Here is a 995,292-nt window from a genome sequence, read left to right as displayed (position 1 = left end):
CAAGGACAGTGAAGGAAATTGGCCACCAAGTGTAGTGAAGGAAATTGGCCACGTTTATTCCAAGAAAACAATACCAGCACTGATTTTAATCAATTTAGGGAACATATTGGAAACCCAAAGCTGTACTCCCCAGTAGAGATTTGAAATCTAATACTCCAAAATCTGATTCCAATGCTTTACCACTGCATTTACTTGAGTCATAAGCAGAGAACTGTGTATGGAAGATTAAAGTTGACAGGAGTCACTACATCACAGCAATATTCACATATCAAACCTAGAGAGTTGATACAATATATCACTGATACGTATACCTTGTAGAACTTTAGAAGGCATTCAAAGGTCAAAGTTATGTCCTTCTCCATTATTCACCATTGAATCTGAATGCATGCCACACAAAACCACAAGGGTACATTACATTTATCATAACAAAAGTCTTAAAATGTAGTGTTTTCAAAAGATTTATTGAAATTGGCCTTGTTCTGTTCACTACTATATCTTTGATTGGATACATATGTTCATGTTCACAGAGCAAGCTGGATAGATGAATCACCTCACACTGTCAGAAGAACTCTCAATCAAAAACTGCAGCTTTGATTACTATTCACATAAAAAAACTCGTTGGAGTTTCATCTGGCTGATCTGAACACACACATAAATAAGACAGAAACTGGCCCTAATCTTTCAGATATAGTCCTTTACCAAGGCTAACCAACTAATAAAGGCAAATACATGTTCCTGCACTACATCCGACTGAGGTGTGCATATGTCAGGTAGGGTAGGTGAAATGTGATTTATTCATCTTGTAACATACAATTTTCAAATAACTTGATTTGATGTGTAGGAAAGATATTGAGAGTTTCAACAAGAAACTATTTAATAGAGAAATACAAAATTTTATAGTACTTTACCTACATACCTGAGAAACTGCTACGCAAACACACACTACACTCTTCAGTACACATAAATGTTGCTGTTGTTGTCTTCAGTCCTGAGAATGGTTTGATGCAGCTCTCCATGCTACTCTATCCGGTGCAAGCTTCTTCATCTCCCAGTACTTACTGCAACCTACATCCTTCTGAATCTGCTTAGTGTATTCATCTCTTGGTCTCCCTCTACGATTTTTACCCTCCACGCTGCCCTCCAGTGCTAAATTTGTGATTCCTTGATGCCTCAGAACATGTCCTAGCAACCGGTCCCTTCTTCTTGTCAAGTTGTGCAACAAACACCTCTTCTCCCTAATTCTATTCAATACCTCCTCATTAGTTATGTGATCTACCAATCTAATCTTCAGCATTCTTCTGTAGCACCACATTTCGAAAGCTTCTATTCTCTTCTTGTCCAAACTAGTTATCATCCATGTTTCACTTCCATACAAATAATTTCAGAAACGACTTCCTGACACTTAAATGTATACTCAATGTTAACAAATTTCTCTTCTTCAGGAACGCTTTCCTTGCCATTGCCAGTCTACATTTTATATCCTCTCTACTTCAACCATCATCACTTATTTTGCTCCCCAAATAGCAAAACGCATTTACTACTCTAAGTGTCTCATTTCCTATCTAATTCCCTCAGCATCACCCGACTTAATTCGACTACATTCCATTATCCTCGTTTGACTTTTGTTGATGTTCATCTTATATCCTCCTTTCAAGACACTGTCCATTCTGTTCAACTGTTCTTCCTAGTCCTTTACTGTCTCTGACAGAATTACAATGTCGTCTTCGAACCGCACCATGGACTCTAATACCTACTCTGAATTTTTCTTTTGTTTCCTTTACTGCTTGCTCAATATACAGATTGAATAACATCAGGAACAGTCTACAGCCCTGTCTCACTCCCTTCCCAACCGCTGCTTCCCTTTCATGCCCCTTGACTCTTATAACTGCCATCTGGTTTCTGTGAAATTGTAAATAGCCTTTCGCTCCCTGTATTTTACCCCTGCCATCTTCAGGATTTGAAAGAGAGTATTCCAGTCAACATTGTCAAAAGCTTTCTCTAAGTCTACAAATACTAGAAATGTAGGTTTGCCTTTCCTTAATATATTTTCTAAGATAAGTCATAGGGGCAGTATTGCCTCACGTGTACCAACATTTCTACGGAATCCAAACTGATCTTCCCCGAAGTTGGATTCTACCAGTTTTTCCATAGTCTGTAAAGAATTTGCGTTAGTATTTTGCAGCTGTGACTTATTAAACTCACAGTTTGGTAATTTTCACATCTGTCAACACCTGCTTTCTTTGGGATTGGAATTATTATATTCTTCTTGAAGTCTGAGGGTATTCCGCCTGTCTCATACATCTTGCTCACCAGATGGTAGAGTTTTGTCAGGACTGGCTCTCCCAAAGCCATCTGTACTTCCAATGGAATGTTGTCTACTCCTGGGGCCTTGTTTCGACTCAGGTCTTTCAGTGCTCTGTCAAACTATTCATGCAGTATCGCAGCTCCTATTTCATCTTCATCTACATCCTCTTCCATTTCCGTAATATTGTCCTCAAGTACATCGCCCTTGTATAGACCCTCTATATACTCCTTCCACCTTTCTGCTTTCCCTTCCTTGCTTAGAACTGGGTTTTCATCTGAGCCCATGATATTCATACAAGCGGTTCTCTTTTCTCCAAAGGTCTCTTTAATTTTCCTGTAGGCATTATCTATCTTACCCCTAGTGAGATAAGCCTCTACATCCTTACATTTGTCCACTAGCCATCCTTGCTTAGCCATTTTGCGCTTCCCGTCGATCTCATTTTTGAGACGTTGGTATTCCTTTTTGCCTGCTTGATTTACTGCTTTTTTGTATTTTCTTCTTTCATCAATAAATTCAGTATCTCTTCTGTTCCTCAAGGATTTCTACTAGCCCTCGTCTTTTTACCTACTTGATCCTCTGGTGCCTTCACTATTTCATTCCTCAAATCTACCCATTCTTCTTCTACTGTATTTCTTTCCCCCATTCCTGTCAATTGTTCCCTTATGCTCTCCCTGAAACTCAGTACAATCTCTGGTTCTTTCAGTTTATCCAGGTCCCATCTCCTTAAACTCCCACGTTTTTGCAGTTTCTTCAGTTTTAATCTACAGTTCATAACCAATAGATTGTGGCCAGAGTCCACATCTGCCTCTGGAAATGTCTTACAATTTAAAACCTGGTTCGTAAATCTCTGTCTTACCATTATATAATCTATCTGAAACCTGTCAGTATCTCCAGGCTTCTTCCATGTATACAACCTTCTTTTATGATTCTTGAACCAAGTGTTAGCTATGATTAAGCTGTGCTCTGCGCAGAATTCTACCAGGCGGCTTCCTCTTTCATTTCTTAGCTCCAATCCATATTCACCTACTACGTTTCCTTCTCTCTCTTTTCCTACTACTGAATTCCAGTCACCCATGACTATTAAATTTTCGGCTCCCTTCACTATCTGAATAATTTCTTTTATCTCATCATACATTTCATCAATTTCTTTGTCATCTGCAGAGCTAGTTGGCATATAAACTTGTACTACTGTAGCAGGCGTGGGCTTCGTGTCTATCTTGGTCACAATAATGCATTCATTATGCTGTTTGTAGTAGCTTACCTGCAGTCCTATTTTTTTAAAAAATCATTATTAAACTTCTCCTGCATTTCCCCTATTTGATTTTGTATTCATAACCCTGTATTCACCTGACAAAAAGTCTTGTTCCTCCTGCCACCGAACTTCACTAATTCCCACTATATCTAACTTTAACCCATCCATTTCACTTTTTAAATTTTCTAACCTACCTGCCTGATTAAGGGATCTGACATTTCATGCTCCGATCCGTAGAATACCAGTGTTCTTTCTCCTGATAACATCGTCCTCTTGAGTAGTCCGCGCTCAGATATCCGAATGGGGGACTATTTTACCTCCTGAATATTTTACCCAAGAGGACGCCATCATCATCATTTAATCATACAGTAAAGCTGCATGCCCTTGGGAAAAATTACAGCTGTAGTTTCCCCTTGCTTTCAGCCATTCGCAGTACTAGCACAGCAAGGCCATTTCGGCTAGTGTTACAAGGCCAGATCAGTCAATCATCCAGACTGTTGCCCCTGCAACTACTGGAAAGGCTGCTGCCCCTCTTCAGGAACCACACGTTTGTCTGGCCTCTCAACAGATACCCCTCCGTTGTGGTTGCACTTACGTTACGGCCATCTGTATCGCTGAGGCACACAAGCCCCCCCCCACCAACGGCAAGGTCCATGGTTCATGGGCGTAGGATACAAAAATAAAATGTGTAATTACCTTGTTGAAACTGTGAACCTGACTTCAATAACTTCTTCAATAGAACAATTACACTTTTACACTAGATGAGTAAAGATTGATCTTTTCAGTGAACCATATTAAATAAATTACTGCTTTTTATTTTATTGTAAATGTTAACCCCATACACTCAAATGTTTGGGCATAGGATTTTGAATGGTCTGTTGGTAATGTGAAATTTTCTCTGCAGTACATGCTGTGGTTGTGGTTGAAACAGGAAATGTTTAGTATATGCCAATTTTTATATAAGAATAACAACACATCACATATGTAAATCTACATCTACATCTACATTTACATCAAATGAAAGTGCTGGCAGGTCGACAGACACACAAACAAACACAAACATACACACAAAATTCAAGCTTTCGCAACAAACTGTTGCCTCATCAGGAAAGAGTGAAGGAGAGGGAAAGACGAAAGGATGTGGGTTTTAAGGGAGAGGGTAAGGAGTCATTCCAATCCCGGGAGCGGAAAGACTTACCTTTGGGGGAAATGGACGGGTATACACTCATACACACACACATATCCATCCATACATATACAGACACAAGCAGACAAGTGGTCTTTAAATATGTCTGCTTGTGTCTGTATATGTGTGGATGGATATGTGTGTGTGTACGAGTGTATACCTGTCCTTTTTCCCCCTAAGGTAAGTCTTTCCGCTCCCGGGATTGGAATGACTCCTTACCCTCTCCCTTAAAACCCACATCCTTTCATCTTTCCCTCTCCTTCCCTCTTTCCTGATGAGGCAACAGTTTGTTGCGAAAGCTTGAATTTTGTGTGTATGTTTGTGTTTGTTTGTGTGTCTGTCGACCTGCCAGCACTTTCATTTGGTAAGTCACATCTTCTTTGTTTTTAGATATATTTTTCCTATGTGGAATGTTTCCCTCTATTATAATCTACATCTACATCTACGTACATACTCCGCAATCCACCATACGGTGCATGGCGGAGGGTACCTCATACCACAACTAGCATCTTCTCTCCCTGTTCCACTCCCAAACAGAACGAGGGAAAAATGACTGCCTATATGCCTCTGTACGAGCCCTAATCTCTCTTATCTTATCTTGGTGGTCTTTCCGCGAAATGTAAGTTGGTGGCAGTACAATTGTACTGCAGTCAGCCTCAAAAGCTGGTTCTATAAATTTCCTCAGTAGTGATTCATGAAAAGAATGCCTCCTTTCCTCTAGAGACTCCCACCTGAGTTCCTGAAGCATTTCCGTAACACTCGTGTGATGATCAAACCCACCAGTAACAAATGTAGCAGCCCACCTTTGAATTGCTTCTATGTCCTCCCTCAATCTGACCTGATAGGGATCCCAAACGCTCAAGCAGTACTCAAGAATAGGTTGTATTAGTGTTTTATAAGCGGTCTCCTTTACAGATGAACCACATCTTCCCAAAATTCTACCAATGAACCAAAGACGACTATCTGCCTTCCCCACAACTGCCATTACATGCTTATCCCACTTGATATCACTCTGCAATGTTATACCCAAATATTTAATCGCCATGACTGTGTCAAGCACTACACTACTAATGGAGTATTCTAACATTACAGGATTCTTTTTCCTATTCATCTGCATTAATTTACATTTATCTATATTTAGAGTTAGCTGCCATTCTTTACACCAATCACAAATCCTGTCCAAGTCATCTTGTATCCTCCTACAGTCACTCAATGATGACACCTTTCCGTACACCACAGCATCATCAGCAAACATCTGCACATTGCTATCCACCCTATCCAAAAGATCATTTATGTAGATAGAAAACAACAGCGGACCTACCACACTTCCCTGAGGCGCTCCAGATGATACCCTCGCCTCCGGTGAACACTCACCATCGAGGACAGTGTACTGGGTTCTATTACTTAAGAAGTCTTCGAGCCACTCACATACTTGGGAACCAATCCCATATGCTCGTGCCTTAGTTAGGAGTCTGCAGTGGGGCACTGAGTCAAACGCTTTCCGGAAGTCAAGGAATATGGCATCCATCTGATACCCTTCATCCATGGTTTGCAAAATATCATGTGAAAAAAGGGTGAGTTGCGTTTCACAGGTGCAATGCTTTCTAAAGCCATGCTGATGCATGGACAGCAACTTCTCTGTCTCAAGGAAATTCATTATATTCTAACTGAGAATATATTCAAGAATCCTGCAACAAACCGATGTTAAGGATATTGATCTGTAATTTTGAGTATCCGTCCTTCTACCCTTCTTATATACAGGCGTCACCTGTGCTTTTCTCCAGTCACTCGGGACTTTACGTTGGGCGAGAGATTCGTGATAAATGCAAGGTAAGTAAGGAGCCAATGCAGTAGAGTACTCTCTGTAAAACCGAATTGGAATCCCATCAGGACCTGGCGATTTATTTATTTTCAACCCATTCAGCTGCTTCACAACCCTAGGGATGTCTATCACTATGTCCTCCATACGGGAATCTGTACGAGACTCAAATGGCGGTATGTTTGTACGATCCTCCTGCGTGAAAGATTTCTCAAATGCTAAATTTAAAATTTCAGCTTTCATTTTGCTGTCTTCCATTGCCAGGCCAGACTGATCAATGAGTGACTGGATGGAAGCCTTCGACCCACTTACCGATTTTACGTAAGACCAGAATTTCCTTGGGTTTTCAACAAGATATTTTGCTAAGGTATGACGGTGGTAGTGATTGAATGCTTCGCGCATCGCTCTTTTTACATCAGCATGAATCTCTACTAACTTTTGCCTGTCCTCATTCTCCTGATCTTTCTTGTACCGTGAGTGCAACTGCTTTTCTTTCTGAGCATTGTGCGAATTAAGCTGTTAAACCACGGTCGGTCTTTTCCGTCCGTAACCCACTTTTTCAGCACATACTTGTCCAATGCGTGATTTACAATGTCTTTAAAATTTGCCCATAATTCTTCCACGTCCATCGTACCGGAAGTAAATGAAGTCGATTCATTTACTAAGTGGGATGCTAACAACTGCTTATCTGCTCTTTCTAGTAAGAATACTCTCCTAGCCTTCTTGACCGACTTTTTGACTTTTGTAACCATAGTCATAATGACAACATCATGATTACTAATCCCTGTCTCAACACTGACACCATCGATGAGGTCTGGTCTGTTCGGGGCTACCAGATCTAAAATATTTCCATTACGTGTTGGCTGTCGATTTAGCTGCTCAAGACAGTTTTCAGATAATGTGTTCAAAATTAATTCACATGACGGCTTGTCTGTACCACCTGTAATGAATCCATAGACATCCCAGTCTATACTAGATAGGTTGAAGTCGCCTCCGACTAATATAGCATGATCCAGGTACTTCTGCAAACAGAGTGTAGACTCCCTTTGAATGATTCTAGAACTGTCATGGTGGAACCTGGTGGCCAGTAATAACACCCCACAATTAACTTTATTTCCCCTAGCCCTGTTAAACGCGTCTAGATAACTTCACAATCACACTCTACTTCAACCTCAGTAGACATAATATTTTTGTCAACTGCAATGAAGACACCACCTCCTTCGGTGTCTAATCTGTCTGTATGGTGGGAAAAGACAGCATTTCTAATTTTTTTAGTAATGGTCAACAGGAAACTCATTGTTTGACAACATCCATGTTCCTGATTATTTTCTTTTGTAATATTAGAAGTACCATAGCATTTACTGAATTTTCCTGGAAGAGTATGACACAACAAGAAATGGATCAAAGAGGTGAGTGGGGGAAGGGAGGAGAGAGAAAAGGAACAGTGATGGCTGAAAGGGAGAATAAGTAAGGTAACTCGATAAAGATGTAGCACCAGTGACGAAGAAGGTGAAATTTTGTACAACGTATGATAAAATGCAACAGGTGTTGATTGAGGTCACATTGATCATAGGATCAAAGACTTGTATGTATAGTTCATATTTACATAGTTCTGAGGGGATCTAATTGGTAAGAATTGTGAAACAGCCACTGCTGTTGTGTACAGTGTGTTCTGCCACTGAGTGGACAACAATGTTCCTGGCCACATTTGGGCACTGACCATTCATTTGGGAGGGCAGCTGATTGGTGCTCACATCCACATAAAATGCCATGCAGAAGCTACAGCAAAGTGGCTGTATGTCATGACTGCTATCACAGGTGGTCTTCTGGTATGGTAGGATATGCCTGCAACAGAACTGGGATAGGGTGCACTAGGTGGGTTCACAGGACAATTCAAGCACCTGTGTCTCCCACAGAGGTATGACACACATGGCAAGGGGTTGGGAATACGCATGTCATAAGGGTAGACCAGGGTAATTCACAGATCGGACAGAAGGTGGAATATTGCTTTTGGATGGATGTTCATCATTTCAGGACAACTGAGCAGCTAGCAGAGAATGTAGTTAATTTCTTTGTTTGAGGGTGACATTGGTTAATGAAGGAGGGCTGAATGTTTGCAGCTCTGTGGTTGAGATGATTGGAGAATTATAGAGAAAAAAAAAATCTCCAAAGTATCTGTACAGGTATCAATTAGTGCATTCAGCAGTAGACACTGTAGTTCATTCATGCATTTATTCGGACATTCATTAACTCATTTACATGCCATTTTTGGTATGAAGAAAATAAAGACAGCTACTGTACTTTAAAACACTGCCCTTCCTCTTTCAATTCTTAGCAGCTGTCATACCTACTATTTATGTAACTTTTTCTGATGTCAGGAATTACTATCAGCTGGCTACACGATTGAAAAGTTAGAAACTTGTTTAATATGAACATTAGTCTCACCCAGAATTTACATCCACAAATACTATGACAAATTGTAGAAACAGTGACAGAGAAGCCACTTGTTGACTTTTTTAAAAAATGTGGGACTTTCCAATTTCCTACCTAATGTCTAAATGCAATGGGCTACAGACTTTTGCACCATAATATAACACTGCTTTCTGATCCCTAAATAGTTACATATAGTATATGTGGAAATTATTAGAGTTTCAAGAAATATGGTTGAAAATTTCACTGTTCATCCTAAATTTCCTCTTATTATAGAGAATAAGAGTTCTGGTGTAAACTGTAAGAATCTCTATGACACTGAAGAGGCTTTTACAAGATAATGTACAGCCACTACTCCCCACCTTATTTTGTATATTATACACCAATAAGAAAAGAAATATTATGATCTGTGGGAGGAAAAAAGTGTGTCCACAAATGCCACATGCATCAGCTACCTTGAAATGTGCATAGACTGGGAGAAAAAATTGAGATTCAGAAACTGACAAAAGCTGCATAAAAATTTGTTTTATTTGCAAATAAGGTAGACCACTGTCAGGCCAGATGCACATCTTCAGCAGGCTCACAGAAATACAAAAGATAAACCAATCTAATGAACATTTCCAAATTTTTAGTGGTGAAACAGTGTTATGGCTTAGTACATTGTATGTGCCACCAGTAACCATGATATTTGTCTAGAATAAGCTCAACAGAAATTTCAATGAAAAGATGTAAGAAAAAGCAGTAGTATCTTTTGTTTCTCACACAGTTTTCATTTTTAATGGATGCCGGGATGAATAGGGATATGGAAATGGATTAATAATTCCTTGACTAATTGGAAAAATTCATTGTAAAAATAGTTGAAAAAAATTTTGAATGTAATTTATGAATCTGTGCACAATCTTGGGTGAACTTTAATTGGCATCAGTATCAACACACCTTTAATATAATCACATTAAAGACCAATAAACATAATTTGCATTACACATTGCTGCTTCCAATAGTGTGCAGTTCCAAATAATCATCACAACCACTGAAATTGTCAATCTGTCACACGAAGCACAATATTTTTAGTATAAGTAAACCAAGTTCAATAGATGCTCATCAAGTCTGAGTCATTACCTTCACATTAATTCCACTGTGTTTAGTATTGAGTGTGACAACATTGATGCAGGAACCCCCCCACCCTCCCCCCGACATGATGCAAAACATTCCCATCTGCTCTGAACCTCCCAATGCAGGATCCCTGTGGCAAGTGAAACAATGAACAGACAGAACTTTAACCTACAACTGTGCAAATAAACATTTCTATTCTAATAACTTTTTATAATACTTCCAATTAATGGCCAAAACACACTCTCTTAACAATGCTGGTATGACAGATCCAAGCACACACCTGCACTCCACCACCTCCAGAAACAAAAGGGTGAAGATACATGAATTAACAAACTGAAGAGCGTATTTCTTAGTTTGTTTCTTACATATATTTTATGATTTATCAAAACATTATCCTTGCCACAAAACAAATCGTTAGGTGTCTTTGGTCTATAGCTCATTCAGTTTACATATAGCTTATACATAAGAAAAGAAAAGAAAGAAAAATAATATGATTCAGTACAATTGTCCCCCTCCCGCTGTGCACTGATATCATATGGAGGTGCACAGCGGCTGAGCTTATTTCCCTTTTTTGGGTTTGATAAACCTGGCCAGTATGGGCAAAACCTTTATTTTTGGTCATTGAATAATTATCAGTTTATATGGGCATGTCAGCAACTTTTAACCATAAGTATATAAGATTTCTCTCCTAACAAAGTGCATGCCATAACCACATAGTCCCATTACGGTCAGTCAGCATCTGCAAGTGTTTAGTTTGCAAAGTACGTGCACGCAGCGCAGTGTCAGTTGTCATCACAGTTCATGCTCACATATCCAGTAGATACCAGAGTGTCTGTGTCGTGCATTTACAGTGGCTTTCACTGCACAAATTCATGAAGCATGTGTTTAGCGGTGTGATCCTTTGTGAAATCTTTGATGTGGTGACAGCTGGTTTCCATGTCAGTGACCTGTGGAATTTATTTAACCTTATCTCTCTCATTCATTCAGTGAGGAGACCAGCTGCATATCCAACATTTGTTGACAGGGTAAGTTCCTTGCTGCTTTTACAACATTGTTGAGCACAGAAAATTCATATTACACAAAGTATTGCCATTTAAATTTACCATGCACACACATGTATTGTTTTAACACACGTACACGTAACACTTTGCCGCTAGGTTTTGTATGTTTTTGTGCTTTGTTTTTGAACATCTTTCATACAGTTGCATTACATAAAGTTTTTGTAGTGTCCTTTCCACATGCTGTACATGTAACATAATAAAATACAAATACAATTACAATATACACTTACCCTATTCATTTGATGACATGCCATTATTGTTGCTCATATACATTATAGTCTGTAACATATTCTCTCCCCTTCTCATATATAGGGTCATTACCTGTCATTTGGTTTTAGTACATCTTGTGAGATTTCATTTTTGTTACTTTATTTGATTCCAACTATATGAGTACACATTTTACTCTTGTTTGGTTATACATGCTTCATACAACATTCATACAATAATAGATACTGTTTTCATTTATAGCATAAATTGACATACATTTCATTTCAATTTACAGTGACTTCTTGTCAGAGCATGTTTATCAATTCAAAAAGAATCAAAGAAGTAAACAATAATCACTACAATAGGTACTATGCGCTGCTCAGATAACTAAGCATGGCCTCACCTCTCTAGCATTTTCCAAGAAGTGTCTACACACTACAGGGTTGTGGAAATTCCACGGAAAGGCATTTATGTGCTCAGTTACATCTTGTTAATAGACTTAACTGTGATCCCAAGAACAAAATAGTTTGTTGTTTCTTACCATAACTCAAATCTGACAATACCAATAATATCAAATACTTATTCAGTTTTTAAAAGTGCAGCTCAATCTTTACTTGTTATGTTCATTGTATAAAGGATAACCATTTCATGTGCTGTGGTTCACAGAGTTGTATCATCAATATGATATGTTACGTATAATGAGCGTAAAACAATATTTGCATAAGTAACAAACAGGGATAAAATTTTTTATGTAATTCAGCTGTTTGATGCTTTCATGGGTAGTCAATGCTCATGATAGTTGGGTTTCAACCTGCTGATTGTTTGGTACCTTAGCTCAGCCTCGTGATAGGTGATGTACTGCAACTATTTTCTTCTTCACATACTTTCACACTATCACATTCATATGTATCATAAACTTACAACTGTATTTACTTGCAGTGTGGTCCTTTATTATGTTTGTATATTACCTAACAATCTCCAAACATTTATTTTTCTTCACTTTAGGACATGTTGATGCATCGTTCCCTGGAAAGAAAACCTTGATACTAACTTAAAAGTAAATCTTTATAGATAAGTGTATAGTGGCTTGATGGCTACTAATATTTTCTTCGTATATTCAAGCATGTATTCATTCAGTTCAATGTGCAATCGTGTTATCACAAAACGTATTTAATGTCATGTGTGCATTTCTACTTACCTTATAAATCTGAAAGATAAAGTGTATTAGAGGCATGGTGCAACCTCTTATTCAGTTTGCCATCAATACTGACAACTCATTAATTTAACTTCAGCAAGCCTTTTCTCATCTATCAAATATGATTAGTGATTGCACTTTCAATACTTAAATTTGTAAATATAAGGGGCATTAAAAAAGAAACGAGCTGGAGGCATAATTACAGATACCAGTACCTGTATGTTAGAAGTATTGACCCTGGCTGTTGAGACACTTGTCCCACTGTGACACAAGGTGGTGAATGGCTGTTTCATAAAATTACTGGGACTGCAATGTTAACCAGTTCCACATGTACAGATGGACGTCAATGTCCGAGGTGAATTGTTTTCCCCTCAGAGCTTTTTTTAGGGGACCAAAAATGGCGTAATCACAGGAAGAGAGATCCAGACTGTATGGAGGGTGGCCAAGAACCTCACATTTGAATTTCTGAAGGAGTGCCGCAACTGTATTGGCTGTATGAGGCTTTGCATTGTCGTGGACCATTATGACCCCACGAGTGAGATTGCCTGCTGGTTTTGATTTGATCGCTTGGCGAAGGGTGGTCAAGGTTTGTGAGTAATGCTGGGCTGTCATCCTATGCTGCAGGAAGTGAATCAGAAGAGGGCGATCTTGGTCAGAGAAAAACGTCAGCATAATCTTTCCTGCACTCGTGTGGATGGTGACATCCAGCTGTACATGCGGAAATGGTTAACATCGCAGTCCTGGGAATTTTATGAGACAGCTATTCACCACCTTGTGTCACAGTGGGACAAGTGTCTCAACAGCCAGGGTCAATACTTCTAACATACAGGTACTGGTTTCAGTAATTATGCTTCCGGCTCATTTCTTTTTGAACGCCCCTTATATTGTGCATATATAGATACGACGTATATAGTAGCATAGCTTAAGTAAATATCTCGTAGTTTAGCATCCCTTTCCTTGTATATAATGAAACTAAACTAAGCTCTTCCCAAACAGGCTGTGAAGGCTCAATGGTAGCGTCCAGCCGCTGTATCATCCTATCATCCGTCCATAAGCATCACTGGATGTGGATAGGGAGGGGCATGTGGTCAGCACACCGCTCTCCCAGCCGTATGTCACCCATTCAAACGCTAGCCCAGCCTGACAGCACTTAACTTTGGTGATCTGACAGGAACTAGTGTTACCACTGCAGCAAGACCTTTGCTCCTTGTATATTATCCCTTAGCTTATCTTCGTATGTGTGTATTGTGTAGATAGTTGTAGTTGTATTAGGTCTACAACTTTGCTTCCGTCGTTTTGCAATAGACTGCAGTAGAGGTAAGTGGGGTTTGTGTGGTTGGTCATAGGTGTAATACAATAAGTTTAGGCATCTGTAAACATAATGTCATAAAAATATTAGTCAATTTGCGATTGAATAATAAGGTTATTCTTGATTAAGTACGTCAACTTACGTACCCATTTCTAGCCATTTGCGGGAAGTTTTCATTTTCTGCTTTAACATGAAAAAATCTGCATCTGTGGCTCTTAAAATGATGGGTAAGACCAATGGTGAGGGAACTATGAGTGGAAGAATGTACAGAGAATGTTTTCAACACCTTAAGAACTGTGATTTTGATGTCAAAGATCGGCACGGCGGTGGAAGACAGAACGTTTTCGTAGCTACTGAAACAGACAAAGACAGTCACAGGAGATCATTATCAAAAGCAATTGATGTGTTCGAGCATAGCACTGAAACACAAATGGCCACAATACAGCAATAGACATGTGAAGGTAATTTTGCAGCAGGTCAGTGCTCAACTCCACGTCACAAAACCCTTCAAAATATACATGGAAATGTTGAAATGAGAAGTCCTATCCCTTCTGCTGTATTCTCCATACATTACTCTCTCTGACTACCACCCTTTTCAATCAGTGGCATACAGTCTGGTTGACCAGCACTTCTGATCATATGAACAAGTGCAAAATTGAATTGATTCACGGATCCCACAAAAGACGCCCAGTTCTTCCATCACGGGATTTGTATGCTATCCAAAGGATGGGAGAATGTCGTGGCCAGCAATGAGCAATACTATGAATCATAATTGTTTTGTAAATTGTTCACAATAAAGCCTTGAACTATGGAGGGGGGGAAAAAAAATAAACGGAAGCAAAGTTGTAGACCTAGTAGTATAGACTCTCTCTTAATTTTCTACATTTCTGTTTATTCGATAGGCTTTACAAATGCTAGTATGGGCTGTAGCTCATCAGGTTTGTTTGTTTTGGGGACTCTAACACTTTCCAGCTGTGCCTGTCTGGTGTACATGCACTTGTGGTTTGTTGACTAGCTTGCTCCCCAATGCACATGCGCTGCATCACTCTGGTACCACTTGCGTCACAGCGAGTTACGTATTGCATTACACGCGACCGAGTGTTTCACAAATTGATTTATTTGTATACAACTGGGCTATGTGCAAGGCAAAGCGCTGTATTTAGAGTATCATCATCTCTAGACACATAAAAGTAAAATTCTTCCTCGTTACAAGTACTCATCATTTACACATTTAACATATAACAAAAAATACAAACAAAAATTTTCCTTAACTACTAACTGCATAAATTCTGGAATGTGTCTTTCTAGTATTCTAAAACTAATATTATTATACATATATACAATTTAGAGGGTATACAGCCCTTCTTTCAATATACACTCCTGGAAATTGAAATAAGAACACCGTGAATTCATTGTACCGGGAAGGGGAAACTTTATTGACACATTCCTGGGGTCAGATACATCACATGATCCCACTGACAGAACCACAGACACATAGACACAGGCAACAGAGCATGCACAATGTCGGCACTAGTACAGTGTATATCCACCTTTCGCAGCAATGCAGGCTGCTATTCTCCCATGGAGACGATTGTAGAGATGCTGGATGTAGTCCTGTGGAACGGCTTGCCATGCCATTTCCACCTGGCACCTCAGTTGGACCAGCGTTCGTGCTGGACGTGCAGACCGCGTGAGACGACGCTTCATCCAGTCCCAAACATGCTCAATGGGGGACAGATCCGGAGATCTTGCTGGCCAGGGTAGTTGACTTACACCTTCTAGAGCACGTTGGGTGGCACGGGATACATGCGGACGCGCATTGTCCTGTTGGAGCAGCAAGTTCCCTTGCCGGTCTAGGAATGGTAGAACGATGGGTTCGATGACGGTTTGGATGTACCGTGCACTATTCAGTGTCCCCTCGACGATCACCAGTGGTGTACGGCCAGTGTAGGAGATCGCTCCCCACACCATGATGCCGGGTGTTGGCCCTGTGTGCCTCGGTCGTATGCAGTCCTGATTGTGGCGCTCACCTGCACGGCGCCAAACACGCATACGACCATCATTGGCACCAAGGCAGAAGCGACTCTCATCGCTGAAGACGACACGTCTCCATTCGTCCCTCCATTCACGCCTGTCGCGACACCACTGGAGGCGGGCTGCACGATGTTGGGGCGTGAGCGGAAGATGGCCTAACGGTGTGCGTGACCGTAGCCCAGCTTCATGGAGATGGTTGCGAATGGTCCTCGCCGATACCCCAGGAGCAACAGTGTCCCTAATTTGCTGGGAAGTGGCGGTGCAGTCCCCTACGGCACTGCGTAGGATCCTACAGTCTTGGCGTGCATCCGTGCATCGCTGCGGTCCGGTCCCAGGTCGACGGGCACGTGCACCTTCCGCTGACCACTGGCGACAACATCGATGTACTGTGGAGACCTCACGCCCCACGTGTTGAGCAATTCGGCGGTACGTCCACCCGGCCTCCCGCATGCCCACTATACGCCCTCGCTCAAAGTCCGTCAACTGCACATACGGTTCACGTCCACGCTGTCGCGGCATGCTACCAGTGTTAAAGACTGCGATGGAGCTCCGTATACCACGGCAAACTGGCAGACACTGACGGCGGCGGTGCACAAATGCTGCGCAGCTAGCGCCATTCGACGGCCAACACCGCGGTTCCTGGTGTGTCCGCTGTGCCGTGCGTGTGATCATTGCTTGTACAGCCCTCTCGCAGTGTCCGGAGCAAGTATGGTGGGTCTGACACACCGGTGTCAATGTGTTCTTTTTTCTATTTCCAGGAGTGTATAAACATTTTCAAGTCTTTGTAAGGGTACCTGTATTCGTGTGCATCAATCTCTATGTTCTCAGGTAGGGGATTTTAGTAATTATGTATGGTCTGGTGTATAGTAGTTGCCACCTACAATTCAGTTTTCCAATTTTTGTGGATTTGGGATGTATTCTAAGTAACACCATTTGTCTTATATAAAATTGTGTTGTACGTTTCAGCTTTTCTGCTGCCAAATTTTCATTGTTTTATTTTTTGTCAAATATGACTATGTGATTTACCAACTGAACCTCAAAGTTGTGAGTAACTTCAGTTTTATGCCTGTGTGTACTTCCCCTGATTAGGTCTCTTGCAAATAATTGGTTATTTACTGTGAAATGACATTGGCCCTTGCCTATATCAATTTGTACTTGGTATGTCCTAAGTGTATCCATACCAATGAAACAGTCAACTATTAATTTCTCTGCTATCAAAAAATTGCATTGTACAGAAAACTGTCCTAATTTTGTGGGAATTATAGCTTGTACTTTGACTCTTTCTGTTTTCTGACCAGTTGGAGTTTGTACCTTGCCATTTTGCACTGGCAGTGTGGGTATACACCCACGTTTCTTCAGTTCTTGAAAGAATCCCTGTGACATCAAATTAGTCATAGCACCTGTGTCAACCACAATGGGTACATCAAGGTCAAAGATTTTGGCTTTAATAGTAGCTTGTATCTTGCCCTCTGTCAAGTTTTCCTATGTATCCTCACTACTTTGATACAGATCATCTTTCACATCACTACCTTGATTGTATCTGATGAAGCAAGTGTCAATCAAGCTCATGGCCCCACTCTCCTTCCAGGTCACAGAATGGGGGTCTACCATGACCGGTTCAAGTTTTCCAGTGTCGCGGTGTCATCTGGGTTAGGCGTAACTTCTGCTATATGGACTTTTGGTATTTGATTTCACCAGTTAGGATCCTGTGAGGCTCTTGACTGAAATTCTCTTTGCCTTTGCATGTTATTCGGCAAATGTGCTTGCCAAATTCTGCTGTCTGTGGATTATTTGGCTGTATGGTATTGTTTTGTGTTTACCAAGCGATCGGCTGATTATTGCCAGTATTGTACAGGCTGGCCATACGCTACTACTTGCCCATTATAGTTGTTTTTGCTAAATTTCTGCCCATTTCTTTTATATCTGGCCTTGAATTTACGGCTTTTGCCATTGCTGTTATGATTACCGTTACTGTTACCATATGTCTGTGTGGGTAAGGTTGCCATCCGTGTTGTGCTATGAATCCGTTGTTCACTTGTTTGTCCATAAATCTCTGTGGCACTATCTACATATTAACAGGCTTGAATTGTACTGGTCTCTTTGTATATCAAATCTATTGAGTCCAGTACAGATAGAAAGTATTCGGTGTCATGTTCCAGAATGGTAATGAGTTTTTCCCTAATCTGGGCAGGTAGACGGCTCTTTAAAATTTGCAGCATGCCTACTTGAGATACCGAGTTTGTCCAGTATCTGGTTTTATTCAAATATTTTTCAAAATAGCCTCTTATGCTTCCATGTTTCCTACTGAAAGGAGCCGGGTTGAATACTTCACATCTGAGCCTCTTGTATGGTCTCAGACCAATATTTATCCAGAAATGCTCTCTCGAACTGTTCATAATGTCTGTACCCGCAGCAGAATGTCACTCTGTGTGTATCCAACAACAAATCTAATTTTCTGAGCTTCAGTCCAGATACAAGGTAAAACATTTCAAACTGCTCTGATAAAGACCACAGGGTTTGTTCTTTTCTATTGAGAGAGCCTTCATCACAAAAGGAAACACACACACATTCATTCACACAAAAAAGCACACCTCACGCTACATGACTGCCATTTCCAGCACCTTGGATGAGAAAGCAACTATCACAGAGAATGGAAGCAGTAATCTGGAGAGGGCAGGGAAGGGGGACAGATAGCAGGGTACAGGTGGAGGGGAGAAGAGCACTGTCCGAGAGAGCGTGCAGAGACTAGACTGCCAACAGGTGCAGCATCAGGAGGCTGTGGGGCATGAAGGTGGGGGAGGGGGGGGAGGGAGTTGATAATGGAGAGTAGTGGGGAAGGGGAAAGATGGGTAGGTGTTTTGACAGAGGGCAGTACACAAAGAGGGTGAGAGATGACAATACGGTGGAGGTGACAGGACAGATGGGGTGGAAACTGTTGGTTGTAGGACATGGGGACAGTAGGTTACTGGAGGTTGAGGCCGGGATGATTCCAGGAGCGAAGAATGTGTTGTAAGGACGATTCCTATCAGTGCAGTTCAGAAAAGCAGGTGGCAGGAGGAAGTATCCAGATGGCTTGGGTAGTAAAGCACCTACAAAGTCTGCCAGAATTATCCCATCCAAAGAAGTCCAACATAAACTTCAATCTCTGCTTAAAGCCTTAGGCCCTTTCCAGAACTTCTCCTCTGAATCCATTTTGCTCTACATTCTTATAACACCATGCACACCAACCCTCTACATCCTCCCCAAAATCCACAATTCTGGATACCCCAATGTAGCTGATTACTGTGGCCCCATTGAAAGAATTCCAGTCCTTGTTCATCAACACCACAAACCAGTTGCCCATAATCTAGCCTCACACATCAAAGACATTGACCACTTCCTTGACCGAATGTCCACCATCCCCACTCCATTACTTTCTGGATCCTTACTCGTTACTGTTGATGCCACTTACCTATGCACACCAACATCCCTCATGTCCATGGTCTACCAAAATTGAACTCTACCTTTCCCAATGTCCTTCAGACTCCAAACCCACTACCTCATTCCTCATACATCTTACTAGTGTTATCATATCTCACAACTACTTACCCTTTGAAGGGAAGGCATAAAAACAAATCTGCAGCACAGATGTGGGCACCTGCATTTGCACCCTCCTATGCCCCCACCCCCTGTTTATGGGCCATCTAAAGGAGACCTTCCTGGAATCACAAAACACCAAACCCCTAGTCTGATTCAGATTTATTGACGATATCTTCATGATCTGGACTCAAGGCAAGATATGCTATTTTCCTTCCTTCACAATTTCAACACCTTCTCTCCTATTTGCTTCATCTGGACCTTCTCAAACCAGTGTGCCAGCTTCCTGAACATTGACCTCCTCCTCTCTGATGGCCCTATCCACACCTCTATCTACATTAAACCCACCAACCACCAACATTAAATGCATTTTGACAGATGTCATCCCTTCCACATCAAATTATCTCTCCCATACAGCCTGGCCGTCCATGGATGGCATATCTGCCCAGTATGCTGAAGAGCACTGTCTGGAAGAGCATGCAGGGACTAGACTGCCAAAAGGTGCAGCATCAGGAGGCTGCAGTGACAAAAGATTCTTTGCCCAGTATGCCTTCACAGACATGTACAATCCCCCAGATCTGGTCCACAAACACATTCCCCATGCCATTTAACTTCACACCCCCCAATCCACTCACCATCCCCAAGAACTAGCTACAAAGGAGAGCTCCCTTTGTCACTCAGTATCATCCTGTATTTAACAACTGAAACTCAACTTTTGCTGGGGCTTTTATTCCCTATCTTCATGCCCTGAAATAAGGGACATCCTACACAAGATCCTTCCCATCCCTCCCAATGTGATGTTCTGTCACACACACAATCTCCAAAACTTCCTATGGCACTCCCAATCTTCATCTCTTGCCACACTGATCATATTCTTGTGGAAGACCCAGGTGCAAACCTGCCTGATCCACCCACCCAACACTTCCTATTCCATCCTTTTACAGGCTTATCCTACATCACCAGAGGTTGGGTCACCTGTGAAAGGAGCTATATCATACTCCTACTCTGCTGCAGTCACTGAGCAGGTTTTTATGTTAGTATGACAGCCAACCAGCTGTCCACAAGGATAGCCCACTGACAAATTGTGGCCAAAAGTAAAATAGACCATCCTGTGGCACCACATGCAGCTCAACATATTATGCTTAATTTCAATGGCTGCTTCGCTACCTGAGCCATCTGGATCCCCCACTCCACTGAACTGCGCAGATGGGAGTTATCCCTAAAACACATTCTTTCTCTTTCCCTGCTCTTCCCCTTTTTTGCATAACCCCCCCCCCCCCCCTCCCTCCCACTGCCAGTCCTTCCTGTCCCACAGCTTCTCAGCGCTGCATCTAGTGGCTGCAATGTAATCTTTCTTTGTTTGTATTTTGTAATTTGTCCACAACAAGCTCATCTGTTTCAGCTCACAGTGCCATTTTCAAGCTCACTTGTGGGTATTGTGAATAATGACACTTATTGACACCTTATTTATTATCAATAATGACATCTTCATAAATTACATTTTTACTAATGACTATGAGGTGTTGATAATCATTTGGCATCCAGAGGCTAACTATGAGCTGTCTGTTATGAAATAATATTATCATAATCACATAGGTTTTTATAACTGAAATTTTTTGTGATAATTGTTTGACAGCTATTTGACAGTTGGAATCCTTAGATGCTACATATTTTCAGATTTTTCGTGTTTGGGAGTCACAGATGGTGTCTTTGTTGCATAGATTCCCTTTTTGGCCATCTAGTTTCACCTACAAGGTCACTGCCACCACCAGAAAAAGTATCATGAAAATCCTGTGTCCCATCAGGGAGCTATGCTGTTTCTTGGGGATGCTCAATTTTTTCCAGCAACATTTGCCCACTCAATCAAGTTGCAAGAACCATTAGCTGTATCACTTATTGGACCCAAGACTAAGAGGTATTCACCCATCCACTAGACAGATAAGATGAACTCTGCTTTTGAAGTAATGAAGCAAAGCCTAGCAAATGCAGCACAGGACAAACACAGCATTTTAATAGCTGGTGACAGTCAGACAGCTATTGATGCAGTGCCGCAGCAGCAAGTGAAATGCATTTGGCAACATTTTGCTTCTTCTTTCATAAGCTCTCCACATCTCAACAGAAATGGTATGCATGTGATCATGAACTTCTGACTATGTATGAAGCAGTCAGGTGCTTTCGACCACAGTCAAGGGCTAGAGAATTTATGATATTTACCAATCACAAGCTGCTTATCTATGCCTTCAGGAAAAATAACAACAAATGTTGACTGCAGTAATACAATCATCTGGAATCTATTTTTCAATTTAGCACTGAAATATTCTACATTTCTGATATAAACAACATGGTCACCAACTATCTGTTGCGAGTTAAAAGTGACAGATTTTATTGAGTCTGTTCAGCTTGCAAAGGCACAGGAATCTGACGTGGTACTCTAGAACCTATTGCCTGATGTATAATCCAAACTTCAATTGCAACTTGTTGATACTCCTGGTTCTGAAGTCTAACTACATTGTGCTGTTTCCAGTGGAAGGTCTTCCCATTTCTGTCACCTGCTTTCCACAGAAATGCTTTCTACAGCCACCAGAGCCTTTGCCAACCTGGCAGTACATCACTGACCTGCCTGTTGCCAAGTTCATTTTCAGGCAAGCTATTTGGATGATGCTCTGCTTCCCCCCTATGGAGCTAATGCAGAAAATATGATTATCACATACTGTGTTTGACAGATGTCAATGAGATCACAAGCCAATCATCAGAAGCATTGTTGATTTTGTTTTGGCAGTTGCTTTGTTAAGCAATGCTCCATGAAAGTAGACTGTGAGAACTTCTTTGATTCTTAGAGACACATTGTGCTTAGTGTTAATTTGTCGCAATTTATAAGTCACAAAGTCTTGTTTATTTTCAACATGTACGTGTTAATGATGTTTGTTATTCAGATTAAAATAAGTGTCAATAATTTGTGTGCTATCATGGGTGTTGTACCCCAAACACATGGATAAATAGTTCAAATGGATACTGCAATAGCTGCTCCAACAGCACTTTCAAAGTTAATAATCATGGCTATTTATTGAAGCAACCATTCTATGAACTAAGAGAATTCCATGATATCAGCAACAACTGACATTTGTTTTTATGGATATTTTTGCATTAAAGTAGCATTTTTTTAAGAATCCTATTGTAAAAAAAACATAGATTGTTTAATGTTGAAGTCTGTTCCACAGTACATAGTTAATAGCAAATCAAATTCAACTTGAACATAGTGCTTACTTTTAATGCATAGAGGCCTGAAACACTCATATGTAAGTATTATCTGTACATTATGTGTGTATGTGTCTGTCAGGGGGAGGGGGGGGGGCAACAAAATGGTTCAAATGGCTCTGAGCACTATGGGACTTAGCAGCTGTGGTCATCAGTCCCCTAGAACTTAGAACTACTTAAACCTAACTAACCTAAGGACATCACACACATCCATGCCCGAGGCATGATTCGAACCTGCGACCGTAGCGGGGAGGGGGGGGGGGGGGGGGGCAACAATGACTAACTACATTCATCAGGAAGATCCAAGACAACGTGTATTCATCAGCAATAGGCTCCAAAGCAATTTTAGTTGTCAATTTCCCCATTAATTCAATGTTACTACTTCCTGATATTTCAGTTCATGTTCAAGGTAGTTTAATAAAATATTGATATTGTTATATTGTTCAAAACTTTAATCATTTACTTACATAATCATTGCAAACAAGTACCATCTATTTTCCACTCACCCAACAATCCCTTAAAACTCCAACAATTTTTTGCAGAACAGCATGACATCAATTCCTAAAAATGTTTCATTCAGTGAACATATTTTTATCCTAAGTTAGTAACATAGTGGAGCACCTTAAATATCTCAGAGCTTATAATAATCTTTGTTACATTTAAAACTCACTCTGCAAGAATCTTTAAATTTATTATATACAAAAATTTCCAAAACTATTAAACCATAACAGAACAAAGTTGCTTGAAATTAGTTATTTTGAGAATAAAATAATTTTAATTCAATAAATACAGAACAATTCACACCATGCCTATGTAATACACTTCCAGGAGGGACAAACAAAACAACAGTGCCACTAAACTTCCATAAGATCTTGCTGATCCAGCAACTTCTTCATGGTAAGTCCACTTCCAGTTTCCACACTGCGGAAAATCGGATGGAATTGATACCATCTCATCATGTCTACCAACTTTCAGTACTACACCCATACCAAGTTCTGCATGGTTTGATATATGACAGTGAAAGAACCAGTATCCTGAAAACAAAAATAAAGGAAAATCAAATTTTGGTTCTGCAACATCTGAAGATCCAGGAATCATGTAAGTTGTGAAGTTCACCTCCCTTTCTGCATGACAGTATACTAAATATTAGTCACAGGGTGTTTCTCTGGCTCATAGCAAGCACTCACTTGTTGTGTTTTAGTGTCAACACACTATTTGACACAACACATTGTGACTAGAATTATACAGGGTGATTCACGATGATATGCAATTATTTTAATATGTTATTCTACAAGTAAAGGTAAAGAAAAAGTTCATATAAACATAGGTCTGCAAATGTGTAGTTATGGAGTTATGGTTAATAAAATATTTTGCCTGAAATTTAGCAACTTTGCTTATATGAAGCCATCGCAAAACTGTACGAGGTTAAAGTAAACCACGATTTCCATTTGTTTTGTTGTTATTGATCTGGTGAATCTAATAAAACATGATGTATCTCAGGTGATTGCAGCTGTGGTCCAAACTGTTGTCTTCACCCTGTACTATTGTTGAACGATATTCTTTACTAATAGTCTTCCTCAAAGAATGCAGCTGGCATCCCTAAGTCCTACGCTTGGTTTGAAGATGCCAATTCCCAGATAATCATATCCCAAAGAGTTCTTTACCAGTTCTCGTCTTCCCTTCTCATGAATAACTGACTTAATGTGTAACAATATTATGAAAAGGATAGTTGCTACTCACCATACAGCAGAGATGCTGAGTCACAGATAGGCACAATTAAAAGACTGTCAGACCCCCCCCCCCCCCCACACACAGATGCATTACACACACATAGACCACAGTCTCTGACAGCTGGAGCCATCTGGCTTGTTTGTTGTTGTGTTTTCATCATTGTATGTGTGTGTGTGTGTGTGTGTGTGTGTGTGAGAGAGAGAGAGAGAGAGAGAGAGAGAGAGAGACAGAGAGAGAGAGAGAGAGAGAGAGAGAGATGTACACTTTCTGACAATGTTGTGCCTCTCTGGGATGTGGTGAATTTCTACGGGACGAAACTGCTGAGGTCATTGGTCCCTAGACTTACACACTACTTAAACTAACTTATGATAAGAATAACACATACACCCATGCCCAAGGGAGGACTCAAACCTCAGGCAGGAGGGGCCGGCCTCTCTGGCACTCCATATCTCCATTACATGATGAGTAGCTATTATCCTTTTCATAATACTGTTACATTCCACCTAGGATTTTACATTGTTTATCTTAATATGTACTTATGTAACTTTATAGTCTGTATTGTCAAACTGTCCTACCATGCTACTAGTAATAAAAATACTAATATTTTCACAGAGTGACAATCAGTGCTTAGATTTTGATGGACTAGGCTGTTTTTTTCTTTGTAACACACATTATCTTCTAGGTAGAGTTATGCTAACATTGCTGTAGACACAGATGCACTAAATTTCAACTTCTGTAACTATGAAACTGTAAATAGCAGCAAAGTATTGAAGTAGATAATCAGATCAGCACTAAGACAATAATAAGTCCTTTTTACAATCAACAACATGACATTCTCGTCACATCTACTCCCCTGTGTCGTCATAATCATAAGCTGCATAAATTCACTGGCCCTGGTGCCCATGTATAATATTCCTATCATGTTCACCTACTGCATTTTCCTCCATCATCCATATTTCATACACCTGCTGCCTCCCTTATGAGCCATCAGCCACCTTCTCTCCTGCGACCTGCCTCCTTTCTCCTCTTGCTCACTCCACCTGACACAACTCCTCTCCTCACACCCATCTAACTGTGTCGAACTGCAAGCTCTGCACAGTGTATTCAACTGCCAAACTGCAGTTCCACAATTGTGGATTCATCCGGCACAATGTAGCTGTACAGGTGTGTATATGTATGTATGTATGCATGTATTTGTGAGTGTGGGGGGGGGGGGGGGGGTGTTGTCAATGACTCAATGATTCTTCCATGCAGTTAGTTGTTACCTTTATTCTTAATTATTTATATTCTGCTGAAACTTTCCATACCATAAACATAAACTAAAATTTTGCATATACATTAGCACCACAAAATATAATAAAATGCAATGTGAGATTTTAATTGTCAGATTTTCTTATACTAACTGTATCTGATAAGACATATTTCTATTTATCAATCCTTCCTCCTAAATTTGTCTGCTGGTTACTGCATATTAGCCTCCATTATGGATTCTTACTATTATTTTGTGCTTAGTACATTTGTAACTCTCCTGCTCTTTTTCACATATAATAATATTAATATTAGAAGCATTAATAACAATGTGAGATTTTAACTGTCAAATTTTCTTATACTAACTGTATCTGATAAGACATATTTGTATTTATCAATCCCTCCTCCTAAATTTGTCTGCTGGTTACTGCATATTAGCCTCCATTATGGATTCTTACTATTATTTTTTATTAGATTGTGTCTGTTTTCTATCCTTGTTGCTGTCTTGGGTTCCAAATGCAGTTTTTTTGTTTACTGTTTATATTGTGTTATTTACTGTGCTAAAGTGTTCCTTGGCTCAATCAATGTAAATCAGAAACAGGTTACTACAGAGTTTAAAAAAATCCATTGGAAACAGTTTCTACAAAATTAATGCTACAACATCCTGTGTTCACATATGCTCTAGTGCACACAGTATTGAACGAGCTGTTTAATGTAATATGAATCAACACTTATTATCTGAGACATTACTTTGCTCCTTGTGTGTATAGCTGATGCCAATTTCTTTTATTAGCACTATGATTATATGGCTGAAAACTGTAACCTCGAGGACTTATCTGCACAATTTCTGTAGACTGCAGATGATATTCTTACTAATGTTAAACAACTGTAAATATACCTTTTCATCAATCAGTTTTGTATATTGGCTCTTCATTCTGATTTAAAGTGTCTTCTGCTGTTTTGTGCAAAAATACTAAAGCAATGTTTACATATAACTCTTGTCATGCCCTAGATGTATTTCTCTTTGGTAGTATTTAAGTGTGGTTATTTTACTGCTGTGTCTTTCTTACACATTTGTACCAAAAGAGTTCTATTAGACTCACATGAAATCACTGAGATACTAAACAGACTGTTCTCTGGTCACTATAGATACTTTTGCCAAAAAGAGGTACAAGTGACCTCTAATGGGACGTATTCAGATACAGACCATATTGTATGTGATGCAACTGAATGAGAAGTGGGACCTGCACAACTGTCATATCATGTATGATAACCCCATCTTCTGTCTTGGCTATTATTCATATTCTGTGTTTTATACATTCAACAGACTTTTTCCCCATGATTGTCACATGAGAAAATAGAGTTGAGGAGAACTTTTTCCTTTTATTTCTTAAATGTGTCCCTTAATTTATATTTTTCCTGTTTCCTGCCTTTCTTCTGATGTGACACATTTTAAAAAATTCTTGAATCTGACATTTACCTTACTTTCTTAAATATGTTTGCCTGCCAGCCCTTTATAATTGTTCCTATTGTGGTGGTTTATGAGTAGACGCTCTTCCAATGTTCCAATTATCCAACATTATTGTTTGTACAAGTTACACATAAATGTCTCGTGGTATGCAGCATACTTAGTTGTCAAACTGAAAACAGTAACCTTGTTGACAGAATATTCATAAATAAGCACCAAATGATGGGGAATTTGATGGAACCCCAGGTTTCTAATGATAAAGACAGAGCTATTGGTAATGTCAATGATAAATTTGTGGGAGATACCCAACAGTGTTATAATGAACATCTACTGAAGGAAGATTGTGTCACCCATAAACCTGCATACCATAGTAAAGAACAAATAAAGAACAGATAGACTTTTGAAGCTAAGGAATTAATCTTGCAGACAGATTACTGAATATTTATTTCAGTCCATCATTAGTCTGCAAGCATTATATCAAATCTTTGTTGTCAAAATTATAGCAAATAAAAGTGTACAACAAGTGAAACTCAAGTGCTCCTGATGTTAGTGAAATGCTACCACATTTTGGACAGTACCTGAAGTAGTAACAAAGAGGAGAAACGGGGAAGCAGAGTCGTAATATAAACAACAGGTGGTTGTTATGAAAATAGAAACCATACGAAAATAAAGAATATAGTAACAAATGATTTTAAAAAAATTGTGTTAGAACTTAACATCAGATGAGGAAAGAATTGCAATAAAAGAGCTTGTTTCGAAGAAATGAGAGACGCAACACATAAAATTTCATCAGAGAATATAATGAGAGTGAACAAAGAGATAATAAGTATGAAACAAAAGAACATGTAAGCGTGCAGCTTAGAAATAATGAGCACTAATGAGCTAAGTGGTTATTCAAAGTATGTGGTGGATCTTATGAAGTAACTAATTGACAAATGTAGGACGAAGGATGATGCGTGCGATTTCAGAGATCACATGTCCATACAGTTCACAAGCCCGCTTGTACTGGTCATGTGGGTCAGCCCGCTGGTGCTCTCTGGTGAACTGCCAAGGAAACAGTATTATTTAAGTGATTGTGAATGGGTGCTTGGCCTATTCTGTGACCTGCATTACTTTTGTCCAGTCAATGTGTTCAGTGCTATGCACAATGTTTACCTCATTGTACCTTATGTGTTTTTCTATAAAGTACTATCTTCCATAAATCCTGTTTGTTCCTGCTATAAAAAATTTGGTGATGAGTGAGGGCTATGTTTTCTCCATGTGTTAGTGTCAGTGCTAAGATGCCTGGCAAATGTCAACAACAGCAGGCTCTCCCTACTGCTCTAAAACAAATGGCATATGCACATTGAAATAGAACTAATTATGGTGAGCTTAAAGTACTAACCAATCTTGGATTATTTGAAGTGAATGGTACCGCACCAAAGACACAAATACAATGTTAAAATGTAAATGTTTATAAATATTTAATGTAATTACAAAGATAACTGTGAACTTTTAAAAAAAGATAGACAGTTAATTGTATTTTATTTATGAAATGTATGTTCCAAATATTGGTTTGGAGATACAGATCAATACTTGTTAGTAATTTCTTTGCTACATTTTGCTAGAGATAAACCTTTGTTCTTTTGCACAGTTAGAAGTGTGAGGATGGAGAATGAGTTATAGGTGTTTTATTGATTTGTACTGTGAATTGAGATGACTGAAAATATATGTGTAATTATACAGAAAGTCCACCAGAATTCATATTACTAAAATATCAACCTGATTGTCCTCTAGATAATTGTGGGAAGATAAATAACAGAAAGGAGAACAATGAGCCATCAATACAAAACAAAGAAGATCAACAAAAAAGATGAATATTTTTATTATTAAGAGAACTGGTTATGTAAAATTGGTCTGTCCCTCTCACTCACTGCAGTGTGTCACAATCGCAGCATAGCGAGTGGTGTGAAATGCGATCAGCTACCCAAGTTACCAACTTACTCCTAACATTAATAAACCAACTTGGAACAACAAGAGGGTGGGATGGTCAGAATATGCTGATGTCATCCAGGACTTTTCGAAAGTGCAATGTGAATATTTGGTTGGATTATTTTTCTTGTTGCAAATTTAAAGTTACTGTGAAAATTTTATGTGAACAATCAGTCTGATATGAACCACAGCTACAAAACACCAACAATAACAGCAAAAAAGGAGTTTGCAAACAAGAAGAAGAAAAGGACGGTAAAAATAAAAAGTGAGGTGAACAATTAGCAGTATCAACATCCAACAAAACAATTAAATACTGTAAATATTTTATTTACTTCTTTTTTCTTTTTTGGGTTAGTGTTTCATTGTGTATTTATTAACAATGACAGTCATTGAAGAATATGGAACAATAGGGAATAATACAGACATGGCAGACTTAAATAGTGTAGTGAAACAAGAACAGGAAAATGTTGGTAATGAACTGAATAAACTAATGGATGAATTAAACCAACATGATGATAATGATGTAAGTACCATGCTGTCATTGTTAATAAAATGAGTAATGACCAGTTTGCAAAACTAAATGAGCAAATTGAAAATCATAAACAAGAAAATAAGAATCAGTTCACATATACTGGTCATTCAAAAAAGAATTATTTGATTGTATCGGTAAAAATACAGCTCAGTTATATTATATTGATCACAAAATTGAGAGGTTGGATGGTTGGGGGGAGTAGAGGCTGTGGAGTCCACAATGAAAGAAATGGAACTATGTTTTTCAACATTCCAGTGAAAACTTTTCAGGTGAAGGTAGTTTACACCCTGTAGATTTCCTGCAGCAATGCAGAGATAACTTTGTGTCGAATATGCCTGATATTATGAAAATCAAGTTTGTTTGAACTTTTTGAAAGGTTACGCATTAAGCTGGGCAAATCAGTATATTAATGATGACACAACCTATGCAGACTTTGAAAGAGGATTTTTAGGCAGATTTTGGTCAAAGCTGAAAAAAGCAGGGAAATACAACCATAACAGAGACACATACATTTTGAAAGAGGTAGTAATCAAAATTAGCACAGTAATAATCACAACAGGAGGGAACATATAATCACAATGGTAACAATTATCATCAGAAGGAGAAGGAAGATAATAGAGTAAATGGTAAAAATGTTCATTCTGGAAAGCAACCTAGTTGCATCAAACAGGAAAAAATTATGCATATCAGTTTTTTAAAAATATATGTATAATGAGGATAATTATAAACGTGATGATTGTGTTGATGTCTTGTGGAGAACTATGTTGAGGAAGCAGCGGACTTAGAGACTTTGTATTACGGTAGTTCATATTCAGGAAATCATGTAAAATATTATTGGTAAGTATTTGTAGCTGGAGAAAGTAGTTAATGGAGGAATCTAAGACACAAGTGGAAGTAAAATTTTAAGATGAGTTTTGCAAACATGAAAGTGCAGGACCATGTAGAATAATAATTTAACTGAGCTATTACATGAAAAGAAAAATAATCATCAAAGTCAGATTGTATTGTACAGTGAAATGTTGAATAGAGATGAGATCATTGCTACTTGAAATGTGGAAAATTTTCTAATATGTCAAAATTCACCATCTTATTTTTTGTTTTTGCTTGTGAATATTGCTTCTTTAATTTGAATTTCCATGCTGCAAGATTTGTCTGTTACTTACCTATCCATTTTTTTATAATTGCATTATACTATGTATTTGTCTGTTACTGTCTCAGTATAATGGATTAATTGAGGATAAGTCCCCCAACATGATAGTAATTTCAAATGATCTAATATGCATTAAGAAAAAACATTTAATTTTTTTACCTTAATGAGTTAGAGTGAGAAAATATTACTATAGTCAGCCAGTGTTAGCAATACCAAAACATCTAGTGCTTTAGTGAATAAAAAGAATGTTTATGGAAAATAAACAAGTAAAAAGTTTATAAGCTATGTCAGTTCGTTTATTATTGTGTTGTCTTTGAGAGGAAAAGGCAAAATAGATCATGTTGTTTTTCAGACCTGTATGTGAAGTTAACAATTAACATATTTTTCTTGGCTCATGCTGTACTATTTTTGAACAGGATACAAGAATTACAGTGCATAGAAATATTTCTATTTGAGGAATTTTGAAGGTATTATGAGGTTTTGTGAAATATTTTATAATTTTGATAAGTTTATTTTGAGATGAATTCGTGAGTGACATGAAGGTTTAGTGTACTGTGAACTATAATGAATATGTGAAGTTGATGAGGTTTATAATGATTTTAGGGAAATGAAACATTAGGGATTTATTGGTGGTCTGCTTTGTAATGCATTGTACTTTTGTTTATGGTGGTATGCTACAGAAAATCCTGAGAAATGGCTATCAGGAAGTTAGGAAAAATAATGTTGATCATTAGTCTTTGATTCATGTTTATGGAAGTTTGAGCTTGGTCTGATTCGTTGACAGTTACTGAATTTTATTTAACAGCTGCATGATTCCAAAGCAATGGCATTTTGAAAGAGTTGGTATTGGTAGGATATAATTTACATGTACTAAATATCTACTTACTGGCTATAAAGTATTAACATCTTGTGAATTCATTTCCATGTTAATTTTAATCATGATATTTGTGTAAAAAATTCCATGAAGCTTGAAAACTGACCATTAGAGCATCTCCTTTTGCTGTCTAGAATTATTGGTCACCCAATGAAACTTTGACATTTCTTGTGTACTAGTTCTGAGAATGTGTGTGGAAGGCAGCTCACCATTTCTCACAAAAAACTGCAATTTCTTGCACTGTATATCACTTGCCTGTGTTTACTATGATAGAATTTTTTATGTTTAATATTATTTAGTGTATGTTCTCAACTTTCATATGGTCTCGCTGAATCAGCATACTTTATGTAAATGCGAAAAAAGAATTTTAAATGTAACACTGGCAAATAGCTAATGAACAACACTTTAAAGTAAATTTCAGTGTTGGTGACATTTCTGGCATAATTTATGACCAATATTTTTTACATAAGCAACTAAATAATCCAGTTTTTAAGAAAACGTGTAAGATATAAGAATGAGCTAGTTGTCTCATCCTGCAACATAATTTGAAAGACTTGAAAAGCAATTTTTCTTATGCTGTTGTATAATCTATTATGTGATATGAAAACTAATGAATGCAAAATTTTTGTAACAATCAGAGACTAAAACAAAATAAGTGATAAAAATTGATAATTTTGCACATGGAATAGGTAGGCGGTCTGTGGACTTCGGTAGTCACACTACATGGTGAGTGGTGCCTTCTCTAGCTGGGTGTATCCATTCTTAATTTCTGGTTCACTCTATTCTAATTCTTTCTATTCTAATTCTTTCCTGTCTGGATTCTATTCCCACTGTGCTCTTCAATCTTCTCTGTCTGGAGTCTATCCTGTTTATGTCACCACAACTTCAGTGGATGATCCCATCCAACACAACTAACCTTATAGCACCCATCACATTATTAAAAAAAGGAAAGTTGTTGCCAAACAGAGCAAGGAATAATTTTTGTTGTAGCATATTTTTATATGCTGAGTGTTCAATGTTTGTTTGAAAGGTAAACTTGGAAGTAAGACATTGTAAAATGTTGTTACAAAAAAATTTTATCAGTGTTATGAGAAAAAGGATTAAGTCCCTTACTAACTACATTAATTTTGTCCTGTGAGTCAACGTACCGGCCGGAGTAGTCGAGCAGTTCTAGGCGCTACAGTCTGGAACTGCGCTACCGCTACGGTCGCAGGTTCGAATCCTGCCTCAGGCATGGATGTGTGTGATGTCCTAAGGTTAGTTAGGTTTAAGTAGTTCTAAGTTCTAGGGGACTGATGACCACAGCAGTTAAGTGGTGGCGGTGGTGGTTAGTGTTTAACGTCCCGTCGACAACGAGGTCATTAGAGACGGAGCGCAAGCTCGGGTTAGGGAAGGATTGGGAAGGAAATCGGCCGTGCCCTTTCAAAGGAACCATCCCGGCATTTGCCTGAAACGATTTAGGGAAATCACGGAAAACCTAAATCAGGATGGCTGGAGACGGGATTGAACCGTCGTCCTCCCGAATGCGAGTCCAGTGTGCTAACCACTGCGCCACCTCGCTCGGTAGCAGTTAAGTCCCATAGTGCTCAGAGCCATTTGAACCATTTTTTTGAGCTAACGTATTTTGTTGTATTTTGTTTAAAGCACTTCAAATGACTTTAAATGGATTAAGATGTTTTCTTTTGGTCATAGGGCTTTACCAGTCAATGACGTTTTGCTTATTGAAGACAGATTTGTAAATGCTGGTATGCAGACGTTTTCATGAAATACAAGTTCTACTGTGATGCCAATATGATAAAATTACTGTTACGCATGCCATATTTTGCTTATCCCATATGTGTTATATAATATTCAGTAATAATTTGAGAGCTACAGAATAAGTAAAAGTTCAGACTTTGAAATACTTTTGAAAATATGTGAGAAGAGAACATTGTAAAGCAAAATTCTGCTCTTGGCCTTATTTGAATGAAGTGGTAATGCTAAAAGAGTCAAAAAAATGTATATCACATAACAAAAAACTGTTGATGTAACCACATTTATTATTTGTATCAAATTTTTTCTCACATTTTATGCTTTCAAAATTTTGGGGGGAGGGTGGGGGGGGGGGGGGCCTACTGTAATAAAAGTGATTGTGGTGAGGTAAACATACTAAGCAATCTTGAATCGTATGAAGCAAATGATACCACACCAAAGACACAAAAACTAAAACCAATTACTAAAAAGCTATTTAACAATGTTTAAATGTAGATGATTATAAATACTTAATGTAATTACAATAATAATTGTTGACTTTTCAAAAAAGATAGACAATTGATTGTGTTTTATTTATGAAATATATGTTTCAAAGATTGTTTTGCAGATATAGATTGATATATTATAGTAACTTCTTTGCTGCATATTGCTACACACACATATCCATCCACACATATACAGACACAAGCAGACATGTGTGTCTGTATATGTGTGGATGGATATATGTGTGTGTGCGAGTGTATACCTGTCCTTTTTTCCCCCTAAGGTAAGTCTTTCCGCTCCCGGGAATGGAATGACTCCTTACCCTCTCCCTTAAAACCCACATCCTTTCGTCTTTCCCTCTCCTTCCCCTCTTTCCTGATGAGGCAACAGATTGATGCGAAAGCTTGAATTTTGTGTGTGTGTTTGTGTTTGTTTGTGTGTCTATCGACCTGCCAGCGCTTTCGTTCGGTTAAGTCACATCATCTTTGTTTTTAGATATATTTTTCCCACGTGGAATGTTTCCCTCTATTATATTGATATCAGTTATTTGAACTCTACTTAGTTATAGAATGATAAACCACAGAAAGGAGAAGAACAATGAGCCATCAATACATAACAAACAAGATCAACTGTTTCTGTCACTCACTTCAGTGTGTCACAATCTAAGTGTGGCAAATGGTGTGAAAATGTGATCAGCTGCCCAATTTACTAACTTACTCCAAACATTAATAAACTAACTTTGGGGAACAAGAGGGTGGGGATGGTCAGAGTGTTTTTGAAAGATTAGTCTTCTGTCAGTGCAACCATCGCCCTTTGTGGCATACAATGAATTGGCTGATATTGGGACTCCTACAAGACATTTCCATGTTTCTTACGTGGAAGATGCAGACCTATGTAGGACTTTCTTTGTTTACTGGATTTTGCCATGCGTTTATCAGTTGTTATGCCAACTTGCATCTTTGCATGAACTGGCCAACTTATCATTTGAGGAACTGTGCAAGCTTCTCTCAATCTGTAAGTGGCAGAACACATGTCATTGCAATGCGTGTAGAATTTTACCATCGTCAGAAATTCCCAAACCAATTTTACAAAGCTTGTACTGCAGTATCACATGGGTTGAGCCAGTGTTGTCAATTTGTCACTAGTACCCATCATCATGAATCCTTCGCTAATCACATGGTGTGTGACATTATTATTCATCTGGCCTCAGATAGGGAAGTCTGTGAAAAAGCACTTCAGTGTGAGAATCTGACACTTAAAGATGTACTCAATATAGCACAGTCCTCTGAAGTGTCACGGGCTGCAGGTAGTCAAATTTCTGCGTTGGGGAGATATCAAAAGTTGTGCAGTCAACTCCCGTTAGGCACTTTGCATGTGTTCAGGATTACATGAAAGCCATTGCACCTTTTAAAACCTTCAACTCTGTGTCCCATGGGGCAGCACTGGTTATGGCCACAGCAGCAGCAGGGCAAATCACGGCAGTGGCAGTGTGCTCACCTTCCATCTTGCCCGTACTGCTTCATCAAACATGAGCATGCTGCATGCCCTGAATACTGAGTGGTTTGCAATAAGTGTCGGAAAAAAGGCACATTGCGTTGTTGTGCAACTCCTCTTCAAAGGCAGACACAGTAGTACTGATGGATATAAACTGTATCTCTACAATGACTGTTTCCTCAAACAAATTATTTACTGACTTGTATGTGTTTAATAAACCACTAAAATGCAAGAGGACACAGGAGCTGCAGTGACTTTAGTAAACACACAAATGTATGTGTACTTCGGCTCCCTTGCCCTCACACAGGTTTCATAGAAGTTGGTTAGCTACAATAAACAGCAGATTCCAATCCTAGGTCAGTTCTCCACTTTTGTCTCTTACAATTCTGTTGTTCACTCCCTCACCTTCCTTGTTGTGGATCACCCCCATACCACAGAACTGTTCAGGTTAGATGCAATGAGGTAAATTTAGTGTCAAATCAAGTTCTGTATCAGTAACTGGAGTCCCTCTGCTCTGAATTTTCATCCCTGTTTCCCCTGGGCTCAGTTGGGCTACCAGTTTTCAGGCCCACATTACCGTGAAAGGTGCAACAGGTACCTGTCACGTTGTGTGACTCTGCCAAGGCTGAATTAGACCATTTGATATCAGCCAGTATCATTCAGCCTATTTCTTACAGTGACTGGGCTGCACTACAGGGCATTGTGAAGAAGCCGATGGCTACCTAACAAGTTGCTTGCAAAATTGTCAGGCACCCACTATTTTTCCAAGACTGATTAATTGGAAGCATACCTCCAGCTCTGCTTGAACGAGGCCACTAGGTGCCTTCTCATCATCAATACACCTTTCAGCCTATACCAATTTCAATGCTTGCTTTCTGCCATCACTGGTGCAACTCCCACTGTACCTGACACCGCAGCCACTGCCGACAATGTCGCTGGGTCCTGTGCAACCTTTGGCACTAGCTGCTGACCGTGACAAAGTTGTCACTATGAAGATGCTATCCCCAGTCCTGTCTTACAGCCTCTCATGGCACGGGGGAAGGTGTGCCAAACCTCCCCCTCATCACTTCTTTTCCCTACATGCCTGCACCTGCCCACCACATGCCACAGCAGCTGCCACCATCAGGTGGTGAAATGGACGTCAATGCCATCATTGGTGTTTTCCATGACTCTTAATCTCAGTGTCTTGTAAGATCAGTGCTTCTTTTTTCAGGGTACCAGTGCTTTTTTGGTACTAGAGCTTTTTTGGAACCAGTGCTTTTTTGGTTCCAGTGCTTTTTTAGTACCGTGCTTTTTATCTGTACCATGGATTTTTTTCTGTACTGTGTACTTTTCTATGCCTAGTGTTTTTATGTATGTGATTTTTCCATTCCAAGAAGGGAGGAGTGATGTACTTTCACTCATGACACCTGCAATTTCAGAAATAGTGTGTCCATACAGTTCACAGGCCCACTTATAGAGGCTACCTGGGTGAGCTCCATGGCATGCTCTGGTGAGCCACCAAAGAAACAATATTATTTAAGTGATTACAAATGAGTGCTCAACCTACTCTGTAACTTATCTTACTGTTTTCCAGTCAATATGTTCAGTGCTCCACACAACCTGCAGTTCATTGTATCTTACGCATTTCTCTATAAAGTACTACATTCCATAAATCATGTTTGCTCTTGCTATAGCAGATTGATAAATAGACATGTGTGTTATCAGATACTGTTAGCATAAGCAAATGTAACCATTAAAATCTTGCATAGTCATTATTACTGCTTCTAGTATTAGCTTCATTAATTGAATTCTTTATGTCAAGTGTATGTGAAAGAAAGCAAGAGAGTTACAGATGTACTGGCCTTCCCACATGCGTATGTGAAAGAGACCAAGAGAGTTACAAATGTACTGGCCTTCCTGCATCATCAGTAAAACACAAACACAAACAACATTACATTTTATTATATTTTGTGCTCTCAATGTATATGCAAAAATTTAACTTTATGTGTATAATAGAGAAGGTTTCAGCAGAATTTAAATTATTAAGAGTAAAGGAAACAATTTACTGCATAGAAGTCTCACTGACTCATTGACAGGCATAGAGAATAGAATGAAAACTTCACTCGCTTTTACACAAATCTTTTAAGAAGCTAACATACACATGGCTCAAATGGAGGCAGCAGGTGCACAAGATCGAAATAAGGGAGGAAAACGGAGCAGGCGAACAGGATATGAATGTGGAATGTGACACATGGGCAACAGAACCAGTGAATTCATGCAGCACATGATTATGATGAGCTGGCGCAGCAGACTTGGGGAGGGGTGGGGGAGACAGAACTGAAGAAGAAGGGCAGACTGTTGGGAAGAGTGTTTGTGTGTGGGAGGGGGGGGGGGGGGGGTTAGTATAGACTGAGGCCAGGAAGATCACAGGAATGAAGAATATGTTGCAAGGATAGCTCCCATTTACACAACTCAGAAAAGCTAGAGCTAATGCTGCAGCGGGGGGGGGGGGGGGGGGGGGGGGCAGAATTAAAATCAAGCTAAGCAGCCTGTTTGCCACTAGATAGTAAACTCTGCTCTTCATCACAGTTTGCCAGTGGCCAAGTGGCCCTATCTTTTGATGGGATAGAATAATCCTCTGCTGGCACTGCAGCAGGATGCTGCAGTGAAATGGACAACTCTTTCATCTGGGTCCTCCACAGGGTGAAACATGGCAACCTGGGACTATTCCAACTGCTACTACTCTATTCCTGTCAAATAATTAAGTATGTTTCAACAGTGCAGTTTCAAGTATACCACATATGCTTGAAATTCATGAAAAGTTATACATACAATATTTCTCATTAATTTATTATTCAGGGAGTAGCTTTCAGTTCACTGATTACAATGGTATAGTTAGTTTTGCTGAGATCACTGTCCATAAAGAGCAGCAAATAATAGAAATTATTACTACAGCTTGTAATGGTAGAAGTAAAATGAATATTACCAAACTATCAGTTTAATAAGTCATGTTTGTAAAGGAATTATTTACATAAGAAGGGACAAACTGGTAGAAGTTGACCTCAGGGAACAACAGTTTGGGTACCAAAGAATTGTTGTAACATGTGAGGCAATACTAAAATTACAATCTATCTTCGATGATCAATTAAGGAAAGGCAGACTTACATTTATAGCATTTGTAGTTTCTGAAAAGATCTTGATATATTGACTGGAATACACTCTCAGAATTTTGAAGGTAGCAGGGTTAAAGAAAAGGGAGCAAAAGATTATTTACAACTTGTACAAAAACAAGATGGCAGTTATAAGAGTCAAAGGGAATGAAAGGGAAGCAGTGCTTCAGGAGTGAGTAGGACATGGTTGTAGCATATCACCAGTGTTATTCAATATGTACATTAATCAAGCTGTGAAGGAAAGCAAGAAGAAATTTGGAAAGGAAATTAAAGTTCAGGAAGATGAAATAAATGCTCTGCAATTTGCTGATGACATTTAATATCTGTCTGAGACAGCAAAGGACTTGGAAGCTCAGTTGAATGGAATTGACAGTGACTTGAAATGAGGATATAAGATAAACATTAACAAAGGAAGAACAGCGGTAATGGGATGTAGTTGAACTAAATCTGGCAATGCTGAAAGAATTAAGTTAGAAAATGAGACACTAAAATTAATAAATGAGAGTTGCTATATGGGCAGTAAATTGACCAATTGTGGCCAAAGTAGAGAGAACATCAAATGTAGACTGGCAATGGGAAGAAAAGTGTTTTCAAAGAATAGAAATTTGCTAACACTGAATGTAAACTGAAGTGTTATAAAATCTTTTCTGAAGCTATTTGTTTGGAGTCTAGCCTTGTACTTTCAAGACCATGTCCATTGCGTTCAACTGCTCTTCCAAGTCCTTTGCTGTCTCTGACAGAATTACAGTGTCATTCGGGAACCTCAAAGTTTTTATTTCTTCTCCATGGATTTTAATTCCTACTCCGAATTTTTCTTTTGTTTCCTTCACTGCTTGCTCAATATACAGATTGAATAACATTGGGGAGAGGCTATAACCCTGTCTCACTCCCTTCCCAACCACTGCTTCCCTTTCATGTCCCTCAACTCTTATAACTGCCATCTGGTTTCTGTGCAAATTGTAAATAGCCTTTCGCTCCCTGTATTTTACCACTGCCACCTAATTATGCACTTTATAAAGGGGCTTTACAGCCAAGATGATGTGTCCTTCTCATGTACAGTCATATAAAGAATTTTTCACTCAAAATAATTTAGAATAATATTTAAGAATAAAGAGATGACTCACCAAAAGGCAGAAGCACATCGTTGTCAACAGATAAACAAACAAAACGTACAGAGATTTGCTTTGCTATGTCTCCCTACATTGTGTTCATTTGACTGACAGTTCTTTCCTAGCCCATGATAAGTGTACTGGGGTGAGGTGGAGTGCAGGGTGGGGTGGAGTAAGGGATGGAGAGAGGCACGAGGCAGGGGGGGGGGTAGGAGGGGGGGGGGAGTGTCTATCAGCATGTGGGAGAATGGGAAGCTGTCAGTCTCTCTCTCTCTCTCTATTGGTTGGAGGTGGGGGGTCACCAAGTTGTTTAGGCCAGGGAAGTTCCAGGAGCAAAGGATGTGCTGTAAGGATAGCTTCCATCTGTACAGCTCAGAAAAGCAGGTGTTGGTGAATGGGATCCAGATGGCAAGGGTTGTGAAGAGCCACGGGCTCGCATGTTGTGGTCTACTGCATGTTGTGCCACTGTGTGGTCCACCTTGTTTTTGGCAACAATTTGGCAAAGGCCATTCATTCTGGCTGACAGCTGGTTGATTGTAATACCAATGTAAAACGCTGTGCAGTGGTTGCAGTAGAGCTGGTGTATAACATGGCTGCATACACAGGTGACCCGGCCTCTGAGGGTAAGACAAGCCTGTGACAGGGACTGGATTACAAGGTGCTGGGTTATTGGTTAGGGCAGGTCTTGCATCGGGGTCTTTCACAAGTGTATGATCTCTGTGGCAAGGGACTGGGTGTGGGAGTGGCATAGGCCTACTAAGGAGACTGCCTACATTACACTTGTCCATCCTCTTTTAGAATACTGCTGCATGGTGTGGGATCCTTACCAGATAGGACTGACAGAGTACATCGAAAAAGTTCAAAGAAAGGCAGCACGTTTTGTATCATCGCGATATGGGAAAGAGTGTCACAGAAATTATACAGGATTTGGGCTGGACATAATTAAAAACAAATTGTTTTTTGTTGCAACAGAATCTTCTCATGAAATTTCAATCACCAACTTTCTCCTCCGAATGTGAAAATATTTTGTTGACATTGACCTACATAGGGAGGAATGATCACCAAGATAAAATAAGGGAAATCAGAGCTCGTACAGAAAGATATAGGTGTTCATTCTTTCTGCGCACTATACAAGATTGAAATAATAGAGAATTTTGAAGGTGGTTAGATGAATCCTCTGCCAGGCACTTAAATGTGATTTGCAGAGTATCCATATAGATGTAGATGTAGATGTAGGAATGGACTAGGAACTTGTTGAGTTGGATGGGTGGCAGAACACCACTTTGGGAGGGGATGGAAGTATCTTGGGTAGGATGTCCCTCATTTCAGGGCATGATGATTTATAATCAAAGCCCTGACAAAGGATGTAGTTTAGTCACTCCAGTCCCTGGTGGTAATGAGTGACAAGGGGGTGCTTCTCTGTGGTTGGTTCCTGGGATGAATGTGAGGATCAGGTGTATGTGTGGATATGGCATGGGAGATCTGTTTGTATATTTGGTCTGGGAGGTATATCCTGTCTGCAAAGATTTTTGTGGGGCCTTCAGCATACTGGACGTGGGAGTTCTCTTCACTACAGATGTGTCTGCCATGGGTGGGCAGGCTGTATGGGAGGGATTTTTTGGTGTAGAAGAGGTGGCAGCTGTCAAATTGGAGGTACTGTTGGTGATTGGTGGATATGATGTGGACTGAGGTGTTGATGGAGCCATCAGTGAGGAGAAGATCGACATCTAGGAAGTGGCACGATGGCTGGAGAAGGACCAGATGAAGTGAATGGGAGAGAAGGTGTTGAGATTGTGGAGTAATGAGGATAAGTTGTCCTGGACAGGAGTTTGAGTTTTGGGAAGTTGGGAATGTTTCTGTAGGTGGTCCATGAAGGGGTTGGCATAGGAGGGTGTCATGTGGGTACCCATGGCTGTGCCATGCATTTGTTTGTATACCTCCCTTTCAAAGGTAAAGTAGTTTTGGGTTAGGATGTAGTTGGTTATGTGTATGAGGAGTGAACTGGTGATTTTGGGATCTGCAGGGCTTTGGGAAAGGTAGTCTTCATTCATGGCAAGGCCATGGGTGTGATGGATGCTGGTGTATAAGAATGTTGCATCTACAGTGACAAGTAGGGACCAGGGAGGTAAGGGTGTGAGGATGGTGGAGAGCTGGTGCAGGAAGTGGTTGGTATCTTTAATGTGGCTGGCTAGGTTTTGCACAATTGGTTGAGATGTTGGTCAACAAGGGCCAAGATACTTTTGGTGAGGGCACTATAACCAGTCACAATGGGGTCTCAGAATTGTTAGGTTTGTGGATTTTGGGGAGCACGTAGAACATGGGTGTGCGGACTGTTGTTGGGGTGAGCAGGGAGACGAATTCAGCAGAGCGGGTCTGGGAAGGGCCTAAGGATTTCAGCAGGGATTGGATGTTGTGTTGGACTTCTGGAATGGTATCACTTTGGCTACGAATATCTATCATCATCCCTGAAATGAGGGACATCCTACCCAAGATACTTCCATCCTCTCCCAAAGTGGTGTTCCGTCATCCAACCTCCACAATATCCTAGTCCATCCCTATGCCACTCCCATCCCCAATCCCCTGCCCCAGGGATCATACCCTTGTGGAAGACCCAGATGCAAGACCTGCCCTATCCACCCAACCAGCACCTCCTGCTCCAGCTCTGTCACAGTCTTATCCTACCCCATCAGAGGTCAGGCCACCTGTGAAAGCAGCCTTGTTGTATACCAGCACAGCATTTTACATTGGTGTGACAAGCAACCACTGTTGGCAAAAACAAGGTGGACAATCCAGTAGCACAACACACAGCAGAGCACAAAATGCGAGATTTCAATGTTTGTTTCACAACCCATGCATCTGGATCTTCCCCACCACCACCCTCTTTCGAGAGCTGTGCAGATGGGAGCTATCCTGACAGCACATCCTTCACTCCCATAACTTCCTTGGTATAAAGCTAACTCGCTGTCCCACCCCCTCCCTCCATCTCCCCCCCCCCCCCCACACACGCACACACACACACACACACACACACACACACACACACACACACACACTCTCTCTACATGTCAGCTACTTGTGTGCTGCATCTCGCGCCCTAGTCTGCAAAATCATGTGCTCAGCCATCTGCCACCTCTACCTGCATCCCTAACTAGCCCACAGGTGGCTCCCCACTCTCCCACGAGTGGCTAGGAGCTTCCCCCCAACCCTATCCCTGCCTCCTGCCTCTCTCCATCACTCACCCCAACCCAGTCCGCACCCCAGTTGTGAAGACATCACTAGTTGTGACCTATATAAAAGGTATTTTTCCTGTTTTCTTTCTTGCTTTTTTTTTTTTTTAGTTGTACATGATTTTCTGGTGAAACAGCATAGTGTTTATTTTGATCTGTAATGTAATGAGTAGCTGTTATTTGAAAATAGTGATATGCAAATGATATTATTTCCCTTTTGGACATTAGTAGTTAGGTTTTCTTGTCAATTGAATATTGTAATGGAACACCCTCCTCCAACACTACCTTTTTTTTTATAGAAATAACCGATACTGTGTATACTGTCAATTCTTGTATAGGTGAACATTCTCAGCTGGTTAACTGAATGAACTTCATTTGATTTTGTATATGATATATTATATTTCAGATAAATACGAAAAAGGAAATTACTTTGTTAGTACTCTGTATCTACAGTTAAAATTACTCTTCTTTGAGAAATGTTTGAAATTACAAAATAACGGGAATACTTAAAATTCCTATTATCCTATTGCACAATCCGACAAAAATTATAAAATTTATTTCTGGACTCATTTACAAAACAATGATATATTTTAGCGAAGATCCTTCTTTTGTTAAGAAAATGTGTAAACTCTTTTGCTTTGTAAACTCTTTGGAATATTGTGGATACTGCAGAACGTTAGTAGTGGGCATGCCTCTGACAGAACCAGAAGTGTTTTTTTGTGTGTCACTAATAATGTAATTTGTGGTGTGATAGAAGTGAAAATTTTAAAGTTGGTGAGATTTAGAAGAATGAGACAAAATAAACAGATATTCATGGCAACAAGCAAATCTTCATCAGTTATTCAGTTATCAAGAACCCACAACATTATAAAAATTACAGCTTCAAAAATGTATCCTAGATGCAAGACTTGAAGCCAACAACAACAAGAGGAGAAAATGAAGATAAGTAAAAAGTTTTTCTTTTGTATACCTTACACCTCTTAAAGTTTTTGAAAATAGTGAATAGCCTAAGGCAATTCTAATAGTGATGCATGGGAGGGTAAGATTACAAGAGTGGGCATCAGCCATGATCTGTTGACTGATAACAAAGTTTTGTCTGTTGCCAAAGAAGAAAGGACAATTATTTGTGTATTTTTAAATAAAAATGTTATTGAACTTCAATCACTCGACAAAAAAAGTGCCCAAGAGCTGCTCAAAAAAGTTGTATCAACAGTGATGAGATAATATCAATAACAACGATGATGGACCAGATGAATTGGGAGAGGACTTCACAAATATGATGAAGGACATCAGAATAGATAAGTACAAACTATCTGTGAATTTTAAATGAAGGTGTAGAAAGCAAAGAAACAGTGAAAACTGATATTAAGCAATTGATATTGGCAAAATTGAGTGCAGTTAATGATCAGTTAATAGAAATAAAAACAGATAACAGTAACAAATTCAGTGCAATCAATAATAATAATAATAATAATAATAATAATAATAATTTTACTGTCATTCAGCTGATTACAGCAATAGATAAAGTCAAGAGCATATATTTCTACATAAACTACTATATCAATGTAAATTGGTTTACATAAAATAGGTACACGTTAGAATACAGAATCTTCAAAGAATTCATCAATGGTGTAAAACGGATTGTTCACTAGTAGCTTGTATAATTTAGCTTTAAAGATATTTACAGGCAGTTCTTTAAAGTCAGCACTTAGTCTATTAAACATCCTTAGTCCAAGAACTAGGTAAGAGTTATGCAATTTTGATAATCTATGATATGGTACGTCTACAGATGTTCTGTTTCTAGTATTATGGCTATGAATATCACTTATCAACACAAAATTAGACACATTGTTTCTAATGTACATTAAAACATGATCAGTTGACAGCAATAAGAACTGAAAACAATGATAAAATGGACAGGGTACAATGCCAAGTAGACCAACTTAGTACTCTGGTTTTGTTGCTAAAAATGGGTTGTCAGATGGACTGAAAAATGTGAATGAAAAAGTCAATATCTTGACAAATAAATTTATTGTTTTGAAAAATGAGTAAGTTGCACAATATTCACAACAGGAGAAGACTGTTAACAACTCAGATTTCAACAGAAGGCTGCAGAGGAAATATGGAACACAACTTTAGTAGTTTAGATCAAAAAATGTTTAATGTTGAAAACAGCATGCTAACTAAAGAAAATGTTTTAGATCAAAAAGTTTCAACAGCTCAGGGAAACTGTATTCACAAAAATCTGTCTTCAAACAATGCTATTGCATGGTCCTACACTCCATTCAAAAGTTTTCCATCAGACAATTTACATCCAGTGGATTTTGTGCACCACTGCAGAGATAGTTTGGTGTCAGGCATGAGTGACAATAAAAAAATTAAATTTGTTAAAAGATGTCTTGAAGATGAAGCTCTGTCTTGGGTAAATTTAAATTTAAGTCAGTGGGAAATACACAGTATCAAAGTTTCAAGAAAACTTTTTAAAATAAATTTTGGTTGGAAGCTGAACAGGGGAGAATTAAAACTGAATTTTTGAATGGTCCTTATTATAGGAATAGGGATGAAACTCTGAAAGAATTTTGTAAGAACCAACTTAAGAAATTAACACACTTTAACAAACCATTTGACAAAATTATGTTGATTGATGCACTTAAGAGGAGATTACCAGATAGGTTGCAGTGGGGTTTAGTACACGGAACTGATGATTGTCTTGAGCAGCTTTTACGATATCTTTACAGGCTTGATAGGGCCGTAGAGAGAAGTATGTACCTTAATAATTGAAACAATAGAAATCACAATGAGAATAACTGCAGAAACAGAGATAATGGTAAATTCTATCAGGATCCAAATTTTAATAGAGACAGAAATTTTGAACATCAGCAGGATAGGAATAATGGGGATAAGAATGGGCAATTTAATAGGAGAAACAGTCATAGAAGTAATTACTCAGGAAACAAAAGTCTGCCTCAATGAAGGTCAATAGTTTTGGGGTGAGGAAACACAACAAACACAGGACCCCCAGTTCACACTACCAGACTATAATAAGTGTTAATAATATGGCACATTTATGCTTTGATCAAAAGTTTTGGGATACTATGTTTCATTATGGTGATGCAGGTACTAATCACAAACCAGAATGTGAGAGTAGTAAGAATTTTGATGTAGTAGGTACTAATGATTTCTTGTCTTGGTCAGAAAACAGTGTTCTTGATGTATGTAAATCAGGTGGTGATTGTATTGGATCTGAACTAGGTGATATTTTTTATGTAGATGTGAATGAGAGCTGTGAAATAACTGATGTTGGTAAGTCTGAGACTGGTAGCTTATTGCAAACAGGTGTAGGTGAGATAAGAGACTTTAATGGAGATGATACTTGTGTTATTAATTATGTTGTTGATGAAGTAATTTTGGAAGATTATGATGATGATAATGATGATGATGATAAGTATCAGGTATTTGTGGAGTTTAAGAATAATGAATGTTCAGAGTTATTTGTGAAGGATGTTGACAATACAGGTTAGGTAAGTGATGTATGTGATATTATAAGTGAGTGTCATGGAATACCAGTCCAGTCAAAGCAGTTTTTCATTAATGTTAAGCAGAGTTATGATTCAAATAGTAAATGTGAGTTATCTGTGACGCAAGAGAATAAAGGTTAAAACGTTTTGAAGTTTTTTTGGGACCAGATTGATGATAACATAAGTAAATGTGCATTCTGGAATAAGTTAGCCATGGTTAGTCAAAATTTGTATCCAAATTGATGGAATGAAGTGAAAGATGACCTAAGCAGGAAGTGTAATTTTGACAGGAATGTATTTTGTGTTCCTTCTGTAACAAGTGATGTGATGCCATGGAATCCATTCATTGTGTTCAATCTTTACCTGACAACATGAGTAACCAAAGTAATTCTATGATACTAATAAAGTAAAGACAGTGTGGATGTAGCATTTGAGGAAATTGAAAGTGATCTTTTACATGAAGTGTCTAATAACAGAGATGATGATTCAGATTTGGAGTGTCCTTACATTAAGATTAAGATTGATCAATGGGAAGGGAACAGTTTGATTGATACAGATAGCCCAATTTGTGTTATATCTGAATAATTTAGAGACATGATTAAGTATAGTAAAAATTTTGTGGCAATGTCCATTGCCGGTGTAAAGATAAGAAGAGCTATTAGGAAGCAAACAAATTGGTAAGATGTCAAGTACTGTTAACTTCTGGTATAGAAGATAAGATCTTTAAACATGGATGCACAATGATCCCTAGTCTAGAAGAAAATATACACTACGTTTGCAGATTCATAAGACTATATACTTGTGTTTAGTTTGTCACGGATGTGGTATGTAAGATGGTGTGATTTCTAAAATTCTGTCTTAGCTATTGACTGAGTTTAAATCTATGATACATCATATAGTTATGTTTTGTAATAGATTTTTGCTTTAAAATTTGATACATATATGCCATGAGACTAAATGAATAGATCCTTTTACAATTTTGAGATGGGATAATGCCATTAAATATTGTAAAAATTAGGAATAGTATCTTAGTATATCTGTGTGTATCATTTTATAATTTCATTTTTTCACTGCATTTAGCTCCGATTATTAAAGTTTCATATGTGATAACTTTTTAGTCCTATCTGAAGCAAATCCTACATAAATGCTTCTGCAATATAAATAAGGAGAGGATATGCCATGTGATGTGAGGAAGGTATTGAACAGCATATTTAGTATTAAAAAAAAAAAAAAAAAAAAAAAAAAAAAAGTTTCAGGATTTGATGTGAATACTAGACAGGAAGTTACCTATCCATTGGAACATCTGATCATAACTCTAGGGAGGAAACTGAGAGATATGGGTAGATCTACTCCTCACACTGCTGTATGGCTGTACCCTGTTGGAACAGTCGACTTATGTGAGATTATAGGTGCTAAATAATGTACTCAAGCATCCGTCAACTACATCAGTGTTGTGACTGAGCTATGTAAATTGTTAGGAAAGACTGCTAAAGACAGTGTTATTCCACATAAATGTATGTTTTTTCAAGTATGGGGATTAACTTCCCAATACATTATGTAACTTGAAATCAGTATGTATTTTATACATTTTTTTCTATTGCAAGTGAATCTTCAATGTCTCTATGTACATAGGTTAGTTTGTATGAACAACTAGCAAATTGTGTGGAAGACACTTAGTAGTACAGACAATACAACAAGATGTATACATGTGAGGAAGGTATTGAACAGCATATTTAGTAAAAACAAAAAGTTTCAGGATTTGATGTGAATACTAGACAGGAAGTTACCTATCCATTGGAACATCTGATCATAACTCTAGGGAGGAAACTGAGAGATATGGGTAGATCTACTCCTCACACTGCTGTATGGCTGAACCCTGTTGGAACAGTCGACTTATGTGAGATTTATAGGTGCTGAGTAATGTACTCAAGCATCTGTCAACTACATCAAGCTACTCAATTATGTCATCATTCAAAGCTATTTATGGCTCTGTTTACCTGTATTTATCCTGAGTACTGCAATATTGTATTTGACTGGAAATTGAATTGTGTGTGTGTGTGTACTCAAGGAGAGTGTGCAACTATTGATTGAGGCTAGATGCTTCTTATAAATACTCTTTACATATGATACATATGATTGGACATACTAATATGATTATGAACTTTATTCATTTTGTTGCTTCGAAACTTTTTGCTGGTTTTACCCAGTGTGATTTGGATTCATGGGTTAGTCCCTACATTGTAAACTTAGGCCCTATTATTTTTTCATTATTTTGTGTTTTCATGAGTCAACATATCTTTAAATTCTCTGGTTTATGTGGCTGATTGATTTTGTGCTATAATCCAACACATGATTGAGTATATTCTTCTGGTATGTGTCAGTCATTGTGAGTTTTTCGAGTCAGCTCCCTCATCATGCCTTATGCTCTGAATTTTTTTCTCTTCTCTTTTGAAGATTTTGAAGGTGTGGTTTTATGGATGTAAACTTGCAATTTGTGATTCTAGCAATTTACATTATCTCTGTAATTTTTTCCATAGTTTAGTGTTGTAATGTTGTAGTTTTGACTTTGTATTATTTGTCTTGTGACAGTATGTTGCACAGATCTGAAAATCTGAAAGGCATGTACTGATATGTACAGTATAAAAATTATGACTTGTAGTGTAGATATTTTTCTTATGTTTTCCATAATATATAATGTATCAGATACTTCTATACATCTGTGTTCTATTTTTTGGCATCATTTTATATACTGTTTGGAAAATCGTAAAGTCTGTCACAAAATATTGTAAACGAATTGTTTCCAAATTTTGTGAGGGGGGGATATTGTAAAGGGATGCCTGATGCCTGATGATATCTATTATGTTTACTTATGGATTCGTTTACAAAATTATGATATAAATTGGTGGAGATTCATTTGTCAAGAAAATCTGTAAACTCTGCTTACACCTGATTGGTGCAGTACACACAGATGCGAGTAACATAATAATAAGTGTCAGACTGAGCACTCTGTGTTCACTTAGAAGTAAATGTCATATTGTCAAATCAATATAACCATATGTGAATGTAGTTGTATGGTACTTAGCTGTGTACGTAGAGATAAAAGTTAGACAAAACTGTCTAACTTTTGTTAGTAGAAATCAGAGAGTGTTTTTTTCCACACCACATCAGATTTGCAACAAGCAGGATTGACTCAGTGTTTTATGTTAGTCTGGTGAAAATTTAGTGGCAGGGCTGAGTCTCGATCACTATTGGCTTGATTCATAACTTAACTAGATGATATAGCAGGTTAGGCCTTAATTTTGTTAGCCATGTGTAGCTGGATGACTACACAGTATACTCATCGTGGACCAGGAAAGAGCTGGCAGTCAAATGAGTGCACTGTATGGAGACAGGCATGGGCATGGAGTGAGTGTGTGTGTTTTTGTGCAACAGCTTGAGAAAGGAATTTCATTCTGAAAGCTAACAAAGAAAATCTCTGTACCTTTTGTTTATGTATCTGTCAACAATGCAGTGCTTTTGCCTTTCAGTGTGTCATCTCTTTTTTCCTAAATATATCATTATTCTCAACCAGAACTTTCTGTGCATTATTAGAATAATATTTACTAAGAACATTATCTGATACCCAAAAGAAAAGTAATGGACTTTACTGAATAATTTCACTTTTTTAAGTCATGTGTCGCAAGAGTTATAGAGTATAATATGCGTGTTATTTGAGGAAAAAAAAGTTCTCTTACCAGGATTGTCTGCTTTGAATCTAATTACTGTATAACCTCTCATTGGAACAGATATAGTATCTTTAAGAGGTGCTCCTTCAAGAGTCTTATTTATTGCACCATTTTCATTCATTTCTTTTACCCGGACAAGTGACACAATTTCTTCTTCTTCTAGAAGTTCCATAGCAACCACATGGAAATGATAACCATGCATGTGGAAAGGATGGTCTTGATTGGTCCCTTTAAAAAGAGAAAAAGAAATTGTCATAATTCACACAATTCCAAAAAACATCTGCATGACAGCAAAAACAACTCTAATAATGAAATACCTTGCACATTAACTAATACAATGGATTTGATGTGGAATTCATCAGTTGAGCCCAAATGTAGAGCATGCTAAACATGAATAATGAAAACAACATTTTAAAGCAAGTGATGCTGCACAAAACATACCAAAATCGTTGATTATGTCAGCATCTAGTTCATTATTGTACTTTAAAGAAAGACACATGTGTGTTGAAGCCATTCAAATTACTGAAGCAATTTTCCAAAATGTGTATGACTATTGGAAGTGATAGAAAGGTATTCATTACCAACCTAGATTTGGTGTTGTCACAATTACCAACAGAATTAAAATGGGAATATTTCCATACAGTGATGTTTCCCAGCTCTAATATGGGATTCATTGAAAATCAGTTTCTTGGCTGAGTGCATTGCTTCTTCTTCTTCTTCCTTAACTGCCAGTGTCTTTGTGAGCAGTGAATTCAGAGATAAATAGCCACTTTAATCTGGAGTTCTGTATTCACTTGCTTGCTACTGCTTCTAATGAAAATGCATTTTAAAGACTTATTGGGGAGTGTGCTGGTTGCAGCTCCAAATGCATTTCTGTGAATTATTTGTATTATAAGGACTGCCTGCAATATATTACATGTCAATCTTATATCAGATAGGTTTGCAGCTGATGAATGGTACAAAATGTAACCCAGAGCCACCTGAAGGCTTAGGCTTAGTTCTTCTGATGCTAAGTTGCGCCGGCCGCAGTGGCCGTGCGGTTCTGGCGCTGCAGTCCGGAACCGCGGGACTGCTATGGTAGCAGGTTCGAATCCTGCCTCGGGCGTGGGTGTGTGTGATGTCCTTAGGTTAGTTAGGTTTAAGTAGTTCTAAGTTCTAGGGGACTTATGACCTAAGATGTTGAGTCCCTTAGTGCTCAGAGCCATTTTGCTAAGTTGCATATCAGAGAACAAGTTTCTTCAAGCAAACATGATCAGCTGCCAAGTCTTCAATTTTCTCCCACTTTATCTCCATGCACCAAAGATCCTCTGCAAAAGTTCATTTCCAAGTGTTACAAGGTCTTTCTCTGCTTCTGTATCCCTACATTCATTCACAACAGTGCTGAATCAGGGATTTTTCCATCTTTCATGCACAGAATATGCTCTACAAACTTCAGTCTTTTTTTACAATGATTCTGTGTGAAATGCATAGACCACTTTTTCTCAGCACTTCATCATTTGCAATATAACTGCAATAACTGATCTTCAAAATGTATCTAAGTATCATCAGTGAAAAACCATGAGCTCATATGCTGATTTTACTGACGTTTTCCAAGCCTCCTGCATTTACACCATTTGACCACAAATATTCATACACCTATTAGTGGACATTTATGTGGGATGTGTTGACCCCTCATGTTTATGACAGCTTGAACTATGCTGGGGACACTTTCAACAAGGTATCTGAATCCCATAGAGGAATGGCAGCTCATCCTTCCTCAAAAACTACAACCAGAGAAGATAGTGACTTTGGACACTAGGGTCTAGAGTGAATTCAACATTCTAATTCATCCCAATAGTGTTCTATTGGGTTCAGGCCAAGTCTCTGGGCGGGCCAGTTTTGTCAACAAACCATTGCCTTATAGATGCCCTTTTGTGACAGCATTGTCAAATTGATATCATCATTGTCTCCATACTGTTCCTCTACCTTATGCAGCACACAATTCTGTAAAATATTTTCATGCCCTTCTGCATTTAGCACTTTCTTATACGTAATAAGAAGACCTCACCCAAACCATGAAAAACTCCCTCATACCGTAATGCCACCTCCTCCGTACTGGCAATGTACATGATGGCAGGTAATGTTTTACCGTCATTCACCAAACCCAAATCCTTCTGTCACAATGCTGCAGGGCATAGCATGATACATCACTCAAAATGATGCATTTCCAGTCATCCACTGTCCAGTGGTGCCACTCTTTATACTACCTCAAGTGTTGCTTAGCTCACTGACTACAGAAATGTTTGGCTACAAGAAGTTGTTCAATCATTGTACCATATGTTACTCACATAACATTTAATGACTAGTTCCTGTATGAAGTCACTGAACTCTCCTGACAAATCCATTCTGCTGGTAGCACTCTGGAACTCACAAGTGATTCCTCCCATGATTTACGCGATTCTTTACAGTCACCATCCACAATGCTCAACTGTATCTGTCCATCAGAACAAGAGGTCTGTCTAGTCTTGTTTAGCTGTGGTTGCTCCTTCACATTTCCACTTCGCACCACATCACTAACAGCCAACTTGTGCAGCTTTCGGAGGATTGTACTTGACATGTTTGTTACTCATATAACATTCAATGACTAATCCATGTTTGAAGTCAATGACCTCTGCTGACCAAACCATTCTGCTGTTATTGCTTCTCACTGACAAGACAACACTCCTCTACTCCTTTTATGATGGCGGGTCTGTCCCTTGTGACATCTTGTGATCAATTCTGCATTACATAGAAGTGTCTGGATACTTTTGATCAAATAGTGTATAGAGCTACTGATGAGATGATAGAGGAGTATATCTAAAGCTATGTGGACATACTTAAAGAGTAATTGCCATATGGATCACATTCACTGGAAGACTGCAGAAGCTTGCTCATTTCTGTGCCTGGTGTCCACATTTACATCCCCATTATTACAGATAAGGCTGCTGAGATACGGAAATTGGTGAATATCTTGTAGTACCTTCTGTTGTACTATAATTTGAATACATTGTGTTAAGCCAAGACTGGCCATTCCATTTGACCTAGTAGTCATTAGTTGTAAATATTGTGGTGTTTCTTCCAGAAGAATAATGTCATCAGCAAAGTCCAGATCTGTAAGCCTAGACAGCTCATTCCAATGTGTACCCAAGTTTGAGTTGTCCATAGTTATCTCCTTTATGAACTCTAAATTTAATATGAAAAGTAATGATGACAAACTGCATCCTTGTCAGAATGCTAACGAAAGGGGTGTTCCCACCTTATGTTCTTATACAGCAAATTGAATCAAGATACAGGTTTCTGAGGAACTCACTTAGATGGCCAGAAATTCCACACAGGCCTACAATATTCCACAAAGCCTCTTGATATTCCCTGTCAAAAGCTTTTTTCTACTTTCTACCAAACCAGAACACGCAATGCACACAAAATTTGAAGTACTTGATACACACAAATACTTGGAGTACCCAATACAATCAGTCAGATTACCCAATATACAAAAATACTTGAGAAGTGATACAAATTTTGGCTTTCTTTGGTACGATGTAATACATGATAGAATTATTTCACTTAGGTGCAAATATAACAAAATGTCCAATAAGAAAATATTTAAAAATGCAAAATTGCATTAATTTCTAGAGAAAGTTTTGAAATGAATCAGATCTGTTACTATTTTTGTTTACATAAAAATTAGAGTCTAATTTTAAGAACTTTTGGAATGTAAATGTCATAAAAGATTACTGATCTGTAAATTTTATTTTTAATTGTAAATGATCAGTATGTGATTGTAGCACCTTTGAGTTGTAGTAATACATGAGCATCACTGGACACTTTGTACCTTAGTTAGTTTTTGGTGTGAGATAATGTTGGTCAATAGTCTGGACTCTGTTCTGTTCTGTTCTATTCTGTTGTTCTGTTATTTTACTTATCAATTACGATTGGAAATAAACATGTGTGGAACAGCTGTGATTTTTAATCTAAATATTAGTATTCAGCACAGAAAGTAAACCTATTTATCATACTGCAGCCAACTGCAATGGGTTATGACCAGAAAAGTCAAATGCATCTTAACAGACTCTGCAGCTATTATCTCACTGATATATAAACACTAAAGCTCCCCCCTTTTATGCTCCAGATATTTACAATACTGGAAGATTGCAGAACAAACCAACTCATTGCTCAAATGAGGTTTTTGACCTCATTTTTACAAAGCAATGAACTTTAGTAGCAGCAAAGTTGGGAAGCAGTAGAAGTGGACAATTGGATTCTATTCATTTTTCTATCATGTTAAAAACAAGAAAAATGGCCCTACATTCTAGTCCTAATGTGTCACTTGTGGCCACCTGACCACTATGTCATCCTCTGTCAATCATGTCACCGAATGTGGTATGCAGGCTTTCCAGACCTTCAAGCCACTCATTCAGAGTCAAATTGTTCCCAGTTGGCCTCACAAGGCTGAATGGACTCTGGTTCATTCCTCCCACTAAGCAAAAATCCCTCATGGTATCAGGGATTGAACCCACATGCTCAGAATAACAGTCAGGCAGGCTGAACACTGCGCTATGGAGGCGGATGCTACCATGTTTGGCAGAACAAATATTTATTCAGTACAGGATCTCCTGTTCTGAAGCTACCCTGTTCTTCTCATAGTCAACAGTCTACTGCTTCCGGTGTCCTTTCTAGAAAGATGAGGCAAAAGACTTCTCCTGGCACTGGGAGAAGCAAGATATCTCTCCAGTTTGACCATGCAATTAGTTATCCTTACTTTCATAGTTTAGCTATGATGCCATATCTCCAATTGTCTAGAAAGCAGACACAAAGGAATTACAGACATTCACTGCAAGTGGGCGTTCACTGAAATCAATGAGGAAAGTTGAAAATTTGACTATCTTCACATGCCTCCCGTCAGACCCAAATTCTCAGCTTACTCACACACTACTGATGTAGTGCCCCTTGCCCGTTATCCTCATTTCTCATGGATTCATAGCATTTTGCCAATGCCCATAAGAATCTGTGCCTGGCATGCATCTGTACTGAAGAGATCATTGACCATCTTGCTTTAATTTGCTTACTAGACAGTTACTCTAACCACTACGCCATCCGGACACAGTATTTATTGCTTCGAACCCAGGTCTCCTGCTTACAAGACAGATACTCTCACCACTATGCCATCCAGACACAGTGGTCATGGCAACTGCATGGACTACCCTAGCATGCCTTTCATCATGCTGCTTCTGTGATGTCACCTGTTTTTATCATTAGCTCTTGCAATTTTGTCTCATTTTTTTGCGGGCATTAAGTGGGTTGAGGTGGTTTAAAGTTTCTTTGAAGTACGCAGTGCATCAGGTGGCATGCTCATCTTTTTTATGAACAGAAGTTTGCCATTTTCATCCTCTATGGGGTCATTTGAAAAACTATGGCCTCCGTAAAAATAAGTCCTGGTGTCATTTTGAGAGAAAGTATTTTTTGTCTCATTGTCTTTTTCTTCAAACCAACCTTTTTTGTCAGTTCCACAGCTGCTTTTGACTCAGCAGTCAAACTCTGCATTTTGATGTCTACCTGCTTGAAGTTCTTCTTGATCTTTAGCTTGTTCACACTGTTGCTTTGTAAATCTTTCTCTCATATATCAGATGCCAAGATCGGTCCTGAAGCCATCACTCTTTCTGTGTTCCTCTCCATCATCTAACTGTCTTTTCAGCACATGTATTCACAGAATCCTTGACTTTAAACATGGTATTTCAGTGTCATCAGGTAGAAGCTGAAGTGATTGGAATCAGTTCTAAGGCTGATTATGAATGAATTTTCTACTTCCTTGTCTTCAGCTTTGGCACATCAAACACTTGCTTAGGTTATCACCACTGCTGCAGTTTGAACTTCACATTCAAGTCTGTTGAGATGAACAACCAGCCCAACCCAACATTCGCAGCATGATAGATTTGTGTATCTTGCAAGCATGACTTCCATCCCACAATAACACAAATGTATTCAATTTCATTTGGAGTGCTTCACTCAGGTGAATGCCAGGTCTTCTTATGCATCATTTTATGTTGAAAGATACTACTGCTTAGACAGAGTCCATAAAGACTACAGAATAATATGAAACACTCATCATTATCAATCATTTTTTATTCTACCCGAGGGGTGCTAAAAACAGTTACTGTTATTGCTAAGGAACACATTCATATCATCCAGAAGAAGTGTATGATCATGACTGAATAGTTCATCAAATACATTTTGCAACAGCTCATAAGAAATGTCTTTCTCTTCATTGTTTGAGTCTTCTATTGGCGCATAGACCTGCACAATATTAGTCGTGGTGTGAGTAGGATGAAAGTGTGCAGTAATTATTCAATCATAACTGGATTTAATCCCATCTGAGCCTTAGACACTTTTTCACTAGGTGCTAGGCTAATGGTATGCACATATTGATCACTATGCCCTGAGTAAAGGAGTGTTTTACCATTGGTGACTGTTCAGTAGCTGCCTGACCAATGAACTTTTCCAAGGCACAGTATATTTAGTTTATAAAATCATACTCTTGGAGTAATTGTGCAAGATGCCCTGTTTGATTCACCCAAGTTCTAAACTGGGTGATATGTTTTGCATTACCCACTTAATTCCATTTCATTGGTGGCTGCATTCCCAGTTGTGCCATTCTTGGATTATTTAAGCCACTGTCATGTCCAAACCGAGATTCATATTCACTTTCAGGTTCAGAACTGTCAGGTTTGGACCACTGAATTATTCGTGTTGTTTCTGTAGCAATAATAAGTTTTATGGGGTTGGGTTGCTGTTCATATGATGGTTCTTTGCTTGTATGTTACTGCAGACACATTGGAACAAAATCACATCTGTTGGAATTGAAAATGGGTGAACACATACAATGAAAACACCTGCTTTACAGTGTACATATTTTTGCTCAGGGCCCATGAAATCCGCATCAGATATTAATCTAAGATTTTTTTATTCTGCATTAAAAACTGATAATGCATATTTTGCAGCAAGATAAGTTGTGTTGCAGTTTATTACATACCTCGTGTAATGAAATTAGTTCCGATAGTATTTTCTGGTGTAGAAAAGTAATAACTTTACTTATTAGCTTGTATGCTATTGAGAATTATTCTATAATAGTATTAATTCTGACATTTTGTAAACAAATGGCTCCATGTAGGCAATTTGTAAAGCAAAACATAAGAATTTGTTAAATAAGAACTATAAGTTTGTTATATAATCAAAGAAAATAAAAAATCAATTCCACAGAGCTGCTACGCATAAAAGAGCATACTTTGTGAGACATGAATACACAAGTGCCTAACATTGCCAGCCAGATTTGGAGAAACTCAAAGTTCTTTGAGAATATATATTTCTTGACTATAGTTAAGATGTTTACTCAGACAAGTGAAATGTTAATGCAATGCCATTTAGATTCATTTGCAGACTTGGACAGATTCATATGCAGAGGCCTTATACTAGATGTTCTGATGTGACAGAATGCTGTATATGTTGACCACATAATTACACAAGAAACAGATTATAATTTACAAAGAGCAGTATATACACTCCTGGAAATGGAAAAAAGAACACATTGACACCGGTGTGTCAGACCCACCATACTTGCTCCGGACACTGCGAGAGGGCTGTACAAGCAATGATCACACGCACGGCACAGCGGACACACCAGGAACCGCGGTGTTGACCGTCGAATGGCGCTAGCTGCGCAGCATTTGTGCACCGCCGCCGTCAGTGTCAGCCAGTTTGCCGTGGCATACGGAGCTCCATCGCAGTCTTTAACACTGGTAGCATGCCGCGACAGCGTGGACGTGAACCGTATGTGCAGTTGACGGACTTTGAGCGAGGGCGTATAGTGGGCATGCGGGAGGCCGGGTGGACATACCGCCGAATTGCTCAACACGTGGGGCATGAGGTCTCCACAGTACATCGATGTTGTCGCCAGTGGTCGGCGGAAGGTGCACGTGCCCGTCGACCTGGGACCGGACCGCAGCGACGCACGGATGCACGCCGAGACCGTAGGATCCTATGCAGTGCCGTAGGGGACCGCACCGCCACTTCCCAGCAAATTAGGGACACTGTTGCTCCTGGGGTATCGGCGAGGACCATTCGCAACCATCTCCATGAAGCTGGGCTACGGTCCCGCACACCGTTAGGCCGTCTTCCGCTCACGCCCCAACATCGTGCAGCCCGCCTCCAGTGGTGTCGCGACAGGCGTGAATGGAGCAGGTGAGCGCCACAATCAGGACTGCATACGACCGAGGCACACAGGGCCAACACCCGGCATCATGGTGTGGGGAGCGATCTCCTACACTGGCCGTACACCACTGGTGATCGTCGAGGGGACACTGAATAGTGCACGGTACATCCAAACCGTCATCGAACCCATCGTTCTACCATTCCTAGACCGGCAAGGGAACTTGCTGTTCCAACAGGACAATGCACGTCCGCATGTATCCCGTGCCACCCAACGTGCTCTAGAAGGTGTAAGTCAACTACCCTGGCCAGCAAGATCTCCGGATCTGTCCCCCATTGAGCATGTTTGGGACTGGATGAAGCGTCGTCTCACGCGGTCTGCACGTCCAGCACGAACGCTGGTCCAACTGAGGTGCCAGGTGAAAATGGCATGGCAAGCCGTTCCACAGGAATACATCCAGCATCTCTGCGATCGTCTCAATGGGAGAATAGCAGCCTGCATTGCTGCGAAAGGTGGATATACACTGTACTAGTGCCGACATTGTGCATGCTCTGTTGCCTGTGTCTATGTGCCTGTGGTTCTGTCAGTGTGATCATGTGATGTATCTGACCCCAGGAATGTGTCAATAAAGTTTCCCCTTCCTGGGACAATGAATTCACAGTGTTCTTATTTCAATTTCCAGGAGTGTAGATTGAGCCAAAATGCAATATATTATAACTTAACTATATCTGCAAATAAGACAAAGGTAATGGTTTTCAAAGGAAAAAATCCAGTCAGCTTGAAATTAATAATAAACAAGAAAATTTTAGAAATATTCCTCTTCAGTTATCTAGGATGTTATATTAGTTTTAACTATGACAAAGATATTTAGAAGAAGGTTAATAAATATCAAGCTATCTGTGGAACAATCAGAAAAACTCTGGGAAGAGAAAGAAGAAAAGACATACAAATGAGGTTCTATAAAGTTAAGGCTGTACCAACTCTAGTTTATAGTTCTGAATCTTGAGCAGTAACAAATAACGAAAAATCGTGTTTACAGGCAGCAGAACTGAATGTTATAAGATATGTAAAAGGCTATAATACAATGGATAAAATAAAACATGAAGACCAGATTTAAAAATCTTTTAAGTTATTGACAAGATAGAAGAAAATAGAACAAAATGGAAGGGTCATAATGATAGAATGACAGAAAACAGATTCCCAAAAAAGATAATGAATTATTGGCCAACTGAAAGGTTTTCTTGTACATTATTCATGTAAAATAGGAGTAGCAATATTAGATTTCCTTAAAGTAATAATCAGGCAGTTGAACAGCTCACAACTAGCAAAAAACAACATTAAATCTTGATTAAATAAATCACATCCAGGCATAACAAGACAGGTAGATGTACTAATTCAATGTCAGTATCATGAAAACCACAGAGTTTAATTTATACTGACTAGTTCCAGTTGTACTTACAGCCATTTGTTGCAATGTCCCCTGATCTGGACATACTTGCTTGGTCTGGGCAACTTTTTCCGTATTTTTCTTATTTAGTGGTCTTCCTTTGGTATTGAACATTACCAACACAATTTCTTTCTTTCTCGTCCTTCCCTCCGTGTTTTATTCCTTCTTATGATTACTATTTTAACTTTAGTTATTTAATTTCCCTACCCACCAGTTACCCACTATGTGCCCTAATCCTATACCACATTATTTACATTCATTCCGGAAACATGCATTCACCGTAGCCAAACTGCAATCCCACATACTTTTCCTCTGGTCCTACTTTACCTTTGGAATTACCCCTAAAGGACCTACCTTAAAAGTTCCCATCTCTGGGTGCAATTCTTCCTTCCACCAGTCTCTCCTGGACTTCCAGAACCTTCAATCCTTAGCCCTTACCCAACTTGTCCTGAATCTCTACACTACTTCATGTAACCACCACTCCCAACAGCTCCTATCTCTCTTCAAAGTCCTCCACCTCTCAAACCCTTGCTTGGAGAACACACTCAGGAACATCATCCTAGAAGCCAGCTGCAAACTTGAGTTCCATGCCACACACCACCTGAAAAAACTATCCACAGTGCTAGTGCAACACCTAAGAAGTGGGGTCCCTCTCCCTATCCCTCACAAACACCAACCACAACAGAACCTTCAACAAACCCCCCTCATAGCCAACAAACCTAGCCTAGCCACCCTACTCATTCTCCCCATCCCAGCACATACCCCACACAGAGCAAATCTCAACTATAACCACAGTCAAATGCCACATATCACCAGTCCCAATTCAGTTCTAAACCTCTCATCCAGATCCCTCTCTCCTCCAGAGACATCTGTTCTATCAAAAGGCTTAACCTTTAGCCCCACGCCTAAATTCAACCACACTGTCCTGGTTAAAGATCTCCTCTCATTCACCCGGAACCTCAACTGGAAATATCACTTCACTACCCAAACACAGCCCCCAAATACTAGACCCAGTGTTGAACCCTGTCTAGAACAGTTCTGACCACCTTATCAAAGGGATCCTCCTCCCCTCCCCTAAAACCATCCCTTGCAGACATTTCAGGAATTCCTCACATCCAGTGTTGCCTCCCAGTCCTTCTTGAAGAACATCCCGACAACCCCCAACATCACCCCATCTGAATCCCGTGCCATTAAGGAGCTGAAAACAGACCGCTCTATTGTCATCCTCCCGGCGGATAAAGGCTCCACAACTGTGGTACTTGACCATATGGAGTATGTGGCAGAAGGACTGCCTCAACTCTCCGACACCTCAACCTACAAAGCTGTTACCCAGGATCCCATTCCCTCCATCCAGACTGAGCTGCAGAAAATCCTAAAAATCCAAGGTCCCTCACAAGGCCTCACAACGGCTTCCATAGACTTACTCACTCCACCTGAGCCCCGTACTCCTACCTTCTACCTGTTACCCAAAATCCACAAAGAGAACCATCCTGGCCGTCCCATTGTAGCAGGCTTCAAAGCCACAACAGAACGTATCTCAGCTCTGGTAGACCAACACCTCCAACCTATCACCCGCACACTCCCATCCTACATCAAAGACACAAACCACTTCCTAGAATGCCTCAAATCCATTCCCACTCCTCTCCCACCTGAAACCTTTCTTGTCACCATAGATGCTACATCCCTTTACACAAACATCCCACATACCCATGGTCTCTCTGCCCTTGAGCACTCCCTCTCCCAATGCCCACCCTAAGATCTTCCAAAAACCTCGTTCCTTATCACACTTACCAACTTCATCCTAACCCATAATTACTTCACTTTTGAAGGCCAGACCTACAAACAAATCAGGGGAACGGCCATGGGAACCAGGATGGCTTCGTCCTATGCTAACCTCTTCATGGGCCGCATGGAGGAGGCTTTCCTGAAGACCCAACAGCTGCTTCCCCTAGCCTGGTATAGGTTTGTAGATGACATCTTTGTGGTCTGGACTCATGGTGAAGAAACACTCCTTAATTTCCTCCATAACCTCAACTCCTTTTCGAATCTGAATTTCACCTGGTCCTTCTCCAAAACGCAAGCCACCTTCCTGGATGTTGACCTTCATCTTGTTGAAACTCACATCCACACCTCTGTCCATATCAAACCCACAAACAAACAACAGTACCTTCACTTTGATAGCTGCCATCCATTCCACATCAAACGTTCCCTTCCCTACAGCCTAGGAATTCGTGGCAAACGTATCTGCTCCAGTGATGAATCCCTCAACAATTACACCAATAACCTGACCAGTGCTTTCCTCTCCCGCAACTATCCTGCAGACCTTGTCCACAAACAGATCTCCCAAGCAATACATTCCTCCCCGTCCAACAACAATGTTCCTACCCCCAGACCACACAGAAGCATCCCCCTTGTCACCCAATATTATCCTGGCCTCGAATACATCAACAAATTACTCCGCCAGGGATATGACTTTCTCAAGTCAACCCCTGAAATGAGATCATCCCTTGACAAAATTCTCCCCACACCACCCAGAGTTGCCTTTTGTCACCCCCCTAACCTCCGTAACATCCTTGTTAAACCCTACAATATTCCCAGACTACCTTCTCTACCCAGTGGTTCCTACCCCTGTAACCAACCCCGCTGAAAACCTGCCCCATGCAACCCCCCACAACCACCTACTCCAGCCCCGCTACTGGTGAAACACACAATTCAAGGCAGGGCCACGTGTGACACAACACATGTCATTTATCAGCTGACATGCCTGCACTGCTCAGACTTTTACATCAGTATGACAACAACTAAACTGGCTGAGCGCATGAACAGACACAGAAGAACTGACCGTATAGGAGATGTCCAGTACCCAGTAGCGGAGAATGCCCTCCAGCATAATTCTAGGGACCTAGGAACCTGCTACACCATATATGCCATTTGGCTTCTCCCACCCAACACCAGTCCCTCTGAACTGCGGGGATGGGAACTTGCACTCCAACACATCCTTTCATCCCGCCATCCCCCTGGACTGAACCTACATTAAACAACCTCACTCCCATTTACTCTTCAGTCTTCTCCTCTTTCCCTTTCCTCTTTAGCCATTCACGCATCTTTTCATCCTACATAGTTGTCTTTATACTGTATACCTCTTTACTTCTGTATGCATCCTCTTTGGTTTGAAGCTGGCACAGTACTTACAGTAGACTATCTTTGACTTCCCTCTGACAGCCATGCCTCCATCCTTGCTACCCTCCCTGTTTTCCTTTCCCTGTTGCTTCATAACCTGGGTTGTGAGTAACTGAATCCACTTTCCCTTCTTCCCTTTCTTTCCCCTCTCTCCTCCCTGATGAAGGAACATTTGTTCCGAAAGCTAGGAACGTAAATTTTCGGTTCTGTTTTTTGTGTATCTCTCGGCTGTACTGAGCTGAGGTAAGTACTGGCCAGCCCCTCTATCTCTTTGTTAGTATTTATTTATTTATTTGCCTTCATAATTATCATTATTTTTAGTGAGAGATGTGCCATACAATAAAGCTGTCATTCTGTAACTTCGAGTAAACGACCAGGCCCAACTTTGCTAAATTACATTAGTCAGAATAATTTCCTAATTCATTTCAACCATCTCTAGAAACTAGTTTTGCTAAAACTCAGTTCTATTAACTAATAGTAATTATTTCCCAATCCAGTCACTTTGTTGACATGTAAACAGATGTAATTACTATTTATTGATTTAAATATGAAAATAACCCATAGAAATACTTAAAGTATTCATGTATCTAATTTCCAAAACATGGTAGGAACATCAGTACTTAATTAGTTCCTGCACAATTAACACTTTTATGTACGGTATTGTTTATTTAGCTATTTTTCAGTCTTCATCATCAAGAAGGCTTATCTCAGACGAAACTCTTATCATAAAATTCAGATCAAAACCAATTTTTCTGCACTAGTCAGTTAATTTTAAATGTAAAATTCTAATTGTAAATTGTCAAAATTACATTTTTAGCAATGTGAAACTTTAATAGCTATTTTTTCAAAGCTACATAAGCACTGGTCATGAAGCCGTTTTAAATCAGACTGTTCCAAGATGTAGAGAGTGGAGCCCACATCAGTGAGAACCATAATAATGAGATGGTGCAATGATGTATCATTGTGAATAAGAAGACAGACACTGAAGCAGGATAATTAACAATGATTACTGTTAACTTTGAGATAAAAGTGCCACATGTATTGTTCATCTGAGTGGGACTGTTGACAGTTGGCTAGGTTATACTACACAATGTGTACTATCATATAATTATAGACAGTGCAGTATGTGCATCTGGTAGTTGAGACTGAACTATATAATTAAGACATGGACTGGCCACAACTAATTCAGTGAGGGTGTCTTAAAACTATGGAAGTAAAACCTGTTAAACCAAATGTGGTAGTGTTTGCCATATTGCTGGATGTAGATAGTACTGTATTCACCCATATTTACAGTCACTTTTTCACCGAGTTTGCTCTCACCAAGGACTCACAAGCTGATATATGACCAGTTATGTTATATCGTACGATAAAATGTTCCAGTTTGTGACCAAATAATTAAAACACATGCATAATGCACAAAAAATCATTCTAACATTAAAGCAGAAATGAACTGGAGCAGCATTATTAACAAGAAACGAATTAAAACAGTGAGATGAATGAAACCAAGTCTCCAGACAATACCTGAGCAGAAATGATTGAACACTGTAACCATTGACCATCAGTTTTATCGAGTCATTCCAAATGATGCCAGCAATTAATGTACTTACTAATTGACAGTCAAATGAAAATGCATTAGATTTACTTTATTCCCAGCACAGATAGTCAATACTTTTAAGAAAATAGATTCTAAAGAAATTACAAAAAAATGTTATGTTCCTAAATAGGAGTTATTCTTCACAGTGTGCTACTGTTATTATCAGATTATTAAATTTTTGCAGTAGCTAGAAGTATCATTATGATCTGTCAATGTCTCAAAGCATATTTCCTAACAGGCTCAAATCTGCAATAAATCACACCAATTATCAATACTGGATGTCAACTACAATTATAAATTCATTTCACTCAGATGAGCCTTTGAGAAATTAGTTTAGAACCCCTTTCTCTCTACCAATGTGTCATCACTGGATGTCACACATCTGAAGCAATCTGCAAGGCCATGCAAACAGAGCTGTCATTGCACATGGTCTATACTATGAAGGCATTGCCAGTAAGAGCACTGATACACCTGTGCCATCCATAGCCAATGTGCAAAGCTGGCTGTGATGGAAGAACAGAATGCTGGGTACCAGGGGGGAGAACATTCACAGCCAAAAGGCACCATTCTGTGGAGCAGTCAGACAGGAAGCACTGGAAGACAACACTTGGGTAGTTGTGGGCTACCAGATAGCACTGCACTGGCAACAGGAGTGTGCTGTTTGAAGGATCCAGTATGGTACATCCAGCACAATTTCAATAAAGCAGTCTGCCACCGTGCTTACTGGAGTGTATGCACTTCGGTTAGCCTTTGAGCTGTTAGTGTATTGTGTTTTGTATGCAGCTCTTTCCAGGTTCTGACACATATTGTGAACTTGCATGTTGAATGGACAGTATTGCATTTACAGGAAGCAGGTGGTAGTACTGTATAGCACGCACTCTGTGTGAGCGTAACTACGTTAATTTGCAGTGTTGTCAAATGATTTTGTGACTGATCAGTTACACCTGATTTTGAGTACAATGTTAAAGTCAGATTATTGGTTTATGTAGCAGCACTCAGTGAACCAGTTTGTGTTTGGCTTGTTGATGGTTATGTATTTTGGTGATACACTGTTCAACATAGGTCAGGCGTTGTAGTAATTCTAGTTACTTGAAAGTGTGTAATTCAGCAGGGTAATGGGCACCATTGACTAATGCTATTAATTACTATTTATTGATCAACTAAATAGAGATTAAAAATAAACACTTGACTGTTAAATCACCTAAAGCAAAATCTGCCCAGCCAGATTTCATTTCTAGGACATATAGCATCTCAATTTGAGTCAGTACTAATCAGCGTCCAAAAGAAGTGATTTACACCAGCCCACCACCTAAAAATGGGAAGATGTAGCTCACTTCATGGAGATGGTGGATGTCTTAGAGAAATTCATCCCAAATTTTGCTAAGTTAACAGCTCTGCTTAATGAACTAAGGACGAAAAGGGAAAAATTTTTTAGTGGGATCCATCCCAGCAGGTATTGTTCGCAGTTCTAAAAGCAGTTCTGGCAAGCTTTTCCATGTTGGCAATGTCCAATTTTGGGCAGGAGTTTACTGTCCAGACAGACACTTCAACATCTGGGGTGGCCCCCTCCTACTTCAACAATATCCTAATGGGAGGTGCCTTGTAGCTTATGTGTCTCATTGCTTCTCTCATTTGGAAGCTAAGTACTTTGTATACAGTACTGAGGCCTGGGTACTATTGTTTGTCACTCACAGCTGGGTCTTTGTGAGGCTAAGGCAGACAGGGCATATCGACAGGTGAGCAGTTGAGACCTCAGAGGTTAAACACATTTGGGGGACAGAGAATGTAGTCGCTGATGGTCTGAGCCACATGTTTTGTGAGGACAATAATGGAGATGCTCAGGATGAGGAACAGATGCAAGTTATTAACATCAAACCAGGTAAAGTGATGTGCCTTGTTTTGGTGGCTACTGCTCCTTTTTAAGAACATTGAACAATAACAATTTGTGGACATGGAATTAGCTCCCATTATGTAAAAGCTTATGTTATGAGGGAAAGTGCCTTGTGTTGTACGGCTCGAGGATGTTGTGTGTATATAATTGAAGAGCTGACATGGAAAAGGGTGTAAGTGCCAAATCAGTCATTATTCCAATTTTGCATTGAAAATATCCTATGTGCCATCACCAGTGGCCTGGAGAGAGATCTATGTCCAGATCGACTGCTTGTAGTTCCCACTGACGCCGCTAGGTGGCATCTGATTAACTCCATGGTTGTTGGCGTGGAAAAGGATGCATGTGCCATTCAGTATTCAGTGAGAGTCAGTGCTACACTAAGTGAAGTCTGAGTGTTGATTTATATTCACTACTCAGATCCCTTAATCGGGCAGGTAGGTTAGAAAATTTAAAAAGGGAAATGGGTGGGTTAAAGTTAGATATAGTGGGAATTAGTGAAGTTCGGTGGCAGGAGGAACAAGACTTCTGGTCAGGTGAATACAGGGTTATAAATACAAAATCAAATAGGGGTAATGTAGGGGTAGGTTTAATAATGAATAAAGAAATAGGAGTGTGGGTAAGCTACTACAAACAGCATAGTGAACACATTATTGTGGCCAAGATAGACACAAAGCCCACGCCTACTACAGTAGTACAAGTTTATATGCCAACTAGCTCTGCAGATGATGAAGAAATTGATGAAATGTATGATGAGATAAAAGAAATTATTCAGGTAGTGAAGGGAGGTGAAAATTTAACAGTCATGGGTGACTGTAATTCGACAGTAAGAAAAGGAAGAGAAGGAAACGTAGTAGGTGAATATGGATTGGAACTAAGAAATGAAAGAGGAAGCCGCCTGGTAGAATTTTACACAGAGCATAACTTAATCATAGCTAACACTTGGTTCAAGAATTATGAAAGAATGTTGTATACATGGAAGAAACCTGGAGATACTAGAAGGTTTCAGATTGTTGTGTCGATTCCCTAAGGTCTCGACACAATGAGTGGATAGGTGCACGCGAAACTAACGCAGACGGGCGTAAATTCTGAAACAGGAGACTGGATGAAAACTATAAAGAAAAGAAGAGAGATTTTAATATACTTAACTTTAATGTAGTCTTGTTCTTGTTGAAATACATCTCTTGCATAGTAGTAAGCAATTAGCAATGATACACATGGCGCCTTGCTAGGTAGTAGCGATGGACTAGCTGAAGGCTATTTAATCTGTCTCTCGGCAATTGAGAGGAATACTTGGTAGGTCTAGTCGCAAGCTATGTCGTCCGTACAACTGGGGCGAGGTGAAGTCCGTGTCTTGTGACCTGCCCTGTGGTGGCGCTACGTTTGCGAATACACAGTGGCGACACGCGGGTCCGACATGTACTACAGGACCGCGGCCGATTTAAGTTACCACCTAGCAAGTGTGGTGTCTAGCAGTGACACCACATTCCTCCCCCGCAAATCGGCGAACGGTCGTGAGATAAGGCTTCCGCCCGCCGTGGGGAGGACCCCATGTTGACGTATGCGATGAGGTGGGGAGCCTAACAACAGGCGAGGCTGTGCCACCCGCACCCGGCCATTCGGTCCGAGGGGAGCTAGGAAACGCCTGCAAACCTAGTCCAGGGTGCACGTCAACATGAGGTGTATGCGCACGTAATGAGACAGAAGGGTCGACCTCCATGTGGTCGGAGCACCCGACGGGCGAAGACGACATCTGGTCCGGAGCGGGCAAGAAGTCCATGGCGGAGGACGGCTGGTCACGGGAAGCAAGCGGCGGCGCGTGACCCAGGGAGGCGCCATGCGGTTGCAGCGAAGCGTCCGCTGCGGGCGGCGCCGGCGGCGGCTGCGGCGGCGCGACGCCATGAGGCAAAATGGAAGGCATCGTCGGTAACACCTGGGGATGAGGCGAGCCAGTAGATGGGTCCCCAAGGCGCTGACCGGACGGCTCCGTCGCTGAAAGCAGACGGGGAGCGGCAGAACCCAGGCGACGACAGAGGCGCAGCTGATTGAGATGCCGACGCACCTCACCAGAGGCCCCCAAAACCAAATACATCGCGCGGCCGAGGCAGCGAAGAATGCGCCCTGCGAGCCAACGCCGTGAACCGCGATAGTTGCGATAATAGACAACGTCGCCAGGAGCAAAAGCAGGAGACTGCCGCAGCACAGGAACCTGATGTGGCGGATGCAGCAAAAACATCAAAGTTCGATGAGAACGACCATGAAGCAACTCAGCCGGCGAGCGACCATCGCGAGGCTGAGAGCGATATGAGGACAAAAAGAGCAACAAAGCGTCCTCCCGAGAATGCGACTCTTTCAACTTCAACATCTGCGACTTGAAAGTCCGGACCAATCGTTCAGCGGCACCGTTTGACTGAGGCGAAAACGGCGCGGATGTCAGATGTTGAATACCATTGGCCTTGCAGAACGACTGAAATTCTGCGGACATGAATTGGGGGCCATTGTCGGAAACAATAGTCTGCGGAAGACCCTCAATGCAAAAGATAGCAGACAAGGCTTGGATTGTGGCAGAAGACGTCGTGGAAGACATCCGGACAACAAAAGGAAAATTACTGAAAGCATCGACCACAACCAACCATCGAGCATTCCAGAATGGACCAGCAAAATCGATGTGCAAGCGTTGCCAAGGGGAAGTGGCTTTCGGCCATGCAAAGAATTTCTGCGGCGGTGCGGATTGTTGTTCTGCACACGCCACGCAAGAGGAGCACATATTCGTAATCGCAGCATCGATTCCGAACCAAGAACAGTGCTGTCGAGCAAGTTGTTTCGTTCGCACTATACCCCAATGTCCTTGGTGAAGAAGCCGTAAGACAGAGGACTGTAACGAACGTGGGACCACGACTCGGGATTGATCATTATCGGAACGCAACAACAAAACACCACGTCGGACAAAAAGTCTCTCCTTGTGAGCAAAAAAACGGCGAACCAAAGGATCCTCGATCCGTGACTTTGACAAGGGCCATTGCGTAGCAACAAAACGCAAAACAGTAGCAAGGACAGGGTCAGCAGCTGTGGCTGTAGCTACACGACGAAAATCAATCGGAAACGATGCGACCACGTCATCGGCTTCCGAATCAATGAACATGCAAGCAAGTTCGGAAGAATCGAATGCCTTATCCTCAGCAACAGGCAAACGGGACAACGCATCAGCGTTGCCGTGCTTAGCAGTGGACCGATACAAGATATCGTAGCGGTACTGCGAGAGAAAAAGTGACCAGCGAATGAATTTCTGCGCTGTACGTGGAGGTACAGGCTTGTTCGGATGAAAAAGTGATGTCAACGGTTTGTGGTCCGTGATGATGGTAAAGTGACGACCATACAAGAAATCATGGAACTTTGAAACACCAAACACAAGAGCCAAAGCTTCCTTCTCTATTTGTGAATAATTTCTTTGCGCAGAGGAGAGCAATTTGGACGCAAAGGCAATAGGGCGATCATGCGAGCCATCTTTGTGCGCAAGCACAGCACCGATCCCGAAATCCGATGCATCAACCATCAACAAAAGGGGTTTTCTGGGATCGAATGGCGTAAGGCAAGTATTTGAAAGTAACGCCGATTTCAACTGGCGAAAGGCGCGTTCGCATTCCGTCGTCCAGACGAACGGAACACCTTTACGGCGTAAGCGATGAAGCGGAGCTGAAATGGAAGAAGCATTGCGCACAAATCGATGATAATAATGTACCTTACCCAGCACACTCTGTAGCTGTTTTAAGTTCTGCGGTGACGGCAAGTCCTGAATGGCACGAAGGTGCTCTGGACTCGGATGTATTCCTTGGGCATTTATGACATGCCCCAGGTACGGTAAGTCACGAGCAAAAAACACACATTTGTCCTTCCTCAAGCGAAGACCATTCTGACGCAATACCTGAAATAATGTTCGGAGATTTTGCAAATGTTCTGCTTCTGTCTTTCCTGAGATTACAATATCGTCCAGATAGTTCGCAGCTGTAGGGACCGACGCACAAATAGTTTGTAAATATTGCTGAAATAAAGCAGGGGCGGATGCACACCCGAATGGCAGTCTTTTGAAGCGATACAAGCCAAGATGCGTGTTTACCACCAAGACGCGCTGGGATTCTTCGTCCACAGGTATTTGCAAGTACGCATCTGCTAGGTCCAATTTTGAAAAATATTTTCCCGGGCACAGTTTGTCAAAAAGATCTTCCGGGCGGGGCAAAGGAAAAGTGGCAGTCACAAGTTGTGGATTCACAGTTGCCTTGAAGTCCACGCAAAGTCTCAGTTTTCCGGAAGGTTTTGGCAAAATGACTAAGGGTGAGGCCCAGAGAGAAGCCTGCACACGTTCAATGACACCTTGAGATTCTAATTCGGCTAATGTTCGTGCGACCTCATCACGCAATGCGTGGGGAACATTGCGCGCTCTGAAAAATTTTGGTTGCGCGTTATCTTTCAGTTCCAAATGCGCTTCATAGTTCTGAGCGCAACCAAGGCCCGGTGCAAAAATGTCTGCAAATTCTTCACAAAGACTAGAAACACTGGCGGAAGGCACAGTCTGATTCACTGATAGGACCTGATTTACAATAGACATATTAAATAATTGAAACAAATCTAAACCAAACAAGTTCACTGCACTAGAGGAACGAAGAACATAAAATGACACAAGTTTTGTCTGTCCCTTGTATGTTGCAATAAGGCTGCACTGTCCCAACACAGGTATATGCTGTCCGGAGTAACTAGTTAACGTAATATTTGCGGCACGCAATGGCGGGGCGCCCAGTTGTTTGTACGTGTCGTGATTGAGCAAGGAAACTGCAGCTCCGGTATCGAGCTGGAATGGTATCACTTTTCCTGCAAAGTCTAAGTCCACAAAAAGTTTATTGTCTTGTTGACGACAAGAGCGACTGTCTCGTGCAATTTGAACTGATACAGGTCCAGAAGCACTTGCAACTTTACGGGATTTCCGGCGACGTTGACGCACACTTTGGGTGGGACGAACACAGTCACTGGTAGCTAAAGTGTCACTGGACGGGTGGGAATGAACGACATGAATGTCCATGGGCGAAGGTCCACGAGCCTGATTGTCCTGGGTGCGATTCCGGCGCGAAGCAAAGGGCCTGGAATTTGTGTGATTGTCTGATCTAAGCTTTTTCTGGCAAACACTTTGTACATGTCGTTTCTTTTGACAGTAAAAGCAAATAGCTTGGCGTGACGGGCAATTTTCACGCGAATGTCTAATTGCACACCGCGGGCAAGATTTCACTGCATTTGCTTGCTTACGCGGCGCACGTGGTTGCAAGCTAGGTGGCCGCTGCGAAGTCGGGCGCGAGGGCCGCTCAGCGTCCCGTGCAGCGGGCCGGGCGGGCCGATTAACGTGACACACTGCCGGCGAAGTTTCAAATGATGCCTGAGCAAAGTCAAGTGTGTCTTGCCTGTCCAATATGTCTATCACTTGTTGCAGGGAGGGATTAACGAGTTTCAAAATCTGTTCCCTTATGCGAACATCAGAAACGTTCTGTGCAATTGCATCACGCACCATAGTATCTGAATATGGGAGGCCACATTCACAGGCAAACGCGCAGTCTCTAGTAAGGCCTTGCAAAGTTGCAACCCACTCCCTGTTAGTCTGACCGGCCGTACGTTTTGTACGAAAAAACGTATACCGTTTTGCAACTACATTTACTGTTTCTTTGAAATAGGCATCCAAAGCAGACAAAATTTCTTCGTAGGTCAGAGTTGCTACGTCGCGTCGGGGAAACAATTTCACTATCACCCGGTAGGTAGACACACCGACACAAGAAAGCAAAAACGGCTGCCGCTCTTTACCTTGAATTCCATAAGCAGTGAGGTGGAAGTTGAACTGATCGGCCCACTCAGTCCAGCTTTCGGTTGTGGCCTCAAAGGGCCTAAATGGCGGTGCGACAGCGTTGTGTGGCTGCGGTAGCGAAGAAGCGGCTGCCGCCGCATCGGTTTGCAGCGCACGTTGACCCTGGACGAGCTGTCCAAGGGCTTCCAATAACGCCTGCGTCTGCTGATTCTGCAAGCGAAAAAATTCGGACAGTACATCTGGAGAATGCGGCGAAGCCATGACACAAGCAAATTAGAGCAAGTATAACACAAAGACTGCAACGTGGGCGCGGCACCACTCCTCGGCGCCAAAATATTGTTGTGTCGATTCCCTAAGGTCTCGACACAATGAGTGGATAGGTGCACGCGAAACTAACGCAGACGGGCGTAAATTCTGAAACAGGAGACTGGATGAAAACTATAAAGAAAAGAAGAGAGATTTTAATATACTTAACTTTAATGTAGTCTTGTTCTTGTTGAAATACATCTCTTGCATAGTAGTAAGCAATTAGCAATGATACACATGGCGCCTTGCTAGGTAGTAGCGATGGACTAGCTGAAGGCTATTTAATCTGTCTCTCGGCAATTGAGAGGAATACTTGGTAGGTCTAGTCGCAAGCTATGTCGTCCGTACAACTGGGGCGAGGTGAAGTCCGTGTCTTGTGACCTGCCCTGTGGTGGCGCTACGTTTGCGAATACACAGTGGCGACACGCGGGTCCGACATGTACTACAGGACCGCGGCCGATTTAAGTTACCACCTAGCAAGTGTGGTGTCTAGCAGTGACACCACACAGATAGATTATATAATGGTAAAACAGAGATTTAGGAACCAGGTTTTAAATTGTAAGACATTTCCAGGTGCAGATGTGTACTCTGACCACAACCTATTGGTTATGAACTGTAGATTAAAACTGAAGAAATTGCAAAAAGGTGGGAATTTAAGGAGATGGGACCTGGATAAACTGAAAGAACCAGAGGTTGTACTGAGTTTCAGGGAGAGCATAAGGGAACAATTGACAAGAATGGGGGAAAGAAATACAGTAGAAGAAGAATGGGTAGATTTGAGGAATGAAATGGTGAGGGCACCAGAGGATCAAGTAGGTAAAAAGACGAGGGCTAGTAGAAATCCTTGGGTAACAGAAGAGATACTGAATTTAATTGATGAAAGAAGAAAATACAAAAAAGCAGTAAGTGAAGCAGGCAAAAAGGAATACAAATGTCTCAAAAATGAGATCAACGGGAAGTGCAAAATGGCTAAGCAGGGATGGCTAGAGGACAAATATAGAGGCATATCTCACTAGGGGTAAGATAGATGCTGCCTACAGGAAAATTAAAGAGACCTTTGGAGAAAAGAGAACCACTTGCATGAATATCAAGAGCTCAGATGGAAACCCAGTTCTAAGCAAAGAAGGGAAAGCAGAAAGATGGAAGGAGTATATAGAGGATCTATACAAGGACAATGTACTTGAGGACAATATTATGGAAATGGAAGAGGATGTAGATGAAGATGAAATGAGAGATACGATACTGCATGAAGAGTTTGACAGAGCACTGAAAGACCTGAGTCGAAACAAGGCCCCAGGAGTGGACAACATTCCATTGGAACCACTGACGGCCTTGGGAGAGCCAGTCCTGACAAAACTCTACCATCTGGTGAGCAAGATGTATGAGACAGGCGAAATACCCTCAGACTTCAAGAAGAATATAATAATTCTAATCCCAAAGAAAGTAGGTGTTGACAGATGTGAAAATTACCGAACTATTAGTTTGATAAGTCACGGCTGCAAAATTCTAACGTGAATTCTTTACAGATGAATGGAAAAACTAGTAGAAGCTGACCTTGGGGAAGATAAGTTTGGATTCCGTAGAAATATCGGAACATGTGAGGCAATACTGACACTACAACTTATCTTAGAAGAAAGATTAAGGAAAGGCAAACCTACGTTTCTAGCATTTGTAGACTTAGAGAAAGCTTTTGACAATGTTGACTGGAATACTCTCTTTCAAATTCTAAAGGTGGCAGGGGTAAAATACAGGGAGCGAAAGGCTATTTACAATTTGTACAGAAAGCAGATGGCAGTTATAAGAGTCGAGGGCCATGAAAGGGAAGCAGTGGTTGGTAAGGGAGTGAGACAGGGTTGTAGCCTCTCCCCGATGTTATTCAATCTGTATATTCAGCAAGCAGCAAAGGAAACAGAAGGAAAATTCTGAGTAGGTATTAAAATCCATGGAGAAGAAATAAAAACTTTGAGGTTCACCGATCACATTGTAATTCTGTCAGAGACAGCAAAGGACTTCGAAGAGCAGATGAACGGAATGGACAGTGTCTTGAAACATGGACGATAAATAGTTTAGAGAAGAGGAGAATAGAAGCTTTTGAAATGTGGTGCCACAGAAGAATGCTGAAGATTAGATGGGTAGATCACATAACTAGTGAGGAGGTATTGAATAGAATTGGCAAGAAGAGGAGTTTGTGGCACAACTTGACTAGAAGAGGGGATCGCTTGGTAGGACATATTCTGAGGCATCAAGGGATCACCAATTTATTATTGGAGGGCAGCGTGGAGGGTAAAAATTGTAGAGGGAGACCAAGAGATGAATACACTAAACAGATTCAGAGGGATGTAGGTTGCAGTAGGTACTGGGAGATGAAGAAGCTTGCACAGGATAGGGTAGCATGGAGAGCTGCATCAAACCAGTCTCAGGATTGAAGACCACAACAACAACAACAACAACAACAACAACTCATTTAAGTGTGTTTTGACACTTACTGCAGAATTTTATAGAGGTAAGATGTGAAGGAACATCCCAAAAGTGAAAGAAGTGTATAAACCTCTAGACAAGGTATGTTTCAATCAGTTCTTTGTTAAATATAACAACATAATCAGCACATTGTTTGCATTGAACTCCTTCAATATTGTTGCTGATACCACTGTGTTAATTCTATCCAGGCTTCCTGTAAATGCCGATATGCATATACCAATCATTAATCAAGAGCGACATCCAGAAGATGTATGGGGATTTCTCTCATTCAGCAAAAGATGCACAAGGCACGTATTTAATGAGTCAAATTCAACTGACGAACATTTGCAAGAAAATGCCATGGGAGCAATGAAGATCCAGCAGACAGCAGAAGGCAAGTGTCAGCTACATACACTATTCCATCATGGCAAGGAACCATACGGGTCTGTAACAATACCTTCTTAGCTGTTTTCAGAATATCGAAAAAGAAAACCAACTGTTCTTGAAACATTTAAAGAAAGGAGATATAGTGTTCAGGAATGCCCGAGGCACTTCCACCGCATCTCAGCAAAGCAGTACCTCAGTCCTGACTTAAACATTAATCGGCTTTATCATGCATTCGAGGAAAAATTTCCTGAAACATGTATTGATGGTCAATTTTATCGCAGAGTCTTCAAGAGAGAATTTCCTAATCTGCATTTTAGACGACTTGAGAACAGATACCTGCCGTACCTGCAATAAATTCACCTGTGAAATAAACACCAGTAGTGGGGTGTCCAGATTCACTGCAATTTCTGCAAAAGAGCTTCACCTCAGGAAAGCTGAAAAAGCTGTAAGTCTTTTTTCTAGTCAATATCCTTTGAGCACTGTAGTGAATGTAGCTATCAATATGCAACAGGTTATTTTCACACCCACTTTAACACTTAGTAACATGTTTTATATGCGCCAGCTGTCGAATTACAACTTGTGTATTCATAGGGGAAATACTGCAGTCATGTGTATGTGGCATTAAGGAATTGGAGGCCTTGGAGGCAATGCTATTTCATCATGTCGTTTAAAGGTTCTGTCCAATCGATTGACACCTAAGTGCCAGCTGGAAATATGGTGTGACAACTGCAGTGGTCAGAATAAGAACAAGATGGTGTTGTTGGTTGTAATGCATCTAGTAGTGAGGGATACTATGATTCCATTGAACTGAAGTTTCTGGTCTCTCGAGATTTTGGTGTTACTGAAAAATGAAAATGCATTTGCAAAGCCATGGTGCCAGAAGAACTTCAGAGTGTAGTGAGATTGTCGCGGTTACACAACCCATTTCAGGTGGTGCCAATGGAAAAATCTGATTTCTCTTATGTCTCCCGTGCCTGTGATGAGTTTATAAACACAACAGCATTACAGATCACTGGCAAATCATGGATCAAAGTGTCTGTGACAGATTCACCACAAATTAAAACAAAGAAAACCTTCAATGAGATGGAAGCATGGGAGCATCATACTATTTTCAAGAAGGGAAAATATGAAGAATTAGAGAACACGCATGCCTTCAACAATGAGACACATGTAATAAACATCAACAATGCCAAGAAAAAAGATTTATTGGCTAAGTTTGATTACCTAGCTCCAAAATATCATCAGTTTTACAAGGACATCTCCTCTTCATAACTTTTTATTGTTGTGTATAACAATGACTTTAATACCTTTTGTTAATATCTATAGTGGGTACTGTTCAAAACACACAACAAAATTGATTGTACCTGAAAATTGCAAAAAATAAAGCAATTTCTTAAGTCCCAGTTAAATTTTCTTAACACCTGAAAAATTTACTTTTTGGCACTTACACCCTTTTCCATGTCAGCTCTTCAATTGTGTTACCATCAGAACTGGTACTATGCTTGTTCAAGTATTACCATGAAACCCTTGTTGGAGGTCATTTAGGGAATTTGAAAACTATGACAAAGATCTGCACAATTGTATTTGGAAAAGGATGGACAGAGAGATCCAGAGGATTGTACAGTCCTGTGAGACCTTTTGCATAAGTAAATCTGCATTGGACAGCTGACCATGGTTACTGTCCTCTGATGTTATTCCAGCTCTGATGAACAAATTGTACATTGATTATGTTGGTCTGTTTCCATGGTCAAAGGAGGGGATTCACTTTGCATTGGTTTGCATGGATGTGTATATACATTTTTGTTGATTGATCTCCACTAGGAATGATAATGCAATGACAAGTATCAAAGGAAAATATTGATACTTTTGGGTCATCTCGAGTACTAGTATCATGTAATGCCACAGTTTTAACATTGGTGGTGTTTAGGAACTTATGTTTTGAGATGGCAATAGCACAGACCACCACAACACCTTACTATCCAAATCCCTCATTTGTGGAATGAGCCACTCAAAATTTATGTGCAGCGATCATTGCCTTCCACCACAATGATAAAACTAAGTGGTATACATCCTTGTATTCATTAAGCAACATGTTCAACACTGCTGTTCATGAAGTCCACAAGAATACCCTGGCTAATCTGTCATTTTCATTCAAACCTAATTTGCCCCTCTCCAACCTGTGGTGCTTGATTGATTTGTGCCGTAGGGGACTGACGCTACGCAGTTCCAAGGAATGTGGAAGTGGGCTAGCAAAAATCTGTAAAGGAATCATGAAAGGACTGCTCAGCATTATAATGAGAGAGGCAGGCCACATCACTGAAGCCAAATGGTCAGACATTTCCCACAAATTTTTGATGCTGTGTGCAAGGACACCAATAAGGTCATGTACAAGCTTTTTGCCCTGTTTCAGAGGACTTAACCAAATCATACAGTTCATCACTTCAGTTAGGTTCCTGGTAAAAGATCTGAAGAGCAGACTTATTTTTAGTGCTTGTATCTCCCGGCCTAAACCATATCTGGGAGAAACTGTTCCTGACTGTAACTAAGTCATTCTTTATTGTACTGCATACCTCAGTGGACCTATAGAGCAATGTTTTTGGTATTTAATAGTACAGTTTAGTTAAAATTAAGTCATTTTATGTGGCAATTTGTTTATTTCATATAATCATAAGGTTGTATATGTGCCTTTTGGCAGCCTTTCATGTTGGTTAATAGGTGTGTGGAAGTTTTCCAGCCTCATTCCTTCACCTGGGGCCTTAAGTTTTGTGGTGGGAGGATGTGCCATCATCAGACATGCCATGTCCATGACAATTTAAAAGACCATGTGAATAGAGCTACAGTTATGCCAGTGCTACAGTGTTGTCAAGCAGTCATACATGAAGTATTGGAAGACCTGCTTGGATAGCTGTTGACTGGTGGATGTCCACCAATAAAAATGTGGTTGATGGGCTCAAGTACAGTTCATCAATCACAGTTTCAGTAAAGAAATCTGTCCTGTGTTCTTACTGGATTATGTGAGCCGGGATTTGCCTTTGAGCTGTTTATGTGCTATAGTGAAATTTTCACTCTGAAGCAGAATGTGCACTGATATGAAACTTCCTGGCAGATTAAAACTGTGTGCCAGACTGAGGCTCGAACTCAGGACCTTTGTGTTTCATGGGCAAGAGCTCTACCATCTGAGCTACCCAAGCATGACTCACACCCTGTCCTCACATCCTTAATTCTGCTGGTATCTTGTCTCCTACCTTCCAAACTTCACAGAAGCTCTCCAGTGAACCTTGCAGAACTAGCACTCCTGGAAGAAAGTATATTAAGGAGGCATGGCTTTGCCACAGCGTAAGGGATGTTTCCAGAATGAAATGTTCACTCTGCAGTGGAGTGTGCACTCATATGAAACTTCCTGGCAGATTAAAACCGTGTGCTGGACCGAGGCTCAAACTCAAGACCTTTTCCTTTTGTGGGCAAGAGCTCTACCATCTGAGTTACCCAAGCACAACTCACGCCCCATCCTCACAGCCTCAATTCTGCCAGTACGTTGTCTCCTATCTTCCAAACTTCACAGAAGCTCTCCTGCTGTGCTATGTTCTGCATGCTGCTCTTTTCAGGCTCTGGCATACATTTTGAGTCTGTCTGCTGCATGGGTATTGTATTTAAAGGAAGCAGGTGGTACTACTGTGTAATGTATATATTCTATTGCTCTGTGTAGGGACAACTACTTTAATACTGACTGACTGATCTTACCTGATTTTGGGTACAAGGTTTAAGTTGAATTGCTGGTTTATATAACTTAGTGAGAATGAAAGGGATGAACCAAGGTAGAATGGCAATATTCAACCCACACATTTACACTGTGCACCCTATAAAAAGATGAAGAAATGGTCTCATTGGCGAAATTAACTATAGACATTAAACTCTAAATGAGGGAACATAAAATGTGAAGTCTGCAATTTTCATTATTGACTCCACTCCTAGTTTTAACCTGTATGAATGACCTTCCACTGGCTACAATGGGCTGTTCAAAAGCTGTAATGTTTGTGGTAAATGATAACAAAACTAATCTAATGCATGATTCATTCACTTAATTATCCATTCAATCATTAATTCATTCATCAAGTTCTGTACATACCATCAACAAGGAGAACTTTGATACATGTGGAATAAGGTATAGAGTAACAAAACACAATATAATCATAGAAAAGTAATCTGTAGCCTATACAGTATCAACAATAAATGGTCACAATATTGCTTGATGCTATTCATGATTAAACAATCTAAAATTAACCAAGTAAATTAGAAAGAAAGCTGCTACTAAGGAAAAAAGCTCTTGTTTCTTCATTTATATTAAATATCTTCTGTTTTAGCTTAATATTTGCTTGACTACATTGGTAGTTTTAAAAGAAAATAGTTACTCAGCTCTATAAATACAGACTCAGATTTACAGTACACTACTACTTGTCATGCAGCTCTAAGTGAACTCTTCAGCTTATTATGTGGTTAACATAAATTTTCAGTTTGTGTATTGAGATGTTCAATTAATTTTTAGAAAAAGTGACTAATGAAGTTATTTGTTATTGGGGACCAGAAAAATTAGCATTTTGTAATAAATGTGAAATAGTTGTGAATTCTGCCTCAAAACACAAAAAATGCGAAATTACTTAATCCATTAATGCCCATGGTATGTTATATCGTATGTTGCACATGTGTCTTTATTTTGTATTGTTACCATTAGATGGGATGGTGTAGGCTGCTTACAATTGTTTGTGTGCAGTCAGTGGTTGCTGCTCCACAACAATGGTAGTTTTCAGTGACGGAAGAATGCCGTTACTGCACAGTTAGCCATTTCTTCTTAGTGCTACTCTGAACTGGCAAGACAATGTGCAGCAGGTAACAATTTTATCCTATACTGAAACTGCTTATAATGATATGAATGTTTGCCTTATGGTTTTAATTTTAGATCAGCATAACAATTAAGCATGATGTTGTTTCTGGTTGTAAACTCTTTATCTAAACATATGTAATAGAGTAATTCTTTGTGGTATGATATATCATACAATGAGAAACTATCACTACTTTAAATGTAATTCAGGAAACATTTCTTTCTTTTTTTCTTTTAGAGTAATATACTAGATGCAGTTGTTTCCTGAGAACACTTTGCTAGATTCTTATGTAGTTTATTTTACTGATGGGTTAAACAAATACTATTATAATCCTGACAATCCCCATGAGGCAGAAGAGATTCTAAAACTACTTGAGAAACTCAGTGATGTAGGTAATATCTGAAGTGAAATAGCATGAGCTGACAAACTGGATTTAGTCCTTCTTGCACCACACGGTGGAAACGATTCTGATTGTGATGATGCTCCTAGTGATGATGAAAGACTCATTAGTTTCAGTGATACCTGTAAAGGATTTCTTTTGTAGCCAATGGAGGTACAAGCCACTTCAGAACCAAACAGAAATGATGTTATTGCACAGCCTGTGAGAGAAAGCAACAACGGGGATAAGAACACACCAGAACTATCAAATTAAATAATAATCAATACCATGGAAGTTGATATCACAGGAACTGAAAACCATGAATGTTGGCAGTCAAGTAGAATTAACTGATAATACATCAGAGCCTTTTCTTGTGGCTAGAATGAATCAGTCTCATAAGATGCATGTAGACATATTAAAGGAAGTTTTCAATTAAGAGTTTATGGAGTACATTTGTAAAGAGACAGTGAAATATGCTGCTCAGAAAGGATATTTAGAATTTCAATTTTCAGTTGATGAATTACACAAATATTTTGGAATTCTTATTATTTCTGGTTGCAATCCAGTACCTTTTAGAAGAAGGAATTGGGAGACAGGGGTGGATACTTACAGTTATCTTGTAAGTAATTCTCTCAGTAGAAACAGGTTTGAACAAATAGGGAAAACCTGTTCACTATGGTTACAAGTTAAGGTGACCTGCAACATCCGAGGGGTATGTTGTGATGTTCAGTCCTTACTCTGGTGCTGGTGACAAAGAAGAAGGAAAAACACTGGGAGCTGCAACTACACAAAAAATTTATATATGTTTTCTTCCTCCTAATTCAGTTTTCTGTCTTGACAACTGTTTCAACTCTCTGCCACTCTTGGAATCAGTAAGCAAGCATGAATTACACTGCATTGGCACTATCCAAAGAGACATGATTGAGAAAGTGTCCCTGAAAGATGTAAAAAACGAACCTCATGGATCTTAACGTGTACTTCAAAATGAGCACCATTCCCTGCTAATTTGGCATGACAACAGCCAAGTGACATTAGTAACAAATCTGCAAATCAATTATTGCCTTGCCAAGGGGACCTGCAAGAGATGGAGTAAAGCAGAACAAAAGCACAGAACCGTGCCTCAATTCAGCTAACTACAACTCTACAACAAAGGGATCTCTTTGACAACCAGAGACAACCAGGATCCACTCCAAGAAATGATACTGGCCACTTTCTAGAGTCTGCCTTGTTGGTAGCCTTATCAATATGTGGATGCTGTATAGAAAGGTGAATAACAGAAGTTTGTTGGAGTTCCGAAGAAGTGTTATACTGTCTCTACTGAGATCACTAGTAATGGATAAACCTCGAGGGTCCATGTTGGACACTTTGTCAACAAATTCTAACTCAGAGAAGACGTAAAAATTGTAGAAAATGCACAAAATTATGTGGTATAAAATCTAATGTTGCTCTTCATCAGATTCTTGTTTTTTGCAGTATCACAGGTAAACATTGTGCAAAATAGAGAACTTGTCACTGATATAATGTGATGGACTTCATCCAGTTTGTTTTTATTTTCCCAATATCAATAATGACATAATTGTAAATTAGAAAAACAATAGTGTATAAGTTTTCATTAATAAAATTACATACAACATTACCTTCTTGCTACTTAAGAAATTTCATTATGCTATTGAACAGTAAATGCTAATACCCATCTTATGTTTTATCATATGTGAAATAAAATAGTGAAAAAATTAAAAAATAACATTTTGGTCATTGATACTTAAAAGAACTACACTGATTTAATTTCATCAAGATCAAAGACAAAAAAATAAAGTTTTGGGCATTAATGGGTTAACAGGCGCTATTTCATAGTGAATTGTCTCCAGATAAGCTATTTATCAGAGATGGTTTCAAACAGCCTTATTTTCTGCATAAAATGTCAAAAATCTAAGCAGTCACTGGCATTATAGATCATCTGGTGAATCCCAATGTAGTACTCAGCCATGGGACCTAGCATGTTATAAGAAAGAAATGCGTGCATTTGTTTGTTAGCTAGAGCACAAAAAATAGTATGATGTGGACAGTTTTAACATTGCATGTTTTGAACTGTAGTTGCATTGAATACCACTAGTGGTTAGGCCTAAACTACTTCGTTAACAATATATACACCTTCATAATGACTGTTTCTTTCACATAGGAAAAAATTAATACTGTACTCACCTGGGTCTACAAGCACTATTTCCACAAGATCACCCAAATCAAATTCAATAACATATGGGCAGTTACAGAATTCATCATCACATTCACTACTCTCAGGTTGTATATTTGGGCAGAAATTTTCAGAAGTTATCAAATTTCTCTGGGTTAGCAAAGGCACTGGTGGATATTTAAAAGTAACGTTGTTTACTTGAGGATATGGGCCTGGTATCTGCAATGAGTCTGAAAAATAAAGTTATTTAAACAATAACAATTCCATGACACAAAATATACATTTGCATCACACACCCACAGTTTAATGGGGTTTACTCAGCGGTCAGCAAAAGCTTATCCCCAAGTGTAAAATAGATGGTACAACTGAGTTTTATTGTGGATTTGAAGTTTAAGGCATCCATAGCATAGAAAACAGAACTATTACTACTACAAAATTAAATAATAAGTGTAATCTTAGGTTATTTATATTATGATTAGTAATAGTATAGTGATTGTAGCACTAAATATACAAAGATGTACATACCATGTTGGTTCACCCAGCTTCCACACTCGGTGACACACAACAATATAATATTGCAGTACTAAATATACACAGATGTACATTCCATGTTGGTTCATCCAGAGCTTCCACACTCAGTGACACAAAGTAAAACCAATTTTTTAAATGTGATCAATTGGTCAATTTTCCTCAGACATTCTGTAAATCCTGTCTCTCTTTATCAGACTAGTGCACTTTCATTCATTGATTGTTAACAGGGTGATTCTATGAGAGAGATGCTGTGCAAACACTATACGAGATATGATTAGAAAGTTTTAAGAATGGTTCCACTGCTGCTTACTGGTTTAACGGGCAGGTACACGGAGGGTGGGGAGTGAGTCATTGCCTTGTCCTTGAATGCCCTCTGACAGGAAATTGTGTTTCCTTTATTCAGTTCATTGTGGTAGCTAGCTGAGTGCTGTTCTCTTAGGGCTTGTTGCTGGATTCTGTCTACATGAAAATGGATGTAAAAACGGAGCAATGAGTTTGTGTAAAATTTTGTTTTAAAACTGGAAAATCAGCTTCTGAGACTTACCAACTATTAAAAACAGCTTTTGAAGATAATTATATGAGCCAGTCAAATTTTTTTGTCTGGTTTAACAGATTTTCAAATGACCACAAATCATTTGAAAATGAACCACTTTCCAGCAATCCTTCCACCTCAAAAACGAATGAAAATGTTGTGAAAGTTCATGACTTAATGCACTCTGATCATAGACTTACAATTAGGGAGATGGCTGATGAACTTAATTTAAGTTTCTATGCAGTTCAGTCAATTTCAACTGAAGATCTGAACAAAAAATTCATTCCAAAAGTGTTGTCAAGTGACCAGAGACAATACCGACTTGAAGTGTGCCAAGAACTGAGTAATTGGACTAAAAAGACCCAGATTTATTGAATAGGGTAATTACAGGTGACAAATCATGGGTATATGGATATGATCCTGAAATCAAAGTACAGTCTTCACAGTGGAAGAATCCAGGTTCACCACGACCAAAAAAAGCATGGCAAAGTCGATCAAAGGTGAAGACAATGTTGGTGATTTTTTTCGATTCTATCAGTATTATGCATCATGAATTTACCCCTGGAGGACAGATTATTAACCAGGAATACTAAAAATGTGTCCTGGAGTGTTTGCGCGGAAAGGTGCAGAAGAAAAGGCCTGCATTGTGGAAAGACAGGAGTTGGGTGTTACACCATGACAATGCTCCGGCTCATCGTGCCTTCCCCATCATTGAATTTTTGACCAAATTCAAAATTCCTGAGCTTCCACAACCACCACATTCCCCTGATTTGGTCCTGTGGACTTCTACCTGTTTCCTAAACTGAAATTTTCACTGAAAGGGAAGCGATTTGACTCGATTGAAGACATCCAGGCACATACGGAGAGTGTCCTTAACACACTTCAGGAAAAAAATTTCCAGGAATGTTTCCCAGAGTGAAAACACCATTGGAGTTGGTGTGTTCAGTCAGAAGGGGACTATTTTGAAGGAGACGTATCATAGCAGCATGTAAGTACCACCATTGTACAATTACAAGCCCATTCTTAAAAATTCCCAATCACACCTCGTATCACGGCAGTTTTAGGTGCAGGGGCTGGAGGGGGGGGGGGGGGCATTTTGAACTGTGGTTGCATAAGATACTGGTAGATGTCAGGCCTGAACAACTGCAGCAAACTGTTGTGTTGTAGCCACTTCAAACTGTTTTGAGTAACGTAGGATGGCAACCCTTTGAGAGGGATATACTGTCTGCGTAATACCAGAGCATGTTTTTAAAATTTGTGAACAAAGGATCACTGCAGATTGTAAGGCCCATGCAAAATGGGCACAAAAAAATCAAACTAATAAGATAGTTAGAAATAGATGGTAAAATTAGTCCAAACATGTTTGTGTAAAGAAGATTACAAACAGTACAGGAAGGTGCAGAAGCAAGTCAGGGCCACAGAACTGAACACCCAAAACTCTGTTGCCATGTGGCATCACGAACAGGAGTGGCAACAAAAGTCTCAACAGAGACATGTATAGGAGATGGTGAGAGACAGACATGTTGCCTTGCAGGAGCTCAAATAGCATTGGACTATAAACTTCACTAAAGTCTACTGAACACCAATTCACAAATTGATACAGGTACAGTAACGCATGCAAGTGTACATAACAAACTTTTTGAAACTTGTGGAAAGATGGTAATTCATGAATGTGAATGATAAACAGTAACTCAATAATGTGCTCCAGACATGGTATGAAGAAAGTGAGAATTATGGCTCTCCTGACTGAGAATAATTTTGAGCAATTTTGACTCAATAGAGACGGTTTCTGTACTGCTGCTAAAATGTACCAAGAAATCAATATGAATCATTCAAGAAATTGAAACTATATTTTTGTTGCCACAAATATTAATCCAGTACTGTTCTAGAACTCCAAGGGTTTTTCTGTTTCTGAGACCACTAAAATCAATTTTATAGTATACAGATCAACAACAAAGAGAAGAAATTCTGAGTGATGCCAACTGCTATCACTGTCAACAATGAGAAGATTCTCACTGTGAGGTCTTCAAGCTGTGAGTACCCAGTAAATGACTGTCCAATGCTGAGTGAGACCATATCAAGTACGTCCGCTTTTGGAAGAGGAATAGTAAACATTACTAAATATACTTTAACACATCAGGAGTTTACTGAACTTTGTATAATGTTTAATATAAGAGCTATCTACAACACTGCTACTTTTGAAAGTTCTTGACCACTGGCACATTCAATAGTTAGTTTCAGCTAAGCACTGTAATATAGTTGTACACCTGTGGCTACAAAATCTCCAAGCTAGGGAATCAAAATTTTGGCATTGGGAATTCTAAGGTTAATGCAAACACACAGCAGAGTGTGATGACAGTGCTGTTAAAGTACAAGTTATTGACTTTTTGATGGTCAAAACAGTCCAGAGAGTTTGTAATGTTCACATATTGTGTGTGGGCAGGGGTGCGGAGTTTGGCAGGGCCTACAGCGGAGGGAAAGTAAGTAGAAGCCATAGAATACTCAGGCAAGCAATGTGCCCACAGCAGGGGTATGCCTAGTGCTGAGGGCATAAACAGGGATCCATATCTTTATATGAAAAAGAATCAGCTAAAACAAATGCAAATAAATTACTTAACTGATTTCAGTTCATAGCATTCACCAGTTCATTCTGAATGCAGTCCACTGCAGATCACACAATCTAACTGGACAAAGCATCAATCTCTTAGCTGATATTTTGTTTGCACTAAATGAAGTCTGATTTGGAAAAAATAATTAGTGAACAGCTGTGGGGGACGACACTAGATGAGTAAGCAGACTGCAGACTTGAGTAAATGTTCAACACAAGCTATACCCTTGGGTAAACATCACACAAAATTTGGATATTTTTAGCATGGTGCAGCAGATTCAGCAACTGTAAAATGTAATTATATTAAATTTCAGTCTCCAGTTGCATAAGCAAAGAAACTTTACCTAGGTTTTGGCTATAATAATGTAGCCTTCTTCAGAAATGTCATAAAATAAAATTAAAACATGCCAGATATTGGCCTTGTCGAACTTAAAATACACTCCTGGAAATGGAAAAAAGAACACATTGACACCGGTGTGTCAGACCCACCATACTTGCTCCGGACACTGCGAGAGGGCTGTACAAGCAATGATCACACGCACGGCACAGCGGACACACCAGGAACCGCAGTGTTGGCCGTCGAATGGCGCTAGCTGCGCAGCATTTGTGCACCGCCGCCGTCAGTGTCAGCCAGTTTGCCGTGGCATACGGAGCTCCATCGCAGTCTTTAACACTGGGAGCATGCCGCAACAGCGTGGACGTGAACCGTATGTGCGAGGGCGTATAGTGGGCATGCGGGAGGCCGGGTGGACGTACCGCCGAATTGCTCAACACGTGGGGCGTGAGGTCTCCACAGTACATCGATGTTGTCACCAGTGGTCGGCGGAAGGTGCACGTGCCCGTCGACCTGGGACCGGACCGCAGCGACGCATGGATGCACGCCAAGACCGTAGGATCCTACGCAGTGCCGTAGGGGACCGCACTGCCACTTCCCAGCAAATTAGGGACACTGTTGCTCCTGGGGTATCAGCGAGGACCATTCGCAACCGTCTCCATGAAGCTGGGCTACGGTCCCGTACACCGTTAGGCCGTCTTCCGCTCACGCCCCAACATCGTGCAGCCCGCCTCCAGTGGTGTCGCGACAGGCGTGAATGGAGGGACGAATGGAGACGTGTCATCTTCAGCGATGAGAGTCGCTTCTGCCTTGGTGCCAATGATGGTCGTATGCGTGTTTGGCGCCGTGCAGGTGAGCGCCACAATCAGGACTGCATACGACCGAGGCACACAGGGCCAACACCCGGCATCATGGTGTGGGGAGCGATCTCCTACACTGGCCGTACACCACTGGTGATCGTCGAGGGGACACTGAATAGTGCACGGTACATCCAAACCGTCATCGAACCCATCGTTCTACCATTCCTAGACTGGCAAGGGAACGTGCTGTTCCAACAGGACAATGCACGTCCGCATGTATCCCGTGCCACCCAACGTGCTCTAGAAGGTGTAAGTCAACTACTCTGGCCAGCACGATCTCCGGACCTGTCCCCCATTGAGCATGTTTGGGACTGGATGAAGCGTCGTCTCACGCGGTCTGCACGTCCAGCACGAACGCTGGTCCAACTGAGGCGCCAGGTGGAAATGGCATGGCAAGCCGTTCCACAGGACTACATCCAGCATCTCTACGATCGTCTCCATGGGAGAATAGCAGCCTGCATTGCTGCGAAAGGTGGATATACACTGTACTAGTGCCGACATTGTGCATGCTCTGTTGCCTGTGTCTATGTGCCTGTGGTTCTGTCAGTGTGATCATGTGATGTATCTGACCCCAGGAATGTGTCAATAAAGTTTCCCCTTCCTGGGACAATGAATTCACGGTGTTCTTATTTCAATTTCCAGGAGTGTATTAGTACTACATTACATAGTCATAAGACTGCATCACTTATACTAATGTTTTGCCAATAGGCCACAAAAGGGCCAAACAGGTGGGCCATGGGCGCTGTGTCGTAAGTGGGTGCCACAGCCAGCGATACAGCGAGCTTAGCTGCTGGTCACGCGCATGTGCATACGGAATAATACTGACTTAAAACCAGAAAATGTTAACTGAGATTATTAAGGAAAATAGTTTATTACAATAGTTCGGAGTAATAATGGCATTAAAACCATAAGCGACTGAAATTACAATCCCATAACAGGCAAAAGACATACAACAAGGGTACTGTACATAAGTAAGAATATCATTAGTTGATAACATTATTTGTTACAACAGCTAAAAATTTGCCAGTAACATCTGGAGGAACTCTGGGTAAAATAAAAGTGTTCCCTTCTTGGACATTTGTGAACCTGAAACCGTTAAACATGCGACTTCTGTCATGATACCGCCCTTTTTCCCTTTAGGAGCAGTACCTATATCTTACATGGGTTGATCCTAGGAGTACCCTTTCTCCTTCCATTTTGGCAGGTATGCCCCTTTTAACTTCCTAATCTATGCTACAGGTCGATCCCCTTCTTGGTGCCACTGTCTGCACAGTATAGGTCAGCCTCTCTTGGGTCTGCCTATCTACCCTTTTCATCCAATAAATGCTGGGTGCGCCCTCCTCTTCCTTCCTGAGAAGACCTCCTGGTTCATTAACTAATCATACATCTTTATGAATACTATTCTTAAATACTCTCTCGTAAAATTATAAATCTACTTTACCTTCATATTCCACTTTCTAATATATCATCTTATACCCTAGAGTTCTCTTTCACCCCTAACTTTTACTATATAAACAGCTATCATGCACACACATAGTAGATGCTATGTCTACCTGTATTTACCAACTCCCATTAGGTACTATGCCTTTTCCCCAAGGATTAGCATGTCACATGTATTTAAGAGTGACAAAAATGACAATGCTGAACCGTCACATATCAACAATGTAATATGCGCATCGATTCCAATTTACGTATATCTGTATTCCCCTACATCCCTTGGTGGTTCTGACATTACTTTAGGTTTCTATCTTGTAATTTCCATGTTTGTGTCTAAGTGTAATTTTGTGTGTATGTCAATGTGTGTTCATGCAGCCTGAGTCTTCAGCCTAATTATTTGAAATAAGTTGAAGGTTATAGGAAACCACAGAGAATGAGAAGGACTTCAGTGATAGTAGTACATGCATATGGAAAGAGGGAAAGGTAGATCAGTACTCAAATGAGAAGTAAGAAAGGAAAAATCAGACAGTTGCCAAGATCAAAGAAGTGAAAGAAGATAGCCCCAAAGACAGAAAAACCCTGCCCACCCCCTTCCTCAGTATCCCTACTTCACTGGTATTTGAGTGAGAAGCTGGAGGAGGTATGATGTTAAACGTCTCCTGCAGAATGAACATTCTCACCTTCACCTTTGAAGTCCCCGAAGAAAGATCTTAGCAACTCCTCTGGAATGGCAAATGGTGACGATTCAGTTACACTTGTCTGCAAGGGTTGTTTGAAAGGTGTGTGTGTGTGAGTCATGTTAGTCCCTACACTACCCAACCCATTCAAAATCGACACAAACCCTCCCATCTACATCACATCTCATAAAAGGTATAAATTTTCTATAAAATTAGAAAATTATACACTATAATAAGATAGTTATTTCATTAGTCACCTCATATTATATTGTTCTTAAATATAATATTCTGTTCTGTTCATTCCATCTTAAAGTCACTCTGTTTACATAGTACCATCATATTACACCTTCTACCAGAATATTATACTATTCGCTCCATTTTATGTTTAGAGATCACTGTTTATTCATGATTCTCATAAATTAGTCACATTCTTGTAGTCATTTCTGGTCACTTAAATACTAAAATGATAGGATAGTTTAAGAGGTTATGAATAGATTAGCGAATAGTTGAAGATTTAAGGGAATTTGGTGTAGGAAAAATAATGTGGAAGTAACACCAAAAACAACTCAGGAACCGACGGTCGTCACTCCGCCCACTAACACGGAGTGTTAACGTCCCTGGGGAACAGATGTGACTCCACCCGGATCCCATGGATCTGACATTAACTTCACTTGAGCAAATGCAAACCGGTACTTTTCGTTAAATTTTGTGTGAAAGTCTTCCCACAGCAAAACAATTACCACTTTACTACATAACACAGAGTTAGGTAAAGTTATTCTATTTTCTACTCTGTCATGAACAAGTTTGAATTCTTTTCACACCTCATCGACATTTTTCTTAGTGTCATTGAGTTCATAAGAGAGAGTTGTAGCCATGGTGTTGAAGGTTATTTTCATGGCAATTCTATCATCTCCTCTACCTGTTCCTCCAGATTGCTTATATTTATAGTGTCTGAAGTTGCTAGTTTTTCCTTAAAATTTCTCTCCACATAATTGACTCAAGTGTTGACACCTGCAATTTGCAATTGGACAACAGGGATCAGCTTACCCTGTCTTTCTATGCTATCATTTAAGGTATATAGTCTTTGTTTCACTACATTGAATGTAACATTACACATAATCTGAAATGACTGTAATTTTTCATTAAATTCAGACTCTATATGTTACACTTGTCTTCAATATCAAATTCTAATTTTTGGGTCAACTTCTGAAATTGATCATCCTGCTTTTGACTAAAATCCATAAACACTTGATTCATTTGGACAGTTAAAGAATTACTTAATTCATTCTTTAAATCTAATCATAAATTTTCAACTTTATTATTTAATACATCAAACTTAGAATTTAAAGCTTCACCCTGTGCTTCTAATTTCTCACTTAACGTTGTACTCAGTTCTTCTTGCAAGGAAGCATTCTGAGCATTTAAATCTGCTCTTTGAGCATCTAACTTAGCATTTAGTTCTTTTCTTAAAGAAGCATTTTGATAACTCAGTTCTTTTCTTAAAGCTGTCCACCTCCGGTAGCTGAGTGGTCAGCGTGACAGACTGTCAATCCTAAGGGCCCGGGTTCAATTCCCGGCTGGGTCAGAGATTTTCTCCTCTCAGGGACTGGTTGTTGTGTTGTCCTAATCATCGTCATTTCATCCCCATCGACTCGCAAGTCACCGAAGTGGCGTCAAATCGATAGACTTGCACCAGGCGAGCGGTCTACCTGACGGAAGGCCCTCATCACATGCCATTTTTTTTTCTTAAAGCTGCTGAATCTGCTCTCTGGGCTTTAAGTAAATTCACTACTTCAGACCAGTCAGGCCCTTCTTTAGCAATTCTCATAACCATGGCTGGTTCTGACATCTCTCCAACTTGTTGTATACTGTCCATGCTTCTATAGACTTTAGCTCTTGTGAGCATCTAATACTAATTTCAATTAGACCAATTACACAGTAAAAGTTCACCCCACAGTATTTTATAAAACTTTCTACTAGAATAATAAAGTTTTTATTTCACATTCAGCTGGCATAGAATTCTTGCTGCATAGGTGAGCGAGTGTAGAATCGGCACCGGTGAATAGCACAGGCACTGGCAGCGTCGAACGTTGGTTGCAGCATCAGCAAGTGGACGTAAAGTCAGCAACAGTGAATGGCAGCCATTGTAGTCAGCAACCGTGGCAGGTTACTATGGCAGCATCAGCGGCTGGTTACTGCGTCAACTTCAGTTCGTTACCGCATCGGCGTCGTTAGCTGGTTACTGTGTCAACATCGGTTGGTTACTGCATTGGCATAGGCACAATTTACTTGGGTGAGAAATGTTTCTTCCCCACACTAAAAACTCCTTAGTCAAAAAGTTGAGATCTTCTCTCCGTTCTCTTGACGTTATTACTTTTTTCTGTCTCATATTGTGTTGCATTCGCAACTTTCTTTCTTTGGTTTATTGGATGCCACACAGTTACTGGAAACAATTTATCAGTCTTGTTACTGCTGGTTGCTATGCAATTCTTAACATATTCTTGTCTCAATTTACTTAAAAAATTTCTCCTTTTCGAGTACTGATCACATCGGTCACCACGATCTGGCAGTTTCCGGCAACTAGAGGAAGTAATGTGGTGCTGGTGTGCAAGACTCACACGTCCCCTTCATCATTGACCTACTTGAGGTGCTTTGCTGATCTTCTTTTCAGGATAGTTGGCTGTGACGACCTGCTCAACTTCTTCTTCGAAGATATGATGCTGTTGGGAGGAATTTTCTCTATCATTAAAATGATTGCGTACATTCAAAACACTCAATCAATCCTGCTATATTTCACTTCCACAAACAGAACACCCAGAACACCACATAACAGTTTTCACATAAATGAATCATATTTTGTAAGCCCAATGACTCGTGGTTTGTCAGAAACTGTACAGTTCAAAAAATCTCTCAAGGTTGTCATAAGTCTACCATCTGCAACTCTAGAGAGTTAGTAAGTAAGTAAGTCAAAAGTGAGTCTCTTTTCTTTTCTTTTACATAATTCAACCGTTCACAATAATGACTGACGCAGCACAGTCATGGAGTAAGGCGCGGTTGCTCCTAGCACTGGGCTTGTAGTTTCTGCGACTAGTGTGCCAACAACTTGGCCGCGTTGATCAGTCACCCACATTGTAGCATTCTCTTGACAAATGTCCACCCTGCACACACAGAAAACCAGTGCGAGGTAGACACTCTGCCGTCTCTCATGCTTGTACATAAACTATCAGGAGTTCGAGACAGTGGAAAGCCGAGGGTCTCTAGAATTTGCGTTGAAATTCTCGATGCACTACACAGTTGGCTATGACTTCATATATTTGCCATCTATATTGCTGACAAAGAGTGAGCCCAGACATGGGAGGCCACATGATAATATGGCTATGTGCATATATGATGGTATGTCACCAGGCATAGTAGGTCAAATTAAGTGTATGGGCTGCACCCGTGCATTATCTCACCTGAACTACATCCATTTACAAGGGCAGACCTATATTTTGGGTGGAAGTTAGTGAGTGATTCACCAAAATTGACTCATCATAATTTTGCTCATCTGCATTTTAAATGTCTTGGCTAGCTGCTCTAATCCAGAATTCAAAGCTGGGTGGGTTGGAGTGGTGGGCTTGTGGGTATGCTGTTACATTCATAGACTTGTTGAAACACAGATACTGTAAACTGAGGGCCATTGTAGAAAATTACCATAGTAGAAACGTCAACTTCTGGAAAAGTGTTCGTGAGATCACAAATAATGGTTGACTTGACATCATAGAGAGAGAGAGTGTGTGTGTGTGTGTGTGTGTGTGTGTGTGTGTGTGTGTGTGTTTCTCACATTAAAAGGTGGTGATATGTATTCTTTTAAAAAAACAAAGGCACTTGGTGTGTATGCACGATACAAATTATTACTCTCTCAGATGTTTTATTCACACTTGCTAACTCATGTAATTTTGTATTGATGTTTTATACTATTTATTCCTTGTTCCTGTGCAAACATAATATTGCTGAAGTGTCTAAACCCCTTTGTGACCCCTAGGAGGTCTTCAAAGTCTCTACACACACCCCTAGTTTAAGGCCCCTGCCATCTTCTGTGGGAACCTTTAACAATAATGTCTCCTTTGTTTTGTGAACTAAAATTGTCTACAGTTAAATAACAATTACATTGAGCGAATTCACATATGTTTTCTACTCCCACGGAAGAGGGAGGAGTGTAAGGTTGAGCCAGACAGTAGTGGATTCTATCGTTAATTTATTTCAAAAGGTTAATTTCATTCTCTCATTATGGAACAGCATTAGCCAGAAGTTTCGATTGCCTGTAATTTTCTCGTCCCATGGTCTGGCAACAGCAAGTCAGCACCAGGGTGGGCAATCTCAATCATGCGCCTCCCTCATGTGCTGATGAGGTAACACTGCCTAAGTGATGCTGACCAGGCCACGCTTCAGAACTTTCCATGCCGCCCCAGTGGGTTCCTCAGCTTCTGACCAATCAGGGCGGAGGAAGCCGCGTGGCCATGCTGGAATCTCCCTGCCACCCATCGGCGAGGCTCCCTCTCTGCCGCGCACTCGGTAGCTGTGAACACCACCTGCCACTCTCGGTGCTGCGGCACCGCATACTTTGTCTCTGTAGCTGCCACGCCATTCAGACTTGCCCAAATGGCAGACGCCACTAATCATTAACTTTGCCCACATTTGATGAGAAATATGTAATGCCTACCACTACACTCTGGCTCACCCTCGCCTCCCTAGGCCTAACTCATGATGCCCATTTGAATGCATTTTTTCTGCCAGTAAATGACATTACAAAACTGGTTCAAATGATTTATTTCCACCCACCACTTAGCCACTCCAGTGATCCTGCACAGATGTGTACCCAGTACAACAGTTCATAATGTGAGGAAACCTCCATGGTACACAATGACTATAAAGAAGCTTCTAAAGACACAGAGATTACTGCATAATAGGTGTAAAACAAAGTGTAGAGCTATAGATGGACAGATGCTGAATGAAACATGTTTGGCAGTCAAGAGCTTACAATGACTACCACAGCAGAATTATGTCAAGTGATCTTTCACAGAACCCAAAGAAATTCTGGTCGTACGTAAAGGCTGTTCGTGGTGCCAAAGTTAGTGTCCAGTCCCTAGCAAATGAAACAGGAACTGGAACTTAGGGTAGCAAAGCAAACACTGAAATGTTTAAGCCCATTTTCAAATGTTTCTTTACAAAAGAAAATCCAAGAGGATGGACCCAAACCACTGAAAAGATGGACAAAATAAGTATTAGTGTCAGGGGTGTTAGAAACAGCTTAAACTGTTAAAACTGAACAAAGCTCCAAGCCCTGATGGAATCCCTGTCAGATTCTACACTGAATTTGTGGCTGTGTTAGCCCCTCTTCAAACTATAATCTGTCCTAAGACTCTGGAACAAAAAACTCTGTCCTGTTCTTGGAAAAAGGTACAGGTGGCACCCTTCAACGAGAAGGGTGGTGGAAGTGATTCACAAAACTATCCTCCAATATCCTTGACAGTGATTTGTTGTAGAATCTTAGAACATATTTTGAGCTCAAACATAATGAGGTATCTTGAACAGAATGACCTCCTAAATGCCAATCAGCATGGATTTCAAAAATCTTGATCATGGGTAACCCAACTTGCACTTTTCTCACATGACATACTGAAAACTTTGGATCATGGCAATCAGGTAGACACAGTGTTTCTTGATTTCCATAAATCATTTGACTCAGTGCAGCACCTATGCTTATTGTCAAAAGTATGATCATATGTTGTATCAAATGAGATTTGTGACTGGATTGAGGACTTTTTGGTAGGGGGGGGACACAGTATGTTATCTTACATCAGATGTAGAAGTAACTTCAGGTGTGCCCCAGGGGAAGTGTGTTGAGACCCTTGCTATTCACATTTTATATTAATGACCTTGTGGACAATATTAATAGTAAAATCAGGCATTTTGCAGATGATGCAGTTATCTATAGTGAAGTACTATCTGAAAGAAGATGCTAAATATTCAGTCATATCTTGATAAGATTTCAACGTGTTGCAGAGATTGGCAACTTTTATAGATGTTAATAAATGTAAAATTTTGCACTTCACAAAACGAAACACTGTAATATCCTATGACTGAGTCATTGGTGGAATTGGCCAACTCAAACAATACCTGGGTGTAACACTTTGTAGGGATATGAAATTGAATGATCACAGAGGTGCAGTTCTGGGTAAAGCCCATGGTAGAAATTGGTTTATTGGTAGAATACTTGGGAAGTGAAATCAATCTATAAAAGAGATTGCTTACAAATCGTTAGAATACTGCCCAGCATGTGGGACCCATACCACACAGGACTAATAGGAGATATTGAAGGTATACAGAGAAGGGCAGCACAAATTGTCAGAGGCTTGTTTAATACCTGGAACAGTGTCACAGGGATACTGAATGCACTGAACTGGCACACACTTGAAGACAGACGTAAGCTATCCCAAGAAAGTCTATTAACAGAGTTTCAAGAACCAGCTTTAACTGATACTCTTGGAATATACTACAGTCCCCTATGTATCGGTCACATTGGGATCAAAAGGATAACATTAGAATAATTACTAGATGCACAGAGGCATTCAAACAATCATTCTTCCTACACTCCATAGATGAATGGAACAGGAGGAAACCCTAATAGCTGATACAATGAGACGTACCCGCTGCCATGCACCTCACAGTGATTTGCAGAGTATAGATGCAGATTCAGAAAGTAAATTTGAACTACTATCAGATGTTAAAATAACATAAAAATTATAAACCAAAAAAAGTCAATGGTTTTACATTTTAATAAAGTTTCATAGATATTGTAAAACAAGATTATGTGCCCGTTATTCATTTCTGATTTACCAAGACATGGTATTTATGTGAGGTGATACTATAACAGTCAACTGTTTCTGAGTTATTGCTTGAGCTGGGTTATTATGTACCACTGTGGGTAGTTCTAAATATGTATTTTCTCTAAAAAATATTCTTGGAATTGCATAGTACACTTCGGAAACAGAAAAGTGAAATTCCCGCAGAATCTTGTCAATAAATCATATGAAGTGGGACATCCAAAATTTGATTTCACAAAGTGTTTAACAATATGCTCCTATGTCCCCAAGAAAAGTAAATCAGAATTCATGCTATCATCAATGCATCATGACAAACGTGTTGATCAGCAGAGTGGTAAACCTGGTACTATTCTATTTTACAGTTCTACAAAGCGGTGAGGGGGAGGGGGGGGGGGGGGGGATGCTCTTGATCAGAAGATAAATGTGGATGAAGATGTAAAAGGTGGCCATTAGCCATATGATGGGCTGCAATGGATATTGCTATTGTTAACAATTCCGTAATATGGCAGTACTCCAATCCCAACACAAAGATGTCACATTGCCAATTTATGAAAGAATTATCAACAACTTGAACTGAAAAGCACATGAAACTACATGTTACTGTACCAACTCCATCAACAAGTTTGAAAACATTAATTAATTCAGCATTTCGTTTGGAAGAGGAGTTCTAATCATCAAGCTCATGTGGACCTAGAAAGTGTCAAAGATGTAACTTTTGCTCAAGAAATCATGACAAAAATGTGTTAGTCACTTGTTCAAGATGCAACAAATATGGCTGCAAAAACTGCTGTCAGCAGAAGATATTATGTGTACAATGCAACAAATAGTAACTGTATCATGAACAACAATATTTTAGAAATTGAAATTTTTGTTATGCATGAAGTATTGGCTGTTAATTTCTTTACTATACATAAAAAATACATTTCCCCTTTCAGAGATTAATCTGGGCCTTAATCAACTAGGCAGATGAAGTAAAAAAGAAGAGTTACTACTAAAATGAAAAAGTTTGTTACTTTAAAATTAGCTCTGCAATGAGAATTGAAAAAAATGTAGACATTAAAATAAACATGTTTTGTATGAATTTTTGTCTTTCTTATACCTCATATTTAGACTAAAGCATCTACAAACAAGTTGAAATGAATGTGTATAAAACAATTACCAAAAAAAAAATTAATCAAAGTAAATGGAGATATTAATAATTTTTGGGTCACTAATGACCCCACAATAGTAGTTGTAATAGTCAAAAATATCGATAGTAACCCGGGGCTAATTAGAGATTTTTTTTCTAACATTATCTGCTGTCTTCTGTTGCTAATAGACTACAAAGTGAGTGGTTGTGAAGAAATTGTATTATTTAGAACTTAAGATTTCTCTGTTTTGAACAACAAAGTGATTGCAGCTTTACACAGCAGTTTCTGAGTAATTATAAAAATTCAATACATTGATGAGAATGTTCATTCAAAACTAACAATTATCATATTTTGCTGTGCAGTTTTTTTTCTTTTTTCCTTTTTTTTTTTTTTTTCATAGCACTGAAGAAGTATGAATGTTACAAACTGAATGGATATACAAAAAAGAAAATTCTGCATCTACAGCAGATTCAGAAAACCACTGTGAAATGTAATAAACAGACTATTTCCCATTGTGTAACTTTTTAAGGCTTCTTCACATTCTATTTGTGTGTAGAGCATGGGAAGAATAATTGCTTCAATGCTTCTCTGTGCATAATGATTACTCTAATATTGTGTTAATGTTCCTTACAGGAGCTGTATTAGGGGGTTCCTAGATTCCCAACTTAACAGTTGTTCTTGAAACTTTTTAACCAGACTTTCACAGGATGGGTGACATATCTTCAAGCATCTGACAGTATAGGACTTTCATGATTTCTGTGATGCTCTCGAATGGGTCCACAAACCTACAACCATATGCGCTGGCTTTCTTTATATATTCAATATCCCCTGACAGTCGTATTTGGTAAGTGTCCCATAACCTTGAGCAATATTCTGGGATGGATTGCACATGTGTTTTGTAAGCAATCTCCTTTCCACACTGACTATATTTTTCTAACAGCTCACTGTTAACAAAAGGCTGCCACATGCTTTACCTATGACCACACTTATATCATCACTCTATCTCATCATATCCCAACAAATTGAAACTCTCAGGTTTTTATATGAGTTGACTGATCCAGTAATCCCAATTGAAACTCACTGATTTTGCAATAATAGGGTACTGTACTTTTTTCATTTTGTGCAGTGGTCACTTTTATATTTATGACAGTTTAAAGTGAGCTGCCAATCGCCACATAACATTTAAATCTTATCAAGATATGACAATATTTGTGAAGCTTTTTCAGACAGTACTTGTTTATGAATAACTGCATTATCTGCAAAAAGTCTGAGTCTGCTATTAATATTGTCTGCTAGGTTATTAACATAAAAAGTGAAGAGCCCCATCATACATTTCTGGGGAACACCTGAAGGTAATTTAACATCTGTGACTCTCCATCCACTACAACAGGCTGTGTCTTCTCTACCAAGAACTCTTCAATGCATTCATAAATTTCACTTTCTGAACCATATGACCATTCTTTCATTATGTACATTGATGTGTTACTGAGTTAAATGCTTTTCAGAAATCAAGAAATACTGTGTCTACCTGTCTGCCTTGATCCAAGGCTTTCAGAAAAGTGCAAGCTGCATTTATCATGACTGATGTGTTTGGAATGCATTAGGGTTGGTATGGGGGAGGTAATCCTTTTCCAGATAGCTCACTGTGGTTAGCTCGAATGCATTCTAAGATTATGTAACAAGTAGAGTCAATGATATGGATGGCATTTTTCTGCACCACTTGTGATACCCTTCTTATAGAAAGATGCAACCTGTGCTTTCTTCCAACTACTGGACACAGTTTTTGTTATAGAAATTTATGATTATTATGATTAAAAGAGTATTTAACTTGGCTGCAAATTATGTTCAATTTTAGCAGTTTTGAGCTCTTTCTCAAGTATCTGACACTAATATCTGCATCAATCATCTTCAATGTGGCGCAAAAACTAAATTGGTACAGTAGTCCCGGAATACGCTTTGTTAAGGACTCGCAATTTGATGTATAAAGATTTTTAAATAATAACCTGAAATGTAAAAATAAATAATACAAGTTTTATTTAAAGATATAGATTTACATTGTAACAGTACACTAACAACAACAACAGCAAAAAGGGAAACCACAACCACTTCCATAATGTCATCGAGTGCTCAAAATTACTATTATCTGCCACAATATTCATTTGCAGTCACTACTACAGGCGTTTCTAGGTAGAAAACTATTTCAACAGCACACTTTTTGAATTGGTTAGAATCTGCAGTACTTGTGCATAGAGTCATATTTGAAATTATGCCAAAGAAAAGAATTCCAGTGAGGTAAAATGAGGCAAATATGCACATCGCCTGATAATGTCCTATCCAGAGACTAGTACTGACATTGACAAGCAGTTGTCTAGTCACAAACTCACAGTGAACTGGGCACCCAATACACAGGGCCGGTGGCAAGGGGGAGGGGGGGGAGGGCTATGGGGGCTACAGTCCCCCCCCCCCTCTCCCCCATGGAGTATCATATTACACTGGATAAAATGACTTCAGAAATCAGCGAATATATTACTCCAACAGATTCAATCTTTTTTCTTTTTTTTTTTATAATTATGTAGCAATATAGGTCGTAATCTATTCCAAACACTTTTTGAAAAAAGAATAAGAGATGCAAATAGCTTACTACCTAAACCAGTAAATTTCATTTAACTTAAAATAGGCATCTTATTATTTATTAATACACGTTTTTTACAGCGAACTCCAAAACAGTTACAGAAAACTACTTTAAGCAACACCAAATTTTACCAGTTTGTCAGTAAAGGACCCCAACTCTCCTTTTGTTGAGCCATATTCCATTCCAACAACCCCCCCCCCCCTTCCCTCCCTCTCCATTAGCCCCTGCCCTTGACTGACTTCAAGAATCGCCCTTGCCAATGTACCTATGTATTTCAAGTGAAACTATCTCTAGGAGAGCAATTCCAATTTTTATAAGAAACTGTGTGCATCAGTTACCTGCTCAGTTTTCCTCACTGATGTAAAACCCTAATAAATTCCCATAGCTGTTCACACTAAACTGACTCTTATGTGCGACCTGCCTCAGCCATTGCAGTGACACAGGCTATGGATGAAACGTATTTGTGTACAAAATGTGGATCAGACTTATTTCACAGTATCTCAAAATATCTCTGGCATTAGCAGATGGATTCTGGGCTTTGCTTATTGCAGGATTCTTCTGAGAAATTGGTGTTTGTGGGAATAACCCAGATTGTTACCTGGATTCTTCCCCAGCTTTCCTGAATGTGCAGGTAGGAACTCTCCCTGCAACATACAGTTTGTTCCTATAACCTCCCTGGCCTCAACTTTCACTAGTCCCTATCCTCCACATGCCGATCCCCTTCCCTGCTGCTGCTTTAGCCCTGATAGTCCTTTCCCCTTATCTACTTTTGTCCTCTTTCCTCCTCCCCATAAAGCCACCTAATGCTGCACATAGCAGCTTGCTATCCCATCTGTACATACTCCCACAGTCTAGCATCTTTCCCCATCCCCCTGCTATTCTCCCCCCCTCCTTGTCTCATGCCTCTTATGTAGCCCACTACTCATCCCAGCAAAAAAAAAAAAAAAAAAAAAAAAAAAAAAAAAAAATCATCATTTGTTTTCTAAACAAAGTAAAATGATTTCTCTCATCCTCAAAAGTTTTCACATCAGAAATGAAGCCAATACATGACAGTGAAAGGGTCTAAAATATGAGATATGATGACAATTATTTTGCAATTCAGATAAAATATAGATTTTTTCAAATCTACCTTTCATTAATTGAAATAGATAATTGAAACTCACCGTATGATTTGGAGTAAAATCCAAGGTACACTATTTTATCTGGAGTTCCACTAACATCCACTGCAGAATCAATATCCATGTTTTTAAGATCAGAAACTCTAATAATAGTTCTATTTTCAAGGTAGTCAGGGTTCATTTCCTGAACTGGATTGAAAAGCTGAAAAAAATAAATGAAAATAATTATCTCTAGATCCTTGAGGAGTAACTCAAATTTAAACCATAAGGCTGTCATATGAAACTCTTCTTTTTTAAGTCACCATGGAGACTTAAAATCGACTGTGTTGAATAAAGCAAGTTATTGTAAACTAAAATTGAAATAGATGCTGAGCAACAAGTTATGTATTCAACTTTTTCTCCGTTTCCTTATAGTCTAATTCTTAAATTCCATGCACGTTTTTCTATTTAGGAGGTGTAATCTTGCATTTTGTAACTGTAGTATATCCTTTTACATTAATAAAAGACTAAAATCCTACTATGCAATTATAGATGTCACTGAGGTACATATAAAATCACATTTTGAGGCTTTAGTTGTACAGTAGTTGTGACTCTTGAAGTTTTCCTATCATAGCAAGTATGCCATAAGGTTTCTGGATTGCAGACAAGTTGTGTTAATGTCTTGCAAAATGTAGATGTAATTTGGCTGCTATCCTGAAACCTCATGATGAACTGTAGTTGTCACTCAACACTGTTACACTCTTGCAGAGCAACGAGTTATGTATTTAACTTTTTCTCTGATTCCTTATAGTTTAATCCTTAAATTCCATGCATGTTTTCTATTTAGGAGGTGAAACCTCACATTTTGTAACTGTAAAGTGTAAATTCAGGCAGTATGTAGCACAGCTGCTAGTCGTTTGTGTGTTCTGAAGAGCCAACAACTATTTGTTTATAGTTAGTTTCCAACTGTTGCTGCTTCACATCTGCAGAGCAGAAAGATATGTATTTAGGTTTTTTCAGGTTTTCTTAGTATTTTGGGATGGGTATGACATGCACATGCTGAGCACAGATGCAGGAGAAGCTGGCCACAGTTCACAAACAGCTGTATGTGCTATTGGCTGTGGTCAGCCATCTTCAGGCTGTTGCATCTAACATGCCACATAGGACACCTCAGAAGTTACACAAATTCTGCTGCTGAAGCACCTTCCAGTGGACACAACATAGGGAGATCTGCCATCATCTCAGGGTGAGTGGCAGCTGGTAATGAATTCGTATCGCTTGAGGTGAAGGGGCAATGTGAAGACTAGCCATCTGGACTTGCCGACTCATCCTATGAGTGGACAGGTGGCCATTCCTTCAGGAGGACCCAAGCAGGAACCCAGGGGGAGGGGTTTGTCAGTTACCAGAAACTCCAGTGTTAGGCATGTGATGAAGCCTCTTAGGGAAATAGCATAGAGCACCAGGAAGAAAGCCAATGTACACTTGGTATGTATGCCAGGAATCTTTATGTGAGATATGGAGAAGGCTTTGCCTGCAGCTATCAAGCATGCAGTGTGCAGTTGTATAAAAGTTGTGTCTCATGTAAGTACCAATGAAGCATGTTACTTGGGTTCTGAGGCCATCTTCAATTCATAAAGGTGGCTGGCAGAAGTGGTGAAGGCTGCCTGCCTCTCAAGCAAGCTGCAAGTTGAGCTCACAGTTTTCAGCTTTGTTCCCAGAGTTCAGCGGGGTCTTTTGGTTTGGAACCGAGAGGAGGGTCTCAGCTGAATGCTCTGTGAACTCTGTGATGGTCTTGGCTGCAGATTTCTGGACCTACATAATCAGTTGGAGAGTTGTAGGGACCCCCCTTGATAGGTCAGGGGTGCACTACACAAAGGAAGCAATTACTTGGTTAACAAAGTACTTGTGGAGTGCACATTGGAGTTTTTTAGGTTAGGCAGTAGTTTGAGGTACTCTGAGGAACACTCACTAGCCAACATGCATATGGTGAAATCAGACCACATTCAGAGTAAAGACACTTCAACTGTCAAAATTTTATCAATAAACTGTCAAACTATTCATAACAAAGTTCAAAAAATTTACCTCCCTCAGGAAATTTACCAAGCGAGGTGGCGCAGTGGTTAGCACACTGGACTCGCATTCAGGAGGACGACGGTTCAAACCCGCGCCCGGCCATCCTGATTTAGGTTTTCTGTGATTTCCCTAAATCGCTCCAGGTGAATGCCGGGATGGTTCCTTTCAAAGGGCATGGCCGACTTCCTTCCCCATCCTTCCCTAATCCAATGAGACCAATGACCTCACTGTCTGGTCTCCTCCCCCAAAACAAGCCCCCCAACCCAATCCAGGAAATTTATTGCATTCAAATTATTCTTGAGACTGAGAGCTGACTGAAACCCAAAGCAGAAATTTTACTGATCTCATACAGATATGATTTTGCGTATATAGTCTGAAGTGACGAATGAAAATTTGTACCAACACTGGAAACTGAACCCAGGTCCCCTGCTTGCTAGGTAGCCATGCTAGCCACTAAACCACCTTGGCACAGAAATTCACACAACTGCACAGATTACCCTGGAACACAACTGTCCTCGATCCAAATTCTCATTGCCACCCCCGTCTACTTTTAATTCCATCGTTCACATGAACAAAATTCCAGAGGCTCTCTGTGTTCTGGAACAGCATCGAATGAGCCTGAATCCCAGGAGTACGTATTTATACAAATGAAATAACACACTTTCAGAGACTTTACTGGTCTCCTACAGATATGATTTTATGTATACAGACTGAAGCAGCAAGTAAAAATTTGTATCAAGACCGAGAATTGAACCTGGATCTCCTGCTTACTAGGTAGGTGCATTAGCCACTAAGTCACCTTGGCACAGTGGTTCACACAACTGCATGGATTACTCTGGCATGCCTCTGTCCTCGATCCAAATTCTCATTGCCACCACAGTCTACTTTAAATTCCCCTTTCACATGAACAGAATTGCCAAGGCTCTCCATGTTCTGGAATAGCACCTCAACATCGAACATAAATGGGGGATCCAGCACGAGTCCCAGTTGCAGGTACTTATACAAATAAAATGACATCGGTGACCACTGATGATGTTTTAAATAAAGCAAAGCACTTATGGTACAAATAAGTCTTTATACAGTCTCATATGATAGTAAAACTTCCATATTACTTGTAAAACTGTGAATGTAGACGAGAAGCAACATAAACAAAATGACTTCATGTATTCTCAGTCTTGTTTAAGGGTCTTTTGACAACTCAGTGCCTCTATTATTCAGAGAGTTATTACCTTTAACCTCTTAAATCATTTAAACTCATATCCTTCCAATTTTGCCATGATGTCTCTTCCGTTATTTTACCTAAATAGCTTTAGCTGAGGAACAACAGCACTGCACTAGTGGTTTCCTGTCTTGTAGATGCAAAGATAAAGCTTTACAACATATCTGATATGTACAATTCATATTGTCATTTGAAGAAGAAAGAAAAGTAAAAGAAAGGAAGAAACTTAAAGTAGATGTAGTTATGAGTCCATCTCAAGAGCATATTCTTTTGTTCAAAGAGTTAATTGCTTCTTGTTCAGCAAGAATAATAATGATGATTATGCTAATCATGATGACAAAGGAAACTAACCACTCCAGAGGCATAGCCTTCTTCATAAGTAGGAATTCCATCAGGTAGTGTTGTGGTCACAGATGCATCATCATAATGTAGTACAGCCTCTGCATGAGCTTCAACAAACTTGCCAGAATATTCATCGGTTTTGTGGCAGGAGCCCATTCCACGGAATCTCATCCAATAGTTTCCTGGTGCCTGATTAGCCTCAATCACAAAATCATAACGCTCACCACCATTTATTATAAAAGAGTCCACTGCAACAAATAAAACAATCATTAACAACTGAAATAATATAGAACAACATATTATAATGCACAATACACATTGGTGTATAAATATCCCAATGTGTGTGTGTGTTCTTCTTCTTCTTCTTCTTCTTTTTTTAGCTCTCTGAATCTGAATAAGTACAGTGTTCTGTGTTCAGAAAGTTAAGGTGATACTTGTCTATTACACAATGTTTAAAATTCTTTAGAAATATATCTTATGAGTTAACATTTGACGTAACAGATACATATGACATAACAGGAATGCAGGCCAAATTACACTTCAAATGAAATTGAAATGGCATCATAAGTAAGGCAAAGATATAAAAATGAGGAAAGGCAACTATTCACATGTTACTGATGGAAGCACTGTGCAAAGACATGCAAAAGCAGGGAGATGTTACTAACTTTTGTGCTACCCCTCTTTTCCTGATGTAAGAACATATTCTCACACACACAACTTATATATACCTGCATGCATCCCCCCAGCCATTCATAAACAATCAGTGTCAATGACATCATGGGTGGATACGTTTGGGTGTATTTGGATGTCTATGTTGTTGTGTGTGAAAGTGTGTACTTACATTAAAAAAGGAGCGTATCGCAAAGTTAGCATGATCTCTGTGCTGTGGAGAAGAGTGCTCCAGAAATATATTGCAGACTATGCAGGGGAAATTCCATTAATTTCTGTGGCTGGATGATCCAATTCTGGCAAAAAAGTGGTAATCTTTGGACATTGTCAAATAATTCAGATATAACTACAAATCATTCTACCACAAAATCACCCAAATCCACAATTTATATGTCATAACAGAATACATCTTGTTAATAGTGCTTTGGTCAATGACTGAACAGTAGCTATCAGTAGTGCTTAGTTTGCATACACCAGTTGTTTTCTTAAATGTTTCTGCTTGGACTTGAAAAGTAGCTGAAAATATATATATGGTGTCTGTTCTTTTAGACTTGTCCGAAGGGGCAGACACATTCTTGATCCCACTGTCATACATATAGAGAATGAAATGAAATAAATACTGACATTGGCTGCAACTGGGTACTTTAATGAATTCAATAGCGACAAGTTAAAATTTATGCCGGACTGGAACTGGAACTCGAACCCAGATTCCTCCCTTTCTACAAGCATTCGCCTTAACAACTTTGGCTGTCTGAGCCTGCTTTCATTCCAACATAAATTCACAACTTGTCGCACACTACTTCTGCAGTGCCACCAGTCCACCACAGTCATTGCTCACTGCATCAAACTGGATTCCTGCAAGAGTTCAGGAGAGAGAATGAATCTGCACTGATGAGCTCAATGATCATCAAGCCATACGTATTTATGTATGTGTGGTGTCTGTTGTTTTTGACATACATTGCATTGCTAATTCCACTGAGGACTTTAATTTCAATCTGGATATGACTAGGAGTATTTTTACATTGCTTACAATAATCTTGGCCTCCATTCCACAAGTTATACACTTGCAATTACCTGTGTGAAATAGTGCATTACCATCTTCGTAGTTCTTCCATTTGTGAACATGTTCTGGACTAATCTTAACTTTACTCTGGGCACCACACTGTGGGATGTGCATGCAAAGAATGATTTGTGCTCATATCAAGGGAGGTTTTGTACAAATATGTATGAGCCACAGCAATAAAGTTTTAATCATCACCTTGAAAATCTAAGTTACATGATTAATTCTGTAATTAGATAGACAAAAAATCTACTCACCAAGCCGTGGCAGGAGCTCAAACATATAAAAAAGGTTTTACTTATGCAAGCTTCTGGAGCCAGTGGCTCTGTCTTCCAGTAGAAGGGTTGAAGGGGACAGAAGAGGGGTGAAGGAAAAGGAACTGGAGAGGTTTAAGAAAAGGGGTACAGTTCAGAAAAGTCACACAGAACCCCGGGTCAGGGGAGACTTACCAGACAGGATGAGAAGAAAAGACTGATTGTTGGGGACTGCACCAGATGATACTTGAAAACTTGAGAGCTTAAAAGTGGAAGACAGTGTAACATGCGAGACAGAGATTACTGCCAAAACAGCATGCACAAGTTAATACATCGAACAGAGATGGGAAGGGGTTGACAAAAAATAGACAAGTCAGAAAATGAAAGATATAGGAAACTTAAACAGAGTGAAGAAAGGAGTATTTACTATGAAGAAATGCTGATATGGAAAAAAAATAACTTTCATTAAGGCCAGGTGGGTGGCAAGAACCAAGGGCATACTGTGGCACTAGTTCCCACCTCTGGAGTTCTGAGAAACTGTTGTTTGGGGGAAGAATCTAGATGGTGCATGTGATAAAAAGGGTGCTAAGGTCAGGTTGTAGAGCATGTAGCATCCTAACTGATAAATTTGTGGTAGGCATGCCAATGTAAGAGGCGGAACAGAGTTTACATAATAGCTGGTACATGATGTGTGTTGTTTCACAGATGGCTCTCCCTTTGATAGTATATGTTTATATGTTTTTCCAGTTACAGGGCTGGTATAGATGGTGGTAGGAGGGTCTTGCAGTGGGTGATCTCTGGGTAAGAGCCATAGGGTAGGGGTGCAGCAGCAGCATAGGGTTTGACAAGGATACTGTGGAGATTGGGAGGGTGACAAAAGCTATTCTAGGTGTGATGGGCAAAATCTTAGACAGAATATGATCTCATTTCAGGGCTTGATTTTAGAAAGTCATGGCCTTGTTGAAGTAGCTGATTAATACATTCACAACCAGGATAATACTAAGTGACAAGTGGTGTGCTCTTAAGTTGGTTTTTGGAGGGATCAGCAGTACCAGGATTGGATGCGACAGCCCGGGAAATCTGCTTTTGAACTGGACTGGTGGGGTAATTATGTCCAGAGAAGGCTGAGGTGAGAGTGGTGGTGTATGGCTATAAATAGTCTGCATCCAAAAAACATTTGCCTTGAATGCCAAGGCTGCATGGGAAGGAATGTTTGACATGGAAAGGATGGCAACTGTCAAAATACAGGCAGTGAAACAATGGACACTCATGATAGGAATATCAACAATGTAGGAAAAGACAGATTATATGAATGTGCGGTGTCCATTCTTTTGGACATGTATGAAAGAACAGACACCATGCAGAATCCACAGCTGTGAAACATTATATGTAAATTTGAAGGGGGATTGCTGCTGTCAGCTGCAGTAGGACATTAAGTGGAATCAGCAGCGATGAGTAAAAATGTGTACTGGACCAGGATTTGAACCAGGGATCTCTTGCTTACTAGGAGGTGTGGTAACCACTGTGCCATCCAGAACCCACCATTATCACAACTGTACGCACTATCTCAACACGCCTCATGGCCAATCCACACTCCCACCAAGTGCCACCTATCTGCAGTCCCTATCCATTATACTCCCATTCGCTACTCAGAGATTCCCACAGGAAGTCAGATGTATTTGTGCATCTGGACTGTAGAAGGTGGATCCACTGCCCAGCTAGGCTTATGAATTATATGAAAGTGTGGTGTCTGTTCTTTTGGACACATTTTTGCTTGTCACTGCTGATTCCATTTAATGTCCTGCTGCAGCTGACAGGAGTGATTCCCTTCCATTTACATAAAAAGACAGACTGCAACTTACAATAAAGAAGACACCTTAAGTTGCAGAGAGGCACAATTAAAAGGCATTTACATAAAGCTTTCGATCACAGCCTTTGTCAGTAAGACAAACACCATTCATAAACACAAGGAAGCACATATGACTATCAACTACAGAATCTCGGGTCAAATACAACTACCACATGGGATGCAAGCAGCAATCCAGAATGGGTAGGGAAGAGGTACTCATGTAGGGGTGAGGAGAGAGACAAATGCTGTCTGGTGGAGTGTGCAGGGACTAGAATGCCAACAGGTACAGCGTCAGGAGGTGGGGGGAAAAGGACAGAAGTGGGGAAAGACAGGCAGATGTATTGGCAGAGGGCAACAAATAAAGAAAGTAGATGAGATTTGGGAGGAGATGTTATGACAGAGGGGGTAGAAACAAGTAGCCCCTAACTCTTAGGTAAAAAACTTGAATTTAACTATGCAAAAATTCTGTCCCCTCCCAAATATTGTCTCCACATAAATGTGTATGCATTTTACTCCTCCCTAAGTAATTCTAATTTAAACATTAAATATTATAATAGAGATCATCTTTTCATTCACACCCTTTTCATATATCCTTCTCAAAACATTCCTATTATTTTGCTTTGCTTTTTAAAAGCTACAAGTTCATGTTCCATCATGTATTTATTTATTTATACATCATGTTCCTTAGGACCAAATTGAGGAGCAAATCTCCAAGGTCATGGAACGTGTCAGTACATGAAATTACAACATAAAAGTAATAACAGATAAAAATAAAAGTTTATGAACCCAAAAAAAGTTAGTCCATAAGTTTAAGTAAACATAATCAACAATACAATAAGAATCAGCTTCATTATTCAAGGAACTCCTCAACAGAATAGAATGAGTGACCCATGAGGAAACTCTTCAGTTTTGATTTGAAAGTGCGTGGATTACTGCTAAGATTTTTGAATTCGAGTGGTAGCTTATTAAAGATGGATGGAGCAGCATACTGCACACCTTTTTGTACAAGAGTTAAGGAAGTCCAATCCAAATGCAGGTTTGATTTTCTGCTGAGTATTAACCAAGTGAAAGCTGCTTATTCTTGGGAATAAGCTAATAATGTTAACAAGAAATGACAGTAAGGAATATATTTTGAGAGGCCAATGACAAAATACCCAGACATGTGAACAGGGGTTGACAAGAGGTTTGTTAACTTACACCTCTTATTGCCCGAACCACCCATTTCTGAGCCAAAAATATCATTTTAGAATGGGAAGAGTTACACCAAAATACAATACCATACAACATAAGCGAATGAAAATAAGCAAAGTCGATTAATTTTCATGTAGAAAGATCACTCACTTCTGATACTGTTCGAATAGTAAAAATGGCAGTATTAAGTCTTTGAACAATATCCTGAACATGGGCTTTCCACAACAGCTTACTATCTATCTGAACAACTAGAAATTTGAACTGTTCAGTTCCACTAATCATATGCCCATTCTGTGAAATTAAAACATCAGGTTTTGTTGAATTGTTTGTTAGAAACTGTAAAAACTGAGTCTTACTGTTATTTTAGCATTAGCTTATTTTCTACAAGCCATGAACTTAGGTCATGTACTGCACTATTTGAAACCAAGCCAATGTTGCACACAACATCCTTTACTACCAAGCTAGTGTCATCAGCAAACAGAAATATTTTAGAGTTACCCATAAAACTAATGTAAGTATATGTGTTAATGTTTTTGTGTTATCATTTGTCATTATGATCACTGTTTACATTTCAAGTCAAATAACAATATACATGTCAATTAAAACACTTCTGTCAAAGCATGTTACTCTTTCTTAAATAATTATAATCCAAACATTAAATACTATAACAGAGATCATCTTTTTCATTTGCAGCCTTTTCATTTATTAAATATCCTTCCACTCGAAACATTGCTATGCTTCTTAAAAGCTACAAGTTCAGACCATATCAGGTAAGCATAGGCAATAATTTTTGTTACATCATTTTTCATTATCATCACTTTCTTTATGTTTCTTTACAAGTCAAATAACCACATGCATGTCAAAACAGTTCTGTCAAATCTCTAGTGTTTTGTCAGATATTTGCAATTTTGTTTTTGCAATATATAGCTGTAACCAGCCCAAATAAATCCTGCTTATCACATGTTTCACACAATGCCCAGCATCGATGGAATGCATTGGCTTGCTTTCCATTTCAAATACAATGATTTTTAAATTGGAGTTTTACATGCCCATTTGATAGCGCACTATCAGATTAGTCTAGTGTGATATTTGTTTTACCGATATGTATTAACAGGAACAGTAAAACCCGAGGGATAAACAGAACTCCAGCTATGACTGAGCAGCACACTTCTGCATGTTGGTAGCAATCAGCAGGGGACAGGGTGGTCCTGTCACTAATTGAGTACTTGGTATTCTTCATGTCTTACTGTCCCAGTTAATAAGTAATGGTAAAATGAATATCATACTAGTCTAATTTGGGATCACTATGTAGAATGAGCATGTAAAAATTGACTTTAAAAATCATTTCTGTTTGTAGCAGGAAACAAACTGATGCTTTACATCAACACTGGGCATCACACGAAAGACATGATGAGCAGCATCTGTTTTGGCTGACCCCAGCTACATGTTGCAAAAACAAGATACCAGAGAAAATGCACCTAGGAACTCTTAAGAGGGACACCCTGTATTTATAAAATAGATACAGATAAAAAATCTAGTCACCAAGTGGAAGCAGGAGATAACACATATAAAAGATATCAAAATGCACAAGCTTTCAAGACCAGTGGTTCCTTCTTCTAGTGAAATAGTTTAAGGGAAGGAAAAGGCAAAGGAATAAAGGAAAAGGACTGTTAAGGTTTAGGAAATGGGAAGCATAACAGAAAAGTCACTCAGAACCCTGGGTGAGGAGAGACTTAGTGGACGGGATGAGAAGGAAAGCTTGTAAATTTCCATATCTTTTATACAGAGGGGTCCAGAAAAATGTAGACACTCTTTGATAGTTAATATCTTCAGAACAAAAAACATACCATTGCAATTTTGCATGGTTGTGTAGGCCATTGTTTTCTCAACAGATCTTGGTACACACTTTCCAGTAAATGACAGTGCAACAATGAATGAAGTAAGATTGTTGTTTGAGCAATGGAAGACCATATTGAAGTGGTACTGGGTGTATGAGAACATGATGAAGGTACAATGGCAATAGCATAATGTGCATGAATCTCAGCCACCAACATGTACAACAATTTATTATATTCTAGATAAATTTGAAGCCAACAGTACCATTTAGGAAGTGCATAAGGAAAGATCTGGTTGACTAAAAATACCAACAAGTCCAGCTTCCAGCACTGCTGTGTTGCAACATTTTACTAGATCACCTAAAAATCTGTGAAGTAGGCTGCACATGAAAGGGAGGTAAGCCGATGAACTGTATGATGAATTCTGAAGCTGCAAAGTGGAAAGTGTACATTCCAAGATGGCTGCATGGTATGAACAGAGGTGACCCGGATTGAAGGATGGAGTACTGTGAGTGGTTTGAAAGTACACCTCACAAGGATGAACAGTTCGCAAGGATGGTTGTCAGGCCTGATGAGGTAGAAAACATCACATAGTATATTATGTGATGTTTTTATGGAAAGGCTGTTAGATGCAGAGAAAAAACAACTAATACTCTGTACTGAGTAAATATTAAGGTACTAGTAGACATACTTTTCCCACAATGGTTACCTAATTAACTTCTCATTTTTGTTCTTTAGCAACCCCTTTGGTTAAAAGAAAAAGCAGATGTGACTTTTATGGAAACCCTGTAAAAATATTTTCTTAAATCATTACACTGTCAAATGTTTATCCTCTTCTTTTGATGAACTATAGTTTGAAGACCATGGAGATATCTCTGTGTCTTAAATTTTGAAATTATTAGTGCAATGATCACTTGGTACAGATTTCTTTGTCACATCATTCTATGTATTATTATTATTATTATTGTCACAATATGATTTTATGTTTATGTCAAATTCTGTAATATTTCTTGTCACTGTTGGTGTGTATTCTACACACTTGCATGAGGCCATTGGGTATATCTGCCCACCTTCCTGGCCATGAGATAAAGCACCATTGAGGTCCTCTGTCTCAAATTCCCAAATTGTTTCTGATAGTAATAAGTAAACAATATTTTGCACAACTATAGTAATTACTCTCACTTTATAACATATACTTCAGGTTATCAGTTTTCTTCACAATGCTAAACATAAATTTAATGTAATAATGTTTTCTTGTTTGGAGTAAATGCTTCTTGTGTCCAAAATATAAATTATCCAACTGTTTGCTGACTTTGCGTGTAACATAATCAAAGCTGAAATAAGTATTAGTATCTGCATACTGTGTATTAACATACTTATTTTTATCATTATTTAATAGTACTGGTATGTCTACATCTACATCTATACTCTGCAAAGCACCATGAAATGCATTGCAGAGAGCACATCTCATTGTCCCAGTTACTAGGGTTACTTCCTGTTCCAATCACATATGGAGCATGGGAAGAATGATTATCTGAATGCCCCCATATTTGCTGTAATTATTCTAATCTTGCCATCATGGTCCTTATGTGAGTGATACATAGGGGGATGAAGTATGTTCCTAGAGTCATCATTTAAAGCCATTTCTTAAAACTTTTTTAGTAGACTCTCAGAATAGTTTATGTCTATCTTCAAGAGGCCTCCAGTTCAGTTTATCCAGCATCTCTGTGACAATCTCCTACTGTTTAGACTTGTGATCGTTTGTGCTGCTTGTTAGCCCTATCTGGTACGGGTCCTACACACTTGAGCAATATCTTAGAATGGGCAACATGAGTGATTTGTTAGCAGTCTCCTTTGTAGACCGATTGCACTTCCCTAGTAGTCTACCTCTAAACCAAATTCTACCACCTACTTTTACCAATGAATGAGTCTAACTCATCATCCCACTTCATATCCCTAAAAGGTGTCACACCAACGTATTTGTGTGAGCTGGTTGAATTAAACCGTGACTCATTGATATTAGTCATACAATACTATGTTTGTTTTTTGTTTTTTTGTTTTTTTTTTTCATTTTGTGAAGTGCACAGTTTTATATTTCCAAAATTTTGCACCACTCTGAAATGATATCAAGATCTGACTGAATATTTATGCAGCCTATTTCAGGCAGTATTGGTAACTTAAGACACCATTAATACTACCAGATAATAAATTTTCAGAAGTAATCTCTTAGTAACAAAAGGCCATGGAATTTCAACAGTCATCTACATATACATGGCTATTCTTCAATTTATACTTAAGTTGCCTGGCTGAGGGTCTTTTTGAACCACTTTTACACTATTACCATTCCACTTTCTAATGGTGCATGGGAAAAATGAACATTTAATCTTTCTGTATAAGTTCCAATTTCTCTTATTTTATTATGATGATCATTTCTCCCTTTGTAGGTTGTGACAATAAAATATCTTCACATTCAGAGGAGACATTACTGTAGACAATAAGTTACCAGTAATAACAGATAATGAGAAATTGTCATTGTCAACTGAATATAGTAAATTCTCAGCCATAGCAAATGATGATAAAACATTTGTATTAATAGGAGCTGATAAATTCTCAGCAATGAATGAACATAGCAAATATTCAGCAGTAACAGATGTCAGTAAAGTCTCAAAAGAAACGGAATGTAACAATTTTTTGTAGTAAGGAATCCATTAACTTATCAGTATTAACTGAACATAGTAGCTTACACAAAATGAAAAAATGTAATTTCCTATGACTATAATATCAGTGAGTCACTGTTGGAATTGGCCAACTCAAGTTAATACCTGGGTGTAGTACTTTGTAGGGATATGAAATGAAATGATCACATAGGTTCAGTCAGTGGGAAACCAGGTGGTAAACTGTGGTTTATTGGTGGAATACCGGAGAAGTGCAATTAGTCTGCAAAGGAGATTGCTTACAAATCACTTTTGTGACCAGTTGTATAATATTGCTCATGTTTGTGGGACCTATACCTCACATGTGATACTGAATGTTTACAGAGAAGAACAGCATCTATCACCACATGTTTATTTGACGTGTGAGGGAGTGTCACAGAGATACAGAAGGAACTGAACTGCAAGACTTGGAAGACTCTTGATGATAGATATAAACTATCCTGAGAAAATCTATTAATTAAGTTTTGAGAACCAGCTGTAAATGGTGACTCTAGGAATATACTACAACTCCTATCTATCACTCACATAGGGATCCTGAGGATAAGATTAGAATAATTACTGCACAAACAACCATTCTTCCTGTGCTCCATATGTGAATGGAATGGGAAGAAACCCTAATAACTGGTACAAAGGGACGTACCCTTTGCCATGTACTTCATGATGGTTTGTAGAGTGTAGATGTAGATGTAGATGTAGAATTCATAACACTGCATTCACCCAACCAAGTCGCTTCATTAATTGATCAAATCCATTGCAATTGAGAAATCACTTCACAGTATACTGAGTCTTAAAGGAACAGAACCCACAGAGTTTAAGAAACTGGATTCTATGAGAATGTCACATGCAAAGCACTGACTGTGCTTGCCACCTGTTGTTGTCATGTGCTCTTGCCTGCAGCTGCTGCATGTTGTGTGTATTGTCTCATCACTCATAAATGCTGTGTTGGCTGCTTATTGCCCCACCTAGCTATATTGTGTAGAAGTTGCTGAAAGTGGAAAGCACACTGCTAACTAACATAAATGTCATAGAGCTCATGTACTGCATACTCTATCACTCCATTTTTTAACTAATCTTGTATTTGATTCACATTGTGTTTGAAGAATATGTAACACATATGAATCTTCTGTATTTGCATTTGACATGCAATGTTTGATTAGATTCTTCTTGAGAATGGTATAATTGCTTTATCACTTTCAAAATTTCTTTATAATTCTTAACGGTTATCAAAAGTCATTTGATAATGTTGAATGGCATATTTATCTTCTTGTTGATTTTCCTAACAACAGCTTGATTAATGTTGTCAAAAAAAAAACACTTATAATTCTTCTTTGTAGATAATAATAATTTGGAAACTGTTTTCAGTTCAAACGTACAGCACTTCATAACTTCTTGATGTCATAAATAAATATATATATAACTTTCAGTTATCTTTAGTTCTTTTGTGCTGTCAATATTATATACATATAAATCACACCATGCATCACAGTTCTTCAATAATAATGACAATTAACCTCTTAAATTTCTATAGATGAGATGTGAGATGTGAAATTCAGTATTTGGGTGAACCAGATGTCTATAATTAAAGTGCAGCTACTCATGGAGGTCCAGTGTAGGCTGTAATTAGGGTATGGCAACAAAACTTTGTAGATATGCTAATGCCTTAATGTCGAATTGACTTACATTGGAACAAAATTATTTCCAACTTTGGCCGCCAGGAGCAAATCTGACATTGTACACTGTTTGTATGTCAGCATGTCATTAACACTATCATTTGACAATTCATAATATGAGTGAACCGTAAAGATATTGAAAAGAGAGACCACGCACTATTAGTGAAACTGTTTCATGTGTACCACAGCAATTGCAGTGCTTCAATGTGAGAGTATTATTGACTGATAGATCTGAGGAGAGGACTCACGTCATTAAATGGCTTAAAGAAGATGATAATGAAATTCGTACATATGGGTGAGCTTGTTGTGACACTTGGAAAGGAAGGCATACTAGCACAGTGGAAGTTATTGAAGAAGTTGCTGTTACTGTAACTGACCATGCAGCATGCACCTCAGGTGGTGCTAGTGCTTGTGAAGTGTCATGAGAATTGTATATCCCGTCATCTACAGCACAGAAATTTTGCATTCTATATTATACTGGTACCTGTACAAGATCAAGACAGTGTAGACAGTGTAGTAACTGAGACTTTATGATCTGCAGCAACAGTCTGAATTTGCTCTTCAGTTGCTGGCATGGACTGAAGTTGATGGAGTGTGGCTGGACAATATTCTATGGAGTGACAAGGCACATTTTAGACTAAGAAGTACAATGAATATATAGAACTGTCAAATTTGGGGTACTGTTAAACCATGTGTTGTGCACACACCATTGCACTCACTGTATGTGACTGTGTGATGAGGATCCACAAGCACCTTTATTCTTGGTCTGGTCTCCTTTGAAGAGAATGCTTCCAGAAGGACTGTCAGGTGTATTGTGACTTCTGCATGCCATCAAGACCTCTTAGTACTACGTGTGACTCCTACTTTGGAAGAGTGCAATTGTGTGGAAACCACTATTTTTATGCAAGGTGGGTCAATACCTAATGTTGCTTGCCCAGTAAAAGATCTGCTTAAGGCAACCTTCCATGAACGTGTTATCTCCAGAGGTTTTTCAGATGTAATACTTGCAAAATCATTTGATCTGAATCCATTTGACTTTGGGTTCTGGAGATATCTAACAGAATGCATTTACCAGGGACACATTTGCTCTCTGTCTGATCTGAAGGACAGTGTATGGCAGTACACTGCTAATATTCCTGCTGTGATCAAATGTTGATCATGTTGTTTTACGGATGCAATATCTCGTCAATGTCTCCAGTGCTCATATTGAACAAATTGTGAAAGCAGTGGTTAATAATAAAACCATCATTATGCCTTTCCCACTTGTTTGACTTTTTCTGCCCAAGTCCCATTTCTAACACATTACATATGGAAATATTTTCTTTGAGTACAACAATTAGCATATCTACCAAGTTTCACTACCATATGATAATTACAGCCCTCACTGGGCTCTGCGAGTAACTGCACTTTAATTATAATCACACACACACACACACACACACACACACACACACACACACACAGTTGTATGATGCAACAGGTCAGAGCTACACACACACACACACACACACACACACACACACACACACACACACACACAGTTGTACGATGCGACAGGTCAGAGCTAGTGCAATGAGTTCTTCACGTGATATTCATTAGACTGTTTCCTGTAAACACATGCCATGTCAGTGCACTTGGAAGAGAGCTGTGGCAGTGACATGGATCTGTTTTTGTTCCTGCATAGTGATTTGCAAAGATGGAAAAAATTGAGATTCGAGCAGTGATTAAATACTTCGTAAAGAAAGGTATGAAAGCAAAGGACATTCATGCCAATTTCCAGAATACACTGGGGGACTCTGCTCCTTCATATTCAACTGTTTCCAAATGGACAAATGAAGTTAAATTTGGTTGGGAGAGCTTAGATGATGATCCACATAGTGGTTGGCCACAATGTGTCACTACTCCAGAAAACATTGCAAAAGTGCAGAAAATGGCCATGGAGGATTGCCAATGAAAGTGCATGAAATTGATCACACTTGCCAGATGTCATCTGAAAAGGTATATCACATTTTAACTGAAGAATTAGAAAAGAAAAAATTATCTGCAAGATGGATGCCACGACTCTTCCATCAAGACAATGTGTGCCCACACACGTGTGCTGTTTCCACGGCAAAATTACATGAACTAAGGTATGAATTGCTGCCGCACCCACTTTATTCACCTGATATGGCTCCATCAGACTTCCATGCTTCCCAAAACTGAAAATTTTTCTTGATGGATGAAGATTCACTTCAAACAAACAATGTATAGCAGGAGTTGATAACTATTTTGCAGTCCTGGAGGAAACTCATTTTCAAGATGGGATCAAGGCACTGGAACATCATTGGACCAAGTGCATCAATCTACAAGGAAACTAAATTGAAAAAGGAAAAGAGTTTCAGTGATGTAAGTACTTTTTTCTATGTGGTTCAGAGAACTTTTCAAACCGTCCTCGTAGATGACAAGGCACAGAAAACTTCACGCTCCTGACTTTTGAGGTGAAAATTCCAAATTTAACTATGCAAAAATTCTTTACCTTCACTGTAACATCCTGCTAAATAAATTTGGTAACTTTGTTTTTTGAGGTGTTAATTAAATCTTTATGATTAGCTCTCGTAAGCAAGCACAGAATTGGAAATAGCTCAGATGACTCAATAGAAGAAAGGCCAGAGGACCAGATAGGATGCTCATTAGATTTGATATTAAAACTGATTAATTTTCTATCAGTTTGCTGTAATTCCCAGGAAGAGGTAATTCCAACACATAAGGAAGATCACAATACCAATGTGCAAAACTACAGCTCTACATCACTGGTGTTGATTTATTGTAGACTTATGGAATAAAAAATACTCAGAAAAGTTTTTCATCACCAGTGTATCTACAAAATGTGTGGCTTCATATTCAAGGAAGTAAGACATGAAATAAGCTCTATCAACTTTTTTTTAAAAAGAGAGAGAGGGAGAGAGAGAGAGAGAGAGAGAGAGAGAGAAAGAGAGAGAGAGAGGGAGGGAGAGAGAGAGGAAGAGGAAGAAGAAGAAGCTTTACAATAGGAAAAAAGATTTCATCTTTGCACATATGTGAAACCAAAATATGTTGGTGGGTATCATTCGGTAGCGCATGACTCTACGCTGTGCATTGTAACATGCTGGGATCATCCTCGATATGCTGCCCACAAGATTGCTGGGCATTGCTGCTCAAGACTGTCCAACTCTCAGATGGTGGCTGTGGCCCTCCTGAGAAGGTTTCCTGCAATGACACTGCAAATTTCAACTGGTTCATGCCATCTTCAGTTGGTTCATGTTAGTAGCTACCATAGGCCATTGCTCTCAGGGTTGATTCTTGACTCTGGAGGAAAGCTTTCACAAGGTGGTCATGGTATGCTTATACATTAACATCTAGAAAGATGAGCCCCTCTTGTCTGAAGGGCTGGACAATAAGTTGGAGGATCTTGTTCCAGTACTGCATAGTTCTCAAATTATCATTGTGGGCTATGAGAGGTGTCTGACATGATGCTGGCCCTATACATGATAGTGGCCCACAACATGACTGATGTATCTCACTGCTGAATCTGTGGGGCTGCATGTCTGAGACCTGCACTGTTACCTGTTCAATTCCACATTTTTCTTTGGTAGACATCAGACAAATGCTGCACTTGTTTTTGAAGAGTACCTGATGCCACTGATCCAGGTTATGTTCTAGGTGTTCCCTTGTCTATCATCCTTGAACATCATGGTGCTGTTGGGGTCTGTATGGTTGTTTGTAATAGATGTCTATAGGCCCAATTGATCATTTGGAGAGCACTGAATAAGTCTGGGATACCAAATTACTTTAGAAAAAGAAAAAAATGGGGTGTGCCATTCAGTTGCACTCTACTTGGGACATGTGCGAGCCATTATTTGTAGGTAGAAGTCATCAGGTGTTGTTGTTTACTGGGGGGCAATGGTATGGACTTCATCAGGCCCTGAAGCTTTGTTCAGTTTTACCGATTTCTACTGCTTCTCAACTCCACTGACACTAATACTTATATCATTCATATTTTTGGTGGTACAAGGTTCAATTTGGGACAATTCTCCTGGGTTTTCCTTTGTATTGAAACATTTGAAAATGGGTTTAAGCATTTCAGCTTTTGCTTTGCAGGGTAGCAATTTCAGTACATGCCTTTTTTGCTAAGGACTGGACACTAACTTTGGTGCCACTATCAGCCTTTGCATATTATCAGAATTTCTTTGAGTTCTGTGAAATATCACTTGGCAATATTCTGCTACAGTAATCATTGAAGACATCACACATTGCTCTCCTGACAGCCAAATGTGTTTCAATCAGCATCTTTCTGTCTATAGACCTTCACTTTGTTTAAGATCTATTAAGCAGTTATCTCTGTTTCTTTAGATGTTTCTTTACAGTGATTGAATGCCATGGATGTTCCTCCCATTATGAACTGTTCTACTGGGTGCATATCAGGTAAATATCTATCTACTACATGGTCAACTATTCTTTTAAACTTGAGCCAGAGTTACTCTACACACTCCTGCCCTGTGCTAAAGGTTTCAAGTTCCTCATTGAGATATGACACTACTGATTTTTTATCTAGTTTACTGAACATATTTATCTTTGTGATTGTTTTAGTTGTCCTTTTTACTTTGGTAATCATTGTTGCCACAACTGTGTCATGGTCACTGTTACCAGTTTCAATGTAGACATCCCAAAGATGTCAGGTCTATTTGTCGCCATTAGATCCAATACATTTCCATCATTAGTGGGGTTCCTAACTATCTGTTCTAGGTAGTTTTCAGAGAAGGCATTTAGTAATGTTTCACAGGATGTCTTATCACACCCACTACTAACAAAACTGTAATTTTCCCAATTAATTGTCAGATGATTAAAGTCTCCAAAAATGATTACAGTATGATTGGGGAACTTAAGTACAAGTGAACTGAAGTTTTCTCTTAAGTTTTCAGTTACATCAGAAGATGAGTCTGGTAGGCAATAGATCGATCCGATTATCATTTTATTCCCACCCTTGATACTGAGTCATGCCCAAACAATTTCACATGCAGCTTCAGTGTCTATCACTGGTGGATTTGAGATTCTTGTCTACTGTGACAAATACACCACCTCCAATTCCCTTTTGCTTGTTCTTTTGATACACACTTAAATTTTCCTCAAAAATCTCACTCTTATCAATTTCAGGTTTTAACCAGCTTTCTGTACCTAGTATTCTGTGATACTGGGTTACACCACCCATATAGACTGTATATTTCATCAAGCTTCTAACTGCAATAACATTATGTAAGTTTATTTAATTTAAAGAAGAAAAATATTTTGTCATAATGTGATTGGAAAAATAGGGAAAGAAAGAATCTGTAACGTAGTGGTAACCGGTATAAGGCATATCTTTAATGTCTTGAGTTTCACAAAAGTGGTAGTATGTTCAGTTGATGCCCCTTTGGTGTAAGTCAGTTCAGTGGGCAACTTCACATGCTACCATACAATAACAATGCCTCCACAGTCTAAGCATGAAATGACTAGCAGGAACCTGTTGATAGTATCAACAGTGTACATGAGCTGTGTTGCCATATTTACAACTGCAAACACTATGTACCCTATTGAACTGCATTGGAAATGCTGGTTTATTTATCCCCATTACACAGATGTCTGTACATAACAATTCGCTGTGGTCAGTTTAGCATTGAGAAAGAGGTTTCTGATATAAAAGAAACACAAAAAATGAAAATTATGAGGGTGGTGCAAACCTTTTTTTATAACGTTTCACATTGGTCTCATGTGTGATGAATTTCCTGGAGAATGAGCAACTCCCATGTAGGAATCAACATGGTTCCCACAAATGTCAGTCATGTGAAACACAGCGTAGACAGTTTGTTTATGAGATCAAGAATACAGTAGATGGCAGAGCACAGGATGATGTTTTTCTTGAGTTGCAGATAGCCTCAGGCACAGTTCTACACTGTAGTCTAATAAACATTATACTTGGATACAGAATGTCCAAACTAATATGCAACTGGGTTGAGGGCTTCCTAGCAAATAGAACTCTGTGTATCATTCCTAATAGCAAGGCATTGCCAGAAGCAAAGATAACATCCAACATACCTCATGGCAGTGTGATTTGGCTGTTGCTGTACACAAAGTACATAAATGACCTGACAGGTAACATATGTAGCTATATGAGACTGTTTTGAAGATGAAGAAGCTGTTTTCAGGGGAGTTACATAATTAGAAACTTGTTTCAAAATGCAGAGAGACTTGTAGATGACCTTTGTTTGGTCCAGATATTAGCATCTGGCCCTAAGTATTAATAAATTTAATGTAATCCATGAGGCAAGGTAAAAAAATAAATAACATTTCTGATTCTTTATTTTTTGTAATTATAATCTGTAATTATAATAGTGTTAACAACTATTATCAGAATTTTCAGATTATCTCCTGAATAAAAGTGACAGTTTTATTATTATGCAAAATAATACACCTTTGTCCATTAAAAACCACGACACTAAGAAGGATAGGATATAACAAAATTTTAAATATTCTGCATATCCAGTGTGGCATGAAGAATAGATGATTACATTTGTAGGTTATTCTGGGATACATGGTGTGAAAAATATAGTACACAGAGCTGCCAATTTTGGCAGCAACAAAGACTTAAACCCAGCTGGATGTGGATGACAGATACGACTGTGTTATTCCACGCAGCTTCAGCTGTACCCCAGGGATCGTGAATCTTAGTGGCTAGTGAATGAAAGTGTGCCATTTCATGGCAAACACATGACCAGATATTTTTAATTAATAAGAAATTTGCAGAACATGCTGGTCTGGGCAACTGTTGAGCAGTCTGTGTTGAGGTACATCAGGATAGCATGGATGACCTGCAATCTTGCCTTTTGCTTGTTGAAAGGTAATATCACTGAGACCTCAAAGATTGGGTGCAGGCACCAGACTCAACACAGCAGAAATGTTAAGGATGGCATTCACATGACCAGCAATGTGATGCAAAGGACATTGTGTTGTGTCCTCCATAGCACCCTACACCATGACACAAAGTGCTTCCCCTGATGATGATGACAAATGCAATCACACAATGTTCAGTCTCCTAGGAACCTCCATACATGGCTAGTTCTATTGTGATATTGTACACAGAACTGGAACTCAGCTGAAAAGATGACATGGTGCCACTCCTGTGACCAATGTTGTTGTTGATTGGACACTTGTCAGGTGAGCCTCTTTATGGTACCATGTCAAGTAAAGCTGCAAATTGTCACCATATTGTCAGTCCTTGGAGTGCCAGACAATGTTACTTTGTACACATTGTTCTTGTCTTGCTGACCCAAAATATTTGACATGACTATAATGCTGTTCAATTCAGTGATCAACACCATTTTGTTGGTTCGTGGTAGAATATTTTACACATTATGAATGAAAGAACACACAAAACTGGTGTATATTTTATAAACCAGTTTTCATCTGTTATGTCAATGCCAAATACAAACACAAATATATATGTGGCTGTGAACATTTTGTGTTTTCAAAAATGTTAAACCAGCAGCACATCTACATAGTATTTCAGCTGCTTTCCAAAGATGACAATTGTTACTGTAAGTTCAGGAGTAAACTGAGAGGAATTATTTCAGTAAAAATGTGATGTAAACTATTTAGCTAAGACGAAATATGTGACACACCAAATAATGAACCACATAACAAATTGCAAGAATTGTTCGAAGAAGAAAAATAAGTTGAATAATATATAGTCGACTTTGGTTAGATATTCCAAGGGGTTGGTTGGAAAAGATAATCTTGTCCTTAGCAGGATCAATATCACAAACTGGTAAAATATTACAAGTGAAACTAAAGAGATAAGTGAAACAACTGTGATTATAAGAAGTAAGATTTTTCTAACAAAGTGAGTGTAACTATAGTAATTGAAATAAAGAAAAAATGGGGAATGTTAGGAGTAGTAATTTACAAGATGGTCTGAATGGGATTGTTTGCAGTATCTTCAGTTTTGCTAAAATCTTAATCATCTGTATATCCAAAAATGTAGCACAACTCATGCCTATTTGGCTTTATTTACATGCCATCTTTATTGTGTTGCAATTTTTTTGCTTATTAGTGTAAATGTAAAAATTAAATTTGAGATACTCTGTACAAATTAACTTAAGAATGAAAAATTTTAAGTTTAAATGTACCTTGAATAGGTTCAAAGGATGAGCTTTCACTCGCGATGAGCAATAGCTTATGATTATCAACTGATACTTCAACTGGGCAATAGATAGCTGCATTGAAAATAAGCCGAAAGCGGTACCTGGAACCCTGAAAATGAGATGAAGACAACACTTTTATTTACCAAGTACTTAAAAGAAATGAATAGAGGTCACTGATATTGATGGTTTGATCAACAGCAATTTTCCAGGAAGGAAGTAAACATCACAATATACTGTTTTCATATAAATTTGTCACTGATTTAGAAGTACAAGTTTCTCATAAATTATAAAAATAACAGATCATTCATTTGACTATTAAAATTCAGAAAAATTTAATAACTGAAACTATTTCCTGCCATTGTTCTTGAAAAAGTACATAAATTAAATCATCACAAAATATGACATATGTGAAAGGAAAAAGTATTGTCCATAAAACTGAAGTTAGACAGTAATAGAAACATATTGCAGCCTATCATTTGATATACATGACACCACTGAGTAACACATGACAGTAGAAATCAAAAATCAATATTAATTGATGTCAGACTTTGCTACTTAATGAAAATAATCTTCTTGGAATGCAAGTAAAAATGTCAATCTAGAAGGTTCGTCTTATTTATTTTATTCAGTGAAAGAAATCAGTATGCATGAAAGCTGGGAACAGGAAGTAGGAATAGCCAATGAAGACATGGAAACATACAGAGGGAATTTAAAAATGTTACACTGAACAGCGTGAGTGGATTAAGACAAATATGTCATACAACTCATGGTTTCCTTCCACCACACAACTTTTTTTAAACTATTCTACGTCTACATGGTTACTCTGCAATCCACACTTAAGTGCCTGGCAGCAGGTTCATCAAACCATTTTCATACTACTTCTCTACCATTCCACTCTCGAATGACACATGGGGAAAAGAAACACCTAAATCTTTCCGTTCGAGCGCTGATTTCTATTATTTTATTATGATGATCATTTCTCCCTTCGTAGGTGGGTGTCAACAAAATATTTTCACATTCGGAAATGAAAGTTGGTGATTGAAATTTTGTAAATAGATCTTGCTGCAAAGAACACTGCCTTTGTTTCAGTGACTGCCACCCAAACTCGTGCATCATATCAGTGACACTCTCACCCCTATTGCACGATAACAAATGGTTCAAATGGCTCTGAGCACTATGCGACTTAACTTCTGAGGTCATTAGTCACCTAGAACTTAGAACTAATTAAACCTAACTGACCTAAGGACATCACACACATCCATGCCCGAGGCAGGATTCGAACCTGCGACCGTAGCGGTCGCTCGATTCCAGACTGCAGCGCCTAGAACCGCACGGCCACTCCGGCCGGCGCACGATAACACAAAATGAGCTGCCCTTCTTTGCACTTGTTTGATGTCTTCCATCAATCCTACCTTGTAAGGAACCTACACTGTGCAGCAATATTCCAGCAGAGGACAGACAAGTGCAATGTATGCTGTCTCTTTAGTGGGTTTGTCGCATCTTCTAAGTGTTCTTCCAACAAAGTGCAGTCTTTGTTTCACCTTCCCCAGAATATTATGTATGTGGTCTTTCCAATTTAAGTTGCTTGTAATTGTAATTCCTAGGTATTTATTCAAATTGACAGCCCTTAGATTTGTGCGATTTATTGTATACCCAAAATTTATCGGATTTCTTTTAGTACCCATGTGGATGACCTCGCACTTTTCGCACCATACAGAAATTCTCTCTAGATCATTTTGTAATTGGAATTGATCATCTGATGATTTTACTAGATGGTAAATTACAGCATCATCTGCAAACACTCTAAGGGGGTTGCTCAGATTATCACCTCGATCATTTATGTGAATCAGGAACAGCAGAGGACCTATGAAACTACCTTAGTGATGGTAAAATTTCTGTGCAACTCAGTAGGTATGTCAGTGGTTTCTTGGGCACTGATATACCCATGACTACAAGCTACTACGGTCATTGGTGCCTATCTGAAGCCAGAGGAGGTTTGAAGAGAGTGAGCGATTCAAATGGAGAGGTGCCATGCAGTGGCACTGGGGTTGTTGGAAGTAAACTGGAGCAGCAGCAGCAGCCAAGGATTGGATCACATGGAGTGGAAGCATGCATTGTTTCTGTTAGTATTTACAGAACCTTAGGCAATTCCAGGGCAGTCACTTCTGCATTGTGGATTTGCAAGACTTATGAAAAGCTCACTTTTGGAAATACGCAAGTGTCAAGCCTGTGGGTTTCTCTCACCTTCCTGTTCAATACCAGTGTCACAGTTGTCATAATTTCCTAGTATAAGTACATCTCCCAGTGTGGTTACTGTACCTATATTTTGTGTGTGTGTGTGTGTGTGTGTGTGTGTGTGTGTGTGTGTGTGTGTGTGTGTGTGTGTGCGCGTGCGCGCTCCCGGGTGTGTGTGTGTGGTCAGATTTTCTGAGACACAATTATGTCCAAGTAGTGCTCATTAATCTAGCTCATGCTTAGCACCAGTCATTAGCAGTATCAAAATAAGTTGTATCGAATTTCATCCTTGGAAGCATTTCTTGATTACTGATTGGTGTTAAAATATTTTGTGTTCATATCTAACTTGTTGTAAGTTTCAGGTGACACCTGTTTAATATGGTCTAAAACTGCATGAGTCATTGATCTGTGCTAGATTTATGGACCTGTTGTTCATACAAAGTTTGTTAATGTTCAGACGCACTTGCAGTTACTATTTTGCTAAATTACTGTAATTTGCTGTGTACTTTTGTTTATGTGTGAAAGCACAGTTGTGAGTTAACAAGCACCAACTGCGCCCAGGTGATGGTTGGTCACTGGCTCAGTTCAAATTTGTACCGTGTATTGTCTATATCATTCTGTCTTGCAGTGTGACACATTCTCACATCGCTGGTATTGATAAATATAATTAAGGTGCTTATGTATAGGATTGTTGAGTCTTGGGTCCAGCTGACCTGTTAAGTAATTTAGTTCGTTGAATAACATTATCTTGAGAATTTAACACCTTGGTTTAAGGCTAACTAATATCATTTCAGCAGTAGGTGTTGTACCACCTCACTTAAAACTTACACCTCAATCAAAACCTGTTCTGATATTTGATTATGCCATTGAAGTAATTGGCATTAAGTCTTTATTTCAAAGAGTCCTGTGTGGAACAGTGATTATTCCAAGATTTAGACAAGTTTGGTAATGTTTGCCTTGTATTTGACATTTGACATTGCAAGTCTCACATAGTCTTGGCTGTTAAATGTTTCTTGTTCTATTGAGGAAAGAGCGGCATTATTTTTCCATGCCTAATCTGGGTATAAATTGTTTGGATAAGAATAGCAAGGGAAGACTTACTCCGTTAGGTGCCACCACATCTCAATGCCAGTTAATGTATAATTTGAGATCTTTTTAATTAAGAGGAAGAGATAAAGAGGTTGACACAGGAGAGGAATTCATGGCGGGCCACATCAATCCAGCCTGTCTCTCTATAAGGTAAAATTCATCACATTTTTATGAAACGTACTTTTATGCTGTTAAAGTAAGTTTACAGTTTATTTAAGTGCTTTAATGCTGTTTGGGTAAAGGCCCATTTTGTTTAAGGGACACATGTGAATCTGTGTTTTGGAATATTTGTGTATAGTAATCCTTGATGGATTTAGACCAGTGATCTGGGCTTGTGTGATTGATGTTTTGATTAAAGAGATGTTTTAATGGTTTAATAAAAGTTGTTAATATCAAAGAGCAAATTATACAAAAAGGAATTTAAAAAAAAATTGGAAATTGTTTTTAAATAAAAATTTTGTTGTTACGTTATTAATTGTTTATTTGCACCAGCACCTTTCATCTGCCCTCACCTGATCCTTGCCATTTCATTGGTAACAGAATAAGGTTAGGGCCAGTGCTGGGATTCTGATACCATGTGGGGTAGTTAGTTTTAAGGTTGTTGAGTTTAGTGTTGAATTTAGTCTGTGTGGCTTGATCTTGTTTCAGGGGAACCGATAGCATGGAATCAATGAATCCAAGACATGTGGTGGGAATTTCTTTTCTGAATAAGGGCCAACTTCAATATGAGCTAAAGATCAGAGGAGAGCCACTGAAGGGAGCATTGCAGAATTAGCTCAAAGATTGATATGAGTCTTAGACTACAGCCTGGCAGCAATGAGGGACAGTGTTGGTGAGGTAATTGAGTATTGAGATTGTTAATGCATTTGGATCATGTGAAGAATTGTGTAAGGGACCTGTAAGTAATAGACAGAGGAAGTATGGATCAGTTATCCCAGAGGTTACCAAGATGCAAATGGAAGTTGCAGCATTGCACTGGTCAGAAGATGGAGAGAATGAAATAACTACAGATTAGTAATGGATTCAGGGATGTACTCGTTCTCAATTCTTGGAAGGCTCGCAGCTGTTTAGCAAATTATTGAACCTATTGTGGGGTATAATCCAGGGAGTTGCTAATCTGTCTGCAGGTCACAACGAAAAAGTGGTAGATTTGTTGTGGTTGACACAGAAGTTACAGGATCAAACAGCCATCATAAATACTTCTGATACTGTAGTATTGCAAGTTCTACATACTTTGGCCAGTGGGATTTTTAGATATGTTAATTTCTGGCACCATTGAGCATGATAAGTGCTTATATTATTTTTGATCTAAATTACTAGAAGATTATTTTCTGCCCGACTTTGCCACGAGTTAGCTATATAGTATTTTTACCATGACAAGGCCGTACTGAGGTTTTGAGGCAGTACATTGAGAAAGTTAGGATAGCAGTCTCTGCTTTGTGGCTTTCTGTTTCTGAAACAGAAATAGTTAATAATATTTTGCTGGGAATAAGACAGGAGGACCCTTCTCATATTTTGTTTGCAAGTAAACAAGAAATCTTACCCCAACTGGATTGATTAGTCTCCAGTGTAGAGGAAGTGTGTTTTAGTGATGAAAGCGAAGACAAATGCTCTGTGATAATAGTTCAGGAAGTAATGGTGCAGCACAGTTAAGGGGATGAAAAGGAGTTTGATGCAAACCATCAATTCTCTGTTTTCGATGTAATGAGCTGGGGCACGTAGTTATCAGTTGTCTGGTTCTTAAGGGGAAAGAGGGGCGAAGTTAACAACAAACTTGTGCAGGGTATGTTTGTAGCTTGCATGTCCTGATTACTAATTGTTGTAAGGTTAAGACAAGGCAGTTTTCACAATTTCCATTTGTTACAGCTAGCCTAAATCATGAGCCAGTTGCCACGTTGCTCGATTCAGTCAGTAATATTTCTCCGATCAATTGTTTTTGCTTCCATTGACTGTCAAGGTTGTGTAAAGATTCTAAGCTTGAGAAGTCATACAATGTGTGCTGATCTGTAAATGGCAGTCCGCTGCTCATAGTGGAATTGTTAAAGTTGTACATTAGCATTCAGTAGTTGTCATGGCCATTAGTATTCACTGTGGTTAAGGGGCATAGTACTGAAGTACTGTTGGGTTGTGATTTCTTCCAGAAGAAGGGATGTGTGCTGTATTATGTTGATAAGCAAATCCATTTCAAGTTCAGCCCTGACCAGAAGTTTCCACTGTGTCAGTGTAAGTGCTTTTACAGCACACATCTATTAAAGTGCATGAGAGAGGGGTTTGTTGTTCCCATTTGAACCAGGAATAGGTGGAGGCACTGTTACACAAAAATCAAACAATGGAAAATTCAGGATGGAATATAACATTATTATGAAAAGGAAAGTTGCTACTCATCGTATAGCAGAATTGCTGAATTGCAGATACATGGCATGTAAGTTCGATGAATGCCATCAGACAACAAACAAAACAAAAGATACAAACAAATATTCCTTATTGCCCTTCAAAATAGGCACCAGCCACTACAACACACTTTTGACAACGTTCATACACCTTCTGCAAACTATCAGCAAAGGCCTCCTGTGAAATCAATCGCAGAACAGCTGTCACACGATCTTTGATGGCATTCATGTCCACACAACATTCACCTTTCATGGCAGTCTTCAAGCAGGGAAAGAGGAAGAAGTCCATAGAATCCAGATCAGGGGAGTGTGGAGGGTGTTGAAGGACACTTACCATCTTCTGTGCCAGGAATTGATGGGCATGGATTGTACAGTGTGCAGGGTCATTGTCATGGAAAAGTGTCCATTTACCAGCTTGTGCAGCACAAATCAAGAGCATATCTTCCACTTACACAAATCACTATGGATGATGGTGTGCACCATGTCCTTGATGGTGTGCACCATGTCATTGCTAATGCCCAATTCCTCTGTAATCAATCTGAGAGTCCATCACCAATCTTGTGCCAGAATTTGTCACACTTCCTCAATCTTTTCTAGAGTTCTGCTTGTCAATGGCTGACCTAAACATGGCTTGTCTACAGGTGTTTCCTTCCCTTCACGGAAGCATTTAAACCATTTGTACACACATTTTCTGTTCACAGCTTCCCTCCTGTACACCTGCACCAAATCAAAGCCAATTGTTGTGTTTTGTATGGACTGAAACCTTTTTGAATACATCTGCGTACTGACTGGTTTGGCAGCTATAGCTGCAGTCTTATCCCACCTCTTGGACTCTGAATTAGGTGATCTCAAGTTCAAGTGTGTTTATAATTATCTGGCTGATGTAGTGATACACAGTAAGACCTTTGAACAGCATCTGGATCAAACTGCATGAACATTGCAACATCTTCATGATGCAGGTCTTACTATGAAGCTGTCCAAGGTAAACTTAGCATGGGAAGAGAGTTCACTGCTGGGACACCTGGTGTCACTGGGGCATACAAGTCGATCGTGAATCCACTAAGGCTATTCATTCCTTCCCACTATACAGGAATAAAAAAGATGTTTTTTTTCATAAATTCATCTCCAGTTTTTCACAACTTGCTGCTCCACTAAATTTATTGATGAAGAATGTCGAAATGTTCCAGTGAGGTGACACTCAGCATGCAAGGCCCTAAAATCCACTTTGGATAGTGCACCAATCCTGGCCATGTCTGACTTTGAAAAATAATTTATATTGCAGACTGATACATCTAATTTATATTGCAGTGGTTCTGTAACAAGCTAGTGAGGAAGAGTGTAAGCCAATAGTCTTAATTTTCAGGGCATTGTTGGCTGTTGAGTGAAAGTTCTCCCTCTATGAATTGAAGGCATCAGCCACTCTCTTCGGTCTCGAGCATTTTAAACTGTATCTGGAGCACAATCCATTCCTACGGGAGACTGATAACTGCGCTCTGACTTGGTTGTTTGCAACACAGGAAGATAGTTAATATTGCTAGGTGGACGGTGCAGATCTTGGCCTTCCAGTTTGAGGTACAGCACTTGAGAGGGTAGTCAACATTCTGAGCAGGATGTTTCAAGTCAAGGGACAGGGTGGAGATGAGGAGGAAGACAAGGAGATATGTATGAGAAGGACCAGAGGAACAAGGTCTCATGGTGGCTACAGTTCTGTGTGAGATACCTGCATTATTTGGTAATTTGGCTGAGAAGCAGGAGGAGGGTCCTCCCTTGCAAAAAATACAGAAGGAGCTCTAGGAGGGGAAGCTGGTGCCCAGATATTCTCTGAAAGGTAGGGGTTATATTATCATAAGTGACAGGACAACAGGGATAAAATCTGTCTGCCCATTCAGTCAATAACCCTGGTATTTCAGTATTTGCATCATTCACTGTGCGAAGGGCTCTTTTGGGGGGTGAATAAAACTATAGTAAAACATAAGGCTCAGTTGACATGCCCACACTTAACTTGTATGTTTGTAAGATGGTCACAGCTAGTGAGTGGTGTATTAAAGCTAGAATCAACCCTAACAGCTGGTTGGGGAACTTAATTCTGACATGCCCACACTTGACTTGTATGTTTGTAAGATGTTCACAGCTTGTGAGGGGTGTATTAAAGCTAGGACCAACCCCAACAGCTGGTTGGGGAACTTTATTCTGACTGGACTGAACATCCTGTGGATAACGTGTTTATAGATTACCTGGGACCCCTGCCCCAGATCCATGAGGATCATCATTACATCCTAGTTGTTGTTGATGCCTTTTCCCAATTCACACCATTTGTTCCCACTAGATCAGGTACCACTTCAGTCACACTCACTCATCTGCAACAAATAGTTTGCACATTCAGTGCTCTGAAGATTCTGGTTAGTGATAATGCACCAATCTTCTTGCCTAGAGGGTTCTGCTTCAGGTACCACTTCAGTCACACTCACTCATCTGCAACAAATAGTTTGCACATTCAGTGCTCTGAAGATTCTGGTTAGTGATAATGCACCAATCTTCTTGCCTAGAGGGTTCTGCTTCAAGAGTGCAGTGAAACTCATGAGCACAACCCTTTACCATCTCCAACCTTCATTTGCTGAGAGAGTCATTAAAAGCTAAAGTCAGTTCTACCATATTCCATGCTGAGATGTGAGGAAAGTGGGAAACGTCCACACCCCGGCTAAACTTTGCATTCCATAGAGCAGTACACGAAGCTCATAAAACAATACATACCAAACTCATGTTCACCTCCCTGATTAACTCTCCCCTCTGTTAATGATTATAAAGAAACATTTGGAGGCAATTTGACATAATATCTGGCTTGCACACTGCTGGGAGGCTGCAAGGTTTTATTCAGGAAGGTATCCTGTCAGCCTCAAGGAAGGGGATGTGGTCTGTCTTAAGAAGGATGACCAATAAGATAGTGCCTTGTTTTATAGGGCCACAAACGGTCATTGAGATACATTCACATACTAGTTTCTTGGTCCAGTATCAAGCCACACAAAAATGTGTAAGGGCCCATATCAGCTAGCTAAAGGTGATGGGTAGTAAGTGAAATGGTAGTAACTTAACAGGCATTTCTGCAAAGCCCCAGCCTTCCGTTTCTGTCTAAGGGGTGGGGGTGGATGGCGTTTTCGCGCCAATTTTTTGCTATAAAGTTTACCCCGGGAACTTGCAGTCTCCAGTGACAGACACTCACCTGAAGGTGGCCGGACAATTGTCAGCTGAAATATCGTGGTAAGAAGCCAACATGATCCGGCTGCAATCCCGAAATCTCGTTGAACAGTCATATGATGTGTTTGAAGCAGAGTACTTGGTGATTGATGACTGTTTCATAGTGTGATTCGTTCAAAGGACAGAAGCAGGAAAGTAAAATAGACAGTGCTCCTACTTTGCATGACATTTTAATATTTCTAGCAGTACATTTAAAAATGGCACTCAAATTGAGTCTTGGATTCAGTTCCATGTTTTTGGACATTCTATAACTGAATAATGTCTTGTGAAGCTGTTTATTCATTGAAGTATCATGCGTTCCATCCAGCTTCAGAACAGGTGGAACATTAAAGCCGGTTTTATTAAAACAAACTAATGGCATATGCTTAATAACACCTTTGCTACAAAAATTCCAAAGTGTAGACTATACAAGTAATGTCAAAAAATCATGGCACTAATAAGGAAAATAGTGCACCTTGAACAGCCATACTGAAGTAAAAATGACTTTAAAATACAGAGATGTATCTGTTCTACTACCCACCAAAGTCATTTATATGTAACATTCTACTTTGTGTACAACTAATGTTTAACAGTTACTAAATCTAACACATCAAAAGCACAATGTACTGAAGAAACAGTACAATGGGACAAACAGTTGAGACCAGTAGATTCACAAGAGTCACAAATGTGTTACTTCATACAAAGCTAAAAATTTGTTTGGGACAATACAGGTAGCACTTACAGAGTTATATGTTCAAAAATAAATTGTTTTGTTGTCACAAATTCTTCCCTTATTCACCATCAAAGAGCAAATTAGGAGTTTCATTGTAGTGAATAAAACACAGTCGAATGGAACAACCTGTGGCAGTATCTGGTTAGTTTAATCAGAATAGCTTTTTATGTTGGACTGCTACAGTGAGGATGCACCAAAATAATGTAGCATGTTCTCATGTTGAACTTATCAATTTTCAGCTTCCAAATGAAGTTCTAAATCAATCATGTTCCAATTTGCAAATTTTGAGTTAGGTTAAACACAGGGTATTTCATTGTTTTGGTCATCTATTTTTTTTTTCATTGAAATATCCAATTCTTTAGCAACAGTTGAAATTTATACCTTCACTTCATTTTTAGACCCTGCTGCCATATCTTTCTTTCTCCTAACAGACGGTCCAGTTTACTTTTTATTTCATTATTTGATTTGCATTCATGACACTCAGCTTTATGTTTGCTTAACCAGTTTTGCCATTATTTCCTGGTTCTCACTCAAAGTACATTCATTACCCTAAGAAGGACTTTGTCTGGAGGCTTAAATATTTTGGCAGGCTTTTCCATTTTGCCTGTCTGTGATTCAATACCACATCTATATGATGAGCAGCAACATAATGTTGTTATTTCAAAATGGAAACAGATGGTATACAAAGCATAGTCTGCTCCAGTACACACATATACATCAGAAGTGTGGGAAATGAAGAAAAGGAATGTGAGAATATAAAAGTTTGTGAGATAAAATTTCAAGGAAGTAGAATAGCACTTACTAGAATGGATAAAGTAAGGACTGAGACAGTGGGAGAAATAGTGAAAAAGAAGCCCATGCAAGAGACATAAGAAAAGACAAGATTAAGATGGCATGGGCAGCTTAAAAATGGGTGTTGGTAGGCTACTGAGACAGAGAGAGTTGGATTGTTGGAGTGAAGGAATGTTTGGTGAAGAGAGCAGACTGGGACAGAGTGCAGAAAGCAACATGGTGGGAGAACAGAAGAGGTTGAGGAGGACCATGCACCAAACAGACCCAGCTAGGGTCACTTCATTGTTTAAAGGAACACAGCACCTTTAATTAAAATGATCTGAAATTCTACATTAACTGGCCTTGAGGTGTGGCACCATTAAAGAGAGTAAGTCTTCCCCCGTTGTTCTTATTTTAACAATGTATACCCATGTCAGGCATGGAAAATAATATAACATATATCAGAACAAGTTTATGTTTTACCTGAGATGGTACAATGTCTGCTTCTGGAATAATATTAGTTAGCATTAAAACAAGATATTACACACTGGATCAGCTGGACCCTAGCCTCAACAAACCTACAAACAAGCACCTTAATCATACTTGTAATACCAATGATGAGTGAACACATGACACTGCAAGGCAGAGTGGCATGGACAATTCACGAATTAGAACTGAGGCAACAACCAACCATCGCCTGGGCTCAGCTGACACTCATTAACTTACAACTGTGCTTTCACATGTAAACAGAAGTACACAGCAAGTTCCAGTAATGCAGTAAAATATGAAGAGCAGAATACAATCACGTTAGCATGAAACACTGACATTAATGGACACAGTTCTGTGCAAGCACTGTCACTGCAAGTGTTTCTGAACATTAACAACCTTTGTGTGAACAACAGGACCGAAAATCTAGTACAGATCAGTCACTGATGCACCTTGGACCAAATTAAACAAACATCACCTGAAACTTACACCTACAGTTAGACATGTCCACAAAATATTTTAACACCAAATGGTAACCAAAAATGCCTTCAAGGGCAAAATTTGTTACAGCCTATTTAGATACTGAAAATGACTAGTGCTATGCATGAGCTAGGTTAGAGAACTACTTGCACATAATTATGTCACAGAATGTCAGACCATACACACTGAAGCAATAAAGGTACATTAACCACACTGGCAGATCCACTTACACTAGACAATCCTCATTACTGTGCGTTTTCACGCCAATTCTTTGCTATAAAGTTGACCCCGGGAACTTGCAGTCTCCATTGACAGACACTCACTTGAAGATGGCTGGACAATTGCCAGCTGAAATATCATGGCAAGAAGTCAACATAGATCTGGCTGCAATCCCGAAATCTCATTGAACATTCAATATGCCGGGAAAACTTCAAGAATCACACATCATATGACTCTTCATAAACAGAGTTAAGAAAATCAGTTACATGTGATCAAGAGACTAAGAATGCAAAATTTCCTAAAGTAAATATTCTAAAATGAACGACAAGTATGTTTTTGGCTTACCTGTGAAACATTAAACACCTCTCTTGGCATTGTGAAGGTTTCATTGTCAAGAAAATTTCCTTTTCCATTTATTATATAGCCATTTCCAAAAAGATTTTCATTTCTATTTAATACTGTTTTAACCACATCCCTTGTTGGTTCATTGAACCAATGCCAAACAATAATTGTGTGTTCCGGTAGGTCATTGTCATAGAGGTCATTATTGGGTTCTTTTGTTGGAGGTTGACGTACAATCATAGCTCCAAAGAGACCATCAGCCTCTTGGAAACCTGTTAAAGAAAAATTGATATGTTTTGACTTATCATGCTCTTAAATTATCAGGTACATCTCTATAAACTAGGCATTACATTTAATGGTGAGTTGCTTTTTATCAAAAGATTGGGGTGTGCACATACAATCATGAGGCCACAAAATAATTTAGTGATCTTTTCTGCACATATCACAAACACAGATAAAGGGTAAAAGCATAGAAGCCTAGAAGCATTGCATTAGCAATAAAAAAGCAAAATATATCTCAAATTTTATTCAAGGTAGAATGAGTAAAGTTCTACTAAATCATAACAGAAAGCAAGACCATCTGACAGTCAACTTGATTTGGTAGCATCCAAATTCATTAATGTATTTTTTCAGCTTATAGTTTATTACAGTGTTTGCAGAAACAGATGTCTTCAAGACGATCATGGCTGAGCAACATTATTATTTTTGCTGCATGTTTTTGAGCAAGGAAGACTTTCTTCTTTACAGATCAGTTAGCTCACAACATTGTTGAATATGACATTATTGAATGAAAAAATGTTAAATATTTTAACTCGCTGGTTTCTTTCTCTCTAAGGTTTGGAATGATTTGACGTGAATATGTTACTGAACTACATAAGTTGATCTAGGAGTTCAAAAAATGTGCATTTTTCAATTTAAATTCTCATCAATACAGGCACCTAACATTTTGAAGTTTCTGCCCTAGTTATTATATTCTCACCATGTGTTACATGTATGCAAGTAGTTGGTGTAGTACCTCTAGATCTACATCTGTACTCTGCAAACCACCATGAAGTGCATGGAAGAGGGTACGTCCCATTGTACCAGTTATGGTCATTTGAATGCCTCTGTGCATGCAGTAATTTTCTAATCTTATCTTCACAATCCCTATGTGACAGATGTGTAGGGGATTATAGTAATATCCCTAGAATTAGCATCTAAAGCCAGTTCTTGAAACTTTGTTAATAGACTTTCTCAGGATAGTTTATGTCTATCTTCAAGAGTCTTCCTGTTCTGTTCCTTCAGTATCTCTCTGACACTCTTCCATGGATCAAACAAACCTATGACCATTCATGCTGCCCTTCTCTGTATATGTTCAATATCTCCTATTATCCCTATTTGGTATGGGTCCCACACACTTGAGCAATATTCTACAATGAGTCACATGAGTAATTTGTAATCTATCTCCTTATTAGACTGGTTGCACCTCCCTAGTCTTCTAACGATAAACCAAAGTCTACCATCTTCTTTACCCACAACTCAACCTATGTGATCATTCCATTTCATATGTTTGAGTTGGCCAATTTCAACAATGACTCAGTGATATTATAGTCATAGGATATTACATTTTTTTCGTTTTGTGAAGTGCAAAATTTTACATTTCTAAACATTTAGAGCAAGGTAGCCAATCTCTGCACCACATTGAAATCTTATCAAGATCTGACTGAATATTTATGCAGCTTCTTTCAGATAGTACTTCATTATAGATAATTGCATCATCTGCAAAAAGCATGATTTCACTACTAATATTGTCTGCAAGGTCATAACATGGTGTTTCCTCTCTACCAAAACATACTCAATCCAGTCACAATTCTCACTTGATACTCCATGTGATCATACTTTTGACAATAAGTATAGGTCCAGTACTGAGTCAAATGCTTTTCATAAATCAATAAACACTGCATCTACCTAACTGCCTTGATCAAAGCTTTCAATATGTCGAGTGAGGAAAGTGGTGATTTGGGTGTCATATGATCAGTGGTTTCAGAATCCATGCTGGTTAGCACTGAAGAGGTCATTCTGTTGAAGATATCTCATTATGTGTGAGCTCAGAATATGTTCCACAATTCTACAACAAATGGATGTCAAGGATATTGGACAGTAGTTTTGTGGATCACTTCTACTATTCTTCTTGTAGACAGGTGTGACCTGTGTCTTTTTCCAAGAACTGGACACCGTCTTTTGTTTGAGGGATCTAGGATAGATTATAGTTAGAAGAGGGGCTGACTCAGCTGCAAATTCAGTATAGAATCTGACAGGGATTCCATCAGGGCCTGGAGCTTTGTTTGGTTTCTGCGACTTCAGCTGTTTCTCAACATTACTGACATGAATATCTATTTCATTCATCTTTTCAGTGGTACAAGGATTAAATTGGGGCAGTTCTCCTGGGTTTTCCCTTGTAAAGGAACATTTGAAAATGAAGTTAAGTATTTCAACTTTTGCTTTGCAACCCCAGTTTCAGTTCCTGTCTTTCACTAGGGAATAGACACTATCTTTGGTGCCACTAACAGCCTTTACATATGACTAGAATTTCTTTGGGTTCTGTGTTAAGGTCACTTGACTGTATTCTGCTAGAGTAGTCACTATTTTACATTTCATATCGACACCTCTACCACGAATAAAGACACAAATATTATCATCATGAGACAGTTTACAAGACTTACGGGTTCTAACACACAATGGTTTATCAATAAAAAAATTAGTCGATGTTTCACCAACACAACGAACTTGAGACATGGTTACCATGAACGTCCGATAACCGAGAACATCACGAGGAGGTATCTGCTCCAAAGACGTTGCAGTAGACTTAGTAGTAGTATCAATACGAATAATCGGAACAGTCAACCAACACTGACCGACTGGATTGTCAGTAACAGAAAAAGTAAAATAAAAACGACCTCCTAGAACAACAGTCTGTCCTTTCAACACATCAATCAAAACAGACGAACTGACATTCATTTTATACTCAGCAAAAAGAAACCTGTTGGGTCAGTATGAATGACCCATCCCAAACATCCCAGTTACTCATATCTTGATATATCTCGTCAGTGTGGGCCCCTTGTAGTTAGGCTGCCCGCTTGTTTGGCCGCCTGCCAGCCACATGCAGCTTCCGCGCTGACAAGAGCTCCTCAGCGCGGCTGCGGGATAAGTGCACCACCGGAGTCGATATTTTTCTAAGTCTGTGACCTTGGACGACATGGCATCTATAAATAGTGTGTTTCCAGTAGCTGGCACATAGTTAGCAGCATGCCTCGGCGCACGATACATCATGTTTTCCAATGGAAGCCTACGATTTACAAGTCTATTTTGGATGTAGAGACTGAGTATAACATGAACGTCAGTTCGTCCGTTTTGATTGATGTGTTGAAAGGACAGACTGTTTTTTGAGGAGATCGTTACTGACAATCCTGTCGGTCAGTCTTGGTTGACTGTTCCGATTATTTGTATTGATACTACTACTAAGTCTACTGCAATGTCTTTGGAGCAGATACATCCTCGTGATGTTCTCAGTTATCGGACGTTCATGGTAACCATGTCTCAAGTTCATGGTGTTGGTGAAACATCGACTAATTTTTTTATTGATAAACCATTGTGTGATAGAACCCGTAGGTCTTCTAAACTGTCTCATGATGATAATATTTGTGTCTTTATTTGTGGTAGAGGTGTCGATATGAAATGTAAAATAGTTGGTGATATGACTGTATATAATAGTATGTCCTCTAAATGCTCTATGAAGAACTGAGGCTTTGTGGGCATGAAAGACTCCCCATCAGCTCTCGTACAAACTAGGAACCGGAGCAAATAATGTCACTGCCAGCCTGAGACTTACACTCCTCCCATGGTGTGGCTAGGGAGGGGAATGTTTTGGGATCGTACTTCTGAGTGTTAAAATGAGCCCGAGAATGCTTAGAGACTGCTGGCGGCTGGCCACCCCCCTGATGCCACCCACTCTGACCAAGGGCCCTCCCAACGGGTGCCACCCAGCCTCAGCAAGGGCCACCTGGCAGGATGGCCATTGCCGGGAGTCCCGATGCCCCAGGGAGATAGGCACCTTGCTGGATATTAGGTTCGTTGTCAGTGCAGAAAGCGGCACTGCACATTGCATGGCGGAAAATGCACGCAGGAATGTATCCATGCCAAAGAGATGGAGAGCGGGCAGGACTGCAATGCAATGACGAATAAGCTGGCGAAAGGTCTCAACGCACGATGGACACAATGCACCAAGTAAGGCACCCTTGCCCAATTGGCTCGCTCTTCGGAAAAATTTTGAGATCTGAAGGTCAAACCCAACAGGGGACCATCACATAAAGGCCGAAACGTTTGAGATTCCTTTTAGTCGCCTCTTACGACAGGCAGGAATACTGTGGGTCTATTCTTACCCCTGATCTCGCAGGGGGGTAATATCTGTTGGGCAAAATGATCCATGGAACTTATAACTAATTACCTAACATCTAACTAAGGCATAAATGGTGTGTATATTTGATTTTTTGCAGGACTGTGATAACAAGTAGCTAGCTACCCATTGACAAGTGAAGTGGTAGTCATTGGATTTTTTTTTTTTTTTTTTGTTATGGGCAAAAAGGCAGAAAAAATGGAACAACATTATTGCACCCAATTTTGTTTTAAGCTTGGTGATTCTCAGGTTGAAACAATGTGCAAGGTTTGACAAGTGTTTGGGGAGGGAGCAGCGGGCACAACACAGATAAAGGAGTGCTACACCTGCTTCATTGCTGCCTGCTCATCAGTGAAGAGTGAAGCATCCACAATTGAGGTTGTTATTGATCACATAAGACCATGGTGGTGCAAGATAAACAAATGATGAGCAGAGAACTTGCAGACAAGTTTAAAATTGGTATTAGAGTCATTCATTCATTCCACTTAAACAAAACATCTGGACCTCAGGAGAATTTAAAAAAAAATTATGTCAATGTTGCTAACAACTTAGCAGAAGGGACTTTGTTCCAAGATCAGAGTAAGTTCATCTTCCTTAATGCATTGATCACTGGTGGTGAGTCTTGGGTCAATGGGTATGAGCCAGACACAAGTATCAAGTCATTGCAGTGGAAGCAGCTCCACAGCAAGGTGAAAGTCATGCTGACCATCATTTTTTACTCCAGTGGTCCATCATAAATATGCCCCATAAGCTACTAACATCAATGAGGAGCACAACTAAGAGAATCTGTATCGCCTTCATCAAGCAGTGAGATGCAAACAGCCAGACTTGTGGGCAGCAGGCAGTTGACACTTCCACTACAATGAAGCGCTTACTTATGGTTCTCAAGTAATTGAGAGTTTTTTGGCCAAACACAACATGACTGTGGTTTTTCAGCCTCCCTATTCCCCTGACCTATTCCCTAAATTGAAAAGGACAGTCAAAGGAAACAGATTTCAGAACAGGGAAGACATTATGCAGAATCTGATGGAGATCTGTGCACCATACCAAAATAGGGCTTTCCAGAATGGGTATAGCCAAAAAGGGGGGTGGGGGGGGGGGGCATCCAGGGGTTCCAGACCCACCTCCCAACCAAATTAAATTACGCATGACCTAGTTGCACTGTCATGAAATTGAAATATTTTTGATTTTCAATCATACAATGAAAACGGGGTACTCATTGTCGACAGTCAACATGCCCACGGAACAGTTCAATTCTTGCGGTTGAATCTAATGTTAGAAGTGCTACTGATTATTGTCTTTGTGCTGTCTGCTGCTGTGACAGTTTGTAATTATCAATAATTTTTTAACCGGAAAGAAGAGGAAAACAAATTTTAATCCGTCCATCAGTGTTCTGCTAATTTAAAAATATGTATGCACTACTATAATAGCCTAATTACCTATCAATAGCAAATTTAATGTTAGCACTGGAGTCTGTATTTGAAGACTGGTGGAACTGTGGGGTTGCAATACATCAGTAATTCACAAGGCAACAAACAGTAACCATCACTAGAAATTACATTAAATTAAAATCAGTGCATCAAAATGGATTTACCAGTGTTGCCAAAAATCATGCCAATCGACAAAATTATGACCCAAATGGCAAAGGCTGCATTTCTTTAAAAAAAAATCATTAAAATTCTATCATTAGTTCCCAACTGGCAAAATATCGCCCATTGTGGTCATTTGGGTGGTACTCAATTACTAAAACTAGTTCCAATACCGAATGACAGGAGTTTGTGGAGTGCGAAAGGCATATGTGATGACAGCACACTCTATAGTTTATTTCTAAAAGATTTTATCAGCAGGCTGCTAGAATTCATCCGAACCAACTGTATGTTGTACCCCTCTCCCCTTTTGTCCAAAACCTAATTTTGCCCTCATAATACTATAAAAACTGAGCCTGGAATTCCATGCTTGATTAAATCTTAAAAAATTCCTGCATTCCAGAACAATCAAATGACCAAAAATACACAATTAAAAGAAAAAAAAAATGGAATATCAGAATTCCATCTTTTGTTGTGGTGCATTTTATTTTATTTTAAAACAATAGACAGCTACCAGTTTTTCTAACTTCTCCAAAAAAAAAAAAAACCAGACAGCTCTGCAGGTTGAGGAAGGGTGAGATGCTCAGATCGTTTAAAGCAAATCTATTGATCTGAGGGGCAAGGCGTTTTGAATCAATCCCATAACAGCCCTAAAAATGGTTTCCTATGGTTTCTTTCCCATTTTCAATTTAGGCAAATGCACATATTGGTCTCTTACAATGGGCCACAGCCAATTTCTTCCAAATTCCACTCTTCTTATATAGAATCCAGTTCCCTTAAAGATGCAGCTTGTCTCCTTAAATGAAAATAGCTGCATCAAAGATGAGCTGAATATCTCTTTGGAGACTCCCAACACTGAAATCCATATGATAAATAAATAATAATTCAAATTCTCCTTATTTATCTACCACGGCACCGTTTAATATGATATTGCAATGCCTGTGTTGTTCAGAAATTGGATGCAGTGTTCCCTAGGACATTCCTGCTATGACATACATGAAATGTATTCTCATTTGTGAATATGGACAGCTATCAGGTGTCTAATGGAATGACAACAATGAAAAGTTATGCTAGACTGGGACTCAAATCCGGATTTCCAACTTATCATGAGCAGTCACATTACCATTAGACCATATGAGCATGACTCACAACTAGGTCCAAAATTCCATATGTGACCAACCATGTGCCTACAGCCTCCACTCATACATCCCTTAGTTAGTTACGTGTTCCATTGATCAATAGCATGAAAAAACCATTATAATGTGGAACGTGTCAAATGCACAAGAAATGCACACAAGAAACAATTTTTTTTTCCGTTATAGCCTTATACCTAAATATTTCTGTTATCTATCCCATTCCCTTAAATGGCACAAAATGCATATATTATATCTCCAGATTTATTTACTCATATTCAAGAATTCATCTATGGTATAGAAGGAGTTGTCTAGGAAGTATGATTTCAATTTGTTTTGTTACGTATATTCTCGTACACAGAAGACTTTTACTTGAAAGTTGCTTCCCTGGTGTCAGATGATAAATATGATGCTGCAGTGACTGTATTGTTCTGTAATAAGATGCAATGTTTCTTTGGACATGTATAGGTGTGTGATGGTTGGTGACATTTGGAAGTTTGGGTCCAGCCATGGGCCATGCTCAGATAGCCTAATGATAAGGCGACCACTCATAATTGGCGGGAAACCCGGGTATGAGTCCTGGCCTGGCATAAATTTTCATTGTCATCATTCCATTATATAGCTCATGGTTTCCATATTTGCAATTTGAATACATTTCATATATTCTTTAATGCAGAAAAAGGTGTTTCTACATTGCAAGGAGTGACAAATGCATACTTAAATTAGGAAATATGGGAAAGTATAAGGCTGAATCATTCCAGATTCTTTGCATATTTCACCACCAGAAATTGTTCTAAATTCTACATCTACATCTACATCTACATCCACACTCCGCAAGCCACCTGACGGTGTGTGGCGGAGGGTACCATGAGTACCTCTATCGGTTCTCCCTTCTATTCCAGTCTCGTATCGTTCGTGGAAAGAAGGATTGTCGGTGTGCTTCTGTGTGGGCTCTAATCTCTCTGATTTTATCCTCATGGTCTCTTCCCAAGATATACGTAGGAGGGAGCAATATACTGCTTGACTCTTCGGTGAAGGTATGTTCTCGAAACTTTAACAAAAGCCCGTACTGAGCTACTGAGCATCTCTCCCGCAGAGTCTTCCACTGGAGTTTATCTATCATCTCCGTAACGCTTTCGCGATTACTAAATGATCCTGTAACAAAGCGCACTGCTCTCCGTTGGATCTTCTCTATCTCTTCTATCAACCCTATCTGGTACGGATCCCACACTGCTGAGCAGTATTCAAACAGTGGGCGAACAAGCGTACTGTAACCTACTTCCTTTGTTTTCGGATTGCATTTCCTTAGGATTCTTCCAATGAATCTCAGTCTGGCATCTGCTTTACCGACGATCAACTGTATATGATCATTCCATTTTAAATCACTCCTAATGCGTACTCCCAGATAATTTATGGAATTAACTGCTTCCAGTTGCTGACCTGCTGTTTTGTAGCTAAATGATAAGGGATCTATCTTTCTATGTATTCGCAGCACATTACACTTGTCTACATTGAGATTCAATTGCCATTCCCTGCACCATGTGTCAATTCGCTGCAGATCCTCCTGCATTTCAGTACAATTTTCCATTGTTACAACCTCTCAATACACCACAGCATCATCTGCAAAAAGCCTCAGTGAACTTCTGATGTCATCCACAAGGTCATTTATGTATATTGTGAATAGCAACGGTCCTATGACACTACCCTGCGGCACACCTGAAATCACTCTTACTTCGGAAGACTTCTCTCCATTGAGAATGACATGCTGCGTTCTGTTATCTAGGAACTCTTCAATCCGATCACACAATTGGTCTGATAGTCCATGTGCTCTTACTTTGTTCATTAAATGACTGTGGGGAACTGTATCGAACGCCTTGCGGAAGTCAAGAAACACAGCATCTACCTGTGAACCCGTGTCAATGGCCCTCTGAGTCTCGTGGATGAATAGCGCGAGCTGGGTTTCGCACGACCGTCTTTTTTGAAACCCATGCTGATTCCTACAGAGTAGATTTCTAGTCTCCAAAAAAGTCATTATACTCGAACATAATACGTGTTCCAAAATTCTACAACTGATCGACATTAGAGATATAGTTCTATAGTTCTGCACATCTGTTCGACGTCCCTTCTTGAAAACGGAGATGACCTGTGCCCTTTTCCAATCCTTTGGAACGCTACACTCTTCTAGAGACCTACAGTACACCGCTGCAAGAAGGGAGGCAAGTTCCTTCGCGTACTCTGTGTAAAATCGAACTGGTATCCCATCAGGTCCAGCGGCCTTTCATCTTTTGAGCGATTTTAATTGTTTCTCTATCCCTCTGTCGTCTATTTCGATATTTACCATTTTGTCATCTGCTGAACAGAACAATATCAGATCTCTTTATTCCAACAGCCCTGTCAGTGATAGTGAGGGTGTCCCAAAAAAATTGTGCTCATCCATTTCTGATCACTTACTCTCTCAAATCCAGATCAAAATAAGAAGAGTGTAAAATGTCCTTGTAGGGTGAAGACAGACTGAAGTGAACTGCTTCATAGTGACTTGCCAAAGTACAGCAGTGCTAAGTAACAGAATTATATCTGTGCTTGATGAAAAGTCTGAGTTCATTGTCGAATAAAATGGTTTAGCGTTTCTTCACAGCAATTCCATGTTTTGTGGAACAAACCTTAGAAAATGCACTATTGTGCTCAATGCTTAATATTATGCACTAAAGGCAGAAAAAGGTGATTAATATGGAAGATTAGTGTGTAAAGTATAAAAATCAAATATGCAGTATGCATGAATGTACTTCGAATAAGATCAAAATATGGGAACATGCATGGAAAAACTACATTTATATGGTATTATTTGGCCATGAAACGAATAATACAAAACTCTGAGAAGTTACACTATAATTACCTTGATTTCTTAAATTTATTTTCGATTATCTATTACTCATTAATTTTAAGTATTGTTTCTGCAATTCCAATAAGTAAACAAGAACAAGTATTTGAATATGTTATTGACATACCTAGACAGGAAAGAAACAAAATGAAAAAGACAATCATCCACATGACTTCTCCTGTTATGTATTACAGAAGAGCAGTACTTTTACCAGCAATAGATGGCCTTTTAAAAAACTGGAGAAGAAATTTCATCAAAATAATGATTTCTTATCTTTAATCAAAATAATGTTACCCCTTAAATGTCGTCAGAAGAATTTTGATAAGGCATCCAAACTGAAAGTTTACTTTGAGAATAGGGTATTGCAAACAGAACCTGAAGCAGAGTACACATTACGGTGTGAGAAATGGTGTTATCAAGAAAAGTCTCTCCTCCCTGTTAATCTTATATTGGTTTTTGATGTTTGTGACAAGAACTTCTATCACAACATATGATATCCTTTGGGTGTACTTGCACCCCTACCGGTATGAACACGCAAAGCTGAGATGTCATTTTCCACAAAAAAATGAATGAAGACTTACTCGTGGAATACAATGGGCAATGAAAGGCTGACTGGACTAGCCTAAATGTGAGTACACTATCTGTTTCCTTTTGCAGAAAAGTGGAGGGACACTAAGACTTTTACTACAGCTATCAAATCAAGTTCTGTAGTATTTATACATGCATACATGCGTAAAAAAAAACATTTAATGTTATTTAAGAAAATTAGTGACAAATTTCAACTGCGGCAAAAATATTTTTAAATAATTAATTATCAAAGAAGTCCATCTTTCATGTAAACTAAATATATGGTTGCTTCCTTGATAGATGTATCTGATCTTCAATCACTGATCTCTGGTTTTATAGGACATGTTGTACTACATTAAAATACACTCTAAGACAAAAGAAAAGAAGTATCATGAAGGAATTATTTGAATGGGATGGAAATTGGTATACGTGGTGTACATGTATAAAAAAAATAAATGATTAAAATTTCAGAAAAATTAGATGATTTATTCAAGAGAAAGAGCTTCACAAATTGAGCAAGCCAATAACCTCGTTGGTCCATCTCTGGCCCTTAAACAAGCAGTTATTTGGCTTGGCATTTATTGATAGAATTGTTGGATTTTCTCCTGAGGGTTATGCCAAATTCTATGCAAATGGTATGTCAGATCATGATGGAGGACCCGATCCATAACACTCCCAACACTCTCAATTGAGGAGAGATCTGGTCACATTGCTGGCCAAGGTAGGGTGTGGCAAGTATGAAGGCAAGCAGTAGAAACTCTCACCATGTGTGGACAGGTATTATCTTGCTGAAATGTAGGCCCAGGATGGCTTGCCATGATGGGCAACAAAATGGGGCATAGAATATCATCGAAGTACCACTGCACTGTAAAGGTGCTGTGGATAACAACCAATGGGGTCCTGGTATAAAGAATGGTAACACAGACCATCACTTCTGGTTGTTAGGCCGTTTGGTGGTTGATAGTCAGGTTGGTATTCCACTGCTGTCCGGGGCATCTCCAGACATGTCTTCAGCCTGGAATCTCATTGAATGTAGTAGAATTGTACTCAGTGATGAGATCTGCTTTGAACTTTGCCCAAATGACCAGAGAAGATGTGTCTGGAGATGCTCCAGACAGTGATAGGATACCAACTTGACTGTCACGTGCCATGTGGCCCAACAACCACAGGTAATGGTCCAGGAAGACATTTATTTTCATAGTGGGACCCCTTTAGTTATCGTCTGTGACACCCTTACAGAATAGCGGTACCTAATGATATTCTATGCCCCATTTTGTTGCCCTTCATGGCAAGTCATCCACAGCTTTAATTTTAGTAAGATAATTCCCAACTGCATACCATGAGAGTTTCTATTGCTTGTCTTTGTGCTTGTGAAACCCTGCCTTGGCAAGCAAAGTTGCTGTATCTCTTCCCAACTGAGAATGTCTGGATCATTATGGACAAGGCCCTCCAACCAGATCAGGATTTTGATGATATAATTCACCAATTGAACAGAATTTGGCATGATATCCTCATGAGGCCATCCAAGAACTCTATCAATCAATGACAAGCCACATAACTGCTTGTTTAAAGTCTATAGGTGGACCAACATGTTACTGACTTGCTCAATTTGTGAAACACTTTGTCTTGAAAAAATCATCCAATTTTTCTGAAATTGTAATCATTTGTTTGTCTGTACATGTACATCACATCTACCAATTTCCATCCCATTTGGATAATTCTTTCTTGCTTTTTTTAAAACAAAACTTAGAGTGTATTTTTAGCTAAACTGGTTAACTCAGTGTATAGTTTGCCTGTTGCTATCATGTAAAGATAACTGATACATAAGGCATTCACATAATAATTTGTGAGATTGACTACATGTTAAATATTTCTTTATTCTATTGAAAAATATTCAAAATAATTATATTTACTCATAGTCTTTTGTTTAGTAGTTTTTATTCTTTTGTAGATGTTGTAATATTGTCTTCAAACTGTAATGGTTTTCAGATGTAGAAACACTGATGTAAAAATTATTTTTTACTTTTGTAGCAGTACTTACCTTGATTTCGGCAATAGTTATTTATTTCTCAAGCAGACTCTTTTTAATTTTACTGTTGTTTTGCAGGATATTTCAACAATACGCATAGTTCAGCAATGTTTTACAGCAAAAGGTGGCAACCATTTATAATTTTGCGTTGTACATCCAAACATGAAGATGGCGCACTTGCAAAATGGTGATGTATCATGCCTTCAAGTTTTACTGCAAGAACAATGTTCTACTGTGAAATGTCTTACTCAATATATTGTTGGAACAGTGAGTCCAGCCATCACAACTCTTCTGTATTTGTAAATAATCATCATACTGGGTGTTTCACAATTCATGTTGCACACTTCTAGGGGTTGTAGAGGGGACTTAGTAGATCAAGTTTTACATAGGAATACAAGTCCAGAAATGTCATCCAACAATGCTATTGAGCGTGAAAGTTATAGGCACCAGTGCCTATAAATGTATTATCTACAGGGTGATTCTGTGATGATGTTACAAACTTACTAGCATGATGGAGAAGGATAAATGTATCAATTTGAGATAAGGGTCCCTGTGCTGGAAATGAACAAGTCGAAAGTTATAAGCAAAAACCATTCTGATACCTTTGACAGTAGAAAGTACATGTACCGGTACTGTTGTTGCTAAGATTGTAGGGTAGACAACTTTCAGAGGTGGTAGTGTGGACCAAAACAAGAAAAAATATCTAGTAAATCTGGGCTTTAAAATATATACCTTAAGAGCTATGAGCACATGTTCAATAGAAGAGATGTGTTTCACAGTAGTGAAGATGAACAAGTGCTGATAGTTATATAGCTATGCAGTTTAGATCCCATGTTTACTAGGCATTTTTTCTTGTTTTTGGCCCATAGTACTGCCTCTCAATGTTGCCTGTTCTACAGTCTTAACAACAACAGTACCAGTACTGTCAGAGGCCTCAGAATGGTTTTCACTTATTACTTTCAATTCATTCATTTCTGGTACAGGCACCCTTACTTCAAATTGATACATTTATCCTTCTCCATAAACCTAGAAACTTTGTAACATCATCACAGAATCAGACTGCAGATACATACATTTACAGGAAATGGTGCCTATAACTTTGACGCTCTGTAGCATCATTGTAAGATGTTTCCAGACGTATGATCCTATGTAAAATTTGACCTACTAAATCTCCTCTACAAACTCTAGAAGTGAGGTAACATGAATTGTGAAACACCCTGTACAAATAACAATGTATGCTGTACATCATAGAGGAATTTATTAGTAACGATGACTGTATTTTAATCGTTTGGCTACAGAATGAAGTTATGATATTGCCAAATAAAGAAATATTTAATTGTGGATTCGGGTATGAATTATCCTTTTTGAGGACTTCTGTAACAGATCACAGCTCCCCCTCCCCTTTTACAAAATTATGGCTTATCCTTATTTCCAGCGATGCTTCTACTAGTGGTAGCAGCCTTGGGAGAGGTATATAGAAGCTGAAGGGGACTACTTTGAAGGTAACTAGTGTCAAACAATTATATATGAACAAAGACTGAGTCTATAAATAAAAGTCAGATACTTTGTTGAGCAGCCCTCATATAAACTACATAAGGGAAAGGTCAGAGTACATGCTTTGTATGGGCTCAGAAAATTACCTTCCCTATCCTTCCCTAATGCAGGCTTAAGCTTTGTCTCTAATTACCTCATTGTCAATGCAATGTTAAACAACAATATTCTTTCCTTTATTGTTATATAGATCAGAAGATTAAATTGTGTTAGCTACATGGCAAGTTTAGTCATTCATTCTTTCATTCATTCATCATGTTATGTAGGTAGTACCATGAATGAGGGTCTCCAGGTATGTGCAACTAGTCAAGGTATATATTACAAAAGACAAACAAATCATACAAATTTAATACATACACTATATCAATAACAAGCCACCAAAGAACTGCTTAATGAGTTCATGCTTTTACAAGGAAGATTTAATCACACAAAAAAATCTGAAAGACAGCTTTTTTTGACATGGCATGTCTATGTGTGATTCTTTTTTTTTTTTGGGGGGGGGGGGTGGAGGGGAAGGAAATGTGGTATACCCTCAGCTATGCCAGATGGCTGCCACTTATCTCCTATGAGCAGTCCAAAATCTACTTCACCACAATGGTATCTTTGAGGGAAAACACCCACCTACATCTGTGAACATCTAATTCTGCTTGCAGTATACCATCACTTTTATGTGGCCTTACAACAAACTACTTGCCATGCACGCAACAGAACTTTTCAGCACTTAAATTCTGACATTCAGATAATTCATGGAGAGTGGCCAATGAATGTGTTGCTAGGTAAATATCTGGTGGTGGATAAGCTAGATGGAATTTCAGATATAGATCTGTCAATGATAACCACCAAGCACTAATGGAAAAATACTGGAAGGTGAATAAAGAAAGAAAGCATTTTCAAAATCCAGAGTTTGATTTTGGGTTAATTCATTTCATTTGACTGAACATAGCTTCCAGTTCACAGAAAATATTTGCATCAGATTTTTATAAATTCGGTGGCATATTACCCAAAGAATTTCTAAATACATATGTTGCGTTATTTCCCACATCCAATAAAAAATTTGCAAATACAGCTTCTTGTAACATACTCAAGGGCAAAGTTCAGAAATCTATGTGAAACTGTAAATTAACTTCAGCACCCTTGAGCAAACAATATTTTTTCACTTGTTCTAAAGTATGGAAAGTTTTGAAAACATCTGTAACACTTCCTTTAATTGTGATAGAATCTGAGCACTGCTTTTGTACACCAAAAAATCTGAAAATATTTCTAAGAATCCTAAAGGGTAAATAATGGTTAATAGCACTTATTGTGACAATAATAAATAGATATTGAAAACTTCCCACCATGTAAATGGGAAGGGGTCACCAAGTTTGCTACAAGTAAACATTACTAACAAGAAATTCAACAGTAGCAAGGAAGACACCTATCTATGCAGGCCCTCCCATGTAGAAATAACACAAATTGCCACTGTTCTACACTAATATTTCCCTGAGTAGAAAATAAATTAATTGCACAATGATTCTCCAAGCATTGTCATCCTCCCTCCTCTACTTAAATAACTTAAACTTGCTCCTAATTATTTCATCTTTGAGGTGGTAACACACAAAACAGATCAGAGTTTGAGCTATAGAAAACAGAAAGATTCCTCTTATGCCTTCTTTTTAGGAACTGCTGAGAGAGGAGTTGTCTACATCATATCCTAGTTTCTCACAATACATTAACAATACTTTTATTCTGTGCACCCATTGTGAAGTTAAACTGATTAACTTGTATCAATGGATGTGTATCAGGAATACTGATAAAATTAGCTTTCCTATATACTGGGTGATCAAAAATTCAGTATAAATTTGAAAACTGAATAAATCACAGAATAATGTAGATAGAGAGGTACAAATTGACACACATGCTTGCAACAACATGGGGTTTTATTAGAACAAAAAAAATAAAAAAGTTCAAAAAATGTCCGACAGATGGCGCTTCATCTGATCAGAATAGCAATAATTAGCATAATAAAGTAAGACAAATCAAAGATGATATTCTTTACAGGAAATGCTCAATATGTTCACCATCATTCCTCAACAATAGCTGTAGTCAAGGAATAATGTTGTGAACAGCACTGTAAAGGATGTCCGGAGTTATGGTGAGGCATTGTCTTTCAGCATCCCTAGAGATGTTGGTCGATCATGATACACTTGCGACTTCAGGCAACCCCAAAGCCAATAATTGCATGGACTGAGGTCTGGGGACCTGGGAGGCGAAGCATGATGAAAGTGGTGGCTGAGCACATGATTATCACCAAACGATGCGCGCAAGGGACCTTTCACACACCTAGCAATATGGGGTGGAACGCCGTCCTGCATAAACATCTTACGTTCCAGCAGGTGTTTATCAGCTAGGCTGGGGATGATGCGATTCTGTAACATATCGGCATACCTCTCACCCATCATGGTAGCAGTTACAAATCCAGAATCACGCATTTCCTCAAAGAAAAAAGGCCCGATAACGGTAGATGTGGTAAATCCAACCCATACCGTGACTTTTTCATCATGCAATGAAGTTTCCACGACAGTTCTAGGATTTTCGGTAGCCCAAATTCTGCAGTTGTGGGCGTTGACAGACCCTCGGAGCGTGAAATGAGCTTTGGCAGTCCACAACACGTTACTCAACCAATCATCATCTTCCGCCATCTTTTGAAACGCCCACACCGCGAATACCCTCCATTTCACTAAATCGCTAGGTAACAGTTCATAATGCCAATGGATTTTGTACAGATAGCATCAGAGGGTACGCCTCAGTGCCAACCAAACAGTAGTGTATGTAATGCCAGTGCGGCGTGCGACTGCATGAGCGCTGACTTCCCCGTGCATAGACGAACCCACTACAGTTTCCATTTCTTCCTGAACTGTCTCAGCAGCATTACGCCTTGTGGTCGGTCGGCCACTACGGGGTCTATCGTCTAAACAACCCATGGCTTAAAACTTCAAAATCATTCTTGCCACAGCTGCATTTGTCAACGGAACTTTACCCATTCAAATCCCCTTCCTATGGTGATAGGATCGTAATGCTGAACTAGCACATTCCTCATTCTGATAATACAGCTTCACTAAAAGTGCCTTTTCAGGTTATGTCAACATGCTGCGACTGGTGGCACATCTGATTCTCTCTCTCATTACAGCTCCCAGTCACTGACATTTTGCTGTCCAGCACCATCTGTCAGACATTTTGTGAACTTTTTTTTTCTTTTATTTTCCCTAATAAAAACCCATGTCATTCCAAGCAAGTGTGTCAATTTTTACCTCTCTATCAACATTATTCCATGGGTTATTAAGTTTTCAAATTTATACTGACTTTTTGATCACCCGGTATTACAGTTACATGGTTATTTTGGAAGCAACATTACTTTAGTCAGTAGAAATTGTGTATTCTATACAATATCCCCCAAAAAATTTGTAGAGAACTTGCTAACATGTAATGGAAAAGTAGAACTACAGAAGTCTGTGATGTTTTACTAGGTTTTGTGGAATACAGCTTGGCTATTAAACTTTAAGTACATCAAAAGTGGGATTGTTAATGGACAAGTTGTCCATATGTCATAATATGGCTTTTTATTTGCTTTTTAATTGATTTTCTTGGGGGAAATTTTGTTTGTTTTTTATTTGTGAACAAACTGTGTTATTTTCGTAGAATTTATAACATAAAACATTAAATTGTTCTCCTTCACATTTTATTAAAATTATAAAAAAAATATTACTCAATTGGTTCACTGTTTCAGGGTGACAACTTAAGTCAAAATATGTTTTCTAAAATGTTGTCCTCATAAAAACATTCTTAACTTTCAAGACCTGTTACTAAACACTGTGCAAACACAAAGCCATTGTCTTGTAAACATCATATTGTGCAAACTGCATATATGCAAAGAAACTGAATGATGAAGTAATGTAATGCTGACAGCATATCACACGTTTAGTTAAATACGGACTTTTTGTGAACTGAGGTAGTTGAGTTTGGTGTAAGGAATGTGCAACAGTTGCAAGTTGGGTCATGATCTGTTGATCTGTATGAAATGAGTGAGTCTGTTACTGTAAATAATGGAAATAGTGAAGTACTTAAAGTGAGTAAGAAACAGTGCACAGGCAATATCCTCATCCATCCCTACTTCACCCCTACTCCCAACTCTTTGCCTATGGCTCATATCCCTGAAATAGACCCAGATGCAAGACCCTCCCACCATCACCTGCTCCATCTAGTCACAGGCATCACCTATCCCATCAAAGACAGGACCCAGATGAATGTTTCCCATGGCGTAGTACTGCTCCCATTGCCTGCCCATGGCATGGTGCATGTTTTAAGCAGCTTTCACCTAGTTGATGGCATACCCAGACACAACTATTGTCCTGAAATAACAAGGAACATAAAATTATCTGACCAGGCAACAAATTTCCATTGATCCACAGTCTAATCACAATGGCCCTGTACCCACAACAATTGTAACTGTCAGCGTCATTGGCTCAACAGAGAAACACATAAAGTGAGGAGTCTCATGTTCAACAATGAACAATAAATGAAGTGCTTGTGACTGTACTGTCATCAGATCTGCTACAGGTCATCACCTATTCTGCTTTATAGAGTAACAAGCCTCTGACCACCACATTTTGTGAAGGGGTTTCACATCCCACAAGACATTATCTAGTCATGATTTCATCCTGCTTCAAACACTTTCCACAGAAGCTCATGACAATGGCATGTGACTAGCTGAACAACTTTGCTGTTTGTAAGGATCTCATTCCAAGGTGGCAGGCTCACAAAATCTTTGTCAAAGACGCCTGTGATAGTGGATTTCCACACTTGTGAGCTGCTATAATGATTCCTCAAATGTCTCTGCTCTGCTTATATACTTCCCTTACTGTGTCCCATGCCCACAGTGCTAACCAGAACATTCAATCTCATTGTGAGCAGTGACCATAATGTTTTGGGTCATCAGTGTATATGTGAATTGTACATGTAATATGTCCTTGGATCCCATAATCTTCCTGGCATTAGTCTCTGATAACCTCTATCCTACACTCACCTCTATTCCTGCCCCAGGACCCAATTTACCTCATCCTGCATTCACTCCCTCTATTGTACAAATAACCATGCCACACTTAAGAATGTCTGCATAGACAATATTGTTGTGCATTTCCATGGGGAAGATTTTACAGTCAGACTTGCAGGAAGTGGATCATAAGCCACTACTCCTTACACTCTGTAAGAGGCAACCATTAAAATTGAGGAACCTAAAGTAGTAATGGTACGAAGGCAAAAGAAAGAGTACATAAGTATGTTTATTGATAGATTAGGAAGTGCAGATTGGGACATTATATTTAACTGTCAATTTGGGGAAAGGGAAGCTGAGTTTACCTTTGATAACTTCTTTAAAAAGTACAGAGATTTATAGTAATCTTGCTCACCAGTAAAAAATAATTATCAAAGTGAAATGAAAATTAAAAGACTGAACTGGTTTAAATAAGAGCTAGCAGAAATCAAAGAAAACAAGCATAAGCTGTACCAGATGCATCAGCAAGCCTATACCCAAGGGGCAGAACAGAGTGGAACATTCATAGGTCATATCTGAAATGTAAAAATTCTACAAAGCTAAACTACTTCTGGCAAAAAAGTGAGCAGTGGAAAACTAAATAAAAAGGTATCCCAATGAATGCAAGGCAGCATGGAAAATAATAAAACAAGGGAATACACCAAAATGCACAGAAACAGCTCTGCTTGAACTCGAGGAATTAAATTAGTACTTTTTAAACTTAGTTAAAGAATAACACCACCGCCTGTTACCCTGATGTTTCAATGGAGGGTTGTCACACCTGTTGATATTATAAAAGCTGAATCCAAATTGTCACGTACTAAAAGTGTGGACTCTTATTGGTTATTGAATAATATCATAAAAAAGACAATACACTCAACACCAGATCATTAGCTTTTATTTTTAATAAATGTGTGGAATTTGGAGTTTTTCCAGATGTACTTAAGATATCAATAGTTTTCCCAGTTTTTAAAAAGGGGACAAACATCTTTCCCAAAGCTACAGACCAGTCTCCATTGTTCCAATATTCTCAAAGATAATTATTTGAGGCACTGATGCACACACAAATAAGCAGCTTCTTTGAAAAACACAATGACCTATCTAACAATCAGTTTGGTTTTTGCCAGGGGAGAAACACAACAGGGGCCATCTTGGAAATCATTAAACCTTAACAGCTTCCGAAGACAATAATATGGTATCACTGGTATTATGTGACCTTAGCAAAGCTTTCGATTGCATTCCTGTTGATGTACTACTGAGGAAACTAGAGTTTTTTGAGGTGAGAGCGAGCACTTTAGCTGTGATAAGTTATTACTTAAGTAACAGAAAACAATTTGTCTCAGTCTGAAATGTAAATTCTTCTGTAATGGAAAACAGCACAGGTGTACCACAAGGGTCTATCCTTGGACCTTTCTTCTTTATTGTAGCTGTCAATGATTTACCTAATAACATAGCCCACCTTGTCATATGTTATGCTCATGATACAACACTACTTATCACACATCAGAACATTTCATATCTGAATAGCATAACAAAAGAAACACTTAATAAGGCCCTGGAATGGTTTGCAGCCAATAAGCTCCTGTGCAGTCCTGATAAAACCCAACAACTTTTAATGGGAATATCAAATAAAGAAGGCAATAAGTCAGTAAAACTATTAGGTATATACATTGACTGAAAACTCTATTGGGAGGAACTTGTCAAACACTTATGTAAAAAAATAACCCAGGTGGCATACCTTACCTTGAAACTAAGGAAGGTAGTGAGCTTGGTATACCCTAGTGTGACATACTTTGGGCTATTCCAGGCACATATTTCATATGGTCTGATTATATGGGGGTGATCCCCTCACATCAAAAACATTTTGAAATTACAAAAAATAGTCTTACAGATAAAATGTAAAAGGGGTCATAGGGAGCACTGTCATCCTTTTTTTTTTTTTCAGACTAAGAACACTGACAATTATAAATTTATATATTTATGTGTCTGTACTGTATATTAAAAATAATATTTCAGAATTTGTTGCCAGAGGGGAAATATATAAACACAACACCAGAGCTAGGAGTAATTTAGACATCCAATGCCACAGATTAGCAAGAACAGGAACTAAACGATACATCTGGCTGTCAGATCATCCATTTTATGACATTAAAGAATTCTTTGAGATGCCTGAGTAGGCTATTAGCATTTAAAAGTTTTCTGTAGTTAAAAATATTATCGTGTGCTGTGGTTAATCCATGTGTAATTACATAGTGTGTACAACACACAATACACTACGTACAGGGTATAATATACAATACTATGTTATGTTATGTTATGTTATAGTATAATATAGTATAGTATAGTATAGTATAGTATAGTATAGTATAGCATAGCATAGTATAGTATAGCTTATTGCATTAACTTTTCGAAACTATCCTGGTGTAATTTAGTACACCGTCATGCTTAAAATGTATACTATAATGTATAGACATTTATTACTATGTATGTACTACTACAGCCTGTATGACGAAGCTAATATCATCGTAAAATGACCTATCATTAATAAAATTCTTGATTGTTGACTCCACAGCCTGCCTCTCCATCTGTTCTTTTACCCCCTCCCAATGCAGCATTTTGTTCTGCAAACAATTCCCCCAGCCATAATGAGCTAACCAGTACCACATTTCCATCCCATGTACCTGCTGCCTCTCTCTCCCAGGTGTCAGTCACTATGTAGTCCATCTGTATGTGGGCATATTAGCATCGCTGGCCAGAGAAAATGACTTACACTCATATCTCGGATGGTTGGCGGTAGGAGTTCAGTTCACTCTGTGCCACGATTAGGTTATGTCATGTATTCTGGTAAGTATCAGGTTTTTATAAAATGAAGTGTGTTGTGTACTCTGTACCATTGTGTCACCTGTCATTTGCAATCACTACATATTGGAGTTTCACAATGGTGTCATGCCATATTTTCAAACTTTACTACCAATCTGGTTACAATGTAATGACAATGCAGCCATCATCACACTCTGCCACTACGCATTTTGTGCAAACTGACAGTAATTTTCCTGCGTCCTTGTTTTACATGCCATGCTATGACATAAAACATTCATGAGCAATGTATCAAACTGTGTTCTTATCTGAAACATTGACACAACTGTGTAGTGGACTGAGTGCCAATTTCATCTATGGTGTTTCGCCCTCCATCAGTGCCCAAGACATGTCTCGTTTGGACCTGGAATATATAATCAACGTGTTTTGTGTTCCACAATGTCACATCCAACAGTCTCCAAGGGACTTAAATTGAGGTACAAAGTGTCATTACAGTGATGGGCAGAGAAACATTATCCCACTAATTAGACAGCATGCTCTTATCGATACTACTATTTCAATTGTAACATGTTTGGACAACAATTATTTTCTTGACTGTGACTTACAACCAGTTGAACAGTGCTCAGATATTATTTTCTGCTGTACTATATTCTACAGTTGACAATGTGTAACTGGTGCCAACAACAATGGCATCAATCTTGCCTTAGTACAGCCTCCACTCACCTCATGACAGCGTGAACCTGAACTCACATGAATTCTACCAACTATCGCCGAATATGACACTCTCAGGGAGCTATTCATAAAAAAAGTCTGATTCCCTATTATGCTGTCTGTCAGGACCTAAAAATAAGTTATTAATTTGTGGTGATTTCAATGTTAACTTTCTAAGTAATTCTGATAGGAAAAGTGAACTAGAAGTGTTGTTAACAATATATAACTTAGAATTAGTGATCAATTTCCCTACACACATAGCTCAGGATGGTAGTACTCTAATAGATAATGTATTTGTACAGCAAGAGCATGTAGAACAAACACATGCTTTCCCTGTGGTAAATGGATTATCTGACCATGATGCACAACTAATTAACTTACAAAACATAACAGTGTGTACACTTCAGAAACCATTAAGTAAAAGTGTGAGGGTGCTCAACCCAGTATCTATAGACCACTTCAGAGAAAGTTTAGGAAATCTAAACTGGGAAGATGTATATAATGAACCAAATGTTAATGATAAATGCAGAATATTTCTTGATAAATTTATATCCCTTTTTGAATATTGTTTTACAAAGAAAATTACTAAATGTAACACCACAAACTTTTCAAAGAAATCTTTGATTACTACAGGTATTAAAGTGTCTTCAGAAAGAAAAAGAAAACTGTATGAGACAGCAACAACTAGTACAGATCCGGAAGTAGTTTTACACTATAAAAATTATTGTAACATACTGAGAAAAGTTATAAAGAAAGGAACCCAAAGAACCCTTACAAATCAACATAAATACCCCAATAAAAACCAAACCTAACAAACTAGACCCTTCAACTTTCCAAGAAGTAGAAGAAATTCTTAAAGAACAAAAAAATTATAAGGCATGTGGAGAAGATCAGGTTTTTGTTGAAATGTGGAAATATGCATGTGACACAGTCAAGACCTCCTTACACATGGCTCTAACAAAAATTTGGGTAACAGAACAATTTCCCGAACATTGGACCACAGCTATCATCCACCCATTACACAAAAAGAGAGATAAGAGCAACCCAGACAACTACAGAGGAATCTCTCTCCTAGATTGCACATATAAAATTCTATCCAAGATCCTATATGAAAGAATCAAGGAGCAATTAGAACAGGAGTTAGGGGAATATCAGGGAGGTTTCAGACCATGGAGAAGCTGTGCAGAGCAGATAATTAGTTTAAAATTGATTATGGCATACTACAAGAAATGAAACAAACCTCTGGCAATAACATTTGTAGATTTTAAGAAGGCATATGACTGTCTCCACAGACCTTCAATATTAAAAATTTTAAGAAATCTAGGACACCATCCAAAACTAATTAAAATAATACAACTCACTCTAACCAACACCAAATCAAAAGTGAGGTTTAGAGGAGAAATTTCGGAACCATTCCTCATAAAAACAGGCTTAAGACAAGGTGACTGCCTATCACCATTACTTTTCAACTGTGCACTGGAATACATAATGAGAGAATGGTACAAGGACAATCCAAAGAGGATAAGAATTTGAAGTGCAAAAGATGATATTAGCTTAAACTGCTTGGGATTCGCTGATGATCTTGCTCTCCTAGCCAACACCGTTCAAGAAGCCAGTCACCAAGTGAAATCACTACAAGAAATAGCAGAGAAAGTAGGCCTTAGAATATCATTTGAAAAAACGGAGATTATGCTAACTGATCCATCACTTGCAAACAAAATTACAATAGGAGAACAGGAAATCAAAATTGTTGATAAATTTAAATGTTTAGGCGAAATAATAACATACAATCTAAATGAGAAGCCATCATGGCAAAATAGAATAAACAAACTGAACTATGCAAATTACATTACCAAAACTACATATAACAAAAAAAGCCTATCTATAGATGCAAAATTAAAACACTATAAAACAGTTACACAACCAGAAATAATGTATGCAGCTGAAACTATCTTCAAAACAACTAATACAACAGAAATTGACAGAATACTAAAAATAGAAAGAAGAATAATTAGGACATGTATAAATAAACAGTATAAAATAAATGGACATTGGAGAATAGCATCAAATGAAACAGTATATAAGAAAATAGAACCAGTCATGAGCACAATCAGGGAGAAATGCATCTCATTCTTTGGACATCTGATGAGAACTCCAGAAAACAGAATTAGTAAAAAAATAATACAAAAATTGTGGAATAGCAAGAGCGACATTAAATGGATCACAGAAATTAAGGAAGATATAAAAGAACTTCAAATTACAGTAGATGACCTAAAAAACAAGACAGAGAAACCAGAATACTGCAAGACCTGCAAACCAGACTACACATGAAAATCAATAAAAGGAGTACAGGAAGAGTTGTCTCAGATGAAGAAAGAAAGGAAATACCTGAAAGAATGAAGAAATATTGGGCAGACAGAAGAGCAAAACACCTTTCATATAAGAATAGCCTCTAATAATTATATTACCTAAATATCATATTAAGTTGTTGTAGAACCAAATTGTATCCCTGTGTAACAACTTGTTTAGAACTTTGTATTTTTGACTACAGTGGTCCAATGAAGGCCATAAAATAAATAATAATAAAGAAATATGTATGTTAGAGAAGAAATTAACAACTCCAGCAAAAAGGAAAAGTAACTACTGGAGCAGGTAGTATTACTGTCAAAGAGAATGAGACCATCTTAACCAACAGTACACAGGTAGCCAATGTATTTAACAATCACTTCTTAATTGTAGGAGGAAAAAATTGATGAGAATAGTTCAAAAGAAAAAGGCAGGCAGTACATGGAAGAGTCAGTTTTGAAAAATTTAGTCAGATTAAGTTTCATCTAACAACCTCTTGTGAAATAAGGAAAATTATTAAATCTTTGAAAAATAAATGTTCTGTTGAAGTAGATGACATCTCTAACTAGTTATTAAAACAATGTGGGTCAATTACAGCTGATGTTTTGAGTCACCTATGTAATGCATCACTGACTCAGGGTATTTTTCCAGACAGGTTAAAATATGCCATTGTCAGGCCTCTATACAAAAAGGGGGAAACCACAGATGTCAATAATTACCAGCCAGTATTCTTGCTTACAGCATTTTCAAAGATCTTTGAGAAAGTAATGTTCTCAAGAGTGGTTAGCCATCTCAACAATAATGGGATACTTAGTAAATCACAGTTCAGATTTCAGAAATGCTGTTTCACTGAGACAGCAATATACAATTTCACTGTCCACATAATAGAGTCTTTATATAGTAAAATTTCACCTTTAGGAATATTCTGTGACTTATCCAAAGCATTTGATTGTGTGAACCATGACATTATGTTAGAGAAATTGCAATTCTATGGTATAAATGGAACAGCATATGAGTGGTTTAAGTCACATCTATAGAACAGGAAGCAAAAAGTCTCTTTATATGCTTCAAGTGATTCAGAGGAGTTTGCCACTTCATCTAACTGGGGTGAAATTACATTAGGTGTACCACAAGGTTTGATCATGGGTCCCCTCCTGTTCTTGATATATGTGAATGACCTCCCTTCTTATGTGAAACAAGATGCTGAACTGACACTGTTTGCTGATAATACAAGCATTATTATTAATTCAGTAAATGAAAGTCTGATAGAAAATGATACAAATAAGGTCTTTGTAAAGGTTATTAATTGGTTTTTGGCGAATGGGCCTCTGAACTTTGAAAAAACACAGTACATCCAATTTTCTTCTGCAAAAAGTATAATTCCTTCAATAAACATAACACATCAAAAGAAGTCAGGGTAGAGCGTACGAAGTTTTTGGGTGTACATACAGATGAGAATATTAATTGGAAAATTCATATTTTGGAACTCCTAAAGCAACTAGGTTCAGCAACTTTTGCAATCAGAATAATTGCCAATTTTGAAGATATAGAAATTGGTAAGCTAACATACTTTGCATACTGCCACTCTCTGATGTCATACGGAATAATATTCTGGAGCAACTCAACACTTAGGCAAAAGGTATTCACTGTTCAAAAGAAAGTAGTTAAAATAATATGTGGGGTTCACAGTTGCACATCTGGTAGGCATCTGTTTAAAAGGTTAGGAATTCTTACAACTGCTTCACAGTACATTTACTCAGTAATGAAATTTTTTCTCAACAACATGGACCAGTTTAAAATCAACAGCAACATTCATGATTACAATACCAGAAAAAAGAAAGACCTACACTATCATTTACTTAACCTATCTTTGGCACAGAAAGGGGTAAAACATGCTGCTATAAAACTTTTTGATAAATTACCAGGTGAAATAAAATGTCTGACAGACAGCGGTAATAGTTTCAAAAACAAATTCAAATCATACTTCCTTGACAACTCCTTCTATACCATAGATGAATTCTTGAATATGAGTAAACAAATCTGGAGATGTGATATATGCATTTTGTGCCATTTAAGGGGGTGGGATAGATAATAGAAATATTTAGGTATAACACTATAATGTAAACAAAAGAAAAGAAAAAAGTAAAGAAAAACTTGTTTCCTGTGCACATTTCTTGTGCATTTGACACATACTACATCATAAAGGTTTTTCCATGCTATTGATCAGTGGAACATGTAACTAACTAAATAACTAACTAACTCCGTCACCACACCATCCCAGCTGGCCGAGGAATCATGACCTTGCCCGACCATCACCGAAGAAGCTGACGTTCCCTCCCCTCCATGGCAGTTGGCTGTTACATCACACCTCCATCTGAATGACACCAATATGATGCAACTTGGCCCAATCACTGCCTCACTAGATGACGACAGTTCCCTACAACAGCTGCCAGACAGCAAACAAAATTGTCCTGCAGCAGACACCAATTTTCCACCATGTGCAACACGTTTATGCTGGCTCCATTGGTGTTTCAGCTGTTCTGCACGAAAGTGCCTTTGGCAGTGCACACTTTGACCCTGTGTCATATGACACACACCACGCATGCTGAACACAGATGCTACTAAAAGAACCCAACTACTGCATACTGCAACACCCTCAGCGATATCATACTGCAGCATTTGTGCCACCTGGGAAACAATGCTGCTGCACTGAACAAAATGTTCTAGCAGCATACCATGGTTCTGCCAACATTTACTGGGCAATTTGTTAACAAAAAAAGGCCCTCTGCTTAACATCTGTTCCCTCCTGAATGGCTGAAACAACTGCACAACCAAGTAATGGCATACTGTTGCTGGTTTCAAAAAACCATCTCTTATGACAGATGCCAACTACAGTGCAGGGCATGCCATCCACTGCCCCTGTCACAGTTATGACAATCCCACTCCCTCCAGACAGTGAGCTGCTTACGGACCCACCTGATGCACACATACTGGGGGTACATCTTCCCCACCTCCCCCTGCCATGCTCACCTATGCAGGATGCACCATCCGCACATCCATCCTTTTCTGTGACTATCATCTCTATACCCTATGGCAGACCACCCTTGCGAGTGCTTCTGGCCCCCGGTCGTTGCTTCCATACCATGTTCTGCACTACCAGGATGGGGGAGGGGCAGCTCTGGGAATGTTAGCATGGCCAGGGAAGTGACTTGCAGGCTTATCTCTGGTGGCTGATGGTAAGAGTTCAGTTCACTCTGTGGCTTGAGTGTGTTTATTGTGTCCTCTTGTACGTATCAAGTGACTATAAAATAAAGTGTGTTTTGTACTCCACATCACTGTGTCATGTATCATTTGCTATCGCTATGTACTGGAGTTCCACAGGCACAAAAACAAAGAAACTTTTACTCTTTTATATATCAGATTAATCAAGTAGATGTTAGGTCGCCAATTGGAGATTAAAAACCATAGAAAGCAGTAGCTTTATTCAAAATTGGAGTTTTTCTTGTTATTTGACAGGTTGAATTTAGACACTCTACGGACAAATAGTTTAAGCAGTATAGTGCTAATTTTTTATTAATACAGAATACAGAGTAAGTTTATAAATGGCACTTGTTTTTATAAAATAAAGTGTTGTGTACTCTATGCCACTGTATCATCTATCATTCACTATGTACTGAAGTTGCACACACACTCCTGGAAATTGAAATAAGAACACCGTGAATTCATTGTCCCAGGAAGGGGAAACTTTATTGACACATTCCTGGGGTCAGATACATCACATGATCACACTGACAGAACCACAGGCACATAGACACAGGCAACAGAGCATGCACAATGTCGGCACTAGTACAGTGTATATCCACCTTTCGCAGCAATGCAGGCTGCTATTCTCCCATGGAGACGATCGTAGAGATGCTGGATGTAGTCCTGTGGAACGGCTTGCCATGCCATTTCCACCTGGCGCCTCAGTTGGACCAGCGTTCGTGCCGGATGTGCAGACCGCGTGAGACGACGCTTCATCCAGTCCCAAACATGCTCAATGGGGGACAGATCCGGAGATCTTGCTGGCCAGGGTAGTTGACTTACACCTTCTACAGCACGTTGGGTGGCACGGGATACATGCGGACGTGCATTGTCCTGTTGGAACAGCAAGTTCCCTTGCCGGTCTAGGAATGGTAGAACGATGGGTTCGATGACGGTTTGGATGTACCATGCACTATTCAGTGTCCCCTCGACGATCACCAGTGGTGTACGGCCAGTGTAGGAGATCGCTTCCCACACCATGATGCCGGGTGTTGGTCCTGTGTGCCTCGGTCGTATGCAGTCCTGATTGTGGCACTCACCTGCACGGTGCCAAACACGCATACGACCATCATTGGCACCAAGGCAGAAGCGACTCTCATCGCTGAAGATGACACGTCTCCATTCGTCCCTCCATTCACGCCTATCGCGACACCACTGGAGGCGGGCTGCACGATGTTGGGGCGTGAGCGGAAGACGGCCTAACGGTGTGCGGGACTGTAGCCCAGCTTCATGGAGACGGTTGCGAATGGTCCTCGCCGATCCCCTAATTTGCTGGGAAGTGGCGGTGCGGTCCCCTACGGCACTGCGTAGGATCCTACGGTCTTGGCGTGCATCCGTGCGTCGCTGCGGTCCGGTCCCAGGTCGATGGGCACGTGCACCTTCCGCCGACCACTGGTGGCAACATCGATGTACTGTGGAGACCTCACGCCCCACGTGTTGAGCAATTCGGCGGTACGTCCACCCGGCCTCCCGCATGCCCACTATACGCCCTCGCTCAAAGTCCGTCAACTGCACATATGGTTCACGTCCACGCTGTCGCGGCATGCTACCAGTGTTAAAGACTGCGATGGAGCTCCGTATGCCACGGCAAACTGGCTGACACTGACGGCGGTGGTGCACAAATGCTGCGCAGCTAGCGCCATTCGACGGCCAACACCGCGGTTCCTGGTGTGTCCGCTGTGCCGTGCGTGTGATCATTGCTTGTACAGCCCTCTCGCAGTGTCCGGAGCAAGTATGGTGGGTCTGACACACCGGTGTCAATGTGTTCTTTTTTCCATTTCCAGGAGTGTGTGTATATATATATATATATAAAAACAAAGATGATGTGACTTACCAAATGAAAGTGCTGGCAGGTCGACAGACACACAAACAAACACAAACATACACACAAAATTCTAGCTTTCGCAACAAACTGTTGCCTCATCAGGAAAGAGGGAAAGACGAAAGGATGTGGGTTTTAAGGGAGAGGGTAAGGAGTCATTCCAATCCCGGGAGCGGAAAGACTTACCTTAGGGGGAAAAAAGGACGGGTATACACTCGCACACACACACATATCCATCCACACATATACAGACACAAGCACACATATTTAAAGACAAAGAGTTTGGGCAGAGATGTCAGTCAAGGCAGAAGTGCAGAGGCAAAGATGTTGTTGAATGACAGGTGAGGTATGAGTGGCGGCAACTTGAAATTAGCGGAGATTGAGACCTGGTGGATAACGGGAAGAGAGGATATATTGAAGAGCAAGTTCCCATCTCCGGAGTTCCGATAGGTTGGTGTTAGTGGGAAGTATCCAGATAACCCGGATGGTGTAACACTGCGCCAAGATGTGCTGGCCGTGCACCAAGGCATGTTTAGCCACAGGGTGATCCTCATTACCAACAAACACTGTCTGCCTGTGTCCATTCATGCGAATGGACAGTTTGTTGCTGGTCATTCCCACATAGGATGCATCACAGTGTAGGCAGGTCAGTTGGTAGATCACATGGGTGCTTTTGCACGTGGCTCTGCCTTTGATCGTGTACACCTTCCGGGTTACAGGACTGGAGTAGGTGGTGGTGGGAGGGTGCATGGGACAGGTTTTACACCGGGGGCGGTTACAAGGGTAGGAGCCAGATGGTAGGGAAGGTGGTTTGGGGATTTCATAGGGATGAACTAACAGGTTACGAAGGTTAGGTGGACGGCGAAAAGACACTCTTGGTGGAGTGGGGAGGATTTCATGAAGGATGGATCTCATTTCAGGGCAGGATTTGAGGAAGTCGTATCCCTGCTGGAGAGCCACATTCAGAATCTGATCCAGTCCCGGAAAGTATCCTGTCACAAGTGGGGCACTTTTGTGGTTCTTCTGTGGGAGGTTCTGGGTTTGAGAGGATGAGGAAGTGGCTCTGGTTATTTGCTTCTGTACCAAGTTGGGAGGGTAGTTGCGGGATGCGAAAGCTGTTGTCAGGTTGTTGGTGTAATGGTTCAGGGATTCCAGACTGGAGCAGATTCGTTTGCCACGAAGACCTAGGCTGTAGGGAAGGGACCGTTTGATGTGGAATGGGTGGCAGCTGTCGTAATGGAGGTGAAACTACTGGAAACATTAAGGTTTATAAGGATTCCTTACTTGGGTTTATAAATGCAATGTTATGTAATATTTTTGCATTAGTGCTGCCCATTTCTCTAACTTAGCAATCACTATGCATTACAATTCAAATGAGGACTGCTGTTTTCTGAGCAGTCTGTACAAGCAACCACTGGAGGTCTGGGATGAATTGCTGGCTCCCTGCAACATTCGGTCACCAAGGCCTGAACTCGGGTGACTGTGATCCTTGCTGTGAGGTTATAATGGCTAAAAGTTTCTTTCTATTGCTATAGAAAACACCCTCGTGGTTAATTCAAGTGATTAATTATAGATGTGGTGCATAGTTTTACATTATCTCAATGACATAAATAGCATTTATAATAACCATTGCATAATTGGCATGAAGGTAAGCTACTGCACTCACTATATATCACAGTGCTGAGTGTAGAAAGCATGAAAAACCAAGCAGGGCATCGGCAGTATGACTGCGTGGTTTGTGGGATTCTGCTTCACAGCTTTGCCCCTCACAGTACACAAAACAAGAGGAATGCAATACAATAAGGCAGAAGTTCATCTGAATTATGCATAACAAATAACTTTAAATCTTGTGAACTGCATTTGGTACAACAGCAATGAGTGGCTGTCAGCATCCCCTAATATGCAAAAGCTCTATTATTTGTCATGTCATTTGTTTATAAATGATAAATCTGTTTGGAATAATAATGGTTACTCTGGCATCACTAATGCTCACAAAGCCATTAAAAAGCATAGCTAGTATCAGAACCAGAAACTGTCCATAATCAATGAAAATATATTCAGGAAGAACCAAACCGGTTGCATGTTGGCAGAGCACAGGACAGTTCATAATTTACAACATGACAGTTTCGTATAAAAGAATAGGTACACAATTAAATGCTTAGCTGATGCAGATTTTTTTCCGTGACAAAAAATGGCTTTCAGAGGATATTGTGAATCACACTGGTCCATAAATAAAGGCAATTATATTGAACGTGTACATCTCCCCAGTGAATCTGACAACAAGCTGAAACATCAGTCAGAACATTCTTGTGTATTTACAGTATTTACATGAGTGACAAATCTGATAGAGATTGATTTAATTGCTTTGTTTCAAATGCTCTCATGAATAGAAATAAGCAAGGATAAAGGTGAATCAAATTTTGTCTCCATTGTTCTGTATGAAACAACTGACATGAATAACTTCACCAAGGTCTCATCAATATTTCATTACATCACAGCTGGTGGCCAAGTCCCCGGAAGATTTTTAAAATTCGTGAACAGCTCAGGACAATCAAGATATGTCAACTATGGTACAACTGATTCAAGACTTTGGGCACAATGAAAAACTTGTCACTCAGAGTAACAGTGGGGCTGAAATTTGGCTGGTAATTTGATAAATCAGCATTTGTAATTTAGTTACTGTAGTATATGTTAGTAACAACATATTGTGTTACATCTATTTCTCCGTTAAAGAGGAGTATATATATATATAAATTTTTCATAAATTAACTTTATTTTCAAGTTTTCCTAAAAACTATAATCAACCTCAAAAAGTTTTATGAAATTAGTAATTTTTATCATGGCTTTTCTGTTGCCTTAACAGAAATTTTGTTTTGTGTATTTGCTTCAGTTCTTATAGGTAATCACTAATTTTTTGGCTGAACAGATTAAAAGACTTAAAAATGCTTAGTTTTAAGTTATTTGATAACTGTTCTATAATGCGTTGCACTACCCAAAATGCAGCCCCACTGCGAATGTTGCTCTGAAACATGGAATGAGTCAGCTAACATTTGTAAGCATGTGGAAATCACCCTGGGTACTGCAAATGATTGGCAGCCACTGCAAGTAAGTGTGTTGGAAAAGCTTCCAAGTCATGCACCTATGGTACAGGTACCAAATGTGTCTCAAGTACTGTTCTCTCCAGTGTATCCTGTCTCCTTTGCAGAAAGTACAGGATCCGTCATTACTCATCCACTTGACTGTGAGTGGCATTTCAGAGGTAGAGCTAGGCATCATGTACAGGGTGTACAGGGATCAGGGAAGACTCACAGTGTTATACAGATCCCCTAACCTGCAACTTCATGAGCTGTCTTTCACTGAAACTGAAACTGAGCCAGTGGGACTCACTTCAGCTGTTTTGGGAAAACCAGTTTTGTCTCATGTGAGGAGGAGACAAACACAAAAGGGGTATGGATCTATCAATCATTAATCATCATCAGTTCGAATGCACAGTCAGTGGTGGTACCTCTTAGCAAAATGGCAGTAAGGTGCAGTAAGTGACAGAAAAGGACATCAGGTGCACTCAGTGTGTATGTCTGGAGGCCTCACTCAACATTTTGAAAATGCTATTCAGTCAGCCATTGAGGAACAGGGGGAAAGCAGCTGCAGATTGTGGCACACATTGGAACATATGTTGCCCATTGTCTGGGCTCCAAGTTGTACTTGGATCATTCCAGCACAGTGACTGGCAGGGAAGGTGAGAAGACCAGGTTTGCACATATGGTTTCAACTAAGCTCACAAACTGCATCATCATCCCCAGAGCTGATTGTGGCTCTGTCAGTCTGAGTCTAGTGGAAGGACTCAACCAGAGATTTAAAAGGTTCTGTGACATGCTAAGCTGTCACTTCCTGGACTTGCACCATAGGACTGAGAACTGTAGGGTCCCCGTAAACAGGTCAGGTGAGCACTAAACATCAGAGGTTGCTATACAGATAACTGACTGTGTGCAGAAAGCACACAAGGGTTTTTAGATTAGGTGACTCTCCATCTGATCCAGACAATGACAGTTGTAGGAAACACAGATGTATCAGTGTAAGATTGAAATAAATGGATGTCACAGGTGAGAGTGTTAAAATCCTAGTGGCTAATGCAGCAAAGTACCAGAGTTGGAAGGGCTCCTGAAAAGTAGTGAAGTTCACATAATACTAGGTACAGAAAGCTGCTTGAAACATGAAATTGATAAGAGTGAGGTTTCTGGGGAAATTTTAAGTATATATCAAAGGTAAAGGCTAATGGGAAATGGAGGTGGTGTATTTGTCACAATATACAAGAAATTTAAATCTACTGAGAGAAAATTGAAGATGCATGTGAGATCATTTGGACAAGACTCAATATCAGGAGTTGGCATAAAATGGTAACTGATCCTTTTGTCACCCACCAGATTCATCTTCTGATCAAACTGGAAACTTTAAGAGAAAACTTCAGCACACTAGTAAATAAATTCCCCCATCATACCGTAATCATTGGTGGACACTTTAATCATGTAATATTACAAGCAGTTGGTTCGACTGCTACATTCAGTTTGTCCTGATCAAACTGAATCTTCTGGCAGTTCAGCTGTGGGCCTGCATGAATGTTTGTTAGGGATGCCAGCTGTCAGACAGACAGTGACAGGTGAATTGAGTGCAGGTAAATGCAGTAAACACGTCACTAGGCCCAATAGTCATCAGGGTTTTCCCAGACAGAAAGAAAGATGTGCTCCAATGACAATGTAGTGGGGCAAGTTAAGATGGAGGGAACTATGACTTGAAATGTTGTCATTGATATAATTTTAGTGATGAATATATAAAATTCACTAGAAGTATGCTGGAGAAAAACCAATGACAGTTTTGGGGCTACAGCAATGGGATGAGGTCATTGAACACAAATCCATGTTTGGAGCTTCAATTGAGGCATAATCTGTATCACATCAGGCAAGGGGGGTTGCCTTCATAGTCTCAGATGTTATTGAATTTAGCATATGTTAAAATTCAGAAGTAAGTAAAAAACAATTTTTTTTATTTTCTCCCAAAAAATTCCTGCCCTGCGATACAAGCCTCCAAAGATGACAATGTGAACACCATTTTGAAGATGTGAATTTTGGAAAAAATTTTAAAATGCTGTATCTCTGTAAGAGTTCTATATTCTTTGTCAGAGTGCTTTTATTTGAAAGATGATTGCTTTATGATTACAATGGTATCCTCCATTTGGACACCTGCCAAAGTTCTTTTACTCTTGCCTTTTGAATTTTTTATAATTTACAGAAACAAATTTTTTTCAAAAATGCTAGATTTTTTTGTTGATTAGTACTATGTAGTACTACATTCTCTGTAAATGAGAGCTTCCACTTTTAATTTGGACAGATTATATTTTAAGAAATCATTTTTTTAACTTTCAAGGGTAAGGTATGTCTTCACTGAAGTTGTTTTTTACTAATTTCTTTGTTACAATGTTTTTCCTATTGTCTTTGTTGCTGTTATTTATTCTCACTTTTTTTGTTGCAGTTTTTCTTTTCACTTTCATGGTTGCAGATATTTCTTACACTTTGTTGTAGTTTCTTGTCAGTTTCTTTGTCATGGTTGTTCAATAGAGGTTTCTGTATTGTAGTTGTTCAGTGCTAATTTGTTTACTGAAGAGGCTTCTATGAAATCTGAGACCATCCAGTGAGTTCTGTGTTTTTGTGAGGAATTTGCCAGTTGACACAGTAGCAGTGTGTTTTGTGAAAAGGATTGTTTGAAATGTCTTCTGACTGGGGCCACAGGAGAGTGAAACGTGCTGACTATTTGTATAAAAGAGTGATATATAAGACAAACAAAAAAACAGACTTCGTACATATTGGGAATAAGTGTTCCCATTTGAAGACTCTGTTTCAAAGTGAAGATGTTTCCAGTGACGACTTTTTGTGTTTTGAGACAATAACAAGAAAGATAGTATTTGAACAAGGTGAAGCCTCCCATGGTGCAGATGATGCAGATTTTGCATCAATAGAGGAAGAATTAAAGACCCTGAATCAGTCAACAACAGTTGTAGGTGTTAGTCTTGTTAAGAAACCATGGTCAGTGAAGTTGAGTCATTAGCTCTATGCATCAAGAAAGTACAGAGAAATTACTAAAGCTGTGATTCCATCTTCAGAAGAAAATGAACCAAAGCACACTTGCACCTCTTGCCAGGAATTTCTCACAAGTATCAATTCAATGAACCATGGACCTTGCCGTTGGTGGGGAGGCTTGCATGCCTCAGCGATACAGATGGCCGTACCGTAGGTGCAACCACAACAGAGGGCTATCTGTTGAGAGGACAGACAAACGTATGGTTCCTGAAGAGGGGCAGCAGCCTTTTCAGTAGTTGCAGGGGCAACAGTCTGGATGATTGACTGATCTGGCCTTGTAACATTAACCAAAACGGCCTTGCTGTGCTGGTACTGCGAACGGCTGAAAGCAAGGGGAAACTACAGCCGTAATTTTTCCCGAGGACATGCAGCTTTACTGTATGATTAAATGATGATGGCGTTCTCTTGGGTAAAATATTCCGGAGGTAAAATAGTCCCCCATTCAGATCTCCGGGCGGGGACTACTCAAGAGGACGTCGTTATCAGGAGAAAGAAAACTGGCGTTCTACGGATAGGAGCGTGGAATGTCAGATCCCTTAATCGGGCAGGTAGGTTAGAAAATTTAAAAAGGGAAATGGATAGGTTAAAGTTAGATATAATGGGAATTAGTGAAGTTCGGTGGCAGGAGGAACAAGACTTTTGGTCAGGTGATTACAGGGTTATAAATACAAAATCAAATAGGGGTAATGCAGGAGTAGGTTTAATAATGAATAAAAAAATAGTAGTGCGGGTTAGCTACTACAAACAGCATAGTGAACGCATTATTGTGGCCAGGATAGACACAAAGCCCATGCCTACTACAGTAGTACAAGTTAATATGCCAACTACCTCTGCAGATGATGAAGAAAGAGATGAAATGTATGACGAGATAAAAGAAATTATTCAGGTAGTGAAGGGAGATGAAAATTTAATAGTCATGGGTGACTGGAATTCGTCAGTAGGAAAAGGGAGAGAAGGAAACATAGTAGGTGAATATGGATTGGGGGGAAGGAATGAGAGAGGAAGCCGCCTTGTAGAATTTTGCACAGAGCATAACTTAATCATAGCTAACACTTGGTTCAGGAATCATAAAAGCAGGTTGTATAACTGGAAGAATCCTGGAGATACTAAAAGGTATCAGATAGAGTATATAATGGTAAGACAGAGATTTAGGAACCAGGTTTTAAATTGTAAGACATTTCCTGGGGCAGATGTGGATTCTGAGCACAATCTATTGGTTATGAACTGCAGATTGAAACTGAAGAAACTGCAAAAAGGTGGGAATTTAAGGAGATAGGACCTGGATAAACTGAAAGAACCAGAGGTTGTAGAGAGTTTCAGGGAGAGCATAAGGGAACAATTGACAGGTATGGGGGAAAGAAATACAGTAGAAGAAGAATGGGTAGCTCTGAGGGATGAAGTAGTGAAGGCAGCAGACGATCAAGTAGGTAAAAAGATGAGGGCTAATAGAAATCCTTGGGTAACAGAAGAAATATTGAATTTAATTGATGAAAGAAGAAAATATAAAAATGCAGTAAATGAAGCAGGCAAAAAGGAATACAAACGTCTCAAAAATGATATCGACAGGAAGTGCAAAATGGCTAAGCAGGGATGGCTAGAGGACAAATGTAAGGATGTAGAGGCTTGTCTCACTAGGGATAAGATAGATACTGCCTACAGGAAAATTAAAGAGTCCTTTGGAGAGAAGAGAACCACTTGTATGAATATCAAGAGCTCAGATGGCAACCCAGTTCTAAGCAAAGAAGGGAAGGCAGAAAGGTGGAAGGAGTATATAGAGGGTTTATACAAGGGTGATATACTTGAGGACAATATTATGGAAATGGAAGAGGATGTAGATGAAGAGGAAATGGGAGATAAGATACTGCGTGAAGAGTTTGACAGAGCACTGAAAGACCTGAGTCGAAACAAGGCCCCGGGAGTAGACAACATTCCATTAGAACTACTGATGGCCTCGGGAGAGCCAGCCATGACAAAACTCTACCATCTGGTGAGCACGATGTATGAGACAGGCGAAATACCCTCAGACTTCAAGAAGGATATAATAATTCCAATCCCAAAGAAAGCAGGTGTTGACAGATGTGAAAATTACCGAACTATCAGTTTAATAAGTTACAGTTGCAAAATACTAATGCGAGTTCTTTACAGACGAATGGAAAAACTAGTAGAAGCCAACCTCGGGGAAGATCAGTTTGGATTCCGTAGAAATGTTGGAACACGTGAGGCAATACTGACCTTACGACTTATCTTAGAAGAAAGATTAAGAAAAGGCAAACCTATGTTTCTAGCATTTGTAGACTTAGAGAAAGCTTTTGACAATGTTAACTGGAATACTCTCTTTCAAATTCTAAATGTGGCAGGGGTAAAATACAGGGAGCGAAAGGCTACTTACAATTTGTACAGAAACCAGATGGCAGTTATAAGAGTCGAGGGGCATGAAAGGGAAACAGTGGTTGGGAAAGGAGTGAGACAGGGTTGTAGCCTCTCCCTGATGTTATTCAATCTGTATATTGAGCAAACAGTAAAGGAAACAAAAGAAAAATTCGGAGTAGGTATTAAAATTCATGGAGAAGAAGTAAAAACTTTGAGGTTCGCCGATGACATTGTAATTCTGTCAGAGACAGCAAAGGACTTGGAAGAGCAGTTGAACGGAATGGACAGTGTCTTGAAAGGAGGGTATAAGATGAACATCAACAAAAGCAAAACGAGGATAATGGAATGTAGTCAAATTAAGTCGGGTGAAGCTGAGGGAATTAGATTAGGAAATGAGACACTTAAAGTAGTAAAGGAGTTTTGCTATTTAGGGAGTAAAATAACCGATGATGGTCGAAGTAGAGAGGATATAAAATGTAGACTGGCAATGGCAAGGAAATCGTTTCTGAAGAAGAGAAATTTGTTAACATCGAGTATAGATTTAAGTGTCAGGAAGTCGTTTCTGAAAGTATTTGTATGGAGTGTAGCCATGTATGGAAGTGAAACATGGACGATAACTAGTTTGGAAAAGAAGAGAATAGAAGCTTTCGAAATGTGGTGCTACAGAAGAATGCTGAAGATAAGGTGGGTAGATCACGTAACTAATGAGAAGGTACTGAATAGGATTGGGGAGAAGAGAAGTTTGTGGCACAACTTGACTAGAAGAAGGGATCGGTTGGTAGGACATGTTTTGAGGCATCGAGGGATCACAAATTTAGCATTGGAGGGCACCGTGGAGGGTAAAAATCGTAGAGGGAGACCAAGAGATGAATACGCTAAGCAGATTCAGAAGGATGTAGGTTGCAGTAGGTACTGGGAGATGAAGAAGCTTGCACAGGATAGAGTAGCATGGAGAGCTGCATCAAACCAGTCTCAGGACTGAAGACCACAACAACAACAACAACAACATCAATTCAGCTGTTGAATATTGTGCATCCTACAGTGAAAAGGTGCAAGTTTTAACTGTTATTCCACAGACATTTTCAAATAAAACAATTTTGAACCACATTGTATCAGTATCAAAGTACATGGCTGACAAATCAATAAATATGAGGTTTGTAAAAGGAGTCTTTGGAAGACCAGATCCCTATTATGGTCATCCTGTAGAAGCAGCTCAAGTTCAAATAGTGCAGTCATTTTATCTGTAAGATAGATAGAACTGTTCTTGCCAGAGTGCCAACAAAAAAGACACTATAACTGTAACAGTTGAAGGTCAAAAAGTTGTAAAAGTGAAGAGGTACATGACTCACAGTATTAAAGAAACTTTTGCAATTTCTAAGAGCAACTAAACAACTTCACATATTGGAAGATCAAAATTTTATGCACTATGACCTAAGTGGGTAGTTCCACACCCACCTAGAGATGTCTGTTTATGTGTGTACTGCATGAATTTTGAACTTCGTGTGATAACATTGAAGAACTTACTGGAGCACATGACATATGACCCCTTGGTTGGGCATTTGAAGTCATTAGTAGCCTGTGAAGTAAAGTGAGACATGTTTGTTTCAAGAATGTGGTGACTGCCCTGGAAAGGGAGGACTGTCTTTACAGATACTTGGCCTGGAAGATGTAGCAGATAACTCTCCAGAAATTACATATGCAATATGTACGGAAAATAAACTAATTAAGAAAACTGTTGCCTTTGACAGTTTCATTGATGACTTTGGTAAATGGTCAGTGAAAGCAGTAACACACTAGCTTCTGAAGAATTGCAACAACAACAACATGTTGCAGAAGTGAAAGGGTGTGTACAGGCTGAAGAACTATGTTTAGTGCTTCACTGTGATTATGCTAAGAGCTGGTCTGTAGCTCTCCCACAAGAAGTACAAGTGTATCATCGGGGTAATGACCAGGTTTCAATTTTTACAGGAGTGACATATTTTCAAAACAAGACCACAACTGCTGCAGTTATAAGTGATGACATGGGACATGGCTCACCACATGCTTTGCCAGCAATGCACAAAATTCTACAACAGCAAACAAGGGCAGAGAAGATCATCATTATTTCTGATGGTGTTTCGAGTCATTTTAAAAATTGTTACCAGCTGTTTGAACTGAATATGTTGCTTGTGCCAACTGACTGGGTATACAGTGCTACTGGTTGTGGGAAGACGCCTTGCTGTGGGAAGAGGCCTGCTGAAGCACCATGCTACAAAACATAATCTTTCTAGACCAAATACAGCTGCAATTCAGAATGCTGATGATTTTACGAGAGTTGTGAAATCTTACACATCCACAGCCCTCATTCTTTTGTCCAAAGAGGAAATCGAAGAATTCCGTGAGCAGAGAAAAGTAGAATAGTCCAAGTAAACTACTTCTATGAAAGGAACTCAGAAGACACATTTTTGGACTCAAAGTGATGGGTGAACTCATATTGCACACACTTTAAAGAGAAAGAAAGAAGAAATTTTGTTCATTCAGCTAACACCTCAGAAACAGCAGGATAATATTCAGATTCACAACCTGAGATGAGGGATGTTTGAGGCATGTGTGTATGGCTGTGACTGGTGGATTGCAGAGATTATAGACACCAGTTATGAGTTAAATGAAACTGTAGTGAGCTTTATGCTACCACATGGACCAGCTGCTGGATATAGGTTTCCAGCTGAAGGACAGCAACAATGCCATCAGTGCTCACTTCCTGTTCACAATGATTTGATGATGGTAAGCGCTCCATTTCCAATAGGTGCAACAGGGAGGCATCATTCTGAATCAAAGGAAGATACTGAAGCAGTGGAACACATTTTAGTTCATTGACTGGCTAATTTCAGTACAAAACAGAGTGCACAGTTGTATAAATTCAAACTCTTAAGTCTTTGGACCTTTCACATACATTTTGGAACCATTTAAAATGTTTGAAAAATGAGTCTTTTACTCATCTTTCAGAACTAAAATTATGTTAAATAAGGTTAAGTTTTGATTTTTATGAGTCTTTTATGTGAAAATGTGGCAATAAAACTGGTTTTATTTTTTGCAAAAATTTCAATTGTTTATAAAACCTGTTCAACCTAAAAGTGGAAGCTCTCCTTTTCAGGGAATGTAGAACTATATGGTACCAATCAATAGAAAAAAAAAAAAAAATTTATGGATTGACACTTAAAAAAAAAATCCATAAATTATTTCTAATAAAACAAATAAAAGAAAATTAATGATATGAAATGTATTGAAATGTCTGCTTGCGTCTGTGTATGTGCAGATGGATATGTGTGTGTGTGCGAGTGTATACCTGTCCTTTTTCCCCCCTAAGGTAAGTCTTTCCGCTCCCGGGATTGGAATGACTCCTTACCCTCTCCCTTAAAACCCACATCCTTTCGTCTTTCCCTCTCATTCCCTCTTTCCTGATGAAGCAACCATTGGTTGCAAAAGCTAGAATTTTGTGTGTATGTATGTGTTTGTTTGTGTTTCTATCGACCTGCCAGCACTTTCGTATGGTAAGTCACATCATCTTTGTTTTTAAATATAAATAAAAGGAAATGTTATACACAATTTAGTTTATTACATAAATAGTGACATAATTATGGAATCCTCCATAGTGATGCAAATGCTCTTATCAGCATGAGTTTCCATCTTTATTATTCAAATAACTTTTGATGTGCATTTAATTATAGTTGTGATTTATATAATAGGTCAAGCTAGTGTTTTGACTCAAATGCCAGATGAGGCAACTTTATGTCTGAGATTTGTTTAATATTGTTGAAATAATGTGTAAGTGAATTTATTAAGAGGTTGCAAAAAAACTGCAAAGATTTCTATATTATTTTATCATAAGTATTTGTATGACATTATTGTGAAAACCATGAATGGTGAAAGTATCTGCACTGAATTGTGTGCCCAAATCTTAAAATAGCATGCAGAGCAGCGAAGAGCTTGGAGACTTCTACCTGTCATCTGACATCTAGAGTTTTGGTGAGGTGTTTTTGTATCAGTTTCATCTGGAGTCAGTAAATTTATGGGCAGTATGTATGCCACAAATGTTATTTTCGTGTACTGCGACTTGTTTGTTATTATTTAGTGGGTACTGCTGGTTGTAGTTGTGTCTGCAAAGAGCAACTGCAAATTTTGTACTGGCAGTAGATACTGAACAGTTATTCAGTCAGTTGTTTATATGTGGCCTCCATTCATAGAAGTTGTTCTTAAAAAAATGAAAGGGACTAAATCAAAGTTAAAATGAATTTGTTTTGAGCAACCTTATGATCCTTTGGAATTTCAGTCAACAGATACACCCTCAACTTCACTTTTATTAAATTATTCACAAATGTCTCACTGTTAACATCAGGTTTTGGTATTGGGCTACAGAGAGTTAAGTGAATGGCAACTCCTTATTGGTGATAGTGAGCCACACTCAAGAGTTAATGGCCATACACTACCCATACTCTGGTGGATCTTTTTGAGTGTTTTTATCAAAAGGGATACATGATGTGAGGAGCAAGAGCTAGAACCCCAGGAGAAAACTTCATAATCATCCAACAATCAATTGTAAAAATTACAGTTTTGTTAGTGGTGGGCTTGATAAGACATCCTGTGAAACATTACTAAATTCCTTCTCTGAAAACTACCTAGAACAGATACTTAGGAACCCCACTCATGATGAAATGTATTGGATCTAATGGAAACAAATAGATCTGGCCCCTTTGAGGATGTCCATATGATAACTGGTATCAGTGACCAGGATGTGTGTTACCAAAGTGCAAAGGAAAACTAAAAAAAGCAGACAGTTATATATGTTCAATAAATTAGATAATAAATCAGTAGTATCATATTTCAATGAGGAACTTGAAACCTTTAGCACAGGGCAGGAGAATGTATAGGAACTATGGCTCAACTTTAAGAGAATAGTTAACCATGCACTGGATAGATACATACCCAGTAGAACAGTTCTTAATGGGAGGGGAGCTCAGTGGTATACTGCCACTGTAAAGAAGGAGAGGCTACTGCATAATAGGTGTAAAACAAAGCACAGGACTATAGATAGCGAGATGCCGAATGAAACACATTTGGCTGCCAAGAGAGAATGTGTGAAACCTTCAGTGACTACCACAGTAGAGTATGGTCAAACGTTCTTTCATAAAACCCCATGAAATTCAACTTTCTTAGGAAGTGAAATAAAAAGCTACATTGATGGAAGACAAAACACTCCAACCATACTATGTCCACATGTGTAAATGCATGGAGCAATTACAGCAGGAAGACTTGTGCAGGAGTAAGGTAAGAGCAAAACTTATGCAAAATGGAGATGAAAAGTTATACAGGTTTTTCGCTATTCACAAATGTGTTCTGTTTCATAGGACCTATCCCAAACAAGAACAATGGCACATGTGTTTGCCAGAGGAATATGTGGATGATTTTATTTTATACACACAGAATACTTGGGGCCATTATGACACTGCAAAATGCACTGACAAAATAGGTAAATATTGTTATTTCCCCAACCTTAGATGAAGAGTACTCCAGGTGGTAAGAAAGTGTATTATCTGCCAGAAAGCAAAACATTCTAACATCTCCAAACAGATATACCTTGTAAACATACCAAGTGGATTGAGTATGTCACTCACTTCTTATAAGTTGTTAACAACTTGATTACAATTTGATAATAAATTCAGTTGGGAGGAGCACACCACATAACTGCAGAAAAACCTTAACAAATCTCTATTTGCAATTCAAGTGTTAGCAGACATAGGCGACATAAAAATGAAAAAGCTTGCATACTTTGCCTACTTTCATTCCATAATGTCATGTGGTATAATATTTTGGGGTAACTCTTCAAGTCAAACAGAAGTTTTCAGAGTCCAAAAGCATGTAATACGTATTATTTGTGGAGTAAATTCATGGACGTCCTGTAGAAACCTCTTCAAAGAATTGGGTATACTAACTACTGCCTCCAAGTATATTTACTCCTTAATGAAATTTGTCCTAAATAATATATGTCTTTTTCCAACAAACAGCTCAGTTCATACATACAATACCAGGAACAAAAATGATCTGCACAAGGACTTAAAAGCACTTACTTTAGTTAAGAGGTCCACTACTCAGGAACACTCATCTTCAATAATTTGCCAGCAAACATAAAAAATTTAGTTCCACGTCCACAAGGATCTCCTCAGCATGGATCTAATCAAAATCTAATCTAATCTAATCTAACCTTTCCTATACATCAACTGGATTTACACCAAATGAGTTGATGTTTAACTGCAAACAGGTAGATGAGTGGGGGAAACCTTTGCCCAGGATACCAATACAGGAATTATCACTGGATGTTAAAATAAGGCAAGTGGTAATCAACATTGAAACTTGGCTAAATATAGGAAAGGAATTTATGATGGAAAGCCAAAACATGCAATGCAATATTATAAAGGACAAAAGGTGTTACTTAGAACACATCCCAAATCTACAATAATTGGAAAACTGAACTGTAAGTGGCAACTACTATACACCGGACCATACATAATTACTAAAATTCCCTACTTGCGAGCATACAGATTGGTACACATGACATGGGTAACGATGAGGGCCTTGACCCACACAAAGACTTGAGAACATTTATATACTGAAGAAGGGCTGTATACCCTCTAAGTTGTATATACATATAATAATATTAGATTTAGGATGCTTGAAAGTCGAATTCCAGAATTTATGTTGTTAGTTGTTAAGCAAAATTGTTGTTTGTGTTTTTTCTTATCTGTCAAATGCGTAAATGATAAGATAAGTGGTTGTAACAAGGAAGAGTTTTACTTTTATGTGTCTAGAGACAAAGATACTCTAAATACCATGCTTCGCCTTATGTGTAGCCCAGTTGTAAACAAGTAAATGAACTTGTGAAAGACATGGTAGCGTGCAATGCAATACACAACTCGCTGTGACAGAAGTAGTATCAGAGCAACACAGCGCATGTGCATTGGGGAACAAGCTAGCCAACAGACCACAAGCACATGCGTGCCAGACAGGCACAGCTGGAAGTGTTGGAGCACCCAAAACAAACAAACCTGATGAGCTGCAGTCCACACTGGAATCTGTAAGGCCTACTGAATAAACAGTGACATAGAAAATCAAGAGAGAGTCTGTATTACAACTACGACTATCTACACAATAAACACACACAAAGATACGCTAAGGAATTATATACACTGGAAAGGAATGCTAAACTATGAGATATTTACTTAAGCTACGCTACTATATACATTATATCTATATATGCACAATATTTACAAATTTAAGTACTGAAAGTTCATGCACTAATTATACTTGATGTACGAGAAAAGTCATACTGCAGGTAAACAAGCAAGTACAGTGTAAGTGACAGGTCTCGCGGTTCTAGGCGCGCAGTCCGGAACCGCGCGACTGCTACGGTCGCAGGTTCGAATCCTGCCTCGGGCATGGATGTGTGTGAAGTCCTTAGGTTAGTTAGGTTTAACTAGTTCTAAGTTCTAGGGGACTGATGACCTAAGATGTTAAGTCCCATAGTGCTCAGAGCCATTTGAACCATTTGTAAGTGACAAACTGAATAAGAGGGCACATAACGCCTCTAATACACCATATCTTTCAGATTTATAATGTGAGTAGAGATGCACACATGACATTAAATAAGTTTTGTGATAGCACAACTGCACACTGAAGTGAATGAATACATAGCTGAATATATGATGAAGGTATTAGTAGCCATTGAGCCACTATACACTTATCTGTGAAGATTTAGTTTTAAGTTAGTATTAATTTTTTTCTTCCAGGGAATGATGTGTCGACTCGTCCTAAAGTAAAGAAAGATAAATGCTTGTAGAGTGTTAGGTACCATACAAACATAAGAAAGGACAGCATAGCAAGTAAATGTATTTGTAAGTTTATAATATATATATGAATGTGATAGTGTGAAAGTATGTGAAGAAGAAAATAGTAGCAGTATGTCACATATCACTAAGATTGAGTACTACCAAATACTCAAGGGGTTGAAACCTAACTACTCTGAGTGTTGACTGCCCATGAAAGCATCAGACACCTGAATTACATTGAAATTTTTATGCATGTTTGTTATTTATGTAAACATAGTTTTATATATCTAAAAACAAAGATGATGTAACTTACCAAACGAAAGCGTTGGTATGTTGATAGACACACACACACACACACACAGACACACACACACACACACACACACACACACACACACGGATGCACATATACAGACACAAGCAGACATATGTAATGGCAAAGAGTTTGGGCAGATATGTCATTCGAGGCGGAAGTACAGAGGCAAAGATGTTGTTGAATGACAGGTGAGGTATGAGCGGCAGCAACTTGAAATTAGTGGAGGTTGAGGCCTGGTGGGTAAAGGGAAGAGAGGATATATTGAAGGGCAAGTTCCCATCTCCAAAGTTCTGATAGGTTGGTGTTAGTGGGAAGTATCCAGATAACCCGGACGGTGTAACACTGCGCCAAGATGTGCTGGCAGTGCACCAAGGCATGTTTAGCCATAGGGTGATCCTCATTACCAACAAACACTGTATGCCTGTGTCCATTCATGCGAATGGACAGTTTGTTGCTGGTCATTCCCACATAGAAAGCTTCACAGTGTAGGCAAGTCAGTTGGTAAATCACATGGGTGCTTTCACATGTGGCTCTGCCTTTGATCGTGTACACCTTCTGGGTTACAGGACTGGAGTAGGTGGTGGTGGGAGGGTGCATGGTACAGGTTTTACACCGGGGGTGGTTACAAGGGTAGGAGCCAGAGGTTAGGGAAGGTGGTTTGGGGATTTCATAGGGATGAACCAAGAGGCTACGAAGGTTAGGTGGACGGCAGAAGGACACTCTTGGTGGAGTGGGGGGGATTTCATGAAGGATGGATCTCATTTCAGGGCAGGATTTGAGGAAAACGTATCCCTGCTGGAGAGCAACATTCAGAGTCTGATCCAGTCCTGGAAAGTATCCTGTCACAAGTGGGGCACTTTTGTGGTTCTTCTGTGGGAGGTTCTGGGTTTGAGGGGCTGAGGAAGTGGCTCTGGTTATTTGCTTCTGTACGAGGTCGGGAGGGTAGTTGCGGGATGCGAAAGTTGTTTTCAGGTTGTTGGTGTAATGGTTCAGGGATTCAGGACTGGAGCAGATTCGTTTGCCACAAAGACCTAGGCTGTAGGGAAGGGACCGTTTGATATGGAATGGATGGCAGCTGTCATAATGGAGGTACTGTTGCTTGTGTTTTAGTTTTACAATCATTACACGTAACATATCATGTTGATAATACAACTCTGTAAACCTCCGCACATGAAATGGTTATCCTTTATACAATGAACATAACAAGCAAATATTGAGCTGCAGTTTTAAACACTGGATAAGTATGCATTTCTGTGGAATTTCCTCAACCCTGTAGTGTGTAGATCCTTCCTGGCGAATGCTAGAGAGGCAAGGCCACACCTAGTTATCTGGTTATCTGAGAAGCACATAGTATCTATTGTAGCGACTATTGTTTACTTCTTTGATCCTTTTGAATTGATAAATATGCTCCAACAAGAAATCATTGTAAATTGAAATGAAATGTATATGAAATTTAGGCCACATATGAATACAGAATCTATTATTGTATGAACGATATATGAAGAATGTATAACCAAACAAGAATAAAATGTGTACTCATATAATTGGAATCGAATAATGTAACAAAAATGAAAACAAAATGACAAGCAATGACACTATATATGAAAAGGGAAGAGAATATGTTACAGACTATAGTGTATGTAAGCAATGATAATGGGATGTCAGCAAATGAAGAGGATAAGTGTATTTTGTAATTGTGTTTGCATTTTATTATGTTATGTGTACGGTATGTGTAAAGGACACTACAGAAACTTTATGTAATGCAACTGTATGAAAGGTGCTCAAAAACAAAGCACAAAAACATTCGAAACCTGGCTACAAATAGTTAAGTGTACTTGTGTTAAAACAATACATAGGTGTGGACATGGTAAACCAAAAATGGCAATACTTTGTGTAACATGAATTTTCTGTGCTCAACAACATCGTAAAAGCATCAAGGAGCTTACCTCGTTGACAGGTGTTGGATATCTGGCTGGTCTCCCCACTGGATAAGTGAGAGTGGCAAGGTGTAACAAATTCCTCAGGCCGCTGATATGGAAACCATTTGTCATCGCATCAAATATTTCACAAAGGGTCACACCAGTGAACACGAGCTTCACAAACTTGTGCAGTGAAAGCTACTGTAAATGCATGACATGGACACTCTGGCCTTGTACTGAACACGTGAGCATGAACTGTGATGATAATAGATGTTGCAGCGTGTGCACACACTTAGCAAGCAAAACACTGTGCATATCCTGACTGACAACAATGGGATTATGCGGTTACAGCAAGCACTTTATTAGGAGAGAAAACTTATATATGTATGTGTTGAGAGAAGCTGGCATGCCCATATAAATTGATAACCATTCAGGATAACTCCAATGGTTGAAAATAAAGGCTATGGCCATACTGGCCAGGATTATCAACCATCAAAAAGGGAAATAAGCTCAGACACTGTGCACCTCCATATGATGTCAGAGCACAGAGGGGGCCAACTGAATTGAATCATATTATTTTTTCGTTCTTTTCTTATATATAAGCTATATGTAAACTGAATGGGTTATAGCCCCCACCAAAAGTAAATTAACCAGTTGTTTTGTGGCAAGGATAATGTTTTGATACATTGCTAAATACTTGTATGAAACAAAATAATAAATACACTCTTCAGTGTATTAATTTCTGTATCTCCACCCTTTTGTTTCGATCAGTGGTAGCATACGGACATATGCTTGGATCCATGATAACAGCATTGTTAAAAATGTATATTTCAACTGTGCATTAAAAGTTATTAGAAAAGCAAAATTTATTCGCACATTTAAGATGTCCACTCCTATCTCTTCATCATTTCACTCGCTGCTAAGATCCTGAATCAAGGGCTTTGGAGCAGACAAGAAGAATTTACGCAATGTCCTGGAGGAGCGATCTGTCATTGACATTGTCACAATCAAGACTAAACACAATGGAAGTAATGTGAAGCAATATGTAACGCAAATTTTGAATATAGACCTTGAATGTATTGATATTGGAGATCTGTTGAGACTGGAATCAGTTAAAGTTCAACCACGACTGTGTATAGGTTTATCAATTACCTTCGGATTTCCTTCAACTAGCCTTTCCAATCAAATTTTCAATTATTCAAGCAATAATTAATCAATTTCTGTCTCCCCATATATACCTATTCAGAACAGACCTGTAAAAGAAAGTGATAATTAGGCAAGCTTTCGGAACCTGTGGCTCCTTCTTAAGGCAGAAAGGTTGAAGGGAAAGGAAATCTCATCCCGTCCAGTAAGTTCCGCCTGACCCTCACAGATCTGAGTGACTTTTCCGAAATCTACCCCTTTTCCTAGACATGTCCAGTCCTTTTCCTCCACTCCTCTTCCTTCCCCTTTAACGCTTGTGCCTGAAGAAGGAGACACAGTCTCCAAATGATTGCCTAATTATAACTTCCTTCTATGTTGGTGTTCTTGCTGCTTGGTGAATACATTTTTTCATCTATACAATTAAATTATTTTGTCAAAAACTGATTGTTTTTGTTGTTATAGATATATACGTATATTGCATCTAGAGTGAAAAAGATGTTTCCTACTGCAATGTTTGTTGTCTGTTTCACTCATGAACTGAATTTAGAGCTGTCATAATCCATATCAAAGAATGCAGATTTTTTTCTTCACTCTCCTTATTCATGCCAAGTTGACGAAATGAATTAGGGATCTATATCAAAACGTAAAGAAATGGATGTCTAAAATGTCTGCCACATGGTGATGGTCTGCATCTCATTTGGTTAAAACAGTGTATGAGTATCACAGTAAACTGGTTTCATTTTTCAAGAATAAAATAGAACCAGATGAGAAGTGGGTCATACCATACTGCTATTCATGGTTTTGAAATCTGATGCAAGATGTCAGTTTCAATTTCCTTCTACATACTTTTGCAGAGATTTTGCCCTCTCACTGATGGATCATTTGATGTACTGGAAGGCCAGAGCTTAAGACGTCAGCTACTTTGTAACAAAAATTAATCAGTTCAAAGAAATGTTGAGAACCAAACATGACTGATTTGAAATAAATATATGGGAAAGAATTATTCATGGCCAACATATGGAAGAACGAGCAACTAAAAATCCTAGGTATAATGATGCAGTCAACTTGGAAACAAACTTGAGAATAATATATAGCGAAATTTTGGACACAGTGATTGGACAGTTACAAGATAGATTCAGTAACTGTGACTCTCTCTTACTTTTGGAATTTTTAAACATACATAATTTTAATCAACATAAAGAATATTTCCCTGAATTTGCATTACAATCACTAAAAGATGCTAGGGATCATTTTTTTTATTTTTCCTGATTAAGATCACAGCTTGCATTTATGTATATATCAGGAAAAATGTGACATAAGAGTGTTGGCCATTTGTTGATGTTTATTAAGTCAAATAGTCTCCAAACAGCAAACTATGAAACTGTGAAACTCTGTAAACTTACTTCCACTATTCCTGCAACTAATGCATCAGTTGAGAGAAGCTTTTCAGTCCTAGAAAGGATAAAAAACGACATACATAGTTCAAAAACTCAAGAATAGCGTACCAACTTAGGTCAGTTATCGGTGACAAAGAATCTATTGCAGCAGCTGAGGTATGAACCTGAATTCAGCTTCATTACATATAAATTAGTTTCACATACAAAACTGGAATTATCTTTTATGACTGCTTATATTAACAAAAAGTAGTGCCACTGGCCGTTGTTAATAAATTGGTAATGAATATGATGATAAATAGTTTTAGTGTACCATAATTTCTGTAACAGCTATTACCTTGAAGTTGCATTTTAGGAATTTTGGTTTATTACATATTTACTTCCTTAGTTGGCCATTTAAGAATAATGATAAGATTACTATCATTATGAGAGCTGTTCTTAGCTTTTCTCTTTTTGTTCAAGGCAGTTATCTTTCATCAATGCACTTTTTAGCATGGCATTCATGTGATCATAGGGCACTGGTTTGTATCTCATCTTGGGGAGTCCCAAACATCACTACAGATATTCTGAAGGTGTCTTCATTTGCATCTTCTGGTTGCATTTCCATTTTCCTTAGCGCTTTTTTTGAACTGATGTACCACAGCAATTTTTTTTTTTTGAGTCAAAAATGTTAAAGATGTTGGAATCATTTTACCTCTTAGACGGCTATAAAACCTAACCATATGATTATGCATTTGCTTGTTGTTCAATAAGTAAAGCCATAGGATATATTGGCGTTGCAATATATAATACAGAATCACTCATGTAAACATGTTTTACTTGCAGTGGGCTGCTGCCACTTGTCATGAGTTGAAATTATTGGCCATTAAAATAAAAGGTTGTCATGAAGAGGTCACCAAAAAATTCAGTCATTTTAATATATGAAAAATGTAATCAAACAATTAAATCCAGGATGGAAAGTAACAATATTATGAAAAGGAAAGTGGCCTCACCATATAGCGGAGATGCTGAGTCACATATAGGACAACTGAAACCACTCAGTTGCCTGAGACTGCAGTTGCGTGTGCGAATTGTGTTTGCATGAGTGAGTGAGTGAGTGAGTGAGTGTGTGTGTGTGTGTAGTCTATTGAAAATGTAATCAGTAACTTGAAACTCAGAAGAGATCACATACTTATATTAGAACCTCTACTAACAATAATGAACAGTGTGCATTTATTATTGCGATATCTGGAGTTCTCCTCTCTCTCTCTCTCTCTCTCTCTCTCTCTCTCTCTCTCTCTCTCTCCCTTTTAATGAGACCACATCATTTTTATGATAACTTATATAAAATGAAAGACAACCACTCAGCTGCAGTGGACTCATGTGTGAAGTACAGAAACACATAACAGAAGACAGTATTCATGCTGGCTTTCAAACTCTTGCTCTCTTCTACCAAAAGAACACACATTCCCACACACAACCACACAGGCATTCAAATGCACACTCCCACGGCTGCAGTGAGACTGATTATTGATTATAAAAGCAGTTGCCCTGGAAGATGGAGATGAAGAGGAGGTAGGGGTGGATGCTTGAGACAAGAAAGGGGTAGTGGGATACTGTGAGGCAGGTCTTTTGACGGATGACCATACAGCTGCACAACAAGAGGGAAGGAGTTCAGAGGGTAGAGCATGTAAGAGATATATAAAGAGAGAGGGGGGATAGAAGGAATTAATTGGAGGAAGGTGAAGATGAAAGGGAACAGAGGGAGGGGAAGAGAGAAAGGGAGTGGTGTGAGAAATGGGGGATAGAATGGGAGAGGAAGGGAGGGAGGGAGAGAGATTGAGAGCAAGACAGAGAATCCTCACATAGGGGAGAGGTGGTGGTGGTGGTGGAAGTGGGGGGGGGGGGGGGGGGAGGGAAGAAGGTTGGTTGAAGGAGGCTGTACATGATCTGTGTGGGGAAGGAATGGGGTTGACAGAAGAGGGTAGGAAAAAATTATTGTGAGGCAGGGGAAACAGGTTAGTGGAAATTTAGGTCAGAGGGATAGTGAGAGTGCAGGATATGCTGAGGTGACAATTCCCATTTCTTTAGTTCAGAGAATCAAATGTTGGAAGGGACTGTCAAAATGACTCATGTTGTGAAGCAGCTGTTAAAGTCACCTGTGTTGTAGTGCACAGCATGTTTGGCAACTGGATGGTCAAGTCTGCGTTTAGCCACTCTTTGGCAGTGGCCATTCAGGCAAACAGAAGTTGGTTACTTGTCATGCCCACACATAGTGCTGTGAGTATTTGCAGCATAGCTGATGTACAACGTGGCTGCTTTAACATGTGACCCTACCTTTTATTCGACAGGAAATGCCTGTGACTGGATGGTGGCAGGAGGTGCTGAGTAGTTGTATAGGACAAATCTTGCATCAGGTTTGACCACAAGTGAACGACCCATGAGGATTGGGAGGGGAATTGGAATAGGGATGGACCAGACTATTCAGTAGGTTGGGTGGGCAGCGGATCACTACTTTGGGTGATGTGGGTATGATGTTAGGTAGGGTATACCTCATCTCAGGACATGACGAGATGTAGCCAAAACCCAGATGAAAGATGTGGTTGTGCTTTCGAAGGCCACGGTGATACTGGGTGATCAAAAGAGTGCTGGTCAATGGCTTGTTAACCTGTTTACTGGTGTCAGAGGAGGAGATGGCAAAGGAGATCTTTTTATACATAAGCTGGATAGGATACTGTCTGTCAATAAGGGCTTTGGTAAGGTTATCAGTATATGTGGATGACTCCTGCTTCTCACTGCAGATAAGAATCTACTCATCACGAGGCTCTAAGGAAGAGACTTTTTGATATGGAATGGGTGACAGCTATCAAAGTAGAGGTACTTTTGGTAGTTGGTGCTCTTGTTATGAACAAATGTACTTATAGTGGCATCTGAGAGGTGGAGATCAACATCCAGCAATGTGGCTTATTCAATTGAGAAGGATGAGGTGAAGCAGATTTGGTAGGAGGTGTAGAGGCTATGGAGGAAAAAGCAGAGTATGGTCCTGCCATGAGCCCATATCATGAACATGCCATCAATGAATCTGAACCAGATAAGAGGTTTTAGGTATTTAACTGAGTGAGATGGTGCAACGATTAGCATACTGGACTCACATTTGGGAGAATGATGGTTCAAACCCGCATCTGGCCATGCCGATTTAGGTTTTCTGTGATTTGCCTAAATTGCTTCAGACAATTGCCAAGATGGTTCCTTTGAAAGAGTGCAGCCTACTTCCTTCACCATCCTTCCCTAATCTGATGGGACTGATGACCTTGCTATTTTATCCCTTCCCCCAAATCAACCAACCAACTTTAGGTACTGACTGGATAGTAAGAATTTCTCCAGATGGGCTACAAATAACATAGCATAGAGTGCAAGTACTTATTGCAGTACAGGGGATTTGTTTAATATTTGGCCTTCAAAAGTGATACAATTATTGGTCAGGCTGTGTTGGCTAGAAGGATTAGGAAAGAGGTAGTGTGTTTGGTGTCAGAAAGACTTTGGGAAAGACAATGTTCCTTGGACAACGCCATGGGCATGGGGCTTGATGTATAAGGACATTGTATTCACAGTGACCAACAAGGAGTCTGATGGTATCAGGACATTGACAGTCAAAGGTGGTGAAGGTACAGGGTAGTGTCTGGAAGCTGTCTCTTTAGTGGACTTGTTGCATCTTCTAAGTGTCCTGCCAATGAAACGCAACCTTTGGCTCGCCTTCCCCACAATATTATCTATGTGGTCTTTCTAACTGAAGTTGTTCGTAATTTTAACACCCAGGTACTTAGTTGAATTGACAGCCTCGAGAATTGTACTATTTATCAAGTAATCAAATTCCAACGGATTTCCTTTGGAACTCATGTGGATCACCTCACACTTTTCATTATTTAGCGTCAACTGCCACCTGCCACACCATACAGCAATCTTTTCTAAATCGCTTTGCAACTGATACTGGTCTTCGGATGACCTTACTAGACGGTAAATTACAGCATCATCTGCGAGCAACCTAAGAGAACTGCTCAGATTGTCACCCAGGTCATTTATATAGATCAGGAACAGCAGAGGTCCCAGAACGCTTCTCTGGGGATCACCTGATATCACTTCAGTTTTACTCGATGATTTGCCGTCTATTACTACGAACTGCGACCTTCCTGACAGGAAATCACGAATCCAGTCACACAACTGAGATGATACCCCATAGGCCCGCAGCTTGATTAGAAGTTGCTTGTGAGGAACGGTGTCAAAAGCTTTCCGGAAATCTAGAAATACAGAATCAACTTGAGATCCCCTGTCGATAGCGGCCATTACTTCGTGCGAATAAAGAGCTAGCTGCGTCGCACAAGAACGATGTTTTCTGAAACCATGCTGATTATGTATCAATAGATCGTTCCCTTCGAGGTGATTCATAATGTTTGAATACAGTATATGTTCCAAAACCCTACTGCAAACTGACGTCAATGACATAGGTCTGTAGTTCGATGGATTACTCCTACTACCCTTCTTAAACACTGGTGCGACCTGCGCAATTTTCCAATCTGTAGGTACAGATCTATCGGCGAGCGAGCAGTTGTATATGATTGCTAAGTAGGGAGCTATTGTATCAGCGTAATCTGAAAGGAACCTAATCGGTATACAATCTGGACCTGAAGACTTGCCCGTATCAAGCAATTTGAGTTGCTTCGCAACCCCTAAGGTACCTACTTCTAAGAAACTCATGCTAGCAGCTGTTCGTGTTTCAAATTCTGGAATATTCCATTCGTCTTCCCTGGTGAAGGAATTTCGGAAAACTGCGTTCAATAACTCTGCTTTAGCGGCACAGTCGTCAGTAACAGTACCATCAGCACTGCGCAGCGAAGTTATTGGCTGCGTCTTGCCGCTTGTGTACTTTACATACGACCAGAATTTCTTCGGACTTTCTGCCAAATTTCGAGACAATGTTTCGTTGTGGAACCTATTAAAGGCATTTTGCATTGAAGTGCGCGCCAAATTTCACGTGTCTGTAAATTTTAGCCAATCTTCAGGATTTCGCGTTCTCCTGAACTTCGCATGCTTTTTCCGTTGCCTCTGCAACAGTGTTCAGACCTGTTTTGTGTACCACGGGGGATCAGTTCCATCTCTTACCAATTTATGAGGTATGAATCTCTCAATTGCTGTTGCTACTATATCTTTGAATTTGAGCCACATCTCGTCTACATTTGCATAGTCAGTTCGGAAGGAATGGAGAGTGTCTCTTAAGAAGGCTTATAGTGACACTTTATCCGCTTTTTTAAATAAAATTATTTTGTGTTTGTTTCTGGTGGATTTGGAAGAAACGGTATTGAGCCTAGCTACAACGACCTTGTGATCCCTAATCCCTGTATCAGTCATGATGCTCTCTATCAGCTGAGGAGCTGCTGGAGGTCTTGTTGAGCTTCTGGGATGGGTTCATGGTCACAAGTTTTGTACACAGAGGTGTTGGAAAGCTGTCAAAGACCCTCTGCCTTGTACTCACTGACTCATGACCACTCTGATGGAGCCTTTGACTATGGGAAGAGCAACATGGTCTGAATTGGTTTTCAGCTAATGAATAGCTGTGTGTTCCACAGGAGTGATGTTGGCAAGGAATTTAGGAAAGGAAGGTGAAGCCAGGTTAGAAGTGAGGAAATCCTGAAAGATTGCCAGGGGTTGACTGGTTAGAAGGAGAGGAGGATCATGGTTGGAGGGAGGACAGTACCTCCAGAAGCTCCTCAAGGCCCTAGCTCTGCTCCACAAACTGATACCTGATTCAACATCACTCCTCACACCAGCACCCCTACCTCCTCCCACTACACTCTTATCTTTTACCTGCCCCCACAACTTCACAAACCAAACCCCACAAGTCTCCTTACTGGTCATCTCTTTGTGGCTCCCACAGAACAAACCTCCAAACTACTCACATCACCCAAGGTAACATCCTGCCACCCATCCAACCTACTGAATACCTTTGTCCATCCCTATATGAGTTCTGATGATGCACCCCACATATCATTTCCTTATGGTCGAAACAAGTGCAAGTCTCATCCCATACACCCACCCAGCACCTCCTGCTGCAGTCCAGTCATGAGCATTTCCTACCCGGTAAAAGGCAGGGAAACATGTAAAACCAGCAGTGTTGTACATCAGCTATGATGTGATCACTGTGCAGCATTCTATGCGAGCATGATAAGTAACCAACTGTCAACTCACATGTACAGCCACTGCCAAATGGTGGCTACCACAAATGCAATCATTGAGTTGCCAAATATGTTGTGTACCACAAATGACTCAACAACAGCTTCACAAGATGAGCCATTTGGATATGCCCTTCCAGCACAAGTTTGTCTGAATCTGCAGGTGGGAATTGTTTCTCCCATGTTTCCTGCGATCTCACAATCCCCCTGACTTAAACCTCTGCTAACCTGTTTCCTAGTGCATCACCTTACCTTTTTGCTTCCCTCTTCCATCCACACCACTGCTTCCCTGTCCAAGTTCTCTCTCTCTCTCTCTCTCTCTCTCTCTCTCTCTCTCTCTCTCTCTCCCCTTTTTCAACCATCTCCCTTTCACTCCCCTTTCCTTATATCCCTCTTCCCCCCTTTCATTCCTTACCTTCCCACCCTTCCCTCTCTTTATCTCTTATATGGTGCACACTCCAAACCCCTTTCATCTTCTTGTGCAGCCATTCAGTCATCTGTCAAAAGACTTGTCTCATACAGTCCTGCTACCACCTCCTTGCCTTGTGCATCCTTCTCTACACCCTCCCCAGCTCTATCTCATCAGGCAGCTGCTCTCAATAACTGCTAGTCAATAATCAGTCTTTCTGCAGCCGCAGGAGTGTGTGTTTGGGTGCCTTTATGGTTTTGTGCTTGTATACTTCTTCTCAAAAAGAAGCAAGAGCTTGAAAGATAGTGTGGATATTGTTTTCTGTTGTGTGTTTCTCTGTGCCACACTTCAGTTCACTGTAGGTGAGTGGTTGCATTTCCCTTATTTTATGTATTGTTCTATGTAAGAATTTCCATTACAGTTATATATTTATGAGCATTTTTACCTATGTGTGCATGCCATAGATGAGTTCCTGCAACATCTGCCTTAAAACTGTACTGAAATTCATTGTATGGCTGAATAGGACATTGTGTGACATAAGGAACACCATCCATGTATTGTCTTCCACGTTGGTGTAGACCATGCCAATGTATCACAGTACCCTCATTATCAAAGGCATTTATGACATTCACTACAATTATGTCATTATGACATACCTGAAAATAAGGAAGAAATGTTAAATTCAATAAATACTTCATTATTGTGCTTTCAAATATTGTATCCGTGTCTCTAAAAGGTCTACGTTTAAGTTAATGTCCATCAGTCTCGTTTATTATTGCTCCCCAGGACAGTCATGTTTCTTCTAGCTCTGTCCCAAATTTTTTCAAAGGTAATTCAAGACAGCTGTTTGTCATGGGTTTAACAACTATGAAATGATTTAGCCTGAATTAGATATTTATTTCACCTGTATCAGTATATTTTGTTATTAGTTTTAATTAAGTTGGCACAACTTTATATTGCAATCGATCAGTCTAGTTGTTTTTCTTCACCAATAACCATACTTCCCAGTAAAAATGAGTTCAAAAAAGTGAAAGTGCCCCCTTCAATGAACAACTGCAACAATTTCCATTGATTAGTGACATTAGTTCTTCAGACTCAAAAGGAAAAGTGAAATGCAATGCGCGTGGTGCTAGTTTCTCAATAAGTCACAGACATTCTAAAGAAAGTCCTCAGTACTGATACATATAGTTGCTCTGCTTGTATTCCCTTGTCTTAAAAGGTAATAATAAAATATAAATTAATCAACTTTTTTGGTAAAATAATTAAAGTGATATTTTGCATTTATTACATTTAATGAAGATTTTTTAGAATTGTTTTTGCAATATCAAAATTTATATTGTGTCCTGAATTTGGATCTAGAAATTATGTTCAAGTTATTTCAGTACGCAATTAGAGGCAAAATTTAAGAAAAGATTTGGTTACCTTACACCAAAACTTTAATTCTGAATCTGTAAGGTAAAAAGAGCAATGGAAAAACCAGGCTGGACTATAGCAACTAACACTATAACATTAGAAATAATTAGGAGCTTGAGTTCTGAATACATTAGTAACTGAACTAACAGCATACTTAAAACACAGGTGCCAGTTGTAAAGAATCCTCCCATTCAGAATATGTGCTTTGTGAATGTCTGGGATGTACCTCTCATGAAGCAGCATATTTCACAGAGTAATCTTTTGACTCTGCACTGTGCATACATTTAAAGCATATCACTCTTTTATAACTGCATGGGATCATAATGTTATCTAAGCAACACTATTGTTTAAATTTTACATTTCTCTTTCTCTTTTTTCCTTTTAAATTTATCATCATTTTATTTATGTCTTTCTTTTTCTTGCTTTTTTCTTGTTAGCAAGTTCTTCTGTTTTCATAAATAAGGTTTTCCAAGATTTTCATGTTAGGAAAAACTTAATCACTGAATTTGTCTTAATTTATCTTATTGATGTAGTTAGTCATTGCAGAGTTTCTTTGCAGCGGAGTATTCTCCATGTCAGTGGGATAGATTTCTATTCTTCATCAATACCTCCTCATTACACTAGAAAGATTAACCCTTTAAGTGTGTGGAAGCAAGGTACTACTGAATGATACACAACATGGTTATATGTGAACTTTTTTATCACATAGAGTGAATTTCCAGTGCTTCCACACAATTACAACATCAAGAACATGCTGATAGTCTCTGCTTTTTATCTCCCACAGATCCTCTCCCTGGCATGCCAAAGACCTTTCAACCTCTCAAAGATCTTGATGTTCCCAAAGAGTTCTACCCCCCCTCCCCCCCCCCCCTCCCCATGGGGGAGTATGGAACACTGTGGGTTGCATTAAAAGTAATTGACATGACAGACCAGCCATGCTGTGGCTGGTGCACGAGCAAGACATGGTCAGACCATTTGTCTTTGAGGCACGTGCCATATGGCTCCTGCATGGTGCAGTTGTGGTGAGGTTTCTTGATGCCTTCAGCATATGGAGGTATTTGTTGTCTGCTGTGGAGGGGGAAGGGGCATACTTACAAATGGCATACAGGTGCCTGCACCAGATGTTGAGACGGCTGTCTGATGTGGCTGTAACATGATTGGGAGGTGATGTGCAGTACAGGCGATGCTGACTGTAGCTCTGTGAGTGAGTGACTAGATGGTACTGGTCCCAGAGGTGAGGTTTTGGGGGCATCAGCATAGTCTGTTCACTTGTGTTGGAATCGGGTGGTCTGATGTCTGAGAGGGTCATTGTGTGGTCATCCTGCAGAATCCAAGCAAGTTTGAGCCTTGCAAGTGACACTGTTGTTGGCATGCTGCATACTAGCATGTTGCACATCTGTTTCTGTGGAAAATCACTTTGTAAGTGCCTGTGTATGGTGGCTGGAGAGCTGGATGTATTGTGCCATCACGTATCATTATGAACTCAAACCGGCGAAGGTCCTTATGAATGAAAATTTTTGGTTGTGTGTGTGATGACAGTGGTGGCATGAACACATCTGAATACGTGTGCAAACATGGTCCACTAATGTTGGGAGGTCAGTGTGTGCTGTGTCAAACTATGCTCTGCAAAGTCTGCCAGAAGCAATAGGGTTTTGCTGAATAGGATCTCAGCGAATGATTCATGGATGTCATGCTTGTATGCCAACCAAATGCTGAGGAGCAACCATGGCAGTGCATTAGACCAGAACCCATCACGGCACATCAGAGCCACTGTATAGTCCTGTGCCTCATCTCAACTATCACATCGCTTTGTGAGTGACAAGATGTGGTGTACGTGTGATTGATATTGCACTACTTCACAGGTAGCACAGGGCTGTGAAGAGAGGTGACACAAACTGCTGGCCCTGGTCAGTGGGGATCTCTTCTGGGATTCTGAAGTGCGTGTTCCACATTTCTATAAATGTGCATCCCATCATTTACATTGCAATATTGCAGATCAGTACTGCCTGAAACCATCTCAGTGTTCTATTCATAGCCAAAAGCATGTACTGGAAGCATTCTGATCAAGTAAGAGGTGCTACAATCTTGGTATGTACTTATTTAAGCTTGTTTTGGGTATCAGAAAGTGTCCAGCTGTGCCTGGGTGTGTCGGTCAGCTTTGCTTCATTGACAGGTTAGACACCTTGTGCCCAGCTTCTACTGTCTTGCTTAACCCCAGGCCCCATAAATCTGGCCATGACAAGGTGCATTGTTGTTCAGATTCCTGGGTTGCTCAAATTGTGTAGTCTGTTGTACACTTTGCATCACATTCTGAGTGGCACGATGAGGTGTATTCTGTCTTGGGACATGTCGCACAGCAGTGTTATCTCAGTACTGGGTAAGGTTTGGCATTCAATATGAACGTTGGTCATCTGATCTGTCATGAGTTAATTGGTACAAGGGTCATTGGGTTCCTCTGCGACCACAAGTTCATAGCCGTATTGTAACAAAATTGCACCAATCCACACGAGATAATATGTGATTATGTTCACTGCCGCTTGAACATAGCAGATGTCAGTAGTGTACTTTGAAATGAGGTCTGAGTGGTAGAAATTGTGTAGCCTGACATCTTGAGGTGCGTTCTTGATTGTGTCCACAAGTGGGTTATAGTCGGTGCAAACCATTATGTTGCACCCTTCTATGTCCTCTCAAGAAAGTTTGTTCACATGTTAGCTTCTGAGTAGCTCATGACTGAAGGCAGAGCACTTATACTGGGAAGACATGAGCTTCTTGGAGAAGAATCTAAGTGGCTATGGTACAATGCTGAAGATTTGCTGCAGCACAGTCCCCATCATGTTGTTGCTAGTATCTGTTGTATGGGTGAGTTGCACATTCATGTTGGATTGGGCTAGGGTGAGTAGTGATTGTTTTGAGGTCTAGAATGCTTCTTTTATGCTCACCATCTATTTGACCATTTTTTCCATGTTTGTCCTTTCTGGCCAGCACATCTTTCAGCAGCAGTTATGTAGTAGCACATGTGGTAAGTTAAGGCAGTAAAGGTTTAGTCTGCTGACGAAATGATGTAAGTTGTGGTATGCCTCCAGTAGATGCAGGTTCTGGACCATGCACACATGCTCCACCAGGGGATGGATGCCATCTGCTGTTCAGAGTGTGGCCCAGGAAAGTAACCTCAGGTTGTTTCAGCTAAGATTTAGACTTGTTAATGATACCTTCCCTTCATGGAGTGCAACTAACACTTGCTCTAAATGAATTGAGGGGGCATTGAGGTTAATGGAATAGATCAAAATATCATCTAAATATGTGTAGCAGTGCAGGAGGTGAAAGAAGAGCCTAACAATGATTTGTTACCTTGTTTGGGCTGCATTCTTCAAACCATATGCCATACAATGGTACTTGAAGAGCCAAAATGTAGTAATAATGGCAGTTTTCATTATGTTGTCTGGGTGCATTGGAATCTGCAGGTATGCCCATTTACAGTCAATGAACGGAAAATTCTTGTGACTGCAGGTGTATGAAGAAAATCTTGTTTGTTAGAAATGGGGAAGCTGTCATGAACTGCCCTGGAATTAAGAACCTGGTAATCACAACAGAGCCTTATGGTCAGAGCTACATGATATTAGCAAATAAACTTCGAAAATTTAGCATTTTGAAATTTGAATTTAGCTTTTTATATCTGAATTTATTATTTACTTTTTTTGGTTTCTTTATGCAGTTAAACGACAAAATTCTTACCTTAAAGTTTGATTTTTCTTTTTCACTATTCCCAGTTTTCTTGTAATAACAAAAAGAAGAAGAAAATAGGAAATTGATTATTTATGGAACACATCATCATAATTTTATTTCTCATTCGAATTACCACTCACTATACACCAATATGAAAATGTTTATCTATTGAATGCAGTCACTGAAGTTGTTTCAATAGTGTCTGGCTTCATTGACCTCCTCCTGTCACTTACAATTAAATTGTATGTTGAGAAGTACCTCTCCACATCCACACTATTCATAGGTACCCATAGTGTAGATAAAGCAGCATTTCCAAATTCGTCATATTTAAGCTTTTCAATTAGTAGAAGCTGCAATATATCAGGCTTCTCATCATGCCTCAAACAATCAATAAGGTGTCAATGGAATGACGAATATGCCTCCATAAAACCGTCAGTTGGAATCCCGTGAAATTTCGGGATTGTTTTTGCTATATTAACAACAGCAGAATTGTCCAAATTTAACTTCGCACCACAAACTGCAGGGTTGAAGAGCTTGCCAATGTTTTCGTAAAAAATATTAGCTGGGTCTGGTGCTGTGTGTTTACATAGCTTTGGTAAACTTTTCATAGCAGCAGATTTAAGAAAACTTTTTGCAGATGCTTTCCGTGCCTTTTTTTGGAATGTGTTTATATAATTAATAGTGCCTGTTGAAAACCAACCTTCAGAATTTCTTTTCAGTATTGATTTAATACTCTCGAGTTCCTCCCTTAACAAATGTGCAAATGGGTAAGTCATTCCCTCTAGTGTTGTGGTGAAACTAACAATGCTAGCACATATGTCGCTTACAAATTTGCATTGCAGGACGACTATATCTGAGGCAGCTACATTTTTTAAGTGATCCAAAATGAGCTCAATGGCAGCATTTTTGTTTTGCAGTGATCTGAAAAATTTGATGATAGCTGTTAAGTATGTGTCCAAGTACTTCACTGCATGGGACCAAGAATTCCACCTCATGATTATCGGGTCAGGAAAAAGGTTTTTTGGCAGGTGAGGATATTTTTCTTGGAGAAACTGAAGGTAGGCACTTTTCATTTTGCGAGAGTGCAGGAACACCATTTTCACTTTACTCAGAATAAAATTTAGCTCCTTTAGTTCTTTCATAAAGACGTCACCGACTAAGTTCATTTTGTGGGCCCAGCACTTGAAATTTATTAAATGGTCTCCAATCAGTACTTGAAGTGCCTCAAAACAACATCCCATGTATGCAGCAGAGTCTGATACTAAACCCACAACATTTTCATATTTAATGCTGTAGTCTTTTAGGGTATCCACTATGGCCTGGGCACAAGTACTTCTGTTAGCAACATCTAAAAAATTGCATGAAGCCAGATACAGTTTCTGTTCGGAGGTTGAGGTCATGGCCGAAATAAAACCGCAAATATGCACCTTCCATTTTTGTCACTCGTTTCTTCAGTAATAATCACAATACATACATCCTTCACAGAATCTCTGATTTCTTCTTTCATTTTGTCACTGCACTTACTGTCTATCTGAACTTGGTATACAACCAGCACCGGGTACATATTTGTTCAAAAAGGATCTAACTTCAATGTTATCTAATTTTGTCAATAGTATGTTGGCCTTTAAACACATTTTAACTATATCGTGGTGCATACATTCATTGTCAGTTTTCACTTTTTTGGCTCTGTCTAACATCTCGCCAATAGCAGCTTGCCTTTTTGATGAAGTTCCTGCAACCACTGCAGACGCTTTTTTTGCCCTGTGACTAGCACTATTAATGTGTTTTCCTAAATTGTCCTTCTTCTCCCAGTTGAGCTTCTCATTACAACATCGACACATAAAAGTGTTTTTATCGTGAACATAAAAACCTTCTTCTTTAGGATAGCCATTGCATCGCTCCTGCAAACTGACTTTATGCCTACCCATTTTTAACACACTATTATCACTTCGAAACACTCACAAAATTTTACATACACGTGTTTACACCATATGGCCGGATCCACACACTTTGGCCAACAAACATTGGTGTCAAAGTGTTGGAGTAGAATCCAACTCGCGCATGCGCAGAAGCAATGGTCAGATCTTACTGGAGATGACTGAAGTAGGCTATCTCAAACAAACCTAATGTAAACACACAACTGATTATGAAGCATATCAGATCGTGAGGTTATGTCGTATTTTTAAAAATTTTTGGTTAATGTGGATGGAGAGACGTTTTGCGCAGTTCAGGAGAAGTAGGAAAAGAGACTGAGCATGAAATTGTCTACTTATACTTTTTAATTGAGGAGTAACAGCCATTGCGGTAACTAGAACAGCTGGTATCCAGACATCATTTGTGTAAATTGGTTGAGCAAAATCGCTAAAACAAGGAAATGAAATTCGGTTTTTGTCTTACGGAAAATATCTCGATTTTAATAGTTTTCACTAAAATATGCTAATTTTAATGAATTTTGCTGAAATCTGCAAATTTTAATAAATCTCACTGAAATGCGTTGATGTCGTATTTTATTGCACATTTATAGCATAAATGAATTTCACGTAGCTCTACTTATGGTACTTCTTATTTCACTAGAAGTTTGATCCAGGAAGCCCACAGACTGTCTGACGGTCCCATGATCCCCACTTGGAGCAGTTCATCAGTAGCGTTTTTTGTGATCTGCAGATCTACTGAACAGAAGCGGCATGTTTTATGATGACTGGACAGACTTGTCATTACAATGTGTTGCATTGTACTATCTTTAACCACACACCTGAGTGCTAGGGAGTGGGAGGTGGGCACGGCACTGGTTGTGGGTGCCATATGGCACTGCCATCGCCAGCTCTCATACAAGTTCAGTACATTTCAGGTGGCATAGATTGCGGCGCCTTCTGTGCCAAGCATGAGGCATTTGTGTGTATTGTGTTAATGGCATGATGATGATCGATTCCCATGAACAGATGATTTACAAGCACTGGTTCAGCAGCATTTGATATCATGATGAGCTGCAGGTCAATCAGCAGGATGACAAGCCATAGAGTCCATGGAGCTGTGTTGCATAATAGGTTAGTATCAATGTTAGTTCATAGCTGGCACCAGTATTGTTAAGGTTTGTTGAGTTGTGGATGCCGGTCATACAGTGCCTCATAAAATTATTCAAAAAAAAATATGAGAAAGTCAGAGTAGTAAGAACATTTTAACAGTGTCCTGTTTGTTCATCTGTGGTAATGGAAAGATGATATCATTGATTAGATCTGCCTGTTTGGCCAGATATGCCTCGTGATGTCTGGGTGTTGTGTGATGTTCTTAGGTTAGTTAGGTTTAAGTAGTTCTAAGTTCTTGGGGACTTATGACCATAGATGTTAAGTCCCATAGTGCTCAGAGCCATTTGAACCATTTTTTTGACCAGATAACAGAGGATGTTCACATATTTTGTAATGTTGTTGAATATTCCAAATGACTCAAAAAGACTTTCAGCCATGGCAAACCACTGTGTTGGGTGGTCTTTTTTGAATGGTGGCAGTTTGGGGTAATTAACACTCTTTGGAGGTGAAGATTGTGGGACACAGGTATGGTAGTTCAGTGTGGGAGGTGATTTCGCCTTCAGTGGTTCATAGATGTCCCCCAGTGTGGCTTTACAATATGTGGCTATCCAAGGTCATGTCACATGGAATGCATGGGAGGCATGAGCCTGTTGGGAACGTTATGCAGAAAGGTTTGAGCTCTTGTAGAACTGACTGTTGGACAGACGACTTGTGTGCTCTGGTTAGCATTTGTTGCATGGGATAAGGTGGTTGCCAGCCAGTAAAACTGATGCATAACTGGTTGCAGAGAAGTGTAATTGAGATGCTCATATTTAGAATGTGATGCAGTAGACACAGGTGGAAAAGAAGCAGCAGTTGCACCATGTTACGATAGGCACTGACATGTTAAATTGTTTGTGGAGGCAAGGTCTAGTTTGAGCTTTTGTGCAACTGTTGCATAGTTTAGCCCTGCTGACGATAGTCCATAATACACAGCTAGTTGGATGGGAACTGGATGCAACTTGTTATAATCCAACCAGAGCATGCTATTTGTGGTTGGTAAGACACTAGCACAAGAATTGTGTTGGATAGTATTCTGATTTGTTGCACTGTCCAATGAACATTATCCAGGGCACTATGTAATAAGCAAACAGCTTGTGGTAAGATGGCTGCCAATTGTTTGTTCAGCACATCGGACCATGTTGGTATATCCAACACACAGTGCAGAAGATGTGGAAGGCACAAGATTCACATTTGATGTACGCTGTGGAATAAACTGATTCGAAGAACAGTCTGTTGGTGTATTGCCCTCGAACTATAATAAGAGACCATTGTTGTGAGTCATTGTTGAAATTGTTCACTGTCCATGTGATCACTGTAGAGATTAACAACACTCTCACTTCCAACTGTATAATCAGCACAAAAATGACATTGTTCTTTATGCACTGTACTCAGGTTTCTTATGTAATCAGCACTGATTCGGTGGTTGCTGTAGATTGTGTTGATCACCTTGTTATCAAGGGATCTGACTGAATATCATTGAACAGTAAAATGATACACATTCAGAGGGAAACATGGTGTCACCAATGTGGAAGTAAACTAGTAAGCCATACTAGAACCACTACTGAATCATGTACGATATGGTTTTACATGAAACAATGGAAATTCCACGTTGCAACTCAATGAGTCACCTTTATGATGAGTAGCAATCTATCACATTGTGGTTATACATGAATTGTTTTATTGCATAGAGAGAATTTACAGAGCTTCCTCACTGTTACATCAAGAATGCACTGCTAGTCTCTGCTTTTTCTCCCCCAAAGATTCTCTCTCTGGGATGTCAGAGAGTTTTCAAGTTCTCGAAGCTCTTGTTGTTCCCACAAGAGTAGGTGTATCTGTGTTTCTTCACTGCCATGACCACAAGAACTCTTTCTGTTACTTTCCTTTGGACATGCCTAAGACCAGTCCCATTACACTTTTGGCTTCACTGGATGACTACTTTGGATGAAATCACTGGAATTTCCATAATTTCAGTAAGTCTCTTAACAACTAATCCTGCACCATTTGTAGCCTCATTAGCATTAAGGTCACTTATGATCTCAGTTCAAGCAATTTCTTAAAAAAACTTTTAATGTGAGGATCTTGCTACAAGGTCCAAAAGGACATAACTCAGTCAATTTCTTCCCCAGACATTTCATGAAATTAGTGTTACCTAGATTCCATAAATACAACCATGCACAAAAACTGCTTGCAGTAGAGCCTTCTAGACTATTTGTTTCCTCAGTTGCAGATAACATTTGAGAAAATAATTTTTTTGTTAATATTTTGTCAAGATTTCTTTCTGGTACACACAAAACTACCCTCATAAAAAGAATAAGGCCTCCTCTAGTTGCGGGCACAATGTCAAAACAATGAGTCTATGCTTTTGTAAATTATGACAATACGCATCTCTGTAAGTTCTTAATAAAATGTATAGATGTTTAAGAAAAGTAAGAACAACAAATCTCTCTTAAAAGGTACATTCTCTGCCCACGTTGTAGATGTACATTTACTTGATGACAGACTATTTTTTACTTCAGTCATGAATGTTTTGGTCCAGCACCATGTTTTATTTTCCTATTATGTATCTTTGGTCTCATGTTGTGAGTGACATCCCCACTAAATCCCAAAATAATTTTTTTTTTACATTTTTTCCCCTCTTGTGTCACATTAAGATGCCTCGAAAGCTAAACTTCCTGTCTAGTGGTCATGTCTTGTGTTCTTCACCTACCAGTACATAGATTGCTTGATTGTACACTGCTGGAATAAAAATACTACACCTTTTGCAATTCACTCAATATTTATTGTTGCAAAATGCATATGGAGTATATGAAATGGTTACATTTATAGATCAATAGTTCAAGTGGTTCTGAGGTACCAGGTATTGACCTATGCTGAAACACCCATATTAGTACATGGTGTAGACTCTATGGGCACTAATGCAGCCGCTGACTCTGGTATCCAGTCAGTCATGTAGATGAAGAATACTGTACTGGAATACATTATGCCATGCCTGCTTGACCTGTTCATGTAGTTATGTATGAGCTACTTGGTTGACGAGTCACCGGAGTCACTCCTTGTCCCATCATATCCCACACATGTTTGATTGGAGACATGTCTGAAAATCATGTTGACAAAGGAAGTTGCTGCACGTTTTTCAGAGAATGTTGAGTTTCATGGGTAGTCTGTGGGTGACCATTATCATGTTGGAGCAACACATCACCTACCTGTTGCAAGAATGGCAAAAGAACAGATCTAACAACATTCTACACATACTGAGCTCAGGTTAGCATTCCCTCCAGAAACACCAAAGGTGAACCAGAGTCATAGCTTATCACACTCCAGCCTGTAAGCCTGGGATGGAGCCATTGTGTCTTATTCTAATGTACTCTATGAGACAGCACTCACTGGATCAATGTTGTATGCACAAATGAGTATTGCATGCATGCAGGCAGAATCTGCTTTCATTGCTGAACACCATGGCACTCCATTCTGTTATCCTCTTGATCCTCTGATGGCACCAGTAGAGCCATGCATGTCAATGCTGTGGCCTGAGTGGAAGCAAGGCTAGAGATACGGGTCTCCTTAGTCCCACTGCTCACAAGCCCTCTTATCCATGTTGTGGTAGTGGTACAATCTGCCACTACTTCCTTTACAGTACAATGATCTTGGCGGGTGTCTGTGGTGTGTTGACATCCACAAACTCATCTATGGGTGTGAGAGTGTACAAGTGACTACTGGTACCAGCATCATTGCACAATTGACACAACACGTCCTACTTAAGTATCAATTCTCCGAAAGGCCAAAATTTGACTGCTGTCAAATTCACTCACTTGCCCGTACAAAGCACGTGTGCATTTCCATGACATGGTTGCCTGTTTGCTTCACGTGTTTGCATCATACTGAGCCTTCTGCCTGTGAACACTCCCTACCCCAGGGTAGACACAGATTGCACTCTTACAGCTATGCCACTATGCTACCTGTTGGTGGATGATGCTGAAACCATTATCAGTACATCTGCTAATGCCAAGTGGCATATGCTGCTATCAGATCAAAACTGATGTTGTCTTTCCAGGCTTACTAATTTTATTTTCTGTCAGTGTATTTCTATCTTAAGTTTACAAAATTCCAATGTGACAATAACATGTTTTTAGCTTTTCTCTGTTAGTTACTGTCCAAATGAATACATTACCAATATTGCAGGCCCTGGTATGCGCTGGTTAACAACTGATACAGAACGCACTGCACCACCAGCTGTAATACATCCAGGCTTGCTGCAGTCTTCTTCAACATCTGGGCAGTCTCCACATTGAATGCTCATTGTTGTGAATAAGCCAGCAGTAAAATTGTAGTGACATATCATAGGATCTTCATTTTCTTTGCATTCTCTGTAACAGGGATGTGCTGTTCCACCTACAGTAAAAGAAAATAGGATAACTAACAACTGAAGAAAAAGCATTGAAACAAAAATCTAGCTAAACACACTTTGTGTGCAGCTGTAACAGGAAAATTAAATTTATTGAACTGTCCTTCATATATTAAATGAAGGTTGTTACTCGCAGATTTATAATTTTTCAGGCCAATAGTCATAATGTCAGGTCAGTTGACACTAATGGTTTCAGAAAAGGCAAATCTACACAAACAGCTCTCTTCAGTTTCCTAAATCTTGTTTACAAAGCTATTGAGGACAAGGAACTGATATGTGGGTTGTTTTTTGACTTTTCTAAAGTGTTTGATCTTATAAATCATAATCTACTGCTGTTAAAACTGTATAATTATGGTGTCCATGGTATTTCCTATGAATGGTTCAAGTCATTTTTAACTGATAGGAAACAAAGAGTACAAATTTAATAGGATCGAAATGTGCACCATTCTGAATATAAAAGAGTTAATTATGGGGTTCCCCAGGGCTCGGTATTGGGACCATTGTCATTCTTGATTTTTATTAATGTCCTACCACAACAGTTTTCAACAGCTGATGATACCAGCTTCATTATGAAAGGGAAGAATGATTATGGGATGAACCAAAAATTGGCAAAACAGCAGAAGTGGCAGAAAAATGGTTTAAAGATAACTGTTAGTTGTCAATCACAAGAAAACTGTATGGATGAACTTCAACCATATAAGGAACAAAAACAGGACCAATGTAAAATTCACATTATCAAATAGCCAAATTCAGCAAAAGAATCACATAAAACTTTTAGTATTATGGGTGTATGAGCTTCTAAGATGGGGAAAACATGTAGAAATGCTTAACAAAAAATTATGTAAGTACTGTTGCATATTGAAAGTGCTTGAAGATTGCTGCAATACTGAAACAGTAGTGCTTATTATGCATATATTTATAGTCTACTGAAGTATGGTATAGTATTCTGGGGAAATATCCCGTTTGGAAAGAAGTCTTTTAAGCTCCAACAGAAAGCTGTAAGATTAATAAGTGATGTTGCTTGCAGAGCACCATGTAGAGGTATCTTTAAGGAATTAAAAATCATTACCTTACCATCTATATTTATATTTGAAAGCATCTGTTCATTAAAAACCACCAAGTTTCAACTTTGAACAGTGAGATCCTCAATTATCAAACAAGGAACAGGGATGACTGTCATAGGGATGTGCACAGAAAATCAATATATCAGGATAGTGCTATTTACAAACCAAAAATTCTGTACAGTTCATTGCCAGATAGCATCAAAAAAATACCAAGTATTAATACATAAAAAAAGAACTAAAAAATTTACTAATAAACAGCAGCTTCTACAGCATTAATCAATACTTGGAATTTTGCTCAAATCTGTAGGTCTGCTTCATAACTCTCTAAACAAAAATTCATAATTACCAACCATTCCTAGATAAAACCAAACTTCTTTCATTCATGTATTTATCTAATTATGCACCTAGCATTTGTGCCATATGTTGCTATGCCTAGTTAACTAAAGTACTTGTATTTAATAGTTTTAGTAAAATCACCCAAGGGGTTTTGCTAGCTTTTATTCTTTCAGTACGTTCATTTATAATTTTATAATCAAATTAAAAAGAATAATGTTTTTGTTATAAAGATGTGATGATACCAATGATAAGATTTTGTACATGACATAAATATGTAATATTTTATACTGTTCTGTACTTTGATAAGTCAAATATCACGAATGTGATAATAGTGGCACTAAATAAATAAATAAAATAAAATAAATATGCTGCCCAACATAATAGAATGGGTGATGTGACTTCACTTGAAATGAAATCATGTATTGCATATTTTTACTTAGTGGTTATATTGAAGTACCAAGGCAGAATATGTACTAGGAAAGAACAGTAGACTCCCATAATAATCTTGTTGCTGGGGTTCCTTCCCACAGTAGATTCAGATTCATCATGTCAAAGTTTGGAGCAAAATAACTGATGATGGTTGAAGTAGAGAAGATATAAAATGTAGACTGGCAATGGCAAGGAAAGCATTTCTGAAGAAGAGAAATTTGTTAACATCGAGTATATTTAAGTGTCAGGAAGTTGTTTCTGAAAGTATTTGTATGGAGTGTAGCCATGTATGGAAGTGAAACATGAACAATAAATAATTTGGACAAGAAGAGGATAGTAGCTTTTGAAATATTGTGCTACAGAAGAATGCTGAAGATTAGATGGGTAGATCACATAACTAATGAGGAGGTATTGAATAGAATTGGGGAGAAGAGGAGTTTGTGGCACAACTTGACAAGAAGAAGGGACCGGTTGGTAGGACATGTTCTGAGGCATCAAGGGATCACCAATTTAGCATTGGAGGGCAGTGTGGAGGGTAAAAATTGTAGAGGGAGACCAAGAGATGAATACATTAAGCAGATTCAGAAGGATGTAGATTGCATTAGGTAATGGGAGATGAAGAAGCTTGCACAGGATAGAGTAGCATGGAGAGCTGCATCAAACGAGTGTCAGTACACAATTCCAGAAAAATGCACCATGTGGAAAAAAGAAGAAACTGCTGTAGAATCAATGAACCAATGGTGCTTTACTTCAATAAACATGAGTGAAAGAAATTCATTAGAAAAAAACAATATGGCACGACTAAAAAATATGGAATGGAACTACAAGGACTGGATACATTGTGTGGATGGATTCTCATCAAGGTTCGAGCACTACTCTACCAGAGAACTACAAACACTTGAGCTTAGGAAAAAGTGTCAATCTTCAGATTGCCCCATACTCCCCTACTGGACAGTAAGAAGATACTTGAAAGTAAAGTTCTATGTACTGACTTGGCAGAAAATCGTAAGAAATTTTGGTCTTATGTCAAAGCGGTAGTTGGATCAAAACAAAATGTCCAGACACTCTGTGACCAAAATGGTACTGAAACAGAAGATGACAGACCAAAGGTTGAAATACTAAATGTCTTTTTCCAAAGCTGTTCCACAGAGGAAGACTGAACTGTAGTTCCTTCTCTAGATTGTCGCACAGATGACAAAATGGTAGATATCAAAATAGATGACAGAGGGATAGAAAAACAATTAAAATCACTCAAAAGAGGAAAGGCCGTTGTACCTGATGGGATACCAGTTTGATTTTACACAGAGTACGCGAAGGAACTTGCCGCCTTCTTGCAGCGGTGTACCGTAGGTCTCTAGAAGAGCGTAGCGTTCCAAAGGATTGGAAAAGGGCACAGTTCATTCCCGTTTTCAAGAAGGGATGTCGAATAGATGTGCAGAACTATAGACCTATATCTCTAACGTCGATCAGTTGTAGAATTTTGGAACACATATTATGTTAGAGTATAATGACTTTTCTTGAGACTAGAAATCTACTCTGTAGGAATCAGCATGGGTTTTGAAAAGGACGATCGTGTGAAACCCAGCTCGTGCTACTCATCCACGAGACTCAAGAGAGCCATAGACACGGCTTCCCAGGTAGATGCCATGTTTCTTGACTTCCGCAAGGCGTTTGATACATTTCCCCACAGTCGTTTAATGAACAAAGTACAAGCATATGGACTATCAGACCTATTGTGTGATTGGATTGAAGAGTTCCTAGATAACAGAATGCAGCATGTCATTCTCAATGGAAGTAAGAGTGATTTCAGGTCTGCCACAGGGGAGTGTCATAGGACCGTTGCTATTCACAATATACATAAATGACCTTGTGGATAACATCGGAAGTTCACTGAGGCTTTTTGCTGTAGTATATTGAGAGGTTGTAACAATGGAAAATTGTACTGAAATGCAGGAGGATCTGCAGCGAATTGACACATGGTGCAGGGAATGGCAATTGAATCTCAATGTAGACAAGTGTAATGTGCTGCGATTACATAGAAAGAAAGATCCCTTATCATTTAGCTACAATATAGTGGGTCAGCAACTGGAAGCAGTTAATTCCATAAATTATCTGGGAGCAGGCATTAGGAGTGATTTAAAATGGAATAATCATATAAAGTTGATCGTCGGTAAAGCAGATGCCAGACTGAGATTCGTTGGAAGGATCCTAAGGAAATGCAATCCAAAAACAAAGGAAGTAGGTTACAGTACACTTGTTCGCCCACTGCTTGAATATTGCTCAGCAGTGTGGGATCCGTACCAGGTAGGGTTGATAGAAGAGATAGAGAAGATCCAACGGAGAGCAGCGCACTTCATTACAGGATCATTTAGCAATCACAAAAGCGTTATGGAGATGATAGATAAACTCCAGTGGAAGACTCTGTAGGAGAGATGCTCAGTAGCTCGGTACGGGCTTTTGTTGAAGTTTCGAGAAAGTACCTTCACTGAGGAGTCGAGCAGTATATTGCTCTCTCCTAAGTATATCTCACGAAGAGACCATGAGGATAAAATCAGAGAGATTAGAGCCCACACAGAGGCATACTGACAATCTTTCTTTCCACGAACAATACGAGACTGGAATAGAAGGGAGAACCGATAGAGGTACTCAAAGTACCCTCCGCCACACACCGTCAGGTGGCTTGTGGAGTATGGATGTAGATGTAGATGTAGAAGAAATCCCGGAGGAAAACCACTGATTTCAGAAGTGACATGTCTAGCAACATGGCAGCTGCAAGACGGAATGACAATAGTGTGGTGACAAAAGCTTTGAACTCTACACCTGTAAAGCTACTATGCACATTAATGATTTTGTCAGAGTGAAAAGTAAAGCATAGCTAGCAAACAACTTCAAATTATGCATCTTTAAACTGAAACATGGGTGGAGTTGATTGGGATAATCGAAACATAAACCACTGCAGGACATCCATCAGAGGGAAAAAATGGTACTTCAACTTGATAGTGCATTGCATTGATGCAGTTGAACAAAATTCATGGCAATTTCAAAGACATGAAGGTAATGGGAAACTGTATCATATCGAATTTCGTCGCCATATTGTAACTTCCATCCTGGAAATAAATGCCCAAAGCCAAAAGAAACAAACTCACTTCAGGCCTGCTATATAGAAACCGTGACAAGGTGTGTAAAACGCAATGCTGGTTGGCATGTAAAGCGTTTCATGACCTGTCCTACAAAGTGACTGTTTAAACATGCATTTGATCTACTGTCAACTGCAATCAACTTTCACACATCATAAATTTCACTGTGTTTGTCACAAACAACATAATTATAATCTGTGGTAAACTTACACTTATATAACTGACATCCTACATACATAACACCCTGTTAATCATACAATAATTAGTCTTTAAGCATGAAACAACTTTTGACAGTTACATGATCCCCGTGTAACACATTTCTGTAAGAAATACACAATTCTTTACAAGAAATTAATTCAGTCTCATCTGGGTTAAAACTGCAAGACTAGGAAGGATATCAAATAATAAAATTTATTTATTGTACATGTAAAGCATAGTAGGAAGAATATCTGATTAAATTTGTCAGTGGTCTGGGGGTGAGGTGTAACATGTCTATCCTTTGGGATAATGTATAAAAAAAAACAAAAGTGCTGTAACTTACCAAATGAGAAAGTGTTGGTATGTTGATAGAGACAACAAAAAACACACAAACACTAGCTCTACAATTTTGCTTCCACAATTTTTTCTCAAAGTTCGGGGCTTTATTGTGAAAAACTTACAAAAAAAATTATGATTCATAGTACTGCCCATCGCTGGCCACTACATTCTCTCATCTTTTGGATAGCATATGAATCCCGTGGCAGAAGAACTGGGCGTCTTCTGCAGGGATCCATGAATAAATTCAATTTTGCACTTGCTCATATGATCGGAAGTGCTGAACAGCCAGACTGTTTAATACTGATCAAAAAAGGTGGTAGTCAGAGAGAGGCAAGGATAGGACTTCTCATTTCAACTTTTCCATGTATATTTTGACAGGTTTTGCAACATGGGGCCGAGCACTGACCTGCTGGAAAATTACCTTTCATGTCTTTTGCTGTATTGTGGCCATGTGTGTTTCAGTGCTGGGCATGAACACATCATTTGCTTTCGATAATGATGTCATGTGACTGTCTTCGTCTGTTTCAGTAGCTATGAAAACATTCTGTCTTCCTCCAACGTGCCAGTCTTCGACATCAAAATCACCATTCTTAAGGCATTGAAAACATTCTCTGCATGTTCTTTCACTACTAGTTCCCTCACCATTGGTCCTACCCAGCATTTTAAGAGCCACAGTCACAGATTTCTTCATATTAAAGCAGAAAATTAAAACTTCCTGCAAATGGCAAGAAATGGGTACGTAAGTTGATGTACTTAATCGAGTATAACCTTATGATGCAATCACAAATCAACCAATATTTTTATGGCATTATCTTTACAGATGCCTAAGCTTATTGTGTTACACCTATGACCAACCACCTGGACCCCACTTGCCGCTACTGCCATCTATAACAAAATGGCGGAAGCAATGTTGTAGACCTAATAGTTTAAGGGTTTTACCTTCAGTGCCATAGAATTCAGTTTTACAGAAGTGGTGTGTGCTCTACACAGTCAGAAGCTTTACTTAGATAACAAAAAGTGGCTTGAGAAAAGCCTGTATCCTCAAATGCTTGATGTATGTATTTGACTACAGAGTCTATAGTATAAACTATTTGACAAATTTTTCCTAAAACTGTACTGTGATTCACTAATTATTCCTAGATTTTCAAAGTAAACATATAATTGTTGAAAAATTACACATTCCAGTACTTCAGAAAAAGCCAGGACAAAATAAATTGGCCTGTAACTTGAAGGTGAGTCAGTATCTCCTTTTTTGTGTACTGGAACTAGACACTTGTAGCTCATCAGGAAAATATCCCTCAGCAATGCACTTTTTTATACAACATGTTAAGGGATACACAATACAATCTATTACTTTCTTTAATATGTTAAAAGATGTGTCATATATATCTACACTGTTTGATGTTTGTAGATGTTTTACTATTCTAAGAGACTAAGAACAGTAAAACGGCCAAAACCTCCAGACAGTGTAGATATATGTGACATATCTTGCAACATGCTAAAGAAAGTAATAGATTGTGTTGTGTATCCCTTAACATACTGAATTTAGGGAAGAAAACAGGAAACAATCCATTATTTAATCAGAGTTTTATACAAATGTTCAGTGTGAACCAGGTTGTGGAGAACCAAGATGTGGATCAGTTGATCCATTTTTCCACTTGCTTGCTTCATCTTGAAGAATTTATCCAGTTATGCTCACTGTCTGAAGCTCAGCAAAGAACAATGATAAAATACTATATATAAATGTGTTATTTACTTAGTCTTACTCCAAACTATAAATTGTTCAGTAGGTTGCACATAGAATTTAAGTAAATAATTTGTAGCTTTATTTTTTTTCTGGCTCCAGTTACTCATAATTCACTTTTGTTTACAAAATTCATGAGTTTCGCCCTCTTGGTGCAAATTTTAGTCCCAGTTACATTATTTAACAAAAGTCAGAAAGCCACTTCATAGCACTGAATATTGTACTAAATCTGAGTATAGGTGAATATAATCCAAGTTGTCAAACCTGGTTCTAAAATATGAGCATGAATTTCTCTGACTTCTACAGTACAGTTACAAGCAAATGGAGATTAATCAGTAGTGGAGAATGGAAGATGTTCTGTTGTGTGTCTCTGCACTAACAGACCTACCAACAGTAAATTTTCATTATTTAATAGCTTTTATTCAGAGGGATCTTGGAATGTTGTATTATAATTCTACAGGCAACTAGTTACACCTAGTGAAGCAAAGTCTACTGTACCCAAATACTATCTCATGTCTTCGTTGTAACAGGCATGATCAAAAAATAGGAAGTGTCTGCTAATGGCACATATGACTTAATGCAAAAATGTATATAGTGAACATACATGTCTGCTACCCATCCTACCCCACTTATAAGAGAGAAATAAAACATCAAAGAAAAATTAACACTGTCACACCAATGTTAATTTATTTCAGTTCAGGTGAGTTTCTCAGCCCACTCCTTTCACGAGTACTGATCAGAAGCAGGGCATTGAAGCTTGGCTTAGCAATGCAGTTACAGGAATTTGATAAAATAACACATACTTATATGTGTATTACATATTATTCCTACACATTAACACATTATATTCCTCCAGACTTCAGATGTCTGTATGATGAACACTCAACAAGTATTTTACTGATGCATTTTACTCAGATTTATGAAGAATGAAACAGCAACACAGTCAACAGTATTGTGCTACCATGATAACTAGTCTTTTGCTGCACAGAATGCTGGAGACAGAGAAAGAAAACCACAATGCTCACGGTTGTTGAGTGGGTTGGAGCTGTGGTGAAATTACTTCCCTCCATATACATTCTGAGCCGACAACTCAATCACGCCATACAGATCAGATGGATTTAATGAAAGCGCATTACAGAGATGTTCATGTTGAAATGTGGTGCTTATTTGTAGTAATGGCTATGAAGTGAATTATATGGAGGCTCTCATAACCCAGGTACTCAATAAGTGGAAGAGAGATGACTTTTGAACACCTATTTAAAATTTAGGCTAACAGTGTGTAACAACACCGTTAGAACGCATAGGTTGGCATTGTTCCAACAATGATACCTTCCAAGTTCTACAGACCACCATTAATAAGAGGAAGGGACCAAGTTAATGGTGGCAGCATTGTATAAGCTATTTTCATAAAGGATATAAACTGGAAGATATATGTGACATTATCGGTAATCATGTGTACTCGACTTTCGTAGTGCCAGCAACTGCTGGTTACGAAATAAACACCATTAAATTAGTGTCATCAAAATGTTGGAAAAAATGCCATGTTATTAATAGTTTTTCACAGAGCACTTCCTGTGGAATACCAGTATTCCACAGAACATAGTTTGGAAAACCCTGCTGCCAAGTAATGTTGATACAGCAGTAGTAGCCAGATCACCTCTGATTTGCATTACAGAACTTTCTTTTACTTACACCATCAACTTTATACTATAGACCACATCATACTAATGATGATGGAAGAAGGAAAGATCCAATTCATCATTCTGCACATACTTTGTCACTTTTCCACCACAGCCCCTTTTTGCTTCACATATCATATTGGAGGATTTCAAGACATTTGAATGTTAATGTGTGTACTGGGCCAGAATCAATGTAGCAGTAGAGCATGCTATCCAGTCTTGTCATGCTTGTGCCCAAAATCACTCACTACTGGAGCAATATTTCTCACCTTGACCTATATCTGAGCAACTGTGGATGAGAATTAACATAGATTTTATGGACCCTGTTCAAACAGAAATGTGGTTGCTCATGATCAATGTGCTCTGCAATTTTTCATATGCAGCATCACATCTATACAGCACTTCAGCATCTAACGTCACTACCCTATCTAAGTATCTTTCACAATTAATAATTATATGTTAATAATTTAGTGGCTAAATATAATGGTACAAAACAACATTTTTAACAGCACATGCCAATGATGAAGGAGGCAATTTAAGGAATACACTTCGATATTTTGCTTTGGTGGTGAGAGTCTTCGTAAAATGAAATGATACTAAATACCCATACTTTTGTTGATTGTGCCAGTTGAAAATACTCAGTTTTCACCCTTTCATTCCCAAGTAAGAAAGTCCAAGCCAACAATCAAAAACTGACTAATAATTTTTCCATTGCTTCTGTCACTGACATATTTATATTTTCCCAACAATTCCTATTAAACATTTATTTATTACAATATCATCATAATTGATTATATTGCATACAGACAGTTTCATAAGAGCTTTCTTGTCATAAATTATTTAAAATTTTCATCTTAATTCATTACTTTATGAAGATTAATTTTACTGACCTACGTGCCACAAATATTTTTCTCTTCTATAGCATTTGCTAAATTTAACACAATAATTTTTGAACTATTTTTACAGGCTTTAATGCTTACCCTATATACACAAACACAATAATTTAAGATGGAGGTATATTTCTAATCAATTCTAGTTAGAAAAAGACAAATTTCTGTAAAATTTTAGAATTTGTATTACGTAAATAATAGTGTGTCCCAGTATTGAATATTTTTATCTGACATTATTAACTAAGTACAAAAGGAAGCAAAATCTTTTAATTAATGACCAAAAAAGTCAACTGTCTAATCAGAACTGTATGAAAATGCCTAAAATTCCAAAAAGACAAGCTATTAATAAAAAAAATGTATGTGTATTGGGTGATCCACCAAAGTATCGCATATTTCACACTGAGACAATTTTATTTTGAATGTCAGCCCAAATCCAGACAATGGCCATAATTTTTGTAATATGGGGCACTTATGACTGTGCGTGACATAATGGCCTCCAGTTTATAGCTTAGCCTTTAAACAGTTCTGCCAGCACAATGGCATAGAGCATTGTCCCTTTCACCCACATCTAATTCTGAGGCAGATCTTGTTATAACCTTTAATCACGAATAAATTGCGTGGATATACAAATGTAGAAACAATAGCGGGTTACATGCTACCAACTCCGTATCTGTCACTCAACTGCTGTGCCGTGACATGCGGCCGGCGCCGTTCATAGCCAGGTGGCGCTCCCACGCTCGGCCGAGCTGCGGAGCGCCTCTATCGCCGTGTTCGCGTACTGACGTAGCGGCACTTTTAAATCTCGTGGCACTGTCACAACACTTTTCCCCCCTTGAAAAAAAATACTCACTTCCTCGGAGACACGGACAGTGCGGAGACATCCATGGCCTCTTGGGAGGCCCCGAGAAGATCCCGCGGAGAAACACGAGAGAATGGTCGAAAATGTCCAGGACGGAAGCTTGCGCATGGAACGTGCCTCCTGGATGAGATGATGGGTGAAAACTCTGGAGCAGCATCCATAGGTGTCGTGGACCTGGGGGTGTGCTCCAGTGAGATGGGTCCCGGAGAAGGCAGTGTCGCAACTGGGGACGGTTCCGGCGTACTCGGAAGCGGTAGCGACGCCGGCTGCAGCAACACGCACGGAAGATCGGCAGCAGCGACAGGACTTGCTTCTCGGGCTGGTGGAGGCGAAAGAAGGGGCGGTGGCACCGGCGTGGCCACCACTCGTGGGCGCATCTGGTCGTAATGGCGAACAACCATGCCGTCATCCGTATGTATTTCACAAAGCCGGTGGCCGCGAAGAGCCTGGACCACCCCTGGAATCCATTTAGGGCGAGATCCATACCCTCGTGCCCACACGTCGGTGCCCACCGAGTATTTTCCCGCACTAGCGTACACAGTACAAGGCCTGACAGGGTGAAGCAGGTGAAGTAGAGTGCGCGGTTGGCGGCCATGCAAGAGTTCAGCAGGGTTGCGATCACCATTCTCCGTGACAATCGTGGATGGAAGACCTTCTAGCGCAAAGATTTTGGACAAAGCCAGCGTCGTCGCTGCAGTGGTGGGCGACGGACATCGAACAACAAACAGAAACTTCGAGAAGGCGTCAATCAACAGTAGCCAATAAGTACCAAGGAAGGGGCCGGCAAAGTCAGCGTGCACCCGTTCCCATTGCTGCACCGGATCAGGCCATGGAGAGGGCATTGTATGGGGTGCAGCCAGTTGTTGAGCACACTGACCACACGCAGCGACCATGTGGGTGATGTCCAAATCAATACCGAGCCAATAAATGTGCCTGCGGGCCAGGGACTTAGTCCGAGAAATCCCCCAATGGCCTTCATGCAATAGTTTGAGAACATCTTTGCGAAGAGAGGCTGGCACCACGACCCATGGAGATGCGCCATCCGTGGCCAGAAGAACAACACCCTCACAAACAGACAGACAAAGGTGCAAGGCATGGTAGTTGCGAAGGGGATCCGATGCCCGGCCCTTGGTCCTGTCCGGCCAACCCCGTTGAACAAAACCGATCACCTGACGCAGGACCGGATCCCATGCAGTAGCCAACGCGACCTGCGAACCTGTAAGTGGAAAACCCACGACCGCACGGCGTTCTTCCTCATCAATGTGGAAACAGAGTAGTTCATCTCGATCGAAAACCGGGTTGGAGCCCATCGGCAAATGCGTCAGCGTTGGCGTGCTGGGCCGTGGGGCGATAGTGAATCTCATAGTGAAAACGAGACAAGTATAAGGCCCAACGTTGCAGGCGGTGAGCTGCCTTATCTGGAAGCAACACCGAGGGGCTGAACAGAGAGACCAGCGGCTTGTGGTCGGTGATGAGGTGAAACTTAGAACCATACAAAAAAACGCTGAACTTTTTTAGAGCATAAATGATAGCGAGCGCCTCCTTTTCGATTTGAGAATAACGCCGTTGGGCATCATTGAGGATCTTGGAAGCGTAGGTGATGGGTCGTTCCGACCCATCCTCATACCGATGGGCGAGAACAGCCCCTAGGCCATACTGTGATGCGTCAGTCGCCAGAACCAAGTGTTGACCCGGATGGAATGTGGCAAGACAAGGCGCCGACTGCAAATGAGCCTTCAGGCGGACAAAAGCCTGCTCACACTCGTCGGGCCAACAGAAAGGAACGTTTTTGCGTAACAGCTGATGCAGAGGATGAGCCACCGCCACCGCGGATGGAATAAATTTGTGATAATAAGCAATCTTGCCTAGAAACGCCTGAAGTTCTTTGACTGTAGACAGCTGGGGTAGAGCGGTAATGGCCACAACGTGCTGTCGTATAGGACGTATACCCTCACGGGACAAGTGGAAACCAAGATACACAATGGAGGGTGGAAGAACTGTGACTTGTCCAGATTGCACTTCAACCCAGCCAAACGCAGAACCCGAAACAGTGAACGCAAATTGTGAAGGTGCTCCTCAGTGGAGGCCCCTGCGACAACAATGTCATCCAGGTAGTTGATGCAGCCGGGAATGGAAGCCGTGAGCTGTTACAAAAACCGCTGAAAAATGGCCGGCACGCTAGTGACGCCAGATGGTAACCGCTGGTACTGATACAACCGACAACGAGTGTTGATGACGAGAAATTCCTTGAAAGACGCATCCAACGGCAACTGATGGTACGCCTCCGATAAGTCAAGTTTGGAAAAGAACTGGCCACCAGCGAGCTTGGTAAATAACTCCTCAGGACGGGGAAGAGAATAAGTGTCAATGAGGCTCTGAGCGTTGACAGTGGCTTTAAAATCACCACACAATGGCAGACTCCTGTTTGGTTTAGAAACCACCACGATTGGCGATGCCCATTCGCTGGAGGTAACAGGAAGGAGAATCCCTGAAGCTGTTAACCTGTCTAACTCAGCCTTGACAGGTGCACGCAACGCCATTGGAATAGGGCGTGCCCGGAAAAACTTAGGGCGAGCTGTAGGTTTAAGAGTAATGTGGGCTTCAAAATCCTTGGCACGACCCAGACCAGCAGAGAACACGGACGAGAATTCAGAACACAATCCATCTAGCTGTTGATATGGAATATCCTCAGATATGAGGTGCACATCATCATCAATGGAGAACCCGAACAACTGGAAAGCATCATAACCGAACAGGTTTTCAGTGCCCGCATGATCCATCACATAAAACGTGAGGGGCTGAACAACAGACTTGTAGGCAGTGGAAGCATCAAACTGGCCAACGATAGGAATTTTCTGCTTATTATAAGTTCACAGATTTCCCGTAACTGGAGACAAGGGAGGGGAGCCCAACTCCAAATACGTGCGAGAATTAATGAGAGTTACTGCAGAGCCAGTGTCCACTTGCACGTGAATGTCTTTATCCAGAACACGAACAGTAACAAACAACTTATTTGTTTGAGAAAGCACACAGTTAACATCCATGTCCGATGCCTCATCCTCGTCGACAGGAACTTTAGGGGACTGACACACAGAGGCAATGTGGCCTTTTTTCCTACATGAATTACACGTGGCCCAACATTTTGGACACGCGGCCCTGTCATGCTGTACGAAACAACGTGGACAAGAAGGAAGTGCGGAATGAACCTGCTTCTGTGGTTGCTGTTTTCGCTGCGAGCATGGCGGCCCAACGCGACGTTGTTGACTAGAGTGAACCACCACCACATCATTGTTCCCCTGTGAAACAGGCAAATTGTCCGCGTCGGAAGTGGTCTGTACAATGCCTACATCACACCACGTGTCTATTTGCGCACCAGCAGCGTGTGACACTTCAAAAGATTGAGCGATGCTGAGAACTTCTGACAACGACGCGTTTGGCAGTTGTAAGGCATGTTGCCGAACTTCTTTATCAGGAGCAAGCCATAGAATAGCGTCCCGAGCCATTGAATCAGCATAAGACTCATGATGAGTGTCCGTGACAAACTGACATTTCCTACTCAGACCGTGTAGTTCCGCCGCCCAAGCCCGGTAAGATTGATGGGGCTGTTTACGACACCGGTAGAACGCCACGCGGGCGGCAACAACGTTGGTGTTTTTTCGGTAATAGTTAGACAATAAGTCACACATTTCTTGGAAGGACAAGAGGCAGGTTCCTGCAGAGGGGCTAACTGAGATAGCAGCTGATAGATCCGTGGGGAAATCCAAGATAGAAATAACGACTTACACATAGGAGCGTCGACAACGCCGAAAGCCAAGAAGTGTTGCCGCAAACGCTTCTCATAATCCTCCCAGTCTTCAGCGGCCTCGTCGTAAGGAGGGAACAGAGGCGGAGAAGAGGAAGACAGACGATGAGTAAGCGACGTCGACAACGCCTGAATAGCAGCCGTCAGCTGTGTTTGTTGTTCAATGAGCACTTGCAGAAGCTGTTCCATGTCTGCCCTGACACGAACACACAATTCCACAACGCAGGAAAAAAAATATCCGACCTCGTCGCCAAAAAGTGTTATAACCTTTAATCACTAATAAATTGTGTGGATATACAAACGTAGAAACAATAGCGGGTTACATGCTACCAACTCCGTATCTGTCACTCAACTGCCGTGCCGTGACATGCGGCCGGCGCCGTTCACAGCCAGGTGGCGCTCCCGCACTCGGCCGAGCTGCGGAGCGCCTCTATCACCGTGTTCGCGTACTGATGTAGCGGCACTTTTAAATCTCGTTGCACTGTCACAACAGACCTGATGGTAAGAACATTTAAAACGCAAATGAAGAAAGCTATTATACTATATTGTGTGAGGACACTACAGATCCAGCCTCATCAAGTACTGTAGCACAGCCAAAATTCAGCATGGGAATAGATCAAGTAAATTACTGCCTATACTGTGAAACCAGAACCCCTTCCCACATTTAAATTACCATCACATGTACTTCCAAGTCTGGGCTCACAACTCTGAGAGAGTCCTGGGGCTGATTCAAGGCACTGTGACTGGTCACAGGGGCCATGAGCTTTTCGTAGTTGTGGTGCAATGGGAGTGGTTGGTGTGCCACAGGAAACAACTGTAACAATGATGTACATCATAGACAGTGGTGAACCCTCCTCAGACAGTCACAGTGGACACAAAAAGGGTGCCGGGGACACCATAGCCCTGTCCAAGGACCTAGGTGCACCCTGCGGTCACTTCCAGTCACTATAACACCGATGCCACACCAGCCTACTGCTAGCCATAGTGACTTGCAGAAGGACTAGCAAAATGATGACGGATGTCAGTTGAGATGGACGAACCCTTCCCAATGACCCAGCTCCTCAAAGCAGCCAATCCTCTGGATGTAGGCCCAAGTAGTAACTCGAGCAGCAAGGTCCATACTGCGCACCTACACCGCAATCAGTTGGTCTCACCTTTGACGTCATTATGCAGGAGGTAATGGATGATGTCACTCTTGCACATGCTTCTGGTCCTGGAAGCCTAATGTGCCAGTTAAAGGAGGGAGGAATTTAATACCCTATGCTAATATTGACTTGGAGGTAGAGCACATGACTGAATATAAGCTCTATGTGCTGGTGCCACATCAGTATATTATACATCTAGACATCTGGGAATTACACACATGGAGCCTGATTCAGTGTGTGCTGCTTATTTCTACTTTTGGCACATGTAAATCATTTTGATTTGTTAAGAATTGCCAAGTTGCAAACCAGGTTAATTATTCTCCAGTTATATCTGATTTGACTGTTAGTCCTTTATCAGCATCCTTGTATCATCAGCAAACATCATAGTTTTTCAAGAGTCCTTGACTGTTCCAAGTAAGGTAAAAGAACATAACCAGACCAAGCACAAGCCTTGTGGGAGACCGTATCAATGTTTCTCCACTCTTAATTTAGTTTCATTCCTGTTAAACCATTTGTCTCCTCTGTTTGCTGTTGTAAAAGAAAAACTCTCTTTAAAGGTAGCAGTATGCCCTTAATGCTAAGTCATTTTAATTTCCCTAGGTTCAATTTTCCTTCATGCTTAGTAGCAGAGCTACCACCAAATTCAAATTTCATACTTTAAAGAAAGTGTGGGAAACACCAAAGTTTGAATCTCATACTTCAACAAAGTTCAAGAAAAGCCAAAATCATCATGAGGTAGCGAGAACAGTTAAAACAACAGATCTGATGTGAATGTGTAAAATAATAGTAAGCTTGTGTACAGCAGACAATACATGGAGTGAAATAATAAGTGACATACTGCAATGAACTGACTTTGCCATTGTTAGGAACATGCTTGAATAGCAAGTGGCTACACACATTTCATGAATGGTTCTCACTTGCAACAGTTGCAGGGGCCCTGGCAAACAATTTTCAGCACAAGACAGTGTAGCAGCAAAATCTATTCTGAATAAACCTGATCTATCCCTGCAGTTACTTCTGGAATATGTAGCTTTCAATTAATCTAATTTATACTTCTCTTCTGCAAAATCAGCTTACTTTTGTATAATAACCACTTCAACAGAGACATAGGTGAACTGCTCCACTCCCCATAAACGATGGGTTGGAACACTCAGTTTGAAAAATGCTACTACCAATCACCATACTGCAGTGATATTTGGATTCTCCTGCAGATATAGAGATCAGAGTAATTTAGATCCATCAACACAATTCAAACTCTCAAATGCAGTAATTCAGCTAGATTTAAGACTAATAGCATGACACAGGTCACAGACAGCTGGCAGGAATATAAAAATTGTTACCATTCAAAAGAATATCATTCTACTCTATAAGCATACTACTTTTGTTGACAATTTATGAGCTTAACTGGCCATATGCCTTTGGACTTGCTTGATTACATTAAACAATCAAAAATGCAGTACTAGTGTGGCTGGAATCTGACAGCTCTCAACAATTTTCATATCTTGGCGGTATATGACATGTGAAACAATAGCTCTTTATATCTGTAATGGTAGACATTTCTCCAACATATACTTCTCCCCATATCATAGCAAGATAAAGTTTATGTTAGTGATTACTCAGCTACTGCATCTCTCTTTTTTCCTATCTCCATCCACCTTTAACAATTTCTTTCAGTGACCCTGACCATTTCTGTATTTTTTTCCTCTGTTTAACACCACACTAAAATCATTTATGAAAATGTCTTTCAGGGTGGTGCTCAATTTCACTGGTCATATATTTTTTAGTTGTTGACCTTAACAAGTTTGTATTTATTTTATCTATTTTTCAGTTTTTCTTCTCCAGAAATTTTATCACTTGATATACAGTTTTGCACTTCTATTTTCTTTTCTTTAATTTTTTTATAAGGCTCTTGGTAATAATGCTTCATTGTGAACATACTTGTGACATAATAATCAGATGGTAATAACCAGCTAAACAGAAACCATCAAGATTTATTGGATCATGATATTAATAAAATCTAATTAATATGAATAATTTTTGGCTAAGGAAATTTCAGGAGAGGGAAAAATGTTGAGGAAAGAGAAACGCCATATGGTCTTACATTATAAAGGGCAGAGTACCAAAAATAAATACACAAATATACTGACAAAAGATAAGAGGCTAACACAAAGCAATACAACAGTAACAACTAGTGAAGAAATGAATGAGAGGAATGGCAAATATGTGACACTGAAATATTTGTTTTCCGGTTGCTTGGTCTAGAAACAGTATTGCTAATTTAATTTACATACCTGAGATTGTATAGTCATCAGAAGACAGTTCCTTTGCAGTCTGGAACAAAAATAATACAATATTGAACATAATTTTATTCTCTTTATTCTAAAATAAGTTACATCTACATACATACCTGCAAGCCACCATACTATATGCGCATGGTAGAGGGGTACCTTTTGCAATTACTAGACATTTCCTTTCCAGTTCCACTCATAAATGAAGTTAGGGAAAGAAGTCTATCCAAATGTATCAATATGAGCCCTAATTTCTCTTATCTTGTCTTTGCAGTCCATATGCAAAATATACATTGGTGGAAATATATTCTTCTGTAGTTTGCTGCAAACACTGGTTCTCTGAATTTTCTCAATAGTGTTTCATGAAAAGAACACCCATCTCCCTCCAGAGATTCCTATATGATTTTACAAAACATTTCCTTAGTACACACATGTTGGTCGAAACTATTGCTAATCAGTCGAGCAGCATGCCCTGGAATTGCTCGGATGTCTTCACTGTTAATGATCCCAGACACTTGGGCAGTAATAATGGATGGATCACACTAGTCTTCTATACATGATCTCCTTTATAGATGAGTTACACTTTCCTAAACTTTTCCCAATAAACCAAAATTGACAATTTTCCTTCCCTGCTACCATCCTTAAGTGATTGTTCCATTTCATATCATTTTGCAGTGTTACAACTAGATAATTAATTGACCTGACTGTGACAAGCAGGATGCCACTAATACTGCATATGAAAATTTCAGGATTGTTTTTCTCATTCATCTGCATTAATTTACATTTTTTTTACATTTATAATGAGCTGCCATTCATCACACCAAATAGAAATTCTAAATCATCCTGTATTCTTCTACAGCCACTTAATGATAATAGATTCCCATATACTAAATTGTCATCAGGAAACAGTCACAGACTGCTGCTCACCTTAACCACAGATTATTTACATACATAGAGAATGGGGTAGCCCTATCACAAATGCCTGGGGCACTCCTGATGATACCCTTGTCTGTGATGAAAATTCGACATTGAGGACAACATACTGGGTTCTATTACTTAAAAAGTCTTCAAGCCACACACATATCTGGCAAGTTTTTCTGTATGCCTTGACACTTGTTTACAGTTTGCAGTGGGGCACCATTTCAAATGCTTTCTGAAAATCGAGGAATATGTAATCTGCCTGTTTTCTTACATCCTTGTTTTAAAGGGCATCATTTGAGAAAAGGGCAAGGTGAGTTCCACATAAGCAAAGCTTTCTAACTCTATATCTGCTTCTATACTCTGCAAACCACTGTGAAGTGCATGGAAGAAGGTATGTCCGATTGTACCAGTTATTAGGGTTTCTTACTATTCCATTCACATATGAAGTGTGGGAATAATGATTGTTTAAATACCTTTGTGCATGCTGTAATTAATCTAACTTGTCCTCACAATCCCTATGCAAGTGGTACATAGAGCATTATAGTATATTCCTAGAATCATCAATTAACATTGGTTCTTTCTCAGGATAGTTTACATCTACCTTCAAGAGTCTATCAATACCACCAGTTAGTCCTATGATACTACTCCCACACACTTAAGCAAAATTCTAAAATGGGTTGCACAAGTGATTTTTAAGCAATCTCCTTTGTAGACTGATAGCATTTCCCCATTATTCTACCACTAAATTCCAGTCTATCTTTACCCATAACTGAGCCTATGTGATCATTCCATTTCATATCCTTACAAAGTGTTACACCCAGGTACTTGTACGAGTTGGCCGAGTCCAACTGCGACTCATTGATATTACAGTCATAGGCTACTACAGTTCTTCATTTTGTGAACTGCATAATTTTTCATTTATGATGATTTAAAGCAAATTGCCAACCTTTGCATCACTTTGAAATCTTATCAAGATCTTCCTGAATATTTATGCAGCTTCTTTCAGACGGTACTGCATTATAGATAACTGCATCATCTGCAAAAAGTTGAGGTTGCTATTAATATTGTGTGCAAGGTCATTAATATACAACATGGACAGCGAGGGTCCCAACACTGGGCTACACCCAAACTTACCTCTACATCTGACAATCGCGCTTCATCCAATATAACCTGTTGCATCCTCCCTACCAAAAAATCCTCAATCCAGTCTCAAATTTCCCTTGATCCACCATATGATCATTGTTTTGACAATAAGTGTAGGTGTAGTACTGAATCAAAAACTTTTTGGAAATTAATAAAAGTTGCATCTATCTGACTGCATTGATCCGAAGCTTCCAGTATGTCATGTGAAAAATGTGTGAGTCAGGTTTCTCAGCGTTTGTTCTAAGATTCTACAACAAATCATTGTCAAGGATATTGGATGGTAGTTTCATGGATCACTTCTACACTGAAGAGCCAAAAAAACTGGCACACCTGCCTGGTATCGTGTAGGGTCCCCGTGAGCAGGCAGTAGTGCTGCAGCATAACATGGCATGGATTTGACTAATGTTTGAGGTAGTGCTGGAGGGAACTGACACCACGAATCATGCAGAGCTGCCCACAAATCCATAAGAGTATGAGAGGGTGGAGATATCTTCTGAACAGTACGTTGCAAGGCAACCCAGATATGCTCAATAATTTTAATGTCTGGGGAGTTCAGTGGCCAGCGGAAGTGTTTAAACTCAGAACAGTGTTCCTGGAGCCACTCTGTAGCAATTCTGGAGGTGTGGGGTGTCACATGGTCCTGCTGGATTTGCTCAAATCCATCAGAATGCACAATGGACATGAATGGATGCAGGTGATCAAACAGGATGCTTACATACGTGTCACCTGTCAGAGTCTTATCTAGACATGTCAAGGGTTCCATATCACTCCAACTGCACACGTCCCACACCGTTATAGAGCCTCCACCAGCTTGAACAGTCCCCTGCTGACATGCAGGGTCCATGGATTCATGAGCTTATCTCCGTACCTGTACATGACCATCCACTCGATACAACTTGAAACAAGAGTCATCCAACCATGCAACATGTTTCCAGTCACCAACAGTCCAATGCCGGTGTTGATATGCTGAGGCATAAAGCTTTGTGTCACGCAGTTATCAAGGGTACACGAATGGGCCTTTGGCTCAAAACGCCCTTATCAGTGATGCTTTGTTGAATAGTTTGTACGCTGACACTTGTTGATGGCCCAGCTTTGAAATCTGCAGCAATTTGCAGAAGGGTTGCTCTTGTGTCATGTTGAACAATTCTCTCCAGTTGCCATTGGTCCCATTCTTGCAGAATCTTTTTCCGGCTGCAGTGATGTTGGAGATGATGTTTCACTGGATTCCTGATATTCACGGTAAACTCGTGAAATGGTCATACAAGAAAACCCCCCCTTCATTGTTGCTACCTCGGAGATCCTGTGTCCCATCACTCGAGAGTCAATTATAACACCACATTCAAACTCACTTAAACCTTGATAACCTGCTATTGTAGCAGCAGTAACTGATCTAACACATGCCTATACCAGTCTCTTTGGTACTTCAATGTACTGCCCTTCTTGTAGATGGGTATGACCTGTGCTTTCTTCCAACTACTAGGCATGGTTTCTTGTTCAAAAATCTAATACATATTATTGTTAGAAATGGGATTAACTCAGCCACATACTCAGAATAGAACGTAATGTAAATGGATAGATAAAAAATCTAAGAACCTTCAACATCGCAGTGCATCAGGAATCGTTGGTTAGTTTTTTAATAGATAAAAAATATACTCACCAAGTGGCAGCTGGAGAACACAAACACAAAAAGGTTTAACTTTTACAAGGTTTTAACTTTTACAAAGAATTAACTTTCACTTTTTACTGGCAGAGGAGTTGAAGGGGAAGGAATAGGGGTGAAGGAAAAGGCCTGGAGAATTTTAGGAAAAGGGGTATAGTTCAGAAAAGTCACCCAGAACCCTGGGTCAGGGGAGACTTACCGGACAGGACGAGAAGGAACCCTCTCATCCTGACCAGTAAGTCTCCGCTGACCCGGGGTTCTGGGTAACCTTTCTGAACTATACCCCTTTCCCTCAACGACTTCAGTCTTGCTCCTTTGCCCCTCTTCCTTGCCCTTCAACTTTTCTGACAGAAGAAAGACCCACTGGCTCAGAAAGCTTTGTTCAATTTTAATAATTTCAGCCATTTCTCAGCACCACTGACAGTTATTCTTATTTGACACATCTTCTCGGCAGCATGAGGATTGAACTGGGACAAATTTCCTGGGTTTCTTTTGTAAAGGGACATTTGAACACTGAGATAAGCATTTCAGTTTCTCTGTCTCTCTCTTTCATATTGTTCACAGAAAATTATGCTGACTCCATGGTGCAGTGGTAGTTTTGGCACTGTTTCAAAGTCAAGATGGATGCCAGCCTCTGCTGACCAGTGCCAAAAGAGTCCCCAATATTTTCTGTGTCACTTTCTTGTACAGTCCTTATCAAGCTGTAGAAAGAGACTGATCTAAGACCTTGACGCATGGATTCTCAGCACAACAGAAATAAGGCAGCAGAATTTTCTGCTTTAGAGTTTTAATTTTAATTTTCAGCCCAATATTACAGGAATACTAATATTTTCTAGTTTTATTTCATAACTCATTGGGTACAGTGGATTTAATCATATGAAAATGTAATTTCAGTTTGTTGAATCAAAAAACTGGGATCTATTTTCATATCATTAACATAAAAAGACATACTTCATTTATTTATCACACTAAACTGCATAAAAAATATTAAGTGGATAACTATGAATCATCTGAGGTACATAGGCTATTCTAGCCTCTTTAGTTGTCTCAAGAACCCATTTTTCATGCAGAATTTTTCTTTTCCCGGCTTAAGTTTTGTGTGTATGTGAATTCAAGGAACTGGTACTATGAGACTTTTCAAATATTAGGCTTTGCCTTGGGATACCACAGAAGTCAGTTTGCTTTACTGCACATACTACCAAACAGAGCAGGCAAACATACTACCATATTTTTGTTTGATGATGCATGGAATATTATAGCTGTTGCCCACTGACAGGATTTATTTAACTACATACGTATTTATGCACTGAAGCATATTCAATATTTTCTGTTCCTTGAAATGTATATTGCTTGAATGTGAGTGTTGAAAGAATAGGACCAAACAAATACAAAAAATAAAACCAACAGTGTAACAAGAGGAGATCGTTGGTCATCACTGGAGCAAGCAATCAGTGTAACTCATAATTCAGCATAAAAGTTTCATAGTAAATTAATTCCAATTTTATGCAATATCCAGGAATTAGGTGTAGGGAATAGTGAAGTTGCAAATCTGTACAAAATTTACTTTAGGCGCTGTTAAATTGTTTTTTCATGTAGCCATATTATGATGCAACCACCACTGTTAAAAGTGAATACATTGTGCAGTTAGTACTGTGATGAATTATTTTAATTCAGGAAAGAGTTATTATTTTAAACAAAAATGTGCTAAATCCAGGTTATGGTAAAGACAAGAGTGCAAATATTATATATTAACTCTACCAAATATAATATAGTCAAACTGAATCCTGAAGTGGAAGTAGCAGCTACTCAGAAAAACCAATTGACAGATCCATTAGCGGCACTCTTTAAAAAAATTATAAGTAATGTGTTCTATGACATCTGTTCTAACGAATCATGTAGGTGAAATTTTAGAGGCATAGGTAGTGACCACTGCAACAAAGAATGAGATTTCACACTGTGAAAGAGAGGAGATAGTTAAAAACAGGACAAGACCACATTAGGAATAGGAACAATTGTCAAAACATGATGCTTTAGTGAAAGAATTATCAGAAAAAATAGTAATTTTAAAATTAGCATATGTCAGAATATCTGAGGCTGTGCAAAAGCTGTCAGATGAAGTAAATGAAGTTAAAACGACAGGCAACCAATTTATCCAAAATTGTTCAGTAGCTGTCTCATAAAGTAGGCAATATTGTTTCTGAACAAGAGAAATCATTATGGCAGATGGTAATAGAATTTACTTCTTGGATGTCTGCTGGAAACTAGTCATTCTGACAGCCAAACGGAGGTTGAGTTTTAAAGCAATAGAGAAACTCAACACAGATATATCACTAGGGCAACAGATGGAGTAAAGAAAAAATTAGCAGAAATAAAGGAGATAGTACATGAAGATAAATTAGTTACACAAGGTTCCAAGAACAGTTTCGTTCATGGTCCTATGCCATGCAATACACAGTGAGTGCAGTTAACTCTATTATCGCACAATTCACTATGTGATATGGGGATTGTGCTATTCTTCTCGTTTGTGATGATGCAGGAAAATTCAAGATGCCACAGATTGTTTCAAGTATTCTTGCCAGAAAATAAAAACATCCACTTGGTTATGTTTTTAGAAGCACTTCATGGAGTAATGCTGTGATCCTAGTCAGATGCACAGGAATAGCATTTGTCAGCAGATTTATCCAGAGTGATGTCACTTCATGGGCCACAGAGGCAGCAAAATATTGTAGGAAATACAACGAATTTGACAGATCATTTTAGGCAAATATTGGCTTGCTGGAGTGCAGGAGAAGCTACAGAAAAAAATGTTTTTAACCTGAAACTGTTCCAGGTGTACCAAAGCAGCCATAGGGAATGTTTTGAAAAACATTTAAACAAGACTAGGTACTTTAATAATTCTCTGTTGCACCAAAATGTGGTAAGAATACTTCAGATAAAATTGCCCATATACATTTGTGAGAAGTTGATAAACGTTTCAGAATATAAGATGGAGATATTCATTTCCATCCTAGATTCTATTGATTGATTGATTTAAACCAGGGAGATATGAAAGCTGCGCCATAGAATGTGAGATTTAACAACAACAATAACCACCATACAGAGCAAAACCACTGTGCAATTCATTCCAGTCAGCATAACATGTCAGGAGGTCAGCAGAATAATATTAACAATAATAATAATAATAATAATAATAATAATAATAATAATAACCAGTGTGGGGTTTGTCAACCCCATCTGGTGTGTCCCCAGGTGGCAGATAGGGGAACGCTCAGTAGATATGCTGGGTAGGTGGGAAATAAAATACCACCTGTGGGCCAAAATGACAACCAGAATCCATGCTGCATCTGACTTAGAGCAAGTGGCAGTAGGGTTGGTGTCTGTTCACCAGGAGGTGCAGCTGTAAACATGCTCCAGGAACTTACAATACCTGGCTCTACACAACTATCAAAGGTAGACAATTGATGACAAGCAAACATGACTCATACAAATAATGACAAAATTATCCCAGGTGGACAATCCGCCCACGTCAAAGTGGCAGCCAAGCATTTGGATTCTGGGGAGCTTTGACTTATACGAGAGAGTGCTTGTAAACTTCCACGAAAAACACCCATGTATATGGGCACTTTCAATATTCAGACACTTATTCAAGCAGGAAAATTACACAACCTCACAACAGCACGAAGCAGAAAAATCAAATTCTCGCCTTGCAAGATTCAGAAATGAAAGACTACAATAATTACAGAATCTTCAAAAGTAGAACAAACAAGAAAATTGGCAAAGGAGCAGTACTATTTGGAATGGCCTTTATTGTAGACAGAAAAGTGCTGGACTCAGTAACAGATGTGAAACCCATCAACAATCGACTAATGAATCTTAAGAATCAAATACACAACCAAAAACTACACTTTTATTAATGTACATGCACCAACAAATGATGATGATAAAAAAGAGCCTGAACAAACAGACATATTCTGGGAAGAACTTGAAACACAGATGGCCAAAATTCCAAAAGATGAGGTGAAAATTCTACTCAGTGACTTCAGTGCACAAATTGGCAGAGAACACAGATACAACAAGACAGTAGGAAGCTATCCAGCACACAAATTTACCAATAGAAGTGGTACATTACTCATTGAATTTTGCCAACAAAACAACCTAAAAATTATGTCAACCTCACTTTGGAAACATTGCAAAAAACAAAAAACATGGTGATCACCCATGCATCATCTGGGAGAATTTCAGATTGATCATGTTGCAATATCATATGACTACCAGAAAAAAATTCGTGGTGTACAAGTATGCAGAGCTGCAAATATTGATTCTGATCATCATTTAACCAGAAAAAAATTAAATTCACACCCAAGAGGAAATTCAAAAGAAAAACACCGCTGATCCCAAAATTTGATCTGCACAAAAGTAAAGACTCCAAAATCATTGAAAAATGGGAAGAACAACATGCAGAAGACTGGGAGAAATTTCAAACTAAAATCATCAAAACAGCAAAAGATCTGATCGCTCTTCACAAAAAACCAAAACACCCTTGTTGGAATCAAGAATGCAAGAATGCGCTAGAAGAAAGAAGAAAGGCATTTCAAAATTACAATTGTGACAAATCAGAAGAAACACAGAAGAAATTTTTCAAAATGCCCAGACTTCCAAGATTTTAAGACAAATTAAATGAAAATATGTCAGTGAGCAACTGCAGTCCAGAACCCAATGAGAGATTTCCAAAAGTGCAGCCACGCTTCTTCTGTACACGTCCACAATTGCAAAAGTGTTGCTGGGGTTGCTAGTGCAGAAGTTTGTGCACAAACTGAACTCTTGATTATGTCCCACAAATGTTCAATGGAATTCATGTCAAGTGATCTTAGTGGTGAAATCATTCACTCAAATTGTCCAGAATATTCTTCAAACCAATTGTGGCCTGATGCCATGGTGCATTGTCATCCATAGAAGTTTCAACATTGTTTGGGAACATGAAATACATGAATGGCTGAAAATGGCCTCCAGGTAGCCGAACATAACCATTTACAGTCCATGATCAGTTCAGTTGGACCCGGGGGCCCAGGTCCTTCCATGTATGTAAACATGGCCACGCCGTTATGGAGCCACTACCAGCTTGCACAAAGCTTGGTTGACAACTTGAGTCCATGGCTTCATCAGGCCTGCACCACACTCAAAACACTACCATCAGCTCTTACCAACTGAAATCAGGACTCTTCTATTTACAAGAATTTAGGGTCCAACTGATATGGTCACGAGCCCAGAAGAGGTCCTGCAGGTGATGTCGTGCTGTTAGCAAAGGCGCTTGTGGCAGTTATCTGCTGCTATAGCCAATTAACGCCAAATTTTGTCATGCTGTCTTGACTGGAGCATTCATCATACCTCCCACATTGATTTCTGTGGTTATTTCACACAGTGTTGCTTGTCTGTTAGCACTGACAACTCTATGCAAACGCCACTGCTGTTGGTTGCTAAGTGAAGGCCATTGGGCACTGCATTGTCCACAGTAACAGGTAATGCCTGAAATTTGGAATTCTCAACACACTTTTGCCATTGTGGATCTCAGAATATTGAATTCACTAATGATTTCTGAAATGGAATGTCCCATACGTCTAGCTTCAACTAATATTCCACGTTCCAATTCGGTTAATTTCCGTTGTGTGGCCTTATCTCACTAGGCACCTTTTCACATTAATCACCTAAGCACAAATGATATCTCTGGCAATGCAGTGCCCTTTTACACCTTGTGTACACAATAATACCACCATGTATGTATATATCACTATCCTATGACTTTTGTCACCTCACTGTACAGTCTGCATTGTAGCCTTCAGCAGCTGCTTACTGCCAGACTGTGAGGGACCATGCATTACAGCTGAACTAGAAGTCTTTGCAGTAGTAGAACATGCTAGTAAATGCTTTATCCCTGCTGTACCTGAAGGATTAAAAAATGCACAAGATTGCAAAGAGCAATCAGTGGGATTTAAAGTACTATTAATGTAAGATACTACATATCAAAGGTGTTGTCTTGACACATGTAGAAATATGAGCCATTTTCAAAACAAAGATCCCAAGCATAAGAAAGTACATAAAGGAGCTATATATATATATATATCAGCTTATTACCAGGAAATGCTAATATGGTACGCACGCTGAGCTTTGGGGCACTTTGGTGTCATCGAATGTGTGAGCAAAATAAATTAATATTGCTACTTTACAAGTCTGAAAAGGAAGGTACAGCAAATTCTATGGGTATGTTTACTTTTTTAGAAGGTCAAACCTATCAAGCATTGCAAATGGAGGAGGGATTGTACTCAATTATCACACATAAGGTCTTACAAATAATTGCAACAGACACTCGTGGACCATTGTTGCATGCACATTATAAAGGGACACCCTCCTCTAGCATTATCTTTTCTCAACATAAGTAATTGATACCAAAAATATTTTTTTGAGTTTTTAGTAGGTTAACAATATCTCAGCTGTTTTTCTAAAAGAATTTCATATGATTTTATACCTGATGTATTATAATTCAAGCTAAAATCTGTGAAAATAAATTACTTTATTTTTGATGTTACAATCGATATGTACTAGTTCTTAATGAACAGTTGAAATTATTTTCTTTTAGAAACATTTGAAATTACAAGACATTTGGAACACTTAAAATTTCTATTACTAATTGAGCAGTTTGGTGCAATTTACTAAATTTATTCTAGATTCATTTATAAAATTATAATATAAATTAATAGAGATTCATTTGTCAAGAGAATTTGTAAACCCTGTTTTGCCATCTTTGGTATGGATAGGAACTATGAGTGCTGTGTTCAGATGCAAATTGACTTTGCGACCCTCTGCTCACAGCTCCAGGCAGTATTGGCTTCAGTCACACAGCTTGAGGCTGTTTCCAATGGGCATTACTGTGGGGGACCAAATGTGGGGATCTGAGGAATGTCCAGCATGTCCTGTGTGTCCCCTTTTTGCTCCACTACGTGCCCACCCCATGCACTGCTCGCACTGAGAATAACTGAGTGGGAGATCATTCAGAAGTGTGGCAAGGAGTAAAAGACTTTCCAGAAGGCTGATCAGAGGGTCACTCCAGTTCATCTGACAAACAGATTTTGGACACTATTCTGTGGCTGACAAAATCCCTAAGCCAGATGCAGTTGTTTGCCCCATTCCAGAGGAAGCCTGATGGCCCCAAGATCTAGCCATTTACAGAGGATGGGCTTACTGTCAGTTGGGAGCCACAATGTTGGGCACATAATGGGCCATATTAGGGATATGGTTGCCAAGGAAGGGAAATAATCCTGGTGTGTATACCAGGAGTAGTCATTCCTGATGTGGAAAAGCTGCTTCTGGATGTCATGAAGAACACAGCATATACCCAACTGCTGGTGGTAGTTGATGTTGGTACTAACAGTGTGTTGTTTTGGATTGGAAGAGATTCTCTCTGGTTTCAGATGGCTAACTCAAGTGGTAAATGCTGCCAGTCTTGCTTGCAAGATGAAGGCAGAACTCACCACTGTAGCAGCTTTCACATAACTGACTGTGGCTCTTTCATACAGAGCCAAGAACAGGATCTGCATCAGAGGCTCAGACAGTTCTGCAAATACACAGGCTGCAAGTTTCTCACCTTGTACCACAGGGTGGTGGGTTTCTGGATTCTGCTTAATAGGTCAGGAATCCACCATGCATAGGACATGGCTACACAGGTAGCTAGGGCTGTATGGAGGGGCTGGGCTAGTTTTATTAGGTTGTAGGGTCTCAGGAACCTACAGAGAGGGCATCAGTCTAAAAGAGTGCAAGGCAAACACACTAAGACATACCTAGCAACAAGCAGTATTGTAGTTGTAAACTGTCATAGCTTTGTTTGAAAAGAACCAGAGCTCCAAGTGCTAATAAGAAGTATTGAAGCTCAAGTATTTATAGGTACTGCAGTTAAATTGAAGAGATAGTTCCTGTGTGTTAGTTTGGGTAGAGGTTATACTTGACAACTAGAATACATTAATAATTGAAAATTATTATCTTCTGTAGTGCTGCATGGTTGCTGAAGATGTGCAACTGTCCCAACTACAGTCTGACTTATTTGTAAATAAATAAACTTCTTTGCAGCTTATCTCAATTTCTAAATCACAGTTCTTTTCTGCCAGTTTATCCACACTTCAGAGCAGCTGATGGACAAGGCATTTGTGAACATTATTTTTTTCTAACATAGATCACAACATTTTTTTCTTGTAGGACATATACAAAATAAAAGGGGACTAGTGGCTGTATATTATCTTGTAAAAGCCTCTTCAGAGTCATTAACCATCTTAAACTTACTCACCAATGCACTTATTCTCTAACATCTTGATGTGTCAAGTATTCTTGCTAGATATCAGCATTATTCTTGCATTATATTTCAACAATGTGACTCATTATCTTCATTAGGAGCTACCTGAGTCTGTTTGTTGAGTGGAATGGATCCACTGTTAATACCTACGCTCTTCCCTCTCATTGCTTATTGCAGGCATTCCCTCTTTGATCTGGAGCTCCTGTCTGTGGGTTAGCTTTTTTTAATCCTCTGTGGTTCCAGGTGTTCCCTCTGTGGCATGATCCCACAAGAAAGGTTCTTAGGCATATGCTTTTCAGCCCGATGTGCCAGGCCAAGTGCTGGTCTTTCATCTTTGGTCCCATGCACACATCTACATGGTGATGTTTTGTTTTTTAGTTTGTTGTAAGTGTTCCATTTGTGGGATCCTTTGCAGGACCTCAGGCTGTACTGATTTGGTACCTAGTGTCGTGATTGTTGAGGTTTCTGTCACCTTTATCTCTATAGACATTGGGTACCAACTGAGTACAGCCTGGAATCCTGCATTGGATTTGTTGAAAATGCAATAGAAGCAGCAACAGAACTCCACAAAAAGAGAACTGAGGATATGGACCTGGTGAAAAAATCCCAGGTAGACCACCAGGCACACCAAACTAAAGATAGAACATTTCAGGGCACTTATTGCAGGATCAGACTACAAAAACACAGGCTGCAGATTTCTCACCTTGTACCATACGGTGGTGGGTTTTTGGATTCCGCTTAATAGGTCAGGAATCCACCATGCATAGGACATGGCTACACAGGTAGCTAGGGCTGTATGGAGGGCGCTGGGCTAGTTTTATTAGGTTAGAGGGTCTCAGGAACCTACAGAGAGGGCATCAGTCTAAAAGAGTGCAAGGCAAACACACTAAGACATACCTAGCAACAAGCAGTATTATAGTTGTAAACTGTCATAGCTTTGTTGGAAAAGAACTGGAAATCCACGTGCTAATAAGAAGCATTGAAGTTCAAGTCACTATAGGTACTGCAGTTCAATTGAAGAAATAGTTCCTGTAAGTTAGTTTGGGTAAAGGCTATACTTGACTACTGCAATAAATTAATAATTGAAAATTATACTACTCCATCTTTTGGCTCATGGTGATGCAACCTCCTGAGATGTTCAAGAAAGAATAGGCAGTCTCAGTTTCTACTGTAGGAGCTGTAAATGTGTGCCATAAGGACGCTTTATACATCTGGCATACATAGTAAACATGCTCTTTGTTGTGTTAAGAGTGAATATGTGTAACACAGGTGGACATGTCCTGTGTATTTTATGGGACAACGTTGGTGATTGTGGGATGTTCTGTAATCTTGCCAGTAGTCATCGAGTGTCCTGTAAATTTTATTAAATGATGTGCCACGTTTGGTGATTGCAGGACTTTCTGTACACTTGCCAGTGGTTCTTGAGTGTTTTTTACGTGATGTCTGATGATGCTCCAGTGAGAGTGAAACATGTCACAAATTAAATAAATAAAAAATCATTTAGCAACCAAAACTGCCTATTCTTTCTTGAGGTTAATAATTGGTTCCTTTCACCAGCCCCAAAGTCAAGATGGCAGCAGAGGGAAAACTTGAGTCTTATTTAAAATGGGTGCCCAGCTTATACAATTATAGTGGGTGGTGACTTCAATCTATCCTCAACGTATTGGCAAAAATACATGTTTAATGTAGGTGGTAGGCATAAATCATTGTCTGAAATCAGAATGAATGCATTATTTGAAAATTATTTTAAACTATTAGTTTAGGAGTCCACATGAAGTGTAAATGGTTGTGAAAACATATTTGACCACTTAGCAACAAATAATCCTGATCAAATAGGAAGCATCATGAAGGATACTCAGATTAGTGACCACAAGGTTGTTGTAGTGAGACTGAATACTGTAACATTCAAACCCAACAAAAAAGCAAAATATAACTATTTAAAAAAAGCAGATAAAAATTCACTACATGTCTTCCTAAAAGACTGTCTCCACTCCTCACAAACTGTGTGTGTGTAAGCATAGATCAGATAAGATTTAAATTCATAGATATAGTATCAATGGCAATTGAGAGATATGTACCAAATAAATTAAAAAAAAGAATCTCTGAGGTTACAGATCCCCCATGGTGAACAAAACAGATCAGAACATTATTGGAAAAAAAATAAATAAAATAAAGATTGGCAAAATTTTACAGAATTTTGTGTAAACTTCAATGTGAGAAGCTTTTAATAGTTTCACTTTGTTTGAGATCTGAATATGATCCAGAAAGATCAAAACATGTAATCTATTTAAAAATGTGCAACTGGATTGGAACAAGAAATGAGAATTGCCTTAAGTAAATGAATTAGTATTAGTAACCTAAGTCAGTGGAGTGACAATTAGGTTTGCATGTGGCACTGGTAATTGAAGGAGGTATGCTGTGGCCAACTTAAAACTGAATAAATATTTTATCAGACTCCAAGTAATCAACTACAAAGTCACAAAGCAAGTGCTTGAAGATGTTACAGAGGGTACGTTATTACTATTATTATTATCACAAACTGTTGCCAACTGTCCAATGAAATTAAAAAAAAAAATTGTGTGTACTGGTGATAGAAAAATTCTGTGACAGACTGACACTCCCTAAGCCCACACAGTTTCAGTAGATAGATTAGGATAGCTATAAACTTGTTACACAAGAGCATACCTCTGCCTCTCATTTGACAGTTAATCATTCTCTTCTTTTCTTCCCCAGGAAGCTAGTGTTATTAAGCATTTTGTGATTCTTTTATGCAATTGTTTCATATGCTGCCATCTGATGCCTGGTGGCATATGCCCTTGGATAGAACATCAGACAGCTGCTCTGACTGACTACAATGGATGTCATTCGCATGAGCAAATATCAAACCATGACATTGTTAATCAAGAAATTGTAGTGATATACCTTTGAAAAAGTCCTTAATCGATGGCCTTTTTCATGGATTTCTGTGAAACTTGGTCAAAAGCGGGCATAGTTAATAAATCTACCCATGGTAAAAAAGAAATACAACCTCAAGAGTAAAAAAGTAACAGCAACAGTGCTGGTGTTATGTAAGAGTAAAAATGTACCAAAATAACAATATGTAAAATGTACTGATCTTACAGTAATGTGTAAAAATGAAACTTTATTCAATGTTAAAATGAGAACAAAAATCAACATCTACAAACAATGTTCATGCATACAGAATGTAATACAACAAAAGAAAAATCCATAACCAAAGATAACCTGATCATGACTTCTCATGTCAAAGAAATAAAAGATCAAAACCCTATCTGAAACAAAATAACTTGAAAACCCAAAGAAAGTAAAAAATTATAAATAGCAGTAAAACTGAATAGAATCAGAATGTTGGACTTGTGTACTAAGTAAATGAAGTCTACCGTCATTAAGGAGCATTGAAATGTATCTTATTTAGATCACATTTGTATCCTATTGAGACTGAGACTGATTGTTCGTGTAAGAATCTAGAGGCACAAAGTATATGGGCTGCTTGAAAGCCTCTGATGCAATTCTGCTTGCTGTTATAGAACTACATTTTGTTCTGTGTTCTTGGAGACTCATTAGGAAGGAAATGGTGCTGATGTTACATTGTGTGCTTACATTACATAAGAAATTAAGTAATTAACTAAAATAATTTGACTCGACTGTGCAATTTATGCCAGCTTCAGTCACTGATAATTAAATTAAATAATTAAGTAAATGGTCTTTAGAACTCACAGCATGAAAGAAGTGAGTGTAGTGTAATACAATATAATACATCACTCATTTCAGTTTCTGTCTGGTTGGTCTTTTCATTGAATTTTTTTTTTTTATCACAATAAATTCATGAGAACTTAAGAGTGTTTTCAAATATTAAATTTTGACTTTGCATACCACAAAGGTCAATTTGCTTTACACCATGTACCGTCAGACAAGTAAGGCAAACATATTAGCATATAAGGGTATATCGGGTGTATGCAAAGAAGGATGGCACAAATGGTCACAGGTTTGTTTGATTCATGTAAGAGTTTTACAGAAATATTGATAAACCCAAACTGACACTCCTTGAATACAGATGCCAGTTATCTCATGTTAAATGAAGAATCTATAGAAATGCTTCAGCCCTCTACCCATCATTCCATTGTGATCACAAAGAGAAGATTAGAATAATTCAGCAAACGGAGAGAGATTTAAGTGGTTATTCTTCTTGTGCCGCATATATGATTGGAACAAGGTGGTAGCATGCTAAGTATCCTCTGCCATGCGATTCGCAATGGTTTGTACAGTGTGTAAGTAAATGAAGACGCAGAACAAAAGTAAAATGTATCTGGATTAAATTGAGTAATGCTGAGGGAATGGAATTAGGAAATCAAATATTAAAAGTAGCAGATGAGTTTTGTTATTTGGGAAGCAAAAGAACTGAGTGTAGCAGAAGAAGAACTGATGTGAAAGTGCTTCAGGAAAAGATAATTTTGTTAAAATTGAATATACACTTAAATGTTAGCAAGTCTTTATGAGGGTATTTATCTGAAGCTTAGCTTTGTATGGAAGCGAAATGTGAACAATTAACAATTCAGACAAGAAGAGAACAAAAGATTTTTAAATATGGTACTGTAGGAGAATGCTGAATATTAAATGGGTGGACTGAATAACTAATGAGGAGGTACTGAATGCAATAAATAAATTCATGGTGCAGCTCTATTAAAAGAAGAGTTCAGTTATAGGATACATCATCAGCTTGGCAGTGAAGGGAAGTGAGTAGTTGGGGGGGGGGGGGGGGAGTTAAAAATTGTAGAGGGAGATCAAAGCTTGAACAAGGCAAGCAGTTTCAAACAGGTGTCATTTGCAGTTGTTATGGGGACATCAGGGGGTTTGAACAATGGAAAAGCAAGGAGAATTGCAACAAAATGGCCTTTAAACTGAAGACCAGAGCATCTTTTAACAATCTATTCAACTCTTTGATCTGCATAGTAGGAACCTTTTCAAGAAAAAGTTACGATCTTTATATACAGAAAAACATCAGCATTCATTCACAGAATTTTAAGGGCCACATCTAGTAGATTATTGGTGTTGATATAGACGACTGGTTACATTATGGACCATATTGTGTTACAAGAAGCAGCATCTCATCCTTAACATAAAACTAGATAAAGAGTGCACCAAATACAGTAAAAAACATTGATTTTTTTCAATCTAATTACTGTGAGCTCATTATGTATAAGGAGAACAGCATTTGCAAAAGCATGAAAAATTGAGAGAATTGAGATAAATGTTACAAAAGAGCAGCTTACTTTAAAAATAAGACAAAGTTAATTTCAAAGTATACTCACAAATCCTAAAATCATGGAGTTGTGAAGTACAGTTGTTACAAAAATGGCTAAAATCTTAAACACTTTCATATTGCTTTGAAGTATCACCAAACACAACAGAAGCAAGATCTTAAGCAACTGTTACAGGAAAAGCTGCAAATATCCAACTATAGCTTTATTTAAAGGTATGCAACACGTACAGTCATAGAGATAACAGCTATTTTATCATTTAGATTTTGTGAAACAATGATTGACAGAGGAGGGATTAGAGTTCTTTTGTCATGATAAAAATTTGAAGATAAGTTATTCAATAACAGTTCCCATTGTCAGCAGCTGTAAATAAGGTGAAGAGATATACAGGGTCACACACAGCATCAAGGAAGGAAAATTAATTTCTAGTGTTTTACAAGGCAATAAAAAAACTAAAAATATTGTTACAAGTCTTGTAATACAAAATGTTAATAATATTTGACAAAACAACTAAGTATAAATCCAGTTTAATAGCTCCTGATATGTCTTTTAACTACTGAATACTTAATTAGAACACTAAAGTTTAAAAAAATTCATCTATAAATTGTGCATAATGAACATTTTACCAGAGTTTAAAATACTACAGAAACAGATGCAAAGAAACAAAGCTGTAGTCCATTGGCAGGAAAAAGTAGAATATACAATTATCAGTTAATGATAAGACTTCAGGATTTAAACAAAATCCTGTTAAAATCTTTTCCCAGATATCAACAGGAAATGTCTTGCTTGGAGCACACTTCAGTACTTAGCTTAAAATCTCAAGTTTGACATACAGATGGTGCAACTCTGTAAGACAATATCTTTTGTATTCATATTTATTACAACACTCAAATCATGTTAAAGACATCACAGAGTTTATGTCACAGATGCTGTTCCAGCACTGCCATTCATGTGGACTCAACCACCTACTTTATATCACATCATAACAAAAATAATCTTTTGCGTGCATGATTTTGTCATTTTTAAAAAAATTTGTATGAAATTACATTTGTTAATAATCATTTGCAGTAACTTTAAGAAGTAGCTAATTTACAACATCTAAAAGAATGATAACAATAGTTTGCAATAGTCATACAAAATACCTTTCACTAAACAATTTTTTAAAATTAAAAAAAAAATTTTTTTATTTTTTTAAACAGTGAAAACATTACAGGATTGAATTCCAGCAATTTCTATGTCCTTACAGTGATCATGTGTCCCCCTCATCATCTAATTTTTTAAATACATTAGCAATATGATCTGAAATTACTTTAACATGACTCGAAAGCATCATTAGCGACATTGTAACAGTTACATTCACAAATAATGTTGAAAGTTGTATGTTAGTAATGTTTACTATATGCATCATTGGTATCATATTCTTGAGATGGCATGGCATCAATGTATTCAGAATGTGTCACCCCATTCTGCCCCATTACAAACTTTTTCATTGCCGTATTTCTGTATGATTTGTCATAATAGCTCTCAACAGTGAATTTAGAAGGAAAGCAAAAATAATTTACATCCCATTGACAACAGGTCATTAATTCAGGTAAGTGAAGGACAGTAAAGAAAATTGGCCACCAAGTGTGCTGAATGAAACTTATCAATTCCGTTTTCAAAGTAACAATTCCAGTGCTGATTTAAAATGATTTGAGGAAACTATTGAAAACCCAAAGCTGGTCTGCCCAGAAGGAATTTGGAACTTAATACTCCCAAATGTGATTCCAGTTTTTTAACCACTGCATTTGCTTGATTAGTGAGCAGAGAATTGTTTAAAGGATGAAAACTGACAAGAGTCACTGCATCACAGCAGTATTCACATACCAAACCTAGAGAGTTGATACAATATTACATAGACATCCATACATTATAGAACTATAGAAGGCATTCAGAGGTCAAAGTTATGTACTTCTACTCTATTCTCTGTGCATTCTGTATATAGCACACAAAGAAGGAAATTTTATTCACATGGAGTATTTTAAGAACCCTTCTTGAAACTTTCCACTCTAATGCTTTGGATGACAAAGTGGTGAGGTATGTGTGTAAACTCCCACTTCTTTAATGATATGACTTACTTGAGATTGTCAGCCGACTTTTCTTGCTGGTTAGCTTGCTGCTGCAATCTCCTTTTCTCTTCCTCTCCAAAGTATGTCTGCTAGAAACAGGAATTTCTCAAGATTCTTTCTACTCCTAAAAATGAGCTGACGTATGCAGCTTCTGTTGCTTCACTTGACAACGTATATTTGAACATCAGACTTTTACAAAACTCATTCTCTACATAAACAAACACCATCAAGTAAGTCTCTTTGCATATCCAAAGGTTAATTCATTTACACATAGGAAAATGTGGGCTTAAAACCCAAGTCCATTCTCATTCTGAATCTGAACACACATCTTATCCTCTTCATGTCCAAAACGAACAACAATTAACAATATTTCAACTGTCTTTTTTCCCACTACAATAGTCAAAGTTATAAAACAGCACAGAATACATAAACGCTCCTTGTTCTTTCAGTATGGTTTCCATGGAGCGACAGGCAAACACTTGTCTGTGCCGTCCAACTGCCATGTCTATGGTCTTCTTATTACACACTTCGGACCTGCACACACAGACAGGTGACTTGTAGTAGATAGGCTCTCTAACACCTATATTTAAAATATCATGTGTTCAAGACAGTAGAAGGCCGAGTGATTCTAGAATTTACGCAGAAATTCTCGAAGCACTACATACCCCCTCCCTCCCCCCCTCGTACATTAATATCATACATAATAACAATTCACATTTTAACATTATACCTTTATTTCATAGGTTTCCATATACCTTTTCACACCAACAATCCTTTACTTTTTTTTCTTTACATTAGCACTCTCTTTAGCTGAGAGATTCTTTAATATCTAGACTTGAGTGTCATTAGTGATCCAGTAAGCCTGACTAGTATTTAGGAAATGTGAGACATTATTAATTTTTTTTAACTGTAAACTACAGATGTTTGTGACACTTGAGAAATCTATTTTCTGTTGTCATCCTTAATACTCCCTTTCCTAAGTGTGTATTATTTATAATATTTTATGTGGTTGGAGGAACTCTGGGTACCATGAAAGTGTTCCTTTGGACACTCGTAAACTTATATAAAATGTAATAATGCTCGTTATGCATAGAATTCAAAGTTACCAGAATAATCGTATAAAACATGTGGTCTCTGTCATGATACTGTCCCCTCTTGCTAGGATCAGTACCTATTCATTACTTGTGACTAGACTGTATCAGTGCACTTCCTTTTTCCATTCTGGTAGGTACGCCCCTTTATAAAACATCCCTATTTTTCAGGCCACAGGTCACCCTATCTCCATGTAGATACACCTGCCCTACATATTTAGCAAATGCCCGGTATGCCCCCCTTATCCTGTCTGAGTAGGCCTCATGGTTCATTACCCCCCAGTATACATTCCTATGAATACTATAATTAAATATTTTCTAGTAAAAATAGAAAGTCTATTCTACACTTTGCATTTGCTTCTTAATACATCATCTAATCGCCGGAGTCCTCCCTACTTTTCAAGTTCTGTACTCTTAATAGATTCCATGTCTATATGCTAGTCAGTAGATAACATGTTTACTTAGGCTATACGAGTCCCACTATCCTACACTTCTTTGGTTTATGTTCTCTTTCATTACTCATGCCTCCTTCTTATGTATGCTAGATATACAATCATCCTAGTTCATAGTTCTTTTTTATATAAATAAGTGATGTAGAAATGTCATTAAAAAAAAAAAAAAAAGATATGTGCATATTTTCCGATGCACCCATATCTTTCCTCCTACAACACTGGGTGGTTCTCACATTTTTCTAATCTCTTACCTCATTGTTCGTGCATCTGTCTCTTTTTGTGTGTATGCGGATGTGTGTTTGTTTAGTCTGATTCTTCAGCCTTCTAATAGAAAGGTAAGATGCAGGTTATTACAAACCAAGGGAAGTAGGAAGGACTAGAAGTATGTGAATATGAAAAGAGGGAAAAAATACACTCCTGGAAATGGAAAAAAGAACACATTGACACCGGTGTGTCAGACCCACCATACTTGCTCCGGACACTGCGAGAGGGCTGTACAAGCAATGATTACACGCACGGCACAGCGGACACACCAGGAACCGCGGTGTTGGCCGTCGAATGGCGCTAGCTGCGCAGCATTTGTGCACCGCCGCCGTCAGTGTCAGCCAGTTTGCCGTGGCATACGGAGCTCCATCGCAGTCTTTAACACTGGTAGCATGCCGCGACAGCGTGGACGTGAACCGTATGTGCAGTTGACGGACTTTGAGCGAGGGCGTATAGTGGGCATGCCGGAGGTCGGGTGGACGTACCGCCGAATTGCTCAACACGTGGGGCGTGAGGTCTCCACAGTACATCGATGTTGTCGCCAGTGGTCGGCGGAAGGTGCACGTGCCCGTCGACCTGGGACCGGACCGCAGCGACGCACGGATGCACGCCAAGACCGTAGGATCCTACGCAGTGCCGTAGGGGACCGCACCGCCACTTCCCAGCAAATTAGGGACACTGTTGCTCCTGTGGTATCGGCGAGGACCATTCGCAACCGTCTCCATGAAGCTGGGCTACGGTCCCGCACACCGTTAGGCCGTCTTCCGCTCACGCCCCAACATCGTGCAGCCCGCCTCCAGTGGTGTCGCGACAGGCGTGAATGGAGGGACGAATGGAGACGTGTCGTCTTCAGCGATGAGAGTCGCTTCTGCCTTGGTGCCAATGATGGTCGTATGCGTGTTTGGCGCCGTGCAGGTGAGCGCCACAATCAGGACTGCATATGACCGAGGCACACAGGGCCAACACCCGGCATCATGGTGTGGGGAGCGATCTCCTACACTGGCCGTACACCACTGGTGATCATCGAGGGGACACTGAATAGTGCACGGTACATCCAAACCGTCATCGAACCCATCGTTCTACCATTCCTAGACCGGCAAGGGAACTTGCTGTTCCAACAGGACAATGCACGTCCGCATGTATCCCGTGCCACCCAACGTGCTCTAGAAGGTGTAAGTCAACTACCCTGGCCAGCAAGATCTCCGGATCTGTCCCCCATTGAGCATGTTTGGGACTGGATGAAGCGTCGTCTCACGCGGTCTGCACGTCCAGCACGAACGCTGGTCCAACTGAGGCGCCAGGTGGAAATGGCATGGCAAGCCGTTCCACAGGACTACATCCAGCATCTCTACGATCGTCTCCATGGGAGAATAGCAGCCTGCATTGCTGCGAAAGGTGGATATACACTGTACTAGTGCCGACATTGTGCATGCTCTGTTGCCTGTGTCTATGTGCCTGTGGTTCTGTCAGTGTGATCATGTGATGTATCTGACCCCAGGAATGTGTCAATAAAGTTTCCCCTTCCTGGGACAATGAATTCACGGTGTTCTTATTTCAATTTCCAGGAGTGTAGATAGGTCCTCAAATGAGAAGTAAGAAAGGAAATAAATAGAAATGGTTGCTAAGATTGAAAACGAGAAAGAAGATAGCCCTAAAGACAGGAAACCCTTCCCACCCTCCTTCCCCAGGATCCCTATCTTGCAGGTACTTGAGTGAGAAGCCGGAGAAGGTTTTGTGTTAAATCGTCTACTACAGAACGGACATTCCCACCTTCACCCTTGAGGTCCCCGAAGGAAATCTTAGCAACCCTATGGAAATGGCAAGTGATGAAGAATCAGTCACACTTGTTCGTGAGGGTTGTTTGAAATGTGTGGTGTGTGTTTCGTGTTAGTCGTGATTTGTAAGCCATACTGTTATCCACAATACCCACCCCCTTCAAACTGATACACACCCTCCCATCTACATCACATCTCATAAAAGGTATAAAATATTCCGTACAAAGTAGAAAATTATATGCTACAGTATCATCATTATTTAGTTAGTCATCAAATGGTTCAAATGGCTCTAAGTACTATGGGACTTAACATCTGGGGTCATCAGTCCCCTAGACTTAGAACTACTTAAACCTAACTAACCTAAGGACATCACACACATCCATGCACGAGGCAGGATTCAAACCTGCAACCGTAGCAGTAGCGCGGTTCCAGACTAAAGCGCCTAGAACCACTCAGCCACAGCAGCTGGCTAGTTAGTCATCCACTATTATATGTTCTGCTAACTTAATATTCCCTTCAGTTCATTAAGACAAATATGCATTAAGAAATATAAATTTGAACTCTGGCTCAACTATGGCGGTACATCTGTCAAAGAATAATGCAGTTGTCATAAGGCCAGCTCAGCGAGGATGGAAACCTCGCGTAGAGCAAAAAGGCAAAAGCTGGCTTGACTATATTACATTCAGTCTGAGAATAGTATTCCCATGACCGAGGGAGACAAGAACTGACCAGGAGCAATTTTGGATGACGTAATCACAAATTCTCGTTGGTATGGTTTTCTCCAGTACCTCTGAGTGTGGTATGATAGAACAGTTTAAGAATTTGGTGGAATTCAATGCAGGAAAATTATTTTGGAAGAAACACCAAAAACAACTCGGGATCCAACAGTCCATTGACACAGAGTGTTAACGTCCCTGGGGGACATATGACTCCACCTGGATCGCATCGATCTGATATTAACTTCACTTGAGCAAGTGCAGACCAGTACTTCTCGTTAAATTTTGTTTGAAAGTCTCCCCACTGCAAAACAAACACCACTTCACTATTCAATACCACATTAGTTGAAGTTATTCTACATTCTACTCTATCCTGGACAAGTTTAAATTCTTTCTACAATTTGTCTATAATTTTGCTGGTATCATTAAGTTTGGAAAAAGCAATAGTCAAAATGTTTCCAGAGGTTACACTCTCGGTAACTTTTCGATCTATAATTTGTTCATATGGTTCCTCCAAACTACATGCATTTATAATGTCAAAGTTAGCTATCCTCTCTTGGAAAGTTCTTTCTACATTTTCTACTCATGTATTAATGCCTTTAATTTGCGATTGGATTATTGGCCTTAACTTATCTTGCTTATCTAAGCACTCTTTTAAAGTATGCAACACCTGATTTACAGCATCAAACTCAACATTATACACAATTTTCTAATGATCCTAATTTTTCATTGATTTTGGTTCCTACCGGGTTACGTTTTTCCTCAATATCAAATTCTAAAATACAGCCGTATTTTTTCCCGAGGACATGCAGCTTTACTGTATGATTAAATGATGATGGCGTCCTCTTGGGTAAAATATTCCGGAGGTAAAATAATCCCCCATTCGGATCTCCGGGCGGGGACTACTCAGGAGGACGTCGTTATCAGGAGAAAGAAAACTGGCGTTCTACGGATCGGAGCGTGGAATGTCAGATCCCTTAATCAGGCAGGTAGGTCAGAAAATTTAAAAAGGGAAATGGATAGGTTAAAGTTAGATGTAGTGGGAATTAGTGAAGTTCGGTGGCAGGAGGAACAAGACTTTTGGTCTGGTGATTACAGGGTTATAAATACAAAATGAAATAGGGGTAATGCAGGAGTAGGTTTAATAATGAAAAAAAAAATAGGAGTCCGGGTTAGCTACTACAAACAGCATAGTGAACGCATTATTGTGGCCAAGTTGGACACGAAGCCCACGCCCACTAGAGTAGTAGTGCCAACTAGCTCTGCAGATGATGAAGAAATAGATGAAATCTATGACGAGATAAAAGCAATTATTCAGGTAGTGAAGGGAGACAAAAATTTAATAGTCATGGGTGACTGGAAGTCGTCAGTAGGAAAAGGGAGAGAAGGAAACATAGTAGGTGAATATGGATTGGGGGGAAGAAATGAAAGAGGAAGCCGCCTTGTAGAATTTTGCACAGAGCATAACTTAATCATAGCTAACACTTGGTTCAAGAATCATAAAAGAAGGTTGTATACCTGGAAGAATCCTGGAGATACTAAAAGGTATCAGATAGATTATATAATGGTAAGACAGAGATTTAGGAACCAGGTTTTAAATTGTAAGACATTTCCAGGGGCAGATGTTGATTCTGACCACAATCTATTGGTTATGAACTGCAGATTGAAACTGAAGAAACTGCAAAAAGGTGGGAATTTAAGGAGATGGGACCTGGATAAACTGAAAGAATCAGAGGTTGTAGAGAGTTTCAGGGAGAGCATAAGGGAACAATTGACAGGAATGGGGGAAAGAAATACAGTAGAAGAAGAATGGGTAGCTCTGAGGGATGAAGTAGTGAAGGCAGCAGAGGATCAAGTAGGTAAAAAGACGAGGGCTAATAGAAATCCTTGGGTAACAGAAGAGATATTGAATTTAATTGATGAAAGGAGAAAATATAAAAATGCAGTAAATGAAGCAGGCAAAAGGGAATACAAACGTCTCAAAAATGAGATCGACAGAAAGTGCAAAATGGCTAAGCAGGGATGGCTAGAGGACAAATGTAAGAATGTAGAGGCTTGTCTCACTAGGGGTAAGATAGATACTGCCTACAGGAAAATTAAAGAGACCTTTGGAGAGAAGAGAACCACTTGTATGAATATCAAGAGCTCAGATGGCAACCCAGTTCTAAGCAAAGAAGGGAAGGCAGAAAGGTGGAAGGAGTATATAGAGGGTTTATACAAGGGCGATGTACTTGAGGACAATATTATGGGAATGGAAGAGGATGTAAATGAAGATGAAATGGGAGATAAGATACTGCGTGAAGAGTTTGACAGAGCACTGAAAGACCTGAGTCGAAACAAGGCCCCGGGAGTAGACAACATTCCATTAGAACTACTGATGGCCTTGGGAGAGCCAGTCATGACAAAACTGTACCATCTGGTGAGCAAGATGTATGAGACAGGCGAAATACCCACAGACTTCAAGAAGAATATAATAATTCCAATCCCAAAGAAAGCAGGTGTTGACAGATGTGAAAATTACCGAACTGTCACGGCTGCAAAAATACTAACACGTATTCTTAACAGAGGAATGGAAGAACTGGTAGAAGCCAACCTTGGTGAAGATCAGTTTGGATTCCGTAGAAATGTTGGAACACGTGAGGCAATACTAACCTTACGACTTATCTTAGAAGAAAGATTAAGAAAAGGCAAACCTACGTTTCTAGCATTTGTAGACTTAGAGAAAGCTTTTGACAATGTAAACTGGAATACTCTCTTTCAAATTCTGAAGGTGGCAGGGGTAAAATACAGGGAGCGAAAGGCTATTTACAATTTATACAGAAACCAGATGGCAGTTATAAGAGTTGAGGGGCATGAAAGGGAAGCAGTGGTTGGGAAAGGAGTGAGACAGGGTTGTAGCCTCTCCCCGATGTTATTCAATCTGTATATTGAGCAAGCAGTAAAGGAAACAAAAGAAAAATTCGGAGTAGGTATTAAAATTCATGGAGAAGAAGTAAAAACTTTGAGGTTCACCGATGACATTGTAATTCTGTCAGAGACAGCAAAGGACTTGGAAGAGCAGTTGAACGGAATGCACAGTGTCTTGAAAGGAGGATATAAGATGAACATCAACAAAAGCAAAATGAGGATAATGGAATGTAGTCAAATTAAATTGGGTGATGCTGAGGGAATTAGATTAGGAAATGAGACACTTAAAGTAGTAAAGGAGTTTTGCTATTTAGGGAGTAAAATAACTGATGATGGTCGAAGTAGAGAGGATATAAAATGTAGACTGGCAATGGCAAGGAAATCGTTTCTGAAGAAGAAAAATTTGTTAACATCGAATATAGATTTAAGTGTCAGGAAGTCGTTTCTGAAAGTATTTGTATGGAGTGTAGGCATGTATGGAAGTGAAACATGGACGATAAATAGTTCGGATAGGAGGAGAATAGAAGCTTTCGAAATGTGGTGCTACAGAAGAATGCTGAAGATTAGATGGGTAGATCACATAACTAATGAGGAGGTATTGAATGAGAAGAGGAGTTTGTGGCACAACTTGATGAGAAGAAGGGACCGGTTGGTAGGACATGTTCTGAGGCATCAAGGGATCACAAATTTAGCATTGGAGGGCAGCGTGGAGGGTAAAAATCGTAGAGGGAGACCAAGAGATGAATACACTAATCAGATTCAGAAGGATGTAGGTTGCAGTAGGTACTGGGAGATGAAGAAGCTTACACAGGATAGAGTAGCATGGAGAGCTGCATCAAACCAGTCTCAGGACTGAAGACCACAACAACAACAATAACATCAAATTCTAACATTTTGGTAAATCTTGGAAAGTATCATTCTGCTTGTTGCTAAGATCAGTGAACAATTGGTTTACATGAATGTTCAAAGAACTCATTAACTCTTTTTTTTTAATCTAATTTCATATTTTCACCCTTAATATTTAGTGTGTCAAATTCAGTATTTAGTATGCAGCTTCTGTTGCTTCACTTGACAACATATATTTGAACATCAAACTTTTACAAAACTCAATCTCCACATTAACAAACACTATCAAGTAAGTCTCTTTGTGTATCCAAGGGTTAGTTCATTTACACATAAGAAAAGGTTGGCTTAAAACCCAAGTCCATTCTCATTCTGAATCTGAACACACATCTTATCCTCTCCATGACCAAAATGAACAACAATTAACAATATTTCAACTGTCCTTTTTCTTCCACTACAATAATCAAAGTTATAAAACAGCACAGAACACATAAACGCTCCTTGTTCTTTCACTATGGCTTCCATGGCATGACTAGCAAACACTTGTTGGTGCCATTCGACCACCATGTCTACAGTCTTCTTATTACACACTTCAGACTTGCACACACAGACAGGCAACTAGCAGTAGGTAGGCTCTGTCACACTTATATTTAAAATATTGTGTGTTCGAGATGGTAGAAGGCCGAGTGATTCTAGAATTTACACGGAAATACTCGGAGCACTACACTACTATGCTCTATATGCTACTATATCTTTGATTGCATGTATTAGTTCATGTTCACAGAGTAATCTGGATGTATTAATAATCTTACACAGTTAGAAAAACTCTTAACCAAAAATTGCCACTTAGACTGTCTGTCTGTATCCAGATCCCACACCAGCTATTGCCGGGTCTGGATGCTCACAAGAGCTCTCCATTTGGCTTGGTCCTCCCACCACTTTTCTTACTCCCCTTCTGCCAGAACACGCCTGTCCTTTCCACAGATATTCTCACTCCCGTTTTCCACCATGTTCTTGGGCACCCTCTAGGTCTTTTTCCATCCATCTTTAGTTCTTCCATAATTTTGCGAAGTCTCTGCCCACGCATCCTCTTAACATGCCCGTACCATCTTAATCTCTTTTTTTCTTCTCTCATACTTTCTTGTTTAAGGTCCTTTCTAATATCTACATTCCTTACTCTGTCCATTCTTCTTTTTCCCTTAATGGATCTGAAAAATTTCATTTCCCCTGCTTGCAGTCTGATCCAGCCCCTTTCTGTCATTGTCCATGTTTCTCCTCCATAGGTGACAAAAGGGAAGTAAAAACTCTTATACATAATGAGTTTTGCTTTTTCTGAAACTTCCTTTTTCCATATCAGGTGTTTTATTGTGTGGTAGAAATTGCCTCACTTCTGTAACCTCCAATTAACTTTGTTGGTTATTCTTCTATCACTAGATATTTCACTCCCTAAATAAGTGAAACTGTCTACCACTTTGAGGGGTTCTACATTCAAAGTAATATTCCCATTGATCCCTTTGTCTCTTAAAATTCTGTTACTTCACTCTTCTCTTTATTTATTTTTAATCCATACCTTTTCATTATTTCCTTCCATGCATCAAGTTGTAATTGTGCATCTACCTCTTTATCACCTCATATTACCATATCATCTGCAAAAATCATCTTTTTGTCTTTTTCTTTTACTATATCTTGAACTGTTCTATTCATTCCTTCCATCACAACATTAAAAAGTGCAGGAGATAGAATACTTCCTTGTTTAAGTTCTTGTCTTATTTTGAAGTATTCTGAGTTCCCCAGAGGTGTTCTAATTCTACAATTGTGTCCTCTGAACATTGTTTTTACTTCATTAATGTATCCACATACTATACTTATCTTCTTCATTTCTTCCCAGAGTCTTTCCCTGTTAAATGAGTCATATGCTTTTCTATGTCTATAAAAACCATTATCACCTTTTGTTATGCTCCCAATGTTTTTCCATCAATTGATGGATAGAAAATATCAGGTCGATCATGCTTCCTCCTCTCCTAAACCCATGCTGTTCTTCACTCAGCACTTTTTCTATCTTTTCACTTATTTGATTTAGTAAAATTCTTTCAAAAATCTTGGCTATATGACTCATAAGGCTTATTCCTCTGTAGTTGTTACAAAGTCTTTTATTGCCTTTTTTGAAGATGGGAACAATGTTTCTTCTTCTCCAATCATTAGGTATTGTGCTATTTCTCCACATAGCTGACAGTACTCTATACAGCCATTCATTGCATTCCTGCTGGACTTGCTGCTCTTATCATGTCCACTGATACTACTTCAGGTCCCCCCCCCCCCCCCCAATTCACAGTTATTTCCATTTCTTCCACTGTAATTTGTCCTAATCCTACTTCCCAACTTCTCTCAGTTTCTCCATTATTTGTTGTTTCCTTGTGTACCTGCTCCTCAGTGTTTAACAGTTTCTTAAAATGTTGTCTCCAGAGATTTTTTATTTTTGCTAGATCTTCAATCACCATACCATTCTCTGTTTCCATCTTTACTGGTACTTCAGAAGCGTTCCTTTTACTTTTCATCATTTTCTACATTTTCTTATTGCTCATCACACCTTCAAGTTTTTTTTTTTTTTTTTTTTTTAAACTCTTCCCATGCCTTTTTCTTTGCTGTTTCCACTATTTCTCTACATATCTTTTATGGCCCTCGTCATTTTTAGTTTTCCACCACTTTCTCCATGCTCCACTTATTCTTCTAACTGCTTGGATTGTGGTATCGTCCCACCAACTTGTCTGTCTTACTTTCTCCTTTCCAGATGTTCTACCACATACTTTTTGTATTTCTTCAAATAAAACGTCTTTGAAAAAAAACTCCATTCTTTTTCTACATTGCAGAAAACTTCTTTTGGAAATTTTTGTGTGATTAATTACCTATATTTCTCAGCACTTTCACTCTCCTTCAGTTTCCAATCCTGTATCCTCATCACTTTCTTTCGTTCTCTATTTTTCACACAAAGATTCATTTTCCATTGTCCCACCAGTAATCTAAGGTCTCCATCTGCACTCACACTTGGAATTACATTCACATTTGTTACTTTTTCTCCCCATTCCCTATTCATTAGAATATAATCAACTACAGCCTTGAATAAAATGTTCTCAGGTTTCCGACTGCGTCAAATGCTTAAAACTACACGAGCTTTCGGCCAAGCACTCCTTGGCCATTGTCAAGTGGTATGACTGCCAGTGGGCTGTTGGTGCGCCCTTATATACACTAGCTGCTGGATGTGATGTCACTGGTGTCCGTGACATTGCCATATATGGGCACATTTTGAGTCTGTGTTCGATGTGCCCTCTTCAACCACGCGATCGCTGGATCCTATGTAGCGCTGAGCTGCAAGCCGGTCTCTATTCAGGGTGTTTGCGGTAATTTTTATTTCAATAGCTTCCTTTATTAAACTATCCAAGAAGCCGTTAGTGCAAGCCATGGCAGAGGTAACATCAAATTTTATGTGGTGACCATTTTCTAATACATGCTCAGCTAACGCAGATTTCTCTGGATAGCGTAGGCGATAATACCTCTCATGTTCTTTTCTGCGTTGTTCCGTAGTGCACACTGTTTGTGTAGGTGGCTCAGTTAATGGGGCAGGTTATCGTCGTCTGATATTACTCTTGCACAATGCACCAATGTTTGTAATACTGTGCGCTTCTGTACTGGATGATGATGGCTGGTGGCGTGCAGGTACAGGACAGTGTGGGTGGGTTTTCTGTAGACGCTGTGGCCAAGGCACCCATTTTGTTTGCTGTGGACAAGGATGTTGAGGAAGTGCAATGCATTATTTTTTTCCACCTCCATGGTGTACTGGATATTACTGTTGATGCCATTGAGGTGTTCCAAAAACGCGTCTAGTTTCTTGCGTCCGTGTGGCCAAATTAGGAATGTGTCGTCAATGTATCGAATGAAACACTTCGGTTTCAATGGTGCAGTATCTATGGCAATATCCTCAAAATTCCCCATGATGAGGTTTGCAACAGCTGGAGCCAACGGGCTACCCAGTGCTATGTTGTCTGTCTGATCGTAATACTGGCCATTGTACACGAAATAGGACGACGTAAGAGTGTGCCTAAATAGTTCAACCACGTCACTTACAAAGTACTGGGAAATTAGGTCCAAAGCGTCTTTGATAGACACATTCATAAACAGTGCCACTACATCAAAACAGACCATATCTTCAGCCTCACTAAGGCACAGATGGTTGATTGGGCTGATAAATTCTGCTGAGTTTTTTATATGATGATCACAGTATCCCACATGTGGAGCTGGAGCTTGGCCAAGTATTCAGCAGCTTGTATGTTGGAGAACCTATTGTAGACACTATAAAGTGAAATGGCATCCCATCCTTGTGTATCTTCGGTAAACCATAAGTAGTAGGTTGTCTATGCGCCTGTGGGAGAAGATTCTTAACCATACCATCTTCCCCTGAAGATCTCTTAAGAAGTTCTGATGTTTTTCTGACTATTCTTGATGTTGCGTAGCGTGGGAGATTCTGATAAGTATCTTCATCCAGTAGTGCACAGATCTTTGTATCATAGTCCTCAAACTCCATAATTACGCCGGCACTGCCCTCATCAGCAGAAAGTACCACAATGCTTTCATCATTACGTAGTGCTCGAAGGCTGTAGCGCTCAGCCCTCGTCATGTTGGATGCTGGTAACTTCGCCTTTGTCAGTATACAGCTGGTTTCTTGGCGTATTTTGTCCGCTGTTTCATGTGGGAGCTTGTGGATTGGCTGTTCAATGCTGCTTATTATTTTGCAGACAGGAATGTCCCACGGTGAAGGTGCAAAATTAAGTCCTTTCTTAAGTGCCGACATTGCACCCGCATCTATATCTCTCGCCGTCAAGTTGACGACGGTGTGTTCTGAAGATCTGTGGTCCACACCATGTTGTTGTGAAAGGCGGCCGAACTTTCCTTTCTGCTTCTCTGTAGTTCATTTCTGTGCTGACATCTGTTGAGAAACCGCAGCAGCGTCGACCCATTCCCAGTCCAAAGCTGTGAGTGTTCTTGATAACTGCAGGTGCAAGGCCATAAGAGCACGTCCATTTGCATCCAGTTGTTGCCTTGTGTTGTGAATCCTTTCTCGTAATAATGCAAAGCTGGTACAATGAAATATCCTCCTGGTGGCAGTGGTGTTGATATGATGGGATACCATAGCAAATCGTGGAATGGTCTTCTCATCACAGTAGCACAGTAGGAAGGCTAGCGAACTTAACAAATTTGCCTTCTTGACACGCAGCTTTCCAAGACGTTTTACGCTGCGCCGTGATTCCTCCTCATAGAGGTACGTAATATATGAATGCAGAGTCTTGCAGCGATAACATTAAATAAAATGTTCTCAGGTTTCCAACCATATCAATTGCTTAAAACTACACAAGCTTTTGGCCAAGCACTCATTGGCCATTGTCAAGTGGTATGACTGCCAGTGGGCTGTTGGTGCACCCTTATATACGCTAGCTGCCGGCTGTGACGTCACGGGCACCAGTGTGTCCTAGATGCTCCGGTACAGGATGGAGGCCTTCACCTGATGAACTTCATGCTGCCCACATCCTACCATCTACTGATGGAGAAACTGACTGCTTACTGTCAACACCATACAGTAGAGTGCTGCTAATATCAGACTTCAATGTGTGAAACAGGGCCCTTGGGGTCCCCTTTCCTGATCAACATTCAAGCACCAACATTTAAGCATCAACTGACCACTTCACTCACTGGCAGCCACTGCACCAACAGGGGGCCTGACATCACCTCCAGGGCATGCAACCACTGAGCTGTCTCGACTGATGTCAGCTAGTATTCAACAGACAGCTGAGGCTTCTTCAGAAGAATGATAACTTGGTAAACATTGTCAATAAATAACTGAACTCTAATAATATTTTGCAGGCATTGTTGATGCTTCACAGGTTCCCCAAACAGCAATCCTGACTTTACACAGAGATATTTCCACTTGGCCCTATGTAAACTGGTGCCAGAAGTCTGTACTCTGACACTTCCATCTGAGGGTATTGCATTGGAAGTGTTACACTCCAATGTCTGGAATTTGGAGGTACTGCCTGCATCCACTATGGTCATATATCACAACATTAACTGCACTGTGTAAACACAAAACAATTTTTTTTCACTTTCTTTGTGATATGGCAGAGTTTGGGTGTACTGATGGGCATGCTGTATTCAAAGCATATTTTGTGAAACCTACAGAAACTGTTGATTTATCAGAATTCACAGGAAACTGTAAAGAGACATATTTGTTACCAGTGAGATATATTATTTGTAATTTAGCAGGTCATAGTGAACCGTGTACTAAGTTCATGTCACTAACTTGTTCTGCTTGTAGACAGTACCGTCATGCAGCACTCAAGTGTACAGTGTCACTGGGCAATGTTTAGGTAAAAGAAGTAGTTGAATCTAGTTTCATACATTGCAAGTTGTATTTTTCTTGTTAGTTATATGCTACTCTGGAGCACATATTTTCAATATATAGTTAAGTTTGTGGTAAATTGCACAAAAATGTTGGGCACAAGGTCAGGTAGTACTAGTGAGAGTATAACCAGACTGGCGGAGCAAGTGTCACAATTATTAGAGGAAAACATCATAATTAATTGATGGTTCAGTTAGAATCTTTGTGAGCTGTGCAAGAATCACAGCTGCATTCAAGTGAATTGAAATTGCCAGTAGCAATGCCCCACTTTTCAGTAGATGCTTCAGTAGTTAACCTAATCACACCCTTCTCCAGCTGAACAATAGAGGACATTACAGTATTCATTAATGATGTATTGGCTGCAGCCAGAATGAGTAATTGGTCACATGAAACTACTCTGCAGATGCCCACTTTACACCTTATGTGTGAAGCCAAGACATATGTGATGTATCACAAAATGCCAAGCAAGGCAAATGCTTTTGAACCATTAATGGAAGGTTTGCATCAGAGATACCATAAGCAGAATAGTGCTAGGTTTTTTTAGTGAAAAGTTGCTTTGGTTCACATAGAAGGCAAATGAGACTGTGGAGACTTTTTCAGACAGAATCCAAAAAGTAAATGTGTAAACAAATGAGTTGACAGGGAATCCAGGTGAGAATTATGTCATTCTCAGGGAGGCAGAAAACAGAGCTCTTGAAATGTTTGTGCAAGGAATCCCTGTGGAGTTTTCATGAAGAGTATGCATGGAATATCCAGAGGATTTTACTGTGCATTTACAGGAAATAGATACCACTACACAAGTAGGCAATTATAAGTGAATTTTTGCTTACAAAAAACATAGTCATCATTGTGGGAAGGGGCGTTTGAAGGCACAATGCAATCAACCCCAATGTTACAAATGTGGACTTTTGGCAACAAGGCAAATGAATGTGGGACTATGAATCAGGGTAATGGAAACAAGCAAAAGGAAACATTTAACATAAATGGTGCTGTTTTGTCCATTGGGAAACATTCCCAGTAAGTCAAGAGTACTGTAGACACTAATTCAGAGGTGGCTTGTTGTTTTATGGGCTTGTAAATGCAAACGTTTAGTCAATACCAGTACTCATGTATCTGTGATTAATGTAGACCTCATTGGTATGAGAAGACTGTTGGTGGGGGTGGGGATCCATGATATAAATTAGATGGAATGGGAAATAATGATTTGGCATCACTGTGGTGAACACAGCTAATTTTTAGGATTGGAAATACTGAGTTTCGTGAGCATATGGAAATGTTGCCAAATGAGGGACAAGGGTATTCCACAATTCTCAGTCTGGCCTTCCTGGTAGGCAGCATGCAAAAATTAATCTTTCACAGCACACAGTTGAAGTTAGTGGGGACTTGTTTCTCATTAGTCCAATGGCTTTAAGTGTTTCAGTGTCATATGGCACACTGATTGCTAAGGTGTCACCCACTGAACTGGGTACACATACATTAAAGATAATTATGCATGACACTGTACCTGTTGGTGCAGGAAAGTTAGTATGGGTACCTGTAATGCCAATGTGCCACAGCAGAGATTGTGTATGGTTGAACCACAGCAGAACTGTGAAAGATTAGATGAAATGCATTGTTTTATAGAAAGAAGCATTGCATACACAGCCAATGTTATTGGGGAACTGATGATTCTGGTAAGCTTTCATAACTTTGGGACAGATGAACTGACTCTCCCAAAAGAATTAACCATAGGAGTTTAGGTTTACTCGAGGATGAGGATATCAATTGATCACAAGAAGATTGAAGCATCAAACAAACTATCAATGCATCTATACTAAGTGCCAAGGCGCGTCACTTGAAAGACAGTGAATAGGAAGTCATAAAAACTTTGTTGTTAGGATATTCAGATTTTTTCAGTTAAGATGGTCCACTAATAGCAACTCCTGTCACACACACTGCATACCAACATGTGATAATGCACCAGTCTTTAGGAAACTGTAAAGTATAGAGAAACACCTACAACCAATAGTAGATGAATTTACAGATCAACAATTACTTGAGGGTATTGTTGAGCATAGTGACAGTCCATGGGCAGCAAATATTGTTATTGTACCAAAAAAGTTAGTTGATGGTACTCGAAAATATCGATTTCTTTCTGTGACTACCATTAATGGGTGAACCAGATGCATATCTGATCCCAAGCATCTTGGATACATTAGACAACCTAGGAAGATGTAAATATTTTTCAACGATTGATCTTAGAAGTAATTATCACGAACTGTAGTGTTTCCCAAAGACAGACTGAAGACAGTTTTCACAACACCTTCAGATCATTTCCAATATTGAAGAATGCTGTTTGGAGTTCTGGCTGCATTCCGTCACCAATTAGAAAGGGTATTTCACGTACTGAAACCAAGAACCTGTATGGTATAATTTGACAATATAACTGTCTATTCGAGAAGTATAGAAGATCATGTTAAATGTCTAGATGAAGTACTTGGTAGATTTAGGGCAGCATGTCTGATACTTAGTATGGCGAAATGTCATTTTGCTCAGACAAAAGTAAGTTGTCTTGTGTGTATTATCAGTCATGACAAAGGGAGGATGGATCCTCAACTTACTTATGTCATACATGATTTTCCAACACCACAAACTACTACAAAATTACTATCGTTTATTTGATTGTGCAATTATTATTGTAAGTTCATGAAGGGACTCATTGAAATTGTACAGATGTTAACTAAGTTACAATGAAAAGACATTAGTTTTCAGTGGATGACACAGTATCAAGAAGCATTCAAGAAGCTCAACATCAGACACTGTGTTAATATTGGTACTTGTGTGTGATACTTTCAATTATGCTTTAGGCTATACTTCAAGTAAGAATGTTGATGACACAGAATATCTGGCGGCATATGCCTCCAGACAATTGAATTAGGGTAAAACTAATTATTCAACAACTGAAAAAGAAATGTTAGCAGCTATTTACAGAGTCTCTTATTTTTGTTGTTATTTGTTTGGTCAGAAAATCAAAGTGATTACAGAGCATGCATCTTTAAAATGGTTATTGTGTTTGAAGGATCCATCAAGTTAATTAACGAGCTGTTCATTAAAATTAGGTGAGTTTGACTATGGAGTAAGTCATAAGGCAGGACTCAAATGATACAAATGCAGATAAGCTAAGTAGGAAGGTAGCAGTTTTACAAGCAGTAGGTGGGAGCCAGGAAGATTGCATGAAGACACAATCAGTGGACAGTGAGTGTCAATTGTTTCAAACACAACCTCAGTTTGAAACGCAAGAAAGCTTGCTATGCAGATCAACACAGTGCGGACTTCTTGTTGTAGTTCCTGCAGGGCTGAGAATGAAAGTGTTAGATCAAACACATGACCACTTCTTATCAAGTCACAGAGAGGTGCTCTATCATTATTTCTGTAGCAGATTTAAAAGACTGTATTGATACTAACAAACAACCAGTCATTTGAAATGCAGTTAATCTTAGGGAAAATGGAAGCAGTAGAGTGCAAGAAGATGTTTTAGCTCCTCAGCCAAAATTGCAGAAAATTGAAGATCACTGGATTTATTCCATATTTACAACTGAAACAGCAATTATCACTTGCTATGAAAATGGTAAACCAACTGAGATGATGAAACTAGAATTGCCGTGCTGTGGATTGTTAATTAATGGAACTAGATGTGAAATAGCAGCAAGACAATTTCACCTTCCAGCTACCATCACAAGCACAATGTATTCTGACCAATGTTATATTGGCCGGATGAACCACCACATATATTACCTAAACTAAACCTAACCTTTATTATCAATACCTTATATTCTAATTTTCTGCAGTCTCTGGATGAATTATTAACTTCACAAAAAGGACAAATTTCATTCAATCAAATAATACAACATGTAATATAATATCATGAGAAATGAAAACAAAATACAATAATTTTCAGTGCATCAACAACAAGCATAACCTTGGTTCTAGTGTTCATTTGTGCAACTTACTTGTGTGTAAAGCAAAAGATATCTTATTCAAAGGAGGCCACCATCACACACATACTTGTGGAATGGATATGAACTATCAATAAGTAATGTAAGCAGAAAGTGTAAATACGAGGGTCGGTCAAAAAGTAATGCCTCCCATTTTTTTTCTACTTAAAGAAATTAAGTTAAGTGAAAAATTTGAATTTGGCGCCATTCCTCAAACCTTCTTCTGCAATCCACTGCAGTAGTAACTTTCTGTGTCAACAGGTGGCAGCACAGCAGAAGTTTGTAAGATGGCCGACATCGATGTTCGTTTGAGACAGCGTTGTGTGATTGAATTCTTGAATGCAGAAGGTGAAACGCCCATACGCATTCATGAAAGACTGAAGAAGGTGTATGGTGTTGTGACAGTGGATGTCAGCACTGTTAGACGATGGGTTCGTCGTTGTAAGGAAGCTGAAGGGCAAACACCGTTGACTGACGAAAAGCGGAGCGGCAGGCCGGTGAGTGCAGTGACTCCACACAACATTCAGCAAGTTGATGACATCATTCGTGGTGACCGTCGGGTGACTGCAGATGAAGTGTGTCGCATTATTTCTCTTAGTAAAGGCAGTGTGATCACGATTATTACTCGTAAACAATTGGGGTACTCAAAAGTTTGTGCACGGTGGGTTCCAAGAATGTTAACCGATCAGAATAAAGAGGCAAGGAAAACAATAGCCTCCCAACACTTGCAGCGCTTCCGTTTGGAGGGAGATGAGTTTCTGAAAAAAATTGTGACCGGGGACGAAACATGGGTGCATTTTTTTGAACCCGAATCAAAGAGGCAGTCAATGGAGTGGCGTCACACAAGCTCGCCGAGGAAGAAAAAATTCAAAACTGTGTGATCGGCAGGGAAAGTTATGGCAACAGTTTTCTGGGATACAGAGGGTGTGATTCTGGTTGATTTTTTGGAGCAGGGATGCACAATAAATTCTGTTCAATACGTCACAACCCTCAAAAAACTTAAAGCACGTCTTCAGCGAGTTCGCCCAACAAAATCAATGGCAGATGTTCTTCTTTTGCATGACAATGCAAGACCACACACCAGTCGTCACACCTCTGACGAGATTGTCAAAATTGGATGGGAAGTTTTGCCTCATCCCCCATACAGCCCTGACCTGGCACCATCAGACTTCCATCTGTTCGGGCCACTAAAAGAAGCTCATCGTGGGATTCATTTTGAAGATGAGGAGGCCGTCAAAACATCCGTGCGTCAATGGCTTAGGAAGCAGAGCTGTGATTTTTACCGTGCTGGGATACATGCCCTTGTTCAAAGATGGACCAAAACTGTAGAGATGGGCGGAGATTACATTGAAAAATGACAAAATGATCCTCAATGTTGTGGTTTTCAACCCATGTAATTGCATTTAAATTTCCTGACAATTAAACGTAGAAAAAAAAATAGGAGGCATTACTTTTTGACTGACCCTCGTAGTGTATTGAACTAGGACGAATGACAAAGTAGATTAATTAAGCTAACTAAGATTCAAGGAAACAGTTAAAGAGTAACTTTATTTTAAATGCAAGACAGGAATAGATTAATTAGTAATAAGTGAATGAAAAGGAAAATTCGGGATGATTTTTTCTTAAAAAAAAAAAAAAAAAAAAAAAAAAAAAAAAAAAGGTGTGAAATGTTATGGTACAGAATAGTAAGCAGTCAAAATTAAAAAAAATTATTAAAACTCACTCACATTGCCTTAGGAAAATTCAAGTCATGTCAGAGACAGCGGTGGAAGCAAGAAGTGGTGGTGGTGGTGGTGGTGGTGGTGGTGGTGGTGGTGATATTTAGTTTGTGAGGCACTCGATGTGTGGTTGTCAGCACCTGTACAAATCACCAACTCTTTTTCACTGTCCAGTCTTGCCAGTTTCCTGAATGATGATAAAATGAAGAGGACAACACAAATACCCAGTCCCCAGGTGAAGAAAATCCCCGGCCTGGCCAGGAATCAAACCCAGGAACCCATGATCCAGGAAGCAGGAAGTGAGCCATTATGTCACAAGTGGATCAGGCCGATGACAGTCTCTGTAAAGTAAGGAATAAGGCTTCAGCAGAAAAGAGGATGGAAAACTAAAGGAAGTGAGATAAGCATGTTTGTTAGCTCATACAGCATGTTGGAAGAAACTATATCTGTTTCATTAGAGGAACTGACACAGCAGTTAATAGCCTGTTAAGTGAATACAGCAGAATAAGGAAGACACATATAGTCATTATGAAATGAGCTTTGTGTCGTAGCCTCATGGTAGCTCCCTTTAAATACTCCAGTTCTCCAACTCTTGTCATGAGTTGATCATCGGGAACGATGACATTCACAGTTTTAGCACTCGGTTCCATGATTACAAAATTCTAGTGAATCTTTGTCCTAGATGCTCCAGCACAGTCTATGAACTGGACAAAGATGTACTGAAGTTGATGGCCTTCCTTGATGAACTTCATGATGCTCACTATCTACTACTGCTGCTCACTGTCTTCCAACAACACCAGATCACAGAGTGCTTCTAGTACCGGACTTCAATGTGGAATCCAGCAACAGGATCTCTTGGAGTTCATGTTCCTGTTCAACACTCAGGTGCCTTTGGGTGCAGAAACCTACCAGTTGTAAGGAGGAGACCAACCGACCACACGACTACCAACATGAGGATGGGTCATCAGGAGTTGAATCCGGAGTGGGACTGAGTACACCCCACAGCCAGTACACTGGGCAACCTCAGCTCCACTCACTGGCAGCACCGCACTACCAGGGGTGATGACATCACCTCTTGGGCATGCTGAGCTGACTCAACGGATGTCAGCTAGAATACAACATACAAGTGAATCAGCAACAACTGCAGAAGAATGACAACTTGTAAACATTGTGAATAAATAACTGAACTCTAATAATGTTTTACTAGCATTGTTGACACTTCATAGGATCCAAACAGCTATCCTGAGTTCATACAGATATGTCACCACTCGGTCCTCTATATTACTAAATGTCTCCACAATAAGACAAAAAGTATAATCATAAAATGTAAAGATATCTTTTATATTTTTGTAGGTCCTTTTCTGGCTGTTAATTTTAAGTGCCTAAGGGTTTTATAGTTTTGTAAATCCTTTACTGGTTTTTGATAGAGGAATAGAGGACTAACTGTTTCTGTTTACAAGAGAGATATACTATTCCATCAAATTTGAATAAATGTTCGAGCGAGGAAAAAAGTCTGATAGGTCACAAGGGATCTTAGAATAACCATGAATGTGATGCAGTTGAAGAGAAGGAGCTAGTATTGTTGCAAGTTGTGATATTCTTACAATCGGAGTACTGGAATTAACATTTTCTGGGCTGTGGAGGAAAGACCTGCACAACCTGTTGAGTAAAATGGCGTACACCACTCCACTGGGCCTTAGGTGCAAACCCTGCTTGCAGATTGGGTTCCTGGAGTGGGGAGGGATGACAGTGGGTTATCTGTCTTTGGGTTCTCTTTCTTTGGTTTCAATTTCCCTGAATCAGTCCTTCGTTTTTTATTTTTTTCCCCCCCCCTGCCACTCTGTACAGAAACTTGACCTAAGACCCACTTTCCCATACCTGTGTCCTCATTGAGAGGATCCTTCATATAGTTGTTGCATTAGGTTTAAGCAATTTACCATCCCTGAAATACATAGTCTGCAACCATCCAAGACTGTGTTACATGTATAGTAGGGTAATACGTGGGGGACAATGTATTCTACTGTCATAGTTGAGGAAAGGTATGGTGAGAACATTTGTTGAATAAGTTCAGAAGAATTGGTGTTATGCAGGAAGGAATGTTTGCTATATATTATTTCAAGATAATGGAAAATAAGCATTTACAGTGCAGAGTGGTATGTAACTTCTTGTAGAGTAACTAGAATTCTATTCCTTTTGTGTTTTATTAAACACTGTGTGTCGAGCACATTTCATACCTATTATTATTCAAATGTACAAAACCATAATTTGTTCTGCTATCACGATTAATAAGATGGAGCAAAGATAACAAGCACAAGTGGCTTGTACACTGCTTTAATTTTGTAGAGAGATTATAAAATCTAAGTTATCTGTGATTTGTGAATTAGTGCATACATGTTAAGCTTATCCAGTGCGGAATCTTGTTCATTCTTTTCATATGACTGTTGATGAAAGAACCTAGATATATTCATTTTACATAGCCAAACTAAAATTCTCATTAATTATTAATTAACAAGTTGAAAACTATTAAGCACATACTGTGCAGCTAACTACAACACCTTTTGTTATAGAATGATATCTATTGTGCTATGCATGTGAAGTGTTTTCATGGGGTTACAGTCCTACAGGTATTTACATATTTTAACAAAAGTGACATATTAAGTGGATACTTGAGACTGATAAGTTATTAAATTCAGCAGCATTAGGCTGTTAGTGATGAAGGAATCTTGAAACTGAAGTTGCTCAGCTTGGGGGAAGGCTATGTACTGTTTCAAAATATTAATTGAAACACCACCATCTTTTTCTGCCTGAGCAACATCAAGTAAGCAAAGACCAGTTATTTGAATGTGTAATAATAATTGTTTATTGCATATTGGAAATGTTTATTTTCCATGTGTTAGATGTCCAGGACACCATAATTGAAGTCACAAACAATGGCGGTCGAGTTTAGACTTCTTCTGGGCGTCAATGTCACGCATTCTCCAACAGCCAATGAGCGTTCAGAAGTGTTCTCAGCACTCTGCTGGGAATGCCGTAGTTAATGCAAGCATCAAATGTGATTGTAGATAATTTTTTAGTGAATTTCTATTCCACTTGTTGCAACGTGTCATTACCGATGGTGGTGATAAGTGATAAATTCTGCGTAAGCAAGTGAGAGACATAATTTGCAGGATATACACTTTCTCCAAGTGGAAGGCATGTACATATGCATATCGCAACTGTCGCTTGGAATCGCCAACAATGCAGTTGCCATCCATACCTCAACATGAGCGAACCACCATCATATGTGGATCGAACTATAGTTCACAGCAACAGGGTCCAGTGGTTATCTAAGGACGTGATGTGTGGCAGTGCAGGTCACTACGAATAGTCAACTGGTGGCCAGCACCCAGGAGAAGCCCAGAACTGCATTGTCAAAAACCTCCATGCATTTTATTGTATTAAAATGAAATTAACTTGTAAATAAAATATGTTTAATTCTTGAAGAGTTTACACGAAATCTCTATTGAGTTTATATGTTGTTGTGAAGTTGTTATCAACTCAGTGAAGATACTTATGTAAATAAATGTTGGACAGAGTGAATGGAAAATATTTGAATTTGGAGTTTTTATTTATCCACTAATTTCTTGGAAAGCATTTCAAGACTAAAAAATTCTACTAATTTGCTGTGCCTACAGAAAAAAAGAAAAGCAATGCTCAAATTACATTAATATTCATGCAAAAAATACTATGGAAAAAAATTGAAGTAACACCTCTGGCAAAGGTTGTATCTTTTCCAGACAATGGAAATACTGAATATAAACAATTCACAAAATACATATGAGATGAGGGACATTAGATGTATTACTGAAAAATCTTTAGAGAAGTTAGGGTCCACGTTATAGTCTGAGACATAGTATAATATATACTGCGCAGCAAATTTTGCAGACAAATGGAATAATTTCTATAACACTTTCTTCACCAATTTCAACCTAAAATGTTGAATTACTTTCAAAAAGAAATATTCCCAATACCATGTAAGACTGTCTTCAGAAGTGAAACATCTGAAGGAGGAAATGTTTACGACTTGAAAACTATATAGTGATTTCCCAGAGACATCAGCTAGAGATAACTATCAAGCACATCGTAAAGTCTAGAAACAAGCACTGAATTTTTACACAAAGGAAATTATACAACAAAAAATAGCAAACTCAAATACCAGAAGCAAATCAGTATGGAAATGTGTGAAGGACACTGCAGAAAACCAATGCCTAGGGTCAGCAATATGCAACTGCTGAGTGATAGTGAGGCTGCTTTATATCTTTATATTGTCAGCAATGCTTTTAATGCCCACTTTATTAATTCAGGTGGTATAAATGTGAACTCTGGCACTGATGACTACAGATCTCCTTACCAGGTACATAAATCATGTATGAAATAGGTACAACTGAAATAGAGGGAATAATAATCAAAATACAAAATAAAGTCTCTACTGGATGGGATGAAATTTCCTCCATTACCTTAAAAAGATGCGAAAATTCACTTGTTCTGTTCTTTCCCACTTCTTCAATGAAAGTCTGAATAAAAATGTGTTTCCATCGGAACTAAAATAGGTAGTAGTCAAGCCATTCGACAAAAAAGATAGTATGACAACTTTCTTGTCAAAGAAAAGGTGTTACAAGAAACCCAATATGGTTCTAGGAAAGACTACTCAACAACTCTGCCATATGTGACCTAGTACATACAATATTTATGAAGTCAGATGAGAATGAAAGGATGGCATGTTTACTCCTAGATGTAACACATGCATTTGAAACAATATCTCATAAGCTGCTATTTGATGAACTAGAAACTTATGGTACCAGAGGAACAGTCATACCTACAAGATGGATATCAGGTCACAAACAAAATTGGCAACATTGTTAAGAAGTTCAGCACCAGCCCAGCTACTGTAAAGCGTGGTGTGCCTCATGGGTCAGTTCTGGAGCCTTTCTTGTTCATATTACATATTAATGATCCACCCACAGAATACCACAGCATGTACTTAGCTATGTATATGACACAGCAGTTGTTAACTGGGGACCCAACATGAATGATTTGGCCCAAAACTGTTCTGGTGTTTTACCTGGATGGAAAAATTACTTCCAAAACAATCACTTATGCTTAAACATAAGTAAAACAGGTCTAATGGACTTTCAAATACATCACAGACTGGATGAAATGCAATGGAGTATTGTGTGTGATGATAGTACAAAAATGAAATTGGATGCTTTCCAAGGAATTAGTGGATAAATAAAAATATCACATTCAAAATATTTTCCATCCACTGCTTTCTGTTCAAGATTTATTTACATTAGTATCTCTACAGAATCTTGCAAAAACTTCATAATAACGTACCAACGGCTTTCCTTGGCGTAATGTTAGATTAGCATGTCTCTTTGGAGCATCATATTGATTTCTTACGCCAACAATTAAGAAAATCATTTTATGCAATGAGGACAATGGCACAAGTTCTTAATTATGAGTGAATGAATATTATCTACAATGCTTTAGTGTATCCTTACCATACATATGAAACTGAAGTATGGGGTGTGCTGCTGCCAACCATGTAAATATGGTAGTCATCCTTCAAAACAGGCAATTAGGATCATGTGTAAGCTTGGTTATACTGAACAATGGTAACCCCAAGTAAGAATATCAATGATGTAGGAAAAGACATATTACCTTGCAGACATACAGTATTAAAAGACACTCACATAAAGCTTCCAGCCACAGCCTACGTCAGCAAAAGAGAAACACCACCATTCGCACACACAAGCAAGCACATCTTATTCACACATGACCGCCAATTCCAGCATCTCGGGCTGGAATGCAGCTATCAAATGGGACACAAGCACCAATCTGGATGGGGGGAAAAGGAGGTAGTGTACAGGTGGCGGATAGCAACAGATGCTGTCTGGTGGAGAGTACAGGGACTACAATGCCAAAAGGCACAGTATCAGGAGGTTGTGGGGCAGGGAGGTGGGGAAAATAAGGAGCAAAAGAGGAGAGGTCTGGGGAAAGATGGGTGGGTGGATTAGCAGAGGATGGCAAATAAATAGGTTGGTTGGTTGGTTGGTTGGTTGGTTTAAAAGAGGGGGAAAGGGACCGAACTACGAGGTCATCAGTCCCTTGTTCCTAATAAAACAAGGCCACAAGTGTGAGAATTAAATAGAAGAGATGTATAACACAATGCAGAAAGAAAGGAAAGACTACAAGAATGAAGGAAAGGCAACAAACACTAAAAGGAACAAAAGGACAAGAAAACAGTTAGAAGAGAGTAAAACAAAGAAGCAGATTACAGTGACTGGCCGACCACAAAAATAAAAAGAAAAAGCCAGCCACTCCGCAACACATTAAAACCTCCACCCGAGAAGCACAAGGGTGGAGGACACAGAGGGACAAAGGACGTGCACTAAAACTCAGATCGAATGATAAAACCCACCCTCACGCATGAAATGTAAAACCAAATCAAATCTGCTAAAATCAATAATAACAAGTCAGGTAACCAAAGATGAAGTTGCAGGGAAGCCAAAGAAGGACAGAGCAGAAGAATATGTGCAATTGTCAACCGGGCACTGCACCGACACTCAGGCAAGTCTTCACATCGCAGGAGGTAGCCATGGGTCACCCAGACATGGCCGCTGCGGAGCCGGCAGAGAACCATGGAGTCCCTGTGAGAGGCCCTCCTCGAGGACTTCCACACATTTGTGGTCCACTTAATGGATCGCAGTTTTTAGTGCATACTGAGTTTTGCCATTCCATCTCCCAAAGCTTATAAACCTTGCACCGTAATAACGAACGTAGGTCAGTTGCGGGGATGTCAATCTAAAAAAGTGGTTTCCATGTATCCCGTATGGCCAGCCTGTCAGCAAGTTTGTTTTTCTGGGATTCCAACATGACCAGGGACCCAGACAAACACCACTGAATGACTGGACCATTCCAGGGCATAGATGGACTCCTGGACGGATGCTGCCAAAGGATGAAGAGGGTAGCACTGGTCAATAGTTTTCAGGTTGCTCAACGAGTCTGTACGTAAAGGAAAAGACTCCTCAGGGCATGAACGGAGATACTGAAGAGCACGAGAAATGGCCACCAGCTCTGCAGTGAATACACTGCATCCATTGGGTAAGGAATGCTGTTCAATATGGCTGCCGTGGACGTAAGCAAAGCCAACGTGACCATCAGCCATTGAGCCGTCAGTGTAAACCACTTCAGAGCCCTAGAACACGTCAAGAATCGAGAGGAAGTAACAGCGGGGAGCCGCAGGGTTAAAGGAGTCCTTAGGGCCACATGAAAGGTACAGATGAACCTGTGGCCGAGGTGTACAACCATGGAGGCGTACGTGAATGGACCACAGGTAGAGGTGGTAAAGGGAAGGACTCCAGTACAGAGAGAAGGGACTGTGCGCAAACCGCAATTGTTAGCACAGACCTGGGCCATCAAAACAGGAGATGTACTGCCTTGGGCAGGAAAAGCAGACAGTAATTGCGATGCTCAGGAGAACTACAAATGTTGCTGTGTAACTGGCAAGCAGTTGCGCAGATCTGATCTGCAATGGAAGGACACCAGCCTCCAACAGTACGATGGTCACCGGACTAGTCCTAAAAGCTCCTGTCACTTGTCGAACCCCGCAGTGGCACACAGGGTCAACTAAATGCATCACCGAAGGTGCCGCCGAACCATAAACCACACTCCCATAGTCAATTCAGGATTGGACAAGGGCTCTGTAGAGCTGCAGCAGTGTAGAGGGATCTGCACCCCAATTGGTGATGCTCAAGCAATGGAGGGTACTGAGGTGTTGCAAGCACTTCTGCTTAAGCTGACGAAGCTGAAGAAGAAGAAGTCAGTCAAGTGTCAAAAACCAGTCCTAGGAATCGATATATCTCCACTACAGTGAGTGGATCGTCATTAAGGTGAAGTGTTGGCTCTGGATGAACGGTACGATGCCGACAGAAGTGCTTGACACACGACTTTGCGGCTGAAAACTGGAGGCTGTGGACTAGAGCCCATGACTCTGCCTTGTGGATGGATCCCTGTAGGTGCCGCTCAGCAACACCAGTACTGCAGCAGCAGTACAAAATGCAGAAGTCGTATGCATACAGAGAAGTTGAGATGGAAAGCCTGACAGTTGCTGCTAGACCGTTAGTGGACACTAAAAATAGAGAGAGACTACAGAGTCCTGCAGGACTCCATTCTCCTGGATATGGATGGAATTATGGGAGGCACCAACTTGGACATGGAAAGTACAGAGTGACAGGAAGTTTTGGATAAAAATCTGGAGTGGGCCCCAGAGACCCCACTCATACAATGTGGCAAGGATATGATGTCACCAGGTCAAGTGTTGCCATCTGGAGAAGGCTGTTTGCATTTTGCATAGCAGATTCGATGGACACAAGACTGTCCGTGATAGAGTGACTGGGGCTGGGGGGGAGGGGGGGGGGGGGGTAATTCTCTGATGCAGAGGCTCGAGCAAAGTGCTCAGCAATCGCATTTGCGCCAGTAGTAACACGCCATTTATGTTAACACTGGGGACACCTGTTGGGGTCTGGTACCCAAAAAGCTGTTTGATCTTTGCCCAGACTTGGGAAGGCGATGTATGGCACCCAATGGTCGAGGCGTATCTCTCCCAACACTCCTGCTTCCATCATTTGATAAGGTGAACACGGGCAAGGAGCCGTTTAAAGACTATCAGGTGCTCCAAGGAAGGGTGCCGCTTATGCCACTGTAGAGCTCGGCGACGCTCATTAACTGCTTCAGCAACTTCTGATGACCACCAAGGGACTGCCTTACACCTCAGGCACCGTAAAGAGTCAAGGATCGTGTTTTCTGTCACAGAAACAATAGTTGTTGTTACCTGCTCAACCATCACATCGATGTTACCGTATGGAGGAGATTCAACGGTGACAGCAGAGGTGAAAGTTTCCCAGTCCCCATGTTTAAAGCCCATCTGGGCAGGCATCTATGGGCCTGAAGCTGGGGCAGTGACGAAGATGGGGAAGTGGTCACTACCACACAGGTCATCATGTGCTCTCTACTGGATAGATGGGAGAAGTCTTGGGCTGCAAACTGACAAATCAATGGCCGTGTAACTACCACGAGCCACACTGAAATGTATGGCGGCCCCATTATTTAAGAGGCAGAGGCCGAACTGAGACAGTAAAGTTTTGACATCTCTGCCTCGGCCAATAAGCACAGTGGCACCTCACGAGGGGTTATGGGCATTACTCTCTCCCAAAAGTAGGAAAGGTATTGGGAATTGATCAATCAGTGCAATTATTACAGTCAGGCGTACTGACCCATCTGGAGGAAGATATACATTGCAGACAGTTATTTCCTGTATCATCCTTATTCTGACAGCCACAGCATCAAGGGGGGTTTGAAGGGGCACATGTTCACTACAGTCTGTGTTTAGGACATAAACGCAAACTCCACCTGACACTCGATTACAGTTGCTACGGTTCCTGTAATATCCCTTATAGGGATAGAAGGGGTCCGCATTGCCAGGAACCAGGTTTACTGGAGGGCAATGCAGATAGCAGTTGTAAAGCTTAACAGTTGCCATAGCTCAGCCAGGCAGTGAAAAAAAATTGCCGCAATTCCACTGGGGGATGACATTATCATGAGACTGGGACGGCATTGAACATTCAATGAGGCAGTTTACGCCTCAGGGTCACCTGCTGCCCCCGACTTTTTGCCTGAGCCACCTATATCCATTTTGTCTGAGGGTCTGGCAAGATCTAGGTCCTCAGCGGGTGCCAAAATCTTCACCCCATCCTCAGATACAGAACTTGTGGGTAGTGGGTTGTGGGGGTGCCACCGCAATTTCCTTGGTCTTAGGGGTTTTCTTTTTGGAATTCTCGCGCTGCTCTTTCGGTTTCCCTGGCTGGGAGGACTTCACTGGCTCAGTCTCCAGGACTGAGGATGAGCGTGAAGCCCTACGACCAGCTGCTTTTGGACTCTTCAGCCACTGGTGGGTGTCATCCTTCCCACTTGCAGAATCCTGGGAAGGGAGTGACCCTAGGAACCCCTTCCTGGCCAGAAAAGCTGAAGAATACTTATGCTTCTTTGGCTTAGAAATGGGGACGGATGTCCCCGATGATTGGGAGGGTGTTGCTCCCAAAGTAGTTGGTGCAGGAGCAACAGGGAAGGAAATGCCCCACACCATCAAGGGGGAAAGGTGTAATCTTCCAGTTCTGAGAGATGATTGGTGTTGGCAGAACTGATGGTGCCAGAACTGTTGTAGTGGCAGCGTAAGACGATGTCATACACACAGAATACCGACGTTCAAATTTTCTCTTAGCCTCAGTGTAGGTCAGTCGGTCCAGAGTCTTGTACTCCATGGTTTCCCTTTCTTTCTGGAGAACCCAGCAGTCTGGTGAGCAAGGCAAATGGTGCTCTCTGCAGTTGACAGAGATGGGAGGCGGGGCACATGGAGTATTGGGATGTGATGGGCATCAACAATCTTGGCATGTGATGCTGGAAGTACAGCACTAAGACATATGGCCAAACTTCCAGCACTTAAGGCACTGCATCGGGGGAGGGATATAGGGCTTTACATCACAGCGATAGACCATCACCTTGACCTTCTCGGACAATGTTTCACCCTCGAAGGCCAAGATGAAGGCACTGGTGGCAACATGATTATCCCTCTGACCACAGTAGACACGCCAGATGAAATGTACACATCATCACTCTAAATTGTCACGCAGCTCATTGTTGGACTGCAAAAGAAGGTCCCTGTGAAATATGATACCCTGGACCATATTTAAGCTCTTATGGGGCATGATGGTTACAGAAACATCCTCCAGCTTGTCAAAAGCGACTAACTCCTGTGACTGGGCAGAGGGTGCTGTTTTGATCAAGACTGACCCAGATCTCACTTTGGACAAGCCCTCCACGTCCCCAAACTTGTCCTTTAAATGCTCAACACAAATCTGAGGTTTCATTGTCATGAAAGATGATAAAGTGCTTCATTTGTAGATATGATGATGCACTGGTGATTTCCCCTGCCTAACAATTCACTGTGAGAAAAGGAATTGCTATATATAAGTGAGAAAAGGTGAATCGCTCAAGCCCAGCCCAAAGCACTAAGGATAGAAACTTGAAATTTCTCAATGATGTTAATCTTATACTGTAGATGTTGTTTAAGTAGGGATGTTTTGATATTCCATCCCTAAGGTGGTGAAATAGGGAATGAATGGCATTTTGAAAATATATCACTATTAAGATAATTTTGAAGCTAGAACTGAGGAAACAGGCATAGGTTTTTCAGTCAGAAATTTAAAAAAATACGTGTTTCAGCATTTTTAGAAATTCAAACACTAAGGGGATAACATATTGGGTGAAATTTTCTTTGAAAATGAGTAATTATTAAATAACTGAAGTATTCTTGAAGCTACATCTATGAAAATTGGTATTTGACTTCAAGGTTAGAAATTAAAAAAATACATGCTTCAGTGTTTTTGGAAATTCAACTCCCTAAGGGAGTGAAATAGGACATGAAAAGCTTTATGAAATTGTTTCATTGTGCAAGCATTTTTAAAGCAAAATCTGTTAAAATTTGAATTTAGCTTCTCCATTACAAATACAAAAAAAACACATTTCACTTTTTTTGGAAATTCAGCACCTAAAAGAGTAAAATAGGGGATGAAAATTTTTAAGAAAATATTTCATTACATTAAAAAAAATTGAAAGCTAAATCTAAGAAAATTGGTATTTCATTTCTCAGTTAGATTTAAAGAAATATGTGTTAGGGGATGAAAGTTTCTATGGAAATATCACCATAAGAACAAGAAAAGCACGATTGGTTGGTTTGTGGGATTAAAGGGACCAGACTGCTACGGTCATCGGTCCCTTTTTCCAAGTACTAAAAACACCCACAGAGAATAAAACCGATTATAAGAATAGAGCACAGACAACACAGAACAAGAGAAACTGAGACAAAGACCAGACAAAACGAACTAAAATCACACAGAGTGTGACGGTGGTTGGCCGACCATAGAGATAAAAAAGGAAAAGCCAACCACCGAGAACACATTACAAACTCAGCGTAAAATCGTAGGCCAATGGCCAGAATCAACACAAAAGAACAGAACGAACACTCAGAGTAAACGATAAAAACCCCCTGCCCGAATAAAACGTAAAACTGAGCCAGCCATAACAGGGTCATCAGATAAAAGGGCAGGGAGCGTATCAGGCAGCGCAAATGTCTGCCTGACCACAGCTAAAAGGGGGCAGGCCAACAAAATGTGGGCCACTGTCAAAGCCGCCCCGCAGCGACATACAGGAGGGTCCTCCCGGCGCAGTAAATAACTGTGTGTCAGCCGGGAGTGGCCAAGGCGGAGCCGACAAAGGACGACTGAGTCCCTGCGGTTGGCTTGCATGGATGACCGCCACACAGCCGTCGTCTCCTTAATGGCACGGAGTTTATTGGGCGTGATCCGATCGCGCCATTCAGCGTCCCAAAGCGCAAAAACTTTTCGGCGGAGGACTGCTCGCAAATCAGTCTCTGGGAGGCCAACATCCAGAGGCGGTTGTCTCGTGGCCTCCTTCGCCAGGCGGTCAGCATGTTCATTGCCCGGGATACCGACATGACCGGGGGTCCACACAAAGACCACAGAGCGGCCGCAACGCGCAAGAGTATGTAGGGACTCATGGATAGCCATCACCAGATGAGAACGAGGAAAACACTGGTCGAGGGCTCGTAAACCGCTCAGGGAATCGCTACAGATAACGAAGGACTCACCTGAGCAGGAGCGGATATACTCTAGGGCTCGAAAGATGGCGACTAGCTCAGCAGTGTAAACACTGCAGCCAGCCGCCAAGGACCGTTGTTCGGAATGGTCCCCTAGAGTTAGCGCATACCCGACACGACCAGCAACCATCGAACCGTCGGTGTAAACAATTCCAGAGCCCTGATACGTGGCCAGGATGGAATAAAAGCGGCGGCGAAAGGCCTCTGGAGGGACTGAGTCCTTCGAGCCCTGTGCCAAGTCGAGCCGAAGGCAAGGGCGAGGAACACACCACGGGGGTGTACGCATAGGCGACCGGAAAGGAGGTGGAACAGGGAAAAACCCAAGCCCACAGAGAAGCTCCTTGACGCATACAGCGATCGGACAACCCGACCGGGACCGACGCTCTGGCAGATGGACGACCGACTGAGGGAACAGCACACGGTAATTTGGATGCCCGGGCAAGCTAAAAACATGGGCAGCATAAGCGGCCAGCAAACGTTGGCGTCGGAACCGCAGTGGAGGGACACCTGCCTCCACTAGTAAGCTGTCCACAGGGCTGGTGCGGAAAGCACCAGTGGCAAGGCATATCCCGCTGTGGAGAATGGGGTCCAGCACCCGCAACGCAGATGGGGATGCTGAGCCGTAAGCCAGGCTCCCATAATCCAGACGGGACTGGATTAACGCCTGGTAGAGCCGCAACAGGGTAGAGCGGTCGGCGCCCCAGCGGGTGTGGCTCAAACATCGCAGAGCATTGAGATGCCGCCAACACGCCTGTTTAAGCTGCCGGATATGAGGCAGCCAAGTCAACCGGGCATCGAAAACCACCCCCAAAAACCTGTGGGTCTCCACCACAGCAAGCAGTTCGTCGGCAAGATAAAGCCGCGGCTCAGGATGGACTGTTCGGCGCCGGCAGAAATGCATTACGCGGGTCTTGGCTGCCGAAAACTGAAACCCATGCGCTACAGCCCAAGACTGCGCCTTACGGATAGCGCCCTGTAGCTGACGTTCAACAGCTGCAATGCCAGTAGAGCTGTAGTAAAGGCAAAAGTCGTCAGCATACAGGGAAGCGGAGACAGAATTTCCCATGGCTGCAGCAAGCCCGTTAATGGCTATTAAAAACAGACAGACACTTAAAACAGAACCCTGTGGCACACCGTTCTCCTGGACGTGGGAGGAACTATACGAGGCCGCGACTTGCACGCGGAAAGTACGACACGACAGAAAATTGCGGATAAAAATCGTCAGAGGACCCCGAAGACACCATCCATGAAGCGTAGATGGGATGAGATGACGCCATGTCGTATCGTACGCCTTCCGCATGTCGAAAAAGACAGCGACCAGGTGCTGACGGCGGGCAAAGGCAGTACGGATGGCCGACTCCAGGCTCACCAGATTGTCTGTGGCGGAGCGGTCTTTACGGAACCCACCCTGAGACGGAGCCAGAAGGCCCCGAGACTCCAGTACCCAATTCAAGCGCCAGCTCACCATCCGTTCAAGCAACTTGCAAAGAACGTTGGTGAGGCTAATGGGACGGTAGCTGTCCACCTCCAGAGGGTTCTTTCCAGGTTTCAAAACGGGGATGACAATGCCTTCCCGCCATTGCGACGGAAACTCCCCCTCGACCCAAAGACGGTTGTAAAGATCGAGAAGGCGCCGCTGGCAGTCCACTGAAAGGTGTTTCAGCATCTGACAGTGGATACTATCTGGCCCAGGAGTGGTATCAGGGCAAGCAGCTAGGGCACTGCGAAATTCCCACTCACTAAATGGAGCATTGTAAGATTCTGGGTGGTTGGTGCGAAACGAAAGGCTTCGACGTTCCATCCGCTCTTTAATGGAGCGGAAGGCCTGGGGGTAATTCGCAGAAGCGGAACTCATAGCAAAATGCTCTGCTAAGCGATTTGCAATGACATCGGAGTCAGTACAAACTGCTCCATTCAGTGAGAGCGCAGGGACGCTGACAGGTGGCCGATAGCCGTAGACGCGTCGAATCTTGGCCCAGACCTGCGATGGAGTGACATGGAGGCCAATGGTGGACACATACCGCTCCCAGCACTCCTTCTTGCCTTGGCGGATAAGGAGGCGGGCCCGCGCACGCAGCCGTTTGAAGGGGATAAGGTGGTCTATGGAGAGATGTCGCTTGTGACGCTGGAGCGCACGCCGGCGATCTTTAATCGCTTCAGCGATCTCAGGCGACCACCAAGGCACAGTCCTCCGCCGAGAGGACCCAGAAGAACAGGGAATGGCAGATTCGGCGGCAGTAACGATGCTGGTGGTGACCGATGTAACCACCGCATCAATGTCATCAGTAGAGAGTGGCTCAATAGCGGCAGTGGAGGAGAACAAGTCCCAGTCAGCCTTATTCATAGCCCATCTGCTAGGGCGCCCAGAAGAGTGACGCTGTGGTAGTGACAGAAAGATCGGAAAGTGGTCACTACCACACAGGTCGTCATGCACACTCCATTGGACAGACGGTAAGAGGCTAGGGCTACAGATTGAAAGGTCAATGGCGGAGTAGGTGCCATGCGCCACACTGAAGTGTGTGAAGGCACCATCATTTAACAGCGAGAGATCGAGCTGCGACAATAAATGCTCAACGATGGCGCCTCGACCTGTTGCCACTGACCCACCCCACAGAGGGTTATGGGCGTTGACGTCGCCCAATAGCAAGAAAGGTGGCGGCAATTGGGCGACCAGTGCAGCCAGGACATGCTGCGAGACATCACCATCCGGTGGAATGTAAAGACTGCAGATGGTAACAGCCTGTGGCGTCCACACGCGTACAGCGACAGCCTCTAAAGGCGTTTGGAGAGAGACAGACTCGCTGTGCAGAGTGTGAAGGACATATATGCAGACGCCACCAGACACCCTTTCATAAGCTGCTCGGTTCTTATAATAACCCCGATAGCCCCGGAGGGCGGGGGTGCGCATTGCTGGAAACCAAGTTTCCTGGAGAGCAACGCAGAAGAAAGGGTGAAGGCTGAGAAGGTGGCGGAGCTCAGCTAGATGGGGGAAGAAACCGCTGCAGTTCCACTGGAGGATGGTATTGGCCATAGGTGGGAAAGGCGTGACGGGACGGGGAAGGCAGATTATGCCGCTGAATCACCTGCTGCCTCCAAGTGAGCACCTGTGCCAGTGCTTTCCATGGCGTCGGAGGGACTGGCGAGATCAAGGTCCTCAGCAGACGCCAGGATCTCCACCTCGTCCTCAGACACAGAGGTTGAAGGTTGCGGTGGGACAGGTGCCACCGCAATGGCAGGATGCTTGGGAGCCTTTTTCGTCAACTGCTTCGCATGCTGTGCCTTTGGAGGGTCTGGCTGGGAGGGCCCCACTGGGTTAGTCTCAGGGACGGACGACGACCGTGAAGCCCTATGACCAGCGAGCGGTTGTTGTTTCAAACCTTTGCGGGTTTCCGCTTTGACACTGGGCGAAGCCTGGGAAGGGAGGGCCCCAAGGGACCCCTTCCTGGCTAGAGTAGCCGAAGAAGCCCCACGCTTCTCCGGCTGGGAAGGGGGGACGAATGTCCCCGATGGTTGGGGTGGTGTTGCTCCTGGAGTAGATGGAGCAACAGAGGGGGAAGTGCCCCCCACAACCAAGGGGGCCGGTTCAGTGTGACATAGCTGAGAGGCAACAGTACGTGACGGCACGGGAGAGGATCGGATCACTGTTGCAGCAGCGGCATAGGAGGATGTCATGGGCACGGGATGTAGCCGCTCATATTTCCGCCTTGCCTCGGTGTAGCTCAGGCGGTCCAGAGTCTTATATTCCATTATCTTCCTTTCTTTCTGGAAGAGCCTACAGTCCGGCGAGCAGGGGGAATGGTGTTCTCCACAGTTAACACAGATAGGAGGCGGGGCACATGGAGTATCAGGATGCGAAGGACGTCCACAATCCCGACACGTGATGCTGGAAGTACAGCGAGATGACATGTGCCCGAACTTCCAGCATTTAAAACACCGCATCGGAGGAGGGATATATGGCTTCACATCACAACGGTAAACCATCACCTTAACCTTTTCGGGTAATACATCACCCTCAAAGGCCAAGATGAAGGCACCGGTGGCTACCTGATTATCCCTCGGACCCCGATGGACGCGCCGGACGAAGTGAACACCTCGTCGTTCGAGGTTGGCGCGTAATTCATCGTCAGACTGCAGAAGAAGATCCCTGTGGAATATAATACCCTGGACCATGTTGAGACTCTTATGCGGCGTGATGCTAACTGAAACATCCCCCAACTTGTCACAATTGAGCAACCTCCGTGACTGGGCAGAGGATGCCGTGTGGATGAGCACAGAACCAGAGCACATCTTGGACAAGCCCTCCACCTCCCCGAACTTGTCCTCTAAATGCTCCACAAAAAACTGGGGCTTAGTTGACATAAACGATTCCCCATCGACTCGCGTGCACACAAGGAACCGGGGTGAATATTCTCCACCGCCTTCTTTTGCCATACGTTCCTCCCATGGAGTGGCCAGGGAGGGAAATGATCGTGGTTCGTATTTCCTGCCGTTGAGGTTAGACCTCGATCGCTTAGAGACTGCTGGTGGAGGGCCACCAGCGAGAGATGATGTACCACGCTTCATTGCGGGTCATCCGCCCTGATGCCACCTACTCCGACCAAGGGCCCTCCCCACGGGCGCCACCCAGCCGCAGCAATAGCCACCTGGCAGGACAGCCATTGCCGGGAGTCCTGATGCCCCAAGGAGATGGGCATCTACTCCTTGGCTTACGTGGGGAGTTAACGGCGCAGGCATCAGTAGAGCGATCCCTGTGTTGTCAGGGGGCTACAACCAAGAGGGTACATGGCGGCCCCACCACAACGGGCTGGCTACCGTGCTGGATCTTAGGTGCAAAACTGTCCAAGGTCGTCGTCGCCGTTAAAAGAAACACTGCAGAGTGCAGTGTGGTAATCGCCCAAGAGATCGAAAATGAGCGGGACACCATTGCAACGTCAAGAAAGCCGCGTAAAGGTCTAATTGCACGACGGATACAGTGCACCATGTAAGGCGCCCTTCCCCAATTGGCTCGCTCTTCGGAATAATTTAGAAAGATGGAGGTCAAACCCGAAAGGGGACCATCACATAAGGCCAAAACATTTGAGACTCCTTTTAGTCGCCTCTTACGACAGGCAGGAATACCGCGGGCCTATTCTTATCCCCGAACCCGCAGGGGGGAAAAGCACGATTAACAAAAACCTTGAACTCCAGCTACCAGAATCACTTTTTGGTCTGAAGTACATTCAGAAAAGACCATGCTGCAATGGCCGTAATTAGCATGAAAAGCTTAGACAGTGTTGCAATTTATTAACAACATAAAAATTTGATAAAAGAAACACAAAACAAAAAATCAGCGTAGGCCATAGAGTCTCCATGAGTGAAGTAGTGGGCGCTAAGCTACTGTTTTTATGAAACTGTTCAACTATTTTTAAAATACAAGCGGTATAATAGTCTAGTGCACATATATAATACAAGGAGAGACTAAGATTATCATTTGAAAAGACATAATACAAAGTGCAGCCAACAGGCCCTACTGCGTCGGTATCAAATTTTGTAACAAACTCCCAAAAAAACTTAAAAAGCTCACATGGAAGCTGCTTTGAAATTGCCTAGGAGCAGATTCTTATCAATAAATGTTTTTATAGTATTGAGGACTTTCTTCCAAAGGAGTAGAATACTTTCATTTTTTACAAATAGTACTTATAAGTACCAGTAGTCAAGCTACATAATTTTTTTGTATCTTTATTGTTTGCAATTATTCATGCACAGCTATGAGGAAGTATGAAACATGTACACAGTCCAAAACAATTCCTTGTACGATGGTTGACTGAAAAGTAATGCCTCCACCTTCATAACTCTTCAACAGTAGGCAGCATTCGTATGTGGCAGGTACTGACTTGTTCTGTAGCCTCTTCTCTGCAGCCCCAGTTGGCAGGAAGCCTTAACGTTGAATGGTTATGTTATTACAGTGTAAAGTATGGAACCATGTGCAGATGGTCAGTCAACGCAATTTAAGCAATGTGCAGTCACCGAATTCTTGACAGCAGATGATGTCACACTAAAGAAGATTCATCAGAGAATGAAAGCAGTTTATGGTGCTTGTGTTAATGTGAAAGGAAAAGGGAAATGTTTTCCTGCAGCATGACAATGCCAAACCACACACTTCATCTGCCACCAGCACAGCAGAACCTCAGAGACTGAATCCCACCACTGTACGGCATCCTCCATACAGTCCAGATTTAGCACTGTCTGACTTCCATCTGTTCCCGATAATGAAAGACAATCTTTGGGGACATCATTATGCTTCTGATGAAGACGTTGAGACAACTGTGTGACTGTGGTTGCGGAAAAAGAGTGTTGACTTCTTCCATGATGACTTCAGAAAACTTTTTCATTGTTGGCAGAAATTTATCCAGTTGGCTGGTGATTATGTGGAAAATTGCATATTGGTAATTAAAGATCACATTCTAAGGATTATTTCTGCGTTTGATTTATTAGAATATTCCCATCCAAACCCAGTTAATGAAGGTGGGGGCATTACTTTTCATTCAATCCTCATATTTGTCTATCGAGAATAACTATTTGATAAATGGTACAGAAAACCTGCTACAACATAAAAGTTAAATGACATTTAATATTCATATGTACAGAAAAAGGGAAAGATATAATTACTATACATAATTACTATGGTTCAAATGGCTCTGAGCACTATGGGACTTAACTTCTGAGGTCATCAGTCCCCTAGAACTTAGAACTACTTAAACCTAACTAACCTAAGGACATCACATACACCCATGCCTGAGGCAGGATTCGGACCTGCGACCGTAGTGGTCGCGTGGTTCCAGACTGTAGCGCCTACAACCGCTCGGCCACCCCGGCCGGCATAATTACTATGTTAATGGTGATGTTTACAGCAACACGATCTGGCATATAAGTTAAGACATATCCAGTGCAACACAGAGAAGTTTATTACCGAATTTAGCAGAAACACTACAAAATTGTATAATGACCACAGTAATTACCACTAAATAGGTACTTCCCTGTAGCAAGGAAAGAAAAGGTTCTTGCTTGCACAGAGAACAAAGAGTCCTAAGACCCTGATAAATACTGGTAGACTCCCCATGAGTCCCCAATTCTTCACACTACAACATTGTACCACATAGGTGCTAACCTCTTAAAGGGCAAAAGAAAACTGATTCCTAAACCAAGATATAAGTAATGTTATGACTCCTCATGAATCCACCACAATATGCCCTAATAGGTGCCTCTCTCTTTAAAGAGCGCAAAAGGTCCTTAGAACACTACGCAATAATATTCATCATTATATGTGCAATTCCGCACATATTTAAAAAATAAATTTTCAATCTGTCAGCAATGCCCTACAGTTAAAGAAAATTATATTGTTATTTATTAAAGCTCCTCTAAGTTATTTTCACAAATTCTTTAATTGCCAAATATTTATTCACCCAAATGATCTTCCATAGTTTGATGGCCCCGGAGATACTTCAGCGCCCTACATTTTGATGTACATAGACACGTTGGTCACTTGGTAAAGCTGTTCATAACAATTGTCACATTCTATTTGTATCACCAATAATTCTACATTAAATTCAGTAACACTTATGGTCACATACTGCAATATTATGCAGGGCAATCATAACTGAAGTTCCTGTTTCAAAATGCTGTAAAAAAAGAACTTCTGCTCAGAATGACATCAAATTTGAACACAATATTATTAGAGGAGAAATGTTGTGGAAACAACAGAATTTAACAAAACTTTTCCCACTAGTTGGTGCTGTAAGCATCATAGTGTAAAAGGGTTCAGTAACGAATGACACATCAATTGCAATATGCTGGCTATGGTGGGGGCTACACATTGAACTAATAATACTGTGCAATGTCCATGACCACACGAGTTTGGTATTCAACAGCTGTGGCACTGTTTGTTAGTTAAGTCCACCCACCACAGCAAGTCATTCCACACTGTATGGGAGAAATCAGTTTTTAATTGTCCTGAGGCCAAAAACTGCATAAGAAGCAACAATTAAATCAGTTTTCAATGGTTATGAGACAGGCGCAAGACACGTTCAGTACACTGTCCACCACTTTCTGCAACAAGTTAAAATCAAGAAACAGCATGTTCCACAAAAGCTCGAAGTGTCTCAGGAGTCACATCCAAGATGTGTTGTGGAAGGCATGTGTTCAGTTCAGCTATGTTTGTAACTGGAGCACTGAACACAGCATCTTTCAGATAACCCCACATCCAGAACTCACAGATTACGATCAGGTGATCTGGATAGCCAGGCTGCAGGAAAATGATGGCTGATAATTCTAGCATTTCCAAAATGCCTCTGCAGCAACTGTCCACTGGATGTGCAAGGTGCGGAGGAGCACCATCTTGCATTAAAATGATCCTATGATCCTACCCGCACATCCAGACTGTTGAAGGACATTCACCTGAAATGGTACAGGTAACAAGACCCATCTTCTCAGGGGGGCAAAAAAAAAAAAAAGAAAAAACTGGCCCTATAATGAACAATGCCATCAATCTGGACCACACAGTTACCTTTGCAGAATGATGTATGATGTGCTACCGGTTGACATGTGAGCGGATATTCTGTTGTCCGTATTCTGCATTTCTGTGCATCGACAAGTCATTGGATATGGAAATGGGCTTTGTCTGTGCACAGAATGTTGTTCATTTCCATATGAGTAAGAAATTCAAAGAGCAAACATTTGTCTTACTGGCAGGTCAGCATATAGCAACTTCAGAATGTGGGTAATTTTGTATAGATACAATGCAGGATGTTTTGTTGAATTTTATGCACCAGGCTCACAGGCATGTACCATTGTTCAGGCAATTTCCCATGCACTACATGTTTGCACATCACTGCTCGACCCTTCCTGCATTGCTGTGGCCACATTTTCTACTGAAGTTGGAAAGATTATTTTCCTCTCTGCACATTACACTTTAAAAGAACCTGTGCTTTTGAATTTTGTTATTTTCTCCAGACCCTCAGGAGATAGTGGACCAATGCCTTTTTTTTTTATACCCTCAAGTATCGGGAACCTCTGCAGAGCTACCTGGCGCACAGTCACTGTTCTTGTAAAAGAGCTTTGACACAGTGCACAATCCTGTATTAAGGCAGTCACGACAAGTATCTCATACGCAAACTGAGGAACAGCTGTGAACCACCCATCTTATTTTGCATATCATACAGCACCATCTAGCGGTCAAATTTTCGTTAATTTTTTCCCCATAATGTTTCCCCCTACTTCAATACTACTCTGTTCAAATTTGACATCATTCTGAGCAATGTTTCCTTTTTTACAGTGCTTTGAAACTGGAACTATAGTCTCTGTCAGTCAGCTACATAATGTATGGCTCCCATGGAGTGCATCCCATTTCTCCTAAGTCACGAGCTGGTAAACCAAATTGCTTCAGTGGCACCAAATTCCAAAGTGCTTAAGTATTATATACTCCTGCAGTAAGTCTCACTTTCTTATGTGTGTTATAATTTCTCACTGTTTTCTTCATGACAGAGTAATAATGTTTTCTCATCAGCAGCACACTCTTCTTGTGCTCAAAATAAAATTATGTACCTGTATACTCAAACTCATGTTTGATGTTTTCAAAACATAAATACCAATGAGGTTCCAACTTAAACTAGTACAATAGTACTGGCAACATAAGATCGTATTAATAGTATTAGATAATAAATTTTTAGTAGTAATCTATTACCAATAAAAATAATAATTATTAGTAATAACAGAATATGATAAACTAACAGTAATACTTGCAGATGTACCACACTGCTTTGCAGAACTATGCATTTCTTGACTTCACCAAAGAAGACGAAGTAAATATTCCTGAATTCCAATCTAGAACAACTGCCAAGATGAGAAACATAAAAGTAGATATCATCGGTGTAACAAAGCAGCTTAAATCACTTAATAAAGGCAAGGCCTCCGGTCCAGATTCCATACCAGTCAGGTTCCTGTCAGAGTATGCTGATAAAATAGCTCCATATTTAGCAATTATATACAACCACTTGCTCACAAAGAGATACGTACCTAAAGACAGGAAAATTGCTCAAGTCACACCAATACCCAAAAAGGGAAGTAGAAGTAATCTGCTGAATTACAGGCCTATATCACTAATGCCGATTTGCAGTAGGGTTTTAGAACATATACTGTATTCGAACATTATGAAGTACCTCGAAGAAAACGATTTATTGACACAGATTCAGAAAATATCGTTCTTGTGAAACACAACTAGCTCTTTATACTCATGAAGTAATAAGTGCTATTGACAGGGGATGTCAAATTGATTCCATATTTTTAGATTTCCAGAATGCTTTCAACACCGTTCCTCACAAGCGTCTTTTAATCAAACTGCGTACCTACGGAGTATCACCTCAGTTGTACGACTGCATTCGTGATTTCCTGTCAGAAAGGTCACAGTTCGTAGTAATAGACGGAAAGTCATCGAGTAAAACAGAAGTAATATTCAGCATTCCCCAAGGAAGTGTTATAGGCCCTAGATTGTTCCTCATCTACATTAACGACATAGGAGACAATCTGAGTAGCCATCTTAGATTGTTTGCAGATGATGCTGTCATTTACCGTCTTGTAAAGTCATCAGATGATCAAAATGACTTGCAAAATGATTTAGATAAGATATCTGTATGGTGCAAAAAGTGGCAATTGACCCTGAATAAAGAAAAGTGCGAAGTTATTCACATGAGTACTAAAAGAAATCAGCTAAATTTCAATTACGCGATAAGTCAAACACACATTGGTGTATGGAAAAGGCTGCTCAGATGGCAGACTCGATGGACACGAGATTATCAATGGTAGAGTGACCCTGGTGGAAGCTGCCCTGACATGGAGCCAGTAGGCCACGTGGCTGCAAGACCCAATCCAACTGCCGATACAGCATACATTCCAGCAGCTTACAAAGAATGTTGGTGAGGCTGATGGGCTGATAGTTATCCACATCAAGAGGGTTTTTATTGGGTTTGAGCACCAGAATGATGTTGCTCTCCTGCCATTGTGATGTAAACACGCCATTGCATCAGATCCGGTTGAAGATGGCGAGGAGATGTCGCTTGCTGTCAGATGAGAGATGTTTAATCATCTGGCTATGGATCCAATCAGGCTTAGGAGCTGGGTCGGGGCAATGTGCAAGGGCACTGATGAGCTCCCACTCTGTAAATGGGGCTTTATAGGATTCACTGTGGCGTGTAGTGAATGAGAGGACATTCCCTTCCAGCTGCCTTTTGAGAGTGTGAAACGCTGGAGGGTAATTCTCCGATGCAGAGGCTCGGGCAACGCCCTCGGCAACGCCCTCGGCAACGCCCTCGGCAACGCCCTCGGCAACGCCCTCGGCAACGCCCTCGGCAACGCCCTCGGCAACGCCCTCGGCAACGCCCTCGGCAATCGCGTTTGTGTCAGTGGATATCATGCCAATTATGGTAACACCAGGAACACCTGTTGGGGTCTGGTACCCGAAAATACGTTTGATCTTTGCCCAGACTTGGGAAGGTGACGTATGGCACCCAATGGTTAAGACATATCTCTCCGAACACTCCTGCTTCCGTCCTTTGGTAAGTCGGCGAACGCGGGCAATGAGCTGATTAAAGGATATGAGGTGCTCCAGAGAAGGATGCCACTAATGCCACTGTAGAGCTCGCCGACACTCATTAATGGCTTCAGCGACTTCCGGCGACCACAAAGGGACTGCCTTACACCTCGGGCACCCTAAAGAGAGAGGGATCACGTTTTCTGCCACAGAAACAATTGTTGTTCTCACCCGCTCAACCATCACGTCAATGTTACCTTGTGGGGGAGATTCAACGGTGACAGCAGAGGTGAAAGTTTTCCAGTCGGCATTGTTTAAAGCCCATCTGGCCAGGCGTCCCTGGGCAGTGACAGGAAGATGGGGAACTAGTCACTACCACACAGGTCATCATGTGCTCTCTGCTGGATAGATGGGAGAAATCCTGGGCTGCAAATTGATAAATCAATGGCCGAGTAACTACCACGAGCCACACACAAATGTACGGCGGCCCCATAATTTAAGGGGCAGAGGCCGAACTGAGATAGTAAAGTTTTGACATCTCTGCCTCGGCCAATAAGCACAGTGCCACCTCACAAGGGGTTATGGGCATTACTCTCTCCCAAAAGTAGGAAAGGTTTAGGGAGTTGATCAATCAGTGCAGCTAATAAATTCAGGGATACTGACCCATCTGGAGGAAGATATACATTGCAGGTACAGTAGAACCCCTCTAATCCGTCACCTTCGGAACCGGGACCATGGTCGGAACGAAAAAAAGGTCGGATTATCCGAAAAATCTAATATTTGTTGCAAAAAATATAAAAAGACATTTAGTACAAAAAGTTAAATGATTTAAGAACTAAAAGACGTCTACAGTAATATAAAAAGATGTTTTTACACAGTGTTAAATAACATTTTAACTAAAAAAGTCTACATACACTATAATATGTATTAGTTTTAAAAGGAAAAACGACAAACAAATTACAGTACTGTACTTAATAACGTATAAACGGTATATACTGTAAACTAAAAATGTTTATACCACTGCATATAAAAAAGAAATTTTTTACAAAGAAATAAACTACTGTATATATAAACTAAGAAATGATTATACAGTATGCATTGTTTTTACAGTAAAAACGAAAACAAATTACTTGGAAAAAAAGTCAGTGATACATTTTTGTTTAGCAGATGTTATTCTAGATTTATCTTCAGTGTCCCTTCATTTTTTAATCTGCAAAACGTCCATTGGAGTTGGATTCTGCTCAATGTATTGAAGGGCGATGTCTAAAGCTCTTTTTGTACCGTTGTGTGAAAATCGGGTGGGGGGTTTGTCTTCGCCGTCCGATCCTCATTCACAGTTTCCTGGCTAACAGCAGCAACAATCTGGTCATCATTGAGCTCTTCAAAAGTGTCACAGCCTTTGTCACATTCGTTGATCCACTCTTCAACTTCATTGGCAGGGACGTTCGGCTCCAGAGTTTGTAGATCTTTAACGATTTCCAGTGCGTCGTCGTTTTGCTCATCTTTGGTATGCTCATTTTCATTCATAACTTGTGGCCAAAGCTTGCGCCACGATTTCCGCAGTGTGTCAGGTCAGTTCATCCCATGCTGCAGCGATTGTGTAGATAGCATCTTTGATGTAACTCTTCAGGCTTTCCCGGCGAGATCTTGACATGTGGAATAATCAGGTGTACTGCCAGATGTTTGTGCCAGAGCAACACAAATATCCGGCAGTAGACCTGATTATTCCACATGTCAGCATCTTTGATGTTCAGGGATTTCATTGCCTCAAATAAGTTATGACCGCCTTCAGATTTTTCCAAGATTGAGCTGATATACTTTCTGCGATATCACCTTTTTAACCATTCGGTAACGCCCTGATCCATTGGTCGGGTGAGTGTGGTCACATTAGGAGGCAGAAAGAGAGCCTTTGTGTCCCCTTTCACCAAATCTTCCTCAGATGGATGTGATGGTGCGTTATCCAACAGCAGTAGAGCACGAACAGGCAGATTTTTTTGCTTCAAGTCTTTTTCGACTGATGGCACAAACTCGTCGAAAAACCATGATTTAAAAAGGTTGCAGTCCATCCAAGCAGATTTTTGATTGTGGTAATAAACCGGCAAGGAAGATAAGTTTATATTTTAGAATGCCTTTGGCTTCTTAGATTTGCCAATGACGAACAAGGGGAGCTTGTGGGTACCATATGCGTTGCTACAAGGAAAGACTGTTATTCTATCTTTTATAAGTTTCGTTCCTACCACAGATTCATTTGAAGCTGCAAGCGTTTTTGTTGGCAATATTTTAAAGTTCAGCCCCGTCTCATCGATGTTATACACTTGGCAGGGTAACAGTTAATTTTCTTCTACGATTTCCGGAAACTTAACAGAAAACTCCTTAGCAGCTGCGGCATCGCCAGTAAGTTTTTCACCTAAAATAGAAACAAATCGGACACCATGACGAGTTTTCCAACGATCAATCCAGCCTTTACTGCCAGCAAATTTACTTTCGGCTTCCAGTTTTTTGTGCAAAATTATCGCTTTTTCTTTGAGAATTGGCCCGAATATTGGAGTTCCTTCCCTTCTTTTTTGACAAAACCACATCCACAATGTGTTTTGAGGCAGCTCAAGTTTATGATTTTTTAATGTTTTGCGATTCTTCAGTGTGTTTTCAAACTCAATCTTAACTGTATAGGATTCAATATCTTTCCGATTCTTCCTCCAATCCTTAATTGTTGAAACACCTACATTAAGTTCCTTTGCAATTTTTTGGAGCAATTCTCTTTCGTCCAGTCTTTGTAGCACTGCTAAGTTTTCATTTAGTGAAAGAGTTACGTGTTTACGTTTGAATCCAGACATGTTGAAAAACAGGCAACTGTACACACAGTGAATCTACAGTAATAAGTACTGAAGAGAACACGGAATAAAGCAAACAACGGCGTTTTTAATCCCAACAAAGGATAAAACTGCACAATAACGTACAGTATAACAATATGCACAGCGATAGGCACCACAACAATGGCCCGACAGACATCCAGTCAGTGACAAGTCGGCACAAGCTCGCAAGCCTGAGCATGGTCGAACTAATCAGAGTGACGGACCATCCAAGGTCGGATTAGAGGGGTTCTATTGTAGTTATTTCCTGAATCATGTTTATTCTGATAGCCACAGCTTCAAGAAGGGTTTGAAGGGGCACAGTGTCACTACAGACTGAGTTTAGGACATAAACACCAACTCTACCTGACACTCGATTATAGTCACTACAGTTCCTGTAACATCCCTTATAACTGCAGAGGGCAGGGGTCCACATTGCCGGGAACCAGGTTTCCCGGAGGGCAAGCAGATAGCAGTTGTAAAGCTTAACAGTTGCCGTAGCTCAGCCAGGCAGTGGAAAAAACCGCCGCAAGTCCAATGGAGGATGACGACATTGTGAGACTGGAAAGCCATGGAACATTCAATTAGGTACTGTACTTACTCGAATCTAAGCTGCACCTGAAAAATGAGACTAAATCGAAGGAAAAAAAAAATTCCCCAAATCTAAGCCACACCTGAAATTTGAGACTCGAAATTCAAGGCCGCACCTCCAAATCTAAACAAAGTTGGTCCATTGTAATATGAGACACAATTTAGGTCGAATGAATGATGATACAGCTTCAGTAGTTTGGTTCGAGTCGTAAGCTTAGCAGTTAAGCTTTACCAGGTAGCCATTGCTATGTGTCAGGAGCTCCGTCCGTATTTATAGGGGTACCCTTCCTTTTTCACGTGCTTCGCCTGGTTTGAATCGATTGCTTATTTTGCTTTGATCTGATAAGTGTCGTTCTCTTTGTTATAGGTGTTTATGTCACTCTAAGCTGAAAATGCATTACGGTACTGTGTCATGCATTGTTTGTCGCATTCTGATCATGGGTGTTTATGGCCTGTCGCTGCACGTGGCATAGCTTGCTTTTGGGCATGCTACCGCCGCTTACTATTAAAAAAAAAGAGAGGAATTGTCTCATTAGCGAAACAATGGCCAGAGACTGCTATTTGTTGTTACTTACACTGCTGCTTTCTTTGATAGTGATAAAAAAGAACCAAATAATAGACTGTGAGTGATAGTAGATGTTCTGAACGAGAGTTTAGCGAAAATTTTTCTCTGTTTGAAAATCTTTGCAGACGCCTCTTCAGTAAATTACATTCTGCACAGAAATTAGTCAGATTTAAAAATCTAGTCAATTGCCGTGCTTCATTTCTGACTGTATCACTATTAGGCATAAGAATAATATGAATATAAACATGACATATGTATATCCTTCCACGTTTGCTGTTGTCTCACTCTAGTTTCCTAGTTTATTAGGCAGACAGGATTTAAATGAGATAGCAGCAAACACGAAAGAATACATGGCAAAATGTTTATATTTGCATTATCCTCATGGTGAAGAGAATACTGCATGTGATTCACAATTCATGAAAGTTCCTGTTAGCAACCCTCTCTTCTCACAGGTAGGAAAAAATTCAGAACGTAGAGTTGGCCATATTGACAAACATCCCAAACAGTCTTACCAGTCGGATTTTCGCAGTTCATTGAAATGCTGCTACATTCGAAGATGAACAATACGGAATTTGTATTTACTTCGTTGGATAATGTAGGAAATGCAGTGGTCGAAACTCGAGGCGGAGGAAAAAAGCTCGTCTTCCACGTTTTTTAAATTTATTTACTGACGCAGAGGTTTTGGTGCTAGTATTTTTCTTTGTGCCTGTAAAGCATGCCTGTGTAGCGCTACATATATTCAACGGCAGAAGTTAGTTGTGGCGGCACCTACCAACATTTTGCAGAACTTCCGCTTACTCTGCACTCGATTCTAAGCCGCAGGCAGTTTTTTGGATTACAAAAACCGGAAAAAAAGTGTGGCTTAGATTCGAGTAAATACGGTATTTTACGCCTCAGAGTCACCTGCTGCCACTGAATTATTGCCAGAGCAGTCTATATCCATTGTGTCTGAGGGTCTGGTGAAATCTAGGTCCTCAGCGGACGACAAAATCTTCACTCCATCCTCAGACGCAGAGCTTGTAGGTAGCGGTGGTGTGGGTGCCACTGCTATTTCCCTGGTTTTACATGTTATCTTTTTGGATTTCTCTCGCTGCTCCTTGGGTTTCTCTTGCTGGGAGTACTTCGCTGGCTCAGTCACCGGGAATGAGGATGAGCGTGAAGCCCTATGACTAGCAGCTTTTGGGCTCTTCAGCCACTGCCGGATGTCATCTTTCCCACTAGCAGAAACCTGGGAAGGGAGTGACCCAAGGGACCTCTTCCTAGCGAGAGAAGCCAAAGAAGACTTACGCTTCTCTGGCTTAGAGATGGGGACAGGTGTCCCCAATGGTTGAATGGTTGGGGGGGGGGGGGGGGGGTGCTCCTAAAGTAGGTGATGCAGGAGCAACAGGGAGGGAAACGCCCCCCCACCCCCACCCCCCACCACCATCGAGGGGACAGGTGTAGTCTTCCGGCTCTGACAGGTGACTGGGGTTAACATTGCTGATGGTACCAGAACTGTTGTAGTGGCGGCATAAGACAATGTCATACGTACAGGATGCAGGCGTTCAAATTTTCTCTTAGCCTCAGTGTAGGTCAGTCGGTCCAGGGTCTTGTACTCCATGATTTTCCTTTCTTTCCGGAGAATCCTGCAGTCTGGCGAACAAGGTGAATTATGCTCTCCACAGTTGACACAGATGAGAGGCAGGGCACTTGGAGTATTGGGATGTGATGGGTGTCTGCAATCTTGACATGTGATGCTGGAAGTACAGCGGGAAGACATATGGCCGAACTTCCAGCACTTAAAGCACCGCATCAGGGGAGGGATATAGGGCTTTACATCACAGCCGTTGACCATCACCTTGACCATCCCGGGCAATTTATCACCCTCGAGGGCCAAGATGAAGGCACCGGTGGCAACATGATTATCCCTCGGACCCCGGTGGACACACTGGATGAAATGTACACCTCGTCACTCTAAATTGGCGTGCAGCTCATTGTCAGATGGCAAAAGAAGGTCCCTGTGAAATAGGATATCCTGAACTGTATTTAAACTCTAATGGGGTGTGATGGTTACAGAAACATCCTCCAGCTTGTCACAAGCAAGTAACTCCCGTGACTGGGCAGAGGATGCTGTTTTGATCAAGACTGACCCAGATCTCACTTTGGACAAGCCCTCCACATCCCCAACCTTATCCTCTAAATGCTCAACAAAAATCTGAGGTTTCATTGTCATGAAAGATGACCCATCAGCTCTTGAATGTACAAGGCACTGGGGCAAATAAGATACGCTGGCATCCTTAGCCTGACGTTCCTGCCATTGTGTGGTCAGGGAAGGGGAATGATTTAGGGTCGTACTTCTGTGCATTGAACTGAGCTCGTGAATGCTTAGAGACTGCTGGTGTTTCACCACCAGCAAGAGATGACGGACTACACTTCTTCACGTGTCATCTGCCCTGATGCTACCCACTCCACCAGGGGCCCTCCGCATGGATGCCACCCAACTGCAGCAAAGGCCACCTGGCAGGATGGCCATTGCCGGGAGTCCCGATGCCCCAGGGGCATGGGTATCTACCCCTTAGCATACGTGGGGAGTTAATGGTGCACGCATCAGCAGAGCGATTTCTTTGTGGTCAGGGGGCTACAACCAACAGGATACATGGCGTCCCCATCACAATGGACTGGCTACCGTGCTGGATATTAGGTGCAAAGAAGTCCATGTTCATTGTCGACGCAGAAAGCGACATTCCATAGTGAATGGTGGAAAATGCACCCAGGAAGATGTTCTCACCCAAGAGATGGAGAATGGGCGGGACTGCAATGCAACAACGAGAAAGTAGGCTAAAGATCTCGATACACAATGGACCCAATGCACCATGTAAGGCGCCCTTCCCCAATTGGCTCGCTCTTCGGGAAAATTTTGAATAATGGAGGTCAAACCCTACAGGGGACCATCACTTAAAGGCCAAAATGTGTGAAACTCCTTGTAGTCACCTCATACAACAGGCAGGAATACCTCGGGCCTATTCTAATCCCCAGACCGGCATGGGGCTGCAGAAGTGAATGCTCATAGGTGGCATCAGATGAAAATTAAAGAATGTTAGTTCTACACACCAAATTTTCAGGGGACCAAAACTAGGAAAGTTTCACAGTTTGAAGCAGCAGGTTGTTCAGTATGTGCAAGAGAAACACAACAAAGGCTTCCTGATTGCTCAAGAAATTGTGCAAACAAAGGCACTGGATATGAAGAAGATGCTTTCAACTGCATGAAAAGCAGAATTCAAATCTAGTACTGCCTGGTGCATGAGGATGGTGGAGAGCGAGGAGCTTACATTATGATGCAGGAATGTGCTAGCTCAGTAACTTCCCATGACATATAATAAAAAAGTACTTTCACATTAGCATCATATAATCAATCTCATGAAATGTCACAATTAGCCAAAAGGTCAAATGTACAGTGCCAATCACATCCCTGTTGATTTTGATATGCCGTCAAATGTTACTGTTAATTTGAAAGGCATTAAAAGTGCTCCTATAAGGACTTCTGGTAATGAAAAGGGCAGAAAAACAGTATGCCGGGTCAAGATGGAAGGAAGCTCCCCCTACACATGACTCTTTGCAGGAAAAACTGACTGCAGTGTTTACCTTTAGATACCAAGAAAAATAATGAAAAACAAATGGCCTGGTACTAGACTGGATGAAGATTGTTCGGAAGTGAATACCAGGCTCTTTGCTTAACAGAAAGAAAATGTCAGTCCTTGGTTCTTTCAGAGGCAGCTCACCAGAAAGACCTGGTAATGAAAAACAATACAGACTTGGTACCATATTTTACAAGATGAACTTTTTTCTTCGAAAAATTGCTTCCAAAATTCAGGTGCATCTTATACTCAAAATTACTATAAAAATATCCAGTGTTTGATTTTAAATTTCTGCCTGTTTTAAAAATTATCATATATTCAATGCTGCGAGAAACCTATCTCTTAACTGGCAACATTGGACTCAGCTGGCAGGAGCAGTGCACCGAAGCAACAAACTTGAGTTGCAGGGGCAATGGAAAAAAATAAAAGGTAATCATATGCTGCAGAGTATAAATTGAAAGAAATAGAATATTGCACAACAACATCGAAACACGGCAGCCGAGCATCAGTTCGGCTGCCGTTTAAACAGTTAAACAGGGGGGGCAAAAAAAAAATAAATAAATAAATTCACGGGTGATTGGCTAGTAAAATAAAAGAAAAAAAAGAAGAGGACGCTAAATGTACAAGTAGAGGACTGAATGCAAAATGGTCAAAACCAGAAGATGACATGTTGAAATGTATTCAAGGACATAGTCAAAATAGCATTGGAATTAATACAAAAATGATTCAAATACACACTCAGAAGTTAGCGCTACAGTGAAATTTAACAGACTTTAAAGGTGGAGATGGATGGTGCTACAGATTTATAAGGCATTATGGACTTAGCATCTGAACTAAAAGCAAAATATGTCAGAAAAACACCACAAGAGTATAAAGAAAAAATATTATCTTTCCATCACATTACTATTTAACATCGAAAGAAAACCAGTGCATAACTACATCAAACAGTGAATATGGATGAAACTCCTTCGACATATGATGTGCCGAGTAACAGAACTGTTGCCATGAAAGGTGCTAAAACTGTAACTATTAAAACAAGTGGACATGAAAAAATGCACTACACTGTTGTCCCTTCATGTTGTGTTGATGGTACTAATCTCAATCCAGAGATTATTTTCAAGCACAAAACAATGCCAGAACCTTCTGAAATACTGTGAAGTGGTGGTGGTCATGTACACGACAAGGGTTGAATGGACAAGGCTGGTATCAAATCTCTGTCCTATCCAAAGGCCTCACCTTCAGCCCCACTCCCAGATTCAACCAAACTGCCTTTGTCAAAGATTTACTGTCCTACACTCATAGTCTCTGCTGGAAATATCACTTTGCCACGAAGAAAAATAATCCTGATCCCACTCCTAATGATCCAACTCCCCAAGACACTATCCAAATTGAACCCTGCCTGGAACAGTTCCGTCCTCCATCACAGCGGGACCCACCTCCTCTTCCTCAAAATCACCCTCTCCAAACCTTCCAGGAATTTCTCACTTCCAGCCTTGCCTATCAATCTTTCTTGAAAAACCTTAATCCTACTCCCAACATCACCACAGCCGAAGCCCAGGCTATCCGTGATCTGAAACCTGACCGATCCATCATCATTCTTCCGGCTGACAGGGGTTCAACGACTGTGGTACTTGATCGTTGGGAGTATGTGGCTGAGGGACTGCGTCAGCTTTCAGACAACACCACATACAAAGTTTGCCAAGGTAATCCCATTCCTGATGTCCAGGCAGAGCTTCAAGGAATCCTCAGAACCTTAGGCCCCTACAAAACCTTTCACCTGACTGTCAACCTCCTGACCCCATCGACACCTCGCACTCCTACCTTCTACCTACTTCCTAAAATTCATGAACCCAAACATCCCAGCCGCCCCATTGTAGCTGGTTACCAAGCCCCCACAGAACGTATCTCTGCCTACGTAGATCAACACCTTCAACCCATTACATGCAGTCTCCCATCCTTCATCAAAGACACCAACCACTTTCTCGAACGCCTGGAATCCTTACCCAGTCTGTTACCCCCGGAAACTATCCTTGTAACCATTGATGCCACTTCCCTATACACAAATATCCCGCACATCCAGGGCCTCACTGCAATGGAGCACTTCCTTTCACGCCGATCACCTGCCACCCTACCTAAACCTCTTTCCTCATCACCTTAGCCAGCTTCATCCTGACCCACAACTACTTCACTTTTGAAGGCCAGACATACCAATAATTAAAGGGAACAGCCATGGGTACCAGGATGGCCCCCTCGTATGCCAACCTATTTATGGGTCACTTACAGAAAGCCTTCTTGGTTACCCAGGCCTGCCAACCCAAAGTTTGGTACAGATTTATTGATGACATCTTCATGATCTGGACTCACAGTGAAGAAGAACTCCAGAATTTCCTCTCCAACCTCAACTCCTTTGGTTCCATCAGTTTCACCTGGTCCTACTCCAAATCCCATGCCACTTTCCTTAACGTTGACCTCCATCTGTCCAATGGCCAGCTTCACACATCCATCCACATCAAACCCACAAACAAGCAACAGTACCTCCATTATGACAGCTGCCACCCATTCCATATAAAACGGTCCCTTCCCTACAGCCTAGGCCTTCATGGCAAACGAATCTGCTCCAGTCCGGAATCCCTGAACCATTACACCAACAACCTGAAAACAGCTTTCGCATCCCGCAACTACCCTCCCGACCTGGTACAGAAACAAATAACCAGAGCCACTTCCTCATCCCCTCAAACCCAGAACCTCCCACAGAAGAACCCCAAAAGTGCCCCACTTGTGACAGGATACTTCCCGGGACTGGATCAGACTCTGAATGTGGCTCTCCAGCAGGGATACGACTTCCTCAAATCCTGCCCCAAAATGAGATCCATCCTTCATGAAATCCTCCCCACCCCACCAAGAGTGTCTTTCCGCCGTCCACCTAACCTTCGTAACCTCTTGGTTCATCCCTATGAAATCCCCAAATCACCTTCCCTACCCTCTGTCTCCTACCCTTGTAACCGTCCCCGGTGTAAAACCTGTCCCATGCACCCTCCCACCACCACCTACTCCAGTCCTGTAACCCGGAAGGTGTACACGATCAAAGGCAGAGCCACGTGTGAAAGCACCCACGTGATTTACCGACTGACCTGCCTACACTGTGACGCTTTCTATGTGGGAATGACCAGCAACAAACTGTCCATTCGCATGAATGGACACAGGCAGACAGTGTTTGTTGGTAATGAGGATCACCCTGTGGCTAAACATGCCTTGGTGCATGGCCAGCACATCTTGGCATAGTCTTACACCATCCAGGTTATCTGGATACTTCCCACTAACACCAACCCATCCGAACTCCGGAGATGGGAGCTTGCCCTTCAATATATCCTCTCTTCCCGTTATCCACCAGGCCTCAACCTCCGCTAATTTCAAGTTGCCGCCACTCATACCTCACCTGTCATTCAACAACATCTTTGCCTCTGCACTTCCGCCTCGACTGACATCTCTGCCCAAACCCTTTGCCTTTTAATATGTCTGCTTGTGTCTGTATATGTGTGGATGGGTTGGTTGTGTGTGTGTGTGTGCGCGCGCGTGCGCTCATACCTGTCCTTTCCCCCCCCCCCCCCCCCCCCCAAGGTAAGTCTTTCCGCTCCCGGGATTGGAATGACTCCTTACCCTCTCCCTTAAAACCCAAATCCTTTCGTCTTTCCCTCTCCTTCCCCTCTTTCCTGATGAGGCAACAGTTTGTTGCGAAAGCTTGAATTTTGTGTGTGTGTTTGTGTGTCTATCGACCTGCCAGCACTTTCGTTCGGTAAGTCACATCATCTTTGATTTTATATATATGTATATATATGATGAAAGTGCTGGCAGGTTGACAGACACACAAACAAACACAAACATAAACACAGAATTCAAGCTTTCGCAACAAACTGTTGCCTCATCATCATTTTGTGTGTATGTTTGTGTTTGTTTGTGTGTCTATCGACATGCCAGCGCTTTCGTTTGGTAAGTCACATCATCTTTGTTTTTAGATATATTTTTCCCACGTGGAATGTTTCCCTCTATTAATATATATCTAAAAACAAAGATGATGTGACTTACCAAATGAAAGTCCTGGCAGGTCGACAGACACACAAACAAACACAAACATACACACAAAATTCAAGCTTTCGCAACAAACTGTTGCCTCATCAGGAAAGAGGGAAGGAGAGGGAAAGACGAAAGGATGTGGGTTTTAAGGGAGAGGGTAAGGAGTCATTCCAATCCCGGGAGCGGAAAGACTTACCTTAGGGGGAAAAAAAGACAGGTATACAATGTGTGAGTGTGCGAGTGTATACTTGTCTTTTCCTCCTAAGGTAAGTCTTTCCACTCCCGGGATTGGAATGACTCCTTACCCTCTCCCTTAAAACCCACATCCTTTCGTCTTTCCCCCTCCTTCCCCTCTTTCCTGATGAGGCAACAGTTTGTTGCGAAAGCTGAATATTGTGTGTGTGTTTGTGTGTCTATCGACCTGCCAGCGCTTTCGTTCGGTAAGTCACATCATCTTTGTTTTTACATATATTTTTCCCATGTGGAATGTTTCCCTCATATCTTATATTCAGGGTCATCTTAACAGAAATAATCAATTATTGGAAATATAATTTAATTGGAAGATGATAAAAACTACTCACAAAGCAGTGGCAGGAGAATACACATATAAAAGGTATTATGTTTACCATCCGGAAAAACTACCCAGACCCTGGGTTCTGGATGAGTTTTCTGAACTCTATCCCTTTTCTTAAACCTCACCAGTCCTTTTCTTTCACCCTTCTTCCTTCCACTTAACCCTTCTTCCAGGAGAAGGAGCCACTGGCTCCAAAAGCTCGCATATGTAATGCCCCCTACATGTGTTTTCGCCTGTCGCCAATTGGTGAGTAGATTATTCATTTGTATTAACAATGGGGGCACAGAAAAGTTCAAACGACCGACTTTAATGGAAAAGATCTCAAATTGAACTACGTAAAAATTCTGTACCGTACTATAATCAAAAGTGTCTGGACACCTTCACATACTGCAGAATTGGCCACTAGTATCATGAGAGGTGGACCCACCAATATAAAAGGAGGTAGTAAACAACAGAATTGCTTGGTTGGGAGAGCTCAGTGACATCAAACATGGATTAGTCATTGGATGTCACCTGAGTAACAGATCCATCAAGGACATTTCAATCCTTCTAAAACTACCTAAGTTGACTGTTAGTGATGTGATTATGAAGTGGAAATGCAAAGTGACAACCACAGCTAAGCCAAGACAAGCCAGACCTCATGTACTGACAGACACCGACTGTTGAGGATTGTGGAGGATGGTTGAGAGAAATCACATGAAATCAGTGGAAGCAATCACTCATAAGTTCCAAAGTGCCATCAGCAATCCAGCTTGCACAATGTCTGTGCATTGGGAGTCAAAAAGACAGGTGTACAATGCAGCTCCTCATAAGCCACATATTTCTGTAGCCAATGCTAAACGACAGTGGATGTCTGGAAATGAATAATTTAGAGTGATGATTCTTGCTGTGTCCTGTGGCAGTCTGATGGAAGGGTTTGAGCTCAGCAAATGCCTGGGGAGTGTTATCTGCCATGATGTGTAACACCAACAGTGAATCACAAAGTAGGTAGTGTTATGGTACTGGGGTGTTTTTTTGTAATAAGGGCGTGAACCCCTTATTTTGCTTACGAATATGCTAAATGCAGAAAGATATGAACACCTTTATCTGTATTTTGGTAAACAAAGGAAAAAATAAAACAAAGGCAGTCTGGTCTGTTGTGATACCAAAGTTCGGAGTAAATGTTAAAAGTTAAGAAATTTCACAAATTAAGATTAATAATGATATTATTGTAAATCCTATTCAAATGTCAAATTGCTTCAATGAATTTTTTGCTAATGTAACAAAATCTGATGTAGATAGGTCAGCCCATCAGGACAATATGAATTTCAGGCACATAAATGTTTTAAAAAAAATCGATAGACTCACTCAGAAAGATATGGAAGACACTATATTATCATTAAAGAATTAAAAAAAAAAAAAAATCAGCTGGATGGGATGGAAAGCTTTTCATCATAATCAAAGAAGTATGTAATATTATTTCACACCCATTAACTGTTGTTATAAACCAGTCCTTTGAGCAAGTGAGTTTCCCCACATGTCCTAAAATATGATGAGATACAGCCACTATTCAAAATGGGATCACCAGAAAATACGGGAAATTATCATTCTTCACCTCTCCTTCGTTTCCACCCCCACCCCCCCCACCCAAAAAAAAAAAAAAAAAAAAAAAAAAAAAAAAAAAAAAAAAAAAACACCCTTGTTTCAAAACAGCTTCAAAATTTTCTTACAGAAAATTACATTATTAAGAAACAGTTTGGTTTTCAAATATGAAAAAGCACAATAAATGCCATCAGAGAATTTACAGAAAACATAAGCACCTCATTGGACAAGGGTAAAAAGGTTTCAGGAACATTCTGTGATCTAACAAAAGCCTCCAATTCAGTGAACTGCTCCTTACTACTTTACAAACTTAAGAGATACAGGAACAGTGCTACTGCATTACAGCCGTTCAGTTCTTACCTGACAAGAGAGAGAGAGAGAGAGAGAGAGAGAGAGAGAGAGAGAGAGAGAAAGTTATTTATAACATAAAATTCAATGAACTACTACTCCAAATGGAAAACAATACCCAAAGGAGTCTTGCAGAGGTCAGTACTGGGTCCATACCTGTTCTTGTTGTATATCAATGATTTACCATTAAATATTGATGCTCGCTCACTCTTGTTCACAGATGACACCTCGATCCAGAGTGAAAAATGACACTATTGAAAAAATTCTAGGTAACGTACAAAATGATCTAGGAAAATTTGAATCCTGGTTTCAGAAAAATGGACTAAAACTGAATGTTGCAAAGACCCAGATAATGCAGTTTGTCACTAAACAGGGCAAAGTGCCATGTAAAAACAGCTCAAAATTATCAGTTGATGACAGCAGAAAGCCAAGTGAAATTCTTGGGCCTAAACATTTAAATACAGACCTCTTGACAAATAAATTAAACACCTAGCTATTGCAATGTTTATTGTATCTGGTGTCACCCATATGGACACAAGAAAGACCATTATCATAGTTATTTTGAATCAGCTATTTGGTATGGGATAATTTTCTGGGGAAATTCTACGAACAGAACAAGGCTATTAACTCTTGAGAAGAAAATCATCAGAAACATGTGCTGCCCTTAAATATGAGTCATGTCACTCATTATTTAAGAAATTAAGAATACTAATCACTCCTCCATTGTATATTTTTGAAATTTTGATTTTTGTATACAATAACCAACATACGCTTGAAAAGTACTGCTTTAATCATAGCAATGGCTCGCATCACAAGGAGAACTTTAGCTTCCCTCAGATCACTTAAAGCTTTATGCTCAGACATTACTGTACATGGGGCTAAAATATATAACAAACTACAAGGTAGGAACATATCAAATCTGGACCTTGGCTCTTTGAAAAAGATTACTCCATAACATTTTAGCAGAACAATATTGCTATAACACTGAAGAATTAATGGAAGCCAATTTTACATTTTGAACAATAGGAAGACAGACTATTAATCTGTACATTGTTAATATATACCAAATACTGTAGTGTTATATGTATTTTTATTACAAGCAGTTGCATAACAGTTAATCTATAATGCATAATTTTCTAAAATCAATGTAAAAAGATCTAATGATTTACAAAATATTCATTTCAAACTTGACATGCCTCCTGTACAGCAGAGCTAATGATCTGAACACTGTATGTAATGAGACTACTGCATTATATTCAAATTTCACATATGGAATTGTGACTACAGGCAGAAAAAGGAACAGTTCTGAGGATACAATTGATTTTATCACCATGAAAACGCATCCAGTCAGAAAGAAGCATTTACTAGGCAGTGGTTTGTGGATAACAACATTCCTGCAAAAGACTAACCTGCTCAGTATCCAGACATGCATCCAATGGAACATGTTTGGGATGAGTTAAAATGTCATCTTCACTCGAAACTCCAGTGTCAAACATCACTACCATCTCTGGTTTTGGCTCTTGAGGAAGAATGAACTGTCATTCCTCCACAGACAGTAAGGCACTTCACTGAAACTCAGCAGAGTTCAAGTTGTCATACAGGCAAAGGATGGACACACTCCATATTAATGTCCACTAATAGGTGTTTGGATACTTTTGATCAGATAGTGTACAGGCACCATCTTCTGGCACTGAACAAAAAATATCTTACAGCATTTTGATTTCTGATATATTACAAATTGTTGCCTTAATATTTAGTTAAACAGGCAAACTTCAGTGTTGCCATGTAATTGGGTTAGGTCAGAATATAAAATGCTACGACAAACTTTTTCACCAGTGGCACAAGATGGTCTACGTATATGACAAACTAGTATTAACTCCACAAAATTTGACAATATAGGATTGTGTAGCTTTATAAATATGTTTTCATGAAAATATTTGCTTTTAAAGGCTTTTGCTCTTGTTTGAATGAAGTCTTACTACCATGACAGAAGGTCACATGGACAAACTGCACAACAGAAATACAGCATTCCTCTATCTGACATGGTTGTTTGGTCAGTGAAATTTGTCATGGTGGGGCTGTAGCAGCATCACAGCTGTGGATCTCCTAGGTCGCTTGCACTAGAGGAAAATTCTCTGTTGTGGCACCACAGCTCTATGACTTTTGCCTGTCATAGTGAAATATACCCTGCAGTCATCAGACGACGACTAGACACTCCTGTTACACTGGTCAAGAGAATTTTTGTCATAATCAGTGTGAACAATATCCTTAGCACAGATGTGGTTTCTGTGTTCAAAAATAAAATTAGTTATAGTCAATTGTCAAAACCATAAAACCTGGAATACGGGGCAATGGAAGAAAGTTATGTGATTGGATGTGTCGTTTCACAGTTTCCAACTTCAGGCTGAGTTTATATCCCAAGAGAGAAAAATGGCAGGTGTTCGTTAAGATTTGGACAGACTTACCTTGATATTCCATGGACTGCATGGTTACTTTGCAAGGTCGAATCACTGCCAAGGATTATGTGACCATTTTGGCTGATCAGGTCCATCCCATGATGATGCTGTGTTCCATGAGACAGAGTCCCTGTTCACAAAGCTTGGATTTGTTCAGGGCTCATCTTGTGAGCATGAGAATGAATTGTCATTTCTCCCCTGGCCACCAGATCTCAATGTTATTAAGCCTTTATGGTCTTCTTTTGAGAGAAGGGTGTGTGATCCCTATGCACCTCCACCTTCATTACCTGAATTTGCCACTATTTTGCAGGAGGAATGGTGAAAGATTCTCTTGAGAACCATCCAGGACCCGTATTTATCCATTCTGAGATGATTGGAAGCTGTTTTGAATACCAATGGTTTCCTCACAACATATTAGGCATGATAATGTGTTTCATTTGTGATGTTTCCATAATTTTGTCCATACACCTTGGTGCTGATCCAATACGTCCAGATAACTGCTATCCACAGAGATAAACGAGACGACTACAAGAAAAAATAACATGTTAGGAATAAATTACTCCCTTAACAGAAGAATTAACGTGGTATGAACTGTACATTAAAGCTGAAGAAATTGCAAAAAGGTAGGTAATTAATGAGATTGGAACCGGATAAGTTGAAAGAACTAGAGGTTACTGGAAGTTTCAGAGTGAGCATTAGGCAATGTATGGCTAGAACAGTGGAAAGGAACACAGTAGTAGATGAATGGGTAACTTTAAGAGATGAAACAGTGAAGGCAGCAGAGGATCAAATAGGTAACAAGACCAGGTCTAGTAGAAATCCTTAGATAACACAGGAGATATTGAATTTAAATCATGAGAGGAGAAAATTTAAAAATGCAACAAATGAAACAGGTGTCGTCCTAACCGCCGTCTGCTTCACGTCTGCTGTGCAGCGAGCTACCTTAATTTAAGTATTAACTGTATTTTTCTTACTTGTCACTTCTTCTTCCGTGTGTTTTTGCTTTTAGGAAGCTTTATTTGTTGAGTGCTATTAATAGTGTTCCATAGATTTCGTGTTTGTTTTGAATACAGTCAGAGAGGGTCCCTTTAGTCAACCATAGTGCCAGTAGTGCTAGTGTTTGTTTTCAATACAGTCCAGAGACAGGTAGTGCTATTTTCTTTGTTTTATACAAGAAGTGGCTAGCAATCACAGTTTAGTCAATAGTCAGCCGCCTTTAGTGAATTAGCAGTCTAGTTAAAAGTTGATTAACTCTCTTCAGTAAATTGATTCCTTATGATGGATAGGATGTGTGACTGCTGTGTACGGATGCAGGAGCAGCTGGCCACTGTTCGCGAACAACTGAACGTGTTGATGGCCGTGGTCAGCCGTCTTCAGGCTGCTGCCTCGGAGTGTAGCGGCAGTGGGGAGTCTGGTGAGTCGCAAGGTACACCCCAGGTGTTACATGCTTCACCCACTGTCCCTGCTGTCGAGACATCTTCACGGGAACCGGGCGCGGTTGGGCCACCCTCTCCCCAAGGGGAGTGGCGGGTTCAGTGGCGTTCGCGGCGCACGAGGTGGAGGGTAAATGTGGAGGCTGGCCATGTGGCATCGCCCGCTCTGCCTGTGAGTGGACATGTGGCTGCTCCTTCAGCAAGGTCCGAGCAGGCACACGGGGGAAGGGGTTTATTAGTTACTGGGAGCTCCAACGTTAGGCGGGTGATGGAGCCCCTTAGGGAAATAGCGAAAAGGTCAGGGAAGAAGGCCAGTGTTCACTCTGTCTGCTTGCCGGGGGGTCTCATCCAAGATGTGCAGAAGGCCCTACAGGCAGCGATAGAGAACACTGGGTGCACCCGACTGCAAATTGTTGCTCATGTCGGCACCAATGCCTCCTGCCATCTGGGTTCAGAGGTCATCCTCGGTTCGTACAGGCGGTTGGCGGAATTGGTGAAGGCAGAAAGCCTCGCTCGCGGGGTGGAATCAGAGCTAACTATATGTAGTATCGTTTCCAGAACCGATCGCGGTCCTCTGGTTTGGAGCCGAGTGGAAGGCTTAAACCAGAGGCTCAGACGATTCTGCGGAGATCTGGGGTGCAAATTTCTCGACCTCTGCTATCGGGTGGAGAAATGTAGGGTCCCCCTGAATAGGTCAGGCGTGCACTACACGCCGGAAGCGGCTACAAGGGTAGCAGAGTACGTGTGGAGTGCACATGGGGTTTTTTTAGGTTAGAGAATTCCCTCCCTAGGCCCGACAAGACGCCTCCTGAGACGCGGCAAGGTAGGAGTAGGCAAAATGCAACAGGCAATAACAATATTAATGTGCTAATAGTAAACTGCAGGAGCGTCTATAGAAAGGTCCCAGAACTGCTCTCACTAATAAACGGTCACAACGCCCATATAGTACTAGGGACAGAAAGTTGGCTGAAACCATACGTAAACAGTAATGAAATCCTAAACTCAGATTGGAAAGTATACCGCAAAGACAGGCTGGACAGTGAAGAGGGAGGCGTGTTTATAGCAATAAGAAGTGCAATAGTATCGAAGGAAATTGACAGAGATCCGAAATGTGAAATGATTTGGGTGAAGGTCACGGTTAAAGCAGGCTCAGACATGGTAATTGGATGTCTTTATAGCCCCCCCCCCCCCCCCTGGCTCAGCAGCTGTTGTGGCTGAGCACCTGAAGGATAATTTGGAAAATATTTTGAGTAGATTTACCCACCATGTTATAGTTCTGGGTGGAGATTTTAATTTGCTGGATATAGACTGGGAGACTCAAACGTTCATAACGGGTGGCAGGGACAAAGAATCCAGTGAAATTTTTTTAAGTGCTTTATCTGAAAACTACCTTGAGCAGTTAAACAGAGAACCGACTCGTGGCGATAACATATTAGACCTTCTGGTGACAAACAGACCCGAACTATTTGAAACCGTTAACGTAGAACAGGGAATCAGCAATCATAAAGTGCAAATAGAAATATTAAAAAAGGTAGGAAGATTTTTCTGTCTAGCAAAAGTGACAAAAAGCAGATTACAGAGTACCTGACGGCTTAACACAAAAGTTTTGTCTCAAGTACAGATAGTGTTGAGGATCAGTGGACGAAGTTCAAAACCATCGTACAATATGCGTTAGATGAGTATGTGCCAAGCAAGATCGTAAGAGAAGTAAAAGAGCCACCGTGGTACAACAACCGAGTTAGAAAACTGCTGCGGAAGCAAAGGGAACTTCACAGCAAACATAAACATAGCCAAAGCCTTGCAGACAAACAAAAATTACACGAAGCGAAATGTAGTGTCAGGAGGGCTATGCGAGAGGCGTTCAATGAATTCGAAAGTGAAGTTCTATGTACTGACTTGGCAGAAAATCCTAAGAAATTTGGGTCTTATGTCAAAGCAGTAGGTGGATCAAAACAAAATGTCCAGACACTCTGTGACCAAAATGGTACTGAAACAGAGGATGACAGACTAAAGGCCGAAATACTAAATGTCTTTTTCCAAAGCTGTTTCACAGAGGATGACTGAACTGTAGTTCCTTCTCTAGATTGTCGCACAGATGACGAAATGGTAGATGACGAAATGGTAGATATCGAACTAGACGACAGAGGGATAGAGAAACAATTAAAATCGCTCAAAAGAGGAAAGGCCGCTGGACCTGATGGGATACCAGTTTGATTTTACACAGAGTACGCGAAGGAACTTGCCCCCCTTCTTGCAGCGGTGTACCGTAGGTCTCTAGAAGAGCGTAGCGTTCCAAAGGATTGGAAAAGGGCACAGGTCATCCCCGTTTTCAAGAAGGGTCGTCGAACAGATGTGCAGAACTATAGACCTATATCTCTAACATTGATCAGTTGTAGAATTTTGGAGCATGTGTTATGTTCGAGTATAATGACTTTCCTGGAGACTAGAAATCTACTCTGTAGGAATCAGCATGGGTTTCAAAAAAGATGGTCGTGTGAAACCCAGCTCGCGCTATTCGTCCACGAGACTCAGAGGGCCATAGACACGGGTTCACAGGAAGATGCCATGTTTCTTGACTTCCGCAAGGCGTTCGATACAGTTCCCCACAGTCGTTTAATCAACAAAATAAGAGCATATGGACTAACCGACCAATTGTGTGATTGGATTGAGGAGTTCCTAGATAATAGAATGCAGCATGTCATTCTCAATGGAGAGAAGTCTTCCGAAGTAAGAGTGATTTCAGGTGTGCCACAGGGGAGTGTCATGGGACCGTTGCTGTTCACAATATACATAAATGACCTGGTGGATGACATCGGAAGTTCGCTGAGGCTTTTTGCAGATGATGCTGTGGTGTATCGAGAGGTTGTAACAATGGGAAATTGTACTGAAATGCAGGAGGATCTGCAGCAAATTGACGCATGGTGCAGGGAATGGCAATTGAATCTCAATGTAGACAAGTGTAATGTGCTGTGAATACATAGAAAGATAGATCCCTTATCATTTAGCTACAAAATAGCAGGTCAACAACTGGAAGCAGTTAATTCCATAAATTATCTGGGAGTACGCATTAGGAGTGATTTAAAATGGAATGATCATATAAAGTTGATCATCGGTAAAGCAGATGCCAGACAGATTCATTGGAAGAATCCTAAGGAAATGCAATCCGAAAACAAAGGAAGTAGGTTACAGTACGCTTGTTCGCCCACTGCTTGAATACTGCTCAGCGGTGTGGGATCCGTACCAGATAGGGTTGATAGAAGAGATAGAGAAGATCCATCGGAGAGCAGCGCGCTTCGTTACAGGATCATTTCGTAATCGCGAAAGCGTTACGGAGATGACAGATATTCTCCAGTGGAAGACCTTGCAGGAGAGACGCTCAGTAGCTCGGTACGGGCTTTTGTTGAAGTTTCGAGAACATACCTTCACCGAAGAGTCAAGCAGTATATCGCTCCCTCCTACGTATATCTCGGGAAGAGACCATGAGGATAAAATCAGAGAGATTAGAGCCCACACAGTTCGATACAGTTCCCCACAGTCGTTTAATCAACAAAGTAAGAGCATATGGACTAACCGACCAATTGTGTGATTGGATTGAGGAGTTCCTAGATAATAGAATGCAGCATGTCATTCTCAATGGAGATATACAGACAATCCTTCTTTCCACGAACAATACGAGACTGGAATAGAAGGGAGAACCGATAGAGGTACTCAGGGTACCCTCCGCCACACACCGTCAGGTGGCTGAGGAGTATGGATGTAGATGTAGATGTAGGTGAAAGGGAAAACAAATGTCTAGAAAATGAGATTGGCAGGAAGTGCAAAATGGCTTAGAAGAAATTGCTAGAGAACAAATGTAAGGACTTAGAAGCATTTTTCACTAGGGGAAAGATAGATACTAACTACAGGAAAATTAAAGAGGCCTTTGGAGAAAAGAGAAGCAGCTGTACAAATATCAAGAGCTCAGATGGAAAACCAGTCCTAACCAAAGAAGGGAAAGATGAAAGATGGATGGAATATATAGAGGGTCTGTACAAGGAATATGAAGTTGAAAACAGTATTACAAAAAGGGAAGAGGGCATAGATGAGGATGAAATGGGAGATATGATACTGCAAGAAGAATCTGACAGAGCACTGAAAGACCTATGTTGATACAAAGCCCTGGGAGTAGGCAACATTCCACCAGAACTAGTGATATCCTTGGGAGAACAAGCCATGACAAAATTGTTTCATCTGGTGTGCAAGGCATATGAGACTGGTGAAATACCCTCAGACTTCAAGAAGAATGTGATAATTGCAACTCCAAAGAAGCAGGTGCTGGCAAGTGTGAAAATTATCAAACTATCAGTCTAATAAGTCATGGCTGTAAAATACTAACACGAATTCTTTACAGAAGAATGGAAAAACTAGTAAACGTCGACCTCAGGGAAGATCAGTTTGGATTTCAGAGAAATGTAGGAATACACGAAGCGATACTGACCCAACGACTTACTTTAGAGTTTAAGTTAAGGATAGGCAAATGCAAGTTTATAACATTTGTAGGCTTAGAGAGAGTTACGGCAATGTTGCCTGGTATACTCTCGGCAATGTTGCCTGGTATACTCTCTCTGAAATTCTGAAGGTAATAGGGGTAAAATACAGGTAGTGAAAGGCTATTTACAACTTGTAGAGAAACCAGATGGCAGTTATAAACAGTCAGGGAGCATGAAAAAGAAGCAATGGTTAAGATTGGAGTGAGACAGGGTTGTAGCCTATCTCTGATGTTATTCAATCTGTACATTGAGCAAGTAGTAAAGGAAACTTAAGACAATTTGGAGTAGGAATTAAAATTCAGGGAGAAGAAATAAAAACCTTGAGGTTTGACAATGACATTGTGATTCTGTCAAAGGCAGCAAAGGACCTGTTAAAGCAGTTAAATGGAATGGGCAGTGTCTTGAGGATATAAGATGAACACAAAAAAAGGCAAAACAAAGATAAAAGAGCGTAGTTGATAAAATTAGGTGATGCTGAGGGAATTAGATTAGTAAGCATGACACAAAAGTAGTCAAGCAGTTTTGCTATTTGGGCAGGAAAATAACTGATGACTGCTGAAGTAGGGTACTCTCCACCACACACTTTATGGTGGATTATGGAGTATAGGTATAGAGGTATATATAAAATGTAGACTGGCAACAGCAAGAAAAGGGGATCAGAAATTTAATATTAGACGGAAGTGTGGGTGCTAAAAACCGCAGCAGGAGGCCAAGAGATGAGTATTGCAAGAAGATTCAGTAGGATGTAGGTTCAGTAGTTGTCTGGAAGTGAAGAAGCTAGCACAGGATAGATTAGCACGGAGAGCTGCACTAAACGAAGTCTTCAGACTAAAGACCACAACCACAACAACAACAACAACAACAACAACAACAACCACCAACTGCTTGGATACACGAAAGTGTGTACTTGTACTGCAGCTTCAAGCACAAGGTGACAACTTAAGGCTTAGAGTACATAAAATTTATTTAGTGTCTATTGGAAACAGATAAGACACTGTTTTCAGCTTTGCCAATAGTTTCAGTACATTTAGCACCAATGGCAGTGATGACATTTTTCCAGTACAAACTCTGTGAATAACAATTATGACCAATGATGAAAAAATAACTAGTCCATAGTCAAATAGCAATGTGAGACTATAAGATATGAAAGTATAGATTCCTCAAAATTGCTCAAGAAAGTATTAGATTCACTGAATCTCACACACCCACACTATGAGTGCACCAGCACAGTGAGAAAAATAGTCTGTCTTGAGCATGAAATTTTAATTGCTGCGATGGTTGCAACATGGTTCTCCAAATCAGTTTGGGGAACATCAAACATGATAATGTGATGCTAGATGCAGCATCAGGACAGGTGTGCAGGGTATGAAAGGGAGAGGAAAAGAACTATTCAAGTAAGCTTGATGAAAAGGGGGGGGGGGGAGACACAGAGGGCTTTCTAGCTGTGAGGCTGGGGTGGGGGTGGGGGGGGGGGGGTGGAAGGAAGGAACAAGGAAAGAGGACAGGGGCAGGTTGAGGGCAGGGACTGGCTGCAGTTGTGGCCAGAGGGGTTTCAAGAAGGGGTATGTTGGAGGGACAATTCATCAGCACGAGTCAGAAAAGCTAGAGATGGTGGGAAGGATTCCGACAGAAAAAGCTGTGAAGTAGCCAAAGAAGTCGAGCATACCTCATTGTGTGGCACACTTAGTCACTGGATGGTCCAGTCCTTCATTGATCACAGTTTCCCAGTGGTCTTTTATCCTGACAGACAGCTGGTTACTGGTCATGCCCCTGTAGAATGCCGTGAAGTAGTTGCAACTATAGTAGAGTTGCCGTAAGTTGATCCCTGACAGTTGCAGTGAGCTGAGTAGACAGCTTCATGTGCCTGCTTCAACCAATATCATAATATGATTTTGTAAACGTCTCTATGTCAATGCCGCAGTTTTGTCACAGCTCTACACATGCTATTATTTTTGCCTGCAGCCATTTGCACTTTGCATTTCAAAGCTGGCAACAGTACTGCTAGCTGTCAGGGATCTTCTAACACCGACTACGTTCGAAGACTGCATAGCTGCTTGCACAGGTGTTCTTGTCTCTGATGGGGTAGGTAATGTCTGTGATGGGACTGCAGAAGGTGGGAATGGGAGGGTGTATGGGACAAGTCTTGCATCAAAGTCTTTTACAGTGATATGAGCCAAGGGACAAGGGGTTGGGAGCAGATGTGGAATAATAACAGACAAGAATATTGCTTAATTTGGGTGGGTGGCAGAATACCTTTGTTGGAAGTGTAGGGAGGACAATGCAGAGAATATTTCTCATTTCGAGGTACAATGAGAGTAGAGGAAATGCTGGTGAAGAATACAATTCTGTTGCTCCAGTTGGGATGTTACAGGATCATGAGAGGTATACTGCTTCGTATTCAGTCTGTACATACTGAGAGATTGTAGCTGATGAGAGAGACTGCAAGAGAGATCTGTTCTGGACAAGGAGAGAAGGTAATTTAAGTATGCAAAGGCCTCATCAAGACCCTCAGGATATTGGGAAAAGGACTTGGCATCACTGCAGATGCGCAGATCACAGGTGGGTAGCCTGTTGGGAAAGGGACTTCTTGGTGTAGGATGGCAAGTAGCTGTTGAAATAGGGACAATATTGGTTGTTGGTAAGATAGATGTGGAATGAGGTACTGAGGCAGCTATCTGCAAAATGGGAAACTGGCATCAAGGAAGGTGGCTTGTTGACTGATTAAAACTGGTTTACACAAATGTGGAGGGGGGAAGATGTGTCTAATAGTTTACAAATTGTCAACACAATAAAATTTTCACAAGTTTCTTGCCGCATTTCAGAATTTGTCTAGAGACTCATTCCCATACTGCCACACCATGTGCATGTTGTCAGTGTACCTGTAGAAGTTCTTAGGGGACTGAGGTGCTATGCTTAGTGCAGTCTCTTTAAAGTCGTCCACAGAAAAGTGCATCACAACAGGTGATAGACGTGAGCTAATTGTAACTCCATCAAAACCTTACAATGGACAGCACTATGTCTCCCTACATTGCATGGAAACATTGCGTAATGTAAGACTCTACCCGGAGAGTAAATCAGCACTGGCTAATCACAGCTTAATGGAAAAGCACACACTCAGTTTTGAAAAGACATCTGTCATCTGCTCAGCTAAACGTTTCTGAGATACCATTTTTACAAAGGGAATCAAGGTATGAGTGCTGAATCTTGTTAACTGAGATAAAGCCTTTGAACTAATAAGAGGGTAGGCTACAGTCCGCACCACATAGGACAGCAGACATAAATTACCAGCCATGCAAATTGGCCAGACCACACTTAAAAAGTTGTGGAGCAGCTGATGCAAGATTTAAATGCCCAGGGCCACTACCCACACAAGGAGACAGACTGGGATATACTGGCACTTCAATGCATGACGAAAACACACAGTAGCCTTTTTGAAACATTGCACTCGCACTGTGATCCTATGAGGGAGAAGATATGAGGTTCTGGAGAAATGTGGATTGGGTGACCTCACCCTCAGTGCACACCATAAAGATGTCACCAATGAATCTAAACCAGATGAGGGGTTTGGGATCCTAAGTAGTGCGGAAGGATTCATCTAGATGTCCCACAAACAAGCTGGCATGGGTGTGCTCATGACTGTACTGCAGTTTCGATTGTAAGTGAGGTCTTCAAAGGAGAAATAATAATGGGTGAAGATATTGCAGGTATTTGTGAGCATGAAGGAAGCTGTGAATTTGGAGTCAGTCAAGTATTGGAATCAAGTAGTGATCAATAATGGCAAGGGTGTGGGCATTGGGGGATGTTTGTGTGTGAGGTGGAAGCATCCATACTGATGAGCAGGGCTCTAGATGGCAAAAAGACAGGAACTGCGGGGAGTCCGTAGAGGAAATGGTTATCGTCTTTAGTACAGGAGGGAAAAGTATTAGCTGTGCTATTTGTACTAATGTATTTTTATTTGTTTAGATAATCAAGCTGGCATGACAGCCTTCATCCAACAGGGTGCAGGGGGGGGGGGGAGGAGGGGGCGGAGGGCAGAGTAGGGAGAATATGAGTTGTAACGTGTCACTTTGGAGACACTGCTGTATTATTTCATTTGTCTCTCTATCCGACAAAGGATAGTTGTGACCCTGAGAAAGTATTTTGTTATTTTAGTAACTAAGAGTGTTTAGGACCAGATATTGCGCAGGAAATTTTCTGTTTCTTTTGCGCATGTCATCAGAGCAAAAGTGGATGCAGCAAATCTGCAAGGGAGGGGTGATGAGCAGTTGGATCCTGCACATGGAGGCACCCGCTGGTCAGGGCAGTTATTTCATGAAAACATCGTCCTACCTCAGATTTGCTGTGGACCACGGAATCTCTCTGTGCAAGACAATGGTCATGATGCCACTTGTCAAGAAAAACAAAGAATGCACAGAGCGAAAAATGACCTGGCTAGTGTGTGTTATGACCTTTGTTGAAGTTGTACACTGTAACATGGAATGTATATTACACAGGTGAAATATGTGCATGATACAGAAGCAGCATGTGAATTTATTTTGTAGTGACTAGTGTCCGAGATTTCCAGCTGGCATGGGCTTCGCAACTTCGAGAAAGAAGTCTCCTGCCTCATGATACAGCTACATGATCCAGTGAAACGGTTAATAAAGATAAGTAACAGCGACCACAAGAACTTGCACACAGTCAACTTCCATATGACACCTGAACAATGGTCTTCACAGTAACCATCTATTGGTTGTGTGGTTGGTTGGTTGATTGATTGATTTATTTATTGATTGGGGGAGGGGGGGAAGGGCAGGACAGATGGGGGGAGGGGACCAAACAGAGAAAACATCAGTACCGCGATTCAAGGAGGCAGAAACTAATTGAGGAACAACACCAAAAGTACAGTCCAGTCACTTGGAAAGGAAAATGGGCAAACGAAGAGGCAGAAGGAACGTCAAGGTGACAGGAAGAGTAAAGAATATGAGGGGGTAGGGGGGTGAGAGCAAGGTGCATCCCAGAGGCACTACACATGATGGGGCACCAGCACTGCCACTGTCACATCCTGATACCCACACCAAACCACGATCGCAACACAATGGGGACACCACCAGGAAGAGAAGATACAAGAGAAGGGGAAACAAAACAGCATGAAAGATCACAGAAAATTTAGGTGAAAGGGGAGGGATATCCTGGCCACTGTGGAGGCAAAAGCTGAAGGCTTCACAAACTAATGCCAACACTCCAACAAGGGACTCCAATTCCAGAAGGCACTTCACTTCAGATACTTAAATCTGGGAGGACAAACCAGTTTTGCAAAGAAAACTGAGGACAGATGGGACTATGTGATGGTCATCTGTTAATATCCGGGACAAGGAGAGTGGGAGGGTGTACCTAGTGTGAGGGATTGAAATGTGAAGGCAGTCCAGCAAAATATTGAGCACCTTGAGGGAGGGGCCACAGCTACAAAGTGTGTGGGGCTGGGGGCACTACACAAAGCAGTGGGGAGGGGGCGGCACACACACACAGAGAGAGAGAGAGAGAGAGAGAGAGAGAGAGAGAGAGGGGGGGGGGGGGGGGTTACAGAGTAAAGTAGAGGGAAGAATGCCTAATGGTGGGAGTCCCCCTTAACTGCCAAAGTTTAATCGACAGGGCAATGGACCATTGTACAGTGACAGAAATACACTACCCACGATTTAAGCGGGAAGGGGGCAGAACTGAAATCCATGTTAAAAGTGTCCATGTGCCAGTTGGCACCCTGGACTTGTCACTTCACAGAAGCCTCCAAGTGGGAACTAGCCTGGATACAGAAATCATCCACATAGATAGCAGGGGTAACCAATGGGGGCCATTAATCCATTAAACATTCCCTGCTACAGACATACTCCCTGCATTCAGTACATAGGTGGCTTTTGTTATGGCTATACAGCTTGCCAAATTCTGGTGCCTTTGCTGACAGACAGCATTCTGGCCAATATTTCATACATATCATTCGATTTTTCAGAAACTATTAGGTGGAAAAAATCTGATTTTTGCAAAGCCGACAGTCTGATAACTTCATTCAATAAAGAACTGAACTTCTTTTCATTCTCTGTCATACTTACTGCACTGCATCAAATTAAGTAGAACATTGCACAAAATATTGACAAGTTTGCAGAGGTAAAAACACATGCATAAACTCTGCATATGGTTGATTTTAACACACACACAGTGCAGTGAATGAAGTGTAGATAAGATATAAAAATTTCATTTAAAACTGTGAGTATAGAGAAATCTCATTTTGTTCTCAAGTTACTGGGTTTTATGCCCAAAACTCGATTGTGCACGATGCGCCCAACAGTTCCTTGCAAAATGCGAATCATTTGAGCATAACAATTGTGATATCTGAAATGATTCAAGATATTGAAATGGGGCATTTTGCAAATGACAGCACACAATTAGGCACATATGTATTAAGATAAATACTTGAAATATTTTTGTTCAAGTTATGGAAGTAATGCTTCGACAGCAGTAAGACATGAATGGCTCAGAATGCAGACAGACAGTCATAGACCCCAAGTAGCACATGTATATACATCCACAGTACCTGGGCTGTGGCATAGCAGTATGTGTATACACGCCCACAGCATCAAAAATATTAATAGCGATGAGGAAAATACCACTTAACACGGTGCCCTGTGGAATACTATTCTCCTAGGCCCACAAGAGAGAAGAAATGTGCTAACCTGAACTCCAAACAACCGATGGAACTGTAACTGATGAGACCCCACTCATGTAGTGTAAGAAAAATGTGATAGCACCAAGCCGTTTCGTAGGCCCTACTAAGGTCAAAGAAAACTGCGACAAGATGGCAGTGCTGAGAAAAGACCAGCCAAACTGTGGTTTCCAAACAAAACTTATGATTGATGGGAAACTGTCCCTCCTGAAAGGAGCACTGGGGACTGAACAAAAGGTCCCAAGATTAGAGGCTCCGACAGAGCCACTGTATGTTCAATTAACTTGCAGAGGATGTTGGTCAGACTGATCGGCCAGCAACTCTCAAGGGACGATGGACACTTACCAGGCTTAAGAACAGGAACCCACGATACTATCCCTCCACTGAAAGGGACAAACACCTTGCAGCCAAATACAGTTAAACACCTGGAGGAGATATTGTCATTGTGGAGGAGATAGGTGTTGAAGCAATTCTGAATCATGGGAAGAGGTGAGTGCCACAAGAAGTTCCCATTCAGTAACAGGTTCATGTAGAATATTTCCTGACAAAGGGTAAAACTTAAGTCGGAAGCTTCAGCCTACTGTTTCTGGAGGATGAAGTCAGCCAAATAGGATGCCGACATCAATGCCAACTGAAAAGGGTTGCAAGAGGTGCTACGAGAATTGAGGGATCCATACAAAGGCCACAAGATAGGGCATCGTCCAGAATGGGAGATGGCCACTGACAACTTTGTGAGAGTATGGAACGCAGCCTACACCTGTGATGAAGGGACAGAAGTACCTAGGGAGAAGAAAGCGTTCCCAGTGCACCCTTTTGCTCTGTTCGATTAAGCACTGGGCTTTGGCATGAAGACATTTAATGGTAATAAGACCAGCGATGGATGGGTGCCACTTAAGATGCTGCAAGGCTCTATGCTGATCATGGATGGTGATGGCAGTGGCTATTCTCCACTACAGGACCAGCAGGTAACCAACAGAAATCTCTAGTTTTTCAACACACAAAATCCACAACTCAGCACTAGACTGTAAGGAAACTGAAAATTATAACAGTGCCATTCAAGGAAATTTGCAATATATTTGACATTTCCTGTGTTTCACAACATAAAATAAGTTTACATGCCTTACTGTTCCAGGGAAACTACATATCTCTTTATTATCCATTTGTACCTAGTACTTACTCATACATCATGCAAAACTAAACACACACACACACACACACACACACACACACACACACACACAAATACCATTTTCACAGCAAACAGAAGCTTTGCGAGTTTGAAAGTGCTCATTAAATGTGTACTATAAAATGCAACAACATGAACAAGGGTTCCAAAATTTGCCGACTGAAGAAATGTGCTGAATGCTCAGCAAATATTCACTTTTACTGGACTATCTCAAAATAACTTCATGTTAAACAAGTGACAAGATATGAGTGGCTGAAAGTGTATTTTGGTCTCACGCCAAGTGTCTCCTGAATATGGGTGCAATGACACACTTTTGCACAGTAACAGGGACATTTTCCGCCACTGATTTGACAGTCTGCTCTCGCAGGCTCTGTCGAATGGGAGGTTGCAGGTGACCTCCACTCCAGTGACCATTTTCCTATTACTGTCTGCCTTTTACAAGAAATGGGGCCTGAGGGAAAATCACCAAAGTGGACAATATCCAAGGCAAACTGGATGCTTTATAGCCTGCTGGCTGTGCTTGAGCACAGAGATAGTGTCCAAGGCTGGGTGGGTCACATTACCAATGTAATCCATGCTGCTGCTGATGTATCTATACCTAAATTGTCAGGCCATCACAGAAGGCAACCTGCTCCTTGGTGGTACTATCAGCGTCATTTGGGCTATATCAGACAGGCATACGGCACTGCGCAGGTTCAAGCATAGTTCACCAGCAGAGAATTTTCGAGCCTTTCTGTTAGCGAGAGCAAAAGCCTGATGACCGGTGAAGGTGAGCAAGCAGCACTCAAGGTGAGAGTTTCTGAAGTTCATTAATTGGTCAGCTTCTGGCACTGCAGTATAGGAATCTGTAAGGAAGATACTGTATCTGGGAAACAGATGTCATGTCCATTAGCTGCCATACAGGACAATGGAGACCTGAAAGTAATGCCCACAGATATCGCTGACACCATGGCACAGTATTTTTATGATGTAATGTCATCCATGACAGTTCTTTCACAATGTAACCCTATCCATTAGTTCTTTTATGATGTAATATCATACACAAGTCCAGTTCCAGGTTTCCATGCTTATCTCTAAGTTTGGGAGAGGAGACGTCTTGCTTTTGCCTCCAACAATAATGAAGTCTATAACCTCCCATTTTCTATGTGGGAATTGGACACAGCATCAACCACAGGTCACGAGACTGCCCCAGGGCTAGACTTAATAAATTGCAGTATGCTAGGAAATTTTATTTGCTTTCTTTAATAAGATATGGAGATATGGGGAATATGTTGTCCCTTGGAGGGAATCCATAATGACCCCCATTCTTAAACCAGGGAAGGACTGCACATTCCCAGGTGGCTGAGTGTCGCTCTTGCCTGCTGTGTAGGAAAGACACTACAGCAGATGATCAACTGCCAACTAGTCTGGACTGTAGAATCTTGAAATCTTCTCAGTCGTTTCTAGTATGTGTTTTAGATGATATGGTTTCACTCTTGATAACCTCACCATACTGGAGGCAGCTGTACAGGAGACTTTCCTACAAAAGCAGCATTAAATATCCATATTTTTTGACATTGAAAGGCATACGACACTACGTGGAGAGAGAATATACTTTGTCAACTATATGACTGGGGGTTTTGTGGCCGCTTCCCCTTTTTCTGTGGTCCTTTCTTGCTGAACGTTAGTTTTTGTACAGAGTCAGGAATACTCTTTCCAGCAGCTTTCCTCGAGTTCATGGTATCTCACAGGGGAGAATTTTAAGTGTGACTTTGCTCATAGTTGCATTTAGCAGCATATCCTCTGCAGTTAGGAGTCCTGTGTACAGCTCATTGTTTGTGGATAATTTTTCTATTTTCTGCTCCACTTTAATCCCTTGTCTTCCTCTCATCAGTTACAATTGACACTTAAGACTGCAAGAATGGTCCATTGGGATGGGTTTTAATTTCTCCACACAGATAACAGTATATCTTGATTTTAATCATGACTGTTCTCTTTTTACAGCTCCATAACTGAGACTGTGGGCACTTTTACATTTTAAGGAGACTGCATGGTTTTTTACATGTGTTATCTAATAGCAAACTTACTTGGCTGCCACATGTCTAGGAGCTCTAAATAAGAGCCCTTAAAGCACTGAACATCATGAAATGCTTGAATGGGAAGAACTGGGGTAGAGATAGACCCTGCTTGCTGCAGTTCTGTAAGGGTTTCGTGCAATCACGTATTTATTACAGTTGTACAGTCTATGGCTCAACACGACCAACATATTTAAAGATGCTGGACTCCATACACCATGAAGGCATCACAAGCCACAGGAGCCTACAGGACATCCCCTATACCTAGATTGTGTGCAGAGGTAGTGGATCTGCCATTAGCTGCTCGGTGGCGGTTCCTCATAACTAACCAGATGCTCAAGCTCCAGTCATTTCTGACTTCCCTGCAACTATTAATATGTGCAAATACGTGGAATGACTATTGCACTCAACAACAAGGGATTAAACCATATGATATAGGGGCAAAGCAGCATTTATTGGATCTAGGAATGTCTTCAACCAAACAAACAAACAGAGGGAGGGTTGGTGCAAGGCTCTACTCTGGTTGTTACTTAAACAGAAGAATTTCAGATTTGACAGAGTGCACCACATTGTTCACTCTAGACTACATTTTTAAGAATAAATTTATTACCATTTTAACTGAGTACAAGGACTTTTAATGTACTATGTACAGATAACTCCAAAGAGAGGGATGTTACTGGCTGTTCTGTAATTTTTCCCATCTCTGTCTTCAGGTTCCGTCTGCCCAGTGAGTTCACTATCTTCGACACAAAACCCCAAGTGATTCTTAAAGCTGGGGACCAGATGAAGCGTGAACGAGAATTCAAATTCCTCATCTGCTCTGACTCGCTTAGTGCACTGCAGGCAATCCAGTCAATGTACACAGCAGATAGAACTGTTCATAATATCCATGACACCACTCTGCGGTTGCAAAGACAAAGAAAGGAGGTCTCATTCTGCTGGGTACAAGGGTACGTGGGTATTTCTAAGAATGAGTCAGCTGATACCGCAGCCAAGGAGGCATGTACCCCTCTCAATCTAACTGACTGACTGCCTTGTCCCTCTGCACACTGCTATGTCATTGCTGCAAAGGTCTGTCATGTGTCTTTGGGAGGAAGAGTGACTGGGAGTGATGGAAAATAAGTTGCAATCAATAAAAGAGGCTGAGGACATGGCACACCTCCTCCTGGTCAGTTAGAATTCATGAACTTTGTTCAATGCGATTTCGAATAGGACACGGCATCCTGACCAATGGCTTCCTTCTCAGATGTGAAGAACCACCTACTTGTGATGCATATGGTGTGCTGATTACAGTTCGCCACATTTCAAGTGATCGTATTTGATGTAACGACAAAAGAGTACAAGCTGGTTTACTGACAGACCGCCCTCAATTTTAGGTGATAATGAGCTGAACGTGGCACGTGTTTACAATTTTACGCTTTGTCTTTCCTTCCACCTAAGCTTTTAGGTCAAAGCTTTTAGTATGTTAGAGGATGACTGGCTCATTCAGTTATTTTCATGATCCACCAATCTTCTTTTCAGAACTTGCCTCTTAGTGGCTGTCCAGATCTGATATCACTGTTTTTAGTGGTCTGCCCTGACTCACTTGCTCCACTGTACCATTCTGAGGAATTTTCTATGTTCATGTCATGTAAAAGAGTATGACGGAGCTTATGTGATCTCACGCTGTATTTTAGACTATCCTCATTTTGTGTGCTCTAGCTCCACGTGTCTCATCCAGTCAATGTCCAGGCACTGATTACCGTGATGTTGATTGTCCTAAAGATGCAACAACAAATGAGATATGAATTCTTTACTTATGATTTGTTTGTTTACTTTATTCTCATTCTTTTCTTCCCAAGTAACTCGCAACACTACATATCAAATACAAACATCTATATGAACACCTCTTACATCTTAATTTACTATACAAATAAATAGTTTAAAGAATAGTAAAAGCATATATTACAAATTTTAACACTGTACACATACAATATATGATGAACAATACTGATATTTGGTTTCCATGTGGATACTGTGCATACAAAACTGGTAACATATTTTACACATAGAACAAATTGTTTAATCTACATTATATTTACAACTAATTTTTTTCGCTTTCATATTCCATTCACTCATCTGTTACAACAGTAATAAATCCAACACCTTTATCAGTAGTTAACTGTATACCATTTTTATGAAAATGGAATGACACAAATATCCTAATTGTCTTTCTTCATACGATTACTCGTCATTCTGTAAATAATGGAATCACGTCCAGGGTCCATAGTAGAAATAGCAGCTGGAAAAATTCAAACAGGTTCTTGAGAATAACAAAAAATTAACAAACTGAATGCACATTAAACATAATAATATCTTGAGAAAATGAAACTAACTGCAAACACAAATTGTGAATTAGTACACAATGTGGGGATACAGGGAAAGACAAACATCTGCCACAGTTACAATTTTCTGAAGTCATACCAAAATCTCACTACCTACCAGCTATTTCTCCCATTTCCTCTTTCCCTTTCTACACCATACAAGATGCAAGGAGTTCCATTTATCTGACGATCACATGCACAGAGCAGTGGTTGGCAGCCAGTGGACACACCACTGTCTGACAAACCAGATACGCATTTCTAGTCTACTACTGCAGTACTAAACTCAAAACGTATGAAAATAAATTTTGTTCTCATCCATGTCACACAAGGAGATGCTGAAACTGGCTGCCATTGTTTTCCCACACATTTCTGTCACCCACTGAAGAAATTATTCATCACATGATGTAATTCTCATTGACAAACTGTATTGATTGACCCACAAATATTATCCTTGAGTTCCTGTAATGTGTGCAGATTTCATGTGTACACTTTATCCTTTAGTGCTCTCCACAAATAGGAAACACTTGGGAATAGATTAGGACTTTGAGTGGGCCGGATAATGTTGCTAATGAGACACAGAATGCAACATGAATTGCATGCAGAGGAACATTGGCCTTATGTGCCCTTGTCAAATCCTTTAAAAAAAACCCAAAGCTTTACTCTCTTTCACTCAGATCAGTAACAAATGGATCCAAAATGTTTCACACATATCCTTCACAGTTAACCGTATCCTTAAAAAAAAAAAAAAAAAAAAAAAAAAAAAAAAAAAAAAAAAAAAAAAAAAAAAAAAAGGGATTATTATTTTCCGATCATGAAGGGGTTCCCCTTTAAGCACAAGAGGTCTATTGGTGCTCCAGTGTCTATTGTTTTATGGAACTAAAGCACCGACTGAAAACAGACTGGGATAAGGATCCATTTTTTTCCATCAAGCACTTCTTTCAAACCTCCTTCACAATATCTAACCCTGCACATGGGATCACCAGATTTAAGTTCTTGCACTACTGTTACAAAGCCCATCACCAGATCTAAGTACTTGCACTACTGTTACAAAGCCCAAGTAACTTAGCAGGTCTTTTTACAGAGGTGCAAGAAATTTGAGTTTGCTGTGGAAGATGTGTAAGAGATGAAACTTCCTGGCAGATTAAAACTGTGTGCCCGACCGAGACTCGAACTCGGGACCTTTGCCTTTCGCAGGCAAGTGCTCTACCATCTGAGCTACTGAGGCACGACTCAAGCCCGGTACTCACAGCTTTTCATATACTGGTACATACATTTTCCATAATTATGTAAAGAACAGTAAAACCAACACATCTTAATCCTTATATTGTCTATCTCCATTTCACTATTTCTACCCATTTCTTATTCACCTTTATCTTTCCACCCCTCATTGTTTTTATAATTATCCATACACTTCTTTTTCATCTCAATCTTACTAGTAGATTACCCTTCTTTTCAATGGTGCTTGTCCAAACTGTTCCCCCTTATCTCTTAGACAACCGCCTCATTGTGGGATTGTGCTACTAGCTCTTGGTCAGAGTCATTTTCTTGAATGAATCACAGATTTTTTCCCATATAGCTCACTGTTTATTTTATATGACCTGGGGTACCCTAGTTTGCTCAGGGAGTTGATATGAGATTGTGTGGTAGTTGGATTAGAAGGATAAACTTTAAAGTACAAGAGAAAATTTTTTTATTGAAAACATATTCTAACTATTTACAATACTTGTTTATAAATAATATTTTTTATTTTGTTGTCCAGGGTGTATATGTAAAATTTTTTTCAAATTTCCTACACGAGAGCAAGCTATGTATAGTTAACTGTGGGAGAAGCAGGAGTTGCTGCCACAATATTCTAAAGTTCGTGCTTGCACTTTTAACTGTAAAACTGTAGGCCAAATAGATTGTAAATTGCAGTCCTTTAAATTGGAATGGCAGTTCGGTAGATATCAGCGATATTCTAGGGATAAATAGTGTGTCCCCCTTGTAATTTCCAGTTGTAAGTTTGGCTTTGCTCATTTTATTACTGACTGATGACTATCCTTGTTCCATTACATAGTTTTGGTGAGTTGAGATTTCTGAGTAGTATGATCAGAGATCCAATTTTAAGTTGAAGACAGTGTAATGGTATTCCCGGTACTTGCAAAGAGTTTCGAAATTCTATAGGGAAGTTCACACTTTCTTCAACATTTACCGCCGTGTCGATCAATTTGTGTATTCATCAGGAATTTTCTTTTTAATATTACAGCTGGTATCGTTGACAATATTATTTTTAGTTGCCTAAATTTCACTTTCAAACAGCCAGTCCAGATTGGTATAACTGAACAATGTTTGGACATGACAGTGATAAATAGGAGCAGTGAGAGCAGATCCCTGATGAGCTCTCACGGATATAGGGAAGTTGTCAGATAGTCCAGCAGCTGACTGTATCTGGCTCTTTGGGTTCTGGCAGAGCAGCCTGACCCACCTAACATGCTCTTCAGGAGTAGAGCAAGCCAAATTAACTTGTGTGGCACTTGGTCAAAGGCCTTTTTGAGGTCAAGAAAGGCAAAGTGTAGATGTCTTTTCTTCTCACAGTGCTGTTCGATAAGCAGGTGAGCTGCATGGATAGCATCTGTCATCCCACAGCCCTTCACGAATCCACATTGATTGATGGAGAGACTAATATTTTGTCAGATACTATGATCAATGATGCGTTCTAATACTTTTATGCTGTGTGACAAGGCGAATTGGGTGGTAGTTGTTACATTCAGCTGGACTTCCTTTCTGCTTCCAAATTGGAACCGTTGTGCTACATGTCCAGTCAATTGGAATGTTTCCCTCCTCAATGATCTTATTCAAGTAATCTGTCAACCATTCAGCTGAATCCCAGTGTTTTGATTTCCAGAAGTCAGCAGGAAGATCGTCTGGCCACTTTGCCTTTCCATTTTTCATTTTCCATAATGCTTCAACAACCTCATCCTTTGTGACTGGTGCAATGGATCCCTCTCCTGGAGTTAACACTGGAATTGGAGCATGTGGAAACTCCTCATTGCAAACTTCCTCTGAGTATTTCCTCCATCACTCTGCTACTTTCTTTCTTTTGGTGATGAGTTTGCTTTCTTCATCATTGATTCCACAGGCACAAGATCAAAAGTAGCAGCGACAATGAGCCAAAACAGCGGACCCCGTCAGCACGTGGGACAAACGCTAACAAAGAAGAAAAAGAATGTTTGGACAAATTTGTTTGAAGAGTGTTTTCAGCAGTGGCTGTGCTGCAGAAATTACTGTTGAGTTTAATGACACTGGTCGTCTGGTCACCAGGATGCATGCCTTCACCTATTTGTAAAAGTTGTTGAGCAAAATGTGTTGCTGTTTCATCTTTCGATAGTTCAACAATCATTTTTTGTTAGTCACAGTTTTTGTATGTGTGGCCAGAGACATGACTTTTTTTTTTTAAGCACGCACTGATCTCATCACTGGTGTTGACCTGGGGATAACTGGAAGCGTTTGTCGAAAATCACTGGATAGTATGAGGAGAGCTCCTCCCATTACTTCAGGGTTTCCCCACAAGTCTTATGATGTTCTGACCAAGGCTTCAAGTGATTTTTATGCACCATTGTGCACTTGTCTCTGAAGATAATTTCAGCTTGCTTTAGAATTTCACCCTGTCTAGATGCTCTCAAGATATTACGTAGCGGGAATTGTTTTTCAGCTACATTCAATGGTAGTTGGAGGCGAAATGGGCAGTTTGTCATCCTTCCATAAGAGTGCTTGAAATGCTGGATGACGCCAGTGCAAGTGCATTGTGTTGTTTGGCGTGTATTTCCAACAACAACATATCAATTAGAAATGTTTTCCCAGTGCTGCCTGGCGCATCCAAGTAAATAGTCCCACCAGTGTTGTCGTCGATCTGGTTCATGTATATTGTAGATTTCCTTTTGATTGTCACTGAGGAGTTGTTTGTAGTGAGCAATGTATTGAAGTAGTTTGTTGATGATGTGGCTTTTTTTCTTGGTCATTTCAAAGTTTAGCACACTGGTAGCATTTTTCATGGTGCTTGCATCCCAAGTTGTACTAACTTCTGGTGCTTACTGCTAAATATTTTACTTCTAGGCAACGGAGTATTTCATGGAAGATGTCATCATTCAACTCGGTGATGAGTTCAGGATGAGCTTTCTCAGATTTGGTACAGTATGTCATAACTCATACTCTCTTTGAAGGCTTCCCATAGCTGCTTTCAATTCAATGGGTTACATGTTAGACTTATGGCAACTAAGACTCATTTGTTCAGTTGAGGCTATGAGTGAGGCTTCTTATAGTGTTAATTTCCAGTGGATATCATTTCCCAGTAGTTGTAACTGTTGGGATGCTTCTCAATACATCTGGCATAGGTAATCAAGACTCTTGCGTTTTCAGATGTACTGTGTATACTCGGCCCTAGTGTCCCAGTTTTCATGATTCCTGGATGTTCTCGTTGTGTTCCACGTACAATAGGTAGGGACATCGACAGGTAGTAATGTTTTTGTGAATTGATCCATTTGGTACAGTTGGTAAAAAGCCATTAATGTTGTGTTCTGAGATGGTTCACTTACAATTTTTCTGGCAAGCTTGTAGTTCTTCTGGTGGTGTCTTTTGGGAAGTATTCTCTCCATCCATTCTTCAAATGTACTGCTAGATGTTGCACAGTTGGTTTGCATTTGTGTATGGGAAAACTGAAAATCCGCCATGTTGCTTCGTTCCTGTTTATGTATCTTCCCATGTGGTACATGAGGATCTTGTTGTTCACTGTCTTTGGAAATTTGAAATACTGCCTTTGTTCACATATTTACAGGCATATTTGCCAGATTTCACTGAATTGCAGTATTCTACGTTTATGTGTGCTTGGAACATTTTGGAAAGTGGTGTGCTATACGGTAATAACCATTGATTATCTGTTTCCAGTTCGTTGTTGCCTTGTATTCATATTTTTGCTGTGAAGCCATCGTTTTTAGGTTAATGGGCAGCACCAACAGTGGGGAATTCCAGAACATACCAAACAGACTTAAAATGGCACACAATCTTCAAGAACATTCCACAACATTCCCGAGTGTTCTGGAATGTTCCACAATGATCCGAGATGTTACAGGATATTGCTGAACATTCTGGAAACTTCCTGAATGTTCCAATCTATTCCTAATCATTCTAGTACATTCTGGATCATTGTGGAACATTCCAGACAATTCTGGAAAGTTGTGGAATGCTCTCTGATGTCCTGGAATGTTCTAGAAGGTGAAACTTCCCAGCCCTTATATCATAAAGTATAGCCTTCAGGCAGAAATGGGAAGCTTCTTCATGGATGGGGGATGGAGGGCTACCTACCACACCATATAACTCCCTTGATCATAGTGGAACTCATTTCTGAGTTTTAGCAGCACGCACACTGTACACTTTTATAATATATATTTATTACTGCTGCTCACTTGGACATACGACAACACAATTTATCACTGTGTAGCTGAAGCAATAATGAAGAAATAAGTAGAGGATAACAACTGTGAAATGAAGGAATAGTGCAAAACAATTTTACTTGTGGTTGGCACAATTCATACATATGCACACCCACTTGAAGGTTAAAAAGGAAATTTGTATTAAGTAAAGAGTTTAAGACCACAATAATAATACAAGGTTTTAAACATGGCTCAAACAACAACTGTTGAAATTCTTCACAGTAAATGATAATAGTTTTATCAGAATAAAATTTCACTTTAGAAAACAATAAACTTGTGGGATAGGAGTCTGCCCAATATTTTTAACATTGCCAGTAAGACACATATACAAGTAAATGAAACTATCTTAGCTTTCTGAACTGTTTCTTGCTACCTCAGGGAGGAAAGATGGATAGGTTGGGGAAAACAAAGCTAGAAGTTCAGATTCCTCAAACCTCACCAATAGAGGGATCCATTTGTTCTGAGTAAGAGAAAAGACCTACAGAAAGGGAATGGATACTTCCAAAAGTCAGGATAGTTTTTTGTAATTTTTGTGGCCTTATCGACAGTACTGAAAATTTCCCCTCCTGAACGTAAGCATGAGCCAGTAATTTTGTCTTTTAATTTAACCATAGTAGCTCATTATTCATCATGAATTCTATGAATATTCTACTCACAGTAACTAAATATTGAAAAATTACTTACTTGATATGGCAATCAAAGAGAACACAAATGCGACCATGAACCACAGAATAATATTAAATATTACTGGATAATTTTCTGAGTAATCCTTAGAAAGATTTTTTGGCTTGGTCCAATTGACTGGCAGGTCCTGCAAGCAAAAAGAATGTATTAGGTGAACTTCACACATTTGTCAAAACAATTTGGGGATGTGTGAAGGCATTGTTGCACATCCAGGGCAGATAACATAATATGTCTGACAATTTTCATATTCATTCAGAATTGTCAAAGGAAGGAGGATATATTGTTTCACTCACTTGCACTTATCAACAAATATACAGGCAAGTTTGTCATTTTCCTAACACTATTTTTGCAAGTCACTGGTGTTCACTTCTGCAAGAGTACCAACTACTACCTCACAATTCCTTTATTTCTCTTAAAATGTTTGTTAATCATCACAGTCCAAAAACGATAAGTTTCATAAATACAGGAGGCAGAAAAAAAATTGCATATACTATCTATTACTCATCCATAGCATGGTGGGCCATTAAAAAAAAAAAAGGAGAGAGAGAGAGAGAGAGAGAGAGAGAGAGAGAGAGAGAGAGAGAGAGAGAGAGATTTTTTTTGTGATTTTATGGTGCACAACTACAGTGGTCATTAGCGCCCAGACTAAATTATGAATGCACTGCGAGGCACAAGGTCAATACAGGAACTAAGAAGGACAACACTATAAAAGGCATATTAACAGGCAAGGAATTAAAAAAAAAAAACAGCATAATCAAATGTCTTTAGACAGGTTTGTCAAGTGGATAAAACGAAGAACGTGAGCAGATGCTCCTGGGTCATCCGCTAAAATGTCATCCAGAGTACATGGCAGGCCAAGATCAATGCGCAGCGTATTAAAATGTGGTGTACCGTCATAAATTGCCCACATGCGCAGAACGGCGCCGGCGCTGCCGTCAGCAGATGGTGATGGCTGAAACGGCAGTGTCCAGTCTGTAATCGGGCCAAAACGACCTCCTCCCACCGAGAAGGGAGTGAAGAGGTCGTCCAAGCTGTGGGGAGAGGTTTCAAGGCCCGAAGCTTGTTTTCAGTAAGTGTAGACCAATCGGCACGCCACAGCAATAAAATGTGCTGACAAATGACCCTGCTAAAATCAGATGAAGGCACACAACAAGAAGCTGTCCAAGGCTGGAGGACCGCAGCCTTGGCCGCGTCATCTGCAGCTTCGTTCCCAGGGATACCGACATGGCCAGGAACCCACATAAAGGTAACCTGAGAACCGTCGTCCACCAGCTGCGGAAGAGAGTGTTGGATCTGGTGCACGAATGGGTGAACCGGATACGGATCACCGAGGCTCTGGATAGTGCTCAGGGAATCAGAGCGGATGACATAAGCAGAATGTCGGCAGCGGCAGATGTAAAGAACAGCCTGATAGAGGGCAAATAGCTCAGCTGTGAAGACCAAACAATGGCCATGGAGCCAGTATTTGAAACTGTGTGCCCCAACAATAAAAGAACACCCGACACCATCATTGGTCTTAGAGTCATCTGTTTAAATGAAGATCGTATTCATGAACTTCGAATGAAGTTTGACAAACTGAAGCTGGGGTAACCTCCTTTGGGAGCGAGCTGAGGTCAAGGTGAATGCGAACCTGAGCCTGGAGCCAAGGTGGCGTTTGGCTCTCGCCCACTCTAAAGGTTGCAGGGAGCGAAAAATCAAGCTGCTGAAGGAGGCGATGAAAGAGAACTCCAGGCGGTAGCAGGGCGGATACATACAACCCGTACTGACAGTCTAGAGTGTCATCAAAAAAGGGACAATAAGACGGGTGGTCGGGCATTGATAATAGCCGACAGGAATACCGACAAAGTAGTATATCGCACTGGTAGGTTAGTGACAATTCACCGGCTTCAGCATGAAGACTCTCGACGGGACTAATATAGAAAGCTCCGATCGCAAGACGTAACCCCTGATGTTGTATAGAGTTGAGGCGGCGTAAGATGGACTGCTGTGCAGAGGAGTATACAAAGCTCCCATAATCCAGCTTTGAGCGGACGATCGACCAATATAGGCGAAGTAGCACGGTTCGATCCGCTCCCCACGACGTACCACTGAGAACACGGAGGACATTTAGAGAATGGGTACAACGGGCAGCCAAATAAGAGACATGTGGAGACCAGCTAAGTTTCCTGTCAAATGTAAGACCTAAAAATTTTGCTGTCTCCACGAATGGGAGAGTAACGGGACCGAGATGTAAGGACAGTGGGAGAAACTCTTTGTAGCGCCAGAAGTTAATATAGACCGTCTTCTCAGCAGAAAAATGGAAGCCAATGGCGACACTCCAGGCGTAAAGACAGTCAAGACAACACTGAAGACAGCGCTCCAGGAAACATGTACGTTGCGCACTGCAGTAGACGGTAAAATCGTCCACGAAAAGGGAGCCTGATACATCAGCTGGGAGGCAATCCATTATTGGATTGATCGCTATGGCAAAGAGAGCGACGCTCAAAACTGAGCCCTGTGGCACCCCATTCTCCTGGCGAAAGGCGCCTGACAGGACAGAACCCACATGTACCCTGAACTGTCGGTCCATTAAAAATGCATGAATAAAAAGAGGGAGGCGACCACGAAGGCCCCATGTATGCATGGTGTGGAGAATGCCCGCCCTCCAACAGGTGTCATAAGCCTTCTCCAAATCAAAGAACACAGCCACTGCCTAGCGCTTCCGTAAGAAGTTATTCATAATGAAGGTCGACAAGGTAACCAGATGGTCAACAGCAGAGCAGCGCCTACGAAATCCACATTGGACATTGGTAAGTAGGCGTCGAGATTCGAGTAGCCAAACCAAACGAGAGTTAACCATGCATTCCATCACCTTACAGACACAGCTGGTAAGGGAAATGGGTCAATAACTGGAAGGCAAGTGCTTGTCCTTCCCCGGCTTAGGAATCAGGGCAACAATAGGTTCACGCCAGCATGTGGGAACATGACCCTCGATCCAGATGCGATTATAAGTATGAAGAAGAAAACCTTTAACCGCAGGAGAAAGGTTCTTCAGCATCTGAATATGAATAGAATCAGGCCCCAGAGTGGAGGACCGTGACCGGGCAAGTGCATTTTCGAGTTCCCGCATGGTGAATGGGGCATTATAATCTTCATGATTCGAGGAGCAGACGTTAGGTGGTCTTGCCTCCTCTGCCTGTTTTCGGGGGAGGAAGGCAGGGTGGTAATGAGCGGAGTTCGAAACCTCTGCGAAAAATCAGCCAAAGGCATTGGAGACATCCTCAGGGTCCACAAGGACGTCATTCGCGACCATCAAGCCAGGAACTAGTGAGTGGACATCAGTGCCAGATAGCCGGCACAGGCTACCCCAGACAACAGAAGAGGGAGTAAAACTGTTGAACGAGCTTGTGAGAGCAGCCCAGCTGGCTTTCTTGCTTTCTTTAACGACACTGCGCACATAATCGTTTATAATTAATACAATTCGCCATTGTAGGGTGGCGTTTAAAGGTGCGTAAAGCACGTCGACGAGCACGTAAAGTGTCTCTACATGCTGCCACCAGGGGACCAGTATGCAACATAGAGAAGTAGTAGTATGAGGGATGGAATATTCATCAGCAGTGAGAATGACTTCCGTGAGGTGTGCGACCTGACTATTGCAACTTGAGAAGTTTTGATCCTGAAATGTCGCCCTGGAAGAGAAGAGCCCCCAGTCTGCTTTGGAGATGTTCCAACTAGTTGAGCATGGAGATCAGGTATGATGCAGGAGATAGATAACACAAGGGAAGTGGTCACTCAAATATATATCAGAAAGAGCGTACCACTCAAACCGGCATGCAAGTCGGGTAGTACATATAGAGAGGTCTAAATGGGAATAGGTGTGAGTTGTGTCCAAAAGAAAAGAAGGGGCGCCAGTATTGAGGCAGACAAGATTGAGGTGGTTGAAAAGGTCTGCTAACAAGGAGCCTCTCGGGCAAGATGCACAGAGCCCCAAAGGGGATGGTGGGCACTGAAGTCTCCAGTCGACAAAAATGGTGCAGGCAGCTGAGCAATAATTTGCATCATGTCTGCACTAGTAACGGCAGACAATGATGGAGTGTAAACGGTACAAATGTAAAATGTAAAAGTGGGGAGAGTGATTCGGATGGCAAATGCCTGCAGATCGGTGTGCAATGTGATAGGATCATAGTAGATATCATCCCGGACCAGCAACATAATCCCTCCACGAGCCGGAATACCTGCCACAGGGGGTAGGTCAAAACACATAGAGGCATAATGTGCCAAGTCAATTCAATCGCATGGGCGTAGCTTCGTTTCCTGGAGAGCTACTACGAGTGGACAGTGCAAGCGTAGCAGCAACTTTAAGTCCTCTCAGTTGGAGCAAATGCCGCGAATATTCCAATGAAGAAGTGCCATCGTGAGAAGAAAAAGAAAAAGGAGAAGCAAGAAGTGGTCACCTCGAAGGCCGCTGAGGTCCTGGCTTTGAGCGAGCACTGCTGCCGCTATCAATAGGTGGAGTGTCATCGTCCATTTTTTCAATAGGTTCGTCAGCCACCATGTTAAGATGGCCGGGAGGGGGAGCTTCCTCCGTTGGTGAACGGCCAGATGTTCGGCTACCAGCAGTGCGGCCGGGCAAAACGGATGACGGCCTGGGGCGGCAACCACTGGGTGGCGCAGGAGAAGAAACGCACAGAGGCAGAGAAGGAGAACTTTGCTTCCTATGAGCCTTCTTGGAAGGTCGTTTAGTCGGAGTGCTGGTCGATAGCTGGGAGTTCGGGGTACGTAGGAAGTCTTCACGGGGCGGTTCCTTCTTGAAGGCCCATGCATCTGACTTCTGGGTCTTAGTCTTGGCAGAATCTGATGAAGGGGCTTGTGTCTTAGGGGTGATGCGAGGAAGAGGAGACGTTGACCAGGCGATCTTAGCACTGGCCGAACGGACGACTGTAGCGCTAAAGGTCAGATCGCATGTCTGTGTCGACACCTCCCTGGTAGGCCGAGGAGAGGCGAGGACAGTACTGTATTTTCCCACTGGGAGCAGTGTGGGCTTCCTACTAGCAAATAGCTTGCGAGCAGCCGAGGTGGACACTTTCTCTTTGACCAGAGTTTCCTGTATACAGCGTTCATCCTAGTAGATGGGATAGTCACGGGAGGACGCTGCATGGTCACCCTGACAGTTCACACAACGACGAGACGGAGGTGGACAGTCACCCTCATAGGCGTCCCTGCCACAAGTGACTCATTTAGCCGCATTAGAACAAGACTGGTGGGTGTGATTAAAATGCTGACACTGGTAGCAGCGCGTAGGTGTCGGGACATAGGGGCGAACAGAAATAACCTCAGAGCCCGCTTTGATGCGCGACGACAGCTGAACACCATCAAAGGTCAAGAAAAGTGTCCGGGTCGGTACAAGGTCATTGTTGACCTTTTTCATGACCCTATGGACAGCCGTCACGCCCTGCTCAGCGAGGAAAGACTGAATCTCCTCGTCAGTCAATCCGTCGAGTGATCTAGTATATACCACACTACGCAACAAATTCAAAGTGCGGTGAGCCTCCACCTGGACAGGGAACGTGTACAGGAGTGTGGCCCGAAGGAGTTTTTGTGCTTGAAAGGCACTCAGTTTCTAACAACAAGGTACCATTACGCATCCTGGTACAAGACTTGACAGGTCCGGCTATGGCATCTACGCCCTTCTGAATAATGAAAGGGTTGACAGATGAAACATCCTTTCTGTCCTCAGATCTAGAAACTACGAGGAACTTTGGGGCAGGCGGTAGTACTTTTGTCACTGGTGGCTGGTCAAGTTTCCGTTTTTGGGCGGAAGTCTAGAGAGAAGAAGAGAAATCCATTGTGGAGGAATCCCCCATGATTGCCAGTGTCTCCTATGGCGTACTCCTTCCTTGTGGGGACCCTCTCAGAGGACGCTCCCGCCTTAAGTGAATGTTTACACCTCAGGTCACACCTCCCGAGAAACGGACGGAGGGACCAATCAGCATGGTTGGAAGGTGTCAGCTCAGGCAATCACCCCTCCCTGGGCCTGGCCTATACCAGGGGGTACGTGCGTGCCTTACTTGTCTACCCAGGGTGGGGAATTACAGGTTACCCCGTCACTGGCTACACGTGCGAATGCGTGGGTCGGCCTTCAGGCACGCACAGGGAGGAAAGAAGAAGAGGGAAAAAAAAAAAAAAAAAAAAAAAGGGAGAGGGGGAGAGAAAGGACAGACTGTCTCAAACGCCGAGGCGGAGACCGTAGGGTGGACAAGGAGGCAAGGAGAAGAAGACAAGGTAAAAAGTAAGGAAGACAGTGAGAGAGGGAGAATGACAAAGAAAGGAAACAAAGGAAGGAAGAAACCAGAATAAGTGAAAAACCAAAATGACCACAAATGTATGTCGTGGAACCATCCATCTCCGAGCGAGCGAGCGAGAGAGAGCGAGAGCGAGAGCGAGAGGTTACAATAGACTTACTGCTGGTTCCGTTATCTGGCGGGCTCTCCTAGTGTGGCTAACATCACTTGTTAATGCTGCCACTATAACCTGGAACATAACACACACATTTTCATTTAATGGCTGGTATGTATCAAGACATAGAATTGTCTTGTAGGTCTGATCAGCAATTCAATATCAATTAAGAATGTATTTTACAATGAAAGTTGAATTCAGAAAGTGGCAGTTAAAAGTGGTACTCCAGATTAAATACAGTTGTAATGTCTTGTAATGCAAAATTAACAAGAGACATAAAAAGAAAAATCACAAATATGACTGCTACTATTTGATGTTTTGTTGTTGAACATTCAGTCTTTCTGATGTGCCCTATTTATCTTGGAACTGAAAATCACTGAATAGGGGGTTATTATTTCAATTAGGGACACTATGGGATGAAAAAGAAAGTGGGACATAGGGAAAGGTAAATGACAATGACAGAAGAGGAGCTGCAGTTTGAAAAGCTCATTCACTGCACAGCAATCAAGACCTTAAAATACAAAAATTTTGTATGTAGGACGCTGTCAACTCTAAACATACATGACTACATTCTATTGGCACATTCCATTAGCTACAGAATCTAGAAAATATAATGCGTTTCTTTATGCTGCTAAAAGTTCATCTTTTAGACAGTGTGTCACCAGTGAGTGAAATGTGTTTCTCGTCAACTCTGGAAATAACAAATGTTATGAGAAAAGAAAATATCAGAACTACTAGGATTCAATACAGCAGATCAGATAAAGATTTGACAGATTTAGTCTTGTAAGATAGCATGACTGTGCAAATTTAAAATCGGCACATGTCTTCAACTCATTCTATTAAGTTGGATCATTCAAAATTAGAAAAGTTTCTAATCCTGGGTCCTATGTGTGGTACCACTGTGAAGTTTACACCTTGCAAACTGCAGCAGTTTAAAAGAAAACTGCCTTCTGCATGCTACATGTTAGTTCTCTTTGTTTTATCTTACTTGGGTGCACAAATAAATAAAAATATTAATGTGCAATGCGAAGAGCATTTTTCTTTTAAACTGCAGCACTTCATATACAGCTGTTGCGAAAATGGTCACCACTAGAAATTTGTTTACAGCTTGTGTTCAGGCCAAAGACTTGGCTAGATCATACGGCTTGCGACACAAACTGCTAATGTGTAGATACACTGGAACATTCCATAATACTTAGAATTTTTATTACATAATTATTTGATAAACCTGTAATTTTAATCTGTGTACATATGAATATTCCCATCTGCTGAGGGAACAAGTAGAGTTACTAACGTGATCACATACTATGGTAGAATTAAGGTATCTTATTTCAATATTATAGAAAGGATAGATTGTTACCCACCACACAGCAGAGATGCTGAGTCACACATAGGCACAACAAAAAGACTGTTAAATGAGTAAGCTTTTGGCCAAAAGGTCTTCCGAATTACCACACACGCAGCTCACACACGACTGCCATCTCAGGCATCTGTAGCCACCACTGTGGCTATAGTTGCCTGAGACTGCACTTGTATGTCGAGTTTTGTTTGTGCATGGAAGTGTGATCTATTTTTGATGAAAGCCTTACTAGCTGAAAACTTTGTGACACACTTTTTGTGGTGCCTATCTGTGACTCAGCATCTCTGCTATATGGTAAGTAACAACTTCCCTTTTCATAATATTGTATCACAAGACGGATGGACGCAGTGTATCTGCAAGCCACGATGACAATAAACACCATGTCAACACCTGATGCTTGAGAATTTATTCCATGTCATCGGTTCCTGGCTTGGAAATATGGTGTGTGCCACAGAGGAAGACTTGCTGGGGCATTGTCTATGATGTCACAGGAACAACAGAAAAATAATTATATGGATATTCTCAATTGGTTCGACTTCACCCTTATCAATCTTTTTGTGATGTTCCAAATAATTTAACAACTTTGTAACAAACTGTTGTAATAAACAAGAGCATAATATTTGAGATGTCATTAAATACCTATCACTTTGTACTTTATTAGTTTAGGGATTTTGGCACATTCAATTGAGAAATAGTGGTAATGTCACTTGGAAAAGGGGGTTGAGGTTTCAAATTTGACATGTCAAACTTCTGATTGGCTATAGGATAGAGAAATTTTCTAAATTGCCAGTAGTAAAATAGGTACCAAGCTCACATTGTTATATCTATGCAGACGGATGGTGCATCAAGCTGGATGATCACCAAAGCCAAAGTCATTGCTGTAGTCACAGGTTAATTTGATGGTGGGACTGCTTTCAATGCTAAATGTTAGTAGTGTCCAGTGTGACACTAGAAGGATCTAGTTCTCATATGGAGAGCTTGTGTTGACATTTGTTACCATGTTTAGCAGCAGAGGGAAATCCCACAGACGTCAGCAGGCGAGTGTTATCACTGATGACATCACGAGTGAACAGAACCATAGAGAATACTTAAATCATGTCATCCAAGTAGGTTGCAAACTATCAAAAACTATACACATATGCAGCTTGTACATTTCTGTTTTTATAAAGGAGCCTGACTTTATTAATCATTTATGTAGATTGTTCACACTACAGTATTTTTCAGAGAAAATGTATATAAGCATCATCCATATCAATGATATTAAAAAAGAAAGGAAATAAATGAGAAAGGGAGAATAAATATGAACACGCAGAAGGTATAGTTATCCAGACTATCTGATTCTTGTTAACCATAATAAAATACAATTAGGTTTTCCTTAAAAGCTCATATTTTTTAAAATTAAATTTTTTGCAAAAACGCTGTTCGTCTCAGCCAAATCCTATTATCAAACTGAACGAACTTGACTGTTGTGGTAAATAAGAGATTTAACCAGTCTTTAGCAGTTTTTATTTAGGCAGTGATGAAAGCCCTATCGGAAAACGCATTTCACAACATACCAGTTATAAGCCACTTGCAGGCCACACTGCTAACAGTTCACACTGGTTGAATATTTTCTTTTTGCACCAATTATTTTGGCTTTTAAACTATTTATAAAACTACTGATGCCACAAAACTTGGGGACTGGAAAATTTCTTTCAAGGTCTACACTTCTTGTATCCAAAACTTTTCCTTCATCTGACAAAATGCTCACTGCAGAGCATATAATACCGACTTCAGTACTCTCATGTGCGATACTTATCCATGCTCATAAATTTAATTTTTTCATAAATTCAATTTTTTTTCATTTTCAATTTTCAATTTTAACTTAGCGTCATTTCATAGTTTGTTTTTCTTATGCTGTTCTACCCCCTTCATGATAAATAACAGACTTCAAATGCTGCGTAGAAAAGGGAAGGATCTGTTAAATATGTGACAGGAAGTTAGGAGTTATGGAGGTTGTATACCATGAATGTTTCTGCTCAAAATTCTGAGGATACAATTAGATACTAACTGCTCAAAATTTTAATCATCTGGATAGATTACTACGTGAGAAGAAACATGTCAAACCTTTTAGTTTCAGCCTTACCTGACCATCATACGAGTTAATAAATCCTTTTTTCAAATGAATTATTGCATCTCTAAGTAGCTGCTTTGACTCGTCAGCTGCAGGAGAGTCCTCTCCATGCAAATCAATGACAGGATGAAGTCCGGAGAACACAATCCAATACAGGTCTGGCAACCCATCTCTCAGATCTTCATTTTCTACGTATTCCTGCATATTATGAAACAAGTATTTAGTACAGATTTCTGATAGGTTCTTATTACTATTGTAAGTTTTGAATTCATTAGATTTTTATTTATTTGATAATTCTCTAGCTAATTAATAGAAATGATTCAATTAATTATATACAAGATTACTTTCTTTCCGTCTACAAAGACTCATTTTCAAACTAAGTGGCTGTATGTCAGGTTACAGGTCCTTTGCCCCTCATATCCAGTATTCATTACTGACTAAATAGATCAAAGTGCAATACCTTTCTACAGTCTAAATTCTTTCAGTAATATCTGGCCACCTAGTCAATTCATGTATGCACTACAGATGGAACAAACACTCTTTTACACACAATTTCTGAGATACCTACACATGTTCTTTCCCAGCCATTGTTTAAGAACATCTTTCCAACATTATATAAGTATATAGTTGCTTTCTTTAGAAAATTCAATATTCTTGTAAAACACTACCATCTTTCTTAAATGATTTACAGTTACCAGTTACGTTAATGTTTCTCACCTTTTCACCCAAATTATTCAGCAGATGAAGCTGTCTGAGAAATTCCACATCTTCAGTGTTGCTGTCATCAAGATATGTAACAGGAAAGTCAGTTGGATTTAACAGATCAGTTTCTTCATCAGAAGCAGTGCTCACCTAAAACAAAAATAATATTTATTATAGGAACTTTTTTAAAATCAGGAATGAAAAATTAACTACATGGCTGTCACAGTTTGCGTGGGTTTGTCTGACAAATAAAAATAAGGAAAGGCTTCCAATTCTTGATGTAGAGCAGTCATGTTATTTGTAGACTTATTTTACATTTGTTTCAGAAAGAACAGATCTTCAATCCAATAAAAAAATTGAAAGAAAGATAAATTTTACTGCATAGGACTTCACCTGTCGATTTTAAAAAAGGCAGATTGTTAACCACCTCAAGTGGATGAGGTTCTGTGTTGTGCTCCACTATGTCCGCTGTTTTTAATAGGATAAACGGGCACTACAGTGCTCATCTCTGCCATGCTATTGGCTTTCACTAAATCAGATAAATGCTAAATATGTGCATTTTGTACGTCTGTGCATGTATGCAAGCTAATTCTTAATTTAAGAGTGGGACCGCATGTCGGGTAAATTCACTTCGAAATTCTAAATTTTAACATTTTATGAACAAACAAAGTGTGCTTCCCCATTATCTTAAACTGAATATATCAAAAATTTTCGATGTGTCACAATACACTGCGTATTTTTTACTGTCAACAAGTGGAAAAAACAAAAAAACCTAATTTTTACCAAACACCAGCTCCAACAAACATTTACACATGCCAAAAATTTTGGCAGGTAGTATCCTCATTCAGACAATCGTTCCCTCTACTTTCAATGTATATGTGTACATGATTAACTACACCTTTTTGTGACTTTTTAGAAACTTTTGAGCATGTAATCTGTTTCCTCATAAATTGATGGTTATGAGTAACAGCTGTGCGCTCTCCAAATTTTTGCAGTATCGGTAATATCTGGTCTGTAAGAATGTTCCCCATTAATTGCAATGTAGTACTTCCATATATTTTCCACTGTTTGTTCAGTTTGTTCTATGGAAATGTACAGAAGTTCATGATTGCAATGTAAATATAGCTCTTAAGTCAACTCCTGTGGCATAATATTGTATTCTGTAAATATTATAGCTGTCACATCACGTTACATTACAATCAGCATCTGCATTCCGCAGCTGTGTATATTTTCTGCATTTGTCAAAATGATCTGCTACTTTTGAATTTGTTACCCAAAGTTCCTATTTTTCTTGTAACACAATTACTCTGAGTGGTAAAGCTTCACTTCTTAAAATGAAATTTTATTCCTCTTAACATAACGGATCCAGAAATTAAAAGATAACCAGTAATCTTAGTTTAAAGTTATTTACTATTTAAAAAAAAGAAAGAAAGAAAGAAAGAAAGCACTGTAGTAGTTACAATGCAGTCCCAACAGTAATAATGTTCTCGGGGAAGGGATGAGTTAATTGCTGTTTACTATGGTCAAGAGATTGTTATTAGGAGAAAGAAAACTGGTATTCTATGGATCGGAGTGTGGAATATCAGATCCCTTAATCAGGCAGGTAGGTTAGAAAATTTAAAAAGGGAAATGGATAGGTTAAAGTTAGATATAGTGGGAATTAGTGAAGTTCAGTCGCAGGAGGAACCAGACTTCCGGTCAGCTGAATACAGAGTAGTAGTAGTAGTAGTAGTAGTAGTAGTAGTTGTTGTTGTTGTTGTCTTCAGTCCTGAGACTGGTTTGATGCAGCTCTCCATGCTACTCTATCCTGTGCAAGCTGCTTCATCTCCCAGTACCTACTGCAGCCTACATCCTTCTGAATCTGCTTAGTGTATTCATCTCTTTGTCTCCCTCTACGATTTTTACCCTCCACACTGCCCTCCAATACTAAATTGGTGATCCCTTGATGCCTCAGAACATGTCCTACCAACCGATCCCTTCTTCTAGTCAAGTTGTGCCACAAACTTCTCCTCTCCCCAATCCTATTCAACACCTCCTCGTTAGTTATGTGATCTACCCATCTAATCTTCAGCATTTTTCTGTAGCACCTCATTTCAAAAGCTTCTATTCTCTTCTTGTCTAAACTATTTACAGTCCATGTTTCACTTCCATACTTGGTTACACTCCATACAAATACTTTCAGAAACGACTTCCTGACACTTAAATCTATACTTGATGTTTACAAATTTCTCTTCTTCAGAAACGCTTTCCTTGCCATTGTCAGTGTACATTTTATATCCTCTCTACTTCGACCATCATCAGTTATTTTGCTCCCCAAATAGCAAAACTACTTCACTACTTTCAGTGTCTCATTTCCCAATCTAATTCCCTCAGCATCACCCGATTTAATTTGACTACATTCCATTATCCTTGTTTTGCTTTTGTTGATGTTCATCTTATATCCTCCTTTCAAGACACTGTCCATTCCGTTCAACTGCTCTTCCAAGTTGTTTTCTGTCTCTGACAGAATTACAATGTCATCAGCAAACCTCAAATTTTTTATTTCTTCTCCCTGGATTTTAATACCTACTCCAAATTTTTCTTTTGTTTCCTTTACTGCTTGCTCAATGTACAGATTGAATAACATCGGGGAGAGGCTACAACCCTGTCTCACTCCCTTCCCAACCACTGCTTCCCTTTCATGTCCCTCGACTCTTATAGCTGCCATCTGGTTTCTGTACAAATTGTAAATAGCCTTTCACTCCCTATATTTTACCCCTGCCACCTTTAGAATTTGAAAGAGAGTATTCCAGTCAACATTGTCAAAAGCTTTCTCTAAGTCTACAAATGCTAGAAACGTAGGTTTGCCTTTCCTTAATCTTTCTTCTAAGATAAGTCGTAAGGTCAGTATTGCCTCACATGTTCCAACATTTCTACGGAATCCAAACTGATCTTCCCCGAGGTCGGCTTCTACCAGTTTTTCCATTCGTCTGTAAATAATTCGGGTTAGTATTATGCAGCTGTGACTTATTAAACTCATAGTTCGGTAATTTTCACATCTGCCAACACCTGCTTTCTTTGGGATTGGGATTATTATATTCTTCTTGAAGTCTGAGGGTATTTCGCCTGTCTCATACATTTTGGTCACCAGATGGTAGAGTTTTGTCAGGACTGGCTCTCCCAAGGCCGTCAGTAGTTCTAATGGAATGTTGTCTACTCCGGGGGTCTTGTTTCGACTCAGGTCTTTCAGTGCTCTGTCAAACTCTTTATGCGGTATTGTATCTCCCATTTCATCTTCATCTACATCCTCTTCCATTTCCATAATATTGTCCTCAAGTACATCGCCCTTGTATAGGCCCTCTATATACTCCTTCCACCTTCCTGCTTTCCCTTCTTTGCTTAGAACTGGGTTTCCATCTGAGCTCTAGATATTCACGCAAGTGGTTCTCCTTTCTCCAAAAGGTCTCTTTAATTTTCCTGTAGGCAGTATCTATCTTACCCCTAGTGAGACAAGCCTCTACATCCTTACATTTGTCCTCTAGCCATCCCTGCTTAGCCATTTTGCACTTCCTGTGGATCTCATTTTTGAGACGTTTGTATTCCTTTTTGCCTGCTTCACTTTCTGCATTTTTATATTTTCTCCTTTCATCAATTAAATTCAATATTTCTTCTGTTACCCAAGGGTTTCTACTAGCCTTCATCTTTTTACCTATTTGATCCACTGCTGCCTTCACTATTTCATCCCTCAAAGTTAACCATTCTTCTTCTACTGTATTTCTTTCCCCCATTCCTGTCAAATGTTCCCTTATGCTCTCCGTGAAACTCTGTACAATCTCTGGTTCTTTCAGTTTATCCAGGTCCCATCTCCTTAAACTCCCACCTTTTTGCAGTTTCTTCAGTTTTAATCTAAAGTTCATAACCAATAGATTGTGGTCAGCATCCACATCTGAACCTGGAAATGTCTTACAACTTCAAACTTTGTTCCTGAATCTCTGTCTGACCATTATATAATCTGACACCTTCCAGTATCTCCAGGGTTCTCCCATGTATACAACCTTCTTTCATGATTCTTAAACCAAGTATTAGCTATGATTAAGTTATGCTCTGTGCAAAATTCTACCAGACGGCTTCCTCTTTCATTTCTTACCCCCAATCCATATTCACCTACTATGTTTTTCTCCTCCTCTTCCTCCTGTCGAAGTCCAGTCATCCATGACTATTAAATTTTCATCTCCCTTCACTACCTGAATAATTTCTTTTATCTCATCATACATTTCATCAATTTCTTCATCTGCAGAGCTAGTTGGCATTTAAACTTGTACTACTGTAGTAGGCATGGGCTTCGTGTCTATCTTGGCCACAATAATGTGTTCACTATGCTGTTTGTAGTAGCTTACCCGTACACCTATTTTTTTTTAATTCATTATTAAACCTACTCCTGCATTACCCCTATTTGATTTTGTATTTATAACCCTGTATTCGCCTGACCAAAAGTCTTGTTCCTCCTGCCACCAAACTTCACTAATTCCCACTATATCTAACTTTAACCTACCCATTTCCCTTTTTAAATTTTCTAACCTACCTGCCCCATTAAGGGATCTGACATTCCACGCTCCGATCCGTAGAACGCCAGTTTTCTTTCTCCTAATAACAACGTCCTCTTGAGTAGTCCCTGCCCGGAGATCCGAATGGGGGGACTATTTTACCTCTGGAATATTTTACCCAAGAGGACACCATCATCATTTAATCATACAGTAAAGCTGCATGCCCTCGGGAAAAATTACAGCTGTAGTTTCCCCTTGCTTTCAGCCGTTCGCAGTACCAGAACAGCAAGGCCATTTTGGTTAGTGTTGCAAGGCTAGATCAGTAAATCATCCGAACTGTTGCCCCTGCAACTACTGAAAAGGCTGCTGCCCCTCTTCAGGAACCACACGTTTGTCTGGCCTCTCAACAGATACCCCTCCGTTGTGGTTGCACGTACAGTACGGCTATCTGTATTGTTGAAGCATGCAAGTCTCCCCACCAACGGCAAGGTCCATGGTTCATGGGGGCAAATATAGAGTTATAAATACAAAATCAAAGAGGGGTAATACAGGACTAGGTTTAATAATGAATAGGAATGCGGTTAAGCCACTACAAACCTCACAGTGAACGCATTATTGTGGCCAAGACAGATACGAAGCCCACGCCTACCACAGTAGTAAAAGTTTATATACGAACTAGCTCCGCAGATGGAGAGATTGATGAAATGTACGATGAGATAAAAGAAATTTAGGCAGTGAAGGGAGACGAAAATTTAATAGTCATGGGTGACTGGAACTCTATTGAAGGAAAAGGAAGAGAAGGAAACGTAGTAGGTGAATATGGAATAGGAGTAAGGAATGAAAGAGGAAGCTGCCTGGTAGAATTCTGCACAGAGCATAACTTAATCAAAGCTAACACTTGGTTCAAGAATCATAAAAGAAGGTTGTATACATGGAAAAAGCCTGGAGATACTAGAAGGTATCAGATCAGGTATAATGGTAAGACAGAGATTTAGGAACCAGGTTTTAAATTGTAAGACATTTCCAGGGGCAGATGTGGACTCTGACCACGATCTATTGGTTATGAACTGTAGATTAAAACTGAAGAAACTGCAAAAAGGTGGGAGTTTAAGGAGACGGGACCTGGATAAACTGAAAGAACCAGAGGTTGTAGAGAGCTTCAGGGAGAGCATTACGGAACGATTGATAAGAATGGGGGAGAGAAATGGGTAGCTTTGAGAGATGAAACAGTGAATGTAGCAGAGGATCAAGTAGGTAAAAAGACGAGGGCTAGTAGAAATCCTTGGGTAACAGAAGAGATACTGAATTTAATTGATGAAAGGAGGAAATACAAAAATGTAGTAAGTGAAGCAGGCAAAAGGGAATACAAACGTCTCAAAAAATGAGATCAACAGCAAGTGCAAAATGGCTAAGCAGGAATGGCTAGAGGACAAATGTAAGGATGTAGAGGCTTGTCTCACTAGGGGTAAGATAGATACTGCCTACAGGAAAATTAAAGAGACCTTTGGAGAAAAGAGAACCACTTGTATGAATATCTAGAGCTCAGATGCAAACCCAGTTCTAAGCAAAGAAGGTAAAGCAGAAAGGTGGAAGGAGTATATAGAGGGTCTATACAAGGGTGATGTTCTTTTTTTTTTGGGGGGGGGGGGGGGGGTTAAGGGCGCTCAACTACTGAGGTCATTAGCGCCCAGTCACAATTGTTAGAGCACATAGAATCTAGTAAAACTCAAGGGGGGGGGGGGGGGGGGACACCAGAAAGTTCTTACAAAGATGCAGATAAAATAAGTGAAGGAGTTAGATGTCTTTGGACAAGCCAGTCAAAGTAATGAAACGAAGAACACGAGCAGCTGCTCGAGCGTCATCAGCTAAAATATCCTGTAAAGTAGATGGCAGAGACAGGACAACACGAGATTGACTAAAACGGGGACACAACAATAAAACATGGCACTGTTAATGCATGACCACAAGGGCACTGCGGGGCTGGGTCACCGGAGAGCAGGTAGCGGTGGCTAAACTGGCAATGCCCAATTCGCAACCTGGTCAGAAGGACCTCTTCTCGCCGAGATGGTCGGGAGGAGGTTGTCCAAGCAGTTGGGAACGGTTTTACTGCCCGGAGCTTGTTCCCTTGAAGTGACGACCAAGTATCCCACCACAAAGACACAAGCCTCTTACAAACAACCCCACTAATGTCAGATGACGGGACACAATGGGAGGCTGGCCGAGGCAGGAGGACTGCAACCTTGGCTGCAGCATCAGCAGCCTCATTCCCAGGCACTCCTACATGGCCGGGAACCCACAGAAAGCTGACAGGAGAGCCATCAGCAGCAGAAGAATGGAGGGACTGCTGGATCCGTTGCACCAAGGGATGGACCGGATATGGAGCTCCAAGGCTCTGAAGAGCACTGAGTGAATCAGAGCAGAGTACATACGATGAATGGCAGTGTCACAGCCGACACCATCGTCAGTTTTGGAGCCATCAGTGTAAATAAAGGTGTGACTGGCAAGTCGCGCACGAAGTTCGACAAACCGTGAGCAATACACTGCAGCCGGAGTACCCTCCTTCGGGAGCGAGCTGAGGTCGAGATAAATATGAAACGGAGCCTGGAGCCACGGTGGTGTCGGGCTCTCACCCTCTCTGAAGGTGGTAGGGAGGGCAAAATTCAATTGTCGAAGCAGGCGACGAAAGCGGACTCCAGGGGGCAGCAGGGCAGCCACATACAACCCATACTGACGGTCGAGAGAATCAGCGAAGAAGGACTGATAAGAGGGGTGGCCGGGCATTGACAACAGCCGGCAGGCAGACCGACAAAGCAGTATGTCGCGCCAGTAGGTCAATGGTAATTCGGCAGCTTCAGCATAAAGACTCTCGACGGGACTAGTGTAGAATGCTCCGGTCGCAAGACGTAACCCCCAATGGTGGATGGAGTTGAGACGGCGTAAGAGGGATGGACAAGCAGACGAGGCTCCCATAATCCAGCTTTGATCGGACTATGGACCGATACAAGCGAAGCAGGACAATGCGATCCGCTCCCCAAGATGAACCACGAAGAACTGAGGACATTAAGGGAATGTGTACAACGGGCAGCCAAATAAGAGACATGCGGAGACCAACAAAGTTTCCTGTCCAGTGTGAGCCCTAGAAACCTAGTTGTTTCCACGAATGGGAAAACAACGGGACTGAGAGGTAAGGATGGCGGAAGGAACGCTTTATATCGCCAAAAGTTGATGCAAACCGTCTTCTCTGCAGAGAACCGGAAGCCATTTGCCACACTCCATGAGTATAGGCTGTCTAGACAACGCTGAAAGCAGCACTCCAGGAGGCATGTTCTCTGGGCACTGCAGTAGATCGCGAAGTCATCGACAAAAAGAGAGCCTGAGACATTAGGTGGAATGCAATCCATAATTGGATTGATCGCTCTGGCAAAAAGGGCTACGCTCAAGACAGAGCCCTGAGGCACTCCGTTCTCCTGAAGGAAGACGTTTGACAATACAGAACCCACACGTACCCTAAACTGTCGATCTGTTAAAAAGGAATCAATAAAAAGGGGCAGGCGACCGCGTAGATCCCACCTGTGCATAGTGCGGAGGATACCTCCTCTCCAACAGGTATCGTAAGCCTTCTCCAAATCGAAGAACACGGCTACCGTTTGGCGCTTTTGCAAAAAGTTAATCATGATTAATGTCGACAAGGTCACAAGGTGGTCAACAGCAGAGCAGCGGCGACAAAAGCCGCATTGAACATTGGTAAGTAGCCGTCGAGATTCAAGAATCCAAATTAACCGAGCGTTAACCATGCGCTCCATCACCTTACAGACACAGCTTGTAAGAGAAATGGGGCAGTAACTAGAAGGAAGGTGTCTATCCTTCCCGGGTTTGGGTATAGGAACAACAACGGCGTCACGCCAACGCATGGGGACTTGACCTTCGTTCCAGACGCGATTGTAGGTATGAAGAAGGAAGCTTTTGCCTGGCGGAGAAAGGTGGGCCAGCATCTGAACATGACTGGCATCAGGCCCCGGAGCAGAGGACCGGGACAGTGCAAGTGCACGTTCGAGTTCCCGCATAGTAAAGGGGGCATTATAAGTTTCCAGATTCAGCGAGTGGAAAGAAGGTCGCCGAGCCTCTTCTGCCTCTTTCCTGGGAAGGAAGGCAGGGTGGTAATGGGCGGAGCTTGAAACCTCCGTGAAAAAGCGGCCGAAGGCCTTGGAGACAGCCGCAAGATCAACAAGGATCTCATTACCTGAGGTCAGGCCAGGTACCGAGGAGTGGGCCTTAATGCCTGACAGCCGGCGCAGGCCATCCCAGATGACAGAAGAGGGAGTAAAACTGTTAAAGGAGCTGGTGAAAGAGGCCCAACAAGCTTTTTTGCTGTCTTTGATGACTCTACGGCATTGCGCTCGGAGTCATTTGTATCCAATACAATTCGCCAACGTAGGATGGCGGCGAAAGGTGCGTAAAGCACGTCGTCGAGCACGGATAGCGTCTCTACAAGCCTCATTCCACCAGGGGAAGGAAACGCGACGTGAAGAAGAGGTAGTACGAGGAATGGAACGTTCGGCAGCATTGATGATAACAGCCGTGAGGTATTCGACCTGACTGTCACAACTGAGAAAATCGTGGTCTGGAAAGGTCGCCAGGGAGGAGTAGAGTCCCCAGTCAGCTTTCATTATGTTCCAGCTCGAAGGACGTGGGGATGGGGTGTGGTGCAGGAGACAAACGACACAGGGGAAGTGGTCGCTCGAATAGGTGTCAGAAAGGACATACCACTCGAACCGACGGGCAAGAGTGGTAGAACAGATCGAGAGGTCCACGTGGGAGTAGGTATGAGTAGAGACCGAGTGGAAAGCCAGTATTGAGGCAGACAAGATTGAGATGGTTGAAGACATCCGCCAAGAGGGAGCCTCTCTGACAGGATGCAGGAGACCCCCAAAGGGGATGATGGGCATTGAAGTCGCCAAACGATAAAAACGGCGGAGGAAGCTGAACAATCAGGTGCATCATGTCAGCCCGACTAACTGCGGATGACGATGGTGTGTAGACGGTACAAACGGAAAAAGTAAAGGCAGAAAGAGTAATACGGACAGCTATTCCTTTGAGTGGGGTGGTCAATGGGATGGGATGGTAATAGACATCGTCCCGAACGAGCAACATGACCCCACCATGAGCTGGAATACTGACCACAGGGGTGAGGTCAGACCGCTCTGAGGTATAGTGGGTAAAAGCAATACGGTCAGTTGGGCACAACTTGGTTTCCTGGAGACTAAGGACGAGCGGACAGTGCAGGCGCAGGAGCAGTTGTAATTGTAATTTCTCCCGATTAGATCGAATACCTCTTATGTTCCAATGTAACAAAGCCATCGCTAGTCAGAAAAAGGGGGAACGAAACGGGTGAAGAGCTGGTCACCTCGACAGCCGCGGAGGGCCAGGTTTTGAGGGAACAACGCTACAACTGGCGGGAGGCGGATCCTGTTCCATCGAGTCGTCGCCAGCTGCGGCCGCTTTCCCGGGTTGCGTAGGAGGGGCAGCATCATTCGCCGACGAGAGGCCAGCTGAGCGCCTGGCAGCAGAGCGTCCCGGCGAAACTGAGGACGGCCGGGAGCAGCGACTCACGGATGGAGCGTCAGACGAAATGCGCCGGGGTGGAGAGGGGGATAAAGACTTGTTCTTGGAGGCCTTCTGGGAAGTCTGATGAGGCACGGGGATGGTGGGCTGGACCCGAAGAAGGTCCTGACGAGCGGGGTCCGGGACCTTGGAAGCCGGGGTCCGGAACGTTTCCCCGATGGACGCCTGAGAAGAGGATCGCTTCTCAGGCGGCGGAGGGGGAGGAGGAGGAAGGGTGGCCCCTGGGACAGAGGGGCAGGGGCCGCGAGGGAGGAGGATTTGGAAGGGAGGGATTTGGGAGGCGGAGGCATATACCCCGGATGGGGTGAGGAGGTGGAGGGGGGACAGGATAGGGGTGAGGATACTGTGGAAGGAGTGGACACGATTGAGGCAAACGAAGTTGTCAACGTCACGGGATGGAGGCGGTCATACTTCTTCCTGGCCTCAGAATAAGAGAGGCGATCCAAAGTTTTTAATTCTTGAATCTTCTTCTCCATCTGATACGCGGGACAGTCTAAAGATCTAGGCGAGTGGATGCCAGGACAATTGACGCACCGAGGTGGTGGGGCGCATGTATGTTCCTCACGAAGAGGACGTCCACAATCGCCACAAAGGGGCTCAGCCTCACACCGTGACGACATGTGCCCAAAGCGCAAACACCGAAAGCAGAGCATAGGAGGCGGGACGTAAAGTCGCACGTCGCACCGGTAGCACATCACCTTTACCTTCTCCGGGAGAACGTCTCCCTCGAAGGTGAGGATAAAGGCCCCGGTGTCGATGCGACGGTCTTTGGGGCCGCGCTGGACTCTGACGAAATGCATGCCTCGGTGCTCCAGGTTGGCCCTGAGCTCCTCATCAGATTGCAGCAGGAGGTCCCGATGAAAAATAACTCCCTGCGTCCTATTCAGTGCCAGATGCGGGACAATGGACACTGGGATGTCCCCTAGTCGGTCGCACGTCTGGAGCACCGCCGACTGAGTGGCGGAGGTGGTCTTTATAAGAACGGACCCCGAACGCATTTTACTGAGAGCCTCGATTTCCCCGAAGATGTCCTCGATGTGCTGGACAAAGAACATGGGCTTGGAGGTGGCGAACGTCCCCCCATCGGTCCGAGAACAGACTAAATAGCGGGGGAAGTACTTCGCCCCAAGCCGGCGGGCCTGTCCTTCCTCCCAGGGAGTGGCCAAGGGGGAAAGGGCAGGAGAACCAGAACCAGAGACAGTATCTTTCTTTTTAAAAGACTCGGCCGCAGAGCGACCCGATACATGTTGACGTTTCATCTGCGAAACGTCCGCCCCGATACCACCCACTCCGACCAGGGGCTCTCCCCACGGGCACCACCCAGTCTCAGCAAGGGCCACCTGGCAGGATGACCATTGCCGGGAGTCCTGATGCCCCAAGGAGACGGGCATCTACTCCTTGGCCGACGTGGGGAGGGTGCAGCTCAGGTATCGGCAGTACGATCCCTGTGTTGTCAGGGGGCTACAACCTAGAGGGTACATGACGAACCCACCACAACGGGCTGGCTACCGTGCTGGATTTCGGGTGCCATGGAAAGTCCATCATGATCGTAGGTGCAGATGGGGACGCACTATGGGCGTAACTTGTGCAACCCATCAGGTGTTTAGGCCTAATTTGAGGAATAGTGGGTGTGGTTACAACGCCGTTACAATGCTGAGTGCCAAGGTCGTAGTGCACTGAGGACCAGTGAGACACCACGTAAGGCGTCCTTCCCCAAAAGGCTCGTACTTCTGTAGAATTTCTAAAAATGGAGGTCAAACCCCAAGGGGGACCATCACATGGAAGGCCGAAACGGTTGAAACTCCTTTTAGTCGCCTCTTACGACAGGCAGGAATACCTCGGGCCTATTCTTACCCCGGACCCGCAGGGGGTGGGTGATGTTCTTGAGGACAATATTATAGAAAAGGAAGATAATGTAGATGAAGATGAAATGGGAGATATGATACTGCATGAAGAGTTCGACAGAGCACTGAAAGACCAAAGAAACAAGGCTCCGGGAGTAGGCAACAGTCCATTAGAAATACTGACAGCCTTGGGAGAGCCAGGCCTAACAAAACTGTACCATCTAGTGAGCAAAATGTATGAAACAAGTGATATACCCTATGTCTTCTGAGTCTTTCGCGATGGCATACATGAATAAAACGTTCTGTTTTCCAGCCGCGTCAATTCAAATAAAATCCTCGAGCTTTCGATGGCCATCTCCGCCATCATCGTCAGGAGGTCACTGATTGCTGGGGCTGTTATGGTCTCTTGCTTATATAGGCATGATTACATCATCAGCAGCCAATCAGATCGATCCAATGTGGCGCGCGCACATGTAAGTCGACCCAGGTAGCTAGCGGAGCTGCTGCCTGTGGCAGCAACGGTGATGTCAGGTGACGCCAGGGGCAGGCGCCACGTTTGAAACTGCCGCTCCCGCGTCGCGCATCTGTCTCTGCTTTCTTTTGATGTCCAACGCCCGTCCCCATGCCCTGCTGAGTGGGTATCCCTGGTCTCTGTTGAAATTATTGTTGTTTAAGAGAATCTCTGCCACTTCCTTTAGAACGGAGTCCCAATATGTAGATGCACGAGCCAACACTTGTATTTTCGAACCATATTTTATGTCCATTTTCTAGGCAATGCTCCGCTATGGCCGACTTGTCGAGCTCCCTTTGTTTTATATGGCGCTTGTGCTCAGTACAACACTCCGCAACTGTGCAAATTGTCTGTCCAATGCACATGCTGCCACATTCACAGGGTACACCATACACACCGTACACTGTAAAAGCAATGTTGTCTTTAACATTGCGCAACATATCTCTTATCTTGGGGGCGGGCCGAAACACTGGTCTTAGCCCATGTTTCTGCAGCAGACGTCCTAGCTTACTGCTTGTTGCTCCACAGTATGGCAGGAATACAGTCCGTTTGGCCTCTTCTTCCGATTCACCAGGTGTGTCTTGTCGGCGGTCCTTGAAAGAGTTTGCGATGTCTCTTTTGCTGTATCCATTTTCTCCGAAAACACGTTTTAAGTTCTGCAATTCAGACTGTATGTGGTCGTCGTCAGAGATAATCTTGGCTCTATGAACCAACGTGGTCAGGACAGCTTTCTTGTGTACAGGGTGGTGGAAACTATTGGCTTTCAAGTACTGATCAGTGTGTGTTGGTTTCCAGTACACTGAATGACCAAGCTGGCCTCCTGCCTTCCACTCAACCAAAACATTCAAGAATGGTAGCTTGCCATGTTTCTCCATCTCGACAGTAAATTTAATGTTGGGATGGACACCATTCATATGATCGACGAACTGCTGTAGTGTATCTTCACCATGAGGCCATATCAGGAAGGTGTCATCAACGTATCGTAGAAAGCAAGATGGCCGTAATGTCGCAGTTTGCAGAGTCTGCTCCTCAAAGTGCCCCATGAAGAAATCTGCGACTATTGGAGACAGTCGTGATCCAATGGCTGTGCCCTATCAGTCATCTCTCAATATTCATCGCAGTACAAAAAGTACATTGTCGTTAGGATGTGACGGAACAACTTAACTATTCCGGCTGGAAAATGTTGGGCCAAAAGATCCAGCGTATCTTGTCTTGGCACCCTCATAAAAAGTGACAACATCCAGGCTAACCATTAGGTCGTTTGGGCCTATCTTCATTCTCTTGGGTGTCTCAACAAATTTCTGCGAGTTGACAACATGGTGTTCGCAATGTCCCAATTTTGGTGCTAACAATCCTGCCACATGTTTAGCAAGTCTGTAGGTAGGCGAACTGATTACATTAACAATGGGCCTCAGGGAAACACTTTACTTGTGTATCTTTGGTAATCCATAAAGCCTGGGAGGTCTGGTGGCACGAGGCGTTAATTTCTTCACCACTTCATCTGGTAGGCCAGAATCCTTCAATAACTTCCCTGTCTTTCCGACAATGGCCTGTGTGGAATCACAACTAAGCCTGGGGTACGTGGGGTCTTCTAATAAATGTAGCATCTTCAGGTGGTAGTCTGCAGAGTTCAGAAGGGGTACGTGGGGTCTTCTAATAAATGTAGCATCTTCAGGTGGTAGTCTGCAGAGTTCAGAACCACGGTGGCATTCCCTTTGTCGGCTGGCAAGACAACCAAGTCTTCATTCTCACGTGATAACAATAAGCAACGTCATTCCTCCTGGCTAATATTAGAGTTTGGTGGTTTAGCTTTCGCCAGGATATGGCTGGTAGTTAGCCTGGCGTCCTCAGCTGCATCGCGCGATAGATTCCTAATGCACTGCTCTATTCCACTAATTATATCCAATATTGGCAGACGTCGTGGAGCTGGAGAAAAGTTGAGGCCTTTACTCAGTGCTGATATAGAGTTGTTGTCCAGTTCTTGGCTGGAAGATTAACAACCGTTATCTGGGCCCCCAAGATACAAGATATGTTGCATCCTGTTAAAGACGACATTGCTCTTCGAGTGTACGGTGTGTATGGTGTACCCTGTGAATGTGGCAGCGTGTACATTGGACAGACAATTCGCACGGTTGCGGAGCGTTGTACTGAGCACAAGCACCATATAAAACAAAGGTAGCTTGACAAGTTGGCCATAGCAGAGCATTGCCTAGAAAACATAAAATACAGTTCAAAAATACAGAAGTGTTGGCTCATGCGTCTACATATTGGGACTCCGTTATAAAGGAAGTGGCTGAAATTCGCTTAAATAACAATTTCAACAGAGACCAGGGATACACACTCAGCAGGGCATGGAGACAGGCGTTGGACATCGAAAGAAAGCAGAGACAGGTGCGGGACACGGGAGCGGCAGTTTCAAACATGGCGCCTGCCCCTGGAGCCACCGGTGCTGCCACAGGCAATAGCTCCGGTAGCTGCCCGGGTCGACTTACACGCGTGCCACATTGGATCGATCTGATTGGCTGCTGATGATGTCATCATGCCTATATAAGCGAGAGACCGTAGCAGCCCCGGCAATCAGTGAACTCCTGACGACGATGGCGGAGATGGCCACCGAAAGCTAAGGATTTTATTCGAATCGACACAGCTGGAAAACCGAGAACATTTTATTCAGGCGGTATACCCTCAGACTTCAAGAAGAATATAATAATTCCAATCCCAAAGAAACCAGGGGTTGACATATGTGAAAATTACCGAACTGTCACGGCTGCAAAAATACTAACACGTATTATTCACAGAGGAATGGAAGAACTTGTAGAAGCCAACCTTGGTGAAGATAAGTTTGGATTCCATAGAAATGTTGGAACACGTGAGACAATACTGACCATACGACTTATCTTGTTGTTGTTGTGGTCTTCAGTCCTGAGACTGGTTTGATGCAGCTCTCCATGCTACTCTATCCTGTGCAAGCTTCTTCATCTCCCAGTACCTACTGCAACCTACATCCTTCTGAATCTGCTTAGTGTATGCATCTCTTGGTCTCCCCCTACGATTTTTACCCTCCACGCTGCCCTCCAATACTAAATTGGTGATCCCTTGATGCCTCAGAACATGTCCTACCAACCGATCCCTTCTTCTAGTCAAGTTGTGCCACAAACTCCTCTTCTCCTCAATCCTATTCAGTACCTCCTCATTAGTTATGTGATCTACCCATCTAATCTTCAGCGTTCTTCTGTAGCACCACATTTCGAAAGCTTCTATTCTCTTCTTGTCCAAACTATTTATCGTCCATGTTTCACTTCCGTACATGGCTACACTCCATACAAATACTTTCAGAAAAGACTTCCTGACACTTAAATCTATACTCGAAGTTAACAAATTTCTCTTCTTTAGAAACGCTTTCCTTGCCATTGCCAGTCTACATTTTATATCCTCTCTACTTCGACCATCATCAGTTATTTTGCTCCCCAAATAGCAAAACTCCTTTACTACTTTAAGTGTCTCATTTCCTAATCTAATACCCTCAACATCACCCGACTTAATTCGACTACATTCCATTATCCTTGTTTTGCTTTTGTTGATGTTCATTTTATATCCTCCCTTCAAGACACCATCCATTCCGTTCAACTGCTCTTCCAAGTCCTTTGCTGTCTCTGACAGAATTACAATGTCATCGGCGAACCTCAAAGTTTTTATTTCTTCTCCATGGATTTTAATACCTACTCCGAATTTTTTATCTTAGAAGAAAGATTAAGGAAAGGCAAACCTGTGTTTCTAGCATTTGTAGACTTAGAGAAACCTTTTGATAATGTTGACTGGAATACTCTCTTTCAAATTCTAAAGGTGGCAGGGGTAAAATACAGGGAGCGAAAGGCTATTTACAATTTGTACAGAAACCAGATGGCAGTTATAAGAGTCGAGGGACATGAAAGGGAAGCAATGGTTGGGAAGGGAGTGAGACAGGGTTGTAGCCTCTCCCCGATGTTATTCAATCTGTATATTGAGCAAGCAGTAAAGGAAACAAAAGAAAAATTCGGAGTAGGTATTAAAATCCATGGAGAAGAAATAAAAACTTTGAGGTTCGCCGATGACATTGTAATTCTATCAGAGACAGCAAAGGACTTGGAAGAGCAGTTGAATGGAATGGACAGTGTCTTGAAAGGAGGATATAAGATGAACATCAACATAAGCAAAACGAGGATAATGGAATGTGGTCGAATTAAGTCGGGTGATGCTGAGGGAATTAGATTAGGAAATGAGACACTTAAAGTAGTAAAGGAGTTTTGCTATTTGGGGAACAAAATAACTGATGATGGTCGAAGTAGAGAAGATATAAAATGTAGACTGGCAATGGCAAAGAAAGCATTTCTGAAGAAGAGAAATTTGTTCACATCGAGTATAGATTTAAGTGCCAGGAAGACTTTTCTGAAAGTATTTGTACGGAGTGTAGCCATGTATGGAAGTGAAACGTGGAAGATAAAGAGTTTAGACAAGAAGAGAATAGAAGCTTTCGAAATGTGGTACTACAGAAGAATGCTGATGATTGGAGGGGTAGATCATGTAACTAATGAGGAGGTACTGAATAGAACTGGACAGAAGAGAAATTAGTGGCACAACTTTACTAGAAAAAAGGATCAGTTGGTAGGGCATATTCTGAGGCATCAAGGGGTCACCAATTTAGTATTTGAGGGCTGTGTTGAGGGTAACAATTGTACAGGGAGGTCAAGAGATGAATACACTAAACAGATTCAGAAGGATGTAGGTTGCAGTAGGTACTGGGAGATGAAGGAGCTTGCACAGGATAGAGTAGCATGGAGAGTGGCATCAAACCAGTCTCTGGACTGAAGACCACCACAACAACAACAACAACAACAACAACAACAACAACAACAACATGGTCAAGTAAATGGAGCCGGCCGGTGTAGCTGTGCGGTTCTAGGCGCTTCAGTCTGGAGCCGCGTGACCACTACGGTCGCAGGTTCGAATCCTGCCTCGAGCATGGATGTATGTGATGTCCTTAGGTAGTTAGGTTTAAGTAGTTCTAAGTTCTAGGGGACTGATGACCACAGATGTTAAGTCCCAAAGTGCTCAGAGCCATTTTTTGAAGTAAATGGAAGTTGTTGAGAATGAATGTGGTAGGAGAGCTAGAGAGAGATAGACAGACAGACAGACAGATAGACAGACACACACACACACACACACACACACACACACACACACACACACAGAGAGAGAGAGAGAGAGAGAGAGAGAGAGAGAGAGAGAGAGAGTTCGATCAAAGGTACATAACAAAGATATTGAAGGTACCCAAGTACTATCATTTTGCTAACATTGTCTCCTTTCCAGGTAATACAGGGCCTATCACCCCATTTAACTCTGACTGCGCGATGTGTCAGTGGTAGGTCCATGGGCCATGAAGAAATCATGGTACTATGCTCATCCCCACGTAACAACAAATTTGCAGTACTGCCTCCAAGTGAAGCTCAGCCAATGCAAGATACTTTACCTGTTGGGAATCTTGCCATATTCTCTGTCAGGGGGAGAAATGCACAAAAGGATTGTCTGCAGCAATGGATACGCAGAATTACCTTGTAGATGCAGTAAGTAGGCTTTTAGGGGACCCATTCACTATGCTGAAGGTTCTACACGAACAGCCACTGAGGGAAAAACGAGTACGACCAACAGGTGTTTGTGGCACACTTTGAACAAACATTTTCTAATATCTGGGCTCTGAAGATTTACTTTGACCATTCCACTGATTGGCAGGGAATGTTGAGAATACCAGCTAATACTCACGGAATTTCAACGAATTATAATCGCAGCACTTTCCTCTTAAATATCTCCTGATTCTGAGTGGAGTGAAGGGAAGGTCCTGAACCAATGACTTTGAAAGATCTATGACAAAGTAGGTTTCACTTTTCTACACTTTAACCAGAGTTGAGAGCAGCAACGCCCCCTTCAGTGTCCCAGGGGTGCACTTCGTGCTACCAGGTAGTCTAATGTGTGTGATATGCACACAAAGTTGTTTTTCCCCCTTTAAGGTGAATTTCCGTTCTGTCATGAGAATAATAACTGTACTGTAGGTGACCATGAACCATTAGTGTTCAATTCAAGGAAATGCCACAAACATATGAGACTTTAAATCCTAGTGGACAAGTACTGAACTAATGCAACAAAATGCCAGTATCTAGCCCTCCTGTAAAGCAGTGAGCAGAGCAAGACATCCTGCAAAGCAATACTAGATATTTTTTATGAAAACTACTTACAGACAGTTTGGAAGTCTATTCAACATGCAAATGTATTAGATCTAACATCAACAAACAGACCTGGCCTCTGAGGACGTCTACACTGAAAGTTGTCAGTGACCATGAGAAATCTTTTTAACAACAAGCTGTGGAATACACCTTCTCAGGAAAGAGATCTGTTGTGAAATTAGTTCTGATAGATAGTGTTTACAGGTGTTTGTGTGTTCATGTATTTGTACTTCTCAACCGTGTTATATGATGCATTTATGTTTTTCCATTTTTTCAGAAGTGTATTATAACAGTTTCATGCTCTATTTATATCACTGATGATACTTCTTGCCCATGTTATGACTTCCTTGTAAACTAAGTACATGTTTTCTTTCCAAATCATGCACTGAGTGGGATGGCTAGGCCAACATTAATGCACTGGACTTGCATTCAGGAGGAGTGGCTTTCATAACCTGTCTGCCCAGTCCAAATTGGGTTTTCCAATTATGCTAAGACAAATGCTGGGTTTGTCCCATTGATATGGATTTAGCACACTTCCTACCATATCATCATTTAATCCTATCTTTGTGTGTGTGGGGAGGGGGGGGGGGGCACGCACGCACTTTCATGCTATTCATATTGCTTCACAGATAAATGAAATTGTGATGTGTAAAATAGCATAAAAGACACTAAAAACGTTTCTGCAGATACAAGTAGCTGGCTAGCTGAACACTGATATAAAAAATGAGAATTAACCCACTCAAATATTAAAATGTGTTCCCTAACAACTTAGGGTCAACTCCTCAATGGGTTGAAGGGCAATGTCCTATATGCAGCTGAAATAAAATGATCTTGCTTCATCTGAGTGATGGGATGGAAGTGTGCCAAGAATAGGTGCTTTGTTTAACCAACTGAAGTTTTTATTTTCAAGCATTTCTAGCCAATCCATTTTCCATGTATCCTTGTTTCTCACCACTGACACAACAGCCCACAATGGGCTTTGTTCTATGCTACTGAATTCACATAAGAGAACCTGCTTGGCTGCTCTATCTCACCTCTTACCAAAAATTCTGACATGTCCTAGTACCCAACAAAGTGACACCTCTGTACCTCACTTCTGCAGGAAAAAAAATTAATATCCTGGATGTTATGGACAAGATTCTCTGCTTGATATACTCTCTTATGCACTTCAAGTAACTGTGAGAATCAGAGCAAAAGAGGAAAGCCTTCTGTAGGTGCCTCTTGTATGCTTTAGAACCATCAAGATTACATAAAACTGTGCATAATAGATAGTGAATAAAACTGCCAGGTGAAACCACAGGATGTTGTCTGGGAAAACATTGAAAAACCCCCTTGCTTGGGGTTATCTGTGTAGAGAACTATCATTACACCGCTTTATTAAAATAGAAAGGTGTGTGTATTGATAGATAAAATATGACATATTCAACTTGGTGTGTGCAAGTAATTTAAAATTAATCCTGGTTGTCTCCATTAAGACTGCTTGGTAAAACATTGTAGGAGAATCCCAAATTTCTGCTATGTCTGTCACAAGCTCTTTTGCACACATCACTAATGGCTTTGCAACTCGTGGGCATTTCAGGAATAGCTACTCTGCTGGAAGATGAGCAGCAATGGTGGATACTGTAGACGTTTTTATCGACTTTGGTTGCCACTTTAAGGCCTGCATGGAGTACTGCGTCCAGTATGTAAGTATGAAGTTTGGGCTGAACAATAAATGGTACACTTATTGTATAGATGAGATTTTTAGGAAAAATGTAACTGTATATTTAAAGGATAGGGAAATGGGAAATGGAGGTGGTTTATTTGTTGCAGCAGAAAAGAAACTCAAATCTGCCAAGATAGAAATTAATGTGAGATTTGGGCAAGACTCAGTATCAGGGATGGCCACAAAAAAGGCAACTGGATCCCTCTACTGCCTATGAGACTCATTTCCTGATGTAGCTGTAAACTTTGGGGAAGAAGTCAGTTCACTTGAACTTAAGTTCCCAATCTTATTGCAATAATCTCTAGAGACTTTAATCATACAACAATCAATGGGTAAAAGTACAGTTTTGTTAGTGGTGGGTGTGATAAGACATCCTGTGAAACATTACTAAATGCCTTCTCTGGAAACTACCAAGCAACAGATTGTTCAGAACCCCTATCATGATGGAAATATCTTCATTCTAATGGTAACAAATAGACCTGACCCCTTGGAGGATGTCCACATTGAATCTGGTATCAGTGACAGCAACACTTGTGTCAACAATGATTACCAAAGAATAGAGGACTGCCCCACCTGCAGTAGTTGGTGGTCATGTGTGCAAGAGGTGTGCTTGCTTGTGTGTATGAACGGTGGGTGTTTCTATTTTGTTGATGAAGCCTGTGGCCAAAAGCTTTATGCAAGTGTCTTAATGGTCCCTATCTGCATTTTAACCTGTGTTCTTTATGGTGAGTTGCACTAACTTTTCCTACATTGTTGCATTAGTTCAGTAAACTAAATAAAAAACCAGTAGTGTCATACCTCAACGAGGAATTTTAAAATCTCAGCAGAGGACAGGAGCATGTAGAGGAACTATGGCTCAAGTTTAAAAGAATAGTTGACATTGCACTAGATAATATGTGCCCAGCAGAACTGTTCACAATGGGAGGGACTCTCCATGGTATACAGTGTAAAGAAAGAGAGACTACTGCATAACATATGTAAAACAAAGCACTGGGCTATGGACATGGAGATGCTGAATGAAACGCCTTTGGCTGTCAAGAGAGCAATGTGTGAAGCCTTCAATGACCACCACAACAGAAAATTGTCAAATGATCTTTCACAAAACCCAAATGAAAATGGTCTTTCACAAAGCCCAAAGGAATTCTGGTCATACGTAAAAGCTGTTAGTGGCCCAAAGTTAGTGTCCATTCCCTAGCAAATGAGATTGGAACTGAAATTGAGGGTAGCAAAGCGAAAGCCAAAATGCTTAACTCCATTTTCAAATGTTCCTTTACAAAGGAAAACCCATGAGAATTGCCCCAATTTGATCCTCATACCACTGAAAAGATGAGCAAAACAAGTATTAGTGTCAGTGCTGTTGGAACAGAGAAAATTATTGAAATTTAACAGAGCTCCACGGCTCGATGGAATTCTATACTGAATTAGCAGCTGTGTTAGCCCCTCTTCAACCAATATCTATTGCAGATCCCTAGAACAATAAACCATGTCCAGTTCTTGGAAAAAAGCAAAAGCCACACCAATCTACAAGAAGGGTATAGAAGTGATCCACAAAACCACTGTACAATATCACTGACATCGATTTGTTGTTGAATCTTATTCTGAGCTCAAACATAATGAGGTATCTCTAACAGAATGACCTCCTCCATGCTGACCAACATGGATTCTGAAACCATCTATCATGTGAAACCCAACTTGCACTTTTCTCACTTGACGTACTGAAAGCTTTGTCACAAAAGTCACGGAGATGCAGTATTTCTTGACTTCCGAAAAGCATCTGACTCTATATCACATACACACATTTATTGTCGAAAGTATGTTTATATGGGTTGCGCCTGGATTGAGGACTTTTTAGTAGGGAGGATGCAGCAGGTTATACTGGATGGAGGGCCATCGTCACATGTAGAGGTAACTTCGGGTGTAGCCCAGAGAAGTGTGTTGGGACCCTTGCTGTTCATGTTGTATATTGAGGACGTTGTAGACAATATTATAATAATCTCACTTTTTGCAGATGATGCTGTTATCTATTATGAAGTACTATCTGATAGAAGCTGCATAAATATTCAGTCAGATCGTGATAAGATTTCAAAGTTGCAGAGATTGGCAACTTGCTCTAAATTCAGATATGTGAAAGTGTGTACATCACAAAATGAAAAAAATATAGTTTCCTATGTTTATAGTATCAGTGAAGGACTACTGGAAATGGTCAACTCGTACAAATACCTGGGTGTAACACACTATAGGGATATGAAATGGAATGATCACTTATGCTCAATTGTGGGTAAAGCAGGTGGTAGACATTGGTTTACTGGTAGAATATTGGGGCAGTACAATCAGCCAACAAAAGAGATTGCTTACAAATCACTAGTGCAAGCAGTTCAGAACTAACGGGCGATATCGAATGTGCACAGAGAAAGGCAGCACGAATGGTGACAGGTTTGTTTTCTCCACGAGTGTCACGGAGACACTGAAGAAACTGAACTGGCAGCCTCTTGAAGACAGATGTAAATAATTCCGAGGAAGTCTACTAACAAAGTTTAAGAACTGACTTTAAATAATGACTCTAGGAATAAACTTCAACCACCTATTATCACCTACATAGTGATTGTGAGAATAAGATTAGAATAATTACAGTACGCACAGAGGAATTCAAACAATTATTCTTCCAGTGCTCCATACGGCAATGGAATAGGAAGACTGGTTGGTTTGGGAAGTTAAGGGACTAAACTGCTAGTTTATCAACCCTTTTTCCTGCATCACACAGGTCCCTGAGGGAAATCATACCCCAAATGAATCACTTAAAATGGGAAAGACAGCAAAAGGCTTAAAACGAAATGTGTAACCACACAGAAAGAGAAAACGAAAGAAGGGTGGTAAAACAATACAGCAGATGACATGGCTGGCTTATCACAAGGATAAAAAAGGATTAGCTTTGCAGCACACTAAAATCCCCAGACTAACAGCACAAGGCAAGAGAAAAACAAATGGTAAAAAGACAAACAGACAGCACCAGAGAGACCAATGAAGAATTAAAATGTAGGTAGGGTGAAGGCTTGGAAGGGAAGGCTACATGCCCATCCTTTGATTGAATGATAAAAAACCCCTCTCAAATAAAATGCAAAACTGGATCAGCCATCGAGGCATCATCGCCTAACACAGGTAATATGCCTGGAAGGTTAACACACTGTCTCAGGGCAACTAGATTGGGGCAGTCCAACACAATGTGGACTACCATCAACTGAGAGCCGCAGCAACACTGGGTGGATCCTCGCAATGGAGAAGGTGACCGAGTCAGCCAAGCATGGCCGATGCGGGGCTGGCTAAGGACAACGGAATCCCTGTGAGTGGCTCACACAGATGACCTCCACGCATTCATTTTCTCGTTGATAACACGCAGTTTATTTGGTATACTTGGGGTGTACCATTCGGTATTCCAGATCCTGAAAACTTTACGATGTAGGACAAAGAGGAGATCTGTCTCTGGTGTCCTGATCTCCAGAGTCAGTTAACCAGTCACCTGTTTGACCAGCCTGTCAGCAAGTTCATTTCCTGGGATTCTGACATGTACTGGGTTACAGATGAAGGCCACTGAACATCCACAGTTTGAGGCATAAACAGACTCCTGGACAGCCATTATAAAATGATGGCTAGGGAAGCACTGGTCGAGAGCTTGTAGGCTGCTTAAGGAGTCACTACAGATGGGAAAGGACTAACCTGCACGGGAGTGGATATGATCAAGAGCATAAGAGATGGCTACCAACTCTGCAGAGAAAACACTGCAGCCATCCCACAAGGAGCACTGTTCAGTATGGAAAGTGTGGGTATAAGCAAAGTCAAAGTGACCATCGAGCCATTGGTGTAGACTATTTCTAAGCCCCGAAACTCATCCTGGAGGTGTACGCGAGTGGACCCGGAGGAAAGGTAGTACAGGGAAAGACTCGATATCAGTGAGAAGGGACTGGACACAGACTGCAATTGGAATCCCCGACTTGGGCTGCTGTAGCAGGAGATGGATTGTCATGTCAGGGAAAAGGAGACTGTAATTTGGATGTAGAGGTGAACTATGAATGTGTGCAGTATAATTCGCAAGCAGTTGTTGTCACCTGATCTGCAATGGAGGAAACCCAGCTTCCACGAGGGGGCTTTTCACTGGGCTTGTTTGGAAATCTCTCGTCACAAGTTGAACTCCAAAGTGGTGTATAAGGTCCAGCAGGTGCAATGCTGAGGTCGATGCAGAACCATATGCCAGGCTCCCGTAGTCAAGACAGGACTGCACAAGGGCTTTTTACAGATGCAACAGTGTAGCGTGAAGCTTTCATCAGGTCAAAAAAGATGGCAATAAGGTTATGATAATGGATAGCAGAGTCCATGTATACCAAGTTGTCAGTGATGAAGCAATCTCATCGAAAACCATCCTGTGACAGAGCCAGAAGGTCCAGAGACTGAAGTAGCCAACACAACCACTGGCTCACCATATGTTTGAGTGGCTTTTACAAAACGATGGTGAGGTCAATAGAATGATAGCTATCCAAATCTAGTGGATTCCTACCACATTTTAGCACTAGAGTGATGATACTTTCTCACTACTGTGACAGGAATTCACCACTGCTCCAGATGCAGTTGAAGATTGCAGGGAGGTGGCGCTGGTAATCCAATGTCACATGTTTAATCATTTTGTGATGGATGTAGTCTGGCCCAGGGGATGTGTCAGGACAATTGGCAATGACACTGAGAAATTCCCATTCACTGAATGGAGCATTATACAGCTCTGGGTGGTGTGTAGCAAAAGATAAGTGCTGTCATTTCACTCGCTGTTTAAGGGTATGAAAGGTGAGTTGGTAGTTCTCAAATGCTCTGTGTTTGTGTCTGGAGCGATACAGACTGTTCCATTTGTGAAAATCCCAGGTACCCCTGCAGAGGTCTGATATCCAAAAACAAGCCTACCTTAGTCCAAACCTGGGAAGGGGAGGTTCGTGTTCTGATGCTGGAGATGTACTCTTTCCAACACTCCTACTTCCATCTTCTGATTAGCTGACAGACCCCAGCATGGAGCCTTTTAAAGGCAATGAGGTGCTACTTATGATGTTGCAGGACTCACCTATAATCTCTAACGGCCACAGCAATTTCTGGAGACCACCAAAGCACTGTCTTCTGCCAGGGGCAACATGAGGAACAAGAGATTACCGCTTCAGCTGCAAAAACAATGATAGCAGTAATGGTTTGGATCACCTCATCAATGTTGCTATGCAATGGAGATACAATGGTGGTAGCAGAGATGAAAGCATCCCAGTCAGCCTTGGTAAGAGATCATCTGTGCAAGCATCCAGGTGAGTGATGCCCGGGGAGGAACAGTAAGTGCAGAAAGTGGTACGTGCCATGTGACACACTGAAATGAGTGGGGATACCTGTATTTAGAACACAAAGGTCAAATTAAGTGATTAGATTCTCGACATTTTCACCATGTCCAATAATCTTGGCTCCACCCCAAAGAATTATGGGCATCAAATTCGCCCAGAAGGAGAAAAGATGGGAGGAGTTTATAAATTAATGCAGCCCGTACATGGTGCGGGACTTTATCATCTGGAAGATTGTAGATATTGCAGACAGAAATTTCCTGTGGTGTCCTCACCCTGACAGCCACAGCTTCTAAAGGTTTTTGAAGAGGCACAGGTTCACTACAGACACAGGTAAGGACATATATACGTACTCCATCTGACATCCTGTTACATTCGGTATGATTTTTATGATGCCCCCAATAGCAACGATGGGGGGAGGGGGCGGGGGCGACTGCATTGCTGGAAAACAGGTTCCCTAATAGGCAATGCAAAAAGCCTAAGAGTAGTCTTAAATCAGCCAGATAGGGCAAAAACCGTTGCAGTGCCACTGGAGGATGATGTCAGTAATCTGCGAAGGCATGAAGAGACCAATGGGGGCAGTTTATGCCTTAGGGTCACCTGTGGCCACCAGTTGAGTGCTGGTATCTATGACTATCTTTGCGGAGGCATCTGTGAGATCTAGGTGCTCAGCAAATGCTAAAATCTCCACCTCAACCTCAGATGCAGAACTGGTAAGGAGTGGTGGCATGGGCACCACTGGAGATTCTTGCTTCTTAGCAGACTTTTTCACCTAGTTGCCCTTTCGCTTCTCTTTAGGAGCTTGCTGGGAGGAGGAGGAGGAGGAGGAGGAGGAGGAGGAGGAGGAGGAGGAGGAGGAGGAAGAGTAGATGCTTTAGGAGCAACAGAAGATGTGCCCACAACCACCAAGAGCAGGGGGGGGGGGGGGGGGGGGATGTTGTCAGACGGCCCTGACGACACAATGTAGAAGGCTTAGACGGAGTGACCAGGATCACAAGTGAAAGCGACGTCATCGTATTAGCAGACTAAGATGAGAGCAATTTAATGGGGTGCTTTTTAATCTGCCGATAAGTCAGCCTGCCCAGGGCCTTGTGATCCATAATTTTTTTCTCCTTTTGGAGTATCGCACAATCTGTCGAGCAGGGGGACTGGTGCTCTCCCCAGATGATACAGATGGGAGGAGGTAAGCATGGAGTATTTGCATCCAGTGGACGTCCGCAGTCTCTACATGTGGCATTGAAATTTCACTGGGAGTACATGTGCCCAAATTTCCAGCACTTAAGGTACCGCATAGGGGGAGGGATGTATGGGTTTATGTCACATCACTATACCATCACCCTGACATTTTCAGGCAACAAATCACACTGAAAGACTAAGATGAAGGTACCGGAAGCAACCCATTTATCTTTCGGTCCCCTATAGACACACTGCCCCTCCCCATGAACCATGGACCTTGCCGTTGGTGGAGAGGCTGGCGTGCCTCAATGATACAGATTGCCGTACCGTACGTGCAACCACAACGGAGGGGTATCTGTTGAGAGGTAAGACAAATGTGTGGTTCCTGAAGATGGGCAGCAGCCTTTTCAGTAGTTGCAGGGGCAACAGTCTGGACGATTGACTGATCTGGCCCTGTAACAATAACCAAAACGGCCTTGCTGTGCTGGTACTGCGAACGGCTGAAAGCAAAGGGGAAACTACAGCCGTAATTTTTCCCGATGGCATGCAGCTTTACTGTATGGTTAAATGATGATGGCGTCCTCTTGGATAAAATATTCCGGAGGTAAAAATAGTCCCCCATCCGGATCTCCGGGCGGGGACTACTCAAGAGGATGTCATTATCAGGAGAACGAAAACTGGCGTTCTACGGATCGGAGCGTGGAATGTCAGATCCCTTAATCGGGCAGGTAGGTTAGAAAATTTAAAAAGGGAAATGGGTAGGTTAAAGTTAGATATAGTGGGAATTAGTGAAGTTCGGTGGCAGGAGGAACAAGACTTTTGGTCAGGCGAATACAGGGTTATAAATACAAAATCAAATAGGGGTAATGCAGGAGTAGGTTTAATAATGAATTAAAAAAAAATAGGTGTACGGGTAAGCTACTACAAACAGCATAGTGAACACATTATTGTGGCCAAGATAGACACGAAGCCCATGCCTACTACAGTAGTACAAGTTTAAATGCCAACTAGCTCTGCAGATGAAGAAATTGATGAAGTGTATGATGAGATAAAAGAAATTATTCAGGTAGTGAAGGGAGATGAAAATTTAATAGTCATGGATGACTGGACTTCGACAGGAGGAAGAGGAGGAGAAAAACATAGGTGAATATGGATTGGGGGTAAGAAATGAAAGAGGAAGCCGTCTGGTAGAATTTTGCACAGAGCATAACTTAATCATAGCTAATACTTGGTTTAAGAATCATGAAAGAAGGTTGTATACATGGAAGAACCCTGGAGATACTGGAAGGTGTCAGATTATATAATGGTCAGACAGAGATTCAGGAACAAAGTTTGAAGTTGTAAGACATTTCCAGGTTCAGATGTGGATGCTGACCACAATCTATTGGTTATGAACTTTAGATTAAAACTGAAGTAACTGCAAAAAGGTGGGAGTTTAAGGAGATGGGACCTGGATAAACTGAAAGAACCAGAGATTATACAGAGTTTCAGGGAGAGCATAAGGGAACAATTGACAGGAATGGGGGAAAGAAATAAAGTAGAAGAAGAATGGGTAGCTTTGAGGGATGAAGTAGTGAAGGCAGCAGAGGATCAAGTAGGTAAAAAGACGAGGGCTAGTAGAAATCCTTTGGTAACAGAAGAGATACTGAATTTAATTGATGAAAGGAGAAAATACAAAAATGCAGTAAGTGGGACAGGCAAAAAGGAATACAAACATCTCAAAAACGAGATCGACAGGAAGTGCAAAATGGCTAAGCAGGGAGGGCTACAGGACAAATGTAAGGATGTAGAGGCTTATCTCACTGGGGGTAAGATACTGCCTACAGGAAAATTAAAGAGACCTTTGGAGAAAAGAGAACCACTTGTATGAATATCAAGAGCTCAGATGGAAACCCAGTTCTAAGCAAAGAATGGAAAGCAGAAAGGTGGAAGGAGTATATAGAGGGTCTATACAGGGGCGATTTAATTGAGGACAATATTATGGAAATGGAAGAGGATGTAGATGAAGATGAAATGGGAGATATGATACTGCGTGAAGAGTTTGACAGCACTGAAAGACCTAAGTCGAAACAAGGCCCCGGGAGTAGACAACATTCCATTAGAACTACTGATAGCCTTGGGAGAGCCAGTCCTGACAAAACTACCATCTGGTGAGCAAGATGTATGAGACAGGTGAAATTCCCTCGGACTTCAAGAAGAATATAATAATTCCAATCCCAAAGAAAGCAGGTGTTGACAGATGTGAGAATTACCGAACAATCAGTTTAATAAGTCACGGCTGCAAAATACTAACGCGAATTCCTTACAGACGAATGGAAAAACTGGTAGAAGCCGACCTTGGGGAAGATCAGTTTGGATTCCGTAGAAATGTTGGAACACGTGAGGCAATACTGACCCTGCGACTTATCTTAGAAGATCAAGGAAAGGCAAACCTACGTTTCTAGCATTTGTAGACTTAGAGAAAGCTTTTGACAATGTTGACTGGAATACTCTCTTTCAAATTCTGAAGGTGGCAGGGGTAAAATATAGGGAGCAAAAGGCTATTTACAATTTGTACAGAAACCAGATGGCAGTTATACGAGTCGAGGGGCATGAAAGGGAAGCAGCGGTTGGGAAGGGAGTGAGACAGGGTTGTAGCCTCTCCCCGATGTTATTCAATCTGTACATTGAGCAAGCAGTAAAGGAAACAAAAGAAAAATTTGGAGTAGGTATTAAAATCCAGGGAGAAGAAATAAAAAATTTGAGGTTTGCCGATGGCATTGTGATTCTGTCAGAGACAGCAAAGGACTTGGAAGAGCAGTTGAACGGAATGGACAGTGTCTTGAAAGGAGGACATAAGATGAACATCAACAAAAGCAAAACGAGGATAATGGAATGTAGTCGAATTAAGTCGGGTGATGCTGAGGGAATTAGATTAGGAAATGAGATGCTTAAAGTAGTAAAGGAGCTTTGCTATTTGGGAAGCAAAATAACTGATGATGGTCGTAGTAGAGAGGATATAAAATGTAGACTGGCAATGGCAAGGAAATAGTTTCTGAAGAAGAGAAATTTGTTAACATCGAGTATAGATTTAAGTGTCAGGAAGTCGTTTCTGAAAGTATTTGTATGGAGTGTAGCCAAGTATGGAAGTGAACCATGGACGATAAATAGTTTAGACAAGAAGAGAATAGAAGCTGTCGAAATGTGGTGCTAGAAGAATGCTGAAGATTAGATGGGTAGATCACATAACTAATGAGGAGGTATTGAATAAGATTGGGGAGAAGAGGAGTTTGTGGCAAAATTTGACTAGAAGAAGGGATCTGTTGGTAGGACATGTTCTGAGGTATCAAGGGATCACCAATTTAGTACTGGAGGGCAGTGTGGAGGATAAAAATCGTAGAGGGAGACCAAGAGATGAATACACTAAGCAGATTCAGAATGATGTAGGCTGCAGTAGGTACAGGGAGATGATGAAGGTTGCACAGGTTAGAGTAGCATGGAGAGCTGCATCTAACCAGTCTCAGGACTGAAGACCACCACCACCACCACCACCACCACCACCACCACCACCACCACCACACCACAACAACAACAACAACAACAACATAGACACACTGGATGAAGTGAGCATCCTGCCGTTGAAACTGCCACATAGCTCATCATCGGACTGCAACAACAACAACAACAACAACATAGACACACTGGATGAAGTGAGCATCTTGCCGTTGAAACTGCCACATAGCTCATCATTGGACTGCAAGGAAACAACGTCTCAATCTAAAATAATTCCCTGGAGCATGTTGAGGGGGGGGGGGGGGGGTGATGCTAACGGGAGTATCACTTACCTTTTCACTGGCGAGTAACACCTGGGACTGGGCTGGAGGAGGTGTTGTCTGAATCAGGACTGACCCATTTCTCATTTTGGACAGCATAGCCACTTCCCCAAACTTGTCCCAGGTTTTCAACAAAAAATTGAGTTTTTGTAGCCAGGAAGGAGACTTTGTCAGTTCTGCTGCACACTAAATAATGAGGCAATTAAGGCTCTCTTTCTTCCATAGCTTTATGTCCCTCCCATGGTGTAACTAGGAAGGAGAAAGATTTAGGGGTCATACTTCTCTGCATTACAGTCTACCTTGCCCTCCTTAGAGACTGCTGGGACCATTCAGAGATGACTTGGTCCACTTCACTGTGGGTCATGCACCCTGATGCCACCCACTCCGATCAGGGGCTCTCCCCAAGGGTGCCGCCCAGCTACAGCAAAGGCCACCTGACACGATGGCTGCTGCCGGGAGTCCTAATGCATCTACTCCTTGGCATACATGGGGAATTTGCAGCTTAGGCATCAGCAGTGTGATCCCTGTGCTGTCAGGGCACTACAACCAAGTGGGTACATGACTGACTGGCTATTGTGCTGGATATTGAGTGTGGAGGTATCCAATGTTGTCATAGGGGCGAAAGAGGACAGCAGACAACGGAAGTAGATGTACCCTATAAGGTGTCCTTGCTCAAATAGCTGGATTGTGGGTGGAGTTGCAGAACCATGAAAATAAGAGGTATAGGTATGATCGCACGATGGAAATATGCTGCACTTTGGAAAAATTTAGAAAGTTTGGGGGTCAAATCCTAATGGGGAGCATAAACCAAAGTCCAAAAAGTAAGGAGACTCCTCTTAGTCACCTCTTACAACAGGTCAAAATACTTCGGACCTATTCTAGCCCCTGAACCTGTGGAGGGTGGAATGAGAAGAAACACTAATAACTAATATATGAATGCATAGTTTCACAGCGGTATATACTGACAAAATTTTCTTGGGCTTTCAGCTGCATCCAGTGGTTTGAATAGTAACTGGTACAATAGGACATACCCTCTGCTATGCACTTCACAGTGGTTTGCAGAGTATAGATGTAGATAAAATGAATGCTGTAGAGAAGTGTAATAACATTATGAAAAGAACGGTCGTTATTCACCGTACAGCAGAGATGCTGAGTCACAGAATACCATATTTTCTCGAATCTAAGCCGCACCTAAAAAATGAGACTCTAAATCAAGGAAAAAAAAATTTTTCCTGAATCTAAGCTGCACCTGAAATTTGAGACTCGAAATTCAAGGGGAGAGAACAGTTTTAGGCCGCACCTCCAAATCGAAACAAAGTTGGTCCATTGTAATATGAGACACAATTTAGGTCGAACGAATGACGATACAGCTACAGTAGTTTGCTTCGAGTCGTAAGCTTAGCAATTAAGATTTACCAGGTAGCCACTGCTATGCGTCAGGCGCTCCGTCCGTATTTATACGGGTACCCTTCCTTTTTCACGTGCTTCGTCTGATTTGAATTGATTGCTTATTTTTCTTTGATCTGATAAGCGCCGTTCTCTTTGTTATAGGTGTTTACGTCACTCTAAGCTGAAGAAGCATTACTGTACTGTGTCATGCACTGTTTGTCGCATTCTGATGAGTGTTTACGGCCTGTCGCCGTTCGCGGCATGGCTTGCTTTTGTGCACGCTACCGCCATTTTAAACGAAACAATGGCAAGAGACTGAAATTTGTTGTTACTTACAATGCAGCTTTCTTTGATAATGATCAACAAGAACCAAATAATAGACTACGTATAGTAGAAGTTTTGAACGAGAGTTTAGCGAAAATATTTCTCCGTTTGAAAATCTTTGCAGACGCCTCTTTAGTAAATTTTCTGCACAGAAATTAGAGTCGTCTTAGATTTAAAAAATCTAGTCAATTGCCGTGCTTCATTTCTGACTGTATCACTATTAGGCATAAGAATAATACGAATATAAACATGACATGATATGTATATTCTTCCGCATTTTCTGTTGTCTCATTCTAGTTTCGTAGTTTATTAGGCAGACAGGATTTAAATGAGATACCAGCAAACACGAAACAATACATGGCAAAATGTTTATATTCGTATTATTCTTATCGTGAAGAGAATACTGCATGTGATTCACAGTTCATAAAAGGTCCAATTAGCAACCATCTCTTCTCACAGGTAGGAAAAAATTCAGAACGTAGAGTTGGCCATATTGACAAACATCCCAAACAGTCTTGCCAGTCGGATTTTCGTAGTACATTGAAATGCTGCTACATTTGAAGATGAACAATAAGGAATTTGTATTTACTTCATTGGATAATGTATGAAAATGCATTGGTCGAAACTCGAGGCGGATCTTTCTTTTTTTAAATTTATTTACTGACGCTGAGGTTTTGGCGCCAGTATTTATCTTTGTGCCTGCAAAACATGCCTGTGTAGCGCTACATATATTCGACGGCAGAAGTTAGTTGTGGCGGCACCTACCAACATTTTTCAGAACTTCCGCTTACGTTGCACTCAATTCTAAGCCGCAGGCGGATTTTTGGATTACGAAAAACCGGAAAAAAGTGTGGCTTAGATTCGAGTAAATACGGTAAGCTTTTGGCCCATGCCCTTTGTCAAAAATCTCTCTCTCTCTCTCTCTCTCTCTCTCTCTCTCTCTCTCTCTCTCTCTCTGCTGACACCCTTCCTTCTACAATGACCTCCACCTGTTCAGACCGCACCAACAACATCGTGCAAAACCATATAAATCGAGCCCAAACCTCCCTGAAATATCTTCTCTCCAGTCATAAAATTCTCCTGCTATGCAATCCCAAATTCCTGGAACCCATAACACACATTGAAACTCTTGCCCTCCAGGAACTAGAGCAACATGCACAATGCCACCTCAAAAAACACTCCACCCAGGTCACTTCCTACTCCTGTCTTGGAGTACCACTGTCCATCACCTCTACAACCTCCAGATCTCCACCATGTCCCCTCATAGCTGACAAACCCTGTCTCGCACACAAACTACATTGACCCCACCCTCCAAAACTCACTCCCACCACCACACAGAATCCAGAACAGACTCAAACCACAGTCATGAACCTTTCCTCCAAAATCCTTAGCCCTGCAGAAATATCAGTCCTTTCCAACGGACTCACCTTTTGCCCACTCACAAATTCAGTCATGCAGTACTTGTCAAAAATCTTCTCTCACTCTCCCAGTCCCTAAAGTGGAAACACTTTTTCAAAACCAACCCTAATCAGACTCAATGAAAGACCAATGCTGAACCCTGCCTGACTCAGTTCACTCGTCCACCCAACTGTTATCCACCCACATTGTGCTCAAATCAACCCCTGTTAACTTTCCAGAACTTTTTAACCTTGAACCTTACCTCACCATCATTCCCAAAATCCTTGAACATGCAAACCAACCTTATATCTGCAGAAGGAACCAGTCTACCACCTACAAACAGATCCCGACCATATAATCCTACCTGTGGACAATGGCTCCAGCACTGTTGTTTAGAACTGATAGGATTATCTGCCAGAAAGACTCCACCAGCTAATCCAGCAGGATCTCTAGTCTCCTCAAATCCTTAGGCCCATTCCCAGAACCTCTCTCCAGAGTTCATCTCTCCTTACCACTACCACTACCACTCTCCACACTCCTACCTCCTACGTGCTTCCTGAAGTCCATAAATCCAACCACTCACTCAGGATGCTCCATTGTAGCCAGTTACTGTGCTCTCACTGAGTATCTCTGCTCTTATAGACCAAAACCTTCAGCCTATTACCCAGAACCAACCCTCCTATATAAAAGATACCAACCATTTCCTACACCGACTCTCTTCAGTTCCCATTTCTTTACCACACGGTGCCCTGCTCGTCACTATTGATGTCACCTCCCTTTACACTAACATTCCTAATGCCCATGGCCTTACCGCTATTGAACGCTACCTTTCCCAACGCCCGACAGATTTTAAACCATTAACCTCCTTCCTAGTCACCTAGTCAACTATATCCTCACCCCCATTTACATTTACCTCAATAACTTCTCCCCTGTTCACTTAACTTGGTCCTATTCAAACCAACAACCCACTCTCCTAGATGTGGACCACCTCAGACATGGCTACATCAGTAATTCCAACCACCGGCAATACCTCAAATTCGATAGCTGCCACCCGTTCCATACCAAGAAGTCCCTTCCACACAGCCTAGCTACCCGTGGCAATCGCATCTACAGTGGTGAGCAGTCCCTCGCGAAATATGCTGAGGGTCTCACTAAGGCCTTTACAGACCATAATTATCCTCCCAACCTTATACAAAAACAAATCTCCCATGTCTTATCTTTCCAATCACCCACCACCTCCCAAAGTCTCACCGACTGGCCACAGAGAAGCATTCCCCTCATAACTCAGTACCACCCAGTACTGCAGCAACTTAATTACATTATCCACCAGGGTTTTGACTATCTCTTGTCTTGCCCTGTCTTGTCTGTCCACTGTTCTTCCCATCCCCCTCCCCCCCACCCCACACAGTGGTATTCCACCAGCCACCGAACCTACACAGTATACTCATCCATCCTTACACAATCCCTGCCCTGAACCCCTTACCTCATGGCTTGTATCCCTGTAATAGACCCAGAGGCAACACCTGTCCATACAGCCTCCCTCTGCCACCTACTCCAGTCCAGTTACAAATGTGATCTATCCTATCAAAGGCAAGGCTACCTGTGAAACCAGTTATGTGATCTATAAGCTAAGCTGCAACCATTGTGTTGCACTCTATGTGGGCATGACAACCGATAAGCTGTCTGTACGCATGAATGGCCACTGATAAATTGTGGCCACGAAAGAATTGCTGCAGCTGCTGCTCGTAGTCTGCCTTCAGCTGCCACAGACTGGTGCGTGCGTGCACGTGTAGTTTTGTCAAAGCCCTTGGGCCCAAAGCTTATTTTGTGACAGTCTTTTGTTGTGCCTACCTGAAACTTGGCATCTCCACTATATGGTGAGTAGCAACTATCCTTTTCATAATACTGTTACATTCCACATCCTGTATTTTCCTTTAGAAAAATGTTGTAGCCAGGACCTATCCAAAGCTGTAAGTGCTCTTACTTTAATATTCACACTGATTAAACTGGAGAACAATGTCTACTCTGGTTCAATAAATTTGTGACGCATGAGCGAAATTGACACACACTTAGTGACTAAATGTAGCATAATCACAGTGAAGTATAGTGATGTAAGGTTTAAAATGACAGTGATGGAAGGTTTAAAATGTGTAGAATTTAAAACAGTATCTGTTCACCTAACTTTTTTGCTTTATACTAAGACCTGTTTTGATGTACATGATCAATAGATATGCCTAGAAAAGGTAGGCCTAATTATATTGTCCCACATTTTTTTTCTGGTCAAATGTTTGAATGTAATGAAAACATGACAATAAACTGCACAGCGGACTTTGAATTTTCATAGCCAAGTGAGAAGTGGAAAATTGACAAATGGAGGATCAAATGAAACATCATGAGATCTAGATTTGCAGAAAAAGATTTAACTGCTGAAAGAAATCAGGATAATTGCGAAGAAAAAATCGATGAATTGAGGGTGAAAATGAAACATTTCACACACAGCTGCTGCTATCTACTTAAATGAAGCAATAACAAGTTCATCTCTTCAAGGACTAGCTGTTTCGTGCACAAAATATTGCATTATTGCGATATGTGATTTTTTTAAAAAAAAAATGGTTTCATTTGAATCATGTACTAAAGTTAAGACATTTCAAGAACATTTTTCTAAACAAAACTTGAAATTAAAGAAATTTAAAAAATGTCAACTGTTTTATGGAATGAGTTATCTGAAAGTAAAAGATAAAATATATTAGAGAAACATTTGGAGTGCCTTTGAATGACATGCAATATTAAATGCAGCAAATGAGGTGACAATTGAGAATTCACATTCTCTTACCTGACATTCAAAAGGTACTCTATTACAAACTTTTGTAAACTGCAAATTAGTTGGCTTTTTACTCATTTGGGTATAGGTGATGGCAGTATGTCATACAATTAAAAAAATGCATTCAATGATTGTCTCAAATTCTGCACACTTCCAATTGAAAATTTAAAATCTGTCTTTTCTGACCACATTTCCAGTATCTGATGCGTAAACTGTAACAGATGTAATTCAACATAAAATTGTTAAAGATGTACTGGACTCTTCTCCGCATCATTTATATTGTTCAAAGGAATAGTAGAGAAAACCTGTAATGGCAACTCATCAATTGTGCTTGGATGATTTAGTCAGTGAGTGAGTGAGTGTGTGTGTGTGTGTGTGTGTGTGTGTGTGTGTGAGAGAGAGAGAGAGAGAGAGAGAGAGAGAGAGAGAGAGAGAGAGTTTTTCTGATACGAAAAATTTCAAGTGCACACACATGGTGTCACCTGCATTTTCAGTATCAGAACTTCAGACACACTTGCCACAACCTCCCCCTATTATCCTTAACTATTTGCTGTGCTTTTGTCCTTGAGATCATCCAAAAAGATGACTAGATTCTCTCCTGATTGCCTGGTCTGGAACCACCTGTTTCTGTCTGCAGTCCAGCATTTGTCATTGCAGCAGTTGGCAGGCTGCCTTGGGGTTCTCTGTGTCTTTGGTATGGATGTCTCAGCTGCATGGTGGATCATACTTCTAGGGTTTAGAGCCATAGCGACATATCTACAAAATGCGTGTTTTGAAATGAAGGCGAAAGAAATTTTACAACAGTAAAATCCTAGCAATGTAACCAGCAAAGTCACATTACTGATAATTAAGATATTTCGTGGATCTTAGAGAGTGTTTATATTCAATCAACAATTCCCAAGTTTAATGTAAGGCAGTGGTGAAGCAGATATGTGGAAATAGCCAATTTTGTACATATGTCATTATGACTCTTAACCCCAGGTTTGTAACGTAACCCACCCAGTCCTGGATGCTGATTCTGAACGACACTAACTGACTAGACAACTTCCAATTCATTGTTCAGAGCGTATTTTGGTGGATTCCTTTCAGGTTCTCTTCTGTCTGAAGTGTTTAGTGCCATTCAGGGATGGTACAGGTGGTGGTAGAATGGTGGATCGGGCAAGTCTTCATTGATTGATTGAGACAGTATGGGACCAAACGGTGAGCTCATCAGTCACGTGAGACCAAAGTGGGTTACATAAGAAAGAGGGTGTCCTAAATTAGACGGATTCGGTCAGAGTAGTCAAATTATAAGAGAATGAACATTAAACATACACAGTAAAAGCATAAAAGGTGAGACCAAATCTAAAAACTGGAAAGAAAAAAAAGGGGGGAGGCGGTCATTGGGTCACAGAACGTGAGGACTGCAAAACGAGTGCCAACCACAACCAACGCGCCCTGCTCCAAGACTAAAGGAGAACCTTATATTTGGAAATAAAAACCATTTTACAGAGGAAACTGAGGACCAGGTCAACCATCTGTGGATCGCCTGCTAATATTAAATTTAAGGAAGCAGGAAGACTATTTAGCACGAAGGGTCGAAAGAAGGGGATACGCCACCAATATGAGAGATACTGTCAGTCTGGCACCACGACCACATTGTGGGGATGGGTCGTTATGTAGGAGGAAACAACGGGTGAGCCGGGTATTGCCAATGCATAAATGGCATAAAACAGTGGATTAATTCTGAGAGAGGGGCAGAAAGAAGTGCCCCAAACTGCAGTAGACTCCTTGATTGTGCACAGTTTATTACTATGAGCAGTAGCGCTCCAGATGGCATTCCACTGTTGGGCAAAGAGAGATCTGATGTAGATACGCTTATCCGCAGCTGGAATTGTGAAAGGAGTGGGAGGGGGGGAGTATCTGCTTCTCTAGCAAAATGGTCAGCCAATTCATTCCCTGGGATTTGCACATGACTTGAGACCAAGAGAAAGACGACTGAATGGGTGGCACACTCAAGGTCATGGATGGCAGAGACCAAGGGGTGATGAGAGTAGCATTGATTGATAGCCTGCAGGCTGCTCATGGTGTCAAAACAAATTAAAACACTATGGAGGGAGGCCTGAGCAACAAAATGGAGGGCCCTGTGAATGGCTAGAAGCTCTACTGTAAATACACTACAAGATCCTGGCAACATACGGTGCTCAAAGCCAGTAGGAGATGTGAAAGCGTATCCCACCTTTCAGTAGTCTTAGAACCATCAGTGTAAAAGACGGTGGCACCCTGCAACTCTGGAAAGGATGGCACATACAAGACGCCGGTAAACCATACGAGCAACAGAGACCTTTGGACCCTGAAAGAGATCGGTCCTAATCCGTGGTCTACGCACCGTCCAAGGGGGGGGGGAAGGGGGGGGGCTATGGGAGGAAAGACATGGGGTACAGTCCAGTGAGTGCAGATGGAGATCCTGGCAGAGGGTAGTGAGACGCATACCAACTGGTAATCCCACCCGTGGGCAAGCGTTAAGAGGGAGACATCCCTCATTGGCGAAGAGCACAGGGTACACAGGATGGTCAAGGAACTGGCGAATGGCGACTGCGTAAGAAACAAGGAGTTGGCTCCATCAGATGTGTAGAAGGGGAATCCCTGCTTCTGTGAGGAGTTGAAGACAATAATGTATAACCCGCGTTTTGGAGGGTGAAAACTGGAAGCTATGAGTGGAGACCCATGCAGAGGCCTGTCGGATGGCGCCTTGGAACTAGCACTCAGCAGACACTACCGAGTGGGAGTTGCACCAGATGCAAAATCGTCAATGTACAACACCAGGGTAACCGGAGACCCAACAGGGGTCACAAGCCCATTTATGGCAATGAGGAAGAGTGTGACTCTTAGCACACAACCCTGTGGGATACCATTCTCCTGAATCTGAAGGGTGCTGAGAAGTGCCAACTCGAACCAGGATGAGCTGGTAAGATAAAAACCCGGGGATAAAAATCGGAAGGGGACCACAGAAGCCCCAGTCATGGAGGGTAACTAAAACATAATGGCACCAAGCCATGTCATACAACTTATGTAGGTCAAAGAAAACTGCAACAAGGTGCTGGCAGTGAGTAAAGGCCTGTCAGATGGCTGATTCCAATCAGAGTAAATGGTCAGTTGGAGATCACTCTGCCCGGAAGCCACATTGATATGGTGACAAAAGGCTTCGAGATTCAAGTACCCAACATAATATGGAATTGACCATCCTTTCGAGCAGTTTACAAAGCACATTCGTAAGGCTAATGGGGCGGTAGCTTTCTAGAGACGTTGGGTTTTTCCTGGGCTTAAGGACGGGGATAACTATACTGTCTTGCCATTGTGACAAAAGCACCTGTGAGCCAGATGTGATTGAAGACCCTGAGGAGCTGTTGCCTCTGGGGAACATCCAAGTGTTGAATCATCTGATTGTGAATTGAATCTGGCCCTGTGGCTATGTCTTGTGAAGAGCTAAGAACCTGCACCAATTCCCATTCAGCGAAAGGTGCATTATAGGACTCAATGTGGTGCGGGATTAAATAGAGGGGGGGTCTGTTCAACTCTTCATTTCTGCTGGAGATAAGTAGGAGGGTAGGAAACAGACGACGATGCCATCACAAAGTGTGTCGCAAGGTGTTCCGTGAGGACCAATGGATCAGTGCACAGAGCTCCTTCGAGATTCAGACCCTGGACAGTTGATTGTTGCTGGCTGCCCAGAACACTACAGAGCTTTGACCAAACCTGTGCCAAAGAGGCATACATCCCCAGGGAAGAAAAAGTGCTCCCAGCATTCCTTTTTTACTCTGCTTAATAAGGTAACAAGCCTTAGCTCGGAGATGATTAAAAGTGAGGTGGTTGGTCTGGGAGGGGTGTCACTTAAATCGCTACAGTGCCCGTTGGCAGTCCTGGACAGTGACGCGATGTCCTTGGTCCACCACGGAACTGGCCAATAATGCAGGGGCCCTGTGGATAAGGGGACAGCAGTGCCAGCAGCATGAAGAAGAGTGGCAGAGATGCCTTGCACGACTACATCAATGGAATTCATGAGGGAGGTGTCAAAGCAGACAGCAAACATGTACAAAGGCCAATAGGCCCCGCGGAATGCCCAACATGGGGGCCTGTCTGCCTGGCACCAGCAGGGGAACGACAGTTTCACTGGAAAGTAGTCACTGTCACAAAGGTCATCATGGGATGACCAATGTAGGGAAGCTACGAGAGCAAGGGAGGAGATGGTGAGATTGATAGCAGAGAAGGTGCTATGAGTGGCAATGAAGTGGGTAAGGGAACCATCATTGAGGAGAGAGAAATCTAAGTCCGTGATAAGTTGGTCGATTAGGATATCCCGACCCACCGAAGTGACACTCCCCCCACAGTGGATGGAGGGCCTTGAAATCCCCAAGGAGGAGAAACGGGAGTGGGAGTTGTTGGATTAAGGTAGATAGGGCAACATAAGCAAGTGGCCAACCTAGAGGGAGGTAGACGTTGCAAAGGGTGATTGCCAGGAGTCGTTTGCACTCTAACTGCTATCACTTCCAAGGTGGTACACAGTCACCAAGGACATCAGATCGAACCAAAGTTCAGACCCCACCAGATGCTATCCCAGGTGCCAGCACGGTTCCAACAGAACACCCGATAACTACAGAAAGTTGGAGAGTGGTCATCACGGAAATGTGTTTCTTGGAGAACAAGACGGAATGCAGAATAAGAGGAGACAAGACGTTGCATTTCCGGTAGGTGACGTAGTATCCGTTGCAGTTCCACTGGATGATCGTGTGACGCAAGTCCAAGGTAGGCATGAAGGAGCCGAGAAGGAGGTCAGGTCACTGTCAGTAGTTGTCACCGACAAGGATGGGGGCGACATTCATAAATTAGACGTTAGACTCAGGTTGCGAGAGGGGAGTTGGCACTTCCGGGGGCGCCTTGTCGTGGGATTTATGCTTATTCTTCTTCTTCTCTTTCTCAGGTGGAGGAGGACACAGGGGGAGTACAGGCATCTGCAAGATAGGGGACTAAAAGACAGCGGGTGACCTTGAGGGTGCACAGATGGTGCACCTCGTGGCTGAATGGTGGTGAGTCTTCTGGCCTGAGAGACGCCGGGGAGAGGGTTCCTGGGAGAGGGCCCGATCACCAGGAGATGCCGAAGAAGAGGGGCAGTTCTTCAGCTGGGGAGGGGGAGCGACTCCCTGACGGAAGGTCGTGGGAATTGCAGGGGGAGATGGATGGGGGAGAGGGTGGGGCTGGGGTAAGGACAAGCGAGCAAGAGGAGGAGGGTGAGCAAAACTGCTATGGTCATTAACGCCCAGTCTGTGACTTAGGAAATGGTAAAAAACGAAAATGGAAGGCAGCAGCAATGGGAACGAAACTCAAAAAATTGGAGAAACTAAAAACAGAAGGAAAGCTTAAAAATCCACTACAAAAAGGGGTTGGTTGTCCCAAAAAGAGCTTCAAATGACTGACATCTCACTGGCACTAATGAACTCGAGAACGCGATCGGCCGAGCGCGTCATCTGCTAAAATGGACGATATATCAGGCAACAGCTGTAGACGGGCGCGTAACGGAGTAAAATAGGGGCACTCAATTAAAAGGTGTCTTACCATCCACAGCTGAGAGCAGTGGGGACAGAGTGGGGGAGGATCGCCGCTTAAAAGATGTCGATGGCTAAAAAGACAGTGCCCTATCCGGAGTCTAGTTAAAATTACCTCCTCCCGACGACGCGTTCGGGAGGAAGAGGTCCAAGCACAGGTAAGAGCTTTCACGTCCCGCAATTTATTATGGGGAAGTGTCGACCAATGTGCGTGCCATAAAAGAACAACATTGCAACATAAAACGCTCCGTAGATCGGCGAAGGGAATCGATCGAATAGCTGGCCGAGGAAAGAGACTGCAGCCTTGGCAGCTATATCGGCCGCCTCATTGCCACAGATACCAACGTGTCCTGGGAGCCAGAGGAACGCCACAGAGACGCCCCCCAAATGGAGCAAGCGCAGGCAGTCCTGAATCCGGTGGACCAGAGGGTGGACAGGGTACAGAGCTTTGAGACTGAGGAGAGAGCTGAGAGAATCTGAACATATACTGTATCCGCCGATGGCGACGGATTTAGTGGACAGCCTGGAGAACAGCGTAAAGCTCCGCAGTATAAACCGAACACTGGTCAGGAAGCCGAAATCGATTTGGGGTGTCGCCAACAATACAGGAACTCCCTACACCTAACGATGTTTTCGAGCCATCAGTGTAAATAAATGTGGCTTCCTTCATTTGTGCACAGAGCAGCAAATGCCCGACGATAAACAAGTCACGGGGTACCATCCTTGGGGAATTGACAAAGGTCACGGAGCAGGCAGATCCGGGGACGGAGCCAAGGCGGTGCTGTGCCCCAAGTTGTCAAGAAGGTTTTAGGAAAGCGGAAGGAAAGAGAATGGAGCAGTTGACGGAAGCGGACTCCCGATGGTAGTAGGGAGGAAGGGCGGCCTGCATACCCTCCATCCAAGGAGGCGTCGAAAAAAATGTCATGGGCCGGATTAGCAGGCATGGAAGACAGATGGCTAGCATAACGACTCAGAAGGACAGCTTGCCAACTGGACAGCGGAGGTTCAGCAGTCTCAGCATAGAGGCTTTCCACAGGGCTGGTGTAAAAAGCTCCAGACACTAAACGTAATCCACGGTGGTGGATAGAGTCGAGACGCCGAAGAATAGATGGCCGAGCAGAGGAGTAAACTATGCTTCCATAGTCCAATTTCGTGCGCACTAAGGCGCGATAGAGGCGGAGAAGGACCACTCGGTCCGCTCCCCAGGAGGTACCATTCAGGACACGGAGAGTGTTGAGGGATCGCAGACAGCGAGCCGAAAGATAAGAAACGTGAGAGGACCAGCACAGTTTTCTGTCAAACATAAGACCCAAGAATTTAGCGACGTCCGAAAACGGAAGGTTGACAGGTCCTAGATGTAAGGAGGGTGGAAGAAACTACTTACGTCGCCAAAAATTAACACAAACGGTCTTACGGGGAGAAAAACGGAAGCCAGTTTCGATGCTCCAAGAGTGGAGGCGATCGAGACATCCTTGAAGACATCGTTCAATAAGGCTGGTTCGTTGAGAGCTGTAGGCAGATCACAAAATTGTCCACAAAGAGGGAGCCCGAGACATCAGGAAGGAGACAATCCATAATCGGATTTATGGCAATGGCAAACAGTACAACACTCAGCATGGAGCCCTGGGGTACCCCGTTTTCTTGGGAGAAAGTACGGGAGAGAGTGGTGTTCACCCGCACTTTAAATGTGCGCTCTGCCATAAATTCGCGAAGAAAAAGGGGCAACCGACCGCGAAGGCCCCAAGAGAACAGTGTGCGGAGGATGCCTGACCTCCAACAGGTACCGTATGCTCTCTCTAGACCAAAAAATATTGCTACTGTTTGGTGTTTCCGGAGAAAATTGTTCATGATATAAGCGGAGAGAGCAACAAGATGGTCAACTGCAGAACGATGCTTTCGGAAACCGCATTGGACAGGTGTTAAAAGACTGCGGGACTCCAGCCACCAAGCTAAACGGCAATTCACCATACGCTCCAAAACCTTACATACACTACTCGTGAGAGAAATGGAGCGATAGCTAGAGGGGAGATGTTTGTCCTTTCCAGGTTTCGGAACAGGAACGACGATAGCTTCCCGCCATGGTCTGGGAAAAGTACTATCGGTCCAAATTCGATTATAAAGGTGAAGGAGGTAACGCTGACTATGGTACGATAAATGCAGCAACATTTGGATGTGGATACCATCCGGTCCTGGGGCAGAGGAGCGAGAAGAAGAGAGTGCATGTTGGAGTTCCCGCATGGAGAAAACAGTATTGTAGCTTTCGCGATTTTGAGAGGAGAAAGCAAGAGGTCGCACTTCCGCTGCATGTTTCTTCGGGAGAAACACTGGCGGGTAATTTGAAGAGCTCGAAATCTCAGCAAAGTGTTGACCCAATGACTTACAAATTGCGACGGTGTCCACTAATGTATCATGCGCGACAGTGAGCCCAGAGACCGTGGAGAAACTAGGCGTGCCTGAGAACCGTCGAATCCGACTCCAAACTTCCGAGGAGGGAGTGAAGGTGTTAAATGAGCTAGTAAAGAATTTCCAGCTTTCCTTCTTGCTATCGCAGATGACGCGACGGCATCGCGCTCGGAACTGCTTACAGCGGATACAGTTGTCCAAAGTAGGATGGTGGCGGAAAACGCGAAGAGCACGTCGCCGCTCACGTATTGTGTCATGGCATGCCGCGTTCCACCAAGGAACTGGGGGGCGCCGGGGCAATGCGGAGGTGCGAAGTGTTGAATGTTCCGCAGCTGTAAGAATAACGTCCGTAATGTGTGTGACCTCATTGTCGACACTAGGAAAGTGACTCATCAAATGTCGCTAGAGACGAAAAAAGTGTCCAATCGGCTTCGCCAAACTTCCAGTGTCGCGGGCGCATATATGGCTGTTGAGGCTGCAGTCTAAGGACACATGGAAAGTGGTCACTCTAGTGTGTATCATCAAGGGCGAACCATTCGAAGCGCCGAGCTAGCGGAACAGTACCGACCGAAAGGTCCAAATGAGAGAAATTTGTCATGGAGGCAGACAAAAATGTAGGGTCCCCAGTGTTGAGGCAAACTAGATCTGCTTGGTGGAAGACGTCTAGCAATAGTGAGCCACGCGGACAAGGATGTGGAGATCCCCAAAGTGGGTGGTGGGCACTGAAGTCCCCAACCAGCAAATAGGGGGGGGGGGGGGGGGGGGGGGGGTGGAAGCTGACCAAGAAGATGAAGGAGATCAGCTCGTGCCATTGGTGTGGACGATGGAATGTATACAGTACAAAGAGAAAAGGTATATCCAGATAGGGAAAGACGGACAGCGACAGCTTGGAAGGAAGTGTTTAAGGGGATTGGGTGATAATGGAGAGTATCCTGGAGAAGAATCATGAGTCCTCCCTGTGCTGGAGTGCCTTCAACAGAGGGGAGATCAAATCGGACGGACTGAAAATGGGGGAGAACAAAGCGGTCATGGGGACGCAGCTTTGTTTCCTGAAGACAGAAGATGACCGGCGAGTAGGATCGTAAGAGGATCGACAATTCATCCCGATTGGCTCGAAGGCCATGGATATTCCAGTGGATAATGGACATAGGGTGAACAGAAAATGGAGGAATGTGACCAAGGTTGCCGTCAACTCAGCGACTGCTCAGAGCTTGCGACCGACAGCATGGAATGGCATTCAGCCAAAGGCAGAAGATCCTGATCCATAGGTTGTTCAGGAGCAGCTCCTGCCACCAGCGATCGGCCGGTTGATCGGCTGCCAGCAGTGCGCCTCGACGACACAGAAGACGGCCGAGGGCGATTACTGCCAGGTGGTGCTGTAGATGAGACACGCCTTGGCGGAGAAGGAGATGAACTGGGTTTCTTACTAGCCTTCTTGGAAACGATGTTAAGACCAGATGGAGTCTCTCTCACTTTTGACGAGCCTCAGCGTAAGACAGGCGATCCAGGGACTTGTATTCTTGTGTCATCTTTTCTCTCTTGTAATCTGGTCAATCCAGTGAGCGAGGGGAGTCGCGGTCAGCACAGTTGACACACACATGCAGCAGAACACAAAGGTTTCCCTCATGGACTGGGTGGCCACACGAGGGATCTGCCGTACAGTGGAAAGACATATGCCCAAAACACAAGCACCGAGAGACTGCATAGGTGGAGGGATGTACAGCTTCACGTCACATCTGTAGGACATAACCTTGAATTTCTCTGGGAGGGTATCCCCCCTCGAAAGCCAGAATGAAGGCACCAGTATTAGTGCCGTTTTCTTTGCAACTCTTCTGCACACGTCAAACAAAATAAATGCCACACACCTCCAGATTAGCCCAGAGTTCATCATCAGTTTGCAGGATGAGGTCCCTATGAAAAATGATGCCCTGGATCAGAGATTGGTGAGGAGTAATAGACACTGGGATGTTTCCAAGACGATCACAGGCACGAAGAGCTGTGGACTGGGTGGCAGAAGAAGCTTTGATCAACAGGGAGCCCAACCGCATCTTACTTAAAGACTCCACTTCACCAAACTTGTCCTTGATATTTTCCACAAAAAAAGTGGCTTTGTGGCAATGAAAGTGTCCCCATCCATCTTAGTACAGACAAGGTAACGGGGAAAGGGTTTCAGCCCAAGACAGCAAGCCTGGCCCTCCTCCCATGGGGTGGCCAGGGAAGGGAAGGCTGCCAGGTCATACGAGGCAGCATATAAGAATCCTTTACCATTCAAAGAGACAGCTGTGTGAGAATGGAGAGATTTTTGCAGCTTGATACACTTCACGCACCAAGCATCCACCCTGATACCACCCACTCCGACCAGGGGCTCTTCCCATGGGTGCCAACCAGCCACAGCAAGAGCCATCTGGCATGGTGGCCATTGCAGGGAGTTCCGAAGCTCCAGGAAGACAAGCAATCATTCCTTGGCATACATGGGGAGAGAACAGCTCACGTATCAATAGTGTGATCCCTGTGTTGTCAGGGGGCTCAGCCACATGGGTGGGGGTGGGGGGAATGAAAAGCTGAAAAGCTATTTCAGATGGATTGGTGTGCAAAATCTCAGACAGAATGCACTTCATTTCCGGGCACTATTTCAGGAAGTTACAGCCTTGTCGATCTAGCTGATAAACACATTCAAGACCTGGCTAGAACTGAAAAACTACAGGTGTGCTCCTAGTTGCTTTTTGGAGGGATCAGTAGCACCTGGATTGGATGTGATGGCCCAGAAATTCTGCTTTCAAACTAGGCTGGTGATACAATTACATATAATGAAGGCCGAGATGAGAATGGAGGTGTACTGTTGTAAAGAGTATGCACTTTAACAAATGCATTTGCCTCAAATCCTAAGGCTGTATTGGAGGGAATGTTAGACAAGGAAATGATGGCAACTGTCAAAATGAAACTACTGTTTGTTTGTATGTTTAATGTAAACACAAGCATGTAGTTGATCCACTGTGAGGATCAGGTAACATCAACGAAAGTGGCATGGGATTCAGAATACGACCATGTGAAATTTAATTGGAAGATTATCTTTAGGAATTCCAAAAAGTTAATCAGATCAATCTAACCATGAGCCCACCATACCTAAAATATCTTTTTGCCAACTCCCCTACCCATCATCACTACAATATTCTGGTCAGATCCTATGCTCCCATTTCCCTACCCTAGGGCTCCTATCCCTGCGATCACCCCTGCTGTAAGACTTGCCCCATGCATCTTTCTACCCCAGCCCTGTAACTGGCAAAACATACACTATCAAAGGCAGATCCACCTCTGAAATGGCACCAGCTGTTACAGAAACACTGTCCGGTCTTCTGCATAGGTATGATTACAACCAACTTCTCAGTTAGGATGAATGGGCATAGACAAAGTGTGTATACTGGCAGCATGCAATATCCTGTTGCAGAGAATATTGGTGCTGGTTTCACCACACAAGTCATCTGGATTTTCCCTATGGAAACGAGTTTCTCAGAACTGACGATCGGAAAACACACTGGAGTGGAAGATGTGATTAAGACAGTTAAGAAAATGAAATGGCAGTGGGCATAAGATGTATCCAAGCAAATGAGATAACAGAATATCTAATGACTACCAAGAAAAAGTATTCTTCTTCTTCTTCTTCTTCTTCTTCTTCAGTCCGAAGACTGGCTTGATGCAGCTCTCCATGCTGCTCTATCCTGTCCAAGCCTCTTAATCTCCAAGTAACTACTGCAACCTGAATCCCTCTGAATCTGCTTACTGTATTCAGCTCCTGGTCTCCCTCTACGATTTTTACCCTCTAGTACTAGATTGGCGATCCCACTATGCTTCATAATGTGTTCTACCAACCAGGCCCTTATTTTGGCCACATTGTACCAAAAATTTCTTTTCTCCCCAATTCTACTCAGTCCCTCATTAGTTACGTGATCTACCTATCTAATCTTCAGCATTCTTTTGTAACACCACATTTCAAAAGCCTGTATTCTCTTCTCATCTTAACTGTTTATTGTCCACATTTCACATTCATACATGGCTACACTCCATACAAATACTTTCAGAAAAGACTTCCCGACAAATTTACACTCGATGTTAATAAATTTCTCTTCTTCAGAAACGCTTTCCATGCCATTGCCAGTCTACATTTTATATCATCTCTACTTCGACCACCATCAGTCATTTTGCTCCCCAAATAGCAAACCTCATTTACTACTTTAAGCATCTCATTTCCTAATCTAATTCCTCAGCACCACCTGATTTAATTAGACTACATTCCATTATCCTCATTTTGTTTTTGTTGATGTTCATCTTATATCCTCCTATCAAGACAATATCCATTACATTCAGCTGTTCTTCCAGGTCCTCTGCTGTCTGACAATTGCAATGTCCTCGGCAAACCTCAATGTTTTTCTTTTTTTCCTCCATCGATTTTAATTCCTACTCCAAAATTTTCTTTTGTTTCCTTTACTGCTGGCTCAAAATACAGATTGAATAACATCGGGGATAGGCTACAACCCCTTCTCAACCACTGCTTCCCTTGTGTGTCCCTTGACTCATAACTGCTGTCTGGCTTCTGTAAAAATTTTAAGTCGCCCTTCATTCACTCTATTTTATCGCTGCCATCATTAAAATTTGAAAGAAACATTGTCAAAAGCATTCTGTAAGTCTACAAATGCTATGAATGTAGGTTTGCCTTTCATTAACCTATCTTCTATGAGAAGTCTTAGGGTCAGTATTGCCTCACGTGTTCCTACATTTCTATGAAATTCAAACCGATCTTCCCCGAGGTCAGCTTCTAGGAGTTTTTCCATTTTTCTGTAAAAGATTTGTGTTAATATTCTGCAGCCGTGACCTATTAAACAGATAGTTCAGTAATTTTCATACCTGTCAGCATCTGCTTTCTTTAGAATTGGGATTACTATATATTCTTGAAGTCTGAGGGTATTTTACCTGTCTCATATGTCTTGCTCACCAGATGGAAGAGTTCTGTCATGGCTGGCTCTCCCAAGACTACCAGTAGCTCTCACAAAATGTTGTCTGTTCCTGGGGCCTTGGTTTGACTGAAGTCTTTCAGTGCTTAGTCAAATTCTTCATGCAGAATTTTATCTCTCTCCTCATCTTCATCTATGACCTCTTCATTTCCATAATACTGCCCTCAAGTTCATCTCCCTTGTATAAACCCTCTATATACTCTTTCCACCTTTCTGCTTTCCCTTCTGTGCTAAGGACTGGTTTTCCATCTGAGCTCTTGATAATCATACAGGTGGTTCTCTTTTCTCCAAATGTCTCTTCAATTTTCCTGTAGACAGTATATATCTTACCCCTACTGATATATGCCTCTACATCCTCACATTTGTCCTCTAGCCATCCCTGCTCAGCCATTTTGCACTTCCTGTCAATCTCATTTTTTAGACATTTGTATTCCCTTTCACTTGCTTCATTTATTGGATTTTTGTATTTTCTCCTTTCTTTTATTAAATTCAATATCTGTGTTAACCAAGGATTTCTACTAGCCCTCGTCTTTTTACCTACTTGATCCTCTGCTGCCATCACTATTTCATCTCTCAAAGCTGCCCGCCCATTCATTTTCTATTGTATTCCTTTCCCCTGTTCTTGGCAATCTTTCCCTAATGCTCTTTCTGAAACCCTCTACAACCTCTGGCTCTTTCAGTTTATCCAGGCCCCACCTCCTCGAATTCCTGCCTTTCTGCAATTTCTTCAGTTTTAATCTGCAGCTCATAACTAATAAATTGTGGTCAGAGTCCACATCTGTCCATGGAAATTTCTTAATTTAAAATCTGGTTTCTAAATCTCCGTCTAACTATTTAATTATTAAGATGAAAATGATGTTCTTGCTTCATCTTTTTTTTTTTTAAGAAAAAAAAAAAACACTTGCTTTTTTAAAAGCCATTCTAAAATACGTTACCTACAAACTATTACAGGTAATTTATTTTACAATCACATACTTCAGCCAAATCAATGCGCTGTAGGGTACTGTTAAAGCCAGGATATCTCATTTCAATTTTTTCCTTGAGCTTCTGCCATCCAACACTTTCATCTTCATCACTTATGACTGGAAATGAGTGTCCTTTGATGCTTCCCAGAGATTTGACTCCATCCACTACAACAACCACTGCTGCTTCTGCTAAATGGAATGGGTCCTTTAAAACTAAGCCATTCCAATCACTACCCTGCAAATAAAATGAGGATACAAATTAAAAATTTAAACAAGGATAAAATAACCGCAAGAGAATTGTAAACACTCATTAACAAATGTTTTTAAGTTCCTCTGCAACTGTAACCTTACAGTATTGCATCTGCAGCACTAGCAGTTTAAACTTTTACACTTTTGCATAGCACACCGATTAACTTTGATGATTTCCCATCATCTTACTACACAAAACTATGAACTGAGGCTAGGAAAATAAATATGCTGTGACAAACGTGTTCCTCTTATTCAGAAAGAGGTCAAAACATTTGTGGAGACCAGTTCAACACTAGCCAAACCAAAATATAGGCAACCAACATCATCAACAATGGGTAAATCAGTGGAGAGAGTAAATCAGTCTGTTCATGATGATCCTGACCTCTCCATTGCTAAGCGTGCGAGTTCTTTAAATGTGCATAGGTCATCACTGCACTGAATTCTGCAGTAGGACCTCAAACTGCACCCTTACAAAATCTGATTGGTGCAAGAATTAAAGCCTCAGGATGCCAGACGTTGGCTGCAATTTGTTAATGATATGACTGAGTACCCTTCAATTTAACAACATCTTGTTTTCTGATAAGAATCATTCATCTGAATGGTCATGTTGCAAAACTGCCGCCACTAGTGTGCTATGAATCTTAAACAGAAGCAAGGGAAACCCTTTCATTCGCCAAAAGTTACTGTATTGGATGCAGTGTCGGCTTGAGGAATAACTGGCCTGCACTTTTTGAGGATGAGAGTCGTCGTGCTGTTACAGTGAATCTGGAACATTATATGACAACGTTAAATGACTTTTTGATGACTGAATTGCAAAACTTTCTGTTTATAGCTAAAGAACATGGTTTCAGCAAGACAGATACAGTAAAAATTTTCAATACCATCTATATTGCAAGTTCATGAAATCTTCCCTGGCAAATTGATCTCTTGGATGTGTGGCACACTGGCCCTCCACACAGTCCAGATTTGAACCCCATGGATTTTTTTCTTGTGAGGATATGTCAAATCTAAAGTGTGTGTCAATAATCCAACACCTCTAATGTAAATCCACCCGATGATGGAGGTTTAAACCTTCGAAACGCGTCGTGGAAATAAATAAAACGGTGACTGGAAACAGTGAACTTATTGTTTCATTTAACCTCTAGAGCAGCTGAAAGAAAACATCCATAGTGAAGCAGTAGTCATCTTAGTGTCTACATGTCGACCCATTGTGCAAAATTTTGTTGATTTAAATGAGTGCTGCAGGCATGCTGGATTGCGTTTAAACGCGATTATTTTCAAGAAAAAAAAAATCCCTAACCTATAGCCTTCAATCTCTATTTTATTTTGACTCATTGAACAAACTTTCTTTTCAGACAGCATGTAGTAGTAGTAGTAGTAGTAGTAGTAGTAGCAGCAGCAGCAGCAGCAGCAGCAGCAGCAGCAGTATTAGAACAGGACCACAACTGTTGCTTCAAGAAGGGATATCATGAACCTCCTTAAACAATGCGAGAGAGTAAGCATGTCTCCAAGACAGAATGATCACATTGCCAGTGGTGATCCAAACCTGCAGTAGTTTTTATTCTGAAGTCTATTCACAGTTCAGTCACTACCAAGGCAAACTTTGCCAGCCACCCCCTACCCCTTTCCTTTTTATGAGCTCTTTAGGCTTTGGGCTATTCAACATGTTTGTGTTACCATGTTTGTGTTGCTATCTCACAGGAACTTTTTAGATTTTGTACTGTATACTTCCAGCAGCATTTGAAACCAGCTAGTTAACTTTTGTAGAAATATGTCAATATTAACGCTAATTCAGTGGATAAGAAGCTGAAACATGAAGAACTGACAATTCATTTTAGGAAGGAGTTATTTCTTGAAGAGTCAATAGTCATTATTATTTTGCTGAACCTTTTTATTGTGAAATTATATTAGATTCACTTTTTTAGAATTATTTATTGCAAAAATGTGTGTTTTCACCATGGCAAAAATATTTTACTTTTTCATAATCATTTTACTACTTAAAAGAAATAATTTGAAAAACACATGACAAATAGCTGGAGAAAAGCTGAAAACAATTGGGACTTATTGTCATGAAAGTTGGAAATTATATGGCTCTCAATGAGTTAAATAGTGGTCAAACAGTTACATTCATAGACATCACAGAGATAGGCCTTTGGCACCACATTCACAAAGAATAACAAAATCTAAAAGCAGTTACTGGTAAGCGAATATACTTGGCTTAAAACATTTAAGAGATTCTTGCTTTTCAAGAACAGACTGAAAACTAAAGTAAACATCTCCAGAAATAACAACAACAACAACAACAACAACAACAACAACATGTAACACTCATTACTGGAAGCACGTGTGGTAGCATCCTAAACACATTACAAAAAAAAGGGAAGACAAGAATATAATTTTAAAATACCCAATGACTAAATATCTTAAGAAATGAGAGTATTCAGCAGCAGACCACATAACAGCAATACAGCGAAAGTTTCCATCAACTTTGAGTTTTGTGCTTAAACTCAAATTCTATCATCTAGTTCTATATATCTACAATAAAGACAGGAAATAACTTTGATTATGTTGTGCTTCAACAGCTTATTGATATGTATGCACAGAGCACCACCACAGCTGTTACTTCAGGTACATTTATTAAGCCACAACTGGGTTAACATCTATCAGTCAAAATGGCATAGTGTAATTACATTCTCACACTGTTTTACAGTCTAATGATAACTTTTTGTAAGCAAAGTTTTTTATTTCCTTTATACCCATCAATCATGATCATGTTATGTAATCAAAATTCTCAGTTTCTCTTATACTGCACGTAATTGTTCTGATCTGCTTTTGTTTGTCTGCAGGTTTTGCAAAACGGCGTCTCTTACACTTGACTAACAACTCCAGTTTGATCTTATAAAAATTTCTGTTACACATTGACAGTGTACTTAGTGCATTACATAACTTTACATTTCATTTTTAAGCTAAGCATGCACATATGGTATCTATTAGATTACATTCTCTCACTTAAAATCATGACTTGTTTGAAAGACCTATGATTTCTTACAATTGATACGTTGCACTCAGTAGATACCAAACAGGATGTTAATATGTTTACTTCATTCGTTGAGTGGCTTTGCCTGCACTAGCCCACTATAGCACTGCATGTTGCTCTATACGTAACATGTAATGCTGGATGTGCTTACACTAAGCAGAGTCACTTAAGTGAAATACTTATCACATTCCAACATGTACCTTCCAACATTTTATTGTAATTTAACCTTTTTATATTAATAAATGTGCCTAAAAGAAAATCTGTGGTGATTTTATAAAATTCAATGACTGTCTGATAATGTATTGTGCAGACATTACTGTTTTGATAGCAGTCTATTGCTTGTGATGATTAACAATTCCAGTAACATCAATCCGTGCTAAGAAACAACCTGTGACAGTAAGTGGATGAGGCATAGGGCTGCACACAATCATAATATCTCTTATATAATAACACGGAGGAACAATTCTTGAACAATTCTCGATGGCAATACAATTACTGAAACACAGAAATCATACTGCTAACCTTAAATTAAAGTCCAAGTAAAGTGGGCATGTCAGCAAAACTACTTTCCCATTTTAAATCACATTATTGTATCTTATGTAAAAAGTAGCAACAACAGCAATAATAATGATTAATGTGAAGTATAATGTATTATTACCCTAACTGTTATTATTTCAAGATAACTTCTAGGTTATATCAAAAGTAAAACACCAACCTTAGAGATTGTAAAGCCAAAACTTGATGCAAGAACTTGTTTTAGTAAGCTCTGGTCAATAACTTCATGACCTTTGAAAACAATACTTTTTGGAGAGTGTAAGAAAACTACTTCTCCAGTCCCAGAAACTGTGGAGAAAAGTAAACATTAATAAAATTACAATTACAAAACTAATCGCCAAAAGATTTTAATATGCTACACACATGACTATTCTATTTTCTGAACACAGATACAAGTGTCTTTGAATGAGTCATCTTTGTGTCATACCCAAAAACTGCTTTTCACTGGCAGATCACTTGAGAAGTTGCAACAAATCAACTAAAGAGGTTTCCTACACCACTGCTTGTCTGTCCTCTTCTGGAATGGTGCTACATCTATGGTTTTCTTACCTGATAGGCTTGTCAGCTGAATGTTAAAAGTTCAAAGAAGGGCAGCTAGTTTTGCATTGTCACAAAATTGTGCATAGAGTGTCACAGATATGATAAGCAAGTTGGGGTGGCAATTTGCTGCATGGAGATAATTTCACAAAATTTCAATCACCAACTTTCTCCTCCGAATGCAAAAATATTTTGTTGATCCTCAGCTATGTAGAGAGAAATAACCACCGTGATAAAATGATAAATCAGAGCTCGCACCGAAGGAATTTGGTATTAATTTTTCTCACGTTCTATACTAGAGTAGAACAGTTGTGAAATAGTCTAAGTGGTTTATGAACCCTCAGCCACGCAATTAAGTATGAACTGCAAAGCAGCAGTCATGAAGAACTAGATGTAGCAATAAAGCTCAACAGTTTAGAGTTGCATGTTAATGCAGTCTGGAGGCAGCTTTAATGATGGCAGACAGTACAGGTTGAGCTAGTATTGTTCTAAAGTACTGGTAAGTGGTATATCAACATGAATTGCATCTACATACAGATGGCAGGAGGTTATTTCACTTTTGGAGTGCAGTGAGTGGGGCTAATGATCACACAGAGGCCTATATAATGGATATGAAGGGCAGGTGTTTAAAGGGAAAATTCAAGTGATAATTTGAGAACAATTAACAGTGGAGAGGAAAAAAAGAAAGATCAGAAGATGGACCCGTCACAAAACTGCTTGGAGAGGGAGAGGGAGAGGGAGAGGGAGAGGGAGAGGGAGAGGGAGAGGGAGAGGGAGAGGGAGAGGGAGAGGGAGAGGGAGAGGGAGAGGGAGAGGGAGAGGGAGAGGGAGAGGGAGAGGGAGAGGGAGAGGGAGAGGGAGAGGGAGAGGGAGAGGGAGAGGGAGAGGGAGAGGGAGAGGGAGAGGATGTCACAAAACTGCTTGGGAGGGGAGAGAATGTCCCAAAACTGCTTGGGGGGTGGCGGGGGGGTGGAATTAGAGTAGAATGAACAATGCATCCAATGAAGAACTTCAAATATAGCCCACAATAAACATGGGATTCCTTTTTGCTCATTTGAACACACAGAGACTGAACACAGCATAGCAAAATTAAATGAATAGAGATTTCTTTGATCAGTACTGGCAGTGAACAAATGCAAAAGAGTTGCAATCCAATTCAAAACCACAGATCCAAGTACTGACAAAAGTTTAGAAACTGTACATCAAGTTGTAATGACTGGAAGGAAGACACTTTTGACATACCGTTAACAGGCTGCAAAGGGTTAAAGTAAGGAACAGGAGTAGTGCCAGCCAGGATATTTTACTTCTATGGCAAAGAAGTTGGCAACACATTAGTTTTGTGTAGCCAACAGAAGGGGTATTTTCAGTATAAAGTGAGCGACAAGAAAAGGGGTGATGCGTTTCAAGCACCAAAATTAAAAAACAGACCATGTTCTTAAATTTTGACCCTCATAGCTTCGAAATTTTTTAGTACTTGTTTGGAACAAAGGTTGTGGTGATACACTGGTTTGTAGCATTGCCTGAGGATCAGGTCAAGATACAAGGTGACCATTCGGCTGAGAGTTGATGAAGCCAATACATGCAATACTACAAATTATCCAATGAAACAAAGATTATGGAAACAAATTTATCTGTAGCAAAGTCCGAGGTTGGGGTTATGTTTTAAGGTGATCTTATTACAACTCATTGAACTACGAGGGTAATCTCAAAAGTAAGGTATCCTATTTTTTTATAAGTACATAGACCTGTTTATTTCTACAATGGTTTCCATCAGTTTACAGCTTGAACATTTAGCTATTTTTTGACATAATCACCATTTCTGTTGATGCATTTTTGTAGTTGCTGTGGCAGTTTTTGTATGCCCATGTCATACCAGCTCGCTGCCATGCTGTTCAGAAAGTTAAGAAACTCTTCTTTCACCTCGTCGTAGGAGCCGAATCAGTGTCCAGCCAAATGTTCTTTTAACCTAGGGAACAGGTGATGGTCACTGGGCACCAAGTCAGGGCTATAGGGTGGGTGGGTGATTATTTTCAACTGAAACTGTTGCAGGAGAGCAACAGTTTGCTGAGCAATGTATGGGCTAGCATTGTCATGGAGAATGTGAATGCCCTTTCTCAACATTCCTCTTTTCGGTTCTGAATTGCCCGTTTCAGTTTTCAGAGTCTCACAGTACCTGTTAGCGTTAATCATGGTCAGAGTGGGCATGAAGTCGACCAACAATACCCCCTTCCGGTCCCAAAAATGGTTGTCTTGACTTTACCGGCAGACTGTGTTTGTTTCAATTTCCGCAGCTTTGATGGAGAAGGATGCCGCCACTCTCGTGATTGTTGCTTGGTCTCAGGTGTAAAGTGGTATGCCCAGGTTTCGTCAATTGAGTCCTGAAAGTTGTCCTGTTTGGCTGCAAGGCAGTGAAGAAATGCGCTGGAAGCATCAACCCATTGCCGCATGTGGTCCTCAGTCAGCATGTGTGTCACCCGTCTTGCACACACCTTCCGGTAGTTCAATGTTTCCGTTAAAATTTTGTGAGCGGTGCTTACGGGAAACCCCAGGAACCAACATGCAGAGATCATCCAGGGTGATCCGCCGATCTTCACGCATGCTTTGCTCAACCTTCAACACTGTCTCCTCAGAAATTGATGGTCTCCCGCTACTTTGTTCGTCGTGAATTTCAGTCCAACCAGCTGCAAACTCTCTACACCACTTACGGACATTTTTGACATCCATGCACCACTTACCATACACTTCCGTCAATTGGTGATGGATTTCAATTGACGCAGTGCCCTTTGTGTTCAAAAATTGAATAACTGTGTGCAATTCGCACTTGGCGGCAACATCCAATGGCAGCTCCATTCTCAATGGCTGCCAAGCCAAGACAGCGCCTCAGCCCCGTGCGCATGTTTACACACAGCACATGAAGCACTTTTCATAACAGTGTGACCAACTGCCACATAAACAGAGTTCTGTACTTATAAAAAAATAGGAGACCTTACTTTTGGGATTAGCCTCTTAAATTTACTGAACAATTCAAGCAGTTATTCAGAATTTACTTTCATTGTTTTTATGCTGACGTTGTTAACTTTTGTATTTGTAATTGTCGGCAGAATTTGGTAAGTGCTTTCACTCACTGCTGCAAAACCTCTCTCTGCTGCCCTCTCACTGACTACTTACAATCATCTGCTGGCTGCTGACAACTCATACCAAGTGCTGCCAAGAATGCTCCCTTAAACACAAAAGTAACGGTATTGCAGCTGATCCAGACACAGATCAATCTTTGAGACATTTCACGGTTGTGGATTCGTATTACACAACTCTATCAAAACTATGATTTTTTAATGTTTCAAGCTCGACATGGTACGTCAGACAAGGAGTTTTTTTAATATTACCTATATTCTTTAAGTTTCATCCCAAATAAAAAATCTGGCACAATATATTCTTCTGAAAGTTCCAACAAAGATGTAATCATTGCTGTGGCAGTATGCAGATATATATCTTGTGGTAATGAGTTGTGTTATCTACCTGTATGAGAGACTAATCTAGTTATAACAGCTTTTTATGCACAAGTTTTATTTCTAGAATAAAAAGGGAACCAACACATGATACACAATACTTGCAATTAACAATGGTGAGGGTAGAAGAGTATACAATAGAATAAAGACCATGTTAGCCGGGTGCACTAAAGATGAAAAATACAGCAAACCAACTACATACACGCATACAGACTTTCAAAGGAGACCAGCGCAACAAGCTACACTATACAACCCTCCCAGTCTTATTTACTGATTTCCAAAACACAATCAATATTTATTTGCAATTACTTTGAAACTTTGCTTTTGGAAGTGCTCTGTGAACATATCTGCTAATTGATCATCTTATGTAGCACAGGCAGTGAGAATGGAACAATCATCTTCATACCCAAGAGGTAAAATGGCAAAGTGCAATTTAAACTTTATTTAAAAAAACCCAATTGCTTTATTTGTGGACAGAAGGTGCCAGTTATGCTCTAGCATATGACTAAGATGGACAGCGTTTAATGGGTGCACGTCAATTTAACACAGCCTAAAATCAACCATATGCTAGAGTATGTATGACTGGCACCTTTCATTGAAAATGAAGCAGTGTATGTGTCTTGTAGATCAGTATCAGTGCCTGGGTCAGTGTCAGGGGACGAGGCAAGGCTTTGAAGTAGTTCTCAGTCAGTGAAGGGATTCAACCTGGTGGAGAGCAAAACTTAAAGAGTGTGTTTGTAACTTGTCACTTATGTGGGGAGTGAAAAATAACAGGATATCTTCAACTTGTTGCTTCTGAAGTACAAAGGTAGACAAATAGGAAGAGGATCCCAATGCTGTCACAGAGTGGGTCACAAGGTGTTATGCAAGAATAAATGAACTGGTACACAGACCACCCTGTAGAACAAGACCCAGATGAACTCTAATTTGGTTGAAGCATGAAGTTGGTGGATGAAGTGTAATGTAAAGCAAAACATGTAAATTCAAAAATCGATGGGACATTCATATTCTCCTTTCTGCATGTACATAATGATGTTAACAAACATATTGCAACAATATTTGAAGAAACTCTATCTACTTTGTCTTCAGCACAATATCAGTCTAGAGAAGATACTTCTCACTCAATGAATCTTGTGTCCTTCCTCAATAGGCTAAACAAATTGTGTATCAGTGTTCATGCAACTATCCAATATAATATTTCTCGAACTTTCTAATTCGGAGCTAGGAAAATGGCACAAAGGGGGCTTTTACATATCTGTAACAATTCTGACTAAGGATTTCTTGGTCTGAGCCATAAAATGAAAAGCTGTATATGCAGAAAGCACGAGGTAACTGGTACTCCAGAATTTTTAAGTGTGTGCCAAAACAAGATTACTTCTCAACAGCAAACACTCAAAAACTACTGTGTGTCAAGGACTAATTAGAATTATACACACAACAGTATAATTACAAATCAAAATCAAATTACAAAGGAAAAATAATGATAATCATCATTACTAGTCAGAAGACTGTGACTTTGCTAATTCCAAAACAGGAACAAGTAGATTTGGGTTAACAAATAAAGAAACAAAGTAAAGTTTGGATCTTTGACACAACGTATGGAAAAATTAGAGAAAAAAATGATGTGAATAACAGATAATGAACTCTGGAAAATGTCACTCATATGTAGAGAAAGAAACAGAATGCAAAAGAGAAGCCTTGGAAATGGAAAGCAGAATCAAGTTCCCAAACTGGTTGGCCAAATGCAAGTCTACAATACCTTGTAATAGCTATCAGTTACAACAATTTACTATCATTTCTGTGTCTTTCCCTGTATCTTAGATATCTCTTCATGTTGGGGGGTTGTCATCTTTTTTTCCCACAGTTAAGTAGGGTGGGCCCATTTTTTTCCGAAACAATTTTTTTTAAAAAAAAACAGGCTTCTTTTAAACTACTCACCACTGGCAACGAGATAAATCACATAGAACAGACTCCACAAGGACTTCATTTCCCTTTAATTGCTGTTCAACTTCCCCGCAATATCAATTCTCTACCCAGTCACCTGCTGCTCGGTTTTACTGCCTACTGGACACTGGTCATATGACAATCATGGACAAAGATAAAACAGATAGACAGAGTACCAGCCCCAAATTTTGACTCAAAAATGGATGTTTTGTATTGATGGTATTTTAAGAGAATAACTACAAATTAGAAAAGATAGGTAATCTAATTTCTTTTTATTACACTAGTTTGATTCTATGACATATTATGTTCCCTGACATGTCTACAATAAATCATTAACGATTTTCATTTGCTATATTAAATTTGTATTTGACTAACAATAAATTATACAGAACAATTTTTACTAGTACTTTCGAATCGTATGTAACGAAAAAAATGGATAAATGAAATTAAAATCGTACCCATGAAGAATCGAAATTTTATATCTATGGACTCATTGTTGGCATCCCTGGTTGAAAAGGCAAGATTTGAAACAGTTGTGCGTTCTGATACTGTTGTAAAAATATGTTTGTTTGGATTGAGCGTGGTCGGGGGATTTAACGGGAATATTTAGAACATATACAGAAATGGCATCAGTTAGAATCAAGAAAACATTTACGTGTTTTGGTTGCAATCTCCCGTTTTCTGTTAAAGGTGAATTATTAAGTACAGTTAGAGATAAGTTTTCTGCACAAACGGCTTGTAAATGAACGAAAAGTCGTTCCTTTTAATAAAAGATCAATGTAACGCATTGGTCAGAAGATAGACATTTTGATTGCTCGTATTCTCGTCACTAAAGCGAAATAGCTACATTACTGACAAAAACCACGAAAGTGCGTTTATCTATGGAGAAATTCATTGTAGTGTGTTGTATTGTTTTGCTTGAGTGGGATTATGTTGTGGATAAATATTTTAACCTAAGCACACTGACCATGCACTAAAGGAGTTTTATTTACGAACGCATGTAAATAACAGATTGACATCAAAATATCATTCTATGTTGGTCTAGTGATGCAGCCTAAAAGGATCTAATCATTCTGTTAATTTTTCCTCATTTGCAATACTTTATAAGGTGCTTATACGCCACCGACGGAAACATCCTTCCTGATGAATGGAAGAGGAATTTTCGGAATTATAAATCATGACTTCATTTTTCGCCAAAAAACAGAGGTGCCGTTTCAGAGATGTTTGAAGACATAGGGTTCGTTAACCAATATTAACTATTGAGTAATTCGAATATTTCTAACCTCAATGGAAATAGTATCATACTAATATCTTTAAAAGTGTCATGCTTAGCTGTCCAGTGACCCAAACACGAAAATCGTCAATTTTTGTATATAGTTATGAACGTCTATTACTGTTATTTAAAGTGCTTGCTGTTGAAGGTGGCATTTGTAGTAAAATATTTCAGGTGTTCCCCATCACCTTTGTAGCGAAGTTAAAACAAATTGGAATAGTGCACCAACCCGTTTTTGGAAATCTAGGTTATTGCGACACAGTCTCTGTTTATTAGTCTGAGTTTGGAATAGGTCAGTATGGTTTAATAAACCAACGAATTTGAATGGCAAATAAAGATATTAATATGCAACATAGTCTTGGCCAAAGATCATTTTACAATAATGTAGTATTTGTCAGGATAATACAATGAAAAACTAGTTGTATATACAGGATTTAATGTACAGGATGAGCCACCCCACTATTTGCCTGAAGTGATTTAGGTAGACTTTAATCAGGATGCTGGATGGAGTACAAGCTCCATTCTCCCACATTTGAAGCTGGTGTGTCTACAGGTGCACTAACCCTTTTATTTATACTTGACTATATCTCTCCCTGCTTATTTCTTTTGTTTTAGAAAGCATTTCTGAAGGGTTCGCCACTATCTATAGGCTGTTATCTTTAATTTGATTGCTTGAAGAGACTGCAACTATATCTTTCTTTTATGCTGTATTAGGTTAAGCTTTTATCCACTGCCTGACTAAAAAAAAAAAAAAATAGTGAGGTACCCAGAATGGGAGGGTCAAACGAAATGAAACTTCTCTTGTTAAGAGGGTTACAAAATTGAGTGACATTTGCAAAGAAATTGTCTGTATGAGCTTACTCCTCTCTATGTTACATATATGCATGGACAAGTATTGTCCTGTTGAAAAAAGGTCCCCGTGATACTGTCACATGAAAGATAATACAAGGTGATATTGGGTGTCCGTGACGTACCATTTTGCTGTCAGTGTTCCCCCCCAATCACTGCAAGCCATGACCTGAAGTTATATCCAATGTATCTCCACACTATGATGCCAAGACTAACATCACTGTGCCTCTCCAAAACGGGAAGAATGGATCTCTCCCCAGGTAACTGCCATACTCACCATGATTGTCATTTGGGGCAGTGCAGAAGCTGGGCTTGTCAGTGAACATAATGCAGTGCCATTCGTCTGTAGTCCATACTTAATGGTCATATCACCAAATTAATTTGCAGCTGTTTGTGTTATGTGTGGGACGGTAGTTCCCTAGTACAGCTGCTGCTATTCTCCAACTAATGATATGGGATAACACAGAATGCTGCAGGAATCCACTACTTGTTCTGAGATGGCAGGAGGATATGCACGGTTATGATGCGCTTGATGGACAATACAGTGATCATCCCTTGTGATGGTCAGACGAGGTTGACGAAAACCTCATTGACAAGTATGCCTGCCCACACATTATCATGCAGTCCAAAATCGTGCCTCTGTCACATCTGAGTACCCAATATCTGGATACTGCACAATTCAGCCAGCTGGCCAAATGGGGACCCACAATGAGGTCCCTTTCAAACTCTTTTTTTATGGTGCTGATAATGCTGTCCAACCCGAGTACTTGGCATCTCCGCATCTTTTCCAGATTTGATCACTGAACATCTGATGCTGTTCACGTCCCTTACATATCTACTAAGTCTGATAACAACACTAATGCATTCTGCTTGCCATAGGGAATTTCAGCTTTAATATTTACATAACCCCCCCTCCCACCCATCTTTCCACAGATGACTCACAACTCTTTTGTGAGTACAGGTTTGGCACACAAGGAGCTCCTGCCCTTGCAGTACTCCTTCCTTTCCCATACTGTGTGTCTGTTGTCCTATTCTTTCTCCCCTCTCTTGGGGGCCTTTGTCCTCCTATTCTTTCTCCCCTGTCTTGGGGCCCAGGCATTGTGTAACATCGAGTAACCGAAACTTATGAAAGTACTATTTTTGTCTTTCTCTCCTTTCTTGTTCTGACTTCCGCTGTCCTTCCTTCCCTTTGGTGCGCTTATGCTCTCCCTTTGCATGCTTGTAGGCTGGCTTGTGCATTTGACACGTAAAGGGCAACAGGGTAATGTGTAATTCCCAGCACCCACATCGACAAGTAGTGCTCACAAATACTCTCTGGTGGAGGCCAGGCCTAGGAAGGAAGGAGTGGTTGCCAGAGCTATTAGATCCCCAATTGGTCCCTCTGTATTTTGGAAGGTATGACCTGAGTGTGAACAATGACCTAAGGTGGGTGTACTCACCTCTGTGCCCTGCCCCCCTCACTCCCCCTCAGAAGGAAGAGTTCGCCATCGGAGATGCTGGCAATCGCGGGGGATTCGCACACAATGGATACATCAGCTCCATCAATGCAACCTCTGTCTAATAAATGGAAATGGAATGCGGCCAAAAACACGATGAATCTTCCAGTTGCACTCCACTACCTCGTGGCATCACACACAGGAGATCAGAACTTTTCTACAGTGAACCCATTTTTCATTTGAAGAAAGATATGGATGCAGTTGCAAGATGCATTTGATTATGCAATGGAACTCTGCTTCTAGAGACAGGCAATGCCTTTCAAGCCCACAAGCCATTTAAAACTATGCTCCTCCATGGGTAGCCTGTTCGTATATAGCAGTGGTTCCCAATCTGGGGATACTTACCCCTGACGGGTAAATTGAAGTTTTATGAGGGGTAAAAACAAAATGATTCGATTATGTTCCAGTCTTGAAACTAAATTGTTTTCAAAAGATCATGACTATTATCACAATATTGCAGGAGTCTTAATGTTGATTATGTGTGTTATCAGTAATTACTTTACTCAATTAGTAGCATTAATGTGGAGGAGGTTACAGATTCCTCATATAGCCCACCCACTACACACATGTTCTACCTTGCCCTGTACATCGCTGATGATAAAAGTGAGGCATATATGTAACAAATGATAACTATCTCAAGAAAATGTCTTCACCAAGTTGTAGATAGTACCTGCAGTAGTGCAGAAATTGCTTCATTACTCACTTCGAAACAGATAAATGAATTAATTGACAGTACAACACAGGTAACAGCAGCTAGAGTGCTGTCCAGAGTGTTATTATTATTATTCTTTACTTTCTCAGACGTTTTTAAGTCTGGTTAAAAATGAAAAGTGACGCGGACCTTGATCAGGCGTCACTTCCTTTTAACTGTATGGTATGGGTTATATTGCATTTAGGAACTTTCGGGTAATTGAACATGTATCAATAATTACTGATTTCTGTAGTTGTATATATACGTTTGGATGTAGCTCTATTGCATTGATGTACTGGTGGATATTGTGTGGTATGACTCCTGTAGTTGATAGTATAATTGGTATGATGTCAACTTTATCCTGATGCCACATGTCTTTGACTTCCTCAGCCAGTTGGATGTATTTTTCAATTTTTTCTCCTGTTTTCTTTTGTATATTTGTTGTATTGGGTATGGATATTTCGATTAGTTGTGTTAATTTCTTCTTTTTATTGGTGAGTATGATGTCAGGTTTGTTATGTGGCGTTGTTTTATCTGTTATAATGGTTCTGTTCCAGTATAATTTGTATTCATCATTCTCCAGTACATTTTGTGGTGCATACTTGTATGTAGGAACTTGTTGTTTTAAAAGTTTATGTTGTAAGGCAAGCTGTTGATGTATTATTTTTGCGACATTGTCATGTCTTCTGGGGTATTCTGTATTTGCTAGTATTGTACATCCGCTTGTGATGTGATCTACTGTTTCTATTTGTTGTTTATAAAGTCTGCATTTATCTGTTGTGGTATTGGGATCTTTAATAATATGCTTGCTGTAATACCTGGTGTTTATTGTTTGATCCTGTATTGCAATCATGAATCCTTCTGTCTCACTGTATATATTGCCTTTTCTTAGCCATGTGTTGGATGCGTCTTGATCGATGTGTGGCTGTGTTAGATGATACGGGTGCTTGCCATGAAGTGTTTTCTTTTTCCAATTTACTTTCTTCGTATCTGTTGATGTTATGTGGTCTAACGGGTTGTAGAGGTGGTTATGAAATTGTAGTGGTGTAGCCGATGTATTTATATGAGTGATTGCTTTGTGTATTTTGCTAGTTTCTGCTCGTTCTATGAAGAATTTTCTTAAATTGTCTACCTGTCCATAATGTAGGTTTTTTATATCGATAAATCCCCTTCCTCCTTCCTTTCTGCTTAATGTGAATCTTTCTGTTGCTGAATGTATGTGATGTATTCTATATTTATGGCATTGTGATCGTGTAAGTGTATTGAGTGCTTCTAGGTCTGTGTTACTCCATTTCACTACTCCAAATGAGTAGGTCAATATTGGTATGGCATAAGTATTTATAGCTTTGGTCTTGTTTCTTGCTGTCAATTCTGTTTTCAGTATTTTTGTTAGTCTTTGTCTATATTTTTCTTTTAGTTCTTCTTTAATATTTGTATTATCTATTCCTATTTTTTGTCTGTATCCTAGATATTTATAGGCATCCGTTTTTTCCATCGCTTCTATGCAGTCGCTGTGGTTATCCAATATGTAATCTTCTTGTTTAGTGTGTTTTCCCTTGACTATGCTATTTTTCTTACATTTGTCTGTTCCAAACGCCATACTTATATCATTGCTGAATACTTCTGTTATCTTTAGTAATTGGTTGAGTTGTTGATTTGTTGCTGCCAGTAGTTTTAGATCATCCATGTATAGCAAATGTGTGATTTTGTGTGGGTATGTTGCCGGCCGGAGTGGCCGCGCGGTTAAAGGCGCTTCAGTCTGGAACCGCACGACCGCTACGGTCGCAGGTTCGAATCCTGCCTCGGGCATGGATGTGTGTGATGTCCTTAGGTTAGTTAGGTTTAAGTAGTTCTAAGTTCTAGGGGACTTATGACCACAGCAGTTGAGTCCCATAGTGCTCAGAGCCATTTGAACCATTTGAATTTTGTGGGTATGTTCCAGTAATATTGTATCCATAATTTGTATTATTTAGCATGTTGGATAGTGGGTTCAGAGCAAGGCAGAACCAGAAAGGACTTAATGAGTCTCCTTGGTATATTCCACGCTTAATCTGTATTGGCTGTGATGTGATATTATCTGAATTTGTTTGGATATTAAGTGTGGTTTTCCAGTTTTTCATTACTATGTTTAGGAACTGTATCAATTTAGGATCTACTTTGTATATTTCCAATATTTGTAGTAACCATGAGTGGGGTACACTATCAAAAGCTTTTTGGTAATCAATGTATGCGTAGTGTAGAGACCTTTGTTTAGTTTTAGCTTGATATGTCACCTCTGCATCTATTATCAGTTGCTCCTTACATCCTCGCGCTCCTTTGCAGCAGCCTTTTTGTTCTTCATTTATAATTTTGTTCTGTGTTGTATGTGTCATTAATTTCTGTGTAATGACTGAAGTTAATATTTTGTAGATTGTTGGTAGGCATGTTATGGGGCGATATTTAGCTGGGTTTGCTGTGTCTGCTTGATCTTTAGGTTTCAGATAAGTTATTCCATGTGTAAGTGTATCAGGGAATATGTATGGGTCTGCAATGTAACTGTTAAATAATTTAGTTAGATGTGAATGTGTTGAGGTGAACTTCTTTAGCCAGAAATTTGCTATTTTATCATTTCCAGGGGCTTTCCAATTGTGCGTAGAATTAATTGCTCGGGTGACTTCATGTTGCAAAATTATCACTTCAGGCATTTGTGGTATCATCTTGTATGTATCTGTTTCTGCTTGTATCCACCGTGCATGCCTGTTATGTTGTACCTATTATTATTATTATTATTATTATTATTATTATTATTATTGCTGTTACTGACTGGTCAGACACAAAAGTGTCAACAGCCTAAAGTCTTTCAATTTCTGCCAGTTCAGAAGTTAGGAGTGAAGCAAAAAGTGGTTTATGAACAGTAAATATAGTGCACACATTTTAACTTGGTTGATTTTAAATTAGGTTCCAGTGTCTACCCTCACTGTGGATAGTTAGCTTCCTTATCTGAGGAGGAGTTATGGTAGCACTTGTGATACACCATGAATTCCTTTGTTGTACTTTCTAACACACATTAAATATCCTTCATTTTTCATCATTTTAAAAATAAAAGTGTTCCAAGAAGTCTGGGGGAGGGGGAGTGTGGGGGTACTTTGATTGCACTCAAGGATAATGGTCTAAGAAAGGTTGGGAACCACTCGTGTAGAGGCTCATTGAAACTGAAGTCTTCATGTGGTGTCATCTACACTCTGCTGCTTGATGGTATGATCGAGGGAGATATACAACATTATCTCTCTGATCAGGGCGTAACCAATGCAGAATTCATTCCTATCCACACCCTTTCCTTAACGTTTGATTGAGTGGAGCTATGAATTCATTAATGTCAGACCCTGCTTACTGAACCCAATGCGTTGCTACCATTGTCAGCGTTATAACCACACTCGCATGTCCTGTGAAAGCACAGCCATATATGTAACTTGTGGCAAGGGTGTCATGAGGGAGATTACTCACCTCCTTTTCCCTGTGGCATCAAGTGCACTGGCAACCATACTGCTTCATCCCGTGGATGTCATCTTTACTTCGATGAGTGAGCCATTCAGGAGATGCAAGTGAAGGGAAAGGTACCCCTATATGTTGATTGCAAAATGTTAGTTGGCCAAAAACTGTGCATATCACTATCTGGCAGTTGCAGTAATGTTGATATGTCAGCCTGTGGAAGTTACAGCCCCACAGATCTGTGACCTCCAGTTCAGTGCCATGGTTGTGAAATCATATAGTGCTAAGGTGATGTCCTTACCTCCCCCCACTACAGTTGCTCAGCTACCTCCCCCCCCCCCCCCTCCCACTACAGTTGCTCAACACAAAAAATAACCTATGCCCACACCACTGAAGTCACTTGTGATGCAGCCAAAATAACAGTAATTTAAAAAGGAATAATCGCAAGATGACTTTTTGTATCTCATAAGCATGCAAACATCTGGGTCCATGTCTGACAAATGCAAACATACTAAGAATTCACGCAAAGTGTAACACCCTTCACCTTCTCCAACTTGGATATCCTCTACAACAGTGATGCCACACGGTACAACTGTCCAGTCAACTTCCATTTCACTGGTGCGTATCACCAAGCTATTCTACGTCCTGTATTCAGCTGACTGACCCAGATAGGTTATTGGTATATATCAAGAAATAATGGAACAGGATCCTCCTGCCTCTGTAGTAGTACACAGCCGAATCTGGCACTCAACTGCCATCGGAGTAATTGCCCCTTATAAGAGAAATTTCTTTTGTCTTCTAATATGGCTGTTCTCAAATGGAACATTCATGGCATCAGATCTCACAGCTCAGACTTAAAGCTGCTATTGCAGTTTCAATGCCCAGTTGTTTTATGCCTCCAAAATATGATATTACCTTCCAAGGCAGGAACTCCAGCTCACAGGGGAGTCATGATGCTCATTTAGGATGACAGCCACAGCCAAACTATTTCATCGAACACCAGGCCACAAGCTGTTGCTGTCCGACTTCCTCTTCCCACTTATACCTTTTCTCCTTGTAATATCTACATACCCCCATCCTCTAATCACACCACGGAAGATATACTGCAACTTACTGCTCAGCTCTCTCAACCCTTCTGCTACTCGGTGACGACAACATCCACCATCCCATTCGGGACACACTGAGAACCTTGCTGAGTGGCTCTTACCCAGCAGGTATTCTCAACCAGCTTACTGTCTTTTCTCTCAACAGTGGTGAACCCACATTTCTTTCAGATTCCATTCTTACACCTGTACTGCACATCTTGCCCACTGCCTGGATTGGTCTGTCCTGTGAGACACATACGTGAGTGACCATTCCCTGTGTTTAATTTGTCTGCTAACTTGTCCCATCTGTGTGCAAGACCTTTTGACAGCTTTCTAAAGCTGACTGGAGGTACTACTCATCACTGGCAACCTTTGCCAAAAAGCATTTCCACAGGGATGACGTTCAGATAGGGTACCTTACGAATGTAACCCTAAACGCTGCAGAATGTTCCAGCCATCGAATCTTTTCCTCACCTTGATGTGTCCCAGTCCCCTGGTGGAATGAGTACTGCGACATGGTTCATGTGTGGAGATGTACTCTTCGTGTCTTTGGATCCCATCCCATAAAGGTGATCTGTATTTGTTGTAAACAGGTGAGCGCAAAGTGTCGTCACATTATGAGAGACAGCAAAAAAATTAGTTGGATCTTTTTTACTAATGTTTTTAACAGTTTTGTTCACTCTTCTGATGTTTGGTGTAACCTATGTCAGATTTCTGGAAACAAGGTACATCTGATTCCGGGCGTGACTAGCAAACAATGTCATTGTGGACCCTTTCGATATTTCCAAAACCTTGGGTTGATACTTTGAAGAGATCTCGAGAGCTTCACCCCTTACCATCGTGCCTTCCTACCTTGGAAATGAGTAGAAGGCTTGGCAGATACCTTTCCCCTCTCAGAATTGCAAATGCTACAGTACCGTGTTTACTATGCGGTAGCTCGAATATCCTCTCACTTTGTCACAATCCTCTGCTCCAGAACCAGGCAATATTCACTTTCAGATGTTGCAGCACCTATCTTCTGATGGCAAGTGCTTTCTCCTTTGTATGTATAATTGTATTTGGATGGCTGGCACATTTCCGTACTTATGACTGGTAAGGACAAACTTCTTCCATCCAGCTACCACCTAGTTTCCCTCACCAGCAGTGTCTGCCAGATGTTGGAACACATGATCAATGGTGAGCTGGTATGGTGGCTTGAGTCTTGGAATTTGCTAACAAATGCATGTGGATTTTGTAAACACAGCGCTGCAGTTGATCATCTCGTCATGCTGTCAATCGATATTATGAACAATTTTCTGTGGAAATGCCAGACTGAAGTGTTTTTTGTTTAGAAGGCTTTTGTTACCTGCTGTAGAATGGGTATCCTCCTAACAGTGCACACTTGCGGCTTCCAAGGCTGCCTGCCCTATTTTATGCAGGTGAGGTGTTTTAAAAGGCCAGCTTTCAAGGTATATGTAGTTCGGTCTTGTCGGAACACTTTTGTCTGGGCGAACAGGTGTGTCAGGGCTTGGTGCTGAGCTTAGCCCGATTTGCCATAGCAGTTAACCCTATCATGGGCTGTCTCCTGCCATGAATCTAAGGCTCTCTTTTTGTTGATGATTTTACGATCTACTACAGCTCTCAATGAACCTGTTTACTTGAGAAATGTCTTCAGATATGTCTCGTCCATCTTTACTCATGGAGCGTTGACAATGGCTTCCACTTTTCCATTTGAAAAAACTGTCTGTTGAGACAGCATAAGGAGTTTCTTCCACCGTCCTTACATCTCAGTCCTGTTGCTTTTCTGTTTATCAAAAACCATTAAATTCTTGCGGCTCACGCTCGATAGCAAACTGTCGGTCCTCCCACATATCATGCCTGACAGGTCACTGTAACTGATCTCTAAATGTCCTATGTGCTTTAAACGGAACTTCGTGGGAAGCGGATTGGAAAATCCTTTGCTGCTTATACCAGTCCCTTGTCTAATCAAAAATGGACTATGGGTATCCCATTTATTAATCTGTTCCCGCTTCAATACAATTCACCATCAAGGCATACATATTGCCACATTAGCCTTCTACTCCGGCTCAGTTATGAATGTCTATGCTGAATTACCACTGTCATTCTGGCATGATGTTCTCCCGAACAGATAGATGTGACTTCTGTCCTTTAAGTCCATCATCCATCGTGTGCATCCTTTTTTGATAACACTCTTGACCACCAATGTGGGTAAGCCTAACTTCGTTGTTGCCTCCCAGAGTTTGCCTTTGTATACTGCTTCGGAAGCTTAACCTTATGTTAACTGATACATTCCTGATGGGTGAGAGGCCTTCACTGCCTTGGCTTAGTACAAAGGTCCTTATTCATCTTCGACTTAAGTTTGCTTCCCAAGGACACTACTCTAGATTCGACCTGTCACTGTAAGTTTCTCAAGCTTTGCACACAATTTGGAGACAGCACCTTTGTCTACCCTGATGGCTCTAAGGGTGACCATGGTGTCAGGTGCGTCCTTGTCATTGGTATCAAACATTTTAGTTACTGGCTTCTAGACCAGTTCTCGATTTTTATGTCAGAGTACAGCCGATGACAACGGCTTCTCAATTGTGTATTTTGTTCTGATTCACTTAGTGCCCTCCAGAGCCCCTGTGTGCTATTCACATACCATCCATTAGTACAACAAATCCAAGAATGCCTCCACTCACTCACTGGCGAGGGAGCCCATGTGATGTTCATGTGGGTCTGTGGTCACATCAGTGTGTCTGGTAATGAAACTACCAATGCTGCTGCCAAGGCTGCAGTCTAACTACCTATGCTGTTTAGCTGTTCTGTCCCTTCAGATGATCTCTGTGTTGCCACATGTAGGAACATTGTCACGCTGGCGTGAACACTGTTCTTCTCTACATGGGAAATTGCACTCCCAACAGCTTGGACAACTTCCTCTCGCCACTCTCATCGCAAGGAGATTCTCTTAGCTTGGGTGCGTATTGAGCACTGTTGATTCAGCACTGTCATTTATTAAGTGGAGAGCTTGCACCACTCTGTTTAATGCAACCACCCATTGACATTGCGCTGTTTTCTGACCCAATGGCGATTTTACAACCATTAAAGTTTTAATGTTTGTTTACCATCTGAATTATTAGATATTTTAGCAGGTACAGCATGAGCTGTAGATATTTTTCCTTTTATCTGTTATAGTAATACGACAAAGGTAATTTAATTTAATTTAATTTTCAACCATGTGATCATCCTCAACAAAGGGGAAGTAATCTTCTGTAGCTGTACCTCTGCTTTTCAGCCATTTGAGCATCCTCCTCAAAGGGGAAGTAATCATCTTTAGCTATCCCTCTACTCTAGTAGAGTGGACTCTATTATCGATTTTAACTTCATTTGGTAATTGAACATTTAAAGTTATGACAAGGGCACTTACTACCTTGACTGATTTGTGCCCTAAAGCACCACCACCACTTACATACCCACCTATGGTGTGCATGTGTGCGAAGTTATAGTGACATCTGACCTTGTCTTCTGCCAGGCAGTGAAGTTTTATAGTTTATAAACGTCACTCCATTTTGTTTTAGTGCATTATCACAGATAGAAAAGTACGTGGTAACTCAATAGCCATTAATAGTTTTGTCTACTTGAAATTTCTTGATGCGTATTAAACATTTTTGTACAGTAATTATTTATAGTAATGATAATCTTTCTACTACCTTTGAGAACAAAGTCCTTCTGCTCCATCTGTATTACATTACAACACTGTCCATAACAGAACAGAGCATTTATGCATGAAAATGCGCAATTTTGTGGTGCTGTCTGATACTGTGACATCCTCTGGGTGTACTGATGGAACTATTTGTCTCTTGGTTATGGGGTTATTGGTTGCTGTTTGATTCGAAGCTCTTCTGCAGTCTCTTTTTATCTTTATTTGGTACAAATTGTAGTATCAGTTGTATTGTGAATGACCTTTGTCTGACAACTACTTTGCTATGTATGTCGCCACTTTTGTTTTTTCTTATCCACCAAAATACTTGAACCTTCAAAAGCTGTAACTTGCAGGTTTGGTTAGTATAGTATGATTTAGCACTTATAAACCAATTGCTTGTCAGTGCTTCGCAATGACTTAATATTATCTGGAACTATTTACTTGTGCCTTTCCATTTCCTAATAGTAGTAATGTATACATTTTGACTTATATCTCATTATTGAGTTATATGCTGCAGTGGATAGCACACTGGACTCTACCATTAAGGATCTCATTGTCGACAAGACATTAAACCCTACCTTTTTTGTGTACCATTACTGTTTGTAATTTGTGCTTTGTATTGTAAATTTAAAACGCAAAATTATTTTCTTGTGTTAACCTGATGCTCTTGTTCTTTTTCAGATATCCGCACACTGCGGGGTCCAAGATGTCCTTTGATTTTAAAATGTGGACATTCTATTTGTGAAGCATGTGCACATGTTGCTCTAATAGAAGGATCTGAAATTACATGTGGTCTTTGCCACCACGGAACACCTTGTTTTTCTGAAAATGTTAGAGCAGATCTTCCATTTAACAGCTATGTGTTAGGAGTGGCAGCCGAAAAGCATACTGTTTCCGTTTCAGAAGATTCAAGCATTGCATTTCAGCCAAACAGAAAGAAACCAACAGCAAAAACATACTCAGAGTCAAGAGGTAATTGGATTTCTGTAATACACGTGTCCATTAAGCATGAAATTTGGTTTTTTAATACTTTGGTTTTTCATTTTGTTATTAACCCATGTGTCATTCATGTCCGTTTTGCAGCACTGGCAATTAGTGTTATTTACACAGTGCATTAGTAGGTATTATTCTGTCTACAAAAAGATTAGTGTTAATATGTAGTGAGTGTAGCTTTTGCTTGAATTTTGTCTTGAACAGCACCATACTTTAATGTCTTTGGTCCTAACTGAGGTGGTGTACCTAATTTGGTCTCAGAATGGTAAAAAGTGTAGAATTATTTTGAAAATCATGAACAGGGAGCAAAAGAAAACTCCATTTACAACTATCTTTACTTAATTTACACTATCAGGGAACCTGTATCCATTTCACTCAGGTTGGGATAGCTGGTGCCATGTGGTTGTCCATGTCAGTACCACACATTTGGCATTCAGAAGCGAAATAATTGTGGGTATGCTGGTTGGCCAGGAAGGATTAGGAAAGATGTTGTGAGACTGCTATCAGGGGAACAATGGAAAATATAGTGCATGGGAGGTGTTGATATATAAGGACATCACATCTATGGTGACAAACAAGGAATATGTTGATGGTGGGACAGGAACTGTGGAAAGGTGGTGAAAGATGTGAGCAATGTCTTGAATGTGGGTTTGGGGATTACGGGCAGTGGTGTGGAGATGTTGGTCAACAAAGACAGAGGTTTATTCAGCATTGTACCAAGTCACAATGGGACGAACAGTGGGGAGACCTGAGTGGTTGGGTTTGTGGGGTTTTGTGAGTGGGTAAACAGTAGTTGCTGATGTGAAGGGGGAAGGACTTAAGGCATTCAGATAGAGCTGAACATCTTGGTGGGCTTCTGGGACAGATAATGGTCATAAGGTTTGCATTCAAGTGTGTCAAAGTTGGGGGAGACCCTCATCCACATACTCACAATGATTCATGACCATGATGGTGGAGCCTTTGTCTGCGGTAAGGATAAGGTCTGGATTGGTTTTCAGGTTTTAGATAGCTGTGTATTCCAGAGTGTGATGCATGCTGGACTTACTGGGGAGGATTTAGGGGAAAGGAAGGGCGGGGCCGTGTTAGGAAGGGGAGGAGGACTACAGTTGGAGGAAGGTTGGAACTGTTTTAAGCAAAGTTCTATGTGGGGTTTTATGTGGCTGTTGTCAGTGGGACATGTGGCGAAGAAATGTTTCCACTGCAGAGAATGAGAAAGGAAATAAGATCCTCTGTAGTCCAGCATGGTTGAATTTGGGTTTAGAGTGAAAGGTGGGGTATTTAGAAAGTACCAAGACTTCTGCAGTGGTCATAATTTTGGCAGAAAAGGTTAACAGTTTTATGGGATGGGTGTTCAGGTGTAGTCTGTTTCAAGGAGGGTGGAGTAAGTTTTTGGGGATATGGAAAGTGGAGTAGACCAGCATGGTTGGGAAGCTACAAGGTTTTCGATCAGAATGGTAGACTCTTTCTTTGTTATAGGTTACCCCATGCTGACATAGACAGGAGTAGCTGGGACAGCTTCCTCAGATGGTGCTTGGAATGCTGTTCCAACTGTTCAAGGGGCAAGAGTCATTTTTGCGTTCACAGAATTAGGGAATTATGGTCACAGAGTAACAGGATTTTGTGAAAGGATTACTGTCTCTCATCTATGATTTGAGCTTGGATTGTATTATTACGAAGGACCAGAGTGGTAAGGGTGAGGGACTGATGAAATTGGAAAAGGTGAAGATACTTGCAGTATCTTTACTTAATTTACACTATCAGGGAACCTGTATCCATTTCACTCAGGTTGGGATAGCTGGTGCCATGTGGTTGTCCATGCCAGTACCACACATTTGACATTCAAAAGTGAAATAATTGTGGGTATGCTGGTTGGCCAGGAAGGATTAGGAAAGATGTGGTGAGACTGCTATCAGGGGGACAATGGTAAATATAGTGCATGGGAGGTGTTGGTATACAAGGACGTCACATCTATGGTGACAAACAAGGAATATGTTGATGGTGGGAAGGAACTGTGGAAAGGTGGTGAAATATGTGAGCAATGTCTTGAATGTGGGTTTGGGGATTACGGGCAGTGGTGTGGAGATGTTGGTCAACAAAGGCAGAGGTTTATTCAGCATTGTACCAAGTCACAATGGGACGAACAGTGGGGAGACCTGAGATCTCAATGTTAACGGTAAGCCCATTAGGTGGAATACCGTGTGCCAGATAAGATTTTGGAGAGAGGATGTGAGCTTGGACTTTTGCTAGGGTGAGGAGATTTTTTGGAATTGTCAGAGGTAGAATGAGCAGGGATGTATGGTTGGACGGTCGGGAGATGTGAGGACTGGCCGAAAATTTGTGAAAAAGGGTTGAAAATAAGAAAGAGAAAATGTGTGGTTGAAGTGTTGTTTGTTTATTTTTTCAATAATTAGTCTATTATACCGTGCTTCTTAAACTCTACAACTACATTTAGATCATTATGTGTATACTTTCTTTCCTTTTTTATATTATTGTCATTTTCTTGTATCAAAGTCACATAAAACATACACTTCAACAAAATAGTTTTCTTGGTTGAATCAGTTCTATAAATGTAATAATATTTCCAAATGGGGGAAATCCTGGATGGAGTAATACGTAACATACAGAAAAGGCAACCATTCGCCTATAGCTGACTGATGTGTGGCACGTAGAAACATGCAATAGCTTTCAAAATCATACTCTTTCTGTAGTAGAGGTAGACACATTCACACGGACACTCAAGCACATCCACTTACAGCTGTAGCAAGACTGACTTGATTATCAATAGCAGTTGTCTGGGCGGCTGAAGGTAGGTGAGGGTAGTGGAGGACACATGAGGTGAAGGAGAGGGGCGGTGGATAGTGTGAAGCAGATCTACCCAAAGATGACTTGGCATCTGCACAACAAGATGAAAGAAATTTAGAGGGAAGATCATATAAGAGGTAGGAGAGGGAAAAGCTGAGGAGGGAGACAGGGAGGGAAGAGAGAAAAACAGTGGGGTGGAAAAGGGGAGGGAGGGGCAGTGAGTGAGTGTGTGTGTATGTGTTTGAGTACATGATCTGGATAGGGAAGGAGTAGTGTGGATGGAAGAGGAAAAGGAAAAGGTGAAGTCAGACATTGGAAAACAGGTTAGCAGAAGTGTGAGCCAGGGGAATTGCAATGGTACAGGATGTACTGGAGAGATAATTCCCACCTGCATAGTTCAGAGAACTGTGTGATGGAAGGGAGTATCCCCAGTCATTTGCTCATTGCACCCATTCTAGCACTCGCCCCATGCTCTCTACCGTCAAGCACTCACCATCCTCCCCCTCCCAGCAAACCGAGTGTCACGGCTCACCCACCCACGCACAGCCACGCTCGACCCTGCCCCAGCAACCTGCATTGGCTTCCTCCCTCAGCGTCTTGTGCTGACACCTCCCACACAATGCCTCACTCACCCATCCCACCGCATCGCACTCAACCTACACCCCGCACCATCTCGCACTTGGCCCTCCCCACCATCTCGCACTTGGACCCACCTGGCAGTCTTGCACTCACACACCTCTCCTCCCCCCCCCCCCACACACACACACTCTGACTCTGCTCTCCCCTCCACACAGTCACCCAATTACTACCCCCCACCCACTGTCTCACACTTGGCCCAGCCCCCATCTTCTTGTGCTCAGGCCACCCGCCCCACACTCCATCGCTTGAGCACCCCTTTACACACTCGCACTAGGATACCCCCCTCTTGCACTCACCCCCTCCCAGCCACTGCGCAATCTCCTGCTTCACTCTCTTGCTCCCTCTGCCCACTCTCCTACCCTCTATCACACAGTCAACCCACTCTCCCCCTCTCTTGGCCTTCCCCTCTCTCTGTCTCCTCTCCCCCTCTCTCTCCACCTTTTTTCCTCTCTTTCTCTCTTCTCTCCCCCATTTCCATCCTATTCTATATCCCCTCTCCTTCACTCCCCCTTTGCCTCCTCCCTTCTCTCCTCTCTCCCTCCTCCACTCCCCCTTTGCCTCCTCCCTTCTCTCCTCTCTCCCTCCTCCATTCTCTCCTCTCTCCATCCTCACTTCTCTCCCCTCTCCCTCCTCACTTCTTTCCTCTCCATATTCTGCCCATCCTACCCTCCTCTTTCCCCCATCCTACCCTCTTTCCCCCATCCTGCCCTCCTCTTTCCCCCACCCTAGCCTTCTCTCTCTCCCACCATACTCTCTTCCCTCTCTGTTTCTCTGCATTTCCTCTTCTCCTCCCCCCTTTCCTCCCTTCTCTCTACCCATCTACCCCTCTCCCTCCATCCCTCCCATCCTCTCTCTCTCTCTCTCTCTCTCTCTCTCTCTCTCTCTCTCTCTCTCCATTTCCTACCTCCCACACTCCCTCCCCCTCTCCATCCTTTCCCTCCTCTCCTCCCCTCCCTCTCCCTCCTCTCCTCCCTTCTCCCTGCCTGTCTCTATCCTCTCCTCCCTTCTCCCTGCCTGTCTCTCTCCTCTCCTCCTTCCCCTTCTCCCTGCCTGCCTCCCTTCTCTCCTCTGCCCCTGCCTGCCTTCCTTCTTTCCTCTGCCCCTGCCTGCCTTCCTTCTCTCCTCTGCACCTGCCTGCCTTCCTTCTCTCCTCTGCACCTGCCTGCCTCCCTCCTCTCCTCTGCCCCTGCCTGCCTCCCTCTTCTCCTCTGTCTCCCTGTCTCCCTCCCTACTCTCCTCTGTCCCCCTCTCCCTGTCCCTCTCCCTCCTCTCCTATGCCCCTCTCCATGTCTCCCTCCCTCCTCTCTTATGCCCCTTCTCCCTGTTTCCCTCCCTCCTCTCTTCTGCCCCTTCTCCCTGTCTCCCTCCCTCCTCTCCTATGCCCCTTCTCCCTGTCTCCCTCCCTCCTCTCCTGTGCCCCCTCTCCCTCCTTCCTCTCCTCTGTCCCCCTCTCCCTGTCTCCCTCCCTCCTTTCCTATGTCCCCGTCTCCCTGTTTCCCTCTGTCCTCTCCTCTGTACCCCTCTCCCTCCCTTCTCTCCCCTCCCCTCACACTCCCTTCTCTCCCCTATCCCTCCCTTCTCTCCCCTCACCCTTTTCTTCTTTCTCCCCCTCTCCCTGCCTTCACCCTCACTTCTCCCTTCACCCTGCCTTCCCTATCTCTTCTCCCCTCTCCTTGCCTTCCCCCGCCCCTCTCCCTGCCTTCCCCTGCCCCTCTCCCTGCCTTACCCTGCCCCTCTCCCTGCCTTACCCCGCCCCTCTCCCTGCCTTACCCCGCCCCTCTCCCTGCCTTACCCCGCCCCTCTCCCTGCCTTACCCCGCCCCTCTCCCTGCCTTACCCCGCCCCTCTCCCTGCCTTCCACCGCCCCTCTCCCTGCCTTCCACCGCCCCTCTCCCTGCCTTCCACCGCCCCTCCCCCTGCCTTCCACCGCCCCTCCCCCTGCCTTCCACCGCCCCTCCCCCTGCCTTCCACCGCCCCTCCCCCTGCCTTTCCCCTTCCCTCTCCCTCCATTCCCCCGGTCCCTCTCCCTCCTTTCCCCCTCCCTCTCCCTCCTTTTCCTCCCTCCCTCTCCCTCCTTTTCCTCCCTCCCTCTCCCTCCTTTCCCCTTCCCTCCCCCTCCTTCCCCCTCTCCCTCCCTTCCCTAACTCCTTCCCTTCCCCCTCTCCCTCCTTTCCTCCATTCCTCATTTCCTCCCTCCCTCCGTCCCTCCCTCCCTACATTCCTCCCTCCCTACCTTCCCCCCTCGCTACTTTCACCCCTCCCTACCTTCACCCTCTCGTTTCCTCCCTCCTTCCCTTCTCTCCTACACTCTCTTTCCCCTCGCCACTCTTCTTCTTTCACCACCTCACCTCTCCCACCTCTCTCTAATCTCTCCCCTCTCTTCACCCTCTCGCCCCTCTCTTCACCCTCTCGCCCCTCTCTTCACCCTCTCGCCCCTCTCTTCACCCTCTCGCCCCTCTCTTCACCCTCTCGCCCCTCTCTTCACCCTCTCGCCCCTCTCTTCACCCTCTCGCCCCTCTCTTCACCCTCTCGCCCCTCCCTTCCGCCTCTCGCCCCTCCCTTCCGCCTCTCGCCCCTCCCTTCCGCCTCTCGCCCCTCCCTTCCGCCTCTCGCCCCTCCCTTCCGCCTCTCGCCCCTCCCTTCCGCCTCTCGCCCCTCCCTCCCGACTCTCGCCCGAACCCTCCCGCCTCTCGCCCGAACCCTCCCGCCTCTCGCCCGAACCCTCCCGCCTCTCGCCTCTCCCTCTCGCCCCTCCCTCTCGCCCCTCCCTCCCGCCTCTCGCCCCTCCCTCCCTCCCTCCCGCCTCTCGCCCCTCCCTCCCTCCCGCCTCTCGCCCCTCCCTCCCTCCCGCCTCTCGCCCCTCCCTCCCTCCCGCCTCTCGCCCCTCCCTCCCGCCTCTCGCCCCTCCCTCCCGCCTCTCGCCCCTCCCTCCCGCCTCTCGCCCCTCCCTCCCGCCTCTCGCCCCTCCCTCCCGCCTCTCGCCCCTCCCTCCGGCCTCTCGCCCCTCCATTCGGCCTCTCTCCCCCTTCCCCACCACACTTGACTCCGCCTCTCTCTCCCTTCTCTACCTTACTTGTCTCCCCCTCTCTACCTCCCCTGTCTCACCCTCTCTACCTCCCCTGTCTCACACTCTCTACCCCCCTTCTCTCCCCGTCTCTTCTTCCCTCTCTACCCCTCTCTCCTTCCCCCTCTACCCCTCTCTTCTTCCCCCTCTACCCCTCTCTTCTTCCCCCTCTAGCCCTCTCTTCTTCCCCCTCTACCCCTTCCCCTCTCCTCTTCCCCCCTCGGCCACTCTCCTTTCCCCCTCACACCCTCCCCTCCCCCACTCCTTTCCTCCTCTTACTCACCCCCACTCCTTTCAACCTCCGCCTGCTTTCCTCCTCTCCCCTCTACTTTCCTCCTCTCCCCTATGCTTTCACCGTTTCTCCCCTACCCCTTCTCCCATTCACAATCCCCTCTCCCCTTCCCCTCTCCCCTTCCCCTTCCCTTCTCCTCTAGCCCTGCCCCCTATCCCTCTACCCCTCTCCCCTACCCCTCAACCCCTCCACCTTTTCTCCCCTCCCTTCCCCCTCCACCCCTTATCTCCTCATCCTCTCCCCTACACATCACACCCCTCTCCCCTACCCATCACACCCCTCTCCCTACCCCCTTCCCTGTACCCCTCTCCTCTCCCCATAAACCTCTCCCCTCCCCTCCCCCTCTCATCACCCCTCCCCCTCCCATCACCCCTCCCCCTCACATTTTCACTACTCCCCCACTCCCTTCCTCCTCTCCCACTCTCCCTTCCTCCTCTCCCACTCTCCCTTCCTCCTCTGCCATTCTCCCTTCTTCCTCTGCCATTCTCCCTTCTTCCTCTGCCATTCTCCCTTCTTCCTCTCCCCCGTCCCTCCCCCTTTCTCCTCTCCTCTTCCCGTCTCAATTCCTCCTCTCCCCGTCACAATTCCTCCTCTCCCCCTCTCAATTCGTCCTCTCCCCCACTCCAATCCTCATCTCCCTCTCCCCCTCTCCATTCCTCCTCTCCACCTCTCCCTTCCTCCCCTGCCCTCCTCCCATCCTCTCCCCTTCTCCCTTACTCCTCTGCCCCCCTCTCCCCCTCTTCCTCTTCCATACTCCTCTGCCCCACTCTTCCTTGCTGCTCTGCCCACCTCTTCCCCTCTTCCTTGCTGCTCTGCCCTCCTCTTCCCCTCTTCCTTGCTGCTCTGCCCTCCTCTTCCCCTCTTCCTTGCTGCTCTGCCCTCCTCTTCCCCTCTTCCTTGCTGCTCTGCCCTCCTCTTCCCCTCTTCCTTGCTGCTCTGCCCTCCTCTTCCCCTCTTCCTTGCTGCTCTGCCCTCCTCTTCCCCTCTTCCTTGCTGCTCTGCCCTCCTCTTCCCCTCTTCCTTGCTGCTCTGCCCTCCTCTTCCCCTCTGCCTTGGTCCTCTGCCCTCCTCTCCCCCTCTGCCTTGGTCCTCTGCCCTCCTCTCCCCCTCTGCCTTGGTCCTCTGCCCTCCTCTGCCCTCCTCTCCCCCTCTGCCTTGGTCCTCTGCCCTCCTCTCCCCCTCTCCCTTGCTCCTCTGCCCTCCTCTCCCCCTCACCCTTGCTCCTCTGCCCTCCTCTCCCTTGCTCCTCTGCCCTCCTCTCCCTTGCTCCTCTGCCCTCCTCTCCCTTGCTCCTCTGCCCTCCTCTCCCTTGCTCCTCTGCCCTCCTCTCCCTTGCTCCTCTGCCCTCCTCTCCCCCTCTCCCTTGCTCCTCTGCCCTCCTCTCCCCCTCTGCCTTGGTCCTCTGCCCTCCTCTCCCCCTCTGCCTTGGTCCTCTGCCCTCCTCTCCCCCTCTCCCTTGGTCCTCTGCCCTCCTCTCCCCCTCTCCCTTGGTCCTCTGCCCTCCTCTCCCCCTCTCCCTTGGTCCTCTGCCCTCCTCTCCCCCTCTCCCTTGGTCCTCTGCCCTCCTCTCCCCCTCTCCCTTGGTCCTCTGCCCTCCTCTCCCCCTCTCCCTTGGTCCTCTGCCCTCCTCTCCCCCTCTCCCTTGGTCCTCTGCCCTCCTCTCCCCCTCTCCCTTGGTCCTCTGCCCTCCTCTCCCCCTCTCCCTTGGTCCTCTGCCCTCCTCTTCCCCACTCCCTTGCTCCTCTGCCCTCCTCTCCTCCACTCCCTTGATCCTCTGCCGTCCTCTCCCCCTCTCCCTTGCTCCTCTGCCGTCCTCTCCCCCTCTCCCTTGCTCCTCTGCCGTCCTCTCCCCCTCTCCCTTGCTCCTCTGCCGTCCTCTCCCCCTCTCCCTTGCTCCTCTGCCGTCCTCTCCCCCTCTCCCTTGCTCCTCTGCCGTCCTCTCCCCCTCTCCCTTGCTCCTTCCCCCTCTCCCTTGCTCCTCTGCCGTCCTCTCCCCCTCTCCCTTGCTCCTCTGCCGTCCTCTCCCCCTCTCCCTTGCTCCTCTGCCGTCCTCTCCCCCTCTCCCTTGCTCCTCTGCCGTCCTCTCCCCCTCTCCCTTGCTCCTCTGCCGTCCTCTCCCCCTCACCCTTGCTCCTCTGCCGTCCTCTCCCCCTCTCCCTTGCTCCTCTCCCCCTCTCCCTTGCTCCTCTGCCCTCCTATCCCCCTCTCCACCACTGCCTTGCTCCTACTGCACTCATCTCCACCTCTGCCTTGCTACTCTGCCCTCCTCTCCACCTCTGCCTTGCTCCTCTGCCCTCCTCTCCACCTCTGCCTTGCTCCTCTGCCCTCCTCTCTCCCTCTCCCTTGCTCCTCTGCCCTCGTCTCCCCCTCTCCCTTGCTCCTCTGCCCTCGTCTCCCCCTCTCCCTTGCTCCTCTCTCCCTTGCTCCTCTGCCCTCGTCTCCCCCTCTCCCTTGCTCCTCTCCCCCTCTCCCTTGCTCCTCTGCCCTCCTATCCCCCTCTCCACCACTGCCTTGCTCCTCTGCCCTCCTCTCCACCTCTGCCTTGCTCCTCTGCCCTCCTCTCCACCTCTGCCTTGCTCCTCTGCCGTCCTCTCCCCCTCTCCCTTGCCGTCCTCTCCCCCTCTCCCTTGCTCCTCTGCCGTCCTCTCCCCCTCTCCCTTGCCGTCCTCTCCCCCTCTCCCTTGCCGTCCTCTCCCCCTCTCCCTTGCTCCTCTGCCGTCCTCTCCCCCTCTCCCTTGCTCCTCTGCCGTCCTCTCCCCCTCTCCCTTGCCGTCCTCTCCCCCTCTCCCTTGCTCCTCTCCCCCTCTCCCTTGCTCCTCTGCCGTCCTCTCCCCCTCTCCCTTGCTCCTCTCCCCCTCTCCCTTGCTCCTCTGCCGTCCTCTCCCCCTCTCCCTTGCTCCTCTAACGTCCTCTCCCCCTCTCCCTTGCTCCTCTGCCGTCCTCTCCCCCTCTCCCTTGCTCCTCTGCCATCCTCTCCCCCTCTCCCTTGCTCCTCTGCCATCCTCTCCCCCTCTCCCTTGCTCCTCTGCCGTCCTCTCCCCCTCTCCCTTGCTCCTCTGCCGTCCTCTCCCCCTCTCCCTTGCTCCTTCCCCCTCTCCCTTGCTCCTCTGCCCTCCTATCCCCCTCTCCACCACTGCCTTGCTCCTACTGCGCTCATCTCCACCTCTGCCTTGCTGCTCTGCCCTCCTCTCCACCTCTGCCTTGCTCCTCTGCCCTCCTCTCCACCTCTGCCTTGCTCCTCTGCCCTCCTCTCCACCTCTGCCTTGCTCCTCTGCCCTCCTCTCCACCTCTGCCTTGCTCCTCTGCCCTCCTCTCCACCTCTGCCTTGCTCCTCTGCCCTCCTCTCCACCTGTGCCTTGCTCCTCTGCCCTCCTCTCCACCTGTGCCTTGCTCCTCTGCCCTCCTCTCCACCTGTGCCTTGCTCCTCTGCCCTCCTCTCCACCTGTGCCTTGCTCCTCTGCCCTCCTCTCCACCTGTGCCTTGCTCCTCTGCCCTCCTCTCCACCTGTGCCTTGCTCCTCTGCCCTCCTCTCCACCTGTGCCTTGCTCCTCTGCCCTCCTCTCCACCTGTGCCTTGCTCCTCTGCCCTCCTCTCCACCTGTGCCTTGCTCCTCTGCCCTCCTCTCCACCTGTGCCTTGCTCCTCTGCCCTCCTCTCCACCTGTGCCTTGCTCCTCTGCCCTCCTCTCCACCTGTGCCTTGCTCCTCTGCCCTCCTCTCCACCTGTGCCTTGCTCCTCTGCCCTCCTCTCCACCTGTGCCTTGCTCCTCTGCCCTCCTCCCCCCTCTCACTGGCTCCTCTGCCCTCCTCCCCCCTCTCACTTGCTCCTCTGCCCTCCTCCCCCCTCTCACTGGCTCCTCTGCCCTCCTCCCCCCTCTCACTGGCTCCTCTGCCCTCTTCTCCCCCTCTCACTGGCTCCTCTGCCACCTTCTCCCCCTCTCACTGGCTCCTCTGCCACCTTCTCCCCCTCTCACTGGCTCCTCTGCCCTCTTCTCCCCCTCTCACTGGCTCCTCTGCCCTCCTCTCCCCCCCTCTATTGCTCCTCTGCCCTCCTCTCCCCCCCTCTATTGCTCCTCTGCCCTCCTCTCCCCCCCTCTATTGCTCCTCTGCCCTCCTCTCCCCCCCTCTATTGCTCCTCTGCCCTCCTCTCCCCCCCTCTATTGCTCCTCTGCCCTCCTCTCCCCCCTCTATTGCTCCTCTCCCCCTCTCACTTGCTCCTCTCCCCCTCTCACTTGCTCCTCTGCCCTCCTCTCCCCATCTCACTTGCTCCTCTGCCCTCATCTCCCCATCTCACTTGCTCCTCTGCCCTCATCTCCCCATCTCACTTGCTCCTCTGCCCTCCTCTCCGCCTCTCACTTGCTCCTCTGCCCTCCTCTCCGCCTCTCACTTGCTCCTCTGCCCTCCTCTCCGCCTCTCACTTGCTCCTCTGCCCTCCTATCCCCCTCTCCACCACTGCCTTGCTCCTACTGCACTCATCTCCACCTCTGCCTTGCTACTCTGCCCTCCTCTCCACCTCTGCCTTGCTACTCTGCCCTCCTCTCCACCTCTCCCTTGGTCCTCTGCCCTCCTCTCCCCCTCTCCCTTGGTCCTCTGCCCTCCTCTCCCCCTCTCCCTTGGTCCTCTGCCCTCCTCTCCCCCTCTCCCTTGGTCCTCTGCCCTCCTCTTCCCCACTCCCTTGGTCCTCTGCCCTCCTCTCCCCCTCTCCCTTGGTCCTCTGCCCTCCTCTCCCCCTCTCCCTTGGTCCTCTGCCCTCCTCTCCCCCTCTCCCTTGGTCCTCTGCCCTCCTCTTCCCCACTCCCTTGGTCCTCTGCCCTCCTCTCCCCCTCTCCCTTGGTCCTCTGCCCTCCTCTCCCCCTCTCCCTTGGTCCTCTGCCCTCCTCTCCCCCTCTCCCTTGGTCCTCTGCCCTCCTCTCCCCCTCTCCCTTGGTCCTCTGCCCTCCTCTTCCCCACTCCCTTGCTCCTCTGCCCTCCTCTCCCCCACTCCCTTGATCCTCTGCCGTCCTCTCCCCCTCTCCCTTGCTCCTCTGCCGTCCTCTCCCCCTCTCCCTTGCTCCTCTGCCGTCCTCTCCCCCTCTCCCTTGCTCCTCTGCCGTCCTCTCCCCCTCTCCCTTGCTCCTCTGCCCTCCTCTCCCCCTCTCCCTTGCTCCTCTGCCGTCCTCTCCCCCTCACCCTTGCTCCTCTGCCCTCCTATCCCCCTCTCCACCACTGCCTTGCTCCTACTGCACTCATCTCCACCTCTGCCTTGCTACTCTGCCCTCCTCTCCACCTCTGCCTTGCTACTCTGCCCTCCTCTCCACCTCTGCCTTGCTCCTCTGCCCTCCTCTCCACCTCTGCCTTGCTCCTCTGCCCTCCTCTCTCCCTCTCCCTTGCTCCTCTGCCCTCGTCTCCCCCTCTCCCTTGCTCCTCTGCCCTCGTCTCCCCCTCTCCCTTGCTCCTCTCTCCCTTGCTCCTCTGCCCTCGTCTCCCCCTCTCCCTTGCTCCTCTCCCCCTTGCTCCTCTGCCCTCGTCTCCCCCTCTCCCTTGCTCCTCTCCCCCTCTCCCTTGCTCCTCTGCCCTCCTATCCCCCTCTCCACCACTGCCTTGCTCCTCTGCCCTCCTCTCCACCTCTGCCTTGCTCCTCTGCCCTCCTCTCCACCTCTGCCTTGCTCCTCTGCCGTCCTCTCCCCCTCTCCCTTGCCGTCCTCTCCCCCTCTCCCTTGCTCCTCTGCCGTCCTCTCCCCCTCTCCATTGCCGTCCTCTCCCCCTCTCCATTGCTCCTCTGCCGTCCTCTCCCCCTCTCCATTGCCGTCCTCTCCCCCTCTCCCTTGCTCCTCTGCCGTCCTCTCCCCCTCTCCCTTGCTCCTCTGCCGTCCTCTCCCCCTCCCCCTTGCTCCTCTGCCGTCCTCTCCCCCTCTCCCTTGCTCCTCTGCCGTCCTCTCCCCCTCTCCCTTGCCGTCCTCTCCCCCTCTCCCTTGCTCCTCTCCCCCTCTCCCTTGCTCCTCTGCCGTCCTCTCCCCCTCTCCCTTGCTCCTCTGCCGTCCTCTCCCCCTCTCCCTTGCTCCTCTGCCGTCCTCTCCCCCTCTCCCTTGCTCCTCTGCCGTCCTCTCCCCCTCTCCCTTGCTCCTCTGCCGTCCTCTCCCCCTCTCCCTTGCTCCTCTGCCGTCCTCTCCCCCTCTCCCTTGCTCCTCTGCCGTCCTCTCCCCCTCTCCCTTGCTCCTTCCCCCTCTCCCTTGCTCCTCTGCCCTCCTATCCCCCTCCCCACCACTGCCTTGCTCCTACTGCGCTCATCTCCACCTCTGCCTTGCTCCTCTGCCCTCCTCTCCACCTCTGCCTTGCTCCTCTGCCCTCCTCTCCACCTCTGCCTTGCTCCTCTGCCCTCCTCTCCACCTCTGCCTTGCTCCTCTGCCCTCCTCTCCACCTCTGCCTTGCTCCTCTGCCCTCCTCTCCACCTCTGCCTTGCTCCTCTGCCCTCCTCTCCACCTCTGCCTTGCTCCTCTGCCCTCCTCTCCACCTGTGCCTTGCTCCTCTGCCCTCCTCTCCACCTGTGCCTTGCTCCTCTGCCCTCCTCTCCACCTGTGCCTTGCTCCTCTGCCCTCCTCTCCACCTGTGCCTTGCTCCTCTGCCCTCCTCTCCACCTGTGCCTTGCTCCTCTGCCCTCCTCTCCACCTGTGCCTTGCTCCTCTGCCCTCCTCTCCACCTGTGCCTTGCTCCTCTGCCCTCCTCTCCACCTGTGCCTTGCTCCTCTGCCCTCCTCTCCACCTGTGCCTTGCTCCTCTGCCCTCCTCTCCACCTGTGCCTTGCTCCTCTGCCCTCCTCTCCACCTGTGCCTTGCTCCTCTGCCCTCCTCTCCACCTGTGCCTTGCTCCTCTGCCCTCCTCTCCACCTGTGCCTTGCTCCTCTGCCCTCCTCTCCACCTGTGCCTTGCTCCTCTGCCCTCCTCTCCACCTGTGCCTTGCTCCTCTGCCCTCCTCTCCACCTGTGCCTTGCTCCTCTGCCCTCCTCTCCACCTGTGCCTTGCTCCTCTGCCCTCCTCTCCACCTGTGCCTTGCTCCTCTGCCCTCCTCCCCCCTCTCACTTGCTCCTCTGCCCTCCTCCCCCCTCTCACTTGCTCCTCTGCCCTCCTCCCCCCTCTCACTTGCTCCTCTGCCCTCCTCCCCCCTCTCACTGGCTCCTCTGCCCTCCTCCCCCCTCTCACTGGCTCCTCTGCCCTCTTCTCCCCCTCTCACTGGCTCCTCTGCCACCTTCTCCCCCTCTCACTGGCTCCTCTGCCACCTTCTCCCCCTCTCACTGGCTCCTCTGCCACCTTCTCCCCCTCTCACTGGCTCCTCTGCCCTCTTCTCCCCCTCTCACTGGCTCCTCTGCCCTCCTCTCCCCCCCTCTATTGCTCCTCTGCCCTCCTCTCCCCCCTCTATTGCTCCTCTGCCCTCCTCTCCCCCCCTCTATTGCTCCTCTGCCCTCCTCTCCCCCCTCTATTGCTCCTCTGCCCTCCTCTCCCCCCTCTATTGCTCCTCTCCCCCTCTCACTTGCTCCTCTCCCCCTCTCACTTGCTCCTCTGCCCTCCTCTCCCCATCTCACTTGCTCCTCTGCCCTCATCTCCCCATCTCACTTGCTCCTCTGCCCTCCTCTCCGCCTCTCACTTGCTCCTCTGCCCTCCTCTCCGCCTCTCACTTGCTCCTCTGCCCTCCTCTCCGCCTCTCACTTGCTCCTCTACTCGCCTCTTGCCCCTCTGCCCTCCTCACCGACTCCCAATTTGTCCTCTACTCTCCTCTTGCCCCTTTGCCCTCCTCCTCTTCCCCCTCTGCCCTCTTCCCCCCCTCCTCTGACCTCTTCCCCCCTCTGACCCCTCTCCCCCCCTATGACCCCTCTCCCCCCCTATGACCCCTCTCCCCCCTTCCCCCTCCCCCCCTCTGACACCTCTCCCCCCCTCTGCCCCCTCTCCCCCCCTCTGCTCCCTCTCCCCCCTCTGCCCCCTCTCCCCCCGTCTGCCCGTCTTCCCCCTCTCCCCCCGTCTGCCCGTCTTCCCCCTCTTTCCTCCCTCTGCCCGTCCTCCCCCCTCTTTCCCCCCTCTGCCCGTCCTCCCCCCTCTTTCCCCCCTCTGCCCGTCCTCCCCCCTCTTTCCCCCCTCTGCCCGTCTTCCCCCTTACCCCCCCTTGCACGTCTGCCCCCTCTTCCCCCCTCTGCCCGTCTTCCTCCCTCTTTCCCCCTCTGCCCGTCTTCCTCCCTCTTTCCCCCTCTGCCCGTCTTCCTCCCTCTTTCCCCCTCTGCCCGTCTTCCTCCCTCTTTCCCCCTCTGCCCGTCTTCCCCCCTCTTTCCCCCCTCCGCCCGTCTTCCCTTCATCTTTTCCCCCCTCTGTTCGTCTTCCCCCCCTCTTCCCACCTTCCCCCCTCTTTCCATCCCTCTGCCCGGCGGCTTCCCTCTTTCCCTCCCTCTGCCCGGCGGCCTCCCTCTTTCCCTCCCTCTGCCCGGCGGCCTCCCTCTTTCCCTCCCTCTGCCCGGCGGCCTCCCTCTTTCCCTCCCTCTGCCCGGCGGCCTCCCTCTTTCCCTCCCTCTGCCCGGCGGCCTCCCTCGTTCCGTCCCTCTGCCCGGCGGCCTCCCTCTTTCCCTCCCTCTGCCCGGCGGCCTCCCTCTTTCCCTCCCTCTGCCCGCCTTGCCCCCTCTTTCCCTCCCTCTGCCCGCCTTGCCCCCTCTTTCCCTCCCTCTGCCCGCCTTGCCCCCTCTTTCCCTCCCTCTGCCCGCCTTGCCCCCTCTTTCCCTCCCTCTGCCCGCCTTGCCCCCTCTTTCCCTCCCTCTGCCCGCCTTGCCCCCTCTTTCCCTCCCTCTGCCCGCCTTGCCCCCTTTCCCTCCCTCTGCCCGCCTTGCCCCCTCTTTCCCTCCCTCTGCCCGCCTTGCCCCCTCTTTCCCTCCCTCTGCCCGCCTTGCCCCCTCTTTCCCTCCCTCTGCCCGCCTTGCCCCCTCTTTCCCTCCCTCTGCCCGCCTTGCCCCCTCTTTCCCTCCCTCTGCCCGCCTTGCCCCCTCTTTCCCTCCCTCTGCCCGCCTTGCCCCCTCTTTCCCTCCCTCTGCCCGCCTTGCCCCCTCTTTCCCTCCCTCTGCCCGCCTTGCCCCCTCTTTCCCTCCCTCTGCCCGGCTTCCCCCCTCTGCCCTTTTTCCACCCCTCTGCCCCTCTTTTCCCCCCCTCTGCCCCTCTTTCCCCCCCTCTGCCCCTCTTTCCCCCCCTCTGCCCCTCTTTCCCCCCCTCTGCCCCTCTTTCCCCCCCTCTGCCCCTCTTTCCCCCCCTCTGCCCCTCTTTTCCCCCCTCTGCCCCTCTTTTCCCCCCTCTGCCCCTCTTTTCCCCCCTCTGCCCCTCTTTTCCCCCCTCTGCCCCTCTTTTCCCCCCTCTGCCCCTCTTTTCCCCCTTTGCCCCTCTTTTCCCCCCTCTTTCCCCCCCTTTGCCCCTCTTTTCCCCCCTCTTTTCCCCCCTTTGCCCCTCTTTTCCCCCCTCTTTTCCCCCCTTTGCCCCTCTTTTCCCCCCTCTTTTCCCCCCTCTTTTCCCCCCTTTGCCCCTCTTTGCCCCTCTTTTCCCCCCTCTTTTCCCCCCTTTGCCCCTCTTTTCCCCCCTCTGCCCCTCTTTTCCCCCCTGCCTTACATGGTGCACTGTATCCGTCGTGCATTGAGACCTTGAGCCGAGTTTTTCTTCGTTCAATGGTGTACCACTCGTTTTCCGTCTCTTCGGCGAGGATACGTCACTGGGTGCGATTACCACGCTGCACTCTGTAGTGTTTTTAACTGCGACGACGACCTCGGACATTTTTGTACCTTAGATCCAGCACGGTAGCCAGTCCGTTGTGGTGGGGCCGCCATGTACCCTGTTGGTTGTAGCCCCCTGACAACACAGGGATCGCTCTACTGATGCCTGCGCCGTTAACTCCCCACGTATGCCAAGGAGTAGATGCCCGTCTCCCTGGGGCATCAGGACTCCCGGCAATGGCCATCCTGCCAGGTGGCTATTGCTGCGGCTGGGTGGTGCCCGTGGGGAGGGCCCTTGGTCGGAGTAGGTGGCATCAGGGCGGAGGACCCGCAGTGAAGCGTGGTACATCATCTCTCGCTGGCGGCCAGCCGCCAGCAGTCTCTAAGCGTTCTCGGGCTCAATTTAATGCTCAAAAGTACGATCCGAAAACGTTCCCCTCTCTGGCCACGCCGTGGGAGGAGCGTAAGTCTCAGGATGGAGGTAATAGTTATTCGCCCCGATTCTTAGTTTGCACGAGAGCTGATGGGGAGTCTTTTCTATCCACAAAGCCTCAGTTCTTCGTCGAGCATTTAGAGGACAAGTTTGGGGAGGTGGAGGGCTTGTCCAAAATGCGCTCTGGGTCAGTACTGATACAAACGGCATCCTCCGCCCAGTCACGCAGGTTACTTGCTTGTGACAAGTTGGGGGATGTTCACGTTACCATTACACCACATAAGAGTTTAAATATGGTCCAGGGAGTTATTTTCCATAGGGACCTACTTTTGCAGTCTGACGACGAGCTGCGCGCCAACTTAGAGCGTAGAGTTGTTCATTTCGTCCGGCGCGTCCATCGGGGTCCGAGGGACAATCAGGTTGCTACCGGTGCCTTCATCTTGGCCTTCGAGGGTGATACATTACCGGAGAAGGTCAAGGTGATGGTCTACCATTGTGACGTCAAGCCCTATATCCCTGCCCCGATGCGGTGCTTTAAGTGCTGGAAGTTCGGGCATATGTCCTCTCGCTGTACTTCTAGCCTCACATGTCGAGATTGTGGACGCCCATCTCATCCCGATACTCCATGTGCCCCGCCTCCCATCTGTGTCAACTGCGGAGAGCATCATTCCCCTTGCTCGCCTGACTGCAAAGTCTTTCAGAAAGAGCGCAAAATCATGGAATATAAAACCCTGGACCGGCTGAGGCCAAAAGGAAATATGACAGACTCCATCCTGTGCGAATGACATCTTCTTACGCAGCTGCTACAACAATTGTGTTAGCCCCATCAGTTTCGAGACTTCCAGCCAGCTCGATAAGCAGTACGACTCTTCCTGCCCCCTTGCCCGTGGGGGGCTCTACCCAACCGGTTGCTCCTGCACCACCTACCTCAGGAGCAACCTCCTCCCACCCATCGGGGACGTCCGTCCCCACTTCTCAGCCGGAGAAGCGTCTAACTTCTTCGGCTACTATCGCCCGTAAGAGTTCCCTTGGGACCCTCGCTTCCCAGGGTTCCACCAGCGGGAAGGATGATGGCCGACAGTGGCATAAGTCCTCACCAGCGGCCGGGCGTAGGGCTTGACGATCCTCCTCCGTCCCGGAGACTGAATCGGTGAAGCCTTCCCAGCCGGTGAAACCCAAGGTTCAGCGAGAGAAGTCCAAGAGAACGACCTCTAAGGCCAAAGAACATGCGGTGGCACCAACCCCACCGCACCCTTCGCGCTCTGCGTCTGAGGATGAGGTCGAGATTCTAGCGTCTGCTGAGGACCTTGATCTCGCTGGTCCCTCAGACGCCATGGATGCCTCTCGTACGGGTACTGAATTGGTGGCAGTGAGTGAACAAGCGGCGTAAATTGCCATCCCAGTCCTTTCACGCCTTTCTCAGCCATGGACAATATCATCCTCCAGTGGAACTGCAGCGGTTTCTTCCACCATCTAGCTGAGCTCCGCCAACTTATCAGCCTTCACCCTTTCCTCTGCATTGCTCTTCAGGAAACTTGGTTTCCAGCAATGCGAACCCCTGCCCTCCGTGGCTATCGGGGTTATTATAAGAACCGGGCAGCACATGAAAGGGTGTCTGGTGGCGTCTGCCTCTATGTCCTTCACACTCTGCACAGCGAGTCTGTCCCTCTCCAAACACCTTTAGAGGCTGTCGCTGTTCGGGTGTGGACGCCACAGGCTGTTACCGTCTGCAGTCTTTACCTTCCACCGGATGGTGATGTCTCGCAGCATGTCCTGGCTGCGCTGATAGCCCAATTGCCGCCACCTTTCTTGCTATTGTGCGACTTCAACACCCATAACCCTCCGTGGGGTGGGTCAGTGGCAACAGGTCGAGGCGCCACCGTTGAGCATTTATTGTCGCAGCTCAATCTCTCGATTTTAAATGATGGTGCCTTCACACACTTCAGTGTAACGCATGGCACATACTCCACCATTGACCTTTCAATCTGTAGCCCTAGCCTCTTACCGTCAGTCCAATGGAGTGTGCATGAGGACCTGTGTGGTAGTGACCACTTTCCGATCTTTCTGTCACTACCACAGTCTCACTCTTCTGGGCGCCCTATTAGATGGGCTATGAATAAGGCTCACTGGGACTTGTTCTCCTCCACTACCGCTCTTGAGCCTCTCTCTAATGATGACATTGATGCGGTGGTTCAATCGGTCACCACCGGCATCGTTACTGCCGCCGAATCTGCCATTCCCCATTCCTCTGGGTCCCCTCGGCGGCGGACTTTGCCTTGGTGGTCGCCTGAGATCGCTGAAGCGATCACAGATCGCCGGCGGGCAGTACAGCGTCACAAGCGACATCCCTCCATAGCCCACCTTATCACATTCAAACGGCTGTGTGCGCGGGCCCGCCTCCTTATCCGCCAAGGCAAGAAGGAGTGCTGGGAGTGGTATGTGTCCACCATTGGCCTCCATGTCACTCCATCGCAGGTCTGGGCCAAGATTCGACGAGTCTACGGCTATCAGACCCCTGTCAGCGTCCCTGCGCTCTCACTGAATGGAGCAGTTTGTACTGACTCTGACGTCATTGCCACCCACTTAGCAGAGCATTTTGCTCTGAGTTCCGCTTCTGCGAACTACCCCCAGGCCTTCCGCTCCATCAAAGAGCGGATGGAACGTCGGAGCCTTTCTTTCCACACCCACACTTCTGAGTCCTACAATGCTCCATTCAGTGAGCGGGAATTTCACAGTGCCCTTGCCGCTTGCCCTGATACCGCTCCCGGGCCAGATCGCATCCACTGTCAGATGCTGAAACACCTTTCAGTGGCCTGCAAGCGACGCCTCCTTGACCTTTACAACCGCATTTGGGTCGAGGGTGAGTTTCCGTCGCAATGGCGAGAAAGTATTGTTATCCCCATTCTGAAACCTGGGAAGAACCCTTTGGAGGTGGACAGCTACCGCCCCATTAGCCTCACCAACGTTCTTTGCAAGCTTCTCGAACGGATGGTGAGCCGGCGCTTGAATTGGGTACTGGAGTCTCGGGGCCTTCTGGCTCCGTCCCAGGGTGGGTTCCGTAAAGGCCGCTCCGCCGCCGACAATCTGGGGAACCTGGAGTCGGCCATCCGTACTGCCTTTGCCTGCCGTCAGCACCTGGTCGCTGTCTTTTTCGACATGCGGAAGGCGTACGATACGACATGGCGTCATCACATCCTTTCTACGCTTCATGGATGGGGTCTTCGGGGTCCTCTGCCGATTTTTATCCGCAATTTTCTGTCGTATCGTACCTTCCGCGTGCAAGTCGCGGCCTCATATAGTTCTTCCCACGTCCAGGAGACCAGTGTGCCACAGGTTTGTGTTTTAAGTGTCTGCCTGTTTTTAATAGCCATTAACGGGCTCGCTGCGGCCGTGGGAAATTCTGTCTCCGCTTCCCTGTATGCTGACGACTTCTGCCTTTACTACAGCTCTACTGGCATTGCAGCTGTTGAACGTCAGATACAGGGCGCTATCCGCAAGGCGCAGTCTTGGGCCGTAGCTCATGGGTTTCAGTTTTCGGCAGCCAAGACCTGCGTCATGCATTTCTGCCGGCGACGTACTGTCCACCCGGAGCCGCAGCTTTCTCTTAACGGCGAACTTCTTTCAGTCGTAGAATCACACAGGTTTTTGGGGGTGGTTTTCGATGCCCGGTTGACTTGGCTGCCTCATATCCGGCAGCTCAAACAGGTGTGTTGGCGGCATCTCAATGCTCTGCGATGTTTGAGCCTCACCCGCTGGGGCGCCGACCGATCTACGCTGTTCCAGCTCTACCAGGCGTTAATCCAGTCTCGTCTGGATTATGGGAGCCTGGCTTATGGCTCAGCTTCCCCATCTGCGTTGCGGGTGCTGGACCCAATCCTCCATAGCGGGATATGCCTTGCCACTGGTGCTATCCGCACCAGCCCTGTGGACAGCATACTAGTGGAGGCAGGTGTCCCTCCACTGCGGTTACGACGCCAACAATTACTGGCTGCTTATGCTGCCTATGTTTTTAGCTTGCCCGGGCATCCAAATTACCGTGTCCTGTTCCCGCAGTCCGTCGTCCATCTGCCAGACCGTCGGCCCAGGTCGAGTTGTCCGATCGCCGTACGTGTCAAGGAGCTTCTCTCCGGGCTTGGGTTTTTCCCTGCTCCACCTCCTTTCTGGGCACCTCTGCGTACACCCCTGTGGTGTGTTCCTCGCCCTTGCCTTCGGTTCGACTTGGCACGGGGCTCGAAGGACTCAGTCCCTCCAGAGGCCTTCCGCCGCTGCTTTTATTCCATCCTGGCCACGTATCAGGGGTCTGGAATTGTTTACACTGACGGTTTGATGGTTGCTGGTCGTGTCGGGTATGCGCTAACTCTAGGGGACCATTCCGAACAACGTTCCTTGCAGGATGGCTGCAGCGTTTACACTGCTGAGCTGGTTGCCATCTTTCGTGCCCTGCTCAGCTGAGTCCTTCGTTATCTGTAGCGATTCCCTGAGCGGTTTACGAGCTCTCGACCAGTGTTTTCCTCGTTCTCGTCTGGTGGTGGCTGTCCATGAGTCCCTGCATACTCTTGCGCGTTGCGGCCGCTCTGTGGTCTGCGTGTGGACCCCAGGCCATGTTGGGATACCTGGCAATGAGAATGTTGACCGCCTGGCGAAAGAGGCCACTAGTAAATCGTCTCTGGGGATTGGACTCCCGGAAACTAATTTGCGGGCAGTGTTACGCCGCGAAGTTCTTTCGGTTTGGGACGCTGAATGGCGCAATCTGCCCACTCCCAACAAACTCCGTCCAGTCAAGGCGACGATGACTTTGTGGTGGTCGTCCATGCGGGTCTCCCGCCAGGAGTCTTGTCCTCTGCCGGCTGCACATTGGGCATACTCGGCTTACGCACGGCCACTTATTGCGCCGTGAGGACGCACCTCTATGTCGCTGCGGCTCCGTTTTATCTGTGGTCCATATTTTATTGGAGTGTCCGCTTTTAGCTGTGCTCAGGCAGTCGTTCGCACTGCCTGACACGCTCCCTGCCCTTTTAACAGATGACTCTGCTACGGCTGACTTAGTTTTACGTTTTATTCGGGCAGGGGGTTTTTATCATTTAATCTAAGTGTTTCCGTTTTATCTTATTGTTTTGTGTGGATTCTGGCCTTTGGCCTCCAGTTTTAAACTGATTTTTTAATGTGTTTTAAGTGGTTGGCTTTTCCTTTTTTATTTCTATGGTCGGCCAACCACCGTCACACTCTGTGTGATTTTAGTTCGTTTTGTCTGGTCTTTGTCTCAGTTTCTCTTGTTCTGTGTCGTCTGTGCTGTATTCTGTTGATCGTTTTTATTCTCTGTGGGTGTTTTTAGTGCTTGGAATAAGGGACCGATGACCGTAGCAGTCTGGTCTCTTTAATCCCACATACCCACCAACCAACCAACCCTCTGCCCCTCTTTCCCCCCCTCTGTCCCTCTTTCCCCCCCTCTGACCCTCTTTCCCCCCCCCCCCACTGCACCTCTTTTCCCCCCCACTGCACCTCTTTTCCCCCCCACTGCACCTCTTTTCCCCCCCACTGCACCTCTTTCCCCCCCACTGCACCTCTTTTCCCCCCCACTGCACCTCTTTTCCCCCCCACTGCACCTCTTTCCCCCCCACTGCACCTCTTTCCCCCCAATGCACCTCTTTCCCCCCCAATGCACCTCTTTCTCCCCCCCTCTGCCCCTCTTTCTCCCCCCTCTGCCCCTCTTTCTCCCCCCTCTGCCCCTCTTTCTCCCCCCTCTGCCCCTCTTTCTCCCCCCTCTGCCCCTCTTTCTCCCCCCTCTGCCCCTCTTTCTCCCCCCTCTGCCCCTCTTTCTCCCCCCTCTGCCCCTCTTTCTCCCCCCTCTGCCCCTCTTTCCCCCCCCCATCTGCCCCTCTTTCCCCCCCCATCTGCCCCTCTTTCCCCCCCCCATCTGCCCCTCTTTCCCCCCCCCATCTGCCCCTCTTTTCCCCCCCATCTGCCCCTCTTTTCCCCCCCATCTGCCCCTCTTTCCCCCCCATCTGCCCCTCTTTTCCCCCCATCTGCCCCTCTTTTCCCCCCATCTGCCCCTCTTTTCCCCCCATCTGCCCCTCTTTTCTCCCCATCTGCCCCTCTTTTCCCCCCCATCTGCCCCTCTTTTCCCCCCATCTGCCCCTCTTTTCCCCCCATCTGCCCCTCTTTTCCCCCCATCTGCCCCTCTTTTCCCCCCCATCTGCCCCTCTTTTCCCCCCCATCTGCCCCTCTTTTCCCCCCCATCTGCCCCTCTTTTCCCCCCCATCTGCCCCTCTTTTCCCCCCCATCTGCCCCTCTTTTCCCCCCCATCTGCCCCTCTTTTCCCCCCCATCTGCCCCTCTTTTCCCCCCCATCTGCCCCTCTTTCCCCCCCATCTGCCCATCTTTCCCCCCCCCCATCTGCCCATCTTTCCCCCCCCCCCATCTGCCCCTCTTTCCCCCCACCCATCTGCCCCTCTTTCCCCCCCCATCTGCCCCTCTTTTCCCCCCATCTGCCCCTCTTTCCCCCCCCCATCTGCCCCTCTTTCCCCCCCCCCATCTGCCCCTCTTTCCCCCCCATCTGCCCCTCTTTTCCCTCCCCATCTGCCCCTCTTTTCCCCCCCCCATCTGCCCCTCTTTTCCCCCCCCCCATCTGCCCCTCTTTTCCCCCCCCATCTGCCCCTCTTTTCCCCCCCCATCTGCCCCTCTTTTCCCCCCCATCTGCCCCTCTTTTCCCCCCCATCTGCCCCTCTTTTCCCCCCCATCTGCCCCTCTTTTCCCCCCCATCTGCCCCTCTTTTCCCCCCCATCTGCCCCTCTTTTCCCCCCCATCTGCCCCTCTTTTCCCCCCCATCTGCCCCTCTTTTCCCCCCCATCTGCCCCTCTTTTCCCCCCCATCTGCCCCTCTTTCCCCCCCCATCTGCCCCTCTTTTCCCCCCCATCTGCCCCTCTTTTCCCCCCCATCTGCCCCTCTTTTCCCCCCCATCTGCCCCTCTTTTCCCCCCCCATCTGCCCCTCTTTTCCCCCCCCATCTGCCCCTCTTTTCCCCCCCCCATCTGCCCCTCTTTTCCCCCCCCCATCTGCCCCTCTTTCCCCCCCCATCTGCCCCTCTTTCCCCCCCCCCATCTGCCCTTCTTCCCCCCCCCCATCTGCCCCTCTCCCCCCCCCATCTGCCCCTCTTTCCCCCCCCATCTGCCCCTCTTTCCCCCCCCCATCTGCCCCTCTTTCCCCCCCCCATCTGCCCCTCTTTCCCCCCCATCTGCCCCTCTTTTTCCCCCCCATCTGCCCCTCTTTCCCCCCCCCCATCTGCCCCTCTTTTTCCCCCCCATCTGCCCCTCTTTTTTCCCCCCCATCTGCCCCTCTTTTTCCCCCCATCTGCCCCTCTTTTTCCCCCCATCTGCCCCTCTTTTTCCCCCCATCTGCCCCTCTTTTTCCCCCCATCTGCCCCTCTTTCCCCCCCCCATCTGCCCCTCTTTCCCCCCCCATCTGCCCCTCTTTCCCCCCCCATCTGCCCCTCTTTTTCCCCCCCATCTGCCCCTCTTTCCCCCCCATCTGCCCCTCTTTCCCCCCCATCTGCCCCTCTTTCCCCCCCCTCTGCCCCTCTTTCCCCCCCCTCTGCCCCTCTTTCCTCCCCCTCTGCCCCTCTTTTTCCCATCAATTAATTGTGCTATCCCTTGAATTTTATTGCTTCGCTTTTGAGGTATAGAGTTGTGTGTCGATGGGACTCAAGAGTAGTTGGAAGTGACAGATAATAAGCCATGTCCAAAAATCTGCCATGGCACGCCTCCTTCCAACCATACAGATAGGTTGAGCTCTTCCCTACTCATCTTTCTGTCTACTGCCCTATGATGCTTGGCTTCTTGCACCAGTGGGAGGACCCTCTAACATGGTGTTTAAGACATGCAAATCACAGTCCGCCACCTTGTACTAGATTGTGTTTTATTTTCAGACGTAAGGTTGTCAGCTTATTTGCCACCAGATTTGGCATCTATTTTAGCTGACAATTGAAGCTATGCTGTACGACTATAAAATTATGTGGCGTTTTCCCTAAAATTTTAGGGCGATGTTTTTAATGTATTATCAGAGTGGCTGATTCATCCATGTTTTTCATAAGTGATCAGCCAGCACATACTTCTGTGTACCTATTTTAGTTTTCTTTTACAGTTTTAGAACATCTGAACAGCTTTAATGCTATCTTCCATTATATGAGCTGGTGTGATAATGCAGGTGACCATGGGTGAGAGAGAATGTGGTTTTATTTCAGATTGATTTGTATCTATTTTCTCCATTTTAACCACATTCATAATGGTGCTGATAACTCATCATTGAGTGCCCCTAACCCATAGAAAAAAAAAAAAAAACACACACACACACACACACACACACACACACACACACACACACACACCACATCACATCACATGTTTTTGTGGCTTCTCGACAGATATCTGTCCCCAGCAGTTGCAGCTACGGTATGGCTGTCAGTATCATAGAGTCACACAAGCCCGCCCACATTGGCAAAGTCCATGGTTTCTGGGGGAACACACAGTATTCATATTGCATGGTTATGTATAATAAATACTTCGTTGTCTTTATCTGCATTGGTCCAGAAGATGCTAGCAGTCCTGTCTGGAATTTAGCATGATGGGGAAGATATCTAAGTGCAATACTTCAACTCGAGAAACAATAGTTGATCCTTTGTGTATATCATAGTGAATGGAAACTTAACACAACGCTAAAGGAAAAACAACATTTTATTGATAGCACAGTAAATGTGGCTCAACAGGTAGTGTGAACTGATACACCACCTGCTACACTGTAAGCAGCAGGTTGCAGTGTTTTAGATAGCTATCTGAGTCTGCTCTTACGGGTGTTGGTGGCTGCACACTGCCAGAGGCAGAACTTGGTTTGTGCATGGAACACCCTGTTTTTACCTTTAAACTGATAAAGCTGTTCACAACATGTAGGATGGTTTGAAAACTGTAATGCTGTATTAGACATGGTCCTGATGTAGGTGATATACCCTTCCCCTCTTCTGTCCTTTGAAGTGACTTAACCAGTCAGTTGTTAATGTGGACTCTGAACCAGAATACGGTTTCGGAATTAAAAAATCATCACCCAGTTTGAAAAAATTTGTAAGTGGCAAAAAAGGGGAAAAAAAGAGGATTGACCGGTGAGTGATCCTGGCACACTGAATTTGTTGTGCGTCTCTTAATCACTGAGCCACCCTTGAACAGACAAGAATGAAAATGTCAGTTTTTCCCTGTTGCTCTTTGTTTTCATTTTTTTCTGTAGTCTCATTGGTGATTTTAGTGGTAGTCTGTTTCAGCTGGCCACGTTGTATATCCATGTACTGAGCTGCAGCCTACAAGTGGAAGCTGCTGAAATCTGATAAAAGGATGTCATTTATCCATGTTATACTGTAATTTTGATATTTTTCCCAAATTGTACGTGTTTTAATTTAAAGGTTCTGGCACTATTCGTTCCTTTGAAAGGAATTGTTATTAAACTTCACTTCTCTGCTGTATGTACTCCGTAACAATTTTGTAATTAACTACTATTATTGTCACTGCTGGGAGGATTTAGGTTTTTTGTGGCCTCTAGTAAGGCAAATGCCAGTATGATCCATGTAAAGAAGACAGGAAATTTCATTTATGCATCCTGGTGCCTGTGTCTCAGATAACCTTGTTGACATGATTTTAAACCCTTTTTTCCCGTCCCAGTTACTATTTTCTCTGTTACCAGGAAAGTTTAACTGAAGATTGTTAAATATAACTATTATTGTTAGGTATTGCTAGTTCATGTGAGAAATTGTTACAGAAAATGTTATTGGTAGGAAGTGTTATGTCTAAACCAGATATACTGCTTTTTAGTTCACTATGTGGTTCAAAGACTTAATTATACTTTGGGGCTAGATATTGAATACTTATGTTTCTTGTGGGTAGATCAATGTGCCAGGAGAGCTAATTGACTTTTTTCTTTTGTTACATTTCCATACTTGACCAGTCCGATTTTTGCAGTTTTTACTTATAACTATGCTAAGACTGTAATTGAAAACTCCAGAAACTGCTTCATTTGTGGAAGGAGGTCAGCAGGTCTGCTGTAGCCATGGCTTCTTTAAGCATTGTTAAAAATGCCCACATTTTCACTGCCTATATGTTTTGTTTCTGTTGAAATTTTTATTTTACATATGATGGAAACTATCTCTTTATTCTGTGAGTACTCTTGACATACAAATTGCTAGCTAGCATTCCTATGGAGAATCTTTTGTATTGCATTTGATGTTAGCTTAAATGCTACAGTGTTGTCCTTTATTTGGAATTAAAGTGTGTCACTTTTTTTTATTTATTTATTTATTTTCAGAAAAATGTGTGGAATGTAACAGATTTGCTGAAGTGTCATGTTACCAGTGTGATGCTTTATACTGCAGTGGTTGTTTCACCAAGGTAAGCTCGTCTGTTGTGTCACTAAAAAGATTGATATTTTAATTTTATTATAGTAATTCTTGATAATATAACAAGTTCAGACGTGATTCAGCCACATTGTATGATTCTGCAAAGATTGCATGTAGTGCAAATGGAAAATCCTAGTGTCACCAACAACACAATGTATTTTCTTAAAATTTTAAAAGTTTTACCCATATCTTCTTTAATGGCATATATTAGCAAAATATTCCAAATGTGTGACACTGGTGTTTCCAATTTTCACAAACTACTCATGTTGATGGTGAACATTTATATTCAGAGCTGGAATATAGGGTCAAGTATACAGACCACAGCTATTGCTTTGGATTGACTTTTCTCTCTAAACGAGAGAAACTGCAACCTTCGAACTTGAGGCTGCATTCATAAGTATTCATAATCTTGTTTCTGAAAATTGTTTCATATCTCAAAATGCTCTTCCATATTTGTATAATTCGAAACGAATATCAAAACATCTGTGGTACAAATCTTGCAAAGTTTGGTAATAAACATGTGGGATGTAAATATTTTTGATTATATATAGTAGTACATGGATTTGTTTCTATAACTTTATACAACTAGTGCTTACAATTAGTTGCTGATTGGACCACCACATAGGTGTGAAATGGGGTCCATTACTCAGATAGTATCCCTTAGTATTGAGTAAATTCCTGCTTCGACATTGCCAGTTCCCCAGCTGGAAGTGAATGCCACTGAGATGCCACATTACTCCCCACAAAGAGAGAAACAAATGGTAAATAAGTTTGCAGGCTTCCGCAGACAGTGCCATTTAGAATAAAATCAGTTTCGTTATTGGGCTGTGCATTCCACCCCCTCCATCCTAAAGTTGTGTTCCGTCACCCACCCATCCAATATGCCACTCCCAGTTTTGACTCCCTTGCCACAGAATCATATCCCTGCGGAAGACGGATACAAGACCACCCCACCCACCCAGCACTTTCTGTTTCAGTCCTGTCACAGACTTGTTTTGCCGTAACAGAGGCTGGGCCACCTTGGAAGCTGCCTTGTCATATTCAAGCTTGCTGCAATCATTTCTCAGCTTTTTGTATTGGTATGACTACCAACCAGCTGTCCACCAGGCTGAATGGCCACTGTCAAACTGTCGCCAAGAGCAAAGTGGGACCTCCCTGTGGCACAACATGCAGCTGAACATAACATGCTAGATTTCAGTGGCTGCGTCTGTTTGCTGCAGAATCCTTGAACATATTCTCAGTTCGAATATGATAAACTTTCTTGAGACTAAGAAGCTTATGCCCATGAATCAGCATAGTTTTGGAAAGCATCACTTATGCGAAACTCAGCTTGCCCTTTTCTTCTAATGATATACTGAGAACTCTTGATGGAGGGCAACAGGCAGATTCCATATTACTAATTTGTAGAAAGCATTTGACACGGTGCCCCATTGCAGGCTTTTAATGAAGGTACGAGCATATGGAATAAGTTCACAGATATATGAGTACTTGAAGACTTCTTAAATAATAGAATCCAGTATGTTGTCCTCGACGGCGAGTGTTCATCAGAGACGAGAGTTTCATCAGTAGTGCTCCAGGGAAGTGTGATAAGAACACTGTTGTTCTCTATATACGTAAATGATTTGGTAGACAGCGCGGGTTGCACTCTGCGGTTGTTTGCTGATGATACCATGATGTACGGGAAGGTGTCGAAGTTGAGTTACTGTAGATAGATACAAGACAACTTGGACAAAATTTTCAGTTGGTGTGATGAATGGCAGCTAGCCCTAAATATGGAGAAATGTAAGTTAATGCAGATGAGTAGAAAGAGCAAGCCTGTAATGTTTGAATACAGTATTACTGGTGTCCTGCTTGACACAGTCAAGTCGTTCAAAATATCTAAGCGTAAACATTGCAAAGCAATGTGAAGTGGAATGAGCATGTGAGAGTTGTGGTAAGGAAGGTGAGTGACCGACTTCGGTTTATTGGGATAATTTTAGGAAAGAATGATTAATCTGTAAAGGAGGCAACGTGTAGGATGCTGCTGCAACCTGTTCTTGAATATTGCTCCAATGTTCGGGATCCGTACAAGGTTGGATTGAAGGAAGATGTCGAAGCAATTTAGAAGTGGGCTGCTAGATTTGTTACCAGAAGGTTGGAACGACAAGTGAGTGTTATGGAGATGCTTTGTGAATTCAAATGGGAATCCCTGGAGGGAAGGTGGTGTTCTTTTCGAGAAACACTATTGAGAAATTTAGAGAATCAGCATTTTAAGCTGACTGATAAACGATTCTATTGCCACCAACATATATTGCGTGTAGGGGCCATGAAGATAAGATACAAGAAGTTAGGACGTTTACAGAGGCAGGGGATCCTACCGTCCACCACAAGCTTTTCTGAACTTTACAAATGGAAGTTATCCTTGCAACACATTCTCTGCTCCAAATCTCCCCCCCCCCTTTCAATCTACAGAAACCTAGTCCCCACATGCTTCACCCAACTCTTTCTGCCCCCTTTGTATCACCACCTCCCAATTCACATCCCATCTCCCTCATTATGCACTGTTCGTTGCCCTGGTCCCACCGGTCTGTTCCCCTTCACTGCTCCTCTCCTCTCTGCTCCCCTTTTTCACCCCCTCTTCCTTCCCCACAGCCGCATGATGTTGTGCCTGGCAGCCTTGCAACCTCTAGTAGGTGCATACTTTACTAGGCAGCACTGATCTCTCTTCTGCTGCCCATACCCTGCTATCCCTCCCCTCTCTTGCCTCCCCATTCTAGATTGTCTCTCCCATTTCATGTGTTTCAGTTTCATTCTGCTCAGAGCAGTGATGCACGCACGCATGCATGCTCACGCCCACACACACACACACACACACACACACACACACACACACACACAGAAGAGGGGGGGGGGGGGAGTGGATAAAGAGACCTAAGACTCAGGAAAAGGTAGGGTGAAAGGAGTTTGATAGCTGGGAAGGAGAGACTGCAAGGTAATAAGATAGGTTTCTTGCCATCAGTGAACCCACCTTGGCTTAGGCAGACATAGTGAACGAGCAGAAGGAAAAGTGTGTGTGTGTGTGTGTGTGTGTGTGTGTGTGTTTATATATATATATATATATATATATATATATATATATATATATATATTAATGGGTGCATGGTAGGCAAGGGTTCAGCAGTAGAAGTGGATATGGTACGAATTGAGAAATTGAAGAATTGGTTATAAGAACAGTCCCCTTATAGTAGCATAAATGTCTTTCACCCACTCAACGCTTTAACTGTAAAATGAGAGTTTATCTGTATACTTTCCATTATTTGTATTATACCAACGGTGACCCAGTATTTTAATGACGTCAGTAGGTTGGAGAATTCTGTGACATGTTGGGCAAATGTAAGTCATTCTTCACCTTTTTTTCAAAACAACTCTTATGTAAGAATTGGCAGTGATGTAACACATGCTACAAATTTACCACATGTTAAGGCTTTGATTACCTTATTTGCTGCGACAAGTAATACATAGAGGCATATTGACTGTTTCGGAAGATCAGTGTCATTTTTATGAGAACCAGATAGTATAATCTCACTGACTGTGGTAAAATCGACACTTGACAGTATTTTATGCCTTTATAGCTGTAAAATATGTTTTTAAATACCACCTTCTTGTCATGTATTTTGTTTGTGCATTGTCTCTGATGGGTTATTTTTCACAGAATAAATGTGTTCCCCTTACTTTCTGAACTATATTTTTGTAGGACCAGTGGAAGTTATTCAGCCTTTTGAATTTGCCCGACATTTTTCGTGGAGTATTTCGTACTTGGGACAGATTTGTTATGCCACTATGGTTCCTTTCAATCACAATATTTTGCACATTTCCAAGTGATAACCTTCGTTTCTCACACTGTGACTGTACAGTAGCAAAATTATGTAATATTTGTGTGTTCTGATAAAATTAAGCATGTAAGAGCTCATGGGCATAATATCATTTGCAGATATTCAAATGAATATTGTGATTCTTTAATCTTACTTTACTAGTTTAAATACAAATTGCCAGGAAATACTGTGAACAGTGTTGCCTCTTGTCTAGAATGTACAGTATATCCGCTAAAGCTATCTCCAGCCGCATAGGAGGGAAAGAAGAAGCAGCCAGGTAAAGAAACAAGCTGGCACTAGAAGTGAATATAGCACAATGGACAATTTCCAAGTCTTGAATAGAATTATGGAATAGAGGAATGGATATGAATTACCGCCTTGCTGTTAGTTCACAGATTTTAAGAATGCATTTGACGTTGTTTCAATAAAATTTGTACTGACAGCTGTGTTCCCTTATTTTACTGTAATTCTCCCCACTCCACCAAGAGTGTCTTTCCGCCGTCCACCTAACCTTCGTAACCTGTTAGTTAATCCCTATGAAATCCCCAAGCCACCTTCCCTACCCTCTGGCTCCTATCCTTGTAATCGCCCCCGGTGTAAAACCTGTTCCATGCACCCTCCCACCACCACCTACTCCAGTCCTGTAACCCGGAAGGTGTACACGATCAAAGGCAGAGCCACGTGTGAAAGCACCCATGTGATTTACCAACTAACCTGCCTACACTGTGATGCATTCTATGTGGGAATGACCAGCAACAAACTGTCCATTCGCATGAATGGACACAGGCAGACAGTGTTTGTTGGTAATGAGGATCACCCTGTGGCTAAACATGCCTTGGTGCACGGCCAGCACATCTTGGCACAGTGTTACACCGTCCGGGTTATCTGAATACTTCCCACCAACACCAACCTATCCGAACTCCGGAGATTAGAACTCGCTCTTCAATATATCCTCTCTTCCCGTTACCCACCAGGCCTCAATCTCCGCTAATTTCAAGTTGCCGCCACTCATACCTGTCATTCAACAACATCTTTGCCTCTGCACTTCCGCCTCGACTGACATCTCTGCCCAAACTCTTTGTCTTTAAATATGTCTGCTTGTGTCTGTATATGTGTGGATGGATATGTGTATGTGTGCGCGAGTGTATACCCGTCCTTTTTTCCCCCTAAGGTAAGTCTTTCCGCTCCCGGGATTGGAATGACTCCTTACCCTCTCCCTTAAAACCCACATCCTTTCGTCTTTCCCTCTTTCCTGATGAGGCAACAGTTTGTTGCGAAAGCTTGAATTTTGTGTGTATGTTTGTGTTTGTTTGTGTGTCTGTCGACCTGCCAGCACTTTCATTTGGTAAGTCACATCATCTTTGTTTTTATATATATATATATATATATATATATATATATATATATATATATATGAGTTTCACCTCCATGAACAATGGACCTTGCCATTGGTGGGGAGGCTTGCATGCCTCAGCAATACAGATAGCCATACCGTAAATGCAACCACAATGGAGGGGTGTCTGTTGAGAGGCCAGACAAACGTATGGTTCCTGAAGAGGGGCAGCAGCCTTTTCAGTAGTTGCAGGGACAACAGTCTGGATGATTGACTGATTGACCTTATCACATTAACCAAAACGACCTTGCTATGCTGGTACTGTGAACGGCTGAAAGCAATGGGAAACTACAACTGTACTTTTTCCTGAGGGCATGCAGCTTTACTATATGGTTAAATGATGATGACGCCCTCTTGGGTAAAATATTCTGGAGGTAAAAGTCCCCCATTCGGATCTGCGGGCGGGGACTACTCAGGAGGACTTTGTTATCACAAGAAACAGAACTTCTGGTCAGGTGACTACAGGGTTATAAATACAAAATCAAATAGGGGTAATGCAGGAGTAGGTTTAATAATGAACAAAAAAATAGGAGTATGGGTAAGCTACTACGAACAGTGTAGTGAACACATTATTGTAGCCAAGATAGACACGAAGCCCACATGTACCACAGTAGTACAAGTTTATACGCAAACTAGCTCCGCAGATGATGAAGAGATTGAAGAAATGTATGATGAGATAGAAGAAATCATTGAGATAGTGAGGGGAGACGAAAATTTAATAGTCATGAGGGACTGGAATTTGATAGTAAGAAAAGGAAGAGGAAGAAAAGTAGTAGATGAATACGGAATGGGGGTAACGAATGAGAGGAAGCCATCTGGTAGAATTCTGCACAGAGCATAACTTAATCATAGCTAACACTTGGTTTAAGAATCATGAAAGAAGGCTGTATACATGGAAGAGGCCTGTAGACACTGGAAGGCTTCGGATAGATTATATAATGGAAAGACACAGAGACTTAGGAACCAGGTTTTAAATTGTAAGACATTTCCAGGGGCAGATGTGGACTCTGACCAAAACATTTTGGTTATGAACTGTAGACTAAAACTGAACAAACTGCAAAAAGGTAGTAATTTAAAGAGATGGGGCCTGGATAAACTGAAAGAACCAGAAGTTGTAGTGTGTTCAGGGAGAGCATTAGGAAACGATTGACAAGAACGGGGGAGAGATACACAATAGAAGAAGAATGGGTAATGTTGAGAGATGAAATAATGAATGAAGGCAGCAGAGGATCAAGTAGGTAAAAAGACAAGGGCTAGTAGAAATCCCGGGGGTAACAGAAGAGAAATTGAATGTAATTGATGAAAGAAGAAAACATAAAAATGCAGTAAATGAAGCAGGCAAAAAGGAATACAAACATCTCGAAAATGAGATTGACGGGCAGTGCGAAATGACTGAGCAGAGATGGCTAGGGGACAAATGTAAGTATGTAGAGGCATATATCACTAGGGATGAGATAGATACTGCCTACAGGAAAATTAAAGAGAACCACTTGTATGAATATCAAGAGCTCAGATGAAAAACCAGTTCTAAGCAAAGAAGGGAAAGCAGAAAGGTGGGGTGAGTACAAGGGCGATGTGCTGGAGAGCAATATTGTGGAAACAGAAGAGGACATAAATTAAGATGAAATGAGAGATATGATACTGCGAGACAAGTTTGACACAGCACTGAAAGACCTGAATCGAAACAAGGCCCCAGGAGTAGACAACATTTCATTAGAACTACTGATAGCCATGGGAGAGCCAGCCCTGAAAAAACTCTACCATCTGGTGAGCAAGGTGTATGAGACAGGCAACATACTGTCAGACTTCAAGAGGAATATAATAATTCCAATCCCAAAGAAAGCAGGTGTGAAAATTACCAAACTATCAGTTTAATAAGCCACAGCTTATAACACGAATTATATACAGAAGAATGGAAGAAATTGGTCTAAGCCAACCTTGAGGAAGATCAATTTGGATTCCACAGAAATGTTGGAACACGTGAGGCAATACTGACCCTACAACTTATCTTGGAAGATAGATTAAGGAAAGCAAACGTACGTTTCTAGCATTTGTAGACTTAGAGAAAGCTTTTGACAGTGTTGAATAGAATATTCTTTTTCAAATTCTGAAGGTGACAGGGGTCAAATACAGGTAGTGAAAGCCTATTTATCGTTTGTACAGAAACCAGATGGTAGTTATAAGATTTAAGGGGCATGAAAGAGAAGCAGTGATGGAGAAGGGAGTGAGGCAGGGTTGTAGCCTATCCCCGTTGTTATTCAATCTGTATATTGAGCAAGCAGTGAGGGAAACAAAAGAAAAATTTGGAGTAGGAATTGAAATCCATGGAGAAGAAATAAAAACTGTGAGGTTTGCCAATGAGATTGTAATTATGTCAGAGACAGCAAAGGACCTGGAAGAGCAGTTGAACAGAATGGACAGTGTCTTGAAAGGAGGATATAAGATGAACATCAACAAAAGGAAAACGAGGATAATGGAATGTAGTCGAATTAAATAAGGTTATGCTGAGGGTATGAGATTAGGAAATGAGACGCTTAAAGTAGTAAATTAGTTTTGCTATTTGGGGAGCAAAATAACTAATGATGTAGGATGTAAAATGTAGACTGGCAATGGCAAGGAAAGCTTTTCTGAAGAAGAGAAAGTTGTTAATATCGAGTATAGATTTAAGTGTTAGGAAGTTTTTTCTGGAACTATTTGTATGGAGTGAAGCCATGTATGGAGGTGAAACGTGGATGATAAATAATTTGAACAAGAAGAGAATAGAAGCTTTCAAAATATGGTGCTACAGAAGAATGCTGAAGATTGGATGGGTAGATCACATAACTAATGAGGAGGTATTGAATAGAATTTGGGATAAGAAAAATTTGTGGCACAACCTGACTAGAAGAAGGGATCGGTTGGTAGGACATGTTCTGTGGCATCAAGGGATCACCAATTGAGTAATGGAGGGTAGAAATTGTAAAGGGAGACCAAGAGATGAATACGCTAAGCAGGTTCAGAAGGTTGTAGGTTGCAGTAGGTACTTTGAGATGAAGCTTGCACAGGATAGAGTAGCATGGAGAGCTGCATCAAACCAGTCTCTGGACTGAAGACCACAACAACAACAACAACAACAATATATCAGTTAAACAGCTATCATTCGACTCTGCGAAGATTGAGAAATTCTGAATTGAAAGGGAAGTCAGACAAGAAATTCCATCCCACTTAATCTACACTCAGCGGTTCTAGAGGGAGATTTCAGCTCCTTAAACTTGAAAACCATAAAAGTAATACATTTTAATGAAACATTTCAGAACCACATTGGTTGCCTCTAGTGCAGGTAAACTGTAGCAGCTGATAGAAGTCCTTCATAGAACAAGCTGTAACGTGTGTGTAAAATCAATTACAACACGCCTAAGATAATATATAATCAAAACATTAAAATAAAATAATACAAATTAACAATGAATTCTTAAAACCAGTTGCAGAGTTTGTATGTGTAGAGCATTTGAATGAAGAATGGGTGATCAGCGGAAGAAATAAACAGAGAAGTGGTGGTGCCTCAGAGTGAATTGGATTTCCAAAACTAAGTTTCCAAATCCTCAGGGAACAGAAGTTTTCAGATATTGTGATTACCAGTTTAGTCTGTCAGTCGGACATGGACTTTAACTGTAAAAACTATTCAAAAACTGGTGGGTGTCAGTGGGCAAGGGAGAACTGTATATCGAAAATTACTGAGGAGGCAGAAAAACCAACAGATTTATCAGGAAACAGACTGTGAAGTGAGTGGTGTACTTATTAACTGCATTGAACATGAAATAGAGTTGGTCAGGGCCTGTAAGTAAGTGAACGGGTAGTGCATGAACATAGAAGTATTTTTGCTAGAGTCTTATATGTAACAAAAGACTGAGAAGATGGCGTAAAGGAAAGTAGGTTATTGGCAGTAGGAAACAAGCAGAAGCACAAGGGTTGTGTGTAGCTGAAGACTGTAATGGATGTAAAAGCATAGGGAAACCTGTAACAAGCAGTGAAAGTCAAATGTCTTACGATGATTTATGAGGAACAGATTTTATACAGAATGATGAGACACTAGATTGACATTTAATCCGAGTGCTGCCATTTGAGTTGAAACACATTCCAAAATCCAGAGCCAAACATTTATTTTATAGGTGACGGTGCAGTAAGTGTCCTTGATAGATATAAATGTCTGCCAGTCATGAAATGAAATCTAAATCATATTCATTTTTTAGGTAATTACAGCTGTCAGACCTGATGCATGAACATGGAGCTTTGATATGATTGTGAAAGCCTAAGGCCATGTCCTATGTGAGCGGCAGAAGCAAGCGACAGTGCGTGGCGACAAAACACAACCGCAGGTGTAGTTACAGAAGTGTCCTACGTGAGTGACATGTGTGTCGCTGTCTGTCTCCCGCTGCAACTGGTGATGTTTGAATTCAAACATGTTTGAATCTTGTCGCTGCAGCACGAGCGACAGAGAGCGACAGCCACGTGCCTTCTCGAGAAGAGCAGTGGAGCAAAAGCGACAGCAGCTATGAAATACTTATCATCCGATTTTAAGAAAACTATTTGGTGAAAAAATTTGATTCTTCCGCATCTTATAGGTTGATATCCTTAAGCGATAAAGATCTCAATTTATTTTCGTAATTAATCATAGTTACCATGCCACACGAAATTGAGTACATGGCTGCACAAATTTTTAAGATTTTGCAGAGTTAAAATCACATTGCGCAGACTTTCCATATAGTTGATTTAAGGCCATTCATTATTGTGTATGAAATGTAACCAATATGTCTAAATTGTATTTAAAGTTGAGACCGTACTGATATCTCTCTTCATTCTTGAGATATTGATTGTTATATCCATGAACGGGTCGTTTGCGGCGCACCCGAACCTTTCCTGCATTTCGGGAATCAAATGGCTGTAAAAATAGTCGTTTCTCATAAACTGTTCAAGATATGGAAATCATGATTTTTGGAAATGACAGCATGTAGAAGGGACTATTTCATCGTATGATTAACAATCGATACGTATTTGTAATTTGATGCTCAAAGTCATGAACAGAAAATGAGGTGCACCAAACCTTTCCCTAATATTTTTTATTTCATACTTTTAGATAAATCATTACACAAACCGATTGACTTTCTTTTCAAAAAATTTGTATGCTTTACTTTTACAGACTATTTAGATTAATTGAAACGCTTGGCCTTAACACTAACTGCTGATGAATTACGTTCACAACATCAAATATCTGTAAAATTTCATGGTTTATTATAATTTATTAGGAATTCAGTGTGTGTGATAAACTGGGATAGGTGTGTAGATAAAGTTCTTTGGCAAGACCTTAAAAATGTACTTAACAAGACAGTGTAAACAGTATACATAAAAATATGTTGTTGTTGTTGTTGTCTTCAGTCCTGAGACTGGTTTGATGCAGCTCTCCATGCTACTCTATCCTGTGCAAGCATCTTCATCTCCCCGTACTTACTGCAACCAACATCCTTCTGAATCTGCTTAGTGTATTCATCTCTTGGTCTCCCTCTACGATTTTTACCCTCCACGCTGCCCTCCAATGCTAAATTTTTGGTCCCTTGATGCCCCAGAACATGTCCTACCAACCGATCCCTTCCTCTAGTCAAGTTGTGCCACAAACTCCTCTTCTCCCCAATTCTATTCAATACCTCCTCATTAGTTATGTGATCTACCCATCTAATCTTCAGCATCCTTCTGTAGCATCACATTTTGAAAGCTTCTTATCTCTTCTTGTCCAAACTATTTATCGTCCATGTTTCACTTCCATACATGGCTACACTCCATACAAATACTTTCAGAAACGACTTCCTGACACTTAAATCTATACTCGATGTTAACAAATTTCTCTTCATCAGAAACGCTTTCCTTGCCATTGCCAGTCTACATTTTATATCCTCTCTACTTCGACCATCGTCAGTTATTTTGCTCCCCAAATAGGGAAACTCCTTTACTACTTTAAGTGTCTCATTTCCTAATCTAATTCCCTCAGCATCACCTGACTTAATTCAACTTAATTCCATTATCCTCGTTTTCCTTTTGTTGATGTTCATCTTATATCCTCCTTTCAAGACACTGTCCATTCCGTTCAACAGCTCTTCCAAGTCCTTTACTGTCTCTGACAAAATTACAATGTCATGGGCGAACCTCAACGTTACTATTTCTTCTCTTTGGACTTTAATACCTACTCCAAATTTTTCTTTTGTTTCCTTTACTGCTTGCTCAATATACAGATTGAATAACATCGGGGAGAGGCTACAACCCTGTCTCACTCCCTTCCCAACCGCTGCTTCCCTTTCATGCCCCTCGACTCTTATAACTGCCATCTGGTTTCTGTACAAATTGTAAATAGCCTTTCGCTCCCTGTATTTTACCCCTGCCACCTTTATAATTTGAAAGAGAGTATTCCAGTCAACATTTTCAAAAGCTTTCTCTAAGTCTGCAAATGCTAGAAACTTAGGTTTGCCTTTCCTTAATCTATTTTCTAAGATAAGTCGTATAGTCAGTATTGCCTCATGTGTTCCAACATTTCTGCGGAATCCAAACTGATCTCCCCCGAGGTCGGCTTCTACTAGTTTTTCCATTCGTCTGTAAATAATTCGGGTTAGTATTTTGCAGCTGTGACTTATTAAACTGATAGTACAGTAATTTTCACATCTGTCAACACCTGCTTTCTTAGGGATTGGAATTATTATATTCTTCTTGAAGTCTGAGGGTATTTCGCCTGCCTCGTACATCTTGCTCACTAGATGGTAGTAGTTCTAATGGAATGTTGTCTATTCCCGGGGCCTTGTTTTGACTCAGGTCTTTCAGTGCTCTGTCAAACTCTTCACGCAATATCGTATCTCCCTTTTCATTTCATCTACATCCTCTTCCATTTCCATAATATTGTCCTCAAGTACATCGCCCTTGTATAGATCCTCTATATACTCCTTCCACCTTTCTGCTTTCCCTTCTTTGCTTAGAACTGGGTTTCCATCTGAGCTCTTGATATTCATGCAAGTGGCTCTCTTTTCTCCAAAGGTCTCTTTAATTTTCCTGTAGGCAGTATCTATCTTACCCCCAGTGAGATAAGCCTCCACATCCTTACATTTGTCCTCTAGCCATCAATGCTTAGCCATTTTGCACTTCCTGTCGATCTCATTTTTGAGACGTTTGTATTCCTTTTTGCCTGCTTCATTTACTGCGTTTTTATATTTTCTCCTTTCATCAATTAAATTCAATATTTCTTCTGTTACCCAAGGATTTCTACTAGCCCTCGTCTTTTTACCTACTTGACCCTCTGCTGCCTTCACTATTTCATCCCTCAGAGCTACCCATTCTTCTTCTACTGTATTTCTTTCCCCCATTCCTGTCAATTGTTCCCTTAGGCTCTCCCTGAAACTCTGTGCAACCTCTGGTTCTTTCAGTTTATCCAGGTCCCATTTCCTTAAATTCCCACCTTTTTGCAGTTTCTTCAGTTTTAATCTACAGTTCGTAACCAATAGATTGTGGTCAGCGTCCACATCTGCCCCTGGAAATGTCTTACAATTTAAAATCTGGTTCCTAAATCTCTGTCTCACCATTATATAATCTATCTGAAACCTTCTAGTATCTCCAGGATTCTTCCATGTATACAACCTTCTTTCATGATTCTTGAACCAAGTGTTAGCTATGATTAAGTTATGCTCTGTGCAAAATTCTACCAGACTGCTTCCTCTTTCATTTCTGTCCCCCAACCCATATTCACCCACTATGTTTCCTTCTCTCCCTTTTCCTACTCTCGAATTCCAGTCACCCATGACTATTAAATTTTCGTCTCCCTTCACTACTACATAAAAATAAATATACAGAATTGTTAGTGAGTCAGTTAAAACACAACCAGGACCAGAAATCGAATGCAGAACCTTCCTGATGATGCCCGCAATCACTATCTATAATGCTACCACTACACCACAGCTACATTTTTGCATAAACATTCAATCAGTATATTTATGTGTGTATTTAGGGTAGTTAGTCATGTAGCCATTCTTCTGCATTTATTGGCTGTTAAAAGTTATTGATCATGTAAAAAACATTCGTATTTAATTTATTGATGAGATAGTCAAATGTTTCTCTGCTCATTCAAGTGTATTCGAAGAATGTGTCTCGTGATCTTTGAAGTTGATGATATTTATGGAATTCTCCATGGAGATTCCTCCCTTTGTAAATTTCATACACAGCATTCCATTTCACTTTATTTGCTTAAGTAAACCTAATTTTGTAGCCTTACTCTTCAGCTACAGTATTCTACAGTTTAGGGGCACCGTTTTATAGAAACAGCTGGTTGGCTCCAAGCAGCCATCTTGTAGCGCGACATGGTCGCTTGCACGCAGCACACCCGAGCTTTTCGCCCGATGCTGCTGCTTGTCGCTGGAGTGTCGCGTATCCAGAAGTTGCTTGCTGTCGGCCGCTTCTGTCGCTCACGTAGGACACGGCCTAAGTTGAGGGATATATTTTAAGTGACCAGTTGTGACAGAAAATTTGAGATATTGTTTGGTTTATTTCTCCTGTCGTACTTTTTGCAATGGGATGGAATAAAAGTAATTGCTTTGAAGTCATGGGTGTTAACTCTTCAGTTGATCTGTGCCTCTTTCTTTGTTGTTCCAATCTAATGTTTGTAGAAAGTTCTGTACTCCACTGACTGAGTGCGTTGTAATGAAATTTTTGTTTTGGCATGGTGGGGAGAGACTGGAATTGTGGCAAAAATACAACATTGAAGGATTATTTGATTAAACAAAGAATTTGAAAAGTTTGTTGTTACACTTGTATTCCAATGACATCAAGAATGTGTGTTCATGGGGGTATCTACTTTTGATACTCTGGCCTCCACCACTCAAAGATAACTTTGAGACAAATACTTACGTTTACTGCTAGAACGGTTTCCAAACATTACACTTCAGTAATTAGTTCTGCAGTGACATGTAAAGTTTAGTTCGTTGTTTATAGATATCTTAGTTCGGTGTAACTCAGGGTAATCTGCTTCCTGCCACTGCTGCTGAAGTGGTCATCCCAGTCCATTTCATATGCTAACTGGATCTAGTTACGTGAATTCTATGACATAATCCAGGTACCAAGTCATTTTATAGTGGTTTATTAAAGACAAGCTGCACCACTTCTTGGTGGCAGCCCACTCCACATAACAGGCCACATAGCCACAAAACCGTAGTAAAACAATTAGATTATTACACTGACATGCAACACAGTGGTTGCGTCTGTGAATGGTCTCCAACTGCCCTTTTCTGAGCCTTCTGCTCCCCTTACTTATATGTACTTAACAATGTAGTTAACAAAACTATACTGCAAATTTATAAAATTAACAATTAAAAGTTAAAAGTTATTATGAAAACTATACACAAAACATTTTGTATTTTATGCTCAAACTGGTGTATACAATATAAAATATTTTTACATAAGATATACATCACATTATACAAAATAGTGAAAAACAACAATGCCAACCTAATTTTTCTTAATTATGGCTTCATTAGTGAACACAAAATAATGCTAGCATATATTGGACGAACATGACATACAAGTAAACAAATGAAAGAATAAATTTTATGAAATTTAATGTATTACACTAAATCACTTATTAGATACAACCGAATTGCGAAACGTTCAATGAATTGCCTCTTTTGAGAGTATTTCATTAGGGTATTGAAAAAGGAATGTAAAACAAGGGATTGTTTTATTTCATCATTCACTGAATTATGTATATTCTGTTTGGCTAGTGGCTGATGTCCAGGGGAAAAAAAACTCTGTATGTTTCAGATACACCGTACAGTGAAAGCTCTGCAAAAACATAAGAAGTATCCCCTTACACAATCTGATCCCAAAGGAGTGTTACCATTTCCCATGTGTAAGGAGCACCCGGAACAGAAATTGGAATTTTCGTGTGCAGAATGTGACAAAATAGTGTGTTCTCATTGCATTATATTGTACCATCAACGTCATGAGGTTTGCACTGTGAAGAAGAAGGTGAGTTAATGAATATATTTCACTGTATTCCAGTCTGTATTTGTATGTGGAATATCTCTTCATCATTTATTCAAGAGCAAATGCAAAAGGAAAATGACCACAATTTACACCAGAGAAATGTTTGACAACCTCCGTATTGAATGTGTGTAAATAATGCTTTGTCATTTTCCCCACAATTAATAACTATGTGGGATCATGACTAGCTTACACAGTGCCTTCTTGGCACACAGGATTCTGGTTTCATGTGACCTAGATATGACTTTTAACTTCAGCTTAAAAGGATAGGTACCTTGATTAAACTTAACAAACAATGTTTCGCATCCTCATTGCCACAACATATTATTTAAAGTGCCCCCACAGCCCTTAGCTCCTGTATACTGTGGTTTGAACAGGACCTGTGTGTTGGTTATTATTTTTCTCCTTTACCTCACAGAAGTAATCACCACATTACAATATTTCAAACATGTATGGCAATGTTTGATTAAATTTGAACACCATGGCAGCAAGTGTAACAGATTGATTATTTGAAACTGTTCTTGTCAGTTACTACTGATATGAACAATGAAGCCCTCTCAGGATGCAGAAGACTCATTCATGTGCATAAGTGTGGTGAGCATGAGAGCCTGAGCCATTGTAATACTTCTTTTTGTAGTATTGCAGTCTTACATTCAGCTTTCTCCTCTAATTTGAGATTATAGGGAGGAGGAGGGGTAATGTTCACTATGTCTATCACATTTGATAAGCTACACATGCCTCCTGGTTGGACCAAATGGCGAGCACCTGTGGGAGCCTTCATTGGCTAAGTACAGGTTTGGTGAATCCGGGTTTCCTGACCTATATTGGTGTGTGCTGCAGTCCTCAGAAACCATAAGATGTGGGCATGCTGAGATAACCACCTTGTGGCACAGTCATGGTATGTTGGGTGTCACAGGGAACAGGGATCTTGACTCCACTGTCCAGATCGTAAATAAATAAATAAATATTGATCTGAAGGTGTGCTGCTTGCCTGTGTGACAAATGGCTGTTGAGGTGAAACAGTCGTTAGTCAGCAACTTCTGGGGAACCTGCCCCACCTCAATTGAACAAGGCCTACCCAGGCAGCTGAGTCTCTGCCCTCTTCCTTCTCATCGTTAATAACCACATTTTTGGTGTAAACAAACCATTATTAGTGTTGCTATAATATGTGTAGAACATAGTCTTTTGCTTTGCCCTCTGCAAGTAAGTCGCTCAACTATTGCTATGATCAGCCGCAGCGTAAAGGTTGCCAACGAGTATTAAGATGCCTGCACAACCAGGGAACAGGAAGATGACAACAGAGTTGGTACTTTTGAAATCAACCAATGATATGGTTTTTGACGTCTCAGAATTCGGTAATTTGTTGTACATTTGTAGTAGTAGTTGTTTGCATGAAAAATCTCTAATATTTTTTGAGTTATTTATTTGTAAAACTTCCAGGATTGTGGTTTTTGTTAAGTTTTGACATCTTAAATTCACCGTATTTCAGAAACAAACGTAAAATTTGTAACATTTTATGCAGTTTCTTATAAGCTTTAAAAGTACCAGTATGTGGTAATTGATGATATTCATAACAATGCTGACAAGGGAACCTCCCCATCGCACCCCCCTCAGAATTAGTTATAAGTTGGTACAGTGGATAGGCCTTGAAAAACTGAACACAGATCAATCGAGAAAACAGGAAGTAGTTGTGTGGAACTATGAAAAAATAAGAAAAATATACAAAGTGAGTAGGCCATGTGTAAGATAGGCAACATCCAGGTGGGTGTAAACCAATGACCGCAGTGGTCCCGTGGTTAGCGTGTGCAGCTGCAGAGCGATAGGTCCTCGGTTCAAATCTTCCCTCGGGAGAAAATTTTAATTTTTTATTTTCAGACAATTATCAAAGTTCAGGCACTCACATATAATCAACTTCGCTCTCCAAAATTCCAGGACATGTTCAGTTTTGCTTGGACATATGCAGGATTTGACGGTCTACACACGGAAAAATTTGAAAACGTTAAAAACTTATGTTTTGACAGAGCACAGGGATAACTGTGCGACTGTGAAACTGTTGCATTCATTTGTTGCAGTTTATGTGACAAATTCTTATGTTTTCACACTTTTTTGGGAGTGATTATCACATTCACAAGAAGACCTAAACTGGGCAAGGTAGAAGAATCTTTTTACCTATTCACCAAGTGTACAAGTTAGGTGGGTTGACAACATATTCGTGTCATGTGACGCACATGCCGTCACCAGTGTCGCATAGAATATATCAGACGTGTTTTTGTGTGGAGGAATCGGTTGACCTATGACCTTGCAATCAAATGTTTTCGGTTTCCATTGGACAGGCACGTCCTTTCGGCTACTAATCGCACGGTTTTGCGGTACGGTCGCAAAACGCAGACACTAAACTTATTACACTGAACAGAGACGTCAGTGAACGAACGGACAGATCATAACTTTGCAAAAATAAAGATAGTAAATTTTCACTCTAGGGAAGATTTGAACCAAGAACCTCTCATTCCACAGTTGCTCACGCTAACCACGGGACCACGGCGCTCCTAATCTCGGACACTCCTAGATGTTGCCTATCTTGCACATGGACTACTCAGTTTGTATATTTTGCTTAGTTTTTTCATAGTTCCACACAACTTCTTCCTGTTTTCTCGATTGATCTGTGTTCAGTTTTTCAAGGCCTATCCACTGTGCCAACTTACAACTAAATCTGAGGGGGGTGCGATGGGTAGGTTCCCTTGTGAGTTTTCACATATTAAATTAATTTTTAATTTTGAAAATTACAAAATTGTGATTTTGTTTTGTTTTTTTAAACAAATGAATGTTAGTCACACGTTATTTGTTAATGTGTCTGCCAAATTTCAAGATTTATTCCTGTGGGGAAATATTAAAATGAATTTTTATTTTGCTGTTAAGTCCCACTTGCAGCGCATGGGCTATAGGGCTTTCCAGTTGGTACTAAGTTGTAATATGTCAAAAACCAAATAAGGTTGTCAGATCATTTTTTGTATTTAGTGACAACCAATTTATTACAATATTAGAATTACACACTTAAATTCAAAGCCACATTTGGCTTTCCCAAATTAACAGTGAAGATTCCCAAAAAAGACTACAGATAATTTACTTACTTACACCTTCATTTTAGAAGTACATTAATATTACTTAGTATCATTAATTAAACAATGAGATCATTGTTACTATTTAACAGTGTGTTATTTGAGCGTTTTGCAAAGAGAAATTTTTTGCTCATATGCAACAAGAAAGATATTACAGCGATACACTAATAGTCTTAGTGTCTAAGACCGTGTATTGCAGTTTTTTTTTTTTTAAATGATAAATCAGCAACCCAGTTCTCCCAAGCAATAATGACAGACGGTTAATGTAACAACCGCTTTGTTCTCCAACATAATCTGAGACTTTGCACAGCTCTTCGTCTGATAGTCTATATGTTCTTCCAGTGGCAGTTTCGGGGTTTAATTTTCAAAATATGAAGTTTCTTTTATTGCAGTCAGTTTATCTTGGCTTCTTTGTTTATGAAAAAGAAAGAACTGGTCTAAAAGGATGTATAAATAGAACCTTTACTTCGTCGCCTTTTTTCATCTCTCGACAGCACACAAGCCATTGACCTTTTGTTATCATAGGCACAAGCACCAAGTCCTACAATCTGTTCAAAAGCATGAAGCATATGGATGTACTTGACTTTTATGAACATAAAAATCCTTAAAATGAGAAATAATTTTTGCTTTACCTTTACCTTTGGACTTGCTCATAGGAATAAAAGCGTTATACTTCTGATTCTTCGTGACTGCTATGGCTTTATAAAATCTTTTTGCCAACCTCCTTTTTTATGCTGCAGGCTCATCGTTGTCACATAGGGGTGACTGATGGCACATATGCCCCACTCAGACAGTTGGAAGGAAGTTCATATTTGATCATGTGCTTCCATAACTCATTAATATGAATGTTAAGAAAATAGGTTCAATTTTTATTTTATATGCATTTATTAAGCCACTGGTTTCAGTCTATATGAATATCCTCAAGTGACAGTGGCACAAATGTGCGAAAGTCATAATTTATAATGCTTGATTTCCCAATAAAATGTTGGAATAAGACAAGTACAATATTCTACTCCATTGGCATAGCTAGGTACTTCTCGTTTTCCATTATGTGCCTTTCAACATTTTATTAGATGCTTAAGTATTTTAAAACATGAATCAGGCACTTTTCTTCCACCTTACCCATCGATTACAAGTGTTTAATGAGTTCTACGTGCACACAGTTATTTGGTCCTCTTGTCCGTCACCAGTGCTTTGCTAATAGTGATTTGGTCCTCTTGTCCGTCACCAGTGCTTTGCTAATTTTATCTCAACAATTCATCTCTACCGAAGTGAATTACTTTCAAAAGAGGTGGATTTTTTTACCTGGCAATGCTTTGCAATTGCTAAATATGTATGGGAATTGCATATACATCCTAAATTCCTTGCCCCCCTCTGCCCATCTCTTCATTTTCTCTCTCTCTCTCTCTCTCTCTCTCTCTCTCTCTCTCTCTGTCTCTGTCCATCTCACCCCCCCTCCCCCCTCTTTCCTTTATGTCCATTTCCATCTGAATCTTCAGTAGAATATTGTGTAAAAATTTGAAGTAAATCCGGCAAGATCTATTCCAGATTTTTCGTAACAGTTTTTCCTTGTTCTGTATTAAATGTATGTTTATACAGGTAATATATCAAAAAAATGTGTAGCCTATGTCCATCCGAATGTTCATTATAGCATCGTGTAAAAATCGTAGTAAATTGTCAAGAACTTTTTGAGACTTTTGGTAACAACATTTCCGCTTTATGTATTACATATATATTTATATATTATACATGTAATTGTCCAACTGTGCGTGTGTGGGGGGGGGTATGAAAACCTGTGACTGCAGAACTGTCAAACTGAACAGAAAAATTTTGCTCCTTTTCTTTTTCATATCAAAAATTCATTACCACACACGCACGCACACACACACAAACTGACCAGATTGGTCGAGCCGTTATCAAGTGATGATCTATCGTAACTGATTTTAATTTCTGACTTTTCGGAGTGGATTTTCCAAAAAATTTCCATCACGCGAACTTTGTTCTGACAATTCCAAAGACTACAAAGACAAAAGTCAATCAGATCTGCTGAGCAGTTCTTAATTGATGATATTTCATACATGCAGGAACAGATGTTAATTTCTAATGTTTCTGCTGGATTTCCCTAAAAAATATATATCATTTCTGTCAGGAAACAGTTCGTATGAAAGAAAATTTTAAGCAAATTCAGCATAAAAGTCAGAAATTAACATCAATTGCTGCATATGTGAAATATTATCAATTAAGAATGGCCGCAGCTTGCAAAGCAAATGCATCTGAGATACAGTCAGCAATACGAATAGGAGTAAAATAAAATTTATGTCTGTACATTACGTTTGGAATACCATAATGAATATTGTTGCAAATTAAAAAATAGTGTATGACTAACACACATTATTTTCCAGAACAAAAACTTCCAATTTTGAAATTTTAAAGATATAAAAAATTTTAGTTTGGGAAAATTTAGTATTTTAATTAATTTGGTCAAGCAACAAAATTTTAAAGCCTATAATAAACTGAATAAAATGGTATAAACTTCTGGGTTGTACGTCAAATATTTTTTGAGATACAACAATTTTAAGGTTTCGAAACACTGAAAAAATTGCAAAATTTCGGAAGCCTCAAACGTTAATAACTTGGAAACAGTGTCCAAAAAATGTTTAATTTTGGATTTTGTCTTATTTTGATTGATAGAAAAAAAAGACAAAATATTACAAGTTTCTAAGCCATCAAGGTTCAAATTCGTTTTTTTATTGGTTGATTTCACACGAATGACTAAGCAACAATGCTTCATTGTAATTATTACAAGGCTTGCTCTGAGCAGCAGGATGCGATGTGCCAGCAGTGAGGCTGCAGCATAAACGTACCTTAAGACACTTGGTGAATATTCCATTGTAGCTAAGTTGCATGAACACTATTAATTCCAACCATGGAGTGGTGCCATGTGAATAAATAATAATCTGTCTGATCACTTGCATCCATTCATGTCCATTGTGCATTCCAACGGACTTGGGCAATTCCAGCAGGACCATGTGATACCCTACACGTCCAGAATTGCTACAGAGTGGTACTAGGAACACACTTCTAAGTTTAAACACTTACACTGATCACCAAACTCTCCAGAAATGAACATTATTGAACATACCTGGGATGAGTTGCAACATGCTATTCCAAAGAGATCTCCATCTCCTTGTACTCCTACGGATTTATGGACAGCCCGCAGGATTCATGGTGTCAGTTCCCTCCAGCACTGCTTTAGACATTAGTCGAGCCCATGCCAGGTCGTGTTGCGAAACTTCTGCGAACTCACGGGGTCCCTACATGATATTAGGCATGTGTACCAGTTTCTTGACTCTTCAGTGTATAAAAGGAATGTGCAGAAAGTGATGAAGAGAGAAGATACAGATCTTGAAAGATAGCCTATATTCATTTTAACTTACCAGTCTTACCCAGTCACGTTAGGACCGGTTTCTTACACTTAAATATTTGTCCATACATTAAATCTATTAGTTACAAAACCAGCACCATATACAGAGGCAAGGGAACTGCACTACTTGCCCTTAAAATTGGTACACCACGAAGATTACGTGCTACAGACAGGAAATTTAACCGACAGGAAAAGAAGATGCTTTGATATGCAAATGATTAGCTTTTCAGAACATTCACACAAGGTTGACGCCGGTGGCGATACCTACAACGTGTTGGCATGAGGAGAGTTTCCAACCGATTTCTCATACACAAACAGCAGTTGACCGGTGTTGCCTGGTGAAACGTTGCTGTGATGCCTCGTGTAAGGAGCAGAAATGCGTACCATCATGTTTCCGACTTTGATAAAGGTCGGATTGTAGCCTATTGCGATTGTGTTTTATCGTATCGCGACATTGCTGCTCGTGTTGGTCGAGATCCAATGACCGTTAGCATAGTATGGAGTCGGTGGGTTCAGGAGGTTAATAAGGAACGCCGTGCTGGATCCCAACGGCCTCATATCACTAGCAGTCGAGATGACAGGCATCTTATCCACATGGCTGTAATGGATCGTGCAGCCACGTCTCAATCCCTGAGTCAACAGATGGGTACGTTTGCAAGACAACGACCATCTGCACGAACAGTTCGACGACATTTGCAGCTGCATGGACCATCAGCTCGAAGACCGTGGCTGCGGTTACCCTTGATGCTGCATCACAGACAGGAGTGCCTGCGGTGGTGTACTCAACGATGAACCTGGGTGCACGAATGGCAAAACGTCATTTTTTTCGGATGAATCCAGGTTCTGTTTGCAGCATCATGATGGTCGCATCCGTGTTTGGCGACATCTTGGTGAACGCACATTGGAAGCGTGTATTCATCATCGCCATACTGGTGTATCACCCGGCGTGATGGTAGGGGGCTGCCATTGGTTACACGTCTCGGTCACCTCTTGTTCGCATTGACGGCACTTTGAACAGTGGACGTTACGTTTCAGATGTGTTACGACCCGTGGCTCTACCCTTCATTCAATCCCTGTGAAACCCTACATTTCAGCAGGTTAATGCATGACTGCATGTTGCAGGTCCTGTACGGGCCATTCTGGATACAGAAAATGTTCCACTTCTGCCCTGGCCAGCACATTCCCCAGATCTTTCACCAATTGAAAAGTCTGGTTAATGGTGGCCGAGCAACTGGCTCGTCACAATACGCCAGTCACTGCTCTTGATGAACTGTGGTATTGTGTTGAATCTGCATGGGCAGCTGTACCTGTACACGCCATCCAAGCTCTGTTTGACTGAATGCCCAGGTGTATCAAGGCCGTTCTCAGGATCTATGCATCCAAATTGCATGAAAATGGAATCACATGTCAGTTGTAGTATAATATATTTGTCCGATGAATACCCGTTTACCATCTGCATTTCTTCTTGGTGTAGCAATTTTAATGGCCAGTAGTGTATTTAGAACCTTGCAGCCCCCATCATCCGTTTTTCTCAGTTGCACCAATTGTGAAATGGCCAAAGGTAACATTAACATCTCAACATAAAGAAAATCTTTTATATTGCCAACACCTGCTCATATTGCAGCACATGCCAAATTACACCTGCCAGAGAACAAGTTTTGAAGATTTCTAAGACCAGCAATGTGCTGTCAGTACCATCAAGACAAAAGATCTTACCATCAGTGGTTGGTCCATTCTACCATGGACCTCTCTGGTTTCCTACCCGAAAAGGAAAAGCTACTATGAAGAGCAAGTCAAACTCCAATAGAATAAAAGCTAAAGCCACAGAGGTGTCATCAGCAGCCACCTCTGTCACTGGAGATTTATAGATGGAAGTGGTCACTTTAAAAGACCCACCAAATTTCTCTAGCCCACCTCCCATTGCCTTGGACTGCACTACCCCTCAACATGCAAAAAGAGAGGGAAGGCAAACCTCACCAATAGGGTAATATACTACAGTGGAATGTAAATGATTTCGGAAATCATGTAGAACAACTGAAGCTCCCATGAGAGGCAATAACTGCATGTACGTTGCTTCAAGAACATGGTGAAAGGACTAAGTGGTGCCAACTTCATGATACTATCAAGGGAAAAAAATTAGTGCAAGCTGAATCATTGTGTTTGTCTACTGCATAAGAGTGTGCCAATATAACTCTGTTATTGCCAGTGCTGCAGTGAAAAACTGTGGGTTTCAGGAGCACCTGCATCTAGTCCACATTGACACCCGAAATCTACTTTGTCCCAGCTTTTTCGGGTGGCATGTAAAAGGCAGACTTCAGAGTAACTGTGCAAAGAGCGGTTCATATTATTCTTAAAACTGTTTTTACCTTAGATCATGCCTCTTGGTCACTGTTTACGTTATTTTCACTGATAGAACAGTAAAATGCTTCTTTCATGTAGTTTATCAAGTACATAATATTAAAAAACTGTAAGTCCATTGCTTGTTTACAGCTACTTTCTTTGATGTTTCACCCCAGAGATAAAATAGTGGTTTTCAACATTACTGTTGGAGTGTGAAAATCCATGTTTGTTCATGAGAGAATTGAGATTTTCTTCACTGTAATGTGTATATTGAAATTTATGTTGCCTGGTCCTCATGAAAGTCTTGTGGAAATGGAGTGGTTAGGAAGAATTCTTCTACAAAGGATGTTCAAAAAGTTTTGCACAGTCATCTCTAATTTTTTTGTTTTTTGCAGAAGGAGAATGAAATTTTTTGTGAACATACTTGGAACATTTAGCTATAAGTTGGTATATAAAAGTATATTCTTTTATTTACAGATGAGCCATAAGGGACCGTGAAGTAGATGTCAGGTTGCGACAATGGTCCGTAATGAGTTCCTCTTCAAGACCGGCAATGACTCTGCCACATCGATTCACAGGAAGTTGCTCCCTGTTTATGGGGAGGACACAGTGGATCGTAGCAGTATCCAGCGGTGGTTGCAGAGGTTTAAAGAAGGTGATTTCTCTCTACTGCACAATCCACTATGCGGTAGACCATCGACGGCATGAGTGATGTGAATAAGGAGACCATTAATCAAATTATCCAAAATGACAGATGTGTGATGACATGACAGCTTGCTGAAATGACTCGTTTGTCATTGGATAGTGTGGTATCACTGGCACAGTCACTGGGGTGCAGAAAAATGTGTACACGTTGGGTGCCTATCTTATTGGCAAGAGAAATGAAAACGAGGAAGAATGTGTGCGAGGGTCTCATGAAGACCTTTACTGAAGAGGTGAAATAGTGTTTTGACGATGTCATTACCCAGGATGAAACACAGTTGTTTTTGTCCAAACCTGAGAGCAAAACCCAATCCATGGAGTGGCGTCATCCAGGATCCCCTTGGAAAAAGAAACCAAGACTTTCACAAACAGCAGGCTGAAAGGTGATGGCCTCGTCCTTCTGGGATCAGTGTGGTGGCATTTTCATTTGTGTTTTGGAACCTGGCTCCACAATTAATCTGGACCGTTACTGTTTGTCATTGGTCAAGCTGCGACCTGCCATCAAGACCTACAGACCACAGCTTCAGGGTCAGCTCATCAGACTACACCATGACAATGCCAAACCCCATACAGCCCTTATGACGCAGGAGAAAATCAGGAAAATGGGTTGGAAAATTGTTCCTCATCGTCCCTACAGTCCGGACGTGGCTCCGTCTGATTTTTACCTATTTGGTTGCCTGAAGGCCCACATGCACGGTAAAACATTTGATAAAGAGAAAGACTTTATTTCCTGTGTCAAGCGATGGTGTAAAAGTCAATCCCCAGAATTTTACCAAAGTGCATTTACCTCATGGAGAGAACGTTGGACCAGATGTGTCACAGTTGATGGAGGCGACATTGAGTGGGCTCAGTGTATAACTAAATGTTCCAAGTATGTTCACAATAAATTTCATTTTCCTCCTGCAAAAAATAAAAATCTTAGACAACTGTGCAAAACGTTTTGAACACCCTTTTTAATTACAGCATACTGGTGTTTAAGTACTGGCACCGTAAGGAGGTGCTAATAATGTGCATTATTTCAAGGGTGTGGCTGGTGGATACTTTCATGCAGCAATTCATGCCTCTAAGTTCATACCTCCACAGTCCCTTGCTACAATTACCACTGTAACAGTCTAAATTGATTGATACATTAACTCTCCTTTGAACAGAGTGACAGAGTGATTTCACTCTTCCTTCTTTAAGAAAAGTATGCACTGTCCAGCTCTGTGATACAGAGTGCAGTATAATACAATCATAAAGAATGCCGTCGTTTTTCCGAAGTTTGCAGGCTACAGTGTATCCAGGTATCATCATTTTCAGGATGAAACAATTTGTGAATGAAATAAACTGCCTCCCTTTCCAGAAGATGTATTGTAAAATCTTTTACACAAATATACACACAATATGTCACCCAAAATCATGGACGGGAAGAGGCAAATAGTTGGAGTTAAGTATTTGATATCGACTTAAGGAAACATTAAAATATAGATATATGTTCATCTTTCTTTTCGTACATATCGCCTTTAGGCGCGGGCATGTCTATATTGCATCTTGCCCCACGCAGTGTTCACATACTTATTAAATGACGTATACTTTGTGACTACACCTAAATAAGATCCATCTCACAGCATATTCCCAATTGTTCAGGTGCAGATTCTCCAGCTTGCAGGTTATCCATGCGTAGTTCAGCGGTTTTGGAAAAAAAAAGTATAGATAGAATGAATATTTTTGTTTACAATAAAATTTCTGATTGTGGTGATGATATAGAGGATGAAAACCTCCGCTATTAGTAAACTCCACTACCATTTTCAGAAATTTGGTGAACAAAATGTACTGACCAAAAGAAGAGAGGAAAGACAAGTTGATCAAGAACCCATTGGCATGCACACCAAGGCACTGAAATGTTTTGATCTGTTAGAATAACCAGGACAAAGTTCATGTGACTATAGCAGTGGTTTGACTCTTCTGAAGATGAGAACCGTAATCAAGGAAAAAATGAATGAAAAACGGAAACAGGAAAATTTTGGATGGTTATTTCCTTAAATTCGAGGGCCATTCCATTTTAGCTCAATCACTCCATGTCAGTCATGGCCTAATATTTTGGTATAACTTAGCATATTTGTTCCGTTTATGGATTTAAATAAGAGTGCAAAATATTTATGCTATATCTCAAATGGTCTGGGTTTTGCAGCCAGCTAACGTTTTTGGAAGTTTAAGGTGTGACATATTATGCATAGAATGAGATGTTCCTCATCCTTGATCTCCACTGGCCAACGAAAGATGTTCGTAAGTTAAGTAGGAAGCACCCCACTTTTGGGAGGTTTTTGATGGTTTGTACAGATCACAATTGCACTGAGACTGTGCTGTTGGTTATAAGGGCCGGAGCACACATGACCTCCATGACTACAAAGGAATCATCATGGAAAAGACAATTGATGTTCAGATTTTATTGTAAAATTGTTCAGTCTCTCTTGTGATACTCACTCATTGAAACATCTAGCTGGAATTTTACACCTAGGTAGTCAATCAATTAGAAGAAGTTAGGATAGTGTATTAAAAGAAATACTTTGAGTTCAACTTCTCTGGGTGTATTATTCCACTAGATAGAAGGTAGTCTCTTTCTGCATCATCAACACTGTGTGGAAGAAGTTGGTTCACGGTTCAAGGGCACTGCATAGCAGGACCCCATTGCAGCATTGATATTGTTCAGTGAATAACAGAAAACATAAGAGAATCTAGTAAAATACAAGAGCTAGAGATCAACTACTGGACTGTTCGAAAGGCCCATTCCCATCACCACCAGCAGAAAAATAAGCCACAAAACATTCAAAGTTCACAGCTTTTTTTTTTTTGTCGGACAGAAGAAATACATGTTTTTTGTATTTTGACATAACTGTTATCAAGGAGTGTTACTGAATGGGATTTAAAATGTTTATGTGACACCACAAACGGTCATCAAACCACAGTCACTAAAACAATGAAATTTTTAAAAGTTTTGATGAGCTGAGTTGTCATTTTCAAATGTAATCACAAACCTGGAAATCTTGTGACCCATTTCTGCTGCCTTTGCTTCAGTTTACTGGTTTTAGTTTTGTTTTCTTAATATTTGAGAGAAGAGTGATTGCAATTATTATTGCAGTTTTCTAGGTCTGTGATTGCATTTGAAAAGGACAACTCAGTGCATCAAAACTAGTTATGTAACCTTTTAAAAATTTCACTGTTTTAGTGACAGTGGCTTGAGGACGGTTTGCGGTGTCAAATAAACATTTTAGAAATACAGTGTGTTCAAATATACAAGATATAATTCAATAGTAAATGATGAAGAGGTAAATTATCTTCCTCATTTACTATTGAATATTGATAAAATTCTTTTAAAGTGTTCAGAGAAATATGAATTAAAAGAATATGAAACATCATGTAACATTCAAGGGGAGAACAATATTATGGGAAGGAAACTTGCTACTCACCATATGGTGGAGATGCTGAGTCGCAGATAGGCACAACAAAAAGATTTTCACACTTAAAGCTTTCGGCCAATGCCCTTCAACAAAACACACACACACACACACACACACACACACACACACACACACAACTGCAGTTTCGGGCAACTGAAACAGCCTGAGACTGCAGTCGTGTGTGTGAGTTGCGTTTGTGTGTGTGTGTGTGTGTGTGTGTGTGTGTGTGTGTGTGTGTGTGTGTGTTTTGTTGACAAAGGCCATTGGCTGAAAGCTTTTAAGTGTGAAAATCTTTTTGTTTTGCCTATCTGCAACTCAGCATCTCCGTTATATGGTGAATAGAAACTTCCCTTCTCATAATATTGTTACATTCCATTCTGGATTTTACATTGTTTGTTAAAGGGGAAAACGATATTTGAAAAACTATTTAAAAAATTACTCTATGAATTGTTTATTAAATCATAGACAAAAGTAATTAACAAAATTCAAATTCTAGCATACAGTTTGTGGAGTTTACATTTCCTTTCTTTAACAACACCAATTTTGCATTAAAAAACTTAAGTTTACGGTATTGAGTAACTTGAACAATATTAAATACACTGCTTGAGGGAACATGGTTTGAAGCAAAATAATAATTCTAAATTCTGTGTTATTGTTCTGTAAGTGTGTTTGGTATTTTTGGAACTTGAATATGAACCCCCCTCCTACTGTGGTAGTCCGCCGTCCACGGAATCAACACAATATACTCATCCATCCTTACACAACACCTGCTCCCAATCCCTTACCTCACGGCTCATACCCCTGTAATAGACCTAGATGCAAGACCTGTCCCATACATCCTCTTACAACTACCTACTCCAGTCCGATCACTAACATCACCTATCCCTTCAAAGGCAGGGCTACCTATGAAACCAATCATGTGATTTACAAACTAAGCTGCAACCACTGTGCTGCATTCTATGTAGGCATGACAACCACCAAGCTGTCTGTTCGCATGAACGGCCATTGACAAACTTTGGCCATAAAACAAGGGGACCACCCTGTTGCTGAACACGCTGCCCAACATGATATCCCTCATCTCAATGACTGCTTCACAGCCTGTGCCATATAGATCCTTCCCACCAACACCAGCTTTTCTGAGTTGCACAAGTGGGAACTTTCCCTGCAGTACATCCTAAGTTCCCATAACCCTCCTGGCCTCAACCTTCGTTAGTCAGTGTCCTCACCCATCCAGCGCCCTCCCTGTTCCCATTCTAACACTACACAGCCGTCATTTCACTGCCCCACCCAGTCTTTTAATTTCTTTTTATTTCTCTCCTTTCCACTACTTACCCCCTCCCCCATCAGCACCTTCTCTCCTGCCCTCCGTCTAAACTGCAACACTTCACTGTCCGCCACTCCCACCATACTATCTCTCCCTGCCCCAGCCTCCTCCTTACCCCCACCCAGTCGCCACTCCCATCATGCACTGGTGCTGCTGCTCACAGTGTGGTTTCAGTTCTCTGAGACTGCAGACATGTGTGCAAGTTGTGTGTGTGTGTGTGTGTGTGTGTGTGTGTGTGTGTGTGTGTCAACTGCTGACAAAGGCCTTAATGGCCAAAAGCTACAATTGTGTGAATCTTTTTATTGTGTCCATCACGACTCAGCATCTCCGACTCAGCATTTCCTTCTCTGGTATTGTTACATTACATCCAGGATTGTCCATTGTTTGATTTGAATATGAACATATGTCATACGTTCTAGAGTGAGTCTGTAAGTTCTCCCAGTTGTTGTGGGCGAGCGGTTCTAGGTGCTTCAGTCCGGAACTGCGCTGCTGCTACAGTCACAGGTTCGAATCCGGCCTCAGGCATGGATGTTTGTGATGTCCTTAGGTTAGTTAGGTTTAAGTAGTTCTAAGTCTAGGTAACTGATAACCTCAGGTGTTATGTCCCATAGTGCTCAGAGCCATTTGAACCATTTCAAAATGTGAACCTTCTCTCTTTGGCCAGAATCATGACTGATGGCCATGAGGATGTACAAATTTTATAGACATTCTTTCTGTTTGGCATTCCCATCACTAACCATACCACAGTACCATATCTTGTTGGAAATACAGGCTATGAAACATCCAGAATATATATCATCTATTTTCACAATAGCTGAGTAAGAGCAAAGAGCTGGTTTTGCGCCGCTGCTGATTCTTCTAGCCTCAATTATTCCCATGTTGTACATTGTTTGGAAGGTGTGGAAAGTTCTTGTTCTTGGAAGAGTCTGAACATTTTGCATGCAATTCTGCAGAGTTTGATGAGCTGAATCAATTATTTCTTTAGAGATAAGTGTTAAGTTTAAATTTGTAATATTGGCTTCTGAAAATTTGAATAGTTGATGTGTTGTTATTCGCGTGTCCGTATGTCACTGTAGGCTTTCCTTTCTAGCTAAGCATTTCACAGTAACACCCTCCCCCCATTACCATCTCGTGCCTGGTTGCAAAAAATGCCCACTGAGCTTTGAGTTGAAAATCCTTTTGGTGCAGACACAGATTCATTAAATCATATTTATTTTTATACTGGCCAACACAGCTGTCAGTGAAGTAGTGAATGTTTGTTTTGTGTGTGCAGTTCGTTTTCAGAAACGTTACTGTTTTTGGGTCACATATATCATAGACATATGAAGGTCATCAGAAATGATACGAAGAGGTAAATCAAGGTTTTCATTGCTTGCATCCCTGCTGTGAATCAGTACAGGACGAATAGTGGGTGAATCTGAGGTCCAGTGGTAAATTTGAACATCTTCTTGTATTATGAAAGCATAGTTTTCACATAAATCCATTGAAATGACTGCTGAGTTTGAGGATGCTAATTCCTTTAAATTTCTAAAAATCAGTGCTTGTAATTTGGCTGTGTATGAATATGGTATTAACTCGTTCAGCTGTGTCACTAACTTATCAACTGAGCTCGAGCACTGTGTTATATCAGTTTGGTCAGTTGTAACCCACTGACTGCACTTTGCAGAATCGTTTTCATGGTTAACCTCAAGTTTTGTTTGTAAAAACTTATAACATTATCTTTTGATGGACACTTGTCACAATTCCTTATCATGCCCTTCGTGCCTACTCCTTCACCAACAATATATGACGTAAGTTCTTTGTAATTGTCTCCAGTACTAGCCCCGTGACTCAATAAAATGACTGTTTGATTTATTATGCATGCGCACGTTGTGTACCACTGGCACAAGCCAAAACACACCACTTAGGTCTCAGAAAAAAAATGATGTAAAACCAATTTTTAAGCCAGGATTTTCCAACTTAAAAATTGAATAGAGCTCATGAAGAGTACATAAAATCATTCATGTTCTCTTGTCTACGTTTCTTCCTATATCCATGACATCCTTCATACCAGGCAAAATTTTGGACTATTCATCATTCTGATAAAACATTTGTACTAAAGTTCAGGACACACACGTCCAGGCCGTGTTAGGGCTGAGCGTCAGACGAGTGACGGGCGTGCTCCGGTCCGTTCCTGCAGGGGCCACACATGACCGGGGCATGTCTGTGTCTTTGTTGTTCCTTGTAGTGACTCAGACGTGGTGATCTGTGTTTCTGTTTGTGAAAGCTGTAAAACATGTTCACTAACTTTCGTAATAGTGAATTAGGACTTATAGCACTTGCTTTAGACGAAGAGGAAAAAGAACGAAGGCAAACAAGAAGAAGAAAATTATGGATCCACAGTGCCTGGAAAACAAGACTTGTACAGGGAGAGTTTCGAACATTATTTTCTCTTCTCATAGATGATGAGACTAAGTTTTATGAATATTTTAGGATGACACAGTACACCTTCTGTGAACTTTTAAAGAAACTAGAACCAAGACTGAGAAAAAACGACACTTTCTGGAGAGTATCAGTTTCACCCAAAGAATGACTGGCTGTTTTTTAAGGTAGGTTAAAGAAAAGTACACAAAACACAAATAAATAGGAAGTTTTAAGGACAGCATTTTATTTTATTACTTTAGTAATTGAAAGATAAATATATAAGTTAGTAAATAATACAGTTAAATTTCTACTACTCTAAGAAAAACAAATGAGGACTATTCAGTGAATTAGTTTCTGAAGCTGATGAGGATGCAGGGGCACTTGGAGGATGATGGCTTTGGTTATTTATATACGAATTGTGGGAATCCCTTTGCAGATCCAAAAGCTGCTGTGTAGGTTCTGTTGACTCGTTTTCCACAGGTGAAGGATATGTGTTGAAACAAATTTTGCTGAGGAATTGGAGGATGATAGAGTGAATTGATGGAAGAGTGAATTAATGGACTGATACGCCATTCATGAGTTGCTTCAGTTCAAAGTCTTGTACAATTGAAAAAAATCCCACTTTTAGCTTGATGAAAAAGTAGTGGATGCAATGATTTTAGGGCTGGTGCTATACCAACCGAAAAAGCATCAACAGGGTTTTGTATTTCTCTGTTTTTCACCTTTTTTTCTGCCAAAATGTAAGCCATGAGCTGGCTTGATGCAGATTCTTGTGTTTTAACCTCTTGCTGAAATTTCAGTGCTGGTTTCATAAACGTGTTCTTATTTGAAGTGATGGATGAATGAGCTGATGACGTCTGGGAATGCCGAGTGCCATCTATCAAATTCTCTGTTTCACTACCCTGGGTTTTAATGATCCATTCTTCATCTGCAATGTCTTCTTGTGTAGACTCTCTTTCGTTTTCAACAATAGACTGCTCCTCTTGGGAATCTGTATTTGATTCTTGTTTATGCTCATTATTGTCTTGCGTGTAAGGAACATTGGAAACTGTTTCTCGTTCTACCATGTAAGGAGGAGGAGGAGATTAGTGTTTAACGTCCCGTCGACAACAAGGTCATTAGAGACGGAGCGCAAGCTCGGGGGAGGGAAGGATGGGGAAGGAAATCGGCCGTGCCCTTTCAAAGGAACCATCCCGGCATTTGCCTGAAGCGATTTAGGGAAATCACGGAAAACCTAAATCAGGATGGCCGGAGACGGGATTGAACTGTCGTCCTCCCGAATGCGAGACCATGTAAGGAAGCAGAAACTTTAAGAGATCTTCATACTTATATTTATGTTGATGAACAGCAGCTTGTCCTGAAACAGTTTTCCTTTTCTGCAGGGTCTTCCTTAGTTGGTCACGAAAAGATGCCCTTTTTTTGTATTCCTCTATTCCACCTGTAGCAAAAATATTTTAAATCGCGTATTTATATTACAAGGTTTAAAATGCTGCAATATGTTATAGATTATACCGTATTTCTCATCTTACACAGTTCAATTTTTTTTCAGGTTCCTTGCTACAGGAGATTCCTTTAAAACTATTTCCTTCAGCTACAGGTTGGGAAAATCCACAGTTGGAGCTATCGTCCATGACACCTCTAGAGCAGTTATCGATTTATTGTTAGAAGAGGTGATGCCTGTGCTGAATGAAGAAAAATGGATTGCTATAGCTGAGGAGTTTTTGACAAAATGGCAAGTTTCCAAACTGCATTGGATCTAGATGGAAAGCACGTAACGATACAGGCTCCGAACATCTCAGGAAGTCTCTATTGGAATTACTAAAAAACATATTCCATTTTGCTTCTTGCTCTGGTTGACCCATGTTATAATTTTATTGCAATAGACGTGGGAGTGTATGGAAAAAAACTCTGATGGAGGCATTCTAGTAAATTCAAATCTTGGAAAGTCATTGGAAAACAATACGCTTAGCGTCCCAAAGAGTAAAACTTTACCCGGAACTGATGTTGAACTTCCAATGGTAATTGTAGGCGATGAAGCTTTTCCTCTCAAAACATACTTGATGCGACCATATCCTGGCAGGAACTTAACAAATGGCAAGGCTATATTTAATTATCGTTTGAGTCGGGCAAGAAGAATATCCGAAAATGCATTCAGTATATTGCAACAGAAATTTCGAATATTTAGAAGAATCCTTCAGCGAGATCCTAATACCTTTACAATGATTGTGATGGCTGCGTGTATACTGTACAACTTTATTCTAAAAATGGAAGGTTATAGGGTGCCCGAACAGAGGATCGGCCAAAAGGAAACTGCTGAGGGATCCGGAAGATCATCGAATCTTCGAAACCTACCTCGAATTCGTGGGAGATGAACAGATGCTGCATTTGCTGTACAAGAACAACTCAAAAAATTCCTGAATTCTCCACAAGGGACTGTGGAATGGCAAGAACATGTTGCCATGGCGATATAACGATGACATAAACCAAACATCTGTTCGTAAAATAAAAAATAAATAAATATCTTTCGGGTATTAAAACTTGTATAGTTTTTATCTTACCTTTGGCTTGTAGATCTGTTGCAATTGTCTTCCAAACTCTGTCTTTGTACTTGATATTCCTGTAGTTTTCACTTCCCTGATCGTAAAGAACAGGAAACTTACGAACTTCTTCTATTAGTCGTTCCACATCCATGTTTTTTACACAGAACAGTCCTTCGCAGTTGCACAGCTCACAAGACAATTCTACCATCAGGCCGTGTCCGTCACGTGAAAAATTAAACACGGCGAATCGCGCCCGGCCCGGCCCCGGCTCGTTGACGTTCCCCGTGCACGGCCCGGTCAAGTGGGACCCGCTACATTTGTTTTAATGATGTATTTCATTGTCCAGGTGATGGATGATACTCGGACGTGTCTCGTCATGGACACGATTCGGACATGTGTGTCCCGACCTTAATTCAGCAGTTTCAGGCTTAAAATTTTTCCCACATCTGCAATCGTGTTCTGCTATAAAAAATAAATAAATAAAAGAAACCTTCTCTTTGAATAGTTTTTGGGGTTTATGGACAGAATAAGCAGATGCGTTGAGTGTCTTCGATTATTTTTCCCATTTGGTATCTCATATTTGGCCTTGGTTGTCACAAGTTCTAGAAATCAGGGATTTTCGAATGTGTGAGGGAAATTGGGGGGGGGGGGGGGGGGGGAATGGAAAAATCTTGTTTCTGTCTCAGTAGATGAAATGGTTTGTCTACTGAGATGTCATGCATCTTTGCTGGCTGGGTGCAGCTGAGTATGTGCGCTGCTTCTCTACTGCCTCATTCTTACTGCTTCTCCCCTTCCTACCACTCCCCTCAGCTGGCAGTGCTACCACCGTTTCTTACTGCTAGCCTAGCAGCTGTCGACGAGAGGCAGGAAGACGTGGGGAGTGGTTTGAATCTGATTCTCAGAGATTGTTGACACGGCGACCAGAGACTGGTATCGTGTGTGCATGAGGTGTTTCTGAGTGTGTGTGTGTGTGTGTGTGTGTGTGTGTGTGTGTGTGTGTGTGGGCGCGCGTGCGCATGCTTTGTTTTCTGAAAAAGGCTATGGCCAAAAAGTTACTTGTGAGAGAGAGATTGTCTTTTCTACATGCCTGTCCGCAGCTCAGCAATCATCTTTACAGTGAGCTGCTACCTATCCTCATTGGTTCCCAAAGTATTTGCGCAAGTTATCTGTTGCATGGATTGATCACCACAGTTTCGTTTCACCGACATGGTGTCTGTGATATGTTAACATCTAGCCACACAAATGAATTTCCATGACGGGCCAAAACCACAGACCATTTCTGTGGGTATTTCTAATGGGGGCCTGCTGATCTGAAGCCCATCATTTCCCACTATTGTGCAGGCCGTGCCCGTTGGATCTAGTCTCACCAATCTGCCTCCAGGCTGGGTCTGTTTTTGTGTGGCATAATCTGGAGGATTCTCGTGATTTATCCATGGACCCAGGACAGAGGTGCTCCTCGACAGGCCAGAGGCCAAGGGCGATGTATTTCAGGAATTGTGACTTTCTCACTGCAAGTACATCGAACAGTGCAGCATTTTATAGACATTGTATTTATTGTAGTACGGTACATTTTAGCACTTCGAAAATATGGGCGATAAGAAGAAGAAAATTGTGTCAGTCGTTAGCAGTTTGTACACTGTGTGCTCATACATTTCTTGAAAGAAAAATCATACAATACCTGCAAAACGATACATATAATACTGACAATAACGAACATAGTAGAACCAACATTTTATTGGTAGTCACGTGTATTGTTGGTTTACACAACTCTTCTCTGCCTCATACACTTCTTTCAAGAGGTCTACTTTATTCTGAGGTTATTTCTGAAATCAGTGAAGGTATTTTAAATCTGTCTTGCGACTCGAAGGAAATGAGTGTTTTTGTCACCAAATGTGTTTCATTTTATTGAAATAAATTAACAATAGTGGTCTTAATGAAACACACATACCATTTGGCTTGCTTTCTCCATCTAAAACCAGTTCATTACAAAATATGTTGATGTTAGTGCTTAAGATTTTTGCTCACACGGGGTAGAAATACAGAAGTCCTTAGGTTTTTTGGTCAACTTATGTCTTTACTTGAGATCTCAGAATTTGTCAGAGGAAAATGCTAAAACTTGTCTGGAAATCAGGGAATTTCACTTGGGGAAACTTGTGGCAATCCTGTTGGCATTTAATATAGCTTCAACTCTACACTCATCTTTTTTTTTTTATTTCAAAAAATTGTTTCCTGCAGGATGTACACAGTTTTTGTCCTGGTTTCACTTTGTAACCTTTTGATAAAATGTTTCTACTGTCTTCTATGGTTGCACTGTGAAGTGCTTTTTGAATTAATGATTTATGTTTCTTGAAAGGGCCACAACAACACTTTTGTAAAATTCATACTTTTTCAGAAAGATACATTGATGGTGGAGACAAATAGATTTTACTTGATATCTGCTTCCATTCTAAATTTAAAGAATGTTAAATTAGTTTCACACAGTTCTTCAACAGATTGTGTGACTTTTTGTTTGACATAGTTAAATAAATGACCGCAGCTGTCGGTAGCTTCCCCAATGATGCATTTCTTCATTACACAGCAAAATAAAAAAAGGGGGGGGGGGGGGGGAACGCTATAGTTAGTTACACTTATCACAGTAATTATTGTCCACTATATTATTTAGAGCCTGAGCTCAATTTTCAGTTGGTTTTGACATTCATAGCTACTTTCACACTGTTTTAATATATAGAAAAGAAACAAAATTTGGTTGAATATTTTTCCTTCTATGTGAAATTGAAGAATTATGTACTAAAACACACAGTGAGCCAGCGTTACCTAATGCTGTAGAAGGTGAGTCAGTCTAGTGGAGGGGCGTGGTTGGACTCATGTTTTCTCCTACAGCAGCAGTTTAGTTACAATGGACATGTATACTCTGCAACACTTTGCGTGTTTCACAGATACATGCTTTAAAAATGCAGAAACTGTGACCACCACTTGGAGGGAGTTCCATCTCCAATTCAACATTCCATGTTGCGATACCAGCTTGCAATACCGTTCTACTATGGGTCAAGAACTTCCATGAGACAGGTTCAGTATTGAAGAAAAAACTGGGAGGCAGTACAAAGATGGCCATGTCTCATGAAAACTTTGAAGTTCTGCATTGTTTGATTCAACATAGTCCAGTTTCTCTGCAAGATGATACTCACACTCTTTGGAGTTATCAAATTCATCGGTTTGGCGCATTTTATACCACCTCATGAGTAGAAGCCTCAAGATTTTGTGAGAAGGAGACTTTTGCTGAAGTAATGAAAGAGATGTTGCAGGAAGAACCTGAAATTGTGATTTTAATGTCAAATGAGGCTCATTTTTACCCAAGTAGCAATGTTAATAAACAAAACTGTCGTTATTGGTCTCCGAATAACCGTCAGCAAGTGCACCAGTGCCCACTGCATTGTAAAAGGTGACAATGTGGGCTGGATTAGGGAAATTTGATGTCATATGGCCTAATTTCTTCGAAGAAAATGAGAGAGTCGTCACTGTGAACTCGGGGCATTGTTTGACCATGTTGTGTGAATTTCTTGTCTCAGAACTTCGTCACTGTGACATAAATCATTGAAATGTTTGGTTTCAGCAAGCTCACACTTCCAGTGTTTGTGTGTCTGAAATAAGAAAATTGTTTCCAGGGAAAGTGATATCCAACAGAGGAGATGGTGACTAGCCACCCTGCTCTCCAGACATTACTCCATGTGTCTTTTTCTTGTGGAGCTTTCTTAAGAACAAAGTGTACATCTTTAAACCACGTACCATGCTTCAATTAAAGGATACCATTGAGCAAGAGATTTGTGCTATACCTTGTAACATGCTGGAGAGAGTGATGACAAACTTCACTCTATTGATCGATGAGCTTGCCGAAAAAGAGTGTCAATACTGAAAGGCATTATCTTTCACAAATAATTAATTTCTGTCAAAATTAACGTATGAGATGTAAACTATTATTCATTGTATATCTTTTGATGTAAAATATGTTGCTACAGCTTAAAATTTGGCTATGTTCTATAAATTCTAAAACCTTCAAACTATGCTGTCTGACACAGTATAAAGGAATGTTATTCAGCAGTTTGCAGAAATAAGATAACAAGAGTATAATGCTGTGTGCTTCTACAAAACTGCAACACTGTTGTTTCCAAAACTCGTGCAGAAAGAAGCAATACATAATCAGTTTAAACCATTACATAAATAGGTATCAAGCCTGCACATTAAGCAAAGTATTTATTCTTGTTTTTACTGCACTTTACTATTACTTTTCAAAAAGCAAAATGGATGTTGTTAAACAAAAGGGAATGTAAACTCAACACCCTGCAAGTAAGCAATTGAAGTCTTTTAATTATTTATTATGAAATAATATTTATTATGAAATATTATTATGAAATAATAAACAATAGAGTGAAAAAAACATTAATTTTATTTTCTCATTCTGACAGAAAATATCTTTCAGAACGAGAATATTCAATTATCCTGTTCTCTTTTGATGACATTGCGCTTGGTATGAATCTGCATGTTTGGTTTTAAAAAATTGAAAACTGCAATTAATTTTTTTTTTTTTTTTTTTTTTCCGTAACCATGTGAAGTTTCATGATGCCGTAATTCAAAGCTCCCTGAACTCTTTACATATTGATGGATACACAAATAAAATTTTATCAGTATTTGTTGGTAAATAAGGAAGAAGTAAGTTATTTTTTTTATATTGAATACACCCACAAACAAAATCTGTTAAATTCCAGAAAATCTAAACGGTTCGATGCAGAGCCAAAAATTTTTGTTTTCTTAGTTAAATGAACAAACACACTAAGTTTATATCAAAATCTGAGACAGTAGGACTCAAATCTTTATTTATTTATTTTTATTAATGTTTTTACATGATATGATCCTGAATTAAAAGCAGATGCTACAAAATAAAGTGTGTTTTAACCACAAATTGGTAAAGGAGTTGTCAGTTCCCACCATATAATTCATAAGTAATGCAGCGGTCTTTCAAAAGTGATATGTGTCATGTTTCGTGAATACATTAACAGTTTCCAGTAAAAGTTTGGGTAGTTTGGCTTATCTGAATTTTTCAGTTATCATTGCAGTCTGAGGTCTTCATTAACCCATGTGATTGACAGATTGCTGTATTGTCCTGTGGATCCATACCTGCCTTAAATGAGACATTCATAAAACCTTTTTTCCATGGTGGAATCTTGGTAGCATTTTCCGCAATAAAGAAATAAAGTGATCTAATGGGAACTAATTTCAGAAAGCAGAATTATGAACAATTTGATGTGGGATGGATTCAATATCTTCATTTAATTATTAAACGTGATTGTTTCCACATATGTCAAATATTATTTTATTTCTTATTGATTGGGGCTGTATTTATGCCTATGTGCATATTTGCAGTTGAGACTTCTGCCTGAAGATGCATGATATTTGAAACTGCAATCACTATAAACAAGATTGTATTTAACAGCTGTAAGTGGAAACAACCATATTTAAGAATGGTAATAAGGTAACAAACAGTGCTGCAGATACAGTGTAAAATATAAGATTGTGGACAAGGAGTTAAACATAATAAAAATAATAGTAAGGAAAGTTATGCAAAATTTGGAAGCATAAAATCACCTTTGAAAGCTGTACTAATTTTTCTGTCAGTCCATTTCCCAGTCCAAAGTTAGAAGCCATTGACATTTATGTCTGTGGAACTAAAGTAAGGAAACGTAAATCTCAAAAAACAATAAATCTTTAAAAGTATGAGGCATAAAGCCTAATAAATTGGTGGCATTGCTACATTTGTTGAGCATTCTACGGCTCATATTCACAAATTCAGTTGAAGTGTGAAGTTAATACCATGGTTTTTATAATTACAGAATGAAGAATACCTTGAAAAACTTCAAGAAGCTCGTTTGAAGGGAGAGCATGTATTGAAGCGGCTGGAGAATACAAAAATGGTATGTGTTATGAACAGTCAGTGCTTATAGTTGCATTCGTAATTGATAGATAATGTGCCTTCTATAGACCATTGCTCATTGCACAGAAAAGATATTTTGAAGCAGATAAGCACATAAAAAGTTTATTGCTTGTTTTAGCTTTGCTGTCAAACATGCAATCATCCAAGTGTCAGTTACACACACCTATCACTTTGCCCTTTTTTTTATTCCCCCCCCCCCTACCCCCCTCCCCTCATGGATGTAAGTGGTTACAGTACAAGGTTTATTTTCTCATGTGGACTGGTCATCTTCTGTCACGATTGCTCTGAGAACTTCGTGTTAATCTTTATTTTCCTTCCCTTAAAGAGTTTGTTGTGTGGTTCAGTGAATAATGTGCGAGCTAGGCCCTATGTCATCTGACCTAGGGGCTCAGCATGCATTTGCTGGGTACAGTCTTGGAGACCCTGGGGTTCCTTAGCTACGGACTGGTGAGCACCGCCAGTCCTCTGTTGCCATAAGCTCTAGGTATACTTCAGTGACCATTGTGCATTGCAGCGGTGGAACATTATGTATCACAGGGAATGGGGATCTTGGCTTAACTACACAGATCTCATTGATGGTAAAACCCATTTTTAAAAAAAGACAACTGTGATCTTTAGGTGTGCTGCGTGCTGATGAGATGCACGTCAGTTGAGGAGAAACAGTTGCTAATTGGGAACCTGCCGCACCCAGGCAAGTGGGGCACTGTCTGGATGGACTTCCCTCCCTAGCTGCTTTTGGGAACACAGTGTAGCCTGCATCTCATGTTTCTACTCCTAGCAGTTCAGTGGGCTTCTGAAAAGCATAAACTCCCAAAATCCTGAGGCCTCATGTGGCTAGTTCACCTAGGTCATTTGTGAAAATCAGGGACAATATTCAAAGTAACAGACCACATCCTGTGATAGATAACGTCTTTGTTGTAATGAAATGTGTGGATGTTTCTTTTGACAGACTGTCACCGTTCTATACCAATAAAGATTTCAAGTGTCTTGCAGAACAACTCAAATTCGTCAAGAGTTTGCACAGTGGTACTCTCCTTCTCGAGACTATCACAGCTCCTAAAGTGCAGAAGCTGTTGAATACCAAATACCTAGAGAATCTCCCATCAACACAGAGCTGAACTCTGGGTTAAATACGATTGAAGGAGTTATAACATGCCAGGACATTATGGGTGTGGATAGAAAAGAACTGCTACAGGAAGGGGGGGGGGGGATGTACAAGGGTGACTGAAGTGTTGATGGTGAGCTTCAAAAGTCAGCATCTTTTATCCCGACATTCAATCTGCTGAACTTACCTGAGTATAGTGCAGCAGGCTTTCTCCGCCTTAAGGTTAGACCTTACGTCCAAACCAGTTCACACTTCCAAGTGTGTCACACCATTGTGTTTGTCTGGCTACATATGGAAGATGTGTCTTGCAGCCCATGAACGAGATTTTCAACGCATCGCCCCACCTGTGTGTGTTAATTGCTTCCAGCTCCATCCGGTTTGGAGCAGGGACTGTCCTGTCTTCGCTGAAGAAAAGATGATTCAAGAAGTGAGTAACCCACAAAGTCTCATCTGTAGTAAAGGAATTTGAGGCCACTCATCACCCCAATTTTGTCAAGTCTTTTCCCTCAGCATTGAAACTGCCTGTCCAGAAGGTCAGTGTTAGACTGTGATAGTTAGGCAGAGCGCATTTACTTGCACCCATAAATGCAGCTGCCAGCTTGCATGACTGGTCCCTCAACCCAATCTTCCTGTCACAGAAACATTAAAAGTTGTCGAACATAATATCAGCCTAGACAGAAACCCTCATGGCAGTCAATGGGAGAGATCCAGCAGTGTTCCTGCTACATCAGCCTTGTCACCATCCCCAAAATCCAAACTGGGGTTGGATGCCAACTGGCGACAGTGATCCGCTCCAAGGCTATCAAACAATGTGGCCTTGGTCCTGTTCAGTGGATCAGACGATGACCATACCATTGCTGGTGTGAACATCGATGCTTGCCTGAGGGGACCGTCAAGACCTTCAAGGGACCACCCTCGCTCTGCTCCCCTCTGCTACAGTCTCCCCACCATGGCGGAATGACAGAGGGGGTTCCATACTGCAGTGGAACTTGAATGATTTCCAGACCCATGTGGAGGGGACTACGTCTATTAACTCAGGGTTAGACCAATGTGTCTCTGCCTTCGTGTGACACATTGTAATTTGTCTGATGTCCCTGAGCTACATGGCTACATCCTCCACAAGGAGGACAACCCCAGTGGAGAGAGAGAGAGAGAGAGAGAGAGAGAGAGCACTAAGGAGAAGTGGCTGTTTTTGTCAACAACATTTACCACTCCTCACTTCTCTCCCTCACAACCAGCCTGCAAGCATCTGCTGTATTGGTGCATGTGCTTCATTGGTTGACAATATGTTCCCTTTACCTGCTCACATGAGGTGTTTGACAAAAATGCTTTCAGTGACCTCCTTATTCAAGTCCCCCACCCCCTTCATCCTTTCTGGCAATTTAATGCGCATAATGTACTGTGGGCCCTCTGCAAACATATGCCCCAGGGCTAGAGCAATTGAGAGCATTTCCTTGTCCTTGCATGTCTCTCTGTTGAATATGGGCCAAAACTCACTTGAACACCGCATCAGGGTTGTTCACTGTCATCGATCTCTCAGTATACCCTCCAGCCCTTGTATGCACAGCTCAGTGGGAAGTGGTTGATGACTTGCAGTCGAGTGACCACTTACAAATTTGTATTCTCCTGCCAGGCAGAGTGGTGCCTGAAAGACATCGACCACAATGAGTGCCTTGTAGGTCAGACTGGACACGTTACGACCAACTTGCTGTGTTTGAACACTGTGATAGTGTCCAGAAATTGGTGAATCACATTATCCAAATGACCCACCAGCCACTGAAGCATCTATTCCGCAGCCTTCAGGCCAGCTGAAAAACCTAACTGCCCCTTTGTCGAGTGACGAATGCCACATTGTGGTCAAGTCCTGACAAGTGGCTCTGCGTCAGTTCAAGTGTTGACGACTGATGAGTATATCTCAGCCTTTCGGACTGTGAGGGAAAAATGTCGCTGAAGGGTCAATCCATACCAAGTGATCCAAGAAAAAAATAATTGGTAGCTTGACCATCTTAGCAAAATTTTATATTTGCTGGGTGAATTCCCCAGTGTTTATTAGTCACAAAAATATTTTTTTTTAATTATTGTTTATTATTTTGAAATGGCGGCCTTCAAAGTTATCAGCCACAAATTAAAAAAAAACTCAATTTTTGAACAGTAGTTTTCCAAAGAAAGATTTCTCAGCTATAATATTTTTTCTGCTATTACACTGTATAGTATAATTACTTAGAGTATCAATGGTGAGCAGCTTACACTTAAGACAATACACTATTTTAAAAATTGGATTTTTTTTATTTTTCCATTTTGTGGCCTGCAATATCTTTGTTGGGGGACCAGATAAAAATCTGAAAATTTCACAGTTAATAGACCTTTGTGATATCAAACTTCAGTATGAATTTCAACTTTGAGATTCAATTCAAAGTTATGGAAAAAAATTACAAACAAGAGTCAAAAAATACGTTTTTTAACATCTGCGATATCTAGGCTTATGGAATAAAATTTATCATTTATAGTATATAATTTAATCATATCTATGATTACTTACTTTTTTTTTAAATAAGCCTACTAATTGCATTATATTGTTCTCTTGTTATTTGTTATTAGTACATTGCTCATTGATCCTTTGAGAAATTTGTTCACTCAATTTGGGTGTTAGATTGTAATTTTGCCGAGTCGCAGTTGTAAATTCCATGGGAGACAGCTTCCTTAGTACATTTTTATGTGGCATCCAAACTTGATCATTCTCAATTTTTTTAAAAGATGTGCTTTGTCCTGGAGGGTGATAAAATACAACATGTACACCTTGGTTTTGACAGTCAATATTATCAACTTCGCCAATCCACCACTGTTCGTCGTAAACATGAGCCACTTTGTCTTTGTTTTGAAGAACCAGTTGTAAAAGTTTCCACACTGATGAAGTTCACTATCAGGTGAAGTTGATGTGACCTCACACTTCAGTAAGTTTTGTGAATGGGGTACAAAACAATGAAAAGCTGGAGCACCCTTATCTTCTGACAAGTGTTGTACCTTTCCTTCAAGGCACTGTCATAGACTTATTCCTCACATTGTACAAAAACATAGATAATTCCTTTGATATGTTTTTTTACAGAATTCAAACATCTCTTGAGGTGTTATGATATGATTGTCATCAGTCCGCTGCAGACTTGCTTTTGTGACAGCTCACTTTGTTGTACCCCAGACACAATCAAAAGCATTTTTTCCATGGCAGGAAGTGAAGAAGTGCCATTCTACATCAAACCCAAAATCTTCTTTATGAAAGGAGATGTTAATAATTTTTGTTTTGTTTTTATATTGACTTGCTGCCACATCCAAAAAGTAAATCAGTTTTTGTATGAAAGGGTGGTGCTGTTTAATGTAGTTTGTTAATTTTAATTGAAAAATGTGCACTGCTATAGTGTTGTGTTCAAGGTAGTCATTTATGACACAAAAGCTGTGCCTCATTAGTTTATCTTCATCTTTATAATAGAATACAAATGGATTAACTGTGGCCTGATTGTTTACCCAGTGGTGCCCTTGTACTTCATCTTGAACAACAAATGACTAATTTTCTGAAAAGTCAGCAAGAACTAAGCATTCATCAGCTGCCAATGTTTGCTTTTTGTCTTTCAAAAATTTACTTTGAGCTGTTGCAATAAAATGATGCATTTTCAGATTTTCAAGGTTAGCCACCAACACTTCAAAAAAACTCTTCTCGTGATTTTATGACTGTCACCATTTCAGTTCTGTCTTGTCTCACCCATTGTCTGTATTTTATATTGTCAGGCATCAAATCGTCTTCTTCGGATTCTTGAAACATGTCAAGTAAGGCTTGTTTGCCTGGACAATCTTCACATTTTCCCTTCATCATACAATTGTAACTGTCAATATTGCATACCGTAACTTCCAAAAGGCCTTTATAATCAACTCTAAGATTGGCCCCATCTGTCATCAACTTTACATTCTGATGATACAAACAAACACAAACATTACGGGTGCCAGATGCCCCTGCAACAGTACACTATCTTGGTCTCAACTCGCAAAACTTTGATCTTCCAATTTTAATGTCAAGACCTTCTTTTTTAAATTCAGTGAATAGTTCATTTAAATTACACAATATTAATCTTTTTTGTCTTTGAATCGTAGAACCATTTTCTTGCACAGAAACAGAGTCTTTTTTGCCAGGCATCAAACAACTGTTATTATCATCGTCATAATACTTAATAACTTTATTGATTGTGTTTTCATCTACCAAATTAGATACACTTTTCTTTTGTAATGCTGATAAAATTCCCTAAAATTGCCTGTTCTTTTACTAATTGCCTTGTTAACTTAACAAGACGTTCTGACACATTAAATTCATCACTAACTTTTGCTTGACTCCAAGAATTTGGCAGTAAACTGATAATCTTAATTTTATCCTCTTTGTTTGAAGTACTGCATTTAGTGTTTAGTTTTTCTATCAAACTATCTGTTATAACCTTTAATCACCAATAATTGCGTGGATATTGAAACACTCTCACTTAGAAACAATAGCTGGTTACATGATAACAACTCAGTATCTCTTATTCGACTACCGTGCCATGACGTGCGGCCGGCGCCGTTCGTATCTAGGTGGTGCTCCCGCGCTCAGCTGAGTTGCGGAGCGCCTCTATCGCCATTCGCGCGTACTGTCGTGGCAGCACTGTAAATGTCGTGGCACTGTCACAACACTTTTCCCCCCTTGAAAAAAAAAAAAAAAAACACTCACTTCCTCAGAGACATGGACAGTGCGGAGACATCCATGGCCTCTTGTGAGGCCCCGAGAAGATCCTGTGGAGAGACACGAGAGTATCGTCGAAAATGTCCAGGACGGAAGCTCGTACGTGGAACGTGCCTCCTGGACGAGATGATGGGTGAAAACTCCGGAGCAGCATCCATAGGTGTCGTGGACCTGGGAGTGTGCTCCAGCAAGATGGGTCCCGGAGAAGGCGGTGTCACGACTGGGTCCGGTTCCGGTGTACTCGGAAGCGGTAACGACGTCAGCTGCAGCAACACGTACGGTAGATCGGCAGCAGCGACAGGACTGGCGTCTCGGGCTGGTGGAGGCGAAGGAAGGGGCGGTGTCACCGGCGTGGCCACCACTCGTGGGCGCATCTGGTCGTAATGGCGAACAACCATGCTGTCTTCTGTACGTATTTCACAAAACCGGTGGCCGCGAAGAGCCTTGACCACCCCTGGAATCCATTTAGGGCGAGATCCATACCCTCGTGCCCACACGTCGGCGCCCACCGAGTATTTTCCCGCACTAGGGGACACAGCACAAGGCCTGACAGGGTGAAGCAGGTGCAGTATAGTGCGCGGTTGGCGGCCATGCAAGAGTTCAGCAGGGCTGCGATCACCCAGAGGCGTGAAGCAATAAGAACTCAGAAATTGCAGCAGAGCGTCATCTGTGGAAAAATCAGTTAAGGAATTTTTTCATCTGGCTTTTGAAAGTGCAGACAAGGCGCTCGACCTCCCCATTGATTGCGGATGGAAGGGCGGTGCTGTAACATGATGAATCCCTTGTGCAGTAGAAAAATCACGGAAGGTCTGTGAAGAGAACTGAGGGCCATTGTCCGTGACGATCGTGGATGGAAGACCTTCTAGTGCAAAGATTTTGGACAAAGCCAGTGTCGTCGCCGCAGTGGTGGGCGACGGACATCGAACAACAAACGGAAACTTCGAGAAGGCGTCAATCAACAGTAGCCAATAAGTACCGAGGAAGGGGCCGGCAAAGTCAGCGTGCACCCGTTCCCATGGCTGCGCCGGATCACACCACGGAGAGGGCATTGTACGAGGTGTAGCCAGTTGTTGAGCACACTGACCACACGCAGCAACCATGTGGGCGATGTCCGAATCAATACCGGGCCAATAAACGTGCCTGCGGGCCAGGGACTTAGTCCGAGAAATACCCCAATGGCCTTCATGCAACAGTTTGAGAACATCTTTGCGAAGAGAGGCTGGCACCACAACCCGTGGAGATGCGCCATCTGTGGCCAGAAGAACACCACCACCACGAACAGACAGACGAAGGCGCAAGGCATGGTAGTTGTGAAGGGGATCCGATGCCCGGCCCTTGGTCCTGTCCGGCCAACCCCGTTGAACAAAACCGTCACCTGACGCAGGACCGGGCACCGCGCAGTAGCCGACGCGACCTGCGAACCTGTAAGTGGAAAACCCTCGACCGCACGACGTTCTTCCTCATCAATGTGGAAACAGAGTAGTTCATCACGATCGAAAACCGGGGCGGGGCCCATCGGCAATCGCGACAATGCATCAGCGTTGGCATGCTGGGCCGTGGGGTGATAGTGAATCTCATAGTGAAAACGAGACAAGTATAAGGCCCTACATTGCAGGCGGTGAGCTGCCTTATCCGGAAGCGACGCCGGTGGGCTGAACAGAGAGACCAGCTACTTGTGGTCGATGATGAGGTGAACTTTTTTAGAGCATAAATGATAGCGAGCGCCTCCTTTTCGATTTAAGAGTAACGCTGTTGCACATAGTTGAGGGTCTTGGAATCATAGGCGATGGGTCGTTCCGACCCATCCTCATACCGATGGGCGAGAACAGCCCCTAGGCCATACTGTGGCACGTCAGTCGCCAGAACTAAGTGCTGACCCGGACGGAATGTGGCAAGACAAGGCGCCGACTGCAAATGAGCCTTCAGGCGGACAAAAGCCTGCTCACACTCGTCGGACCAGCAGAAAGGAACGTTTTTGCGTAACAACTGATGCAGAGGATGAGCCACCGCCGCCGCGGAGGGAATGAATTTGTGATAATAAGCAATCTTGCCTAGAAACGCCTGAAGTTCTTTGACCGTAGATGGCCGGGGTAGAGCGTTAATGGCCGCAACGTGCTGACATAGAGGACGTATACCCTCACGGGGCAAGTGGAAACCAAGATACACAATGGAGGGTTGGAAGAACTGTGACTTGTCCAGATTGCACCTCAACCCAGCCGAATGCAAAACCTGAAACAGGGAACGCAAATTGCGAAGGTGCTCCTCAGTGGAGGCCCCCGTGACAACAATGTCATCCAGATAGTTTATGCAGCCGGGAACGGAAGCCGTGAGCTGTTCCAAAAACCGCTAAAAAATGGCCGGTGCGTTAGCGATGCTAAATGTTAACCGCTGGTACTGATACAACCCACAAGGAGTGTTGATGACGAGAAATTCCTTGGAAGAAGCCTCCAACGGCAACTGATGGTATGCCTCCGATAAGTCAAGTTTGGAAAAGAACTGGCCCCCCAGCTAGCTTGGTAAATAACTCCTCAGGACGGGGAAGAGGATAAGTGTCAATGAGGTTCTGAGCGTTGACAGTGGCTTTAAAATCATCACACAATCGCAGACTCCCGTTTGGTTTAGAAACCACCACGATGGGCGATGCCCATTCGCTGGAGGTAACAGGAAGGAGAATCCCTGAAGCTGTTAACCTGTCTATCTCAGCCTTGACAGGTGCACGCAACACCACCGGAATAGGGCATGCCTGGAAAAACTTAGAGTAATGTGGGCATCAAAATCCTTAGCACGACCCAGACCAGCAGAGAACACGGATGAAAATTCAGAACACAATCCATCCAGCTGTTGATACGGAATATCCTCAGATATGAGGTGCACATCATCATCAATGGAGAACCCGAACAACTGGAAAGCATCATAACCGAACAGGTTTTCAGTGCCCGCATGATCCACCACATAAAACGTGAGGGGCTTAACAACAGACTTGTAGGCAGTGGAAGCATCAAACTGGCCAATGATAGGAATTTTCTGTTTATTGTAAGTCCTCAGATTTTGCATAACTGGAGACAAGGGAGGGGAGCCCATCTCCAAATACGTGCGAGAATTAATGAGAGTTACTACAGAGCCAGTGTCCACTTGCATGCGAATGTCTTTATCCAGAACATGAACAGTAACAAACAACTTATTTGTTTGAGAAAGCACACAGTTAACATCCATGTCCGATGCCTCATCCTCGTCGACAGGAACTTTAGGGGACTGACACACAGAAGCAATGTGGCCTTTTTTCCTACAGGAATTACACGTGGCCTAATGTTTTGGACACGCGGCCCTGTCATGCTACACGAAACAACGTGGACAAGAAGGAAGTGCGGAACGAACCTGCTTCTGTGGTTGCTGTTTTCGCTGCGAGTGTTGCGGCCCAACGCGACATTGTTTACGCGAGTGAACCGCCGCCACATCTTCGTTCTCCTGTGAAACAGGCAAATTGACCGTGTCGAAAGTTGACTGTACAGCGCCTACATCACACCACGCGTCTATTTGCGCACCAGCAGCGTGAGACACTTCAAAGGATTGAGCGATGCTTAGAACTTCCGACAACGACAGGTTTGGCAGTTATAGGGCATGTTGCCGAACTTCTTTATCAGGAGCAAGCCGTAGAATAGCATCCCTAACCATTGAATCAACATAAGACTTATGATGAGTGTCCGTGACAAACTGACATTTCCTACTCAGACCATGTAGTTCCGCCGCCCAAGCCCAGTAAGATTGATGGGGCTGTGTACGACACCGGTAGAACGCCACGCGGGCGGCAACGACGTGAGTGTTTTTTCAGTAATAGTTAGACAATAAGTCACACATTTCTTGGAAGGACAGAGAGGCAGGTTCCCGCAGAGGGGCTAACTGAGATAGCAGCTGATAGATCCGTGGGGAAATCCAAGATAGAAATAACGACTTACACATAGGAGCGTCGACAATGCCGAAAGCCAAGAAGTGTTGCCGCAAACGCTTCTCATAATCCTCCCAGTCTTCAGCGGACTCGTCGTAAGGAGGGAATGGAGGCGGAGAAGAGGAAGACAGACGATGAGTAAGCGACGTCGACAACGCCTAAATAACAACCGTCAGCTGTGTTTGTTGTGCCTGAATAGCAGCCGTCAGCTGTGTTTGTTGTTCAATGAGCGCTTGCATAAGCTGTTCCATGTCTGCCCCGTCACGAGCACACAAATCCACAACGCAGTGAAAATATCCCATCCTCGTCGCCAAAAAGTGTTATAACCTTTAATCACCAATAATTGTGTGGATATTCAAACACTCTCACTTAGAAACAATAGCTGGTTACATGATAACAACTCAGTATCTCTTATTCGACTGCCATACCGTGACTTGCGGCCGGCGCCGTTTGTAGCTAGGTGGCACTCCCGCACTCAGCCGAGTTGCGGAGCGCCTCTATCGCCGTTTGCGCGTACTGTTGTGGCGGCACTGTAAATGTCGTGGCACTGTCACAACACCATCATATTCAGTTGGTGAAGTTCAGAACTTCCATCTGTTTTAGTACAAATTGTATTTTGAAATGAAACTTCCAAATTCTTTTTGACTGTAGCTGCCACTTTCTCAATTTTTGTATTCAAGGCACTTGGTCTTTTATCTTGACTTAGTTTTCTAATTTTACTAGCAGGCGATATACCGAGGATTTCACAAGCTGTATCTACTTTTTTAATGGTTGCTGATAATTCACAAAATTCTGTACCTGAGGTTTCACTATCTTTTCTCTTGTGAATTACAAATATCTTAGAATAACAAATTGGACAGAATCATTTTCCTGCTGTGAGACTGAAAAAAGGGCTTTAATTTTTAGAATAATGATCAAATGTTATTTCTCATAGATCTTTTGTTATAGGTTTCTTATGTTTCTCAAAAGGGTCCATGCAAGACTGACCAAAAAGGTGATGAACTTTTTTCAAGTATTTCATTTCATGGTACTTGCATGTTGATTTGACCTCTGGGCCGACTCGTAGGTAAAACAACACTTTTTCTTCTTCACTGTAATCTTTGATTAAAATAATGTCTTTAGGATACACTCCATACACACTTTTGTGACATGCTTCATTAATAACAACACCAACAGAACACTGAGACACCATTTTTCAATTGCACACTTCAAGAACTTCTAGTTAAATAAGTGTGAGTAGACAATGGTTGCTGTAAGGGGAAGACAACAATCAGACTTATATAGGATTGCAGATGCAATTGTTAGCCTGCTGAAACAATTACCACAGCATTGTTTTGACAAATAATCATTAGCTAGTGTAATGTGGTGTGTTATATTATGCAATTGGTATACTGTATTTGATTAGCCTACCAGATATCGCAGATGTTAAAAAACATATTTTTGACTTGTGTTTGTAATCTTTTTTCCATAATTTCCAGTTGAATCTCGAAGTTGAAATTTATGCTGAAGTTTGATATCATAAAGGTCTATTAACTGTGAAATTTTTATATTTATATCTGGTCCCCCAAGATATTGCAAGCCACAAAATGGAAAAATTAAAAAAATCCATTTTTTAAAAATAGTGTATTTTTTAAGGGTTAGCTGCTTACCGTTGATGCTCCATAAAAAGTAACTATACTATACAGTGTAATAGCAGAAAAAATATTAAAGCTGAGAAATTAATCTTTCTTTGGAAAACTACTATTCAAAAATTGATTTTTTTTTAATTTGTGGCTGGTAACTGTGAACTATTAAAAATATATTAAAGAATACATTCAGCTAACTGATAATGATGTTAATTTGTAGCCCAGAGTGTGTTGAACTAAATGCATTTTATCTGAAAGGCTTAGGACCACACACTACTGAATAATTGTAAAAAATGTAGATGCTTGCAAATACGAAAAAATGCATGCAACCTGGAACAAATATGGCCCCAATTTCAAAATAAACAATAATTTTTAAAAAAATATTTTTGTGACTACTAAACATTGAGGAATTCACCCAGAAAATATAAAATTTTTCTGAGGTGGTCAAGCAACCAGTGCTGGACCACTTGGTATGGATTGACCGAAAATTATTAGGGAGAGCAAGAGGAGATTGTGGCAGTTTGCGTAAAAATACAGTTGTATGGGAGGATTTCTGAGAAAGGAGAGTGGTGCCCAGTGGCTGGTGTAACGAAGAATGGAAGTCTCCATACCACACCACGAGACATTGACCAGGCTATGGCAGCTTATTTTGCCACAGTTACCTTGGCTGCTAATCAATATCCAGCTTTCCAGCATCACAGAGTTGCTGCCGAGATGGGCAGTTGGAATCTCCTGTCCATTGATGAAGAGTACAGCTGGTCCATTTTAATGTGGGAGTGTGTCAAGTTACTTTCCTGACTTGTGACAATTTTATTTCCTCTTTTAAAACCAAGAAAGATTGCACATGCCCAAGTAGTTACCATTATGTGCCCTCACTACCTGTAAGGGAAAGACCATGGAAGCAGATGGTCAACTGCCGCCTTGTCAGGAGATCTTAGAATTCAGGCACTCCATAGTCACTTTAAATGTAGGTTCTAATAGTATCATTCCACCTGTGAGAACCTGGCCCACCTAGAGACAGCTATACAGTAGGCTTTCTTGTGCTGCCATCGCCTTCTGGGTATATTTTTTGACATAGAGAAGGCCTGCAATACTACAGTATTTGGACATATTTTATCCTCTGGCAGCTTCATGAATGTGATTTTCATGGAGGTGTTGCCATTTTTATTCGGTCCTTTCTCTCACTGTGCTATTTTCGATATCGATTCGGTGATGTCCTCTCTGATTGCTTTGAGCAGGAGAACAATGTCCCTCAAGGTAGTTCTTAGTGTGACTGTCTTTGCCAAAGCAATTAATAGCCTTACGGTAGTTTGCTAAATGTCCTATCCAATGTTCCTTGGTTGTGGATGATTTTTCTGTCTTTTATTCCTCTTGAAGCCTTGCAATTACAACACATCAGTTGCAACTAAATCTTTGACAGTTGAATAAATGGTCATAGAAGAGGGGGTTTCAAGTTTTCAACCAAGAGGTGTGTGTGCATTCTTTTTAACTGTTGCTGTTCTAAAAAGGCTTCCCAGAGTTAAGGGTGTGGGACACTGTTCTCAATTTTAAAGACACAGTCGGCCTTGCATTTCACGTGCAATTTACATGGGTGCCACAACTTAATGACCTGAAAAGATGGTCACTTAAAGCACTGAGATTTTAAAATGTCTTAGCCACAGTTCATGGGGTATGTGCAGTCTTGGCTTGATTATGGATGCATGTCTTATTTAAAGATGTTGGTTATGGTCTACTATGAAGGAATTCTGTTAGTCACTGGGGCGTTCTGAACAAGTCCCATACCGAGCCTCTGCGGTGATGATGTCACTGAGCCACTGTTTCACATCAGGCAACAGCTGCTCTTTGTGCACCAGCGTATAAAATTCTGTCCACACCATACGTGCATGCCCACCTTTCCATTTCTTGGCCTTCTTTGGAAAGGCTTTTTCATAATCTGCAACAAGCGATGAGACCCTTCGGGATTTTCACAAAGGATTGCCTCTTAGAGATGGGTATGGCTTGGTTTTAACGTCTTACAGCAAGGTTGGAGCAGATTTCCCCCTTGGCTCTTACACAAACCCAGAATTATTTTAGATTTTACAAATTTTAAGAAAGGTTGCACTATCAGTTTTAAGTTTCAATCTCTTTTTTCCAGCATTTGAGATAGGCATGAGAGTTTTACAATTGTGTATACAGGTGGCTCCCATCGGGGTCTCCTTTGTTCCATCATCTTTCCTGACCGTGTCTTCTGGATTCGTCTTCCACGTACCCACACTGCGTTTTCTACAGAGGTTGATGCGATCATCAAGGCACTGGAGCGCATGAGGCATTTTAAGGGCAAGCAGTCTCTCATTTGTTCTGATTCCCTTAGTGCCCTGCACTCGTTACTGCACAAGTACCCAGCACAGAAATTGATGCAGCTCATATATGACCAACCATACTTCCTATAGCAGTGTGGGAAGAATGTATCATTCTGCTGGGTACTGGGATACGTAGGAATGTGGAGAAATGAATAGGCCAATAAAGTTGTGAAGGAGTGCTGCAGGGAATATACCATTACAGAATGTGCCAATTTCCTTGCAGACTGTCATTTCGCTGGTTTGTCACAGGTCCATGCAGTTATGCGAAGAGGAGTGACTGGCAGTGATGAACAATAAGCTGCAGTTAGTGAAGCCAACTGTATGGCCATGGAGCTCCTCATGTCAATTGCTAAGGTGTGATGTGATGGCCTGACCCACCTCTGCATTGGGCACTGTTTTCTCACACACGGCCTTTAACCCCAGCGAGAGGACCCCCCACCCCTCTTCCCATCTGTGATGCGTGTGGCATGTAAATCAGTGTATGCCACATTTTAATTGAGTGAATTGTGTTTTGTGACAAGTGGGCAGACGCAAATTTAGGTGGGAATATGACCTCTATTTTATCTGATGATGAGATGAGTGTGGTGAAGTTTTCAAAATTTTGTGATAGGTCTGGTCCGTGCCCTGAGCTTTTAGGCTAGAGATATTACTGTGTTGCAGATTGGCTGGCTCACACCATATCCTTTCACCAATCATCCAATCTCAAGTGTTTGTTGCCTTCTTTTAATGCTTCCACTGTATTTTCTCTTTTTTGCCTTGTTTTAGATTTGACAATGTTATTTTCATTGCTTTGTGTGCACGCGTGTGTGTGTTCGAGATTTTCCGCACTTGCATCATTATGTTTAATTACGAATGCCAAAGATCTTGCTGTCATGTGCCCTCAAACCTTCATCATCATCATCATCATCATCATTAAGGCCTTCATTTCTAGTGTTAGATTTCCTTCATTTAATTCTCACAGCGTATCAACCATTCTCACTCCTGATGCTTCTGCATTCTACATTAAGCATTTATTCTAATTTTTTTATGTTAATTTATCCACTTGTAGTCCAACTAGCCAGACATATAACACTGCCAGTTCAATTCTTGCATTATAATATCCTGAATTTAGAATGATGATGAACAAAGGAATCAGTGAGTTCACAAGTTTTTGTGATGATATTCAGTTTTTAATATGTTGTGGGAAACTTAAAGTCAGTGTCATGCTGAAGTATTTCATTTTAGGATATTTTTTGGTCGTTGTGTCATAGTTGATGGTGATTTTGCATTTGTACTTAGTAAAAATCATGGTAAAATTCAACATAACTACAATTTGTACTTGTTACATGTTGTTCACTAAGCTGTTTATGGTCCTGCGTGGTGTCATCGGTGAGCTAGCACTTACAGTTCATTTTTAACTGTGGACTGATGTGCTCTGAAACTATAATTTTCTAGTGAATAATAAGTTATTTTTTGTTTTTGTGTAACATACCTGGTTACAAATTTTTTCTTCAGTCTTCAGAAATTGCTGGATAGGTTTGGATAACAGTTCCAAGTTTGGTTTGAAATAAAGTTATCGTGATAAATATAATCAAAGCTCTTTATTTAAAAAAACATACTAAAACATAAATTACTTAATCAACAACATTTCCAGGTGGTAACCAGGTTTACAAACCATGGCTGTATTGCACACTTAGTGACTAGAAATACATTTCTCCACACACAAATTTTTGATGTAACTCTAGGCATATCATCTTTTATGTAACAACATGTGTGTATGTCATATAGAAATTTGCAAGTGAAGTTTATTAAATGATAAAATTACTATTAGAAACTGAAACAAAGGAATTACTGAGAAGAATAAGATTTAAATGCACTATTGTCTTTTGGAAGAATTTGTTACGGTACATAAAAAGAGAATATGAGAAGATGTATTATAATACTCTGCTCTTTAAAAACTTAATGGGAGTATAAAATGACTAGTGATTCACTAAGGTTTTATGAGAATGAATCACAAACAATAAATATGTTGAGGAAAGATGGAATGATAATGGCATTACTGCATTATACATAGCCATTAAAAGAAAAATGTGGCTATATGGCAGATACCAAAATTACTAAAGTGTGCTTCATGAAGAAACTAATTTCAAAGGAAAATTAGCTCTTATTGTACCTAATTTTCAGCTCTGAAAAACATAAAGCTGTTTCAATGATCGATTCTTGTTTGATATCGTCCTGTTTTTCACTGGAAATGTTAGCATTGTAAATTATAGTGGAACATGGAATTGTACTTTTCTGAGAACTGTGGCCAAAATTATCGTTCTCAGTGTAGCATGTTGACATTTAACATACCATGTTATGCCACATTTTCTGTACCTTGTTCAATATTAACCACTGTACTTATTGTTTTTTGAATGTTGTTTACTGAAAGTACAAACAGTACAGATTTTTGTCCATGTAAAAATGCCTTTCTTGCTATTCATGGTTTTGGGATCCATTGTCATTGCCTTTTACAATGGCTGTCATGTATATTAAGACCAAAACTTGAAATATCTCATGAGGCCTTGGAATGAAACTACAGATTTATGTCTTGAACTGTATGAGAAGTCTGTTGATGATTGACAAAAAATATTTCTTTTGGAGAAACGTTGATACCTCTTTAGGATGATGGTATGACATACAAGATTGTAGGTGACTGCTTGTTGTTTATTGTTTAGTTCTTCTTGGGATTACTTGTGGTTGTTTTTAATTTGCTCTGTTTCTTTTTTTCCTGCTCTTGAAATTTGAGAGCGATGTATTGGTCAACAAGAGGTCCATGAAAATCCTCCGGAAAACTGGGAGTGACTGGAAGGATGTATTTGTATAGGCGCTCATTTAGAACATACAACTGAGTTGTGGATGAGCAGCGCACGTTGAACCACCAATCACATGTCAGTGCTACTTGACTAAAAATAGTTCCATTAGGACAGAGAAATGATGCTTGTCCGCCGTTGAGATCACAGTAGTGCCAAACCTGTAAGAAGAAAATTATAAAGATTGTAATGTTGCACCACCAGCGGTGGGGCATTAATTGTGATGCAGAAAGAAATTTCATTTCTAAGTAACTGATTATGAAAGTATTTTCATTGATTACCAGGTAATGAGAAATTGGTGAATGTTAACAACGAACATCTTTGTTTTTTGGGAACCTACTAGGTAGTCTAATACAAGAGTAAATATTACTGATATTAGTGGAGATAACGTAAATGCAGATCCACAGTTGTCAAAAGAACATTAGTCTCAATCCATCACAGTCCTCAGAAGGGGGACCTTCAGACATGTTACCAGCATTAAGAAACTAGTAATGGCATTAAATGACAGTTCATAGCTTGTATGGTTAATTAAACACTCCACAAGGAAGTGAAATAAAAGGGAAAAATAATCATAACATCAGTCTTTATTTGCGCTATAAAATATGTACAAATATGGAGAAGAAAATGTTTTCTTGGTTTTTGTTTGATGTACCTCCCCCACCCCTTCCTTCTCAAAATATCTGGCTGATTAGAAAGTTGCAATGGATTGAACCAAGTATCACAACAGATTAAAATCACAACATGCATGAGTAAGGCTCTGTCAAAAGAGGTATTAAATCAGGGGCCGTACACAGTGGTTTGGGTTGAGTCTTTTATGCACACCAGACAGGGTCATCCAACCTGATACGAGGAAAGTAAGTTATGAAAGTAGAATTTCAAAGTGATAAAAATCAATAAAACTTCCTCAGGATTAAAACTGACAGTTTGTATAAAACACGTAAGCCTTGAGTTAACTCTTTCCTGACGGGGTGAAGATATTTTCCCCTGAGGATGAATGTTGTCCTTAAACAGGGTACAAGTCCTGCTCCTTTGTTACATTGATGATGATGCAATAACATCATAATTTATGATTGTATTTTCCTCATTCGCCTTCTGTGCCTGTTATAATGTTACCATTGTTACATCCTTTGTGTTTCAGCTACATGCCATCACCTTTGTTCACATAATTACCTCAGAATTTTTTGAGTAGCCACTATTTCAAAATTGTCCCTTAAAGAGTATTAATCTTACAAAACAATGAAGTAATGACTATTACGAAAAGGATAGACTGCTACTCACCATGTAGCGGAGATGTTGGATTGCAGACAGGCACAACAAAAAGACTGCTAAACAAGTAGCAGTCTTTTTGTTGTGTCTGTCTGTGATTCAACATCTCCGCTATTTGGTGAATAGCAACCTTTCCTTTTCATAATTTTGTTATAAATCTTAAAAAAATATTTATGATAAATACAATTTTTCATTGTGTGTGTTCCAAATTGAAAAAGCACCAACACTTTCCGTACTCAATGAATTTCGTTGTGCAAAACATTTGTCCAGCACACCTTTTTTGGCACATCGAAATGCATTATGTCACATATGGTACCTCATTCAAGATGCCGTTTTCAGTACTTTTGATGCGAAACATGAATCAACCAAAGTCTTGCAGAAAATGAATGATAAGAGACAAAAATTCATAGTAGCTTCATTAATAACACCTAATAGACAAAAAAACCTACCTGGCAAGATGTTTCAGGATCACCAAAGAATCCCTTGTAACGCTGTGTTTTACAGCTGAAGCTTGTTTGTGGAATTGTTGAGTAGGTGGGGTAGTCAACACCAGCTCGACCTGGTGTACTTCCATCGGAGTAAGGATCAGGAAAGATTTGAGTGCTTGTGACACCACCATAGTAGTTCTGTGGCTTGAAACCATGTGGCAACTTAGCAGCGTACCTGCAAGAAATAGAATTTATTAATTATTTAGTAATAATTTATTAATACCACAATGAAAGTGTATAATAATAGCTAGCTAATGCTTCACCTTTAGCAGGAGGAGAGAAAAATCTTATTTCTTTGATATTGAAAGAATCATGCCACAGCAAATTGTATCCAGAATGAATGTTCATGCAGCAGAGTGTTCACTAATTTGGAAACCGTGTGCTGGACCAGTTTTTGAACACAGTACCTTGCCTTGCACAGGCAAATGCTCTACCAACTGAGGTATCTAGGCACAATTCAAGACATTCCCTATCGTCTTTAATACCTCCAGTACCTGTCTCCTACACTCCCAGCTTCATAGAAGTTTGGCAATGTAATGAATAGAGCGAACCGAGTTTCACAAGATTTGTTTGTGGAATGCACTTAGATTCCTACAGATAATTTTTTGTTTATCTTGAGACATAACACGCAAGGATAATTACACATTGCATAATTCTGCAATAGTCTGATGTCAGCATTATAATCCAATAGTTATGTGCATCTGTCAGTCAAATCTTTTTGAAAAATGGCTGATTGCAAGCACAATGACACTTGACATATTCAAGAGCAAGTTGTTGTTTTTTTCCGTAATACCAAGCTGAATTATAATGTTATGATCAGTTTCTAAATCAGTAACAGGACTTGAGTTTGAGAAAGAGAGAGAGATTAACGCATTTCAAAGTCCATCTAAGCTCCTCCCAAAATAAACTTCTGTCATTCATCAAAGCTTCAAACTATTTATTGGGCCTTCTAATTTCACACTCACACCCAAACAAAAATCATCTTGCCCATTGCCCAACCCCACCACCCAGGTACCACTCTGACGAAATATACGTAATCTAGAAAGGTGGTGACTGTGAGAATACAAAGGTAGCATTTGACATACCAATTGACATAATTGTAACTTTAAGGATAACTCTTACCTGATACTGTATAAGAAGCAAACTTGCTAGTATTTTATAGCAGAAAGTAAATGTCTTCTGTTGAAACTACAATTTTAATAATGGGTCATAATCATTCTTTAGTAGCTTTTTTACTTTCATACCTGTCAGGTGAATGGTTGCCAATCTCTTCATTAGTAGTGTAGTCCCCACTAGTACTGCCATTGTCAGCATCATCATCATCATCATCATAAGCAGGAAGATCATTTTCTTCTTCCACATGCTCTGGTAAAGCTGAAGGTGTAGCTGAAGATGGACCAGGAGTGAATGCAAAGGGTCGTGGTGAAATTGCAACCAACAACTGCTGTGGAACTGTAGCTGTCCTAGGGTTCTCTGTTGGTGCAGGAGTTGATGCAGGTATAGCAGGTGGTGGATGGCCATTGTGATACACTGTGACAGCTGGTGTTTTGTGATAGTTCTGCTGTTGAAGATGAGGACGAATAGCTGCTGAAACACCTGCTTCAGAGCCTGCAGGCAATGCATTTGATTGCTGTAGGATTGCGAGGATCTGCGCCAGAGCCTGTTGATGAGAAAAGTGTTTAATTACTTTTGATTATCACGATATTGTTTTAAATCTTTTACTTTGTTGCTACTGTTGGAGTCACGAATGACAGAAATCGAATTTAGGTTCATTATGCACACCTGATGTCGCACATTATCCGACAGCCAGTGGGAGTTCATCAGTGTTCTGAGTGCTCTGTTGTAAAAGTGGTAGCCAGAGCAAACATTAAAAATTATTGGAGTGAGTTATTTTAATGAATTTTTATTCCTTTTCTTGTGGTATGTCATGACTAATCGTGGGTGAAGGTGGTGAGCAAGTGAGGAATATAACTTGCAGGATAGACACATTTGTCAAGTGTAAAACCCCTCTATGCATTCGACTGCAACTGTCACTTGGAATTGGTGATGCTGTATGTTCCCCCACCCCCCACCCCGCCCCCCCCGGTGCCTTGACCTGCGTGGACTGCCGTTGTTTGCTTTGCAAATCAGATTTCACTGCATCAGTAATATATTGCATTGAGTAGTGACCTTGATTACACGTGTAGGAAATGCAGTAAGTGTGTGTGTGTGTGTGTGTGTGTGTGTGTGTGTGTGTACATTGTGATTCATCATAAATGTTATGGGATGTTGACATTCTCTTACAGGACACCAAATTTGCTTTTGGTCAGGGGCCTATCTGACATGACTTATTAAGTATAACATGTATTCTCTTTAAAACAAAAATTTCCATTTGTCTTGCAGCGCTTTTTTATTAATTTGAGAGGGTCCCAGGTATTTTAATTGTTTGAGGTAGTTCCAGTTAAGTTATTCACTCATTCCGACTGTTAATAAAACTTTATCTTTAAATCTCCTCCAACAGCCTAGCATTGTTTTTAAGATAGATTTAATCTCCTTTTGTGGACTGGATGAGAGTTCACAATCCTGTCTTAAACTTCTAGAAGTGTAACATTTCTAGTTCATTGGTTTTATCATTTCAGGCTTGTATAAATTTTCTCCGTATATATCCTGAGTACTTGTGGTAGCCAGTTTACGTAATATCATGACCTGCAGTGAAATTTGTAAATGATGGCCTGTATATGTTGGAACATCCTATAAATAATCAGTTTTATAATTAACCATCTTCATCACAAACTGTCTCATAAGTAGTGTGTGAAAACAAAATTATAATTTAAATTGTCCAGTCTGCGTGAGAATGTAGTGGCGTTCTTTTATGTCATAGTTGATTACATTTTTATAATCACTGGCTGTTAATGTCTTCCGTTGTATAATCTCTCCTCTTCTTATTTATTATTACACTTGGACTTCCCATTTCATGGAATACTGGCTACTGTCATTTTATTTGTGCATTTTGTGTTCCTATTTTCTCTTATCCTAGTGTTAATTACATATTATTCCTTATAGTCAACATGTTGTTCCTTTCCTATCTAATTTGCAAGCAGTGAAGTACACTTTTGCAGGCCCATATTAGTATAATGTTGTCCTCGTTCATTGACTATTCTTTCTGCTCTTGTCGTTTGATTACTTCCAAATGTACTGTCCATTTTTCCTTTGATCTTACACTTTCAGTGTAAACGAGTCTAATGTTCTTTGTGTGTCATTCAAGGATGAATGTTTTACTATTGAAGCAATCCAAATTTTCGTTAGTTAATGAATTATTTTTAGGAGTTTGGTCAATAAACTTATTCCTTTTATTTAAGGCATTTTGTAATGCACTAACTTTTTATCCTGAAGTGAGTGTAGAGGAAGGCGATGGTAAAATTTGCACGTAGTTGATACTATATGCACAGTTAATCAAAACTAAAAGTTTTTAATGGCTTACACCATTTGGAAATCAATTTACATATATTTTTAGTCACTGTAAATAATTTAATGTGCAAATTCAAGATGCAAATCCTAAAAAGGTATATGGATAGAGCAGGGAAATCTCCCAGCTGTTAGCTAGGTCTTCTTCCAGAGCTGCAGAGTACACTCTCACCTTGCAGGTGGTTTTTTTAAAATGTGTTTGAATCTTAAGGAAGCCTCTGTTCATATACTTAACTATATTAAGGCCATTATTTAGTCATTTTTTAAACATAAAATCATTGTCTTTGGTTAATACCTATTCTACGAGGTGCATTCAAGTTCTAAGGCCTCCGATTTTTTTTCTAATTAACTACTCACCCGAAATCGATGAAACTGGCGTTACTTCTCGACGTAATCGCCCTGCAGACGTACACATTTTTCACAATGCTGATGCCATGATTCCATGGCAGCGGCGAAGGCTTCTTTAGGAGTCTGTTTTGACCACTGGAAAATCGCTGAGGCAATAGCAGCACGGCTGGTGAATGTGCGGCCACGGAGAGTGTCTTTCATTGTTGGAAAAAGCCAAAAGTCACTAGGAGGCAGGTCAGATGAGTAGGGAGCATGAGGAATCACTTCAAAGTTGTTATCACGAAGAAACTGTTGCGTAATGTTAGCTCGATGTGCGGGTGCGTTGTCTTGGTGAAACAGCACACGCGCAGCCCTTCCCGGACGTTTTTGTTGCAGTGCAGGAAGGAATTTGTTCTTCAAAACATTTTTGTAGGATGCACCTGTTACCGTAGTGCCCTTTGGAACGCAATGGCTAAGGATTACGCCCTCGCTGTCCCAGAAAACATGGACACCATCATATTTTCAGCACTGGCGGTTACCCGAAATTTTTTTGATGGCGGTGAATCTGTGTGCTTCCATTGAGCTGACTGGCGCTTTGTTTCTGGATTGAAAAATGGCATCCACGTCTCATCCATTGTCACAACTGACGAAAAGAAAGTCCCATTCATGCTGTCGTTGCGCGTCAACATTGCTTGGCAACATGCCACACGGGCAGCCATGTGGTCGTCCGTCAGCATTCGTGGTACCCACCTGGATGACACTTTTCGCATTTTCAGGTGGTCATGCAGGATTGTGTGCACAGAGCCCACAGAAATGCCAACTCTGGAGGCGATCTGTTGAACAGTCATTCGGTGATCCCCCAAAACAATTCTCTCCACTTTCTCGATCATGTCGTCAGACCGGCTTGTGCGAGCCCGAGGTTGTTTCGGTTTGTTGTCACACGATGTTCTGCCTTCATTAAACTGTCGCATCCACGAACGCACTTTCGACACATCCATAACTCCATCACCACATGTCTCCTTCAACGTCGATGAATTTCAATTGGTTTCACACCACGCAAATTCGGAAAATGAATGATTGCACGCTGTTCAAGTAAGGAAAACGTCGCCATTTGAAGTATTTAAAACATTCGTGAAATCTTCTCGGGTGATCAGCCGAGTAAAGGCGTCGTCTTCTCGCAGCGTTTCGAAGGGTTTCGTACCCATCATCTTCAAGCGAAGTGTCGAGATGCTGTGTTGCGCGGTCCTATAAAGGCTCCTGGACCAGTGACTGATTCCGGGCGCCGACCAATCAGGTACCTGCGGAATGGGCCGCCGCGCCAGTGGTGGGGGGTTCGCGGCGCGGACCGGGCGTCGAGTCCCTGCCGGTTCCTAATACGTCTGTGGCCGCTACCGTCTTCGTGCCGGAGCGTTCTCTTCTAATTTTAGTTATTGCGGGATTCCACGCTGTACTGAGTTGGAAACCAGTGTCTCGATTGATCAGGTTGCTGTTCAACCGAATTTCTACAGCCTCTTTGAAAACTGAATCCCAAAATCCTTTAGCGTCACACAGCTTCTTCGTACCCTCAAAGAGGAAGGTGTGTCCTTCGTTAAGGCTATGTTCCGCTACCGCCGATTTTTCTGTCTGACCAAGGCGTACATTTCTAATGTGTTCCGAGCGCCTCTGCGTGATGCAGCGCTGCGTTTGTCCGATGTATTTCGTACCACATTCACATTCAATACTGTATACGCCCGGAGTCTGCAGTCCTAGGTGGTCTTTGACTGAGCCAAGTATGTCCTTAATTTTACTTGGGGCATGAAAAATTGTCTTGATGTTGTGTTTCTCCAGAATGCGGGCAATCTTGGCTGTTGGCGGTCCCGCGTATGGTAGAAAAGCCAGGCATCTGGTCTCATCTTCTTCTTCTGGTGTGTCTACCTTCCTGCTCTTGTGTAGGGCACGCGAGATTTGCGTCTCATTATAACCGTTGCTGCGGAAGGTCTTCCTTAGGTGTTGTAACTCTGCAGGTAGGCTGTCATCATCACAGATAGACTTGGCTCTGTGCACAAGTGTGTTAAGCACTGAGTTGCGTTGTGCTGGGTGGTGGCAACTCTGTGCATGAAGGTATAAATCCGTATGTGTCTTCTTCCTATACACAGCGTGACCCAAGGTGCCATCAGGGTGCCTCTTGATTAGAATGTCAAGGAAGGGCAAGCTTCCGTTTTCTTCCACCTCCATGGTGAATTGTATGTTGCTGTGTGTGCTGTTGAGATGTCGCAGGAAGTCTTGCAGGTTCTCTCTGCCATGTGGCCACACGACAAAAGTGTCATCCACATATCTGTAAAAGGCTTTAGGTTTCAATGGGGCGGTGTCCAGGGCTATGTCTTCAAAGTGCTCCATGTAAAGATTAGCGATGCCTGGAGCTAAGTGGGACCCCATGGCTACACCATCCACTTGTTCATAAAATTTGCCTCCACACTTGAAGTAGGTGTTTGTTAACACATGCCGGAACAGCTTTATTGTGTCCTCACTAAAGCGTGTTTCGAGCAGCGCTAGGGAGTCTTCCAGCGGTACTCGTGTGAAGAGTGAGGTGACGTCAAAGCTGACAAGAAGATCTTCTTTATCCAGGTGAAAGCCTTGTAGTACCTTCACAAACTCCGCCGAGTTCTTGACATGGTGCTCACAGTGACCCACGATCGGTTTGAGCAGTTGTGCTAGGTACTTGGCTAAACCATATGTCGGTGAGTTGATGGTGCTCACTATGGGTCGCAATGGAACTCCGTCTTTGTGGATCTTAGGGAGCCCATATAGCCTTGGTGGTGCCGGTGCTCTGGGGTACAGCTTCCTGATGACGTCCTTTTCCAGTCCAGAGTCATTGAGCAAGGCGATGGTCTTGCGAGTCACGGAAGCTGTCGTGTCCTTGCCCAGTTGCTTGTAGGCAGTATCTTGTAGCAGTGAGTTTATCTTCTGCCAATAATCTTCTTTCCTCAGTATCACCGTGGCATTGCCTTTGTCAGCAGCTAGAACGACAGTGTCCTCATCCTCACGTAGGGCCTTAAGAGCCTTCCATTCAGCAGACGTTATGTTGTTCATGGGCATTTTTGCCTTCTCCAGGACCCTGCACGTCTCTCTCCTAACTTCCTCAGCTGCCTCCGTAGGGAGGCCGCGCACGGCTTGCTCGATGCTGCTGATAATGTCTCGCTTAGGTAGTGTCCTGGGTACTGGAGCAAAGTTAAGTCCTCTCGACAGTACTGATATTGTGGTCTCGTCCAGTTCTTTGCCTGCCAGATTGATGACAGTCTTGGCATTGGTTGTGTGGTCGGCATGTTGCCGGGCTCCAGACAGTCTGGTGAACTTGCCACATTGTTTTTCCGTGGCTTTTCTCTTGTGGATCTCACTGCTTGCATATGTGTTTCCGTCGATCCACTCCCATGTGTGTGGTGGGAGATAGGATGCCAATCGAAGGTGTTGAGTAAGCAGCATCCTTGCGTTCTTATCTAACTCCTGCCTGGTGACCCGTATGTGTTCGCGCACCAGGGCCGCACCGGCTCGTTGTAGTATGCGTCTGGATCTTGTTGTGCTAACAGGGTGTCGCAAGTTGGCAATTTTCGGCAACACTTCTTTATCTCGACACCGTTGTAAGAAGGCCAGTCTGCTAAGCAGCTTGCCCGTCTTGAGTCGTAGTTTCTGTAGCATCTGGTAGCTGCGATGGATATCCTCCCCGTAGAGGTATGTTAAATGTGATTTGAGACTTTCTCGGCGTATTCCATTCGTGAAATCTTCTCGGGTGATCAGCCGAGTAAAGGCGTCGTCTTCTCGCAACGTTTTGAAGGGTTTCGTACCCATCATCTTCAAGCAAAGTGTCGAGATGCTGTGTTGCGCGGTCCTATAAAGGCTCCTGGACCAGTGACTGATTCCGGGCGCCGACCAATCAGGTACCTGCGGAATGGGCCGCCGCGCCAGTGGTGGGGGGTTCGCGGCGCGGACCGGGCGTCGAGTCCCTGCCGGTTCCTAATACGTCTGTGGCCGCTACCGTCTTCGTGCCGGAGCGTTCTCTTCTAATTTTAGTTATTGCGGGATTCCACGCTGTACTGAGTTGGAAACCAGTGTCTCGATTGATCAGGTTGCTGTTCAACCGAATTTCTACAGCCTCTTTGAAAACTGAATCCCAAAATCCTTTAGCGTCACACAGCTTCTTCGTACCCTCAAAGAGGAAGGTGTGTCCTTCGTTAAGGCTATGTTCCGCTACCGCCGATTTTTCTGTCTGACCAAGGCGTACATTTCTAATGTGTTCCGAGCGCCTCTGCGTGATGCAGCGCTGCGTTTGTCCGATGTATTTCGTACCACATTCACATTCAATACTGTATACGCCCGGAGTCTGCAGTCCTAGGTGGTCTTTGACTGAGCCAAGTATGTCCTTAATTTTACTTGGGGCATGAAAAATTGTCTTGATGTTGTGTTTCTCCAGAATGCGGGCAATCTTGGCTGTTGGCGGTCCCGCGTATGGTAGAAAAGCCAGGCATCTGGTCTCATCTTCTTCTTCTGGTGTGTCTACCTTCCTGCTCTTGTGTAGGGCACGCGAGATTTGCGTCTCATTATAACCGTTGCTGCGGAAGGTCTTCCTTAGGTGTTGTAACTCTGCAGGTAGGCTGTCATCATCACAGATAGACTTGGCTCTGTGCACAAGTGTGTTAAGCACTGAGTTGCGTTGTGCTGGGTGGTGGCAACTCTGTGCATGAAGGTATAAATCCGTATGTGTCTTCTTCCTATACACAGCGTGACCCAAGGTGCCATCAGGGTGCCTCTTGATTAGAATGTCAAGGAAGGGCAAGCTTCCGTTTTCTTCCACCTCCATGGTGAATTGTATGTTGCTGTGTGTGCTGTTGAGATGTCGCAGGAAGTCTTGCAGGTTCTCTCTGCCATGTGGCCACACGACAAAAGTGTCATCCACATATCTGTAAAAGGCTTTAGGTTTCAATGGGGCGGTGTCCAGGGCTATGTCTTCAAAGTGCTCCATGTAAAGATTAGCGATGCCTGGAGCTAAGTGGGACCCCATGGCTACACCATCCACTTGTTCATAAAATTTGCCTCCACACTTGAAGTAGGTGTTTGTTAACACATGCCGGAACAGCTTTATTGTGTCCTCACTAAAGCGTGTTTCGAGCAGCGCTAGGGAGTCTTCCAGCGGTACTCGTGTGAAGAGTGAGGTGACGTCAAAGCTGACAAGAAGATCTTCTTTATCCAGGTGAAAGCCTTGTAGTACCTTCACAAACTCCGCCGAGTTCTTGACATGGTGCTCACAGTGACCCACGATCGGTTTGAGCAGTTGTGCTAGGTACTTGGCTAAACCATATGTCGGTGAGTTGATGGTGCTCACTATGGGTCGCAATGGAACTCCGTCTTTGTGGATCTTAGGGAGCCCATATAGCCTTGGTGGTGCCGGTGCTCTGGGGTACAGCTTCCTGATGACGTCCTTTTCCAGTCCAGAGTCATTGAGCAAGGCGATGGTCTTGCGAGTCACGGAAGCTGTCGTGTCCTTGCCCAGTTGCTTGTAGGCAGTATCTTGTAGCAGTGAGTTTATCTTCTGCCAATAATCTTCTTTCCTCAGTATCACCGTGGCATTGCCTTTGTCAGCAGCTAGAACGACAGTGTCCTCATCCTCACGTAGGGCCTTAAGAGCCTTCCATTCAGCAGACGTTATGTTGTTCATGGGCATTTTTGCCTTCTCCAGGACCCTGCACGTCTCTCTCCTAACTTCCTCAGCTGCCTCCGTAGGGAGGCCGCGCACGGCTTGCTCGATGCTGCTGATAATGTCTCGCTTAGGTAGTGTCCTGGGTACTGGAGCAAAGTTAAGTCCTCTCGACAGTACTGATATTGTGGTCTCGTCCAGTTCTTTGCCTGCCAGATTGATGACAGTCTTGGCATTGGTTGTGTGGTCGGCATGTTGCCGGGCTCCAGACAGTCTGGTGAACTTGCCACATTGTTTTTCCGTGGCTTTTCTCTTGTGGATCTCACTGCTTGCATATGTGTTTCCGTCGATCCACTCCCATGTGTGTGGTGGGAGATAGGATGCCAATCGAAGGTGTTGAGTAAGCAGCATCCTTGCGTTCTTATCTAACTCCTGCCTGGTGACCCGTATGTGTTCGCGCACCAGGGCCGCACCGGCTCGTTGTAGTATGCGTCTGGATCTTGTTGTGCTAACAGGGTGTCGCAAGTTGGCAATTTTCGGCAACACTTCTTTATCTCGACACCGTTGTAAGAAGGCCAGTCTGCTAAGCAGCTTGCCCGTCTTGAGTCGTAGTTTCTGTAGCATCTGGTAGCTGCGATGGATATCCTCCCCGTAGAGGTATGTTAAATGTGATTTGAGACTTTCTCGGCGTATTCCATTCGTGAAATCTTCTCGGGTGATCAGCCGAGTAAAGGCGTCGTCTTCTCGCAACGTTTTGAAGGGTTTCGTACCCATCATCTTCAAGCAAAGTGTCGAGATGCTGTGTTGCGCGGTCCTATAAAGGCTCCTGGACCAGTGACTGATTCCGGGCGCCGACCAATCAGGTACCTGCGGAATGGGCCGCCGCGCCAGTGGTGGGGGGTTCGCGGCGCGGACCGGGCGTCGAGTCCCTGCCGGTTCCTAATACGTCTGTGGCCGCTACCGTCTTCGTGCCGGAGCGTTCTCTTCTAATTTTAGTTATTGCGGGATTCCACGCTGTACTGAGTTGGAAACCAGTGTCTCGATTGATCAGGTTGCTGTTCAACCGAATTTCTACAGCCTCTTTGAAAACTGAATCCCAAAATCCTTTAGCGTCACACAGCTTCTTCGTACCCTCAAAGAGGAAGGTGTGTCCTTCGTTAAGGCTATGTTCCGCTACCGCCGATTTTTCTGTCTGACCAAGGCGTACATTTCTAATGTGTTCCGAGCGCCTCTGCGTGATGCAGCGCTGCGTTTGTCCGATGTATTTCGTACCACATTCACATTCAATACTGTATACGCCCGGAGTCTGCAGTCCTAGGTGGTCTTTGACTGAGCCAAGTATGTCCTTAATTTTACTTGGGGCATGAAAAATTGTCTTGATGTTGTGTTTCTCCAGAATGCGGGCAATCTTGGCTGTTGGCGGTCCCGCGTATGGTAGAAAAGCCAGGCATCTGGTCTCATCTTCTTCTTCTGGTGTGTCTACCTTCCTGCTCTTGTGTAGGACGCGCGAGATTTGCGTCTCATTATAACCGTTGCTGCGGAATGTCTTCCTTAGGTGTTGTAACTCTGCAGGTAGGCTGTCATCATCACAGATAGACTTGGCTCTGTGCACAAGTGTGTTAAGCACTGAGTTGCGTTGTGCTGGGTGGTGGCAACTCTGTGCATGAAGGTATAAATCCGTATGTGTCTTCTTCCTATACACAGCGTGACCCAAGGTGCCATCAGGGTGCCTCTTGATTAGAATGTCAAGGAAGGGCAAGCTTCCGTTTTCTTCCACCTCCATGGTGAATTGTATGTTGCTGTGTATGCTGTTGAGATGTCGCAGGAAGTCTTGCAGGTTCTCTCTGCCATGTGGCCACACGACAAAAGTGTCATCCACATATCTGTAAAAGGCTTTAGGTTTCAATGGGGCGGTGTCCAGGGCTATGTCTTCAAAGTGCTCCATGTAAAGATTAGCGATGCCTGGAGCTAAGTGGGACCCCATGGCTACACGAAGAAGCTGTGTGACGCTAAAGGATTTTGGGATTCAGTTTTCAAAGAGGCTGTAGAAATTCGGTTGAACAGCAACCTGATCATTCGAGACACTGGTTTCCAACTCAGTACAGCGTGGAATCCCGCAATAACTAAAATTAGAAGAGAACGCTCCGGCACGAAGACGGTAGCGGCCACAGACGTATTAGGAACCGGCAGGGACTCGACGCCCGGTCTGCGCCGCGAACCCCCCACCACTGGCGCGGCGGCCCATTCCGCAGGTACCTGATTGGTCGGCGCCCGGAATCAGTCACTGGTCCAGGAGCCTTTATAGGACCGCGCAACACAGCATCTCGACACTTCGCTTGAAGATGATGGGTACGAAACCCTTCGAAACGTTGCGAGAAGGCGACGCCTTTACTCGGCTGATCACCCGAGAAGATTTCACGAATGGAATACGCCGAGAAAGTCTCAAATCACATGTATTTAAAACAGTTCTCATTCTCACCGCTGGTGGTAAAATTCCATCTGCCGTATGGTGCTGCCATCTCTGGGACGTATTGACAATGAACGCGGCCTCATTTTAAAACAATGTGCATGTTTCTATCTCTTTCCAGTCCGGAGAAAAAAAAATCGTAGGCCTTAGAACTTGAATGCACCTCGTAAAACATGTTTGACATGCTTCAGCTATGATGCTCTTTGTCCTTGCAGTTAAAAAAACTTAAGGAATCAAAAACCAGATTCAGATAGCAATACATTATTTTTAAATTTGTCAAGAATTTCCCAGATTTTGCTGTGGAACATATTTTCACAAGCTGGTGAGTTATATAACAAGATAATAAAATAATAGATCTTGTGTTGGCGAGAAGCAGTGTTAAAATCCTCATCTACATGTCTTCGCTTCAGTTTTCTGCAATATTTTAAAAAGAAATAGCTCCAATGCTGTGATGATCTCTTTAAATAATTGTTCAGTATTTACTCAGTCTTCATTTGCCCTCCATTTTCCTCATAGTAGTAAAAAAATGCAACTTAATATTTATGATTGAGGAGATTAGCTGTGCATTAGATAACTTCAGCTGATACCTAATGAAAATATAATGCTGTCCACTTACCTGTATGCCTGCATTGGTCGTGGCTTGCGGGCTGTTGCGTGCCTGGTGAAGGATGGCAAGTATGCGAACTAGTGCATTGAGGCGTGCATCTCCACTGGATTGTGGGTATGGTGCATTGTACACTGGTGTGGGTGCTGGTATGGGTGCCAGAGGAGGAGGCGGCAATGAAGGTTGTGGTCGAGCTGTGGGGGATGGCTTGTAGAGGCTGTTCCCGGTAAACTGTGTCACTGGTCTGGAAAAAAGGAAACTGTTGTCATTTGATGTACTGTGTCAGTATGAGTATTTCATGTTTATGCTTAAGTAAATCATATTTAGGAAATGGGGATAGGGATTCATTCCTTTAACCAGAATGTCAGCATCCTGACTGATTCTTCAACTATCAGACTGTCAGTTGCAAAATGCATTTGAAACTTTTGCCTTAAAACTAAGAGTTGTTTAAAAGTGTGTTGCCCTTATTTCTCCATTAATCCTAGTGTAATATTTGGTGCTTCACATTATTGCTGCAGCACCACTAAGATAATGGGTTCAAAATAAATACTGCTATTGCTGTGTTATTCAGTTCCACAGAAATAATAGCATATCATAATGTTACTTTTAATTAACTCAGTCTAATAGTTTTTAAGTCTGTTGCAGTACCCAAGGTTGTCACCCCTCTACACCTATCAAGGGCTCAATAAATGTGTGCAACCTGTAAAATACTTTAGATTTTGTCTTGTAGCCTTGTTGCATTGACCATATGTGAGAGTTGTGCTGTGATACATCTCATCATGTTATTGTGTTGAGTGAGCATCTTGTTTCTGTGAGGGTGGCATGGACTGCCTTGTGCATCTCTCTAATTCAGAAACAAACATTATGATCATCCCTTATGGGCAGTATATATATCAGTGCTGGATTGGATCAATGGGGATTATCACATATGCAGCTGAAGTTTGATTTGTAAACATGATTCTGGGCACAGTTTTATTTTATAAATTACTTTGATCCTGTAAAGATTCTAAAATTGTAACAGAGCATTAACTGAAAACCACCTCAGAATATTTCGCTATTATTTTATTCATTTCCTTATTATTTTTGTGAATGAAGAGAGGATAGATTATGTCAGGTGCTACTTTTCAGATTTATTGTGTAAATTCAATGAAGCTCATAGACTTCTGGTGACAGGTAAGGGCCACCTGACTGCAAAATATGGATGCACCCAGAGAAAAATGTAGATGTATGTCAATTATATTTTTGAGACCGAAGTCCAGTGGGGAGGACACAATTAAACAAACCTTTTTGTCTATTGCATGTCAAAAAAAGATTTTAATGTGGCATTATTTCAATTAGTCTTTCTGAAGAGATTTCTTTCTGCTGGTATTGTATCATGGCTGAAGTGTGTCATTTGTGATTAAAGTGGGTGCAGCTGAAGTGGACCATTGTTTTGTAAACCTGGTCCTGGAGACAGTTCCATATCATAAATTCTTTGAGATCACTAAACTGTAACTTAACGACCTCCCTGTGCCACTTGTGTAAAATCAATTTTTTAAAATAAAGATGTGCAAGTTTCTGTGCACTTTTGTCAATATGATTCATGTTGTAAAACTACCCTCCTGTGACTTGGAGAAGTAAAGTTTTAAACCCTTTTAATGAGTAAAAGCTACTACTACATTATAAATGAATGAGACACTCTGCATCCACATTATGGCACAAAATGGAAGTCTTTTGTGATGTCCTTCCCTTTGCTAGGATGCCTCTAAATTTCTACGAGTATGGCATTATACATTATTTTCAGTGGTTCTTCTTTTCATTTGATCCCATTTCACAAGTCTGGTGTGCTGCTGGTGAATTTGTTTTCATTGTTTTCCAATCATTACAGCATGTGGTACATTATTGAAGTAACAGGATTGTTTCGATAATCTCCTTTACATTCATGAACTAAAAGATCCAGAGGAATGGTTCACTGAAGTTAATAGAAAACACCAAGGAACAGCTGTACACCATTTATTTTGCTCGTGGTTGGCTTGTTCCCAGGAACGGTTGTTCACCATTCACTTTGCTGGGTCTCATTCCTATCTGGGTCTCATTCCTCTCTGGTTGCTCTGTTTCTAATCCCAACCTCAGACTCGATCGGTTGGCTTAGTTCTTTTTTGTGTAGTTACTCATTTTAGTTCAGCATTTTTACGATCACAAAACATATATTAAAAAATAAATAAAACAAAAATAAAAAATAATAATAAGACAAACTCCCTCCCCCCCCACACACACACATTTTTTAACGCAGAATGAGTAGACATTGTTTTTGTATTTATAGATTTTTTTATTTTTTTATTTTATTTTTTTTTTTATTTTTTTTAGTTTGATCTGCTTGATTTGGTGACTAATTTTTAAGGTAACTCATATTCGGTATTCTAATTGTAGTGTAAGAAAGTTTACATGAAATTTGCGAATTTTCATATTTGTTCCAAAAGTAACAGACATGATACTTATGGAGGCTCTTATTTTGCAAGTCTGCTCTATGGCAACCCCTACTCTTTTTTCTTGGCACAAAAAATGTGTTGCACATGATTTCAGCTCAGTACAAAAAGGGGAAGTGGTGCCTCTCCATTTAAAAATCTGTAGAATGGTGTAAAATGATATTTACTATTCATCCCAAAACGTACTGTTCAGAAGTAGCTTGTTAACAAGAGTTTTTTACTTTCTGTTTAATTATTAATATCGCATTGCCTCATTAAATTTAAGAAGACAACATGTAAACCCATTATTTACCAAGAGTTTGAGGCATTACATTTTAAATTGTGCTTATTCTCCCATAATCTTCCATAAAGTCTCTCTTTGCTCTGGAATCATATGGGAATGCTGAGACACAACCAGAAGTATATATAGCTTACATGAAGTATATATAGCTTCCGGTCCTTGTTTTTTTGTAAATTATTTATTACGGTGTTCGATGAGGTTGATACCTGTATCACATGGGTAATATAAAACTTTTAGTTTGGCAGCTGGGTTTAGAATGTTGCTGACTTCTTCATTTTTGTACCTAATAGAATCTGTTTTAAGAAACTTGTCACACAAATCAAATCTGTGTAAAGATACTCTCATTTTTTAGAAACAATGTCTTCAATTCCATTAGTCATAATTTTTGGGATTTGTGATCAGTTCCTACTTTAATCCTTATATATTTTCCTCTGTTGGTTCTGCTTCACGATTGTTTTACCGAAGTGGCAGATCATGATTTATCTTACATGAGGGCAAGGAAAATAAAAATAGAACAAATTGTGCTCTCTTTTCATTTCATTGTAATTCAACTTCATCGCGGAACATGAACTTTTTCAATATATACTGTATATGGCTTTCGCCATCAACCTTGTGTGATGGATCCCCTTAGAGCACGGAAAGGTACCCCATGAGATGATTCTTCAAGAAGAGAATTTGCAGTTAATTTAAAAACTATCAGTGTAATCATATCATTCATATTATGCTTGCAAAGAAAATAAAAGGTATGTTTTTCCAAAATGTCTTCAATCAAACACCCACATCTCGAAAAGTCACTCTAACGAAAAAAACAGACAGTGAGTTTCATGGACAACTTTGTAATAAAATTATCCATAGTAAGTTAAATGACTGAAGTGAAGTGTGTATAAAATAATCAGCATTGAGCCAGCTGTGAACTTTTTATTTTATTTTGAAATGTTTGTGTGTGTGTGTGTGTGTGTGTGTGTGTGTGTGTGTGTGTGTGTGTGCGCGTGTGTAAAATTTATATTTAAAGTGTGTTAATATGTGATTAGTAAACTGTAGAATTTAATATTCATTTCACTCTCATCTGTTAATGGCTGACTGTGTTTGCTCAGAAGCATGAACCTTGGGGCTGATGACTGATCAAAAACTAGGTATTTTTTTCCGATTGTTAAGATCATTAAAGCAGTGATGTGTGTTACGTCATTAAGCTTTTCGGGAGGGAAGATCATTCTCCTCCCTCCCCCCCCCCCCCCTTACGAAGTTCCCACGATCTTCCAGTCTATTTACACTGAAGAGCCAAAGAAACTGGTATACCTGCCTAGTACTGTGTTGGGTCCCCATGAGCATGCAGAAGTGCTGCAGCACAACGGGCATGGGCTCGACTGATGTCTGAAGTAGTGCTGGAGAGAATTGACACCATGAATCCTGCAGGGCTGTCCATAAATCCATAAGAGTTCAAGGGGGTGGAGGTCTCTTCTGAACAGCATATTGCAAGGCATCCAAGATACGCTCAATAATGTTCATGTCTTGGGAGTTTGGTGACCAGTGCAAGTGCTTAAACTCGGCCACTCTGTAGCAATTCTGAACGTGTGGGGTGTCGCATTTTCCTGCTGGAATTGCCCAAGTCCATCGGAATGCGCAATGGGCGTGAATGGATGCAGGTGATCAGACAGGGTGCTTACATACGTGTCACCTGTCAAGTGTCATATCTAGATGTATTGGGGTCTCATATCACTCAAACTGTACACGCCCTACACCATTCAAGAGACTCCACCAGCTTGAACAGTCCCCTGCTGACATACAGGGTCCATGGATTCATGAGGTTGTCTCCATACCCTTGCATGTTCAACCGCTCTATCCAATTTGAAACAGGCTCATCCAATCAGACAACATTTTTCCAGTCATCAACAGTCCAATGTCGGTGTTGACGGGGCCAGATGAGGCGTAAAAATTCATTAGTGGTACACAAGTGGGCCTTCAGCTCCGAAACCCCTTATCGATGATGTTTCTTTGAATGGTTTGCACGCTGACACTTGTTGATGGCCCAGCATTGAAATCTGCAGCAGTTGTGGAAGGGTTGCACTTCCGTCCCATTGAATGGTTCTCTTCAATCGTCTTTGGTCCCATTCTTGCAGGTTGTTTTTCTGGCTGCAGTGATGTCAGAGATACGATGTTTTACCAGATTCCTGATGTTCATGGTACACTCATGAACTGGTCATAAGGAAAATCCCCTATTCAACGCTACCTTGGAGATGCTGTATCCCATCGTTCGTGCGTCGACACCACGTTCAAACGCACTTAAATCTTGATAACCTGCCATTGTAGCAGCAGTAACCAATCTGACAACTGCACCAGACACTTACTGTCTTATATAGGCGTTGCTGACTGCAGTGCCATATTCTGCCTGTTTCCATATCTCTGTATTTGAATATGCATGCGTATACCAGTTTCTTTGGTGCTTCATTGTATATAGCTGTCCCTGTTGCTAATACAAAGCTTCCAGTTTTAGTATGCATGATCTCAGCTCCTGTGCCAGTAGTCTTGATTTTTTTCAGATAAGTCCTTACTTTTCACGTACATATTGTGGCACTTCGATGCATGTAAATTAACACACTGGATTATGTAAATAATATGTTGGTTTGACAGATTGCAGTTTACTTCTTGTTATTTCATGCAAGTAATGCCCATACAAGTAATTATTGTTTTCTGTACATGAACTGAAAATGATGATGATGTACTTGCTGTGATAGAAGCTTCCCTTGAAAGTTATTGATGATTATGGTGGCCAGTGTTGGGTCCAAACTGGTTCTGTGACCCGTACTTCCATGAAGCTTGTTCTGGCGTCTCTGCACCTGTCTTGCGGTCACATTCATCATGTCAGTTGACTAATGTGAAGCTTTCTGAGAAAGCATTTGGCTAAGGAAATCAAAGTAATCAACCTGTCTAAATTAGGTACTCAGTGAATTTATCACCCAGAAGTAATAATTGTGCATGCATGATGTTTATCTGAAAATTTATCTAAAATCCACATACCGTGCACAATTAGATAAAGAAGGAACGGTGAAAGAGTAAACATGAACAGTTTCCAAAAAGGAATGATCACTAGTGAACTAATTCCCAAAGAGGGTGAGTTTGCTGATCTCTAGGATACTGACACCATTAGAAACTTGAAAACATCATGAACTAAGTTTCTGTAATGTCTTGCTTGTTGCCTGCCATGGGGAAAAAAAAGAAGGAAAAAAGTGGTCTACAATGGTCATTTAGTATAAACTGTGTCATTGTGTGTGTCTCTGTTAACACTTCTTCATTAACACAAATAACAGCTGTTGCATGTACATTTTTTGTGTTCCAAGTTAGTTGCAGTCCCACAAAGGTGGCCAAAAATTTCTCCATAAATCATGAGCATATGCTGTTGACTTTGTTTTTGGGTAGATGAAGACCCCCCAAAAAATTCTTTTTATTATTTGTGGAGTTCAGTGATAGGCTGCTTCCACTCAGTGCTTTAGGTGTCAACATTGTCTTAATGTTTTGAAACATTATTGATATATTTAATTTCTGCAGAATTTTTTCTGAGTGGATTTCAATTAAGCTGACACAGAATCACATTGGTGACAGATGTGATGGACTTGTTTCCTGACAGATTAAAACTACATTCTATAGTGGGATTAAAATCTTGAGGCCTTGCCTTTTTGTGGCGCAGGAAACTAAAGCTGTGGTATGGGATGTCAGAATTAAAAACTTATGCTCTGGGAACTTTTCATAAGTGCTTCTCTAGTGACAGAGGAAGACATGATAGTTACAGCAAAAAATGTACATTTTAGTTTCAGGCATTGTACTCATGTTAGTGGTGGAGTGGCTTTGTCACCATATGGCCATTCGGATTTAGATTTCTTGTAGTTAGTTTCCCCATATCATTCACGGTGAGCGCTGAAATGATTCCTTTGAAATGAACACATCTGCATTTCTTCTATATTTTAATTCAACATTCGAAATTTTTTCTCGGCCCCTAATGACTTTGTCATGCATGGGACATTAAACTGCAGTGTTCCTTCCTTTCTTGTATTTGTGAAGAATATAACTATTACAATATTTTAGTGAAAAGAAAATTAGGTGCATTGAAGTTCTCCTTTCAGAGTTATGTCAGATGAAAACTAACACCTTTGTTTCTTGCTGTATGCCTGTGTTAACGAACTACCTTAATGTAAAGTGTTTCATCGGAATGTGCACAGATTAACAAATTCACTATGTGAAACAATGTTTTTCAGTGCTGTAAAGATATAAATCCCTCCAATTATAAAAGCAAAAGGTTTCTTGTCTCTATTCCATTTATCTAAATGAACAATCAATTTAAGATAATATTTTTGGAAAAAGTATTTGAACAGAGTAACCCACACAAATACTTTATCATGCTTATGAAATTAATACAGATTGTAATTGAGAACTAACTAACTAGTAAAATTGATTGTCAGTATCATATTATCCATTTTTGTTATTTGCTGGTAACTTCTGCTTTAGTTTACAACAAGGAAGAAGCAGCTTAGTCATTCTGCATAGTCATCTGCTGCATGTCTGTGATTTTAGACATTTTCGTATCTTTCATTCAAGAACTGAAGGGGACTTTGTGGAATAGAACACCCAACTACTATTCTGCAAAATGAAACATTGCATGTCTCTCTCACCGACATGAGAAGGATATTTTGCGGTGAAATTGCATCTAACGTTGAGACGCATTCACCAGAGTTAAAGAGATGACATGTTTACCTGTAAAAGCCAATGGGTAGGGGTGCAGCAGCTGGTCTTGCCGCCACACTCTGCTGCGTGATGTAGTATGTCATGTAGGGGATGAGCCGCCGAAACCGTTCTGAACTAGAGGGCACCCGGCCACTGCTGACGGGGCTGCTGCTGTTGCTACTGCTGTTGAGAGTACTGTTCGTGGATGCTGAAAACATAATGTTAAGATTTTATTTCCTAAAATCAACTGACGATATACATTGATTGCCGTTTATTGGTGGTGACTTCAGTTTACCCTTGGCATGTAGATGAAAAAACATGTTTAAATCAGGAGGTATGCGTAAAACATCATAAAAAATTGTGCTTAACACATTCTTTGAAAATTATTTCAAGCAATTAGTTCATGAGCTCACTCAAATGGTAAACATTTGTAACAACACACTTAGCTTCTTAGCAGCAAATAATCCTGAGCTAATAACAACCATCAAAACATACAGGGATTGGTGAACACAAGGTTGTTCTAGTGAGACTGAATACTATTAACTCCCAAATCCACCAAAAATAAAAATATATCTATTTGAAAAGCAGATATAAATTTGCTTTTTGCCTTCCTGAGAGACAATCTCCACTTCTTCCAAATTAACAATGTAAGTGTACACCATATATGACGTGAATTCAAATAAATAGTATTGGACATTAGTTGAGAGATTTACACCATATAAATTAACAGAAGACAGAGTTGATCCGCCGGCCAGAGTGGCTGAGAGGCTTTAGGTGCTACAGTCTGGAACCGCACGGCCGCTACGGTCGCAGGTTCGAATCCTGCCTCGGGCGTGGATGTATGTGATGTCCTTAGGTTAGTTAGGTTTAAGTAGTTCTAAGTTCTAGGGAACTGATGACCTCAGGAATTAAGTCCCATAGTGCTCAGAGCCATTTGAAGTGTTGATCCCCCATGGTACACAAAATGGGTCAGAACACTGTCACAGAAACCATGAAAGAAGCATGCCAAATTTAAACGAATTCAAAATCCCTAAGATTGGCGATCTTTTACAGAAGCTCACGATGTAGTATGGACTCCAATGCGAGAGGCGTGTAATAGTTTTCACAATGAAACTTTCTCTTTAAACCTGGCAAAAAATTCAAAGAAAATCTGGTTGGATGTGTAATATGCCAGCAGTAAGATACAGTCAATACCTTCTCTGCATGATAGCAATGGAAATACTATTGATGACAGTACTGCTAAGACAGAGTTACTAAACATAGCCTTCCGAAGACAAAGAAGACAAAGTAAATATTTCAGAATTCAAATCAAGAACAGCCACCAATTTGAGTAACTTAGAAGTAGATATCTTCAGAGTAGTGAAGCAACTTGAATCACTTAATTAAAGCAAGTCTTCTGGCCTAGACTGTATACCAATTAGATTCCTTTCAGAGTTCACAGATGCAATAGTTCCATACTTAACAATCATACACAACTGCTCAGTTGATGAAAGATCCGTACCCAAAGACTGGAAGGTATACAGGTCACACCAGTATTCAAGAAAGGCAATAGGATTAATCCACTAAATTACAGGCCCATATCATTAATGTAAATATGCAGCTGGATTTTGAAACCTACATTATGTGTGAACATTATGAATCACCTCGAGGAGAGTGGTCTATTGACACATAGTCAACGTGGATTTAGAAAACATCATTCTTGTGAAACACAACTAGCTCTTCACATGAAGTGTTGAGTGCTGTTGACAACGGATTTCAAATTGAGTCCGTATTTCTAGATTAGCAGAAGGCTTTTGACACCGTACCTCACTAAGTGCTTGTAATCAAATTTCATGCTTATCAATTTCATCTGTTATGCGACTAGATGTGTGATTTCCTGTCAGAGAGGTCAGAATTCTGGCATTCCCCAAGGTAGTGTTTTAGGCCCTCTGCTGTTCCTTAAACGTGAAAAAGTTTTAGGAGACATTTGGAGCAGCCACCTTAGGTTGTTTGCAGGTAATGCTGTTGTTTATCATCTAGTAAAATCATCAGAAGATCAAAACCAACTGTGAAATGATTTAGATAAGATATCTGTAGGGTGCAAAAAAAGGCAATTTACTTGAAATAATGAGATGTGTGAGGTCATCCACATGAGTACTAAAATGAATCCATTAAATTTCTGTGAGGTCATCCACATGAGTACTAAAATGAATCCATTAAATTTCGGTTACACAGTAAATCAATCCAATCTAAATGTCATAAATTCAACTAAATAACTAGGAACTACATGTACAAACAACTTAAATTGGAAAGAACACACACAAAAAAGTTGTGGAGAAGCCGAACCGAAGATTTCATTTTATTAGCAGAACACTTAGAACATGAAACAAATGTACTAAAGAGACTGTCTACACTACACTTGTCTGTCCTCTTTTGGAGTACTGCTGCTTGGCGTGGGATTCTTAACAGATAGGACTGAAGGAGTACATCGATAACGTTCAAAGGACAACAGCACATTTTATATTATCGGGAAATAGGGGAGAAAGTATCACGGACAGGGTAAAGGATTTGGGGTGGAAATCATTGAAATAAAGGCATTTTTCATTGTGGTGAGATCTTCTCACGAAATTTCGGTCACCAATTTTTCCTCCAATGTGAAAATATTTTGTTGACCCCTACCTACAGGGAGAAACAGTAATCACAAGAAAATAAGGGAAATCAGAGGTTGCACAGAAAGATATAGTTGTGTGTTTTCTCCACATGCTTTTCAAGAGTGGAATAATAAAGAATGTGTGTGAAGGTGGTTTGATGAACACTCTGCCAAGCGGTTAAGTGTAATTTGCAGAGTAACTGTGTAGGTGTAGAGCCTGCACTTCACTGACCATACTTAGATTTCATAAATGTGAAAATTTAAATGATCAGAGGGATGCATGATCAGAGACTATAAGCAGTACAGGGTGTGGCCTGAGGCACTTTCCATCAGTCTTTCTGCACTTACAAGAGTAGATCATCCATCCAGTGGCACTTGGCAGATTGTTGCATATCCGTAATGTGTTCAATTGATAACATGCGGACATCCCAGCAAACAGAGGTGTATTGATACCTCTTAGTGTGTTTTGTATGCTATAACCCTTATTGGGGACACTTTCTGTATGCTGCATTATGGCATTAGTTTTTGCTTGAGCGAAGTAAAAAAAAAGTGGAAGAGCCCTGGCACATGACAGTGTTTTTGTGCACTCAAGAGGTGTGGCACAACACTGCTGTCTTCACACTCTCAAGAATCAGAGAGATCAAACTGATTTAGCCTCCTCTAATCCGATCATAAATGCATGGCATCTAAGAAAGCCATAATCGGATATCCAATCTAATCATGAAAAAAGAAACCTCATTCCCTGTGAAATAGAAGTTTGTATTGACAGTGGTCTCTTCTATTAGTGCAAAATTGCTCCTACCAGTCTATTTCAAGCTGGACACACCTTAGAGATGGTCAGGATTCAAATTCCCATCTGATAATTATGATTTGCGTTTCATGCAATTTTTTAAATAGCTATACGTAGATTTGTGCAATGTTCATGAATATAACAAAAGTAGACTGATTGCATGACATTAGTCCACAGTGTATTTTCCATATTGTTGGTTGGAGAGTGCAATTCTGGATGTAGAAAATAGAAACATTGCTCAATTAAGCTGCAGCAGATTTCATGTCTGAGTCACATCCTACTGAGTCAGTGCTTTTTCTTTTCTTTTAACAAACATCCTATCTTCAAAGGTTTTCTTCCTCACTATCATTACTCAGTAATTTGGAGCGCAAAAGAGAGACTTGTGATGCAGAGGAGGCCTGCGAGCCACAGTTGTATGTAGAAGTGAAAAAAGTTATGTTAGGTCCCTCTATGTCTTAATGTGCATAAGGGTCATTCTACCTCAAGTCATCTGGGCCATCTTGCCAACCATTGCACATTTGGATGAAATTTGGCTTATTTGTATTCCCTATTCAGATAATTAACCATACAAAATTTTAGCATTCTCTCTCTATTGTTTCAATTTTATGGCACTTCAAAGTCTTGTGTGATTGCACTACCTAACAGTTATGTTGCTATTGGCTGACTACATCACGTGTGCTATGCTCTGAAAATCCGCTGTTATCGGCTGGCGAGATCGTATGACATGAGCTATGACTGGCTTACAAAAGCACATCGCAATCTTGATTTCAATGCTTCGGAAAGTAAATGCGGTGTTCGGTGGAACGCCAATTTATACTTTCGTAATACGAAAATATGTAGTGTACACGTTGCTGCAAATCTAATAACATTCCAAAACATGTTTTTTACCGCTGCGTTTTGCTTTCTAAAGTGCCGGGAAATTATAAGCCGCTGTATAAAACTATAACCATTCAAGTGATTCATAAATTTTACAGTTCCGAGGGAAAGTATACTGTCACTTAACCTGGAAAAAGTGTATTTTCACCCGGGAGAAAGTGTATTTTTAACCGGGAGATCCGGGAAAATTCTGGGATTTTTTTTTCTCATCCACGTATACACACTGTAGTTGTTTTAAGGTGGATTATTGCATCTATATCAAAAGCATCCTGTTAGTACAACAAATGGTGTTAGCAGTCTGTAGTCTGTGGATTGACCAGCTGAACAAAGAGACTACATTAGTTCCTTACAAGTAGTTTATTTCCCACAGAAGAGAAGCTGAAAGCAGAGATAATAGATTTTCTGGACCATTCTCTCTCTCTCTCTCTCTCTCTCTCTCTCTCTCTCTCTGTGTGTGTGTGTGTGTGTGTGTGTGTGTGTGTGTGTGTGTGTGTGTGTGTGTGTTGTGTTTTTTAATATTATATGGTTTTATCTGTATTTAGCATCAAATTTGTACAATTTTACTTGGATGTTTTGTTAACTTACTAACATATTATATTAACTGTACGAGCTTGTAACATGAAGACACATACAGAGTAACATGGGCATCACTATAATAGAGTGCTACTGCACAGAGGTACTGCTATAAAGATGTATACAAAATCACATTGGTTGAGGTTGACACTCAGATCAGCTACACCAAGCCCTCTACAACTCACAGGGATCTTCTTTCAGTGACACTTCCATAGACAGAAGAGTAGGCAGACAGATTGACCATACCACTATCAAAACCAGAGTGAAGTATGATTCATGTAAAAACAGCCAGAGGTGCAAAATATGACAGGAACCACTTTTTTGTGTGTTTAGGTACAACAGAAAGGGGGAGGCAGAAATAATCAGAAGGAAATATGATAGTGTGCTGATGAATTAGACACTGTGAATAATGAACCATTCCAAAAACATGCAGTAATAGCTGCCAAGCAGTTGAGGGAAAATGTTGAGAGGACTCCAGAATGGAAATAGACTGAAATACAACAGCAAATGGAGTGCTCAAAGGAAGTTACATGGGGAAGATGACTAGTTTCGAGAGGAATGTGTAGAAGCACTTACAGAGGTGAGGAAGCAAAGAAAAATGGGCTGAGAGACAAAAATTTCCTTTAGGCCAACACAAAATTTGAATAAAGTAATTTTAGGGTCCATTCTCACTTCACTAGTATCAGGCTACTTGCAGCAGCTGGTGCTGCTCCTGTCACATTGGTAAATATTACCACAATTGAGGCATGCACAAAGCAACCCAATAGATTTTCAGAAGACCTAAGAGAAGTTAATTCAGAACATAATCAGAGATGATTTTGAGGAATTATAAGGTATCAATGCCAAGAAAATGTACAAAAAATATATATACTTTAGGAAGAGATAGAGAAGTAGACCAGTGTATATTAAAGCTAGTAATGGAAGTATTTTGTTTCGACTGTTGGACATAATATAGCTGGAAGAGGAAAAAGGTGTTTCTCATGTATGCTGAATTGTGAATACCATAACAAGATGTTTGCATTTGAATTTACAGCTATAGCAGAGCAGGATTGCTCACCACTTTATCTGCAAAAAATTAAGAAAAAGATAATGAGGCTAAAGAAAAAAGTCCAGGAGAGGTTAAATATAGGTGGAAATTGAATAAGAGGGACGAGAAATACTTCATAAGAACCTGCACAGGTGCATTGAAGTAATTTGCATTACTGACAAAAAACAAAGATTACATCTACATCATACTCTGCAAGCCACCTAATGGTGTGTGGTGGAGGTTACCTTCGGTACCACTATCTGATCTCTCCAACCCTGTTCCACTCGTGAATAGTGTGTGGAAAGAATGATTGTCGGTATGCCTCTGTATTGGCTGTAATTTCTCAGTCGGTAAGCCTATGTATTGGCTGTAATTTCTCAGATTTTCTCCTCGTGGTCAATACACATGATGTATGTGGGGGGAGTAATAAGTTGTCTGACTTCTCCTGAAAAGTGCTGTACCGAAATTTCAATAGTAAATCTGCCCGTGATGCACAATGTCTCTCTTGTAACGTTTACCAGTGGAGTTTGTTTAGCATCTCCATAGCTAAACGATACCGTTGACAAAACGCGCCACTCTTCGTTGGATCTTCTCTATCTTGTCCATCAGTCCTATACCTGATAGGGATCCCAGATAAATGAACAATACTCAAGAATTGGGCAAACAAGTGCCATATAAGCCACTTCTTTCGTGGATGAGCTACATTTCCTTAAGATTCTTCCAATGACTCTGAGTCTGGCATCTGCTTTTCCCACTATCTGTTTTATATGGTCATTCCACTTAAGGTCACTCTGGATAGTTATGCCTACATATTTTACGGCAGACGCTGTCTCCAGCTGTTTGTCATCAATAGTGTAGTTGTACAGTAGTGGATTTCTTTTCCTATGTATGCACAATATGTTACATTTCTTTATGTTTAGGGTCAACTGCCAGAGTCTGCACCATTCATCAATTCTCTGCAGGTTCTTCTGCAAATTCTAACTATCTTCTGGCGTTGATACTTTGGTATCATCTGCTTATAGCCTTAAAGTGCATCTGACACTTTCTGCTAGATCATTTATATATATTGTGAACAGCAATGCTCCTATCACACTTCCCTGTGGTACTCCGGATATTACCTTTACATCTGTCAATTTAGTTCCGTTAAGGGCGACGTATTGAGTTCTATCTGCAAGAAAGTCTTTAATCCAATTGCATGTCTGCCCCAATACTCCGTAAGCTCGTTTTTTTTTAATTAAACGGCAATGCGGGACAGTGTCAAATGCCGTACTGAAATCAAGGAACGCGGCATCAACCTGATCACTGTTGTTCACTGCACTGTGGCTCTTATGGAGGAACAGAGTGAGCTGAGTTTTCCAGGATCTCTGTTTGCGGAATCCATGTTGATATTTATAGAGGAGCTATTCATTTTCCAAGAACGTCATAAGTCTTGAACATAATTCTACAACAGATTGGCGTCAACAATATAGGTCTATAATTGTGTGGATCCGTCTTACAACCTTTCTTAAAATCGGGAATGACATGCGCTTTTCTCCAGTCATTATGTACCTTTCGTTTCTCAAGCAATCTACGATAAATTACTGCTAGAAGGAGAGCATTTCGGCCTTCTGTCTGTTATCTTCCATTTGAGTGGCGTTGTTGTTGCTGAGAGAATGGGTAGATGATTTTGACCCACTTACTGATTTTACATACGACCAAAATCTCTAAGGTTTTTACTCAGGCCAGTTGACAGTGTCTTACTTTCAAAATCATTGAACACTTCTTGCTTCTCTCATTGCTCTCCTTACGCTCATTTTCACTTTGTTCATATTTTGTTTGTCAGCTAGGCTTTCACTTCTCTTGAATTTGAGATGAAGTGCTCTTTATTTACGTAGCACTTTTCTAACTCGGCTATTAAACCATGGTGAGTCTTTCCCATCCCTTATGACCTTACGCGGAAGTTACTTGTTTAAGACATATTACATGATGTTTCTGAATTTTTTCCATTTGTTCTCCACATTGTCGTCCTCATCACCGAATATTTGATGCTGACTGCAGACATATTCTGAAATTTGTATCCTGTCACCCTTGCTGAGCAAATATATCTTCGTACCTTTCTTAAGATTCCTTGTAGGACCAGTCATCATAGATGCTGTCACAGCCTTATGGTCACTGATACCTTCCTCCACGTTTACTGATTCGATGAGTTCAGGTCTGTTTGTTGCCAGGAGGTCTAAGACGTTACCCTCACGAGTTGGTACTTTAGCTATCTGCTCGAGGTAATTTTGGGACAAGACGTCCCTACAACTACAGATCCTGACCCAGGCAGTCTATAAAAGCATCCGATCACCATTTTTGACCGTTCTTTAATATTTAGTTTCACCCAGATTAATTCACATTCGGAATCCGTGATAACCACGCTAGATTTTATCAAATTTTTTACTGCAATAAACACGCCGCTAGACATTCCAGTCTGAACTTAGTATTTCGTTGTCATTGATGTTTGGCTTCAACCAGCTTTCTGTTCCCAATATTATCTGTGCCTTATAACCTTCAATAAACGATACTAATTCTGGGACCTTTCCTTGGATGCTCCTGCAGTTTACTAAAATCATATTAATCTTTTCTGTCTCTGATCTGCCAGGACCCAGATTCTCTGAGGTTGCTGTGGCTGATATAACAGGCAAATCGTGTTTGCTCCCAAGGGAGGGGTCCTCTAACCTAAAAAAGCCCCATGTGCACGCCACATGTACTCCGCTATTCTATTAGCCACTTCCTGCATTTAGTGCACGCCTGACCTATTAAGGGGAATCCTACAATTCTGCTCCCAATAGCGGAGGTCGAGAAATTAACATCAGATACTGTCACAGAGCTGTCTGAGCCTTTGGTTTAGACCTTCCACTCTGCACCAAACCAGAGGACCACGATCAATCCTGGGTACGATGCTACAAATAGACAGCTTAGCCTGCACTCCGTGTGTGTTGCTAGTTGCCTTCACCAAATCAGCCAGCTACCGAAAGGGGCCGAGGATGGCCTCCGAACCCAAGCAGCAGGTGTCATTTGTGCCGACGTGTGCCACTACATGCTGCTGGTTGCACCCAGTGTGCTTGATAGCCATTGTCCGGGACTCCTCTACATCACGGATGAGACCTCCCAGCAAGCATACTGAATGCACACTGGAATACTTTCCCGCCTTGCCTGCTATCTCCCTGAGGGGCTCCATCACCCGCCTAACATTGGGGCTCCCAGTGACTAGCATACCCACCCTCTGTACTTGTCGGGACTGGGCAAGAAAATCGACCCCAACAGGAGAGGCATCCTGAGCTGGCTCAGAGTTATCAACAACACTGGGAAGCACCTCGTACCTGTTGCTAAGACGTAGAGAGCCAGCCACACAGCCTGCTCCCTCTTTCGCCCTCTGTCCAGTGACACACGAACCCACCACTGTCTGCCACCCACTCTGGAATGAGGACGGACTGGTCAGATATTGCGTATCAGAAGCCGCAGCGACGTCCGGACCACGAGGGGATTCCAGTGGCACCAGAGCTACTGAGTTTGAGAATATACCAGAAAAGAATAAAGTAACCCTAAAAGTTAGTGTGCAGACTTTTCACGGAACTCTGAGACCACAAGCTATTAAACAGAAATAAATTTCTCTACATGGAAAATTTATACTAGGAAGCTGCCCTACACACGGATATTCACAAGACTTACGCAAAAACAAAAACTACGTTTAATTTTCTAACCATTAGTCTACACAGTAAAATACACATGTACAGTTCACTTCTTTGCAGAAGCATGTGAACAAAAAACAAAGACTAAATTAATTTACAGTTTATCACACAAGTGGTGCTGCTGCGCCCTCTCTCAGCTCGGAGACCATGATCTTCACAATTCACCAAAAGAATTATAAAATGTATTGTAATAACTTTTGTAGAACTGATCTAAATGTCTGTACAAGATCTTAACAAACTGTTCTCTGGGCAGAATTCAGCCATTGGCCGTAGTAAATATATGTGAATACCAAGGAGGATTCCAGAAATGACTGTCCGCTGAAGAAAAAAGTCAACATAGAAATAGCAGACATTTTATCATGCTTTAACTAAAGGTAGTAGTTGACAGGCACGTTTTATATATGCCACTGTGAATGATCCCATATATCCAAGACACTGGATGAATCTGCTAAACTTTTATTTTCTTTCTGCTTTCCCCCCCAGTGATGACGTATTTTTGTATGGAGACACCTGGAGGAAATTTTCTCAGTTTATAATCTGTTGCAGTTCTTCTTACATTACGTTAATACTTCTTCCACAGATCCTGAATGCGACATTTCATAATGATGTGGAAAGTGTCAGTTTAACATAAGTTTTCATTACACAGTGTAATATGTACTACTTCATATCTAAAAATACATCTATTGAATAGAAGGAGTTGTCATTCAGAAATTCTTTTAATATATTTTTAATTGTTGGTTGGCTAACTGTCAGACTTTTAATGCTATTTGGCAAATGACCAAAGATTTTTGTGGAAGCACAATTCATCCCTTTCTGTGCCAAAATCAGATTTAATCAAGAATAGTGAAAATCATTCTTTCTTCTAGTGTTGTAGCTGTGCAGTTCGCTATTATTTTTGAATTGTGATGGGTTATTAATAACAATTTTCATAAGTGAATATATGTATTGCGAAGGTACTGTGAATATCGCCAGTTCCTTAAATAAATGTCTGCAAGGTGATTTTGGGTTGGCTCCAGCTATTATTCTGATACTGTTAATTTTACCCGTCTGCATTCTTCCAGTTAAATATGAATTGAACCATTTGCACACTGTCCCACTCATTCCACAATACTTAAGCTTATCTAGAATAATTTCGTGATTTACACAGTCAAAAGCCTTTGAGAGATCTCACAATGTCATTACTAGTAATTCATTTTTACAAATGTGTGATGCTGCTCTTGAATACATTACTTTTTCAAGAATTTTGGATAAAGCTGTCCGAAGTGAGATTGGGCACTAGTTGTTAGCATCCAACCTATCCCCTTTTTTAAGCAATGGTTTAACAACAGTGTATTTCAGTCTATCTGGAAATAATGCCCTGTTTCAGTGAGCTAATACATATGTGGCTGAGAATTTTATTGATATGTTGGAACAAGCTTTTAATACTCTGTTGTATCTGTCCTGCTTGGGCAGCTTATAGCACCCTTTCTGCGAAAAACAGATCACCAATAAAATGCTACTGTAGGTTTTATGTCTAGGATTTTGATGCCGAAATGATGATTTATGGCAGTCTTGTGGATAACTGTTCTGAGTATTGTTACAACCTGCTCAAGCAGAACTACCACATTCACCAGCCTAAATCTATCATGAAAATTCAATTCAGTGAAGACCATTCGGTTGTCCACTGTCGAGCTCTGCACTTCTTGTATGTGAACTAGTGGTGAAAAAGATGTATTACGTTCCGTTTCTGAACGTGTAGTAAGAACCTCTTTACGAGACACCTAAAACGGTATTCCTACTGTCTAATGTCGGAGATACGTTTAACAGTATGCCCGTGCTGCCAGTGATCTTTTATAGTTGCCGAATGTTACATGTTTTCCAGTGACGTAGAGAAAGAAGTAACTAATCTTGTTTATATTCCACGCGTTACGGAGGATGTCACAACGTGGCATTTCCGTGTGAATGAAATGGAAAGTGCTGCCACGGAACTGTGTGTCAACGCGGCAGTTGAGTAAGTGGTACACTACTACGTTCTTACACTTCCCATGTCGGCCGTTCACCGACGCAGCTGGGCTGCCGATTCTCAGGTGCGACGTTTATCTTTTTACATTGTTAATTTGATCTAAATAAAGAGATAATGTGCATCCTGACGGCCAAGACTAGTCGGAACTGAGCAGAACTGTTAGCTGAACAGACGAAGCCGGTCAGTACCCTGAAATGAAAGTCGTAGCAGTGAGATGAAATTTTTCCTGTCCGTACGTCTGGAGCAACTTTGTGTGGAAGTAAAATTCAACCGTGGGAAAATCAGAGATCAGTCTGTAATATCCTAGCGCCGAATACATTTCATTCCATTGCGAGGTGAGCGCCCAAGTAAAAACTGAACCAGCTCAACAGGTTCATGCGTTTACGAACTGTGTGACTGGTCAGCTGGACCACCAGATGGTCTCATGAGGGGCGGCCGGTCATTTACTGGTCTTCCTGGTCGCTCTCTACCCTTCCTGCTTAGTGGTCCCCGAACAGTTGTTGCGTGTAGCTGAAGTCATTTGGTTTTAATTTACGATCTGAACGGTTGGGAAGGTCAGCAGGAGCGTTCTTAAAGGGGCAATTAACGGAGCAGACTGATCTGAATCTCATGAGTATACAAAACGAGAATAGAAAATGTGGCGACTCCGTAATAGTAACGACACCATTAAAGCCGTAAATAACACAAAGAACCGCCGTGGGCGAAAAGCCTCTCTCCCCCTCTCTCCCTCTCCCTCTCTCCCTCCCTCCCCCCTCTCTCCACTCTTCACCTCACCCTCCATCACGCGCGCGCGCGCGCGTGTGCATGTGTGTGTGTGTGTGTGTGTGTGTGTGTGTGTGAACTGATTACGTCAGCCAAGTACAGAACTGTGTTGTTACATCGCAGAGGCTAGTGTTAGCATGAAGACAACATGAGTGAATTACATTTATACGGCGTACCTCTTCAGCTCATTAATTATAGACCCCCGCTTATTATCCTATGGTTCATTTACGTTTAATGTTTTGCGTTCGGCTCACACACTTGCAGACGCACACAAAAGTTTATAATCTTACCCTTTAACCTCGTAAACGTGTACGGCACAATCAGAATTCACTGCAAAACCATTGAAGTGGTGGTTGCGACATAAGTTCTCCGCAATTATATTCGACTGTTATTAATTTGCCTGAAATTAAATTGCTGTTTAATTTGTTCTACTTATGCCACCTGGCCGAGCGGTTCTAGGCACTTCAGTCCGGAACCGCACGATCGCTACGGTCGCAGGTTCGAATCCAGCCTCGGGCATGGATGTGTGCGATGTCCTTAGGTTAGTTAGGTTCTAAGTCTAGGGGACTGATGACCTCAGATGTTAAGTCCCATAGTGCTTAGAGCCATTTGAACTTATGGCAACTTCTACTTTGAGGACCGCTTCCCGTACGTTTTATTAATTATGCACATTTGTTGAAAAGTGATGCATTATTAGCTGCGACATATGACCCCAAATCCTAGTGCCTTATACTAAATATAACTTTTACCTGACTACGGAGTAATTACAACTTCATGTCAGATGCAACAACTGTAAGAGAACCATAGCTCAGATTACCTATGTTAACATTGATATATCCACTACTGAACTTCACTATATGAGTTTGAATATAGCAGACAGGCGCTTACGTTTGTTTCATGTGAGTGGAATTGTGTTCGCCAGCAAAAAATAGTAGTAGTAGTAGTGGTGGTGGTGGTGGTGGTGGTGGTGATTCACACAGTTCCAGATCCCTGTTCTTTCCTCGCTTTAGATACTGTCTTAGTCTGCAACCAAATGATCATGTTGTCTGATCGCAGATGACCAGAATGTACATTTAGAAGTAGTTGGCCATAATGACTTTTTTTAAAAAAAAAAGAAAAGAAAGAAAAGAGTATATGGATTGAATCGATGCTCCAGAGAGCTACGTTTTGCTAAACTGCGATGCTTTTCCGCAGTGGGAACATATTTCGAATTCATCCTAGATTGCTTGCGATTAAGTCAACAAGTGTAATGTGAACGCCGACGTTTTGACTGTTACTTCCCGTTGCTTTACGAAGTTATTGATAACGTATGTAATGTTGGCTGTCATTGTTGCCACATAGGGGTCGCTGGAAGGTAATAACTGGCTTTCCAACTTAGTAGACCAACAAATGCATTATCTGGTATCGGTCACGCAGTTTTGTCTGTAAGTTGGTTGCCTTCACATATCGTATCGGTAGTTCCGAGCCAAGGATTTGAACGAGAGAAAAAAATATATATATAACTGCTCGAAGGAGAGCAAGGCTCCATTCCTGGTTCCCACGGCCAAATCTACGCGTAGTGTTGCGTTTTTTTTTTCATTTTTTCAAAACAAGTCGGAAATTTACTTAAAATGGGACAAGTTAATACGTCAGGATGAAAGCTACGACCTGCTCGTATAGAATAACAAGCAGCGCCCAGTTTGCGAGACTGGAAGGTGTTTCAGATTCGGATCGAATCCGCGCGGCGGATTATAACGGTCGTGACCGCTGTCCTTTCCTTGCCAGTGGGGGGAGGGGGGGGGGGGTAGGCAGTTTCCCATGCTCGTTTAGGCAAATGCTGGGCCGGTCCCCCTTTTCCGCCTCAGAAAATACGATCTACAAAATTAAAATACGATCACACACAGAACAAAGTTTACACGGTTCATAGAAAGGTTGCACAGGCGACGCAACTAAAGACTACGGCGACAGGAAGGACATCCGCCCTCGAAGTTAAGTTGCCAAATATTGAGTACAGTACCTGTATTAAACAGGATCAACACGGAGAAGAAGTTAGGATAAAAGCTACGTATTAAGGAGTTATATTCAGTAAACGACTGTCAATCATTCTGAAATCAGTCGTGCATAAGAATTTGCGATTTTATTCATAGCTGTCATTTCTCGGCGACTGTAGTATTATATATGAGTCAGAGTAAAATTCAGTCGTCAGTTAATCATCATCTAGCTTTGCTGGTCGTACATAAGAATTTGCGATTTAATTCATAGCGTTCATTTTCTCAGTGATTGTAGTATGGTATATGCGTCAAGAGTAGAATTCAGTCGTGAGTTTGTTATTATTTCGCTTTGCTGGTTTCGACAGATTAATCTGTCATCTTCAGAAGCTTGATATTGGTTTAGCAGATGTCAATATCTTCTCCACAGGAATGTAATGCCATGAAATTTGCAAAAATGTACGTGTTGTATGTGATAATTATAACTATAGGTTGACAATTTACAGTTAAATGTATCACATGTATGTATATGTGATAAATTTTCTGTAAATTATCGGTCTGTGTTTATAATTATCGCCTATAATTATACATTTCTGGACATGTCATTGCATTATGCTTCCATGAAGCAGGTATTGACACCTGTTAAACCAGTATTAAGCTTCTGAAGATACAGATTAATCTGTCGAAGCCAGTAAAGCGAAATAAAAATAAGTATGCAACTGACAACAGAATTTTATTCTGCAGTATGTGTAAGAATTTCCATTATATCTAGGAGTTCTTAAATGGCATTTCCCACGTTCTTCATATTGCAAGTTTTTGTGTAGTGGCCTGATTGACTCACAAATATCTGAAAGTGAAAATAGGTGTAAGTCTAAAGTTATTTCAGTCTCCTAAGGACTGTATCTAAACTTTTCATCGGGCGACATGGATTCCTCGGAAAATTTACACAGTTTTGATGACTGTATCTGCCTGACAGCAGCAACGTCTTTAAGTGGCACCATGTCAATAAAAGGCCTACTTGGGTCTCTCACCATTCGGCACCAGTGACTAGTTTGTAGTGTTACTTGACTGTACAGCACCTTCTTGAGTCTTTACACTGCAAAATTTATTTAACAATCACGAGATGAGTCTTATTAATTTTCTTATTCGTATGTTATAGCTATTGAGGTCGGGCGGTGGTTACTGCTCAGCACTGCACGACGGCGGTTCAGATGTTCGCCCGGTGATACAGATTTAGGTTTTCTGCGTTTTTCGAAATCGCTTAATGCATCGGTTATGATAGATTTCCTTCCCCATTCTTCCCCCAGTCTGAACTTTTTCCCATCTCTAGTGACCTCGTCATCGACAGGAAGTAAAATCTCATCTTGCTTTTCTTTCCTTTTAATAAAAGCATCTGTTTTATTGTGAAAACGTAAGCTATTTGTGATGGACAAAGTATTGAGCAATTTTGCGAGCGGAGAAGTCTTCGTTAATCTTATTGGTTTTTATCCAAAACTGCTATTACGACTGTTTATAGGTTTTTCCTTCAAACTAGAGCTTTCCCTCTGCCGATATCTGTGTCGAACGGAGAATAGCTAAAAATATAAAAGATGTAAGAGCAAACAAACCGACATCTAAACTGTTTGTGTACTGTAATCTTTATAATCAAGACTGGAAACTTACAATACTCTATTCAGAACTTTTACAGTAAGCGAAGCGTAAAAACACTTCAGAAGGAGCTGTTTTCCATACATCTCTAGTGCTTAGTGAAAGGTTAACATTGTTTCACAAGGAGTCACACAAAATGTGGGAGTAGCAAATAATTTATTTATTATTTATTTCAATGAGGTAATATATGAATTACTGTCGAATATGTAGAAAATGTTTATTAAGGTACAGTATTACGGTACGTAAAGCTACAGTTACTTCATGACGGAACGAGAGAGATTTCTTGAGCCGGAAACGAACTAAACAGTAGCGTCTGTGAGTCATATGCTGATGTGCCAGAACCTTATGACCACTATCCATCGCGAGACTGAATACCGACTGATGGCATTGCTGACACGTGCCGCAGGACGGAAAATATGTAAGTGGATCAGAAACGAAAGGGGAATCATTCTAGAGACGATGCGAGGTACAAATGGTGAAATCCACACACATAAGTGACTTTGACAAAGGAAAGATTGTTATGGCCCGTCACATGGGAAAGAGTTTCTTCGAAACGGCGAAGCTGGTCGGCGGCTACCGTGAGGCTCTATGAAAAGTGGTTGAAGGACGGTGAAACCACGAATAGGCAACAAGAAGATGGACGTCTACGCATCATCACAAACGTGGAGGTTAGAAGCTAGCCCACTCTGTAAAAAAAGGATATGCGACGGTCTGTGGCAGATCTGATGATGGTAGAATGCAGTGCTGGTGAAGACGCTGGAGTTTCGGACCTCACGGTTCAGCGCACGTTGCTGAACATTGGGGCTCCGCAGTAGATTAGCCTTAAGTGTTCGCATATTGACGCAACGACGTCGTCAATTCTGATTGCAGCGGTGACGGGATCATCGAAATTGGACCGTGGATTAGTTGGAACGTGATGCCCGGTCGAGTGAATGACGTTTCTAGTTAACGTTAGGTCGATGGTCGTATCCAGGTAAGTTGTCATCCAGACAAACAACTGCTCGAAACGTGCACCATGCTTCGGCCGCCGGACGATGGGGTTTGTGTTATGCTATGAAGGACATTCACCTGGGCTTCCACGGAACCTTGGAAATAACCGCAGGCACCATCAAAGCTGTGAACTCCGTGAACATTGTTACGGGCCACCTACATTATTTCATGTTCGATGTCCTCCTCGGCGGTGATGGCATCTTCCAGTAACATAAATATCCGTTAGAAGGCCTGGATAGAGCTACTGTGGTTTGAGGAGCATGATGATGAACTCACGTTGATGTCTTAGCCGCCAAATTCGCCTGATCTGATTCCGATGAAACACACAAGGACGCTATCAGCCGCTAGTTCCAGGCCCACAAACCTCCAGCCCGTAATTTACCGGAATTGCTTAATCTGTGCATAGAATCTGGTACCGTTTATCTCCAGAAATCTACCAATGACTTGTCGAATCCACGCCGGGCAGAATCGCTGCAGTATAGCGTTCCAGATGCGGATTAACACGCCATTAACCAGTTGGTCATAAAGCTGTGGCTCAGTATTAAAGGTTCAAGAAAAAAGAGCTAAATAAGTAGAAGAAATTAAATGTATTATTGAAATCAAGACACTCGGAGGTGTAAGAGGACATCAATAGGTTGTGTGATTAGAACCTCCAGTCGGGTAGACCGTTCGCCGGGTGCAATTTTTTTGATTTTACGCCACTTCGGCGAGTTGCGCGTAGAATCAATAGGTATGCTTACTGGAACACGCGGATATGTCAGGACAGCTGACATTATTGCGTGTACAATAGCTTATTCACTCACCATAACAAAACTACTGATATGCGAGCGCAGCCACAGGTAACAGCTAGCTGTGAATAAATTGTCAATCATTTGGTAAAAGTGTGGCGTCCTAAATCCAGCGTATGCTTTTGTTAACCTCTCGCGCTAGCGAAGCTTGTCAAAGTGCTTGTTTACTGTTTTTATATGTTTGCTAAGAAATGTAGACTCGATGTCACATTTTCCTTAGATGTTGAAAGCTCCGTTAAGAAGTTGATTGGTCCTTTGATGGTAGTCATTTCGAAAGACACCGTTCCTAGGTTATTGTAAATAAAACCCCTATAACCTTAATTTACATATTTTGAATGCTGTAACTTTTTCCCCCCCTAATACTTTCGAAAGAATTATTGAATGGGTAAGAATGCTATTTTGTTCTCTTCCCTACTTAAGTCTCGTTGCGTCACTTCTTCAAAATTATTGCATGTCAGTAGCGTGTTTACCAGCTCGTGGCGAACTTCAAACAATCCAAATAGGCTTCTACATTGAAGACATCTTTACTCCTAATGCAACTTGAGTGATTTTAGTGTTACATTGGAAGTCCACATGGAACTATTTTTGAAATCCGGGCACCTGTTGTGACAAAAGAAATGTAAATTCAATTTTATTGAAGAACAAGATTTTTCCTTGGTTAACCTCAACAGTAGCATGAAATTTGCTCAGATATAGTCACTTTTAGTACAAGAAATTGAAACTGGCCGATGTTGCGCAATCGCATTCTGGAGGATTTAGGTTCAAATACCCGTCTGGCCTTCCTGTTCCTGAAGTAGGCTTTTTTGTTTTTATGAAATAACGCTGGATGAATGCCCTTCGAAAAAGACGTGATTAATTTTCTGGCCTGTCTTTTTAAAATCCTAAATTGCTGTCGATGTCTAAAGACCTCGTCATCGACCTGACGTTAAACCCTAACCTTTCTTTCTTCTGTGGGTTCAGTTACTTGATGTAGGTGTCACGATGCTGATGTATCTTCATTTAATTGTTGAATCGGGAACTGCCAAGTAGTCCAGGAATTCACACGTTGTTTTTCCGTCTATTTACATAGTTGTCCTGACTCACCTCCATTTAGGAATTTCTTATGACGTAGGGTCACACTTTCTTTGGGACAGTCGCCCATCGTTTAATAGGTGCCATATATATATTAGTTTCCTTTTTTCCACTCGTAAAAACGTGCATTGGCTGAAATCAAGTGACTGTCGTGTATGTGTCAACAGTCTGTGAGGAGGTAAGGACACAGTTTGAATGGACTAAAATCCATATAGTTCTCAGTGTAGGACAATGTCTAATGTTCCTTTTATTTATTTATTTATTTGTTTTTCAGTGCCTCCAACGACAACTTGTTAAACTTTTGATGAGATACTGTGAGTGGTCGTAGAAAGAGACAGTATTAACGAGATGCTGTGAATATGAGATTTATAGGTTTGGAGACTGTGTTGACTCCGATTCGACAAAACGTTGAGCTGCAAACCATAGAATCTACACTACAGGCTATTAAAATTTTAACATCAGAAGGAGGGATGCTACAAACATTATATTGGTTTGAAGTGTACTACATGCTTGGAAATTCAAATTTGAAGTGCAGCTTATGGTGTATAACAAGATATCCTTTATCAAATGTTGCACATTTCAGCATAATCGAACAAAGTAGGTAGGCGTTGCGCTATCTACATTCTATATATAAGGAAATATCACCCAGCTGGCTACTCATTCAGAAATTGCATTTGAATATTGGTTGCATATTCCTTGTAACTAGGAGACATGTCTGCCACTACTATCAGTATTAGACAGCAGCGGCAGTGTCGTGACCTATCGAGACTGCGGTTTATCGTTTTAACGATGTTGCTTCTCGCCTTGGTCGGGATACCACGACTGTCAAAGGCATATACACTCCCGGAAATTGAAATAAGAACACCGTGAATTCATTGTCCCAGGAAGGGTAAACTTTATTGACACATTCCTGGGGTCAGATACATCACATGATCACACTGACAGAACCACAGGCACATAGACACAGGCAACAGAGCATGCACAATGTCGGCACTAGTACAGTGTATATCCACCTTTCGCAGCAATGCAGGCTGCTATTCTCCCATGGAGACGATCGTAGAGATGCTGGATGTAGTCCTGTGGAACGGCTTGCCATGCCATTTCCACCTGGCGCCTCAGTTGGACCAGCGTTCGTGCTGGACGTGCAGACCGCGTGAGACGACGCTTCATCCAGTCCCAAACATGCTCAATGGGGGACAGATCCGGAGATCTTGTTGGCCAGGGTAGTTGACTTACACCTTCTAGAGCACGTTGGGTGGCACGGGATACATGCGGACGTGCATTGTCCTGTTGGAACAGCAAGTTCCCTTGCCGGTCTAGGAATGGTAGAACGATGGGTTCGATGACGGTTTGGATGTACCGTGCACTATTCAGTGTCCCCTCGACGATCACCAGTGGTGTACGGCCAGTGTAGGAGATCGCTCCCCACACCATGATGCCGGGTGTTGGCCCTGTGTGCCTCGGTCGTATGCAGTCCTGATATTGTGGCGCTCACCTGCACGGCGCCAAACACGCATACGACCATCATTGGCACCAAGGCAGAAGCGACTCTCATCGCTGAAGACGACACGTCTCCATTCGTCCCTCCATTCACGCCTGTCGCGACACCACTGGAGGCGGGCTGCACGATGTTGGGGCGTGAGCGGAAGACGGCCTAACGGTGTGCGGGACCGTAGCCCAGCTTCATGGAGACGGTTGCGAATGGTCCTCGCCGATACCCCAGGAGCAACAGTGTCCCTAATTTGCTGGGAAGTGGCGGTGCGGTCCCCTACGGCACTGCGTAGGATCCTACGGTCTTGGCGTGCATCCGTGCGTCGCTGCGGTCCGGTCCCAGGTCGACGGGCACGTGCACCTTCCGCCGACCACTGGCGACAACATCGATGTACTGTGGAGACCTCACGCCCCACGTGTTGAGCAATTCGGCGGTACGTCCACCCGGCCTCCCGCATGCCCACTATACGCCCTCGCTCAAAGTCCGTCAACTGCACATACGGTTCACGTCCACGCTGTCGCAGCATGCTACCAGTGTTAAAGACTGCGATGGAGCTCCGTATGCCACGGCAAACTGGCTGACACTGACGGCGGCGGTGCACAAATGCTGCGCAGCTAGCGCCATTCGACGGCCAACACCGCGGTTCCTGGTGTGTCCGCTGTGCCGTGCGTGTGATCATTGCTTGTACAGCCCTCTCGCAGTGTCCGGAGCAAGTATGGTGGGTCTGACACACCGGTGTCAATGTGTTCTTTTTTCCATTTCCAGGAGTGTAGAATTAGTGGGTTCTGGATGGCTATAATCAACGACTTGCTGGTTTATAACGGCCCCATACAATTAGCTTCCCCCAGCCCATGCATATTATTTGGTCCGCCGGGTAGGTACGCCTAGCCACGTCATTTACCATGATATGTGGGATGGGCTTGTATGCGAGGACATTAAAAAAAGAAAAAAAAACCGCGGGCTGTCTGCACGGGAATCACAGTTATGGCTTCACTTTACGTGGCAGCAGTGGTACACCGGCAGTGGTATGCCCAACGACAGTGGTGCGCCCAGCGATAACTCGGGAAATAGAAGTCGTCTGTTAGAGTCCGGTTTCAGCATCACTATGGATGTACCCTTTTGAGGCGGCTCCAAGGAGAATGAACGTTGCCAGACTACTTTCGTCATTTGTCGTGCGGGTGCGGCACCTGACGTGATGGTGTGGTGTGCTATGAGGTGCACAACATGGATCATCTGTGGTTCGCATAGCCGGTAATTTGGACAGCAGGCGCTCCATTTCTCCGCGTTAAGGCCAGTGATTGTGTCCTGCCTTCGAGGTCTCCGTAACGTTTTCATTCAAGAAGAAGACACAAAGCGACCTTTTGCCCTGCATTTTATGTCAAATGGATTCCATATTTCTTGGTTTCTAGAAGACTTTTGCATCGTTCCTGACAAATGACTTCCAGTCAAATTGCGTGCCTGGGGAGCATCGTCTCCGCTGTGCGACTAGGCTCGTGATTTCCTGTCAGAAAGATCACACTTCGTAATAATTGACGGAAAGTCATCGAGTAAAACAGAAGTAATATCTGGCGTTGTCCAGGAAATGTTAGAGACCATCTGCTGTTCCTGATGCACATAAACGATCTAGGAAAAATCTGAACAGCCCTCTCTGATTGTTTGAAGATGATACTGTCATTTACGCTCTAGTAAACTCATCAGATGATCAAAACCAATTGCAGAATGATTTAGGTAAGATATCAGTATGATGCAAAAGTGGCAATTGACTCTAATAAAGAATAGTGTGAAGTCATCCATATGTTTACGAAAAGGAATGCACTAAATTTAGGTTATACGAAAAATCACGCAAAGGCTGTAAACTCAACTAAATACTTAGGGATTACAATTACGAATAACTTAAATTGGAACGGTCACATCAATAATGTTATGAGGAAAGCAAACCAAAGACTGTGATTTATTGGCAGAACGCCTTGAAAATGTAACAGGTCTCTAAAGAGACTGCCTACATTGCGCTTGTTCGTCCTCTGCTAGAGTATTACCGTGCTGTGTGGGATCCGCTTCAGATAGGATTGGAGGACATCGAAAAAGTTCAAAGACGAGCAGCTCGCGTTGTCTTATCGGGAAATAAGGGAGAGTGTGCCACTGATATGATACACGCATTGGGATGGCAGTCATTAAAACAAAGGCGTTTTTTGCTGCAGCAGGACCTTCTCATGAAATTTTGATCGCCAAGTTTATACCCAGTGCAAAAATGTTTTGTTAGGGAAAAATGGTCATAATAATAAAATATGAGAAATCAGAGTTCTTAAGGAAAGATTTAAATGTTCATTTTTCCGGCGCGCTTTGCGAGAGTGAAGCAATAGAGAAGTAGCTTGATGGTGTTACTATGTACTCTTTGCCAGGCACTTAGTTGCGAACTGTAGAGTAATCATTTAGATGTAGATATACTGTCCTACCAGAATACAGAGGGTGTTCGACTGTTGCCGTATCCAGAACGTTCTACAGATACCTCACCTATCGAAAACATTTGATCATTGGTTTCAGAGCCATTGATCAATTCTGACGTAATTGGAGCGGCATAGAATGTACTTGGGGCGTTCAAAATGACAGACATTACAATTTTTTTGTGTTCACAAGAACCATTTATTGAACAAACGAATACAAATTATATTACAGATATTCCTCGCTAATGTCTATGCACTTTTTCGATTGTTCTGGCAGCTTTCGTATTTGCATAGCAAACCATTTTTCGGGTATATGCTGGCGGCACTGCTGGACAACTGCGTGAAATTTGCCATTCTAGTGAACTTCTTACCCCGCTTGACCTCTTTCTTTGCATCAAGTAGGACACAGCCGCTATGAGCGAGATATGCGAATAAAGTGGATGTGGCAGCACTGTAAAGGCTTGTGTACGCAAGGTGGAAGTGGTCTGGCGGCTGGCGCGTGACCACACATTGTCGTGTTGGAGCAGAACGCCACGGCCAAGTTTTTCGTGGCCGTTGTTGAATGCGTCAGCGTTTGACTGCAGTACGAATCACTGATGACGGCAGTATTGGGAACGAGCCAATCCACCAACAGTATCCCTTCCTGATCCCAGAACACAGTCACTAATTGTTTTGCCATGAATAGCCCCAGACGCTATTTCATGGGACGAGGGCTCCCAGTACGCCTCCACTCGGTAGACTGACATTTCTTTTCTGGAGTTTCGTGGAAGAACCGTGACTCGTCGACGTAGACAAAATACAAGAACTGCACTAGATCTGCACTGTACTGTTGCACCAACTGTTGGCACACTCCACACGCTTCTGTTTCTGCGCAGTGGTGAGGGAATGAGGCACAATGTGCGTGCACCTTCTTCATCCTCAGATCCTCATGGATGTGGCCCTTTTTAGTTCGTCAAAAGTGATTTGCTTGTGTTCCATTAGCAACTTATTGATACACTGGGCATTGATTGGTCTGCGTGCAGTTGCTGGAAGCGCGGCGCTTTTTCGTATTTCAGCACAGTCCCGCCGTCTTTGTACTCTGGTACTCAAGCGAAACACGGACCTGCGACTTGATGTTGTTTCACGACATATGGCTGCTAACGTCTCGTGGATGTCTGAAGCAGTTACTTCTTCCCTCCAGAGGAACCACACTGTCCACCGTTGTCCATGCTTGTCTGCTTACATGTCGTCTTATCGATGTCCAACAGTGTACTCGCAAGCTGGAATTATTGCTGCTGCAATGCACCACCTATGGGAAGCAACACCACCATCTGGTGGCGGTAGACAGAAAATAGTCTATCTTTACACATACTGTACATCGACACACATTTGAATGTGATACTTTGCAGTAGTTATAGGGGTTTTACCAGGCAATACTGAACGTATTAAATAGTACCCGAATATGTCGTCGAAGCTCCGTTGACTCGATGAGACATTGCTGCTGCCAGAGGTGGCAGCTGTATGTACTAAATCTTGCACCCTCTGTAACTGCGGTCAGAGATTTGTCGCCGTTTCCTGGGCCCCCTTTATTCTTTCCAATAGCTTAGTGTTGCTGTGCTGGTGAAACACGTGAGCCCCTTATACACGACGAAAAAAAAACCGCAACACAAAAAATAATTAATTTAGAGTAATTAAATTTCGGGATTACATTTGTCTAGGTGACATGTGATTAACATTGCCATATCACAGGTTAATATAAGTGCGAGGTAAGCCATTCGAAATGTGAACAGCTGGTACATTAATAATCGGTGTAACGATAAGAGTGTTGAATGCAAGCTCGCAAACGTGTGTGTTGAACAGATGCCGGATGTCAGTTTATGGGATGGCGTTCCTTGCCTGTTGCACGTGGTCGGTCAATACAGGGGCGGTTAGTGGTGGTTGTGAAAGACGCTGGAGTTGTCCAATGATGTCCCATATTTGCTCGATTGGAGACAGGTGTGGCAACATGTCGACAGTCTGTAGAGCATGATGGGCTACAACAGTGTTATGTGGGCAAGCGATATCTTGTTGGAAAACATCCTCTGGAATGCTGTTCATGAACGGTAGGTCAACAGGTCGAATCATCAGACTGACTTGCAAATTTGCAGTTAGGGTGCATGGGATAACCACGAGAGTGCTTCTGCTGCCATACGAAATTACACCCCAGACCATAACTCCAGATGTAGGTGCAATATGTCTAGCTTACAGACAGGTTGGTTGCAAACCGTTAGCTGGCCACCTCTTAACCAACATACGCCCATTATTGGCAATGAGGCAGTGAAGTCGCAAACAGCGTTGGTTTGGGGTCAGTAGATTGCACGCTACAGGGCTTCTGGCTCAGAGCTGTCCTTGAATTAACCGATTTGTAACATTTCGTAGTGTCACTGAGGTGCCAAGTGCTGCTCGGATTGCTGCTACAGATGCAGCCAAAGGCGATACACCGAACACGATGGTCTTCTTCATGGGTAGTGTCACATGGCCGTCCGGAGCCCGTTCTTCGTACGACAGTACATTCTCGTGACCACCGCTTCCAGCAATCATGTACAGAGGGTACTTTCTTGTCGCATCTTTCTGCAGTATCGCGGAAGGAACATCCAGCTTCTCGTAGCCCTCACGACCTCATTCAAACTCAGATGTTGATAATGCCGTCTTTGTCGCCTTAAAGGCATTCTTGACTAAATTCAACTCACTACGTCCAATCTGAAAGGTAACGAACACTCACGTCCGTTAGCGCGTGTAGTTAAAGCTACTAGCGCCACTCGTACGAGATTTCTGCGAAATTTTAATAGACTTCCTCTTTCAGATGTGGATACATGCCTACCCATTTCCGTTTATTCGCACAACTCCTCCTTGGTATTGCGATTTTTTTTTTCGTCAATTTGTGCATCCAGTTGTGTACAGACCAGGCCTCTTAACCCGGCCCCCCTCATTTCGAGGAACAGTTGATAAATTGAAACTGCGAGATAGTTCGTGAGACTGACATAGCACGTTGGTACGAGTTCTGTCAGCGAAAGGTAGACATCCGGTATTGATTTCCGATTCGATGCATAGTTGTAACCTTGACATGTTAAGCCTTATATATTTTTTTATATAAGTTCATCAATACCTTTGAGTGCATACTACATTGGGATAACCGATCATAGAGAGGACAAAGAATGTTACAAGAATTGTCGGACGGGCACCTTCATAATGTCTTTGGATGGAGGAGCGAGTTGTGGTAATATAACTTAAGTTCTTACGGCACCCCTTTGTCCACATCGGCCATCGAGCTCACGTTGTGCAAGCCTACGCGGGACGCCAGATAGCGGCACGGCCTTTCACTGACCGGTACACCGCTCCGCTGCCGCCTTACGTAAAGCGACCTGGCCAGCCTCTCGCGACATCCCCGCCACCCTTTCACCCGAAAATGAGCAGCTCTGTTTAGTGCACGTGCATTTGGACGGGGGGGGGGGGGGGGGCGCGAGACGTCGAGCGATACGCAAGTACCATCCATATTGTGAATGGTACAACGCCGCTCAGATCAGCTAACTGCTTGGCTCCTACATACCGGACACCTTGCATAACAATTTTGGACCTTACATTATGGCGGGATCAGAAATTTTTATGAACGGATCTGGCATTCACGTTTGCGGCGGTATGCTACATTCTGCTTCTTCAGTTTATCTTATGGAATAATAAATGAGACACCACAGTGAATCAGTAAGTGTAGTCGAGACCGTCTAAGATCACCGACAGCTTGCAGCGCTCGCTGTTGCCATCTTTCGGGTGCGAAGCGCTAATGGCTGCAGGCGGAAACAGTAGGCGTCTACAGGGCGCTGCCATAGAGACATTTACAAAATCGCGTTGCTTTATTGGTTGAGTTAGTCCCGCGAAGCTGCCACGCCTAGCCCGCTGAAACTGTCAGGTATATCAACTTACGCCAACTGAACTATAGTTTCCGAAATTTCGTGTCCTGCCGGTAATCTCTTAAGGCCGTGGTTCCCAACCTTGGAGTAATTACCCCCTGCGGGGCAAAATGTAATTTTCTAAGGGGGTAGAAACAAGAAGTTCTATAGTATTTAGGTCACGAAACATTTTAAAAGATCATTACTACTATCACTATCACTATTTTGTAAGGCGATAATACTGATTACGTTTAAGTTGCCCATTATTGTATTTTTTCGAGTACTATCATCAGTGTGTGACGCAGTGTGATGATACAGCGTGTGAACTGATTGTATGGGCATCACCTTCCTCACATAGTCTGGCCACTATGCACGCTTCATACCATGCTTATGTGAGAGTAAAATTAAGACATATACATCAACAACGCTGAAGTATTTATGAAAATGCCTTCTCTGTGTTTTTAGCAGTTTGCGCAATAGACTGGAAGTTGCTTCATTACCCCTACAACAAACTAACTGATTAGCAGCACAACACAACAGTAACTGTGTAATGGCCACTACACTGCTTTAGGACCTACTCTATTTCTTTTATTTGTGAGTTGACCTCTTAGGATCACGGTACAATTTCATTTCTTCTTTGTCTGAAGTTTCCTCTTTGTCCAGTACTCCTTCATATGGACGCTGTGCTGTTGCTTCTGTTCATTCGTCCAGACTCTTCCAGTCTTTTTAGTTCTTTCGACTTGAAATCCTTCCAAATTTTGAATCATGGTCCGAAATGTATCTCTGTTTAACATCTGAACTTCCTGAATGTTGAACCTTTCCAGATCTTTACGAGCTTCCTGAACCCGTGTCGTTGTTGTCGTTTTTCCACAGGTAGTCGAATATCTTTTTGGTTAGTCTGTTTTTTGCCCATTGTGTATTGGTGTCCTAGAAATTTTTCATAGTCTCCAAGATTTTCTCCACCATTTTGTAGATATCATTGTTGCTCCGAAGTTTCCAGCCAGTTTCAATCTGGGTTGCACCCACGATTTTCCGTAATATTATTCTTTCTAGTATCTCCAGCGTTTCCAACTTCTAATTCATTGAGAGGCATTCGCTGGCATACAGGCACTCTGTTTTTACCACAGCATTGTAGTGTTTTATTTTGGCATTCCAAGAGATGCACTTTTTGTTGTAAATATTTCTATTTAATCTGTAAACTCTCTCCATATTTGAGGTCTGGCCCTCCACAGCAGCTTTCTCCAGTCCGTTCTCTTGTATGGCTTCAGCAAGGTATTTGATTTTTTTTTTCCTCTCAATCCGTCCAATTTCTGTTTCAAGGAATTGTGGTCCATGTTTGTCACTTGTCATGAATTCTGTCCTCTCTTTCGAGATCGTAAGTCCTGTCTTGCCAGCGATCCTTTCTAGTAGGTTCCTCTGTATGGCCGCTTCTTCTAAGTTCTCTGAAAGTATTGCAAAATAATCAGCGAAAGCCAAGCAGTTGTTTTTGATTCCTCCCGATTTTCTTCCTAGACAGGTTCTGCTAATCCCGTGATTTTCAGATTCGGAATTCCAATTCTCACAATCTTCTCCAGGACACAGTCAAATAGTGTTGGTGATAATCCACCACCCTGTTGCACACCTGTCTTGATAGAGTTGTTGGATGGCATCCTGAGGGATATCGTGCCTTTTCTGTCCAATTGGCGCCTCAGGTCGTCAAATTTCTGAGCTGGTTGGAGGGCCCTGCCCATAATGCCCCAAACGTTTCCTATTGGTAAGAGATCCGGCGACCTTGTAGTACAAGATATAGTTTGTCAAGCACGAAGACAAACAGTAGAAGCTCTCGCCGTGTGTGGATGGGAATTATCTTGCTGACATTTAATCCTAGGATGGCGTCCCTTAAAGGGGGAAAAAAACGGCGTAGAATATCGTCGACGCACCGGTGTATTGTAAGGGTGCCGAGGATGACAACCAAAGGGATCCTGCTATGAAATGAAGTGGCAGTCCAGACCCTCATTCCTGCTTGACGGGCGTTAGAGCGGGCAACAGTCAGGTTGGTATCTGACCACTGTCTGGGGCATCTCCAGACACACCTTCGCTGGTCATGGGGACAAATTTCGAAGGAGGACTCACCATTGAAGACTGTTCTACTCCAGTCAATGAGACTCTGGCCCGAAGTCGTCTAACCGGTCTTTTACTATTCTTTCCTCCCTCTCGCATGGTCTGTTCGATTCGTTCGTCTTTTGTCTATGTGCGCTTCTCTTGCCCAGTCCGTATGGCTAGTTTTTCCTAGGCAGGAGTGGGCTACCCCTGATAAGTGGCTGGGGAGTGGGGGATACATGTCCCTTCATTGCATTCTGCCTCTGGGGGCATCTGGCTGCTCCCTAGATAGGACGCAGTGCCTGATTTTCTTCCTCTATCCCCCCTTCTTCTTTTTTGTCCCCTGTCTAGTGTTCGTTCACCTTTGGTGGGCCTTTGGGTTTTCCTCTCCAGGGTTTTGCACGGTAGGCCATCTCTGATGTACAGTCATGTAGACCTGTCTGTTCGAGGAAAGAGGGGCTGATGCCTAGTAATTTGGCCCCTTTTATCATCCAACAAACCCAAAGACCTGTCTCGAGACGCCCTGGACAGTGGCGGGATACCAACCTGACTGTCGCCCGCCATGCAGCCCGACAAGCAGGATATGGTCTGGGATGCTACTGTATTTCATAACAGGATCCCTTTGGATTTATCCAAGACTCAGGTTGTCCAGATACAGCAGTACGTCGACGATGTTCTACGCCCCGTTCTGTTGCCGTTCATGGCAAGCCATTCTCTGCTTACATTTCAGCAATCTAATGCCCGCCCACACATGGCGAGAGTGTCTACTGCTTGTCTTCGTGCTTACCAAACCTTGCTTAGCCACCAAGTTCACCGGTCCTCTCCCCAATTGGGAACATTTGGAGCATTGTGAGCAGGGCCCTCCAACCAGCTCAGGACTTTGAAGAGCCACCACGCCAGTTGAACAGAATTCGGCACAGTATCCCTAGCGGAACATCCAACAAGTCTGTCAATCAGTGCCAAGCCGAATAAGTGGTTGCACAAGGTCTAGGAAGTGGACCAACGTGTTACTGTCTGGCTCAGTTTAGGAATCTCTTGCTTTTGAGTAAATACCAATTCTTTTCTGAAATTGTGATCATTTGTTCGTCTATGGATGTGCATCACATCTACCGAATTCCGTAACATCAGGATAATTTCTTCGCGGTGCGTAGTTGTCTTGTGTGTGTGTGTGTGTGTGTGTGTGTGTGTGTGTGTGTGTGTGTAAGTTACACGGCGACCGTCGTATCCCTGGGACTAGATATAGTTACTGTGTCGGTAGAAGAAGAAGAATTGGCTACCAAAGATTTACACACGCATGTGTTTCATAGCAGGGGATTGTCCGCTCCAGGTCAGCCAAAAATGGCCGCGTATTGAGAAAAGGTTCCTTTCCGAATATGTATAGAAATACTGTGATTCTGTCACTGCTTAGGACTTAAATGCGCACTCATTAACAGATGTTGTAATGCCTTTAGTAATTGGATTCTTCTAGCGGCAGACCGAAATGAGTGAATACTGAAGCATTATGGATATTTTCGGCATTTTTAATTATTTTTTAATGTTAAATAAGCACACTGGACAAAAAATAATAATAGTTGCACACAGGAGGCATTACGCTAGTTCTTAACACTGCCTCTACCCTTGATAGTGGCCGCAGTTCGACGAGGAAACACATTCATGATAAGACCTCGTACACCTGTTACACTGCTGGGATTCTGATTGGTAAGTTTCATTGGCTGTCCCGGATAGTAGCAGATATTTTGTATGGGATTAAAATTGAGTCATGTAGCGAGACAATCTAGGTGCGATATGGTGCATGAGTGTTCGTGAAACCAGAAACGTATACATGCTGCCCTGTCAACTCGGCTGTCATCATCTTGGAAGACGGGAGTATGTGCACTTACTGAAGAGTGAGGTACTCGACTCCAGATGTCCGCTACACGCAATCCTGTAACAATGTTCTCTCGGAACTGACTGATGTGGACCTTGATCCACTGACCGGAGCAGTTCCTACCCGGTTTGAAAGCGGTTTTTGTTGGCAAGGGGTGGTACTCGTCTCAGGTCCCTGTCGGTTAGAATCTTTTTACGATCATTGTTTCTGTGCCGTGGTGCATGAATGCGAGTGGTGCTTCATGATTTGTAGAATGCATTGTAGACACATTGGACGGTCTGCTCCGATACATCAACAAATCTGGCAACTTCATTCACAGTGGTTTTGGGCCCGTTCAAACACGATAGCTCCTTTCTGCGACTCTCACTCTCTGTCTTATCTTACTCCGCAGATTCCATACAGTAGACTAGCACATACACGCCACATCACTACCATGACATATGTTGGCGGTGGAGGGTCATAAGACTGCTTGTACACTATCTCAAGCGCACTAAAGCGACCAATGTGCACTTCTGAGAGGATTACGAACATTGTGTTCGCTGACCTTATGATTTCCAGATACGCGATCATTCCGACCTAGTCTCTATCGCAAGCTTTTGAGACTGTTTTCATTCATAGGTGTAATGGAATATGTAAGACGAAGCAGAGCTTGTCAGTTTTGCTTTGGGTCAGTGTGTAAAGGAACCTATAGGTCTCGATAGTTCGAGCTTCAAAAAACTTGAATTTTGTCCTTATCCGAATCATGGATGGGCTCGATACCTGGCAGTTTGTCATTCGTCTGCTCTCCGTAAATCATCATTTGCCCACGCCTTTCGGTATGGTGGGAGGCTGCATTTGTGGCAGCTTCGCAAGTGCTGTGTGTAATTTCTTTCCCCACAGCATTTATAAAGTATCTATGGATCGCGTCGCATAACTGTAACCTTCTTTTTAGACCCAATACGATGATGCATCCTCCATGTTCCCCAGACGAACCATGTTTCTGTTGTTAGACCGGAATTTAGTGGTTTGTCCTTTGCAGATTCGTGTTTACTTCTCGTAAGAAATGAACCATCATCTGAGCATTTTGTTAGGCTGCTAAGTTCCGAAGAAGTGTACTTTAAATCTGTTAAATTTAGATTAACAGTTGGAGCCACTGACCTGACACTTTGGATTGTTGAGCGACTACCGTTTCTAACTTAAGATACCATTCTATCCTCTTACTTAAAAGCATGCCGTATTTCATTAACATTATTATTTACAGTGTCAGAAAATATCGTGGACGTGACAGCCTTCGAAATAGTTTGAATAGGAATTACTTCCAGATGGGTGCGCTCTAGTAAAACATGCGCATTTGAATAAAGTTTCTATGAACAATTGTTCCACTAGCAGGACTTACACGTCGCGAGCGATTCCTACATTTCAAGTTTAATCATTTCAAATAACATAAAGAAAAATTGCTTTATCTCGAAAACTGGCAGGTTTTACGCACGCCGGCCACATTCATTTTACGTTGCATCATTTTGTGATGGAAAATCTAAAGCACCTTTAAGTGTACTTCCGAGGTTAAGTGTTCTTTCATAGTACTAATGTAATGGCCAATGATAGGGTAATCAAACACACTTGTCCGTCTAAATTGATCTCTCGACTCTCAACAGTCAGTCTTCTACAAGTGTAGAAATTTTGCCGGCCGCGGTGGTCTAGCGGTTCTATGCGCGCAGTCCGGAACCGCGCGACTGCTACAGTCGTAGGTTCTAATCCTGCCTCGGGCATGGATGTGTGTGATGTCCTTAGGTTAGTTAGGTTTAAGTAGCTCTAAGTTCTAGGGGACTGATGACCACAGATGTTAAGTCCCATAGTGCTCAGAGCCATTTTTTGTAGAAATATTAGCAGTTAAGCAGGATCTTTGCGCTGATGAAAGTGTCCGAGGTGGATTTCTTGGCGAGTTGTTATTCTCCAAAAGCGTCTTAAATCACATTCTGTAACACGAAAACTTTTTGGAAGAGAATATACTTAACACATTATTAGGCAGTGTACACAGTTTGTGTACAAGGTCGATCTCTCTCTCTCTCTCTCTCTCTCTCTCTCTCTCTCTCTCTCTCTCTCTCAAAAATTGTCATTAAATGGATTTCCTCTTCATTGATCACTTCATTTCAATGGGTGTCATTCATTTTACATTTTATACGAGTATACCTTGTAGTAGAATTAGCCACAGTCCTCCACCGCCATTTCCCTTCTAAAATATAACTCCTGCTCATTTACGCATTCATTTCTCGTGAAAGCGTTACATAGTTTCCGTAAAATTTGATGCAGTTATCTCCAAGAATGTATTGTGTTGAGTTTCCCATCTCTTATGCTGGAGTAGTTTATAAAACCCAATTCAAAACAAATCTAGCAGCATGATTTTGTCCCAACCTTGAATAGTTTGAGAAAAGTACTATTTAATTTCTTGACGCAGTCTGATGTGAGAAATTCACTGTCCTTTTGATTCTGTCATATTGCATAATGATAGCAATGGGTCTGTGTAATACATGAACACGAATGATTAAGTCTTTACGCAGTCCATGACATATCCGATTACTTAATATGGCCTTATCTGACAGAAAATAGAACACTTACTCTTGATTACCTTTCTGTTTTCTCTCCATCATGTAATCTTATTTGGAAAACCTTTGCGATGAAAAGATAAAGGACTTCGCAATAAAAGTTCCACGTGAATATGACAACAGTACGCAAACAAATTGAGTAATGCTCCATTTACGGAAAGAAGCCTTCAGGACGTTGACAGCTGTTTGCTTACCAGTTTGTGGAAGGGGGGGGGGGGTGAGGAGGAATGGACGACGTTTAAGACTTCAGTTTGAGTAAAGGGAGGAGGAGTGGAAGCATAGGAACTATGTCTTCGCTGGCGTAACTTATGCTACGTAATTGAAATTAATCGTGTATAATACGAACGACGCAGATGTTGCCGTGGATCTAGCCAATGACTGTTGTTGCTAGTTACAAATTTTATTATGCCCACATTATTTTCGCGCCTTCGAGGTAGTTTTTCATAGCTGACGGACCCATGCTCTCACTTCGCATGCGAAACTTGCACGAACTCCCTATGATATAGTAAGTCTGGAATTTTGTAGCGAAAACTAACTGCAGAGCACATAAAATGCGAGCTTATGTAGATAATTGTTGTTTCGCACGCCGAAAGAAGCCTCTCACCCAAGAGTGAGGCCAGTTAAGTAAGGGAAGCCTTGTAGGCTGTGTATGGCCTTCCCACGCCGGCACGCCCGCGTCCGCTCCGCAGAGGGAAAGGCGTGCTCTGGGCTCGGCTCGACCCCTGCAGCCTCGAGCGGCTTCGTGTTCCAGTCTTGTCGCAACCTCTGTCACTCTCCCGCACGTAACTCTGCCCCAAACGATTCATTTGATACGTAGTCATACGTATTGCCGTCACTCGATCCGTATTCCCTCCGATGCAAATCCTCACTGTTGCAAAGCGATCTACCTACCTCCGCCCGCTGGCGAAGTGAATTGGGTAAGGCGTTCGGACAGACAACGGAGTCTGTCCACTTTCCACAGTTTCACATCTCATTTTTCCTGTAGCACATACTGACAGTCTCCGACGTTGCTGAAAGTGCAGGATCACACGATAACTAAAACAAACCATTATGCACTCTGCAGATTAATTTTCAGCCGCTAGGGTCATGTTATGAGCATTTACGTAATGTGGAGTAATTTTGACGATTGGCTTGGATATACACTGACGGAAAAAATCGCAACACAAAGAAAATAATTAATGTAAAGTAATTAAAAATCGAGAATACATTTGTCTGGGTAACATATTTAAGTGATTATTACTGGAAAATCACCATTTAACGTAAGTATGAGATGTCATTGCAAATGTGAAATACTGGTACATTAATAACCAGTGTAACCACCATAACGTTGAATTCAAGCATGCAAAAGTGCATGCGTTGTGTTTTACAGATGCCGGATGCCAGTTTGTGAGATAGAGTTCCATGTCTGTGTCGCACTGGGTCGGTCAATACACGGACGGTAAATACAGGTCTATTACAAATGATTGAAGCGATTTCATAAATTCACTGTAGCTCCATTCATTGACATATGGTCACGACACACTACAGATACGTAGAAAAACTCATAAAGTTTTGTTCGGCTGAAGCCGCACTTCATGTTTCTGCCACCAGAGCCCCCGAGAGCGCAGTGAGACAAAATGGCGACAGGAGCCGAGAAAGCGTATGTCGTGCTTGAAATGCACTCACACCAGTCAGTCATAACAGTGCAACGACACTTTAGGACGAAGTTCAACAAAGATCCACCAACTGCTAACTCCATTCGGCGATGGTATGCGCAGTTTAAAGCTTCTTGATGCCTCTGTAAGGGGAAATCAACGGGTCGGCCTGCAGTGAGCGAAGAAACGGTTGAACGCGTGCGTGCAAGTTTCACGCGTAGCCCGCGGAAGTCGACGAATAAAGCAAGCAGGGAGCTAAACGTACCACAGCCGACGGTTTGGAAAATCTTACGGAAAAGGCTAAAGCAGAAGCCTTACCGTTTACAATTGCAACAAGCCCTGACACCCGATGACAAAGTCAAACGTTTTGAATTTTCGGCGCGGTTACAACAGCTCATGGAAGAGGATGCGTTCAGTGCGAAACTTGTTTTCAGTGATGAAGCAACGTTTTTTCTTAATGGTGAAGTGAACAGACACAATGTGCGAATCTGGGCGGTAGAGAATCCTCACGCATTCGTGCAGCAAATTCGCAACTCACCAAAAGTTAACGTGTTTTGTGCAATCTCACGGTTTAAAGTTTACGGCCCCTTTATCTTCTGCGAAAAAAAACGTTACAGGACACGTGTATCTGGACATGCTGGAAAATTGGCTCATGCCACAACTGGAGACCGACAGCGCCGACTTCATCTTCCAACAGGATGGTGCTCCACCGCACTTCCATCATGATGTTCGGCATTTCTTAAACAGGAGATTGGAAAACCGATGGATCGGTCGTGGTGGAGATCATGATCAGCAATTCATGTCATGGCCTCCACGCTCTTTCGACTTAACCCCATGCGATTTCTTTCTGTGGGGTTATGTGAAAGATTCAGTGTTTAAACCTTCTTTACCAAGAAACGTGCCAGAACTGGGAGCTCGCATCAACGATGCTTTCGAACTCATTGATGGGGACATGCTGCGCCGAGTGTGGGAGGAACTTGACTATCGGCTTGATGTCTGCCGAATCACTAAAGGGGCACATTTGTGAATGCCTAAAAAACTTTTTGAGTTTTTGTATGTGTGTGCAAAGCATTGTGAAAATATCTCAAATGATAAAGTTATTGTAGAGCTGTGAAATCGCTTCAATCATTTGTAATAACGCGGTACTGTTTGTGGATGACGATGTCTCATATGCTCTCGGTTGGAGATAGATCTGGTGATCGAGCAACCCAGGCAAAATGTCGACATTGTGTGGTGCAGTATGTGGGGGAGCGTTATCGTGTTGGAAAACACCACTGGAATGCTGTTCAACAATGGCAGCACAACAAATCGAATCACCAGACTGACGTACGTTGACGTTATCCCACGTACGTGGGATAACCACGAGAGTGCTCCTGCTGTCGAGTGAAATCGCACCCCAGACGAAGATTCCAGGTGTAGGTCCAGTGTGTTTAGCACGCAGACAGGTTGGTGCAGGTCCTCAACTGGCCTCGTCGAACCAAAACATGGCCAAGATTGGCACCTAGGCACGAAAGCGCTCCTGCTGTCATACAAAATTGCACATAATCATCACTGGTACCGAGAAGCACCACCTTTCATCAGAAAACACAACGGACCTCCAACCTGCCTTCCAGTGAGCTCTCGCTTGAAACCACTGAAATCGCAAATGGCGGTGGTTTGGGGTTGGTGGAATGTACGCTACAGGCCTTGTAGCTCGGATCTGTCTTTGAAGTAACCTATTTGTAACAGTTCGTTATGTCACTGGTGCCAGCTGCTGCTCAGATTGCCGCTGAAGATGCAATACGATGGTCCAGATCCACGATGGTCTTCCCCCTCGGTAGTGCCACATAGCTGTCCGGATCTCGGTCTTCCTGCGTCCGTACATTCTCGTGACCACAGCCGCCAGCAATCGATGCACGGTCGCTACATTCCTGCCAAGTCTTCCTGCAATGTCGCAGAAGGAACATTCAGCTGCTCGTAGCCGTATTGCACGACGTAGTTCACGCTCAGGTAGGTGTTTATAATGACGTCTTAGTCATCTTAAAGCCATTCTTAACTAACATTAACTCACCATGCCCAGTCTCAAAGTTAACTAACCCTCACGACCGTTACAGTCTGTGTTTAAAACAAACCTGATTTGCATCCTCATACTGGCGCTACTAGCGCCACACTCACAAGACTGGCGCGAAATTTGAATAGACAAAATATTTCAGATGTAGAAACACGCCTACCAACTTTCGTGTATGTCGCACAACTTCTTCTTGGTGTTGCGATTAAGGGAAGATTTTCAGCGTAAAACAGGAGGCTGCGTAACGCGTTGGAACAAGAAGCTAAGCTGGAATTCGGGATCAGTTCCGTTGTGTAAAACTGTTTTATTTCCTCTGTCCATTATTTCGTGTCAGTGGAGAGGAAGAGTGTGTAAGGTGCTTAAAGCAGTATACTTAAATTTTCATTGTCCATTCATGAACGACATTCTAAGGGAACTGTCAAGCGACAGAAATTTCCACCTCCGTGTAGCGGAAGTGGCTAATTCAAGGGCATATCTGAATTTAGATTTTGTGTGCGCCATTGTTTACTACATTATCTTCGACGTATGCAGTGGTGTGAAAGATTATTTTTCCAGTTCTTTGTTAAGTTACGGTAATTACTCATTTCAGCTATTGGCTGACAGTACTATTAATGGCAGAGACATAACGTGACGGAGTAGTTTACTGTCACCTCTAATCGGACGCATGAGTTTCTTATCGTGATAAAAGTTTGCAATGCAATGTCTTGATGAGCCTGTCGGATTGTTCTTTGTTGACTGAACTTGGCCCGATAACCGAGAATTAACGTTTCGTCACACTAAAATGCTGCATCATCGTGAAGTGTGAATGTCGTTGGTGCTGTGAAACTTGGGCTTCCGTATAACCAAGATCGTAACACTATTGCCCATCTTTCACAAGTTAACAGTGCTGTTACAAGTACTCTAAGCACCGACAGAAAACACCAATTTGCTCATTACTCTATCCCTATTTATAAAGTTAGGAATTTCATTGACCTTAAAGAACTGTCGCGTTAAAAGTAAATTAAAACTTAGTTGTTGGTGAGTTGAAGCAATGCTAATACAGAAGCACTGGGGAAACGAATATAGTGTTATTTTGGAGAAACTGTTGATGCATTCCTTTTTATGTGTATGGCGCTATGTATGATTGACAGATTAGAAGACGATTTTGATAGAACCAATAACGCGTGTTGTGAGCGACAGTTCAACTACTTAACTATCGCAAAACGAGAAGTGTTGCTCTCGTTAGCTCTTCACTTTTTTTAGTCCTCGTTGTGACTTATAAATGTCCGTTGGCCAGACGAATAACGTTTTCAACTTATAATCTAAATTACACGCTTTTATTGTCGCCTTTCACGTGCTATAGAATCGTCATTGTGCTGTTTTTAACTGTTATATTCTTGTCGCTGAATTCATTTCTAGTTAAATGCTTTTCCATGGATTTGAGCGCGCGTATTTTCTGACATCATGGTCGCGAAATACATAACATTTAAACGCGTCCTTTATGTTTACAAGAATTTGTATAACCTATTCTGTCTGTTAATAAGCTTTAGATACTCGATACCGGAAGACGCAATAAAGTAATGCTATGTACTTTAATAGATGACAAGTACCTTTCTTTCCCTTTCGCTGTCTTTGATACAGTTCCAGCATGTCACATTATTTTAAAATAGTTCAGTCATCAAAATCTCTTCAGTAATTTTTTAAACCTGAAAGGCAACTGCTATTTCACGAAGATGTATGGGTAAGTAGAAAGCCGGTTCGCAGCACAAGTAAATAGTTATTCAGTTTCGGGTGTTTGTTCTTAAATAGTCGTTTCTTTCACAAAGGAACAACAGAAGTATCTGTTAGGCCGAAGTGACTATCAGTAGGGTTCACAGCTAATGTCTCTGTGAAGTTGCTGATTCTAACCACGAATTTGTAGCCGATGGGGCATAGATATTGCGGGATGCCCACGCTTCTCTTCCCTTACATACATCAACGAGAAATAATAGTTTCGCACGATGATATTTTCCCACATTACAAATTAGTCGCGTGCTATGGACAAGGCTACGTGAGAAATTTTCTTTTGGATACTATTGATTTTCATGTATGGGAATTTGCACTTTTCTTCGTCTCTGTCGCCTGAGGTATTGCTTTCACTGTCTTCCGGTCAACATCCTCCGTTCTCGGGAAAGCGGGCGAGCGGCCGGTGCACGCGGAGAAAGCGCTGTGGCGAGCCTTGACACTTCGGCCAAGGTTGTACCACCACCACCACCACCACCACCACCACCACTACTATCGTAGCTGCCCGCGGCGACGCACCTCGGGGAAGCTACCGGTGGCCTCCGATCCACGTGTCCCTGGTGCCGTGTGCCGCTGGTAGCATTTCTCGCCTGTCCCTACCGAGTAAATTCGGAATGCCATTTCCAAGAGCTTCTAGCCAACCCCACGCATTCGTCTGGTGATGTAGTTTAATTACTCTTTTTGACGCACTATTAGAGGTGTGGCATCGCGAGTGTGTTGGTATAAGAGGCAAATGCCAGATTCTCCTTGACAGGCAGTTCTTTTCCGAAACCACCTTAAGGTAACTGGTGATTCTTGGACATGCCCACTTCCTGCCTGAGCTGCTACTGATACTGCCATTTCCAGATTCCACGACATCGACGAGGCGTTAAATGTTAGTTAAAAAGAATTCTTCTGTGAGATGACGACCCAGTTCCAGTCACTAGTGTGCAAAGCTTTGGATTTTCAGTTTACCAGTGGTCTTGTCACATATAATCACCAACAATCATATGAATGTAAACTTAGATAAATTTAGCTGTATTTCGAACTGAGACTCGGCTTTCGCGAAAATTTTACAACCGATTCCACCATTCATGTGCGCCTCATGAACCGACCCAAAGTTTCTTCACAAGCTTCTATCCAGACTCTGCAGACGTTCTACCTCGATGTTGCTAGCCCTTCTGAAAATGATGACAAGTTCAAGCTTTGTCTTTTCGTGATGCGTAGAAAGATGGCTCACTTGGCAACACAAGTCCCGCTAAATGCGCGTATGCAGATTGCATTCACGATGTGACACACTTTTATGTTGTCATGTGTAATCACCACAGCGCTTATCCCGTCAAGTACAGGAAATTCCAATCTTATCTTGGTTGATGGCTAAAGCTTCCCACGAGCAGCAAAGACAATACGATAAGTTTTGTAACTGACCCCAGATATCTATGATGACAAGAATATAAGATTCCCGTCTCATTTTCAATTTTTTTGGAGAGACTTTGAAGTCGCGATCCGACGCACATAACAAGCGTGTACATCGTGCATGAGAAGTTCCTATTAAAGAATGATTTGTTTTGGCGGAAATATCTTCGTCTTGGTCACCCAAGAATTTGAAGTTTGTCAAACTATGCTGGGTTTGTTATTCGAAAATATTAAAAATGGTTCAAATGGCTATGAGCACTATGAGACTTAACATCTGTGGTCATCAGTCCCCTAGAACTTAGAACTACTTAAACCTAGCTAACCTAAGGACATCACACACATCCATGCCCGAGGCAGGATTCGACCCTGCGACCGTAGCGGTCGCGCGGTTCCGGACTGAAGCGCCTAGAACTACTCAAACACAGGTAGGCTCGAAAATATTAATTTTCGGAGACTTTACACTAGGAATAGCTATGGCTTTAGAATTGTATTTATCGACAATACTTTCGTAAGAAGGCCAACGCCGTAGTTTCTAAGTGAACTATTGTTATGATTCGCCATACCATGTGATTTTACACGCGAGAAATTTCGTATATCTGATTTAGCTGGACGAAAAAAATTGCTCCGTTGATTTGTCATCAGCCACAACGCTTCATTATTGAAGTACCATGGATTCAATTATATCGTCTATTTCTTGAAAGAAGACTTATTCATAGTGAAATTATGCTCACTTTCATTATCTGAATATGTTTCCTTCTAGGGTTTTGTCAATGAAGTTTAAAGAACTATGTATTTGTTAGCTGGTGACATTTTATTGCTGTAAAAGAATCGATGTAGGAGACCGTCGCTGTTACATATGTATTCAGCATGTCAGCTCTCCGTTCAATACAAATGCGTATGATTGTCGATCCTAGCCACTTCCCATATCGTCCTAATCCCACTAGCTATTTGCTGTAAACCTTTGGAGGCGCATTCCAAAGTAAAAATTTCTGTGTGCGAAATTCCGATCCGCGCTGTAATCTGTAATTTAATTTCCAGTCTCTTTAATGCAGCGGTTACACAGAGTAATGTAATGTAATGTTTGGAGAACAGTTAAATCACAAGTTTATCGCATGTAGCAAGGACCTGTGGGCTTAACAAGTCGTACAAGAGTATCGAAGTATGTTTAACGGTGTGCGTGGAGTTATCATCGATTTGGTCAGATTGATCAGCAGTGCCATCCTCCGCAAAATAAACAACCAACTGAAGCAGGTCACAGGCGACATCGGTGATACGCCCGGTGGGCCAGCTGCGTAATCGCTTTGCGTTGTATTTTCGCTCGCTCGGCGCTGGCCGTTTTAGACGTCTTGGATTCTTTTCGAAGTGACCTTTCCGCAGCTTGCATTTTTTCACAATTCCACACATTTTACCAGTGATACGATACATCTATCATTATTTCGTAATGTTCAGTTTAGTACAGATTTTCACTGTATTCCGGGAATTATTTTTATTGTATCACTTTGGTTCTTCACAGTAACGTCCGTATCAATGTCCTAGCTAAATGCGTTTTCCATGCTACACCTTATAACTTAACACAAAGTTAATCCGTAACAATTTGGCGCTTGCGCCTATACTGGTCCGATGACGTCACAGGCCAAACAAATACTGCTGGACAAGACCTTACAGGCATGATCTACCTATCCCTTTTGGGCTCAACAATTTTTCGCGCATTATTAGTCTCGTACTTATTAGCGATTCAGATCTGACGTTATTTTGTCACACAAGAAAGTTCGACCGACGAGGGAATAAACGTTTCCACGTCACAAAGTTACTGACAAGGGAACATCCTCATCGCACCCCCACTCGGATTTAGTTATAACTTGGCACAGTGGATAGGCCTTGAAAAACTGAACACAGATCAATCGAGAAAACAGGAAGAAGTTGTGTGGAACTATGAAAAAATAAACAAAATATACAAACTGAGTAGTCCATGCGTAAGATAGGCAATATTAAGGACTGTGTGAGCTCAGGAGCGCCGTGGTCCCGTGATTAGCGTGAGCAGCTGCGGAACGAGAGGTCTTTAGTTCAAATCTTCCCTCGACTGAAGATTTTACTTTATTTTCGCAAAGTTATGATCTGTCCGTTCGTTCATTGACGTCTCTGTTCACTGTAATAAGTTTAGTGTCTAGTGTTTTGCAACAGCACCGCAAAACCGTGCGATTAGTTAACGAAAGGACGTGCCTCTCCAATGGGAACCGAAAACATTTGATCGCAAGGCCATAGGTCAACCGATTCCTCCACAGGAAAACACGTCTGATATATTCTACACGACACTGGTGACGGCATGTGCGTCACATGACAGGAATATGTTGTCGACCCACCTAACTTGTACACTTGGCGAATGGGTAAAAAGATTCTTCTACCTTGCCCGATTTAGGTTTTCTTGTGGATGTGATAATCACTCCCAAAAAAGTGATGAAAACATAAGAGTTTGTCACATAAACTGAAAATAAAAAGTTAAACTTTTCATTCGAGGGAAGACTTGAACCAAGGACTTCTCATTCCGCAGCTGGTCACGCTAACCACGGGACCACGGCGCTCCCGAGCTCACACTCTCCTTGATATTGCCTATCTTGCGCATGGACTACTCAGTTTGTATATTTTGCTTATTTTTTCATAGTTCCACACAACTTCTTCCTGTTTTCTCGATCGATCTGTGTTCAGTTTTTCAAGGCCTATCCACTGAGCCAACTTATAACTAAATCTGAGGGGGGTGCGATGGGGAGGATCACTTGTGAGTGATGCTTGCCGTTTGGTACGGTGAATGTATACTTTATCGCAGTTTAATGTTACAGAATGGGTTGTTACACGTAGAGTCCTAAGCTCTTCGACATCAGCGGTTACGCAACAATAATAAACAAAAGACTAAGACTCCCCGACAGCTTTGTTCAAGTGCGCCAAATCCGTAACCGATACACCTCTATTAGCATCCGATGTACTTATACGGTACTGTCAAACCTAACCATTTTTTTCTCTAGCAGGCCTTGTGAGAAATTTCGCTTTACGTTAACCAACATTTTGAAACCTCATGGTATCATTTTTCCCTGAGGTTGACAGTAATGGAACAAGTGCTCAGATTCTGAATTTAAAGTGATATTTTTAACACATTGGGAGCAATCCTGTTACTCCGTGTAGCTTTCTGCCTGGGATAAGACTGGGGAAAGCATACATAATCTGTTAACGTTGCTACCATTACTAAAGAGAGTAGCTTTTGAGGACAGCGTTAGTGCTTTATAGCACTACAAGGAAACCACTGGCAGAAGGAAGCGCCGCGCTAGACAAAGGCTCGCGCCAACAGGAAGTAATTAGAACGATAAGAGCGTAGAAATTACTGATTCCGCCTACAGTACGTGCGATCCCTTTCTCTTAGTGATTCAGAGCAGAAACAGTAGTTGCGAAATATCGATTTATATTCTTCATGCAGAGAATGATTCAGTAAAGCTACACCATTTTCTAAACAGAAAAAATCCATCTTCGAAGGCGTTGTGGGCTGTTTGATAAAGAGAATGAAACGAAGACGAGTGTATAAGATTACACTTATTTCGTTCTCACAAACCGATAATTTCTCTCTCCTCTGTGTGTGTGTGGGGGGGGGGGGGAGGGGGAAGCATTGTTTTTTAAAATAAGAATTCATCGCCTGCCGAAGTGGCCGCGCGGCCCTAGGCGCTGCAGTCTGGAACCGCGAGACCGCTACGGTCGCAGGTTCGAATCCTGCCTCGGGCATGGAAGTGTGTGATGTCCTTAGGTTAGTTAGGTTTAACTAGTTCTAAGTTCTAGGGGACTAATGACCTCAGAAGTTGGGTCCCATAGTACTCAGAGCCATTTGAACCATTTTTTTAAATAATTCATCACGTGACCCATTTACGGTAGATGCTGCACTCTGTTCGCATCATCGGAACTATTTCAGTGTTCTCGCGCATTCTTCAGCGGATAGAGGTTTATGGAACGACTATTTGGAAAGAAGTGACATGGCAGCTGTTTGGTTGTACGTGTGTAAACATGGCTGGGTCATCGCAATGATGTGCTTGAGGTGATACTGAATATGATCTGTCGTTGCCAGACGTGTGTAGTAATGAGGAATACATTTAAACATCCGGCAAAAGTAATGAAATGTGACTGATACAGGACTCAGAGGGCAGGGAGTTCAACGATAAAGTTCAGTTGGCCAAATTGTTTGATTGGATTGGACATACAGTACTTGATGTGTTTTGATGACATGCGTGCAGTGTTCACGTACTGAAAGTCGATAAATATTTCAAAGGCTGATCGGGAAACAAGTTCTGAAGTATTATCCAGGTGTAAAATACAGATCTGGAAAGCGAGGTTGCTAATCAGATGATGATGATTTCCGTCTTATTGAAAGACATTTTCCAACATATGTAGCAGCTACAAAAAATGAACTCAACAAGAAAGGTACATTAAAAAATAGCAGAAGAGAATCAAGTTACAGTGAGAGGTTGAACTGCATGCTGCTCACTGTTTGGAAGTCTACCACACAAACAGGATATTTCAACTTTTATGACCAAGTCATTATGGTGTTCTTAACAATCTTTTGAATAAGCTGGAAATTTCATGTCTGTAAATCAATAATAAATTCAGTTATCCTGTTCCCATCTCCGCCATCCCGTTCATGTCCTCAGAGTTGGACACTGGGGAATGCAGTAGCGTGCCAAATTGAAACTGGTGTGGGGTTACTGGCACTACTAACACTCTTTCAGAGTTGCATCGTATTGAGAAATGCAGTCTACGCTCGAATTAGGACATGGTAAAATTGTACTACACACTTACCAGCTTGTGCTTATTAGTGCACTTTTGCATATTCCCATAATGAAAATATGCTGCTCGTATATTTCATTTATTCATGTTTGTTATTCATATCTGGGAAGTATATTTCTCGCTTTCACCTGGGGAGGCAACGCCGTCTCGACGAATTTATTTCCACGCTCCTGGCTGTTGCGCCTGACTGTATGCCATGCTGTAGCACGGTATCTGCTTCCACTTGAGAAGCTTACCAGTATCAGTCGACGTGACTCAGTGCTGAAATAAAATGATGATATTGAAGTGGAATAAACTCCACACAGGAAACACTAAAGTCTTAGGCATTTGTGATTTTAGCAGATAATTCAGTGCAATATTACATTATTTCGTGTTTAATCCGACGTGAACTAAAACAGAACTTTCAGTAATTTAGAAAAAGTATTCCAGTAATCTGTATTGAGTCGTAAGTTGTTGTGTATTGATGGTTTTCTTGCAATTTTCGGGATATCAAACATAGAATATTACATCTGTGCTCCTGGAATGGCCTCAAAAGTTATAGCAGTCGTTAGTTGAGAGAGACCAACAAGAATTCTGAAATTGTTTATGGTAGCAACATTTGCAGTACGAGTGTGGCTGTAACACTCTCCTTTTTCATAGGACATCACCGCACGTTTTTAAGTTTTCATCCTCTATGCTACACGATTATTTAATGCAGTTTTGTGTAAAAAAAGCGATCGGTTTGATAATTTTACGCGTTTGCACAGAGCCAACCTTAATTAATGTCAAGTATATAACTCTGTTACCATCTGTAGATAAATTCTAGTTTGAAGCCATTGTAGACTTAGACATTATTTCAACCAATGTGGTTGATTACTTTGTTCTCAGCAGACAAAAAAAATCTGTATTGCAGCACATTACGTTGGTGCCAATTATAATTTTGTTCGATATAGCATATCATTCAACACACTACCATTAATCATATTGTAACTCAACAATTTAATCTGAAAGAATTATCTTCCATTGATTTGTGGTTTTACTCCATCGCTCCTCCACCCTCTCCTCCTCCTCCTCCTCCTCCTCCTCCTCCATGAAACGTTTCTGCTCATGCAGGTCGTTCACAGAGCCTCGTCCAAGCTTCTCGTTTTTCCCCCACAGCTTCACCTGGTCTCTCCATCTTGTTCGTGGTCTTCCAGTTGGTCTTCGTCCAGGTTATGTCCATTCTAGGGCTCTTCTTATAACTCTTCCTGGTCCCATTCTTTTAATGTGGCCAAACCGTTCAAGCCTATTACTCTCCATAGTTTCTTTTAGGGGCTCGATCTGCAGGCTGGGCTTGATCTGCAGGTTGTTTCGTATTGTTTCGTTCCGAATTCTGTCCCTTCTTGTCTTAGGCAGATTCCTCGTAGAAAGCGCCCTGTGTTGCTTGTATTCTGCTCATTTCTTTCTTTGTCCAACATTCTGATCCATAGGTAAAAATTGACAGGTAATAAGACTTATCTGTCATTATCTTTGCTTTGACAGGTATTTTTCCAATTTCTGATTATGTCCGGTACACAATAATAAAAATTCGAACGGTTTTCTATTCTCTCCGTAATATCATCCCAAGGGCTTCAGTACTGTATTGGTAAGCCCAGACCAGCGTGCAACCAGAATGCATGCAGTCGCCACGTAGCTTGTCACGATGCGAGCGGCTGCGGATCAGCAACTGGGTCATGGCTACCCAGATCGCGTACTCTCGCTGTCAACCCTAATTATCTACTGGATGAAACTGCATGAATTGCGCGACCGTGTATTTAATTTAAATCTTCATGGAACAAAATCTAGTGCCAAAACTTGAGAAGAATGCTGCGTTTTGATCTGTGGAAAACACGTATTTAAAGGGAAGAATTTTGAAACATTCACTACTAAACCACTGTCATCACAAGAAGAAACTGCTGAATATTTATTTGGCAGCAGTGGAAGCAATCTGCCCGGCGAGATGTGCACAGTCCAGTAAAACAAAATCTTTCTTCCCGGCCTTATCCCGTATTTTCTCGGGGTCGGCATGTTAATCTGGATTTGACAGTGTTAGTGGCCCTCTCTGGGCAGAACTCGTGTGTTCCACCCGTTTGTGTCGAGTGGTAACACATGTGAAAGTGTGAGAACGTTTCGTAAATGAATGCGATTTGTGTAACAGAGGCGAGACGCGTGTAGCAGCCCGATATGCACGTAATGAGACGTGGGGAAACTGCCTGAAAACCACATGCAGGCTGGCCGATACACCGATTCTCGTCTGTAATCCACCGGGCGCAATGGATCCTCGGCGGCGTGCCTCCCGAATCACCGAAGCAACGTGCTGACGTGGACGCCCATCCAGGAGGATCAGTGTAACGAAACATCATTTTTATTGCTGTAAATAGTTTTGTATTCTACGAGAACATCGTGTTAATTTCCTCAGAGAACAATATTCATGTGAAATACACCTCTCTGTTCCCTTTAACATCAGGACACAATAAACGTGTAATCATCGATCTTGCAATTAGTGGTGTTGTGTCCCAACGCCGTCAAAACTAAGCAGACCCTATGTCATTTTCCACAAGTTGTGTAAGAAATCATCTTCAGCACACGTAATCCAACTTGACAACTGTTCGAACGCGGAAATGTGGCCAGTGCACTTACATCGTTATTGGTTGCAAGTAAATTTCGGTACAGACTTGTAATGCATAGCCGTAAAACGAGATTGTCAAACGCGGTTACTGGGTGTGCTTACACATTCGTTGAGGCGAATGACTTGTCTTCGGAAGGCAAGAGTTTCAAACCTGCGTCCGGCCATCCTGATTTTCTCCCCGCCGTTTTCTTAAATCACTGAAGGCTAATACCGATCTCACTAGCGTAACAGACCATGGCCGTTACCTTTTCCTTTCCATTTCCGCACGAACCGATCTTCTGACCTTACTAACCTGAGCATATGTAAGACGTTAAAATAGCATTCCATTCATCGCACCACCTACTTTGTCCGTATTCGTTCATACAATTTCTCTGACTTTTATATTTCTTTTTGAAATTATGAATACACCAATGAAATGTAGTTACACTTGCATATTGTGTGGACTATTAGCACAGGAACGATGACAGTTGGAAGTCTCACTTCTGTTTACACGTGTACCGAAACTCGACTTCATACAAGGTCTTCAAGGAAAGTGAAAGTAATGTTTGGGATTCACTTACTTCTTCCCTCTCGCCCAGTGCAAATAGTGGCAGACACATGTTAGCTGTTTGAAACGTTGTAGGTCGCAGTATGGCCGAGCGGTTATAGGCGCTTCACTCCGGAACCGCGCTGCTGCTACGGTCGCAGGTTCGAATCCTGTCTCGGGCATGGATGTGTGTGATGTCCTTAGGTTAGTTAGGTTTAAGTAGTTCTAAGTCTAGAGGACTGATGACCTCAGATGTTAAGTCCCATAGTGCTTAGAGCAATTTGAACCATTTGGTCGCAGTACCCCACAAGCGACAAACCAGCGCCCAACACGGACCCAAGTAAGAGCTGATTCGCTTAGAAAACTTTGGTTACTTTTTTGAATTCAAAACGATGTACGTTATTGTGAATTTACTGTACCGTTTATAAATGACGGTGGTAACTTAAGTGACTTAAAACATTGTTAGAGTTCATATTTTGTACAAGAAAGTTAGTTTGCAATTGCTAGAGACCAATATAACAGCACTCTGCTGTTAATCACGTCAAAATTTATCTTTTGATCTTTTAGATCTACATTTATTTCGGCTATACTGCGGTATTAATCTCTAGTTTCACTAAGTTAGAACGTATATTGTATGGAATCTTCGAGGAACGAGGCGTGAAATTAATTCTTCGGTAAGAAATAGAATACAGTGATGAATCCTAGAGTATGTGTAAGATGTGTCCGAATTATCTTCTGTTGGTTTAAGTATCCGAAGTAAATGATGAAACATGTTATCATCTCTATGTATTAATAAAGGGTGTTGCGAATATTAATAAGTCAGTAACATGTACTCCCTATGAATTATTGTGGAAACTCGTACTGCTTAATGAAACTCATATAGAGTGACAACCTGAACAAAACAAAGCTGTAGCTCATTTTTCCTCTCTGATCCCTTGTCTGTGTGAAATTTAACTTTTTAACAATGTTGTAACCGATCGCCGTGGTTGTCGAACTGGTCTCCGGCCCTGGAGGTCTGGAATTTAGACCTGAGTAAGAACGGTTATTTTTCCTCGTTCCAGTCCCTCCAAGAGGGTTCCACGTCCACTGTAATATCTATACTATTATTCATTGGAAGTTTGTGTAATTTTTAGCTCGACTAATTAATCGCTAATGCAAGTCCATCGCTTAGCGTCGTTTTTAGCATCGTTAGTCATGTTTCTGATCTGGGTTTTTAAATGAGCAGGATGCAAAATTCGACTGCTCCCATAATAGCGCATATTAGGGTAATAATAGATGTAAACTGTGCTGAGCTACTGACTCAGATATAACGTCTTTTATGTGCTGTCGCACTTTACTAGAAGACAAATTTTAAAAAAGGGTACAAATTTGCTATCTCTAATTCTTATTTGCGGTGAACCATTCTTCACTCATTGTTATAAGCAATTATTTACGTTAAATTCTTTCATGAGAGAAATAATGATAAAGTAGCGTCCCGTATTCTCATAGTCCCAACGTACTGTGAGAGAATAAGTAAACACACTACGTACATTTTTGCCGTCACTGAATGGCAGGATTGTTATAAAGTTCCTGTGAAATACGGTTCAGGTACAAGCTTTTTATACGGAGGATATTTTTGACAGTTGTTCGTTGTATTACTTGTCATTTATTCATTGTAGTATTAGTGCATGACCGAGCGAGGTGGCGCAGTGGTTAGACACTGGACTCGCATTCGGGAGGACGACGGTTCAATCCCGCGTCCGGCCATCCTGATTTAGGTTTTCCGTGATTTCCCTAAATCGCTCCAGGCAAATGCCGGGATGGTTCCTTTGAAAGGGCACGGCCGACTTCCTTCCCCGTCCTTCCCTAATCCGATGAGACCGATGACGTCGCTGTCTGGTCTCCTTCCCCCAACCAACCAACCAACCTATTAGTGCATGCTGCACGTTAGCGAGGCTCATCCTCAAACTGAGTAACAATTCCGCAATCTATACTGTCTGGTCAAGAGTATCCAGACACTCCTTGCCGTGCGGAATTGAGCAGCAGATGTCACGAGAGGTAGACGCGTCAGTATAAAAAGAAACGGGGAGTAAAGTGTTGTTAGTATCGTGCGGACTTGACAAGAGAGAAGCAGTAATAGCAGACTAGGTCAGTCAGGTGAGATCAGTTACTTAGAACGTGGAATAGTCATTGGCTCTCACTTGAGAAACAAATCCATCAGGGACGTTTCAACCCTTCCAAAGCTGTCCAAGACAACTGTTCGCGATGTGATTGTAAACTGAAAACGGGAAGAAACACCTACAGCTAAACAAAGATCAGGCAGACTTCACGTACTGACGGACAGGGACCGTCGAGCATTGCGGAGGGTGGTTGTAAAAAAATGGTTCTAATGGCTCTGAGCACTATGGGACTTAAAATCGGAGGTCATCAGTCCCCTAGAACTTAGAACTACTTAAACCTAACTAACCTAAGGACATCACACACATCCATGCCCGAGGCAGGATTCGAACCTGCGACCGTAGCAGTCGCGCGGTTGCGGACTGAAGCGCCTAGAACCGCTCGGCCACCGCGGCTAGCTGTAAAAAAAATAGCATGAAATCAGCAGAAGAAGGTGCTACTAGCATTCCACGTAGTACAATGCCTATGTGTATGGAACTAAAAATAATGAAGTGCAATGGTCCATCAACTCGTCAGCCATACATTTCCGTATTCATTGCTAAGGTGTCGTAAAGAGTGACGCTTCTGGGCAGTGGACGACTGGGAACTAGTGATTTAAAGTGTTGAATCACGCTATACCCTGTGACAGTCCGAAGGAAGGTTTGGGTTTGGCGAATGCTTCGTGAACGTTGTCTGCCATCATGTGTTGTACCAACAGTGAATTATGGAGGAGGAGGTGTTACGGAGTTTGTTCCGTGGTTAGTGTGTAGCCCCCTTATTGCGCTTAAGAAAACTCTAAATGCGAAAAATGTGAACATATTTTACAATATTGTTTACTGGGTATAGTAGAGGAACTATTCGGAGATGATGATTGTATCAGCGTGATAGTTGACTCGGTTATTAAGCAGCGTCTGTGAGGCAATGGCTTGTGGACAATAACATACCCGAAGTGGAATGGCCTGTCCAGAGTCCTAACCTGAATTTAATGGAACGCTTGTGAAGTGAGTTACAACTTCGACTTCGCTCCCGGCCCCAGCGTACTTCTCTGGTTTCGCCTCTGGAGGAGAAATAGCCTCCCATTCCTCCACATACATTCAAACACCTCATTGAAAGTAGCCCCCGACAGAATTCAAGCCGTCATAAAGGCGAACAGTAGACACCTCATATTAATGTCCACTAAGATACTTCGGGATACTACTGTGCAGATAGTGTACATGCAATCTGGCTAGAATTTCATTCATGGATTTAGCGCCACAGACTTTCCCATATATTTTCTCAAATCGTTTCATTGTGTCCAGAATTTAAGTATAGATAGGAATTGGGGTATGAACTAAAACATACTCTTCTTATTTCTTATTCACTTTTTGGAATGCTAATGTAGACCTATGAAAGTATTATGCGTAGATAAGAAAGTGTTGTCTGCAGCCTGGAAGTTTAATGCAATAGGTACTATTATAAATTTGAAGTGTCAGTTTCTGCAGTGTACCTAAAGACAAATGGAACGGTAGATGCTTCTCTGAAATGTAGCAGCGAGAGAATGTGACACGCAGCACAAACGGTACATACACAAAGACTGTAGGAGGGTATATGAGGTCACCTTCCGTTTGTGTAAAAATATAAGTAAGAAGCAATACCTTGAATTTAATCGCTTTGAGAAGAACTATTCCATTTATAATGGTTGGACCAGGACGACGATATGCGAAGCTAGTGTAAAGTTTAAGTAGGTCCTTTTGCAGCGTGTTGGAAGAATTAAGGGATCAGTTTTAAAATCTTACACTCCCAATATGACTTTTCCGTCTATTGATAGAAACACCCGCGTCTGCTATTATGTTATTCTCTCGATTCTATCGGTTCCGAGCCGATGCATTCATTAATAGGCCGAATACTAAAATGTATCTATGTAGTACGTTTCTCTGCTGAAGATCAGAAAAATTTCCGCGATTACAATAGGAAACCTTTTGCTATGAGCGACATATGTGATTTTAAACGATTTGCCGAGTTGCCATTACGCAGGTCAGCGTTTCCCGTCTTGTAAGAGAAATCGCGTTGCTGAGCAAGTCCTTGATGTAGCAAGCGTAGAACGTGCGTGTCCGGGGTACGCAACTGGTAGACTGCCTTCCCAGCTTGGCGTCCCGCGGTCACTGAAGCACGTCGCCCACCATACATAGTAAAACTTTGCTAGTCGACCGCTGGCCTGTGTTGGCACTTGTCTTTATCTATAATTTCTGCTTATCTTTAAACTGCTCGTGGTTTATTAAGATTCTTACTGTGATGACCATGTATGAATTTTATTTAGCTCAGAGGTTGCTGTGTGTTATCTTGGGACGAAGCTGGCTATCGTTACAGCTGAAGCATCTGCTCACTACCGCGCTCCCATTGTATAACTCCTCATGTTCCAATCTCAAAGGTTAAAGGTCATCGAAAATGGATGTCGCTGAACTGTTCATCGGGTAATGTCAGTAATACAGTAAGAAACGGATAAGCGTCCAAGTAGCAGGCCCTATGATCCAGTGTTGACAAATCTGTGTAAATCCCTGAACCCACAGATGGACAATCAGAAGGGTGACTTTTAAATCACTCGAGAATGGTGCAAGAAAGTCAAACAAAGAACAGTCATTGTACTGCAGAGGAAAAAAAAACACGAATATAATATTTTCTGACGTTTATCTCCTCAAAGGAAAAGACGGGAGAATAAATTTCCACCTCTCTCTCTCTCTCTCTCTCTCTCTCTCTCTCTCTCTCTCTCTCTCCACACTGTACCAATTATCGATTACAGGTGACATCATAATTAGGATTCAGGTTTACTCTGGTATGCTGAAGAAAATACTGCATAAATTTATATGTAAGTAAAAAGATGCAGGAACAGGAATTGATGCATATGCACATGGGTGACAGAACACGGGGTTCGTGACTGGAAGACTCGCTTTCAGGCGCAGGATGGATGTACTGCGTCATATTTTCTGCCCTTTATCGAATGATGGCCTAAGAATATACTTGGACTGCGTGAGAAATTCAAATTCGCTTCCAGCCGACTCCATTCATTAATGTTTTCCATAAAAGAAAGAAAGTTTAAGGTAATGTGTCGTCTTTGTGATGGTGAGTGGAGACCGAGCAGTGCAGTTTCGGACAGGACAAGCAAATCGTATGCGGCTTTTCAAAGTGATTACGAGAAACAAAAACCTACACTATGTGATCAAAATTATCCGGACACCTGGCTGAAAATGACTTAAAAGTTAGTGGCGTCCTCCATCGGTAATGCCGGAATTCAATATGGTGTTGGCCCACCCTTAGCCATGATGACAGCTTCCACTCTCGCAGGCATACGTTCAATCAGGTGCTGGAAGCTTTCTTGGGGAATGGCAGCCCATCGTTCACGGAGTGGTGCATTGAGGAGAGGTATCGATGTCGGTAGGTGAGGGCTGGCACGAAGTCGGCGTTCCAAAACATCCCAAAGGTGTTCTATAGCATTCAGGTCAGGACCCTGTGCAGGCCAGACCATTACAGGGATGTTATTCTCGTATAACCTCTCCGCCACTGATCGTGCATTATGAACAGGTGCTCGATCGTGTTGAAAGATGCAATCGCTATCCGGAAATTGCTTTTCAGCAGTGGGAAGCAAGAAGGTGCTTAAAACATCAATGTAGGCCTGTGCTGTGATAGTGCCACGCAAAACAACAAGGGGTGCAAGCCCCTCCATGAAAACCACGACCACACCATAACACCATCGCCTCCGAATTTTACTGCTGCGTTTTTCCACTGTTCAATCGTCCAATGTTTACGCTCCTTACACCAAGCGAGGCGTCGTTCGGCATTTAACGGCGTGATGTGTGGCTTATGAGTAGCGGCTCGACCATGAAATCCAAGTTTTCTCACCTCCCGCCTAACTGTAATAGCACTTGCAGTGGATCCTGATGGAGTTCGGAATTCCTGTGTGATGGTCTGGATAGATGTCTGGTTGTTGGTTGTTTTTGGGGAAGGAGACCAGACAGCGTGGTCATCGGTCTCATCGGATTAGGGAAGGATGGGGAAGGAAGTCGGCCGTGCTCTTTCAGAGGAACCATCCCGGCATTTGCCTGGAGTGATTTAGGGAAATCACGGAAAACCTAAATCAGGATGGCCGGACGCGGGATTGAACCGTCGTCCTCCCGAATGCGAGTCCAGTGTCGATAGATGTCTGCCTATTACACAATACGACCCTCTTAAACTGTCGGCGGTCTCTTGTCATTCAACAGACGAGGCCGGCCTGTACGCTTTCGTGCGGTTGTGTCCCGTCACGTTTCCACTTCAATATCACACCGGAAACAGTGGACCTAGGGATGTTTAGGAGTGTGGAAACCTCGCCTACAGACGTATGACACCCAATCACCTGACCACGTTCGAAGTCCGTGAGTTCCGCGGAGCACCCCATTCTGCTCTCCCACGATGTCTAATGACTACAGAGGTCGCTGATGTGGAGTACCTGGCAGCACAATGCACCTAATATGAAAAACGCATGTTTAAAACGTATGTTTTTGGGGTGTCCGGATACTTTCGATCACACAGTGTAAATCTGGATGGCTGGGTGGGGATTTGAACACCGCACGTAACCGGATGCGAGTCCAGCGTCTGTACCTCCAACCGAGAGAGCGTTATGTCTCAGCACTCCGTTGACATCAAATACATTTAATTCTAACTTTCGCTCTTTCGAGATTAACGCTACTCCGTCAATGCCTCACGTGTCTTTGTCCTTGCTGTATATTAACGAATGAAGTAGCGCAATTGTTAAGAAACTGGTCTCACGTTTGAAAGGATTGGGTTTCAAATCTCTTGTGGGCCATTCAGTATTATGTTTTCTTTAGTTTCCCAAAGTGCATAAAATAAAGGCTGAAATAGTTGCTTTGAGAAAAAAAAACCCTACTTATTTCCTTATCCTTGTTCAGTTCCTTGTGTTCCATCTCTAATAAATAACTGTTAGTAGATTATTCGAAACTAGCCGGGAATATATTACATCGTAACTGTGAGTATGCCTAACACATCTGCAATGTTTCTCGACTATTCTCCGGTGCCTGGTACAATTAGTCTCTAACAGCTGATCAATAAAATGACGAAAATCAAAAGATCAGCTAATCATTCGTAGATTGAGATATTGTGTACGATCGAGTTCTGGCATAAGGCACAGTATTATGTGCTATATTAACATAAAAACGTAAAATAATGGTCGCTGTGCTACTATTACTATTGTAACCGATGCCGCCTCCACTACCATCACAACTCATAGTAAAACAGTTATAGCATTGCTGGGGAGATCATAATACACTCATCTCCTCTGGTAACAGACATAATTTATCCTAGAGTTTATAAAGGAAAACAATTTCACAGCTTGTAATTTTTTTAGGGAATGTTGTCCATTTATGATAAGACGTTTAGTCGGTCTGACATATCGACAGATTATGAAGCGAACTACTCACACTAAAATTTTAAATACAGTACTATTCGCCTGTAAAAATTCTTTACGCTGTTATATATTTTATGGAAACCAATGCGGCGTTAAATTCTCTTTTAAAAGCATCAGTTTCGTCTGTAAGATTCTGAGCAAGTATACATTTTGGATTTCTCCTACATGTGCGCTTTTAACATTGGGCGAGGATCTCGTTTCTGCAGTTTAAATCAGATTCTTATAAATAGATGTTTGCTGTAAGTGTGTTTCCGGTTTACGTTTCAGTCTCTTACACTACGTAGTTTTGTAATCATGTTTCTGACGAGTACAAAGCTGCATTTGTTACTAGCAAGAGATGGTAGATCCCGTAATCCTTTCGTTATTGTGTAGTCTGAACTACGAAGGGATTGGATTATCCTTGTACATCCAGTCTAGGGTTGTCGAAATACCAAATTATTCTCAGTAATTGTCGGTGCCGAAGAGTCACTCTGAGATTCCAAAGGTCTCTGGTTCGATCGTTGACCAGTCCTAGGAGTTTTGTCTGTCACTTTCTAACTTTGGCATTGTTTATTAATGCGAAAAAGAAACTATGGACCCCCACTCCCACCCTCATAACCGGCTGGGTAAGTCAATTCAGTTACCGAAGGAAGGCAACAGCATACCACCTCGAATAGAAACATGCCTAGTGAAGCACTATGGTGTTCAAGCCAACTTTCGAGTTAATGAAAGCAATATTGATTACCTGCGTCTATAATGTATTCGCTTACTCTGATCTTATTCTGCCCCTATAATTTCTGCTCGTCTTCAACTCCCTGAAATCTTAATGCCTGGTCAGCTGTTCTTGTACGCCATAGCAAATCTACCCTTAATCTGCTCTTTTTTTCCCAATGTGCTTGCATGTATTACCTGTTCGAATGCACTTTGTTTCCCTGTAATAACTTTAAGAGTTACAAGAAACGCACTTCGTTGAATAGCTGCTGCCGTGTTAGCGGTGTAACAGTGCATTTGCTGTTACACACACACACACACACACACACACACACACACACACAAGGAAACACGCGTAGTTACGTCACAGGGTCCTTTGTGCTCCAGTTCCTGGTTCTTTCTCCTGCGCGTCCTTCAGAACGGCCCACTCTCACCGTCTTTCGTCAGTCAGGGACGCCACAGTGCCGGCCAGCTTAATGACATGTAAAGTGACACTGCCCATCCATCAACTTAAATAGAACACTCTTACTAACAATATAAACAATGCTTATTGTAATACGACATGTTTCACCCTATAACAAATGTGCACATTAATACATATCTACTAGTATTTGTTAATGCAGTTGGAGCTGAGTGCTGTTCTGATTGTTTAGTAGTATCTGGCTTACTGCTGCACTTTCTGTAAATAGTTAAAACTGTAATAGCATTAATTTTCAAAAGTTATATGCTAGGTGACAATTATTGGACTATATGAAATAAAATAGTCATAACTTATGAACGGCTTGCGTCAGGGCTTTCAAACTGCTCGGTTGGCTGCGGGGTATGATGGGAATTGTATGGTGTGGTTTAGCGACGAAGCCCACTTTCATTTGGATGCCTTCGTCAATAAGCAAAATTGGCATGTTTCGGGAACTGAGAATCCACATTTCGCGATCGGGAAGTCTCTTCATTCGTAACGGGTGACTGTTTGGTGTGTAATGTCCATTCACGGAATAATCGATGCGATATTCCATGATGGCACGGTGACAACCAAACGGTACGTGAAGGTTTTGGAAAAGATTTCATCCGCATTATCCAAAGTGACCCTGATTTCGACGAGATGTAGTTCATGCAATACGGAGCTCGACCCCATCGAAGCGGGAGAGTGTTTGATGTTCTGGAGGAACTCTTTGTAGACCGCATTCTGGCTCTGGGCCAGAGGCCACTGGCGTGGGCCTCGATTGGCCGCCATATTCTCTGGATAAGAACCGATGCGACTTGCTTTTGTGGGTCAGTATTAAAGACAAGGTGTAAGCAGAAACCCCAAAACCATTGTTGAGCTGAAAACAGCCATCAGGAAGTCATCTACAGCATCTGCAGTGGGTCATGCAGAATTTCGCTATTCTTCTGCGCCACATCATCGCCAATGACGACAGGCATATCGAAGATGTCGTAAGCTAAATCCGAATATCTGTAGTGACATTTACATGTTGAATAAAGTGTGTGCATGCCATAGTTTGTAACTAATTTACATTTTTTCACATAGTTCAATAATTGTCGCCTTGTATGTGATGTCTAGAACCCAAAAACCTTATCCAATTACAGAAACACCATACACATAAGATGTGCGTCACACACTGTTACCTTGTTAATAGGTAAATTGCAATTTTTTTCCAACAGTTCCAGACGATATCTGTATAATCATTTCTGTTTATGATCGTACTTATTGGATAAGTTAGTACTAACATTGCAAAACTAGAACTATAAAGTCTTCCCGGACTTTCTTTTTTTTCTGTTTCTATTCATCGCGTCGTATTCTGATATTCTGCCACCAAGATTGCGAACGAAAAAATAGATAAGAAACATAATACAGTATTCCTGTTTTCGGGGACACTTAAATAATTAGTCAATTGGAGGAATTTTGGAGACGTTACTAATCCATATCCCACATCGCCGACCTTATAAAAGAATCTTTGCCGCAGTCTGCGTGGTTACGGTTGTTTACTCTCGCTTCTGGTTTGTTTTATGCGGCCACAAATAAATGTTGTCAAGTAACGGAGCAGTTATTTTATGTGGATAATAGCAACCTCCAGTGGCGCTGAACTATTACAGACGTCACTAGCATAAACTAACTGCCTCCCAAGAGCCATTCACTGCGTTAATGCCGGCAAAAGTACTACAGGAAACAGTAAAACAATGCGAAGTCCAGACGCCGAAACAGCTTTCCATGATGTAAAGAAACATCACTGGCAACGCTGATGGGATACCCAAGAAAGGACGCCCCTTTGGCACTGAAGGTAGATGCGAGTAAAGTAGCAGCGGGAGCAGCTGTGCAACAAGTTAATGGCAAGTGGCAGCCGAACACATTATTCTCTAAGAACTTGATTCAACAGCAGCAAAAATGTAGTGCTGTTGACCTCGAGTTGCTTGCTGTTTACGTAATTATCAAGAGTTTTCGCCCACTTGCCGAATGGAGACACTTCACAATTTTCACGGACCACAAGCCGCTAGGTGCAGTCTTCGAGCGAGACACAGACCTCATCAATTCACCGCGTCAGTGGAGACAGGTCCAGAATATAGCACAGTTCACAGCTGATGTTCATCTCATAGCAGGAAAAGACAACATGGTCGCAGACTGCCTGTGTCGGAAGTGTGCCAGTTTGAACTCCATTCATTGGACGGAGTAACAAGACGATCCTCTTTCGGGCCGTCTTACACAGGTGCAGCGTTGAAACTCAGATGTGTGTCAGCTCCGGGATTTGGTGTGCCGCAGCGAAAGGGAAGCAGCGACCGTAAATACCAAAACAATATTGTCGTGAAGTTTTCGACGCACTGCATAACCTAACGCAACCACGAATCCGACCCACAGCCAAGTTAGTTTAAGCCAAAGTCGTGCGGCCCGGAGTGCAAAAAGATTGTCGCGCATGGGCACGTGCATATGTGACGTGCCAGTAAAATAAGAATGCCAGGCATGTCTTAGCACCTGTTGCTCACTTCTCGATGCCGTCGGCAAGATTTTCGCATATACATGCGGATTTTGTAGGGTCGCTGCTGTGTTAAGTGGATAACGTTATTTTGATTTCCCGCGCACTAATTTATCGCGTGCTGCTGAGGGCCCAGGAGAAATAATAATGCCAGCATCCGCACATTCGGTTGTCACTGAGCTGTGGTCACAGGTCGCACAACTGAACATCAGGAGGAGGCACATTCAGCCTACCTGTCAGGCATAGAGTTCGGAGAGTGTTCGTGCACAAAGACCACGAAAAGACGTCCCACGTGTGACTCGTTTCGCCGCACTTAGGACCACACAGTGTAATCGCAAGAAGAAATTACAATTTCAGAATAGGAAAGGGACGTTCTCAGTAGAGCGGCTCAAACTTACGTACATAAATGACGGTTCACTCCTTACTGGGTCCACAACATCGCACTCCAACGTGGAGACCGACGTTTCTGCAGACAGCTCCTATCGATGAATCCTTGGCAGCAGAAGGGGAAGGCGAAGCGACAACCGCACAACAGAAGAAACCCATGCCTGCACCAGCCGTTTTCGCGAAAATGAACAGAGAAATAAAGTGTTAGTTCTACCATACATGGGGGCGCCGGCCTTTTTTTTTTTCAGTCTTTTCTTCTTTTTTCTTAAGGGGTGGGGGGCTGACGTGCTAAAGACTGTAGGCGCATAACTTCCTTTTCTTGTGATCCCCAACAGCTTCGTGGAACTTACTCAGAAAGCTGTCTGATAATCACTAAACGTGCTTCCATATACGAGTAGACCAGGCTGAGTAAGACAGCTTTTCTAGGAATTACATCTATTTCTCGACAGTAGTTTCCAATCAGATAACCAAAACTGTAAAACTGACTGTACATTATATACGAACGCAGATTCCGCGTATAAGAACTACATTTCTTCAGGATGTTGCCAATTACCTATAGAAGAATACATCAATATTTGTGAAAGTTGCAAGACCAAGGGGAAGCGTGTGACTGAAATGGGCTCTATATTGTAGATCGGGAACGTGATATGACACAAATGATTAAGGTTAAAAAAACTGTGTTTGATCACTGGTTTCAAATATTTGGTGCGACGTGGAAACTCCCACGTGCTGCTATCAGAATTTCTAAAATCGTGGCCTGAAATCAGTGACAGCCTGGATATGTTCATGCGTAATCTCCTTTCACTCGGTTTGCGGCTTTTGCATATGTTACTGTATTTGGAAGTGAAAATTCTTTTCTCTACAGTCTTTCCAGCTGGCTTTGAGCGGTCAAGCCAACGTTTTTCAACGTCGTTAATAATTAGATATTTTTTGTGCCATATTCAAAATAGGAAATATTTTGGTGTACTTATACTCATCCCTTTGCATTTTGTTTGATTTGGCGTAAGCTGCCTTGTTTGAATAGTACTATTTTCTTTTTGTAGCTAAATCGTAAAATTCCTTTAAGAAAATTGTATCAGAATGACTGCGTTTACAACCCACCGATAATTTGTGATACAAAGCGGTAATGCACAAATTAGGCATCAGAAGCTCGAATGAAGTTCAAAGTGTTCTAGTATGTATTGGCTGCTAATTGGTAGTTCCTCAGTTTGTCTCTTGGTGACATGTAAGATCGCCCCCTCTCACCGTCCTCCTTCCTCATCACTCCCACGAACTCTCATATTAACTGCCAATATCTAAAAACGCAGACGAGATTTTTGTTCGGAACCGAAATACGAAAATAATTGTAACTGAACAGAAGATCGCCCATAAAATAGAGGCCTCTTCAGAGGTACAAATCACCTACTTCGAAAATGTAGAATTCAAACGGATGGAATAACGTAGTATGGGAACTTGTATACTATATGTTATCCACTTAAAATAACCATTGAGTTATTTAACAGATAACATTTACGAGTATTTGCAAGAACGTGGTGCAAGACATACAGTGAAACTGCAGTTGTTTTACATTCACAAATAGTGCTCCGAAATATCACATTACGAGTCTCCTTAATTACGTTATTTTGTCATTTTGATTTTTGTAATATATATACAGGGTGCTACAAAAAGGTACGGCCAGACTTTCAGGAAACATTCCTCACACACAAAGAAAGAAAATATGTTATGTGGACATGTGTCCGGAAACGCTTACTTTCCATGTTAAGAGCTCATTTTATTACTTCTCTTCAAATCACATTAATCATGGAATAGAAACACACAGCAACAGAACGTACCAGCGTGACTTCAAACACTTTGTTACAGGAAATGTTCAAAATGTCCTCCGTTAGCGAGGATACATACATCCACCCTCCGTCGCAGGGTTGAGGTCAGGAGAGCGTGGAGGCCATGGAATTGGTCCGCCTCTACCAATCCATCGGTCACCGAATCTGTTGTTGAGAAGCGTACGAACACTTCGACTGAAATGTGCAGGAGCTCCATCGTGCATGAACCACATGTTGTGTCGTACTTGTAAAGGCATATGTTCTAGCAGCACATGTAGAGTATCCCGTATGAAATCATGATAACGTGCTCCATTGAGCATAGGTGGAAGAACATGGGGCCCAATCAAGACATCACCAACAATGCCTGCCCAAACGTAAAGCAATGAGTCGCATGTCAACACAAGCACCGAAGTCAACATCACCTTCCTTCAATTGGGCCAGCTGGCGGTGAATCGAGGAAGTACAGTACATACTGACGAAACTAAAATTAGCTCTAATATCGAAATTAAGCGTTTCCGGACACATGTCCACAAGATAACATCTTTTCTTTATTTGTGTGTGAGGAATGTTTCCTGAAAATTTGGCCGTATCTTTTTGTAACACCCTGTATAAAAATAAGGTACTAAGAGTGTTTTGCTCGTGAAGACTCCTGCCCTCCCCTCCCCCATATCTCTTTCTCGCATCTTCATCTACCCGCTACACAACCGGACATAATGGTTTTATTTTTTTATATATGCTGAAGACTGCTGACTGGTCGTGGCTGTGCTAGTTCTTATTCTTCTCTTGCTTGCCTCCCCCTCCCTCCCACCTTCCTTCCTCACCCTTTCTCCAGCGGCACCAAAAAAACGAAATGTAGACACAAGGTGTGAAGTTCTATATGTGAAGTGTACATGTCCGTTGTTCGTAGTACGAAAGAAAAAATCCGTCTTTGTCGGGAACTGCAAATGCATTACCTTATTAATTGCAACTAAGACATGGTTCTGAGAGATGCCGAAAACTACACGATAGGCTCATTCTGCGTGCTTTCTACTCTGCAGCAGTTTTTTGAGGTGGCAATTTGTCCTTCATCGTTTCAGTTTCGGCAATTTTCTCCCTTCTGCCTGTACAATATAACCTGCCCCTGGAACTAAAATGAATTCAGAACTGTATGACCTGGTGCTGGCCATATTAGTCTGTGAAGATCTTAAAAGTAGAACTCATTGACATAGTAACCGTTAATATTTTATTAAAATAAGATTACAACAGTCTTGACATAACTTAGCCATCGGAACAAGTGTTTACTAATCGTAATGATGTTATAGACCTTCACTTGCTCTTGTAATCCGGTAAACATTTTGTTTCTGTATTTCTGTAGCGGTATCGGCCCTAGTCTTTATAAATTGCAGACTGCAGTCATTGGCTACCATCATAACCATTTCGTTAAATAAACGCCTTGATGGGTGATATAGTGATTTAGGAACTAGACTCGTACTTAAAGAGAAGTGAGGTTCAAGTCTCCTTCAGGTCAGTATTTCCCTAAAGCACCGCATGAGGTGTTTGGGATGGAGCCTTCAACAGGGCCATTGACATTTCTCCTCCAGCTACTAGTCCTTTTTCTGTAACTGATACGTAGTTCTGTTTCTAATAACCTTGGTGAGGACATGACGGTAAGCACTTAAAATGCCTTCCTTCCTCTAGATAATACTACTAATTTGCTAAATAGACGACGCTTGTCGCGCGACAAGAATCCTTATTGTTTTCTTCAGTGTTTTGTAACACCTGATGTGCCATGTTCAATTTTCGACATTGTTCCACTCTTGCGGAAGTATCTGCATCTTGCCCCTTTGTTCAGAAGATACGTTATTCTTTGTTGCTAAGTTACTCTTAGACTGCCGGAAAGTGGTATTCTATCCCTTTTTAGGTAATATGGTAATTGTACAAGTTTGTACAGACTGAACCCACGTCTCTGGGTTCATCATAACACACGAGTTATACAGCGGAGTTTGGTTGCTGCTGCAGCCGGGAATATTTTTCAAAAGGACGTCAGCGAATGTGGCTCAGCAGTGGATTGGAACACGGCGGCATCTAAGTGTGTGGTTGGAGGACTTCGCGCAAGAAATCACTTGAGCAAGAAAAATCTAGATTTATTTACTATGGGAGAAAACAGTGTAACTACTCAGATGTGCATCGATCATGATAGGCAAATAGGCTTTAGACACTGCCTCCTCTGCTCTCCTATGTGTTAGTCCACTAGTCACTTTACAGATGCTTCTTTTCCTCAGACAAATCTATTTAGTCCGTTTTTCGATAGTGCAGCTAGTTTCAGTGATAGCAGTTTTCCCAATGGTAAACTGAGAGTATTTAGTACATGATATGCTTGGGACGTTACCAGGGAAGTATTAGCAGCCTTGTCCTGTGGATAACAGGAAAGAGTGAGAGGCTTTTGCGTGTCCAGCTTAATTTCAGAAACGAGCAGATATTGAATTCAAAAGGGTTGAGAGTTTCCATTTGTTCTTGCCTCTAGAATTACTGAGGAAAGCGATAGATCTTCAGGTGACTGGCTTGTAATTAACTTTTGAAATAACTTATGATTCCTCTCTGCACCGCCACTTGATTAAACTAACTCTATACTTATATGCTTTAAAGTTCGTGTATCTTTTAATTGGCTGGTGGAACATGGCACACTAGGAGAGAATGTTGTACTACAATGCACATAATTTTGGGAGTGTGGCAATGACAGTGAAGATCTATTCTACATTAGCTAACAACATCACTAGCACACTAAATGATCCGATTATGCGAGAATTTGCGAGGAGGTAACACAAAGATATTAACGTACATAAACTATTGAGGACTCCATGAATATAAAAAAAAGAAAAAAAATTAACTGAATTCTCTGTAGGTGCTTGGCAGAAACAATAATGTTAAAAAGGAAACACTTGAAGAAAAGTTGTGATAATGTGCAGCGTTTGGCCACTGGTCGTAAATGCAACATGTGTAAGTCAGCTTTATGAGCAAGAATAGGTGAAACGACTATTGCTAGATCACCTGTTCAGCACAGTGGGACTGTGGAGAATGTAAGTAGCTTGCTTCCATCGGCAGTAGGCAGATGTGAATTATTATTATTATTATTATGAAAGGCGCCTTAGTAAATTATGAATTAGTAAAGCTTTAAATTGTTCTGAAGAGGTACGTGGCTCGTGTGGACTCTATGCAATGAAGAGCTAAGTAAGCAGTAAAGAAATTAGTAAGAGAGATCTTTCTTGTAGGATTAGTGGAATATCTGCGACAGGAGCTGTAAGTGGTTCGTGCAGTGCTGTATTCACGGTGTATCGCAGTTCGGAGTGTTGTCTTTCCTCCATATTCAAATCGTATACGATGTTTCAAGCTTACTCCAGTGACCGTTAACAAACGAAAGGAATACTCGTAAATATAAGGTTGTATCCTCAGATGAAATTAAGTTAAACTGGTGACATTAGTTCGTAAACAGACGTATGCAGTAGAGATGGTTGCTGTATCTGTTCGTGAATCATTTTAGGCTCGTAAATCGCGAGTGGCCCTGTCGGAAGGTTGTTGACAGTTGTGCATGCCGGCACAGCCGCGCAGTGAGAGCATCGTACTCACCCAAGGAGGCGGCCGCGAGCAGCGCGGCCAATTGTAACCAGAGGCCGCGTCCGTACATGGCCGGCGGGGACTGAGTTGTGGCTGCGTGCAAGCTCCAGCCGCCTTCCCAACAGACACTCACTCACTGGCAGAGTCCGGCCGAGCCGGCGTCAGCTGCTCGTAGCCTCGCCCGCCCCGCCTTGGCTTGCGTTGCCTTGTCCTGCCTTGCCTTACCTTGCTGTGAAAGTGAAATCGAACCCCACTCCCGTCTGGCTCCGGTCTGAGCTGTCCGGAGGTCCGTTCCACCTTCTGGCCGTATAGACTGTATTCAACTCGGCTTATTGCGTTCAACCTTAAATACAGGCTATTAGGTTGTTTTTTAATATCGCTAAGAAGAGATGCCCTTTGTCAGCGAGGTTGAATTCCGCACCGAGCGACATTATGCAGTGGCTAATACACTGCAATCATATTCCGCTACAGTCAGGCTTCACATCGCCCTGTTCACCGTGATTTAAATTTACGCAATTTTTCTTAACCACTTCAGGTGATTGTCTTTCGCATCTAACTACACAACTAACAAATTGCATCGTTAAGTTTCCCACGTCAGTGGGACGTTCTCTTTATTGTTTTCCTCAAGAATGGAACTGTTTGCCAGTGCAAGAAATGTGAGTAGTAGGCGTTTCTTCTTCGTCACGCAGTTTCTGGTGCCGCCAGTGCGCTGAAAACAGTTTGCAATATCACTTCGGCAAACAGCTCTTCTTCGATGGCTACATTTTTGTCAATTTCGATTCATATATGAACTACTTCTTCTGAAAACACATTCAGTTTATTACTAGATGCAGACGTTTCTCGAAGGCGTCGGGTTGTACAGCCAGGCGCACCGAGCTAAAAATGAAGGAAAACTCTTATGCATGCCGGACTATCAGCTCTGCCGGACTACAGAGTGCCGGATTATCGCGGTCTTCCTATATTAGAGTAAAAGTGAATACTGTTGCAAATTGAAGAGGACCAGCACCGTCTTAACGGCCCTTGGATAATCTGTGTTCTTGAAATATTTGCCACACACATTTTGTTTGCAATTAATACTCACAGAAAGCTTCAGCTTTGATAATTGCGCTGATAACCGCGCAGTTGAGCGCCCCACAAACCGATCTTTGACAATTTTAGCCTTCGTTAGGCGTATAAAGTTTGGTTATGTGACACTGAATGGATTTCACAGTACAAATCCAGAGGTCCGGCGCTCAATCCTCGGCTAGCACTTTTTCCACCAATTAATTCTGATAAAACACAAACATTTTAACATGAAGGTAGGATTTTGTAATGTAATATCAAATCCTAGAGCAAATTCGCTTCTGTCAGCAAGAGGAGTGAATGTATAGTTGGCGTTCGGAGTGTACTGTAGCCATATTATCCAATAAGTTATGTCTTTTAGTATTGAGGAATAGCATTTAAAAATTAAAAACTAGTCGCGAGGAGAAATAACGTGAGTAAATCTGCATTCATTTGCATATTGCGATCTCCAGACGCATACATTAGAAAATCTAACACCATGGCTTACTCCGGATTTGTCCGTTCTAATGGCAACAGCAAGCTGTAATAGCCCAGAGAAATTAATAACTAACGCCAAGAAAATGCTAGTTAACGTTCTAGCCGTCGGCAATGTATAAAAAAAGAAAGTGCATCCGTCACATATTTGATTAATTTTGAACTCTATTCGCAAAAAGTTTAGTTTGCAGGTACTGGAAAATTTGTGCCTCTGCGTCATTTCCGAAAGTTTTGTGTTGTTTCTGAACGCTCAGTAGACGCATGTAAGATTCACAGTTCATAGCAATTAAATCTTGTCTCATCTTCAGTTGCTGTGCGGTGCGTTCCTTCAGTGTCCTCCAACCAAACGAGATGGTACAGCGATTAAGACACTGGACTGTGATTTAGGAGGAGCGGGGCTCAAGTCCCCATCTTGTTGCATTGATTTAAATTTTCTGTAGAATAGTTTTTTTGGAAAGGTCAGTCACTATCTTGTTCCGTCCTTTTCCAGTTCGTGGTAGTTATCCATCTCTAATGTCCTTGATGGCGACACTACGCTGAACTCTTTTTAATTTCCCTTCCTTCCTTTTTTCTTTAGCGCTTTCCATTGATCATAAACTTAATATCAGCCCACCTACAAAATTTTTGATACTGTGTCAGCAAATGCAGCACCTGACTATTGAATCACTTAGTGAGACCTATAAATATTCAGGCACGGTGGTTTGCACTGGTGTCAATTCAGTTTGTTATCTCTATCTGCACAAATGTTGTTTACGGGCCTTTTATTTCACATAACATTGCTGTTGATCTGCGTTTAAAGGGCGGTTATGCTTAAAGAGAGAGCCTTCCTTTTCGGATTCACTATGACAGCGTTGCTTAAATACCAGTCAAAGAACAACGGCTCTCTTCGAAGTTGACGATTTTGTATAGTCGTTCACAATGATGACACTAAAATCCTATCACGTGAAAGTCTATCTGAAATGTAGCTTGTCCACAAATGAAGCTTTTTCATTGTTCCCAGCGGTATGCATAAAGTCATGGTCATTGTGGAATCCCAGGTTACATATTCCAATAATCCTATTTTTGTAGGACTTTGTTTTGACTTGTGGAGAGTGGGGAAGTCCGCTATAAAGCAGCCTTCGTGCAGCGCCGAATCCGCATGTCGAAACGGTAGGGGGCAGCGAACAAGGTTAAGATCGGCCGTATGGCAGCTGTTGTTCGCTTGCTGTTGCGCTCCACTTTCCTGCGTGAATTCATACCAGTTTGCGTGCGGTACGCGCTCCCACATTTCGCATTGATTTAAAGTGTGCAGAGCTGTAGGATCATTACACTACGCGACTCCAATGTCTGAACATTTACTTATTTCGAAAAATACTGAATTTAAACTGCTCCTAAAACCAAACCATGGCACTATGTCAAAAATCATATGGAGTGTCGTACAGAGTAAATGGCAGTTACTATGTGGGCACGTATAGACTGGGATATAAAATTGTATAATTTGTGTAAATGTTAAGGAGTACTATGGCGTAAAAAGTATTCATATAACATTTGTGTAGATAGAAAACATTTACTCCAGCTCCTGTAGCGCTGATAAGTGTGTGCAAAAATTCTCCCGTAACTATAATCTGATTGTCGGTGCATTTACTGACATAGAATCAAAAAGCTAGTCTGGTGAACTGGTTCCTATATGTACCCAACGAGTGATGCTAATGACATGAAGAAAGCTTAATTAGTATTAAAGACTAGCCAATTGCGAGACCATCAGAAATAAATTGCAAGAAAATTGTTCATTTCGCAAGTCAAAAAAAGGATGCTTATGCGATTTCAGAGAACACCGCCCATTGTCAAGTTCATAATATGGAATCTTAGTTTTGTTCAGAGCCCTTTTTAAGCGATGAGAATGAGCGATAGCAATCTGCACACCTGATGCCATACTATATTTTAATTATGTTCTCCAGATGCGATTAGAGTGACCAGAAACAAACATTTAATATTTTCGTGCTAAATAGACGTTATTAGCCACACTTCATGGTTTCTCACGGGTGGTGGCACAAACTATCTTCTGCCGGGCAACTGATTCGTAATATGTATGGATATACACAATCCTTCCTCGTGAAGCAGTCTGTCTATAAATGGAAACTGTATCAAAATCCCTGCAGTATTTGCTGTGAGTAACCTTCACATACGGACAGAAAAATGCAACAGGGAATTTAATTTATAATGTGTATAGCTAAATACTTATTTTCCACGAAAGCAGTTCCGCATTCCGAAATAGCTTAAAATTCCGATATTTTCAATGCGTCGTAAAATATTAAACTGTCGCACAACCTCTAATAAGTATCATAAAGAAATCCCAAGTTTAGATGTTGTAAGTGTTTTATTAAATAGCTCCGTGGTGATCTGTTGTGTTGGTGTTCAAGGGATTAAACTCGTTTGTCAACAACCCAAGAAAAAGCGTGTAATAATTCTTATGAACAAACCACACAAAACATTTTGGGAGATGCGATGAGGTAACAATGTTTAAACATCTGTTATCTTTGTTCGAGGCGTTCTAGAATGTGAGGGGGGAGGGGGGGGGGGAATGCAAGAAGTTTCCCTGTTTGTAATAATGTATTTAATTATGTTTATAGTTTTTATTGTCAGAGGCCGGCCGCGGTGGCCGAGCGGTTCTAGGCGCTTCAGTCCGGAACCGCGCGACTGCTACGGTCGCAGGTTCGAATCCTGCCTCTGGTATGGATGTGTGTGATGATGTCCTTAGTTTGGTTAGGTTTAAGTAGTTCTAAGTTCTAGGGGACTGATGACCTCAGATGTTAAGTCCCATAGTGCTCAGAGTCCTTTCATTTTCTTATTGTCACAATTGATATGTTGGGCTTGAGATCCACTCCAGGTTTTTCTTGTTCCTGTGGTAATAGTACCAGTGTGAGATCCACTCCAGGTTTCTCTTGTTCCTTTGGAAGTAGTACCAATGACTTACATAATTTTGTAGAAGTTTTTGTAAGGGCATGTACACTTGCAGACTAACGTACGTATTGTATGTGATTTTTTACTGAGAATAATAATACCACAAATATCTCACCCCACTGGGTCTCCGGGTGTTATCCTTAAAGGTGGAAATCAAAGCGCTGGTCAAGAATACGAACATGTAAAAATCTTTGAATTTCTTTATATCGGCTGATATATATATACTGCATGTAAATTATTGTAAAAATATTTAGACCTGTTGAGCAAAAGTGTTGCAATAAAGGGTTGGAATTGTGTTGGAGAGGAATGAGATTAAAATCTCTCTATGTCCATACAATAAGGATTTTCAGTGTTTTATATATCACGTAAGGTGATTCTTTTTATGTTTTTTTTAATAAGCCATTGCTGATTTAGTACCTGGAGATATAATGTAAAAGAGGGGGAGGGGTGTAAACACAGGGATTATTTGGCCAGCACAGTCGAAACCCCTCAAACCATTGTATGGGAAGTCGGGACGCTTGTTTCGTCTCCTGGTCAGGACGACGAACTAGGTTTTTGGGGGGTGTATGCTTCTTTTAGTATGGGAAAAGAGGGTGTTACACAAGAGCAACGAAAACTTGCAAGCGAATAGTTCAGTTGGCGAGAGAAGAATCTGAGATGGCCACTCAAATGTAAGGACACTGCTAGGGTGAGTTTAGCATAACGTCAGTAGACTGTTACATTGTGTTAGGGGGCACTTTGCTGCCACTCCTGATGCAAGTCACTTTTATTTCCTGCGCAAGACTGGTTCTAACCGTAAGTAATCACCTTAAGTCGGGGTAATTGCTGTTAGACATCTGGTCCAGTACGACCTGCCCTATGTCCTGCAGACAATAACCACTGCCTGGATTTGCTTTCGTCTCCTGCAGATAGCATTAGTTGCTGGAAGCCAGCACACCATCAGCGCACTGCCTTCTACGTACCAGAGCGCCAGAATAAAAGTTTGCTAGTTAGAATCCCATTTGTCTCGAAGTTATTACTAACATCGAAGAAAGTGACCGTGAGAATTTTATCAGTTGAATGAACATGTTCTTGTATTCTTTTCAATCTTAGGCTATAATGGAAGTTTGTTAACTGTGTCAGTATAAATAATTAAGGAAGTCTGTAAATTGCAATTTCAATCAGTTTACCCATACTCCAAAATAGATTTTTTTTAACGAAAATATTTATAAGGTGCGGTAAATATATCCGTACAGGTGGCACACGTAATCCGCTTACTTTGTTGATTGCAAGTTGTCCACGTACTCGCATTGATTGTGATTAATAAATGTGATTAGCCAGCTTGTCAAACTGGATAACAGAAAAAAAATCAATAAGCATGTGCATAGCTTCCCAGTGTGTACTGATGTACCACTACTTCAGTGGTCCCCAATTTGCGTCTCACAACAGATTCAACTGTATAACCTTGTACTTGCTAGTCTGAACTTGTTCGCAGTTTCTGAAGACCACAGTGTCGAGGAGAAGTGAAATCCTATCTTTTGGTTTGCAGGAAGGTACTGTGAACTAACTGTGACTTACTTCTCAATTAAAGCTAAATTTTTTAAAAAATCACATTACTAAAGATCACTCGTGTTCAGTACTGTTTGTCACTAAATTTACGATATGAGACGTGGGAGCGCCCACATAAGGAGGCAGAATTGGGGACCATAAAACTAGGGCATAATAAACTCTTGCTGCATGCTTTCCATTGCCGCGCCGGCAGTCGACAGTCCATATATTCCTCGTAGCGTCTGACCATCCTGACGGACACACAGGCTCGTCACTTTCTAATGCCACACGGCGCGTCGTAAGGTTTAGATGGCCGGTACTTTCTAGCCTGAGCCGCCGCAGCATCTCAAGTGACCCATTAACTTTCGTCTACTTTCACGATGGACCTCGGGTTGTGAGCTACATTTTATCTTTCAGTGTGGGCGGCAGAATACTTAGATATTTGCTGATTAACTGCGTTGAAATCTCATGTAATTCGAAACTGCAAGTCACTTGACGAATTTATCAGAGCGTTAGTCTTAACAACAAATTCACAGTGACAACCTCAGTAGTTCATGACGTTGCGGAACTGGCAAGGTGCCACCTAACACCGTTGGTTGACGTTAGTCTATTTACGTTGATTAAGTCTTTCATTGTATGCTCACGGTTACGCGATAGTTATTAATTATTTTGCAACTGAAGAACGTTGTCGACTAACTACTGTCTTTGATGAAACTAGCTTTTGAGATTTTGTACGTTGTTTAGAATTCCATAGAACTTTACAACCTGTGAAAACCATTTGTTCCTTAGTTTCGGAAAAATCGGTTTGCACATTTTTCCAGTGTCTGGTGACTAGGTCGAGAAGTACTACGTTCGTACATTGACGTGAAGGAAACACAGTGTCATAACAGAAGGCAAAAACAAACAAAGGCTCCCTTCTCACATTTATGTGCAGTTAGTACACTACTGGCCATTAAAATTGCTACACCACGAAGATGACGTGCTACAGACCCGAAATTTAACCGACAGGAAGAAGATGCTGTGATATGCAAATGATTAGCTTTTCACAGCATTCACACAAGGTTAGCGTCGGTGGCGACACCTACAACGTGCTGACACGAGGAAAGTTTCCAACCGATTTCTCATACGCAAACAGCAGTTGACCGGCATTTCCTGGTGAAACGTTGTTCTGATGCCTCGTGTAAGGAGGAGAAATGCGTACCATCACGTTTCCGACTTTGATAAAGGTCGGATTGTAGCCTATCGCGATTGCGGTTTATCGTATCGCGACATTGCTGCTCTTGTTGGTCGAGATCCAATGACTGTTAGCAGAGTATGGAATCGGTGGGTTCAGGAGGGTAATGCGGAATGCCGTGCTGGATCCCAACGGCCTCGTATCACTAGCAGTCGAGATAACAGGCATCTTATCCGCATGACTGTAACGGATCGTGCAGCCACGTCTCGATCCCTGAGTCAACAGATTGGGACGTTTGCATGACAACAACCATCTGTACGAACAGTTCGACGACGTTTGCAGCAGCATGGACTATAAGCTCGGAGACCGTGGCTGCGGTTACCCTTGACGCTGCATCACAGATGTTGTACTCAACGACGAACCAGGGTGCACGAATGGCAAAACGTCATTTTTTCGGATGAATCCAGGTTCTGTTTACAGCATCATGATGGTCGCATCCGTGTTTGGCGACATCGCGGTGAACGCACATTGGAAGCGTGCATTCGTCATCGCCATACTGTCGTATCACTTCACGAGAAGGTATGGGGTTCCATTGGTTACACGTCTCTGACACCTCTTGTTCGCATTGACGGCTTTTTGAACAGTGGACGTTACATTTCAGATGTGTTACGACCCGTGGCTCTACCCTTCATTCGATCCCTGCGAAACCCTACATTTCAGCAGGATAATGCACCACCGCATGTTTCAGGTCCTTTACGGGCCTTTATGGATACAGAAAATGTTCGACTGCTGCCGTGGCCAGCAAATTCTCCAGACCTCTCACCAATTGAAAACGTCTGGTCAATGGTGGCCGAGCAACTGGCTCGCCACAATACGCCAGTCACTACTCTTGATGAACTGTGGTATCGTTTTGAAGCTGCATGGGCAGCTGTACCTGTACACGCCATCCAAGCTCTGTCTAACTCAATGCCCAGGCGTATCAAGGCCGTTATTACGGCCAGATGTGGTTCTTCTGGGTACTGATTTCTCAGGATCTATGCATCCAAATTGCGTGAAAATGTAATCACATGTCTGATCTAGTATAATATATTTGTCCAATGAATACCTGTTTATCATCTGCATTTCTTCTTGGTGTAGCAATTTTAATGGCCAGTAGTGTTCATCTTAGCTGATCTGCTTAATAGATGTCTCATAGCTCATCCGATCTTATTCTTATTTTATATGCAGGCACCATCGACTCCTGCGCTCTCGTGAGTTTTTAAGCAGAAAAATAATTCTTGCATTTGGGATCAGGCTTTGTGTGTCATTCTGTTGAACGGCCCGTGGTGTCTCCTATATAACGTCTAATCAGAATGTCCTGTTGAGATTCCTCTTGTTCGCAGTTTTATTTGCAGACGTGTGAGAACACATGCGTATTTCAGAAAATAAAAAACAAATTACATGAGTAGGTAGAAGATCAGTGCGCAAAGTTGTTCAGTTTTTAAATTTACATGAAAAATTATTTACGATTATGATCCATATCCATACGGCAGATGTTGGGTTTTCTTACTGTACAGATAATCGTTTCATTATTAGTATCGATTTTGTTGCGGAGCCCTCCCTTTCTCCCTCGAAGCGCGCGAAGTTATTCCCTCTCCCACCTCCTCGTTCTGCCTACCGTCCCCCAGTTCCCTAGGCATTGTTTGGCAGGAGTCTTATTCGACGTAAATATGTGGTCTTGTCCCAAGCTATGGTTTCAGAACGAAGAATATTCCACTTTAGTATTACAATAACATTATGTTCAACTTAATCCAGTGATTGAATGATTTATTACAAACAAAAAAAAAAAGCTCGCTGTGTGGTTTGGCACAAGTAGATCAATACGGAGACGTCGCTTCGATTGGTCGTCATTGGACAAACAAATATAGCTCATATCCTTTGCTCCTTCAGAAACATCCACGCACTGATACGTGCTGAGAAGCAGCAACTCTTGCATTTCATATAGGACAAGGCTTAATGTTTGATAAGATAGTGCCATTTGCTGTAGCATGTGCGTCTCTCTCTCTCTCTCTCTCTCTCTCTCTCTCTCTCTCTCTCTGTGTGTGTGTGTGTGTGTGTGTGTGTGTGTTTTGCGTAAACAACAGGCCCTGCGACACATATTAGGACGACATAAAAACGCTGAAAGCACAAATGACGACGTTCGCAATCTTTTCAAATACCCATTCCTCATTGATATTGTGGAAGAACTGCGTAGTCAGCAGGCAGATCATCGTAATTGGTAAGATGTGGTCTGAATGATGCACTGCGGTGTAAGACTAACGGACAAGCTTGCGAACCGAGCGATGTGGCGCAGTGGTTGGATGGACACTGGACTCGCATTCCGGAGGACGACGGTTCAATCCCGCGTCCGGCCGTCCTGATTTGGGTTTTCCGTGATTTCCCTAAATCGCTCCAGGCAAATGCCGGGATGGTTCCTTTCAAGGGGCACGGCGACCGAGCGATGTGGCGCAGTGGTTAGACACTGGACTCGCATTCGGGAGGACGACGGTTCAATCCCGCGTCCGGCCATCCTGATTTAGGTTTTCCGTGATTTCCCTAAATCACTCCAGGCAAATGCCGGGATGGTTCCTCTGAAAGGGCACGGCCGACTTCTTTCCCCATCCTTCCCTAATCCGATGAGACCGATGACCACGCTGTCTGATCTCCTTCCCCACCCAACCAACCAAGGGGCACGGCCGACTTCCTTCCCCGTCCTTCCCTAGTCCGATGAGACCGATGACCTCGCTGTCTGGTCTCCTTCCCCAAAACAACCAACCAAGCTTGCGAAGGAGTATTGCGCATGTGTCAAAGAAATGTGACTAGATTCCGCTCTTACACCTGGTCCACCCTATGCAGCTGCAAATTAGAAATAGTTCGAAAAGCAGGTAGCGTCGGTCCTATCAGTATGAGGGAGGGTAATCTGCGAAAGTAGTCCTGAACATCCCATTATGACCTTGGTACAACTTTGCCACGATAAAGTGTCGGAAATTCACGCCAATGTTCTACCTCCGCTTTGACAGAGCTGGTTTAAAGAACACTCTCATGACACGTTCAGCTTTTCAGCAACTGCAAAAGTGGTGATTTAATGCATGTAGTTTGTGTACCATATAATTCCCGATCTTTGTCTATTTGAGGGTGACTGAATGATTGTTTTCCAGAACCTCAATAAATCAATTCCCCTCCTGCTCCATCACCACCATGATTTGAAACACATACCGTGCAGATCGAATCTTAATGCCACAGTTTGGCTTTGCTGCAAAGGAGGGTTAGATAAGTGCAGCGGCTGACTTTAACAGATAAATAGACGTTATTTCGTCACTTTGCAGACCCACAAAAATAGATTTTGTTGTTCATTTCCAAGTACTTGCCTTAGGCCATAGCTGTAGCTGCTGCTTCTTTGCTAATTTCTCACAACTCCCAAGCTTTTACACTCAGTGCTTTTATGCCTTGTTTCCCTGGGGCGTACTTGTCAAGAGACTTCATTTACTGCTCAAGGTACAAAGCACACCCTGTCTCTCTCTGGTGCCTCTGTCCGGCTGTTGGCGGCTTTCCCCGTTCGGTCGTTCGATTTACTTTTTCCCGCGTGGTAGAGAAACGTGCCGGCCGTCGACAAGGTCGTCTGGGCGGTTCTTGCCTTTCCTCGAGGCTGGACTCAGCCGATGACCAGCAGGTTCTCTTCCGGAGTGCCTGCACGAAAGCGACTACTTCCAGAAATAAATTGTATTTCCTGCTTCAGCTGCTTACATTGATCAAGATTCCAACCGGTTGCTGTAGATAGTGATAACTTGTACCTGATCATTCAGCATTGGCCTCTGTCAGTAAAAAAATCTTTCTTTAAATTGTTTACGTATTGCTTATGATCCTCGCTTGTGGGAAAAATTAATACTTCATCATACTTGGAGGAGAAGTTCAGTTGTACAAACCACAATGTTTTGATAGGGACAGCTGTGAAAGCCATTTATGGTTTTCTTCAGCCATTACTCTCAGCCTATGTATGAGGTTTAACGTCCCATAACCAAAACTGTCGTTACAGACAGAGCACCAGGTCGAATTTGGGAAACATGAGGAAGAAATCGGCTCTCTCTTTTTCAAAGAAACAGCACCGCCACTTGGCTTGAGAGATTTTTGGGTAACCACGAAAACCTAAATCGAGATGGCTGGACCGGATTTGAACCAACTTCCCCCAGAACGTCTTATGAATGCACTATCTCTCTCACTAGGAGACCTGCAGTGTTGCTCTTCTGGCGCCAATTAGACACCATAACAATACGATAAGAAAGTCTGCCTTGGGGGAATTCTCATCGGTCTTCTTTGTGCGAGAAAATGATACGGTAACGAAATGATTAAGTTTTTTTACCCTGTGCCGTGTCAACAGTTGAACAAAGCCCGGTGTTGGTGGTGGTGTTCAAGTCGATGATGGGATCTCTGCTCATGAATTGAAGTTTCTTTGTAGTCGACACCTCGAAGTAGCTATCAGAGTATTCTGAGATTGACTGTACATCCTCCTTTGCAGTAACATTCGATACTGTAGTTCCTTCTGATTGGAAGATGTAACGCATTCTGATTTGGCACATTCAAATTAAAATCCCAAACAGTCCAGCAGAGTTCACTCTCTTGCAGTTTCTCTATATCTCTTCTGGATATTACCAGAATGATTGTTTCAGCCGGTTCCCTGGGTCAGTAGCAGTTGTACTCTTCGGCACTGGAGACTGCATACACCTGTGTTGCTGAACGGTGGGCAAAGTCGAATGTAATGTGATTAAATTCTGGGAAAAATTAAGAAAGTTGTGACAGCACATAGTTAACCTAAGTATCCGTTTTCAGCGGATTTAGCGAATAAACGAAATTCTAAATTTGAATGACCACACGAGGTTGGAACACCGCTCCTCCCAAATGCGAGTCCATTATTACACTTGGCTCAGGACAGCTACTTCCTAGTAGCTTATAGCGTGAAAGAACAGGATAAAAAATTCGCATTATTTGGCCGTAGACGGACTTAAGGCCGTCATTTCCAGCATTTTCTCTCGTCATTTGAATTCGATCGGAAAAAAAGCTAACTTCAGATTTGAAGTAAGTAATATCAGGCAGTGATCTTTGCCGATACTTTTCAGGATTGTTTACTTGTTTCTTAACGAAATTTTTTGAACGAAATGGAGTTTCTTTTGCAAAGATTAACGTGTTCCAGTCGAAGACTGTTCTATACATAGATGACTCTTTCACTCCATACATAACTATAAGAGAGTAATAGTAGCGACATTCGTAAGCTGTAAGTATTCAGCAGAACTTCGCGCGCACTTTCCGCAGCTGACAGTCGTGAGCTCCGTGTTCTTATCGGCAAATGTTGCCTGCAGCCTTTCGGATATAGTTCCAGTCTGCAACGACGTGACACCTCCCTCTCCGATCACGACTGTGAAACCACCAAGCGTTCAGCTACTCGACGACTACTACAGTGGCCTGGTGCAGTTGTTACAAATAGTGCCTTCTACCTTCTGCCACCAAGTTCGTTCCACGAGGCAAGGATCAGAACATATTCCGCCGCCTCATTCGCTGTGCTCTAGTTTAGTGGTTTGGAATGTTTTTCTGGACAAGCTTCACGGTCTGAAAGTATCGCGTTCACAGAGACGCTCAAAAAAATTATTTCTGCTACAACGAAATAATCAAGGAATGTCCTGAAGCTGACTTACTGTTACCCCCACAAGTGTTGTGCAGAACGGTGTAAATTTCTTACTGCACGGTTTTGCGGAATAATGTTTAGTGCATACTACGTCAACGAATACAGTGCGTGAAAGACCTTACGAAAAATTGTGAAGTGCTTTCAGCGAGAAAGAAAATTTTGTAGGGTACATGTGGTATGTTTATTTTGACATCTTCAGTTTAAAAATTTATTTGCTTCTTTTTGTCGTTAAATGAAGTTCACGTTTTCCTTAACGTGATCCGTAACTTTCCTGACTACATCCCCTCTACCCTTTCATCTTATTTTGCTTTAACACCTAACAGTGTCGTAGTTTTTCAAGAGAAATTTCTTCTAAATTTTCTCAGAAACTTAATCTTGACCTTCCTGTTGTGTTTCTACGATTTGTCAACCTATTGTACGCCAGGATAGCTTAGTTTGACTTTCAAATGTGTTAGGAAGTGTGCGAGTCCTTCTGTAATTGCATCTATTTTCTTGCGATCCCACATTTAGGCATCGTCTCGTTATAAATGTAGTAAGTGTTCCCATGCCATTGATAAAATATACCACAACAATAATAATTTGGGGAACCTAAATGTGAAACTATCGTCTAAGTTCGGCCACATTCGGCGTCGTTGACAGCGATTGATAATTTCGTAGCCATTTTTGTAGTGACTTATATTGAAAGCATGACAGAACAGTTTCGAAATCCCTCACTCTAGGCCTGACAAAATGAAGTGACAGAGATGAGACCATAAAGACGTTAGGGGCTCTATGACAACAAATTGTGTTAAGCAGAGATTCTTTACCTGCAGTAGCACTGGAAGTAGAACATTTTTAGTCTACTACATAATATCAACAATACAACGATCGATCAGATTCATTGCATATAATACCATTATCAAATTGTAGACAGTCCGAAAGGTCAGTGAGCGGGACTGGAATCCTGCACTGCCCTCCTGGGCAAGTTACGTATGGAAATAATTTCTCTGGCATTTTATGAAGTTTCAAGTGAATGCCTGTATCGTCGAGTGAATGGCAATAGTGCTGAATTTACGCATAGGCTAGGTACACTTGGGCTTTGGGTGCCGAGAAGAATGGGAGAACCAGGACCTTGATCGTTGCTTGTGTTTCCTCGGTAGACTCGGACACACACACACACACACACACACACACACACACACGCGCGCGCGCGTGCGCGCAGATGCATGTAATTTTATAACATGGAGGACAGGACAGGAGCAATGTCGCTAGTGTAGCATTCGGTTCAATTACTTGTTAGAGGCTGATTGTTAAAATCTCTAACCTCAGTTGCTGTATAATTGTGTTTTCGTCGATTCCTGTACAAGTTAACGTCTCTTTGGTTGTCATCATTGCGTGTAGTTGTTTTTTTTTTTTTTTTTTTTTTTTTTTTTTTTTTTTTTTTCCCGACACGATGAGCGGTGTAAAAGCTTAAAAGGTACACAGAAATGAAAACTAATTATTGAACGGACAAAGAAATGTATCTGATCTGTTTCGTGGTTGTTCAAAAGTAAAAATGACTATTGCGTTTCTCTCCTAATATCCTCTTTCCATTATCAACGCGACACCACTTTTAAGTCGGGCTGATTTCTTCCCACGCTACGATATGGTTTCCCTTTCACAGAAGGAAAATAACTGTAATCAGGAAGATCACTTTTAACTGTGGAGTTTGTGATATGTTTATTTTAAGTAATTTCATTCTTAATTATACTTTTTCTAATATGGAACCTTAATTTTTCAGGGAAACAGGAAATTAGTATGAGAAATAAAAACACCGAAAGTCGAAAACAGACGTGAAGGGAGGGGTGGACGAAACGTCCATGGCCAAGGACGCCTACGTCTGTAAATCCATCCATGACATGTTAGCAGGAGTGTGCATTGCGGTGTGGTGTAGTTTTGGGTTGTGTTGTAATGTATGTGGTATGAATGGAAGAACGAGGGTGAAATCTGAAGCTGATACATAGGCCACTCCCTTCAGACAGCATCAGAAGGGCTGGCGCATGTAAAATCCCCATCCGACGGACGGTTAAAAAACTTAAAAAAGTGAACCATGTATAACATTAGGCATGCTGTTCATTCTGTAGCGACATTTTCCACATCCTTGACGCCGTCATAATTACAAAATTACTTTATACTTGTGACGCTAATGGTTGGAAACACATCCAATGTGGGTTGCTCCTAAATAATATTTAATAATTCTTCAAAAGTACTGTATATTCATTTAAACGTGGTCACACTGAAACTGAAGTGCCCACGATAATTCACATCACCAAAAGTACTTGTTTACAGTACTTGCATTACTATGCTGAAGTGATGTTGAAATTACGACACTTCATAGAACTCAGTAGATGCGATACTGTTAATAATTTACCATGAATTTGTTCTGCTGACTAGCAGGATATGGTCGCTAATAAATCCTTTAGATTTCTCTGGAATTTTCCTTCTCGGTAACAAATCAATTATCAGTCTCGACAGTGTGGCTTGTGATAATAGTGGCTGTACATGTGACTACGGTGTATGTCACATGTTTGTTTTATTTCGGCCACACGCATTGTGAATATGTTCTCGTCTTATTTACTGTGACATCTGCCTTATATAACCAAGTTTAATACATTCCAACTATGACTTCGTTTGTAGAAGTCTGAGCATGCCCAACATTGTGGTACTTGAAAATGGCCAAAGGCCGAAATCATGATTGTACAGTAGAATAAAAGATCTATATAGTCATATGGCGGATCTTTCATTTAAAAAGTATTACATGACTGTGGCCCTAAACCATGGTAAAATTATAACATTTAAGGTTGCCGATAAGTTATTGAAAAACTAGTCCTGAAGACTGGGCACGAAGACTGGGCACCTTACCAGATCAGATTAGCGACTTCCCAGTATATGTAGGTTGTCCTTATTTCTAGTATTGATTCCACGAACTGCTGAACAGTTGATTTGAAGATATTTGTTATTTTTGACAAATTTTCTTGAGAAAGAAAGAATACTCCCCCAAGTGTACTTAGCTCACACCCGAATTCAGTTAAGTCAATTAAAATTAATCACCTCTTAAAATATTACTGTGTCTGTGAGTATTTTCATTTGTTACTATGTAAGCACGAAAACTACACTCATAAGAAGCTCTTAACGTTAGCAAACGTTTTTGGATTTAACTGTTTTTAAGTGCGTATTATTACAAAATACGCCCGAGAACTGCGGACCTCGCGAATACTTGATTCGGGCCGCAGTTTGACGACCACTGGATTAGACTCGTCACGTTATCTGTTGTGTTTTCGAATCCACCACATCGGGTAACAAGTAGATCAATATGTACCAATAGAAAGAGCTATCTGCTTTATTATTTATTACATCTTATTGTATTTATGTTCTTATCTTTGAATTTAACCAAACTTGTAACATTCAAGATCTCAAAATACGCTCTTGTCGATTAGCATTTTCTTCCGCCGACCCCTTTAATTCCAAACTTAGTATTATAGATGAAATCCAAAACAACCGGCCAGCGGATAGCCTGAGGGAAATTGGCATTCATGAATAAATCGTTCAAGACAGAACGAAATTTAGCACTCGAATTCCCAAAAACAAATTTTCTAGGAAGTCTACACGACAAAATTCAGTGTAGACGTAAAACGAACAAAATCATTCAGTGAAGAGATACTAAAGGAAAAGGAAAACGGAATGGACTAAATAAGTTCAAAGGCACTCCTTAGTTCGCCACAAGGAATCAAAAGATTAAATATATATTTCTGACAATAATAATAATGAATGGTAACAACCACGCTATCTTGCACCATTACATAAACAACAATATGTTTTAATCCTTCTCATTTCATTTACAACAGAATCGTGTTAGGAACACTGGAGACGGAGAAGTTGCGAATTTTCGTAAGCCCTAAGGTAACAACGATACTACATCAGTTGGTTCGGAGCATTGGAGCTTCAGAGTGTGTACACTTATACTAGCAATATAGGAGGAAGCTGCTGGAAAAATATCCACTAAATGAATAGAGGACCAAGTCTTAATCAGACTTAGAACCCAAGTAAATGTGAGACAAATCGAGAATCCAGAAACGTCAGTAGAGTAAATAAAGTAAAGCAGGGTCATTGACATTTATGGGAACTTCGATTAGTGAAGTCTGTGACTCCCTGGCCGGCCGCGGTGGTCGTGCGGTTCTAGGCGCTGCAGTCCGGAACCGCGGGACTGCTACGGTCGCAGGTTCGATTCCTGCCTCGGGCATAGATGTGTGTGATGTCCTTAGGTTAGTTAGGTTTAAGTAGTTTTACGTTCTAGGGGGCTGTTGACCTAAGATGTTAAGTCCCATAGTGCTCAGAGCCATTTTAACCATCTTTGACTCCCTGGATTGTAGCGTCTGTGCAATCTTTTCCGAGTCGTTAATGCTGTTTTAAGTCGAGTTTGTTATTCACATGAGGGCATGGGTTGTGTAACTCTGCTATCAACAAACGATAGGGAAGTTAAATGTACTGTTCTTAACATTAATCGCAATGATTTTGATTTGAGTGCGTTTACAAGATTCTTCGTGGAGTGATGATTCATTACCAGAGTTTCGTTTCGAGGGTACGGCAGTTATTTGGTTCTTCCCATAACAACGAGTGTAAATGAAAGCGAACAAAAGGCGACAAAGTGGTAGTTCGGAGCTAGGCTGAAAGCTGGCCAGGTGGTCCGCATACCGGCAGTAGCAACGAAGTGCGTCGGCTCGGGGAGAAACATGCTCGCTCTTCCTCCCCACGTAACGTTACGTCTGCGCTGCGTGTTACTCGACCATTTCCACTGTTGACGCAAGCCACGGTGCTGAGCAACCTAAAAAGTCCTTGCAGCCGCTCCACATGAGTATCCAACGTGCAGTGCGTTCGAATTTAGTTCTCAGAGTACTGTGCGTTTTATTTTTCGTATTTTAGAGACGGTGGCCTTGTATCGTCTGAGAGACAGCGTCTGAATTCTTGAACTCAAATTGAGAAGAGTCGTGAGAGATGTATTTCTAAATTTCTCTTAATTGGGTAGTAAGAAAGTATATAAGCCAGTGAACCAGGAACCTAGTCCGGGTAACGATATATCTATTTTCAAATTAAATATTTACTATTACAGCATTGGATTGGGTTTGGACTAATGCGCCAACAACAAAACGCAATACAAATGAATTGAAATTATTTGAAGCTTAGAAAAAAGAAGTGTGCTCTTAGGGATGAACGCAACAGATAGGTAAGCAAACGGAATTGGTCGTGTAATTAGTCACTTTGATAACGAAATAGCAAGTATAGGCTTAGAGCGTTGGATTTAATCACCTAGTAGCAATGGTATTTAATAACGAAACACATTTAAGTACATCAGTTCCAAACACACCGCTGAGTGTGGAGGAACACATTTTACGCAACTAAGCTATAAAAGGAGCGCATGTCTACTTCAGGTACACAAAATTATTTTGCCTGAGAAATCTGCGAACGCTGACAATAATCAGCACCATCTCCATATTGTTTCCACAGTTAACACATTGATTTAATAGCGGATGGCACTTGCTGCAAATGAAATATAAATTCGTGCATGCCGTTAGCGGTTCCAGTGTACCCCACTCCTCCTCATTCACTCTTCTACATTCACCCCTCCACAACACCTGTAGAATGTACAGTCTTCGAAGTGTTGACAGTAAATACCAAAAGCGACAGAAGTTGAGCAGTATTGGTATGTGCCTCACCCAGATACCGGTAGGAACAAAAAAGGTTACTTAATAAAGTAAAAAGAGACAAGCATCCTTAAAAATCACTTTTACCCTTTCTTCGCTCATACAACGATACAACAAACAGAGATGGCTGGATGAGATGTTGAAAAGTATTCCAGACAGTGATTGAAAATATGTTTTTAATTATCTTTAGTCTGTTGGATAGCAACGAAGCCCTGTCTCATTACAGTGTCTTGTCGCAAGAGCAATCGTATTGACGTACAATAGTTGCACAACACGTACCGAATGTTGACACATTTATGGTGACGGTCAATAATGTAACGTGAAAAGTTATTAATCCGTGACCAGAAAAACAATTAAGAGTATACGGAATGAGTTTTTCGATGAAAAAATCGATTTTTGGGTAAATGCATTTTCGAAAAATTTAGACACTCCCGTTTAATACCATGTATAAAATATTTGGATGACGTGAATAGAACTATTTTAAATAATTTTTTTAAATAATTTCTACACACGATGTTCCGCACCTTGTATATGAGACGCGAAATATACCTGATATAGACAGCCTTGCCAGAGATATAATTGAGCACAAGAGAGTTAGCTTTTCTGTTGGCTACACTGCTAGACAGTTGACAATAGATTCTGCACCATTTGTATTGTTTCCTTTGTGAGTACATCCATGTCATTGTTGTGAAAGTCGTATGTGGAGAAGTCATTGAGTTTTCTTTCCTTCAACATGCCAAGACCTAGTCTGAAGGTATTTAGAAAGCGTGTACATTGGCGCAAGAAAGTAAAGTGTACTAAAAATTCGTCTGATTCATCTTCATCAGTATCTGATGTCCCAGTAGCGACTAACCTCAACACTGGTAGTGATACATTGAGCGATGCTGCTGCCACTACACCGGAAAGTGCTTCAAGAAGAAAACTAGCTGGAATTGAAGAAGAATACAAGAAACTAAATGCTGAGACTACAAAATATGAGGTAATTAACGTCTCTTTATTATCAGACGTTTTGGAGAACAATGTGTGCTGCAAACAATGTGGAAAATGTGGTGTTTCATTGAAAACAAACTTACATGTAGGACTTTTTGCTTGTGAATTAGAGTTGAGGTGCAGTTATTGCAAACACAGTGTTACTTTCTTCAATTCCTCAGATGTTACTGCAGATATAGGTAAACTATACGATATAAACATTAGACTGGTTTATGGATTAAGGTGTATAGGAAAGGACAGGGCTGCAGGTGCAATGTTGTGTGGTGTGATGAACCTCCCTCCTCCACCTTCAAAATTTAACAAACACATAATTGCAATAGGCTCTGCTGTAGATGATGTGGCACAGGAAAACATGAAAGATGCTGTTGAGGAAGCAGTTGTTGAAAATAATAATAGCATAGACTTGTCCATAGCTTTTGATGGAAGCTGGTAGAAGAGAGGCCACACATCTCTGAATGGTGTAGTAACAGCTACAAGTGTGGACACTGGTAAGGTAGTTGATGTGACAATACATTCCAAGCATTGCAAATGCAAGGAGAAAATTAAAACTAAACATGAAGAGGAGTGCATGGCAAATTACTATGGGTCAAGTGGTGGTATGGAAGTAGCTGGTGTAAGAAGTATTTATCAACGCTCAGTAAAATGGTACAACGTTAGATACATAAATTATCTTGGAGATGGTGACTCAAAGGCTTTCATAGAAATTGAGGAACTGAGGCCCTATGGTAACGATGTGAAAATTTCCAAACTGGAGTGTATTGGCCATGTTCAGAAAAGGATGGGATCAAGACTTCGACGGCTCAAGGCTAGCATGAAAGGCAAGAAATTGAGCGATGGAAAAACTTTAGATGGGAAAAATAGACTGACAGATGCTACAATAGATCATATTCAGAAGTGCTATGGTCTAGCAATAAGACAGAATATAGCAGATGCAGAATTAATGAGAAGAGCAGTCTCGGCTCTGTTTTTTCACACAGCTTCAAACAATGAGAATCCTCAACATGGGCTATGTCCAAAAGGAGACGATAGTTGGTGCAAGTACAACAGAGGCAAGGTAACTAAGAAAGAATACAATCACCCTCATCACCTGCCACCTGCCATAATGGATGAACTAAAACCAATATTCCGAGACCTCGCAGATATTAGTCTACTAAAGAAATGTCTTCATGGCCGGACTCAAAATCCAAATGAGTGTGTGAACCATGTGATATGGAATAGACTACCTAAAACTGTGTTTGTGGGTATAAACACACTTCACTTTGGCGTTTATGATGCTGTTCCATCATTCAATCAGGGCAATATAACAAAGTGCAAAGTTCTGCAGAAGTTGGGGCTCTGTTTAGGACTACGAACTGCCACAGCTATGCTTCGTTTGGACAAGGAACGGCTCAGGTCTTCAGATAATGCCATAAAAGTATATTCAAAGATGGCTAGACAGCATAGCAGAGCCATCAAGAGGAAGCTGTTGGACAATTCTGATTATACAAGCTATGGAGCAGGCTTGTACTGAAGTAAAAACTTTGAAGCTAATTTCTTGTAACTTAAGTTTTTTGGTGTATAAGGTACATTTTTCTCAGGGCCTATTTATAGTAGAAAGATTAAATTTTCTGTAGTTGTTCCTTAAGACCTTCTAATATATCTGAATTAAAAGATATGTGGAATTATTTTGTATTAATCGACGTAAATTTTAAAATACTTGTTAGAATGTATAACTTTTTTTAACATTTACAAAAAATAAAATATCTGAAAAACTATCCATTATTTTTCCAAAATTAATAATTCAGCATAAGAGCAGAACATATCTGCGTTCTGTGAAAAAATCAAGAGTATCGTCCAAATAACAAATGAGAAAATGTTCCTAACTTTTAGCTCAATTTAACATTGTAAGCATAGGGCGTTCCGTATACCCTTAAAAAGGAAGCTACCAGGTGGATCTTAACAAAAATACACCACACACCGCAGTTCCCGGCAGTACGCAACGCAAATGAAGATTTAACTCCTTTTGCCCCATAAGTCCGCAAAGTCTCGAAAATTAGGTTTTGGGAATAAAGAAATGTCACAAAAATGACTGCATTTTAACAGTCCAAAATATATAAAATGACCATAACCATTTGCAATAGGCAACATTAAATTTACAAGGCACTATTAACTTAACTCCAATTATGCGTGTTTGAGGGAAAAAATTTGGTTCCTGTCATTTGTTTCTAGCACGCCGTTGGGGAAAAAAGAAATATTCTGTCTCGAAAGCCATCAGGAAAAGAGCGCGTAGTAAAACAAGTGCGTTGAATTATTGAAGGATACTATTTTCATTAGTCGATTGCCTGGCGCGTTCTGTTATATACCTTATTTTTCGTCTGCCCTCTTGTCTCGTGTACAGGATTGCCATCTGCCGCGATATATCGGGACCATCACCGTTATGGACCTTCTTGTCCCGACATGACCCGGTTTTGCCACAATTCTGCAAAATACTGTTACGAACATGGCTCAAGTACTGAAGTAACGCCATCTTTTAACGCAACATGTAAATACAGTCTCAGTTAATTTTATTTATGAAGTTTATGTTAACAAGGTCGTCTCACAGATGGCCTTGCATGTTGCGTATCCTGTATCGACGAAGCAAGTACATTCTAGATCTAGTGCCATAATTGTAGAAAATACCAGCCTTTTACAGTAGACCATAGATTACGAAAATGCCTAAGGATGGGAAGAGAAAGTGTCGCTTTTTGCATGATTACATAAAATAACGGTTTTTTGTCAAGAAAGGACGTACGGATGAGGAAGCGTTGTGAGAGATTTGTAACCGTTTCATCTCAGTAACTCACGAAGGTAGGACAGATTTGAGGCATCACACTTGCACGAAGAATTGTGCAAATAGATTCGCCGTAGCATCGACTTCAAAGCCTATTTACGTATTCATAATTAAAGAAGGTACCCAGGAAGAATTGCTCGGAAATGCTGCCGAACTAACAGCTTATAAAGTTATCAAGCATCATCAATCCTTCAGTTCTCTTGACCGTACCGTAAACTGAATACCGTAAAATAGTCTACACCCAGACTACATCGATTGTTAAAAATATTCTCGTACCATACTTCATGTCAACACACAACACAATTTCAAGAAGTTTCATTTTACGGCATCGGCTCGGATGCGTCGAGCCACAGGGCTGAAAAGTTGTTTCCGTTAGTTGTTAAATACTTTACTGAAGCTGACAGATCTCGGCAGAAGCTGTTGAAGGTTCGTTCTCGGAGTAAAGAAACGTCGGAGACAACTGCAACGTTTTGTCTAGAACAGTTTACGGCAACTGCAAATTTCATTACCTAAATTAATCGCATTTTGTGGAGACAATACCAATAGCAACACCAACTTCGGAGGGCTTCGTCGACACGGCCAGTGGAATGTGTTTATATCCTCCACAGTACTATATCAAGCGCTGTTGGAGCCCTAATTGTCGACATTGAAATAATCGTCATGAAAATATTTAATTATTTTTCAATATACACGGTAAGAACATAGAAGCTGAAAGTTCTCCGTATACGTTGATGTCAAATATCAGACTCTTCTATCTCATTCAAAAACAAGATGGCTGTCGTTATGCCCACAGTTGAGAGAATTCGTAAGCTTTGGATTCCATTAAAACATCTTTTTGACGCCAAAGACAGGCCACCTAAAGTAATTTCAGATTTTTTCCAGTAATCCTATCAGTAAAATTTATGTCTCTGCAGTCGAATTTGGCTCAGCTTGGAAAGAAATAAAAAAAAAGTAGAAAGCGTGGAGAAGAATAAATTCTCGATAATATATTAACAGACAAAGGTGTCTGAATGAAAGGATGACTTCCAATTTTATTGGCATGCAAACCAAGATGAATTTGAACTAATTAAATAATGAGAACCCTAACCAAGAAATAGTTAATTTGATTTCGAAATTTGAGGAAGAGACAATGGCTTTCTATACCATAGCATTTGATTACTTAGAGAAATGTGCCATTTCTTGTAATAAATATCAATTATTTGATTGGATGGCGCTATCTGAAACCCCGGATTAGGTGATGACTAAAACCACTAAAAGTGGTGTGAAGATTTCAGCCGATAGTTGAATCTTAAGAGCTTTCTAGGAACTAAGCGTGGCTCTGTAAGAATGCAAGTCTAAACACTCAGCGGAAGAAAGGTGGATTTTCTTTCTTAAGGAAACCGAAAATCCTGAACCCAAATACCAACTGTTTTCTATTCCCGCACACAACGCAACTATGGAAAGACTATTTTCGCTGGCGTCGGCCCAGTGGACTGATGAAAGAAATCGACTGCTGGCGACTGTGGAATCAATCTTATAGTGTCAATTTAACTAAATGCTGACTGCATGGAGTTTTATAAATACATTAAAGGGAAAAAAGACTTACTGAAAAAGGTGAAATCCCCCGAAAAATACGGTGTAACAACTATTTCTGCCGCAACAAGTTCCATGTAATCTGTTCTAAATAAAAAGTAATTATATTAAATAAACTTTTTACTTCATTTCTACATCCCCATTTCAGAGTTTTCATACGAGGTCCCAGCTAGTATGGCAATCCTACTCGTGTAGTATGTCGGAAGAAATAATATTGCACGCACCGTCTTTGTCCGATGTTTGTGTTAACCTTACAAAAGGGTGTGTGTAGTTACGGGCTCACATCTGTCACCCCTCTGCCAACCAGAATGTAACGCCGTGGGAACGCGCTTTGTCCGTGCGCTGGTGAACCAGGTTAGAAATTTTCACATAACGTAACACTCCAGCGGTACCCAGGAACAGAGATAATCATATCTCTTGCGTCTTATCGTATATTCTTGTCGCAGCGCACATTATCAGCATTTTATTTTTTTAGCTTCCTGTGTTGAGTAGCATACGTAATAAATGCTTCATATATTAGAAATAATATGCTAACAATACCGAAATACGAGATTTCGTTACACAGATAGAAATATTACGTGATTAACATTTAGTATTTTTGTAACGGAAAACATTAAATTTTCACATACTTTAAAAGAACACAAATTCCAGCAGCAGGTAGTCTTCAATCGCAAAGACTGAAACTTAGCAAATTTTATATGTAATAGATATATAGCGTAAATAGAGAATATGTATAGCAAAAAGAAAGGCTATAGCAAAAAGAAAGGCTAGAAAAACGTTTACAGGCTGACTGAGTGTGCTGCAGAATTAACTTTTGTCCCCTTGCCTCCAGAAAAGATCTGTACTAAATCATACCGACCAGCACAATTTTATTGTCAATCCGTTGTGTCCATACGGGCCTTTACCTATGAGAGAAGTGTTGTAAAGAATGCAAAAGAATGTGCGCACTGTTAACACTGCTTAGCTTTCGTCCGCCCTTTGTTTTCGTTTGTATGGGGTCGCATCCCGTACTCTGCCATCCTTTTGTAAGTATACATAGCAGTAAACTGTCAGTCAGCGTCGTCACAGAAAGGAGACTTCTTTATTGGGTAACCGTGCGGTCTAAGGGCGCCTTGCACGGTTCGCGCGGCTGCCTCCGTCGGAGGTTCAAGTCCTCCCTCGGGCGTGTGTGTGTGTGTGTGTGTGTGTGTGTGTGTGTGTGTGTGTGTGTGTGTGTGTGTGTGTTTTGTCCTTAGTGTAAGTTAGTCATCGCGTAACTTTTGAAAAGTGAATGAAATAAAATAGTCTGTTCATTTAAGAATGAAGTGTTTTGTTAAAAAATCTCTTCGTTAAAGGCCACGGCTAATTTTTCTCAGGGCGCTGTCTCACGATGGATGAAAAAAAAAGCTTTCTTTAATGTTTCGCAATAAGCAAATTAAACACAATACTCAATTATTTATTGCCGGCCGCGGTGGTCTCGCGGTTCTAGGCGCTCAGTCCGGAACCGTGCGACTGCTACGGTCGCAGGTTCGAATCCTGCCTCGGGCATGGATGTGTGTGATGTCCTTAGGTTGGTTAGGTTTAAGTAGTTCTAAGTTCTATGGGACTGATGACCACAGATGTTAAGTCCCATAGTGCTCAGAGCCATTTGAACCATTTTAGCCAATTATTTATTTTTCTCTGTAAGGCTTGATGCTCCAGTATAGCCGCCTATGTGCATTGGCAACGTATGCAATTGAAAAAATATTTTTAATAAAACTTTACCTCTGACCTAAAAATGAAATTGAAAATATTTTAAGAAGCCGTTTTCTGTTTATTAAGATTAAATCCTTTCAATATTTTCAGAATTAAGTGACTATTAAGAATGTTTTTATCATTTTTAACACCAGTCGCTTCGCTTCAATAATGCACTTACACAAAATGGCCAGAGCAACATTTAATTGTTACGTAATTAAATAAGGGACAGGGAAGGTACTTTCTTGCTACTACGAAAAACACATGATACATTTGATACTGACACATATATTAAACAAAAATTATAATTACAGTACATGTAGTTAAATTAATTACAGACCGTGATCTATATGCGACCTTCAGCTAGGACTTCAGAACCAAGAAGACGAAAGAGAAGCAGAGCTCAAAGAAACAAAAGTTCCTTTCTTATGTACTACGAGACAAAGATCATGCTTATTACAATCATAGGAGCGCATATAGCGCTTTCATTGTAGCTGAATATCGATTACTAGGTTTTATATTCCTTTTTTCAAGAAACGATGCTATATAGTTTTAAGTTAGATTAAGTGGTGTATAAGATTAGGGACCGGTGACCTCAGCAGTTTGGTCCCATAAGATCTTACCACAAATTTCCAAATTTAACACTAGTTCTTGTAGTAGCAATTGTGACCATAACAAAGTAGAGGTAAGACTCATCTTACTGAGTTACACAAACATCGAAAGTCACTGCTGCCGCGTGAATAAATACATTTCTTTGCACGAATTCTACTGACCGGTGCAACTGCGTGGAGAAATTACTTGTCTTGTTTACCGAAAATAGCAGCCCCCGTCCGATAGTCCTGTTGGTAATTGTAGTTCGTGGAGAAAGTTGTCATTCAGAAGCAGCTCTGAGACAGCGTCACCCTTTTTTTCCCCCATCAGAATAATGTTATCATGCCAGAGGATACTGGTTAGTTAACTTCCAAGACCGAAGAAAGTTGAAAGTTGCTTCAGTCGTCAATCCAGTTTCGTACCTTGGAAGTTCGCCTGTACACTTTTGAAGTATCTACATGAGAAATTTCTTATATGTCTTGTATCCCAAGCTAGCTTGAGAGCAGATTTTGAACTTTTTGAAATACCTCTCCAAGTGCTATCCCCCATTTTTAAAAGACATTCCGTATCATGTGTTGGACTTAATCACTTGAAATTTTAATGGTTTTGGAATAATAGCATTTAATCTTCATGATTAATTTTGAAGTCACCAGCCGTCATGTTATAGGAAATAAGTCAATGTGTTGAGTCGTAACTCAGAGAAGTGGGAGGTGGATCTAATTCTTCATTTTAAAGTTTTTTGTGATGTGATTTGTACCACTATCTTATTCTCATTTTTTCCATCGCTTAGACTATCAAAAAGTGAAAGCTATAGGTATATAATAGTCTGGATGGATCTCACAATAAATTTCAGCTTAAAGTTCTGCATATCGATTGAGTCTTTAAAGCGAGTTTAGCTCGTTCGAGAAATGGAAGATACATATGTTACATAACGCAGGTTACTTAATTTCACGTTTTTAGTACCTTGTTTTATTTTATAATATGGTTTCGATTGTATGTTTTACGTTAAGTGTACAGGATGTCCCAAGCATTTACGATAAAATGTACATATTGTAAATGAATAATACACTGTGAGTACTTTTTAGTAAGGAGTTATCGGTTGGAAATGAGAAATTGATGGTTCGCTTACTCACTGTGGCAAGAACTAACTCACGGCAAGCAGTCCGGCTGTGCAGTACTGCGCTGCATGGTAACGTTATTCTGGGGGGGGGGATAGCGTTATGCTATCTCAAAGAGCATTGATATAACCGAACTCTTGGTGCAAAATACACTCGTCAACAATGAAAATGTTAAATTAATAATTCCAGGTCATTCTATTGTGTTTCGCTCTGCCAAATCCAAAAATGAAATCATAAATGTTCCATTACCCACCAGTGATTTATATATATATATATATATATAACTTTTTCTCGCAATAATGGCTTTCCCGCCCAGGCCAAGATTTACCCCAATAACAGATAGAAAGTATCCTAGTTGCCAGAGGAGTAGAAGTATTATTTAATGGAAGACGCTCATCGTGTGTTCTTCATCTCGGTATTGATGTATGTAGTGTTAGCTAATACTGTGTTTTCTTAAGTATTGTGTTCAAAGGGGGGTTGGGGGAACATACCTCGCAAATGTATAATGAATAAAAAAAATTTGTCAAGTTTTTTGCGAATTCATTTTAAAATGCAGAGCGAAATTCGGCTCCTTGTAATGAGAGTTTGAGTGTTATTTTGACAGTAAAACAGATCAGGATAAGTTCTGAGCTTCAGAAATTTGTTGTTCCAGATGTATAACATTATTAACTGGCTGTCCAAAGAGTCCAGTCATGTGCCCTGTCCAAAGAGTCCAGTTATGTGCCCTGTCCAAAGAGTCCAGTTATGTGTCTTGTGCAGCTCCCATGATATGGCAGGAACCCAAAGATCATCTAACAGACAGGTATTTCTGCTTGACAGATACACAGTCCAGTCATACGAATGTGATCACCGGCAATGTTTTGACGTAAACGTGCAATACCACTCACAGACGTAGGTGGCGGCACTAGGGGGCGGGGGTCTACAGTACTGGCGTTGGTGTAATGCGGAAACGGAGCGATTTATCTGATGTCCAAAAGAGCATGATTATTGGCTTTGGGTGTGGACCAAGGGTGGAAGCATTTACGAAACGGTTAAGTTAGGAAACAGTGCGCGTGCCGCTGTGGTTAAAAGTACCCTGCATGGCATAATGGCGCTAGCGAAAAGGACTGCGAGGCCCATAGATGATAGACATGAACGACGGGTGTGAAGATGTGTACGGGCGAATAGACTTGCAACTGTTGAGCAACTGACAGCACAGTTGAACCTAGGGGCTACCAACAGTGTCTCCTCAGCACCCGGTGAGGGCTTCCGCAGCAGGCGCCTTGTTAATCGAAGATGAAGGCTGGAATTTGCACACCAGTACCGCAGCTGGAGTGAGTGGCGGCGACAGGTAGCCTTTTCAAATGAATAACGTTTTATGCACCATCGAACAGATAGCCGTTGTCGTGTACGGCGTGAATCGTCTGAAAGCACGCATTCTACAACAATCGTCGGAAGGGTCCAGGCCGGAGGAGGGAGCGTTAAGGTGTGGCGCAGTGGATCAACCACAAGTATTCATTAGTCCTTAGGGTTAGTCCACACCTACATGCAGTTTGTTTTTCCTCGGCACGATGACATCTATCAGCAGGGCAATGCAATATGTCACACAGCTCGCAGTGATTGTGCGTGGTCCGAAGAGCACCCCCATGGCCACAGCACTGGAGTCTGCATGGAACCACAGCCCTGTTGATACCCTGCACGTCTCGCAGCGGTCCACGCTGCAAAAGGTGGATGTTCAGGCTTTTGACAGGTGGTCAGATTATTGTGACTGGGCAGTGTATATGTTAAATTAATTCAAAATCCAAACATGTGCCTCATGGACCATACTTCCCGTACTAATTACAATAGATGATAAAAAGTGACTGAATGTTTTTGGAAGTATTGATGACATTAGTAAATTAAATCAACGGAGTGACCCAGATTTGTGGAAGGAATTTCTAAAAATGGATCTCGCTTTCTAACATGAGGATCTAAATGATTTGGTTCGTGATCGTGTGTTATCCAAACGTATGGCCCATTTACTTCAGTATTGAAAGCCAGGAGCGTGTGAAAAGTGACACCAATGTAAGTTGTCTGCGTCAACGCCATATAATTTAAGCATTCATTTTCTAAACAGAAGACCCTAATTTTCTGTGATAAAGTTGATTCTTTGATGGAATCACTACTTGTTGAACATAAACGTGAAGATTGGCGTTATTCATTGTTCCCTCGAAAACCAGCTTGAAAGGAGTCGTACTACATAATGGAAATTCGCACTCTTGGCTGTGTTGCCATTTTTACCATAAACACTATTTTGCTGTAACGACAATATGTTCCGCATGAATTGTTGCAGTAACAGTCGATTCGAAACAAGTTGCCAATACTGAACGACTTGGGAAGGAAATACACAGAAAAAAATGTAGTGTTCTGCATTTTGAAGTAATCAGACGAATTTAGTGTCCATGTAACACAGCCAGTTTAGCATGTTGTTGCAGAAGGTGAACAAAATGTGACCAAGAAGACATCTTTATTGTCCCCCTTTGCGGTATTACCTTATAGTGTAAGTACTTTGTAATCAACTTTTCACGCTATGAGTTGCTGATTATCTTCGAATAGTAAATGAACTTCGGTATTTTATACGTTTCTCCTTAACGTATGCTGAGTAGGTGGCATTGTATACGCTGTTCTCGAGCGAGAGATTCATTTAATAAAGGCTTTCTGAAATAATACTGGACGTGTATCTGTGTCCCTTTTTTCCATATAAATGCTGGTTTTGGCAAGTACATACCTCTTTATCGCGCCAGCGCAAAAGACCGACAGGCACCAGTATCGCTGAAAAAGCATTTGATGCACATAAAAAAGTGATAGTGTAACTTTCAGCTTTCTGTCAGCTTGCTGAGATATAATCATACCTACCTACGATATCTTTTCCGCACGGGGACGGAGCGAAAAAGAATCATTACAAATATTTATTTATGTGTGTAGGCCATTTAAAGAACCTGCACAAACAGTATTGTACATCAGCGATGAACCAAACAGTTTGCATTGTATTTACTAACTAGCCGTGTATTCGAAAGGACGGAGGCTGTAATCCCAGTCCGCCCAATATGCTTTAATTTTTTGGGATATCGCTAAATTACTTCAGGCAGATGTAAGAACGGTTCGTACTATAAACCCTCGTCTCTCTCTCTCTCTCTCTCTCTCTCTCTCTCTCTCTCTCCCTCAACCATCAAATTATAACTGTACGTGTGATACTGTTATTTTATTTTTTTAAATTGTAGTACCACCATATGTCCAATATCCTTTAAATCTATTTTGCGGGCGAATACTACTACTACTACGCGAGGAAGTGATCGCGTGATATGATACATGAATAACTCTGGATACGTAGGCAACCACCACGTCTCCAGTGCTGATCAGGTTGCATACAGTGCCAGTAAGCGCGCCGGTCTGCCGGTTTCCTGACCGTTTTGCTACTTGCAAAAGCTTCTAGTCATTGAAGCGACCTTCATGTTCAAGGCTGCTTGGGACTGGATGCCGGGCAGTGGCAGCTACCATTCACCGAGTTGTCTCCCAAGAAAGACTCACGTTAAAAATGTTAAGCGCGAGTTCTGTTTCCTGTGCAACCATGCAGGATGTCATATCAACATTAATCGTGATGAAGGAGAAGCATGGATCATTTATGGACGTTCCAATACTTTTGTTGTTTTCCACGGGGAAATTATGACTTGTGTGAGATAGTCCTGTTATTCACAGAACATCATCGGTTATAGTAAATTGACAAGATATAACTGATTTGTCAGTTTAAGGGAGCAGGGACAAAGGTAAACGTTTGAAGTAGACTGTCTTTGTTTAGTGTAGCATCTGCACTAATTGTACGATTACTTACCGAGCAGAACGTACCACTTTCGATAGTCGACACCCATTCAAAAGACAAAGACTGCATGTAGTCAATAAATTCTAATGAGACTACGTTAGCAGTGACGTGGAATGATTTTGTACTTGTGTATTTCGCGGTGGGAAGCCCATTAGGAAGTTCAAGGTTGAAAATAACCTGTGCGGCCTACCTATTTGTTCGTGCGCTCACTTTGCATTCACGCTTGCGGTCTGCTACCACCTGAGGCACACTTTTTTGTTGAAGGCCATGTCTCTTGATGTAAAGAATACGTATAAATAGCTGCTATAGTGTTAAACCTTAAGTAAAAAATATATTTGCATTTGATGTTTTCCTGTACTGTTTAATTAGATTACTACCAGAACGAGCACTAGCACCACTTCAAAAATTTTAAACATGATTTTTTCTTAACGTGTTCGTAATGTAGTCTAAAATATTTCTTTTTTTCTTTTAGGTAAGTTAACTGACGCAGCACACGACTAAAACTTACGCCTTCATGCATCGTGAGTATCGATCAGCCTACTAATCGTTATTTTACGTATATTAGTGTTAAGTAATTTGCGTAAATACTATCAACGGTCCAACAAGTGAATGAGTTTATGGAATTCCTTAGCTTTGCCTCGTCGGTGTATACCGCCCTGATTGATTACGTTACAATTTGTTTTTCTGTTTAAATGAACTATGTGTTAAGTTCACAGTTGTTGTGGAAGTACTTTGTGTTCACTCGATTTCATTCGGGAACTGTGCCCCGAAATTAGAACACCTTGTAACAAGACTGTATATCGATAATTCCGTAAAACACACATTCATGTTGGGCAAAAGTTATGGTGCGCTTTCTAATCAGTGGAAAGAAGTTGGAATATACGAGCAAGAGACGTCCATGCGCGAATGTAAGCGTTAATGAAACTTCCTTAATCGGCTTGGTTAGGAATGCCCATAACTGGAAGTAAATTGGTGCATCTTGCATGCTTGGTACAAAATGAGAAAATTAAGCGTTTTGCATACAACCAGATCTTCCCTTGAGCTTTATATTTTCACACAAAAGCTTCCAGCGTTGGTCCATAAAATAATCATTTTCAACTTTATAAAATTCATTTTTTTGTGGTGAAAAGCAGAACAATATAAATACTGTATTTTGTAAACTGGGGCAAGTATATTTCAACACTCATATCTGCAATAAGGCAACTACTTGTACTTCCTTCGAAACTATTATTAGTTCTGCTCCGGAACGTGAGTGACACGAATGTACTTCCTCTTTTTTCTTCATGCGGAGGGGGATGTGACTTAGTTTACTTACTCTTACTCCAAGGACGATTCAGTTGTCTCGTGAGGCCTGATTTTTGTCTGTAGGATGTTCATTGTTTCCTACCCACCTTCACACGTGCACTGCCTAGCCTTACGAAAGCTCTGCACGTGCAACAGCTCGCCCAGAATACTCTTCTTCCACCAAGACTCAAATACCACCTACACGTGCAACAATTCTTATAACTCGCATGGGCTCGCTAATTGGTGACAGGTATGTAGCAAATGTAGCTGGTATTAGCGTCTTGGTGGAAAATTAATATTGTGGGTGAGCTGTTCCACGTGCAAACTCTGCGAGAAGCTGGGCTGTGCACGAGTGGTGGGTGAAAGGCAACGAGTCGGCTAAGGAAATTACACAGAATGGCCGGCAGTTCGACAGGCCAGCCTTATTGTGCGACCTTCTAGCGGTGTCCGCCCGGACCTGTCTTGAATGTGAAGTCCGCTCCAAACGCCGGCAGCTCTGTTGTGCAGTGCCTGGCTTTTCCGTCATCGCACAATTAAAAAGGCGAGGATGACATCAAACCGGCCTATGTTTGCGTTGAATCGAGCATCGTCCTATAAACCATGAGAACCTTAGTAATATTATTGATTTTTCAGAATGTTCCCTTATCTTTCTGTAAATAGGGTGGTGCGTATTGCGGTAAAAGAAGTACACTGCTGGCCACCGTAAATGCAACACCCTGAAGGAAGCATCCGAATCAAGTGAAATTTACACCATGAGTTGGCAGCGATGAGATATGCAACTAATTAGAATTTCAGCGCAGACGCACATCACGCGCGCCTGTGACGCCACCTCATAGCGCCATTTAAGGCTTGGCGATTTCGACGAGTGTACGTTCGGCACGTGTGTTTACCTTGTGGTTGTTTCACAAGACGATCAGTTATGCCTCGTAGACAACAGCGAACATCTTTTGATCAAGTATCCGAGTTCGACAGAGGAAGGATAGTGGCTTACCGAGATTGTGGATTATCATACAGAGAAATCGCTAGTCGTGTTGGACGAAACCAAACAACTGTAATGCGGATATGTGACCGTTGGGTGCAGGAGGGTACGACGGACCGACGTGGTCGATCGCATTCACCTCGGTGCACCACTGCACGTGCTGATAGGCAAATTGTGCGCATGGCAGTGACGGATCGCTCAGTGACATACCGAACCATAGCACAGCACATTGCGTCTGTAACGCATCATCCAGTGTGTGCGCGTACCATTCGACGCCGTTTACAGCAGAGTGGTCTGTCCGCAAGACGTACAGTGCTTCGTCTACCACTGACGCAGAACCACAGACGTCTCCGTCTCCAATGGTGTGATGACAGACGGATGTGGACGGCAGAATGGAATGACGTTATCTTTACTGACGAGGCACGCTTCTGTCTGCAGCACCACGATGGTCGGATTCGAGTGTGGAGACACCGTGGAGAGAGGATGCTGGACAGCTGCATTATGCACCGCCACACTGGTCTTGCACCGGGTATTATGGTATGGGACGGTATTGGATATTACTCTCGCACGCCTCTAGTACGCATTGCCGGTACTTTAAATAGCCGGCGCTACATATCCGAGGTGCTGGAGCCAGTTGTCCTTCCTTACCTTCAGGGCTCGGCCACAGCCATATTTCAACAGGATAATGCGCGACCACACGTGGCACGCATTGTCCAAAGGTTCTTCGTCAATAACCAGATCGAATTGCTTCCCTGGCCGGCTCGCTCTCCGGATCTTTCGCCGATAGAAAACATGTGGTCCATGGTTGCTCAACGAGTGACCCAGATTACATCCCCAGCTGCCACACCAGATGATCTTTGGCAACGTGTGGCAGCTGCTTGGGCTGCTGTACCCCAGGAACACATCCAACCTCTCTTTGACTCAATGCCGAGACGTGTGGCAGCGGTGATCTCCAACAATGGCGGCTACTCTGGCTACTGATTCTGGCAGGAACCACATGTCACAGACGTCTGTAAACGTAATCATTTGATACTTGGTCAACATGTTATCTACAAAACAAATTTTGTTGTGCTACCTCTTGTCTTTCTTGGTGTTGCATTTACGGTGGCCAGCAGTGTATATTTGAAGGAATCAGCGGATGAAAGTGCTAACCCTCACTTTATTAACCCTTAGCTACACGCTTCGCGGCACTCCGTGCCGTAAACTGCACATTTCTGAGTTTTGGCAGCTCTAATGGGAGGTTTGAGGTTGAGCTTCCTGGTATTCCCCCACCAGGAGTCTCCACGTGATTCCCGCATGACACCGTGCCTCTGTGATTTACAGCTAGTTGTCTGCAAGCCCTTAACTGAGACACTTCTTCGTTGCGAATTCCCGTATCGCTTGCGTGTGTTGGTGTTCTACAATTATATTTATAATACACGATAATGTAAGTATTTTTTTACTACTTCGTTGCCTTTTTAGTACTATACATTTATAAATAAATAATTATTATTATTTCTGAAATTACAATGAAATGAATACCCCTAGCTGCATACAGGCGTTGATATAAGTCAACGGGGACAGTTGAAAATGTGTGCCCCGGCCGGGACTCGAACCCCGGGATCTCCTGCTTACATGGCAGACGCTCTATCCATCTTTTTTTAAATCTCATTTTGTTCGCTTTTGTTCGTTGAATCTGCTCGGGGCGGACGTCGTAAGACATCCATTTATGTTCGTTGTTAATCGATTGACTCAATTTTTTTTATTACAGAGGGCAGTTAACCCTCTGACCGAACACGCTGAGCCACCGTGCCGGCAATCCATCTGAGCCACGGAGGAAACAGAGGATAGTGCGACTGCAGGGACTTATCTCTGGCACGCCTCCCGTGAGACCCACATTCCCAACTTAATGTCCCACACTATATTCATAGTGCCTCTGCCCATTATACTCATTACTCGCGGTTTTTTTTTTTTTTTTTTTTTTTTTTTTTTTTTTTTTTTTTTTTTTTTTTGGCCGATTCCCGTAAGAGTTCGGGCACTGTTTGTGCATCCGCACAGAAGATATATAATAGGCAGAGGCACTTTGAATATAGTACAGGACAATGAGTTTGGAATGTGGGTCTCTTACGGAGGGGCGTGCCAGAGATAAGTCCCTACAGCCGCGGCATCCTGTGTGTCCTCGGAGGCTCAGATGGATAGAGCGTCTGCCATGTAAGCAGGAGACCCCGGGTTCGAGTTCCGGTCGGGGCACACATTTTCAGCTGTCCCCGTTGACATATATCAACGCCTGTATGCAGCTAGAGATATTCATTTCATTGTAATTTCATTCTAACGAGCTTCATACATATATTATTATATGAAGAAGCTTGCACAGGATAGAGTAGCATGGAGAGCTGCATCAAACCAGTCTCAGGACTGAAGACCACAACAACAACATATATATTATTACTTATATTACAGATAAGTTACATTTTGCTTCATTCGTCTAATAGTTCTATTGACTTCCGTAGTTCTATTGACTTTCGTCGCGTATTCACTTTGCTTTTCCTTTCATTATCCCCTCGTTTCTCACCTTTCAGCTGTAGACATTATAATACGACAGAAGAGATTGTGGAGCTGCTAAGAAAGCTCTCTGATGAAGAGCGTGAAGGCAGATTAGAACAAGAAGATATTTCCGATTTTTCAGACGAAAGTGGCGAAGAAGAGGGAATTATTAAAGATGATCATTCCAGTGAGAGTGAACAGTCTGTGTTCGAAGGCCAAGAAACTCTGGAACTGTCAAGTGAATTTCAAGTATTTTTGGGGCAGGGGAAAAGGTCTGAAACAATTTGGCTTGGCAATCCAGTGACCAAAACCTCGAGAACGTCTTCAAAGAATTTGTTGAAAATTTTTCCTGGACCCACACGTGTCTCACGGGGATGCTAAAATTGAAATTGATGCATTTATGAAGTATTTTACAATTGATATTGTAGGTAAAATTGTAAATAACATTAATCTATATATAGAAAGAAAGAGAAGTAGTTGTGTTTATTCCAGAGATAGAGATTGTAAGGACACCTCTCGGTCCGAAATCATGGATCTTTTAGGCCTCGCGGGCCTGGAAGACGAATGGTGCCGGTCTTTTGGTGGCCAGGGCTGCTTTTTGGAGTAAACATATTTCGATTTTTACTACAGTCCCTACACTTTGACGACTAGCGCGGTCGATCACAGAGATGTGTGGTAGATAAATTAGCCCCAATTAGAGAGGTTTATTCAGAAATAAATGAAAATTTTCAAAAAAGTATTGTTTATCTGCATTTGTCACCATTGACGAAATGCTCCACCAATTTCGAGTCCGATGTGGCTTCGTCGTCTATATGCCAGATAAGACAGCCAAATATGGCATAAAAATGTATGCCTTATGTGATGCGAAAACGTATTACGTATCACATTTAGAGATTTATTGTGGCGTCCAGGGCAGTATGTACTATCGAATAAGCCGATGGATATCATAAAGAGATTAGTAGAACCATTGGAAGGTTCAAAGAGATAATTAACAACTGATAACTATTATTAAGTTACGAGCTTGCTATACACCTTCTCGAAAATGGCCTTACTTTTCTTGCTACCATAAAGAAGAACAAGACAGACATCCCTCTTGAGTTTCTTCCTAACCCAAATCGCCCAGTAGGATCAACTTTATTTGGCTTTCAAGATTGTTGCACTCCGTATTCTTGATTATAACGCTACTAAAGGTGGCGTTGATTCACATGACCAAAAATATGCCAATTATTCTAAAAATGTGCCAATTATTCTACGAGACGAAGGACAAGGAGGTGGTCACTAGCATTATTTTTCAGATTTTTAGATATGGCAGTTGTAAACGCCCATATTATTTTTGTTGCCAACATCATATCAATGTTGTTGAGGAAGAGGCAAAGGCGAGGAGAGTTTACTGAAAACTTGGGATTTAGCCTACTTGCAGGTTGTCTGAAAGAAAGGGTTCACATACAATCACTGCCCCTAGGTATAAAAGCATATTTGGTCAAATACAAGGAGCCTTCTGATTTACCAGTAATCCCTCAAGCCTCAGGAGAGCGACCAAGATCTGGTCCATGCCATGAGTGCGGTAAACATCGCAACAAAAAACTACAATAACATGCTCAGAGTGTACGCGATTTGTGAGCAAAAAGCATTCCACCTGCAAAACTATTTTTTCTAAATATTTGTTCGTCGCCCTGTTTTTTATGCAACCTTGTTCCTAGTTAGTCATAAGTAATGAGTTATATTTGAAATATTTATTAAAGTATTATATGTGCCATCATGGGTCATTTGTAACAGTTGTACTACTTAAATTTTATTGCTCAATAAATGTTTTAAAAATACTATGTGGTGTGATTGCCGGAAAATGGAACTAGCGTAACTTTCAGCGGCGCGTGTAGCTAAGGGTTAAAGATTAGTCCGATCACGTTACCTGTTGTATATTCGAAGACCGATATACTTGCAGCAATAACCGCGTTTGTCTTTACCAGGTGTGTTACGGCCTGTGTAAGACATTCTGATAGGTTACGTTGTTTGCACATTTGCTCTGTTCTTGCTCTGAATAAGAACAACTATTTTACCACGTGTGACTAACGTATTTAGGGGAAAATTGTAAATAATTTCACATTGCCTTGCACATGCAACATCATATCACAAGACAACCAGGTTCCCAGTCTATTTAGCTGATGTTGTACTCAGTAGTATTTAACTTTTGCATAGGAAAACAAACTGCTTGAATATATGAGTTACGGGTGTTGAAACAAATACCTAAATACGAGGTGTGGCTAGAAAAAAACCGGACTAGTACTGGTGAAACAATAAAACGAATGCAATAAGGCTGAAAGTCGCGTGGCCTGTCACGTGACTCTCGCTCCGCCTACTGCTCGAGTTTCATCTGCCTCCTGCATTCAGTCTGCCCGTGGCGTCTGTTTTAAGTAGTTGACGTTTTGTCTGTGCGTCGGAAAATGTTGAGTGTACAGAAAGAACAGCGTGTTAACATCAAATTTTGTTTCAAACTAGGAAAATCTGCAAGTGAAACGTTTGTAATGTTACAACAAGTGTACGGCGATGATTGTTTATCGCGAACACAAGTGTTTGAGTGGTTTAAACGATTTAAAGATGGCCGCGAAGACACCAGTGATGACACTCGCACTGGCAGACCATTGTCAGCAAAAACTGATGTAAACATTGAAAAAATCGGTATACTTGTTCGACAAGATCGCCGTTTAACAATCAGAGCAGTGTCTGAGTTAACAGGAGTTGACAAGGAAAGTGTTAGGCAGATTCTTCATGAAAGTTTCAACATGAACAAAGTGTGTTCAAAAATGGTTCCAAAGTGTCTCACAATTGAACAGAAGGAACGCCGAAGAATGATTTGTTCTGACAGCCTGGAAAACATTGAAAGTGATCCCACCTTCTTACAAAATGTTATTACTTGCGATGAATCGTGGTTTTTTACTTACGATCCCGAAATTAAACGCCAATCGATGCATTGGAAAACTCCTGGTTCTCCACGACAAAAAAAAGCACGAATGTCAAAATCGAAATTCAAGGCAAACAGTGAATCAGCATTACTACATTAGCGTCCTGGCTACCCTACGTGAGTACGGAGAAAACGGAACGATTTGTGGAGAAAAAGGTCATGGATCCTTCACCCAGCTCACAGTGCGTTGTCAGTGAAGACGTTTTTGGCAAAACACAACATTCCCATCTTAGATCATCCACCCTACTCACCTGATTTGGCCCCCTGTGACTTTTTTCTTTTCCCTAAAGTCAAGTCAGCTTTGAAAGGAACTAGATTTAAGACTGTTGAAGCAGTAAAAGAAAAAGCGACGGAAGTAATGTATGGACTTACCGAAAATGATCTGCAGCATTGCTATGAACAGTGGAAAATTCGTATGGAGCGGTGTAGAGACCGAGGAGGAGAGTACATTGAAGGAGATAACATGAAATTGTAAATAATTGTAAATAAATGTTTTTTCCAGCACCAGTCCGGTTTTTTTCTAGCCGCACCTCGTAAATGATAAAATAGTTCGTAAGCGATTGGTTGCTGTTAAATAGTCGGTATGTAGGCCTACCTCGGCAGGAATTACATATATAAGCAGTGTACAAATTAATTTGCGATCTGAATGTAAAATGATCCATAGAACATGTAACTAACTCAGAAGAAAGCCTTCTGGCCGCTTACGTGTTTAGTAGTGTTTTGTTGTGCCTGTCTGTCACTCAATATTTCCGCAATATGGTGACAAGCAATCTATCCTTTTCATAATATTATCATTATTCCATCTTGGGTTTTCCATTCTTTGATTTTAGCTATCTAAAAAGTGTTTACGCCGTAAGTTTACCAGAGCGATCGAAAACATTCACACCGAAAGCGGTTGACATCTCAAAAAACACAACTTTTAAGATAGCAATGTAAAGAAATAGTACGGAATGCGCTCTACATAACTGTACTAGTGCGATAACCCTAGTGCGCCGATTTCCCGATAAATGGCTGTTAAAACAATATTGTTTTTTTGTCTATAGCTTTTTGTAATTGCCACGTTGCTAGTCTACTCGATTTTTACTTGTCACATTACTTGCCTATAGGGTTTTGGAAACGTCCCATTACTCCTCTGTTTAATTTTGATTTGTCACATTGCTCGTTTATTATGTTGTTCTGATTTGTAACATTGCTAGTTTGTTAGTTTGATATGTGAAGTTAATCGCTAATATTATTTTGATTTGTAGCTTCCACCGCATCCTCTATGCACAACTTCCTTATTATTTTCGTATTATTAGACGTTCAACTCAACATGTCAACAATTACAGTTCTTACCGGGAGAGGCTGAAAATGGTTGTAATTGTCAAAGGTACAAAATACTGAGGATCATCCAGAACCAGAACGACAGCTTAAGATGAAATAAATAACTGAAACCATGAAGGAAACTTCTAGTATGCGTGGTTGCTTTAACTTTTAAGAAGCAGATTGATAGTGCTGATCTTCGGCTGCCGTACAATTACGAATTTTCTCAGTAGTTGCAGACCGATTGTGAACAGGATTTGATTCTTTTGGTAAACGTTTCCGCCATCTCCTGTAGTCAAAAAGATCCAACAGAAGAACATGCATCCAAATAAAACGGTAACTATGAGCTACTTAACACCGATGATGGCATAGAAGATCCTGATTTTTTACTTTGAACGTAACAGTGTGTCCACCACAAGAATACGATTCCGTCTACAAACCACAGCGAGAACAAAAGGAAGCGCAGCAGAAAAAAAAGAAAAAATTACCGAGCTCCTTTGAAGATTCTACCGAAGAGCATCGAAAGCGTGAAGTCCTTTACTTCCGAGGACCAACTCTTGAAAGAGAACCATCACCGGGCTTGTGATCAGCCTCTTGTTGCGGTTAGTAGCCGTGAAGAAAACCTGCCAGTCGCCGGCCGTTGTGGACGAGCGGTTCTAGGCGCTTCAGTCTGGAACCGCGCGACCGCTCCGGTCGCAGGTTCGAATCCTGCCTCGGGCATGGATGTGTGTGATGTCCTTAGGTTAGTTAGGTTTAAGTAGTTCTAAGTTCTAGGGGACTGATCACCTCAGCTGTTAAGTCCCATAGTGCTCAGAGCTATTTGAACCAGCCAAAACTTGCCAGTCGAAAATAATGTAAGCACAAAATAGAAAGAGAGTTCATTCCATTCTTCCCAATGGAAGCATTTAAAAGCAAGAGCCCCTCGTAATTGAAGCAAAGAGTACTTCTTCATGTAAGCAAACAAATTTTATCAAAACTGTTTGAAAATTATACCTCGAAGTTCACTGGAGCTGACAGGAGAGCGGTATTTTCAAATTACTTGAAGATAAGGGATTTGTCCAAGCAACGTAAATATATCGAATATCATACTGTCGTAGTAGAACCTGAATACAGGCATGCGAAGAAACACAGAAATATGAACCAAGCTTTCTGTTTCGAAAAAATAGATGTCGATTGAGTGTGTGTAAATATTTTTGTCTTCTTTGGACGTTAACCGACGAATAGTTTCAACTAGAATCGAAAAACATAAAGATGAGTTTGTACTAGAGATTTTCGGGGCAGATAACCATGACCCAACATTAAAATTGACATGCGCGCACACATTAAATAAACCCCTCGCATTTGAGGGTCATTATCTGCGATCGCAGACGTCCCGCTAGTTCATAGGAGGAAAAACTACTGCTAATATCTATTGAGACTACGTATAATTTTACAAAAATAATGGTAAGCCTGTGGAACTTCCTTTGTGTTTTCCAAAATATTTAACTTTGATTTCAATTCACACTGATCAGTCAGAACATTATGACCACCGACCTGCTATCGATGTATCCCCGTACTGGCGATAGCAGCATCACCTGGCGAGGAATGACTTCTAGTCAGACAGAGGCACATTGCATGTAGTTAGTATCAGTGAGCATCTGTCCGTGTGTAGAATGGGGAAGGCGCGCGATCCATTTGCGTTTGACCGAGGACATATTGTGATTGGCCCGGAGGCTCGGCACAAGCATTTCGGGAACTGCACAACTTGTTGGGCGTTCGAGGAGTGCTATGGTGAGTGTCTTCAACACGTGGCGAAACCAAGGTGAAGCCACGTCCAGACGTCACGAGGTTGAGCGACCATCCCTCATTACAAATGTCGGACGTCTTAGGCTTCGAAGACTAATAAAACGGAATAGGCGGCGAACTGTGGTGGAACTAACCTCAGACTTCAGAGCTAGACAGAGTACATGTGTGGGTGAACACACAATGCACCGAACACTCCTAACGATGGGCCTTCGCAGCCGACGATCCATGCCCGTGCCAGTGTTAACACCTCAACATCGGCAACTACTGCTGAAATGGTCACGTGACCATCGTCACTGGACATCGGCAGAATATCAGAGCGTTGCATGGTCTGGGTGAATGCCGATACCTTCTTCATCATGCCGTTGGAAGGGAGCGAATCCGTCTTCTTCCAGGGCAACAGTCCTTGACACCTGTATTGCGGGACGGAGCCAAGTTGGCAGCAGCTTCATTATGCTGCGGGGATAATTCACGTGGGCAACCATGGGTCCAGTACAGCTCGTGCGAGATACCATGACGGAAAAGGAGTATCGTATACTGGTTGCAGACCACCTACTCCTCTTCATGACGACCATGTTTCACGACGGCAGGGGCATTTTTCAGAAAGATGATATATCTCGGTCGTAAGGCTAGCAATGTGATGGAGTGATTCGAGGAAGACAGTGGAGAGTTCCAGTTGATGTGCTTGCCCTCCCCACTACTCGCCAGGTCTGAATCCCATCGAACAGATCTGGGATGTGACTGAACATTGCGTGAGAGCTCATCGGTCTCCTCCCCGTAAGGGAGTTAGGTGACTTGTGTGTGCAGATGTGGTACCAATTCCCTCCCGCGGCATACCAAGGTTTGAATGCCCTGACACGTCACCGCTATTTTCAGTGCCAAAGGTGGACATCCCGGCTGTTAGGTAGGTGGTCATAATGTTCTGGCCGATCAGTGTATGTTTTTACGGGACCAAAAAACGTTTGTAAATACATAAAACGGCAACCAGTCACTTTTTTAATAGTAATTTATTACTCAATGAGCCGGTTTTGGAACCTTTTCAGGTTCATCTTCAGGTGGTTTTCTGGAAGTTACATCACTATTTCTAGCATAATGCTGGATGCTGGCTTGCGGTATTATGGACGGCTTTTTTCGTTAGTGTCCATCTGTCTGCTTCCATTTTGATGGTCAGTTGGTACATCAGTTTACACACTTTTACACAATCTATATTTATTTACACTGTGACAGAGAAACTTTGCCAACATCCAGCACTTGTTATACTACTGTTGTGTAGAACATGCTCGATTCTGGCAAAGTTTCGCTGTCCCATTGTGGTTAAATAGAGATTGTGTAAAAGTGTGAAATAATGTACCAACTGGCCATCAAAATGGAAGCAGATACTAACGAAAAAACGCGCCCATACTGCCGCAAGCCAGCACCCAGCATTATGATAGAAATAGTGATGTAACTTCCAGGAAACCTATCAGAAGATGAACCTGAACAGGTGCGGAAGTCGGTGCATGGAATGGTAAATAACTATTTTAAAAAAGTGTCTGGTTTCGATTTTATGCATTTACATTCAATTAACAGTCACGCGTTCTAAAATATTGGTAATGGGTAACCTTACCATAAAACGTTTATGTGGGTTTTGTGTGGCATATGGGAATTCTGATGACATGAACAAGTACCTAAAGAGTGACCAATGTCACTTTCACCAACTCAACGGGAATACTAAGAAATACCACATGTCCTTCTTTTGCCAAAATTGTGCACCTATGGTTTTGTACTTTAAATCTATAAACCAGTCGTAATGTAGAGAAACCCCAAATGTTACGAAATTTTCTGTGTTATGTGATCATTGCACTACCTACACTGAAGAGGACTCCCCCCCCCCCCGAAATGTACAAAAGATCACAACATTTTAAGTTCAAAATGGTTCAAATGGCTCTGAGCACTATGGGACTCAACTGCTGTGGTCATAAGTCCCCTAGAACTTAGAACTACTTAAACCTAACCAACCTAAGGACAGCACACAACACCCAGCCATCACGAGGCAGAGAAAATCCCTGACCCCGCTGGGAATCGAACCCGGGAACCCGGGCGTGGGAAGCGAGAACGCTACCGCACGACCACGAGATGCGGGCTACATTTTAAGTTTTCAGCACTGTTTTAAACAGAGGGAATAATCAATATTACTTCTTGCTCTTTGTTTTAATTGATTTCTGTTGTTACTGTTGCGTAAATGTCAGGCAGTGCTGATCAAAGTGGCAGAGATCAGGAAGTAATGAATAAAAGGAAGAATACACTGGAGTTTACGTTATATGCAGCCCCAAAACGAGTAAGAGTAAAAAGTTGAGCATATATAAATTGGAAAGGGCATTAGAGTTCAACCAAAACAATGAGGTTATGTTTGCTGTTAAGCTCTAACCTGAATTGTAGCACTTCTTCAAAATTAAGGTTTAGATATCACCTCCACAAGGGCAGCAACAGTTCACTTAATAGCCTACAAGAGGCCTGCTGATAGATTCTTGAAGAAATTACATGCGTTTAAAGAAAAAGTGGAACAGATTCTACCATTGCTAGCCTCTCATTTGATTTTATACAGAACCTGCAGCTGCCTCAGTTACCAATACAAGGCACGTTTCACTTGCGTCAGCTTTCAGTAAATATGTTTAATGTGCATGGTTTACGGAGTGGAACAGACATGTATTACCTCCATCTTGAAAGAATAGCACGAAGCAGCCTCAGTGTAGACTCTTCATCCTTGGACAATATGTTAAACACCTTTACTTGTTCTCTTGTGGGAATCAAAATCCATACAATAGTGAGATCTTGTTTAAGCTTGTGGTTAAGGGAAGATTTCAATTCATCATCCATTACTTTCCAATAAGATGCTGTTTCTTTCCCCTCTTGTGATATAGATTGCAGCATGGTAAAAAGGAAAACTAAAATCGTGGATAGGACATATAATTTCAAGGAATGGTGGACAAGTTCTACCGAAAGAACGCTATTTCCGTTGGAACTAAAGGAAGCAAGGAGGAAAACACACAAAAAGAAGTCTTGATATTGTTAAAGTTACGCCATTCATTGATGGATGGAGCAGAAGAGCACATATTCCGGCTGGCTGATCCGTCCGTAATTGGATCAAGCCCTGAAGTCAGGCTTATCAAAATCATCTGCCTACAAAGGATAAGAAAATATGTGACCTACGGCTTTCACCAGAACTTGTACTCTGACATACGGATCTGGCCAACGTGTTTCATAAATATCCCATGTTTATTACTTAAATTTTAACTTAAAGTCAAGAAAATGTATCAAGATTGTCTACAGTGCATTAACATTCTTCGCTCTACTTCAGTTTTAACGAAAAATGAGAAGAAAAACGGAGTTTCAGCATAATTTTAATGTCTGGAATGGTTTTTGTATCTAGTGAAAGGTTTAGTTTTTTTGAATAAGTGGGGCCTTGCAGCATTCCCATTCAGTTGGAGAGGAACTTTGCAGGAGTTGAAAAAGAATATGATAAACTAAATCCAGACAAGCAGCGCTTCTTACGCCTAAAGGGCAATTTGAATTTCTCTAATCTCACGCTGTTATACTTTTGACTTTTTTAAAAAATTTGTTCAGCAATATATATATATATATATATATATATATATATATATATATATATATATGTTGCTGAACAAATTTTTTAAAAAAGTCAAAAATTACGGCAGCATTTCTTGGAAAAAAGTTTTTGAAGTCCACCACATAGTCAAATGAGATTGATCTTTTTAGTCCGTACTCTGCTGTAGGTTTTAAGTAGAAAAATTTAGGAACGTAACAAATGTTTGTAGGAAACTTTAATGTTACTTATAGAGACTACAGTACTGCCTATTTAACACACCAGTACCGAATCCTGATCTCACTGCTGGGTTTTCATGTGCCATAAGCCGATTGTATAAAACAGGTGATCTTAGATTAACATAGAAAATGACCTCAGATAAAACTGGACTCTGAAATCGGCGTTGTATACACGTTAATCCCAAATGACATCCCAGTGAAGTAAGACCATCTTTGACCTGTGAAATTTCGCGGATCAAGTCGATTTCAGCTACACTCGCCAGTTCACAACCTAGTAATAGAAAAATACAACGCTTTTGTTTTGCGCAATTATCAGTTGCAAAAAAAGGACTGCAGTTAGCCTTCTGACAAAACAACGCCCTAGTTTGATGTACGTCGACCTTGAAATGCTTTAACAAGTTCGTCCAGTTTAACGGTCCATTTAATTACATAACTATAATAATTGTTCTGTTTATCTGAAATTATACTCTCCATGTGCGTTTGTTTTTATGGTCATTTTCTTGATATTCTTATAATACATTTACAAAATTTTCCAGTTACGAAAAGCCCGTATGTTTTGCGAATTACAGCCGACGGCAACTTCTTCCCAGGACTTTCCTTTGTTGGTCGTAGTACCTTTATCATTTTTTTGCCTTCTGTTGAGTCTTTCGTCTAACCCTATTTACTGCGGTAAATCACTTTTCACTGGCTAGAAATTTTAAGGTGGCACCGTTTTCTGCTTTACTTTCCACGATATTTACAACACACCGCCTTCAGTAATAAATACTGCGTATCTACGATATACGATTAGTGTCTTCGATCGAATTGCGAATATCCTGTTGATCTTTTGTGTTAGACAACAGAGGAACGGCTTGAGCAGAGTTTGAACTAAGGCCGCCGCCAATTCCTGCGAAGACTCTCGACAAATATTTTTGGAAGCAAACTTTTCCATATCGCTTTTCACACATCGGTGTCTAAATGGACTGTCTGGCTGTAGGCATTGTGCTTTTATCATAGACCGACGAAAGGTGTGCTCCTGGAACGACATGGTGTATTTTAGAATCACTTGATGTACAGTTCAGGACCTATTTCATCCTCATTCGCTCATGAAACTAAAAAAGCTTTTAAAAAAAATACGTCCATTATTAATACATGACAGATTGCAATACAGTTAATGTAATGTTTTAATGATGCGCAAGGTAATAGTGGAAATATAAAAAATTATTCTAATCAGCCTACATATTAGTATTGTGGTTCCTCTAAATTGCGTAATTAAAGCTAGTGCTCATAATATAACATCTTTTGTTAACCTACTATCAGTTGTCATTGTAATAATTACGGTGAAGTAGATAAGGATGCACAATTAGAACTGTCGGCAGGACGTAGTAGTTGACAGAAACCACGGAAGAGAGCGTCGTGCTCGGGTAGCGCATCGCGCGCCATCTACTGTCTTCTTCTAGAACTTACTCTGTGGTGGTTTTCCTGGAAGAGGATTCGTATCCTTGACAAGTTTATGGACGTCATAGCTAAGAAAATAGCCCGTTCTAATACTTACTTCCACACTTTTTTTTTCATTAAACTTGTTTTACGTACTTAGCAGCGCCTATTATTCAGAATTGCTATGATCTGTAATGAAGTTGGAAGTGTACTGCTGCTGTTTGTTGATGCATCAAAATGTTCCAATATATATCACAGCTTTACAGTCAGATAAAGCATCTGTCAGTTACAACAACAACAACAACAGTAATAATAATAATAATAATAATAATAATAATAATAATAATTGACATGGAATGATTCATTGCATATGTACAAATACAGCAAAGGCTGCAATTCATGACACACGACACAATAAAACATTCTTCTATATACGTCATTAATTAACATTTTATAAAATTGCACAAAAATGATTTTCTGCCATTTGCACATGTTTTCAGAACATTTCTTATTCTGCATATAACTGCGATACACGTGAGGGATTTGCAGAAGACATTTTTTCAGCTGAAATTTAAGCTTTACAATGGGAAGAGTCATAACTATAATTGACAGTGCGTTAGCTAATTTAAATCCTGCATATTGTGTCGCTTTTCATAGAGTGTTATTCTGTCGCTCTAATATAAATTTTTTCTTTAGTTCTATTATATACTGATGCAAATCACAATATGTTCTGAGATAGTCTTTTAACGACTTTCACAATCTACATGTTTATTGTTTGAAACAGATCATGGCATTATCCCTTAAATTTAACTGCAACGCAATTTTTTTAAAAAAATATTCAGTAGTTGATCGAGATTTGCTTTAGTTGCTGCTGCCTCGATTCCACAGTTTAAGCGTGAGTAGAACAAAGCGTCTTTAGGATGACACCATATTTGCAAAACTTGCTAATCATATTTGTTGCACATAAATTTTGAAGAGTTAACATGCATGTGCCATTTCAGATTGCTGTGGAGAGTTAAACCAAGAAATTAAAGTCTTGGACAATTTTATGTGCCACATTATTGCAATGGATCTGTAGTTCATTAAATGATTCTGCTTTACACATGATGGCTGTATCATCTACATACGAAACTACCTTGGAGCTTAGAGAGCAGTACTGAATGCAGAAGAGGGCCCAGTATCGAACTCCCCGGCACACTAAATTTTATATTTGTAATTTCAGTTTTGTGAAGACCGGTTTCAGTTGTAAGCTATACAAACTGTTTTCGCATACCCAAGTAGGAATTGATTAAGTCATAAGCTGTGCTTCTTAGACGATGCCCTAAGTTATCTAAGAGAAGAGAAACGTTTGCATAGCCAAAACCTTTCTCAAGCTCTAGGTATACGAGGTCTGTTCAGAAAATTTCGGAATTTTGTCCAAAAAATATTTCTGCGCTTACCTTTTGCTTATTGTGCATGGTCTCTTTCGAAACACTGACCTCCACAATTGATACACCTCTCAACGCCGTTTCCACTTCCGGAAGCAGTCTTGGTACGCCCCTAGCTGGGTCGCGCGAATCTCCGTCTGCGAATTTTCTTTTATCTCGTCTAACGTTGCCGATCTTCATCCTTTCACCGAGGTTTTCAACTTTGGAAATAAAATAAAGTCTGTAGAGTACGGAGGATGAGGCAGCACAGTGATTTCGTTTTTTATGCAATAGTCCCGCACCAACACGGAAGAACGCGCGGGTGCGTTATCGTGATGGAAGAGCCATGAATTGTCTCGCCACATTTCAGGCCTTCTCACATTTTCTCGCAGGCGTCACAAACCGTCCTGATAGTAGGCTACCATCGATTAATACTTTGTCCCTGTGGCGCGAATTCATGATGAACTACTCCTTCAAAGTTAAAAGAAACTGTCAGCACGGCTTGGAAACTTGACCTGACGAGGTTTTTTTGGTCTTGGAGAACCTTTCGCGACCGATTATGGAGACTGAACCTTGATCTTAACATAATAACCGTAGATCCATGTCTCATCTCCAGTTATGATTCTCTTAAGGAACATCTCGTTCTCATTTGCGCGTTCCAAACGCTCTTCAGACAGCAAGCGGAGGTCTTTCTGGTTTGACTCGAGAGCCGCGTTACGAAAGTAGCGGCAACACGATACTTTCCAAGATGATGATGTCAGGTTTTCATGACATGATCCAACTGAAATGTTAAATTCTTGTGCAATCTGTCGGACTGTCAATCTTCGATTGGCACGCACAGTTTCTTTGACGTTCGTGACATGGGCGTAGACTTTGAAGGGCGTCCTGGACGAGGGTGATCTTTAACTTCTGTCCGGCCATTTTTAAACCGTGTGAACCATTCTTAACACACCATTATTAAGCAGTCGTCACCGTAGGCTTCCTGCATCATTTGGTGTGTCTCTGTAAAAGTTTTCTTGAGTTTCACGCAAAATTTAATGCAGACGCTTTGCATCTCGAAATTTGCAAATTGTGCGACACAACGTTCTACTCATTAGAACACTGAACAATAACAGACATACAACAGTGAAACTTCTGGCATTAAGCCGGCCGAAGTGGCCGTGCGGTTAAAGGCGCTGCAGTCTGGAACCGCGAGACCGCTACGGTCGCAGGTTCGAAACCTGCCTCGGGCATGGATGTTTGTGATGTCCTTAGGTTAGTTAGGTTTAACTAGTTCTAAGTTCTAGGGGACTAATGACCTCAGCAGTTGAGTCCCATAGTGCTCAGAGCCATTTTTTTATTTCTGGCATTAAACATAGGCGTGTACAGAGATGCCAACCGCATTTCGCTCCAACGCATCATTGGCGCGAAATTACGAATGTTTAGGTATTTTTTGAACAGACCTCGTATACCAGCAACATGTTCCATCTTCTCGATGCCACATACCATCTCTTGAATTAATTGAACATTACCTGCAGTGCATGTAACAGAAGTACTAGGAATAGCTAAAATGAAATGTACGACGGTTGACTGGAAAGTAATTGTATATTATTACAAGGGAGACAAGGAAACCAAGAGTACATGATGACGGCATCACCATCAAGGCGAATGGAAACTTGATAAACAACAAGCCGGAAGTCGAAAACATTTTGAATAATCATTTTTTAAATGTTGTAGAGAAAATAGGATCTAAATGTTCATTAGAAGAAGCAAGGCAGTTAATGGAAGAGGTCTTACCCACACCATTTGATACAATTGAAATTCCACCCACCTCTCCTTCTGAAATTAAGAAGATAATAAGCTCTCTCGAGAATGAAAGCTCACATGGAATTGATGGCGTTTCCAGCAGGATAATAAAAGCTTGTTCCCAAGAGATAAGTAGGATTTTTAGCCACATATGTAATAGCTCTTTGAAGCACGGTATTTTCCCAGATAGGCTGAAGTATGCCATTGTTAAACAACTGCATAAAAAAGGAGATACGCCTGATGTCACACAGCTACCGCCCAGTCTCTCTTCTGACTGCCTTATCCAAAATTGTTGAAAAAGTAATGTATTGTAGGGTAGCTTCACACCTTTGTAAAAATAAAGTTTTAACAAAATGTCAGTTTGGTTTCCAGAAGGGTTTTTTTAACGGAAGATGCTATATATACTTTCACTAATGAAATATTAAATGCTCTGAGTAAGCGGAAGTCACCCGTTGGGATTTTTTGTGATCTCTCAAAGGCTTTTGCTTGTGTAAATCATGGAATACTTCTAGATAAGCTCAAGTACTGTGGTATGAATTGGACAGTGCTCAAACGGTTTAAATCATACCTAACTGGAAGAGTGCAGAAAGTTGAAATAAGAAGTTCACATAATTTGCAAAAAACTGGTGATTTCTCAAACTGGGGAACAATCAAGAATGGGGTGCCGCAAGGTTCGGTCTTGGGTCCTCTGCTGTTCTTAATATATATTGACTTGCCATTCTATATTCGTGAAGGTGCAAAGCTGGTACTTTTTGCCGATGATACAAGTATAGCAATTACACCCAACAGACAAGAATTAACTGGTGAAATTGTAACCGATGTTTTTCAGAAAATCATTAAGTGGTTCTCTGCAAATGGGCTCTCATTAAACTTTGACAAAACACGGTATATACTGTTCCACACAGTAAATGGAATGACACCATTAATAAATATAGACTTTGATAAGAAATCGGTAGCTATGGTAGAATATTCAAAATATCTAGGTGTATGCATTGATGAGGGGTTGAACTGGAATAAAACACACTGAGGATCTGCTGAAACGTTTGAGTTCAGCTATCAGCTACTTATGCTATTAGTGTCATTGCAAATTTTGGCCATATACATCTCAGTAAATTAGCTTACCACGCCTATTTTCATTCTCTGCTTTCGTATGGCATCATATTCTGGGATAACTCATCATTGAGTAAAAGCGTGTTTATTGCACAAAAGTGTGTAATCAGAATAATTGCTGGAGCTCATCCAAGATCATCCTGCAGCCAATTATTTAAAGAGTTAGAGATCTTCACTGTAGCCTCACAATATATATATTCCCTTATGAAATTTGTTATTAACAATTCGAACTAATCCATAAGTAATAGCAGTGTACAGGCTACAACACTAGGAGAAAGGATGATCTTCACTGCTCAAGGTTAAATCTAACTTTGGCTCAGAAGGGGGTAAATTATGCTGCCACAAAAGTCTTTGGTCACTTACCTAATAGCATCAAAAGTCTGACAGATAGCCATATAGCATTTAAAAGGAAATTAAAAGAATTTCTTAATGGCAACTCCTTCTAATCATTTGATGAATTTTTGGATATAGTAAGTGGGTAATTTCCTCAACCCCTACAAAAAAATATTAAGTGTCATGTAATATTTTGTGTAATGTAATATCTTGTTTTATTAACCTGACAGATTCCACATCATTACGAAGTGTCGTGGAGCCAGTACTAATTTCCACCTTCGTAGCTCTTCAACAGTTGGCAGCATTGGCATGCGGCAGGTACAGTGTGTAAACTTTTAGATGGCAGACCTCTCCCTAGTCCTGAATCGGTAGAAGTCGGTAAACGTCGGGAGGCTTCGGTAGGCACGCAGTTTCGACTGCTGCCAACATTACGTAGCTGACTGTGTTATTGTTTTGCGCTGTACTGTTCTGCGTGTTTTTATTGTGCAGTTGTGCTAAACATTATCAAAATGAGTGGAGAGGCAGTTGCTGGCCCATCTCGGGAGTCGCCAACAACCCCTACCGGTAGGCCTACGGTTAGAAGGAAACCAGTATTACGTAGCGATGCTCGCAAAATTATATTGCGTGTGATCGAATGCTGCGAAAGGCAGCAGAAAAAATTGCTTCACACTATTTACAAATCTTCAGTGAGAGCTGCTACATACACAGGACATAGCATGCGTAACATTGGAAGATTCAAACAGTTTTTCAAGAATCATTCTGGCGTATCACCACAAACGCCTGGCAAGAAAAGGTGAGTTTCCATTTCAGATATTTTGTTCGCGATCACTTTGAAGGAATCACCAAAATTTCATCGCAATCGGATTAATGGTTTGGGAACGCACAGAGGGCAGACATACATTTATTTTTATATATAGAGATTGACAGTTACGCTATATGACCTGTTTAAGTATATTTAAATTTTATAATTAATAGTTTAACATTGCGGGGAATGAAATAAAATGTAAAGAAAAACTTGCGAGCAGTGGGAATCGAACCTGCGTCTGCTGCACGACAAGCCTTTATCTAATTAATTGCGCTACGCATGCAACAATGACCTAAGTGTTGAAACATTGGCTATTACTGTTTTCGGGCGTTCGGAGAACAACTCACCAAAGTTTTATTCCAATCGGATGAATGGTTTGTGAGCGCATAGTAGACAAACGTACATACATTCATTTCTATATGTATAGATTTTAATGTACATGACGATTTCAGTTTCGTTTACGAACAGCATTTAAAGCAAGTTTTACTTCCAAGCCTTTCGTCTGCTTTTTGAGTAAGCATGACGCGCAATTTGTAGTGCCAGCACTGCAACTGGTAGGCGTGCCTTGTCCCCCCAAAGGTTCCTCACCCCTCGCCAGCCATTGCTTGCTTCCTCTTCTCCCCGCACTCCACTCACAACACGCAACTCTGCCGTCTTACAGTTAACACACTATACTGGCTTGTTCTCTACAGCTCCAGTTGGCGGGAAGCCTTAGCACTGGATGGTTGTATTGTTACAGTGTAAAGTTAGGAACCCTCCGTAGACGGTTGGTCAGTGTGATTTAAGCAACGTGCAGTCATTGACTTCTTGACAGCAGAAGGTGTCACCCCAAAGGAGATTCATCTGGGAATGAAAGCACTTTGTGGTGATTATGTTGGTGTGAGTACTCTGCGTCGTTGGGCGCATACGTTTAAAGATGTTGAGGCGGGAACATCTGACCTGCGTGACAAAAGAGTTGGACGTCCTGTGACAGCAACCACCGAGTTTCATAAGCAAAATGTTGACAGATTGATTCAGGACGATCGTCGTATCACTCTGAGAGAAATTGTAAACACAAACGGCATTTCACAAGAACGTGTGGGTCACATTTATTGTGTTGCTTGGCTATCGGAAGATCTGTGCACAATGGGTGCCCCGTATGCTAACTCCTGAAATGAAAGCGCACAGACTTGAAATTTGCCAGGAACTCCTCCCGCCTTACGAGAATGAAGGTGTTGCCTTTCTTCATTCAATTGTGACAGGAGACGAAACGTGGGTACACCATTACGACCCGGAGACGAAACGTCAGCTTATGGAATATCGACACGAAGACTCGCCCCAGAAAAAGAAATTCAAGATGCAGCCCTCAGCTGGAAAAATCATGGCCACAGTGTTTTGGGAGGCAGATGGTGTTATCCATGTTGATTTCCTTGATCGTGGAACAAGAATAAATTTAGAGCGTTATATCACAACGCTGCGAACTCTGAAACGACGGCTAAAAAGGGTCCGAAAGGAAAAGGGAAATGTTTTCCTGAAATGACAATTGCACACCACACACTTCACGTGCCACCACCACAGCAGAACTTCAAGACTGAATCTCGCCACCGTACGGCATCCTCCCTACAGTCCAGATTTAGCACCGCCTGACTTCCATCTGTTCTCAATAGTGAAAGACGATCTGCGGAGACATCATTATGCTTCTGCTGAAGACGTTGGGAGAACTGTGAGACTGTGGTTACGGAAACAGACTCGACTTCTTCCGTGACGGCTTCAGAAAACTTGTTCATCGCTGGCAGAAATGTATCCAATTGGCTGGTGATGTGGAAAAGTGAATATTGGTAATTAAAGATCACATTCTAAGGATTATTTCTACGTTTGATTTATTAAAATATTCCCATCCAAACCCAATTAACGAAGGTGGAGGCATTACTTTTCATTCAACCCTCGTACTATAACGCGAAGAAGAGTGCAGACATCCAGTAGATCTCGTAGAAACGTGTAACAACATTTGTGCATTAGTGAAGATAAACGTCTATGCCACGATTGCTAGTGATTAGTGATTATTCTCGATTAATGGTTTCGGTAATCGATCTTGCCGCCTTCAGATCTCGATAGACATGTTACTGCATAAGTCTCAAAATAGTAGTAAAATTACTCGTTCTCATGAGTTTGTAACAGACCGGGAGACTGATACATCGGCATGTCAGAATTAAAGCAGCTGTATACACAGTTATTTACCACATACATCTGTCCTTACTTCACTCATAACAGAGTACATCATTCGAGGCAGAACGCCGCAAGTTTAGCGGCGCTCTGGTTGCAGTGCTGTACTCCGTTTTGAGTGACAGGTTGTGAATAACTATGTATACAGGGTGTTACAAAAAGGTACGGCCAAACTTTCAGGAAACATTCCTCACACACAAAGAAAGAAAATATGTTATGTGGAATGTATCCGGAAACGCTTACTTTCCATGTTAGAGCTCATTTTATTACTTCTCTTCAAAACACATTAATCATGGAATGGAAACACACAGCAACAGAACGTACCAGCTTGACTTCAAACACTTCGTTACAGGAAATGTTCAAAATGTCCTCCGTTAGCGTAGATACATGCATCCACCCTCCGTCGCATGGAATCCCTGATGCGCTGATGCAGCCCTGGAGAATGGCGTATTGTATCACAGCCGTCTACAATACGAGTACGAAGAGTCTCTACATTTGGTACCGGGGTTGCGTAGACAAGTGCTTTCAAATGCCCCCACAAATGAAAGTCAAGAGGGTTGAGGTCAGGAGAGCGCGGAGGCCATGGAATTGGTCCGCCTCTACCAATCCATCGGTCACCGAATCTGTTGTTGAGAAGCGTACGAACACTTCGACTGAAATGTGCAGGAGCTCCATCGTGCATGAACCACATGTTGTGTCGTACTTGTAAAGGCACATGTTCTAGCAGCACAGGTAGAGTATCCCGTATGAAATCATGATAACGTGCTCCATTGAGCGTAGGTGAAAGAACATGGGGCCCAATCAAGACATCACCAACAATGCCTGCCCAAACGTTCACAGAAAATCTGTGTTGATGACGTGATCGCACAATTGCGTGCGGATTCTCGTCAGCCCACACATGTTGATTGTGAAAATTTACAATATGATCACGTTGGAATGAAGCCTCATCCGTAAAGAGAACATTTGCACTGAAATGAGGATTGACACATTGTTGGATGAACCATTCGCAGAAGTGTGCCCGTGGAGGCCAATCAGCTGCTGATAGTTTCTTCACACGCTGTACATGGTACGGAAACAACTGGTTCTCCAGTAGCACTCTCCATACAGTGACGTGGTCAACGTTACCTTGTACAGCAGCAACTTCTCTGACGCTGACATTAGGGTTATCGCCAACTGCACGAAGAATTGTCTCGTCCATTGCAGGTGTCCTCGTCGTTCTAGGTCTTCCCCAGTCGCTAGTCATAGGCTGGAATGTTCAGTGCTCCCTAAGACGCCGATCAATTGCCTCGAACGTCTTCCTGTTGGGACACCTTCGTTCTGGAAATCTGTCTCGATACAAACGTACCGCGCCACGGCTATTGCCCCGTGTTAACCAATACATCAAATGGGTGTATGCCAACTCCGCATTTGTAAACATTGCACTGACTGCAGAACCACGTTCGTGATGAACACTAATCTGTTGATGCTACGTACTGTTGTGCTTGATGCTAGTACTGTAGAGCAATGAGTCGCATGTCAAAACAATCACCGAAGTCAACATTACATTCCTTCAATTGGGCCAACTGGTGCTGAATCGAGGAAGTATAGTACATACTGACGAAACTAAAATGAGCTCTAACATGGAAATTAAGCGTTTCCGGACACATGTCCACATACCACATCTTTTCTTTATTTGTGTGTGAGGAATGTTTCCTGAAAGTTTGGCCGTACCTTTTTGTAACACCCTGTATAGTTCTCTTAATACTGACATGCCGCTGCCCAAATTTTCTAGTCTGTTGCGGAATTGCCAATTCATGACAAACAGTACTTTCACTGCTGTTTTAAGACATGTGTAATAACCTGTCCATCCCGAGATACGAAGATGGTAACTGATTACTGATACCGGTTATCGAGAACAAAGGTTATTGCAGTCAAACCTCGATATAACGAATTTTATGGGACCATGAAAATTAAATTGTTGTACCAGGGTTATTGTTAGAATGAGGTTTTCTTATCGTGACTCGGAACAAGGAGCCATGTTTTCGTGAGTGAGAAGTACATTACTGCAATAAGAAGTACATTACTGTCTTACTTTTCTGATGAAAAATGACAATAGAAGACAAATAATGAAACACATTTTGTTCACTTCATTTATTAATACTGTACCTGTAGAATATCTTACTTTTGTGTATAGAAAAATTCACTTATTTTCCTTTGTTTATTTTTGATTAAAGATTTTCTGGTGAATATTGCCTTTATCTCCTCTAACTGAATCAATTGCTGCGCTGAAACACTGGTGATTGAAGATGCTACTTGCTGAATGGTTTCCAACATGGTTTCCAACTGACCTATTAGCTCCATCAGAGGAAGAGGATTCACACTTATCACATCTCTAACATCGTCTGAATCTTAAGCAGGCGAATCACCCTTTAACTACTCGATCATAAATTTGTCGGATGATAGATTTGTCGGTATACCCTTCAAACACCAGGGATTGCCTCATCATCCACTGACAAGTGTTCAACTACTGGAGCATCTATGGTTTTACCGGTAATAAATCTCCAGATCACTTTGAATATCATCCTGCGTTACCTCATCCACCACAACATTCTCACCAACACCTTCACTTTCGGAAATTCTTTCATTTTTCCAGCAGTTCACAATCACATTCTGCTGTACACTGTTCCAGGAACTAGCAATCATGTCACAAGCCTGCTTCACAGTGAAACTGTAGAGATTATTACCTTTCTTTCAATGTTGACGATCATGTTTTGAACTAAACGTGAACGGACTTTTGTGTTAAAGTTCTTAATTATCCTCTTATCTAGTGGCTGTAGAATCGAAGTACAGTTGGGGGGGGGGGGGGGGGTAGTAGCAGCATAGTTCAACGTTCTTCAGCGCTGGCATGTTGTTATGCGCACTACAATTATCCACCAGCAATGTAATTTTTTTATTCTTCATTGCCATCTCTTTTATCAGGCGAAAGCAGCCCCGCACCAAAAAAGAGTAGACATCATCCATGCTTTTCGATTTGCTTGTAATTGACTGCAATAAAAGAAATCACATTTACAATACGACTGTAGCGAAACATTACAGCTGAAGCTATACTGTACTGAATCAACTTATAAATAAACGGAAGGTAAAATAAAGTGTATGTACCCTCTTACCTGGTAAGCTTATTACATTTTTGAAGCATCGTGGGTTTGCTGATCGTCCAATCATCAGTGGTGTAAATTTGTGTGTCCCTGACGCATTGCTGCAGAGAACAGTCAGGCGTACTTTAGACTGCTCCCCTCCTTTACACTTTTCTCCTCTAAAGACCATCGTCTTCTCTGGCATCAGTTAATAAAACTATCCCGCCTCATCTGCGTTGTACAATTTTTCAGGACTGTATTTTTCTAACAGTTTACACATGGTGTTTTTCCTCCAAAATTCCAAGTCACCTAAAGGTGCTTAATTTTTCTTCTCCAGGTATCACTTTAAAAATAATCCCATGCCTGTCCTTAAATCTTTACAACCATCCGTGACTTGCCTTAAAAGTAGAATCACCAAGCAACTTAGCGAAATCTAAGACTTTTTGACACCACATAAAAGAACCATTCTGCGCACCGCAGTGTAGCACTGTTCACATCATCAGCAGCAGCCGTCTTCGTTCTTTTTCTTGAAGAGCTAAATTTGCCACCTACAGAACTTTCTTATTTTTTTTATTTTTTTTATTTTTTTTATTTTATTTTTTTTTTAAGGGAATGTAGCTAACGTTGATTGCACAAGTCCATACTTCCTCGCCATGTCTACTTGTCCAAGTTCTAGCCATTTCCCAAACTTAGCGACATCCAAAGCGTTTACATCAACTAAAAACATTCCCAGATCGCAAAAAACACGGAGATAAACTGCGTATGAGCCCAGCAAAACACTTAAGTCTGCTTCTGAAGTTCAACAATGGACAAACGAAACACTTCATGGGGGTACTTTTGATCTGTCGTTGCAACTAAGCATGATTTTTTCACCGAACGCGTTTCGCTTTATTGAGGTGAAGCATCTTCAGTGGTCTGTAATTAAGTTATTTACATTTTGATTTGCTTTTTAGATCTAAAAACAATTTGTTAAGAATAGGTTGATTTGTACTTACGGTGATTTTTCGGCTGATTTCTTGCTTACATCGGGAAATGCCGTCTGCTAGCATATCGTTGGTTTTGTGTGTTAGACACTGATAATTTTGGTCTATTTTTTAGATGTTCTGCAGCACCATGCATTTCTCACAGCACACTTTTATGCACACCACTGTATTCTGTTTGTCTTTGTATTTCAAGTATGTGTTGCTGTTTGTGTTTTGTAGTGTTGCCAAACTTTGTCTTTGACATAAAATTTTTTAATTAGTTGTGTGTGTGTGTGTGTGTGTGTGTGTGTGTGTGTGTGTGTGTGTGTGTGTAATTCTATTTAAGTATTTAAGTGTGTATTCTGTTTAAGTATGTCTGTGTATTTATGTACTGTGTAAGAGCAGAGAAGGAATAGCAGTGGAGAGAATTTTTTTTATTTCTTTTTTTTATGGTAGAGGTAACCATGATTAGTTGGACATAAGTATATAGCAGTGTGATGGAGTGTGAATTACAGGAGAAGGTAAGGAGCGGGAAGTGAAATGAAACTGCGAGTAGGGGGGGGGGGGGGGGTTGTGGGAGGAGGTGGAGGATGGAAAAGGCTCATCGGATAGCACATCCTACTGCAGTTTACGAAGTCTATATGTTCGAATCCTGAAAGTGTCATGTATTTTTAAAAGTTTTACACTAAATTCGTAAATATCGTTAGCAAGAACTGATTGTAGCAGTTGTTTCTATTGTGAGAAGTATTATATACAGCTTGATATTAGTCTTAGTCTGAGAGACAGACAACAGAGGATAAATGCATTTACTTTGTGAACAAACGATTGACTTTTTTTCGGAATGCGTTGTTAGTAGTGAAGATACCACTGTACAACTAGGTGTTGAACGACGAAGTTATACGCAAAGATAAAAAGCGTGTACAACATACAAGTGATACAAAATTAAGGGCTGTGGTGTTTGTTAGTGGAAAGTAACGTTAGCGTCTGTAGCAGACTTGCTTCATCTTCATGTAAGACAATGGAACTGCAAAAGTTTAAACAATAAGGATCCTAGCCGGACAGTACGAAGGCAAAATCATTGTTCCTCGTAAAGTAAAAAGTGTCCTCACATTAACTAGAAAATATCTTTTTAAATAGTGATTGCAAATGTAAGCGCATGTGAACAGCAAGGAAAACAATAATATTCTGTTTTGTGATCGGTGTGGTGAAATCTTGTAATTGTAATGTGGTTTTTATGTAAGAGGAATGTCGAGTCGTTTTACAAATAGATTAAAATGTTCTTTCGGGTTAGATTCAAACCAGCAATCTATGAACAGGATCTTGTAAAATTACAGTCTACCGCTGTAACAACTGAGCTACCGAATAATTCGGGTGTAGTTGAGTAAACCGAAAATTTTCACTAGGAGTTTAATATTGTTAAATGGCGCTATCCTTCGTTGTGACATCGGGAGAATATATCTGGAAGGTAAAATATTGTCAGCTTCAGAGTGCAACACATTTTTAATTAAGTTAGTGAACTTGTGCATCGTCGTGGTAGCAATTTGCCATGCAACCACATTTTAAGCATCTTCTCATTCTCAGGAACACTCAAAAACAACATTTCAGGAGGTGATGTAATCGTGCAGTATCGTACTATACACCATTTGTATAAAAAGAAAAAAAAGGCATTATGAGAGTAGGAGCAGCGTGCTAGCCAGTGACGTCACAGGCATCACATGACTCGAATGGAGCATTTTAACGGGCTTTCAAATTATTTGAATTTAATTGCCCTTTTTATAGAAGAATACTGAGATTCAAGTGGACATAATTAAATCTTTTAAGACAGTTTCCAGAAAAGTCAAATACCCTATTATACGACTTGTTTTGGCTGCAGTTATGAGCAACAGCCTGCCAATGTGTGTGGCGCAATTGTCAGTAACTTCAATAGTCAACTCTGTAAGTACATGGAAGTTAGCATTGGAATGACGGGTTCAAAAATTTTGTAGGTGTTGAAGCTAAAAAGATTGCTTCTATCTCTAACCGAAGTATATCATGTGGCTTCAATTTTATAGCAGTGAGAGATATTTATTTCTGGTACTGACAAAATACTCGGCTTTGTTATGGAAGAAACGTTTTTACCCGATAGCATTCAAACCACTGAACATAAAAGGGTTACTGACTTGACCTGCCCGTATTGTGTATCCTCTTCATCGCAGAGTGTGGTTTAAACAACAGGATTGGATAAAAAAAAGAGACATGTAAAACTGTCGAACACGAACGCTTTCTTCGTAATTTATGCTCTCAAGCCTTCAGTATTCATCGCAACGATGATGCTCAGCTGTTACGACTTCGAATATATTTGCGATGCCGTGAGTTACACAGCCTCGAGACAAACACACATGTTTCTATCACTAATGCTTGCCTTATTTTGGTGAACTTTTAACATAAGTAGATAGTATATTTTGACAGCGTTTTAAATTCGGTCGATAATTACGCGAAATACGGAAAATCGAATTTTTCTTGGCGCTACGCTCAGCTGGTACAGGGTTCCGCAGTAAAATTTTAGTATTTATTTATTTAAAGTTTTTCAGCTCAGTATCGGACCAGAGAGCTTCTTTCTTTCAAGCCGTAAGTCGTCCAGGGTACACCTCGTGGGACAGTTGGGATATGATGTTTCGTTGTCTAGACTTCACCATAGTCGCATTTCTTATCTAATTCCTCTTTAAGGTCCCATTTAATTAGTTTTGTTTTGCTGGCACAACACCCGCTCTGATGCGATTCAGTGTTCTTCAAATCTTGCAGCTTGATGTGTTTATCTTTGTACTATGAATCTCTTGCGGTAGAATCGTGTAGGGATTTCGGATGCATAGAAAGCCTGTTCTTCGGTATCCGGGATTCCTGCCGCTGTATGTAGCTTCCCAAGTGACGCGGGTTTCATGCATCCTTTTGGCTTGTATTGACTTTTTTTTTGCATGTACGCATCTGGACCATACGGGACATGCATATTCCGCCGTGGAAAAGCAAAGTGCTGGGGCAGTTGTTCTTAATACAATTGGTCTTGCTCCCCAGTTACTATTCACTAGTTTCCTCAAGATGACGATCCTGGCGGCAACCTCTTCGCGGCTATTTGTAAGTAAGTCAGTGATCTGTTCAGCAAGACCCCCGGGTATGCTACAGGCTTTGCCTTTGTAGTCCAGGCTACTGCCACTCCAAGTGACGTTCAGCTTTGTGATTACTTGCTAAATAATTATCAGGGTTAGATTCACGCTTCCAGGTCTTGCTGTTGTACGAGTATCGTACCTTGGGATCATGAAGAAGGAATAAATTATTTGTTTCCGCCCACTGCTCTCGTATATGTCCATTCTCATTTGTATCTCAGTAGCCCCATGTGGAGTGGTGACAGTTAAAGTCTCTTAAAAGGAACGGTGTTTTCTTGTCCGTGAACTTTTGCGAAAAGGTCAGGCCGAGCTTTACTCCAGCGGGCTTTTACTCGTGATGTAGTAGTAAAGGTGCCACAGTCAGCATTCATTAATTGTATGTTGGTAGTTCTGTTGGTCAATTGTTATATGGCTATCTCACTCAGGTTTTGAGAAGATGTCGCTGCACTGGCTATACGCCCGTGCTTCGCAGCGGAAGTTAAAGAAGGGCCTTTGCATACCATCACTTTTTAGGGTTCCGTATCTCAATCGGTAACAAGGTACCCAAATGAGATGACTTATCAATGAATTTGTTTTCCTAGCCAAGAAGCCAAATACGAATGAAACCAGTTGAAAGAAGCCAAGTAATTTCGTTATGTTTTTAATTCACAAAGCGAAAGTAGAAAATGCGTGCATCTTAGCCAAGTAAATTCAATGTTTGTTAGTATTCGGGAAGATAAGATTGCGGCGCTTAATTCTGTCACTGACGTATACTTCCATAAATACTTCTTTCACCGAGGTAAAAAAAAGCTAAAAGCTATCTATTGGTTCTTTGGTGCGCTACGAAACTTACTGCGCTATCTATTGGTTTGGTATACTACGCCGTTACTAAGGTAAGCTCAGACAGTGAGCAGTGCCTTTTCTTCTTGCTTTTCCGGTAAATTGGAAGAATTGGCCGTGGTCTTTTATTGCAACACTTCCTAGGGACGTCGGCGTTATCTGATGAAGTTTTATTGTTCTCTAATCATAAGGAAATGCAAGTGAGGAAGGGGGGGAGGAGTATTTTGAGGTAATGCACGTGAGGATGGGGGAGGGGGGGGAGAGGCTTCCTTGTCTCACAGCTTTTTAGTAATATAGATGCTTTCTAAGAGAACAAAAATCTTCAGAAATGCTCTTGTGCCGTAGAAGTAGAATCTCGACCATTTAATATTAATATCACAGTATGTCACACTCAAATGAAACTCACTATATTTGGAAAATTGGAAAACATTGGATGACTTCGTCTATGATCAGGAAACCTCGGGAAAGGTTATTTTTATTGTGGCTGCAACGAGTAGAAATAGGAAAATTGACTTAAATAAGATCCGTCTGCCCTGTTTAAGAGCTGCAACGCCATCCATCAGATGTTTTTAGACTGGCGAACACTGTTAATGCCGTGCTATACTCATAGGCTCATCGTCGTCGATTGTTACTCGTTTGCAGGTAACATGTTCATCATCGTTGGTGCCGTTTGTGTTGTGTGCGTGTTGCTTCTAGTAATGGTTTTCGATTGCAAGTTTCCAATACTTAGTTGTCCTACTCATCGGCAATAAATTGGAGAAAGGCTGTGACTTCCGAAGATTCTAGATCGTCACATAGAACCTCACATAAGGATACGTGATTTACAAGTAAGTACACAAATCAAGCTTATATCATACAACAAGATTTTAAATTGGAGTTGTGAAACAAGATATTTCGAACTAACTTCTATAGAACTATTCATAGTTATCCACATTTTCATTTTCTGTACACTACACACACGGACCATACGAGTTGGCGCAGTGATAAGACACTGGATTCATATTCGGGAGGACCGTGGCTCCACTCTGTGTCCGAACATAGAGATTTGTATTTTCCATGGTTTCCCTAAATCGTTTAAGTCAAATTCTGGGATGTCTACTGTGAATAGGGCACTATCCATTTTCCTTCAGATGCTTCTCCGATGTTAGCCAGTGCTCTGTCTGTAATACCTCGCCATTGATAGGGCGCTTGAAGCTTAATCTTCATTCACGAAATGGTATCTTTCGTACTCTTACGCCAATGCTAAAATAATAGCAATTTTCGTGTTCAATCGTGCATCTTAAACGTTGCCATTAAAGGAGAACTAGCAAGTTTTTAGTTCGCTATTATTTGTTCTCCTGTTGTGTGTAGCATAATTGCTGACGCAGAAAATTGTGAATAAATGGCTGAACAAGTTGACGGCCGAGAGGAATAGACGAATTGCGATGCGTAAGATCGACAGCGAGCATTAGGGGGCCTGAAATAGGACTGTGCAATTGGAAAAGTATAATTCATCAAATTATCTATAAAATGAACTGTCCACCTTCTGTTTTGATTCTTTTTATTCGTAGACATTAGTCTAAAATTACTGCTTCACATTGACATGTTTCATATCATCCTGTACTGCACTGGTTCCCAACCTTACTGAGACTATTACACCTAAGTGCAATTAGGTATTGTCTTATACCCAACCCCCTCCCCCCACCATCAACAGCATTAGCGACTAACTAATCTTTAGAATGAAAAAGAATTTTCTTTGAACGCCTTTAGTTTTTATATTATAGAAAATAATGATATTTACTTTTCGTAAGTAGCCGGCCGGGGTGGACGAGTGTTTCTAGACGCTACAGTCTGGAACCGCGCGACCGCTACGGTCGCAGGTTCGAATCCGGCCTCGGGCATGGATGTGTGTGATGTCCTTAGGTTAGTTAGTTTTAAGTAGTTCTGAGTTCTAGGGGACTGATGACTTCAGAAGTTAAGTCCCATAGTGCTCAGAGCCATTGAACCATTTTTTTTATTTTATTTATTTATTTTTTTTTTCGCAGGTGTCTCATTAAAACCCCTAAAGAGTCAATGAGACAGTGCTACCTACAACTCCTCCTCCGAAAAGAAAGTTTACTATCCAAATCGATGGTAGATACTTATTACAAAAGGTGCTTCCTCAGCGCTTCTCTTCTTCCCAGTGACATTTGCTTCATTCACACCCTGCAGACCCAATTTAAAATTATCCAAGTGAAAGGGTGTACACTACACCTACTGCTTTGTGTACCATTAGATTCCTGGACTCCTTACCCATGAAATGGTAGTAATTGGAAGACGTCAGGCTGCTAGTGCTTTGCGTCTTGACTACTGCCGCACAGCAATGTAGTGGCCAGTACAGCTGTGTTGTCATCTCAGATCGTTTATTGTAGCGAAGTGAATAATGATGTAGTTTCTGGTCCATTGTGGAAACCACACGCAACTCGTAAAGGCATTTTCATGATATATTTAAGCATATATGAGTCAATTGTTCTAGCACAATGAATGATATGAAATCTGTATGCAGTAGAGTGGCTGTGTGAGGCACAAGGGAAATGCATGTTCATACATTTGTTTAAAAAGCTCTATCCTACACCAAATTGTCTCATGCGTTAATGCTAGTATTTGAGATAAAATGTAATCATTGGGAACTTACGTTAATCAGTATTGCAGTTATACAAAAGAGCGATGATAATAATAATGATCTTTTAAAAATAGTTCAGTTTCGAGATCCTAACACTACTGAACTTTACCGCTTATAAAACTCCATTTACCGCCGGGTTGGGAATCATTTCTTTTCTCTTTGCTAACATTACCATTCTTCGTGGGCGTAAATGTAAAAAGTCGATGACATGGTAAAACAGTATTTTTAGACATACGATCTTTCTAATAAGAATAGTGAGTAAATTGCTATTGGTAGATGACCAGTACATCGTAAAACACTCTCGTTTATTCTGGTGTAATGTAGATAACTTCCTTAAACTGTAGGAAACGTTTACCCATCGTAATGCACATTTCAACAATCATGTTAGTGCGGCTCTCTTTCGAAGGATTGATTACTCGGATTCGCAGTGTGTGGCAAATAATCATCTCCCTCTTCCCCTCTCCCACCCGTCTCTCTCTGTGCGCACGCAAGCACGCCGTAATTTCTCCACTGTTTGTGAAATCAGTTTATGCATATTGAAATATGTCTTGTTAAAGATAAATTATTAACGTAAAGCCAAAGTCAGTGGGTTTATGTTTCAGGTTTTGTGCGAAATGTTGATGTTCACTTGGTGGTTGTTTCAACTGTGCTGCTGAAATATGACGCAAAATGAAGGCTCCGTAGTGGATTGCAAGACGAGAAAAGTCATATTTTGACACCGACGCCGATAGGGTTATTTGCTCGTTTGGAGACGTATGTTCACAAAACCGCGAGGTTCCGGCTGTGATAAAATCATTTGCTACTAGAGCCATCGTTTCCTTTGAATTGTCTCTTTATTGTTGAGATGTAGACTTCCAACCAACCATAAGAAGACTGACCAATTTTAACCATATAGAAAGAAAAAGTTCACAGTTGCGTCCCTCCTGACCACATGAGAGAACAGAAGAAGAAGAAGAGGAGGAGGAGGAGAGCAGTGTTTAACAACCCGTCGACATCGAAGTCATTTGAGACGGAGCGCAAGTTCGGATTAGGGGTGGATAAGGAAGGAAATCGGCCGTGCCATTTCAAAGGAACCATCCCGGTATTTGCGTGACGCGATTTAGGGAAATAAATCTGGATAGCCGGACGCGGGTTTGAACCGTCGTCCTCCCGAATGCGAGTCCAGTGTGTTAACCACTCTGCCACCTCGCTCGGTGAGAGAGCAGAATATTGCACAACAGCACACGAGGACGGTTACGGTGAGCGACCCCGTTCTGCTTGCTCGTGGTTTCTCGCAGTTCCAGGAAACTAGTTTACGGATTCCTTCCATAGTACGCTCATTCCTAAACCATCTAAAAAAATTGGCGCTGTTGGCCAAATTCTTAAACTGCTTAGTCATTTTTTTAAAAGTAATTGCAATTGCAGTTTTTCATGGTACTCCAAGGATACAGTAGCTACAATTAAGTAAATGAAAAGCCGTATGCGGTTCTTCACTATTTAAAGTCGTAATCTGTTATCTGATTTTCTTTGAAATCGTGTGAAATGTGTGAAACGTGATGTACATTACAGAACAAAGGTGGAATGAAGTTCTACTACACCACATTTATTGGAAATGGACGACTGCACTAGTAGCTCAGGTGTGTGAAAAATCGGCAGAGGGGTTAGTGTTAACTTTCCTTATCTTGAGTTAACACCGAAAAGTTGTCACGAATATTTTTCTCTCTATCGTCTCATTTTCGATTTGGCAATTGGTTGTGAGAGATTTCGATGCCTTTGCGACTAACGACATTAAGGAGGTGAGTGCAGGTTGAACATTTCGTTGAATATGTGCCTACGCCTAGTAAAAGCTTGAGTCCATATTCAACGAAGTGTTCTGCTTGCATTGCGACGTTTCTCATCTCTATAAAGACATTACTGTATATGTACTGGTACTTACGTGTTCTAGGCGCTTCAGTCCGGAACCGCGCTGCTGCTGCGGTCACAGGTTCGAATCCTGCCTCCGGCATGGATGTGTGTGATGTCCTTAGATTAGTTAGGTTTAAGTAGTTTGAAGTCTAGAGGACTGATGACCTCAGATGTTAAGTCCCATAGTGCTCAGAGCCATTTGAACTTAGGTGTTCATCTGTCTGCCAGTATTAAATGCCTGGTGGGCAATGTAGGGGAGTTAGAATTTGAGAACTTTTTGTTGGCGAAATCATTCCAGGACACTGAAAAGTAACTTCGCACCAACTCCTAAAATTAATTTATTAGGTTACAATGGAAATGAAAGTTGCCTGTACTGTAATCCTTACATTCAAGTCACTTCATTGAAGTGCTCATAAATATAGTGTCCCAAAGTCCCCTCTCAGCAGGATCAGTGGGTAGACCTCTCGTGTCTCCCGTGCTAGCAGGTCGTAATTTAGACGACAAACTAAATTTCCTTGATGTTGAGTGAACTACTCTTTGTAAAGCTGGCATATCCATAAAATGATCTATCTAGGAAGGTGTAATTGGCTTTTGGTTTCACATTTTTGTTTTCGTAATGTCATCCAACAGAATTGGAATGCTATCACGCTTATCGAAAAATACCCAACCCACATACCTATTACAAATTAGTTTCCTCGTGTGTACTGTGTTTCTGTAAGCTCCGCCCTTGCACTTGTGTTTAGACAGATGCATGCTTTCATTTCGTTCGTCACAATTTCTTCTACAGATTTTGATATCCTATATCAATTAACACGGTTACAGTGTTTCATCATGCTACAGTTTACTTCCTAAAGCAGCATACTGTATTCATGACAAATTACCAACAGTACTTACCGCGTAATGATGTCATCTTAATGTGGCCCATTCCTGTCAGTGTTCCTTCCGTTACCAAATTATTCGTAAAAAGCAAAACTGCCTTCAAACACAAATCGTTATTTTTATTTCCATACGTAATGCATTTCATTTTCAGGTTCTTAACCAGCCTAAATATCTCTCTCTCTCTCTCTCTCTCTCTCTCTCTCTCTCTCTCCCTCCCTCCCTCCCCCTCCCTCTCCCTCTCCCTCCCTCCCTCCCTCCCTCCCTCCCTCCCTCCCTCCCTCCCTCCCCTGTACCTGTTATACATTTCATACGTTGAAGCATTACTTAGATAAAACACAGTAGGGCTTTGGTAAAAAAATGTTATACTAATAATAATAATAATAATAATAATAATAATGGATATGAAACATCCAACATTCCACATAACACCTTCACATTGTTTTTTCCTTCGTTTTTCCTTTTCTATAAATACTTACCACCAAGCTATGCATAGCACAACACTAACACCTCCTCCTCTTTCTGAGCTCAACACCTCACTCCTTATAGAGGGATGCTGACTCAGTTTTTCAGGATAGCAAATTGGAAGTTGTGGTACAGAAAATGGACCAGAGATCACCAGTGTGTGTGTGTGTGTGTGTGTGTGTGTGTGTGTGTGTGTGTGTGAAGTGTTACGAAACAATGTGTGTATAGTGTGTGCAGTGACTTCTAGTGAGATATGAGTTAACAGTGTTGCATTACATTATTTAATAGGTTATTTGTAAAAGAAAGTATTGTATACCAGGAGTAAATCTAATGTTTTTCTCTAACTAGAAGTCTGTAAATGTATGTGTGTACGAATTAGCTTATTTTAAATTGGTCTAATCTTGTAAATACTTTGACATGTCCCATATCCTTGTAAAAAGAGATCTACGGATGAATAAAGCAGCAGCAGCAGCAGCAGCTGCTGCTGCTGCTGCTACTACTACGACTACTGCTACTACTACCACCACCACTACCACCTGAGGAAGAGCTCGAAATGCATCGCGAAATAATGATAGAAAAATCACAATTTCTATTTGAAAGCAATTTGTTTACTTTTTTCTGCCTGACATGAATCCCATCGAACATTTATGGGACATAAGCGAGAGATGTGTTCGTGCACATCATCTTGCACCGGCATTACTTTCACAATTATGGCCGGCTGTAGAGCCAGCATGGGTTAGTATTTCTGCAGGGGACATCCAACGATGCACTATGTCGGCCAAAAGGGTCTCCGACACGGCGTTAGGAGGTATCCCATGACTCTTGTCATCTAAGTGTATTATGAAGGACGTTGTATCAAATCACTGTTCGCCGATCCGCATTTAGATTTTCCGTAATTTCCCTGTATCGCTTAAGCTGCATGTAGAGGAGGGTCCTTTGAAAGAGACGACCGATTTCAGTTCCTGCCCTTCCCCGAACAGAGTTTATGCTCCGTCACTTAACAACCTCTTTCTCGATATTAATCTTCCTTCCTTTTTTTCCTTTCGTATTTCTCAGAGGATAGCTATAAAAAAATTAAGATGACTCGGACTGATGGACTTGTCCTAGTCAGAGTTGTTTAGTTTCTGCTGGCCTACGTGATATAGTAATGCACTGTCACATTTAATGCGAGTAACTGAGCGAAAATCGCATATTTTCTCAAGGTGACAGACTGTTCTGTCATTTGCAGATACAACTGAACGCCTGTATGTACATTTATTGTATCCCTTACATATCTGGTGCCTTAACAAAATACCCTAATAGTAGTAAGTTCGCTTATTAAAAATCATGAATGGTTTGGATTCAGTTACTACTTTAGCACATTGATGAGAACGTTGTAAATTACAGGCAACTTTGGTGTTTATAATTTTCATAAAAAGGGATCAAAACATGAAATGACATTTCGTAGCACGGAACAACGTCTTAACGTATTTTTGTTTTTATTAATGTACGGATCTATCTTAGAGCTGTATGTTATTTATACATAAGTAACAAACATATGGCAGTCTGTAGGTCATTGTCTACAACAACTTAATATAATTATTGTAACTCATTATTAAATATTTATAAGCGGATGAACGTAGTAAACCATCTTTATTGTCATGCAAATATTGCCTAAATGAAAACACAGAGTATTAGTTAGATTTTTATGTACAGTTTGGTGGTAATTAAAAACATAAAAGACCTTATGAAATGGCCCTGTAAATCAGGATTTTTAAACCTCTAGAAAATAAGACTTAAATCTTCTTAAGCAGTTTGTACTTTGAAATAAAACGACATGACGGTATCTTCTGGACTTCTTTGAAAGACATCTGCTACATTACTTTCGCAAGTCAGTTGAGCGCAGATCTGTTTTCACTTCATGACAAGAAGAGCACATTTTGTCTAAGAAAAATACATATGGCATCAACCACCTTTTCGAGGCCGCAGATACTGTCCAAATCTGTAATTGAATAGTGAGGTACTCATACTGCCTTGCCAAAAAAGTATAGAAATATCAATTGAATTGTACGGTCCCTTCTACCTGAGCAAAAATATTTCTCTTCCTCCACCTGAAGTTCATGATGAATAGCATTTTACCTTTCGAGCTGTGTAAATGAGTTGTACAAAATTAGATTCGATGTTGTTACATTGTAGTAACGTAAAGTGCGCGATTAAAAGATGAATCGTCTCAGCATCGTTTGAATACGCTGTCAGCTTATACCGGCGTCCACGTGAATATAACTCTGCCAAATGAAGTTTGTACGGGAAGGACAGTGATAAATTGTGAATTATTAAAGGCGTAGTGTGCCCAGATGGCCTAGATGTATAATGTTTCGCATATCTCTGGAAAGAAAAATATCGACTATCATATGTGATACTTAGTGTTAAGCGCTTCCTTTGCTCTTAGTGCATAAATATCTTTGTCAATTGCCGAGCGAAATGTAACGCTGTTCAAGGCTACTTCGTTACCAGGGACACACTGCACTTGAGGAAACTATTTCGTATTATGTCACAGTCTAATTTTACACACAGCAGGTGATACCTATTTACGGCACTTTAAACACTTGTCTTTACTACTGGAAACCCTGAATATCAATTTGGTTAAGTCACTAAACTGTAGTAAATGGTGAAGTAATTATTGCTACAACTGAAAATTTGTTCTCAAACAAAATTTTATGTCAAGACTGGTCTCTGGTACTGAACACATTAAATTACTTGATAAGTTCGTTTTTAGTGTTCGAACCCAGGCTCCAGTCACATAAGGTAATCTTCTACACTTCTTTGGCATGGTGGATTATGATCACACTGCACTTTTCTGCAGAAACAGGGCTTCATGTCTAGCATTACAAAGCTAAGAACATCATGAAGACGTACTGCTCTACTGTTCAAGTACAACCTGTTGATGTCAGTGAACACTTTTTCCCTATACTCTGGACTGCAACGTTGATTTTCTGCTCACTGCTCCCACTACATTGCATTGCTCAGAAATTTTGTTGTTTGGTAGAGGCCTCCTCTATCCATGTATTAACCGCCTGTAGAAATGAACTAGACGGTAAAGCCACAACGAACTGTGTTGTATAACAAACAACATTTATAGTTTATTATTTACTTCGCGAAGCGAGAAAACTCGCGCTGCTACGAGAATGCTAGACGAAGATATTCTCGAGTAGCTCCTTAGTGATGATGCGGTGCGGCCGCGTGGGGCTCTCGGCACGAGGCTTGCCGTACAGCCGGCTGTTGATGGCGTACAGTTTAGGGCTAAGTTCGCAGCGCACGTTAAACCACCAATCGCAGGCTAGCACGGCTTGCTGGAACTGAGTGCCGTTGGGACACAGGAAGGAAGCTTGCCGACCGTCCACGTCGCAGTAGTGCCAAGCTTGGCACCGCGTCTCCACGTCGGCGAAGAACCCAGGGAACGGCTGGTCATCACAGTAGAAGTTAGTGTACGGCACCAAGCCCAAGATGGGGTAGTCAGTGCCTGGACGACCTGCGGGCAAGAAGAAAAATCGCTGGTATCAAATGTGGTACGAACATCATGTAGCTAAGCGAAAATGTTTTAATGGGAAGGTAGAGCGTCACTAACAAACTTTCCATTGTCATCGTTGGGGGCCAGAAGACTGATAGGACGTACGGGCCATTTTGATACCTCTGTATGCTTTAGGGACTTACAGTACACATAAGGAAACAGTGTAATTGAATGGAACGGGAAATAAGACAGTATTTTTAACATCTTCGGTTTGAGAGCGAAATAAAATGACCAAAGATCACACTGTCTGACAATAAATAGGTGTCAATAGGAATGCAGGGAGAGTTCTAGATTTAAAATGGTTCAAATGGCTCTGAGCACTATGCGACTTTACTTCTGAGGTCATCAGTCGCCTAGAACTAAGAACTAAGTAAACCTAACTAACCTAAGGACATCACACACATCCATGCCCGAGGGAGGATTCGAACCTGCGACCGTAGCAGTCACGCGGTTCCAGACTGAAGCGCCTAGAACCGCACGGCCACACCGGCCGGCTTCTAGATTTAAATCTAGAACTCTCCTTGACTACCTACTAACATCAACTCCTCTATGGCGATTTTATAATTTGAGGCTGACACTGGTCATTTCGGAGCGCCGTTGTTAATGTACAACTGGTACTCGGCAGTTATGAGTGCTTCTGCGACTGACACAAGTCACGCCAGTGAAGTGGTGTGTATGTGCCAGTTGTATGGAATTAATACATTAGAACTAAGTAGACGTAGAGACGTGACAGAAAGTCAGAAAGGAGCTGTAGTGTTTGGAATCAATGTCCGTACCATAATGAAGTAGTCAGATTTGTTGATACATCATCGCGGACTCTCCAACCTGTCTACGTGGGATGGTGCACCACTCTCATAGGCATGTAACAAGGTGTATGGCCGTAGAAAGTTTCAGACCGACAGGGACCGAAGACGAGACGGACAGAAGACGAATATCACCACATACCAATGACAATCGGTTTGAAAACCTGACAGGAATTTCCAGAATCAGCTTTTATCATGCAGCGCACTGTGTCCTGATTTGAAACGTGTCAGATGAAAACTGTGTGCCGGGTCCCGACTCGCACCTGGGACTTCGCTTTTCTCGGTAAGTGCTCTGCCGCAGGACCGATCGAAACACGATTCACGAACCACCTTCACAGCTTAAGTTCCGCCAGGACCTCTTCTCCTACCTTCCAGAATTCACAGAAGTTCTCCTGCATACCTTGCGGGTCTAGCGCTCCAGGAAGAAACGAAGCAACCCCATAGGTTGTGGCTAAGCCGTTTCTCCGAAATATCCTTTCTTCTACGAGTCCAACCCCGCAAGGTATTCAGGAGAACTTCGGTGAAGTTTGGAATGTAGGGCAAGAGTGGAAGTTAAGGAGTGTCGGCGGGTCCTGAATCGTGCTTGAATGGCTCAATCGGTAGGGCACTTTTCGGGGTAAGGCAAAATGTGTGGAGGGTGTAGTTGAGGCCGGAGGTGGTGTTTTGGGGGCGTTTTTTGTACCATGATTTCGGTCTACTAATTTAGGTTAAGTGAACATGAAACTGGATGTAAAATAACACTTACGTGTCACTTCTTTCACTGTAGTGCTCCGTATTGCGGCCTTTCGAAAGGCTCCAAGGACTGAGTGGCAGTACATAAACCAAGGATGATAACATGAACACCCGCTGCTGATTACAAAAGTTCATAGAAGGGTGAAATCCGAAGGTCCCGTGAAATGTGTAAGAGTGTAATGTGATTCCACGAATTTCGTTGCTACTGTGGTACTTACATAAAAAATACAAGAGTGGCCTAAAAATTTCTAAGCCTCGCCCATGTATATCGCAGCACTAGGCGAGTGATTTGTTTTTCACCGGGAGGTTGGTACTACTTTCGGTAGGCCCTGTGTGACATTGCAAGTATTTACGTTCAGCAGTTAGCTGCAAGCAGCTGTTTGAATTGAACACGGTGTGTGAAATATCAGAAATAAAGAAAATCCAATACCGTCCAATGATAAAGATTTTCCTAAAAGAAGTTTTGATGCCATCAGAAATTCGTTCGAGATTAATAAATGTTTATGGTGAAACTTCTCTTTCAATTTCCACTGTAAAAACATTGGCTCCAGAATTTAAACAAGGGCGCGCACGTGTCCTAAATGATCCACATTAAGATCATTAGATAAGTGCAACCACACTGGGAATAGTTGAAGACGTACGATATTAGCTTGGATGCTCCGCTTACGAAGGTACGTGAAGAATCCAAATCAAATTACAAATTGAAGGGATTTTAAAAGAACTTGTCGACTACGTTTTAGTGTGAGGAAGCTTTGTGCAAGATAGATGTCGCGCTATCCCACGGCACGTCAGAAACTAATTCGTACATCTTCTGAACAGCGTTTGGCGCATTTTTATAAAATTACAAGTGATTTTCTGCGTCGGTATGTGACAGTGAATGAAATTTGATTTCATCACTGCACATCAGAATCAAAACAGCAGTCGAAGCAGGAGACAGAAGCCGGTTCTTCAGTTCCAGAGAAGACTAAGAAGACGGCAATGATAAAAGTCACTACACATGTGTTTGTAGGTGCGAAAGAAGTTAAGTAACTCCCTCCAAAAGGTAAAATAATAATTAGGGAATATTATCCTAACCTTCTAACGGACCTGGTTGCGAAAATTCGGAAAAAAGAGACCTGCCAAGTAGGAAAAAATTTATCAATACAATTTTACTCCCTTCAAAACTCGTCTTCCTTGCAGGCCAGCGTATTGTGTTCAACCAACAAACGACTGCAGCTGTAGAGTATCAGCATATCCACAGGAACACAACAATGATATGGAATGTCACTGTACGAAGTGTATAATGTTAAAGAAGATTATATTGAAATTTAAAAAGTTTTTGAAAATATGAGTTCTCATTTTCACTGTCTTCCGATGGATGGGTGATCATTGAAGATAGTGAAGTGTATCAGAGCGCGGTGGGAAGCCATTCAAACAGAACAGCTTACTTTCAGCGTTGCTTCAGAAACGTTTCCGCAACTTTTAAGTCGATGACTCATAGAATTCTGGCATGTTGCTGAAAGAAGCGGAGACCTTCGCGGTATTAAGTCATATCGCAAGATTTCCGCCCCATGGTTACGTGCTGGGCCGTGCGTGACTACACTACCTTTATTTCTGATAAATTCACGATGTAGCCTTGGATACAACGCATGGCAAGAGAAAGCTTCACCGACGGTAGAAGTTTCTTCTGACACATTTTGTAAGAAGGAAGAGGTAGCAAGTGCAACAAAAGGATAGAGTTTTCATAGTGTTAGAAGTCCGGCCATCTGCTCATGAGGCAGCCACTACAATATAATCGGATGAAAACTTATTTGAGTATAGCGTCAACCTCCTGATAAAGTTTCATGCTGAATACGTCGAAACTCCCTTATTTAGATGCCATGTATTACATGCGCCTTGTCAGTTGACAATCGTTTGTGACTTCGAGGCTTAATCTAGATCTAGGACTCAAGGACAGTACCAACTTAATGTAACCTCCTCCATTGGAAACACTTCCCGAGGAAAAAAAAATTAGTTAACCCGTCGTTTGGATTTCAGGTGATAACTGTTGAGTTCCTTAAGAATGGATGGGAGATGAGGTGGTTCTTAAGTCAGAGTGGGCTGAGGACATAACCACATCTCAAAATACCATACCGAGAAACCATTGTGTTCAAACTATGACTTTTTTACATTACTACAGTTCGTTATAAAAGCCGTTGACTGTTGTTCATCCTTAAATTTAACAATGTAACGTGTAATTATTCCGCCTAAAAATGTTACAGATTAACTGCAATTATAACTCGCCATCTTGTTGGGTGATCGAATGAAATTTATCTACATCTGTACTTTTCAGATGACTTTTTCTTGCAAGTGACCTTAATAATGGCTGTTTTTGCCAGCTTTATTTCATACTGTACGAGTATAGAGAAGAAAATTACGCCACTTACCTTGATTTGTAATTATCTTATGATTGTTGTGAAAGTTCCCGTAGAAGCAGGAAATTCATTTTTAAATCTGTCTTAAATGTTGCCCGTCTTTATTGCGACGCAACACTGTGGAAAGCAGTCATAGTTGTCCGTGTTCCCTTTTAAGTCACTAAATCGCCGCGCTACAGCTTCACATCGATGATGCGTTTGTTTAAAGATTTATTAGCGCGTAATCGGACCCGTTCAACATCCTAAGTTCTTAAAGTGCAAAAAAAAAAAAAAAAAAAAAAAATTGTCATGAGTACGGTTTAAATTTTATGAGGAGACCAGAGTTTGCAATACTTCTATACTTCATGGAATTTGTGAGTTCATTTCGCTCCATAAAGAATCACTCGTTAACACATAGGTGATCGATCGGCATTTTAAAGTTTATAAGCGCGTTATCTGGTGCCTCTGAACATAATCGGATGATGGTTCGTACGCACACTGATTACCTTGCCTTAATTTTTGTCGGCGAGTAAGACGTCACTCACTGCAGGAAATCCAATAGCTTTTTACATGTCCTTTAGGTGTACTTAAATTGTTGCCAAGGTGATAGTCTTCTTGTGGAAGTACACGAAATTGTGTCCTAGCCTTATTGTACTTTAATATAGCCGGTGTTTAGCCATTCGCATTCACTTTTTCAGCGGATTTCCCAAGATAGCGAGTGTGTTGGTTAAGTATGCAGTAGCTTTGTACACAAAATGCGAAATATTCCCATGTTGTTTCTTCCGTCTTCACTGTACGTGAATAAATATCCATTCGAGTGCGTAAGTGTCCCCCCCCCCTCTCTCTCTCTCTCTCTCTCTCTCTCTCTCTCTCTCTCTCTCTCTCTCTCTCTCCCCGAAATTGTAGTTTGGAAGGAATCCTTGCAAATATTTACTCCATGTATACGAGGTGTAGGAATAGAAGAAATTATTTCTCTTTTCAGTACAACGATAAACCAGTCCAAAGTTGCAAATTTTGACTTTTTTTAATCTACTCGATGACTAGTTTCGGGCTGAGACCCATTTTCAAATCATCGTAACATAGTCAAAAATGTACAACGAACAGGTACTGCGCATACAGGTAACATCTTCGGAACTACCATTTTTGACCATGTTACGATGACTTAATAATGGGTCTCGGCACGAAACTATTCATCGAGTGAATAAAAAAAAAAGAAAGTTTACAACTTTGGACTGGTTCTTTGTTGTACTGATTAACAGAAGTTGCTGACCCACAGATACTCCAGCATGCTGGAAGCTAGCAAATATTTCTCTTTTGCAGTATACAGTTTGTTCGAAGAGAAAATGTTGAGGCAAGGGAACGATAATCCTATGTAATTCTAATCCCACGTGAATGTAGGTTAACTGGAAAACACAGGAAATAGGTGGAAAGTTGTTTTCCTTGAGTGCACATATTAGCTGGGAAAGTTTTGTTGTACTGCCAAGGTAAATCAAATGCGTTTTGCTGATTACTTGGCCGTTAGGTGAACGTGCTTGTCTGTAAGACTTAAAAGAATCTAGTGCAGTTGAACGTATTAAATTTGTGTTAAAGTGAAGTCGATTCTGGACTACCATGTTATGTGAAAGCAGGCTTTTGAATTGAAGATGCGTTTTGGAAGTATTGTGAAAGATATTCACTACCCTAGAGTTACTAGAGTCGAATGGTTGTTATCCTACAGACGTTGGAATTTAAAGCATAAAACGGAATTCCTTCGCCCATTAGCTTCCTAAAGCATTTTTATGCAGCAGATTAATCTAAACGAGTGGTTCCCATCCTTTCTCAGATCATTACCCGTGAGTGCATTCAGATACTAGCTAGCCCGCTCACCCCTTCCTCCCACTATCATCAACATTAGCGCCCAACTAAACGTTAGAAAGAAAAAGAATTGTTTTGGAACATTTTTATTTTTATAATTACGAAAGGTAAATGGTATTTAATTTTTTGTAGAAACTTTATATGAAGTTGGAGCAACACTCAGTGCAGTGGGAATGCTACCTATAATTCCTCCTCAGAAAAGAAAGCTAGCTGTCCACACTGATGGTAGGCACTTGTTACAAAGCATTCTTACTCTGCACCACTCCTGTCTCTAGCGACCCCTGCACACCCACACTGTGGACACCATTTAAAATTAAACAAGTTATTGTTTATAAATCATTTGATTGTTAGATTACTTGCCTCTGAAATCGTATAAATTGGAAGTCGTCGGCCTCAGTGCTTTGTGTCTGGCTGTGTGTCCGTATATTTCACTTTGTAGCCAAAACTACTCACTGAAAGTCAATGCCATTTACGCATAGCAGTAGCCTTAAGTTTCGCATTGTTCACTATGGTGTTTTGGTCGCGGTAGGTGGAAGTGGACACCCAATCGTAGGTCGCTTAAAGTAAATGCAGGAATGGTCCCTTTGCAAAGGCCACGACCGACCTTGTACTTCATGATTTCCCCAATCCTAGTTTCTACACCGTCACTAATGATCTCGGTGTCGACTGCACGTTAAATCCTAATCTTCCTTTCTCCCTATCTGCCTCTTATTACTATCATTCGTGTAATGCGATTTCTGTTTTTGATATTAGTAAACAATTTTAAGGTAATCTACGAAAGTGAAAGATCCGCTCGTTGCAGTTCCGGAAGTTCCAGAGCACTGGTGGCAGCATGAGAATCGTGTCCTCGAGATACAAGTGGGTTACGGCCAACGGCGGCAAAAAGACAAGTTGCAATCCAGAGGTCACAGTCCAGTTGCCACGGCGTAGTTATAAGAGAAGTATGGAAATCTTAGTTCCTGCGGTATCTCTCCTCCGTTGGCTACGAATTGTCCACCATACATTTAATTCCACGAAGTATTTATATGGGCCTCCAGAGAACAAATTTTCATTCGGTTACTTGTGATGGATACCAATAATTGAAAAACAAAGTGTGCGAGAAAGAGGTAGCGTACGGTCCGTTATTAAAAATTGAGCACAGTCGCAGCTAGTGACATTTAAATGTTAGTCACCTTTTAATGCGACAGTGCTTCTCATAATCAAACAGTGACTCGCCTTTTGAATTTTGATTTGTAATTTTTAACAATTTTTTGTGTTGTACTCACTCACGATCATTTGTTTAATCAGAACATTTCAGTGTCATTCCACTTGATAGAAAAGAAATTGTGTGTTTGCTAAACCTGAATTCTAGTCCAGTACCACAAAAGTTGCTATGTTTTCACCGAAATTGCTGCTTAATAAGCACACTCATTCAATTCTTATATGGAATACTGTCAAGCAGCTGATTCTCATTATATTCGGATACCACTATCCTTGCTGTCGTGTCTCATTTGCCCACCATCGACTTATTCAGCTGTACACATTACATGCAAATTCGCCACGTTATCTGTTTCTGTTAGTTCTTTCCCTTAGCGAAAATAAATAAATAAAAAAGACGACTTCTACAGCAATTCGTCACGGCTTGCACAGCAATTGAACAAAGCGCTATTCAGGTGGTCGAATCAGTTTTCACAACGGACAAATTTAATGCTCTCGTATTTTCTTTTAATCACGTTGCGCGGCTCTACATATTAAATGTTGATGTAACTAACATCGCTGTCTTGTGGATTTGATACCCATCAGCTACGTAATGTCTCTTTCCCCCCCCCCCCTCCCCCACGATTCGTTATGAATGGAAACCTCATTGTCGTAATCTGTTATGGCATGCATATGATGTTTTCCGTTATCGCTTGTGTAGTGGCGCATGTTTCCAACAATTAAAGATACTTCATCTAAAACGCGCACGAATCTGTAATCGTTCGTGTAGCTGTCTTCAACAGCTTTCGATGGGCAATTTTACCTTGTGTCGTTGACTTTGAATGAATTATTTTTCAGTACTTGCCGCTGGTACCTGTGTTGAAAGAAAACAACCATTAAAGTTAAAGGTTCCATCGAGATATAATTTGTTAGAGGCGGCGCCGTTGCTCAGCCGAAACGGGATGATTTGTGGGCTGCGAGTTGAGACAGTTAGCCTGCATTCACCCAAAACGAAACAGGGAAACCATGAGAAACCTACCTAACAGATCAGAATCATAGCTGCTCAACTGGAGACGTTATGCTTAAAGGTTTGTAATGAATATATTTTTCCATCATTTACATTAAAGGTGGAAACAAATTCTGTCAGTACGTTTCTGGGAGATTTTCTAGATCATTTGTGTTGTTCACATAGTAGTCTGTTTTAATTGCATTAGTCACGGACAGTGGAAGATGTTTTTCGTAGAGCGAGGAAAGCTTACTATCTCGTCACGTTATGACCTATGTAATGATACAATATCAAATCATGATATAATAATAAAGAAAGTATAATAGATTGGCTGCGCAGCGTAATGATCAAGGTACCAGCATCACATGCGAAAGTTTTGACGTTCGAATCTCATCAGGTGCTTCGACATTTATTTTAAAAACTTTATCGAAATGACTGTGGTCATTAGTTTTATTCAATTACTTGGGTTAAATGTAGTTTTTTTTTGTTTCTGTTCCTGTTTCACATAATTTTAATCAGCGTATCAACCTCTTCAATTGCTCTCATTATCTCTTCCAATTGTTCTTCTTCCACTTGGAATCTTAATGAATGTGAATTTACTGATTTTTATTTATGTATCATAATATTTAAATGTTTGAAACTGTCGATGTGTCGGTAAAAGAACAAAATCTTTTGTATGGACTGTGCAGTGGTTTTAAAATGCATTTCTCGTTATAGGATATACAATTTTTGGCTGGTAATCGTCATACAAACATTTAAAACAATATCTTATTGCATTACGGACAAAATAATGCAGATGAATATTTAAACGAAATAAGATATTATAAATAAGACGAAATTCGAGCATTAGCAGAATGAGGAACGGAAACAGTGGATGCAATAACATGAACAAAAATAAAGGATGATAAAACTTAAGAATTAATTCTTAGTTAATGCAAAAAAATAATTAAAATCACAACAACAAAGATTCCAAGTGAAACAAGAATGATAAAAAAAATGAGAGCAAATAAGACAATTAATACAATGGTTGAAATGTGACAACGCAGTAGAAAGTAATTACATTTAACCCAGTTAATTGAATAAAAATGATGGCCAAACTGGTTTCCATAAAGATATGAAAATAAAAATTTTATAACCACTTGACACGATTCGCAGCAATAACCCTTGCTTAACTATTACGCAGTGCAACCAGTCTGTTAAATGTTCCTTTTTCAAAGCTACGGAGCATCATGCGAAATTCCATAATTTTTTCAACAATTAATCGCAAACGAGGGCCCACCGGGATGAATGGCTGCAAGATGTGATACCTGAGACCTTAACCTACATCACCGTAAAGATGATTTGAAAAAGGCGATCCCACCGAAGGGGACCTCTGCTTCTAGACAAAAAAAGACGCATCACGAAGGAATTATTCAAATGGGATGGACATCGGTAGATGTGATGTATAAGTACAGCCAGACAAATGATTGCAGTTTCAAAAAAAATTGGATGATTTATTCAAGAGAAAGAGCTTCACATTAATGCGTTGGTTCATCTCCGTCCCTTATTAAGGCAGCTATTCTGCTAGTTATTGATCGATACATTATTTGGGTGTCTTTCTGAGGGATATCATGCCAAATTCCGTGCGACAGTCTGGTTGGTATCCCACCGCAGTCCTTGGCGTCTCCACATACGTGTACGACCTGGAACCTCCGCTTCGAACTGAGCCCTGATGACGTGTCTGGAGACGCCTTGGACGGCGGTGGGTTACCTAGCCGACTGTAGCTCGTCATACGGCTCGACAAGTGGAGTGATGATCTGAGATGCCATTGCTTTTCATAGGAGCAGTACGCTGGTTGTCATCCGCAGCGCCCTTTCAACACAGGGGTACCTCGACGATATTCTACGCCCTGTGTTGTTGCCTTCATGGCAAGCCATCCTGGGCTTACATTTCAGCGAGATAATTCCCATCCGCACACGACTAGTGTGTCTGCCGCTTGTCTTCGTGCTTGCCGATTTCTACCTTGGCTAGCAATGTCATCCGATCTGCGCCCCAATTGAGAGCGTTTGGAACGTTATGGGCAGTGATTTTGACGATCTAACGCGCCACTTGGACAATTTGGCACATAATCCGTCAGAAGGACATGCAAGAACTCTATCAATCAATGCCAAGCCGTATAACTGCTTGCATATGGCCAGAAGTGGACAAACAAGTAACTGACTTGGTCAATTTGTGAAGCTCTTTCCCTTGAATAAATCATACAGCTTTTCTGAAATTGTAATTATTTATTTGTCTGTACTTCTACATCACATCTATGTATTTCCGTTCCATTGGGATGATTCTTTCATGGTGTCGTTACTTTTTCCTTTGTATTGTTAACAAATACCCGAAGACATTAGGCAGTTACCTCCTCGTAGACTAGCAAAATTTTAATGAAATCCATAAGACTTCTGATGGCAACAGATAAACATGACCGCCGAAAGAACTCTCTTTGTGTTCGAGAAGGCCATACGGTGAAACAAGGTATTACCTAACATTGATCGAATTAATGCTTGGAAGGGCGTGCGAAGGAGTCGAATGCAATTGTAAACATAGGCAGGATGATATCGGTTGTTCTAACAAGAAAGCAGATGTTAAGTCTCCTAATGGTAGTGAATATTAAATCAAGAAATCTGGAAATCGTTACATTTAATTTGGTTTTGGTGGTACGCTTCTTGGAAACATATTATTGCAGATTTTCAATCATATCCAAATTTAATGTTATGTTGTATATTGTTTCCTGCAACTGAATTGTCATTCGCACTTGAAGAGACAAAGTGTCAAACATTTGAAATTAATGCAAACTTATCGTTATTAGCCAATTACTCCGGTTTTAAATGGCTTCCGCATGTTGCAGATATACGCGCCACGCAGCGTGGGTGGCAGCTGTTATTCACCTTTCGAAACCTCTCCATTGTGTGAACCCGAATGGCAAACCGTTGTGAAACGGGTCATGTAGTCCCATGTAATTGTGCGCACGCTTGTACGGCCTGGAAAGCGTCAGGGTGGCGCGAGAGGTCTATGACCGAGCACATGTCAGAGAACTAACGCGAGGGGGGGGGGGGGGGGTTTAATGGGGAGATTCGCATTGCATCACTGTTGTCAGTTTGTCTGCTCCCTCGCTGCCTTTGTGTCACGGCTAGCACACAATGTTCGATGGGCTAGTCTGCGTGCGGACCAACCGCCCTTGACTCACTTGGGCTGCGCCCGACAACGATCTCCGTGTGACTCACATGGTAGCAGTCACACGTTATACCCGCAGCATTGCAGCGACCCGTCTCCCAGGTTGCCTGTGAGAGAGATATTGCTTACTCTGCACCTACACAGTAATTAATTAATTAATTAATTAATGATGTCATCTCAAGCATACTTGTGGTCCGTTTTCCATGGTACCTCAGTTCGTTCTACCTGTTCAGTTTTGTTCATATTTCCGAGTTTACTTATATATCACTAATATTTTCATGTTGAGACTGGAGCCAAAATCATTGCTTTCACACCAATGCAGCGCTGTAATTTTGAGTTACATATTCACTCCTTAAAGCAGTACTTTCATCAATAGTTAGCAATAAAATGCACTGAAACACTACGATAGACAATACTTTTAACTCACTAGAAGAATTACCTTGAGCTTCGCTTGACAAAAAACTGGAAAGGACAGGGCGATTCAGTTATTTCAACAAGTAAATAGCGTGTAAATAGTTTTATGGTGTGCTGCTTACTCCTCTAACTTCCACTGTTTGTGTCAAGTTAATATTTTACAGAGGATGATCTACTTTTGCTACTGCAATTTGGTTGTGAGTCGTATACCTCAACGCCGACACAAATCACCTTGAAATATGGTAGAATTTACTCCTCATTACTGTACACTGTCGAGTGAACTTAAATTCTGTCAAAACATGAAAAAAGCTTCTAAATGATTGCTTGCATGCCTTGGTGCCTGCCTTGATGATGCCAATCTCGTCCTCACTCCCCATAGCGTGGGTGGAATGGACTGATTATTCTGCGGGAAACAGTATTAGAAATTCGTAATTAAGTTTCGTATTATAGTCTAAAAATACAATTATTTTGAATGTAATTATTACTGTCCCTCTATAAGCTACGCTGTTAGTCCCTGGGTACATGGCACTTTTAAAACTGTTGGCCTGCATTCATATGTAGCGGGGTACACATCTTGAACCATTGAACTCACATTTCACTTTCCGTGGTTCCCCAAAACACTTCACTCTATGTGACGGCTGTTTCTAAAAGACATCCCGCTGATTTCCTATCCCATTGCTGACTAAATCAAGCTTGACCTCAGTCAGCTTATCGAATCAGTTAACGTAGAATAAGCTATCAGTGGTAATAAGGCTGCGAGAGCACCTATGACAACGAGTCTTACAAAGAACGTTACGAAAGGTAGGAAGATATTTTTGCTTAGCAAGACTGACAGGAGACAAATTTCAGAGTATCTGAGCAGTCAGCATCAAATATTCGTTGATGAGGGCGAAGATGTGGAGAACAAATGGAAAAAAATCAGAAACATCGTGTCTTAAACAAGTAAGTTCCGAGTAAGGTCTTAAGGGATGGGAAAGACCCACCATGATTTAATAGTCTTGTTAGAAAGCTGCTACGTAAACAAAGAGAACTTCATCTAAGATCCAAGAGAAGTAAAAACCTAACTGACAAAGAAAGTTGAACGAAGCGAAAATGATCGTAATGAGAGCAATGAGAGACGCGTTCAGTGACTTCGAAAGTAAAACTTTGTCAACCGATCTGAGTAAAACTCCTAAGAGCTTTTGGTCGTATGTGAAATCAGTAAGTGGTCAAAATCATCTACCCATTCACTCAGTGACCATACTGGGACCAAAAGAAAGATAACAGAGAGAAGACCGAAATACTGAAGTCGGTCTTCCGAAATTATTTCACCGCAGAAGATAGTAACATGACCCGTCCTTTCAGTCGTCTTACGAGCTTCGAAATGGCAGATATTGAGATAACCGGTCGCGAAGTAGAAAAACAACTACAGTCGCTGGGTAGTGGAAAGGCGCCAGTACCAGATGAGATACCTATAATATTCTAAAAATCTATCAGTAATTTATCGTAGATAGCTTGAGCAACGAAGGGTCCTGGCGACTGTAGGAAAGAACAGGTCATTCCCGTTTGCCGTAGGACAGCACACCCAATTATAGAACAATATCGTTGACGTGCATCTATTGTAGAATCATGGAACATGTTCTGTGCTCAAGAATTATGAAGTTTTTGGAGAATGAAAAACTATATGAAACTAAACATGGATTCCGCATACAGAAATCTTGCGAAACAGCTCGCTCTGTTCCTCCGTGGCATCTACACCGTCATGGACAACAGCGCTCATGTTGATGTTCCTTGACTTCAGGGAGGCATTTGACACCGTCTCACACTGCCGTTTAGTGAAAAAAATACAAGCTTATCGAGTATCGGAGCGAATTTGCGACTGAGTTCAAAACTTCCTTCCAGATAGAAGTCAACACGTCGCTCTTAACGGAGCAAAATCGACAGATGTAGAAGTAATTTCCGGAGTACCCCAAGAAAGTGTGATATGACCGTTACTGTTTATAGTATATATAAATGATCTAGTAGAAAGCGTCGGATGCTCTCAAAGGCTGTTCTTGAATGATGAATGGTGCAGGCTCTGGCAGTTGACCCTGAACGTAAATAAATGTAACATATTGCGCATACATGGTAAAAGTAATCCATTACTGTACGGCTACGTTATTGATGACAAACCGCTGGAAACAATATCTATAGTAAAATATCCAGGAGTAACTACCTAGAGCGACCTGAAGTGGAATGCCCACATTGGAGATGGGTCGTTCGCGAACTTGCAGGTCCAAAGGAACCTTTCACGAAGATAACTGAAGGAGCGACGAATGAATTCTAAGGAACGGTCTTTCATAGTTCACTTCGGTCGCGGCTTTCTACTCATAATTCCCGAGAACGGGAAACGGTAGGTCTCGTTCCCGCAGTGGCACTTCGGCCGGTCTCGTTCCAGCCTCGGTCCCGTTCCCGTGTCTGTCTCGGTCCCTCGCCCTGACTCGTCCTTCTTTGTGTGGCCACTCGTTGCCGTTCGCTGCGCACGCCCATTCTAGATCTGTTTCAAACCTTTCTTGAACTGTGTACTTCTCGTTCTTTTCGTATTCTGTTCAGCGTCCACGACTGGCAATCAAAATGTATTTTATAATTACGTAAATTCCATAAAAATTACATTGTATGTAATACATAAATCTTTTCAGGTAACAAAAGGGTATATCAACTTACTTCACTATTTCGATAAACAGCAGAAGACAGCCGGCCGGAGTGGCCGTGCGGTTCTAGGCGCTGCAGTCTGGAGCCGATCGACCGCTACGGTCTCAGTTTCGAATCCTGCCTCGGGCATGGATGTGTATGATGTCCTTAGGTTAGCTAGGTTTAATTAGTTCTAAGTGACTGATGACGTCAGAAGTTACGTCGCATAGTGCTCAGAGCCATTTGAACAGCAGAAGACATACTCATAAAAAGGCAAGTTTTTTGTTATTACACATGCAAAGGAAGTTGGCACAACACACACGAGTGGCCATTTTCCGTCCTTTTTTTTATCCAAGGTAAAACAGCATGTTCGTCATTATGGAAGTCAGACTGACTTACAACCAAATGAAGCCCACGCTCCATAATCGAGTGTCTGGTCTCGGACCAAGTACTAGACTGCTCACTGTCACCCACCAAACGTCATCTATAGTTTCTAAGTGATTTCTGCGTACAGATGTGAGCTGAGTTGGTGACCCTTCACTCGCAGCTCCAAGCGGTGTTGGCTTCTGTCACACAGCTTGAGGCTGCTGCCAAAGGGTATCACTGTAAGCGGTCAGACACATGGATGCGATGGACGTCGAACACGTCCCATGTGTCCTCCGATTGGTCCATTGCTGTGGCTGCCCCTGGTACTGGCTTCACTGAGGTTGACCCCTCCCCGTGGTCAAGTGGGAAATCATACCAAAGTATGGCAGGCAGCGAAAGACTTTCCGAGGGGCCGATCGTAGGGCCTCCCCGGTTCGTTTGACGAACAGGTTTCGGGCGTTATCTGTGGCTGACAAAGTCTCTGAGCCGGATGCAGTCGTCCACCCTGTTCCATAGGAAGCTTCTCGGCTCGCAAGATCTGGGCATTCACAGAGGGTGGGTTTGCTGGTAGTTGAGAGGTCCAACGTTAGGCGCGTAATGCTGCCCCTTACGAACATGTCTGCCAAGGAGAGGAAGGAAGTCAGTGTACACTCCGTGTGCATACTGGGGGAGTGATTCCGGATGTCAAAAGGGTGCTTCCAGATGCGATGACAAGTACAGGGTGTGGCCAACTGCAGGTAGTGGCACATGTAGGTACCAGTGACGTGTGTCGCTTTGGATAGGAGGAGACTCTCTCTGGTCTCAGGCGGCTAGCGGAAATGGTAGAGACTGCTAGTCTTGCTTGCGAGATTAAGGTGGAGCTCACCATCTGCAGCATTGTCGATAGAACTGACTGGTGCAGAGCCGAGTGGAGGGTTTAAATCAGAGGCTTAGGCGGTTGTGTGACCGTGTAGGCTGCAGATGCCTTGACTTGCGCCATAGGGTGGTGGGTTTCCGGGTTCCGCTTAACAGGTCAGGAGTTCATTACACATAGGAGGCGGCTACACGTGTAGCGGGGGCTGTGTGGAAGAGACTGGGCTGTTTTTTAGGTTAGAGGGTCTCAGGAAACCACAGAAAAGGCGTCCGTCTAAAAGGGAGCAAATAAAACACAGTAAGGTAGTAGTAGAAACGATCAGCTAAATTTCAATTACGCGATAAGTCACACACATCTGAGGGCTGTAAATTCAACTACATACTTAGGGATTACAATTACAAATAACCTGAATTGGAACGATCACATACACTCCTGGAAATTGAAATAAGAACACCGTGAATTCATTGTCCCAGGAAGGGGAAACTTTATTGACACATTCCTGGGGTCAGATACATCACATGATCACACTGACAGAACCACAGGCACATAGACACAGGCAACAGAGCATGCACAATGTCGGCACTAGTACAGTGTATATCCACCTTTCGCAGCAATGCAGGCTGCTATTCTCCCATGGAGACGATCGTAGAGATGCTGGATGTAGTCCTGTGGAACGGCTTGCCATGCCATTTCCACCTGGCGCCTCAGTTGGACCAGCGTTCGTGCTGGACGTGCAGACCGCGTGAGACGACGCTTCATCCAGTCCCAAACATGCTTAATGGGGGACAGATCCGGAGATCTTGCTGGCCAGGGTAGTTGACTTACACCTTCTAGAGCACGTTGGGTGGCACGGGATACATGCGGACGTGCATTGTCCTGTTGGAACAGCAAGTTCCCTTGCCGGTCTAGGAATGGTAGAACGATGGGTTCGATGACGGTTTGGATGTACCGTGCACTATTCAGTGTCCCCTCGACGATCACCAGTGGTGTACGGCCAGTGTAGGAGATCGCTCCCCACACCATGATGCCGGGTGTTGGCCCTGTGTGCCTCGGTCGTATGCAGTCCTGATTGTGGCGCTCACCTGCACGGCGCCAAACACGCATACGACCATCATTGGCACCAAGGCAGAAGCGACTCTCATCGCTGAAGACGACACGTCTCCATTCGTCCCTCCATTCACGCCTGTCGCGACACCACTGGAGGCGGGCTGCACGATGTTGGGGCGTGAGCGGAAGACGGCCTAACGGTGTGCGGGACCGTAGCCCAGCTTCATGGAGACGGTTGCGAATGGTCCTCGCCGATACCCCAGGAGCAACAGTGTCCCTAATTTGCTGGGAAGTGGCGGTGCGGTCCCCTACGGCACTGCGTAGGATCCTACGGTCTTGGCGTGCATCCGTGCGTCGCTGCGGTCCGGTCCCAGGTCGACGGGCACGTGCACCTTCCGCCGACCACTGGCGACAACATCGATGTACTGTGGAGACCTCACGCCGCACGTGTTGAGCAATTCGGCGGTACGTCCACCCGGCCTCCCGCATGCCCACTATACGCCCTCGCTCAAAGTCCGTCAACTGCACATACGGTTCACGTCCACGCTGTCGCGGCATGCTACCAGTGTTAAAAGACTGCGATGGAGCTCCGTATGCCACGGCAAACTGGCTGACACTGACGGCGGCGGTGCACAAATGCTGCGCAGCTAGCGCCATTCGACGGCCAACACCGCGGTTCCTGGTGTGTCCGCTGTGCCGTGCGTGTGATCATTGCTTGTACAGCCCTCTCGCAGTGTCCGGAGCAAGTATGGTGGGTCTGACACACCGGTGTCAATGTGTTCTTTTTTCCATTTCCAGGAGTGTAGATAGTGTTGTGGGTTGAGCAAACCAAAGACTGCGATTCATTGGCAAAACACTTGAAAGGTGCAACAGGTCTACTAAAGAGACTTGACAACATCACACTTGTCCGTCCTAATCTAGAGTACTGCTGTGCGGTGTGGGATCCGCATCAGGTAGGACTGACGGATGAAATCGAAAAAGTTCAAAGAAGGGCAGCTCGTTTTATATTATCTCGAAATAGGGGAGATAGTACCACAGACATGATACGTGAACTGAAGTGGCAATCATTAAAACGTTTCCGTTGCGACGGAATCTTCTCATGAAATTTCAATCACCAGTTTTCTCCTCCGATTGCGAAAACTTTCTGTTCGCACCCACCTATATAGGGAGAATGATCATCACGATAAAATAAGATAAATCAGGGCTAACACAGAAAAATTTGTGTGTGCAATTTTCCCGCTCGCCGTTCGAGTGTGGAACGGTAGACAGAGAGCTTGAAGGTGGTTCATTGAACCCTCTGCCAGGCACTTTATTGTGAATAGCAGAGTAATCAAGTAGACGTAGAAGTTGTTGTTTGCATTAGCTTACTTGTTATTTCTTTACTGTCTAATTATTACGTGTTTCTCTATTCTACTTGTAGCAGTCAACAAATCGTGCGTAGTTGGTGAGCAGTCTGTACTCTGGGCCGGTTTTTCGTGCGCCACCTTATATTATTTCACTGCGATTAGCCAAATAACGCTATATTGGCTAAACGAGAGGTTTTGCAGAATCGTGGAAATTGCTTCTAAAAGTGTGTGAGAGCTCTGTAATGAATAAAAACTGTCTCCAGGGGGGAGGCAAGTGCCCCCTCTTGGCGCCCTCGTTTCTTTAGTCACCTACGCTACTAATTTTCAATTTCTCTTGAGAACTGTATACCATTCACAAATGAACGGTGAACGAGTAAAAATGAACGGTTCCCAAAAAAGAGCGATTGCCAGTGAACTAGTTGCCAAGGATTAATGAGTTTGTCCATCTCTAGACCACATTGCGAGCTTTCAGCATATGAATGAAATGAGATGTGGTGGCCCTCAACTACGCACCCTCAGACTCATAGTTGAATTATTAAAAGTTTTAGCTGGTATAGTTGTCTAGGGGCTGGGATACTTTCCGTGTCCCTCGCGACTGTCTCCCGCGTCTCATTGCCCAGAACCATCTCGTGTCCTCTCCGGAAACGATGCTCCTCCCCAACCTCCATACGTCTATCTTAGTAACGAACGCTGTGATTGGCTAGAGCGCTCCCTCCATGTCTCCAAGACAACATACACTCACAAACATAGTGAAACACATACGAAATACTGGATTTACATTTAAATAATTTGAAATTAAATAAATATTCCTACGGCTGGACCATAAACACGCTCTAACTTACATTATTAAATACATAAACAAATTAAATAAACATATATCAAAGGAACAGCAAGCAAAAGTAGGCCAGTAGCCTAATGTCTCTGTGCTTTCTGAAACACAGTAAATATTTGACCAATTTCTTCATGAATAGTATATATCGGATATAAACAAAGACATAGACGAATAAATATATTTGTAAGCATGCTGCTACCGTTTTTTCGTGTAACTGTGGAATACTTATGGCCTGACGCGATCGATAGTAATCGGCTACTTTGACCTCCAATAACTCATGTACTATTCAAGTTAAATGCCTGTAATTTATACCAATTTAGGTTTACAATAAAAGCTTTTTTAAGACTCGTCGATCGAGAAAATCGGATGAAGCGTTTAGATTTTGGAAATTTGTTGCTGGGTGTTAATTGTTTAATTTACAGTCAGATACTAAACTTTAAACCAATAAAGATATTGAAAATCTGATTACACCATCAGAATCGTCGTGCAAATAATGGTAATGTACATGTTTCTTTTTGAGGTATCATCATTCATCTGGCTACTATTAATTTCTATACGAACTGTGAAATGTCTGCTATTATGGCTTCACAAAGTCCGCCATCTTTGGCACTCCCGGCATAGACATTTTCTTCATCGACACAAAGCACCGTCCTCGTCACAGCGTACACATGGAATTCCCAGCCACGTGGCCGGACCTTTCTGGCTTCGGCCAACGTCCGGCACCACGTGGTCGGCCTGCCGAGTGGCCCGTGCCCGCCGAACGACCCGTGCGGCCACGCCAACTCCGAACTTAGAATATTTTCGGGGCGCCGCAATTCGCCCGTTACTTCGCAACATTAAACAGATAGTGGGAAAAGCAGATTCCAGACACAGATTCATAGGAAGAATCTTAAGGAAAAGTAACTCATCCACAAAGGAAGTGGCTTATAAGACGATTCTTGAGTATTATTCGTCTGTGTGGGATCCCTGTCAGGTTGGACTGATAGGAGAGATAGGGAAGATCCAACAAAGAGCGGTGCGTTTCGTCACCAGATTGTTTAGCCGGCACGAGAGCGCTACGGAGATGCTCAACCAACTCCATTGGCAGACGTTGTAAGAGAGGCGTTGTGCACCACGGAGAGATTTACTATTGAAATTTCGAGAGAGCACTTTCCGGGAAGTGTCAGACAACGTTTGGAGGGCTCAGTTATTGGTACAAAAAGTACCCTTTGCCACACACCATTAGCTGGCTTGCGGAGTATGACGTAGATGTAGATGTCTCCTAGATGTAGATGTCTCCAAATGTCCCAGTTGACGACATCATGACGACGGGTGAACCGTAACCTTACTCGCTATTAATTTAAGCAGTACTAAAAAAATCGGGTTGTGGCCGAGCGGTTCTAGGCGCTTCAGTCCGGAACCGCCCTGCTGCTCCGGTCACAGGTTCGAATCCTGTCTTGGGCGTGGATGTGTGTGATGTCCTTAGGTGTAAGTAGTTCTAAGTCTAGGGGACTAATGGCCTCAGATGTTAAGTCCCATAGTGCTTAGAGCCATTTGAACAAAAATCGGTGTAAAAGTGTTTTTAAGCTGTCTGTTGCTATTTAACTCCTGATCAGTATACTACCAATGAAGCATGGCCTAATAAGTTATGTATGTGGTACTTAAACTTGTGTCATCTCTAGTTTTCGTAGCACGATGGCTCAGTAATGGAAGCAGTGGTCTTGCATTCACTAGGAACTAGATTCAAGTCTTCATTCTGATTATCCAGATTTTGCTTTTCTGATTAGACGATGGCACATTCCTTTCCCCAAACCTCACCATTTCACCCCAATCACTGATGAACTCACTTCCTACTAGAAGTGAAACTCCATTCTTCTTTCCTTATAGCCTTAATATTTGTTGAAGCTCACTACTTAGGTCGCCGTTTGCATCGCTTCAAACTACTTTCAGGATGCTGCATTGAAGAAAACAGCGTTTTATTGCTTTCTGTTGTTACCCTAACACGTTGCATCATCAAGGCAGATTGTTTAGGGTCCCGTTGTAAGATACCGTCACAAGCTAGAATTTGACAAAGAGGAGGCAAAGAACAGCCGTGTCAGTTTCATAGGAAGTCCCAGCTTTTGTCTTCAGCGACTAAGGGAAATCTTGGAAAAGTTAAATTGGATGGCTGAACGGGAATTTGAACCAAAGGTCCCTGAAAGCAAGTTCATCGTCTTAACATATTGCGCGTAAATAGATGGTATAATTAGCACACTGGACTCAGATTTGGGAGGACAACGCTTCAGATCCCCGTCCGACCGTTCAGATTTAACTCTCCCGTGATTTCCCTAAATCGCTCAAGGAAAATAACGGGATGGTTCATATGCCCTACCCCGAGCTTGTCCGCCTTCTCTAAATGATCACGTTGTCGATGGGACGTTAAATGCTAAATCTTCTTTCCTACCGTATTCATACGAAGCGATTTAGATTGAAACGACCAGACAAACCAAATGCATGAACGGCGGATTCAGGACTGAAAATCTTCGGGAGAATCCTCAGGAAGTGTACCGCAACCACGAAGAAAATAGCTTACAAAACCGGCGTTCGACCGATACTTTTAATGTTGCTCCTTAGTCCGGGTATAAAAAAGAATAGAGAATTCCCAAAGACGACAGCACGTTTCGTCACAGGGTCGCTCAGTAAGCGCTACTGTTTCGCAAACATTGTGATCCAACTCCAGTGGCAAACGTACGTAGTGCATCGCGAAGTGGTTTATTATTAAAATTCTCAGAACGTGTGTCTTTAAGAGTCAACGAAACACTACCATAAAGGTAAATTAAGGAGATTAGAGTCCGTAAGGAGGCATGTCACCATCAGTCTTACTTTTCTGCGCACCATTCGCGATCAGAAATAGAAAGCGGGCGGGGGTGTGACGGGTAAACAAAGTACCTTCGCAACACACCGTACCGTTGGTTACAAACTATAGACGTAAATGTAGAACCATTGACTCATCATCAGTGTTTCTTTTTAATTTACTTACATTGAAAATATGTTATATTTAAGAACAAATACTTTCAGATTTCTCTCTGATCACCAGTTTCACTAGCAAATTTTACAAAACCTTACTCATATTTAAAAACACTTGTTGGAAATTTGACTAATTGTATTCTGTATAACCATAACCATACCTGTATGTATCTGTTCCTCAAAAAATAACTTCTCTTTTTACAGAAAACAAAGGAACCCTAATAAACTGTTTAGGAAAACAATAAAACTAATTTTGCTCAGGACAGTAATCTCAGTGTACGTAGTTACTTTACACTGTCATCTCTAAGTACCTAGTTGACAGTGGCTAACGCGGTGCACGATATAACTAGACGCTTTTGTAGTTACGAATAGGTTTCTGACGTGTTAGTGTCAGTCACACTTTTATATACATTGTACCATCTGCTCTTTGCTATACTGTGTATTGAAGCCTCAGCTGTCGGCTTTTGACTTTTCAATAGTTATAATTTCTATGATAATTTGAATAGTTATTCGGTGTTGAGTGTTGGTATTCATAATGTCTCCGAGCTCTGGTTGCCCTCCCCAGAAAGTTTGTATTTCTGTGTCGTCATCAACCTCACTATTGGTGACGCTAAATCATATTTACATTGTGTGTAGAGTTAATATCCTGCATCGCTAGTCAGGCGTTCTAATCGATATGATGTAACCCATTTTCGCAAGCGTTCGTGGGAGATTCTGAAATACTGATCTAAGTTTCTTACTTTCTGTATCTTAGTGGTGTTACATATGTGTTGAGAAAGGTTGATAAGGTGTAAGAATTTGTGCTTCTGTGGTTATAGGTGATTACGGCGGGAAAAGAATGAAAACGTCCGGCAAGCTTCCCCAACTTGACGGCCGGATCACCAACAACAGTTGCCGAATGATCTCACTAATACGATATGTCTGGAAGATTTGGTACTTAACAGAGGACATTAATCAGAAGATATTAATCAAGAACTCTTCTTCAAACTGTCCTGTCCGAAGCGAATGAGACAGCACTACAATTTCAGCGAATACTCGTACTGTAGCCGGTTCGTTCCAGGCGGATCGCTCTTTCGCTTAAGTTTCGTAAAATACAGGGATTGAATTTTTATTTCTTCGATTCGCACACCAGTTGTTAAGCTTCCGATTGAAACCCAGTCAGTTATTCTTGTGCAGTTGAGTAAAATAAAGAATGAAACACATACGTATAGTATTGCTCAGCATGTATACGTATTCTTCTCTCCGACGAATAAATATAAAAGAATAGAGATACCGTGGAAAACTTGCATTTCCAATAAAGGTAATATACACCCTCGTCCTCTCAAGCCAGCGGGTCACGTAGGCGGACTGTAAGCAGCCAGCGGTGGTGTGGTAACTTCTGTGACGTATCGAGCGCTTGTTTGTGTAGAGTCGGTTGGTACTGCGGAAGAAGGCTGTGTGTACGTCGAGGCCAGCCTTGCAGCCGGAGAGTGTTAACACCGTTTGCCGCCGCCTGGTCGTGCCGAGGTTGCCAGCATCACTGTTATTGCACTTGGTACGGTATAAGCGCAAGTTGCGTCTGACTGCGAAACTAGTTGAAGAAGACTGAGCCCGGGCCAAGAGTCGTTCTCAGTTCTTCCTAACATTCGTAGCATCTCGAACATAACACGCTCAGAAACATTTTATTTTTTTACTCCTGATTATTGAGAGGTCAACCTCTTAAGAGTGTGTCTGTCGGTAAAAAGCGAGACAAGTCTTCAGAGCCCAGAAAAAAATAAATTATAAAATAGAAAACATTAAAGGTGAACTTCTTGTCTCAGAATAGTGTTAAGTAGAGCGGAATTCTATTAAGAAAAACAAGAAGAAAAAAAAACTGATTATTCTCCAGAGCTTTTTCCCAAAAAGAATTCAGTATCCGTACACTTACGTTGTTCAAAATTGGTATACAACTGTGACGTAAATACACAAATTTTCATAGTTAATTCGAATTAATTTTGCTACGGGTGTGACCTACTCACAGAAACTGAAAGCTAACACTTGATAAATCGCGGAGGAGAAAGAAACACATTGCTGCCGCGACGACTTGGCATTAGAGATTCGGCTTAGGCAATATGGTCAGTGGCCATACGAAGAAGGCATTTGAATACAAAGAGAATCTGTCATCAGCATTCAGGAGGCTGCATCCCATCCAACTAGATTCCCAAGCCAGTTGGCAAGTGTCAGAATTTTTTCTGGTGAAGTGGGTCGTGCGGGGATCGATAAAATAATGAAAGCTTGTGCTTATCGGTTGTCATTGTAGGATATGATAGATGGAAGGACACCATGTGTTTAGGGCAGACTATTTGTCTCTCGATCAGATCTTCGCTCTTGACATTTATTCACTTTACTGCAATTGTAATGTAAGTGCTGACAGTGGATAAGTATCAGACTACGAAGGCTTGTGATTCTATTCTTTTTTGGGCTTAATATTTTTTCAGTCGCATGTCTAGTATTTTCGTATAAAAACGTCATCCTCAGAAGGACAATACTCTGATGTGGCTGGGTGAAGGATAATTTTAAAATCACTGCGATTAGGAAAACACGTGACGTAAAGGAACAATGGGTTAACAGCAGAGGTATGAAAAAGAAACAGAAATTAAAAGTAACATTTCAGTCCTGTAGCAAATGGCTTTCTAAATCACCGAAGAAATGCACTTTATGTTATTCTTCTATATGAGATTATCCTGAATTTCTTCAAATGCAATAAATTAATTAATCTGAGGATAAACATAATTTGCCGTAGAACAAGATCTCACGAGGAAAGAATCGCGTAATTTTAAAATAATACTTGAGGTATACGTTTTAACTAAATAAAGTCTAATAAGACAAAGATGAAAGAAATTATAGCCCATTACACACTCGAAGAAATGGCAGGTTCATAGAAAAAAATGTCGATGTTCGCATAGCCGCGTTGAGGCAGCCTGGGGGAGAGAGAACCACATATGCAGAGAGAGAGAGAGAGAGAGAGAGAGAGAGAGAGAGAGATGAAGGGAGGAGGAAAGGAAGGATTACAAAGGCGACGATATCACTGAAATGATGTTACCTGGTATTGACTTGCCAAGCTCGAGATATTCCTGAACTGATGGACTGAGAAAGCCGGGAGGAATGTAGGCTCCTGGTTTAGCTACGTTCCTGTCTTCAGGATCTGTCGCTCTGGGTCTCTTCAGGCGTGGTCCTCCTGTGAAACGACAGAAATGATTGTTAATTGCGTAACACACTCTCTGTTCGATCGTTCGTAAAAGCTGCTGTGGTGAATCTTGGTAAGTGTATACGATATCGAGATCTTGAGTGCGAATTAACAGACATTCTAGGAAGGGTTTTGAGTGCGAATCTAAAGGTAGTAGAGCTACAAGCTGCATCTCTGCTTTTTGACACCTCCATATTTGCACTGTCGCCTAGGGTGATGCGTTGCCAATAAATATCACAATTTAAGAATGCCAGAATTTTTAACACAGTTTTCCGTTGTTCTTAGTGTGTCAGTATTTCGAGAAATTGTTGCAGGTTTTGGAGAATTATCATCCCAAGAAAACTTGATGAAAACTTAAGACGGTGCGGAGAGTTCGCTTTTAGGTACAACACCTTATATGGAACACAGAAGTGAATGATGCCTCATTAAAAAAAACTAATTTCTTACGATAGATATTTTCCATCCAGATATTGCAGGAAGAAATGCAGTACTATTCAGTAATTAGTGTGGATAATTGATGGCATTAGAGAGTACCATATAGTTGAAAACCAGTCTATAGCGTAATGCAGATGAATGTTATGGCGCAAGTCCCGAACGTAACTACAGACAACTGTAAAAATTACTGAAGTATTGTCAGTTCCACAAGAAAGTGTACGCCGCTATCTGTATGAAATAAAAGACACTATTATAAATATATGTTTACATGAAAATTCATAGTGTTATTAATTGCACAATTACCTAATAGTTCATCCAATCGCCGACATTATCAGTTATAGCTTGGCACCTTAACCCTCTCTTCGGTAAGTCATCCACGTTTTCAACCTCCAAATATCGTTTGATCCACTTAGTAACGAATGTCTTAGACTTTCTAAGAATTTTGGCAGCTGCCCCATATGAAAGCTTTTGTTCCTTTTGATGATTTACAAGGAACGCTGCCTCGTGACGCTTCAGATACTTGCACTAATTTTAAACTGCAACCGACAAAGCAGAACTTTAATCTCTCACACTGTTTATCTATACACTATGCAAAAGCGCATTGATTACAGATTCGAGACTACTACAATAGATGTCGCAGTGGAATTTAGATTTAAAATTATGGCGTACTCTTCCTCGTGGAACGGACTGTATGTCATCAGACAGACAAAGCTCCTACCAAAATAATAGGGAGCACATGGAACAAAATTGAGGTTATATGGTCTGGACGTATCACTATAGAAGATGGATGCATCAGTTATGTCTTCCGTGGAAGTATGAAACCCTTGGGGATCCAGCAGAGCTGGACAAATTAAAATTTTATTGGCACTGGAAAGTATTCGTAATTTTTATAGGCTGGTGTTCCAAGACAGTTACGCCCCACACAGGTACAGGAAACAAACGAGGACACTGAATCAGTTATCAAGTCATTGTGAATAAGAACGCACATGAATGTCAGCGTAATGTATCTTTCAGATGCGATCAGAATCTAAGTGATTAAAACAGTCGTTGTAAGACCACTTGTCATAGATTGAGAGCGCTAAGACAAAGGCTATTTTCTTTGCTAACATTGTTTTCAGTTGTTTTGGAGAAGAGTGTATATTACGAGACGAAAAGTGAAACATTTTTCATGGTCACAGTATGCTGTCCACCCACAGAAAAGAAACATCAACAGAAATAATATTGTATTGTTTTGTGTCTGAGGCACTTACAGGGTTAAATTGAAAACAGCAAGTATCTTCATTGGTGTAATAAAAGCGTGTGTTTGTATGACCTTTGCTGTAGTACTGTGCTAGTTGGGTATTTTTGGAATTAGCGTAACGCTCACTTATAGTTCCTTTCGGAAACATCAAATAAGAAGCAGAAGAATTCCTCCAAATTTCAGCAAATAGGGAACAATTTTGTAACTGAATGTGGTAATGCAGGGCGTGGTATAGGTTTGTGTTCTAGGTAATTCCGTTTCTTGACATATGTCACTTATCTACCGCTCAATAAAACATTTTTTAATAAAAGTGTATAATTTGCAGATGACAAAGTGAGTTTTTAAAGGCATAGGATGTAATGTGAATGTTTTAGCCAACAGATTAGTGAATAACATCACATCGTACCTTCAAAAAGTAAATTTCTGACACACAACTCATGTAAAACCCAGATTAAAACCCAGATTGTGTTGTTGCGCTAACAAGGAACCCGTTGACTGCGAGGTCGCAAAAGGCCAGTGAAGTTTGCGGCATTGGACGCCCCCACGTATTGACTACCATGCAACCACAATATTGACTGCTAATGGCAACAGGAGTGGACGCTGGAGGTATGCAGTGGTGAGCACAGCACCAGGCTATGGGACGTAGCTGAACTGCTTCCTCGACGAGTCACTCTCAACAGTATTACAGTGCTACTGGTGTTGATACAAAGGAGAGCAATGGCAAAGACAAACAATGAAAGTATTGGAATATATCTACCAGCAGCAGTTGCCGAAGTTGACATTTCGTCGGAAAGGAACCCCAAGGAATTTCGCGAGTGAGAAAGAATTGGCAAATGAAATATTAGCGTTTCTGCAGTGGAATGTGTGGTGTCATATACGCTCGACTGTGCGGACAATGAACATGAGGAGTACCATGATGACAGTACATGCATAACAAGTGACTGTTATTCCAGGTTTCGGACATTGTGGACTAGGCAGACAGGTAAAACACGACAGGCGGCGAACTGTGGCAGAACTTACATAATCCTTTTTGGGCAAGGTCCACAAATCCCGTTTCCGGTGAAAAGCAGTAATGGACAATCGTTGTGCAAGAAAGTGGGTACTAAACATAATTACGCACATTGAAGATCACTCGCAACGTAGAGAGAGAGAGAGCAGATTTAGAAATAAAGTCCGCAGCAATATGACCGTGTAGGGTATAAGAAAAACTACGGATTTACGAGGGAGGACAAGGCACAGTTGTTACAAAAACTGGTGTTTGCGCACTTCAAGGATGATCAGTACAATTTAAAGGGCATGTGCATGATAGTGACCTACTACATTATGCATATCAAAGTGCACGCGACATAGACAACAGTGATAAGCAGTGGATGGTTGCATAATTTCAAACAGTGCTACGAATTGGAAGACGTAAGATACGAAATTTCAAAGCATCAATTTGACAATGCACAGCAAACTGCGAAATCGGCCCGAAAATTTGTAGATGAGATAAACAAACTTATCCCATCGTTCAATAAGAAATTGTTTCCAGCTCCGACCACTCGGGATTTGAAGAGGAAATGCATATGAAAGAAACCCCAGAAATTACCGATACCAAGAAAGTTGCACCAGGATCAACTAACATCAATGTTTAACACATTCGTATACAGTTATGCTGACTGTCAATCGAGAGAGTAAATTTGCTGGATGTGCTGTGAGAAGTTGGAGGTGTCGTGCCGCCTACGATCCTTTCTCGTGTGCGTGATCTTCCAAGATCAGGAGGGAATATTTACGTCACAGGAAGCAAGAACGGGAAAATGGACGGAAGAGAATTACAAAAATGCTATGAGCTCTGCTTTTGGGCAAGTGCTGGTCAAAATAACTTCCTTTTGTTCGATACGTGGTCTGCATGTAATAATCATACTCTTTGGATCAAATTATACCTCCGAAAACGTTCACACCACCTACAACTACTGGAAAAATTCAGCCTCTGGATGTTTGTTTTCTCCATGCCTATAAAACAAGTACAGTTATGCCTTAAAGGATAGCCGTAACAGACGACCGACTAAAGGGTAGCCATAACAGACGACCGGCTGATCTCGTGTTCGATGTACAATGTTTAGTCAGAACGTAATGACCACCAGCTATGATCGGTATAAATCCGTCTAGGCGATATAGCAGCGTCATCTGGCGAGGTGACTGCTAGCCCTCACGTTTCGAAACCAAGGTGAATTCACGCCGAGAAGGAGTGGGGTTGGGCGGCCACCCCTTATTCCAGGTTTCGGACGTTGTAGAATGGGCAGACAGGTAAAACACGACAGGCGGCGAACTGTGGCAGACCTAACATCAGACATTAATGCTGGGTAGAGAAGAAGTGTGTCTGAACACACAGCGCACCGAATACTCCTAATGATGGGCCTCCGCAGCCGACGATCGATGCATGTTTCAGTTTTAACACCACGACATCGCCAACTATTACTGAAATGGACACGTGACCTTCGACATTGCGCAGTGGCAGAGCGTTGCATGGTCTGATGAGTCCCGATACTTTGATCATCATGTCAATGGGAGTGTGCGAATCCGTCGGTCTTCCCGGGGAAGAGCTCCTTGACACCTGTACTGCCGGTCGGAGATAAGCTGGCAGCGGTTCCAGCATGCTCTGGGGAACATTCACATGGGTATCCAAGGGTCCAGTGGAGCTCTTACAAGGCACCATGACTGCCAAGGTGTATTGTATACTGGTTGCAGACCACGTACCACTCTTCATGACGACCATGTTTCCCGACGACAGTGGCATTTTTCAACAAGATAATGCACCTTGTCACGAGGCCAGGAGAGTGATGCAGTGGTACGAGGAACACAGTGGCGAGTTCCGATTGATGTGCTGTCCCCCCAACTCGCCATATCTGAACCCGTTCGAACACATCTGGGATGTGATTGAATGTGGCATCCGAGCTCATCGCCCCCCTCCGCGGTATTTGCGAGAAGTAGGTGACTTGTGTGTGCAGATGTGGTGCCAACTCCCTCCAGCGACCTACCAAGGCATCATTGCTTCCTTGCAACGACGCGCCGCTTTTATCCGTGCCAAAGGTGGTCATACCGGCTATTGTTTTGTCGTTTGTTCTGCCTGGTCAGTGTAGGTACGAGAAGAGAGTCAAGAGACATTTTGTCCACAAAGTTTATGTAATGGAATTCCTTGCATTATATATTGTGTAATAAATGGTGTTTACATCTTTAGAGATTCCCTAAAATCTTTTACGCAAATAGTTACTTTCGTGAATGTTCTTTCCGTCAGAATGTAGTAACAATCTCATCTGAACGGTGAGAGTTACGTAATTCGTATAGTTGCTTTCCGCACTTTCCATTTGGAAATTAGTAATGGCTGTTATTGTGTTTACCAGCTACGCCTTCAGCTAACCTTGTGCGGAACGTTAAGCAGTGGAAACATGAGTCATGAAACGTATAACGTGAATTTTTCACGGTTATCTTTTTGCTTCGAGATCTAACTTTTTGGCGAATTTCTGTAGCGTTTGTAGTCATTGAACGTACTTGGTATCGAAAGACGTGGAAAAGTGTTCTTTTATGTTTTTAATTGAAATCACTTTTCTTTTTCACTACAGATGAACTATTAGTGTATAACAGGAATTTCTAATTGCCAGTATGGAGTTGTTGGGTGGACACGTTGATGTTTCACTCCTATTTTTTAAAGAAATTCTCTGTTTGTGTGGAATCGCTCACATTAGTTGCTATACTCATTTTCTCCTAACGAAAATGCGATTTCCTTCAATTCCAGGGTGTCAGATACGTGTGCACAATTAAGAATCGATACAGAACGTCGTTTGTAAGTTACTGCTTGCAAGTATATACCGAAAATTTGCGTGTGTCGTTACGTTCCCCCTATAAGTGCTTTTTTCTGTTCAGCCAAAACGATTTTTTTCTACCCTCTTTAGACTTTCGAGTTGTCTATAACTCGGAATTTGAACATCGTATTAGGCACGTTTCCGAAGACATCTCTGGCCCGAGATGAACAAGTTGCGAACTTGCTATTGCTCGCAGTTACCGTACTGCAACAATTTCCTATATAAAGAGTGCATCAAAGTTAACATTGCCTCAATAAAATCAGCTACATGTACAAAATTTTGTCTCGCGTAGAGCAGACTTCAAGCGAGGAACCAAATTTTACTTGATGATTTAGCATACATTTGGTTAAATTTGTGATGAAAATTATAAAATCAGAGATGTAGTGCTTTGTTTCAAGCGAAAGCTTATTCTCACATCCGACATGTCTTATAACTTGCGGAACAAATTCTGAATACGATATGTTATATCGTATTAAAATTAGTTAATAGTCGACCTATACGTTTATATTTTAAAGAATGTAAACTAAGAGACATGTCCACAGAAGCCCAAAGTTGATGCGAGCGACTTTCAAGCATGTTAAGCGGTTAGTTCTCAGCAGAGCTTCAAACCTGAGTGTACGGATTGTGGCAGATAGATATAATTAAGGCCAGGCGCAGGCCTCCCGTCAAGCTCTGGCGTACCAGCGTAAGGTCACTGGACAAAATATAGGATTTCTCAAATCTTTTTAGTCAAATTGGAACAGGTGGTAGTGTGTCCAGATCCGATCATATTGAGATAGCGAACCAATAGTCGAAAATGCATATTTATTGTGTTATGGATATATACACTGTACATCTCATAACAAAGCGATGCCGCCACTCTCAATCTGTGTATTGCAACGGCACATGCAGTTCTGCCGCACTCTTGCAAAGACCCCGGATGTCTGTTGCACACTGAAACAGGCAGCGGGTGATAAACAGCGTACACCCCTGACCACCAGATAGACATAATGTACACAACTTAGCTCATAGCACGTGCGTCATGTGACGAACGCGTGCATCGCACCGATGCGTTAACTTTTCCCGCACGCACACCACTATCCCTGGTGTCAGTTGTCCATTGCATCAGACAGCTTGTGATGTGCCTGTGGTGACGTGTGTTACTGTGTACAGTTCATGACGCGTAGTCAAAGATGGGACGTTACTAGTCACGAGAATTGGCAGGCATGCATTTAATGTACCGGACGGGCAAGATATAGCAAGCAGCGCGAATGTAAAGAGAGAGCTCTTCCAACAGGCGTCATCCTGATTGGAAGTAGTTTATCTCTGTGGATACGAACTTATGAGAGATGCATCATTCACGCCACAGACATCCGGCCAAGGTTCCCGCCGAAGATATGTTTGAACACCAGACTTGAGGAGATGGTGTTGGAGCGTATAGCTGACCACCGAGCTGTAAGCACCCGTCAGCTTGCCCCTGAAACCAACACTTTGAAAGATACAGTGTGGAGAGTACGGGTGGAGCAGGCGTTACACTCTTGTCATAATGAGCGTGTGCAAGCACTGGGACCAACAGATTTTAAGCCCCGCGTTCACTTGTGTCGGTGGATTATCCACTGCAGTGCTGTAGTACCGAACTTCATACATTTTGTATTGTTCACGGATAAGGCCCCATTCACCAGTGATGGCGTTTTCAGCAGCCGCAACAGCCAAGTCGGGAGTGAGGACATTACCCACACCACCAGGGCGATCACCGGATCTCTCGCCTCTGGGTTTCTTGTTCTGGGGTTACGTCAAGACGATGGTGTATGTAACCTCTCGCAGAAACGGATGAAGAAATGCTTGCTAGTGTCGAAGCTGCCGGTTTCTTGGTACAACAGACACCAGGGATCTTGGGGAGAATGGACAAAACTTCATGTGCCGTTGCCACGCATGCATTGCATTGAGACTGCGGTCGTCACTTCAACTACTCTGAGCCACGTTGTTATGCAGTGTACGCCGTGTATGTCCATAACACACTAAATATGCATTTACAACTATTGGTTCCCTATCTCAATATAATCAGTTGTGGACCCATCACGTTTCAATTTGACTCAAAAGGTTTGAGTCACCCTGTATTAGCCCCCCCCCCATTCCCCCCCTCAATAGATCACACTGGTCGCTATAGAGCATCGTAAATGGTCATCAGACTCTCCACCGCTGACGTGGTGACATTACGGAAGGGAGCTGTCGTGTTTCGACATGGCCATGACCACACTATGAATTATGTATCAACGCAGGCCGTCCAGCGCAGTGCAACATGGTGGAAGAACAATGGTCGTAAAATTATTCTGATCGACATGCACTGCAGACGAGGGTTACGCTTGCGAATTTTTTTCGAAACCGATAGGAATTGCTGCTGTCAGCGAATGCAGGACCATCTCGATTAGTTTCCGAACGAACATCGCGAACGGAGTAGCTTCGGATGGATATGGCACGGATGCTGGACACTGAGTAGCTCCAGATGGGTAAGGCATGGATGCTGGTTAGCGACTTGACGATGCAGATAGAACTTAGCTTACACACACACACAGTGGTAAAGTGACAGTACCTCCTGGCCGAAACTGCCCGCGCTGACACCCGTACCTATTAAGTTACCGTACTGCTCTTCAACCACAATGGGAGCGCCAGATGAGCGGTAGCACTCGATGGAGCCTCCAAGTCTCTTTCTTTCGGAGTTATTTTCCAATTTCGTTTATTGTCGCTCACTTTTCTGTCGTATTCGTTTCTGTTTTTGCCTAAGTTTTGTCTGCCCCTCTTCTCAGTTACTCATCCTTCACATTATCAAGCTAGGGGGCAATCTAGGTTAATGTAGAAGCAGAAGTACAACTTCAAACAGCCATATCGCCAGTGTACAGAATTTATTTATATGACATTAATTTAAAATTATTATAATAAAATATTAAGTGTAACGTACTCTGGTTTGGGTTATTTAATGTATGTCTGCAGTGTAGCATTCTTGGATCTTTGGTTTGTCTTTATACTTTATAGGACACGACTTATTTTTGTTTGTAGCTTCTATCACAGTACCACCAGGTAGCTGGTCGTAAGGTCTATGATGTTTGCTTGAGAATCTCAGTCTTCATTCTGCTAATATACGAACATGAGTTTATACACTAAAGATCCAAAGAAACTGGTACAGCTGCATAATATCGTGTAGAGCCCCCGCGAGCAAACAAAAGTGCCGCAACACGACGTGGCATGGACTCGACTAAAGTCTGAAGTAGTGCTGCAGGGTATGGACAACATGAGTCCTGCAGGGCGATCCATAAATCCATAAGAGTGCGAGGTAGTGGAGATCTCTTCTGAACAGCACATTACAAGCCATCCGAGATATGCTCAATAAAGTTCATCTGAGGAGTTTGGTAGCCAGCGGAAGTATTGAAATTCACACAAATGTTCCTGGAGCCACTCTGTAGCAATTCTAGACGTGCCGGGTGTCACATTGTCCTGCTGGAATAGCCCAAGTCCACCAAATTGCCCAATGGACATGAATGGGTGCAGGTGGTCAGACAGGATGCTTACGTACATGTCACCTGTCAGAGTCGTATCTAGACGCATCAGGGAACGCATATCACTCCAACTGTACACGCCCCGCCCCACACCATTACAGAGCTTCCACAAGCTTGAATACTCCCCTGCTGACATGCACGGTCCATGGATTCATGAGGTTGTCTCCATACCCATACACATCCATCTGTTTGATACAATTTGAAATGAGACCAGGCAACATGTTTCCAGTCATCAACAGTCCAATGTCGGTGTTGACGGGCCTAGGCGAGGCATAAAGCTTTGTGGCGTGCAGTTATCAAGGGTACACAACTGGGTCTTCGGCTCCGAAAGCCCATATCGATGATGTTTCGTTGAACGGTTCGCACGCTGACACTTGTTGATGGCCCAGCATTGAAATCTGCAACAGTTTGTGGAAGGGTTGCACTTCTGTCACATTGAACGGTTCTCTCCAGTCTTCGTTCGTGCAGGATTCAGGCCGCAGCGATTTGTCAGAGAGTTGATGTTTTACCGGATCCCTGATATTCACGGTACACCGATGAAATGGTCGCACGGGAAAATCCACACTTCATCGCTACCTAGGAGATGCTGCGTCCCATCGCTCTTGTGCCGACTATAACACCACGTTCATACTTATTTAAATCTTGATAACCTGCCATTCTAGCTGCGCCAGATACTACTTGTCTGATATAGGCGTTGTTTACATATCTCTGTATTTCAGTATGCATGCTTATACCAGATTCTTTGGCGCTTTAGTGTATAATCAGTGTATAATCTAGTGTGAATTCTGTGCCTATTTTGCCGTTTCTAACTAGTTTCTTAAAATAACGTGTCGTTTAACATTTTGAACCCTGCGGGTTAAACAATAGTTTTGGCCAGTAATCGAAAGATTGTTGCTGTTAATAACCGAGATATAATCTGTACTACTTCATTAGCATAGATTATATATCAGTTATTACATCACTGGTAAATCTTGCGTCCTGCAAATAATAAGACATTGCTTACAATTTTATTCCTATTGCTATCTACGTCATAAATATAACAGTACTTTTCAGCGGATGCGATATTTAGGTACATTGGCCTGTTCGTATCTAGAAAAGAGGCGATCTTAACACGGCATATCGTATTGCTATATGTAGGACACTACTTCACGGTAGCAAGATTAGTATTTGTTTCCAAATAATTTTGCTTCTTGTTTTCACAGTTTTAACCCTACTTAGGAACGAGTCAGAACTATTCGTGTTAGAAAGACCATTATGCATTGTATCATGACCCTGAGTCTTCCACAACAGGTATCAGAATTCTGTCTGTCAAGGACAAATACGTTAACAGCCGCATGAATAAGCATGTCGTGTGGCTAATTCCAGAGTCCCTAAAGCGACCTTGGATGCAAATTTAAGCCAGGCAACCGTTTCCTTTGGCAGCAAAGGATAACTTTTCGTGTTCAAGAGTCCCTAAGACGCTTGATTGGAGCGAGATTTCATGACGTATATGACACAATCTTGCTACTGAGTAGCGGGAAGGTCAAGTTATTTACTTCGTCAGTCGCGTGTCAGTCATAAGACATTGTTGAGTGTGGTTAGTTTAGGTTAAGAATAATGTTGTTCACGTGCTTTAGAAGTCACTAGTAAACCCCCAACCCAATTCTTTAAAGAATTGAACTTCCATGTCTAAAACGTTATATCTTCGAGCTGTGTGTCGTACAGTGGTTTAGTCCTGCAAGTACATTCAGTGATGTATGTTGATAGTGTCTGCAAATTGTGTTACGAATAGAATTAGTAATAAAGAACTCATAAATTGAAGTGTCATGGCTGAAGTTGCAGGTTTTCTGCTTCAGTAGCAAAAATGTAGTTAGCGATAAACATTTTTCCTGTCACAATTTTATTGGGGGATGGGCGGAGTCAGCGAGAAAAACTTAAGTAAAAATTTGAAATTCTCTGTAAAGTTTGTTGGAAGTTACTCAGTGCCTTCATTTTCAAATACTGGATGACTTTAGTATGGGTCCGTTAGTCCCTTGTGAGTATACTTGGCTCAGAATAACAAAGTGATTGACAGCTAGTTGTTTACAGGTCAGCGACCACAGCAACAACCAATCGGAGCAAGAATATGGTCACACCTTCTGCATTGTTCACAGTTGTCAAATCGCTCTCTACATCAGCTGCCAGTTACGTCATATGCGGACAATTGTGTATATATAAAATTATTGTTGTGACTTTCTTCTTTGCTTTTTAATCTGTGCTGTATGTTGTTTTTTTCTACGGAATGTGTGAAGCTAACCGTGTAATAGCTTAGGAAAGTGACAAGAATATTAGCTTCCTACTACGCTCGACTGTCAGTCACTTTGTTATTCTGAGGCATATAGAGGGTGAAAAGTATTTAAACCGACAAACTCTGGGATGTTGTAGGGGATATAAAAACAAATATTTTTCCCTAATGTCATTTTTTCCTATGAGGATTATTTAAACCGGTGGAGGCCGTATTACGCTCTTCAGTTGTAGGCAACTGCTGTCCACCAGTGTAGTAGTGCATTGTCTCTTTTTTACACCTGGAGTGAGTACACTGATATGGTTGGTGTACTACGTAGCGCACCACAACGGACGAGCTGCAGAGCGTGTTTATCAACAAAATATCCTAATCGCCGTATCCCGCATCATACGACCTTTGCTGCTGTGTACCAACGTATGCGTGAGACCGGGTCATTTAGCAAATGACCTAGACAGGGAAGCCGTCGCACGGTAAGAACGCTGCAATTTGATGAAGCTGTCTTGCAGCATGTGGAGCGGGATCCTTCAATCAGCACTCGTGCAATTGCACGTGACATAGGGACGAATCAGACGAATGTAAGAACAGTCCTTCGAGAGCAATTGTTACGTCCATTTCACTTACAGCGTGTCCACAACCTGGAACCATTTGATTATCCACCCAGAGCACAATTTTCGCAGTGGTACCTGGAACAGTGTGAAGTGCATCCTACATTTCCATCCTCTGTGTTGTTTACCGATGGAGCAACGTTAGTCTTCAACATGCACAATTCGCATGTTTGGAGTGAGGATAACCCACATGCCAGAGCTACAAGCACTCAAGTGCGGTTCTTCGTTAATGTGTGGATCGTTGTTGTTGGGGACTGTTTAATTGGGCCGTATCTGCTACCTAGGCCATTAAATGGCACGCACTATTACAATTTTCTCGCCAGAACATTGCCAGAATTACTGGAGGTTCCAACATGACGGGGCGCCGGCACATTTCAGTCGTCGTGTGCGTCGATTCATGGACAGGCGGTTCCCAGAAACGTGGGTTGGGAGATGGTCCTGTACCATTACCTGCTTGATCCCCAGATATGTCACTTCTGGACTTTCTTGTGTGGGAAGAGATGCGCAACCTTGTTTACGCAACTCCTGTTGCATCAGGAGAGGACCTGGTTGCCCGGATAGTAGCAGCAGCAGCAGCAGCAGCAGCAGCAGTAGGAACAATTCAGGATTCTCCTGGGGTTTTTGCCTGTGTCAGACAGAACATGATCCGACGGTGTAACCTTTGTCTACGTGTCAATGGAGGCATTTTTGAAAATCTGCTATAATTGAAATTTGGTTGTGTTAATATGTTCTCTCTTGGTCATAAAAAATGGAAAAGTGTTTTTTGGTTTAATTACTTTGCCGCCAGAGAAATTTTCCTCTATCGTTTTAAATACTCCTCATAGGAAAAAATGACATTAGGGAAAAATTTTTCTTTCGATGTCCCCTACAACCTTCCAGAGTTTGTCGGTTTAAATACTTTTCACCCTGTATAGCAGGCCCTGTTTGTAATTTGCTAATTTTTCTCATATCACGCGCCATAATCCAATTTGTGCGTTGCATTGAGATGAACGATGTCGAATCACATTGTTAAGAGAGATGGAAATAGGGGTACAGACACGCAGTGAATTAAAACACCTAATCATGCTTGCACTCGACAGACTTTTCTCGGTTATCAGTTCGAAATCCGTACGGGACATGACAAACTTACATTTTTGAAACGTGCAATGTTGTTGAAGCCAACCGTGCAACGAGGAATAAGTCCGTATATTAAGCACATTTAGCTCTTGTTACAAAAAGTAATTGAAAACAATAACAAGCATCATGTTCCGAGATTCTTAATCTCAAAGAGTACCGAAAAAGTTTAAGATATGTACTTTAATTAATAAGTTCATTGAAGTAACTACGTCTGTAAATAAGAAATGCCATGAGCATTGACCACCCTCGTTTACGTATTATCACTTGTGGGACATAATGTTTACACTTCTCAAACTGTTCTGAAAGTATGGTATGTCATAGCGACCTGCCCTGGCTACGCCCGTGTATAGACAATTTTAAAACTAAGACAGCCACAGCTAAAATGGTTACACATGATTGCTTGACACTTAACTGTATGAGGGGTCAAGCAGTCATGTATTCGCACGTGTAGCATTAATTATCTACGGCCGGGCGACTTGTCTGACGTAGCAGTAATTTTGGTTTTGGGAAACTGTGTCGAGTTACGATAAAAATTCAGTGAACTCGTTGTTTTGGTCATCTTAATTTCCAGCTTTCGTCAACAGTACAGGTAATGTCTTCTGTGCGTAGGGCCGTAAGTTGTAGGAAGCACTCAGTATTTCTACGAGGCAGCTGTTCATAAATTGTAGTCCCTTGTGTGATTAATGAAGCCAACACATTTGTTAATAATTGTGCAAAACGTTGCAACGGAAAACCGAGAGAGATGCTAGGATGAAAAGTGGCTCTAGGCTGTGATGCGGACACTCTCCTCTGTTGAACCTGTGAATCGAAGAATCAATAATGGAAGTAAAAATAAGATTTCGCAGTGAGATCAAAAGTCATGATGATGACTTTGCTGTGCTCAGTCAAAGTGAAGTTACGAACAATGCAATGAATACTGAATGCAGAATGAGAGTAAACTGAGGAAAGGCGGAAAGTAGCGCGGAATAGCAGGATAATAGCGATGAACTTGTCATAAAAATAGACCACGGAGTAGATTTTTGTGCTTAGCAAGAGCGTAAAGAAACAAATATCAGGTTACCTCCGGTCGGCATGAAAATTTCACCTCCGGCATTAACAACGTTGAGTGTCAATGAACAAAGTTCAAGAACATTGTACAATACGCTTTAGATAGAAGGATGGGAAAGTCCCACCATTGTTAGAGAGACATGTTACATAGAGCTACTACGAAATGAAAGAGAGCTCCACTGCAAATTTAAACGAAGCTAAAATTAGCGTAAGAAGAGGCATGCCTGAAGTGTTCCAACTAAAATTCTGTGAACCAACTTGACAGAAAATCCTAAGAAGTTTTGGCCTTACCTGTAAATCAGTAAACTGTTTGAAGCCATCTTTCCAGACACTGTGACCATAATAGTATTGAAACGGAGGACGACACAGAAAAGGTCGAAATACGTAACATCTTTTTCCAGAACTATTTCACAGAGGAAAATCCCCCCCTGTAGTGCCTCCTTTGAACTGTTGCACGAACGACAAAATGGGTGGCAATGACATGGAAAAGCAACTGAAATAGCTCAACAGATGGAAGGCCACTGGACCTGGAGATACCAGTAAGATTCTACATAGAGTATGCGAAAGAACTTGCCCCTCTTCTAGCAGCAGTGTACTGTAGACCTATACAAGGGCGACGTGTTTCTGATGATAGTGAAAAAAAAGCAAAGGCCATTCCCATTTTCAAGAAGTATCATCGAACCGACGCACAAAACTACATTGATGTGATAAAAATCCTGGTATATACCTCCTGATATCGAATCGGACTTCCTTTTCCCCTGCGTAATCCATCACCTCAATATGGCATGAACTCAACAAGTCATTGGAATTCCGCCGCAGAAACATTGAGCCATGTTGCCTCTATAGCTGTCCATAATTGCGAAAGTATTGACAGTGCATTATTTTCCACACGAACTGACCTCGCGATTATGTCCCATAAATGTTCGATGGAATTCGTGTCGAGCGATCTGGGTGGCCAAATCATTCGCCCGAATTGTCCAGAATGTTCTTCAAACCAATCATGAACAAGTGTGGTCCGATAACATGGCGCAATATCATCCACAAAAATTCCACATTGTAGTTTGGGAATATGAAGTCCATGGATGGCTGCAAATGGTCTTCACGTAGCCTAGAATAACCATTTCTAGTCATTGATCGGATCACTTGGCTCAGGGAACCCATTCTGTTCCATTTAAAGTCAGCCCACACCGTTGTGGAGCCACCACCAGCTTGGCAAAGTGCCTTGTTCACAACTTGGGTTCATGGCTTAATGAGGTCTATGCCATACTCGAACTCTACCATCAGCTCTTACCAACTGAAATCGGGAGTCATTTGACCAGGTCACTGGTTTCCAGTCGTCTAGAATCCAACCGACATGATCATGAGACAGGAGAAGCGCTGCGGGCGATGTCGTGCTGTTAGCGAAGGCACTCCTGTTGGTCGTCTGCTACCGTAGCCTATTAACGTTTTATGTCTCCGCACTATCCTAACGGATACTTTCGTGGTACGTCCTACATTGATTTCTGCGCTTATTTCACGCAGTGTTGCTTGGCTGTTATCACTGGCAACTCTACACAAACCCAAACGCCGCGGTTCTCTGTCGTTAAGTGAAGGCCGTCGGCCTCTGCGTTGCCCGTACTGAGAGGTAATGCCCGAAAATTGGCATTCTCGGCACACTCTTGACACTGTGGATTTCGAAATACTGAATTCCCAAATGATTTCTGAAATGGAATATCCCATGCGTCTTATGAGTCACCTGAGTACAAATGATAGATCCGCCAATGTACTGCCCTTTTATACCTTGTGTACACGATACTATTGCCATCTGTATTTAGGCATATCGCTGCCATGACTTTTGTCACCTTTATCTTTGACGTCAGTCAGTCGGAGAATTTTGGAACCTCTTTCTTGCTTGCGCATTATAAAATTGCAGGAGAGCTAAAATCTCCTCTGTAGGTATCGGCATGAGTTCCGAAAACAACGATCTTGTATAACCCAGCGTGCTGTGTACAGCCTCTAGGCCCAGAAGGCTGTAGATACCGGCGTCCAAGTAGATGCTGTGTTCGTTGATTTCCGTAAGGTATTCGAATTTTCAGTTTACAATGTTAAGACTGATAAGACAGGGAGAAAACTCTTTGCCAGCTCACGAGGGCCGGAAGTAAAATAAAAGCCCATATTTTTCTAGATCTTCCATTTCGGATATGGAGAAATTTTAAATATTACCGCCAGTGGAACCTCTGAAAAAAGCCTTCGTGTCACACTTCTCTGTGACGTCTGAAATCTGAGGACTTAAGACGGCGGCTGCGCCGTAAGCATCGGTTCCCAGAAGCCGGCGCTGTTGCGGCGCCGCCTGTAACCGCAGGCGGCACGGATTCGCGCCGTACTTCGGCGTGGAAAGCGCCGCAACCACGGTGCTCGGTTCCGAGGCACAGCACGGAGCAGGGTGTCTTTGGACAGGCAGGACGTGTTGGCGGGCTGTGCAGCTCTGGTCGTGCCGGCGTCTGCTGAGCGCGGTGGGCGGCATGGCCTTGCAGCAGCAACAGCAGCATCCGGCACGAGCCACGTGCCGCACATCCTCCCGCTACACCCATACCGTTTCCGTTTCATTGCCGTGCTCTACCACAAGTACGGTGTAAAATACATCGTTTGGGCAAAACACATCTACACTTGTGTTCATAAAACCGAAACTACTTCTCTTATTTCTCTGTTATGAATTGTCGATATTCTGAAACGCCGAAAGGTAGCACTAATGTGCAAGCGACAAAAGTATCGGAGAAATTATGAAGAATAAATGAATTTATGAAAATGATTTTATATATTCGCTACTTGTTTTGTTGTGAGTATGCAGTTCTAATTGTTCAACATAACTAACCGTACTGATACACTTGTTTGAAAATGCTTCGTTGTCACTGCACGCACGTACGCCGCTTGGCAGAGATGCACGTGAAAATAAACATGGCTCCAGTGGCACGAGAATGTTGGTTAATGAAAATATGCAAAGTGGTTCAGCGAGTTCACTTTGACACCGTGCTCTACCACAGGACGTGTTTATATATGCACTATAGAAGTTTTGTAATTATTTGGCGATAATAACTATTTGAAGAAAGAAAAAGCATCTGGGAAGGTGTATAAAACAATATCGTTCACTGTTCATTGGCGTATGCATAGTTCCTAGCAGGTGGTTCCATCTGCCAATATGATGACGCGCCTCTTCAAACAGATGGAAATGTCAACAACTGATAGGTTTTAAACTTGTCGTTCAACTCAGGAAAAGTAGCTGGTTAAAGTATTAGGGTAAAAAAACTTGAGAGCCCATTACCTCCTCCACTCAGCGCTTGAGAAATTGTAACAAATTTTCTGGAACAAAATCCCGTTCACCGCGTCAGGATCTACTGTATATGATTCGAGTCCAGAGCAACTCAGTCCGGTTTGTATCAAAAAGTATTCTCTAATTTCACTAGAATGGTGTTAATACAATTTTCCGTCAGCTGAATGTGTCCTCAACCCTTAAGGTTTCTTTGAACACCACAGTTCTATACTAGGCGTAGTCCAATGACAGGTGTTAAGCTTTGCTCTCTTCCACCATTTAAACAGACCTATCCAGCCAGTTGCAGAGCGACTGTAGTATAACGTGGATTCCAGACCACTATGCAGCATAGAATTTTTCTCGTGTATAAGTACCATCGTTGCAGTTGAAAGAAACGATAAGTGACAAAACATTCTAGGTTTCACACCGAATTTCGGGATAGTCCATTTCCCACTTTCTGTATGTGCACATACACTGAAGCGCCAAAGAAATTGGCATAGGCATTCGTATTCAACTACAGATATATGTAAACAGGCAGAATACGGCGCTGTGGTCAGCAACGACTGTAAAGGACAAGAAGTATCTGGCGCAGTTGATAGATCGGTTAGTGCTGATACAATGGCAGGTTATCAAGTTGTGAGTGAGTTTGAACGCTATGTTATAGTCGGGCTACGAGCGATGGAACACAAATCTTCGAGGTAGCGATGAAGTGGGGCTTTTTTCCCGTACGACAATTTCACAAGTGTACCGTGAATATGAGGAATCCGGTGAAACATCAAATCTCTAACATTGCTACGGCCCAAAAGAAGATCCTGCAAGAACGGGACCAACGACGACTGAAGAGCATCGTTCAACGTGCAAGTGTAGCCCTTCCGCAAATTGCTGCAGATTTCAATGCTGGGTCATCAACAAGTGTCAGCGTGCGAACCATTCAACGAAACATCATCGATATGGGCTTTCGGAGCCGTCGTTTCAAATTGTATCAAGCGGATGGACATGGACATGTACATGTACATGAATACATGGACCCTGCATGTCAATAGGGGACTGTTCAAGCTTCTGGCAGCTCTGTAATGGTGTGGAGCGTGTGCAGTTGGGTTGATATAGGACCTCTAGCACGTATAGATAAGATTGTGACTGGTGACACGTACGTAAGCATCCTGTCCGATCATTTGCATCCATTCCTGTTTGATCACCTGCATCCATTCATGTCCATTGTGCATTCCGACGGACTTGGGCAATTCCAGCCGGACGATGGGACACCCCAGAAGCCCAGAATTGCTACAGAGTGGCTGCAGGAACACTTGTTTGAGTTTAAACACTTCCGCTGGGCACCGGACTCCCCAGAAGTGAACTTTATTGAGCATATCTGGGATGCCTTGCAACGTGCTGTTCAGAACAGATCACCACTCCGTCGTACTCTATGGATTTATAGACAGCCCTGCAGGGTTCATGGTGTCAGTACCCTCCAGCACTACTTCAGACATAAGTCGAGTTCATGTCTCGTTGTGTTGCGGCACTTCTGCGTGCTTGCGAGGGCCCTACACGACATTAGGCAGGAGTAACAGTTTCTTTGGCTCTTCCTTGTATTTTGGAGTTATCTTTATATTTGTGTTCATTTTCTGCAACAAAAAACTGATGACTGGGCTTGTTAACTGTATTAGAATATTCGTAGATAAAATAACTTTTTAATGGTTCCTGCGTACCACATCTGTTAAACAAAAGTTAGGTGGCCGCTTTCTGTAAGGATGTTAATTAATTTTCGGCTTATACACTGTTGGATCACATTATGATGTCAGCTACCAACATCGGAAATTTGCGTCACCCAAACAAAACAGGTAAATGAGTAGGAGAATGACTTTGTCATGCAGACTGAGATGGACCCACATAACGTATTCATTGCGCTCTTCCAACTGTTTTCGAACACTTCTAGACGTGTGCGAGGGCGCTGATGACCTCGATGTTGAGCGCCCATAAACCCCAACACACACACTAGACGTGTGCAGCGCCACTGTTATTCGTTGAATCTTCATATCAGAATCTTATTCATTAAAACGTGAATTTGATGTCTGAGGATGAATCTGTAGCCGAAGTTCCTTGCACGGATAGTTCCTTGTTCTGGAGAATAACCCCTCAGATCACAAAAATGACATTAGTTATGTTCAACAAATATTACTTCGTAGTAACTGTTATTCGAAAACTTGTTAGTAATGTAATATGTAATTTTTATTTTGCTAGGAGGTGGAGGAGGAGAAGAAAAAACACTATTTCGATTGCCACATGGTCGGCATGATGTAATCTTAATAATACACAAGATCCTTAATATCGTTTCTTTTTACTACCTAACACACTACACAGAACAGTTCATGGATAACTCCTGCTATGGTGCAAAAAATGACTTACAAAATCAGGTTTCTAAGGTTCTTAGTGTTTCCATCGTCGTAATGACAGAATTTGCAATTTTTAAATGGTTCTGTTCCTTTTCGTCGTCTTTGTCGATACTTTCCTATAATATTATAGTACATAAAGATTTTTTTGTGTTTTAGTGATTCGTAATGTAAGTAAAGGAAAACGCATTCTAAAGTTCTCAGATACGACGAATTTTATTAGTCACAGTAATACATTGTGCGAAGACGAGAGCTTAGTATGAAAGGTTAATAGTTACTAACTCAAACGAGACATATGTTAGCAGGAATAACTGAAATCGATTCATTGAAACAAACTAAACGTTTTTGCTCGTCGGATTTCATTATTTACAGAATCGAATTACGTGATTAATCTGTTCGTGGTTTAGCAGCACGTCAGACATAAACACTGTCTCGCGGCAAATTGTTTGATTCACTCCCGCGTTTAAATACATAATCTTATAGGAAATGCATTAAGTTTAACCTGTTATTAAAAAAAAGGTCAGATTTGCTGCCTAGGCGTCAGTTGTCAAATCCATGTCTTGATACAGTCGGTAGATAGCTGCATTACACCTTAGATGCTACTACATGATACATCCCGTGCGCAGTCTGGTAAAAAACATGCCGGCTGCCGAAAGGTCGGCCACACACTGTCCAGCATAGGATCTTAATCACGGACACGAAGGTTCAAGTAGTTCTGTGATGTCTTTGCTATGGCACCCAGTCTACCGCGAAGAAATTCCATTAGAGATTCGCGCGTGTAGTGTTCTTACATCAGTGATGACGAGGAATAATTGTGGACATAAATAAATATAGGTTTGAGAGAGTCACTTTCATAAACCGAAATCAGCAAGAATATTAGAAGAAACAGTTAGCTCCACCTTGTACAAACAACTTTTGACTTCAGCCTATGTTTAAAGTGCTACTCGACGACTTTGATTGCCTTTAGCCTGTAGAAGCTACGATTCTGGATTGAGAAATGTGTTTATCTACGCTCAAGGGAGGTTAGCTCCGAGGTATATACGAAAAAGATACACAGGAGTTATCAAGGAAAACTATTAATTTAACAGACATGAGAGGTATAATATAACATTGAGCGGTCTCGTTTTCACCATCGGCTTGTATGTCAATATGTGGTAAATATTTAGCCAAGTTATACGAAACAAATATCTAACTGTTGCAAGAAATGTAAAATACTGTAATTTTCATTTGTATTTCCACTGCAGAGCTACTGCGAGGTGTAGTATATACCGAAAACATTCATTGCGTATGCTTTATCGTCAAAAATTATTTATTTTGCAGAAGATGTTCATTGTCGGAACTACAATTAACATTAATTTAATTCGTTCTAAGGGACTCTGTGAAGTACAAGGTGCAAGAAATGCTTTCCTCTATCATTCCAAAGATAGTTTGTATGTGATGTGAAACTGCCGTATTTGTCGTGTGTACGCTGCGAGAAAGTTGATCGACGTTGTAACTTTCTCTTCCCATGAGTGTTTAACGGCTTTTCTTCGTAGCCCGAAGCTACAACGAATACATTCGTCGCACATCTTCAAGTAAAAAGTGTCTAATGTTCCTGGTTGTGCTTTGTGGTCAAGGATTTTTATATCCGCACATCGCAGTAAGACATTCCACCAGACACAGTTTGGAAGTACTTTGGAGCCATTGTCGGAAATCAACATTAAAAATCGATGCTTATGCGACAGTAAAAGTGCTGAAGATGAAACAGCAATTCACTGTTTTTTGGTATGTGTAGCTTGTGAATTCGTGGGGAAACCTCCGAATCGGATCCCGTAAACATTGATCCGTGCCGCGAAGTATCTCCGAGCCCGTGACTTGAATTGTAAGTGTAGCTGGAACCCCTGCAGTTTGTACAGGCAAGCATAACTTTTGATAGCTCCTTCTTTAGTTGTACTTACCTTATAAATGAACGTTTGTACAAATAAATAAAATTGCAGCCGGTATACCAAAACAGCTATTACTTTTTTCTAAAAAGCTTGAGAACTGCCGGCACGGCTTAATGTCAAGGTGAACGTGTCTTCTTCAGCGGTGTTGGCGTTTTTACGAATCGCTAGCCAGCTCGCTGCTGTGCGTGCTTGCGGAATTGTGTGAAAATCTGGTTATCTGCATGGGAAACAAAGTGGAACAAACAGTTAAAACAATAATGTTCTGAAAAATTGAATAAGATGTGTGCAGAGCAGCCGTAACATCTGCATGCATTTGAAAGACAACACTGAAATATGTGCAGACGCAGTCATTATTTCAAAACTGTGAACATTCATACTTAGCATGGCATCTTGCGTTATAAATCAAGATTTTGTTAATGCAGCTACTCTCCTCACTCGTCGCATCACTCAATAATTTGAATGGTGATTATCTAATTTTTTCCTAAATTAACTAAGAAGAGGGGAAAAAAAGATCTACGGAAAGCGTAATGAACGACATGTAATAAAGTGAAAAATTGCCTATGTATTTACCGTGATGATGTAAGGGGGAAAAAAACAGTATTCACGCTTTTCGTCGTAGTGCAGATTCGGGAAACGTAGACGTAAACAAGAATTGTTGCCGCGCCTAATTGTTATGATTGCCAGCAGATAACGCGTTTAAAATTTTCCAGTGTATTTCAAAGCTGGATAGGAGCTACCACCAGGATGATTCCACGACTATTTGCAGAGCTATGTTCGTGTGTTGGCGTATTTTCATAGTAACTCTCTTACAGGTAAATGTATGAATCGATGTAACGTGGACGGGAAAGACTACCTTTGGGAGTCCTAAAAGATAACTTAGAGACTCTCTTCAGTTGTACTAATTATTTATTCAAACCCGACTGATTCCGGGATTTTAAAATCCCATCTTCAAGTGTATGAAACGTTACATACAAAGGAGAGGATGGAAGAAATGTAATGGAATATATCTGTAAAAATCCCATCTTCAAGTGTATGAAACGTGACATACAAAGGAGAGGTTGGAAGAAATGTAATGGAATATATTTGTAAAAACCAAAAGAGCAGACTACCGAAACAAGGCAGCTCTCTGGGTTTTTACAGATATGTTGCATTATATTTCTTTCCTCCTCTCCTGCCGGCCGGAGTGGCCGAGCGGTTCTAGGCGCTACAGTCTGGAACTGCGCGACCGCTACGGTCGCAGGTTCGAATCCTGCCTCGGGCATGGATGTGTGTGATGTCCTTAGGTTAGTTAGGTTTAAGTAGTTCTAAGTTCTAGAGGACTGATGACCTCAGAAGTTAAGTCCTATAGTGCTCAGAGCCATTTGAACCTCCTCTCCTTTATATGTTACAGTTTCATACACCTAAAGATTGGATTTTAAAATCACACCGTCGTAGTACAGCTGAAGCGGATCTCTGTAAAATAATTACCAAGCCTCTCAGTTGCGGATGTCCTACACACCAAATCTTATTCCCAAAAAATGCTTATATTTTGACGGTGTTCTTGTATGATTGTGTGACGATGCAGAGGTGTAGATTAGATTGGATACTGGTGACGATCATCTTCCTTAGAACTGCAACAGTTCCACGTCGTTCGCAATAGTATTAGACCTGCTCAAATAGTGGAGAAGGAAGTTGGGATCAGCTTCGAGTTCGCCGACGAGAGTCGTAGCGTAACTGCAACTGTCTCGATCGTCTCCACTAGACTTTTATTTCATTTTAGTCATCGCAACTGTGGAACTTAACTGTGAAGAACACAACAAACAATGATTTTGAAAGGGAAACGTTAGCTTTGTATCGCCCGCTTTACTCACGTCCACGAAAATTGAAGTAACAAACTAGCTTTGTCTGGCGTCTAAAAAGCTTGAGTCGTGCGGGGACCGCTACTACGAACCTGACTCTAGATTTTATGGCAGAGAACGCCGTATCCGCAGTGGTACTTCGTAAGGGTTGCTGTGCCCCTTCCTCCAGTTGCGGACTTGAATGTTGACGCGTCTCGGTCGTCGTAGACAGCGAGACACGTTTGTAGGACAGGCGGAAACATTTCATAACTGCTGGATACTTTCTCCTCTGCTCTCGGCTGTAGGCAGAATGCAAGACGCCGACTGCGTGCAGGCAAACGGGCGTTTCCTGTCTGCCCGCGTGCAGCTGCATTTAGGCGTGTACGCCTCAGTGGAGGACTGTCTCATTTAACAATAGTCTATTGTATACTAACTTTGGGTATTTAATGGGAGACAAACACGCGTCTTATGGGACGTGTGTAGTGTAAGCTTACTTACGGGAGTGTTATATTTGTATTGAGAGCTCTCTCTCAATAAAGATATCACTCTCCCATAACATACATTAGCATTGTGTTAGAATTATTGTTTTTTATGTAACCTACCGAAATTACTTTAACCTTCACAGCCTGAGACTTCAAAACCAGTTATTGCGAGATGCACAGATTTTGAGCTGTTTTTTAATTGGATGACTTAAAAGTCCTGAAGATTATATCAGCGGGCATCTCTGATACGAGTAACTATGTTATATTGTATACTGTAATTATGTTCGAAAAAGAAGGAAAGAGAAAGATTGAAATCCGGTTACAAAACTTTCTTGCCTTCAATAGTACCAAGTAGCCCGCTTGGCTTAATGTTGCCTTTCTGCGGGTTGATTACCAATGAAAATGTCACTTCTGTGGACACCGTGAGATGTTTTGGATTTAATTGAAAATGTTAGTGTATATAGGTTGAAGATTATGTAGTTTACGCTTCCACATCTCTTTCCTTTGCCTCCCAAATACTATTGACTAAAATTTTGTCCACCACCACCAGGATTCCCACTGGCAACATCCAGATAGGGGAACCACCGCATGAAAGTGCGTTAGACATCTGCATTAAGTTAGGCCAACTGGATCTGTTTTCGTTGATATTCCAGACAGATACCAATATAAATCCTTAGTCATATATTTCCGACAATTTATGCTTGCAAAAGTAATATATTTCATAAAATTCTCTACAGAATTCTCTGTAGCAGGTAATGATCGTCTTTCAGCGCATTGGATATGCGAGAATACCTATAGCCAAAATTTTTTTCTGTTGCAATTGTAACCACCTTCCTCATTATTTATCAGATCGTGAATGTTCCATCCCAGCGCCACTTTCAACGGTTTGAAGGCTTGTAAGTTATTGCTGTCAAGGTCTGGCAAATAGGTACTCACATTTTACATTCTTCTTGGTTGCAACGTGAATTTAAGGAGGACTAGAAGCAATCTCATGCATCAGAATAACACCAGAATTTAAAAATCCGTCCCATACTCACGAGTGAAAGGCGACGGTGGTTACTGAGTACATCACCGTTAATTTCTCCCACGGTATTGTGAAGCTGTACCAGAATTGTCCCACATTTATCCCAAAAGAATGTGCACAAAATTATTACCGGTAATTAGGTGCGACTTACATTTGTTTCTGGTGAGGATATATGAGGTCATTCGTTACTTGCTTCGATGGCTGCAAGTTGATTGTTACGTTCCTTGATTTCATCTGCAAGAATTTTTCTTTGGAACCGATTGACTTCGACTGGAAATTGGCACAAAAGTCCTCAGAATCATCAACAATTCGGTCTTTCAATTCTACTAGCAATCGAAATAGCATGCATCTCTCACCCTTTATTGAACTATAGCGTATCATGGACAATATACGAGGATTGACTGAAAAGTAATGCCTCCATCTTCGTAACTCTTCAACAGTTGGCAGCATTGGTATGCAGCAGGTACTGGCTTGTTCTGTACCCTCTTCTCTACAGCTCCAGTAGGCGGGAAGCCTTAGCATTGAAAGGTTGTGTTGTTACAGTGTAAAGTATGGAACCGAGCGCAGACGGTCGGTCAATGCGATTTAAGCAACGTGCAGTCATTGAATTTTTGACAGCTGAAGGTGTCACCCCAAAGGAGATTCATCTGAGAATGAAAGCAGTTCATGGTAATTGTGTTGATGTGAGTACTGTGCGGCGTTTGGCGAGTACATTTAAAGATATTGAGGCGGGAACATTTGACCTGCGTGACAAACAAAGAGTTGGACGTCCTGTGACAGCAACCACCGAGTTTCATAAGCAAAATGTTGACAGATTGATTCAGGACGATCGTCGTATCACTCAGAGAGAAATTGTAAACACAATCGGCATTTCACAACAACACGTGATCTGAAGATCTGTGCATGATGCGTACCCCAGATGCTGACTCATGAAAAGCGCACAGACTTGAAATTTGCCAGGAACTCCTCTCGCGTTACGAGAATGGAGGTGACGCCTTTCTCCATTCAATTGTGACAGGAGACAAAACGTGGGTACACTATTACAACACGGAGACGAAACGTCAGTCTATGGAATATCGACACAAAGACTCGCCCCAGAAGAAGAAATTCAAGACGCAGCCCTCAACTGGAAAAACAGTATTCTGGGACGCAGATGGTGTTAACCATGTTATTTCCTTGATCGTGGAACAAGAATAAATTCAGAGCGTTACATCATAACGCTGCGAACTCTGAAACGAAGGCTAACAAGGGTCCGAAAGGAAAAGGGAAATGTTTTCCTGCAGCTTAACAATGCAAATCACACACTTCACGTGCTACCACAGCAGAACGTCAGGCATCCTTCATACAGTCCAGATTTAGCACCACCTAACTTCCATCTGTTTCCGATAATGAAAGATGATCTGCGGGGACCTCATTATGCTTCTGATGAAGACGTTGGGGGAACTGTGAGACTGTGGTTACGGAAACGGTGTGTCGACTTCTTCTGTGACTGCTTCAGAAAACTTCTTCATTGCTGGCAGAAATGTATCCAATTAGCCGGTGATTATGTGGAAAAGTGAATATTGGTAATTAAAGGTCACATTCTAAGGATTATTTCTGCGTTTGATTTATTAAAATGTTCCCATCCAAACCCAGTTAACGAAGGTGGAGGGGCATTACTTTTCATTCACCCCTCGTAGTATATTGGACCACCACAAACCAACGTGCGTGGATGTTATCTGCACTATTACACGCGAATTGTATGTGACAAAGTTTTCATATTGCTGCATTGTTTTGTGGCATATCATATGGATCAACCTAGACTTGTTGTACACCTGCTGCAGTGACAAGGAATAATCAATTTACTGCATTTTCATTTTGTGTTAACCTCAACTGGTGATACTCTCAGAAAGGACACAGCGGACCCTAGTCCATGAGCATCTGTTACCTCTCGTCCAGTCCTTTCTCATTGTTATAGAACTTTCTTGCTTTTTCATTTGCCGTTCTCGTACAACATGAAAGTTCAATTTGAGATGTTTTTCGTGGGGATCTTGGTATTAATGGGGACATTTATTCATTGCAGTTATAAATATGTGCAAGTTTTTTGTTACATGAGGATACTTAAAAAGGTCTAGAATTGTACTAAATGCCATATTAAATTTTATAATTTTAGACGTAGTGCAATTTTTTTATTGAATTCCTTCCAGTAGTTCATCCGTAATTACTTTTTTTTTTGTGCCTTACAGAGATTCGACAATGGATTTGGAATGGGCTTGTAGTAGGGATTTTCTGGCATAATGCAGTACCCCGAAATTTCGTCTCGTCCGTCAAAGGCTGAGGATAGACTCGGCAGTTTTATACATCGCGTTTATCTGTGCCCTAGACATCTATTAATAAGGTCGCATTTGAAGCCCTCTTGCATTATTCAGTACCGGAGACCTTGGCCATAAGCGAAAGGGTATTCGACGCTAGCTCTGCCGAAACGGGAGCATTGAGCGCGGAATAATAAATGTTTGTTTTGCACAGCGCCTCAACGCAAATCAGGAGTTCTGGTACAGGCTGTGAACGTCGTAAGAGTAAACTGTAGGCTAATGTCGTTGTTCGAAACTTTGCTTAAATATCGAGCTTGTGGGAGCATTGTCATCGTCTACCAGCATAATTCAAACTGTGCGCTAAACAAGGGTGCGGGAATTATTGACGTGACATTTTAAGGGTCAAATAAATGATCGCTGTATCAGGCAACTAACGTAGGTTTTCAGCCTTTGCATGGTAATTGTAAAATGACGTACGAGAAGTGAATGCATTACTCGCAGAAGCTGTAAACTGTGTAGCAGAGATTTGCGTTTGTTGAATAGCCGTATTGTTTTATAACATTGTGGTGCATCCAGAACAGGAAATGAAAAGAATTTTCAGTCACACAGACCAACCATCTACCGTGCAGAGCAATGTAGGTACTTCATGGTTCTAAGATACTGTGTGCGTAAAAAGCTAGCTCTCTCTCTCTCTCTCTCTCTCTCTCTCTCTCCCCCCCTCCCCCCTCCCCCCTCCCCCGCTCTCCCTACACACACACATTTAATGCAGTCAAATATTTTCCCTTTGCGCGTCGATAGCAGCGCATTCTCTCAGGGCTGATGGAACGGATGTTCACCAGTGACCCATCGTTTCTTGCATATGCGTCTGCAAGCATATTTTGCACGTGAAAATATGTGCTTTCTTTTTTCACCTAACCATTTCTGCAGTCGTACTTATCTGTACCGCCTGCAATTGACACTTAACTCTGGTGGGATTGAAGGAAAATAAAAGTAGATTTGAGTTTTTTTTCCCTCACAGGTGAGGAAGGAAATAGACGCCGTCCTGTTTAAAGAACTGCTCCGGCATCCGCCACAACTGGTTTAAGGAAATCACAGAAGACCCATTTCATGGTAACTGGATGACGGAAGCCTGCTCCCACCCAAAAGAGGGTTCAGTGTGCCAACTAGCTCGATAATATCATACGTACGTACTGTATTGGGAATAAATAATACCGAGTAACGAATGTAAGGTAGGTAGAGGTAGTTCTGAAGGACAAAAGAGAGAGCTGTTTCACGAATAGAGAGCTGCTCCAATCCTTTTATTAGGAAGTAAAGATATGAATCATATATATGATTGAAATTATCGTATATTGCACAATCATTTGCCAATAAGACAACAGCCAGACAAGCTTAGTAGTCGTGGGGGTAATTTTAATAGCAACTATAATCGCATAATCCGTGGTTGCAGTTCAACTAATGACAATGTTTCAAGCATTTAATTACACTTTTGTACAGCGAATCTGCAATTGATTTAACGAATGACATCTTAAGTGATTGATTTAAATGAAAGGAGGATAACGATTATTGACGGCTGTTAGCTGCGTATTATTGTTCTCGGATAGCCCTATGGAACGTTTCGGAAGTAGTTGTAACGTCGGCGTTCTGCCGCATGTGTGTCCTTTTACGTGGATTTCATAATAGCTTTAGATGACAACTGACTGAAGCAAGACAAACATAGGTTTCTGCCTTTTCTGAAGCAGCAGCACGTTCGCGGAGTGCATTTCAAGGCCTTTCTATCTCGCTGTGTGTCGCGAGGAAAAGCAAGTAAGCGGCTTGTCAAGGCACCGCTGGCCCCGCTCCCTTTCTAATTAGCTTACTCTGGTTCCGCTCTCCTCGACATAGCCGCGGAATGAAAGATCCCGTAAGTTGCAGCTACGAGCACCAACACTTCTCGTTTTTGTGATGGCGATCGGAAAAATTTATTAATGCAGTCACATCGTCAACAGTGAAGACAATAGTCAAGTGCGCACGAAGTAGCGACAACAAATTGGCGCATTAGATGAGAAAGTAAGTCCGTTTGGTGCATACTGTAGCACAAAGTGCCATCTCCTTTAATGTGGTGGCCTAGCTGTTGTTTAACCTGTAATAGCATTCGTGGCTGGAAGTGAGATGTAACAAACTGCAGACTGAGAAGCCTGCTAGCTCCTTTCAGCTGCTGAGGCAAAACGAACTGCTGTCATACGTGCCTCTGGTAAGGCACTACCCTCTAACGCGTGATGAATTTCTTCTCCGATGAAACGACACACATTGATACGTTTCATTTTGATCAAAGAACAACCGTAGATCAATAGACAGTTGCCCCCTGTTTTAAGCTATGGCACAATATGTATCAAGCGTCTTCTATTATTTTGTGGTAATTCCCATAATTACTTGAAATAAGACTGGAACGTGTAACTTTTCAATTTGTTATTCGTATATTGCTAAATGTGAAAAATTTTCCACATTACACTTTTCTATAAATGTTTTTCACCGTCGTGTACTGTTCCTTCTAATTTAATGTGTTGTGTTAAGAAGTCCATACCGTATTTTCGTACTATAAGACACACCTTTATCTTCGAAAAATTGCCTGCAAAATTCATGTGTATCTTATACTCGAAATCAATATAAAAATGCCCAGTGTCTAATTTAAAATTCCCGCCAGTCTAAAAATGGCCACACATTGGATGCCGCGGTTTCCTATATCTGGCAAAGTTGGATTCGACTGGCAGCAGCATTGCAACGAACATGAATTGTTAACATTGCCTCCCTCCCGCCGCACCATCACAAACCCAGAACACTCTGTAGCCTATGTGTGTAATTCCAATCTACGGTGCCAGTGAACCTGAATTGAAAGTGATTTATGTTGTCGGTGACAGTATATAGTTTTGTTAGTAGCTACTTTCGTAATGAAAAAAAATGAAAAGTAGTCATATGGTGCGGGCTAGAAATTGAAAGTAATAGCATATGCAGAACAACGTGGAAACAAAGCAGCTAAGTGGCATTTCGGCCCTCCACCAACAGAAAAAAGAAACTATTCGCGTTTGGTGGGCTAGTAGAGAAGAACTGAAAAAAATGAGGAATACTAAATGTGCAAGTAGAGGACTGAACGCAAATGGCCAAATGTATTGAAATGGATTCTAGGACAACATCAAAGTGGCATTGGAATTGATGCAAAAATGATTCACAATACACTGGAACTTGCATTAAGGGTGGAGTTGGTTGGTGCTACAGGTTTATGAAGCATCGTGGACATAGCATGCGAACCAAAACTAAAACATCTCGGAAAATGCCACGAGAGCATGAAGAGAAAATATTATCTTTCCATCGCTTTATTATTCAACATTGGAGGAAAAGCACAATGACACTAAAGCAGATGACGAATGTGGACGGAATTCCTCTGACATTTGATGTGGAAAGTAACAAAACTGTTGCCTTGAAAGATACAAAAACCGTAAATATAAAAACAAATTGACATGGAAAAATGCACTGCACTGCTACACTGTTGTCGTTTCATATTTTGCTGACAGTACTAAACTTAATTCAGTGATTATTTTCAAGTGCAAAACAACGCCAAAACCTTCTCAGATATCGCCAGCTGGTGGTGTTTACGTACATGGCCAGGGTTGGAGGGACGAGGCTGGTATAAAATTGTGGATTAATAGACTGTGGGAGAGAAGGAAAAGTGCTTTGTTGAAGAAGAGTTCTGTTCTTGTGCTAGATCAGCTTAGGAATCATTTGAAAAATTCTGTGAAAGAGAAACTGAGATAGGGAAATACAGAGCTTGCTGTTATTGCGGCAAGACATACTTCACAGTTGCAACATATAGATGTCTCGATAAATAAACGATTTAAATTGTATATGAGTGAGGAATGGAACAAATGGCCGATGGATGAAATGCATCATCAGTTCACACCGAAGAGTGCTTTAAAACAATCTACAACCAAACAAGTGTGTAATAACGAAGAAGAAGAAAATTCAGATGAAGATTTTCAGGGATTTCAAAGTTTGGTTTGGTTTTATAAATAAATAATTTTATTTTAGTCTGGCTTTGCAAACTTGTCTTACAGTCTGTAGTGTATTACAGCCCCGTAAAATACGGTAATAGGTTTCGATCTGAGAAAAAAAGGGGGAGGTGAACGCAGCTCACATTAGTTGCAGGTGGAGGAAACGAAGCACAGTTTCTTACAGAATAAAACTCAAAAATATTCGAGGATCGTGTTTATGAATCACCAAACAAACGAGTAAGCTCGCAGGACAAAATGTTAGCCACTCCATTGAAAGAACACTGATTGTCTTGAGCGCTGTAGGTACGGTAGAACAGATACCAGACTGTCACTTGACACTTCACTGCTGACGTAAGGTAGAGAGTGAATTGGTGTGTGTGAGCCAGTCGGTTGGATGCAATCTGTGCAAGAAGATAGGTCTGCGCGGCGACGTGAGAATGGCGGAAAGGAGTTATCGTGTTTGGGTGTTTCTATGAAGTTTCTACATATCTACAAGGACTGGTGTTCTAATCGCGACCATGCAACAAGCCCTACACAATGGTTGTAAAAAGGTCCAAACTGACAAAGACTAGAGTCGCGCCTTGACAAAGATAATAGAAATCGATGCTGTGAGTGAAAGCAAGTCCATCTCAATCAGTTTCGTGCAAATATTTTGAAGAGAACTGCATGCACTGAATATTTTGCATCGGGTACTTCGCAAAGGGCCATTTCTCATAGCGGCATATCAAGTTGCAATTCTTCAGTGGCTCATACACCCACAGAAAATGGCCAGTAGAGCTGGCTGGAGGCATGTGTAGTAGGACGAATCGCCATTTTACCTTTTTTCAAATGATTCAAGGCGTCGAATGCACAGATAGTCCAACGAGGCGCGACGGGCTAATGACCCGTTTATCGTGCAGTATGGGGTGGGTGTAGCTCAGCCCGCAGGTAGTTCTGTGATATTTTGGGAGGGTATTGTTCGTAGCATCAGTTGGATCCACTCTTTCTTATTGCTGAGATCACAAACCTGAGTGTTTATATCAACTTCCTCAGTGACTAAGTTTTGCCCTTTCCTCTACATCTTCTGCGTGTGTCGCTATGCATTAAATATTGTAGCCATTTTTAATCGCTACAGTCATTTTGAATTGTCCTGTTTATCGTACCTTAAAGGACATTACAGATAAAGTTTTACCTGCACTGTCTCTAATAATAGTAGCATTTCGTTCAGCACACCTGAAAGCAGGCTCATTTCTATATATTAGGTTGGTGCACGAGTTCGTAGCATTGTTGTTTTGCGTGTTGGTATTCCGGTTGCTGTGGGTTTATTTATGGACTAACTTTTTTTTATTTTTAGATCCCTGTTATTTGAGTTTACATTTTGTCAATTGGAGATAATGAGTGGAGCTGTCGACGCTAAAAACGGAGTACCAAGTGGAGATATCGGAACATTTCCGACAGACTGGGTCTGTTCAAAAAATCCCGGCACTTTATCCACAAAATTTGTATGCGCTTATCTTTTACTTATTGCTCATTATGTCCTTTGAAATACTCTCATCCACAATTGATTGTGGCTCCCGACGCCGTTTCCACCTCCAGAACGAGTCTTGGTACACCTTTTTCTGGATCGCGCGAAGCGCCGCTTGCTTTCAACGGCATTTTCAACTTTGAAAATAAAAAAAAGTTCGCAGGGGCCAGGTCTGGAGAGTAAGGAGGATGAAGCAGAGCAGTGATTTCGTTTTTTGTGCAATAGCAAGCACCAACAGGAATGAAAGTCATCGTAATGCAAGAGCCACAATCCGGCCGTTTCCTTCCCACATTTTCTCTCAGACGTCGCAACACGTCCCTATAGCACCATCGATTAACAGTTTGTCCCTGTAGCACGAATTCAAGATGAACTAATTCTTCAAAGTTAAAAAAAAATATTAGCATGGCTTTGACATTTGCTTTTTTTTGCTCTTGGAGAGCCTTTCCCGCATCTTTTTGAAGATTGAACCTTCGTCTCAGCTTCATAACCGTAGACCTACGTCTCATCACCAGTTATGATTCTCTTAAGTAACATCTCGTTCTCAATTTCGCGATTCAAAAGCTCTTCACATATAGCGAGGCGAAGATCTCCTTGGTCTTGACTCAAGAGCTGTGGGACGATCTTGGCGGCAACACGATGCATTCCAAGATGCTATGTCAGGATTTCAAGCCATGATCCAACTGAAATGTTACATTCTTCTGCAGTCTCTCGGACAGTCAGTTTTCGATTGTCACGCGCAATTTCTTTGACGTTCCTGACATGAGCGTCGTCGGTAGACGTCGAAGACCGCCTTGAACGACGGTCATCCGTAACTTCTGTCCGGCCACTTTTAAACCGTGTGAACCATTCGTAGCACCGAGTACGGCTTAAGCACTCATCACTCTAGGCTTCCTGAACCCTTTGGTGTGTCTCTGTAAAGGTTTTCTTGAGTTTCATGCAAAAGTTAATGCAAGCGCGTTGCTCTTCCAACTCTGCCACTTCGAAATTAGCAAACTGTGTGACAAAACATTATCCTCAAAACAGCATTGAACAATAACTAACGGACATACAACAATGAAACTTTCGGCAGTTACTCAGCACTGGCGCGAAATTACGAATGTTCCGGAATTTTTTGAACAGACCTCGTATTCTTCTGTTGGAGTTCAGTAGGGTGGAGGCAGCAGCGGATGCAGCCGGATTGCGCCTTGTGTGAGCATAATTCCACCGGACAGAGCAAAAAAAAAAAAAATATCGTTGTGACATTAGTGACTCTCCACGTTCAGGAAGACCTTCGGGGTTTGATGAAGATCGTTTAAACGTGGTAATGCACAATGATTCGCGTCAGTGTATTCGAACATTGGTAAATGGGATGAACTGTGATCATTCCACCATCGTGCGACATTTGCATGCAGCCAGGAAGATTCAGAATCGGGTGCAGGGATATCACATGTTCTAGGCCAAAACCACAAAAATCAGCGTGTGACAATGTGTGCATCTCTACTTGTTCGTCATCAACTGCCTCGTGGACAATACAAACCATTCCTATCCTGTATAGTTCATGGTGGCGAGAAATCGTGTCTTTATGCTAACAAGGAAAAGAAAGGAATGGTTGAGCCTAAACAAAGCAGCAACTCCCCGCCCCGTATGAAAGCCTGCGGCCCCGCACCCACAAAAGATAACGTTATGCATCTAGTGGAACACTGAAGGTGTGGTCTAGTACGAACTTCTTCCCCGAGATGTAACCATACATTTATTGTCAGCAACTGAGACGTCTTCCAGACGCTGATCAAGAGCGACTACCACGAAGACTGCATGAAGTGGTCCTACTCCACGATAATGCCCACCCGCATTCTGCGAGACTGACAGAAAACACTGTACAGGAGATGGGTTGGAAGTCATTCTGCACCGACCCTATTCACCTGATCTTGCCCCCCCCCCCCCCCCCCCCCCATTTTCACCTTTGCCATTTGCCACCGAACAACCTTCAAGGAACTTCCTTTCCGTATGAAACTGCGGTCAGAACGTGGCTCGACGAGTTCTTCGCCTCAAAACCACATGTTTTCTACAATCGCGGAATCGAAAAGTTACTACAGCGTTGGCAGGTTAAGGAGGATGTATTATTGATGACTAAAGTCTCTGTTATGTATATCTGTTGTGTTTAAAAGTTGCGAACTTGTGCACCAACCGAACTGCTAACCTGGTTCATGGTCCATTATACCAGTTGCAGATTGCCTATCTAACGGCAAAGATTTGATTTTCACTAGTTCACATAATTGTTGATAGAATTTAAAGTTCTGTCATAATCTGCTCCTTAAAAGATATAATTTTATGTAAAAGTTGAACAAAGTAAGGCAGGTATTGGAGATTAAAGTTAGAAACTCTCTCTCTCTCTCTCTCTCTGTGTGTGTGTGTGTGTGTGTGTGTGTGTGTGTTTGTCTGTTGTGGCATTGAGGCAACGTAACTCACGGCGCGCAACTTACAGAAGTATATTCTCCAGTATTTGAGAATGAGAACACTTTGCGACTCCCAGTAAATTTTAAATATAATGTCAAATCTTTGCGAAACTTTTGCCCATTGGCACCTCCCACAAAATGATGAAAGAAAAGAACTTAATCGTTTTTTACATTTTCACTGTTCATACGGCAAAACTTTAGCATCTGGGATGACGATTTGATTTCGCAACACATCTGGAACCAGTATTCATTCACACACACACACACACACACACACACACACACACACACACACACACACATTACGGGATGTATCTGCAAAATAACATCATTGTAAAACTACTTAGTTCAGGAGATATAACATCCTAAACATTGAGATTCGTGAAAAACTAGCTTTTGACTATAACGGACCGAAAATTATGCATGGGACTTCGATTGGGCAAATGACCGGGATTGGGAGGTGTACTGTTAATCCGTGAACGCGAATAACTGATAGGGCTATTGGAATTACGCCGCAGCAGACATTTTCAACAATATTTGTTTACTACTTACAGCCACAGGCGCGCCGCTGTGCCATACCTCTCCCGCTGCTTCGCACACGCCTTTCTCCACTTCACAACTCTCTCTCTCTCTCTCTCTCTCTCTCCACTCCCCCCCCCCCCTCCCTCCTTAGTGGGCTCAGCATTCGAGATGTTTTATACACAAGCGAAAATCGTGAAATTAAAATACCGTTTATCAGTTAATCTTACGCAGGCTAAAGAAAGCAACTAGGTGTTCATAGTGTAAAAGACCGACTTGGTATTGTTGTTGAGGCATCGTTCCCCACGCGTTTATCAACAGCTCTCGTAAGAGCACCCAGAAATCATTCTTCAAGCGATCTCAAACCTTTTCATTATGACCTCCTCCTCCTCCTCCTGATATCCGACGTGATTTTACTTCTTTCATGTACGAAACCACATCATTGACAACTTCGTGTGATCCGTTGTACACTAAGTACCACGTCGGAATTGTATATCGTTGTCCTAAACGTGTTATCTGAAAATTATTTCGAGCAATTAGTTCATGGACTCACGCGATTAGTAAACGGTTGTGAAAACACACTTGACCTTTTAGCAACAAATAATCTTGACCTAATAATGAGCATCAAAACGGATATGGAGATTAGTGAACAAAAGGTTGTCGTAGCGAAACTGAATATTGTAATCCCCAAACCTTCCAAAAATAAACGAAAAATATACCTGTTCAAAAGAGCAGATAAAAATTCACTTGACGCCATCCTGAGAGACAATCTCCACTCCTTCAAAATTAACAGTGTAGGTTTAGACTAAATGTGGTTTGAATTCAAAGAAATAGTACCGGCAGCAGTTCACAGCTTTATGCCAGATGAATTAATAAACGACGGAGCTGATCCTGTTTGGTACACAAAACGAATGAGAACACTGTTGCAGGAAATAAAACATGCCAAATATAAATGACCGCAAAATCTCCCAAAATTGGGGATCTTTTACAGAAGCTTGAAATTTAACGCGGACTTAAATGCGAGATGCTTATAATAGTTTCCACAACGAAACTTTGTCTTGAAACCTAGCAGAAAATACAAAGAGATTCTAGTCGTATGTAAAATATGCTAACGGAAATGCACAATCAGTGCCTTCTCTGCGCGATAGCAATGGAAATACTATAGAAGACAGTGCTGCCAAAGCAGTTACTAAACACAGCCTTCCGAAATTCCTTCACTAAACAAGACGAAGCAAATATTCCAGAATTCGAATCAAGAACAGCTGCCAACATGAGTACCGTGAAGTAGATATCCATGGAATAGCGAAGCAACGTAGATCACTTAACAAAAGCAAGCCTTCCAGGCTAGACTGTATACCACTTAGGTTCCTTTCAGAGTATGTTGAGACAATAGCTCTGTATTAACAATCATATACAACCGTTCGCTCGACGAAAAATCCGTACCCAAAAGACTGGGAAGTTATACATTTCACACCATTATTCAAGGAAGGTAATAGGAGTAATCCACTAAATTACAGGCCCATATCGTTAACGTCGATATGCATCAGAATTTTGGAACATATATTGCTTTCGAACTTTATGAATTACCTCGAAGAAAACGGTCTATTGACACACAGTCAATACGGATTTAGAAAACATCGTTCTTACGAAACATAACTACCTCTACTCGCACGAAGTGTTGAGTGCTATTGACAAGCGATTTCAAATTTATCCGTATTTTTGGATTTCTGGAAGGCCTCTGACACTGTACCACACAAGCGGATGTAGTGTAATTGTGTGAATATGGAATATTGCCTCAGTTATGTGACACTCTTCCTGATTTTCTGTCAGAGAGATCACAGTTCGTAATAATTAACGGAAAGCCATCGAGTGAAACAGAAGTTATTTTTGGCGTTCCCCAAGGAAGTGTTATAGGCCCTCTTCTGTTCCTTAACTACATAAACGATTTGGGAGACAATCTGAGCAGCGTTCTTACGTTGTTTGCAAATAACGCTGTAGTTTATCGTTTATCGACTCGTTAAGGCAACAGATGACCAAAACAAATTGCAAAACGATTTAGAAAAGATATCTGTATGGTACGAAAATTGACAGTTGACCCTAAATAGCGAAAAGTTTGAGGTCGTCCACATGAGTGCTAAAAGGAATTCGTTAAACTTCGGTTACACGATAAATCAGTCAAATGTAAAGGCCGTAAATTCAGTTAAATACCTAGGAATTACAATTACCAACAAGTTAAATAGGAAAGTACACATAGAAAATGTTGTGGGGAAGGCTAACCATTGGCAGTAGAAAATGTAACAGTTCTACTAAATAGACTGCCGACACTACGGTTGTCCGTCCCTTTTTAAAATACTGACACGCGGTGTGGGATCCTTACCAGAGAGGACTGACAAAGAGTACGTCGAAAAAGTTTAAAGAAGAGCAGCACGTTTTGTATTGTCGCGAAATATGGGGGAGAGTGTCAATGAAATGATAATGGATTTGGGGTGGACATCATTAAAACAAAGGTGTTTTTCGATGCCGGGGAATCTTCTCACGAAATTTCAGTCACCAACTCTCTGCTCCAAATGCGAAAATATTTTGTTGATGCCGACCTACTTAGAGAGAAACGATCACCATAATAAGATAAGGGAAATCAGAGCTCGCACGGAAAGATATAGGTGTTCGTTTTTTCCGCGCACTATACGAGATTGGAATAATAGAGAATTGTGAGGTGGTTCGATAAACCCCCTGCCAGGCACTTAAATATAATTTGCATTGTATCCATGTAGATGTAGTTGGAGATGTCCTGGATGTTGCCCCATATAGTCCACTGCGTCCAACATGAGCGTTTCCTTGTTCATTTCAAAATCTTTTCATTTAGCACTTTACAAGCAGTGAAAAAAATTTCGTTGTAGGAGTTACAGAATGTGCTGGGTGAGCAACAGCGGGGCCAACGCTTCGCTCCGTACGGGTCGTCCCCGGCATTTCACGATCCACGACGCCAATTCGCATACTTCGTGTTTTCTCCCCACGCTCTCGTTGCCCGATAAAAGGGGCAGGTGCCTTCTTTTCCTTTCTCCGCAGTCTGCACACTGTATATTCTGGAGCGATTAAGTCTGAGCTGAATTGAATTGCAGCAGCACAGTATAGTGAATGATTCATTGTCCCACACGACTTGACAGAAGTTTTCGATGAGGTAGATATTTAGCCAGGCAGGGGAACAATCGGACTGAAGCACATTATTTTACGGAATGTAAGACGCTGCGGACTATAAGACGCGCCTTAATTTTAAGCCTTTTCTTAAAAAAAATAACATTATTACCGTTTTTATCATTAGATTGCAAAGCCAAACTAAAAAGATTCTCAGTTTATTAAACGAAGCTGACCTTTAAAATACCTGAAAATCGTCATCTGCATCTTCTTCTTCTTCGTCGTCGTCATCGTTGTCCTCTTTATGTACAAGATGATCCCCACTGTCATCGAGAGCGTTACTTATTCTTCCCTTCTTGAAAGACTTGATAATAATGTTTTCTCTCTCTCTAGACACGACAGTTTTTTTCACTGACACACTTGTTTTGATTGTAGGTCGTTTTAAAGCTCCCTTCGGCATGAATTCATGTTGGGTTTCATCCAACAGTCATTTGTTCCATCCCTCTCTCATATACACTTTAAATGGTTTATTTATCGAGATATCAATATGTTGCAGCTATGAAATATATCCTGCCGGAATAACAGGAAGCTCTGTATTTCCTTTTCTCAGTTTCTCTTTCACAGAATGTTTCAAACGACTAGTAAACTGATCTAGCCCCAAAAGAGAACTCTTCTTCGGTGAAGTACCTTTCCTTCTCTCCCACACTTTATTAATCCGTAATTTCATACCAGTTTCGTCCTTGAATCCATTTCAACGCGTCACCGTCTAGTTTTCTTCATTCTGCATTTAGTCCTCTATTTGCACATTTAGTCTTCCTCGTTTTTTTTTTTTTTTTTTCTAACCAGCCAGAGGCGGTTTTTTTTCTTTTGGTGGGGGGTCAAAATGACGCTTAGCTGCTCTGTTTCCATGCTCTCCTGTATATGCTATTACTTTCTATTACTAGCCCGCATCATATGAATACCTTTTGTTTCATTGCGAAACGAGCTACTATTTCGAATATAAGACGCATCTGAATTTTGGAGGCAATTTTTCGAAGAAGAAAGTGCGTCTTACAATCTGTAATATACGTTGGTCTTGAATGTGCCAGCTATGAACCTAGCTTTCGTCTCGTCTTGTTACTTTCATTCGACAGGTCTACCGAAATTCTCAGAATTTTTTTTTTCTTCCTTATTTTGTAGCTTACTTCAACTGGCTGGGTTACTTAAAGCTTTTGTAACATTCATAAATGAACCTTAAAACCGTATCACTTAGTGCTCTTCCCGTAATACTTCACAAACCTCTGTCGTTTTTATGAAATTGCGATTTATTTCTATCCAGTGTTCGCTGTTGTTAATATATTTTAGTCAGTAGTGTCTTTCAAGATCACTGATGACAACCAAATTGTCACCTAGCATCGCACTCGTCGTTCATTTAGTGTAACGCTCAAAGCTTTTGAAGATCATCTAAGAGTAGTTACATCGGCATCCATTGACATCCCACACAATTACCTGTGTTCATGCTCACATTATAGGACTGGACGTCTAAATCTTACGCTTAAAGAAACCTTACAGGAGAAATTACAAGATTACAGTCCTGTATTACGGTCTTTAGTTAAAAAATCGCATCGTTTAATATGATATTATGGCGTAGCTACCAGCCCATTAGGGCCATTACATTCCCTAGTGCACCATCGGATTTCCGGATAGCATAGATATCTTCAATCCGCGAGTACGGGCTTGACTGTCGCGGCAAAGAAAACGTCCCTGACATGTCACCCTTTCCCTTTGACTCTGTTTAAAATGTGTATCCCATGCGTTGTAATTTCAGCTAGACCTTACGACGTGGGGGCACTTATCTGATGGTAGACCATTGTGTTTCTAGAAACCTTGTGAACTGTGAAACAATTGAAATTATTATGTTTTCAGTTCTGCAGAATGGAAAGCATTGTTGGAGTGTAGTTCCTGAGTCAAGGGAAACTTTGTATGCAGTTACCTCCGAAAATTATAAATTTCCTTGAGGCAGAAAAGCTTATATCCATAAATCAGCCCAGATTTAAAAAGCATCGCTCATGCGAAGCTCAGCTTGCCCTTTTTCTCACACAGTATTCTGCGAAGTATGCATGAAGGGCAACAGGTAGAGTCCATATTTTTCTAGATTGCCGGAAATCATTTGACACAGTGCCCCACTACAGACTTACGAAATATGTATCCAGATGTGTGTGGCTCGAAGACTTGTTGAGTAATAGGACCCAGTGCGTTGCCCTGGGCTGCGATACGATAGTTTGGCAGAGACGAGGGTATCGTCAGAAGTGCCCCAGGGAAGCTTGATAGGACCGCTTTTGTTCTCTCTATATACATAAATATGACAGGCAGGGTCAGCAGCAAGCTGCGTCTTCTTGCTTATGACGATGTAGTGTACTAGAAAATGTCGTCGTTGAGTGACTTTAGGAGGATACAGGATGATTTACAAGGGAACATTCTCAAGTGTCAATAAGTGATCATAAGAAACTTCGCGGGTGTGTAGAGGAGTAGAAATAATGCAGTATGCATCTTTTTGTATGGTTCCAATTTTACTTTTATTTGGTAAAACGCACCTCGAAATGTAATTTAGCCTGGAGGAAATATCTTCGAAACGATAATACACAAAATTCTGTTTCTCCTATAAAAGTTGACATGTAATCAGCGTTCTTGACAATTGTATAATCTGATTTTGTAATGATTTGAAATTCTGCAAAATATCTCACCACTGTTAATTAATTTTGAAAAATGAAAACTTCTGTTACAACAAAAAGTCAAAGGAGGTTTCAAGCTACGTACATCTATGTGTAACAAAGCTAGTGTCTGAAATACTGTACCCAATGTGATGTTAGAGAATTTTCAACATACCTAATTAAACTATCCGAACATCTTTTATTGGTCTAGTTCTTTATTTTAGTGACACTAGTTTCATATTTTAAATTGTTATCTTACGTTTTAATTCCATTTTTTATTTTATCGTTTCACAAATACGTACCTTGTTAATTAAAAATAATAAGTAATTCATTACTATGCTAAAAAATCATTACAATAATGATAATATGTAAATAAACGCTCAAAATATAACGTTTTCTTACATTATGCACATAAAATGTACGAAATTTTTTCACATAATGTACACGACAGAGAGAACACATTGTAAAAATAAAAGTATACTGGTCTGTATCAGGCATGATTCAGTATATTGGTAAGCCGTGGCGAAAGGAATTGATTACGTACATGTGACTGCAGCTTAATTATATTGTTTCACAAGTGGAGACTGACATCCAAATCATTCAACAGACCTAGATCTGAAAATCTTCGCACACAATTGTTCCAACATCAAAAGCCATATACATCTCACGACTGTTCCTGTGGCTTCGAGACCTTTGGGATCACCAGATGAGAAAGTTCCTTGTACTTAGGTACAATGCTCTATACAGTTCTTTCACATTGACAGCACTAAGAAACTACCAATAATACAAATGTTTCACAATCACTGTGAAAGAAGATATGTTTCACAGATCATTTGATCCGGTCAGACGTTTGTTTCGATGCTGTCTTAAGGACATTTTGAGCTTTGAAAAGAGATTCTCGAGTTTTCGGTGCAAAATCACCATTCGTTTCTTTTAAAACTGTGAAAAGGCAGATGGTCAGTGTGGAAAAACTGTTTTGACCTTCATACCCGAGGACAAGAAACTTACTCAACTGATGTTCCCAAAGGACTCGACGGCACAGGTACTGACGTGGTAAGTATACGGTTGTAGGTGTTTGAAGAAACTGTTGTCGGTGTCTGGAGAACCTTGTGAGAAGATTTTCAGATCTAATTCTGTTGAATGATTTTGATGTCATGTAGTCACTTGTACGTAATCAATAATTTTCGCCATGGCTTACCAACTTACTGAAATATGCCTGATAGAAATCAGAATATTTAGATAATCACCCCTAACAATTTGAAGTGCTGCTGCATTTTGTTTTATGTTGTGTTTCCGTCGTGTATATTATGCGAAGAAATTTCGTACATTTTATGGGTGTAAGAACCGTTGTGTTTTAAGCATTTGTTTACAAATTATCATTATTCTAATGTTGTTGTATCATAACAATGAGTTCCTTATTATTTTCAGTTAAGAGCATACACGTATGTGAAACGATAAAATAAAAAGAAGAATGTAAAACGTAAAATAATTCAAATATCAGTAAAATAAATAACTAGACCAGTAATGATTGTTCAGGTATCAAATTGTGTACAGTGTTTCAGAAACCAGCCTTATTACAAATAGATGTATGTAGCTTGACATTATTGAGTACTGCTCGAGTGTTTGGTGTTCCGCCAGGTCTGTTTAAAGGAGGTCATCGAAACAATTCAGACGGACTGCTATATTTGCTACGCCAGGTTTCGATCAACACGCGAGCATTACGGAGATGCTTTGTGAACTCAAATACGAATCCCTGGAGGTGGACCACGTTCTTTTCGTGAAATACTATTGAGAAAATTTAGAGAGCCGGCTTCGCAGCTGACTGTAGAAGTATTCTGTTGCTGCGAAAATACATTTTGCATAAGGACCGCGAAAATAACACGAGAAAAATTAGGGCTCTTACACGTAGTTGTAGTAGTAGTAGTAGTAACAGCAGCAGCAGCAGCGGTAGTAGTAGTAGTAGTAGTAGTAGTAGTACAAGGTACCCTCCGCCATACTCCGTATGATGGCTTTCGGAGTACATGTTTAGACGTTGACAGCTATCATGAGTAACCTTTCCGAATAAGATACAGAGATTCGGAAGGCCAACCTTTTCTTTTAAACGGTAGTACCGCAACTATGCAGTTTTTGGTTGGTGTGGACGTCCATTATTCGTCGTTAATTTTGTTGTTGAAACTGTGTGTTTAGCGATGGCAAGCAAGTGGATTATAGTCTCGTTATTTGTGCGCGCCCATGCGGGAAAACACTTCACAGCAACATGCATTTATCCGTCGGATCACATGACGCAGTACCTTTTTGGGGAAGGGAGCAATTGCTCTTGACAAGCTCGGCGATTGTCGACTGTCAGAAGCGTTTGCGTTTGTTAGTCCTCTCCAGTTTGCACATAGCTTACCTTGCGAGCAAATGATGTGCGCCAGGAGCAGCAAGAGAGCTGTGTAGATCTGAGTGGCGTCCATGTTGCGCGGTGAGACGCTTGCAACTGACTGAGAGGCGGCGGCTGCACGGGCGAGAGTGGGTCACTTCACCCCACTCCAGTCTCTTCGCCACTAGGCACCGTTTGCGTCTGCTGTGCGTTCTCCGAATACCCCGCAACTGCTAGTGCCTATTTTGTAGCATAGAAGCTTCGGGCTGTTCTGCGCTACAAGCAGCTAACTGAGATGGCCTGGGACAATCCAGACTTATGTCTGAAATCCATTACAATTTTTGTGTCGACTGTGTTTTCTTCATACTACTAAGAAGGCCAGCATGTGTAAAGGGTGATTGTTTATTACAGACACACTGTGAAAGATAGAAACACATTGTGCATGTCACTGGATAGCGTAAGTTTCAAAGTTTTATGTTCACTCAGACACTATACCATACACTCAACATGTACATCATGCATTGCGCGAGAAACATTGAAACGATTGTCCATTTCATTCTGTACATGAATCAACAGGTCTCTGTTTATGGAATCGAAAGCTTCAACAACTCGGATTCCTAGACCTTGGAGAGTAGCTGCTATAAGTGACTGTCTTTTATGTATCCCACAGAAATGAAAGGCAAGGTGTGAGGTCTGGTGACCTGGAAGGCCAAAAAAATAAAAAGATCTGGTTGTCCACCTCCAACGTTGTGGAATGTTGTTGTTCAGATAACGTCGCGCCCCAAGGCGAAATAGAGGCGAGCCGCCGACGTGTATGAAGATGAAATGATTGGAATCTTCGTGAAGTTGAGGAAACAACCAGTTTTGCAGCATGTCCAGGTATGACATTCTCTCTGCAAAAAAGAGAACTCCTTGAACTTTGTGAACAGAAAGGCACAAAACACATTCAGTTTGGGAGAGTCTTTCATATTCGATGACGATGCAAGTATTTTGTGATCCTCAGATTCTTACATTATGGCAGATTACATTACCCGACAGATGAAACGTCTATTCGTCCGAAAAGATGAGTCGTTTGGAAAAAGTGTCCTCTGCCATATCCTGGAGCATTGTTATGCAAAATGCGTACCTTCCATTACGGTCGCCGGGACACAATAAAGAGCTAGCTGTGTTGCACAAGAACGATATTTTCTGAGTCATAATGTTAGAGTACAGTATATGCTCCAAAATCCTGCTGGAAATTGAGGTCAGTGATACGGGCCTCTGATTCAATGGGTTACTCCTATTTCCTTTCTTGAATATTGGTGTGACCAGTGCTACTTTCCACTCTTTAGGAACAGACCTTTCGTCAAGTGAGCGGTTGTATACGATTGCTAAGAAAGGCGCTATTGTGTCTGCATACTCTGAAAGGAACCTGATTGGTATACCATCTGGACCGGAAGACTTGCCTTTCTTAAGTGATTTGAGTTGTTTCACAACATCTAAGATATCTACTTTTATGTCACTCATCCTAACAGCTGTTCTGGTTTTGAATTCTGGAATATTTACTTCGGCGTCTTTCGTGAAGGAATTACGGAAAACTGTGTTTAGTAACTCTGGTTTAGTGGCACCATCATCGGTAACATTCCATCGCTACGTGCAGTGACGGTATTGGCTGTTTTTTTTTGCCACTGGTGTACTATACATACGACCAGACTCTTTTGGTTCTCTATCATATTTTGAGACAATGTTTCATAGTGGAAACTATTAAAATCATCTCGCATTGACGTCACTATTAAAAGCATCTCGCATTGACGTCCACACTAAATTTCAAGCTTCTGTGAAACTTAGCCAGTCTTGGGGATTTTGCATTCTTCTGAATTTGGCATGCTTTTTTTGTTGCTTCTGCAACAGTGTTCTGATGTATTTTGTGTACCATGGTGGAACAATTCTGTCTCTTATTAACTTATGCGGTATAAAGCCATCTATTGCTGTCGATAAAGTATCTTTGAATTTGAGCCATATCTGGTCTACATTTACATAATTAGCGTGGAAGGAGTGGAGACTCACTCTTAGGAAGACATCAAGCAGAATTTTTATCTGCTGTTTTAAATAGATATATTTTGCATTTATTTTTAGTGTTTTTGATTGATATTGTTTTAAGCCTTGCTACAATGACCTTGTGTTCACTAATCCCTGTATCTGTCATGACACTCTCTTTTAGATCAGGATTATTTGTGGCTAAGAGGGCAAGTGTGTTTTTGCAACCATTTACAATTTTTGTGGGCTCATGAAGTAACTGTTCAAAGTAATTCTCAGAGAAAGCATTTAGTACAATTTTGGAAGATGTTTTCTGTCTACTACTGGCTTTGAATGTGTGTTTTCGCCAACAAATCGAGGGTAAATTGAAGTCTCCAACAATTATAACTGTATGAGTGGGGTACTTATTTGTAATGAGATTCAAATTTTCTTTGAACCGTTCAGCAATTATATCATCTGAGTCGGGGGGTCGGTACAAGGAGCCAATTATTATTTTGGTATGGCTGTTGAGTATAACCTCTACCCATAGTAATTCGCAGGAACTATCTATTTCAAATTCACTACAAGATAAACTACTACCAACAGACACAAACACACCACCACCTAGTTCATTTAATCTATCCTTTCTGAACATGGTTTGCGCCTCTATAAAAATTTCAGCAGAATTTATCTCCTGCGTGGTAGAGATTTATGTAGTCTGGCAGTAACGCAGTTAGTGGTGAGAGAAGTGTATTAACTTTCTGGTCATTCATTAATTCACCACACAGTTACAGGGCTTCACAATATGTTGTCAACAACAGACAACAGCAAGACCAATCCCTTTTGCACCAACACTACGGGCATGTCAGCATGCTGCTTCACCACAGATTCATAATGTGAACTGCAGAAGGTTCGGTATAACTTTGTGAAACATCCTGCAGTTGCATTTTGTGATGTAGTGCAGAAGGGAGCACGGGAAATTTCCTGCTAGCCCTTCATTTTGCAGACCTATGTAGGAGGAAGTGCATGACCACACTCTGGCAACATATCTTCCCTCACATTTCTAACTTCCAGTCCTTCCTTTCCACCTTCTTACGCCCCTAAAACACAATTTATTGCTTAATATGGTTTTATTGCACTTTGCTGCTGGAGAAAATATTAATATTTATTTTTACTACTACTACTACTACTACTACTACTACTACTACTACTACGTGATCAGGCCCAGTGGTCCACACGCATCTACAAGTTTCCTCCTCCACTGTATTCTGTCCATTGCTGCTATCCGCCATTCGTCCATATCTATTGACATTTGTTTTAAATCTTCATGGAGTCCATCCCTCCAACGCTTCTTGGGTCTCCCTGGCGGTCTCTTTCCTGTAGGTGTGAAATCCAGGAGCTTCCGAGGCCATCTGTGATCCTCCATCCGGGCCACATGGCCAGCCCACTGCATTCGTTTGGCTTTGACAGCTCCTGCTATGTTGGGTTGCTGGTATAGTTCCTCAAGCTCTTGGTTGTATCTGATCCTCCATTCCCCTGTATCTGCATCCAGAACCAGACCGAAGATCTTCCGAAGCACTTTTCTCTCAAAGACAAGGAGCTTATGGAAGTCCTGTTTCCGGATACTCCATGTCTCACAGCCATATAGAACAACAGGCTGGATCAGGGTTTTGTACAGTCGAATCTTGAACTGTCTGGAGAGAGATCTGGACCGAAGCAGTTGTGCTAGGCTGTGGTAAGATCGGTTTCCTGCTTGTATTCTGGCATTGATCTCTGCTTCACATGACCAGTTCTCTGTGAAAAGTGCCCCTAGGTATTTGAATTCTTACACTCTCTTGTAGGAATGGTCCCCAACCTGCAGTGGTTGTAGATGATCAGCAGCCTGACAATTAACACGCATCATAACGAGGTACTCTGTCTTAGCTTCGTTTATGTTTATCCCAAATTTGCTGGCAGCCTCCTTTAGTGCTTTGGTCATTTGCTCCAACTCCTCTTCCGATCTAGAGAGTAAACAGATGTCGTCTGCATAGGCTAAGTATGCCAGTCTCTTTCCTTCGATTTCAATCCCTTCGTTCACTTGGAAGGTCTCGCGTATGATCTTCTCGAGGGCAAAGTTGAACAGGATAGGGGACAACCCATCTCCTTGCCTGAGTCCTGTCACAATTTCAAATTTATTTTATTTATTTTTAACTGACGACATTATTTAATGGTGCACATTTATTATATGTTTTGCCACTTAAAGGTAAGTCCTGGCCAAGCATTTTGTCTCAGTGTAATTTTACAGTTCCCTCAAATGAACTTTCCTTGTGAAAGCTTGTTCTTGCCTTCTGTCTAGGAGTGCTAAATTTTGGGCTAGAGGTTTCAAACAACCTCCAGATGTCATTGAATGTGCAGTCAATTAAATTCATGGAAGATGAAAATTTCTGTTTTGGGTCATTGTCACCAAATTCTGAAAATGGGTTTGATGTACATGAATTTCAATATTGATACACTGATTCATTGAATATGAACTGATAAGTAAAGAAACTAAAGAAATAAATGTAAATTTGTAATTATTTGTTTCAGAAATTGGAGAAGATTTATTCAGTGCCATCCGTACACCATGCACAGCAACTGGAGCTACAGATATCACGCCATTTTCTGTATCTTCATGGACTCTTACAATTGATGGAGGAAACTTTGTTGACCCAAGTTCAAGAGTTAAAGCAAGGTGTGTCCTTCAGTCTTCAGAATGTAACCAAGCAGGTTGAAGACAACATAGAAAGCGTTTCAAAAATTTTGAAGGAGGCACAGCTTGCTCAAACGCCTGAAAACATATCAAAAGTTGATATGAACTGTTTAATACAAAAACTTCATGAAACTACTGAGAACATGCCATGTCATCTCATTTCCAATGTTGGTGAATATGTCAGTGATGAATCGGCAGAGTAAGTATGGATTAACTTATGTACAAAAAGTAAAAACTTGGATAGCATATAATTTTCTTTTGAGCATGTATTCCTGAAAATTATTTGGACTTAGAATTCTAAACACACACACACACACACACACACACACACACACACACACACACACACACGAGGCAAAACATTATGACCATTGCTTGTGTGTCTGTCTGTGGAATGAAATACATCACTAATTCTGCATACAAGGGATTCGGCAGTTTATTGGTAGGTCTGCAGAGATATGTGGCATTAGATATCTACCAACAGATCATGTAATTTGTATAAATAACACACCGCTGATTTCCTACACAGTGACGGGGTCCGATAGCAACCCAGAAAGGTTCCGTAGGATTTACATCATGCAAATTTGGTCACCAAGACATCAACGTAAGTTCACTATAATGGTCTTCAAACCACTGTAGCATGGTTCTGGATCCAAGACATGGACAATTGTACAGTTGAAAGATGCCATCACTATCGGGGGAGGACATCAAGCATTAAGGGATGCTGATGGTTCGCAGCTGCCACAGGTTGCCTGCAAGCACAGGAGAATGTGTCTCTTAACATAATATTGCTCCCAGCAGCCTGCATCCATGGCGCACTACACATTTCGAGCCACTGTTCTCCTCAGTGACAGTGTTTGTGGGGGCGACCATCAACCTAGTGTAACAAAAATTTGATTCACCTGAAGAGCCGACACATTTCCATTGATCAGTGGTCAAATCCTGATGGTCCTGTGCCCATTGCAGTTGTAATTGACAATGTTGTTGGGTCAACATGTGATGATGTTTGGGTGGGTTGCTCCTGAGCTCCATATTCCACACTGTACAATGTGCTCCGAAATATTTGTGTGAGCACCAGCATTGTGCTCTTTGGCAGAGATGCCACAGATCACCTTCTATCCTACTTTACAATGAAGACAAGTCTCCAAACCCCACATTCTGTGGTGAGTCATGGATGTCCAACCATGTAGCACCTACTGATAGGTTTACTATCTGTCTACCTCTTTCCGTTGTTAGCACAACAGCAGGACATGAACATTCAACCAGCTTTGCTGTTTTCAAGATACTCGTTCACGGGTTCTGCATAATAATAATCTGCCCTTGTCAAAGGCCCTTATCTCAATGGATTTCCCTATTTGGAGCCCATATCTTCACTAGGGTGATTCCTTACGTCTGCCGACTCCGCTTACATACTTTCATCATCATGTAATGTGCCTACAACACTACCAGGTGGCATCCAACATCTCAGTGGGCAATTATCATAATATTTTGGCTTATCAGTACATATACAAGGTCTGTTCAAAGAATTCTGGAACATTCATAATGTCGCACCAATTGTGCGTTGGACTGAAATGCAGTTGGCATACCTACACATACCTGTGTTTAATGTGAAACTGCTAGAAGTTTCATTGTTTGTTGTATGTCTTTAGTTATTGTTCAGTAGTGTTTTGAGGAGAATGTTTTGTCACACAGTTTGCGAATTTTGAGATGGCAGAGTTAGAAGAGCAACGCACGAGCATTTACTTTTGTGTGAAACTCAAGAAAACCTTTACAGAGACACACCAAAGTATTCAGGAAGCCTAGGGTGATGAGTGCTTAAGCCGTACTTGGTGTTATGAATGGTTCACACGGTTTAAAAATAGCCGGACGATGTTAAAGATGACAATCATTCAGGATGCCCTTCGACGTCAGGAACATCAACAAAATTGTGCTTGCCACAAAGATTGACTGTCCAAGAGACTGCAGAAGAGTGTAACATTTCAGTTGGGTCATGTCTTGCAATTCTGACACAGCATCTTAGAATCCATCATGTTGCCAGCAAGTTCGTCCCATGGCTCATGAGTCAAGACCAGAAAGACCTCCACCTTGCAATCTGTGAAGAGCTCGTGGACCACACAAATGAGAACAAGATGTTCCTTAAGAGAATCACAGATGTTGATGACATAAGGGTGAACTGTTGTGTTGTTGAGACAAAGATTCAATCTTCACAGTGGGTTGGGAAAGGTTCTCTAAGACCACAAAAAGCTTTTCAGGTCAGGTCAAATGTCAAAGCCTTGCTGATAGTTTTCTATGACTTTGAAGGATTAGTTCATCATGATTCCTTGCCAAAGGGACAAACTGTTAGATGTTGATACTAACGGGACATGTTGAGACGCCTGAGAGAAAATATGAGAAGGAAACAACCTGAAATGTGGTGAGACAATTCATGGCTCTTGCATCACAAGAAAGCACCGGCACATTCACCCTGTTGGTGTATGACTATTGCACAAAAAATGAAATAACTGTTCTGGCTCATCCTTCATACTCTACAGACCCAGCCACTGCGCACGTTTTTTTTTTTTTTTTTTTTTTTTTTTTTTTCAAAGTTGAAAACCACGTTGAAAGGACTGAGATTTGCAACACTAGACCAGATAAAAGAAAATTCAGAGACGGCGCTGGGTGCGATCCAGTAAGAGGCATACCAAGACTGCTTCCCGAAGTGGAAACAGCATTGGGACTGGTGTATCAGTTGTGGAGGACAGTATTTTGAAAGAGACCATGCACAATAAGTAAAAGATAAGTGTAGAAAAAATTTGTGGACAAAGTTCTGGAATTTTTTTTGAACAGACCTCATATACAATGATCAGCCAGAACATTATGACCACCTACTGTATAGCTGGTATGCCCATCAGTGGCATAGATAATAGCAGCAATGTGTCCTACCATGGAAGCAATGAGGCCCGGGTAGGTCGCTGGAGGGAGTTGGCACCACATCTGCACGTTCAAGTCACCTAATTCCCAGGGAGGGGACTGACTGACGCCACATTCAGTCACATCCCAGATTTGTTCAATCAGGTTCAGATATGGTGAGTAGGGGGTCCAGCACATCAATTGAACTTCTCCACTGTGTTCCTCAAATCACTCCATGACACTCGTGGCCTTGTGGCTTGGCACATTATCGTGTTGAAAAATGCAACTACTGTCAGGAAATATGATTCTCACGAAGGGAGTATGTGGTCTGCAACCCATGTACAATACCCCTTGGCTGTCATGATGCCTTGCAAGAGCTCCACATGGATGCCCATGTAAATGTTCTCCAGAACATAAAGGAGCTGCCACCAGCATGTCTCCGTCCTGCAGTACAGACATCAAAGACTTGTTCCCCTGGAAGACAACAGATTCACACCCTCCCATTGGCATGATGAAGAAGGTATCAGGATTCATCAGATCGCCCAACACTCTGCCACTGCCAACATCCTGTGCCGATGGTCACGTGCCCATTTCAGTCATAGTAGCCGATGTTGTGGTGTTAACGTTGGGACATGCATAGATCATTGGCTGCAGAGGCCCATCTTTAGGAGTATTCGGTGCACTGTATGTTCAGACACACCTGTACTCTGCCCAGCATTAAAATCTGTTGTTAGTTGCACCACAGTTCACTGCCTGGCCTGTTTTGCGAGTCTTCCCAAGACGATCACCATAGCACTCCTCGAACATCCAAGAAGTTGTGCACTTTCCAAAATGCTCAAGCCAAGCATCCAGATTATCGTAATTTGCCCTTGGTCAAACTCAGATAGATTGCACATCTTCCTCATTCTACACACAGCAGTTTGGTCACTGGTACTAAATGCACTGTGTGTGTGTGTGTGTGTGTGTGTGTGTGTGTGTGTGTGTGTGTGTGTGTGTGTGTGTGACCAGCAGACATTCCCCACCAGGTGATGCTGGTCATAATGGTGAGTGGTCATAATGTTCTCACTGATCAGTGTATAATGGTGATATAATTGATAAATTTGATTTTGATTTGACTGTTACTTTAAGAAATATAAAATTATAATAATAGGCAAGTCAACATGTTAAGGAATGTGTTGTAACCATACCCATTATCATCAAAGAATTCACTTCAACGCCATTTTTTTAGATGCAGACATTTTTTATGTTAATAAGTTTGTCAGTTGCTGTGTGTGGATAAAGTGACGAAATAATACAGAGGAACTGCTTACTCTTGTGATGTTCAGCTGTGTACTAAGCCATTTATTGTATTTCGTGGCTCAGTGTTTAAGTTCCACATTATACATCCAAAGGTCTGAGGTTCTATCCCTGGTCAGTCTCAGTCATAGAAGTTTTTTATCTCTTGTCACTTATCACTTCTCCCACCTCTCGCAGTGTATGTTAGTATGAAAACAATTGAATTGCACCATGGTTCGGATTTCATGTTAAACTGTAGGCTTTGTACAGTGGAGTATTACCTGGATTACTTTACTTTCTAAACTGTCTTCTTCCACAACTCTGCAGCTTTAATAGCTTTGTCATTGCATAAAAATAGAGTTTCAACTGTGCAAGGAAATTCTGTCCCTAGGCGCGCGAGAAAATGTTCGAAGTCTGTGCTTCTCTCCGTTCATGCTTGTCATCTCAGGCACATGACCAAATGTTTGAATTTGTGCTTTTCTGCATTCACACTGGTCACCTTCAGAGTAGCCCCACTTCACCATGTTGAACTAGTGTCTATGGCTGATCTTTCCACCACTTGGAAACATCTGAGTAACACCAAAGGAAGATGCAAACATCTGAGTGAAGAGTTGAACCAAAAATAAAAACAATCAAAGGAATCCATATATACAAGGTGATTGATCCGTTTCAAGATCTATTAAATGGAGAGAAATAAAATGTAAGGAAGCAACAGATGTTTTAACCATAACCAATAAAACTTAATATACCTCAAACAGAGACTGCCATACTTACTGGTAACAGTGAACACATTTTTTAAAACACTTATTATTCATGTTCAAACAATGGAAAATCCAGGATGGAATGTAACAGTATAATGAAAAGGATAGTTGCTACTCACCATACAGCAGAAATGGTGAGTTGCAGAAAGGCACAACGAAAAGAATGTCGGAAAGTTAGCTTTCAGCCAACAAGGCCTTTGCCAAAAATACACACACACACACACACACACACACACACACACACACACACACACACAGGTGTGTTTTGAAAAATCATTTTGTGATCCAGACACGCAGATTTGTGACATGTTTCTCTTTGGTCAAGTCAAAGAATGAATTATTGAGTCTGAAAGAAAGTGGTGTAAAGCCTTAGGGTGGAGCATGAATGATAAATGTCTACTTGTAAATGAACTAGGCTGATAGCTTACACTTCATCAGGAAAGTAATTCCCAATTCTTTAACTCTGTTAGTAATGGGCTAGGTGGAGTTCAGTAAGACTGAAAAGTAGATGTTAAATTCAAGTTATTGATGAAAAAAAAGAATTGTATGTGAAATATATTGTATGTCTTCAGTTGAAGAGGAATTTTTGAGCGCTGTTGTTGGACCAGCAGTTACGCGTGACATAGATTTCTGTTCTGGAAGATGGGAGGACTGACTTCATCTAGTTGAGAATATTGAGATGGTTCTGTAATAAAAATGAAAGCATCCTACTTCCATAGTATTTTTTCCTATTCATTCGCACACTGATAAGATAAATCTGATGTACCTGTAAAAAAAAAAAAAGAAAGAAACCCATTGCCATATTCCTACTATTTCTTATTGGCATAGGTGATTTGCAGAATTTTGTGTGATTCCATAAAATTATAATTTCCGTAAAAGGATGCTCTTGATTTATGCACTCTAATACCTTCAGTAGATTACAGAACTGCATTCGTGAGAAGAAACATAGTAAATGAATTTTCAACCAGTAATGAGTTGTGGCTTATAATTCAGCGCACGGAATGTGTCGGGCATTTGCTCCAGCTGTCTGTATTGCCACATGGTACTATTGTTTTGTGATCTTGTGTATCACCTTCCTTGTAAAGTTGAATTTCAGCATTGTTGCAGTTTTGGGGAAATCACTTGTTTGGCAGGTATTCTCTTCAGAACTTTCAAGTTCATTTTGTGTTACTTTACCTGTACACTATGGGTCCATGTCAACCTTACTTGTTCACACTTTATTCATTCTGTTTGTTCTGCTAGGTTTAAAAGTGATGTGTTGTATTACCAATACTTTGGTTTGATATTTGATTAACATAACTATCTGTCTGACTCAGGTTTATTGTTGACACAACATTTATGGAAAAAATTGAGAACCACTGTAAAATCGAACTCCCACCCATGGAATGTTATACATTGGTTTCCACACAAGAACTGCCAGAAGATGCAGTAATAGAATCCTTAGAAGATGCAGAGTCACTTACAGGTCAGATTTAATACCATATTTACAATAATTTCAGTGAGGTAGTATTTGAACGCGTTTGTTTTAATTACTTTATTTTTCAGACACAGGTTCACAATTATCATTGCTCTCATCAGTCAGCCAAGAAGGCACATTTGACAGAGAATCGGTTCAAGTAGAACCCCTTTTAGCGCATATTGTGCCAGAGGATCTATCAGGAATCGTAACACATGTTCGTAATGATATAGGAAGAGGTAAGCCAGCATCAACATACTTGTACAGCGTAGTATCTGAAATGCACACAGTAACAGAGAGAGAGAGAGGGGGGGGGGGGGGGACTCATCTTTATAGCATTTTTCTGTTACATTACAGCATAAGTATTGGTTAAAAACTCCAGTTGATCTTCGTCACTTTTTTCCCTTCTTTTTCCCCTCTCTCTCTGTTCCTGTAATGTTGCTACTCTCCTCATAGCAGCCTTCCTTTTGATCATTTTCATTCATTTCTCTTACAACATTTTCAGGCACTTCAGAAACTTATATAGATGAAGCCCCTATTTAGTCTGCCAAAAGAATTTTATCCCATTTTTACTCTTTTGTTTATTTCTTTCACTGTCCATCCAGCCATTGCCTACAACTGTCCTAAATACAAAAAATCGACAAACAGTGCTATAACTTCACAATTAGTTTGTAATGTTATGATTTTGATATGTTAAGGTATACATTATTTTTGTGTGACTGTAGACCAGTGGCGAATACATATTTTTACGGGGTGCCGCCCCCCCCCCCCTCCGAAATAATTGTGGGGCTGCCCACATTGCCACCCATGCCGCCCCTGCTAGTCAGCTTGCACACTATTCATTTGTTTTTTTTTCATCAGTCGACTCGACTGAATCGAGTAGTTATACTTTCCTATGTATCAAGTGTGTCAGCTTCATCGTATTTTATACGTTTCTGTCTGACACGTAGATAGCTAACGCATACCTACGAGAAATTCTAGTGATCTCGATATGTTATTCTGTCTGGCATTTGTTCGAGAAAAGTCGCGAATACTCTACTGTTTTCTTGTACAGAGAACCTTCGATAGGTAGTATTATAAAAACGAACTATTCGCCAAATAGGAAGCTAGTTTACATTATGGTAAAAGTGAAGGTAGCTCAAGATATCCTTGAGGTTTCTCTGTATCCACCACTGCTGTAGACACTCCTGGCATATAGAGGTGATGAAAAGCTCTCAGGTTTCCAGCCAAGTAGCAGTGTTAAAACACCAAGATATTCCCAAGAGTGACATACTGATCATCTTCTGGTTAAGTTGTGTGTTTCTATAAATGATTGTCAGGCTTACTTTACAACAATTGATTTTCTGGAGTACTTCCAACCTTGTTGTATTAAATTGTTACATTCAAATTAATCTGCACTCGAGGTAAATAATACAATGTCATTCCTAAAAGCGTAAAATTTTTATTGATGGCCAATTCTCCCATTGATAAATTTTTGTAGTTGAACTAATTGTTGTATATGTTGTTAACAACATCAAATAATGTGAGTTGTCATTTAAAATCTGTCATCTTCACATCTTCATGGCAGTAATGTGATCTCTATAAATAGGTGTCACAAAATCATGTGCACTACAGTGTTTATACATTCATATGTATGTGGCAACTTTAGTATTGATTTTAAATAAGCTGTTTGAGATTATGTAACTTGCTCTCCTTCCGTGAGGACCATTTCACTGACGACCTAAGGACAGAACATTAGCGTGCTCTTATTTTGTAAATGAGTAGTATGTGTTTTTTTCTTCTTTCTACATGTTATGCATGGTTGAACCTGTCCTGATTGTGGACCCATGGACTGAATTGTAATTTGTTAAAATTGGGTGGTGCAGATATAATGCATGTATTCCTTCATTTTCCCATTGAATTGATATAAAAATTTCCTCTCGGACAATTGAGACTAGTTTTGATAACGGGGGATTTCCTTGTCTTGACCCTCATCCTATTCTGACCCTCTCATGTCCCCTGAAGTCTAATGAAAGCTATAGCACTGATGTGTATATTCTTCAGGATACTTACATATTTTCAATCAGGGCTTTGTTTCTCAAAGGCTGTCAGTTCATATCTTGTAAAAAGTTAGTCAAATCCCTCCTCAGAATCTTTGAATCAAAGACATAGAAGCATTTCATACTCGTTGTTCTGTAATCAGTTCCAAAGTCACATCCCCCCCCCCCCTTGTGCAGCTGGTGGTAATTTTATTGAAAACATTTTGTGCATTATGGAGAGGAGGTTCATAGAACTCTTGTGATGTGATCTCTGTCTTCTCCTTTCTTATAAAGTTGAATCACAGCATTATTGCAGTTTACCAGAAGTCTCTTACTTTGCGGATATAAATACCTAACAAATTCTTTTTATATCACTTTGCCTCCAGTGTTAACCATTTCTCTTCGAATACCACCATTTCCTTCACCTTTACTTCTGTCTTACCTTGAGTGACTTTGTTTCACCCAATTTGACATCACATCCTGATTGTCATTTTTTTATTAACAACTACTTGTGTTTCTGATTCCTCTGTCATGCTGTACAAACTACAGAGAATCATTGGAATGCTTGTAGAATGTTCTCTGCATTGGAAGTAGGAGGATATTTCAAAAATAAGTGACACATTATTATGGCAGGCAAAGTAACTTTTATTGAATGCTGCACTACACTTCGAAGTAACACAGATACATGACACTAATTTTTAACATAACCAGAAAGTTTCTGTAAATAATGGCTGGAATGTTCTACCAGCCTTTCAGTTCCTTGGTGATAGACATCCACTCTTTGGTCACAAAGCCATTTGAGAACTGCTGTGTGAATGTCCTCATCATCAGAAAATCTGTGATTGCTGTGAATCAGTTCTCAGTTGGGACTTTGTCATCTGTAGTCAATGTCAATAGCCGTCCTTCCCAATTAGGATCACCAATGCCTGTGCGGCCTTGGTGAAATTGTTGGCACTATTTCACTGCATCTGTACACAACATGGCTTTTAGTCCATGTACCACCCGAATTTCACAATGAATCTGTGTGCAGTTGATCAATTTTTACCAATTTTTACCAGTTGTTGCATCCTTCAGTAGATAATTCATCTTAATATATTACAGCCATCACATTAAACTGATGATTCATTAATACCTGCACCTGTCAGCAGTGCCAGCTTACTTTGATGTTATGGTTGTAATATTTTTCTTGAAGGCTAAGGTTATTTTGCTTATTACATAACTCCTGCATACTGGGTGAGACAGATATTTCATGGTTAGCTTGTCCAAGGATCTTAGTGCTTCCTAAGTTATGTCATCTGCTGCAGGAACCATGCTTCCACTTAGATCATCTAGTGCTCTGTCAAATTCGTCTCACAATATCACAACCCTCCCTCTCACCTTCATTCACTTCATGCCAGTAACAACAGCTATGCAGTTTAATTCTGAATTCCTTTTTATGTTCCTTTTAACATGCAGTGCTGAGTTCTCCCTGCAGGCTGATAATAACATTATCCTTTTTCTACTCACTTTTGCTATTAGCTACAGATGTTCTTTTGAATATTATTTTTGGAAGATCACTACAAAGATTCAAACTTCATGACAAGAACGACTTAAAACACTTCTGTTAGCAGCTGTCATTGTTGTCCTATGAATGATATGACAGTGATCTACAAAACAGCAGGCATGACCAAAGTTGTTCCCAGATCAGTAGTTGCTATGGTAACTCTGTCCGTAAACAACTAGGTGTCAGTCACTTGTGAAGCTGATCTGAATATAGTACTATCTTGCCTTCTGAGCTCTTGATGCTCATACAGCTGGTTCTTTTTCTCCAAATATTTGTTTAATTGTGCTATATATGTCATCTGTACTTTTCCTACAATTGAAAGTCCAAGATGGAATCACAAGAATATGGAAAGGATGCATTACTGCTCAGTGTAAAAGAGAGGCATTGATTTGAGACAGGCATAGTTAAAGAGAATGCTAGAAGTGAAAAAGAACGCTAGAAATATTTCCACTTTCAGATAATATCATTCTTCAGAAGTAGAAGACCCACACACAATCTCACAAGAGTACACATGGTCACTATCTCTGAGTGCTAATGCCTTAGAAGTTCATAACTCTCACATTTTAACAGAACAACAGCTCAAGCACATGGCTACTGCCTCCAGATGCTAAGGCATTAGTCCCCAGAGACAGTGGCCATGTGTAGCATTTTGTTACATGGTGAGGAAGTGGATAAGTTTTAGTTGGTTATACAAACCAGTGGGACACAATTATATTGCAGTGCTACAGATGTTTTGGTAGTTACTTTACACTTGTTGTGTTACATAGTTTCTATGGACATTTTGCTTAAGTTACCATTCTTGACCAAGTGATTAGTATGTCAGTGTTCTCTGTTGAGCATCTTCAATACTCTTAATGCTGGCAATAAAATCAAACTTTGACTTCACAAGCAGATTTGGAAAAAGATTTAAAATCTGGTTTTGCATTGTTGCACAAAGTGATGTGTACTTATTGTAGTGTATTATCAGTTATTAGTTATCCTATGTACTTTATGGTACTGGCTTGTAACTGAATGTCACCTCCACAAGGAAATAGTTGTAATCTTTCCATGCAAACTGAAAATTTCAATGTGAATTCCTGTTTGTGTCTGTAATTTTACTGCTTTATTATTGTGCCACTCATTATCAAATAAATTTTTTTCTCAGGAAGTCAAGAGACCGTTACCGTTTGTTACATCAAAAATCCTCACTGCTTCTTCGTGCATAGGGAAAGAGACAAATCCACTTTCAAAAGCATGAATCATTCCTTGGTTAGGCACATAATGTCTAGACCTGATCAACCTTCAGAAATTGTTGAAGGTTAGTAAATTATAATTAAACCATTTAATTAAGCTTAGCAGGCTATTATAAAAATTAACACAATTATATGATTGAAAATTGAACATTGTTTTGGTATATTTATGTATTTTTATGGAAAATTTTATTATAAAATATCTGGACAAGATTTTCAGAAAGGTCCCACCAAGTTGAAACTGCAGTACTAGGGATTGGCAGTATGTCTCCCATTCCATGAGACAGTCTCCAGTAAGATTGAGAAGGTATCACGGAGGCAAGAGATAAAACCAATTTCCAGGCAACCTCCTAAAATTAAATGTGAATTATTCAATGGAAAATGCGGAATGGAATAATGATAATATTATGATAAGGATAGACTGCTACTTACCACACACAGGAGATGTTGAGTTGCAGACAAGCACAGTAATGCCTACCCCACAGACCTACTACATTTACCATGCCCTCAGAAACTCACTCCCATCACCATGCAGAACACAGAAGCATACAGATCTAAAAGATAGTCATAAATCTTTCCTCCAGAAGTCTTAGTCCCACAGAAGTATCACCTTCTCAGTGGAAATACTTTTTCACCACCAGTCCTATCAAGCAGATTCAACCCAAAGCCAATGTTGAACTCAGTTCACTCAGTTTTGCAATGGTTATTCACCCCCATTGCCCCCAAATCACCCTTTGTTAACATTCCAGAATTTCTTAATCTCAAGCCTCATCTCACCATCATTCTCTAAATCCCTCAACATTAAAACTAAACTTAAATCCACAGAAGTACTGCATCTACCACCTGAAAACTAATCCTGACCTAAATTTTACCCGCCAACGAAAGCTCCACATTTGTGGTTTTGAATCGCAGGGATAACCTGGTGGAGGCACTTTGCCATTTGCCAGGTTTGTCCACCTATAAACCCAGCCACATTGACCCAGAAATCGAACAGTATCTCCAGTCTCTCAGGCCCTAAGGCCCATCCCAAACCTAAGTCCATAAACCCAACCACCCAGGACACCACATTGTGGCTAGCTACTATGCCTCTACTGAGAGTATCTCTGCTCTCATGGACCAACACCTTCAAACTATTTCCCATAACCCATCCTCCTTTATAAAAGACAATCGATGGTTTCCTCCACTGGCTCTCCATAGTGCTTGTTCCTTTACCATGTGGCACCCTGATGTCACTATTGACGCCTCCTCCCTTTACACTAAAAACCGTAATACCCATGGCCTTGCTGCTGTTGAACACTACCTTTCCCAATGCCTGACTGACTCCAAACCTACGACCTCCTTCCTCGTCACCATCCCCAACTATATCCTCACTTACAATTACTTCTCCTTCGAAGGCATCATCTACCACTAAATCTGTGGTACAGCAATGGACACCTGCATGGCCCCATTCTCATGAACCTATTCATGGGCAATCTAGACCATCCAGAATTCTAAACCCCTCGCTTGGTTCAGATTCATTGATGACATCTTCGTGATGTGGATTGATGGTGAGGATAACCTATGCTCATTCTTCCAGACCTCAACACCTTCTCCTCCATTCGCTTCACCTGGTCCTCCTTAATCCAACAAGCCACCTACCGTGATGTTGACCTCCACCTCAAGGATGACTACATCAGTACGTCCCCATCCATATCAAACCTACTAACCACCAGAAATACCTTCACATCGACAGCTGCAATCTATTCCACACCAAGAACTCCCATCCATATAGCCTGCCCATCCATCGCCATCACATCTGTAGTATCCCTTTCCAGATATACCAAGGGCTCACTGATTCTTTCACAGATCAAAATTCCCCTCCCAATATTATCCAGAAACAGATTTCCGCTGCCTTGTCTCTCCAATCAGTCACCACAGTCCACTGTCAGGTCATGAAGAAGCACTCCCCCCTTGACTCAGTATCAACCAGGTCTGGAGCAACAGAATTACATTCTCTGCCAGGGTTTTGACTACCGGTACCTCTCATTGTGCCCTCCAGTCCGGAATATCCTACCCAATATCCTTCACACCCTCCAACAGTGGTATTCCACCATAATCCTCCGAACCTAAGCAATATCCTTAACCGTTGCTATTCTACCCCTGCTCTCAACCCCTTGGCTCATGGCTCATATCCCTGTAATAGAGCTAGATGCAAGTCTCTCCCACACATCCTCCTACCGCCGCCTACTGCAGTCTGGTCACCGGCATCTCCTATCCCATCAAATGCAGGGCAACCTGTGAAACCACCCAGTTGCTAAATATGCTTCCCAACACAACTTCGTTTACTTCAATGACTTCTTCACATCCTGTGCCATTTGGCCCTCCTGCCATACCAGCTTTTCTGAATTGCACAGGTAGGAACTCTATGTCTGCAATATGTCCTACATTCCCCTAACACCTCCCCCCGCCCGCCCCCCCCCCCCCCCACCCACCTCAACCTTTGCTAGTTCCTGTCCTTCATCTACCTATCCCCTTCTCTGCTCTCACTTCAGCACTACTTAGCTTTCTATTCCACCAATGCACCCACTAGTCTTTTTCACCTTCTCTCCTTTTCCACTCATTCCTCCCCTCCCCAATGTCCTGACTGCACTTTGCACCTGACCCCACTACATCCCTTCATGCTCCCACAAGCAGCACTGTATCTTTCCCCACACCTACCCTGCTATCCATTCCTCTTCCACCCCACTCTCATCATTACCCCTACAGACGAAAGATTGCTTCTCCCATCAGATGCAGTTGCTGTTTACAGTCCAGTCTCAGTAGTCAGACACAGTAGTCCTGTGTGTGAGCTGTGCTTGTGTGTATGTGTTTGTGTTTTCTGCTTTAGAAGATCTTTTGCTCGAAAGTTCAAATATATAGCAGTCTTTTCATTGTGCCTGTCTGTGAATTAGTGTCTCCTCTATATGGAAAGTGCTAACCTATCTTTCTCATGATATTGTAAGTATAAATTATATCTACTCAGCAGTAGCCTAATCCTCAGAGAACACAATGTGTACAATGTACATTTAAATCTATGTACATACTCTGCATTCCACTGTACAGTTCATGGCAGAGGGTACTTCGTTATGTTGACTGTTGTTATCTTTTTTGCTCCATGCGCAAATGGCACGAGGTAAAAGTGATGGCTTTCTGCCTCTTTGTGATTTTCAACCTTTTTTATTTTATCTTAACAGTTGTTTGATGGTATGGGTGTTGGAGGCAGTAGAATCAGTCTGTAGGATGTCGTAAATGTTGGTTCTACAATAGTGTTTTGTGAAAAGATAATGTTCTTTCCACCAAGTATTTCCATCCTGGTCCACCACAAACTATCCAAGAACTCTCGCAGGCTCTCATTGAAGAATGCGAATGGATATCACAGGCTAACCTATGTAGACTTATATGGAGCACACCAAATTGGTGTCAGGCAGTGATAAACACTCATGGAGGGCAAACACGTTGTTGAAACTCTCGGATGTCCAGAGAAAGGCACCCAAGATGATGGATTTTTCTACTTCATTTTCATCACCTGTCAGACAGTTCAGTTCTTTTTGAAGTGATTGAGGCTTTAATGATGTTTTGTTGTGTACTTAATTTTTGGAAGATAAAGATATAATTTGGTAACATATCCAGTCCTCAATTATTGTTTAGTGGAGTATGGCAGATGCCCAAAGTCTTGTTCCCGTAATTCTTTTGAGCAGTGTATTTGGGATAATACTTTCTGTACACTATTCATATAATTATCAATGTGAGAAATTGTTTCCCAAAATCTCTCATATTTTCAAACATTTTTAATCATATATTTCTAATCATTATTTATATTACCAGTGCACTTTTCAAAAATAAAACAGCGATTTTCTACACAAAGCTATCTGAGATACGTTCTTTTAATTCAGCAGATAAATCTTGACTTTTTCTCATAAAGATACCATCCATGTTGAGCAGACTTGAAATACGGTAACTCATGAGTACTGACAATAAAAATTCATGCCAAGTGAATATTACCAATCATGATTTATCGGTTTGTGATAGATGTGGAAACTTCACTAACCTCTTCCTGGGTGCATAACCTATCAAATTTTGTAATGAATTAGATTCACACATGTCATTTTACCAGAAACACAAACTATTAATTCTGTGATAGTTAAAAGAGCAACCAAAGACGAAAATAACAAATTACTATAAGGTGTCAGTACAGAAAACCTAGTTGCTCCCAGCATTGACTGTTGTACTTACTGCCACCTATGAATATTTTGCCCCCAAGGGATAGCATGATGAGGACTGTGACTGTTGATCAATACAAATAATACAATATCTGTGTCAGTCTGTTGTTTATTTTGCCACTATGCATTTCAATGGTTCACACTATCTTCAACACCGTTCCTGTAAACAAACAGTTCTCCACCTGAAAATGATGTTGTGAACTATCGAAACACATTGTGGTAAAATAAGCAAGTGACTGTCGCAGAAACTTTTATTTATACCATCAACTCTGTCCTGTTTAATCATATATTTAATGAAGCTGTCATATTTCACTGTTGTTGAGCTGGCATTGTAATGTTACTGTGTAGTAGTGCATCTAAAAAAGCGAATAAAAGCTATGACTGAATGCTTGATGTTTCTCAGTTTTTCTTTTACTTGTGAGTAAAGGTGGCTATAAATTTTATTTTCCAAGACTGATTTTTTTCCTGATCCCTTCTTTTGTGCAGCTCCAAAACTTTGTGATTGTGTTTCATTGTTTGTTTTATGAATTAAACTGTTTAAATTTCAATGGCTTTAGGTGAAATTTATGCTGTGAAATATTCAGAGGACAAGAGATGGTATAGAGCACGTGCTGTTTCTGTGAAATATGGTGCAAAGGAACCTGCTGCAGAAGTACATTATATTGACTTTGGCAATATGGAGACGGTGCCTTTATCAAGGTAAATGTTTCTAAGTGAAATTCCAGCTGTATCAGGTTGCTGATTAAATGCAAAATTTTTCTCAGTTTATCTTCAAAATACTGCAGTTGTCCACGAAATAAATCTTCTTTGTAGTTATGAGTAAAAGTATCCTTTCGAAAGTGTGGAGGTGTGATGCCAAACAAATAAAACATGGAAAACCAAATGAAATTCACCTCTTCAAAGAATACAGTAAACAAGTTTTTATAAGCACACGCAAATTTGTCTGAAAGATATGAGAACATCCATGTTATTCCATCTGTGGAAAGAACAGGAGCGGCGATATGACTAAAGTGATTCACTTGTTGAAAAGGGAATGAGGTTAGGGAGCTTTAAGGATGATTTAAATAGCCATGTACACACAAAGAGTTAATTTTTAAGCCTGTAACACCAGTGTATTGAAAGCTTAGTCTCATTGTAATTGTAGATAACCATTGTGGAGACAATACTAATGACTACATTTATCGGTGACGTTTTGTAAGACTTGATCGTTTCCTAAGCAACATGTCACCCAGCATTTGAGGAGGAGATAGCAAAACAGCCCTTACAAAAAATATATATTTTTAGCAGAACAAAAACATTAAAAATAATTTTATGTTATCTGTTTCTCAGTTATAGTTTTTGTTACTACCTAGATGTAATTCAAACATTCCCATGACATTCTGGTAACACATATTGCAACTTAACAACAGTTAACATTTTTGTATGACCTATTCATTACTGGTGAAAGTTGTTTTCATCAGAAAATTGACTTGAGAATTGAAAAAAACTACATCATAACTTCATTTAATTTTTCTTTCTCAAACTCAAGGCATGCTACGAATACCCATAAAAACTGGGGAACGTTACCCCTTACGTCATTCTGAAGAGAAGTCTATGCATAAAGAATACTTAACCCAAGGGTGCTCCACTGGCAAGAAAAGGGCTGTATGATAACACAACTGATAGTTGCCTAGCTGTTTACTGTTCGGAATCTTAGATATGTGGCACAGCTTGTTAAGAAAGTCATGCTAATTTTGGATATCTTTAAGGGACATCTAACTGCTGAAGTAAGACAAACTTGCTGCACATAAGACACATCTGGTCGCAATATCCAGAGGAACGACTTAAAAATTGTAGGTGCTACGTGTGGCCATAAACAAGCTGTTCGAGAACAACCTCTGGGGGGGGGGTTCGGATTGGCTCCTGGAAGATGGCCATGCCCTTACATTGTCTGGTAAGATTATGACACATATACCTTCCTTTCTGTGCGAGTGGATTCTTGCTTCGTGGTCCTCCATATCATGAGGGTCCGTCATCAAAGGTTTCAAGAAATGCTGCATATCGAATTCACTGGATGGCAGCAAGAATGACAGGCTGTGGAAAGAGAATGAAAAAAATTATGGAAATGAAAGTGAGAGTGAGGGAGTGAATATCGGTACTGATGATGATGAGAGCGAGTAAGACAAAATATGGTACTGGTATGTTAGGTGCCAATGTGTGAAATCATATATTAGGACAATTGTTTTTGATGGATACCTACATCTAACATGTAAGTAGAAGTAAATTTCTAGTAATTTTTCTCATCTTCAATCATTGAGCTCCTTATTTTCGCACAAAATAATTTATTTCTTCCTTGAAAGTTATGAGTGTTTCTTATATCTTGTAGCAGTTTACCATCAGTAGTACATTAAATTCTAAAATGCAGGTAACCAGATCGAACAATATTTCCAATTCTTTTATTTATTCGGTTAAGGCAGAATCTATGAGTTTGATAATATTGCACATGAACAGTTTCATTTTTCCAAGTGCCTCCAGTATTTCAAAACAGATAGAGCCTTCATCGCCATCGAGAATATTATTAGATAAATTATGCAGATTCATTGACTAGATAAATTGTGCAGATTAATTTGGTGAGAAGTAAAAGTGAAAATTCTAACACCTACACTTCACCATGTGATGCAGTAACCATGTGACCTGATTTGATGTGGGAGAAACAGCCATTACTATTGTGAGTGCATATTTCTCATGAGTGCATATTGCTCCCGCTTGCACCTCAGTGCTTGTTCGTGATTTTTTGGTAAAAAACAAAACCATTATGTTGCCCCAGCCACCGTATTCATCAAACATGGCCCCCTGCGACTTCTTTCTATTCCCTATGCTGGAGAGAACCATGAAAAGACATTATTTTGCCACCATTGACAACATAAAAAATACTCACTGGAGGAGCTGAACACCACAATGAAAAGTGAATTCGAGGAGTTTTTCCAAGAATGGAAAAAGTGCTGGCACGAGCGTATTATATCTGAGGGGGATTACTTTGAATGGGACAAAGTTGTTGTTAATGAATAAATAAAGATTCTTTAACAATGGAAACTCCTGATTAAAATATAAAGAATTTGAATGTGGCCACAGTTACCTTAGACTGCAGTTGTGTGTGTGTGTGTGTGTGTGTGTGTGTGTGTGTGTGTGTGTGTGAATAGTGTTACATTCCATCCTGTATTTTCCATTATTCGATATAAGGAAAAGACAGGTTTCTACTTACCATAAATGTGACATGTTAAGTTGCAGAGAGGCACAAAGACATTTATACATGTGCAAGTGTCTTTTTGTTGTGCCTGTCTGCAACTTAATGTGTCATATTCATGGTTAGTGGCAATCTATCTTTTCCTTAAATTCTTGTGAAGATTCTTTAGGGAAAACAAAACTTGCCGTTACTTTTTGATCACATTTTCAAAGCTCAGGAGGATTTTGTTCCCTTACAATCTTGTGTACTGAATGCCGTAACCTTTCAGATTAAAGTTTCATTTAATGCAGTGTAAGTACAAGAAATCTCTGATTTTAAATTGATAATATTTACGATGATATATCAAAGAAAACTTATTTAAGTATGGCCTCTCTTCCTCCTTTTCAGTATATATTATGGATATGAGTCATTGTTTTTCTACAGGCAAAAGTTTCTGCAATTCAAGTTCATAAGAAATAATAGCGAAACTTATTTACAAGTAGTGAGTAAGAGGTGAATACAAGAGATACAGAGAAAAGCTGCCTCATTCACTGCTCTCCCTCCCTCTCTCTCCCCCCTCTCTCCCCCTCTCCCCCCTCTCTCCCCCTCTCCCCCCTCTCTCTCCCCCCTCTCTCTCCCTCCCTCCCTCCCTCCCCATCCCCCCTCCTTCCACTCCCTCTCCTCCCCCCCCATTTTCCTCCCTTTGATTTTGTTTTGTTTTGCTTTAGGGTGCAAAGAACAGCTGGAGTCATACGCACCCAAGTCAAAACTAGAGAACACAAACACAGAGTGGAGTTAAACAACTATGCGTCAGCCCAATGGACAGAGTAGGAGGCAGCTAAAAGCAGGCACTTGGGAGAGGGGGGGGGGGGGCGATACAGTAATGTAGGTCCAAAAACTAACCTTCGGTTGACAGCCTGCACGTCTTTTGCTAAAACAGCTGATAAATCAGGCGGAAAACTCAAGCTGGAATGTAAATGGTTAAAAAAAAAGGAGGGGGTGGGGGTCATTCCAGCAGGAAATGATGGACAGTTAAAATCTGTGCCCAGTGTGGACAAAGTGCAGCATGGAAAGGGATGAAGTAGTAAATAGCCACTGTAGAAACAAATTACATGCCATTGTAGATTGTTGTGACTGACTTTAATGACATGTGGCATAGTCAAACATTAATGAATCTTTTGTCAATTCAAATTTTTATGTAACATTTACTTGTACTCAGAACTAATTCTTGCAATGAGTATTGACTTGGGTATTACTTTTGCATTTTGCAATCATTTTCTAACAACTGTAGTTTATGGTCTGGGTACTGAAGCACTTTGATGAATGAAGAATAATTGTGGTCTTACTCTGTTATTCGTCCTTTCTGTTTTGTGGTGCAAACTCTGTGTGCCTGGTGTTGGAAACTTAACATAAACATCAGTAATGTTGTTGGTAACCTTGCAGGTTGCGGAGTTTACCAGATGACATTAAATCAGTACCTATGTTGTGTGCACAATGCAGTTTATTTGGTATTGCCCCAGTTGGAGGCTCTTGGACGGCAGAAGCTAATGAAAGATTTACTGAAATGGTTGAAGGGTAAGTGCACTGTATGTTACTATATCTAAAATCATTTTGAATTCTTCTGGATCTGCAGCATGGTAGTTGTCTTATAAGGACATTATATGTATATTAAGCCCAAATGCTGCTGTATTCGAAGACTTTTTGCTAAACAAACAACCTTGTAAGTGGGCAACCACAGCCACGACAGGGCACGCGGACGTGTTCCTTGTATGTGGTTCCATATAGGTTGGCCAAGCGATCACTATGATACAGTTTGTTTTGGACCCATCCACTGTATTGGAATTTGGCAGTTTTTATCCATGACATACCGTCTTTTAGTTGTGTTTTGTATTTGACAGACAACGAATGTTGGGGAAAAAAGATTTCGAGCTTTTCCGCTCAAATGTTTTAATCTTATATCACCTGAAGATGTGGCTTTATTGCCACAAAACCAGTAGTGGTACAGTAATAAATGACTAAAATACATCTGAAGCGATTATTAATACCCAAGACTTTTTGCTGTTCTCTGGTGCTACAGGTTTATTTCTGCTTCATGATTATTATCAAGCTATTACTATAACATATCGTTAACACTGTCGCTGTCTAATACTTTTCTCTGCTGTGTATCATAGATGTAATGCAAACAAAATTGTTATTCTCTAGATAAGCAATGTCTCAGCAGTAGAATTCGTTGCTGAGCGATATTTGCTAAGACTTACTTAATATTTTCCGTACGTTTGAAAGCTATGTTAGTCAGCTTCAATTGAAGCTATGAGACTTTCATGTATGCTACACCTATGATACACAAAACTACAAGGTATTAGACAGTGACAGCATTAACGAGGTGTTACGGAAGTAGCTTGATAACGGCCATGGAGCCAAAATAAGCTCATAGACCAGAAAATAACATCTTAATAAAAAGTACTTGAATATAACGGCATTTCGAGTTATCATTCATGTAACATCTAAAATCTTTTAAACAATGGAAATCCGGGATGGAAAGTAACAGTTGCTACTCACCATATAGCGGAGATGCTGAGTCGCAGATAGGTGCAGCAAAAAGACACTCATAATTAAAGATTTCGGCCATTAAGGCCTTCGTCAGCAACAGACCACACACACACACCTGAGACTGCAGTTATGTGTGCGAGTCGCGTTTGTGTGAGTGCGTACCCCTGTGTATGTGTGTCTTGTCGTCTATTGTTGTCGAAGGCCTTAATGACTGAAAGCTTTAATTGTGAGAGTCTTTTTGTTGTACCTATCTGCAACTCAGCATCTCCGCTGTATGGTGAGTAGCAACTTTCCTTTTCATAACATTGTTACATCTAAAATCTTTTGTAATTTCAAAACAACTGTTCATCATTTAATTATTTATTTATCTTCATATTTTATTTATCTACTCATTGCAGATAATGGTTCTTCTACTAATCAATATCAGTACAGATCCAGCATGCTATGGTATCTGTCAGTGCAAGATTATCAAGGTCATTTTTAAAAACCTAGTTTAAAAAAAGAATATAAGCAAAACCTATAGTTTTAACACCCAAAGACAGGTAACATTTATTCATTAAAAATGCACACTATAAGCAATAAAAAGTCAAATACTTCACTGCTTAGTTAAATCAGTTTAAGAGTGTTTAGAGAAGTTCAATAAACATCAAAAATTTTCTGTATGCCTGTCACAAAACAAAATAACCAACATTGATTTGAAAAGATGGAGAACAAGCTGATTTATAAAGATTGTTTCCAAGAATTTGGTGCAGTTTACTTGGAATCACTGTCTTCAGGAACAACAGAGATATCTGACATTGTTAATGGTGTGGATGATGTTGGACTGATCCCTACGACTGATTGTTTAGCTGAAACTTTTGTCTGAGCCTTCTGGAACATTGCAGGAATACTAATTTGTTTCTTGTGTTGAGTTCTTTTTTTGACAAAATTATTCAGATTCATAACTTCAGAAACATTGTATTGTTGGCTGCGCTCAGCGAATTTCGGAAAAGTGTTTAAATCTTTAGAAGACTCAGCCTAAGAGATTTGAATTGTAAACGTTTCTTTATCATTGGTCTCAGTTTCTGGTGCTCCCTGTATGACGCTCGGTTTTTAGTACCTCCGGTGTGCTGAAAACACTTTTTAATATCACATTGTTTGTCAGCTCTTCTGTGATTGCTAAATTTCTTGTCGTTGTTGATCCAGTTGTCAACTTCTTCTGTTGAAAACCAATTCAGTTCATTAATGGATGCAGAATTTATCACCTATACGATTTCAGAGCAACCAGTTGTTGGCTCATCATTTATATCACATTGCATCCAACTTCTTAGACCGGTATAGGCTGGGTTTTCTCCAGACCCTGTGCTAGGTTATATTTTTCACAAGAGGATCAAGCAGTTGAAGTCGTGAAAATATTGTCTTGAACATTAAAATTGTATCGGAACTCTTTGATGCTGCAAAATGAGCTGGTAGCTTCTGCAAAAACATTCCTCCGTATCAGCACTTGAAATTTTGTATGACCTATTAGTCCATTAGGTGAATCAGTGATGTAACATTGATACTAAAATATGTTCATAAAATATTACTTGACACAAGCTCTGATCTGGAGAGTGAGCTCAGCAGTCATTAAGGATGAGAACTGTCTTAGAGTTTGTAGGTATCACTTTTTTAAATATCTGTCACAGCTAGAATGAAATGTTGAAAGATGCTATCTTTGAACAACTTGGTTTTCATCCAGGCAGTAGTCTGAGCACCATACATAACTGCTGTATATCACATTTTTTAGAGATCTAAGCTTTTGGTATTTTCCAGTTACAAACAAAGGTAGTTTACGGTCACCCAAAGCATTTCCACACATTAAGACAATTATTTTGTCTTTATCCTTTTTAAAAACTTTTATGCTAGACTCCTCACTCCCACTAGGGTTGAATTTATCGAACTTCACTACAATGGGCCATTCTCATCAGCATTGTAAATTTGGTATTGGGGACAACTTATGCTATGCAACAACCTTTTGAAACATTTTGTACCCATTTGCAGCAGCCTCATCAGCAGATTTTGTTTCACCAGAAATATTTAGTTTATAGATATAATGACAACTTTTGTAATCCTAAAATTACCCTTTCAAGAATGAAAAAACCTGTGGGTAGACCTACATCAATATATACATAAATACTCCCCAAGCCAGTGTACCATGCGTGGCAGAGGGTACCCTGTACTACTACTACTACTACTACTAATAATAATAATAATAATAATAATAATAATAATAATAATAATAATAATTTCCTTTCCTGTTCTACTTGCAGATAGAGTGAGGGAAAAAACAATTGTCTATATGCCTCCATATGATCCCTAATTTCTCACACCTTACCTTCATGGTCCTTACACAAAATGTATGTTGATGGCAGTAAGATGGGGCTGCAGTCAGCTTCAAATACCAGTTCTCTAAATTTTCTGAATAGTGTACCTTGAAAAGGAAGTCGCTTTCCCCCTAGGGATTCCCATTTGAGTTCCTAAATCATCTTCGCAATACTTAAGTGTTGTTCGAACCTAACTATAACAAATATAGCAGCCACCTCCAAATTACTTCACTGTTTTCCTTTAATCCTTCCTGTTGGCCCAAGCACTTGAGCAGTACTCAAGAGGAGGTTGCACTAGCATCCTATATGTGGTCTCCTTAATGGGTGAACCACACTGTCCTAAAACTCTCCCAGTACACTGAAGCCAACCATTTGGCTTCACAGGCACAATCCTCACCTAATTGTTCCATTCCACAATCACTTTGCATTATTACATGCAGATATATAAATGACATGACTGTGTCAATCAGGACACTACTAATGCTGTATCCAAACATTATCGGTTTATTTTTCCTACTCATTTGCATTAATTTACATTTTTGTAATTTAGAGCTGGTTGCCATGTGAAAAACATTGGCCTTTTCAATTAACTTAGGTCTCATTATTGGCTTTCCTTCTGCTCTCTTAGCACTGAACACTTACACAAAACTTCATCTGTGATTTCTAACTTAGTTTTTTTCAGCATTTGCCTAACGTCTAGACTCAACTGAAGCAGATTATGACACACATTTTTCTACTCATTTTTTAAAATATGTTTATAGTTGAAGTTATATTAAATTCACTTAAAATATTGTTTTGGTTCTCACCTTTTTCCAATCTTCTTATGATACAGTTTTTGGTGGGTAATCAGTGTCACATGTTTATATTTTGCCATTTTAGACACATTTTTACTGTGTTTGAAGAACATCTCCTGGATTATATGAACTTTTTACTATGCTGTAGTGTGTTTGACAGTAGTAGAAATGGCTGATAATTGGTATAGTACAGCAACTATTAAATAATTACTAAATAAAACTGCACAGCATTGATGCAAATGTAAGTTCTGTAAATTTAGGTCTAATGAAAGAAGAATAATTGATACTACTGTAGCACAAAACTAGCAACACAATGTGGCGAGAATGTAATCGCTCAGTGAGAAAGACAGTTGTTACTGATCAGGTGCCATGCTGAACGATTTCAACGTTCCTCGAAGGATTCAGCCTGTACTGCCAACTGTGCTCAGCTAAAAATTTCTGATGTATGCTGGACTATTGGGTCTGCCGGACTATCATCTTCTTATGTACAGTTGGCCAACAGCACATTACAGTGTTAGATAACAATGAAAATTAGGTTCGCAGAGTTGTCATCTAGTAGATGCTGCTGACCTGTATTATGAAAACATCACATGGGAAAGAAGATACCATGTTCTCATGGTTCTTGTGGACTCCATGTGAAGAAAAGAAGAAACATGTTTGCATGATGATATTGAAATGTTATTGCCATAAATACATTAAAATATTCATATATATCTGCTGTCATCCAGGAGGCAAAGACAGCAGTGCTTCCAGCAGTTACCTTGCAGAATTTGTGAGATCAGGTCTACATTCTGGCTATGATTTAATACCAATGTCCTCAAACAGGAATATTTAAATTGTAACACATGGTTGCACATAGACACGTTTCTGTAACTAAATAAGGAACAGATTTACACAGGAAATTCAGAAGTACGCTTTATTTTTAGTGTGAGACATGTTTCATTAATCACTTTGCACAATAAATCATAATGATGTGGTGAAAATAAGCACTATACTAGAAATGAGCAAAAATCATCAGGCAGAAGTTAGGTCTGTTGACTTTCCAGAAATCTTTTAGGAGTAGGGAAGTATAGTTGTAGAGTAAACTGAGCATCAGATACAGATTATGCAACATTTGTGAAAAACCCATTTTGCTACACAAATTGCAAAAAATGTTGGAGGTATGAATCATATTGCATTTTTTATCGGTTCTCTTGCTTACAAAAGCAGCTGATGCATAAGGCATTGGAATGAAGACCCAAAAGAAAAGCTAATTTCAAATGGAAAACAGTAGCTATCAAAGAGAAGTAGAAGTATCAGCAAACAATAATAGGAACATGATAGAATACGTTAAATGAAGGGAAATTATTTGGAAATGTCTTCATGAGGTTATGGGAAGATACAATGAAGATGCTACACCAATTTTTATTAACAGTTATGATTCAGTATTTGTTTATAAACATTTGTGTTTGATAATACAGAATTTAAATTAAAATAAAAATTAAGAAAAAGGGTTGCTCTTAGTGAGGTTCGGTCCAGCAACTGTATTAGTAAAATTTTTGCTAGGTAACAGTGCTCTGAAATCTTCTATTCTTCAAAGATTATTTTTTCAAGCAGTTTTCAGAATTGTGTCTAGTCTTTTAATTGATGTCCATGCACTAACCTTCAAATCCTGCATGTATGAAAAAAATCAGTGTGTCAACTCCGTAAGAGATAAGTATTCATTGCATAGAAACATGATGTAAGGAGATCATTTGATGAAACCTACACTATAAGTTTTCGAACCACATTTGGTCAGTATCTAATATTTCTGCAGGTTGAATTTTAGTAATTGTATTTAAATGCAGGTTAATACAAATGTAAATTATGTAAATGACCAGCATGTAGCTGTATTTTGACTGTCTTAAATTTATCAACCTGTAGACACTTTCCACATAATACCAAGAAGCCATAGATGCCAATTATGGGATATGCACATTGCTAGACTTAATCTATTGGCTCTAAAAAGAGGGAAATGCATATTGTTTGTGAATGTAATAGATATTTTAAAGAAAGAGTGATATTGCACTGAGTGTGAAAATGGTGAGTTCTTCAAACATAAAGCGTTGTTAGAGGCCATCATAGAAGACAGTTACATATAAGCTCATTTTTTCTCTACACTTAAATCCGTGTTGAAAGATGTTTAGCTTACATCTTGTGTCTAAATATTCAAACTATCTATTGAAGAATTTCATTGGTTTGGGTACTTCACCCTGTTTTGCTTTGTCCTTTACACTAAGATCATAATCTGTTTTTAGAAAAATAATTCCTTCCTCTTGCACCAGATCAACTAGATTTGACAGCCACTGGTTTTTTAATAGTTTTGTGGCATTATATGACTACCACACATCTACACCTTCATCTCACGCCATTCTTAGTCTGTGTATTTATTTTATTCTTGTGCTTCTTTAGTTCCTTCACCTAATCAGTTACACCAGAGCATTACAGATCACCACATACAGTGTTGTGTGTTTTCTTTTGGTACATCTGACTAATATTAAAATAGTTCTTATTATGTGCACCTTAATTCCTCATTCTGATGTACCAAGATGATCTCTGAGCATGATAATGAAAACAACTATTTGTGCTTTCAAAGAAGTTTTATTTTTCAACACAATCTCATTAAATAATAATACATTCCATCCAGCAATGTTCCAGTGACATTATCCCCTCTCTGTAGCGTTCCTCTGGAAGTACTGCTAAGTACCCATCTGTAGCCACACTGGCTTCTTGATTGGGCGAAAGCACTGACTAGCAAGGAATTTCTTCAATTTTGAGAATAGCTGAAAGTCTGACTGAGCCATATTTGGGGAATGGGGGAATGTTCCAGCACTTCATAGTGCTAATCCCACAATTTCCATATTGCCAAGACACTTTTTAGGACAGGTGCATTGTCACAATGGAAGATGATGATTTTTTTTTCTTTCTTTAAGCTGGCTTGGTTTTCGCGTATGCCGGCATCTAGTTTCTTTAGAAGTTGAGAGTAGTGTTCTATAGTTATAGTTTTTCCTTTTTCAAAATAGTCAATCAACAAAATTCCTTCCGGCTCCCAAAACATCAATTTTATATGATCTTGCCAATGGCACCGTTCTCGACTTCTTTGGAGCTGAAGAACCGCCTTCTTTCGACTGCATGGGCTGCTATTTGGATTCGATTGTGTAGTCGTAAATCAATGTTTCATCCACTGAACACGTATCAATGCAGAAAGTCATTTCGGTTATTCATAAAATGCACCAAGCCATTTTCAAAAGTATCACGCAAATGTGTTTGTGACTTGCAGTGAGCACACGTGACACCCGTCTAGCGCAAAGCTTTCTCGTGTTCAATTCGTGGTGCAAAATGTGACAAATACGTTCCTTTGATTTCCCTGGAGCATTAGCAGTTTTACACATCTTCATATGCTGATCTTCCAAAATCAGATCGTGCATCTTGGTGATAATTTCCAGTGTGCTTGCACTTTTCGGACATCCTTTGTGTGGATCAACTTGGATGCTTTTGTAGACATGTTTAAACTGGGCCATCCATTTCTTCACATTGGAAATACACACTTACCAGTGGAATGACTTGCAATTTTACATGGTGTCTACAAATGTGTACTTACTAACAGGATTGGGGGTGGGGGGAAATCACATGAGTGGTAGTGCAATCTATGGGTGAGGCAGATAACTTTACAGACAACCGTTGTAGTTGATTCTTGATTGTACTTTTTCTTTTCATGAAATTGTTATATTCGAATATCTGCTAGGCAAGATCAATGTTGACTGCCTCCAGCTTGATACACCGTCGTACTGAGTATGAGGAGGAATCAGTTAGTGACTTGGTGAATGAAATGTGATTGTCAATTTTGTTAGAAAGCCGTAATTATACCAGTGCTGGTTTTTCTATTGTAATGGTGAGGTCTTTGTCCTCTTCCTGCAGTTTCACCTCTGATAATGTGCCTCAGAAATGTATTTCCATTACAGTAATTAGATACGTATTTCCTGTCACTTCAAAAGATCTTAAACATTGATATTTGTTTCCAGGTCCCAGGTAGTCATGGTTATTATGGCATATAGTTCAAATATATATGAGGTAGATCTCTGCGAAATATCTGGTGTAGTGAACAGCAAAGTCCCTTTTTCCGTGAGGGATGCACTTGTGTTTCTGCAATTTGCATGCTTCCTGGATTCAGCTACTCCAACAGTAAGTTTTAATTATTTTTTTTAATTATTTAGTTTCATGCAGTAATTTTTCTACTTAATGTAAATGCTTTCACATTGTTTCAGTTTGGACTAGTGTACTTAGATCAGAACATCACCAAGGTATTACTAAATAGGCATTGTCTGAACAAGCTTATCACAAATGATTCCTCCAAAAACACAGCTCACAGTGCTGTTATGCTGCCAAATGTTGTTTCGCTGTACTCATGTAACATTTATATTAACAAAAAACTCATTAAACAATAGCATCATTTGTAAGAATGTCATTGTATCATTAAGATGTTTTGATGAAGATAACTGGTTGAAAGTGAATTGATTGGGGGGGGGGGGGGGGGACTGGTACACCTGCCTAATATAGTGTAGGGCCCCCACGGGCATGCAGAAGTACCGCAGCACAATGTGGCATGGACTCTACTAATGTCTGAAGTAGTGCTGGAGGGAACTGACACCATGAATCCTGCATGGCTGTTTATCAATCCGTAAGAGTATGAGGGGATGGAGATCTCTTCTGAACAGCTCCTTGCAAGGCATCCCAGATATGCTCAGTAATGTTCATGCCTGGGGATTTCTTTGGCCAGCGGAAGTGTTTAAACACAGAAAAGTATTTCTGGAGCCACTCTGTAACAATTCTGGATGTTTGGGGTGTTGCGTTCCGTCAGAATGAATGCAGGTGATCAGACAGGATGCCTACATACGTGTCACAAGTCAGAATCATATCTAGAAGTATTAGGGGTCCCATATTACTCCAACTGCATTCGCCCCACACCATTACAGAGCTGCCATCGGCTTGAACAGTCCCCTGCTGACATGCGGGGTCCATGGATTCATAAGGTTGTTTCCATGCCCGTAAACATCGATCTGCGTGATACAATTTGAAAGTAGATTTGTTGGGCTAGGCAATATGTTTCCAGTTATCAACAGTCCAACGTCGGTGTTGACAGTCCCAGGCAAGGTGTAAAGCTTTGTGTCGTGCAGTCATCAAGGGTACACGAGTGGGCCTTTGGCTTCGAAAACCCATAATAATGATGATTTTTTGTTGAATAGTTCACATGCTGACACTTGTTAATGGCCCAGCATTTAAATTTGCAGCAATTTGCGGATGGGTTGCACTTCTGTCACATTGAACAATTCTCGTCAGTCGTCATTGGTCCTGTCCTTGCAGGATCTTTTTCCAGCCGCAGCAATGCCAGAGATTAGATGTTTCACCGGATTGCTGATATTCACGGGACACTGGTGAAATGTTCGTATGGGAAAATCCCCACTTCATCACTATCTCGGAGATGCTGTGTCCCATCGCTTGTGCCCTAACTATAACACCACATTCAAACTTATTAAATCCTGTAGCAGCATTAATTGATCTAACTATTGTGCCAGACACTTGCCTTATACAGGTATTGCCGACCCCAGTGCTGTCTTCTGCCTGTTTACATAGCTCTGTATTTGAGTATGCATGCCTATACCATTTTCTTTGGTGCTTCAGTGTATTTCTCTACCATAGAAAACTGCACAAAAACAAATATAGAGTACAATAAATGGGAATAGGTTGATTCATTCACTAATACTTTCATTCTTTTGTAATCTGTCTCCTACAATAAAGCATTGAAGGCAGAATCCATAGCATGTCACAGGGATATGTCTCAAATGTATTGCAACTTACTACATCAAATTACCAAAGTACATCGTAAGAAAGCAAGATTCACAGTATCTCAGAAAAATACCTACATGATCTGCTTTGTGAATAAAACTGTAAGTGGTAGTACTGAGTGGGTTAGCACAGTGGTTAGCACACTGGACTTGCATTCAGGAGGATGTTGGTTCAAACCAGCATCGGCCATCCTCATTTAGGTTTCCCATGATTTTCCTAAATTGCTTATGGCAAATGCCGGTATGGCTCCTTAGAAAGGGCATGGCTGCTTTTCTTCTCCATCCTTTCCTAATCTGAGCACGTGATCTGTCTCTAGTGACCTCATTGTCGATGGGATGTTAAACATTAATCTCCTCCTCTTGTAAGTTTTCTTAACTGTCAAGGCTGAATGATACCTGTCTATTAGTACCTTGCAGGCACTGTAGAGCTTCCTGCAATCCCATAGAACAACGTGGAAATGTAATACTGTTAGTATTTTTCCACTTTCTACACGTGATTTCTTCGTTCATCATCCACCCCACTGTATAATTACATTGCTTTCAGTAAATGAGAAGGAAATGGACATAGGCGTGATACTTGTCATAAAAAATTATACTGAATAAGAATTTACTTTGTTTTCCTGTACTTGCGTAACTGTAGCGAACAGGAATTTAAGTGTTCCCTCCAAAATTCTCATGTGTGGACTAGGAAAATATTTAGTGCCTGATAAATGTATCTTGTTCTTGTTTCTTCTTCCATTTTTCTTCTAACCATTCCTGCTGTCACAGTTTGGACTTGTCTCATTTCTAGACATCTGTATTCCCTTTTTCTTTTCATTTGCTACATTTTTACATTTTCTCCTTTCATCAGTCAGGGTGTATACGACCTGGGACAACCGGGAGATCCAGGAAAAACCCAGGAATTTTTTCTTCCGGGAGAAAACCGGGAAAAACCTGGGAATTTCTTAGAATTCCGGGAATTTTCATTGTTTTAGTTTTCAGTTAAATATTTGTAACTTTGACTGGAAAGAACCAATACTCTAACAAAGAATATCACTGTATCTCTCAACTGCAGAATAATACTGCAGCAATAAAACACGAACAAGAGGGGGGGGGGGGGGGGGGACGAAAATAAAACTTAAGTTCCAAAGGAAATGCATCATATACAACAACAAAACACAGTGCTCATACAAGCGTCTGCCAACAGCAAAATGTGTCAAAGGTCTTAGGAAGTCTATGCAATGTTTCATAACAACAAATTGCCTCCGGTGAGAGTGACATCACAACTGTTTACATTATATTCGTTTGAGTGGTTGCGAGCGAGCTTATGCGCATGTGCAGTTAAGTCGCATATGAGTAGTACTTTCTCCCACTTTTGGCTACAGAAGTGTGGCAATTAGCTGTATAAGCAAAAGCAGCAAGCAGCCATATGCTAAAGGGAAAAATTTTGCTGGTACGCCTAAGCTCCCCGATTCACGTATGCGCAACAGGTCTGGAACTAGGGAGTGGGGACAAACCACTGGGGTATCTGCCCCGGGTGGCAGTTTCGAGGGGGGGGGGGGGGGGGGGCAGATTCATATTATTGAGGAAAAAGACCTTGTTTCACAAAGCACCTAGCATCCAGCGCACGTTGGTCTATCGATTACTCATATGGTTTTGAACGCATCCCTGTTGGCTTTTGAACAAATTATAAGTTGCTTTCTGAATGAATCATAAGTTGATTTTTAAATGCGTGCATAGTGTACGTGATGTCTCTGCCAGGGAATCCCTGTCGCATCCAGAAATAAACTTTCCTGCAGACAAAAGGGGACGGGTCTATACGAGCTGAGTCGAATAAAGTCGAACAGATGAATGCCAATCGCTGTTTACGTGGTTGACGGGGTTTGCAAACGATCAGTGTTGTTATAATTACTAATGAATTCCGTAGATTCAGACTACCAGAGTGGAAATAAATGACTTGTAGGAATAACAGGCAACAAAGATTATGTATTGTCTTCTCCGCGTATCCAAGAAAATGAAATTTTGACAGAAAATTTTTGGCCAGACCGCTACACTACTAAGGGCCAGTTATACAGTCCCTGGCTAGCAGCCGCTCCACTTCTGTTCTGGGAGTAGCGCGGAAAACACGTTGTACGAACAGGTAATAATGCCTAACCGGAGAATAAATGCGGGATAACTAAACCGGTAATTGTGGCAGGGTTAGTTAACCAGGGAATAAGTTTTGACACTGGCAGGAATAGTTACACAATTAGTGATGACAAGATTGTTTGTTAGAACAAGGAAGGAAAAGAAACGGGGACTCTCACAAAGTACGGAAGAATTTGACGATTCCAAATTTATATAAAAATTTTGTACTACTACTTTTCGATCTCATGCTTCAAAAGCTAGAGAGCATGAATGAAACATGAAACTATTTCCTCCTAATAGGCATTTGATATTGGTACTTCATGAATTATATTCCGTCATTTTATAAAAATGACCATTTGTGCCAAACAGTCTCGTTTATTTGGTGTGTGCAACAATTGCTGAAATATTAGACAGACCTATTTCGTTTTATGTAGCGAACAGTGACAAAATACACGTAATCAGATCGAGAAATCACACCAGTCTTGGGTACTACCTGCATTAACAGCTTTTCTACTATTAGACAACGACATTTCGTTTTTCCACGTAGCAAAACATTTACGAACTTTGATGAGGTAATGGATTTTTTCCCAGGAAGGAAAGTATGCCATATGAAGCTGTGGCAATATTAGCGAGGGAAAAAAGCTAGGACGTAATGATTGAAGAAATGTGTAGTGTCTTACTTGTCTCTTGTCTTTACTCGTTTTATATATCCTATATTTAATTTTATGTGACACAAAACAGCAAGTTATTAACTAATAGGCAGTAAAGACTGCAAATTTTCTGAAGAGTTCTTGTTCTGCCGGTTACAAATAATCCCATCCAGTATTAATTACGAGATAGTTTTTTTAAAAGAGGGTCAGGATGTCAAACCAGCCGACTGGGAGCAGGAGAGGCACCACAGGAGATTTTAATTTTCACTGGCCTGAATATAGTTTGATGGCACCCATCACAATTACAGATTTGAATTCCACAGAGCGAAATACAGAGACGTGTGATGGAAGAATGCTGTGTGAAGAGGTGTTGCACTGCACTTCGGCACACTTAAGACCAAATAACCTGTCTTAGCTCCCTCGAACATATATGTTTTATGTGTCAGACTCTTTAGAAAGATGTGCGCTACAAAATGAAGATACACTCCTAGAAATTGAAATAATAACACCATGAATTCATTGTCCCAGGAAGGGGAAACTTTATTGACACATTCCTGGGGTCAGATACATCACATGATCACACTGACAGAACCACAGGCACATAGACACAGGCAACAGAGCATGCACAATGTCGGCACTAGTACAGTGTATATCCACCTTTCGCAGCAATGCAGGCTGCTATTCTCCCATGGAGACAATCATAGAGATGCTGGATGTAGTCCTGTGGAACGGCTTGCCATGCCATTTCCACCTGGCGCCTCAGTTGGACCAGCGTTCGTGCTGGACGTGCAGACCGCGTGAGACGATGCTTCATCCAGTCCCAAACATGCTCAATGGGGGACAGATCCGGAGATCTTGCTGGCCATGGTAGTTGACTTACACCTTCTAGAGCACGTTGGGTGGCACGGGATACATGCGGACGTGCATTGTCCTGTTGGAACAGCAAGTTCCCTTGCCGGTCTAGGAATGGTAGAACGATGGGTTCGATGACGGTTTGGATGTACCGTGCACTATTCAGTGTCCCCTCGACGATCACCAGTGGTGTACGGCCAGTGTAGGAGATCGCTCCCCACACCATGATGCCGGGTGTTGGTCCTGTGTGCCTCGGTCGTATGCAGTCCTGATTGTGGCGCTCACCTGCACGGCGCCAAACACGCATACGACCATCATTGGCACCAAGGCAGAAGCGACTCTCATCGCTGAAGACGACACGTCTCCATTCGTCCCTCCATTCACGCCTGTCACGACACCACTGGAGGCGGGCTGCACGATGTTGGGGCGTGAGCGGAAGACGGCCTAACGGTGTGCGGGACCGTAGCCCAGCTTCGTGGAGACGGTTGCGAATGGTCCTCGCCGATACCCCAGGAGCAACAGTGTCCCTAATTTGCTGGGAAGTGGCGGTGCGGTCCCCTACGGCACTGCGTAGGATCCTACGGTCTTGGCGTGCATCCGTGCATCGCTGCGGTCCGGTCCCAGGTCGACGGGCACGTGCACCTTCCGCCGACCACTGGCGACAACATCGATGTACTGTGGAGACCTCACGCCCCACGTGTTGAGCAATTCGGCAGTACGTCCACCCGGCCTCCCGCATGCCCACTATACGCCCTCGCTCAAAGTCCGTCAACTGCACATACGGTTCACGTCCACGCTGTCGCGGCATGCTACCAGTGTTAAAGACTGCGATGGAGCTCCGTATGCCACGGCAAACTGGCTGACACTGACGGCGGCGGTGCACAAATGCTGCGCAGCTAGCGCCATTCGCCGGCCAACACCGCGGTTCCTGGTGTGTCCGCTGTGCCGTGCGTGTGATCATTGCTTGTACAGCCCTCTCGCAGTGTCCGGAGCAAGTATGGTGGGTCTGACACACCGGTGTCAATGTGTTCTTTTTTCCATTTCCAGGAGTGTATTTTTGAAAAGTTGATTTTTTTAATTTTTGGCATCCTACCTCAAATGCTTAAGGGAGTGGAGCGCCACTATCTAATATTGCCGCAGTTCGGAAATATTGTAGACCCGGACCTGATGCTCAGAGCAGTCTGAGTTGTAGTGGGGAGGTGGTAGTCTCCACGTGACCCGTATTTACGTTACGTGATTTTGCTGTTTCCTCTTCGTTTGTTGCTCTCACGTCAAATGAAAACAAAACAGATTTCTGTGGCCAGGAGGTATCAAGTGAATTAAAATACATTCACTTAATTATGGAAGGGTCTCCCGCGTCATCCCCTACGCTCCTCAGAGTATGGGACCTCATCATCATCATCAAAATACGTTATTAGTTTCAGATTTTATTTTGCTTCCAACTTTCTGACAGTCAAGCTTTAATCGCCTTGCAGAACAATGAAGTTATTTTTGTCAGTTTAAAAAAAAAACATTGACTTTTATTAATCTTTTCTGCTGAGGTAGTCAATTTATTTGAAACGAAGTGTTTAATTCCACACTGTTGGCTAGTTTCAACTATTCACTGTATTTCAAGTTCACGTTTTCACCGTCTAGCACCTATGGCATTATGCCATAATAAAGTACCAAACATGAGATAATACAGTACTACTACTCCAAGAAAATTTACATCTGAATCTGCACATACGAATGTGCACTTCAAGCCAAATTATGTATTTTAGTATGGTCCACAAAATTCCCATGCTCTTGGAGTATCCTCTAATATCTTGTTTCTTTTATGACATAATGTAAGATCTTTTAATTTTTTTACACATAAGAACATACGGGCTTCCTGCGCCATCGTAGCTAATCTATTTCTAACTGGTCATGGGAAAATATTCTGAATGATTGTTTGAAAAGCGTTACTTTCAAAGTAAATTTCCTTTTACACAAGATAAACTCTGTGCGCAATTATCCGGTGAATTCACGAAGCGTTTGAGTCTTATTCAAAAATCAAATCTTTGAGGACGATCAGTTAGAATATTTTCGAGCCCAGAAGATCAGACATTTATGTTGTTGTTAAAAATTTTACTGGCACATTTGTGTTATGTATCTTAAAGCGTAACACGCGCAAAAAAGATCAACATTATGTGTGAAAGCTTAGCTTCTTTTTATACGTGAAAGCTTTTCTTTTCTTGTAGCAACACTATACCTATTAATTTAATCCATTACCTTTTCCTATTTGTTTGTTCGCGCTACTTAACAGTGATGTTGCTATTGGCTGACTACATCACGTGTCCTATGCTCAGAATATCTGCTGTAATTGGCTGGCGAGATCGCTTGACATGAGCTACGACTGGCTTACAAAAGCGCATCGCAGTCTTGATTTCAATCCTTCGAAAAGTAACATGTGGTGTTTGGTGGAATTCAAATTTATACTTTCGTAATACGAAAATATTCAGTGTACATGTTGCTGCATATCAGACATCTTTCCAAAACGTGTTTTTTCTCCTGAGTTTCGTTTTCTAAAGTGCCAGGAAATTCTACGCCATTGTATCTTGTGCATTATTGAAGGATTTTTGGTGGGTATAGTTTTTTTGTCTATTTGATCCTCTGCTGCCTCCACTATTTCGTCATGGTTTCAGATAAAACACAATTTAAACTCTTTCTGCTGTGTAGACGAATATCTTAACAGGGACTGTTAGACAAGGTTAAGGAAAAATGTATGGTAGATTTCAGTTTTGACAGCACTTGGTCACAACAGTCAAGATCAGTGTGTGATAAATTTATTAAAAGTACATAACTATATTTCAGTCTGACAGTACATTAATTCTGTAATGTATTCACATACTTTGACAGTCTCCTGCCAAATTATCGGGGTAGTGTGTATTATCCAAATGTTTTATGTTTTTTTATGTTTTACTTTCTAACTTGTTCCACAGTCACGAGAATCATCTTATTTTTGGTTCCATGGAACAAAAACTCAATCTAATCTTCAAAGCTGCCCATTCGTCTTCAGTTCTATTCCTTACCCCCCTCTTTCTGTCAGTTATTACTTAATGCTCCAATTGACGCATTCAACAACCTCTGGTTCTTTCAACTTATCCATATCCCATTTCCTGATTTCCCACCTTTCAACAGTTTCTGCACTTTAAATCTGCAGTGATGACCAGTAACTTGTGGTCAGTGTTATCAACTGTTCCTGGAAATGTTTTGCAGTTTAAAATCTCATTTCTAAATCTCTGTCTTACTATTATGTTTCCAGGTCCCTTCCACTTGTACAACATTATTTTGGAATTTTAACCTTAAGTATTAGCAATGATTAAATATTATGTTTGGTGCAGAATTCTACCAGGTGGTTTCCTCTTTCATTCCTCTTTTCATCTGTGTTGCCCTACTTCTTTTCCTTCTTAGACTTTTCCTACTGTTGAATTCCAGTCACTCTCCACAATTAAAGTTTTATCTTCCATAGTCCTCCTATTACCAGCCTTTTTCTGTTTCACTGAGTGCCACTCAGGCCATAAAGACACCAAATAATTTACTCCTCTCTCTCTCTCTCTCTGTGTGTGTGTGTGTGTGTGTGTGTGTTTTAATGGACTAACATAAAAACATACATTGTAGTTGTTCGGTTGACAGTTAACAGTCATTGTTCTATGTTCACAATTGTTACAGTCTAGAAACAAAAAGCAATTTAGGCTGGGGTCATATGGACGCAAGTGGTAATCACTGCAAAAAACTGAGAATAAATTTTAATGTGTTGTAAATTCAGAACTAAACAAGCATCATTGGGTACAGTTGACTCATGAGGGAGAAAGTCACACATTTTGAAAATAATAGTGTGTGTTTGTGGGGGTGATATTTCCTGTACTTAGGGGTTCATATTGGCCACATTGGCTCTAGAAAGGTTAACAATTTGAATGATTTATTTTATCTCCTTATTATTTCAATCTCTTCCATCATATACAGAACTAGTGGCCATGTAAACTTGAACTACTGCGGTGTGTGTTGATCATGTCTATCTTGACAGCTGTAATGCATAAACTGTGCTGTTGAAAGTAATTTACCCACATTACTACTTCGTTATTCATTATTAGACCTACCCTTGCATTACCTCTCTTTGATTTTGTGTTTATAACCCAGTACTGACCTGGCTGTTGTTGTTGTTGTTGTGGTCTTCAGTCCTGAGACTGGTTTGATGCAGCTCTCCATTCTACTCTATCCTGTGCAAGCTTCTTAATCTCCCAGTACCTACTGCAACCTACATCCTTCTGAATCCGCTTGATGTATTCATCTCTTGGTCTCCCTCTACGATTTTTACCCTCCACGCTGCCCTCCAATACTAAATTGGTGATCCCTTGATGCCTCAGAACATGTCCCACCAACTGATCCCTTCTTCTAGTCAAGTTGTGTCACAAACTTCTCTTCTCCCCAATCCTATTCAACACCTCCTCGTTAGTTATGTGATCTACCCATCTAATCTTCAGCATTTTTCTGTAGCACCACATTTCAAAAGCTTCTATTCTCTTCTTGTCTAAACTATTTATCATCCATGTTTCACTTCCATGCATGGCTACACTCCATACAAATACTTTCAGAAACGACTTCCTAACACTTAAATCAATACTCGATGTTATCAAATTTCTCTTCTTCAGAAACGCTTTCCTTGCCATTGTCAGTCTACATTTTATATCCTCTCTACTTCGACCATCATCAGTTATTTTGCTCCCCAAATAGCAAAACTCCATTTTATTACTTTAAGTGTCTCATTTCCTAATCTAATGGTCTCAACATCACCCGACTTAATTCGACTACATTCCATTATCCTCGTTTTGCTTTTGTTGATATTCATCGTATATCATCCCTTCAAGACACTATCCATTCCGTTCAACTGCTCTTCCAAGTCCTTTGCTGTCTCTGACAGAATTACAATGTCATCGGCGAACCTCAACGTTTTTATTTCTTCTCCATGGATATTAATACCTACTTCAAAATTTTCTTTTGTTTCCTTCACTGCTTGCTCAATATACAGATTGAATAACATCAGGGATAGGCTACAACCCTGTCTCACTCCCTTCCCAACCACTGCTTCCCTTTCATACCCCTCAACTCTTATAACTGCCATTTGGTTTCTATACAAATTGTAAATAGCCTTTCGCACCCTATATTTTACCCCTGCCACCTTTAGAATTTGAAACAGAGTATTCCAGTCAACATTGTCAAAAGCTTTCTCTAAGTCTACAAATGCTAGAAACGTAGGATTGCCTTTCCTTAATCTAGCTTCTAAGATAAGCCGTACGGCCAGTATTGCCTCATGTGTTCCAATATTTCTACGGAATCCTAACTGATCTCCCCCAAGGTCGGCTTCTACTAGTTTTTCCATTTGTCTGTAAAGAATTCGCGTTAGTATTTTGCAGCTGTGACTTATTAAACTGATAGTTCGGTAATTTTCACATCTGTCAACACCTGCTTTCTTTGGGATTGGGATTATTATATTCTTCTTGAAGTCTGAGGGTATTTCGCCTGTCTCATACATCTTGCTCACTAGATGGTAGAGTTTTGTCAGGACTGGCTCTCCCAAGGCCGTCAGTAGTTCTAATGGAATGTTGTCTACTCTCGGGGCCTTGTTTTGACTCGGGTCTTTCAGCGCTCTGTCGAACTCTTCACGCAGTATCATATCTCGCATTTCATCTTCATCTACATCCTTCCATTTCCATAATATTGTCCTCAAGTGCATCACCCTTGTATAGACCCTCTATATACTCCTTCCACCTTTCTGCTTTCCCTTCTTTGCTTAGAACTGGGTTTCCATCTGAGCTCTTGATGTTCATACAAGTGGTTCTCTTTTCTCCAAAGGTCTCTTTAATTTTCCTGTAGGCAGTATCTATCTTACCCCTAGTGAGATAAGCCTCTACATCCTTACATTTGTCCTCTAGCCGTCCCTGCTTAGCCATTTTGCACTTCCTGTCGATCTCATTTTTGAGACATTTGTATTCCTTTTTGCCTGCTTCATTTACTGCATTTTTATATTTTCTCCTTTCATCAATTAAATTCAATATTTCTTCTGTTACCCAAGGATTTCTACTGGCCCTCGTCTTTTTACCTACTTGATCCTGTGCTGCCTTCACTACTTCATCCCTCAAAGCTACCCATTCTTCTTCTACTGTATTTCTATCCCCCATTGCTGCCATTTGTTCCCTTACACTCTCCCTGAAACTCTGTATAACCTCTGGTTTAGTCAGTTTATCGAGATCCCATCTCATTAAATTCCCACCTTTTTGCAATTTCTTCAGTTTTAATCTACAGTTCATAACCAATAGATTGTGGTCAGAGTCCACATCTGCCCCTGGAAATGTCTTACAATTTAAAACCTGGTTCCTAAATCTGTCTTACCATTATATAATCTATCTTAAACCTTTTAGTATCTCCACGGTTCTACCATGTATACATCCTTCTTTCATGATTCTTGAACCAAGTGTTAGCTATGATTAAGTTATGCTCTGCACAAAATTCTACCAGGCGGCTTCCTCTTTCATTTCTTACCCCCAATCCATATTCACCTACTACGTTTCCTGACCTGGCCAGAACTCCTGTTCTTCCTGCCACCCACTATATCTAACTTTAACTCACCCGTTCACCCGTTTACCTTTTTAAATTCTTTAACATAACTACCCAGTTAAAGGATCTAATGTTCCATACTCCATCCTGTAGAATGCCACTTGTCTTTTTCTTGATGAACACATCTTCCTGAGTAGGAGATGCCAGTGGGGACTATTTTTCTTCTGGAATATTTTACTCGGTAGTATATACCATCATCATTGAAACATACAATAAAGCTGCAAGTCGGGAAATGTAATGGCTGTATTTTCCCCTTGCTTTCATCTGTTTGCACTACCAACACAGCAAGACCATTTTGGCTCATGTTACAAGCCCAGATCAGTCAATTGTCCAGTCTGATGCTCTTGCAAACTGAAGAGGCTGCTGCCCTTAGAAGCACATGTTGGTCTGACCTCTTCAAGATAGTCCTCCAATGGTTGCACCTATAGTACAGCTATTTGTATCGTAGAGGCCTGGAGGTCATCCCACCTTGACAAGTTCCTTGGTTCTTGGATCATTAATTGTGTAAATGAGATACTGAAGAAAAACATTAAAACAAAACACTTAATAAAGAAAGTGAGGTAACGAGAATGAGCAGGGAATATGGAAAAAAATGCAGGATGTAAATTGTAATGGAAAAATTATTAAAGAAGTAGACGCTATCAAATGTTTAGAAAGTAATCTGACCAAGGAAGGAAAAAGTGCACAAACTCAATGTTTTTCACAAATGATGCTTGTGGCAAATTTTGAAGATCAATTATCATCACACAAATTTTGAAGATCAGTTATCATCACCATGTTTCAAATGATGAATTGCTGAGAAGAATTGTCCACAGAGCTTGCACAGAAGACTGAAATTGCAGGGCATGGTCGATGCATGAAACATGGACGAATACCCAAATCAGAACTGTTCTGGAGACCAACACATGGATACATATGTAGAGGGAGACCTCATAACACCTGGAATGAACTTTTACGAAGGATCTTCAGTACAGCAACACAAACTGGGAGGAAGCTGAAAAACTGGCAGCTGACTGAATATACTGTGCGAGTAGAAGTCGAAAATTGTGCTGATAATCAGTTGTCCCATCTGGTTATAAGGAGAATGCAAGAAGGATAACACTGACACTTTGTGTTCCTAATGCGATTATGTGGTAAATGCTCAACACAATCTTGTTTATCTTGAATGGAGTACCATGAGATTTAATACCTTAGAAGATAAGCCTTGAAATGAGCCCATCATGCAACAGATGTATAACATAAGATGATAACAGTGAATTTAAATTCAGGAAGATATACAGTTATAATAGAAAGCATGACATGTTGTAGATAAAAAAAATAATAAAATGTCAAAACCACAATAAAAGAAATGAAATCAACAGACTGTCATGTTTAAAACATTTTGACAGCTATAAAAGGTTGGCACATAAGTCATAAAAATGTATCTCTGTGAACACAGTTTGTCCGCTCAGCAAGATTGCCACATTACAGGATTTTTTGGACATGTATATTTTTTACAGAAATCTTATAATCTTGAAGTCACCCACCAGATTATGTAAATTGTATCAATGTGTGAGCACACCACAGTTATGGACAACATTACTGCTCTCTTTGAGTGTGGAGCTGTAGGACTAGTGCAGACAGAACATTCCCAGCTGCCTTCATGTTCTCATGTGTGCTTTCAGTCATTCAAACCTACACCATCGGAGATCTTTTATCTACTCCTTCAAGTAAGTGTACCTCCATTGGAGCATGTTTTCAGGCATATGGTCTCTTTAGTTACTTATCATCTCAGGGATCATTTTCTGCAGTTTACCCCCTTTAACGTGCTCACTCTGTATAGCCTACTGTCACCTTGGAAGCTGTTACAGTTTGGTTTGTTTACAAGTTTTAAAATTCATGAGAGTGATTTACAGTAATGTGAGGCTGTCATGGCCATATTTATGGATTTGTCTGCCACTTCCTGTCAGAACAACTTCATATTTAAGGTAGCAGAATAAAAACACTACATTTATTTGCTAACTGTTAAAAGTATTTTAAAAAATATCATACAGCATCGCCAGGTGTCAAATGACCCCAGACAGTGACGAATAATAAATTAATATAACTTAAAAAATGATACAGCTCCATACTTTCATATTGATAGGCCACAGATTAAGAAGTCATCAATATACATAGTAAATGCAGTTGACGTAAGTGAAGTTCGTCATGGACAAGGCTGGTGTCAGTTCCTACACAAACAATGTTTCAGTAGAATGCAGGGTATTGCTGGGTGATGATAATGTGTTGTATATTGAAAGTGGGAGGGAAGTGATAAACATTGTAGAATATGCAATGTTTATAATAATACACAGAAAGCAATGAATTTAATGACCCATAAAAAAGTAAACAACACTTAGTAGTACATCAGATATGTAATGGAAGAGTGGCAGTTTTGAAGGAAATCAGCAAACCTGAAGTACAAAGAATTATTCTGACTAAACTCTTCTTGCTCACTAACCAATTTTCAGGTTGTTTCGTGGAGACACTGTAAATTTCAGGCTCTTTTTTGAACATTTGGAGGTTGTGTAAACTATTAATTATATTATCACCATGATGTTTGCACTTTAGCAGTTTATTACTAAGATGGAATTTGCAGTGTTAATGCATTCAGTTTGTTCTTTAAATCTTGGCACTCTTTTTAGAGTTGGTTCAGTACACTTTGGTCAGCCAGACTGACTCTGGAGGCTGTAAATTCATCATAAATTTTTTTCATTGTTATGTCTTAAATTGTTTCTCAGTTGAACAGTGATGGTAAGGGCCATTTTTGCATCAATATTTTAAAAGTATTTGACTACAAGGTCTTTTCAAAAATTTCCAGAACTTTGTCCACAAAATTTTTCTACGTTTACCTTTTACTAATTGTGCATAGTCTCCTTCAAAATACTCTGCTCCATAATTGATACACCTCTCCCAATGCTGTTTCTACTTTTGGAAGCAGTCTTTCTGGATTACGTGAAGTGCCATTTGTGAATTTTCTTTTCTCTCTTCTATCAATGCAAATCTTCGTCCTTACAACAGGTTTTCAATTTTAGGAATAAATAAAAGTTCAAATGGGCCAAGTTTCGAGAGAATGGAGTATGAGGTAGAACAGTGATTTCATTTTTTGTGCAATAGTCATGCACCAACAGGGATGAATGTACGGGTGTGTTACCGTGATGCAAGAGCTATGAATTGTCTTGCCAGGTTTCAGGCCATTTTCTTCTCACATTTTCTCACAGGCATTGCAACACACCCCGATAGTACCATTGATTAACAGTTTTTCCCTTTGGCACAAATTCATGATGGACCAATCCTTCAAAGTCAAAGAGAGCTATTAGCATGGCTTTGACATTTGACCAGACCTGACAAGCTTTTTTTGGTCTTGGAGAACCTTTCCCGCATCACTCTTGAAGACTGAACCTTGGTATCAACACCATAATCGGAAACCCACATCTCATCACCAGTTATAATTCTCGTACGTAGATTGCAAAGTCTTTCTGGTTTTGACTCAACTCTTGTTTTCTCCCTATTTAGTTTGATGTTTTTCAGCCTATGTTGTCAGTAGTTTATATTAGAGGCTCCTTGGTTGTATTGTAAGATATGTTATAAAACAGCTAGCAACCACAAATTTAAAGATGTTGTTGTTCAACAAATTTTATTGTTCCTGGCCATTTCTATTTTCACACTTCTGTTCATCATTAGAAGGCTGCTTTACAGGACATACTGTTTAATCAGTTGTTGGGTGTTTTGCATACTATGGTGCGCTATAGTGAAAATATTTTAATTCAGGAAATAAGTGAAGAGAAATAATAGTCAGCAATTGCATAATAACTGCATGGCACAAGTACTTACAGTGAACATGTCCTGATTACTTTAAAAGCTTGCATTTTATAAAAATTTATTTTCCATCTAACATGCAGTGCTATCATGATAAATGCATCCTAGAGTTAGAAACGCAAGTTCGAAAACACACAGTAAAAGGTGGGTCATCATTAGCATTTGTGCATTGAACAATCTGATTCTACATTAACTCAAAGTGCTGTATATGTATTGCTGGTCTACAAAGACATGACAAAGCAAAGATACACATTGTTTACATTAGGTGTCAGAGATGAGTTGAAAGATATTAACAACAACATTTCCCACAGTAAAAAATTAATAATGCAGTGTAAAGTTTAAGATAATTATAACATAATGGCTTTTTAAAAATACATATGAAATAATGTGTTTCTTGTTGCTCTTAATAATAGGTTTGATACTTAGCGTATGTTACAAACAGAATTTAATAGAAACAAGTGAGACATACATTTGTATTAGCATGTAGTGGACTTTTTTATTGTGTTACATCAGAGAATAGTTTTTGGAAGATATTTTAGAAAAACATTGTTCGGTAGTTCAGTTTGCTCATTTAGGGTGGTGTGAGGTGTAAAGTTGTAAATATTTCTACTTTTGCAAAGATACAATATCACCCATGTCTACATAGTGAAGGATATGTAAATATTTCTATTTTTGCAAAGATACAATATCACCCATGTCTACATAGTGAAGGATATGTAGTTTGTTTTGAATGTTTTGTGCAAGATGTTTAGCTTCAGCAATGTGGGCAGCAAAGGTGGATGCACTTGATTGTTTAGCCTAGTTGCATTGAGGTCATTGTTAAATCTATGTCTACATCTACATACATATTCCTCAAGCCACTGTGTAGTACATGACGGAGGGTACCTTGTATCAATGTTAGTCTTTTCCTGTCCTGTTCTACTTGCAAACGTAGTGAGGAAAAACAGTATAACTATGTAACAAGCCCTTATTTCTCTTATGTCTTCACAATCTACCCTAAATGCACATCGGTGGCGATAGAATCCTTTTGCAGTCAGCTGCAAATGCTCATTCTCAAAATTTTCTCAATAGTGTTTCATGAAAAGATCATCATCTTTCTTCTATTATAACAAATCAAGCAGCACATCTCTGAATTGCTTCAATGTCTTCCTTTAATCTGACCTGGTAGGGTCCCAAACAGTCGAGCAGTAGTCAAGAATGGGGAACACGAATGTTATATATACAGTGTCCTTTATGGATGAGCTTCATTTTTCTAAAATTCGCCGAATAAACCAAAGTAGACCATTCACCTATCCTACTACCATCCTTACATACTTGTTCCACATCATATTGCTTTTCTGTATTAAGCCTGGATATTTTTTCAACATTACTGTGTCAAGTAGCACAACAGTAATATTGTATTTGAACATTACATGATTGTTTTTCCTACTCATCTGCTTTAGCACACATTTTTCTACATTCAGATCAAGCTACAGTTCATCACACCAAATAAAAACTCTGTCTAAGTCATCATGTATCCTTCCACAGTCACTCAATAGTGGTACTTTCCCATACATTATGCAGTCTTTTCTTGAAGCTTTAGAATGCCTGGCCATTGTAGTATTGTGGACAAAATTCACATATTAGTTTGTGTATCCCAGATCTCTTATAGGTGCGGTTAAAAATACCTGTATCATGAATAGCTTGCTGAAACAGCTTATTGTTTGTGAAAAAACTTATCCTGAGTTTTGTACTTTTGAAGAGATTGTTTGTCTTACAAAAAGGCATAAGGGCATATTTGGTGGGGGTTCAAGGAGCTTGTGCTGACACCAAGGAATTGTTAGATGTGTTTAGTTTTCATTTTATTTGAAAGTTTGTCAGCAAGGGAGGAATTGTAAGCAGTGTTCCTGCCTACTGTTTTGTTGTTGTTGTTGTTGTTGTGGTCTTCAGTCCTGAGACTGGTTTGATGCAGCTCTCCATGCTACTCTATCCTGTGCAAGCTTCTTCATCTCCCAGTACCTACTGCAACCTACATCCTTCTGAATCTGCTTAGTGTATTCATCTCTTGGTCTCCCTCTACGATTTTTACCCTCCACGCTGCCCTCCAATGCTAAATTTGTGATCCCTTGATGCCTCAAAACATGTCCTACCAACCGATCCCTTCTTCTAGTCAAGTTGTGCCACAAACTTCTCTTCTCCCCAATCCTATTCAATACCTCCTCATTAGTTATGTGATCTACCCACCTTATCTTCAGCATTCTTCTGTAGCACCACATTTCGAAAGCTTCTATTCTCTTCTTGTCCAAACTGGTTATCGTCCATGTTTCACTTCCATACATGGCTACACTCCATACAAATACTTTCAGAAACGACTTCCTGACACTTAAATCTATACTTGATGTTAACAAATTTCTCTTCTTCAGAAACGGTTTCCTTGCCATTGCCAGTCTGCATTTTATATCCTCTCTACTTCGACCATCATCAGTTATTTTACTCCCTAAATAGCAAAACTCCTTTACTACTTTAAGTCTCTCATTTCCTAATCTAATCCCCTCAGCATCACCCGATTTAATTTGACTACATTCCATTATCCTCGTTTTGCTTTTGTCGATGTTCGTCTTATATCCTCCTTTCAAGACACTGTCCATTCCGTTCAACTGCTCTTCCAAGTCCTTTGCTGTCTCTGATAGAATTACAATGTCATCGGCGAACCTCAAAGTTTTTACTTCTTCTCCATGAATTTTAATACTTACTCCGAATTTTTCTTTTGTTTCCTTTACTGCTTGCTCAATATACAGATTGAATAACATCGGGGAGAGGCTACAACCCTGTCTCACTCCTTTCCCAACCACTGCTTCCCTTTCATGCCCCTCGACTCTTATAACTGCCATCTGGTTTCTGTACAAATTGTAAATAGCCTTTCGCTCCCTGTATTTTACCCCTGCCACCTTCAGAATTTGAAAGAGAGTATTCCAGTTAACGTTGTCAAAAGCTTTCTCTAAGTCTGCAAATGCTAGAAACATAGGTTTGCCTTTTCTTAATCTTTCTTCTAAGATAAGTCGTAAGGTTAGTATTGCCTCACGTGTTCCAACATTTCTACGGAATCCAAACTGATCTTCCCTGAGGTCCGCTTCTACCAGTTTTTCCATTCGTCTGTAAAGAATTCGCGTTAGTATTTTGCAGCTGTGACTTATTAAACTGATAGTTTGGTAATTTTCACATCTGTCAACACCTGCTTTCTTTGGTATTGGAATTATTATATTCTTCTTGAAGTCTGTGGGTATTTCGCCTGTCTCATACATCTTGCTCACCAGATGGTAGAGTTTTGTCATGACTGGCTCTCCCAAAGCCATCAGTAGTTCCAATGGAATGTTGTCTACTCCCGGGGCCTTGTTTCGCCTCAGGTCTTTCAGTGCTCTGTCAAACTCTTCACACAGTATCTTATCTCCCATTTCATCTTCATCTACATCCTCTTCCATTTCCATAATACTGTCCTCAAGTACATCGCCCTTGTATAAACCCTCTATATACTCCTTCCACCTTTCTGCCTTCCCTTCTTTGCTTAGAACTGGGTTGCCATCTGAGCTCTTGATATTCATACAAGTGGTTCTCTTCTCTCCAAAGGTCTCTTTAATTTTCCTGTAGGCAGTATCTATCTTACCCCTAGTGAGACAAGCCTCTACATCCTTACATTTGCCCTCTAGCCATCCCTGCTTAGCCATTTTGCACTTTGTCGATCTCATTTTTGAGACGTTTGTATTCCCTTTTGCCTGCTTCATTTGCTGCATTTTTATATTTTCTCCTTTCATCAATTAAATTCAATATTTCTTCTGTTACCCAAGGATTTCTATTAGCCCTCGTCTTTTTACCTACTTGATCCTCTGCTGCCTTCACTACTTCATTCCTCAGAGCTACCCATTCTTCTTCTACCGTGTTCCTTTCCCCCATTCCTGTCAATTGTTCCCTTATGCTCTCCCTGAAACTCTCTACAACCTCTGGTTCTTTCAGTTTATCCAGGTCCCATCTCCTTAAATTCCCACCTTTTTGCAGTTTCTTCAGTTTCAATCTGCAGTTCATAACCAACAGATTGTGGTCAGAATCCACATCTGCCCCTGGAAATGTCTTACAATTTAAAACCTGGTTCCTAAATCTCTGTCTTACCATTATATAATCTATCTGATACCTATTAGTATCTCCAGGATTCTTCCAGGTATACAACCTTCTTTTATGATTCTTGAACCAAGTGTTAGCTATGATTAAGTTATGCTCTGTGGAAAATTCTACAAGGCGGCTTCCTCTTTCATTTCTTCCCCCCAATCCATATTCACCTACTATGTTTCCTTCTCTCCCTTTTCCTACTGACGAATTCCAGTCACCCATGACTATTAAATTTTCGTCTCCCTTCACTACCTGAATAATTTCTTTTATCTCATCATACATTTCATCAATTTCTTCATCATCTGCAGAGCTAGTTGGCATATAAACTTGTACTACTGTAGTAGGCGTGGGCTTCGTGTCTATCTTGGCCACAATAATGCGTTCACTATGCTGTTTGTAGTAGCTAACCCGCACTCCTATTTTTTTATTCATTATTAAACCTACTCCTGCATTACCCCTATTTGATTTTGTATTTATAACCCTGTAATCACCTGACCAAAAGTCTTGTTCCTCCCGCCACCGAACTTCACTAATTCCCACTATATCTAACTTTAACCTATCCATTTCCCTTTTTAAATTTTCTAACCTACCTGCCCGATTAAGGGATCTGACATTCCACGCTCCGATCCGTAGAATGCCAGTTTCCTTTCTCCTGATAACGACGTCCTCTTTTGTCGTCCCCACCCGGAGATCCGAATGGGGGACTATTTTACCTCCGGAATATTTTACCCAAGAGGACGCCATCATCATTTAATCGTACAGTAAAGCTGCATGTCCTCGGGAAAAATTAAGGCTGTAGTTTCCCCTTGCTTTCAGCCGTTCGCAGTACCAGCACAGCAAGGCCGTTTTCGTTAATGTTACAAGGCCAGATCAGTCAATCATCCAGACTGTTGCCCCTGCAACTACTGAAAAGGCTGCTGCCCCTCTTCAGGAACCACATGTTTGTCTGGCCTCTCAACAGATACCCCTCCATTGTGGTTGCACCTACGGTACGGCCATCTGTATCGCTGAGGCACGCAAGCCTCCCCACCAACGGCAAGGTCCATGGTTCATGGGGGAAGCCCTACTGTTTTAATAATATTAATTTCTTTTAGTTTCTCTGTTTTATTGAGGAGGTTCTTGTGTGTTCGTTCGCATTACTCTGAAATGTGTTGTTTTATGTTGATTTGGGTGACAGAAATTGTTGTTTACACTTAACATCAGTTGTTGGTTTCCTGTGTATACCAATCTGATGTTTCTGAGTTTTGTGCACAGTTATAATGTTAAGGAAGTATTTGGTTTTATTATTTTCATATTATATGATGGTGATATTTTTGTGCATTCACTGAGCTGATTTGCAAGGGTGTCTGTCTCATCACTTGTACCATTAAATAGAATTTGTGTTATCGAGATAGCTCTTCATTTATATTAGTTAATTGGCCAGCGAGACTCCTACCCGTTGCCAAGCCATCCTTCTGTTCATAAAATTCTTTATTGAAACTGAAATGGTTATGTGGCAAGATCAGTTCCAACAGTACTGTCAATTTGTGTTTTTTCTGATAAGCTTAACTTTTTAAATATAATCACATTATTTTTTTACTATTTCAGCAATTTCTGCAACTGGTATGTGTGTGTACAGATTGGCAGCATCCATGGAGGCAAACTTTGCTGTTGGTGACATCTACATATCTATAATATTTCAGTCAATTCGCAAATGTTTTTGATGGTGTGTGTCTGGCTGCAGTTAGGTTATTCATGTTTCTGGTGATCTCAGATGCAGGGCTGCTTCTGGAGTTCACACTGAATCTTATGGAACACTCTGGTTTGTATATTTTGGGTTTTGAATGAAGTCTAAGACCTTTACCCTAGACCATGAGTATAAAAGCGTAAATTCCCATCACCTTACAGTTATGGACAAAAATCAGAAACACCAGTTTGGCTTATGCAGGAAACCAAGAACCACTGACGTAAATATAAACAACGGTTCTCGTCCCCCAGATCAACATGAAAAAGCATATTTCAAAGCAGTGCTGAATCAAATGTGTAAAATCTCATTTGATAAAACAGAAAATGTAAAATAATAATAATAATAATATTGAAACAGTAGCCAGGAACAGTGGCTACAATCTTTCAGTTATCAACAATCTTTCAGATAAAATGAAAAACAACCCTTATGCAGTTACTGATTTTGAGCAGTAAGTGCTAAAAATATCACAATTTTTATACTGCCATGCAGTGTTCTATTTAAATTGCCATGTAGCAAACTGTATTCAGTTTTAAAATACGAAAAAAATACCACTTACCCACAACAGTATGTAGTTCATTATATGGTATACTCAGATTGCTGTACTACTTCACTTTAAATTGTTGAGTGAATAAAGAAAAAGTATTTTTAGAGTAATAATAATAATTTAATTTTATTTCCGTAAAATGAATATGACACTTTATATAAAGAAAGCTCACTAATATCCACAAAATATATACAAATTTCTGTGTAAAATGAAATCAGAAAAATGAAGTTTTTATTATTATTTACAGAGAGTACACTGCAGTAGGTCCAATGTATGCTATTCTGTTTCACGTAACATTCGTGTTTAGGAGCAGAATACATTTTGCTGGCAAATGGAAATGCCTGAGATGGTTTTGTGCTCCACTATGAAAATGTTGTAGGTCTTTTATTGAGTCCCATATTCCGTAAGAGTGCTATAAAACCTGATGCCTCAGCTACTGTGGCATTTTTTCAGTTTCCACTTGGACTGGACAAAGTAGTAGCATGTTTACATATAAGGAGCGAGAAAAAGTTTCTGTTTGAAGAAAGAGTGTGCCAATTAGCAAAATCATAGTGAACATTGATTCAATCATCCCGCCAATGCCTCCAGCTGATGATTCCCATTTGTTTAAACACTGTCTCCTGCTGCGTGAAGAAGTCCGTAACTACCTGCTGCACATCCTTCTCATATGACAGGACTCGTCAACCATTACAGACCTTTTTTAAGACTTTGAAGGCATTATAATCACATGGGGTGTTGGCATAACTTCTGTGTTTAAGACATTTTCTTCATGGGGATGTGTGTTGTTATGAAGCAGCAGCACTCCTTGGCACACCAATTCCACAGTGTTGGATTTCGACAAACATGCTGCCTTATACACTTTCCTCGTTCTCCAGTGGATGTATACCACTGTGTATCGTCCAGCAAACAAGAAAAGAATATCAGCATGTTGGTTCTGTTTGGACACATTTGGTAATAATGGCACCATAATTCATGTTTCTGCATTTACCACGTACACGTTGGAGAGACATGAATGCCACACCAATCCCTTTCCCACACGTCTGTGCTTATATACTTGATTTATGTATACAATGCAGCAACACCCAAAAACAGAAACTTTTTGACTGTCCCTTATATAAACTGTTCACTGGGTGATTGACAACAATCCGTTGATGTACGCTGCAGTGAAAAGTAAATTAAAACATTCCATTGCAGAAGTTCCCACTGGTGGCATCTGCTTTGGTGCAGGAAGCTTGTGAAATGTATGTGGTAGCGGCTGTAGTGCATCTTCTATTTTGTCTTCACTTTTATTCAGTATACCAGCAAGAACACCACTGTCATTTTCTGAACTGCTGCTATTTTCATTAAAATACTCTGTATCGTAAGCGTTTTGCAGTGCTGGTAACTCATGAAAAATCGCAAAATCAAATGAAATAAACAAACTGGAAAAAGTCGAGAAACATAAAGAAGAATAGCACGTAAACAGTATTAAATAACAAAACCACAGAAAAACAACAACTTAGTATAAAATAACAGATGTAACCATGTATTAAGAAACATGATGACAACAAATGAACAACACTGTAGCAGAGTTTCGATTATTGATGTTTCACTGCAACGAAGCTCAAAAGTCTATAGCTGTTAGTGCACACATATAAATCGAAATGTCGAGCATCAGTACTGAGCATCCTAGCACCAGCTAGTGGCTAATTCTATAAGCTAATTGAAACTAAACATAGCACCAACAAATTGGCACTCCGACTGTACTGCCATCAGCAGGGGTGATGATAGATCAGTACCTTGACATTCATGTGTTTCCAACACATGCTGCTAAAGCAACCACTGAATATACTCCTATTCCTATTCTAGATAGCCTGTTCTATAAGATAACCATTCTCTTCAAAAGTACAAAGAATAAGCTGTGACGTCAAGCTATTTATTTATTCTGCACAATTTCAGCTTGTTAACTGTGAAGCAAAAATAGGCCATACAATTCACATTTCTGTTAGTGAACTGACCCAGCTTCGCATGGGTAGCGCGAAGTATCTATTGACAGGTTTAGCAGTAATTTTGTTGACTGGGCACTGCATAGAGAGCTGTCCAGAAGAGATGTCCACCCCCTCGTACACTTACGGATTTATGGACAGCCTTGCAGGATTCGTGGTGTCGGTTCCCTCCAGCACTATTTCAAACATTAGTAGAGCCCATGCCACATCAGTTGCAGCATTTATGCGTGCTCACAGGGGCCCTACACAGTAGGAGGTAGGTGTACCATTTTCTTTGGCTCTTCAGTGTGTAATTCTACATACAGTGAACAACACACAGTCTTCAAATGCTACCAGGCAACTTACTTTACTGGTAGCTTGTAATTTCTGTAGTGTGGGCTCCAATGCTACATCATAAAACTCTGGGCCACAGACTCATCCCTGCAGACAGCCTGTTGATATTGTCTTCATTATTTCCTTTCTTGCACATATTAAAGACATGTGTCTCCGGTGACAATAGCCCCTCAAGCAGTTGTACATTGGTTCTATATACACCAGATCCTAAAGGTGACCTAAGAAAGATGGCCACCTAATGTTGTTAAAGCAGCAGTAATATTGGTCATCACTGCCAGAGATGTAGAATGAGTATCTGGTGCTAGTGAGATCACCTTATTTATTGAAACTTCAGGTGACTTTTGTCTTCTGAAACCATACTGTTGAGAGCTCATCCTGTATAGCAGTCAGTGATCTAATAATCTCTTTCATAATAGTTTCTCAGATAGCTTTCTGAGAACATTCAGAGGACGGATTGGTCTGTAGGATTTGGTTAAATTGAATCCATGTCTTGTCCTTTACCAATGAGCACCAACTCAGAATGCTTCCAGAGTGCAAAACACTACATTGGCCAGATAGGTAGAACCTTTAAGATGAGATTTAATGAGCAAGTCACTGCAGTTTGGCTAAACAATCCACAATCCATCTTTGCTGCCCACATTGCTGAAAAGAAATGTTATATACAAAACGTTGAAAACAATCTACATATCCTTTGCTATGTAGACAAGGGAAATATCATGAATATCTTCAAAGGAGTCGAAATAGTTCCAAATAAAAGCTTATCAGCTTGCAGCATCCTCAATGAAAAGGCTGAACTAGCTGACAATGCTTTCCTAAAAGACAAAGTTGGAAAAGCTAGTCTCTCATAGGGTGCAAAAATAAATTAATGCTAATACAAACGTTTTACTTCTTTCAACTACTTCTGTGTGTAACATTACATTGAGTGTAGGATGGTTGATATTTTTAACAATATCAGGAATCTGATATATTGATATTTAAAAAAATCTCTCTCTCTCTCTCTCTCTCTCTCTCTCAAATACTGGCTGCACATTCTAAATATGCTGCTGGTTTTAGAGCTTATATTTAAGTTTTGATTTATTATTAGATAGTCTGAACATCAACAAGCCAGCAGCCTGCCTATACCCCTTAGAACATAAATTGAAAGGAAAACCATGCACATTCACACTTGGCGATAACTACTTTGTTAGTAATGATCACTGCATACAAGTGGCGCTATAAAAGGTGTCTGATCGGTGCTCGTTCTGTTTCGTCACGTATCGGATTTGTCCCAAACATTTCATGTCGACTTCCTTTTTTTTTTTTTTTTTTTCTCCCCCCCTCCAATGCCAGCAACCTAGCATTCGTAGTGTCAAAATAGTGTGGTGAATCTAAATGTTGGAAATTCTTTTGATAGCACTGATTACATCAGCGATTTTCCCAATGTATCTCGTATCTCAGCCCACCACAAAGACCAATCATGTCATTTAGATTTTTGTTCATTATTTTCACCAACTGTTTCTGAAAAATGCCACTGTGAAGAATTAGCAGACCAGTTGCCTTAAAAATTGTCCAGAGAGAAAGATTGTACGTGATCTACATCTATATCTACATGGATACCCTGCAAATCACATTTAAGTGCCTGGCAGAGGGTTCATCAAACCACCTTCACAATTCTCTATTATTCCAACCTTGTATAGCTCGTGGAAAGAACCAACACCTGTATCTTTCCATATGAGCTCTTGTTTCCCTTGTTTTATCGTGGTGATCATTTCTCCCTATGTGGATCGGTGTCAACAAAATATTTTTGCATTCCGAGGAGAAAGTTGGTAATTGGAATTTAGTAAGCAGATTCTGTCGCAACGAAAAATTCCTTTCGGTTAATGATGTCCAGCCCAAATCCTGTATAATTTCAGTGACACTCTCTCCCATATTTTGCAATATTACAAAATGTGCTGCCCTTCTTTGAGCTTTTTCGATGCACTAAGTGTCCTGCTAATGAAACACAGTCTTTAGTTAGCCTTCCCCACAACATTTTCTATGTCTTCCTTCCAATTTAAGTTGTTGGTAATTGTAATTCCTATGTATTTAGTTGAATTTACAGTTTTTAGATTAGAGTGATTTATTGTGTAACCGAAGTTTAACGAATTCCTTTAAGCGCTTATGTGGATGACCTCACACTTTCTGTTATTTAGGGTCAACTGCCACTTTTCGCAACATTCAGATATCTTTTCTAAATTGTTTTGCAATTTGTTTCAATCTTCTGATGATTTTATTACTCGATAAACAACAGCGTCATCTGCAAACAATGTAAGACCGCTGCTCAGATTGTCTCCCAAATCGTTTATATAGATAAGGAAAAGCAAAGGGCTTATAACACTACCTTGAGGAATGCCAGAAATCCCTTCTGTTTTACTCGATGACCTTCCATCTATTAGTACGAACTGTGACTTCTCTGACAGGAAATCACAAATCCAGTGACATAACTGAGAGGATATTCCATAAACATGCAATTTCACTACAAGCCGCTTGTGTGGTACAGTGTCAAAAGCCTTCCAGAAAACCAGAAATATGAAATTGATGTGAGATCGCTTGACAATAGCACTCAACACTTCATGCGAATAAAGAGCTAGTTGTGTTTCACTAGAACATTTATAAACCCATGTTGCCTGTGTGTAAATAGACTGTTTCCTTCAAGGTAATTCTTAATGTTCGAACACAATATATTTTCCAAAATCCTGCTGCATATCGATGTTAATGATATGGGCTTGTAATTAAGTGGCTTACTCCTACTACCTTTCTTGAATATTGGTGTGACCTGTGTAACTTTCCAATCTTTGGGTACAGATCTTTCGTTGTGCGAACGGTTGTATATGATTGTTAAGTATGGAGCTAATGCATTGGCATGCTCTGAAAGTAACTTAATTGGTAAACAGTCTGGACCAGAAGAGTTGCTTTTATTGTGTGATTTAAGTTGCTTCACTACTCCGAGAAAATTTACTTCTATGTTACTCATGTTGTCAGCTGTTCTTGATTCGATTTCTGGAGTATTTACTTTGTCTTCTTTTGTGAAGGCATTTTGGAAGGCTGTGTTTAGTAACTCTGCTTTGGCAGTGCTGTCTTTGATGGTATCTCCGTTGCTATAGCACAGGCATTGATTATTTCTTGCTGCTAACATTCTTCACACACGACCAATGCTCAAAAAACAGTGAAACTTCTTCACACAATGAAAGTAAAATTATGTTCTACTACAATTGCAAAAGAATGGCTTCAAATGTTTCCCAAAAACTGAGAAAAAACATAATGTAAAATAAGAATATTAGCACTTTATATTGCCATTTTGATATCGATATATCAGGAATTGCCGATATATGTCTACATTTTTTGGAAAAAATATTGATATATTGATATTTTATCAACAGCCATACTTGAGTGTAAGACCTGTTATTACAAGCAAGAGAAAAAAATTACTTCATATGTATTTTAAAAGGCCACTGTGTTTAACCCTTCACTACGCTGCTTTGCAGATATGCAAAGCAAAGTTTTAATTATCTTTTCGTTCTTGTCCTTGAAATTTAACACTGCCTTGCAGTTGGACAGTGTTGCTTTATGAAAGTAATTGAAAGCAGTCTGCCACTAGAATGTGCTACTGTACTCGTGACTGGACAGTGTGTGTTGGTCTGTGTAGCACTGTCAATCTGGCACACAGTGCTTTCTTCTGATGGTGATTGTTGGTAGTTGCAAGCAAGAACACATGAACCTAAAAATATATAGTGCTTCTATAGCATTTGGAGGTACAGTGTTCACTTCAACTTATATTCCTTATACGAGGGCAGTTCAATAAGTAATGCAACACATTTTTTTTCTGAAACAGGGGTTGTTTTATTCAGCATTGAAATACACCAGGTTATTCCCCAATCTTTTAGCTACACAACACTATTTTTCAACGTAATCTCCATTCAATGCTACGGCCTTACGCCACCTTGAAATGAGGGCCTGTATGCCTGCACGGTACCATTCCACTGGTCGATGTCGGAGCCAACGTCGTACTGCATCAATAACTTCTTCATCAACCGCGTAGTGCGTCCCACGGATTGCGTCCTTCATTGGGCCAAACATATGGAAATCCGACGGTGCGAGATCGGGGCTGTAGGGTGCATGAGGAAGAACAGTCCACTGAAGTTTTGTGAGCTCTCGGGTGCGAAGACTTGTGTGAGGTCTTGCGTTGTCATGAAGAAGGAGAAGTTCGTTCAGATTTTTGTGCCTACGAACACGCTGAAGTCGTTTCTTCAATTTCTGAAGAGTAGCACAATACACTTCAGAGTTGATCGTTTGACCATGGGGAAGGACATCGAACAGAATAACCCCTTCAGCGTCCCAGAAGACTGTAACCATGACTTTACCGGCTGAGGGTATAGCTTTAAACTTTTTCTTGGTAGGGGAGTGGGTGTGGCGCCACTCCATTGATTGCCGTTTTGTTTCAGGTTCGATGTGATGAACCCATGTTTCATCACCTGTAACAATCTTTGACAAGAAATTGTCACCCTCAGCCACATGACGAGCAAGCAATTCCGCACAGATGGTTCTCCTTTGCTCTTTATGGTGTTCGGTTAGACAACGAGGGACCCAGCGGGAACAAACCTTTGAATATCCCAACTGGTGAACAATTGTGACAGCACTACCAACAGAGATGTCAAGTTGAGCACTGAGTTGTTTGATGGTGATCCGTCGATCATCTCGAACGAGTGTGTTCGCACGCTCCGCCATTGCAGGAGTCACAGCTGCGCACGGCCGGCCCGCACGCGGGAGATCAGACAGTCTTGCTTGACCTTGCGGCGATGATGACACACGCTTTGCCCAACGACTCACAGTGCTTTTGTCCACTGCCAGATCACCATAGACATTCTGCAAGCGCCTATGAATATCTGAGATGCCCTGGTTTTCCGCCAAAAGAAACTCGATCACTGCCCGTTGTTTGCAACGCACATCCGTTACAGACGCCATTTTAACAGCTCCGTACAGGGCTGCCACCTGTCGGAAGTCAATGAAACTATACGAGACGAAGCGGGAATGTTTGAAAATACTCCACAAGAAATTTCCGGTTTTTTCAACCAAAATTGGCCAAGAAAAAAAATGTGTTGGATTACTTATTGAACTGCCCTCGTAATAAAAACTTATGTGAATCAATTCTGTTTGCATATCTGTAATAGTGTGTAATAATGGTCCCACCGACACCCAAACAGTAACAAATTAGCGTTTCCTTCATTCCACTTCCTTCTAGTTTCTTGTGCTAGTTCAAGTGTTGTAATGGAGCTATTCTCTTATTTTGAAAATGGACGATGTGAACTGATGATGATCGAAGAATTCATGGTTTTAGAATGTCTGTATTACAGTGAAGACGGGCTAGATTTCAACAATTCGGATGATGCTCCTACTATAACTGTAAATGATCTGGAGGCTGCAGATAGTGATAGCAAGGCTGAAACTACTGTAGGACCTTCATATAATATGGCTGATCTAAAAGTTACCATTTGAAGGCAATATAAACCCCTGATCTACATGCTGGTGCTTATTCACATCGGAATCATGATGCGTTACATAGACACTGCAGCAACAAACTCAAATTAGGAATAATGTTTCTGAGGATGGTGATAATGAACTAATTGCTGATGTATTGTTACTACAAGCTTCTGAAAAACATCCAAAGTTACAGAAAAATCAAATCATTAAAAAAAAAAAAAAAAAAGAACAAAGTGTTTCATTTACAAATGACCTTTTTAGTCTTGAATGAAAACTGCAGTGGGCAATCAGTGGTATAGTTATCTAAATCATCAGTTTTTAAACTTTTCTTTCTAATGAATTAATGGCAAAAATTGTAGATTAAATTATCTGGAATGATGTTTTTGGCGTTCCACTAATAAAACAATGTCTCGGATATACTTTGGGAGTCTAATGACCAATTTTCATTTCATAGACTATCCAAAGTGACCGGGCCCTGAAAGTCGAGATTTTGACAAATTGTACAAAATTAGACCTATAATTGATCAGGTGAATGAAAAATGTCTTTCAGTTGCAGTGAGTGAACATTCATCAATTGATGAACAAATTTGTGGAATCAAAGATGTAAGTGAAATACAAAACACAAAAATGGGGGTATAAACTTTTCATTTTGTCTGAAGGAATGGGGTTTGCACACAAAATTGAGTTCTACGGTGGACAAGAAAATAATCCAAAATTCAGATTAGGTAGTGAACCAGATATTGGAGCATCTGGAAACATTGTGATCCGGCTCGTCAGGGAAATTCCAAGAAATCGGAACTAAAAGATCTATTTTGAAATATACCTCTATAAATCTAGTTGTGTATCTATTCGAGCGAGGGATTTGGTGCGTAGGAACAATCCAAATGCCGGCCGAAGTGTCCGTGCGGTTAAAGGCGCTGCAGTCTGGAACCGCGAGACTGCTACGGTCGCAGGTTCGAATCCTGCCTCGGGCATGGATGTTTGTGATGTTCTTAGGTTAGTTAGGTTTAACTAGTTCTAAGTTCTAGGGGACTAATGACCTCAGCAGTTGAGTCCCATAGTGCTCAGAGCCATTTGAACCATTTTTGAACAATCCAAATACATTGAATATAAAACTACAAATTTTAAAATTAAAAGCAGCTGAAGAAAGGAGTATATGGATACTCTGAGGACTAGATGATTGCTTTTGACAAACTGGACATTTCCCCCAGTTTGCTTAAAGACAACAGTTCTCTCTCTTTTCCTGTCTACTTTTATTTCCTGTCTACTTTTGTCGGTGAGCTGCCAAAATTTTTACAACCCACACATGAAAAACGTAGACTGCATAATGTACAGAAAGTTCTGGTTGAAAATTACAAATTATTTAGAAGTACAGGAGAGGACTTAATGAAATGCAGATGCACTGTGTCGTTGATGGGCACACAAACAAAAGCTCCAGAGCTGGGCTAACTTTCGGAATGCACTTCCTTTTTCTAGCTGTAGGAAAAACACATCCCCCCCTCCCCCCCCCCCCCCACACATACACACACCCCTCTCCCTGTCTCCCTACATTGTGCGCTCACTCAATTGCCAGCTCTTTAGTGGCCCACATGGAATGTACTGGGGAGAGTTGGTGGTGGGTGAAGGGGGGGGGGGGAGCGTTTAGCAGATCGTGGGAGAGTGGAGAGCCATCTATGGGCTAACTACGGGTGCAAGTAGAGGAGGCAGGTGGCGCATACATATACACATTTGCTCTCTCTCTCTCTCTCTCTCTCTCTCTCTCTCTCTCTCACACACACACACACACACACACACACACACACACATACACTATTGGGTGTGGCATGGGAGGGGCAGCAAGTTACCTTAGTTTTAGGCCAAGAAGGTTACAGGAGCAAAACATGTGCTGTAAGGATAGCTCCCATCTATGCAGCTTAGAAAAGAGGGTGGTGATGGGCAGAATCCAGATGGTACAGGTTGTGAAGCAGCCATTGAAATCTCGCATGTTGGGCTCTGCTGCATTTTGTGCCACTGGGTGGTGTACCTTGTTTTCGGCAACAGTTTGACTGTGGCCATTCGTTCTCGTTGGCAACTGGTTGGTTGTCATACCAATTGAAAATGCTGTGCAGTATTTGCAGCAGAGGTGATATATAATGTGTTTGCTTTCACAGGTAGCCCAGCCTCTGATGGGGTAGGATAGTCCTGGGACAGGACTGGAGTAGATGGTGCTGGATGAGTGTATTGCACAAGTCTTGCATCTGGGTCTACCACAGGGGTATGGTCCCTGTGGCAGGGGGTTGGGGTGGGAGTGCCATAATGATGGACTAGGATGTTGTGGAGGTTGGATGGGTGGCAGAACACCACTTTGAGAGGGATTGGAAGTGTCTTATGTAGGTAGTCCCTCATTTCAGGGCATGATGATAGATAATCAAAGTACTGACGAAGTCATTCCAGTCTGGGGTGGTATTGGGTGACAAGGGGCTATTCTTTGTGATTGGTTTTAGGGATGGATGTGAGGATCAGGTGTGTGTGAGGATATGGCACAGGAAATCTGTTTGGGAATTAGGTCTGGAGGGTATTGCGTGTCTGCAAAAGACTTTGTGAGGCCTTCAGCATACTGGGCGAGTGAGTTCTCATCATTGCAGATGTGTCTACCACAGGTGGCCAGGCTACAAGGGAGGGATTTTTTGGTGGAGGATGTGTGGCAGCTGTCAAAGTGCAGGTACTTTTGATGATTGGTGGGTTTGATGTGGACTGGGGTGTGGATGGACACATCTGAAAGGAGGTGTGGATGGAGGCATCTGAAAGGAGGAGATTGACATCAAGGAAGGTAGTACAATGAGTGGAGGAGGACCAGGTGAAGTGTGTGGGAGAGAAAGTGTTGATATTGTGGAGGAATCAGTATAAGGTGTCCTGGCCTTGGTTCTAGGTTATAAAGATATCATCAATAAACCTGAACCAGATGAGGGGTTTATGGTTTATGAAGCTATAAATGTTTCTGTAGTTGGTCGATGAAGAGTTTTAACATAGGAGGGTGCCATGTGGGTCCCCATTGCTGTGCCACAAATTTGTCTGTATACCTTCCCTTCCCACAATCTATTGGTTATGAACTGCAGATTGAAACTGAAGAAACTGCAAAAAGGTGGGAATTTAAGGAGATGGGACCTGGATAAACTGACTAAACCAGAGGTTGTAGAGTGTTTCAGGGAGAGCATAAGGGAACAATTGACAGGAATGGGGGAAAGAAATACAGTAGAAGAAGAATGGGTAGCTCTGAGGGATGAAGTAGTGAAGGCAGCAGAGGATCAAGTAGGTAAAAAGACGAGGGCTAATAGAAATCCTTGGGTAACAGAAGAAATATTGAATTTAATTGATGAAAGGAGAAAATATAAAAATGCAGTAAATGAAGCAGGCAAAAAGGAATACAAACGTCTCAAAAATGAGATCGACAGGAAGTGTAAAATGGCTAAGCAGGGGTGGCTAGAGGACAAATGTAAGGATGTAGAGTCTTGTCTCACTAGGGGTAAGATAGATACTGCCTACAGGAAAATTAAAGAGACCTTTGGAGAGAAGAGAACCACTTGTATGAATATCAAGAGCTCAGATGGTAACCCAGTTCTAAGCAAAGAAGGGAAGGCAGAAAGGTGGAAGCAGTATGTAGAGGGTTTATACAAGGGCGATGTACTTGAGGACAATATTATGGAAATGGAAGAGGATGTAGATAAAGATGAAATGGGAGATATACTGTGTGAAGAGTTTGACAGAGCACTGAATGACCTGAGTCGAAACAAGGCCCCGGGAGTAGACAACATTCCATTAGAACTACTTATGGCCTTGGGAGAGCCAGTCGTGACAAAACTCTACCATATGGTGAGCAAGATGTATGAGACAGGCGAAATACCCACAGACTTCAAGAAGAATATAATAATTCCAATCCCAAAGAAAGCAGGTGTTGACAGATGTGAAAATTACCAAACTATCAGTTTAATAAGTCACAGCTGCAAAATACTAACGCGAATTCTTTACAGACGAATGGAAAAACTGGTAGAAGCGAACCTCGGGGAAGATCAGTTTGGATTCCGTAGAAATGTTGGAACACGTGAGGCAATACTAACCTTACGACGTATCTTAGAAGAAAGATTAAGAAAAGGCAAACCTACGTTTCTAGCATTTGTAGACTTAGAGAAAGCTTTTGACAATGTTAACTGGAATACTCTCTTTCAAATTCTGAAGGTGGCAGGGGTAAAATACAGGGAGCGAAAGGCTATTTACAATTTGTACAGAAACCAGATGGCAGCTATAAGAGTCGAGAGGCATGAAAGGGAAGCAGTGGTTGGGAATAGAGTGAGACAGGGTTGTAGCCTCTCCCCGATGTTATTCAATCTGTATATTGAGCAAGCAGTAAAGGAAACAAAAGAAAAATTCGGAATAGGTATTAAAATTCATGGAGAAGAAGTAAAAACTTTGAGGTTCGCCGATGACATTGTAATTCTGTCGGAGACAGCAAAGGACTTGGAAGAGCAGTTGAACGGAATGGACAGTGTCTTGAAAGGAGGATATAAGTTGAACATCAACAAAAGCAAAACGAGGATAATGGAATGTAGTCATATTAAATCGGGTGATGCTGAGGGGATTAGATTAGGAAATGAGAGACTTAAAGTAGTAAAGGAGTTTTGCTATTTAGGGAGTAAAATAACTGATGATGGTCGAAGCAGAGGGGATATAAAATGTAGACTGGCAATGGCAAGGAAATCGTTTCTGAAGAAGAGAAATTTGTTAACATCGAGTATAGATTTAAGTGTCAGGAAGTCGTTTCTGAAAGTATTTGTATGGAGTGTAGCCATGTATGGAAGTGAAACATGGACGATAACCAGTTTGGACAAGAAGAGAATGGAAGCTTTCGAAATGTGGTGCTACAGAAGAACGCTGAAGATAAGGTGGGTAGATCACGTAACTAATGAGGAGGTATTGAATAGGATTGTGGAGAAGAGAAGTTTGTGGCACAACTTGACTAGAAGAAGGGATCGTTTGGTAGGACATGTTCTGAGGCATCAAGGGATCACAAATTTAGCATTAGAGGGCAGCGTGGAGGGTAAAAATTGTAGAGGGAGACCAAGAGATGAATACACTAAGCAGATTCAGAAGGATGTAGGTTGCAGTAGGTACTGGGAGATGAAGAAGCTTGCACAGGATAGAGTAGCATGGAGAGCTGCATCAAACCAGTCTCAGGACTGAAGACCACAACAACACCTTCCCTTCAAAGGTGAAGTAGTTACGGATTAGGATGTAGTTGGTTAGGTTTATGAGGAATGAAGTGGTGGGTTTGGAATCTGCAGAGCATTGAGGGAGGTAGTGTTCAATCGTGGCTAGGCCATGGGCATGAGGGATGTTGGTGTAAAGGTGGTTGCATCAACAGTGATGAGTAGGGATCTAGGATGTAATTGTGTGAGATGGTGGAGAGCCAGTGCAGGAAATGTTTTTGTGGGAGGCTAGGTTTTGGACAGTTGGTTGGAGATGTTGATCAACAAGGGCCGAGATTCTTTTGGTGGAGGCAGTGTAACCAGTCAGTGGATTCAGGTTAGAGGTTCTGCAAAGGGCCTGAGGATTTCAGCAGGGATTGGATGTTATGTTGGATTTCTGGGATGGGATCACTCTGGCAGAGCTTGTAGGTGGAGGTGTTGGACAACTGGCAGAGACCCTCTGCCAGGTAGTCACTCCAGTTCATCACAACAGTCATGGAACCTTTCTCTGCCAGGAGGATGATAAAGTCAGGATCCAGTTTTAGGTTGTGTAGGGTGGTCCTTTCTTCTGTTAAATGGTTGTTGTTCTTAGGGAGGGAGCTGGGGAAGGGTGGTGAGGCCTGGTTGGAAGTTAGGAACTCCTGGAAGGTAACCAGGGGATGGTTAGATGGGGGTGTGAGAGGGTCACCATGGGATGGTGGTATGAATTGAGACAGGCAGGGTGATGTTGCGATTGGGTTGCCTTTAGTTCGAGGGGTTGGTGGCAAAGAAGTGTTTCCACTGTAGGGAAAGGGAGAAGGAGAATAGGTCTTTGACAAGTCCAGTATTATTAAACCTGGGAGTAGGGCTGAATGTGAGGCATTGGGGAGGATTCCATTTAAGGAACAAGATATTGTCATGCGTAAGAGTGAAAAAGGGAACAAGGACAGGCATGGCATACGAGGGGCAATATGTGAGGGAGGAAGGTTATTGAGCTACTAGAAGTGTGTTGTGCTGTTATCAGGGGTCGCTTAGCACGTTGAGATGTGTGCACAGCTCTCATAGTGGATGCGGCTGATACTACAGGGTGTAACCAAAGTCACTTGCAACCACAAGGGTCATGGGCATCACAGAGTATGTCATAGAGGTGGAGGGGAAGAAACATAAGACAAAGAAATGGATGGGCAATAGAGGGGAGTTAAATAAAGCAGAGATTAATGAAGGATGGACAACACAAGGTTTGGCTGGAAGGGAACCACTAGCCACAGAAAGTTCTGGTTGAAATTTACAAATTATTTAAGAACACACACACACGCGCGCGTACGCACACGCACGCATGCACGCCTGTCTCCCTACATTGTGTTCAGTCTAGTGCCAGGTCTTTACTGGCCCACTGTGAGTTTACTGCGATGAGGTGAGGTGAGGTGTGGAGGGGGGTGAGGGGTGGAGAGAGGCAGGGAGGGGGTTGGGGGGAAGCATCTAGCGGCTCCTGGGACAGTGGGGAGCCATCTGTGGGTTAGCTAGTGGGGCAGATGGCAGACAGCTTGGTATGTGATTTCATAGACTTAGGGTGTGAGACAACAGCATACAATTAGCTGATGTGGGGACACAAATTGGGCAGTGGACAGTGTACACACACACACACACACACACACACTCTCTCTCTCTCTCTCTCTCTCTCTCTCTCTCTCTCTCTCTCTCTCTCTATTGAGTGGGAAGTGGGAGGGGTAGCGAGTTACCTTAGGGTTAGGCTAAGAAGGTTACAGGAGCAAAGGATGCGCTGTTAAGGATAGTGCCCATCTACACAGCTCAGAAAATCTGGTGGTGATGGGCAGGATTCAGATGGTGCGGGTTGTGAAGCAGCCATTGAAATCTCGCATGTGGGGCTTTGCTGAATGTTGTGCCGCTATGTGTGTACCTTGTTTTTGGCAACAGTTTGGCGGTGGCCATTCTTTCTAATTGACAACTGGTTGGTTGTCATACCAATGTAAAACCCTGTGCAGTGATTGCTGCAGTGTCAGTACATAAAATGGCTGCTTTCACAAATGTCCTGGCCTCTGATGGGATAGGATAAGCTTGTGACAGGACTGGAGTATAGATAGTGCTGGGTGAGTGGATTGCACAGGTCTTGCATCAAGTACTTCCACAGGTGCGGGGGTTGGGGGTGGGAGTGCTATAAGTATGGACTAGAATGTTGTGGAGGTTGGGTGGATGGCGAAACACCATTTTGAGAGGGGTTTTAATTATCTTAGGTAGGATATCAGTCATTTCAGGACATGGTTTTGCCAAAAACAAGATGAACCATCCAGCAGTGGCACAACATGTGAGATTTTGTTTAGAACTTAATTGGCTCAAGTTCTTTGCCAGATTGGTACTGGAATAGAAAAGCAAGGTATACCAGCTAGCACAGATGCAATAGAGATCAACAGGCTTAAATATAAGGGATCATTGTTACCTCCATTTTTCACTAGTATCATTAATTCTATCATACATTATATTTATTTACTGTTTAAAACTATGTTTTTATACTTAGCAGAGTGTCCTATATGAGTGAATATGATAAGTTGCACACAATTTTGCATATATGTAAAGTATTAAAAAAAAAATTCCAGGATTAAGAAAACATTATTTTTTCTACATTTTCCTGACGTTCCTGAACAATTTTTTTAAAAAATAAAGTGCGAAATGAAGCTTTAATTGCTTTGTGATGCACACTGCATCATTTATGTATTATTGCGGAAAATAATGATGTTAATGTCTTATCTGTCAGCTAATCTCAGACACCTAAGTAAACAGTATATCTGTCAGTATAGGTAGAACATGTGAAGTTAATGCAGAGTCAGATTGTTCAGTGTAAAAGTTCTGACGACGACCCACCTTTTACTCTGTGTTTTTGAGATAGTGTTTCTAACACTAGGATATGTTTATGATGATCATAATATTGCTTGTTAGATGCAAAATGAAGAAAATGCAAGCCTTTAATGTGAGCGGGATGTGCTCAATGTAAGTAAATACTGGTGCTATGCAATTTCCAACTACTATTCTTCACTACCTTCTTGAATTTTTATCAGTTACAATATTTCATGATAGGGCACCATGGTACTCAACAAACCCAACATCTGATTGAACAGTTCGTCCTGTAATGCAGCCATCTGATTATGAACAAAACTGTGCAACTGGAATTGTCAAAGAACAGTAAAGTTCGTTTAACAAAAAGTCTTCAAATTTTTGGTTGGTAGCTATTTTTATGACATACAATATTCAGTCTTTGCAACTTGCTTTGAAGGTTTTACACCATCAGGCAACTAAGTTGTTCCTGCAACATGAAGAGAAATCATCATGGAAGATATGCAGTATTTTGATAGCACAAGGGTGTGTGCAAAATCAAAACAGATTTAAAATGTAGTTGTTGTGCTTAGTAGTTTCAGACCCCCATTTCTTTTAGCTAAAAAGAATTGACCTAGTGATGTTTGCAAAATAGTTGCCCAGTATAAGGAAGGCATTACATGTGGGTAGCCATATCTCGTTGATACTCACCTATCACTGATGGACAACCTTATTTGCTAAGGGAGATGAATTTCTATTACCACATTTGCTATTACAATGAAATTTCATTTCTATCAATCCATTGGACCATTTGTGATGGTATTAAATGTTACAGTAAGCAGATATTAAGGCAGTTGTCTGAGTGGCAAAAATAATTCACAATATCTAGAATATTGGAGAACTGTGCTGTCTTAAAAGTATCATGCTGAGGATGCATTTTTGCATTCATTGTTATGTGGAGTAGAAACTGGATTCATCACAGTGAACCAGGACACAAAATACAGTTCAGTCAACCTTATTTTTACTCACATTATCTGTAATTGAGAAAGAATGATTGACTTCACTGTCACTGTTCTGAAATACGAATGGGTCGCTCAAACACTAATCACAAGATAGAAGATAGTGAGCACCAAAAGCTGCAACATCATGCTAGAAGAAGACAATAGAGCCTGTAGTGTAGACATAGTCATAAATTTCTGTTCTAGCCATTTTTCTTAAAGGAAATACTAAATTGCAGGTAAAATTTCAAGATTTGTCATGATTAAAAAAAAGGAACCTGAGGTTTTACTTTGGTGGCACATTGAAGGATCATTGCATTTCTCATTTCACAAATGATTATTAACAACGAATGCGTGATATGTAAAAATTTTACTTTTAGTATATGCATCAAGGACTCGCTCCCTGGTGTAACCTATCAAGCCTTTCTGTATCGATTTACCTCCATTTCGGTCTTTTACAGCCAAGAACAGCAACAAATCCAATGAGCTCATATCTAGTACAGGAAGTAAAGGTTGGGGAATTGTTGCAAGTAAGAGTTTCACACATTAATTCACCAACAAGCTTCTATGTTCAGAGGGTAAGCTAATGAACTCTCCTATACTTTGACAAAATGTGCATGGAAGAACCAGTTCTAATTGTGGAATAATATTTTACAGACTGGGGCCCATGCTCGATCTCTATATAGTCTCAAGAATGAAATGATGAAATATTATTGTAATCCTACTGAGCATAAAATTTACAAACCTGAAATTGGTAAGATACCACATTGTTTATTTAAGTCCAAGAAAGTAAGATTTATATAGATAACACCCACCCATACTAACATTTGCTCCCAAGTGAAAGTAAATGAGATCTAAATGCAAAGATGGTTTATATGCCAGAATACTTTAACCATAACAGATGCTCTAAATGTTACCACAGATGTTACAGAAGTGTTGACAGTAAAAACTATGATCTTTGAAGTGTATGACTGTTTAGGTGGAACACTATGTTGCCTCAGAGATGTATGTATGTGTAGTTCATTATTTCATACCAGAGCTTAAAAAGTAATTGTAGTAGACAATGAAAATCCATAACAAGAAGAAAAACAGTTCCATCAGTACTAAAAATAATGGCCAACATTTCCAGAATTTCTCTTGGGTGATGTTTACATCCTACTGTTTGCTGCATATGTGGTATTTCAGTAAAAACCATTAGGACATTCTCATTGGGTTGTTCTTTTTGCCAAGTGTGCCACAAAATTGGCAGTCCTGGCTGGTACAGGTGGCATGCACCCAAGGTTCCTCAGTTACGGAATTGGTCAATGCTGCTAAGTACTAAATACTCTAGACACAGTTCAGCAACTGTCATGAAGCATAACTGCACAACATTACACTTTTTCCCACTGACCTGTGACACAGAAAGCTTCCCAACAGATGTTGTGTGTCTCACTGGTCCTGTTCCATTTTCTATGAGAGTTTTCCATGACCCCTGCCTCATATATGCAGGGACCCATAACCTTTGACTGACACTTTATTCGCAATGAAGTGGACGAGAGATGATAACTCCTGTACATACTATAGCGAAGACCATTCCACGGGAGAGCCTTGTATTTGATATACGTTTGGTATCCCTGGTACATGAACCTCAATAGTCCTCACACCATATCTATTTGCAGCAATTTCCAATCACTTGACAGTAGTCATTTGCTGTTCATAAACAGCTGGAAATTGCCCTGAGAATAGCTGTCAGTGTGGGGCTGTATTGTGGTGGGGCAATGTTTCACAGAGCAGTAAGCAAATAACTGAAGCTTTCTCATTCTCTCTCAATTTTTGGATGTGTTATGCTAAAAGGAATACAAATTCTCTTTAAGAAATCAAGTGGCTAACACCCAGTAAAGTGATTCCTGCTACAACAAGAGGAAAAACCTGCAGCAAAAGTTACTTATTGCACAAAGTTATCTGGAATTTTGAGTCTCGAACTTTTGTCTTTTCCGTGTAAGGAAATAGTGGAAATTTATAACTAATGTAGACATTATATACACTGCTATTGAAGGGGGAAGCTAAATTTAACATGATATGGCAGTTATATTATGAACAGAATACATTATTGCACCACAGTAGTCAAATTCACATAAGAGATCTTTGTGTCATGCTCATACACTTTCAAACACTTCCTTTGAACAAACTGGTCAACAAACAGAAATGAGATGTAAGTATTTCAGAAATTACGTAAAAGCTCTCACTGTGATTAAGGGGAAATGATTTACCAAACAAGATATTGCCACTCAGATTTGTAGAACATGCAGCTGTAATTCACAGCCATTGACTTACTATAAAGTGCATTTTGCACTACACTTGTGTTAGCTGGGGGATGGGGAGGGGGGGGGGGGGGGAAGTAACTTCATTCACATAGATAAACATTGAAATTAGTGGGAACAATTGACAGGATGTGACTTATGTAGCCAAAATTGTATAAAGTAGAAGTGTAAAATATAACTGATGATACATTGCAGAATCTATTTTTCGCAGTATTCATTCTTCAGAAATAAACAATATGTCATGTGTCCAGAAGTGCTAGTGCACATCATAGCAACTCCATCAGCAAATGACAAGTAGTTTTTGTTTGTAAGCTGAAATAATTTGATATTGTACATATGGTTCACAAAAATTTCATTCTCTTTCAGTGTTGTTGATGAATACGACTTTGATATTTTATGTTCTACATTTCAAAATCATACTTGCATGCATACACAATTAATATCCATTGTAACGTGTTAGTGTTCCTTTTTAGGCATGCCATGTGCTGCATTGAATGCTACAAAAAATTGGTGTCGGGGACAGGTTGTAGGTCTTCCAGGAAATAAAAAGGTCAGAGTGTTCTTTGTTGACACTGGTAGTGAACTAGAGCTACCATGGTATGAAGTATTCCGGTTACCTGACAAGTTTCTTGCAGTTCCAAAGCAGGTAATCTTATTTTTTGTGGTTCACAGCCTTCCGTAATTGTTTTTGTCATAATTTTTTTGTATTATGTGTATGTAGTATGTGCCTTTTACAGAAAGAAAATCTCAAATGAAACACACAGTGACACCACTGATCTTGAGATTTCACAAGATTATAAGATGCAACAGTATCAACTTTGACTAAAACAAAATACGTGGGAATGCACATGTGGTCCACCATATTTTTGGGCTCACCTCAAGTACTTAAGCAACAAATGAATGCTGAATGTGGCATGCAGATTAGTTGTCTAACCTGAAAAAGTCATGAATAGACTACCTCCTCCTCACTCTGTCCTCCCTATGCCAACATGTTAATGGAGAAAAAGGAAAACAATAACAAAGGAAAATGTAGAGGGTGTGCAGTGTCTTGGTTTAATAGGGTTGTTCTGTTTGGCTTTGTATGTATAATACACAGTCCAGTCACATTAATGTCACCGCTGTCTATGTTCAATGTCAACATGCCACAACCACTCATAGAAGGCAGATGGCAGCACTAGCAGTGGGAAGTGCAAAGGGAATGTCAGGGATGTGGAAAACAGTGCAGTCATTGTGATGTGGAAACAGAATGATTTGTCTGACATCCGAACTGTCATGATAATTGGCTTTCAGGCCAAGGGTGAAAGCATTTCCAAAACAATTAAGTCTGTTAATGTTCGTGCACCATCATCGTTAAAAGTACACAGTACATGGCACAGTGACGGTATCCAAAACTGGTGCCGAAGCAACTGTGGTGCACCAAGAACCGTAGATGACAGGGGTGAATGATAACTGTGGAGATGTGTACTGATGAATAGATGGGCAGCTATTGAGCAGCTGAGCATCTGCCCAGGTGAACCAGGGGACCATCAGCAGTGTCTTTTCAACAATCCGTTCAGCAAATGTTGCTGCATATGGGCCTCCGCAGCAGGCACCTGGTTGATGCACAGCAACGAAGGTTGAAATTTGCATGCAACTGGACTTCCACTGAGTGATGACGGGGACTTCCTAGATGAATTATATTTTATGCTCCATCAGATATGTGAAATGTTTGACAGCAAACACCCTACAGCAAGCAAGGAAGCGTTATGTTCTTGGGAATGTTTTCGTGCCATTCCCTGGGTGATCTTGTAATGCTGCAAGGCACAGCGGATGAACACAAGTAGTATGTATCTGTCTTCCCCTAGGACTATGTCCGTCCTTTCATGCAGTTTGTTTTTCTTCAACACGATGGAATCTACTAGTGGGACAAAGCAACATGTTGCACAGCTTTAGTGCAGTGTATGTTTTGAAGAGAATCAGGGTGAGTTACCATACTCCCCCAGCCACCAAAGTATTCCGATTTAAAACCAGTCAGGACTCTGTGGGTCTGTCTCAAACAGGCTGTTTGCACTATGGATCCTCTCCCGAAAAACCTTGCACCGCTGACCACAGCACTGGGATCAGCATGGCTCCAAATCCCTGTCGGTACCTTCCAGAACCGCATCAACTCTCTTCCTGCATGTCTCGCACTCTTCACATCTGGCAGTGGTCTGTGTTGCAAAAGGTGATTATTCATGTTTTTGGCAGCTGGTCATATTAAAGTTACTGGACAGTGTATAAAAACAGGCAAATGAAACAACATAATTGCCCCCTCCATGGCATTGTATAGTTTCGCACATTCAGCCTTTCACATGTATATATGTATATAACCATTTTATTTGTTTGAGCACTCAATGGTGTAGAATAATTTGTTGTTTCAGGCCCTTCTATTTTCAGATTAAACTGTATATGGTTCCAGAGACACTTTAAAGTTCCAAACATCTAATTCCTTTGTTAGTACCTAGAGTCGCCCTTAACATACCCCAACGGATGCCAACTGCGTATGTTGACAATAGGGTTAAGTATTTTATACTGTTATGTGGTCACACATCAAGAGGAATTTTATTGGTTGTTAAAATTGGTTTATTAAAATATTGTGAAAGAAAAAACATCTTGGTTATTACAGGCGATACATTGTGCATTGAATGATGTAAGCCCAACACTGAAGTCTGGATGGTCGCCAGAAATCAAAAAAGTTATGTTGGAGCTCACATTCAAAAAATCATTGAGATTATTTGTGGATTCTGTGAGTGACACTAACTTGTTTGTCACATTATATGATGTTCAACGTGAAATGGACATTTGCATCAATGCAGTTTTGGTGAGAGAGGGCTATGCTCTGAGCACAGGAATGAGGTAAGTTTTGCAAGACTTTCTTTCATATTGACTTCATCTAACAGCTTAAAACGGTGTCCCACACTGGGACTTAAATCCAGGTGCAGTTGTGTGAGGTGAGGTGCAGTATCAGTTACACCACTGGAGTATGCTTTACTGATGGAATTGAAAGTTAACTTATCTCCTTCATTGTAGTTACTGTACTTCCAGAAAGAGTTCATGTGAATTATGTCAAACCTTAATAAGAAATGTACTGACTTCTGTATGTATAATTTTATATTACTTTTGTGTACCACTACTAGACAGAAGGGAGTGTAATGCTTTTGTGTACCTCCTTATTTAGAAGTTGCCATTAATTACTTCTTTTATATAATAGTAGCCTTGCAGTTTTTTTATTTCTTGTAAAGCAGAATAAGTAGTGTTCAAGGATCTTGTCAGAGGTGAAATGGTAGGGCATATTATGCTCTTCTATATTGTAATTTTGACCATGGGTACCTCATAATTGAAGGTTTCAATTTAGCTGACTGATTGTTTATTTTTTTAAGTTACTTAATTCTGATTTGTGTGTGTTTTTTGTTGTATCTTGGTTCTAGTGTCCAAGTACTAAATCAAATAGATATTTTCATAAATATATCTTAGTGTACAATGAGAGAGCTTGTGGAACTGTTGGTAAAGAAAATTAAACATTGGAATATAACTATACTGTAACTTATTTTTTAAAGCATGCAGTTCATTTTAACAATTATATTAATTTCTAAAGTGATCAGTCTCCATATATAATTGCCCCACTATTAATCAGAATTATTTAGGGTTACTATATCTAATGAATCAACCACTTGCACTCAAACTTTTAAGTTTTATTATCCAGTAGTTTCATAGTCTTCAAAATTTGTTTCACTCTTGAAAGAAATTTGAAATCAAATTGTACAAGGATAAGAGAATACTAGGTAGTAGTGAAGTTTGATTGTCTGTTCAAGCTTTTTGATTACCATAACCTGCCTCTTCATTTTTATGGTCTCCTTTAATTTTTGCCGCTGTAAAGTGTAGTATGTCTCAGTACTGTAGTATTATTTACTCTGAGTTTGTACTGAAATGTACCAGACATATTTTTACCCACAGGACATTTGCCAAAAATTTCCTTCTTTAGTGACAATAAAACAATCCTTCCATTGGTCTGACTGGGCCCCAGTGTCAGAAAGTTAGAACTAGACCCAAGTTTCACCGTGCATTGTATAGCTTTCATGGTCCTACTTTCATGGAGTGTAGGACAAAATGATTATTTCCTACTGATTCCGAAAAGATAATGCAAAGTATCGGTCTTTTTGAACTAATTGAATGTAAACACTTTCAGCCTCAGTGCATAATCTTTTAACAAACAGTCCTCTGGTTGGTCTGATATTTTCAAACTGCCATTTGTTACAACGCATACATTGTTTTATTTAATATTTCTGCTTTAGAAGTACAACTGCACAATTTTTCATTTTTTGTACTTTTACTGCTAACCGTTTTCAGAATAGGTATTTAATATTTGACTATTTCTTGCCCAACTATCCACTGAACTGTTTTTCTTGTTGGTTTAAGCTTTTATGTAGCTGCTGGCCCACTCCTTGTTGTTGAAACCAAGTCAAAACACTTCATGAGATCTGTCATCCAATGTAATATCTGATGTATTTACCTTTTTTATCTGCTCACTGTAGTTGATTCTCTTGAAGTAGAAGTCCTGCTGGTCAGTGCCTCTGATATCCTACATGTTGCCATGGAAAGGCTTGTCTTTGTGTTATTTTGGAGCAAAGGAAGACAACTTCCACTTATCTTACAAAAAACCACCTACACTACTTCCCTTTTACAAACTTGTATATGATTGAATGGGTGTACAGATCATTAGAGTGTCTTGTGAATTAGAGTAGAACACAACTTTTCATGTGCCTTGAAGGCTCAACATACATTTAAGATTACAATATATTTTATTTATCACAATACCATCTTGTCTTTTGTTTTCATTCTTAGAGGGTGTGAGTGCTCCTTGACAGTCAAGTTACCACCAAGCCACAATGCCAAAACATAAAAGGCCCTGTCCACAGCAGGTGTAGCCATTTATTTGTTGTCACGTCTTGCCATTTTCTTGTATTCAACACCTTCCATTTAATGTCTGCACATATGGAAACCAACACCTGAAGACATTTTATGTTCCGTGACTTATTCCGTACTTAATATTACTCTGTCATGATCATCTTTCATGTCCACCCCAAATCCTGTATGATTTCAGTGGCACTTCTCCCCTATTAGGCAATGATACAAAATGTGCTCCCCTTCTTTGAACTTTATCGATGTACTATGTCAGTCCTATCTGGTAAGGATCCCACACCATGCAGCAGTATTCTAAAAGAGGACATACAACAATAGTATAAGCAGTCTCTTTAGTAGATCTGCTACATTCTGTAAATATTTGGTTGGCCTTCCCCACAACATTTTCTATGCATTCCTTCCAATTTAAGTTGTTCATAATTGTAATTCCTAGGAATCTAATTGTATTTAAGGCCTTTTAGATTTGACTGATTTATTGTGTAACTGAAATTTAACAGCTTCCTTTTAGCACTCATGTGGATAACCCCACACTTTTCGCTATTTAGGGTCAATTGCCAATTTTTGTATGATACAGTTACCTTTTCTGAATCATTTTGCAATTTGTTTTGATCTTCTGATGACTTTACTAGTCGATAAATGACTGCCTCATCTGCAAACAATCTAAGATGGCTGCTCAGATTGTCTCCTAAATCGTTTATATAGATAAGGTACAGCAAAGAACCTATAACACTATCTTGGGGAATGCCAGAAATCATATCTGTTTTACTCAATGTCTTTATGTCAGTTAGTATAAACTGTGACCTTTCTGACAGGAAGTCACGAATCCAGTCACATAACTGAGATGATATTCCATAAGCATGCAATTTCACCAGAAGCCACTTGTGTAGTACAGTGTCTAAAGCCTTCTGGAAATCTAGAAATATGGAATCAATTTGAAATCCCTTGTTGATAGCACTCAACACTTCATGTGTTTGTGTTTCACAAGAACGGTGTTTTCTAAATTCATGTTGACTGTGTGTCAATAGACCATTCTTTTCAAGGTACCTCCTAATGTTCGAACACAATATATGTTCCATAATCCTGCTGTATATTGATGTTAATGATATGGGCCTGCAATTTAGTAGATTACTCCTACTACCTTTTTTGAATATTGGTGTGACCTATGCAACTTTCCAGTCTTTGGGTACGGATCTTTCGTCACGTGAACGGATGTATTAGATTATTAAGTCTGGAGCTAGTGTATCAGCATACTCTGAAAGGAACCTAACTGGTATACAGTCTTGCCTGGAAGGCTTGCTTTTGTTAAGTGATTTACGTTGCTTCGCTACTCCAAGGATATCTACTTATACGTTACTCATGTAGGCAGCTGTTCTTGATTCGAATTCTGGAATATTTACTTCATCTTCTTTGGCAAAGGAATTTCAGAATGCTGTGTTTAGTTACTCTGCTTTGGCAGCACTGTTATCTATAGTATTTCCATTGCTATCATATAGAAAGGGCATTGATTGTGCCTTGCCGCTAGCATACTTCACATACGACCAGAATCTCTTTGGATTTTACTCCCAGGTTTTGAGACAAACTTTCATTGTGGAAACTGTTATAAGCATCTCGCGTTGAAGTCCGCACTAAATTTCAAGCTCCTATAAGAGATTGCCAATCTTGGAGATTTTGCATCCATTTAAATTTGGCATGTTTTTCGTTTTTTCTGCAACAATGTTCTGACCCGTTGTGTATACTAAGGAGGATCAGCTCCATCGTTTGTTAATTTGTTTAGTATAAATACCTGAATTGCTGCCAATTCTATTTCTTTGAATTCAAGCCACATCTGTTCTACACTGGAAGGAGTGGAGATTCTCTCTCAGGAAGGCGTGAAGTGAATTTTTATCTGCTTTTTCGAATGGGTATATTTTTCATTTATTTTTGTAGGATTTGGGGTTACAATATTCAACCTTACTATGACAGACCTGTGTTCACTAATCCCTGTATCCATTTTCATGCTTGTTATTAGCTCAGGATTATTTGTTGCAAATCGGTCAAGTGTGTTTTCACAAGTGTTGACTATTCGCTTGGGCTCATGAAGTAACTGCTCGAAATAATTTTCAGAGAATGCATTTAGCTTCACTTCGGATGATGTTGTATGCATACCTCCAGATTTAAGTATATATTTTTGCCAACATATCGAGGGTAAATTAAAGTCATCACCAACTATAATTGTATGAGTCAGGTATGTGTTTGAAATTAAACTCAAGTTTTCTTTGAACCTTTCAGCAGTTGTACCTTCTGAATTGGGAGTAAAAGGATCCAAATATTATTTTATTCCCATTTCCAAGAATGACCTCTGCCCTCACTAACTCACAGATACCACCTACTTTAATTTTGTGACAAGATAAACTACTTCTAACAGCAACAAACATGCCAGCACCAACTGTGTTTAGCCTATCCTTTCAGAACACTGTTAGTTTTTTCGCAAAAATTTCAGCCGAACTTACCTCCGGCTTTAGCTAGCTTTCAGCGCCTGTAACAGATGGCCACCTCAGACAGAACCATTACTTCAGCAGTCATTTTATTAACAGCATGTTGCGCGCAAATGATATTAGGAATATATTGTCTGTCAAGATTGTAGTTGCTAATAAAACAGTCGCTGCAGTTGTTGTTCTCAAAGTGGATAACACGTTGCATTTTCAATTCCTACGGCAGTTGTCTTACAGATCGATTCAGTTATTCCCTCAGTTCAGCTGTTCCTTCTCAGTCTTGTGTCACCCTTTATTTCTGGCCATCCTTGGGTTTTGACCTCCCTTTTTAAATTCTGTTTCCGGAGTGTGAGCCATTTGGGGAAGAATTTCCTACCTACAGCCTCTTGCATAGGTTCCCCTCTCTCTCGACCCGTCATTCTCCTTTCTTCCCCACCATAGCCCCCCCTCACCCCTCCTCATTCTCCCTTCTTCCGCACCATAGCCCCCCCCCCCCTCATCACTCCTCATTCTCCCTTTTTCCCCACTATAGTGCCCTAGGTCACTAGCACATGTAACCAGTCCATGTGATGAAGAGTACCCATCTGGCTATGCTTCCTGACAACACTTCTGCTACCTGAGCTATCACTGTCTCATGTATGCCTAGGAGCAGTTGTTCGAGTTTTTGGGGCATCAGGATGCCCACCAACTACCACAGTGCTGGCTGGGTGGCGCTCAAGGGGTGAGCCCCTGATTGCAGTCGGTGGCACCAGGACAGATACTCGGCACATAAAGTGTGCTAAGCTCCGTACTTCTGGCCACTTTTGCACAGCCGTCTCTTCAGACAGGAATGATTCTCTCTCTGCTTCTTCTTTTATTTCCTCGGCCATCCGTGTCCTGGCCAACCTCTGGGAGGAGGGCAAGGTCTGCCAGCTTGGGATGAAACCCTGTCCTCATTATTTGGTTTGTTCCAGGACAGATGGGAAGACTTTACCAAACCATCAGAGGTTAGTGTCATGAAGTCAACTCACTTAGTAAGATGCCATCTGGTTCCATACTTTTTAAAAACTCTCCTGCCAGTAACTCTGCTTCCCATTGTGCTTGCAAGCGCTTTGGTGACTTCTTGGTGAACTTTATTCCTCACCAGTCCTTAAATATGACCCAGGGCATTATTTTCCACAGGGATCTCCTCCTTCAGTCTAATGGGAAACTCGGACTAATGTGCAACGGTGCGATGTACAGAGAATCCAGAGAGGTCCTAAGGGCAGTTGTATTGATACCAGCACTTTCATCCTGACCTTTGAGGAGGATACCCTTCCAGAAATAGTCAAAGTTATGGCTTACCATTGTGACATGACACCCTATATTGCCTCCCACATGCAGTGTATCCATTTTGGTCACACATCTTCACAGTATGAGGTGAATCCTATTTGTGGTGACTGTGACCACCCTCTGCATGTGGGGAGTCCTTGCACCCTACCAATCAAGGACATGAGCGGTTCTGGCTCACATTATACACATTCACCAGATTGCACGACCTATAAAAAGGAAAGGAACATTTATGAATTCAAAAGTGTCAACCGTGTATCCACTTTGAGACCTGACAGAAATTTGACTGTCTCCACCCGGTATCTTTAACGTCTACCTTTGATTCTGTTTCATCCTTTCCTCCTCCTCCTCCTCCTCCTCCTCCTCCTCCTCTCCTTTGTCCTGTCCCCCTTCCTTTTCCTCCTCCCTGGCAGTTCCCTTTACCTCCCTTCACGGAAATGCTCCTTCTCTGTGGCCTGAAAAGAAATGGTCTTATCTAGCACCCACTGGTGATGGAGCTCCCTCTAGAAACCCCCCTCCTAGCATCATCTTCATGTCAAGAAGCCTGTTACTTGGAGTAGGTTATGGAACCCAGGCTCTGTGGGCTTCAAGGCCACCTGTTCTCTTTTCAATCCTGTTATTTCTGCAACTTGCTGTCCTCTCAATCATATCCCCTCAAGCCCTCTGAAGGAAAAGAAGATGATGATGTGAAACCCTTGGGACAAGATTCCTCCCTCCCCCCCCCCCCCCACCTGCCACTACAGCCCCCCCCCCCTCCCTCCCTGTCCTCCCAGAGACTCACAACACTTTTGTGAGTATGTGATTGGCACACATAGGTCCCTTGCCATTCCAATAGCCCTTCCTTTTCCTTACTGCAATTATATCCTCCTCCTATTCTTTCTCCCCTCCATTGAGGACCGTGTACAATCGGGCAACCAAAACTTTCGAAAGTATCGGAAGCCTTAGGCGGATTTCATTTTTTCTTTCTCTCCTTTCTTGTTGTTCTGACCTCTTCAGTCCTTCCTCCTCTTCAGCGTTTCAGGTCTCCCTTTTTGTCTTTCTTGCTCCCCATGCATATGCCTGAAGGCTGGCTCATGCATTTGGCGTGTAAAGGGCAGTGGGGTAAAGCATAACTCGCAGCACCCAGGTCGACAGGTAGGGCTCATGCATACCCCCGGTAAAGGCCACTCCCAGGGAGGGGTGATGCCTGAGCTGCAACCTTCCCAATTGCCAAATGGTTGCTTTGTCTGGAGTTTAGGAGGTGTGACCTGAGGTGTGCATGGTCATGTAAGATAGGTGTTCTCCCCACTGTGGGAGCTCCCCCACTGTGGGAGCTCCCAGATGAAAGTAGTGCGCTATTGGAGACCCTGGCAATCACAGGGGATTCACCTGCAATGAGTATGTCATCTCCATCAGCACAAACTCTGTCTAATAAGTGGAAATGGAATAAGGCCAAAGACATGATGAATCTTCCAGTTGCACCCTGCTACCTCGTGGTGTCACACACAGGAGAATGTCTAAACTTTTCTGCAGTGAACCCATTCGTCATTCAGAAAGGTGAGGATACAGTTGCTTGCCCACTAAAGTCTTGCACTCGATTATGCAATGGAACTCTGCTTCTAGAGGCAGATGGTGCCTTTCAAGACCAAAAACTGCTTAAAGCTATGCTCCTCTGCAGATACCCTGTTCATGTAGAGGCTCATAGAACAATGTGTTATTCACGTGGTGTCATATATGTACACTCTGCAGTTTGATGGTATGATTGAGGGAGATATACAACATTCTCTCTGTGATCAGGGTGTAACCACAGCCTATCGAGTTATGAAGAGGGTTGATGCAGAATTCATGCCTACCCCACCCCCTGTTCTTAACATTTGATCCAGTGGAGCTCCCTTCGAAGATCAAGGCGGGATATGCAGTCACCAATGTTGGACCCTACATACTGAACCCGCTGCATTGCCACCAGTTTCAGCATTATAACCATACTCATTCACTTGTCCTGTAAAAACGCTGCCAAATGTGTCAGTTTCATGAAGGAAATTTCCCACCTCCTTCTCCCCCCTGCATCAACTGCACTGACAACCAAGCTGCTTCATCCCACGAACGCCCTGTGTACCTTGATGAGTTCTGGAAACTAATTTTAAAGAAATGAAAAATACATTTGTTTAATAAATGACAAAGAATTGGAGCTTTAAAAGCAATTGGATTTCAGATTTATCTGTAATATTTTTATTCACAGATGACGGACAAGTGTTTTTATTCATATAGGTGAATAATGTTTAGAATAATACTTGTTGATTATGAGTAATGAATAGTAATTTACACAAGTAATCATTGTTCATCGTTTGCATAAACTGACCATCAGCTGGATGACTAAATTGGCTGCTTAATATTGCATCTGCTTAGTGCTTAGACCCCAGACCACTGAGACCGTCCGCCTATACACATTTTTGTGTTCCATTTGTTATGCTGTAAATCAAGAAAAGTTGTGCTCAAAGTTGGTTTCAGCACTGCAATGCATTACTCGGCATGGTGGTATTCTCGTGACTTCCTCCCACCTCTGAACAGATACAGCCAGCTAGTGGTGATCCACATTTCAACAAATACTTCAAAATATGGTGCAACTTGACTTAGCATTTTTGTCATTGTTTTAGGCAAAAGAAGCAGTAAGATCAGAGAAAATCATAGGACCAACTGGGGATCGGACCCTAAGTCTAAGTCATGTAGTCTGGAACTTAAGCCTTTGAGCCACAAAGGCACATTTCTGGACAAACCTTTGATAATGTATTTACAGAACAGAACCTCACTGGCTAAGGGAACAAATACTAATTCTGTACAAGAAGTAAACAAAGAAAATACAGTGACATTATATGTTATTCATTATTTGATTTACAGATAATTTATTGGCAAATAAATTTGTTTGAGTGACCTACCTATTCGAATAATATCAAGAGAGAAATATATTCAAATAATATCCTTGTCTCTCACCATTACACCTTTTGCTGTTTTCCTCTTTCTATGTGTATTATCAAATATAATGAGTCCTACTAGTTCACTTGCTCAATTTACTCACAAAAGAATACGGTGTAGCTGCATTGAAGTTTTTTAGTTTATCATAAACAAAGTTTACAGTAATACTCTGTCGTCACACTTTGGTTATGAATCTTTTTAATTTGTTCTGTTCAAAATGTGTTGAAGTGTCAGCATGATTTTAGCAGCTGACTGAAAGCCAGCATTAATTCACCAGCTACTATTTCACAGAAATATAAAGTTCCACAACTGAAACAATGGACTTCAATAATGTTCAATATTCAGTTATCCCTTTAATTTTTGTTATACTGTGGTAACGCTTGGTGAATCTCAGGTATACAGTGCACATTATCTTCATAGAAAACATGGAAAATTGACAGCTAAAAAGAAATTCTAATTCTAAATGTGTTTGAACACTTGCCATAAGCATTAGTGCCACTATGTTGTGTTGAAACTGTATTGGTGGAGTCTGTGGTTTCTTACCTGCATGGCAAGGCCACATGACTGTTGCCCGTCACTCTGTGAGTGAGCTGAGTGTGACACCAAGTGAATGAACTGTCAGCCGTGTGCTTCCAAGTGCGCATACATTATGAGTGAATATAACAGAGGGAAACATTCCACGTGGAAAAAATATATCTAAAAAGAAAGAAAGTGATGAGACTTACCAAACAAAAGCGCTGGCAGGTCGATAGACACACAAACAAACACAAACATACACACAAAATTCTAGCTTTCGCAACAAACGGTTGCTTCGTCAGGAAAGAGGGAAGGAGAGGGAAAGATGAAAGGAAGTGGGTTTTAAGGGAGAGGGTAAGGAGTCATTCCAATCCCGGGAGCGGAAAGACTTACCTTAGGGGGAAAAAAAGGACGGGTTACACTCGCGCACACACACACATATCCATCCGCATATACACAGACACAAGCTTGTGTCTATCGACCTGCCAGCGCTTTTGTTTGGTAAGTCTCATCACTTTCTTTCTTTTTACATTATGAGTGATGTACACGAGCTCTATTAATGTGGATTGACCACACAGCTGCAGTGCTCTAGAGAGAGCCCTTCACCACATTGACATTGTGTAGAGGTCCATGTTCATCTTGGACTTAGTTCACTTCCCAAGGTCACTACTCTAGAGTAGACCTGTCACTCTAAGTTTCTCGAATTTTGCACGCAGCTTGGAGACAGCACTTTCATCTATTCTGATGGCTCTAAAACTGACTGTGGGGTCCAGTGCACCTTTGTCATTGACAGCAAACATTTTTATACTGACTTCTAGATCAGTTCTCAGTTAATGCAGAGCTTTCCACCTTCTATCAGGCCACCCAGTACATCTGACAACACAGCCTTCTTAATTGTGTATTATGTTATGATTCCCTTAGTGTCACTCTGATTCCCTTGTGTCATTCTGGCATTAACACTCTTCTTTCTATATGAGAACAAACTCCAGGAAGTTAAACACCTCCCTACAGCTTGGATGACGTCCTCTTGCTCCTCGAATTGTAAGGAAATACTTATAGCTAGGCTGCATATTGGAGGCTGTCCTTTCAATCACTGTTATTTGTTAAATGGAAATCGCACACCACTCTGTGCTTACTGCAACCAGCCATTGACAGTGTGCCATTTTTTTTTACCCAGTACCGATTTTATGACCATTTATGTTTTAATGTATGTTTGTCATCTGAATTACAGGTAATTTAGCAGATACAGCACAAGCTGTAGGTTGTGGTACACTAGCCGGCCGGTGTGGCCGAGCGGTTCTAGGCGCTTCAGTCTGGAACCGCGCGACCGCTACAGTCGCAGGTTCGAATCCTGCCTCGGGCATGGATGTGTGTGATGTCCTTAGGTTAGTTAGGTTTAAGTAGTTCTAAGATCTAGGGGACTGATGACCTCATATGTTAAGTCCCATAGTGCTCAGAGTCATTTGAACCATTTTTTTGTGGTATACTTTTTATTTCTCATAATAATATGGCACAGGAAATTTAATATTTAACCATTTGAGCAACCTCCTCAAAGGAGAAGTGATCATTTTAGCTATGCCTCTACTCCAGTTGATTAGGCTTTGAGTATCACTGACTTCAAATTCATTTGTAATTGACCATTTAAAGTTATGATCTCAGCTGTTTCGCACGTGGAGGAAAAAAAAAAAAAACTGGCATGTCACCCCTTCCTCTCAATCAGGGTGTGCTCTTACATTAATGGATGCCACTCCGTCCTTACCAGTGAAGGACACTGACTCGGCACGGTGACTGATTGTGGCCCGATCGACATCCATCCTGACTTTCCTCCAAAAGAACTCTTAATGGTTACATTCCAGAATTGCAGTCTCTTCCTTCTCTCTACTCTGTAACTTATGTTATATTGCAGGAATCTAATTTTGTGGGTACTCATTTGCTGACTCTTGGTGGTTTCTAAGCCTTCTGCCAGAACCGCATTGGCCCTCTGCGAGCCTCTGGTGGAGTCTGTATGTTGATAAGAATAGATATTGTTAGTTCCCTGGTTCCTCTTCATACTGAACTCGGTTCCATGTAGACTCTGCAGTAACGATTTGCAATCTTTATCCCCCCCACCCCCTGACTAGCCTTCTACGCTTTGTGCTCTTCTTGCCATCCTTTGACAGATCCCACTTCCCCTTCCTTCTCGTTGGGGATTTTAAACGTACATAACCCTCTTTGAGTGCAGTGCTTGATCTATGTTTCTCCAACACTGTAGCCCCCACACACTTTAGCGTGGCACTAAGCACTTTCTCGACCATTGATCTTTCCATCTCTAGTTCAGATTCCTCATCTCTGTTCAATGGGGATTTCATAACAATTTGTGCAACAACGATCACTTTCTGATCGTCTTATCTTTTCTTCAACATCACTTGCTTGGACGCCCTCCTCGGTGGGCCTTCGCTGATGCAGCTACTTTGGTGATTTCATCTTCCTCGGGTTCTCCCCAAAATTGCTGCTACTATCAAAGACTGCTGTTGGGTCCTCCAACACTACAAGGGACAACCATCTCTCGACCATAACCTTGCCTTTAAATGGCTTCGTGCCTGGGCCCATTATCTAATTAAATGCCAGGAAAGGTTATTTGAGAATGAAATTTTGCTGCCATAGGATTGCATACTTCTTTTTTGCAGGTAAGGCCAAATATCAGGGGCATTTTTGGCTGCCGTCCTGCAGGTATCCAGGAATATCCCTAAATAGTATCATCCTCAATAGGCCGGATGCATTTGTAGAGCATTCTGCTCGGCATTTCGCCTTGCATCAATGCACTATCCACCTGTGTTCCATCTTCTCAAACAACATCTGTAATGGCTCCCTTTATCATTCGTTTCTCGTTGCCTGGAGCCTTATAATGCCCCATTTAGCAAGAGGGAATTCGCCAGTATAATTGCTCTCCACCCTGACACGACTCTTGGACAGGACCGGGTGCACAACCAAATGCTTCAACATTCATCAGTAGCTAGCCAATGTCATATACTTGCTCTAAACTGCCTCTTCAGATGAACAACTATTGTTCGATCAGTTTAATGAAAGTACTTTGCAAGTTACTTGAATATACAGTGAATCAAAGGCTGTAATGGCTCCTTGAATCCCGGGGCCTCTTGGCTTCGATCCAGGGTTGTTTTCGCTGAGGCTATGTTACTGCAGATAATTTAGTCCATCTGGATTCTGTTATCCGAATGACTTTTGCCCAGCATCAACACCTTCTTGCAGTGTTCATCGATCTGCAAGTAACTTAAGATACCAAGTGGCACCACCACATCCTTGCCATCTTGCACGAGTGAGGCTTCCCTAGTCCACTCCTGATTTTTATCCAAAACTTCCTTTCATGCTGTGCTTTTCAGGTACAGGTTGGCACTTCCTGTAGCACCACCCATCTGCAGTGTACTGTTTTGAATGTGTGTTTGTTTTTAGTGGCTATCAGTGGTATGGTGCTGCCCTACGGTGTCCCTCTCTTTGTATGAGGATCATTTTTGCATTTATTTGTGTTTTTCTGCATTGGGTGTTGCTGAACGCAGACTGCAGGGAGTAATACACAGAGTGCAATTTTGGGCTCTTAACTCGTGGCTTCCATTTTTCGGCTGCCAAGACCTTTGTTATGAATCTCGGTCATCACCATACAGTCCATCCCCATTCAGATCTGTATCTTGATGGGCCATACCTCAACCTGATGACCTCAGACTATTTTTTAGGACTGGTCTTTGATGCCTTCCTAACGTGGCTTACCCATCTTCGTTGACTAATGTGGACATCTTGGTTGCACGTCAATGCTCTTCAGTGTCTCAGCAACTCAAACTGGGGAATGGACTGCTCTACAGTGATATGGCTCTACACAACATAGATCATATCAAATCTAGATTATGGAAGATTTCCTTCACCATCTTCGATTCAATCAGTATGTTGCTCTGTCTGTAATCACCTCAGTGTTGACGAGTCATTAAACCCCAAATCTTCCTTCCATCCTTGAATAAACTATCATTTTTGCAATCTGTACATTGTAGCAGGACAGGATATTGTGAACAAGCAGGTGTTTGTGTGCAGATGTTTATTCTGCATTAGTTAGCTCTGAATAAAGAAATAATCTGAAAGTTTTGTTTTCTTATGTACCTATTGACCACTCATTACCTCAGCTATATGATGAATGATTAGTTTTACTCCTTCCATTATTTTTCAAGAAAGCACTGTAAACAGAAACCAATTCCTCACATGAAGCTTGGCGGACCATTGCCAGTTGTGAACAGCTGAAACATGTGGTGCAGCTCTAAGAGTGACAGAGAAACTGTGGATATTAAAGAATGCAAGGGCAAGGAAAAATCCAGCTTGGTAGTGATAGACTATTTTTCAACTAAAAAAAATGTACTTTTTTTGACAGTGCACTTTGTCCAGTCTTTCTTCATTGAGTAGATTCCATCTGTAAAATATGATTCTAGAAAGTTACAAAATATTGAACTACAGTTGTCATAAATCTCCCTGTTGCTCTAGAAGTTTTCCAATTGCAAATTTCTCTAGATTTTGGAATTGACGGAAGTCAGTAATTGAGTGCCTAGACCTGTGAATAGGGCAGATGTTCAAACAACCAAATGAGGTGGCGCTATGGTTAAGACCCCTTTAGTAGGTTCAGGTTTCAGTTATGTTTCCAGCCATCCAGATGTGGGCTTTCTGTGGCTTCCCTAAATCACTCAGTACAGGTTCTGGGACGGTTCCTTTGAAAATACAGCGTCAGTATCCAAAGATCTTAGTTTCCACTTGTCCAGATAACATATGGGTCCCCTCTTATCTGGTAGTCTGAGTGGCCTGTTCCTCTCTGCTCCTTGAGGAAGAAACTTGGTATCTCCAAAAAGCTGCAGAGTGTGTGTGTGTGTGTGTGTGTGTGTGTGTGTGTGTGTGTGTGTGTGTGTGTGTGTACGCGCGTGCGTGTGTGTGTACGCGCGTGCGCGCGCGCGCAATACAATGAAATAATATTGACTGCTGAAGAAAAGTACTGGCCTGCCATTTTGTCTCTTTGTAACTAAACAAAGTTTGTTAGATTTAATTGCAGGTCCAGTGTGTTTCCAGTATACTATATCACTTAATGTGCACACATGGAGCACTTCACAAAGGTTGAGCATATTGGATATTTAACACTGTTGCTTTTAGAATCTCTTTAGCTGTAGTAGAGTAGGATATGCTTGGCTACATTACTGTCATAGTTGGTGGTATGTGAAAGATGTGATTTATAGGACAAATAGTTGAGGACAAGAGTGGCTTATAGATAGGCGGAAATGTTTTGTGGGTTAGATGGGTGGCTGATTACCTGCAAACACTGGTAATAAGCCATATTTAGCAATGGATTGAGATGCATTTCTAATTATTAATTTATTAGATGATAAATAGTGAGAATAAATAGTTCAGTATTATTATTATTGTCATTATCAGTACTGTCACTCACTCACTTCATTTGGTGTATGTTACAGCTCTGTTCTTGTTGAATATGCAAAATCAGGCGTATCAGTCCAGGACACTGTTCCACACAAGGTAAAACTTAATTCAATACTATATTTTGAGTTGTATTGTATGGAACTGTGGTAAAAACTGCATAGTGATTATGGATGGTGTATTTCTAAAAATACATTCAATTTGGAATTTTGCTAGACCTTGTAACCATTGAGCTGAATTCGTTTAGTAAGGGATATAAAGAAGTTAGCACCAGAGTATTGATGGAATGAATTTTTGCAGCTACCTCAGACTAGTGACCATTTGTTTGAGAATCCCCCAAGGCAAAGAAAAAAGTACATTAAAGGGCTGGCATATGATTTTCACTCTTTTGACAGTAGAATGTTTTTAGATCCAATATGTCATTGCATGTTAACATCATTTAGCAATTTGGTACTGTTTTTGTCATATTAATATACTCGTTTTACCTTTACTGCAGCAGTGTTGACTATGTGCTTTTCTTTTCAGTTTTTGATATTTACTGCTTAAGCTGATATCACATTATAGTAGAGATATGTTCTTTCTAGTGATGTGAGAGGAAAAACATTTGAACTTCCATTATGTTGTGTTGTCACATGACTTAGAATTATCTTCAAGTTGATAGCAATTTGTACTCTTCCTGGTGTAGTAAGAGACCGGTAAGTACATGTTATCGATCCCTGTTTGCTGGAACACAAATCTCTCAACTTTTCCTTTTCATCTGTGTATGAATGCATTAAATGAGGAGGACTTCACATGGAAGGTTCTGGTTTCCTCTGCTTGGGTACCAGAGGCGTGAGAAATATGTACTGAGGGGAGGGGGTGATACTAAATGAATCTTAGTAGTAAAGGGAGTTACAGGAAGAGCACAAGGTTTAAATTGTACACCAGTTTGGCTGTCTAGATTCGATAGGTTAATAATTATGACACGTCAGTAGGAGACAGATAGGAGTTAGTAGACTGACGATTAAACAGTGCAGTGGTATTGTTAAACATTACTAACAAAGTGGTGAAAATTTAGTTGCTTACATCTGTAAAGTGCATCAAATTTTTTGTGGAAATAATGCTCCAAAATCACCAACTGAAGATTCATGAATAATGAAGATGAGGGGGAATGCATTCCTAATGTGTCATTATTCTGTGTGCATTGTGGTCTGTAGGAGTCATCGGACCATTTTTCCTTGAAAACAAGGCAGGTAATGCATGAATGGTAAATGCGGAATGTTACTGTAATGCGATAACCTAGTTCTTTGAGCCTCAGTTTGAAGATACTATGTGGTTTCAGCAGAACAGTGCCAATTTCATTGCTGCCCATGAAACATTGGCATTATTGTACAAATCTTTTTTTTATCATGTTATCTCTATATTGATGACCAGGCTAGTGACCATGATCTTGCAATTTAACATCGATTAACTTTCTTGTGGGGTTTTCTGAACCTTTCTGTGTACACCAACAAGACCACATACCACCCAAGCATTAAAGGCCAAAATTGAATGCTGCAACAACGAAATACCATAACATTTATGCTATTTGTTACTGTAAATTTCACAGGAAGAGTATGCATGTGGCTTAAAGCCATGGTATCCATTTACTGTATGTGCTGTTCCATCCATAATTTTCAGATGTCTACGTAATAAATCGGTACATATTTCAATAAATTTTTACAGAAAACCACATTTTATTTCAAATTCAAATCTTGTGCTCTAATGGTGTATGTATATGTTTTGGAATTTAATTGAAGGAAACTTCCACTTTATGCTAGATGCTGTTTGTCTGTGCTTTACGTGTACACATTTCAGAACCTTATATGCTGTCTTCAGTGTTTATTATTATTATTATTATTATTATTATTATACCTTACATAACCCTCTTTCATATGGCTTGTCATACTTTTGAATGCTGTTATCTTGTTCACCATTGTCTTAGATCTGTTATCAAGACGTATTTCATTCAGTACCGCTCTTGTAACTGTTAAGCAAACATTCAGTTGTACAGTAACAAGTGAGCTGAGTGTGAAAACTTTGTTTCTGTGGTGAAATAAAATAAAAACATTACTGTGTGAGCTGCAGTGAAGAAAATAAGTCTTTGTAACACATGTAGTGCAAAGATAAACGAGATGACAGTACTATAAACTATTGCCCGCTATATAAAATATGTTAACTATTATACACAATATGTGTGAGGGGATGTCTCAAATGGGGTGGGTAGAGGGAGAAAAAAAAAAGCCTGGAATTGGGAGGAGGGACTGGGGAAGGATGGCCAACTGCTCGGAGTAAGACAGCAGTTGTTCTGGATTGGAATGTAGGACAAAAAGCAGCAGGTGCACGGGATAGGAATATGGCACACAAGTATTGGGGCTGGTGAGTTCGTGTGGCACACGATGACAAAAATGTGGAAAAGTGGATTTGGAGGGTGTGACAGAGCAGAGGAAAGGGAGAGTGGTGGGTACACAGGGTAGGTACAGTGGGTTATGGAGATTGAGACAAAGAGGTTTAATAGAATGAAGGATGTGTTGCAAAAATAATTCCCATATACATAGCAGAGAAAAACTGGTATTGCGGGGAAGGATCCAGATGTTACAGTTCTGAAGCAGCCAGTGATCGCATGTTTTTTTGTGCTCAGCAGTATGTTCAATTCAGCTCTTGGCCACATTTAGCTATGGCCATTCATTCTTTTAGACAGCTTCTTGGTGGTGATACTCACATAAAATGATGTGCAGACATTGCAGCAGAGTTTGTATATGATGTGGGTGCTTTCACGTGTGGCCCTGCCTGTGATGGGAAAGGATAAGCCTTTGACAGAACTAGACTAGCATGTACTGGGTGGGTGGATTAGGCAAGTGGCTTTTGCAGCATCCTGTAGCACAGATCACGTCTGCTTTGGTCGTAGTGTATGCTATCCTCAAACCATTTGTCAGCCAGATCACAGTTAATAGACATCCCAGCCACAAATCTTTACATTTCATCTCAAAATTGACTGCCATTCCTCAGACATTGCTTCTGACATAATTTCATGTCCACCCTGTTTTTCACCCTGTGCACGAAGATAGCTAACTCCCAAATGAATATCTTCGTGTCACTGAACTATTGTACAGCCTTGAACGTAGTTTATTTGTGCCTTCTATTTCTCAAAACTGGTTAGTTTTACAACCAACTGACGCTTCCATTTGTCTATTTTCTATGGCTACTTCACCCCGTCCTGCCTCCGTGGTGCAGGTATCCCTGAACCACCTTTGCTCCTTCCACAAGGTACCGTCACTGTACAATCCCAACTATTACACCATATCTCCCAGACTTTACTCTGTTAGCACCTGGAGGAGTGCTCTAGACACTAGCTCGAATAATAATCGCAGTTGTTGACATCCTATTCCTGCCTTGGGATACTATTACACATCAGCACCTACACCCTCCCCAAGTAAACCAACTCGCCAATATCTCAGTGCATCCAGGCCCTGCATTGCTGACCTTCACATCTGACAAATCCTCCAAAACTCCCAACACTATAAGAAACACAGAACTTAAGCAAACATAAAACATTGTCGTCATCTTATTCACAAAAGAGCCTCAATTGCACTGAAGTTTCAGTCCTATCCAGGTACCCCACCTTTAATCCCTTACCCAAATTCAACTATGCTTGTCTCAAAAGACCATCTGTCCTCTTCCCAATCCCATCAGTGGATATTCTTCTTTACTACCAATCCATCCAACAAAAGCCAACCTAATCCCCAATATTGGAACCTGACTCTTCCATTTAATCATGATCTTTCCTCTCTGTCCAGTCACCCTCCAGGAATTCCTTACGTCCAGCTTGGCCTCACGATCTTTCCCCAGACACCTTCCTAAGACTACAAAATTCTCAATGTAAGAAAGAACAGACATCCACAATCTCAAGGCAGCCACTGATTTAATCATCCTCCCTGCGAACAAAAAGGTCCACCACTGTGATGAGTCACAGAGACATTCTCTGATGAAGGCATATGCCAACTGTGTGACTTCTCCACCTACAAGCTCTGTCATAGTGATCCTATCCCAGAAGTCCAACATAATCTCCAATTTCTCCTTAGATCCTCAGAAACATCCCATAATCTTTCCCTGATCCCATCTCCCTCCTCACCCCAGTCACTGCACACACACACACACACACACACACACACACACACACACACACACACACACCTACCTTTTACATGCTTCCCAAAATCCATAAACCCAATAATCTTAGATGCCACACTGTAGCTGGTTACTCTGCTCCCACTGAAAGAATCTTTGCTCTTTTTTACCAGCACTTTCACCTAATTGCCCGTAATCCAGCCTCACAAATGGAATGTAGAAACCACTGCCTTCACTGACTTCCAACCATTCCCACACCAACACCATCTGGATCCCTATTCATAACTGTTGATGCCACCTTCCTATGCACCAACGTTCTGCATGCCCACAGCTTTGCTGCTATTGAACACTACCTCTCGCAACATCCACCTGACTCCAAACCCACTACCTTATTCCTTATACATCCAGCCTATGGCATCCTTACGCATAATTAATTCTCATTTGAGGAGAAGATACATGAACAGATTCACAACACGGTCATGGCCCCTACAAGGCACCCTCCTAAGCCAATCTGTATAAGGGCTACGTGTAGAAATGCTTCTTAGACTTCCAAACCCCATATTTTGTTGAGGTCCATTAATGATATCTTCATGTTCTTTGATGTAGGGCCAAGACGCACTATCCTAATTTCTTCGCAAACTCAACACTCTCTCTCCCATTTGCGTCCGCTTGTTGTCCTCAGCCCAATGTACAACCTTCCTGGACAATGACAGCCGCCACTCTGATGGCTCCATGCACATATCTGTCCATATCAAGCCAACTAACCACCAACAGTACCTGTATTTTGACAGCTGTCATTTCTTCCAGTCCAAAAAAATTGTTCCCGTATAGCCTGGCCACTTGTGTATGGTGCATATGAAGTGATGAAAATTCCCTCACCAGTATGTTGAAGGAAGTATCTGCTGCATTGTCTGCATATCATTTTATGTGAGTATGACCACCAGCAAGTTGTCCACCAGAAGAAAGATCATTGCCAACTGCGGCCAAGAGCAGACTTGAATGTACAGTGGCAGAACATGCTGCTGAGCACAACTTCTTTGAGTTCAGTAGCTGGTTCACAACCATGCCCTCTGGATTCTTCCACCTCCATCAGGTTTTCTGAACTCCATAATTGAAAGTTACCCTTGCAACACATCCTTCATGCTTGTATTTCTTCTGGCCTCAATCTCCGCTAACTCACTGCAGTGCACGCCCTCTACATGTCGGTCTCCCCTTTCTCTGTCGAGTGATCCAATCGCAAGCCATATTATCATCAGTGAGTGCCACACTGACTGACTGAAAGCAGTGCTATAGCGAGCATCTACTGCTACCCCTCCGTCCTGCCCCGCTCACTCACTGCTGCCTCCATCAGATACAGTCACCCTTCCCCAACCGCTTCTCCAATTGCATGCACACTGGAAAGTCAGTCCACACTGTACAATGAAGTACAGACTGTCAGGGAACTATGTTGATATATTTTGAAAACATGTAATTAAATTTAATTGTATCAAAGTAAAATCTGTTGAGAAAACTAGTAAATTGTGATACTGGAATGTGTAGTACTGTTGACACACACTAGGTTAGACACTTGTCCTCATTACAAGTGAAGGTCTGAGTGACTTGTCCCTTCTTTTAACCTTCCTTAACCTGTCCCTGTCTCCCTATTGTTGAAAGAACTATTAGTTCTAAAATGTATCAGTTGTGTAACATTTAATTTAGTATGTATCTGTTGGTAGTACTACACATTTTGTCCCGTGAAGATCACAACTGTAATTAAATTAGTGTTGGTTTGATGTGTACACAACATACACTCCTGGAAATAGAAAAAAGAACACATTGACACCGGTGTGTCAGACCCACCATACTTGCTCCGGACACTGCGAGAAGGCTGTACAAGCAATGATCACACGCACGGCACAGCGGACACACCAGGAACCGCGGTGTTGGCCGTCGAATGGCGCTAGCTGCGCAGCATTTGTGCACCGCCGCCGTCAGTGTCAGCCAGTTTGCCGTGGCATACGGAGCTCCATCGCAGTCTTTAACACTGGTAGCATGCCGCGACAGCGTGGGCGTGAACCGTATGTGCAGTTGATGGACTTTGAGCGAGGGCGTATAGTGGGCATGCGGGAGGCCGGGTGGACGTACCGCCGAATTGCTCAACACGTGGGGCGTGAGGTCTCCACAGTACATCGATGTTGTCGCCAGTGGTCGGCGGAAGGTGCACGTGCCCGTCGACCTGGGACCGGACCGCAGCGACGCACGGATGCACGCCAAGACCGTAGGATCCTACGCAGTGCCGTAGGGGACCGCACCGCCACTTCCCAGCAAATTAGGGACACTGTTGCTCCTGGGGTATCGGCGAGGACCATTCGCAACCGTCTCCATGAAGCTGGGCTACGGTCCCGCACACCGTTAGGCCGTCTTCCGCTCACGCCCCAACATCGTGCAGCCCGCCTCCAGTGGTGTCGCGACAGGCGTGAATGGAGGGACGAATGGAGACGTGTCGTCTTCAGCGATGAGAGTCGCTTCTGCCTTGGTGCCAATGATGGTCGTATGCGTGTTTGGCGCCGTGCAGGTGAGCGCCACAATCAGGACTGCATACGACCGAGGCACACAGGGCCAACACCCGGCATCATGGTGTGGGGAGCGTTCTCCTACACTGGCCGTACACCACTGGTGATCGTCGAGGGGACACTGAATAGTGCACGGTACATCCAAACCGTCATCGAACCCATCGTTGTACCATTCCTAGACCGGCAAGGGAACTTGCTGTTCCAACAGGACAATGCACGTCCGCATGTATCCCGTGCCACCCAACGTGCTCTAGAAGGTGTAAGTCAACTACCCTGGCCAGCAAGATCTCCGGATCTGTCCCCCATTGAGCATGTTTGGGACTGGATGAAGCGTCGTCTCACGCGGTCTGCACGTCCAGCACGAACGCTGGTCCAACTGAGGCGCCAGGTGGAAATGGCATGGCAAGCCGTTCCACAGGACTACATACAGCATCTCTACGATCGTCTCCATGGGAGAATAGCAGCCTGCATTACTGCGAAAGGTTGGATATACACTGTACTAGTGCCGACATTGTGCATGCTCTGTTGCCTGTGTCTATGTGCCTGTGGTTCTGTCAGTGTGATCATGTGATGTATCTGACCCCAGGAATGTGTTAATAAAGTTTCCCCTTCCTGGGACAATGAATTCACGGTGTTCCTATTTCAATTTCCAGGAGTGTACATATGTACCAGCTTATTTTCTTCATGAATGGTTATTGAAATCAAAACTTTATAATAAACATTATATTTACAATGGTATGCTGCCACATTTAGCTCCAAATTGGGTTAACTTTGATGCCATTATAGTTTAGGCTTCAGTAAAATATGCAGCATTAGATTGTTCATGACCTAACTAAAGAAATTACTGTTTAAGTGAAGGAGAAATGTACGGTTTGTTCATATAGTTCCATGTTCTGTTATTTTATTTTCATAAAACTTCATTTCATTTCCCAGTAAGATTTTCTGACTGAAGTAATTGTGCTTAATATTTTATTTCATGTTGTTAGATCCATCGCTATCTATGTATCTGCAGCACAGTATGAAGATAATTCAGCGTTACTGATCTCTTACCTGAAAAACTACAGTGTACTTATCTGTGATGATCTGTTTGAAAATTTACTATCCAAAATAGTTGGAATGAATATTGGTGATAGTGTTCTTATTGCACTAGTCAGTATATATATTTAAGGATAGTACACCATTTTATGATGTTTTTAGAAAGCTGAAAAACGAGTGATCTCAAAAGTAAAGCCAAAAGAAGTTGCTGCAGCACAAAATAAACCTCCGCCAGAAGTGACTGATGTGGTTCCAGACACAGAGATAAAGGAAAATACTGATCCATTCCGCCTCAGAGTGACTGTTCTTGCTTTAGAGAGCCCAAGCTGCTTCTATGTGAGATTGTATGCCGTGGAGGGTGTATTGTCAGAGTAAGTATTTCTTTTTGTGTTGAAGTAGTTGAGAGATGGAGGAGATGCATGTTGAGGGCTAAGAAACCAAAGTTACAAGCCACAGGGAGGTGGGCCCACAGGAATTTGAATAATTTCGTTGATATCCATTTTGTACTAGCTGATAAAAAGAGTACAAAAACATGAAATACTCAGATACTAACACAAACAGTTACACTGCTTATATATTTGTATCCTGGTAGATTGTTCCTGGAGATGTACTGGTACAGGAAGCATGTGAATAGTTGTTGTAACACTGCCAGTATTCAAAGATTGTATGCACCAAATCATTTTAGTTTATTTTATCGATTGGACAGTAGATGATGAATCACATTTTTGGAAAGGCACGGTTACGAGGGAAGTGAGTACGATTTTTTTATATTTTTATTTATACTTTTATCTGTATCTCTTTTATAATGGTGTTGTAGAATAATTTTGCTGGTCAAGGCTTGGTCGTTCAGAATGCAGCAGTTTTAGTGCGTTAGCGCTTTAAAAGGTGGTTGTGAGCATATATTTTAATATTTGTTAATGTAGTTCTAGAAGGGTCGATATTGGTTCACATATGCCATGTGTTGCACATCAAGTAGAACTAGTTCCTTTTAGCAGAAAACCCAAGTATTATAATAAGTTCCAATAGCCTTAACAACAACAGAGGAATTTTATAAGAAGTATCGGCTGGTTTTCCACAAATTTTAAGAGCAAGATTTTAAGAGCATTTAGAAATAAAAGTAATTTATTAACCCTTTTGGTGCTACAGTTATGCTTTTTACATTCTGTGCTGAAAGCAGCTTTGTTATGGCTATACTACTTACCAAAAGCTGCTACTTCTGCTGAAGACGGTATTAAAGCCACTATGAAACACTTATCATCCGATTTTAAGAAATTTATGAGATGAAAAAACTTGATTTTTGCACGTCTGTCAGTCTGCCATATTTGCTCAATAAACAACTGAATTTATTTTCATTATGTGCCATAGTTATTGGATTGCATCAAATTAAGTAAAAAATTCCACAAAATTTTAAAGAGTTTGCAGTGGTTAAAAGGCATTTTGTAAACTTTTGATATGATTCATTTTAGCTTATCATTGCTTTGTATGAAATGTGAATAAGATATTGAAATTTTATTTAAAACTGAGAGCAGAACAATATATCATTTTGTGCTCAAGTTATCGATTTTTATATCCAACTGATGGTCCTACGTGATGCACCCCAATTCAGGCCCTGCGCATCATAAATCATGGAGTCATAACAATTATCATATTTCATAAATGGTTAAAGATATCGAAACAAGGTTTTTTGCAAGTGGTAACATGCATAGAGGCACATATTTTGTATGGTAAATGCTCAGAACATTTTTATTCGTCAAGATATGGTAGTAACTCCTCTGTAGCAGTGAGAGGTAGGCAGAACAGAACACGTGAAGATGTCAGTAGCGCTTTAGGAAACCCCAGGGGCCATGTTTATACATGTCCTCAGCGCTTGGGGAGTGGCAGTGCTCGACGAGTTAATCTCATCCACAGCAGTTGAAGGATTAAGACAACTGCTTTAATATAGAAACAAGAAATAAATTCACTAAAATTTCAATTTGGAGCATTTTAAGATTTTTTAGTGTAACATGTGTCATTCGTGAGAATGATCTGTGTTCCTCTAAGGATGGTCACGCTGATGAAACAGTATGGGCAAGGCAAGACAAGGCGTGGCGTGGTGAGTGCAGAAGCATTTACTGGACATGTGCATTCATGCCTTGGTGATGCCTCTTCGAAGCATTATGAACACCTCAGAGAAAACGGACATTCTAAAATGTAAATGTTGAAGACTAATGAAGGTTGTAAATATTAGATCTGGAGTCCAGTTCGGTGTGGTAGGACATATCACCAATGTGTTAAGAGTTCATTACTTACTGATATTTGGATCTGTCTTCACAGTTGATGTAAATAGTTGAAACGATACAGACATATTGGCAGTTGTCGAAGACATTACTCATCTGCATTCCCGTAAGTTATTCAAATTGTTTATATGTTGGGGAAACTCAGGATTCAGTCTAGTGCAATTTTGTGTGTCAGAATTGTAAAGTTTCCTATGAAGGATCATTGATTTATCATGTGGTTGTGCACATAGTTCTGCCCCCACCCTCCCCCTTGGGCACAGCCCCAGAAGCAAGGGTATTATGCCCACATGCAACGATTTTGATGCAATAATAAATATGCCAGCGCCCACTAACCGCAAACAATTATTTTTTTCTTGACAAGATCATTTACTATGTGAAGTTCATTCCTCAAGCAGCCCAAATATCTCGTCTGCTCAGTCAGCTGCTCAAACAGGGCATCAAATTTGTGTAGCTGACATCCTGTCAACAGGCTTTTCAATGCTGTAAGGATTGTCTTAAAACAGATGCCATATACTATGCACCTGTGATTGAGTATCATGACAGATGTGTCCTGTATGGGATTGCAGCAGTTCTGTCCTCTAAAATGTTGGTCAGCTTCGAAAGACCAATCACCTACACCCCCAAAACATTCACATTTGTGTCAAGAAGTTTCTTGTGTATTTGTATGGCAGCAGATTCCGTCTGTTCATGACCACAACTGTTTGCAGATCGATTTTTGGATTTTGGTCCAAGCTCCCAGAAAAGTAAGTGCAGCAGCTCCAGTGGTGGACTTTGTTTTTAAACAGATATAACTACAAAGTGTGCTATGCCCCACTGTTGGACAAACCACTGCAGGCACCTATTCCTACTTTCCTGTTGCCCCAACAGAAGTGTGATTGACAAAACTGTTTTGTGCTCAATCAGCACCTGCAACAAACCCTAGATGCATTCTCATTGATTGTATGTGAGTGTTGGTCTGTGACCTAGTTATGCACAAAGTTTTGTTAGCAGTGTGGTCTTGGTGGCCGGAGCGCTTACCAGAACAAGTAGACGCAACATTTCGCAACTATTTTGCAATGTGATACAGGCTCACCGCCACAAGCGACCTCTTAACACTAGCCATTGGGTGGTCTGAATGCCCAGTTGCCATCGCATTCCTTCTTTGGGCTTGCATCCCTGAACCAGGTGGCTATGTCACAACTTTATTTTCCATGACCACCCCAAGACCACCAATGGGAGAGGGTATGCATTGATTTTGTTAGGCAATTTCAGGGAGCTATGTGGTTACTGGTGATGTATGCTCTCTCCAACTTTCCCATTATGGCATGTATGTCGTCAACAACCACCAATGCTACCATCTGTACCCTCTCTACAATATTTGCCTTTGAGGGAGCTCCACAGACAGTGATGTCTGACAACAGGTCCCCAGTTCACATCTTCGCAGTTTAAGACTTTCTGTCACAACAACAACAACATTGAACACCTGACCACTGCCCCTTCCACCAAGCCTCCAACCCAGAGGCCTAAAGAATTGTCAGAACATGTGAAGCTCAAATGCCCAAGACCTTAACGACAATGTTGACACAGTCTATCCAAAATCTTGCATGAGGTATGTTGCTAGACCACCTACAACCTACGCTTTGTACAGCATGCCCAATCCAAGTACATGTCTGCCTGTATGAAGGGTGCCTTGTGTCTAGGCCCCATGTTCAGTTGGCACGGGGGGTGGGGGGCAAGGGCTTATCATAGGGGATGTCTGCTGTTGGATGACACACCCAGTCATTAACTCCTTATCTCCTTATCCATCACCAGAACCCACTCTGGTCGTGACTGCATTCACAGTCAGTGTTCTCCCCCCTTCACCTCCTCCAGACCATGGACCCACCTGATACACCAGAATTCACCTACCTCACCTCTTAACCATAACTCCACACTGCCCACTCACCGGTACAACCTGCACCCTCATTAGTCCACTCATAAGGGAGCAAACAATTGTTTATTCGTGTGAGAGCCATGGACGCAGAGCTGCTCCCACCACCCAAGCCTCTTCAAGTATCGATTATACTGGAGCAGCATTATACTTCTGAGATGTTGGCAACATCATTGCCCCTGCAGTGCCATGCTGAGCCATCATAGTTGGCCAGTCCAGATGAGGGTATGCTGCTTGATTCCTTGGCAAGAAATTATGCCATACCTCCCACCCAACCACACCAGCAGTAACACAAACGCAGCCATTACCAACCCTAGATACCGATTTCAAGAGGGGAGGGATTTAGTATCGATAACAACCCAGAGGTGCTGCAGCTCTCGACAACTGCCTGCTGTGGTCATAAAGGATGGAACTGCCATGTCATGTGGATCTTGCATGGAGCTGGAGTCACAGGGTGACCAGTACTCTGTTGTGCTGTTCTGTATGAAGCACTTTGTCTAATATCATACCGCTTCAACTTTAACAATGGTGCTTTGTTTCTGTACTATCTTAGTTTCACTATTGGTATATTTTCAGTGTGCAACTTAAAATGATGCTTTTACTTTGAACGGGGAAAGAATATCTACCTTTTTGTGAAAATAACTTTCTGAAATGCATTTGTTCTTTTCAGTCAAAACAGTCATTGAAGGATTCATTTTATTCCTGTATTGTTATTGTTGAGAAGATAATTTGAAGATATATGAAGGAACATCCCTTAAAGTACAGCAGTTTTTCTACCTTCAGAAACCAATTTTAGTCATCTGATTGGTCTAAATTTGCCAGCACTGATAATATATATACTGTGAGAAAGCAATCTAAACATGACTTTTGTAACATACAATCAAATTCTCAGCATGGATGAAAAGACAAGTACATAATTGTATTAAGAGTTTTTGAAACAGTGATGTAATAATTTCATTCTCTGGTTTTCAAGATTTATGATATGGTTCTTTAGTTTCCTTATTAAATATTTGTTATTAAATTCCATTTTCTAATGATAAAAAGTAATTATTATAATATAATAAAATTATTTACATATTACAATGTTTAAAATAAATATGCTGAGGAGTTAATGTGCTTAGGTGTCTGAAATTTACCTGATCTTTTTTTACAACCCATACCCATTTCATCAATGTATGACTCTGTAATTGCCATTTTCATTCATCCATAACAGTTAAACTGGGTACCAAGTGTCTGTGTTTTGGCAATTATTATCCTACAGTGCTGTCAGCCTTGCAGTTCTGTCATCATTGAGTGTGTGCTTTTATTTATTTATTTAATTTTTTTAACTTACATTAATTTGCATAAATTGGTATATTGGGATTTACCTCTTATTGCAGTGTTGTTGGTGCAGAAAGTGAAGATAAATTACATTTGCATAAAGTAAAATAGATGCTACATAACTACGGATTTTGATGATGGGCAATTTTAGGTAGCTCACTGCATGTGGTTAGATACTTAATGTGAGAGGTTTATTGGTGGAGCATTCCTTGTGAAAGATAGAAACTCACACCATAGTCCCAGAACAGCTCATACTTGTACTGTTCATTTAATTTACAACCTGGAATCGGACAGTTCTGGAAATGTAGTTAAGGAATGAAGTTAGAAATACAAGGAATGAAATGACAAAGTTTGGCAGAGGTGAACGTGTGTGTTGAGTTTTGAGTAATCTAAATGTGGCGAAGCAAAAGAAATAAGGGAGATAAGATATTCGTTTGTGTTCCAGCATGCTTTCATGTGCTGGTTTCCCCATACCGAAAGAAATTAATCCAATGTTTAAGATATGGCTATAGTAGTGTTGATGAGAAATAACTTTCACTAGTTGATGAGGTATTCAAGATTTATTAATGATGTAGGTTGATAGAAGTGAATTCTTATGCAAATATAAAGTGTGATTATGAAAGTAATGCATAGCAAAAAACTTAATGTAAAACAGAGTAGACCAGTGCATTTGCTCTTTTTAGCAAGAGATACATTTTGTTGTTGAAAGTCACTAGCTAATATGCAATGCATGAACACCATATATACAAACAACCAGTAGAGGTAAGACACTTATATTCTGTGAACAGGTTTGGCACTCTGATGAATTTTAGTGGCAGAAAAGATATTTCAAATGACAGACCCTGTTTTTAAATGTCAGTATGATCTATGACTCCTCTCTCTCTCTAACAAAAACACACACACACACACACACTGAGTTACTCAGCTGCTACTAAACTTGGTAGTACAATTGCCTTAACAAATGCTTTCGATTTCCAGGTGACTAGGGTACAGAAATTTCTGTATATTTAATCCAACGGGGAAGTTAACCAAAATTTAATGCTACTGAAATCTATATCGTCCCAGAATGAATAGGAGTGTTGGACATATTACCACAAAACAATGGGAAGAAAATTTATGATGCCCATATTTTTGCTTTTGTCACAGAAACCTTTGTTTATGAAACAATGAAAAAGCATCATTGTTCTAATTGGTTGTTACTCACCACATGAAATGAGACTTGAGATTTATTTGAGGTCATGACATGGAATAATACCTGCACAGTTAGAGAAACTTGTCATTTGTAAAGCAGAAGTGCATAGCAACTGAAATTTTACACTAGTAATGGATTTAAAGTGAGGGAAACTAACTTGCCTTGAATGAAGGGAAAGCTGTAGCAGTTATATAACAGAAAAAAATTACCTGAAAATATATGAGGATAAACATACATACTTCATTTGTAGTGTATTACATTGTTTCATTCATTATACGTTTTTAATGTGGGTTCTCATAGGATTTCATGTAACAGATACTTCAGAATGCCAAAAATCTGCAGCTTAAACTTGAATTGATTACAGTTTTTGTATTTTCGGTAAATTTTTCCATAAATGTGTCATGGATTTTTTGTCGTGTTGGATTTTTGTGTAAACTCGAGCTTTGATCACTTTCTCTGTCATCATTGTCAGCAATTTTCTATGTGCCATGTGGTACAGTAGTCAGTCAGCCCAAGTAAAGTCATGGAGACTTCACAAAATGGCACCACTTCCATGTGCTACCAGATATTATGTCAATGTCAGTGATAGAGAAGTGTTAGTAACAGTGCTGATTTCATTAGACAGTGGATAACTCAGCTTATTTCTCTGTAGGCATGAAAACCTGTTTTCATGTCAGTGAATGATTGCAAAATAGTTGTAATATGCTTGTATGAAAGAACATTAAACATAGTTTGCTTTTTTGTTTGTACAGATTGATGAAAGAGCTACAGGAGTACTATAACACATCCATCGGTATTGAAACTTCATGGGGAGAAGGAGAGAAATGCTGCGTTTTTAATGCTGCAGATAAATTGTGGTGTCGAGGAATTATTACAAACATCACAGATGATGAAGCTTTGGTATGACTAAGAATTAATGTTCTGTACTTAGTAATTTCTTATGTGTATAACAAGGAGCAAAGATTTTATTATTCGTGGTTCAAAATAAGCAGAAAATATATTTATATATTAGCTGACAATAAACTTAAAGTAATTTTTACAGTTACATTCACGTATTTTGTTGGCAGTACAAGGTCTTCATAATATTCTAAATAGTAATAAGAAATAGAGTTAGGTGTCTTAGATAGAAGACCTCCACAGTCATAGTTGTGAAAATCATTCGCATTATGCTAGTCCTCAGTGTAAATATATTTTACACAAAATTGTTCATTTATGACATAGTGATTATGTTTGTGATAACTTAATGCCTTGTCAGGGACATTTAAAAACTTTAGAAGTTACAGATGATGGGATGTGTAACATACTCATTATAGTCCAAGTGTTTAAAGCTATACAAGTAGTGGAGCAACAGATTCACTGTCTATAAAAAAGCAACTCTGATTTTATAATAATAATAATAATTGTATTATAATAATAATAATTATTATTATTATTATTGTGAATAAGCCCATTGGGACTATGCAAAGTAGTTAGAGGTGGGCATTTGCCTTCCTTTCTGCCCATATTTCTTTTGTTCTCTTCTTGTGGGGTTCCTTTTTCTCTTGGGACCATGTTGTTCCAATCTTTTTCTGTGGTTTTTACCTCCTGGCCAGCTTGCCATTTGTGAATTTTGGATCTGAAGGTTTTCCAGTTTTATACATCTTGAGGTGTAATTCCTGCCAATTTCAGATCAGTTTTAATCTCACCAATCCATTCAATATGTCTGTTTTGGCTTTACTCCTGTTGTCAAAGTAGTCGACTATTTGTTTATTAAGTTAGTAATAATAATAATAATAATAAATAAAATTATTCAATTGACTGCTTTAAGTTAAGCTATGAACTGCTTGCTGTCACTCACATGATGTAGCTTGTTAGTCACATTGAGGAGAACGGTATTGTCTGCACTGTTAAGGTTGTCTTGTCATGCTGTGTTGGCTGATATTGTTCAGAACCTCAAAAGTCAGTGAGGTAAGCAGTGACAATCAGTAATCCAGAATTAATGTTCATTCTGCAGTATGCTGTGTACTGATTTGAAATTTCCTGGTAGGTCTAAACTGTGTGCCGAAGAAGAGTTCAAACCTGGGACCTTAGCCTTTTGCAGTGGAGTGCTCTACCAAGTGAACTATCCAAGTACAGCTCATGACTTGCTCTCACAGCCTTATTTCCATCAGTACTTCTTCTCCAGCCTTCAAAATGTCCTCAAGGATGTAACTAATCTATTTCTCAAGAATATCCTTTCTTTCAGGAGTACTTCTGCTATGCACGTAGGACTTCCAACTATAGGAGAAGAGGTACTGTCAGATGTAAAGCTTCAAAGGCAAGCCGTTAGTCATGCGTGAATGACTCAGCCAGTAGAGCACTTGTCTGCGAAAGGTAATGATACCAGTATAATAGTCTGGTGCACAGTTTTAATCTGCCAGGACTTTTCAAAATCAATAATATTTGAAACCTGTGTTCTGTTGTATTTTGGTGGATCATTCTGTCACTGATCTCTGTATCTTATTTCCATTATAAGACCTCTAAAATAGTGATAAAATATCTGATGATTGGTTTGTATAGTAAGCTTCAGAGTTCAGCAGTCCCCATCAGTTAATTTCATAAGCCTACCACAGAGCCAAATTTGGATATACTGCACTCGGCATTTCCACTTTGTGACATCCCTAATAGTGGTCTTTGCCACTGTAGAGGTATAAAATACCAAAAAAGGTGGTACGTCAGCTAAGACACTGGGCTCACATTTGGGACAAATGAGGTTCAGATTCCCACATGGTATCCAGATTTGGGTTTCCAGTGTTTTCCCCATATCAAATATAAAATGAACATGATTGAATATAATAGAGGGAAACATTCCACGTGGGAAAAATATATCTAAAAACACAGATGATGTGACTTACCGAACGAAAGCGCTGGCAGGTCGATAGACACACAAACAAACATAAACATACACCCAAAATTCAAGCTTTCGCAACAAACTGTTGCCTCATCAGGAAAGAGGGAAGTAGAGGGAAAGACGAAAGGATGTGGGTTTTAAGGGAGAGGGTAAGGAGTCATTCCAATCCCAGGAGCGGAAAGACTTACCTTAGGGGGAAAAAAGGACAGGTATACACTCGCGCACACACACACATATCCATCCGCACATACACAGACACAAGCAGACATTTCTCTCTTTGTTCAAAGCTTGTGGTACGAAAGCTGATAATCTACAGAACAGTGATTATTTCCGCCCGTCACCCTCCAAACGTGCTTATCAGACTTTGTTACTGACCTGACTGCAACAAATTTTCCAGGTTTTTCTGACGGATTTTGCAACCTACGCAAAGGTTCCCATTAACTGCATTCAAGCACTTGATCCTCGATTTTCTGAAGTACACAGTGGTGCAATTGCCTGTCACTTAGTTGGTATAAAAGCAGCTGGAGATAGATCTCAGTGGCCAAGTTTAGCATGTGAACATCTCGCAGATCTTATTCATAATTACACAGAGCTTTACATCACTAAACGGGTAAGTCTTGACAAATTCTTTAAGCCCATATACCTTTGTAAGCAATAATTTTCTGCTTTATGTAAGAAATATTTCTTGCAGGGAGAGATTGAAAACAATTCACTTCCTGTTGAACTTTGGGTAAAAGATGTTTTTGAGGGAGGACCATTGGACCCAACAACAGAAGTATGGAATACATTGAATCAGAAGCTGATAGATCAAGGACTTGCTATTCCTCTGAAACTGTAAGTGATATTTGAATTAGTTCCTTATTCATCAAAGATTTATCTGTAAATCACCCATTCATATTATTAATTTTTGACTTAGTACGTATTATTACAAAATTATTCGTCTTTTATGTCTGGTGTGTGTTGTGTATGTGCCTTAGTAATATTAATTGTGTCAAAGTAACAGTTATTATATCAAAAAGAGAAGTCCTCAAAAACACCAAGGAGATATTTGAATTTTAACATCAAAGTAGCAACCAATTTATGCAGAAGCATTTTGAAATTTTGTATCTTCTTGACATTGTATCACAGAATGTCAGGAAATGAGAATTTTGTGTTTGGTTGTGAATCAATCTATGGCATTCTACAGGAATCAGAGTGTGTTACTAATGGAAGCACACTTTATCTAGAAATTTTCAGTTTTGAATCTGACAGTTATTTTTTTGTCATGAATTCAAATATTTATGCAGTTATTACTTTAATACATTTAAATAAAAGGAGAATCCCCTCATCCTCACAATAGGTGGGTCCCTGTCATCCTGGGATCTGAGGGACTTTCCATCCCTTTATAAACTTCCTCAATATATTCCTCTCTCCTCCCTGAGGAAGAAACTATTAGGTGTGGAAGCTAGGATAGTGAGTGTACTATTTTATGTGTCTTGTCAGCAACACTGATATTTCTCCTGGTTGTAAGTGCTGTCCATCAACTCTGACTCAAAATTTTAAAAATACTGACTTATTCTGCCTTGCTTGGAAAAGCACAGATGACCATCTTGAAGCAGGCTCAGCCTTTGGGAAGCGTCTCCCAGCTAGAGTGCTTGCTTGGGAGCTGCCAAGCATTCTTCTATATAGACACAAAACCGACATGTGCACTGTTACTGTTGCACCTGTAGTAGACTGGTTACATCAGGTGATGAACTATTTTTATTCTGATCTTAAACTATTAAGAAAGACAAAGGACATAATGTGCTGTGTTGTTTGGCTGGCTTTTTGCTTTATTAGTTTTTCCTTAAAAATAAAAAAAATATATGAAAAACACTTTTCTCGACAAAAGAGTGACTCATATGTACGCATAATTTACTGAATTTTTGTGTTATTTGGAAATCGAGATGTATGTCACAATAAAACAATTCTAAATTTGTGCTGCTGTTGTCAGTCATTTATCAGAGTTTTAAAAATAAATTACGTTTAATCACATTTGAGAAAGTACTCTTAACAGATAAAAATAAGTAAGCCAGTGGAAATCACAGCGAGGCATGAAGACCTGCACAGCTCAGATCTGAATTTCATTTTGCAATTCATTTTATGGATCTCCAAAAGAGGTAAATTTCCTTGAATATTATGCAAAACTGGTTCTGGCTTTAACCCCCCCCCCCCCATGTCATGACATAGAAAATGGCAGTGTGTGGTGCCAAGAGTATCTTTGTATGAGGTGGCTACTGTGACTCCAAGGATTGCAGCAATACATCATGTGAGGATGGTCATTGCTCTGCTACAGAGCAAGATTGCAGTTCATATATTGGCACTGAAGCTCCCGTTATGCTGATACTAATTACAACTGTAATAGCACTATTATAGAACTAGACTTAGATTGTGTAAATCTGATTGCACATATTCGTAAAGACTGTTCTGTATTGGTTCATTGAGAGTGATTTAACTCACGTTACTTGGAGTAAAAATGTTTGTTCCATACTGTGTTTTGGGTTATTAACTTAGTGTCAATCTTGTTTTCCACAAATTACATGGTTTGTAGTAGTTACCTGCCTGTTTGTGTTAGCCTCATTCAAAATTGTAAATATTTAGGCCTTATTAAAAGAAAAAAATTTACAACTTTTTTCCCCAATTGGGTGCCTGTGATGTCCTTACATATGCACTAAATGTCATTAATCCTTTGCAGAGTATCGTAAACAGTGTGCATCATGTACATTAATGTCAGGGGCATAATTTAATTAAATGTTCAGTAATTTAATTAAATGTTCTGTACCTTATGGGTCAGTAAATGTGACCCTTATCTTTCTTTTGTGTGTCAATAACCTGAGTTTAACTGTGGATGAGTATAAACTTACCGTATTTACTGATGACACTGCAACGGTTGATAAACAAAGTTAGTAACAATACATCCAGTGGGCACAGAATATTCAGCTTATAACACAGAAATATGAATGTTTTATTTGGACCACTTTTTTCGCTTTTTGATAGCTGGCGTTGTAATAGTCACAAACATATGGCTCACAATTTTAGACAAACAGTTGGTAATAGGTAAGTTTTTTAAATTAAATTACAGGACATAGGTATGTTTGCCCCCCCCATGAACCATGGACCTTGCCGTTGGTGGGGAGGCTTGCATGCCTCAGCGATACAGATGGCCGTACCATAGGTGCAACCACAACGGAGGGGTATCTGTTGAGAGGCCAGACAAATGTATGGTTCCTGAAGAGGGGCAGCAGCCTTTTCAGTAGTTGCAGGGGCAACAGTCTGGATGATTGACTTATCTGGCCTTGTAACAATAACCAAAATGGCCTTGCAGTGCTGGTACTGCGAACGGCTGAAAGCAAGGGGAAACTACAGCCGTAATTTTTCCCGAGGGCATGCAGCTTTACTGTATGGTTAAATGATGATGGCGTCCTCTTGGTAAAATATTCCGGAGGTAAAATAGTCCCCCATTCGGATCTCCGGGTGGGGACTACTCAAGAGGACGTTGTTATCAGGAGAAAGAAAACGCGTTCTACGGATCGGAGCATGGAATGTCAGATCCCTTAATCGGGCAGGTAGGTTAAAAAATTTAAAAAGGGAAATGGATAGGTTAAAGTTAGATATAGTGGGAATTAGTGAAGTTCGGTGGCAGGAGGAACAAGACTTTTGGTCAGGTGAATACAGGGTTATAAATACAAAATCAAATAGAGGTAATGCAGGAGTAGGTTTAATAATGAATAAAAAAAATAGGCGTGCGGGTAAGCTACTACAAACCATAGTGAACGCATTATTGTGGCCAAGATAGACACGAAGCCCACGCCTACTACAGTAGTACAAGTTTATATGCCAACTAGCTCTGCAGATGATGAAGAAATTGATGAAATGTATGATGAGATAAAAGAAATTATTCAGATAGTGAAGGGAGACGAAAATTTAATAGTCATGGGTGACTGGAATTCGAGTGTAGGAAAAGGGAGACAAGGAAACATAGTTGGTGAATATGGACTGGGGCTAAGAAATGAAAGAGGAAGCTGCCTGGTAGAATTTTGCACAGAGCATAACTTAATCATAGCTAACACTTGGTTTAAGAATCATAAAAGAAGGTTGTATACATGGAAGAATCCCGGAGATACTAAAAGGTATCAGATAGATTATATAATGATAAGACAGAGATTTAGGAACCAGGTTTTAAATTGTAAGACATTTCCAGGGGCAGATGTGGACTCTGACCACAATCTATTGGTTATGAACTGCAGACTAAAATTGAAGAAACTTCAAAAAGGTGGTAATTTAAGGAGATGGGACCTGGATAAGCTGACTAAACCAGAGGTTGTACAGAGTTTCAGGGAGAGCACAAGGGAACAATTGACAGCAGTGGGGGAAAGAAGTACAGTAGAAGAAGAATGGGTAGCTTTGAGGGATGGAGTAGTGAAGGCAGCAGAGGATCAAGTAGGTAAAAAGACGAGGGCTGGTAGAAATCCTTGGGTTACAGAAGAAATATTGAATTTTGATTGATGAAAGGAGAAAATATGAAAATGCAGTGAATGAAGCAGGCAAAAAGGAATACAAACGTCTCAAAAATGAGATCGACAGGAAGTGCAAAATGGCTAAGCAAGGATGGCTAGAGGACAAATGTAATGATGTAGAGGCTTATCTCACTAGGGGTAAGATAGATACTGGCTACAGTAAAATTAAAGAGACCTTTGGAGAAAAGAGAACCATTTGCATGAATATCAAGAGCTCAGATGGAAACCCAGTTCTAAGCAAAGAAGGGAAAGCAGAAAGGTGGAAGGAGTATATATAGAGGGTCTATACAAGGGTGATGTACTTGAGGACAATATTATAGAAATGGAAGAGAATGTAGATGAAGATGAAATGGGAGATGAGATAATGTGTGAAGAGTTGCCAGAGCACTGAAAGGCCTGAGCCGAAACAAGGCTCCGGGAGTAGACAACATGCCAATAGAACTACTGACGGCCTTGGGAGAGCTAGTCCTGACAAAACTCTACCATCTGGTGAGGAAGATGTATGAAACAGCCGAAGCACCCTCAGACTTCAAGAAGAATATAATAATTCCAATCCCAAAGAAAGCATGAGTTGACAGATGTGAAAATTACCGAACTATAAGTGTAATGAGTCACAGCTGCAAAATACTAACGCGAATTCTGTAGAGACGAATGGAAAAACTGGTAGAAGCTGACCTCTGGGAAGATCAGTTTGGATTCCGTAGAAATGTTCAAACACGTGAGGCAATACTAACCTTACGACTTATCTTAGAAGAAAGATTAAGGAAAGGCAAACCTACGTTTCTAGCATTTGTAGACTTAGAGAAAGCTTTTGACAATGTTGACTGGAATACTCTCTTCCAAATTCTAAAGGTGGCAGGGGTAAAATACAGGGAGCGAAAGGCTATTTACAATTTGTACAGAAACCAGATGGCAGTTATAAGAGTCGAGGGACATGAAAGGGAAGCAGTGGTTGGGAAGGGAGTGAGACAGGGTTGTAGCCTCTCCCCGATGTTATTCAATCTGTATATTGAGCAAGCAGTAAAGGAAACAAAAGAAAAATTCGGAGTAGGTATTAAAATCCATGGAGAAGAAATAAAAACTTTGAGGTTCGCCGATGACATTGTAATTCTGTCAGATACAGCAAAGGACTTGGAAGAGCAGTTGAACAGAATGGACATTGTCTTGAAAGGAGGATATAAGATGAACATCAACAAAAACAAAACGAGGATAATGGAATGTAGTCGAATTAAGTCAGGTGATGCTGAGGGAGTTAGATTAGGAAACAAGACACTTAAAGTAGTAAAGGAGTTTTGCTATTTGGGGAGCAAAATAACTGCTGATGGCCGAAGTAGAGAAGATATAAAATGTAGACTGGCAATGGCAAGGAAAGCGTTTCTGAAGAAGAAAAATTTGTTAACATCGAGTATAGATTTAAGTGTCAGGAAGTCGTTTCTGAAAGTATTTGTATGGAGTTTAGTCATGTATGGAAGTGAAACATGGATGATAAATAGTTTGGACAAGATGAGAATAGAAGCTTTTGAAATGTGGTGCTACAGAAGAATGCTGAAGATTAGATGGGTAGATCACATAACTAATGAGGAGGTATTGAATAGAATTAGGGTGAAGAAGAGTTTGTGGCACAACTTGACGAGAAGAAGGGACCAGTTGGTAGGACATGTTCTGAGGCATCAAGGGATCACAAATTTAGCATTGGACAGCAGCGTGGAGGGTAAAAATTGTAGAGGGAGACCAAGAGATGAATACACTAAGCAGATTCAGAAGGATGTAGGTTGCAGTAGGTACTGGGAGATGAAGAAACTTGCACAGGATAGGGTAGTATGGAGAGCTGCATCAAACCAGTCTCAGGACTGAAGACCACAACAACAACAAGGTATGTTTGAACATTTTATTTCGATTGTTCCAATGTGATACATGTACCTTTGTGAACTTATCATTTCTGAGAACGCATGCTGCTACAGCGTGATTACCTGTAAATACCACATTAATGCAGTAAATACTCAAAATGATGTCCATCAACCTCAATGCATTTGGCAATATGTGTAACGACATTGCTCTCAACAGCGAGTAGTTTGTCTTCCATAATGTCCGCACCTGCATTGACAATGCGCTGACGCATGTTGTCAGGCACTGTCAGTGGATCACGATAGCAAATATCCTTCAACTTTCCCCACAGAAAGAAATCCGGGGATGTCAGATCTGGTGAATGTGTGGGCTTCAACGACCAATCCATCTGTCATGAAATATGCTATTTAATACCGCTTCAACCGCACGCGAGCTATGTGCCAGACATCCATCATGTTGGAAGAACATCGCTATTGTGTCATGCAGTGAAACATTTTGTAGTAACATTGTTAGAACATTACGTAGGAAATCTGCATACATTGCACCATTTAGATTGCCATCCATAAAATGGGGGCAAATTATCCTTCCTTCCTATAATGCCGCACCATACATTAACACGCCAAGGTCGCTGATGTTCCACTTGTTGCAGCCATCGTGGATTTTCTGTTGCCCAAAAGTGCATATTATACTGGTCTACGTTACTGCTGTTGGTGAATGACACTTTGTCACTAAATAGAACGCGTGCAAAAGATCTGTCATCATCCCGCAATTTCTTTTGTGCCCAGTGGCAGAACTGTACACGACTTTCAAAGTTGTCTCCGTGCAATTCCTGGTGCATAGGAATATGGTACGAGTGCAATCGATGTTGATGTATCATTCTTAACACCATTTTTGAGATTCCCGATTCTCGCACAGTTTGTCTGCTACTGATGTGCGGATTAGCCGCGACAGCAGCTAAAACACATACTTGGACATCATCATTTGTTGCAGGTCATGGTTGACGTTTCACATGTGGCTGAACACTTCCTGTTTCCTTTAATAACGGAACTATCGCGCGAACGGTCTGGACACTTGGATGATGTCATCCAGGATACCGAGCAGCATACATAGCACATGCCCATTGGGCATTTTGATCACAATAGCCATACATCAGCACGATATCAACCTTTTCCGTAATTGGTAATCGGTCCACTTTGACACGGGTAATGTATCATGAAACAAATACCGTCCGCAGTGATGCAATGTTGCGTGATACCACGTACTTATACGTTTGTGACTATTACAGCACCATCTATCACAAAGCGAAAAAAAGTGGTCCAACTAAAACATTCATATTTCTTTACGTACTACACGAATATGTATTAAAAAATTGGGTTCCTATTTAAAAAAAAAAAACACAGTTATTATCCGTTTGACCTATGGCAGCACCATCTAGCGGACCAACCATAGAGCCATCTGGTTTCTCCCTTCAAGCTAAACGAGTTTCGTTCTTTGTAGTTTTTTCATTTGATGCTTATTTCGTGAGATACTTGGCCCGGTCACTATCAATATGTAGTCCCGTTGAGTAACAGTCCATTACTTCACAATTCTAAATGTCTTGCCCTCATGATCTTCCCTTGCTCATAGCATCTAGCAACCACTACTACCTTGTTGTCCACTGAGTATATCCCAGTGTAAACACACTGTTTGAAAACACGGCTCTGGTTCTATCACCTCTATTTGGCAACGATGTCCCTGTGTTTTACCTCTGAACAGTTGCATGTTGCATGTGGTACCACCCATTGCAATCTCGCAAGTTGGGCATATGGTGACTGTCCTGCTCTGACATTGCTGAAACATTCCCCCTCCCCCTCCAGTTATCACCATGTGTTGATCCCTGTCTTCTGTCAATAGTAACACCCCTTTTTCTCTCATTTACACGAACTTTCTTGCTGCCGTTAATGCATCAGATAAGTGTGCACTATGTAACACATAAACACTGCATGCTTGCTTGCTACTGGTATCCTTACTGACATGTATAACCACGCATTATCTGTCATTAGACCCACTGTAGCACCCTGCTAGTAGAATGGCAAGTTCTGGCTGCTCAGCTCTGCTACTAATTGTAATTCCAGTGGTAATTGAAGAGCTGACATGGAAAAGGGTGTAAGTGCCAAAAAGTAAATTTTTCAGGAGTTAAGAAAATATAACTGGAACTTCAGAAATGCTTTATTTCTTGTAATTTTTAGGTGCAATCAGTTTAGTTGTGTGTTTTGAACAGTGCTCACTATAGATATTAACAAAAGGTATTGAAGTCATTGTCATACACAACAATAAAAAGTTATGAAGAGCAGATGTCCTTGTAGAACTGATGATATTTTGGATCTAGGTAATCCAACATAGCCAATAAATCCTTTTTCTTGGAATCACTGATGTTCATTACATGTGTCTTATTGTTGAAGGCATACCTGTTCTCTAATTCCTCATATTGTCCCTTCTTGAAAATAGTATGATGCTTCCATTTCATTGAAGGTTTTCTTTGTTTTAATTTGTAGTAAATCTGCCACAGACACTTTGATCCACAATTTGTTAGTGATCTGTATTGCTGTTGTGTTTATAAACTCATCACAGGCATGGAAGACGTCAAAGAAATCCGATTTTGCCATTGGCACCACCTGAAATGGATTGTGTAACTGCGACAGTTTCACTACACTCTGAAGTTCTTTTGGCACCATGGCTTTGCAAACACGTTTTCGTTTTTCAATAACGCCAAAATCTTGAACACAAGGTGTATAAGAATGCCCAGAGACCAGAAACTTCAGTTCAATGGAATCATAGTATCCTCTCACTACTAGATACATTGGAACCAGCAACACCGTCTTGTTCTTATTCTGACCAGCGCAGTTGTCACACCATATTTCCAGCTGGCGCTTAGGTGTCAATTGATTGGACAGAACCTTTAAAAGATATGATGCAATAGCGATACCTCCACGACCTCCAATTCCTTCGTGCCACATACACATGACTGCAGAATTTCCCACATGAATACACAAGTTGTAATTTGATAGCTGGTGCATATAAAACATGTTACTATGTGTTAAAGTGGGCATGAACATAACCTGTTGCATATTGATAGCTACAGTCGCTATGATGCTCGAAGGATATTGACTAGATTTAATGGGAGCAGAAAGAAGTCTTACAGCTTTCCTGAGGTGAAGCTCTTTTGCAGAAACTGCAGCGAATATGGACGCCCCACTGCTGGCGTTTATTTCACTGATACGGCAGGTATCTGTTCTCGCCCATCAAAAATGCAGATTGGGAAATTCTCTCTTGAAGACTCTGTGATAAAATTGACCATCAATATGTGTTTTAGGAAATTTTTCCTTGAATGCATGATAAAGCCAATTATGTTTAAGTCAGGACTGAGGTACTGCTTTGCTGACTTCTGCCTCAAATAATGGCTTTCTTCTGTTGGGAATGATCGTACATGATCTTTTATGTTATGTATGTCAGTGGCATTATATTTTTGCTTGTGTGATGCAGCGGAAGTGCCTTGGACATCCCTGAACACTATATCTCCTTTCTTTAAATGTTCTAAGAGAAGTTGGTTTCCGAAAACATCTAAGAAGATATTGTTACAGACCCAAAGGTACCTTGCCGTGATGGAATAGTGTACGTAGCTGACACTTGTCTTCTGCTGTCTGCTGGATCTTCATATCTCCCATGGCATCTTCTTGCAATGTTCATCAGTTGAATTCGACTCATTAAATACATGCCTTGTGCATCTTTTGCTAAATGAGAGAATCCTCAACCAGCTTCTGGATGTCACTCTTGATCAATGATTGGCATGCATATCGGCATCTACAGGAACCCTGGATAGAATGAACACAGCGTAATCAGCAACAATATTGAAGGAGTTTAATGCAAACAATGTGTTGATTATGTAGTTGTATTTAACAAAGAACTGATTGAAACATACCTTGTCTGGAGATTTATACACTTCTTTCACTTTAGGGATGTTCCTTGACATCTTAGCTCTCTATAATTCTTCAGTAAGCATCAAAACACACTTAAATGAGTAGTGAATATAAATCAACACTCAGGCTTCACTAAGTGTAGCATATACTCTTACTGAATACTGAATGGCACATGCATCCTTTTCCATGCCAACAACCTGGAGTTACATCAGATGCCATCCAGTGGCGTCAGTGGGAACTACAAGCAGTCGCTCTGGACATAGATCTCTCTCCAGGCCACTGGCGGTATCACACAGGACATTTTCAATGCAAAATTTGAATAATGACTGATTTAGCACTTACACTCTTTTCCATGTCAGCTCTTCAATTGTCCTTGCATTTTCCTCAATGCCCTCAGATACAGCTCAGGTGACAGTGAGATCAGACTTAATTGCCCACATTGTGTAGTGATTGGAGTAGTATTGTCATCTTATTCATGCATCTAGTACTTGCATACATGTTTGTACTGGTGCCAAGTCGCATACATATTTGTACTGGTGCCAAGTCCAAGTTTACTATCTGAGACTCTGGCGTAATTCACGACTTCCGTAGTAATCTCTCGAAGCTTGTGTTAGTTGTTCAACATGCCGCTTTCCAAGTGTATTCTACCTTCAGTATCTATCCATCCCCCTTTTGCTCTTCTGGATTGGAGCAATACCATCCCAGTCGCATCCTCCATCTGCTGCTTTTATTGTGCACATGTCCCAAGCAACTTTCTGTTGTACTCCTGGAAACATCTCCTCCAGCCTCCGTATCTCAGTCCAGAATTCCCACACATTAAACAATAAACTTAATTGACCAACCATGACTGGACTATGTGTGGTTGCCTGGAAAATGAAATTCCTCTGTCCAGGTAAATTTGCAGTGCCCCCACTCTGCCCCCAGTGAAGAGATTCACCCCTGCCAAAACTACCATTATTCTTTTCTGTTCTTCTTCCATACAACAACCTGAAGATGGGGACCAACATCACATCCCATTCCCTCATAAGCCTGCTGTCCCCAAACAGCATCTCTTGATATACTGATTATAAATCTCACCCTAATGCAGTCGTACAATCTCTTCTAAAATAATGTCTGTGCCCTACACTATACTCAAATGAAAAATATCCAGAAACTGCAAAACACAATATATATTAATTGTTTCCTTTGCCTCAGTGCCCATTGAGTATAAGGTATCAGGACTTCCGCCTCTTATTGCTCATCCTTCCACTTCTTATTCTTTGCCTCTTTTTTCTTGCTTTGATTAATACTTTTCATGGAATTCCCTTGAGTGATCATAGATGCACAATTTTTGACCTTGTCAGAAGCTTTTATTGGTGTCGTGATCTCAATTACTTGGTAAGAGCACTAGTACTGTGTTAAAAGTTTTCGTTTTCCCTTTGGAGTAATGAACTTGATAACTTCAATCATTTCCTATTTTGTACTGAGATAACATTCCACTCACTTTACTTGCCTCTTCCTGTTTTTCCAGCGCCTTAGTATTTGCTCACTGGACCTTTCTCCATATTTCCCTCACCATCTTGCAAATCCTCAGACCGACTCTTCTTTTCTGTCTCCTTTCAGTGTAATCATTTTAAATGGTGATGGCATCTTCTTCCCACTTCGAGTTGTGACAACCCTTGTGCTAGTGTGCAACATGGAATGGAAAATACTCACTCCGGAGGATAGGCATGTGTGTCAGTCAGAAGGTGTGCATTCATGTAATAACTAAACATCTTTCCAGTTGTTCAATGAACTCGTTCCGTCCTTCCATTAGCATATGGATGAAGTGGATCAGTTCTCAACTTTTTTTCTTTCAATAACCTACACAACTCTCTCATCAGGTGTGACATGAAGTTCATCCCTTGGTCCTTAATTATTGTCTCCAGCATCCAAATCTAGTATTGCCCCAGTTTGGAAATATCATAGATCTGGGGTTGATGTTGCCCTGGTTCGGAAATATCATAGATCTGGGGATGATGCACAGAGCTGTCTGAGTTGTAGTGGGGAGGTGGGTAGTCTCCACGTGACCACTGTTCACGTTTAGTAGTTTTGCTGTTTCCTCTTCGTTTATTGCTCTCGCTTCAAATGAAAACAAACCAGATTTCTGTGGCCCGGAGCTATCAAATGAATTAAAATACATTCACATAATTACGGAAGGCTAAAATATAGTGTTATTTTCAGATTTTATTTTATTTCTGCCCTTCTGACAGTCAAGCATTAACCGCCTTGCAGAACAATGAAGTTATTTTTTTCGGTTTGCCAAAGAAATTTGGCTTTTATTAATCTTTTCCACTGAGGCAGTCAATTTCTTTGAAATTAGGAATTTAATTCCACACTATTGGCTAGTTTCAATTGTTCGCTGCATTTCAAGTGCACGTTTTTATCTTCTAGCACATATGGCATTTTGTCATAATAAAGAACCAAACACGAGATATGAATGTACACTTTTAAGCCGAATTATGCATTTTAGTATGGTTCATGAAATTCTGATGCTCTTGAAGTATCCTCTGACATCTTGTTTCTTTAATGACATTATGTAAGATCTTTTAATGTTTTACACGTACGAACATATGGCTTCCTGCATCATCGTAGCTGCTCAAGGGCAGTGACTCCTGTTACCTGGCGCGCTCTGCCAACTGCTGAAATGAACCTATTTCTAACGGGTCGCAAGCAAATATTGAAAATGGTGGTTTGGAAAGCGTTACTTACAAAGTAAATTTCCTTTTATACAAGAAGATCTATGTGCGAGAATGTACGATGAATTTCTTAGATCACAGACTGTTTGACTCTCCTTTAAAAATCAACACTTTGAGGACGGCCAATTAGAAAAATTTTGAGCCCAGAAGGTCAGACATTTATGTCGTTATTAAAAATTTTAGTGGCACATTTATGCGATGTATCTTAAAGTGTAACACATGCAAAAAAGATCAACATTATATGTGGAAGCTTAGCTTTTCTTGCAGCTTATTAATCTTCGAGACCAATATTATATGTGAAAGGTTTGCATTTCTTGCAGCAATTCAATGTATATTAATTTAAACTATTAGCTTTTCTTATTTGTGTGTGTGCACTACTGAACAGTGACCTTGCTATTGACTGACTTCTTCACGTGTCGTATGCTCTGAATATCTACCATCATCGGCTGGTGAGATCACGTAACATGGGCTATGACTGGCTTACAGAAGTGCATCGCAATCTCGATTTCAATGCTTTGGAAAGTAACATGTGGTGTTTGGTGAAATTTGAATTTATACCTTCATAATAAGAAAATATGTAGCGTACATGTTGCTGCACATCAAAGATCTTTCCAAAATGTGTTTTTTTCCCAGTAGTTTCATTTTTTAAAATTCCAGGGAACTCTACACAAGCGGTGTATAAAACCATAACCATTCAAAGTATTGATAAATTTTAGAGTGCCGAGGAAAAGTATACGGTCACTTAAAATGGAAAAAGTGTATTTTCAGCTGGGAGAAAGTATATTTTTAACCGGTATCCGGGATTTTTTTTTTTTCCTTCTCTATATATACACCCTGACTACGCATGTATATACTTCACACAACACATTGTAGATCATAAAGTTTGGCAGCAGTGATAAAGGGCATGAAGTGAAATAGTGGCATATGAGCTTTCTTTCAAATTTACATTTTACACAACATAAAGAAAGTCTGTGAGCTGATTTCTAATAAGCTTGTAATGTCAGTTGAGGAAGTAAAATCGTTTTTTCATGTGTCTGTTTCTTTCATCAAGCTTAAAATAACACTTCAACGATGGTGAGCATAAGAAAAGCATTAAACAATAACAGCAATGGTGACAAAGTTTGACATTAAGTATATGTCCGCATTTATGCTTATGGTTTAACCACTTAGCTGCTGTGATGTTTTTGGTTTAATTCAATATGTTCATAAATTTTTGCTTTTTTTCTGGGCAAGCACAAAGGATGATCTCTCAAAAACGCATGTTTTGAATGTATAATTTGTGGTTGTAGCATGTCTGAAAATAGCTCAATTACCTTGTACCCCAAAAACAATTTCAATTTTTTGATGAGTTTTTACTTGCTATTACACATCTATATTTTAATAACTGATGAAATTCATTACCACAAATTATTCTATTTACATTGTGTTGTGCATTTAATTTCCTTCACTTAAACAGAGTTTATACAAAGATTTGGATAACTCATTTTTATTGTGATCGTTTCTCAACTTTGGTTACTGATAATAACTTGTTACCAGTGCCTATGTGTTTAATTTGTACACCACAGCACTGAAGTTGATCACTATGTAATTGAAAATCGATTTTACTATCAATAAACCATCAATATTATGGCCAACACTGACCTTCCTTTTAATTTCAAAAATAATTTGCACTGGTTGTACCTCACCTTATAAAATTTACATAGTGTTCATCATCTACCTTGCATGATTACTTGAGCCCCATGTTTTCATGCACTATCAATCATAAAACATGCATGTATTCATGCAGTACTATGTTGCTAAATATGCATAATGAGGCAGCAAACAGTACAAATATGCAGTATCAGAATTCAGTTCTATACTTCTTTTTTCGAATTTCCTGCAAGCTGGGTTAATAACAGAACAGCAACTTGTGTTAACCTGTTTGATGTTGAAAACAACCAACGTTGCAAGATTCAATTTTTTTTGTTTAATTGATGACTGTTGTTGGGCTACCTGAACCCATCATCAAATCGTCCAGACAGACAAAATAGTGTTTGTGTATTGGGTAGTGTATATTGAACCGGGGACCTAGAAACGACAGAGAGGCTTCATCCTGCCATAGCTCTCAGTTGTTCACAACATGCCACAGCAGTCAACCCGCCCCACCCCCACCCCACACCGAACCCAGAATTATTGTGCGGTTCGGCCCCCAGTGGAACGCCCCCCCCCCCCCCCCCCCCCCCCCCCCGCCCCCGGGAACATCTCATACCAGACGAGTGTAACCCCAAATGTTTGCGGGGTAGAGTAGTTATGGTGTACGTGTATGTGGAGACATTGTTTGCGCAGACAGTGTTTGCGCAGCAATTTCCGACATAGTATAACTGAGGCGGAATAAGGGGAACCATCCTGCATTCACCGAGGCACATGGAAAACTGCACAGCTAGCCAGGTGGGCGGACAGACAATACGGTATATTCCATAATAGCGTGGAAACAATGTTAAGACTGTATACGCACATATATCAAAGTCAAGTTTTTTGTATGAACATTGGCAGGACAAAATGAGTTGTAAGCTTGTCCTGCAACTGTTCATATGTTCAATCTTAACAGCTTGCACACTATAATGGAATATATTACTTCGTCTGTTTGGATGATTCAAATATGGGTTCAGGTAACCTGAAACTAGTCATCAATTAAATAAAAAAAACTGAATGTTGCATATGTAGCTGTTTCTACATCAAACTTCTGTTTTCACCTGAAACATTACACAACCACCAATTTCTGAAAATGTTCTTGACTCAGTCTCACACATTTATATGAAAGGACATTTTTGTACGTAGAAAATGAGCTTTCCACTTTACAGGAAGAGGCAAGTGTGTACTTCAGTGTGAAAATTTTGGATAAAGTCAGGAAATAGAACTCCACTTTATAATTGGACACAAATGTGTGAGGTACCCACATTCATTAGAGCCTGGATGGAACAGAATTCTGTTTTTTGTTCATGTATTTTACACATAGTTCTTTGAAAGAACTTCCTGCTCAAAACTGCATAAATTTTTCACTTCCGGGATGATGATAATTGGTGTTGCAGTCTTCATACTGAGCTCACTTGAGAGGCATTTGTGGGGAGTGCTTTAGGAGCAGGGTAGTGTAGCAGTGCAAGAAGGAAGTATTTCATGCAGCGCTGGCAACATAATTTTTATGCTGCATAGCATGTACAGTAATTCCCTAGCTTACACATACATTTCACCATTGATATCAAGGATTGGCAGCAGTGATAGAAGGCAAGAAGTACATTGATGGAAAAAAAATTGCAGCACCAAGAAAGAGTTGTGCAACACAAACGAAAGTTGGTAGGCATGTTTCTACATCTGAAAAATGATGTCTATTAAAATTTTGCACCAGTCATATATGAGTGGCACTAGTAGTACCAATATGAGGTTGCAAATAAGGTTTGCTTTAAGTACATGCTGTAATGGTTGTGAATGTTAGTTACCTTTGATATTGGAGTTGATGTTACTCAAGAATATTTTTAAGGTGACAAAAATGTCCTTATCAGGACCTCACTGAGTTTGAACAAGATCATTTAATAGGACCACTAGAAGCTGGATGTTCCTTCTGCAGGAAGATTGGCAGGAATGTAGCCACTTCACGTGGTTGCTGGCAGTGGTGGTCACGAGAATGTACAGTCACAAGAAGATTAGGCTCCAGATGGCCAGGTGACACTACAAAGAGGGAAGACCATCGTATATGGCTCTGGCACATCGTACTGCACCTGCACCAGAAATCTGAGCACAGTTGGCACCACAGTGACACATTGAACTGTTGCAAATCAATTACTTCAAGGACAACTCCGAGCCAGACGCCCTATAGTGTGCATACCACTGACCCCGAACCACTGCCTTATGCAATTTCAGTGGTGTCAAGTGAGAGCTCATTGGAGGGCACGTTGGAGGTCTGTTGTGTTTCCTGATGATGAAAGCTGGTTCTGCCTTGGTGCTAATGATGACCTCATGTTGATTAGGAGGAGGCCAGTTGAGGGCCTGCAACCAACCTGTCTGTGTGCGACAAGCACTGGAGGTATGGACTGGGTATGAATTCTTATGATAACAAGCAATCTTGTGGTTATCCTGTGTACCCTGATTGCAAATTTGGTTGTCAGTCTGGTGATTTGACTTGTGCTGCCATTCATGAACAACATTCCAGAGGGTATATTCCAACAGGATAACCCTCACCCACATACTGCTGTTGTGACTCAACATGCTCTACATGTTGCCTTGGCCTGCTGAATCATAAGATCTGTCTCCAATTGAGCACATATGGGACATCATTGGACGACAACTCCAATGTCATCCAAAACGGCATTAACCATCCCTGTGTTGCCCTACCAAGTGCAACAGGCAAGGAACTCCATCCCACAAAATGACATCCGGCCTGTGTGCAACACATGTATGCACATTTGCGTGCTTACATTCGACATTCTGCCAGTTATATTGGTTATTAATGGGCCAGCATTTCACTTTTGCAGTGGCTTCTCTCTTGCTTACATTAACCGATGATGTTAATCACATATCTTACTTAGACAAATGTATTATCAAAATTTCATTACTCTATGTTTTTGCTTATTAGTATCTTTTGTTCAAGGAATAATATTTAGCTTCGAACATAAGTAAATTTGACGCAGTAAACGTGTATTTCATGTAAAAGGGTCCATGATAATTAACGTATTTTTAAGGCCATATAAACGGCAAACTTGCTTTGATCCATGGTAGACCTGCTACTACCAGCTTAGAAAAATTGGTAACCCCTCCGTCAAGGGGCTACGCATGATGGCCAGAAAATTAAAAAAAGAACAGTAAAGGGAATTTTTGCACTGCCTGAAAGGAAGCAAGGGAAAATGATTTCAGACCAATTCAAGTCAAACATTCTACAGTTTTATGAAGATGATGAGATAGCGAGTTGTGTCCTGGGATCAAAGATTGCCTTTTTGTTATAATTGAAGTGCGAAAGATCAAGATGCAGAAACGACTTTTACTTTGCAACCTGAAAAAAGCTATTTATAATCTATGGAGACCGCAATGGACCTGAAATAGGATTACCTAAATTCTGTGAAGTATGTCCAAAATGGTGTGTACCTGTTGATTGTTCTGAAACACATTCAATTTGTATATGGATAATACATATTTGGATCTATTTTTGACAATGCATTCAAGAGTAGTGATGGTGTTCATTGAATGCAAGCAGTGGGTCCACACTGTAAGAGAAACATTGTACACAAAACAGCTAGCAACTGAAGATTTTATTTCAGATTGGTAGAAAAAATTTGAAGCCGTTCATGCCAATACTACATTGCCAAAGCGTCAAAGCCACCACTGGTAGATGATTCCACTAGAAAAATTGACTGGCAGCTTTACACTCATACATACACTGATGTCCAAAATTAAATAAACAAATGGAAATTTTGCAAGATTGCCATTATTTTGCCACAAAACAGTATACACAAGTGATAGTAAGTAGAAACAATGTAAAGAATACAGAACACAAACATTTGCAACATGTGTAACAGTAGACAAAAATGTTCTTCTTTTTTTCCAACTTACAGAATTTGCAGACACATTCCGACATTTGGTTAAAGTGCTCAGTATGGGGTGTGACTACCTCTGGCAGCAATACATGCCTGACAATGACGAGACATACTGTGAATGATGTCTTAAGCCTCAAGTTTTGAGGCAGTAACACCTATTCTTCCTGCAGAGCTGCTCGCAGTCTTGGAGAGTGGTTGGTGGATGCTGTCGTAATGTAAACCATATCCCTACTGCATCCCAGACATGCTCTATTATGGGATTCAAATCGGGAGAGTGAGTCAGCTACATCATGCGTGCAGTATCTTCCATTTCCAAGAAAACATCAACAACCTGTGCTCTATGAGATCAAGGTTTATCATCCATCCATTCGAAGTCTGGGCCCACAGCACCTCACAACACCGCAAATGAGGTCCCAAGATCTCGTCGCAATACCTTCTGATTCAACCATACAATTTCATGAAGAGGTGTTAAAGTGGTAAACATATTCCCTGCCCACACGATTAGGGATCCTCCTTGATATCGGTCTCTTTCCACAATGTTTGGGTCTCAAAATTATATTCCATATTCCCTCCAGGTGTGAATCCATCGAGAATTGCTCTCCAGACTAAATCGGGACTTGCCTTTGAAAACAACATTGCCCCACTGTTAGACCGTCTAGGTAGCATGTTGATTACTCCACCCTAGATGTTCCCTTCTGGGAAGACACGTCAGATTTAGAGATACAGCAGGTCTCTGACAATAAATACCATCCTGCCGAAGCCTTCTGCACACAGTTTGCCTTGATACAACACTTCCAGTGGATGCCTGAAGCTCACATGCCAGTTACCCTGCAGTACTAAGGCAGTACTGTCACGCCCTAACAGCCAAATAATGGTCCTCTCTTCAGAAGTCACATGTGGTTGGCCCAGCCTTGGTCTTTGGTATACAGTTTCAGTCTCTCTAAACAGTCCCCACATCCAAGAAACAACAGAACGATTCACATGAAGCCATCGGGCCACATCAGTTTGAAACTGTCCTGCTTCCATTTTTATCATGGCCCTGCACCGCAATGAGTCTGGTAAGCATCTTCTCTGTGCCGTACTGCTCCATCTGTGACTGTGTACACAGTTATTGTGGATTTGCAGCTATCTGGCAAACATCACCTCATTTCATAGGTGCGCTGATGTCATCGTTGGCATGGTTGTTCATTGACTGGAACACTATATTCCATCCAGAGCACGATCGTATGGACATCTGGTTGACAGTTTGTATGATTATATCATGAATTAGACACAGGATGGGGGAACAGTGGTTCGTTGCATTAATTTTGGACACCAGTGTAGTTTTTACAGAGGTTCTGACAATACCCAAAACTGAACATCTGCATAATCAGCAATTCCCTCAGGCATGACACTGTTGTTATGCATGATTTTTACTAGGTTGATAGAGCACCTGAAGAATATAATTGGGGAAATCAACTGTTTCTATTATTACTGTAGACTCGTCTGTCGTCCAGTGCAAAAATTTTAAGAACTTTCATCAACTTGTGTAATCATGAAATTGAATCTGTAAGCAAGACTGAATGGAAATGAAATGAAATGAAATGTCGTGTGGCTAGGGCCTCCCGTCGGGTAGACCGTTCGCCTGGTGCAGGTCTTTCGAGTTGACGCCACTTAGGCGACCTGCGCGTCAATGGGGATGAAATGATGATGATGAGGACAACACAACACCCAGTCCCTGAGTGGAGAAAATCTCCGACCCAGCCGGGAATCGAACCCGGGACCTCAGGATTGACATTCCGTCACGCTGACCACTCAGCTACCGGGGCCGAACTGAGAATGGAACTTCTTCAGGGCAAGTCATATCAAATCACCACATGATGGAATTATTGGAATAGCAAACAACTTAAACAACTTGCAGCACATCCAACCCTTCAGTGGCTTCCGCTCCATAACCCCCCTCCCCTTCCCCAACCCCCCCTCCCCCCCCCCCCAAAAAAAATAAAGAAAAAAGCAAAAACCTGGCACTGTTTAACTTGTTCACACTTTGTGATGATAATGTGAATGGGCGCGCAAAACACACCACTATTCTTTACATCCCTACTCAAACATCATGAAAGACTTTTTATGTTTGTTGACAGGGGTGAAATACACCACATACTGTATATCTGTAGGAGTCTACCAATCTTTCTGGAAATCAGACCAACAGAAAGTAGACAAGTGATTTGTGACTTCTCTTTCTGGGTGTCTCAACCTCTCTGTTCTTGATTTGGACTGCAACATCCACTGAAGTTGATTATCTGAGTACCAATTCCTTTCAGACAATATTCATAGGTGTTGTAATTCTTCAGCAAGGCTTTCCTTGCCAGGAAGTTTTAAGAGCTGTATGGACCAGAGTCGTTAGCATCGAATTTCTTAGTCATGAATTGCAATGGCTAAAAATGTAGTGGTGGAGGTCATTGTGCGTGGGTTTTCTGTATACATTGTGGCCCAGGTACCTGCTTGGTCTTCTCAGAACTATTGTCTCAAGGAAAGGTAGCTGACCCCATTTTTTGAAACCGAGCGAGGTGGCGCAGTGCTTAGCACACTGGACTCTCATTCGAGAGGACGACGGTTCAATCCCGCGTCCGGCCATCCTGATTTAGGTTTTCCGTGATTTCCCTAAATCGGTCCAGGCAAATGCCAGGATGGTTCCTCTGAAATGGCATGGCTGACTTCCTTCCCTGTCCTTCCCTAATCCGATGAGACCGATGACCTCGCTGTTTGGTCTCTTCCCCCAAACAACCCAACCCAACCCCTTTTTGGGAAGTTCCATAATGAATTTATGAATTTTATATTAGGATGTATAGAGTTAATTTTATGTTAGGATGTATGGAGGTTAAATGTTGCAGGCACTCTTTATAAGGTTTGTTTGTTCCATGTGGCGGTGCCACAAACATTTATCGATACAAACATGTTGGCTTGAACTTTGTGTTAGCAACTTTGCTTCAAAGTGTTCCATAAACACATTTACTGCGGCGGATAACAGATTACCTATTGTCTTGCTATTGGTTTGGTTTGTTCATATTTTTTTCTGTCAAACAGGAAATGAGTTGACATGAAAACACGACTAAAATGTTCAGTAAAACTGCTGTTCAACATTTCATTGATTGGTTCCAAGGAATTTATAGGACGACGGGGGAAATGCAATTCTGCTAGTCAACAACGGCAATGCTACAATCCTAATGTAATGTGCGGGATACAGTAAAAACACAATGCCCACAGAACACAATAAACAGGGAAAACTAATAACGCAGGACAGAGGTTGTAATTTAAAGAAGGCTTGTGGTCCGTCACGCACTTTATTAACATCTCGCCTACCATTACATCCACTAGAGCTGGGTAAAGCTACATGTGTGTCACGAATATCAGTGTGGGTTATGAAAAACAAAAGGATCATAAAAGGGGGTTGTGGGCATGGGGAGTCATATTCGGCTGTAAGTAGTGGCACAAGATCAACTGTAGTTCACATTCTCATTGGAGGTCATGCTGCGAGTACACATTATAACACTACTCGCAGCACCTGAAGGTGATGATTGGGTCAGTCATAAAGATGAAATGTGTGAAACGGAAACAGCTCTGCTGGACATCTGTAAGCACATCATTAATGCCAAAATGGTACGGCCCCCATTCTGCAAAACTACTGAAATATGTTTTATTGTTAGTATGTGACCCATTATTGGTTACGTGTTTATTGCTGTGGTATTAAGTATCCAGACAGTATTTATGTAAATTGCACAAAAACTAAAGCCTTCAATAATTAGCATGTGTTTCTGCATCTGGTTATGTAAGTTGCACATATAAGAAAGTTTGGAACAAACAACAAAATAGAAAACATATCCACCTTTCAAGAGGACATACATAGTCTTAACCTTCAAGATTCATTTTAGTACAATTTTTCTGTTGTGTTTCAGGGACAATGAAGAGTCAGTGTACCCATCAAGTGATGTACTGAAGGAATTAAACAATATAAGTAAAGAGAATCAGGTGACATCTTTTCCTAAGGTGAGTGCGTCTCTTCATGCATTAGATAGTAATATTTTGCTCAATAATTACAAAGATTATAAATCAACATTGGTTGTAAGTCATGGATCAGTTTTGTGTGTAGTGAATCCAAATATCACCAAGAAGTCTGTTGCAAAATTTATTTACTTTGTATTGCAGAAAGATATGTTAAGACAGACGGCTAAATTAAACCAAAACAGTGATGCACAAGATACTAATGATGAGGAAGACGGATACCTTGAAGATGCTGGAAGTATTATGGAGAGTTTTAAGGCTGATGTGGATTTTACAAAGAGCAAAGTTGAAGTGGATAACATTGAGCAACCAATATTTGAGAAAATATCCTACAGCAAAAAGAATCTTGGGAGAGTCGCAGACAGTATGACTGATTGGTTGCCTCCAGTTCCTTTAACAAAATCACATTTTGCAGCTATTGCAACAAATGTTGACAGTGATGCCATTATATATCTTCATGATAGAGAAGGTAATGTATTGCTGCCTGTGAGAAAATTAGTAGACTTTGTGGATTACTGTTCGCAACTGAAGAGACATTTTGTCCAAGGATCGAACAAAATAATGTGAACACTTGTTTAATATGATGTACGGTCACCTGTTGACATCTAAAACACAATGAGTTCTGCATGTTTATGCATGTTAATGGTTATCAATAGGATTGTTAAATAACTTACCAAAGAAGATAATTGAAAAAAGTTGAATTTAGTAGGATGTTTTCTAATTCAGACCACAATTCTATGATAATGTGAAGACCAAATAATCATAAACATTCAGCTGTCTGTGAGAGGGGTCAATATGCCAGAATTAATTCTTGCACTATTGACTGGACATTGTCACCTAAATAGTTTCATAGACCTTATTAGCCACATTGTAGTTCAGTGTAATCACAAGACCCACTGAGAAGTATGGTGCAATCAGTAATTCATAGTTGCGAAAAGATATTCTGGATCACTCTTCCCCTGGTGCCTTCCACACATTAACTTGTCATGCAGTTGGGAACAGTTTAGATGTAGGCTGTGTTAGTGCCCCCCACACATGAACTTGTCCTTAGATTAGAGATTAGATTAGATTAGTTTTCGTTCCATAGATCCGTGCTGAGGAGATCCTCGTGGATGTGGAACATGCCCTTTTTTTAAAAAAAAAAAAAAAAAAAGCTGAAATAACAATACTAATAGTATGAATATATACAATACATCATTTGTTTCTATTAAATAATTCGTCAGTGGAGTAGAAGGAGTTGGCCACTAGTAAGTCTTTCAGGCTCCTTTTAAACTGATCTTTATTTGTAACTAAATTTTTTTGTGGTTACTGGCAAATTATTGAAGATGAGTGTTCCTGAGTAGTGGACCCCTTTTTGAACTAAAGTAAGTGCTTTTAAGTCCTTGTGCAGATCATTTTTGATCCTGGTATTGTATGTATGAACTGAGCTGTTTGTTGGAAAAAGAGATATATTATTTAGAACAAATTTCATTAATGAGTAAATATACTGAGAGGCAGTAGTTAGTATACCCAGTTCTTTGAAGAGGTTTCTACAGGATGTCCGTGAATTTACTCCTTTCCTTTCACGCCGATCACCTGCCACCCTACCTAAAACCTCTTTCCTCATCACCTTAGCCAGCTTCATCCTGACCCACAACTTCTTCACTTTTGAAGGCCAGACATACCAACAATTAAAGGGAACAGCCATGGGTACCAGGATGGCCCCCTCGTACGCCAACCTATTCATGGGTCGCTTAGAGGAAGCCTTCTTGGTTACCCAGGCCTGCCAACCCAAAGTTTGGTACAGATTTATTGATGACATCTTCATGATCTGGACTCACAGTGAAGAACAACTCCAGAATTTCCTCTCCAACCTCAACTCCTTTGGTTCCATAAGATTCACCTGGTCCTACTCCAAATCCCATGCCACTTTCCTTGACGTTGACCTCCACCTGTCCAATGGACAGCTTCACACGTTCGTCCACATCAAACCCACCAACAAGCAACAGTACCTCCATTATGACAGCTGCCACCCATTCCACATCAAACGGTCCCTTCCCTACAGCCCAGGTATTCGTGGCAAACGAATCTGCTCCAGTCCGGAATCCCTGAACCATTACACCCACAACCTGACAACAGCTTTCGCATCTCGCAACTACCCTCCCGACCTGGTACAGAAGCAAATAACCAGAGCCACTTCCTCATCCCCTTGAACCCAGAATCCCCCACAGAAGAACCACAAAAGTGCCCCACTTGTGACAGGATACTTTCCGGGACTGGACCAGACTCTGAATGTGGCTCTCCAGCAGGGATACGACTTCCTCAAATCCTGCCCTGAAATGAGATCCATCCTTCATGAAATCCTCCCCACTCCACCAAGAGTGTCTTTCCGCCGTCCACCTAACCTTCGTAACCTGTTAGTTCATCCCTATGAAATCCCCAAACCACCTTCCCTACCCTCTTGCTCCTATCCTTGTAACCGCCCCCGGTGTAAAACCTGTCCCATGCACTCTCCCACCACCACCTACTCCAGTCCTGTAACCCGGAAGGTGTACACGATCAAAGGCAGAGCCACATGTGAAAGCACCCACGTGATTTACCAACTGACCTGCCTACACTGTGATGCATTCTATGTGGGAATGACCAGCAACAAACTGTCCATTCGCATGAATAGACACAGGCAGACAATGTTTGTTGGTAATGAGGATCACCCTGTGGCTAAACATGCCTTGGTGCACGGCCAGCACATCTTGGCACAGTGTTACACCGTCTGGGTTATCTGGATACTTCCCACCAACACCAACCTATCCGAACTCCGGAGATGGGAACTCGCTCTTCAATATATCCTCTCTTCCCGTTACCCACCAGGCCTCAATCTCCGCTAATTTCAAGTTGCCGCCACTCATACCTCACCTGCCATTCAACATCATCTTTGCCTCTGCACTTCCGCCTCGACTGACATCTCTGCCCAAACTCTTTGTCTTTAAATATGTCTGCTTGTGTCTGTATATGTGTGGATGGATATGTGTGTGTGTGTGTGTGCGCGAGTGCGAGTGTATACCCGTCCTTTTTTCCCCCAAGGTACGTCTTTCCGCTCCCGGGATTGGAATGACTCCTTACCCTCTCCCTTAAAACCCACATCCTTTCGTCTTTCCCTCTCCTTCCCTCTTTCCTGATGAGGCAACAGTTTGTTGCATAAGCTTGAATTCTGTGTGTATGTGTGTGTTTCTGTCGAACTGCCAGCACTTTCATTTGGTAAGTCACATCATCTTTGTTTTTAGATATAATAATATGTATTACATGCTTTTGGACTCTGAAAACTTTTGTTTGACTTGAAGAGTTACCCCAAAATATTATACCATATGACATTATGGAATGAAAGTAGGCAAAGTATGCAAGCTTTTTCATTTTTATGTCGCCTATGTCTGTTAACACTCGAATTGCAAATACAGATTTTTTAAGGCGTTTCTGCAGTTCTGCGGTGTGCTCTTCCCAACTGAATTTATTATCAAGTTGTAATCACAGGAATTTAAGACTGTCAACCTCTTCTATCTGCTCTTCTTTGTATTTTATGCATATGCTGGGTGGAAACCTCTTACAGGTTCTGAATTGCATATAGTGAGTCTTTTTGAAGTTTAATGTCAGTGAGTTGGCTTTAAACCATTTATTAATATCCATGAAAATATCATTAGCAGATCTTTCTAGAACTACACTTGACATACTATTTATTGCAATACTTGTGTCATCTGCAAACAAAACGAACTCTGCTTCTGGCAGTGTAACTGATGAGAGATCAGTAATGTACACAAGAAAAAGCAATGGCCCTAAGATGGATACCTGCAGTTGAGAACAGTTTAGATTTAGGCTGTCAGACATTGTGTGTTTCAAATACGCTTCTCGGGTTTGCCGCCGGATCGTATTGTGTAAATCGTACAATATTTCCTCGATGCAACTGCTCGACATCATCAGGTGGTGGTAGCTGCTGCTGTCACTGCTGCAAGGCGCGACTGATGATAATCGCGCGGCGGCGTCGGAATTTATCATGACGGGAGCAGGCAATACGCGTGCGCGAGAAGACGCTCATAGTTGGAGAAAGCGGCGCTCCTGGTGCCCCCTACTGGGAGCTGCAGAAAGGCCATCCACGCGTGCGCTTTGGGCAATAACTGTGCTGCCTAACGCTCCTGCGGATAAAGTTTGAACTAAATCTCAGCTACGCGTTGAGTCACTTGAGGAAACGGAAGTTCTTGTTTTCCCTGTTTTTGATTTAATGGCAGCCAGTGCTGGATTCCAGGCGGCGCTCAGTTGAAAACCTGCATCCCTGTTGATTAGATTGTCCGCCGTGCGAATATGAATGGCCTCCTTAATAACACAGTCCCAGAAAGATGACGCTGGGGATAAAACTTCCGTCTGTTCGTAAACAGACGGAAGTTTTATCCCCAGCGTCATCTTTCTGGGACTGTGTTATTAAGGAGGCCATTCATATTCGCACGGCGGACAATCTAATCAACAGGGATGCAGGTTTTCAACTGAGCGCCGCCTGGAATCCAGCACTGGCTGCCATTAAATCAAAAACAGGGAAAACAAGAACTTCCGTTTCCTCAAGTGACTCAACGCGTAGCTGAGATTTAGTTCAAACTTTATCCGCAGGAGCGTTAGGCAGCACAGTTATTGCCCAAAGCGCACGCGTGGATGGCCTTTCTGCAGCTCCCAGTAGGGGGCACCAGGAGCGCCGCTTTCTCCAACTATGAGCGTCTTCTCGCGCACGCGTATTGCCTGCTCCCGTCATGATAAATTCCGACGCCGCCGCGCGATTATCATCAGTCGCGCCTTGCAGCAGTGACAGCAGCAGCTACCACCACCTGATGATGTCGAGCAGTTGCATCGAGGAAATATTGTACGATTTACACAATACGATCCGGCGGCAAACCCGAGAAGCGTATTTGCAACAGATCCGTCGGGAAAGCATGAAAAGTCACATTGTGTGTTTCCATTGGTGTCTAATCCATATGTAGTATGTTTTGCTTTCCTGAAACCTCTCTTTGAGGTTTGGTAACAACAGCTGTACCATGGAAGATTTGTTTACGCAGTTACAATGTCAGAGTCATTAATGAAAAATTTGTGCGTTAGAACACATGAAGTTTGCTGTTCCATTGCAGCACCCTTCTTATTAACAGGTAACAACCCTCTGGGGTTATCATATAATCGTCGTTTATAAATAGAAAACTAGGCTGCAAATTGGCTTCTGAACAGAGAACACTGTCGGGTCACACATGGTATGCAGCAGGATTAAGAGTCACATATATATAAAGTAGGGAGTGTACAAAAATATGTGGTGACTGCGTTAAGGTTTATTTCAGGCAACCTGGTAAGAACTACGAAACAAGTTTTAGAAAACATGTTAATGTTAGTGAGTCCAATCCATCAACATGTAGTACTCATTTAAGGGAGTACAAGTATTCCCCTAATGATATCATGAAGAACATTACCATTCTCTAAATGGCAGAAAAAGGTGGGTTATTGAGTATTCTTGAAGAAGTAGAAATATACATCCACATCCTGAAACACCCAGTCAGTATCTGTAATAGACAGATAGTGTTTGTAAATATATAGAACATCAATAATGTTTTTAACTATGTAAGTTCAGATTGGAAATATCTGTTTCCCAGCGTACAAATTGACTAAACGTTAACAAGACACCTGTATATTACTATGTCCTGAGATGCAGGTACAGGTTGGCAACGTCTTTATATACATAGTAGACACAGGTTTTATTACATTTATGTCCATCTTGCTCAGTGTGTTATTCATAACAGATGACATCATTTTTTGTCTCTCTACACAATGAGCAAGGCGATGCAGTGGTTAGCACACTGGACTCGCATTCAGGAGGACTATGCTTCAAACCCACGTCCGGCCATCCTGAATTATGTGATTTCCCTAAATCACTTCAGGCAAATGCTGGGATGGTTCCTTTGAAAATGGCATGGCCAATTTCCTCCCCATCCTTCCCTAATCTGAGCATGTGTTCCGTCTCTAATGACCTCATTGTCAACAGAACGTTGAACATTAATCTCCTCCTCCTTTGTCTCTTTACATATTCTGTTGTTATATACTATTTGTCCATACACAGTATTCTGTGTACATTGTGTGCATGATACAGATCGATCTGGGTATAGTCTCATACATAATAGTGAGGCCTTTGTTATGAGACCCTTTGTCCTACCATCAGTTTCATGTTTTCTTACTCTGGTAGTAGTGTTCGAGATGACATGTAATTGTGGCTGAAACATGTGATGTGGCACTTAACACACAACTGATGGAGAAATTGTTCAGTGGTCATGTTTATATGAATTTTAAAAAAATATTATATTCTCATTCATTTATCATTTTGAAGTTTTATAACTTATACATTCAGTGGGCAACTGCTGCAGTTAAACTCTCCAGTATTGGGGGTAAACCATAAATGTTACTGACATGGGGAAATACATGTCAGTCCCTGGCCATCTATTGCACAACAAAATATTAACACAGATGGTCATGCTATGCCTAGCAAGCCAGTGCTATGAAACTTTCTGGCAGATTAAAACTGTATGCCAGACAGAGACTCGAACTTTGGACTTTCGCTTTAGGCAAGCAAGTGCTCTACCATACTTGCCAAAAGGCAAAGGTCCTGAATTTGAGTGTCAGTCTGGCACACAGTTTTAATCTGCCAAGAAGTGCACTGCATAGTGAAAATTTCAGTCTGGAAGCCAGTTTTAGCGTATCATCACTTTAAACAACTGAATGAGGTTGAAATCAAAACTAATACTAAACGTAACAAAACCTTTGAACATATGTCAGGTATGACAGCCAGCTTGGTATGATGACTGACACAACTCTGATGAAAGACGGATTTGTCTGAAGAAAATAAGAACATGGACTATTAATGTTATATCCTTACAAAAAGATGCCAGAATTCGGGGCATCACATTGATATTTACAGATAGGCTCGTACCAATAGCGTGACTAAGCAAATTGAAACAAATAAGGAAATTGCAGTAAAGTGCTGGGAAATGGATGTACATTCATGTATATGAACACCTTGAACGAGTAGAGATAGGATGTTCATGTTCACAGGACATGTACATTAGTATGTTCTGCAGAAATGATTAACATTTCAATTACCTCGATTCAACATGCATCCCGCTGTCTAGTAGGCACAGGGTATACCATGGGCCCTGATAACTTGTTCCATGTGTGATGGCATTGATATGAATAAGGCACAAATGGTGTCTTGTGGTATAGCTATCCTTGTTGCATTTGCCCAGTTCTGAAGTTCATCTCTGGTGGTTGGCATTGTGTCATAGCGGCACACCCGTCGTTTCACCATATACCACACATTTTCGACTGGCGACAAGTTTTGTGATCTGGCAGGCCAGAGTAAAAGGCTGAAATTCAGTGCAGTCACTGTGATGCTGCTCCCCCTAACTTCAGCAAACTAAAATGTGGCTATCATTTTCACACAAATAGAACCGGAATTCATCTGAAAACAATAGCTGATACCTTTGCTGTCCCCAGTGGTGTCTTTCCATACACCACTGCCATCTAGCATGTTCCTGCACATTCGTCAGAAGGTGGGGGAGAAGTGAATGATGTGCACGTAACCAATGCCATAATAAATGGCGACAGACTGTCAACCTTGATAGTGTACAATATGTTCCACTGTTGCACCTGAGCTCAGTATGACGCAAATCTGCTGTCCATTGTGGCCGAGCGGTTCTAGGCCCTTCAGTCCGGAACCGCGCTGCTGCTACGGTCGCAGGTTCGAATCCTGCCTCAGGCATGGATGTGTGTGATGTCCTCAGGTTAGTTACGTTTAAGTAGTTCTAAGTCTAGGGGACTGATGACCTTAGATGTTAAGTTTCATAGTGCTTAGAGTCAATTGAACCTATGGCCTTGGCTGTATGCATCACATTCTCTCATGCCAATAATGCACCCTCTTTCAAACTCATTGATTTGACTGTATGGTACACACATACATCTATGAGGCATTCTGCACATCTGCTCAAGTTACACTCATCTATTACCTTCGATTTATAGTGACAATGAGTGCCACAGGCACATTTCACCGGTAGGTGATGTTGACGGGCATTGTCAGTGTTGACTATGAACCTGCGGGCCAACATGGTTCAAATGCTAATCATTTCTGCAGATCATACTAATGTATATGTCCTGTGAATATAAATGTCCTATCTCTAGTGTTCTAGGTTTTTTTTTTTTTTAACATGAGGGTAAAATGTGTTGGTCAGGAGGAGACAGAAGAAGTAGTCCCGCCACAATAATAGTGGCTAAAGAACTGGCAGGTAAAGTACTTAATGTGGCAAATGTATGCAACAGAATAATTAAAGTTTAAGATAATACTGGAAGGAAATATCCTTGATGTAAACCATGTTCCTCAAATAAGAAATAAGACAAAAGCTAGAGAAGGGTTTATCATTAAACTGGAAGGTGCTGTAACATCATAACAAGACTATGATTATAGGAGACTTTAATGGTAGATTTGAGAGTGATAAAGGAGAATATGAAGTTGTCATAGAAAGCCTTGAAGAAGATTACAGAATCTGTGAAGGATAGGTTGTTATTAGCCACACATCTGAGAAATAAATGGGTCATTGGTAATGGATGGTATAAAAAAAAGAAATAGGCACAAGTTTACCAGATACAACAGGAATTTGCAACAGAAATCCATAATAGACCATGTAAAAATAACAGAAGTAACCAGAAAATGGCTGACAGAAGTGAAAGTGATGCCAAGCATTAATCTCGATGACAATCACGGACTGTTGGTGGGGACATTGAAGAAATTCATTGAGGGTAAATGTATGGGGAAGACAGACAAAAATCAAATACTGGAAACAGAAACAGAGAGAAACACAGGAGATGTACAGGCAAAAGATTGGGACACTGCTTACTAAGATGAGAAAAAGAATGGAGGAGGTTCAAACAGGCTTTAGTTAAGGGAGCAGAAGAAAAAAATTGGAAGAATGTCAATGAAGTCAGATACAAAGAAACACCATTGTGGGATGAGAGAATTGCAGCAGCACTCAAGAAGAAAAAGTAGGATAGCACATGGAGAGAATGATTGAAAAACAGACAAATAGAGATGTCTAAGCACAATGGGAAGGAAAATGATGATGGGGAAAAATTCACATAAGAAATAGAGGAGAATGTTAAAGATGTCAAGAAGAAATTATACCACACATAAGTTAACAGAAAGTGGCAAACAGAAAATACTTTTAAAGTCACCAACAGAGAGGGAAATCTGTGTGGTAGGAAGTAGTTTTTGAAGTATGTGTGAAAGACTAGAGAAAAAAATATGAATTAATGAAGTTGAGGGAGACAAAAGAAATAACATCATCACAGAGGAAAACATTCGTAAATGAACTGGTGATATAGAAAGGAAAGATCTGTAGATGTTGGATGTAGAGAAACCTGCATTAGAAATAAAAACAAAATGGAAAACGCTTCAGGCAAATGCCAGGATGGTTCCTTTGAAAGGGCACGGCCGACTTCCTTCCCCATCCTACCCGAATCCGATGAGACCGATGACCTCGCAGTTTGGTCTTCTCCCTCAAATCAACCCAACCAACAAAATGGGAAAGCCTCTGGAGTAGATGACATTACAATGGAAAGCCGTATGATGTATTGGGTGCACATGTGTAGATAGTCCTGATGATTGGATAAAGGCAATCATTGTACCTACTCATAACAAGTGTGACAAGGTGCTCTTTGAGAACTAAAGAGAAATAACATTTCTGAGCCATAGCTTGTAGATCTGTGAAAACATAATTTTACAAAAAACCGTAAGAGAACAAAAACAAGGATTTCACCATGAAAGGTCATCTATAGATACTATTTTTACAGCTATACAGGTGGTACAGAAAAGATAGGAATTTTGGAAAGATGTAACAGTTGCCTTAATAGATTTAAAAAGACTGACAGAGAGAGAAAGAGATATGGTAAGGTCTGATAGAAATGAACTGTCAAAATGAATGCAACTCAGCATCAGAAATATGTATAACAAAGTGCCTGATTTGTTTTAAATAGATGGTAAAAAATCAGAATGATTTAGAACAGATGGAGAGGTTTGATAAGAAAATGATATGGGAAGACTTCTCTCTCTCTCTCTCTCTCTCTCTCTCTCTCTCTCTCTCTCTCTCTCTCTCTCTCCTTTTTTTTTTTTTTTTTTTTTTTTTTTGGGAGGGGGGGGGCCTTGTCACTTGGTACTTCGATTGCCCCACACCATAAACTGGTTTGCAGAGTATAAATGTAGGTGTAGAGTTAAGGTTCAGGTGTACTGTGCCTTTTCAATCCAAGCAGTTATGTAGTCTCCAATAACTTTTCTCCTATCACAATTATTTTCTTATATTCAATCACAGCTTTCCTTAATTTCGAATTCCTGATTGTTGGAAATTGATTGTATGCATACAACATTGTATGGCGGTAGCTATTTTCTTAAATTTAGTTTTGCAAAAATCTTGTTTATTTAATGTTAATAAAGAGACATCAGTGTATTGACATGTATTGTGACACTCCTATGAGTATAATTCATGCACTTTAATTGTGAACCAGAAAGAACTATATATTATCCTTCTGACTGATGATCATGAGTTCATGAAGGTACAGAATTTTTGCGGTACTATATTTGGGATTTTTCCATTAAGAGTCCAAAGTGTGAAGTTTTATGCACCCTTACTGTCTATAAGTAAACGTATTGCTAATTAATGTTATATTAGAAAGTGTGTTTTAAACAATATGCACTTGCATTTCCTTCACCCCTACCCATCCACGCCCCCCTCCCCCCACCCCTGCCCCCTTTTTTTTTTTTCCTTGATTGATGATACATGTTAGCACAAATATTTGTGTTGTATTATTTGTTTGAGGTACTCCTTGGGTGGCCTGCAGCAGTTAAAGAGTTCACCAGCACCTAGAAAATGCAAAAGTATGCCATACAGCTCCTAGCTCTGCATAGACCACTTAAGGAGAGCCTCAGAGTAGGTGTTGTTAATACTCGTCAATGAAGATATTATCCAGCAATACATTGTGAAGACTCATGAAAAAATTTTCAAATCATTTTAGTGTGTAGCTTGTGTACAGTAAGTACACAAGCAGGATATGGCAGGAAGTACATCTTGCCCTCACATTAAGACTGCCAAGGGGAGAGGTATGGTGAGGGAAAAGCAGCATTAGTTATTGCATCAGTGCTGGTACTATTACAATAATACAGGATGTTTCAAAATGAACATACTGGTTTTAAGGCATTGTAGCATTTATTACACTCAACTTACAATTGTAAATAATACACCAAATGAAAGAGCAACTACAACAGTTCTGTTTATGTACCTGTGCATAATGTACAAAGAGTGACTGAAAAACATTTTGAACAGGTGCGAGTCTTCCACACTTAGCCCCAAGAAATATCCCTGCAGAAAGTTTATGGCCCTTCCTTTTTTTTTGGAATGAACTGTAACTGATGTTTCTTATCTTGGTGTGTCACAGCTATGGCCTGTGCCTCAATGGGAAGAAACTGAACAACACATCTTCATTTGGGAGCAAGATGGTGCACGGCCTCACTGGCATAACTCAGTAGGTGACTGCTTAAACGACATTGTATCCCACCGTTGGATGGGGTGCAATGGGCTGATTGACACAGCATTTTATGCATGACCTCCATGTTCACACACAATCTGATGTGATCATGTGTATGTGCCTCTGATAACAGCTGATCTATCCGACTTTATAAACAGTGTTATTGCAACAGCTATTCGTGACACATTGATCAAGGTTTCGGAACAACTCGTCTATCGACTCGATGTGTGATCGGTGTTCACACTAAATAATTGTAAGAAAAGCTGCTTCTGTTTCTCTTTCATTTGATGTATTATTTATAATTGTAAGATGAAGGTAATATGTGCTACAAAGCCTTGAAACCTGTATATTCATTTTGAAACATCCTGTACTTTGCTTCTGGAGACAGCTTAACATTGGCAACTCTTTGAGACAAGTCATCTCTGTATCTATCTAGTGCGGGTTTTCTCCATGTCTGTCTGCACCAGTGAAATCATCAAGTTATCGTGGACAAGCTGTATCTCTGTATATGACTGACTGACTGACTCATCATCATCCAGCCCAAACTGCTAAGGATAGAAACTTGAGATTTGGGGAAAGTATGGATTTTACACTATAGGCATCATTTAAGAAGGGATTTCTCGAAATTCCAACCCTAAGGAGGTGAAATAGGGAATGAAGAGTTTTTTAAAAAAATGTCGCTATTAAGGCAAGTTTGAAGCTAGACCCATGAAAATTGGTATTTGGTTTCTCGGTAAGAAATAAGGAAATTTGTGTTTCCGTGATTTTGGAAATTTAACCTTATGGGGGTGAAATAGTGGATGAGAGCTTTTTTAAAAAATATTATCATTAAGGAACTACTAAAATATATTTAAAGCTACATCTATGAACACTGGTATTTGACTTCTTGATTACAAATAATAAAAAAAAAAGTGTTTCATTGTTTTTGGACATTAAACACCTAAGCGGGTGAAATAAGAGACAAGATGTTTTTATGAAAAATTTTACTAGGAAAGCATTTTTAAAGCCAATATACAAAAATTTAAATTTAGTTTCGCAGTAACAAATAAAAAAAAAAGTATGTGTTTCTCTGTTTTTGGAAATTCAACCCCTTTTGGGGTTTAATGGAGGATGAAAGTTTCTATGGAAAAATTTCATTGTGCAAGCATTTTTTAAGCTAAATCTATGAAAATATGTATTTAGCTTCTCTGTTAGAAATAAAACATACACGTCACTGTTCTTGGAAATTCAGCTTCTAAGGGGGACAAACTTTTATGAAAATATTTAATTGCAAAAACATTTTTAAAGCTAAATCTTGGAAAATTGGTGTTTGGCTTCTTGGTTAGAAATGAAAAATACATGTTTCACTGTCTGGGAATTCAACGTCTAAGGGGGTGAAATAAGATCATATTCATTCACTGAGGCTTCATCGCCCTGCCCAAACCATTAAAGATAGAAACTTGAAGTTTGGAGAGGGTGTGGATCATATTCTGTAGGCATCATTGATGTAGGGATTGTCGAAATATCAGTCCTAAGGGAATGAAAGGCTTTTTGAAAGTATGTTGCTATTATGGGAATTTTGAAACTACAACTATGAAAACTAGTATTTGGTTCCTCAGTCAGAAAATAAAAAATATGTGTATCAACATTTTTGTAAATTCAAACCCTAAAGGAGTGCAGTAGGGGATGAAACTTTTTAAGAAAATATTTTGTTACGTTAAAAAATATTTTAAAGCTAAACTTATGAAAATTGGTATTTCACTTCTCGGTTAGATTTAAAGAAATATTTGTTGGCGGATGAAAGTTGCTATGGAAATATCTCCACAAGAACACAAAAGGCATGTTTAACATCAGAATCCCCTTTTGGTCAGAAGTACATTTGGAAAAGACCGTGCTTACATGGCCTTAATTGGTGTGAAAAGATTAGAAGGTGCTGCAGTTTGTAAACAACGTAAAAACTCAAGTAAAGAAAGAAAAATAATCTGCAGCCCATAAATTCTGTGCAAACGAAGCATTTAGCACTAAGTTAGTTTACTATGTTTTGGTTGACACAGACCCTCTCATGTGGTGACCCTGAAGTGAAATATGAATCTACTGTAGAGAAGTTAGATTTGAAGACTACAAAGGTAAAGAGACTTACAAAGAAGGACAAAACATAATTTTCATCTGAATACAAGATTTACTGATGAATAATTTCAGAATGACTTATCAAGATTGAAGATTCCATTATATGTGCGAACAATGTCAGTACACGTGTGAACCATTAGTACAGTGCATAAGGATAAGCAATTGTGCAAAATCAAAAGAACAACAGACTTAATGATAACTTCAGTTGAAAATACAACCAAATATTGGACTTCACGTCCCATCTGATGTGAATTAAGAGATTAATTGACGTCCAAAAAAGATTAACATGTGAAAGCTTAGCTTCTCTTGTAGCTTATTAATCATAGAGACAAATATTATATATGAAAGCTTTGCTTTTCTTGTAGCAACACTATGTATATTAATTTAAACCATTAAATTTTCCTGTTCATGTGTTTGCGCTACTTATCAGTGATGTTGCTATTGACCTGACTACATCACATGTCCGTCCTATGCTCTAAATATCCGCTGTTATCGGCTGGCAAGATTACGTGACATGAACTGTGACTGGCTTAAAAAAGTGCATGGCAGTTGCGATTTCAGTGCTAAGGAAAGTAACATGCGGTGTTCAGTGGAATGCGAATTTATACCTTCGTAGTGCGAAAATATGCAACGTACATGTTGCTGCACATCAAAGAACATTCCAAAATATGTTTTTTCCCTTGTGTTTCGTTTTCTAAAGAGCCGGGAAATTATAAGCCGCTGTATAAAAACATAACCATTCAAATGACTGACAAATTTTACAGTTCTGAGGGAAATTATACAGTCACTTAACATGGAAAAAGTGTATTTTCACCCGGGAGAAAGTGTATTTTTAACTGGGAGATCTGGGAAAAATCCGGATTTAATTTTTTTTTTTTTTTTTTTTTTTTTTTTTTTTTTTTTTTTTTTTTTTTTTCCACGTATACACCCTGTGGATAGAAGTTACTTTTTTCATTGCTGCTCTCTCCAGCAGTCAGTTGTTAGAACCAATTTTCGGGGCCTGTGAGAGTGAAGCTTGTGATTTCCTTCTGTAGAACTGATGAAGATCTCTGTCCTGCAGCACACCAGGGAGGGACCCTGGGCTGCAGTATGGGAGGGGTATCTGTCTTTGGGCTGTGTCTTTGTCTTCTTAGGTTCTAACATTCCAAGTCTTACCTTTTCTTTCTTACTTCCGTCTTTTCATGTTCACTAGTTCTACTGACAGAACACTTCTTCTGCCTGTATATCTAAAATGTGTTTTCACAGGATTGTCCGAGCTGTAGTAATGCTCAAGTAGCTTGTGGACGTAGTAGTTTAATGTCGTGGCCCCAAAATGGAACTTAGTTTTGCTGAATTTATTTTGAAAACAATAATTAACCTTCACAATACCAAGGAATTTTCAGTAGCATATATTACTAGAGAGGGGGGAGGGGGCGCGGGCAACTTTGTGCTCACCATAAAAAAAAATTAAAAAATAAATAAAATTCATTAATTGATCTTGAATTACATTAATAACATACTTTTGAAAGATCTATTCATGGATGATCAGGATCCAGAACCTGAATATTTCTATTAAAACTGTTTTCAAAAATGCATTTTATATCTTTCACTTACTTCATCATTTATGTTTACTAAGTCTGATTATCTTGAGAAAAATTAGTAGTAAAAGTTGGTATAGTACTATTGAAGTACCCTGTACTATTATTAAAAAATATTACAAAAACTTGAGGTAATACACAAAAACCGTAAGTACATAACATAGTTTGCGAGAAGAATTATTCACCACTCACTTTGGAATCTACTTCACACTTAGAACATACAACAGTTTTTTGTTGTGTTTACCACATGTGTATCTCTTACAATTGTTGCAGATTATAGTTGTTTTGTTCACTTTCTTGTACTTTCCTGCATTTGAAAGGCTTTCACTAACACACAAATGACATCTACCTTTACCTCCATGAGCTTCCTTTGCACTGAAGTTGTGCTTGATTTTCCATCCGAGAACACCATACCTGAAACTACAGGCTTTTGCACTCCTACAAATATTTGTAGAACTTTCTCCAATGTATAGTTTCATGAGCTGTAGTCCCAGTTCTCGAAGAAAGAGTCGTCGCTTATTAAGTTTTTTCTTATTCCAGTCTGGGAAGTTTAACAAAAATAATGTGTAATTATTTACCGCTGCTATGTCCATCAGAGTATAGAAAACAGACAGCAGCCACCTCCTTGTAGCCCTCTTAGTTGTACACTTCCTCAGTCCTCTTAGTTGAACATTTCCTCACTATTTGATCAGTCGTGTCAATGCCACCTTTAGTCTCATTATAATATAAATTTATAACTGTTTTCTTCAAAGTGTCACTAGGTGAACCAATTGCAGTGTCATAATGTTTATATGATAGAAATAGCAGATTTCTTTTGGGTTTTTCATGGGGGATATAAGAAACAATTGTGATAGTATTACTGAAAGCAAATTTACTGGAATATAATTCTCGTCTTGAGATATCTTTCAGTCTTGAGGTATGTTTCCTCTTAGCTTGTAATGTTCCCACGAGAGTTAGCTTGTGATTCCTCCACAGATCTTTGACCAAATCAATTGAAGTGTAATATCTGTCTGTAGTGACATTTCACCCTGAATTACGTATAGGAACCACCAGGCGTTTGACCACAGTTGCAGAGAATTTGATTGTTGTGTACCATCATTTCTTTTCCCAGCATAAGGCTCCAAGCTGATAACATAGCTAGTTTTAGCGTCTGTGAGCATGTGTAAAAGTATATCATATTTGTTCCATAAAAACACGGGAGAACTGCCGGATATCAGTAACTTCCTGCCATATATCATATTTACCAGGTTTTTCGCCGGCCGGAGTGGCCGAGCGGTTCTCGGCACTACAGTCTGGAACCGAGCGACCGCCTCGGGCATGGATGTGTGTGATGTTCTTAGGTTAGTTAGGTTTAAGTTGTTGTAAGTTCTAGGGGACTGACGACCTCAGAAGTTAAGTCCCATAGTGATCAGAGCCATATTTTTACCAGGTTTTTCCTTCATGAAGACCTTGAAGGGACACCTGCCACAGAACAATGACAGTATTTCATCAATAACAGTGTGCATCCCAACAAAATAATATTTTGGCAGTGATTCATTCATTTTATCAAAAACTTCTCCTATTGCAGCAAACTTATCACATTTCCTGCAATCGCTTAGCGACTCTCTGTCATCAAATCTTACTATTTTAGTAAGCTGCTGGAATCTGGCTTGGCTCATGGTAGCAGTATAAACAAAGCTTCCTGAAATGTAGTAACGCACATGTGTAACGGATGACTTCTTGTCATTTTCATTCGCAGTAATAATTAGTAGCCCCATATATGCCATGAACTTAAAATCAACACACAGTTAAAGACGTCCTGAAGGTTTGCATAGGGTGACTAATGGGGAAGACCACTGACTTGCATTGATCGGCTTGAGGACCCCATTAGCTTGCCATTCACATAATTGTTCAGCGAGCTGCTCCATAATGGCAACGGGCACTTGCCTAGCTCAACAAAACTTTGGTTGTGCATTGTCTTTGAATGACACATGAGCTAAAAAATTGTTCGTAGAACCAAGACCTTTGCTAAAGGATCACTAAATTTGTCACACAGAGCTTGCAGCTTACCTGCAGGCATATCTGTTGAAATTTGCAACTCTGACTTGTGGATTGACAATCCGAAAATGTCAAAAGAATCGAAGCCAAAAATATCCTGTGAAGGTTTGGCAGAAAGCACTGTGGGTACAACTGTCTTTGTTACACTCTGAAAAATAGCTGCTGTACTGAGAGTTCCTAAAACTGAAATTTCCTGTCAGTTACAATCTGACACATGCATAGCCGGACTCAGTATAGGTGAACCTAATCATTCATAAATAATGATTGTTCAGAAGTGTAACTGAGGCACAAGTGTCCAGCTGCAATTTGACATTGTTCTTAGCTCTGTAAAAGTAATAAACACCTTGTCCTGAGTATGTTCCACATCTGAAGAGAGAACTCTCTTCCTGCCTGTTGCTGTCCATCGGTTTCCATGGGTGGGGCAAAGATTTAGTAGTGGACCTTTGTTTGAGTTGGTGTGACTTGCTTGCCACATGAAAATCACCCGACTGTTGTTTGTTAAATTTTGTATTTGGGTGACCTTTCACAACATTTACTACAGCTGCATGGTCACACTGTTCCATGGCTGGCTGTGCTGTGAGAACATTAATGGTTTGAACTGGTTTTGGCATGTTACTTGGGAATTTGCTGTCCACACAGCTTTTTCCTGCACGTTGACTGAACATTACCTTTTGTATTGCCAAAATAAAAAAAAGTGTCGCTACTTTGGCACTGAGCATGCTTATGGCGGCTAGTGCACTTTGGGCTTGACTTTGCTATTTTTTTCTGTCTACCGGCATTCTGCCGGCACGACGTGGCACTGTTTGTCTCTGTACGTGATGCCATACAAGCGCAGCGGACACCAGACGGTTTACATTCTACAGCACTACTACCACTGTCACTATGCAGTTCATTAATATTTGACTTTTGCATCTCACACTTAGCTAAATCTTAAGTGTCCTGAGCCTCAATTAACTGTAACACTGTATCTAAAGAAGGATAAGGTTGTTTCAAAATAGCAGCACGAATTGTGTCATCACAAATATTTTGAGTATAGCATCACCCAGTGTGACATCACAGTATGATTGTCGACAAATTCACAAAAACTTGTAATGCCTGGTTAACCTTGTAAACCAGTGATCCACTGTTTATGAGAGTGACCTGCTGCCTCCTAATGGAAAAAAAAACTTGAACCTTGCAGCACCAAAGAGTGTGTGTTTATCAAAGAAAGTAGTTAACTTTCTAACTGAAGTCTCAAACTCTAACTGTTTTGGTTGTTTTCCAGGAAACAATTTCACTATAAGCCTATAAACTTTGTTTCCCACAGTGGAAAGAAAGGTGCTATGATCTTTGTACCGTGCAATTTGTGTGCCTCCATGATTCATCAATGGAGCTATGTATTCTGAACAGTCCTCATATCGTTTGTTAAAATGGTGGAATGGCATCATGGAGGCTGAAGGTGCTGTGCTGCTTGTAGATTCTGCTGCTGCTATTGTGTTAGCAACAACTGCTGGATTTGCTTGTCCTGTAACTGAATAACATGCATTTGAGAACTGTCTTGTGATACAGAAGCCACGCCTGTTAGGAATTTGGATTAGACACTGCACACAAAATGCCACACTGTCGGTCCTGAGTCAAAAGTCCACACACTAATGCACTAGACATGTGAAAAGAACTATCAAGACATAAATAACAAGAGTGGCCAGGCAAAAACAAAAATAAATCCTGTGACTTGCGCAGATCCTTTCCCTCTTCGGTGCCATCTGTTGTGGGATACTTCTTATACAACCTCAGGAGGAGATTGTACTTATCGCCACCATCATCTATCTATAAAGTGCTCAGCGAAACACTATGAGAGAAGAATGAGAGAATATTGAAACAATAATAATGATTAGTGACAAGAACACACCCATTTATTGACGAATACTCAACTTTACAAATCAGCTTAGGTAGCAGATCCTGAAGTTCAACTACTATTCCAGAAGCTAAGGCTGGATGGTAGACAGTTCTTGATCGACCAGAATGATCACAGAAAATGAACTGCTTTGGACTCACGCCGCGCGGAGTGGCCGCACGTTTAGAGGCGCCATGTCACAGATTGCGCTGCCGATCCCACCGGAGGTTCGAGTCCTCGCGCGGGCGTGCGTGTGCGTGTGTGTGTGTGGGTGGGTGGTTGGTTCGTAGTTTAAGTAGTGTGTAAGTCTAGGGACCGATGTCCTCAGCAGTTTGGTCCCTTAGGAATTCACACACATTTGAACATTCGATGTGGACTCGCTAGAAGCAGATGATGCAGCGTAAAGTATGCAAATAGAAGGCGGTCTTATCAGTAGTCAAGCTGACTTGGAACTGTGCACTCTGCTGTGGTGCTGGCTTATATCACTTCTCTGGTGACACCCCCGCTACGTCTTGGTGCGGCAATTGCTGGTCTGTATGCCATCTTTGGAGGGGCTTGTCGACCTATCAACACCTGTGGTGCTGCCTGGTGGTGCATGTTGTCACCATAGAAACAAAGTATTTCCATTTCCAGACCCATGTTCATGTAACATAATTTCTTTGTCTGTGTGTGAGGAATGTGTCCTGCAATTTGTGCCATACAGTTTTGTTACATCCTGTATATAAATATGTTACCTTTCCAGGGCTGATTCAGTTAATAGAATTTCTTATGAGAGCATGTATGGTTATTCGACTTCAAAAGAAAAAACAATAATGATAGTGATGGGTAAAAACAAAAAAGGGTATACTTATCTGATTCAACTCGAACAAGCAGTTTTTAAGGTGTAAAACATAATGGTACCAATGTTTTAAGTAGAAGGATAATTTATTTATGAAAAAGAAAATGAAGCATGATTGTATTTGATATGTGCCATATATTAATGAAAAATAGTATTTCTATTATAATATTTAATGTTTGAATTAGACTGCTTAAAAATATGTAAAGCACTTACTCATATATATGGGACAGCATGTGTGAGTATTCAAAATTTTTGCAGAATTAAATTCTGCATTTTTTCCTTAAGACTCAGTTGTGTGAAGTTTTCTGTACCCTCATCAGCTATAAATGAGTAAACATGGTGTTAGTTAATGTTACAATAAATTGTAAGCTTAGGCGAGGTTTTTTTAATTTTAGTACAAAAGTTTGTTTACATTGTGTTATTTGTTTGAAGTACACCTTGGGTGGCATGCTGTTGTTGGAGTTTGCCAGCAGACGCTTTTATGCCACAACTAGTATGCGTGGACTGCTTAAGTATAGCCTCAGATTAGGCAGTTTTTAGATTTGTGAATGGAGATATAAAACAATATAATTGTGAAGACTCATGAAAAGTATCTGCAAATCATTTTAATGTTAAGGATGCCTCTACATTGAAAACATATCTGTATACAGTCGTGTAATAAATGTTCATGGTTTTATAAAGCAGTTGCAGATCATTTCAAAACTTTAGAAGTATAGTCAACAAACAATGTACAGCAACTAAAGCTACAGTGTAGGAAATACTGCAACTAGCCATACTGTTACTAGTTTTGAGCTTCAAGCCATCATCACCATGGTAGAGTTGATTTCCTTGTAAGTTTTACACTTATATCTTCATGAAGAGCTCTAGGAAAGCCAAGAAATCAACACTTCTGTCTGACGATGGGCAAACAGGCTAAAGCCTGAAACTAGTAACAGTAGAGTAAAATAGTTTCTAAAAAATTTGTGGTTGGTTGGAGTATTTCTTACAGTGTGATTTACAAAAACAGCTGCGGTGTTCTCTAACTGAAATGGATAAAACAATTATTAAAACTAATTTTGCCACCCAGAACCACTAAAGTGGGCGTAATTTGGTATAAAACTATCCTCTATGGAAGAAACAAGTAGTTACTTCTGGTCCTTCATGATTTATGCAGGGAAAGGAACAAAGCTGGATCAGAAATTTGAAAACCTTTCAGTATATCCTAGGTGGTCATAATTCTTCTCAATTAAGGGTTAGTTAGCAATGGACAGGAACAATTTTTATACATATCCTCAGCCTGCATAAATTCTAGCCAGAAAAATGAGAAAGTATGATAACTCTGACAACTACTGCCATGCCACCTTGTCTGAAAAAGAGAAATCTACACTATATGTCCAAAAAGTTCAGAGACTGATTTTATTCTTGCCACATAAGCAGTCTTGAACTAACAACTGTGCTCTGGAACCACTCAATTGTGAGCAGGCAATGGTGGGTTTGCCATCATACTGTATCAGCATTGTGTGTAAAATCGCAATGGAGCAATGATCCATGGTTTGACATTTGAGTCCATGAAAAAGGCGTACAGTGGTGATTGTTTAAGTCATCCATGAGTATTTAAGTGGTTCAAACATTTTAAAGGGCAGATGTTGCACAAGGGCAATGAGAGGTCAGGGCATCTTGCCTCACGTTCATCCAGTGGAAACATTGAGAAAATTGATTATCTTCTGAAAATCAACTGTTATCTCTCATGTAGCTATCACTGAAGAAAAGAATACCTCTAAATCAAGTGTGCAAGACATTCCCCAGAATATTTTGAAGATGAGTTAAGTGTGTGAAAAATTTGTCTACCAAACTAAAATGACGTCGCAGGAATGCCTGCCATTTCTTGATTGATATGAAAAATGCAAACTTGCACAGGATAGGGTAGCATGGAGAGCTGCATCAAACCAGTCTCAGGACTGGAGACCACAACAACAATAACAATGAAAAATACGGACATTTCTTTTCTGGAAAAAATTATCACAGCTGACAAGGCTTAGTGTTATCAAGACAAATCTACCATAAAATGACATAGTGCAGAATGGATCACTGATGATTTGCCAAGACTGAAGAACTTGTGAATGAAAGTGACGATAATCCTCATTGCTTTTTTTAAACTTGTGGCATTTTCCAAAGGGAATTTGTTTCCAGTGGCACCGATGTAAGTTCCCTGTATGATTTGAGTGTCTGGGATGGTTGTACAAAAGGATCGGAGGTTTCGTCCCCAACTGTGGAAGGGGAGAGATTTCTTCTTGCTGCACAACGATGTAGATGTTCATATGGTTACAGTTTTAGTGAAATTTCTAGTGGAAAAACAAGTGCCAGTTCTCAGTGACACTCCATTTTCACTGTATGGTGTCAAGTGACATTTTTTTATTCAGCATTTGCTATTCTGTTTCTGTCACAGGCATATCATTTACTGCCCTGCCCTATCGGAGGTAGAGCCACCTCTGTAAGTTAATCATATTATATACTGGCTTTACTGAAAGTTGAGCAAATATTTTATGTGGCCTTGACCACCAGCTATATGTCAAGCTCAATAAAAGACCACTGCCAAACTTTAGCCAAGAGCTAAGTTGACTACTCAGTGGCAGAAAACATTGCTAAGTACAAAATGTTCAACTTCTTTGGCTGCTTCATAACCTTCCATCGACCCCCTTCAATACTAGCTGCTGTTAACAGTACCACACCAATTTCCACTGCTGCCCTCACTGTACTCTTTCTGTCACACCCTTCTCTCTACAGTCTCCCTCTTTCTCTGTTTTATCACTCCTTTCACATCATTGTGCTCCATCTGCCTGTACCAAACTAAACACACCACAGTGCCACATACCTATCTAGTGGCTTGCTGACTCTTCCTTGCTGCCATCAGGCAGCCTTCCCTCCTTCAGAGCCTCCCTCTCCCTGTATTCTTTCTCCGTGCGCCAACTCCTCTAGATACTACCTCTCAGTCTCCCTCTCCCCCACCTTTTCCATTTCATTTGAGTTGCGGTGCTGGAACAAACTAGTCCCCTCTCTCCCTCCCCTCTCTCCTTGCTTCCCTCCCTCCCACCCTCCCTCTTTGTCCCTCCCCCTCTCCCTCCCTCTGTGTGTGTGTGTGTGTGTGTGTGTGTGTGTGTGTGTGTGTGTGTGTGTGTGTGTGTGTGTGTTTTATGGGGGAGGTCAGGTGTAGCACGTGCAGTGCTAGTTAACGCTGAAATAGTTACTGTTCCTTGCATTATTTATATGCCACCAAAGATGTCATAATGAATATAGTTGGCTGACTTGTCAAAAAAAAAGAATGCCTGTACTCTTGAGGTAATATTTCTTTCTTTCTTTTGTTACAGAAAGTAATACATTGACAATGATACAAAATGCCCTGCAATCTCGCTTTGGAAATTCAAAACCAGCCCCTCAGGATCTGTATTGGTTTGAAGGGCAGTTGTGCATTGCTAAATACCATGGGGATAAGAAATGGTACCGTGGAAAGGTGTTGAAGGTACAGTTGTCATTCCATGTTTGAAAGAGAACAAAAAAAGGGAAAGCGGCTGTGTGACGATAAATATATAGAATTTTTTGAATTTGTGTATTTAAAGCAGAGTATAATTGTTTAAATTTCACAGTTAAATGAAGACAGCACACTGAAAATTATTTTTGTTGATTATGGAAATGTTGAAGACTGTAGAGCCACAGATCTTCGAAAAGATGTCTTGCTTCAAGAGATACCGGTGCAGTGTCACAGGTGTAAATTGGCAGGAATAGAACCAGTAAGTTCCCCATACTTTTTAAAAAGATGTGAACATTAATTAACCTGCCATACCTACCCTTAAATTCTTTTTTACAGATATCTGGGGATGGTGTGTGGAATAATACTGGACTGGATTTGTTACATGTCTCAGTTGTAGATCAAACAACCAGTGTAACAATTAAGAAGTTCCCAAAGAAAGATGGTGACCCATATTTGGTATGTTACACATAATGGATTTCCAATAATGATTTAATCAACAGAGCTTTCTACTCTACACTCACTTTCTCCCAAGAAAGGCTTTGCAGGCTTCTACTCTGTTATTAGCATGTTCACTGCAGTTGACACTTCTAAGTGTCAACACTCATTCTTTTTGTCTGTGCTTAGTTGTCACATTTTACCTGTGCTTAGTTGTCTCTTAAGGTAGATTGTTCAAAATGGTGTCTAATAAACAGACACCGGGATCTCCTAATGCTAAAAAGCGTAGGGCGAACAAAAAATTCACTACCGGTCAGGTACTGAATATATTACAAACCAGCTTGAATCTCGAGAATATGGAAATGCACCTAAGTAATGATAGTTTGGATGCAGAGCTTTCAGGTATGTTTCATGAATATAGTGCAGCATCAGAAGATAGGAACAATGATAGTGATGAAATCATAGATGCCGAAGATCCCATACTGGCAGACATTACTTAATCAGGTGAGACGTGGCATAATGAACCTCTCCATATGCAGTATCACCCATTTATAAAACAGGAATGTTTACGAATTCATCCCACTAGCAATAAATTTATGGATTTGTTTAGACTACTACTTACAGGAGACATTCCTCTAGTGGAAATTTGAAGAGATGCAAGAAAGAAACCTCACAATAACAAACACATTGTACAAAAGCAGGAACTAACTGAAGGGAAAAGGCAAATCATGAGGAAGAGGTGTAATTAGTGTGCCAAACAGGTAAACAGTACTGACACACCAAAGAGTGGAGAGACTGTCCAAACCATCCTGGACACTGTTTGAACTGCTGTATGATAATGTGGCTAGATCCTTTTGTTTTTGATTGGATATTATTAATATTTCAAGAGCTCCCCCCCCCCCCCCCCCTCCAGATAGGGCCCTGCGACTGGATGAGTGATGATGCACCAGGTTTATCATTTGGTAAAATAGATGTGTAGCATAGTTCTGTAGCTGATGACGGGATAGGCCAGCCTTGCAGCTCCTAACTGCGTTGACAGCTCATATATTTTCACACCATGAAGGAAACAGGGAAGTTATCTGTCTTTCAAGGAAAAAGATATTACTAATAAATAACAAACAGTTTAATTTTTATCCGAGTGTTTTTTGAGATCTCTCTATCTGGGGATTCCTGAATCTATCTTTTTGGGAAATTATTGGGAGTATTTTTTGGTAGTACCTGGGGCTTTCTGAAGACTCAAAATAGTATTTGCAAACATTTTATATCGGGCTGCAAATACATGATGACAGATATGACCGTATGGGACGATGTATCTGGAGTTTGAAGTGCTTAAGAAAAATGTAAATTTGGACACACCATTGTGGGCTGGTGCACTACAGTTTCTTAGTAGGATTCCTTACAAGCCGGCATTCCAGCATAACAGTTTACAGTTACTTTCCAGCCTACAAAAGTTATTGCAGTGCATTCATTCAATATAAGTAAAATCCTCAACATTCTCTTGTCCACATTCCTTGTGTTTGACAATCATTATGTGGGAAGATTCAGACTCCTATTATCATTTCACATCTGGGTGAAGCAGATGTAGCTGTTTCATCACCATTTACAATGATGTGTATTACTGACTACACTCTGATCAGTAAATGGCAGGGATAAAATACTGCAAGCAAATTATTTTTTCCAACTTATACAGGAACCAGACTGCAGTTCTAAAGGTCAGAGGACCTGAGAGGGAAGCAGTACTTCAGAAGGAAGTGACAGGTAGTCTATCCTTGATGATGTTTGGTCTGTACATTGAACAACCAAGGAGAAATTTTGAAATAGAATTATTACCAGGCAGGAAAAAAAATGATAATTTTGAGGTTTGACAGTGACATTTTAATTCCCTCAGAGATGGAAAAGGACTTGGAAGAGCAGTTGAACAGAATGGATAATGTTTGAAAGGAGGATATAAGGTGAACATCAACAGAAGTTAAACAAGAGTAATGGAATGTAGTTGAATTGAATCATGTGATGCCAAGAAGGGAATTAGATTGGCAAATGAGACACTAACAGTTGTAGATATTTTTTTTCTTTATGTGGGCAGCGAAATAACTGATGATTGGCGAAGTAGACAGTTCATAAAAATGCTGACTAGGTATAACAAGAAAACTGTTTCTGAAAAAGAATAATTTGTTAACGTCAAATATAAATTTAATATTAGGAAGACTTTTCTGAAGGATGCGAAATATGAATGATGAGCAGCTCATACAAGAAGAGAATTAGAGGCTTTTGAAATGTAGTGCTGTAGATTAGGTGGGTAGATCGAATAACTAATGAGGGAGCACTAAATCAAATTGTGGAAAAAAGAATGGCACAACTCGACTTAAGAAAATGGTTGTTTGATAGGACACATCCCGAGGCATCAAGGAGTAGTGAATTTGGCAATTCGTTGATTGGGGGAGAGCGGATTGCAGAGGGAGGCCAGGGCACGAATGCAGAAAGGAGGTTCAAATGGATGTACCTCGAAGTAGTTATTCAGAGATGAAGAGGCTTGCACAGGATAGACTAGCATGATAAGCTGTATCAAACCAGTCTTCCAGACTGAAGACCTCAACAGCAGCAACAGTAATTGTAATTAACTGAGGAAATAAAGAAATTTTGCCCTTGGGAGAGAAAAGGGAACATTCGTTAGAACAGGATAAGTCCAAGAGGGTGCTGCAGTGAGAGGATATGTTATAGATGATGTTCCGATCTCTGGGGTTGGTGAAGACTAGTGGGTGGCAATATCCAAATGACCAATGGGATGTAGCGGGCGATCAAACCCCTGAACTATCATAGTGTGTCATCAAAGCAGATAGTTCGTCTGTGTCCATTCGTGCATTTGTCAGGTTTAGAGGTGGTAATTCTTGTTATAAAAACTTACAGTGAATTTGTGTTAGTTGGTAACCAGCTTAAGTGACTTTTAAATGTTATTCTGCCTTTGTTGTTCTGTAGTTTACCATTTGTGTGGCTGGAGTTCATAAGTGTATGAGGCAGGATGTGCAATGGAGTAGTCTTGGAAGGCCAAAATATGTCGTCATTAACACATATGCATCATACAAATCAGTAGATCTTGTAACAGGCTCAGTGTGCATATTACAGAAACAAGATTACACAGAGTTTCACAAACATAGTATCAAAGGTAAAATTTAAGAAGAAGAATTAAAGACAACTGACTTCCTTATGCACATTCAATACACTAATTTACGTATTATTACTGGCATGTAACAGTAAATTCTAATAATGTATAGTACACAACTTATCACTAAATACTACATCTGACCCAGACCTACCTCTCCCCTTTCCCCTCTCCTCTCTTCATTCTTAAAGTATCACATTTTACTCAAACTAGCTTGACTTTTGTTTTATCGTATTGTGTTGTGAAATATTCCTTTACTTTGGTAAACTGGTGTTCATCATTGTTGTTCATATATACAGAACTATTTCTTTTGCTTAAGACAAGACTTTATGTGAATATTCATAGCACATCCATTGGTTGCAAAATTGCTTCCAGTTAACATTATGTCACTCATTATGATATGAAGCCTTCTATTTTTTGTGCTTGTCACCATCCTTTTCATAGACTGCAAAATTTGCTAATATATTTCACTTTGTTCTTAGCCCAGGACAACATTAATTTAGTCCCAAGACTACAGTGACTCCCCTGATAGCTAAAACAGGCATTCTCATAAATCATTCCCTAAACACAAAAGTGCATTTTCTTCGGTAGCAGTGTCTGGGTGTCTAAATCAAATGAATTTCTTTCATGTCTAAACTTATTAAGCCAAAATAATACCATGCAATCGGTAGAGGCGTAGTCTGTATCCAAACCCAATTGAACATCACAGAGAAATTTTCCCATTGCAGTTTCACGGTTGGCAGCAACTGAATGTTGCACTGAGCTTGACTAGAGGGATCATTGTCCATTTTTAATACTTAAACATTGTTGCAATATGAGGCATTAAGATGGCTCTTATTTTTCCAGTTTGATGTTTTTTTTCTTTGTGCTACCCTCCAGTTGCACAAAAAAATTATTTGTGGCAATTTAGGCTCCATATAATAAGTGGAAGGGTTGCCCCTAGACTCTTATATTTAAAAGATAAAATAAAACTGTTTCTTTAATCACAAGTAGTAGTATCAGAAGACCTCTATTAGTTTCAGTTCTGTTACGAATACTGCTGTAATAATATCGATAATGTGACAATCACATTAAACTGCTATGTACAGCACCAGTAGTCAAATAAGATTAGAAAATGAATTTAAAAAGAAATCTTTCTCCCTGATAAAGTCTAAGTCCCTATGTTTCATATTCAAATACTAACGGAAGAAAATATGGCTACTACCTTCTGTCTGTTGTAAATAATTTACCGTAATTTACTACTTTCAGTTTAATAACTAAATGTGGAGCATTTAGGAAGACTTTGTTTCTGTGCCACTGCCAATACTTGTCTTAAGGAACTAGTTACTCAAGTCAGATGTAAAAATATAATCTTATTTCATTAGAAACAATCTGTTCAATAGTGTTATTGATAATATCTGAAATTTGATTGAGTCCTGCTTGAATCTTTTCGTCTGATTATCCTACCTCATGATTCAAGGCAGTGGTCATTTTCAGTTTTCGTTCAGAAAATGAATAGGATCAAATATGGCCGAAGTAACGTAATGGGAGTACCATTAATGATTTTTCAGTTTTTGTAAAGCCACACTAGAAATATTATGAGAAACAGTAATGTGTATAAGTTATGAAATGATACTGAAATACAGATAAAGTGTTTCGGCTTCCAAAGGGGCACAGAATATACAAAATTACACTTTTTTTTCTTCTTGTGCAAGTAATTCAAATTAATGGTGAACAATAACCATTTTCAAATAATAAACAGCTCTCTTGCATGTTAATAGTCCCTGGAGCATGAAATTTTTCTTCTTGTGCAAGTAATTCAAATTAATGGTGAACAATAACCATTTTCAAATAATAAACAGCTCTCTTGCATGTTAATAGTCCCTGGAGCATGGAAATTTGCTCCACGAGATTGTGCTTTTCAAAGTATCTTGAACAAAATGGAAGTTTAGAGATACATCGGCTTAACTGAAGTGTTTTGTGACCTTCCAATTGTTGGACTAAAATTTGGATTTTATTAAAATTGGGTCCAGACCAAGTTGTTTTGAAATTGTTTCAGGATTAATATATAGTTGGACCTATTTTTCTAAAATTCAGTTTTTCCAGAGAAATGCTTTTGAGAATAATTTCATACATCTGATGCCTGTACAACTAAGAGATCTTTCTTTGAAATTTTTCAGTCACACAACTCTAAAAATATGTGTATTTGATGCTCTTGTGTCTAATTCTAGGGCTTTGATATTGTACAGAAGACCTCATTCTGAGAGAGAGTCATAGACAATGCTCTCATTGTCAGAAAAGTTCCAGGGCAAGTTTTTTCTTTCTTTTCTCTTTTTTTCTGTTTTTTCTTTTTCTTTTTTTGAGTTTGCCATACTAAAAAGGAACGTGTGTTGCTTTTATGTTACTGGTGTGTGTGCATCCTTGAAATGACCTAGGCCATGTTTCAGTGCAATCTCACTAGGTGGCAGGGCTGTGCTTAGCAACACACTGTTTGGATTCTTGGTACAGTGACACAGTGGATGCTGATCGTGTGAAAAGAGAAAATGTTAAGTTCAGGAAAATCCCTAGTGAAATGCGATCAATTATTGAGCAAGTATATGCAGGTCAGGCACTTTCAATAATTGTGTTTTAGAACAGGACCGAAGGTTTTGTGAAGGCAAAGACATTGGAAGACAATCACAGGGCTGGTCGCCCGTCTACAGTACATACCGATGCAAACATGGAGTGTGTAAGGCAGTTATTGCATGAAGACCATCATGTAATTCTGCTTGCAATATCAGAATTACTTAATTTGAATATTATGTGTGTTGTAAGATTTTATGCAGAGATTTGAGGAAATGGAAACTTCTTGCAAAACTCATCCCCCACACACTAACAGACAAGTAAAAAGAAGAAAGATAAGACTATTTTCTGAAATACTGGATAGAGCCGCATGTGATCCCACATTTTTGTCAAGGATTATTGCTGGGGATGAAAGTTGGTGCTATCAGTATGACCCTCACAGGAGGCATCAAAGTACTGAATGGATCACCAACCTTGGAAAAAGTCAAATGACAGCCTGTGAGAATAAAGACGAGGTTGATCCAATTCTTTGATATTAAAGGAGTATGTTCCTCCAGGTCAAACAGTCTTGAAAAAATTGCAACAACCAGTTCAACTTTGCCACCCTGATTTGTGGCATTCTCAGGACTGTTTATTACTGAATGACATACTATTTTATCTGTTACTGAGTATCTCACCAAACATTCTGTTTTTGTCATCCACATCTGCCATATTCACCGACCTCTCACCTTGGCAATTTTTTCTTGTTTCCGTGAGTTAAAAGGCAACTAAAAAGAGAGCTTCATCAAGATACTGCAGACATTCAATGGGCTGTGACAAATGAGCTTACAGGTATCGCATGTACCAACCAAAAATCTGTCTGTCTGCATTGATGGCCACCAACAAACTGTGACCAAGAAACAGCTAGGTCACACAGTTGCTGAGTACACTGCCCAAAACACAACGTTCTTCATTTCAGTGACTGCTTCGCAGCCTGTGCCGCCTGGATCCTTAACCACCAACAACAGTTTTTCTGAAATGTGCATGTGTGACCTCTCCCTACAATATATCCTATGTTCCCATAACCCTGTCACTGTCCTTCAGCCACCTATCTCCCTCCTGTTCCCACTCCAGCATTACACAGCCTTCTATGGCATCAGTTCATCCACAGTCTTTTTACTTCTTTCCTTTTCTGCCGCCTTCTCCCTCTCTTTGCCCCAGGCTGCTCCTTACCCCCACCATCCAGTTTGCTTTTCCCATCATGCTCTGCTCTCTCAGCCTGGCCTTAGCAGACAGAGACTGTGGTCATGTGTGTGTTAGTTGAGTTTATGTGACTGTGTATTTCTGATGAAGGCCTGTTTGACTGAAAGCTTTGTTTGACACTCTTTTTGTTGTGCCTATCTGCAACTCAGCATCTCTGCTATATGGTGAGTAGCAACCATCTCTCATAATATTGTCATTATTCCATCCTGGATTTTCCATTGTATTCAAGCCAGCCAAAATTGTGAAGGAGGAAAGCATCAAAGAGTAGATGTTCGGAGATAGGAAATGGGAAGAATTGTGCCACCTTAAGTTTATGTAGCTAATTTTTTTGCTGTTGCCAGCTTGGAAATTTATATTAGTGCCACGAGAGTAGGATGTAGTCTTTGCTTATGAGAAAGTCTTTCATGTCAATTTTGAAGTTGACATTGATTTGGATTCAGGTGGCATTTAGGTCTTACTGCTGCTTTAAATTAATGCCAAGTGCTTGCATCCAGATTTGGTGTAATTATAGAGTTCCTTGGAATCTTCCCAGTTTCTTTTTTTCTAATCTATGCATTGCACAGTTTTTTGTTATTCTTCATTTTATTTTCCTTTACCTATTTGTGTTTGTTATTGTCATTTCTTCTTACACTTTTAGTTATTTATATACTGCTACTGTTTTTTCTGGTGCTGTATCCTATGGAAGATTTTACCTTGAATGCCGATCATTTACAAACTTGTAAAAATTTGGATGTTGCTCCTATGGTTTGTTCTTTGAGAAGTATTAAAATTTTTTTCTAATGTTAAACTGTTTCATGAGCCAAATTTACGGAAATAATTCATCTTGTTCTTTATCTATATAATCTATATATATGTTGTAAACATACATTAACTAGAAGTTTTACCACTAGTATTTGCAACTTCTTTTCCAGATTTCACTTATTGGACCACGTAACCACAACATAGCGGATTTCATGGTGCAAAGAAAATTTGCCCGTTACACTTTGGATGCGTATGAAGCTGACAAAGAATCTGATACTAGTGCTGATATCTCTGCAGGTGTTATTATTGTTGATGAAAGTGAAGAATTTAAAGATATGGAAGAAGGTAGTATTGGTAATAAAACATCAGATATTCCAGACTGTGATAAAGAACATAAAATAAACCCAGTGAATGATTCCCCTGTGACATCACTAGAGGTAAAAGAGGAGGTATTATGTGAAGATAATAAGCTAGAATTATTTGAAGCATCAACAGTAGACATCATTGATGGATATATTCAAGGTAAACTGCTGAAGGTGAGAGGCCATAAGGGAAAGGCTGAAGTGGAGGAGGAGGTAAGTAGTTCTTACTGCAATCATAATAATCTCTCTGTGTACTCCCTAAAGTGTAAGCTTTCACTACCAGAATGCTACAATTAGTAAAATTTCTCGGACTGTTACATCAAGGTTAGACTATTCTAATGATAAATAAAATCTTTTTTACCATGTCACAATAACTCCAGGAAATTTTAAAAATAGTCTGCATACTTTTCCAGTTTATGAACTATTGTATTGTTCTTTGTAATAGGCTCTGGGCACAAACTGAATAATTGTTTTTCTTTTTCCAGAAGGACTCAGAACTGATACAAACTTGTCACAATATGACATATATTCCTCTTAAAGTTCCAGAGTGTGATCATATGATTGTTGATGTTATTGCTATGTTGTCTGCAACAGAGTATATTATTTCTCCACTGAAGTGGGGGGCATCACAAGTAAGTATAAAACATTATGTGATGCTAATGAAGGAGCTGTGAGTCAAGAAAATTATAGGTCTTGGACTGTTTGATAATTTTATTAGCCTTGGTGTTCAACTGTTGCAATATATGAATTAATTTTAAATTAATTAAAATAAATGCTGACTCAGAGAGTCACAGTCACTGTGCATTTTGTTGCAGGATGTTCACTCAAGGGATGATTATGTCAAAATAGACAAAGAAATTCAACTGCATGGACCACTCCAACCAGTTCTAGAAAACCCAGATATAGGTATATAAGTTAAAATCATATATAAGTTAAGAATACCTTTTAGAAAATGTTGTGAAATGTTTATGAAAAATAAATTATTGGCTATAATGATGTGAACCAATGACATGCAGTGATCTGCTGTTGTAATCCTAGAGTAATTTTGAAGTATATGGCACTGAAAGAAGTCACTGACTTGAGTACTGATAAGATGGGAAGATGCACAATATTTTTAGGTGCTCTAAATGGAGGCTTAAAAAAAACTGGAACAGCATTCATGGTAAAAGTGGCACTGTAAAAGTTACATTTGACAGTAGTACTATGTGCTATTATATAGGATGGTATCATGAAAGTCTGAAGCATTTTTTGCTAGTCTGAATGACTCTGTTAATTATTCTGTGTTCAGAGATGCAAACAAGAACATATAGATCAGCCTTAAAACACAGTAAAATGAATGATATCACTTAGTGAAAAAAAAATAAAACAGAATTCAGTTAGGTGATGGTGCCAGTTAGGTGGTGGTGCCATCCGTCATGGAATACAACCCAGCTCCAACTGAAACTTTCTTCCAAAACCAGTTTAAAAAAAAAAGAAATCCTTCTCTATGCACACAAAAACTGTTATCGTAAGCCAGTACTTTACATCACATTTCTGATGTGAATATTTAAGGGTATGAGCCACATAACACAACAAGGGCTCAGAACTCAGCCACCATCACAGTCACACATACATGCTAATAAAAATGCTTAACATGGAACATAAATACTAGCTTTTCAGAACTAAATGTTCCTTCATCAGTGATGGGTTAGGAATTGATTAGGAGAGGGGGGGGGGGGGTATTCAAGCCAGACAAAATTGAAGGATAAAGCATCATAGAGTAGGTGTTCAGAGGTAGTAAATGGAAAGAATTGTGCCACCTTCAGTTCAGTGATAAGATAAAAAGAAATGAGTGAGAGTAGTAAACATAGACTGAAATAAAAGAGAAATGAAAAGTGTAGTGAATAATGTAACTGATACATAGGAGGAAAGAGGAAAAGAAAGAAAGAGAAATCAATACAACATATAGAGGGAGAAAATAAAATAAAAAAATAATAAGTAATTGGGTAAATAATGGAATTTCCAAGAAGGTGGCAGGATAGAGGATATGTTGGAGAACAAATTTTCCCATCTCTGGAGTTACGAAAAATAGTCGTGGATGGAAGGGTTCTAAAGGTCTGTGTGGTATAATTGGCACTCAAGTCTCATAAGTCATGATGTAAGATGTTCTCAAGGCAAAAAGTTCTTGTGTTTATTCATTCATGGGTTCAGGAAGTTTAACGGTGGCCATTTTTAGACATAGTGCGGTATAGTAACCACATGTTTTATTGTAAACAGCTTGAATGATTTTTAATTGTTGTCTGCCTTTCTTGTGCAGTCTACCAGTGGTGGAGCTGGAATAACTGGTGGTCAGTAGGTGCATGGGGCAGGTTTTACAATGGGGTAGTCTTGGTAGAGGAATGTATTGAGGCTTAGATGGCATTTGATGACAGTAGAAGTATGTACATAATGTCAAAAATCACACAACAAGAAGAGTGGCAGCTCAAAAAAAAATGCCAAAATATGTCATCATCACACAGTACAAGATTCCAGAGCCCTTTGAGATAGTCCTTGAACGGACAAAACTGGAGTTTTTGTCTTAAAACAGATAACTTGAGAATGGAGAAAAATACTGAGTAAAGAAGAAGGAAATGAAGATAAGGTCCACTTAGGTCCCAAACTCAGAGTAGTTTTTGTTGAATGTCTGGCTCTTTTTGGATGAATTGGTCTTGTTTGCTAACACCAGTTCAGCAATTGGAAAGATAAGCCATATTAAAGAAACTGCAGAGAAAGTAAGTCTACAAACCATCTATGAGAAAACAAAATGCATGATAGATGTCAGTGAAAGGCTAGACTGGAGTATAAATGAGTACTGGATGATTGTTTCAGTCAAGAAACTGAAGCTTGATGAAGTAATTCAGCAGACAGGCTAGAACAAGAAGCTACCGGCTTCTCTATTTGAAAATTAAAGTGAGCTAACCATCTAACTAAAAACATCTACAGTAAAATTATGCAGAATTGCTGAATATAGGAACTAATCAGAGATATTATACCACTTTTGTAAGATTGCTGTGCGTAGGAGATCCTGTGCAGTAATTGAAAAGCTTTGAGTTGAGTAGTTGCTTAAAAGACATGTAGAATACTATGAAAGATCTTAAGCAACAGATGGCTTGATGAACAGATTCAGTTAAGATACAACAAAGAAGTATATAGGGAGGTGGAACCAAAAACCACAAGCATTGAAAAAAGTAGTTGACTGAACTTATAGGTACATCTACTATATGGATAATGATCATCTCATAAAGGAAATCTAGAATTTTCTAAATCCAAAGTCATCTGGGCTAAGATGATTCCAAGAGTGTGGAGAGATCTATGAGAGAGACATCACTGAAGATGAAGCAAGTGACAGGGATAGTTTCAGAATGTGGTGAAAATCTCTCGGGGAAAATCATGGTGGAACCAGGACCCATCAGATGGAGAGGGTCTTCACCACAGGGCTTACTGGCAGGATGTCAAAGTGTCCTGTTGGACAAAATCTAGACTCTGAAAATGAATTTGGTTATTAACACACATTCCAAGAGACTGAGTTTGAGGGGGAAATCTTAATACAGTAAATCCAACAAGAGAATTAATAGTGGAAGAAATAAAGTAAATTACATTTTGATTGAAAAATGGAATAAAGTACAGCACTGAATTCAAACTGTTGACGGTGGCTTTTGGCGAATCTACTTTGAGAAATACAAGAGTTTCTGGGTGTTATAAACATTTCAAAGAGTTGAGAAGATGTTGAAGATGATGATTTCCCAGGAGGCCCTAGCTCATCATGTACTGACGACAATGTGAGAGAACTAAAGAAAATGGTTCTGGCAAATTGCCATGTCGCCATCAGAGAAATTGTTGATGATGTTGGCATATCCTTTGGCTCATGCTAAACAATTGTTTTGGGTGTCTTTGGCATGAAACATGTAACAGCAAAGTTTGTTCCCAAATTGTTCAATTTTAACCAAAAACAGCATCACATAGGCATCTCTCAGGAATTGCTCAATGAAAGTGACAACGATCCAGAACTTCTAATGAATTTGTGATAGGTGATGAAACATGGATATAAAGGTATGACATTGAAACCAAAGCCCAGTTGTCCCAATGGAACCTGCCTGAATAGCCAAAACAGAAAAAATTCGACAAGTTTGATCACATGTGAACATTTTTGTCACTTCTTTTTTTTTTAATTTTTTTAATAGATATTTTACAATGGGAGATTGTATCATGAGTTTCTACCTTATACTGGTACAATCAGTAAGGAATACTACTTGGAAGTTGTAAACCATTTGCATGAAGCAATCTGAAGAAAACTACCAGAAATGTAGCAAAACCAGTCATGGAAATTGCATCACAATAATGATCCCACTCGCTCTTCAATAGTTGTGCATGATTTTTTTTGCAAAAAGCAAAACCATTATGTTGCTTCAGCCACCGTATTCAGCACAACTTTTTTCTATTTCCAAGGCTGAAGAAAGCAATGAAAGTACGTAATTTTGCAACCATTGATGAAATAAAAACAGAATTGCTGAAGGAGTTGAACACCGTAATGAAAAGTTTGTTCCATAAATGCTTCCAAGATTGCAGAAAGCACTGACACGAGTGTACTGTGGCTGAGGGGGATTACTTTGAAGGGGAGAAAGCTGATTTTGGTGAATAAATAAAAGTTCTTTAAGAAAAACAAAGGTTCTGTTACTTTTTGATCACATCTTGTGTTTGTTTCTACAAATGTGAAAGCCATATGCATTTTAGTTCAAGATCTGGTGTGTTGCAGTCAACAACAAACTTCCACCAGTACCAGTCTGAAGAACCTACCAGTATTTTGCTACATTCATTGCAAAATGGGGTGAAGTCATAGCTTTTGTTCTGAGAAAACATTATCAGTTAATACTAGTAGCCATATAGCATTTCTTGTTCGTTGAATGTAGTCCACACACAGTGGGATTATGTAGTTTATGATTATTAATTTCTTTCTTTCATTGTAGGTATGCCATGCTGTGCAGAATACACTGATAAAAGATGGTATCGTGCTATTATAGTAAGTGTGCAAGGTAATCAAGTCCAGATACAGTATGTCGACTATGGAAATATTGAAACTGTTGCTAAAGATAGGCAAGTATTAACTTTTAATTATAGTTAAGCTGTCATTACTGCTATTCTGTATGAGCTGTTTTCACTGTGTAAGAAACGATATGCAAACAATATTCCTTCCTTATATGTAAATAATTCTTCACCTTAATTAGTCCCATATTTTTAAGATGCTCAGCTGCATTGTTATTAACTTGATCACCTCTTCATGAGCCTTACATAACTGTTACTTCACTTTTGTATCTCCCATCTGATAAGCTGTAGCATTATTGGATCTCCAGTTTAAATGTTGCTGTCCCATTTTGAAATTCTTTTTTGGGCTTGGCATGGTCTGCATATGTTTGATAATGCTTTGTTAAACAACTGCCTTTCGCCTTCTTCTTCTTCACATTTTTACCTCCTCTCAGTTATCATTTGCCTTCCATGTATTTCATAATGTTAGCTGATTTTACTCTAAGGGAGCTACTGAAATACTTGGGAATTCTTACTCCTTATAGTGTGGCCCCTTCTTACAATCTATACATGTACAGTATATTGTCTTCTGTTTCAGAGTTCATAAGATGAAAGAAGAGTGGTTACTAATTCCCATTCAGGTGCTAAGATGCAAACTTTGGAACTTAGAGGTATCTGAAACTGTAGATATGAGTGAAGCATTGGATTGTATTTCACAGTGCATATTGCAGCAAAATCTAAAGGCCTTAATAAAGGTAATGTGGTTCCCAGCAACTTTTATTTAAATTATTCCAAATGTTGCCTTATGATTTTCATGATGTCTGAGACAATATGGAGAAAAACTTGTCAGTATTACCTCAGAAAGACTAACAGTCTGTTTACTTGAATCGGACAATGGGAAATCGAGGAGGCACAGATAGGCACAACAAAAAGACTGTCATTTGTGACAGTCTTTTTCTTGTGCCTATCTGCGACTCAGCATCTCCGCTATATGGCGGGTAGCAACTTTCCTTTTTATAATATTGTTATATTCTGTTTACTGGGAAACATATGACTCATTAAGTTCAGCAGTGCACAAATGTTGGAACTCAATGAATCATAGCCATTAGTAGCTAATTTTTACTTTCATATTAGCAAAGATTGCACAGGCAACATGATACGGCAAGCCATTTTAAGCAGAAAAGCTGATCATCCATAATTTGAGATAGCAAGTACAGAGAAAGATGGCAAAGTTCTTAAGACTCTGGCATTAACATTGATGAGTAGCAATTTTCAAATCCTTGCCCTGCTGTCCTAATTTAGGTTTACTGTAGTTTCCCGATAACACTCAGCAATTCTGGAATGCTTCCTTAAACATAGCCATTGTAGGTTCCCTTACTAGATCTCAGCCAGTCCAAGCAAAATACTCTCTCTAACGACTTGGGTCTTGAAAAGGTGTTCATCTCCTAACCTTTCTTCCTCTGCAACAACAACTTCCTTTATCATGCCTGAATGTCAGCCCATGAAATTACACTTCTCAAACAACTAGAGGCACATTTGCATCTGGAGAAATTCAAAACCATCCTACACTTGTGAACGAGATGTCCCACTATTGTGGTAGTGGACTTGCAATCTGAACAGAAATCAGCATTAGTGGACATATGGAACCCACATCAACCAGACTGTTATTTGAAGATATAACCATTTGTTTTGACCTTTTTCTGTTTTATGTTGGTGCCATTATTGATTATTCAATTTGTTTGGCTGAAAATCTTCATTCCCATTGAGCCCAATTGGCAGCAAGCAAAATGTCTTGGAGTCAAGCCAGTAACCTCTATGGAACAATTATGAGTTCTTCATGAGGAACTTATCAATAGTTAAACTCGACTGTAATGGTGCTGTTCACATTCAACTAAATGAACTAGATGCTATTCATGTTGACAACACTCACTGTGTAAAAGCACAGTATTTCTGATGGCTTCACCTGTTCCAGAGATGATAAGAGCAGAATGAGAAGTAAAGACAGATTGGGGGAAGAGAAATGAATAATGCAATTAAAAATAATGAAAGAAAATAGAGCGACATAATAATTTTAGCACACAAAAACACAGTCCATATCATCGTTGGACTGAAGCTGGAACAGTAATCACTAATGTACCACCTGAGACCAACTCTCTCTGGCGCTTCTCCCTTCGTCTTTGTTTACGCTTGCCCTAATTATAGATGGGTCACTCTCATCTTGGGGTCTGAGTGACCTGCCCTTCCCCAACCCATTCCCAGAGGAAGGAACTATTAGTTGCAAAAGCTAAGAAGTATCTCACTTTTACTATTATGTACATCTCTCTGCATTACTCTGCATTAACTGATATTTCTCTCATAACTTGGCAGAACATGACAATAATATTAAATAAGAAACACTTCCTAATGTTTCTTAAAAGACATCATAGTCACCATTGGCTGTATAAAATATTTATTATAAATATTTTATACAGTCAACGGCGGCTATGATGTCTTTTAAGAAATATTATATGACTGTGAATCCCAACCATGAGAAGTTAATCACTTCCTATTGTTTTATGAAGTTATATTTATCTGGTTAACTTCTCATTGTTGGAGTTCACATGTCAAGTATGAAGTCATTTTAAAAGTTATATTTATTTGGTCACAAAACAGCTTTTGGTTTCTTAGGTCATTTTCAGGTGGCAACTAACTGTTGCAAACACAGATATAATGACCTCTCCAGGGGGCTCACCATTCTTTGGTGAGTTGGTCCTTGGCTTCCACCCGGCCACAGCCTTTACAGCACTTCTTCCATGTCCATGCTGTATGTCTGTCCCCTGCTATTCTTTTTCACCTCCCTTGGAGAACCAGATGTCTTGGGCAATTTTGGGGAATGCAATCAGAAGATTCGATAGACCGTCATCGGAACAGTCCATTGTCTGTTGTTTCCGTTTTCCTTCATTCTCCATCACCACCTCACTCTTTGCTTCAGCATTTGATGTCTCTCTTTTTTTCTGCTTCCTCCCTGTGCACTCCTGAAAGTCAGCCCACATGTTTGATGCTTAACAGGTGACTGGATAATGCGTAGTTCAACCCTGATTTTATAAATAGGTTTCACATGTACCCCCTGGTACAGGCCAGGCCCGGGGAGGTGTGATTGCCTGAGCTGTTACCTTCCCAATTGCCAAATGGACCCTGTGTTTGGAGTTTGAGAGGTGTGACCTGAGGTGTGAACAGTCATCTAAGATGAGTGAGCCCCCTCTAAGGGGGCCCACAGTCGGAAGGAGTACACCATCAGATACGCTGGCAATCAAGAGGGATTTTCGTGGGGCGAGGGGTTTGCAATGAGCCAAACATCTATTAAACGTAAATGCAAAGAAGCTAAAGATTCAACAATTCTCCCAGATGCATTTCGGTTCCTCATGGTGTCACATACTGCAGTACATCTGTCATTTGCTATGTTTAATCCATTTATTATTCAGAACGGTGTTGATTCAGTTGCAGGCCCTGTGAAATCCTGTTCTTGCCTACACAATGGAACTGTACTTCTAGAGACAAATTGTGATTTTCAAGCACAGTTATCCTGTTCTTGTAGAGGCCCATCATATTCTGAATTCTTCATCTGGTGTTATTTGCACTCTGCTACTTGATTGTCTGGCTGACGGGGGAAATCCAACATTCTCTCTCTGATCAGGCGTCACCGAGGTCCATTAGGTGATGAAAAAGGTTGATGCAAACTTAGTGCCTCCACACATTCTTTTTCTCACATTTTTTCCATTGAAGATTAAGGCAGGCTATAAAGTCATCACAGTCCAACCATACATTCCAAATACAATGTGTTGCTACCAGTGTCAACATTATAACCACACTCTTGTGTCCTGTCAAAACACGGACAAATATGTAACTTGTGATAGAGGTGCTCTTGAGGGTGCTTACTTGCCTCCTCGTCCCTGCTGTATCATTTGTAATGGTGAACACACTGCCTCATTCCGTGAGAGTCCCATGTATCTTTATGAGCAGGCCATCCAGGAGATCCAGATGAAGGAAAAAGTACTCTAGCCTGTCACTTAAAAGTTGCTGCCAAGTCAAAAGCCCTGTGTTTTACCATCCAGCACTAATAGTATCGTTCTTACTATGCCTTGCTTTACAAAGGACATGACCAAGCAGACTTCCAGTCCAGTACTACAGTTGTGAAATTGCCCAGTATCATCGTAGCATCCCTGTCTCCTTCTCCTACAGCTGCGCAGCAAGCTACCAGATCTTCGCCACTGACAGCGAAATCAAGTGCTACACAACCAGCAGGCTGGACAGGACAAAAGGAACACTCTCTCAAAAACTTTTTATATCCATTCAGCCAACAAACGTCGGAGTCTTTGTCTGCCAACCGTAAAAGCTCCAATAAATCAAACAAAGGCAAACGGTCTTCCCCTTTCCCGACTCGGAGATCCTCTTCAAAGGTGTTGTCGCATGATACCCTCAACTGGCTGACCTCCATTTCACCAGCGCCTACAATTATGCTGCCCTTGGGTCTGCAGGTCACTCCAAGGAGAATGCTGGTGACTCTTCGAAGGCTGGGACTTGGCAGCCACTAAGGTGCCTGCTCTTTGTTTTTTTCTTCCTCCCCATTCCCCATTATGACTCTTCTACAGTGGAACATTCATGGCATTAAATCTAACTAGGAGGAATTACAGCTGCTTTTGGAGTCACAGCGTCTGGTTTTTTTCTGCCTCCAAGAAACAAAGTTGCATCCTCGCGACTGCTTTGACCTCTCACTTTTCCTTCCTGTCCGCTTTGCATGTCCTTCCTGTCTACTTTGATCCTTCTCTCCTCCTTTCTCCCACTCTGAGGATAACATTCCATCTCATGGAGGGGCATGCTGCTCATTCAAGATAAGTCCACAGCCAAACCGTCCCATTGAACATCAGGCTGCAAGCTGTTGCAGTTTGCATTTTTCTTCCTCGTTTCACTATTTCTCTTTGTAGTGTCTACACCCCTAGGTCACTCACTGTCACCAGGGCAGACTTACTACAGCTTATTTGTCAGCTTGCTCGCCTCTTTTTGCTGCTTGGCGACTTTAACACCCACCATCCCCTTTGGGTCTCTTGAGAACCTGTCCGAGAGTTTCTGCCTTGGCTGACCTTCTCAGTCATCTCAACCTCATCTGACTTAACACTGAAACATCCACGTTCCTTTATGACTCCACACACACCTATTTCCCATTTGGACCTCTTTGGGCCTCTGATTCTGCAGTGCCCATCTTGCTCTTCGTCTCAAGTGGTCCTTTCTCTCTGATACATACTGAAGTCACCATTTCCTGTGCACTATCTGTTTGCTGACTTCTACCCCACCTGTGTGTAAACCCAATTGGCAGCTTTCTAAGGCCAACTGGAAGCTTTACTCCTGCCTGATGACCTTTGACGAACAACATTTTCTCATTGACCAGGTAGAGTACCTTACAAACATGATCCTTATCACCGCAGAATGTTCCATACCTTGCACTACTTCTTTACCACCCTGTGTCTCCTGGTTCCCTGGTGGACCGAGGAATGCAGCGACCCGATTCACATGTGGAGACGTGCTGTCCATGCTTTTTAACCATCATCCTACAATGGCAACTGTATTTGTTATAAATAGCTGTGTGCATTGTTGTCGCAATCTTCTGGATAGCAAAAAAGCTAGCTGGATTTCCTGTACTGGTTCTTTTAACAGTTTCACTCCCTCTTCCGTTTTGTGGGACAACCTGTGTGAACTCTCTGGGACCAAGGGTCATTGCATAGCATGTCATTGATGGCATATGATGTCATTGTGGACCCTATTGCTATCTCCAATGCCTTGGGCCAATATTTAGTGGAGATTTCAAGATCCACCTACTATTACGCCACCTTCTTCCCGTGGAAGTGAGTGGAGGGGGCTCAGGTGATATCCTCCTCCTCTACAATGCCACCTTTACTGTGAGGGAACTTGACCATGCTCTCACCACCTCCTGATCTCTCCTCCCCCCCCCCCCCCTTGCAACACACACACACACACACACACACACACACACACACACACACACACACACACACACCTCCCAGGCTTGGACAATGTTCACATTCAGATGTTGCAGCGCCTTTCGCTTGCAGGCAATCACTTTCTCCTTCATACATAAATCACATTTGGGCAGATGGCATGTTTCCCCGATGTTGATGTGAAGCCACTGTCATATCCATACCTAAGCCCAGTAAGGAAAAACACCTTCCTTCTAGCTAACTCCCCATTTCTCATATCAGCTGTGTTGTTTACAACTTGATCGAACATAGATTCATGGCCAGCTGGTATGGAGGCACTCGAATCTCGCAATCTACTAACCACTGCACAATGTGGATTTAGAGCACGCAGTTCTGCAGTTGACCATCTCGTTACTTTGTCACCATACGTCATGAATGGTTTTCTGGGGAAATAGCAGACTGTGGGTGTGGTCTTTGATTAGGAGAAAGCCAATGACTCCTGCTGGAGTACTGGTATCTTCCGTACTCTATATACGTCAGCCTTCGAGGCTGCCATTTCCATCGGGAAGTTTTAAAGACCAAGTTTACAAGGTAAATGTTGATTTGGCCTTGTCAGACAACTTTGTCCAGGAGAACGGGGTTACTCAATGCTCCATCCTGAGCATTGTCCACTTTGCTACAGCCATTAACCCTATTATGGACTGTCTCCCATCAGACATCTCCAGCTTTCTTTTTGTTAATGACTTTGCGATCTATTGCAGTTCTCCATGGACTTGTCTCCTAGAGTGGTGTCTTTAGCGATGTGTCAATTGTCTTTATTTGTGGAGCGTCAACAGTGGCTTTCATTTTTCCACTGACAAAACTGTTTGTATGAATTTCTGGCAACGCAGTGGGTTTCTTCCACCATCTTTACATCTTAGGCCTGTTGCTGACCTACGAAATTCCTGTTTCTAATGCTTGATTGGAAACTTTTGTGGTCCTGCCATGTGTCCTAGCTGGCCGCACACTTGATCAAATCCATCAGTGTCCTACTTGTCCTGAGTGATATTTCCTGGGGAGCGTATCTGAGTATCCTCCTTCGTTTATACCAAACTTTTGTCTGATCGAAACTGGACTATGGATGTTTTGTGTATTCCTCTGCACAACTTTCCAGCTCAAGCTGTCTTAGCACAATCCATTGCCATGGAATGTGTTTGACCATTGTCGCCGTTTACGCAAGCCTGGTTGAGTCTATGCAGAAGCTGCTGAACTACTACTGTCATATCAATGTGATATGCTCCTAAGCGCATAAGCATGCCATTTACCTGCTATGCCCAGCCACCCGTCGCTTGCACCCTTTTTTCAATGATTCCCTTAATTGCCAGTATGGGATGCTCCCTTCTTATCTGTTACTTCCTGGAGTTCACTTTTCAGCTATTGCTCCAGCAGCTTAACCTCATGCTATCAACTACATTTCTAATGGGAGTAAACCCTTCACCGCCTTGGCTTCTTGCGGCAGCCTGTGTTCATCTTGTACTTCATTTGCTTCCCGAGTACACTACTCGGGATTTATTGTATCGCTGTATGTTTCTTGACCTTCACACAGAACTTAGCTATAGCACATTTATGTACACTAATGGCTCTAAGGCCGACCATGGTGTCGGGTGTGCCTTTGTCATAGGAACCAACCATTCTCAGCATCTCAGCTCTTCACCCTGTATCAGACAATTCAGTACACCTGGCGACACAAGCTTTTTAATTGTGTCGTATGTTCCGAGTCTCTCAGAGCCCTTCAGGTTCTCTGTGTGCTGTACACAGTCCATTTCTTACTGCAACAGGTCTTAGAAAGCTTCCACTTGCTTGCTTTTGAGGAGCCACCATGAGTTCATGTGGGATCCTGGGCACATTGGACCAATGGGAAATGAGGCTGCTGACACTGCTACCAAGACTGCAGTTCTTCTACCTTGGCCTGCTAGCTCTTTTATTCTTTCAGATTATCATGGTGTCATTTTGGCATCACAGCTGGTCTTCTCTTCATGTGAACAAGCTCTGGGGAATTAAAGCTCTCCCAATGGATTGGTCAACCTACTCTCGGCCCTCTCATCAGGAAGAGATCATTTAGCAAGGTCCGTATTGGGTACTGCCATTTTACCCATATTCGTTTTTTACATAGTGAGCCCCCACCACTTTGTGCTCACTTTCATCAACCTCTGATGGTTCATTTCCTGACCCAGTGCCCTTTTTTAATCTCTTGCATTCCAGTGTGTGTTCGGCATCTGAGTTATCGGGGTGTTTTGCTTTTATCCGTCATAGCAATGTGGTGAAGGACATTTAATCTTCAGTTGGGGATCTCCGCTGTGTACAATGTATTTTCTGGGCCTTTCTCCAAGGGGAAGTCCTTGGTTTTAGCTCTATTTCCTTCCGTTGATTGGGCTTAACATATAATCGCTTTTAACTTATTCTTAAAAGAAGAAAGTAGTAGTAGTTTGACTTACATAGATATTATTTACACAGAAGATACAAAAGCATAAGGAGATAATTATTTAACATTTATAGAAAAATCGTAGCTGTGCATCCAGAAATTCCTGCAAGCTCCCACCACCCACAAAGCCACAAACCTGCAGCTTACCATTTGATGGTGCATCACCTCATGTCTGTTCCATTACCTGAATCTGCTTTCAAACAGAACTTCAGAGTATCAATGGCTACAGCTCTGCCCTGATTGATAATACACTATGAAAAGAGAAAATGTGTGAAATTCACCACTTCTGTACACTGGCTTGCAGGAACCAGCCAGCAGTTACAAAAACTGTAGTCCCATGTCACATACCAGCATAATTTCAGTTAACTTTGCAAAAAGGTTACAGTCACTCAAGTACAGACCTGCATTTTATAATACTACAACATATCAAAAATTTTATTCAAGAGAAATGACAACCTATATCCCTATGGCACAGAGCGGTGTGTGTAAAATCATGTGCAAGCAGTGTGGAAAAGTATATATTTGTCAGTCAGCCTTAGCCATGCCAATCAGATTATCTGAACATGAGAAAAGCTGGAGATTAAGAAAGAAAGATTCAATCTTACCACTCGTATAATGTAGAATATGAAGATTTTATGTCCTTAAAAAAAGCAGAAAGGTGACCCTACTGGAAAGGAAATCAACCAACTTCGGGCACAGAACACTTGTGTGGGTTCAGTTGCCGAGACTGCAGTCATGTGAGCAAGTTGCGTTTTTGTGTGGTGTGTGTGTGTGTGTGTGTGTGTGTGTGTGTGTTCATTTTCGAAGGCCTTAGTGGCCGAAAGCTTTAATTGTGTGAGTCTTCTTGTTGTGCCTATCTGCGACTCAGCATCTCCACTATATGTTGAGTAGCATCTTTCCTTCTCATAATATTGACACAGAGTACTAGGTTAGTATAAAATTACCAAACTCAATTGTATCTTCTGTGTAAATGGCAAATCATTTTATCTGTGTTTGCGACATTCAATTGTCACCTGAAGATGGCCTAAGAAGCTGAAAGCTGATTCTCGACCAAATAAATATAATTTTGCAGAACATCAGGAAGTGTTCCTTTATTTGATTACATTACTATTACAAAAAGAAAAATGTAGTTACAGGTTTACAAAATTAATGATATCAATGAAAAATTCAACACTTTCATTGATACATTAACCCATTTCTTTCAAATTGCTTTCCTGCTGAAAGCTGTAACCATAAGGGGGAATTCTAGTACAACAGCTGGATCACAAGGGGAATAAGGGTTTCTTGCCAGAAGGAAAAACTGCTTCACGAAGTGTGTAAATCAGAAAATTCCTCAATTGAAATACGTGTGTTCTACAAAACATACTCCAAAATACTAAGAAATGTAGTAAGAGCAGCAAAAATTATGCATAATGAAAAATACATTTTTAATTCAGATAATAAAGACAAGGCTATGTGGATGTTATAAAAAAAGAATCTGGTGAATACAGGTTATCCTGCAACAATATAACACTATCGCCAAAAAATAAAAAATTAACAATCCCCTTACAAGTACCAACAGTTTTAACAGTTTTTTTCACAGGTGTTGTTGATAATATGATACAATCTAGCTTAAAAAACAGCACTCAAGACAATGAATAGAAAATGAGTGCTTGTAGAGGGTCAGTGTACATCAGTTCCATCTCACAACATGAAGTAGCTAATGCAATTAAAGGACTAAAAATTCCAACTCCAGAGGCATTGATGGTGTCCGTGCATGAATTTTAAAGAAGAGTGCATCAAACCTAACTGAAACAGTTGCACTTATGCGACTGCTCACTTCAGGCAGGTACTTTCATAGATGTACTGAAATCATGTAAAGTCACTTGAGTGTATGAAAAAGGTGATAAAGATAATGTAAATTACTACAAACCCATCAAAATTTCCTCCTACATTTCAAAAGTGATAGAAAAAGTGATGTAAGGCAAACTCATTAAATTTGTAAATAAAAACAACATCCTATGTAATGAACAACATGGATTCAGAAATAAGAGGTCAAGACAACTGCTATTTATGAGTTCATCAATTCCATATTAAGCCTAATGGACAAGAAAAAGAAGTCGATAGTACTATTTATTGACTCGTCGTAAGCTTTTGATGAAGTGGGCTATAAAATTCTGCTGTCAAAGCTTGAAAATATAATAGCTGAGGTCTGTCCAACAACTGGATCAATTCCTTCCTGAGCAATTGTATGCAGGCAGTGTGCATCAAGCACACAAATATCCATCTAAAAATTGTATCTGAACACTTATCAGACCATAAACAAATTAAATATTGTGTACCCCAAGGATCACTAATGGGACCTCTTGTGTTCCTTCTGTATATTAATGATCACAACTTAAATGTGGATGTACATAAAATAATCATATTTGCAGATGCCGCAACAATTCTACTAAAAGGAGACAGTGAAGAACAGTTACAGCAACCAGTAAACACTGTCACAAAACAACTTAGCAGCTGGGCACTGAATAATCAATTAGTAAAAAAAAAAAAAAAAAAAAAAAAAAAAAAAAAAAAAAAAAAAAAACATAGCACTAAAATTCCACAATGCTCCAAACAAGGTCATATTTATCCCATTGGTCACTATCTAGACAAACTAGTTGTAACAGAACTGAAACCAAATTCCTAGGGCTTTAGCTGCAGAGCAATGGAAAATGGAATAAGCATATTAAATACTTTAATGCAGAACAGAGCATGACATGTTACCTTCTTTGCTCACAAAAATTGTGCTGTAGTGAGAAAACAGTAATGAATGCATATCATGTCTACTTCCATTCTTGCCTTAAATATGGAGTCACTTTCTGGAAAAAATCTAAAACAGCTAATAGCACTTTCAAACCACAGAAAAGGGCCATTAGAATCTGTTATGATGCGAACCTAGAGACTCTTGCGAACCTCTGTTTAATATATCTGGTATTCCTCCGTTACCATGTGTATACATTATGGAAACCCTATTGTTTTGGTCTTCAGTCCACAGACTCTTTTTGATGCAGCTCTGCAACTATATCCTGTGCAAGTATCTTCATCTCCAAATAATTACTGCAGCCTACATCCTTCTGAATCTGCTTAGTGTATTCATGTCTTAGTCTCCCTCTATGATTTTTAACCTCCACACTTCCCCCCCCCCCCCCCACTACTAAACTGGTCATCCCTTGATGACTCAGAATGTGTCCTATCAACTGATCCCTTTATCTAGTCAAGTTATGCCCAATTCTATTCAGTACCTCCTCATTAGTTATGTAATTTACCCATCTAATCTTCCACACTCTTCTGTAGCACCACATTTCGAAAGCTTCTATTCTCTTCTTGTCTAAACTATTTATCGTCCGTGTTTCACTTCCATACAAGGCTACACTCCATACAAATATTGTCAGAAAAGACTTTTTGGCACTGAAATCTATACTCGATGTTAACAAATTTCTCTTCTTCAGAAACACTTACCTATCCATAGCCAGTCTACCTTTTTTACCCTCCCTACTTTGACAATCATCAGTTATTTTGCTTCCCAAAAAATAAAACTCATTTACTACTTTAAATGTCTCATTCCCTAATCTAATTCCCTCAGCATTACCTGATTTAATCCAACTACATTCCATTATCCTCATTTTGTGTTTGTTGATGTTCATCTTTTTTTTTATTTTTTATTACTACTTGCTCAATATACGGATGAATAACATCGGGGATAGGCTACGACCCTGTCTCAATCCCTTCTCAACCACTTTTTGTGTCCCTCAACTCCTATAACTGCCATCCGGTTTCTGTACAAATTGTAAATAACCTTTCACTCCCTGTATTTTACCCCTACCACCTTCAGAATTTGAAAGAGAGTAATCCAGTCAACATTGTCAAAAGCTTTCTCTAAGTCTACAAATCCTAGAAATGTAGGTTTGCCTTTCCTTAACCTATCTTCTAAGATAATCGTAGGGTCAGTATTGTCTCACGTATTCCAACATTTCTACGGAATCCAAACTGATCTTCCCCAAGGTCGGCTTCTACCAGTTTTTCCATTCATCTGTAAAGAATATGCGCTAGTATTTTCCAAGCGGGACTTATTAAACTGATAGTTCTGTAATTTTCACATCTGTCAACACCTACTTTCTTTGGGATTGGAATTATTGTATTCTGCTTGAAGTCTGAGGGTATTTCGCCTGTCTCATACATCTTGCTCACTAGATGGTAAGTTTAGTTAGGCCTGGCTCTCCCAAGGCTATCAGTAGTTCTAATGGAATGTTGTCTACTCCTGGGGCATTTTTTTGACTTAGGTCTTTCAGTGCTCTGTCAAATTCTTCACGCATTATCATATCTCCCATTTCATCTTCATCTATGTCCTCTTCCATTTCCATAATATAGCCCTCAAGTATGTTGACCTTGTATAGACCCTCTGTATACTCCTCCCCTCTTTCTGCTTTCCCTTCTGTGCTTAGGACTGGTTTTCCATCTGAGCTCTTGATATTCATACAGGTGGTTCTCTTTCCTCCAAAGGTCTCTTTAATTTTCCTGTAGGCAGTATCTATCTTACCTATAGTGATACATTCTTCTACATTCTTATATTTGTCCTTTTACACTTCCTGTCAATCTCATTTTTGAGACGTTTGTATTCCTTTTTGCCTGCTTCATTACTGCATTTTTATATTTTCTACTTTCATCTGTTAAGTTCAATTTCTTTTCTGTTACCCAAAGATTTCTACTAGCCCTCATCTTTTTAAATACTTGAGCCTCTGCTACCCAGTGTGAAAACGTAACAGTTATTACTGAGGTCAAAACCTTTGGAAAATATCTAGTCATATTTACAGCACCACTACTTTTACTACATTGAAGAATATTTAAATTTATGAAACGTGTTATATAAATAATTAATGTCTAAAGTGTTTTATTGCAACCTTAAATAAGTATGTCTAGAAATCACTTTTGGAGGTATACTTATAACGTGACTTGTCCAGTGCCTTATGCAAAAGATGCTTGTGTACACAATAAGGCCAACAAATACAATACAATACAATATACATTTTGCCTCTTGGAAGGTAAGTGTCAGCCAAGATTCTGTGATCATATAATGGCACACAGTCACTACTCAATATGTAATGTACAGTCAGTAAACTCATTTCCACAAGATAACATTAAAGGTTTCCCAGCTGGGTGAATGATTTACCTTTAAAACAGATAATGTGATGATGAATTGTCAATTCATAAAAGGAAGTAATATGTCGCAAAATGTTGTTTTATGCTTTTCTGTTCCACTAATGTGTTCCGATAATTTTTAAATAGCATGTTACTATGTAATTTAGTTTTTCATTTGCCACTAGCAACTCCAGCAAAGCATATCTGCCTTGGGTGAATTACTTCTATCTGTTCTTAGCATTCAAGTACAGTGTGTACACTTTTCCAAAATTTTCTTCCTCAGGTGAAAACGGTTAACATTTGTCTGTAAGCATGAGATGAGTAGCATTCACTATCCTGTTATAACTAATGGATTCCCATTTATTCCATGGCCTCTAACATCACAATCATCTAATTAATCAGTATATATTGCACCTTTTTTACTTTGTAGCTGTGTTCTTTTTGTCATCAAGCCGCAGATTTTAACTTGTGTATTTATTCAATTTGTTTTGGAAGCATTGATGAAATTAGAGCTACATAGTACACTGTCATTGAATTATTTCTTTACTAGCCTTAGGTTTGTAGAAGTGGTAGAATTTTTTTGGTTAACCATCCTTCATGTTCGTTAAAAACTGAACAATATATGTAGGATTGGAAGAATCACACAGAAGACTACCAGCTCTTCGACATGTGTGCTTTTCCACAGTGATAGATTTGATTTCTCATTAGCTCCTCCTCCTCCTCCTCCTCCTCCTCCTAGCTGCACTGTCAGTTATGGGCACTGGCCTGCTCTAAGACATCATTCCATTCATCCTCTGACACCAATAATTTTTAGACCTTATTGTACATTATCCATGAATTAAAGTGTTTGCTATCCCCTGCTTCTTTGTCCCCGTAGGATTGTAGCAGCACTTTTTGGGGTTGGGGGGGGGTTCTCATGTTTCATACAAAAAATATGGTGTGATCCATTTCAAGCAGTTTATTTTAATGAACTTTATTATTTCAAGATTTTTATGTATTCTATAAAGTTCAAAACTATACTGTCCGTATCACTCTCTCTTCACTAGTCACCCCCATAGACTTTATGTAAAACAATATAAAAGCTCTTCACATTGTTGCATCAATGTCCAGGATTTTTAGAAGTATATTTTAATACTGTATGTATGTTTTATATAGTTGACACTTTGTTCTCCTGGACAGATTCATGGACTTCGGTTCTGTTGCCAGTCCATAATAACATTTATTAGCTAAGTGGATGTGTTGCTTTATTTCCTCATTTATACGGTTCTGTGATGCTAACAGTATTCCTAGAGAAATGCACACTAACTGATTCTATTTGTGCCTGGTCAATTTCTACTTCATATTTAGTTGTCATTGTACTATTTCATTTTATTGATGTTCACTTCGTCTCATTTCTGTTGCTGCTGCTACCAATGCCCCCGTATTTTCTTTAGCAGCTACTTCCGTTCTTTCAGTAATATCCACGTCATCTGCATAGGTCAAAACCTGCACCAATCCATTGAATATATTTCTGTAATGTTGATTTGCCCCCCCCCCTCCCCCCACTCCATGAACCACAGACCTTGCCTTTGGTGGGGAGGCTTGCGTGTCTCAGCGATACAGATAGCCATACTGTAGGTGCAACCACAACGGAGGGGTATCTGTTGAGAGGCCAGACAAGCGTGTGGTTCCTGAAGAGAGGCAGCAGCGTTTTCAGTAGTTGGAGGGGCAAAAGTCTGGATGATTGACTGATCTGGCCTTGTAACACTAACCAAAACGGCCTTGCTGTGCTGGTACTGCAAACAGCTGAAAGCAAGGGGAAACTACAGCCATAATTTTTCCCGAGGGCATGCAGCTTTACTGTATGGTTAAATGATGATGGCGTCCTCTTGGATAATATATTCCAGAGGTAAAATAGTCCCCCATTCAGATCTCCGGGCGGGGACTACTCAAGAGGATGTCGTTATCAGGAGAAAGAAAACAGGCGATCTATGGATCGGAGTGTGGAATGTCAGATCCCTTAATCGGGTAGGTAGGTTAGAAAATTTAAAAAGGGAAATGGATAGGTTAAAGTTAGATATAGTGGGAATTAGTGAAGTTCGGTGGCAAGAGGAACAAGACATCTGGTCAGGTGAATACAGGGTTATAACTACAAAATCAAATAGGGGTAATGCAGGAGTGGGTTTAATAATGAATAAAAAGATAGGAATGTGAGTAAACTACTACAAACAGCATAGTGAACACATTGTGGCCAAGATAGACACGAAGCCCACGCCTACTACAATAGTACAAGTTTATATGCCAACTAGCTCTGCAGATGACGAAGAAATTGATAAAATGTATGATGAGATAAAAGAAGTTATTCAGATAGTGAAGGGAGATGAAAACTTAATAGTCATGGGTGAGTGGAATTCGATAGTAGGAAAAGGGAGAGAAGGAAACTTAGTAGGTGAATATGGATTGGGGGTGAGAAATGAAAGAGGAAGCCGCCTGGTAGAATTTTGCACAGAGCATAACTTAATCATAGCTAACACTTGGTTCAAGAATCATAAAAGTAGGTTGTATACATGGAAGAAGCCTGGAGATACTAGGAGGTATCAGATAGATTATATAATGGTAAGACAGAGATTTAGGTACCAGGTTTTAAATTGTAAGACATTTCCAGGGGCAGATGTGTACCCTGACCACAATCTATTGGTTATGAACTGTAGATTAAAACTGAAGGAACTGCAAAAAGGTGGGAATTTAAGGAGATGGGACCTGATAAACTGACTAAACCAGAGGTTGTACAGAGTTTCAGGGAGAGCATAATGGAACAATTGACAGGAATGGGGGAAAGAAATACAGTAGAAGAAGAATGTGTAGCTTTGAGGGATGGAGTAGTGAAGGCAGCAGAGGATCAAGTAGGAAAAAGATGAGGGCTAGCAGAAATCCGTGGGTAACAGAAGTGGTATTGAATTTAATTGATGAAAGGAGAAAATATAAAAATGCAGTAAATGAGGCAGGCAAAAAGGAATACATCATCATCATCATCTTGGACAGTTTCCAGCCACTGGCTGGGTCTGTCGGGAACACAAGCCTCTCCATCGTGTTCTGTCTTTCCACCATTCCCCCTCTTCCACCTTCGTCCAATTCTCTCCTCTTCTTGTCACACATTCCTTCACTCCCTTCACCCATCTATCTCTTGGTCTTCCTCTGGGCCTCTTCCCCTCCAGTTGCAGATCAAACATCCTCTTTGGAATTCTTCCCTCATCCATTCTCTTCATGTGTCCATACCACTGCAGTCTTGATTTTTCTATCCTGTCCTGTACTGGTTCCTCCTTTAGTCTTTCCCTCACATACACATTTCGCAATCTGTCTCGTCTTGTTACACTCAACCTGCTCCTCTGGAACTTCATTTCACTAGCCTGTATTCTACTTTTGTCGCTTTTGTGCATTACCCATGTCTCACTTCCGTATGTCAATATGGGGACAAAGTAGGTTCGGTATATAATTCCCTTGGATTTCTGTGGGACCTCCTTGCTCCAAATAAGCCCCCTAATGCATTTGTAGAACTGCCCTGCTTTTCTGCACCTTTCATTTATTTCCGTTGCGTTTCCCCCCTTACTTTCAATCATGCTTCCCAGGTACTTGAAGTTCTCTACCACTTGTAGTTTTTCCCCTCCACAAGTTATATCCACATTTGGCCTATTCTTCTTCCTTGTTGTGACAGTTATTTCACTTTTCTTTGCAGAGAAATGCATTCCATATTGTGCTGCCGTTGCCTCCCATACATCTAACTGCTCTTGCACCTCCTTCTCGCACTTTCCCCATAACATCAGGTCATCGGCAAAAAGCACTGCTTTCATTTTATGATCTCCAATTGCATCTGATACTTGCTGCAGGATTTCATCCATAACAATAATAAACAATAAAGGCGAAAGTGCACTTCCCTGTCGCAGCCCATTTTCCAGCTTGAACCATGCAGTACGTTCCCTCCCCACTTTCACACAACTCTCACTTCCCTCATACATTTTTCTGACTTTTCGTGTTATCTCTTCATCTATCCCTTTTGCGTTCAGCACATCCCAGAGCTTGTCCCTACAGATACTGTCATACGCCTTCTCAATATCTAAAAAGGCCATGATTAAGTCCTTCCCATACTCATAGTGTCTTTCCTGCAGTTGCCTTACCGCAAATATGAGGTCCGTTGTTGATCTTCCCGGTCTGAAACCGTACTGCTCCTCTTGCAGTCTACTTTCAATACTGCTTCTTATTCTCTTCTCCAGGATCTTTTCATAGATTTTTCCACAGTGGCATAGCAGGGTGATTCCTCTGTAGTTCTCACATCTCCTTTTATCCCCTTTCTTGAAGATCGGGACTATAATTCCTTTCTTCCAATCCTCAGGAATTCTGTTCTCCTTCCACACCACCCTCAGCACTCTGTATAGCCACTGGGTTCCTACTACTCCTGCTGCTCGTATCATATCCACTGTTACTTCGTCCCAACCTGGTGCCTTGCCCCCTTTCATCCTCTTTATGGCTTCTTCCACTTCATTCCAAGTTAGATCATCAATTTCCCCACTATTATAATCGTCTGCTGCCTTAGGCTCTCCATTGCTGTTAGTTACCCGCTTGGCGGCATTCAACAGATCATCAAAGTACTCCTTCCAAATCTTTTTGAGCTCATGCATTTCCTCCACAACTCTTCCATTATTATCCATGATCCTGAGGCACTCGCTTCTCAAAAATGAGATCGACAGGAAGTGCAAAACGGCTAAGCTGGAGTGGCTAGAGGACAAATGTAAGGAGTCGAGGCTTATCTTACTAGGGGTAAGGTAGATACTGCCTACAGGAAAATTAAAGAGACCTTTGGAGAAAAGAGAACCACTTGTATGAATATCGAGAGCTCAGATGGAAACCCACTTCTAAGCAAAGAAGGGAAAGCAGAAAGGTGGAAGGAGTATATAGAGGGTCTATACAAGGGCAATGCTCTTGAGGACAATATTATGAAAATGGAAGAGGATGTAGATGAAGATGATATGAAAGACCGAAGTCGAAACATTCCAACAGGAGTAGACAACATTCCGTTAGAACTACTGACAGCTTGGGAGAGCCAGGCCTAACAAAACTCTACCATCTAGTGAGCAAGATGTATGAGACAGGCGAAATACCCTCAGACTTCAAGAAGAATATAATAATTCCAATCCCAAAGAAAGCAGGTGTTGACAGATGTGAAAATTACCGAACTATGAGTTTAATAAGTCACAGCTGCAAAATACTAATGTGTATTCTTTACAGATTAATGGAAAAACTGGTAGAAGCCGACCTTGGGGAAGATCAGTTTGGATTCCGTAGAAATATTGGAACACGGGAGGCAATACTGACCCTACGACATATCTTAGAAAATAGATTAAGGAAAGGCAAACCTACATTTCTAACATTTGTAGACTTAGAGAAAGCTTTTGACAATGTTGTCTGGAATACTCTTTTTTCAAATTCTGAAGGTGACAGGGGTCAAATACAGGATGCAAAAGGCCATTTACAATTTGTACAGAAACCAGATGGCAGTTGTAAGAGTTGAGGGGCATGAAAGGGAGGCAATGGTTGTGAAGGGAGTGAGACATGGTTGTAGCCTATCCACGATGTTTTGGAAGAGCAGTTGAACAGAATGTACAGTGTCTTAAAAGGAGGATGTAAGATAAACATCAATAAAAGCAAACTGAGGATAATGTAATGTAGTCGAATTAAGTCATGTGATGCTGAGGGAATTAGATTAGGAAATGAGACACTTAAAGTAGTAAAGGAGTTTTACTATTTGGGGAGCAAAATAACTGATGATGGTTGAAGTAGAGAGGATATAAAATGTAGACTGGCAATGGCAAGGAAAGCGTTTCTGAAGAAGAAAAATTTGTTAACATCAAGTATTGATTTAAGTGTCAGGAAGTTTTTTCTGAAAGTACTTGTATGGAGTGTAGCCATGTACGGAAGTGAAACATGGACGATAAATAGTTTGGACAAGAAGAGAATAGAAGCTTTCGAAATGTGTTGCTACAGAAGAATGCTGAAGTTTAAATGGGTAGATCACATAACTAATGAGGAGGTATTGAATAGGATTGGGGAGAAGAGGAGTTTGTGGCACAACTTGACTAGAGGAAGGGATCGGTTGGTAGGACATGTTCTGGGGCATCAAGGGATTACCAATTTAGCATTGGAGGGCAGCATGGAGGATAAAAATTGTAGAGGGAGACAAGGGAAGAATACACTAAGCAGATTCAGAAGGATGTAGGTTGCGTTCAGTACTGGGAGATGAAGCAGCTTGCACAGGATAGAGTAGCATGGAGAGCTGCATCAAACCAGTCTCAGGACTGAAGACCACAGCAACAACAATGTTGATTTAAGTCACTCTTATTATTTTCTTTAGAACGGTATTAAAAAGCACACATGAGAGTGCATCCCACTGCCCCAGTCAACAGTTAGCCTAAAAAGTTGCCATTAAATTTCATTGTATTTGCACTTTATGTACTACTGTTTTCGTAGTTTGACTTAATGGGGTGTATTAACTGTTTTGGCATGCCAGGTTCATTCGTGGTTTCAATAAGCATTTTCTTTTTATGGTATAATATGCTGCTGCAAAATCTGCAAGTACGTGATGTGTTTCAATATTGTATCCTCTTCTTTCTTCCCGTATTTGCCTCACCGTGGGTATTTGGTCAATAGTTGATTTGCCAGAGCTAAAGCCTGCTTGGTATCTCCACATTACTTTTCTTGCAGTAGGTTTTACATGGGTACAAAGCAGGAAGGAGGATATTTTGTACATTATGCTTAATAAAGTAATTCTTCGATAGTTTTTGCATTTCAAGATGTCCCCTTTATTATATACATCACGTATTACTCCCATTTTCCAATCATTTGGGATGACTTTTTGTGTCCATATATCTGGGATAGTGCATACAGGTATTTAACTGTGAGGGTGATATGGAAAGTAACTGCCATTCTAGCGTGGCATTTGTATTGGCGCACAGAGTGCTGCCATTTCCTTATTTACATCTACATCTACATTTACATTTATACTCCGCAAGCCACCCAACGGTGTGTGGCGGAGGGCACTTTACGTGCCACTGTCATTACCTCCCTTTCCTGTTCCAGTCGTGTATGGTTCGCGGGAAGAACGACTGTCTGAAAGCCTCCGTGCGCACTCTAATCTCTCTAATTTTACATCCATGGTCTCCTAAGGAGGTATAAGTAGGGGGAAGCAATTTATTCGATACCTCATCCAGAAACGCACCCTCTCGAAACCTGGCGAGCAAGCTACACCGCGATGCAGAGCGCCTCTCTTGCAGAGTCTGCCACTTGAGTTTGTTAAACATCTCCGTAACGCTATCACGGTTACCAAATAACCCTGTGACGAAACGCGCCGCTCTTCTTTGGATCTTCTCTATCTCCTCCGTCAACCCGATCTGGTACGGATCCCACACTGATGAGCAATACTCAAGTATAGGTCGAACGAGTGTTTTGTAAGCCACCTCCTTTGTTGATGGACTACATTTTCTAAGCACTCTCCCAATGAATCTCAACCTGGTACCCGCCTTACCAACAATTAATTTTATATGATCATTCCACTTCAAATCGTTCCGCACGCATACTCCCAGATGTTTTACAGAAGTAACTGCTACCAATGTTTGTTCCGCTATCATATAATCATACAATAAAGGATCCTTCTTTCTATGTATTCGCAATACATTACATTTGTCTATGTTAAGGGTCAGTTGCCACTCCCTGCACCAAGTGCCTATCCGCTGCAGATCTTCCTGCATTTCGCTACAATTTTCTAATGGTGCAACTTCTCTGTATACTACAGCATCATCCGCGAAAAGCGGCATGGGACTTCAGACACTATCTACTAGGTCATTTATATATATTGTGAAAAGCAATGGTCCCATAACACTCCCCTGTGGCACGCCAGAGGTTTACTGTTTCTGAGTCAGTAAGCTTCCAGTTGCAAAAAATGAACCTCTTTCTTCCACACATACGCTGGTTCTAACCTCGAAACAAGAGTACTGCAATAAAGAAGACCACGAAATGTGAGCACAAATAAGATTTCTTTCACTGCAGAACATTTCAGCAGCAGACATTCATTATTGTTTTGCTGTGTGTGACGCAAGTGTAATAAGTGAAGGTGTTGTGTGACAATGGGTTCAATTTTTTACAAGTGGTAAAATAAACATTTATGGTAAAGAGAGTAAAGATTTTGTCAAGAAAATTAATGAAACAGTTCATGAAAATCAAAGATTCTTAATCTCTGAACTTCCTGAACTCTTCATGCATATTTCACTTACGGTTTTGTTCAAAGTCATTAGTAATAACAGAGACTACCAAAAGTTGTGTGCTTGATGGATACTGAAATTGCTCACAGAGGTCCACAGAACCAAACAAATGGGCTCTGCCCTAGATTTCCTTTCATGCTGTGACATGGAAGGAAACGGATTTCATCTCTTCACTCACAAGAAGAAGTGGCTTGCATTGCAGCACTTTGATGATGACAACAAATTTCAAAACACTGTGAAAGACTGCCTATGCTCCCAGGCATCTGAATTTTATGAAGAAGAAATTTATAAATTAGTGATACTCCATGACATATGCTTCAATTTCAATGGTGACGGTGTTGGAATAGAGAAAAAGCTGCAACCTTTTTATTTGCAGCCATATGGAAGTTGCTTTCCAAAATGCCCCCATAGATGATCTCCACCACACTTAATATGCTCAGCTGACAGGTTGTCATTGCCAGGTGACTTGTTGTTAGCTAGTTTCTTAATTGCTTGTTGAATTTCTTAGATTGAGGGCATCCAATTTTCTTCTTTTTCCAACAGTTGGTTTTCAGTTAGTTTCTGTGCTTCAGAATTCTCTTGAGTGTAGCAATTCCTTAAAATGCTCAATCCGACATTGTAACAATCCCTCCTGTAAAGCTATTAATTCTCCATTTTTCCTTCTACATCTTGTTTTTGGTTGAAGGCTGCTTCTAAGGCTATTGACCTTTCTGTAGAATTTCTTGTTTTAGTAACATTATTCAGTATCTTGCAACTGCCTTTCAAAATAGCTTCTTTCTTTTAGTTTAACGTTTCACTTTTCTCGCACTCTTAATCATACATTGGTTTCTTCTGGTCTGTTGTTCTATACGAATCACTTCCTCTGCAGCAGTCTATATTTCGTTCCTGATTTTGTACCATTGGTCATGGATGATATGAGTATAGTTGTGAAGGATTCCTGTTAATCTATTTTCCAAATTATTTGCAGCCTTCCCTGGGTCCGTAAGTTCTGAGATAGTATACTTATTTTGTGTTTGTCCTTTAACTTGAACACTGGAGCAAGCTTATCGACAGTGTCCAAAATACAAATAAAAATGGTGACAAGAGATCCGAATACTAAGTTAGGGCAGGAGTGGGTCTTTCCCCCTACCTCTAGTAAACACAGCCTGCATAAAGAGAGTAGTAACACCTGATAAATTTTGCAGCGTAACTTAACAAGGCAGTGTCCAACATGTGGTTCCAACATAAGAACATGTGTAAAATGGCTTTGGTGTCATCAGATAACAATACTTGGAACAAATTGATCATATGTTAATAAATATTAGACAAGGCTCTGATGTACTGGATTGCTGTTGTTTCTGAGGTCAAACATGGACTCACATCACTACCTCCTCATACTAAAAGTAAGAGGGACAATTTAGAATGCACATTAGCACCCACACATGGAGATATATACATATAAGGTGCTGAGAACCATAAGAGCCTAAAGCAGATAGTTTTTGAGTCCACGTATAAGTGAATATCAGAGAAACTGATAAGACAGACCATAAGATCAACAGATATCAGGAACATGAATAAATGCTACAATTTCACAATCTGTGATGATGTATTGTAGCCCTTATGGTTCTCAGCACATTGTATCATTGTTACTAATCTGATTGGCAACATAGAATTACATTTATTAGTCGCGTAAGGAAACAGTTAAGAAACTAATCATAACTCGTATGAGTAGCCTTCCATGTAAATAGAAATCAAAGGAATTTCTGTTGTGTCAGTTAACCAGTTTATTTCCTCATTACTACAGAATATTGATTGGTGTGATATACCATGTGTAGCAGACAGCTTTACTTGAAAAGTATTTACAATTTTTTAAATTATAGTATGGTATAACATTTTTTCATGTAATTTTATTTTCTTTATAGGAACGCCATCCCACATTGGTTGTAGAACTACAAACAATAGACGACGGAAAACTAATATATGAAAAATTAATAGAGACTGGACTTTTGAAAAGAAATGGCAGCGATTCAAAAAAATTAACTTTAAACTTTGAAAATAAAGACTGATATGTGTGTTAATGATTTGGGTGATTGTCTTTGTTAGTCACTGAAAGGATAGATTTTCACTTTGTCTTATTTATTTCAGACCATACAGATATCATGAAAAGACTTAAATATTATGTTGTTGCATTTTTTAAGGGTATTACTTTGTTCATTTTTTTATTTGACTTTCCAGTGTGAAAACTGTATTTTTATTTTTAAGTGACATTCCAGTTTCTTATTTAGCTAAAATTATTTCAGCAGTTTATTGTATCTTTTGTGTGCTATTTTGTGATATAGAAATAAATGTTTTGTATTGCCGTTTATTTGTTGTGTGTATTAAAGTTGACGTTACTTCTTATCCTTGACTTCCCTGGAACCAAAGCATTTTAAGTTACAAATAGTAATAAAGAAGAGAAGTTTTTCATAACTGTGTACAAATCAAAACATACATCTATTCTAAACTGGCATTTAAAAATTCAAGGTATAAGTAGAAAGGAATGACACGTAGGCCACTTAAGCTTTAATACATGATAAATTGTTTGAGTCAAGAGTACTAGAACCTAATTTTTGCCAAAATTGTTACATAGGCCACTGTATTCCGTGTAACCAAACTGTTATATCAGTTCTAAAATCCAGTAGGGCAACATCTGGTTTTTACAGTGTCTGTATAGTTTGATGCAATGTTCCTTCGGACATGCATGCGTGTCTGAAGGAATGGACACAGCTGACACTTCCTGGGAGATTAAAACTTTGTGCTGGACTTAGACTTGAACTTGGGACCTTTATCTTTTGTTGGCAAGTGCTCTAGCAAATGAGCTACCCAAGAATGACTCACAACACATCATCACAGTTTAAATTCTGCTGGTACCTAATCTCCTACCCTCCAAACTTTACAAAGGCTCTCCCGCGAAACAAGCTGGATGAATACTACTGGAAGAAGGATATTGTCGAGATGCAGCTTAGTTGCAGCCAGGGAGCTGTTTCCAAAATGTAATTTTCCCTTTGCATTGGAGTGTGTCCTGGTATGAAATTTCCTGGCTGATTAAAATTGTGTGCCTGACCGAGATTCAGAACTCGAGGCCTGATTTTGCTTCTCAGTCCAGCAAACAGTTTTAGTCTGCCAGGAACTTTCATACCAGCGCGCTTGACACTGCAGAGGGAAAATTTCATTTCGGACAGTGCTGACAATTGACAGATGTATTACGAAATGCATTCGCAAATTGTGAATGAAAATATACAACAGCTGTATGATTTACTAGTAACATATGAAAATTTGTGCTGTATCGGGACTCAAACCCAAATTTCGTGCCTTATGCGTGCATTTGCAGCAGCTATCCTAGCACATGTCATGGCCACATCCTAACTATCATATGTCCTAGTGTCTGTGTCACACACTAATTGTGTGATCCCCCCCAGAGGGAAAGATATTATTTTATTGAAATACAGTAGGGCAGTGTCAAACAGACAGTACATCAAACAGAATAACTCCATTAGAGACCCAAAAGACAGTTGCCTTGACTTTACCAGCTGAGGGTGAGACCTTGAATTTCTGCAGAGGAGTACAGGTGGTGTGATGCCAGTCCACGGATTGCTGTTTTGTTTCTGGTTCGAAGAGATGAATCCATGTTTCCTTGCCCCTGATGATGCTCGACAAAAAATTGTCATGATCAACCTCATAATATGTAATTAATTATGTACAGTTGGTCCTTTGTTACTCTTCATGGTCTTCCGTTACGTGGCGAGAAACCAAGTGGGCACATGCCTTTGAACATCCCAACTAGTGGAGGAGTTTGTTAGCACTACTAACAGAGACATCTGGTTGTGCAGAGAGATGTTTGATTGTGATCTGTTAATCATCTCAAATAAAAGTGTCTGCACATTCCACCATTGCAGGAGTCATGGCTGTGTGTGGTCGGCTGGCTCTCAGAGATCAGACCTTGTTGTAATAATGACAGATGCCTCACTCGATGAGTCGCCATTCTTTTGTTCACGGCCAGGTCTCTGTAGAGATTCTGAAAGCAGTACTCTAGTCTTTCACCAAAAGAAACCAAATGACAGGTCTCTGCTTGGTGTGCCAGCTGCGTTACAGACACCATTTCGAAGGCTGCATATAGTGCTGTCACCTATCAGAACTTAATGAAACTGTAAAGGCTGAAGCAGGAATATTGATGATGTCCCCAAAAAAATTTTCAATTTTTTCCAACTGGAATTTGCAGAGACAAAAAATATGTTGTATTAGTTATTGAATGTCCCTCACAGTAATGGTGTTGGTTATTTGCCCACCCATATTAGTGTGGAGGTGCAATAAACTTTTATTTCTCATACTGATACAGCTCCTTCCTTACTAAGAGACAGTTTGATGCACATATTTGCGAGATGAGAAAACCCTTCTAACGCATGTTACCATAACGGGGAGAACAAATACTTGCTTTACCTTCCCTATTCATCTGAATAAGTGACTCATCCATACAGTTTTCATTAGCACATCATTTGCAACAATAAGCCTGTGCCTCAGTGGAGTACGTGGTAGTGATGATTAATCTTATCTATAGTTATGAAATCATCTTCAGTGTGAGAAATAAAATTTTTGGGAGCAGCCCCATCTGCTCAAAGCAAATTGATATTTGTTAGAGTTTCTTGCTTTTATGTTTACACAAAAATTGCAGCACTGACACCAATTCATGTACCAATTTATTTTTTAGAACTACATGGAAGACTTGCACTACATCTACTAACTTCAGAAATTATGATGTAATAGCACATGCAAAGAATTATTAGTGAATGAAGGGATAAACTAAATATAAAGCCTGTATAGCGAAACACTTACCCTTAATTTAATGACACTGAGATTAAATTTTTTATATAGATCTCAGCTTTGTCAGAGGTTATGCCATTATGTCAGGGAAATGATCCTGTGTTGAAATATACTAAACACAAAGTTCTCCTTCCATCACATTTTCTCAATTAAAGAAATACTTAATTTTAATATGTGTAGTGGAGTGTTGATATTTTTTGCAGCAACAAGCTCTGCCTCAGTGGAGTATGTGACAATGATAATTAATCTTTCACTTAGTTATGAAATGGCTTCATCTGTGTGAGTGATTACACCACCTGATTTTTAGTAATCAGTCACATTACATCCACTAGGAAAGTCTGCATTACTATAGCACTTCAAAGTTCCACTACTAATATTTGGACAGTAGCCTACACCCAAATCACCTGTACCAGCAACATATTGAGGTATTTGTTTCAAATTTAAGCAATCATTTTTCCTGCACTCTGTACATGAATGGAATGGGAAAAATCCCCAATAATTGGTACATTGGGACCTACCCTCTGCCATGCAGTTAGTGGTTTGCAGAGTATAGATGTAGATGCAGATGTAGACATCAAACCTTATTGTTAGATTGTGTGCATTTACTCGAAGGTGCACCATGCTATGCCAACCAGAGATGAGGACAACTCCAGGATAATACAGGAACCCCATATAGATGCCACAACTTGCAATGATTCTGCAATCGCTGTCTCACCTTATACATGCTTGGTGGCCCTCTGTACACTCGTTACTTGCAGCACAGATAATTAGAAAACCTATAAGCGGTTTCATATTCTTAACTACTAGACTATTGTGTGATTTAACAATCATGAACATCATTTGTTGACTGAGTAAGTGTTGGGTTGCACATCACGTGACAAGTGATATGTAACACTGAAAATTTAACTGATTATTTTTGAGAAAATGATATGTTACCCCTCTGTCTTTCCAACCAATGAAGAATGTTTGTGACTTATAGTAGGTGTTTTTATTTATTAGTAGTTAAGTGGTCAGTATTGAGCCACATATTGGCCAGGAAATTCTCTGTTTTCTTGTGTGTGTGACATGAGCAGGGCTGAATCCACCACATCTGCAAGATGGGACAACAGATGACGAACCAATTGCTAACCTCAAATCGGACCATAACATTGCCTACAACACTTTACATTCCATTCGGATGCCCTTTGACTAGGCTACCTGAATGCGTTTGTACCAGCTCCACAAGGATATTACATTGAGAAGCAAAAGATAATACTGAGTTAAGACGAAAATAATATACTGATAAAATAAAATTTTCATCAGAATTATGGCACGGCTGTCCTTAGCAACCAGATGACAGCTTTATTCACAGTAGTGCAACTGCTATAAAGCACATTGCTGTTACAAAAGTCTATGAGGTAATAAACCATTGAGGAGTAATTAATGAAGCCTTCAAACTAAAAGCACTTTCAAGAAGATGATATTTAATCTACAAATCTAAAGATTGGTGCGCACAACCACTACAAGTGACCACTGCTTTAATTATGAGCCAATGCTACGGCAGCTATGATGGCAGTGGCAACGCAGTTCACTTCACTCATTGGTCCAGCTTCCATGGGTCCGGCTTACAACAGTGCGATGTTATGAGCTGAGAGAAAAGTTGTGTGGGCTGTGTAAACACAAAGTTAATACTTTTGTGTGTGTTCAATGTGTTAGTTGTGGTGATGTGTAGTGTAGGCAAGACAAAAGCAATTTAGCTGACCAGAGTTTTACCTTAGGTTTTATGTGGCTTTTGAGCACATCATTGATTAGCACTTAACTGATGCTGTTTAAAAGTTAATGAATTTTGTTGTTGAACACTAGTAGTAACCAAAGAATGGAGGGTACTTTACGGGAAGCATTTTAAGAATTGGAGGAACTAAGAAACCCAGTCTTACATACATAACCTTATAAACAACACTAATCAAAGTGGTGTGGGAGGTCATAAACACTGAAATGCGATGAAAAACTGCCACAACATGGATGATGTTTTAATTTATTACTTCTGTATAGTAACTGTATTTGTGACACATTTTGCAGACAGTATTCACATATACCACTGAATGTACCAGCAAAATTATAAAATTATGTACGACATCTTAATTTATTACTTCTTTACTGTTACATCTATTTGCAACACATTTGATAGACAGTATTCACATATATCGCTGAATGTACCTACAAAAATATATCATTGTACAACACATAGTACAGGATATATGATCTCATAAACTATGAGATGCAAGAAAAACTGCGACATCATGCATAATGTTTTAATTTATTACTTCTTTATGACTTACTCAATTCACAGTGGATTTTGCAGATGGTAGCTACATACACCACCGAATGTTCATGCAAAATGATATCACTGTACAACATGTAGTTCAGGAGGTAAGATATCATAAACATTGAGCTGTGTGAAAATGAAACTACAGAATGAAATTTGCTATGTATACAATTGAAATGTGTTTTTTATTGAATTCTAGCATGCTGCAGATATTTGTCCAGTACTGCCAGTGACTGGTTTCTATGTGACAGAAATAACTGGGGGCAAAGGGAAGCTTATAAAGGAGGAAACTAGGTAACCTATAATAAGTAATTGTATGTTCATGGTGTCTTTATTGGTAGTACCAAATATAAACTTGGAGCTACTACTTCATTTAAATTTGTTACAGCCTGATGGGTACTGCTGGATTTCAAAACCAAGAGAATATACTGGAGGCTGTACATATGAAGTACCATTTAAAATCAACTCAGTAACATCTAAACAGAATTTGCAAATTCACTTACTAGCTGTGGCTAAGGTAGTGATCATCCATGATACAACAGGAGAGGCCAGTGATCTTATGAACAAATACAGTTAGAGTCTAATGTCTAAACACCTTAACAAAAATAATGGTTACACAATATTTTAGTTGGATACAAAGAAGTATATTCTAAAAAAAGGGGAATTATATGTGAGTGCATATGTAAATTTAAGATAAAGGATACCACACTGTTATTTTGTAAGCCTAATCCTGTACCTATGAGTTTATAATGGGCAGTGCATAGATAAGTCCAAAAAATGATTGAAAATATGAAACTTAGCATAAGTTTGTACAATAATCAATTATTAGTCTAAGGAAACCAATCAGAGATATGTATACGTCATACATGATGCTCGGACTCTCAATAAACATATAGAGACTGAGAGAGACAGGCTGGTCGGTACTGAAGAACTGTTGTCCAGATTTTAACAAGCCCAATTCATCAGTTCATTGGATTTTAGGGGATCATACTGGCAAGAGCCTTTAAATGAGGACTCAAGCCCAAACATTGCATTTCAGCCTGAAGGTATGTCTTACCATTTCCAAGTGCTTTATTTTGGATTAAATGTCTCTGTAGTTTTGTGCAGACTAGCTTTAAACAAAGCTTTAGGAGATAATTTAGTGCAGGAATTAATTATATATTTTGATGAGATATTAGTAGTCTCGAAGACCTGCGAAGAGCAATGTGCATTGTTAAGTAAGATTTTTATATGAGTGTTGTTATAAGGTGAGTGTAATTGTGGTTCATTTATCTCATGACACATCTTGGCAATCCATTTGGTTTGTGTACAGAAGACATGTCAAAAATTTACAACACAGTTACAATTATTTTTAGACTTATAAATAATAATATAATAATAAATTGTTATTTCTTGGGATCTGTAACATGTTTTACCCATCCCATGGTTCCAGTTTGTCCTGCATAAATTTTTAAATGTGATACCATAGTGCATGGGTTAACCATGGAATAGGTAGGCTTGGATACCAGGATCCTTGTGCAGAAAGCCACTGAGCACTTTTATTAAACATTTATTTTGGCAAACACACAATGTTAAAATTTTCCTTTGCATGCATTGGTACTTCAGTAGCCATCCCACTGGAAATTCAAAACAAACCCACCAACAACGTAGTGAGATTACAGCCCTCAATCAGTTAATAAGTTAATGGTTTTGTACAATGATTAAAACAACTATAAGAGGGCCCACCAGGCTTGAACCCTTAACAGTCAAATATTTAAACAACTAGCAGTCTGCATTAAAACAAAATCTCAATGCATCAGAAGGTTCAATAATTTAAATAGCACCTCATGCAGTGTTCAGTATTTGTAATCAAAACAATGGTTTTTAAATAAACACACCACTCAGTAGAAACTTAGAGTAATAATATACGACACACAGCCAAGCTTTACTTTCTTCTATTGAAGCTCATATTGCCAGCTGACAGATTAAATACTAACCCAAAGATCTGGTATTAAACAGTAGTAATTAAAAAATAATATATTTAATGATAACAATATTTAAAAATACAATTTCTTGCTGACTTGATGTCCATCATGGTGCTTTACCCCTGCTGTACAAATAATCATTCTGGGGAACATGTTCAGGAAACTGATATCTGCTCTAAGTACAACTTTCGACACTCATGTCTCACACCCCACGCCAATTTAATTAAATGCTTCATAAATATTAGACAGTGTCTACAACATGGCTATGGGCACAATTCATTCACATACAAGAAAGCAATTTAATTATGTAAGAATTAACATACTGGCCTGCCCAGCCAAGCAAATGGCTGTAACGGACAGTGTAATAAGAAAACAGTAAAACAAATCATGAGCATGTTGGATAACAGCTCAACAGACAAATTGAATTTAGTTTAATGCTGACAGAGCTTACACTGGGACATAAGACTTCACTGAATCCAATGTGCAAGACTGAGCTTCAACCAGAGTTATAGAATAACAGCGTGTCAGTTGTCACTGATACCTGATGGAATAACCACCAACTGAATTTAAGACTTCAGTAAACTTAAAGAAACTTAACTTAGCTGGAGAGTCCAGCAAACTCCTGTTGATCAGATGTCAAGGATGAGAGTGAAACTTGTGTATCCTCATCATGGCGACAAGTCTAAAACTGCTGGTCCGGATGCCTGACGGTCGTGAACACCAACATGTGACCCTGAGCACTGGCTTCTGGCCATTCCCAAAGATCTGCCAACTTAATTTGACATAGATAGATTCAAATCTTCATGTGATTTTGCAGGTCCTCAGTCAAAAACATTTACTGGGGACAGGAACTTAACAAGTCAGCTTGGACCCCAAAACATCAAAGCATCTTCCAGTGGTACTTATGCACCCGTATTTTGGCTCAAACTATGTCACCCACTGACACTGACACTGCATGTTGTCCCCAGTTTTAATTCTGTGTTTCTTTCTGGCATCAGAATAATCGTTTTCCTTGCTGCTTCCCACTCAGATCCTCAGGTCAACATGCTCCACTAGCAAGTCATTAAGTGACCAGAGATTCCTTAATGGGGAATTACTCTCAAATGCAAGCATCATCTCATCTGTGGTTGTCCTGTGTGCTTCATGGCAATTGGTGTTGAATGCCAAACAAGCCAGTTCAGAGAGCCATCTCACTTTTTTTGGGATCTGGAATGACAGATTATCAGGGCAGACTTTAAGTTCCTATTTATGCATTCCACAAGGGAAGGTTGTGGGTAATTAAATGTTGTTATTATGTGCCTAATACCACTGTAAAAAAAAAAAAAAAACCTCCAAAACAAACACAGGTGCATTGTCTCTCACCAACACCCTGGTCTGGCACGTACCCATTAGTTTCTGTATTTTGGCACCCATCGCCTTCCACATTAAGTCTAATTTTCACTTGGTTTTGTGGAGCTGCAAGTGCCTGCTGCACAATGATTGATGGAAGTAACTAGAAAAAGCTGGCACCAGACTCCTGGGAAATCAGAATTTCAACTTCCCATAATACCTAGTTATCTTTCCAAAGAATATTCACTCACCTGGCATCTTTCTCCCAACTCCCATCATGTACCCCTTAGTTCTTCATCGTTTCTCTGTTCTTCCTCAAGATCACAATACAAGGACAGAATCTCGACCAGGACAATGGTGACCAATTAGGATTCTGGCATCTCTGCACCAGCCACAGTTATTAATGCCTTTTGACTACTTCTCAATGTGTTCTCTTCTTCCTGACTGAAGATCTGACTCAGTGCATCAGTCACTTGGTTCTGTGACTACTTTGTGTGTGTTGGTCTTCAGTCCTGAGACTGGTTTGATGCAGCTCTCCATGCTACTCTATCCTGTGCAAGCTTCTTCATCTCCCAGTACCTACTGCAACCTACATCCTTCTGAATCTGCTTAGTGTATTCATCTCTTGGTCTCCCCCTACGATTTTTACCCTCCACGCTGCCCTCCAATACTAAATTTGTGATCCCTTGATGCCTCAGAACATGTCCTACCAACCGATCCCTTCTTCTGGTCAAGTTGTGCCACAAACTTCTCTTCTCTCCAATCCTATTCAATACTTCCTCATTAGTTATGTGATCTACCCATCTAATCTTCAGCATTCATCTGTAGCACCACATTTCAAAAGCTTCTATTCTCTTCTTGTCCAAACTATTTACCGTCCATGTTTCACTTCCATACATGGCTACACTCCATACAAGTACTTTCAGAAACGACTTCCTGACACTTAAATCTATACTCGATGTTAACAAATTTTTCTTCTTCAGAAACGCTTTCCTTGCCATTGCCAATCTACATTTTATATCCTCTCTACTTCGACCATCATCAGTTATTTTGCTCCCCAAATAGCAAAACTCATTTACTACTTTAAGTGTCTCATTTCCTAATCTAATACCCTCAACATCACCCGACTTAATTCGACTACATTCCATTATCCTCGTTTTGCTTTTGTTGATGTTCATCTTATATCCTCCCTTCAAGACACCACCCATTCCGTTCAACTGCTCTTCCAAGTCCTTTGCTGTCTCTGACAGAATTACAATGTCATCGGCGAACCTCAAAGTTTTTATTTCTTCTCCATGGATTTTAATACCTACTCCGAATTTTTCTTTTGTTTCCTTTACTGCTTGCTCAATATACAGATTGAATAACATCGGGGAGAGGCTACAACCCTGTCTTACTCCCTTCTCAACCACTGCTTCCCTTTCATGTCCCTCGACTCTTATAATTGCCATCTGGTTTGTGTACAAATTGTAAATAGCCTTTCGCTCCCTGTATTTTACCCCTGCCACCTTTAGAATTTGAAAGAGAGTATTCCAGTCAACATAGTCAAAAGCTTTCTCTAAGTCTACAAATGCTAGAAACGTAGGTTTGCCTTTCCTTAATCTTTCTTCTAAGATAAGTCGTAAGGTCAGTATTGCCTCACGTGTTCCAGTATTTCTACGGAATCCAAACTGATCTTCCCTGAGGTCAGCTTCTACTAGTTTTTCCATTCGTCTGTAAATAATTCGTGTTAGTACTTTGCAGCTGTGGCTTATTAAACTGATTGTTCGGTAATTTTCCCATCTGTCAACACCTGCTTTCTTTGGGATTGGAATTATTATATTCTTCTTGAAGTCTGAGGGTATTTCGCCTGTTTCATACATCTTGCTCACCGGATGGTAGAGTTTTGTCAGGACTGGCTCTCCCAAGGCCTTCAGTAGTTCCAATGGAATGTTGTCTACTCTCGGGGCCTTGTTTCCACTCAGGTCTTTCAGTGCTCTGTCAAAATCTTCACGCAGTATTGTATCTCCCATTTCATCTTCATCTACATTCTCTTTCATTTCCAAAATATTGTCCTCAGGTACATCGCCCTTGTATATACCCTCTATATACTCCTTCCATCTTCCTGCTTTCCCTTCTTTGCTTAGAACTGGGTTTCCATCTGAGCTCCTGATGTTCATACAAGTGGTTCTCTTATCTCCAAAGGTCTCTTTAATTTTCCTGTAGACAGTATCTATCTTACCCCTAGTGAGATAAGCCTCTACATCCTTACATTTGTCCTCTAGCCGTCCCTGCTTAGCCATTTTGCACTTCCTGTCGATCTCATTTTTGAGACGTTTGTATTCCTTTTTGCCTGCTTCATTTACTGCATTTTTATATTTTCTCCTTTCATCAATTAAATTCAATATTTCTTCTGTTACCCAAGGATTTCTACTAGCCCTCGTCTTTTTACCTACTTGATCCTCTGCTGCCTTCACTACTTCATCCCTCAAAGCTACCCATTCTTCTTCTACTGTATTTCTTTCCCCCATTCCTGTCAATTGTTCCATTATGCTCTCCCTGAAACTCTGTACAACCTCTGGTTCTTTCAGTTTATCCAGGTCCCATCTCCTTAAATTCCCACCTTTTTGCAGTTTCTTCAGTTTTAATCTACAGGTCATAACCAATAGATTGTGGTCAGAGTCCACATCTGCCCCTGGAAATGTCTTACAATTTAAAACCTGGTTCCTAAATCTCTGTCTTACCATTATATAATCTATCTGATACCTTTTAGTATCTCCAGGGTTCTTCCATGTATACAACCTTCTATCATGATTCTTAAACCAAGTGTTAGCTATGATTAAGTTGTGCTCTGTGCAAAATTCTACCAGGCGGCTTCCTCTTTCATTTCTTAGCCCCAACCCATATTCACCTACTACGTTTCCTTCTCTCCCTTTTCCTACACTCGAATTCCAATCACCAATGACTATTAAATTTTTGTCTCCCTTCACTATCTGAATAATTTCTTTTATTTCATCATACATTTCTTCAATTTCTTTGTCATCTGCAGAGCTAGTTGGCATATAAACTTGTACCACTGTAGTAGGTGTGGGCTTCGTATCTATCTTGGCCACAATAATGCGTTCACTATGCTGTTTTGTAGTAGCTTACCTGCATTCCTATTTTCCTATTCATTAATAAACCTACTCCTGCATTACCCCTATTTGACTTTGTGTTTATAACCCTGTAGTCACCTAACCAGAAGTCTTGTTCCTCCTGCCACCGAACTTCACTAATTCCCACTATATATAACTTTAACCTATCCATTTCCCTTTTTAAATTTTCTAACCTACCTGCCCGATTAAGGGATCTGACATTCCACGCTCCGATCCGTAGAACGCCAGTTTTCTTTCTCCTGATAACGACATCCTCTTGAGTAGTCCCCGCCCGGAGATCCGAATGGGGGACTATTTTACCTCCGGAATATTTTACCCAAGAGGACACCATCATCATTTAATCATACAGTAAAGCTGCATGCCCTCGGGAAAAATTACGGCCGTAGTTTCCCCTTGCTTTCAGCTGTTCACAGTACCAGCACAGCAAGGCCGTTTTGGTTATTGTTACAAGGCCAGATCAGTCAATCATCCAGACTGTTGCCCTTGCAACTACTGAAAAGGCTGTTGCCCCTCTTCAGGAACCACATGTTTGTCTGGCCTCTCAACAGATACCCCCTCCGTTGTGGTTGTACCTACGATACGGCTATCTGTATCGCTGAGGCACGCAAGCCTCCCCACCAACGGCAAGGTCCATGGTTCATGGGGGGGGGTGGGGGGGGGGGGTGTGTGACTACTTTATATGTATAAAATTGAACTGACGGCTGAAATACAAACTGCCCAGAAGGCTGGCCTGCCTGTTTTACCCAACTTAAGGCCATCTCTCTAGTGCGAATAACACAGCCAGAGCTTCAAGTTCATATACAGAATAATGAATGTCAGGTCCTGACAGTGCCCTTGAAAGCTTAGTCTGAGAGCCGATGCCCACCTGACTGCTCTTGGAAGAAAACAACTGTAATGCCCAAATTAGTGGCATGTGTCTGATCCACGAAAGGCAGATTAAAACTGATGTGTTACTAAGTGCATGTTTAAGGGAATTGAACATGGCTTGTTGGGAATCAGGCCCCCTAAATTTGTCCCTATTCTGCTGCAGCTGGTTAAGTGGAGCCACTAGCTGTGCAAAGTTGGCCACAAACTTTCTAAAAAGCTTCACCAACCCAATAAAATGTGCTATGTCCCTTCTATTCTGGAGTTAAGAAAATCATAAATAATTCAGGTCCTAGAATGATCAGTGCTGACCCCTCTTGCTGACACAGTATGTCCCAGGAATGTTATTTCACTCTGAACGAATGTCACCTCAGTTGGCTTGACTGTCAAGCACACCTCTTTCATATGCTCTAACACCTGCCTCAGGTGTCCCTCAAAATCGGCACTTTAAATGACCACATCATCAAGACAATGGTGCACATACTTGAATTTCAAGTCTCCCAATACTGGGTCCAACAGGCGAGATAGGACCACTGCTCCAGCAGACAGCCCAAAAGGCACTCTATTGTATTCAAACTGATTATAGTCAGTGCAGAAAGCAGTGAATGGTTTCCAATTCCCTGTAAGTGGTATCTGGTAATGTGCCTGATTTAGGTCTAGTATGGTGACAACATGCACCCCTGTAAACCAGAAAAAACTGTTGTGCGAGTCCAGAAAGGGAACCAACTCTAGCAGAATATTTTGGTTTAGCACATGATAATCAACCAACAGCCTATACCCAGAATTAGTGAGTTTAAACAGTAAGAAGATGTGAGCTGTGTACAGGGACACAGATGACCTAATTACCTCATTTGTTAATGGTCTACTACCCTCTGCAGCTCCCTCATTGTGGACAGATAAAGCTGATAGGGTGCCTGCCAAACTGGAACTTGGTCAATCAACCTGATCCAATACTGAATTTTATTGGTGACCCCCAGTCTATCTGTCAGAACCTCTGAGAACTCTCTTAATAATTCCAGCAATTGTTTGGCGTCAAGTTTGGGAAAATTCCTCACATTGAACCCTGACCTCTCAGTCTGAACAATACACACATTAAACAGAGCCTGACGAATGCAGAGTTTGTGTCTCTTTCTGGGACAAAATTTAAAATACAACTCCTTCCCAGAGTAATCTAACACAAAGAAAGTTGTCATCGAAACATCACAACGCAAAACCACCTTCATAGTAACAACTAAAAACTTAAACAGCCCAGTAAAACTTCCAGTCCTGAGTTTTCAGTGAAACTGCCTGACAATCCTTAACTGTTTGACAGAAACCGAATGGCAGGTCTCCCTTACTGGCTGTAGTTGCGGCAACTCTGCAGTTTGTTTATGGTAACTATACAAAGCATAATCAACCAAGGCTGCACTACTACCCAAATTGATTAACCTATTAACCCACAACCTTCCCCCCCCCCCTCCCCGTCCCCCCAAGGTAGCACACACAAGTAACAAGTGTGTAGTGCTGATAGCGCACTTCTTGTGGCAACTGCGTGGCGGCCAATGGATACCCCACCCCTGTGCTGACTGTTGGCATCAGCTGTTTGGAAACTGTTTGTGTGGCTGCTTGCAATCTTTTGCCAAATACTGCTCACTCCTACATTACAAACACGCATGCTGAGTCTGGCAGCATTCTCTTGGTCCAGCAACCTCCCTCTTACAATTCAAACTATCTTTCATGATAACCCCTTCAATTTTCAGATTCCCATCCCCATGTTTGATATTTGCAACAGTAACTACTATCCTACCTAGGTCAGAAAATGAGTGTGGCTTATCTATGAACAACACATGTGATGGGTCTTGTGGCCACATCACTTCTAAAATGCTCAGAACTGCCTTGTTTTCCAAAATATCTAAATGCAGAACTAACATAGCCACCAATATCCAACCACAATAATCTGGCAATGTCTCATTCACTGCTTGCACATGATAAACATGACAACCATTCCACGAGATCTCACTGTTAATCCGTTTGTATGCCCCAGGCTAAGGATGAATTGCTTGACATGTTCCACAAGGGATCTGTAACACTTCAGCTTGGTTTTGCTGCCTGACTGTCAACCACAACATCTCCCTGATGCAACTGATATCATTAACCAATGAAATTCAAACACTATGAATGATAGGGATGAGGGGATTAAAGAGTTTACTAAACTGCCCCACATGTCTACTTGCTTACTTAACTTCTCTGTATTCTCTAATTCACCTACTTCACTCCCTTCCTGCCATTTAAGGAAAGCAATGCATTGTTGTGTAGAAATAATTTTGTCCTGCAAGGCTTGTACACCAGAAGCAAACTTAGACTCTTTGTTAGTTAACTGAATAACACTGTTAGCAACATGGTCTATCAAAGTATGCAATCACAACATTTGCGTATACCTTCTAATAAGGCAATACCTTTTTGAATCGCACTGAGCACTGACTGGCGTTCAGCACAAGTGGTATTCAGTTTCCTGACTGTTTGTGTAGTGATGAATATGGGCCTGTCCAGTGTGTCCTGTAGCTGCTGGCCTAACTCAGGTATGTTGCCCTCCTCCAATTCACTGGGAATACATAATTCGTAATGCGGATGTTCCTTCCGTGGATACTTCAGCCCCAAAGCTCTTCTCGCTACCATAATTCGAGGGGTTTCCAAACGAGTAATAATAACAAGTATAAAAGCACACAACAAATTAAATTCCTCTAACTACAAACCCTAAAATATATTAATTGGTCATTACCAAGATATGCTTTCACCCAGCAACAACACCACTCACTGCTACCACTTGAAATGAGGTACCATACATTAAGGGTAAGCATTGATTAACAGTGGAGCAGGTTGGCTTGGATACAGGGACCCTTGAGCAGAAAGCCACTAAGTTCTTTCATTAAAGATTTATTTTGGCCAACACACAATGTTAAAATTTTCCTTCGCATACATTGGCACTTGAACAACTGTCCCAATGGATATTCAAAACAAATCCACCAACAGGCTGATGGGCTTATGGCATCAAGCTGTTGATAAATTAATAGTTCTGCACAACCTGTAACAATGTATGAAGATGGCCCACTGGGCTCTAGCCTTAACAGTTATGAATGTAAACAACCAGTAAAATGTATTAATAAAAAAACTCAAAACATCAGGCATACAATCAGAAAGCTCTTAGCTACATTAACTGGTGTTCAGTAATTTAAATAGCACCTCAAGCAGCATTCAGTACTTGTAATCAAAACACAAGTTTTTAAATAAATACACCACTCAGTAGAAACTTAGAGCAATAATATATGGCACACACCCAAGCTTTAGTTTCTGCTATTGGAGCAAGTTTTGCCAGTTAACAGATTGAGTCTTCACCGAAAACACTGGTATTAAACAGTATTAATTAAAAAAAAAAACAATATACAAAATAATAACAACATTTAAAATACAATCCTTTGCTGGCTTAACATCCATCATGGCACTTTACCCCAGCTGTACAAATAACCATTCTGGGGCACATGTGCAAAAAACTGACATACACTCTGTCACATCAGGCTGAAGAACAAATTTTGACCACCACTTGTGTCATCTAACAGTATCTCACGCACCATGCCAAATTAATTAAATGCTCCACAAACACTAGAGGGTCTTTCAGCAGAGATGGGCACAATTAATTCACATATAATAAAGCTAGTTAATTATGCAAGGATTTACGCTACCACCCCACCCAGCTGAGCAAATGGCTGCAACTGACGGTGTAACAAAAAAAAGAAACAGTTAAACAAATGATGACAACATTGGGCAATGTAACAGCTCCACATACAAACAGTATACAGTTTAATACTGTCAGAGCACAAGCTGGAACATACGTCTTTGCTGAGTGCAACGTGCAAGACCAAGCTTTAAACAGAGGTTCAAATTAACAGCCTGTCATTTGTTAATGACACCTGACAGAATAACCCCCCCCCCTTTCTTTCTATATCTCTGTCTATCTATCTCGCTCTCTCTATCTTGCCCCCCATCCCCTTGTGTATCTTCCGGATGGTCTCAAATCCAAAACTGCCAGTCCAGATGCCTGTCAGTCTCAGGCATGTACACCAGTTGCTAGTGTGTGACCTAGAGCACCACCTTCCTCCTGCTGTCCACTGTTTGCTCCATACAGTCTCCACAGGCAAGACCCAGTTTCGCACTTGGGTGCTGCTTAAAAGCTCTTCCCAAACCACAATCCATGCCCTATTGCTATGAGCAGGACCAGCAACCCCCAATGTTGGTGTAATTGATGTGGGGAGAAATCTATGTAGACATATAATTTCAAATATTTATAATACAGTTACAATGATTCTGACACTAATATTGTCATTTATTATACAGGTAGTAGACCCTTTGTGGATCACTTGAAGCTTCCACAGTCCTTCCTGCACTTTTTCCATGAGACCTTCATTTTCTCACTCATGGCTTTCTTTCTTTCTTTCATCTTTTGACACAAATAAATAATAATAATATAACACTAAAATGATATTTCTTGGGGTATGTGACATGTTTTATACAGCTCATAGTTCCAATTCATCCTGCATGAATTCACATTCCTTTGCACTGAGGTCCCTGGGCATACATTTTGAGGCAGGAGCTGGGAGGCACAAAATTTCTTTTTTTCTTGTATCATGTGAGCAAAGAAAATTATTCCCCTCAAATAATTCAAGTCTGGAAGATGTGATGCTTAGTCACACTACAGGTATGTGCCCATTTTGTAAAATTTAAAATGTTAAAAAGTGTTGTATGTACAGTCTTAGACAATAAAACTGACTGCCGGCCGGTCGCCACAGAGACTAAGTCCGAGTCATTCACTTAAGGTGGCCAATAAAACTGACCGCCCCTGACAACTCTAAGTCCGGCAATCTGCACAATCTGGCAACAGTGTAAGATGAGGAAGTGTTATCTACTTCCGAGACATTGTCGGACTATGTGAGCCCGTGGTCTAGTGGCAAGCGTCGTGCGTTCTAAACTTACAGTCGCCTGTTCGCGTCCAACTGTATTTTTTTTTTTTTTTTTACCACAGTCGGTCTAAAGTTACGAGTCTGACTGAACATCGAAGATAATTCGCTTAACATTCTACCCACCAGCAATAACAAGTATTCCAGAAACAATTCCGAAGGATAGCTCGTGGCTGCGCCGCGATCATAACAGCTTACGGTCGAGCGTTTCCTCGCACTGCAGCGGCTACCGGCCAGATGCCACCCGCCACCTGAAATCCGGCGCCACCCAGGTGAACGCGTCGCGACGATGTCAGTGTGTGTCTCAACTGTCATTTTCGAATTTGAAGTTCTAGTTATTATCTGGCAGTTAAGCAATGGATTTTGCAAACTTGAAAATCATGAACTACATTTAAGCATTGTAAAATTGAGTCGCAAGTGGAAATAGGTGTAACATCTGCAACACAACGTTTACTTTTGGTATAACAGAGGGGTGAATGCAGAGGAGGCAGCTAGAAAGATTTGAATTGTGTGTGGAGCGAGTGCTTTTGGGAAAAATACGCCAGAAAAAGATATTCTTGTTTCAACAAAGATCGTTCTGGCATGAATGATTTTCCACATTAAGGAAGTCTTGACTACTGATATATGTGATAGATTACCATTTTACCATCATGCGACATTTGCATTCAACAGGCAAAGTTCAGAAGTCTGGTGTAGGAGTACTGCATGCTCTAATTCGAAACAACAAAAATCAACGGAGTGACTATTATTGAACGTCATCAGGTCGCTCATTGAGCATTCGTATGCAGTACTGTTACTGGTGACGTGTTATGATGCCTTTATCGTTAACTTCCTAAGAAGAAATGAAAGGCTGAGCCCCTCCAAAAGACATAAACTCGAGCAAAGAGTAGTGTGAACATAATATTTTACATCTGATAGCTCCAAAAGTGTGTTTTGGGCTACGAATTCTGCCCCAAGGGCTGTGTGCAACACAGCTGGAATTTGTTGCCAACAACTGAGACACCTTTCGGTCTCAGCGTAAGAAAATCGAGCAACACAACTACATCACATGTGCTACTGCATGATAACGCACTTCTTGATTTGAGAAACAAAACTATCCAGGAGATTGAAATTCAAGTCTTCTCTCAGGCACTTGTATTGATAGAGAAGTCCTCTCTCAAGCACTTGTCCCTCTCGTCTTATATTCGTAAAGTTTTGCCTTTACCGCTCTGGATCGATCAACCATCAACGCAATTCATTTCTAGACGAAAATACTCTTACAACTACTCTGGTATAATGATATCGTTGGAACCAGTAGGTTTCTACTGACGTAGAATTTGTAAACAACTTTAACATTGTCAGATCGTTTTAGATATCATGAAAGAAAATTCTTTTGCTGATTAATTTCTCTTTGATGATTACTGTTGCGTTTAGTAAACTAATGGAAAATCCGATTAAAATATTCACTGTACTAATACAAATTAAATTCAGCTTACTACAGAAACATCACGACGGCAGACTATCTTAACAAAGCATTAAGTATCTGTAAGACGATTGAGCCTATTTTAATACGAATTAGTAGGACATTACCGACTTTTGACTTCGAAAAGATCTGTATTTACTTCATTTCCTGTATCATTCGCAATTATTATGAAAATGTGGCATTTCATAGATAAAATTATGTACTCACAACAACAAAAAATATGTCGTCATTATGAATTTGGCAGTACCGTAAGGTTTTCGCTCTGACACTAAGGGTTACTGAAAGTAGCAAGACGCATTTTGCTCGAGCGTTGTCTTACGATTCCCTTATTGTGTTTGTATCTGCCTGCTTGTAGCTCTGCTACAAAAGAATTAAAAATCTGGCTTTCAGCGAGTCTCGCAAGGCGAACGAAAGCAGCTTGCACCGGGTAGCCAAACATGTTTCTTGAGAACAGGCTACTTCCTAAAGTGGGAAGACATTCTTTTGTGGTTGAATTGTTGGCAAATGTCAGTCAGACGTGTGCCGTTGGTCTAAGCGTTTCGGTGTGTTGAATTTGTACCAATGATTTTTCTACAGGTTTTTTCTGTCCCAAATAGAGAGTTGAAGTCTCCCATTAGTATTTTCACGTCATCTTGGTGAATTTTGCTCATAGTATTTTCGAGTGTATATCTTTTATAGGGGCTCTGAATGAGCATAGTCATAAGTCGATTGTTGATGGATTCGATTTCTTTGACAGAGTTGAGACAGATCTGTGTTCGAGAAATGCAGTGCCGAAGATTGGTACGCCTTTCGCTATCTTTTGTTGTATTTTGCTCTTGAAGATGCCATGGTTTCCGTAATGCAAGTTTTAATCGTCAATTAATCGTGGTTCTTGAAGAGCAAGGATGAGAATTTTTTGACGGACGATTTCTTTTGTGAGATTATTTAGGTTTCTTGTTTGGATCAATGTATCGATGTTTAGTTTTCAAATGAATGTTTTCTGCTTGTAGGGAAATTTACCAGAGATCTTCGATATTCTCTGCCGTGCTAACCTGGACTCCCCAGAGTGCGCAAATCCAACTGCCGCCTATCGGTGACCAGGTTGTGTACCACCTGGGGTAAAGTTACCTTTGCTTGCATGGTTCATGTTTTCTTGTGTTTCATTGGTTTGGCCTGGGTGATACCAGAACCGGTCAGGACCAGAGGGTGTTGAAACCTTTGGAAGCAAATATTTTCAGCCAAGCTCATTGAGCTAGCAGACGGTGACCAGAGTAGCGGTGATTTTCACTCAGATGTGTCTGGATTTTGGGTTCAACGGATTGAGTAGCCGTTCAGTATTGTGTTAGTATTTGGTTCACCCCAAGTATTTGATTTCCTCGGTACCACCCATATGGGGAAGGGTTTCCCCTATTGGCCACACGGGATTTTTTTTATTATTATTATTATGTCATCAGCAAATCTTATATGGAGTATCTTCCCTCCACTGAAATAGATGTGTATTGCTCGATTCAATATTTCCATCAGATAAATATGGGTTATAATTACGTCACATTGCTGCTAGTCGACATATTTCTCACTTTTTCTTAGACAGTTGCTAGCTGTTACTCCATCATAGGAATTTATGTACGCAGCATTGTTGCAATACAGACGTTCAAATTATCCGATTTCTGTAATTTCATTTCGATACAAGATCGTCCTAATCGGATTCAGCCAGTCAGTCTTAATGTGGATATCCGACTACGACTCTCATCATATGATAGACTGGGTGAACCACATTCTTAATCGGACTGTTGAATTTAGATCACTTGTCTATGACAGGGCCTGAATTCTTAAACACTGTGGAAAATAATAATCCAATGTGCTTATTACAAATACGTTATTTAAATATAAATATATGAACTAACGAGATAACAGTTTATTTACAGGAGCAGACCCATCCATCATAGCAGGGCAGTGCGAGATTGGTTTCAGGGCCAAGAGAGAATAAAGCTGTTGCCGTTTGTTCCACGATCACCGAACATCAACCAGATAGAGAATATGTGGGCAGAGGTAACAGGGTCATTGCCATGTGTCCCTACAAATGCAAGCGACCTTTGGACGAATATAGAAAACGTATGGTGGGAAGTAAACCATCACGCTACACTGTCGACGACTTAATGAAACAATTCCCCTACGCCCTCGAGAAATCTTACGTAATGATCGTGGGTGGGTTGGTTACTAAAAGTATACTCGTCCACAAAGCCCATGTGGACAATTATCTGATAATCGGTAAAGCTTTGCTTTGTCGCAGATCTTTAGCATACAACAAGTCCATTTATTTTCAGTCCCATCCTTACAATTCTTGCAATGCAAGGTAATTGAAAAATCTCATTCGCTCGACGCCAACTGAGGAACTGACTGGTGCATGTGTTGCTCAACACACAGTAGTTGTCACCCTCTCTGGAATCAATGACTGTTTGTGTGTGTGTGTGTGTGTGTGTGTGTGTGTGTGTGTGTGTGTGTTTTTGCGTGTTAACGCACAATCTGAATCAATACTATTAACATTTGAGAGACAACCAACAATAAATATTGCATCAAATATGACTGTAAAGTATTTTAATGCGATGGGAAGTTAGAAACTGAATTTTTACCCATCCCACGTCCTGCGTATTACGTTAAGTAAGATGTATTAACTCCATAGTATCGTTAGCAGAGACAGTGCGCTCTTGTTGTCGAGGCTCGCGACAACTGCAGCGATTAGCAGTGCCCAATGCCGCCGCGATTTGTTTATGTTGGCTGAGCGTGGACACTGCAGCAGACGCTTCGCCCTAAACAGAAAGAAATCACCTTTGCTCTGACTGCAGTGAGCGGATATCACTGCCTGCGTGTTCTTATAGTAACCAACGTGAGGCTCTACTCACAGGTGCCATGGAGCAATTGCAACGGGTATCATATCATTAGTCATCAGAATATTAACCAGTGATGAAATGTCCACTCTATTTGAATCCCAAGAAAATAGGAACCTTCTCACAAAGGAATGTGAGGTGATATCAAAATTTATCCAACATACAAAAATTAATTGCAGGGCGTTCATGTATGCAGTAATAGCACACAAGGAAATATTATGTCTTGGAAGCGTATATTTCATTTCCTCTTCTCATATTAACGCCCTTGTTTTAATATGAAGTGAGAAAATAAACACGAAAAACTAAAGTTCCTGAGAAGCATATAAGTCATTTCCTCTTCTCATATCACAACTTTTGTTTTAGTATGAAGTAAAAAAATAAACAGTTTAGAGTTTTGAAGCATAATATGACACCAGATTCTTATCGTAGGCGCTATCGGAAACGCCAAAAGCAGGGAGCTGTCCATTCTTTTGTCCAACAGTCTGTTTCCTTTCATGTATTACTCCCGCTAGGAGATTCTTATTTAAGGACTTGTGGGCATCAAGTTCTTCAGCAGAGCCGGCCGGTGTGGCCGAGCGGTTCTAGGCGCTTCAGTCTGGAACCGCGCGACCGCTACGGTCTCAGGTTCGAATCCTGCCTCGGGCATGGATGTGTGTGATGTCCTTAGGTTACTCATGTTTAATTAGTTCTAAGTTCTAAGCGACTGATGACCTCAGAAGTTAAGTCGCATAGTGCTCAGAGCCATTTGAACCATTTTTGAAGTTCTTCAGCAGAACAAGCTTTATGTTATTGTGCTAATTACGGTATGGAAAAAATGCAACAAAGACGAGTTCCGCTTGAGCAGTGAGGATATTTGTACATGTGTGTATTCAGCAATGACTGCCAGCTGCCACAACACTTCACAGAATCCTTGCGGCAGGCAACACAACTGTGCGTGCACTTCAGACTTCATTCAGTGAGACGTCAGGAGATGGATGAAAACGTCAAGTTAACGTCGCTTTCCGAGTCGTATTCAATCCAGAATGAGGTGTTATTAAGGTAGTTGAGCGTTCTAGCAATTACACTTTCATGATTCCCATATGAGTATTTCGATAGCCAAAAGAACCAGTTAGTGTGAATCTATCGGGAACTGCATTATATCAAAACTGCAAGAACTTGAGACAATACGTGGACTCTTCTCTTCGCTGGGTGACCTATTACTGTTATTTAGCATTCTCTCCTTCCTAGTCGTAACGCAAATGAAACTTCAGAGGCGCTTTCCGCTATTCTTGACAAACATCAGCAACCTGTAATCACTGAGGGTCACAACTGCGTGATGATAATGGTTCAGGTTGTCAGTAGTTGTGGTGGTGTTATGCTGTCAAACTGCTTACAGTAACGTTAATGTTGGCGCACATAATTTAGCGCTGACTACCTACTTAAGTAAAGATAGTGTTGTGGCGTCATCGCTTGTCTTTATTTGGCCTCAGCTTGAGTAATCCGATTCAACGAACATAGTACTCCAATCGCGGGCTCCTAATACAGTATGACTGCAGAGATTATCGTGCGGGTATTACATTAATTCTGCAATGAAATGCTTAACAAATCTTACCCTCAGCTATGCAGCTGGAATGACTCATTACACAGGTACTCCATGTTGCACTTGGTTAAGTAATCAGTTCGCTGTAATCCTACTTGTACTGTTTGTAAATACTCGTATACTTCAGAAATGGTTCAAATGGCTCTGAGCACTATGGGACTTAACTTCTGAGGTTATCAGTCCGCTAGAACTTAGGACTACTTAAACCTAACGAACCTAACGACATCAGGCACATTCATGCCCAAGACAGGATTCGAACCTGCGACCGTAGCGGTCGCGCGGTTCCAGACTGTAGCGCCTAGAACCGCTTGGGCACCCCGGCCTGCATACTTGTATACTGACCATTCGTTATTTGACTAAATATGAACTACAATCTGATTCGCATATATATGACATCGGTTAGCGTTGGCACAAAGTAATCACTAACGCCCGTCTCACATGGAGTAAGATTCGCCGCAAGTTTGCGAGATGGCGTGCATGCCTACCGGCTTGCAGGGAAAGGAGCCGGCTATCTTCCATGCCGAAGCTCTCCCACGGTGCAAGATCGGCAGCTAGTTGTGTTGTGATCGGCTGCATGTTGTATCGAACGAAGATGGCTGCTTCAGTTACAGATGGTCAGAGCAAACTGGCGTTATTAGCTCTTTTGGTGCTAAACGATGCAGAAATGCATGGTAATGAGAGAAGAAGAAAGAAAGAATGGACGAAAAACTGGACTAAGAGGAGAAACGCTGGAAAAGGTGTGCTCTCCATGCTACATAAAGAGTTGAGGTTAGTTCGCATAACACCTACTTTTGTTTGAAAAGTATCACCATTTCATTTCTGTTTGACTTTATAAATACAGGGTGTTACAAAAAGGTACAGCCAACTTTCAGGAAACATTCCTCACACACAAATAAAGAAAAGATGTTATGTGGACATGTGTCCGGAAACGCTTAATTTCCGTGTTAGAGCTCATTTTAGTTTCGTCAGTATGTACTGTACTTCCTCGATTCACCGTCACATTTGTGGGCTGACGAGAATCCACACGCAATTGTGCAATCACGTCATCAACACAGATTTTCTGTGAACGTTTGGGCAGGCATTGTTGGTGATGTTTTGATTGGGCCCAGTGTTCTTCCACCTACGCTCAACGGAGCACATTATCATGATTTCATACGGGATACTCTACCCGTGCTGCTAGAACATGCCGGCCGTTTGGCTGAGCGGTTCTAGGCGCTTCAGTCTGGAATCGCGCGACCGCTACGGTCGCAGGTTCGAATCCTGCTTCGGGCATGGATGTGTGTGACGTCCTTAGGTTAGTCAGGTTTATGTAGTTCCAAGTTCTAGGGGACTGATGACCTCAGATGTTAAGTCCCATAGTGCTCAGAGCCATTTGAACCATTTTAGCCATTTGCTAGAACATGTGCCTTTACAAGTACGACACAACATGTGGTTCATGCACGATGGAGCTCCTGCACATTTCAGTCGAAGTGTTCGTACGCTTCTCAACAACAGATTCGGTGACCGATGGATTGGTAGAGGCAGACCAATTCCATGGCCTCCACGCTCTCCTGACCTCAACCCTCTTGACTTTCATTTGTGGGGGCATTTGAAAGCCCTTGTCTACGCAACCCCGGTACCAAATGTAGAGACTCTTCGTGCTCGTATTGTGGACGGCTGTGATACAATACGCCATTCTCCAGGGCTGCATCAGCGCATCAGGGATCCCATGCGACGGAGGGTGGATGCATGTATCCTCGCTAACGGAGGACTTTTTGAACATTTCCTGTAACAAAGTGTTTGAAGTCACGCTGGTACATTCTGTTGCTGTTTGTTTCCATTCCATGATTAATGTGATTTGAAGAGAAGTAATAAAATGAGCTCTAACATGGAAAGTAAGCGTTTCCGGACACATATCCACATAACATATTTTCTTTCTTTGTGTGTGAGGAATGTTTCCTGAAAGTTTGGCCGTACTTTTTTGTAATACCCTGTGTACCAATAATGACTGTTATATACGACTTTATTTTATAGGATAGAAGATCGTACATCCTTTGCAAATTTTATACGAATGGATGTATATGGTCGAACAAGACACACTGCACTTGCAACTCTTTCGAGTTCTTCTTCACGCAAGTGTTTATTATAATAGTTTGCGCTTTTCACGACGTACAGACACTGTTCTTCCCTATAAGTACATATCAATGCTTCAATCGCTTCCTTGGACCAATGCGGTGCCATTATTTGATAATTATAAGAACTTCCTACTGCATCTCACAACAGCAGAAAAGCGACTATCAACAAAGGCTTTCCACGCAAGCTTCCTGCGTCTGACGTCACAAACGAAACGTCTCATGATTGGCCAACGCAGGTAGCACGCAGGGAACCTTACAAGAAAAATAGCACCGGACCTATCCTGGAAATCTTACAAGGTTCCCAGCAAGGTAGCCCGCTAGCAGACGACGGAGCCCGCAAGGTAGACGTCGCGCGAGCCAGCAAGGAAACTTACAGCGAATCTTGCTCCGTGTGAGACGGCCTTAAGGGTTGGATGCCATTGAAGTCCTGTTACATTGATGGCAAGACGAATGTTCGTAAATCACCTCTATTGCCTCAAACAACAATTGCATCTTAAATATCGAAGGACCAACGTCCACGCTGTCACAGAGCGTTGAAATACAGTAACGACGGCAGATGAAAATTTGTGACCGACTGGGCTTCGAACCCAGACCTCCTGCTTACTAGCCAGACGTTCTGATCACTGGGCTATTTTTTTTATGTTTGAGAAGACTTTCAGCACCAGGTGGGCGGAGGCAAAGAGGGTAGGGGTCGAAGATCCGAGGCCTGGCCACAGTGCCTCTTCCATACCGGGCATTGGGCAGCTGCATTATTCCCATGTATTCCATGTTTGCACTCGTATATTCTTTTAAATTGCAGAACAAAACTGAAGTAGTAATTTAGGTAAAATAAATTACAGATTGCCGCCTCCAATGGCGTGCGTTCCTTGTAGAACATAACTTATAACAATGGAAAGGGTGACGGAAAAATACATAAGAAACATTCATTCAGAAATGTATTCACTTTTTAATTTATTATGCACTGGATGCATATGAGGTCTGTAAGGAAGCCATATATTTTTCAACAAATAAAAGAAATTTCGGAGCCGGTGGGGTTTTGCCAAATTAGAACAGTTCTGATTTTAGATCCAACGTAAAAGAATATTCCAGGAATAAAAAAATGAAAGAATAGTATTCCTCTTCTAATGAATAAAACTGCCCACCTCTTTGTAGCCCACATAAAGCAATAGATAAAAAATTTTAAACCGTTCCTTATATTTGTTATTCTTCTTCAGCTTAAAATGTTCTACTGCAATATAGAACAAGTACTCTACTTAGTTTTGTTTGTTATGATGTAAAACACAAACTGTCCCAGAAGCCACGATTAACTGTTATTCTTTGCGGACGGGTAACATTTCCAGTCGGGTTTTAAAGCTTCAGTTATCGGTATTTGACTTTCTGCGGTTCTATTGACAGTGCTAACTTCTTCGTAGTCCAGTTCCAAATTCTGATTCTATTTTCACATGAGAAGATGTGCGCTACAGTTTCTACAAGCCGTCATTTGTCGCCGTATGGAGATGGTCTCAATTTGATTTTACATAATCGTTCCGCTGTGGGTATGGTTTCGTTTACAAAGTCGCACCATACGGCACTTACTCTAGTTGGTATAATTTTATTGTTGATATTTTTCCAGACGTTCCTCCAGTTATTTGTAGGTTAAGTTACCGGAATTGGTTTGTGAAGACGATGTCTGGTAATATAATCATAAACGGTTCTAGTGTTGGTTTGTGCTCGTGGAAGTCTTATACAGCTCCAAACGCCATAGTACTTTCGGACGTAATCTATGCTGGCGTGCTACATTAACAGGAGCGTTCCTATCCCCAGGATCTAACGAGAGGAACAGAAGTTTCGTGATGCCTGTCTTAGTGGCGTGTATTAGTTTAAAAGCACGTCTTTAATTCCAAGTCCTCCGTTTTGCCTCTGTAAAGTCGCCGTGTCGAAGGATACTTTGATGATATTTTGTCTCCACACATAACAAGAGGCTACAGCTCATATTTTTATGTTCAGTGACCTGCAGTATCGGTAAGACTGCTCCTACGTAATATATTTTTCTAAGTATGTATGTATTTATAATCTGAACTTTGTGCAGTCGGTCTAACGATCGCATGTCATGGTCCTTCAACAAGGTTCTGATGACATTAAGTTTCCGCTCCCAATTGTTCGTGGCCTTGCGCTTGGGATTCGCCCTTAACTACAATCCGAGTTGGAGTCTCTCTTCAGTTACATCTAACCAGTGCGCACCTATTGCACTATTGTAAGAACCGAGATGCAGTATTTTGGTATTAAAATTTTGTAAATCCGGGTTCGAATCTGGTCAGGCACAAATTTTCATCTGACGCTGTTGTTCTATTTTAATGCCCATGACAACCTGGACATCTGTCCTTCAATCTTTAATTGATTAAGAAGTCTGTCTATTTCGATTCGCAGTGTCTGTTCTTTCGGAAATGTCCTAAGACAGACATACACACACACACACAAAACACACACACACACACACACACACACACACACACATTTATGTCGTAAGTGCTATTCGGAAAACGTTTGGCTACTCAGTGATAGTGCCAGACAGGAGCTGCATCAACCTACTCATTTCACTAGATATTGTTGTAATTTTCTGAACAATTCCTGTTTAATAAGTGACAGCGACAGTGTCTCTCATCGTTTACTTTGTCGGAAACCTGCTTCTTTCTGCCCTAGGCTATACTTTAGCAATGAGTGATTGCTCACATTCTTGATACCTCACTGGACGTGCTACTGCAACTGTAGCCAAAGATTCAAATCCCACTGGAAAAGTATGTTTCAAGTCAGATGGTTTTGCTCCTCCCCTACTGTCATTGAAAACGATCACAACGAAATTAAGTATAGGTATTCTATGAAACCCTTGAGTTCATGCTGCAGTGCTGTGAAGATGAAAAAGTAGTTTTCACAATTATCAGATGACAGATGGAATTTGTCAGATTCCACTAATTATGATTGCATCGTTAACTGTTGGTTCACAGGCGCTTTTCTGCCGCTTATTGTAACTGTTATTTGTATGTTAGAGCTGGAAGAATATAAACATCAAATTTTCGCCATATGGAATGTTCGAATTCACCTTAAGTCTTCACGTTTCGAGCAAAGGCAGAATATCCGTCAGGAAAGCTGACAACAATAAGCCAGGCCATGCCTGTCTTCTGGTGGATGTGCCAATGACAGTGATCTCAATAACAATATTTTACAGCAAAGAGGCATTGCCAACTCAACCACTGGAGAAGCTCCAAAATTGTGAATCGCGTCTGGTGAATACGCTTTCAAGGTTTCGATCCGATTAAGACAGTAAAACACAAATAATTGTCGCAGTTATTAATATATGACATTTAGTTTGCATTCAGTGCATCGATGTATTACATGTAATTGCACTCTAGCCTCTAAACCTAGTTACAGAAATGCGAATAAGACTCATGGGCATATAATGAGGATCTTGCGGCCCTTGCCACCCGCAACTTTGAGATGAAGCTATAGTCACTTCCGAGGTCACTCACAGAACACATCAGTTGGTATCCTTCCTGGCACTATAACTGAAACTTGGCAACAGCGCAGAATATGTTTGGCAACTCTGTGACCGACGAGTTACTTCCTTTATGGCACAGAACTATCCTGCTAAATTCACTTGATATTATCGTTTCATTTCAATTGAATACTGTAAGTGATTTTCTCTTGAGACGTGACATAAGGATATCAGTTAATGCTTTTGAGTCAACGAAAGTGGTTCCACACGGGAAATACAACTACTCTCGTCTCTTATGTTGCGATTTATTTGCCATGGCGGCTGCTGAGCCAGTAAGTATGTCAAAGACCCGCACTTGTTCGCTAGCTCCTAAGTAACGTGCTTGCCTGTCAGGTGCACGCTGCCTTTGTTCGCCTTTCGAGACTCGCTGAATGCAAGATTTTTAATTCTTTTGTAGCAGAACTACAAGCAGGCAGATACAAATTCAATGAGGGAATGGTAAGACGACGCTCTAGCAAAATTCGTCTTGCTACTTTTCGTAACCGTTAGTGTCAAAGCGAAAAACCTTACGGTACTGCCAAATTCATAATGCCACTTTTATTATCTGCCGACGTACTTTTGTGTTGTTGTGAATACGTAATTTTATCTATGAACTGCCACATTTTCATAATACTTACGAAGCAAATCATTTGAGGTAACACTTCACCAACTTGTCGGGAAGGTGGAAAAAGCACTACCCTTTCTGGATGCTCTCTGTATCTACCTGGATGTCGAGGGGGTTCTAGTAATACGACCTTCGAGTAAATGGTTAGAGATGAAGAACCTAGTGGTGAATGAACTCATAGAAGAGCTGAATGCGAGAGACTACTCTTGAAAAGAATAAGTAGACGATTTATTCACAGTAAGACTTAGAAAATTTAATAGTATTGTTAAACCTATGTGCACTGAACATTGTGAAAAAGTATTTAAAGACAAGCCGCGCGAAAATTGGTGTAGTATTATTTATGGGGAAGCATGTCCAGCACATATACTGAAAAATTATGTTTCTCGATGAAACTTTAGAGAGTGTTGTAGTGTATCTAGGGGTAGCCCTGGATGGAAAACTATTATGAACGCCCCACATAAAGAATATATTCCACTGCGAAAGATAATCTTATAAGCACTAGAAGCTGCTGTAGGGTAAACTGGGGTCTAAACACAGTAAGTACTGGATATATACCTCTGCAAAAATACCAATGATAATTTATTGTCATATAATATGAACAAAGTCGAACAGGAGGTGGTTGCTAGGGAGTCTCGCAAAGTGCAGAGACTGGCCTTCTTTCACAAACAGACGGAATTAGCAGGACATCCACTCTTGGGATGGATATTAGGCTAGACGTGCCCGCCTTACACCTGTGGCTTAAAATGGAGGCCGCAGCAGGGACATAAAGGCTAAAAATTGTAAATAACCGGATATAGTTAGAATATACGGAATCCCAAATCAGTATGGCGATGGCTGGGGAAATGCCGACTAACTATACAATAACTTCTAGCTGTTTCAATAAACCTTGCCATGTATCAGTTGGAAGTAGGGAGCAGTGGAAGAACGAACCACTACACCGTTCAGGAGACATAATATAGTGGTATACTGACAGGTCGAAAATAGATGAAACCACCAGGTCTGGTGTACTGCCTAGAATCTCTTTAGGGAAGATGGCCACAGTATTACATAGTATCTTCTATCAGCATGTGCATGGATGAGAATTAGAGTAGACTTTACAAAAATCGTAGCATCTACTTTTATTCAGACAGCTAAGCAGCTCTGAAATCTCTATCAGCTCCTGCGACTGAAGGTCGTTGCAGAATGCCATGAAACAATTTCTTTCGGACATGTCCGAAAGAACAGACACCACACATATATCCATATACAGAGTGTTTCAGGAGGAATATTAGATATTTTAGCAGGTGGTAGTACAGACGAATTGCATAAAAAATTCCATATAAATGCGTCCACTTTTTATTGTGTACAGAGATACAGCTGTTAGTACGTAACCCTAACAAACTCAAAGCAAAGGCAACGAGGACATTCAAAGTTGATTTTCAAAAATTCCCCCACCAACTTCAATGCACATTTGACTTCTCTTGATAACACCACGTGTAGGTCATCTTTGCGTTCTTTTATGAGGACTGCACTATTCATAATCCGAACGATCAAATCGGTTCTTGGGTTTACTTTTTCTTTGTATACTTCGCCTTTAACCATCCCTGCAGACAAAAATCGAAATAGATAAGGTCCGGGGACCTTGAAGGCCAAGAAAAGTGTCCATATCCCATGATCCATCTTCTAGGAAATGTTAGGTTTGGATAATGTGTCACCTGACGACTAGAATGTGCAGGAGCCCCGTCATGCTGGAGGAACATAAGCATTCTAGTAGCCAAATGAACCTCTTCCAATGACGCTGAAAGCTCATTTTCAAGGAAGTGTAGACAACTGGGTCCTGTAAGGACCAACATACTAAACAAAAATGCATTGAACCCAGCTATCTGTATGTTCAATAAAAATTGGACGCATGTTATAAGTCATTATTTCAACAATTTGTCTATACTACCATCTCCTAGAATATTTACTATTCCTCCTGAAACATCCTGTATAATTATTTGGGTCTCCACGGGTCATCGAAAGTTTTCAGTGCTAGACGCACGACATCGTCCGACCCTCGCAGGAATACAGTGTGGAGCCAAGCTAGTGGAACAATGGCCGGGGGGTACCGCACATGTGGTATGCGGCAAAAATGGGAATTTGCATCTGACGAGGAGCGTGTGTAGATAGGTGCTGCAGAGAGGTTGATTGCTGTGTCGTCATAGTATCCACCGTCGGAGGTTCGAATCCTCCCTCCGGCATGGGTGTGTGTGATGCCCATAGCATAAGTTAGTTTAAGTTAGATTAAGTAATGTGTAAGCTTAGGGACCGATGACCTAAGCAGCTTGGTCTCATAAGTTCTTACCACAAATATACAAAGTTTTAATACCAAAATACTGCATCTCGGATCTTACAATAGTGCAAAAAAGGTGTGCACTGGTTAGATGTAACTGAAGAGAGTCTCCAACACAGACTGTGGTTGAAGGCGAATCCCAAGCGCATGGCCACTAACAACTGGGAGCGGAATGTCATCCGAAACTTGTTGAAGGCCCATGACAGGACCGGATCTTCGACCCCTGCCCTCTTTGCCTCCGCCTACCTGGTGCTGAAAGTCTTCTCAAACATTAAAAAACAAAAAGTAATAGTGCAGTGATCAGAACGTCTGTCTAGTAAGCAGGAGGTCTGGGTTCGAAGCCCAGTCGGTCACAAATTTTCATCTGCCGTCGTTGCTGTATATCAACGCGCTGTGACAGTGTGGTCGTCGGTCCTTCGATATTTAAGATGCAATTGTTTTTTGAGGCAATAGAGGTGATTTGCAAACATTTGACTTGCCATCAATGTAACAGGACTTCAACGGCATCCAACCCTTAGTCATTCCGCCGGCCGCGGTGGCCGTGCGGTTCTGGCGCTGCAGTCCGGAACCGCGGGGCTGCTACGGTCGCAGGTTCGAATCCTGCCTCGGGCATGGGTGTGTGTGATGTCCTTAGGTTAGTTAGGTTTAAGTAGTTCTCAGTTCTAGGGGACTTATGACCTAAGATGTTGAGTCCCACAGTGCTCAGAGCCAGCCTTAGTCATACCTTTGTGCCGGCGCTAACCCATGTCATATACATGCGAATTAGATTGTAGTTCATATTTAGTCAAATAACGAATGGTCAGTATACAAGTATGCAGGCCGGGGTGGCCGAGCGGTTCCAGGCACTACAGTCTGGAACCGCGCGACCGCTACGGTCGCAGGTTCGAACCCTGTCTCGGGCATGAATGTGTCTGATGTCGTTAGGTTCGTTAGGTTCGTTAGGTTTAAGTAGTCCTAAGTTCTAGCGGACTGATAACCTCAGAAGTTAAGTCCCATAGTGCTCAGAGCCATTTGAACCATTTCTGAAGTATACGAGTATTTACAAACAGTACAAGTAGGATTACAGCGAACTGATTACTTAACCAAGTGCAACATGGAGTACCTGTGTAATGAGTCATTCCAGCTGCATAGCTGAGGGTAAGATTTGTTAAGCATTTCATTGCAGAATTAATGTAATACCCGCACGATAATCTCTGCAGTCATACTGTATTAGGAGCCCGCGATTGGAGTACTATGTTCGTTGAATCGGATTACTCAAGCTGAGGCCAAATAAAGACAAGCGATGACGCCACAACACTATCTTTACTTAAGTAGGTAGTCAACGCTAAATTATGTGCGCCACCATTAACGTTACTGTAAGCAGTTTGACAGCATAACACCACCACAACTACTGACAACCTGAACCATTATCATCACGCAGTTGTGACCCTCAGTGATTACAGGTTGCTGATGTTTGTCAAGAATAGCGGAAAGCGCCTCTGAAGTTTCATTTGCATTACGACTAGGACGGAGAGAATGCTAAATAACAGTAATAGGTCACCCAGCGAAGAGAAGAGTCCACGTATTGTCTCAAGTTCTTGCAGTTTTGATATAATGCAGTTCCCGATAGATTCACACTAACTGGTTCTTTTGGCTATCGAAATACTCATATGGGAATCATAAAAGTGTAATTGCTAGAACGCTCAACTACCTTAATAACACCTCATTCTGGATTGAATACGACTCGGAAAGCGACGTTAACTTGACGTTTTCATCCATCTCCTGACGTCTCACTGAATGAAGTCTGAAGTGCACGCACAGTTGTGTTGCCTGCCGCAAGGATTCTGTGAAGTGTTGTGGCAGCTGGCAGTCATTGCTGAATACACACATGTACAAATATCCTCACTGCTCAAGCGGAACTCGTCTTTGTTGCATTTTTTCCATACCGTAATTAGCACAATAACATAAGGCTTGTTCTGCTGAAGAACTTCAAAAATGGTTCAAATGGCTCTGAGCACTATGCGACTTAACTTCTGAGGTCATCAGTCGCTTAGAACTTAGAACTAATTAAACATGAGTAACCTAAGGACATCACACACATCCATGCCCGAGGCAGGATTCGAACCTGAGACCGTAGCGGTCGCGCGGTTCCAGACTGAAGCGCCTAGAACCGCTCGGCCACACCGGCCGGCTCTGCTGAAGAACTTGATGCCCACAAGTCCTTAAATAAGAATCTCCTAGCGGGAGTAATACATGAAAGGAAACAGACTGTTGGACAAAAGAATGGACAGCTCCCTGCTTTTGGCGTTTCCGATAGCGCCTACGATAAGAATCTGGTGTCATATTATGCTTCAAAACTCTAAACTGTTTATTTTTTTACTTCATACTAAAACAAAAGTTGTGATATGAGAAGAGGAAATGACTTATATGCTTCTCAGGAACTTTAGTTTTTCGTGTTTATTTTCTCACTTCATATTAAAACAAGGGCGTTAATATGAGAAGAGGAAATGAAATATACGCTTCCAAGACATAATATTTCCTTGTGTGCTATTACTGCATACATGAACGCCCTGCAATTAATTTTTGTATGTTGGATAAATTTTGATATCACCTCACATTCCTTTGTGAGAAGGTTCCTATTTTCTTGGGATTCAAATAGAGTGGACATTTCATCACTGGTTAATATTCTGATGACTAATGATATGATACCCGTTGCAATTGCTCCATGGCACCTGTGAGTAGAGCCTCACGTTGGTTACTATAAGAACACGCAGGCAGTGATATCCGCTCACTGCAGTCAGAGCAAAGGTGATTTCTTTCTGTTTAGGGCGAAGCGTCTGCTGCAGTGTCCACGCTCAGCCATCATAAACAAATCGCGGCGGCATAGGGCACTGCTAATCGCTGCAGTTGTCGCGAGCCTCGACAACAAGAGCGCACTGTCTCTGCTAACGATACTATGGAGTTAATACATCTTACTTAACGTAATACGCAGGACGTGGGATGGGTAAAAATTCAGTTTCTAACTTCCCATCGCATTAAAATACTTTACAGTCATATTTGATGCAATATTTATTGTTGGTTGTCTCTCAAATGTTAATAGTATTGATTCAGATTGTGCGTTAACACGCAAAAACACACACACACACACACACACACACACACACACACAAACAGTCATTGATTCCAGAGAGGGTGACAACTACTGTGTGTTGAGCAACACATGCACCAGTCAGTTCCTCAGTTGGCGTCGAGTGGATGAGATTTTTCAATTACCTTGCATTGCAAGAATTGTAAGGAGGGGACTGAAAATAAATGGACTTGTTGTATGCTAAAGATCTGCGACAAAGCAAAGCTTGACCGATTATCAGATAATTGTCCACATGGCCGGCCGCGGTGGTCTAGCGGTTCTGGCGCTGCAGTCCGGAACCGCGGGACTGCTACGGTCGCAGGTTCGAATCCTGCCTCGGGCATGGGTGTGTGTGATGTCCTTAGGTTAGTTAGGTTTAAGTAGTTCTAAGTTATAGGGGACTTATGACCTAAGATGTTGAGTCCCATAGTGCTCAGAGCCAATTGTCCACATGGGCTTTGTGGACGAGTATATTTTTAGTAACCAACCCACCCACGATCATTACGTAAGATTTCTCGAGGGCGTAGGGGAATTGTTTCATTAAGTCGTCGACAGTGTAGCGTGATGGTTTACTTCCCACCATACGTTTTCTATATTCGTCCAAAGGTCGCTTGCATTTGTAGGGACACATGGCAATGACCCTGTTACCTCTGCCCACATATTCTCTATCTGGTTGATGTTCGGTGATCGTGGAACAAACGGCAACAGCTTTATTCTCTCTTGGCCCTGAAACCAATCTCGCACTGCCCTGCTATGATGGATGGGTCTGCTCCTGTAAATAAACTGTTATCTCGTTAGTTCATATATTTATATTTAAATAACGTATTTGTAATAAGCACATTGGATTATTATTTTCCACAGTGTTTAAGAATTCAGGCCCTGTCATAGATAAGTGATCTAAATTCAACAGTCCGATTAAGAATGTGGTTCACCCAGTCTATCATATGATGAGAGTCGTAGTCGGATATCCACATTAAGACTGACTGGCTGAATCCGATTAGGACGATCTTGTATCGAAATGAAATTACAGAAATCGGATAATTTGAACGTCTGTGTTGCAACAATGCTGCGTACATAAATTCCTATGATGGAGTAACAGCTAGCAACTGTCTAAGAAAAAGTGAGAAATATGTCGACTAGCAGCAATGTGACGTAATTATAACCCATATTTATCTGATGGAAATATTGAATCGAGCAATACACATCTATTTCAGTGGAGGGAAGATACTCCATATCAGATTTGCTGATGACATAATAATAATAATAAAAAAAATCCCGTGTGGCCAATAGGGGAAACCCTTCCCCATATGGGTGGTACCGAGGAAATCAAATACTTGGGGTGAACCAAATACTAACACAATCCTGAACGGCTACTCAATCCGTTGAACCCAAAATCCAGACACATCTGAGTGAAAATCACCGCTACTCTGGTCACCGTCTGTTAGCTCAATGAGCTTGGCTGAAAATATTTGCTTCCAAAGGCTTCAACACTCTCTGGTCCTGACCGGTCCTGGTATCACCCAGGCCAAACCAATGAAACACAAGAAAACATGAACCATGCAAGCAAAGGTAACTTTACCCCAGGTGGTACACAAACTGGCCACCGATAGGTGGCAGTTGGATTTGCGCACTCTGGGGAGTCCAGGTTAGCACGGCAGAGAATATCGAAGATCTCTGGTAAATTTCCCTACAAGCAGAAAACATTCATTTGAAAACTAAACATCGATACATTGATCCAAACAAGAAACCTAAATAATCTCACAAAAGAAATCGTCCGCCAAAAAATTCTCATCCTTGCTCTTCAAGAACCACGATTAATTGACAATTAGAACTTGCATTACGGAAACCATGGCATCTTCAAGAGCAAAATACAACAAAAGATAGCGAAAGGCGTACCAATCTTCGGCACTGCATTTCTCGAACACAGATCTGTCTCAACTCTGTCAAAGAAATCGAATCCATCAACAATCGACTTATGACTATGCTCATTTAGAGCCCCTATAAAAGATATACACTCGAAAATACTATGAGCAAAATTCACCAAGATGACGTGAAAATACTAACGGGAGACTTCAACTCTCTATTTGGGACAGAAAAAACCTGTAGAAAAAACATTGGTACAAATTCAACACACCGAAACGCTTAGACCAACGGCACACGTCTGACTGACATTTGCCAACAATTCAACCACAAAAGAATGTCTTCCCACTTTAGGAAGTAGCCTGTTCCCAAGAAACATGTTTGGCTACCCGGTGCAAGCTGCTTTCGTTCGCCTTGCGAGACTCGCTGAAAGCCAGATTTTTAATTCTTTTGTAGCAGAGCTACAAGCAGGCAGATACAAACACAATAAGGGAATCGTAAGACAACGCTCGAGCAAAATGCGCCTTGCTACTTTCAGTAACCCTTAGTGTCAGAGCGAAAACATTACGGTACTGCCAAATTCATAATGACGACATATTTTTTGTTGTTGTGAGTACATAATTTTATCTATGAAATGCCACATTTTCATAATAATTGCGAATGATACAGGAAATGAAGTAAATACAGATCTTTTCGAAGTCAAAAGTCGGTAATGTCCTACTAATTCGTGTTAAAATAGGCTCAATCGTCTTACAGATACTTAATGCTTTGTTAAGATAGTCTGCCGTCGTGATGTTTCTGTAGTAAGCTGAATTTAATTTGTATTAGTACAGTGAATATTTTAATCGGATTTTCCATTAGTTTACTAAACGCAACAGTAATCATCAAAGAGAAATTAATCAGCAAAAGAATTTTCTTTCACGATATCTAAAACGATCTGACAATGCTAAAGTTGTTTACAAATTCTACGTCAGTAGAAACCTACTGGTTCCAACGATATCATTATACCAGAGTAGTTGTAAGAGTATTTTCGTCTAGAAATGAATTGCATTGATGGTTGATCGATCCAGAGCGGTAAAGGCAAAACTTTACGAATATATGACGAGAGGGACAAGTGCTTAAGAGATGACTTCTCTATCAATACAAGTGCCTGAGAGACGACTTGAATTTCAATCTCCTGGATAGTTTTGTTTCTCAAATCAAGAAGTGCGTTATCATGCAGTAGCACATGTGATGTAGTTGTGTTGCTCGATTTTCTTACGCTGAGACCGAAAGGTGTCTCAGTTGTTGGCAACAAATTCCAGCTGTGTTGCACACAGCCCTTGGGGCAGAATTCGTAGCCCAAAACACACTTTTGGAGCTATCAGTTGTAAAATATTATGTTCACACTACTCTTTGCTCGAGTTTATGTCTTTTGGAGGGGCTCAGCCTTTCATTTCTTCTTAAGAAGTTAACGATAAAGGCATCATAACACGTCACCAGTAACAGTACTGCATACGAATGCTCAATGAGCGACCTGATGACGTTCAATAATAGTCACTCCGTTGATTTTTGTTGTTGCGAATTAGAGCATGCAGTACTCCTACACCAGACTTCTGAACTTTGTCTGTTGAATGCAAATGTCGAATGATGGTAAAATGGTAATCTATCACATATATCAGTAGTCGAGACTTCCTTAATGTGGAAAATCATTCATGCCAGAACGATCTTTGTTGAAACAAGAATATCTTTTTCTGGCGTATTTTTCCCAAAAGCACTCGCTCCACACACAATTCAAATCTTTCTAGCTGCCTCCTCTGCATTCACCCCTCTGTTATACCAAAAGTAAACGTTGTGTTGCAGATGTTACACCTATTTCCACTTGCGACTCTATTTTACAATGCTTAACTGTAGTTCATGATTTTCAAGTTTGCAAAATCCATTGCTTAACTGCCAGATGATAACTAGAACTTCAAATTCGAAAATGACAGTTGAGACACACACTGACAGCGTCGCGACGCGTTCACCTGGGTGGCGGCGGATTTCAGGCGGCGGGTGGCGTCTGGCCGGTAGCCGGTAGCCGCTGCAGTGCGAGGAAACGCTCGACCGTAAGCTGTTATGATCGCGGCGCAGCCACGAGCTATCCTTCGGAATTGTTTCTGGAATACTTGTTATTGCTGGTGGGTAGAATGTTAAGCGAATTATCTTCGATGTTCAGTCAGACTCGTAACTTTAGACCGACTGTGGTAAAAAAAAAAAAAAAAAATACATTGCTGTCAGGAAACAAACTGTCATCTTCATTCACCCTAAGCACTATAGAATAATTTTTATACATACCATCATTTTTAGATGAGAACCAAGGACACTATTGCTCTTGACAGTATGTTCTCCGAAAAATGTGGTGAAGTCTCTACCAGTCTGCCCTATATAGATACAATCACATGATATGCAATTAATTTTGCAAATCCCTGGTCTTACTAATTTGTTATTCTTGCTGTGTGTGTAATAGTATGACAATAGTTTCACTTTATTATGGGGTTGAAAGCCTATTTTTATATTTGCCTTTTCGAAAGCATAACCTATTTTGTGAATTCTTGAAATTTTTGTGGTGACTGAATATTCTATGCAGGGCGCAAACTTATAAAAAATATTGGGGGGGGGGGGGCATACTGGGGGTCTTGCCCCGGGAAATTTTCCAAATTTTAAATGAAAAATAGTGAGTTTTAAAGTGTTTTTAAGCATTTTAGAGTCATATGATCAACATTAGAACCCCAAAAACTGGACTCTCGATAACTCGACACTCCAGGAAACTCAACAAGCCTGACACATTTTTTGGCTTTGAGAAAAGAAACAAAACATAAGCACGCACGATATTTTCATAAAAGGATAATTTACTTTACAGTACTAACCCTGCTTATAGACTATTACAGATCAGTGAATATATAGCTCTGAAAACACTGAAATTATATTTAAATTAATCCTAAACTATCATTAAAAGAATAAAACATAAAATATTGCTGTCGCACAGTAATTTAATCTTGCTTTGAATAAGGCTCAGAGTTCATTAAATAAAAACAGTATCTCAAAGTTAATGCTTTAATACAGTATGCCTAATACTTACAGCCAAAAAGTATGTAAATAGCGGGTTTTGATTGGGTCTTACACCCTAAAAATACTTAAGTATTTGAAAATAACCAATTGAGTCTATAGTAATGCAGTACTAACCTAGTACTAATATTTCGAAACTGAAAATTTAACATTATGTATGTATTTAATTTTCTATTTTATAAAGATTTTTAATATTGCTCTAAATGCCATTATTAGGGCTAGAGTGTCTTTAGAAAGGTGCAAATTTTGACCATCTGTCTGGATTACTGAATATGAAGTCGTTGATGACTGGTTGGATATCCAATTTATCCAAAACATCTTGGTGGGCATGAAGAACAGCCAAGTTGTTCAATCACTTCTGTCCCATTGTTGATTGGAGATATGACTTCAGATGTCTAAGGGCACTAAATGACCATTCTGCTGTTTCTGTCATGATTGGAACTACTTGGAGAAGCTTAATGCATGTCACTACTTCACATAATATTTCCCCAACAGCAGGCTCTTGTGTAATGTACTTTCCTACATCACGCATGTTTTTTAAGACCAGTTGTTTTTTTATTAGCGATATAGGCTAACATATTCAAGAGTAAGTGCAGTCTCTCAATGTCTAGGCTATTTTTGAAAAACTCAGTTGATTTTTCCATACTAAAATCAAGAACTCTTGTTCAACTGTAATGATCTGTGTGATTCCAGTTGAAGCAAACCATTCAGTAATGCAAGATTGCACCATTTCACAAACTTCAATGTAAATAGCTTTGTAATATTCCTTTGGGGTTTTGAAAGTGTGCAGTGAGCTGGCTTCATTGTGTTCATATTTCTTTGGTATACTTCGATTCCGAGGAAGCAAAGTAAGGTTTTTCTTTTAAACACAATTCCCAAAAGTGTTCAAAACTATCATGCCTTCCATTCAATATATGAGGGTAGGTCAATTATTATCTGCAATTTAGTTATATTTTTGTTTATATTGGTAGTACTGTCATTTTATGTTGATGACACATGCTTTGTTTATTTGTTGTTATATGTTTGCAATTTTCAAGCTGCTAGGTTAGTTTATATATCACTGCAGTGCTGTTAATCATGGCTGCTCCGCTGTCTATTTGCACCAATGAAGAGCAATGTTCAGTGATCCATTTTTTGTGGTCGGAAGGCGTATCAGGGCCGAAATTCATTGAAGACTTTCGGTGCAGTATGGACACAGTAATTTGCCACAAAGGAGTGTCTACGAATGGATTGAAAAATTCTGTAATTGTTGCACAAGTGTTATGCACAACGAAGGAGCCAGATGACTGTTTACCGCCACAAATGAAGAAACCATTGAGTGAGTGTTCACACGTGAAATAATTCTCTTAGACAGACAATTAATTATTGATGAAATGGCACATCATCTGCAAATTAGTCACAGTTCTGCCTATGAAATCATCCACAACAGACTTGGGTTTCATAAAGTTTGTGCAAGATGGGTCCCAAAACAACTCACACTGTTGCATAAACAAACACGCTTGGGCATCTGCAAAGAACATTTGGATTGCTATGCTAATGAAGGGGACAACTTCTTGGCCAGGGTCATTACTGGTGACAAAACATGAATCCATCATTATGAGCCAGAGAGTAAATGACAGAGTATGGAATGGAAACATCCAAATTTGCCGTACGAGTTAAAGTTCAAAACCCGACCGTCCACAGACTGATGCTTACAGTTTTTTGGGTTGCACAAGGTCCAGTACTGGAACATATGGAGAAAGGGGCACAACAATAAACAGTGTACATTACAGTGAGATGCTTACTGCCAGGCTGAAGCCTGCAATTCGAAGCAAATGCTGAGGTTTGCTGTCAAAAGGTGTTGGGTTGTTGCATGATAATGCTCGTCTGCATACTGCTGCCTACACTGCTGAAATGCTCCAGAAACTCAAATTTGAAGTACTGGATCACCCTCCATATAGTCCTGATCTTGCCCCTTCTATCACTTGTTTGTTCCACTCAAACAGGGATTAAGGGGCCGTCGATTTTGCCTCAGATGAAGCAGTGAAAGAAGTGGTGCATTCCTGGCTTGCAGCTCAACTGAGAACCTTCTTTTATGAGGGCATCAGGAAGATTATACAACAATGGACCAAGTGCATTGAAACACAAGTAGATTAAGTCGAAAAATGATGTTCTTGTAGGATTCCTATTTGATTACAATAAAATTTTATAACTACTTTGCAGATAATAATTGACATACCCTCATACAAATCAAGCCCTCATATATTTTTTACAGATCAGCAACACTTGATGAGGGCATTGAATTTTTTCATTGGCATCCTCTACTAGGTTCATTGCATGGCAATAAAGACATTAAAAAAATAAGTCTTGAATTGTAACATTGACTCAAGGCAGCCTGCACATTTGTAACGTGCCTATCTTTTGTCCTCTGCAGAAAATGTTTCAAAAACTCTAGAAGTTCTTCAAACTTTTTCAATATTCTCAAGATACTAGAAGCTCACATAGACCATCGAGTCGGGCAAAGAGGTCATAGACCAGCTTGCTCGTTGGCCCTCTCACAGCATATTCTTCTGAAAAGTCCCCTCCTTTTGTTGGATTCCCTTACGGTTTTTATCAAGTCCTTGGCTAGAGCCATAATATCCCTCATAGACATAAGATGGCAGAGACTGTCTACAACTGCCAAGTCTACACCGTGAGCAGTGCAGTGCACATGATGTGCTTTTGGTCGTATATCCAAAACTAACTTTTTTAGGTCTTTGAACTTACCTCTCATATTCGAGGCACCACATAGCACTGTCCTCTTAAGATATCCATTGACAAATCAAGACAAGCAGAAATGTCTTTTAAAATACTAAACAGAGTTTGTGATTCAGTTTTGGGGGTCTAGTATAAGCCAATAAAGACTTCGTTGATGATTAAGGAATCATCAACAGTACGAATACACAATGACAATTGTTCGTGAATTGAAGAATCACTTGTTTCATCAACCATAATAGAAAAATGTTCAGTCTTCTTGATTAAAGCCAATACCTTTCTCAACACAGACTTTCCTAGTAGATCAATGATCATGTTTTGAATATCGTGGGACGTCCACTTATACCCCGAACGCTCTAATCAATCTTTAAACTCAGGTATGTCATTCTTTTGGAGTTCCAACAATTGAAAAAAAATTTGAGTCTACATCTCCATGCTCTCTAATTGCTAGTCCTTGTCAGCATAGAAATTGCATGGTAATAAAAATTGTCTCAAAAGCTAAACAGCCTTTCTTCATATCACTATCTAGCTGTTCATTAAATTGGGAGGCCACACTTCAGTTAGTGATAGAATATAGTTTCAGAACACCTTCTTTATGTGTAAACGTATTTTCATGAAGACAGAATTTTTCCGAAGCCTTTTTCCAGTTAGAAAACCCTATGGAAGTAAATGCATCTTCTTTTTTTTGAAGAAAATTGTAATAAATTTTTAGCATCTGCCTCTTTGCAGGTTTTGCAAAAAACTTTTTTGGTAGATGCTTCATATTCTAGCCATGTATATTTGATCAACGAAGACTTCTGAAGTCAGCTGTGAACAGTTCTTGCCTGAAGATGATGAAGCAATTGATGACACAATAGATGTTGGATGTGAACTTGCAGTATCATCAACTTCCAAGTGCACCATTTTGGTAACAAATTTATCCATTGCAAACTTAATTCACAATGCACTAAGAGACTAAAGTAAACGAATAAAATATAGTCATGAAATAGTCCACTAGACACTTATGTCGGAACACTAAACACATCTGCAACATGCACTGAACGAAACTATCTACAGTGAATGACAGTGACAGCAGTGCAGGCTTTATATAGCCATGGCGTTGTAATTTCTCGAAGCGTCAAGGCAACATGAGGCAGAAGGTTCCAGGTGCTTCTGCTCCAGTCCTTTTGATGTCGCTGCAGCTGCAATGTTGGCCTGCCGGCACCAGACTTTACCCGAAGGTTCACGCACTGGGACAGATTCTAAGAGTGCCTGCAGCACCATAACACTATCATGATTCACACCACTCACTTTCAGTTAATCTGCTTACTACTCTAGTAATTGTTTTAACTCATTACTGAATGTATTTTAAAAGGTAACTATCATCAAACAAGGAAAATAAAAAATTCCAACATAATTTTGTGATTTTACAAAGCATAATATAACTTCAATTTTCTTACTTTACTGGGGGGTCTCCGCCCCCTCCCCCCACCCCAAACGAATGGGGCCCCCTCAGGCCCCATGGAGTTGGCACCTGTGATTCTATGAGGTTCTGGGATTGCAGGCAGATCATTATCATGCTTGGGAAAAGCTTGACCTTTGCCCCTACACCAAGAACCCTGTCTCTAACTGGTTTTATTAGTGCTTTTGAGGATGCTTTTTGAGATTTTCCCAATGATGCTGCAGAAGATAAGACTTGAAACATGTTGTATACTCATGGAAGCTCCACCTTAGAAAAGCAACATTTCTATCATGGAAAGGCCTGCACTGTGAAAGCTACGAGAAGATCCTCGCACGATGGTCTTACCAGTGGATTATGAAAATGCCACCATGCTGTTACCACATGAGGTTTATGAACAGAAGATTTATGACTTGTTGAGTGAACCAATGTATCAGAAGATTAACAAAAACCCCACAGGAAAAGTGGAAAGGAAATGTGCCACCTAGGTTATAAGGTCCTCTGAAGATTCTTAAAAATGAGCTTCCATTATGGCTGATCATCAGTAACATCGACGCCCCCCACATGTGGTTTGGCTATATGCCTTGCCTCACTACCGAGACCTTTTGTGGGGAATTGCATCCATCATGTTCGCAACTCTGCTGACTTTATCAATAGTCTGAAATCACTTCAACTCAGTGAAAGTGACTTATTAGTGAGTTTTCATGTCATCTCACTTTAGACTAGGGTTCTTCCTTGGACTCCTTGTCACTCATCAGCAATAAATTCATGGCCGTTATAAGACCACTTTTTCATCTTGTCCTATCCTCAACCTACTTTTTATGTAACAATGCATGTTTTGAGCAAACAGACAGTGTTGCCATGGGCATACTCTCTCCCTATGGTAGCATTTATTTATTTATTTGTGTGTGTGTGTGGAAGATTTTGAGGAAAGGGCACTTGAGTCAGCAGAAGTTAACCGAGAGTCTTCTGGCGATGTGTAGATGACACTTTTGTAGTGTGGCCCCATGGTGAAGAAGAACTGTCACATTTCTTGCAACATCTGAATTCAATCCACAAAAACATCCTATTTATGATGGAAATAAGAAGGATGGTTGCTTACCATTTTTGGACCTCTTGGTCAGTAGGAAAGTGGATGGGTCATTAGGGTCTTTCGTCTACCATAAGCCCACATATATGACCTACCATCATCCTTCACAGATTACCAGTCTCTGTAGAATATTGGTGCACCAGGCACATGTTGTTTCTGATGGTGACAGTCTTAAGGTACAAAGAAGCTAGAACACCTACACTCATTGTTCAAAGATGAGGGTTACTCTCCACATCAGATTAGTATAGTGCTAAGGAGGAAGAAATGTGACCACACACAACATCAAGAAGATAAGCAGCTGTTCACGTCCAGGGCATACATTCCATACACTAGCAACGTTTTGTCTAAAGTAGGTTGGCTCCTAAAGAAACATCAAGTTAAAGTAATCTTCCAGCCACTGGTGAAGATTAGTGCTCTTCTTGGTTTGGTAAAGGATGATCTGGTATTGTGGAAGGCAGAAATCTACAGAATTCCTTGCCAGTGTGGCAAAAACTTACACAGGTCATACAATACACATGAAAGGTGTATTGAACATGAGCACAACACTTGCTTTTTTGCAGCCCAGGAAGTCAGCCATAGCTGAGCATTGCATTACCACAGGACGCTTTACAGATTATTCTGCCACAAAAATCTTGGCCACAGCAAGGTCCTTTTGGGATTCAGTAATTAAAGACTCTGTGGAAATATGTCTAGCACAAGATCTTGTAAATCGTGATGGCGGCATTCAACTGGACATGGCTTTGGGCCCGGTGATCTCTTTAATTTCATTCGGGAAAAACATGTTATTCATAGTAACACCTCTGTCGACATCTGATGTTTGTTCTTAGCCTTGTGAGCATGCATTCTGTGACATAGTTTCACCTTTAAGCATGCACTTCTACACCACAGATGTAATAGTATTTGCAGAGGGTATGGATTTTGATAGACTGCATGCCCGTGTTGGCCGCCAATTTTTTGTATAATGTCGATACTATGGGCTCATGAAGCAGCAGTCTCCAGTGGCAGACACTCACTTGAAGATGGTTGAATGGTTTCCAGCTGAAATATTGTGGCAAGAAGTCAACATTATCCAGCTACAGTCCTGAAACCTCAAAGAACATAGCCCATTTTGTCACACAAGGGCCTGAAATAAGTGAGGGAAGCAAATTTAATTTCTTCAATATGAGTTAAAGCAAGTGCTTTTTCTTTTTTCTTTGTTGTTGAGAACTGTATTGCCCATTTCATGAATGGTTCTTTCAGTGTATCCATTGGTCAGTGTAACCTTGAATGTTGGTGTCAGTTTCTTTCCTTACAACATACTCTTAAAGTTGTAGTGTGGCAAGCCTGTTGAACATGGATGAAAAGTAAGCTTCATTGTGAGTATCAGGGTGATTTGAGTGTACACCAATAATTAAATCCATTGTTGTAGGTTTATGATAAATTTACAGTTGAGCTAGAAGACCAATCTCACCTAAACTTCCTACAACTTGCAATTATGAGGGAGGGCTCTAATTTGATGCACATTATGGTACAATGTTGCCATTATGTATAGTTGTGAATATATACAGTGTTCTTTAGTTTCTATTGTTGTTTAAGCTTTGTTGTTCTTATTTAGCAGCTATTACTTGTGGCTTGTCTACTTTTCCATATTTTTGTACAATGTAATGCATGAACTTTGTCTATGTATCTTCTTTCCATGACACATTAGATGATTAATGGGTTGGTTGAAACCTTGCTCATTCATGCTGCACTTACACTACAATAAAAAGTAAAAAGAAAAGTTGTATTTGTTTTTAAGCCTGCTACCTCTTTACAGACACCTATGCCAAATCAAATTAATATAAATATGTATAAAGAATATGCTGTTAAATCAACAACTGGAAAATCCAGGTTGAAATATCAACAGTTATGAAGGGTAGATTGCTATTCACCATAAAGATGACACACTGTGTTGCAGACAGGCACAATGAAAAGACTGTTACACACTAAGCTTTTGGCCAAAGTCTTCTTCAGAACAGAAGGGAAAACACACACATTCACACAGGCTGACACACTTCATGCATACACGGTTGCTATCTCTGGCCACTCGGACCAGACTGTGTCTGTTATGCTGAACAAAAGCAGCATTCTGCAGTGGGTCATGGAAGCAGGAGGAATAGCAGGGTATGGGTGATGGGGACAGAAGAGCACTGTCTGCCAAAGCATACAGAGACTAGAAGGCAGCAGGACAAGGCTGTCTGGTGAAATGTTGGGAGTCTGGTGGAAAGGGGGAAGAGAGAAACGAGGAGGAAAAGGAGATGAGCAGAGAGGGGAAAAGGCTGGTGGGTGCGATGGCAAAGAGCAGCAAAACATTTAGGGTGGGGTACGTGAATTGGGAGAAGATGACAGGATAGAGGGAACAGAAACTGTTGGGTGGAGCGTATGGAGACAATAGATTATCTTAGGTTGAGACTGGGATAATTACAGGAGTGAAGAATGTGTTGTAAGGGTAACTCCCATCTGCACAGTTCAGAAAAGCTGGTGGTGGAGGGGAGGATCCAGATGTCTGGTTGTGAAGCAGTCATTGAAATCAAGCATGTTATTATCAGCTGCATGTGTGCCACAGGGTGGTCCACATTCCATTGGCCACAGTTCTGTGTTTTTCATTAATCCTGCTGAACAGCTAGTTGGCAGTCGTACCAATATAAAAGGCTGTGAAGGATGTGGAATGATGGCAGTGGAGCTGGTATATAACAGGGGATATGATCCCTGTGGCAAGTGTGTGTGTGTGTGTGTGTGTGTGTGTGTGTGTGTGTGTGTGTGTGTGTGTGTGGAGGTTGAGTGAATGGCAGAACACCACTTTAGGAGGAGTGGAAAGGATCTTGTGTGGAATGTCCTCATTTTACGATATGATGACAGATAATCAAAGCCCTGAGGAAGGTTGTGGTTCAGTTGTTCCGATATGGGGTGGTTTTGGGTGACAAATGGGGTGCTTCTTTGTAGCTGGCCCTTGGGGGTGGTGAGAGGATTGGGGAGGGGAGGGGGGGGGGGATATGGCACAGGAAATCTGTTTGCGGACTTGGTCTCAGAGATGGTGTCTGTCTGTGAATGCCCTTGTGAGACCTTCAGTTCTGCCTGCTGCAGATACGCCATCCCCAGGTAGCCAAACTGTATGGGAGAGATTTTTAGTGTAGAAGGGGTGGCAGCTGTTCAAATGCAGGTGTTGTTGGTGGTTGGCAGGTTTGATTTGTGGACAGAGATGTGGATAAAGCCATCAGGGAGAAGGAGATCAAACATCTAGGAAAGTGGCATGCTGAGCTGAGGAGGACCAGGTGAAGCAGATGGGGGAGAAGCTGTTGCGGTTGTGCAAGAATGTGGATAGTGTGTCTTGGCCCTGAGTCCAGATCATGAAGACATCATCAATGAACCTGAACCAGACCAGGGATTTGGTGTTTTGGGAGGCTAGGAAGGTTTCCTCTAGATGGTTCCTAAACAGGTTGGTATAGGAGGGTACCATGCAGGTGTACCCATGGTTGTGCCACAGATTTGTTTGTATACCTTTCTTTTAAAGAAGAAGTATTTGCATGTTAGGATAAAGTTAGTAAGGTGTGTGAGGAATGTTGGTAGTAGGTTTGAAGTCTGAAGGATGTTGGGAGAGATGTGTTCAACAGTGGCAAGATAATGGATATGAGGGATGTTGGTGTAGAGGGTTGTGGTGTCAACAGTGATGGGTAGCGATCCAGGACAAAGAGGGGTGGGGTGAAGGAGAGTTGGTGAAGGAAATGGGTGGTATCTTTTATGTGGGAAGACGATTTTGGGTAGTGGGCTGCAGGTCTTGGTCAATGAGGGCTGAAGTTCTTTCAGTGGAGGTATGAAACCAGCTACAATGGGGCATCTAGGATTGTTCAGTTTGTGGATTTTGGGGAGCATCGGGAAGGTGGGTGCAAGGAACAAAATGGATTCAGGGGACAGGTTTTGGTAGGGGCAAAGGCTTTAAGCGGGGATGGAGGCTATGTTGGACTTTAGGACAGTATAACTCTGGCAGGGTTTGTAGGTGGAGGAGTCAGACAATTGGCAGAGGCCTTCTGCCAGGTAGTCACTGCAGTTCATGATGAGAGTGTTATTAAGTGTTTGTGCTGCACAAACATTTCATGACATAATTCTCTATGGTCTATCACATGTGTAAGTCTCATTGCTTCTTTCTGTAACATCAATATTCTTTTTAAGTGTAGTCAACTACATAACGCTATAATTCACTACCACATTTAACAAAGGGGTGAATTGTTGCACAATATAATATTTTTAATGTTTGGCTAGGAACTACATTTTGCAAGCTGGCTAAGAAGATACATAAACTGCTACTGACTTTTCCACATTACAAATTAATCTGGCTTACCCACCACAAATTTTCATGTACATACATACATACACACACAGAAATTTACAGCTGTCAGTTTCTGCTGCTGAGATGACATATACATCATTTATATTGGAATATTGAGACTTACTTCTTGTAAATGCCAGTAATTGAGTTTTGTTTTACATTCACCTTCAGGCTCTGACTGTTGAAGTATTTAATTAATTCTGTTACACCACTGGTATCAAAAGGTCCTAGTTCCTTACATTCTCTGCTACAGAATAAGAGTTAGGTGTCATCTGCCTAGCTTACTATATGAGAGTAATGGGTTGTGCAGTACCATTAATATATAAAAGGAGGAGAAGGAGGGCCAGCATTGAGTTCTGTAGTACACCTTATGTTACTGTTTCACAGCTGGATTGAAAGTTTATAATTTTGTAGTCTAATTTGTATGTCAGTTTAGTACTTTTCTTGTGATTCAATGGATATGTGACTGGAAAATGCATTGTTGGATCTCCGATACACCATGATTTCAATTTTTTAAGGAACAACCTATCATTTTATGTGTTGAAAGCTTTTGTCAAGTCCAAAAGTGTACCTGCAGTCTGCATCGTCTGGCCCAGCAGATGACATGCTTCATGGTACAGTGTAGCTGCTGTAGTGATGCCTAGCTCATTTTTTAAAACCATGCTGAGAATCTATAAGCAGTTTTTGTTGGGACAGAATAATACGGTTGAATGTGTAATTAAAGGTGGAAATTAAAAATATTGATTTAAAGTTGGCACTATCTTCCTTATTTCCTTCCTTCTATGCTGATTTCACATTACTAGTTTTGGAACAGTTGGATACATGTTTTCTCTGGTGCTGCAGTTATAACAGCATCCATACGACAGTTTGTAGGAGGCGAGGGGCAAGACCTGGAGGTATGGAGTATTTTTAATATTTTAGAAGACCAATGGCAACTTGTAAGAACCCATAAGAAAATTCCAGTTCTGACCCTCAAAAAACCTGCTTAGCATTGACTTTTAAATTGTTTTACTGCAAGAAAAACTCCTGACTTCACTATATTATTTCCTTTGCTTGAGAGTTGGAGACAGGTGCCTGTGGCAGTTAATCAGGTAGTAAGATGTTTTGAGCCACCTTTTAAGCACACCTTAATGGCACTGTATATGACATCCCATCCAGATGATTCTTTTTTCTTTAGAATGTATGTTAGCTCGCATAAATCCTGCTCATTCACCTCCATAAATTCAAACTTGATATACTGAATGAGGTGACATGCAGTCTCAACCTGTGCATTGATAATATTGGTTGGTTTACCAATGAAAGCAGTTAAATAGTTATTAAAACTATTACATGAAGTATTTGTGTTTTTCACTCTTATTACATCATGCATTCTGTGTTGTGGCAGATCTTTATCAACCACCAACAGATTACATTAAATTTTCACACTGTTTTCTTTAAACAGTGAGTGGATGTACATGTATATGACATGCAGATTGGTGTTTTTCATTCTGTAGTTTGAAATGCAACGTGGACTTCTTGATAGCTCTTTTTAGGTAGTGACATACACTACTGTCAGAAGAACTCTTAATAATTTCACTTTCATTTGCTATGATGTGACTGGATTGACACCAAACCAAATATAAAGAAAACATTTATTAGAAATAAGCAAAATGAGCCATGTCATTGATCCATTAATTGTTGATTTAGGAAGAAAACCTATATAAATACTTATGTTTTATTTTTTTAATGTTAATTATTGTTTATGATTAGGTACTCTGAAAACTGGAGTGTTAATGTTTTTAAATTTTGTTAACACATAATTTTATTATGTGAAAAATGGTCTCAGGAAGTTAGGGATCCACTGGTGAGTACAACCTCTCCATAGGGAGACCTTGCAATACTGTTAATGGACCCATGATCTAATTCCTCAATGGAATGTGTGCTCAACTAATGTGAAACGGTGCTTGGATCTTCCCTGTTATGTCGTATTCTAAGAGGGTTAAGCTTAAGTCTTATTACACTGACTTGCACGTTGTCAAATGTACTGCAGTATCAAAGAAGACTATGATGATGAAACTGCACCAAAGCCAAGATGTCATGTCATTAATATTTTGTGATTTTTAATGTGATCCCCTTGTGGCATGTACTTAATGCTGTGCAGGTGTCTCCACAACATTGTGAAATACTGTCATGGTATAGCAACGTTTACGGTGATTATGTTCCTCTTATTGTGAAACAAAGTTTGTGGTTTGGGATGTTGATTATTAGGTCCCTTATAAAATGAATGCTTAATGAAGAGTACTGAGTCTCAGTACTATACCTTAAAAGAGATAACCAAATTAAATGATGAATCAATTGAATCTTCTGCCTTAAGTGCTACTGCTTACCCTGTCTCCAGATAGTTTACTTGAAGATCTTCAGTCTCCTTCACTGTGGCAACATCGGAGATCCATCCATAGCAGACGTTCCAAGCAGAGAGAGTTGTAAAAAAAATTCCATATTTTTTTCTTCTTTGGTATATGTATTACCGGTTACCGTGTGTGTGTGTGTGTAACACAAGAGAATGCGGGCAGACTCTATAGAATGGGATATACCAGTTCACAATTCTAGGTTATACACTGTATTGCCCGTCCTCCACAAGAATAAGCATTTAAAACAGAAAATCATCACAGGTAACATAAATGTTCACTCACCCTTTATGAAGTTCTAATTAGTAAAATGTGGGAAAACATTTTGAGAGGGAAAATAGAGGTATTGTTGACCATGAGAGAAAACAGATTCAAATGCAAAGGGCAGCATCTATATCTAAGCAGCATTGGTGTGTGGTGTACAGTCAGCTCACAGAGCAGGCTGCTGGTGCACGCATTTTTGGCAATCACAGTAATCACATGCATCCTTCTGTTGCACAATCAGAAACCCACTAGTGTGACTCTACAAAGAAGTGACTCCAAAGTAAAGGAGGCCAGTACATTCCAAACAAAGAAGGCAGTAACTTCTACATTCTTTCTTATGAGCAATTTCAAAAGCAAACTGAATAACGAGAAACTGCTTCAGAGTGGGATAGAGAGCACATCTGTATCAGTTTTATTGCCTTGGTGGAAACATGGTAGAATGTCTCCACCGGTAAAAAACAGTTCCCACAGCCAAATTTACCTGGAAGACTTTTTAGGCTGTTGTACAGTGGGGACTTCTTGGTGTTAGGTTGGTCATTATGGAATGGTGTCACTTGGACACCCTATCAAGAAAAAGACCTACTTCCACTACAGTGTGGCTGCAAAGCCGAATTGAACAAAATGGCTCTTTTCCTCAATGATTAATGCCACCTTGGGAATTTCTTAAACAGTATGCTTGACTAGTATGAAAATTACTTTGATCTCATCATCCAATCATGTACCTAAGCAATACACTGGTTGATCCAGCATACTGAGACATTAAATATTCATTCAGTCACCTCATGATTTTGGCCATCAGATTTGTAATTTCCCCCTGTAAAAATCTGTGACTGTACTATTATTATTATTATTGCTATTATTAATCAAATAATTAAGTACACTTTTATGTAAAGGCTAGATAAAATAGTCACTGAGGTCTAGCCATGTGTGCTGTAAATATCAAGGGAAAGTCTCAGGTTTACAGATGTTCCCACAAGGATCTCAGAGGAGACAAGAAGGTAGCAACAACAGACTAATACACTATACAACTGTGCGCAAAAATACAAAGTTTGAGATAACTTGAAAATTCCTAAACTAATTACGAGCAAGGTAATTTTTTCCTTTGGGCAGATTAGATACATGGTCAGTGTGACACGAATTCAACAACTGGAAAAAGAAATAAAACCCTTTAAATAGATATAATGTAACTGGCTAGATAAAAAATCTACTCACCAAGTGGTGGCAGGAGAAGACACATATAAAAGGAATTACACGTCCAAGTTTTGGAGCCAGTGGCTCCTTCTTCTATCAAAGGGTAGAAGAGGAAGGAAGAGGGGTGAAGGAAAAGGACTGGTGAGGTTTAGGAAAAGGGATAGAGTTCAGAAAAGTCACCCAGAATGCCAAGTCAGGGGAGACTTACCAGATAGGATGAGAAGGAAAGACTGACTGTCGAGGACTGCACTAGACAAGATTTGAAAACATAAGAGCTTAAAGGTGGAAGATAGGGTAAGATGCAAGACAGAGATTACTACTAAAACATCATACATGAGTTAATAAGAGCAAAAAGCTAAGTGCATTCTATACGATAGAAATGGGAAGGAGATGATGAAAAATAGACTTGTCAGAAAATGGACTGCTCTTATCAACTTCTGCATGATATAATGATATATTAACAGTAATCTCTGTCTTGCATATTACCCTATCTTCACCTTTAAGCTCACAGGTTTTCAAATCTTGTTTGGTGCAGTCTCCACCAGTCAGTCTTTCCTTCTCGTCCCATCTGGTAAGTCCCCTTGACCTGGCATTCTGGGTGATTTTCCTGAACTCTATTCCTTTTCCTAAATCTCACCAGTCCTTTACCTTCACCCCTCCCCCCTCCCCCTTCAACCCTTCTGCCAGAAGAAGGATCCACTGGCTCTGAAAGCTTTCGTAAGTAATGCATTTTATATGTATGTTCTCCTGCCGTCGCTTGCTGGGTAGATTTTTTATCTATCCAATCACTTTTTTTTCAGAAATTGATTGCTTTAAATACATAGGGATGTAAAAAATGCATGTATGCCCATTTTTGCAAGGTTAATCAATCCTTGAGAAATCCCTCCCAATCAAACAGCTACCCAAAGCAAATGAAATTAATAAAATTTTCAATACACTTTTCCTTACAAAATTCCACTGCTTTTCTCATTCTTAGATGGCTTATGTCACTAGAATGGGTGTACATATAAAAAGTAATGGAATTTACAGTGTGTTGAGGAAGAACCAGTGGGGGAAGGGGGTGTAGGTACACAACATTTCCCATTTTTGCCTGATCTTTCTTACTGGTTTCACATGTGCCGGATGGTGGTAGTGGTGGTGGTGGCAGAGGGGGGGTGGGGTGGGGGGTGGGGGGAGGAAGGGTTACACATAGCAGATGGACAGCTGTGTTACACCTGTGGTGGGCTTGTTGGATGGGCTGTCTGACCATGTGACACGCCAGATCCAATAGTCAGGAGTATCTCAGCTTTACTTACATGCCCTAGGGAAAAGGAATTATGGCTGTGCACTGGCTGTTAGCTGCTGACTCCTTTTGAGGCAAGTGGCTGTGAGCACAACTGATTTGAAACAACACATTTCAAGTAAGTGGATAGTTTATCCTCTCCCCGGAACCTGAGAGGAATCTACCTTACACCCAGTTGTTGCCGCATTGAGCAAATCTGTGGTTGTCAGCTATTTTACACTAATGAAGACTGACTTCCATGTAAGGGTGCTCTTAGTTTGATTTGCTAAATAGATGCTAGCAAAGATGACTCTGCTGTGTGCAGACCTCTCTCAATCTCCATGTTTGATTTCTGCAAAACATCTTATCTTTCTCCTCCTTGGACCCACACTTCCCTTTCTCTCAGATGTTTTCACCTCAAATCCTTGCTTTTATACAGTCATCTGTTTTGTTCTTCCTCTGTCAACTTCCCCTACCCCTCCTACCATCTGTTGCCAACATAGGTGTCATTCCTTATCACGACATGCCCATACAATTGGAGTCTTCTCTCTTGAACTTTCTTTGGTACCTCAAGCTCTTTAACACTGCCAGATATTCTCTCATTTCTGATCCTATCAGCTCTGGTGACAGATTCAACTTAACATTCTCATTTCAGCTACATCCATTGCATTGCAGTGTGCCTTGTCCATGATCATGTCCCTACTCCATAGAGCATTGCAGTTCTTACTGCTGAGTTGTACACTATTCCTTTAATCTTGACATTTATTATTCTATCACAATACACCTGACTACGTTTTTCAGTTCATTCACCCTATCTGCACTTTACAAACAGTTGCCATCACTAGTAACTTTTAATCCTAAATAGTTAAGTGTTTATCAGTGTTTGTCTATCCAACTGAACTGTTTCTTACCCTTGACTCCTATTTTATTCCTTCCAAGGCTTTTCTCCAAGTTTCCAGTCTCATTTCCAGCTCTTATTTGTCAGTGTTACACAACAACAACAACAACATAACACTATATCATCTGCGAACATCATAAACCAAGGAGCTTGTTCTCTAACACTTTCAGACAATACATCTAGTTAGTTAATATCCAGTCTGCTAGCCCTACAGAGCTTCTAACCTACATTATGGCCCCATTACATATTTCCTGAATAAGAGATACATATTTCTGTGGCACTTCCATCTCTCTCGCACACTTCCAGATTTCTTGCCATCCCATTCTGCCATAAGACTTTTTTTTGTAGGTCTGTAAAACCATATGGAATACCTTCTTTTTCTCGAATTGTATGCATTGTTCCTTTCTCTGGCATGAATTCAAACTTTTCAGCTCTAATTGCTGCTCTTGTTGGAGCTGTTGTTTTATTATTTTCTACCAGATTTTCATAGTATTGCCATTATGTTTATTCATCTGTAATACTATAAAATATCTTATCACTAATACTACATATACAATTAAAAATTCTCTTAATCACTAACACTCTATGATGACCTTTCTACAGGAGTGGCAACAGCCAGTACTTCTTGAGTGTCTTGAGCATACAAATTACTACATGAAATCAATAATAAACATAAAGAAACAGATACACTTCCCTTTTTCTTATCTTTAATATCTAACATTTAATGAGCCTATTCAAAATTATTTTGGTAGAGCTGAAGAACACTAAGGGTCTCTATTTCTCTTATTTTAAAACTACTCAAGTGTATCACGTTTAAAGTGGTGCTTGCTATTAGGTAAGATGCCTTGCAATACAAGATGCCTTCAAAACATGCTATCTTTCCTTACCTTTTGTTGTATAACTGACTGTACTGTTGGCGAGATGCAGAACAGTTCTCATGACTGTGATTCAGTTATTTCTCTCCTATATCTCTCCCCATGTGTATGGTCTCTATTGTTCTTCTTTCTGTGAGAGCATTCACCCTCATATAGTGTTCCTACTTATTGTCAGCAACTGCTTCTAGCAGTACCTACATTGTTTCTGTGTCTATGTCTATATTCTCAACTGTTGTTCACTTGTATGTGATGATGAGGTCCCATACTCCGAGGAGCGCAGGGGACCATGTAGGAGACCTGCGCTGCCATACTAGACAAGGTCCCAGCACAGGTGGTTTGCCATTGCTTTCCTCCAAACATAATGGGGATGAATGATGATGATGAATACAACACAACAATACCCCGTCATCTTGAGGCAGGAAAAATCCCTGACCCCGTTGGAAATTGAACCCAAGACCCTGTGCACGGGAAGCGAGAATGCTACTGCATGACCATGAGCTGTGGACTTGTATGTGGAAGAAAAATAAAATGTGGTTCATTGTGGCCATTCTGTTGTGTCTTTTAGTATGAAACAAATGGCAATCAGTGTGATATTCACTTTTGCGCGCTAAGGATATTCGATTGTTCCTGTGGTTCTTCTGTCCATGGAGGCAGCGCTCCAATCTCTCCTCGAGCAGCAAGGAGGTTCTTACAATTGTTATCATGAACTTGTCAGCTGCACTGACTACACAGGCTTCCACACCATCAACACACCCACCACTCTTTCCTGCTTATCACAATGCAGCCAAAGACTGAGGGCCACAAGAAATGGCTTTGGTAAGGCTTTATTCCTTTCTTGGATTTCTTCTCAGGTCTACCACTTCTTGTGTCAGTTAGCCCCACTCCAGGAACATGCATCACTTGTATTCAGTGAAATGTGTACATTATTGTCAAATTATCAGCATAAAAAGATGCATGTCATTGCAGAGCACGTAGAATTATATTGTTGCCATAAACAGCCTCTCCAGTCCTAATAGGCTTGGGTGGCCGAATTCCATGACTTCAGTCACAAATATCAGTTTGTTACTGATGCTCTTATGATTCCTATGTTAATTCTGTGGTCTGTGACACTATGATTTAGTTGGCCCCTGACAAGGCATTGTGCACTACAGTGCGAGAATTCATCTTTGGCTGAAGTGTTAAATATTGCTCAATCTTTCAAAGTATCTTGTGCTGCTGGTGATCAAATTGAGGCTTGGTGTGACATTGCTGTGGTGGCTGCTGTTCATGGTCATCGGGCATCAGTCAGTTCTCAGGGGGATGACGACATGGCAGTCATACAAATATGACCTCCACACCGTACTGGACAACAACATGCCAAACAACAACAACAACCACGGAAATGACAGCATTCTATGCACCCATCTTATCCATCCCATTTTGTGCAACATGACACGGCTGCATGCATTAAAAAATGACATATAGCATCTGTGTGTTTCTCTTAGTTCCTCCTGTGAACATAAAATTGTGTGTCTCCTGTGCTTGTGAATCATAACATACTGTTTATCAAAGTATGAGTGATAGACAAAGTGCTCAGTCTACAAGTGGACATGGATGCAGCTGTGTCATTACTGAACTGACAAACTTATGTGGGTTTGGGATCTCCAGCAGTGTCTCCAGTTACTCAATATTTAGTGAATATAACAGCAAAAAAAAATCAATTATTGATAATATAATGTAAATGGATAGATAAAAATCTACTCACCAAGCAGCAGCAGGGGAACACACACACAAAAAGGGATTTAACTTTTACAAGCTTTCAGAGCCAGTGGCTCCTCCATCTGGAAGAAGAGTTGAAGGGGAAGGAAGAGGGGCAAAGGAAAAGGAGTGGAGAGGTTTACAGAAAGGGATACAGATCAGAAAAGCCACCCAGAACCCCGGGTCAGGGGAGACTTACTGGACAGGATGAGAAGGAAAGAATGCTACCATCTGGTTTTGGCTACAGATACCTCTCAGTGTGGACTTCGAATAGTGTCTCAGAGAATAGGAGGGTGTGAATAAAATATAATGTATAATGAAAACTGATTAAAAATTGCTGCTTAAATAATCAAAAGAAACAAATTTTGAATGAATAATTGAAAGAAATTGGAAAGTACTTATATACTAAATGAACTTTAGCTGACATTAATATCAACAGACCTTCAATATTCAATACATTATTAGATTAACATTTGTAAATTTACATACATCCTTTTCCTGTTACTGCTACTGTGCATGAAGATTGGTATGACAATACTGGTTCCAGATCGCCCCTTCTCTGCTCATACAAATTCTTCTTGTTTGCTTCGATCCTCTTGATGCAGGATTCTCAGCATGGGCGGAATGATGAACAGAATATAAATGTACAAATAAATTTTGCTTTCCTAATAACTTTCTAGAACACTTTTTTAATATATGGTTGGAATACACTTTTTTTCAACGATATTAACTCAGCAGAACTCGAATACGTCTGCCTGCTATCACTTATAGAGACAAACAGGTGAAAATTAATCAATTGAAAAAATATATAATGTGTGTGTGTGTGTAAAAAGAAAAAGAAAAGAATGAGGAAAAAAAATAATATGATTCTTTACAATTTCCCCCCACTGTGCACTGACGTTATACAGAGGTGCACTGTGTCAGCTTATTTCTCTATTTATGGGTTGATAACTCTGGCCAGTATGGGCATAGCTTTTATTTTTCAGCCATTGTCATTATCCTATATGGGTATCAATTTATATAGGCATGTCAGCTCCCTTAACACATACATACATAAGTTTCCCTTCATAAAATGTGCTTGCTCTAATTGCGTACTCCCATTATTGTCAGTCAGTATCTGCCCAGTGTTTAGCTTGTGAAGCATGCGCATTCAGCTCGACATCCATTACCATCCCAGCTCACTTTCACATGTTTAATACAAAGTCAGAGCGCTCATGTCATGTGTTCACATAGCCTTCACTGCACAAATCCGTGAAGCTCATGTTCAGCAGCGTGATCCTTTGTGAAATCTTTGATGCAGTGACAACTGGTTTCCATATCAGTGGCCCGAGGAATGTATTTCAACTCGTTGCTCGCACTTATTCAGTGGGGACACAAGCCTACATCCACCATCTGCCGACAAGTTAAGTTCCTTGCCGCTTCTATGATGTTGTCGAGCACAGGAAATTCATGTTTTTATGATGTTGTCGAGCACAGAAAATTCATGTTACATGAAGTTTTGTCAGTTTTTAGTTCATCATGTGCACACCCACAAATCTCACATACACACTTAACACTTTGCAGGCAGGTTTCATATGTTTTTGCACTTTGTTTTTAGGCGTCTTTCATACTGTTGCATCACACAAAATTTCTGTAGTGTCCATTCCACATACTATACACATAACAAAAAAATAAGATAAAATACAATTGCAAAAATAAACTTATCCTATTTATTTGCTGACATGCCATTATCGTTGTTTATATACATTATAGTCTGATTGTCATTTCGTTTCAGTATATTTTATTAAATTATGATTTCATAACATTGTTCGGTTCCAATTATATGAGTACACTCTTTACTCTCGTTTGGTTTTACATTCTTTTCATAACAGTTCACACAATAATAGATTCTTTTTTCTTTTATTTGTGGCATAAATTGACATACATTTCATTTCAATTCACAGTGACCTTTTGTTGGAGGATATTTATCAATTTCAAAGAAATAAAGAAGTAAACAATGGTTGCTACAACAGATTCTACGCACTGCTCAAATGGATCTACACGGTACAGGGTCGAGGAAATTTCACAGAAAGGCATGTATGTGCTCAGTTATGTCTCATTATTAAGCTTAATTGTGATCCGAAGAACAAAATAGTTTGTTGTTTATAAACATAACACAAACCTGTCGATACCAATTGTATCGAATACTTATTCAGTGTTTAAAGTGCAGCTCAGTATTTACTTGTTATGTTCATTGTATAAAGGATAACCATTTCATATGCTGAGGTATGCAGAGTTGTATCATCAATACTATATGTTATGTGAAATGAGTGTAAAATAGTGTTTATATAAGTAGCAAACGTGTATAAAAATTTCAACATAAATCAGGTGTTTGACGCTTTCATGGGTAGTCGACACTCACAGTAGTTAGGTTTTGACCCCTTGATTATTTGGTAGTGCTCCACCTTAGTTCAGCATCATGATATGTGACATACTTCAACTGTTTTCTTCTACACATGTTTTCACACTATCACACTCATACGTATCATAAACTTACAACTTCATTTATTTGCGGTACAGTCCTTTCTTGTGTTTATATGGTACATAACACTTGACAAACATTTATCTTTCTTCACTTTAGGATGCATCGATGCATTATTTCCTGGAAGAAAAAAAACTTAATACTAACTTAAAACTAAATCTTGATAGATAAGTGTACAGTGGCTTGATGGTCACTAACACCTCTTTCATATATTCATCCATGTATTCATTTACTTCAGTGTGCAGTCATAATATCACAAACTCATTTAATGTCATGTGTGCATCTCTACTTACCTTATAAATCTGAAAGATAAAGTGTATTACAAGCATGGTGCAACCTTGTATTCAGTTTGCCACTTGCATTGTACACGCTTGTTTACCTGCAGCAAGAGTTTTCTGGTCCCTCAATTATAATTAGTGCATTTACTATCAATCCTTAAATTTGTAAATGTATAGATATTGTACATAGTAGCATAACCTCAGTAAATATTTCATAGTTTAGGGCCAGTTTCCATGTATATAATTCCTTAGCTTATCTTTGTGTGTGTGTATCGTGTAGATAGTCGTAGTTGTAGTATAGACTCTCCCTTAATCTCCTATGTCACTTTTTATGCAATAGGCTTTAAAAATGGTATTGCAGGCTGTAGCTCATAGGGTTTGTCCATTTTGTGTGCTCCAACACTTTCAGCTGTGTCTGTCTGGCTTGCACGTGCTTGTAGTTTGTTGACTAGCTTTCTCACCCACGCGCAGGCACTGCGTCACTCTGTTACCACTAACATCACGGCGAGTTGTATATTGCAGTGAACGCTACCATGCATTTCACAAGTTCATTTATTCATTTACAACTGGGCTACATGCAAGGTGAGGCATTGTTTTTAAAGTATCATCATATATAGACACATAAAAGTAAAATTCTTCCTTGTTACATCCACTCACCTTATCATTTACACATCTGACGTATAAGAAAAAACACAAACAAAAATTTTCCTTTATCAACTAACAGCATATATTCTGGAATGTGATTTTCCAGCATCCTGAATCTAATACTATTATACATATATACAACTTAGAGGGTATACAGCCCTTCTTCAATAGGTAAACGTTCTCAAGTCTTTGTGTGAGTAAAGGGGCTTGTCTTTACCCATGTTCATGTATGCCAATCCGTATGCTCCCGGGTAGGGGATTTTAGTAATTATGTATGGTCTGGTGTATAGTAATTGCCACTTATGCTTCAGTTTTCCAATTTTTGTGGATTTGGGATGTGTTCTAAGTAACGCCTTTTGTTCTATGTAAAACTGTGTTGTATGATTCAGCTTTCTGTCATAAATCCCTTTCCTACATTTAGCCCAGGTTGCAAAGTTGATTACTGCTTGTAGTATTTTACATTCCAGTGATAATTCCAGTATTGGTATCTTGGGCGAAGGTTTTTCCCATTCGTCTACTTGTTTGCAATTGAACATCATCTCATTTGGTGTAAATCCAGTTAATGTATGGGGAAGGTTGTTAACAACTTGTAAGAAACGAGTGACATATTCAGTCCACTTGACATGTTTATGAGGTATATAGGTGCTCACAAACCTGTTGAATTCCTTAAACACCCTTTCTATGGGGGACACTTCAGGATGAAATTTGGATACTAAAATGTGTTTGATTCAGTTGAAATCTACAAACTTTTTACACTTACATCCCACAAAAGAATGAGGCATTATCTGTTATCATGACTTCTGGTTTTCCTACTCTTGCAAAATAATCCTCTTTAATTCATCCTATAAGTGAACTGGCTGTAACTTTATGTACAGCACACAGTTTTATGTATTTTGTGAAGATATCATACAGGCCTGCTATATATTTTACTCCCCCTTTACCTCTGGGATAGGGTCCAGCCACATCTAACGATACCTTTTCTAGAAGTTTCTTAGCCGCCATGGGATGTAGTTCTATCTGTTTGGAGATCTTAGAATGTTTTGCTTTCTCGCAAACAATACACTTTCTCTTACCACCTGTAGTACTCTTCATCTAAGGTTGGGGAAATAACAATATTTAGCTAGTTTATCAGTGAATTTTGCAATGCCTTAATGGCCCCAAGTATTGTGTGTGTATAACATAAAATTATCAACATATTCCTCTGGCAAACACACACGCCATTATTCTAGTTCAGGAGGGTTCCTATGGAACAGAACCTTTTGTGAATAGTGTAAAACCTTTTTAATTTTTGTTCGATGTTATGTGTAAGTTTTGCTCTTATCTTACTCCAGCATGTGTCTTCCTGCTGTAACTGCTCCTTATGTTTACACATGTGGACATAGTATGGTCGGAGTGTTTTGTCCTCCATCAACATAGCTCTTATTTCACGTTCCTGCTCTAAAAGATCATTGAATTCCTCTAAGCCTTGTGGTAGTTAAGAAAGAGCAACAGCTATTATGTTTTGATTTCCTTTTATGTATACTATTTCAAAATTGAATTCTTGAAGATACATACACCACCTGGCTAATCCATCGGTGTAGCAATTTACAAGTTAATAAAAACGACAGGAACTGATGGTCATAGTACACTTTTGTGTGTTTACCCCAAAGGAAATATTCAAATTTTTAAAGGACCAATTTACAGGCAAACCCTCTAACTCTGTGACTGAACATGAATGTTCAGCTTTTGATAAGGTGCAACTGGCAAAGCTAATTACTTTAGGGATGGGATTTTCCTCTTCTTCTACCATTTGAAAAAAGGCATGCACCCAGATCATCAGAAGACACATTGGTGCATAAACAAAAATCTTTCTCCATGTCTGGTTGAGATAAAATCTTGACATTTAATAAGGCTTGCTTGATGTTTTTGAAATTGGTTTGACATTGCTTGTCCCATAACCAAGGTCTGTTTTTTTTTTTTTGGAAACGATTGAGTAAAACATCACTGTTCGTAAGTTGGTTAGGGATGAATTTCCTGAAAAATGACACTAGGCTTAATTATGCCTCTAATTGCCTCTTGTTTTGAGGAACAGGACAGTTCCTAATGGCATCACATTTTTTTAGGATCTGGCAGTATGCCTCGCGAAGAGATTATGTGTCCTGAAAATCCTACTTTTCTTGTCCGAAATTATATTTCTTGACATTTGCTGTTACTGCATATTCGGAGAAACAGCTCAATATTTGTTCAATTAATCTTAAATGTTCTACCCAAGAGGGTGTAGTGACTAAAAGGTCATCCACGTGTACTGTTACCTTACTCAAAAGTTTGGGCCCTAGCACTCTGCCAAGAGCAGAGATAAATACACCCGCACTTACATTCAGTCCAAACAGTCTGGTGGTTTCCGGTGATTAAGGGTGGCAGTGTGGTACTGGTGTGCAAGACTCTCACTCCCCCTTGGTTATCGAAATTACTTGGAGTTGCTTCGCCGATTTCCTTTCAGGATAACTGGATGGGATGTCCTGCACAACTTCTACTCCAAAGATAAGAATTTTCTATACTTTTAAAATAACTCCGTACACTCGAGAATACTCTGAACACAATCTCACTGCATTTTCATCACACACAACAGTTTTCATACAAGTAAAACATTTTTTGTCAGCTCGACACACTTCGGTCTGTCAGAAACTATCACATTCATTTTTCCATAAGTACAGTGTACAAATGTCTCCAAGTTTAACAAGACAACTGTCCAGACTTACAAAAGTAAGAGAATGAATGAATAATTGTCTCTTCTCTTCTTTCAACAACATTCAAATGGAAATGAGCATGTGGCATTGTTGGCCGGGAGGCCCATATTTGGGAAAGTTTGGTCGCCAAGTGCAAGTCTTATTTCAGTCGACACCACATTGGGCGACTTGCACACCAGTGATGAAGATGAAATGATGATGAGGACACACCCAGTCCCCGAGTGAAGAAAATCTCCAACCCTACTGGGAATCAAACCCGGGCCCACTTGCATGGGAGGCGAGAACGTTACCACACAGCTAAGCAGGCAGGCAACATTCAAATGTTCACACAATAATGTTTGACATCGCACAGAGTACAGTGCCTTTATTCCTTGAGCTGGATGTGTAACTTCTTAGGCAGGCTTGGCGATATAACTTTTCTCTAACTACTCATAATAATGGGATTGATCATAGTTACTCTTTATCTGCTGCAGTCGTGGTCCTGAGTACATTTACGGTCACTGTAACATTTAACTTTGGAAAAGTTAAATTTAAAATTAATCTTGTATTATGTTTTAAATACATTTATTATACTTTCAAAACAAAATTAAAATATTAATACAAAGGCAAACAATGCTTACAATACAAAAGGAGCAGCTACATGCTCACTCCTCATAAACAAAAACCTGACTGACTGACTGTGCCAACATGGCAGTTAGTATTTATACTTTCTTAAAAATCCCAAACAATCCTCAGCATTGTTTAAAATTATTATTTCATTAATTAACTATTAAAACTCTCATCCTAAAATAAATTACACATTTCAATGTGTTAGAACTTCTAGTTTAACAAGTATATTTAGGAACGACACTACAACACATATATGTCACAGAGTAAGTTAACATGTGTACACGTTAGCGTTCAGATAAGCACTGAGTCTCAGTCTAGCGGCCGCTGCTCGGCTGGCCGCTTAGGTGGCGCCGCTGCTGCATGGCTGGCAGGCAGACAGCGCCGCACGTAGAGGACGTGCGTAATTGCGCGGCGGCACTTTAAATGATCGGCGAGTCACAACACTTTTCCCCCCTTTGAAATTGTGGCACTGGTCTTGATGGATGTGTCCTGGAGATGGCTGACGTCCATAGGCGTTGTGTGACTCGACGTAAAGTCTCGAGGAGGAGGCTTCCCGTACGGACGGGCACGTCGTCTGGTGGCATCCGTTCTGGTGCTGGCATCGCGATGACGGGTAGAGGGCGGCGTTGTGAGTATGGAGATGTGCCAAGATCCCGAGCATCAGGGAGAGTCAAGGGTGGTGTGGCGGCATTCGGAACAGGTGTTGTTGGCACCCGAGGCCGAAGCTGGTCCGAATGACGCACTGCAACACCTGTGTCCGTCTGGATTTCATACAGGCGTCTGCCACGGTGTCTTAAGATGCGGCCCGGGCTCCATTTTGGCCGCCTGCCATATCCCTGTACCCAGACGAGGTCGTCGGCGGTGAACCGGCCAAGTGACGGCACCCACGGCCGGGAGGTGGGAGGCCGCAGAAGATGAAGTAGAGTGCGGGGCTGTCGGCCATGTAAGAGCTCAGCCGGGCTGTGATCGCCCAAGGGGGTGAAACGGTAAGACGCCAGGAACTGGAGAAGCGCCTCATCAGCAGCAGAAGAAGTCAGAAGTTTCCGCATTTGAGCCTTAAACGTGCGGACCAGTCGTTCAGCCTCACCGTTGGATTGTGGATGGAACGGCGGGGCCGTGACATGCGTAACACCGTGACGAGCACAAAAATCCGCAAAGTCAGAAGAGGCAAATTGCGGACCATTATCAGTAACAAGAGTAGAGGGGAGGCCTTCCAAAGAAAAAATGCGGGCGAGAGCACTGGTGGTTGCCGCGGTGGTAGGTGACGTGCAACGGACAATGAAAGGAAAGTTAGAGTAGGCGTCAATTACGAGGAGCCAATAAGTACCTAAAAAGGGTCCCGCAAAATCAGCATGAATGCGCTCCCAGGGCTTCTCAGGCGAAGGCCACGGTGACAAAGATGACTTCGGGGCAGCGGCCTGTGACGCACAAGGGCCGCAGGCAGCGACCATGTGTACGATTTCAGAGTTGATGCCAGGCCAGTACACATGACAGCGCGCCAGAGATTTGGTGCGCGACACACCCCAGTGCCCCTGGTGAAGGAGGCGCAAGACCGAAGCACGCAAAGACGCGGGGACCACAACACGCGGCGAAACATTGTCAGTGGAGAGGAGGATAACACCATCCCTAGCCGTGAGGCGGTAGCGCAAAGGGTAGTAGTTCCGCAATGGATCAGAAGTCTTAGCGGACGGGCGATCAGGCCAACCCGTCTGAATACAGCGTAAAACCCGGGAGAGGGTAGGGTCAGAACCCGTAGCAGCCGCCAGCCTGTCCCCAGTGATGGGGAACCCGTCCACAACCCGCTGCTCGGCAACATCCAGGTGGAAACACAAAAGTTCGTCCCTGTCGAATGCCTGATCAGGGCCCATGGGGAGGCGAGACAAAGCATCAGCATTCGCATGTTGAGCCGTTGGCCGGAAATGAATCTCATAGTTGAAACGGGACAAGTAAAGAGCCCAACGCTGGAGGCGGTGTGCAGCCTTGTCGGGAAGTGACGTTGATGGGTGAAACAAGGAAACAAGTGGTTTATGATCCGTAACAAGATGAAATTTTGTGCCATAGAGAAAAACACCAAACTTATGAAGAGCATAAATGATGGCCAAAGCTTCTTTCTCAATCTGAGAATACTTTTGTTGGGCATCCGGGAGCGTTTTGGAGGCATAAGCAATGGGTTGTTCCGAACCGTCAGAAAAACGGTGCGCAAGGACTGCCCCAACCCCGTATTGAGAGGCGTCTGTTGCAAGGACAAGATGTTGGCCAGGTCGATAAGTAGCTAGGCACGGGGCCTGTATCAGCATAGTCTTCAATTTCTGGAAAGCGGCGTCACATGACGCGGACCAGTGAAAAGGCACGTTTTTATGCAACAGGCGATGCAACGGCTGAGCCACCGACGCCGCAGACGGTAAAAACTTGTGATAGTATGCTATTTTCCCCAAGAAGGCCTGCAGTTCCTTAACAGACGTAGAGCGAGGAAGGGCATCGATCGCAGCGACAGTTTGTTGAAGCGGACGAATACCATCCCGAGAGAGTTGAAACCCCAAGTACGTGATAGATGCTTGAAAAAATTGTGATTTCTGAAGGTTACACTTAAGACCTGCAGTCTGTAAGACAGTAAAAAGTGTGTGGAGATTTTGAAGATGTTCGTCAGTGGTGGAGCCCGTGACAACAATGTCGTCCATGTAATTGATACACCCAGGGACAGGGAGCAATAATTGTTCCAAGAATCGCTGAAAGAGAGCAGGGGCGCTAGCAACCCCGAATGGCAGGCGTTGGTATTGATAGAGGCCGAAAGGCGTGTTAAGGACCAGAAACTGCCGGGAAGCAGCGTCGAGAGGAAGTTGATGATAAGCTTCTGACAGGTCAATTTTAGAAAAATACTGCCCTCCAGCGAGTTTAGTGAACAGTTCTTCAGGACGGGGCATAGGGTAAGTGTCGATGAGGCATTGAGCATTTACCGTGGCTTTGAAATCGCCACAGAGACGAATAGCACCATTGGGCTTGGCAACTACAACGACAGGAGAGGACCACTCACTGGAAGTGACAGGAAGCAAGACCCCTGAAGTAGTGAGACGATCCAACTCCTGTTTGACCCGATCACGAAGGGCCACAGGAATGGGCCGAGCCCGAAAAAACTTAGGCCGAGCAGTGGGTTTGAGCATGATATGAGCTTCAAAGTCGTGTGCACGGCCTAACCCAGGAGAAAAAATGGACGAAAAGGTCGTCGACAAAGAATCCAGTTTAGCATAAGGAATAGCGTCGGAGACAATATTGACAGAGTCATCTATGGAGAACCCAAAAACGCGGAAGGCATCGAAACCAAAAAGATTTTCTGCGTTGCCCTGGTCGACCACAAATATGGGAACAGTGCGAACGACGGATTTGTAAGATACCTCAGCATTAAACTGTCCCAAGAGAGAAATCTTCTGTTTATTGTACGTCCGTAATTGCCGAGTGACAGGGGACAGGAGTGGAGAACCCAGCTGAAGATACGTCTGAGAATTAATTATAGTGGCGGCAGAACCGGTATCCACTTGCATGCGAACATCTCGACCAAGGATGTGGACAGTGAGGAATAACTTCCCGGAAAGGGAAGACAACACAGAATCAGAATCAGCGTCATGTTCATGGACGTCATTTATGCGGTCGGATTTACAAACGGAAGACACGTGACCTTTCTTTTTGCAATTGTGACACACAGCCCAACGTTGTGGACAATCCTCGCGTGAATGTTTCGTAAAACACCTTGGACATGAAGGAAGTTGCCGGGGATTTTGCTGCAGTTTCTTAGGGGTTTGTTTACGGCTTGGCCGAGGCTGCGCGTGGGAGCGCACTGCGGCCACGTCGGCCGGCGGGGACGCGCCGCGCACGTCAACAGCGCACAGAGGTTGTATTTCCCCGACGTCACCCCACGCTTCTATTCGTGCCCCAGCGGCGCGAGAAATTTCAAAAGACTGCGCAATGGAGAGAACTTCATCTAAAGTCGGATTCGCCAACTGAAGGGCACGTTGCCGAACTTCTTTGTCGGGCGCCAACCGGATAATAGCATCCCGTACCATGGAATCGGCATAGGATTCTTTGTGAACATCAGTAACAAAGTGACACTTTCGACTGAGGCCGTGAAGTTCAGCAGCCCAAGCGCGATAAGATTGATTGGGTTGTTTGTGACAACGATAAAAGGCAACACGAGAGGCTACCACATGCGTTTGCTTTTGAAAATAGACCGACAGAAGGGAACACATTTCAGCAAAGGACAAAGACGCAGGATCCTTCAAAGGGGCCAATTGCGACAACAACCGATACATTTGAGGCGAAATCCAGGAAAGGAACAGAGACTTACATGCTTGTTCGTCCGAGACATAAAATGCCAAGAAGTGCTGTCGAAGACTTTTTTCATAATCCGACCAGTCTTCTGCCGTCTCGTCGTAAGGAGGAAAAGGAGGTACAGCCAACGACGAGAACCGGCCCGCATTTGACGCCGCGACGAAATCGCGAATCGCCGCCGTTAGAAGCCTTTGCTGTTCAAGGAGATTTTGCAAGAGTTGCTCGACAGTAGCCATGGAACCCTGTGAGTCAACGGTGAAAAGGAAAAATCCACTACCTCGTCGCCAATTGTTAGAACTTCTAGTTTAACAAGTATATTTAGGAACGACACTACAACACATATATGTCACAGAGTAAGTTAACATGTGTACACGTTAGCGTTCAGATAAGCACTGAGTCTCAGTCTAGCGGCCGCTGCTCGGCTGGCCGCTTAGGTGGCGCCGCTGCTGCATGGCTGGCAGGCAGACAGCGCCGCACGTAGAGGACGTGCGTAATTGCGCGGCGGCACTTTAAATGATCGGCGAGTCACAACAAATGATTATCTAGATTCTTATATATTAAACACATGAGTGAATTCTAGTCTATATACTAATTGTATAGTGTATAAATACTTAGGTGTTAAATGTTAACAATACACTTGTTATAATTACTAATTACAGAAGATTCATATCATATAAAATGTTCCTACCAATTAACAGACTTCTACACATTAGTGTAATAAGATTCCATAATTATTTTCTTCGCAATTTTTTCACAAGGACATATTTTCATACACCTTTATGTCAGAAATTACTGTTCATGGCTAAAATTTACGTGTTTAAATTAATTTCAATTAGACTGTTATATTTTAGCGACTACCTGCCCATGCCAGTCATACATCCGATACAAGTACGTCCTGCACACACATAATTGTGGGGCAGTAGACACAGTTCCACTTTACCATGTGGAAATATGAGTGTCTCTAGAATTTACCCCGAAGTTCTCAAGGCATTACATATCCCTCCCCTTAGCTCGAACACATGATATTTTATACATGTTCGTTATGTACATTAATATTGTATTCATACAATATTACTTTACCTTCCATCAATTTATATAACATTTTTCTAGCCATTGAGTACTTCATATATAGCTCTCTTTCCTTTTCCATGTTAATACCATTATAATCATGGATCTTTTGATCAATGTAAACTTTGTAAGGACAAGAATCTTACTGTTCCCTTTCCACTCACAAATTCCAAGTGTGCATTACCCAAGTGTATGCTGTTGTTTGCTATTACTTCATGCTGTTGTTTGCTATTACTTCGTGTACTACTTTTTCTAAGTATGGATTTATTCAATACCTTTTATAATCTGGAAAAACTCTGGGTAAATAAAGGTGTTCTTTTCAACATGTGTAACTTCACACAAACATAAAAATGCGAGTGGAAACGAAAATTCAAACTTACCAGAATAATCACTACAAAATGTGTGATTTTTGTCACGATTCTGTCCTTTTCCTATAGGAACCGTACCTGTACCTCACATACAGTTTGATACTATGAAAGCACTTCCTCCTTCTGTTTTGGTAAGTACACCCCTTTAAACAAATTTCTAATATACTATGGTACAGGTCAATCCCCTTTTTGGTGCCCCTGCCTACACAGTATAGGTCAGCTTTTCTTGGGTCTGCCTATCTGCCCTTTTCCATCCAATCAATGTTGGGTGCACCCTCCTTCTCCTTTCTGAGTAGGCTTCATAATCCATTGCCCTAGCATACATCTTTATGTACCCTAGAATTCGAATACCTCTTAGAGAAATTAACACCCTACTTCACTCCTTACAATCACTTCTCAATACTTTCTTTAACCCTTTAGAGTCCTCCATTACTCTTCCTATGTTCCACATCACGTAAAGGTATGTACAGGGAAATATTTATATGTGTAAGAGCTAAGAGTATTTATGGTATATAATTTTTTTCCTACTCATGATAACCATAAATACTCTTAGCTCTTACATATATTTATATATCTCTGTACATATCTTTACATGATGTGGAACTGTCACCTCACATAACCAGGTGTGCATGCCTACCACTATGTGCACACTTTTCTGCCTCCCATACATGATGCTTCCAACATTATCTTAAACTGTACCCTACCTGTTTGTGTCTTTGTCTTTCATCGCATGTATGTGTACGGGTAGTCATGTTGCCTGATTCTTCCATCAGCTTATGGAAAATAAGTTGAAGGTTATAGAAAACCATGGAAATTAAGAAGGACTTCAGCGATAGAAGTGTACGCATATGAACAGAGGAAAAGATAGACTGGTTTTCAAAAGAGAAGTAAGAAAGGAAAAAGTAGAAATGGTTGCTAAGATCAAAAAAGAGAAATAAGATAGCCCCAAAGATAGGAAACCCTTCCCATCCCCCTTACCCAGGATCCCCACTTCTCCGGTACTTGAGTGAGAAGCCGGAGGGGGTATGGTGTTAAATGTCTCCTGCAGAATGGGCGTTCTCACCTTCACCTTTGAAGTCCCCGAAGAAAGATTTTAGCAACTCCTATGGAATGGCAAATGTTGAAGAATCAGTTACACTTGTCTGCGAGGGTTGTGTGAAAGATGTGGTGTGTGTGTAGTGTTAACCTCGTGTACCTACACTACCCACCCCTTTCAAAATTGATAAAAACCCTCCCCATTCATATGATATCTCACCAAAAGGTTCACACTATGTGAGGTTACAAGGGGTACTGTAATAGTATAACTAATTTGCTGGATGTGGTAATGTTTACTGTGGAAGAACAGTTGGGGTGTAGCAAGCACAAGTCAATATATTTATGGAGTCACCTTCTTGATAAAGAGAGGAGGCAGCATATAACAGTTTCACATTGAATTACTTAGTTACATAATTGCCTATGTCTCAGTGCATAACTTGGTACATATGTTAATAATGTAAGGTGTGCTTGTCTTGCTAATCATTGGATTTGCTGAGTATCTGATCACTGAAATAGGAGTACTCCATAAACATAAGAGCTCTTCAAAATAGTTCAAAACTCAAATTTAAAGCATAGTAGCAGAGATAATATTTTGGACATTAAAGAACATGTTTTATATAAAAATTAAGTTGTAAGTATGTTTGAGAACCTCTGCATAATAAGTTATTGTCTTTTATTGTGAAGGTACTGTTCAGTTTTCGATCTATGTAGATCAAAATGAGTATTTCGTATGCCACACCTTTTATGCAAAGACATGATTAAACAAAAGAAGAGGGGTGAAACTGCCAAAAAGTGGAGTGCCCTTAAATATGTAAATAATCTGATGATTGTATGCAAAATAATATAAGGTATTTAGTTTTTCATATTTTAATATTGTAACATTGTAAATGCATGATGGCCATGTTAAGAAATAATATATTTGACTAATGTAGTGTCAGGTGACTGGACACAGGACAGAGGATAGGGGACAAAGGTCGCGGTCTTTTGATCATGGTCCGTCGGTGTGGTAAGGTCGGTGCAGCTAAGAGCCGCACCGACATGGCCATCAGTTTGTTTTGTGGATGTGATTTAGTAAAATAAAAACGTTTTCATTTTAAACTGTTGTCGGTGTGAATTATTTGTGAATGATCGTGATTTATACAAATACTTGAATTCATTAACTTCTGTACTTGGGCTGGCTATTTACTCAATATAGGGTGCGAATGCAACTGTGCACAACCAAACCCCTTTTGCAGACGAGTCATGATAAAAGGTTGTGTTCAAGCCCGAGTGAAGTTGCAATTGGGGGCTCGTCTGGGATAGAACTGTTCTGTTCCACGTTATTTTGTGATTGAGTGTTCCAGTGAGATTTTAGGCCTATGTATAGTCAGTGTGGGGGCTCAGAGCTACAAGCAGTGTTCCAGTGAGATTTTAGGCCTATGTATAGTCAGTGTGGGGGCTCAGAGCTACAAGCAGTGCAATAGTAGCAGCAGTTGCTGTGTACCATAACTGATGTGTGTAAGTGGACTATGGAAAAGACTATAGTACAAACAGTACCTGAATGTGTGCCTAAAGTCAGAGCCACTGCATGTCTCATAAGATTTGAGGACTGGCATGTTTTCGTGTTAATGCCACCACAAGACCATGCTCAATAGTAGCAGGACGTTGCTAAATACACTGTTGCCCACTTGTGTTGCTGTATTCATTGCAGTGCCACGGCATTCACGTGTTACACCGCTGTCCGAGTGTCGCTGTTTGTTTCCTGTGTCACTGGCTTCACATGTTGCGGCCCAACCGTCTCTGTCGCGACACCAACAAATGAATTGTTGGCACCTTCATGTGTCGCAGCCAAACCACACTGCCACGTCCCAGCTGCCTCCTTCTCGGTGCAGCCGTCACATCATCGTTGTAGCATTGCCACGGCATATCCTCACCACAGAGGGCGATTACTGATGTCACAACTGGAGTACATCGTGCAGCATAATCAAGCGAGATAAGTAACAGCAGCAGTTGCGTAATTTTGTTAGTGTTTCAAATTGTCAGCCATGGCCAAGGAAACTGAAAATGTGCAAAGCGAATGTGAGTCAGAAGTAGGGAGTGATATTAGTAATCATGGAATACAGGAAGAAATCGGTTGGGTGCCAGGAAATCAACTTTCTGAATTTTTTGATAAATTGAATAAAAAATTAGAAAATATGGATTCCAAGATAGGGAGCATTGATTCAAAAATCGCGAGTATGAAATCTGAGTTAGTTGAGCAGTTGGAATCCAAGCTTAGCAATAAATTTGAAAGTAGTATGAACACAAAATTTCAGGAATTATAAACGGAGCTTGGGAATGAAATGAAAACTGTATCTGACAAAGTTGGTCAATTAGAGGCCAACTTTCTAGATATTGAGAGTAGACTTGACAGTAATGCTAAATTGGTAGAGGGAGTTAGTGACAAGGTTAATGAAGTAAAGAAGGGGCTAACTGACAAAATTGAAGCTGTGCAGAGTGATCTGGTGAGGCAGGTTCAGGTATAGGAACAAGGGTCTCGTTTATATGAAAAGCAAACAGATACAGAATTCAAGTTAATTATACCTGATATATATGAGTGCAACAAATGGATTCATCATCATCAGTTATCTGCTATGTGAGCAGGTCCTTTGCCACTCCATTTTCTGCGATCCATTGCTTCCTTCTTAAGGCTGCTGTATGTTGTACCGTCCATCATGTCATCCAGTATCTGGAATATCTTCCTTCCTCGCTTCCTTTTCCCTTCTACGTAACCTTCTAAAACTGTTTTTATCAGTCCGTCATTCTTTCTTAATATGTGCCCAATCCAATTTCTTTTTCTTTTCTTTATTACATCTAGTAACTGTCTTTTCTCTCCCACTCTTCTCAGTACCTCTGCATTTTTTACTCTGTCCATCCAACTTATTCTTTCCACCTTCCGCCATGTCCAGATCTCAAAAGCCTCCAGCCTTTCTCTGTCTTTTTTCCTCATAGTCCATGTTTCAGCGCCATATAGAAGAACACTCCATACAAGACATTTTATGAGTCTCTTTCTGAGTTCTCTGTCCAGACCGCTGCAGAAAATTCTCCTTTTCTTATAAAATGCCTCTTGTGCCATTGCTATCCTTGTTTTAATTTCTGTGGTGCACTTCCAGTCGGTGTCTATCCTGCTGCCAAGATACTTAAAATTTTGCACCTGTTCTAGTATTTCTCCATTCAGCATAATTTTCATTTCCTTATTTCCTCCTAGTGCCAATACTTTTGTTTTATTTGTGTTAATTTTCATCCATATTTTTTCCGTTAGTTGCAATGGTGTCCACC

The 995,292-nt window shown here is 41.2% G+C and overlaps 5 protein-coding genes across 8 annotated transcripts; 1 reads left to right on the top strand and 4 right to left on the bottom strand.

The window, feature by feature from the left end:
* Window positions 1-23,236: 23,236 nt before the first annotated feature.
* Window positions 23,237-242,702, bottom strand: LOC126237153 (uncharacterized). The gene is made up of 11 exons (XM_049946999.1): window positions 242,571-242,702; window positions 225,188-225,227; window positions 207,041-207,261; window positions 195,117-195,327; window positions 136,691-136,959; window positions 124,697-124,820; window positions 105,287-105,525; window positions 101,710-101,866; window positions 82,951-83,169; window positions 50,186-50,404; window positions 23,237-23,776 (listed from the first exon to the last, which is right to left on the bottom strand). Exons 1-11 carry the CDS (start codon window positions 242,637-242,639, stop codon window positions 23,541-23,543), a joined length of 2,004 nt encoding a protein of 667 aa, XP_049802956.1. The 5' UTR covers window positions 242,640-242,702; the 3' UTR covers window positions 23,237-23,540.
* Window positions 242,703-323,514: 80,812 nt separating this feature from the next.
* On the bottom strand, window positions 323,515-401,457 carry LOC126237151 (ATPase H(+)-transporting accessory protein 2). Its single transcript, XM_049946996.1, has 8 exons — window positions 401,317-401,457; window positions 395,496-395,623; window positions 391,505-391,729; window positions 340,827-340,961; window positions 340,122-340,307; window positions 336,643-336,711; window positions 330,202-330,328; window positions 323,515-323,970 (listed from the first exon to the last, which is right to left on the bottom strand). The coding sequence occupies exons 1-8, from the start codon at window positions 401,363-401,365 to the stop codon at window positions 323,891-323,893; spliced, it is 999 nt and encodes a 332-aa protein (XP_049802953.1). The 5' UTR covers window positions 401,366-401,457; the 3' UTR covers window positions 323,515-323,890.
* Window positions 401,458-401,846: 389 nt separating this feature from the next.
* On the top strand, window positions 401,847-920,570 carry LOC126237147 (uncharacterized). Of its 4 annotated transcripts, none has more exons than XM_049946992.1 (32): window positions 401,847-402,012; window positions 414,548-414,838; window positions 442,122-442,204; window positions 457,276-457,482; window positions 482,666-482,746; window positions 731,821-732,182; window positions 738,225-738,373; window positions 738,460-738,603; window positions 743,070-743,222; window positions 747,950-748,091; window positions 752,038-752,169; window positions 760,321-760,480; window positions 799,924-800,040; window positions 800,120-800,216; window positions 802,236-802,408; window positions 804,407-804,636; window positions 819,431-819,491; window positions 827,288-827,496; window positions 834,575-834,722; window positions 837,089-837,301; window positions 837,383-837,525; window positions 859,238-859,328; window positions 859,488-859,812; window positions 882,726-882,877; window positions 883,002-883,145; window positions 883,223-883,342; window positions 891,173-891,577; window positions 891,850-891,996; window positions 892,180-892,270; window positions 896,347-896,473; window positions 897,000-897,156; window positions 920,175-920,570. In XM_049946992.1, exons 1-32 carry the CDS (start codon window positions 401,946-401,948, stop codon window positions 920,316-920,318), a joined length of 5,265 nt encoding a protein of 1,754 aa, XP_049802949.1. In that variant the 5' UTR covers window positions 401,847-401,945; the 3' UTR covers window positions 920,319-920,570. The 4 variants fall into 4 exon arrangements, with proteins under 4 accessions (XP_049802949.1, XP_049802948.1, XP_049802947.1 ...); XM_049946991.1 differs by having other exon boundaries at window positions 738,454-738,603; window positions 891,853-891,996; XM_049946990.1 differs by having other exon boundaries at window positions 738,454-738,603.
* Window positions 498,097-586,257, bottom strand: LOC126237148 (translation initiation factor IF-2-like). Its single transcript, XM_049946994.1, has 6 exons — window positions 586,117-586,257; window positions 521,112-521,289; window positions 513,636-513,867; window positions 502,361-502,776; window positions 501,078-501,291; window positions 498,097-499,523 (listed from the first exon to the last, which is right to left on the bottom strand). The coding sequence occupies exons 1-6, from the start codon at window positions 586,172-586,174 to the stop codon at window positions 499,224-499,226; spliced, it is 1,398 nt and encodes a 465-aa protein (XP_049802951.1). The 5' UTR covers window positions 586,175-586,257; the 3' UTR covers window positions 498,097-499,223.
* On the bottom strand, window positions 656,539-727,392 carry LOC126237150 (uncharacterized). The gene is made up of 3 exons (XM_049946995.1): window positions 727,291-727,392; window positions 683,169-683,303; window positions 656,539-658,431 (listed from the first exon to the last, which is right to left on the bottom strand). The coding sequence occupies exons 1-3, from the start codon at window positions 727,352-727,354 to the stop codon at window positions 658,091-658,093; spliced, it is 540 nt and encodes a 179-aa protein (XP_049802952.1). The 5' UTR covers window positions 727,355-727,392; the 3' UTR covers window positions 656,539-658,090.
* Window positions 920,571-995,292: the final 74,722 nt, after the last annotated feature.

This window comes from Schistocerca nitens, chromosome 2, assembly GCF_023898315.1.
Source record: "Schistocerca nitens isolate TAMUIC-IGC-003100 chromosome 2, iqSchNite1.1, whole genome shotgun sequence".
NCBI lineage: Eukaryota > Metazoa > Arthropoda > Insecta > Orthoptera > Acrididae > Schistocerca > Schistocerca nitens.
The sequence above is the reverse complement of the archived record's forward strand: the minus strand, read 5'-3'. Positions and strand labels throughout refer to the sequence as shown.

What these genes read in the sequence shown, in the direction of transcription:
- LOC126237153 (XM_049946999.1), bottom strand. Translation starts at nt 242,639, where the DNA reads ATGAAAGTGTTTAAGATTTTAGCCATTTTTGTAACAACTGTACTTCAC. An exon ending in ATTTTACTCCAAATCATACG is followed by an intron (nt 83,170 to 101,709) that starts GTGAGTTTCAAT and finishes TTTATTTTTCAG; the next exon opens with ACTCATTGCAGATACCAGGC. An exon ending in AATAGTGCTTGTAGACCCAG is followed by an intron (nt 50,405 to 82,950) that starts GTGAGTACAGTA and finishes CTCTTTTTAAAG; the next exon opens with GGACCAATCAAGACCATCCT.
- LOC126237151 (XM_049946996.1), bottom strand. Translation starts at nt 401,365, where the DNA reads ATGAAGTCCTTGTGGAGTCTGTTCTATGTGATTTATCTCGTTGCCAGT. An exon ending in AGCGCATTGATTTGGCTGAA is followed by an intron (nt 340,962 to 391,504) that starts GTATGTGATTGT and finishes TTTTTGTTTTAG; the next exon opens with GTGAGCACTGCTTCTGATGA. An exon ending in GCCAGATAACGGAACCAGCA is followed by an intron (nt 330,329 to 336,642) that starts GTAAGTCTATTG and finishes TTTTGCTTGCAG; the next exon opens with GACCTGCCAGTCAATTGGAC.
- LOC126237147 (XM_049946990.1), top strand. Translation starts at nt 401,946, where the DNA reads ATGGCATCAGTTAGAATCAAGAAAACATTTACGTGTTTTGGTTGCAAT. An exon ending in AATTGGCAGGAATAGAACCA is followed by an intron (nt 883,146 to 883,222) that starts GTAAGTTCCCCA and finishes TCTTTTTTACAG; the next exon opens with ATATCTGGGGATGGTGTGTG. An exon ending in AAGATGGTGACCCATATTTG is followed by an intron (nt 883,343 to 891,172) that starts GTATGTTACACA and finishes CTTCTTTTCCAG; the next exon opens with ATTTCACTTATTGGACCACG.
- LOC126237148 (XM_049946994.1), bottom strand. Translation starts at nt 586,174, where the DNA reads ATGTACGGACGCGGCCTCTGGTTACAATTGGCCGCGCTGCTCGCGGCC. An exon ending in GCTCGCGGCCGCCTCCTTGG is followed by an intron (nt 521,290 to 586,116) that starts GTGAGTACGATG and finishes TTATGTTTTCAG; the next exon opens with CATCCACGAACAGTACTCTC. An exon ending in CTACCCATTGGCTTTTACAG is followed by an intron (nt 513,868 to 521,111) that starts GTAAACATGTCA and finishes CCTTTTTTCCAG; the next exon opens with ACCAGTGACACAGTTTACCG.
- LOC126237150 (XM_049946995.1), bottom strand. Translation starts at nt 727,354, where the DNA reads ATGGACGCCACTCAGATCTACACAGCTCTCTTGCTGCTCCTGGCGCAC. An exon ending in GCACATCATTTGCTCGCAAG is followed by an intron (nt 683,304 to 727,290) that starts GTAAGCTATGTG and finishes GTCGTTTCACAG; the next exon opens with GAGGACCACGCCTGAAGAGA. An exon ending in GCTTGGCAAGTCAATACCAG is followed by an intron (nt 658,432 to 683,168) that starts GTAACATCATTT and finishes TCTTGCCCGCAG; the next exon opens with GTCGTCCAGGCACTGACTAC.